Source organism: Camelus bactrianus, chromosome 11 (assembly GCF_048773025.1).
Source record: "Camelus bactrianus isolate YW-2024 breed Bactrian camel chromosome 11, ASM4877302v1, whole genome shotgun sequence".
NCBI lineage: Eukaryota > Metazoa > Chordata > Mammalia > Artiodactyla > Camelidae > Camelus > Camelus bactrianus.
In genome coordinates this window covers 77,231,128-78,381,373 of record NC_133549.1, presented here as the reverse complement: position 1 = coordinate 78,381,373, position 1,150,246 = coordinate 77,231,128, and the positions used below count along the sequence as shown (strand labels likewise).

The following is a 1,150,246-nucleotide window of genomic DNA, read 5'->3' as shown; positions in this document are numbered from 1 at the left end:
TGGGTATCGTGATGCGGGCTGGATGTACATGATCCCATTGGGCCCTGCCTGGTGTCAGCCCTGCGGGGCTGGGACCACCCCTTCAGATGAGGAAACCAAATCAAAGAGTTTCCGTGGCCCACCCAGTAAGTGGCAGATTAGACCTGACACCTGGCTCTCCTTCTTGCTTCCTCCTCACTGGCCCACTGAAGGGCCCATCCAAGATATCAGGGGACCATTTCCTGTGGCATTGGCCATGAACAAGGCCAACAGCCATCGGCGTTGTGGTCAGTCTCCCTCCCACAGTCCCCCAGAGGCTCTGAGACTGGGCTGGCCTGGAGCCAACCCCACAGAACAGAAAGGCCTCCAGGTCTGGCTGCAGCCCTGGCCTTGCATCCTGTTTTCAGACCTTACTCCTTACCGGGTCTCTGGGAGCTGGGAGATTTGAAAACAGCAGCTGACAATCTTTCTCTTTTCTGTGGCCAAAAGGAAGTCATATTTCCACTGGAAAAAACATTTCTGAGTTGAGTTGCAGGAAGTCCAAGTGTTTAAAGGCCTGCAAATGCCTGCAGGAGATTAATAATTCAGTGCAATGGATGATTCACGAGAAAGGCCACTTTCAATTAATCTTAAGAATCAGCCCTGTCTAAGGAAGTGTCATCTCTCATCACTTAAGGAACAGAGAGGCCAGAGCAGGATAAAGGCCATGCTGAGAAACATATGGAAGACTGTGTTTCTCACATTTGTGTCAGTTCCAGCCTGGTCACCCCGGGACCCTCTTTGTGAGGTGGGGAAGGGTTCCCAACACCTCTTTTCTCCGATTTGATTAGTGTGGCCTCGGCATGAATTCCTACAGCCCCTTCTTTTGAGGAACTTGGAGGGAGAATCTGTCCTTGTTAGACCAGAAGTTCCCTCCTTCTCTCCCACTCCACCATGCTGGCTCCAAATATGTTCCAGCTATGGACAAGCACCCAGGGTCCCAGAGTGGAGCCCAGAGTCCATGGCTTGCTCCTGCCTCCCAGGGATGTTCTTTGCTCCCCGCCCTGTTCTCCCTGCTTCATCCCCTGCCTGGCAGTCTTTTCCTTCTCCTGGCAACAGCATCCTGCCTCTTCTTTCTCAGGAACTACTCTCTCCCCTCCCTGTCCACGCAGTAGCTGATAGAAGACAATCTCTTCCTTGTTTCCACATTACCAGCTTGCCTCTGTTCCCGAGCTCTGGACATGACCTGGGCCACAGGGATAGGTTCAGGGGTGGGTCATGACCCAATCAGGATCAACCCTGAAATTTTTGTGGGATCACCCCCTTTTTGTGTGGGAGTTGTTCAGCTGAAGGAGCTCAGCCTGGGGCAGTTGGGAGCACCTGTGCGTAGGTGTGCATGTGAGACAGGAGCACAGAGCCACACAGGAGGCCTGGTGATGCTGTCTGCCCCTTGGTCTTGCTGTGCCAGCGGCCATCTACTCCCGGGCGGTCCAATAAATTATCTTTTTTTTTTCCTCAAGCCAGTGTGAGTTGATTTCTGTTACTTGGAACTAAGAATCTTAATTAATTGTCAGCCAAGGCGGAAGTTGAATGGTGGCAGTGGCGGGGGTAGGGGGGAGGCGGGAAAGCTCTGTGCTGCTCTTATTCCCATTTTATTCAGGTGGAAAGTGAGGGGCACTGAGGTGATGCAACTAGAAAGTGGCTGTCCAAGGTATTGTTTTCGTTGTTTTGGGGGGGGGGGGTTGGCGGGGTGTAGGTAATTAGGTTTTAAAAGCAAATTTGGAGGAGGGCTGTAGGATGTGTGACTTGCCATTGGTTGGTTGGTGGTGAGGTTCCAGGAATCTCAATCATCAGCCTTCTGGTTATGACCAGTCTGGGGTCCACAGGCTTGTGCTCAGCCTGTAGTCACCATCCTCCATCTGGGTTGGGGCCTTAGGTCCTGTAGAAAAACTCAAAGATTTGTATCAAATTGCTCTGCATATCCTGTGCCCACCATCCCTGACCCCCAGGAACCAGGACCCTGCCCCATCACTGCACTACTGTTTCCTGACTGCCTTTCCTTTGTTTCTGCATCCTCTCGCTTCCCTTATTAGTAACTTAGTAACTGTTTGAACATGCCCTTTAGAACTCAGGGAAGGTTTAGCGGGCTGAAGCCTTTATCCTGCAAATAAGAAATAGGGGACACTGAAAGCCTTTTGTACCTGGGAGGGCCCCTCCCCAGATTCCTGCTGGGTTTCAAATCAAGACTGTTGAGTGCGGTGGACAGAAGAGATCTCTGTTGAATGTTGCTCCATTCCAGGTGTGGGCTCGAGGGAGCTTGGGGGCTCTCGCATATCTTCCTTCTTATTTCCCCCCAACAGATGATGTGATCAGGGGCAAGGCCATCTTATTGGGCTTTAGGGCTCAAGGCTGAGCTTTGACTATAACGAGCAAATCAATTAAAAGTGCTGAGCCTGTGGGGAAGGTCGTTCTTTGGTTACCTTCTGTGGCAGATTAAATGATGGTCCCAGTCCTCTTTTCCCTGTACTAGTACTGTACTTCCCCACCCTTGCAACACGGTAGGCAAACATACTTCCCTACCACTTGACTTTGAGCTTGGCCTTGTGACTTGCTTGGGTCAGTATCACATTAGCAGAGATGACGTGAGCAGAGGCTGGACATGCCTCGCTCGCCATTGAGGTGAGAAGAGCATGCCCCAGGTAGCTGCTGGTTCCAGACTGATGAGAGATCTGTGGAGCAGATCCAAACCTGACTGGGAGTCTGGACTCAACGAGGCTCGCCTATGCCAACCCACTCCAGCCAAGGAGCAGACACAGAAGGACAAGGGGCATAAACGCTTGTGGATGATTGCCACAGAGATTCTGTAAGCAGCAAGAGTTGACTGAAACCCAGTCCTTCTCTTGTCAATCACTTTGGTGAGACTAGAGTGATGAGCTGAGCAGGGCTTACCTTTGAAAAGCTACATCCTTTAGTTGCCTCAGTTCCTGGGGGACTATGACGAACAGTGCCCACCTGCCAACTTATGATGAACAGAGAGCAAGAGAGAGAAATAGACCTTTGTTTGGCAATAACACTGATATTTTCATGAGGTTCGCTACTGCAACATCACCTCATCTATCCGGACACAGGTAAGTCATCAACGGTGTCCGCCATTTGGTCCTCAGGCAACATCACGGCTGGGTCAGCAAGGAACCAGCACCCTGGCCTGGACTGGCACAAACTATGTCCCAGTTTCCCCAGAGCAAGGGCTGTGTTAGTGGTCTCATGAGAAGCATTGGGTCTGTAGGTTCCCAGGTGTGAGGGAAGCCCGCAATGGAGCAGCCACTGATGCCACATCTGAGCCCACTGACCCCGCCACCCACTCACTAGCGAGCTCTTCAGCAATGTGTCTCTTCATCAAATCTTAGAAATACATGCAGCGAGGATTTGCCGTGTTAGTCCAGCATCCCTGATTGCCTTGTACAATAACAGAAACCATGTCTCTTCTTCCATCAGACACACTCTGTCCTGGTCAACGGGTGGGTGCAGGATACAAATTAGGTCAATCAGATGCTCTCAGTCTGAAACTTGACTCTTGAGTGGAATAAACTGGATGCATTGGAAGCTGATTGGAATTTATTCACCCCAATGGCCGCACTCTGGAGAGATCACCCATTAGGTCCTGCTGTCTAGTCCTCAGAGCTTCACCTAGTGCGGTTCTTTCTGGGCTCCCTGAAGGACCACACATCACCCAGAACTTGTGGATCTGGAGTTGGATGCAGCAGCCGATTGAGAATCTTGGTCCCCTGTAGTCTTCTGTTGCAGTGGCTATGAGAAGAGTTTGGGTGGCGTATGGTAAAATTGCATTATCTTAAGCAAGGCTCTTAACCAATATGTTTCTGGGAGGAAGGATAGGAATGGATGCTGGGCAGCCAAAGATGCAGGCTGCAGTGGATGTTTGTTGTTCTTGCCTGTCCAGCACCCATTCTTGCTTCTTCTGATGACAAAACCCATATGACCTCCTCTATTCTCAGACCTCTATTCTTAGAGTGGGCTGAGTTCTCCTTGACTCTAGAGCTAGGCTTGATGCAGACATGGCCAGTCAGAGCATTGCATTCCATAGACCATAGTAGTACGTGAAGGGCTGGGCAGTGCCGCATGTTAGTTTACTACGAATCAGACCTAGAATTTAGGGGAAACTGTTGGGAGTGATATTAACAATAATAGCTATTACAAGAACCTGACATTATTCTCAGCTCCTTAAACTCTTTTCTATGGACTTAAAGCTGTGAGGATATAATCCAGGAGCTGTATGCTTCACCTGTTTACCTCTCTCTCAACCTGAACCAGTGGAAACATTCAGCTTGGATTGGAAGGCAACATCCTCGATCTGGTCTTTGCTGTTGAGCTGACTGTAAGAACCTTTAAATGAGAGCGCTTGAGAAAGACAGGGGTCCAAATTCTTGTCCCCTGAAACACTATTTCTTCAGAAACCTCTCCTACATCTGCTTCAGTCTGAGGTCTAGAGAGTTGGCTTTTTCATCCCAGCACCACTGCGCTCCTGCCCATCTCTTCCTGCAGGCTGCCTAGTTCAACACAGCTCGTGTAGGACTTTGTTGAGAGTGGCAAGAAGCAGCCTGAAAACCCTAGCATTTTGAAATTTTCCACCGTTTCCCTAGAGCCACAGGTGACTTTCCAAGCCATTGCAGAAATCAGTTTCTCAACTGCTTTAGTGTAGCATAAGAAGGGTTTCCAGCTTTCTAGCCTGCAGTAGCTTTACATTTAGAATATATATTAAGTTCGGTTACCTGCAGTCCTTCTCCTCCAGGAAAATTCCTGTATTCATTAGCATATAGGCTTTCCTCTGTAAGAGAGCCCCACCCCAAATAGTGGCTCAAAGAGGCTAGAGGTTGGTTTCTCTTTCATGTGAACATGGGTCATAAATAGTCCAAGGCTGATAGGCAATGCACAGTGTTGGGATTTAAGCCCCTTCTGGCTTGGCGCTCTGACAGCCCTAGGGCCTGATCCTCATCTGGATGGTACAGACTGGCTTAACACCAAGACTTCATTCCATCCAATGGAGAGGGAAAGGGCACGGCACAGTCTTTTTAAAGGGCACAACCGAGAAATTGCACTCGTCACTTCTGCCAACATCTCACTGGACACAACCTAGTTCCTTGGCAAGCCTCGCTGCATGGTGTCTGGGAATAATGCCCTTTATTTGGGGCAGTCATGTTCTTGGCTGGAGGAGTTTTATTACTATAGAAGGAGACCGTAAGTACTGGGGGACAGCTAGCAATCTCGGTCTTGGGTGATCTTTCAAGTGAAATGGGGGGATGGATTATGAGGAGCAAAAGGAAACAGATACAGATGTTCCAAAGACATCCAGATGGCCAATAGGCACGTGAAAAGACGCTCAATATCATTAATTAGTAGAGAACTGCAAATCAAACTACAAAGCGGTACCACCTCACACCTATCAGACTATCATCAAAAAGTCTACAAATAATAAAAGCCTGAGAGGGTATGGAGAAAAGTGGACCCTCCTACACTGTCGGTGGGAATGTAGTTTGGTGCAGCCATTATGGAAAACAGTATGGAAATTCTTTTAAAAACTAAAAATAGACTTACCCTATGATCCAGCAATCCCACTCCTGCGCATATACCCAGAGAAAACTATAATTTGAAAAGATACACACACCTCAGTGTTTACAGCAGCATATTTACAATAGCTAAGACATGGACACAGCCTAAATGTCCATCGACAGATGACTGAATAAAGATGTGGTATATATATAGGATGGAGTAACAGCCGTAAAAAAGAATGAAGTAATGCCATTTGCAGCAACATGGATGTCCTGGAGATGATCATATTAAGTGAAGTAAGTCAGACAGAGAAAGACAAGTATCATATGATATCACTTATATGTGGCACCTAAAAAAATGATACAAATCTTATTTACAAACCAAAAATAGACTCATGGACATGGATAACACAGTATAGTTACCAAAGGTGAAAGGGTCGGGGAGGGATAAATTAGGAGTTTGGAATTAACAAATATGCAGTACTATATATAAAATAGATAAACAACAAGGACCTACTGTATAGCACAGGAAACTATATTCAATTTCTTATAGTAACATATAATGGAAAAGAATCTGAAAAAAATATATATATGTATATGCATAACTGAATCTCTGTTTTACACCTGAAATTATCATTGTAAATCAACTACATTTTAATAAAAAGCAAATTTTTTTAAAAAAGGAACAGATGTCTATTTACAGGGCCTCTCCTCTTAAGTCCTAGCCCCTTCTGCCTCCTTTGATCACTGTGATCTAATTGTTTGTCTGATTGTCTGTCTGTCTAATTGCCTGTCTGACCTAATTGTCTGTGTCTGTCATTGCCGTCCCTGAATCTCCCATCACATAGACTTTGAGGTCGATGGACCTCTGATTCAGCCTGTATTCTCATCCCATAGCCTAGGACTGACACTTATTAGGGACTCAGTAAACTGTGGACTAAACTGAGTTGGTAATAGGTATCCCCGGATTAACTACTTTTCATTCCTTTGTTCACTCAGCGAACATCTGTTAGATGCTAGGTCCCGGGGAGTCTTCTCTCTCCAGAAGGTCCTTTTCCCTCATGGACCTTATGGCTAGAGAGGTCTCTTACACTCTAGGGATATTTGTGTTTGAAAAGCATATATCCTTTCAACTTAGCCAGAGCTCTCTCTTCCTTAGGCATTGATGACACACAGATACCTTCGAACTTTCAGCGTCCCCTTTTCTAAGACTCCCAGAGATGCTGCCCTCAGTGGTCATGGCACTTTGGGCCAGCTCAGCATCACTTTCCCTTTAGTCTGGCAACAACATCTTGCCTTTTCACCACCCTCCGTGACCCTGGAGGGGCTGTCAGTCATAACACCATGCCCCTACCCTCCCGGGAGGAACACACGACACAAGCTGACCAATCAAAGAACTCCCTCTTCCTGGCCTGGGACTGTCAAGCAGGGTTAAGATTTGATTTGTGGATTCAGAGACAAGAGGATGCAGATGTGGGGCTGCCAGAAACCTTGTTTCCCAACAGGAGAGAGCCTCTGTAAGAATGACTGTAACCCAGAGAAAATCAGAAGGAAGGAGTGTGATCGACCAAGTCTTTGGATTTAGCCTTGCTTGAAGCTAGATTCAATAAATTCTCCTCTTGGCCTGAACTACAGAATATTAGCCTTTTTATCAAGGGTTCAGGTCTGATAAATGATTGGCTAATAGGTAAGTCAGGTCAAGATGATTCTGATTCAGAATTCTTCTAAATTGTTATGATTTTCTTCCTATGTTTTTCCAAGTTGCCTTTCCCACACTTGACTGGCAGCAGTCCTGATGATTCACTTTGCAGAGCATTTAACCTAGTTTTCACGGGAACAAAACTTCCTTTTCATATTCATTTCCATTGGTTCCTGTGCTGTTTAATTACCTTGCATAATGACAACAGGTACGGTTGGAGTAAGGAAGTCTGGATACAAACTCAGCTGACTCTTGGTAAGCCAACAACTCAGCTGGTGAGAGCAGAGGGTCCCAGCCAGCTAGAGTGTGTCCTCTTGGCCACCAGCGTCCAGAAGGCTGTGGCCTCTGCTCACCGTTTCCACTGAAGGAATGGGGACGGTGGCTCATTCCGCAATTTGGTTAATTTGGCTAATGTGTCAAAAGCATCTTTTAAAGTTTGACTCTCTAATTCGCTCTCGTTAACTGTGAGTCCTAGCTAAAACTCATTTTGCTTTGAGTGAGATTCTTTCTTTATGATTGCTGCTTTCAGACTTGTGTGGGCCCCCATACTGCCTGACAATCTTCTATTGCATGGCTTTGGCCAACAGGCTCTCCCACTCTCCGCAATGACAATTTCAAACCTCCTCCACTCTCCTTGCCCCTCCAAACTTTCCATCTTCCACTTTCTGTTTCCGCACACAATCTTGCCTTCTATTACACAAAGAAAACAGAACCATCAGACAAGAAAACAGAAATCCTCAAATCACCATTTCCAAACCTAGGACTACCTCAGCATTTCTTCTTGACCTCTGGTTACACAGAGAAGCAGGGTTAAGATTTGATTTGGGTTCCGGATCTCTCTCACCCCTCCTAGGAGACTTTCTGCCAGCAGTGATTCCCACTCTTCCCTGTTCTTCATTCTCTCTCTGTGGGCCCTTCTCCCCGCTGTCAAACATGCTCAGTTTGTTACATTGTGTAGTGGATCTGTCTGTGCCTGGCCACCCAGTCTCCATTCCTCTTTCTGGGGCAAACGTCCTGTGTGTGTGGTCCTGGCGGGTCCTGTGTGTTGCTTCTGGAGCTGCATTCAGCCAGGTAATCCTCTCTTCATCCAAGGACAAAGGGCACATGGCTGTAGCTGAGCCGAACAAGCTCCTGCTCCCCGGGTTCTTTGAATCTCAAGCTGCGAGGCATAGGAAGGACAAACAACTGGGATCCTTCCTTCCAGGGTGGTGACCGCGCGAGACAGTGGGGTGGCCCCTACTGCTGAGGTCTGCAGTCACCTAACTCCTGTCTTGAGGAATCCAGGCCAGCCCCCTGGCATTACCTTCCATCCTAGGCTCCCTGCAATCTTCCAACACATTCCTTCTTTGCTTAACTTAACCACTGTTGTTTTCTGTTGCTGGAAATCAAGGAAACCTACTACGTGATGAGCCATATGAAAAAAAAAAAAAAAAAAACGAAACAAAAGCAGCACCAACACCAGAGAAGTCTCTTTCTTGACCCCACATCCCTTTCCAACTGACACCTTTCTTTCCTCTTTATAACCAGGCTTAAAAGAGCTGTCTGCACATGTACTGTCTCCCATTCTCCCCTTTGACTTATCCCTTCGCCCATTCCAGCAGCTTTTGCTCCATCGCCTCGTTGAGGCTGCTTGTTCAAAGCGCCCTGGGTCACAGCGACGAACCAGTTTCCCTCCTTCCTTTCTGGCTGCTCCTTCCCAGTCCTTTGCCACATGCTCACTCACTAGGCTGTCTTCTCCACACTTTCCCTGAAGATCACATCCACTCCTGTGACTTCAGGGACCCACGTGCCTGTGATGCCCAGACCTCCTGGGAAACCCCAGTCCTATACGGGCCGCTTGCCTCTCCACCTGGTGTCTCACCCACCCTGGCATGCCCCCACTGAACTCCTGAGCGCACCATACCTGCTTCTCTTCTGTTGGTGTCTGGGTCTCAGGAAATGGCACTTGACCCGTGGGGTCCTAAGCTGGAGACTCTTCTGTCTACCAAAGCTATCAACAAACCCTACTCCTACCTGCACCCCATGCAGTCCTAGATTGTATCTCCAGAATTTGATGCAGGAAGAGCTTAATAAATATTTGATCAAGTGACTGATAGCAGTAAGAACACTCCACAGAACACTCAAATCCCATCTTTCCCACAGACCTGTGAGGTAAGAATAATTGTCACTCTGCAGAGGAGGAAACTGATGCCCAGAGAGAGGGACAGTTTTGCTTGGGTGTGGGATGGCAGAGCCAGTGAATATGTGGGGGAGACTGCAATTCCTGTCTGATTCTCTACCCTGGGCTCTCCCTGGGCAGCCACAGAAGCCAGGAGAGCTTCCCTGACCAGCCACAAATGGAAGAAGAGGACGAGTTGGACAAGGAGGCAAGGCCAAAGTGATGTTCAGAGACCTACTGGCAGGTCTGGCCAGGCTGCATTTGCAGGCATCCAGCATGGCAGATTCCTGCTGACACCAGCTCCAAGCAGGGCTCCTTGAAACACTCACAGTGAGGTTCTCAGAGGGTGCTCTGATGCTCAGGGAGCTGGGGGCCCCAGAGGTGAGTCTCAGATCTGGCACCAACTCTCAGTGTAACCCCGCATAGTTCACCCCTTTCTGGGGCTCAGTTGACATCCCTGAAAAGGGAATATGGGTAAGATTCCTGACTCATTGGAGGAGGAGCCCTAATTCCTGGGAAACAGTAGGAGTGGGTGGTGGCCTTAGCAAACAATCCCCAGTTTGCACCCTTTGGGTGGGATTCCCCGCCAGGCTGTGCGTGGTGGGGAGGCCAGCCATCTGCCAGACCCTGCGAGAGTGCACTAAGACCCCACTGGAAAGGGGTGCTTAGGACAGTCTGAGTCTTCCTGAGCAGAACCCCACTTTCTCCACCAGTGAGTGAGCCCCACCAGTTACAACTTGAAGCTGTAACTGACCACTGTGAGGGCGGGAGGCGGGGAGAGCAGAGAAGGGAAAAACCAAGGCTTCCAGGCCGTAAGCAGCAGGATCTCAGGCTGGGGTGTAGACCTTGGTGCCTGTTATTAAAAGCCAGGTGGGGAAGCGTGAGGGCATGACCCACAGGGCCAGGTGCTGTGCGGTGACATGGTAGTATAGTTGCCCCTCTGTATTCACGGGTTCTGCACCTGCGGATTCAATGAACTGCGGATGGCAAACTTAATACGTGATCCACAGTTGGTTGAATCCAAGGATGTGGAGTGTGCCCATAAGCCTATGGGACTTGAATATCCATGGATTTTGGTATCCTCGGTGAGTCCTGGAACCAGTGCCCCAGGGATGCAGAGGGATGACTATCTGTTGTCTTCTTTGGTCTATGAGACAAAGTGCTGAAGGGCAGCTCAGAGCTACAGCAGGAGTACAAAGGCTTGGAGGGGTCCCACACGCAGAGAACACACCAAGGCATGGGATGGGGGCAAGGGTTCGAGGTCCAAGCCACACCTCCTGCATAGTGCCACACACCCTTCCTCTGGACTAGGTGCCAGGTTAGGGACCACAGGGAGTGAATGGTGCACACTCCTGCCTGAGCTTTCCACTCTCCAGTGGCTGGGGAACTTTCTGCAGTTCCCTTCCTGATGCTTGGTGGAGGCACAGGGCTGAGAGAGACCAGAAAGGTGAGGCTGGGGCCTGAGGTCTTCCCAAACTGGAAGAGCGGCAGCGATGAAGTTGCCTCCTGGGCCAGTAAACCAGAGGGGTTTATACTCCTCTGCAAAAGGCTGGGCAAGCAAATCGGTGGTCCCTGGAGCTGGGATCTATAGAGAAGGGCCGACACTGGGACTCAGTCCTCAGATTCTGAGGTCCAGAGACAGGACAAGTTTCTCTTACCGCAGGGCCCTGGGGGTGGGTGGTAGGAATCTCCAGGGCAGAACAGGTTAGGGTTAGGGTTAGGGTTAGGATTAGAAGCAGACTGCCTGTTGGGAGTCTGTGAGTAAGGAGCCCTTGGCTGTCAGAGATTGGGGGATGTTGAGAACAGAAGTACTGGCCCCCATCCTAGCAGGGCAGGATCAGATTTCCCGAGACCGGCTCGTAGGGCGGGGAGAGAGCGAGGCAGGGCGTTCTGAGCAGCGGCAAGGGGTGTGGGCTTGGGTGGGGTTGGCTCACCCCCGCATGGTCACTGCGCACCAGCTGTTGAGGTCCATGGGGGCAGGCTGGAGATCGAACGCCCGGAGTTGGGTTCGCTGCGGGGCAAACAAGGACGTAGGCGGGGAAAGGGGTGGGAGAATACGGGCTTTGCGGCCGAAATTGGGGACGCAACTCTGAGGATGGATGGAGCCTGCGAGGTTGGGGTCGTGGGGGCCGGGTGGAGGGTTCTGGGAACAAGGCTTGGAGCATGGAGAGGCCGTGGAGGCAGAGCACAAAGGACAGCGTCGGTCTTGGGGTCTGCGAGAGTGAACTTGAGAGGATGGGACCGTGGGGTTCTGGGCTTGAAGAATGGGGAGTCCGCAGGGCTAAGAGGGACCCGGCCAGGTATCCCAGGGTCTAGAGGTTGGGGTCGGAAGTCCGAGATCTGTGAAGGGCAGGGCCAGAGTGACCAAGGGGAGGGAGGAAGGGGGTCGCCCGAGGGCCTGTAGACCTCGGTGTGGGGCGTGGTGTGGGAGGGAACAGAGGTCGAGGGGGCGGGGCTATGAGCCCTCGGGCGAGGAGCGGGGTCTGGGGCTGAGGGGTAGTAGGGAGCCGAGCCTATACGACGGGGGACGGCAGGGTTGGGTTGGGAATATGGGTCCCTTGAAGGGTCGCTGGGCAGGCCTGTTAAACTGGAAGTCATGGTGAGGGCGGGGCCGAAAAGACGGGACAGTGGGACGTGCGTGAGGAGGGGGTCGGAAGGAGAACTGAGGGCTCGTGGGGCAGAACCGGGGAGGGCTCGTGGGGCTGTAGGCTATGGGGACAGTGAGGGGGAGTGGCAGGGCCATGGGGGCGGAGCGGGCAGGGTCTCGGGGGCGGTACCGCGAGCAGGGGGCGGGGCCGGGACGCCGACGTGGGCGGTGGAGCTCGGGGGCGGGCCCAGGTGAGCAGGGCTACCGCCCCCTTCGTCCCTCCTCCCCCGGTCCCCCCGCCCCCCCGTCACCCCTCGGCACCTCCCCTGCGCTGGCTCCGCGGGCCGGGCGGACGACGGCTGGCGGCGTCTTCGGCCCAGGCCGGGTCCGGCTCGGCTCCATCTTGGGCCGCTACGCTGGGCACCTGTGGCGGCTGCAGGAGCAGCGCTTCCGCCGGTCTGCGCGGCCTGGGGCGGGCGAGAGGGTGAGAGGTCAGCTTCGTGCTTGCCCGTGAAGGTGGGTGGGCTGGGCGGCGCCTCCCTTTCCTGCGCCCCGGAACCCCACTCGTCACTTATGCCTGCTCTCAGACCCCCCGCATCCCGGCCCCCACCCAGTGCTCAGCGCCCCGCGTGGCCGCATCCCTCCTCCCATCTTTCCTCTCATTGCCTATCCCATCCCCTCTTCGTGTCTCCTCTGCCCATCCTCCCATTTCTCAATACTCTGCCCACGACCCCGTCTCCTTCTGCCTCCACCCCTACTCCTATTGCTTCTTACCCCTCCCCTTCTCCTCCCTTTTCCATCCCCACCCCTCCCCCATCCCACTCTCTTCCTAGGCCCCCAGGCCCAAATCTCCCTTCCCTCTCCTTCCTCCTGCTCTCCATCCCAGCCCTCTTGCCCCACAGCCGTCTCTTCCTTCAGTCCCTGTCTTTGATTCTGGGAAGGTCTGTAGCCTAGTTTGGGCAATCGTGTTGAGGACTTTCTCACTGAGATCGGGTGGGCTTTGTGTGGGAGGGGCAGGGCAGGGACCCTTGCCCTGGGGGAGAGTGTATGGTGTGGTGTGTTCAGGCCTCGGCCCACAGCCAGAGGCGGCCTGCGCGTTTGGTGTGCAGAGTGCAGCTGTGTGGATGCTGTTTCCTGCAGGCTCGCACTGCCAACGGGCCTGTGTGCCGGCCTCTGTTGTGTCCATGGGTAGGTCGTGGGCCTCTGCTGGTACATGGGTGCCCATAGCCACGCAGGTAGGGGTACCTCAGCCACTTGGACTGCTTCTGATTTGGGGCAGCTGGGCTTGTAGGCTACCCTTCTCCACCCCAGGTTCCTCTGGGATGAATGGATAAATCCTCTTCAGGGGAGGAGTCTCTGGGGCTGGTGGGACCTAGGCCTCTCTGTAGTAAGCAGAGCTGGGTCCTGGGGTCTCTGCCCCCCGTTACCCCAGAATCCTTTTCTGGCACAGCTTGTGAAAAGACAAAGTCTTTTCAACCTCTCTGTGATGGGCAGGTTTTGTCTCTCTAAACATTTCTCAGTAACTCAAGAATGCTCCATACTGCACACCCCAATTCTGGCCCCTAAAGAGTGGTTCGGTCCTGTCAAGCTCTCTTTGGCTGCTGGAATGGATTGGACCGCTTGCTAGACGTTGCCATGCCCTCACTCTGCAATGAGGGAATTGGGTGGTGTGTATCCCTACCTGGTCCCTGAGGGGCAAGGGCCATATTTCAACAAGTGACCACATAGTTTTGCTTTTTCCAGTTTTGGTTTTGCTGGAAGCAGAAGTCATCCTCTAAATGCCTGTCCCTTAAAAAAGGTGACTAATATGGATGCCACAAGTGTGTTCTGCAATGGAGCCTGCTTGCACTGGCCTTGGTAGCCCCCCCTGGGTGCACCCCCAAAGGCCTGGGCTCTTCTGCTGGGGTGACATTGTAGGAGCTGGAACTTCAGACCAGGTCAACCTAGCAGTCTCTTTGGTTGGGCCAGTCTGAAAGTTTCTGCAGAACTGGGAATTTTCACTCAAAGTTGTTGATTGCTGCACGTGAGGCTGGTTGCTCCTCCTCTTACTGACAAGAAGACCTGAGGCAGCAGGCGAGTCCTGCTTGGCCACAGGGAATTGGCCACATTGCAACTTTGACCTGCCTCAAATGGGGCAGGAGAGAGAGAACATTAAAGTGTCATCTGAAGAACACTAGGGGCCTTGGATACTTCGGTGCCTACCTTTAACTTGTGCTAAAACATCTTCCCAGGGTCTTTATTTGGAATGAAACCAGAGCCTTTTCCAAGATTTTTAAGGCAGACGGGCATGCCATTTGGGGCATTTAGAATGCAGACCTCAAACTTGTGTGTGTCTGTGTGCCTGCATTTATGAGCAAGTGCATGCATAGCCTCTCAAGCTGAGGTTTAAAATAGACCTGGAAACTGTGATGATGGAGACACTGGGAACCTGGTGGTGACTAGGTCCTAGGATGGGATGAGGGTAGGAAAGATTAAGAAGCAAGACCAAGCTAACCTATGGAGTGTCTCGATGGCTTCCTGAAAGGATCTTTCTGCCCCTCCAGCCCTGGTCCCCAGTACTCATCCTGTGACACCTTGAGCACAAGTCATTTCTGATGTGAGGAGGAAAGATAAAATTATTAACAATCATGTTCACTCTTCACGACAGCCTTGCAGAGTGGGGATTTATTTCTGATTTGCAGATTGAGGAAACTGAGGCTGAGAGAGGTGAGGGGTCCATCCGAGTGCACACATGAGGAAGAAGCAGACCCCTTGCCCACCTGCTCGCCCATGGCTCCAAGGCTTATATGATCAGCTTCCCCACTTCCTGGGAGGCCCTTCTCCTTTGTGGCAGGGGGTTCATCTGTGGGTTCTTGGATGTTTCTGAGCTGTCCCAGGTGTCAGTTTTGTCACCTGTCACTTTTGGAGGTGAGCTAAAGAAGGAAACCAACAGACATACAAGCTCCCACCCCCTGGGATCTTTGTGCTCATCACTCTCTGGGTGATGGCCAACGCTGGGCACTAGGCAGCCATCTGGGGAGTCAGGCACAGTAGGACCCTTGTCGCTGACAGCTTCTCACTAGCTCCTGGTGGGGTTTGAGGGTGTCCCCAGTCTTGTCCCACCTGCTTCCTAAGAGGGGCCGGGGTCTGGCCTGGCTCCTTCTGGCCTGGCCCCCAAGGAGGGTCAGGGTAGGTGGGGCTCAGCCAGAGGCCAGGTAGGCTGTCCAGAGACGGCTTCCTTGGCCTTCTTGGACTAGTGGCTCAATGGTTGTCTGCCTGCCAGGGGCTGTCTATGACCACAGTCTTCCCTCCTGACTCTGGGCAGCCTAAGAAGATGCTAAGAAGCAGGTGGGGTGGGATGGGCATCCAGGCTCTGTTCCAACTCATTCACTTGTTCCACCGGCATGTCATGGACACCACTGGGAGTGCCAGACGCTGTGCCGCTTCTGGGACTCCTATTGAGTCACTGCCACGGTAAATAAAAAGGAACGACAGTGGAGGGTGATAGCAACTAGGATGGAGGTCTGTACAGTGCTCAGAGAGGGGGCACAGAGAACCTCGGACACTCCTGGGTTTGATTCCTGGCTTAGTCACTTACCAGCTGTGTGCCCTTGAGCAAGTCACTAAACCTCTCTGAACTTTAGCCATCTCTTCTGTAGAATGGGGAAGGTGATGTATTTCATGAGGTTGCTCTGACTGTTAAATGAGACAGTGCCAGAAAGGAGGGGGCATATGCCTGGCACATGGTGGGTGATGGGGCACTGAGAGCTGCTATTGTCATCACTGTGATTGTTATTGGCTTTGTTGCCCTCCTCTGTTTATACGTCCATCTTGGAGCTCCTTGAGGGCAGGGCCTGGGCCATAGTCCTCTCTTGGCTACTCATCCTTTTCCTGACCCTTCTGGGGACCAGTCTGGCTTCAGCTCGAAGGAGCAGCCAGGCCAGGACACTCCTGCTGAGGCTGGACCCCTGTATAGAGCTGCACAGTCCAGTATGGTTGTCAAAATGTGGCCATTTAAATTTCAATTACTTAAATTGAAGTAAAATCAGGAAATCTGTTTCTCAGTCTCACTAGCCACTTGTCAAGTGCTCAGTAGCCACATGTGGCCAGTGCCTCCTGTACTGGATGGCACAGAGCAGCATCTTTCCAACATTCCAGAAGTGCTGATTTGGACTTCATAGCAAGCCTGGAGCTCTCAGGGGACAGCTGCTCCCGAAACAGCCTCACTGTTGGCTCGAACAGCTAGCAGCCATCTCCTGAGCTCTGGGACAGCGAGAAGTTTGTAATATACAGAAACTGATTTCCCGAGAGCCCTTCCTACGTTCCCTTTCGGGTGGCTCTGCTCACCTGTTCAGGGTGGTTGGTTTGCTGGCAGTCCTTATCAGCCCAGGGACGGAGGGCAGGACTGGGATTGCCCAAACTGCAGCTGTTGCCTGCTGTCCTCACCCTGTTTCTCCAGCTGGTCCTGCCTGGCTGGGAGTCCCAGAGTGATGTTCCTAATATACAGTTTTGGCCCAGGCCAGGCTGACCCAGATGCCGCAACCCCACTCTCTCTAGAGCCCTGCCCAGCCTCCACTCTGCTGCCCTTCTCTTGTGCTCAGAGCACATGGTCTCCTGCCTTCTGTTCCCTGTTCCGCCCTTTCCCCTGGGGCACCATCTCCAGGCCCAACTTTCATGGCTGGCCTTCCCGGAAGCCTTTTCTGATCCACGATGCAAAATGAGCCCTCTTGCCTTGGAAATGCCCTCCCTCGGGCCTCATTCTTGGCACTCAGCCCTTTCCTCTGGATTTACTCTTGTATTTGCTCGTTAACTCCGTCAGGCATACAACAGACACTCTCAGAGTGCCAGCTACGTGTTAGGGCCAACAGAGGGGAACAGGCCACAGGCCTGGCTTGGACAGCTTCAGGTTGGTGGGAGGCCCAGAGCTGGCCAGACTCTTGCATCCAGCCCAGACAGCTCAGTCAGAGATGGAGCCAGCCCCGCTTGGGAAAGCTTCCCGAGGGAGGAGATGCTGAAGTTGAGGGGGCCGGTGCTGACTCTGGGCTATGGATGGGCCAGTCGGCAGATCCAGAGGGCTCTGTGTGGCTGGAGGAAGGGGCAGGATGTCAGGGAGGGAGGAGGGCAAGAAGGGTGCAGGCGTCTGATTGATGGTACCGGTATCCCCCGCTTTTCAAAAGTTCGGTTTATGCCACTTCTCTTTTACAAGAGACCTACATTAATTAGTACCTTTTTTCAATAATAGAAAGAAATCTGGAGGGTTTTGCTTTTACAAGAAAAGGTAATTGCTTCTTTGCTTCATGCCATTTTGGTTTATGACATGTTTCATAGGGTTGCTCTGCTTTCGGATAATGGAGGAGACCTGTATTGGACCCCATTCTGGGGGACACAGCAAATCTAAATTAGTTCCATGTTGCTCAATTACAGGAGCCTGGAAAGCGATAGGTGCTCAGGAGATGACTGTGGGAGGAATGAACAAATGCCGAGTGAGTCCTGCGTTTGAAGGGCTGATGTGTGGAAATCAGGAAACCCCTCCCTCTTCAGAGCAGCCAAGGCTGAGCCCCAGAGACGTCTCAGCCAGGCTAGGCTAGAGAGGATGGGGAGAGGGGCATGGGAGAACCCAGGGTGGTTCTCAGTTCACACTGAGATGATGAATGGTCCTTTATTCATTTCTTGTTCATCCCACAAACCTTCTCTGAGCCCTCACAGGGCACCAAGGAGGCTCCAGTCTGAGCAAGACGGATACTGACAGTCCCAGGAGGAACCAGGCTAGTATTTAGCAGTCTAGCTTTACTGGTTATTAAAATACTGCAATACTTCCGTGCTGATTGACTAAACGCTGTCATCCCAAAGCCCCAGTTTCCAGGGCCACAGCAGGCTCGGCCTCTCTCCTACTAGCCCCCCCTACGCCCCCATAACCCAGCAGTATAGTCAACAGCTGGCCTGGTGGGTGGTCTCTAGGACCTTACTCAAGGGCTGGTTCTAATTGCTCAGTACTGGTTATTAGACATTTGTAGTGTCATCCTGGTATATAATGTGTGGTGAACTTGATTTAAAATGTCTGGTGTCCTGTCATTGTTTGGCTCATGGCTCTGACCTGTCGGGCAGGCTGGGATGGAAGCTGCCCCTCGCATCGTGTGAGCGCCCAGCAGGGTCCAGCAGAGATGCTGCCACCCAACTCAATGCCAATCCCTCCCTCCCTCCCTCTCTCTCTCTCTCTCTCTCCCTCCTGCAGGCAGCCATGAGATCCAGCCGCCTGGAGCCAGGCGCCCGGGAGCCCCTCAGCCCGCGCCCTCAGCCCCTGTCCCAGAGCTCCTCCAGCCTGCTGGGTGAAGGCCAGGGGCAGAGGCCAGAGCTCCGCAAGAGCGCCAGCAGCACTGTATGGCCAGCCCAGCCGGGTGAGGCCAGCGCTGAGCCCCGGGCCCCAGAGGAGGAGAGGCCCCAGGCTGAGAGCACGGAGCAGGCACCGGCCTCCAGCACCCGGCCACAGCCCGGAGCCGTGGCTCACTGGCGGAGCAGCACAGTGGGCAATGTGTCTACCATGGGCGGTGGTGACCTGTGTTGCCTACGAGACCCCAGCGCTGCCGTTGTGCAAAGGAGCCACTCGGACCTGGCCCAGAGTACCCAGACCCGGGGCCACAACGGTGCTCGGAAGGCCAGCCTCAGCTGCTCGGCCCTGGGCAGCTCACCTGTCCTTGGGGCTCAGCCACAGCCTAGCGGTACTTCTGGCCAGGGCAGCCAGGCCCCTGCAGGCCTGGAAAGGGACCTGGCTGTGGAGGACGGGATGTCAAACTCAGCCCAGACACTGGGGGAGAGTCAGGTGTGGGTGCCGCCGCTAGACCTGGGAGGCACAGTGACCCGGAGCAGCAGCCCCAAAGCCACTGGGCAGCTGGCCACCACTTGCTGCCATGCTCTGTCCCCAGCAGCTCTACTCTGTGGCATGAGGGAGGTAGGGGCCAGCAGCTGCTGCCACGCCTTGCCTGCCCCAGGGATCCTGACCTTTCCCAAGCTAGTGGCATCAGTGAGTGAATCTGGGCTGCAGGCTCAGCATGGGGTGAAATTCCAGTGTAGGTTGCCCGGGGGGCTTCCTGGGCATTCCCACTGCTGTGCCCACCCTTGGGGTCCCACCGGGTTAGCCATGGAGCCTGGTGCCAGGACCAAGGATGTGTGGACCATGACCTCAGCCAGTGACTTGGCCCCCGTCTTGGTGTCCCCTCTGTCAGCCCAGGATGCTGGCGTGCAGGTGGCCCCCCAGGCAGTCTGCAAGGCGGTGGCCACCAGCCCACCCCTGGAAGCCCCTGTGGCCCTGCACACATTCCCAGAGGTGACTGTGGGGTCCAGCCTGGAGGAGGCACCGTCCCCTGTGCGAGATGTGCGGTGGGATGCCGAGGGCATGACATGGGAGGTGTATGGAGCTGCAGTGGACCCTGAGGTGCTCGGCGTGGCCATCCAGAAGCACCTGGAGATGCAGTTCGAGCAGCTGCAGCGGGCACCTGCCAGCGAGGACAGCCTGTCTGCCGAGGGCCGCAGGGGGCCACTTCGGGCCGTCATGCAGTCCCTGCGGCACCCTAGCTGCTGTGGCTGCTCCAGTGCAGCCCCCGAGTGAGGAGCTGTAGTGCTGGGAGCTGCCCTGGGCCCATGGACTCTGCCCCCGGGACAGTGAGGGTCCCTTTCTCTTTGGACCCACTGGCAGCAGACATGTCTCTGCTGTCAGCTGCCTGCAGATCACAGGACTGCAGCCTGGGGGCTTCCTGCCCCCTGCAGCTGGGCTGGTTTTTAAGGGCTTGATTCCCAAGAGCCACATCTGCACATCCAATGGGCTCTGAACTGTGGGACAGTTTCAGCACTGTGCACAAGATTGATCCTGACTTTTCTGTAAAAATCCTTGACCTGCTCAGTCTCTGCTTAGAACTCTGCCATGATGATTTCCCCTAGGTCTCTTGGTGGCTTTATTTTTCACAGCAGTTGTTGAGATGTAGTGCATTCCTGACATGAGAGGTGGAGCCCTGACTGTCAAGGGCTGCCTGGGTCTTTAGGGAAGGGGATGGGCATTGTCCAAGGCCTCCCGTGGGCTACACGCTGGTTCATCCACCTTTCTTTGTGGAGTCTTCACCTCTTCCTCCGTTTTACAGGTGCAATGACAGACATCTGGCAGGGCTATCCTGCCACACCCCAGGTTGGGCAGTTGGGGTGGTGGGCTAAGATCAGAACTAGGGCTGGCTGAAGCCTGGAGTGCTTTCCTACAGCACGTAGCTGCCACGAACAAGAACTTACTGAGCCCGTATTCCGTGCCAGGTTCCATGGATTCCCTGGGGAAGGAGACGGAGGCTGCCTGTGCCCTTGCTGAGCTCAGTGTGTGGGACGAGGGCTCTGAGCATTACTCAGGGCCACAGGGGACTTCTAAGAGCCAGCCACCTTGTAGGTCACTGTGTCAGGGGTCTTCCTTAGCAAGGCTGGTTCTAGTGATCACTGCTTCCCTTTCTAAGATCTTGGCCACTTCTGTTTAACAAGCTCTTCTAGAAGCTTGAGATCAACAGCATGCTGAGATATGCAGACTCTACCGTATAGCTCTTTTGGAGATTGGGGGCCGCCCTGCCCTCACCCTTGGCCCCACCCCCCCTCTTCATCCTGGTCCCTGCCCATGGCACACCTGGGCTCACCTGCACGGGTCCTGGGAGGTGGCTGTGAGGGGGAGGGGGTCCAGTCCTGTCCAAGTGGTCCCACTGGCCAGGCGGTGGGGGCCAGGGCATCCTGGGGACGGGGAGTCCAGGACACTGGGGCTTAGCACAGCCTGGCTTCATCGCCCAAGGAGCTCTCAAGACCTGTGGAGGGTGGGAGTGAACTGTGTCCTTGTTCTGAGGCTTAATGTTGAGGATCCCAAGTTCTTGAGACAGAATCCACCAGCCCACCCTGTGAGGGAGCCAGAGGTTAGTGTCCTGCCCAGAGTCACCTGGCAGGGGAGGGTGGAGTCAGGGGCACCTGCAGCTCTGCTCATGACCTGGCTGTGTTCCTGAGCCCTCTTCTGCACCCAGGAACCGGGGCCTGACAGCTGGCTTGCTTTTTCCCACCCCCAAGGGCCCAGTATGCTTGAGATGGAAATGACTCATGCAACAGTGGGCTAACTTTTAAAGCCGGAGTAGCATTCTAACCCACCAAAGGAACAAGGTGAGAAAGGCAGGCTTCGGGTCAGAATGCCTTCCAAGGTCCCAACATGGGGTTCTCTTACCCGCAAACCTGCCTTGCCCACTCCCAGCTGAGGCCAGGGAAAATGCCACCCCTGCTTGAAAATGACAGCAAATCAGAGCTGCTTCTGAGGGGAGGGGCTGGGGCAGAGGGGGTGGGTGTGGTATTCAGGAGGGGACTTGCCCTTATCCCCTTTATAAAATGTGATCAAGCAGGTTCTCATGCAGTCGTGAGGCTCTAGGTGAGGTGTGGCCGGGGTTGGGGGTTGGGCTGGTCCTGTCGGTCCCTCCGTGTGTGGTCCTGGGCATGTCACGCTCTGGGGAGTGACACTTGGGTACCAGGCTGCCCTCATCTCTGGCCCTGCATGGGAGCATCAGGAGCATCAGCTGTAGGGACACGAGAGGAGTTGGGTGAGGAGCTGGGGTTGGGAGGACACCTTCACACGGGGGCCAAGCTGAGCAGGGTGTTGGGGCAGTGGGGCTGGACAGGTGGGCGAGTGGGCAGGGGCATAGCAGGCAGAGAAGACAGCCTGGCCCGAGGCTTGGTGGTGCCTGTCCTGCCCAGGCTGCGTTGAGTCACGGCGGCACAGGCTGTGTTGGGGTGTTTGTTGGGTTGGGAGGCTGGCAAGGGGGTTCCAGGTGTGAGGCTCCTGGTGTGACCAAGGAAAGGGACTTTATAGGGGCTGTGGAAGCAGATTTCATTATAGAAATATCTGGTGGCTATGAGGGGAGATTCACGTGGAAGGGGTGGGAGGCTGGAGCCCAGGGGGGATTTGGGGGTGGGAGCCATGGACGGGCCTGTTGGGGGAGATGGAGTGGGCAGCTGGGGGCTGGGTGCGCGCACACACACACACACACACACACACACACACACACACACACACACACACGGTGCGTGGTGGATTCGGGAAGGAGGAGGAGTTCCAAGAAGTTGAAGTTTCCAGTTTGAGTAAAAGGAGGGGAGGCTACCACCTGAGACAAGGGGAGGCAGGCGGGAGGTTCGGGACAGGTAGGCGAAGAGCCACGTGCCACAGGGTTTGGCTGGGATCAGTGAAACCCTCTGTGGAGAGACTCTCTCCTCTGTCCCATGCAGACTGGCAGGAGTGCACGCTATTTGGCCGATGTGTGCTGGGCTGCGCCACGGCAAGGCTGCATGCGCCTGGCGGGCCCGGATGGCTGGCTGGGCTGTGCCTGGCTGGGAAGGGCTAGCTGAGCCGCCCATCTTTACCTACCTCATCGAGATGGAGATAAATGTTTGCAGGGTGGTGCTGGAATCCAGCCGGGCCTGTGTCTGGCCCTGGGAACAGGACACCCTCCTGGTTAAGCTGGCCACCCCCAAAACAGCAGAAATGGTGTCCTAGGCCTTATTAGGCCAAGATGCACAGCCTCTATGGACAGGTCAGCCTGGAGCAACTGCAGCTTAATTTCTGAATCAACCTGGAGACACCCCACCCCCAACAGCCTTCTTGCTGCGGCCCCTCCCCAGCCAGGTCTGACTGGCAGTGGTTTAGGGTCCCAGGACATGGTCACCAGCTTCGTTTACAGATCCCCTCCACTCAGACTCCAGATTTCTGACCAGACTTTCCGAGTCCCCTTCAGGCCTGGCTCTAGGAGTGGGTGGATTTCATTGTTTGTATGTTTGTTTTATTTGGAATTCAAAATAAAGTCACGGAGGTCAGGGCTTTGCCAGGGAAGGGTCCATTTGGTCCAGGCTGGTCTTTTTTGTTTTGTTCCGGTAGATTCTGTCCTTTGGAGCATCCCCCAGAGTCCAGCACCTTGGTTAGTGAAATGCAGGGTTCTGCATTTACCCATGTTAAATTCCTTCTTGTTTGTGACTTTGGCCTGGCCCAGTTTTGTCATCTGAAGCTATGACGAATCCTTTATCAGTTTCCATCTAACTTCTCAGGCAGCCAGACAGACTAGGGCCTGTCACTGGGACATCCTATATAGATCAGCACTGGTCCCCAAGTCCTGACAAGCCCATCATGGCCAAGTTTGTTTAAGGACAAATTTGTTAAAATCCAGGCCCTCAACATCAGTAGCACTCTTTCTCACCCAAATCGTAGCCCGGGACTGTCCCCTCCAAACAAGGAAGAAGGATAGAAAGCATGGCCCTATTGAGTCTTCCTTAGCAAGGCTGGTTCTGGTGATCACTGCTTCCCTTTCTAAGATCTTGGCCACTTCTGTTTAACAAGCTCTTCTAGAAGCTTGAGATCAACAGCATGCTGAGATATGCAGACTCTACCGTATTGCTCTTTTGGAGATTGGGAGCCACCCTGCTCTCACCCTTGGCCCCACCCCTCCTCTTCATCCTGGTCCCTGCCCATGGCACACCTAAGCTCACCTGCACGGGTCCTGGGAGGCGGCTGTGAGGAGGAGGAGCATGATGCTCACCCAGCAGGTCTCTGGCACCTTCCTTACTGAGCCTTTCCCCAGGTCTGCTCCCCCTTTCTGGTGAGAGTCTTTCAGAGGCTGGGTGGAGACCTCCCCGATGGACTGGGAGAAGAGGGGGCTCGCTCTGCTGCTGTGGTTGCACAGAGATGATAAACCATGAAAATGTCTCAGAAATTTGGATGTTTAAGAAAACTAATCAATGTAACCAAATCAAAGTTGCATTGGCCCATGGGACTGGAGATGGACTGGTGGAGTCTGACTCCCTTACTCCAAGAGTTGGGTAAAGGCGAACTTGGCTCAGTTTCCCCATGATTCTCCATGACTCCTGCCTCACTCCTCTCCCTCCAAGCCCAGTGAGGGTGCAGATCTCAACCCTGGAACATGTGTTCCCACATGGGTGTCCTAAAATTCATTTTTCACAGTCTCACTTTGTAGGAGACAGTGTGGGGATTGGAGGCATACAGCAGTTGACATCTGGGACTCGGAGTGGGTGAATGTGTCCCATTTTAAGGCGTGTGGCTTTTGGCCTTGTACCCCTCACCCAGGCTGTCCTGGCTGGGAACTTGTCATTTCCCGACATCTTTCCTGGGAAAGGACACAGTGTGCTTTCCCAGCACCCTATGAACACGGCTGAGAGGGTGCAGCGCCTCCGTCAGTGTCCATCCAGGGAGCTGGGGGAGGCTGTGAAGGCTGTCCTCCCCCCTTCTTCCTTCTCTTTATGTCAAGGCTCTGCCTTACCTTCTCCCTCCTTCTCTAAGTCTCGGCACCCCCATTTTCATGAGTCTAAACCATTTCTTCCCACCTGTTCTTTCTTTCTCTGGATAAAACCCAAACCATCTGAGCTTGCCAAATAGCTTCTGAGCATCTCCCTAGAGAAGGAGGCCTCCCTGGGACACACTAGGAGATTTCCATCGCTTTTGCCCAAAGAGAGAAATCAGTTGTCAGTGGTCCTGCCGGATGAGTGAAGAGGCTTTGGTCAGGCTACAAGGTCACATTTTCAGTCCTCAGTTTTGGTGGCCTTTATTGGGCCCTGGCTGGCAAGGTCACCCAAGAGGCATGCCAGGTGGTACCCCCCTGCTGGCTTTAGGCAGGCCATCTCTCTTTCATGTTTTCAGAATCTTCTTGCTTGGCTTATCATTAAGTTGGGTCACGTCCTGGGCCTCAGCAGGGACCCACCCTTGCTGTCTTGTCTTTGTGCTTTCTTCCTGTATGGGATTGGGAGCCAGGGCTGGGGACGGGCAGAGACTTCTGTCTTTGCCACCAAGTGGACACTAAGTAGGTACCCACTGAGAAGGCCTGAGTTAGGCCCAAGTCAAGAGACTTTGTTGGGGCTGGAAGTTTCCATGGCTCACCAAAGAACTATACTTGGGGTGCTGGAGTCCAGCTGGGAAGGAGTGCAATTGCCCCTCACCCCAGGCCCACTAGACCCCTCCCCTCGAGACTTCTGCTTCCCCCCGCCCTCTGTTCCCTTCTCATTTTTATCAGTCAAGGGTCTGGGAAGGTAGGGCACATTTTGTAGGCAAGTTTTGTGGCTTTTTTAAGCCCAGCCTGCATCTCCTGAGGAAGACTCTCTAGTTTGATTTTCTTTCCCTTCAGACTTGGGGGAATTCAGGGAGAGGAAAAGGGACTTCTTTAAACTTCCTAATAATATAGTACAAAAAAGATTTCAACCCAACTCCCCTCTCCGCTGAGATACTCCCCTGGCCCACAGCCTCCTCCGTGGCCACACCACTGGGCTGGGAAAGGGGGAGACAGGAACCAGCAGGGCTGTGGTCCCAGGAGGTCTGGGACACAGAACTGGGCACATCTGAAACCCCCGGGAACACTACCTGAGCCTTGCTGAAGGGCAGGACAGCTAGACGGGTGGTTGGATCCTGCCTTTATTGGAATTTTGGATATTTGATCTTTAAAAAAAATTTTGATTTAAAAATATTGCATGAAAATATGATTTATCTTAATTAATGAGTCTTTTCCCAGCCCTTTAAATTTTGTGCCTGGTCCCTGCCTGGCCTCCTTATCCTCTCCCAGGGCCTTAGGTGCCATTGGTCCCCTGTGGTTTTGGAACTGGGGCTGGGAGCAGTAGCCCCCTTTCCTTCTCCTGCCCCTCATCCACCACCGACGGGTGCTAGGTGGCGCTGGGACGGGGAGGTCTCTCTGGATCGAGGGGAGAGGGGAAGAAGGTCCAGCTCAGACTCAAGCAGGCGGGGTCCCGGCACTGGCCCCTGCCCTAGGCAGCAGGTGGGCTTGGCCTAGGGCTTCGGTGCAGGGCTGGTACCCAGGCAGCGCAGCCCGTGGGAGGGGTCCGGGCGCCCCATAGTGGCCGCGGAGTCGCCCTCCGGAGGCTCTGGGGGTGGAGGCTGTGAGCCACCGACCCAGATCCTACTCAGAGCGGCCTCCACTGACCTCCCGCCAGTCCCGCCCTGGGTTGGAAACGCTGGGCGGGGTGGGGGAATTCTGGTCAATGCCAAGTCCTTCCCCTCCCCCTCTGCCCCTCCTCCAGATGCTCCATGCCAACCAAGACTGCTGGGCAGAAGATTCCGGAGAGGAGGCTAGAGATGGAGAAGGTGGAGGGGATGGGTTTACGTGGGGGCAGGGCAGGGGGATGATTGCTGGTGCCTGGAAGGAGCAGGGGCAATTTCGGCCTTTGAAAGGGAAGACAGCTTCTTGTTACTTACACTTTTGACTCTAAATGTGAATTATACACGCTGAAGGGACTGGATGTGGGAGCCTTCGTCATTCATCCTTAAACTCCAGGGTTTTTTTGTAACCCTCCTTTGCCTTGTTTTTGTCTGTAAATTTACCTAGAGCCTCTAAATGTGCCCTGTGGTCCCACTCCATGAGGGGCCTCCTCCTCTCACTGGGGACTGCCTCTATTTGGCTAAGGGTGTATGTACGTATGGGAGGCACTGGGCTTGAGGAGGGGGATCTGAGCCAGAGCTGACTGTCAGAGGGAAAGAGGGGCCTAAAGTTCACTGCAGCAGGGGGCTGATTCTGAGGGTCTTTCCCCCTGCCACTCCTCGCCTGGCATGATTTCCACTGGCTCCGTCCGGTGCCCAAGGCCAGCTGGGTCTGCCAGGGGTGATGGCAGCCAAGAGAGAGGTTGGAGGGAGAGCCTATTCTTTGCAGAAGGTCAGGCCAGAGGACTGGAGAGAGTCCAGCTGGGGTGTGGCTGAGGGGTGTACCTGGGACTGAAAGAGAGTAGACCTTGCACAGGGTTGGGCTTTTGCGTCTTCCCATACATAGAAAAGCACTAAATTCCTTGACTTGAGAGATCTCGTTTTCTTTATTTAACAGTTATCTTTTGATGTTCTGACCACCCTGTCTCTGTTGCAAAAACTCCTATGTACCCTGGCTCCTCCCTTACTTCTTCGGAGCAGCCCCTTAGTGCCATCTGAGAGGCCGCATCCCGGGCTTGAAGTCTCCAGAAAGTCTGCTGAATAAAACATAATTCTCAACTTTCAGGTTGTGCATTTTTGTTCAGTCGGCAGAGCCAGGGGCACCTTGACCCTCTGAGCCCTTAGAGGGGCCGCTACCCCAGTAGGTCCCTCCAGGGCCCTAGAACAGTTGTGTGTCCCAGGTGGACAACGCATGTGCTGGCCAGCTGAGCGTGTAGGAGTCTTTGATTTCTGCACCCATGGTAAGTGGTTGCTGGGCGCTGGTGGGGTTCCTTTTCATTCCGTTTTAGTGGGTCCCGTGAGAAGGGTAAAGGATGATCTGCTGTCATGGTCCAGCACTCACGGGGCACCCACTGTGTGCGAGGCAGTGGGCAGAGAAGCAGAGGCAAGAGCTCTGGGGAGCATCCTCCCCGTCCCAGGCCCCTCGTGCATCCTCGGTCCAGCCCTGGGAAGTAAGAGGGGTGAGTAGCTGGGCTGAGTGTGCAGACATGGTGAGCCACACCGCCGCACAGCTACCTGGAGCCTTCTGCCCCCAAAGCCAGCCTTCTCCTGGGCCACTGCTCCACTTCCCTGCCACGGAGAGCCCAGCCCTGTGGACAACAAGAGCCATGACATGGATCGTGAGAGACTTCTGACACCCAAAGGTGCTCTTTCTTCTGTAGCCATTGCCTTTTTTCCCCCCAAAGTTTCAATTTTTGAGATAATAATAGATTTATGCAGGAGTTGCAAAGATAATCTAGAGAGTTCTTGTACGCTCCTCACCCAGCATATCACCATAGTATATTTATCAAAAACACAGAGATGAACATCGGTACAGTATAAACTAAACTACAAACTTTACTCAGCGGTCCCCAGGTTTCCCTTTGATGTCCTTTCTGTTCCGATCCCTTCCAGGAGCTCCCATTGTATTCATTGGCTACTGCCTTTTAACACACATCACTGAAGTCTCCTCCCTGCCCTCCCAGCCTTTCCTTCCTTTCCCCCACTCCCCTCCCCTGCCCTTCCTCTCTGTCACACTTTCAGACTCATTTCTGCATGTGCCAACCACAGATGCTGGCGATAGAGCTCCTGTTCTGAGCAGCACAACAGGCGCCCAGTGGCCACAGGAGGGGCTGAGGGGACCTCAGTGAGTTAGGGATGGGGCGAGGTCAGAATGAGGAATCAGGAGGGGTCATGGGCCAGTGAGGGTCTGTGCTCTCCCTAGGACCTGGGACCTGGGACCTGGAGACCCTGGGCAAGTCGGTCTGTATGAAAGCCTGCTGAGAGAGCACCCACTGGCCTGGGGCAGCTGCCGCCTGCCCTGGTCTGTCACTGTGCTAGTTCGGGTCACTGTGAGCTGCCAACCACCCCACTTGGCCAAGAAGGACCAACACCAAGATGCTTTGAAGGGGGCATACTTATCATGTTCCTCCCATGCCCGGAGCTTAATATTCATTAGTTCCTGCCCCCGCCTTGGTGAGTCAGCTGAATGATCTCTCCCTATTAGCGCTGAGGCATGAGCGGCTCAGGGAGGCTGACCGACTGGCCAGGTCCCCAAGGCTAGGAAGTGACACAGCCAGATTGGGAGCAGGGTCCGCTGACTCAGATGGGCTGCGGTGGAGGCTGGGAGTGACGCTGAGGAGGCACCTGCTCTGAAGACCAGACCTCATCTCTCTTCATTTCTCTGCTCTGGTTCCATTGTGACCTCTTTATCCTTTATCTTCAGTTCAGTGAAAGGAGGCAGGTGGGCGGGGCCAAGGACCAGCATGGCACCTAGTTCCAAGGGGTTTAGTCCACCCCCCTGGAGTGGAGCCAGCTGCCAAGTGGAGGGACATACCAGCCAAATGAGACCTATTACCGTTTTTAGGGGTTCCTGCTTCCAGCGTAAGGTTTATTTAATTTATTTATTTCCGTTTTATTTTGTTTAAAATTTAAAAATTTTTTTTAAATAAATGATTTATGAAACTGTTCTCTTTGGTCGAATATATATTGGTATTGAAAACAATTAACAATGTGTAATGGTGAGCTACAAAAAATTATTTCTGTTTTTTTGGGGGGAGGGGATTGTAATTAGTTTTATTTATTTATTATTTTTAAATGGAGGTCCTGAGGATTGAACCCAGGACCTTGAGCATGCTGAGCACGCACTCCAACCACTGAGCTGTACCCTCCCCCCTCAAAAAATTACTTCTGATTGTGGTACTCCCTCAATACTACACTCATCTGCACAAGTGTGAGGCTATTATATTCCCCAGACATTTTATATTCAGAATGAAGTTTAAAAGGGCAATGGTTTCCATAGTTTTGGTCTGGTGAACAGGTTATTTAAGAACCTGTTAGAAGGGGGCACAAGTCATCAGAATAGGTACCAACCATCAGAAGAGGCCCCCAATATCCTGACAGGGTGCCAACTGGAAGAACAGGACACCAACCATTAGAACAGGCCACAACCATCAGACTAGGTACCAACTATCAGAACGAGGCATCAATCAACAGAACAAGCACCAATGACCAGACCAGGCCCCAACCAGCAGAATGGTTGCCATAAGGTTTATTTTAAAACAGCTTGCCCAGCAAAGCAGACCCTGCTTGTCTTTTCTGATGCCAGAGGCTGCTCAGATGTTTTGACTATAATCAACAGTTAAAAATTACAAATTACTGTGTAGGCTCAGTGCGCACTTGCAAACACACACACACACACACACACTCACACACACACACGCTATTTTTTCTTCTCTTGTCTTTCATTTCATGAAAAACGTGCTGATCCCTGGTGGATTTCACCCCCACTAGTGGGTTGCAACCCACAGAGAGCTGGGATACTGGCAGAAAGTTTTAAGGAAACTGTGCTGGGCCCCCACCTCCCGCAGGCCTGGCGCACAGCAGGCACACCAGGGCGCTTATAGCTGAGCCCAACCACAGGGAGTTCCCTGGGCACAGAAAAATGCCACCGCTCTTCATACCTGAGCTCCAAGCCGCTGGCTCCCAGCTGGGCTCATCCTCAGGGACTGAGCCACGCCCAGCTGTCTGTTGAGCTTATTGTTTCTTAGTGACTTTGAAAAAGGATTTGAGGTGGCTTCTAACAATGACCAGGGTTTTCCCCCAGTGGAGATGAAAAGAGTCCTACGGAGATGGAGATGGGCAGCGATGCTGTGAGAAGCTTTGCCGGCTGTGAATGCTGACCCTGCATCACTGCTTCTGGTGCCGTCCTGACACAGGGGGTGGAGCAGAGCCATTGAGGCCAAGCCCTCCTTGGGACACCACTGTGATTAAACTACTGGGCAGGGATGGAGGCTTGATGTGGAGACCTAAGTGTATGTTCAGGTGACCAAGATGTAATTAATCAATCCAGTGAGTTAATGGACCCATTCATCCATTTATTCAATAAACGCTTTTTGATATGTCAAGTTCATGACTCGCACCCGATGACATCAGGTTAAGATACAGGGGAGATCTTGTTACCTTCAGCTGAGGCTAGGGTTTGCTCACAGCAGCATCTGAAAACATTTTCTATATACCCCAAGGATGTGGCCTCGGGCACCTGTCCCTTCCTGCCTCTCACTCTCAGCCTCTTTCTACAGTGCAATGGCCAAGGGAACAGATCAAGGATCGCATTTTGAAGGAGGCTTGTCCTTGGCAGAGTTGGCCACACAGGCACTATTGTGGGAGCCACTCTTGGGCCCTGCCTGCTCTGAGCAGCTCTGTGGTCATCAGAGCGTGAAGACCTCTGCCCGGGTCGGCTTGCACCTTCCAGATACCTCCTCCCCGACGGGTCATCTCAGATACCGTGTGTGAAACAGGTGTTTAAGAGAGACATCAGCAGAGCAAGGAGGACCTGAGAGAGAGACAGGGAGAGAACAAGGCAGGGAGAGAAGGAAGAGAGGAGAGAAAGATGGAGACACAGGGACTGAGGGAAGAAGATAAAAGGTGTGGAATGACCGACCTGTCCCAGTTTTCCTGGTTTTAGCCTCCAAGACCCGTGTCCTGGAGACCCCCACAGGCTCGGGAAAAGCGGGACTCTTGGTCACCCTACAAAAGAGAGACAAGGAGAGAGACAGTGAGGAACAGAAAGCGAAGACACAGACACTGAGAGATGGTGTATTCCTTTGCTGGGGCTGCTGTAACCAAGGACCGCAGACTGGTGGTGGGGGGCAGTGACTTAAACCACAGGTAAGCCTTGTCTCTGGCGGCTGAGGTCCAAGATCGAGGTGTCAGCTGGGTTGGTTCCTTCTGAGGGCCGCCAGGGAGGGATCTGTTCCAGGCCTCTCTCCTTGCCTTGTAGATGGCAGTCTCTTTCCTATGTCCTCACATCATCTTCCCTCTGTGCGTGTCTGCCTGTGTTTAAATTTCCCCTTTATAAGGACACAGATCACATTGGATTAGGGCCCACCCCCATGACCTCACTTTAACTTGATTTCCTCTGTAAAGACCCCCATCTCCGAATAGAGTCACAGCCTGAGGTCCTGGGGGTTAGTACTGCAGCAGGTGGATTTGGGGGGGAGCACAGTTCAGCTTGTGACTGATGGGAAGCCAGAGAGAGACATTCAGAGGCAGGGACACAGATGGAGATAGAGTAGGTGGCGTCGCAGGCGGGAAGGAGAGGAGTGAGTGACAGTGGGGTCACAGAGAGCGAGGAGTGATCACACACCACGGTCAGTCTTTCCTCCTGACACTAGGTCTCCATCCACTATTTGTTTTTCTCCCATGTACCTCCTGCCTCCATTCTCTGTCCCAGCCAGGGCCCCTCTCCAGAGGCTTCATCCAAACAGGCCTTGCATCCTCCCACGGAGGCCCCCACAGGTGGTACGGTCCCCGCCCCCAGCTCCCACGTGCTGTGAGCAGTGGGTCCCCAAGGGCCCCCAGTGCTGCCTCTGTCTCTCCCCTCAGCTTCCCTGAGCCCAAAGGCTATGACACGTGGTCTGCACGGTCACTTTCGACAGGCAGACCTGCTCCTACTGCCTGGTGCCCAGAGCCCACCACTCCCTGCCCTGTGGGACGCTGCCAGGGACCGCCGATCACCCCTCACCACCCCTGCCTCAGCCATCTGGACTCAGAATCTCATTCGTCAAGGTGATTTGTGATTCCACATACCCGTCACTGCCAACCCCACCCCATCCCACCTCCCACCTTCAGGAGTGGCCGGGTCATTGGTGATGAAAGCTTATTTGCTGAGATTCACTTAACAGCTGATTTGTAATCCAAAAAAGTCATTCCAACCTGCAGGCCTCACTCAGGTTCCCTGACTTTGCTTACAGCCTTGAGAAGTGAAGGGCATGCCTACAGTCTGAAATATACATCCTGAAATACTGGATGCAGGTGGCGTTTGGCTTAATACCAAGCCTTAGTGCTCAGTTTCAGCCCATTGAGCCTGGAGATCTCGGCAAGGGTAAATGGCTCCTCTGACTCTGCAAAGATTTATTTGCTAGCCCCTCCCACTTTCCTATTGCAGTTTTTTCTCCTGCTTAATTCATTGGTGATACTCTCATCCATCCACTTACATTCCCATCATCACCATCTTCCTGTCCGTCAATCATCTATCCATTCTTTCATCCATGTATCCATCCATCATCTCTCCATCCATTAATACATTCAACAATCCACTCATCAGTCATCCACACATCCATCTCCCTACCTATCCGTTACTCAACATTGACCGCAATCCGAACATTCGTCTCTCTATCCACCTTCATCACCTAACAACACATCGTCATCTAACCACCATCATTCATCCATCCATTCATTTATGTCCCCTCCAATGTCTATCACTGAGTCTCCTCCCATTCATCCTCCCATCCATCCATTCTATCCCATCTGTCCCAACTGTTCATCAATCCTTTCAGCAAGTGTGCCATATATTTTGGTAATACGACAGGAAAGGTCTGAGATCTTGAGAAACAGAGATGAATAAGATATCATTTCCATCCTTCATGGGCTTTATTCTAAGGAGGCAGACTGAATGAAAACAAAATGAAACAGTACCAAAAAGTACTACAACAGCAGTGAGGGTGCCCAAAAGAAGAAATCACTACATTTCTGAAGCGGTTGGGGAAAGTTTCAGAGGAGGTAACATTTGACTGGGACACTGAAGGATGCATAGGAGTTGCCATAGAGAAAATTAACGGGTGGTACTGGGTAGAGAGGAGTAGGGAGGAGTGGAAAGTGCACACGCCAGGCTGAGGAACTAACTGCATATGCGAGGGTGAGGATGATTCAGGCATTCCAGGGAGCAGGGAGATGTTTAGTGGGGCTAGGATACAGGAGGCAGGGAAAGGAATCTCTGGAGCTGAAGACTTGGGGGGAGGTAGGAGCCAGATCGGGAGGGTTGTGAATGTCAGTCTTTATCCTGTAGGCACTGAGCCATCACTGAAGCTATGAAGAAGGAATGGAGCACATTCAGGTTTGGGCTTTGGAGTGATCGTTCTGGCAGTCAGGTGGAGGAAGGGGAGGCGGTGAGACTGTGCTTTGGCCACAGGTGAGCGTGGGACCTGGAGGGTGCCAGGGTCCACACCAGCTGGCCTCTAGCTATTGGGTGCCCTTGGTATTGGGTGGCAGGCATTTGGGAGGCAGGAGCTGGTCCCAGGGGTGCTGGGGTCCTGGAAGGTAAGCCGATCAGTGACTCCAGCCTCAGATGGAGTCCTGGGGCCCAATTAAAGCTGACTGCAGGTGGGGAGGGTTCTGCTGGTGAGACAGAGGCTGGCCTGGTGCTTCCATCAACAGGATAAAAGGCACTCTGGTGGGTGTCATGTGGGCACAGCAGAATTCCTGCGAGCAGCGAGGAGGCTGCCCAGGCAGAGTCTCAGGCAGCAGGAATCCAGTCCACCATTGCTGAGATTTGGGGTCCCAGACCCAGGCATAGGGGAGTGCTGGGGTCAGGGCAGGATTAGGTCCTGATGCCCTGCAGGTGGAGGTGGCAGGGGCTATTCACATGGTTTGGTAGCTGGATTTGGGTGGCCATAAGCCCATACCATGCCCAGCTCAGCCCTCCACCTAGAGATCCAGAGACCCCAGTGGGATAGCCCAGGGTCCCTTCTGTCTGCTGCTGCCTCTGCCTCCCAGTCTGGGGTGTGTTGTCTCACCCTGTGACATGGAAGACTCATGGTCTGGGTCATGGTCCTCAATGCCCCAAAGGCTGGGGCGAATGGAGGGCGCAGGCATCCTTGCATCAATGCCTTGCCTCAGGGGCTCTCATTGCCCCTCTAGGGGATGGTGGGGTACATGGCTGTAGCGGGGTCTCTGTCGTGACCCCCGGTGGAAGGGCTTCCTCCCCTCTTCTAGCTCAGTGGTGTTCTTGCCCTCCTATCACTGTCTGCTTTCCTGACTGCCTTTCCACAAGGCAGGGTCCTGACCCTTCATTTCCATGCCCACCATCTAGCCCAGGATGTGGCCAAGGTCTGGAATCCCCTGAACCTGCTCCTGGGTCCTGCAGGATCATTTGTCCTCAGACTGGCCAAGGGAATCAGGGTCTAGCCGAGTCCTGTCTCTGCTGGTTTGGGGGCTCCAAGGTCCCTCCTGAGGGCTGGATCTACTCTGAATGGACCTTAAAGCCACAGGTGGGAGCCCAGGGTGATGGCAGAGTTAGGGGCAGGGATACTTGAGTCCCAGGCTTTATGGTGGCCCCGCTGGATTTGTTCTTCTAACAGCATTCTAACAGCACCATGCAGTGGTGGTGGTGGTGAAGATGCAGCATCGACTCTGGAGCCTGATCTGAATGCCAGCTCTGGCCTCACCTGCTGTATGAAACTGGATAAGTCACTGAAACTCAGGGAGCCTCAATTGCCGTTCTGTACAATGGATCTAAATGCAGTCACTTCCCGGGGGCTTGGGGTTCATTGAAAGAGCAATGCATACATGGACCCCATGTCTCCTGGGCAGTTTCTGTACCCTTCTGCTCCAGATTCCTCCTCATTTCACAGTCCGCAGAAGGTACTCCTGTCTCCAAATCAAGGGTGAGAAACTTCACCAAGATATTGCAGAGGCCAGAGGTGTTTTACTGCCCTCTAGTGGTCATCACTTCAAATCCCTGGTTTGTCCATTTCTTTTCCTCAGTGCCTTTTTCTCCAGCGCCCACAGAAGATCCTTTCTCCTTTCTCCACCAAGGTTCTGCCTTAAAGACTCCACTCTTCCACCCCTGGCTCTCAACCCCTCATTCTCTCTCCTTTCCCATTTATGTCTGCTGCTCGTCCCCCACATTTTTGCACCGCGTGCTCAGGAGTCCTCCAAAACCCAGGACCCATGCCTGGGAAGAAGGCAAGAGCAGATTAGAAACAATGTGACTTTTGTCCCACTGATTTGACAAGCTCAAAAAGTGGCAGCTAGTAGAATTTCCATTTTATTTATTTATTTATTTTATTTTTAGGGGAGGTACTGAGAATTGAATCCAGGACCTCATGCATGCTAAGCATGCACTCTGCCATTTGAACTATGCCCTCCCCCTTTCACAATTTCCATTTTAGACAAAGGAATATTGAGCCCCCAAAGATTAAGTTGCTCAAGGTCACCTGCCAGTTAGCAGAGCTGGTTCAAAGCCAGGTCTTCTGGCTTCGGTCAAGTTTTGCTCCATGTCTGTTGCCTCTGTGGGCTCCAGACTCTGCTACTCCCAGGGTGTGGCCAGACATGGCTTTGGATTTCCTGAGGCCAGTTCAGCCCAGAACATCCCTCAAGGGTGGGTTCTCAGGCCTAGAATGCCCAGAAGTTCTGGGTTTGGGGACCAAAATGGGGTCCGGGCTGACTGCTGGAGAGTGCAGCCCAGGATCATGGAGTTGGGGTGGGCACCTTGTGTAGGGCTGGGTGGGGTGGGTCCTCAATGATGGGTGCTGTGCTTGGCACTTCAGCCCCTCCACTACCCTTGGGCTTGATGTCCACTGGGGAGGCCAAGTGCAGGGGGCTGGCTCCAGGCAGGCCATCTAGAGCTAGGCTAGATGGTAGGTCCTCTAGACTGTGTTTCTGAGGACAACACAAGCATATTAATGAATCTGGCAAGTGGAAGTCCCTTGGTACATGCTGGCTGCTCCTCCCTGTTCCTTTTTAGGGGCAGGTGGCTGAGGAGGGAACCTCAAGGGAGAGCCTGGTGCTGAGAACACCATGCAAGGGCATTTCTGGCACAAGAAGAAGGCGTGCTAGGAGCCCTTCACCATCTTAAAGTGTTCCTGACGCAGAACATCTGGTAGACTGAGTCATGGTGCCCCACAGATGTCCATGTCCTATCCCTAGACCTTGTGCACCTTACATGGCAACAGGGACTTTGCAGATCCAGTTAAAGATCTTTCAATGGGGAGATTATCCTGGATGATCTGGGTGGACCCATTGTAATCGTGAGGATCCTTATAAGAAAGAGGCGGGAGAGTCAGAGTGAGAGAGAAAAGATGGGAGGACAGAAGTAGGGGTGAGGAAGAGAGGCTGGAAGATATGCTATGCTGCTGGCTTGAAGATGGAGTGAGGGACCACGAAGCAACCCTTACAGCACAGGAGAAGGAGAAGGATGTCCCCTGGAGCCTCCAGAAGGAATGGCGTTCTGCTGACCCATTTTAGACTCTGATCTTGAGAACTAAAAGGTAATGAACTTGTGCTGTTTTAAGCCACTAAGTATGTAATAATTTATTACAGCAGCAACAGGAAACTAAGCCAACTTTCTTTCTTTTTTTTCATGGCATGCTATTTTATTTATTTATTTTTTCAATATATATATTTTTATTGAAGTATAGTCAGTTTACAATGTTGTGTCAATTTCTGGTGTACAGCATAATGCTTCAGTCAAACACGAATACACATATATTTATTTTCATATTCTTTTTTACCATAAGTTACTACAAGATACTGAACATAGTTCCCTGTGCTAGACAGTATAAACTTGTTTATTTTATATATAGTAGTTAGCATCTACAAATCTCAAACTCCCAATTTATCATTTCTCATCCCCTTCCCCCTCTGGTAACCATAAGTTTGTTTTCTATGTCTGTGAGTCTGTTTCTGGTTTGTAAATAAGTTCATTTGTCTTTTTTTTTTTTAAGATTCCACATATGAGTGATATCATATGATATTTTTCTTCCTCTTTCTGGCTTACTTCGCTTAGAATGACATTCTCCAAATCCACCCATGTTGCTGCAAATAGCATCATTATATTATTTTTTATGGCTGAGTAGTATTCCTAAGCCAAATTTCAACTCTGGGGCTGGATATTTTCCCCATGAGGATGGGTCTTCAGTTTGTACATTGTTAGTCACAGGAGCATGGGATACACTTGGCCAAAGTTCACTCAAGTTATCCTTTTATGGGGGGCAGTGCTGGGGACATTTGAGTGAATTAGGCCTAGTCTTTCCAGGGTGGCCCTACCCACAACGGATCACAAGCAGGGGTGATGTACATGATGGGAACAGTGGTTGAGGGGACACAGAAGGGGACACCTTGCCAGCTCAGGTTTGGGTTTGTGGGCAGCTGGTTTATGAGGTGAATCATTTGGAGGGGGGAGAAAGCAATGGCGGACATGAGAGAGGGGTCTCTTTTCAAAGGAAATGACACATGGGACAGCAACCACCTACACTTTTCATAAAGAGACTGCTGTGGGAGAAGGTATAGCTCAGTGGTAGAGTGCATGCTTAGCATGCATGAGGTCCTGGGTTCAATCCCCAGCACCTCCTCAAAAAATAAATAAATAAATCTAATTAACTGCCCCCAATTAAAAAAAAGAATCTTAAAAGAGAGAGAGAGACTTCGAAATGCCAGTGTAGGATGGCCAGGATGCCTGGGTGATCAGGTGTGATGACTGTGGTCCAGGATGAAGAGGAATGTCCAGCCTCTCACAGGCCATAGCAACCTCCCACCAGCTGGGAGTGTACAGGATGGCTGAGGCATAAATATTCTTCATAGCTCATCCATGGTGCTCTGACTACGGGTAGCACTCAGGGGTGAGGGGAGGCTGCTGGTGTTTGAAGCCCTTGGTGACCTCCAGAGAGGCAGACGAGGTGATAAGGCCCACTTGGCAACCACTGAGATGAGCCTCCACTCTGGCAATGCCCGGAGGTTCTGAGCACAGGGGAAACAGGTGTTGATTCTGCTAATGAAAAGGATTTTTAGGAGGAGACAGAGGCTTGTAGAATTAAGGGAGATCTGAGCAGAGAAGAGAACCAGGGGAGTTCCAAAGAAGGCCTAGAATGTGCAAAGCCTTTGGAGGCCAATGAGAATGCAAAGTGTTGATGGTGGGGCTGGTGGGTAAAATGAGGCTGGTGTAGACAGTTGGGCACCTGGAAGAGGGAGAGGTACTGGGAGATGAGGCCACCGTGGGAGGCAGGCCGCTAAGAAGGTGTTGCGCTGGGCACATGCAGCTGGACAGATAGGCAGCTTGGGTCAGTTGTCCTGGTGGAGAAGCCATCCTTCTGCAGAGCCGGGACCCCTGGCAGGGCTGGGGGTTGGTTGCCTCTGCCTGAGTCCTTACTGGAAGGTACATGCCCTTGCTGTGGGCTGGGGGGCCCACACTGCGAAGGGAATGTTAAAGAAAATCAGAGCTGGACAGTAAAGGAGGAAAAACAGATTTTATTCAGAAACTACTGCACCGGGGGGAAAGAGACATTACCATGTAGAACGGGGCTCAGTTCCACATACAGCATGGACATGTGGGGATTTGTAGCCAAGGAGCAGGGCTGGGGTCAGTGGATGGAAATTACTGAGAGGAAATATCAGGGGTGGGGAGGGTTCTGGTTAAACAAACTGGACAGAATTTTTGCTGGAGGCAGGCTTGAGTGATCGGTTATCAAGGGTTCTCCCTAAAATGACTTCGAGAGATTCTTGCTACAACTGGGCCACACAGGCCTGAGAAGGATGGACACCAAAGTCAGGCATAGAGGGCTTAGAGGAGCCTGAGTGGAGTTTGGTCAAGGAGAGAGTCTTTGTCACAGCCTGGGCAGTGCTCCAGCCCTAAAGCAGACTAGACTGGGAGCCAGTTACCTCCTGCGTAGGTGAGGGTCAGGGTCAGGTTCAGGGTCAGGGTCAGGGTCAGTGGAGGGACTCTCACAGTGGTGGGTGATGGAGGCAGACTCTGGTTGTTGCCATGGAAACCAGGGCTCTAGTGAGCTGATGAATGATCTCCAAAATTAAGTGTAAAAGGCAGGCCTGATACATTATACATGAAACTGCTATTATTTGTTGTGAAAAGAATTGTGGTTAGAACACACACACACACACACACACACACAAAAAGAGCCTGGTCACTCTGGGGCCAGCTGGGGAGGAGGAAAATCTCTGGACCCCCTGAGAGGCGAGAAAGAAGGGCCTGGTGAGGGGACCTGGGGTGTGAGTGGTCCTCACTCTCTGCCCCTGCCTGTGTTTGCTCTTCCCCGTCCAAATCTCAAGTGGAAGCAAAGGGCTCTAGTTCTCATGGCTAATTAAATTCACCATATTGCTTCTGGGAGAAGCCCACTGGGATGTGGCGTGGCCCTGGCAAAGGAGGGAGTTGTGAGAACCAACTTCTTCCTGAGATCTTTCCGGCTTCCTGTCTGGAGAGCAGCCAACCCAACAGAGGCACAAATTCATTGTCTCTAATGTGATTAGAGATGAGTTATGAATAGACAAATAACCTCAATAATACGATGGTCCACCAATACCGCTACCGCACTTTATGGGTTCCAAAGCACTTCATATTTGTTATCTCATCTAGTCCCTATAACATCCAGAGAGGATATTATTTTTGTACCCATTTCATCAGCTGGGAAAAACTAGATTTGGAGAATCATAGGAAAATCACTTAAGATTCCTGAGCTCCGAAAGGGCAGAGCCAAGGTTCTGGTCAGCATCCTGTGAATGAAAAATATCGCCGCTATATCAGTAAACGAAGGATGCTGTGGCCATCAAGACATCAGCCTCTACTGCCCACCGACAGTGAGTGGAGGGAACTCAGGGTGGAGCCGAGCAGGCAACCTGGCTTCTGCAACCACCCACAAGGGTGCCCCCGGAGGGAACTCAGGATGAAAAAGAAGAGGCTACTGGCCTTAGATAGCTAGGTGCATATCAAAGGGATAATTTCAATGAGCCCAGACTTTTGCATCTTCCCATACATAGAGAAGGACTAAATTCTTTAACTTGAAGTATCTGGTTTTCTTAATTAAGAGTAATCTTTTGATGTTCCAACTACTTGGACTTTGTTGCAAAAACTCCTCCTCCCCTACCTCTCTTAGAGGGATCTGAGTGGCTGCCTCCCGGGCTCAAGCCCTTAGAAAATCCTCTGAATTAAACATAACTCTCAACTCTAAGATTTTTTCTCAGTCAACAATCCTGTGCCCTTCCGGGGCCCTGTCCCCCCTCTGCTTGCCTGGACAGAGGTTGTGTTAGAGCAGGCAGATAGATAGACATGGGCAGAGAAAGGGGACACTGGCCAAGTGGCAGGAAACCATGCATGGTGTGAACGACGGGGGTCCTTGGGCAGATAGAGGAAAGCAGGAACATCTGCACTGACAGGAGATCACACATTTTGGGGGGACAAGTGGCCTGGAGGCAGGCCAAACAGTGGGAAAAGCGAGGACTCTCTAGTGTCTGAGTGTAACCTTTTGTTCATTATGTCCTCATTGCAATAAAATTAGTCTTGCAGGTTAGAATTACCCATCATGCATCGATGCCATGACACTTCCCATCCAGTCTCAAAAAGGACAAAAATCCCTCCTCCCCTTGGGAAGGTGAAGCTGGGATGGAAATCAGGGAATATGACCCCAAACCCTTTCCTCCCCAATGAATATCCTGGCATTCATTTTTACACCCTGTGTAACCAACTTGCCAAAGAAACTCAGCATAGCTGCTGACTAAGAGGGTACCATCCATCCCTTAATAAATCCTCACTTTACTTTCTTGACCCCAGTGTCTCGTCTCTGAATTCTTTCTATGATAAGAGACAAGAACCTATGGTAATAGTTGGGCTACCAATGACCTTTGCTCTCCAGAAACAAAAGATTGACCGAGTAACCGAAGAACGTATACAACACAGGACAGCGGGCCATGTGTGACGTGCCCACAGGAACAAACCATCCGCAAACACTGAGCAGGGCACTGCCCACCTCCACAGAGTGGGCGGTAAGTGGCTCGAATGGAGGCTGAGCACAGATGACGTGGGTGTGAGAGGGGTGCCTTCTCTGAGAGGCAAGGAAGGGATGAGAGACGGTACAGAATCCCTGCTCCCTCCTGCCTGACTGCATACAGCTTTCAAGGCCCTCTTGCTAGCATGTCCTGCATATCCTTGAGTTTCATTCTCTTCCTTCACATGTGAACATGGTTGAGTGGCTTAAGACCTCTGGGCACACAATGGAGGCTAAGGACCCCCGCTCTGGCACACCTGAGGACCTGGACTCACATCTCAACTGAATTGCTCTGGAGTCCTGAGCATGTCCATGTAATGTTTTCCACTGTTTTGATAAAATCAGGCGGAAATAAAATAAAGCATTTAAGTGGTGGACAAATGCTGCTGTACAGGCAAGGGTGTCTTTCTGTCTGGATTGGCCGGGCCATGCATAACTTAACACATCTCCCCGCAAGTGTGAGCAAAGTTTGGATCAGACAAGACTTTTTTTTTTTTTAATTAAAGAATAATGATTAGTTTATTTACAGAGCTACTTAACCAGGGCTAGATTTTTTTTTTAAACATTTTTTAAAAATTGATTTACAATGTTGTGTTAGTTTCTGGTGTACAGTATAGTGATTCAGTCATCTATGTAAATATATATATTTGCTTTCACATTTTTTTTCATGGATGGAAAGTTCTAGGATATGATGAAAGTTCACCACTGTCTATGGATTGGAGCAGTCCCCTTGGGGACCCCTCCAGGGCTGTGATTTCTGAGCGAGGTGCTGGATTTCAAAGCATTTCTGTTTACATATTCTGAAAGTCCGACTGGACTTCCCCTGGTCCATCTGGATGAGTGTAGTTTTGCTCACAGAGAAAATGCTACTTAATATCAGAAATTAGAGGAATCAGAGAAAGGAAGCAGTTGGGCAGTGAGGCGGGTCAGGGCCCTTGAGAGGCAGAAGGTGGCGGCAGGAGGACCCCTTGGCCAGCTCTCCTCCTCGGGAGAGAAGGTGGCAGGATGCAGTCTAGCTCCTGGGGTTCATTTAGGAGAAAAGGAAGCTCTTGATCTGTCTGTGCCTGACAGAATGGCTGACAGGGGTGGATCCCTTTTTGTTTGCGGGTCTGAAAATGATGAAGTCTCCTATGACAGATCTATGTTAACTGATCTTCAGCTGTAATATTCCCACAGTTTTCCTTCCTGCGTCTACCTGCAGAAATTCTGCTCAGTGCAAAATGCCTTCTTCTGTGAAGTCGTCTCTTACCACCTCGGGCTGAGTAATGGTGGTAGTCCCTGGGTGTCCCCTGCACCTCTCCTGGGACATTTAGCAACTTTTAGAGTTAACTATTCACCGGGTCTCTGCCTTGAGAGGATGAGGGCCCCTCTATTTACCTCTGAGTCCCCAGTATTGGGCACAGGACCTGGACAGGAGTACCCACTCCTGTTGAGGGCTGGCGGGGGATGGGACAGAAGGACTAAGGAATACCCAAGGAGCATGTAGATAAACACTTGTAGCCGTGAGGTGAAATGTGCCCGCCTTTCCTCTTTGGAGTACCCGGAACGTCTCTCCCAGCGTCTTGCTCCTCTTCCTCCCAATGCGGGGATGCTGGCTCTTCTCAAAGCACTTTTCAAAGCACTTTTCCCACCAGGCTAGAGGTAAGAGCAACAGCAGTGACCTTGGGGAGGAGGAAGTGGTCCTGATGTTAGCAGAGACTTGCGCATCATTGGTGCCCTTGGCCCAGGTGGTGATCCCAGCTGCCATACCTCCCTTAGGGCCACTTACTGACCAACCTGGCCACATCACTTCCATTCGCTGAGTCTGGTTCCTTATCATCTGTAAAATGGGGATAATAACATTGACTCCCAGGGTGACATGAGGATTAAGTGAGAAATACAGTATAAAGCACTTGGCAAGTTACAGATGCTCACAAAACGGAAGCTGTCATTGTAAGATCTTGGCCTGATCCCCTGGAGGGCACACCATGGATGAATGAAGCCTGAGCTCCAACGCCAGCCAGCAGGCTCACAGCTGCTGTGACCAGCTCTGTGGTTTGCTGTGGTCTTATTATGGGATATTGCATATAGAAAGCAGAGAGTGCGGAGGGAGCCCCAGACTAGGAATCCGAAGAGGCTTAAGTTTTAAGTCTTGTTCTGTCCCATTGTGGCTGTGTGACTTCCAGCAGGTCAGCTGCCCTCTCTGAGCCTTATTTTTTTCATCTGTAAAATGAAAGTAATAATATCTTTTAATCAAAATTCTCAATTCATAGTGCTCATCATCATCAGTGGAGAAAAGCCCCTTTTTAAAATAATAATTATTTTAAAATTATTTTCCCACTTCTTTTTTGATCTCCTACTCTCATTTCCCTCTCTCCTCATAAAGACCCTCTCGAGTGTATTTGGTATAAGTCCATCTCAGGTATGAATCCTTGACAAATACTCGGAGTTGTTTTGTGGATGTATGCGTCTTTGATTTCCTTAGATCTTTTGGGGTTCTGGCTTTTGTTTTGTTTCTCCTGTGTATTACTTAAGATTCCTTGGAGATGCCCTAGGTCAGTTATTCCCAGCCCTGCCTGCACATTAAAATCACCTCAGGCATTTAAAAAAACATATCTTGTGGGAATGGGTATAGCTCAGTGGTAGCATGCATGCCTAGCATGCATGATGAGGTCCTAGGTTCAATCCTCAGTATCTCCATTAAAAAAAAAAACCTGAATGGTCCCCACCCCAAACCCCCTGAATCAGAATCTCTGGGAACTGGCCAATAAAACAAAGCTATAGAAAGACACATAAAACTAAGGCGTGGCTTCATGCATTTTTACAAGGGGAATGCCTCGTAACCTCCATCCAGACTAAGAGAGAGAAATTTACCCGAGGCACCTCCCTGTGCCTCATCTCAATCTCACGCCCCTCCCCCCCTGAAGTCACCATTACCCTGATTTATAATGATCACTTCTCCGTTTTGCTTATAGTTTAATTATTACCCAAATGTGCATCCCTTCACCCTGTATTTAAGTCGCACCTGTTTTATAAAAATACGATATATCTTTTACATGTTTGCTAATATTCGGGCTCCTGCCTCCAGCTCTTTTTTTATTCTTATAATTTACTTACTGAAGATTCAGGTCAATTGACCTATAGAGTTTTCCACCGTCTGGATTTTGCTGATTGCAATCTCATGGTGCTCTTTTTTTTTTTTTTTTTTTTAATTAATGTTTTCCTCCTTTTACTCTTTTTTTAAATTTAGAATATAATTTTATAGGATAATTATTTAGATGTGTAATCTCTCTCTCTTTTTTTGTAAGCAAATATTTTCCCTCCTTGTGGAGCATCTTAGAGTCTCCTCTTTACCCTTGACATTCTGAAATGCTATAGTGACCGGTCTAGGTGTGGAGCAGGACCCTGGGGTCCTTTCAATTGACATCTCTGGGAAAGTTCCTTTAATGATTGATGATTCCTTGTGCTGGCTGCATACTGTTTATACCCCACACCGGTGCCTTCTCCACCATTGTTTTCTGCCCTCTTCTATGACCAGGGAGGATGGATGATCCTTTGCTGGCTGGATTCCAGTTGGACTTGGTCAATGGCAGGCATCTATAGGAGATCAGAAGTGGAAGGAGTGGTTGGTATATGTCTTTATTGCTTCCCCTTGTTTCAATGCTAGGTCTCTGGTGATGGTGCCATGCCTCCAGACTGTAGCAGCTCACTGGGTCACCTTTCCTCCACATCAGTTAGCCTTTCCCCTGGCTCTGGTGACATGGTTTTCTCCCCAGTTCCTTTAGCTGTATGGTGGTAACTTCTGCTAGTCTCTGAGTGCCTCACCATTTCTTGTGTTTTCTCTTAACCCTACCCACACCTCTTCATTACCTTCCCATTAAGGTCTCTTCTTTTGAATATCCGTGGGTGAACTCTATTTCCTGTTTAGACCATGACTGATATGTTACCTTTTATTTTCTTAGTCCTCCCTTCCTGGAAATTGTATTAATGAGATAATGGATCATTTGCATTAATCATTTATGCCTCTTATTTTTGTTCCTAGGTTTTCCATCTTTTTGTGTTTTTTCTCTACATTATGAGATGTTTCCTTACCTTGTCCTCCCACCCCTTCCAATAAAATGTTTTTGAATTTCAGCAGTCACATTTTAATTTTCAAGGGTTCTTTTTTGCTCTCTTGGTCTCTTGTTTCATAGCAATCTGTTCTTGTTTGATGGATTCAGCAGCTTTGTTAATTTCTCTAAAGATTAATGGAAATTTTTGATCTCAAGATTCCTTTCTATTTCCTGAGTTATTCTGGTTTCTTTTGAGGTCAATTATTTTGTTTATTTATCTTGATGTTTTTTCTTTTGTGCTGTTGATATTCTGAATTTATGCTTTTTTTTTTAATTGAAGTATAGTCGGTTTACAATGTGCTAATTTCTGGTGTAGGGACTCTTTGGTTCTATGTTCATAAAAATGGGAAAATAAACAGATATTCCTGGGTAGCTGATGATGTTTTCTTTGGCTATGGGTCTTCCAGGAAAAAAGTAGGACAGCTGCCTGGGAGCTCTCTGTGTGGGCGGCATACTTGTCATCTTCCCTTTAGAATGAGCAGGTGGCGGGTCAGGGACATTTCACAGGGCATTGGCTGTGTCTCCAAGAATGAGCAGGAATTTTCCAAGGAGAAAATGAACTCAGGGAGTCCAGGTTGTGGAAGCAACATCTCCACAAGCCTGGATATTCCCTAAAAATGAAGAGTGTATGTGGAGAAGTAGTCTAGGGGAGGCACCCTAGAAAAGCTAAAGGAGAAATAGTGTCAGACTGATTTTAGGGGCTCCCATGGTCTGTTGGGACGGCAGTGGACTAATTTAGGTGAGAGATGTGGGTCATGCCATGTGGCTGGAGAGGTTTCAATCTAGAATGGATGGGGACTGTTCATTAGCTGTGGGGGGTGGGGCGCTCAGGGAGGAACTGGAATAACAAGAGTAGCTATAGATCTCCAGGGATGTCTTTCCTGCCAGGAACTGTGCTAGAAACCGCATCTCATCTCTTTTCTCAAGGCGGATTTTATTATTAGCTCCATTTTCCAAAAGGTAATCTGAGGATTGGCAGGTTGTCTCCCAGGCCCTGCTTGTGATCACCCACCACACTGGCTCTCAGGGTGTTGAGAGACCCAGCAAAGTGCCAGCAAGGAGGTGGTTGGGGTCCAGCCCCACTTCCGGACCCTCAGCTTTCTCATCAGACCCAGGGGAGAATTGACCTTGCAGGGGACTGAGAGTTCAAACTTCAGGTGGAACACACCTGAGGGCTTAGTGCTCCTGTTTGACTCCAAGGTGATTCACACGGAGCATTTCTACGGGGTGAGGGAAGTGAGGTCCATCACGAAGCTATCAAGAGGATCAATGTCTAGGAGGTCAGACAAAGCTAGCTTCTTTTCTGGCGCAGGGAAAACCCTATTGAGCTCCTTCTCCAAGGACTGCGAAAGGCAGCTTGGCCACTGGCAGGACCTCCCAGATTGGGGTCCTGGCCCCGGATGCCAGCGGGTGGGGAAGTGCAGCTCCCAGTTTCTTGTTCAGGGGCTCTGCGTTCTCTGGGAGCTTCATGTACTCCCGCAGTGCTCTGTAGGGGGCTCAGCTGCCACCAGGGGGTGCTGTTCCCTTCCCTGGCTGATGCTAGAGGTCTGACAGCCAGCTCCTGCAGTGTTGGTTTAACTAGGAAGTCTGCCTTGAGGGGCTCCTTCCGCCTCTCAGCGGCACTCTGGTGCTGGAGAAGGAACTAAGATCTGAGCGGTTTTTAGCTGAGTAACTTTGGGGAAGTAGCTCGATCTTTGAGTTTCACTTGGCTCCATCAGTAAAACAAAAATAATGCCTGCCCCTTGGAGCTGTTGTGATGATCCAATAGGGTAATGTCTGTGGGTCCACATACACCATAAATGAAAGCTGTCATTCTAGAAAGGCCCACTGCTCACAACTCTGGAACCATTTCCATGAGTGGTACTTCTGGGGTTACTTGGTGTGTGTGGGGAGTTGCTGGGGGATCTGGGTCATGTCCTGTGGGTCATAGGGAGCCATGGAAGGTTTTTTTTTGGCCCAGATTTACTGAGATATAATTGACGTATAACATTATGTAAATTTAAGGTGTACAGTGAGTTGATCTGATACATTTATATATGGCAAAATGATAACCACCAAAGCATTAGATAATAGCTCCATCCTGTCACATAATGACCATTTCTTTTTTCGTGATGAGAACATTTAAGATCTACTCTCTTAGCAACTTTCAAGTATATAATACAGCATGATAAGCTATAATCACCATACTGTACATTAGATCCTCAGAACTTTTAAATCTTATAACTGGAAGTTTATATACCCTTTGACCAATATCTTCCCATTTCCCTAAACCCTCAGCCCCTGGGAACCACGGCTCTCCTCTGCTCCTGTGAGTCTGAGCTATCGAAGGTTTTATAGGAGAGTTGTGCATGTCTGAAATTTAGGAAGTGCCCTTGAAGCAGATCCTACTCTCAGGAGGTCCTCCAAGGACACATGTGATTTTACCGTGTGGCTTTCTTGGGGGAGGATATTATAAGTTAGCATACTTATGACAGGAGCAGCCTTTGTAACAAAGATTGTCCCATTTCGGCAAGTCCTGTATCACCTAGACTCCAATGGAGAAGTGCTTTCTCACTTCACTCTTTTTGCAACAGTCTTGGAGGCCTTTCCAGGATCTACCAGGCTCTCCCTGAAATGTTCTATCTGCACCTCTGAAAGCCCTGACTTCCTCCAGCCACACTGACCGCCCATGGTCTCCAGTGACCCAATGCCTGCAGCCTCAGGGCCTTTGTCTTTACTGTGCCCTCTGCCTGGCCCACCCATCTAAAGCTGACCCATTTCCCCACTGCATCTCACTCTCTGCAGTAACTTATTTACTTGTGTACTTATCCCTGGTCTGCTTTCTCCCCCAGGGCTGGGAGCTGCAGGATGACATCAGGACAGGAACCCTGTTATGCTCAGCTCTGTGTTCAGCAGGAAAGCCAGGCTCATAGGAGGCTTACAATTAATATTTGCGAACGAGTTTATGAAAGGCAGGTCTTCTTAGGCCCATTTTGTGGATGAGGACACTGAGGCTCAGAGAGAAAGGGGGAACAGCGCAGTTCCAGCCTCCCGGCGAGCAGGGCGCAGGTGGGCGTGGGGGAGGCCGGCCTGCGGGGCTGCGGCTCCGGGTGGACCCGAGCGCTCGCGGGCGCGGCTCTGGGGCAGGCGCCTGGGTCCCCGGCGGCCAGAGCGTCCTCGTGGGCGGCGCGGGCGGCTGGCTGGGCGGGCGCTGGCGGCGGCGGCGCGGGAGGGAGCCGAGCGGGGCGATCGGGCAGGGCGGCTCCGCTCCGCACGCAGAGAGCGCCGGGCGGCCGAAGCAGGTGAGGCCGGGCGGCCCCGCCACGCGCGCCGTGGGTCCCGGTCCGAGGGGCCGCCGGGCAGCCGCGCGCTGCCTCCGCCGGGCGCCTGGGGAGGGGGCGCCGGGGGGGGGGGGCTTCGCAGGGGTCAGAGCTGCGCAGCCGGGGCCAGGGCGGGGTGTGGGGTAGGGGGAGCGGACTCGGGCTCCCGCAGCCTCGGTGTCCTCACCTGAAACGCGGGTGGCCCGCTGCCTCGCCCTGTGCGCTGCCAGGAGAGAAGGGAAGGGGTGCGCGGAAAGTATGGGCGCGCCGCGGGCGTCAGGAGACAGGAGCTGTTTTGCTGAAATTTCAGGAAACAAAGCAGACATCCTTCCCATTGCTACCTCCCTGGGAGATTGATATTGTTTGTATTATTCACTAGTTTTCCTCTGACTGCTGGGAAGGCAGGGCTGCAGGGGAGGGCTCCCCGGGGGTCGCAGGGGTTCCCACCTGGTCACGAGCGCTGCCTGCGAACATCTTGAAATGTCATTTCGCTGAATGTGCACCATCATCCGCCCTCCCTCTCACAGAATCGCCACCACCTGGGGTATATCTGGAGGACCTGAGGTCTCCTGGTACTCACTGGGCATCTCTGAGGAATGCAGTGGGAAGCGAGGGACAGTCTTGGTGTGAGGTCCCCTGGAGGAATTCCACGTCTCCCAGAGGGGTGGGAAGCGGTCAGTATAGCCCCAGCTCAGCGGTCTGGGGGGAATGGAGTGGACGTGATCCCCTCGAGGTGATCCAGGCACTGCTGGAGGCTGCAAGGGACAGAAGCTTGCTCAGTGATAGCTCTTCAGGTCTGTCTCTGCCCTGGGAGCTGTGCTCTTGTGTTCTGCCATTGTGAGGGGCCTCAGAAGTTCCAAACTGCCTCTGAAGTTTCAAACTGCTCTATCTAGGAGTGTCATTCCATTAGGGACTCGAAGCACCAGTCTGCTTGGGAAGGATGAGGGGCTGGAGAGGCTGGCCATCCTTGGAGCTGCCAGGGAGGTGGGGGGTTCTGAGCCAGCGGGCCGGGGCCAAAGGCCAAGGGACCCTGGGCAGCTGCCCCTCCCCCTGGGGCATCTTCCCACTTGGCTGAGCCACAACCCAGCACCCCCAATTGCTTACCTGGGCCCTGGACCAGGTGAGTGGGCCATGTCTGGCTTTGTTGAGGACCTTGGATGTCCATCTCCAACCCTGCCTCTGCCGCCCCACCTGCCACACATCAGCTCAGCTCCTGCTTTAGCATGGACCCTGCTTCCCTTTCTTCCTCTGCAAAATCTATCTGGGAGGGCCTGGTGCTGGAAGCTTAAGAATCAGACTGACCAGGGTTCTAATTCAGCTTTGCCATTTACCGACCGTGGGGACCTTGGGCAGGTCCCTTCATCTCACTGGACCTCAGTGTCCCCCTCTTTAAAATGGTGGTGATATTAGATCCAACCAGATCAATCTGCTGTCTTTGCAGGTTGAAAATGGTGGAATACTGGCCATTTCCTATGGTTCAGCCTAGTAATGCCTCCTTTCCAGGGCCGTGGTGTGGATGAATGCTCAGGGAGATGTCTTGTTCCCAGTGCTCAGTGAAAGCTAATGTCCCTTCTGCCCTCTGTCTCCCAGCAAAGCATGTGCTCTTTAGGGTGAGATGAGACCCCTCCCTCCTTGGACTCTCTCCAAGACTGGGCTCCCGCATTCCCTCTCCTGCCTGCCTTTCCAAATTCCCTTCCCTGCTCCTCTGGGTACAGCAGTCTGGGATGTCTCCACTCCCCTCACCCCTCCTCCCAGCCCCAGGTGTAGCCGCTCAGGCAGCTTGGGCTTCCCAGGTGTCTGTGGGACCAAACTCAGAACAGAGTGACCTCTGCCTACTTGAAGCCACTGCCTTCTCCCTACTGCCTCTGTGCATGTTCTGAAAAAGGAGTCCAGCTTTCATGCTGACCCGGGCACTGGGTTTGAATTATTACTGCCTTGCCCCTGGAGTATGCTTCTGAAAACCCTCAGTCCCTGTGCACAGAGGGCTTTCCAGGGTGGGGTCTTATGGAGTGGTACCCCCCCCCCCACCTCAGCCTCTGCAGCTTTGGAGAGAGATACAAGGGCCTGCTGGCAGTTCTGCTGCGTTCCTGGTTCCCATGTTGCTGGCTTTCCCGGCCCCAGCACTTCCCTCCTCTGCCCTGTTCCCAGAAGCTGCTGGAAAGGGCTGATTTGGGCTCAGGCATCCCTGTGGTCTGGTCAGCAGGGACTGGCGTGGGGTTTCCCAGCCCACCGGTGACCTTGTGTTAGCTCTTTGTGGATTCTCTGAGAAAGGGTCTGCGAGCCAGGCAAGTCCCCAGTGCTGCCTTCAGCACCATGGGGAGGGGCACGCTGACGGGTACGTGCTTATTGAGTGAACGAATGAATAAATGAAGCAGGGGACTTTTCTGGAGCACTCCCCATCTAGTGATCGTACTCTGATCATGCTGCATTCACCAGTTTGGAACCAATGGTGTCGCTCTGTGTTGTGGATCCAGCCTTGGCTGTTGGTCAACCAGACTCTTGGGTTTACATCTTATTTGCTGCTTCTGAGCGCATTGCATCTGCCAGTTTCATGCACCTGTGGCTGTTTTTTCACCGAAATCCTGGACATTCCATTTAGCCCTGGTATATTTCATTTTGTCATTTTCAATTCAAACTGGCCCTTTTTGCCAGAAGACTGTGGTATCAGAAAAATCCTCTTGCCTCTGAGATTGGCTAACCAAAGTAAACCAGACTATAAACTGTTCATAGAATTCATGACTTGATCTTGTAAATGGCCAAATGTGACTCATCTTTATAAGCTGAATTACATGTACAGTGGGTAACGTTTATGACAGCTGACAAATTGATTTTATTGACCCCTGGTTCATTTTGGCTATGGTCTATAAAAACTGCCTCTAACTCAACACTTGGTCATGGAGAACATACATATGTTCACAGATAGACACGACCACTGTAAGAGCTTTAAGGAATATCGGAAATAGGATATTCCTCTATGATCAGTACGTATCAAAATGGGGTCTAAGAATCATGTGCATTGGAATCATATGGGCCACTTGCTAACATACAGATTCCTGGGCCCCATCCTGGACTCACTTAACTGTATCTCTTGGGAGGGGCTCCAGAATCTGTACTTTCAATCTGCTCCTGGAATGATTCTGATGTCACCCGGAGGTTGACTGCTTGTGGGATTAATGACAACAAGAGAAGTCACGAGGAGGGTGAGCCACGATGGTGTGTGCAGATACGGTGGCTCTCCAGGTCAAAATACCTGTTGTTGGCATTATCACCTGGAGGCTCTGGAGTCCAAATTCCAATTTGGTCTTGGCAGAGGGTCCCTTGTGTTGAGGCACCAGAGAGAAAGGGAAGGCTGCGCCGGGACATGGAGGTGTGGACCAGGCTGGTGTCTGGGAGCTGCCAGCTGTGATTTGAGTGTAGGCATGGAGGAGACCCAGAGGGAAGGCAGTGAGCATCCCATGACCTTGGCCAGGTGTGTATGTACACATAGGTGCCAGGAGGAGGGAGCCAGTGTGATGATGACCCAGCCTTTGCATACCTGGCTGTCTTCAACTCTGCCATGTATCACCTGAGAAACAAGACTGGCAGGGCAGGTAGAGGTTGAGACCAGAAGGGCACACTATGTGTAAAGCCCCAAGGTTTGAGCTCTGTCCTAAAGGGCACGGGGCATCTGAGCACATGGCAGAATATGCTGCTGTCTCTATTTGCGTAAAATGTGGTAAGGGGATTTCTACCCATGCTCCCTAAACAGTTCTATCCCTGAACAGTTCTGTCCCTGAACTCTGCACATAACAATCCAATTTCTTCTTCTTCTTCTTCTTTTTAATGGAGATACTGGGCAATGAACCCAGGACCTCGTACATGCTAAGCATGCATTTTACCACTGAGCTATCATCCTCCACTCAATAGTCCAACTTCTTTATCATCAAAACAGCCTTGAACGTGGAATTTGTGGAACAAGTTCTGGCATCAGATGGACCTAGGTTTGTATCTGGGCTCCATTGCTTGTTAGCTGTGTGACTATGGGCAAGTTGCTGTACAACTCTGGGTCACAGGTCTTCTAGGTCCCAGCCTTGGGAAGGAAGCAGCCACAAACCTTCCTATGTGGGCCCCACTCTTCCCTGGATTCCACACAGGAGGCACTAACCCTAAGGACCATTTATCTTTGCTTTGCAGGCATCATCACTGAATCTGCTAGAATCTTCTCACATCCGCCATGAACATCTCACACTTCCTGGCCCTGCTGTTCCCAGGGTCCTCACAGGGGCAAAACAGGAGCAAGTCAAAAGGCATCCCATATAATTTCTCTGACCACTGCCAGGATTCCGTAGACCCAATGGTCTTTGTTGTCACCTCCTACAGCATCGAGACCATCGTAGGGGTCCTAGGTAACCTGTGTCTGATATGTGTGACCATTAGGCATAAGGAGAAGGCCAACGTGACCAACCTGCTTATTGCCAACCTGGCCTTCTCTGACTTCCTCATGTGCCTCATCTGCCAGCCGCTTACGGCCATCTACACCATCATGGACTACTGGGTCTTTGGCGAGGTCCTTTGCAAGATGTCAGCCTTTATCCAGTGTATGTCGGTGACAGTCTCCATCCTCTCCCTTGTCCTTGTGGCTCTGGAGAGGCATCAGCTCATCATCAACCCGACAGGCTGGAAACCCAGGGTCTCCCAGGCCTACCTGGGGATTGGGGTCACCTGGCTCATTGCCTGCTTCCTCTCCCTGCCCTTCCTGGCCAACAGCGTCCTAGAGAATGTCTTTCACAAGAACCACTCCAAGGCTCTGGAGTTTCTGGCGGATAAGGTGGTCTGTACTGAGTCCTGGCCACTGGACCACCACCGCATCATCTACACCACGTTCCTGCTGCTCTTCCAGTACTGCATCCCGCTGGCCTTCATCCTGGTCTGCTACGTCCGCATCTACCAGCGTCTGCGGAAGCAGAGGCAGGTATTCCGCAAAGGCACCTACAGTTCCCGGGCCTGGCAGATGAAGCGGATCAACAGCATGCTCGTGGCCATGGTGGCCGCCTTCGCCGTGCTCTGGCTGCCCCTACATGTGTTCAACAGCCTGGAGGACTGGTACCATGAGGCCATCCCCATCTGTCATGGCAACCTCATCTTCTTGGTGTGCCACCTGCTTGCCATGGCCTCCACCTGTGTCAATCCTTTCATCTATGGCTTTCTCAATACCAACTTCAAGAAGGAGGTCAAAGTTCTGGTGCTGACTTGCCAGCAGAGCGTCCCCACGGAGGAGTCCGAGCGCTTGCCTCTATCCACGGTGCACACGGAAGTCTCCAAAGGGTCTCTGAGGCTCAGTGGCAGGTCCAACCCTGTGTAGACAGGACTAGGGTTTCTCCTTGCCATGGTCATGGCCAGGCTCCTTCACTTAGCTAAGTGGGCGCATTGCAAGCTGGGGGCGGCACTCCATCATTACTGGCTTTCTGGGGCCCAGATGGGCTGGCAGGAGCCTGTTTTTGCATCCTTTTGCATTGTGAAGCCTGGCATCCAGATGGTTCAGCTATTGTTCCTGGGAGAATTCTGAGTCTGGATTCTGCAGGTCACACACAGAGTGCCTTGTAACTTGAGCGGATGCCCGAGCCGGAGATGGTCTGATCGTATCAGGCAGAGTTCATTCTGGTAACTCAGCAACAGATGCCCAGCCCCAGAACCCAGGGGTTTGACCTCCACCAGTGAGTCTGCAAGGTCACTGTGGGCTGAGGGGAAGAGCATGTGGAGTCAGAGTTCTGGACCTTGGTGCTCCCCTAGCCTCTGTGGGAGATGATGTGTGTGGATGGGCTTTGTAAGTGGTGAAGAATTTTATGGAGGCAAGACAGTGGGATTACTGTGTATTATTAGTACATCCAGCTGAGACAGGATCCTGGTGGCCTTCTCACACTCCCCTGCAGTAGAGAATCAGCCCCGAGCAGCAGGAATTCCAGGGTTCACATCCTACTGCATCCTTTTTCTCTTGTGTTGCATCTGCCACTTTGCATGGAAATCAGCCTGCAAGTATTTCTCCTTGATAAGGTTGCGAGCGCCTTGAGGGTGACATCTGTATGGTCATAGAGCCTGGGTCCTCTGTGCCTAGGACAGGCACTGGCACAGGAAGAAGGGCTCCAGAAAGGTTTGCCATGGTAGATTGATAAAGACTGGGAGAGGCACCCAGCGGAGTGCTTGGCTGGGGACAGGCACCTTGCACCATGGTCCGACGTGGGCAGGGCTCAGGCTGCTGCAGCCACACTCTCTCGCCTGCCCTTCCTCGCCTCCAGGACATCTCTTGACAGGCAGCTGGCCAGGGACTCTGTGACCCTCCCCAGTGTCGATCCACTGCAGAGACTTAGAGTATTCAAAGCCGTGACTCTAACCTCCTTCATTCACACTTGGCCCTTGAGCTGAATTGCCCCAGGTGATGTAACACGATTCTTTCAAAGCCTCCCCAGGACTTTGGGCCTCGCAGTGGCTTTCAGTCATGACAGGGCCAGGAAGTTCTTAGAGCCTGGCTTCATGGGGCACTGGCTGAAAGGAGCAGTGGGTCCCCCTTCCTCCAGCCAGTCCAGGGAAATGGAGGAAGGGTTATGATCAGTGTGAGTATCTCACCCGTGGAGGTCAAGGTTCAGTCTCCTGGAAGCTGAGCCAGATCCAAGGCTTCATCTGTGTGTGGAGCAGACAGCGTGTCCTTGCAGAAAAGGAAGTGTCAAGATCGCTCTTGGGCCACCTTGGATAGGATGTCCACATCTGGCTGGGCCAGAGATGGAAGAGCCACATCTGACCTTGGCCTGACCTCTGACCCAGAACTTGTACAACTGACACCCAAGACAACTGCCCTTTGAGCCACCAGCTCCCTTCCTGGAGCTGTTTGTTTTGTCCCAACTTTTGGCCACATCTCCCATTCTGTTCCTTTGCTGACCTTTGTCCTGGTTTTTGGGGACAGATTGTTGAGCCATTCTCTTGGATGCAGCTTGTGCTTCTCCTCTGGTGCCCTCTGCTGCCCTCTGCTGCTGGCTGCTCCAGGTAACCACCTGCTAGCAAAGCCCAGACCCTGGGACCCATCCCAGCAAGATGTCACTGATCAAGCTTCCCAAGGAGTTGAGGGCCTCAGGCCCCTCCAGATCCCATGCAGTTGCCTGGAGTTTGCATGTCATCACTCTTCTCAGCGGTGCCAAGATGCTTGCGGACAAGGATGCTTGAGGACTGGGGGACCAGGCAGGGCATCTGGTGAAGGTGCTTGGTATTAGGAATTGGGGTGGTGGGTGGAAGCCTCACTGAGCATCTTCTGTGCTCCCCTCACTTTGCTGGGCTGGCACAGCCTACCTGGATGGCTGTCTCATGCTCCCGGTTCCTAATGACCCTTGGGGTTCCCTGGTTATCCAGCATATTTGGCATTTGTATCTCAAAGTGTGCTCAGGAGACCAGCAGCTTTAGCATGTCTTGGAGCTTGTTAGACATGCAGACTCTTTCTTCCCACTCCAGACCTATTGAATCTGAATCTGCATTTTATCCAGATCTCCAAGTTAACGGTGCACACACTGAAGTTTGAGAAGTTCTGCTCTGGGAAACAGATCTCCCTGAAGCCTGGAACCAGTTGGTAAGCATCAGTAGACACACACTGTGGGATCTCGAGTAGAGCTATAGGGATCCTAGTTCTAGAGATACGGCTGTAAAATGGTATTACTGAAAATGTAGATTCAGTTTTGGTTGGTGGTCCATCTCTGGCTGCACCTGGATGTATTTCTTGTGAAGCCTTTTCCTTCCTTCAATAAATATTTGTGAAATGAACAGTTTTGAATGGTTACATTCTTGGTGAACACGGCCCTCTGTATTCTGCTCTGTTTCACTTAAAACTGTGTCATCAACTGTTTTCCATCTTACTGGATATTATTTTTGACAGCCGGTTAAGTTTAGGAAATGCTCCAACAAAAGCTGGCATCACTCTAGCTCCAGGAGGGGCCTTCTTTCACTCGGAAGTAGATCTGTCTCCAGGTGTGTGAAGATGGAGGAGCCCATCTTCAGAGGAGCACCGGGGCTGCAACTGGAAACTCACACCCAAAAAGACTGCCTGGGATCCCTCAGAGGGTATAAAACCTTACCAAATCTTGGTGATGAGAGCTTAGATCCTGCCTACTCTAGCCCGTCCTTTTTAGAGAAATGACCTTGATTTGTTTTTTTTTTTTCCAGTATAAAAGTAATCATATTCACTTTAAAATATGCAAAAATAAACAAAAAAAATGAAAAAGGAAATCATGTTCCACCACCCAAAGATAATCACTAATAGCATTTTGGGGAGTCATGTTTGGGGTTTTTGTACACATAGTATTATGTTTGATAAAAAACATAATTGAGATCATACTGTGAGTATATGCATTTAAGGATTATTTTATATATAAATTTAAGGATTCTTATATATATTTCTTTGCTTAATTTTATAAGAATTTTTATTCATTCACTCAACAAATATGTCAGTCACGTGGTAGGTGCTGGGGATAAGTGATAAATAAAATAGACACTGTCCCTTTTTCTCAGCGAGCTTATATTCCAGTCACTGGGCCTGTCCTGCATCCTTAATCATAATCTATCGTGGCATATTTAGCTATTTCTACACCTATTGTAAATAATTCTGTGAAAGACATCTATGCGGAGGACTTTTTCTGTATTTGGAATTATCTCCTGAGGAGAGATTTCCAGAAATGGAATTAATGGGTCAAAGGGCATGGACATATTCAAGGCTCTTGAAGTGTACTGCTAACCTGATTTCCCAGGAAGCTGGAATGATTTGCACTCCCTCAATAGTGCCTGCTTCACTGTACCCTGGCTGCTGTTGAAAAATTACCATTAACGAGAAGACCCCATGGTCACTTGATCTCATTCCTTTTTATCCACTCATGAATGTCATTCCAACATCATCAGTCTTCTGGGCTCCCCATTACACAAAACTCCTTCAAAGGCTTGTGTAATCTTGAAGTCTCTGCTTCATTTCCTCCCATGCTCTTTCATCCATCTAAATAGCTCTTGCCAAGGTGGCCAGTGGCCGCCATGTTGCCAAATCCTATGGCCAATTCTCAGTCTCATCTTATGTGGCCAATCAGCGGCATTTGGCAGTCAGTCAGTCCCTTCTCCTTGAAACTTCTGCATGTCGCTTTTTCAGGATGCCACACTGGGATTGTCTCCTGCCTCACCAGGCATTCTTTCTGAGGCTCTTTTCCTGGGCTTTTGTCTCCTTGACCTTGGAACATTGTCCCATTCCCCATGGGGCCATGGAGGCCCATCTGCTCTCGTTTCCGGGCTCATCTAGGCCTGGCTTTCAACACCACCAAATGTTTCAATGTCCAGTGCTCCCAAATGGGAATCTCCAGTCTGGACATCCCCCTGATCTCCAGATTTGTCTATCCAGCCACTACTTTGTGTTTACTGGGCATCCAATCAGCATCTCAAACTTGGTATGTTCAAAAGCAGACTCCTGATTTGCCCCCTTACCTCTTCTTCCTCAGACTCCCCCCTCAGTGAACAGCAACTCCCTCATTTCATTTGGGTCACCATATTGGGACCGACCTTCTGTTCACACCCACATCCAATCCCAGCAAGTTCGGTAAACTCTGCCTTCAAAATGTACTTAGAATAACCATTTCTCCCCTCCCCTCGGCCTGTCACCTGGTCCAAGCCAACATACTTCTACCAAAATTATTGCAATGGGTTTCTCTCTGGTCTCACCCAATCAGAGCTATCCTTTAAAGCCTAGGTCAGGTCCCTCCACAACTCCATTCAAAACCCTTCATGGGTTTTCTTCCACTCAGAGTAGAATTCACAGTCCACAGCCTGCCTGGGCTGCCATCTGCCCATCTCTGGCCTCACTTCCTACCACCCCTTCCCTTGCCCACCCCATTCAGCAGTGCTGGCTTCTCCGCCGTCTCTTGAAGATTCTAAGATCGCTCCTACCTCGGCCGTCTGTGCTCCTGCTCTGGCTGCTTGCAATGTTACCCCTGATACCAGTGGTTTCACTCTCTTGCTCCCTTTACCTTAAGTGAGCCTTTATCAGAAGATCACTTCCTCAACTATGCTATAAAAACACAGCCCCCCACCCCCATCCCACAGTCCTATTGCACACACATTTACTGCTTCACTGTGGAGTGTCTCACTTCCTCATTGGAATGTAAAGCCCATGAAGGCAAGGACCTTGCATGTTTCATTCACTGTCTAGCTCTCAAAGGAATCCCTGCAAACAGGGGGTACAGAAGAAATGTCTGTAGAGTAAATGCATTTAAACACTTTAACAATTGATTGGTAGGGACAGATACTTCAATCTCTTATTTCTGGAGTGTTATGTGGTTTTGTGAGATTTGGGTCCCAGGCGTAACAGTTGTTGTTAGCCAACTGTGTGACCCTGAGTGGCTCCCTCTGGACCTCGGTTTCTGATTCCTCACCTGTGATAATTACTTGCTGCTTTGTATTTAGGGTCCCAACACTGTGCTAGACACTAAATACATTGCCTCCCCACAACCCTGGGATTGAGTCGATAAAAAAACTGAAGCTCAGAGAGGTGGAAAACTTTACCCAAGTTTTCAGAAAGAGCCAGTTTTGAAACCCAACTTGATGGATCCCAAAGTCCATTACTTGGACTCTTGAAGCATGAAAGAAGGTTGATCAGATGGCCTTTAAGCTGCCTTCCAGCTTTTAGCTAGAGTTTGAACTTCACTAGCAACAGAGAAGCATTACAAGGTTTTAAGCAGGGAAATAGTGTGGTCAGGTTACAATGAGAGAGAACACTTGCTGAATTGGTCTGGGTTCCCCTAAAAACAGAAGCTGAGGCAGAGGCTTATGGGCTTTTTCTTTATTAGAGAATCCAATCCCAGGGAACAGATTGAGGGACCTGGGGAATGAGACAGGGAAGGAAAGGCGCCAATTCCAAGATGTGTTATTGAGTTGGCTGCTTCTAAGAGGCAGCTGATTACTTAACTTTAGGTATAACTATCTTAGGACAGTCTGTCTGGAAGGAGAAAGAAGTAAGAATTTATCCGCTGGCTCCTGTTTTCCACTTGTCAAAGGCTTGCCCCGAGGAACTGTGCACTTGTAGACACTGAACACACCTTCCTGTGAACAGAGCAGCTCTGGGAAGATGTGAGGAGAAGCGTTGTAAGGGTGTGAGATGAGGTGGTATCAGATCGCACCGGTGGGAAGTTGGTCAAGCCTTGCAGGACTGGATGGACCAGAGGATCTGAAGTAGTCTGGTTTTTTGGTTTATCTCTGGACATGCTGTATTTGAGGCCCTCTTGGGTGTGCAGATGGATGGTCAGATGCTTGAATCTGCGAGCTCCAGGGAGAGCTTTGGCCATGGCCTGACCAAGTCATGCTGAGGGATGGGGCTGGGATGTGGCTAGACTGGGATGTGGGCTGATCTGGAACTGGATGTGGGCCAAAGGAATTCCAGTTCCCCAGAGATGAATCTGGTGATAGGGCACTGAGGTCAGCAAACAAGGTGGGCTCCTGGGATACGAGGTGGGGCAGTGCTCAGCAGGGAGGCCCCGAAGGACAGGGCAGAGTAAGCCAGGCACAGGAGCTGTTTTCCCAGAGATGACACCAGGTAAGTTGCCCTTCATCTGTGTTCTGTGGCCTCACTTCTTTAGAGAATCAGGGTCAAGCTTGTTGGCTGGAAGTTGGGAGTTGTTGCCACGACTTCCTGCCTTGTAGGGATACATTGATGCCCGAGAAAATGCTGAAAAGACTTGAAAGTTCTTCAGAGAAGAAATCTTTGATTCTTACACCCTGTTGAGAGATGGTCTGGGGTGGAGGGATGAGCACAGCTGTCAACTCTGTCTTAAAGTGGGTCTTGCTGACTTGGACAGACATCCTTTAGTGGGTGGCCGGGTCTGGTGGTGGGGCTTCTCCCCACCTCTTCAAGGTTCTGATATATATCTCACAACAGCTGCCAATACACAGATATGGACAAGACTGGGGCTCCTGGGTCCTCAGAAGACACTGGGAAGGGGTTTGCAGAGCATATTAAGATGCCTTCTTAGCTGACAGCAGCCAGGCACCCCCTTCCTTGGACAGTTGAGAGGGCTTCTGCAGGGTGAACTTGCCAACGAGCCACATCGAGCCGGAGGGTGCTTGTGAATGTGGTTGTGTAACCACAGCCCTTGAAGTTTCTAGTTTAAATGTCACCATTGATTTGAAACTGATTTCTGTCAGACTTTGAAAACAATGCATCGGTGCAATTGAGTACCGGCAAAAAGTGCTCTTAAAATACATTTCCTTTCCTTCATGAAGCTGTTAATGGGCATTCGATTAGTCATTCAGTCGACTGCCAAAGAAACCATACTGAAAATAGGGCAGGCTTTCAGAACAAAGAGCTTGGACTCGCGGCAATAGCCATATCTCCCTCACAGATAGGCGCTTTGTGATGGCCAGCACCCTGCTGGCACCTTGTAAATGTCATTTGCGGCCCTTTCTGGGCTTGATGACTTTAAGGTATAGGGGTGGATCTATAAAGGACCTCTTAAAGAGAGATCTCTTTTTCCTACTTTTCCTTTTACAGACCCCAGACCTGGAGCAAGGGGGAGACTCGAGCCGCACCTGGGCAGGTGTGCTCATCGGCCTTGCCCCCAGGTCCCTGGGCACTGTCAGGGTCTGTTGCCAATTGGCAGTGGAGCCTCAGTCACATCCCAGTGGAGGGGATACTGAGGTTCCCGTCAGTGTATTTCACTACTCAGAGGAAAGGGCCGGTGTTTCACCACCGATGAGGGAAGGCACTAAGGAGTCTTGGCAGAGGATGCCACAGTGAAGTCTGAGTTCAGGAAAGCAGTGAGGAGAAGGAGTTGGGGCAGTGACAACTAACATCTTCAGCTGATACCTGGCTTAGCTATTCTCAGCAGGCTGGTCTTGCAGAGAAGCTGGTCTCCGGCCGAGCTCCAAGGAAGCTGGTTCCAGCTGAATCCTGAAGACAGCCAATCTTGGTAGAACACTGCCATGTCAGAGGCTGGAGCCCCAAACCCTGGCCATGCCAGTGTGAGGCTGCTGCTCCTCAATGCTGCAAACTGAGGTAACCAGTGTTGTGCCAAACCACACTAGGATCGAAGCCCAAGTCCTGATCCAACCAGGAGGGGGCCCTGTGCTTCCCCCATCATATGAGGTCCAGGAGTCTGACACCAGCCTGCCTAGATCTCCATGCACGGGTCTGGAGTGGGTCCACACGCTGTTCCGAGCTTATCTCTGTGGGTTTCCCGCACTGAATCCTGCTCCGGCAGGCAGCATGTGTGGGCTGCCAGGTACTTTTATTTGCTCAAGGAGTTTGGGGCCCTGAGGCCATTTCCTCAGCGTTCTGGTTCAGTCGCCAAAGGGAGACGGCTCTCCCTCACAAGCACAGAGTCGTGATGAATGCGGGACTTGGAGGATGACAGGGCTGTGTAGGGCAGCTGGATGACGGGGGCACTTCCTGCTCTGCCCACCCACCTCCTCCTCAGCCTCTCTCCTGATGCCCAGATCCCCTTCCCACAGTGTGTGACTCGGGCCCACCCTCCAGCCCAGAAGTTATGAGGCCTCTGAGTCCAGTTCCGAGCCCCGCAGGGTATGGTTTGTTGTCCAGAACGGGTGGAAGCCTAAAAGACTTTTTGCATCCTGGTAGCCATCTTTTCCTTGTTCAATGGATTCTGCGTCACCCGCTCATTGAGAAAGCTCTGGAAGTCACAAACAGTTTCAGTTTCCGTATTAGTCAAATGAGGGATTTGGACTAGAATATTTTCAGGATTTTGTGTTCTTTTAGAGGAGACCATGATTGTTTGTTTTTTATTTTTTTTGCAAGGAGATAATTAGGTTTATTTAATTTATTTAAATGGAGGCACTGGGGATTGAACCAGGACCTCGCACATGCTAGGCCCACACTCTACCACTGAGCTCCACCCTCTGCTGATGACTTCTTTATCTTTGTTGGAAGCAGCATCACTTTGTAGCCCTCCCATCTCTCCAGAGAATGAGTCCAAGGGCCTTGGTGGCAGAGCCAGTGTCGGAACCAGTGAGTAGAATTCCCAGGACACAGTGGGAGTTGCCTGCCTCTTGTTAAATTCATAGTCCGTTTTCATGAGGACTGTTCTGATCTTTCTGGTCTGGCAAACCAGGCCAGAGCTTGAGTCTATGGCTGGGTTAGTTAATTTAGTCATTTAGTTAACCTCAGCCTTGTCGGAACAGTACAACTGACTCTTAAAAGCCAGACGGCAGCCTTGCCAGTCTGAATTATAACTGTGCACCAACGGGACATGGGGTGAGAGGTAACGAGCCATAAATGTCCAAAATGTTGAGGAAAAATGTGGGATGAGCAGAGTCAGAGACCCACGTCACACAGTTGCCAGCTTGCCACGTGGTTCCAGATCTCGGGCCTGTGTCCAGCCCTGCATTCCACAACGTCCCCTGACTCAGGATGTCAGTGCTTGAGCCTTGCCAGGCAGCTTCTCCACGGAGCCCTGAGCCTCCTCCCCACTCCTGCCTCGCCTGAACTGGCCTGAAGCTCAGGACTGGGGAGTGTCAAAGCACCCGAGCCTGCGAGATGGTGACAAATCCAAAGCCTGCTAGGGTGACTCTTTTTGGGAAGTTGATCCCATAATTAATGACATCACAATTCTCCAGCTTCCCAGCGTGGCATCCTCATACTCCCCACCTCTACAGCCTCTGTCACCCCGACCCACAAGCGTGATGAAGCGTGAAAAATCCCTTCCCGTGACTTTGCTTACCGCCTTTTAAAGATCTTCTTCCCTTGAACAGCCAAGCTCCTCTGAGAATATTCTCCATTCCTGGCCACCACGTTCTCATTTTCTCTTTGCTTCTCAATTGCTGGGTGTTTTGTATCCACGGCTGTTGAGGTTGCTGTCCATGAAGTCACGGACGGCGTGCTGATCGCCACGTGGTTTTGGTCTGCACACCACCTGATCTTTGTAGCATTTCGTCTTGACATGGTGTCCCTGAATTCCCCTCTTCTGTTGGCTTCCATGGTATGACTCCAGTCTCGTTCTCTTAACACTGGCTGCCTCTTCTCAGCTACTCCGTCCCTGCCAGGCTTTTCCTGGTTCCACCTTGGCATTTGTGTCCCATGTCCCATGAGCAATTGCGTTATGTTCCTTTGGTTCCAGCTGCCACTCACAAGTTGACAGTTCCCAAATGTACACCTCCTCCAAATTTATCTACTTGCTGCTGGACACTGCCACCTGGGTGTCCCCCACCACACCCCTCAAATGCAAGTCAAGCAAAATGGGAGCGTTTCTCTTGGATTCCCGCTGGATTTTCCATTCTAGTTACTCCTGTCACCAACCACCTGGTTGTCTAATTCACAGCCTCAGATTCATTCCGGTCCCTTTGGACTATTGTAAGATCCTCTCTCATTGTATCTCCGCCTCAGTCTTGTTGTCCTGTGGTCCCTTCTCCACTCCAGTCATCGATTTGACCTTGACTCTCCCAGTTGGCAGCTCCTACCGTCTACAAGCTGGAGTCCCAGTGCTTTTACATGGCCCTCGGGCCATTCGTGGTCTACCTCTATTTGGCCCTCCCATCCTCTGTGTATTCTAACCCCACCTGAACCCGCACCCTCTCCAGCCCACCAGACTCCTTATTTTCTGTTCCTCAAACATAGCAGACTTTGCCCAGATGGATGCCCATTGAATTCTTGTGCACTTTCTAAGTTTACCTTCTCTGAAAACATTCCCTGGCTCCCTTGTCACATGGTCTGCATTCCCAGAGCAGTTCACAAGGACTCTCTGTTGGGCACTTAGGGAGTCTTACAACTGGGAAAAAGAAAGGCTGTTTCTTTGTCTTTCCACCTGGCTGTAGCCCCTCAAGCAAAAGGACTGGGTCTTTATCTCCTGAAACACCACCGTCACAGCCCCTGGCCTCCAGTAAGTGCCCTGTGAAGCGACGGTATGCTGGCGTACACTGAGAAGAACAGACAGACACAATTTGAAGCTTAGAGCTGAGCAGGGCTTTGGGGAGGAGACCAGGAAGAGCCAGGCCAGCAACCTCTCCTTTCTACAGTGCAGCTGCTCAAGGCTACAGTGTCTCATGTGCAGGGTGAATCCACATGGAGAGTTTAAACTCTGGCATTTAGGGGAATGTAGCTTGGTTTTTTGTTTTTTGTTTTTTGTTTTTTTTTTTTGTATTTAGGAAAGCAGGGCAGTATAATGTAAATTAAGAGAAAGAGAGAGAGACTGAGAGAGAGGGAGAGAGGGAAACCAAGGCAGAGCGCTGTCCTCTGTAAATTCCTTGAGCCTGATGGAAGCAAGTTCTTTATCTTGAGCTCAGTACTTTATCACCTGGCTGTACTCCCTCCGCTTTTCCCCAAGCAAAACTGTTGACACAAGAAACTACTTTTATATATATATATCAACCCAGAAACCAATGAACAAATGTTTTGTTCCTGTGTAAATATGCAAACTTCCTCTTGCAGACAGTGGGGAGCAGACATTTGGCTCAGAAATATTTGGTTTTTAGAAATATTTAACGAACGCAGGTCCAGATGAGATGCTGGCTGCTGCACCCTCCTCTGGGCAGTCAGGTGCCTGGACCCACCTGTTTCCATCAGTCTCCCCTGCTGTGCTCTGAGCGTTTCCGTGGTCACTGTCATTAGCTTCCTGGAAGCGAACGTGTTCTTTAGCGAGTGTGTGTCAGATCCATGCACTCCCTCACTTAACAATGAGTGGGGATGGGTGATGTGTGAGTCATCAATGAATGAGGGTCATTCAGTCACTATCATCAGACATCTACGCACGTGCCAGGCCCTGAAGCCACAGAAGGCAGGACTGCACACGTGCATGAAGCAGCCTGGAGGAGCTCAGAGCTTATGAAGGAGACCTGTAATTGATGGTAAGATTTCTGTTCAAGAAGACCTCTCTGTGCTGAATCAGATAGCGAAATACAGAGAAGAAGCAAATATTCTACCTTCAGAGAAATTTAAATAACATGGTACGACGGGGTACGGGCTGCTATTTGAATAGCACTAGGATTCTTATGATTTGCTAAATATTTTAAAATCAGGATGTTAAACCATACACATACACCCCACTATTTATAAGTGAACTTACACAATCATGGGAAAAAAAAAAACCAATAACCCTGGTAGGAAACACACCAGGGATTATGGGATTATAGTGATAAGTATTTGTTTGCTCTCTTTATATTTTTCACATTTCCCATGTTTTCTACCATTAGCAGACATTGCATTTATTTATTTAACAACTTTTCTTTTTTTTTTAATTGAAGTATAGTTGATTTACAACGTTGTGTTAGTTTCAGGTGTAGAGCAGAGTGATTTCGTTAAGCATACATATTTTTTTCAGATCCTTTTCCATTATAGATTATTACAAGGTATTGAATATAGTTCCCTTTGCTATGCAGTAGGTCCTTGCTGTTTATCTTTTTTTTTTTTTTTTTGACAGTATAGTCGCTTTACAATGTTGTGTTAGTTTCAGGTGTACAGCAGAGTGATTCAGTTATACATACACATATTCCTCTTCCTATTCTTTTTCATTATAGGCTATTACAAGGTATTGAATATAGCTCCTTGTGCTGTACAGTAGCACCTTGTTGTTTATCTAGATATTGAATTTATAATCAGAAGAAGCTATTTTTAAAAACTCTTCATGCCTAGGTGAGAAAGACTGTTCATGGAGGTCCTTCGTGTCCCCTGGGTTCTGCTCTCCTGTCAAGGAAACCTGGTTCTAATAATTCCTGTAGGAGAGCCATCTAAAAGTGATATGAAAGAGAAAGAGGAAATGCACATTTCTAAGCTTCTGACGTATTTTGCAAAGTCACTTTCCAACAAGGCTGTGCTGATTTCCCTTCTCCCTCCATAGCCCAGGTGAGGGGTTGGAGCAGGCATCTGGGTCCTGAGGGAACAGATATCTTGTCTGGTGACATTTAGTGGCCAGGCCACTTCCCTCCCACAGGACACTTGCTGATCTAGTCACCAAGGTTCCTGCTCATAACCCATTTTATTTCCGAACATCTAGGCCTGGTTAAAAGATCGGAAATACATGCATTTTGACAGGAGACTGGAGCAGACGTCAATCAGCCCCCGAGGACTCTCTCCTGGAGCAAACGAGTCCTCTTGTTGCTATTGACCTTCCCCTGCCTCTGTCGGAAGTATTGGAGTCTGTCTGAATGGCCTGTTATCTCCAGAGCGACGACATGAAGTTTGCAGGAGGCTGGCTCTGTCAGCTGTCTGTCGCTAGGATGGTGCTGAGAATTGAGGAGGCAGGAAGTAAAGAGAGCCCCGAGTAGGGAGCTGGGTGGCCTGGCAACCCTGAGCAGATGATGCCCCTTCCTGGGCCGCAGCTTCCTCACCCATGACGTGCATTCTGAGGTCCTTCCTGCCCAAACATCCCACCATTCTGCGTGCTCTGGTGCAAGGAGATGCCAGATGAATCCTCAGGGCACCCCCATTGCCAGCGTAAACTCCACTGTGGGTTTTTCTGGTGTTACTTGAGGGTCTCATGTTTTCATTAGCTTTGAGCTTCAGGTCATAGATTGTTTGAGCTCACAGTGTTAGGACTGGGATTTGACTGCATCAACATTCTCAAATTACAGATAGGAAATTGAGACCCAGAAGGATAGAGAGCCTTGCCTGAAGTCCCAGGACATTTGCAGCCTGCTCAGAGGACTCCTGGGGCTCCCTCGTCCTTGTGTGGGGCCTCTCCCATCACCTTGCTTCCCCAAAATGTTATATCTGAGCACTCCTCCTCGGGAGGAGCAGAGCCAGCTGAGACTCGAGTCCTGGGTTCCGAGTGTGATTTCCTCACACATGTGATGGGCAGGATGCTCTCCACACACACGCAGCTGAGGCATGCGCAGTGCGGCAAAGTGCCCCTTGCCTCGAAGCACCTGGGGGCAGGATGGACATAAAGCCACTGAGAAGAAACCCCAGGACTTTGTCAGAAAGGAGAGATGGGGACCCTCCCCTCCTGGGCCCTGCCGGAGTCTTAGCAGAAAGTGGAGAGTGGGCAGAGACGGAGGGGAGGGGTGGTCTGTCCTGGCCGTTCTTTCTAAGCCTGGTCACTGAGGCTGCAGCCCCGTCACCGCACAGCTCCTGGGGTCACAGTAAGGAGGCGTGGGGCTCCGAGTAGGGCTTTGACAGTGGATTTCTTTCCCTTGTTTTCTAGCAAATTGAGCTGCCTGAATTAGAGGCAGATCCCTCCCAGCCTTGCTCTCTGTTTTTGAGAATTCAAAAAAGATTTTTTATGAGGGAGAGCTAATTAAGTTTATGTATTTATTTATTTTTAATGGAGGTACTGGGGATTGAACCCAGGACCTCGTGCGTGCTAGGCATGCGCTCCACCACTGAGCCATACCCTCCCCAGCACCTGTTCTTGAAAATGTCAATTCCACCTTTAACCTCAAAAGGGGCTGTAGGAGGCAGCAGCTTGGTTTAGTGGGAAGGGAGGACTTTGGACGGGGACCGAGGGCCCAACTCTACTGCGTAACCAGCCCCATCATCTTCACTGGCATCCTGTGTAAATGGGACACCCTTGCCTACTCTGAGGCAGTCTACCAGGCCACTTTGTATCCCCAGCCTAGATCTTTCAAAATTGGCCAGGCCTGGAGGCCTCCCCTTGGGGAGCAGGGCCTGGCCGGGAAGCCCCTGCTGCAGACGTTCCCCTTCGCCTTGAAGGGCACCTCATTTGTCATAGACCCTCCTCCACCCCATGCTGGTCTCTGGGCTCTGCTCCCATCTGTGTGCCCAAACCCAGTCTCTCAGTCCAGGATGGACGGGGCTAGAAGGTCCCACCTACTCTCCCGACAAGGTGGGACCCTCTTCTTCGTCTCTCCTTGCCTGGGTCTCTGTCTCCCCTATTCCAGCTCCACAGGGCTTCTTTCTTTTTTCTTTTTAATTTTATTTTATTTTGGCTTCTTTCTTCCTTAAGCTCTCCATGTTCCCCCCTACCCCCAGGATTTTGGATATGTGGTTCCCTCCTGCCTGGAATGTTCTCCATCCCCTCATCCCTTCCCAGGGTAACCTGGAAGGAACGACTTCCACTTCACTCTCTCTGAGATGCCTCTGCTGAGCCCCAAGACTCACTCAAGCCCTGTGTTTGACCCTCTCGTGGCTCCTTGAATTTTCTGGCACTGCTATAACCTAGCTTGTACTTAAATGTTGTGTGACTATTTGACATTTGTCCACCTTCTAGAGCAAGGCCCAAGCCTCTTTGTGCTCAGGTGTCCCAGCAATGGTACAGAGAATGTTTTAAGCTCCGGATACTCAGTAAAGCTGACTAAAAGGACAAGTTCCTTCTATTTAGAAGGGGCTTCCCTGTGGTGGCCTCATCCCATTTGCCTTCACTGGGTAAGGGCCTCCTTGTTCACTTCCTCACTGCCTCCACAAAATTGCCCCAGCCTCAGCCATACCTAAACTCCTTGGAGTTACTCTAGGGGCAACCAGAGCCCTCTTCCCATTAGCTCCTGTGTTTTTGTGAGGACCTGCATTTCCCGCATGCTGACACCAGAGCTCTTCACCCCTTGGGTGTGCACTGGAGTTTACCCCACATATGTGCACTGGGCTGGGCTCCAGGTAGATACACAGCAAAGGGCAGATAAAGAAGGGCCAGACCAAGAGCAAAGAGATTTGCCCTCAATAGCTCAGAAATGTAGGCCACAGGGAAGGTGATCAGAGAATGGCCTTAGCAGCATCCAGGGACCGCTAGGGAAAGGCCCTGGTACTTGGAGGACCTGTGATGCAAGTTATAGTGTCATATATGTGACCCTTGGTTTTGCTTTGTCCTCCTAGAATGGGTAGCAGAGCAGGAGCCACTATACAGAGGGTGGTCACAAACATCTGGGCTTTCTTTAATTTGGGTCTGTTTTTGCCAATGAGTTCTTCATTCCTCAATGAGCTGGAGAGATGGACAGCTAACAATTTTTTCTAGGTGTCAGAAGATCTGGGTGCCTTCTCTTCCTCTCTCCCTGCACACCAACCACACCAGCCACTTTGACCTTCTTTTAGTTTGTAGAATGTTTGTGCTTTGTTCTACCCCAGGGCCTTCACACATGCTGTGCTCCATTTATGGAAAGCTCTACTTTCAGTCTCACTGCAGCCTCTTCAATTATTTGACTCCTACCCCTTCTTCCACATTCAGCTCAAATATCATCACCAGACTAGGAAAAATTTGTGTAATAAACTCTCTTTGCTTCCTCCGAATTTTCCTTCCCAGTGTTTATCCCGGTTTGTAATGATATCTTTTTGGTGGCAATTGACTTAATGTCTGACTCCTCGCTAGTGTTTAACCTCCACAAGGGCAGCGACATGAGTAACTGGTTTAATCTTATTCCCATCATCGAGGCCGGAGCCTGGCCTGCAGCAACTGCTCTGTAAGCACTGGCCAAGTTGACTTGAATAGCTCTAGCCAGAGGGGGTGTTTAGCACCAGTAGGCAGTAGGTGTCATGGGAGAAGACATGTTCAACGTGGACTTGAACCAGGGGTGTTTTCTCTCCTGTCAAAGGCATGAGGTCTGACCCTCTCCATCTGACCAAGTATGAGCCTGAAAGTCAGGGTCAGTCTACTTCGCCTGCCTGCCGCAGTTGCTAACATTTCATATGTAGGAGATTTTAGATAAACCTGGACTTGTAGCTTCTGAAAAATCAGAAGTCCAGCACCCCTTATTTGCATTCACATGTGCCTACCCTGGCTGGAGCTGAGTCTCAGCGGCCCCTCTGGATGCTCGTGTTACCCTTTAGTTTACTGGGTCCTCGTCACTCATCTGTGGCACCTACTTGTATCTGACAGCGGATGTGTGACCCTCACTGGAACACTCAGGTTAGAGAATGATGGAAAAGCCCCAGGGCCTTGCTGAATAAATGAGCTCTCGTCTCCATGTAATGAGGAATCAGTGGTAGACCGTTCCATAGAATCTCCCTAGAGTGAGGAAGAAAGGCTGATAAGGGTGAGAAGCTACTATAGAAACACACTGGTGAAGATGGTACTTGAAGGAAGCTTTGAACAGGTGCAATACAGGAGCAGGGACGAAGTGCCCTGGTGGGAAGAGAACATACAGGTGCTCTTCAGGTCAATGACCTCAGACAAGGGCCAGAGAAGACACTGGGGAGGCCAGGCTGACTTGGGACAATGCAGAGGAGCCCAGAGGGGACTTTTTGCAGCCATTTGCATGTCCTTTCAAATTCCCTAGGTATGAGAGAGAAGAGTTGAGGCTAGTTCCCACTGACCCGCTAAAGGGACACTTGAGATTGAATCAGAATGAGGGGACAGTGATTGTCTGTTCCAGTCAGTCTCAATGAATCCTTGGCCATTCATTGCCAAAAAGTCCCGAGTAAGTTCCAGGCTTCATGCTGGGTAAGACGTGGTCTTGGGTGGTTTTTTGAGTAGTTTTCTAATTCAGTAATCTCCTGGTTACAAAGAACAAGACATCACTTACACTAGGTTAAGCAAAGAAGGGACACTTATTAGAAGAGGCAGTGGTAAGAAGTAACTGGGCCTCATGAAGAAGGGAATCATGGTATAGTTAATTAACTCATAGTGGAGATAAAATGGAAGCCTAAAAATTCAAGTAATCCAAAAGAAATCAGGAAAGGAGAAAAAAGGAACAAAGAATAGGTGAGACAAATACAGAAGAAATGGTAAAGTCGTAGATTTATATCCAAACATTGTGATTATTAAGTGTAACTGGTCTAAAAACTTCAATTTAAAGGAAGATATTTTCAAACTACATAATAACAGAAGATCCAACTCTATGCTGTCTATTTTAAAAAACTCAGTAATTTAAAGACACAGTTAAGTTAAAACTAAAAGAATAGAAAAAGATACAAGCATTAATTATAAGAAAGCTGGAGTGACACATTAAATATCAGAAAAAGTAAACTTCAGAACAAGAAACAGTATTAAGAACAAGGAATAAAGAGGGGCATTTCAAGACACAAAAATTCTAAAAATGTATATTCTAATCAGGGAATTTCAAATATATGACAACAAAACTGACAACTTAAAGGATAAATAGGCAAATCCATAATTATATTAAAAAATTGTCACGCTCCTCCCTCACTGTTGTTGTTCAAGTGTTTTATTCACTTTTTTCTACTTGTTCTATCAGTTACTGAGGGAGGAGGTATATATAAAATAGATAAACAAATTTATACTGTATAGCACAGGGAAATATATTCAGTATGTTGTAGTAGCTTATGGTGAAAAAGAATATGAAAATGAATATGTGTATACTCATGTGTGACTGAAGCATTGTGCTGTACACCAGAAACTGACACGTTGTAAACTGACTCTACCTCAAAAAAAAAAAAGTCTCAGAAAAAACCCACCTGAACAACACTTTTCACCACATTGATTTAATTGACATTTATAGAACACTCCATCTAAACACAGCAGAGTACAAAATCTTTTAAAAGCGAACATGGAAGGGGAGGGTGTAGCTCAGTAGTAGAGCCCATGCTTAACATGCACAATGTCCTGAGTTCAATCCCCAGTGCCTCCATTAGAAAGAAAGAAATAAACAAAAACCTACTTACCTCCCTCCCAAATAAATTTAAAAAATAATAAATGAAAAAAGTGAATATGGAACATTCATAAAAATAGACCATATCTGGGGCAGAAAACAAATTTCAATACATTTAAAAGGACCAAAACAATACAGAATGTGTATCTGAGTACAATGGAATTAAAATAGAAGTCAGTAATAGAAAGATATCTAGAAAATCCCCAATATTTAGAAATTAAGCAACACATTTTTAAATAATGCATGAGTCAACTAGAGGAAATAGTAGAAGAAATTAGAAAATATTCTTTACTGAATGAAAATGAAAATACAGTATATTAAAATGTTATGCATAGAGAGAAATTTTTAATTTTAAAGGATTTTATTAGAAAGGAAGAAAGATCCAAAATTAATAAACTGAGCATCATCTTAAGAAATCAAAAAAAGAGGAGTAAATTCAACCTAATGTAAGTAGAATGAAGGAAGTAATCAAGTTAATAGCAGAAACCAGTGCAATAGAAAGGAAATAATAGAGAAAATAATAAAACAAGAAGCTGTTTCTTTGAAAAGATCAATAAAAATGATTAAGTCCCAGCAGAATGACTTTTAAAAAGAACTATAAAGTAAATTATTAATATCAGTAATAAAACGGGTGATATCACTACAGATTATACAGACATTAAAAGAAAAGCAAAGAAATAACAGCTTTGTGCCAACAAACTTGAATATTTAAATAAAATAGACAAATTTCTTGATAGGAAAATTACTGAAGCCCATTTAAGAGAAGAAAAAAAAGACAACCTGAATAGTTCTATTACTGTTAATGAAATTAAAATTTAAAAACCTTCGCACAAGGAAACTCCCAGATCTGAATTCACTAGTGAATTCAATCAAATATTTAAGGAAGTATTATCAATCCTACATATACTCTTTCAGAAAGTCAAGGAGGAGGAGAGACTTCGTAACTTAGTTTATGGGGCCAGCATTACCCTGATATCAAAATCAGAAAGAAGGCATTACAAGAAAAGAATCCTATAAACCATTGTCCACAAAACGCATACATGTAAACATCCTTAATAATACTGTAGCATATTGAATCCAGGAATATGTATGTATAAAGAATAATATATCCTGATCAAGAGAATTTATCTCAGGAATGCAAATTATGTTATGCAATTCATTGCACTAAAAGTATAATTGGAAAAACCCACATGATGATCTCAATAGATGCTATAAAAGCATCTAACAAAATTGAGTGCCCACTCATGATTTAAAAGAAACCCTCTTTAAAAATATAAATAAAGGGAAACCCCTCAACCTAAAAAAGGCAGCTATGAAAACCTACAGCTATTATCAAACTTAATAATGAAAGACAGAATGTTTTTCTCCTAAGATAGGGAAAGGAGCAAGGCAAGAATGTTTATTTTACCACTGTTACTCATTATTGCAAAAATTTTGAATAGGCACTTCACAAAAGAAGATATGCAAATACCCAATAAAGATGTGAAAAGATACACGTCACCATTAGGCATCAGGGAAGTGTGATAACACCACACATCCACTAGAAAGATTGAACGCAAAGAACTCCAAGTGTTGGCAAGGATGTGGAGCAACTGGAACTCTCATTCATTGTTAGTGGAAATGCAAACTTTTACCTTCACTTTGAAAAGCAGTTTGGGAGGTTCTTATGAATTTAAATATGTACTTACTGTATGTACAGCAGAAATTTCTGTTCTAATTATTTTCTCAAGATAAACAAAAACACACACTCACACAAGAATGAATAAAAGTTGTGGTACAACCATAGGATGGAATGCTACCCAGTGATAAAAAGAGAGGTTACTGATATACACAGCAATATGGATGGTGCTCAAAGATATGCTGAGTGAAAGAAACCGGACACAAAACGAGTATATACATTTTAGACGTTTCCATTTAAATATTTTAGAAACAGCAATCTTGTGTATAGTGACAGGAAGCAGATAGTAGTCACTTTGGGTTACAGGTGGGAGTGAATGTTTCTAAAGAGACAAGAAGAAATTTTTTGTGATGATAGAAAGGTTGATATTTATCTATATCCTGACTGTGGGTGGTGGTTGCATGAGTGTATAAATGTGTCAAAATCTATCAAACTGTCATTTAGAATATTTGTATTTTACCATATGTAAGTTATATCTCAATAAAGTTGATTGATGAAAGCGGGGATGTGATGGTTAATTTTATGTGTCAGCTTGGCTGGGCCACAGTGCCCAGATTTTTGGTCAAACATTATTCTGGATGTTTCTGTGAGGGTGTTTTTGGATGGGTTAACATTTAAATCAGTGAGTAAGGCATAATGTAAGTGGATCACATCTAAACAGTTGGAGGCCTGAATAGAACAAAGGCTGACCTCGCCTGAGCAAGAAAGAATTCTGCCAGCAGACAGCCTTCAGACTTGCACCACTCCATCAGCTCTCCTGGGCCTCCAGCCTGCTGGTCCACCCTGCAGACTTTGGATGCACTAGCCTCTAAAATGACATGAGCCATTTCCTTAAAATAATTCTCTCTCTCTCCCTCTCTCCCTCCTCTTGGTTCTGTTTCTCTAGAGAACCCTGACTTATACAGAGGGGATGGGAAACACCTTATCCTCAACTGTGATTTACTTCAGGTGAGAGAATCCTCTCCTACCCCACTGCGTCCATCGTCCCTCTGCTTGCTAAGTCCTTTGTGGTTCTCCCGGAACCAACTTGCGCATCAGTTTTGTTTTACCTGTAAGGTAGGGCTTAATTAAACACTGCCCTGTATCCCTCCCTGGCTTTCTGTGTTCCCACCTGACGCTGCCTCCTGCAGCTGGTACCCACACCTGCTCGGGCATTACAAGCCCGGGCACCGTGTATGTATGTCTTATACTTTAACTCATCTGCACATCCTAGATATAGGTATGGTCTCTCCAAAAGAAAGGATGTGGGAAATATTTTTACTTTTCCAAAGTCTCTGAACTCCATTCCTCCCTGGGTCTCAGCAGGGGGACATGCTGTGGATGTGGAACCCGGTGCCCCAGGCTGTGGATGTGCCTTCACTGCAGATTCATGGATTTTACATGTTTTATGGTCTGCTGGTGCTCAGAGGAGCACTGCTTTCAGTGAGTGGGCCATCAACATCAGCTTATGAATATTCATGAGTCTCTTTGTGCTCTAATTCCAACCCAAACTTCTTTTCCTTTTCCAGAGGACAGGAATTTCAGGGCTGTCAGCCGAGGTTGGGTCAACGTGCCTGTCAGTTGGGTCTCTGAGGATAAGAGATGGTTGGGGTCCAAGACCCCAACTAACCATGAAATGCTGGTAAGTGCCTGAGGACCATGTGACTCCTCCCCTCACACACATTTTAAAAAAGTTGATCCTCTGTTTCCACAGATTTCTCATCTGTGGATTCAACCAACCCCAGATTTTAAATATTCAAAAAAATTTCAGAAAGTTCCCAAAAGCAAAACTTTACCACACTTGGCAACTATTTACATAGCATTTACCTTGTTTTATGTATTGTAAGTAATCTAGACATGATTTTAAGTAAATGGGAGGATGTGTGTAAGTTTCATATAAGGGACTTGAACATTGGTATCCGTGGAGGATTCCTGGAACCAATCCCCTGCGGATACTGAGGGATGACCATATAACATAAGGGTCACCATTTTAACCATTTCCTAAGTGTGTAATTCAGTGGCATTAAGTACACTCATGTTGTTGTGAAACCATCACTATCTATTCCCCAATTTTTTCATCATCCCAAACAGAGACTCTGTAACCATTAAACACTAGACCCTCATTTCTCTCTCCCCTTAACCAGCCTCTGTAAACCTCTAATCTTCTATCTCTATGAATTTTCTGATTTTTAGATATTTCATATAAGTGGAATCATATAACATTTGTCCTTTTGTATGTGGCTTACTTCCCTTAACATGTTTTCAAGGTTCATTTGTGTTGTTGCATGTGTCAAAGCTCCATTCTTTTCTATGGCTGCATAATATTCCATTGTATGTATAGAACACATTTTATTTACTCATTCACCTGTTGATGGACACAGGCTGTTGCCACATTGGCTATTGTGAGTAGTGAGTGCTTCAGTGAACACTGGCATGCAAGCACCTGTTTTGGGTATATACCTAGGGGTGAACAGTCTATGTTTAAATTCTTGAGGAACTGCCAAACTGTTTTCTGCCGCATCTGTATCATTTAACATGCCCACTAGCAGTGTGCAAGCGTTCCAATTTCTTCACATCCTTGTCAACACTTCTTCTTATCCATTAAAAAAAATTATAGCCATCCTAATAGGAATGAAGTGGTGTCCCACTGTGGTTTTGATTCGCATTTCCCCAATAATCAAAAACATTGAGCATCTTTTCACGTGCTTATTAGCATCATTTGTACTTCATTTCTTTGAAGACATATTTATTCAAGTTTCTTGCTCGTTTAAAAGACTGATTGTTTATCTTTTTTATTGTTGCTCTTTAGGAGTCCTTTATATATGCTGGTGTTAAACCTTTACCATATACATGATTTGAAAATATTTTTTTCCATTCTATAGGTTGTCTTTTTACTTTCTCAATAATATCCTTTGATTCTTCAAAGTTTTTTAATTTTGATGAAGTCCATTTATTCATTTTTTTCTTTTGTTGCTCACGCTTCTGGTGTCATATCTAAGAATCCACCGCCGAATCTGAGGTCATAAAGATTTACCTCTAAGTTTTCTTCTAAAAGTTTTATAGTTTTAGCACTTACATTTAGATCTGTGACCCATTTTGAGTTGACTTTGGTATACGGTGTGAGGTAGATTCCAATTTTATTCTGTTACAGGTTACAGGGGTGAGGATGTGAATACACCTTTTGGGGGAGTTTAATTCAACCCACTACAGGATTTTACTAATAATTATACCAGGACAAAAGATATAATGCAGGAATGTCCTCAGCAAAGTAGGGCATGTGGTCACCCAGACTGAAGACTCTGGATTTCACCTTACATGAAGGGGTGGTTCTTTTCTGCCACAGCACAGGGCGGAGGCTCCCTCCCTCTCACTGCGCCCTGCCATGCTTCCTGGTGCTAGGCCAGGGTCTGGTCCACGTGGCCTTCCGAACCTGAGGACTCCTCTTACAGAGGTGGCATCTCAGTCGTTGCCTCTCCATACCCCTGCTAGGCAGGGAAGAAAAGAGCTCTGGTCCCTTTTGTGCCTCTCACCCGAAGCTTCCCATGCCCCTATAATAGGCCCACGGGGTGTCAGAGAATCCGTGCGGCTCCTGAACTGACCCAGCTGTGTCCCCTTGTCTTTCCCTAGAAGTCGGGGGAGGATCCAGCCCTCCGGATGTTTGCTCGTCCTCTCAGAACTCAAGGGAGGGGTGAGAGTTGGGGGAGGGCTGGGCGATGAGTCCATTTGCAGGCAGAGCAGGGCACACAGGCTTCAGAGGGCGCACAGAAACAGGTTCCAGGTGCCAGAGGAAATGTCTGGTCTTCTGGAGAAGGAAGCAAGAGAGGCCTGGGAAGGCAGATGGCCTGGGAGGTCTGGGAGGATGGAGAGCCAACAGAGGGGTGGAGTGAAATCTGGGCACCTGTGGGCAGGGGCTGAAAGTGGGGTGCTAGGAATTCCAGAGGCACGTTTCTCTTTGTCACCTCAATGCTGGCTGCGTTGCCCCTCACATGGCATTGCAGGGACCTCTGGTACAGTTTTAACTTCATGGTGCCCTGCTTCAGGAAAAAGGCTCCTTCTCACAATGTTCTGTGATTCTGTGGGGGTCATATTAGAAGGACCCCCTCCACCACAGGGGTCAGATGACACACGATGGCCAATAAGAACGTCTCATGGCATTAGACGTGCTCATTAGCTCAGGCGCCGGCACATGATGCACGTGGCCAGCCAGCATCCGCATGCCAGGACCTGAGGATGGTTGCTGGGGAAGGAGTGCTCCCTCTGTCTGTGTGTACGGTGAGGGCTGTGTGGGTGGGGGCTTCTCCACACACTTCTTCTTGCTGTCTCATGGAGAGAAGGTGTCTGAAGCTGAAGCCAAGCTGAGGCCTGCAAAGTCTAGAGGTGGAGAGGGACAGTCGAGGACCCTGTTTGAACTCCTGAGCCCAGCCAGACACCCCGAAGTCCTGGTTTTAGGCTTTCCAGGGAAGCAAGCACATTAGTTTGCTTTGGGCAGCATGTCTTCATGGGAGATTACAGATGGCCACAGAATATTTGACAGAGCTCCCCTGGACAGGTCGAGTGTATCCTTGATGGTCCTCTAAGCCAGAGGCCAGTGGGGAAGAACTGGGTACCAAAGAGCACCGTCACTGGAGTCGAAGGGCCTGGCAGGGGCAGAAAGCAGAGATGGACTCTGAGGAACCAGAGCAGGAGATGCTCATCACCTCATGTTTCCATTTCATACTCACTCAGCCTTGGAAGTGGGCGCTGCTCCCCTTCCAATGAGAAGATCGAGGCTGTGGGAGGGGAAGGCTAAGTTTACCCGGTAAGCCAGTAGCGGGTCTGGAGTCTACACTCGCCCTCCCCAAGTCAATTTTCCTGATAACGAGGCAGTGATCGCTGTGCCCTCACTGCCTCCTGAATTATCCTCCTGCACAGACCTCGTTACCACCGGGAGCAGGGAGCGTGGCTCCAGCCTCGCCCACCTTGGCTGCTAATGAGCACCCTAATTTGATTGGCTCCAAATGAATGTGACGCAAAATTAAAAGATGCCAGAAGACACTGCCATAAATCGAATGAGTTGGCTTCAATTTATTATGTTTTGAATTTAATTAGATTTCTCCTCTATTCCTCTCCGAATATGAATCCAGCTGCTGGCTACAGAGCAATACCTGGAAGGGGCTATTACTGTTAAGTTCCAACCTCTGCCGTTCGGCTTGAGCTTGGGGGACAGCGCTGGATGGAAGAGCTCAGCCTGGGCAGGGGAAGGTCAAGGGAGTTCAAGGCCAGCTGCCAAGACTCCCGCCAGCAAGCCAGCATATCTCCTGTCGGGGAAGGGATTCAAAGCAATGTACCTGCTTAAAGTGGTTTAAAATTATTTTGCCACTTCGAGAGGCAATATAGAAGGGGGAGCATGGAGTCATGGACTTTGTTGTGTGACCGGCAGCAAGAGACATGGTGACCCGAGGTCTGGGCTCAGCCTGGCCACAAACTATGTGACTAGGGTAAATCACCAACCTCTCCCAGCCTTGGTTTCCCCATTTGCAAAATGAAGGAGTTGAGCTCCAAGAAGTTTCGATAGCCCTGGATTCTGTGCTGCCCACCTGCCCACCCATCCCCCATGTCCCCCTCCTGCTGTCCTTCTCTGGCCCATTTGGCCTGGGAATCTGGCCCCTTCAGGCTGCCCCTCCAGGGCTTTCTTGCTGTCATAGGTCAGATTCAGCCAATGGGAGGCTCTGGCCGGAGGGCCAAAGGACAGGAAGAGATGGGTCAGGGTACCCCCTACCTCCGTCCCTTCAAGACCCCGCTCCTGTCGGCAGCCCTTTCCCCACATCTCCAGCTCTTCCTGGCAATGGCGACACCATTGCCTCTTGGTCTTTTTAGCCTCGTGGCTAGTACAACATCTAGAGTTACTGTCTCCCTGTTCCTCAATCTCCCTTGTTTGTTTTCTGCACCCTGTCCGCACTTCTGCATGGAGTATTGTCATTAAAGTCTCATTAATTGAACCATCTGAGTTGAATTCCATTTTCTGCCATGACCCCAAATAATGCAGATGCTCAATCCGCTTTTTGATTGAGGGTCTCCAGGGAGGGTCCCCCAAGGAGAGAGGCTGTAGCTGAGAAATAAAAGAGGCTTCTGGTTTGGGAGACTGGCATGAAGCCAGGGAGGTCTGGGAGCTTGCAGAAGGAGCACGGGAGAAGTTGTCCCCATGCGGACTGCCGATCCTTGGGTGCAGAGCACCGAGTGGAGAGGGAGGCAGTGACTGCAGGGGACTTGGAAATGGAAGCTGGGGAGTAGCTGTGTCTCCTGGCCCTCAGAGAGCAGATGATGCCACATGCAGTTGAACAAAAGAAAGAGGGAATGTCTCCCCAGCCCTGCTCCATCCTTGAACCAATTGGATGTGGGAGAGTGAGAAGCCCCTGACTGAAGGCAAAGGGCATGTATCTTCAGAGAGCATCAGGGCTGATGATGGAGGGGTTTGTGTGCTATGGAATAGAGCTCCCAAGGGTATGGTAAAAGGACGTGGAGTCAGCCGTGGAGGAAGAGCCGGAAGGAGAGGGGTCCCAGAGCAGGACAGAGGGAGAGGGAGCTGGTGGGTAGCTATGGGCTTGCTCTGGGATGGTGCCCAAAGATTACAAGGGAGGGGTCAACTAGGGTTATTTATGGCTCCTAATTTACACCTTCTAGCTTTGGTGTAAGTAAATGACCGGGACCCTGGAGGAGGGTGGGGAATTCCTCTCTGTATGCCTGGTCTGGGATCCTATGCGGGTGAGCTTGGACCTGGAGAAGAACCGGAGGTCAGTGTCACCAGGACTGGAGGCCTGGGTCGCCGTGTATCAGCATCCTTAGGGCAGCAGCCTGGCCACCTCGGGGCCAGCTGGCAGAGCAGGCTGAGTTCTGCCTCAGTGGCTCCCACATTTTGGTCCTCGTGCTGCCCCTTGGCTCATAAGGAGACTGAGCAGTGATTATTGACTTACCTGGAGAAGAAGCAGTCAGGGGAGGGATGTGGTCCCTGTCCCTGCAGGTGGGTCTCGAAAGCCCAGGACTGATAAGAAGGGATACAGTTGACCTCAGGGACCTTTCCAAACTGGGGGCTCCAGGGGGCTGTGACCTGTGAGTCACAGGAAATGTAGGTATGAAGAAGCCAGACCCGGATTCTGGGCGACAGGAGATGGGGGTGTAAGCCAAGAATCTGAGCGCCAAGTCAGGGCCTGGGAAAGCAAAGGCGAATAGGACCCTGGCCAGCTGCTCTCAGGGGGCTTCCATTCATTCCCCAGGGCCAGAGCTGGCAAGAGCAGAGGAGTGAGCACAGTGTAGCCAGTGCCCTGCAGACACCAGAGACGGGAGAGCCACATGCCTGCCAAACAGGTAAATGTGGGAGCGGCAGGTCTTCTTGTGGGAACTAAGACAACTCGCCGTCTCTTGGAGAAAGAGGGTTGACAAGTCGTCCATCCATTCACTCCTTTGTCTGTTTGTAATGGCTTTTGTTTCCTGTTGTTGGAGCAGGTGAGTTTTTTTTTTTTTTTAAGCCTTGGAACATGTATCTTCTACTGAAAACGACATAGCACTTCAAACTCCCTAGAGGATCAGCCTAGCAGATAAGAAACAAGGTAGTTTTCTTCTTAAAAAGCATAACTTAAATGCTAATAATTATCTGATTGTCTCACAAACAGAAAACAAACATGGTTATGGGCGGGGTTGGGGAAGCGGGGAGGAAGGGATAAAGAGAGGGTTTGGGATTTGCAGATACTAACGACCACATATAAAATAGATTAAACACCAAGGTCCTACTGTAGAGCACAGGGAACTATATTCAATACCTTATAATAACCTACAATGAAAAAGAATATGTATATATATACATATGTATAACTGAATCACTATGCTGTACTCCAGAAACTAATACAACATTGCAAATCAACGATACTTCAATTTAAAAAAAGGAAAAAAAAATCATCTTTATCTGTATGTGACCCTAAAATTTCACAGTACTAGATATTGATCAGATCCTTTTCAAAGCTTAGGTCATTCATCCAAATATTTAAAGATCTTTTACTATCACAGTATGTCTTGCTACTGATGTAATGCGTACACATAGAAACAAATCAAATAGGAGAGAAGTTTATGATGAAACAAAACAGTTGTTAACCTCACTTCTCCCCAGTCCTGGTCTCACTCTCCAGAAGCACACTTCTTTTAAACATTTCCATTTTTAGTACTTCTGGTGGATACCTCCACAATTCTAAGTAGCATGTAGACATATGCTTATTTCTTGATCCATCATCTGCAGAAAGTTTATGGACCCCCTACATTGGAAAATAAGAAATTGCTTCATGGATATGCTTCTCCTTCCTCCCTTCATTATCTCAAGTTTTATAGTTTTCCCATGATTATTTTTAGTTCTTCCATTATTTACTTTTTTTCACTATTCATTAAATTAGTGTTTAATCTGCATTTAATTTTCATACATTCAGAGTAGATATTACTATAAACAATTGAAAAGAAGGTACACAGTAACATAAATTTAAAAATATATTTTTAAATGTTTCTATATAAATAGCTAGTCTGGATAAGACAGGACTAACAGCCAAACTTGATATGCATCAAAACTAACTGGGAAATAGAGAGCGATATAGCTCATTGTATTAAACACGTAGTCTTAAAAATAATCCGAAAACTATCATCTTAGAAACTACATATTACTGACAGTGAAAATACAACTTACATGGCAAATTTTTATTTCAAAGTTGTATCTTAAGTCTATTCCCTTGAAGGTACTACGCCTATCCTTTCTACAATGATTTAGATTACGAGTGAGAAACACTTCCTTCCTACATGAAAATATTTTAAATCCAATAAATTTCTGAATGAAACTTGAAACATTAAGAAATACAAGATCGATAACTTTCTGTAGCTTGCAGTACAATATTTATGGACACAGAGCAATACTATAGAGTTCTGTGATGAGGTCTTCGATAAAAAAATTTACATGTAACATACACAGATCGTCCTCAGTTTATGATGGGGCTGTTATTTACTTTTATAACTACACTGTGTAATTATACCTTGATGCTGCATTGCATCAGCCTCAGTGAAGGTAATGGGCTGTGGCAGCCAGTTTTGGTCTCTTCCTGAACTTCCCATTCTTTTCTTTTGGGAGGAATCTTTCCTTGTCTCCCTGGGCTGGGCTGGAGCCTGCTCCTGGCCGGCCAATCTGTGCACCCCATCTCCTTAGCCATAGCAACTGCCTCAACACCGGGCATGTTCCCCAGTCCAAGCCATTAAGCATCCTCCCCAAGCCTTTACCACTAAGACTGCTCTCTTTTTCTCTGGGATTACCTCTAGCAGGGAAATGGAACACCCGCTCTTGTCAGGTCCCTCTGGGCCACCATATGGAGCAATCCTGCCTGAGAAAACCAACCCAGAGGCCAACAGTGGTGAGAGAGAGACTGAGCTCTGATGATGGGAAAGACTGCTGGATCCGTCTCACCTGGAGCCCAGTTCACCTCTTGACCTTCACAGCTACGTGAGCCTGAACATTTCATCATTAGCTTCAACCAACTGTATCAGCTCCCTGACTAACACAGGGCTAACGTGGTGTGCTGAACACCCCACTGGATGGAAGATGAGAATTAGCAACTTGTTTCCCGTATTATTTTCCTATGGCTGCTGTAACAAATTACCACAAGTTTAGTGGCTTAAAGCATCACAGATTTTACAGTCCTGGAGGTCAGAGGTCTGAAGGGGTCTCACTGGCCTCAAGTGTCCACAGAGCTGTTTTCCTGCTGGAAGCTCCAGAGGAGAATCTGTTTTCTTGAACTTTCCAGCTTCTAGAGGCTGCCTGCCTTCCTTGGCTTGTGACCATCTCCATCCATCTCCATCCCAGCAACGGTGGGCTGAGTCCTTCTCACCTGACATCACTCTGACCTCCTCTACTGCCTCCATCTTCCCTGTTTAAGGACTGTTGGGGTAACACTGGATAATCTGGGAGACTCTTTTTCTACCTCAATTTCCCTTTGCCACTCTGATGTTCTTTCTGACACCCTGTGTGTGGAATCTTTTCCAACACCAGTCAGTTCTCCAGTTCTCCAAGATTAACACCAGATCTCTGATTCTCTGACACAATTCGATGTCCAACAGTTCAGTTCTGACACTAACTACCCAGATTTAGCACAGACCACACAGTTTTAAGGGTTCAGTCCCTCAGAGCTGACCTCAATTCACTTGTCAGTCACAAATACCACGGCTCCAGGTAATCCACCCTTCTGTCCAACAGCTACAGATTTGAGGCTCTGCCCCCACCAGGTTTGATAATTTGCCAGAACAACTCACAGAACTCAGGAAAGTGCTCTACTCACTATTCAAGTTTATTATAATGGATACAAGTGAGCATTTAGACGAAGAGGTACATAGGTGGGGTCTGAAAGGGTCCTGAGCCTCTGTCCCCACGGAGTTGAGATGCATCACCCTCTTAGCACATTGATGTGGGCACCAACTTGGAAGCCCTCCAAACACTTCTGTTCAGGGATTATTTTTTTGAATTTTTATTGGAGTGTAATTGACTTACAGTGTTAGTTTCAGGTGTACAGAGAAGTGATTCAGTTATACATTTATATACATATATATTCTTTTCAGATTCTTTTCCATTATATGTTATGACAAGTAATTGAATATAGTTCCCTGTGCTATACAGTGAGTCCTTATCGTATGTCTATTTTGTATATAGTAATGTGTGTCTTTTAACCCCCAGCCCCTAATTTGTCTCTCCCTGCCCTTTCCGCTTTAGTAGTCACAGTCTGTTTTCTATGTCCGTGAGCCTGTTTTTGGTTTGTAAATAGATTTTGTATCTTTTTTTTTTAAAGATTCCACATATAAGTGATATCATATGAGCAGTTAGATGAAGAGGTACATAGGTGGGGTCTGAACATGAAGTGAGATTTTTGTAACCAGCATATAATTGGGTCTTTCTTTTTTTCATTTTTAAATCCACTTTGCTAAGTTCTGTCATGCTTGGTGTATTTAGACCATTGACTTTAAGGCAATTATTGAGATGTTAGGGATTAAATCTGCCATTTTTTTATTTGTTTTATGTTTGTTTTCTATGGTTCTTGTTCCTGTATCTCTTTTCTTACCTTTTTGCGGGTTACTTGAGCACTTTTTAGCATTGCATACCGATTTATTTAATATGCTGAAGAGTGAATCTCTTCGTTTTGCTTTTTTGGTGGGGGGAGGGGAGGAGATAATTAGGTTTATTTATTTCAGTGAAGGTACTGGAGATTTAACCCAGGACCTCATGCACGCTAAGCACACACTCTGCTGCTGAGCCACGCACTCCCCCTAAGAGTGTGTCTCTTTGTGTCGTGGTTACTCCGGGCATTATGATACACGTGTATGTCTTATCGTCTGTTAGTATCAACATTTTACCATCTTGAATGAAATGTTGAAACCTTGCCTGGTTGCAGCCTCTGTTCCTGCCTGTTAAATGTGTGAAGAGAGCCTCCCCCGCCCCCTCTGGAGTCCTCGCACACACTCAGAATGCAGATCTTCCCAGTCTATTTCTCCTCTCCACACTCTCCCATGAACTTGTCTTCCCAAAACACGTTGGTCTTTTTCATTCACAAATGGCCCTCCCTTCTTTTTTCTGCTGCCTTCTGGGCTTTATTCATTTAAAACTTACAGGATTAAATTTCAGGATATCTTCAGAAGAAGAGGAGGTGAAGGAACAAAGGTAAGGAACAGAAAACTCCGAGGTCCCTTTAAAAGGCGTGCGGTGGGAAGAGCCTGGACTCTGGCTCTGGGTGGCGCTGGTGTGATGGTCGTGGGTCGCCACTGCTCCTCATCACTCACCACGCGGCCAGGGTGGGCGTGTGCTCACACCAAGCCCCAGAGTCCTCCCGGCAGCTCACAGTGTGGCCGAGAGGATGAGTGAGAAGGTGTGAGCGAGGGGTCTGGCTCGGGGCCGGGCACAGAGAGGTGCCCAGTTAATGGCTCTTGTTGCTTTCATGCCTGCACTTAGGTCAAACGTGAGCGCTGGGAGGTGCCGCACATCCCTGAGGAGCGACCGCAGACCTCTTTCACTGTGACTCCTGAAGCAGTCTGACTAAGCCACCTTTGGTGCCGAGGAATGTCCCAGGGAAGGAGGTGTGTCCCCCCGAAGGGGACAGCTTCCTGGTGACTGAGCTGAAAGGTCAGGGCCATTTTAAGAAAGTCACTGCCCGCTACCCTCTATTCCTTGGAGGCTCCACCCACCCCATTTCTAACAATAAAACGACCCCATCCACCACCATTAAACGCAGTTTATATGTAACTGTAGGAGTTACACGTAACGACGACAAACAAACTCACTAGTTGACATATTACATATTGTAGGCATTTAGCCAACTGTAGGCACATTATTAAAATCCGTACATATTGTAAGGGATCTTACATCAAAAGATGTCTTTCTAGTTTTGAGAATTTCAGAGCACCACACCCCCATGGTTTCTCATGTCTCAAATGTTTTTACAGGCCCTGGATTTTAAAGGACCTGCATTCTGGGCTCATAAACAAAACAGCCCTGGGCAGTATTCTCAGGAGGGTGGTGGGGACCAGGCTCCCTGAGGGAGGGCCAGCCGGTTGCCCACCACACCAGAGGCAGGGCATCATGCTGCAATGATCGGTTTGCTGAACACACCAGCAGCAGGACTAACCCACAAAGCCCACAGTGAGTGGCCAGTGAGCGCTAATAAACAGACAACGGGTACAAAACGAAGTAACTTCCCCACAGAGAAAAAGAAAGGGATGGAAGGAAAATGATGGCGGAAGGGGTGGGTTAGACTTTAGGGAGGGAAATGGAGAGTGGTCTCTGCGAAGGATCAAGGGGGAGGAAGCTGAGGCTCAGAGAAGTGAGGTGACTCACCCCCAGGCCACCTCCTGGCATTGGCCAGACTAGGTAGTGGGTTGTCCTTTTCTACTTTGTCCTCATTATGTCAACCTATTGAGATGAGGGTCTGAGCCAGGGCAGAAACTACAGTGCTGCCGGCATGTGGAGCCCCAGTGGAGAAGGTTAAAGCCCCAGGCAGGCCAGTGCCTGAGCCTCTAGGCTCTGCTTTTAAAGTCAGAGTCTAGCCTCCTGTCCCCTCCCAACACCCAGCCTTTTCCTGGCTCTACGCTGGTGCGTGGGCTCAGGAGTGAGACATGCCCTTTGCAAAACAATGAAAAACAAGGAGCCAGATTTTAAAGGTGAACTTGGAGAACACCACCGCTTATTTTATGAAGGAGAAAAATAGGTCCAGAGAGGGTGAGTGATTTGCCTGAGGTCACACAGCTGACCTGGAGTAGTCTCCCAAGGGATCCCTCAGTGCTCTGCCCACTGCTGTGGTTATATTCCCTCCTAGGAAACTTGCAAGGACCCAAAGGAATGCATCACTAATGGTGGAATTTCATGGAAGGTGGAAGTGAGGGATATGTGTGGCGTGGACACAGCCTGCCAATGGCATGATGTGGAACTAGCACACGCTTGGTATGTGGGAAGCCGTCCACGAGTGGCCACTCCTTTCCCCTTCCATCACCTGGTCTGGGACATGATGTCTGAGTTCAGGGCCTTAGGTGCTGTTGGCACACTACCAAAGTGTGCTGAGTGACCGCAGGAGTGCTGAGGTGTGGGGATGTGTCTCCCAAAAAACACTCCTTAGACGCTTAGAGTGGGGGCGGTGTAGGGGGCGTCCACTGTCACCCTTTGTCCTGATCATGTGACCCTGCCTGCACACGTGCACACGTGTGGGTGTGCACACACACGCCTACACACACACACATGGCCCCCCCCATATACCTCCCCCTCAACATCTCAACTTTTGGAGCCAGCAAGGAGCATAGCCAGGCCTAAGATAATATTTGCTGGCCTCTTTTTTCTTGTGCTTTAGCAGAAAAAAAAAAAAAAAAAAAGCAACCCTCCTAGCCCACAGCTGCAGAGATCTTCTGGGCAGCAGAGTCTTTAATCACGTTGTGGAGGACAGGATGATCTGTGACTCAGGAATCAGCTGGGTTGATAACTCAATTCTGCCGCTGGGCCACATTTGTAAGCAGCGATAGCATGCCCCACGGAAACCCAGAATCCAATTAGGGCGGAGGGCTGCATCATTTCTCCTCCCTCACCTGACCTTCCACAGCCCCTGACCGTCCATCTACCTTGGCTGAGGCTCCCTGAGGTCTGCAGGGCAAACTTCTGACCCTCCCACTGGGTCCCCGGGCTGCTCCCCTGAGCCTCACAGTGGCCATGGGTATTGGAGTCAAAGCTCGAGGGGACAGGCTTTTCTTGGTCCCTGGGACTGGGGCACTTAGGATAATTCCAGACCTCCAGTGACTGGTGGCACTTCATCAGCTCAGTCCCACCTAGTCCTGGGGGTCCCAGGGGCTTTCAAAGCTCCCCCGGCCAGAGAGCCACTCGTGTGAGGCTGCATGGATTGCTTACTGGCGACAAATGTTGAAGCGGAGAGTGTTAGAAAATCAGACAGGGTTTTCACAGCACAGAAAGCAGACCCCCAAGGGTTTAATCAGCTTCATTCACACAAAAATGCTGGTGCGCTATTAGATAAGGCCCACATGGCTTTGCATCAGGCCGCCAAGATCAAGAGTTTCCGAGTTTTTTCTGAAATTCATCCTCACCTCCCCATTTCTAGGACTACTGAGGTTCCCCCAACACCCCCCACCCCGGGAAATATCTGACAGATACACTTGTTCCGTGGGCCGCCTCATTTTATGAGGACATCATTTGTTCTACTACATTTTCCCCCCACGGCTCAGCCTCCTCATTTCATTAACTATTTAGATAAGAAACAGCAAATGTCTTTCAACTTGCCTGTCGGCTCCAGGTGATCCGTGGTGGCTGCTCTTAAAACTGGGTCTAGGAGGAGTCTGAGTCCTCACTGGGCGCAGAGGGAAAGAAGGCCAAGTTCAGTCAGCAAAGCCCTTCACGCCTGCTGGAGGGTGAGAGGTGGCCCCTGTGCGATGTGATTTGCTGTCTTTGCACTGAGCCATTCTAAACACTGAGAGGGGCCCTGAGCATAAATGAATAGAGCTGACTCCCCAGTTGCTCCCAGTATCGCAGGGACGGTGCGCCAGCAAGTGCTCTCCGGTCAGTGGACAACGCCCTGGCTGAGGCAGACGTCAGCACTGGTGTCCAAGCACATGGGCTCTGGAGCCGGACGTTCCTCGGTACGAAGCCTGCTTCTGACACTTAAGCGCTGGGTGGCCGTGCTCCGAGTCACACACCTTCATCTGTGAAAAGAGGAGAACACCTGTCTCACAAGGTAGCGGTGGTCATCAAACGATGTCAGGTGTTTGAAGTATCGGAAGCCTACCTGACAGCAGGAATTACTACTATAATCATCATTGGTGTGGAAGCACAGACAGGCCTCTCAGCTTCACCTTGGCCTACAGAAGCCTCCACAGAGAAGCCCTGTTTCGCACTGTAAGAGGTACACAGACGGTCTTCAGTAGAAGACACAGGCCATTCAGCACGGAAGAGGACATTCTGTCCCTTTGGTTAGGGAAATCTGAACGATGGGTCAGAAAAAAAATATTAGGCTCAACATTCAAAACAACTTTCCTGAAATAAAGGAAGACTTGAATTTACTGACTGAAAGGGAAATTGATACGGAGTGGTCAACACTGAGGCAGATCCTAATAAATGAATGTTTGACTTTAGAGAAAAAAATTTTAAGGGTGTGCAGTGAAAAACTACCCCTTTAAAAGCCAAGTTAAGAAAGAACTCCCAGAACAAACAAATGAAAAATCACGTAAAGACTCAAACCAAGAGAAGCACTTTAAGAATGGCCAGATAAAGGCCTCAGAAATCATTTCCTCCGTTAAAACAATGAGAATGCTGGCAAAAAAATCATTGAAATCAACTTTTTCAGAGCTCTGGAAATAACCAAAGGTTTTCAACAATCTGAGTATCATTTATTGAAGGGAAATGGCTAAATCATGGCAAGAATAGCACGTTTTATGTTGTTTTAATTTGCCTTATTTCCAGCCTCCTCTCAAGCTCCATGGTAGACTTGAAAACCAAAGGCCTTACAACCACAGTAGCTGTGAAACCCGCAGCCTGACTGCCACTGGACAGGACGGAATGGTTTGGAGCTTTCCAAAAGAAGCCGTCCCCAGAGAACTGTCACTATTTGATCTGACAGCGCCCTGGAAAATCTCCCTTCTTAGGGATTATTTTATTTGACATGGCTCAGAGCTTGTTCTGTTCAAACAACTGTAATTGGTCTTTTGTCAAAAACAATCAGCAGCCTGGGGTGGTAACACCAGTTGGGGCTAATAGGAGACTGATCAAAACACTCAAAAGGAAAAACTGGGGAATAAGATACTCACAAGGGCTTGGAAAAGCGTATTCCTAGAATTCTAGAAGGCCTCGTGCCTGTGCGGAGTTGTACACGTGCCCAGGAAAGACCTGCATTGGCCTTAACCCCTGCCTGACCCTGAGGCTCTGAGAGAGCAGGAAGTAAAGCCTGAGGCAGAGGTGAAAGTTGCTTGCTGGGGTATCGAGGGCAGACCCCCAACACACACACTAAATTTCATAGAAGAGGTTGGGAGACTTAGTGGTTCCAGCATTAAAGGAAATCTCTGTCCAGTCATTAGCTGACCACCAAACCAACCAAGGGGTTTTTATATTCTTTTTCATTAAAGGTTAACAAGATATTGAATATAGTTCCCTGTGCTATACAGAAAAAAATACATTTTTAATCTATTTTTATATATAGTGGTTAACATTTGCAAATTTTGAACTCCCAAATTTATCCCTTCTCACCCCCTTCCCCCCGGTAACCATAAGACTGTTTACTATGTCTGCGAGTCTCAGAACGTACTCACCTTATAGCTGGAAGTTTGTACTCTTTGACTGTGAGTTGTAGGAATTCTTAAGCGTTCTTCCATCAGGTTCCTTCCTTGGTATGTTTTGTGGGTACTTTCTCCCAGTCCTAAACTTGTCTACTAATTCTCTTACTGGTGATGTTTAAAATTTTGGTAAGATCTAATTTATCAATGCTTTCCCACTGTAGTTTCTGCTCTCTGTGTCTTGCCTAAGAAAAATTTTCTTATCCTAAGTTGGTGAAGATATTCGGTTTTATTCTAGATGTTTTGAAGTTTTTATCTATAATTTATCTCTATTTTTTTTTACCAGATGCATACGTTGCATTTAATATTAAAAAAAATAACTAATTAAAGAAAAACATGTAGGAGTCAGTGGGAACATTACTGGCCTTGAAATCCAAGGTGTATGTTGGTTGTGTCCAGCCAGGTGGCCTTGGGCAGGTCCCTCCCTAGGAAACAAAGTGGTCCTAGGGGTGAGTGCAGCAGTGACCCACTGAAGTTCAGTGCACGTGTGTTTTTGTTTTTTATTTAAATGGAGGTACTGGAGATTGAACCCAGGACCTCGTGCATGCTAAGCATGTGCTCTGCCACTGATCTATACCCACCCCCTCTAAAGTTGTCTTTTTTGTGTATTTTTTTTTTTCAATTAAGTGTCTTCGAAATCTAATTGGAGAAACTGCTCAGCAGTGAGGACACATGACACTCCAGAAGGCTGATGTACAAGAAAATGTGGAACTCCCAGTGCCCAGTGCTGACGAGGGCTGGGGGTCCCCCTCCAGGGCCCTCAGCTCTCTTGGCCCGGGCAGTGGGTGGCCACCCCCAGGCAGACATTTAGCCTTCCCGCTAGCTGGAGTCAGCCACAAGAGGGCACTGTGACAGCAGGTTTCTAAGCCAGCTTGGTGCTGCCTGCTGCGACCATGCAGGGCTGGGCCCTGCCTGCTTGTGCAAGGGTGGTGTTGGCTCTCTGGGGGCAGAGGGGGCTTTACATGTCATGTACGGTCACACGGGGAGGTGGGGAGGGGAGCAGAGCAGTGACTTCCCCTAAGGTGTAGAAGGGTCTGCCCCAGCTGGTGTGTTCCCTCAGAACACAGACCTGGGAATGGATCTGCCAGGGGGACAGAGGCAGCCCGGGAAGGGAGGAGGGGCTGAAATGAGGGGCAACGTGGGACAATGGGGCCCAGTCAGACTGGCACAGGGAGACATGGGGACCAGGACACAGTCTGATGTCTGCAGTGGGTCAGTCCACCCTAGGTTACAGGGGCTGAGCATAGATGACTGACTGCTGTTTCAATTAGGATCAATTCATGACAGGGTGGGATGGAGGTGGGGAGTAGGGAACTTATCTGTGGGGAGCTACAGACAGCAGGCACAGGGGTAATGGGGTAGGGGGGCCACGGTTCACCCATGGCAGCCTGGTCACGCCAGCAGCGAGGCATTCTGGCAGTAAGAGGACTACTGAGTGTCAGAGAGGAAGGCTTGGCTGTAAAGCTGTGGCCCTGGGTGGGAGCTGACTGGCCCAGACAGAGTGAGGCGGGCATGTCCAGGCAAGCTGAGAGTCAGGCACTCTTGGGGTGTGGGTCTGAGAGATGCTGATTGGAGTTTGGCTCTAGAGCACATCACAGAAACATATAAGCCCTAATCTCCAGGCCGGTGGCCCCGGAATTCCAGCAGTGCCCAGCCCGAGGGCTCGGCCCACAGCCAAGAGTGGGCTGGCAGGGAAGGAAGGTAGTCACAGGTCACTGGGGCATCAGATAGGGTCCACTTTGGCCCAGTGCCATGAGGGAACTCGGACACTTACACAGGGTCATGGAAGCCCCCAGAAACTCACACCCAGGCCCAGGGCTCACAGAGCTATTTCAGAATTTATGGGCTGAGGGTGAGAGCTGTGGGAACCAGCATCTGCTCCTTATCACAGCGACAGAGATGCAGCGGCCTGGTGCCACATCACACCTACAGAGAAAGACCCCCCAGGGCAGGACAGGAAGTGGCCAAGGCCACCTTCCTCCTCAGGAGTCATCCCCTGGACAACAAAGTACTAGGCTGGGAGGTTGGAGGAACAGCTGGCTGTAGTTGCAGCAGCTTCAGCGCTGGGCTCCCTGCTTCCGGACTCACGCAGGCGCGCTCACCTTCGGCAGTGCTGCGGGAACTCTCACTGAGATCTGTCCCGGATGCCCCCTGCCTGACCCCTTAAAGGCTCCCATTGTCCCTGCAAACAGTTTGAGCTTCTCAGCCTGATAGCTCAAGGCCTCTGACTTGCCCCCCACAACTTTTTTATCTTCCAATGCTCCCACCTCCTGTGGCATGAACTTAACATTCTTGGTGTGTTTGCATTCCTCCCTCTGCCTGGAATGTTCTTCCCTGCCCTATCTAACTGATAAGCACTGAGTCATCCTTTGAGACTATCGCCTTCCTTGTGAAGACTTACCTGACCAGCTCCAAGCTGGTTGCAAGTAGAAGGCTTGACTGTGGTAACAGACAATGTACGGTTCTGACCACAAATCTGTTCTGCCTTTTATTTCTTACCAAGAGAATCCTGATTTTTTTCCCAAGTAGTCAACCCTCAGCAAAGTTACCCTCTCTGAGCTCAGGGATAAACTGGAAAGAGGCCACGCCCAGCATGCTAGCCCATCCCCCCGGCAGTGAGAAATTGACACTGGTGGGTGTGTCCTGGTTCTGGCCATTGCCCACGTGCCCCACGGGACTGGTGGGCAGGGTGGCGAGCTCTCACCAAAGGGCTCAGTCAAGGGCTGGTTCTGCTGGGCTTGTCTGTCATCACAGTGACAGAACCTGAAACAGGGCTTCCCTCCTCGGGGGAGCCCAAAGGTCCAGTGCACCTTCTGAGAATCAGAGACGATGGAGGACTGGCTGGGGCTCACTGGCTGTCAGGTTTTCTGTCCCCCCAAAGTCTGTGCTCTTCTTTGTTGTCTTTCATCCTAAAACCTTCACTGAATGCCTGCTACATGCCAGCTGCTGGCTGTTCACAAATGAACAAAACCCAGTTCCTGCCTCAAGAGGTTCACAGCTTTTCGGAAGGAGGCACACAAACAGGTAACTATCCTCTGATGCCATCAGGGCAGTGATTCTATGTAACAGAGAGACTTCTTCGTCGCTCGCAAGAGCATCCACTCTGGATTGTATAAGCCAAAAAGGAATTTGTGAAAGCTCTTTGGATAACTCACAGAGTCCTGTGCCGAACAAAAATAGTGTCTCAAATCAGACTTATGGGCGGGGGAGGGTATAGCTCAGTGGTAGAGCATATGCCCAGCATGCCTGAGGTCCTGGGTTCAATCCCCAGTGCCTCCATTTAAAAAATCAAACAAACGAGCAAACTTAATTACCTCCCCTCTGCGGGGGCGGGCGGGGGGGGAAGGAATCAAATCAGACTGTAGGACAAACTGTGAACTCAGTTTACTAGATCAGTTTCTGTCCTTCTCCACCAGGCACTGCAATGGAAGAAAACGAATCCAGCTTCAGAGAATGAGAAACCGTGGGTCTGAGGCTACTGGGGGAGTGCATGAACACATAATGTGTTCTAGAGTTAGAGAACAAAACAAAACAGCATTTTTCATTATAGAGCTACAAGCAGGGCGTAGATACCCTCTTATTTTCCCTCTTCGCTGAAATCAGAATGACTAGACCCCCCCCCCCAATTACCTTCAAGAACACAGATGTGGTAAAAACAAAACAAACAAGACCCCTGAGGAGCAACTGCAGAAGCGCCTCAGGAACGTGTCTGTCAGAAGTTCCCCAAAGCTTATTCCAGCAAAAATGAGTTGGAGGTCCAGAGGACGCTACCAGTGTCCCGGCCAAGTCCCTTTGCCAGCTGGTGCCGCCTTCCCCAGCTGCCAGGAGAGCCAGCTAATGACACCTAGCCAGTCCCTTCTCAGGAGAAGGCTCTCCACTAGAGCGGAGCCACCTCAGAAGGGGGCCAGGTGACGCCCCTCGGTGCTCCAGCTGTGACCCCAGGAGGAGAGAGCGTCTCTCTAATCTGAGGGGGACCTCCTGCTTCCTCCCGGGGGGGATGGGGAGCGCTCCCTTCTGCTCCATCGGGAGTGATGGGTGAACTGCATGGTTCTGGGATTCCCTTGCTGGGCACGTAGTTGGACACAACCAGGTTTCCTGGGCCGTATCCTTGGCTGCTGCTTTTCTCCAGGCTCCTGTCTGGACGTGTGAGGCCAGTTTGGGGGCAGGTTGCAAGGGAGCTCTCTGCCCAGAGGACCAGCTTCCCAGAGGATCACAGGGTGGAGGGAACCTCTAAGTCCTTTCTAAAGGGCTTTGGCAGGACGTGACGCAGTGACTCAGCACTGGAGGAAAGTCCGGGGTGGGACTTGAACAAAGCCAAACAAAAAAGGAATCATCACACCTGGCAGCCTTCCCTGGGGTGCCACAGACAGCCCTGAAATCCAGCTTTAAGGATTTCAGCCTGGCCTCACAGCCCTTTAAAAAAAAAAAAAAAAAAGAAAGATGAAACCACCCCCCACCCAGCTCCTCGAGGCTGCGCTCTGAAAGGGGTTTGTAAATGAGGGTGTGTTCAGAGGGCTTGGCCCCAGATGGGACTTCGGGAGGGGCAGTTGAAGGGACTGGGGACATTCAGCTTTGACAGAAGAAGTCTTGGCAGAATATGTGGGCTGTCTTCAGAGATCAGAAAGTTGTTGGTGAGAAAGGCTAAGCATTAGGGCCCTAGACGGCGCCCTCAGGGGCAGGAGGCTCCGTGGGGCAGAATGCGGCTAAGTTAAAGGAAGAACTCCGCTGATCGCACCTGCCGGGAAGAGGCCGGGCCATCCAAAGAGGCCAGGGGTTTAGAAGAGCCATCCCTCGGGTGACAGCAGGCCCACTCAGAGTGTCCCCACAAGGAGATGCCCACCTGTGTGCTCAGGTCTGATCAGCAGGATTTTTTAATCACATTTCTTTGATGTCCACTGACAAACTGAATTGGTACTACTTTGGTCACCACTAAAAATCCAAAGACACTTAGATTCCAATGTATAAATCTTTATTATTCTGGAAAGCACAACACAGGCACCTCAGCTTCTCCTCTAACCAGTTGCTATTGCCGTTTGGTCAGGATTAGATCAGGATTAGAGATGTTCCAGGCTTGTGTCATGGAAGGAAAAATGGCTAATGTGATCGAGGACCAGAGAAGCCCGGGCCTCTTAGGACGCAGTGTCCTTGGGTCAGGACACTGAGCTGCAGCTTTCTCTGTTGGCAGGATGGCGAGAGCATTTTTCTCCCACCTCTAGCCTGGCATCTCAGATGATGCTGGTGAACAAATGTTAGTGATAGCCCAGCTGGCCTGGATATACGTGTTCCTTTCTCAGCTGCCCACAAGTACGTGCTGTGAGACAAACGGGCTCTCACAACCTTCTCTGGTTGCCTGAAAGAGAAATGTCTCAGCCGAGAAACTTACTAAAACATTTTTTTTTAGCTTTTTTCTTGGGAGGGGGGAGAGGGTAGATAATTAGGTTTGTTTATTTATTAATTTTTAATTTTTTAAAAATGGAGGTACTAGGGATTGAACTCAGGACCTCGCACATGCTAAGCGTGCGCTCTACCGCTGAGCTATACCCTCCCCCTGAGAGACTTGTCAAAATTCCATCTTCCCTGGTCCCTTCTCTGCAGATCCAGATCAGTAGATGAGGGTGGGGCTGAGTTTCTCTGTAGCTGGCACCGAGGGGACTCTGAGACCCAGGCTGAGGAAGCTTCTGTGCAGGAAGGAAGAAGTGAGGCCCAGCACCGGCAGATCCTCAGGCGGAGGCACTTGTCAGGCCAGATCTGTGCTGAGATATTGGCCGTGTGCTCTCACCTGAGATTGACTTGGGAGTTCGGTGGAGGTAGGAGCCCCAGGCTGACCCTTCCCCCGGGTCAGAGGAACTGGCTGCAAAACACTGGAAGCTGGGAGATAGAAGACTGAAGGGCATGCTCTGGCTCCCCCCACCCCCACCCCCACCCCGATCCACGGCCAAGGTTCAGCAAGCAGGATCCAGTGCCTCCGCCTTCTTGGCCTTTGCGCTTGTCCTTCTGAGCCTTCAGAGGTCGTTGCCCACCAGGTTCAGCAGGGCGTTCTTGTAGTCGCCACTGGTGTCTTCCTGGGGACAGGAGGGACACGAGAGTTAGAAGGCGGTGGTTGTGGCACTGGCCTGGCTTGGAGTCCTCTCCATCACCCTGGAGGTGGAGGGTGCAGTAGAGAGAGCTTGGGCTTTGAGCCCACGCAGAACCTGGACCACAGCTCCATCACTCACTGACCCCGTGGCTGAGTCAAGTCTCATTGTCACTCTGAGACTCAAACTCATTTATGATATGACATTGATGATGATATGAACCTTGCTGAGATGTGGCGAGAATTAAATAGCAGGAAAAACATGAGCTTGGCTGCATAGCAGCTGCTCACGTAGGGGTCAAGTGACGTTGGTCACCAGTAGGGTAGACCCCAGAGGTCGAGTGGCTGAACCCCCTTTCTGTGGTCTCCCAGGCCCCCCAGCTATTAGGCAGGTCCTGATAGGACTGGCCAGCCAAGGATCTACACACAGAGCCGGGGGAACAGGAAAGCTCCCTTTCTATGTGGTTGAGGAAAATGGGACCATGAGAGGGTATGGGATTTCTTCAAGGCCACTCGGTGAGTAAGTGTGAGGGCTGGGGACTAGTTCCACCTTTTTATTCTCTACAGCAGTTTACGTCTCATGGAAATTATCTAATTTCTTAACTGTTTTGTCAAATTTGCTTATAAAATCATTGGTGCCTGAACTTTTCTTAGAGATTTTAAATATCTTTTTTCTTTTTTTCACTACTTCCCAAAAGATTTTTGTAATATGGCTTTTTTTAAAAAGCCATTCATTTTGTCTACCCTCTCAAATATATGAGTATAAAGTTATCATGGGATTTTTATACATTTTTCTATTAATTTCTATGCCAGAGTTTTTAATGCTGGTATTGCTGCTGGAAATCATTTTTGCTTTGATGACGTCTACAGGGGGTGGTCTATGCTAAAAAGAAAATATTTGGTCAACTTACTCACGGTTCCTAGGAAATTTTCTCTTTAGGTAAACTTCAGGTAAAACCTAAGAGGGTGGGCTTCATGTAGGTTTAAATAAGGCGCTGTATTAGTGATTATGCACTAATTAGCCTAATACATCTCTCTCCATAATGAGGTCTACAGGTTAGTTGGGTCAAAAGTAATCATTTTCACGCAGTGCTTTTGTCCTTCTGGAGTCTGACTGTGGCTCTAACTGGACTGGCGAGAAGGAATAGAAATCTTTCTGATGCCTCAGAAACCACGTGTGGTTGTAGGAATTTGTGACACTGGCTGGGACTAAGTGTTGGGAAAGCTAGCCCTTTGAGTGACACAGCTGTAGCCTCTGCTGATTTTCACCCAGCCCTCCTAAAACAAAACCAAGAATAATTTCCACCCCTCCCACCCCCACCTACCTACTGAGCCATTCGGAAACGTCTTAAAGCAGAAATGTCTTTTTAACATACGGTAAGCTATGTGTTTCTCGGAAAGTGTAGTGAACAGTAGATGTTTGCAGAATGACTAGAGACCTGACTTAATAGCCAGTGAAGACTTAGGGATGTGTTTCTCGTGACTTGACGTCTGGTAATGAAGCTGTCAAGGTCTCAATTGGCATCAGGAGATGGCCAGGAGAGCTATTTCTCGTGAAGTGATAATCACCCTGCATTTTCTCGGCTCCAGAACTTTCACTAATTGGAATCAAGTTAGGCAACCCACTGGAGCCCATCTGATTTATCTCTGTAAAACTTTGCTGCCTGAACTACTTAAATCTGGATGGGACTGCCACGCCTCGATTCCTACTAAACTATCTGCTCTCACTGACTCTTGATGATTCAGTGTGTCATTTTCAGAGGGGCAACCGTAAGTCAAAGGCACAGCTAACTTTGTGTGAAATATACAGGGGCCTCCACTCCCCGCCAGGCTCTAACCGCACCCACCTCCTTGCTGACCCCTGCACACACCACGTAGCAATGCAAGGTCCTGATGCCCACTGGGAAGGGGTGGACACCTGTGACTTTGGACATTAGTTGCAGGATTCAGGTTTCCCAGTAAGGTCTCTGTTTCAAACTGGTGTTAGAATTGGGAGAACTGGGAACTCGTGGCTTACCATGATCATGCTGCTGAGGGTCTTGCCATACATCTTGTTGAACTGATGCTTGATGAGATTTAAGTCAATCTCACTCCTTGAAACGATGTTTCTTATCAGGGTCCCATCCCGAGTCCCTGCTCCCTGGATAAGACACAGCAATCAACCATCACTTCTTCTTTGTTTTTTCCTTTTTTTTGGTGGAGGGGGTGGTAATGAGGTTTATTTATTTATTTAAATAAAAAAAAAAGTCCTTGTTTTTGAAACCAGGACTTCGTGCATGCTAAGCATGAACTATACCACTGAGCTATACCCTCCCCCCAACCATCACCGTGTGCCTTTGTCCATCTCTGTGATGACGGACAGATCTATGTTGGGTCCCGGGGGCTTTCACAGGGGGTGGAGATACAGGAATGAGCCCCTGCTTTAGCAGTGAAGCACTGAGAGGGATGCGCTAAGGGATCCCTTGATCTCCTCTCACTCACTGCCCATGTGTCTCCCTTATTAGAAGCCAAATGCCCCCAAATTGCAGCGTGTGATTGGCCACATCAGATTCTAGACACAAAATGCACACGGCTTCAGGAGTAAGACCTCTTCCTAGGGCAGCAACACCATGAACTCAGCTTAACTGGCCGACCCACATGCAGGACCTTCCTGCTCACTTTTATCCTTGAACGCTCTCATGTCAGAGGGAGCCACGTGGCCAAGGGGATCCCACGCCCTCTGTCATTTCCTGGCCAGATGTAGCCAGAGACCTTGGGGCTCCGACTTTAGGTGATGTTCGCAACCATCAATCACGGAAGGTGGGCACCAACTTTAGTCCCGGGGAATTCATCTGACTGTCTGTTTTCCACTGTGGTTCTAGTGGAACCAGAACCTCAACTCGATACGAGTGTTTTGAACATCTGTCTGAGCAGCTAGTGCAGCTTTCAGACAGCAGGCGACCCTAGACCGGCAGCTGGACACACACAGGGAAGTTGAGTTGTCATGTGTGGCCATCCCCCTCTGCATGTGTCCGTTCAAAGGGTGCCTTAACCTCCTGGCAGTCCTGACCTGGGCTTTCTCAAGGAGGCCACGTGGACAATTAGACATAAATAAAATTATACATGAAAAGGACAATTGCACTGGTTTGGGCTCAAATCAAGGCTCTATTACTTCCCAGCTGCGTGACCTTGGACTGCAAGCCTTGGTTTCACCATCTCTAGGAGGGCAGTTACGACATGGGTCTCACAGGGTTGTTGTAAAAGTTCAGCGCGGTGAACACCTGTGAATACACCTGCTCACAGCCAGCCTTCAGGAGATGCGGCTTCCCCTCTCCAGCCTCGATGTGCCCTCTGAGAACTAAAACTATTCTGACCCACAACAGGCTGGGATAAGAGGAGACCCAAGTGTCGAAGACTTGGGTGGTGGCTCTGAGCATCCTGGTTTTGCCGTGGGTGCCGTGTAGGGTCGGGGGCAAGGCGCACAGCAGACAGACCAGTCACCTTCATGGCGTAGTAAAGTCGCTCCGCAAAGTAACTGTGGAGGTTCCGGGTGCATTTAACTGGCAAACAGGAAAGTTGTGTTAGCAACCAGAGGTTGTAGGCGGCACTGTGTATGTGTTTATTTATTCAACTCTTGCCTCAAATCTTAAAGGTTAGCATTATGCAAGTCTTAGCCTACTTATCTGTGCCCTGCCTCATCTTAAAATGAGAGGCTTTGTGTCAGGAGAGGTGGAGCAGGGAAGGAGGCCTTGGGCACTGGATACGGGTGCAAAGCCCAGAGCAGGCAGACAGAAGGCGAGGCGTGGGAAACACTGGGGCGCTCAGGGCTGGGCTGGCCCATCAGAGCACCGCTCCGCCCAGGGGAGCTCCTGGGCTTTAACTTTCCAGAGCCGTCTTCCCCAGGAGTCCAGCCACTCAGCTCCGTGGAGGAGCCACTGTTATGATGACCACTGGCCTCTAAGTGCCCGCTTTATATGTCACTTAGCAGAGGGCCCCTGCAGCTTGAGTCCCCCTGTGACGGGTGGGGCTGGGCCCCAGAACACGCAGGTGCCCGGGCGTCTGGTCTCAGGCTCACTTCATGCACGGTGTTTCAGAGACTTGGTGTCCGGGTGGGGAGGTTGTTGTTTTAACTCAGGCAGCAGAAAGAGTGAGGGCTTGGAGGGAGGTAGGCATGAGTTCAGACCCCACCTGATGGCACCGTGTGCCCTCGTTACTTGACTTCCCTGCCCTGCTCTGTCCTCGCCTGTGGAATGAGTGACGGGAGCTTCGAGGAGAAAAACAGAAAGCTCCCAGCACCGGAGGGCACCACATGGCTTCATTTTTCCCTGCCTGAAGATGTTATTCAGGAGTTTAAATTGGATCCAGGGGCTGCCTTTGGAAGCTGGGACTGGAGTGGAGGGCACGCTTAGATGCTCACACAGACTGGATTTATCACGGCAGTCAAAGGCGGCTGGGGAATGCAGATGTCCCAGTTCACCCTGGAGACTGGGACACACGGTGCAGCTCTCCTGGCTTCCTGGCTGCTTGGCACCAAATGGGGGACCTCCTGGTGTGGAGGTGATTTTGGCTCCATCTTGGGATAGAGGAGGGAAGTCCCCCTGCCCTGGGGCTCAGTTCTTCATTCTGCACTGACTCGTCTCCCTGTCACCTCAGCTCTGGACCCCAGGTTGTGCTCTGGAACGGGTCCTCCTACATGAACCTGACCTCATGCTTTGGGGAAGATTCTCAGCGTTCCCCAGCATCAGACCACCAATCCCTCACTTTGGACCAATTACACATCGTCATTTCTTCAATCAGCAGCTGAGGCGGGGACCGGAACCCTAGCTAAAGACCCAGATAGGTGAGTTCTTCAGGGCTTCACAGTCAGAACCAGAACGTTCTCTGTGTGGCTGCTGTGAGTGAGCATAGGTCCTGGGCCTGGCACAATCCTGCAAACGTGTGCATACGTACACACATTCACACACTACACGGTCTCACGTACCTTCACGCACACACGTACACACACGACTACACACAGCACTGGGCACTGTGTGAGCAGCCCAGAGAACAATCTGGCCGGACACAGCTCACTGAGGACACTAGTGCCCCCCCACCCCCACTAGAGTTCCAGTGTCCTGGGTGAAGGGTCCATGCTGAGAGTAGGGGCTGGAGCGGAGGTTCACCTTGAAGGTGAACATGGGGACCCCGTCTCTTGCTGCTGCACCCTCGGCCCTTTGCCTTTGGCGCTGTCCCATCACAGAACCCCGGGGCCGGCGGACACACGTGAGTCTGAGCACGGGGCTCCGTCTCTCACCCACTGTGAGCATGGCCTCCTCCAGCGAGCCGTGGGTCTCACTCTTGATGCTGTCCTCAATGCTCTTGTTGGCGATTTTCTCATACTCCTCAAACACTGTGGAGAGAGGCCTTCTCTTAGGGGACATGCGCATCTCAGTGTGACCCGCCCTCCCCAGCATCTCAGATCAGAGACTGCACATCAGTGCACCACCCTGACCTCCAGTTGGTTGTCGGGGAAAGGATGCAGGGCTCCCTGGCTCTCTCTACAACTCTGTGACTTGACAAGGCCACACACTGGCTATTCAGTGTGAAGGGAGAGGCCCTGTGGCCAGAGCGCCTCCACCCGCCCCCTTCCCCTACCAGGTCCCACCTGACAGTGCCTCCCTGCCTCCCTTCCCCGGTACCTTTCATCAGGTGTGTGGCACTGCGTGTGCACAGGATGGTGATGAATTTCATCTCATCAGTCCCGCAAATCTTCTCCCCGGCTGCGTACAGATCCTGGCATTGGGACACCCCCAACAAGCCAGTGAAGGTGAGCAAGCGGGTGAAGGATGGTCCCTCATCCGCCTTCCCAGGTAGGCATGGTCCTCTGATTGATCGTCTTTTTGATGGGAGCCCCCTATCCCTGAGTGGTTAAGTTCTCTTCTTCATACTGGGCTCTGCCTCTGGGCACCTCCAAGTTCTCTGCCAGCAGGCAGACCTATGAAAGGCTGACTACATGCATCTGGGGCTCAGAGACCCAGGATCCCTGGGTTCGTAGGTTGCTCCTGCCGGGGCAGAGCTTCAGTGGACCCCACCCAAACCAGTCTCTTTCCTCCCCTACACCCTCACTTTCCTCTGTAGACACCGGAGGGTCAGAGTCTGCAGAGAGCTGAGCTGGGTTCCAGCCTAGCGTCAGAGAAGCCCCCCACAGGCAGAGGGGCCTGGTGAGGCACCAGCCCCCTGGGTCTAGATGGCAGAGGGTGGGGCCAGGTGGTCAGCAAGGTGGAAGCTGATGAGGGAGACCCCCAACCTGCGCGTCTTGGAGGGCCAGTCCTGGGTCCACGAAGCCGCTCAAGTCATCCCTGCTGCCCTGGGAACAGAAGAGGCAGCTTTGTAAGGGAGGAGCCTGAGTGGAACCACTGGGGCAGAGGGCAGAGTCGGGCAAGAGGGCAGACAGTTATCCTTTTCAGGCCTCGACTCTCTCATCTGAAAAATGAGAGCAGTTAGGGATGCCTTGTAGGGAGCTGGGGGGTTCAGTGAACTAAGGTGAGTGAAGTGTCTGGCCTGGGGCCTGGCGAGAAGGACCTGCTCAGTGATGGGCCTCCTCCCACTTCCCGGGTGCCCTCGTGTGGCTGAGTCAGGAGAGGTGCGGGGGCCCGGCACTGAGGACCCTCCAGCCACACCGAGAGGTACCCAGTGAGCCCGGGCCACAGTGGCTGTGCAACCGCCTTGCCCCCACCCCACCGCACCCCAGCAGCCCTGCCCTGGGGGGAGCTGCTAGGATTCTCCAGACGAGGGGCTCCAGGAGCCTGGGATACCTGCAGGAGGCACACCAGGATCCTCTCCAGGTAGCCACTGGTGTCTGCTTGGATGTCTTCCTCCAGGCTGGACCCATAGTCTGCAGGGCAAACAGAACCATGAGGCTCAGACCAGCTCTCCTCCTCCCCGCCCTCTTTTCCACACGTCTCCCCATGAAAGCCTCCAGGAAGGACAAGTCCTTGCCGTGGGGAGGGTTTGCCTGCCCAGGCGTCTGAGAGGCTGAGGTTCCATCCCCAGTGGTTGTTCAGAGCTAGGAGGCAACGTGGGTTGGCAGCCAAGCCCAAAGCACAAAGATGGGCCAGGCCAGAGAGCCAGGGGCTGCCAGTCGAGCTCCACTGCATTACGAAGCCAGACCCTTCGGGCAGGCTCCCCACCAGGCAGGCCTCCTGGAGGATGGAAGAGGAAGCCTCCACGGAAGCTGGTCTGTGCTCTGTGCTCCCCACCGCAGCGGGCCCCTGCACGGCCCCCTCGGATGCCTGTGCCCGGCCGGGAGGGAGCCAGCCCCATCCACTGCTGACACAGCTTGTGCCCCATAGCACTGCCACATTGTTAAGGGGCAGAGAGTTAGGGGGTGCCTGCCTTTCCCCCCAGCAGCCCGTGGGCTTAGGGAGATGAGAGACAGAGCCTGAATCATATCCAATCTCACTGTCAGGCACGGGACTTGACACACAGTAGGCACTCAACATCCATGGTTGGAAAAGCCCAGAAAGGTTCCTTTCCAATGGGGCCAGTCCACTGCTTGTCCCTGTTCCCTGCTAGGCTGCCAAAGCTTGTAGCCATTCCCAAGCTAGCCTTTAACTCGGGGTCCTGCGCCCTCCCTCTCGGCAGGCCCCTTACCTTCCTCATACGCCTTCATTATCTCCCGCAGCTGGTTCTTGGTCCGAGAGGCCAGGATTTCGATGATGACGCCCTCTTTGGTTCCTAAGCCCTGTGGATAAAAACCTCTGTCTGCTGCAGAGTACCACCTGTGCCCTCTTGCTCTGCCCATGGCAAAAGGCAAAGGGAAGGACCAGTCACTGCTCTGCCCGACTCAGATGGGGGCCTCTGCTGGAGGATGCTACCAGGGAAGTCACGTGCATCTGTCTCTAGTGGTAGACACCGTGGCCAAGGGGTGTGATGGGAAAGCTAGGTCTCAGCTTGAGCCTCCATAGCTGGGTGGTCTCGAACAGGTCCCTCCACCACCGTGAGCCTAAGGGTCCTCATCAGGACACGGGGGTAACAAGCCCCCACCCCCTCTGCAGGTGGAGCAGGGATAATACGTAAAATGCCCGGCGGCCCACACAGTGAGTGTCCTTTCAATGCTTTCAATGGAGATGATTATTGTTCCTGGGTTCTGACTCCCTCTTAACCATCTGCGAATGCGAAAGGAACCGTGGGAAGTAACTGGAAGCCAGGGGACCAGGCCCAAGACTGCAGAGGCTGGCTCCTAGTTCCTGTACACCTTGGTCTTGCAGTGACTTGGGAAGGACTGATTTTGGCCTCACCATGGCCGCACGACAGTGGAGGCCAGTCTGTTTGGCAGCAGTCTGAGCTGCAGGCTGCAAGCTCGCTGGGCTCATTCCAAACAGGCCACTTGGAGCTCCCAGCGCCAGGCTTTCTTGGAAAAAGGGTCCCGGCGTCGCTCCCCCACCGAGTCCTTGTGAGTGTCTCCCGCCCCTCCTCCCCTCCACGTGCTTGGTTACCTTCATGGCATCGTACAGCTCCTTGGCTTCGTAGCTGTATGGAGGGTACATGAGGGCTATGATGAGCCTCTCGAACTTGCCGCTGAGCTCCGACTTCAGGGTCTCAGTGAGGTCCTAGGGAAGGAGCAAGGAGGGGTGATGCTCTGACACTGCGCCCACAGAAGTGCAGGCAGCAGATGGTGACTGGGGCCTGGGGGCTCTGGCGGGATCCCCATGTGCGCGCTGCCACGCAGGGGCGGCTGGGGTTTCTGGGACCAACAACTCAGCCTCTCTAAGCATCGTTACCCCATCCCGTGAAGTGGAGACTGCGGTCCTCCCGCTGTACGCCATCGCTTAGGGGATTAGCGGAGAGATGTGTGTGGCTCAGCTTTGCTCCCAGGGCGGTGCTGGGCACACCATAAACCCAAGATACAAGCTTGTCATTGCCCGCCATCAAATCCCTGTCACTGAGCCCATAGGCACTCAGTGAATGCGAGGAATGAATTAAGGAATCTATCTCACGTGTGTCTCCTTCCAAGAGAAGGAGAAGCCACAAGACCACGCCCAGCTGATCCCCCTGCACAGCGCAGTGAAGGACCAGGGGACCTGCCAGACCTGGATTTAAATCCCAGCCTTATTGCTGACAGGCCCTGGGATCTTAGGCAACATCTTCCACTCTCAGAACATCAGTTTCCTCCAGTATGAATGCAGAGACTAATCCACAGTTGTGAAGATTAAAAGAGAGAAAAAAATTTTTTAAAGCACATTGATTTCCTCCATGGAGGGTTTGGGCTTCATCACTCATCTTCCTGGATTAAATCTCCACATAATCAATGTGCACCGATGGAGGCTTCTGGCCACCACACTCTGCGCACATTTATTCCTGTGTTTACCCAGCACGCCGATGCCTGGCTTTGTCCTGTGGGTGGTGGGAGGAGGGACAAAGGGTCCAGGCTGTGTGCTCCCGGCCCTTGGAGTTCCCGCAGGGCAGGAAGGAGGAGGCGCCGTTGTGGCAGCTCCAATGCAGGGAGACAGCCCCGTGGCACAGCACAGAGTGGATCCCAGCCTGCGTCTCCGGCATGTGGGAGAGAGGAGGGCATTCCAGCCTCAGGGAACAGGACCAGCAAAGTACAGAGGCAGGGAGACAGCTCAGGGATGGGGCCATGGAGCAAATACAACGGAGCAAGTGAAAGAGAAGGTGGGAAAGGAAGGCTGGGCTAGATGACAGAAGGCGGGACCAAGCTGGGGCCGTGGAGGGCCATCAGAAAGTCTTCCAGATAAAACACAGGCTGGCGAGTGAAATCTGATTTTCAGAGAAACAGTGCATCATTTTTTTAGTGTGACTGTGTCCCATTTACCCTATGTTGCCAGTGGGCTGGGCTCTGGACAAGGGCCTGGTCCAGAGTGGGGCTGCGTCCCCAGCTGTTTTTGGCAGCAGTAGTCCCCACGGCCCCCAGCACACGGGCCCCCCTTTACCTTGCCAAACTGAGCCTTGAAAGACTTGGCGATCTCCTGCCGCTGAGCGTTGCTTCTCTTCGTGAGCACGTCGATGATGGCCTGCTCATTGGTGCCTGCAGGGTGCACAGTGTGAGCATCCCCACTGCTCCCCGGGGGTGGGGGGCGAATGAGGGCTGGGGAGGAGGGAGGGCAGCTGCTTGATGGCCAAGCAGTGGGAACACACCATCTGAAGATCTCAAAACCTGATGACTTTCACGGTGCAGACAAGACAGTCAGGAAATCCTTCTGTCCACCCTGCCACCCGCACAATGTTGGGGCATGGCCCAGACCCAGCCTCACAGCGATGAACACTGAGGACCCTCTGGTCATCTGATAGCCCCTGAACATCACCCAGGGCCTTTGGAGCTCAGGTGGGACCTCCTGCCCTGACCTGCCTTGTGCTGGTGGCCATGGGGGAAGATCAGGTCGGAGGGGCCAGAAAACTGGCTCTGAGCCCTGGCCCAGCAGCTGGGTGGGCTAGAAGCCTCATCTCCCCCAGCCTCCGTTTTTTCCTTTTGAAAATGGAGATGATAGTAAAGATATCACAGGATATCGAGGGCTGAACATGCTTTCTAAGCTCATCTGGGAATGGCAGTTTTTGTTAATGTCCCAATTCACCAGTCGGAGCCGGTTAGAGGGTAAATCCTGCCAGGGGTTGTAAATCTGACATGAGGGCTGTCTGGGCCGGGCTACCCAAATCCCCTAATCCCAAAGGCTCCTGGCCAGCCCTTTCAGGCTCACAGGAATGCAGATGCTGGAGACAGGATGGAGCCGGCCCTGTGGCCCGCCTAAGTGGGGCGCGGAGGGGGAGATGTGGAGGGAAGCTGCAGCCCCTGTGTGGCTGGACCCCCCTGGGCCCAGGTCAGCCCCACAAAACTCCCAACATCATCCCATCCAAAATTCACCATGACACGCAGGGTTCAGAGTTTTTGGGGCCATTTTACAAGGTAGAAAGCTGTGACTGAGTGTGGTGAAGTCCTTTGCACAAGGACACCCAGGGACACACAGCAAATGTCCCCCTTCCCCCACCCCTGTTACTCACAACCGCCTTCCCCCCTTCCTTGGTCTTGGGGCTGTATATAGACCTGTGCTGGGGAAGGTGGGGCCTGTGTGATTCTCTGGGTGGCAGGAGTCAGTCACAGAGGGTTATGGGGAGGCCCCCCCGACCATGCTGCACCTGGTATCCCCTCTCCAGGGCCCCGGTGGAAAGGCAACTCACCGACCCCCTTCATAGCTTTGTAGAGGGTCTCTGCGTCGGGGTCTGGGTTGAAGTGGGGGCTGCCCTTCACCGAGACACCCTCCTGTTCAATCTGCAAGAGAACCCAGCCCGCTCAAAGCCGGAAGGCAGGGCAGTTTGCAGCCTATCCCAGCAGGGTGAGCACCAGTTTGGCGCCTGCTGACCAGAGGCTGGGAACCTGCATCCATCCAGGCCCTGCCCATTCTCCCTGGGGGAGGGGCACCTGGGAGGCCGCAGCTTCTGGATATGCTAGTTTCCAGCAGCTGTGTCTTGAGGAAGGGGCATCTTTGTCCACGTCGCACCAAGCGGCCACGTGGCCCTTCCACGTCGGGCCTGCAGAGGCCCCCGGTGCCTATTAGCCCCTCGGCCAAGGGGAGGCCTGTCCTGCCAGCCCGGCCCTCAGGCTGGAAGGAGGTGTCTCCTGAGGAGCTGGTCAGCACCACCTGGCCACGCCAATTGGTGGAACCCCAGCTCTCAGCGCCAGCGCCAGCCCCGGAGAGCTGGGGTTTGCAGGCTCAGACAGCACGAGGGAAGACCTCAACGGTGGCTGGTACCGGGGCCGCTTACAGAGCCGCCACGCTGACTGTGGGGCGTCAGGAAGAGGGTGTAAGACTGGACTCCAGCCTTCAGTGTCGGGAGCCTCGTCTCCCTCCTGTGTCTCCCACGGCCAGCTGCCCCGTGGGGACCGCACACCCGGCAGTCCTGTGCCACGTCTCCTCTGTGGCGCTGGCTCCTTAGCTCCTCAGCTGGACATTTGTTTTCTCCTTACTTGCATTTCCTGGATTTTTGTGATGAACATTGTCTTGAAAGAAAAAATTAAAAACAACCCCCAAATGTGGGGGGCTGGGCCTGAGAGAGGACCAGCTGGGGCTTGCTGGGACACCAGAGAGGGAGTGTCCTTCAGAGCCCAGCAGTGGTTTTACTGGGGCGACGGGCGGTCTATGAGGCTAGATGACCCAGAGACAGTCGCTCAGAGGCATTAGCTGTGTAGGGAACCTATTCCATACATGAGGGGACCCCCCAACACCACCCAGAGACCGTGCCTGCTCAGCCTGGCTGGGAGGGATCGCTGGTTCCCCTCACGGCTCTGTGGGACTGCCTTGTCTCCTCTGCAGAATGGCTCCTTGGTTAACAGGCTGGCGTCAGCCAGAGCCACAAAACCTTCCCCATCCCTGCCCCTGCCCTGGGCGTGGACTCTGAATCAGGCTGGGTTTCCCAGCCAGTGCCATCTGAGCAGGCCCGGCCACCCCCAGCTCCCTCCAGCACCACTGGCTGGCAGCAGGAAGGGACAACCCTTTCCAAAGCTATAAGGACAGTGATCAAGAAAGGAAAGGCTTCAAGGAGCTGAACACGCTGCCTGGGGAGTGTGCAGACGAGGTTGGGAAGCCAGGCATGGTCTGAGCTCAATCTGCCCTCTTCCTGAGAAGTGGGTATTTACCAGAGCCAGGGCACCCAGCTGAACATCCTGCTAGCTCAGGGCTTTTGCAAGTCTACAGGCTCTTGGAGGCAGAGGATTAGGGAAAAAATAAAAAAGTTTGGTGCTTTAAAAATTGTGAATTAACTGGATAACCAAAGTACCTTGGCCCTTGACTTCAAATCTCTAATCCAGATCTTGTCTGAGGGCTCTCGAGACGTGTGCCCTGCAGAGTTTCTCAGGTGCAAATGAATGATCCATCTTAAGTATGCGATTTGGGAGAGGGATGGTAGAGGAGGAAGATTGGAGATGGGAATTGAGTTTCAGGGAGACTCAGAGATCCTTCAAATGGAAGAGAGTTTAGTCCCATTGCATTTGGTCTCCCACTCACCTGTTCATTTGCTCCTATCTGCCCCACATCCACTCATTTTCTCTACCATCTATCCTCCCACCAAGTCATTCATTCATCTGTTCATCCCTTCTCCACCCAGACATCCCACTACCACATCCCTCCATCCCTCCATCCCTCCATCCAACCACCCAACTACCCCTCCAGTCACCACATCCTTCCTTCCTTCCTTCCTCCCTCCCTCATTCCCCCCCCCTCCCTTCCTTCCTTCCTTCCTTCCTCCTCCCTTCCCACCCATGGTATATCTGTACGGATATTTCTTTTGAGTAAAAGGTAAGGAGTCTTTCCATAGCTTTTGATGGAATTTCAAATATCTAGTGACAGACTTTCCTAGTTTACTTCTTAGCACCGTGTTTCACAGAAGAAAATTTTAGAAGTAATTCCTTATGGAAATTTCATCCAGAGAGCCTGTGCGGCCCCAGATGTTGCCCAGCTGTGGGCTGGCATACATTGCCTCCCTTGTGTGTGGCATCATGAGCGGCTGCTACTCCTGTCAGTGATTTGAACACCTCCCGTGTGTCAGGCCCTGCGGGTCAGCTGCTTTAGGTGCTTTGGATGCAGTGCCCTTCCCCTCGATGGCCCCGTCCGTTGCCCTAAGCAGGTGCGAATGCCCCATTTACAGGCTGGGCTCGGAGCGCCCGGCGAGGTTACAGAGCTAGTAAATGGCGGTTCTCAGACTGAATCCACAGCTCGACTCAGAAGCGAAGCTCCATCTACCAATGACTCAACCTTTTCCAGACTTTGAGTTTTCCTGGAACTCTTCACTGAAAGAAACCTCGCCCAAGGGAATGCAGGTCATCTGGGAGCGTGGGGTCATCTCAGACCCCAGTGCTGAGCTCTGGGGGCCCCCTAGGAGGGGCTCCCCCTCTGCTCTTTTCTGCAGGCTGGCAGTCTGGGGGCTGTGCAGCAGTGACTGACCAGGCTGTGTGTCCCTGTCACCATGGAGCGGGCCACTCAGCGGGTCTGAGGCTGGGCTCCGGTGGCCGTGTCTGTAAATAGCTCCCCAGGGGCTGTGATCTCTCCGCATGGAGAAGCCTCCGTCTCCCTTCCTGTGATGTGGTTTTAGGGAAAAACAAGATAGTTTCCTGGCCGTCAGACCCCCAGATGTCAGCATGGTGTGGTGGGGCTCCGGATTTTTGATCTAAGGCCCCCATGTTGGAAGAAGGACCTGCCTAGGCCTCTGCTGGGCTGGGTGGAGTGGGCTAGTCCAGACAGGAACGTCTTCTCTGGAAAGGTGACTCAGCCAGTCAGTGACTACATCTATATCGTGTCTGTGAAGCTATCAGGGGAGCTGCCACGCCTCGGCCTGCCCTCGTCTCGGGGCTGACCCGGGGCACCCGGGAGACAGAGCTTCGTCTCCACAAGAGAGGCACAGACAGGGCCCCGTCCCGCAGGCAGGCCTCCCTGAGCAGACCTTTCAGCCCGCTCTGGTCCCAGTCCTGGGCTGGTCAGGACCTCAGAGGTCATCTGTTCTTCCCTGGTGGTCAGTCCCAGGTGGGGTCTACCTGGAATCTTGCTCTCATGGGTGTGGGTGGTGAGGCCCACAGGGTTTGGGCTCTGGCACCAGGCTGCTCAGATTCTAACCCAGGCTCTGCTGCTTACTAGTGTGACAGCCTCGGGCGCCGTCTCAGCCTCCTTGTACCTCCATTTCCTCGTCTGTGGGTAAGGATATTAGTATCTATAATGCATCGTGTCCCGAGGCTCAGGTGAGATATTGAATGTGAGGGGCGTAGAGGAATGTGCAGCACACAGTGGTTGCTCAGTGAGTGTCATCCTTGTCCGGCCACATTGGCCAGGTCCCTACAAGGAGGCCTCTGTCTGCCTGGCTGGGTGGGGCCCCGAGGATGGGTTTCTGCCCCCGCCCCACTGGGAGCAAGGCCCAGAATCAGGCCACCTGGGGCAGCAGCTGACTTTGGAAAGTGCCCAGCACTGGGCTCTCCCTGCCACGTCTGCCTCCTCAAGACAGATTCCCATCAGCCAGGACGAAACTGGAGGCCGCCCCGGCTCCTCAACCTGTCCTGGCTGCTTTGCTGGGGCCACACTTGGGGCTGCCCCACGTTGCCCCTGGCTTCCTCTTGGTCCCACCTGTCCAGGCCCGGTATGTCTGAATCTGAGAGCCCCTGGGTTGTGACTTTTGTAACAAAGAGACTTCCTGCATTAGGATAAGTCTGGGTCACCCAGTAAGGCTCACAAAGAGCCTGGGGACAGGGGCAGAGAGAGATTTCATGCTAGACCCCTGCCTGCTCCCTGTGGGACAGAGCAAGTCACTAGATATCAATGAGCCTCAGTTTCCTCATCTGTAAAAATGGAAAGAGCAGCCCTGATGTCCCAGGGCTCCCTGGGGATGAAGGGAAGGAAGGAGTGCAGAGCGTGTGACATCATGCCTGCCCAGGGGACATCACCTGCTCATCGTCTTCACCACCCTTTTGGGTTTTTCAACTCCTTAGCATGAGACCGCCTCAGACTCAACCCCATACGAAACACCTCTGAGAATCTGTTCATTTAGCTGGGACACAGAGACTTGGGGACAAGGTGTGCTGTCCTCCCTAACTCAGCCCATAGGTTTCACTCCTGGATTTCAACTGTGCAAGGTCCCTGCGGGCCAGGTCCCCCTCCCATCCCCTGAGGTGTGGGCATGGATGCGTCCTCCAACCTCAGCCTCTCAAATCAGGTTGCTCTCCAGCTCAAGCTCCTTCAGTGGCTCCCCATTGCTCTTAAGGTAGAGCCTGAGCTTCTTAGCCTGCCATGCATGCCTCCATAGGACCCAGCCTTGCCTACTCCTCTAGCTCTGCCTACATCTCCCCCTACCCTCTACCTTTCCCCCCAGGACCCTCAAGCCAATGGGATCTACTTCTCTTTACAGCCAAGCTTCCCACTCTTTTGAGCCTTTGTACGTACTGTTCGCTCTTTAAGGGAACATCTGCCTGATTCCTCCTGGAACACATACTCATGGGCACACACCACGCACGCGCATATGGCTCAACCGTGACTCCCCCTCTCTTCTAGCAGCCTGACCCCTCCCCTCAGGCACCCTTCCTCAGGGCTCCCCCAGCCCCTCAGCTTTCCTGGGAGCATTTCAAGTCTCCTTTATCTGCCCGTCTCCTCTGTTCCCATCCCGGATGGACATGAACGCCTCTAGGGCCAGAGCCATTTCTCCTCGTCTTCCTCCCCAGTCTGGCGGGCCGTGTGGTGCCCGGCTGGGCAGACAGCAGAGTGCTGCCGGAGCTGACCTCCCTCCAGACCATCACCGCGCGGGTACCCTCCGCCTCTGCTCACTCTACACTCACCCAGGCTTTCCACCAGGCCATCTCGTTCACTTTGCCGGCGCCTTTCCCCGGGGCGATGAAGATACACCGGTCAGCCCTCCTTCCACCCAGAGACTCTGCAAATGAACTCGGCCCCTACTGCTCTCAGAAGAGATGGTTCTCAGGGTTGGGCGTGGTTGCAGCGGCAAGCGGGCCTCAGGCCCCGCCCAGCACCACCCCCGGCCCTGCCCCGCTCCCTGGGCTCTGCCTGAAGCTGGGTCCCTCCCCCACCCAGACACCAGCCTGGGCCTGCCCTGTGGAATTACACCACTCGCTGCCAAATGTTTGGGCTGGGGCTGCGACGCAGACTGGAAATTCTGAGTTACAATCTTTGAAAGCCCCACTTAGTAAACATGGCTATTCAGTCGGTCTTTGCTCAACCTGATTTCTGTAAAAAAGGAATTCATTAACTGCTATGGCTTCTCCACAATGAACCACACAATGAAGGGGCCTGGCAAAGGCATACAATAATGGCAGGCTTCGCTTATTGGGGGGGTCTCTATGCCTAGATCCCTCTTCAGTCACTCGGTGTACGCTGTCCCCTGCAATCTCTGCCACAACTCTAAGAAGCAGGTGGAAAATCCATGTAATACACTAAGAAACGGAAACTCCAACGTTAGATAATTTGCATAAGTCATACTTTTTGTGGGAAGAGGCCACACGATCCCCCAGGCCTCTCTGACTTGCCTGCTCTGCCCTGGGCCCTGCAGGATGAGCTGGCTGCCAAGGGAGGGAGGAATCTGCCTGGAAGAAGTTTATTTTTTCCTTTCTGGAGTTTGCCCTCCCTGGGGTCCCTGCCTGGAACTTTCCTCGGCACCACTTTCCCCTTGCCCTTCAGGGTGAACCTGTGCCTCAGAGATGCCCTGGCAGCCCCTCCATCCTGGGGAGACCCCTCAGGGCCTCCAGCACCCCTGCTGCTCCTGGAGCCCCAGAGAAAAACAGCCCCACAGAGGTGTGACTGTTTCACATTCAGTGAAGCCTTTCAGGGTGTCAACGTAAAACCATCAGTCGATCTAAGAAAGAAATAGAAAATTTTATTCGAGGAAAATTTGAGGATTATAACCTAAGAAGAGCATCTCGGAAAGCTCTGAGAACTGTTCCGCCTGTTAGAAGTCAATTTATGTAAGTTTTTTGAGACAGAAGGCTGTACATTAAATGAAGTATTATTAACTGTTTACACAATCCAGAGCTGAGCATCATCGTGGCCCCTTACAAGGTCGAGCAGGAATGTTATCTTTTAAGGAGTTGTAGCATCGTCGCTAGGAGAATGTTGCTTTTGCTTGTTGAGAACGTATTTCTGCCGACGGGGAAGATTGGTCGATGTGTGATGCAGATACACTACGCACAGCAGCTGGGGAGAGAAGGTCGAAATGTTACGGAAACAAAAGGCCAGCCAAGAAACAAGCACCACTCGGAGGGTTGGAGTACTCAGATGTATTACGCCGGCGGGCTCAGAGGGGCTTCTGCTCCGAAGCTCTGAGCACCTCCAAGACGTGCGCATGAGGTTTTATAGGGTAAATTACAAGCTTGGGGTATTCGGCCAATAGGCATGGAACAGCTTTAGCAGCATCATTATCACAAAAGTGGAGGCAGGGAGGCAGCAAACCAACATTCCAAAGCCAGATAGATCTCTTTGAAAATCCAGCTGGCTAGCAAAAAACATGAACAGCAAACCAACACTAATTAACTTAGATTTACAAGTTAGTCCAGCAGAACTCAGATCAGTATTCCAATACTTAGATTTGTGAGTTATCTTGTTAGCCTAGCCTAGCCTCTCCTTTACATTCCTAGGCTTGTCAGTTATCTTCTTAGACCAGCCCGGCTTTTCCTTCACAAAAAGAGATGGAAAACTTTTTATGTTGACATTTTTCTCATCTTACAGTAAAATGTGAATTTTATTTCACACGGGTTACAGGTGAGAACTGTCCCCTCTGGTTTCCTGACCCTGGCTCCAGTGCTCTCTTCTCTACACGCAGAGTGTCCCCAGGCTGTTCCTTTTGGACCTGTGAGCTGGAGTGGGTGGGGCTGGAGCCGGGCCAGCATGCAGGGGGTGGGGAGACAGTTGTGCCGGGGGCAGCGGCCACTGCCCAGAGCTGCTGTGAGAACTGTGGATCGGTCACCACACAACATTGTGAGATGCCACCAAAAGAGGAAGACTGTGGCCGTCTTGGGTGGCAGGGACTGACAAATCCCCTGCTCGTGGCCACAGACTCCCCACTGTCCTTGGGGGCCTTGCAGGCCAGCACTCAGGCATCCTCACTGGTGAGCTTTCTGAGGACCCCAGCTACTCATGGAGGGGCGCCCACGTCATGACACGAGGGTCAGTGTCTGGGGAGCGGGTACCTTCTAGGAGGGTCTGGCCAAAGCCTAGTCGGGAGGATGACCCTAGCTAGGTCACCGCAGTGTGGTAGCCCTGGGCAGAGCCCAGAGAGAGACACTGGACTCTGAGGCCAAGACAGGACACAGAGCCTGGTGCAGGGAGATGTCAGGCAGGGCCCGCCCTCTGAGAGCCCGCAGGCACACTGCCCCCGGGAGGCCGCAGGAGAACCCAGCCTGCTCCCGCCAGCGCTCACGCCCTCTGCTCAGGCCCCGCCCTGACCAGCTCCTGCCGCCAGGACCTCACCTTCTTGTCGAAGCTCATTCCTTGCTTGGCTTCTGGGATGCCCAGCACTGCTTGCCACTCTTATCCATCACTTTTCTGCCACCTAACTGTCCCCCGCATCTCCTGCCTGTGCCCTCTGCTCTTCCTCCTTGGTTGGTGATTCTGAGGCTTGGCTACCCTTTGGGATCACCTGGGTACCTTCCCATCCCAGAGACAAGAGCCTGGAGGTCCCCACCTGCTCTTTCATGGTCCCCTCGGCTCAACAACCCCACCCCAGAATCGTCCATCGGGTCTCACGTCACTCTGGGCCTCCGCCGCCCTGCGTCACCCCACGTCCACTCGGGAACTTCTCACCCACCTGCCTGTGCCCACAGCCTGCCCCTGTGGCTCCTTCCCCCTCGTGAAGGGCTTTCCCTCACTCCTGGGTGGGTGTGGGTGGCTCTCCGCCCTGTCCGTGGGCTTCAGCCCCGTAGAGTGATCCTCTTTCCCCGGATCACCTGGCTGGGGAAGGCCAGGTGATGTCACGGAGTCAAGCAGGAAGATGGTGTCCGAGGCCACGGTGCTCCCTGGGCCCTGCTGAGTGAGCCCTGGCCGGGGTGTCAGACAGAGCTGGGTCCAGCGTGCCGCACACTGGGGTGACTGTCTGAGTCCTCTGTGCCGGGTCCTCACGGGTGAAATCATTGTGACCCCCCTTCCCACCACTGAGGCAGGCTCTGTGTGACCCACACAAGACAGCCAGGCTGGCAGAAGCTGGCATGGTGCCTGGGAGGCACTCAGGACCCAACCAGGCCAAGCCGGATTTCTTGTGAGATGTTAACTCTTCCCAGGTGGGTGGGTGGGGCTCGGCGTGGTGGGTGGGGTGGGTGGGGAGGAAGTTCACAAGATCTCCAACCTCACATTTCCCTCGTCGTTGCTACGAGTGATGGGTGCTGCTGTTTCCAATACTCAGCTGACAGCAGGCCATGCAGAACCTGCAGCCCTGGTCCAGGGCGAGCACAGATGGTCCACGAAGCAGGTGAGCAGCAGAGAGGAAGGCAGATGCTGTGGGAACATACGGCAGGGGATCCAGCCTTGTCTGGGCCCCGGTGTTGGGCGGCTCCTCTGAGGAAATGTCGTCTCACAGGCCCTGATGACTCATCACAGTCAGCTCAGGAGTGGGGCTGGGGGTGGAGGGAGCAGAAAGGCAAAACAGAGCTAAGTGATGCCCTTGGTGTGGGGTCCCTGTCCAGATGGGGTGTGTGGGCACATGGACACAGCTGGCACCCATTAGAACATGGGAAGGCTGCGTAGGAAGGTGTGGCCTGTTCAGGGTGAGAAGGGCTGCAGAGTCACCAGGGAAAGGAGCAGGGGAGGCTGCGAATACCGAGGAGCCTTGCGGGTCATCAAAAAGGGTTTCCAAGTTTAGCCCGAGCACGCTGAGGCCGTATGAACAGGGCACGGAGGGGAATGGCGTGATGGGGCCCAGATTTCTGGAGGCCTGCAGCTGGGCAGAGCCTGTCAGGACAAGGCAAGTGAGTAGGAGGGGAGACGGGGGTTTGCTGACAGGGAGAGATGGAAACTATGATGGGATGTGGGTGTGGGGATGGAGGTGGCTAGCAGGGCGGGGCCTTGGAGGCCAAGATGTCATGGCATTGGCTGGGTCATCCCGTGGATGTGGAGTTCCCTGGGTTAATAGTGGGCTCTGGGCTTTGGGCAGCATCAATGTGGTACTGATGTCTGCAGTGAATGAGGGACAGATGATGATCGTGGGGAAAAGGGCAGATGATGGCAGAGAAGAATGACAGGACGCGGGGCCCTGACATTGGGCAGGCTGGGCTCTGGCAGAGGGGCTGGGGCCGGCCCTCTGGCATCGACCTGGCCGCCCCAACCAGGAGTCTGCTGTTCATAACAGGGAGCTGCACATTTGGTGGGAGGCCTGTGGGTCAGACAAGTGGGCGCTGAAGGCTTTGGGCAGTGCAGGTCCCCCCACCACGCCAAGTATTCTCCCATCTCTCCAGGTTTTAAAGAAATATCTCCAGTCTCCAGAAAGCAAGATAAAAGCTCTCATCATTGACAACCTGATAAAAGGGGACACAGGGCGGGCCTGAAATCAACTAAGTGGTGAGACAAGTCCCCATCGTGTTCATTCCATGAATTTACTAACCCTGATGTTTTAAAACTGATTTTTAAACTGGATTAGTAAAGAAATGCAAGCTATGAGCGCCATCTCCTGGAATAATTTACTGTATCACGCCAACCTCTGGTCATCCTGTCCTCAACAAGCCCTTGGACACCTAACACCTGAGGCTATACCACAGGAAGGCCCCTAGGGGGCACTGTCGAAGATACCCATTTAGCCCACTGAGCCTTCTGTCCCCTGGGCTCCCTGGGTTAGGCTGCTGCTACTTGAGGCTCAGCCCATCTCTGAGACAGCCCCAAGCCCTGCCCCATCCAGGGTGGGACTCCTGCCCCTGGCCTCCTTCCCCATTATGGCCTCCTGACGGCATGATGAGAATCTCCCAGAGCTGGCCATCTGCTCCTTGAGCTAGAGTTTGCTTCCCTGGAATGCTTACCACCCATGGGTAGCAGGGAAATAAAGAATGAAAGTCCAGGATTTCCAGTTACAAGGAATTGCACCTTTGGGTTGAGAACCCCAGGTCATCTTGGGGCTCATGGGCTACAATGCTGGGCATCTCGATGCCACTGGAGCCCCCAGAATCTCAAGGATCATGAGCGGGGCTGCCACCCACACTTCCTTAGCTCTTCATCTGTCAAGGGAGATGATGAGTCTCCAAGGTCCTTCCTGATCTTGTAGCAAAAGTGGGTCCTGACCCAGCATTGCCTCAGACTTCCAGGAACTCATCCTGCAGGAGATGCCTCCAAGGAGCCCCCACTGTGTGTGTGAGGGCAGGCAGGTGTGTGAGCATTCACATAGCTGCGGGCTCCACTGAGGGAGGGTGACCTGCCTGGGGTCGTCAACTCTCTGTAACAATCAGTTGAGCACGACCTGTGGCCTCTTTATCTACAAAGCCTGTAGGAGTCTTTTCCCAGGACCCCACTGACCCCCAGAGCCCACCACTTGAAGAGGGGCTCCTGAGGGTGTCAGCTGATAAACGGCTGTTGTGGGCCGAGCTGTGTCCTCCCCAGATTCACCTGGTGAAGCCCTAACCCCCAGGACCTCAGAGTGTGACTGGAGATGTGGTCTTCACAGAGGCAACTAACTTCAGGGAGGTCATACGGGTTGGCCCCCATCCAGTATAACTGGTATCTTTTTTTTTAACTGAAGTATAGTCAGTTACAATGTGTCAATTTCTGGTGTACAGCATACTATTTCAGTCATGCATATACATACATATTACTCATTATCATATTCTTTTTCATTAAAGGTTATTACAGCATATTGATTATAATTCCCTGTGCTATACAGACGAAATTTGTTTTTTTAATCTATTCTTTTGGGTGTCCTTTTAAGAAGAGAAGATTAGGACACAGATGGATAGAGAGGGGGCACTGTGCAAAGACATAAGGAGAGTATGACCATCTACAAGCCAAAGAGAGAGGGCTCAGAAGGAACCCAGCAGACCCATTGATCTTGGACTTCTAGCCTCTAGAATTGTAAGAAAACAGATATCTGTTGTTTAAACCACTCAGTCTGTGGTTTAGCAGCCCAAGCAAATGGATACAATGGCTTCCCAGCCAAGTGTCAGGCATCCCTCGTTAACATTCTCTGCATTTACACAACCACCGCCTCTTACTCTTGTGACACAAAATCAAACAAAACCAACACGTTGACAAGGCCTCCCGTTCCTGAGGGATGTCAGGGAGCGAAGTATGGAGTGGGTGTGTGTTCTCTTTAAGCACCTGCAGTTGCTCTGGTCTCTGAATGGGGCCCAGATCAAACCACTGGGTCCCAGCCCACAGGGGTTTAGCACTCTCCTTAGTTCTTCCTTTTCTCATTGGCTCATTTCTCTGAAATGCCTGTGCCTGGCATTTTGTGCCAGGGAAAGCCTTCTAATAAACAGCTTGGGAGACCGATGTGCTGGCGGAGACAGAAAAGGCCCACGAGGGGGTGGGAGAGGCTGTCACCCCCTCTGTCCCTGCTGTTGGCAGGACGCAGATCCGAGGCCCAAGCAGTGACAGGAGTGGAGGCTCAGCCCATCTCTGAGACAGCCCCAAGCGTCCCAAGAAAGAGCAACTCCAGGTACAAATGCTTTGAAGGTTAAGAGTTGTGTGACCTCGGGGAGCCCTGCAGACAATCCCTGCATACATATACAGGGGCCATTCCAGCAAAACCTTGTTTTCCTTTATTTTCTTTTATTTTGAACATAAGGAAAGTTATGGTCTTCACTGTCCGTCTACTTCAATCCATACATATTCACAACCCAACCCTGACATACCTTTACCTATAGGGGTCTTACAGAAATCCAACTGAAAGGCACAAATGTAACAGTCAAGGAGCTGGAGGGGAGGGTGGAGAGTGTTTTAACTGACTATCAACATGGATTAGGGACAACTAGTTCTGGTCCCCCTGGGGGCCCCTCCGGAAATGCTCCCGGGGGCTGTGTGCGCGGTGCTTGGAGTAGTCAGAGACACCGTGTGCGCACGCTGGGTGGTGGGGAGGACACTGAACGCTAAAACATCTCTGTCGGGAGCACGGTTTCTTCTACGGTGGCAGATGGCAAGTAACAGAGGTTGAACTTCTCCAGGGAAATGGAGAGTCTCCTCTAAAACTCCCCTAGGCTTGGAGACGGTTTGGGGGAATCTGGAAAGAGAAGGCGCACTTCCAGCTGGTGAACAGTAGAGGGCGTCATTTCTTTCTGGGACACATTTGGAGTGCAGGTAGCCAAAAAATGGAAACCAGGAAAATTGAGTGAAGGAGGTGAGAAATTCAAGTACTCCTCTCTGCATAAGATTAGGGAAGGAGACACAGGATTTTATTAATATTTCAAGGATGTTTGGGGCTTTGTTCAAAGGGCAGAATTTGGCTATAACTGCATGCATCACAGCCCTTGGTGACGAACAGGCAGCCGTTGGGAGTGGGACACATCATGTCTACTTCCTCAGGACAATAGGGTACGAGGGGGCGGGGGGGTGGATCAGCGGCAGCATCCTGGAGGGAAGCCTGGGGCACATGGACAGGGGGTGTTGGCACCGTGAGCAGAAGTTCTTGATGGGGAAGCACTCCCGGCTGGGCTGAACGCAGATCTTGGGGCCACAGGGCACCTGCCCACAGTGGGGCTTCATTAGGGCAACATTGATGCATCTCCCCTGCAGGGGGGAGAGAGAGAGAGAGAAGGTCACGAGAACCCGCTGGAATTGGGAGCAGAAGGCTGTGGTTTCCCTGGTCTCTGGGGCCTGCTGAGCACCTTCTCTGCTCAAGCCCACCGTTTTCCTGCTGCCCAGAGTCTCACTGATCCCCCTGCTGGGTCTGTCTGGGCCTGTTGGTCCCCAGAAAGCCCCACCAGTCCCCACAGGGGCTCCATGTGGCGTGCAGGCTTCCCGCTTCCGTGAACCTGTCACTTAGGCATGAAGTGTCACCTTGAGTGCCCGTGGGTGACAAAGGCCACTGAACGCTGCCTTCTCCTCCTGGGACTGTCATTTTCATCACCCTAGGTTTTAAAATCCTCGGCAACCCTTTAGAATAATGGTGGTTTTCCCCAGTAATGTAGCCACACTGGGAAAACAGAACACCTAAACCCTCTTGAATTTTTCACAAGCTCTTTTTCTTTTTTAATGGAAGCACTGGGGGTTGAGCTCAGGACCTCGTTCAGACAGCAGTGGAGACCCCGGGAGATGACAGAGCCCCTGAGTCTGCTGTGTGGACATAAGGGGGTACAGGATGTAGCAGGGGGCTTGGGAAGTGCTGGTGTCCTTCCCCTCTGGTTTTCTATTAATGAAGAGATCTAAGCCAGTGACCAATCGCTTCTTACACCAGCTCAGCCTCAGCGAAGGGATGTTTCTTGACACAATTGGCAAGTGGTTGATTGAACCTTAACTTCCAGTGCTTTGGAGCTTTGGCTCCAATTCTGGATTTCCTGCTTGCTACATAAGGATGTGTGTGTGTGTGTGTGTGTGTGTGTGTGTGTGTGTGTGTGTGTGTGTGCGCCTGCATGTGTGTGAGGAGTGGGGGTGCAGGGGTCATCAAGACTGCTTCCTTCACTATCCCAAAGTCATGATCTGAGAGTTTCCTGAAGCACAGCTGTCAAGCTAGGACTTCCTGGAGGGCTGAAGCCCTGTCCCAGCTTTTATCACACACACCTGTGGGCGGGGTCAAAGGACAAAGACTCAGGACCTCCTTGGCCATGAACGCATCATACGGCCTGTCTGCAGCTCTAATCGTTACCCTGGACAACTGTTTCCAGCAAATACATGTGAGCTCAAATTTAGACGTAGTCTGCAAACAACACAGTGTGAAAATAAGACATTAATATTCACAATTGCTTGCATGAGGAAGGAAGCACTTTCCAGACATTTCTCTATCTCCCTGACAGCAGGGCTCAGGAGACATAGACTGGGCTGGGAAGTGAGCCTCTCCTGGGGTCATTTGCAGCCCTGCTAGCCTCTCCATAGCCCTGTCACGTTGAGCTCATCACGTAATGTCAGAGCCTCAGTTTCCTGAGCTTCAAAATGCGGAGCAGTGCCCACTTGGCAGGACAGAGAGGCGGCCACGCTCGCAGGGAGCAGCTGGGCACCGGGCTGTTGGCGCTGGTCTTCCTGCTTCACGGCTGTGTGACTGGGCAGGTGACTCCACTGAGTAGGGGTCAGCTTCCTCCTCCATCCAGTTGTTGGAAGGATGAAAAGCACGAGCTTGTGTAAAGTACTCAGTGTCTGGCCATCCCTGCTCTGTATAAACCACTGCTATTAATCGTGACAAAGAAGTGAGATCCTCAGGTTAAGGGTCTTGTGTGGTGGCGACATCACCCAGGCTGTACTCTCTGGGGACACTTATATCACTGTCAGCATCACATGCAGTGAGACAGGGGAGGGCTTCCCACTTTTATGTGATTTTCCTGATGGATTTAGGAGAACTGATTTCCATGAGCTGAGTGGGCTGCCCTGGGAAAGGCAGTGAAGGAAGAGGATCAGGACCTCGGGTGGGAGTCTCGGTTTGGCTCAAGACTAAGAAACTAGACTGTCTTATTGCATCATCATCATCATCATCATCACCATCATCGTCTGCATCATTGCGTATCTGTGTGCAGGGAGAGGTGGTCTGGAAGGGACCGTTATTAGAAAACTTCCTCTGGGGGTTAGAAGGCGGGGCGGGGTGGGGCAGAGACATACAGTCACTTTGCAGAAAGTTACAGCAAACAAGACCAACTACTTCTGCTGCAAAACTGCTGAGGTTTTTGGTAAACTGAGCCTCTGGGAATGTCCTGCATTGTACTGTGCTGAAGTACAAAACATCTGCATTCACTGAAACAAGCAGCGGACTGGGCTTTTACAAGGCAGTGGCTCCTACAAGTTCACCACCAGACTCCACTGCTAACTCCCAAGCACTTGCACATCGGCAGGCCTGACTGCAGTTCCCACCCAGAATGAGCACTTTGGAATCCGCCTCCCCTGTAGATCGGGGCCCGGATGGAGGAGAGAGAGGCTGAGCACCGCGCTGCCAGGAACCGCCTGCCCTGTGGCTTCTGTTCTCCAGCCCAGCCTGGTGAAAAGGGCCTGGGGGAGGTTCTGTCTGAGGAGAGCTCCTCGAGGGGGCTGCAGGGCACATGAGGTGGCCTGCAGTGAGAGGACAAATGGCTTACGTCTGTCCTGGCAGGACACCTGACCAACACCTCCAATCCCCCTGCCTGGGCCAGGCTGGGCCAGGCCGAGTGTCCCAAGCTCAGTCTTGCAGAGTTTCCCACTGAGTGTGCTCTCTCCTCTGATTCCAGACCATCTCTCACTCAGAGAGCCTGTGGCTCAGGTAAGAAGAACATGAGGCCATTTCCGAGTAATGTGTCCCCAAGCAGCCTGGCAGATCGAGTTCTCAGTCCCAGCCTTCCTTTTGTGGAAGTAGCGTTCTCCACCTGCTTGTCCTGGAGCCTCTCCCCAGAACCACACTCTGCACACTCAGGGCTGGGGCTGGGGCTGATTGGTTTGCAGAGATTCAGGTTCCAGCTGACACCCCATCTCTTAGTCCATGACTCACTTTAAGGCCTGGGACCAATGCACTGAAGGCTTCATGAGAAGGAGCCAGGACTCCCACACCTGCTGGAATTCAGGGTACCCACAGAAATCTTACAACACTCGGGTCTCCAGGACGACAGTTGGGAGGGATGAGGTTGGGGGGACGGGGCAGAGAAGTGGGGTGGGGGGGCACGTCCACAAGAAAGAGTTACAGGCTCCCAGCCCCTCTCAGGAGGAGCAGGTTGATCTCAGGCAGCTCTGGCTGCTGCCACTTTCTCTCCCAGTGGCCTTGGCAACTTCCCTGACCTCTCAGGCGTTAGTTTTGCCTTCAGCAAGCACACAGGTCACTGCGAGCTCACACTGCTGGGGGGACTGGAGAGCTGGCATTCAGGGTCCCGGCAGAGCCCTGGGCAGCTGTAAGGGCCCCTAACCCATCACTCTGCCACCCTCACAACCTGAGCTTCCAAGAGCAGCCCTTGGAATGTGCCTGTTTCAGAGAGGGGCTCAGCGCCCCTGCCCTCACCTCGCAGGGCAGAAGGCTATTTCTGGAATCCTCCCCTTGCCCACCCAGGGTCTCTTGCCTCCCTCTGCTTCAACCCTCTGTCTGGCTCTGTCCCTCCTGCTCCTGAGTGGGCATCTCTGGGTGGGTGTCTCCACTGTTCAGGGCATAAGGCTGGCGCGAGGACTCTGCTGACCACAATGGGGCTGTGGTTCTGGACAGAGGCTCCAGGAGAATGCAGCTTCCATGCAAGTAAGGCTGGGACTGAGAGCTCGATTCAGACCCAGGGTTGGGTCCCAGCTGCCCTGACATCTCTGTCACCAGATTATGTCTTGCTGGGTGTGTGCACATCTCTAGTGTGTCATCAGCAGTGTCCAGGGGCTTTCAGCCCTGTCCAGAGCTTCTAAATACCCCCTGCCCAGTCACCAAGCTAGTGTTTGCATGATTCAGAGAATGCAGTTAATTCAGCCCTCATTACAGACCCTGGGACCACAGTGTCCTCTGAGCCCCTGGCCCCATCTATGCAGAGGGGCTGAGCATGGGGACACCCCCATGGAATATGATGTCCAGGCAGATGACTCCCAGGTGAAGCAGGAGCACTGCCCTCCTGGGATTTGGAGGCCTGAGTAGGGCAGCCGTCTCGAGGTCTGGAAATAACCATCATGAGACCATGTGCTGATCCAAAAGGGGACAAAGTAGTAAAAAGGGTGGGGCCAGGTTCGGGGCTTAAATCCAGTTCTGCCTCTCCCATCCTAAGTGACCTGGGAAAAGCCACTCAGCCTCTCTGTGGTTCAGTCCCCCTTCGGTAAAGCTGGGATAAATAGGACCTACACTCACAGTTACTGGGAGAATCAGAGCAGTGAAAACATGTGAAGCTCTTAGCCAAGCACCCAGCCCACAGAAAGGACTCAGTAAAGTTATCTGCCATTGTATTAAATTCCAAGGCTGACAACTGGAACGATCTGGCTCCTCCCCGTTGTCACAGGCACTGACCCAGGAGGGCATGTTTACTACCTGGTAAAAGCAGCCAGTGTTTCCAGACAACACTGGGGATGGGGTATCACCATGTCCCCCACCATGTCTCACCATGTCACTCCTGGCACCTGAGTGACCAGCCCAGGAGGGCCTCATGGATGGGGCGCAGCCAGCAGTCCCACAGGGCCGGGTGGGCAGTGGGGAGGGACTAGGAGGCCAGCAGGACTCTCTGCCTGCCCTCCTCTCCAGCCCTGTTTACTGAAGATCAGAAGTGCTGGGTGTTGCTCTGGGTAAGAAAGTTCCTGACACACCTGGGACGAGGATGCAGGGGAAATGTGTTGAGAATCACCCGGGGGGGCTCGTGAGCATCAGGTCTCCGCGTCTTGGGCGTCCCCCTTGGCAGATGCCCAGACAGGGCTCTCTGACCCAGAGCCCCAGGGGCAACAGTCAAGGGCAAAGACAAGACCCCAGCCCACGGGGAGCGTCCCTGTGCCCTGCTTACCACGGCCCTGGGCAGGCGCCACATCACTGGTGCCTGGCTGCAACGCTGAACAAAGTCACACAAATGATCCAGTTTTCCCTGAAAAGAGGTGTGGCTGTGAGGAATCTACAGGCATAGACGCTGCCACTAGAGGGGTCGTGTCCCCTCAGACTCGAGATGGCCTCCCAGGGCTCTGTCCCCACCACCACCACCAAGACAGCACCGTAGCCTCCACCTGGAGCCACCCCCCTGAACATCCAGAGCCCTGGCCCCAGCCTGAGGGGGAAATGCATTTGCTAGGAACCCTGGTGGTGGTGCGAGCATGAGCCCGCATACATTTTGGCGTCTCTTGGGCCACTAGGTCAGGAGGCCTTTGGCTCTTCTCCGGTACTCAGTGACTGCAGTCCACAGCCGGTAGCTCATTTCTACTCGGGCCGTGCCTTACGGGCCCAGGCTTGTGCACGAAGCGGCTCCCCTCCCCTCCTGCTCCCCAGGGCCCTTCTCACCTCCATCCGTTCCATCCGGCCTCCTTGGCACCCACAGGGGACAATCACCGTGGGGCATGTCTGCATGGGACATGTCTCCTCAGGCTCCTAGGAAGAGAAAACCCTGTCTGCTTCCTCATCTGGCAGCTCCTGGCTGCAGACACATGACATCTGTTGCCCCAACACCTGTCAAGTTCTGGTCACTCAGGGAATGTTTGCTGGAGAATCAAGGACACATGAGCAGTGGCGGGCACAGTAAGAGAGAGTCCTCCGTGTGAGAAACACGCTTCTGCTTCACAGAGATGGGCCTTCTACAAAGGCCAGCAAACTCTGTCCTGTCCCCTTGGTGCCCAGAGCCGCCCTCGTTGGAGAAGCTGGGCCTGGGGCTGTGTCACGTGATGGAGGCTGTGGGACGCGGGCCATGAGCAGGGACAGGGGGGTACTCGCCCAACACTGGCAGATCCAGTGTCCCCAGGCCACATTGCAACCAGCGCAGATGCCACCCTGGGCAGTGACCCTGTTTCCCACCAGATCGCAGGCCCAGGTCCCCTTTCTTGGGACACCGTGCCCCTGCTCCAACTGCCTCTTATGGGCCTGGTTTGGGCACCCGCCCTGGTCAGCCACAGCCTACTCCCTGCCCCTTGGTCTCTGGGCTCGCCTGGGCTGCACCCCCTTCACAGCTCAATGCCCTCCTCCCTCCCCTCTCTTCAGCCCCATGTCCTTAAAGGTCACCCCCAGCCAAGACCCTCATGCTGACAACAGATGGAGATGGAGACCAAGGGAATGGAGCCCAACGGACTCAGAGCCTGGAGAAAGGGGACCAGGTCCCTGAAACCTGAGGGTCCTTTTTCAAAAGCTCACCTGAGTCCTGGGGAGGGACCAGCCTACACACATCCCTTGGGAATTGACAAAAAGCCCATTTATTTCAGGAGGGATCATAGCTGTTCCTGAAACAGGCCACACCACGTTGCTGATTCAGTGACAAAGGCTGAATGAGGCCGTGCTGGGAACATGGGGAGTGTGTTGTCTGGGTGATATTGGTGAGTCCCATGTCCTCCCTGGGGTCCCTCTGTGCCTCTCTGTCACCATCCTCTTGCTGCCAGCTCTCCCTGCCCAGGCAGATGGGAGCTGGGGAGGTGGGGGGGACATATCCCCATCGGTGCCCGGAGGCCTCCCTGTGCGGGTCAGTGTGTGCATCAGGCAGGCTGACAACATTAGGACCAAACACAGCGCTTACCTTTGCTCTTTCCTGGGTTGGTGGTGGCTCCTTGACAGTCTAGAATGGAAGTGATCAAAATTCAAGCAGTCAAAGTCCAGTGCCCATAAAGTTTATCTCCAACGAAGTGACATCTTTGGGGACAGGCCTCTGGCATGAACTGGCTCCTTCTCCTCCCACCCCAGCCTGGGGGTCACAGCTCCCTTCATGATGGCTCTTGTTACCTCCATCCACCTTTTCCCTGCCTACTTGGTATCAGAGAGGGACAATCACTGTGGGGCACAGTGACATAATCATAGGTTGGAAGGGGCCTGTGGGGCTCTGGTTCGGCTTTGCAGACAGGAGGGGACCCTGCTCAGCGGCAGCAGGGGGACAGAACATGGGCTTTGGGGTGTGAGTCTGGGTGTCCCTTGCCTGGGGGTTTGTAACCATCAGGCTCCACCTCCCTGAGCCTCAGGCTCCTCAGTTATCACAGGTGAGTCGGCCCCTCCCTGCAGGGCCGAGGGGGAGGCAGGCAGACTAAGGTTGCTGGTCCCTGGTAGAGGCCCCCCTGGGAGTCTCAGCAGCAGCCCTGACGTCATACGAAGACAAGAGAGCACCCCCACCCCTTCCTCCTCCTCCCTCCCCTCCCGTCATCCCCGCAGCCCCGGCCTCCCAGCCCTCAGGGGTGCTAGTCCGCCCCCCTCCCCCGGCCCCTCTCTCCCCACGTCCCCTCTTTGCAGAAACCGAACCTGCTGCTTCTCTGCTGGTTGGCGTGTCCTTTCTCAGCTCTGCTTTGTCCTCTTCCTCACCCAGTTCTCTGGCCCCCTCCCTGGGCCAGTCTCTGTCCTTGGCTACTGTCCTGCTCTATCAGGACACCTGCCACACCCCCTGAAGGGGACATTTACCCTCTATGCCCCCCAGGATTCCACACCAGACCAGCCACCAGGGCATGAGCTCCTGTGGGCAGGAGTGGGGCTGCTTCATTTCTGTCCCTCTGGGCCCAGGACGGAGCCCTGCACATCCTGGTGACACAGTCATGACTGAGGAAGGAGTGATGGAAGGCACTAGAGATGTGGAGGGACTGTGCTGTCTTCAAAGGCACAGGTGTCCCCAAGGTTAGCATCCACCCGGCCAGGGTCCTCCTCCCTTTGGGCCATCGGTGCCCATGCAGACCCCTCTTCTTCCCCCAAGAGCAGAGGCCCCTCCAGCTTTGGTCCACCTGAGTCCCCCAGAAGCCTGACTGCTGTGAAGCAGCCCTGGTCTCAGGGACCTGGGGTCCCTTCTCCTCAGGCCTGGGACAGCCCACAGGCCACCTCCCTGTGAAAGCAGGAGGCAGGTGGCCCCCTGGAAGCCCAGGCTGTGTCTGTCCTGGATGAAAGGCAGAGTCTGTGCCTTGTTTGCTGGTTGAGGACCTGGAGCTGATGGGAACCTGCCAACAGGCAGTGTCCTGGGGCAGACATGTGTCTGGTCCCTTGGGGGGTTGATGAGGGCTGGACACAGGCTGTGCGGGCAGGGGTCACTCACCTTCTTGCAGCACAGGTGACAGATGAACCAGAGCAGCAGCATGAGCAGGAGCAGGGCCGGGATGAGCCAAGACAAGAAGAGAGGGTTGGTATAGAGGACGAACTGGGTGGGTGGGGTAGACGCTGATGGGGTAAGAGCTGTATGGGGAGAGGTCACCGGGAGAGGTGGCATCGGGGGAGGCTGCTGGGGGACTGTTGGGAGGCTTGCTCCTGACCCTTGTGCCTAAAGAAAGAGCACACAGCAGAGTCTCGGCTTGGACCTGGGTGACAGCTTCCCCTGCCACTCAGATCCCATCCCAGTTCTCCCCGTCTGCCCAGTTTCCCTTCGACTTGGTTGCCCTACCTGAGGAGAAAGATCCTAAGAGGTTAGGGTACCCAGAGAGCCCCTCTGGGATGAGCTCAGGCACTGTGGCCTCTCCCTCTGTGACAGCCATAGTCACTGCAGTCGTGGTTGTGACAACATTGATCACTGTGGTCACCACGGTGACAGCCCTCAGCACTGTGGTCCTCACTGTGACAACTGTAGGCACTGTGACCATCATCATGACACCTGTGGGCACTGTGGGCATCGCTGGTCCAGGGCTGGTCTCGGGGGCCCACTCTGCAGGAGGTAGGGGGTCGGAGTCCGGGGGCTGCTCTTGGTGATTCCTCCCAGGTGCCCACCTACTGCTTCCCACGGCTGATTCCCCCATCAGCTCACTCTCCCTTCCCCTCATGTTACCTCATGTAGAGGGACCACAGTGGGGCTGGGAGGTCAGGGCTGGGACCCAGAGAGCCCCTCTGGAGCCCTGGGCCACGGACCCCATGCCTGACCCTGCTCAGCGGCTCCCCCATGGCCCTGTCAAGGAGGTCCAGGCCTCCAGTGACAACCCAGCCCTCAATGCCTGCCTAGTATGACACACAGGGGTTCTGTGAGGGCCACAAAGAGCTAAGATACACGGATGGGTGAGGGAGGGGCAGCTGGGGCCCCCTGAGATGTGGGGGTGCAAGAACACAGCCGGGAGACCCTGATCACATCCCCGGAGCCTCTCTCCCCTACTTCTCTGCAGTCTTGGGCAAAATGACTGCATGTCTCTGAGCCTCTGTCCCCACCCCTGCAGTGAGGAAATGGCGAGCACCTGAGAGCTGCAGAGAGAGATCACAGGCAGTCCCAGCACAGGCCAGGGCCACGTGGGGGCTTAAGGACGGGATCTGTTCTCGTGCTGTTGTTCATAACCACGGCACGTGTGCTGCATCTGAGGACCTGCGCACTGCCCAGCCCTTCCCTAAGTCACGTGCTCTGCTTGAGAGAAGCAGGGCAGGGAAGAGGGCAGAGAGAGCCTGTGCCCAGGAAGCAGGGCAGCCGAAAGGAGAGGCCCAGTCAGGCTGAGGGGACCTGTGCTGGGCCCGGAGCCCCAGGCTGCTCCTGAGGTCTCTCCTAAATGTGCCTGCGGACGGGCAGCTGCAGGGGGTGGGACCCTGGTGGGAAATGTGTAGATTCAGTCTCTGATCTGTGGGGGGATGTGCAGGGACAAGGGAGACAGACACAGGGAGACCGTCACATGGTTGGCACCCTCACCAGCTGGTACTGGACACCAGGGCAGTGGCCACTCGGCACAGGTGTCCCTCCTCCAGGGGAAACCTCACTCCCGCCTAGCGCTCTCTGTGGTCCATGTCGGGCAGCTCCAGGCTAAGGTGCCCGGATGATGCGGAGCTTGGAAAAGTGGGTCCCAGGGCAGCAGCCCTGTGTTCCCAACTCCCTTTCCCTAGGCTGAGCCTCCGCCCTCCCCACGGCCCTGACAGCTTCCCCATCAACAGAGGAGTATCCCTGCAGAGACCAGAGCGAGTCAGGGGAGAGGAACAGCTGAGGAGCATGAGAAAGGAGGAAAGGCACTCGGAAGCTGATGACGTCTGCAACGTGACAGTTTGTGTCACCAGACAAGCTCAGGAGGCAGGAGCTGTGATGGTCAGGAGTGGGTTCAGAGCCCTGTCAGCTGCTTCAGCCACACGGTGGAAACAGTCCCTGACTGTGCTCGGCCACAGCTGGTCCAGTCCCCCCGACCCCTGTGCCCTGGACCCCGATTTGGAGGACCCGAGTGTCCCAGAGGTCCTGGACTCTGTCTCCTAGGACACAGTGTCCCAGCCTCTCCCACTCACCCCACTGGAATCCGAGTTGGAGCCCGGAGCTCCCCGGCACAAGGCTCAGGCCAGTGGGGGTGGCCAGGTGGGTCCGGGACGGGCAGAGCCTCAGCACCGTTTCTGGAGTCTATTTAGAGCTCTAATTTGTCCCTTCCAAGTGCCTTCAATGACCCTGGCTTCACAGAGACAGCAGAGGTTTTCAAGGTCTGGACAGTAAGTTGTACCCCAGATGCTCTTTCTAGTAACAGTCCCAGGGCACTGCCCAAGCCTGATGCGGGTTCAGCTCCTGGATGTGGGGCTCAGGGCCCTGAGCTGCTCTAGGGGCCTGTCTGCACAGGCTGCTTGCCGGGCCTGCCCAGGGCCCGCTGCTCCCCGCACTGGCCTCCCGGGGCGTCTCGCCCTCCCGCGCAGGGAGCAGGGCGGCCCTGGGTCCGGGAGCCACACCCCGGCGGCCGCACGTGTCCTGTTGCTGATGCGCACGTCGGTGTTGATGACGGCGGTCCCGTGGTTCAGGCCGACGTCAACACGCAGCTCCCTGCAGCAGAGGAAGGGCAGGCAGCGACCCCGAGGCCGGACACACACACTTCCTCCACTTGGCTCACACTGTAGCTCGCGGTCTCCTCACTGTAATGACTTTGAACATCAGGCATTCGGGGCTACCGCAGAGGAGACAGCGAGGGTAAGGAGAGCTCATCCCAAAGCACTATGAGGTCGACCTCTGCAATGAAGGCTGCCCAGGCAGTGAGGAGGCCCACATGGGATCAGATGTCCTCCTGGCCATGAGCCAAGTGACCATGGATGGCAGTACGGTGTCACCATCCCAACTCCTTTGTATTTACAGAGTAAGTGAGTTTAGCTCCAAAAGGCTGCCTGGAGCAAAGGTACCATCCCCAGGGCACATCATCTCCTGCATCCTGCCCTCCTCTGCAGAGCCTGGGCCACAGAGCATCCCCGAGCAGCTCAGAGGACCACTAGCCAGAGCAGGTGCGGAGGGTGCCCTGAGCGCTCCTGGAGACAGACACGTGCTGCCTCAGGAGAGGTGGCATCCCACATTCTTTACACTTCATGGCGGCAAAACCTGCCCACGTGGCCTCCGGGCTGGGCACTTACTCATCTGGCTTCTCTGTCTTTACTCCTGGGCATATTATGGTGGCATCTTCCACAGAGATAGGTTTTTTATCTAAAAGACAACCACACAAGAAGAACGTCAATGGACTTGTCCGTCGATCCGCCCCTCCCCTTCTGCCTGCTCTTGGTGAGCAGAGCTCACGCTTTGGCAGAAGCACCTTCCCTTCTCTGCCCTGTTCTGACACCTCCCGTGCACCAGGCACTGTGCAGGGCTCCGGGCTTTAGTGGGGACAAGACAGGCAGACACCCTGCTCTCCAGGGCCTGACACTGGAGGGACTGGGGAGGGAGACAGACAATGAAGTAACAAACAACGGACAAACAAATGCTGAAGTGGAAAGTGCTGTGACATCAACACACAAGGGAAGGGACAGCTGTTTAAGAACAGGTGACCTGTCCTGTATTTTAGAGACAATTTTTCTTTAAAAGTAAGTGAAATGTTTATACAGGAAATGGTGTGATGTCTGGGATTTGCTTCAAAATAATCAACGGTGAGGGATCAGTAAAGCCAGGCTGGCCGGGCTTGACCATCACTGAGGGAGATGGAGGCAGCTCCCAGTGCACTGCACAACTTTGGCTACTTTTGTATATTATTTAAAATTCCCAGCAAGATGAGGTCTCTCTGAGGCAGTGGTCCTGGGGCTGAGGCCAGCTGAGGGGACGGCCAGGGAAAGTCCCCGAGGAGAGGGCTCCTGGCTGTGTGACCGAGACCTGAGGTGTACCCAGCTGAGCTGGTTGAGGGGAAAGAGGTGAGCGGGGTGGGGGGGGCCAGCACCTCGGGGGCCCCGGGAAGGGGTTGGGGCTTGGCTTTAAGTGCAGTGAGTCTGTGGAGGGGCTGCAGGTCCAGATGCGTTTGGACACAGAGGCAGCAGGACCTGCGGGGGGACTGGATGTGGGGGTGGGGGCCAAGGGGGATCCAGGACCACGTGCAGGTGAGTGACCTGAGCGCCTGTGGGTGAGGGTGCCATTTACTGTCACAGGGGAGCCTGAGGAGGGGGTGGGGCCTCTGTGTGTGTGTGTTCTGTTATTTGGGGGAGCTGGGAGGCGCACTCACGGGGCTCAGACAATGCACAGCTGGCAGCTGTGGAGCCTTCTCTGTCCTGAGCCCTAACTCGCTGCGTCCCTGCTGTAACGAGAGAAGGGAGGCCCGGCTGCTCTGCCTGGTTGCGTTCCTGTCAGTGCCCTCCCCACCCTGCTCCAGCTTCCCCGGGTCCCAGACTCCTCTGAAAGTTAGGACCAGTGGTCCCCCAGGGTCACACCACTTCCGACATCGGTGATTCAGGAGGACAATTCTTTCCCTGGCCTTCTTCATGACCCGGGCGTCCCTGGGTCCTAGGAGCTAGGCCACCACTTCCCAGAGGCCGGAACCTCGGCTGGGCGCCTGGCGCCCCCGGTGGACAGATGAGGGTCTGCACGTGTTCCCGGGTAGGAGCAAAGGCCAGGTCTCTCCTGCAGCTGCACCCACTGGGCTGTGATCAGAGGGGGAGGAAGTTCTGCAGGAGGGACCATACTCAGGGCCAAACCCCGGGAGAATCTCCCTAAGAGTGAAGGTAGTTTTAAATGTCGTTCTTTAAAATTATTTCAAAAATACACCTGGACACAAATTTTAAAAACACACAGATTATAATCAAACTAAAGATTCTCCACTTAGAGCCCTAATCTTTTAGTGGTTTTGTAGACTCATTGTAACTTTAGGGTTTTTTGTGGCGTCGGTGGGGGGACTAGTTTGTCTCATGAAGAAACGTCTGTGTGATGCTCAATAGTGTCTTTAACTCCACTGCAATTTTTGGTCTGTCTTTTAAGGAAAATGAGGTTTACTAAACTGTATTTGACATATTACAGGCACTTATGGGTTTGAGACTTGGGGTGATGTTTTATTCTTTACTCTTTTGTATTTTCCTGCTTTCCTGCTTTTCATATCTTTCTTTAATTTTCATTTTTTATTGAAGTGTAATTGGTTTACAATGTTAGTTTCAGGTGCACAGCAAAGCGATTCAGTTATACATATACGTACGTATATATATAGAGAGAGATTCTTTTCCATTAAAAATAAATCTCTGGCTTTGGGGGGGGGTAATTAGGTTTCTTTCTTTCTTTCTCTATCCATCTATCTATCTATCTGAGGTACTAAAGATTGAACCCAGGACCCTGTGCATGCTAAGCACACACTCTACCACTAAGCTATACCTGCTCCCTGTGTATCATTTTTATAATGAACAATCTCTAATAATTTAAAAAAATCGTTTTTCTCTTTCTTGCCACAGGTCAGGGCTATTCTCTACAAATGGTTCATTTCCATGTGGAAAGCTTTTGGGACCTATTTCAATTGTCAGATGAGCTATGAAGTTTTGAACAGTGTTAGTCTTTCATTGGGAATGATAATGAAAACTAGTCACCAAGTATGGTTAAGGGAAAGGCTTTGCATCTGAGAAGAGGATGGTAGGAATTAAGTGAAATAAAACCTCATGATTTGTATAAATTAACTTTTTAGTGGGGTGTTCACAGTCCAGAGTACAGAAAGTGAGGTGATGGCAGGTACCCCCCATACCATGGCCCAGAAGAGCATGGTTGACTGAAAAGGAGTTTTCAAACCAATATTAACTGATTAACTGAATACTTCACTCAAATGCCACATCAAAAAACCTTCTTAAATTAGAAAAAGCTTCACACACTAAAGACAGACAACATAAAACATAGAAACTCTGATTTAAATTTTTTTCTTTTTTGTGCTTCTTTATATTTTCTAAAATGTTTTACCATACATTTTAATCAGCGGAAAGTGTAATTAAAAGGAGCCAAATCAGTCCTCAGTGGGGCATCAGAGCTCCCGGCAATAAACAGCCCTGCTTGGCCACTTCCGGCCAGCCTCCAGCCAGGTGCAGCGGGGTGGCCAGCAGAGGAGCTCAGGACTGTGGGATGGGCTCTCCCACGTGAGCCCCGGCCCTGGTCCAGCTCAGAGAGAAACACTGGAGATGTCCGGGGTGGGAGAGCAGTATAGCTGCCAAGCACAGAGGAAGCACATTTCCTGAAGGAGAGGTTGCGTCCCACCTTCAAGAACTGCCATCTCAGTGAGGTCGAAGGCCCAGACGGGCAATCACATCACTTCTGCCCACTTTCCAGCTCTTCCTGAACCAGCCTGTGACCTTGGACAAGCTCTTCAACTGCCCCGACTCTGCTTCCAGTTCCATGCAAAAGAACAGCAGTAAGTCTCTTTTGAGAATTAATTGGGACAGTAAAGTAACACAGCACATGGCCTGATGTAGTAGGTGCTCAATTAACATTAGCTCTCCATGCGAATGAGCTACCCAGTCCCTAACCACTCCTGAGAAAGTATAAACCAAGGGGCATCTAACTTCCTGAGGCCGTCTACACACTTTGTGGTGTGGCAGTGGCAGAGTCCTGCCCATTCTATGTGCCCATGGCAGAAAGAGAGATGGCCCAGAAGTGTGCTGGAGGAGAGGAGTCTGTCTGGGTTGACCAGATGGCCTTGGAATGGGAATTCACTGAATATGATCTAATCATATTAAATGACTGTATCAGAGGGCTCACTGGGAGAGCTGAGGGAGAAGCAGAAAGTCCCACTGTCCCCAGGCACCCTGTTGGGGGGAAATCAGCCCCACCTCAGCACCGAGGGCACATCTGCTGCCCTAGCCATGTGCTTCCTCAGGCCACTCACCCATCGTGGAGGGACACCTGATGCCTGAGTATTTCCAAACAGTAGCTTCACATTCATGAAAGTGCTTAGTGCACATACCACACTGGCCCCATTTTATAGTACAGATAGTAGAGGCTGACCCAGAACACTCACTAGGTCAAGGTCACACATGTAACGTGGGCCTGAGCCAGGAATCCAGGGCCCAGGCCCGGCAGTTGGCATCCTCTCTCTATCCAAAGTGACCACACCCTCCTGGGAGAGCTACCAGCGCACCTGACATGGACTCAGGGCCCTAGAGCTGCCTCCACACCCCACCAGCAGACTCGTGCGATTCACGTCCTTGTCTCTCAAGGGAAGTGAGAGCTGAGAAAGGTTTAGGGGAGTACAGCAATGAGGGAGGCCCAGGACCCCAAACCCAGCCTCTGCAGAGGTAAGTGCTGGTCGAAGATGCTCTAGATTTACTGAGGGATTGAGATGAAGGGAGAGGTGGCCAGGCTCCCTAGCCAGGTCCCTCCTTCCACTCGTCCACGCTGCCTCTGTCCTCACAGTGTCCACAGTGAATGGTCAGCAAGGGCTTTGAAGGCTGAGCTGGCTGAGGGGACGCAGCGAGGTGTGGGAAGCGTGGGAAGTAACCAAGTGGGCTACTTACCGAAGAATTGCTTGTCTTTGAACTTGAACCTACAAATAACTCCCTCCTTGTTCTTTGAGTTATTAAAGCCTTTTCTGGAAATCATCAATTCATATTCATCTGCAAGGACAACATCCAAAGGTCAGACCTGGACGCTGGACCTCAGGGGGACGCCCTGCTCTGCGCTGTGTCCTACTATGGCCACCACCGCTGTGCCCCACCTGCTGGGCTTCTTTGCAGACACTCGCTGGGTCTGGTCACACACAGGAACTAGAGTGACCAGGGTTGCCTCCAACCTGCTTCCTGGGGTGAAAGCCCCGAGCAAACCCAAACCCCAAAACGCACATGAAGGATGAATCCCCAAACCACGGAGCCAAGTGCCACAGGCCAGACACCGCGTTCATCCCACGTGAGTCACTGAGCAGATGCTCTAAAGCAGCAAACTAACCTGTGGAGGAAGAAATCAGAGAGTAGCTGCCTCCAGGGGGGAGGGGTGGGGATTGCCTGGGAAGGGATCTGAGGGGACTTTCTGGGGACAACTGTAGTGTTCTCAGTCTTCATGGGTTTTGGGGTTACACAGGAGTCATGTCAGAGCTCATCAAATGATACACTTAAGTTTGCTGGATTTGAAAAGAGAACTCAGCAAAAATTATTCCTCATGTAAAGATTTGCAGAACTAAGGGTTTGGGAGTGAGGTAGCCGATGACTGTAATTTACTCTGAAATGCATCAAAAAAAATAAGGTGGATTGATGGAGAGAGAGAGAGGAAATAAAACATGGTCAGAGATTAATTGTAGAATCCAGGTAGTGGATGTAAGTGTTTTCACTGTGAATTGTTTTAATTTAGCTGTAGACTTAAAACATTTCCATAACAAGTGGTTGGAAGATAAACAGAACTAAATGATAAAATAAAGCCACAGACACAACCCAGCAGAAGTCATAGTTCACAGCAGGTGACACATGACTAATGAGAGCGCAGACAGGGCTGTGGGAAGCCAGAGGGGCCAGGTGACCAAGAAAGGGTAAGTTCTCAAAGGCTGGGTGGGCTGGATCCCGTAGCGCTGAGGAAGGTTTTGCAGCAGGTGGGCTTAGAGCAGAGGCTGGACCTTGGGGGGCCCAGCTGTCCGGCTAGGGGGCCTCAGGCTCCCTGGTCAGGCTGGGTTAGGGAAGCGGCTCTCTCAGTCCCTCGGGCCCTGGGCACAGGATGGGCTGGAGCACAGGCCTGGAGGCAGGGAGGCCAGCAGAGGCCTCTGCCCAGCCCAGGAGGGAGCCCGAGAGGCCAAGGAAGCCGAGTGCCTCCTGCTCACCCCCTCCCGGCCTCCTCACACCCGGACCACTGACTTATTCAGAGCAACACCCTGATGAGCAGCTCTGACTTTACTGGGGTCCAGGTTCCTGCCCTGAGCTTTCCCTCCAAGGGACTGACATGCTGTGTGGCAGCTTTTAACAAGATGACAGCAGTTTTCAAAGTCAGAGCAGCGCTGCTGGGCCACGCAGGCAGAGGGGGTACAGTGGGCACCTGTCACCTCAGCTGGGACACCCCAGGGCATAGGTGACAACTGGCATCCTCTCTCGGGCTTGACAGGCCTGTGTGTGTCCCAGGGACAATTGTCCAGCTGCATCTAGATGAGTGCTGGTCCCTGTGGAAGCATGTACTCGTCCCCTGCCTCAGTGGCACAAACCGCAGTGATGTGGACACACGAGCCGGCACACACAGCGCTCACTCCTGTCAGAAAAGGACCTGCACAGGATCCTCACCGCACTGATGGGGGGACACTCCCAGGAGAGAGAGGGCAGCCTTATCCAGTTCCAGACCTCAGGGAGAGGCCTTCCCCATCTAACTGCTGGGTGTAACGCTGGCTGTGAGTATTCGCATGATGCCTTTGTCAGGCCGTGTTCCTAGTATGATGCTGGAATCGAACTGTGTCCAATGCTTTTCTTCATCTGTTAAGACAATTATGTTTCCCTTCTCCATTTGCTGCTGTGGTAATTTACACTGATAAATTAAATATTGAATCAGACTTGGATTTACAGGGTGAATCCTTAATTAGTCTCGATGTATTGTCTTTTTTATATGTTGTTGGATTTCATTTGCTAGTGTTATGTTCAGGGTTTAAAAACTATCTTTTCTTAATTAAACTTTTGGTTTTGAGTTTTAAAAAAGTAATTACACAAAGCTTACAGGGGTAATTATTTCCCAGTAAATGTATATCAAGTCATTGCGTGGTTTACCTTAAATTTATACAGAGCTGTATGTCAAGTATATCTTAGTTAAAACAGAAGAAATGGTAGTTACACACATATTCACACCACAACCCCCAGCAGACACACCCCACATAAACATACCTTTAATTTCATACTCAGGGCACAATGACATATCTGACACATTTCTGTAAAAACTCCTCAGGCACACACACACACACACGCACACACACACACTCAGACACCATGTTCATGGGCGCGTGTGCACACACACACACAAATACACAAACACTCGTACGCACTAATCACAACACAATACCAACCCCACACACACTCACACCACACTCACACAAGCAGGCACACTCAGGTGCATTCACACCACACATACCCAAGCACCATGCCACCAAGGACAGTGACCCCAGCACGTACCTCCCACACAGGCATGGAATGTGTCTCCACCCATACCTTCCTTACAGGAATTTCCCACCAGCTGGAACACAGGGATGGTGGCAGGGTCAGGGAGAGTGACAGGCATGGCCACGGTGAGAAACCACCTCCTCCCCCCTCTCACATTTAGCCCACACTCACCGATGTAAAAAAGCCTTCATTGTCAGCGGTTCTGGGTGTCTCATCCATTTGGGCCTTCCCTGTAACAATCTGATCCAGCTACAAGGAGAGGAGGTGGCTTGGCCCACAGCCAGGGGTTGAGGACTCAGCAGGTCCTATCCCAGGAGACAGGCTCCTGCCTCCTGCCATGTTAGACTCCAAGGGCCACCGCCTGGCATCCATCGTTAGGGATCGGGAAGCCCCCCGCCCGCACCTCTGTGTGTAGGTCTGCACAACACTCGTTGCTCATCTGCAGTGGCTGTCTGCTGTCTGAACACTGGGGTGGGCAGAGGGCAGTCCTCAGGGTGACCCTGGGACAGCTACCTTTGAAAGCTTTCCCCAACTGGTTTACCTGTTCTGAATTACATGGTCTCTCTGATAGTCTTTTACACCCAGGCAGTAAACCTTGGCCTTCATATTCCGAGCCCTGTTAATCTAAGAGAAAGAAAGGCTTTGAGTGTAAAACACACAAGCACACGGAGCACAAAGCTGGTGATGATGGATGGGACTCACCTGGCTCTTGGGTTCCCGTAAAGGTGGTGGCAGGAGTGGTCCAGCGGCCACAGTGAACATCAGGCTGGCAGCCTTCCTGTCTGCAGAAGCAAGGAGCGGTCTGGTCAGCAAGGCACTGGAGGGTCCCGCCTCAGGCTGCCAGGCCCACAGCGCTGCTCCCCACACCCCTCCCTGGGGAGAGGCCCCCCAGACCCCAGCGTCCGCCATCCAGAGCGCCTGGAGGGAGAAGGGGCCGAGGCCCAGGACCAATCTGACAGATAAGGAGGCTGAGAACGGCTCAGAGCTCTTCCTGGTGAACCCTCACTGTGACCAGATGGCACAGCCTTGGCCCTGAAAGGCCGCTCCAGCGACCTCCCTGGACGAGGACCAGCCTTTCAGGTGAGCAAAGGCAGGAGCTGGGCTCTGGTCCGGGCGGCGCCTGTGGCCTTTCCTGCGGGCTCTGTGGGGCCTGCTGTTCAGGACTTGAGGTCAAGGTGCTTGGACAGCAGCTCCCACCCAGCTCCCTGCCTTTCCCTGCAGGCCACGCATCTCTCCTGACAAAAGCCACAACCCTACAGTCCAGGTGCTGAGGGTTCAGGGCCGAGCACAGCCTTTCCCACTGTCGGAGACTCAGTCACAGGATGAGAGTCAACCCGAGGGCGGAAGCTGAAGGGAAAGGAGACGGAGCTGGAACTGGGTGGACACAGGTGTGGGCAGCCAGGGGGACATCAAGGCCTTTGTTCCCTCAGCTGATCCCTGTCTGCTCGTGGCCCCTGTATTTTCCCTTTTCTGTCTCATGCAGCCCAACCGTAGGTCAAGCACCTCATATTTAATAAGAACCGTCTGGTTCTTAGAAACCTCCCTGGGGGTGGTTTCATCCTCACTGCACAGAGGAGGAAGCTGCAGCACAGAGAGGGCAAGGACCTCGCTCCAAGAGGCAGCGCTAGGAACTGGCCACTCAGGACTTCTCTGCCCCCTGTCTGGTGGGCGTGGGGGATGCTGCTTTGCTGGTCCCATGGGAAGGGTCTGGCTTCCAATGTGCTCACCCCTGTCTCAGGAAGGGAGACCTCAGGGACTCAGCAAGGGCCCTGCCTTGACTGTCCGTGGTGAGAGGGCGTCACCCAGGGCCGTGCACCTGGGAATCCAGTGCTCACACGTCTCTGGTGAGGGCACATGGTCCTCCAACAGACAAGGCTGAGTTTGGAAAAAGTCATCCTGCTGACACCCCCGCCCTTTCCCATCAGCCCCTGCCACAGACCCCTGAGGTCCACTTGGTCCCTCCAAGCCACTTCCCCTTGGGATCCGTGTTAAGGAAGTGGCCAGGCCACTTCATTAGAGTGCTGGGCTCCTGGACTTCACGTGCCCCTGGAGAAAGAGACAACAGGCTGGAAAAGAGGCCTGAGCACCGTCCACGCAGGAGGAGAGCAGTGACCCCAGCCGCCACAGGGATGGGCTGTTCGCCTCTGTTAAAGCAGATGGCGAAGGATGGGCTGGGACACATGAGGCGGGGGGGTTAGGTCAGGCTGATCCAGTGTGTGGACTGAGCTATCACAGCAAGACTAAGGGGCTCTCACTCTGGGCCGAAGAGATGCCAACTTGTGGTGAGATCCAAGGGCCCCAGGTCCTGCCAGGCCTGACCCAACCTAGGAGCGCAGGAGGCCTGAGACCCAGGGCCAGTGGAGGCCAAACCCAGCTTTGCCCACCTCAGCACAAACACCGGCCCCTCTTCTTGGCACCTGTGGGAAGATGTCTGCTTTGTCGACCGCACTCCGAATGTGCTGGAACTCCCAGCCCTTCACAGTCTCTGGCCCGGGACTGAGCTCGGCCAGTCTTCACTCTTGCCTGAGCGAGCCTTTTTCTTGCGCTTCCCCCTGCACCCCAATCCCCACTCCCAGCTCTGCAGGTGGAGAGGACACCAGGCTGCTTATGCCCTCATCAAGCCGTTCACTTTGTAATGTATCACCCATCACAGACAGCTTCACGTCTTTTCCATTCCCCTGAGCCCCACCTTCACTTCTGACACCTTCCCTTGAGGAATATGTCCCCGCCTTCACTCTCCAGAGAGGACCCGGGAGACTCTCAAGGGCCTCCCCACAGCTCCCTTGGTTCCGGTTCTGAACCCCTACCTTGGAGGAGGCCATGGTCCCCCTCTTCCCCGTGGGGGATGCTGCTTTGCTGGTCCCATGGGAAGGGTCTGGCTTCCAATGTGCTCACCCCTGTCTCCCCACCAGAGGCCCACGCCCAGCCCCCTGCTGCCTCTGCCTCCTGCCTGACAGCTCCTCACTGACTTGTTTTCTTCCACCTCAGACTCACTCAGGTCTCTCTCTCTGAAATGCAGGCCACAGGGACACACAGAACCACACTGTCCCCCAGCTTACTGAGGGGCCAGCCCCACTCCTGCTTCTCCTGGGAGCCAGGCCTGAGGAGCGCTGTCTCCGTGCGCTGGCACCGCCACGTCCCCTCCCCTGCAGCCTTGCTGTTGGGCTCCTCTTCTGGTCTGAGCTTCTCTCCAAGGTGCTGAACGTGGCTCTGCACCACAAATCCTGGAGCATTCAGTCCGTGATGTCCTCAAACTCACTTTGGTATTTCACCCACTGAACTGGGATCCAGTCTCTTGCATCGTGAGACTCTCAACCTCACAGCTACTCAGGAGCTCCATATCTTCCCATCTCCAGGCCTTTGAGCCCACTGCTGTGTCCACCTATGTCTCACCTAGGATGCTTGCCTCCCTCCTGCACCACATGCCTCCTTCCTGCACCCCAGCCCAGCCTGGTGTTCAGAACCACACTCATGAGCTACCTTGTCTCAGACCCACCAAGGGACCCAGCTTCCATCCACTGAAGCCCCCAGCACTTTGACAACCCCTAACCCTGCCTCCTGGTTCTGAATCTGCCTCCCCACTTCCCCCACTAGCCCAGAGCAGAGAGGGACACAAACAGCAGGTGCCCGGTACAGGCCAGTGTTCATAAAGGGCTCACATATCTGCTCCAGCAGATCCCAGGAGTCCTCAGAGCCAGCCTGTTCTAAGAAAAGGGAATAGCACTCAGGGGACACAGTTCAAAATTCCACATCCCTTAAAAAGCCATCCCTGATTTTTTTTTAAAGAATTCTTGCTTTTTCCTTTAATTTACTTTATTTATAAATAACTTTGTCCTTTTCTTTTGGCCCTTGGCACCATTTAACCTGGTGCTTAGCTATTGTGTAACTGGTTTGCCTGTTTTCTAATCTGTGAGATCCTCCAGGGCTGACTGTGTCCCCTACAATATGGCCTGACTCCCAGGCAGGATCCAAGAAGGCTGCTGAGACCTGATTGAACCAGTGTGCTCTGTGCTTTTTTTCTGCTTCAGAATACCTCCCTGACACGGGGGAGTCCTATAACCACCGAGTCTAAACAACTGTGTACTCTGCCTGGCAGGGGAAACACCCTGCAACTTGGAGAAACCATAATTTTTGAACTTTCCGACCAAATCCTCCACAAGGTTGTAAATAGTTATCCATAGCTGTCCACACTTCCTGACCTGAAAATGAATACCTGAGTCAGAGGGATGAGGTGCATCCATTGTGTGGGCAGAATTTCTGCCTCCCCAGCTTTCAGCGGACATTTTAGCAACTCCTCCCCACCCTACATAGCTGCAAGCTGCCACACTCCCTCAGCAACTGCAGTGGGTCACCCTGGTGTTGACTTTGTCATTATGAATGTGGGAAGGGTGACCAACCAGATGTGTGTGCTTGGGACTCAGGAACATTGAAGGATGAGGGACTTCTGGTGGCAAACCAGGATGGTTGATCAGACTCAGTGGAGCTGTCACACAGGAAATGATGTAGGTTGCACTGGTTGGAAAAGCCTCCAGTGATTCTGATATGACTCCTCTGGTCCCTCAGTTCCCCTTGGGAACAAGCCATTTCCAGCTGTCTGCTCCTCTCCTGCCCTTTTAAAGTATGTATGTGTGTGTGTGTGTGTGTGTGTGTGTGTGTGTGTGTGTGTGTGTGGGTGGTGGTGGTGTCAGGCCTCTTTGGCACTATGTCCCAACAAAAGTCTCTTAGTTGGTCCTGCCTACCATTCCTTCTGCCTCCTCTAGGCTGCATCTAAATTTGTCAACAGACAGTGATGAAACTAAGGGTAGATTCTTCTAACATTATCAAGATTATCATTCACTGAGGCATATGTACCAGGCATTTTACAAACATGATTTCCAATTCCAGAATAACCCCAGGATGTCAGCATTGTTCCCATTTTACAGATAAGAAAGCTGAGGCTTTTACAAGTCATTGAATTTATCATACTTCCATAGCTGGCATGAATTTGAACCCAGATCTAACCTCAAAACCCATACTCTACACATTGCACTAGGCAGACGTGTGTGACATGGCTGTCTGTGTTCAACAATTGCTGGGTAGCAAACACTAGACTCTGACAACGGACCTACAATATAAACTTTCTATCAGAAGCTTCCATGCTAAAGTGCAAGACATTTCCTTTCTTTACTAATGGTAACACTTTAAACTTTCCTTCTCATTACTACTCTCCTCTGATTTCCCTCTAAGTGAAAGGATCTTCCAAAGAAGATTTACAGGAAACAAGAGTCTTCAACCAACTCACTTACTCTGGGTAAGTTTCCAGTTTGTGATTATTTTGAAGGAAGGTCAAGATTCTGGAACATGGAAGAACATGAGTGCTCATGGGTCATGGGAAAACCACTACAGGTCCCTAAGAAAGAAGCAGTATGGAACAAGGGCGACCATGTGGGCTTCTGGTACACAGAGCTCCAATCATGATTTAGTGCCCCACTGTAAAGTGAGAATGGAGAGTTAAGGATCACCAGGCATTTCAGGACATCTCTACCATTAAAACTTAAAGCCAAAACATCCAAGTGATATAACTCTGCTGGAAGAATGGAAATGGGTGAGGCAGAATCATGTAGGGGAGCTGAGCTACAAGAAAACTAAATTATCTTCCCCTATAGTAAGGAGTGAATAGAGAAATTGAAACCTCAAATAGCAAGAAATAGCAGTCAGTGTAAGCATGGTATTAAAAGCATGGTCATCATACCAGAGGATAATCTGGAGGATTTGAAAGTGGGTGTATCCGGAGAGAAGAATCAGATGGGGCAGGAAGGGGGCAGGAGTTTTCAGTTTTTTGTTGTCAACTTTGTAAAATTGTTTTATTTTAAATGTATGTTCAAGTGTTTTCTTGATAAATGTAAAAATGAAATTATAAACAAAAACTAGTAGCAGATTGAGGTCCACAAAATGGCAGACTTGGAAGTTCTAAGCCCTGATTTTCCCATGGAAATACTGAACAAACAAGCAAGGCTGAAAGAAGAAACAAAATATATTACTATGGAACACCAATCTACAAAGATAAGCAGAAACAGAGGGGAAAAGATATAATAGAAATATAAAAATAACTCAGAAAGCGATCAGTAAGATGACATTAGTTAAGTCCTTACGTATCAATAATCACTTTAAATATAAATGGGTTGAATTCACCAAACAAAAGACACAGAGTGACTGGATGGATAAAAAAATAAGACCAAATTATATGTGCCTACAAGGGACTCACTCAGCCTTAAAGACATATGTAGGTTCAAAGTGAAAGGATGGAAGAAGATATTCCAGACAAAGGAAACCAAGAGAAATTGGGTAGCCATACTCAGACAAAATAGACCTCAATCCAAAAACAGTAAAAGAATGAAAGAGGTCAATGCAACAAGGAGATACAGTAATCATATATAAATAGGTACCCAACATCTGAGCACCTAAATATATTGAGCAAATACTAACAGATCTGAAGTGGGGAAAGATCACAATACCATAACAGTAGGTGACTTCAATAACTATTGGATAATGGATAGATCATCCAGACAGAAAATCAACAAGGAAATGTTGGAATTGCACCATCCTATGATCAAATGAACTCAATAAACATGTACGGAGTATTCCATCCAATTGCAGCAGAATGCATATGCTTCTTAAGTCTATACAGATTACTTTCCAGAAGAGATCATATGATAGGAAACAAAATAAGTCTTTGCAAATTTAAGAAGACTAAAATCATACCAAGTGTCTTTTCAACTACAATGGCATGAAACAAGAAATTAGTAAGAGGGAAAACTGAAAAATCTACATATGTGGAAATGAAACAACACACTTTTGGACAATGAATGGATCAAAGAAGAAATCAAATGGTAAATTAAAAATATCTTGAAACTACTCAAAATAGAAATACAATGTATTAAAACTTACAGGATGCCACTAAAGCAATTCTGAGACAAAAGTTTACAATGATAAAAGAGATTTCAAATAAATAACCTAATTCTAAGCCTCAAGGAACTAGAGAAAGAAGAACAATCTGAGCCCAAAGTTAGCAGAAGAAAGGAAATAATAAAGATTAGAGCAGAAATAAATGGAATTGAGAACAGGAGAACAATGGAAAAGATTAATCAAACTAAGAGTTGGTTCTATGAAAAGATAAACAAACTGACAAACTTACAGCTACACTAAAAAAGAGAAAAAGGGAAAGGACCCAAGTCAATAAAATTATAAATGAAATAGGAGACATTACCACTCAGACCACAGAAATCGTAAGAGTATATATGAACAGCAAAATGCCAACAACTGGACAACCTAGAAGAAATGGAAAAAATTGTAGAAACATACAACTTAACAAGACTTAATCAGGAAAAAATAGAAAACCTGGACAAACCAATAATGAGTAAATAGATTGAATCAGTAGTCGAAAACCTTCCAGTGCAGAAAATTCTAGGATCGGACAGATTCACTGGTGAATTCACCAATATTTAAAGAAGAATTAATGCCAATCCTTCTGAAACTTTTCCAAATAATTGAAGAGGGAACACTTGCAAACTCATTCTAGGAGGCCAGCATCACCATGATACAAAAAGCAGGTCAGGACACTGCAAGAAAAGGAGACTATAGACCAACATCCCTGATGAATAGACACAACAATTCTCCACAAAATATTAGCAAACTGAATTTAAGAGCACATTAGGATCCTTATAAAAAATGGAAGAGCACATTAAGAGACCACACTCCTATGGTCACTTAATCTATGACAAAAGAGGCAAGAACATACAACGGAGAAAAGACAGTCTATTCAATAAGTGGTGCTGGGAAAACTGGGCAGCTACCTACTAAAGAATGAAATGAGAACATTTTCTCACACCACATACAAAAACAAACTCAAAATGGATTAAAGACCTAAATGTAAGACTGGAAACCATAGAACTCATAGAGGAGAACATAGGCAGAACACGCTTTGACATAAATTGTAGCAATATTTTTTGGATCTGTCTCCTAGGGCAAAGGGGGAAAAAAAGCAAAAAAATAAACAAATGGGACCTAATTAAACTTAAAAGTTTATGCACAGCAAAGGAAACCATCTACAAAATGAAAACACAACCTACTGAATGGGACAAAATATTTGCAAATGATGTGACTGATAAGCGGTTAATATCCAAAATATATAAACAGCTCAAACAACTTAATATAAAAAAAACCACCAAACACTCCAATTAAACAATGGGCAGAAGATCTGAATAGACTTTCTCCAAAGAAGAGATACAGATGGCCAATAGGGACATAAAAAGATATTCAACATCATCAATCATCAGAGAAATGCAAATCAAAACCACAGTGAGACATCACCTCGCACCTATCACCAAAAAGACTACAAGTAACAAATGTTGTCCAGGATGTGGAGAAGTCTGTCTCTGGGTATATAATCCTCAGCGTCGCTAGAATAAAATTCTCTAATTCTTCTACTTTGCTTGATTGTTAATTGAATTTTCATCAGCGAACATTATATATTCATGGATTAGCAGACTTAATATCGTTACATGGGCAATACTCGGTGGGGGCAGGGTATGTGGAGCAGTCAGTCCTGGAGCCTGAATGGGGGTAGCGGGGACTCCCTTCCCTGCTGCCCTCTCAGCCTTCGTGGCAAGACTCACACCCTGCACACTGAGCTACAGCCGCACCAGCTGTGATCAGAGGGATCAGTGATGCCTCCTGGCATTTCAGAAACCAAAAGAGGTAAGGGGTGGTCAGTGGGGATAACCCAGCTCAAAAAGCCATTTCTCTGGTGCCTTTCTAGTCCCCCTACCTCACACCGTCCTTGGAGGAGAGGAAAGGGGAGCATCCTCCCAGTATTTAGTATTTTACAGCAAACTAACTTTGATTGACATTGAGCAAATCATTTAATACTCCCAGCCGCAGTCTCATCACCCTAAAATAGGGAAGTGGAACCTATTCCCTTCAGCTGTCGGGTGCTCTTAATGTTCAACACACACCTGGAACATAATAAGTGCTCAGTTATTACTTCACGTGACCCACCTGTGCCTCCCCCATCCGTCCTGGGGCTGTGCTGTGCCCACCCTGGGCCTGACTGCAGAGACCAAGGGCAGGGGCACTGTAACAAGATGGCAGCCTAGAGGACCCTTTGAATTCACTGCCACTCTCGGGAAAGACTGACCTAAAGAGGGTGTCCCCTGCCCCTGCCCATTCATCCGCAAACCCAGTGCCCATGGGGGGGCTCACTCCCACCCTGGGCTGTGCTAAGGACCCAGACAAGATGTGCTCAGAGTCGCTCCCGTGGACCACGAGGAGGGGATTTCTCTTCTAGTAAGCAGGGTGCTCCCGTGTTTGCTGCCTTTGCTTAGAAGCTGGTGGGCTGGGGCACGCATCCCCTCAATCGTCAGTCTCCATGGAGAATCCGAGGAACCAGAGGAAGCACAATGTGAGATGCCGGAATGAGGGCAACACAGGAGGCCTGAGTCCTGTCACCCCCACCAGCCTCTGGGATACTTCACCCAACCTCTGGGAGCCCAGCCCTCTTTCCAGGAGATTGCATATGCAAATACTTTCCCTGCCTTATACCCCAGGACTGTTTTGAGAATGACACATGTGCAGTAAAGGGCTTTGGGGACTGTGAAGTGCCTGAGTGATACTGGGAGTCATACCACTGCTACTACTGAATAAGTAAAATTTATCCTCAGCCCCACAGAGGAGTGGAAAGTGGAACCAAGCTCTCCAGCCTGAGGACCCACTCCCCTCCCTTTCCTTCTCTGAGCGCCAGAAGGAGCCTCACGCACAGCCCAGCTGTCCCAGGGCCACACGCAGACAGACCAAACTGCACTGAAAGTGCACACAAATTGTACCGTGGGTCTCCAAGTTATCCAACAAAGAAGCAAAACTCAGAACCAGCAAAGCAAAGGACATTTTAAGCAGTGACATTAAGAGAACGCCCAAGAAAACACAGTAATCTCTCTGGGGCCCAGTGAGAATCAGGGTCATTTGGTTCAAAACAAAACAAAACAAAACAAAAAAAACCACAACCCAAAATCCAAAGTGAGCTTCTCACAAGTGCTAAGAAGGCAGCTCCTAGCAATCGCCTGCCTCTCCAGCTGTTTAAGGGGTATGCGGTTCATAGCTCCAAGCCAAGTTGAGAGCTGTCCAGGAACCGGTGGCTCTTTTCCCTTGCCAAAAGAAAAAGTCCCAGGCAATAAATGGCTGGGGCATTCCTTCTGCCTCAGGACCAGGAGGCCACAGAGGTCTATTCCTTGGATCTGACTGAGGCCACTCCTCCCTCTCCCCTCACAGAAGCTATGTCCCTTTAAGCCAAGTCCCTTTAAACCAAGATGAAGTAGAGGTCATATGAGCTCTGGCAGGAATCTTGTGCCCGGCTCTTCCAGGCCCTGGCACTTGGGTCGCCGAGGTGTTGGAAGTTTCCTGCGTCCTGGCTGAGGTGGCGGTAGAGGTTCCCCCAGTCCAGACTGAGGTGGGGCAGGTCTTTCCAGCTTGGACCACTCTGCCGGAGGCTCCCCGCACTCAGCATTGGAGGCAGCAGCAGGAAAAGCGTGGGTCCCAGCATCCCGGGCCTACCGCTCCCCATTTTTTTGGCCGCTCCTGAGGCCCCACTGAACGCCGGCCACTCAGGCCACCTCAGGAGGTGGCCTCTGCTGCCTCTGCCCGGTCCCAGGGCCCCCTGTCCCTCCAGCCCTTTGACCAAGGTGTCCCTGCCCGGGGGGTGGAAGAAGCAAGCTTGGCGATGGCCTCACTTTCAGTGTGGCCCTTCCCTCTGCCCCAAGGAGGCAGAATTCCCTGTGATGTCCTTTTTGATGGACAGGAAGGTTGTCATGGTGACCTTGTGACCTGCAGCTCTGCTCAGCATCTTACCTGTTGACAATCCTGTGGAGTGTCAAAGGATCGTTGGAGGGGTGGGAGGACGAGGCCTCCATCTATTCTTCATCCCAAACCCTCTCAGGTGGCCCTCAAATCCTGGAGGGACCCTGCCTTTTTGCCAACTGAAAGAGGGCAGCTGAGGTGTCTTAGATGAGGACGTCACTGTCAGGGAGGATGTCAAGGAACTGGGAGTCTAGAGTGTTGCAGTGGTCATTGGCGTGACCCAGTGGATGGAAGGCTCTGGAAAAGAAAGCAGGTCCAGTAAGGATGTCAAAGTCCTTTGTGAATGAGGGACACGCCAGTTACCCTCTGCTGTGTAACAGACCACTCCAAGCTGAACAGCAACAAAAAAACTGTTTTATTATGCTCCCCTGAGTCAAAGTGATTCAAAACCTCAGACTGTGGGTGTAAGAAGTTTTTAGGAATACCTTAACCCACTTATTTTGTTTAATTTTCTTCATTTTTGTATGCACAAGAGTGATACTTGCTAAAAATTCTGTCTAGTAAGTCCAAAATAGACCTTTTAAATATATTCCAAAATTACAAGTGATAAAAAATACTGCGTTAGCAGTTTTTTGGGGGGAGTGATATTTAAAATAATGGAATATCTTCAATAAAGGATATTTTGGAATTGAGAAATATGGTGCATTTCTCCCAACAGCCTATTAGGTTTTCCTGACTTCACATCCTTCATGATACTTGGTATTGTCATATTTTTATATATTTTCCTGTGATTTGATGTCTCATTTTTAAAATAAAGTTTCTAAACTGTTTATTGGCAATGTGAAAAATGTATTTATTTATTGATATATTCACTCAGCTGGCTAAGCTCTCTTATTCTAAAAATTGATCAGTAGAATCCTTTAGGTTTCCATAAAAATAAAAAACAGAAGCCCCAAAGCATTGTGCTGACTAGCTCTCCAATGAAATGTTGACTGGGATGTTTGATGCAGGCATTCATGATTTTAAAGCGAACGCTCCCTACATGTAACCATTAAGAATAATATTTATCGAAGGCTTTGGTATAAATCCTTTATCTAGATTAGAGCATTTCCCTACTATTTGTGGTTTTCTACAAATTATGAATGAATGTTGAATTTATCTAAATTCTTTTTCTGAATATATTGTGAGGATATATATTTTTCTCCATGAATCTGTTTTTTAATGTGGTTAATTGAAGGCATGCATGTAAAATCAATTACATATTTTTATAAATAAATACAATTGACCACAATGATTTTTTTTGAACACTGCTGGATTGAGCTTACTATTAGTTCAGAATTGTTTTACCAGTGATTATGACAGAGGATCTCCTGTAATTTTTAATTTTTGTGCTGTCCTTCTCTGATTTTGATATTAGATAAGACCAGCCTTGTAAGATGAACTCTGGAGTGTTTTACTTTCGTTTGGAAAGACTTTGGACATAGTCACATTAATCTGCTCCATGAGTATTTGGTATGGTAACATCTGTGCCTGGTGTTTTCTTTGTGGGAAGTCTTGAACTACTGACATAATTTATTTAATATTTACTGAATATTATGCCCTTAATTATGCACCCCCATTCATAATTTGAAACCTCAGCCAGTAATGTAACTCTATTGGAAATAGGGTGTTGAGGCGAGTGGAGGACAGCGAAGGTCCTTGAACCCTGGATTGGAACAAAAGAACAAGGACTGCACAGATCCACTTGCTCCTAGAACTGCTGGTGTCTGTGGAAGGAGAAAGATGAGGGAGAAGCTCTGCTTTGCCCAGCGATCGTCTGGACAAAGAACTGTCCTCCAGTTGCAAAGAGCATTGGTAGAGCCTCATAGGACAGGGGGGCAGAGGCAGCACTGAGCGGCTGTGCATGCGGTCTCCTGACCCAGAGCTCACTCTCCAGAGATGACCTCACACTTCTGCAGTGGTCCAGTGAGAGGAGTGGGGGTCACGACACAGGTGCATGTAGCCTGGAGCTGGGTGAGACTCCAAGTCTGATTTTTGACCCTGGGAAAGAGCCTGCCAGCCTTCAACAAGAGCGTTAGGAGCTGGCAGGGACTCCCCAGGAACAAGCCACGTCAGACTCACATCATTTTCCACTTGAGAGGCTTTGCTGTGATGATTGTCGCAGACTGAGAGGACCAAGGTTAGATGCGGCCCCAGCTGGAGTTTGGGAGGACATACTTTGCACTTGCTTCAGTGACCTGACCCAGCAGTGCTGGTGCCTGTGAGAGTGGTGACCCTCAGGGAGGACATATGTATCTTCCATTAGGTCAACCGAATCTAGAATGCAGAGTCTGTGGTTTACAAATGTCAAAGACCAAAAAAACTGAGGCTGGACAAGTGAACTGACTTTTCTAAGGTGACACAGCTGAGAGCAGCAGAGCCAAACAAAAGCGTATGCCTTGGTCATACTGCCAGGGGCCACAACATGCACTAAGGGACAAGGTCCCAGACCACGGCCCCAGCCTCTGGCCTAGCTGCTCCCGCAGGGGTGGGGGCTGGGCATTTGGAGCTGCTGCCACCCCTCCCCCACTTCCTGGAGAACCGGCTGGGGTTGGAGAGGGTTGGGGTGAGAGGGCAGCTCACGTTGCAGGCCCAGCCGCACCTGTCCAGGATGAATAAAGGCATTTCCCCTCCATCCTCTGAGTCTCTCTCCTGAACCCACTTCTCTGTGGGTCCTTAGGCTGAGACCCGCCAAAGGGAGGACCTGCTACTGCTTCAGGGTTGTTGCTGTGGGGCTGGTGGGCAGGGTAGGGTGGGTCCGGGAGTCACTACCCAGACTGCAGGTGGCCGGCCTCCTCACAGGGGGAGCTGCAGCCCAGTGCCTGCAGCGGACAGGGGACGGGCCCCACTCCGTGCTTTTCTACTAGTCCCTCACCAGAGGCATGGGAGTTAGGGGTTACTGAGGACTCAGGAGTTCATGAGCAAGTTTGAATCTCAGTTTGCTGGGCTCTGAAGTGAGAAGCCAGCCCCAGCCCTGCCTGCCTGACCTCCACGCTCAGGCTCGCAGTGCATATGCCCGGGGATGCCAGCCCCTGCTGAGAATGAGCAGGCCCTGCCTTTGCCAGTCCCCCCACCGCAATACGCCACTTCCCTGTTGCAAAGGCTCAGGCCAGGACGCCTGAGAATCTATCGGCCCACTGTGAAAAGCGGGTCATAGCTGCGGTGGAAATAGGCTTCCTCCAGAGGGCTCTGCATCCTCTTAGGGAAGAAGTTCCTGATGCAGAAGGACTTGATCACCCCAGCAGGAAACACCACAGCCCAGCTGGGAGGGCAGGGCTGAGTGTCCGGAGGGCTGCCTGGCCAGCATCCCTGAGCCTGGGTTGCCCGATCCCAGGGTATCAGTGGCCCACCAGAGGACTTATCGAGGCTCCAAGCCCTGGGAAGGGCCCAGCACCCAGTCCAGCTTGTTCCACGGCCTTGGTGATTTGGGGTGTGCCCCTGAAGGGAGCTGAGAGGCCATTATGCCCACCCCCTGATGCCCGGCCTGAGCTTTGGGTTCTATTTTTAAAAGTCCCCCCTAGTCATTGGCTCTAGTACAACCCAATATACCCCCTGCCCGCAGTAAGGACATTCTTCCTGCTGTCTAGCTTAAGGCCTCTGTGCTGCAATTTAAGCCCTGGGCTGGCTGGGGCCAGGTGGCGCATAGACCCTGGATGAGGTAATTGGCTATCCTGGGTGCCACTGAGCCAGGGGGCTAATTTCCACCCATAGGGATGGGGCAGGGAGCAGCAGAAGGAGGTCCTGAGGGTGGTGGGGCTGGGGGAGATCTGGGCTCCGTCCCGGGTGTAGGAGGCTGGTGGACCCAGGAGAGTGAGGGTGGATGGTCCTGCCTGATGCAGGGAGAAGACCTGCAACCGTGGGCTGGGGAGCTATGGAGGGCCTTGGGGCTGGGGTGGGGGTGTGTCCACTGGGGCTCACTGCCCATGTGTCACTGTGTCATCAGATGGAGTATGCGAGGCTCTGGGTGTCTTTTTAGTATCTGGGACCCTGTGTCCAGGGTGGTGGGTCTGGTTCTCGGGGTAGAATGAGGCGGACTTGCAGCAGGAGGATGGAGGACGAGGCGTTTCCCTGCACTGGAGCTAGGCCAGCGCCTGTCTCAGAGGAGTGTGGCCCCTGTGGCTGTTTTGGGGCTCCCACAGCTCCTCTGAGAGGGGCGTTCCTTCTTAAGTTCCCCCCAGTGTCCACATCAGGTTCCCCAGCCAGGACTGTGCCTCGGGGGGGGGGGGTCACTGTCTCCCTGCCCCCTCTGCCAAGCACCCTTCAGGCCTTGCCTGGCTTGCCCACCTCAGTGCCTCCCCACTGCCCTCGCCGCCCCACCCCCAGGCCCAAGGCAAGTCTCCGCTGTCTCCCTGCCTCCCTGCCTCCAGAGGCCCAGATACCCCCGCCTATCCATCACCCTCCAGTGACAGCCCCGGGCCTCAGCCTGCCCCCTCGTGCCCGCACCAGCCCTGCCGGAGCTCAGCCTCAGCCTCACCCCACCAGGCAGGGGTTGTCTTTGCCCTGGAACATTTCACAATCTGCCCTGAGCCTTGGGGCCTTCAGCCCCGCCTCTGCTGGACTTATGGGGAAGTCCTTTTACTTAACAAGTGTTGCCTGAGCACCTACTGTGTCTTAGGTACTGATCTGGGTGCCAGGGACACAGCAGTGGTTAAAACAAAGTCTCTTCTCACAGACAGCTTCCTCTCAAGCAGCTAGCTTCTCTGGACTTCAGTGTCACCAGTTGGACGAGGGAGTTACTCAGACAGTCACCAAAGATCTGTGACATCCCCATCAGACAGTGCTACTCCCTGATCACAGACGCTGCAGGACTCATGGCCCTTTCAGGTGAGCATGGGGAACAAGATGTGAGACAGGCAGGAGGGCAGCTGCAGGTGAGTGGCCAGGGCTCAGGCAGGTGAGGAAGGCCCAGCCCCATGAAGCCAGCCAGTGTGAGGCCCAGGGAGGCGGAGGGAGACGGAGGCTGTTAGCTGAGGTCTGGGAAGGAGTGGGTGTTGGAGACCAGTTACCAGTGCAGCCCAGCTCCCAGCCCCGACAGCAGGGCAGCCAAGGTCAGTGGTCTGTCCAGCTAACTATCCACCCGCCTGCCACCTGCCCTCTAGGAGTGCTGTCTCCCAAAAGCAGCTGTCGACTCCCAGGGAGATACTCCAGGCTTGGGGACACCCTGAGCCCACCCTCCCAGGGTAGGGCTTAGAAAGGAAGGCACTGTACTTTCTGCCCACCTGCCTGCCTGGCCTTTCCTCCTCTGCTCAAAACACCAGCCGCTTGTCCCTGTTTCACATTCTAATAGGCCAGCCAGCTCAGGTGGGCAACAGCTGTGGCCCAAACCAAGGGCCTGTGGCTGGCAGTATCTAGGTGGGTCTAGTCCCAGCCGCTAGACCAGGAAAGCGTGCTCATCTTTCCAAGAACCTCAGGGAGGATGGATGGACAGACGCACACGCCCTTCTCCCAGCATGCCCCGCCCCGGTGGGTACCAGGCTGTGGGCAATGTACAGGTTAGTGATAATGCTCTCGCCTCCCTGCTCTCCTCTCCTTGCTCCCTCCACTCTCTGAAGAGCCTAGACTCTGCCCAGCCCCGCTCTCCACCTGGCTGTACCCACTTCCTTGCCTGGAAGACCGTGGCTGAGCTCCCTCGGCCAGGGGGCTTTGTGACTTGGGTCTTTGCTGCCCTGTGTTCCCTGGCGAGGACCTTGAAGTTGTGCCTTATCTAGTGCGGAGCCCTGGTGGTGGCTAGGACCCAGCTGAGCCTCCCTCTTGTCTGGACAGAGTGTCAGCTCAGGAGCTGGGTAACTGGCCCAGGGTTGTCCAGCCACGAAAACAATCACAATAAGAGAAGCAGCTCTGGACCTGGCCCAGCTCAGCTCCAGGCCCCTCATACCATAATCCCCTCAGATCCTGAGAAGCTGCTACTTGTCCCACAGGAACCAAGGCTCAGAGAGGTTGAGTGACTTCCCTAAGGTCACACAGGTAGTAAACCCAGGCCAGTTTATTCCTATGGGAACTCATGCCAGATAATGGGCTCCCAGCGGCTGGAGCCTGAGCTTATTCCTATGGGAACTCATGCCAGATAATGGGCTCCCAGCGGCTGCAGGCGCCTCCGGATGCCCAAACCTGGCTGTGGTGGGGGGCCCTGCCTGCACCCTCAGCACAGGGTCTGAAAACAGGTCTGAGGCTGGCCCACACCCTCCAGACCCTCTGGGGGCCCAGCAGTTATTCCTGGCTCTCCTGTCTCATTTGTGCTCTGGAAAACTTGACAGCAGCATGGAAAGCTCCAGCTGCCAGTGTCGCACGCCAGGCCCCCGTGCCCTTTGCGCCGGAATGGCAGGGGGCAGGAAGGAGGGGAGGAGAGGCCATTTGCTCAGCTGCTGGGACAAGGGGCCAGAAGGGACAAGGAAGGGAAAATGTGTGTGGTGTGGTCAGCCCATAACCCAGAGACAGTGTGTTCCAAGTGCCCCTGGGGATTCCTGCCAGTGTGGTCTTTGGGCCAAGATACCTTTCTTCAGAAGAGATCTCAGGCCCTGTGTGGTCTGGAGGTAGCTCAAGGCCCACTCTGGTTCCCTGTTGGGGAAACTGAGGCTCAGGGAAGGCAACCGGGCTGGCTGTTCTCGGCCCTCCTGGAAGACTCTGGCCTGAGCTGGGCCCTGAAGACTCATGCGGGCCTGGGTGTGAGTAATTTCGCAGCTGCCAGCACCCCGCCTCACGCCCTGGGCCTAGCGCATACAACCAGCATGGCAAGGAGTCCCCACTTCACAGGGGCATTCGGTAACCTGCCCAAGGCCACAGAACTATCAGGTGGAAGAGGCCAGGGAGGGACCTGTGTTCTTTCCCTCACTTCACCACCTCCTCTGCCCTGTGTCAGGAGCCCAGCTGTCCTCGCTGCCTGGCCCTGGCCCAGGAGGCCAGCAGCTCATGGCCAGCACCCCGACCTCCCCCATCCCGTCCCCTGCCCCTTCCTCAGGCCCCATCCAATCCATCCTTGGCTTTATCCCTTTTCCTGGGGGTAGGGGGCATCTGTCCTGCCAGGCTGAAGAGGACCCAGCAGCAGGGCATGACAGGTGTGGGGAAAGGCACATGGTCGGGGAGCCCCGGGCTAGGCTGTACCTGGAGCTGCAGGCTCTTTCTCTGGACACACGCAACCATCTGATGCCTGAGGCTGCCTCTGGGGAAAGGGAGGGGTAGCCGGAAGAATGCTCTTAAAGAGAAAGGCCAGCCTCCCTCATCTGCCTCCCCTGGGAGAACTGAAGCCAGCCAGAGAGCAGCTGGTGCTCACAGGCTGGGCGTGAGCTGCTTCCCAAGAAGAGCAGCTCCTTGGGGAGCAGGGATGGGGCAAGCCTGGCCTTTGCCCCTCCTCCAGTCTGCTCCCTGCAGTATGAGGTGGGGGTTTGGGGAGTGAAATTCACGAGGTGGAAGACAGAGGGAGAGGAGGAAGAGAGGCTGCTGCGGGTGTCAGAGGCCAAGCCTGGGGTCTCTCTCCCATCGCAGCACCAACAAGAAGAGATCGTGGCTGTCCAAGGAGACCTTCTCTGCTTTTATTTCTCCACACCCTGCCAGAGCCACACAGCCCTGGGATGAACTCAGACCACTGATTTGAAACAAGCCACAGGCGCCGTGTGTGCACGCCTATGCTTAGTGTGCAAGCAAATACATACACACAGGAGCGTGTGCCCCAAACGCACATGGCACAAGAGGGCGGGCGGTGGTGGGAACCGTGCACTGAGCGGAAAGCCAGGGCTGAGTAGCAGTTTCCAGTGCATAAAGGTCTGCACTGGGCTTTGGCTGCGGGAGAAGCAGTGCCGCCCTTCCCGTGCCAGGGAAATGCCCAGCCGGGGCACAGGGGCAGCTCATAAGCAGCTGGCTGTGTCCCCTGGAGCCATCGGCATTGTCATCACTTGGACAATGGCAGCACACAGCATTTGAGGAGAGGCAGACGACTGCAGGCAACGGAAGGGTGTCCACTCTTCAGACTGAGCCTGGGGTGCAGCCTGTTGAGCTGAGAAGTGGGGTGCAGACCGCTTTGCAGAGCAGGGACGTGTGGGATGTGGCCATGAATCCAGCACAGCGTGGGTGACAAGTCCACTTCCAAAGCCCCCAGGCCCACAGGGTAATCCTGGGTCTGTGTGTGTGAGGGGGACCTGAGGGGGCTGGACGTGTCCCAGGAGGAAGGCAGAGCTGATGGGCACGCTACATCCTGGGGTCCAGGCTGGGGAGCAGCCCTTTGGTCTGAAAGCAAACAGCATACATCTGTTTAGCCAAGGAATGTCCCCTGGGAATAGTCTCCCAGTGACCCTCTGTGTCTGGGGTACCGCGTGCTGAAGGGAGGTTGCGTGGAGGGACCAGGTTTTGTCCTGGCCGGGTGATGGGCCTTCTCCAGCAGTGCGGCCTGTGGGATAGCCCCCTGGGATGTCCCCAGGCTCTCAGACTCCTGGGGTCCAGACTGAGCTCTCCTCACCCCCACCATCCAATTCTCCACTTCCCTCCACTCCTTGTCCGCACGCGCAGGCGTCTCCTCTCTCCCTGCTGCCTTAAATGCCTCACTCCTTGCCTGTCCTACTGGCTTCTCCCCTCTTCTCTGCCAGCTCCTTCCACTCAACCTGTCCTTCCCCTGCCACTGCTGAGAGGCCCAGCTACTCTGCCAAGCTGACCAAGCCCACCTCAGTGCCCCGCTAAGCCCTCCATGGGCTCCCTGTCCTCCAGGGTCCTGACAGGAGACTCTCAGGCCAGCACCTGGTTGGGCCTCCCCATGGCTCCTACTACCTCCGGCCCCTCTTTCCATCTACGTCCCTACCGCCAGCTCCCAGGGTCCCTTGACTGCTCCCAGGGTCCCTTGACTGCTCCCGGGGTCACAGAGAGACATTCTGTTCCAGAACATGCCGAGCTCCCCTGTGCCCCGCTGTGTTTGGACAGGCTGTTTCCCAGCCTGGACCAGCCAAACCCCACCCCCCCGGCCCCATCCTGCCTGGCAATCCCTGATTTACCTCCACCTTTCCCGGGAGCCCTTGGGGACTTGCCCCTGCTTTCAGCACCCCGTGTGCTGATACCTCGATGGTGGCGCTTATCACACGTGTTAGGTGATGGCCGATGTGCTGTCCCTCTCTGCCCGGTGCCCCACCCCAGCCCACAGTGCCTCTCATCACTGCCTCGCCCGCCAGCCTGGGGGATGCTGCCGGCCTCTGCCCTGGCCTCTGTGGTCACGCACAGTGCCCGGGCCCAGGGCTGGGGAGGGAGTCCTTTCCGGGCAGTGGTGCTCCCTGGGATGGGAACGCTGATAGAGGCAGGGGCCCCCCCGCAACGGTAGGGAGCAGCCCCCCCAGGGCTCCCCCTCTGGGGGACAGGCAGGGGAGCGGCCTTGGGGAAGGAAGGCAGGAAAGTGCCTCTGGTCTTGGTCTTGCTGGGGAAGCCCGAGAGAGCCCGGGAGCTGGGGGCGCTGTGTGGGTGTGAGTGGAAGGGCAGGGTGGGGAGCTGTCAGCTGAGGGGGAAGGGCAGCCTCTGGGCCTGTGCACACGGCATTTCCAGCGTTCCAGAACCTGGCCTTCCCTAATCACCATCGACATTCCGTTCCATAGGCACTTGGGCTGACAGCTGGCTTTCTTTTAATAGCTGCAAGTATTCTGGGCAACATCCTAATCTCAGGGCATTCATGGCGAGCACATACACGGTTCACAGCTCCGCCCCCTCCAGGTAGGTCCTACTTCCAATGACACAGAGAGGTACCTGCCACTCACACTCGGTCACATGCTCCGCTCAGAGCAGACAATCCCATGCCCTGGGGTGTCACAGTGACAGAGAGCATGTGCCGGGCACATGGTCACTCACACACACTTGCACCCATGCTGGACATTCGTCACAGCACAGTAGAGTCACCACCTGCGATGTACCTGCACAGTCAAGGTCACACAATCACACACAGATGCTCTCAGACACAGTCACACTCGGGTGCATTCAGACTCGGGCCTGCTCAGAACACCTTGGTGTCCCAGAGACCCCCAGGACCCACAGGTGGGCAAGGGAAAGCTGGGAGGTCCAGGGAGGGGGCAATTCCCAGAGGGTGTTGGCCTTGACACTGAGAATAAGTCCCCCGCCTTTCCTGACCTGGGCTACTTGCTCCTTGTTCCCACCCCTTTTACAGATTGGCAGGTGCTGGGTCCAGTTACCTTCCTGAGAGCCTCTGCTTCCTGCCCCTGGGGCCTGGGAGGGCCCTTGGCTTCCACATCCTCCAGGCCCTGACCGCAGGGGGACCATCCACTCACTTGATGGGCAGCCCCCCAAGCAGCAGTGGCCTCCGTGTCCGTCCAGCCCTGGGGGGAGTGGGAGAGTCCCTGTGAGTTGAGGGGGACATTCCACAGTCCTGCTTCTGCCCTCTCCTGGACCAGGCTTTTCTCCATCCTTCCTACGGATATTCACGGGGGTGAGGCCCATGACACTGTTTGCAGGGTTGCTGGTCCCCAAACCCTTGCAAACTGTGAGTGCATGTGCTAGGGGGTGTGCGTGTGTGTGCATGCGTGCGCACAGGCACTTGGGGGCTTGTGTGCTTGCTTAAGTGTACAGGATGGGTATGGTTCACGAGGGTCTAGGCCTCTCTTAATGGCTAAGATTCATGCCTTGATGACATTCACTACAGTGGTTCAGGGATAGGTCCTCTGACCACTCCTCTCTCAGCCCCTCAACCGAGACCCCCAGGGACGCAGGCAGTGGGAAGTGGTCAGCGGAAGCTCTTGGTGAGGTTCACAGTGGACTCTGGAGGCACAATGATGGAGGAGCTGGGTCAGAAGCCCAAGGCACAGGGAACTCTCCTGGGGATATCAGGGGACATCATAGCTCCAGGCCCCAAGGAGGGGCTGGCGGACTGGTAGCTCCCATGGCTGACCACAACTGTGGGGCTAGCGCCCATCCATGGACACTCTATCTAGTCTTGGATGTAGAGATGGCAGTTTTTACTTTTACAGAGGCTCAGAGAGGGTGACTGGCCTGTCCAAGCTCACACGGTAAGGACTTGAACTCAGATTTGAACACAAGTCCCTAGCTCCAGGGCCAATGCTCCTTCCACTCTACCCCGTGAGATCCTCAAGGCTCCCAGGAGGAGGGGGCTTAATGCTATGGACAGAGGGCCCTGAGCTGGCTCTTGCCTGTTTCTCTAGAGGCCCATCTAGGGCGAGAGATGCTAGTCTTTTTGATCTGAGGCTCTAAGGCCCTGGGATAGTGCCAGCATGGAAGAAAAGTGGCCTGGAGTTGGAAGAGCCATGTTCAGTCCTGGCTCTGCTGCTGGATGACCTTGGGCCAAACTGTTGCCTCTGTTGGCTGAACAGGGCCCCAGTTCCCCTGCCTGTCAGGGAGCATGATGTGTGGGAAGGACATGAGGCAGTGGTGAGGGCTTTTCCTGCCAACGTCCCAGGTTTCTGAGGGTCCAAGTCTCAGAAGCAGCCCCACCCAGAGGCCTAAGGCTGGCCTGGTTGAGGAAAGAATGGCGAGGTGCTAGCCAGTGAGGGCCCAGCCTCCTTACCACCTCGCTCTCAGAACCCAGGGATGCCTGACGCCTCCGTCCAGAGATCCAGCTGAGGTCCGAGGCCTGGCTGCTCAGTGTGGAGCGGTGGGTGGAGCGGTAGCTGGTGTACGGGCCAGTGCGCTGACCCGACACGCCCAGCAGCACCCCCAGGCAGGGCAGGTGCTGGGCGATGGCCATTCTGCAAGGACAGCACCTCGGGTTAGAAGGATGGACAGACAGACTGCATAGATAGGGGTGGAGGGACAGACTGACACTGGGCTAATGGGAGTGAACAAAGAGCCAGTGGGGAATTGAGGACATTCAGACACTGGGATTAGGAGGACAGACAGACAAGTGCTGGGGTGAAGGAGACTGACAGGCTCACAGGGTGGGGGATGGACAGACAGACGCTGGGTCCCGGGCATGGAGGGAGAGCTGTAGGGTGGCAGGTTCAGCCTGATGCTCAGTTTCAGCCCTCAAGTGGCTGGCCCAAGCCACATCTCTGTAAATGAGGACCAGGAACGCTCCTGAGCTGGACGGGCCAAGCCTGCAGCTGGCCTCAGGGAGTCACCGACACCACCAGGCGAATGGAAGCCCTGCAGGCCCCCTGGTGGAAGAGGCCAGCTGCGCTGGGATTCTATCAGCAGAGAGCGCTCTGGGCCAGAGCCACCCCCGAGCCTCTTTCAGGGCCCCTGAGGCAGAGCGGGGCTCGCCCTGCTGTGCTCTCTCTGGCCTGTCACTGTCTGGTGGCCTCTTTTTGTAGCGGGCAGCACTGGTGATTAGCCAATCGTAGCTGCCTTTTGGTCTCAGCTCTGAAAATCCCAGTTAGAATTGGATGCTGCCCAGGGAGCTCTGATGTCTCTCGAAGCTGAGCCTCTGGGAAGCTGGGGCAGCAGAGGGTCACACCAGCTCCACACCCCACCCAGTGTCGCTGGCTGCTCTCAGTGGCTGGAGTTCCCCACCCAATGCATATACAAGAGACAGGAAAGATGGCTGGCCTCTGCCCCCATTTATAGGCCCAGGCTCTCCATGCCGTGAGGGTGGGCCCGGGGAGCTGGGGCAGGGTCCTGGAGGAGGGCCACACCTGTACTTGGGGTGCGTGATGGCGTAGATGATGGGGTTGTAGATGGCAGAGGCCTTGGCGATGACAGCTGGCACCGAGTTCATGTAGGGCGTCAGGACATGTGCGTACCTAGGACAGAGCAGCCGTGGGCCCCCTGCCAGCTGGCCCTCCCTGGAGACTCCACAGCCCACCCACTGTCTCAGGAACCTTCTTCCTCTAGGCCAACAAGCCCTCTCAGGGCATAGCCCAGCCTGGCCCAAACCAGCACGACCAAGTCACCCCCAGGGGAAGGTCTGCAAGGCCAGGGAGAATTCCGATCTGAGGTTAGCGGGATCCCAGGGAGCAACTGATGGAGAGGCGCTGAGAAGACGTGCCAGGCTAGGGGGTTTCCACCAGGTCCCACTGTCCCTCGGAGCCTGTGCTGCTGGCAAGAAGCCCTCCCCATCCCCAATGACTCTGGCCCTCTGTGCAGCTCTTCCCAAGCCCCAACCCTGAGGCCCACCTCTCCCCTGGCTCTCTGAGAGTAACTTCACAGGAGAGCCCAAGAAGGGAACAGGCCATCCTTGCACAAGGAGGAGTACGCCCATCACACCCAAACACTGGCAAGGATTCATAGGTCTCACTGTGTCAAAGTGCTTCTGAAGTCTGGTCTACGTCCGTGCTGCTGCAGACTCTAGCCCCACAGGACTAAGGTAGGAGGTGAGTAGCACCCCTGGATATGTGCCCGCAGGCCAGGTGAAGAAGGAACCAGAACCTCAGGGAGAGCTGCATATCCCCAAGGGGTCTGGCGGACCTGGCAGCCCCACAGGCAGGCCCTCAGGCCAAATCCAGCAGGGCCCAGAGCTCCCCCAGCACGTCTCCTAGTGCCTCTGGGAGCTCAGGAGGGGCATCTCACAGCAGGTGGAGAACAGGCTGAGGGGCTGGACCTAGTGTGTGAGAATGGCTGGCTTGGGCTTGGGCTGGGTGGGGGGAGACTGTCCCAGGGTCTCCTCACCCTTCTTCCACCCCTTCAACCCCTGCCCCAGCCCCTTTGTCACCGCTCACCCAGCAAAGCCCAGCAGGGCCACAGTGGAGTAGGGGGCCCAGGAGAGCACAAAGAGAAGGATGACCAGCAGCTCGATCTTGGCCATTTTCCATTCATTTTGCAGCCGCTGCCGTTGCCGGGGGCACTCACCGCCGCCCTCGCAGGCCCTGAATGTCTGGAGAGATCTAGGAAGTGTGCAGAGTCTGGGTCTGACCGCATTCGGGTTGCAGTGACTGCCAGGGTCATGGCTACAGTCAGAGAGCCTTCTTGGACCTAGCCATCCCTTTCAGTGCAGGCAGCCCTGACTCCCAGAAAGTTCTCCATTACATCCAGCCTAAGCTGCCTCCCAGTGATTCTGCCTGTGGTGTCTTCTCTGCCCCCCAGATCCCTTGACCAAGCCTAACGGCCCCCACTTCAGAAGACCCTGTCTCCTGAGACTTCTCTAAGCTGCAGGGCTGTCCTGGTCTGTAGGCACCTCCCTGCCAAGCGCATGTGCTCAGCTGGTCTTTGCCCACCTGGGGCCGGGAGCGCCCTGGGGGCGGGCACAGATGTGAGCCGCGGGCAGCCCGGAAGAAGGGGCATGGCCCCCCCCCCCCGCACCGAGCCCCTCCTTCATGCCTGGCGCTTACCGGCCTGTCTCCCGGATGGCCTTGAAGATGAAGATGTAGCAGTAGACGATGACGAGCAGGGGCAGGAAGAACACGAAGCAGAAGAGCAGCATGGTGTAGGCGCGCACTGACGGCGTGAAGCTCATGTAGTCCCAGGAGCAAGAGGTCAGCAGCCCCTCGGGCACGTAGGCACCTGGGAACCAGGGGCGGGTGCTCGGCCTTCAGGGCAGCGCTGGCTCGGGCTCCTCATCCAGCAGAGGCTTTGGATGTGGGGTCTGAGTCTCAAACACTGGCCCCGGCCCCAGCCCTGCTCAGTGGAGTGAGGAAGCCAAGGCACGTGGAGCAGAGTTTTCCAGGCTGGTTCTAGCAGGAGACAGCTGGCAAAGTCCACTGCTGCCCAGTCTTGCCAGTTAGGGAGAAAGACCTCACTGCAGCCCCAGGCTTTTACTCCCGCAGAATTCAGCGAGCCTCCCGGTCCTGCCCCAGACAGGTAGATGCCTTGTGGCTAACCCTCCTACGTGCTGAGGCCCCACACCCCAACCCCTGCCTGTCTGACTCAATGCAAACTCCCCATCAGACGCACGTGTCCCCACCGGCCAGGAACCACGTGGTCTTCCCCTCGGTATTGGGGGATGGGACTGACCGCTGATAATACAGCCACGCTTCCCCCTGCTGACAGTTGTGCCCCCTGAATATCCATTTGCTTGGAGGCTTGGACAGTCCCTTGGCCCCCCTGCCAGTTGGTTGACCCAAGTCCACCTACTTGCCCCTTGAACGCGCCCCTCCCAGCCTACCTTCCTTCCCCCTGATTCCCTGAGCCCACTTACTCCAGCCAAAGAAGGGTGGCAGACTCCAAGCCAGGGCATAGAGCCAGACGCCCAGCAGGACAAGCGCCGCCCGCCTCTTGGACACCATCCCGACGGTGGCCAGTGGGCGCGTGATCACCAGGTAGCGGTCCAGGGCGATGGCCGTCAGGGTAATCATGGAGGTGATGCCAAAGAGAGCCCCACAGAAGGCATAGAATTCACAGCCTGTGGGCACAGCTCCCTGACCTCAGTCCTTGGCAGGGAGCCCATCAGATACCCCAGGGGAGGGAGGGTCTGGGGATGGCTTTGCTCAGCTCCTGCCCTCACCTCTCAGGGAAAGTAAGCCTGAACTCCTGTCTGCCCTGCCCGCTCGCCACGTCGGCCAGAGGCTGGCGGAAGCCTCAGGAGTGGAAGTGGAGTCTTCCCTCTGCTGACTCATGAGATTGGGCATGGCTGCCCACTCTTTGCCCAGGTAGAGCAAATCACCTTCTCACCTGGGCTCCCCGCCACTGTGGACATCCCCTGCCCCAACCCTCCTCCTCCCTCCAGCCAAAGGGCGCCCTGAGTGTCTACCTGCTTCCCCAAAGAGCCACTGCTTATAGAGGCTGCTGGCGAAGAAGACGGGGGCCTGGGTGAAGGACATGAGGAAGTCGCTGACTGCGAGGTTGATAATGAAGATGTTGGCAGGTGTCCTGAGGCCTCTGCTCCTGTGAGGGGTCAGAAGTTGTCAGGAGGCTCTTCTGCCTCAAATACAAGTGCACACGCACGTGTGCGCACACAAGCAAGAGCTGCTGGACCACAGACCCAACCCACTGCTCAGCAAGTACCAGCCAAACAGCGCTGGAGCCTGGTAGTGTGGGCTGAGAGGGGAGACCCCTCAAGACAGCAACTCTTGCCTCCCTTGTCCCCCTCCTCTCAGTGTCTCTGCAGTCCTCACCCTCGGGGCTGGCAAAGGGGAGAGGAGCTGACAATTGTGCCCTATGGGCCAGGTACTTCCACAAACCTCATCTCCTGTAATCATCCGTCTTCACATCTACCCTGCCCCTCCTCCATTTTCCAGATAAGAACACTGAGGCTCCCACCCGTGAAGTGTCTTGTCCCAGATCACAAGACTCAGTAAGTGGCACAGCCATGATTCACTCATTTGCTGGGCACCGCACTCACACAAACTTACTTAATCATCACATTGACTCCAGGAAGTAAATCACATCTCCATTTTGCAGACAAGAAAAGTGGGCTCATAGAGGATCAGTAACTTGCCCAAAGGCATTTCAGCTAATAGGTGGTGGACCCAGGGGCTCGCTTCTCCACCTGCCTGTCTCAGCCATTCAGCATGCGGATGGGGCAGGTAAGGAAGGAAGCCGGGGTTGGTGACCAGGGCTGGTTGCTGAAGGGCTTGAGGACTCAGGACCCTGGCACCCGGGCTGCTCTTTGAGGCAGAGGGAGGTTGCCCACTGGGGCAGGTGATGGTGGAGGGGAGCTGAGAGCAGGGCAGAATATGCAGAGACGTGTGTCGTTGGGACACTCGCCCTACACAGAGGGCGTGCCTGGGGCCCAGATGGCATGTGCCACTCAAGCTTCCCTGGACTACTTTTTGGCCCCTTCCCTGGGTTTGCAGATAGAGGCCTGAGTCCTGAGCCTGAGGCCACTGGCCCTGGCCTCCCCACCCAGGCTCAACTGTGCCCTGGCAGAACTGGCACTAGCATTCCCGCCCTGCATTCTGCCCTGTCTCTGCATGGCTGGCTGCCCTCAGTGCCCAGGCCCCACCCTGCCGACCAGACACCTGCAGAAGGTATAGATGACCGTCAGATTGCCCAGCATCCCCGTGAGCCCCACCAGCAGGATCACAGTGCCCAGGGTGTAGTGGGCGTGGTCTGGAACATCGACCGTGGGGAAGGGGACCCAGGCAGCAGCCTGAGCCCTGGCGGCCTGTGGAGAGACAGAGAAACAAGGACGTCACGTGACCCTGTCACCTTCAGATAGTCCTAAGAAGGGAGGGTTAGGGTTCCCAGGAGAGCAGGTAAGAAACCGCCCCAGTGGGTGGGCTCAGAGTGGCAAAGACACTTGCCCACACAGTGGCTGAGCTGCAGGGTAAACACAGATCTCCCTAAAGCCAAGCCAAGCTCCTATACTATGGCCCAGAGGCTTCCAGGAATGTGCTCAGATCACCTGCTGGAGGTTGGTGGGATGGACAGACACATGTTTGGCTAGCAGGGACGTGGCTGGAGTGACTCTATTTCTCCTTAGGGAGAAGGCAGAGCCATTTCATGGGTGGGCTCCTCTCTTCTCTATGTGCCCCTTCCCAAGTGCCCGAGACAGTCAGCAGTGGTCTTCCAGTCCCCTTGAACCCAGGGAGGTGGGGTGGGGTGGAGCCCCTCCCCTCAGGAGTCCCACACCCCACCAGACTTCAAAGAAGGAGGTTGTCTTCCCCCGGCTACATAACTGCAGGGCTGACCTCGATGCCTGGCGTGAGACTGAGGGAAAGAATGATCCTCTAAAAAGGAAACTCAGGACTCCCGGGTCACTGCAGGGAGGTCACAATCCTATGAGGCCAGTACAGAGGGCTTTAAAGACCTCTCCCCTCCCAGCTCCTTTCCAGGGAAGCGAGTGGTTTAATTTCTGTCCTGCCCTGGCTCCTACAGCTCCTGGAGCTTCCCATCCTGTCCAGAACCTAGGCCAGCATCCCATAGTCCTGAGGGTACCATCATCCCTCTCCAGTTAACGGTGGGCCCTGGCTAGAATGCTGGAGGCAGCAGAAGGCATGCAACACCTCACTCTGGGCTGGGACAAATCCAGAGGCCCCGGGTATGCCTTCCTCTCTGGAAGGCTTCGGGGGGCATCCTACCGCCCTTAGAAGTGGATGCAGCCAAGGGCAGGCCTGGCCCACTCTAGCCCCTTGTCCCACAAGGTTGGCCCTTCTGTTCCTCGAATGCTCTCCGCAGGGAAGGAAAACTTGCCACAATCTCCTCTACTGGCCTCTCTGTGTAGGACAGGCTCAGCGAGGTCCAGCAACATGCCCAGGGTCCCACAGCACAGCTTGGGTCTTTTCTATTTCCCTGTCAAAGCCCCTGTGTGTCCCCAGGAAGGGCACCAGGACTGGGGAGGGAAGGCTCTGCACGCACACCCTGGCCCCAGGCTTACCGTGGGGCTGATGGGCGGAGGGTGGTCCAGGCTGGAGGCGCTGCTCCGGGAGCTCTCCCACCTGCTGGGGGAGGCTGGGGTGGCCATGCAGCTGGGCTCCTGGGCTGGGCCCGGCGGGACTCTCGGCCCCGAAGGAGGGTTCATCCTGAGGTGGGGGGGTCCTTTCTCAAGCCCACAGAGAAATCAAGGGCACAGAGGGCTCAGGACGTTAGCTGTGTCCAGTCTCCCAGCTTGCCTCCATCCTCAGCACCCCTGCCTGGTCTGCCGGTTGCCTGCTCCTGTGTCCCGCGTGGACCCAGTCCAAAGCTGTTCTTGCGGTTGGTGCTGCTCTGTGTCCAGTGACGCACACAGGAGAGAGTGTCACAGTTATGGCGACTCACAGTCACAGGGTCCGTCCCCACCTTTAAGTAGCAGAGCTGGGAGTGCACATGCCCCGTCACTCGGTGCCCCCGGCTCCCTCAGACACAGGTCCCTGACGATGGCAGCACACATGTGTGAATGTGTGTGTGTGTGTGTCCGTGCGAGTGAGTATGAGAGTGTGTGTCCGTGTGTATTTCAGGGGAGACTGCCGGGCTCTGGCTCCTCGCCTTTGTCCTCCCCTCTGGCCAGGCTCTCCTTCCATGAGCTCCTCAGGAAGACTCTCCTGCCCCCAGGACCCCCAGGGCTGTCTGCGGAGCCCAGCCTCAGCCTTTTCACAGGGCGCCTGCCCCTCATGTCTGCTCACGTGACCCGTCACATCTTCACAACCATCCCACCACCAGGATGGGTTACCCGTGTCAGAAATGGAGCTCAGTGGATGCCCCAGGACAGAGAACAATCAGGGGGAGATCAGATCACGAAGCATTTCTTTGTTGTTTGATAATAAACTTTTTCATTGAAGTATAAAGATAAAAAAAAAAAATCAAAAAAACCTCCGCAAAGCTGGTAGAAACCTGGGAGCTCACCCAGGGCTGCAGGCCTCGACTGAGGGAAGTGTCAGAGGCGGAGGGGACCCCAGTCCACACCTGCCTCTTGGAGGAGGCAGTGGGAGCAGAAGGCAGAGCCTTGGAGCTGGCGAGGATGGAGGCTGTGCACGCCGCCCTTTCCAGGGGGTCTGCTCAGCTTCCAGGAACGTCCCATGTGGGTGCCGTGTCCTGAGGCACTGTGCTGAGATTTGAGGAGCCCTGGAGTGGAGACAGATGCCATCTCCTCCTCCACAGTCCCTGAGTCTTCAACAGCTCCGCGAGAGCCCCAGGTTTGGGCTGGGGTGGGAGCACCCACACTCAGAGCGGGGAGCGCGCTTCCCAACAGGCACCAAAGCAGCTCTCAGCTCAGCCCCGCGTCCTCCCGAGGCCCTTCCGTGGTGGGTCTCTGGCTTAGAGGCTCACTGTGGGTGGGTGGTGTGGGGCTGGGGAAGAGGCTTGGCGCAGGGACAAATGGATCTGGGGGGTCCTCCAAGAGCTCCCAGTGCCCATGCCCTCAGAGGCCGGCCTGGCAGACTTCCTCTCCCAGTGCTGAGAGCAGGCTGGTCTCAGCGCTCAGTGACAGCCGCTGGCCCCTGGTGCTTCTGTGGCCCAAGGGACCCCTGAGCTGATAGCCGCGCTGCCATGCCCGCACGCGACTCCTCCCTCCGTGGTTTCCCCCTTTCTGCTGCCCGACTCTGTCGGCCATTCTTCAAGACGCACCTGAAAGGCAAAGCTTTTGGAAACCCAGACTCTGTCATGGTTAACCCTTCGATGGCTTCCGTTTATCGACAAGGCCCAAATGTGGCAAGAGGGTGAAGGCAAACACTACAATATCACCCAGAGATACGAAGTGGGTTTTGTAGCGGAAACTAAACCACTGAAGGTGAACAGGAAGAGGCACGTGTCCCCCGCTGTGTGTCTGTGTGCACGGGCCAGGCGGCCCCTGTGCCTGGGCATGGACCTGCACCCCCTGCTGCTGCCCCTGTGTTAATGCAGCCACGACGACCTTGTATCAGGGAAGAGCAGCCAGGCTCGGCGCCAGGCAGTCTGGGTGTGGCTGCCAGCAGAGCAGGGAGGTGTCTGAGAGTGCCAGCTGCCAGCACCTGGAGACCTTTCTGGAAGCTGGAGTCAGGCTGTGGGGGAAGGGGAGGTCTGATCGCGGCAGGGAGAGTCAAGCCCAGGTGCAGACCCTCCTGGTGGGGGAGGAGGGGCCAGCTCAGTGTCTGGTGACCTGAGCTTCTGGCCCACTCACGGGGGAGTCCTCACTGCGCTCTGGCCAGGCTGGCCTCCTCTCAGGCCACAGATGACACACCGTTCTGTGGTCACCCAGCCCCTGCTCAGGTACTGCCCTGAAACCTTCCCCTGCCCCTTCTCTGGGTTTCAGCTCAAACTGCCTCATCACGGTGTCGAGGAAGCCATCCTGAGGACCCAATGTTCACAGCCTCCTGTCCATCCCTTGGAGCACTTACCAACCAATGGTATCAATTACAGTGATGATCATCTGATTGGGTCTGTCACCCTCTCTGGACTGCAAGCAGGTCTGTTTGTTTCACTGTGGTGACCTACTGCCCAGCAGAGTGCCTGGCATATTGTTTCAGGAAAGTAAAGATCTCCCTGGTCCTCGATTCTCAAAGTGTGGTCCAAGGGCTGACCGCATCACTCTCACCTGGAGCTTGTTAGAAACACTCAAGACCTATCGAATCAGGTGATCCGTCACACATTCAGAGGGAAAGATGCTGATCTAGACCTTCTAGAGGGCTTAGGGACTGGTCACAAGTGGTGGAAGGCGATCTGAGGAGACACTGAGGCATCCAGAAATCAGCCACAGTAGGACGCACTGCCATACCCGAGGCTGGGAGGACAAGAGGTGGAAGGTGGGATTCCAGGGGCTGGGGCTGTCCAACAGGGAGAGGCAGAGAGAGCTGGAGCCTTGGGGGGGACGTGGTCACCAGCAGAGGCACTGCGATGAGCAGAATTTGAGGTGAGACTGCCCACCACTCTCCCCTCTGGTCTCCTGTCCTTCTCAGGAGCCTCGCAATGGCCAGACCTGCCTGGAAGCCAGAGGGAGTGGGGCTTGAGAGAGCAGAGCAGGGAGGGGTCCTGGAGCCCATGTGCATTATGCCTCCATGCCGCCCCCACCGGCCCCCGTAGCCAGCAGAGTGTGGGTCCCCTCCTCTCCCACTGTCGGCTGGGAGGTCAGCCCTCCCAGTTCACCTGTGGATGTTCTTGCTTTTTTATTTTCTCACCCCACCCCAGGGGCTGCTCGTGGGTGGGCAGTGGTGCCAGCTCTCTGCCTGGCCCGTCTCCAGGGTCCCCCTGGACCACCCTGAGCCACTCTCTGCTCAGCCTGACCTGGGACTTTATGAGCAATCACACTCACCCCCCACCATCCCACTTGCCGCACCAGGGAGCTCTGAAGCAGCTAAGTATGCGCTGCGGTACCTGGAGCCCTCGCCCACAGCTCCGCACTGACTCACGGCCAGCTCTTCCCGCTTTGCTGGTGTGGCTGGAGGTGGGAAAAGCTTTTGAGGCCCCTCCCACGGAGGAGCACCAGGGGCATGGAAAGGGGAAGGGCTGAGAGCTGCCCTGGGCCGGCATAGAAAGCCTAAGTATCTCAAATGACAAATCCTGGAGAGGGTATGGAGAAAAGGGAACCCTCCTGCACTGTTAGTGGGAATGTAGTTTGGTGCAGCCACTGTGGAAAACAGTATGGAGATTCCTCAAAAGACTAGGAATAGACTTACCATATGACCCAGAAATCCCACTCCTGGGCATATATCCAGAAGGAACCCTACTTCAAAATGACACCTGCACCCCAATGTTCATAGCAGCACTATTTACAATAGCCAAGACATGGAAACAGCCTAAATGTCCATCAACAGATGACTGGAAAAGAAGATGTGGTATACTTATACAATGTAATACTATTCAGCCATAAAAACCAACAACATAACACCATTTGCAGCAACATGAATGTTCCTGGAGAATGTCATTTTAAGTGAAGTAAGCCAGGAAGAGAAAGGAAAATACCATATCAGATTGCTCATATGTGGAATCTAAAAAAAAAAAAAAAAAAGAACATAAACACAAAACAGAAATAGACTAATAGACATAGAATACAGACTTGTGGTTTCCAAGTGGGTGGGGTGGGAAGGGATAGACTGAGAGTTCAAAATTTGTAGATACTGACAGGCATATGCAGAATAGATAAACAAGATTATACTGTATAGCACAAGGAAATATATACAAGATCTTGGTAGCTCACAGTGAAAAAAAATGTGACAATGAATATATGTATGTTCATGTATAACTGAAAAATTGTGCTCTATACTGGAATTTGACACAATATTGTAAAATGACCATAACTCAATAAAAAAAAGTTAAAAAATAAATAAATGAAAAATAAAAATAGACTTACCATATGATCCAGCAATACCTCTCCTGGGCATATATCTAGAGGGAACCTTAATTCCAAAAGATACACGCACCCCAATGTTCATAGCAGCACTATTTACAGTAGCCATGACATGGAAACAACCTAAATGTCCATCGACAAATGACTGGATAAAGAAATTGTGGTATATTTATACAGTGGAATACTACTCAGCCATAAAAAGGAATAAAATAATGTCATTTGCAGCAACATAGATGGACCTGAAGATTGTCATTCTAAGTGAAGGAAGCCAGATAAGAGAAAGAAAAATACCATATTTTATCACTTATATGTGGATCTAAAAGAAAGACAAATGAATTTATTTACAAAAGAGAAACAGACTCACAGAAATAGAAAACAAACTTATGGTTACTGGGGGGGAAAGAGTGGGAAGGGATAAATAGGGAGTTCCAGATTTGCAGATACTAACTACTATATATAAAATAGATAAGCAAGTTCATACTGTAGAGCACAGGGAACTATATTCAATACCTTGTAGTAACTTGTGGTGAAAAAGAATATGAAAACGAATCTATGTATGTTCACGTATGACTGAAGCATTGCGCTGTACACCAGAAATTGACACAACGTTGTAAACTGACTATACGTCAATAAAATATATATATACAGAAAAAGAAGAAAGGAAGCCTGGGTGTCTGCACAGCTGGGGGGCCAGGGCGGCAGGGTGGATGTTTGATGTTAGATCAGGCAGGAGTTAGAAGCATCTCAGCAGGGGGCCCTCAGCAGGCACAAAACCACACTTGTTGGGGGACTGGCCTCGACCAGCATCATGGACACTGTCCACAGGCCCCTGTTGGCGACTTTGCTTACGGGTGTTCTGAGCCCCAGAATTCCTGTCCTTTGTAGAGAAGTCCTGAAAGCCATTGGAAGGAAAGCCCGTGGTCCCTGCATTTCTGTAGTTCTGGCCGCAGCACCCAGGGTCTGGGGAGGCAGGTCTTCCTGCCCTCCAGCCTGGCCTGGCCTAGCAAGCTGCACTGTAATGGCATTCCCATGCCACTCCCATCCTGTCTGCTCCTGGGGATCAGTTTCCTCATCCCGGGGCTGGCAAGGGCTATCTGGTTACTCAGAGACTCCTGGGAAACTCCCTGGTGATTTTCCAGGAGAATATTAAATGTCTCAATGAACATGTTCCTATAGGCACCTGGCCAGCAGCTCACCTGGGCCCTCCCTCACCTGGAACCTGCTGGGTTGCAGGCAAACCCTGTCAGGACAGAGCCCTCCCTCCTTCCCATGGCTGAAGGAGGGGCCATAAACGCAGAAACTCAGAAAACCCTTGCTTTCCTGCTGTCTGTGCCATATAGCAGCAGGCATACCTCTGCCCTCTTACCTGCTCTGGGCTTAGAAGTTCCATCCATGCACCCCTTCCTCCCCCGACCAGTGTGCATCTGCCCTCCCAGAGCCAGCGGGGTGGCCCAGTGGCCCTGTTAATGTCTCTGTGGCCAACCTCTCTCTCTGTTGCTCTTTCCTCCCTTACTCCCCTTCTGGGGTGCCCCCCCCCCGGTTTCCCTCCTGCGCAGCGTGTGCTACCAAAGTGCGGGAGGTGGGGTGGGGAGAGCTGGGGGCAGAGTCTACGCAGCACGGGGGACAGTTTCCTGTTCCCACAGGAGCACCGTGGTGGCTCCTGGGCTTGACACCTCTTGGTGTCCACATTCCTGGCCTGGGGTCCTGACCCGGGGCACTCAGAGGTGTCCCCCCTGCCTGGTCCATGTGTGTTGTCTCAGTGAGTCCAGTCCGTGGGTTTCCAACTTCATACCCATCCGAACGCCACCATGCGTTCAGCAAACTACAGCAGTGTGCCACGCCCCTGGCTGGCCTCAGTCATGAGGCTGCCCCAGGCAAGCTTGCTGTGTAATTAGGAGGGAGACAATACAGTCACCCCTCAGAAAGCCCCCCAGCCCCCATTAGCTGGAGGCTTCTGTTGGGGGAGTCAGGACCGGTTAACAGGTGCAAGGGAGGACTTGGAAACAGAAAGTCAAGGAAAACATGAGTAAGGCCGAAAGAACGAACTTTTATTCCCCCTATTTTTCAGTTATATTAGGTAGCATTGTTACAATTTGACGACACATATACAGTATATTGCGTGCAAACACATACATACAGCATACTGCACATTTTTTTCAGTTTACATATATGTACTGATCACTGCTTCTAAGAACAGTTTAGAGCTTTAGCCAAAAGAACGAACTTTTAACTAGAGAACTAATTACGTATCCAGAGGGGCATGTGGGTGTAAAAACACCCATCAAGTGGGTGGTCCGGATTTCACATCCCTTGGGCATATCCAGCAGCCCAGCAAAAGCGAGAACTTGCTACTGGATTTTAAAAAATGAAATTTAGGGTGGAAGAAGATACCCACTTTGATTTATGACAACCCAGAGCGATTTCTGGCTGCCCAGAGAACACAGGTATGAAGATACACGGGGCAGGATGGAAATCTACACGAAACACAGAGGTGTTCTCAGTGAAGAACAATTCTGGCGTATGATGTATGTGTGGGTCTCTTCCCAGGGACCACCCCACAAGCCCTCGTTTATCTGAGCGTTGCACGAGTGGCAGTGGGAGATTTCTGAATCTTGCATTTGATTTGTCTTTGTCTTTTTTTAAAATTGAAGTACAGTTGATTTACAGTGTTTTGTTTCTGGAGCACAGCACTGTGATTCAGTTATACATACATATGTTCTTGTTCATGTTCTTTTTCATTATAGGTTATTACAAGCTATTCTATATAGTAGGACCTTGCTGTTTATCTATTTTATACATAGTGCTTTGTATCTGCTAATCCCAAACTCCTAATTTAACCCTCCCCTCCTTTTCCCATTGGTAACCATAAATTTCTTTTCTATGTCTGTGAGTCTGTTTCTGTTTTGAAAGTCCAAGTCCTTTTGTGCCATTTTTTAAGACTCCATATGTAAGTGATATCATATGATATTTGTCTTTCTCTAGTTCACTGACTTCATGCATTTGATAATCTCTAGGTCATCCATGTGGCTGCAAATGATGTTATTTTATTCTTTTTGTGGCTGAGTAGTATTCCAGTGTGTGTGTGTGTGTGTGTGTGTGTGTGTCTGTCTGTCTGTCTGTCTGTCTGTCTGTCTGTCTGTGTGTCTGTATCTCACATCTTCTTTATCCATGAATTGGCCTCTCTTTTGATGTGACATGTCAGCTTTGCCAGCAGAATCCCAAAGCTGTGAACACTGTGAATTCCCTCTCCCATCAGCCCAGCTTTGCCCATCTCTGCAATAAGAATCTAGGAAGTGACAAGGAACATCTTTGAGACTCAGGTTCCTCACCCACAGAGTCAGGTATTAAAACCTGCTTCATTCAGAAGAAAGTACGCAGAGCATGCTAACCTGCCCCCCCCCCCAGGGTCGGGGCCCCAGGCTCGCAGGGGCTGCCTTGCCTGGGGCTGCCAATTCTGCACAGCACAAATGTCTGCACCATGCCCAGAGGACACTGGGGCCAGCCAGGCCTGCCCCATGAACTCGGGCGACTCTTGCCCTCTGGGCCTCCTTTCTTATCAATCAAATGGAGAGAGCAACGCCAGCCCGGTTGGATGCAATGCTTAAATCTGACAAGAGACTTGGAGCACCTGGCATGGTGTGTGGAACACAGCAGGTTTCAGCAGTGTTGGCCCCTTCTCAGTCACCTGGTTGCTGAGGCTTAGGCGGGTTAGCGAGCCTTCCCTTTTCCCTCTGGGGTCTAGGCGGTTCTTGTCATGGGCCATTTGGTGGCAGAGTGATCCCTACCCAGACCCTCTGGGAGGGCGCCGAGGGGCAGCAGGAGGTAAGGCAGGTCTGCGGGCCTCAGCCTTTTTCCCAGAGAGGGGAAGTGAGCTGGCGTGAATGGCTGCTTCCAGCCCAGCATGGCTGGCCCCACAGCGTCCAGAGACCCCAGCGTCCCCACCTTCGGGGGCTGCAGAGCTGAGTTATTTGCAGGGCCGTGGGCTGGTAGGGAGAGTGCTCGTCCTCTCCTCTTGGAAGACCAGCTCATTCTAGAAGCTGCTAGCAGTTTCTGGCAGCCAAAGTTAGGGGCTGGTGATGGCTGACACCCTCTGCATTAGGGTTCTCAAACTTGGCAGAAAACTTCAGGGAACCCCAGTCCCCTCTCCTGTCCCGTCTTCCCTGTTTGGGGGCCAGTTCAGGCTCTGGGCCAAGCTCCCTGTCAGCACACAGGTGTCCCTATGCCCGCCCTCTGGAGCCTCTCTCCTCTCTCTTCCCGCCCACTGCTCTGTCCTCTGCCTCCACGCCAAGGCCCCAAGGTTCACTGGAGTCCCTGGGGAGTTTAACAAACTATGACACCGGCAGGCCACCCCCAGAGACTCTGGTTCAGTTAGCCTGGGGTGTGGCCTAGGCACCAGGACTTCTAAAAAACGCTGCTGAACACAAAGTAATGGGCACTGACCCACACCTTTACTCCAGTGCCACCCACGCATACACCTGGACACGCGGTGAGTCCCACTCCTCCCACCCACTGCAGGTCCCCGTGGCTCCCTGCTCCGTCTGCTCTCCCTGCTGCCACTGCTTTGCAAACTCTCCAGCCTGCAACCGCTCAGGGCAAGGTCTGGATTCAGACCTCCGCCAGCCTGTCAGAGCCCCTGAAAAGTGAGGAAAGGGGTGGCGGAGGGGGTCTAGTACCTGATGCTGAGGGGCTGAGGGGCAGAGGGGCACAGGAGAGGAGCCCGTGACAAGCAGAAGCTTTGAGGTGTGGGGGCCAGGGGGAGAGGCAGGGTTCTCAGCCTGGGTCCACAGGTGGACTTCAGGGCATCCATGAGCTTGGGTGAGGAAAAAAAGATACTGATGTTCGCCCTAACCTCTAGCTGAAGTTTAGCATTTCCCGTTATTATGAACGTGGACAAAACCCCACATTAGTATTACCCGTGACTTTGTCACCAGTGGAGATCGCGGCTCCCTTTCTATGGCGGTAGAGTCGCTGCAGGCGAGGCGCAGCACTGGTCTTGCTCATCACTGCTTCAAAACTACGGCCCCGCTTGAAGCCCCAACCCGGTCTTGTTCCTGACTTGTTAGAAAACACACATATTCTCCATCGCAGATTTATTATTTAACATTTTGGTAACAATATTTCACTGATTGGTTTCCTTTGTAACTGTGTTTTTTTGTTGTTGTTTATTTATTTGTTAATTGACATATAGCTGATTTACAACGTTGTGTTAGTTTCTGGTGGGGTGTCTATTTTATTCTGTGCATTGAAAACACTCTGGAAAAGGGCTCTCTCCACAGGCAGCACAGAACTCCAGAGGGGTCCCCGACGCCATAAAGTTGAAGGCTGTGGAGTAGAAGACGAGGCGAGGGGTGTTCAGAGGCCAGGAGGTGGGGGCCGTGATTCCAGGGGCTGGAGGCCGTCTCTCTTGGGTCCCCTCAAAGGCTGCCTGGGAGTCTTCAGAACGACCCATTCCCACTCCATCTGCGCCAGGCCCGGTTGTTCAGCTTTGCCTGGTCCCCTGAGCCAGCCAAGCCAGCCGGAGTCTGACCAGAACTTCCAGGCCTCGAGGCCCCACTATCTATCCCATCCCCGAGCCCTGGTGCGCGGCTGCAGGTCCTGCCTCTCCCTCTCCTCAGATAAACTGCAGTCCTTGCAGCCGGCAGAGCTGACCAACACTGTGCGGGCGGAGTCTGCAGGGGGCCTGGGCCGCCCAGAGACAAGGGGACCCCAGTGTGTGGCAGCCCCGCCACCCGGAGAGGGAGTCTGAGCAGGTGAGCTGCGCTTGGCACAGCGCCTCACTGGAGAGACAGGAGGTGCTGGGTATTTTGGGGAGGACTGGACAGAGTATGGCAGTGGAGACAGAGGCCGAGGTAGGAACTGGCTTCCACTGCCTGGGTCACCCCCACCAAAGGGGATGGAGGCCCGGACTCCGACCCCATAGCTCGGACCCTCCAGCCAGCCCTGCCCCCCTGCTCTTTTCACTCCGAGAGGCTGTGGTCTCCACCAGGAGCCTCGCCTTTCACTGATCATCTAAAAGCTTCTCGGAATCCTTGTTCTGAGAACAAAAACTTCACAGCTTCTCCCCAAGGACCAGGAAGCCTACGATTTCACACCAGCTGAAAAGCAGCTCCTCCCACCACCCTGCCCCTGAGTCGCTGCTCAGACTGTGCACCTGCAAATAGTGGGCAGGGGTGAGTAACCAGGATTTTTGTTTGGATTGAAGAGTGCCGTCTCCCCTCCGTCACCCCCGCCCCATAAATCCTCGAGGACCTGCCAGGGAAGGGAATTCCTAGACTTGTTTTGTAGCTTTTATTTGTGTGATCTAACTGATACCAGCACCTCCTTTAAAAATGAAGTCGTACTGAAAGGCTGATGCAAAAAATAGTGCCCAGTCCAATCCCTGCTGCTCCCCCAGTTCCACTTCCTGGATGCAACCATTTTCAACCCTTTAGCATTTTTTTCCTGCTATTTACCTCCATATTTATAAATAAAAGGCTTACACTGCTGACTCTTACTCAGAAGGATGTGGAAAGAGACTTCTCCTGTTGTTAAAGCCTCAAAGCCGATCAAGAGGCTTAAGGGACCCCATATTCTAGAAAGGGTGTCACAGAGCTGCTCCACTGTCCTCTAAAGCCACCTCAGAGGGATCCACACTGACGCTCCGGCCCCCTGGTCCCCAGCCGGCCTCAGTGTTTGCAGGGGGTGTGCTGGTGTTCCTCCTCTGTGGGGCCAGAGGCTGGGTGAGTCCCCCCACCCCGCCTCTTCACGGGGATGTCTGGCTGGGCTGTTTGTCAGGGGACCCTGATACCAGTTTTCCAGAGAGCAGCCAGGCGGAGAAGAGGGCTGGCGGGGGAGGGGGCAGTCTCAGCGTTCACCCGCCTCCTGGTTTGGGTCAGTAACCCCACGCTCACTTTTGCCTGCCGTCCCCCAACACAGACCCTCTCAGCCGTTTCAGAGACGACCCTCCAGTCTGCTGGGATGTGGAGACAGCTGTGCAGAGTGGGGAGGATGTTGAAGATCTGAAGAGCGTGCTGCAGTCCTCCCTCCTCCCCGTCACCTCTCCTGAGGCACCTGGTGCCGCTCACAGCAAAGCCTTCGGCGGATCATGCATGATTATGGATGGTTCCAGGTTGTTCCCGTTGCTAAGTTAGGACTTGGCTTTCTTGAGGCTACTGAGTTGGTTTCCACTCATCCACCTGCTTCGAGGTTCCAGATTTTTATTGTGGTTTCCTCTACATCTTTGGGGATATATGCCTTTAAAAATGTCCACTTACTAAGAACAAAAAGTCCGCTTACTGTGATTTTAATGGAAGTTTTGGAGCGAGAGCAAAATTAGATACATGTGTCGCACTTGCCACCTTTAGGCGTGCCCAGTTTGACTTCTGCTCTGAGATACAATGAGACTGTGCATTTTACGTCCTGTAGGCTGAGAGGCAGGGGCAAGAGTGGACGAGGAGGCACACAGGGCTGGGCTGAGGCACTTCTGGTCTTTTTTAGGCTACCTGTATTCTACTCTTTCTTCTCAAAATGGTTAATTAATCAGTAAGCTGGTTTTTTTTTTTAACTGAAGTATAGTTGATTTACAATGATGTGTTAATTTCTGGTGTATTGCATAGTGATTCATTTACACATATATATATTGTATAAATCTTTTTCATTATAGGCCTTACAAGGTATTGAATGTAGCTCCCTGTGCTATACAGTAGGACCTTGTTGTTTATCTATTTTATATAGAGTAGTTATTATCTGCAAATCCTGGACTTGAATTTATCCCTTCCCACCCCCTTACCCCTCTGGTAACTATAAGTTTATTTTCTATGTCTGTGAGTCTGTTTCTGTTTTGTAAATAAGTTGTGCATCTGTGTCCTTTTTTTTTTTTAGATTCCACATATAAGTGATAAATGGTATTTATCTTTCTCTGTTTGACTTACTTCCCTTAGTATGATGATCTCCAGGTCCGTCCATGAAGCTGCAAATGGCATTATTTTATTCTTTTTTATGGCTGAGTAGTAGGCTGGGGTTTTGTTGTTGGTTTGCTATCTCACTCTGTTAGTTCTAGAGGGAGAGACTCTCCGTGAGGAAGTTTTGACTATTGGGATCCATGTCAGGAAGTCTCTCCGTAAACACTGACTTGGTCCCTCTTGAGGCTTGCTTTCCCACAGTGGTGGAAGTGGGATTCCGGAGTGTGGGCCTGCTCAGGGATCTGGCCCCCTGCTCTGAGGGTTGGCCTCTCCCACCCTCTCCAGCTCCCCTCCGCAGCCGGGACCCTCCACACAGCACAGCAGCAGCACCCAAGGCTGGGCTGGTTGGAAAAGCCCAAATTAGAACAACTTAATTTGGGGACTGGAAATAAGGATGTTATTTGATTTTACAGAACCCTGAGCCTAAAAACCTAAACATTTTTTTAAGCACAATGCCCGCCATCCCCCACCCCATCCTCAAATCCTGGGTCTGATTAAAAAGCACAATCAGACCTTCAGACCCCTCTCCCCAGCAGCCCAGCCCTGAACTGGAGTTTCCTTGGGTTCAGGTTTCTGATCTTTAGACTTTTGCACAGAAGTGATGTTTCCCTATGAGAAAGAACCCAGGTTTGGGGATTCCTGAGTATTTTGTTTTCAAACTCATGCAAGGAATCTAAGCTGCATTTCTCTCCATCATGGGTTTTGCTGCCTCTGCCTCCGGTCAGTGCTCCTGGAGATGCTGGAAGCAAGGGGGCCTGGGCGTAAGGCCTTGGATACCTCTGAGCTCCATGACACCGGTAAAGCTCCCTGCTGGGTCCAGCACCTGCAAAGGACGCAGAGACAGAAGTCTGCAGGAGGTGGGGGCAAAGCTAGGCTTTGAGGAGGAAACTGGCATCAGGAGTGATGAAGCCTCCCCTTAGAACCGGGCCTCATACACCCCTGAGAAGAGTGGAGGTACCCATCTGAGCATGTATGTGCCTCACTGAGGGCCACATCAGCCAGAGCACATCCTGTTGAGAGACAGCTCCCCTCCCCACCTTTTTGCCTCCCCCTCTGTCCTGGTCTTGGGCCTCAACTGTCCTTTGTTCAGAACTGGCTCCCGATCAGACCATGCACCAGTGCTGTGTTTGAGTGGGGTTGACCCAGGAGAGGCCCAGGGAACTCTTCCTGAGCCTTCCTGCCTGTGCCCCTGAAGCTTTACAAGGGGGAGGGACTGTAGCCGGCACTCTGCAGGCCATGACCCCACCCTGCCGGCCACTAGCCCCTGCCCCTGCCCATCTGCATAGAGCCCCAGGAGCGGGGGCACTCTTCTTGGCACTCTTGATGGCCATCTAGATGGCCCTATTGCTGCTTTTGATTCAGAAATTCGGGGACTTCAAATTCAAGAACACATTTGAAGTATCAGGATGGGATGGGCTCCGCTAGACCTGGGAGTGGGGTGAGCAGAGTAGGGACGGGGAAAGGCAGTCAAAGGTACCATTTCAGGTGAAGTCCTAGCCTCTGCCTGATTCTGCTGGGAATGCTGGAGTATAAATTACCTTTGGGAGTCGACCCAACCTCAAGGCAAGGAAGTTGTGTTTCCTTCACTGGCAGTGCTTGGCTACAGGTTACCCTGGAGGGACATACACACTCAAGCACTTCCAGCTCAGCCCAGAACCCAAGGGGTGAGGAAACCCAGATGCCAGCACTTAGAAGGGGGTGGGCATACAGGACCAGTGGATGGGGGCCACAGGACCTGGGCAGAGCACCAAAAATTTCTGCTCCATTGAATAAGTAATTGGAATGAAATTCTCCAAAATCAACTGATGTTCATGAGGCACAGAGTCCCAGGATGAGAAGGAGGGGGTCAGAGGTTGTGACATGTGGACTCCCAGCTTCCACTCCACCCTCTCTGGGGGAGAGTCCCTTCCTTCCAAAGGTTTAACACTCCAAATTTGTCATCTTCTCTCGAGTCACCAGAGTGTCCTGTCCTCCAGCCTGTGTCATTGAACTGACCCATAAGCTGCTAGAAGAGCCTTTGGCCAAGTCTTCGCAGATGACTACCATGACCCGAGTACTCACCTCACCAGCCCCTGCCCATCCACTGTAGCTGGCTTTCAGGAAAGTGATGAGCTGGCTTGCAGAATGTCTCTAAATCTAGCCACTACACCCTTTCTCCAGGATTTTAGAGTTGACCAGCAATGGATATAAAGACCTAAGTTTCTACAGTATCACTAATTATCTGAGAAATTAAAATTAAAACTACAATGAGGTATCACCTCACATCTGTCAGAATGGCCATCATTCAAAAGTCCACAAACAATAAATGCTGGAGAGAATGTGGAGAAAAGGGAACCTTCCTACACTGTTGGTGAGAATGTAATTTGGTGCAGCAACTATGGAAAACAGTATGGAGATTCTTTAAAAATAAAAACAGATTTACCAGCAACCCCATTTCTGGGCATATATCCAGAGAAAACTAATTCAAAAAGACACATGCACTCCAACGTTCATAGCAGCACTATTTACAACAACCAAGACACGAGAGCAAACTAAATGTCCAGTGACAGATGATTAAATAAAGAAGATGTGATGGAATACTGCTCAGCCATAAAAAAAAAGAAATAATGCCATTTGCAGCAACATGGATGAACCTAGAGATTATCACACTATGTGAAGTAAGTCAGACAGACAAATATCATGTGATATCACCTATATGTGAAATCTAAAAAAAAAAAATGATACAAATGAACTTACTTACAAGACAAAGAGACTCATAGAAAACAAATTTATGGTTACGGTTACCAGCAGGGAAAGGCGTGGTGAGGGATAAATGAGGAATTTGGGATTAGCAGACACAAACTACTTTATATAAAATAGGTAAACAAGGTCCTACTGTATAACACAGGGAACTACATTCAATATCTTGTAATAACATAATGGAGAAGAATATGAAAAAGAATATATGTGTATATATACACGTGTAACTGAATCACTATGCTGTACACCAGAATCTGCAATAAAGGAGAACCAATCTGACTCTATGTTGGATCTGTTCCTTTCGTTGTAACCACTGTGCCCTGCTTTCTAGGCTCAGTCTTGCTGGCTCTGCACCTTTTGTGAAACAGTGTTGTCTTTAGCCTGAAACACACAGGAGAGCCTATTCTCTGGGCTCTGACCTTTAAGGATGTTAGCACTTCTGCACTCATTTGGAGATGGCAAGTTGCAAAATAGAGAATAACCTTTGTTTTGTTGGAAGTTACAGGGACACCATGACCTGGCCCACGTGGACGGCTGCAAGAACAAAGAATTCCTGCAGCAAGAAGATTGCACCAACCAACCACACCCCCTCCCTTTTTTTTTGTATTAAAGGAGCCTGTATTCTGACTGAAGCAGGATGGTTCTTCAAGACATTAATTATTCTGCCATCCTCTCCATCTGCCAGCTTTCTGAATAAAGTCACTATTCCTTGCCCCAACACCTTGTCTCCTGATTTATTGGAATGTTGTGTGGCGAGCAGAACGAATTTGGACTCAGTAACAAAACTAACACAATGTTGTAAATCAACTATCCTTCAATTAAAAAAAAAAAAGTAGAAGATCTGAGCCTCTAGAATTGACCTCTCCTGTTTTCTATATAATGAGATAATTGTTCCCTTCATCTCCCTTGACTCTTCCCACCCCAAGGGCTCTGGGGGCAAGGACCACACCTTCTGTGGTCACCACTGCCTCCCCGAGATCCGTCCTGGTGCCCAGAAAACAAGAGGATGTGCTAAGTGACTGGGCGTGGAGCAGAACTGATGTCAAAGGGCAATTTTTGTAAAAGAAAGTGTGAAGAATGAGCTGTGTCTTGGCCTCCATTCCTCTGAAAAAGAGCCTGAGACGAAAGCTGAGATGTTAACACTTTTAGAGGGAGTGAATCCCAAGGAAGTGGGAGTGAGACACCGGCAAAGAGGGAGGGGAGGCATCGGGAAGGTGTGACTGAGCTGGCCACAGCAAAAGGGTACGCTCGGCTTCAGAAGACGTCTTCTGAGAGGCCATGAACCATCATGACGCCAAGGGGTCTGCCTCAGAGGAGGGAGGGAGAAGTGGCCCACAAACTCCCACGTCCCAGTCACTGTGTTTATTGGGTAGCCTTGCCAGGAGCTCTCTGCCCCTGCACTTGTGGGAGGCGCCCCGTGGCCCCAGCAGGCATCAGAAGAGAGGAACCCCAAGGCCATGCTGCAGCACCTTTAGCGCCGGCTGCTGCTCGTGGGGTGAGCCAGGCAGGAGCAGAAGTCAGTGGCACAGCCCGCATCTCCGCGGGCTGTCCCGGCAGGCCAGTAAGCATGCAGAGGTGCCAAGTGGGTCTGCAGCTGCTTGTGTTTCCATGGGGACAAGCTTCAGGACAGGAAGGAGAGATGTGCAGCATGATGGGGGTGGGGGTGTGTGTGCTGCAGAGTCAGGTGGCTGAGCGGGGGGCACTAGGCAGACTTGGCCCAAACCTCAAGGCTGTGCCCAGCTCAGCAAACTCCCTCCAGTGAAGAGCCAAGCGTTCATTTCCTGTGCCTCAAGGATGTGGTGGGGCCAGGCTGCAGCCAACACCAACCAGCACATGCTATTAACATTTTGCTTTCTAGCCTCCCTCTCCTGGAGCACCAAGCTTACTATCTTCATTATCTGCCTTCCAAGTTATTGTAGGTGACAGTTTTGTCAAAGGTATCCACGTGAAACAGCTTCCAAAATCATCTTTCTCGTCTACCAGTCACTCCATCTCTCAGCATCAATTCTTGGATCAATCAAAGTATGCTAGATTATGTCAGAATCCGAATGACATAAAATACCAAAGGTTTATATGTTGCTCATGCTGTTTGATTGCCAGTTGCTGGGTCCTCTTCACTTCACACCTTCTCACTCTAGGATCTAGGCTGATGGAGCAGTCATGATCTTGAGCATTGCCAGACTCAAAAGCAGAGGGTTTGTTCTAGAAGGGGACACATCGGCTCATAGCAGATTGGCCAGAACTCGTCATGTAGTTCCCCACGTAACCACAAGGGGGCCGGGAAGTGCAAACAGCCAGGTGCCCCGAAGGCAGAGAGCAGGAGACAACTTGGGCACCAGCATATGAACTATTCAACTGCATATAAACTATATAACTGAATGTGCTCTGGGTCTGAGGAATAGAGGCCCAACCTTACAGAGCTGCAGCCCTTCATAAGCCCATTTCCAGACTTCAGAGGCCCCTGACCAGCTTAAACAGCACAAGTACACACTGTGCACATTTTTCCTAGTCTTCTGCTGAGGAACCTGTGGGGATTTTGCCAGGTCACTGTGCCAAGTAAAGAGGAAACCCCCAGTGGGGAGGGTATAGCTCAGTGGTAGAGCGCGTGCTTAGCATGCAGGAGGTCCTGGGTTCAATCCCCAGTAGTGCCATTAAAAATCAATCAATCTACCTAATTACCTCCCCCCTCCAAAAAAGAGGAAAACCCCAAACTTTCCAGTTACAATTGACACTGGCTCTGAGATAAAAGTAATTCCTTGATACTGTGAACAAAAAATACTGCAAAACATATCAGTAAACAAAGAACGCTGAAGCCATCAAGTCATCAGTAAAGACAAGCCTGCAGCCCAGCCTCTGCAGCCACTCACAATGGTGCACTCTGAGGGGACTCAGAATAACAAAGGACAGGATACTGGCCCTAGGTAGCTAGGTGCTTGTCAAAGGAATGAATTCAACGAGCCCAAATGTTTGCTTCCTCCCATACATAGAAAAGCACTAAATTCTTAAACTTGAGATGCCTGGTTTTCTTCAGTTAACAAGTAATCTTTTAATGTTCCAACTACTTGATCTTTGTTGTAAAGCTCCTATTTATCCTAGCTCCTTGCCTACCTCTTTGGAGCAGCCCCTCAGAGCGATCTGAGAGGCTGTCATGTCGGCTCGAGCCCTCCCTCCAAATAAAACATAACCCTCAACTTTTAGGCTGCACATTTATGTCAGTCGATAATACTTAGACCACCAAGTTGGTCCACCAATCAGGGCTTAGGAGCATCAGATGATAACTGAAACGTTGGCCAGAGTCAACAACAGAGCCCACAAAGCAGCGATCATCAGGGACACTTCCCCAGTTTCTGAATGTGTAGATGGAGCAGATGGCCTGACTGCCGTGGAACTGCACCTTGACTTAAAGAGTAAGCCCCCAAAACTGTGTTCACAAGTGTGGAGCATGGGAACTTCTGAGTCACAGAGATGTAGGTCAGAACTGGCACCATGGCAACCCTGGACCACTTGCAGGATGAAATCACAGGGAACAGAAAACTGGAACCCACAGAGCGCAGGGTGGAGTCTCAGAAACAGGAGACGTGGACCATACACATGAAACAAAGAGCCTCCTCTGATCGTAATGCTTCCCAGATCCCAGCCTTGTTCCCATAAGAGCTGGCTCTTCACCATTTCTGTCCTTACAGAAAACACCCCTGGCCCCACTACCAACAGCCTGAATGGGCTTGATCACATGATTAAATAAGCCTGACCTACATCTCTTCCATATCAGCCCCTGTGATGCAGCCTCCACAGCATGTCACGTTCTCTCCTGCTTTTCCATCTCCACCAGCTCCTTCAGGTCCTTCTCATGTCCCACTAGGGCCCTTGTGCTGGTGCCAAGCCAGTCTCTAGGCTCGCCCTTAGGCGAACCACCTTTCCTCACAACCAGCTCCACCCAAGTCCTGAAACTACCCCTGCCCAACTGGCCATGGCTGCCCATCCCCTCTGGAGTCTAAGCGTCTCCCCTTGACCTTCAAGGACCCACACTGTTTGTTTTCATTGCCTCTCAAACTTATGCCTCCTCTCAGCGACAAGTGACCCAAGCTGATCAGAACTGTACTTGCTTTGGGTCTTGGTGTGCTCACACTCTGGTCCCCGCCAGCCCTCGTTCCTGTGCTTCACTCCATCCACCCCGCCGTGCTCCTTAGGTCTTGTCAGGCTGCACAGAATAAGGACCCTCTCAGGTCCCTGAGGGATGGACACAAGAGAACTCAGGACACATCTCAGCAGTGGTGACCAGCCCTCAGGAGCATGTGTGCACCAGTCCCCTGCCAGCTGTCCTGTCATCCCCATGCCTCATGCACCCTCTGTGATGTCCCCTTTTATGGCTCCCCTGTGCCATCTCCTGCCCTCTCTGTTCCCACTTTAGGAGGCTCAGGTGGGCACCCGGGCTCCTGGCCAGCCAGCGAAGCTGCCACTCACCAGGGAGTGTCTGTCTACACCCCTTTCCTTAGAAGGACCAGTGGGCGTGACAGATGCCCGCTGCTTTTAAACATAAATTACATCATATTTTATGTATCGACAAATCTCACTTTTGTTTACTATTGTTTATTTTGCTTTCTCTCCAAAATAGTATTTTGAATAGAGATGTACATGGTCCAACATGTACAAGGAGGCAACAGATAAACAATGAAAAACCTCCGTCACTACTGTCATTTGACCAGGGCTTCTCCATCTAACACCCCTCCCTCACCATCCCTTACCCTGGGTAACTTTTTTCCAACACACTCGTCACCAGCTGATATAAGTAGACGTGTCAGTTTCTGCTTCCTCCTCATTGATTGGAGGCTGTAAGAGAAAAGGGACCAGTCTCTTGCCAGGTGTTCCCAGCTCTTAGGACACGATGCCCAATCGGAGGCAGATCTAAGAGTTTGGGGCTGGTGTGGTGCAGGGAGAGCTGTGGGAGGCCGCCAGAGGGACCAGCAGCGGCAGTCCACGGAGTGGAGCGATGTCCTTTGAGGAAGGGCGCAGAAGTGAGTTGACAACAGAGGTCCAAGCGGAATAAAGAGGGAAAAGAATGGGGTGCTGAAGGACTTCCAGTGTGGGTTGGGGAGAGACTGGAGCCCAGGGTCAGACCTCATTTTTTAGGGGCACTTCAGTGCTCAGGGCCACTAGTGTGTCCTGCCCTCCCTTTGGTGTGCCTGTTCTGGAACCTCTTCTGAGGGCAGCTGAGCAGGGCTGACTCGCCCATCTGCCCTCATGACCATCTCAAAGCTGTCAAGAAGCAGTGAAGAGGGCGGGAGATTGCCCTTGGTGGACCTCAGGTCCAGGCTCCAGTCCCTGTGTGCATCTCTACACCGGCTAAATCACGGTGGAAACCACATAGCTGACCCCAGGCAGCTGGCTGTCCCCTCCGAGTTAACTTTTATGACCCAGCGGTGGAATCGGAGACCCCGGGAGGGGCACACCACCCAAGGACTACCTGGAGAGGAGGCTGGTGCTGGCAGGTGCTGAGGACAGCCTTAGGCCCAGCGCCTGTCCTATCCTTGTCTGACCCCGTCTGGGGTCTCACCAGCACCCCGGCACGGGCAGCGCAGGGCCAGGATTCGCGAATGTCACTGCTTGGGTAAATAAGTGAGTGGAGTGAGGCGTCCTGGCATGGGCAATGCCGCCTTGGACTTCTTGCTGCCCTGCTCCTTCCCTTGGGGACCCTGGGCACCCAATCAAGCTCACAGCCTCATGCTCCCAGTGTCCAGAGAAGGGAAGGATGGCTGATCCACTTCTCTTGCTCCCTGCGATCCCAAGTGGAGCCCATCAGCCCCAGTTCTGACCTCCTCTGTCCCCAAGCCGCCAGCTCGGGCCTCCTCCATGGAGGGTGATGCCTGGGGATGGCGGCACGGGCGCCGTAGCCTCCATCCTTCCCGGGCCTGGAAGGAGAGTGGACGTGGGGGATCCTGGGGGGAGGCAAAGCTGACTCCAAACCAGCGCAAACAGATCTGGAGCCCAAGCCAGGGGAAGTTCGTGAGGTTGGCGACTGCATGCGGAGGCCTGGAGAGAAACGGAGTCGGCCCAACGGAAGGAGCCACCAGGACAAGCAGAGCCTGGCAGCAACCAGCCTCACGGGGTGGGCCACCTCCTCCCGGCCCGGGATTGCAGGCCTCCGCCCTCCCACACTGGGCTGCAGGCCCGGCCGGTTCTCCGGGTGCTCGGGGCCCCACGCACAAGCCTGATTCTCCGAGCGCCGGGCTTGTGCCAACCAGCCGTGGGGCCAGGACCCCCGGAAGCCCTCATTGCCATCTGCTTTCCGGTTCTGAGTTGGACGGGACACCCCTCTGGGCTTCCCAGGGGTCAGATACAGGAACTGCAGCCCTTTCCTTGGTCCCAGTGTGCCTGCAGCGCCCCCTGCAGTGAGTCTGCAACAGGGCGGCGCGGCTCCGTTCCTACCTGAGCCTCAGCCAGAGCTCCCTGGGGCCTCCTTTCTTCTCCTTGATGGACTCTGCCCCCGCAGGCTGTAGCCTTTGGAGTTGGAGTTGGAATTCCTAGTTTGTATCAAATCCCCAATATATAGCAAATGACACAAAACAAATGTGAAGCTTAGTGAATTCTTACATAAAGAATAACCTTGTATGGTTCAATATCAATGTAATACACGACAGTAACAAATTGAAGAATTTAAATCGTGTTCATCTCAATAGAGGCAGAAAAAGCTCTTGACAAATTTCAACATCCGCTTATGATAAAAACTCTCCACGAAGTGTGTATAGAGGGAACACACCTCAACATAGTAAAGGCCACATAGGATAAGACCACTGCCGACATCATACTCAACAGTGAAAAGCTGAAAGCATTTCCTCTAAGATCAGGAACAAGACAAGTTTGCTTATTCTTGACATTTCTATTCAACATTGTTTTGGAAGTCCTAGCCACAGCAACCAGATAAGAAAAAGAAATCAAAGGAATCCAAAACAGAAAGGAAGAAGCCAATCTGTCACTGTTCACAGATGACATGATACTATACACAGAAAATCCTGGAGATGCCGCCAAAAAACGACTAGAGCTCATCAATGAATTCAGTCAAATTGCAAAATACAAAATCAATATACAGAAATCTGTTGCATTTCTATATGCTAAGCACAAACTATCAGAAACACAAATTAAAAAAGTAATCCCATTTACCATCCCATCAAAAAGAATAAAATACCTATGAATAAATCTAAGGAGGTAAAAGATCTCTACACAGGAAAACAAATCTCTACACAGGAAAGTATAAGACTTTGATGAAAGAAATGGAAGATCACACAAACACATGGAAAGATGTACTTCAAGGATCAGAAGAATGAATGCTGTTAAAATGGCCATACTACCAAAGGCAATCTACAGATTCAATCCAATCCCTATTAAAATACCAATGGCATTTTTCACAGAAGTAGAACAAATGATTCTAAAATTTGTATGGAAACAGACCTGAAAAGCCAAAGCAATCTTCAGAAAGAAGAACAGAGATGGACGTATTGTGTGTCCTAACTTCAAACTATCCAACAAAACTACAGAAAGAAGAACAGCATGGCACTGGCACAGAAACAGACCCACAGGTCAATGGATCAGAACAGAGCCTAGAAATACACAGATGCAGTTACAGTCAATTAATCTAGGACAAAAGAGGCAAGGATATTCAATGGGGAAAAGCCAGTCTCTTCAATAAGTGATGCTGGGAAAACTGGACAACTACATGGAGAAGAATGAACATTTTCTTACATCATATCCAAAAATAAACTCAAAATAGAGATCTAAGTGTAAGACCAGAAACCATAAAACTTTAAGAAGAAAACATAGGGAGAACACTCTTCGACATAAATTGTAGCCATAATTATGTTTGGACCTGTCTCCTAATGCAAAGGAAGCAAAAGTGAACAAATGGGACTCAATAAACTTAAAAAGTTTTTCCACAGCAAAGGAAACCACCTACACAATGAAAAGGCAAAATACTGAACTGGAGAAAACATTTGCAAATGACATGACTGATAAGGGGTTAATATCCAGAACAGACAAACAGCTCATAGAACTCAATCTCAAGAAACCAAACAATCTGATTTAAAAATGGCAGAAGAACTGAATAGGCATTTTTTCCCCAAAGAATACATACAGGTGACCAACAGACACATGAAAAGATGCTCAACATCATTCATCATCAGTGAATGCAAATCAAAACCGCACTGAGACATCACCTGACCTGTCAGAATGGCTATCATTGAAAAGTCTACAAATAACAAATGGTGGAGAGGATGTGGAGAGAAAGGAACTTTTGTACACAGTTGGTGAGAATGCAAATTGGTGCGGCCAGTATGGAGGAAAGTATGCAGATTCCTTAAAAAACTAAAAGTAAATCTACCATAGGATTCAGCAATTCCACTTCTGAATAGATATCCAAAGAAAGCAAAAACACCAGTTTGAAAAGATACATGCACCTCGATGTTCAAAGCAGCACTACAAAAGCCAAGATATGGAAGCACCCTAAGTGTCAGCCAACAGATGAAAGGATAAAAAATATGTACACTATATAATATATATATGTGTGTGTGTGTGTGTGTGTATATATATATATATATATAATGGAACACTACTCAGGCATAAAAATAGAATGAAATCTTGCCATTTGAAACAACGTGGACGAACCTGGAGGATATTATGCTTAGTGAAACAAGTCAGAGAGAGACAAATACTGTATGTTACCAGTTATATGTGGAGTCTAAAAAATATAACAAAACAGAAACAAACTCACAGAGATAGAGAAGAAACTAGTTGTTACTGGGGAGGAGAGGAGGGTGGGGAGGGGCAAGACATGGGTAAAGGATTAAGAGACACAAAATACTATGAACAAAATAATCAGGCTGTGTGTGGTTAGGGATTTTCACATGTATGTTTTAAACTTAAACAAGCCCCAGTTCTGTCCTGAAGATGCTGATGGACGCTGGGGGCGGGGGGGGGGGGGGATACAGCTGTCTTTGTAAAACAGTTGCCAAGCTTTCCAACAGCTCGAAGGAAACAGTTCCTCAGGCCACCCCGAGGTGGATGTGTGACCAACTTTTATAATTGCTTTAAGAAAGTGGGCTGTTTGGGGTTTTTGTATTTTCTAGATTTAATTTTGGTAACTTTTGTTTTCCAGAAAATTATTCATGTAGCCTAATATGGCCAGTATATGGGTATGAAGTTGTTCATTACCTTTTTTATAAGACTTTTTTTCCTACAGTATTTCTTGTCTTATTCATAATAAACATTTCTTTTTTAATTTGCTTGACAGGGTTCATCTATTTTCAATTAGAAAACAACACTTTTCCTTTTCCAAAACCATCAAGCACAGTGTTTGCTTTCCGTTTATTTTAGGTTTTCTATATTAAATTCCTCCCCCATTTCCAATGTTTAAAATTCTGTTTTCAATTCCTAGGTTGCATGTATGCTTCGTATAATTTCAAACTTTCTAACTAAAGAAAAAAGTTCAAGTTTCTACTGAAAAAATGGAAGCACAGCTCCATAAAGGGAAACAGACACCAGAAGCGAAGTTACAGTGAGTGACAGAGGGAAGAAAGCATTTTCTGCATCGCTAAGACAAAGACAATCAAAAACAAACCAAAGACAAAATCAACTAAACTAAAAGGGACGAAAAGTAACTGCACGCATGCGCAGTTGGGGCAATCATGATCAGTAAGATACACAAAGGCCACAAAACAGCTGCCACTCTCAGGCACCAGAAGTAAACGCAGAGCACTGAACGTGGCCCTGCACACAGCGCCAGCAAGGGGGTGGGCCCACCACCTAAGCCAGCCCTCTGGCCCCTCCCACCAGTCAGCCCCCACCCTCCCCCCATTTAAGGAACTAACCCGCCTCATCTGAGAGCAAAGGGCACCTGTTCCTTGTTCTCACTCCCTTGTGCTGGAGCACGAGTCCCAGCAAAGCCTCGCTTGAAGGCCTCGCCCACCTGTTCTCAATTTCTATTGATTCAAGGATCTAAGACCCAAAACTGCATCAAATACATAAGGCAATCTCTTCTTTTAACCCTCACATCATCCTGCTTCTACAAATAACCATATATTTACTGCTCACACTAATCCTTCTTGCAATGTCTCTTTAGTTACTTTGGGAAACTGAGCAGACTCCTCTCCGAGGGCTCCTGGAACACTCTCCTGACATGCGATGATGAAGGCGGGGGCAGTATTTCTAAGTTTTACTTTTGCCTCCGTCTCCAATATGGCTCATTACAAGTCTTTTCATGATTGCATCTTCATTTCAAAGTTTGATATTTTCCTCATGAAGGACTTTTTGGCACTGATTCTGCTTTTTGAATAATTATTACATTAAAACCTTATTTATCTTGATTTCTGAGTTGTTTGTCATCCCCTGAAATTTTGTGCCTGTGCCCAGTGACTTCTTGCCTCCCCTGGTTCTAGCCCTGAGTTGAAGCGCCTCTATTCTTGGTCTTACGGGTTCCCATCCTGCCTAATTTTTTTCCCGCACTCCTTATAGTTGACATCCACTGTGGGGTTCAGTCCTAACATAGCCCAGGCACCGCAGTTTGAGAATTCAAGGACTTTCATACCTTATTGGCACTCTGCCTCGATCACTGGTGGTGTGAACTAAGTTCCTCCTCGAATCAGCGGCAAGTCCTTGCCTGATTCTGCATCGCACGACCTCAAGGCCCTGCTGTGGGTCTTCACTGGACCTCAGCACCGCGCATGCGTGGGGCTTTCCTGGGAAGTAAGGTGGATGCTGGCTCCCTCTACTACTGTACTGAGCATGCACAGGGCCCTCAGGCATTTACTTGCACTGTTACTAAGTCTACTTTGCCCAGACTTTTGAGATACTGGGCGGCTCTCAGGGCTGTTATTCACCCACTTGGGTTTTGCAGTAACGGGGAACACCTTGTAACCTAGACTTGTTGTAAATGGGTTTTGGTTTTCATATAATATGCTCTGTGTTTATGTGGAGATTCTAGAAGACAAAAATTATGCTTCCATGAACATAGCCATCTCCCCAGAATTCTTAAATTTATTTTATTTTTAAAAGGATACTTCAAAAAAAATGATGGAGGAGCAGAATTAGTTTTCAAGTACAGAAAGCATTAAAAAAAATACTACACTGAAAAAACCCACAAAAGAATAATATTTGTTCAATGCCTATGCATTTTCTCATTGTTAACAAAGCAGATTTCAACTGCTAAAGATGTGACAGCTCCTGGTCCAGGCAAGACGTAGATTAGACAGTCCAAACGCCATTGTGCTACAAACACCCAGATGTGGGCCAAGCTCAGGAGAGAGAAAGGAAGAGGCCTCAGAGTGAAGAGGAAGGGAGAACAGGGTTCCAGTTTGTGATCCAGTGTGTCAGCTGCAGGTGGTGGGGCAAGGGGGTTTCTATTATTGGTCTACAGAGCCAGGTGAGCATCTTTCTGATTTTTGCCCCTTTTGATGGGAGAGAAGGCAGGATCAGGGATGCAGACACAAAGGCACATAAAGCTGGGTCTGTGGGGGGATTCTGCCTCGAATAGACATTGACTAGAAAACATTTTACAGACTGAGGAAGCTTTGATGTCTGAGCTCTGTGTGAGAAGAGAGAGACTTCTCCGAGGGAAACACTTGCTAGGTCTGTGCTGAGGACTGAATATTTATTTCACCCCAAAATTAATATGCTGTCATCTGAACCTCTGAGCTGAAGGCATTTGGAGGTGGGGCCTTTGGGGGCTCATTATGTCAGAAGGCAGAGGCCCTCATGAATGGGATACTGCCTCTGTGACAGAGAACTGAGAGAGCCCCCTTGCCCCTTCTGCTGGGTGAGAACAGAGCGAAAGATGGCCTCCTGGGAACCAGAATGTGCACCCTCACCTGACAGGGAATCTGCACACAGATCCTGGATGTCTCAGGATCTAAAACTGGCAGAATTAAATTTTTGTTGTTCATATGCCACCCAGTTGGCATATAACAAGTGTAAGGTACTTGTTATAGCAGCTCAAATGGAGGAAGACAGCCTGTGACTGAGGCAGCCAGTGCTGGATTATAAGTGCCATGGGTATAAGTACACAGAGGAAGGGGTGGAGGTGCGGAGTAGGGACATTCTGTTTTAACTGAAGAGGTAACTGAAGCCTTTGTGTTGGGAGGAACATGAAGGAAATGATATTTAAGGAGAATACTGTATTTTCATCACCATAGGGTCTGAAAATGCACTTGAGAAAATTCCACATCGTTCTCTGATTAAAAACCAAGATAACACTTAACAAAATGACAATAGATCAAAATGTCTTTAACATGCCCCACCCAAAATATATATACATCAAAACCCCCAAACCAGCAAGGATCCACTGTCACCCAAACATGCCCTGATCTACCATGAACAAGGGTCGGCAGATACTATGAATGGGGAGATTGGAACACCAAGACCGTCATGATATAGAATAACTTGATAAATTGTAAAAGAAATTCCTTTAAATTGCTTAAAGACCTAAAAGTTCCTATTGGAACCATAAATGAATAAAGATAATATGAAATTGCATCCCCCAAATTAAAATACTTAGGAATAAATCTAACCATGGAAATGAAAGACTTAGAGAATTACAAAACATTGACTAAGGAAATTAAAGATGCCTTAAAGAAATGGAAGGATACCCCCGAGCTCTTGGAGTGGAAGAATTAATACTGTGAACACAGCCATACTGCCCAAAGCGATCTACAGATTTAATGTGATCCCCGTCACACAACCCAGGACATGTTTCACAGAAGTAGAACAAATAATCCTAAAATTTATATGGAATCACAAAAGACCTAGAACTGCCAAAGCAATACTGAAGAAAAAGAATGAAGCTGGATGAATAACCCTCCCAGACTTCAGACAATACTACAGAGCTACAGTAATCAAAACAGCATGGTATTGGCACAAAAACAGACATATGGACCAATGGAACAGAATGGAGAGCCCAGAAATAAACCCACAGACTTTTGGTCAATTAATCTTTGACAAAGGAGGCAAGAACATACAAGGGAGTAAAGACAGTCTCTTCAGCAAACGGTGTTGGGATAACTGGACAGCTGTGTGTAAATCAATGAAGTTAGAACACTCCCTCAAGCCATACATAAAAATAAACTCAAAATGCCTAAAGGGTTAAACATAAGACAAGACACTATAAAACTCTTAGAAGAAAACAGAGGCAAAACTTTATCTGACATAAATCTTAGGAAGGTTCTCCTAGAGCAGTCTGCCAGGCAATAGAAATAAAGGCAAAAGTTAACAAATGGGACCTTTTAAACTTAGAAGCTTTTGTGCAGCAAAGGGAACCATAAGTCAAACAAAACAACTTACAGAATGGGAGAAAATATTTGCAAATGATGCGAATGTCAATGGTATAATTTCCAGAATATACAAATAGTGCATACAACTTAATAACAACAAAAAAAACAACCCACTCCAAAAATGGGCAGAACACCTAAACAAGCAATTCTCCAATGAAGACATACAAATGGCCAATACCCACATGAACAATGCTCAAAATTGCTAATTATCAGACAATGCACATAAAAAACTGCCATGAGGTATCACCTTACACCAGTCAGAATGGCCATCTCAAAAGTCCATAAACAATAAATGCTGGAGAGGCTGTGGAGAAAAGGGAACCCTCCTACACTGTTGGTGGGAATGTAGTTTGGTGCAGCCATTGTGGAAAACAGTATGGAGATTCCTCAAAATATTAAAAATAGACTTACCGTATGATCCAGCAATTCCACTCATGGGCATATACCTAGAGGGAAACTTAATTCCAAAAGATACATGCACCCCAATTTTCATAGCAGCACTATTTACAATAGTCAAGACATGGAAACAACCTAAATGTCCATCGACAGCTGACTGGATAAAGAAGTTGTGGTATATTTATACAATGGAATACTACTCAGCCATAAAGAGAATAAAATAATACCATTTGAAGTGATATGGATGAACCCAGAGATTGTCATTCTAAGTGAAGTAAACCAAAAAGAGAGGGAAAAATACCATATAATGTATGTCGAATCTAAAAAAAAAAAAAAAGACAAACAAACTTATCTACAAAACAGAAACAGACATAGAAAAGAAACTATGGTTACCAGGGGAAAAGAGGGTGGGACTTGATAAATGGGAGTTTGAGATTAGCAGATACGAACTACTATACATAAAATAAACAACAAGTTCACACTGTAGAGCACAGGGAACTTGTATTCAATATTGTGTAGGGACTTGTGGTGAAAAAGAATATGAAAACGAATATACGTATGTCATGTATGACTGAAGCACTGTGCTGTACTGTGAAGGACAATTGAAGACTTTGTCACAGAGGAGGGAAGGCTGAGGACAGGGAGCGCAAAGAGGAGTCGAGGCAGCAGGACAAAGCCAGGGCAGAACACATGACAGAACGACATCTTCAGATGCCAAGAGACACATCACAAGAACTTCCAATATTTTTCCGTCTAAGCCATCACTCAGGAGTAAAAGCAAAATAACATCATTTTCAGATCAAAGTAAATAAGAGAGTTTGCCACTGTCAGGCTGTCACTGAGAGTGAGGAAGGATGGATTTAAGGAAGAAGTGAATGAATCCCAGAAGGAACGAGTGGAGAGTGAGACACGGAGGTGGGAAATGGGTGAGTGCAGGTCTGTCTGACAGTCACAACTGTGTAAATCAACAATCAGGGGTTAGTAAGAACACTTACCACGAATCATGAGAAGGCAGAAACCTCTGTGGTTCAGTGTTGTGTCCTGGCCATCACTGGCCCCTCTAACAGGGCTCAGGAAGCCTGAGCTGAGATAGCAAGGGCAGAAAAATACTTATATTCTAGTCATTTATATCCATCTATGTAATTGCACACCATGAACAGGTGTGAGTGATTCCTGGAGTGCAGGAAGGCTTCAGCCTAGGAAAATGCATGAGTGTAATACACTACACTAACAGTGTGAGGAGAAAAAACAGGAGCATCTCAATTAATGCCGAGAAAGCAATTGAAGAAATTCACCACCATCTTCTCAATTTCATGTAAACATGAGAAATTTAAAGGGTATTAGTCACACAGTGTTTTTCTTTTTAACATAACTCTAGCACAACTGGCTAATAGCAATTTTTAGAAGTATCACACCATTATATATTGCACTATAGCACAACATGACTCCGTTCTGTTCCTCTTGCTGTGTGTCAGGTCTTTTAGAGCCTCATCAAAGAAAGGACAAAATTTGGTAGGGATGCTCATTGCAAAGAAAAATATATTTGTTTTATGATGTCGAGTTAAACATTCATTGCTCAAGGAATACCAACCATTCTGACAGTCATGCAGAGCATGTTTCTCCATGTGGTGATTGATTCATAAACTCAGTCCCATCATGAAACTTTAGGCCCATAGGATCTATTGTTCTGACATTGGATCCCTGAGGGAATCAGAGGTGTCCCCTGAGACCTAGAGTGGAGAGCCACACAGAAGGACAATCAAGGGGGGCCGAAGTGAGAAGCGAAGTGAGAGCAGATGGTGAGATGTGACGTGGGAGAGCCCTGGGATCATGTGGGTCCTGGCTGAGGGGCTCTGTGGGAAGGTCTTCAGGAGTAAAGGGCCTGGCAGGTGAGGAAGGTGCCTATGTATGATGACCTTCTGTCAGGACAGCTCCAGGAGAATCCTCATTACAAATACATTCCCTAACCTGTCACATCTTGCCTCCCAAATGTATTCAGTCAGCAATACATGCACGTCTTCTTGGCCAAGTGCTGGGCTAGAAACCTGAAATATATTCAAAATCAAGACGTAGACTCTGCTCCCAGGTGGCTGAGCGTTCGTTATAATACAATCCAGGGAAAGCCATTGTAGGTAGAGGACCAGGGCATTAAAATTATAACCTGTCCCTCTCCCACAGTTCCTATAAACACTGTTCTTTATTCTGACACTTTAGGATACACAGGATTTTAGCAAAGCTCCCAGGGGAAAGCAGACTCAGTGCTCTGGGGATAGAAGTCAATGTGGACCCACCCTGGCTGTGCTGAGCAGGAGATCTTCCCTGGTGAGACCTACTGCCCAGCTTCAATTGTCTCCTACGGATTCAGGGACAACCCCACTGTCCTGTGAGCAGACCACTTGCTACCCAAATCTACATCACACACACAAAAGGCAACATGAATTAAAATATCTCTACTACATTACACTGATTGTCAAAGTGTTGTATTTAAATAGGTATTTACAGACGGTTGGAGGGAGAGAGGAAGGGACAGAGGTGGACACAGATGGGGCTGGACACAGAATTATATGCATATCTATGTTTCAGAAGGTATAACGTCCACTCAGTGCCTCACCTTGTATATGTGACTTATAGTGTATTTATATTAGCTTCAAATGAGATTGAAGAAGAAAAGCAAATCACTATAGCTTAAAGAAATCCTCAGTTTATAAAATGTTCTGAAGAAGGCTAAATTGAAAAGGACCATATTTGAATGGAGCAGAGTGTTTGTCATAAGCAGTTACACACCTCCCTCTGGTGGCCGTGTGAGGAATGGCATGCGTGCTGCTAGCTCCATGGATGTCAGACAAACAGGCAACATTCGCACACACAAATCAGTCATGCTGCTAGAAGAAAACAAATTCTATGAGATTAAAAGTTCGGGGTCTTCTATTCGAAGTCCTTCCCTTCATCTTGAGGTGACTGGGCACTTCCCAAGGGCAGGGTCTCAGGGAGTGTTGATGGAGCCCCTGAGTCAGGCCCTGGGTCCACAGCAGACAAGAGAGGAGGTCGCTGCCTCACGGGACCTGCAGGCAGAGAGTGGAACGTGCTGGGGTCACTTGTCCACGTCCCCGCCCTGTGTGTCTGGTGCAGAGAAGTGAGTCTATCCAAACAGAGACATGTAGGGCACTTTGATGTTTATATTAACAATGAAACACAGACAGAACTGGTCACAAGTGATATGTTACACCTCTAAGAATAATCAGGAACTGTAAATTCACAGACACATCAGGAACAGTGGGCGTCCCGGCCCTGAAGGGGAGGGGAGGCAGCAGAGCCTCACTGATACTTACAGCGCGTCCCTCTGCTCTGGCTCTGGCCCTGTCGCAGGCAGAAGAGCTGGAGCTGGCGCTCCATCCAGAGGGGTTTCCCCAGCAGGTTCTGGAGCTGGTGATGTAGCTCCAGGAAGGGAAACTCTCATCAATAGGACTGCTTTCCCACGTGTCTCCCAAAGCCAGGGGAGCCCTAACTGCGAATAATTAAACTCTCCGTCCAAGATTCCACCCCCAGGAAGCCTTCCCAGACTGCAGTCCAGGGGATGAGTGTTCTGAGCCTCCTCATTGCTCCTGAGCCAGTTCCAGCCTCGGGAGGCTCTAATCTGTATGGTTCATTGCCCTCCCCGCTCCCCTCACCCCATCACCCACCCAGCATCTTCCTCACCATCACCCTCTGCGTCCGGAAGCTCCAGGTGCTCCAGCTCTGCCAAGAGAAAGTGGACTCAGTGCTCCAGGCCAGAGCCAGGCATGCTCAGCTCTATGTAGGCGAGCACGGGCTTCAGGCAGGGAAATCCTGGAGGCTGGAGGAAATCCTCTGGGTACTGGTGCAACCAGGTGCCCAGGATGGAGGTCATGGCCCTGGGGGTAGTGAGGGGGACAGCAGAGTCAGTGACCGGGCCTTGCCCAACACACTGGGCTCCCAGAGCAGCCCTGCAGGGACCTGGGCCCCTTTGCCTTCGGCTCCTCCCCATCCAGAGGCCGGCTCTGCTCCACGTCCCATCTCACCTGGCAGTCTGGGCAGAGGCGGGCCTGGACACACAGGAGGGGCTGCTACAAGCCTTCTGAAGGGACAGCCCTTGGTCAGCGGTGTGGGCACCTCTCTACCTCTTCAGGGACACATGTCACTCTGCTCTGTCCCTCTCCCTGCCCCTCCCCACTGGGTGGCACCTCTGTGAGGACAGGCAGGCCGTCTGCTCTGGGCGCTGCCCTCTGGGAACATGGGAGCTGCTCTATGAGAGTCTGACCCAGGAGGGAACAGACAGGCTGTGTCTGCCGCCCAGGCTTCCCCCGGGCCTCCTCACACCTCAGACATTAGCTCCGCACCTGCCTGCTGCCTAACCCTCCAGGGACCCTACTTGGGGCTCCTCCTGCCCCTGCCACTCGCCTCCTACAGGGTGGGCTCTGCTGTCCCCTGAGGCTCGCTGGGTCCCCTGAGCACCAGCTGAGTCCCCACCATTGAGGCCCCACCAGATGGTGAGCAGGATGCTGTCCACCCCTTGTGTTCTGGGTCCCAGGAAGGGGTGGGGGCAGGGCTGGGATGGAGAGGGGATGGCTGTGGGTTCTCTTAGGGGCTGACTCTGTCCTCTGACCTCCCAGATGCCCCTCACAGCACCACAGCCCCATCCACAGCTCTCTGGGTCTCCTTTCCTCTTTGCCAGGAGAAGCCCTAAGACTTCTGCTTTCAAGCCAGAATCAAGAGGATGTGTGGGTTGCAGGGTTCTGCCCATCCCTGTCCATTCACACAGCCCACAGCTTCCCACAGTATTTGGGGAAGGAGTCCCTCCCGCTTCAATCAAAGAAACTCACTGTTTCAGCTGGTGCAGGGGTCCACCATCCTCATCGCTACAAGGGAGGGCGCATCCGTATCTAGAGGAGAGCAGGAAGGTGTCACATGGACTGTCCCAAGCACACTAGCTGGATGTGATGTCTAGTGTGACAGTGTGACTCCCGGGAGAATGGAAGCCCTGGAGGGCAGGGCTGTTGTCTGCTTGTTGCATTAAATGATGGTTATTCCTAGAAAAGCCCCTGTCCCTGGGGTCCCTTCCTATATATTTGAGGAATGAGTGAGTGAGACCACCCAGCCCCACAGCGCACATCTGAGTGGGCCTGGGACACCCCCTTCTCCCTCCCAGGGATCCCTGCTCTCACTCTCCTAGGACAGGGACAGCTAAAGGAATCACTGATGCCCTTTGAAATGGGAAAACACTTCCACCCAAGGCCAAAGTCACAGTGACACAGGAGGCAGGGGCTTCCTCATGGGCAGGAGGACAGTGACCACTTAGCACACCCACAGCCCCTCCAGCTGGCCTTTCCAGGGGCCAGGTCCCCAGAAAGCACTTTCCATGAAGGACCCCCTTTGGTCCTCCCCTCCCAGGGCCCGATCCTCTCTTGACCCCAGTGAGCAGAGGGGCAAACTGAGGCTCAGAGAGTTCAAGGTCCAACCCCACATGTCACTGCTAGTAGGTGGCCGAGTCCCCAATGTCCCATGAGGACAGAGTGCTCACCTTTGGAACAGAAGGTCCAGCACCTGCTGGGCGGTGGCGAAAGATCTACAGCTGCCCAGGAATGTGCGCAAGTAGGAGGGGTTGCCGCCCAGCATGGCAGGCACCAGGTTTGCCACCAGCTTCTCCAGCCTTTGTTGCTGGAGGCTCCACACCCTGTGGGTCTCATCCCTGCTCCCTGATGGTCCAGCTCCCCCCTGGGGTGGAAAGAGGAGAGACATGAGTCAGAGGCAGCACCGGGGACCCCCAGAGGAATGAGTTGAATCCTCAAGCCTTAAGGTCTTTTGCCTGAGGTGGATTAGGGGAGCCCTGTGCAGATTCAAGGTTCTTGGCATCATCAGAGCAAAGGGCAGAGGGTGATGATTAAATGCGTTAGTGTCTCAGATCCCTGTGTCAGCACCTCAGTGCCAGCCCCTCCCTGCATGACTACCTCATCCCTGTGACTGCTGTCACAACATCCCATTGCAGAGATGAGAACACAGAGGCTGGTCCCGGGGTGGGAGGGATCAGGACTGTCAGGCCAATGTGGACACGTGGGGATGGAGGAGAAACAAGACAATCTGTCAAAAATGCAGAAACACGCTTGACTTAACATGAATTGAAATTCTGTCAAACTCTCTTCCTGAGATTTGGACTCATATGTGGGCACTGACTTTGCATCTGGCCAAGGCAGGGCCTGGGCTATGAGGGCAGGTGTGGGAGACGGGGCATCAGATCCCTTTGCCAGCAGGTGTCTAAGAGGGAGCCCAGGGGAGGAGTTGGGTAGCAGTGGGGCCCGGGGCTTCCTGGGTGTGGAGTCTCCTCGCTCGCACTCACCGTGAGCCCGTCCTGGGCTCTGCTGCTGTCGTGGGGCACCTGCCCCTCCTGCAGGGAGGTGGCATGGGGGACTCCATGGACCAGGTCCTGTCCCATCTCCTGTGTGGAGTCCTGCAAACACAGTGCCCAGGAGCCAGGCAGAAACCTCAGAGCCCTGTCTGGTTGTCTTGACTGGTTCTCAGACCCATAAGACATCTCCAGTCCCAACACACACAGAACACTTTCTGCACAGACCTCCATCAGGGACAAGAAAGATGACAACCTGAGGGCCTTGGATTCCCGCTGGCACAGAGGAGAGGCCCTCAGGAGTCCTCTTTCCCCCCTGCCAGCCCTGTCCTCGGGTGTGGCCATGACAGGACCACCAGTTTACCAAGTGTTCAACAACCTGTTCCCGCCCAGAGGGGACACCTCCCCTCAGGTCCCCCTTCCCCGACATGGAGATGAGGGGAAGTGGGCCTGCCCAGGGAGGGCCCCCAGAGGAGGCTGGGCCAGGACTGGCCTGCTCCAGGCCACCCCGTGTTACCTTAGGTGCCCTCCTCCTAAAAGACGACAGGTGTCGCAGTTGAGGGTTCAGCCACCGCCTAAAGGCACTGAACAACCTCTCAGTCCAGGGTTTCCTGGCGGAGAAGCCCTGGGAGACTGGGAAACAAGAGGAGAACATCCTGTGTCTTCAACTGTCTCCAGCCAAGTGAGCTGGCTCTGGGGCCGTCACTAGAATGTGGGTGCCTGGTAACCAGGTTCCGTTTCTGTTGGGGTCTGTGGTCAAGGAAGTGACCTCACTTCTGGGGTCCACTTCCTTGCACCCCCTCCTCAGACAGCACCTCCACACACAGCCCTCCGGGCTGCCGCCTGTGCACCGCCTTCCTCGCGCAGCCCCACTGCTCCCGCAGTTACAGCGCCCCGCCCGCTCCGCGGCTCCCGGGCGGGTCTGCGTGCCGCTGTGAGGAGCCGCCCCGGCTTCCAGACTCCACTCCTCATTCTTACCTGCTCTCCATCCTGTATTTACCCTGGTGTTTCTCCAGGACGGGCTCCCCGTCTGCACAGCGGGGCTGGTTCTAGCTCGTGCTTCTAGGGACGTCCTCAGGCGCGTGTGGGATAAGACCTGACAAGTGTGGGGGTGATGTCACTGGTAGGGGATGCCTCCAACCCCCCTGTTTTTGGTCTTATTACCACCCTAACATCAATTTCTCTCCTGATCCTGGCCCATAGCCCTTACTTAATGTCACTGTGCCCGTGTGTCTATGTGTGTGCGTGTGTGTGTGTGTGTGTGTACGCTCGTGCACACGTGTAAGCCAGTGCTCACACTGTGTGTGGCCTGCAGAAAACTGGCCGCACGTGGGATGGTTGTGCAAGAGCTTCCTGAGGTCTGAGGGTTTCTGATTTCCAAAGCAAACCTGATGAGAGAGGTTCAAGCCTTGGCCAGCAGGTCAGAGCACCGTGACTCCAGGCCATGCAGGTAGCAGCGGCTGGAGCTGGGATCACAGACCCACTTAGTCTGGTTCCACTGTCCACACTCAGAACCACAGTGCTGGGGGCAGGGAGGCTGTCCCCTTCCCGGGCACACAGCCTGGCAGGGTCATCTTCTCTGGCTGGACACACAGTGGTCCAGGGACAGATGGGCAGTTGCAGGGTTGCTGTCACCAGAGAGATCTGACAATCTCACCTGGGTGCTGCCTCTATGTTCCTGTCCTCACATCCCTCTCCCCGAGTTCCAGCCCCAGTATAACAGTCACCTTCCTCAGGAACAACAGGATTTGTATGCGCTGGAAGAAGAGGATCCTCAGCCTCGGTGGAAATTCCCCAGTAATCAGTTCCTCCCAGTGATTTCACGAGGAATGTGTATCAGATTTGATCTAATCTCATAAGTGCTTAAGGTTCAGTTGGCCCCAAGCTGCCTTCTGGAACTCTCCTCCCACCCCTCTGCCATCCTTGCACCATCTCCATCTCCCCACCTGCTCAAACTGGAACCTGGGGCTCTGTCTGCTCCCTCTTTCCTCCTCACCCCACATGCAGTCAGCTCCTCCCCGTCCCTGGGTCACAACTCCAAATGCATTTGTCACCTCTCTGTATCCCCCTCCCCTTCCCTGTCCAGGCCACCACTGACACTGTCCTGGATGCATGCTCTTTGCTTCCCTTTCTCACTCCCTCTGACCCAAGGGAGGGATGTTTAAAAGACAAATCTGTTCTTGTCACTCTGCGAACACACAGGAAATCTCTCAGAAGCACTTTGGGGGAAATCCCCAATCTTTAGTCAGATGTGAAGCCCGTCCTCCTGCCAGCAGCCCACCTGGCCTTGCTCCCCTCAGTCCAGCCACTCCGGCCTCTGTCTGTTCTTCCAAGGACCACCCCCTGTCTCGCATTCAAAAGCCCCAGGCTGGGAGCCCACTGAGCTCTTTACCTGGATGACTCCTCCTTCAGGTTTATCTCAAATGCTGGAGGGTGCTCTGCCCTGGCCCTCAGTTTCTCCCCCATAGCTCTTTCCATCATCCAGGGAGTCAGCACTGCAGTGTCCTGGGCCCCAGAGTTTGCCTGGGGAAGTTGAAGGAGCCTGGGATCCTGGGAAACCTCCCAGTGCCTAGCCCTGTGACTCCTCCTGCCACTAGCTTGCAGGTGACCCCAGAGGGCTCTGTCACCCCTTGTCAACCTGGGCAAAGAGGCCTTGTAGACCTTCAGAGCCCCTCCTCCCTGCTGGTTTTCCAAGGGGAATTCAAGAGGGAAAGCCAGAGCGGTGGGCGGGGCTTTCAGATGCTGACCTGCCCATCACAAGCCCCTCTCCTTTTTCAGTTTCCTTGGTTGGTCTTTCAGGGCTCAGTGCTCAGAGTCACCTGAGGGCAAATCCTCACTTCTTTTGTTTTACTATGTGGCTGCTACAAGTCACCTTATTTTTTTTCTTCAACATGCCTGGGACTATCCCAGGCACTGGGAATACTGCGGGGAATGAAACCTACCAAGAGCCTGCCAGCTCGGAGCTCACAGCTCAGCGTGGGGAGAGTGACCATCAGTATGTTCACATCTCTGTTGGAGCTGGACCCCTGCCCCCTCCCTCCAGCTGCTACCCCATCTCTCCTTCCCTTTAAAGCAAACACTGTCAGAGGCTTGTCTAGACTGCTCCAACGGCTCTGATGGATTTATCTGTCTGTGAGAAGAGCATTCTGGGTGGAGCAAATAGCAAGTGCACAGGGATGTTCAGGGGATTAAATAGTCCAGCTGCTGGGGTGGGTGGGAGGGCAGCAGGGGTTGTTGCCTAGTCCAAACTCGTGCTGCTCACTGCTTGACAGGCTTATAAATTGGGAGGTGAGTTGTTGAGGCAAGGAATAGTGACTTTATTCAGAAAGCCAGCCGACCAAGTGGATGGCAGACTAATGTCTTGGAGAACCATCCTGCTCCAGTCAGAATATAGGCTCCTTTAATACAAAGAAGTTAGGGGAGGGGGTGTGGTTGGTTGTTGCAAACTTCTTGCTGCAGGAATTCTTTGTTCTTGCAGCCGTCCACGTGGGCCAGGTCATGGTGTCCCTATAAACTTCCAACAAAACAAAGGTTATTCTCTATTTTGCAACTGGCCATCTCCACATAAGTGCAGAAGTGCTAACATCCTTAAAGGTCAGAGCCCCGAGATTAGACTCTACTGTGTGTTTCAGGCTAAAGGCAACACTGTTTCACAGAAGGTGCAGAGCCAGCAAGACTGAGCCTAGAAAGCAGGGCACGGTGGTTACAACGAAAGGAACGGATCCAACATAGAGTCAGATTGGTTCTCCTCTATTACAGCTTTTTGGGAGATGATTACACTATTCTCTCAACTTTTTTTTTTTTAATCATACTTTTTTAAAAAAAAGAATTTTTCAATCATTTTTTAGAAGGGAGAGGTAATTAGGTTTATTTATTTACTTATTTTTAATGTAGGTATTGGGGATTGGACCCAAGATCTCGTGTTTGCTAGGCACCCACTCTACCCCTGAGCTATACCCTCCCCCCATTCTATTTTTAAGTATAACGTATTCCAAGGACTCCAACAGATGTCTGTGCACCAATGTGCATAGCAGCACTATTCACAAGAGACAAAAAGTAGAACCCACCCAAGTGTCCATCAACAGCAGAACTGATAAATAAAATGTGGTATTTAAACACGATGGAATATTATTCAGCCATAAAAAGGAATGAAATGTTGATACATGCTACAACATGGTAGACTGTGAAAACATGCTTAGTGAAATAAGTCACACACAAAGTCAAATATTGTGTGATTTCATTTATATGAGGTGTGTACGTAGAGGCCAGAGCTGACGGCAAAGATGAGGAGGCCAGACCCACCACACCCCACAGCCTCAGCCATCTCTGATCCCATCCATCCTTCTATGAACTGGTCCACCAGTGACTTTCCCCCCATCAGCATTTCCACTCAACTGCTGCCCTCAGAAGTGGCTGCATTTGGTGAATTTGGTTGACTTTTTTCCTTTCAACAAACCACTGCAAAGGGAAGTGGGGTCCTCTAGGATCCATGGTCCCTCCCCATCTCCTTTCCTCTCTACCTGCTCATCTTTCATTCTCTGCTGTGGGGCTTCTGTGACTTCGCTGCATCAGTACCATCCTTCTGATTTGTGTGGTGTCACCTTGAGCTTGCGAGAGATGTAAAGGGGGCTGCGTCATGGAAAACCTGCCTGAGAAGGGTTAAGAGCTGAAAAATCAGTGGGGATGGAGTGGGTGCTTGCTAGGGGCAGTTAAAAAACAGGGAGAAGATCTGAAGAAGTTTCAGGTCACAGGCAGAAGGGGAAATCCAGGGCAGAGAGAGAGGTCACCTGTCCAAGGGGAAGATTGGTCCAGGGTCAGGGTCGCACGAACTGCAGTGCCTCCCTGCACCTCCTCCACAGCCTGGGGTCTTCAGAAGCAAACCGTGGCCCTGCCAGGCCCAGTCTGGAGCCCTGTCGCAGCCCCCTTTCCCCATCACCTGGGTAGGCCAATGGCCACACCCATGGGGCTCCTCCCTGGGCAGGTTACAGAACCCAAAGGACAAAGCCAGGTCCCAGTGAGTAGCCAGTCTGGCTGAAGCACCACCAGTGCCCTCTCTCCTGGACCTCCAGGCTCCTAGCAAGGAGGGGGCTGCAGGTGACAAAGGCAGAGTGTGAGCAGACGTTAGCTCAGTCTCTCTGCCCTTCCCGCTTCAGGTATTTCCAGCATCCTAGCTGGAGGTAGAGTCCAGGTCTCAGTGCTGGTCAGATGGTTACAGGGAGCTTCTGAGAAGGAGTTGCCCTCACCCACCACAGGAGTGAAGACTTCTGCTCATCCTTCAAAACTAGGTCTTATGCCTCCTCCTCAGGGAGGCCTTCCTGACCTGCCACCCATTCCACTCCCAGGGGACTCTGCAGCTCCGTCCCTTATTTGTATCAAGTACACCCAATAACTGCCTTACTCATAATTTTATATTTGTGTGTTTATGCCTGTCTCCCCCAGCACGCATGCAGGCCCCAAGGTAAGGTCAGCCCCTCTGCCAGCACAAGGCTTGGAGGAGAGCAGGCTGTTCAGCAAGACCACCCGGACGGCAGCACCGTCCCAGCTCACTATGGTCCCTGGAACAGGAGGGAGGAGTTATTTCCAGGAAGAAGAGTTCTCTGGCTAAACAGACCTCTGGAGAGCTCTCTGCAAACAAAAGCTAAACGGATCTCTGCTGTGGGACTTCACAGGGCCGTTAGTCCACAGATGTGCACGGCGGTTCTCTGTCGGAGACGAGGTAGGCGGGGAGCCCAGGGTGACTCCTGGAAGAGTAATTACAGAAAGGATTTAGCCAACACTGCTCTCCAGCTGCTCAGAGGCTGACAGACCTGCTGTGCCCACCCCCCCGCCCCACCACACACACGGCTCCCAGGGATGTTCCTATTGGGAAGAGGCACTTGTGCTGAACTGTCAGCACATTCAGAAGACAGGCCCTGGGCTTAGGAGGGTTCCCAGGGGGTGGCCACTCAGGTTTTTCAGTTGTAGTGTCATCTGCCTTTCCTTTTACCATGTCCAAGTCAAGCTCCTCCATCTTCAACTTCCCAGGACATGAACAGAAATTTCCAACATTTACATTTCTTGGTATCAAGCTGACCCTCCCCTCCTTTGGATTTATAAGTGTAGCCTATGATGGGGAAAGGGCAAGGAGAAAAGAGGACAGGTGGTGACAGTTCTGTTGCTTTTGAGCTAGGCAAATCATTTCAGGATGTTCAAATATGCAAGAATTACATACCCTGATGGGCAACAATCAGTGCCTCACCTGGTGCCACAGCAAAGCTGCATGGGACACTCAGCTGCATAACTGTCCCACATGGAGCGAGTTCTTTTTTCCTCCTGGAGCCAAAACATGAATTTTAAGCTCTTCAGACAAACATGTCTGCTGCTCCAGATCTCAGGTCAAAATCATCAGCACTCTGAGAGTTTGTACCTCTCTGCCTTAAATTTGTCACGGCACCTTGGTCCAATCACTCACTCACTGTGTCTGAGTCCCCATGGGGAAAGTGGGCTGATGATACCAACCTCCTAGGATTATTGTGAGGATGAAAGGAGCAGGTAGGTGGAAAACAAGCTGGCACTGATGATGTTCAGCAGACATTAATTATATCTGGATTGCGGATGACTTACTGATGAGCTTTTCAGTTCAGCTTCACTAGATTCCAGTTGTGGTTGTAGCTGTAGTTGACCTCAGCCACAGGTAAACTTCTTTTAATAATTTACTTGATCAAAAAAATACATCTTAAGAGAAAGAAAAATACTGTATGATGTCACTCATATGTGGAATCTGGAAAAAAAAACACAAATGAACTTATCTTCAAAACATATACAGACTCACAGGAATAGTAAACAAACTTATCGTTACCAGGTTGGGGGTGGGGGAGAGAAATGGGAAGGGATAAATTGGGAGTTTGAGATTTGCAAATACTATTATATATAAAATAGATAAACAACTAGGGGAGGGTATAACTGAAGTGGTAGAGCGCGTGCTTAGCATTCACGAGGTCCTGGGTTCAATCCCCAGCAGCTCCTCCAAAAAATAAATAAGTAAACCTAATTACTTCCCCCCATTAAAAAAAAGAATTAAAAAAAAAAACAAGTTTATACTGTATAGCACAGGGAACTATATTCAATATCCTGTAGTAACCTATAATGAAAAAAATATGAAAACGAATATATGTATGTATGTGTATGACTGAAACATGCTGTACACCAGAATTATAACTGACTATACTTCAATAACAAAGATACACATCTTTATATATAAAATGTGGGAAGGCAGTAAAGCCAAAATAAGCCAAAAAAATCACCAGTCACTGTATCTGACCATATTGCAAACTCCCATGCCTTTCTCCCTCATCTCCATTGTAAAGGCTGCCCGAGGTACCATTTCATGGATCCATTTCTATCCCCTATTGTTGACTTCTTTGATTACTTCCGGTTGTTGACTGTTGCTAAGAATGTTGTAATAAATCTCCTTAAAAAGAAATCTTGAGGCGAGGAGGTATAGCTCAGTGGTAGAGTGTGTGCTTAGCATGCCTGATGTCCGGGGTTCAATCCCCAGTACTGCCATTAAAAAAACAAAGAAACCTAATTGCCTTCTTCTCCAAAATCAAACAAAACAAAACAAAAAAACCAAAGCAAAAAAAGAAATCTTGGTGCACATCTACTGCTAATTCTTTAGGAGAGATTCTTAGAAGTGAAAATTTTAAGACAAAGCATGAGAATAATTGTAAAGGGCCATTTGTATCAGGGGTTAATCAATTCCTCAAAGAGTGGTGGGAGTTTGGACCCAGTATGTGACCTGCTGACCTGCATGCATGGCCTGCCTGCTGTCAACAGTCTCCAGTAACATGGCCAAAACTCTTTAGAGCAACCCTTCTCAGGATATGAACCATACCCTTTCTCCCTCCAGCTTTTCTGCATCTCCAAGAGAACTGGTTGAGCTTTGCCTTTGGTTGTTTATTTGATTCAAATCCTAGGTTTATTAAATACGTTTTTAACCTTTGAAGTCTCCTCCACATGTCATATTCTGGCATTCGTCCCAGAAAGCAGGACCTCGCACTCCCCACGTGAAGAATCACTCCGTCTACTTGACTTTGTAGCCAGTCCCCTAGCTGTCAGGAGCAGTGCCGCAGTGTTGCTGGCTGGACACCGGATGCAAAAGCCTAAAGCTGATTCTGTGTTCCTGTTCCTGTCACCCCCCCACCTCCACTCTCCTCTAGTGCACCAGGGTAGCCCCATCCCCTTTTTGCACAGCCAGGGTTTCCTTTTCAGTCTCCACCTGGACCCACGCAGGAGGTGTCTCTGCTCCCTGGCTTCACCCTAAAAAGATACATCCTTCCTGGGGAAGCAGAAGGTCTTCCATCTCTCCCCCTCATCCCAGAGCTGCTCCCTGCTCTCTCAAGGCCAACTTCACTCCTTCTTCTCTGGAATACACCTCTTATCTATTTCCCTGAGCAGGGGAGCCTTATGCTGTAGCTAAAAGTCTAGCCAATCCAAGGAAAAGGCTTGAGGGTAAATTGTATCCTCTTATTCTTCTTTTTGTTTGTAGTAAGGACAGATTTTATTTGAAAGGATTATTGCAAGGGGGAAAGGGACTATTGCCATAGGGAGCATGCATGTGTGTAGAGTTAGGCAAAAAGTGGTTTTCTGTTATAGAGAGGAGTAAAAAGGCTAGGGAATTTTTCACCCTGAGCCCAGTCAATTGTCAGGAGAGGCTGTATGCTGCCCCAGGCAGAGAATGGGCCACAGTTCAGAGGCCTGGAGTAAGGAGAGAAGCTTAACCAAAGTGTGGTTAACAGGCATTTTGTCCAGTTGATCAGTGGGGATGAAACAGTTCAGCTAATCATTTGTTAGACAAAGAATGGGAATTTGTAGGGTTAGTGTCTAGCCTTGTCTTTGGTCAGCAATGGGGCATCCTTGAGTGTTACCTTCATCATTTGGGTAAGAGTGATTTTTTTGTTGTAAGCTGTTTTCCTAAATTGTCTCCTCTTCTGAGATCAGGAGTCCTGGGGCCCCTAGTCTGAATGGCGTGTAACAATACAGCCTAAACCCCTCCTCCACTTACTCATGAGGGAATGGAGGCCCAGGGAGGGGTGGGGCGTGTCCAAGGCCACCCAATGAGAAAGTGTCATAGCCCAGACTAGGACGAGGGTCTTCTCCTGTCCCCTCTTTTCACTGCAACTCAAGTCAGAGTCTGACTGTCTCCCTGCATTTGGCAGGTGCGGGACCTTTTGATTTCCTACCATATGAGGACACAATGGATCAGTCCTGGTCTTTGCCCCCAGGCGGTGAAACTGACCAAGGAACAGTACAGTTGCACACACTTTACTTGTATGGACGCATTTGTTCCTTATAACCCTGCAGGGCAGGTATTATTATTATGCCCCATTTTATAGATAAACAAACTGAGGCCAGTGAAGTTGAGTAACTTGCTTATAGTCTCACAACAGATAACGAGCAGAGCTGGGATGTGAATCTAGGCTGATTAAGCTAGATATCTGCAGTTGCAAGCATAGGAGGGTGGTGCCTGAGCTGAGCCTGGAAGAGCATTTTGGTAGCACGGGAAGGGAAAAAGGACAGCAGGAAAGGAAGAACAGGAGCCTCATGCAGATACAGCAACACAGAGCCCAGTCTCTATGCCCAAGGATCCCAAAGGCACTGAGCCTGCTTCTCTGACACTCCACCCCCGTTTTAACCTTGGCTGTGGAGTGCTGGAGGGCCCTGCCCAGAAGGTGACCCGTTGATCACTTTCAACTCCTGCAGTAACCGGTCTCCACCAGCAGGGGGTGAGGCGGAAGCGCCCTCGGCGAGCAGCCTTAGTACAGCCAGCCCGCCACCGGGGGGCGCTGCGGCTCCTCAAGAAAGGAAAGGGCGCCCACAGCGATACTGGCCGCAAGAAGGAGTGGGAGCACAGCTGGGCCCTTGTGTGCTGGGCACTGGGGTTACAAGAGGTACAAGAAATAGTTCCTGCCTTCCAGGAGCCCACGGTGGGACCCATAGTCACATGCTTAACTAATTAACTGCTCCGAAAACTGGTTCCCACTGAAGGGCCCAAGGCGGGAGGCGGCGTTTGAGCGCCGATGTAGGATTCGTTCATAGGCCGTTCTCGGACCGGATGGCTGTGAGGGTGCTGGCTCCCACGTGGGGTGGCGGGGTGTGGTGTGGAGAGGGGTGTGAGGGGCCCCAGGGGATCAGCGGGTAGGCGACTGGGGCTGCAGGCCTGGGCCTCTGTGCCCGGGACTTCAGGGCCGTCCCCGCCCGCCACCCCCACCCCCACCCCCACCCCCCATGCCTTGCCTCCCTGGTGCCCTGCATCTCGGTAAGCACGTAGCTCAGGGGACACAGAAGAGAGGCCCCTGGTGTTAGAACCACTGGCAAATGCTGGAAGCCCCAGGAAGGGATGAAATACTACGGACCTCCTGTCCTCTTAGTTCCTGGCCCTCCTGGTGGTCCGTCTCCGGTCCCAGCTGTGGGGCCACCTTGCTGCGGGACCTGGGACCAGACGCCATAGCTCTTGGGGCTCAGTGATTGCATCTGTAAAGGGGTCTTTCGTGTGCATAACTATGTTGAAAATGAAAAACGTTAGTCAGAAGCCACAGGGTGGGGATAGATAAGTCAAATAGCACCAGAACAGCCCCTGTTGTTTCCTGTTGACCTGAGGGCGCACCCTGGTCTCCTTTTGGGAGATGAGGCAGCTGGGGTCAGCCGTCTCCCTCCCTCGGCTGCTTTAGTTCTGGGCAGGGCCCTTGGAAAACCAGGATCTATCTTTGTCCTTGGAGAACAATTCATCTCCACAGAGTCTGTAAAATTTGATAGGCCGAATTTTGCAGCAAGGAAACAGTATATCTGGTAGATATATTTTCATTCTATTTTTAAGGATGAAACAAAGTCTCTGTTTTCAAATTTTCTATTCAGAAATTAACCCATCATGTTGTTGAAACCCACATTCAAACGGCTGAAAAATCGACTTAAGCAAAACACATGCGAAGATGGACAGACTGAGATTAGTAACTGGAGACTTCAAGCCAGTGCAATCCAGGTGGTCCGGCTGGAGGTGGGCTGGCACTTACTGCCAGCACCCATCGCTGGAAAGGGACCCCTGTTTTTGCTCGCAATCCTCCCTCCCACAGGCACTGGCGGGATGTGGATGCCCGGGCAGCAGGCCAGGACTCGGTGTATCATTTCAAGCAGATCCTTTTGTCATTTACAAATAATTCTGGTGAGAGGTGATACGGGCACTTGGAGGTGCCCAGCGTTTGCCAGGGAGGGGGCTCCTCCTCCTACTCCTCTCTGCCAGTTTCCAGCCCCAGAGCAGACTTGTCCACCCCAGATGGGGAGCCCATGTCTGTTTTAGAGACTCCAGAAGAGGCACAAGGGACTTTGTTGCAAGCTACATGTGCATAGCACTGCACAACCTTTTCCTTTAAATATTATATTACAGATCAATGCAAATCACAATTTTCCAAAGTTGCTTTTATTTGCACGTTTCATTGCAACACAACAGAAAATGTAATTATCTATTATTTATAATGATGAAGGAGGAGGAGGAGGAAGGCCTGAGGGGAGCTGATGGGGAATAAGGGAGATAAAGCCCTCTGGTCCTGCCCTCTCCTCTGCCCCTGACCCTGTTTGCTCCTAAATAATTCCTTTTTAATGTTAGAGATAAAAGGGTCATGCAGCAATAAGGTCAAGAAGTGCACTTGGCCAGGCTTGGGGGTACCACAGTCAGACTGTATGTAATTTCGTCCCCCAATTGTTAAGGAGCTTTCAGCTCAGACCAGACTAGGTGCAGAAGTGCTTCAGCTTTTTGCACAGAAGCTGGCCTTGGAGCGGGGGTAATTGAGTTTCCAGAAGACATTATGCAGCCCCAGGCACAGATTTGTTTTCTGCAACTGTGTGTTCCAGGAGAGGATTTTGAGGAACCTGGGAATCTTATCTATCCCTCATCTGTCCTGCAGAATGCTTCTAGTCTCTTTATGGGTATCTAATCTCTTTATGCAGTATCCTGGTACCACTGAGTTCCTTTTGTAAATTTGAGATATGTAAATTTAAGCAAGTGATGTGCCTGGTCATGCCATCAGTCAGAGCTTACTGTTGATATCATCATTGGTGGTGTGTTATCCTTAATACATAAAGAGCTCATATAAATCAAATAAGAAATGAGTATCCCAGTTGAAAAATGGGCAAAAGACATGAAAAATATAATTCACAAAAGGTTAAAGATGCCCTGTATTAGATGAAACTGGCCTCCACCGTATATGACTGGGCATGTAATTTTATACAATCTTTTAATTGAGAATAGTTTCAAAATTGTTGAATGTGTCTACTCTTAGATCAAGCAATTCCACTTCTAGAAAATTATCCTCTGGAAACATCTGTCCAACTAAGCAGAGACAGATGTGCAAGGATTTCCCTTGCAGCACTATTTATTATATAGGCATATTGGAGAAAGCATGAAAGTCCATGAAGACTGGATTGGTTACACGCTGGTATAACCACACAATGGAACACCGTGTAGCTGTTAAGAAGCATACGGTAGATTCATGCCTCTTAACGTCTGCCAGTCTACCCGCAACGTATTGTCAAGTAAAGAAAGCAGATTAAAAACCAGTATGTTCCCTATGAGTTCATCTATGTAAAAACAGAAATCCGTATGTGCATAGAAGGTCTGGGAAGTTACATAGCACAGTACCCTTCTACATGTGGCTAGCTTTGGGAAGGATTTTAAATTTCTTATTTTCTACTCTTCTGGATTAAAAAAACCTTTTATAATATTTTTTAATGTTATAATCAGTAAAAATAATAGGATTTCCATTTGTGGAGAAAATAAGTATTTCAACACTTTAATCCGTGCATCTTTTGGTTTTTAGGAGTTAGCTGTGTGTTGGTTTGATGTGATTTTAAATCCACTTGTTTATGACTTAAGTGAAGTCGTTTTAATCCACTTGTTTGTGGCAGAGACCAAAAAAGTGGTTTTTAGAGGTAAAATGGTTTTGATATAAGAGTGAAGTCAGTTGTGTCAGGATGTCGTCACCCGGACTGTTGTCACCAATGAGCACCCAGTAGCCCAGCTGCTGACGGCCCTGCTGGGGATTCAGTGATGAGAGCACGTGAGGAAGCAATGCGGGCGTGCCTCGGAGATCTTACAGGCTGAGCTCTAGGCCACCACAATAAAGCAAGGCACACACACTTTTCGGTTTCCCAGTGCAAGTGAAAGTTACCTTTACCCTGTACTGCAGTCTATTAGGTGTGCAATAGCATTAGATCTAAAAAATGTCCATACCTTAATTTAGAAATACATTATTGCTTAAAAAAAAAAGTGCTACTCATCACCTGACAAAGAAAGATTGCCTCAAACCTTCAATTGGTAAAAACCACAATATTTGCCAAGTGCAATGAAGGGAAGCACAATGAAACGAGGCGTGCCTGTCAATGCTCAGCATTTGTGGGGCTATCCGAGAGTGTTCGTCTGGGCAGGTGACCCTTTGCTGATCTAAACAGCTCTCCGAAGTCTGGGGCATTAGCTCTTGTGTGGAAGGGATGACTGTTTTACTGGCAGTGGGGAAAGCCACTCAGCAGTTTCCGCAAAGAGATCATCTTGCCCATTAACAGCAGCGCCCTCGTTCCCTAGCAATGAGCTCTAGCAACTGGAGATTTCTCCTTTTGTGCTGGCAGCTGGGCGTCAGCTAGCATTTGGCTCAGGCATCTGTGCTCTCCCAGCTTGTACACAGGGACACCTCAGACTAAATTTGGACTTTATTCCTTTCACCTCCCCTTGCCTGGAACAATGGTGTGATTAATCACTCATTGGTTTGAGGTATGTTATTTCTTTATTGGCTTTTTAAGAGATATTATCCCGTGTGCTTTTGGCTTGTGAAATTCGCGCAGTGAACGTGTGTTAAGTACTTTGCTGGCAAAGACAGACTCAGTCCCTGAGCATTAATTTTGCCAAAATAAAATGAAACAGAACACTACCCCTCTCCAGGTCAGGGACGATGCCAGTCATTTCACCTCAGTCTTATGTCCCGATGGGCACCTTGAACCCCAGGAGTGTAGGGAGGTTGGCCAGGATCACACAGACAGAGGTGAGTGATCACCTCTCTTCAACTACCTATTTCACAAGAAACTTTCTGTTTTTCTTTTTCTGGGAGCCAGACCCTCCGTCCTGAGGACCTCCAGGTAGTTATCTTGGTATCTTGTATTTTTCCATAGCAGATTCTCAGTACCCTACCTGTACCCTCTTAGCTTTATCATTCCTGTGTATGTTGGCCTGACTTCTGAAGGCCAGCACCTGCATCCAGTTGCCTGAGAACATTCTCTGGAGCCCATCCTACCTTCAAAAAAAACCCAGAAGTGACAGAGCTCATCCCTCCTCATAGCAACCCTCTACTTAATCATAGGCCAGAGCTGGTGTATAAATACCCCAGCTCACTCACTCCTCAGTGGGCATAACAGAGCCCGGTGTTCTACATTGGCTTCCAGAGTTCCATGGCAGACTGACCTCCAGTTGCTTGGAATGGTAACTTGCTTGATAACATAAAATGTTGACTTCCTTTCCTATCTTACTTTCCCACACCCTTAATGAGGTTTCTAGGAAGCCCTTCCCAAATAAATTACTTTCATTTATATCCTTATGTCAGAATCTGCTTCTGGGGTTACTCAAATTAAGACGATATGCTTTGGTAGCAAGTAGGAAATGAGAATCCGCCAGGATGGAGGAGCCAAGAGTTCTGAGGGCAATAATCACACTTTGATGTCAGGTTAGGTCTATGGAATAACCTAGAAAGAGGAAAACACCAAAATTCCTTGACAGTCCCAGTGCTCTAGGAGAGGGCTTGGCAAACTTTTCTGTAAAGGGCCGGGTAGGAAATCTTTTCAGCTTTGTGGTTCATATGGTCTTGGCTGTAATTACTTAGCTTTGCCACTGTGGCATGAAAGCACATATAGGCAATATGGCAAATATTAGGTGTGGCTATGGTACAATAACACTTTATTTGCAAGAGGGCAGCAGGCCAGGTTTGGCTCACAGACTGAGTTTACTAACCTTTCCTCCAGGACAACAGAGAGAGGCCTGGCAATCAGCTGGCCAGAATGGAGTGCTGGGTGGGAGGGGAGGCCAGTTGCTGCCTTAGACTCTGTGAGTCCAGCAGCAGGGTTCTCTGCCTGAGAGGCCGATGGCTGTGCTGCCAAGCCAGGAGATACGCCTTCATCTCTACTGACAGTGGGGCACTCAGTGTCTTAATTTCCAAGCTCAAGATAAGCTTGCTTTCTTGTTCTTTTTTTAATTGAAGTACAGTCAGTTTACAGCATTGTGTTAATTTCTGGTGTGCAGCATAGTGATTCATATATACATTACATGTATATATTCCTTTCATATTCTATTTCATTATAGGCCATTATAAGGTACTGAATATAGTTCCCTGTGCTGTACAGTAGGACTTTGTTGTTTATCTGTTTTATGTAAAGTAGTTAGTATCTACAAATCCCAAGTTCCCAGTTTATCCTTCCCCACCCCCTTTCCCCCTGGTAACCACTAGTTTGTTTCCTATGTCTGTGAGTCTGTCTTTGTTTTGTAAATAAGTTTGTTTATTTATTTATTTATTTATTTATTTATTTTAGATTCCACAAATAAGTGATACCATATGGTATTTATCTTTCTCTTTCTGGCTTACTTCACTTAATATGAAGATCTCCAGATCCATCTATGATACTGCAAATGGCATTATTTTATTCTTTTTTATGACTAAGTAGCATTCCTGTGTGTGTGTGTGTGTGTGTGTGTGTGTGTATGTGTATCACAACTTCTTTATTCAGTCATCTGTCGATGGACATTTAGGTTGTTTCCATGTCTTGGCTATTGTAAATAGTGCTGCTATGAACATTGGGGTGCATGTATCTCTTTGAATTCTGGTTCCCTCTGAATATATGCCCAGGAGTGGGATTGCTGGATCATATAGTAAATCTTCTTTCAGTTTTTTAAGGAATCTCCATAATGTTTTCCATAATGACTGCACCAAATTACATTCCCACCAACAGTGTAGGAGGGTTCCCTTTTCTCCACACCCTCTCCAGCATTTCGAGATAAGCTTTCTACTTCATTTTTATGTGATCACTTTTCCTAATGGGGAGAGTACTGCCCACTAGAAAAAAAAAAAAAAATCCAGCCCCCTAGAAGTAAAAGCAGCTTGATATTTTAAAAGACATATAAAATGGTGAATTCAACTGATATTTCAAATAAGACAGGGAATGCAAAACTTGATTACAAATAATTTATGAAGCAAGAAATGGAGTCATTTTGCTGGAAACTGAAGACACAGTATTGATAGATGACTGTGAGAAACGTTTGGTTATGGTGCTGAAGAGTACTGAACCAAGTTCACCAGAAGAGAGTCAATTCAAAGACGGGTGACGGTATTAGTAAGAAAACTATTCTAAATAATACAGGTTTCCTAATCTGGTGAATTACATTCTGGAAAACTTGCAAATAAACTAACAAAACTACATGTGGTTAGCTTTCCAATTTCTAAAAAGAATTGTCCATAGTGAGCTTCCTGCAGATTCGAGGTTGTGTTGTAGACGGAGTCTTTGGAGAGGCTGGTTTCTGAGCTGACCTAAAAAGGCAGTGAGCCCCAGAATGAGGAATAGAGACGATCAGGCTAATTTTAGTTTCTTCTTTGATGGTGTTACTGGGCTGGTGCGTCAGAAAGTGCAGAAGACAGAGGGCATGGTGGAAGCATGCTTTGAAATATTAATCTTTGTGCTTTTCCCTTTTTACTTCCGAGTACCTTGTGGCCCTCCCCAGACCAATCATCCAAGCCCTTCTCCCAGTCCTGTCTCAAGAGAGGTCAGTTACTTCAAATGGGCACAGATATCAAAGAACTCTTTGAGTTTTAAAATAGGCTTTTGGAATATGTGACAAAGACAACACTTTGATAGAAAGGGTTTTAGAATTCCCAAAGCTTTCCATTGCCTTGGATGTCAAAAATGAAACCCAAAAGAACTCAGGCCATCTAACTTATGCCATAAATTGCTGTTTTGGGGAAGTATAGGTAAAATGCCAGATTAACCCCACTTCATTTGAGATAAAAGTTCCACTCCCAGGGGAAGGGCAGGACAAATATGACCTAGCAAAGAGATTTGAAGGGTTCAAGGCAAGGTCACATGGACATGAACTGCGTGGAAAACAAGATTAGAATCAGCATGAAAAAATGGCATAAAATGCCTTGGAGAGGGGAAGTCCCTTTTAACTTCAAAGTTCTTCAAAATCCAGAAGTCATAGACTACAAATCAATCAATTTGATTACATACTATCTAGCCGTTTCTGGATGGAAAAAAAAATTTTAAACAAAACAAATACTCCAGAAACAAATCATCAAAACAAATGACAGACTTTCACCTCAGGCTGTAATGGAATAAAAAGGACCACATTTAGCATTGCACCAAAAGAGAAATAAAATAAAATAAAATAAAATAAAATAAAATAAAATAAAATAAAAAAAAAACTGGGCAAAGTGTGTGGAACCATTGGTTTCAGGCATCAAATAACTGGCAAGACACAACTGTGATACTTGAGAGAAAGGAAACAAATGAGTTGAGCCCTACGATCACCACAGCTTTCTTCCTGGAGGCATGTTTCAAACTACGGAGTAAGGAAGGGGAATCCAAGCAGAGCCCAGCAATCTTGCTTAGATGAGGAGCCAGAGACAAGAGTTCAGGATATCTGAAGTGGCTGGAAATTGCAGGGCAGAGTTCAGAGAGGAGTGGATTATACAAAGAAAAAAAATAATAATTCCAGAAATCTCCATAGATACTTCTATGAATCTTTGTTGGATAGTAATATGTGAATGTATGGGATGAAACTCCACGAGGCTGGATAGAAACCAACCAGGAAGCTATGAGCTGAATGCTTCCCCAGCTCACAAAGGACTGGAAGACATTTGAGTTCTGACCAGCCAGAAGAGAGAGCTCTAATTGATCACAGGGGATATTCAGCAGAGGCCCTAAGTGGGCCATGCCTTCATGAGAAAGCTGAACTCTCCCTAGAATATAGCCTCTCTAAACCCACTTTAATAACACTTTAAAAGAGCTTCAAAGGGATCAAGCTGAACTGAAGTTAACTTCATTTACTATGAGAACAAAGCTGCAAAGGAAGAAAACAAAAATGTTTTTTGTTAAACATTTTTGTTAAAACAATTTCTAGCAACCAATTAAATTTACTGGACAGAGAAGAAGCCAGAAAACATGACTAGGAGAAAAATCAGTCAATACAAAGAGACTCGATAATAGATCTGATAGACTGACAAATAAGAATATTAAAACAGCTATTATAACTATGTTCAAGTATTTAAAAGAAAACATGAGCATAACAAGGAGAGAAAGCATGAACATAATAAGGAAGCAAATGAAAGGTAGAAAAAGACATAACAAAATGAAACTCCTAGAGATGAAAAATACCACACCTATGTTGAAAAAAAAATCACTGGATGGGATAAAAATCAGATTAAATAATGAAGAAAACAATCAGTAAACTTGAAGATAGAGGGATAGATTGTATTCAAAATTAAACAAAGAGAGGAAAAGAAAGACTGAAAAAAGTGAACAGAGTCTAGTGACCTGTGGGACAATAGCCAATGGTCTAACATAATTGGAAACCCAGGAAGAAAGAAGAGATACAGCACAGAACAAATATTTGAAGAAATAATGGCCAATTTTTTTTCCCATAGGTGATAAAAACTATAAGGCTACAGATCTAAAACATCAACAAACACAAAACAGGATGACTGTGCACACTGCTGCCACCACCACCAGCACCAGAAGCGAAACACATTATAATCAAATAGCTGAAAACCAAAATATTATTAACAAAAAACCTTACAATTATCCAGAGGGAAAAAGAAACAAAGGAATAAAGATAAGAATTACTGAAGAATTTCAGAAACTATGTAAATCATAAGGCCATGGTACATCGTAAAAGTGCTGGGAAAAAAAAAAAAGATCAACCTGGACTGCCATGTCTATCAAATATTGTTCACAAAAGAAGATAAAATAAAAACCTTTTCAGACAACAACAATAAAAGCTGAGTATATTTGTTACCGGTTGATCTGTAGCACAAGAAATATTAAAGGAAGTTCTTTGGAGGTAAGGAAAACAAAAATGGAAGTATGCTATTGTAAGATTCTTACAATCTACATTAGCTGATACAGTATTATTGGAAGGTAGACTGTGAAAAGTTAAATGTGTATATTGTATATGCTACAGCAACTCCTAAAACTAATAAAACAAAAAGAGGCAGAGCTGTTAAGCCAATAGAAGAGGTAAAATCGAAGCATAAAAAAATTAATCCAAAATAAGCAATTAAAAAAATAAAAAAAAGAAAGAACAGACGGCACAAATAGAAAACAGATAGTAGACTTAAACCAAGTCAGAACAATAAGTACAATAAATTCACGTGGTCTAAACATGCCAATTAAAGGGCAGAAGTATCAGATTGGTTAGAAAAGCAATACCTTACAATATGCTGTATGTACAAGAAACTCAATTTAAACATAAAGACATGGAAGGTGGGTATAGCTCAGTGGTAGAGCACATGACTAGCATGCAGGAGGTCCTGGGTTCAATCCCTAGTACCTCCATTAAAAAAAAAAAAGTAAAGACATGGACAGAATAAAGTAGAAGAATATAAAAAGAAATGCTATGGAAACACCAACAACAAGAGACATTACAAAGACATAAAAATACTAAATAAGTACATACCCAATGGCAAAGCTTCAAAATACATGAAAAAATAAAACAAAAAGCTAAAATAAAGAAATCCACAATTATAGTTCAAAATACAGACATGTTTCTCGCAGTAATTGATTCAATAAGTAGGAAGAAAATTGGTAAGAATGTAGAAAACTTGAAAACCTATCAACAATTTAATTGAAATTCATGGAACACTCTAGTCAACATATACGTTTCAAGTACACTTGGAACATTTATTAAAATGTGCCATATGCCATAAAACAAGCCTCAACAGTATTAAAGAATTGAAATTACACAAATACAAAATGAAGCAAAATAAGCAAAAGAAAGATTTTAAAAAGTGAACAGCACTCAGTGAGCTATGGGATAATATCAAGTAGTCTATGTATGTGTGAATGAAATTAAATTAATAACTAATAGTTGAATTAAAAAAGAAATCAATATAAGAAATGAATCTAGAAAATCCCCAAATATTTGAAAGTTAAACAACTCTTCTAAATAACCCATTAATCAAGGAGAAAATCACAAGGAAAATCAGGAAACACATTGAAGTGATTGAAAATGAAGACACAACATTTCAGAATTTGTGGGACGAAGCTAAAGCAGTGAAAACAGGGAACATTATAACTTCAAATGTTTATGTTTAAAAAGAAGAAAAGTCTAACATCAATAATCCAATTTAGTACATTAAGAAGCTAGAAAAACATTAAATCTAAAATAAGTAGATGAAAGAAAAAATAAAGATAAGAATGGAAACCAATGAAATAGAAAAAGAACAAATCGAGAAAAATAAATAAATCAAAAGCTGATTCTTTGAAAAAGTCATTGAAATTGATAATAGTTTTAAGTAGACAAATCAAGATAAAAGTAGAGAAAATACAAACTACCAACATTAGGAAAGAAAGAGGATAATACTGTAGATCCTGCAGATCTTAAAAGTAAGTAAAAATTATGAAAATCTTTGTTATAAATTCTGCAACTTTGGTGCAATGGAAAATTTTCTTGAAAGACAAAATTCACCAAGAAAGAAAGTTAAGGCTCTAAGTGTCCCATTTTCTGCCAAAATAATAAAATTTATATTTATAAACCATCCTATTAAAAACTATCCAGAGCCAAAGCCTTCAGCAGTGTATTCTCTCAAACAATTAAGGAAGAAATAGTATCAATCCTACTCAAGTTTAAAGAAGGAATACTCCTCAACTCATTTTACGAAGCCAACATAATGTTGTTTTTCTCAATATGTATTTTGTTGAAGTATAGTCTGTTTACAATGTTGTATCAGTTTCTGGAGTACAGCACAATACTTCAGTCATATAAGAACATACATGTATTCATTTTCATGTTCTTTTTCACCATAGGTTACTTCAAGATATTGAATATGGTTCCCTTTGCTATACCATATAGACTTGTTGTTTATCTATTTTATGTATATTAGTTAGTATCTGCAAATCTTGAACTCCCAGTTTATCCCTTCCCACCCTCTTTCCCTGCTGGTAACCATAAGTTTGTTTTCTATGTCTGTGAGTCTGTTTCTATTTTGTAAACAAGTTCATTTGTCTTATTTTTTTAGATTCCACATGTGAGTGATATCATATGGCATTTTTCTTTCTCTTTCTGGCTTACTTCATGGCAAATGACATTCTCCAGGTCCATCCATGTTGCTGCAAATGGCATTATTTTATTCCTTTTTATTGCTGAGTAGTATTCCATTGTATAAATATACCACAGCTTCTTTATCCAGTCAGTTGTTGATGGACATTTGAAGCCAACATAATGTTGATACCAAAACAAGTGGAGTTTATTACAGGAATGAAAGCTTAGTAACATTGTGACTTCAATGAATGTTTATTGAGACAGGAAAAAGTGGGAAATACGATACATTTTAAATCATGAGATGCAATAAAATAATTTGACAAAATTGAACACACATTCATGGCCTTGACAATGATTTCTTGGTTACGTCAACAGCAAAAGCAACAAAAGCAAAAATTAGTTAAGTGGGACTACATCAAACTAAGAAGTTTCTGCATAGCAAAAGAACAAAATGAACAAACAACCTACAGAATAGGAGAAAATATATAAAGAACTCATACAATTCAATAGCAAAAGTAAATGAATAAATAAACAATCCAATTACAAAATAGACAGAGAAACAGAATAGATATTTTCCCAAAGAAGATATAGACATGTCCAGCAGGTACCTGAAAAGTGCTTGACATCACCAACCTTTGGGGGAATGCAAATTAAAACCACAATGAGATATTACCTCACACTTGTTAGAATTGGCTATCATCAAAAACACCAGAAATGACAAGTGTTGGTGAGGATGTGGAATAAATGAAACTCTTCTGCACTGTTGGTGGGAATATAAATTAGTACAGCCAAACAATATGCTGGTTTCTCAAAAAATTACAACTAGAGCTACCATATGATTTAGCAGTCCTACTTCTGGGTATATAGCTAAAGGAAAAGAAAACAAAATCTTGAAGAGTTATCTGCACTCCCATGTTTGTTGCAGCATTATTCACAATAGCCAAGATACGGAGACAACCTAAGCATCTGTCAATGGATGAATGGATAAAGAGATAAAAAAGATGTGGTATAAATATACGATGGAATATTATTTACCCATGAGAAAGAAGAAAATCCTGCCATCTGCAGCAACATGGGTAGAGCTTGAGGGCATTGTGCTAAATGAAATAAATCAGACAGAGAAAGACAAATACTGTGCAATGTCATTTTTATGTAGGATCTTAAAATGCTGAGCTCATAGAGTAGACTGGTCCTTACCAGGGGCTTAGAGGTAGAAGAAATGGGGAGATGTTGTCAGAGGGTACAAACTTCCAGTTATAAAATAAGTAAGTTCTGGGGTCCTAATGTACACCATCATAGTTAATACCACTCTGTTACACACTTGAAAGTTGCTAAGAAAGTAAATCTTAAGTGTTCTTACGACACGCAAAAAATACTGAAATTATGTGATGTGATGGAGGTGTTAACCAAAGCATAGTGGTAATCATTTTGCAATATATAAATGTATAAAATCAACACATTATTCACCTTAAACCTAAACAATGCTATATTTTATCATAATATAGCTAGGGAAAAAAAGACAATAGAAAAAGAAGAGCGAACTAACCCCATGGCAAGCAGAAAAAAGGAGATAATACAGAACAGAGCAGAAATTAATGAGATAGAGAATTACAACAAATAGAGATTCAACAAAATCAAAGGTTGGTTCTTTGAAAATATTATCAAAACTGACAAATCTTTAGGTCAAATGATGAAGAAACAGAGAAGACTAAAATTACAAAGATCAGGAATGAAGGAAGGGACGTCACTACTAACCTTACAAAAATAAAAAGTATTTTAAGGGAATACTATAAACACTAATACACCATATTTAATAGAATAAAGGACAAAGACCACATGTTCACCTGGAAAGAGAAAATCAGTGGACAAAATTCAATACCGTTTTATGACAAAACCCCTCAGAAATTAGGAATAGAAGGAAATTTCCTCAAGCTAATACAGGGCATTTATGAAGACCCCACAGGTTACAAACATACTTAATAGTGAAAGACTGAATGCTTTCCCCCTAAAATCAGATCCAAGAATGTCCTCTCTCCCCACTTATATTCAGTATTGTATTGGAGATTCTCGCTAGGGTAATTAGGTAACAGAAAGAGATGAGTCATTCAAATTGGAAAGAAAGAAGCAAAACTATCTTTATATGTAGATTGATCTTTTATGTAGAGAATCCAAAAAATATCTCTAAGAAACTGGTAAATAATAAATTCAGCAAAGTTGCAGGGTATAAGGTCCATATGCAAAAATCAATTGTATTTCTATGTACTATTAATGAATAATCCAAAAGTGGAATTAAGAAAATTACCCCACTTATAACACTAGCAATAAGAATAAAATATTTGGAATAAATTTCACAGTATCAGTGCATGCTTTGTACATGGAGAACTACAAAACAGTGTTTAAGTAAGTTAATAAAGATAAATAAATGGAAAGACATTCCACTCTCATAGATTGGAAGACTTAATATTAAGATGGCTTACTAAAGGGGATTGGGTTGGGAGGAATAAATTAGGAGTTTGGGATTTTCAGGTACAAAACACTCTGTATAAAATAAACAGCAAGGTCCTACTGCATAGCACCATGTTCAATAGCTTGTACTAACTTATAATGAAAAAGAATATATATGTGTTTATAACTGAATCACTATGCTGTACACCATAAACTAGCACAAATACTACAAATCAACTATACTTCACAAACAAACAAACAAACAGATGGCAATACTTTCCAAATTGTTCTAAAGATTAAACACAGCCCCTATCAAAGTCCCAGATTCCCCTCCCAACCTTTTTCTGGCAGTATTTTAGAAGTTGATCCTAAAATTCACGTGGAAATGAATGTGACTCAGAATAGCCAAAACAATCTTGAAAAAGGTGAACAAAGTTGGAGAATGTAGACTTCTCAATTTTAAAACTTACTGTGAAGCTACAGGAATCAAGACAGTGTAGTGCTGGCGTAAGTACAGCTGGATAGATCAATAAGGTAGAATCAAGAGTCCAAGAATAAATCGTTACATTTATGGTCAATTGATTGAAATAAGATACCAAGATAATTCAATGGGAAAGAATAGTGTTTTCAACAAATGGTGCTGGGACAATTGGATATCCGCACGCAGAAGTGAGCTAGCTCACATCATATGGGGAAAAAAAAAAAAACTCAAAATGGATTATGTACCTAACTGTAGCAGCTAAAACTACAAACATTTAGAAGAAAAACATAGAATGAAAGCTTCATCACCTTAAGCTATGTAGGACCTCAAAAGCACAAGAAAACAAACTGGGCTGGGGGGAGGGCAGAATAGATAAATTGGAAATCGTCAAAATTAAAAACTTTGGGGATCAAAGGACACCATCAAGAATATGAAAAGACAACCATAGAATGGGAGAAGATAAATTGCAAATTATATGTCTGATAAAGTACTGATTATATCCAGAATATATAAAGAACTCTTCCAACTTAATAGTTTTTAAAAATCCAGTTTAAAATTGGGCAAAATACTTGAATATACATTTCTCCAAAAAAGATGGACAATAGGTACATGAAAAGATGCTCAACATCATTGGCCAGTAGGGAAATACAAGTCAAAGCTGCAATGAGATACCATTTCTTACCCAATGTGACAGCTGTAATTTTTTAAAATGGAAAATGACAAGTGTTGACAAGGATGTAGAGAAATTATAACCTCATATATGACTGATGGGAATGTAAATGGTGCAGCCACTGTAGAAAACATTTTGGCAATTCCTCAAAAAGTTAATCACAGAGTTAATCATTTGACCTGGCAATCCATTCCCAAGTAGATACCCAAGAGAATTGAATACATATGTTCACACAAAAACTTGTATATAACTGTTCATAGCATTATTCATAGAATAATGGTAGAAACAACTCAAATGTCCATTAGCTGATGAATGGATACACAAGATATGGTACATACCTACACATATTGTATTTCATATCATTTATATGATTTTCCTGGAATAGGCAAATCCAAAATAGAGAAAGTAGGTTAGTGATGGCAGGAACTGGGGAGGGGGCAATTGCATATGGCATTTATTTTGGGGATGAAAAAATGTTCAAAAATTATATAGTATACTCTTTGAATATACCAAAACCACTGAGTTGTACACTTTACAAGGGTGACATTTATGGTACGTGAATTGTATCTCAATAAAGCTATAATTAAAACACGGATCATAGACTAAATGTAAAAGCTAAAATTATAAAACATTTGGAGGAAAACATAAGAGAAAACTTTTGCAACCTTGGGGTAGACAAATACATTTTAAGACACAAAAAGCACAAATCATAAAAGAAAAAATGATAAGATAAATTTCAAAAAAAATTTTAAACTGCTATTTGAAAGGCAGCATTAAGAAAATTAAAAAATAGTGGGGAGGGTGTAGCTGAGTGGTAGAGCACATGCTTGCCATGCATGAGGTACTGGGTTCAATCCCCAGTACCTCCGTTAAAAAAAATTAAAATAAATAAACCTAATTACGTCCTTCCCCTAAAAAAAAAAGAAAGAAAGAAAAGAAAAGAAAAAGAAAGAAAATGAAAAAGCAAGCCACAGACTGAGGCAGTATCTGCAATACGGAAACCTGACAAAGGACTTGTTTCCAGCATACATAAAGAACTCTTCCAATTAAGGAGTAAGAGAAAAGCTCGAAGAAGACATAGTTAAAAAAAAAAAAAACAAACCTCACCAAAGAAGATATATGAATGATCAGAAAACATAGGAAAAGATGCTCACAATCTGTAATCATCAGAGAAATGCAAAGTAAAACCATGTTCCGATACCACTACACACCCATTAGATCAACTAAAACTAGAAAGACTGGCAAGTATTTATGATTATAAAGATAAACCAGAATTTTCATATATTTCTGGTAGGAGTGTGAAATGCTAAAAACCAATTAGGAAAACAGTTTGGCAGTTTAACAAAAGTAAAATTAAACATATTCTTCCCATAAGATAGAGCAATTGTACTACCAAGAGAAAGAAAATGCATATTTATGCCAAGGCTTGTACATGAATATTCGTAATAGCTTTATTCATAGTGGCCAGAATCTGGAAATAATATAAATGTCCATCAACAGGTAACTGGATAAATAAATAATTGTATATCCACACGGTGGTGTACTGTGCAGGAAAAGGGAGAAAAGAATAAAGAATGAATTATCGATACACACAACGTGGTTGAATCTCAGAAACAATCTGCTGAGCAAAAGCAGCCAGACAGAAAAGAGTACATACTGTACGTTCCATTTATACAAAATTTAGGAAAAACAAATCTATATTTAGAGAAAGAAGATATATGATTTCTTGGATCTGAGAGTGGTGGATGGAGATCACTTGGGAATGGGCACAAGGGAACCTTTAGGGATGATAAAAATGTTCTGTATCTCGATTGTGGTACTGGTTACATGTGGGTATGTATTTTTCTAATCTCATAAAATTATACTCCTAAAATGGGAACATTTTATTATACATAAATTATGCTTTAATTGAGCTGATTTTTAAAATTTCAAATTGGTTGTCAAAATATATGCAATTCAGATCACAAAGGCCTATCTCTCTAATAGTAAAGAACTCCTAAAAATGAAGAAGTCAAAGAGCAACAATTGATGCAGAAAATTTCTGGGAAAAAAGGCAAACATACAGTTTTTAGAAAAAGCAATACAAACTGCCCTTAAACATATGAAAAAAAGTGTTCACTTATAAAAAGAGAATGCAAATCTAACCCACACTGAGGCTGCATTTCTCACCTATCAGGCTGGCAAAAATTCAAGACTGATGGCACATTCTCTGAGCCTGTGGGAAAACACTCATGCATGAGAGTCACGTATGCATGCAGCTGGTCCAGGAGCAAACTGCTACCTTCCCCAAAGAAGGAAATTTGAAAATTTTTAGTGGAGCCTATCCACTAAAATTACAAATGCACATACATTTTGACCCAGCAATTCCACTTTTGAGAATGTATCTGACAGATATTCCTACATAGGGGCAAAATGATGTGTGTACAAGTTTATTTACTATAAGACTGTTTTTAATAGTAAAATATTGGAAACTCCTTAAGTATCCATCTAAGGGTGTTGGATTAAATAAACCATGGTTCATTTCTATAGTGGATGCAAGTATTAGAAAAAAAAAGAATAAGAAAGCTTTTTATATACTGATATGGAAATTTTTCTAGAAAATATTGTTAAATAAAAAGATGGCACAAAATACAATAAATAACATGCTACCTGTTTTTGTAAGAAAGAGGAAAACTACATAATATAAACCACTTTATGAGGTGTGATTGACATACAAAGAGCTGTACATATGTAATGATACAACTTGATGAGTAATATATACATATCTGTATTTTCTCTTATTTGCATAAATACACACTGGAAGGATTCACAATAAATGAATAAAAATACAGAGAGCAGATGAGGTAATGGGCTGATGGGGACAAATGTGAGCAAGACTTCAAAGCATGGACATTTTTATACTGTTTTTGTATTTGAACCAGGTAAATGTATTACTTATATTTTAAAAATTTAAGAAAAACCCAGCGAGAATGCTATCATCAAATCTAATAAAGATGTAATGAAATTATTTTACACACACACACAAACACACACACACACACACACACACACACACATGTCCCATCTGCATCCAAGCAATTATTCATTGCCAGCATCAGAGATCATTTTTCAGTTCATTTTTCTTTAAATCTTCAGTAATTCTGCTATGCATTGCAGAGTAATGTGATGTCTGGGCAGTGACTAGCACAGTGACACAGAAGACTGGGAAAAATCTAGCTGAAGTTGGGTAGAATGGAGCTTTGACTTTCTTTTGAAGCTACCAGCATATGAACCTATCTGTGTCTCTTGGTGGGAGGCAGAGAACATCATTTTCCACTACGGAAGCCATAAAGGCCAGATCCCTGCTTTTCCACCTTCCTTTGCAAATAGGGCATGGACACATAAGACCTAGGCTCAGCCATTCAGCTGCATCCTCCCTAGAACCTAAAGTGAGAGCCAGTGGTGTGAAGAATCCTTTCTAGGGTCATCAGCTGCAGCCAGGGTACCACCCAGGTCCTGGGACAGTGTAGGTATCTCAGAAACAGTGGTGGTAGAGAATCCAGGGCTAACAATGGGTCCAATGGTGATGTCCCAGATTCCATGTTGATAGACCAAGTAGATGGAACAGGGACCTCATTTTATGTCACTGGTTTCATTTTACAGCATAATATTTGCTGTGGCTCTGGCTGCATAGCTTCCCTTGGACCTACTTATTTTCTAGGCCAGAGTCTCCAAGTCTCCCCGTATGCATTCTGTGCATTCCATGTACCTTCAATCTCTTAGAGTTGGTTTCTGTTGCTTGCAACTAATAAGCCTGATTCAGGCATCTGGATTTTGTCAGAGTTTCTCTGGATAGAAATCAGAGCAAGTAAGGAAACCCCAACCTAGAAGGGATCTCCAGGCCTGCACTGCTGGTGGAAAAGAAAGAGATATGAGGCTACAGAAATCCTATCAATCGTAGAGAGAGGGAGGGGGAGGGGGGAGAGAGAGAGTATGTGTGTGTGTGTGTGTGTGTGTGTGTGTGTGTGTGTGTCTCATAGGACAGAGTTGGGGTAGGGGTCAGACATGAGAACACAGGAGGCTTTCTTGAGAAGAGGCTGCTGGACCTGGGTCCTGGCCTCGGCTGGGAGGGAAGCTTTGATGGGTACATGCAGGTCATAGTTTCAGCCAATGAACAATTGGAAGTAAAAACTTGAGAGTGGGTGTAGGATAGAGAATCCATGAAAGTAAACATTCACATAGTTACAGTGTGTGCACGTATAATTTTTTTTTATAACAACCATGAATTCATATATTGCTTTTGAAAATTTTTTAAAAGACAGATGGGAAAAGGATTCAGCCATGAAGGTTTGTGTGACTGCTCCTCTGTATATATCCAACGATACTTCCACTATATCTGACTCATTTCTTCATTTAATACATATTCACTGAGCAGATCAAAAAAGTGAGCTAAACATGTGCATCTAATCATGCCTCTGGAAACCTCAATAAAACTACAGGAAGAGTATTTATAATTATTTTTTATTTGGGTCTATATTTTTTATTGTGGTAAAATATACATAATACAAATTTCATTTAACCATTTTTAAGCATACAGTTCAGTGGCATCAAGTATACTCATAATATTGTTCAACCATCATCACCATCCATTTCCAGAACTTTTTCATCTTTCCAAATGGAAACCCCAGACCCATTACACACTAACTCCAAGTTCTTTCCTCCCTCCAACCCTGGTATCTCTAGTCTATTTTCCATCTCTGCAAATTTGCCTGTTCTATGTACCTCATATAAATGGGATCATACAATATTTGTCTTTTTGTGTCTGGCTCATTTCACTTAGCATCGTGTTTTCAAGGTTCATCCATGTTGCAGCATGTGTCAGAATCTCCTTCCATTTTGAGGGGCAAATAACATTCCATTGTAGAGATATACTGATTTTTGTTTACCCAGTTCATCTGTTGTTGGACACTTGGGTGTTTCCACCTTTTGGCTGTTGTGAATAATTCTGCTGTGAACATTGGTGTTCGGATATGTGCTCAAATTCCTGCTCTTAGTTCTTCTGGGTACAGGCCCTGAAGTGGCCTGTTTGGATCATATGGTAATTCCAGATTTGACTTTGTGAGGAACAGCCATACTATTTTCTACAGCAACTGCATTGTTTTATGTTCCTACCAGCTGTGTATGAGGGTTCCAAGTTCTTCACATCCTCACCAACACTTATTTTTTATTTCTTAAAAAAAATAATATCCATCTTCACGTGGTAGCTCAGTGCAATGTAATTACTTCTGAGTGCATAACCTCGCAAAGCCAGGGACGTACACCCAAGCCTGTCTGACTGACCTTTCCACGCCACATCCTGGCCCTTCTGAGGCCCAAGCACGTTTGTTTTAACCAAGCAGAAGGCTTCCCAACATGGCAGGACTTAGCTTAGACGTGCAGTGTTTGGTATTGATGGCATGTATCTCATTTTTAGGCCCACACCCTGGAATCTTGCTTCAGGAACAATGGGAAAATAAGACTCAAGAAAGACTAACTTTAATATATGAAGATGTCCATCGCAGCATTTGCTTATAAAAGTAAAAGAAAATCTAAAATAACATAAATGTACAACAACAGGTATATGCCAGATAAATCCCAGTGTATCTTTTCAGTGGCTCTTATGCCATGATTAAAGAATGATAATTATGAAGGCTTTGTTGAATCATCGCACCACTGAAAAACACTTAAGTGGAGAAAATGGCCTATAGCTGTAGTAAAATAATATGAAGTTACATGAACAAGGCCAGAAAACACACTCCAAAAAAAAAGTTGCTATGTTAGGATGTGGGATTATAGGTTATTTTCTTTGTTAAAAACATCACTCATGTCCTTTTATTGTATTTCCAGTAAGAAAAAGGAAAGGACAAAGTGAAGCAGACACTTCCCTGAGCTGCCTGATGAGTGACAACCAAATATATAACTGACACAAAACATTGTGTAAGTTTAAGGTGTACAGTGTGTTGATTTGCTGCATTTATATTGATATACAATTGCTACTGTGACGTAAGCATCATTATTACCGAAGTATCATTTCTTCTAGTGGTGGGAACAGTTAAAGATTCAGTTTCAGCAGATGTGATGTTCATAATATGGTACTGTTGTCTATAATCACTGCACTGTGCACTTGTCTATAATATGATATCATTGCCTATAATCACTGTACAAGTAAACTGTAGGGCTTACTTATCTACCATTTGCAAGTCTGTACCTTTATGTAGGATCTCTCCTAATTTCCCCCACCCCCAGCTCCTGGTAACCATCATTCCACTCTATTTCTTCAAATTTGGTTTTTCAGATTCCACATATGAGAGATATCAGACAGTATTTGTCTTTCTCTGTCTGACTTAACATAATATCCCCAAGGTCCATCCATGCTGTAGCAAATGGCAGGGTTTTCTTTTTTCTTATGGCTGAAGAGTATTCTATTTTATATATGCATATATAAATATTATAGGAGAAAACATTATAGAGTAGAATAGTATTCTATTTATAATAGAATCATATACATATATATATATATGTTATCTTTTTTATCTATTCATTTTTTGACAGACACAGGTTGTTTCTGTACCTTGGCTGTTGTGAATAATGTTGCTTTGAACAAGGGAGTGCAAATATCTCTTCAATATCAGTTTTCACTCTTGTCAGGCAGCACATCTCACTGTGATTCTGACATTTATTCTGAACCCTCTGCTGGCACTTTTTGCCTAGTTACATCCTGTGATGGGTTCCAAGAAAGGTGTGATTAAAACATGGTGTCCAAATAGGAGGCCTCGACAAATGTGTCACTTTTGGATGGAAACCCGTGAGGAAGGTTTTGACAGCTGGTTGATGGGAGTATCCTAATCCTCACACTTCTCCATGTATTAAACAACCACTAGATGCTACCGTAGGCTGTGATCCTCTTCCCAGACAGGCAATGTTTGCCTTTCCTCCTTCCTGTGGGAAAATGACAAGCACATTTAAATGTTAAGTGTTAGGACACTGTATGTGTTTTTAATGCCAGGTAAAGCCCAGCAAATTGGAAGCATCACCTTTGCTACGTCTTTTGAGCAGTGAGTTGAAACTAAGGTCTACCGAGTGTCCTCTCTAGGCCAGGCACTCTTTATTCACTTTCCATTTAATCTCTGCTCTCCACCCATCTCCACCCACTGGCTGCCCCCTAGAGGCTGACCTGTTAAGACAGCATCAGCCAGCTTCTTCCTCCTCTGGCTTCTGCTAGGGTTTGGCCAATAGGGAGCATCAGCAGGAGGTGGCACACGGAAGAGAGAGCATCTGAGGTGTTTGTTCCCCAGTTCCCACTGAAGAACCCCTACTGACTGGCTGCATCCAGCCACCGAGGGTCTCACCTTCCACTCAGCCTCTCTGTCTCCAGGTTTTGTCCTTCAGGCCCAGGGGAGATGACAGCCCTATTGTTCCTAGTTCCTAGTCTCTACTCCCAGAGGACCACACTGTCCCTGATGGTTATTCTACACCCTACTCACACCTTTGTAAATTGTCCCTTTATGAAACCCTCCTCAAATTACCCAACCGAGTGTGTCATCTGTTTTCTGCCAGGATCCTGACCAATATCATCCCTGAAGAGATAGGGAGTAACCTACCTAAGTTTAAGAGTCCGTGGGTGGCATAAGCAGGCTGGGGAACAGGTCTGTCTGCATACTTTGCCAGGTCAGACTGCGCTGCCCATGAAGGAGGCTCCTTGAGTAGTGGGCCAGTTGGGCACCCGGCACGAGGTCTAGCCCTGGGCATGGGGAACGGACTCTTCTCCTGCTCCATGCCCTAGGCTGCTGCACATCCAGAGCTCATTCTTCCTTTGTATTTCCTGAAGTTGGTGTATGTCCTCTTCATTATTCAAACACTAAATATTTGCCCAGGAAGTCTTTTTCGCAGAGCCCAGAGCAACCTCCCTAATGGCTCTTGTGGTGGTTTGCAAAACATGGCCACAAATTCTCGAGATTCTCTCCATCAGGAGTGGAGTCTAATTCCCCTTCCTTTGAATATGGTTTGCCCCTAGTAATTTGCTTCTAACAAATAGAATACAAAGGAAGTGATGCAGCATGACTTCCGAGGCGAGTTCATAAAAGCAGATCGGCTTCTGCCTGCCTCTCTCCTCTTGGGACGCTCATTTATGAGATCCAACTGCCAGGCTGTGAGGAGTCCACATGGAGAGACCGCATTCAGGTGTTGGCAGCTGAAACCCCAGCTGAGGTTCTAGCCATGGGGTCTTCAGGTCCCAGCCGTGATTTGACTACAATTACATGAGAGATGCCATCAAGAACTCCTGAGCTGAGGTAGGCAGGAACTGAGAAAAAAAATAAAATAAAATGGTTGCCATTGTTTTAAGTCACTAAGTTTTGGGTTGGTGTGTGACAAAGCAATAGAAAATTTGTTAACTCCTTTCTGTGTAGGAGTGGTGGATTTACCAATATTGATTCTTTCTGGGGGATCCAGTGTATTCCGGGAGACCACTCTTCTCTAATTCTCTTTAAAAACTCTCCAGATCTCCAATTATTAGTTCCACCATGATTGTCCTGGATTTTGCTCCTGGATACTTGAAAAGTTGGTAAGTTCTTGGGATCGAATGTGCCTGAATTTTTGTTCAGAACAAGTTCATGTTCTAGGACTTGCTTTTTTCACCAAGTGATATATTGTTGACAACTTTCCAAGTAAGTAATTATAGATACCCTGCTTTTTAAAAAAAAATCTTCATCAAGGGGGAGGGTATAACTCAAATGGCAGAGTGCATGCTTAGCATATATGAGGTCCTGGGTTCAATCCCCAGTACCTCATCTAAGAATAAATAAATAAATAAACCTAATTACCTCCCTACACACACACACACACACACACACACACACACACACACACACACACACACACACAAGTCATAGTAATAAACTCAGTTTTTAAAAGTTTTCCCAAGCTGAATATGCCACCAGATAACACCCACATACTACTGGATAATTTATTAATTCATTCATTTATACATTCATTCTCTCACTTGTTTATTTAAAAAACCACAAAATATTCACTACATGCCTAGGGGTAGTTTTGAGAATATCAAGAACGTTTTTGAATGCTAAGTCTGATTTTTATAGAGATCATTTTTGCTTAAGTTAATCAGAGCTGGGTTTTTGTTTTGCAACAAAGAGCCCTGAATAGAACGGCAATTCCTATGAGGTGTGAGGTGTAAGCAAGAGACTCTCAGGGAAATGGAGAGAATCGAAAACTGGTCATCTTCCCTTAATTGGGGTTAAGATAATTGTGGTAGGCAGCCTTTAAGATGGCTCCCAAAGATCCCTGCCTCCTGCTATTCATGCTATTTTATAAACTGGACCTAGTGACATTCTTCTAACGAATATTCTAATATGGCAAAAGTGATGGGATATCACTTCCACGATGAGATTACAAGAGACTGTGACTTCGTTTTGCCCCATTGTCCTCTATATTTGCACTTCTTAATGAAGCAAACTGACATGTTGGAGAGGTCCAAATGACAAGGAACTGAAGGGGACTGAATCATGTCAACAACCATGTGAGCTTGAATATGGATCCTTTTCCATCAAGCCTTCAGATGAGATCACAGCCTCAACTGACACCTTGATTGCCACCTTGTGAGAGACCCTGACATACAGGATGCATATAGATTGTGCCCAAATTCCTGACTCACAGATACCACAAGATAATTGCTTGTTGTTTTAAGCCCCTAAGTTGCAGGGTAATTTGTTATTCACCAATAGATAACTAACTCAGTAATTATTTAGGGATGGGAACTTGCAAGTTATGGCATGTGATGATGAAATAAGTAATTTAACTGTTGCTTAGGGTTGCCTGTAATAAAGTATCCATTGAGGCAAGGCTCTGGGGAACCCAGTAGCTGACACCAAAAACCAGTATATAGAAAATAAGGAATTCAAGGACTATGGCTGATGCCATTGCTTTGAATTCTGCTGGACAATTTAAGGTAAGAGATTGATAAGCACAAGTTCATGAATTCTTCCCCTTCCACTTCTTTTTACTTTTACTTTTCCATTCTCTTCTCTTCCCTTACCGTCCTGAAAAATTCAATCCTATTGACATTAGCAGAACAGAGCAAGGAAGGCATTTGTGCCTGGAGTGGAAGGAACTCTGGAGGCACAGAGTGACTGGTGACTGAATTGGGTAAGGAGGGCATGTGTATAGGAGGGCTACCTGGCATGGAGAGTCTGAACTTGAGCTGACTGAGGAGGGTGTTACCCTAAGAAGGTGACCTAACATAGGTGTTAGAGCCCAAGAAGGGTGAGAAGGACAGCACTGCCAAGGAGTAGTTCAGTGAGGGCATCATAGCCTGAGCATGATACTGAATGTGTATTAGTTATCTCTTGCTACATAAGAAATGACCTCTAAATTTGATCCCTACATTAGAACAATGATCTTTTACTGTCTTAGTTTCTGTGGGTCAGGAATTGAGACAGGGCACAGCAGGAATGGCTTGTCTCTGTTCTGTGATGTGTGGAGCCCTGGCTGGCAGACTCGATGGACAGAGGGCTGAAATCATCTGAGGGCTTGGCTGAGGCTGGGAGATCTGCTTCTAAAGTGGTTCACTTCATGCTTGTGAAGTCAGTGTTAACAAGTTGGTTTCTTTCCATGTGGGCCTATCCAGATGTGGCTCCCTCCAAAAGACTATTGAGTGTCCTCACAACATGGCAGCTAGCTTCCCTGAGAGCCAGGGATCCCAGAGAGTAAGCCAGGAAGAAGTGATCCTTTTTATGACCTAGTCTAGAAAGTCATATGATATTGTTTCTAGCACATTTTATTCATTAGAAGTGAGATGCTAAATCCAGCCCATAGTCAAGGAGAGGGAAATTAGGTCACCTTTTTTTTTTTTTTTTTTTTAGTGGAGGTATTGGGGATCGAACCCAGGACCTCATGCTTGCTAAGCGTACACTCTACCACTGAGCTATACCCACCTTCCTTGGTCCACCTTTCAATAGGAAGAGTATCAAAGAATTTGAAGACATATTTAAAGACCACCATAGAAGACATGGAGGGGCAGCCTGGTGTACGGTCTCACAGTCTGAGCAGAGTGAGGGGGGTATACACACAGAGGGGAAGCTAGTGTGGGTTTCCAGAGCCTGAGCAGGATGAAGAAGACATCCATGTGGAAGAGAGAGATTGGTGTGGGGAGTTGGGGCCCAAGTGTGTTTGATGAAGACATCTGTGCTTCTGTGGGGAGGAAGCAGTGGTGAAGATAGTTTGCATATAGAGGATTGATCACATGAGTGAGCTTTTACGGATAACTGGAGTTTCTCACTGTCAGAAGAGTGAGTTACAAATATGAAAAGGGAGAAAAATAACATAAATCGTGTGATATTGGAGGTATGAGTGTGAACTCACAGTTTTCAGAATAGATAGATAGATGTGTGTGTGTGTCTGTTTCGTATTGCTGTCTAGGGGACCTGGAAGAGCAGAGTCCTAATAGCCATGAGCATACCTAGCACCCAGAAATACTATTCCTGTAAAAAAGAACCAGTGTTCCTTAGAGAAATGGCAGATTCCAGGCTTAGAGCAGGGAATATACAAGATAAGTTCAAAACATCTTTTTGCCCCAGAAAGCAAGGGTTTGCTCAAAGAATGTTGGGGACATATCTAAAAGACCTATGAACCAGAATCCTGCTGGCCAAATCTGGGACAATTTGAGCCAGTCAAAGGAAGTAATGACATTAGGAAAGTAAAACCCATTAAAATAAAATAGGGAAGCATGAGTCTATACTATATATATTAATGAACAAGTAAACTAATGAGGAATGGACCATTTACAGAGGTTCAAAGTATCCACAAAATACTTGTTAATTTCAAAGGGGAAAATGCGACTTTACAGTGGAGAGTCCTGGCAGACACTATCTTACTTAAGTGGTCAAAGCAAATATCGCCAGTGATAATGACAAATCAGAATCATGCACCATCTGATTGGTGCAGATAGAAGCACACAGTAGCACTTTGGTGATAACCCCGATCTAATCATGAGGAAACAGCAGACAAAACCAAAATTGGGAGCTACAACAAAATAACTGAACTCTAACCTCCCCAAAATGTCAAGGATACAAAAAGCTAGAGAAAGACAGAATTGTTCCAGAGTAAAGATTAAAAGGACATGATACTAAAAGCCGTGTGCCAGGGAGGAGGGCATAGCTCAAATGGTAGACATATGCTTGTCATGCACGTGGTCCTGGATTCAACCCCAGTACTTCCATTAAAAAAAATTATAAAAAAGAATAGAAGCAAGGTGCCCAGTCTGCACTGGATCCTATTATTCTCAAGGACATTACTAAGACATTTGGCAAAACTTGAATGGAGTCTGAGGATTAGATGGTGGTAATGTTGATTTCCTGACTTTAATGTAAGTGGCTTTTTTTGTAGGAAATACACCCTAACTTAGTGTTACATGAAAGAAGTAGGCTCTAGTATCTTAAGCATCCATAATATAATATGAATTAACTCTCCCTGAGCATAATGATACTAATTACATGCCATTCTTGGGGGGAACTGGAATAAATTGTCACTCAAATCATATTCTCCTCTTCTGTCATTAAGGTGAGGACCCTGGTTGAGAAAGGCTACACTTTAGTATTATAAGATGATCATGTTAGCAACTTCCTCTCAAATAGTTCCGGGAAGAAAATAAAAGTAAGTCTGAGATCGTTTTGAGGTTAAAGGAGAGAAAGAAATAAAATGTTATAAAAATCTTTTTGGCTTTAGACACGATAAAAACCTCTATTTGCAGGTATTCCATTCCTTTAAAAATACATACAGAGGAAAAGATTTGGATAAAGTATAAAATCACAGGAAACGATGCCAAAGTCTGATAAAATGGAGGAGAAATTGGTGACACACAGTTACAAAGTTAGAGACTCACCACATCAAATTTCCCTTGAACCCTCTGCCCACTGTTTTTGCTCCATAAGTTAATAGCTAGCTCAGAAATTTCATGTTATATACAGTCTTACCTCTGCTCACTTCATATAACGGTGAAATCATTTATTTAATAAAAACAATATCAGAGAAAGGGATTGCCTCCAGAGAACACAGTAGGAAAACCATTTGCTCAAAGTGACTGAGAATTCTTTGAGAAATGAAATCACATAACCTGGGATTGTGCTAAAAGAATCTCTCACCTCTTGTAGCCACATGGCTGAGGTAGCCAAAAATCAGACCCAAAATCTGAGCAGTAATTTGATAAATTACACTCTTAGTTGAATTCATAGCCTTGCTGTTTCTTACAAGGCAGTGATAAGGATTCTCAAAAGTGCAGTGAGGTTCTCACTACTCCTAACCACACTCAGCCTCATTTGTCTGAGGAGTCACCTGCTTGAAGACCCTTTAGAGACTCCGGAGCGAGTTACTCGCAAGAGGCCAATCCCACCTGGTGCTGGATCTACACCTACTACAAGAACAATGGTTCTCAGCCTTGGCTACATACTGAATCACCGAGAGAGGCTTAAAAAATACTGTTATCTCTGGCTTGCATGGCTAGGAATTTTGATTTAATTTTTCTGGGGTCCAGTTTAATTTGGGTCTTAGCAGCTCCCAAAGAGATTCTAACTTGCAGCCAAGATTGAGAACTACTGAAACATAGAGATCAGACCCAGCATGTCCAGAAGTCAGGTTGCAACATAAAACCCAGGAGCAGCCTTCTATGCAAAAAGATTTCAAGATTAGCTAATTCACATCAGCAGCTTACATTATTTGGAATTCTTCTGCATGGGAGATTTGCTGCTTCTTTCCCATTTGTTTATTTCTTCAATCATTTGTATCAGCATGGACTCATGGATATTTATTTTATATTTTGGGTCACCATCCAACACTACCTTTATTGTTCAAATTGCTCCAGCTTTAGCCATTGGAAACTCTTTCAATTGGCTTCTGGGTCCCTTTGCCACCCCCAGAATTGTGGAGTTTTGTTTGTTTTTCTGTGCTTCCTTACTTTCTGGCACTACAAGATGCTCCAGGCTTATCTTGTACATTTGTTTCCCCAGTCCTAGAATCAGCATTTCTCCAAGGGGCCCTGGCTCCTTTTATTGGACAATGGAATGAAACCAAGATCTGAGAGCTAGGTGTAATTTTTATATCCCGCTACCCTAAAACAAATAAAGCCCCCAAATTAAATTTTAAAAAACCTGAGTTCCCAGGGCCAACAACCCCAGACTGGCACATGCCCAACCTTAGAATCGCTTTCCTGGATGTCCTTTGAGAGTTTGAGTTGGAGGCTGTCCTGACCATCATCTGATTGGTAACCTTCCTTCAGGTGGGTAATGGCCTGGTTCTGGTGGGCACTGATAAAACTAACAAATGATGGTGTAGTAAGTACTCGAAGAGAGGAAAGTAAAGATGCACAGAAGGAGAAATTAATGCGGTGGGGAGGAGCTGAAAGAAATTTCAAGCCTTGAGAGCTGCTCAGAAAGTACTGCTTGAGCCCAGACACTGAGCCTGTCATCTCTTAGACCCCACGCTCCCGGTACCCCTAACCCGACCTGCCACCTGGCCCACAGCAATCCTCCATCAGCATCCTGCTGATGGTCCCACTCCACCGAGCTCAGAGCAGCCCACAGAATATTAGCAGAGCCCTCAGTTTGGGAAGCCCGGAAGCAGTTCTCCAGCCCTGCTGCTTGTCCTAGGCAGAAGAATACTGCCAAGTTTCTGACACCTAAGAATCTACTCTGTGGGCCTTCTGGGGATTTCTGAATTATCCTTGGTGACATCCCCACTGAAAGCAGCATTTGGGAGATGACCTCCAAGGTGAAGTTATTAAAGGGGTCCTCCAGTCAGCGCTGGACTAATGGAGGTGAAGAGGGCACAGAGAAGAGCAAAGTCAAGGCCCTGTCCCAGGATCGTGCCAGTCATGGGGACTGAGACAAACTCAACGAAGGCAAAGGCTAGGAGGCAGCTGGCTCCAGGTCAGAAGGTTCAACCAGTTGCTGTAGCAGTTGTGAGGTGATGACCCCTGGCTGGGTGGAGGGTGGTGGGGGAGAGCTGCAAGGGAAGGGGGGTGGGCATTCCTGTAGGCAGCTCACTGCTAACAAAGACACCGAAGCTGGACTGCCCAGGTACAAGTAGGCCAGCTTGGCAGGAGAAAGGGAATAAGCAGGGAAGTGGAGTCTGGGGAGCTTTTGAAATGGGATTCTTAAATCTGGGCCTGGATAGATTTCCTGGCCTGGAGCCTGAAACCGGGTGCAAAGTTGGGGGATCGCATTTTTCAGGGCACAGAATTAACAGAGCATATCCTTTTTTCAAAGGTTGAAACCAGTGAGTCTCTGCACCTGTCAGGAGATCCACTGCGGCTTCTGATCAGAGACATAAAACTCAGAAGCTGCCTGGGATCGGACCTTACAGTTTATCCAAGAGGCTTTAAGTCTCCTGGCCCTTAACTCACTGGGGCCTCCTAAAGCTCTTTCGGGAGGGGGAAAGGGGGCCTGGTATTCTTGTCTTCATTTTACTAAAACTGACAACTCATTCCCTTTCTACAATCCCAGGGATCCTCTTGGAGGTGTCTCCGTGATTCCAGAGAAAATGGTGCACAGACTGAGGTGAGTTCGGGAGAAGACCCGGCATGCAAACATTCTCCTGGGGAGACCTGGTCTCGAGGGAAGCCACGGCCTGGGGAAGCCTAGGACGCACGCGGCTAATTACAACTGAGACTACAACTTTGTAGAATGCCGTCGGGGGTCACTGAGAGGCCACGGACGCGGAGTCCTCCGGTTTGCCCTGTCGATCAGCTTCAGCGGGACCAAGATAGCAATGCATAAGTCAGGGAGGAGGAAAGGGGAGCGTAGCAAACCGCGCAGGAACCGTCCAGCTGGCGTCAGAGCCAGGGGCAGCGCGGTGCAAGGCTGGGTGGGCTCTGCGCCTGGCCTGGGGCGCCCAGGGCCGGCTGCAGACTGCGGGTCCGCTCCTACACTTCCTTCTTGAGCTGCACATGCCGCACCTCGATGGGACGCAGAGGGAGGGAAGCACGGAGGTGCGGGGTGTCCATTTGGACTTAAAGCCCTCAGATACGGAGATTAAAGCCCAGGTGGCGGTGGACTGGCCAATCCTGCTATCGCTAGCCGGCTCCCAGCGGCTCCCGAGCATTGCGAGGGACAGCAGAGCCGGTGCGCTTGGGCAAAGGCGGCTGCCCGGCTTTCTTCCGCCAGCAGGAGTCCAAGGACCCGCCTTCGTTCATAGAAACCCATCCGTTCCCCCAGCCGCGGCCGGATAGCACCGCGTAGCCGCCCGGCTGTTGATTAGTCCAGGAAATGTCCGCGAGGTCATCCGCATAACAAAGGCGGCCCCAAGCGGCGCCTTCAGTCTTGTAAATACCCGGCCGGGTCCCCGGGCGAAGCGGAGCCCCGGGAGAGGAGCAGCCCAAGGATCCCGCCGCTACTCCGCTCCCCTCCCCCACGACTTTGGCGAGCATTCATTTGAAATGTTAATGTTTTGAAGCTTCCCTCTGTGCCCGGATCTGTCTCCTTGAAAGCGGGCTGAAGCCTCTGGGGTTAATAAACAAACCGGCATTTGGCTTGGGTGAGAGCCGGGTAAATAGTTGTTGGTCTAAAAGAGAAAAACAGGTGTACCAGGACAAATGTGGGTAAATTATTACACAGCCCTGGCCACTCGCTTTAAAAAGATTGCTTTGTGCACCGATTCCAGGAGTTGGAGAAGTGTCCTCAATTCACAGACCCTTATTTGCACCCTCCAGGCTGAGGTCCCCAGCCGTGCGTCTTTCCGCCGGCGCCTGGCTAGGAGGAATCCGGGTCACAGGTAGAGGGCGGGGCGGGCCCGCGCTCGGGCGGAGCCAAGCCCGGCCCCGCCCAGGAGCTGTCAGGCTGGAACCCCGCCCGCCGCTCTACAGACAACTGGTCGCTAGAATTCCGGATGTCGGCGGGGAAGCCCTGACCCCCGCTATGTTATGTGTCTCTGGCCCGTAGGCCTGTGTCTGCAGCGGGAGGACACATAAGGGGTGTCACAGCCGATTCTTTTTAAATGTCTTGGCCTACGGTTCCCTGTTCACATCCGTAGTTGTCGGGTTATTGCCAAAACAGCACCATGTTGGATTCTTTGCCACTAGCAATGGTAATAGTATCCGCGAACGCTTTGGCAGCGCTGACACCGCCAGGCACTCTTCAAAGCCCTTCACAAGGATTAATTTGTGAGGAGACGACTCAAGTCATCGACGCGCTTCTTTCTAGAACGGGTACATCACCTATTCTCCACACGTCCTCTCCAAGTGAGAGCAAATTGGGGCACGCGCACAGGATATGGGGTTCCAATTGTGCAAGTTAGACTGCAAGGGCTCAGGGCTTGTGTGTGCTGTAAAGGGGATGTGGCGGTCACCAGGACGCCATTGTGGTCCTGGAACGATGCCAGGCCCCAACAATTCCCCAGCTTCAACGTTCTTTAATCCATTAAATCCTCCAAGCAGGCGCTGCCTGGTCTTCCAAAAGCATTTCCCTCAAGCTGGGAAAACCCAACAGAGAAATGATCATTTTTCAACCCTGGGAGCCAACAACACTTATACATAATGAAGCAAGCCACACAAAGAAAAGAATTCTTTCCCACCCTCCAGGGAGAGGCCCCTCAGCCCAGGAAATGGTCATGGCTGCCCAAACTACGGGCCAGGCTAGGGTATATTGGGGGTGGGGGTGGGGATTCACTGAGGAGCCCTCCTACCCACCCAAGAGCTGGAGTTTGTTGCTGTAAGAAATCCCAGCCCAGGTTATTCATTAGCATTTCTTAGGAATCCCAATTCCTGTGTTTTCTCTGCCCCAAGTGCCAGTTGTGGGTCCCCTGGGCCAGCTGAGGGACACAGGGAAGGGAGGAAGAACAGCTTATACTAGAGGAGTCCTTTCTCCATCCCAGTAAAAGCATCTGGGTGCAGTCAGAGGACCAAGTGGACAGAGTGTGAAGAGAATGTATATCACTGGTTAAGACAAGGCGTTGTAGCCCCAAACTGGTGAATAAGATTGAATAAGAATAAAATGGTCTTGTAGACACCTGTCTGCCCCTCTACCCTCAGTGTTCATAGATGCATATCTCCTAGGGGCTCCTAGATCTGTTATATCTTCCTGCAAGTACTAGTCCATTCCTGACTCCAACCTGGCTGCTTCCTCTAAACACCCCTGAAGTATCAACCAGATCCTTACTCCTCCAGGCAGGCCTGGACCTCTGGCTTAAAGAACAGCAAAAGGATGGGGTTCCTCTACCTGACCTGATATCAAAGGCCCAGAATAGCGCACGCTTCATACCTGTGACCTTTGGAGAAAGACAGACACCTAAATAATTGGGATGGGGGTATAGCTCAAGTGGTAGAGTGCAATGCTTAGCATGCATGAGGTCCTGGGTCTAATCCTGAGTACCTCCTCTAAAAATAAAGAAATAAACCTAATTGCCTTCCCTCCCCAAAACAAACAAACAAAAACAACAAAAGATAAATAAATAGTTGGGTGACCTTGGGCAAATCATTTATCTTTGACAGTGTTCCTTAAGTTTCCCATCAGCAGAGTAGTCAGGTAATAGAGCATCCCTGAAAAGGAGATACAGGGAAATCTGCATTGTAAACTCAGCATCTGCTCACATGTTCTCCTGAGGCTCTACTATATGGTAGCAGAGATGGTAATGTCATTATCACACTGTCATCTGCCCTGGAAGTAAAATACTTGAAACTGAATCACACTGGCATCCTGGCTAGGGTGAGCAGCAGTCAAAGGCATATTGGCTTTCAGAGCAGGTGACAACCCAGAGGCCTGTCTCAAGTCATTGTAGCCAAGCAGTCAGCTAACACCACCTTACTTTAGGATGGATCTTGCTCCCAGCAGGGTATCCCAGTGCCCCCTGCCCAGGAGATGAGCCCAAGCAGATCTTCACTGACATTCAATAGCCTTATTCTGCTTCCACTGTTTTCATCTCAAAGATATTAATCCCTAGCCTGCCTGTGGCTATCAGAATTCTATTTCAACACTTCCAAGACTAATATATACACTCATATCCATTTTCCAAACTTATTAGAAAAAGGCACAAAACTCCAATTTGACCAAAACTCAATAGGCCTATTTTCTGTATCCACTTTTAAATTAGAACCTATGGAAATACAGAATAGAGGATGACTGACTTATATGGACAGGTGTATGATTCATGATAAGGTTCCACAAGTGGAGAGAGAGAAGGACCTTCCAGGCAGAGGGGACTGCATGAGTCTGTCATCGAAGGCTTGAGGCCCTTGAGTAGTCTGATACAGCTAGAGAGGAGAGGACACAGAACTGGAGGTGTGGTCAACGCCACTGCCAGTGCCGATGTATGTGAACTCATTTCTGGTAGACAGTGGGGAACTACCAAAGTTTTTTTTAAAAAGATTTAAGTGGTTTATTACATTTATGTTTTAGAATGATCATTCTGGGGCTGTGCAAGCATGGATGCATTTTTTAAAATAGACTTTTTTTAAGAACAGTTTTAGGTTCACAGAAAAATTGAGCATGTAATACGGAGAATTCCCATATCTTCCCCCTCCACCCTGCCACAGCTTATTATTAATGTCTTGCATTAGGGTGGTATGTTTGTTATAATTAATGAAGCAATACTGATACACTGTTATCTAAAGTCCCTAGTTTACATTAGGGTTCACTCTCGGTGTTTTACAGTTCAGTAGCTTTGACAAATATGTAATACCACGTACCCACCATTACAGTAAAATACAGAATCATTTCACCACCCTAAAAAAAATCCCCTGTGCTTCACCTAGTCATTACTCCTCCTCCCTCCCCGTAAATCTCTTGGTGATTACTTTATCTTAACTCATCTTGCTTTTGCAGAACATCATATAGTTGAAATTGTATGTTATGTGGACTTTTCAGACTGGCTTCTTTATCTTAGTAATATGCATTTAAGGTTCTTCCATGTCTTTTTGTGGCTTGATGGCTCATTTCTTTTGGCAAGTCTGCTTTTCTATGTTTCATTTCAATAAATATTTACTGAACTTCTATAGCAACTTCTATATATTCTGTCTGTTCAATAGAAATATAATGCAAGGCACAAATTTACTTTTTCTAGTAGCCACATTAAAAAAGGTAAAAGGGAAATGAAATTAACTTTAATAACATTCTTCTTAACACAGTATATTGAAAATATTATCATTTCAACATTTAATCAGGGTTTGAAACATGGCAGAAGACATGGACTAGCAACAAACTACCAGCACTATCGAAGGGCCCCTGTAACTCATCAGTTTCAGCCCAGATGAGCGAATCTATGTGAAAATGAGAAATGACAGAGAGCTTAGAGGCAGTATACATGCTTATGATCACATCTAAACATGATAGTGGGAGATGTAGAAGAAACTGACAATATAGAAATTGATGAAGAAACATACAAAGGGATATATAAATCAACAAAACAGAATACCCTGATGCTCTTTGTCTGAGGAGACAGTGTTGTGCTAGTTGTCCTGCCATTGAGAGTTGGCCGAAACAAAGAATTTATCCTGTGTGGAAAAATAGGACACTTTGCATGATTGCCTCTTTAAATGGAAAAGATAACCTAGAAGAAATGGACAACTTTCTGGAAACATACACTCCACCAAGACTGAATCAAGACTATTGAAGACCACTTGAACAGACCAATCACTAGAAATGAAATAGAATCAGCAATAAAAAACCTCCCTACAAACAAAAGTCCAGGACCAGATGGCTTGACTGGGGAATTCTACCAAACATACAAAGAAAAACTCATACTGATCCTTCTCAAACTCTTCCAAAAGATTGAAAAGGAGGGAGTACTACCAAACTCACTCTATGAAGCCACCATCACCCTGATACCAAAACCAAAGACACTACCAAAAAAGAAATTTACAGGCCAGTATCACTGATGAACATAGATGCAAAAATCCTCAACAAAATATTAGCAAACAAAATCCAACAGCACATAAAAAAGATCATACATCATGATCAAGTTGGATTCATCCCAGGGACACAAGGATGGTTCAACATATGCAAGTCAATCAATGTGATACACCACATCAACAAAAGAAAGGACAAAAATCACACAATCATCTCAATAGATGTAGAAAAAAGCATTTGATAAAATTCAACACTCATTTATGATAAGAATTCTTACCAAAGTGGATATAGAGGGAACATATCTCAACATAATAAAAGCTATTTATGACAAACTTACAGCCAGCATAATACTCAATGGTGAAAAACTGAAAGCCTTCCCACTAAAATCTGGAACAAGACAAGGATGCACAGTCTCATCACTTTTATTCAGCATAGTCTTAGAAGTCCTAGCCACAGCAATCAGGCAAGAAAAAGAAATAAAAGGGATCCAAACTGGAAGAGAAGAGGTTAAACTGTCACTATATGCGGAAACATGACACTATATATAGAAAACCCTAAAGGCTCCACACAAAAACTACTAGAGCTGATAAAAGAATTTGGCAAGGTAGCAGGATACAAGATTAACATATAGAAGTCAGTTGCATTTCTTTACACTAACAATGAAATAGCAGGAAAAGAAAATAAAGAAACAATGCCTTTTAAAATTGCATCCAAAAAAATAAAATACTTAGGAATAAATCTGACCAAGGAGGTGAAAGATTTATACGTGGAGAACTACAAAACACTGATTAAAGAAATTAAAGATAACTTAAAGAAATGGAAAGATATCCCATGCTTTTGGGCTGGAAGAATCAATATTGTTAAAATGGCCACACTGCCCAAGGCAATCTACAGATTTAATGAGATCCCTAATAAATTACCCATGACATTTTTCACAGAATTAGAACAAATAATCCTAAAATTTATATGGAATCACAAAAGACCCAGAAGTGCCAAAGCAATACTGAAGAAAAAGAACAAAGCTGGATGAATAACCATCCCAGACTTGAGACAATACTACAGAGCTACAGTAATCAAAATAGCATGGTATTGGCACAAAAACAGACATATGGATCAATGGAACAGAATAGAGAGCCCAGAAATAAACCCACAGACCTATGGTCAATTAATCTTTGACAAAGTAGGCAAGAATATACAGTGGAGAAAAGTCAGTCTCTTCAGTAAGTGGTGCTGGGAAAACTGGATAGCAGCATGTAAATCAATTAAGTTAGAACACTCCCTCACGTCAAACACAAAAATAAACTCAAAATGGCTTAAAGGCTTCAATATAAGACAAGACACAATAAACCTAGAAGAAAACATAGGCAAAACTTTATCTGACATAAATCTTAGTAATGTTCTCCCAGAGCAGTCTACCCAGGCAATAGAAATAAAAGCAAAAGTTATCAAATGGGACCTAATTAAACTCATAAGCTTTTGTACAGCAAAGGAAACCATAAGAAAAACAAAATGACAACCTATGGAACTGGAAAAAATATTTCTAAATGATGTGACTGGCAAAGATTTAATTTCCATTATATATAAACAGCTCATACAACTTAATAACAAAACAAACAAACAAACAAACAATTCACTCCAAAAATGGGCAGAAGACCTAAACAAGCAATTCTCCAATGAAGACATACAAATGGCCAAAAGGCACATGAAAAAATACTAAATATCGCTAATTATCAGAGAAATGCATATCAAAACTACGATGAGGTATCACTTTGCACCAGTCAGAATGGCCATCATTCAAAAGTCCACAAACAATAAATGGACTGGAGAGGGTGTGGAGAAAAGGGAACCCTCCTACACTGCTGGTGAGGATGTAATTTGGTGCAGCCATTATGGAAAACAGTATGGAGATTCCTCAAAAAACTAAAAGTAGACTTATCATATGAACCAGCAATCCCACTCCTGGGCTTTTTTCGGAGAAAACTCTAATTGAAAAAGATACATGCACCCTAGTGTTCATAGCAGCACTGTATATAATAGCCAAGACATGGAAGCAACCTAAATGTCCACCGACAGATGACTGGATAAAGAAGGTGTGGTATATTTATACAATGGAATACTACTCAGCCATAAAAGAATAAAATAATGCCATTTGCAGCAACATAGGTGGACCTTGAGATTGTCATTCTAAGTGAAGTCAGAGAAAGAAAAATACCATATGATATCACTCATATGTGGAATCTAAAAAAAGAAATAAAGAGGACACTAATGAACTCATCTACAAAACAGAAACAGACTCACAGATGTAGTAAACAATCTTATGGTTACTGGGGGAAAGAGGGTGGGAAGGGATAAATTTTGGAGTTTGAGATTTGCACACAATAGTCAGACACTATATATAAAAATAGATTTAAAAACCCTCAAATTTCTTCTATACAGCCTAGGGAACTATATTCAATATCTTGTAATAACCTTTAATGAAAAAGAATATGAAAACGAATATATGTATTTATATGCATGACTGGGACTTGGTGCTGTACACCAGAAATTGACACATTATAACTGACTATATTTCAATTAAAAAAAAAAGTATAAAATATTCAAAAGAGAAACCTGCATACATTCTGATTATTAAGAAATGACCAGGAATTCTTCCACTCCTGAAATAAATTGATTTGCAGATAACTTTTAAATTAAGCTAAATGGCATTTTAATTTTTCTCCAACCCTTCCAATAAATGTGATCAAAAAGATGCAAAAAAACCCCCACCCCAAATAATTTAATCAGTATAAAAACTGGATATACATTTTTTTGTACTAAGCCTTGGAAACCCAGTATTTTGTATTTTCAGCACATCTCAGGTTGTTTTTTTTTTTTAATGTTTAAAATTTCTTTTTTTATGAGGAGATAATTAGGTTTATTTGTTTAACAGTACCGGGAATTGAACCCAGGACCTCATGTATGTTAGGCATGCCTTCTACCACTGAGCTACACCCTCCCCACTTCATCCCAACTTGGACAAGCCACATCTCCAGTGCTCAGTGGACACACTGTAGGACAGTGCAGGGTGGAGGATCCTGAGGATAGAGCAGGGAGCAGAGCAGATAAGGTCTCTGGCATGGCACTGTTGACAGTCTAGCATGGAAGACATGGATAGACATGGATGGTAAAGAAGTAAACAAATCAGTTTGGAGAGTGATAAGTGTCATTGAGAAAATAATACACATGTATTATATAGAGACTGGGTGGCTGATTTAGATTGCCTGGGTAGTCGGGAAAGCTTTTCAGAGGCTGAGACCCAAATGAGGAGGCATTAACCATCAGTTACCTATTGCCGCAATAATACTTTGTAAAAAACCACATCAAAATTGAGAGGCTTAACTAATAGCTAGTTATTATTGCTTATGAGTCTGCAAGTAGCTGGTCAGTTCTTCTGGTCCCAGGTGGGCTCACACGTACATCTGTGAGCAGTTGCAGGTCAGGTCAGCAGAGCCAGGTGGCTCTGCTACTGGCTGGACTTGCCTGTTTGGGGTCTGCTGGCCGTAGACTGGTGTAGGATGACCTCAGCTCTTTTCCCTGTGGCTTCTCATCCTCCAGCAGGCTAGTCCAGGCCTGTTCTCATGGTGGAGGCAGGGATCCAAGAGAAAATGTGGAAGGCTCAGGCTCAGAACTATGTATCACTTTTGCCACATTATTTTGACAGATGCCAAGTTACAAGGCTGGCCCAGATTCTGGGAGGAGCTGCAAAGTCACACTGAAGGAGGTGTGTGCACAGGAAGAGATGGAAAATTCAGGCACTTTTTGCAATTAATCTCCCATAGTACTTAAAAGCTTTCAACACCATCAGAAAGTTCTCACAATGCTGAACTTGTACGTGCCCAATAAAATATCCTCAAAATATAAAAATAAAAATGGAATTGTAGGGAGAAATTCACAAAATTTCTCTTCCAGGGGAAGTTTCAATGTACTTTTTAGTATTGATAGGTCAAACACACATAAAAATTAGTAAAGATACAAAAGAGTTACGCATAATTTATGAGGTATTCAGTCCACAAATATCTTTGTTACACTTTCTGTGTGTGAGGCACGACTCTAGGTGTGTTAGCAAACCAAACTTGGGTCCCCTCATCCATTCGCAGTAAAGCCAATCTACTGATGATACAGGGTTGTGGTGAAGGCAAGTGTAGCGTTCATTGCAGGGAACGAAGCAATAAGTCCAGGGCAGCTAGTTCTCCGAACACAAGGTTTCTGCAAAGCATTTTTAAAGGCAAGGTGTGGGAGGGGCGTCCCAGGGTATGTGATCAGCTTGTACACGATTCTCTGGCTGATGGTGAGGTAACAGGGCAGTGTCACAGGGGTTAACATTATCCATCCTCAGGCACCAGTAGGTCTGGGGGCTATGCGCTCATGATCATCAAGAAGTTAATTTCTTCCATTTGGTGGGGGTTTTAGCATCTGGAAAACAACTCAGGAAATGTGCATCAGGTACTATTATCTAGGTACTTCAGAAAGGAGCTAAAGCAGAGGGTATGGGGGAAGGGTCTGTCCTGGGAAGGTCCCACAGGGTCCTGCTTAGTTACAGGTGTGCTGGACATACAGCAGTGATCAAAAGCCAACAGTCCCTGTCCTCATAGAATTTCTATTCTAGTGGCAGGAAACAAATAAATAAATGTGTAAAACACACATGATGACTACTATGGAGAAAGATGAAAGGGAAAGGAGATATGGAGTGCTGGGATGGTGAGGTGAAGGGTTTAACCTAACTAGCGTGGTCAGGGTAGGCAGCACTGAGGAGACACTGGAGCTAACCTGGAAAAGGTGAGGGAGTGAGTCCTGGCCTTATCTCCAGGAAGAGTGGAGGGAACAGCAGTACAAAGGCTCTGAGGCAGGAGCTGGTTTGGCAGGTTCTCGTAGTAGGCAGAGGCAGGCTTGGCAAAGTGGGAAGGGATAGGAGTAGTCAGGGGCCAGATTGTGCAAGGCCTTATAGGATTTTGGATTTTTGTCTTGGTGATGGGAAACCCCAGGAAAGTTGTATTGTTTTGTTTTGTTTTTTGAGGGGGAGGGGGTATCACAGAGCATTAGGGGTGAGGGCCGTGGGGTTCAGAAGAGGGCTGTTTTCAGACGAGGGTCAGATAGCCAGACCTTTAGAGGTAACTAGGTACCAATCCTTGTCAGGCAACCCGTCCCTAGGGTACTTCCCTTGCTTTGTCTTTCAAATACCTAGATAGCAGTTTATTCCCCAAAGGATGTCACCATCTCCAGAGAACATATTCCAATTATCCCAGAAAACAAGGTAATTAGAATTATCATAGTATTCATCGTCTCAATTCTCAGAATGAAAATCTATCCAAAGGAAGAACGAAAGGTAGCTCCAGAAAGCACTCCCCTCCCCCTTGAGAAAACCCAGTCAACAAGTTATGGAGCCGCAGATTACATGAAACTGTGTTAGTTTCAAGTCACTTTCCTTTCAGAATATAATTTTACCCAGGAGAAAGAAAGAAATGGGGACATTAATTCAACAAGTATTTACTGAGCACCTACTGTGTGCCACATATTCTTCTAGGTGCCAGGGATATAGCAGAAAACAAGACAGGAAAAGATCCCTGCCTTCACAGGGAAGAGAATCATGCAAAGTATGCAATAGGTTAGATGAGGCAATAAATGTCCTGAAGAAAAACAAAGAGGGAACAGTGAACATTTAAGAGTGGGCGTGTTACAATTTAAAATAGGCTGGTTGGGGGAGATTATTTCAAAAGTCCTATCTGCCCAGCATGGGCAGAACAGAGAGAAGGGTTGGGGAGTATCACAGAGATAAAGGCAGGGCCTGGCTAACATCTTGTAAGCATTGTAACAGAACTACGATGAAATTAAGTGTACAGTTTATAATTTTATTCCACATTCTGTGAAAAGGAAAAACTTCCTGGAGCCAATGTGGTCTACTCTTTTGACTTCTAGCTCTCTGAACTGAATTCTATACATTGTAATACATTTTACTACATGGTATCAGAGAAGGACTGCACAGCTCTATTTAGCAACTCCAGTTCTGACCCGTTCCCATGCCAGGGCTAAAACAAAGGCACAACAATGGCAGAATAGATTCTTCTCTTAGTTTTCTTTGTGGGATCTTCTTTTTTCAGCTAGAGGCCACCTGAGTGGAACTCAAGGTAGTGAGGATTCTGTCCTCCTCTAGGCAGCATGCAGGAGGGCAGCCTGCAGCATCAGAGGGTACACACTTGCCTCAGATCCATAATTTCAGTTTCTGGCATAAATATGAGATTTAATGGGGGAAAAAAAAACCCCAGACATCTGAGAGCTGGCATAGAGGCATTCTAGCAAAAAAAAAAAAAAAAAAAAAAAAAAAAAAAAAGCACCTGCTGGCTACTTGGGTGTGTGTGTGTGTGTGTGTAGATTCAAATGAAGAGAAGAGAACCAATCTACGGGGTGGGGATGGGGAATGGGCAGGTGGTGGAGTATAAGCTGAGGAAACTAAGAAAACAAAAGCCGTAAAATAAAAATAAAACTAAAAGCTGTTTGTGCATGTGTTATCCACAATAGAATCCAGATCACTTATTATGCTGTGGAAGTCAGGGCCATGGCAAGGAAATAGGGTGGGGCCTTCAGAGCACTTGCTTACTTCAGTGGAACCAGGGAGGTGAAGGGTGAAGATAGTGGTACAGCTTGGGGGCCCAGAGTCTGAACTTTCTCCAGGAGGGGCTCTCAACAGGGCCTTTAGTGTGGGACCCATGAGGGTGCAGAGCCCTTAGCACAGCTCTTTCCAGTATTCATAGATTTAAGCTTACACAGACTAAACACACACACACACGCAACTTTAATTTTTCAAATCATGTACCAGATTCAAGAATGTCTATAAGTAATAATAGGTACCGAATGCTTAAGAAAAAAATTTGATTCCCTCAATAGTTATGATACTTTGAACAAATACCAATGTCCCCATTACCTCACCAGTAAAATACAGAAAACAGGTAGAGATGCAAAGGAAGACTTCCTCAAGTGACTGGTATCATACCTGATGCATAGCAGGTTCTTAATCTTGTCCCCTATCCTAACAAAAAGAATTAGATTGCTGTCAAACCTGTACCCTTTAAAACAGAACTTGTTAACCTTTAATATGTGGATCAATCCACCTGGGGGGATCCTGCTAAAGCGCAGATTCTGATTCAGGGGAGTTGGGTTGGAGGCAGGGATTCTTGCATTTCCCAACAAACTCCCAGGTTCTGCCTATGCTGGTGACTTGGGCTGGGAGGAGGGGGTCACTCTTTGAGGAGCAAGAATTTAATATTATGTTTCATTACTTAGCACAACGACCGCACAAAAAGCCCTCAAAAAAAGCTCCTTGGACTAGTTTGTTTCTTTAAAAATTTAACTTTTCCACTTTAGCTTCTGCAAAGTCACTGACCCAGCTAAGTGCCCAGCACCAGCCAGGCCAGGGCATAATGAGCTGTGTGAGGGCATCATTTGGTCCCAGAGGGTTCACAGCTCTCTTTTACAGAAAGATCCTGCAGTCTTCTCCCCACAACTTTCGGCTTTTTGATCTTCGCCTTTGCCTCTGATGATAATTACCCCTTAATTAGCATCCTCCACCATGTCATCGAAATAATTATAGTAAGTGCAGCTTGCACCTCTGCTAACAGTCTTCAAACAAACTGATAAAACAAGATCCTATGCCAATTTTTAAAAAAGACAAAACTGACCCAAAGAAAAGTCATATGCTGTGAAATACACAGACCTGTTATAAACTACTGAAGGGTTGATTTTGAAACAATCAAGGACTGATTTATCTGGGAAATGGTAAATGTCAGAATATAAATTTTGCAAGCAGTTGTGCAAAAGTAAAACAGTTCAACCATGCTAAAGTCCACCTTAAATTCTTGTTGGGAAGGGCTACAGAATGTCTGAACTATTTTTTCTCTATTTGGAGTTTCCCCGAATATATTGGAGGAGCTTGGTAACTTCTGAGTGCATTCAAGGCAAATTATTCTTTTGTGGAAGGGGCGGGGTTTACACTGAAAGCAATTAGTAGTTTTCTAATTTCCCAAGTGGATCTCTATTCACTGCCCACTAAACAGCAGGGCCGTCCGGGCCCAAAGAATCATGCACCTCTCTTAGGAGGAACAAATTGTGCTACCCTTTAGAACGCTGTTTTCCCACCGCAGTCTTTACAAAAAAAAAAACCAAAAACAAAAAACCGCAAAACTTTCCAATTTTCTGAATACGTAATACATTGACATGGAAAAAAGTTCGAACAGCACAAAATGGTGTATAGTGAAAAATAAATACACTTTGATGCCATCATCTCCCACCTCCTTGCCCTCCCCAGAGGCAATCAGTGGTTCATTAATTTTTTTATCATGGAAAATTTCGGATATACAGGTAGAGAGTCTGGAACGAGCCCGGGTATAACACTGCATCAACAATGGAAAACACCCCTTGACTAGTTTTATTCTCCCTCCTCAGTTTTTGTAGGCGTTATTTTAAAATAAATCCCAGACACCAGATCATTTTACCCGTCAAAATTTTAGTATTTCGTCCTTTTTTCCCCACCCTCCTTAATCTAACCACATTACCAGCATCACACCCACCAAGGCTAATGATAATTTAATACCATTCAGTTTTCTCGGGGGTCACTTATAATGAGTTCGTGACAAACAGAGGGAGAAAGAACTAAGAAGGTAAGGCCGAGGGAATGCAGGGGGCGCATTAAAGAGCCGGGCGGACATCGCTCCCGGCCGCGGCCATTGGATGCCCAGCGCCCCAGGCCTTTCGAGTCGAGGGCCGCTCGGAGTAGGAGCCGCCAGCTCCCCGCCTCCGGCTCCCAGGCAGCGGCCCCAGCAGGCCCGGCGCAGCTGCACAACCCACCGTCCCCAGGCACCGACGAGTCCCTGGAGGGGAAACGATTGATACAGCTGCCTGCACGGCGCTCCCCGGTCCTCCCCCGCAGCACCTGCGTCTCCCGGCGGGGCTGGGAGCTGGAACTGGCTCCCGAACCCGGGTTGGTCAGGCCCGCCGCAACCACTCCGCCCGCTCCCCGCTCCCGCGCCCGACTCTCAGCACCGCGACCTCGCCGTCTGAGACTACAACTCCCGTCGAACCCCGCGGCCGGGCCAATGGCGGGCGCCGGAGCATGCGGGGCGCGGCGCCTGCGCGGCGGTTTGAGTAAGCGGCCGCGCGATTGGCTGCGGGGTCGGGCGGCCGCGCGGGGCCTGTGGGAAGCGGAGTGACGGAGCGAGCGGCTGTTGGAGGAAGGAGGTGGGGGCCGGGAGCGCAAATGGCGTTGAGATGGTTCAGGGCCCTGTTCAAACTCCAGCGCTGACCATTCACCGACGGAAGCGGCGGCGCAGGAGGCGGCGGCGGTCCATCGGGGGCACGTAGCGGGCTCCGGCACCAGCTCCGGCGGTGGCGGCGGCGGCGATCAGGGAGGCCTAGGCCCGGGCCCGGCCAGCGGCGCTCGAGGCGGGGAGGGAAGTTGCGGTGCCGCCGCTCCTCCCCCCCTCCACCAGGTTTCCTATTTACCGAGAGCGGAGTCGCGGGTTCTGACGGTGGCGGAGCCCCTTGCCTCTCTTCGCGCACCAGCCGGCCCTGTTCTCCCGCGCGGGGCTCCGGCGCCCGCCCGTGGGCGGCTGGGAGCGGGAGAGGCGGAGGCGGCCCGAGGCCAAAGCACCCGCCAGGCGCCGAGGGTAAGTGAGGTCTGGGGCGGCTGCCTAGGCCCGGGGCTTGCCGAGGGTGGGGGAGGCAGGGGTCTGGGAGGGTGTGATGTAAGTCTTTCTATCTCACCCACCCGGCCTCTGAGGAAGTTGGGCAGGGGAACGATCTGAAGAACTCTTTTTCCTCTTTTCCCCTTTATTGTGAGTTCTTTCTGCGCGACGGCGGATTTACTTCCCTCCCCAGGCGCGGTCAAGTGTGTTGATTTCAGGACTGAGTCTTCTGCCGTCTTTCCCTCCGCCCCTGCCCGCCGCTGAGGCCCTCCACTGCCCTGGGGATTCGGTGGCAGAGGCTTCCGGGGCGTCGGAAGCAACATCCCTTTCCTGGGCGGTGGGGGTGGGGAGAAGAAAAGTTGCGTGAGCGTCCAGCGGGAGCGGGGCCGCCTCTCCCCGCCACCTCCTAGTGCACCGCCGCCCCCCAGGTGAGGCTTTCTGGGCGGTCAGGTTTGGCCTTTTGAGCTTTCATTCCTTCATGGAAGCCCCCAAGCCCTTGGAGATCTGAAAGACGCTGGATTTAGTTGGAGGTTAAGTGTGAGGACTTTTTATCCCAGCGCACTTCCCTTAAAATTCGACCTGGCTTTGGTCTGAGGCAAAGGCCCAACGATCGAAAAGACTTAGTTGTGAATCATTCTTTCTTTCTTTCTTTTTTTTTTTCCGGTTAGGGTAGTCTTTGGAGTTTGAAGCCTGAGCAAGATAGCCTGTGTTCTTGAAATACAATGTCGAATGTGTCTACTATACACATATTTTTGAATTTGTACGTACTTTACGCTGTAGGCTTAGATAATGCCATCACGGTAGTGTCTAGTGACTTTTAAAAAAAGATACGGAAAACTGTAAAGGCAGTCAGAGATAGGGAGTATTATATAATGAACTCCCATGTACTTCAGGGATTTCAGATTCAACAGTTATTAACATGTAACCAGATTTTTCTCATCTAGGCACCTTCCATTTCTCACCCCTTAAAAGTTGGAGAATGACGTTTCATCAGTATTTCAGTGTTTATTTGTCAAAGATACGGGTTCTTTTAAAAGGCAAAGATGATTTTTCTTACCACTTAAAGTAATTAACTCCTTAATATCAAATATTCATCTGCAGGCTTTCAACTTGAAACAGTTAATGCTTTATGGTTCTAAGGCCCATTTTTACCAAGCGCTGTTCTGTTATGGGCCTAAAATAGACCAAGTCTAGATTTTTGGTTTGGCCTTTAGTCAGCATTTTTAGGTGATTGCCATGTAAGTGTATCCAAAACATTCCAGTTTTGTTGGGTGTATATGTAAATGTAGGTCTGTAGATCAGGGCTTTCCATTCATGGAGGAATGAAAAGAAATGACTTACTTTGTGTTTCTTGTAGCTGCCAAACGTACTTAGTTTTTTTAGGTTATACTTAACAGGACAATAAGATTCTTGAATGTAAATCGATAGTAGAAGGGGAAATAGATCTCCCCAGGAAAAAGTTTTTGTGACATGTTAAAAGGTCTTCAGACAAATTACAGACTATTTTCTCTTAGAACAGATGTGCATGATGACTAAATTAAGTATTGTCCAACTAGAGTTGGATTCTAACCAAAATATGAGAAGAAAATTCCTCTACCAAATATATTATATGTATATATCAAACTAAGTTTATTATAGTAATTCACTCTAAGCTGTAAGAATTTAGGTTAATAAAGGGAAACATGTAAAATATAGATGAAAACATCTAGAAGTGTAGGTCAAAAATATTCCAATTGTTGTATTGTAAATTTGAAAGTATGAAGTTTTTTTCCAAACCCCTAGGCAATTGTTCATTTTTTTCTGGTTGTATTTAACTTACTGATATTTAAACTTTAGAAGGTCAAAGTATGGGAGGTGGATAAGGAGTGATAGTGTTTTGAAAGTACTTTTAACTGGTTTTAAAAATGTTTGACTCTTGATTTACTGTCCTGAAATTTTTTTGCCCTAGTACTTTTTTAATGTAGATAAGTCAGATGAATCATTTTATCTTTTACTAAAGCAAAGAGGAAAATAAAGTTACATGTTTCTGTTGCTTCGTTTAATAATCCATGGACTAGTCAGTGTAATATGCTGGAGTTCAGGAGCTCCAGAAAATGTAACTCAGCAAATGAGCACAGCACTATAGGGACAAGGCAGAATAAGTGTTAGTTTCTTGCGCTTAGGGAGATGACCAAGTGAAGAATATTTTTCAGGTCACAGTTCAGATGACATTAGACCAAGAGTCAGAATCTTTGAGATGGGGTTAAAAGCTGCAGATTCTGATGTGTGAGAAAACAGCACCATTTTTCTGACTTTTCCCCCCTCACATGAATAAGTGCTCTGAAATTTCAAAGAACTATATTTAGTCAATTATTTGACACTTCTGAGATTCATAAAATAACGTTTTGTGCTTAAGGTTTTATATTTTAAGGTAATTAGCCTATTCAGATAATTTTTTAAGGTAAAAGTGATGAGAATGTTAAGTAGATTTATTTGAAACTTTAAAGAAAAATCCATGTTCCACAATAAGTTGGTTTTGTGTGTACTGCATTGTAAGTTGTTATGCTTTCTTATTCTAAAAGTAGCATATGAATATGTACTCACTGAAAAAAAGTTGATGTAGAAGCATATAGAGTAAAAAATGAGCCTCCCTCTTTACACTCCCTCCCCATATTTATTTAACTATTTTTAAAAATTTGTATCTTGAATGTTGAAAAGCCACATGCAGAGAATCCCTATGTTCTTATTTTTATATTCAGTATTCACATTTGCTAAGTATTTGGCGATTATATATTTTCTTTTTTTTCCACAGAGAATATGAAACAGGTGTCAAAATGACATCCAGATTTGGGAAAACATACAGTAGGAAAGGAGGAAATGGCAGTTCAAAATTTGATGAAGTCTTTTCCAACAAACGGACCACCCTTAGCACAAAGTGGGGAGAGACCACATTTATGGCTAAATTAGGTCAGAAGAGGCCCAATTTCAAACCAGATATCCAAGAAATTCCGAAGAAACCTAAGATGGAAGAAGAAAATACTGGCGATCCTTTTGGATTTGATAGCGATGATGAGTCTCTACCAGTTTCTTCGAAGAATTTAGCCCAGGGTAAGGGTTCCTCTTATTCAGAATCTAATGAAGCTGCTCAGCTGGAAGATGTCACTTCTGTACTTGAAGCTAATAGCAAAATTAGTCATGTGATGGGTGAAGACAGCGTTGTATCTGATAAATGCTTGCGTTTGGAGGATACTTTGCTTGGGAAAGAAAAGAGCACAAACCGTCTCTTGGAAGACAATGCAAGCAGAAGTAGCTGTGCTAAATTAATGACTTCAGGTAAGTTTTGATTTTCTTTGTTCTGAACCAGGAGAGCATTGTGTAAGCCATTTAGTTAAATGAGTTTTGATTTAAATTCTGAAATATTGTACCTCTTGGGTTTTCTTTCTGCATTTATAATTAATTGGGATCAAAGATAATTTTGTAGGAGAGATTTAAGAAATTAAAGAAACCAGTGGGGGTTGAAATTTTACTTAAACATCTTGGAGATTAATGTTTCCACACTATACTTACAGTAATTTTGGGAATGGTTTTTCAGTAGTCCCTAACTCCAGTTCCAATAGGAAGCATCTCTTTTTGTTGTGTTAGGATTGCACAGTATCTCATTTCTGGAGATGCTGTGGAGAATTTGGATGGTGACTGATAATGAAAATGAGATGAGCATTTACAATGAGGATTAGGTTTACGAGTGTTAGACTTTCTTCCAAAACTGGAGAGATTAAGGAGGTATTGAGTGGGAATGTTGAAGAATTGAACTTCATTGCAGATTGAGATTAGTTTGGAGATGGTTTGGTGCCAGTAGCAACTTGTATTAATAGATTTTCCTCCACAAAACCAGTTGTATTTTTGAAATGTTAAATTTGTAAATCTGGCATCTAGTGTTTGTTCCTAAGACAATGTATTTTGTCAGTTGTATCCCTAACTCCCTTTTGTGAAGAATTTGAGACTGAAAATAAATGGTAAGAAGTGCAATTAACTAAATGACTGAAGAGCTAAGGTTGGAGATGGCAAGGAAGACAGCGTGCATGCCTTATCAGCAGTAGGACAAGGATGGCACTGTGGTCGAAAACAAACCTTAGTTTTTAATCTTTTGGCAAAATTTAGCGATAATGAAAGGTTATATAGAGCTTATATTTTGAAAGGAGGTCAAGACAAACCTTTCCTGGTTCTGGATTATTGAGAGGAATTTATCCTTTGGGAGCCTTAAAAGGCCCTCAAACCGTATAATGCAAGACTATGCCTTGCATAGTTTGACTAAAAATGCTGAACATTTTTCGCTCTTTTTCTCACCCTTGGATGAGAGGATGAGCCAGCTGTTACTGTCATTCCGTTGACCCTCCTGGTTAATTCTGATTTGGCTCTTATCCTTTGCCCACATTTCTCCTGAGGCATTGTTCGTAACTTAGGTTAAATTTCATTAAAAAACAACATAAAAGCTGTTTCCCAAATCAGCTACTAAAACTGTATTCTAATCATAGAACCATTGAACCAAAACGAACTTTAACTCATCTCTCCTCGTTTGATATATGAGACTCAAAGATGTTAAGTAACTGTTGAAGGTTGGGTCGTGGCAGAATTGGAATGAAATTCAATTTTTGATTTTTTAAAAAATGTTGAGCACCTACTCTGTGTCCTGTACTGTGCTAGGCTCTGGGAATGCTGTTCCATGGCAGTTACCTAGTGGTCTGGTCCTCAGTGTGGGACAGATAGGCTGGAGGAAATAAGTTGAGGCTGGGCAAGTGGTGAATCATGAAGGCAGACACAAGCTTCCCCAAGTGCTGTCTTTGGAGATAGGGCGGCGTCATTGGCAGGCAGAGGGTATTGATAGGATGAATGTTTAGGTAGAGGGGGAGCAGGAACTTGGAAGTGAAATATTCATAGGCAGCAGTTACTTAGAGAGCTTTGCTGATATTACATCTGTGTGTGTCCAAACTACCATTGAAGTTGTTTTGGGGGAACTGGAAACATAATTTTCTGTAGAAATGAGGTACTAGCTTCCCAGTCTTAATGTAGCTACATTGTAGTTCTGGTACTGATACAGCGGACTGACTGGGACTCCAGACTCCATTATAATGGGTTTGTGAGGAGAAAGTGTATACTAAAATACAGATAAATAGATCTTAAAGAACATCTAGCTCCTCTTCCTTCTTTCTTCACAAGGCACCATTAGTTGGGAATGGTGTAGCACTATGAATATTTCTTATTTTATCCTTTTTGGCCATCCAGAGCTGCAGCAACCCTGGCAGCCTGCTGTAGGATAAGAAGGAACTTTGAGTGAGTTCTTCTAATTCTGATGGTAGTCTTATCTTACCTCTAATACATGTAAGTTAGTTGTTCTTATAAACCCTTTAAAAGTTCATATGTTTATACGTTGATTATAGTTCTGGGAATACTTCTATACATTGTGCCCTTCTTTTTCATTGCTTCTCTCCTTTGAAATTTGGGCATTTCCCTGGGTGTTGACTTTTTTCTTGCATTTTGTTGGTCAGATTGTCTTGCCTCTACTATTGTTCCAAAAGCCTTCTGATTTTAAAGTTTAGAAATTCAAACCTAAAGTTTTGATAAAAGGGGTTTCTGTAAATCAAAAGTGGTTCCTAAACCTTTTTTGAATCGGAGATCTTTTGAGAATGATACATTTTGGACTTCAGATAGAAGTGTTTGCATACCTATGTAGGTCTCAGAAATCCTTTGCGGGTCTTTTTCAGGTATTTTATTTAAGAACCTGTGAAAAATTTTATGATCATGCTTGTTCAGAGTGTACAAGTTGGGTTCTTCAGAATCCTTCCAGTGGAATGTTCCTGCTTATTCAGACCTTTTTTTGCTGTAGAATTATGTATCACGTTAGTGAAAAGGGCTTATCCAAGCTCAAACTTACTATATATCATTCCTCCTGACATTAAGTTTTAAAGCAGATCTCTTTATAGGGGAGTATGTGGTTAATTTTTAGGTGCTATTAAAATTCCTTGTTTTTAATGTTTTATACCCGACAGTGCTTTTTAAAATTGTGGCTTATTTGAAGAGGAAACCCAGAATGAGGTCATGATAAAATATATAATGGTTGCCATGTTCCAAATAGATGCTTGATGGGTAAGGGAACCAGAAGCAAGATTACAAACTGAATGAGAACTGCAGGGAAGGATTGGGTTGCTAAAACATTCTAGCCTTGATTTTTTTTTTTTAATATGGAACTTTCAGGCACATAAAAATAGCATGTTAAAAGAACTTCATGTGCCTGTTTTCTCACTTCAGCAGTTGTCAGTGTATGGCAAGTCTTGTTCCATCTATTGTATATACTACTCTCTCTACCTCCTGTCCTCTACCTCCTGGATTGTTTTAAAGCAGATTCTGGATTTCTTATTTTATCTGCATATACTTTAGTTGCAGTTGCCATTAAAGCCAGTGAGTTCTCAAACAAGTGTGACACTTAAAAATGACTTTTAGCAGGACCTAAAAGTTTGGCCTTTTGAGAGATCTTAGAATATTCTTAGGAAGTTTAGAATCCAGGGCTGTGTGCATTAGGAGTAAAAGAAGGCTTCTCTTGGCTTTTATATGTAGCTACTTCTATTTTTCATCTTTCTGCTACAGGTTTTTAATCTGGACTCTAGAATAAAGTGTGCAAAGACTTGCATTTCTACTTGGCACGTTTTCCTTGCTAGCCAGCTGGGATTCGGTCTGCATATCCTGCCAAATATTGAGATAACTACGGCATAGGCTCTTAATTTGCATGACTTTTTGTAGCCAATAATTTTTTTTTCTATTTGCTTAAAGCTGTACTGGGTATTTGTATAAGTTAGAGGGATGTTGTCAAAAAATCGGAAACTTTGATTTAGAACTGAAGATGGTTTTTAGAAAGAGATGGATTGTTTTATGCCTGAAAGCTTAAAGTAGGCCAGGAACTTGTGACCTGAGGAGATTGTCATCTACTCACTGGATAAAGTACAGGTGATTAATGAGGATTATTAAAGAATTCCCAAAGTATAATATAGGCAAGAGATGTTTGCCTTCATTTAGACATTGAATGTATTTGTCATGTAGAATATACTTAAACCTAACATCTACTTTTAAGGGAAGACAATAAAATGCCTATTATTACTCTTTGCTGAGCCCTTTATTTATCAGTTGATACTTAATCACAACTATTTAAGGCAGGCTTTATTCTCATTTTATAGGGTATAAAGCATAGTTCAGAAAGGTTGAATAACTTGAACTATTAAGTGGAAGATCTGAGAAACATCCTAAGTGTTCTTTTCATGTAGTGCTGCTGTATTCTGATGTGAGTGAACTTGATTTTATCATACTTAAAGCCTTATATTTAAAATAACAAGACTACTGCTATATGATCAGTTTAATCTTGATATTGGGAATCCCTTGGACAAATAGCAAGTTATGGGTTACCTTGCCTCTGTTTAAATAATTTTCTTTTTAATAAGAATGATGGCCAAACTACTTATCATACTTACTGAAGAAAGCTGGCCATATTTTTATAGATAATAAGTATCTTTTATTTGCTAATTTTTTGTGCTGTATACAGATGGAAATTCAACAGTATGCAAATTCTGAGACACTGTAATTTCAAGTAAATTCATTGTGTTTTAAAGTAAAACTTTTATTTCTTGTAAAAGTTTTTTTTTTAATAAAAGGAGGTTAATTCTCAAGGTTTGAGCAATAGCACAAGCGTGGGTAACCACTAACAAGTTTCTCCTTGGATACCGGTTGAATACCAACCATGGGCTAGTACAAGAAAACCGTAAGCATAATATCTGCCCTCTAGGGATGGAGCTACTGACTTCTGCTGGTCATGATAAATAACTACTTCTAAAACAATGGCAACATACTTGTTTAATGCTTGTTGTTTTTCAGAGCATTTCCCACATGTATTCCATATTCTTAGACTTTAGACCCAGATGATACATCATATATTTTGATGATCCAGCCCCGTCCTCAACTTTTCTAGACCCCTGGTTGTAGAGGAGGATGAATTTTTCATAGGTTGTTCTGGAGATAACCTTCCTTCCAACCGTCCAGCTATAATTTTAGTATCTTCTGTATGCCAAACGTTGGGTGTATATCCATGAACAAGATCTTGCCTTTTTCACTTTCTAGTGGGCAAGATGGATTGAATAAAGAATAGGACAGAGATTGAATAAAGACAAACAAGTGTGCAGAAAATGACAGGAAAATATAGGGTGCTGTGAGAGCATATAATAGGCTAATTTACTTGATCTGAGTGAGGCATTTGGGCAAGGCTGACATTTAACTTGAGATGTGTTGGTGCACTGAGAAAGGATAAAAGTGGCAGAGTATGTTGACATGGTCTGTAAGGAAGAAGGAGACATCAAGAATGGATCCCAGGTATCTACTGTGAGCAACTGAGTGGATTGTAGTAATATTCATTGAAATAAGGGGACGAGTTGAGGGAAAGTTTATATGAGTTCAGTTTTGGCCACATTGAGATATTTGTGAGACATGTTCAAAGGCAAGTAGAATCTGCTGGTATGGAACTTAGATAAAAAGTCTTGGTTGGAGATGATACATTTGTGATTCAACATATAAATGTTACTTGAAAGTACAGGATTAGAAGAAGTCATTACGAAGAATGTGAAGAAAAAGTACTGAACTTGAAGAACTTGCAATGGATGGAGAGAAGAAAAAGAAAAACTAGATAAGGAAATTGAGTAGGAGCAGCTAGAGCACCTGAAGGAAAATCAAGCAAGTAACATTTTATAGAATCTAACTGAAGAGTGTTTCATGAAGGTTCAACTGAATTGGAAGGCCTGTGCAAGGTCAATGAAAATGAGGACTGCAAAGCCGGCATTGGATTTCACAGCTTGGACAGGAGTGGTCTGAGCAGTGAGTACACAGTGAGGAAATGGAATTCTACACAAATTGTTAAAAACGTTTGAAGGAAAGAAAAGAGGCAGCGAGAGATACATGAGGGGTTCTGGAAAGTTCGATTGCACAAGAGAGCCTCAAAGCGTAGGATCAAAAGGGGAGAGTAGTCTTGGGAGAAAGGATGCTGCATTTCCTGGACAGGAGGAAAGGTGGGTGAAAATGGGAGCTTAACTGGAGGATGGAAGCTAAGACGATCTATGAAAGCTTCATTTTCCTGCCCCCCCCCCCCATAAAGTGACAAAAGAGGTCATTTCTGAAAGGAAGAAAGTAAGAAGGTTGATATGTGGTGGCTGGAGGGAACGGGCAAAGGATTCAAACAGATAATTGCAGAAAGTGGAAGAGGAGGAAGTTGTCTAGAGAGAAAGTAGAATTTCTGGATGTTATTGATGCTTTAGTTGAAGTTTGTATCCCTGAAAACCCCTGGTCGCTGATCTGCCTATTGAGTGTGTGTTTTCCCCTCTCCTTTAGTAGGCCTTATTAGCCAGAACCTGCCCAGAATATAGAATATTGGATAGGATAATGAGAATTATTTTGGACTGGCATTTTGTCTGACAGGACATAGAATGAATAGAGAAGAGAGTTAGGATATCAGCTGGAGAGTGATGGAAATGGACTGTCCTAAGTTTAAAGTTTATTAACTGGACAGGGTGGGTGGCTAGGAGAAAGATTAGAAGAGAGGTCAGTATACTGAAAGTCTTATTGAATAAAAGTCAAGAATGGGTTACTGGAACAAGCAAGTTGGATAGCTGGTAGTGATTAAAATGTGGGTTGTCTGATTTTAATATTTAAGATTTGGCGCATTTTAGAACATGACAAGTTCTTGATGAAACTGAACTGGTGGCTGAAGTGAAACGTAGAAGACTTGTCAGAAGAAGGTTAAGGAACTGGGAGACCAGGGGGTTGGAATTTGGTGGAATTCAAGGTGTTGGCAAAACTGGCATGGGTGGGGTACATTATAAATCTGGTGTGAAATCCTTAAATAAATGAAGAATAAGAGTTGGTTGGACAACAGATAGGAGAGATTTAGAGGGTAACTAGCTAAGGTGGCACAAACCTCAAAAGAATGGGCTTGTATAAGAGAGGGGTGTAGTAATGGTTTTATATAGGGCTCTGGAGAGCCATCATGTGAGTAACCACAAACCATCCTTCTCTGAGATACTTGAGGGCGCCACAGGAGGAGGGCATACTCAGTCAGGTTTCAGCTAGGGCCAGGAGGTGGTGGAGGGCCTGACGCCCAGGTGTATGTGAGTATGCTGATCACTGAGGCCTGGATACTCTGGATTTAGAAGGTGTGGGGTGGTGGGGTGGGTTGTTGGATTAAGAGATGGGAAAAAGGTACAGGTAGATTTTGAGGAGATAGATAAGATGCCCCCCCCCCATGAATTTTTCAAGTTTGCATCATGATTTATCAGTCAAGGTCCCAACTGAAAACAGGTGACAAGGACAGGTAAGCTAATACCAGGAGGGTTTATTTGTAGAGGGTCTGTTTATGAAGGTGTGGGAGGACTGTTAGGGAAAGCACCGAGGATGGTGCCCTAGCCTCAGTTAGCTGCAGTGAAGCTCTTCTCACCGAGTTTCATAGGGGCAGGGGATTATTTGAGCTGTGTAGAGAAAGCCACCTTAAAAGCAGCATCCTTCTTTTGAGGGACCTTGTAAGGAAGGTACTGGAGGATAAAAATACCTGAACCTAACTCTGCTCCCTCCTTCCTTTGTCCTGGAGCTCCTCATAGTTGGAACCCAGTGGAAGCCTGAGGGTAAGGAAACTGACACAACACAGGTCAGCCTCCTGGAGCTGAGATCTGGGTGGAGAGTGGATCTGGAAGGGCAAGTAGAAGATAACTGGTACAATATCTTTAAAAAAACTATGAAGGTTTATGGAAATGTACACAATTATATAATCATTATTCAGATAGAGAATATTTCCTTCATGTCAAAAGTTCCTTCATGCTCCTTTGTGGTCAGCCCCTCCTCCCACCTACAAGCCTGGCATCCACTGATCTGTTTTCTGTCCCTGTAGCTTTGTTTTTTTCCAAAATGTCATATACATGAGATCATACAATATGTAGCAGTTTCAACCTGGCCTTTTTCATTTAGCAAAATACTTTTAAAGCATATTCCATGTCGTTGCATGTATGAGTATGTTTATTGTTGAGTAGTATTCCATTGTATATATGTACCACAGTCCATTCACTAGTTGAAGGACATTTGGGTTTTCAGTTTTTGGTGATAATGAATGAAGCTGCTTACATTTGCATTTAGGTTTTTGTGTAGCTGTATGTCCACATTCCTCTTGGGGCCAGTACCTAGGTCTTAAAAGTATGGATCCTAAACTTAAATGTTTGCAAGGAATATAATTTCCTGCAAAGTAATTAATATAATTTGCTATAAATATTGGTGTTTTGAACTGAAACTGGCATGCAATTTAGGTATCAGTGATTTCTTTAAACCTTTTTATTGTAAAATAAAACACAGATATAAAAAATCACAATATAATATATAGGAATATCTATTTTGCTTAATGAATTATAGGGCAACAAACACTGTTATAACCACCACCCACATCAAGAAGGAAAATAGTGCCAGCTACTCCAGAAGCTCTTCCTTGTGTCCTCTCCTTCACCCTCAAAGTAATTGCTATCCTGTGCTTTATCATAATCATCTGCTTGCTTACAAACACCGTAATTATTTGCTGTTCACTTTCACACATTAAAAAAAAATAAAAACAGGTTTTTCTTTAACAGCCAGATTTACAGCCCCCTCTTTGCCTTTTTGTAATTGTATTTCTGTCCCACTTCCCCTTTAGGATTTTATCCTAATGTTTAAAATGACTAGTATGTTTAGTGTTTTAATGGTCATCTTTTTCTTAATTCTTTGTACAAAAATATGTATATAAATTTAAACATAAACTTTTAAGAATTTTCTGTGACTCTAATGCTTATTTAAAAATTCTTCTAGACTAAATTATGATTGTAATTATTAGTGCATAATTGATCCAGTGTGAATGCTGTACATTTTAAAGGCAAAATTTATTGAAAATGACACATGTGGAGCCTTTTTCAATTAGTTTGAGTATATGTGGATGAATATTATTGCTAGAATTAAGAAAAAGCTCTGGCATCAATCTCTTCTTATTTCTTAATATATCTAAATATTGAGATACCCTATTGACAAAAATGAGAATGGAAAGAGTTTTGTTATGGCAGGTTTTATTTGTTAAAGTAATAATCGGAACCACCTGACATGCAGAGGATTTGTTACCGAGACATTAGACATAGTTATTAAGCACAGAAGACAATAATATGTCACATTATTTATTTTTAGGTCATGCCAGAGTAGGAGCGGTATACCATAGTAGGTTTAGAGATAGGTGAGTGATAGATACGCCATTATTTGTAATGTGGGAGAGGAATGATTAATCCCAGGTGTGTTGATAGATGACTTTTGGACCAGAGTACATGAAGTTGAGGATTTAGAAATGAATGTCCCTAAAACTTAATTGTGCTATATATGTTTTGGAAGGTCTTTGTTTAACTCTAGGGGTCTGTGTATTTAGTTTGAAAACTTAATTGTCAGGGTGGCCTACTAGTTGAAGAGTGGCTGGGGTATGTGGATGTGTTTCCTAATCTACTGCAAGGGTGGGCAGAGATGGGCAGTTTGAGCAGGAGACCCCAGGAGCAAACAGGCTCTTTGATGTGTGGCTGGGACAGTAAGGCCCTTTTTGGGCTATTGATGGGGGGAGTAAGGGAAGTTGAGTTGTCTTGGACTGCTTTGTGTAGTGGGCCCAGTTGAATAGTTCTTTTGAAGTTTTTTTCTGTTCACTCTTCTTCCTTTAAACTTACATGTAAATTTTGTGTTTGATAGCTATGCTTTATAAAATACAAAAATGTTTTAAATTACCAGTTGAAATGCTGTGGTTTTTTTTTTTTTTTTAAGTACTTTCTACCTTCCAAATATTTGAGTAAAATTGATTCACTGAGGAAGATGTGACATGTTTTTCCTCTGGCTTTCTAGGTGCGTCTGATAAATAGCCACATACCCTTGTTGACAGTGAAAAATGAGTTCCCTTCCACAGAAGCAAATGCTGTTAACAATTTTTTATATATCTTTCATAATCTTTAATACACACAGCATGGAAATCTATGTATCCTTAAAAACAAACATATAAGTGGGAGCATGATATATATATGTGTATACTGTGTGCATATTGTATAGTGTGTACACACTAGTGTATTGTGCCTTAAAAAACACTTAAAGAAACCTCTTTAAGATGTACACTTACCAGTATTTATAAATCTACCTTGTTCTTTGTTAGCTGCTTCATGGTTTCCCATTGTATGGATATTCCATACATCAAACTAGTGTCTTTGGGATAATTTGGCTGTTTCTAGTCATTTGCTGTTACAAATAAATGCTGCATTGAACATTTTTCTACTTAAGTTTTTGAGCATAATATACATCAGTATAGTGTGGTAGATGTTTGTAAAAATGGAATTGAAAGGTCATACACATTTAAATATTTAATTGATATTCCAACTTTCCCACTAACAGTGTGGCTTTTTTTTTTTTTTTTTTTTTTTTTTTTTTTTTTGCTTGCATCCTGTCAAACTTTGGACTTTGCCTAGCTGAAATGTAGAAACAAATGTCTTGTTTATTTTTAGGGTTTAATTTTTCCACTTCAGAATATGCACATCTTTATTTTTAAAATTTTAAATTAAAAATTTCTACTTGCACATGGTACAAAATGATAGTTGGCTAAAAGCTTCCCAGCCTTTTTTCCCAGTCACCTTAGTTCTTGGAGTGATTGACCACTCAAAGTTATTTGTGTTAGTCTTTCTTACATACGCCTTGTACGTACGTACAAGCAATATAAGCAGTTATACGTGTGTGTGTATTTAAATCTACAAAATGATAGCCTTCTGTTTTATACCTTGCTTTCATTTAATATATTTTGGGAATAATTCTGTGTCAGTATATTAAAAGTTCTCTTTCTGGCCTCTCTTTTATTTGAAAATACTGCTGCATGGTGTGTCAGTTTCTCCGTGTGTTGTGATTTCTTAACCAGTTCCATGTTGATGTCAGACTTCAGGGTTGCTTCCAGTGTTTTTGTTTTCTTTTTAAGTTGCTTTATTTTTCAGACAATAAATACCACTTAATAACTGTGTGGCTGTCAACTATCTACTAACTAAAATCAACTGTCCCTCATCTGCAGAATGGGTTACAGGTTCACATTTCCTTATCTGAAAACTTTGGGGCCAGATTTCTCTTGGAATTGGGATTATTTTGGAATTTAGAAAGTATATATATTTTACATTAACACCCATCAGGGTCTGAGGCAGCACTCTAATCAAAGACAAGTGTGTTTTCAGAAAAAGGAAATAGTATAAATAGCCTCACTTAGGTGAGGTCAGGTTTTGCTTCAAGATGCGTTATGAGAAAATTTTGTTTTCAGAGCTTTCTGGATTTTGGAATTGTGAATAAAGGCTTGTGAACTTGTAATAGTTACTACCTCAGATAGTTGCTATGAGATCAAATGAATTAATAGATGGAAAATATTTAGAATAGTGTGAGGCACATACTGAGGGCTTAGTAAGTATAAATATAGTTCACCTTTATTTTACTTTGATTTTTTTCCAGCTTTATTGAGATATAATTAATACATAACATTGTGTAGTCTGATTCTTAATTGTAAATGAAAATTGAGTGTCTTTTCATAAGTTATTAATTCATTCTGTTTCTTTTTCCATTAGTTGCCTCTTTGTGTCCCTAGCTGCTTTTTCTGCTGGAACATTGATTGGATATGTTGATGTGTAAGAATCCTTAATATATTAAGGAAATCAACCTTTTGCTTTTCCCTAATGACTAATGATGAGCATTTTTCACATGTTTATTTGATATCAGTATAGTTTCTTTGGTGATGTCTACTCAGATTTTTTTGCTTATTTTTAATTGGGTTAATTTTCTCATCAAACTTTCAGAGTTCTTTATTCTGGGTACAAGTATTTTATCAGACATTTATTGCAGACATTTTCTCTGAGTCTCTGGCTTGTCTTTGCATTCTCTTAACAGTGTCATTGCAGAGCAGAAGTTACTGGTTTTGATCAGGTCCCATTTTATCATGTTTCTCTTACGACAAGGGAGTACACTTTCCCTGGGCATCACCTTGGTTGGACAGCTGTAATTGATCTTTAAAGCTCTTGCTCATCAGTCCTTATGATTTCTGTGAATTGAGTGATTTATACACGTTGGAACTTATTCCCTCTTTGTATGATAGCCACTCAGATATTTAGAGGTGGCATGCTATGTAATAGTGGCACCCCATTTGCCCCCCAAGTTAAACTTTTTTAGTTACCTCAACTGTATTTCGTAAGTCATGGTCTCCAAAGCCACTTCTCTATCATCTGTACAGTCCCCTGAGTCAGAAGTCAAAGGTTTTATTTAAATTTAAGTCTTCAGCACATCATGTGGTACTCATTTGCAATTTGCCCCCCACATTAGATTTTTAACCTCTTCATCTGGACCTCTCCTATTAATGTGGGTTAAGGTGGTTTATCTGCTTTAGTATTTCAGTTTTCAGCAGCCAACCACTAGAGGTAGTGTAACATACTAGAACTTGGTATGGTTCTTTTTATGAAGTCTCTTGGTCATTGTTTTAGTTGGCAACCTTTGTCGTCATTGGCCTCTCTGGGCCGCTTTTTCCCCATCTATATAATGATGAGTTTGGTGAAAAGTGAACGGATATATCTTCACTGTCTTATAAGAAGAGTGAAGGAAGTATATATGCTGTTTGTATATACAGATCAGCATACAGTTAAACGGGTGTGTGTGTGTTTGTGTGTGTGTATCCAGCTTCAGTAAATGTCAATTAATGGCCAGTTTATCATTACCTACTCTTTCAACAGTGGATTATTTTGAAGCAAATTCCAAGCATTGTATTTCATACATAAATATAATTCTTTAACAGCTAAGGACTCCAAAAAAGATAACTACAATATCATGGTTACAGTTTAAGTTACTTAATACGTACTTAGTATGTACCTTTGTCAGTTTTTACTTTTTAAGCTTTTAAATAGACAATAGACAGTATAAAATCCAAGAGATACAGAAGACTTTTCCCTTATCCTTCAGACGTCCTTTTCCCTAATGGCATAACATAATGTAGACCTACCTTACACTTTTTAACAGCTACATAGTATTCAGATATGTGGTTGTATGTTAATTTAATTAGTTCTTTACTGCTAGGTGTTTGTATTGTTCATGAAAGCAAAAATGAGGAAACAATGTTATAGTGAATTTCCTTGTTCTTTACGTTATTCATAGTTATGGGAAGTTATTTGTAGAGTGAATAAAACTGCTTGCTTCAGGGTAAGTCTATTTCTTTGACATGTAATTTTTAATTTTTAAAGATAATTACTAAATTGCTCTCTATAGTGATTGTACTGAAATATGCCCCTACAGAAATGTAGTTTATTTTTATTGCTCTGAAGTATTTCTTTATATGAACAGACCACTTGATTGTACTGTTAATGAATATTTATATTTCATTGTTTTGGAATGATGTGAGCATACTTAAATTGAACCATGTGGAATTGCTAACACTTGATTATTTTGAAAGTGGAAGTTTCATAAGGTTCACATTGATAACTCTTTTAGTACATATGTGCATACATTTCTGTTAGGTAAGTACTTTCAAGTAGAATTCCTGGGTCTTAGGATAACTGTTACATTTAGCTTTTGTAGGTATCCCAGAGTGATTGTTCCCACTTCCGCTCTGACAAACTGAAGTTGCTTTGCCTTCTCACAATACTCGGCATTGTGAATTTGAGCTCTTTTGGCAGTTGTGTAGTGGCATCTCATTATGTTTTTAATTTGCATCTTCCTAATAAGTAGTGCATGTAAATGCCTTTTAATGTATTTACGATTTATATATTTATTTAATGTCCTTTTTTAAATCAAGTCTCTTGATCATTTTTCTATTTTTTATTTCCGTTGGGTATCTTAAGTTGTAGGCATTCTTTTTTGTGTGACATTACTTGATTGATTGATTGATGGATGGAAATATAGTTTTTTGTAGGCATTCTTAACATGGTAGTAATATCCCCCACCCCATTCTGGTCTGGTAGTTCTCTTCAGGATTGGTTTTTTTTTTTAATGGACATTTAATTTTGATGAAATTTCTTTTATTTTATGGTTAGAGATAAAAGATGTTCCAGTACTCATTATTGAATAATCCCTGTTACAGAGATTTGAAATTCTATAATCAACATACACTGATTTCCCACAGATATTTTGCTCCTTCTCTTGCCCTTTCCCAATTACAAAATATATTTTGGAGTATTTGAAAACTTAGTAAAATTATAGATACTCTCCTTGAAAAATATGTGCGCATTTTTTTCATAGTTTCACAAGATTTGCAGAGCTCATGAAACCCATTCATAGATCTGTGATTAAATCTTCCTTCCCACTTTTTAAATAGTTCAGAGTTTACTGATAAAAGCCTTAAATCGTCCCACCTGTTTATTTTCTTTATACTCACATGTGTGTACATACCCACAAGTATAATGTATACTGAGGTATACTTACATTATTTTAAGTACTGATGTGTGTTTTTTTTTTTAAGGAATCATCTATTTCCTTTCAAAATTAAGATTCTTGGCTCAGTAGTATAGCACATGCTTAGCATGCACGAGATCCTGGGTTCTGTCCCCGTTACTTCTATTAAAAAAATCAAAATTAAGAATCTTAAGGGAATAATGGGCATTTAATTAATCTTTTGTCAGGTTGTTAACTGTTTTTTCGATAAGCAGAATGAGAAAAAATATGACTTGCCAAATTTTTGCACATCTAGTTATTGTCTTAGCCATGTGGTTCAACAACGTGGTCCTCAAGTTCCAAATTCCATGTCCTATTCATTATGCTAAATTTCCTCCCTTATATGCTACCTAATGTACAAAAGATTGAGTACCTACCTAGTGATGCTAAAATCCAGTGATGTTAAAAGGCATTTATTAAGTATCTGTTTGCAGATGGTACTGGGATAAGTCTTCTACTGAAAACTTTCTACATATCCAGTCTGCCTTCTCGCTTGAGGAAGAATAGTAGGCCTTAGAATATAGTTTTGAAATCCTTGCATGAAGTCGAAAGACACAGGACCTAAAGGAATACTGATGAATATACAGGTTAGATTCCACTAAGAAATGTCTCACTAAAAGATTATTAAAAATTTACCCTGTATTGTGGCTGAGTTGTAAAAGCTATGATAATTTGCATTTGTGTGATGCTCTATAACCTGCAAAACATCCTTAGGTATATTATCTTCTTTTATCTGTTCAACCAGCCCTTGAGACAGATTTTATTAGCTCATTTTTTCAGATGAAGAAACTCCCCGCTTCTTAAGGTGACTTGCCCAAGGTCATTTTAGCTAGTGAGTGACAGAGCAGGTACTCATCCATTTAACTCCTAAACTGTATTTTGCTAGAAATACAGTTTTGTTTCTATAGCCGGTTTGGACTAAAACAGAATAAATGCTTATCTTCTCTGTAAAAAGAGAACTTTCTCCCTTTTTCCCCCCTTGATATTTTGAGATGTAAAGTCAGTTTATCTGATAGGGAACTGGGATGTTTGAGGAAGGAGGGCAGTTGAAAGTAATCGCTGTTGTGCATTTTAGGACAAGATAGCCTTGCTCTCTCTTCTGAAGGTATAGTTAAGAATATGTGTTGGAGAGCTAAATGAGTAAGAACCATAGAAATCATTTATTTTATACATTAGAATACTTTTATGGAGAACTTGGATAGCTTTTCTTTGCAGAACTCTTGATTAGATTAACTTTTATCTATGCAATGTGTTTCAGAAGTTTAAAAATATGTACTTTAATAATTCATCTGTAGGATTGTTTATGCTATATAATTGAATACATGAATAAATTATATGTGCCAGTGACATAATTTTTAGTGAGAATACTTCTTTCTATAGGGCCCTTTATTACTCTTGGCACTTAAAACAATTTATAAGATGTGCTCACAATACAGTTAGACTTATATGAAAGGCAGCCCATGAGAATAGCTAACTGTTAAAACATTTCTCTGACTTAGGGGAAGTGGGAGTAGTAAGTAAAACTTGCAGTAGTAATTTTTAAAAACATGAGTAATAAAGTTTATTGTTAATAAGCTTTTTTTAAGTCAGAAAGTTATTACATAAAATAATAAGAAACAGCCTGAATAAATTTTAATGACATTAAGATAGTAGAATGCTATACAGTTGTAAGTGGTGTGATATAACATTAATGACATCTCATAGACTTTTGTGTAGCTAAGCATACAAAGCATTCCCCTAGGCATTTATTAGGAAATAATTCCTTCAATAATGCTGTAAAGTAGTCTGGGTCAGTGGCTTCCTTTTTGAATACAGGAAGAAATTGAAGCCCTCAGGATAACTCCCAAAGTTAGGGGTCTTGCCTGAGCTCTACTGGGCTAGTTTGACCAGGGCAGCAGAAGTCTCCAGATTCAGGTACTAGTGCTGCTTCCACATGTTATAAAAGTAGTGGTATAATTTCCCCAGGTTTAGTTTTAGACTTGGCTTTTCTTCTGTTCCTTTTAAGATAGTATCAGATGTCAGCTTTTAATTCTTAGCTTTTCAGTATCTTATGCTTAGTGATGGGTACTTCTGAGATTATAAAAACTTAGTTCTTTGCCTTTGGCTGGGAAATATCTAAGAATACAATATATATCTATGAATTAGATGCCTTCTAAAGGTAAGTAAGTATAGGTTGTATTTTTTTATACCCATTGGGTAGCATTAAAATTGTACAGGAATTTCATGTAAAGCATCCTTTTGCTTGTATGTGATGGCTTGTTAATTGGAATTTGTAAATGGTTTTTCTTAAATGTAGGTGCTTTTTTGGGTAATTTTATTATTAGGCATAAACATTTTGCCTGGGCTTTTCTACTTACAAGTGCTTAGAGAATTCACTGTAGTTCCAGTTTGAATCACATTTTCATCTCTTATTTAGAAAGATTTTTAAAAAATGTTTCTGATGATAAAAATTAAAGACAACAAAAATGAATTTCCCAGGTACAAAATTAATATGCAATTTAAGATTTACTACTGGCTGATATGGATAAGTAGTCACTGTAACCATGTAATTTAGGCATCAGAGCCATTGTTTAAAAAAAAAATTCTTAAACTTATATGGCTTTTAGGATTAGGAGAAAGAATGGAAAACAAATAGCTAAAGAAACCTGACCCCAGAACAGGTTTCTAGACAGAGCTGGCATGCCATATGGGCAGCCCGACCCCAGAGAAACATAGACACTGCCAGAATGTTTTCATTTATTGTGTTACATCGTTTAGGTTCTACTAAATAACTTATAATAGAAGTATTCTTGAAGTATTTGAACAATCCATAATACCTCTAGAAGATTTGGCTGAGTTATTCGTATGTCATTCTCCTGTTGCTTAACCCTGCTGAAATCTCTTGAGTTTAGGGTAGCAATTTTAAGAGACTTGAATGTCTAGGGAGAAATCACTAGAAGATATGAGAGCTGTGTACTGAAAAGGTAGAAGAGGAAATGTCAGTTATGTGAACATATATTTCTTCACAATTTAAAATTATTGCAGTTGTTTTAAGATTAGTTGACTGTACTGTTGTTAATTGACCAAATGTCCCTTTTGTTAACTTTTACAGTGATGTCACTCATGTTTTTATCCTTTGACCTATTTTTCATTTTTGTAGATAAAGTGGAGAACTTTAGTGAAGAACATGATAAGAATAGTCTCCATATTTATAAAAATGCTGAAGACAGTGCTAAGAAATCCAATGTAGAAACCACAGCGGCTTGTGGACACAAAGCTGATGAAATCAAGGAAACAAATGATGCTTGGAACTCCCAGCTTGGAAAAAGGTCAGAATCTCCATCAGAAACATCTCCAATTAAGGGATCTGTAAGAACTGGTTTGTATGAGTGGGATAATGATTTTGAAGATATCAGATCAGAAGATTGCATTTTAAGTTTGAATAGTGATCCTCTTTTGGAGATGAAGGATGAGGATTTTAAAAATCGGTTGGAAAATCTAAATGAAGCCATTGAGGAAGACGTCATGCAAAGTGTTCTTAGGCCAAGCAACTGCAGGACGTACTGTAGGGCCAATAAAGCAAAATCCTCACAAGGAGCATCAAATTTTGATAAGCTAATGGACGGCACCAGTCAGGCCTTAGCCAAAGCAAACAGTGAATCGACTAAAGATGGCCTGAATCAGGCGAAGAAAGGCAGTGTGAGTTGTGGGACCAGCTTTAGAGGGACGGTTGGACGGACTAGAGATTATACTGTTTTGCATCCGTCTTGCTTGTCAGTTTGTAATGTGACCATACAGGATACTATGGAACGCAGCATGGATGAGTTCACTGCTTCGACTCCTGCAGATCTGGGAGAAGCTGGCAGGCTAAGAAAAAAGGCAGATATTGCAACTTCTAAGACCACTACTAGATTTCGACCTAGTAATACTAAATCTAAAAAGGATGTTAAACTTGAATTTTTTGGTTTTGAAGATCACGATGAGACAGGAGGCGATGAAGGAGGTTCTGGGAGTTCTAATTACAAAATTAAGTACTTTGGCTTTGATGATCTCAGTGAAAGTGAAGATGATGAAGATGATGACTGTCAAGTGGAAAGAAAGACAAGCAAAAAAAGAACTAAAACAGCTCCATCACCCTCCTTGCAGCCTCCTCCAGAAAGCAATGATAATTCCCAGGACAGTCAGTCTAGTACTAATAATGCAGGTAAGATTTAAAAAATAAAAAATTATTCCTAGTAAATGTGTTTTTCAGACTTAAATAACGGCTCCTTAATATCCTCCTAGATAATCAATTTTAGCTTATTAGGTTTAATTTTAAAAGTAGTGCCTATTTAGAGCCAATGTTACCTTATCTAAAGATACAGCATTTTAAATGTTAATAAAGTCCCACATTGTAAGGCACCAACCAATTTGTAAATTGAGGAGTCTTTTCATATTTGTATTTTACTTCTACCATTAGCACTTGAGAATTTTAAAGTGTGTATGTGTACAGGGATACTAAACATCTTGATGTTTCAGATTTGAAAAACCAAATGCAATGGAAACATGAGGATAGATTTTGGACATTTAGAACTATATTGATATTAGATGGTTGTAATGAGGATAATGTTAGAAAAGTAAAATAAGAAAGCTTTTGTAGTCTCAAAACCAACTAATAAATGTTAAAAAATATTTTTAAGAAATCTTAACTTTATTAAGTTAAGATTAAATCTTAATCTTAAGAATCATCCTCGTTGACTTAATAAATTTGAAAAGTGCCAGTTAAGTATTTATATACTCTGAACAGTGAAAAATTAACTTGTCCTTTAAGATAGTAGGACCAGTAATGACTTAGGTCCTTGAGGAGTCGATAGTCTCCACTGTGAGAGACAAACAAAAGAAATAGGTTAGCTTTGCTATAAATAAGTCACTTTGACAAGGGCTTTGTGAAATGAATTGGCTGTTGAGTGAGGAAGAGGATGTGAAAGCCCCTGGGGCTGTACTTACTTATATTTAACAAATACAGTTTTCCTATATTGGTTTACTTGTTAAATAAAGTTTTTGTCCTGTTAGGGTCAAAGATCAAGAGTTATGGTGAATTAGAATTACCACAATATTCTTACATATTGATTCTCTTGTAGAGTATTCCATTCTTGAGACTACCTATCATTTTGCTTTATTTGGCCTAAAATAGTTTTGCTAGATTAGAATCACTCTTATCTTCAAAACTAGAGTTATACAGAAGTAGCCCTTAGGAGCCCCCCTCCTCTTACTCACCACTGCAAAAAAATAAAGAAGAGTATTTTTAGAATTCATCCAATGTTGTCCTGAGTCCCTTCTGGAGAACCGAAATTGCTACAGCCTTGCTAGTCAGTTGAGATCTAACTGGGCAGACAGCTTTACAGTTGCTTTCTCAGGAGGATGAAAAGTAACTTAAGTACTATGAAACCTGAGCTCTTGTCCTGCTACAGCCTACTTAGCTCTTATGCTAACCTTGATAGCAAGCTTTCCTGATCTGCAGTGGAAAATGCGTGTCTGAAATGTACATGTAAGGTAATTAACCCTTTGAGCTTTAAAATGTGCAGTCATTAGAGCCCCTGTCAAAAATGTCAAATTGATATATCAAATAACATTTAAAAATTAGAGACCATTTGATTGATGTATATCCGAAGTTGGAATCTTGTGTCTTCATACAATGTATGAAACAGCAAGCATTTTTAAGAGTTATGATAAAGTCCTATTTTTCTTTTGTTTGTTTATTTCTTTTTTTAAAATTAATATAATCCTTTTGTTAGTTTTGTGGGAATATCCACAAACCATTGAACTGCATTGTATTAGGTCATTCCATATCTTTTTCCAAGGATAGCTATCTTTTTTTGGTTTTGTAAAATGTGGCCTTTGTAGACGTAAGCAGGTATTCTTTGAAGGCCAGCGTGATTCAGTGTACTTAAATTCTAGAAAAATGTTATAGGTAGATACCACCTGATGTGTATGTGTGTTTTAAATTAGGCCATGCCGGTATCAGTGTCCAAACATATTCTGGAAAATATCTTATTTTGCCGATGAAAGTGGAGCACATACATAGCAACTCGATTTCTGATTTTCTTTTTAGAGCAGGAGACAAGCGGGTTGAGCATGGGAGGATGAGACTTACTATCATTGGGAATATTTTGTCAACTATGTGGCGCTTCTATTCCTTTATTCTTTTCTCCCCATCATATGCCTCTTTCCTCCCCAAATATTCATAGATTGTCTGGTAGATAATTTGAAATTAATAGAGAGCTAGCTAGTTTTGGTTACCATTTCAGAAAACTTGGATTTTACAGAGGACTTGCCTGGTGTGCCTGAAAGTGTGAAGAAGCCCCCAAATAAACAAGGAGATAAATCGAAGGAAAATACCAGAAAGATTTTTAGTGGCCCCAAACGGGTAAGTAAAGCACTATCATTGATTTGTATTATTTATCATTGGAGGGCTCAACTCTTAATTTTTTAATTTAAAAATTACTAACAAACATGGTAATTAACTTTTGTCTTTCAAAATATATTATGTAAGTCATTTTTTAAAACATTGTAACCATATTTTGAAGTCTGGTAAAGTGTACATAACATAGTATTTATTATATGCATGTGTACAATTCAGTGACATGAAGTATATTCACAGTGTTGTGTAACCATCACCATTATCTACACCCCAGACTTTTTCATTATCTCTAACAAAAACACTGTACCCATTAAACAGTAAATTAACTTTGACCTGCCCAGCCCCTAGTAAACACTGTTTTACTATCTGTCTCTATAAAATTCTTTTCTAGATACCTCATGTAAGTGGTATCACTTAATATTTGTCTCTGTCTGACTTATTTCACTAAGCATTGTGTTGTCAAGATCCATTCCTGTTGTAATGTGTCAAAATGGCCTGCCTTTTTTATGCCTAAATAATATTCCAGTGTTTGTATATACCACCTTTTTATCCATTCATCTGTAAATGGACACTTTGTGGGAGAAATGGGTTGTTTTCACCTTTTGGCTATTTGAGTTCCTGCTTTCAATTGTTTTGGATACCTAGGAGTTGAATTTTTGGGACACATGGTAGGTCTATGTTTTAACAGCCAAACTGTTTTCCCCTTTGCACCATTTTTACATTCCCATCAGCAGTGGACAAGGGTTCTAATTTTTCCACATCTTCAACAACACTTGCTACTTTCTGAGGGTTTTGTTTTTTGGTAGTAGCTATCCTAATGGGTGTGGAATGGTATCTCATTGTAGTTTGATTTGCATTTCCCTAACTAGTGATGTTGAGGATCTTTTCATGTACTGGGCATTTGAATATCTTTTTTGAAGAAATGTCTATTCAGTACCCACTTTTGAGTCGAGTTGTTTGGTTTTTGTATTGTTGAGTTATAGGAGTTGTTTATATATTCTAGATATTAATGCCTTAGTAGGTATGTAATTTGCACATAGATCCCCCTATTCTGTGGATTGTCTCTTTACTTTCTTGATAGTGTGCTTTAATTTCAGTGAAGTCCAATTTATCTATTTTTTCTCTTGTTACCTTGTGCTTTTGGCATCATATCCAATAAATCATTGTCAAATCGGATTTCATGGAGCTTCCCCTTATGTTTTCTTCTAAGTTTTATAGTTTTAAGTTTTATCTTTAGGTCATTGATCTATTTTGAGTTAATTTTTGTATATAGTGTAAGTTAAGGTCCCAATCATTCTTATGCATTATGTAAGTCATTTTAATATAGTCCAGCATAAGTATTGAGAATAATATGCTTGATTTTTACCTTTTTATTAAAAAGTTACTTAAATAGCTTGTTATAGTGTTAAAAAGTTTGGTTATTGAAAATTGCTGTTGAAAGTTACTGACATTTTTTGTAGATTGAACTGCTTTTAAGCAGTTAAAGGAAGTGTGTCTTTTTTATGATCCAGCTTTATTACCTCTGTAAAGAGCCAGTTGGGAATATTTTCAAGGTAATTGTGTTATACTTTTGTACTCCCAGGTGCCCACCCATGCCCCCCCACCCCCACCCCCAATGGAAAAAAATGCTTAATGCTAATTTCAGCTGAATTTGCTCTGGAGACAGGGGCTAGGGTAGTATGATAAAATGATTATATAATGTCACCTTAATGCTTCGGTGGGGCTTAGATACTTATTAATAATTCACTTAAAAGAACAATAACCTATTACATGTTAATATAACATTTTAATGGGAATTATTTTCTCTAAAATAGTACGAAGAGTAGCATTGTTTTAAATCTTTTGCAAATCTTTATAAAGTTTGGCTTAATAAAGACAATTTGTCATATCCTCTACATTCAGTGTATTTCATTATGTTGTTTTTAGTTGAAATATATGAAGAAAATTCAGCCTCACATATTAGTTGTATTTTAAATAGTCTTTTCAAGTAATCGTGGACATTCTTCTTTGATACTATCAAAACTCAACAAATGAGAGTTTCTTAAAGGTGGGTTGTAACTTGGATCTAAAACCATGCCAATGTACCTTTTATAATTTATTGATCTGTCTTGCACTTTGAAATACATGCATGCTTTGTAATAACATACATTGGTCATTTGGAAAAAGTTATATTGGTTTATGCAGATTTTTCAAATAGTGACACATTTCATTATACAGTATCAAAAAATCACATTAATACCACTGCCAGACTCCTCAGATGAGTCACTAAGTATTGGGACGCTATCTAAAGTTAACAGTAATAGGTAAAATTTCTTCAGAATTTCAGTTTTTGCTTCTAAGTTCCACATTTAATAACTAGAATTTTGTAAAGAGGAGTTTTCTTTTTTCCCCACCCACTCCCCTGTCACTATAGACTCAGTAATTTTTACTTATAATGGATTTGGCCAGAGTGAACCATCTTAAGCTATTTCTTGAGTCCTTTTCATATAACCCCATTATCTTTGACCATTCTTTTGCTTTTAATAAACTGAGTTCATATTGATAGTTTAATTTCAAATTTAACTTTTCAGAATTTTATATTTAGCTTACTTGCTTTATTCTCCTTTTTAAATTGTAGTACCAGTATTATTATGGACAGTAAATATACTTTTAAGTTATAATACCAGTATTATTATGGACAAAATACACTGAGTGAAGTTTCAGATTTCTTTCCAGTTCTTTTTGTCTTGAGATTATTTTACTAAAATGAAGCCATAGTGATGTGTTCAAAAGTTTTGAAATAATTTTTATCTTGTGAATGTTAATTCAGTATTCATTTGAATTCATTTGTACTTACTTGTGCTTTTTTTTTTTTTAACTTAGTTTTAAACTTAATATTACAGTCATTTCTTTGCTACTGACATGGCTTAGAAGACAGCAGTGTGCATGTACTTGACCTGATTATAAAAGAATCTCTCTAGTTAAAGTAAATCAGGTCATGCAACCAAGTAGGCAGAAGACCTATTTAATGTTGATGGGTAGTGTCAGAGGAAAATTATTATTTGAAACCAAAAGAGCTATGAGATTGAACTCATTTGAAAGATGTAATGTGAGTAAAGTCCTGCCTTAAAACAACAGTCCTGATTGAATCCCTGATGAGGCTTCAGTAAATGTTTTAATTTCCTTTTTAACCTCGTATTGAAATGTTTGCCAAAACCCTTTTTATTTTAAGTGGAATTATGTCAGAATTTTTTCCAGTTAGATATTACTGCTACTTAGGTGGATCAGAAAGCTTCAAAAATAAGACTTTGAATCCTGAGTGTTTTAGTACTTTAATAAAAAGTGACAAAAAATGCTTTAAACCCCATGAAGTTTATGTATCCTTAAGACAATATCAGGTGAAGAGTTTAGAAGCCTGCTTCAGGAAGAGAGCAACAGGAAATCAAGCACTATAAAATCCCTAGCTCTTTTAAGAACTAGGTCCTCCATTTGTCTTCAAGACAACTAAAAGGCTACTTAAGAGTTGTTAAAAAGGAGAGAGCTATTGAGAAACAGAAATAGGAGAAATTTTACATATTGAGTTTTGGCGAGTATAAAGAAATAGGAGAAATACATAAATAGGATCAAAGTTTTAAGTATTTATAAAGTAAGAGTGGAATAAATAGATTTCTTTTATATATAATGAATCAGGGGGGAGGTATTGCTCAGTGGTAGAGTGCCTACTTAGCATGCACAGGGTCCTGGGTTCAATCCTAGCACCTCCATTAAGAAATAAATAAACCTAATCCCCCCACAATTTAAGAAAATTAAAAAAACAAACAAACCAGGATTCACGTTTTCCAACAAAAATAAGACAAGCTCAGTTCTCCAAGGAGTTTTTATGTAGGTTATCCTACATATCCCAGATCTCCAGAGAAAAAGGAAAAGGAGAGTTGCTGGGTAGGTGGGTGTAGGACATGTTTTCAGCAGTTGTTCCATTTCTCCATTTTAATAGAAATATCCTCCTGTAGCTGATAGATTAGTGGGAATATCTGGGTCTTCTCTAATATGATTAAAGACACTAATGACCTCATTTCAGAGTGGTGGAGAAGTGGTTCACGTCTTATATGATAAGCATTCCTCCTTACCTACCAGGCTTTCTTAGCCTCAACACCGATGTTTGGGTTGAATGAGTCTTTGCTGTGGAAGGTGGCCCTGTATATGGAGGATATATAGCAGCATCCCTGGCCTCTATCCGCCAGATGCTAGTACCATCCCCTGACCCCCATTTCCACTAGGAATGTCTCAGACATAGCTAAGTGTCCCGTGGGTGGTCAGAATGGGCCCCCTTCTCATTGGGGGTACTATGTGTGTATGTATGACCTGAGAGTGAGTTGCAGACTTCACGCGGATTAATCCTGGATACCATAGTTTGTACTTTCTAGAAACAGGAGTGCTCTCCTGCATAGCAACAGTCTGCACATCAACCCCAGGAAGCCAGTGACATTAAACACAATAATTCAGTCTAATCCACAGATCCCATTCAGTTTTACCGATTGTGTCACCATCTTCCAAACAAAGAGCCCATGAATCCAGAATCACATGTTGTATTTAGTTGTCACAAATCTCCACCTCCTTTAGTCTGGAACGTCTGTTTCTTTCCATGGCTTTGGAAAGAGTTAAGATTGGTTATTGGTTGAATGACTCTCCATTTGTGCTTGTCTCATGTTTCCTCACGATTGGATTTAGGTTATGTGTATTTAGTGGAAATACCAGGAGAGATGCTGTGTTCTCATAGTATCATCAGGTGGCATACAGTGGCAGTCTGTACCATTACTGTTGATGTTAACTGATGTTGACTGTCTTTTGCAGTCTGTCCAGTTCCTAAGCTTTCTGCATCAGACTTTTACCCACTAGTTTTAGCATTTTTGCCTGAATCCATCTTTACTGTGATAGTTGTTGAGTAATTTTTCCTAATTACATCATTCCTTCTATAGTTAGTAGTAGTTGGCCTTCTAACATAAGATAGATCTTTTCCTCCCTTTCATTTATATAAGAATGTATGTGTTTATACATTACATTATATATTCATTATTATATACCCATTTATATACTTACATATTCATTTCTTTATGTCAATATGAACTTGTTTTATTCAGTTGCTACTGTTATTTATTTAAATGATAGTACTATCATTATTTTGATACTCAGATTTTCTTAGATTTGGCCTGTGGATGTTTTTTCAAACTGACTTTTAAGGTGGCCGACCATTTTGCATTTCCTTAGTAAATGACACACTAAAGATGTTCAAAACTCATCATATACATTCCCAGACCTGAAATCAGCCATTTCTCCAAGGACTCCTGTTTTGTTTTAGTGGAGTATGATCTTTAGAAATATCTGATTACTAAGTATGGCCATTTCTTCTTGGAGTAAACAGTATGGAAACGTGAATATATGAGTCTGTCTCTGCCCCCCCCCCCCCCCAAAGGACGCACCCAGGCATATACTTATTTCATATCTGCATATTTTTACCTCTGTATATTTAGAACCATAAGTTCATACTGATAATCTCCAATTCCAGTTAAACACCACATATTTTATTCTAGCCCTCCTGCTTTTCACATTTTACTTTTTGCCAACAGTGAGGACTCTGGTTTCCATTATCCTCAATATATTTACTTATTTGTTCAGTCTTCTTGTATATAGCCAAATTCCTGGCCACACAGGCCATCTCCTTAGTTTTAGTGTCACTCGCCAAGAGGTCCCTCTTCCCTTTTTTAACTTTCCCATGTTAGAAAACATTAACTTTTTAAGTTTGCTGGCAGTGAGAATTTCCCCCAGCACCTCACCAGGGGTATAGACAAGAGTTCATAATGGGGCTGAGGGCTTGCTGGGTGAACACATGTGGCAGGAAGAAGATGAGGAGGGTAAAGAAGACTTCTAGTAAGAACATGTTTGACATGATTACGCAGAAAAGGTTCGCTTGCAAGGGAGAAAAGTAAAGATAGGGTTTGTGGGATTAGGTTGAAACATACCTGCTTTTAAGTACCTGTTGTTTCTACGTAGTTTTATTGATCATTTGGCAATTTTAATGCTTTTTTTTTCAAGGCTATCCTTTTTCTGATCACTGGCTCCAGTTTCTCTGAATGCCATTATTTGTAGTTGTCAAATATGTGCTGATACTTAGATCATTTCTTCTGCCTGCCCTACCTTTTGTTTGATTTCAGCTGCTGCCTGTTTGCTCTCTTTCTAAAGGATTATCCGTATAATCATCCTTACTAACCTTTAGTGCTTAGAGGGTTATAGTTTACCTTGGGCTTTGGCTGTCTTATTTTGCCAGTTAAGACTGTTGCTGGGTCATTGATGAAACTAACCATAATGTCAATCTCAGTTTCAATTCTCAAGTATTTATACCTTCACTTGTATCATTTCCCAGTGGTTTAATGCTGGGCCCATCTGGAACTATCTTTTGTTTGACTCTCAAAGAACATTCTGGCCTTTTTTTTTTTTTTCTTTTCCCTTCCCTTCTGTCATTCAATATGACACAGAATAGTGGGCTTGGGCAACTGAATTAAAGTTTGGCTATCAGTATAAATCATGGTTGTATATTTAGCTGTATTAGAAACTTAAAATTACATAAAGCTGTGGTTTTAAGTGTAGTTTTTATAGTTTTAGAAATTTATTTTTTGTTTCATAAAATAAGCTTATATAGGTTGTCAACTTAAAAGCAGATCTTAAAAATTGAAGAGATTTTAGAGGACAGGTAGTTCTCCCTCTCACCAGTGTTCCTTCACAGCATCGTTATCTGGCAGTTGGAACTCACTCTGATGAAGCTGCTTATTTTTCTGTCAAATTGTTTTACATTTTGACATGGTTACCTTTGATCTGTGTCTGGGGATTCATTTACCATCCTGGGATCCAGTCATCAAGATAGCAGTATGAGAGTCACTATATTTTCATAGACTAAAACCTGAATGTGAAGCCTGAAAAAAAGGGAGACTCCAGTCACTGGTCTGCCGATGAGGGAAACTGGCCAAAATGTAAAAGTAAAAAGCTACTGCTAGCCAGAGCTCCCAGGTTGGTGATCCAAAGAGTGGTTGAAGCTGAGCACGTTCTGGCTCAGCCTGGGTATGGAGAGGGTCAGTTTTAGTGGGCTTTTCTTTGTCATTGTTTTCATTCAACATATACTACATGTGTTTCACTGTGCTAGGTGCTGGGTATACAAAAAGGAACGTGTCTTCCAAAGTGTGTTATAGAATGTTCTTCCCCCATGGAAACTTGTGAGTAGTCTTAGTATTTCCTCAGTGTGTTAGTTCAGAAGCAGGAGTATCTACTTTTTATGTATTTAACTTAAACATTAAACTTCGTACTTGTCATTGATCTGTATTCTATAAAGACGTAGGAAAGTGTAAGTTGTTTTCTCTGTGTGATCTAATTCTTGTGTTTTTTTTCCTATAATTTATTTTTTTCTGGAAGAATTTTAATATGGAATAAGGTACCATTAATCTTTTTATTTTCTTTAGTTCAAGATCTTTTAAAATTTGGAAGTTCAAAATATTGCACTATAACTTATTTCTCAGAAAATAAAGTTCAAAATGAGAAAATTTAGCTGTGGTTTAATCAAGAAGAGCATGAGAGCTTTGACACGTATTTGACACTGAGCCAAAGTGTCTGTGTGTGTATTAGGGTGTTTATAGTTTGGAATTTATTTTTCCAGTTTGTAATAACATTTTATTTAGAATTCATTGGGATTCTGATATCCAGAAAACTCTTTGCTGATACTGATACTCTTATGTCTTCATGCTAATAATGCTAATAATGACCCCAATTTAACATCAGATGCGTAATACTAGGAGTTTTTTGAGAATGGTGACCATATTTTTTTTTCACCTTTAAATTCTTAGTGCCCAAAGTACAGAAGGAGTTCATAAATGTGTATTTCTGGGATTCTTGGAAGTATCTTTCAGCAAAGAATCTCATGTAGTACTAAATACTTGGCTTTTTTATATTTGAAAATTGGTAAACATCAAATTTGGGAAATTTTCAGCCAGTATTATTCAAATATTTTTGGGCTCTCTGTCCCCCTCTGGGGACTCTAATTACACCTGATTACATTTGTTTTACTTCAGTCAGCCTTAAATCAGCAGGTAAAACCTGGGGTCTGACAGAATCAAGCTTGTTGACTTATTGCAATAAAGGATACTGCACACCAGAGGAACCATGGGGCATTTTACCAAAGGAAAGTTTTTATAGGATTTTGGAGGAACTGGAGAATTGAGGTGAAATTTAAATGAAACAGTGTTTGAGAGGCTCAGAGCAAAGCAGTGCTCTCTGTGAGGGAGTTCATCTTTACCTTCTCACACAGTTATTGAGCTAGGTGAGTTTGTCCCAGTGTGCGCTGACAATTTTTTTATCTTAAATTTTTTTCAGTCTTTTCTCTTTTTGTTTCATTTAATTAAATAGTTCAGTTTCTGTTGCCCATTTTCAAGTTCTTCTACAGAGTCTAATCAGCTATTAATCCCAATCATTATAATTTTCATTTCTGAAAGTTTAGTTTGGGTCTATTTTATTTTTTTCTTGTGTACTTAGCATATTCATTGTTCCCCCTACCTTCTTACATATGTGGAGTGAGTAACAGTTATTTTCAAGTCTTTGTCTTCTGATTCTGACATCTGTATTATTCCTGGGTATGTTTTTATAGACTGATTTTTCTCATTATGGGTTGTATTTTCCTCCTTCTTTGCATGGCTAATGACTTTTAATTGGATGCTAGTCATTTAAACTTTTACCTTGCTGGGTGCTGGATATTTCTCTGTAAGTTTCGGCTTGCTCTGAGATGCATCAAAGTTATATTCGATCCTTATGTGTCTTTTAAATTTTAGGTGGGAGGGCAGCCTTTAGAGTTTACTTCCCTCTTCCACTCCCCATCCCCCCAAATATATCACCTGATTCCTCTGGATTACAAGGTTTTCAACGTTGGCTAGTGGGGACACAAACTTCTCCAGTCTCGAGGAGAAGCAGTTTAGGAATTGTTTGCTCTTTTGAGGGAAGAACTTTTTCCTGCCTCACATTTGCTCGTCAGTACTCAGCCACATATTTGAGAGGGAGCCTCTGTAGATCTTTATTAAGTTCTTTGTGCAGCTCTTTCCTGTGATACTGTGCTCTGTGAACTTTCAGTCACCTTTATCCCTGGACTCCTAGTTCCATCTCCTCAACTAAGAGAGGCTGCTACTGGCTGGGCTCTGAATTCTCCCTCCTTGTGCCGTTGTCTGGAAACTCAGGCAATTGTAGGGCTTATCTCATCTCACCCCTGCTTAGGGATTATTGTGCTATGCTACCCAATGCCCAGTGACTGAAAATTATTTCATAGATTCTGTCTGGTTTGTTATTTTCTAGTAGAAAGATAAATTTGGTTCCTGTTAATCCATCTTGTCCAGAAATGGACACCCTAGATTTATATAATCGCTATATTCTATATCCTTATAGTCTAGAAAATAAGTCTTTTTTTTTTTTTTCTAGAGGACCTAAGAGGTAATGAATACCTTCAGAACTATTGATTCATTCTTGTTTCCTTCTCTTTTGGTTTGTTTTTTTATCTTCTACCCATACTTTTGATTTGACTTGACCTGGAATTCCATATTAAATTGAAATATAATTATATCTCTTTATTTTTAGTTATGATTTATATGATGTCCATATAAAAAACTTTTTAAAAAAATGTATAGAGATAAGGTTGGTAGAACCAGGTTGAAAATAAAGGAGGAAATTGTGTGAAGAAAAAGTAATGAATAGATGGAGTTGAAGCCAAAATTCAAGTGTTTTTGTCTTGATGGATTTCTTAGGGACCTACCACAAATATAATTTTGTGTTTCTTAGCAGCCAGGGCAGAGGAGGTTGTCAAGTGGCCCCTTTGCTTTTTACCATTAAAAAAGATCACTCTTACTATCTTGGGCCAAATGTGAGTTATGTTGTAATCTTTTTCCATGCCTCAACTAAGGAAGTATTGCTGTTAAACTTCCGTTTGTTATTGATGGGCTATTTAATTAACAGTATTTGATTTAAGAACATAAATGAAAGATCTTTATCCCTTCCCACTTGGTAGGATTGCCTGTGTTAAGGTTATATTAATCTTTTATTACTCTTTGATTTCTTACTTTCTTTTACTCTGGTCTGCATTTGATTTAGTTTCATGAAAATTAAAACATTAACTGATGGAATGATGATTTATACTTTTTCTATTTTACAGGTTTTCTGAGAGAATTTTAAAAGATTTTTAATATTTTTTACTTGAAAATAATTAAAATAGTTTGTATTTGGAAATAATTTCAAAATTAATAGAAGAGTTGCAAAAATAAAATAGTACAAAGAACATTCCTTACCCTGATTATCTTAATATTTGCTTTTTCATTTGTTCTTTCTCTGTATTTGTGTGTGGTGTGTGTATGTGTGTGTGTGTGTGTGTGTGTGTGTGTGTGTGTGTGTGTGTGTACACTCATACGTACACATTTTTTTCCTGACTATTTAAGGGTAAGAGATATATGTATATTTTATATATACATATATATGTATTATATATGTGTGTATATTTTATATATATATATATATAATTTCCTAGTCAGTTACATGTCCACATCACAGTAATCACCTTCAGTATAGATGACATTGTTCCAGTATTTTTACCTAATCTGTTGTTGTGTCAGTTTTGTTAGTTGACACAGTAGTGTCCTTTGTAGTGTTTTCTCCTCCCTGGTACAGGATCCAGTCTAGGGTGAGGTATTTCATTTAGCTATCATTCATTTAGTTGTTCAGCTGTCTCTTCAGTCTCCTTTTTTTGGGGGTGGGGGAAGGTTAGGTTTATTTATTTCTTTATTTTAACGGAGGTACCAGGGACTGTACCCAGGACCTCGTGGCATGCTAAGCACACACTCTACCACTGAGCTCTCCACCTCTTTAGTCTCCTTTAAACAGGAACATTTCCATAGACTTTCTTTGTCTTTTGTAACACTGACATCCTGTACTTAAAAAAAAAGTTCCTTATTTTGGTTTAGTCTGATGTTTCCTCAGGATTGAATTCAGGTTATTCATTCTGGGCCAGGATACTGTGTAAGTGATGATGAATTCTTTTCAGTGTCACCTCTGGAGGATGCTAATTATGATCACCCAGTTAAAGGTTGTCCATTATTCCACTGTATACTATTTTTTTTCTCCCTTGCAACTGAAAAGCAGTCTTTGAAGAAACCATTCAAGTGCCCTTGTTCTTCACTAGGATATACTCTTAAATCTGCTGCCTGCAAAAAACCATTTTCCGTCTCTCACATCCCTTCACCTTCATCAGTCAGTCCTCACCGCCGTTATGAGCATCAGCCCATCCTCCTCCTCCCGTTTATTTATTCGTTTGTTTATTTTATTTGGTTTTATTTTTCTTTTATCAGTATGGACTTATGAATCCCTCCCCCCACTTTTAAAATGGTTTGAATTTGTCCTGACTTGGCTAATCTAGCTCTTCTTTCACTGTGACATGCCCACATCATTTTATGAGCACTTTCTTACTTTCTGGCATAACGGTATTGCAGATTCATCTTGTACCTGGTCTGTTCCAGCCCTGGAATCAGGCCCATTCTCTGAGGAGTCCCCATGCCCTGTAGTGGGGAATGGCACTAGAGACCAAGATCTGGGCAGTAGATGTAGTCAGCACTTCTTGGCCCCTTAGGTGGGAAATATGCACGTACATGCATGTAGATTTTAGCATGTGCACATATCTGTTGTAGAAATCATGAGCTCACACTATGTTCAGTATTAGTCCATCCCTGCAGGGTTCTTTTCTTGCCTTCTGTTTTAACCCTGACTCGCAGCAGTATCAACACTTTTACTCAAACCTATGATACATCTAAAATAGAATTGCGCTGTCTGTTCCACTGTAGTGAATAACTCTACTAATGTGTTTAGGATTTGCTTGTGATCCTGCACTTGCCCCAGGCTACACTGCCCATGACTCAGGGAGTAAAGTCAAATAATTGTGTTATAAGTTATTTAGATTAGTTGTCTGCCTGTCTTTTGTTCTCTCTGTTTTCCTTTCAGTGTGTTTGCTGTTTGTTTGAATTATAAGTAGGTTTATCTGTTCTGATTTGCTTTTATTTTAGGCTTTTTTCCCTTTTATTCTCATTTATTTAGTTTTTTTGATTGAATATGTATGTTAACATGTTATGCATGCTTCCAAAAGTCAACACTATGCAGAAAGGTAAGTTCAGTGAAGGGTCACTTCATTGAGAGATGTTCCAGCCCATCACCCACCTCTGGTAGGGAAGTGACTTAATTGTTCTCTCCTCTATCCTTTCTGTGTTTCTTTTTATAAAAAATAAGTACAAATTATTTTATTTTCCCTCTTTCTTACGTAAAAGGAAGTATCTATATGTGCACTTTTGCACTTTGCCTTTTTTTATTTAGTAATAACTCTTGGAAATCATAGTCTGTAAGTTCATAGAGATCTTCCTTAGAGTATATGTATTTATAATTTTTTTAAGTTATATTTTTCCTTAGTTTTTTTCCCTTCCTCTATTCTCTTAAATGTTGTTTATATCCTTCAAAGTTACTTCTTTTTAAGGTTATATGTGTGTTGGTTATGTATATACAAATCCAGTATTGGCAAAATTTTGTATGTTCAGCACATCCCTATCATTATTTGGTCCTAATTTCAGTTAAAGATAATTCAGAGATTGTTGTCCTAGCATTTGGTTTAGTTACTGGAGAAGAAATGCTAGATTAGTTTTTATTTATTTATTATTTTAATGGAGGTACTGGGGATTGAGCCAGGACCTTGTGCACGCTAGGCATACATTCTACCACTGAGCTGTATCTCCCCCTGCCCCCCCCCCCATTAGTTTGTAATGCGTAGCTTATTTTTCTTTGGTTTAGCAGTCCTTGGCTGTTTGTCTCTGGACTATTTTCAAGTTGCTGTATTACCAGGGACCCAGCTTTCTCTGTGGTGGTGTTCTGCCATTTCTATAGTATTGAAGAGTACAAATAGAAGGAATGGGAAGGAGAGGCACTGGACCATCCCTAGAAGGCCAGGACCCAGAAGATGTACTACACTTCCATTCGTACATCATTGACTAGAACTTGGTCACATGCCCACTCGAGCAGCAAGAGAGGCTGGAAAATCAGAACAAGCACGTATCCAGCTAAGAGAGTTTATGCTCAGATTATACTATTTCAAGGTGATGTTCTGAGGTGGCAATGCCTGCTTTTGTAAAATTTTATAAAATTGTCACTACCAATTATACTGTTGAAGTTACACTTAAAACAGCTGAGTAGTGGTATGCATTGTTTTTCTTATGATAGGAATTGACAATTTCTTCATAAAAATAGCAAATGTATCTTTAAAAGGTTTATCTGCTATCTCTTACCTGAGTCAGGCAGAAAAGATTTTCATCTCTACTTCTCCTGTTACTTTTAGATTATATTCTCTGCATAGTTCTCTGTCTTTAACATACTCTAAATGTCTGGTTCTCAGCAGTACAGACATTCTTGGCTTTAGTATAGAGATAGCTGCAGTTTTCCCTCAAATAATCTAATACCCTGAATATTTAACAAATTATGAAAATTTAAGGATTTTTGTTTTATCATAGTTTAGAACACTTTGAGATTATATGATTCTGCTTAAAAGTAAGTTCTAAAGAGCTGAAACATATTCTCATCTTTGCAAAATTTTCTCCTTCAGATTTCCAGTGCTTCTACCACCCATCTCAAAAAAAATCCTTAGCAATTAAAAAAAAAGCCAAATTGAGATTAATTTTCCCCCTTTTGAATTTCCACTAAAGTACCACACACACACATACGCAGTTGTGCATTGCAGCGCTTTGCTTTTTCAGAACTCACATAGTTGTAGAGTGTGCTGATGGAATTACTGGTGAGTGCGTGCTTCTGTTCTTGTGCTATCCTGGTGTGGGTAAGGCTGGATGAATTCTAATCAGCTTACTGTATTTGTCCTCAGGTAGTACATAGTGCTCTTTAAAACTGAGAAATAAGTTTGGTACTGCTAAAGAATTGATAAGACTTAAAAAAGAATTGATAAGGCTTAAAAGCAGTTATTCCAATATTTTTCCTTTTTGAGAGCCAGCTCAATAAAGGATAGCACAATATTGTCATTTCTTTGTAGCTTTTAATGAGGGAACTCTTCTTACCTCTGCTTTATAATTGTGATTCAGTGAGCCAATCTGTTAACCACCGCCTTGGCATTATAATTATAAAAACCAATTTTTACCCATTGCTTTTATAGAAACTGATTATCTCTCATGGATAAATTTTATGCTCCATAGTTCTGCCACTGGCATATTTTTTCATTAGCTGTAGTAGAGTGTTAACATTTGAGGTCTCCTTATGTGTCCTGCCCCTGGAGAATTGAATAGAAATGAGTAATATGTTTAAGATTACTAGGACTGAAGTATGCTAAAATGATTCCAAATATTTAGAATATTAGAGTAGTCTTAAGAGCTTTCTGCTCATTTTGTTTTAAGTATTCTTCCCATTAGATTGCAGAGCAAACAGAATCCACAAATACTATAACATGGAGAAAAGTTATGGTTAATATGATGCATCTGCTTTTTAAGCCACAATAAAATTAACAAAATTAAAGATAAACCTGGTGGTATAATCAGAATGATTCAGTTAAAACTTAGCTAAGTTACTCAATGGCAAGAGTGATTTTCATTTTCCATGAAAAGTTGATTGCTGTCTGGTATTCCTGCAGATACTGTACACACTCACTCACTGAGTAGTGACATTAGAATGTGACATAGTAGTGTTGTGTGGTTTCTTTCCATATACAGTTCACTTAGGTGCATGTGAAATTGTTACACCTTTTGGAATGATGTAAAGAGCTCAAGAGTCATGGAGTGTTGTCGTATCCTCCCATCCCCCCAGCATGTGTGTGTGTATTAACCACTCTAGATGTTACCTTTTATTTTAATTTTTAGATAGTAGGATGTATCTTCATCTCCTCCACCTGCCTGTAATAAACCCTATCTTAATCTTGTAAAACTTTGAAATAATAGCCAAGGAACAGTTTTCATTGGTTTACTTTCCTTTCAATTACTCATTAGCATTAAAGTGGCAAAACACCAGCAAAAACCTTTAAGATAATAGTATTTACTAAGTTGTCTTGTTCATCAGATTAAACAAAAATTTCATTGAATGTCTTTTGACTATAACTTACGCAGTTATTCTGAATATGTTAGGCTTCAAAGGCATTTCAAAAATTTTACTTATTGTAGTAAAAAACAGCATGAAATCTACCCTCAGGAAATTTTAAAGTGTACCATATTGGAACTACTATTAGCACAATATTGTCCCATGGATCTGTAGAATTTTTTCATCTTGCATGACAGAAACTACTCATTGAACAGCAGCTCCCCGTTTTGCCCCCCTCCAGCCCGTGGTAACCACCATTTCTGTTTTTATGAGTATGACTAGATATCTCATAAATCGAATTATGCAGTATTAACTCCTTCTGTGACTGGCTTATTTCACTTAGTATAACAGCCTAAAGATTCTTTCATGTTGTAGCGTATGATAGGATTTCCTTCTATTTTATCGATGAATAATAGTCTGTTGTATGGATATGTAACATTTTCTTTATCCATTTATCTGTTGATGGACAGGTTTTTTCTGCCTCTTGGCTATTGTGAATAATACTGCATTTGACATGGGAGTGCATGTATTTCTTCAAGATCTCGCTCTCAATTCTTTTGGATATTGTAGGATTATATGATAGTTCTACTTTTTATTCTTTGAGGAACCTTCATACTGTTTTCATAATGGCTGCACCGTTTAAATTCACATCAACACTGCATGAGGGTTACAGTTTCTCTGCATCCTTTCCCTACACTTGTTTTTTGCTCTTTTCATGGTGGCCATCGTGATGGGAACGAAGTGATACTTCATTGTGATTTTGATGTTGCATTCCTCTTAATGTTTAGTGATGTTGAGCATCTTTCATGTACTTCTTAGCCATTTGTATGTCTTTTTTGGAGAAATTTCTATTCAGATCTTTTGCTTCCTCTTCCCCCCCCCCCCCAACTGTGAAAACAGCTCTTTAATAAAATGACTAATTTTGGCAACTGGCCCTGATAGGAGATGGGAAACCTACTTAGTTTTACTGCCATGAGTGACACATATCTTCAATCTGAGTTCCTTGCTAGAAGACTTAAAATTTTAATTGTAAATGCTGAGGACTTTTTTTAAAAACATCAACTAGCTGAAAATTCTGGGCATTGTTCATCATCAGGCATATTATATTTTAAGGAAAGGAATTTTTAGCAAGTTTAGCACCCGAATTACATTAATAGATCCTCAATCCAGTCAAGTGTGGCTTTTAAAAGACATTGCTCTTGGTCTATTTTATAAGTGACCAAAACAAAGAGAGAAAGAATTTTTGTTTTTGTTTTTGTTTTTTTCAGTTTTAATAGGATTGTTAGTTTGACTGCACATATGCAATATATTGCATGTAAATACATAATATACTGCACTTTTTCTTAGTTAACATATATGTACTGATTATTGTTTCTAAGAACAGTTTAGAGATTTAGCTTTTTAAAGTTACATAGTTGTCAAAGGAATAAAGCCAACCACAAAATAAGAATCAACGGAATGCAGTGATCCAGTCATCATTTTGCCTGTCTTTTAATCAGGTGGTTGCTATTGTCTGTTATTTTTCTATTGACTTACAGGAGTTCCTTGTGTATTTTGGATAGTAACTCCTTATGAGATACATGGTTTGTAAATATTTCCTCCCATTCTGTAGGTCACCTTTTCACACTTAATTGTTCCCTTTGCTGTGCAGAAGCGTTTATGATGTAGTCCTACTTGTCTGTGCTCGCTTCTGTTGCTCATGCTTTTGTGCTTGTGCTTCTTGGCAAGAAGTCATTGCCAGGACCAGTGTTATGTATCTTTTCTCCCATGTTTTCTTCTAGGAGTTTTAGTTCTAGGTCTTATGTTTAAGTCTTTAATATATTTTGAGGTGATTTTTGTGTATGATGTAAGATGAGGCTTCAGTTTCATTCTTTTGAATGTGGATATCCAGTTTGCCCAGAACCATTTGTTGTAGAGACACTGTCCCTGTTGTGTAGTCTTGGCATCCTTGGTGAAGATCATTTGACCATAGATATGTGGATTTATTCCTGTGCTCTCTATTCTGTACTGTAGGTCTATATATTTATCTTTGTGCCAGTAGCATACTGTTGTTTGTTGTTGTTGTTTTTAATGGAAGTACTGGGGATTGAACCCAGGACCTCACTCATGCTAAGCATGCACTGTACCACTGAGCTATATACCCATTTCCCTACCCTACTGTTTTGATTACTATAGCTTTGTAATACGTTTTGAAATCAGGAAATGTGGGGCCTCTGGGTTTTTTGTTCTTTCTCAAGACTATTTTGGCTATTCAGGGTCTTTTGGGGTTCTGTATGAATTTTGGGTTTGTTTTATCTACTTCTGTAAAAAATACCACTGGAATTTTGACAGGAATTGGATTGAATCTGTAGATCGTTTTGGGTAATATGGTCATTTTAACAATATTAAGTTATCTAATCCATGACCACAAGATGTCATTCTATTTCTTTGTGTCTTTAATTTCTTTCAGTGATGTTTTGTAGTTGTTGGGGTACAAATCTATTGCCTCCTTGGTTAAGTTTATTCCTAAGTTTATTCTTAAATAATTTATTATTTTTGATGTTATTGTGAATGGAATTTTCTTCATTTCCATTGGATTCTTCTTTGTTGGTGTATAGAAATGCAAATGATTTGTATGTCATACAGCTTTATTGGTTACATTTATTTGTTCTAACAAAGTTTTTTTTTTTTAATGTGTGTGTGTGTAATCTCTAGGGTTTACTTTATGTAAAATTGTCATCAGTGAATAGAGAAAATTTCCTTCCTTTCTTCCTTCCTTCCTTCCTTCATTCGTTCATTCGTTCCTTCCTTCCTTCCTTCCTTCCTGATTTGGAGGCCTTTTATTTATTTTTTTCTTTCCTAATTGCTTTTGCTGGTATGTTCAGTACTATCAGTGAGAATCAGTGAGAGTGGGCACTCTTGCCTTGTGCCTGACCTCAGAGAAAAAGCTTTCAGTTTTTCACTGTTGAGTTTGATGTTAACTGTGGGCTTTGTATTTATGATCTCTATGTTGGGGTAATTTCCTTTTGTTCTTAGTGTGTTGAATGTTTTTTCGTGAAAGGGTGTTGAATTTTGTTAAATGCTTTTTCTGCACCAATTGAGACGATCATGTGATTTTTGACCTTCATTCTGTTAATGTTGTCTATATCACATTGGTTTATTTTCGTATGTTGAACCATCCTTGCATCCCAAGGATAAATCCTAAATGATCATGGTGTGTGATCCTTTTAATTTGCTGTTGAATTTAGTTTTCTAGTATCTTGTTGAAGATTTTTGCCTCTGTATTTATCTCGGATACTGTTGAATTACTTTTGATATGAATTAAGACAGAATATCCAAGTCTGCTTTTTATAATGTTAATATTTGTTATCAGAATGTGTTCATGTCAGTTGTAGTCCCTCTGTTACTTGGCTACACCATATATTCCAATTTCCTTATGAAGATGCTGGTCTCAGACAGAACTGCACATCATCACATAATTATAACTGTTATTATTAATAATACTTGTAAAGCACATATTGTTTCAGGCACTCCAGTATATGTTTTACACATACTCATTTAATCCTCACAATAAACTTTTGCAACAGGTACTGTTATTAACTCTATTTTACAGATGAGAAAAATTTTTAGTAACAAGCAATAGTAGAGTTTACTATTTATCTGGATTTTAATCCAGACCATCTGGTTCCTGAGTCCACTTTATAACTGTTAGGTGTATTGCCACTCAGAATTAACTAGAAGACAGTCTATTTACTTTAGAATGTTGACCCACTCCACCATTTTGTTACCTGTGAAACCAGGTTACCTTTTTATTATCCAAAAGATTGTTAATAGGAGCTTTGAGGCACCTATTCTTTTCAAGTCTTGTTATCTTCCTGGGCTTATGACTGTGCTTTGGTATTAGTAGTTGCTTAAATGCAAGATCTGACGACTAGCAGGCATGTAGATTATGTAGATGTTTGAGAGAAAAACATTTAAGAGAGAGCTAGATTTTATAATTTATGTTGAGTCTGCTCTATGTGGTTGTGCCTCAAGGGGCCTGATCAAGTCATTGCATGAGTGCATAAATTGCTTTAGATTACTAATGCTGTGTCACTTTATGCTAACCTGATATATAAAAATAATGCATTCGTATACACAGTACGAATGAAACTTTCTGCTTTATGTAAGTTTCATAATAGATTCGTTTTAGCATTAAGGTTTTCTAACAAATATGTGAATCAGTTTAAACTTTACTTTTAAAAAGCCGGTTCTTGGGACACTGTTGTCTTAGTCACAGCATGGTTACTTCGAAGATAATATTTGTATAAAAAGATAACTTTATTGTATGATTCCAATTATGTTACTTCACTGCAGCAAATAAGGGAAGATGGTTAATTTTTTGATACAGATTTTTGGCTAGTCTTGAAGTATGTTTCTCCTCTTTTTGTATGTAGTACTAGAAATATGAAGATTATTAATTATTACCCTCTTACAAACAGAATCTCTAATAAGATCAAACCATTTATTTGAAGTTTAAAAGACATAATTTAACATCACTTTTGTGATGGAGAAAATGTTGTCAGTCTGTTTAATCAGTCTTCTTTTGAAAGTGAGGATTTGTTCCTTTTATACCGGTTAATCCTATGGATTTGATTATGCAGGCTTATGGTTATTTATTCTCAATTCTGAAATTCAAAGTATTAAAACCGGAAGTTTTTTTCATTAAGTTTGTAGTATATTGATTTGGCAGCAAACTAACCTGAACTAGGGTGGGGCAATTTACATCTTTATCCCACCCAGTGTGAATATTTATAATTTTACTGCAGAAATCATGTATCTTATTACATAGTACTGCTGTAGATTCCATTATGTAATTATGTGGTATACATACCATATTTACCTTTATAACTTTTGAATAATGGCACTCGTCTGGTCCTACCAAGTTCACTTAAATGAAAGAACCATTATCACTTGTCATAAGCTGCCTATTTCCATTGTTGGAAGAATGTGGGGCATGAATCAGTAGTATGAGGAATAAAGAACAGGTTGAATTAACTGTATTGATTAGTAAGTTAATATAAGCTTGGCAAGAGGTTTAATTTCTTTTCTTGGTTGAAAATAGTTACCTAGAACACTGATTGTTGATTTTGTGGTGGAAAAACACAGTGACCCCCCTTGTCTGCTACAGGGCCAGATACTGTCTGTTCTCTGTCTAGGATCTGTATTTCTGTATTTAAATTATTCTTTATGATTTTTAGTTTTTAAAATGAGGTAATTTTATAAGGATGCAAACTAAGGTGGAAACAGTTGATCTTTTCCCAATTTCTCCTAGTCTCCTACAAAAGCTGTATATAATGCCAGACATTGGAACCATCCAGACTCAGAAGAAATACCTGGGCCACCAGTAGTAAAACCTCAGAGTGTCACAGTAAGTGAACTGTGCTGTTTAATTTCATGTTTGTGTAATGAACTGTAAATTAATTAATCAGTTGCTATCTTCATTCATAATTTGAAAGTCTCTGGCTTTTCTAACAGTTTATTTTCAACTTCCTCACTAAAACTTAGTAGCTTTAGTTTAATTCATTGGAACAGTAAAGATTGTGGACAAGATAACAGAAATTCTGGTATTACTAGGTTATAAATGAAAGCTTAAAAAATATTAGACTACTTTATTTACTCCTGACCCATATTTTATGGAAATACAGTATTGTGTATTTCATAGTTTGTAATAGTTTGTATTAACTATTAAGAGCTATATTATAATTTGCATTGATCTTAAAGTGGCTTTGAGTGATTAATTTGCTTTTCAGAGCAGAACTTTTTCCTGCATTCCAATAATACCTTTCAATTCAAAACACATTTGAAAAAAGTTCTTACCAGATTATTTTCTTTAGAATAACTGATAGGGCCATACATTAATACTTCTGATTAATGGTGACACCTCAGCCATCTGGAGCTGTCAAAGAATGAGTATGTTATAACAACAAAAATAGGGATAGAAATCATTCTAAAATATAATGTACTGTTCCTTGTCTTCTTAAGTTGATAAATTAAACTCCTTTTACTAGTATAGAACCTTCACTGTGCATATTATGGCTTTTTTTTTTCCTACCCTAAACTATAGTTGCTTCTACTTTAAAAATTCTTTTGTCCGTTATAGTTTCTTGGCCATCCTGAGCTGCTTGAAAGTGCTATTTATGTATGTAATTGTGGTTCTTTATTTCTTCTAATGGTCCTGGAGACAAAAAACAAAATTTATGAAATGTAAGTTTAAAAAGACCAGAAGGAATTCCTGAGTGGTTCTTTTGTAGATAAAACGTACATGAGTCTTACCTTGTAGTGCATGGAATTTTTAAAGTATCCCTTATGACCTTTCAGAGGCCTCCTCCTACCTTTGGCAGGGGGAGAAGGGATTATTCTTCTTAAGCTTAATTTGCCAAGTAGATGAGATGTTACTATTTTTATATATTTATTTAGAACAACTAATTTAATACCTTTATTAATAGGTGAGGCTGTCTTCAAAGGAACCAAATCAAAAAGATGATGGAGTTTTTAAGGCTCCTGCACCACCACCCAAAGTGATAAAAACTGTGACAATACCTACTCAGCCCTACCAAGATATAGTTACTGCACTGAAATGCAGAAAAGAAGACAAAGAAGTAAGCAGCCATATACAGTTTTACTGCACGTGGATAGAGTTTTGTGTTATCTAGCCTTTTCATGTCTTGAACACATATTAGCACCCTGATACTCAATTTTGAACCACGAACTTACCCTACTACTACCCATGTTTTTACTTTTCTTTTGGTTGTCATCTGATAAACTATACATTTTTAAATAGAGCACAGCAAGCCCATAGATTTAAATATGCTACTTCATAGTTAAAAAGGAAGTGGACTTATGTTTTCTTGGCAGTTATATACTGTTGTTCAGCATGTGAAGCACTTCAATGATGTGGTGGAATTTGGTGAAAATCAGGAGTTCACTGATGACATTGAGTACTTGTTAAGTGGCTTAAAGAGCACTCAGCCTCTAAACACACGTTGCCTTAGGTAAGACTTTTTTTTTATATTTGGTAATTGTATGCATGCTCTTTCTCATTAAAAATTTCTAACTGGGTAGAGCACAACATTTGTGATTTTGTTATTATAGTTGTAGGTTATAGCCAGTGATAAGTTAAAACGTGATTGATTTCTTTGAAGGGACTTGATTCTACACGGACGAAGTAAAGTTGGATGATACAGCCTTTTAAAAGTATAGAATAGGATTCACTTCCCAGATGCTTAAAAGGAGTGTTATGCTAAAAAATCTTTTCAGTTCCTTCTTAGCCCCAAATTTTACACATGCAGATGATAAATTTGATTGACATATGTTTTGAATCATCTTTTACATACTGTAATGGATTGAATATCTTGATTTGACTGAATTATCCAGACATTTGGAATATGTCCAATTAGCTATTATTTATACTCTTTATGAATTAGAAGCATTATGAAAGGTAGCTGAGATTTTTTTTTGCTTTTAATTTAATGGTAGTGATAATGTAAGAAATAACACTGAAGATGATCCTGTGTTATATTTTTTAATGTAGTGTGCATAATCACATACTATGCATCAGTTAGTTTTTAATAATTTGGTTTGCCCATGTTTTTTATATTGTCATCTGTATGGACTTTGACCCCCCCCCCCCCCCCCGACCTACTGCATGTCCTTTTGCTTGTTTTGGTACTGTGCAAACAAAAAATTAATGCACTAGGTATTTTCAGTTCCCCTAACCTAGTCTCTTTTTCTTCTAGTGTTATTAGCTTGGCTACTAAATGTGCCATGCCCAGTTTTCGAATGCACCTGAGAGCACACGGCATGGTAGCAATGGTCTTTAAAACCTTGGATGATTCCCAGCATCATCAGGTATTTTAAGTTTCTGGGATTGAGAAGCATTATTTTAAAATTCTAGTTTTACTTAGCTATTGAAAAAGTACCTTCACTGAATATTCATCTATAAATATTTTGTATTTATGAGTTAAGTTTTATTTGCTTAATGCCAGAAGTTTTTGCTTAATAAATCATTTAAAGTTATTTGCTCATGACATTTTTCCCTTAACCTGTCAATTTATACTGTTAAAACATTAATTCAGTTATTATAGCTAGCATACTACTGGAGATTTAGTTCTGTAAGCATTGATTTTCTCTAATCAAAAAGTACTGGAAAAAAATCTTTTACTAGTTTTTGATATTAATAGCACAGAAAAAAGTTTTGATAAAAATTTTTTTTAACATTTTATCTGGATGTTGAATATAGGACATAGCCCATTCTGAAAAGGGATCAATTTCTCATTTTCATTATGACTTTGACACTTTCTCTTAAAAATAAAGCATATTTACATTAAAAAGTTGGGTTTAACATTTTCGAAATTAGAAAAAAAAATCACTACTAATCATGATCAGTAGTGGTATTTTGAGGTGGCTTTATTAATTTTTGTTCAAGGAAATCTCCCAAGGCCTATGCCATTTTAATTTCCAAAACTACTTTGCTCTGTAAGCATTTAGGTAGAATTTTGAACCTAGTCAGAATTTGGGAGATTCAAAGCTTAAATCTTTAGACAGTTAATTGTGTTTCTGTGCATTGAAACAAGTGTTAAGTACAGAATATCCTAAATGTTGGAATATCCCAACATAGACTTTTTTGTCATATTAACGCTTACCTATAATATATCACCTTTAGTACTTGTAGATTTTATTGTAAGCAGAGTGTGCTAACTACTTGATCTGAATGATTTTGAGAGCACATTATATTAATGGTTTTCTAAAAATTACTTGCTTCAGCCAGACCTGATAGGTTTATTTTAAGAAATGAGTCTAAATATGCTTATTTGAGCATCCTAGCTTTATATATTGACACAAACTCAGTTGTGTTCCTTTTACATAAAAAAAATAGCTGATTCTGATACAGATTTTACATTTATACTATTGCATTTAGTTACTGGTTTTAAACTGAAATTCGACTTTATCTACTGTATCATAAAGAAAGAGTGAAGAGTATTTTAAAATAGGATTATTTATAGCTGGAAAGGTATTTTGTAAACTCTTCATTTAGTACAGAATGGCCTCCAAAATATGTAATTCCACTTGAATGCCCTAGAGCTAGAAGCATTTAGGTAGGGAAATTCTGTAGAAAGGAAAATTTTAACCAACAGTACTTTATGTATTTATCTAATTGATATTTCTGCAACATATTTTAAGAGGGGAGTTTTCACTGAATAAAACATTTTCAAGGTTTCCAGAATATGAACAAACATCAAAATGATCTTATCTCCTGAAATTATCACTAATTGCTTACTTTTTTTTTTTTTTTGTCTGTTGAAGAATCTGTCCCTTTGTACAGCTGCCCTCATGTACATACTGAGTAGAGATCGTTTGAACATGGATCTTGATAGAGCTAGCCTAGATCTAATGATTCGACTTTTAGAACTGGAACAAGATGCTTCTTCAGCTAAGCTGCTGAATGAAAAAGACATGAATAAAATTAAAGAAAAAATTCGAAGGCTCTGCGAAACTGTACACAATAAGCACCTTGATCTAGAAAATATAACGGTGGGTTCCTTCCTTCCATTATAAAATGAAAATTACTTTCAGAAAGTTTTTAGTCATAGTAGCTGTGTGACTTTGGACAAATCATTTCACCTCTTGGTTTATAATTTGGCAAATTTTTCTGATGTTTTTTGCTCAGCATAATTCTGTTCCCTGCCTGAAGTTCCTAAAATGGCCTATGGGTATTTAGATTTTTTTTTTTCCTGGTAACTTTTTTTCATTGCATTTTGCTTAATCCTTTTCCTTTTTGTTTGTTTGCTTGTTTTTAATGTAACTACATTGAGGCTAGTAGGAATTTGAATTCTTAACTCTTTGTAGATTTCAGTAGTAAAGACTCAAAAGATTTTCAGAAGCATTTTCAATGAGCATTAATTTATTTCAGAGTTATTGCATGATGTCTGATTAACTGCTGCAAGAGATCAAGACTCAGAAGGAAGATTCCTAGGCATCAGCCCTTTTCTGGAGTAATGTGTCTTATACTGGGAGTCATGGCTGTAGCTACCATTAGGCTCAGTGCAACTCCCCAAGTTCAAGATGATTGTGTTGCTTTTGGTTGATTTTAGTTCTACTTTCTTCTGGCTTTTTAAAAACTTGTCCTGAAGATTAGTAGGCCAGTAGTAGGTCATTAAAAATATATATATATACCCAACTTTCAGGTATTTCCAACATTTGAATTATATATAAGCATTCATTTTTCTACTACCCACAAAACTGAGGACTGCAGCGTTTGCCTCAGAAATTGCAGAATGCTTCGTGTTAGCCACATATGACTTAGGGATATTGCTGTGTTTAGTTAAGCTAGGGTAGGGAATAGATTCAGGTAGAGTGGGGTTTGAGAGGGAAAATGAGTTACCATTAAAAGGCAGGATACAAATTTGACATGTACTCAGTACTTTAAATTACTAAAATTAGAAAAGAGATAAGATTGTAGATAAGCAATCCTTCTACCTCACCAAACTCTCTGTATGCTATTTTAAAAACATACTTTACTTTTAAAAGTAAAAGTTATTTACTTTTAACATTTTACATACACTAATTTTTAATGGTAGAAATTTGAGCCTATAATTTTTATTTGCTGCATGATTGAATAAACATACCTTTGTTACTATTTTGTCTCCCATACTGTTGTACATTTCAATTCTTTCCAGGCATTTTCTCTTAAATAACATGTTGATAAACATACTCCTTGAATTTTCTCCATCATTTGTTGAATTTATTAGGATGGTAAATATCATTGTAACTTTCTTATATTGTGTTAAAGAGTTAACCACATGATTAAAACCAAACACAGTTGCTAATATTAGGATGCCTCTTTTTACATCCTAAAAAGTTGAAGTTCTTGAATTTTATGTGTGTTTTAAATCTTACAATAGACATTGCTTTATATAGTGACTATCTCCTACACATAAGTTTGGTTTGTTTCATTAACTGTTCGACCTCTTCTTTGAAATACGTTGCTACTCCCGATGTGCCGTGGAAAGATAATTCAAAATATTAATATAATGTTAAAACAATAAGTATAATTCAGATAACAGAGCTCACCATTGCTGAGCAGTATTCTTATTAATGATTGGGTTGTGCTTTAACTTTTTGAAGACTATTCCATTTTCAAATAAAGTGTTTGAATTGTATGCTGCTTTTAAATACTAGCTTGTATAGTGTACTGAATATAACAAACAGTCCTTTTTATGCCTATAGAAAAAAAATAAAGTCCCCTTTTTGCATAAAACCTTGTGAATCTTTGCTATATTAACCCCAAATTACTATTACTCTCTTTTCTAAATGAAGAAAGCCTTATTAGTCTTCAGCTTCACTACTGTGACTCATGAGCTGACTTACCTGAACTGATCCCATTACATTACTCTTTCAGGGCCCTAGAATGAGAACTGGGCAAAATTTAATGTTTTTGGAGTATTGAATTCTAGTTTTATATTTATCACCTTGGACATCAGCCTTGCTTTTTTTTTTATAAAGAATAAAATAAAGTCTTTAGATCTCTTCTAAATCTAATAATACTAAGATTTTTGCTGATAAGATCTTTTTTTTTTTTTTTTTGCATTTCTAAATATCTAATGTATATTCAGTTTCAAATAGGTCAGGAAGACTTAATGTAAACTTGCATCTTTCAAAGGAAAGATGCTTTGGGAAGAAAATCACGTGTTTTCAGCTTTGCTAATTAAAGCATTTCTTTTGTTAGACTAAAGTTTATTGCAGCAGGAACTAGGTTGCCCTTTATTCAGAGGATGGCTATGAGTTTTTTTTAAAAAGAAATACAAAAAAGAAAAAGAAAAATTAAAGGAAAAGAAAAATAAAAAGCTGACTGGTTTATAAATATGGCTCTGACTGCTCTGTGCTCCCTCTAGTGGTGGTCCTAAATCATTATTTGTGTGTAACACTGTCATGTTGGCCACATGATGTGTATCCAAGCTGCTAACGCTGCAGTGTAAAGTGTAAAACTGGTGAATTTGAAACCCTAAATGTAACAAAGGACTTTTATTCAGAATAGGTAAGAAAATATATTAGAACAATATGAAAAAGACAAGAAACTTTGCGGGAAAATAAGGAAAGAATATTTGACAGGGGACTCCCAGTGGAAGAAATAGTTAACTGATAAATACATGAGGACAGGCTCATTTTCAAAATAGTTAGAAAGTACAAAGCAAAGAAATAATATACCAGTTTTTTACCATCAGGCAAAAGTTTAGACACACCCATACCCAGTTTGTGCAGTGTTACTTGTTACAACCTTTGTGGTAAGTTAATTCAATACATTGATCTATAGTTGTAATACATGTACCCTTTGGTTTAGCAGTCTCACCCCCGAGCCTCTATATGGTAGAAGTAACAGTACTAGTGTATGCTTTATTGAACTGGCAAATGATAGACTACTTTAAATAATGGATTTTCGCTGAAATAAGCCAATGGTAAAAAAAACATTTCTTCAGTTTAAGACGTTTCTGATACCAATTCAAATTAGTTTAGCTTTACATGAAAAGGCATTTGTTATAAAAATACTATGGGCTGGTAGCATGAAGTAAACTTTTTTTTTTTTTTTTTTTAATAAAAGTCTCTAGAAGTGTTGCTTCAGAATTATTGTTGAGTCAGGATTCATTAACGGTGCTTCTGGTTTTCAGACTGGACATTTAGCTATGGAGACGTTACTGTCCCTTACTTCCAAACGAGCAGGAGACTGGTTTAAAGAAGAACTCCGGCTTTTGGGTGGTCTGGATCATATTGTAGATAAAGGTATGATATACATGCAATAAAACATTTTAATATATTATTTAAAGCCTGAAGAAAATTCACATACTTCAAAGAATAATTACATCAGTTTGAAAAGATCTGTTTTTAGTAGCATCTTGAAAATCTTTTAAAAGGAAAGGCCATTAATGCTGATATGGGGGAGTTGTGGAAATTTAAAAAAACAATAAATTACAGTCTCTTACATTTTCACGTCCCACAGAATAAAACTTAGAATAAACAGTATTCAGAGAAGCTCTAGCATATTCATAGCATGTGTACAGATGGCTTTTAAATACTAGTTAAGGGGATAAGTATTGAAGTGATGAGACATGCTAATGTATATCCATTTCTTTCCTCCCAGTGAAAGAATGTGTGGATCATTTAAGTAGAGATGAAGATGAAGAGAAGCTAGTGGCCTCGTTATGGGGAGCAGAGAGATGTTTACGAGTTTTAGAAAGTGTAAGTATGAACAAATATTTGGAGAAAGTATGACTGTGTGTGAGACTGTCATAGTTTTATGTTAAATATCCCTAGAGTTTTACTTTTGTGAATCCAAATTGAAATTGTAATGTGTTCTTTGAGCACCAATGTTAAAGAACAAGTGAAGTGAGCAGTGTTAAGTTTTTTGTTCGTTGCTCCATATGAAACCATGCACGTCAAGTTTGTTTCTGTTGCCAAATGTTATTGTTCTTTCCTTAATGTGGAATTCTGCTTAAACATATTGTTTGTGGAAAATAATAGTTAAATGCAATCGTATTTTTTTCTTTTATTTTTTAATAAAAATTTTCTTGATTTTTGCTATTGTTTGAGTCATGTTTATAATCACAACTTATAATATTTGGCTCTGAAGAGTACTTCTGAACCATGTGCCATAAGTATATTTATTCTTTGACTTTTCTGAATGACAACCCAGTTCAGAGTAGGTTAGAATTTATGCTGCCAGTGAATTTCAAGATGCACAAACTGTGTGTTGGCCAGATTGGATTAGTGGGTACTACCTTTTGAAACATCTATGGGAAAATGATCTAGTGTGAATGAAAAGTTCCTGGCATAGATGAAATGGAAATTGTTCCTTGGCTCTTCTAGAGTGCTTCAGGTACTTTTGATAAACAGACAATTTTTAAAAATTCTAGATGAATCTACTTTAAGACCTTTAAAATATTAGTTTATTTATTTATTAGTGATTTTTCTTTTCTGACCTTTAAAGTGCTTGGTAATTCATTACCATGAATGTATAGTACAGAATATATTAATTATGAACAAGCAGTTATAACAGTGATGTTTTAATTTTGTAGTAAAGCAATAGCTGTATTATTTTCAATTTAGAACACGTGGATTGTTTTTCCCTTAGATGACAAGGGCTGATCATCCATCCTCATCTTTATGTCCTTCAGAGCACTGTGTGTTGTGTGTGAATGAATGAATGAATGTTATGGATTGCCACAAAATTTCAAAATTTCTCCTTTTAGGTAACAGTGCATAATCCAGAGAATCAGAGCTACTTGATAGCATATAAAGATTCACAACTCATTGTTTCATCAGCTAAGTAAGTTGTTCTGAAATGTCATACTTTTTTTCCTTTCAAATTGATGTGCGGTGTTGTGTTTTTAGTATACAGTGTTGTAATTCAGTTATAGACAGGTTCTTTTTTATTATAGGTTATTACAAGCTATGGAATATAGTTCCCTGTGCTATATAATTGTGTATCGATTTTGTATATAGTAGTTTGTATCTGATAATCCCAAACTCCTCTAATTATGACTCCCACTTCCCCTTCCCCCTTTGGTAACCATAAGTTTGTTTTTTGTGTCTGTTAGTTTCTGTAAGTAATTTTTGTTTTGTAAATAAGTTAGTGTCATCTTTTTAGATTCCACATACAAGTGGTATCATGGTATTTGTCTTTCTCTTTCTGGCTTCCTTCACTTTATATGATAATCTCTAGGTCCATCCTTGTTGCTGTGAATGGCATTATTTCATCCTCCTCAGAGCATGTAAAGTTGCCAAGTATGTCACCAGCCCTGGTTCTAGCTCATTATAGCAGCTTCTTCCTAATATCTCTATCCCAGTTCTTGATATGGCTGCCCTGGTTCTCTGGTTTCTAATCAGTCCAGTATAATACCAGTACCGCAGGGGGTTAACCTTCCACAGATCTCTGTTTATAAAAATAATCCCAAACTCCAAATGTGTGTGATGCCTTAGTGTCTTTGGATGTACATCCAGCATCCTTAGTGTAGTATCAAAGGCCCACTACAACCTGACTCAAGTTTAAAGAATTTCAGAGATAAAAGTAGACAGTAGCATCATAACCCCTGTTGTACACCTCATTTAGCTTGAATAGTCAGCTGTCATGGCCAGTCCTGTTTCCATGTATTACCCTATCCATTCCCTTTTCTATATTATTTTGAAGCAAATTATGTATTTCAAATCATTTCATCCATAGATACCTGAGTATATAATCTCTAAAAGAGGACTCTTAAAAAAATATAACCATAGTACCATTTTCATACCTTATAAATTATTACTTGCTTAATACTGTCATAAGTCCAGTCAGTATTCAAATTTCCAATAGTCTCAAATTTCTAATAGTCTCTAGTTACTAATAGATTTGTTTTTAATCTGTAGGATCCCCTGTCATCTCTCTTTTGTCTTATATTTGTAAATTTTGTATCACGGTTAGTACCTTTAAGGCATGTTCTGGTTGTTTTGTTACCATGTTTACCCTCCTTTACCAAAGAGTACTATTGCAAGTTAAAGTATGTTTCTTATTTTGAAAATGTCTCTTGTTTACTTCATGACCCCTGACACATGACTTCTAAAAGGAGGCGGTTAGGAACCTTTGTGATTAGGAACTTTGCATCAGATGTCTTAGAAGTGGCAGTAGAGGTCAGAATTGGCTGTTTGTGAAAGACCACTCATCTGGCTTTTTGAAATTTTCAGCAGAACCCTGATAAGTGCAGGGATAGCATGTTGAACAGTTACATACACTCCTGCTGTTCCCAGCTCACCTCCCGGCAGATTTATTAGCTCAGTACTACTTCAGGCAGTTAACAGTAACAGCATGGTAATTCTGGTGAACATCCCCAGTCATCTAAAGAACAAATTATTTTATGTTAGACACAAGGAACCCCTTCCTAACCACAGAGTATGTTTTAAGGAGCAGCTGGAGAGCGGTTTTCTTTATAGGACAGTTTTCTATAATGGTTTTGTGTGGTATATGATACATGAAAACAGCCAACAGAGTTAGCTTACTTCATCTATCATAGACTTTTTTAAATTAATGGACTTGGCGATTTAAAGAGTCTTCAGAAATACTAGGCCCACTTAAAGATCACATTTCCTTGTTATTTTGGGTAGCATCTTGAGAATCCTTGGATATAGTTGATACCCTTGTATGACTGCCTGGAGACATTTCAGTTAAATGACCTCATGTTAAAGAATATGATTGGGGGGGTTGTTTATAGCTCAATGTAGAGCACATGCTTAGCATGAACAAGGTCCTGGGTTCAATCCCAAGTACCTCCATTAAAAACTATGATTTGTTCTAAGGTTTATGAAGTATTTAATATTTATCTATACAAGGTTATTATGCAATATTGTTATAAATAATATTCTCTACCTAAGCTAAGAGCTTACATTTGAAATACAAAAAACATCTAAATGAAATTCGGAAGTGCCCAGTGTTAGCTTTCAAAGGTTTGACTTGTTTGGGGATGGGCTGTGGTAGGTTGTTACGCTGGAGAGATTGGTAAAATGGGGCACAGCTGTGGGTAGTATAGTTATAAACTTCTGCATTGAGTTTATAATTTTAACTTTGCTTAGAAAAATTTATATTATCAAGTTTTCCCAAAATAAAGCAAAAACTTAGCACCTAGCATGATTATCAGACATGCTTGGTACATGATAGAATAGGTAATACATTATAAGTTCTGAAATAGAAGAAAATTAATTTGGTAGCATTTATGACAAAATTAAAACAGTCAGGTCCAGGTAAGTAGACATTCTTAGTGTAACTGTTTACTGAACATAATAGTCTATGTTTTGTTTTCTCTTAAGAGCATTACAACATTGTGAAGAATTAATTAAGCAGTATAACCGTGCTGAGAACAGTATATGCTTACCTGACAGTCAGCCTCTGCCTCACCAGAATATCACTAACCACGTGGGCAAAGCGGTGGAAGACTGCATGAGGGCCATCATTGGGGTGCTGCTCAATTTAACTAATGATAATGGTAAGTCATATTTTCCACATATATTCTCACTGAAAGATTGTATTACATGTAAAAATAAGTTACTCCCCTTGTTTCTTCTTTTCTTAACGTAGTCATTTTTAAATTGCCATTGTGTCATTCACTTGCTCATGTGTAGATTTAACTGCTGTTAGGAGTAGATGTTTTTAGAACCAGCCTGGTAGCTTGGCTCAGAAACATTGTAGTCAGCAGTGTATCTGAATAAAGGAATAGCTATGCATTTTTAATTTCTAATATTAGTATTAATAAGTATTGTTAGTGTCATAAAAGAAAATAGCAACCTTTATCCTCTTCCCATTCCCTGTTTCAGAATGGGGCAGCACCAAAACAGGAGAGCAGGATGGCTTGATTGGCACAGCGATGAACTGTGTGCTTCAGGTTCCAAAGTACCTACCTCAGGAGCAGAGATTTGATATTCGAGTGCTGGTGAGTCAAAATGACTATTTCAGAAATGAATGCTTGATCTATTAAGATGAAAAAAACTTCATCTTAGTTTTGGATTTAAGAACCAGTTGTTCAATATATTGTGGGTTTCAGTTGATTCCCTATGAACATACCTCTTACAGTACAGAAGGGAGCCATGAAGGGCCACGTGTAAAAATAAGGAGTATAAGGACTGAAAGTGGTGATTTTTAAAAGTGGTGAAATCATTCTTTGGAAGAGCATTACTTATCATTTTATATTGGTTTTTAACCATTTTGTAGATGATAGAACACTGATTAGTTTTCTAGCTGTCAATAAAAGTTGTATATTGTGTTCATTTGCTTTTAATTCTCGCCTGTGATAACATGCATATTTTACCTTTTGTAGGGTTTAGGTCTACTGATAAATCTAGTCGAGTACAGTGCTCGGAATCGGCACTGTCTTGTCAACATGGAAACATCGTGTTCTTTTGATTCTTCCTTCTGTAGTGGAGAGGGAGAAGACAGTTTAAGGATGGCTGGACAAGTCCATGCAGTTCAGGCTTTAGTGCAGGTAAGCAGCAACTTAAAAACACACTGACACCTTCAGTTTTTACATCTGTCCAATTCCTTTATCAGGTGTTACCTTCTCTCCCTCCTACCTTCCCTCCCCTCCTCTTCCTCTTCCTCTGACTCTCTCCCTGGGTCATGAGAGGTACACTGGGTTAGAATGTGTACCATTACTTACTCTGCTTACTGTTTTCAACCACTGTAATCACTCCTTAGGCATTGTTAGCGAAAAGCAGAAATAAGGCATATTTGTTTATGAATCAAAAGTAGATTATTAACAAATTAGGGATCAAGTTTTAGCTTTATCGCATCTGATTCAAGTCCTCCAGCATTACTTACTGGTCTGATCTGTACCCAGGACTGTGTGCACCTAAATATTGGGGCATACTTTGCAAAGTGTATATGTCTGGAGTAATTTCCTGGCTGAGGAATTGTGTCAGAGTATGTATATTTAAAGTTGATGTCCCCGGCTTGCCCCACCCCAATCACATACTCCCTTTCCTGTCGATTTATACTCCCCCCTGAAACTGTATGTGGGTTTTTGTTTCATGACTGTTGTTACTTTTTCCAGTATCATACTTTTCTGCCAGTTCCTAGCTACCTTTGTTATTTCCTTAAGTGACAGTTTGCACATGTTCAGAAGTGATGATGAACCTTTTCTTTTCTCTTTTCTTTTCTTTTCATTTTTTTCCAAAGCCTTTGCTAACCTGTTAATTCTTTTGGCCTTTTTGAAACTAGAGTCATAACTAGGAGCCTATCATTGAGTCATAACTAGGAGCCTATCATTCTCTTTTCAAACATTTGGATCTCAGGACTTTTTTTTTATTCTATATACTTTATACCTTCTATAAAGTACATATACTTTATAATAATTACTGGGGATACCAAATAACTTTTGTTTATGTGTGCTTTATCTATTGATAAATTAGAAATCAAAACTGGGAAAATTGTAAAATTCAGGCACTCATTTTATTAGCCATTGGAGCAGAAACATAATCACATAGCATGTAGATTCTGGAAAACTCCACCATACAGTTGTGAGAGAATGAAAGAAGTCAGTTGACCTTTTAGTATTCTTATGAATGCAGTTTTGAGCTCACAGACTCCCTGAAAGGATTTGGGAGGACCCCTAGGGAACCTGGAACCAATTTTAAGAAATACTGCTTCATATAAAGCTTAAATTTTATTTTCTTAAGGGTATTAAAGTTTGTATACCACTCTTGTATATATCTGAGATCTCCTTGTCATGTGATTTTCAGGTAGTTGTTATTAGTAACTGGGTCTTCCCCAGGTGTATCAGTGAGTACGTGAAATGCTTTCTGTTCATTCAGCACTGCACCAGCACAGGGAACTAGAGTGAGTGAAGGCAGGAGGTTTAGTGGGTTCCCTTTTTGGTATGTACTTCCATTATTAGTTATTCTAGTGGAGATTCATTTCTGGGTCTTTCTCTGAGAACTAGCTTTTTACTTTTACTAGTTCTTGTCTGTCTCTTTAAATTCCTTTTAAAGAAGCCATGTTGCTTTCTCCCCATATTACGTAGTTTTTTATTCAGTGTCCTTTCTTCCTTCCAGTTAATTTATCCAGGCTGCTTGGGTTTAATTTTTTTTTAACTCTTTTAACTTTTAATTTGTATTTTTTGCTTGAATTTTCCATCAGTATTACCCAAATTAGAAGCGTTGAGATTTTTCAGTCTTAGAATCAGAATGCCTGCATCATTAGTAGATACACTTAATTTACTTGATTGAATCTCAACAACATTGATACTTTTGGTTTGGCCTTCAGTTGGATGAAGAGCAAGGGCTTTTATTGATACTTTTTACCAGACAACATGTTTCTTAGGGTTAGTGATATTTAAAAGCAAATTGAGCCTTAAATTTGTTGCTGGTTGGTGATCTCTCTTAATGATCTTCAAAAATCATCTTTATCAGCTCTTCCTTGAGCGAGAGAGAGCAGCCCAGTTGGCAGAAAGTAAAACAGATGAGTTGATCAAAGATGCTCCCACCACTCAGCATGATAAGAGTGGAGAATGGCAAGAAACAAGTGGAGAAATACAGTGGGTGTCAACTGAGAAGACGGATGGTACAGAAGAGAAACAGAAGAAGGAGGAAGACGATGAAGAACTTGACCTCAATAAAGGTGTGTTTATTTTGATGTATTCAAACTAAATATGTGTTCTTTTTCCTCCAAAACATTTTTTAATTCATATATTGTTACAATCTTGCTATGTTTATGGCTTGTCTAGTCCAGTGCGGACAAGCTTTGTTATTTCAGTGCTTGTAGGAGTTCTTCACAGGCTTCCTAGCAGGGAGGAAGGTATGTGTCCAGTGCAGGCACAGTCTGCTTTGCTTTCCTGGTTCTTTCTTTACTTATCTGTAAAGCGAAGCAGCTGAATAATATGACCTCTAAGGGTTTTTATACTTCTGAAACTTGGGGATTCTTTTATTAGCCTCACTTTGTAAACTGAGAGCTATTGTCATAAATTACAGTAATAGTTCTCCAAATCTTTTCCCCGTATTTTTAATTGGGTTGTCTCTTTTTGGTTGAGTTGTAGGAATTCTGTATATTCTAGAGACTTGACTCTTATTGAATACCTGATTTGCAGATAAATTCTGTGAGTTACCTTCACTTTTTTGATGATGTCATTTGAAACACAAAAGCTTTAAGTTTGATGAAGTCCAACTTACCTGTTTTTTATTTCATCATTTGCAGTTTTGGTGTCATGTCTAAGAAACCATTTCCTAACCCAACATCACAAAAATTTGGTCCTGCGTTTTCTTCTAAGGGTTTTATGGTTTGGGTCCCTCTTCCATTTGTGTTATTTTTGTTGACTTGTGTGGATATCCCATTTTCCTAGCACCGTTTATTGATGTTTAGCAGTTTTGAAGGAAAGGTGACTGACAGAGATGTTGGTTTCTTGGATGCTTTTGTGTATGTGTGTGTGTTTTTAATGTACTGTTACAGTTTTTGGCTTAAATATTTTCAGCTCTTCAGCATGCTGGCAAACACATGGAGGATTGCATCGTGGCCTCATACACAGCGCTACTTCTTGGGTGTCTCTGCCAAGAGAGTCCAGTAAGTAAGAGTTCAGAGCTGTTTATGTGTCTTAAAAGGATTCCATTGTGACCGCTTCATATCAGTACCTAACTTAGGACTTTTTTTACCCCCTCATATTTGGTGAACTTTAGAAGGTACATTTCAAAGTAAGAATAAATTGGGTTTAATGAGAAAACTCCCAGGTTAATGGAGGAATGGATTCACTGTGTCTTTGGTTGAAGTCAGAGAGCATCGTCTAAAACCTGTGCTCAACTGGCTTGAGGTGGAAAAGTCCAGTCTCAGTGAGAGCATCAAAGACTCAGAATTTCTGTCTTTAAACTCTGCTGTCCTCTGCATGTCGTCTTTTTGCCAGCTCTCTTCATGGCCCTGTGCTGACTCTAGCTACATGTCTTGTCTACTTAACTAATGTCCAGTGGAAGAAGGTTGCCTCTTCCCGTATGTTTATTTGTAACAGCAATGGTTTCTTATCCCTGGGACCCCTGCACACCCACTGCAAAAAGTAGCCCTCCCCTCACCTTGGCCAACATCGGCTCACTTGCTTTTGTTTGATCTACCCACTGGCCAGGAGAAAGGGATTACTATGTGAGATGTAGATCATCGTGATTTAACTATGAGAAGTATGTGAGTGTCTAGACATTTGGGCTGACTCAGCACAGAAGGGGACAGGTTCTGGCTATTGGGATGGTCTCTGTAAAAAAGGGGAACATATGGATATTTTTTAAGAGAAATGCCCAGTAGAAGAGCCAGATTTTAAAATAAAAGGGAGGGTTTTTCCCCCTTAGGAGCCAGGGGCATTCAGGATGCAAGAAAGAGTGGAGGGAGGTCTATGGTATAGTAGTAGGATGGTTAGTTTTTCTTTTCTGAGGCTGGAGGATTAGAAGTAAAGACCATGATCTGAAGAGCGTCTATCAGTCCACTCACATTTCTTCATTTTTCTCATTGACTTTTCTGCATTGCCTTGCTTTCCCCCTGTATCCATTTGTCTAGAGTCCTGTGTATTTTTCTGATGGACAAGAGTCCATCTCTTCCATATTTATATTGTAGTCAAGCTCTGATCTAAATGCACACTCGCCCACTTTGTTGTGGCCCTTGGTGGCACCAGCGCTTTCAGGATCAAGACCAGAGTTCTTATCATGGCTTTGGAGGCCCTGCAAGATCTTTATTCCCCTTCCTGTATGTAATCTCTTCAGCTCAGCCCTTTTCCTTATTTCCTTAAAATCCAGAGATTTTAAGGGCAAATGAGAAACACATGCCAAGCAAAGGGAAGGTACAAGAGGCTCCTTCAGTAGCTCCCCCCCAAACCTGATGGGCATGCTATTTAAATTTAAAGATTTTTGGGTATTGTATTTTGCACACACCCTAATTTCAGTCATGCTTTTCCTTAAATAATGGTTCTTGAAATTAACTTGGGTTATTATCAGATGTGATTTATTTTGGGCCATCTTTCCTATGTTAATGAATTCCTATCCATCCATGTCTCTCTTGTCCCTAAAGAGATCATAAGGTCCTTAGGTTGTGGGAAGTGTTGTGAATTCATAGAACCTAAGATGTCTTTGTTGCTTAGGGAATTACTATGATTAATCCCAAAAAGCTAGCTGATACCACAAAATGTAAAGGAAACTGGTTTGCCCAGTGCTTAAGTGGGAAAGAAACAGAGAAGCAGGTGATTATGTGCAGTAAGCGCTGCTCTGTGGTGAGGGCAGCCTGCCTGGGAGCCCGGGAGACTCTGCTGTCATTTCCCATCGCCCCCCGCACACCTGACGTCCTGCAGGGCTCAGTCTCCTCTGGTCTCCCTGTTCTTGCCGTTCTCGTGACTCCCCGTTCCTAAAGTCCTGCATGCCGCCGCCACGGCTGACTTCCTTAAGAGCACATCTGATCCCATAGCTTCTCTCTCACCAGTCTTTCTTGACTTAACATCATTTAGGGAATGGTGACTTGTTTACTGCTGCAAGACCCCAAACTTAAAACTACGTTCTCCAAATTTTAAATCTGTCAGGCCCCTTGGGTACTTTTTAAATTTCCCAAATAGGCCATGCCGTTTCCTACCTTTTCTTTTTGTACCTGCTGCACGCTGCTTAAAAATAAATGCTATGACTCTCTCCCACGCCTCAGCCACTCATTGTGTTGTATTCTGCAGTGTGTTGACAGAAAAGGATTAATTTGGCTTATTGAGAGGCTTTCACTCAGAACCCAGGATCTAATCATTTATTCTGTGTGATGGGAGTGCGCTCTTCTGTTGAGCTGTCTTCATAGACACCTTAGCCACCTCTCTTCCCACCACTGTGGTCTCAGGCCCCTTTCCTAGAAACTGGTTAAAGATGTTCTTAAATCCGGCTTTCCTTTCCCTCTGCAGTGACCATAGCTATTGTTCTTAACAAAATATTCTCCACTTTCCAGTATATTTTAGAAATACAGAGAGTTAAAGATTGTAAAAATCTCTCAGTATTTTAGCTGCAAAACTTGTTAACTCAGTAGGAGTAAGCTTGTGCTCCACCTCCCAGCCGGGGACCTGTGGTGGCTTTTGGTAGGAAGGTTCACTTAGAATACGGGTGATTGCTACCGTGTACCTTAGCACATGGTTATGTTAGCAATGTTTTTATTAGATCTTTTCTGAAGTTCTGTTCATACCATATTCGCTTATTTATAATTTCAAAAGGACCTTGACAGGAATAAAAAAGAGGGAGAGAGGGGACTGGTTGCATATTTCCCAAGAGGGGTGACATATACTCTTTCCTCTCCTGCCCCATCAACAAAAATCAAATCAGAAACTTCCCTGTTCCTCCTCTTATTGTGGCAGCTTATTTTCTTTTGTGCTTTTTATTACAGGTGAGTCTCCTTAGAAGAGCTTTTCCTTCTATTCTTTATGAACCTTTAAATAATTTTAAAAATATGTTGAAATAGACCAGTCTTTTAGAGGCAGGCCGTATTTCCCTTGTAACAGAGAGGTTTATGTATAGTTTGGCTGCTTCTTGCTGTTAATGATGGGGAACATCTGAATCTCGTCTCCTGGCACTGCCTGCGTTCCCCTTCTCGTAGATGGTCCTAGGGTACCTTTGGAAAGATGGAGTTAATTCCTAGCCTACATAGGAACCTGAAGAATCCTCTTTTATCTGTTTCTTTCTATTCCTGAGCAGCTCTTTGGGTGCATCTAAGTCAGCACTCCTCCCTCCTCCTTTCCCAGTACTCCCCGCCCCCCGGCCCACCCCTGCACACACATTCAACAGCGCATTTTGTTATTTCAGGCATTTTTCTGTGCATTTATGAAAGTGTATATGCACACAAGTGTTTCTTTGTAGGCTTTGCTGGCTTTATCTTTTTCCTTTCTTTCTAAGAATGGGATGGGGTAGGGAATGGAATGACACACGCGTCACAGAGTTGAGGCCTGTGGAAAAGGAAACTGCATATTAACCAAGGAGTTCAAGGGCCTTGTAGAAGTTTGATACAGGATGTCTGCCAGAACTGACAACACAGTGCGAGGTTCAAGCTTATGTTTTCTGCCACCTGACCTGTGTTTCTGTGATCTGTTTCCTCAGATCAATGTGACCACTGTGCGGGAGTATCTTCCAGAAGGGGACTTTTCAATAATGACAGAGATGCTCAAAAAATTCCTGAGCTTCATGAATCTTACCGTAAGCAGCTTCTGTGGTTTTAAATATAAGCATGATACATTAATGACAGTAGAAATACAAGTACTAGGGCCATAGTGAGTAGAAGCAAAAAAGATTCCCTTTTAATAATTGTGTTCTGTTTCTTTAAGACAATTATGAATTAATGGCCAAATATTCAGATAGTGTATTATCAGAGCCACAGTTTAATCTCTGTGTTCTGATTCGTAGTGTTCAGTTTAGTAAAGCTAAAGAATTTAAGCTTTGGTTCAATACTTTTGAAAATTTGTTAAATATTAACTGTTACTTCCTCTCCGCCCCACCCCCACCCCCGTCTCTGACCCTCCCTGTTTCAGTGTGCTGTTGGAACCACAGGCCAGAAGTCTATCTCTAGAGTGATTGAATACTTGGAACATTGCTAGCTGCTTTACCTTTGCTTCAGGTGCTCGGTAATGCTGGAGCTATTCTTAGACAAAGAAAAGTCACGAAAGAAGTCCTTGAAGATATATCAAGAACATTCATCAGTATCATTCATATTTGGATTTTTAAGGCCACCTGATTTCTTCATCATGCATTCTGCATTTGCTAAATGGCAGTTACTACATCAATCTGCAACTATCAAAAATGAGGGAAAAGGTTCAGGCTGTTAACAATTCCATGCAGTATTTAAATACACTTACTTCGGCAGAATTTCTACTCTCCCCTTGTTCTCTTGCTTTGTTCCGGGCAAGTGTAAGGGGAACATTTGTGCTGCTGTTCGTGCAACTGCTGTGTATGCTGAGCCCCTGTTGTCATGCCAGCCAGGTGCCAAGGCAGCTTAGCTACTGAGGTGTTGAATGTTTTGAGGACATTCTAGACAACAGCTTAGTTCCTTTTTCAGGCTCATTTGCTTTTGCTTTTTTTTGTTGAATGATTCCAATCGTAAATAAAGCTTTTAATAATTTTGTGAATTTTTTTGTTGTTGTTCCCTGAACTACTGTCTATATTTAAAATTAGATGGAATCCAAAGACACAAGGGATTAATAGTATATTTTTTTATTCTTGATTTGGTTTGGGTTGTCGAACTGTTTTTCACCTTGGAGACCATGACCATGTTACCATACCATGAAGAGTCGTAGCTATAGATGCAAGGAAACAGACAACACTCTGAAGGAACGTTGTGTAAGGTGATGTGCCCTGTTAAAGGATGAAGCAAAACAGACAGAGTGAGAGCAGGTGACCTGAATGCTAGGGGCGGCTCTTGAAACATGATGAAGTTTTAAGGGAGGACTCTCTAGCTATATTTTCTAATATTCAGTACAATAAATATAAGGAAGCTAAACACCAATGTGGAATTCATGTTTCCAGATAACGTGTATATTCTTCTATAGAGTGACAGGATCAAATGCATATATGCAAAGCCTTAAATTGCTGGTTTAGAGAAGATCCTTTTTTTCTTAGTTCATAGAACAGTGTTTTGTTTGGAAAACAGTCATGGAACACAGAAAACACGTTTTATATATTTAATTTCACAACATGGCAAATTTTTCTTGTATTAATTCTTGCTCAGACCACTGGTTATACATTTTTTTTTTAATTGATTGAGCCTGAATACGGGCATTTCAGATATTTCAGTTAATACTTTCAAATACCTTTAAGGTAGTTTTATCATGTTTCTTCATTGGATTTGTAAAACTTGAAGCCATAAAAATATTAGTTTGGTGTGTATTGGGGAAAATAACTAAAAGTCTAATTTTTACCCACTTAGACTTTGTTATTTCCTTGTATAAAGTGACAAATCGGGGCTCTTGGATCAGTGCCAGCTGTAATGTTTTTAATGCAGTGGCTGCCTTCTATTGTCTTCCTATTTTTGATAATGCAGATTGTTGGGAAATCTATAAGGAAGTAACTGATTCCAGTCAAGTTGTTTTCTTCTTCCTCCTACCCACCCCAATCCCCAGCCATCACCTTTTAAGAGCATAGTATGCCAGTGTAACTTGGGAAAGACTGAGGTGGTATTTGCCCTGAGTATAAAACCTAGCTTAGACTACTTTAAAAGCATTTTGGTAAATGATATCCATGAAATTGAATTAGTTAAATTATTTTAAAATATATTGATATTTATTAATCATTGGATTTAGGAAAAGGAGGAGATTTTGGGTAAAACTGACTTGTGGCAGATGGTAAAGGGATATTATAAAACATTTGGATGAGAACAATCAGGGCGAACTACATTTTTTCTGTTACACTGGTAATCATTTGAGAATTGATTTACCTCAGTGTTTAACAGTTTTTTTGTTTTGTTTTGTTTTTTAAATAATAACTAATTGTCAAGCACTGATAGAGATGCAGATTTTGGTGGGGGGGCTGGGGTGGGGAAGAAATCACCTCACCAACTGCAGTGCATTTGTGTGTTTTTAACCCTCAGAGAACTCTGCATTTTAGGGTACTTGAGGCTGACTTGCAAATTAACTAAAGTTTTAAAGTAACCTTTTTTTCCATTGTAAATATTTCTGTAAATACTACCATTGGAAATTAGAAGGTAGAGTACTTTTCTGAATCCAATCCTATTTTTATTTTATACAGTATTTCTCAGCTGTGATCTTTGGAGCAAAAGCCAACGGCAGGAAAAAAAATAGTTTGTACCAGTTTCATGAAGTATGTCTTTGGGTTTTTGTAAATAATTTTAACTCAAATAAAATTGCTACTTTCAATACACACGTTGTCTTTAACATAAATCTATTGAACTGTTCTGGAGAAAGAAGTCTCATGAACTTGTTAAAGCTGATTAATGGGAAGCCCAGTGTATCACTTAAGTGAATTTCACACTTTCAGTGCACACATAAAAATTAAACCAATTTTTGTTGGTTTTCTTCTTGTCAGCCTTTAAGTTGCCTGCATTTACTCAAGTGTCTTCCTCAGCCTCTCCTGAGTGCTTTTAACTATAAACCTAGATTAAAAGACCCTGTCGAGAGAATGCCCATCTTCTTTCCCCTCTTACACACACACGTATGTGCATAACCACATTTAGGAGTGCACAGGCTGCATCCGTAGGAAGATCTTAAGTCACATGCACACATTTGGAATATTTGTTCAAATATGTTTGGTTTATTGACTTTGAGCAAATTCCTGAACTTTTACTGAAGCAGAAATAAATAGCGGATAGTGCTTAACCTCAGGGTTGTGAAGGTGCAGGTAGGGCCTGTGAAGCAGTAGCAGTGTTCCAAACTTAGGTCCTGGTAAATGGTAGCTTTTATCAAGCAGTTTTGTTTTCACTCCATCAGGAAATCCAAATACAAAGAGCAGAGTAGAACACTGACTTTTTAAACACATGGGATATTACCTTTTAATATCACCGAGGACTTTGGGTTTGGGTTACTTCAACAGCAAATCTCTATAAAGTTTCCAAAACTAGTATTGTTAATATCTTGGTAGTGACTAATAAAGGAGGGGGACGTGGGATACACTTAAGTGATCATTAAAATATTTCAAACAAGTGTTTTCCTTACATTAGAAGGCAGAACCAGAAGAGGTTTGCACAATTCACTGTCAGTTAGCGATCTGATACTGGATGCACAAATAATTTCATATAGAAAGTCTTTATAGAAAGAAATGAATAAATACTGTTGAGTGTTTTGGTCAAACCTCTGTTTCCTTAGCTTCTGTGTTTGCAATTTGAATGCTCCGAAGACCATGGACTGGCTTAAGGAGCAAGAATAGAAAGCTATCTGTATACCACCTAGTTTAGAAGGACCTGCCTGCTTTACAGAGTTGTGCAACAGAGAGGGTAGGTAAATAGAACTGTACTGTTCCAAGGTTCAGAAATCTTAATATAAACTAGTGTAAGACTTAGTAGATTGTAACCAGTTAAAGACGCAGGTTATAATGCCTAGAGCATCCAGTAAAAAACAATGCAGAGATACAGCCCAAGCTGCTTACAGGAATCAAAACGGAATACCGAAAAATATTTGATTAACCAAAAGTAGGGAAAGAGTAGCAGTCACAGAAAGCTGATGAGAAAGAAAACAAACAGATGTGAGTAAAAGGCAAAAAATGCTTTCCTCCTAAGACAGGAAAAAGCCAAGTTTGTTCACTAAATCTAATGATACTTACATACCAGTAAGTAAGCCAGACACTCCAATGAAATGGCAGAGATGGTCGAACTGAAAAATGAAGACACAGTAAATACAAGTAATTTCAAAGAAAATGGATTGGAAAAGATGTTAAGAATCATAAGAAAATTGGAGTGATTAATATCAGATGAAGTAGACTTTTAAGACAAAAAGCAAGTAACAGGTCTAAAAGAAGCATTTCATAATGATCAGAGGAAGGAGAAAAATCTTTATCCGTAAGAAATAACAATTGCCTTTGCACCCAGCAGTAGAACCTTTCAAATACACAGCAAAAACTGAAATTAAAGGGAGTGTTCACTGAAGAAAAATACAACCTAAAAGGTGTGAGTTAAGTTTTATTTGGGGACCTTACTGAGGACTATATCCTGAGAGACAGCTTCTCATGGAGCTCTGAGGAACTCCTAAGAAGTAAGGGAGGATCCAGAATATATGTTTGTTGAAAAAAAACATGTAGTCAAACATTGAAAGATTACCACTAATCACAGAAAACAACATTTCAAATTAATGATTTTATGCTTTTCTATGTATGGGAAGATGCAAGGGTCTGTGCTCACTGAAATTAGTCCATAGATAACGCATCTTAACTATCTAGGACCAGTATCCAGAGCACAGAATGGTAACTTTTTATCCATCCTGGACTCCCCTTCCTAGTGTGTGCAGGGGAGTGCAGGGGCTGATGGCTTGATGGTGGGCAACATTTGTTGTTCACTGGAATGGCAGGCAACATTCATTTTCCACAAAGTTACAGTAATAGTCTGATGTTTTCACACCTCTCAGGAATTTGTATGTTTTACAAATCAGCAAGAAAATAAGATCTGAATGACAATATTAACTACCTTGACCATCATTTATGACATTTATGGGATACTACACTCAACAATTTTTCAATTGCACATGAAACTTTCACTGAGATAGACCACATGATGGGTCATAAAACAAGTCTCAGTGAATTTCATATGGTTGAAGCCTTGACTGCAAGGAATTATATCAGAAGATAATATAGTAGAATATCTAGAAAATAATATTTAAAAATTAAGTACAGTTCTAAATAACATAAAGGAAATTAGAAAAATTAGAAAAAAAATTTTGAATTAAATGTCAATGAAAATACAAATAAAAAATTTGAGACATGCAAATAAAGCAGTGCTTAGAGGAAATTCAGCTTGAAATGTTTAGAAAGAAGGCTTAAAATTAACTATCTTAATTTCTACCTGAAGTAGCTAGAAAAAGATGAGCAATAAAACTTAAATAAGTTGTGGAAGGAGAGAAAATAAGAGCAGAAGTCAAAATAATTAAAAAGACAAGCAATTGAGGAATTTTACCAAAACTAAAATTTGGTTCTTTGGAAAGTTAAAAGAATTGATAAACATTTAGCAAGACTCATCAAGAAAAAAGTCACAAATTACCAGTGCCAGGAATGAAAGATGGAATATCACTAGAGATACTGCAGACCTTTAAAAGGATGATACAGACTATTACGAATAACTTAAGCCAGTAAGTTTTACAACTTAAGTGAAATGAGCAAATTCCTTGAAAAACAAAACTTACCAAGACTGACTCAAGAAATGGGAAACGCAGGTTGAGGGTAGGGGAGGGTATAGCTCAGTGGTAGAAGTGGATGCCTAGCATGCACAAGGTCCTGGGTTCAATCCCCAGTAAACCTAATTACCTACCTCCCCCCCAACAAATAAGCGTTTGTAGGAATATTTTAAAATCTTCCTACAGATAAAAGTCCCGTCCCAGAAAAACACTGATGCATCATAATATGTTTCAGGAAGAATATCAATCGTTTTTTCCCCCCCAACATTTTATTTATTGTTTGTTTTTGTTTGGGGGAGGTAATCAGATTTATTTATTTACTCATTTATTATAATGGAGGTAGTGGGGATTGAACCTAGGACCTTGTGCATGGTAAGCACATGCTCTACCACTGAGCTATACCTTCCCCCACTTAAATAGACTTATTGAGAAAGCAGAGAAGGGAAATACTTCTCAAATCATTGTATGAGTCTTACTCATTAATCCCTAATACTAAAGACAATGGAAAAAATAAACAGCAAAAAAAAAACAACTACAGACCAAAATTATGAAGATGGATGCAAAAGCTTTAACAAAATATTAGAAAATAAAATCCATTATTATATAGAAAGCATAGTACATCACAACCAAGTGGGGTTTATCAAAGGAGAACACAATTGGTTCAACATTTGAAAATCAAGATAATACACCATGTTAACAAAACAAAGGCCTAAAATACTATGATCATCTCTTTAGATACAGAAAAAGTATTTGACAAAATGCAACCCCTGTTCGTGATTTAAAAGGCCCCCAGCTCTCAGCAAACTAGAAATAGATGGGAGCCACCTTAATAAGATAAAGAGCATATATGACAAGTGCAATAATATAATGTGTGCTGCTTTACTCCTAATATCCAGAAAAAGGCAGACATGTCCAATGTCAATGCTTTTTTTTTAAAGTAGACTTGGCATACTGACCTAAAATTCACACGGAAATGCAGAGGATTTAATATAGTCAGAATAATCTTGAAGAATAACAAAGGTGGAGGATGTGCACTACTGAACTTCAAGTTTCACTGCAAAACTATAGTCGTCCAAACCATGTGATATTAGCCTAAGAGAAAACAGATCAATACAGCAAAGACAGAGCCCAGAAACAGGTGTACACATTTATCACCAACTGAATTTTGGAAGAGGCACCAAAACCATTTAATGTAGAAAGAAAGTATTTTAAACAAATAGTTCTGAAACTAGATGTCCATTTAAAAACAAACGACCTCATACCAAACACAAAAATTAATTCTAGATGACCATATCTAAGTGTAAAAGCTAAAACTATAAAGCTTTTAGAAGAAAGCATGAAAGAATATCTTCATGATTTGGGGACCGGCAAGAATTTTTTTTGACAGGATACAGAAATCAACAACCTTGAAAAATAGATTTTATCAAAATTAAAAATGTCTTCATAAAGAGACACCATTAAGAAAATGAAAATGCAAGCTTCTGACGGGGAGAAAATATTCACAAATCATGTGCTTGGCAAAAGGCTTTGAATCCAGAATAAAGAACTACAACTCAGTAAAAAGCAAACGGCCCCGTTTTTAAATGGGAAAAATCTTGAATAGTTTCTTTACAAAAGATGATACACAAATAGGTAATAAACGCATCTTAAAGGTGTTCAACATCATTAGTAGTCATGGAAATGCACATTTAAATTACGAGATACTACTACTGTCTCTTCAGCAGAACAGCCAAAATTCAACAGATGACAACACTAATGTTGGCACAAATGAGCAACTGGAACTTTGGTAATGTTGCTGGTGGGAATGTAAAATCAGCCCCACTTTGGAAAAATTTTGGGAGTTGCTTGTAAAATTAAAGATACACCTTCATCAACCCAGCATTTCCATTTTGTCCAGGAGAAATGAAAACATTCAACAGAAAGATTTGTGACAAAATGTTCGAATCTATTTTATTAATGATAGTCGAAGACTGGAAACAAGACAAATGTCCATCAAAAGGCAATGGGTAAACAAGCTGTGACACATTTATGCAACAGAATAGCACTTAGCAATAAAGAGGCAAGAACTGCTCTTTCAATCAACGATGTGGACAAAGTGCATGTTTACAATGCTTGGTGGAAGAAGCCAAATAAAACAACATACATATAACACGAATCGGTGGATACAAATTTGTAGAAGAGGCAAAACAAGTCTAAGGGGAAAATATTCAAAACTCATTTAGAAGCAAATAACGAAAAGTTAAGTTGTTTAGAAAATTTAAAACACATTTCTTGATAACTCATGGGTTAGAGAAATTGTGATGGAAATTTTTCAAAAATTAGAACTAAATGATTACAAAAATAAAATATCCAAAGTCCTAAGATGTAGCGAAACAATACTAAGGATAAATGTTTAACCTGAAGTGTTTATAAATATATATATAAAAAAAAAGAATGGCTGAAAATTCTAAAAGACAAACTCTCCATTTTTAAGATAGAACAAAAGCAATAGAATAAACTTTTGATGAGTAGAAAGAAGGTAAGAGGCAAAAAATTTTTTAATTGGTCAAAAATAGGTTCTTTGAAAAGAATAACCTAACTGGGGGCACAGAGATTTAAAAGACATTAACTGAATACTTTGAATAAGTATGTGCCAATGAAAGTGATAACTTACATGAAGTTATCAAAATACTAGAAAAATTAAGTGAAACTGACACAAAAAGAAATGGAATGAATATATGTGGAATCGAAAAAAAAAGATACAAACTTTATTTACAAACAGAAATAGACTCATGGACATAGAAAAAGAAAAACTGGTAATGGGGGGAGAAGAGGGGAAGGGATAGATTAGAAGTATGGGATTAGCAGACTCACATTACTATATATAAAATAGATAAACAACAAGGACCTACTGTATAACACAAGGAACTTAATTCAATTTCTTGTAATGAGCCATAATGGAAAAGAACAAAAAAAGATATGTATGTATATGTAAATGTATAACTAAATTGCTTTGCTATACACCTGAAATTAACATTGTAAATCGACTATACTTTAATAAAAAAAAAAATGTAAAACAGAAGAATTTTATAACTTCTAAAAAATCAAATCAACATTAAGAAAAAAATTCCATAACATATAACATAAAGTTCATGTTTTTGAAAGTTATTTCTACTCAGTTTTCAAGAAATAAACAATTCTAGTCTTACACAAATTCTTCTGGAGCTTTGAAAAAGAGGGAACTCCCTTAAATACTCGATGAAGTCTATAGAACATTGATAACAAAATAGGAAAACTAGGAAAAGGAAAATTGGAGGTTATCCCACTCATAACTACCAAATTCCTTTAAAACACATTAGCAAATTGTGTCCAGTAATATATAAAAAAATAACAGAACATGTCCAATTTGGATTTATCACAGGAAAGCAATGGTAAATTAACATTAGAAAAATCAATATCTGATGAATGGCCAATAGGCACATGAAAAAATGCTCAGTATCGCTAACTATCACAGACATGCAAATCAAAACTATAGTGAGGTATCACCTCACACCAGTCAGAATGGCCATCATTCAAAAGTCCACAAACAATAAATATTGGAGAAGGTGTGGAGAAAAGGGAACCCTCCTACACTGCTGGCAGGAATGTAGTTTGGTATAGCCATTATGGAAAACAGTATGGAGATTCCTCAAAAAACTAAAAATAGACTTATCATATGATCCAGCAATCTCACTCCTGGGCCTATATCCAGAGGGAACTTTAATTCAAAAAGACAAATGCACCTTAGTGTTCATAGAAGCATTATTTATAAGAGCCAAGATATGGAAACAACCTAAATGTCCATCAACAGATGACTGGATAAAGAAGGTGTGGTATATTTATACAATGGAATACTACTCAGCCATAAAAAATAACAAAATAATGCCATTTGCAGCAACATGGATGAAACTGGAGATTGTCATTCTAAGTGAAGTAAGCCAGAAAGAGAAAGAAAAATACCATATGCTACCACTTATATGTGGAATCTAAAAAAAAAAAAAAAAAAAAAAAAAAGACAAACTTATTTACAAAAGAGAAACAGACTCACAGACATAGAAAACAAACTTACGTTTGCCAGGTGGGAAAGGGGTGGGAAGGGATAAATTGGGAATTCAAGATTTGCAGATACTAACTTATACATATAAAATAGATAAACAACAAGTTTCTTCTGTATAGCACAGGGAACCATATTCAGTATCTTGTAATAACCTATGGTGAAGAATATGAGAACGAATGTATGTAAGTTCCTATATGACTGAAGCATTGTGCTGTACACCAGAAATTGACACACATTGTAAACTGACTATACTTTATCTATAAAAATATATTAAAGCAAAAAGAAAGAATGGAAAGAAAGAAAGAAAACTGGAGGCTACACACACTGCTAAAACTCAATAAAAGAAAAGAAAAGAAAAATCAGTATTGGTAACATCACATTAATAAAGAGGAAAAATGCATGGAATTTTCTCAGTGGATGCACAAAAAGAATTCAATTCAAATAATATTCAAAGATAAATATTCAAAATAAATGGAAAGACTAGCTGAAAGAAATGCCTTATTTGAAGATTCAATGTTAACAACTCAAAAATATTCAAAGAAAAAAGATCTTTTAACAAAGTAGAAATAGAAGGGAACTTCCTTGAAACAATTAATTGAAGGTATTTAGTAAAAACTTACAGAAATTTACCTTAACAGTAAAATCCTAGAATCATTTTCTTGAAATTCAGGATCAAATGAATTGCCAATGTCAGTATTTCTGTTTAATATTATTTAGAGGTCCCAGTGTGATAAGACAAAGAATGACAGGCAAAAGTTTGAAAATAAAGCCTGAAATCACTTGCAGATAAGGTTGTCTAATACAAAATCCAAATGAATCCATAGAGAATTTGTTAGAAACAAAAAGAAAATAGTTTAGCAATATAGTAGATAAAAAAACAAAAAACAAAACAAAAACCCAAACAGCCAACAGAAGAGTTCAAACTAACCATCTTGCTGAAAACAATTAAAATGTTGGCAAGAAAAATTTTTTTTTCTTAAACCTTTTAAGAAAGCATTGAAGAATTAACAGGCTAATGGAACATCACTTGACCTAATGGAGAGAGAATATGGAAGAACACAGCACTCACAATCACTTTTGCCCTGAAGGATTTGCTCATCCACAAGTAATAACAGTGAAATTAAGGCAAAAAGTATTATGCGTCATAAGCATTACATTTAGGGCAAATCTCTGAAATACCATACATCTGTGGAGAGAAAGAGATCATTCTTGTACTGACAAGATCTCAAAGTCATACTGTTTGGGGAAAATTCAAATTGCACAGTCATACAAACAGTGCATCATAATCCATTAAAGTATATAGTCACATAATATCTGCATATGCTTCTGAGTGCACAGACAGAACAATCCTGGAAGGCTATTTATCAGACTGATAACGATGATTATTTCTGCAGGAAGATGAGATGAGGAGAGGTGTTTAACTGGTTTTGTTTAATTGGTATTGATTTGAGTTTCTTTTAAATAAGAATATATTTATTCATTTCATATGTATTCAGAAGAAATGTGAAAGGCCAGAAAATCAGATGAACAGACATAAAGCTGCCATTGCTACTTAACAGCTGTGTGCAGAGGGTGGTAAATATTGAGCCTACATGATCTGGTTACGTTCAAGAGCATCCCAGCAAACCACCCTCAACTTAGTTAAAATAGTCCTAATAGCTCAGTGGCAACTTGACCTTTCTGGGGGCAGATTATCATTATTTACTGCCAGAGGCAGGCAGTAAATATAATAAATGTGTTATATGCAACCAAGAGTTCTTAAGAGGTTAACAGGTATTGTGCATTTCAACCAGCATCATATGAATAGATTAATGCAAAAATTGGGAATGATTCTTAGACTTTTTCCTGAATCTCCTGATCCTCTAAAATCTAAAATGTCTCGATCCCTGAAAGAAAGCAAATAGAGTCAAAGCAAAAAGAGAACAGAGTCAGTTTACAAAGAGTTTAAGGTATTTAAAGCGTTTTAAAACATCAAGAGCCGGGGTTGTAACTCAAAACAACTCTATGCGATGATGTGAAGAGAACATGACCACTGTTTGCTGACAAGACCAAGACTCTGGGAGGAAAAGCAGGCGTGTGAGCAGCAGGAACCTGACCCTTCGATGAAGAGCCAAGCTGAGGAAGATGCCAGGAAATGGTCGTACTTTTCAAACTGTCCCTTTAGCTTCCAAGTAATACCACCTGATGGCTGGCTGAAATCTTACAATCCTCTTAGAATATACAACAGCAGAATTTTCACTGGGGCGGCTTTTCTCACAACCACCACAAGGAGTTTCTGGCAGACAAGACTTGAGTCAGGCTCTGAAATGGTGATGAACTGAAACAAAGTTTGTACCTGCCGGTAAAACTGAGCTTTTTACTCCCCTAGTTACAAAGCCGTAGAAGTCCAAACGTTGCATGGTGATCTGGGGGAGGATGAGTGCAACATGAAATTAACATGGGCATGAATCGTAAGGTTTGCGAAACTTGGATTTCATTTGGAGTTTTTCTGTGACTTAGCACATGGGTCCAACATGCTGCTAGCTGATTTTACGTCTCTTCTCTGATATAATCTCTCCAACCTCCTGGAAGGGTGAGTGTTATCTGTATTTCATAGAGAAATACATTGAGACTTTAGGTCAGATTGGTTACCTGAGGCCCCATAAGGGGCAGAATCAGGATTTAAACCCAAATCTGCCTGATTCTAAACGTAATCAGGGGTCCCAGCACTCACGCTGTCCTCCCTGGGGTGACCTCTCATTGTATCCCTGCATCCGTTAAAGGTCTCTACCTCTTTCTGTTTCATGAGTTTCCCCATCCAGACTGAGTTTGTTGAGGGCAGGAAGCAGGACTTATTCGTGTTTGAATGTTCAGTGTCCTAATGAAACTGGCTTAAATTAACTTTATTTTTATCTCAATGAATTTCTAAAATAAATTCTAATTTCTTACAGCTAAGAAGAAACCATTTAAATTTCTCTCTTCTAAGCATTAGGACTCCAGGAGGGACATAGGTAAGAAAATATTAGACTGAACATAAAAACTACAATGAGGTATCACCTCATACCAGTCAGAATGGCCATCATTCAGAAGTCCACAAATGGTAAACGCTGGAGAGAGTATGGAAATAAAAGAACCCTCCTACACTGTTGGTGAGGATGTAATTTGGTGCAGCCACTGTGGAAAACAGTATGGAGATTCCTCAAACAGTTGAAAATAGACTTACCATATAATCCAACAATCCCACTCCTGGGCATATATCTGGAGGAGAATCTAATTTGAAAAGATACGTGCACCCCAATGTTCATAACGGAAATATTTACAACAGCCAAAACATGGAAACAACCTAAATGTCCATCAACAGATGACTGGATAAAGAAGTTGTGATATACATATACAATGGAACACTACTCAGCCATAAAAAAGAATGAAATAATGCCACTGCAGCAACATGGATGGACTTGGAGATCGTCTTACTAAATGAAATAAGCCAGAAAGAGAAAGAAAAATACCATATGATACTTACATGTGGAATCTAAAAAAATGACACAAATGAACTTATTTACAAAACAGAGACAGACTCACAGACATAGAAAACAAACTTATGCTTACAGTGGTGGGGAAAGGGGTGGGAAGGGATAAATTAGGAGTTCGGGATTGGTAGATACAAACTACTATATATAAAATAGATAAATAACAAGGTCCTACTGTATAGCACAGGAAACTATACTCAATACCTTGTAATGGCCTATAAGGAAAAAGAATATGACAAGGTGAATATATATATACATATATTCATATATATATACATATATTCATATATATATATGAATCACTATGCTGTCCACCAGAAATTAACACAACATTGTAAACTGATTGTAATTCAATTAGGAAAAAACACTAGAAAAAACTAGGTTGATATGATACCTCATTAGTTTGCACGTGCTGAGAAGCAATTTACATGTCAGTTGGCAGTTTGGGATCAATTAGAGACTTGTGCTTAGAAAATGAAGCAAAGTATTGACTTAGAGGTTAACCAAACATTGCACAAGAAAAAAATGTAATCGAAGTATATTATATGTAGCTCAATATTTACACAATTGTTGTAATATTACACCATATTGGCGAAATATTGATTTCAGCACGTGTGATATGGGTATGTTGGAAGGATAAGTAGGGGCAGGGGGCCATAGGAGAGGGAATCCTAGTCTCCCAGGGCCGCTGGTTGATGGAAAAATCAAGAAATAACAGTATAAGCATATTGTTTAGAAATCAGGAGGGAACAGGCAGAAACAGCAGCTGAAGAGGGGGGGTGGGGGCTTCTGGGTAATAGGGATGCGGTGCCTTGCAGGAGGGCCAAGGGAACTGCTGTAGCTCACTGTAATCTTTTTCACTGTAGCACTTTTGACTGTTTAAAGTACATACATATACTACTTTGATAAGATAACAAATTATAAAGTGAGTGGTAGCTGGGACTGTCTTCAGGGGGGAACCCACATCCTGAATTGAACCTTTAGACCATGGAACAGTTTCTAAAGTACTTGAGCATGAATTCCTGCATGAGTAACCAAGTGGAGCATCAAAGAATTTTTAGTGACTAAACTGAAAAAATAAAAATAAATGCTCTTGGTTTCAGGAGTCTCGTCGTCAGGACTCCAGCTCTACAGCACATCGTGGAAAAGAAAACAGTGCAGATCACGCAATGCTTAAGCACGTACCGCGACTCCAGTGTTTCCTGCTGCTGTCATGCAAGGGGAAAATGTAAGCCCAGTTTTCCTAAAAATAACTCACCTGTACTGAACATTCACTTAGGTATCTATGTCAGGCCCTGGATAAACCACTTCCTGCCTTTAACCTTCGGATCACTGAACAGTTTCTGAAATGCTAAGCATGAATTACTTCACCACCTACCATGGCCGGCCAGAAATAGTTCAATGGACTAATATTAAATACACCATTTATTTTTAGGCTTTTAGGAGTAAGTGACATAGCAGAATCACATATAAGAGAAACCAAAATGCAGTGCATCTTTTTCGAGCACCTGTTATTTTTCCACTGACTACTTCATTTTGCTGCTCCAACCTACCATCACATTTTGCGGGATGCTTTAATATAAACTGCTGATGTACACTGAGCCCCTAGGATATGCCTGGCACAGGCTTCAATTTTTTTTTTAATGCTAACTTATTTTTTTTAGTGTTTTTTTTTTTGGAGTGGGGGAAGGTAATTAAGTTTATTTATTAATTTTTTTAATGGAGGTTCTGGGGATCAAATCATCCGCTTTACCACTTGAGCTACACCCTCCCGCTAGCCTTCAAGTTTTAGATACTTCCAGAAGAGCTGATGTTCCAGTTCTGGAGTTCCAGGTCTATGACGGGAGACCTCATAAATTGTGGACAAGCTAAATTTTAACTAATTTTCAAGGCACTATGGAAGTAAAAAAAAAAAATGGAGGTTTATTTTGGGCCTTGCCTGGCAGTTATGAGTTATTTATGAATGTGGTATATAGATCTTTTCTATGCATCAAAATAACGCAATGATGTTTTAATCAAATCTACAAAGTACAATGATTTGCCAGTGATGAACACGCAGGAGGTGAGCCACAGGTGTGTACAGCCATATGCAGTAGAATAATGAACAACTCCTTTGGAAGGGGCGGTGCCGAGTGGGGACAGCCTACCAGTGCCAGGTTCCATGACAGCTGATTAAGTGGTTGGGCATGGACAGCTGTCTGCAGGGCTGGGCTGCTTCAGTTGTCCCAGTAGAAGCCAACATCTATTGCATATCTACAAGGTGCTTTGTAAGAGGCTAGGTCTGGTGCTAGGGGTTTTCTGTGCACCGTCTCATTAATTGTCACACAGGCAGGAACTGCGGCCTGGAGGAGGCCGGGATCACAGTTAGCAGCTAAGGGCTAACTCAGCGCTGAAACCCAATTCTCCAGGCCTGTCCTTTACTGGTGATGCTCCCTGTGGCTGCAACTCTGAAGGGCAGCAATATCCTCCCTGAGTTCCATGGGTGTTTCCTGAAATAATCTGCTGGGTGAGAAGGCTGACTGATGTATTTTATCTGTGCAGTCTTTGACATTTATTTCTGTTTTGCTCCATGTGCATTTTTCCTGACACTTTGGCTTTTTGAGGATGTAGCCTGAATGAGAAATCCAGGAAGAAGCTAGGCCTAGTGGGGAACACTGTCAAGACAGGGGGCTGACTTAATTATCCAATCATGGGTTTATCCAAAATAAAGTTTTCTTTTGTAAGGGAGAGAAAATTAAAAAAAAAAATCTTAGACTAGAATTAGTCTTTTAATTGTAGCATGGATAATACTTCTTGTGTGTTTCCTTAGAAGGGTTTCTTAGACACATAGAGGACACCTGATGCTGGTGCAAAGCTCAAGGCCCTGGTGTAGCATGTTTTTAATGTTTGTTTCAGGGACTGTGGAAGCCATTATCAGAAAGTTTCACAAGAGCGCAGTGGGAAAGAATGTGATGTGTTAAAGTAATGCCTAAAGAGCAGGCATTGTTAAGAAGAGGGAAGCCCTTAGTTGAGCTGCCCCATATGATACCATGTGGAGGAGAAGCCATGCCCACTGAGCATCACTCAAATACCTGAACAGCTGACAAGAGGACTATTGTTTTTAAGCTACTAAATGTTAGTGTACTTTGTTACACAGCCATAGCTGACTGAGACAGACCCTTATTAGGAAGATCCTAAGTGGGAAAGATTCACAGGCCAAGGTTGAATCCAGGTAAGCTAAGTTCATGAGACATAAAAGGTCCACAGAGAAAAGGGTGCTAGAATTCTTACACAGGGCATGCTGAGAAAGAGAAACCTGGTTGAGAGGGGACACTGGAAGTTTTTTTTCTTTTTTAATGGTATAACCTATATATAGTAGAATACACAAATCTTAATTATACAATGCTATAAAACATGCATATGTATACACCATATAACCACCACTCAGTTCAAGATCTAGAACATTTCCATCATCCCAGAGGTTCCCTCGTGCATTTTCCTAGGTAACACAGGGTAACCACTATTCTGACTTCTATCATCGTAGATTAATTAACCTGCTCTTGAACTTCATGTCTATGGAAATACACAACATGTGTGTGACTCCTTCTGCTCAACAAAATGTTGATGACTCATCTCTGTTATATCAATAATTTGTTTTTATTCTATAAATACACCAAGATTTATATACTGTGTTGATGGATATGTAGGTCATTTCCAGTTTGGGGCTATTATGAATAAGGCTGTCATAAACTTTCTCATCCATGTCTTTCACGGATATATGCATTCATTTTTTTTGGGTAAATACCAAGAAGTGAAATTGCTGAATCATAGGGTTAGGCATATGTTTAACTTCAGTAGATAATGTCCAACAGTTTTCTGAAGGGGGTAACAATGATTTATTCTCCCTCTGAAAATGAAGGATGCTCTGTATCCTTGTCAGCACATAATATTGTCAGACTTTTAGATTTTAGCTGGCCTGTCTGGTATGCAGGAGTATCTCACTGAGGTTTTAATTTGCATTTCCTCCTTGAATGAAGAGGTTGAGCACTTTTTCAAGTGCTCATAGGCCATTTGGATGTCTCTTTATGAAATGCCTGTTCAAGTCTTTTGCTCATTTTCTAACTGAGTTATTTGTCCTTTTCTTTTTGATACGTAGGTGTTCTTTGGGCAGATAAATGTGTTGTGAATCTATTCTCCCAGTCACTGGCTTGTCTACTCATGATGTCTTTTGCTTAACATAAATACGGATTTTTAATTAACCAGGACTTAACTTTTTAAAACTATGGTGTATATATAAGTTATAAAATAATAAAACAAATGTCTACACACCCACCCCAAACTTCAGATCTAGAACATGACCTCAACATTAGAGTAACTTTCCTTCAAGCCAACTATTCCGTCCCTGCTACTCCTGCAAAGATGGCTCCTGCCTTGAATTTTGTGTGTATCATTTGCATGCTTTTTAAAAATAGTGTTACCAAACATGGATGTATCTCAAAACAACATGTAGCTCAACTTGCTTGTTTTTGAGATTTACAAAAATAATGTCTTCTACTGTGTTGTTTCCTGAGGCTTTCTTTTTTTCCCCCACTCACTTCATGTTTTCCAAGATTCATCTTTATTTCTGCACGTCACTGTAAGTCATCCATTTTCACAGCTTGAAAATGTTCCATTATGTGATTTTATCACAACTTATTTAGGCATTGAGGTCAACCACAGAAATACACATTTTCCTCAGTTTTTTTTTTTTAATTTCAAGAATGCTGTTATGATCCAACTCACAAATACCTTCACATGCACCTGTGCAAGAGTTTCTGTAGGGTTTATACCTAGGAGTGGAATACACAGCTCATGGGATACACACATGTTCAGTTTTACAAAATACTGTCAAGTTATTTGACAAAGTGGTTGAACCAATTTATACCCCAACCTGCAGTTAAAGGTGCTCTCATTGCCCCGTATTCCCTCCAACACTTCAAACTATCAGATTTAAATTTTTTTTTCCTAATTTGGTGGGTATAACATGACATCTCATTGCTATCATCTATTTTTCTCATTACCAATGAGCTGGAACCTATTTATGGACCACTGGTCTTTTGTCCATTTTTCTATTGATTTATCTTTTCCTTATTGATTGTTTTAGTTATTCTAAATAGTATTCTCAATACTATTCCTTTGTTCCTTAGGTATGTTGTGATTACCTTCTGGTTTGTGGCTTGATTTTTCACTTTCTTTATAGTATCTTTTAACAAACAGAAGATCTTCATTTTACTGTAGCAAGTATTAATCATTTCTTTCATGATTAGAATGAAATAAAATTGTTGAATAGACCATTCTCTACCCAAGTTGATAAAGACATTCATCTGTATTATCTTCTGAAAGTATTAAATTTTGCTTTCACGTTTGAGCATTCAATTTGGAACTGAATGTTTGTGTTACAAATGTCAATTTCATTTTTTCCATATGAATGAACAATTGTCTAGCTGGATTTTCTGTTCCTTTTCTGTTGGTCTTTGCAGAAGGCTGAATAATGGTTCCCCAAAGAGGTCCACTTCCTAATCCTTGGAACCTGAGAATATGTTACCTCTTATGGCAAAAGGGAATTTGCAGTATGACTAAATTAAGGGTCATGAGAATGGGAGATTATCCTGGATTATGTGGGTGAGCCCAGTGTAATCAGAAGGGTCTTCATAAGAGGGAGAAGTAGACTTAAAGAAATACAAGGACAGAAGCAGGGTCAGAGATTGGAGTGACGCAGTCACTTGAAGACAGAAGAAGGGGTCAGGAGCTAAGGAAGTTAGGCAGCTTTTAGAAATTGGGAAAGGCAAAACAACGCATCCTTCTCTAGCGCCTCTGAAAGAAATGAAGCCCCATGGACACATTTTAGAAGTCTGACCTCCAGAACTGTATGATAACCAATTTGTGTTACTTTAAGCCACTAAGCTTGTGGCAATTTGTTGCAGTAGCCACTGGAAATTAATATAGTCTTCATCATCACCGTTGTCTTATGTCACGGTTTCATATTCTTCTGAGGCTGTTTCTGGGCACTCCTGTATTTATTTGGGTCTTTTATGTCCTATAAGAAGCTTCACATTTTTTTCCAAACTGGTATTGTACATTTTTTGTAAGATTTTTTCCCATAGATTATTTTGTGGTTTCTTTGTTTCCAACAGAAATAGCATTATTTTTAAGATTATATTTTCTAACTGATGTTGGGGTATAGAACTGTGGTTGATTTTTATATAAGCTTTTATTAACGTAACAGTTTGTCTATAGATTTCTTTGGTTTCTATTAGATAATATCACCTGTGTAATGATAATTTTGATTCTGCCTTTGCATTTATATTTTATACATTTTCTTTTTCTTCTCTTACTATGCTGGCTAGGATCACCAACATAATGTGGAATAGAGGTGGTGATTGTGGTCATCCTTTGTATATTTTTAGTTTTGAAGGAATTTTAACATTTCCCCATTGACAATAATGTCGAGTGTTGATTTTAAAAAAATTATAACCTGGTGTTGACCTTCAGCAAATGCTCGCCTTCCTGCTTTTCTTTCAGTGAAATGCAGCAACGTTTTTCAGTGAGAACAGATTGATCCTACTATATATACACCATATACAAAATAGAAAAACAACAGGTTTATACTGTATAGCACAGGGAACTATATTCAATATCTTTCAGTAATTTTTAATGAAAACGAATATACGTATGTACACGTTTGACTGAAACATTATGATGTACACCAGAAGTTGATGCAACATTATACACTGACTAGACTTCAGTTTCAAAAAAAAGAGAAAAGACTGGATTGACCCTGTTATTGCCTCCAATTGCTTCCCTGCGGCATTTCTGCCAGACACATCATTGAACTTCTGACCTAATCTGCTTTGCCAAAGCTCAGGAAGGGGCAGCCCTGGGTGACCTCACCCAATAGGAGACACATGACCCATTGAGAACGCGTGGCTCAATGCTGGCCAAGTATTTCACTGCAAAGCCCTCAAACTGTGTTCACAAGTGTGGAGCATGGGAACTTCTGAGTTACAGAGATGTAGGTCAGAATTGGTGCCATGGCAACCCTGGACCCTTGCAGGATGAAATCACGGGGAACAGAAACCTGGAACCCACAGAGCGCAGGGTAGAGTCTCAGGAACAAGAGACATGGACCATACACATGAAACAAGGAGCCTCCTCTGATCGTAATGCTTCCCAGATCCCAGCCTTGTTCCCATGAGACCTAGCTCTTCGCCATTTCTGTCCTTACAGAAAACACCTCTGGCCCCACTATCAACAGCCTGAATGGGCTTGATCACACGATTAAATAACCCTAACCTACATCTCTTCCGTATCAGCCCCTGTGATGCAGCCTCCACAGCATGTCACGTTCTCTCCTGCTTTTCCATCTCCACCAGCTCCTTCAGGTACTTCTCATGTCCCACTAGGGCCCTTGTTCTGGTGCCAAGCCAGTCTCTAGGCTCGCCCTTAGGCGAACCACCTTTCCTCACTTCCATCCGCATCCATCTGCAACCAAGTTCTGAAAATACCCCTGCCCAACTGGCCATGGCTGCCCATCCCCTCTGGAGTCTAAGCGTCTCCCCTTGGCCTTCAAGGACCCACACTGTTTGTTTTCATTGCCTCTCAAACTTACGCCTCCTCTCAGCGACAAGTGACCCAAGCTGATCAGAACTGTACTCGCTTTGGGTCTTGGTGTGCTCACACTCTGCTCCCTGCAAGTCCTCGTTCCTGTGCTTCACTCCATCCGCCTCGCCATGCTCCTTAGGTCTTGTCAGGCTGCACAGAAAAAGGACCCTCTCAGGTCCCTGAGGGATGGACACAAGGGAACTCAGGACATATCTCAGCAGTGGTGACCAGCCCTCAGGAGCATGTGTGCATCAGTCCCCTGCCAGCTGTCCTGTCATCCCCATGCCTTGTGCACCCTCTGTCACATCCCCTCCTAAGGTTCCCATGCCATCTCCTGCCCTCTCTGTTCTCACTTCAGGAGGCTCAGATGGGCACTCGGGCTCCTGGCCAGCCAGCGAAGCTGCCACTCACCAGGGAGTGTCTGTCTACACCCCTTTCCTTAGAAGTGCTGGTGGGCGTGACAGATGCCCATTGCTTTTAAACATAAATTACATCGTATTTTATGTATCAACAAATCTCACTTTTGTTTACTATTGTTAATTTTGCTTTCTCTCCAAGGTAGTATTTTGAATAGAGAGAGATGTACGTGGTCCAACATGTACAAGGTGGCAACAGATAAACAACGAAAAACCTTCGTCACTACTGTCATTTGACCAGGGCTTCTCCATCTAACACCCCTCCCTCACCATCCCTTACCCTGGGTAACTTTTTTCCAACACACTCGTCACCAGCTGATATAAGTAGACATGTCAGTTTCTGCTTCCTCCTCCATTGATTGGAGGCTGTAGGTGAAAAGGGACCGTCTCTTGCCAGGTGTCCCCAGCTCTTAGGGCACAAAGCCCAGTCGGAGGCAGATCTAAGAGTCTGGGGCTGGTGCTGTGCAGGGAGAGCTCTGGGAGGCCGCCAGAGGGACCAGCAGCGGCAGTCCACGGAGTGGAGCGATGTCCTTTGAGGACGGGCACAGAAGAGAGTTGAAGACAGAGGTCCAAGGGGAAGAAAGAGGGAAAAGAATGGGGTGCTGAAGGACTTCCAGTGTGGGTTGGGGAGAGACTGGAGCCAAGGGTCAGACCTCATTGTTTAGGGGCACTTCAGTGCTCAGGGCCACTAGCGTGTCCTCCCCTCCCTTCGGTGTGCCCCGTTCTGGAACCTCTTCTGAGGGCAGCTGAGCAGGGCTGACTCGCCCTTCTGCCCTCAAGACCATCTCAAAGCTGTCAAGAGCAGTGAAGAGGGCGGGAGATTGCCCTTGGTGGACCCCAAGTCCAGGCTCCAGTCCCTGTGTGCATGTCTACACTGGCCAGATCACAGCACAAACCGCATTGCTGATTCCAGGCAGCTGGCTGTCCCCTCCTAACTTTTAGGACCCGCGGTGGAATCGCAGTCCTAGGGAGGGGCGCGCTGCCCAAGGACTACCTGGAGAGGAGGCTGGTGCTGGCGGGTGCTGAGGGCAGCCTTAGGCCCATTGCCTGTCCTGTCCTTGTCTGACCCCGTCTGGGGTCTCACCAGCACCCCGAAGCCGGCAGCGCAGGGCCAGGGTTCACGGATGTCACTGCTTGTGTAAGTAAGTGGGCGGAGTGACGTGTCCTGGCATGGGCAACGCCGCCCCGAACCTCTGGCTGCCCTGCTCCTTCCCTTGGGGACCCTGGGCACCCAATCAAGCTCACGGCCTCATGCTCCCAATGTCCAGAGAAGGGAAGGACAGTGGATCCGCTTCTCCTGCTCCCCACGGCCTCCAGGGGAGCCCATCAGCCCCAGTTCTGACCTCCTTTGTCCCCAGCTCGAGCCTCCTCCATGGAGGGTGAGGCCTGGGGGCCGCAGAGAGCCGTGGCTTCCAACCTTCCCGGCCTGGAATGAGGGTGGATGTGGGGGATCCTGGAGGGAGGCAAGGCTGACTCCAAACCAGTGCAAACAGATCCGGAGCCCAAGTCAGGCTGGGATCTGACCAAGCGGGGCGCAGGGGAAGTCCGTGAGGTTGGTGATTGTACATGGAGGCCTGGAGAGAAACGTAATGGGCCCAACCGAAGGAGCCACCAGGACAAGCAGAGCCTGGCAGCAACCAGCCTCACGGGGTGGGCCTCCTCCTCCCGGCCCGGGATTGCAGGCCTCCGCCCTCCCACACTGGGCTGCAGGACCGGCCGGTTCTCCGGGTGCTTGGGGCCCCGCGCACAGGCCTGATTCTCCGAGCGCAGGGCTTGTGCCAACCAGCCGTGGGGCCAGGACCCCCGGAAGCCCTCCTCGCCATCTGCTTTCCGGTTCTGAGTTGGACGGGACACCCCTCTGGGCTTCCCAGGGGTCAGATACAGGAACTGCAGCCCTTTCCTTGGTCCCAGTGTGCCTGCAGCGCCCCCTGCAGTGAGTCTGCAACAGGGCAGCCCGACTCCATTCCCACCTGAGCCTCAGCCAGAGCTCCCTGGGGCCTCCTTTCTTCTCCTTGATGGACTCTGCCTCTGCGGGCTGTAGCCTTTGGGGTTGGAGTTGGAATTCCTAGTTTGTATCAGATCCCCGATATATAGCAAATGACACAAAACAAATGTGAAGCTTAGTGAATTCTTACAAAAAGAATAACCTTGTATGGTTCAATATCTGCAAATCAATGTAATACACCATAGAAACAAATTGAAAATTTATCATGTTCATCTCAATAGAGGCAGAAAAAGCTCTTGACAAATTTTAACATCCGCTTATGATGAAAACTCTCCACAAAGTGTGTATAGAGGGAACACACCTCAACATAATAAAGGCCACATCGGTTAAACCCACAGCCGACATCATACTCAACAGTGAAAAGCTGAAAGCATTTCCTCTAAGATCAGGAACAAGACAAGAATGCCTACTCTTGATATTTCTATTCAACATTGTTTTGGAAGTCCTAGCCACAGCAACCAGATAAGAAAAAGAAATCAAAGGAATCCAAAACAGAAAGGAAGAAGCCAATCTGTCACTGTTCACAGATGACATGATACTATACACAGAAAATCCTGGAGATGCCGCCAAAAAACGACTAGAGCTCATCAATGAATTCAGTCAAATTGCAAAATACAAAATCAATATACAGAAATCCGTTGCATTTCTATATGCTAAGCACAAATTATCAGAAAGACAAATTAAGAAAATAATCCCATTTACCATTCCATCAAAAAGAAAGAAATTTAATTTTGGTTATTTTTGTTTTCCAGAAAATTATTCATGTAGCCTAATATGGCAAGTATATGGGTATGAAGTTGTTCATTACCTTTTTTATGACTTTTTTCCCTACAGTATTTCTTGTCTTATTCATAATGAAGTTTTTTTTTTTTTTAATTTGCTTGACAGGGTTCATATATTTTCAATTAGAAAAACAATACTTTCCTTTTCCAAAACCAACATTTATTTGTGTCCATCAAGCACAGTGTTTACTTTCCAACTGTTTATTTTAGGTTTTCTATATTAAATTCCTCCCCCATTTCCAATGTTTAAAATTTTGTTTTCAATTCCTAGGTTGAATGTATGCTTTGTATAATTTCAAACTTTCTAACTAAGGAAAAAAGTTCAAGTTTCCACTGAAAAAATGGAAGCACAGCTGCCATAAAGGGAAATAGACACCAGAAAAGAAGTTACAGTGAGTGACAGAGGGAAGAAAGCATTTTCAGCCTCAGTAAGACAAAGACAAAAACAAATCAAAGACAAAATCAACTTAACTAAAAGGGACGAAAAGTAACTGCACGCATGCGCAGTTGGGGCAATCATGATCAGTAAGATACAGAAAGGCCACAAAACAGCTGCCACTCTCAGGCACCAGAAGTAAACGCAGAGCACTGAACATGGCCCTGCATACAGCGCCAGCAAGAGGGTGGGCCCATCACCGAGCCAGCCCTCTGGCCCCTCCCACCAGTCAGCCCCCACCCTCCCCCATTTAAGGAACCAACCCGCCTCATCTGAGAGCAAAGGGCACCTGTTCCTTGTTCTCACTCCTTGTGCTGGAACACGAGTCCCAGCAAAGCCTCGCGTGAAGGCCTCGGCCGCCTGTTCTCAATTTCTGTTGATTCAAGGATCTAAGACCCAAAACTGCATCAATTACATAAAGCAATCTCTTCTTTTAACCCTCACATCATCCTGCTTCTACAAATAACCATATATTTACTGCTCACACGAATCCTTCCTGCAATCTCTTTAGTTACTTTGATTGGGAAACTGGTTCTGAGCAGAGTCCTCTCCGAGGGCTCCCGGAACAGTCTCCTGACGCGCAGTGATAAAGGCGGGGGCGGTATTTCTAAGTTTTACTTTTGCCTCTGGCTCCAATATGTCTCATTACAAGTCTTTTCATGATCCCATCTTCATTTCACAGTTTGGTATTTTGCTCATGAAGGACTTTTTGGCACTGATTCTGGTTTTTGAATAATTATACATTAAAACCTTATTTATCTTGATTTCTGAGTTGTTTGTCGTCCCCTGAAATTTTGTGCCTGCGCCCAGTGACTTCTTGCCTCCCCTGGTTCTAGCCCTGAGTTGAAGCATCTCTGTCCTCGGTCTTATAGGTTCCCATCCTGCCTAATTTTTCCCCCGCACTCTTTATAGTTGACATCCACTGTGGGGTTCAGTCCTAACATAGCCCAGGCACTGCAGTTTGAGAATTCAAGGACTTTCATACCTTACCTTGGGGCTCTGCCTTGATCACTGGTGGTGTGAACCAAGTTCCTCCTCGACTCAGCGGCAAGTCCTTGCCTGACTTCTGCATGGAACGACCGCAAGGCACTGCTGGTGGGTCCTCACTGGGCCTCAGCACCGCGCATGCGTGGGGCCCTCCTGGAAGTAGGGTGGATGCTGGCTCCTTCTGCTACTGTACTGAGCATGCGCAGGGCCCTCAGACGTTTACTTGCACTGTTACTAAGTATACTTTGCCCAGACTTTTGAGATACTGGGCGGGTCTCAGGGCTGTTATTCACTCACTTGGATTTTGCAGTAATGAGGGATACCTTGTATTCTAGACTTGTTGTAAATGGGTTTTGGTTTTCATATAACATGCTCTGTGTTTATGTGGAGATTCTGGAAGACAAAAACTATCCTTCCATGAACATAGCCATCTTCCCAGAATTCTTAAATTTATTTTATTTTTGAAAGGATACTTCAAAAAAAAAATGAAGGACAAAATTATTTTTCAAGTACAGAAAGCATTAAAAAATATTACACGGAGAAAACCCACAGAAGAATAATGTTTGCTCAATGCCTATGCATTTTCTCATTGTTAACAAAGCAGATTTCAACTGCTAAAGATGTGACAGCTCCTGGTCCAGGCAAGATATAGACCAGACAATCCAAACACCCTTATGCTACAAACACTTAGATGTGGGATGGCCTGGTCAAGCTCAGGAGAGAGAAAGGGAGAGGCCTCAGAGTGAAGAGGAAGGGAGAACAGGATTCCAGTTTGTGATAATGTGTCAGCTGTGGGCGGTGGGGCGGTGGGGGGGTGGGTCCTGATATTGGTCCATGGAGCCAGGTGAGCATCTTTCTGATTTTCACCCCTTTTGAAGGGAGAGAAGGCAGGATCAGGGATGCAGACACAAAGGCACATAAAGCCAGGTCTGTGGGTGGATTCTGCCCCTAATAGACATTGACTAGAAAACATTTTACTCACTGAGGAAGCTTTGATATCTGAACTCTGGGTCAGAAGAGAGATACTCCTCTGAGGGGAATATTTGCTAGATCTGTGCTGAGGAATGAATATTTATTTTCCCCCAAAATGAATATGCCGGCATCTGAACCTCTAAGCTGAAGGCATTAGGAGGTGGGGCCTTTGGGAGCTGATTAGGTCAGAAGGCAGGACCCTCATGAATGGGATGGATGCCCTTGTGGCAGAGACCTGAGAGAGCCCCCTTGCCCCTTCTGCCGGGTGAGAACAGAGCGAAAGATGGCCTCCTGGGAACCAGAACGTGCACCCTCACCTGACACGGAATCTGCACGCAATTTGATCCTGGATATCTCAGGATCTAAAACTAGCAGAATTAAATTTCTATTGTTCATATAGCACCCAGTCTAAGGTTTCTGTTATAGCAGCTCAAATGGAGGAAGACAGCCTGTGACTGAGGCAGCCAGTGCTGGATTATAAGTGCCATGGGTATAAGTACACAGAGGAAGGGGTGGAGGTGCGGAGTTGGGACATTCTGTTTTAACTGAAGAGGTAACTGAAGCCTTTATGTTGGGAGGAACATGAAGGAAATGATACTTAAGAAGAATACTGTATTTTCATCACCATAGGGTCTGAAAATGCACTTGAGAAAATTCCACATCGTTCTCTGATTAAAAACCAAGATAACACTTAACAAAATGACAATAGATCAAAATGTCTTTAACATGCCCCACCCAAAATATATATACATCAAAACCCCCAAACCAGCAAGGATCCACTGTCACCCAAACATGCCCTGATCTACCATGAACAAGGGTCGGCAGATACTATGAATGGGGAGATTGGAACACCAAGACCGTCATGATATAGAATAACTTGATAAATTGTAAAAGAAATTCCTCTAAATTGCTAAAAGACCTAAAAGTTCCTATTGGGACCATAAATGAATAAAGATAATATGAAATTGCATCCCCCAAATTAAAATACTTAGGAATAAATCTAACCATGGAAATGAAAGACTTAGAGAATTACAAAACATTGACTAAGGAAATTAAAGATGCCTTAAAGAAATGGAAGGATACTCCTGAGCTCTTGGACTGGAAGAATTAATACTGTGAACACAGCCATACTGCCCAAAGCGATCTACAGATTTAATGTGATCCCCATCACACAACCCAGGACATATTTCACAGAAGTAGAACAAATAATCCTAAAATTTATATGGAATCACAAAAGATCTAGAACTGCCAAAGCAATACTGAAGAAAAAGAATGAAGCTGGACGAATAACCCTCCCAGGCTTCAGACAGTACTACAGTGCTACAGTAATCAAAACAGCATGGTATTGGCACAAAAACAGACATATGGACCAATGGAACAGAATGGAGAGCCCAGAAATAAACCCACAGACTTTTGGTCAATTAATCTTTGACAAAGGAGGCAAGAACATACAAGGGAGTAAAGACAGTCTCTTCAGCAAATGGTATTGGGATAACTGGACAGCTGTGTGTAAATCAGTGAAGCTAGAACACTCCCTCACACCATACATAAAAATAAACTCAAAATGCTTAAAGGGTTAAACATAAGACAAGACACTATAAAACTCTTAGAAGAAAACAGAGGCAAAACTTTATCTGACATAAATCTTAGGAAGGTTCTTCTAGAGCAGTCTGCCAGGCAATAGAAATAAAAGCAAAAGTTAACAAATGGTACCTTTTAAACTTAGAAGCTTTTGTGCAGCAAGGGAACCATAAGTCAAACAAAACAACTTACAGAATGGGAGAAAATATTTGCAAATGATGCGAATGTCAATGGTATAATTTCCAGAATATACAAATAGTGCATACAACTTAATAACAACAAAACAAACAACCCACTCCAAAAATGGGCAGAACACCTAAACAAGCAATTCTCCAATGAAGACATACAAATGGCCAATACCCACATGAACAATGCTCAAAATTGCTAATTATCAGACAATGCACATAAAAAACTTCAATTAAGTATCACCTCACACCAATCAGAATGGCCATCTCAAAAGTCTACAAACAATAAATGCTGGAGAGGCTGTGGAGAAAAGGGAACCCTCCTACACTGTTGGTCGGAATGTAGTTTGGTGCAGCCATTGTGGAAAACAGAATGGAGATTCCTCAAAATATTAAAAATAGACGTACCGTATGATTCAGCAATCCCACTCCTGGGCATATATCAAAAGGGAACCTTAATTCCAAAAGATACATGCACCCCAATTTTCATAGCAGCACTATTTACAATAGTCAAGATATAGAACCAACCTAAATGTCCATCGACATATGACTGGGTAAAGATGTTGTAGTATATTTATACAATGGAATACTACTCAGCCATAAAAAGAATAAAATAATACCATTTGAAGTGACATGGATTGACTCAGAGATTGTCATTCTAAGTGAAGTAAATCTGAAAGAGAAGGAAAAATACCATATGATATAATTTATATGTTGAGTTAAAAAAAAAAGACAAACTTATCTACCAAACAGAAACATACATAGAAAAGAAACTATGGTTACCAGGGGAAAAGAGGGTGGGACTGGATAAATGGGAGTTTGAGATTAGCAGATACAAACTACTATACATAAAATAAACAACAAGTTCACACCATAGAGCACAGGGAACTGTATTCAATATGTTGTAGGGACTTGTGGTGAAGAAAATATGAAAACGAATATACATATGTCATGTATGACTGAAGCACTGTGCTGTACTGTGAAGGGCAATTGAAGACTTTGTCACAGAGGAGGGAAGGCTGAGGACAGGGAGCGCAAAGAGGAGTCGAGGCAGCAGGACCAAGCCAGGGCAGAACACATGACAGAACGACATCTTCAGATGCCAAGGGACACATCACAAGAACTTCCAATATTTTTCCGTCTAAGCCATCACTCAGCAGTAAAAGCAAAATAACATCATTTTCAGATCAAAGTAAATAAGAGAGTTTGCCACTGTCAGGCTGTCACTGAGAGTGATGAAGGATGGATTTAAAGAAGTGAATGAATCCCAGAAGGAACGAGTGGAGAGTGAGACACGGAGGCAGGAAATGGATGAGTGCAGGTCTGACAGTCACAACTGTGTAAGCCAACAATCAGGGGTTAGTAAGAACACTTACCATGACTAATGAGAAGGCACAAGCCTCTGTGGTTCAGTGTTGTGTCCTGACTAGCACCAACCACCCTAGCAGGGCTCAGGAAGCCTGAGCTGAGATAGGAAGGGCAGAAAAATACTTACATACTATTCATTCATAACTATCTGTGTAAGAAGAATTGTACACCATGAAAAAGTGGGAATTATTCCTGGAATGCAGGAAGACTTCAACCTAGGAAAATGTATCAGTGTAATACACTACACTAACAGTGTGAGGAGACAAAACAGGAGCATCTCAATTAATGCCGAGAAAGCAATTGAGGAAATTCAATACCATCTTCTGAATTTCATGTAAACATGAGAAATTTAAAGGGTAATATTTACATAAGGTTTCTTTCAACATAACTCTAACACAACTGGCTAATAGCAATTTTCAGAAGTATCACACCATTATATATTGCACTATAGCACAATATAACTTCCTTCTGTTCCTCTTGCTGTGTGTCAGGTCTTTTAGCGCTTCATCAGAGAAAGGGCAAAATTCAGTAGGGATGCTCATTGCAAAGAAAAACATATTTGCTTTATGCCATTGAGTTTAACATAGATTGTTCAAGGAAAACCAACCATTATGATAGTCACACAGAGTTCTATTTCTCCATGTGGTTATTGATTTTTAAATTCAGTCCCATCATGAAACTTTTGGTCCATAGGATCTAGTACTGTGACATTGGATCCCTGAGGGAATTAGAGGTGTCCCTTGACCTAGAGTGGAGAGCCACACAGTAGGAGAGTCACAGAGGCTGAAGTGAGCAGAGAAGTGAGAGCAGCTGCTGAGATGTGACGTGGGAGAGCCCTGGGATCATGTGGGTCCTGGCTGAGGGGCTCTGTGGGAAGGTCTTCAGGAGTAAAGGGCCCGGCAGGTGAGGAAGGTGCCTATGTATGATGACCTCCTGTCGGGACAGCTCCAGGAGAGGCTCCATTTCAAATACATTCCCGAACCTGTCCTATCTTCCCTCGCAACTGTATTCATTCAGCAATACACGTCCATCTTCTTGGCCAAGTGCTGGGCTAGAGACCTGTAATGTACTTGAAACCAAGGCGTAGACTCTGCTCTCAGGTGGCTGAGCGTTCGTTATAATACAATCCAGGGAAAGCCGTTGTAGGTAGAGGAGCAGGAAATTAAAATCATAACCTGTCCCTCTCCCACAGTTCCTATAATCACTGTTCTTTATTCTGACACTTTAAAATACACAGGATTTTAGCAGAGCTCCCCAGGGGAAAGCAGACTCAGTGCTCTGGGGGTAGGAGTCAATGAGGACCCACTTTGGCTGTGCTGAGCAGGAGCTCTTTCCCTTGGAGTGACTCTCACTGAGGCCTCCTGCCCCCCTACAATTGTCTCCTAGGGATCCAGGGACAACCCCACTGTCCTGTGAGCAGACCACTTGCTACCCAAATCTACATCACACACACACAAGGCAACATGAATTAAAATATCTCTACTGCATTGCACTGATTGTCAAAGTGTTTTATTTAAATAGATATTTACAGATAGTTAGAGGGAGAGAGGAAGGGACAGAGGTGGACACAGATGGGGCTGGACACAGAATTATATACATGTCTATGTGTCACAAGGGACAACGTCCACTCAGTACCTCACCTTATATTGGTGACTTATTTACATTAGCTTACAAGTGAGATTGAAGAAGAAAAGCAAATCTCTATAGCTTAAAGAAATCCTCAGTTTATAAAATGCTCTGATGAAGGGTAAATTGGAAAAGACCATATTTGAATGGAGCAGTGTCATGAGCAGTTACACACCTCCCTCTGGTGGCCATATGAGGAATGGCATGGATGCTGCTGGCTCCATGGATGTCAAACAGGCAACATTCGCACACACAAATCAGTCATGCTGCTAGAAGAAAACAAATTCTATGAGATTAAAAGTTCGGGGTCTTCTATTCGAAGTCCTTCCCTTCATCTTGAGGTGACTGGGCACTTCCCAAGGGCAGGGTCTCAGGGAGTGTTGATGGAGGCCCTGGGTCGGGCTCTGGGTCCACAGCAGACAAGGGAGACGAGGTCGATGCCTCACGGGACCTGCAGGGAGAGGGTGGGAACGTGCTTGGGTCACTTGTCCACGTCCCCGCCCTGTGTGTCTGGTGCAGAGAAGTGCGTCTACCCAAACAAAGACATGTAGAGCACTTTGATGTTTATATTAACAATGAAACACAGACACAACAGGCCGCAAGTGATATGTTACCACCTCTAAAAATAATCAGGAATTGTAAATTCACAGACACATCAGGAACAGCGGGCGTCCCGGCCCTGAAGGGGAGGGGAGGCAGCAGAGCCTCACTGATACTTACAGCGCGTCCCTCTGCTCTGGCTCTGGCGCTGTCGCAGGCAGGAGAGCTGGAGCTGGCGCTCCATCCAGAGGGGTTTCCCCAGTGGGTTCTGGAGCTGGTGCTGTAGCTCCAGGAAGGGAAACTCTCATCAATAGGACTGCTTTCCCACGTGTCTCCCAAAGCCAGGGGAGCCCTCACTGCCAATCAATAAACTCTCCGTCCATGATTTCACCCCCAGGAAGTCTTCCCAGACTGCAGTCCAGGGGATGAGTGTTCTGAGCCACCTCATTGTTCCTGAGCCAGTTCCAACCTCGGGAGGCTCTAATCTGTATGGTTCACTGCCCTCCCCGCTCCCCTCACCCCATCACCCACCCAGCATCTTCCTCACCATCACCCTCTGCGTCCGGAAGCTCCAGGTGCTCCAGCTCTGCCAGGAGAAAGTGCACCCAGTGCTCCAGGCCAGAGCCAGGCATGCTCAGCTCTCTGTAGGCGAGCATGGGCTTTAGGCAGGGAAATCCTGGAGGCTGGAGGAAATCCTCTGGGTACTGGTGCAACCAGGTGCCCAGGATGGAGGTCATGGCCCTGGGGGTAGTGAGGGGGACAGCAGAGTCAGTGACCGGGCCTTGCCCAACACACTGGGCTCCCAGAGCAGCCCTGCAGGGACCTGGGCCCCTTTGCCTTCGACTCCTCTCCATCCAGAGGCCGGCTCTGCTCCACATCCCATCTCACCTGGCAGTCTGGGCAGAGGCGGGCCTGGACACACAGGAGGGGCTGCTACAAGCCTTCTGAAGGGACAGCCCTTGGTCAGCGGTGTGGGCACCTCTCTACCTCTTTGGGGACACATGTCACTCTGCTCTGTCCCTCTCCCTGCCCCTCCCCACTGGGTGGCACCTCTGTGAGGACAGGCAGGCCGTCTGCTCTGGGCGCTGCCCTCTGGGAACATGGGAGCTGCTCTATGAGTGTCTGACCCAGGAGGGAACAGACAGGCTGTGTCTGCCGCCCAGGCTTCCCCCGGGCCTCCTCACACCTCAGACATTAGCTCCGCACCTGCCTGCTGCCTAACCCTCCAGGGACCCTGCCTGGGTCTCCTCCTGCCCCTGCCACTCACCTCCCACAGGGTGGGCTCAGCTGTCCCCTGAGGCTCGCGGGGTCCCCTGAGCGCCAGCTGAGTCCCCACCATTGAGGCCCCACCAGATGGTGAGCAGGATGCTGTCCACCCCTTGTGTTCTGGGTCCCAGGAAGGGGTGGGGGCAGGGCTGGGATGGAGAGGGGATGGCTGTGGGTTCTCTTAGGGGCTGACTCTGTCCTCTGACCTCCCAGATGCCCCTCACAGCACCACAGCCCCATCCACAGCTCTCTGGGTCTCCTTTCCTCTTTGCCAGGAGAAGCCCTAAGACTTCTGCTTTCAAGCCAGAATCAAGAGGATGTGTGGGTTGCAGGGTTCTGCCCATCCCTGTCCATTCACACAGCCCACAGCTTCCCACAGTATTTGGGGAAGGAGTCCCTCCCGCTTCAATCAAAGAAACTCACTGTTTCAGCTGGTGCAGGGGTCCACCATCCTCATCGCTACAAGGGAGGGCGCATCCGTATCTAGAGGAGAGCAGGAAGGCGTCACATGGACTGTCCCAAGCACACTAGCTGGATGTGATGTCTAGTGTGACAGTGTGACTCCCGGGAGAATGGAAGCCCTGGAGGGCAGGGCTGTTGTCTGCTCGTTGCATTAAATGATGGTTATTCCTAGAAAAGCCCCTGTCCCTGGGGTCCCTTCCTATATATTTGAGGAATGAGTGAGTGAGCCCACCCGGCCCCACAGCGCACATCTGAGTGGGCCTGGGACACCCCCTTCTCCCTCCCAGGGATCCCTGCTCTCACTCTCCTAGGACAGGGACAGCTAAAGGAATCACTGATGCCCTTTGAAATGGGAAAACACTTCCACCCAAGGCCAAAGTCACAGTGACACAGGAGGCAGGGGCTTCCTCATGGGCAGGAGGACAGTGACCACTTAGCACACCCACAGCCCCTCCAGCTGGCCTTTCCAGGGGCCAGGTCCCCAGAAAGCACTTTCCATGAAGGACCCCCTTTGGTCCTCCCCTCCCAGGGCCCGATCCTCTCTTGACCCCAGTGTGCAGGGGGGCAAACAGGCTCAGAGAGTTCGAGGTCCAACCCCACATGTCACTGCTAGTAGGTGGCCGAGTCCCCAATGTCCCATGAGGACAGAGTGCTCACCTTTGGAACAGAAGGTCCAGCACCTGCTGGGCGGTGGCGAAAGATCTACAGCTGCCCAGGAATGTGCGCAAGTAGGAGGGGTTGCCGCCCAGCATGGCAGGCACCAGGTTTGCCACCAGCTTCTCCAGCCTTTGTTGCTGGAGGCTCCACACCCTGTGGGTCTCATCCCTGCTCCCTGATGGTCCAGCTCCCCCCTGGGGTGGAAAGAGGATAGACATGAGTCAGAGGCAGCACCGGGGACCCCCAGAGGAATGAGTTGAATCCTCAAGCCTTAAGGTCTTTTGCCTGAGGTGGATTAGGGGAGCCCTGTGCAGATTCAAGGTTCTCGACATCATCAGAGCAAAGGGCAGAGGGTGATGATTAAATGCGTTAGTGTCTCAGATCCCTGTGTCAGCACCTCAGTGCCAGCCCCTCCCTGCATGACTACCTCATCCCTGTGACTGCTGTCACAACATCCCATTGCAGAGATGAGAACACAGAGGCTGGTCCCGGGGTGGGAGGGATCAGGACTGTCAGGCCAATGTGGACACGTGGGGATGGAGGAGAAACAAGACAATCTGTCAAAAATGCAGAAACACGCTTGACTTAACGTGAATTGAAATTCTGTCAAACTCTCTTCCTGAGATTTGGACTCATATGTGGGCACTGACTTTGCATCTGGCCAAGGCAGGGCCTGGGCTATGAGGGCAGGTGTGGGAGACGGGGCATCAGATCCCTTTGCCAGCAGGTGTCTAAGAGGGAGCCCAGGGGAGGAGTTGGGTAGCAGTGGGGCCCGGGGCTTCCTGGGTGTGGAGTCTCCTCGCTCGCACTCACCGTGAGCCCGTCCTGGGCTCTGCTGCTGTCGTGGGGCACCTGCCCCTCCTGCAGGGAGGTGGCACGGGGGACTCCATGGACCAGGTCCTGTCCCATCTCCTGTGTGGAGTCCTGCAAACACAGTGCCCAGGAGCCAGGCAGAAACCTCAGAGCCCTGTCTGGTTGTCTTGACTGGTTCTCAGACCCATAAGACATCTCCAGTCCCAACACACACAGAACACTTTCTGCACAGACCTCCATCAGGGACAAGAAAGATGACAACCTGAGGGCCTTGGATTCCCGCTGGCACAGAGGAGAGGCCCTCAGGAGTCCTCTTTCCCCCCTGCCAGCCCTGTCCTCGGGTGTGGCCATGACAGGACCACCAGTTTACCGAGTGTTCAACAACCTGTTCCCGCCCAGAGGGGACACCTCCCCTCAGGTCCCCCTTCCCCGACATGGAGATGAGGGGAAGTGGGCCTGCCCAGGGAGGGCCCCCAGAGGAGGCTGGGCCAGGACTGGCCTGCTCCAGGCCACCCCGTGTTACCTTAGGTGCCCTCCTCCTAAAAGACCACAGGTGTCGCAGTTGAGGGTTCAACCACCGCCTAAAGGCACTGAACAACCTCTCAAGCCCCGGGAGACTGGGAAACAAGAGGAGAACATCCTGTGTCTTCAACTGTCTCCAGCCAAGTGAGCTGGCTCTGGGGCCGTCACTAGAATGTGGGTGCCTGGTAACCAGGTTCCGTTTCTGTTGGGGTCTGTGGTCAAGGAAGTGACCTCACTTCTGGGGTCCACTTCCTTGCACCCCCTCCTTAGACAGCACCTCCACACACAGCCCTCTGGGTTGCTGCCTGTGCACCGCCTTCCTCGCGCAGCCCCACTGCTCCCGCAGTTACAGCGCCCTGCCCGCTCCGCGGCTCCCGGGCGGGTCTGCGTGCCGCTGTGAGGAGCCGCCCTGGCTTCCAGACTCCCCTCCTCATTCTTACCTGCTCTCCATCCTGGATTTACCCTGGTGTTTCTCCAGGACGGGCTCCCCATCTGCACAGCGGGGCTGGTTCTAGCTCGTGCTTCTAGGGACGTCCTCAGGCGCGTGTGGGATAAGACCTGACAAGTGTGGGGGTGATGTCACTGGTAGGTGATGCCTCCAACCCCCCTGTTTTTGGTCTTATTACCACCCTAACATCAATTTCTCTCCTGATCCTGGCCCATAGCCCTTACTTAATGTCACCGTGCCTGTGTGTCTATGTGTGTGTGTGTGTGTGTGTGTGTGTGTGTGTGTGTGTGTGTGTACGCTCGTGCACATGTGTAAGCCAGTGCTCACACTCTGTGTGGCCTCCAGAAAACTGGCACCGCATGGGAGGGTTGGGCAAGAGCTTCCTGAGGTCTGAGGGTTTCTAATTTCCAAAGCAAACCTGATGAGAGAGGTTCAAGCCTTGGCCAGCAGGTCAGAGCCCATGATTCCAGGCCATGCAGGTAGCAGCGGCTGGAGCTGGGATCACAGACCCACTCAGTCTGGTTCCACTGTCCACACTCAGAACCACAGTGCTGGGGGCAGGGAGGCTGTCCCCTTCCCGGGCACACAGCCTGGCAGGGTCATCTTCTCTGGCTGGACACACAGTGGTCCAGGGACAGATGGGCAGTTGAAGGGTTGCTGTCACCAGAGAGATCTGACAATCTTACCTGGTGCTGCCTCTATGTTCCTGTCCTCACATCCCTCCCCCCAAGTTCCAGCCCCAGTATAACAGTCACCTTCCTTAGGAACAACAGGATTTGTATGTGCTGGAGGAAGAGGATCCTCAGCCTCGGTGGGAATTCCTCGGTAATTAGTTCCTCCCAGTGATTTCATGAGGAAAGTGTATCCGATTTGATCTAATCTCATAAGTGCCTAAGGTTCAGTTGGCCCCAAGCTGCCTTCTGGAACTGTCTTCCCACCCCTCCGCCATCCTTGCAGCATCTCCATCTCCCCACCTGCTCAAACCGGAACCTGGTGCTCTGTCTGCTCCCTTTCTGCCTCACCCCACGTGCAGTCAGCTGCTCCCCATCCCTGGGTCCCAACTCCAAATGCATTCGTCACCTCTCTGTATCTCCCTCTCCTTCCCTGTCCAGGCCACCTCTGACACTGTCCTGGATTCATGCTCTTTGCTTCCCTTTCTCACTCCCTCTGACCCAAGGGAGGGATGTTAAACAGACAAATGTGTTCCTGTCCCTCTGCGAACACCCAGGAAATCTCTCAGAGGCACTTTGGAGAAAAGCCCCAATCCTCAGCCAGACGTGAAGTCCCTCCTCCTGCCTGCAGCCCACCTGGCCTTGCTCCCCTCAGTCCAGCCACACTGACCTTTGTCTGTTCTTCCAGGGACCACCCCCTGTCTCACATTCAAAAGCCCCAGGCTAGGAGCCCATAGAGCTCATTAAATGGATGATTCCTCCTTCAGGTTTACCTCAAATGCTGTAAGTTGCTCTGCCCTGGGCCCTCAGTTGCTTCCCTAGCTCTTTCCATCATCCTGGGAGTCTTCTTTGCAGTGTCCTGGGCCCCAGGGTTTTCCTGGGGAAATTGCAGGGGCCTGGGATCCTGGTAACTTCCCGGTGCCTAGCCCTGTGACTCCTCCTGCCACTAGCTTGCAGGTGAGCCCTGAGGGCCCTGTCACCCCCTGTCAACCTGGTAGAAGAGGCCTTGCAGATCTCCAGAGCCCCTCCTCGCTGCTGGTTTTCCAAGGGGAATTCAAGAGGGAAAGCCAGAGCGGTGGGCGGGGCTTTCAGATGCTGACCCGCCCATCACAAGCCCCTCTCCTTTTTCAGTTTCCTTGGTTGGTCTTTCAGGGCTCAGTGCTCAGAGTCACCTGGGGGCAAATCCTCACTTCTTTTGTTTTACTATGTGGCTGCTACAAGTCACCTTGTTTTTTTTCTTCAACTGCCTGGGACTATCCCAGGCACTGGGAATACTGCGGTGAATGAAACCTACAAAGAGCCTGCCTGCTCGGAGCTTACAGCCCAGCATGGGGAGAGTGACCATCAATATGTTCACATCTCTGTTGGAGCTGGACCCCTGCCCCCTCCCTCAGCTGCTACCCCATCTCTCCTTCCCTTTAAAGCAAACACTGTCAGAGGCTAGTCCAGATTCTGCTCCAACTGCTGTGGTGGAATTATCCGTCTGTGAGAAGAGCATTCTGGGTGGAGCAAATAGCAAGCTGCAGTTCAGGGGATTCAAATAGTCCAGGTGCTGGGGTGGGTGGGAGGGCAGCAGGTTTCACGCCTTCGAGGAAACCCTAGAGAGAGGTGAGCGTGAGTGGGGGGCAGGAGGGCTCTTGGCCCAGGAGTGACAGAATAGACACTCAGTAACTGAATCCTTATGGCTGTTGCACAAGATCAGAGGACATGAGAGGAGTCACAGGATCAGATAGGGGTGACTGTGTTGTCAGGATACCAGGGTGGTGCTGGTGGAGGGGTGGGAAGAGGCTGGATTCCAGATCTGAGTTGGAGCTAGAGAAGTTAGGATTTGCTGTTGGACTGGATGTGGGATTTAAGGGACACTCACAAGTTTTTGAACATCAGAAAGGCTGGCACTTTCTGGGTCGTTGAAGACTATTGGAGAAGCTGGCTTGGGGATGGGGAAATAAGGAGCTCACCTTTGGACATGTCCAGTTAGCGCTTAACAGAGGACCTCTAGTGGTGATGCTGATTTGAAGCTGATAATAAAGGGGAGGAATTCAAAGGGGTCTAAGCTGGAAATCAAGGTTTTTGAGGCAGGCAGAGACAGCACTTAAAGCCTTGGAACTAGGTGAGATCATTCAGAGACCAAATGTGAAAAAGAAAGAGCAAAACATGTGTGTGTGTGTTGGGGTGGTGGGGAGTAGGGTAGACTGAGCAGAAGGCAGAGAGTTAAGAACCAGGAAGTCGGGGAGCGGGGAGAGTAGGGCCAGGTGAAGGGAGTGTTTCATGGAGAAGGGCATGTCATCTGTACCAAATGCTGAAGGGGCAAGATGAGGACTGAGGGGTGACCACTGGATTCTGCAACATGGAGGCCACGAGTGACCTTGGCAGAGAGGTTGTGTGAATGGTGGGGGTGAGGCTTGGAGTGGGTTCTAGAAAGAACTGGCAGAGCATTTGGAGGGGAGTCTAGACAAGCCTCTGACAGTGTCTGCTTTAAGGGGCAGGAGAGATGGAGCAGCAGCTGAGGGAGGTGGGAGGGTCCAGGTCCAGTAGAGAAGTAAGCACATTGATGCAGGAGAGGGGGGAGTCGCGGGAGTGACGTCCTAGGGTGGAGAGCTTGACTTTCCAGGAGCAAGTGCATCTCCTGCACAGAAACGGAGAGAACAGGCTGTGAGCACATATGCTTCTGGGGGGAGCTTGTGATTGTCTTTCTCTCTTTTAACTCATGAAGTACATTTGCAGAAAAGAACATAAAACACATATATATCACTTAATGAATAATGTGGGTAACTATGTAAACTTCACCTAGGGCAAAAAAAAAAAAAAAAAAAAAAAAAAAAAAGGACATGATTAACACCCTAAAAAATTCTCCAGTCAGAATTTTTTCCTTCTGCCCCAGATGCAACCACCATTCTGGTTCACTGATAATAATTCAAAAAAAAAAAAAAGTTTTACCCTCTAAACATATTCCTAAACCACTTTAAATGTTATTTAACTACATTTGTTTTTTTTAAAATTTAATTTGTATTTTTCCAGCTTTATTGAGGTTTAATAGACAATAAAAATTTAAGATACTTAAAGTGTACAGCGTGATGATTTGATATATGTATACACTGTGAAAAGAATCCCTAGGTTTAATGAACACATCCATCACATCACGTATTTACTCTTTTTTTCTTTTGATGAGAACATTTAAGTTTTATTAACTTCTACTCTCTTAGCAAATTGTAATGATACAATACAGGCATACCTTGGAAATATTTTGAGTTACATTCCAGACCACCAAAACGGAATATATTGCGATAAAGCGAGTCACAGGAATTTTTTGCTTTCAGTACACAGAAAAGTTATATTTATACTATACTATAGTCTATTCAGTGTGCAATTAGCATTATGTATTAAAAAATCAATATACTTAAAAAATCAATATACTCACCCTAATTAAAAAATATTTTATTGCTAAAAAAAATGCCAAAATGATTATGATAGTTACATCAAAGTTTGCTGACCACAGATTACCATGACAATTAAAATAATAATGAAAAAGTTTGAAATATTGTGAGACTCACCCCAATGTGACACAGAGACACAAAGGGAGCAAATGCTGTTGGCAAAATGGTGCCCACAGACTTGTCTGACACAGGGTTGCCACAAATCTTTAATTTGTTAAAAAAAAAAAAAAAACAGTCTCTTCAAAGTACAATTCAGGATCAATGAGATCTGCTTCGACTGTTATCAACTGTAGTCACCACATTACTCATTAGATCCTGAGACCTTTTCATCTTGTAACTGAAGGTCTGTACCTTTACCAACCTCTCCTGATGCCCCTGGAAACCACTGTTCAAATCTCTTGTCCACTTTTTTTTTTCAATTGGTTGTTATTCCAGTTCTTTGTTGTTGCATAAAATCCACCCCAAAGCTTAGTGGCTTAAAACAGCCACAGTGGTGTGCTTTGCTCATGAATCTTCAATTCGAGCAGGACTTGGCTTCAGCTGGGATGACTGAGGGTTGGGATCTGAACTAGCTGGACCATGACTGCCTACAGCATGGTGGTCCCAGGGTGGTCAGACCTCTTACACAGCAGCCAGTGCCCCCCGCACTAGGCACTGCAGGAGATCTGGGTGGGAGCTGCAAGGCCTCTTCTGATCTAACCATGCATGTTCCAGACGTGTTCTATTCATCAAGCAAGTCTGTGAGGCCAACCCAGATTTAAGGGAAGGGAAATTAGCATCCACCCTTCATATAAGAGGACTAGCAAGCAATTTGCAGTCATTTCCCATCTCCTGCACTCGTCTACTTTTTCCTTATTGATTTACAGGATTTCTTTATATAGTGTTCATCTAACGTCAGTTACTTGTTTTGGAACGATCTCTCCCTTCGTGGCTTTCTTTCACTTCCTTTATGTCTTTCCTCCAAGACTGTCTTTTGAGTCTTGTTTAAGAAGGTTTTCTTTCCCTCAAGGTCATGAAAATATTCTCTTAAAAACCATCCAGTTTTTTAAACTTCTAAAAGCTTTCTAACTTCTTTCCTATTTATAGGTATTTAATCTACCTGAAATTTACTTTGGTGTGTGGAGTGAAGTAGTCTTTTCCCATGTGAATATTTAAGTACCATTTATTAAGAAGAATGCTGTTTCCCCACTGCCCTACTGTGTCGTTTCTGCCAGATGTCAAACATTGGTGTATGTGAGTGTGCTTTCTGGTCTCCCTGGTCTGTTCCATCCTGGCTTTCTATCCTAGCTCAATACCATGCTGTCTGAGTGTCTGTTGCACTAGGTGTCACTATCTAGTAGACTAAGCTTTCCCCTCTCACTCTGTAAGAGTGTCTTGGCTATCTTGGCACTACACTCCCTCCAAATTTTAGAATCGTTTGACATCTTCTACCAAAATATCTGTTGGGATTTTGACTGGAATTGATATCTACACTCTACTTACTTTTCCAGTGTTTATTTATCACATATCTTTATCTACTTAGATGTTCTTTGATGTTTGCCAACAAAGTCTAATATAAGGTTTTCTTCCTGCACCCTTTAAATCTGTATAGTCCACAGGTTGTTTATAGCTTTTGACACCACTGTAAATGTTATTTCTTTTTCTCTTTTAATCCATTACCATGCGATGAATATCACTGATCGGTTTTCCAGTGTCAAACCACTTTTGTTCCTAGAATAGACCAGTTTGCTCATTATGTATTAATTATCCTCTTTATATATTGTTGGATTTGGTTGGCCAACGTTCTGTTTACAATTTTGGCATTGACTTTCCTGCAGACCATTGGCCTGTAATTTTCATTCCTCTGTCTTTGTGAAGTCTTGGTATTAAGGCTATGCTGGCTTTGTGAACAAGCTGGGGTTTGTTCGCTCTCTGCTCTCTGCAGGAGTTCTTGTACTATTGACATTATTTCTTCCTTAAATGTTTGGTGGACTTCATCAGTGAAGCCATTGGACCTGGAAGACGCACATTTCTTTAATAATTATAGGACTATTTAGATTTTAAGTCATTTCTTTTGGTATAAACTTTGGTGATTGTATTTTTGAAAGAAATGTATCCATTTCATCAGAATTTTCAAATATTGCTCATAGTGTTTTCTCATTACTTTGAATGTCTAAAGGCTCCTTAGTTAATTTCTCTTTTTAAAATCTTGGTTAGCTTTTTGTTTTCTTTCTCTCTTTCTCCCTTTTTGATCAGTCTTGACAGCCAGGGATTTTTAACTTTATTAGTCATTTCAAAATACCAATTCTTTTCTTTTGATCTCTCCATTGTATGTATTGCATTGTTTTATATGTTATTAATTTCCACTCTATATTATTTTATTTATTCTGTGTTTTTGGGTTATTTTACTTTTCTTTTTCTAATGTCTAAAATGGATGCTTTCTCATTAGTTTTCTGTGTTACTTACTTCAAGACTATAAATGTACGTCTAAATACTCCAAGGATAGCTTAGAAGCATAAACTTTTATATGTAACATAAAATTTTTTTTCTACTGGAGCATAGTTGATTTACAGTGTTTTAGGTGTGTAGGAAAGTGATTCAGTTATACCTATATAACTATGTATTTTTAAATATTCTTTTCTATTATAGGTTCTTATATAGCTCCCTGTGCTATATAGTAGGTCCTTGGTATTTATCTATTTTACATATAGTAGTGTGTATCTGTTAATCCCACATTCCAGATTTTTCCCTTCTCTCTCCCCTTTCTTCTTTGGTAACCATAAGTTTGTTTTCTATGTCTGTAAGTCTATTTCTGTTTTGTAAATAAGTTCATTTGTATCACTTTTTAAGGTTCCACATATAAGTGATATCATATGACATTTGTCTTTCTCTGTCTGACTTACTTCACTTAGTATGATCATATCTAGGTCCATCCACATCACTGCAAATGGCATTATTTCATACAATATTCCATTATATACATATATATGTACATACTTACATACACACCTATAAACCATATTTTCTATATACAATCATCTGTTGATGGACATTTAGGTTGCTTCCATGTCTTGGCTGTTGTAAATAATGCTGCTACATGTGTGTTTTGAGTTAGAGTTTTCTCTAGATATATGCCCAGGAGTGGGATTCCTGGATCATATGGTAACTCTATTTTTAGTTTTTTAAGGAACCTGAATACTATTCTCCATAGCGGCTGCACAAATTTTATATGGGGAGTTTTTATTATTATTATGTTCTAAATATTTACTATTTTCCAATTGTTATTTCCTTTTTGCCCACTGGGTTGTTTAAGAATGCATTTCTTAATTTTCAAATATAATGGAGATTTTCTCATTGTCTTTTCATTATGTCTTGCCAATATTGATTCCATTGTTGTAAGAAGTCATGTTTAATACTATTTCACTTAAGCATGGTCTTTTTGTAAATGTTTCAGATAGGCCTGAAAAGAATGTGTAGTCTGTTCTCACTGGGTGCGAGTTGTGTGTCATGAGGTCAAATGTGTTAATAGTTATATTGATCAGATTATCTATTTCTTCACTGAATTTTAACTTCTTTTGGTTGCTTTTTCTATCTTTTCCTAAGAGACTTATGTTAAATCCTCCTGTTAAGATTTTGTTTTCTGTGTATCTATAATTTTGGGGTTTTCTACATTTTGAGACTCCTTCATTAAGTACATATAAACCTAAAATTGTTGCATCTCCTTGGTAAGCTGAACCTTTTATTATCATGTGATAACCCTCTTTATTTCTAGTAATACTTTTTTGCTTTAAAATCTATTTTGTTTGATATTGCATAGCCACACTAGCTCTTTTTTGGTTAGTGTTCACAGAGCATATTACTTTTATTCCTTTTACTTGCAGTCTTTCTGTATCTTTATGTCTTAGACGTGACTTTTGTAAACAAGATGCAGTTGAATTAAAAAAAATCCATTTTGCGACTATTTGCCTTTTAACTAATGTGTTTAATCATCTCACATTTGCTATACTTATTAATGCATTCATGTTTAGAAATACCATCTTATTTTGTGCTATTTGTCACCCTCTTGCTTGTTTCTTTCTTTCATTTTTTTCTTCTTTCCTTTCTTGCTTCCTTGGGTTTGTTTATATCTTACCACTCCATTTCCACCCAGAGTTTTCCTCTTGGCCTCTCTTTGTGTGTGTCTGTTGTTTTCTCCTAAATTAAAATCTGCATTCTTAATTTACCGATTCTACAGTTAACCAATACTTTTACTATTTTCCTAGACAACACCTATGCTGTCTTGTATTTTGATTCTCTTACTTTTTTTTTTTTTAATTCCAGAGACATTACTGTTGTAGACAGTGTTCATTTATATTTACCCACATATTAAATGCCCTTTGCTTTTTATTCCTTCTTGTGTATCAGTCCTTCTGGGATCATTTTTCTTCTCCATGAAATGCCTCCTGTAGCATTTCCTTTAGTGCAAGCCTGCTTCTCAATGAACTCTTTATGTTTCATTTGCCTGAAATTCTATATTTCACCCTCTTACTTGAAGGATATTTTTTCACCCTCAGCCTGGAATTCTAGGTCAGAAATGTTCTTTAGCTCATCGAAGTTTCATACCACTATTTTCTGCCCTGTGCGTGTGTGCACATTGTTGGAAAGTCAACTAAGTCGGTCTAAGAAGTTATTTTCTTCAGCTGCTTTAAAGAGTTTTCTCTGTGTCTTAGTTTTCTGTTGTTGCTCTATGCTGTATCAAAATGTAGACTTTTTATTGACCATGTGACTGACCAGGCGTTCCGAGGGCAGAGTGATGGGTTTTTGGAGTTGGAAAGGGCTGGGAGATAGGAGGAGACACAAGGATGCATAGAATTTGTAAGAAGTTAGCTTGGGATTTCCACATCTTTGAACCTCAGTTGTTGGTTCTATGAAAGAGGTTTGGTGATATTTACTTTGAACTTATGTATTTATTCTGTAAATTTGGAGCACCCACCAGGTGCCAGATCCTAACCTGGGGAGTGTGGACACAAAGATAAGCCTCTGCTTCTGAGACTCTTCCAGCAAGTTGGGTTCCAGCCGATGTGCTAACAGATACGTGCAAAGGGGAGCGTTACTGCCAAAGGTGGTACAGGACGGAGGGTTCTATGTCCTGTTGGGAATGTGGGTCACAAAGACTTCCTGGTTGATGGAGCTTGAATCTATCTTAGCAGTTGAGTAAATTTTCACTGGATAACTCAGGAGAGAAGCCATTTGTAGGAGAGAGAAGAGCATGAGTGAGGGCTGAATGGTGAGAAAGAGCTTGGCTCTTAGTGGTACCGAATTTTTTGTTTGGGCGCGGGGAAGGGTGCTGATTGGCCTAGTTTGGATGAGTGGCCGTCCCTAGACCAATCATGTGGAGCCTGGGACAGCATCTTGCAAGAACTCTGTTACTGCTGCAGCCCTGGGTGTTGGAGTTCCCAAGGGAGGAGGCTTTACTGGGTGCCAGTCCTGAAGGTGTTCATTGCAGCTTGAGGAGTCTGACCTTTGCTTACCAGGCAGAGGAGCCAGTAAAACATTCATTTAATTTAATTTATTTTAATTTAAAATTTTAATTGTGGTATGATACATATAACATAAAATTTGCCATTTTAACCATTTTTAAGTGAACAGTTCAACAGCATTTAAGTACACTCACACTGTTGTTCAACCACCCATCTCCAGAGCTGTGAAAGCAAGTTGCTATTCCATTTATTCATGATAAACAGTATAAGTTACTCAACATGATTTTTTAAAATTGTTTATCAATTCTTCCACTTTATTTATTTATACACCCTCAGCACCAGTTTGTGAGCACATTTGGATGTTTTCTACTATTACAAGTTAGACAGATGGCAGAATTTTGTCTTTCAAATTTCTTGTGGAATTACATAAAAGAAAAAGAACAGATCTTGCATCGACAGCTAACTTATCATTTTTGTCAATCTCTGAGGGGATTCCCAGGGAATATAATGGTGTCCTTAGACTAAGAATTTACTATATTGCATATGAATACAGAAAGGAACTAAATACTCATGGAAATTATTTGGAAGACCGCCTATGCCCTGAAAGGTACAAAACTGGTAAAATTCATATTTATCCGGCATGCATAATTTCCATAGCTGGATTAGTTAGTGATAAAATACACACTGCTTCAGTGAATAATGTTGCTATCACTTTCAATCTTAATTGCACAATTACTTATTCTAATAATATATAGTGTGTTCATATGAAGAGATAGATCAAGGTAAGCAGAATCCTTTTATCTATATTCTAATTGGTATTCCAGGAGGTTATCAGCATGATTTATAATTCATAACATCCATGTTACCTAAATATACTAGATACTGAAATACTATTTAGATAATTTGGTTAGATGTTTCATATTTACCTACCTACATTAAACAGCATTTTATATGATTAAATGTAAAAAAGTTAAACAAAATTAATTTTGGAATAAATTTTGAGTAAAACAGACATCACAGAATTATACATTTACCCAGGACTTTTATAATCTTCCTTAACTGAAACTCTGTACCCATTAAACCACCACTGCCCACTCTCCCTCCCCTCCCACCCCCAGCTCTTGCCAACCACCATCCTACCTTCCATCCTTATGAACCTGACTACTCTAGGGACCTCATACATGTGGAATCATAGAGTGTTCATCTTATTGTGACCAATTTATTCACAAAGGGTTATGTCCTCAGGATTCATCCATGTTGTAGTGCATCAGAATTTCCTTCCTTTATGACGTCACATAGCACTCCATTGTACATATGTTTGTTTGTCTTTTCATCTTTCAATGGACATTTGGGTAGCTTCTGCCTTTTGGCTATTGTGAATGCTGTGAGCATGGGTGTACCAGTATTTCTTTGAGATCCTGCTTTCAATTTTATTGGATATATATCCAGAAGTAAAACTGCTGAAACATATGTAATTTTTTAGCCTGTATATTGCTAGTTTTTTTAAAAAATTGAAATAGAATTGATATAGCATTATGTTAGTTTCAGGTGTACATCACCATGATTCAATATCTGAATACATTGTGAGATGATCACAATAATAAGTCTAGTTAACATTCAACACCATACATAGTTACAGAATTTATTTTTTCATGTGTAGTAGCACTATTTTTAGTTTTCTTAGGAATCAATATGCTGTTTTCCATAGTGGCTGCACCGTTTTACATTCCTACCAACAGTACACAGATGTTCCAATTTTTTCACATTTTTGCCAACACTTGTTTTAAAAAATTTTTTTTAGATCCTAATAGGTGTGAGATGGTATCTCACATGATGGTTTTAAGTTGCATTTCCCTAATAACTAAAGATGCTGAGCTTCTATTTACATCCTTATTAGCCATTTGTGTGTCTTCTTTGGAGAAATATCTTTTAAAATCCTTTGCCCATTTGTTTTAATTGAAGGTTAGTTGATTTACAATGTTGTGTTCTGGTGTACAGCATAGTGATTCAATTATACATACATATAAATTTATATTCTTTTTCATTATAGGTTATTACAAGATACTCAATGCAGTTCCCTGTGCTCTACAGTAGAAACTTGTTGTTTATTTTATATAGAGTAGTTTGTATCTACTAATCCCAAACTCCTAAATTATCCTTCCCCCACTTCCCCTTTCGTAACCATACATTTGTTTTCCATGTCTATGAGTCTCTTTCTGTTTTGTAAATAAGCTCATTTGTATCAGTTTTAAAGATTCCATATGTAAGTGAAATCATATGATATTTGTCTTCCTCTACTTACTTCACTTAGTGTGATAATCTCTAGGTCCATCCATGTTGCTGCAAACGGCATTATTTCATTCTTTTTTATGGCTGAGTAGTATTCCATTGTATATATATTCCACCCTTTATCCATTCATCTGTTGATGGACATTTAAGTTGCTTTCATGTCTTGGCTATTATAAAATAGTGCTACTATGAACATTGAGGTACGTGTGTCTTTTTGAGTTAGAGTTTTCTCTGAATATATGCCCAGGAGTGGGATTGCTGGAGCATATCCTTCCCCCGTTCTTTAACTCACTTGTTTTTTGTTTTTGTTTAGTTGTAGTAAAGACTTTAAGCAGGATGTTATAATTTGACCTATGGTTTAGAGAGGGCTGAGCTTGAAACTTTTGTAGTAACCAGGGTGAGAGTATGGGAGGACAAGAGCTGTCTGTGGCTGGCAGGATGCATACTGCACACACAGGTGTTCTCCACAAAAGCCCACCTGGCTCTCCTTCTCTGGACCTTGGCTGAACTTGGACAAGGATGACCCAAGTCATTCCCTTAAATTCTGGGGTCTGCCAAGATCCTCTCCTTGTAAATGTCTAAGGATGGCTCAAAGTAGACTCAGACCCATGTGAAATCCATGGTTTTGGTCTTTCCAGGTGGCCCAGGCAGAGAACAGTTCATAATCAGGGCTATAGGCTGTCTGCTCTTTTGCAGCAGTGGCTGAGGGGTGAGGCGGGCCCTGGGAATTGCAGAAAGTGACACCATTTCAGGACACATAAAGGCAGACTCTCCCACTCCCCTTTCTGACAAGCACATGGTTCAAAGGGCTGTAGAGTCAGACTGCCTGGGTTCAAATCCGACTCTGCCACTTCCTAGGTGGGCAACTTACATAACCTTCTAGTACCTCATTTCCTCCTCTGTAAAATGGGAATAATTAGAGTGCCTCCCGTATTGAGAATTAAGAGTAAATAAGTTAATAATGCATGTAAAGCACGAGAGCCATGCATGGCTCATAGTAAATTATGGCCACTATTGTCATTTTCACTGAGATCAGGACCTGCCCAACTTCTGATCTAACTACTGTCCAGCTTCTCGCAGCAATCCCCACCTAGGTTAAGGCACCTGTATCCCCAACCAGGTCCTGTCTCTTGGGGTTCTCACGGCTATTGTAGCCAGGCTTGGTCGCTGGCTGCCAGCAGGGGGCAGCATTGCACCACACTGTGCCTGCTCAGAGCAGTGGGTCCAGCCTGTGAAGTCTGGCTCTTGTCTCCCTGGTGCGATCCCCTCTGGCCTGGCATGCTGGGTCCTGGAGCCAAGAGACTGTCCTCTCTGCCAGCCCAGCACCCAGTCTCCTCCTTCAGGAGGCTCCCAAACCCCTGGGGCACTTGTGGCTCCTTCTCTGCCCTTTGTGCACCCTGGAAGCACTAGAAGATGCTCTTGACTTGGTGCACATTCTCCTCATCTGTAAAATGGGAACAACTGCTCTGTGTTGCAGGGCTTGGCTCAGGGTTGCAGGGTGAGGAACAAGAGATCTTTTAACAACCTCTCCTATGGCCTTCTTTAGGGAGTAGGCTGGGCTGGGAGGTGGTGGCATCAGGCGGGAGTTTGGGGGTGCATGTTAGGGGATTGGGGAGATGGGGAGTGGGTGAGTTGTGTTTCTGAACGTGTGACCAACTGAGGGGAAGTGTGGCCATGAAGGTGTGCTCAGCGGTCTCTGCTCCAGGCTGTGGCTGGCTGTGTGGTCTTGAAGGCAGGGCTGATCTGGGCATGAGTGCACCTCATTCTTGAACTTGCTCAGTGCCTCTGCGTTTGCTTCCTGGAATGCCTCTCCCTTTCTCCTTCTCTTCTTCTAATTCTGCTTGGGCTTCTCAGAAGTTCTTAAAGCCTTCTAGGCAGCTCAGGGCCTGGCATCAACTTCCCCTGGCACTTGCCAGCCCCCAGCAGCAGTCTTAGCCCCATCTGGGGCTACCCAAGTTCCTGCCATCAGGGCCTGAACCTCACGCCAGAACAAGTATCCATCTCAACCTGGCCCTTAGCAAGGGACCAGGGAAGTTGCCCGGTATCCAATAAAGAAAGTTCCAGTAAAGCTCAATGATTCCAGTCCTGGAATCTTGGGGACTTCAGGAGTCTAGCCCTTGGCTTTCCTCTCCTACAATTCCTGGAGGGCCTTGAACACTGGCCAACTCCACTTTAACCATCTGTGGTCACACACCTCCAATAAACCATGGCAGATGCAGATTCCCCCCTTAGAAGCTTGGGACCTGAAAAGCCCTGTCAAAGAACCACAAACTGGCAAAAGAACACTCTGTGAATCCAGTGGTCAGGAAATGCACATTAAAACAATTTTGAGACATAACCGTTCACTTAACAAAATGAAAGAAACATTAGAAATTAATAATGCCTAATGTTGCTGGAGGTGCAGAGAAACAAACAGTCATGACTCTCTCTTGGAAACTTTAACTGGTTTTAAAAACTGCTTTGAAAAACAATTTTGGAAATATGTATTAAAAGATTTAAATTATGCATAACTTTTCTAGGCATTTATCATAAAAATAATTGCTTAAGTACCTGAAATGTGTATATGAGTACTTTTACAGTAGCATAAAAAAATGTTAACCAGCAAGTGACTGGTTAAATAAGTATGACAGGTGCATGGGAGACGACTGTCACCAGGGGAAAAAAAATCAAGGTTTCAGAAAATAAATTCACAGCTGGGGAGGAGCTCACATTAAGATGTTCATTCACTCATTAATTAATTTATTGGTTTAACTAACATTTATTGAATATTGAGGTGTGTCAGGCATTGTTCTGGATACGGGAAATATAATCATAAATGAGATATATCATATCTTTTCATGAGGCTTGTCCCCTCTAGGGGGAGACAGACAATAAACAAATGAAAAAGAAGATAGTTCCACGTATACTTTTGTCTGCTTGTATGTAAAAATTACAGCTGAATAGAGAAAAGGACAGAAAGAAAAACATCATTAGGTCAACAGTAGTTTCAGGTTGGTGGTTATCAGTTAGGATTTCTGTTACTAACAAGGGAAAACTTTACTGCAGGAGCTGAACTAGTCGAGGGCTGAACTGTCTTAGGTGTCCAGGGCTGAAGAAGCCAACCACTGTCACCTGGCAGCTCTGCCATCTGGGGTGAGGCTGTCAGTCTCCTGCTTGGCTTCTCAAGGTCACATGGCAGCCTCTCTTCCGCATGTGCTGTCCACATTACAGGTCTGAAGGAAGAACAGGGAAGGGGGGAAGAGAAAAGTCTTTCTCCTCCTGGGGTCCTTGTCTTTTTATCATCCAGGAGCAGAGCTTCGAGGTGGTTGTTCAGAGAGGGCCACGTGGCAGCTTTGAGCTGAAGAAGGGCAGGGAGAACATGGAGGTGGTGGTAGGAGCAATCCTCATTGTCTTCTCCACGTTTTGGGGCATTTTCTAAATCAATCCAGACATCAAAAAAAAAAAAAAAAAGGTTTTACATAGAGGAAACCAAGAGCTTTCTGTGTTTTAAGAAATAGAGGAGGGGCAGTGTATTGCAGGCGCTCAAGGCCTGGCAGGTTCATGGATTCGGGTAGACGGAAGAACACTGGAGGAGCTGTAGGTATCTCTGACATGCCTTTATTGCAGAGGAGAACACGGGATTAGATGGTGCCGGTGGCGGAAAGTCCCCTCTATCTTACAGACCAAGGCTAACAAAGCCAACGTCTATCCAGCGATGACCTATGGGCTACCCAGTGCGCTTGCGTAGCGCAAGTCATCCTTACATAACAATACATGGGTACTGCGCATGCGGGGTAACACTGCTGAGTCACCGGGCACTGGACATCCAGGAGGGAGCCTGACTTCATTTTCCCCATGGGCGGATTGCGACATGTGCAGCGAGGGCAGAGGAAAGGCAGCTGCAGCTGGACCCAGACGCACCTGCGCGGCCCCTGACGCCAGTCCCTTGGATTTCTGTCCCTTTTGGTTTTGTGGCCACAGGAGGTTAGTGCAGCCCTGAGAGGACGCAGGAAGTACAGGCCGTGGCCGCCCCAGCGAGGGCTGCTCCTTTTTACCGGCCGCACTGCTGGCCTGCGCTAGCTCTCTCCATTTGCTGGTCTGCAAGGAGGGGATGCGTCCACAGCCTGGGCTGGTGCAGGCCTGGGCCCACTGGCCCTTGTGCCTTTCTCCTCAGACATACTGGAGTTTGTCCCCATGCACAGGCCCTGGTGGCCCACGCCAGGCCGACTTGTGTTTGCATTCTGGTTTCCCTCCTTTGTTCCTTCCCTTGGCTGCTGTATCAAATTACTGTAGATGAGGTGCCTTAAAACAACAGAAATTTATTCTGTCCCAATGTGAGAGGCCAGAAGTCTGAAATCTCGTGGGACCATGTTGGCTCTAGAGATCCTAGGGGAGAATCTGTCCTTGTCTCTGCCAGCTTATGCTGGCTGCTGGCATTCCTTGGCTGGTGGCTCTATCACTCTGACCCTTATCTCTGCAGTCACATCGCCTTCTGTCTGTGTGTCTACCTCTGCTTCTCTCTCATAAGGGCACTTGTGATGGAATTCAGGGCTCACTCAGACAATCCAGAACAATCTCCTCATTTCGAGCCCTTAACTTACTCACATCTGCAGAGACTATTTATTTTTTCCAGTTTTACATCTCTCTATTTTTTTTAAATTTTATTTTTTATTTAAGTGTAGTTGATTTACAGTGTTAGTTTCAAGTGTACAGCGAAATGATTCAGTTATATATACGTGTACATACATGTATACACACCATGTATTTTCAGATTCTTTTCCATTATAGTGCAGACACTTTTAAAAAACAAGATCACCTTTACAGATTCTGAGGATTAGGACGCAAATATTTTTTGGGAACCACCTTTCAGCCTATCACACCCATGAACTGTCCAGGGACTTTGCCGCTCTGAGCCTCAGTGATCTCACCTGTAGATTGGGGATGAGAACCCTATTCTCAGAGGGTCTTGTACTGATCACCAACTATGTGAGCAGGTGAAAGGAGGACAGGGCCTCTGTGTGGTTGGCCCCGCTCCTCCCCTCTGATCTCTGAGGGCTGTTATCATCTCCTAGGGCAGTTTCTCCCTCCACCCCTTTTTATCATTGACTGGTCCTGATTGTGTGAAACTGGGAGGCAAACAGCCCCTTATCTCCACATCCAACTGATGCTTTTTCTGGCCTTGCTGCCCTTCTGCAATGAGTTGTGAGGTGCTGCTGTGCCCAGGCCTGGCACTTGGCAAGTTTAGACACATGCAAGTTCCCTTCCTCTCCTGGGATCTCTGCTTGGGACTTCTGCTCTCCTGCTCCCTGTCTTGTCCCCTTCACCTCAAATCCTGGCTCTCCTTCTCTGTTTTCCAGATGAATGTCTGGGAATTTGGGGACCCTGCCCAAGGTTGCTCAGTACATCAGTGGTCAATCCAAGGCTGTGCTGTCTCCCTGCCTCATCTGAAGGAGCATGGGGCAGTCCTTGCTCCTAGCCAAGTCCTCAGAAGCATCCCCAGGAGATAGCACCTTCATCCTTTGGGGTGACGCAGTGCTAAATGCACCGTGACACCCAGACAGAGAAAATCAATCACAATTTCATTTCATTGCTGCATAAAAGAAGAGGTTTACAGGCAAGAAAAATAGCTCATGGAAATGGGTGTGCCCATGAACAGGGTGATCTGATTCATTAGGGGCTGTGTCTAGCTGGAGGCCTGAGTCTGGGGAAGGAGTTATCTGCTAGGTGACCCAGTGCTTCAGGCAGATGCAGGTCCCCTACTCCTTGCGCCTTGGGAAAATGGGGTCTCAGCTCTGAGAGGCTGAAGGCCAGGCTCTACCTGCCTTGGGATGGGATGAAATGGGATTGACTGAGCCTCTCACATTCATTTCACAGAGTGTCTGGGGTCTCCACATTGAGACCTCAGCTCTCAGCTCAGTGGGAAGGGTGACACTTGGTTATCCCATCACAGATGAGGAGCGAGCTGAGTCTGAGGTCCAGTGAGTCCTGGGGCCCCACCTCACCTGTGGACACCTGGAGCCTCATCCCTCTTGAGGACAGAAGACATATGACTGGCTCAGAGTGTGATGCGCAGAGTCAGGGTGGGTCAGCTTCCTGTGAGCTCCCTGGTGGCCAGGGGGACAAGGGATTCACCCCTCTGTCTTGACTCTCTATTGTGAATAAGTGGCTTCCTGGCTTCCCTGCAATACCCACTAAAGACACAATGGTTGACGTGTCTCTGGCTGCCCAGGGCCACCTTAGGACCCTGCTCTGTAGAGACATGTCTGAAAAGTAATGAACTGGCCTCAGCATTCTCCCACCAGGACCATTCTGGCGACTTCCATCCTGGGCCCTCCACCAACTCCTCCTTCACATCTTGCCCCCCTCCCCTCTGTGTTTGTATACATGCTTCTACCTCCATGCTTTTACATTTGCTGTTCTCTAGGTTTGGGATGTGCACTTTCTTCCTTAACTCAGCTCATGTGCTCATCTCAGCCCGTGTGGAGCCCACTGCAGGGACCTACTGCAGCAGACAGCAGGGGCGGGAAGGCCTCTGGGTGGTGGTGGGAAGGACAAGGGGCCTCTGTGGTGCTCCACATCCTGGGTGTAGAGCCTTGGCAGTGACTGATCAGGGTGTGGAGGCCTGAGTTCTGCTCTGGAGAAAGATAGCCTGGGGTTTGGTTCCCTGCTACTTGTCCTTCCTGGGGGAAATGGGAGCTCCCTCAGTGCAAAAAGGCCAGAGTCATGGGGCCCAGGGCTGGGGAGAGAAAGGAGAAGCCTCCTCAGGCCTGGTAGTGGGGAAGCAGGGATCCCAGCATGCAACCTGGGAAGGGCCTGGGCCAGCTTTTGGGCTCTGGAGAGATTCATCAGGATGGAGGTTTTCAAACTTTAGACTCTCAACAGCAGAACCCTTTCCTTATACACAACGGACTTAGAGCACACAAGTTCAAGCCTGAAGGAAGTGGGGTGGGGCTAGAGCCCTGGAAGCCAGGACCTCCTCTGAAGAACACCCTGGGCCCAGGCTGGGGGACACACACACCTGGAGGACCACTGCTCTAGGAGGAAGTTGGGACACAGGCTGCCCCAGAAGGCCTCGGACTGAGATGACAGCTCAGGGTTCTTCCTGGTAACTGAACCCTCCTTTTTGCTTATGCTTGGTATTTGGTAATGCCTCTGTGCAAACTCTGGCCTGCCTCTTCTGCCTTTCAGAGGGGCCTACGGAAAGGATGGACCTTGCTGGACTCCACAGGGCCAAGGGGAGCCCTGGATGTCAGCATGAGAACGTGGGTGGGCTTGAGCTGGGGTTTGGTGCTGCCACCTACCCTGTCAGGGAGGCCTGGGTCCAGGGACCAGATCTCTGAGGTTCTTGATTGGTTTTGCAGAGGAAGCAACTTCTCACACAGGCAATGTTTTAGATTATCCTGGTTTTAAGCAGACTGCACACTCTAAATGGGCCTCAGTTTCCTGACCATAGAATGGGGATAGAGAGAGATCCCTGCCCTGCAGAAAGAAGGTGCTCTTGTCTAGAGAGGAAATGCTATGTGTGGTTTCCTTCCTCCTCATTGGCCTGTGGGGCGTGGCTCCAGCAAAAGGAAGCCTCCTTACCTGGGCTGTGAGGCGTGGGCTCCTGCACTGTGCCATTGGCAATGAAGTAGACAGAGTACCTGGGGAGGCTGGGTGTGGCCAGGGGGTTGGGCCTATCAGTGGGTCCTGCCTGGGAGTCTGCGGCAAGGTGGGTGCAGGGAGGGCACCTTCAGTTTCATTCACCCCACCCTCAACGTGGAGAAAACCAAAGACTAAATGAATAGAAGCCTCAAATACTGGAATGAGGGATGCAAAAGATTGCTGGCCTGGGAAATTGAAAAGTAAAAACCCATGAGGCTAACCAGAATAAAAATAAAGTAAAAAATACGGTAATATAAAAGAAGATGAAATCAAATAAATACACACTGAGAAACAGTAAAAATGAGATGAAAGAGATTGGCAAGAAGGGGTAAGGAAGACAAAGCAGAGATGGACAATTAACATACAACAAAAGACCAAAGGCAGCGACTGAGGGGAAGGATGAAATAAGCAATAAATAAGTGGGGTTTTTTTTTGTTTGTTTTTAAGAAAAACCCAGTGGGTTAAGAGAAGAAAATAGCAGTGGGGTTCTCTGAGCTCAGATTCTGGCAGATGCCGGTTGTTTGGAGCCACTGGGTAGAGCCCAGCTTGGAACTGAAGACACAGGGCGTAGAGCTTGGCTCTTTCTAAGATGCTGGCTGGCCCCTCCCTGGGGGGTGACCCCAGGACTTGGGTTGGCTTCCTCCTTGTGTTCTCAGGAGTGCTGTCTTCTGTGAAAGCCTGCAGAGAATCCCCCAAGCTGGGTCTTGCTCTCTCTTGCAAGTGGTAACCATGCAGGTCTGAGCTGAATTATCTTAGAAATCCTGGGTGGGCTCTATGCTGGGGAGGGAGGGAGGAAGGTAGAGTATCTGGTCTGGTTTGGGGCTTGCTTAAAGGAGCATGACTGGGGAGGGGTTACCTCTTCAGGGGTTGGGCAGTGGTGGTTCTACATGAAGGAGACAGCACCCCAGGGAATGTGCCAGGGCAACAGGCTCCTGGGAAGGTCAGGACTCCAGCTGGTGCTCCCTCCGTCCAGTTGGGATGGCTGGGATGAGAAATGAGATGACAGAGAAAGGAGAGGTCTGCTTTATGGGATGACAAGACTCCAGGTGATGAGGACTGTGGCTTCCAAGGGGACCACCATGCGTTGTTTTTGTCTTGATGTTTCATTTGCAGGTTTGATGACAAAATACTGGCTTACAGTAGTGTTTTAGTTAAGATTCCTGATGGGCTCAGGTTATCTCTTTGCATCTCCTTTCCCACATGGAAAATGGGAATACTATCTTCTAATAAGATGTAGGGTGTTGAGCACTGTGCCTGCATATGGTAAATGTTAAATAAATATAGCTAGAATTAGTGTAACTGAAGATCTTTTTAGAAAAAGCAACCACTTGTGCCGGCTGAACTCCGTTCAAAAGGAGGATTGATTGACCCACTTTTAATTTCTGTGACTACATCTTTGTGGAGTGAGGAGCAAACCAAGAGCATTGAGTCCTGGGTCTGCCAGTAACTCACCTGGTAACTTGGGCAAGTTACTCCTTTCTCTGAGCCTCAGTTTTCCCCTCTGTGAAATGGATTTGCATCATATGATCCAGAGATTGCTAATCTCTCTTCTCCAGCCATGTTATTAGCATTGGGGTGGACTTGTTCATCAGGTAGAGTTGCTTCCCCAGGAGTCTGGTTTGGGGGAGACAGCTTTTGCAGTCCCAGAGGTTATCAGGTCTTAAAGGGACTGGGCTGGCCAGGATCAATAAGTAATTAAGGATTTGATGAGCTTGACAAAGCCCCAATTATAGCCAATGTCCTTGGAACCTGGTAATCCCAACTTCAGGTGGCAGAGAGGATTAAAAGAGTCTTGCCTAGAGGTAGTGGGGCATAGCACCCCAGTGATCTCTGGGCCTGCCTCCCAGCTCTAGGAGAAATCGGACCTGTGCAGAGTGCCCCTCCTGGCTAGTCAAGGGCTACCCAGGCCATTCCAGTCTAGCAGGGAAAACTGGCTTGGCTTGGGAGTGTAGGAGGATGAGCACCAGGAGATGAGCATCTTGGGATGGTGAAGGACCCCACACTATGGGAGATGGAGAGAAAGGTGGTACCCAGGACAGGAGGTTGAGATTTACTCAGGCCAAGAGCTTCCAAGGGAATGCCAACCTGAGTCATAGCCCTCAGGTCCCAAACTATAGGGAATCTCATCATCCAAACTAGAAACTGATAGAAATCTCAAAACTGTGTGTGTGCTTATAGGTTGACTTCTTAATATTTGGAAAGGGGCTTGAGACTGGTCTCACTGCAATCATGCTACCTCTATCTAGCATAATAAATATCAAGAAAAACTTCTAACTGGGTTAGAAGTATCACATGCCTACTTTACTAACATACTGCAGGGGTCCAAACAAGTGTGTCTGAGGAATCCCTGACCCTGTGGCTCTTGATCTCAAGTTTGAGCCCGTAGAGGGTGAATATACTACCATCCTTCTGAGGTGGAGACAATCCCCATAGGAATCAAAATGTTATATAATAAAATCCATCCTTTATTTCCCTTCTCTCTACAACTGTTCAGCCAGTGCATGGTAGAATTCCCAGGGAATGAGAATGGAGACATGGAGAGTTTGTAGAGCCTGAGTGGGGCATGTTTTACAATTCAAGGCCCCTAAGATGGATTTCTTGAGGAAGTGCCTTTGTGTGAGCACCACATCCAGCTGGACAGCTTGGCCTCCAGCATGCATGGTCATTTTTCTCTTTCTGTCCACTGGCCCCCTCATCCTGGAAGTCGCCGTACCAGCCCATGTGGCTCCCTGCTGTTTCTCCAAATCAGCTTCTCCTCTCCCCTAGGCGCCTCTGCCCAACTGAGTTAGTCCTATCAGCCACTGCAAGGGCTGCCTCACTGCTCTCCAAGCCTGCACTGGTCCCCTCTGCACCGCCTCCTCCCCCATCTTTACACACACACACACACACACACACACACACACAATTCTTTTTCTTCTTGCCTTGGCTGGCTAATCAGCATTCAGTGCCTGGAAGCCTCCCTTCCTTCTCCCTTGGTAACCCCCACTCAGCCTTTAGAACTGTCACCTCTTCCAGGCAGCCATCCCCTGGCTCTTCCTCCCACGCTAGGTCACAGCCCAGGACGTGCCTGTGCGTATATTGCACTCAGGGTCCTTGACACCTCTTTTAATGATCTGTTTAGGTGTCTGCCTCTCCTTTGAGTGGGGAGTTCCAGGAAAGCCTCTCTGAATCTCTCACGCCCAGCGCAGGGCCCTGATCAAGGCAGAGGCCTTGGGGGCAGGCCAGCAACAGGGCTCGGGGTGCTCCTGGGCTCGCTGGAGCAGCCTCTCCTAAGAGGCTCTGCCAGGCGCTCCCAGACCGAGAGCTTCATTGGAATCCCGGTCTGGGAAGGCTCAGTTGTCTCCCCGAAATCTTGAGTGTGCCACGTGCAGCCCACTCTGTCTGAAACTTGGTAGGGTGGGTGGGGGCGATGGGGCAGGGTGGCTACGCGTCAGGCTTGCCACCTCCTTCCAGGCTGGAGCCCAAACACCTTAACGCTATATCTGATGGTGGCGGCTGGCCGGAGGCATCCATGGAGCAGTGGAGAGAGCCCCGCTCTCCGCTGGCTACAAGAAGCAAGCTCTCCGCCTGGGCTTGCGCGTAAAGGCTCCGTGCAGGGTCGGAGTCTGAGCACGCGGGCCGCTTGGAAGGCTCCTCACGTCCAGGCGCCTCGGTCACGGATGCGCCGGTTTCCGGCCATGAATTGGGCTTCAGAGTCGGAGCCTCCTGCCCGACTCCCGGCTGAGCCCAGGGCAGCCGGGCGGGGGATGGGCGCCCGCCAAGGTCCGTGGGGCCAGCTAGGGTTCGAGCCCACAGCCGTGGCTCTGCTTCTGGACGTTTGGCCGTGGCGGGTCCCCTTTGGCTCCCCTTGCATCCTGGTGCCTGGCTCAGCGTCCTGCCCCATCTTTATCCTGCTATCCTTGGCCAGGCTCCGCGAGGGGCTCTTTGCCCAGGGCGGGGGTAATGGCGCGAGATGCTCGGCGGCTGAGGTTGGCGGGCGCCAGGGGTCTCCGGGAACCCCCGAGGGCATTCGGAGGCAGATCCTTCTTCATCCTCTCCTCCCTGGCGAACGGGGCCCGAGACCCTGGGCCGCCAAGTCTCTGCGCACCGCAGTCCCGGCGATTCCCCATCGCCCTGCCGGCCTCAGAGCGTCGCTCCAGCTGGGAGAGAGGGGCACCCGGCGCCCCCTCCGAGCCACGAGCGGGAGAGCGCCGCGCTGCGAGGCAGAGGCTCCGCAGTCACGTGGTCGAGAGGAGGGCGGAGGGGAGGGAGGCGGGCAGGGAGGGGAGGGGGAGCAGAGCCGAGGGGGAGGGGGAGGGGAGGGGGCGTCCTCCGCAGTTCGCTCCTCGCCGGGGCTCAGACACACAGCAAGCCCGGAGCCGCCGCGCCGGCCCGGCTGCTGCTGCCACCGCCTCCGCCGCCTCCGAAGCCTCCCGAGCCACGGGAAGCGCCCCCGCCGCCGCCGCCGCGGGCCGCCCCCGCCGCGCCGGCCTGGACTCGGGCTGTCGCGCCGCCGCAGCCACCACCGGAGCCGGAGCGGGAGCCTGACCGCGCTGGGCTGGGCTAGGCTGGGGCGGGCGCAGGGCGCAGGGGCGGGCACGCGGGGGAAGACGCACGGGCGGGCTCGGCTCTCCCGGGGAGCGGCCCGGGACTGCACCCGGACCGGCGCCTCCCCGCTCCGCGCTGCCCTCGGCCTCGCCCCGGGCCCGGGCGGATGAGCCGCGCGCCCGGGGGACATGGAAGCGCTGACGCTGTGGCTTCTCCCCTGGATATGCCAGTGCGTGTCAGTGCGGGCGGACTCCATCATCCACATCGGTGAGCGCGGCGGGCGGCGGGGTGGCAGGGCCGAGGCTGGGCGGGGGCCCCAGCGGCGCGGGGGGCGCGCGGCGTCCAAACTTGGCTGTTCCCTGGGCTGAGGGGCTCGGCGGGCGGTGCTCCCCCAAAGGGCCGCGCCGCGCCGCCCCGCGGAGGAGATGTGCATGGGCCGCGCCGCGCTCCCGCGGGCTCCCGCTGCTCCCCGTGGTTCCAATCCCCCCGCGGGGCCCGCGGCTTCTGCCGACACTTCGGGCTGCGGCTGCGGGGAACCTGAGGCTAGACGCACGTCCAGACCCGCGCCCGTGGCGGGGCCGTCGGCGGGGTAGAGCTAGCCCTTACTCTCAGCTCAGAGCAGCGTGGGGGCAGGGGGCGGACAGGGCCCGGGGTCTCGCCAAGTTGGCAGGGCAGGATCAAAGAGGCCCGACCGGAACCGTCCGTGAATGTGGGTGGGTGGGTGTTGTCAGCGTGTGTCGCTTTGTATGCACCTGGCACCGTGTTGGTGTCACTGTGAGAGGGCGTTGGGGTGTGTGGGGCCATCCAAGTCTGTGTTGGTGCGTGCACGACTGTCTGTCAGCCTGTCAAGAGTGGACACTGTCTGCCTGTTTCCCTGGTGTGTGTCTGTGTATTTCTTAGTGTATTTGTGGGAGTGTGTGTGTGTGTGTGTGTGTATCTGGTTGTGGCGATGGCAGCCTAATCCTGGACAGTCCCAGAGTTTCCCATGGCCCAAGTGTTGGGGGCTGGCAGATGGCCTGGGTGGTGGGAGCCAGAGGAGAAGCCTGGGCAGCGGTGTGTTGGGGCAGTGTGTGTGCGCGCAGGCTGAGCGGGATTTGACCAACGGAGGGAGAACCGGGAGAGAAGAGGAGACAGGAGAGGAGGAGGGGGCCGGTGGATGGGGAGTGTGTGGGAGTTGGTAGCAGCATGGGAGAAATCCCAGGAAGTTGGGCCGGGTTAGGGGATTGACAGTGGTTGCTTTTGGGGAACTCTTCTGCAGTAGCCTTTCCGGAAGTTGGGAAAGACCATCGAGCCCAGAGAAACTGGGGGTTGGGAGGTGTGAGAAGGCAGGAATGCTGGGACAGGCTAGGCAGGGATGTGAGGGGTGGTGAGGGACTAGGCCTGGGCTTGGTGTGCTGCAATTCCCCCGGCAGGGGCCGAGGCCAGTCCTGCTTCCCAGTGGTGGGTGGTGGTGGGGGTCGCTTGGGTCTTGGGTCTTGTGGTCAGCATTGCGGCTCTGGGTATAGCATGGAAGGGTACCTCCCTCCTCCTGCCCAGCCCCCAGCTCCCAGTATCACTGGGCCCAGCCCTGGGACTATGGTGAACCTCAGGCCTGGAGGAGAGGAAGGACTCCAGAGTTGTGCAGGCTGCAGGGCCAGGCTCTGGCGAGTCTGATGGATCTCAGCTGCAAGTGCACGGAGTCAGCCAAGGCGGTGCTAAGAACGCAAAGGGCCAGCCGGAGGCTGCCCGGGAGGAGATGTTCATGGTTCAAGAGCAGCTCCTTCTGGCTCCTCAGCCTTGCTGTGTCAGAAGGCAAGGTGTCCAGGGACATTCTCTTACCCACTGGACCCCCAGTGTACTTGGAAGAAGAAAAAGCGGGGAGGGATGGAGACCAGGAGGCAGAGCCCAGGCAGCCAGGCTGGGACTGAGCTGCCTGTCATCAGTCATCAAAAGCCCCTACATAACAAAGCCCCCTGACACAGGAAAGCCACTGTGGACCTGCTTGCTCAGCTCCATGCCAGCAGGGAAGAAGAAAGTCATCAGTCAGTTTTTGGGATGGGGACTGGGGTCATTGCCCTGCGGGGGGATTTTCTGGCTCCTAGGATGGCACTTACGGGGCCATGTCAGGGCATTTAGGAGCTGCCTGAGGTCATGCCAGCTTGGCTAAGTCCATTATGTGGGGGCATGGCTGGTACATGAGGTGGCTTGGTTTTGAGACACTTGTGTGACCTGGCGGCAGCATGTATCATGTGCATGTGTAACTCATGTCAACTGTGTTGGCATATGGGGGCGGGCATATTTCTGTGCTGGTGGACTGAGGAGAGCCTTAAACTATCCTATCTGGCTGGAACTCCAGCCCAGAACTCCCACCACCTGGCAACCTGCAGTCCTGCCAGCACCATGACCCAAGGGCCAAGGGTAGGGGTGAGGTGGGGAAGGAGAGCCCCTCTCTAGGCCTGGTCTTGACCCCTCCTCTCCTCCAGGTGCCATCTTCGAGGAGAACGCGGCCAAGGACGACAGGGTGTTCCAGCTGGCCGTATCCGACCTAAGCCTGAACGATGACATCCTGCAGAGCGAGAAGATCACCTACTCTATCAAGGTCATCGAGGCCAACAATCCTTTCCAGGCCGTGCAGGAAGGTGAGTGACCGGCCGCAGTGCCCAGGCTGGGGCCGGGGCCCGCCAGGCCGCGTAGCACTGGAGACCCGCGGGGTTGCGAAGGGCTGGGCCGCGCGGGGGGCCTCCTGTGCCCCTGGGCGGTCGCGGTGCTACGCACGGTGCGCGCTCTCTCCCCGGCCCACCAAAGCCGGAGCGCGGGGAGTGCTCCGCACCGCGGGGCTGGAGCGGAGAGCTTGTGAGCCAGCGAACTGGGCTCCTTGCGGGGCGTGTCCCGGGCTTATGCGGCTCGTTTTCAGCTCCGTGGGCTAGTGTGTGTGCCCAGCGCTGGCGGCGCAGGGTGTGCGGCTTAGGGCCGTCTTTGTTGTTTTTGAGTGTTTGTGGGTGGGCGTGTCTGCGCGCCCGGTATCTGGGGTGGTGCGCCTCTCCTGACCTGGATGGGCTGCTGTTTTCTTCGCTGCCGACCGAGGCGCGTCTGGCGCTCAAGCCCGTGGTCTGTCCTCTCCGGAGCACAACCCCGGACGTCATGCGACCCCTCTGTGCCTTGGCCCGCGTTTCTCGGCCTCATTCCTTCTCCGGCGTTTGGAGAAGCCACGCTCTCTCGCAATCCTCACCATGGGCGGAGGCTTCGCTGCCTGGGCCGGAGGTGGGCGCTGTTTGACCAGGAAAGGAGTGAAGTTGGGCCAGGCCAGGCTGCGGGGAAATCCTAGCCCGCGCCTGGGCCTGGGCCGGCGTGGTCCAGCCTCTGCCTCGGCCCGCGGGGGGCAACAAGAGTGCCTGGCTAAGCGCGTTTGAGAACGAAGCCCCTTAGCTTTTCCCTCCTCTCCGCTGCGCTCCCTCCCACTGGACGTGAGCCTGGGTTCTGGGACTTGGGTGTCTCCCCCATGATGCCTGCTTTCTCATCAAGGCTCTGATACCTGATATCAATGCCCCTAATACCTGCCCAGCCCAGGGCCCCCTTCCTCTCCTCTGCCCCTAAATCCATGGGTTTGACTCCAGGTCCTTATACCTGGAAATATTGAGGACAGAGGGCACCGCTGGTGGCACAGGGTACAGGGATTTCTCCCAGGAGGAAGTGACAGGACAGTGGGTGTACTGTGGAGGTGGGCTGGCTGAGGGCTCCAGGAAAGTTTTCTCTCTCCCCCCTCCCCCAGCCCCTCGCCCCAGAGGCCTCCCCCTGCCCTGGGCTATATGTGGCTGCTGGTCTTTTGGGGACCTCCAAAGATAGGGTGACTCAGTGAAAGGTCTAATCCGAGTCTAGAAGTTCGGTGCTGGGGAGAACTTTGTGCTGGAAGGAGGTTTTGGGGAGCCTTCTATTCTTGAGTGTAGCAGAGGAGGAAGACGGCCCAGCTCTGGGGCCTGAAGGTCCAAGGATGTCTTGAGGTAGTTGTAAAAACCTGGAGTCCTGAATGTGTTTTGGGGGTGGTGGTGAGTGGGGTGAAGCTGGTATTGTCTGTCATGGAAACTGCTGCTCCCAGATGTCCACTGATGTTCACTGAGATACGGGAGGAGGAATCCCTGTCCTTCTTTGATGTTAGATCATGCCCGACCTGCAGTCCCTGTCCCCACACACCCTGCCTCTGGATGTCTTTCTGGGTGCCCTTATTAGGAGAATTGCCACTGCTTGGGGTGGGCTCTAGCCAGGGGAGGACGGGGCCTCCTTAGGCGGGGAAGACCCTAGCTGGGGTGGGGATCTGTGGTGACCCAGGCTTTTCCAGTTACACAGCACAGTTTTCACAGTGTCTCTTGCTCCCCTGACAATGTACACACACACTTGTCTCTATGGACATTCGTTCTTTTTGAGCTCAGGAGCTGAAGACTCAGTTGGGAAGCACATATTTCCTGCTCCAGGGAGCTCACAGTGTGACAGCGATGCCACCTGTGTTCGCCATGGTGTTTTGGCCCTTCCACCTTCTCTGTTGACATACCTGGTTTCCGCTGACTTCCTCTCAGCTGTGTTGCATATTCCATGCTCACTCATTTTGCTCCGAATAATGCTGATCTCCATGCCCCTTCCCTGCCCCGCAGCAGGTCCCCAGAGACTGAAGATAATGCCTTTGCCCCGGGTTACAGTCTCAGGCAGGTAACACACATGGGTGAGCTGGGCAGCTGGGCCTGGAAGGACCCAGAGTGTGGGGTCTGGAGAGGTCTTCTCTGTCAAAAGCAGCAGCTGTTCCACAGCTTCAGCTGATTTTGTCATTTGGGAATGAAAATCCTAGTGTTAAAAATGTGCTGATTTTTTTTTTTAAGAAGAGCCCCAAATCTGGACATTAGTGTAAAACCTGATTTCTAACTGTTGTCAACTGATCAAACAATTTCAGCAACACAGTACAAGCCAAAGAAAATGGAGCCATGGCCATTTAGCCTTCAAGCCCTAATGCAGTTTTGTCCTGGAGACACAGGGCTCTACCTGGGGCCCTTTTCTGGGTCTCAGTTTCCCTCTTTGTATAACTGGAAAAATGTCTCATTGGGAGGGTATAGCTCAGTGGCAGAGTGCATGCTTAGTGCACAGGAGGTCTGGGGTTCAATCCCCAGTACTTCCATTAAAAAAACAGACAAACAAACAACAAAACCCTAATCTCCCCCCCAAATAAATAAATAAAATATAAAAATTGAAAAAAAAAAATCTCAGGCTCTAAGGATGGGTGGCTGACACAGTCACAGGAGGGTGTGAGAGTGCGTGTGTGCACATCCGAAACTAGAGAGCTGGATGCTGGTGGCTGACAGTTGTCTAGGCAGAAGAATACTGACCAGGGGTTGTTGGGCTGCCCTCTGCCCGTAGGGCATATGCTGGTTAAAGTTGGCGGGCTTTCAACTGAGAAGCCACGTGGGCAGAAATCCACATTGTTATCTGTGACCTTTGGAAGCCCTGGGATGTTACCAGGTATGGGAGGAGCCAGCCCCTCGGGGGCCTTCAGGAGCGTAGAGCAGGGCACCAAGGCTCCTTTTCCCTGGCCTGAGGCTTGGCTAGGTAGGTGTTCAGCCCGCTAGGTGTCCTCTGTGCTCCGTAGGGTACTGTCCATCCTGTGGCTTGGCCCTGCTTGATAGATACCTCATCTCTCTCCTGGGCCTGGACCGTTAAAGAGCAGCAGAACATGGGTAGTAGGCACAGTTTTGCTGGGAAAGGAAAGGACTTCTTGGCTGGGGAGTGGCCAAGGCTTAGGGCAAAGGCAGACGGGTTCAGTCTCCATTGTGGACCCCCTGGTGGAGCTGAGATTGAGCTGAGGCTGCCCTATTTTGGCCAGAGAGGCAGCACCATGCAGGAAGTAAGAGCTTGGCTTCTGGAGCACAAGAAATTGGACTCAGATCTTGCTTGCTTCCTGTGTAGTGTGATCCTGGGGGAGGCCTGGCCCTGTTCAGAGCTTCTGTTCATGAGCCTGTTAAGAGGGAGCACTCACAGTACCCGCCTCCTGCGATTATTGGGAGGATTAAATGAGACGTGTATGAATCGTCTGTGGAAGGCTTGCGGTAGGTGTTCGGTAAACACTAATTCCCTCTCCGTTCCTTGACCAACTGCGAATCCATCTCAGCTTCTCTGGAGGCTGTTGGTATTTCCATTTGTTTCACTGCTTCAGCTAGTGAATTCCTTGAGAGCGGACCCTAACTGACCTTTTTATTTCCAGCTTTTTACTTAACTTTTTTCCTCCTGATTATAAAAGAAATGCCTTGCAACAATGAGCGTGAATTAATTTAAAAATGTACAAAAGGAAAAGGGCAATGCGTGCTCATTATCTAAAATGTGGAAGGTACAGGGAAGCAGCAAGAGACAGAACAGAATCATTCTACCACTGTTATTTCCTTCTAGTCTTTTTTCACTAGTCTTTTTTCACTGACTGAATTTCATAAGTGCTGAGAGATCCTATCCTGTTCAGTTGTATATTTTGAGTTTTTTAATTTTTCATTTATCATTGGCTTTTTTGGAAATCCCTATGAACTATTTGTAAACATTACTTTTAATGGCTTTGTATATTTTTCAATATTCAAAACAGCTTTTTTAAAGAAAAACAGTGGAAACATTTGTGCTGAGATATGTTTAAGTATTTAATGAAGAAAACAAGAAACTCAGCTTTGGCTTGCTGGTCCTAAGCTTTATACCTGCAACTTCTTCAGGCTGGTTTTGTACAAGCTTCTTACAAACTACCTTTAGAGGCAGTTGGTCTGTTGAATGTAAAAGATTGGATCACTTTTAATACAATATGCATTTGGTGAGGATTTAAAGTTAGCAAATGATAAACGGAAGTGATGTTTAAAACTCTAAAAATGTTGTATCTCAGATTTAGTTGGCAAAGTCCGTATTAACAGTAAGTGTGAAAATTTGTCTTCTAGATACTAGAAGAGATACTAATTTGTTAAATAAAAAAAAATTTCATATTGCTTTAAAGTGCCTGCGAAGGAAATGATTACATAAATGCATAAATGCATAAAAGAACTGGCTGAACACGAGTCTCCTCCGTTCCCAATATTACCTTTTACTGTAAGTAAAAGACTTCAGTTATTGACTATGCTGTAGATACATCTGTCATAGAGAGGAGAGATAACAATTTAGGGAAGAGGAAGAAAAAAGGAGCGTATGTGAGGCAATATTCCTTTTAGTTACAATAAGCACAAAAGTGTTTCAGGAAGACAAGGTAAAAACCATCCAAGTGTAGCTTGGTGTTCACAGAATAAACCAGTGAAACAATGAAATAAAATGAAAAGAAAGTGCAGTGAGTTTGTTGGTGTCTCTCTGATGGTCTTGATTGTATTATAGTGGGCGCTCTTAGGTGCCCTTCCCCTCGTGCTCCATGACATCTGCTAGATGGTCTCCCTCCTTGACACGTCTGGTAGCTTCCTCGGCTTCCCTTCAGAATGAGAGGTCCCGCTGAGGTTGAATTTTTGTAGCCCCTGCTGGCAGACCCATTGTTCTCTCTGGGAAAGGCTTTCTTTGGTCCCTGCCGGGAAGACACTGCCAGCATCTCCCTAGGTGTGACCTTAGTGTCATTAAAGACGCTTGCAGGCCCACCGCCACCATACCCATCCACTCGGCTGCATTATTTTTTCTCTTGGTGCTGGAACAAATTTTACCACAAATTTGCTGGTTAACAACGGACATTTATTATCTTATAGTTCTGCAGGTCAGAAGCCTGACGTGGGTCTCACTGGGCTAAAATCAAGGTGTCATCAGTGCCAATTCCTTCTGGAGGCTCTAGGAGAGAATCCATTTTCTTGCCTTTTCAGCTTCCGGAGGCTGCTTGCCTGCCTTTGCTCCTGGCCCCCTTCTTCCATCTTCAAAGCCAGCTGTGGTGGGTGGGGTCCCTCTCAGGGTGGGTCCCGTCTGTCCTCACACCTCCGCTGCCTCTGGTTCTTCTGCCTGCCTCTTCCCCGGACCCTTGTGATTGCATCGCCCCCCCCCCCCCCCGCCGATAATCCCGGCTGATCTCCCTGTCTCCAAGCCAGCTAATAAGCAACCTTAATTCCACTACAACCTCGATTCTCCTTTGCCATGTAGCCTGGCATGTTCCTGGTTCCGGGATGAGGACGGGGATGTCTCTGTGGGCCTGTGGGTGCCTGTTGTGGCCAGGGCGTGCTGTGACCCTTCCCTTTCTTCGGCACGGTTGGCTGCCCTCTTGCTTACTGGCTGGCATCCTCTTGTCACTTGGGGTGTATGGCCATGGTTCCCTGTCTATCAGACTCGCTCTGGAGGTGGCACACTGTAAGCCTGCAGGCCTCTACAGACTTACCTGTGCTCTCCCACGACACCCTGACTTCCTTCCCTGGGCCTGGAACCTGTCTGTGCCTAAGGAAGATCCTAGAGGAATGTGCTTTGTGAATAGCCAGACTGTTTCAGTCTGTGCCACCCATGCAGGGCCATGACCTCTGTTTCTTTGAGGTTGAGTTCTCCAAACCCCCTTCCTCTCCCCATCCTCCACCCCATTCACCTAGAGCCCAAGGCCGGGGTCCTTTCAGAGGTAAGGCTGCCACCCAGGGGCTCTTGCCTGTGACGCTTCAAACCAGAAGATGGCTGTGGCTGTGACTGCAGGTGCTGATGGCCACTCAGTAGAGCTGGGCTGGGGACGGACGGGGAGCCATCTGGTCCCCTCTCTGGATTTCTTACAAGCCTGTGGCTCTGTAAGGGAATAACTGCCCACTTCCCTCATCTGAACTAGCAGGCTTCAGAGTTTCCCCTCGTTCTAAGGTCACACACAAGCGTGCACACAGAGACACACACACACACACACACACATTTTATAGACTCTACTCCTGCCCTCCCCACATCCCCATATTTTGGTTCTAAAAGCTCCCTTTCAGTATCTCTAATGCCATGTCCTTGTCCCCAGATTGGGAGGTTGGATGTAGCTGGCAGTGAATAGGTGGGCAGCCTATGCCAGGCATGTGGGGAGGAGGCCACGGGTCTAGTGAGACACTTGTCCTCATGCTGCCTCTGAGCTGCCATTCTTCCCCTTCCTGGTGACATGGGAACTTTAACAACGTTCCTGTCTAGAGCGGAGTGGGGGCCATTTCTCCAGGTTTCTCAGCCCTAGGTGTCCTCCTTAACACTCAAAGCCGCATTGTGGAAGGGCCAACAGACTGTAGTTGCCAGGTCAAAAATCCCCTAGCCTTGTCCCCTCCAACAGCCATCTCCTCTCTTTGCACAGCCTTTTCACTACCCAGAAAATGCTGTCACCTAAAAACGTGGAACAGTGAGTCTGTGCTGCTTATTTCCAAACCATTTCTAACCCAGCCTGATCCCTGGATGTGAATCATTTTAGACTTGACAACCCAGGGAAGAGCCAGTTTGTCCCTACTCTTTGGTTTTGTTCTGTAGTTCCTTTTGTATCAGTCAGGATAGAGTAAGTTATGCTGTCATAACAAATACTCTCCAAGTCTAGTGGCTTTAGCATAGCACTCATTTATCTCCTGCTCATGCTACTTGTCCATCGTCGGTCAGTTAGGAGCTTGGCCCATCATGATCACTCAGGTTACATATTGCTAGTTGCTATACTAGAGGGAAAGAGAGCTCTGGAGGGTCTCCGCCTGGATGTGACACATATCACTTCTATTTATAACTAGTCATGTGGTTCCAACTAGTCTTAAGGGATCCAGGAAGCACAGTCCTGCGATCTGCCTAGAAGGAGGAGAACGAAATATTTGGTGAATGACACAAATATCTACTACCCAATTCACATCAAAACAGCCCTCCCATTTCCTTGCTGACTCATTAAAATGACAACAATGAAACAAACAAAAAAAAAAACCAAAAAGAATTGTAAGCACTGAATCCTGGTTGGACCAAATGCGTGGCTCCTGTCAGTTCCCCTTTGCCCACTTGTTTACTTGTGCCCCTGCTCCAGAAAGCACTGGGCAGCCCTTTGGTGTAGTGGGTAGTCAGGAACCCTGGGTCCCCAGCCCCGCCAGGCTCTCAGGAGAGAGCCAGTCTTGTATCTACCAATCCTGTCCTCTGTGAACTAGGGTCTAGACAGGCCCAGCTCTCAGATGACTTGGGCTCAGCGCTTCCTAAGTAATGAGGTGAAGATTGGCATTCCAGCTCATCTGGTGCTGGCACCAGCACCCATGGGCCCCTACCGCTGGGCTTCAGCAAGCCTGCACTTCCTGTGGACTCAGCAGGCCTCCCTGTGACCCTGTTTATTCTTACAGACACCTCCTGCCCCCACTTCCCACACAGCAGCACTTCTCTGTCTTTTGCTGCAGCATCGGGCTGGAGTGGAGACTCACCTCTGCCACGGGCTGTCCTGTGACAGCTCCCCTCTCTGGGAGTCTGGCCTCTCTCAGAGGCATGGGGCTCAGGAAGGCATCTGGGTCTGTGTTCCATATCCCATCAGTTGGGTTCTCTAAGACCTTCCTCCCAGCCTATGAATAGCCAGTTTCTGGCTGATGGCCACAGGCTGGGGAGAGAGAGACCCTGGGTTCTCCCTTCTGGGCCGGAAGCACAGGCAGGGTAGCTGGGAGGTGATTAGATGGCCCTCTTCTATCTGTTTCTGGGCCCAATCTGTGGGCGGGGCAGACTCCCAGCGGGTAAAGCTGGGAGCTGCCCACTGGGATCCAGGGCGGTCCTCATCCCAGGCTGTGCCTCGTCCTCCAGCCAGATCTGGGGCATATGGCCCTGACTGGCCTTGTCTACCAAGCTTGCTTCCCTTACATTAGTTCTTTGCCAGACCCAGCAGACACAGCCAGATGCTGCAGCTCTGTCTCTGCCTGCCCTGTTCCTGCTTCTGCTCCCAGCAGTGCTCGGCCTGGCCCTGCCGTGCCTCTGCATGAGAACAGACGTGGCGTCCGCAAGCCGATGGGGTGGGGGTGGGGGTTGGGCAAGAGTCTTGCTGCTGTCACATGCAGACTGGGGTTCCCGATCCTGCTCTGTGTCTCACTCTGGGCAGGTTACCACAGTTTTCTTGAGTGGAAGTTGGGGTTAATGACACAGAGGACCCTGGGACGGTCAGTGGAGGAAATGCACTAAAAAGCCCAGTTAAGGGCCAGGCACAGAGGTTGAGATGGTTGCTGTAGTGCCAACCTGAGTGGTCCCAGGGGACTCTTGGCCTCTTTCCACTTCCTGACCTGGGCTGGGCAGGCTCTCCCAAGCCCTGCCCCATTTAGGGGAGCTGAGAGTTGATCCCGGCCTTGCTGGTGTCCCAGAAGAGTAGGGAAGCAGGTTAATATTTATGATGTGACTCACATGGAGGCTGTCTGGAGCCACTGGTGTGGGCTGGGGCTCTGGGAACCTATAGCCCGTCGCTGCATGGAACTGCAGTCTTGCTGGAGCCTTACTGTTATGAGTGCGCATCGGGGCCAGAACACAGCCAGCCTGGCCCAGCCCCCGAGCAGCCTGCTGTAGAGCCCATAACTTGCTCTATTTGGCGGGCAGGGGTCAGGCAGAGCCTGGTTCAAATCCCAGCTCTGTGACTGATCTGCTGTGTGGTCTTTAAAGGTCGCTTGCCCTGTCCAAGCCTCAGTTTCAGTGTCTGTGAAGTGGGGCTACCTCAGGGTTGTGGTGATGGATCTAGAGAGGTGATGTACACATGGCAGGAAGGAGGCCACTGGTCAGCAGCTGTCCACTGGGTCGCCCAGCAGAGGTGTGCTGAGCCCTGTGCTGGGGTTAAGGGTGTGGGTGGTGGCACATTGTACCCTAAGTAGCCCTTGGTTCTCTCTGTGTCCTGGCTATCATTTGCTCTGTTCTCATGGTCCCTGGACAAGGGTGCATGACTCTCCTTGGTCTCTGGGCCCTGCCTGGGTCTACCAGCCCCCAGGTCAGGGCAGAGACATGGACCCCGCTGGCTAGACACCATCCTCCCTGGGCCCTTGGCTAGAGCTCTTGGCTCAGCCTGTTCATGTGCCAGCCCTGACAAGGCCTGAGCTGAGCCCCTGCAGGCTCGGCCCAGGCCTGGCCTGGCAGGCGGTCTCCATGCTCTCTCCTCCCCATGCAGCCCTTCTGCTCTGTGCAAAGGCAGAGGCATTAGGTCTTGCCTTAGCTCTGCTCCTGGACTGGGGCTGGGGGCTTTTTCCCCATCCTTTTGTCTAAGTACCCAGAGGCCTAGGAGGAAGGGTGGGGCCACAGTCTGGGCCCTAGTATGGGCTCCAGGCCCAAAGCTCTGAGACCTGAACTCGGCACTGGACTGGGCTTCTGGGGCTTGTCTCAGTGGTACCCATTTTGGGAGGCCAGTGCCAGGTGCTGAGGGGCCCTGAATTGGCTCAGCCCCAGGGTCCTGGCTGCCTTCCCTGTCATGGCCGCAGACATCAGGTGCTGCTCCCCCTCAGCCCTGGGTGATTCCAGGGCCCCTGCCCTCACTTGCCTCTCCCTCCCTCCCGGGCTCTTACTGAGGGGGTTGGCCCCCCAGGGCCTCAGGGCCCACACGTGTGGGATGAGATCCCTGCAGCTCCGAGGGCCATTACACTGGGATACACTGACCTGAGGCTCTCTCCACCCCTCAGCCCTTTAAATGTTTAAAGACAGCCACTGTGCCTGCAGACTTTTTCAGGCTTCACACCCTGCAGCCTGAATATTTCTCACTTGGTTCTCTTTTTGATATGTTGATTTTGTTCCTGCCCCTTTTAACACACAGCATCCCTGATGTCTCCTGACAAGGGATTTAACTTGCTGACCTCAGCTTTACCACCCATAAAATGGGGACAGTGGTACCTCCCTTAACAGGTTGTCTCAAAGACCAAATGAGGTAATAACAGTGGAGAACTTAGCTGGTGCCTGGCACTAAAGAGGCACTCAGGAAACAGGAGCCACAGTTACTGTCCTCGTGATGTCTGACCAGTGCAGAGGGAGAGGCATGGTCACTGCTGGTCCTGGATGCTCTGCTGACTCTAATGAAGCCCTAGTGAGTACTCCTGCTATGGGGTCTGGGTGAGTCTCAGGTCCTTGAGTCCAGGGCTTTTGCCCAAGAAAGGGTGATGCATCAGAGAACCCCTCCTGGAGCCTGTGCAGGTGACTGATTCCAGTGTGTGACTTCACACCTGCTCCTTTAAAGTCCAGCCTGCTCAGAGCTTGTGAGTCTCACTCATGCCTTCCAGAGGGTTGCCTCTCCTTCCCAGCCCTGAGCCAGCCCGCAGGGTGTCTGTGTCTCTCTTACCCACCTCCAAAATGCTCGGCAGGCTGGGCCTGGGCCAATCCCGCTGCTCGGCTCCCCAGCTTACTGCGTGGCTCCACATGGGGTCACTGGCCAGTATGCGTGGGACACGGCATCTTATCTGTGGGGAATCACTGATGTACCACTAACGGCTGCATTTCTGCCCCAGACTCCATCCTGTGTTCTGTTTCTACCCATGTACGCTCTATATATGGACTTTACAGAATCACAGCACATAGGGTCTTCTAGAGCCTGGACTCCAGGCTGTCCATTCCTCCTTCCTTCACTGTAGAAGCCTTGTGGGCAGTCACCTGGGTGGCCCCGGGAGCCAGCCCAGGAACCTCACTGAGGGGAGGAATGTGGAGTGCTTGGCAGCTGTGGTCTAGTACAGGCTCCTGGTGATGGCCTGTTAAAAAGCGGAGGCATCTCTCAATACCCATTGTCTATGGACCCCTGTGCCCAGGGCTGTGTGAGCATCGTCTCGGGGAGTGTGGGGGAGTATACAGAGAGCAGAGGGAAGCAGGGGTTGCTTCGGAAATGTGAAGGAACCTCGGAAGCTAAGCAGGGTTGGGCCTGGTTAGTACTTGGATGGGGGAAACGTGAAGGATTGGTAGCCGAGCCGGCATTCTCCCTGTTCCTTGCCTGCCCTCCCACTATGCACGTGACCCTCCCCCTATCTCAGACCTTTGTCCAGTTCTCACCACCTCCACCGCCACGTCCCCAGCCTCAGCCTGAATCCCTGTGGTCACTTACTGTTCCCTGCCTCTGCTCTCCCTTCCAGGCCTCTGTCCATGCAGCAGCCAGCGTTACCTGAAAAATTAATTCAGTCACCTCCCTCTCCTATTGAAACCCTTCAGTGGCTCCTTGCAGTACTGAGAATAAAATCCAGACCCTCTGTCAAAGCCTGCAAGCCACCAAGTACCCTGACAAGGGCTGAGCTCCCCTGCTTCACTGCCGCCACTCCTCTTGACATCTCTGCTTCAGCCACCTTGACTTTCTTCCTGTATCTCCAACAGGTGAAGCAAGCTCCCACCCCGGGGCCTTTGCACATGCTGTCCACCCCCACCTGGAAGGCTCTTCACATGATAGGCTCTTCCTCAGCCTCAGCTATTCCTCAGATCTCACCTCCTCAGAGAGGCTCCCCTTGGCTCCAAGTAGGGCCCCTCCCATTCCCTGACAAAGCCTTCTTTTCCTTCTTTGCCAGCTTCCCCACCTGCAATTATGTTATTAGTTTATTTGTGAGGAGCATCAGGTCTGTTGAGGGCAGGGACTCGTCTGTCTCATTCACTGCTCAGTTCTTAGAGCCAAGCCTGGTGTGCCGTGGGTCATGGGTGCTCAGTAAAAGCCCCTGGATGGATAATAGGACAGACGGACAAATGGGACCTCAGTTCTGTGAGGCCCCCTCAAGCTCAGGGTCTTGCCTTCATGCTCAGAACCACTCAGGGCCCCACAGCATGTGGGGCCTGCAGGCTTGTTGCATTTATAAGCAGCCCCGTCCTGCCACCTTGTGCCAGCCTTTCTCTCCTGGTCAGCTTCTGGATTTGAAGATCTCCCTCCTGGCAAGAAATGATAGGAGCTGATGGCACAGCCTCTCCCTGGCAGTGGCCACTTCCGTGGGGGATGCCAAGGCCCAGCACAAAGGCTACAGTCACAGTGGGGGTGTTTTCCATGCTCACCAGCTGGAGCGGGGAGTAGTTTTGGGGGACCCATTTGTGGAAGGTGTTTCCCCACCTGAGCTGTTCTGTCAGGAACTCAGGGCCGTTGGCCTGTTCATCCCCTCTGACGCGTGCCTGTGGGGCTGGGAGAGGGTGGTGAGGGAAGGGAGGTTCCCCAGGGGAAGCAGATGCTCGCCCTGGGCTCCAGGTGCTGGCCTTGGGGTCTGCGTGTGCTGATTGATGCCTGGGTGTTGGGTGTGAGCAAGGACTTGGGTTCTTCCAGATCCACTCTTTTTTTTTTTTTTAGTTGAAGTGTAGTTGATTTACAATGTTGTGTTAGTTTCTTTTGCATAGCACAGTGATTCAGTTATATACATATAGAATTTTTTTCACTGTAGGTTATTACAAGTTAGTGAGTGTAGCTCCCTGTGCTCTACAGCAGGACCTTGTTTATCTGTTCTGTATGTAGTAGTTTGTATCTGCTCATCCCACACTCCCAATTTATCCCTCCTCTCTGCTTTTCCCCCTGGTAACTATGTTAGTTTTCTGTGTTTGTGAGTCTCTTTCTGTTTTGTAAAGAAGTTCATTTGCATCTGGGTTTCGATTCTTGTTTCCCACCTGGGAATCCTCTGGTGTGCTCGGGAGCCCACCGACTCTGGCCTCAGTCTCCACATGTGTGAAATGGGGATGGGAAGGGGAAGGGGGAGGGAGAGAGGAGCAACTGGAAGTGTGGGGTCGGCGAGGCTGGCTGCTCGAGCTTGGAAGGGTGGGCACTGCCGACCCCCCCCACCCCCGCACCCCTGCAGCAGCTGGTGAGCGGAGCCCATTTGCAAAGATGTAGCCGCCAGCCCTGCCACATTGGCCTCTGAGGAAGCAGGAATTAGAAGCCTCCTGGTGAGCCAGGGCTGAAGGGGCTTTGAGGCTCTGCAGTTGTTAATGATGGAATCCTCATCAGGAGCAGCCCGCAGAGCGTGGCTGAGGGTCTGACTGTGTTAGCTCCTGGAACGTCATTAAAGCGAGGACAGTGGGTCTGTGATGAGTATCAGCGCCCGCTGAGCAGTGCTGGCGAGTGCTCCAGGGGAACGTCTAGATGGCGGGGTGCAGCTGGACAGGGACTACATGCCAGCTCTGCTCCAGCCTTGCCTCTGGGACATTCTTCAGGAAGCCCTCCCTGGCTACTCTGTTCCCTGAGGGGGCTGGAGCCTTCTCTTTGAGGCCATGCCATCCCGCCCATCTCCCCACATGTCTTAGGGGTTGCCTGTGGGGTCTGGGAGCACAGGCACCATATGTGTTACCTCTCAGGATTCCCAGCAATGCAGGGCCAGAGCAAGTGTTTGTTGAGTGGCTGTGTGACTGTACCTGTGGCATGTACATGTGTGGGCCTGCAAACACACAGGAGTGCTTGCCTGTGTGTTCAGGTGAGCTCACAGACAACACCTGCAGATGGGCTGAGACCCTGGTGGTGGGTGGGTCCAAGGGTCATCTGCTTAGAGAGCCCCTTCCTGTCAGGACCCCACTAAGACAGTGACAGGGAGACTGAGCTATGGTGCCCTGGGGTGTGTGGAGAGTTTCTGCCTCACATGTCTGGGAGGAAGCGGTTGCCCCCATGTGTGCTTGTGGGACTGCTAAGTTGGACCATCTGAGAATAACACCCCCGAGCCTCACACCAGGGAATCCCGCCGAGGGTCTGAAATCTCCCTCTATGTTAGTTATATTAGTCATATGGGTGTCAGGAACAACTGTACCAGCCTAAGCAAGTAGAGATATTTATCAGGCCATATAATGGAAAAGGCCTCAGGTTGTGTAACTTCAGGCATGGCTGGATCCAGAGGCCCAAATAGTACCCTTGGGACGTCGCCTCCGTTTCCTCACCCTGTCCCTGCCTTCCCGGGGGTGGGCTTCCCTCCCAGGCAGCCCTATCCGTTCAGAGCCCCCAGAGGCTCCCAAGGTCCCAGAATTGCTGCTCATGGGCCTGGCGGGGAGACAGTCTCCTCCGGATCAGTCCTGGTGCCAGTGGAGTGGAATGTTCTGGGGCCGCCCCAGTCCGTGGGCTGACAGTGAAAGGGGCAGAGCGGACATGGGTGGGGTCACCTGAAGAAGAGAAAGGAAGCTGGGTCCACACAACACCAGCGTGCCCTCCGCCTTCTGTTTGCTGCCTCCGGAAGTGAGAGCGGTCATGCATCATGGGGCTTCTCTGCCCATCCCCAAGGTGCTCTGGGGATCGGGGTTGGACTGGAAGCTGTGGGGCCACACCTGGTGACTGGACAGTGGGCTCCAGGAGACCTCAGACCTCGAGGACTTGAAAGCTCTCTGGTGCAGGTGGGGTTAGGAGGGAAAGAGCCAGGCTTTGAGCTCTGTGCTGTGCCCATGGGGGCAGGGAGGAGACCTGATGAGGGCTGGGCAGTGTGGGAAGGCTTCCTGGGGGAGGGACACATGCTGGCCCAAAGGTCAAGAGGCTTTGAGTAAAGGAACTGAGTGCTTCAGGCATGTAGGAAAGAGTGAGCCGAGCTGTGGGTGGCATTTGTGGCAGTGAGGGAAGTGTGGGGACCAGCCTGGTGGGGTGGGGGTGGGAAGAGGGGAGGGAGCTTGGGATCTGACCCCCTCCCCTCTGGGTGTCCTGAGGGTCCCCGTGGTTGTGGTGTGACCAGAACCTCCCTTCACACCCCTAAGTCCTGAAGGGAGGAGGACCTGATGGCGAGGAGGTGGAGCACACTGCTCTGTGGCCTCCTGCAGGTCCTGGGGTGTCTGCGGTCCTTCCCCTCACTGTGTGTGATGTCAACGTCCTGTTTCCAGGAAGGGGGTGGGGCGGTGGGACTTGGCCTTACACACTGTGCCCCAACTTTATATGTAGCCACAATCCATAACCTTGGCCCCAGACTCAGCCTTTTCCACCTGGGAGGGTCTTTCCTATCCCCACACCCTGTTGTGTGCAGGGCTCTCTGCTGCCTTCTGGATGGCTCATTTGTGGTCACCCCTGAGAGCTCACTCAGGTGCTGAGGGAGGGGAAGAAGTCCTAGGTTGGCAGTGAGAGACCTGGCTTTGCCCCGTACTCCAGGCCAGCTCTGCTCATCCTTCTGTCTGGTAGGGACTCTGCCCCAGGCTACCATGGACCCTGGGGGGCTGGGCTGACCATGGAAGAATTAGGAGTGCAGGAGGCAGCTGCCTTAACAACAAGGGCTCCCGCGTCCTCCTGGGCAGTTTTTGTCCTGCTCTGAACCACTAATTGAATAGAAATCCTCCACACCATGAGGCAGGGCTCTCTTGGGCTCTGCCTAATCTCGTTAGGAAGTCCCCTGACAGTCTCATTAGGCGGCTGGCTGATCTGAGAGGTTTGTCTCTGCCACGGGGTGGTCAGGCCCCTGAAGTCTGGACCTGGGATCAGGCCCCTACCCTGCTGCCCTCTAAACACAGGCTTAGGCAGAGGTGAGGCTGCGTAGCTCTGCTGGCCACCAGCAGTCCTTACTCAATCGGTTACGGTTTGCTGGACTTAATTACTTTAAAATTATTAACTTCAGTTGGAGAAAGCAGGCGGTAGGGGTCGAGGAAGAAATAGGAGCCTCCTTAGGGGCATGAGGCTGGGCAGGCTGATGGGATGGTTTCTAGCTGGGCCAAGACCACTCTCTGGAAAAGCTCAAGCAGGTCATCCATCCTGCCTGCTGGGTGTGGCAGGGACAGACAAGTAGGCTAAGAGTATGATCTATGCTACAGGAGAATGAAGCCAGCCCAGGAGCCCTGGGCGCACAGCTGGGGTGCCTAACCTAGCCTGAGCTTGGGAGCAACCACGGAGGGCATCCTGGAAGAAGTGACTCCTGAGCTGAGTCTTGAGTGGGCAATGGTGGTTGGTCAGGTGAAGAAAGGGAGGCCGGCACTCCAGGAGGTATAACAGCTTACGCAAAGGCTCAGAGGTATGGGAAGGCAGGCTCTGTATGCTGTCCAGGGTTGCTGGGCGTAGATGGAGGAGGAGGCTGCTGACAGCCTGGCAGGCCTGCAGGGATCTTAGCACTTCCTTTCTGTGGTCCTGGCCTCTGCAGCAGGCACTGGGAGCAGGCTGTAGACCCTAGAGGAGACGTCGGGGCCCAGAGCTATATACTTAGATCTAGGGGAAAGACTCATGGGGGTGGGAAAACCCAAAGGGACAGTCAGGTCCCTACACTCCCTTCCCCCTGTGGGGCTCCGTGCTCTGGGCTCAGGGGCCGAGGATGGAGGCTTGTCCTTGAGAGTGGAGTGCACCCTGCTTGAAGGTTTCAGGATTTCTGCATGATGTGGCCCATCCCTGTAGCCTAGCTCCTGCCTTCCATTCCCACTACTACCTGGTCCCCCATGGGGAGGGGGAGAGGAGGGACAGGCTGCCAGGCTATTCTGGGGGTACTGCCTGGCTCCCATTCAGGTGGGGAGACAAAGGCCCAGAGCCCCAGTTTCCTGCTGGTGGGTGTGGTAGCCCTGCTCCTGTCTTTGCAAGCTGGGCTGTTCTCAGAGTCACTTTATTACATATGCTGTTAAGACGGTGATAACTTAAGCATCCTTGCATTTCACAGCTGCTAAAGCTAGAGGCCCTCTGCCCAAGCCCAAACCAGAACCCGGGACCCAGGCGGATGTGCACTTTGGAACATGTTCTAAAGGAACAGGAAGCTTGAACCAGGGAAGCAGGGAAAGCGAGTGCAACCTGGGCATTGCCCCACGTGGGGCTTATTCTCACTGGGCCGTCCAAGAAGCTGTGCAGACTGTCTGCCTCTTGTCCTGTCCTCCTGGCGAAGGGGGTGATTAACCACCAGCCCATCCCAGGTGAGAGTATCCTGCAGACATCCCCTCCCCAGCTCTTCCAGGCTTGCACAGCTGCTTTAGCTGGATAGGCTCCAGTGGGTGCCTCGTGTGGTGCCATCAGGGGGCCCTCTGGCAGGGGAGGTGATGTTGCCGTGGTACACCTGTGTGCAGCTGGTCACCATAGCAACAGGTCTAAAGGTGGGGTGAGAGGATGTGACATGGGCCACAAAAGTTGTCTAGAGACTCAAATTCTGCCAGACTTCTTAAAATGGCCTAATGGTGAAGTTTTAGGCATCAGGGCAGGGACCTCCCTGATGTCTGGAAGTCATATTCTGTAAACATACTTTGGTCCCCAAAGGGGCTGGTGTAGGAGAGACTGGTACCCTGATCTCCCCCCGATGCCTGATGGCATCACTAGACCTGGATGGCCTCAGAGGCAGCAGCTAGCTCTTGTTCGTCCCTGTTCCTCTCCCAGCATGGGGCACATGAAGGTTCCTGGTCAGTTCTGATTGGCGGAGGCAGGGTGGGGCAGTTGGGAGTCCCTGAATGGACTCTCACATTAAACAATAACCTAGCTGACCTTGAATCCCTCCTGTGCCTCTCGCTGGCTGTGTGATTCAGAGCAGTAATTCCACTTATGTTTCTGAGCCTCAGTTTCTTCATCTATAAAAATGGGAACACTTACATCTACCTTGAAGAATTGTCTATAGAGTTCAAAGGAATGGTATATATACCGGGCATGCATATAGTAGGTGCTCATTTATTCCTTGCCCGCATGTCTACCAAGGGGTGACTCTGTGCCACCCACTGTGCTGGGCATGTGTGAGCACAGCAGACCCAGCCCCCATCCTCAGGGATCTCAGACAGGTGTCATTGCCCAGGCTGCGCCCCGGGGATCCCGATTTCACAAGCCAGGGGACGGCCAGGCCCGGGTGTTCTGTAAGAGCTTCCTGGGTGGCACTAATGTGCTGTGGGGCCTGCCTGTCATCACCAGCCCTTAATGATGGAGAGGGATGCTGAGGCTGGGCCCAACCTCCCAGATGCCTTCCTGCCTCCCAGGAGGTAGCTAATGGGGGTGCTTATCGCCATAGATCTCCTTCATTACAGTTCTCCCTGTGCTTCTGCAGTCCAGACTGTGTTCAGAAATGCACACCTCTGCTCCACAAGGAGGTGTCCCTGGCTGGGCCATGAACTGTCATTTGGTCCATCCCCCTGTCTCAGGCCCCTTGGTTTCCCTCCCCAGACACTGGGCTCTGGATTTCAGAGAGGACAAGGAGAGGCAGGCATCATTAACTCTGGGGCTGGGGTCTCCAGAAAGGACCTTCCCATCTTGGCTGACTTGGGGACCACCTCCTTTCCCAGTTTGGGGGCCTCAACCACCAGATGCTCTGTACGCCCAGCAGCTCGGAGCTGAAGATGGCTCACATTGTCTGTAAGGAATATTTCTCTGCAAGGAGTATTTTGTCTCATCTTATCAGTAAGGTGAAGCAGTGAAGCGGTGGTACGTGTGCGTTCTAATTTATAATTTTACAGTAATTTAAAAAAACTCAAGATACTGGTTTTCTTTCCATTAGTGAGATAGTGCCAGGCAGTAAAGCCCCCTGTCTTCCTATAATCGGATTTAAATTGTTTTAATTATACAGCCCATATTCTCCCAGTAACATACCATCTCTGTGAGTTAATGGGCTTTGAAATCTCCCTTTGTTCTATGCGCTGTAGATACAGATTTTTTTGGGTAAAATGATTTATTTTATATATAGAAACTCAGTAAATTAGCTATGAGGTAGCTTCAGGTGAGTATTGTGAAGTTCTGTTATGTCAGAAGAAGGCAAATAAATGTCTACAGAAAACCCAGCCCAGATTCCTAGATGGAATTCTCAGCATCTCTCTGTCTCCGGAACAAGGTTTTAAGAGGACAAGTGATGTGCAGAGCTATCAGCACTGCTCTGGCTGCAGCAGAGAGAACATATAAAGTTCTCTTCAGTCAGGCTGTTAGAAAGGGAATATTCATTCATTCATTCATGCATTCATTTCCTCAGTGCCCACTGTGGGCTTGGCCCTGAACTTGGGGATACACAGCAAGGGAAGCTATAATCTTTATCCTTTAAGAGCTGGTGCTTTCCAGAGAAACAAGCATTTCTGTATATGACGCTCAAATAAGAGCTTTTCAGTGCTTCTCTGGATCGGGCTACTGGGCAAGGCCCACGGCTCCCAGGCCCCTCTTCTGCTGACAATCTCGGAATGCTGAGGAGAGGCACCTGGGTCTGACTCAGGCTGCCCCTGGCAGGGAAGCAGCGTGGCTCTCTAGGGCTTCCTGGAGGGTGGCCTGGGTCAGGCCAAATCTGTTCTTCAGATCCAGACCATCCTTCAGCTCTGCCCTCCCCACTCTGTCCTGGGGGCCTGGCCCTGTATCAAGACCCTCTTGGATATTTACAAGAGCCCAGCCTCAGCTCCGTCCACCTCTTAACGGGGCAGGGGTGCTGCCCCACTCAGGCCAGTGGAGTTGCTAGAAAGGACTCCTGGGTCCTGATGGCAATTGGCTGAGGATCTGTGTGTGTGCGTGTGTGTGTGTCTGCGTGTGTGTGCGTGTGTCTGCACCGGAGGCCGTGGGAGGCAGCCCCCCTGGTCCCCCTGGCCTGATGCTGAGGCGTTACGAGGATCAGCTGGAAGTACTGAGTGGTCTTTGTGCATGTCTGCCCTCTCTGTTCCTGATGCTGGCTGCGGCGGGCAGCGTGTGCAGTGGTGCCTCTGCCACAATCTCGGGGAGATGTGCCCTCCCGCCGGAGGGCGGTGAGACCCATTCCTTCTCCAGCGCTTTCTTCTTGTCCCTGCTTCTGGAGTCCATGGGCACTGTGTTTGGACCCTGCCAGCTAAGGGTCTCTAACAGTGGCTTGGGGGAAAGACCAGAATCCCCTCAAGTGTTGAGGAGTAAGCGGGGTGCACAGGTTCGGGAGAGCCAGCTGCCCCTCGCCCACACCAGCCTCTCCACTGGAACAGCCCAGAGCGATTCTTCTCTAACAGGCTCCTTCAGCACAGAACCTCAGGCTCAGGACCCCTTCCCACCCCATGCTAGGACTTCTAGAATTAGTGCCCTTAAATCTAGACCCCTTCACCAGGCTCACAAACTCCAGGTTAGCATCCTAGGCTAAAAATCTCCATGGCAAAGCCTCAGGGTCCAAACCTCGACATCAGCTCCTCAGAATAAGAGCTGCAGACTCAGAACTCTCTAGCCTGGAGCCCCAGTTTGGAAGCCACCCAGCCCAGACCCTCCAGGCTAATGTCCCCTGTTACAGAATCCCAGAACCATCCCTTTGAAGCCAGACCCAGGTCATAACCTCAGTCCCAGTGCCCCCTCTCCAGGCAGGCCAGGGTGGGGAAGAGGGGCACTGCCCCACTGCTGGGGGTTCCACCTCTGCAGATGTAAATGCCGAACCCACAGGAGAGACCACGTGTTGTGGGATGTGACTGAGGTTTTGCGACACGCGGCCTCTCGCAGTGTGTCTGGTATTTATAGCTGGCGAGGAGTCCCGTAGTTCTCGAAACTGTAAGGAGGGAGATGCTGGGGCTGAGGGAGGACTGGGGGCTGAGAACCCTGCAGGGGAGAACTGCTCACCTTCACTGGCTGCAGAACTGCACCCTTTAAGCTCCTTCAGTGAAATGTTACCCTGAGCAGGGGAAACGTGTTGGTGGGAGGGCGCACCATGAGTGCCCAGAGCCCAGGCATTGGGAGGGGTTGCGGCTGACATGGGCCATCAGCCACAGGGTTCTCTACTGTCCTTCTGGCTTGTTTATCAGGCAGTGGAGGCCCTGGGTGACCTGCCAGCCTGAAGTACAGGGATCTCGGTGTCAGCAGTAGGATTTCTCTCTCTCCCCAGAGCACTGTGCTCCCTTTTTTCTTGTTTGAAGAGCTCATATTGAAAGATGGACCTGGGGGGGTCAGGGACAGTCCCAGCAGGAGGTGATGTCTTAAGTGAGGCCTGAAGAAGGACTTTGCCAGGGAAGGGAAGGGGAACAGCACGTGCAAAGGCTGAGAGGCAAAAATAGGGGTGTCCTGGGGGCAGAGGGCAGGGGTGTGAGGTGGGGGGTGGGAGCTTGCAGAGCCTGAGGAGCCTGAGGATGTGGGAGCCCTCTGAGTTTACAGGATTGGCGGAGCTGGACTGGATTTGTCTCCTGTAGGGGCTGGATGGGAGAGGCCCAGAGTTGAGGGGAGCTGGGGGTCCACCTATGGTCCTCAGTTACCAGGGGCCTGAACTAGGTGGGCAGAGAGTTTGGCCTTTCCCTTTCTCCACAGGCATCCTCCATGCATTCCTCCAGGGCCACCCCCTCCAGGAAGCCTCCAGTCCTCACCCCAGCAGCTCTGCTCTTCTGCCTCTGCAGGCTCTGGCTGTCCTGAATGCTCCAGCCGGCAGGGAGTTCTTGGCCAGTCTTTTTCATCCCCCTTCCTTTCCTCCTATCTTTCCTCCCTCTTTCCCTCCCTAATTTTTATTTTTATCAAAACTATACATGCAGAGTGTGGAAAGGTTGGCGATTTCCATGGGGTTAGAAAACCAGCGGCTCCCCTTCCCTGCGATCTTCCCCGCACCGGCAGCCCCTGCCCCCTCTTAGTGGATGTTGGCTGTTTACCTGCACAGTTCCCAAGAGCACCTCGGAGTGCACCCCTTGACTTTCCGGGTGTAGACGGCTCACTTTGGGGGCGGGGACTGTCGCCCCCCCCCCCCCGTTCCCCTTCCCCTCCCCCAGCATCGTTAGGGCAGATCGGCACCCCCTGGGAAGCTTTGCCCCTTCAGCCCTGCGTCAGCGTGGGCAGGGCCGAGTGGGCGTAGCCTTTGTCTTTCTTGTACCTCATTGTGTTCCCCCAGAGTTGATGACTGACTTTCTGGCTGCTTGGCGCTTCTTTTTCCGTGCATTTCTCACTCATTCATTCCCACGCTCTCAGCGGTCACACGCATGCTCTCTCTTTCTGTTCATTCACGTCGGGTGTGGTTTCCAGGCCACCTCCTGACCGTGTCCCCTGGAGCCTTCTGTCTCCCTCAGAGTATTGGTGGGGCTCACGCTCAGCTCCTCTCGTCTCTGCTCAGAACAAGGGCTCTTCTCTGACACTGTATAGAATTCACCCTGTTCCCTGTCCCATCCCCAGCACGCCCCTAGTTGCCCTGTTTTTCTCCGGGGCACTCACCTCCTTTGAATGTGCCATCCCATACCAGTTGGAAACTTTAGGGGGGCCAGAGATTGCTGCCATTTGGGCTCCTCATCTCTGGCACAGCCCCTGGCACACAGCAGGTGCCCATTCAGTGCGGGTTGCATGGGAGACTGAATACCTCCGAACTGGTTGCTAGACCCTGGTGCAGGAAGCTGCCCTGTGATATCCCAAGAATTGCCCCCTTCACACCTCCATCCTGAGGTCACTCCCAGTCTGCGGACTCCCAGCTGTCCTCTTCCTCTACACAGTCCCTCTTTCGTTCTCATAGGTTCCTCAGCTAGGTGTGGCCTGCCTTGCCAGCAGGGTGCTCAGTGTGGCCGTCCCTGAGGGCCAACTCTGGGCCCTCCTCCCCAGTGGGAGAATTGCCCCCTCCTCAAACCCCTGCCCTGTGCACCGGCAGTGCAGTTCTGCCTGCCTGGCTCAGCCGCAGAGTGCCTCGGGAACTCCCAAGCCCCTGGGAGCGTCAGGTTAATTAGTGTGGCTAGAGCCAGCTCTGAGTAATCACTGAATCCATCCCCAAGGAAAGGCACATGTCTGCTGTAGCCTCCTGCACGGGGCTCTGAGTTGCCCTGGCCTCTGCCAGCCTCAGTGGCTTCTCTGGTCCCTGTGCTTCACGTCTTCCTCCTCTCCTGCCCCTCCTGCAGCTCCCCCCAGGGAACTTTTCTCTTTGGGTAGGACTCCTGGGAGGCTCCTAGGAGATGCCCAGGTGTGGTACTGCTGGAGCATCTGTTTGCTTCCACAGACATTCACTGGTGTCTCTCTGGGCCAGGTGCTGTGTTGGGCGCCAGCTGGGTGATGGACATGGCACATGGAATTCGCTGTCTAATGGAGAGAGGGGGTGAGAGGCAACACTTTGGAGGCAGACCAGCTGGGTCTGAACCGCAGCTCTGTTGCTTATCAGCTCTTGACCTTGAGTCACTTACTTAACCTCCCCGAGCATCACTTTCCTCATCTACAAAAAGGGCATAAACATAGCACCTGGCACCCAGGGTGTTTGTGTGAATTTAAGTGGACACGAGATGCTAGGAAGTGTTTGCTGAATGTGGCCCCATCCTCATCCCCAACACACATCAGGGCAGCACCATGAGCCAAACACCTACCGTGTGCTGGGTGTTGTGAGGAATACAGAGGTGATCTCACCTGGCCTCAGAGTTCTAGGAACTCATGGTGGAGGGAGAGGAGAGAGGGGGAGGGCAAGGTGGGAGCCATGCTAGACAAAGTAACAGAAGAGCAGACAGAGCTGAAAGTTCAGATATGAGTGGAAAGTTCAGCTGGGGCCTGAAGGGTCCCTAACAGAGAGGCCTGCTGTGCTGGATGTTAAGGGTTGGGCTGAGCTTGGAAAAGGAGAGCAGGGGAGGCATCTTAGCTGTTGGGGTGGGCATCACGGGGGTCTGATGGTGGATGGACTCCTGACATCAGAGGGAGCAGCGAGCTTCCCAGCTGAGTACCAGTCAAGGCTCCTTCAGTTGTATGGGACAAGGATCCAGCTCACCCTGGATTTGCCAAAAGGAGACTCAGGGAAGGCTGGATCCTGGGCTTTGGAGTGGTCTGTTTGTGGCTCTGCTTGACCTCACTCTTTTGCTAGGCTTCTTTTATACGTCAGTCATTCTTCCTGCTTAGCAAAAATGCCAGGGGAAAGAGACCAGTTCCCTATCCACTCTGAGGGAGCGGACCCAGAGGCCTCTGATTGGCCTAGCTGGGGTCATATGCCCATCCAGGAACCAATCAGCACTTCTAGGGATGGGAGCATCCTGATTGGCCAAGCCCAAGTCATGTGCCAATTCATGGACCAATCAGTGCTACTGGGGATGGGACCAGCTGAGTGCTTCACTTCACCCAGAGTCTGTGTTGAATTGTAAGAAAAAGTTTCCAAAGGGAAAGAGAAAGGCTGTTAGCAGAGTAAGGTCAATGAGTAAATGCGCCGGTCATTCAGAACTGCAACTGCCATGGCCACTGCCAGGAGTAATTCCACCATGGCAGCTCTCATCATGGGCCTCTTGTCCTCACCGTGCTGTTTTCAAGGCTGGCCTGGGCCTCCCCTACAAAACAGCACCTTAATTACCTTCACAGCTCCAAGGAGGGCCTCAAAGGTGGATCAGTGTCTCCCCCGGACAGGGGCTTCTGTGGTGTTGTAGCTGGGGCTCAGCTGTGGTTGGGAGCTGCCTGCCCCTTACAGGACGATGTCTCTGGGGGAGGTACCCTGACCACTAGGGGAAGCCCCTCGGCTCACAGGTCACGGATTAGAGACTCCCAGCTCCTGACACACCCTGAGGCAGCCTCTGGTCCTGTCCCACTCACACTCAGTGGGGGCCTTTTTTGGGGGGGCCAGGCTGCATTCTTGGCAGCTGGCCTGGGCTTGTGGTCAGTCCACCTGTTGATTGATAAGTCAGTCAACTAGAGTGGGCCAGGCAGTCAGCCGGGCTGTGTGACAGGGTCTTTCTAGAATGTGTACAGATGAATGGGTGATGGTCACAGGAAATAAAACAACTGTCAGAAACAGTTTATAGCCGTGTTCCCATGGAGCCAGGCCTGGTTATGACTTTGCATGTTGCTGCCTGGCAAACGGGATTTGTCACCTAATCACTGCACTTTAGTACCTGTTAAGAAAGGCAGCCCTGGGGCTAGGCTGGGGAGGGGGTGGGCACCATGGGGCTCCAGGCCCCAGGGGATGCTGTGGGGAGCCAGTCCAGGACTAAGAAGGCGTGGAGCCGTTGCAGGGGGTGGGGGAAGGAAGCAGCCCTACTTGTCACAGTGGAGAGGCCAGGCTGTGGACATACACTTGGATTTCTTCTTCAGCTGCCAACTTGGGCTCTAGAAGAGCCTCTGAGCCATCAGACTCCATAGGCTGTGACTGTGCTTCAGGAATGTTGACATTCCTGAGGCCCTCACTCCGTGCCCTCCTGTCTCTGATGTATCACAGTTCTTTCATTTCAATCACCAACCCCCTCTGTTGCCTAAATATGTACTTGACCTGGGCTATGGGTTCGGGATTGTAGTGGAAACTGATTCACATCTGCACATACCATCCTGAGCCCCATTAGTGTTTTCTTACTTAGTGCACATGTGTCCATTTTATTGTAAGCACCGTGGAAAAAGCTCCTTTGGAGACACAACATTGAACTTACAGTCTTGTTAAACTCCTAGGAGGGCAACCTGAAGTTGTCCATGGCCATCACAGTCTTTAGAAAAGTGAAACAGCCACTGCCACCTTCCCGGCTCCAGTCAGGGCCGACATCTGTGATCAGTAGATGTGATGTCCATGTGGCCACTGGATTTCTGTCCCCTTGCTGGCCACCAAAACCACGCTCAATGGAACCTCAGGAGGCCCCCTGAAGGGTTTGCCCAAGGCCAAGACCAGGCCAGGTGCCTGTGCATCCTGTCCCATCTTATCTTCAGTTCCCTCCAGAGGTCAGAGTCAGGAGGGGCCCTCCTGTCATCTGTGGAGAAGTGGCCAGGGGAAGGGCAAGGAGTTCCCAGCTCTCCCATGAGTGCCTTTCACTTGGCATCTTTTCCTGAGCTGCAGTTTCTGATTGTGTGGCAAGGACCTGCTCTGCCTTCGTCTCTGTGCCGGGTGCTGGGGGTACAGCAGTGAATGGAAGAGACCTCAAGAGCCTGTCTTTATTTCTAAGATGGGGACAGCCCTACTTTCCCAGGCTACTGAGGAATGAAATGTAGTTCCAAACTGAGCTCTGCAGTACTAGTTCTACAGAGTGTTGTGGGGGAAACAAGCTCTGTGGTTGCACACATGTGACTCAGCCAGATTCTTCTCTTGGAGGTATTATCATGTGCATTGGCATATTTAAGACTCTGAGAAGTCCTGCAGTCAAGAAGCCTATGAACTTTCGTGAGCTCAGCATTGGCAGGCTCAGGTGAACATGCAACTTTCTTTGGCAGAGCACCTAATAGCATCCTGTGTAATTACGACCTCGCAAAACCCGTTTTGGAAATGCCAAGGCAGCATATGTAAAATACCCCTCAGAGCACCCTGTACCTGTGAGGTCCTCAGTAACTGTGTCTTCCTGCCTCAGTGTCCTGAAGGAGACACAGGGACAAAGCAGGGCCCGGCTGCCCACAGATCAGCTTGGTGGAGCTGACGGTAGCTCACACACTCAAGTTTTAATGATCACAGCAACAAAAGTCAAAGTGAGTTTAATCTTTAAAAAGCAAGGAGTGATTTCCCCCAGGCTCTGCCAAAACAGGACTTGATAAATATTGCAGCAGTGCGTGTTGGGTGCTGGGCACTGCTCCCGGCTGGGAGAATCTCTGCCAAGCACCGTCCAGTAGCAAAGTTACACTCCTGTTCTTGTTAGCAGGACACTCCACTTGACAGACTTACCTGGTGTTGCCACTGGCTGGCCTGAGGATGGCAGCAGATTTAGCAGGCCTGTGTTCAGGAAAAGACATCCCTGCAGCCACTGATGCGGGGAAAGACTGAGGGCATGGGAGGCTCTGTAGACCCAGCCACATCTTCAGCCTCCCAGACATGTTGCAGGCTCAGGGAGCCTCAGTTCACTGCCCTGGAACATGGAGACCATCATGTTCAGCACAGAGTATGCCTTGAAGTAGAGACTGCATCTTTACCCACTTGTGTGCCCATAACCCAGCACAGATAAAAGTCAGAATTGGGTTTTGAAGGATGAATAGGAGTTTTTCTTTTTAAATAAAAAATACATATAGTAGAAGAAAGGCATTCTAGGCAGACAGCATTCCATGTCCAAGGGCATGGAAGCCTGAAAAAGTCTGACCTGTGACATGAACTGTATATAATGAGGTGCAGGGAGTGTATAAGGACCGAGAGCAAGTTACAGAAAACCCTTCTCAACTGGGTTGGTTAGGGCAGCCTTGAGAATCTGCTTCCTGGGCCAGAAAAGACACTAGGAAGGGAAGCATGGTATGTTCAGAGACAAGAGTGATCCCTGCTCCCACCCCATTCTGGGGAACTGGTTGACTTCCTCTTGACAGCCAGCAGCGGCAATAAATGAGGGAGATGGAACGTGTTATTTTAATTATATATTCTCACCACCTAATTATAATTTTAATTGATATGTGAGCAGGTGCTGTGCTCTTCCAAGCAGCTTAAGGCAGGCGCATTCCCTGGGAAAGGAACACAGGTTGTTCTATTCATTAGTCAAGCAGATGGATGGGCTAGAAGAGTCAGGAGGGGCCAAGGACCCAGGAGGCCAAAGGGAGGGTGATTCAGAAGGTGAGGGTCCTGTCCTGGATGGGCTGAGCACGGCATGAGAAGAGGAGTGGAGGAGAGGGAGGGCAGGGGAGGGGAAGGGAGGAGGTGGCTGACATCCAATGAGTGGATTTACTCATTTATTCATTCAGTTATACTTTCAACAAACATCTGTTGTGAGCATGCTGCATAGCAGGCTCTGTGCTAAATGCAGGGGATTCCAGAATGACTCCAGTAAAATCCCTTCCCTCAACATGCTCCTAGTCTGGTGGGGGAAGTGGAATAGATGTAGAAACAAATAATTACAGTTCATGGAATGAATGGGAAGTTATCAAAACAGCATAGACTAGGGGGAAACTAGTGAAGTCAGGGAAGGCTTCCTGGAGGACACTTGGGTTGGGATTTTGAAGTGTGAATAGGAGTTGGCCAGGTTGTCTAAGGTTAAGGATAGGAGATTTTAGTGGGGGATGGCATTCTAAGCAGAGGCAGAAAGTTGTATGGGATGTGCAGGGAGTGCCTAGTGGTTTGCTGGATCACTGGCAGGAGGGAAGATCTGGTAAGAGATGAGGCTAGAGATTTGAGTGATGAGTACGTCTCCCAAGGAGTGAAGCTGAGGTGATGTGATGAGGTTTGTGTTTCTGGGAGATCATCCTGGTGGAAGATGGGCTGGAGAAGCCAATGATGCAGCCAGGGGGAGAAGTGAGGAGGGGTGTCATGAATGTTAGGGCAGGAGCATGGAGGTTGGATTCTGGATATTGGCATGAGGGAAGGGGAGGGTCGGGGTGAAGGCTGATTCTGGGCTTAGGCCTCGAGGGGAGGCCATACTGGAGATGGACAGTTGGGATGAAGCAGGGAAAGTCAGTGAGATTAGTTTAACATGAGATCTACCCTCTTAACAGATTTTAAGTGCACAATACAGTGTTGTTAACTATAGGTGCAGTGACGTACAGCAGATCTCTAGAACTCATTCATCTTCATACCCCTTGAACAGCAACTCCCCAAGTCCCCTCTCTCCCAGCCACCATTCTGCTGTCTGTTTCTATGAGTTTGACTGTTTTAGATACTTCATAAAAATGGAATCATGCAGTATTTGTCCTTCTGTAACTGACTTATTTTACTTAACATAATGTCCTCAAGATTCATCTATGTTGTTACATATGGCAGGATTTCCTTCTTTTTTTTTAAGGCTGAATAATATTCCACTGTGCAGATATACCGCATTTTCTTTATCCAGTCATCCATCCATTGATGGATATTTAGGTTGCTTTAAAATCATGGCTATTGTGAATAATGCTTCATTGAGCATAGGAGTGCTAATTCCTCTTCAAGATTTTGGTTTCAATTCTTTTGAATATACACGCAACAGTGGAGTTGCTGGATCATATGGTAGTTCTATTTTTAAGTTTTTGAGAAACCTCCATACTGTTTTCTATAGTGGCTGCAACATTTTCATTACCATTGAAAGTGTACACGAGTTCCAGTCTCTCCACATCCTCGCCAAAACTTGTTGGTTTTTTTTTTTTTTTTTTTTGATAATGGCCATCCTGACAAATGTGAGGTGATGTCTCATTGTAGTTTTGATTTGTATTTACCTGATGATTGATGATGCTGAACATCATTTCATGTACTTGTTGGCCATTTGTTTGTTTTCTTTGGAGAAATGTTTATTCAAGTCCTTAGCCCATTTTGATTGGATTATTAGTGGTTTTTTGTTTGTTTGTTTGCTATTGGGGCGCATAGACCAACAGAACAGAGTAGAGAGTCCAGAAGTAAATCCACACATGTACAATCAATTGATCTTTGACAAGGATGCCAAGAATACACAATGGAGAAAGGATAGCCTCTTCAACAGATGGTGCTGGGCAAACTGGATATCCACATGCAAGAGAATGAAATTGGACCCTTATCTTACACATACACAGAAATCACCAAATCAACTCAAGATGTGGTAAAGACTTAAATGTAACACCTGAAACTATAACACTCCTTGAAGAAAACAAAGGGGAAAAGCTTCATGACGTAGGTCTTGACAATGATATTTATAGGTATGACACCAAAAGCACAGGCAACAAAAATAAAAATAGACAGGTGGGAGGACATCAAACTAAAAAACTGCACAGAAAGGAAGCAATCAACAGAGTGAAAAGTCAGTCTACGGAATGGGAGAAAGTATTTGACAATCATGTATCTGATCAGGGGTTAATTTCCAGAATATATACCGACTTTGGCTTCCAGGAGGCTTGCTCGTGGGAGCTCTTGGGACCCACACCTGGGGAAGGGAAGCAAAGGGACAGAGTCGGGCCCGGGCAGGGTTATAAGGCAAGGAGTGAGGTCATCCTAGGGGAAGGCTGTGCAGACACCCTGGGAGCCCTGGAGGTGAGACGCAGTGACCCTTCAGAGGCGCTCTGCTGCTGTGTCGGGGTGCTGGGCCCTCCATACACCACGCTTCTCAGCCCTGGGTGGAGGGGGCAGCTGCTCCAGGAATGGGATGTGGCTTGGGAACAGGGTTTCTCCCCGGCTGGTGAAGTCCATTTGAAAGCAACATCCCAGGAGCCTTTCACTCCTGAAGAGAGGTTTGGGACACATCCCAATGTCCCTCACACGTGGCGTTGAAGGAGACCGTAAGAGGATCCCCAGCCCAGCCTCCCCGCCCCACCCCACCCCTGCTCCTTGTGGCTTCCTGGACCCAGCATGATCTGTTCATCTTGTTTTCTCTTCCTGGAATGCCTCTCTCCTCTGCATGGGAAGTTCTCAGCCATCCGTCACCTCAGCAGCCTCCCCTCCTGAGGCAGGAAGTCGATCTTGATTCCAGAAGGGTAGAGGGGGTTGGTGAAGGAGCCAGTTCAGCCATAAGTGTGGGGAAGGCCAGGGAAGCCAACTCCACGTCTCAGGCTGCCACTGGTTGGCTGCATGTCCTCAGGGAAGTCACCCCCTCCCTGGGCTCCGGTTTTCCCATCTCTGAAGTGAATCGTCTGGACCCAGCATGTTCTGACAACTGCAGGTGGCTCTGGTGTTGCAGGCCTGCCCTGAACTCCCCCAGGCTCCGTCTGGTCTGCCCCCCACAGTCAGTTTCTGCTCTCTTTGTCATCCCTGTCAGACAAGATGGCCAGTATCCTGGCGGTGGACCTGTGTCTGATCCAGCTCTGCCCCCTGCATGGTGTCCAGTAAGATCCAGCAGTGACAGTGGGCCTGATACTCTCCTCTCTGGAGAAGAGGTGGCAGCCTGGTTTCCCCTGTTTTGTGCCAGCTGCATGACCAGCACTAGTGCATTTATGTCTCGGGACAACCTGTTTGCAGATGAGGAAACTGGGACTCAGAGGCTTTCAGCCCGGCCCCAGGGAACAGAGCTGGGATGGAAGTGACAGCTGAGTTGGGAACTCAGATCTAGTGACCTACAATTCTGGGCTCTTCCTGTTCTACTTCCTGCCCTGCCTGGCAGGGGTCACTAGTGGGAATAGCCAGCACTGTGTTGCCCTTGGCTGTGCAGCTTTAAATGGTTCAGTGGGCACGTTACCCACCTCCCTGGGGGTGGAGGGGAAGGGGGTACCGCCTGGGCAGGCCAGCTCCGGAGCCACCCCTCAACTGTCCATGGAATGGCTAAGGCTCAGCTGTGCAGTGACCTCCCTGGGTAGGAGGCCCTGCACGGTGGCTCTGAGTGTGCCTCCTGCCCCACTCAGAGGTGCGTAGCATGGGAGCCAGAGGCCAGGATGCCGAGTGGAAATTTGGGGAGGTGCTTAAAGTGCCCTGGGCAGCTGGAGAGGGGAGGAGGATAGAGTTTGTAGCACATCCCACAAGGACAAGCCCAGCCTGCAGCTTTGCACTGGTGACACTGATCACCTTCCAGACCCCATCTTCATGTCCTTGCCCTGCCGCAGCCCTCCCCTACCTGCCCCACTGTCTACAGCAGAACCCTTGCCAGTCCTTCTGTGAAGGGTTGACTTTGGAGGAGGCCTGGGTTCAAGCCCTGCTTCTTACTTACTCAGTCCAGTTGGGGCTTCTTGGATTTGACCATCTATCCTAGGAAGGTAAGACTTCTGCAGAGGGACGCTCAGTCTTCATGGCTCGGAGGGTCCAAGTTCATTCCCTGAATCCTGGGCCCTCATCCTCCTGCAGGCACCTGGCAGTAGGGGAGGCTCTGAGCCCAAAGACAGGTAAAGGGCTATGGGCGAGGGGTGACCTGGGGTCCTGGGGAGAGTTGTAAACAGAGCACAAGCTCACACAGTGGGTCCCCCCAATCCAGTGATTCCTTGGCCCCCCAGGAATGGTGAGTCTGGGGGACCTGCACAGGCAGCAGGTGTGCACAGAGTTTGGAGCCCCCTCTTGACCCTGAGCCAGTTCTCAGAATGTGAGCGAATTACAGGGCATCTCTCCCAGTGGGAGCTGCAGGGCAGCCGACATCTGCACATAAAAAGGGTTCCTGAAATTTTCTGATTGTAAAAGCACCACGGAAAAATTAGGACATACCACAAAGCACAAGAAAGTAGATAAATGTTGCTAGGAACCCAGCCATGCAGAGACGCACTGTTCACATCTTCCAGCCTCTCACCTCGCAGACTTCCTCTCCACAAGGTTGAGCTTGGTTTTGTCTTCAACCTTAACACTTCTGTTTCTTTAAATGTCACAAATAATACACACAAACTTCTCATTATGAAAGATTTAAGAAGTAATTATAAGAAATAAAAGTCTCATTTCCCTCCATAGAAGGAAAACTGAAATCAGGTTGCTCTGTCCTTCCAGAACTTTCTCTGTGTTTACATTTATATATACAGAAAATGGAATATGCAGTTCTGCTTTGTGTGTTTTGAATAATGCTGACTGCACATTTTACATCGCACTTTGCTTATTTCCACTCATCAGTATGTCTTGGTGAGCTTGCTGAGCTATTTCTTACAAATCCACCACCTTTTAAACAGAATCTCACGTCTTTCCCAGTAGAAATGTAGGTGATTTCCAATTTTTCACAATTGCAAGCCATATTGTGATTAAAATTCTTGTACATGCCTGTGAGTATTTATGTAGGTAGATTCCAAGATGGCACATGTGCTTGGCTGATCAGCACGCATAGTTAAATTTTTTAGTCGCTTTTGCCACATTGCCCTCTAGAAAGCTGAATCAATTTGCGCTCCCGCCCCACCGTGTAAGAAGAGCACCTAGTCCCTCACATTCCTGCCAACACTTGATATTATCAGCCTTTTGTTTTTTCCAATTTGGTGGCCAATAGGCAGTGCTTCACTGTTGTTATAATTTGTATTTCCCTCATTGCTAGGAGTCTTTTCATAGCACCTACATGACATGTGCCATTTTTGCAGATCTTCATTGTTAATAAAAATACTATCATTTCAATTTATTTATCCAAATACCTCACTGTAAACACAGTTCATACAGGCACTCTCCTCTGATATAACACTTGATGAGCCCAGCGATGAAACATTTGAAAGAGCAGGATATGGTGCCCTGGGACTCAGCCCTGCTGGTGATGGATTGACTGGTGCCCACTGATGTGCGTGCTGTTGTTCTCATGTACATTTGCTGCATGTGAACATTTTAAAGATGATTTTGCCAAAGGATGGGGTCTCTGGCAGTGGACTGAGTAACTGAGTATAGATACCTAGTGTATAACCAGGGTTACGGTGAGACCCTTGGAATCTCTGAGCGCTGGAATTTTAGGCTGCCCTACCTCCATATCTAATTAAAATAAAACAGCCCAAATTGTATAGCAAAAACATAAGGATGTACAACAATGATAGTTTTCTCAGGATGACAAACTTTGATACAAAATTCTTTCTAAAAGGTGTTCTTTTGGGGCTATTGCTCTGCTGGTTGCCTGCTGGGTAACCTGGCATGTGCTTCATTCTTGCCTATGATTTAACCCAAGATGTGCCCACAGTCACAGCCCATACCTCCTATGTTATGGGTACCCATGGGGCTTTTGACTCACTGATTACTGGAGCTTAGTTCTGTCGCTGGCTTGGTCCAGGAACGCTCCATCACTGCTCTTCCAATGGCCAGTCATCCTTCATATTCTTTTATGCCCTTTGGTGACTTTGTAGCCCTAGATTTTAATTTTCCTTTCATGGTCTATTTGAACTGCCTTCTACTATTTCATTAATTGATTTTTCTCTAACTTCTCAGAGTTTGTCCATATGGTTGAGACCATTTTGCCTTCTTAAAACCTTCAAACGTTTCATTAAGTAAACGAATGCTTGGAAAATGAATGCAATTCTTATACACAATCATTAGTTACTTGTCACACGCTGGTGTCAGCAGTTATAAATGAAAAGGTGTGCCTGTCACTGGATGCTTTGAATATATAGATTAATAAAATGAGAGCTGTCATCTTCATATACTGATATTTACCATACAGGGACATAGTGTGTCTCTCCATTTATCCGGACTCTTTTAATGCTTTTGTTAAAGTTTTATATTTTTCTTCATATAGGTCTTGTACATTTCTTATTAGGTGTATCCCCAGGGATTTTATAGATTTTTTTTCCCCTAATATGAATGAGCTTTCTTTTGGATTACATTTTCTAATTGGGAGTGCTGGCATACATGAAAGCTATTGATTTTTGCATATTGATCTTATATGCAGGAGTTTTGCTGAACTCTTCTATAAGTACTAATAGTTTACTAGTTGTTTCTCTTAGAGCTTATAGGTAGAGGCTCATATTTTCTACAAATACTGCCATCCTTTGTCTCTTCCTTTTCAACATTTATCGTTATTTCTTTTTCAGGTGTTATCACATTGTCTAGGACAATGCTAAGTGTTGATAGTGATAAAATATTCTAAAATTTCACGATTAAGTATGACTCAGGATGTAGGTTCTAGGAGATGTCTTTTGCAGTTATTCTGTAGGTTATCGTAGAAGGTTATTGTAGTTCGCTTTCAATCCCTAGTTCATTAAGAGTTAGGAAGGGTTTTACCAAGAGTACTATTTTGGTCAAACCCAATAGGTGCCCCAATTCAAATTCATTTCTAAATAGCTTGGAATTTCTGTTGTTGTGTTCTCTTCAGCCAGCAGCTAGAAAAAAGAATAGTTTAAGTTCCCTAAGTAGGTAGACTGGGGACAATTTCTTTTTATTGTTAATTCCTAAGCTGATTGCATTAGACTCAGTTAAGGTGCAATAAATTTCTGAATAATTTCTCCTGTAGGATTTTACTGAATTTCCACTGTGGAGAGCTGAGTGTGCATGGAAAAGATTGCTCTGTTTCTCTTGGGTGCCATGACAAGGGAACAGAAGAGGGGACTGAGAAATGACTCTGGGGCCAGCGTGTGGACTTGAGTCCTAGCCCACCTCCTGCTGGCTGCATGATGGTGGCAAGTGGCTGGACACCAGTTTTCTCATGTGTAAAATGGTCACCATAGTAGTACCTACATTATAGCATGTGTAAGAATTAAATTACTTAATATATGCAAAACTTTAAAACAGAACCTGAAACATAATTCAAGTACTTAATAAAATACTATTGGGTAGATTCATAGGTGAAATGTGCATATCTCCCCTATTATTATGTTTTGCCTACTGAATATGAAGTAAAAATGTTAAGTCACCTTTATGACTGTGGATTTGTCAGTTTCCTCTTCCATTATGGTCAGTTTTGCTGTCTGTACTTTGAAGTTGTGTTGTGAAGGTCACAACTTGCCATGACTGTTGTATTTGTGGTGTGGCTTGTTATCTTTTATCAATACAAATTTTCCCTGTCTTTTCTTTTGAGCGCTTTGGATCTTGGATTCTATTTTGTCTGGTAAACACCTTCTTTTTCTGGATTATCTTTTGTTTCATATTGCCTTTCTCATCCTATTATTTTTTAAATTAATTAATTATTTTTAATGGAGGGATTGAACCCAGGACCTCGAGCTTGCAAAGCATACGTTCTACCACTGAGCTATACCCACCACCCCCATCCTATTATTTTTAACCTTCCTGGGTGTTTATCTTTGTAACTTTTATTTATTTTATTTTATTTTTTTATCTTTGTAATTTTTAATAAAAAATTAAAAAGAAATCTACTCCATTTATTGATGTATTTATAAGGGAAAGTTAATCTAATTACATGAAATGACATTGCTGATACGCTGGGATGTTTTTCTTGGCATTTTATTGTGTTTCTCATTTGCTCTGCTTTCCTGTACAGTTTTTCCCCTTTTCTGCCTTTTGTTGTGTTGGTTGGGTTTTTCTTTGTCCCAGTTTTTGTTCCTTAAAGCAATGTTCTCAGTGGCTGCTGTCATTTTGGGCAAGACTGTCCCTTGGGATGTGGCACTGTCCCCTCCATTGTTGGACATTTAGCATTCTTGTTCCTGGGCACTAAATTACAGTAGAGCCCTGCCCATCACTGTGACAACCAAAAATGTCCCCTTCTTTATGTTCCTGGTGGAGAACCATCTTCAAAGGCTTCAAAGAATTATTTTTGTCTTTTAGTGATTACTTATGTCTTAAAGATATACTTAGGTTCGTATTTGTCCTTCTTTCTATAATCACTGTTTCCACTGTCTCCCGGGACGAGTCAAGAACCGTAACATGCCTTAACTGCTTCCACACCCAAACCTTATCACCACTCAAGATGAGGCCACCTGGGATTTTAGTTCCAAATTTTACTACTTAATGATAACCCATAGATGATTCTAACATAAATTAAAAGTTTTTCTCCAGTTTTCCCAACACCATTTGCTGAAGAGACTGTCTTTATTCCATTGTATATTCTTGCCTCCTTTGTCGAAGATTAGTTGACCAAAAGTTTGTGGGTTCATGTCTGGGCTCTCTATTCTGTTCCATTGGTCCATATATCTGTTTTTGTACCAATATCATGCTGTCTTGATGACTGTAGCTTTATAGTATTGTCTGAAGTCTAGGAGAGTTATTCTTCCAGCCTCTTTCTTTTTCTTCAGTAATGCTTTGGCAATTCTAGGTCTTTTGTCATTCCATATAAATTTTATTGTGATTTGTTCTAGTTCTCTGAAATATGTCCTGGGTAATTTGATAGGGATTGCATTAAACCTGTAGATTGCCTTGGGCAGTATGACCATTTTAACAATATTGATTTTTCCCATGTAAATCAATGAAGCTAGAATACTCCCTTACACCATACACAAAAATAAACTCAAAATGGATCAAAGACTTAAACATAAGACAAGATACAATAAACCTCCTAGAAGAAAACATAGGCAAAACATTTTACATACATCTCAAAAATGTTCTCCTAGGGCAGTCTACCCAAGCAGTAGAAATAAAAGCAAGAATAAACAAATGGGACTTAATTAAACTTACAAGCTTCTGCACAGCAAAGGAACCCATAAACAAAACAAATGACAATGTATGGAAAGGGAGAAAAGTTTTGCAAAAGATGAAACTGACAAAGGCTTGATGTCCAGAATATATAATCAGCTCATATGACTTAATAAGAAAAAAAAAATCCAAAAATGGGCAGAAGGCCTAAACAAGCAATTTTCCAAGGAAGAAATACAAATGATCAAAAGGCACATGAAAAAATGCTCAATATCACTAATTATCAGAGAAATGCAAATCAAAACTACAGTGAGGTATTTATAATAGCCAAGACATGGAAACAGCCTAAATGTCCATTGACAGATGACTGGATAAAGAAGGTGTGGTATATTTATAGAATGGAATACTATTCAGCCATAAAAATGACAATATAACGCCATTTGCAGCAACATGGATGTCCCCGGAGAATGTCATTCTAAGTGAAGTAAGCCAGAAAGAGAAAGAAAAATACCATATGAGATTTCTTATATGTGGAAGCTAAAAAAAAAAAAAAAGGACATAAATACAAAACAGAAACAGACTCATAGACATAGAATACAAGCTTGTATTTGCCAGTGGGGTGGGAGGTGGGAAGGGACAGACTGGAAGTTCGAAATTTGTGGATACTGACAGGCATATGCAGACTAGATAAACAATATTATACTGTATAGCACAGGGAAATATATACAAGATCTTGTGGTAGCTCACAGTGAAAAAGAATGCAACAATGAATACATGTATGTTCATGTATAACTGAAAAATTGTGCTCTACACTCAAAATTGACACAACATTGTAAACTGACTATAACTCAAAAAAAAAGTTTAAAAAAAAGTTTTTCTCACTGCTGCTTTTGTATTCCATGTCTTGTTCTTGGATTCATTTTCTGTGGCTGTTGTTGAGGTAAAATTCACCCAACATCAGCTTCATGATTTTAACCATTTTAAAGTGTACGATTCAGTGACTTGCATTACGTTCAGAATGTTGTACAACCATCACCACTGTCTAATTCCAGAACATTTTCATCACCCCAGAAAGAAACTCGGTACCTACTATGAGTGTTCACTCCCTAGTATCCCCTTTCTGCCCCCCTCAAGCCTCTGGGGGAGCCACTTACTCGTCTGTTTCCTGTTGGATTCATTTTTGTGGTGGCTGGAGCACACCATTAGGTAGTTCTTTCCAAGAAGGTATGTGGAGGATGAACTTTTTGTGTCCTCACATTATCTGAAATTGCCTATTTCCTTCCCAAAGGGTGAGTAGAGAATTCAAGGTTTATACCATTTGCACCTGCGCACATCTGAGACACTGTTTCATTGACTTGTGCGCATCTGATGTTCTCATAACCGTAAGGACTAAGTCTTACATAGCGGGTGCTCTGTGCCAGGGCTTTACGAATGCCAGGGCTAACTCAGATGTCAACCCCTGTGAGGTAGGTACCGTTCTTCACACAACAGATGAGAGAGTGCGGCAGAGGGAGGGGGGCCCTCCAGCTAGGAAAGGGGGACTGAGGTTCACACCCCCGCCGCCTGGCTCTCAAGTCTACATCAGTCGCTCTGACTCCTGTTCCTCTGTACACAGTCTGTGTTGTTTTTTCCCCTGGAAGAATTTGGCACCTTTTCTTTTTCCCTTGGGTTCTTAAATTTCCCCACTCTGTGCCTAAATATTGTCTTTTTACATAATCCTCCTTTGCGTGTGGTGAGTTCTTTCCATCCGAGGACTCGTGTCTTTCCGGATTTAGTTCTTTTACTAATTTCCTGTATTCTCTCAGACAGAGCTCTCTGGAACTCCTTTTAGATGGTGGCTGGAGTTTATATCCTCCATTTCCTTTTATTAACTTTATCCTTTCTGTCCCTGGGTTTTTGTGCCGCCACTGGGGAGGATTCCTGTCTCAGTCTCCAGGTCCCTCAGTCACTCTTCATCAGCTCCAGGCTGCTCTTCAATCCCTTTTCCTACTTTAGCAGTGAAGTCTTCGCTTCCCAGATTGAGTTCATTCTTTTTTTTAATGGATGCAGTAGCCCCTGAGACCCATCGCTCTGAAGGTTCTTGTTCTAAAATGTCACTCTCTTTGTCCTGGTACCTCTCTGTCATTAGGTGTTAGTTCTTGTTACTGATGAGTTTGGTGGCCCTCTTTCAATGTATGTATCTTCTTAAATGTAGGGGGAGCAATTCTGGGTTTTGTACTTATCTTTATGTTTGAAATTTCCCACTGTCCTGTCTGTGGGGCTGTACCAGCCCCCAGCAATGGCTGAGTTGGGTCCCTGGGCTGCTGTATCAGTGGCACCAGATTCTAGTGTCTGGGGATCTGGGGATTCCACTTTCCTCTTGGGTGTTGGTGCCACTTTAGGACTGCCTGCCCCCTGGGAATCAAGTAGTCCTATTCCTAGCTCCTGTGGGCCGTTCACTGCTTAGTGTTGTGGGGAAGGGACACCTGGATGCCTCTCCCAAGGTCCTATCATCAGCCACCCTCACGTTTGATCTGGGGGTCCCTCTGTGTCCCCATTTCCTTGGTTACCTGCTGGAAGCTGCCACCTTCCTGGCAGCCCTTTCCTGGGTGTGCTTTGGGCGATGGTGCCATTTCCAGCCTGAACCCATCAGCCTTCTACCCTTCAGGGATTCCTCGTGATTTCTATTCCGAAAGACAGCATTCCGTCCTTGTTTTCTAGCACTGAAACAGAGTTTTAGAAATTATTTACTTTTCATGTCACTTTAAGGGTTTTGTGCTGGGAAGCAGAGGCTGAGTGTGTCCTTAGACCAACATTTGGATCCAATCTCTATTTGTTTTTTTATGGATGACTGCGTTCCAAGAGGACCTTACCACATTGCATACCTTTCCATGTAATTACTGTGATATGGTAATCACTTCCTGGATCATTAAAAATCCCTTGTAATCACTGTTTTAATGACTGCATAATATTTCTCCTAGTGGTAGGCCTTAATTGACTCAACCATTTCTCTTTTCTTCCCAATATTTTACTATAATCAAAAGTGCTGCAGTGAACCTCTTGCACCTGAAACTTTGTCCACCGTTGAGACTATTTTCCTAAGGTTATACGTGTACGTATGATTATTGTGTGCATAACAGATTTTATCATTTTAACCATCTTTAAGTGTACAGTTCAGTGCCATCAGGTACACTCACTGTGTTGTACGAGTATCACCAACGTCCATCTCTGGAACTTTTTTTTTTATCATCTTAAACCGAAACTTCTTACCCAGTGAACAGTTGCCCATCCCCCCTCCCCCAGCCCCTGGCAATCACCATCCTACTTTCTTTCTCTGTGAATTTGACTTCTCCTGGTACCTCATCCAAGTGGAGTCATAGAGTATTTGTCCTTTTGTGACTGGCTTATTCATTTAGCATACTGTTTTCAAAGTTCATCCGTATTGTCAATGTGTGTTTTAAAATGCCCCGTCTGTCCCCCTTCCTTCCCGAGCCCCTCTTCCCGGCGCCCCCAAGTTCGGGAATCCACAGCGCTCTCTCAGGAGGTGGCCCGGGTGTCTCCCATCTCTCTTCATTCCTGTGCAGAAGGGCTTTTCCCGGAGACTCTGCCATCTTCCTTTGGTGGGTGATTCATCTCAGAGCCAAATGAAATGGAATTTCATTCCCAGCAGGGCCAGTCCAAAAGTTTGTGCTCGTAAACTCGCTTTACAGTAATCTATACACTGAGTTTTTTCGCACACTTCTGGCTCTGTTTCTCCCGCCTCTGCCAGATGCCCTGCTGCGATGGGCCGAGGAGCCCAGGTCTGAGGGGAGGCCCCAGGGTACTCTGTGCCTGTGGGGTGGGGGGTGGGGGTGACAGCGAGAGGGTCCAGTTTAAAAAAAAATTGGGCTTGCATTTTTATTACCTGATTATTATTCAGTATTACTTGGTTATTACTTGATTACTTATTACTGTTGGTGCTGTCACCAGGGAAGCAAGGGGGCTTCTGATACATTTGCTTCTCCCTGCAGTTCATGCTTTAATATCTGACCCTAGGAGGCTATTTGGTAGAGTACAGAGGCCCAGTACAGGGGCTCCCACCTCCCAGATTATCTCGGGGAACCTCTGAGGGAGCTGTTACCGTGGCCATTTTATAGATGGGTGCACGGAGTCTCATTGCCCAGTGTCACACTTTAAGTTCGTTCCTCGTGGTACGTTGGGTACTTTATCTGTGGGAGGGAGGGAGAGGTGAGGGCGTTCGGAGGTCCCCTGGGCCTGGAGTGGGTGGAGTGAGCAGGAGGGGGCGGGGTCCCGATCACCCTTCTCACGCACTCCTGCTGCTCCCCGCCTGGGGCTCCCCCCCCCCCCCCCCCCGAGCTCCACCAATTCAGGAACCTCCTTCCCTCCTGCCCAGTGCAGAGGCTGCCCCTGGGGAGTGTGTGGGGCACGTCAGCCAGACGGTGGTAGACAGAGTCTTTGAAGGCTCCTGGAGGTAGCAGGCTGGAGCTCCAGTTTGGATTCTTGGCTCTGCACTTCTAGCTGAGCAACCTGGAATCACCTTCTTCACCTCTCTAACCTTGGTTTCTGTTGCTGTATCACCCCGAGGGTTGTGGTGAAGTGTTCGTAAGGGTGATATGTCAGTCTAGTCTCTGTGCTTCTCTTCCCATCACAGCTGTCAGAGTGAGTCTTATAAAACAAAGGCAGAGGTACCGCGCAGGGGTAAAGCGTGTGCTTAGCGTGAGCGAGGTCCTGGGTTCAGTCCCCAGTCCCTCCATTAAATACATATACATACATACATACATACATACATACATACATACATACATACCTACCTACCTAATAGCACCCCCCCAAAAGGAAAAAAACCCAGAAAAACAAGAAACAAACCCCAAAGGCAGATCATGGCACTCTTCTGCCTATGACCTGCCATGGCTCCCCATTTCTCTTAGGGTTGAAGCCTATCACGCCCCTCATGATCTGGTCCTGTTACCTCTTGGGTCTCACCTCCTCCCTTTCTCCCTGTGCTCCCTCTGCTCCAGCCACACTGGCCTCCTCCTGCTCCCTGAGTACCCCAGGCTTGGTTCAGCCTCAGGGCCTTTGCACTCCCTGTCCCCTCTGTGTGGAGTCCTCTTCCTCAGACGTCCACATGGCTTCCCCTCCCACCTTCTCAGAGTACTTGTTCACGTGTCACCCCAGTGAGACCTACCCTAGCCCCTATTTTAAGTTAAAGCCCACTGCCCAATCCTGAGTTCCCTTCGCCACTTTTCCCACGGCATCACCTGTAACCCACTATATGGTCTGTGTGTACATATTTACTTTTTTTTTTAAAAAAAATATGTTTTCTTTTGCTGGAGTACAAACTTCATGAGGATAGCGTTCTAAACCTGTTTGTTCTTGGATGAATCCCAAGTGCTTGTTACACTTGAGTAGGTGCTCAGCTGTATGAATGAGTGAGTGAGTGAGTGAGTGAGTGGTGGATGAGGGTGTCTAGCAAGTTGTCCTGCCTCTGACAGGGTCTCAGGAAGAGCGAGGGCTTTTCTCTTCCACACCCTCTCCTTCTGCCCAGGACTCAGGCTCAGCCCCTTGGCTCAGGTGTGTCCCAGCGGGGGTGGACAGGCAGGACATTAGGCCTGGGCTGGTTGGGCTTTCTTGTCCTTTGGCCCCAGCACATCCCTAGGACACGGGAAGTGAGGTTTTCACAGTGGGAGGGGCAGCCTTGTGAGGTTCGCCTACCCGCTCAGCCTGTGTGGCATGGCTGTGGGCCGGCCCTGGCAGGTGGAGGCCAGGGGGCTGGGAGTAGCTGTTTGAGCAGAGCACAGATCTTGACTGGGGACAGAGGGGGCATTTTCCAGCCCTGCCATGGCTTCTGTGTGGCAGCTGTGGCCATGACCATGTCTGAGTTCAATGCAACATGCAGAATAAAAGCCAGAGTGAGATACGATTTCTGGGGTCAGCCTAGTTCCGTCACTGAGAGGGACTTTGGTGGACAGCGTGGGGGCTGGCTGTCCAACTGCTGTGCACCCCTTGGGCCCAAAGCCCCGCTCTGCCTCTCTCACCCTGAGGGTCCTACCAATGCTTGGCTATGCTGACTCTTAATGGGGTGTGGCACTTTGGGGAGAACCAGCCCCCTACACTTGCTCAGGAACAATGGGGGCAGTTGAAAAGACAGCTCAGAATCTATTAAAACAATAATGAAAAGCTGGGTCTCTCATGGTCTGAGGGAGACGCCTGGGCGCCTTGCCTCAGGGGCGGCTGGAAGGAGGCTAAGGCCATCAGAAGGGTCTGGTGGGTGTCTGTTTAGGGCCCCTTCTGCTCTTGAGTGGGGCCCACAACAATGGGTGCGGGGCAGCCACACTTGGCACCGGCACTGAGGTCCTGGGTCATTGCTAGTGCCCGTCCGTGCCGATGTGGTCTACGGCTCTTCTTATGCCTCTGAAGAAATGGCCAGTGGTGGGGTGAGGTGTCCCACGGACCTGGGGCTTTTTCTTTCCACTTGGGAAGCCCTGGCTGGCCTTACAGACTGCATGAGCCAAGAGGTGTCCTTTGACTTCCTGATCCCTAAGTCTGAGCCAGAGAAAGGGGCCTCACTCGCTCTCATGGCCCAGCTAGGAGCACTGGCTGAGATGCCTGGGCACAGGGTTCCTGCAGCCTGCCCGCCGCTCCTTGCCATCCCAGCAGAGGCAGGCTCTGAGAATGCCAGGCGGGTGCTCCCAAGAAAAACGGCAGTGTGGAGAATCCATTTTCAGGAGGTGAGATGTAATTGTGGGTGACTGAGAATACTGTCAAGCTACTTGTTATCATGTTTACAAGTGCTTTCTCCTGGGGTCACTCATGAGACTTGCAGAAACTCCCAGGTCTGCAGGGCACCCACTCACTGCATTCTTCTCCACGGAGCCTGTGTTGTTCTGGGTGGGTGCGGGGAGCTTGTGGGTGGGTTGGCCAGCAGGCAGGAGCAGGCAGGCCTGGGCGGGGAAATTTCTGGATTCAGGGGCTGAGCACTGTGGGATGAGGCACAGCCTAGTCCTAGCAGTGGGCGGCGAGCCCGGTGTTTAGAATCAGGGAATAAGGAAGTCAGAACAGAGGGGCAGCTGTGCTCACACAGGCTGAGCCCTGAGGCCCTGAGGAAGGGCCCCAGGTGGGATGATGGGGTGCAGGGGTCTGCCTTTTGCATGGAGATGAAGGGTGGAGACCCCTTCTCTTTCCAAGGTGTGTATTTTTCATGAGTGGTCCTGGGGCCACCTATGTAGGAATCACCAAGGCTGAACCTTTATACAGCTTCCTGCCTCCACTAGCTCTGCCCAGTCTCTTGGGGGAAAGGCCTGGGGATCTGCATTTCAGCAAGGGTGGTTCTGGTGATTCCTGTATACCCTATAGTGTGAGAGCACAGGCTGCAAATAGGTGGCCATGAACTCCAGCCTGTCCCGGTCTCAGAGAAAATGACACAAGCTCAAGATGGGGGCTGTATCTGGAGGCTGAAGAGGTTGGCTTGGGGTCTGTACATTTGTGTTCAATGCTGGGAGCTGGGAAGGCTGGGGTCCAGGCGCACTCAGGTTTCTTGCACTCACTGCTGGGCCCTTCTAGGTTGGGCCCCACATGGCTGTCTTCCATTGGGTCTGGGCCTGCCAGTCCTGGAGGTCTGAGCTGTGCTGTTCCAACTTGGCTGGGGGCACTTTTGAAGGGCCTCTGGATCCAGTGTTGGGGAAAGACCCTTTCATTTGGCTTCAGGGGTGTGTAGAGCCTGAGAGGCTAGGCTGGGCCCGCCATGTGGGTCCACTACAGCACTGGAGACCCTGGAGGACAGTGCCTTATGATTGGACTCACTTGCTAAAGTCAAGGCTGCAAAGTCCCTGGCTTATAGGAGTGTGTGGTGAGGGTGGACTGTGAGAGAAGTGAGGTCGTGCCAGAACGTGCTGGAGGTACAGAATCTGCCTGGGCGATCAGGGAAGACTTCCAGTGGTGCAGTACTTAAAGGCTGTGGGAGGTGTTGTCTGAACAGAAGTTCCCATTATGGACCAGAGTGGACAGGGTTGCCATGGGTGGGGTCCGTGGCCAGTGCTAGCCCCCCGTGTTGCATTCTACAACACACTTGCTTAGTCTTAGGAGAAGAGCAGGGCAGTGTAGTTTGGCTGGATGTGTAGATGGGTGGATATAGTGAATGGGTGGATGTGTAAATGGATAGCTAGATGGATGGGGGCTAGGTGGATGAGTGGATGGAGTTGACAGATAGGATGTAGAAAGGTGGGTAGATGTCCGTATGTATGGCTGGCTGGGTAGTCAGTGAGAGGCCATGTAGATGGTGGATTAATGGGGATTAGCATTGGATAGGTAGACAGATGGATGGATTGGAGGATGGAGATGGCTGGGTCGATGGCTGGGTTGATGGAGTATAGATGGGAATAGATCAGTGGATGGGTGGATGCTGGAGGGGGATAAATCGAGGGTCTGAAGGAGAAGATGGATAGGTGGGGTATACGTACGAGTGGGTGGGAGGATGGGTGGCTGAAGGGTGGGGTAAAAGGATGGGTGGATGTACAGGTGGATTGGTTAATGGGGGCGGACGGATGGTTGCTGGGTAGGAGGCAAATCAGATGGACGATGAGGCTTAAATAATACAATATTAAATTGCAACCAGATATGCAGCAATGCAGGTTCCTTGTGGGACTCAGACAGGCTATAGGGGGTCTTAAGAGGAGTTGCTCAGCCTCAGACCCACTCAGGGGAGCATCCCTGCACTCCTCCCTGGGCCACCAGCCCATGTTCCTGCCTTGAGGGGAGGGGACTGATGCTGGGGGAGAGTGGGAGGCTGGCCCAAGGTCATGCTGTTTGACAGGGGCAGAGCCTGGAGGTCCAGCAGAGGCTGGGGGCTCTGAACTGGGGACATCACAGCAGGATCAGATCAGCGATGGTTCTGGAGCAGAAGGACAGGTTGGGTGGAGGGTCCTGACTGCAGGCCTAAGCAGAGGGCAGGTCCCAGGGAACAATCCCTATGGGATTAGTGAACACTGGGGGCTTGATGACTGAGCGGTGGGGCCCTGGTCCTCTGCCTGGCTTATTTTATGGTGGGTTTCAGGCTGGGGGAGTCAGCCCTCCTCAGTTCAGACCCTGGGCACCAGTTGAAGCAGCCAGCCCCACCTCTCGGTGGGAGAGCCCGGGGTGGGAGGCAGGGAATGGAGCTTCAGGAGTGAGGAGCAGGAGGCCCCTGTGTTTAGGAGGCAGGAGAGGGGACGCTGGACCTGAGCTGGCCTTAGCAGAGAAAGATAAAGCCAGAAAAACAGAAAAGTAATTTTAGTGCATTAGGCTAGAGATGGGAGAATGTTTATGGATCATTTGGTTTACGGACGGTGATAGGTTAGTGGTTGGATTAGCAGGAAGCCAGTCAGTTCGAAAGGAGGGAATTAATTTATGAGATTGCAAAGGGGAAAACTTTGCAAGAAATACAGGGGTTTTGTTGTAATAGCATCAAGTTCAGCAGAAACAACAAGCGCCGGCAGGCCCGGCTGCCCATCAGGGAGGCGGCTGCCAGGAGCGTGAGTCTGCGGGCTGGGGATGCGGGGACAGCGGGACGCCCCAGCTGGGGGACAGCCCAGCTCTCCCCTGCTCCCCAGTCAGGAGAAGGCTGTTCCTGTCCTCTGAATTTCCTGGGCTTCAATGTTGAGATTCTGGAGCCTGGAACTTGGAGTGGGAGTCAGGGTTGGGGGAGACTTGGCTACCAGGGTGGTCGTGGTGGGGTAAGCAAGACGCAAGACACCACCCAGTCCTGGGCCATCCTGTGCCAGGTCCTGCTGTGTCTCACCTCTAGAGGGGAGACCTCTGTGCTATGGGGACCCGGGAAAGGAGGTTCCCTGGTGGCTCTTCCTGCTCCTGTGTCGCACTGAGAGATTGGGAGACGGGGGACCTGAGCAGGGGATCCCAGAGGCCTTGGAGAGTCCTCTGTTTATTACATAAACATTCCTTTGCTCAGCTTCTGTGCTCAAGAGTTGGGTGAGGTCGGAGGAACTGGGCTCCAATTCCAGCCCCACCACCTACTGGCTGAGTGACCCGGGCAAGATGTGGAGCCTCTCAGAACCTCCGTATCCTCATCTGTCAGCATTTCAGGGATGTCCTGAGGATTACCTGAGAAGACGCGTACGAGCAGCCTGGCACGGTGCTGGGTGATGGCAGGTGTCAGTATAATTCCTGGATTACTAATGGTATGGGAGTTAAAGAGAGCCTGCCAAACCTCAGATTCTGGTGGCCTCACTTCACTGCCCACCCCCAGCCCTGGTCCTTTCCACAGGACATGCCCTCGTGGTACCAAGGAAAGAGCTGCTGAGTTTGGCATCCTCTTACCTGGTTTCCTGTCCTACAGAGCTGCTTTGAGGTCCCATCTCTCCTCTCAGTGGGATGCCAAAGTGGGTGGGCCACTGCGAATGTTGTCATTGGGGTTCATTTGCCCACAGCCCCCTGTGGGGGGTGCCGTTCACTGTTGTCTAGGTGAATGGCATCCCTGGGGCATGGCAGGTGGAAGCCCTGAGGGCACTTAGCCATTTACAAAGGACCCAGTCTCCCTAGTTGCTTTGTGAGATGTGACCAGTGGTGAGAAACTGGGGGCAGGAAGGTGAAGCGCCTTGCCCAGCGCAGGGCGTGTAAGTGACGGAGCCAAGGCCTCGCCCTTCCTTCTGTCGCGCTGCCTGTGCCGTCAGCTCTTCCCGTTACGCCGCCTCCAGGCCCAGGCTGGTCTCTGGGGTCTGAAGTCCTCTCTGGAGGAGCAGCTTGGAAGGAAGGGAAAGCAGTCACTTTCCCTCTGCTGACTAATGAAGGGTGAGCTGCTCCCTGGGAGGCGACGAGTGGGCACTCTGGTCATTAGCTCCAGCAGAGAAAGGGACGGGTGTTTAGGGAAGGGTGGGGAGCCTCAAAGTGCACTTCCTCCGCTCGCTCCCGGCACCGCCAGGGAAAGTCATTTCTTCCAGGTTGGGGGAATTTCTGTTTTGGAAGCGAAATGACTCTGATGTCATCTGGGCTTGACAGAGCTAAACCACCTGGAAACATTAGGAGACAGCTTTGCTCTGTTTTCACCCACATTTAACTTAACAGGAGCCACGGCGATCGGAACTTTACAAAAGTGCCCTGTCAGCAGAAAGAGCCTGCATGGTGGCGCTCAGCCAGGAGCCACTTTGCACAGATTGCAAATGCTGGGGAGTGGAAGCCAGCCCCAGGGGGGAGTTGGGTTCCCTACTCCATGTGGGGCAGGCCCCCTGGACTGAGTCACTGGGACCTTCGGAACTGTTGACCCAAGGGTTTCAAAACCAGCTAATTCAAATGGATTGTGGTGCTGCCAGTGGGATTTTTGCTTTAGCTTCTGAATCCTGAGCTCAGGTTGGAGGGAAGGAGAGATAGGGAGAGAGAGAGGGAAGGATCATGGTACAATTCTTCACTCTGGTGGCCTGGTGTTCTCAGGAGCTAGAAAGCCCCTAACCCCTCTCTACTGTTGGGTCATAAATGTGTGGTCTAGGTATTTGCCCTTCCTTGCTGGGGGTGGGGGGTGGTCCACGTGGGAGCCAGTAACACTCTCAGGCTTCGGTGGAGGGAAATTTTATTATGGGTGTGTGTGTGGGGTCACATCCCATGCATGATACGGTGGAATGTTATGTGGACAAGCATGTGAGTGACACTCATCTGCTATCATCAGGTCTCCCACATGCCTCAGGCTTTTCTCCTACTGCCTGTTAGAAACTTCATAATACAGTGGAGAGAGGATTGTTTTCCACATCCAACAGTCTGAGTTTGCACTTGCTGGCTGTGTGATTTCAAGGACATTTCTTAACCTCTCTGAGCCTTGGTTTCACCATTTGTAAAGACAGAATAACACTTACCCAATAGGCTCTTGGGAAATTGAACAAGTTATCAATATAGAATGTCTTAGCTTTTAGGCTGGCACAGAGGAGATGCTCAGAAAACATTATTCTGTCCCTCCTAACCCACTTCTTGCCCCTCGTTCTCCTCTCCCTGTTCTGCTCCTCCTCCTGCTCCTCCATCTTGACCCACGAGGCTCTTTCAGGATGGACTGGCTGGAAATCTATCATGCTCACCTTCCTGTACCCTCTGCTGTCTGGGACAGAGAGATGTGAGCTCAGAGATAACAGGCTATTACTGTGCAGACCGCTGTACGGTGTTAGCAAAGCTGGTCGAGTTGTAAATTCCTCTGACTTCGGCTTTTTGGAAGCTCCAAAAATAAATGTAGGGACATTTCAGGCTCCAGCAGACTAAAGTGCATGTGGAGTCTCTGGGACAAGATGACAGAAGGGCAGCAAGTGTGTCTGGCTGGGATGAGTGGGATCAACTGCCTCTGCTGGAACTGCCAGCCTCTTTGCAGAAACCACAGACCAGACTGTGGGAGGCCTGGAGTCTGAACCTGTGTATGCTTTTCTCTCCAACACTCAGATACCTGAGTCCCCTGCAAGAGCACTGATGGGCTGATATGTTAAACTATGATTGGGGTCCTGGGGACTCAAGGCTCATTATTGGGGTGGGGCACAGGCTGAGAGTTGATGGAATCCTGTTCCTACCACTCTGCCCCACCCAGGGCTGGGAAACACCCACTGCAGCTGCTGGCCCGGGTGAGAGTGCTGGGGGAATGAGGCACCAGGTCCAGATGTAAAAAGAACCCATGTGGCTCTGTCCTGAGAGTTTCGGGGAAAGATTTGGGGCATTGGGCTGTGTCTGTTAAATCCACCAGTGTTAGGGTTAGAAGGATCTGGGCTTGGGGATGGGGGAAGGAGGGTGTGAGGGCTGTTGCTAAATTGCTTTGGGTCAGGGCAGATCTAGCAGGAGTGGGGGAGGAAGGAGTTTCTGGCTCAGGTGATGACAGATGTGATCAGAATCCACGCAGATGGTGGAGCTGAGGCTGCTGACCCTGGCAAGCGGCCTCTAGTCAGCCAGCTTGAACCTGAGGGCGGGGTGATAAACTTGCACAGGTTTGGTTGTGAGTTCTGAGAAGGTGGGGGTGGGAGGTAGAGTGGAGCTGGCTCCTGGATGCGCGCATATCACAGGGGTGGGATGGAGGGCGGGCTTTAGAGCTCTAAGGGCTGAGTTCATTGAGGCACTGCCTTCCAAGATGCACTGGAGAGGATGGGCTCTCCCAGCAAGGGTGCTTTGTAGAAGGAGGAACTTGCATGTAACCTTCGTGTGTGCATGTTGCATAGATGTGCTTAGGTACTGAAGGACTTTGACTCCACCCCACTTATGGCGGGGTTCTTTGATGGCATTAACCATGGAGGCCAGAGGCCGTGCTGCTAGTAATTCAAGCCTCTCATAAGAGTGGCCAGGGAAACAGACACTGTCCCCTCCGGTCCAGGGTTCTTTCCAGGTAGAACAGGTGATAAAGTGTGGACTCCTCTGATTCTTTACCCTGATTGAAACTGTGCCCTTAGGAGACGCAACAGGTGGGTCCCATTCCCAGAACTCTCTAGAATGCAGGCTCAGTTGATTCATTTTATGAATCACCCTGGTTCTCACCCTTATAACCTCTTTGTTTGTCCTTTACTCCTGGCTCCAAACTCCATCCCAGTACCTACCCCAGGATAGTTTTTACCAGATCGAAAGTTGCTGGTTACTTCATTTACTATGGCTTTGTTGATTATCATTTGTTAGCATGAGGAGGGGGCCGCTTTAAAGGCAACTGAGAATAGAGCCTGCAGGCTTTGGTCCCAGCTGACCCTCTGTACCCTCTGTTCACTTTGTGAAATCTAGCTATGTTTAGGACTCACTTCGCTCTTGCGGTGTCAAGGAAATTAATGCTCTGCAGGTTCCTCCTTTACCTCCTCTGCAATTTTATAAATACTAAGTTCTAAGACAGATTCTCCTAAATCTGCTAATATACTGTGTCATCTTCCTATTAACATGAAGTATAGACTGTTTCCAAACACAAATAACCAAATAATTATGTATTTAGAACCCTCTAAGTATATTATATTTTGTGTACTTAGTGTTGAACCTCATACATTCTCCTTTTCCAGCATCACAGACTTCTCTTTAATCAATACCACCCTACAGGAGGGTTTATGACTTGTGAAAAGTGACACAAGGTCACTCTGAGGCTGAGTGCTTTGTGTTCTTAGTCCACCAATATCTTTGGGTGTAGACTCCCTAACTTGTCAGAACGTACAGAAGCAATAGCTTGTTTGAACCAAAAATTCACATTTTCCGGAAATGGCTCTAAGGCTGCTGCCAAGTGTCAGGGCCTCACCCCAAAGACTGACGAGCCCTAGTTCAGATCTGGGGGTGGAAGGACCCGAGTGGCCCCTCAGAGCGGGGTTCAGGTGATGGGTCTATGAAGCTAAAGATAAGCCGCTTCTAGGGCAGGGTCCAGCTGGAAAGTTAAGGGTCTGAAGAGCAGGCAAAAAGGGTAGGGTGGCAGGAGGTGAGGGCAGAATTGGTACCCAACGAATGGTTCCTATCTCTGGATGGATTCACACCAAGGTGGCAGTGAGGCGTGAGGCTAGAGAATGGTGGTTCTTCCCCTCCCCGCTCTGATCAAAGCACACATCTGGAGGCCAGGCCAGCACCTCGGACAGCGCCAGGTGGTGCCATTGTCCTGACACTTCTGCGGGAGGACTATCTGGCTCCACAGTCCAGACTGCAGTGAGCGACCTGCCCTCTCTCTGGAACTTTTCTCCCACCTCTGGGACTTCTATTGTTTACTGTGTGTTATGTGTCCTCAGGACTCTGGATCTCTGTGTCGGCGGTGGGGGGGGGGCCTTATTTTCCAGCCTGGAAAATTGTCCATTTCCCTAACATCTAGACTAGTGTTTGACCAAATGACTGGCCACATGGCCTAGCCAAGTTGACACATAATATTAACCACCACAGTTGGGGACAGTGTCATCCAGGGGCTTAGAAGTGCTCCTCTAGCCTGTGTTTTCATCCAAGAGGCTCAGATCTGAGAGTACCCCGCACCCTGACCATGAAAAGAAGGTGACTTTTTCTTTTTTCTTCATTGCTTTGGCTGTTGGCCTCTGGAGGCCAGACTCATGGCAGGGGCATGAGGGAGGGAACTGAGGGAATTGAGCCCAGACACAGGGAGTGTAACCATCTTGGAGACCCTGTGGTTTCTGAGCCAGGTCACCACAACTTTATATTTGGGAGTTTTCAGATGGCTCCTCTGTTTCTCCCTGGGGTTTGGATGTCTCCTTGAAGCAGATAAGGGAGAATCAAATGTGATCAGGAACTATTTTAAATCAGTGAGAGGAAGTAAATGGGGAAACATACTCATGGAGAGAGACTTCTCCATTGGCCTTGGCTCAGAGAGCTCTGGACAAGCCACCAGGGCCCATTAACACTCAGTTCTTGTGGGAGCCATGGCCAGAGCAGGGGCCGGCTGGGGCCTGGGGCTCTAGCAGGAGGGGGCTCCAAACTGGACCAGCTTGGTTAGGGGACTCTTCCATTCTAGTTTTGGAGAAAAGGCTGAGAGCCCAGTTTGCTTTGCTTAAAGATTTGCCTAAGGTGTTTCGGTGGGATGATCCTGAAGGCAGTTTCTCTTCTCTGCATTTACATGTGAGGTAGAGTCGGCATTTTCCACAGCTGGGAGACATCTGAGCAAGGGGCATTTCTAGATGTAGTGAGGTAAATGTTGGGGCATCGATCAGCATCTTAATGTCGGTGGGAGGATTTGGGCTGGAACACGGGAGCATGCATTTTGAAGTCAAAACACTCGTTTGTAACCTTGGCTTCCAACCATCTTGTTGCGAGGCCTTTGGAAAGAGGGCTGTGACAACTCTTGAGCCTCAGATTCCTCAGCTATAAATGGGGACAGTGTTGCTTACTTTATAGGATTGGTGGGAAGATTAGCGACAAAGTATAGAAAGTGCTCAATGGGATTCTCAGCTCTTCCTTCTCAGAGGATCCAAGATACTGTGTGATCCTCCTTTCTGAAGGCCCTAGGGGAGGACCTCACTGGAATTCCCAGTTCCCATTGTTTCTGGGAGCTGATACCCGTGAGTAATGAAGACCCCACCCCTTCTCTCTGCACAGAGAGGCTGATTGAGGGGCTTCTCTGTGCACAAGTGCTCCCAGCTGTGGCGGCACTTCCCTCTCTGCTTCTATTCCCACAGCCTTTGGGGTCTCTGCTGCGGATGTTAGATACTCTGTTACTTCCCAGGGCAAGAGGGAATGAGGGGTGGGGAGTGAGGTCTGAGAGTCAAGGTTATAAACTAACTGTAAACTAACAGCTCTTTCTTTTGAGTTTTACACAATCATAAAGCCAGGCTCAATCCTTAGCCATGTCATTTCCAGTCACCTTAAGAGAAATAAAGAAAGGTTTACGAGGCACATCTCAGGGCAGGTATAGGTCCTGCTTCTTTGCTTGCTTCTCATACCCCTGACCAGTGACAGGCTCTTGAGGAGGGCTTCTTCCAGGAAATGGTGTATTAGTGAGGGTTCTCCTGATGATCAGAACCAATAGGCATGCATATTTCTTTCTTTGTCTCCCCAAACATCCATCCATTCATCCATCCATCCATCCGTCCATCCATCAAGATTGACTGAATGACAGATTTTAAGGAATTGACTCACATGATTGTGGGTGCTGCCAAGTCCAAAATCTGCAGAGCAGGATAGCAAGTGAGGGACCCAGAGGAGAGTTAATGTTGCAGTCTTGGGTCTGAAGGTAATCTGGAGGCAGAATTTCTTCTTCGTGGGACCTCAGTCTTTTCTCTTAAGATCTTCAACTGATTAGATGAGGCCCACCCAATTATGAAGAATATTTGGCTTTACTCAAAATCTACTGATTTAAATGTTAATCACATCTGAAAAATACCTTTGAAGCAACATCTAGACTAGTGTATTTGACAAAACAACTGGCAGCCATAGCCTAGTCACGTTGACATATAAAATTAACCAGCCATCACAGATGGGGACAATGCCTTCCAGTGGCTTTAAAATGCTCTTGTAGACCATGTTTAAATCTATGAGCAGGTAGGACCCTTTCTGAGACCTCAGCAGCACAGCTTGGTGTAGGAAGGGCCGGACTTCATGGGGAGCCAAATGTGGCAGCTGAAGATGGGACACATGCAGCATTTATTCAGATGTAGGATTGGGTGAGGAATCCTTTCTGCTAATGTCTTCCTCCTCTTAATCAGGTCCCCACTTGTGCCCTCACTTTGTCTTGGTGCATCTTAAACATGCAGCTTCCAGGCTCCCTGGGAAGATCATGTGATGTGACAGGGAGCAGAGAGTGTTTTGAAGCTGGTTATTGAAGAGGCAGGTCAGGTAAGTCATACAGAGAAGTGCAGTGGAGTGAGCTGGGGACTGGATCCTCGAGACCCTCTCAGCATCTCCTCTGAGTGAGGTAAGAGCAGAGAGGCTCACCACAGGGTCAGGGGCCCCAACAGCCTGCTGAGGAAGAGTTGTGGAGAGCACCTGCCATTGCATCTTCTCCTGGCACAGCTGATAGGTACCCTGCATAAGCATCCAGCTGGAGGGGGAAGAAATATAGGAGATGGGAAAGGGCAGTGTAATGAGGAGTAATGATCTGAGACTAAAAAGGGTAAGTTTGCTGGGTCTTTAAAAGGTCAGCATCTGTGAGGTCAGTTAGCCTGGAGATAACTTGCAGAGGCAGATCTAGGAGGGAGTGTTGAGAAAGGCACCAGCATGGGTGGGGAGAGCTCAGGATGAGCCTCACCCCTGCTTCTGCCAGGATCCAGGTGCCCAGAAGAGAGTTCAGGTGCAGCTTCTCAAATAGCTCCCTGTGGAACCAGGTGGGCCGCCAGTGTGTTGGAGAAAACTGAGGCTGTCACCAAAGTCCAGACGCCAGTCCTTCCCGAGCTGTGTGATGTGGGGTAATGTGCTATTCCTTAGGCAGCTCAGTGCCCTCATCTGTAAAGTGGGGCAAATAAGACCAAACTCATGGGTGATGTTAAGATGAACGGGGCAACAAGTATCAATTACTTTGGTGCCTAGTAACTGGTAGGTGTGCAAGAAACGTAGGCTTTCCTCCTGTCTGTCCCTCTTCCACTCACTGCCTACCTGCTGAGCCTAATTTCTCCAAGTGGGGAACTCACCTGCGCTGCCTCCTACCTGAGGACTACTCTCCTTTTTGTTTAGAAAATCTCTTTAATAAATTCTTTCCTTTTATTTCTCATTTTCATTATACAATTTTTTTCATACATACAGAAAAGTAGTAGAATAGTGTAATGGGCACCCACATATCCATCACCTAGATTTAACAGTTGTTGACATTTTGCTATATGTCTGCTTCATGTACTATTTTTTCTTGTGGAAATATTTTGAAGTAACTTAAAGACATGACATTTCACTCCTCAATACTTAAGTATGTATCCCTAAAAACTTCAGGACATTTTTCTATGTAATCACAACACCATTATCATCCCTAGCAGAATAATCATTATTTCTTATCATAATCCAACAGTCCATATTCAAATGTCTGTAGTTGTCCCCAGACTATCTCTTATGGCTGATATGTTCAAGTCAGGGTTCAGTCAAGACTACATCTTACCATTTGTTGTTATTTCTCCCAAATTTCTTCTTATTTAGACTGGTGTTTGTCGGATTTTCATGTGTGCATGCGAATCACCTGGAGTTCTTGCTAAAATACAGATTCTGACTTGGGGGCTGGAGAGGGGCCTGAACTTCTGCTTTTCTAACAAACTCTTAGGTGATGCTGTTGCTGGAGGTCCATTGAATACACTGTGAGTAGCAAGGATCTAGAACAATCCCCCTCTGTTTCTTTCCCATGACATTGATTTGATGTAGATCATGGGCCAGTTGTCCTGTAGAAGGTGACCTCTGCTGGGTGTAGCTGTTTGCTTCCTCATGGTGTCATTTAACTTGTTCATCTGCCCCCTGTATTGCCTATAAATATTGCCTATTCTTTGTGGTGATAATACATCATTGGGGGTGCAGCATGCTTCATGTTGCATCATAACATCAGGCACAGAAAAACATCCTTCGGTGTGGTGTGATTCATGGTTGGGCATCAAAGGTCCTTGACCACTTGGGATTGTAGGTGGGTGCTATTAGATGTGAGTGTACACATTTGGGGAGGTGGGGAAAGGATTCATTAATTGTGTCAGATTCTCAAAGAGATGTTAGAAGTTTGCATTCATGAAAGACAACCCTTGGGAGTGCTTCTCAAACCCTTGAAGGACATCAGAGCTGCCCCTGGTTCCTCTTTTTGTCCCCGTCTCCTCACCTACAGAAGTGCCCCTGCAGGGTGAAGATCATCACCTTTTGCTGCAGATGTGGCTCCCAAGCAGGTGTGTTTTCCCCTTGGAGTGAGTCCCAGGGAAGAACTTGGTTGCAGGCACTGCTGTTTGTGTTCGTGATCTGCCTGCAAGGACCCTAGCTGGACATGGTCCACACCAGATACCAGGGTGAGGAGAGAAGTGCAAGGTCAAAGATATGGGGCTGGGCAGAGTGAGAAGGGACTTTCAACGGAGAAACAAGTGCTGGGTCAGGAGCCAGGGATGGTGGGAAGTGGAGTCAGGGCAGGCAGGGTGAGTGACTCAGGAGGGTGGAGGTGGCCATGCCCTGAGTCTGCCCACTTTGGGGGATGTGAGGTTAGCCTTGATGGCTTAAGACACTCCTTCAGGTACAGAATAACCTAAGACTCCAGAGGGTGTTCATTGAATCAGAACAGCTGTCATCCAAAGGCTGTGAACAGTTACTGTCTTTAACAGCACTGAGGCCTGTGTTAGTGGGGAAGGGCCTGGTCACAGAAGGGGACACTGAAGTCATTTACCAGTGATGACTGTCAACCCCTGTGATGCCAGTGGTTCAGGCAGACACTGCTCAGAGGCAAGGCAAGCGGCTGATATGCTGGTTCTGAGGACTCGTGAGTCCCTGCTGCCCTTTTCCTCAGAAAAGTTGGGCTACAAGGTAGGAATGGTCCTCCGTGTCCGAGGGTCCGTCTGTTGGACCAGTGGGCCCCTTGAGAAATGGGTCTCAGCTGGGTGAGATTGGTACCTGCTCCTTTCTTTAAAGAGTCCTCAGAGCTGGAGAGGAGAACACATGTGTGCAGGCTCGGGGGAAAGATAATGCTGTATAATTTTATATCTTCTTTTATACTGTGGTTCAGCCACACACCATTAGCACAACAGGCAGGAAAATGAACGGAAATGAAGGGTGTCAGTGGCAGACATAGATAGATGGGGGTGATTGATTTTGGGTTTTTCTTCAGTGCAAGCTGAAGCAGAAAAGTCGATGAGCCGCCCTGAGCCAGAGTCAGCCAGGGCCCGGGCAGCAGGGCCACGCACGGGTGTCGTGGGCCACAGGCCTGCGTACCTCCGAGCTTCTCTGGTCCCCATGGGGAGCTGGCCCCGCTGTGTCTTTTCTGCTCCGGTGGGGGGTGTCTTTTACTTTTCAAACAAGGATTTATTTCCTTTGCCTTCCTTGGAAAGCAGAAGGAACTTCAGATCCTCCACACACACATTTTAGCTCTGCAGGATGGACTAGCCGTAGAGGGGGTCAGAAATGCCATGCTCCCTGCTCTCACAGGGTTGCTTGGCTGGTAGACGCTGGAGGTGGTATTTGAACCCTGTCTTCTGCTTCCAAAGCTCCTGCGCTTTCTACTGGTCCATGATGCTGTGGGTCTGTCTCGTCCTGTCTTTCCCTCCTGGCTTAGGCTCCCTGGGCCCCACTCTGGACTCTAAGCCCATCCTCCAGGTGGAAGTGGGGAATGGCTGGTTCCACTGGGGAAGGGATAAGCCTGGATATTCTGGCTTTCTGCTAAAACCTCACAATCCGTATTAGCAAAGTGTTATTGAGTTCTTATTGCTCATGTGGAGCGCCAGTCCCTGTCCTGCAGGTCCCCTGTGTGACAGATGGGCTGAGTGAGGTTATCGGGCAAAGGCACAACCTTTGGATCAGCACACCTGTTCATCTCCTGGTGTTGTGTGACTCCACCACCGTCCTGAGCTCATGAGGGCGTCTGTAAGTGGAGGTGATGAGAGGCACCCTTACAGGGTTGGGTGAGGATGGGATGGGATAAAGCACGGACGCTCCCCCACAGTGCCTCTAACTGTGAGCTCCTTTCCTTTCCAGCTACTCTATGGGCTTCTAGAAGGCCTGATGCTGTTCCCTGTTCCTATATACTTTTCCAAGTGCCCCCACTACCCCCACGCTTAGGTAGAAAGTGGGAGGCCAGTAACACGTGAAAGATGAGCAAGTCTTTACCGATGTCCCCTGCACACCTAGTCAGAGCTCAGCGCTGGGCCTCCAGAGGCAAACTGGACAGAACCATTGCCCTGAAGAGAATCCCCAGGCTTAGCAGGAGCAGGACACAGACGCACTGGCAACTCCACCAGGGAGAGCTGCAGGTGCTCTGAAGGTGGAGTTTGTGTGGGCTGCAGGGAGGGAGCTGAGAAAGCTTCCTGGAGCATGTGAGCCGCAGGATAAGTCTTGAAAGATGAGGTTTTTCTAGGGAGGTGGGAGGGGTGTTTCAGGCATCCCAGGAGAAGCACAGCACAAGTCTAGGGCACCCACGGAGCCTGGTGGGCCAGACCTGGGTGGGGCCCTAGGTCCTGACCAAGAATGGCCAGGGGGCACCATGACCCCTGAGCCCCGGCACATGGTTTCTGGAGTTCAGGGGCAAGTGGCAGGTGAGGCTGACCACGTAGCCCAAGAGAGTCCTTTGTCTGAGTTTTAATGTAATAGACAAAAATGCTATTACACTGGAATGGAAATAATAGAACCAAATCCCATGTTTCTATTTTCATTTTCTATATTCCCTTCTAGTCCCTGGTCCACGGACATATTTTTAATCACAGCACAGCTACAGTTTTGGTTACAGCTTTCTTCATTATACGGTAAACATTTTTCACTGTAGCTACAGAGTTTTCATAATTATCATTTCAATGGTTGCATAAATTGGCCATTAAGTTGATGTTCTTTAATTTGCTTAAACATCCCCCTTTGTTCAGAGGTTTAGATTGTTTAGATTGTTTTCAGTTTCTGGTTATTATAAATCATGTAATTTTGACCATCTTCTTAGAGTAGCCTTTCCCTTCTCATGAATTATTTTCCTGGGGAAAAAAGTGAGATTATTGGGTCAAAGAGTGTGGGCATTTTCGTGGCACTTGCAATGGTAACGCCAAACCATTTTTGAAAAGGATTGTTTCCTGTCACTGTGTGAGAAGGTAGGTTGGACTATAACTCAAGAAGCATTTGGTGTTACAATTACAAACCTCTGTTTTTCTTTGTTGCTATTTTAACAGACTTTCCATTTGATTCACAGAGGGCTGGAGCCTTTCTCTTCATGTATTTACTAAAGGTACCTCTTCATTTGTGGATTTCCTACTCAAGCCCATTCATCTGTTGGCATCTTGAAGTTTTCAGAACGATTTGTGTGAACTCCTTACATTATGGAGTTATCAACACTCTGCCTGACACATTGCTACAAGTATTTTTCCTAGACTATTTTTATTTTAGTGATCTTGTTCCTTTTCTGCAAAGCTTTTGTACTTTTATATTGTTGAATCTGTTGGGTTTTCTTTTTTGGTTGTACTTTATCAGTATGAAACTTAAGAAGTCATTGCTCGCTCCAAAGAACAGATAAATATTTCCTGCTAAATTTTTCTTTCATTTGACTTCTCTGTTTGATTTTCTAATCTCTCCAGAGTTTATTTTTTGTTGTGTGAGGTAAAGTGTGTTTCTGAGTTAATTACTTTTCCTTAAAACTACCCGTTATCATAGCATAATTTATCAAGCAAGAATTTCTTTCTCCATGATTTGGTGAGCCCTACTTTGTACTAAAATTAAATTCTTAGTGCAATTAGGTCTGGATTTTTTAATTCAGATTCATTTCTCTATTTGTGCCAGTTCTATAATATTTTAAATTCTCATCGCTTTATATTTTTATATCTGGTTTTCTCTCATTTTCCCCTCTACAGAAATTGACTTAATATGCTCATCTATTTATTTTCAAAATTGTTTTAGAATAATTTTATTTAATTCCTCAAAGAAATCCTTTTGAGATTTTGATTGGGGTCAAATAAAATTTATAAATTAACTTTTGGGAAAATTGACGTCATTATAACATCTTCTCATCTGGGAACTGTTATTTTATTTTATTTTATTTTATCTTATTATAGTTTTATTTGAATAACTCCCAGTAAAGTTTGGTAGTTCTCTTTCGTTGGTCACGCGTATTGCTAGTTAAATTTACTCCTAAGTAGTTATGCTCTTTGATGCCTCTGTGAGTGAGATCTACTTTTTAACTTTATTTTATACTTATGCCTGAATAGAATACAGTGGTAGAATAATTAATTAAAAAAACTATGCTTTTTATTTATTGTATAACCAGGATGGCAATAACAATTGCAGAATTCATAAAGAAAACCAGAGCATAACCTGTCATCTCACCATCTGAACAAATGGTTCGCATTTTTCTGTGGCTTCCTCTAGAACTTATCCACAAACAGACGCACTGGTGATCTATTTGGCATCCCATGGCTTCTCTTATGTTACATCATAAGCATTTTTTCCCTTCTTGCTGAAGAGTTTTGCTAATGATCTCTGTTAATGGCAAGCTGGCAGGGGTGGGTGGGTGGGGTTGGTTCTCAGACTTCCTGAGGAGCACATGGGGGCGAGGAAGACCACTGTGGCTGCTGTCCATGGTGTGGAAGGTGCTGTGATGAACACAGAGTTGGTGAAGCAGGCAGAACAAGGGAGGCTGCTTTCTTCCCAGTAGGGCTTGCCAGGGCTAGATTGATCCGTTTTATAAACCTCCACAGGTGGTTCATGAACAGCCACAGTAAACAGGAGGAGCAAGGAATCAGAAGCACCATCTGCAGAAGAGATGGAGAGATGAGTTTTGAATCAACTGATTGAAATTGCCCTCTATAGTCTAGATGAACAGGATACTTTCCAGATTTTCTTTGGCTTTTGTGCCAGGTGGGCACAGTGTCCATCTCATGGGTGTGTCTCCCTCCCTCATCATTCCTCCTCTTAAACATTTACTGAGTGCCTAGAGAATGTTGTGAGGTGCAGGAGAGACAGATGAACAAGACCAGCTCAGATGTGACCTACAGTATCACTGGACGGAACCCCAACCTGCTGCTGCTGGTAGAGAACAGTGAAGAACCACGCCGACCAGTCTCACTTTAAATCTATGACATAAGGGGACACTTAGTTCTGCCGGCTCCTTCGTATTGCGTTTCTCCAGTCCATTCACTCTCCCATTCCCTTTCCCTCCTCTCTGTTTTCAGATCTCTAACACCTTCTCTCCTCTGTGCTGCCCACCCGCCACTAGCAGAAGACTTGCTTTCTCTATATTTCATTGAGAAATAGAAGCCAACAGAAGAGAACTCTTCCTTGCTCACCAGCAGCGTGCCCACCAGTCGGTGCCCCAGATGATGCTCTGGGTCCCACCTCATGTTTCTACATCCGACCTGAAGCACTCCTCCCATTGGACACTACGCTTGGTCCCTCTTACTCACTCAAGGCCACTGTTTCAGCAGGTGTCCCTTCTCTCCTTTGTCGCTGACTTTCCTTCTCTGCTGATCCATTCCCACCAGTGTATGTGTAGACTGTTCTGTCTCCTCCTGTCTTAAAAAATCCTTGGCCTCTCTCCCTCTCCATTCCTGCCCCATTTCCCTGACCCTTTGCAGCATCATCTGTACATTTTTTATCTGTTGCAAGAAGCACTTGATAAAACAGTAGCAGCAGCTACCTTTAATTAATCGATCAGTTACTTGGGGCTCAAGTCCTGCTCTGGACTTTTCCTTAGTTGTGTCTTGCTTCGAGGCAGGCATCTAATTTTCAGTTAGGGGTGAATTCGTGAACACCCTGACCCACTGCTTCAGGAATACCTTGGAGCATTTGGTGACCCTGTGCAATCTGAGCTTCTCGTATGACATGCCTGCTTCTGTCAGGCTGTGTTGGGTCTCCTCTCCACTCTCCCTGGAGCTCCTTCCTCACCGTGCCTCCTGCGCCCCAGGCATTCCTGCTACTTCCATGCCTCCAGGCCTGTCTTGTGCATCTTTCTGCATTTCACCTTCTCATCCTTGAGGGTCCTGCTCTGTGGAGCTTTTCAGTCCCCAGAATGGTCCCCTGTTCTGCTCCCTAGTCCCCAGCTGCACCGGCAGGAGTCAGTGTCCTATGTCATGTGTCTGCCTCCCTCACTAGCCTGGGGCTCTCCCGAGAGCAGGGAGCATGACCTACAGAAACACTGTCAGACTTAGCAGACACACAGCCATGTGTGTCTGCTAATCAGAGGGCCCTGATTTTTCCCCAATGGTCCTCCATGTGGGCACTGATGGCTTCTCAGTGACCAGGGAGAGTAGGTAACACTGATGGAGCACTTGTTGGGTGCCAGGCCCTGAGCAGAGAACTTGGTCAATTCCATCATGTAGTGTAGGTACTGCTGTCATCCCTACTTCACAGATGAGGAAAAGAGCTTACAAGTCAGGTGACTGTCTCTTGGTAACGTATCTGGTGCCTGGCAGAGCAGTGATTTTTTTCTGTGTCTACCTGATCCAATTCCAGGATCTTCACCATATGCCAGGCTGCTGGGAAGCATTCCCTCCCTGCCCTTTGTAGAGGCCAGTCCTGCTGCAAATTCCCGCTCACTTTCCTGTGGCCTCTCTTGTGAGAGGAAGCCGGGGCCTTGTGGGGCCTTGTGGGGCCTTGGTGGTATCTCCAAATTGGCGAAAAGGCCAGGGTAGGAAAGATAACCTGGGCCAGGTGTCTTTTCCCTGATGACAGAGTCTTGGCGACTGCCTCAGTCTCCATCCCTTGCCCATCCAGGGATGAGATGCACAGGCTGCTCCCCAAGGCATTTTTCCTAGGTCCTTGATGAGGCCCAAGCTCCCAGGGTCACTGCCCACTGGTTCAGGCTCCCCACCATGCTTGTTTCCTCCTCTGTAAAATGGGGAGATTAAGTATCTGTTCCTCAGATTGTAGTGAAGATTAAGATTGAGCCTATATAATAGTTAGTGTCTACAAATCCTGAGCTTCCAATTTACTCCCCCACCCCCTTTCTGCCCTAATAACCATAAGTTTGTTTTCTATGTCTGTGCATCTGTGTCTGTTTTGTAAATAAGTTCATTTATGTCCTTTTTAAAAAATTAGATTCCACATATAAGTGATATCATTTAGTATTTTTCTTTCTCTTTCTGGTGTACTTCCCTTAGTATGACAATCTCCAGGTCCATCCATGTTGCTGCAAATGGCGTTGTTGTATTCTTTTTTATGGCTGAGTAGTATTCCACTATATGTGTATACCACAACTTCTTTATCCAGTCCTTCAATCCTTCAATACCTTGTAATGGCCTATGATGAAACAGTACATGAAAAGGAATATATATATATATATATTGACCAAGGTCTGGCAGCAGACTTGGGAACATGCCTGCAGACCTGGGTCTCCTGAGAGCAAGGTGTTATCTTGCTCTTAGTTATCTTGCAGCTGCCTCTTACTAATGGTTGTTACCACTTGTTGAATGGGCTTTGGGAATGTTATCTTGGTCAATTGTTTTAAAAAGATTTTTAAAAAATGAAAAAAAAGTTAGGCTGACATATATATATATATATATATATATACATGTCGCATATATATATGTATATATATATACATACACACACATACACGTACATAAATAAAAATGAATCACTGTGCTGTCCACCAGACATTAACACAACATTGTAAACTGACTATACTTCAATTAAAAAACGTATAAAAAAGATTAAGCCTGTATACATATACCTGTGCCTCTTGATAGCTCTAGCTCTATCTGTATCTTCATATATGTCTAATCTGTACTTACAGCTACGGCTATCTCTCTATCTCTATGTCTAATCTCTATGTGCACCGACACCCATACCCACACCTGGCTGTCTCAGAGCAGTGCTGACCTGCAGTGAGCACTACATACGTGTTAGCTGTCTTGTGATTGTTATTACTGCCAAGTGCAGTGGTGCAAAGTTGAGTCTCTCTGAGGGTCCAGAAGCATGCCTGCCCTCCGCTGCCTGTCCCACGCTGCCCACCCACGCTCCTCGGCCTGCACGGCCCCCAGGCCTGACATGAAGATCTTGCGGGGCCCGTTTCCTGTTTCTCTGACCTGATCAGCAGGGGCTCAGGGCCTGGGCATTTAAATAGCTTGTTTATTAGAAGCCGCTTCCTCGGTTTCTGTTTCTGATGTCTCCCTGGCTGCATCTCCTTTGCGGGTCATTAAGAATGTCACATTTGGTTTAAGCAAGCGTGTCACCACAGGGCTTTTCCGTGAGCATCACATGCGGGGTGATCCTGAAGGCGCCTCCAGGACCTCCCCTGCTGGCAGCCTGAGACTGACTGGGAGATGGTGTCTGGCCCACACGTCATCTTGAAGGCAGCAGCGCCCTGGCTCTGGGGACACAAGGCCCCAGCAGGCTACTGAGTCTGACGGTGCCTGGGGGTGGTGTTTGCAGGAACATCCTGGACCCTCACGTGGCCTGGGAGGGGCTGAGGCAAAGGTCTCTGACCCCCAGGAGAGCCTGCTTCTCGTCTGTCCTGATGGCGGCTCACCATGGAGGGAGAACGGTTGACAGGTGGAATGTGAGGCCAGTGGAGCCTGTGTGGGGTTGGGTACAGGCAGGGGTGTGTCCTCACTGCACCCTCCAGCGACCCCACTGTGCTTGTCCCTCTTGTGTATCATGACACTGAGGCCTGAGAATGACAAGGCTGTCCCAGGCCACCCTGCGGCTAGGGGCACAGCCAGATTTGAGTGACGACAGGTCCATTTCCTTCCTCTGGTCCTCAGTGCCCGCCCAGCCCCACCCTGCCATCTAACCCCACCCACCTCTGCTGTGATTCTGCCCTTTGCTCAGACTCCGACCTGGGGTGTTGGAACCTGACAACCAATGGTGTCCAGCCTCCCCTACAGCATCTGCCTCTGCACAGGGAGCTCGCTTGGCCTTTCTGCTTGCCCTGCCTGCCACATTTTTCGCCTGTGGGACCACACTGCGGCATGGCCTGGAGGGCCCATGTTTGTCACTCAGGCCTGCTCCAGATGGCCTGGCTGTGTGACCGTGCTTGACGGCCCTCTTAGCTCCTGCCCTGGGAGCTGGCAGAGGCAGGGCTGGTTCATCCCCGCAGTGGATAGGACAGCCCAGCTCAGCAGTGGTGGTGGAGGTGGGTGCTGTCATGCAAGCCAGTGCTCTGGGTTTGTTCGGAGAGGAGTGTGTGTAGTCTTCTTGGCTCAGAGACTGAGCCTCCCCATTTCTGTGTGCTTCTGTGAAGCTAAACCTGTTTGGAAGGTGGCTGAGCTGCTGGAGGGATCTCCATCTGTAACTGGAAATGTGGTGGTGATTAGAGAGGGGCAGGCTGTGTGTGTGCAGGTGTGTGTGAGGGCAGGTGTGCACCTGTGAGGGCAGGCGTGTGAGTGTGTGTGTGTGAGTGTGTGTGTTACGTGGGACAGCTACCCAGGTACAAGCTGTTCTGAGTGCCTGAGCCCAGCTCCCCTCTGCTAAAATTGGCCCAGCTCTGCTAAGCCAGGCGGTGAGCTCCACTCTGTGGGTACCTGCCACCTGTGGTGAGCTGAATGGGTCAAAGGACCCGGGCCTGGCCTTGAGAGTCTGAGTCTTCCCCTTCTCCTCTCCCCAGCCTTTGCAAACAGCCCAATTGAAGGGCCAGCAGAGGGGGGCTGAGCCAGCCCAGAGGTTTCTGAACACAGCCTGGAGAAGGTCTTCCTGGGGGATGGAAGGCTTTCTGGAGGAGGTGGTACCAAAACAAAGCCTTGGAAGATAAGCTGGAGGAGTTGGTCAGGCACACAGGAGTTGGAGTAGTGCATTCTAGGCCAAGAGGGTGGCATGGACAGGCACACAGATGCCCCGGCAAGGGGTTGCTGGTGTCTTAGAGGAAGTGCAAGTGGTTCAGTCTGGGGTGGGGGATGGGAGGAGGTGAGGGTGGGTGTGTAAGCAGGGGCTGGACTCTGACCCTGAGAGTCCTTCATGCCACTGCAGCCAAATGGGTTGCTGCTGAGTGGTTTTAGGTGGAAGAGTGACAGAAACAGACTTAATTTTTAGGAGGATCCCTCTGGCTGGGGGTAGAGAGTGGGCTGGAGGCAGGGTGGGTATGAATCAGGGTGAGAGACGGCAGCTGATCTGGGGCCATGGCCTTGGGGGGTTCAGAGGTCCCGGAGGGGAGACTCCAGGGAGGGCCTGGGGACTGCTGAGATGAGGAGAGGAACGCAGGGGCCAAGGTACCTGGATGGGGGCGTGTCTGGGGCTAGGAGCTCAGCGCCCACCGCAGCTCCCCGGGAAGAGCCCTCCATGCCCATCTGCAGGCACCCGCCCCAGCCCATCCTGAATGGTCTTGCTGCTGCTCGTGGTGACTCTTTAATTATGTACAAATCTCCTTCAGCTATGGCTTTTTTCTCCTCTGCAGATGGGGAGTCCAGATTTTGCTGATGATTCTACTCTTCCATCTGCTCCCTGACAAGGGCCATGGGCCCCTGAGAGGTGGGCCCAGGCAGCTCCTGGACCCCATGGAAGGGCTGTGCTCTGAGGGCCCTCTGGCTCTGACGTCCCTGATGGGTGATGACAAGAAAGGCTCACATAAAATAACAATAAAGGCTTGGCTCCTGTCTGCGATTATCCCCATTTTACAGATGAGGCAGTCGAAGCCCAGGGAGGCCCAGTGACTTGTCCAAGTCACCTAAAGAGAGAGGAGGACCCCCAGGCCTCCTGCCCCAGCCTCCAGAGGCTGGGATGGGGCTGTGAGGGCTCTGCTCGAACGTGTGCTAAGTGCTAGGGTCTGTGCGGGCTTCTTAAACCCTCTTCCCGTGCCAACAGGTACAGTCTGTGGCCCTGTCTGTTGATTTCTAAGTCAGTATAGGGATCTGACAAGAACCATGTCCCAAAGGGGAAGTGCCCCTGCCCCCAGTTGAGGTCAGAGTGCCCTGGGAGCTGAGAGGAAGTGTGACCCCCCGACTGGCAGAGGCAGGGAAGGCCTCTTGGAGGAAGAGGTGTTTTCAGCTGGTCTCGTCTGGGGGAGGATTTGGGTGTACATCGGAAAAGGGGTGCTTAAGGCTGAGGAGGGAGCCAGAGGGCAAGGCAAGGAGGAATGGGGGTGGGAGAAAACACCTGGAAATTTTATGCACTGACGAAGGAGATCTTGGAGGATGTATGGGGAGCAGTGAATCGGGTTAGCTGGTGAGAAGGGTCAGGAACGGGGGTCACTGGTAATAACGGTGGAAAGGTAGGTAGGGGGCCAGGCCATGGCATTGAAAGCTGGGCCAGAGTCTGGACTTGGTTTCCTAGTGGGGGATGGGGGGACATGATCAGAGCTTTTGTAAAATAAATGAAGAGGGGAGAGCCATTCAGCCCTGGATACAATGCAGGTAACTGTGAGTTAGAGAGGCCGGCCTTTGGTTTTCACAAGGATTCAACTGTTTAGTCTCTTTGCAACCAATCCCATTGCTGTTCTGAGTCTGCTGGCTACGTGGAGGAGTTGTTGAATTTGGCCTTGACTCTGCTTCTGAAATGGAAGAGCAAGGAATCACTGAAGGAGCAGCAGGTAGAGGCGGGAGAAGGATGAAGAGGAGAAGGGGCAGGAGCAGATTATTGTGGTAGAACTTTTGTCAGATTTGATTCTAAGTACTTTGTATTTTTAATGCTATACTGAATCATAAGATTTAAAGAAATTTCATCTTGTGAATGCTCATTGCTAGTATATAGAAATACAATTGACTTTTGTGTCTATATTTAAGGTGGATTTCTTGTAGACAGAATACAGTTGGATCATGTTTTTTGATTCACTCTGAAAACCTCTGTCTTTCAATGGGTGCGTTTAGACCCCTGACAAAGTGATTATGGATACGATTGGATTAATATCTACCGTATTTATTACTGTTTTCTGTTTGTTGCCCTTGTTCTTTGTTTTTGTCTTATACTTTTTTTCTGCCTTTTTTGTTTTTTTTTTTTAACTTTTTTTTTGGATTTATAATCATTTTACAGTGTTGTGTCAAATTCCAGTGTAGAGCACAATTTTTCAGTTCTACATGGACATATATATATATTCATTGTCACATTCTTTTCTCTGTGAGCTATCATAAGATCTTGTATGTATTTCCCTGTGCTATACAGTATAATCTTGTTTATCTATTCTACAATTTTAAAATCCCACCTATTCCTTCCCACCCTCCACCCCCTTGGCAACCACAAGTTTGTATTCTATGTCTATGAGTCTATTTCTGTTTTGTATTTATGCTTTGTTTTTTAGATTCCACATATGGGCGATCTCATACGGTATTTTTCTTTCTCTTTCTGGCTTACTTCACTTTGCCTTTTTTGGTTTTAATCGAACGTTTTATACGATTCCATTTTCTCTCCTTAGCATTGGTTATATTTTTTAATTTAAATTTTTTTTTCACTTTTTTCAGTGGTGGCCCTAGCATTTACAATGTGCATTTACAGCTAATCCAAGCACCTTTAATTAAGACTGTACCACTTCATGGTAGTCTGAGTGCCTTTTAATAACAAAATAATACCAATTCCTTCCTCCCTTTCCTTATATTATTGTGATTCATTTAACCTATATAAGCACGCATAAGTGTACACACGAACACATACACAAGATATATAAAAACCTACATAATTGAATGCATTGTTGGTATTATTATTATTTTTAATTCTTATTTTTTATTGAAGTGTAGCTGATTTACAATGTTAATTTTATGTATACAACAAAGCAATTCAGCCATACATATACATACATATATATGCATACTTTTTCACATTCTTTTCCATTACAGCTCATTACAAGAAATTGAATATAGTTCCCTGTGCTATATAGTAGGTCCTTGTCATTTATCTATTTTATATGTAGTAATGTGTATCTGTTAATCCCAAACTGGTATTATTAGTTTGAACAAACTGTTCTCTGTTAGATGAAACAAAAGTAAGAAAAATAAAAGTTCCTTTCACTTATTTCTTCTTTGATGCTCTCCTTTTATGTAGATCTCAGTTTCTCATCTATATTTTCTTTATCTCTAAAGAATGTCTTTGAACATTTCTTGCAAGGCAGGTCTACTGGCAACAAATTCCTTTAATAGTTGTTTCTCTGAGAAAGTATTTCTCCTTCCATTTTGAAGGATAATTTCAGAGGGTACGGAATTCTAGTTTTTTTTTTTCCTCAATAGTTTAAATATTTCACTCTGCTCTCTTCTTGCTTGCATGGTGTCTGTGGAGAAGCCAGATGTAATTTTTATCTTCTTCTGTGGGTAAGTTGTTTTCCTGCTCTCTGGCTTCTTCTGTGATTTTTTTTTCTTTATTTCTGATTTTATAAATTTCAAAATTGTATGCATAGGTATAGTTTTATGTTTGTTTTTTGTCTTTGGCATTTATTCTACTTGGTGTTTTCTGAGATTCTTGGGTCTGTAGCTTGGTGTCTGACATTAGGATGCGGAAATTCTCAGTGATTATTATTTCAAATGTTCTTTTCTGTTTTTTTCCTTCCTTTTTTCTTTTTATATTTTCATTACATGAATGTTATATCTTTTAAAATTATTCCACAGTTTTTGGTTATTCTGTTTTTTTTTTTTTTCCCAGTTTTTGTTCTCTCTGCTTTTTGACTTTCAAGGATTCTATTAGATAGATCCTCGAGCTCAGAGATTCTTTTCTAAGCCATGTCCAGTCTACTAATAAGCTCATCAGAAGCATTCTTCATTTCTGTTACAATGCTTTTTAATTTGTAGCATTTCTTTTTAATTCTTTCTCAGCATTTCCATCTCTCTGTATACACTGTCCATCTATTCTGACAAGCTGTCTGCCTTATCCATTAGCATCTTTAGCATATTAATCTTAGTTTTTAACAATTCCTGGTCTGATGATGCCATATCCCTTCCACATCTGGTTCTCATGCTTGCTCTGTCTCTCCCGATTGTCTTCTGCTTTTTGGTACACCTGGTCATTTCCCCCTCTGTAGCTGAGCATGATGCACCTGGCCAAAGGAACTGCTGTAAATAAGCACTAAGGAACGTGGTGAAGTTTGTTGGGGGAGGGAAGTACTTTATAGTCCTAGGATTTGGTCTTAATCTGTTAATGAGTCTGTGCTCTGTGGCCTGTCAGCTTAACAAGTGTTTCTCAACTTTTACCCCTCTTTCTTGGGACAGGATTGGTACAGTGGGCTGGAGCTGGGTATTTCCCTTGCCCGGGCTGGTTATGCTCTGATAATTCCCCAGCTGGTTAGGCTCTGGATACTAGTTTCCTCTGAGAACTTGCTGAGAAGAACAGAGTGTTGGTGTATATTTCAAAATGGTTCCTTTGCCTCTCTCCCTACCAGAAGCCCTAGCGTGTTTGTCTCTGATATTTATTTGGGGAATCTGGTTGAGCTTCTGGAGGCAAATCTCACAGGATTGTGGGATCCTTCCTGTGACTGGATCCCCTGGAGTTTTGAATTCTCAGAGTTGCCCACACTGAGCCTCCAGCAGTTCCTCGACTGCAGTTCAGCTCTTCCTACCCACCACTGGTTTCTGCAGCTGTTACCACTCCTGAGTCTTTGCTCCAGTAAGCCACAACGACCTGTGCTCACCTGTCTCTCCAGTCTTGGGGGCAGCGCTTTTCCCTGTGAACTTCTTTCTTTTATGGATCCAAGAAGAATTGTTGATTTTTCAGTCTGTTATACTTTTTATTTTATTTTTTTGTTTGTTAGTTAGTTAGTTTTTTTTTTTTTTTGGACAGAGGGTTGGCTTCCAAGCTCCTTATACACAGAATAGGTAACTGGAAGTCTGCTTTTCTTTTTGAAAAAAAATTTTTTATTTCCTTTTCTTAAAAAAAAAAAAAGTATCAGTTTACAATGTGTCAATTTCTGGTATACAGCATAATGTTTTAGTTTTACATATACATACATATATTTGTTTTTATGTTCTTTTTCATTGTAGATTACTACAAGATACTGAATATAGTTCCATATACTATACAGAAGAAACTTGTTAATTTATTTTGCATATAGCAGTTAATATTTGCAAGTGTTGAACTCTCAATTTATCCCTTCTCACCTGCTTCCTCCCATTGCCCCAGTAACTGTAAGTCTGTTTACTATGTCTGTGAGCCTGTTTCTGTTTTATAGATAAGTTCATTAGTGTCTTTTTTCCTTTTTTTTAGATCCCACATATGAGTGATATCATATGGTATTTTTCTTTTTCTTTCTCGCTTACTTCACCCAATATGACATTCTCCAGGTTTATCCATGTTGCTGCAAATGGCATTATTTTATTCTTTTTTATGGCTGAGTAGTATTCCATTGTATAAATATACCACAGCTTCTTTATCCAGTCATCTGTCAATGGACATTTAGGTTTAAAAAAAGTTCTTAAATAGACTCTAAGGTAATTAAATTCAGTCTTTTATAAGTATATAATATCCATTTTTGTTTCTTATAACAGTTTTAACTTAAAGTCTATTTTTTCCTGGTATTAGCATAGCCATCCCAGTTTTCTTTTGGTTACTGTGTGTATGGAATAACTGTTTTCAGCCTTTCACTTCCAACCTGCTTATGTCTTTGGATTTAAAGTGAGTTTTTAATAGACAGCATATAGTTGAATTATGTTTTTAAAAATCTGTTCTTACAGTCTCTGTCTTTGACAGGAGAGTTCAACTCATTTATATTTAAAGTAATTATTGATAAGGGTTGACTTATTCGACCATTTTGCTATTTGTTTTCTGTATGTCTAATAGCTTTTGTGTCCCCCATTTCTTGTATTGCTGCCTTTTTTGGTGTCTATTAGATTTTTTGGTAGTAAGCCATTTGATTCCTCTTTCATTTCCTTTTGTGTGTATTTCTTAGCTATTTCCTTTGTGGTTACCATGAGGATTACATTTAACCTCTTAAATCTATAGCAATGTGATTTGAATCGATGCTAACTTAAGTTCAGTAGCAATTGAAGGGCGCAGTTTTGCTCCTATCCGGCTCCTTCCCCCTTTATATCATTATCACAAATCACCTCTGTATACATTGTGTGCCATTAGCAGAGATTTATAATTTTAAAAATGCCTTTGTCCTTTAAATCATTTAGGAAATGAAAAATGGAGATACAAACCAAAAATACAATAATAATTGTTTATGTATTTGCCCATGTAGTTACCTTTACTGGAGAACATGATTTCTTCATGCAGCTTTGAGTCATTGTCTCCTGTCCTTTCATTTCAACCTGAAGGACTCCTTTTAGCATTTCTTATAGGGAAGATCTAGTGGTAACAAAGTCCCTTATCTTTTGTTTATCTGGGACTGTCTTAATTTCACTTTCATTTTTATTGTAGTTATATATTTATACATGTAAAACTAAAACTTTATCATTTTAACCATATTTAAATGTAAAGTTTACTGGCATTAAGCACATTCACATTGTTGTGTAATCACACAGTCACCCTCCATCTCCAGAACGTTTTTATCTTCCCAAGCTGAAACTCTCCCCATTGAGCAATAACTCCTTGTTCCCCCTCTTCCCCTTCCCCTGGTAACAACCATTCTACTTTCTGCTTCTTTGAATTGAACTATTCCACACACCTTACATAAGTAGAATCATACAGTATTTGTCCTTTGATGACTGATTTATTTCACGTTTAGCATAATCTCTCTCTCATTTTTGAAGGACAGTTTTGTTGAATACAGAATTCTTAGTTGACAGTGTTTCCCTTCCTAGCCCTGTAAACACGCCATCCCCACTGCTTTCTGGTCTCCTTTGTTTCTGATGAGAAATGGGTTGTTCATCTTACCGAGTGTTATGGGTTGAATTGTCACCCTCATCACCTCAAAATTCATGTTAAAGTCCTAGCCCACAGTGTCTCAGAATGGTCCTTATTTGGAAGTAGGATCACTGCACATGTAATTAGTTAAGTTAAGATGAGATCATTAGGGTGGGCCTTAATTCAATATGACTACTGTTCTTATAAAAAGGAGAAATTTGAACACAGAGCTAGGCAGACATATGTAGAGGGAAGAGTGAAGAAGGGGCACAGGGAAAAGACAGCCATGTACAAGCTAAGGAGGGAGGCCTGAGACAGATCCTTCCCTCACAGCCTTGAGACGGGACCAACCTGCCAATACCTCGATTTCAGACTTCATTCTCCATATCTGTGGGACAATGAATGTCTGTGGTTTAAGCAGCCCAGTGTGCGGTACTGTGATAATAGCACCTACAGTAAATCAATACATTGCTGATCCCTTGGACTTGATTAGTTGCTTCCCTCTTACTGCCTGTAGGAGTCTCTCTTTGCCTTCCAATGGTTTGATTATAATGGGTCTCTTTGAGTTTATCCTACTTGGACTTCATTGAGCACCTTGGGACTGTAAATTCATGTATTCCATCAAATTTGGGAAGTCTTTGATCAGTATTTCTTCAGATATTCTTTCTTCCCTCTTATCTCTCTTTCTTTCCTCCTTCTGGGATACTCATAATGAGTACGGTTGTGTCCCACAGATCACTGACTTGGTTAAGGTAGGCTGCCGTAACAAAGTATCGTAGTCTGGGTGACATACACAACAAGATGTTTTCTCACAGTTCTGGAGCTTGGGAAAGTCAAAGGTCAAGTTTCCAGCAGATTTGCTTCCTGCCTGGTGAGGACCCTCTTCCTATAGGTTTCGGGCAGCTGCCTTCTCACTCTGTTCTCACATGGTGGAGAGACAGAGAAAGCTAGTTTTCTGATGTCTCTTCTTATAAGGACATTAATTCTGTTGGATCAGGGCTCCACATGTATAACCTAATTTAACCTTAACTGATCTCCTTGCTCCAAACACAGCCACACTGGGGTGGGGTGAGGCTTCAGCATATGAATTTGGTGGGGGGGACATAATTTAGTCTGTAGCAGTCACTTAGGAGGTTGTTATTCATTCATACAGTTTTGAGTTATTGTCTCGTGTCCTTTCATTTCACCTTGAAAGACTCCCTTTAGCATTTCTTATAAGGAAAGTTTATTGGTAACAAACTTGCTCAGCTTTTGTTTACCTAAGGTTTTCTTAATTTTACTTTATTTTTTTATTGCAGTCATGTGCCATGTTGAAGAGGAAGTGGAGCAAGGGCAAGTAAAAATGTTATAGTGCTTTCCTAGTGTTTTCAAGTTGCCCTTTTCTTGATCAAGTGTTCTCTTGGTTGTTGTAAACCTTTGACTATTTTGCAGAGTTCTGACAGAGTTGGTTCTTGTGGCCATTACTATTATTATTTTGTTTCTGTAGAAAGGTGAGAACTTAGAGCTGTCTATTCTGCCATTTTGTTCTGCCTTCATTTTTTGAAAGATATTTTCACTGGGTATAAAAATCTAGGTTAATAGTTTTTTTCTCTCTCCGTTCCTTAAAGATTTGCACCATTGTCTTCTCTTTTCCATTGTTTCTGATAGGAAATTTGCTGTCATCTTATCCTTGTTCCTTTGTACGTAACATACCTTATTTCTCTGGCTGTTTTAAGATTTTCTCTTTATCTTGGTTTTGAACATTTTGATTATGATGTGCCTTGATATAGTTTTCTTCTTCATTTTTCTTGTGCTTGGGATTTCTTAAGATTCTTGTATCTGTGGGATTATAGTTTTTATGAAATTTGGAAAAATTTTCATGAATTATTACTTACCCCTCTTCTTTCCTCTTCTTCCTTCCTCTCTTTTCTGCTCCTCTGGGACTCCAACTGCACATATGTTAGATTGCTTGAAGTTGTCCCTCAAATTAATAATATTCTTTTCTTTCTTTCCCTTTCTTTTTTCTTTCTCTCTCCTTTCTTTCCCTTCCTTCCTTCCTTCCTTCCTTCTTTCAGTTCCTTCCTTCCTTCCTTCTTTCCTTCCCTCCCTGTCTTTTCTTCCTTCCTTCCTTCCTTCCTTCCTTCCTTCCTTCCTTCCTTCTCTTTCTTTCTTTCTCTCTCTCTCTCTCTCTTTCTTTCTTTCTTTCTTTCTTTCTCTCCTTCTCTCCATCTATATTTCATTTTGGGTACTTCCTTTTGCCATGTCTTCAAGTTCACTAATCTTTTTTCTGCTCTATCTAACCCAACATTAATATAAATCATTTTATTTTTATCTCGTAAATTGTAGGTTTTTGCTCTAGGAGTCTAATTTGCATCTTATTTTAATTGTTTCGTGTCTCTCCTTGACTTTTGAACATACGGCATGTAGAGTAATGACTGTTTTAATACACTTGTCTGCTAATTCTGACATCTGTGCCACTTCTGGTTTGGCTGTGGTTGATTAATTTTCTCTTCATATGGTTTACATTTTTCTGCTTCTTTATATACATCATGCATTTTGTTGGATTACATGCATTGTGATGGGTATTTTATATTCCTGGAAATATTCTTGAGCTTTATTCTGGGGTACAGGTAGGTTACTTGGAAACAGTTTGATCCTTCTGAGTCTTGCCTTTACCTTTTGTTAGGCAGGACCACAGCCATTGCTGCTGAGGCAAAACCTTTGTGTGTAATCCACCCAGTGTCTTGTGAACCAAGTTTTCTAGTCTGATTGGAAATAGTCACTGTTCTTCGCCCTCTATGAATGTCAAACGCTGTTCCCTCAAATCTTTTTGGATGGTTCTTTTCCTGGTTTGGGGAAAGATTTACTCTACTAAATATTTAAGTGGGATCTTATGAAAATTATCAGATTTCTCTGCCTGTGCACACCTCTCTCCTTTCTGTTACTCGGTCCTGTGAACTCTGGCTCCCTTTGTCTCCTTGAACTCTCAGCTTCAAATCCTTACCTCAGGGCATCTGCTGGACTCTTCCTGTGAGCCTGACCCCGATTTCACCCTGGACGCTCTCTTAGGGCAGGACAATGAGGCAATCCTGGGGCTCACCTTGTTTTATTTTAGTCTCGTGGGGATCACTGTCCTTTGTTGCCTCATGTTCGGTGTCTCGAAAGCCATTTTTTTTTCTTATTTACCCCCTTTTTTTGTTTGTTTCAGAAGGCAGTAAATCCAGTCCCTATACTTACTTACTACATCAGAATCAGAAATCTAAATGTTATCATTTTAAATATTGATAATTTTCTTTTATTTAATGAGGGAGGGAATGGAATGGATAAAGCTGTGAAGAATGGTGAAGAAGAGACAATTGTTGGAATGAGGTGGGAAGAAATGATTTGATTATTTAATCTGCTATTGATTGATACTCTTTGCCAGACTCCTGTGGGTATTGGGTGGAATAATTTATAGCCCTTGCCTTCAGAAAAAATGCCCATGATCTGATGGTGTGGTGGAATAGTTTAGAGTTTTTTTAATCAGGAGATACAGTTGCTGAGACAAAGCAGATGTTTCATGTTTCCAAACTATGAAGAATTGGAGTCATTTAAAACATTTTTCATTGAATGCAATTATAAATGCTATTCCAGAGAGAGCTACGAATCAGGGTAGATTTGTTCAGCCCTTAAGGGAAATGATGGTTCATTGTGTGAGGAGGTTGTAGGAAGGAGTGTGAGATCTGGGGTCAGAAAACACACATATGAGCCCCCTGGGCCCTCTGCCCTCAGGGCGTATTTGTGCCTGCATGTGCAGTCAAATGGGATGAAGGCAGGCATGTTGGCAGGTTTTCATGGGGTACACATGTAGAGTACCCAGCATGGTGCCTAGCATCTAGCAGGTTATTAGCAAATGTGGTCCCCACTACTTTGTGCAGAATGAGCCTTGCATTGTCTTTGCACAGCCCGACTCTCTGATGGGCACTTCCTCATGATTCCAAAGTCCACACATGTGCCAGTCAGACTCTCCCCAGCAAGGAACTGAGGGGGCTTTGGTTTACGCACTGCATTCTGAGAGGTGCAGTTTCTGGCTCTTATTGGACCCCTTGTTCATTGGGAGTCACCCTCTGTTATAATCCTAAGAAAGATGAGTCTGAAGGCTTAGAGGAATAGCAGGAAGCAAAAGGGAGGTGCCCCTATCTCCAAGACATTGCTTCCAACCTGCCTGAAAAGTGTCTTCTGCTGGGGAATTGAGACTAAAGGACAGAGAACGCAGCCCAACATGGGGCCTGAGGACAGGGCGGCCTGAGGCCAGGGAGGAAGAGAAGGACTGAGGACCAGGAGAGGCATGAGGACGGGGACAGGAGGACTCCTAAACAACAAGGGGTCAATGGAGACCAGGGTTCAGGTATCCCAGAGGAGCCAGAATTGGGAGTTCTCAGAACACTACCATTCGTCTGTGTGTGTGTGGAGGGGGGGAGGTGACAGGCATATCTCAGAGCATTGGCTTGGTGACCTCAGTGAGCCCAGCACACCATCAACCTGGGGCCTCTCTGTGCTCCATGTGAGTAACAGGTGGTGTTATCTCAGATACAGCCTGTCCTAGGGTGGCTGGCTGGTACCTGAGCTGACCCATGCCACAGCTTAGGGCTCAGGCTGGCTCATCCTGCTCCCTACCCGCCCCGCCCCCACCGCCCAGGTATTTTCAAGTTAATCAAAGGAGCTGGCAATGAGGAGCAATGGAGGACTCCTAAAGTGCTAGGAAATTTCCATGCACTTTTCTTAACATTTTAAGAATGCCCTTTGGGGTAGACATTGTTGAACCCATTTTATGTAAGGAGACCGAGGTTCACAGAGGGGAAGGGACTTGTCCAAGTTCCTGGATATTTCTTAACTTGGATTTGAATTCGAATCTCTCTGCCTCCAAACCTCAATCTTTCTAACATACCCCACAGTTTCTCTTCCTTTTTCAGATTTAGTCATGTGGTCCTCACGGGCCTCTAAAACACAGCTGGAGTAGGTGTACTTAGAAAGCCAGCCAGGGGGTGTCAGTGACATCCTGCAGAGTCCTGACACCTGCACTTTCCTGAGCAGGCATGGGAAGCATCCGTTCCTTCTGTCCTTGCCAGAATAGGCTAGCCTATGTGACTGTAACAAACAGCCCCCAAATCTCGGTGATTCATTTCTTGCTCAGACCACATGTTCATCATGGGCTGGCCTTGGGGCGCTGCTGGCCGGTTGTCATCTTCCTCACTCCAGGAACCAGGCTGAGCAGCAACCACTTCCCATAATGCTTTTGGCAATATCGGTAGAGAAGCAAGAACGAGCTCTGAAACTTTTGCCTGGAATGAATACATATCACAACTGCTTGCATGTCATTGGCCGGACAGCAATGGTCCACAGTGGCTGCTCTGTGCTGTCCCATGAAGGATGACTTTTGGAGTCCCCATGGTGCTCCCTGTGCCTGAGCTGAGCTGGGGGTGCTCAGGGGAGAAGGGCCCTGCTCCCTGTCTCCAGGAGCTCACTGTCTAGTGGAGGCAGTCATAATCCCAAGAAAGTGAGAGTGAGAAGGACTGTGTGTGACATGGGTGCATGCAGGGCTGTGGGGTTCATGGGAGCAGTGATGTGTTCCGCCTAGGGAGAACTGCAGAGGGGGCAACATCTGAACCCTCAGCTCAAAGATAAGAAATCCCCAGCAATACGCAGGGAAGGAAGGGGCTTCTGCAGTCTGAGGGACAAGGTGTGCATGGAGACCAAGAGCATGGTGCTGACTGAAGCCAGTGGTCTGTGTGCTTAGAGCCCAGGGGTGTAAAGGAGTGTGGCGGAAAGGGGAAGAGGCTGGAGAGGCAGGGGGAGCAGGAGTGAGGTTTTCCTGGTTTGGCTGTCTCCTGCTGAGCTGTGGTTGTGGAGTTCTGGCCAGTGGGTATGCTGGACACTCCCGACATGCATCAGCCCAGCCTGGGTTGCTCCAGGCTGCACAGTGGGTCTCAACCCTGCTCCCCTGCCGGCAGCCTCTGTTGTTCACCCTGGGGGGATGAATCAGCTCCATTCTTCAAGAACAAAAGCTCCTGGGTTGCCAGGGAGATGCAGGGGCTGCTGCTTGCACTTCCTGGAGCTGTGGTTTGGTGTCAGGAAGAGATGGGCACAGAGCTCTGGGGTCCTGTCCTGAGCAGGGTGGGGCTGCATCGTGTCGCCACTCCCCAAGTCATCCTTGTTGAATGGGGCTCTCTGTGGGTCAGAGCTGAGCAGAGGCTCTGGAGTAGGACAGCCTGTGTTTGAACATGGCTCAGCTGGTTGATGTGCATTTGAGGACCAGATCTGGTGGTTTGGGGGTTGTTGATGGCACACAGGAGTGTCACGTGTGTGTGTTCTCCATGGTGGAGTTTGGGGGAGCAGGAGGGGTGTGCTTGGGGAGCTTTCTGATGAGGTCATAGGTGCTGTGCATTGCGGGGTTGATGGCAGGTCCTGGGGTCATAGGTGTGCTGGAGAGGAAGTGGTGTGGGATGTTTGGAGATTGATAGTGTGGTGAGGGATAAGGATCAGTGAGGATAGGGTGGGTACTGTTGGCCCCGGGGGTCATCAGTGACTGTCCCTGAGCTCTGAAGTGTCTGTTTCTTGTCTGATCACCCAAGGGACAGCTTGGGCCTGAGCCAAGGTTTACCTGGACAGAGAGGCATTTCTGGGGACTGGGTCTGGGGGCCAAGGGGAGGGGCTGAGCCAGGGCTGCAATGAAGCAGGGGCCTGGGAGGCTGGGCTGTTGCTCAGCCACTTTGCAGATCTGCAGGGTCATTACTTGCCATTGTCACCTGGGAAAGTAACAAAATGAAAATTAACTGTCGGAGAAGATTGATTTGTTTGATGTCTAACCAGGAGCAGCCTTTTATTGCTGCAAAATGTTGATTTCCTCTCTCTGCCAAAGGCAGGTAAGTCTTAGTGGCACTGAAGGAAGATAGACCCCCGGTCAGAACCTTACAGAAAGCGCGGCCTGTGGGGCCCAGCTCTCCTCCCTCCAGCCTCCAAGGCTGCAGGGGCAAGACCCCGTGTCTGATCTCACTCACAGGCGAGAGCAGACCCTGGGCTGCCAGCCACGTGGCAGGGCTGGTGGGGAGCCCTGGGGCTCTGGATTCAGACACAGCTGGGTTTAAATCCAGGCTGGGCCACTTAGACGATCTGTGCCCTGGGCAAGCCTCAGTGTCCTCATCTGTAGAATAGGAGGATGTATCTAACCCAGTCTTAGACTCCGAAGCGCGGCACAGCGCCTGGCACAGGTTATTTGGGGGTTGGCCTGGATCTCACTGAAATGATCAGGGACTGATGTGATCGCACACAAATCACTTTCTCAGGAGGAGTATCAGTCGAGAGTGAGCATGAGATTGAGGGCAGGATGCAGGTCAAAAGAGAGGGAGCCGCCAGGGAAGCAGAGAAGGAGGCCAGTGAGGACAGTGCTTTAAGCTGAGACCGTCCAAGGCCGAGTGTCAGGAGCTCACAATTAACGGGGGCTGGGCAGAGCGGGCCATTCAGCCTGAAGGCCATGCAGGAGGCATCAGCAACCCCAGTCGGTGCTCCTTGTGTGGCCAGGGAGCTTCTCCTTGCCCACGGTACTTTATTTGCTTAAATGTAGGCAGGAAGGCAATGGCTGGGCAATGCATCTCCTGCCTGGCTGATCCCAGGCCTTGTTGGCAGATGGCAGTGTTCAGGGGGCTTCCTGGGGGTTAGGAAACAGCCATCCTTCCCTGGGAGCTTCTGGCTGGCAAAGGGTGCAGTTGACTGCAGGTCGAAGGGGCTTCCTTGTCTGTGAGGCCGAGGAGGAAGGGGCAGTAGTGACACGGCGAGCGAGCGTGTGGGAGGTCTCTGTGTTGGGCGTCTGTCTGCCCGCATGCCTGCCTCTCTGTTGCTCTGAAGGAGGCAGGGGCTGGGCCTGCAGCTGCCTGGGCAGAGCAGCTCCTGCGTGGGACACAGCTCTCCTGTCTGGTTACAGACTCACCGCTTCGTTCCCCACCCACCTCGACAGTCGGCGTGGGGCATCGGGCCAGGCTCTCCCAAGTGAGAAGATTGTGGAAGTCTCATTGTCCAGGCAGAGCAGCCAGCCCTCGGGGAGGTGGTCAGGGAATGGCCCTGGCGGGGGACAGCCCCTAGAGGGGTGTGGTGAGCTCAGGCTGGGTGTGAGCTGGGCAACGATGCATCGAAGGAGCCTGCATCCGAAGCTGCGTGGTGGTGGTGGGTGTAGTAAGGAGGTGTCACCCTGCCCTGGACTGGTCTCTAGCCTGTGAGGCAGAGTGCAGACTCCAGCCCTGGGGGATGGGGGTACAGGATTCCTAGGGGCCAACAAGATATAGGGAGGAAAGGCAGGCAGTTTCAGCAAGTTTCCAAGAGCTGAGACCCAGAGGGAAAAAGGAAATGACAAATGAAGGACAAATGGGCAAGAGGTTGCTAGCCTGCAGAGTGGAGGAAATTAAAGTTTGAGGCACCCCAGGTTTGGCCTGCCAGTGGGATGGTGCTGCAGCTGCTGGGATGGGAGAGGAGGGTGCCCAGCTGGGATCATCTGTGGGTCACCCTGGCCTGGCATTAGGTAGAGAGACTGGTAAGAACCTTGCTGAAAATGAGGGGACTGGGCATCCTGAGGTCTCATGCTGCACACAGAAAAACTTGACCTGGGGCCGGGGCAAAGGCCTGGATTCTGTTCCCAGCTCTGCGATGAACTTGCTGGGGGCCCTGGACAAGTCCCTTCCTCCCTTTGGCTTTTAATTTGCTCCTTTGTAAAATGCAAACCATGTATTTTTTAAAAAAGGGCTTTCTAACATTTTCAAGCAGTGGGACCCTTAGTTCAAATGAAATGTTCTAGGACCCCTTCTATCCTTAACTGAGTGAAGCAGGTGGAGTGGGTGGGGTGGGGGAGCTGGGCAGTGCTCTGCTCACATGCTCCCTTATTGGAGGACACACTTAGGACCCAGTGGTTTAGCCTATTACCAACACCCTGCTTACAAACACTTGCCCTAGTTTTCTAAAATGATGTAGACTTTAAACCAACTTTTACTGAGCACTTGATACATGCCAGGCACTATTCTAAGCACTTTACAAATATTAACTCATCTAATTCTCACAACAACCCTAGGAAGGAGGTGGGGAAACTGAGGTACGGAGAGGTGAAGTGACATCTCAAAGTCACACCGCTAGTGAGTGGCACAGCCAGGATTACAGCCCAGGCAGTGGGGGCTCACATTTGAATTTTCCCACTGTTCCTTGTGGCCTGTAGATGATAGCAGAAAGAGGTGGCTTATTCTGCTAAGAGAAAGGCCACCCAGCAGGTGACTCGGACTGTGGCTGCACGCTGGGACCCCAGACAGTCTCTGGAGAATAGGGGGCCTGGATCTGGATGAGCTGGGAGAGCCTGGGTCCTGGCTGCTGCCCTCTCCATTTCCCAGCTGGGACCGCTGAGGCCCCAGGGTGTCAAAGACGAGTTTATAATGGCAGCAACGCACACGTTGGCACCTAGGAAATTGAATGCGAGAGTTTCTCCGCCAGGCACACACTCTAACCACCAAATTTATTTAAGCAGATAAAATGCAGGGGGTGTAATGTCAGATTAATGGATAAATAACCGTTCTGGTTTTTGGCAGGATGGTGGGGAGCGGCAGTGAGAAGCCTCATTATGTGCTGCTCTGCCTCGAAGAACAAGGCTCGCGCTGCAACCCCAGCACCCGGGCCCGCGAACAGAGCATTAAATTGTTGGAAATGGCTCCCCTTCACTCGCAGAACAAAGATGTTTTCTCCAGAATAAATTGACTCCCTCTCTGCGCACTGAGTCCTGGTTTCCCACAAATGCAGCCTATGCTCCCACTCAGCTCACTGCGGGAGGAGGGAGGCATGGGCCTGGGAACGGGGGTCTGGGAACGGGGCGCGTGGGGCGCTTCCTGCTGGGCTTATGGCACAAGCCCTGGGGCATTTCTGGCTCCTGGGCTCTCTTTCGCCAGGTCTCTGTGGCTTTGGGGGAAAGGAGCCAACCTGCAGTTGTGTGGACAGTGTAGGAATCTGGAGGAATGGGATAGGAACTAGGGCTGGTAGAGAGGCAGCGTCTGTTGTGGTTATGACTGTGTTTGATGTCCCTGGGGTTTGCGTTTTACTCACCAGCTGTGCAGTCTTTAGGCGAGTTATTTAACCTCTCTGAGCTCAGTTGCTATCAGAGAAATGGGGATAATAGCCCCTCCTACATGAGATAACGCACAATGAATGTAGGACCTTGGACAGCACCAGCAAACTTTTGCAGGGTGGAGCCTTGGGTGCAGCTCTGTCAAGTCTCTGCCTTCTCTTTTTGCAAACTTGACGGCCAAGGAAGAGGGGTGGGGAGTGGGGACCCAGGAGGCTGCTGAGCTGCTGGGCCTTGACCCTGTGGCATGAATCAGGGTCCAGGGTGAAGGACCCAAGTTCCTCAAGGTGTCTAGCAGTACAAGGCCCCCTCTGGCTCCCCAAGATCTGCCCAATGCCTGGCAGACCCCTGCTTGGGTGGGACCAGAATCCCAGGGGAAACTTGGCTTTGACATGGGGCAGAGTTAAAGACAGAGATTTTGAGCTGCTGCCCTGGCTGCCCTAGGCTCTGTAGGAACAGGGCTCAGAGAGGCTGCTCGGGGGATAGTAACTGCTTTCTGCTCCAGAAGATCCCTTTTCTCCCTCTCTTTCCTTCTTCTAGAGGCCACATGAGGCAGTGGAAAAGGCATAGGCTTTGAGGTCAGACTCACTGCTCTCACCCTCCAGCTGTGTTACTCTGGGCACATTGTTTCCTCTCTGAGCCTCAGTTCTGTCACCTGCAGACACTGGAATGATACTTGCAGAGGTCTGGAAGACTGACGATGGAGTGCGAAGCTCCTGAAACAGTGCCTGGCACACAGCAGTAATGTTCTATAGCAAATATTTATAAAGCGCCTACTCTGTGCCTGGCCCTGGGCTGGTCTCCAGAGATGCAGTGGTGAGCAAGGCAGCTGTGTTGTGGCCTCTGGGGGCTGCACTGGGGAGCAGGGCTGACTTGATGCTGGTGGCTGCCTGGTTGCATGCATGTCCCTGCGTGCTACCTGTGTGCACTGGGCCTTCAAGGGTAAGTGACCTGGGAGTCTATTGCCTCTGACAGGATCTGGCCTTTAGGGGAGTGGCTACCTCTATCTTGCTCTGCCTTCCCCTTCCTCCTCACCTGCTCCATCTGAGCTTCTGTTTCATCCAGCCTAGAGGCTGGAAAAGGAGAGTTCAGAAAGTGCCCTGGCTTGGGCTGGGTCAGATGAAGCCTGTTTTGGGTCTTTGGGGCACAGGTCCCTGCTGGTTGATGGAGCAGCTCCCAGCAGGTGCCTTCGGGCACTCTTCAGGCTCTGGGGTCCCAGGTGGGCAGAGCAGACGAAGTCCCTGTCCTCGTGGAGGTTTCCGTCTTCTGAGAAATGACAGTTACCAAGCATTTTCCCAATGTCAGGTTCAGTGCAGGCGCTTTTCGCATCTAATTCTCAGCATGGAATGGATGGTCTGTGCCCAGGTTTGACTCTGACCCGCTTCCCAGGCTGGCAGGTCCTTTGTGGGCTCCCTCTCTCCTAGAGTCCTGCAAGGCCTGCCAAGAGAGAGCTCTGGCCTCAGCCAGGATGGATTGGAACTTGACTCGGTCCTGTTATGTGGCGAGTCTTATAAGCTGTCTGAGCCCGTTTCCTCATGCACAAAATTGGGATGTTGCTTGCATCACCCCCCGCGGTGTGAGGAGGGAGCCACTAAATGCAGAGCTGTTGTGGGGCTTGTCCGACCTGGCTGGGTGTTTTGTTCACTGGGAAGTGGGCTCGGAGGTCCCAGGCTGTGTCCCAGGGCGGCAGCCACATCCTCTGCAGCCCCAGCCCCTCCCTGCCTTTCTTCTGGTTTTGGAAACCTGTGTTTGGGGTGGACTGGGCTCCCTAGGCAGCGCTCCATCTCCCACCCGCTGGGTCTTTGTTTAGCTCCAAATTAAAGCCAGAGCAGAAAACACAAAACATTTCCTGCTTGGAGAGTGAAGGAGCCGTCTGTCTTGTCAGCTCCAGAGCCGCCAGTGAGCGTGGGCCGGTAATTGTGGAGTCTGGCTGCGGGGTCTCCTCTGGGAGGCTCGCTTTCCATCACTGTCCGTGTCTGTTATCATGGTCATCACATTCCCAGGCAGACACTGGGGAAGCGGGGCTGAAGGGGGTTTTCAGTTTTCTGGAGATGTAGCTCCCACCTCCACTCACTCGCTTATTCTACTGGCCCAGCTCCTTATAGCCCTCCCTGCCCCCACCTTGAGCCTTCTGTGATGTCAGCTGGTATTTGTGTAGTTCATTTCAGTGTGTCTATCTGTGTCCCCACTGAGACCATGAACTCCTGAAGACCTGGCTGGAGTCCAGGCAGACGTGCACTGCAGGAACCATTAAATAAGCTCTAATGAGGAAGGCAGTGGGTCACTTTGGGGGAGTACAGGCATCAGAGGCAGACCTGGCTTCTAAATCTAGCTCTGTCACTTGCTGTGTGACCATGGGAAAATTACCTAACTTCTCTGAGCCTCACTTTCCTCATTTCTAAATTAAGGGTGATGGTGGTACTCGTTGGCTTTAAGGTTACTATAAGGATTATCACAAAATAATATCCACAGTGTGTAGCTTAATGTCTGGCACATAATCAGTGCTTCAAAATGTTGCCTCTGAAGTGGCAAGAAGCTATGTGGGCAGTGCCTGAATTTCCCTGGTGAAGGCAGAGCAGAGAACAAAGCCTAGGAAAGGAAGGGTGAATGTTGCCCAGGCCACTCCACATAGTTCCCGTGGGTGGGAGCAGACTCGTGACTGTCTTAGAAACAGGTGGGAACTGACTCACACTAACCAAACTCATGAGAGACTGAATTTTGGCTGAATACATACCAAGCCAGCATATTAATTCACAGGGAGAAACCACTGCCTGGGCTCTCTCGTGCTCCTCCAATGAGAAATCCCAGTCCGGGAGTTCAATTTCAGCCAGCTTCTCTGTGAGCCGAGTGATTGGGAGCTTCCCACATCCATCTCTACAGGGGGGACCCTCCTGGGTGGGCTTAAGGAGACTTCTTGATCACTGTTTGGAGCCTGCTCTGGAAAGAGGTCAGGGCTTGAACTCTCGCTGGCCTCCTCTGCTCTCTGTGCTTCCTTACTGGCCTCTGATTTCCATTCTCTCCTTCCTCTCACCACTGCCTCCCTCTCTCTCTTCTCATCCCCTCCCCCATATGTGCCCCCACCCCCAGATGTACACCATTAGGGAAGCAGCTCCAGCTGGACTCCACGCTTGATGAAGTGAGTTTGAAAAAAATTTACTGTATTTTCTGATTTGAAACTTTCAGATTTCTTCCCTCATGTCACTAGTGTCCCTGGTTGTCTTCTAAATAAGTATTTGTGTTTATATACTTTTCTATATAATTATAGATTTATATGATTTCATATTCTTTAATGATTCAAAAACATTTCATCTGCTGCACGCAGATACTTTGCAGACACAGATGAGGAAGGATGGACACTAGACTACTCAGCAAACATGGGCAGATGCAGATTTATGAGAGAGAGGAGGGAAAAAGACTGTGGAGGTCCGGGAGTAGCCAGAACTGTCTTTATACTTTTGGGGTAAACTGCTGAGATGACAGCTTGCAAAGAGGTCAGCTTGGGCATCTGCCCTGGGCAGGGCTGGGCTCGTCAAAGGAAGTGAATCCACATTCTTACGTGTTCTCTTACGTCTTTGCGGGTGTAGCTGTGGGGCACCCGTGACAGACTCCCCTTGTCTGGTCCGGCGCCTGTCAGCACTCACCTGCAGGAGACCACAACGGCACCGTCTCCTCATCGGAGTATCTCACTCTCTTTTTCTTTGAAATCGAACCATTACTGAGTCATGAAACTTAGCATTACTTTCTGTGCATAGACTTTTCCTTAGAGTGTGACCTTTTGATTTCTACTCTCAGTTCTTTGTTCAGTTCCAGGAAATCTTCTGTTGGGCTTCTGAAGATAAAGATGATCTACTCTGTTTCTTGTCTTCTTTGGGGATCAGAGCCCCTGCAATGGGCTTCTTCCAGCATTTTCTCCTATATACTTGTCATCTTCCCCACTCATTTACTCCGTATCCTGGATATGCGTGGTAGACTGTCCTGTTGTTCAAAATCTCCGCTATGGGAGGATTTATTGGCTGCTCTGATGATGTCATTCCTGGTCACGTGACTTGCTTGGCCCAATGAGATAGGGGTGAGCATGACATAAGCCTCTTCTGAACAGAAGCTTTAGGGGCCATCACGTGATTCTGGCATGTTTGTTGTTCTCTCTGCCGTGAGAGAGGAGAGCCGCTCCCTCAGCCGGGATCAAGAGAGCTGCAGCCAACCTGCAATACACATGTAGTGTGAGGGGAAAATAACCTTTTGTTGATTTAAGCCTCTGAGATTTTGGGGTCACTTGTTCTGACAGCACATCACCTTAAACTGACTAATACAATACTAACACCAATGTTTCTGAAGTGTGTTTTTTGTTTCACTGGTACAATATTTTTGGCAGTACCAATTCTGTTTTTTACTGCTTCCAACAGTGGTTTTATTAGAATCACAGAGACATTAATTTTATTCTGAACTCTAGTTTTCAGTTGATGTAACATGTATATTTGTTTTTCTCTTTGAACACAACTGGTAGCATTTTTTGGAAAATCTTCTTGTGCTCTATGTATGAGTCTATTTTAGGGTTGGCTATGACTCTGAAAATGTACTGCTTTTTTTTTTTTTACTTGGATCGAAGAGATTTTATTGTTTTATTTTTAAACCTATTTACTCATCTTTGCCTTTTCTTTATTGTTCCTTCCTGTTTTGCTGAGGGATCAGTAGACTCCTTGGGGTAGGAAGCTGCATTGTCAGGCTGGAGGGGGACACCCACCCCAGGACCTTGGTTGGCAGTAGAAAGTGTGTGATTTGAGGCTGGGCCTGTTTTTCACTCATGGCTTTTGGTCCCAGTGATGCTCTTTCTCAGTGATTGTAGACGGTTTCAATTGGATCAGAGGGAGAAAGCCCTTGGCACTGCTCCCCGATCCTTTGTTTTCCTGGAGGTAATCCCTTTAGCTGTCTGGAGCCGGCTCTTACGTCACCGGCTCACTTGGCCTGCCTCTTCCCAGGGTCCCTCTGGTCCCCTCAGCCATGCCCCCTGGTGAGCGTCTGTGTCCTCTGCACCTGGCCTGGTTGTCCCCTTCCAGGCCTTCCCCATAGCACCACTGTCCCTACTGACCCACAGCCCAGGGCGGACTCAGCTCTCAGTTGACGTCTGGCCCGTTCCCCCCTTACACTGCGTGTCCCATTGTTAATTCACCCAGCGGCGGCCGCATCAGTCTGCTGACTCAAATTCAGCTTAAAGGTGGCTGAGCCCAAGTCTTTCTTTCACGAGCTTCTCACTGTGTCTTCACCTCTTTTTATGCTGTTGGCCTTCAAAACCTCCAGGCCTCGATCTGTGTCTGTTTGGCTGAATATGGTCCATTGCTCCTTATAGCTGACACCATTTTGGTGCCCAAACACTTCTGTTCGGTATTGTAATGATCTCTTCAGAGAGATCAGTAGCAAACAATGTCCTCTGCCACATCATTCATAGAAATGTTGAACAGACGAGTCTTAGGATGGAGCCCTCAGGCACATCACTAGAGACCCTTTGCTGTTTGTTATGAACCATCCTACTTTGGATCTGGTTAATTTCATCTCTGAATCCACCTACTGGTACTGGCATCCGGCCCACCTCAGAGGGCTGTGGAATGCTTCGCTGAAATCCAACCCTACGTCAAAGGCTAAAGGTGTAGACTCTCCAGGTGAGGTCAGTGTTGGGCAAGAAACAGATCGAACATTCCCAAGGGTCATTGAGCAGAGGTGAATGAAGAGGAGCCAGCCAGGGATAAGGAAGCACTCAGGGACTGGCGGTTGCAGGGAGCTGCCCCATCTCTGGGCCTGAAGGGGTGGGGGCAGGGCAGTGTGTGACTGAGCCTGAGAGAAGGAGGCCGCAGGCAGAGAGGGGCTGCCCAGGGGGAGCTGTGTCCCAGATGGCGGAGCACAGTTGCTGCAAATCCCGCTCCACCTCAGCCCTCTGATCGCCTGCTCATGCCTCCCAGCAGCTAAAGCCGAGTAGAAGCCAGGAAGCAAGGAAGCCCAGGAGTGGAGTCCCCGGAGGCCAGGCTCGCAGGGCACACAGCAGGTGGATCGGGAGGTGCGTGCAGAATAAGCAGCTCACCAGGCCAGGCGGTGCCTGCGTGCGCCTCCACAGCAGTGCAGCTAAGCTCCATCTGGTGCGACACGCAGTTACTTATAAACGTCCCGGACAATCTCGTGAGTTACATGTTTGTTCGGGGGCTGATCCCCCGCAATGGAGAGAGGGCTTCTCTGTCGTCACTCATGGACTCTCTTGCCAACAAGGTGAATTTAATTGCAGTCGTGGAGCTCTGTTGACATTTACATCATTTGGCAAATTCAATGCCTGTGGGAGCTAGCTGGACCATTCTGAGCCCCTGCTTGGGCCAGACACGGTGGCCTCAGGCCGCCGAGACGGGGAAGAAGAGCAGGCAGAGCCCCCCGGAGTGGGAGGGGCTGGATAGGAGTTCATGGAGTCGTCTCTCTGCCCAGGACTGTTCTGAGCAAGACATACAGACACGGTTCACATCCACACATCTGTGGGGCTGGGAGAGCCATGTCAGCTTCTGGACAATTTCTGGAGCTGGATAGTTTCTGTTCCATGCCTGCTTTCAAAGGAAAGGCAAGGGTGGGTTGTGATCTGAACGATCCTGGTTTCCTCTCTGGGAGCTCTGGTTACTGGCTGTCCTGTGCATCCTAGGGGAGGTGATATAGTGGTTAAGGGTGTGTAGAATGTAAGGAGCTGAAATGGAGTATGTGTTGGGTGGGCAGCAGCGGTGAGGGCCCTGGGACTCCTCTCAAGTTGTCTGCCAACCTGCCGACCCAGCCCAGCACAGGTGAGCAGACGTGGCCAGTCTCTCCAGCTGCCGTATCCAGGGCCTCTGCCCGACAGGACCAAATTGAACTCTTATAGGCATGGTGCTGAGGATACCCCAGGACTCTTTGGGGCAATGCGGGTCCCCTCTGAGGCCCAAGGCTGGCACTGGTCAAGAAAGCTGGTGACAGCAGGAGAAGGAGGGCCTCCTGAGCCAAGAGTGCTCAGAGCCTGTCCAGGTGTGCACACGGGTGTGAGGGAGCTCGGCTGAGGCACCCCAGGCAGGTGTCCCTGAAGGTGCTGGTGTGTTTGTGTGGGATTAACTTAAACTGTGAAGTGAGGAGATAATTTGTACTAATCATTAATTTTAAAGTATAAATGCAGTATAATTATACGACAGAACTTTTGAAAAAGGAAGGCAAGAGAAGATAGATTCTTACCCTACAGCCTAACCCCACCAGCTTGCATTTGGGCTTGTTTTCTTCCAGGCCTTTCTCAAGTAATTGCAATTTCTCAGGGAGCAGAGGGCAGGGGTCACAGGGGGGTGACCCTTATGTGAGTGGAGGGCCCACGGAGCAGGAGAGAATCTGGCTACCAAGGACAGGCCTGGCCTTGGGCGTTGGGGGCCAGGCTCACGCAGAACTTGTCCACAGTGGGTTCCCTCATGTGGCCCACCCTGGGAGCCGGTCCTTATCTGGGCTTCCTGCATCCTTCAGGCTCCCTCCTCCCCGCCCCCCCATCGATGCAGGCGGCTGTCGATGAGGCAATGAGCCGCAGCTAAGCATGTACAACCAGCGTGGATCCCTCTGCAGCCCAAGCATTCCTGGCTGGGGTGGTGTAGCAGGCGTGGGTCTGGCCAGGTCTTTGGTTCCCTGGGCAGTTTTGTGGCCTAGGTGGGTCCCGTCGGACATCAGACAGGCGGTGGCCAGTCTCAGGTGCTGGGTGGCTCTGCCGGCAGCACAGCTGGGGCCTCGCTGGGCCCTGTCTGCCCTTCCCGAGAAGCACACAGCCCAGAGCATGGCTCTCAGCCGCAGCTGCACGTTAGAGTCACGGGGGAACTTGTCAAATCAGTGACCCCCGGGCCCTCCGTGCTGGGGGTGCCACCTGGCTGTCAGGGTTTTTGCAAGCTCCCAAAGGTGATTCTAAAGAACAGCCATTGTGGTTCTCAGATTTCATGTGCATCAGAATCATCTGGAAATCTTGCTAAAAAACACAAATTACAGGCCCCACTTCAAAAGTTTGTTTCATCAGATTTGGGTGGGGCTCAGAATTCACAAGCAGTTGAACTTTGACAAGTCTCCAGGAGATAATGATGCTGTTGGTCTGGGGACCATACTTTGAGAGCCGCTGGCTTAGAGGAAGGTGACTGCTGGAAGTCCTGGTACTTCTGGGTGGTGAGGGCAGGTATCACCTCTCCTGGGTGGTGAGGGCAGGTGTTGGCTGCCACGGAGAGGTGGTGAGAGAAGATGTCTGTCAGAGATGGGGAGGGAAGAGGTTGGCTGTCACAGGTGGGGAGGGAAGTAAGCAGGAAAGGTGTTTGGCGTGACACCCAGGGAGGTGGTGCAGGAAGGTGTTGGCTGCCACAGGGAGCGGAGGAGGGCGCTGGCTGGTATCAGGTGAGGAAAGCTGTAGGTAGCTGTAGGTATAGGAGGCAAAGAACGGTGCTGGCTGTGACAGGGGGTGAAGGAAGGTGTCAGTGTTAGTGAATGATGAGGAAAGCTGGTGGCTTTCTGTAGAGCTGTTGTGGGTAGAGAGGGAAGGTATTGGGTCACCAGGTGGTGAGGAAGGTGTTGGTGTCACACACGTGACACGAGGGAACTGTTGTCAGTTACAGGTGGAGAGGAAGGTGCTGGCCTAGAAGGCAGTGGACCTCCGAGGCCTCCAGTAGGAGGGGTGCATTTGGAGGGAGAGTTGTGACAGTTGGGTGGGAGATGGCAGTGAGTGTGGGGCTCTGTGGTGCTTTGCACAATAGCCCGCTGCCCGTAAATAACGCATCATCCACCGAAGGCTGGCCCCAGGAAGCATAACTTCCCGGCACACATACAGGAGGCACATTTCAATGCAGAAACCACAGGAAGAGCACGTCCTTAGCTCTGTCTTTTATCATCATTTTCCAATCGAGAATCACAGCAGCCTGGGTCCTGGGGCTCCAGCCTGGTGCCTCTGGGGGAAACAATTTTCCCAGGAGCAGACAGCCGAGATGCCAGATTTGGAGCCTGGTCTTTGGAGATGGCAACACGCAGATGAGCCATTCTTGGGGGAAAAGACAGAGCTGTCAGCCGGGCTGAGTCTGATGGCCCTTGTTTCTATAGCTACAGTAAATGTAATTACCAAAGAGTAACCCTTTGTGGATTTCATTGTAACCTCAGATAGCTAATGACATTTACTGGGTTTCTAGCAATCTGGGACAAAATGCTCATTTTGAATTTAACATGAGTAATGCCATTTTCCATCTTAGTTAAGTACTTTGTGTCATAAAAGAGTTATCTGTACAGAGCCCCCGGCCCTTTCAGTAAGCACATCACAAACACCATCACCACTTATTTTCAGGATGAAGGATGTGGCAAAAGCCCAGAGAAGCAGTCCTCCTTCACATTTACGATGCTTCTCGGAGACTCAGCAAACTCGGCATGAAATCATCGTGGAGGTGATTCTGACCGTGCACGGATATCTCACATGTAGCTGGAGGCCCCCCGGCTCCGGAGGTGGTAGTGCTATCTCAGGCAGCACAGATTGTTTACATACATCCTTCCACCACCCGGCCACATGTCAGATGGTGTCACTTGGCTACCAGCACAGACGACGGATGCTGCGTGTCTTTGGTCCAGGAAAATGGAAGTCACTGACTGCAGCTTGTTAGTGGGGAGACGTGTTTCCTCTCTGTTCCTGGAGACATTAAGCATTTGCCCACCAAATTGGAGTTGGTGACAAACCACATGTGCGTTTGTTCATCCATTTTTTCATGCCCCGTCAATAATCCTGTGTGTGCAGTGTGCTGGGGGCTCTGATGGAGGGGTTCCAGGAGTGCTGGGGCCAGAGCTAACATGGGATGAGGGAGGCACCTGGAGTGCCTGGCAGAGGGCGGGGGTCCAGGCAGGTCCTTGGGGGAAGGTGTCATTCAACCAGGGGCTGAGTGGATGTGATGGAGCTGGGCCACTGGGGGCTGTTGGAAGACGCTCCAGACTGAGCAGGCTAGTGATGCTTTTCTTGGCCGAGTCCAAGGTCTCTGGCTGGAAGGAAAACCGACATCTCCCTGCCTGCCCTTGGGCCCATCACTACTTTAGAGGCCAGTGGGATGGAGGGAAGAGCCCTGGTGGGCCTGGGCTCTACACCCGGCTCTGCCCCTCAGTAGCAGGGTCACTTCAGGTCAGGCCAGAGTCTCAGTGTCCCCAGCGATAAAGTGCAGACCCTCAGCTCTACCTCCCGGAGCGGTAGTGACGGTGACATGAAACAGCTCACTGAGATGCAGGTGCCGCTTCAGGTCTTGTTCAAGGTGCCTCATTTGGGCAGTGGGAGCACCCATCAGGATGCGCCCCGGGGAAGTCTGTGCTCCCAGAGCTTCCAAGACAGACCTTGGCCCAGCTGGACCTAGAGAAGCCTCAGCAGGTGCCTGGCCCTGAGCCACCTCCTGGCTGCAGAGGTGTGTGGAAGGAGACATGAGTCCGTGCCAGGTGTCCGTGCCGCCTGATCCCTGGTGATACCTTGAGGGACCACGGCAGCTGCTGGGTGACTGAGGCCTGTTTCACTCCAGCCGCTGCCCCGTCCTGGCTCTGACTCTTGCAGGCAATGATTGGCAGACAAATTCCAAAGTGTGTGACCTTTGGGGAAGGTGCTCCTGGCTCCTGGATGGAGCGGATTTAGGTGACAGTGCCCACCCCTGACTCCAGACCTGCAGGCCACTCCATCTGGGGCCTGACATGCTGGGGAGCTGAGCAGAAGGATGCAAATCTAGGATTTTCTAGGAACAACTGGGTGGTGGCCCTGCAAGGCTTGGAGGTACCCGCTCCTGGCAAAGGTTAGGGGCCTGTGAGCTGCAGGTGTGGGGACTGGCTGCAGCCATGAAGCTGTGTAATTTGGTGTAATTTTGTCCTCTTGCATATAAAAGTGCACACAATTTCTAAGGATTCTTGTTTTAATTCAAGTATAGTTGATCGACATTATTATGTTAGCTTCAGGTGTACAGCACAGTAATCCAATATTTTTATAGATTATATTCTATTTGAAGTTATTATAAAATATTGGCTATCTTCCCTATGCTGTACAGTATGTCCTTGTGACTTATTTATTTCATGCATAGTAGTTTGTGCCTCTTAATCCTCCACCCCTATGTTGACCCCCCCCTTCTCTCTCTTCACTGGCAACCACTCGTTTGTTCTCTATATCTGTAAAGTACACACAATTTTTAAATGATCCTTGGACAAGCCTGCTGAGTGTCCTGAGGGGGAGCTGAGAGGCAGCACATTGGCATAAGGAGCTAGATCTGTAGAGAGAGTCGGAGGCTGCTCACTGAGAGCATTTCCCTTTGCCCACAAGACACCCCAATGCCGAGGGCTCCCCACACCACTCTTCTTTGGGAAGGCTGTGCACTGAGAACGTAACCGTGGAAACAAAGGGGCTGCTCAAGCAGCAGGAGGGAAAGCTTAATGCTGGGGGGATGCTGGAGAGGTCACCTCATCCACCCCTGTGCCTCTGCCCTGAATGCCCTCAACAGAGAGAAATGCACCATACTTGCAGCTTGGTGGAGCTTTGTCTGCCCTGGAGGGAATCTTGGCCCTTGGAGAGAGTGTCCATACTGGCTTCTGCCCTTGCATCTTCTTCATGTGGTATTCTTGTTGGACCTCTTCATCCATCCATTCAGGCCATCATTCATTCATCCATTTTTGCATTCATTCATTCATTCATTCATTTATCCATGCATCCATTCGTGCAGTCATTCATTCGTCCGTACATTCATGCATTCATTCATCAAACACTGATGAGGCTCTCTGTGAGCCCCATCTGGTAACTGGGGATTGGAAGGATCTAGTATGGGAAGACAGACATACAAGCAAACATGCATAAGAGGACCTGGAGGCCTGGTGATTGGGTGGCAATTGGAGACTTTCTCAAGGAGCAGATGCTTGGGTTGAGTCTGGAATTAAAGGCCGATTTATCACTGCAAAGCGGTGGTTGAGATAAAGGAGTTATAGGCAGAGGGGACCGCCTGGGCTAATGCCTTGGGGTCTGGAAGAGCTTTCTCCTCTCCTTGTGGGGAGGAGGAGGAGGTGGGTGGAGAAATGGAGGTGAGTCTGGATCAATGGGGGACAGATGGAGGTAGAGGGCAGTGGGAGGAGAGGCAGAGTGGTCAGCAAGATCCTCAACAAAGGTGTTAGCTACTGACCTTTTGGCCTGAGGGCTGAGCAGGGGACAGAATCAGATCAGTGTTCAGTTACTTCTGTCTGATGTCAGAGACTGGAGAGGGTGGGAGGCATAGGGATGGGGGAGGATCTGACTCAAGGCCAGAGGAGGGGACCTTAAAGGTCAGGCCTGCGGTGACCCCAGCTGGCCTGTAGTGGCCAAATGCTGGGCCCTCTCCTGCCTTCCAGTCCCATCCCCAGTGCACAGGTCCTACTGTCAGGCAGGGGCACCCTGGGGACTCCCCTCCCCACCTCCTAAGGAATAGGGGAGGCCTTAGTAGGGGACCCTCTCTCCATCTGGTGACATCGTGGTAGTCAGAAGAGGAAGATATTTGGGGACAGGAGGGTTTTCTGGGGGCCCTGTGTCAGGCCTTAGGCCCCTTGAGGTCTTGGCCCCTCCTGCAGAGCTGGGCAGGTGTCAGGGAGACCAGAGCCTTCCCCTGAGAAGGTGAGGGTGGGTGTGACTTCATTTCCTCGTGCCTGCAAAGTGCCTCGGCCTGTGAGCTGATGGGCTTGCTCTGGCTCCTTCAATCCTGACAGTAGCTGGAGAGCGGGGATTGTCACACCTGGAGATAATCTGATTGAGAAGCTGATTTATCCCAGGTTATATGACCCGCACAGAAGGTAAAGATTTCTTCCAAGTCTGCTAATTCCAAACAAAGCCCATGGGTGTTTTGGGTGATTCTTGTAATATTGTTGTTTCAGCCACTCCAGGCAGCACCCCTCCCCTGCTGCCCTCCTCCCAGTTTGGTTCCGCAGATCTGCCTGAATATGGCCGCCTGTCTGGGGTGAGGCAACCCCCGGCCTCCTGGAGGGGGTGGGGGTGAAGGTGGGTGAAGGTGGGTGAAGGTGACTTTGGCAGAAGCCACCTCATTAGACAGCGCCTTTGCAGCCAAAGCCACTCCTCTGTGCCGCCTCTCTGCTTTGCTCATGGGTTTTGGGGAAGGAGTTTAATAAGCAAGGACGGGGATTCTGTTCATTCTGGGGAAATGGGAGACTGTGTGAGGGGTGGGCAGCCCCCTCTATTGGTGGTCCCTGGGTCCAAAGATTCATTTCTCAGGTTCTAGAAGTGGGGCCCAAATTGAGGCCTGAGTCTCCTCGGACTCCCGTTCTGCTCAGAGGAGGAGGTCCAGCTCTGCCACCCGCTCCCTGGCCAAGCTAGCACTGACCTCACCTGGACTCTGGGCCAATGCCCGTCCACTGCCCAGCCAAGCCGCGGCCTCCGGGGCAGGACTTGTTGATCGATCACCCATCTCTACAGAGCTTGTGGTTGGCTGTCAGAGTGGTCAGAACCACATTCTAGACTTGCCCGGAGGGCCTGGTGACCAACAGACACAGCTACCAACTCATGCTCGGTGTTCAGATGGCCTGGCATCGGGCCCACATTGGTCCTTTCAGACTCCGCCCGGCCCCCTCGAGGGGGAAGTTCGGCCCCATCCCAATTCTCCAGCTCATGGCTTGGTGCTCCTGGGGCCTCCTGGGGCCTCCTGGGGCCCAGACTGTGCTGGTCTCTGCTCTGCCTGGTGCCGCTTATCCCCTCGCTCTCTGTCCCCTCCCCTTCTCCACCTCAGACTCCAGCTCCTGCCTCTCCCATCGTGATCCTCTCACTTTGGAGAGACCCTCAGGGACCAGGCCTGACTGTCCAGGCCCCTTATGGATGGGCCTCTTTTCCTGGCCTGGTGCCCTTGGAGACGGTGTCCAGCCAACCCTTTGGATTTGGGGGCTGGTTGGTGTCTCTTTTTGGTAATTAGTTTGAGTTTATCTGTTCATCCCTCTGTCTGCTTGTCCATCTCTCTATTCTTACATCCTTCCACCCACTCATCCATCTGTCTATCTCTCCGTCCATCCATCCATCCAGTCATCCACACAAGTATTTATTGATCCCCACAGGGTTCCAGGCACAGTGCCAGGCACCAGGGACTCTAAAGTAGATGGGGCCTGTCTACACTGGAGAGGTGAGCCCTTTCCTTGTCTGTGCAGAGGGGCCATCAGTCACCCTCGGGGGCTGTTGAGAGGCCTTATTTAGCGACCCAGGGTTGTCACAGGCTTGATCAGAACTGCTGTCCCAGGGTTCTGAACAGGTGGGCTCATCACACTGGTTACTACTGGAGGCCGTGTGAGCTGGGCATGGAGGGTGGGGCACCGCTCTGGAGAGGTGGTCCCGGTGAGGACACCAAGGCCTGGAATAAGCTTTTGGGTGGTGTCAGGAGGACAAGTGGGTGCTCTGTGCAAGGTGCATGGGGTGGACAGGAGCTCTGGGCAGTGGTGACCCAGCACCCCTGGGAGGAGGGACAGGCCTGGGGGAGGCAGGGGCAGTGGGCTGGTGTGAAGGGCGCTGGGTGGCTGGTGCGGTGGGGGGTGTCAGCCAGGGGGACCCTGGGCTCTGAGGCCTTGTGTGGCTGGGAGGACTCAGGCTCCTCCCATGGTCACACTCCACTGTCCTGTGAGCTGGCCCACAGGTGGCCACATTTGACGCACTGTAAGCCAGCAAGGGTCATGGTCAGCAGCGCCCCTCTTGTTTCTTCTGGGGGTGGCTGCAGCTCAGACAGGCCAGGGCTTCTCTCAGTTTCCAAACACAACATCCCTGTCACCAGACAGGCCCCAGGAGAGCAAGGGGAGGTTGCCACGTCAGGCCTTTAGGAAGCCCAGTTGGTCCAGGAAGCTTCCCTGGGGTCTTTGGCTTTGCCTGACTGGCCCTGGTCGGAGAGGGTCAGGAAGCATCAGGGCCAGTGAGGAGAGGTGAGGGTAGAGCATCTTCTGACCCTCAGACTGACCCTGAGCCAAAGCCAGAGAGACGAGGGGTGGGATGGTTCTAGCCAGTCCCGGTCTCCAGCGGTGTGCCTGAAGCATCTGATACATGCTAGCTGTGAGTAACAGAGTAAAGCTGATGATAACAGGAGTCATGATAGTGTAATAATGACCCTCGGGAATAGTTGACCATCTGAGGGGAGGGATGGGTGCTGGGATTTGAGCCCCTGGGTCGGCAGCATCTGGACCTCCCAGGACAGTCATCCATGTCCTGGGCCCCCTTGCCTGAGGGATGTCTGTGCCAGCTCCACGACTGGCAGGTGGATAACATCTCCCGCTCCCTCCCTGGGTGGAGCCAGTCCCGAGAGCCTGGGAGAGGAGCTTCCAGGTGTTGGGAGCTGGACACAAGCCCGTTGGTCTGCCAGGAACCCCAGGCTCTTTGCCAGGCCAGGTTCCTAGTGCCTAAGGTGCCTGCTGTTGCCTTGAGAAGAGAAAGGGAACAATGAAAATGCTGAATCCATGAGACAGGGGTCTAATTACCTTGGGTAGCATCAAGCCTCCAATTTTGGGCACGGGTACTCCCTTTAATTTGGGGTGTTTAAATATTTATCTGAAACTGAGGGGAAAAAATCTTGGGCTGCAAGGCTATTCTGGCAGCAGTGCACTGAGAAATTCATTAAACCATAGTTAATTAGGGGATGAAAGATACATATATAGCTCATTAGTTCAACCCACATAATTTACATCTCTGAGGATATTCTAGTACTAGCTCAGCTCAGGCTCTCAGAAATGCTGTCTTGAAACACAGCCTCTCACTATGGCTGCCTCTGGGATGGTGGGACTAGGGAGGGGGCCATGGCTGCCCTCTGTCTGTCTGTCCGTCCAGGAGAGGGAGGAGGCGCCGTGGGCCTCGCTGCCCCTCCTGTTTCCCACCAGAGCAGGTGGTGGCCTGGCTGGCAGTGCCTCTGCTGCCAGGGATGACAAACGAAGCAGCACAGCCGCCTCGCCGCCGCACTGCTTAGCATAATGGTGCGGTGTCTGAACAGATTTTAAGCTGCATCGAATCTGGTTCTGAGATCCGGGACATTATTCCTGATTTAATCTGTGGCAGTCAGAAATCAGGGCTGCAGCGTCCAATCTCCGTGTCTTTTCACCAGACAATAGTGTTTGTTCTGGCGCCTGCCTGGGCCTTTGAGGGGCTGGGGGCTCCCTTGGCCCTGCTGAGCCCCGAGCCCAGCCTTGGACATGCAGCTGATCCCTGCATGGAGGAGAAGAGTCTGCTTTTCCCTGAGACCCCTCCCGCCAGTCTGGGGCTAGGATGGGATTATTGACGTTGCGGAGGGTTCCCATATAGTCAGCCATCTCTGGTGGGGAGCCGGGAGAAGGTGGTGTTGGTAGAAAGTGGGACTGGTTCAGAAAAATGTCCTGTCTTGGTGCCACCACCCAGTGCTCACCCTGATTATGTCTCCAAGTTGGGAATAGAGACATGGAGAGAAAGGGAGGAGCCGTGAGTATGTCTGTGCGCATGTGCAGAGGGATGGCGGTGAGGGACGACGTGGCCCCTGTTCCACCCTGGCATCTGCCCACGTTGTGCTGGGGGCCATGAGTGAAAGGAGATTGATGGTCATCAGACTTGAGGGTGGGAATCCCGCATCTGCTAGCCAGTGGCTGTGTATTTTTGGTAGGTAACTCTCACCTGCAAGCCTTGGTTTCCACACCTGCAAACTGGTAGCAATATCCCTAATTCAGAGGCTACATTTGAGAATTAAGGGAGATAATGCATTCAAAGCTCTTTCTCCAGAGCCTAGCATAGAGCAACTGCTCAACAGTGTTAGGTCTTTTCATCATTATTTTGTGTTACCTGACCTCTCTGAGCCTCAGGTCATCATCTGTTAAATGAAGTTAATGTTGCCTGGCTCACAGGGTGGTGTGCAGAGCTGAGCACCCGCCAGTGCCTGGCACATAGGACCCAGCAGTCCTGGTGGCCTGGGGGCCATGTGGATGCATGTGGAAGGGTGGGCGAAGGCCAGCAGTGTTTTGTTCCCCAGCCTGTGGTGGGGCTCTGGAGTGACTGAGCTCCTGAGGACACCTGACTCCATCTCAGCCTCCCCCAGTGGAGACCTGCCCCACTGAGCTGCGGTTTTTCAAGCCAGACCTCCTCTTCTTCCTTGGGGGTGGTGCCTGTTCCTGACAGCACTACATCTGTGCTGGGTTTTTGCTACAGACCACAAGCTCTACCATAGCAGCGCTGGCACCAAGAGTGACAGGTGACGTGCACTGTGCTTGTGCCCTGTGTTGGGCACTGTCCCTGGGACTGACATCCTCACCTTCACCCTGGGAAGTGGGCGCCCGTAAGACCTCTGTTTTACAGTTGAGGTCCAAGGAGCTTGAGCCTGGTTCCAGGCCGTGCCAGTGGCAGGGAGAGCGTGTGCAGGACTGGGTGAAAGGCTGTGTCCAGCTGTCCATCGGTGTCAGGGTCAGATCCCCACCCTGCCACTTATCACTGTGACTATGGGCAAGTCATCTGTGCCTGAGCTTGCTTATCTGTGACCTGGGGTGTCATCATTCGGAGAGGATGGGGTGAGTTCACCCAGGTAAAACACCCATATCAGGCTCATGGAGAGCTCTGATTATTGGTGGGGGTAGGGGATGGGCAGGTTTGCTCCTGGCGAAGGCCTCTCGGAAGAGGGGGCCTGGAGCTGGTGCTGAGGTCTTGGGGCTGGCATGGGCTGCCTCCGTCACTGAGGAGCCTCCCAGGCACCAGCCCTGCTCTCTGTCAGCTGTCTTCCCCATACGGACTTGTGGAAGTGATCCAAGGAGGACTGAACCAGGGCCTGCAGGGGGAGGCTTCCCACGAGGCGTCCCTCCTCTGACAGGTGGGCAGGCAGCTCCAGGACTGCCCTTCTCCCCCATCCCCCACTCCCTCCTGGAAGTGGAAGTGTGTCAGGCCTCCGCTTGGCCGCCCAGCAGCCTGGCTCCCTGAGGCCCTCAGGGACCATGTTGGGGTGGGGAGGAAGTCGCCTGTCCCTTTATGCCCTTCTCGGCATCATGTGGGTTCTTGCCTCAAACACTCCCTCTGTGACCCACAAACTAACTGCAGTTCCCTGGCCCACCGCTGTCTTCCTGGCTCCGGGGACTTGCACACGCTCTTCCTTCTGCCTGGATTTCTGATTCTGTTCCTTACTTGGTGAACAGAGCTCAGCTTTCAGAGCTCAGATCTTGCTTTTAGAAACCCCCAACCCCCGCCAGGCAGGGTCATTGCCTCCATCAGACTCCAGCATGTATCCAGAACCTGGCACAGGGCTTGGCACATAGTAGATACTCAACAAAGATTTGTGTAATTGAATTAGTGCACACTATTCACTGAGTCACTTCTCTGTTGTCTCCATGCGAGCCCCTGAGGCAGATTCCCTTCCTTGAGGGTGGGGGCTGCCTGATCCCCGTGTCCAGGGGTCTAGCATGGGCATCAGCACATGGGAAGCACTTCCTGAAGATCTCTGCAACCCAGCAAGGTGCCACCCCCCAGGCTCTGGCCAGACTGGGCCACGTGTCCTCAGGCTCCTGGAGGGACATCTGCCTGCTGGTGCTGGCCTCCCCAGGGCAGTGGCCAGGGGTTGGTCCCAGCAAGACTTTGAGTAGGAACTTGCACTTGAACACTCATAACTAGTTAATTATATTGTGGAATTGAGACTCATTACCGTTACTCACTGATGAGAAAATTAAAGATCTATTGATATTGTGATAATCAATTGAACAAAAACTGGAAATAACTATGCAAACTCTCTCTGGGGTTAAGTTGGTGCTGTTAACTCCCCAATAGTTAGATTGTAATGAAGAGCCTGAGGAAGGGGAGTGAGGGCTAGCCAAGGCCTAGGGACCCTGGTTGTCCATCAGGGGTCCCCCCTTGCAGGCTGATGATGGTAGTTTTTCTGGTCCTGTTGCCTGGACTTCAGCATCAGGCTGTCTCCTCACGTGGATCTGTAAGATATGGTATCCACTCAGGCTGCAGGAATTCAGGGACCCGAGGGGCCTGACTTGGCCTGGCAAGTGGTGTTTGGAGGTGCTCAGTGGAAGGAAGGACATCTTCCATGCCTTTCCACGTGATGCGATGCTGCGTTGCACCTGGCCCTCCTGCCACTCTGTGCTTTGGGCTCCTGGAGGCTGGTCTGGGGCTCTCATCTTCTTGCTTCTGAAGCATGAAGGCCTGGGGAGGGGCACAGGTGAGCCACAGCTTGGTGGCGGGCTTGATGCTGTGGCTGGGATGTCGGAACACTCTGGTTGCTGCCCTGATGTGTGCTGCCAGGTAGGGAATCCCAGGCCAGCATGGCACCGGAGCTGGAGGGCTCCACGATTACCTCCTTGACTTCTGGGCCCGCGTGCAGCCTCCTGTGGCGCTGTGGCCGCTCTGACTCTCCGCCAGGAACACATCCCATGGGCAGGCAGCTGGTCTTTCTTCATCTGGAGCTAAAATCTGCTTCCCCTGGGTCCTGGCTCTGCCCGGGGGGCCCCAGAACACGGCTGGCTCCTCCCTCTGTGAGAAGGTAGGGCCCTGGGGCATATCTTCTCCCCAGTCTCGCACAGACCTGCTGCCTTCTCTGTTCTTTCTTCTGGGTGCCCTCTGCCCCTCCTGCGTGGGGCTGGGTGCAGGAGGAGAGGGCACTCAGCCCCCATCCCTCAGAGGGTCCTCAAGCCCCTCTGTGTGTCAGGCACAGCCCCAGGCAAGGTTTCATGTCCTAGTGGGGGTTACACTGGGCTGAGGGGAGGGGACAGGATGGAGACTTAGGGCCCTGAAGCCAGAGACACCTGGGCCTGCCTCTCTGCAGCTGTGAACCTCAGGCACGGTGCCACCTTCCGAGCCTTGATCTCCCTTGTCCGGAAATGGGATATACAGTTGACCTTTGAAAACGTGGGTATTGGGGGGCACCCATCCTCTGCACAGTCAATAATCTGTGTGTAATTTATTGTCAGCCCTCTCTCTACACAGTTCTTCTGTATCCAGAGTTTCACATCCGTGGATTCAACCAACAACCCTGGGCCGTGTAGTCCTGTAGTACATAGTTATTGGGAAAAAAATAACAAAACGTGTAAGTGGACCCAGGCAGTTTAAACTCATATTGTTCAAGGGTCAGCTGTATTACTTTGCTGGGGCTGTCATTACAAAGTGCCAGAGCCTGGGGGGCTTCAAAAACAGAAATTTGTTGTCTCACAGCCCTGGGGGCTGGAAGACAGAGAGCAAGGTGTCGGCAGGGTTGGTTTCTTCTGAGGCCCACCTCCTTGGCTTGTAGCTGGATGTCTCCTTGCCATGTCTTTCATGTGTCTTCCCTCTGTGTGTATCTGTGTCCTGATCTCCCCCTCCTACAAGGACACTGGTTCTACTGGATTCCCACCCACCCTGATGATCTCATTTTAACTGAATTTTAAATCCTGCTCTACAAATACAATCACCTGCTGAGATGCTGGGGCTTAGGACCTCCGCCTGTGGATTTTGGGGAAACAACACAGCCCACAACATGGAGTAATGTTACCTCCTGTCACGACTGCAGTGAGAGGATGACACAGTGTCCTGACACAGCCCCTGGGACAGGAGGTTCCCTTCTGGTTCTCCCTGGATTGGGGGGCTCCTTCCTGGAGGGAGGAAGGAGTGCAGAAGCAGTGGTCTCTGCCATCCTGGCAGCACGTGGAATTAAAAATCCTTCCTGAATGCATCTCACCATGTCGTCCTCTCAGCAGAGACGCCCCTGGGGCTCTGTGATGGCCTGGCTCTCCAGAGCCCCCCTCCTGCCCTCTCGGTGACCCTAAGAGCCAGGCCAGCCACACACCCTGGGTCAGGCATGAAGCTCTGCCCTGGGCTCCCAGAATGCGACGTGCACTTTGTTGTTTTCTGTGCTCCGCCCACACTGTCCCCTCTGCCAGGACTTCTTGTTGTCCTCCCCCTGCTGACATCCCATCACAAGCTCCTTCTTGGTGCTCACGTGGGGTCCTGGCACTGCCCTGCACTTTACTTTGCAAGGACCAGGGCTGGTGCTGCTGAGGGTGGTTTGGGCCCTGGAGGGAACACACAAGGGGAATGCCAGCATGGCAGGGGGCCCAACTGGACTGAGGTCCTCCTCTGCACCAGCCCCCACACTGGGCACTTCAAGCCACAAGCAAAGACTGGACCTTGACTTCCAGGGGCATTGGTGATGCTGGTGGCCCCCCGTTATTGTAGGCCTGGTGTGTGCCGGACCTCCTGCCAGCACTTTATACACATCATCCCCACTCAGATGAAGACCTTGACAGCTTGAAATTTTGCCTAAGAGGAAGTATTTGCCAATCACACATCTGGTAATGGAATTTTATCCAGAATATATAAAGAACTCTTACAACTCAATGATGAGAAGACAAACCACTCAATACAAAATAGGCAAAAGATTTGAATAAATACTTCACCAAAGAAGATACACAGACTGCAAATAAACCATGAAAAGATGCTCAGCATCATTAGTCATTGAGGAAATACAAGACAAAACATGAGATACCCTTCATGGAACGCAAAACATTTCACACCTGCTAGGATGGTAGTAACAAATGTTGCAACAATGTGGAGCAACTGGAACTCTCGTACCCTGCTGGTGGGAATGTAAAATGGTACAACGCTTATGAAAAACAGTTTCTCAGTTTCTTAAAAAGATAAACATATCCTTAACCATAATACTCAGCAATTCCACTCCTAGGAATTCACACAAGAGAAGGGGAAACGTAAGTCCATACCAAGACTAGTACAGGAATGATTATAGAAGCATGATTTATGAGAGCCCCGAACTGCAAACAACCCAAATGCCCTTCAACTGGTAGGCTGATAAACAAAATTGGGTGTATCTGTTCAGTGGACTACAGCTCGGTGATAAAATGGAATGAAACACTGACACATGCTACATGGATGAACCTCAAAAAACCTTATTCTAAGTGAAAGAAACCGGGCACAAAAGGGTACATATTGTATAATTCCCTTTATGTGAAATTTCTTGAAAAGACAAAATTCTTGAGGCAGAAAACAGATTCATGGTTGCCTGGAGCTGGGAGTGAATGCAAGAACTGACTGCAGACAGGCATGAGGGGAGTTTTGTGGGGGCTATGGAAGGATTCTGAAACTGGACAGTGGTGACGGTTGTACAAATGTATACGTTTGCTAAAACTCTAAGAACTGCACACGTAAAATGGGTAAATTGGGTGATATGTAGACAACACCTCAGTTAAGCTGCTGAAAAGTCTTGCTGAAGACCATATAGCTTGCAAATGGCCATGATAAAATTTAAACCCAAGTCTGCCTTCTTTAGAGCCCTGGCCTCTGGCTCCTGCCACCAGGTGGAGACAAATCAGCCTGGGCAAGGGTTGAGAGGCCTCTGCACTCAGCAGGATGGGAGCCTCAGATGAGGTTACAACTACATTTGGCAAGGGAACCCTCCTACACTTTTGGTGGGAATGTAAATTGGTGCAGCCATTGTGGAAAACGGTATGGAGATTCCTTAAAAAACTGAAAAAAGACTTACCATATGATCTAGTAACCCTACTTCTGGGCATATATCTGGAGAAAACTCTAATTTGAAAAGATACATGCCCCCCAGTGCTCATAGCAGCACTATTTACAATAGCTAAGACATAGAAACAACCTAAATGTCCATCAACAGATGGATAAAGAAGTGTGGTATATAGATACAATGGATTACTACTCAGCCATAAAAAAGAACTAAATAATGCCATTTGCAGCAACAGAGTGGACCTGGAGATCTTCATACTAAGTGAAGTAAGCCAGAAAAAGAAAGAAAAATACCATATAATATCACTTATATGTGGAATCTAAAAAAAAAAAAAATAGCACAAATGAACTTATTTACAAAACAGAGACAGATTGACAGACATAGAAAACAAACTTATGGTTACCTAGGGAAAGTGGGGGATGGAGGGATAACTTGGGAGTTTGGGATTTGCAAATATAAAATAGATAAACAACAGGGTCCTCCTATATAGCGCAGGGGACTATATTCAATATCTTGTAATAGCCTATAATGAAAAAGAATATGGAAAGGAATATATATTACATATGTACAACTGAATCACTGTGTTGTAACACCGGAAATTAACAAACTTTGTAAACCAACTATACAGTGAAAACAAACAAGCAAACCGACAAACCCCAATTACACATGGCAGTGAGTGGAGGACTGGGAAGTTGGGAAATCCCTTCTGGAAGACCCAGATTTGGGGGAAGGGTATGTATGTGTGCAGGTGTATGGGGTATGTGAGGGTCTGGACTTAGGGGTTGGGGGGCTGAGCGGGCTGGCCCGGCAGCCCCAGGTCCTTTCTGCAAAGTCTATCTGTATGCATGTCCGTCCAGGGAGCTGCTTTTCCTCTCCGCTCTATCTCCTTCCCTTTGAGGTTTTTCTACTGCTATCGATTGGGCTGGTGGTCCTGCCATCAGTGCACCTGCAGATAGCGAGCTCACAATTTGCCCCGCAGCATCCCGGCTCATTAAGGAAGCCTGGGCTCCCTGGGCCCCCAGAATGCCTGTTGTATTTTGCTGATGGGCCAAGAGCAGCTGGACCACAGGGGCTGCTTTCTCATCCTCCCATTCCCACCGTTAGTGGAATTCCAAAGTGGAAAACAAGCCCAATACCCACTGCCTAAATGTTTATGGGATACTGCTGGGGTCAGAGGACCAGAGCGGCAAATGAAATTAAAGATTTACATCCAAATACCAGCCAGGGGAGGGCTTGGGTCACGGCTTGCTTTTTGTGGTGCTTGGAGAAAAGGGTTTTCTTTTTTTTTCATCCAAGAAACTTGGTTTTTATAGATTTTTGGAGCAAAATGCATGAAATTTTAATCCATTGCTTCACATTGCATCTTCAAAAGTTGTTAGTTACCAAGGAGGCGAAGGTGCAAGCACCTCTTTGTGCCTGGATGCATGCTTGGGGATTTTGGAAAAACCAATTCCTTTGCTTGGCTTTCATTCTTATGGTCCCCCTGGGGAGGAGGGCCTGGTATACAGTGTGGAGAGCTGCGCCTCGTGTAAGGTATAATAGGTGGGAGCAGAAGTGCCGGACTGGGAAGTGCCAGTCTCAACAGTCCTGAGAGCCACATACTTCTGTTTCTGGGGCTACCTCTGATGGAGCCACCCATCTTTCATTGAGGAGGGCAGGGGAGGCTGGGGCATCGCTTCTGGACCAATTAAGGGCTGGCAGGGAAGGGAGGGTACACTCAAAGGGTACTGAGAGCGAGGTTAATGAACTGAGTCTTTATAAAACTGTGGGCAGGGTTAAGGAGGCCGGCTGAGGTTTGTTGAAGCACCTGGGCTAGTGCTGCTGCGGGAATGTCATCTTCCCACTCTTGCTGGAGCTAACGGACGGGGGCAGTGGCTAAAGCACGGAGGCAGCCCTGGCCAACCCAGCAAGCAGGGAGCAGGGGAGAACCCCCCCACCCCTCCCCACCCACCCACTCATCCCTGCCTGAGTTCCCCTGGGTCAAATCCCAAAGGAAACTGGAGGACAGGAAGTCCTGGCAATGCCATCCACAGCGGTCAGCCTTCCAGAGCGAGGAGTGCCTCTGTGCGGAGGGGCACATTGTCTCTGCTCAGGCGCCCTGGGAGCAGAGCCTGGGACAGGGTTGGGGTGTGTGGTCTATTGAGGGAAGCAGGTTAGAGAAGGAGAAAGAGCCAAGCAAGGATATGGTGTCATACAAGTTTAGCCTGTCCCCATCTGGGGACGCTGGGACATACGGTTGTCCCCTCTTGGGGTAAGGAGGAGGCAACCTTCTCTACCACCGAGACTGTAGGTCACTGGCTGTGAGTGAGGTGTTTTTATTTTTTTAATTAGGATTAAATGAGCTTTTATTTGTAAATCACCTGAACAGTGCCTGACACCCAGTAACTGTAATACAAGTCTCAGGTGGTTGGATGGGTGGACAGATGGAGAGATGTGTAAATATATGATGCAGGTGGGGAGTTGGCCATCACTTGCGGTCAAAGTGGCCCCCTCGGGCAAGAGCAGTTTGCTGGAGAAGGTGGCAGCTGTGACTCTCAGCCCCCACCGCTCTGAGCAGGTCAGCACGGTCCACCCAGCGAATGGTGGCCACACCCCAGCACGACTGTAGGGGAGGATAGATGTCAGTTAGCAACTGCCTCTGGATGAGAGAAACCCAGCCCCTTTGCCTCCCCACCATCTCATTACAGTATTTAATCTGAGCACTGGTCTCCTCAGTAGCTTCCCTGAGCCCAAGTGAGTGTGTGACAGTGGAGCCAGAGCCCCCTCTGAGGCTGATGGATTTCCTCTCGAGTTGGTCGGGGCTGTCCAGCTCTCCCCCAGTGATTCCTGCCTGCCGCTGAAGTGACTTCCTTCCTGTCCCCCAGGCCACCGACAGAGACTCCATGTCTTCTGCAAAGGTCTGGCTGAAGTGCTCCCTCCGGTTATCCTGAGAAATTACACTGAAGGGTTCCTGCCAGCGAAGAATTTTAGATGAGGATATTTATCAGAGCCGAGCTTTAATAATAAATGTCGCATGATTTTTTTATTAGAGGAGCCACATAAATGTGGCTGCTTCAACTTTTTAACTCTCTGGAAAGCTTGGAGTTGCAGGCCACTGTGCTGTGGGAAAGTGACAGGCTGATCAGTTTCCATTCATATGCAAAGCACTCACTTAGCTGAGTTCATCAAATTCAGTCGTTTCTTTAAAAAAATATTTTAGACTTCCCTTCCCTGCACAGGATTGCGGGGAAGACAGTGCGAAAAAATACAAATTGTTAATACCCTGAAAAGGAAGCCTCGCTCTGAACCCTACTAAGCATTCCCTATTCTTTGAGAACATCTTAAAAAAAAAAATGGGCATTTGTACTACAGCATTCTTTACTTTGTTTTTCAAAACTTTCTCCTTCCTCTTATTCCAACTGCTTCTCAGTGTCTCTCTCCTTCGGAGGCTGGCCAGATTTGTCCGGGTGGTGGTGGTGATAAGTTTCTAGGGTGAGGTGAGCAAGACCTGGAGCGGGGAAGGTAGGCTCTGTCAAGTCCTGCCTTAACTGCCAAAGCTATGGGCTTATGAAACATCACTGAGTTTTTGTATCAGTTCTGTCCCCATTATAGAGACTGGCAAACTGATGCTCAGAGAACTGACCGCCAGCTAGAGATCGCTCAGTGTATTAGTTCCTGAAGGAGCAGCAGAACTTGAGCTTGCAGGACTGGAGCTGCTCAACCATCCTTTTCTCTTGGCCCACACTGATGGCTGCTCTGTTACTCTGGGGCCCTTCCTGGCCTCCCAGTTGCTACATTTTTACAGGACAGAGGAGCTAGGATTCAGGGCTCCCATGACCCCTTTCTCTACCTCTTCTTCCCCTCTCTAAGTGAGGATAGGGCACCCCAGTTCTCAGGAGGGAGAAAAAATGTCCGTGCAGTTACACAGGAGGGTTGGCAGTAGGGGACCCAGCCTCACTCCATCCCCCAGCCCACAGGCGTTTTTTGCGTGTGTTCTGTGTGTCTGCGATGGGGACTCATGGCCACAGAGGGCCTGGACTGCCTGCTTTCCTGGGGAGACAGACTGGCAAATGCAGATTACCGTGCAGGGCTTTGGCGGAGGAGTAAATGAAGACACTGGGTCAGCATACAGTGGGTGGGCACAGACAAGGTACAGAATCAGCATCAGATGTTACATGACCCCTGTGGGTGGCTTATTACAGCTACTCACCCTCTGCTACCTCCCCTGATAGCAAATATTCTTCCCATTTGTCAAGTGGGAAAACTGAGGTCCTGAGAGACACTGTGACCCAACTGTGCTCTTTGTACAAAGCTTCGGGTGTGGCATTTCTTGGACACCTACCTGGAAGGTGGTCCGTTGGTGGGCACTTGTGTGAGACAATGGTTGAGCAATAGGACCCCTGTGCCCGCTGAGGCTCTCCTGGCTCCTGGCTGAGGGCACTGGGCTTTGCAGAGTGGGGCTGGAACAGGGTTACAGGTCGCCTGCTGGTTCAGAAGCTGTCGGAGCTGGAGCCTCTGTCCTAGTGCAGAATGGCTGGTCCCTGCTTCCAGGCAGAAGGCTGTGTCCTGAGTACTTGAAGGAGGTGGAGGGGAGGTCAAGAGTGTATCTCTGACCTCCCAGGAACCCAGATCCTTTTGCCGCCCTCCCAGAAGATATTCTCTTCAGATTTTCAGGCAAATTAGCAGGGACTTGAGCAAACCAACCATTTCCGTTTGGAATTTGAAATTGATCGTGGACAATTTTCTGACATGCATGTCTCCTGCCATTTGCAAAATGTGCATCACAGGCCCCTTCTGGAAGCTGGGCTAGGCAGGCAGTGCTTCCTCTGTCCCCAGCCATCACTGCAGGTTTCCAGGTTTGTCGGAGCTAGGGTTGTGGTTAGAGACCTTGGAAAGAGCCCAGTACTGAGAAGCTCAGTCCTCAGGAAAGTTTTCAGGGAACTTGGGATGGGAGCTTGGACAGATGCAAGGCCACTCGGCGCCTGTCACTGTCCACACCGCAGGCCAGAGGTGACTGTGCATCATTCGTGTACCATCTGTGGAAGGAGCCCGTCTGTCAGGGTTTCTTCCTGCTAGCCCTGGGCAGAGGGTGAACAGATGACTTAGACATGACCCTGCCTGGAGGAGTTCACAGATCAGAGAGGGAGGCAGCTCGGGTAACACAGAGGAGAGATCTGGGAGAAACCAAGGAAGACTTCCTGGAGGAGGTGAAAGTTGAGCAAATTCTTAAAGTATGACTAGCAGTTTATAGTGGCCAGAGAGGAGAGTTCTGCAGATGGAGGTAACAGGCCGTGCAAAACTACAAAATCTTGGAGGGTGAGGTTGTTCAGGGAACAGTGAGTATTTCACGTGCAGAGATAGAAGGTAATGCAAATTTCCTTGCTCTGGGCTTGGTGCTGACAGTGGCTCGCCCAGAGGTGATCAGGTGAAGTTGTATGAGGTCTGTCTGCTGCCCTTTCACAGTGCATCACGTGACCGAGGGGCTTCTGGGACAGGTGAGGCTGCCGGGAGAGGCGGCACAGGAATTCCTGGGGTTCATATCCCCACTTGGACGTTCATTTCCTCCTCTGTGGAATGGAGGTCGTGATACTAACTCCCACAGAGGGCCATGAGCATGACCAGAGACAAGTGGAGACCGGTGGTGGCCTCTCTCCTCCATCATTCAAGTTAGTATCTCCCAACCCTGGGGACTGGTGAGGTGAACAGAGGCTCGGGGTTGGGGCAGGAACTGTAGGGAAAGGCCAGGGAGGTAAGGAGCTGGGTTTAGAAAGGAGGGACAGGATGAGCTGCGTGAAGGGGTGGGTGGGCGCTACAGGCAGGAGTGTCACAGGCAGGGAAGAGGAGCATCCTTGAATTGGGCCCCAGGAGCTCGGAATGCCTGGAGAGTGTTGCCCTGTCACTTACCGATGGTTACTTTTTCAGTCAACAAACACCCCATGAGGCCTGCTCTGTGCTGGGCTCTGGGGATTCTGAGATGAGCCAGACAGGTGTGGCCAGATGCTGAGAGAGGGACAGTGGAATGGGACAGTGTGAGCTGACGGCATCCTATAGAAGTTGCAGCCTGGATTGGTGGCTGGAGCAGGTCAGGGAAGGTCCCTGGAGAATGGTGTCCAGGGAAGGGAGGCGTTGAGAACATAGTGCCCGTGGACTGTCCTGCCCCAGCAGCACTCCTGGGGGATGCAGAGATTGGGGGCGGAGTGGGGGTGCCTGAGAACTTGTTCACTCAGTAGAGCATGACTCGGAGTCTCCCTGAAGCCCACACAGTAAAGCAGAACCCAGGAAAATTCTGTGTCCCCAAGCAGTGACAGGCCAGGTGCTGAGGAGACGCTCTGGATAATCCTGTGCTCCAGGCAGCACTGGGCACTCAAAAACCAGCTTGGGAATTCAAACTCTCGAATGACAGGAGTCCACTCTTTCCCAGAAGTGCCCCCGCCATCATAGCTGGAGGCCGCCCTGGGGGTCCAGCTCTAAGCACTTCACACTGTTCACTCACTCAGCCCTGTGAGGGGGGCCTGTCATTAGCCCATTTTGCTGCTGTGGAAATTAGGCCCAGAGAAGTTATGTGTCTTGCCCAAGGTCGCACACATTCAGTGGCAGAGCTTGGCTTTGAGCTTGGCAGCCTGGCTCCCATGTATTTACTCTGAACCCTACAATCTCCTTATGTGGTGCCTGATGTTTTGGGGGGCCCTCCCCTCTGCCCTGTTGGCCCCATGCACCTGCTGGGGCTGGGAGACTGGGGGGACTGTGGGAGGCATAGAAGGTGTATGGCTGGAGAGATTGAGGGGCCAGGGGCCTGGGAAGGGGGATCAGAAAGTAGAAGGCCCAGAAGGGAGCACAAAGAAACCCTTTCTGAGCTTCAAATGGTCCTTATTTTGAGGATACTGGGCCCCCTTCCCCAAAGGAGCCCTTCTCCACTGGGTGTGCCAGTTGCCTCCACATGGCCCACCGTTGTTTGGGGTACCCCAGGCAGGTAGAGCATCTGGAGGGGATGTACCCCTCTCCCTCATGCCCTGGGATAGTGATTGAGATGCCACTGTCATTTTGTGGTGTTGAAGAGGCTCCTTATTCCAATGTGCAAAGCCGTTAAAGGTACCAGCTCTCTAGAGCCACGAACTGCAGGGTGCATGTGTGAGGAGAGCAACCAGGGCTGAAGGGGACCCACACGCCCGTTTCCGGAGGTTGACCAGCTCCCTTGGGGGAGTATGGTCTCCTGGGATCTCTAGGTTCTGCTCTGGCTGCAGCTCATGGGCATGGTTGTCCCCACTGGGCTTTGGGGACCCAGGAGGGTGACTTTGCTGTGGCCTTGGCTGAGCAGGCCCAGCCCCTACTGATCCCTCATTTGGGGCTGACACCTGGCGGCTCCGAGTTTCCTGGCCAGGGTGTCAGGTGGAATTAAGTGGCAGCAGGGACAGGTGGGTGTTGATTGAGGCTGATTGCTGGGAGGCAGCGGCTGCAGACTGCACAGAGCTATTTCCAGCCACTCCAATTGTATCAAGGAGGCTTAATCCTTCTAAGTGCCTTTGTGCTCTGGCGGTGTGCAGTGAGGGCGGGGGCCAAGGCCGGAGCAAGGTCAGCCTTCCCCTCCCCTGGTTGTCTGCATTTTCTCTCCCTTCTACTCACCCATCCACCTACCCATCCACGTACCCATTCATCCATTCACCTACCCATCCATCCACCGTCCGTCCACCATCCATCCATCCACCATCCATCCATCCCATCCACCCATCCCTCGGTCACTCCCTCCCTCTGTGTTTAATGTTGATCTACCATGTGCCAGGCACATAGCTGGGTCCCAGGGTCCTAGGTCATCCAGTGGCTCACAGCCTAGTGGTGGGGGCAGGGCACCAAGGACCCGTGATGGAGGGGAGCATGGCTACCATAGGAACACTGGCTCGCCTTGGGAGGTGACCTTGGCTTGAGCTGTGTTTTGGGGACCAGGCAGGGAATTCACGGGTGGGACTTGGGCTGACAGTCTTCTAGGCAGCGAGCTGGTGTGGGCGAGGGCTCAGCAGCAGGGAGAAGGGCAGCAGCGGGCAGGAAGTCATCTGCGTGATGCAGCGTGAGGGCTGGGGCGGGCGCTGGGGAGTGGAATGGGGAGTTGCGTGAGGCTCAGCTCCTGAGGGTGTTGGGTCAGGCCTGGGAGCTGCTGGTCCCAGAGGGTTGGGACCTCCTGAGGGTCCTAAGCAGGGGAGGGTTTTAGGAAGGTGGCCCGGGTGAGGAACGTGCCAAAGAGGCAAGGCTGGAGGCAGAAAGATGAAAGGACCATGGGCTTGACTTCAGAGCCCTGCTCCCTGCCTCTTGCTGGGGCCTCCTTTCTGCTCTCCTCGGAGTCCACGGGCTCTGCTCCCATCCATCCAGCTCCACAGGAGTTCTTAGGGTGGGCCCTGGGGACTTAGTGCCGGGCTTGTGGACTGCCCAAGGTGCCAGGGCCCATCCTTGACCCCAGAAAAAGGGCCCCATGGAGGGGATGGAGGGGCTTCAGCTGCCACTGTCCTATGACCTCTTTTTCCTGGCCGCACCTTTCCCCAACTTCTCTCCCTGGGATCTGTCCCGAGTCTCACCCCAGCTGGGAGAGGGACCTGCTGTGGCCGCACACAGGCCCAGGGGCAGCCAGGGGAGGCATGCCCCCATTCTCCCGGCAGTTCCCTGTGCATCGGGGGCTGTTCCCCTGAAACAGCTTAGTGGCTGCCACTCCAGGTGTGTGATACCGCAGAGAAAGAGGAACCGGGGTGGGGGTACACAGCACCAAATCTGAGAAAATGGCAAGGCCAGGGCTTGCTAATTCTCCCGCTTGTCTCCAGGTGACCTTTTGCTTCTCAGTTTTCTAATTAGTGCTGCCGAGCTCGGGGAGGGACTGTGTCTGGCTAAGGGGGCTGCGGGAGAGGTGAGGTCCAGCCACTCCTCTGCTGGGACTTCTCCCTGCGCTGCTCGTGGAGGGCTGCAGAGAGGACCCTGGGCCAGGACTCAGGGCGCTTGCTGGGGTGGCTCCTGCTGTTGCAAACATCCCTCCTCTTCTGGGAGCGCAGAGGGTGGGAGGCTGTGCTGGGTGGGCTCTGTCCACGGCTCCAGGAGGTGTCAGCTTGGAAAGGAGGCTCTTCCAGTAGCTTTACATATGAGTGAAGTGTGTGTGTGTGTTTGTGTGTGTGGTCTGTGTGTTGTGTGTATGGGATGTGGTGTGTTTGTGGCATGTGTTGTCTGTGCCCGTGTGTGTGGCACATGGTGTGTGTGATGAGTGTTGTGCATCGGGTGTGTTCGTGTGTATGTGGGATGTGTGTGTGGTGTGTGTGTTATGTGCAGTGTGTGTGTGTGTGTGTGTGTGTGTGTGTGTGTTTTCTGTCTGGTGGCCAAGGATGGGCGGGCAGGAGCAGTCTGGTCCCCTTTCCCAGTGTGTGGCTCTGTGACTCTCCTGGGATGCTCTGTGATGGATTCTTCTCCTTCTTCCTTACAATCTTCTCGTGCCTCATGTCTCTGCCCTGTGCCCCATCAGCCCACCTACCCATCCTCAGGTCTGACCCCTTCATCAGGCAACTGTTAACTGAACCAGGTCTGTGGAATTCCAAAGCCCCATTGAGTGGGTCCCCCGGGGGCCCCAGCTCTATAGAAAGGGGACATGATTCCATGAGTGCCCCGAGCCTGACCCTGGCACACACACGACCATGACGTCCGCAGTCAATAAAACAACATGCAGATTCCTTTACTGCGGGCTCATATGCTCACAGTGTGTGCTCTGAGTCAGTGGGTACTAACTGAACAACAACCTCAGGTAGGGGCCAGTTTTGAATTAAAAAAAAGGGTTCCATCCTCAAAGAGATATGGGGACCTCTACGCTGGGACACTAGTTAAGGCACCTTCCAGACCCCACTGTCTCCAGGCTGACTTCCAGGCATCAGTCCTTCCCTGCAAAATAACGTGCTTTGAGCAGAGTGTGAATTGCACTGAGCAATGTATAGTCCTCATCTGAATACGATTATGCTTAAACACTATAAATATTCCTAATTCTCCGCCTGGAGTAGTGCTTCCCTTGGTGTTATAGCCTTTTACAAACCACTTGAGAAGGCAACCATTTAAGGTAAAAGAGCTGTGTTGACTCTGGGCAGCCGCCTTCACTGGGGCCAGGGCTGCAGAGGGTGGGGAACAGAGGGGGATGGTGGGCGGTGCTTGCATCTCAGTTCTGTGATGTGCCAGGGCCCTGGCCAAGTCACTGGGCAGTTCAGCTGGCCCCACGGCCTATGGGAGGGACTGGAGATGGCACCCCCTGCTTCCCCACTACCCCCCCTCCCCGTTCCATCTTCACCCCTGGATCAGCTGGAAAACTTGAGCCAAGTTCTGTAGGGCAAAGGCACTCCTTTTATGAGAAACCAGTCCTCAGCACTTCGGTTTGATCTAATTCAGCAGTTTCACTCCCTCCTTCAATAAACATTCCCCGGGCAGCTGCGCCTTGGGGATGCTGGAGTGTCCTCGACATGGTCCCTGACTTCCAACAGTTCACTGTTTGGTGGCAGAGACAGAAGATGATCGTTCAGAGTGACAAATGCCAGGCTGAGCTGAGTTGGGGATGTGGGGGAGGGTGGGAAGTTCCCAGGAGACTTCCTGGAGGTGGGCACTCGAGCTGAGCTTTGAAACGGGAAGTGGAGGGGGACACGGAGCTTGGGTGTTGGTGTGACAGTGGCCAGTGCTCTGGATGGCTGTGTGCCCTTTAGATGTCTGCTGGTTGCCTCCTTGGTGGGTGTCGGGTCTCCTGGAGCACGATGGTGCAGGGGTTGGGGTGCCACCTGGAGGTGGCGTCTTTGGGAATGGGCTGTGTCTGTCCTATTTGTGTGTTCCTTACGTCCCATCATACCCAGTCTCCATGTGGCCCTGTCAGAGCAGAGGCAGCCATGCTGGGAGGACCAGGGCAGGGCCGGTGGGGCAGGGTGGCCATGGATCTGACCGTAACCGGGTGGGCTGCAGCATCCCAGTGCCCACACCTCCTCACGTCTCCCTCCGTCCATTCCTAAGCTCTGAGACTTAGGGATTGTCTTCCCATAAACTGCGTGGAAGTGTGCACGGCTCCCTGAGAAGGAGGAGGGGTGGGCTAGCATGGGAGAGGGGTGCTCCTCTCTGATAAAGCTCTGTCTCGGCTCCTAGGTCTGCCCACCTGTTTGCCTCCCACTCTGTGCTTCCAACCGACTCTGTCCCCTGACCTCCAATGGCTCTGACCTAGGTCCTGGCGGGATGAGGAGCCGAAGGAGGCCACTGAGCCTCCTGTCCTCTTGCTGTGTCCTCACTGGGGCTGCTCTTCCAAAGTCAGGCTCTGAGCAGGACTTGCCGGTACTCAGGACCCTCCCAGGCTCCCTGGGGCAAAGCAAAGCATCCAAGCAAAGCAGATCCCTCAGAGGAGCAGGCAAGACCTCCATAGTGAACCCAGCGCCTTGTGTCCCCCTCCCCCTCAAGCATGAGTGGCCCATTCCTGGCAGGTCCACAAAACTCATGTGTGTGCCTCGGTTCTCACCCGGCCAGTAGGCTGGTTGCTTCTTTTTCTTGGTCCCCCTTTTAATCTGTGTTTTGCCCTGGCATCAGTGGCTCTGTCTTTCATGAAGCTCCTCGCCATCCTGGACCACATGACCACATACCCACACTCCTCCTGCCTGACATCCCTCTGTGGACCCTGAACTCTGTCCCGGCCCATGGCCCAGGTCCCCTTCCAGATGACATTTGCATCATCTCTGTGATCCCAGGGTGGGCCCCAGCTGGCCACATAGTAGGTGCTCAGATGTGGGATGAACTCCGGGGAACAATTTGATTACTCGGTAGGGCTCCCAATGGGTCTTCTTGTGGCTGGAAATATGCCAGTGGGAAAACTGAGCCCCACTGATCACATTTGTCTTAAGTTCCTTTCTGGTTTGTGAATTTTGTTGCATTGTGTTTTAATTTTCTCCCAGCATCTGCTACTGTGAAAATTTTCATCATCACTGGCAAAGATCCCTTCTCATCCCTGCCGGCTGCAGGAGATTTCTGATTTCTCTCTGCGTCTGCGCCAGAGCACCTGGGAGGTGAGCTGGGTAGTGTCCCTGGGCCAGCCAGGCTCTTCCGTGCAGATCTCAGGAGTGAGCTGGCCTCTGAGGTGGGATCAGCAAGGCTGGCCTGAATGGCGAGGACGGCGCAAGCCTCAGCTCATAGCCTGAGGGTTTTGCCAGTATTTCCTTGGGATGCAGGCTGGTCTGGCCAGGAAGGCTGCCTTTAGGGGCCAGGCCAGCACTCGTACCATCTCCTTTTCTGTTCTTGAGGGACCCTCAGGTGGTGGCCACAGGGAGCAGGGGCAGCTGCCTTTTCTAGACTCATTCTCTAAAAGTGGCACCGTCTCTACAATTTTCAAGGCTGAATGTTGTCAAGATGGTTGTTAGGACGATGATGAGATGTTAGAACTCAAGGGCAAGCAGGGCCTTGGGGTGAGTGAGCCAGGCAGCCTCAGGCGTTGGCAGGCACCCAGGCTGGGTGTCGGCCCATCTTGCCCCTCACCTGCAGGGCTGCACCTGGCACCCAGCTGGGCACATGCACACGTGGGCAGCGGATGGCTTTGGGCATGTCCCGCACTAACCCTCAGCCCAGGCCCAGCTCCCCTGGCCTGGCTCTGGGTTTCCCTGTGTTTGAACCTGGCTGGGTGGCTTTCTTCTCTGTTCTTAGCTCACTCCTCACACACTAAAGGACCAGTTAGCTGCATTTACTGGTGCTGGCGGAAGTGCTTCCCAAGTTCAAACTCTTTGATTTTCCTTAGTGTCCTGTGAGGGAGGGACTGTTTTGTTGTTTTCATTTTGTTTTGTATGCTTGGTTAAATGCATTTATTATATTTGGAATCACTGTTGTAGTCCCCTTTTTAAGGCGGGGCCTGGAGAGGGTGTGACTGGCCCAAAGTCCCATGTAGCTGTGAGACACAGAACAGGGGTTTGAGTCCAGACACTTCAGCCCCGACAGACCCCGGGGCTGTCCCGTCTCTTCACGAGGGAAAGAGTGCTTCATTTCATTCTGTTTTAGCCCCTAGAGGACTGGATGGTGGCTTGCCACCTTCCTTTGTGTGTCATTGGATGTCCTCTGCACTCTTGTAGGTTTCAATTTAAAAGAGGCTGGAAGGAGGGTGCTAAGTGCTTGATAAGTCAGTGAATGAAAGGATGCTTCCCAAAGGGAAGGAGTGAGCATCTTAAAATGGACTCAGGATGTAGTTTGTGCCAGAGGCTTCTTTTCATGTCTTCTGCGTAATGCCGGTGCTGTGACCCATCCCTCTCTGCCCTCCTCCCCTTTAAAGAAATTAGACACTGACATCTGACAAGTGTCCAGCTCAGCTTTCTGGACGCTAAGGGACAGGATGTGGCTTGGGTTTCTAGACTGCTGTCTCCCAGAGGAGTATCAGTGGGGTGGACGGACAGAAGTTCATTTGTAAGAGACACATCAGGAATTTGCAGGACCAGTTTCCCCGTACTGTTCTGTTCACAGTCAGCTGTGGGTTTGGACCAGTAAGTGTGGACAGCAGACTTCCCCACGCCAGACCAGGATGAGGATGTGATGAACACAGCAGGACCCAGGTGGTGTAACAGCTCCATCTGCTACGAGCCTCTCCCCAGCTTCACCTCAGCTTCCCGCCTCCTGCCCTCATCCTGGGGGCTGTGTGACGAGGACTGGGGGAGCAGTGTACAGAGGCGGGAAGGACTTGCCCCTTGGTGGTGATCATCCTGGGCTTGGCTGTAAGACTTGGGGGCTGGGTGGCAGCCAAGGGGGCGGTCAGTTAGGAGGGGCAGAGTGAAAGAAGGGACTGAGCTGTGGAGGAGTCGCCCCTGAAGAGGGCTCGGCAGCCCGAGCATCTCATTTGAGGGACGTCTTGCAGTTGGCAGGTTGAGCTCAAGGCTCACTTCTGGAGGCTGGGCGTGGCTCTCCTGGTCATGGAATCAGGGAAGGTGATAAGATAGACTCGGGGGGCTTTTCTGTACCAGTAGAGCCCAGAAGCTTGGGGTTCAGCAGTAGTATCCTTCCTGGAGAATGGGCTGTCCCTGCCCTTTGGGAGGGCTTCAGGCCTGGCTCCAACCAGGTGACTGGCCCAGGAGTGGCACAGAGAGCTGGATCCACTCATGCCTGAGGCTGCTGGAGAGGGGCTGAGATGTGTGTGGGCATCCCTACAGATGCTCACCCTAGGGACAGCCCCACAGGGTGGTGACAGCCTATTGCCCTCAGGCTTGCCTGATGAGAGTAGCTGTCTCGGCCTGTCCCAGCGATGGCGGTGGACCAGGGCCAGCATCATGCTCATCCAGCACTATCCTATTGTTGCCCCCTCCCCCTGAGGGATCTGGGTGTCCAGTCCCAGGCTGGGTGCTAGGGACAGAGAGGTCTTTAGAGGGCTCAGTTCCCAGAGGGTGACAGAGACCCACAAACGAACAGTGAGACTATTTGAACTGTAATCATGTACAAAGTGGGCAGACAGCAGGGGGAAGGCCTTTGTTGTTTTGACTGGGTGAAGAAGGCCTCCGGGGAGGAGGAGGTGCTTGATCTGGGTCTGGAATCATGAGGAGGGGATAGCGATGTGAATTTCTAGTAGAACGCAGGTGCAGAGATTTGTGCCTGACACAGCCTGGCCCCCAGGCCCCCTGCTTTGCATCTTGGAGCCCAGAGGTTGCCTTTTAGATGCCTGCTGGCAGGCCAAGCTGCCAGATTAGTGCGAGGTCTTGGAGCCGGAGCTTTGTAGGGTGGGGAAGCTTCTGCGGCTTCCAGTTTTTCCAAGAAGGGGCACTGGCTGAGAGGTGATGCTTGCTTCTGCTACACTAACCCCCGGGGTGGGAAGGCCCGGAGAGCTGAAGGCCTTGCAGGCGGGCATCCGTGGGTCAGCTTCCAAACCCAGGATGGAGACTGGGTGCCAAGGCTGAGACATGGGGCTCTGTCCCTTTGTGGCAGTCAGTCCTACCAGGAAGAGAGGGCATAGGCTGGTGGGGCAGTGAGTGAGATACACACACATATATATACACACACACACACGCACACACTCTGGAAGAGCTGAGACTTAGAGATTAGGAGGCAATAGCAGGAAGAATAAGAGAGAGAGAGAGAGCCAGAGAGAGCCAGACAAAGTCAGACAGAGGTTGGGATGGGAAGGAAGAACCAGAAGCTTCACCGAGCCTCAGTTCCCCATCTGAGAGGGCCCTGGGCCCTGGAAGGAGTGCCCAGGCCAGCCTGGGCCTGCTGTCTGGATGGCCTTGGCTTTCAGGAGGCCAGTGCAGGTGGAGGGAGGGGAGAGGCAGACATGGAGCTGGCTTTGAGCAGCCCAGGGATGTTGGGAAGGCTGCGGTCAGGCTCCGTGGTCTGGCACATCTAAGTACATCCAAGTGTGGCCCCTGGTTTGTGAGAGCCCGAGAGGTGGGGACTGTTATTAGCCCATTTACAGGTGAGTGATTGAGGCTCAGCAAGGTGGAGTGACTTGCCTGAGGGCACACAGCTATAACAGTGGGCTTGCCTGCCTCCTGGGCTCGTGTGCTTCAAATTCAGGGCAGCTCAGGGTTTCAACCCAGGTTCCTCAGTGACTTCAGGCAACATCTTAATCTCTTCTCTCTGCTTCTGTGCCTCCTGACTAGGATGGGGTAGCAGAACCCACTTCTCAGAGAGGCCGTGGGGTTCAGGAATAGTCATTTGGGCTCCACATAGCACCTAGTCCCTACTGTGCCTTTCAAACTCCTACTCATCCCCCAAGACCCATCCAAATGCCTCTTTCTTGATGGAACTTTCCTTGACATCCCTTTGGTAGGCAAAAATCATCATTCTTTTTCCTGCAGGATCCTGGCACACTTGTGTTGAGTGTGTATGATTTGACTTCATACTGAATTCCAAAGGTCCCAAGAAAGGGGCTGACTTTCATGGCTTTCTGTATCTCCAGGCACAGGACCTGATACAGTGATGATCAGGGGATTTTGGGGTGAAGGAATGAGTAAGTGAAACACAGGTGCAGGGTCAGGGGAGCCCAGGAAGAGACGTCTGGGCTCCGGGCAGAGATGCTGCAGGAGGCCCCTGGTGCTTGGCTGCTTTCGAAGTTCTCCATGTCTCCCAGGACTCGTCCTGTCCTGATTTAACTTTCATAGCGTAGGCTTCCAGTGAATCCCGGCCGGGGAGCCTGCGTTCCATTGGCGGAGCAGTAAAATTCATTAACGAGGAGCCAGAGAGCTATAAATAAGCCAGCATGATCCCACCCAGTGTTCCCTGTGTTTCCAGTCTTTGGGAGCAGGGAATCAGTTTTGATTCATAATTGGCATAAGGATGAGGCCCCAGAGATTGGCATGGCGCTGCCAGCCCTTCCCCACCCTCCTGATTGTCACCATGCATCCTACCCGCACTGGCTGTCCATCTGCCCCGGGCTACAGTCCAACCTCCACTGCGACCCTTTGGCCTCGCTTCCATCCACTCTCCTGGGGCCGGGCTGACCCTGAGGCCAGAGGGGTGAGCCTGGAAGTGCTCCAGAAGAGATACCCACCCAGGCCCTGCTGCCTAGGCCAGGCCTCTGGTCCAGCCAACTTTCCCCTCCACTGTCCCCTCGGCACCCTCTAAGCTCTTGGTGAAAGCCACCTTAGAGTGGAGGGTTGGCTTTAAGAAACTCCCCTTCTCCAAATTGTGGGATGTGGCTTCACTGTGTGGAAGATGTGAGCATCTGGGAACCTTAGCAAATTTGAAAACTCTGTTCACCAATGAACTATGGACACCAACAGTGCTTGTCTTGTGGAGTCATTACGAGTATTAGTTTGTTGCTCTGCTAGGCTGTGCCGGGCGCTGGGCCAGCAGCTGGGAGGGTGAGCAGTACACAGGTGCTTCTGCTTATGGGCTCGTGGTTCAGAGAATGAGCCGACTGGCAGCGGCCACACAGAACAGCCCACAATTGCAAACATCAGTGGGTGGTCTGCAGGCCAAGTACCATGAGGGAAGACTGGGGTCGTGGGAAGTTCTTTTGAGGAAGTCACAGTTACCCACAAAAAATACAGAATGAGGAGAGATAGCCAGACAGCAGTGGGAAGTGGGAGGAGCGCTGCAGGCAGGGGGAGAGTGTGTGAGGAGACCCACAAGTGGGCAGGAGCTTGGGTATCTGAGTTGCTGCACAGAGGATGGTGACTGGGAACTCAGAGCATGGGTGTGGATTATGTGGGGACCTGATGGGGGTGTGGGCTTTATTTTAAGGACAATGGGAAGCTAATGCAGTTTTAATCAGGGACAGCACAGTCTGGTGTTTCATGAAGGCTCTTCCACCACAGTGTGCAGAATGGGTGGCACGTGGATCCAGGGGAGGTTGGGTTTGTGGGGGCTCAGCGGGGAGGTGATGGTGGTTCAGACCAAGGTAATGGCAGTGGAGATGGAGGCAAGTTGACACATCCAAGATGTGTCTTGGAGCTAAAACACCCAGGACTTGGTGATGGCTTGGGTGCAGAGAGCGGGTCAGGGAGAGAGAAGAGTCAAGAATAAGGGGGTGGGTGGGGGTGCCCCTTTATTGGACTGGCAGACCAGAAGGGACAGGATCACACCTCAGGGAGCTCGGTGTTGACACACCAAGTTTGAGCTGCCAATGTACTCACCATGGGAGACCCCCTGGCTGGGGGTCAGGAGCCCAGGGCAGGCGGCGGGCTGGACCAATAGCAGGAACCATCAACAGGACTGGGGCGTAATTTTGAAGAGATGAGTTAAATATACAAGGAAGGTTGATGATGCCATAGAGAGAGGACATCGTGATGGGCCTGGGTCTGGATCTGGGTCTCAGGGAAGGCAGGAGGTGGGAGCAACCAAAGCTGATAAGCAGGGACCAACCTAAGATGGGAGAAGCTTTCTACCTCAACTTTCAGGACAAAAGCAGGCAGTCGTGTAGATCTGATGGGAAGAAGTGGAGTGAGTTCTCTGTGACGGTGGCTTCTGTTTTTATCCATGAAGCATGAGCAAGGTCATGAGTTGGACTTGGGGGAGAAGCCTGGAAGGTTGGAGGAGAACGGGCACGGGGGGCGACGGAGAGGGCGCAAGTGGAGGTGGTGGGGCGGCGAGCCCTGCCGAAGTAGCTGACACAGCTCTCAAGGGTCCCCTCGTTGCTGGGTGCGTGGGTCTCTCTGACTCTCTGCTGTTTGCTCACAGACATGGAAGAGTAGGTGGGTAAGTTGACCTTGGGTTTGGAGCTCACCAGGCAGGCGTGCTGCTTAAGGAGAGAGAGGAGCAAGGGAATCTGCAACAGAGTGACTGTAATGACGGATGGACAGAAACCAAACTGAGCAGGGAGTCGGGAGTGAAGGCAGGAGGGTGCTGGCGGGAGAGCCATTTAAGCAAAAGGTCTGAAGGACAGGATGCTTGTCAAGTCTGTCCTGTGCTCAGGAGGGAGGCAGAGTCTTGGCGACCCTCCCCACTGGGGGCCTTTGATGGTGAGGGGCGTGGGGCTCAAGGCCCTGCAGGGCCCGAGCGCTCGCACTTGCCTTTGTGTGGCACTGCCACCCGTCTCCCCCGACTTCCTGGTTTTGTTTACCTCTTCAATGTCTTAATAAAACATGAAAAATATTTATTCTCCATAGATCAATAATTTACTATGAGTTATGACAATACTAAATTTAGTCAATTATTCATTGACTATAAAGTATTTATAAATGCTACCTTAATTTGAAGGATTCACCATTAGAATTCAAATATTAATAAAGCCGGTGCCAGCTTAAAGGAGGAAAGGAAGGGCCCAGATAATGAGGGTGGCTCAGGAAAGGGTGAGCGCTCCTGGGTGTTAAGATTATTGGAGTAGCTAGCGAGGTGGTGGTACCCGGAGCCTGAGTTGTAGGGCAGGCAGAGGTGCTGGAAGGCCTGGGGCTGGCCTGCTGGGCCCCCGCAGAGAGAGATGATTCTTTCTGGAAGGACAGAGCTGAGCCCGGGGCTGCCCAGAGCCTGGCTCTCTCTTCTGCTTGCTGCCTGCTGAAATCAGCAGGGCCTTGCCAGTGTGCTTCTCTGACGTGCGGGCACCTCTACCAGGCTGCTTTTCCCCAGGCTGAGGGCCCTTTCTTGCCTTGTCCACCTGGAAAAGTCCTGTCACTCTTTAAGGGGTTCCCCGGAGGCCAGTCAGCACATGAGGCTGAGAGGGTTTGTGGCCTCAGCGGAGCAGGGGCCGCGGGGGTAATCCGGGGCCCTGTCGGCTCTTTCAGGAGGGGCAGATGTGGATGTGCTCGGGGCACGATGCATTCAGGGCACGCGGTGGAGGGCAGGGCTGGGGTGGCCGCGGCCAGCATCGTCACCAGGTGGTGGCACCAGGAATTGTGCGTCTCTTCCAGCACAAGCCTTCTGGGGGTGTGGCTTCCCCCAGTCTTGGCCTGAAGATTTTCCAGGAATGCCCATGGACGTGGAGAAGATGGATCAGTAGTGGTCCCCAGGGTGACCTCAACGTCTGGGAGCGCCTCTGTTATCTCCAGAGCCCACCTGTGGGCACTGAATGACTTGACAAGCCAAGGATTTGCCTTTAGCAGAGGGAGGCCTTGTTCCTGCCCGCTGGTTCCTATGGGGCCGGCATTAGGCGGTGGGTCTGCCCCAGGAGTTTCTACCAGGGAAGGGCTGGGTAGAGTCAGCCATGGAATTCCAGGCTCTGTCCTCTGCTGGCCACCATCTCTTTCTGGGACTGGCTATAGAGGTACCTGGTGTCTGGTTCTGATGCTCTCATTGCTATTCATTCTCTGGTTGTGTGGCCCTAGCCAGACGGTCAGCCCTCTCTGTGCTTCAGTTTTCTCACCAGAGGATCAGAAAGCTCACCTGGGTGAGAATTAGGGAGACCTCGTTTGTCCTGTGATGGGGCCAGTGCTAGGCCTGGCACGTCCACCCCTGAGAGTCGTGTGTCTGGAGCATCCTCGACCAGCAGGACGCTGACATCTCAGGAGAAGCTGGCAGGGAGGTGATTGTGGGGCTGTCTGAGAAAGCTGGCCGAGCCCCCTGGATCCTCTTGTCTGGGCTCAACCCTGAGTCTGGGCGGCCTGTTCTTGATTCCTGGGGAGCCATTATTTTTCTCGACCGCCAGGCTCGGGTCAAGGGGCTCGAAGCTGCTTGTTGCTTTCATCTCTACTTCTTACTTTCCCAGCTGATGAGCCATTCTTGGTGAGCTCTTATCAGTCCATCAAGCCTGCATTGTTACCGTCAAGAGAGAGAGATCAGCTTTATGACTGTATGACAATGTAGGCAAAGAATTATAACAAAGGCTGCTATCTTCCAGTGAGCTGCAAAAACACCTCTAAGCTGGAGAGGCGAGCAACAGGGTTGACTTCTACATTCCTACTATGCACCCGGCGGCGCCGAGTGGCTCTTCACACACAAAGACCTTTCACAGAATGTGCACAACAGCTCTGTGAAGTGGGTGCCGTCATCTTTAACTGATAGAAAAAACACAAAAGCCCAGAGAGGGGCAGTCCCTCGCCCAAGGTCCACAGCACGTACGTGGCTGGGCCCTGATACAGACCCAGGCCATTGGACCCCGGCAATGGGGTTCTGCATCTCTCTCCAGAACTAGGGCGTGAGTTGTGTGATGTCCTGTCCTGGAAGTGAGCACACAAAACCTTGTTTAAGCTAATAGCTGATGTGGCTTTGATCTGATGTATTTTGATCTTATTATTTTTATGTTAGGAGCCTCTAAATAACCATCATTTCAACAGTGCCCCAATTAGCAGGTCATTCACGGCGGATTAGAAATTGACTTGCATCAGGCCTCTCCATCAGTGCCTGGGAGAGGCTTCCAGCCTTAATTACCCACCCTGTTCACGGAGGAGGTTGGAGCCTTGAGGAGCTTCCGTGGTGCCTCAGGTGGCCGTACCAGGGATGGGGCCAGGTGCCCACCTCCAATTGGGGGGGGGCTGGTCAGCAGCAGGAGTGAGGCCGCTCTCTGTTGTGACTGCTGTTTCTTGGGATCCTGGGCATGATTTGGGTGAGGACTTTGGTGGGGGGCCGGGGCTGCCCAAGAAGAGGGGCCAGGGACTGATATGTATTTGGCATCTTTCTTGCGCACAGCATGAGGTTGGCCCTTGTGGTCCATGTTCTAAGTCAGTGCTCCCATAGCTCTGCTGGGTAGAGATTTGTATCCTCAATGAATAGAAAATAGGGGCTTGGAAAGGAGACACGGCTGCTGGCCGGAGGAGCTGTCAGAAGTTCAGTCTGTGAGGTTCTAGTGCTCCTTCTGCTGCCCCTGGTGAGGCGGTGAAGCTGGTTCTCTGAGTGCCAGTGGGGCTGGAGCAGGAAGACCAGTTAGGCAACCGCCTGTTCCCTGAGCATGTTCCCGCTGCCCAGCCCCTGTGTCCTTGTCACACAGCACCCCTCACTTGCACTGCCCCCCGTCTCTCTTGATCTAAATCCTTCTCTTGCTTTGAGCCCCTGATGCTCACCCTACATGAGTTCACCCTCTTCTGGATCCCAGAGAGCTTCCTCTTACCTTCCTCCCAGGCTGAGTTGTGGGGGTCTGTCTTTTAGGTGGATCCTAAGCTCCTCATTTGGGGTGTGTGTTCATCCTGCCCTTTGCCTCTCCAGTGCTCAGCGCAGGGATTTGCGCTTAGTGGGATGCTGAGTGTATGTATGAAATACCCTGGAGGGAGGAAACCAGTCCATCCATGGTCAGCAGTGGGATGTGTGCCCAGATGGGGAAACTGAGGCCCAGAGAGGTTCAGCAATGTCAGAACCCAGCATATATGAAGTGGGGATGGGGCTTGCCTTCAGAAGTCAGGTGGGAGGGAGCCAGGTGGGGTGGACCACAGGGAGCCGGGACCCAATGATGGTGCACTGAGAGCTCTCGCGGGCATCCTGGCTGCGACCGAGGTCTGGAGTTCCTGGACAACCTTACACTCCAGTGCTATACAGTGTATTTCATCAGATGACTTTTTAAAGGCGTGAATGCAATGTATTAACATTAAAGAGAACAGGTACAAGAGAAGATAGAAAAATCCATTCGCCATCCCAGACCTTGGCCTTTGGTGTTTTCTCTTGCCTTTTTCAAAAGCATGCTTTCTACCTAGTTGTAATCCTGGTGAGCGTAACATGTCGTGTCCTGGTTTTGTCCCTTCGTCAACTCTCGGAAGCATTTTTAGACTGGAAGGCGTCTCAGTCCAGCCCTTATCTGTTGTGCAGCCTCACATCTTATTATCTGGAAAATAGACACAGCGATGCCTGCTGTACAGGGATGTCATGCAAGTAATGGGAATTCATATATAGAGTACCCGCCGGAGTGTTTGGCACAGAGAAAAGTCTCACAAAATAGTCTGTCCTCCTACATAGCTTCATACTTGCCCAGAAGATTATTTTCCTTTTGTAAAAAAGAATGACCTGTTTACAACATGAAATTTTTAGCAAAATGTAAAAAAGAAGGAAAAATGCAGCTACCTTTAACATTTTGCAGTATTTCCTCCTGGTCTTTCATGCATGTTAAGTTTGATTTCATTGATAACGTAAAATACGTACAGTTTTGTATGACTTGCACATAACTTTTATGACAAGTACTTTCCCATGTTACTGTAGTATCTTCAGACATAGTTCTAGAGGCTGCACGTGCTTTAAAGCAAATGGAACCCTTTTATATTACTCACCTCTCTGCATCTTTTAGATCGTTAGCAATATATCAAGACTCTGAGTAAGTATCCTCTGAATGTTTTTGGATCTCAAGCCATATTCATAGTTTGGATAGATGCCCAAAGTGATTTTCCCGTCTTGCTGGACTGCTGTGTGCCAGGCATATGGTGTGTCTGGAAAAGGATGGGGAGCAGAATGGGCATGTCCCCTTGTCCCCCTGGAGCCTGAGGTCCAGTGGGAGAGACAGTTACACAGGCAGTGCACAGTGTGGTGATGGGGGAACTATGGGATGCAGCTGAAGCACGTGACAAAGGGTCCTAAGCCAGCCTGGGGGTGCAGAGTCTGAGTCTTCAAGCAAGAGTGGATATGAAGCTACAGGAGACCATGGGAAACGTGACGGGTTCGAGGGGCTGAAAGGTGGGCAGTTGGCTGGAACGAAGTGGGCAGGGCTGTGTGAGGGCTGCAGGCATCAGGGGCCTGCAAGACTGCCCTAAGGAGTTTGACTCTATGCCCAAGGCCCTTGGAAGCCACCAGAGGGCTTTAAACAGCACGACATGACTGGATTTCAGTTCAGGAGTGAACTTGGCCGTGTGGAGCCTGAATAGGAGGGGCCAGAGCATTTTGGGTGGCTGCGTGATTTTCAAGACAGGCCAGAAACAGACTCATAGATGTAGAAAACAAACTATGGCTGCCAACGGGGAAAAGATGGGAAGGGATAAATTAGGAGTTTGGGATTAACATATACACATTACTTTATATAAAATAAGTAAACAGCAAAAGACCTACTGTATAGCACAGGGGACTATATTCAGTATCTTATAATAACCTAGACTGGAAAAGAATCTGAAAAAGAATATATATAAAAGAAAACATATATAATTCTATTATATATATAAAAGAATATATATAATTATATTTTTTATATATATATATATAACTGAATCACTTTGCTGTACACCTGAAACTACCCAACATTGTAAATCGTATATGTCAGTAATAAAAATAAAATAAAATAAAAAAAAATTTAAAAGAGAGAGAGACTTCAGAAAACCTGTTGTTTAACCGCCCCCTTCCCCTGCCTTGTGTTTGGAGGCTGAGGATTCAGCAGGGAGAATTTTGGGCATTTGACTTATCTTCCTGCTGAAGCTCAAGAGTGTTCAAGGTGAAGGTCCTCGCTTGGGGGGCAGCTGGCCTTCGGGGTTTGCGAGCTGGAGGTGTCTGCCTCTGCCCACATCTGCCCAGCCTCACACCACCTTGCTCCTTCGGGTTGCTGCCCCTGCTCTTCGGCTCCTTCTCCCAGCCTTGTCTGAGGCATTACATAAACCCAAGCGCTCTCAGCCGAAAGAACCGCATTGTCAAAGTTGTTCAGAAGTCTGCCGTCGGCAGCAGATGGCCTGCTGACATTCACAGGCTGTGTTTTGAAACTGCATCTGCTTTCCCACATTCCTGCCGTCACATAAAGCATCATTAATAAATGTTTGCTTCAAAACTGGTGCAGTGGGTTGCAGTGTTGGGAGGTATATCTTTCTATTAATTGGTCTGATGTCCCAAAAAAGGCATGAAGTGTGTGGCTAAAAGGGGTTACTGGAACTCACGGTTACTGGGTGTCTTCAAAAGGCGAGCCCTGAGTGCAGCCACCCTGGAAACCTGCTGGCCCCTGGTCTTGTTCCTCCTCTCCACCTAACGTTACCGCCCCGGCTGCGGGAGCATCTTCCTTTGTTATTGTCAAGTGCCTTTTGAATAATCCTAGGCTTCTGCAACCAAACGCTTCATCGGGGGTTTGACCCAGTATTTTTATCATGTGAATCAAGTGGACTTGGCCAGAAAACCTAGGGTTTCTGTTTTATTTTCGCCTACAATCTGGGTCCTCGGGGGTGTCTCCCCAACTTTCCACAGTAATTCATTCCCTTCAGCCCCAATCAGTTTAGTTCAACCGACAGCTGTAGAGCACACAGAACATTCTTGGCCTGTGGCTTGGCCTTGGGGGATACATGGATCAACAAAACGAGTTCACATCTCTTAAGGGGCTCACAGCCCAGGTGGGAAACAGGATGCTAATTCAGTAGCCCTGATGGGTGTCTCAAGCAGACGCGGCTTGGATCTCTGTTCTACTCTTCCTGCTTGAGTAGCCTAGGACAGGTGATTTTTACCTCTCTTGACTTCTGTTTTCCCATCTGTTGAATGGACGCAAGAACATCTAGCTGGCAGGATCACGAAGGGCATCAGTGAGACTGTGCCTGTGAGAGCCGCTGGCCTGGCCCCCCATGGGTTCTTGGGCCCCAGAGGGAGGCAGCGTTTCTTGGGACCCCGGACATGAGCTGCTTGGCATGAGCTGCACAAATTGAAGCCAGGGCAGCATCGTCCCCATGCTGACCCCCTCCCTCTCTCTCCCCTCTCTTTCCAGCCTGTGACCTCATGACCCAGGGGATTTTGGCCTTGGTCACGTCTACTGGCTGTGCGTCTGCCAATGCCCTGCAGTCCCTCACAGATGCGATGCACATCCCACACCTCTTCGTCCAGCGCAACCCAGGGGGGTCTCCGCGTACCGCCTGCCACCTGAACCCCAGCCCAGATGGCGAGGCCTACACACTGGCCTCCAGACCACCTGTGCGCCTCAACGATGTCATGCTCAGGCTGGTGACAGAGCTGCGCTGGCAGAAGTTCGTCATGTTCTACGATAGCGAGTATGGTGAGTTGGGGCCACTGGCTGCTTTGGGGCTCTGGTGGGGGCACAGCCGGGCACTGGGAGACGTGTGAGCTGGACCTTCACCCTTGGCAGCTGAGTGTTTTTGGAGGGGGCTGGGTGTGGACGGCAGTTGGTGGTCTGAGCTGAGTGGGTCTCTGAGTGGTAGGGCCCAGCCTTGAGCTTCGTGAGTGGGGGAAGGGCTCTGAAACCAGATCTGTAGACAGGCACTAAAGTTGCCTAGCAACACCTCCTTATCATGTCAGCTGAAGTTTGAATCATCTTAGAGTTTTCAATAAAATATTAATAAACTGCTGGCAGGGATCCGAAGAGCTGCACCTAGGCAGTGGTGGAGGCTGGCCAGCATGGGTCCTCCCAGAAGCTTCCTCTGCAAAGAGTGCCCCTCTCAATGGATGCCCTCCTGGCCTTCCCACCTCCTTGCCTACCTCTGCCCTGAGCTGCTCTCAGTTTCAGAGCCTCAGGCTGGGGCAAAGGTCAGGGGGAGGGACACCCTGAATGTCATGGAGCCAGGCTGGGGTCGTGTTGGTCTAGGGACACTGGGCATGGCTAGACATGGCTTCTCTGAAGACTTCCCATATGAAAAAATAAAATCATAATTTGCTTGTTAGGAAACCAGAAAAATGGACTTTGAAGGAATTGCTTCAGGTTTTCTTACAGTTGCTCTGTGAAAACATCAATTCTGGTCCCAAAATAAAATAGTTTCCATGTTATGAGATAATTGAGATTCACATGCAATTATGAGAAGTAATGCAGAGATCCTGTGTGCCCCAACACCTTGCCTAACTGTCATTCCATATCCTAAGCAGGATTTGACCTTGTCCATAGGCCGTATTCATATTCACCAGCTTTCATGCACTTGGGTGTGTGAATCCACAGTTTGTCACATGTGGATTCATCACCACCACAGTCAGATGCAGAGCAGGTCCCTCACAAGGATCCCCATGCTACCCTTTTATAGCCACAGCTACCCATATTACATGTCTTTAAAGGGTGTGCAGGACTGGGGACAGTCAGCAGTCACATAGCTGGGGCCAGGATAGCATGGGGTGGACTCTCGAAAGTCCCGTTTTTCTCTCTTGGAGAAAGAATTCCTTTGCCAAGAATACGACTAAGAAGAGAAACCAGCATATGTTTGCATTTGCCTAAACACTCTGCGTCCCTAAGGTGGGAAGGCTGTCCTCAGCTCTCGAGCAAATATGCTGTTTGGAGTCTTCCAGGAGGCACTGAAAGAGCAAACAGTCACTGTGCTCAAATAAAGACGAGGTGGTGATGGGGACAAGGGAGGCTGGAGGCTCTGGGCAACTGAACTGGACTCTGTCCAGGACCTGGCCTCTCTCTCCCACCCCCATCCAACCCCTGGCCCTGGGAAGGAGTTGGAGATTGTCTCACAGCATCTCTCAGGGGCCCAACCTGCCCCTGAGAACCCCAGGGGCTCAACCCCGACTTTGGGGGGGCTCTGAGGCTGGGTCCCTTGGGGAGGTGTAGACACTGCCAGGGCTGGAGGGGTGCTGTGGTCCGGTGTCTGCAGGCCCTTCCCACCTCTCTTCTCCTGGCTCTTTTGCTGCCCTTCTTCTCTGATGTATAGAAACTCTTCAAGCCTTGGCTCCTCCTAAGGCCTTGAGGTGGCTTTGAGGGGAACCTCAGCCATAGGAGGCAGGTATCAGCTTACAGCCTGCCCACCCCATCTGGGCTCCTGTTATTCTTGCAGACTGAATGACGCCTGATGGCACTTGCTTAGACTCACTGTTTTCTTCTTATTACATTGCTTTCTCCCCTTGGCTCTAAGATCCAGTCCCCCAGGAAGGACACCCTGATCTCCACTTGTCTGCAGACTCCTCCCTCTCCCACGAAGCTGGTTCCTTGGTTACATGCTCTCATAGACACGCATCTCCTTCCCTCAGCCTGCTCTCAGCTTGTTCCGACACACTCCAAGGGCTGATCCTTGATGGACACTTACTCCTACTCAGACTGTGAGCTCCAGGAGAGCAGGCCATGGGCTGTTCACTGCTGTGTCCCTGCTGCGTCCCTGCTGCTGAGCATGGTGGCCAACACAGAGTAGGCCCTAAGAAATTGTCACTGTGTGAATGAACCAATTCATTTATGAGGACACAGACTTTTCAAACAAGTTTTTGCACAAGAAAATGGAGATATACAAGGGCACTGCATAGGCTTTACCTCTGAGGTCGGGGAGGTGAGCTAGGAAACAGATGTTTCATTCTGTTGATACTCTCCCCTGCCCCTCTCCTCTCCTCTCCCACCCAGAACCTCCAATCAAACCAAACGTTATGCTTTTCTTTTCTAACATGGAGACCTTGCTACCTTCATGGGGTTGAAGTTAGTTTTCAACAAGACTGGCCTTTATTAGTGATTCTATAAAGACACAGGATGACCAATGGCTTTTCTTTGGTAGACACTGCAGGCAATTTGTCAAGCCTTGAATGCTGTGTTGGAAAGGATTCTGAGGATGCGTGTGGGCTCAGCAGTAGAAAGAGCTGGGATTGCTCTAAGAAGGATCATGGTGCAGGGGAGAAGCTGGCAGCAACCTGCTCTGTTTGCTGAGTCTGATCTTAAGGTGGGGGCAATTAAAGCCTCTCTGAGCTGCCTTACACTTGGCTGCCTCTGTCCAAGGTGCTGATCCATTTGGCTTTAGACTTTCTGGAGGCCAGTGTTCTTTCATAGGGATCTGTGCAGGACCTCCTGTCTTTGCCTGCCCTGGTCATTGGCCCCCTGATTTGAGAACCTTTGAGACCAGGTTTCTACCCCAAAACATTGTCTGTAAACCTTTAACCATTCCCAACTCCTCTTACTTGTTTTGGCCATGCCCCTCATGCACAACCCAACCTCTGGCCCATTTTCAACATGTTAGGTGAATCAAAGTGGTATGGTGTCTGATGCAGCCCCAGGAATGAAGGATTTGGGTGCTCCCTCAGCTTGGTTGGCACTCGTCTGTCCGAGGGCTGTGGATGGGTTTACATTGCTGAAATGCCCAAAACAGATGGTGTCTCCCTGATTCCTTGAGGCCCTTCCTTCACCCTACCACTGCAACACTAGCTGTGATGAGCCTAGTTAAAAAGCAAATTGAGTGTAAAGACTGTTTCATTCCTTCCAAAGTTGAACAGAAGTGGTTTGGGGGATATAGTGACTTTTTTTTTTGATGTTGATCTGCAAGTATCTTTACATGTTTTATTTTATTTAAGCCATTCTATAACTCTCTGAGGTAGGATTATTGCCTCATTTTACAAGTGAAGAGCATGAAGCTCAGATAGATTCTTTTTGACCTTGATGTTCATGCACTTAGCCAAGGCACTGTCCTATTTCTGCAATCTGGGGCTTTCTGGCTCCAGCTTTCTTCTCCTGTCCCCAGCTGGGTAGAGTTGATGCCGAGGAGATGTGTGGAATGGACTTGGCATGCCCTATATTGGTGCAATCAGTCACTTTAGTGAATGTCATATGTAAGTTCTCACCCTTGCAGGGTGAGGACTGATCCTACCTCATTTGCCCCTCAGCCTCCCTTTAAACAGGGGAATGTCCTGCCCTGAGTGGAGCCTGAGGATTGGGAATTTGAGTCAAGAGCCAAGGGCCAGAGAAGCAAAAGCAAGTTCTAAGACAGAACTTGGCAGAGGGGTGGGAGAGGAGGTTGTATGTATGTGGTTTACAAAATGCAAGATGTGCCATTTGGTAAAATTCCATTGAAAATACTTGTATGCTTGTTGTGACAGCGAAGTGAAAAATAAAAGAGAAGCTGACATTTGGGAGAGAAAATCTGTAACATTAAAATACCAAAAGTTTGGATTGAGCAGAAGAGAGAACTTTCTGACTTGCCGCTTCAAATTCTGGGATATTCATGTGTGTGCTGGGGAGGGTGTGCTAGAAACTACAGCCACAATTTCTCCCTGGTGAACACATTTGGATGAGGGGCATGTTTATGACGGGCTCTTAGAAATCACTGACTCATTCATTCAACAAATATTCACTGAGCCCCTACCAGGCACAATTATTTTGCTAGACGCTCATTTTAGATGAAGGAACAGATGGGTGGAGTATCTTGGTTAAAGCTGAACCGTGCTGGGATGGGAAGGCAGGACCCCCAGGGCTCGGGGGTGTGGTGGTCCCTCTTGGCCTCTGAGCCAGCTTATAGGCCTGGGATGAGCTGGCAGCTGGGTTCCCACAGAAGTAAAAGCATGGGGCTCTAAATGTGCGCCCATTTTCTATCCACGCTTGTTTTCAAATTATTTTAAAAAGCTTAAAATTTACACATGCTTACAATGTTTATGTCTAGTTAAAACAATGATAGTAAAGTGAACTCCCGTGAACCCAAACCAGTTTAAAATATGTAAAGGAGCCCTTATGTGTCCTAATCCTATTATGTCCTCCCCTACCGAGGGGTCATAACCACTACCTTGGTGGTGTTATAACCAGTTCTTGCTTTTCTTTATAGTTTATCATATAAGTATGGATCCTAAAATACCTATTGCTTGGCTTGGCCTCTTGGTGAACCTTAAATATGTGGAGTTACACTTCTGTACACCTTGGTGATGGTTTTTTTCATTCAACATTAGGTCTTTGAGATCTGTTCATTTGATGCCGGTGGGTGTACTCAATCATTTTTATTCCTGCGAAGTCATCACCTGATGTATTATCCATTTTGTCACTGTGGGCATTTGAGTTGTTCCCAGGTTTTTGCTATTACAAATGATGCTGATAAGAAGATTCTTGTCTTTCTGTGTTTGTGTGCAAGAAGTTTTTGAGGGTCTCTCTCAAGGAGCAGAATTGCTGGACTATTGGGTCTTTGCATGTTTCACTTTATTAGTTTATTCCAAACTGTTTTCCAAAGCATTACTACCTATCTTGACTGCTATCTGCAGTGTACAAGAGTTCTCGAAACTCCCCAACCTCACCAACACCTGGTATTGTTTTTACTTTTAAGATTTTCACGAGGAATGGTGTCTTACTCTGATTTTAATTTACGTTGCCATGATAAAAAGTGAAGGAGGTTGAGCATCTTTTCATATATTTATACATTATTTTTGTTTGCTCGCTTATGAAACACCTGTTTATAGTTATTAATTTTTTTGCCTATTTCTAAGATTGAGCCTTTTCTTTTGTAAGTTAGGTAGGTTAAATATCTTCTTTGAGTGATTTGTCTTAATTCACAGTAATTCTGTATTGTATTGTTGTCAAATTTATTCATCTTTTAGACACATAGCTCTATTTCCTGTCACATTTAAGAGGCCCTACCCTATCCAGATGACATAAAGACAGTCTTATGCTGAAATCTCACTCTGTCCTGAGAGCAGATGTTGTCCTTCTTCCTGGGTGTCCGCAGCCTAGGTTGTGGCACTGCGTGCACATGGATCCCGATGCTAGACCATCTTTGTCTGCACCCAGTTGCCTGACATTCCTCCCTGATACTGCTCCACTCTGCTGTGGCCACTGGGCTGATCTTACTCTTGGTGGTGATTGCACAGGTTGTGGCATGGTGGTTAGGGAGGGCTTCCTGGAGGAGGTGGCATGTAAGCAAGAGTCTAAAGGTCTAGTAGGAGATAGATCAGCGAAGGGCACTGTGGGGAGGAGGGTAGGAAGAGTGTCCCAGGCAGAAGGCAAAACATGCTGGAAGGCCTGGGGGCAATGCAGAGGAGAAAGAGCATATGGTTGGATTGTGGGCAGTGGCCATGGGTGTGGCTGGAGCTATGGGCCAGGCAGGCCTTAGAGGCCTCACTGATGATCTCAGAACCCCCAGAAGTCTTTGGGAGCCATACCTTGCTGCCTCAGGTGGTGCCTTTAGGTCCTGTTCTTTACGCCCAGGCAAGAGACCTGAGGACACATTTGGGGTCTTCATCTCCAGAGGGCCCTTTTGCCTGTGTCCAGAGTCATTGACCACCTACAAAAGGAAAGAAACTGATGCACAAAGAAGAACTGTGATCTGAGGACAAACCCCAGACCCAGAGTCCAAGGCAGAGTCAGGACTTGAACTTCCCAGATGAGCCAGGTAGTCCAGATGTCAGTGAGAAACAGCTCACGTTTCTCCAGCCCTCACTCCGAGCTGGGCACTGTGTAAGCGCCTTAACTGCACCAGCTCACTTCATCATTAATACGGCAACCCTTCGAGATGAGTTCATGCTATCCTTGTTTTACAGACAAGAAAATTATGGCTCAGAGAATTAAAGGGACTTGTTCCAGGCCATATGGCTGGTGAGTAGGGGGTTGGCCAGGTCTGATTCCCAAAGCCCAGGTGTCACAGCTCTGCTCACAGCCTCACGGTCTTCATGGCAAAGCTGTGGGGAGCGAACACTGCAGGTAGACTCTTTTCTTGATGCATAAGGACTTACTGTAGCATTGTTGGTAACAGCAGACATTGCCAACAACTTAAATGTTCCTCCCTTAGCAGATTGGTTACACATATTATGATACATACATTTAATGGAAAATTGTGGTTCTTCATGTACTAAGAGGCCGTAGTTCCAACACACGGTACTGTTAGCTCACGAAAGCAAAGTGAGAACAGTGACGTGAGTATTGCTCTGTGTAAAAGCCAGCTCACGTGTGTGTATTTGAGTACACACACACAGACCTAAGGAAGCGCTGTGCTAGGGAGGGATGCACAATGACTTGGGACAAGGATGGAGATATATTTTTCACTGCAGATTTCTAAATACCTCTTAAGTTTTGTGTCAAGAGCAAAGAAAGAAGTAAGTAAATAAAAAAGGAAATGTGAGTTTTCATCCTTCCCTCCTACTTACCACCCATGCTGACTTCTCTGAGCTTCTGCTTCCTCATCTAAGGAACAGGGATGGTCTTTTCTGAGCTGCAGGGTAAAACCCTGCAGAGTTCCTGGCACATGGCAAGTAGTCTCTATGATAATAACAAATCACACTTGGGAACCGGCAGTGGCAGCAGTCAGCATTCATCCCTCCCAGGGCTGGGTGTGGGCACAGGGCTCGGCAGAGTCTTAGCACAAGAGCTTTGGCTGTTTGCCCCTCCACTCTGGCTCAGGAGTACCCTGGAGTAGAGTGGTTAGGGGCATGGACTCGGGAGCAGGCTGCCTGGGTTGACTCTGCCTCTATAGCTGTGTGACACTGGGCAAGTCACTTAACTTCTCTGTGCAACTGTTTCCTCATTTGTAAAATGGGGATAAAATAATCATCCCTGCCAGGTGTACCTGATATGTGGATTAAATGCGTTAATACGTGCCCAGGGCTTAGCACAGTGCCTGGCATGTGCTAAGGGCAGTAGGACTTCCTTGCTCAGGAACCGTGTCCAGTAGTGTCCGCTTTGTCCATTCTCCCTTAGCCTCTGCACTGGTGCGTCTCTGCTGTGGCTTGTTCTGTGGCCCTGATCTTATCTTGGTTGTGTTCTTGGTGCTTGCAGAAACAGAGAGATCTCAGGGTCAGCTCTCTCATCTGCAGGGGACACTCCAGGCCTCCCTGGTGACAGGGCTGGGTCCTCCTGATGTGAAACTTTCCAGAAAAAAAGAGAATTATTAGGACAAATGCTATTTTAACTAATGCTTCAAGCCAACAATGTCTCCTTTCTGGCCCCCGGCATGGGAAACCAGACTGAGCTGTGATGGTGAGCATTCTCATTAATAACACACATCGTATCATTATGGCATTAGTTTAAACTGAAGTAATAAATACCTTTTCCAGATGAAATGAGTAAGTGAGTTTAATTGCTAGGAAACCTACCAAGAAGTTTGATAATAACTTTACTGGAATAAGTGTTTTGGGTTTTGTTCTTCGATCTAATTACAAAGCAGCTGTACTTCAGGGCACGTTAATTGTAGCATTCGCTAGAAGATTAAAGTTCATCAGCTCTGAAGTTCCCTCAGCCTTCCGTCAGATTCCACGATGTGTCTGGGGATGCGAGGCGATGCCTGATGCAGGCGTGGATGAAGGACAGGGAGACGAAGCTGCCTGGCTTCCACACACAGCCCGCTGTGCGGCTGGGGTCCTTGGGAGTTGCCGCAGCAAGAACTTGGCCAGACCTTCCATACTTCCCTCGTCTCATGCTGTGCATCAGTGCCCCCTTGGAGGACAAAGGTGGCCCTCTTGACATCCCCCTCCTCCCGACCCCGCTTCTCCAGACTTCCTCACCTCGAGTGCACAGGAGGGAACAGGTTTTATTGTTCAGCACCAGAATTCCAGGTAGGGCACCCACAAGATGTGGCCGCAAGCATCTGGGAGGACTGTTGGCCCAAATGGGATCCCTCCCCACTCTGCTAGTGAAATGCAATATTACGTCTTTTTCATTTTCTCAGTTGAACCATCTCCTACCCTCCTGTCAGGGAGAGCGTGGCTCTTTGCTCATAGGATCCTGCCATGTTGGGAGAGCTCCTTCATTTTTTGAAATGAACTATATTGAGGCATAATTGGCATGCAACAAAATGCACTCATTAGATGTGTACTATTTGATGGGTTTTGACAAACATATGCATAAGTATAACCACCAGCCCAGTCGAGGTGTAGAATGTTGCCTTTGCTGTGAAGAGAGAAAATCATAGCTCACTTGTCCCTGGTCGAGTCACTTTAGCACTGGCTAAAGCACTCAGGAAAGCCTGAGAGCAATGCTTTGTGCCAGGAACCCACCTGCAGCACCCTCTACTTTGAGGAGTGTGTTCTCGAGGACCTGAAGGGTCAGTGTGTCCAGAAGACTGGGAGCAGGGTGAGGAGGAGTGGAAGGCAGGGGAGGGAGGATCTAGGGAAGCCCCTTGGCAGTTGTGGCTGGCGCCCAGGCTGAAGCCATCTCCAGCTGAGATGAGAGCCCTGACCGTCTGCTCACTGGCTGGAGATGGCTCCCATTCCTGTGCCAGGCGATGCCTGGCACCTCCTTGAAAGGCAGCATTCAGGTAGTTGTGAGCACAGACTCCAGAATCAGAAGAGAATTACATTTAAGTCCCTACTCCATTGCCTACTGCATCCTAGGTGAGACTTGGTTTTCCTGATCTGTAAGATGGGTATCACAATGCTCCTTCCTAGGCCACTAGCAGATCTTGGTGAAGTACGTGCTCAGCACTATAGCAGGTTGGGAGCCTTATGCTTTACAAGTTTTCCTTGGATTCTTGTGAAGGGATCTCAGCAGATGCAATGTAGCTCTGAAGAAGCCTTTTTGGAAGCCTGAAAAGTGGGTTCCTTTCCTTGTTGCTCAGTAGCTGGAGCCTGGGGGAGGGAAGCCCATGAATCTTGTTTAAGTTATGTTTAAAAAGCACCTCTGAAACAGTTTTAGGAACACACTTCTCCTTGAGAGTCACAGGAAACAAAAAGGTTTGGGGAGCACCCTAAGATATTTCCCTGTGAAGCATTGTGCGGGACCTCAGGTATAAATTTGAAAGTCTGTTGTAGCCACTGGAACTTTCCACTCTGCACTGGGGTAACAGCTGTGGTCCTTGCAGCTGGTGTCCACGCCTTGCCCATGTCACCCCCTCCCTTCCCCTATCCCATCTGTACCCCCTCCAACTCTTTGCTGCTCTGTGAACATGCCAGTTGCCATCTGGCCTTGGAACCTTTGCGCTGGCTGTTCCCTCTACTGGGACACTCTTCCTGCAGACATCTGTAGGCTGCTTCCTCACCTTCAGGGCTTTGCTTCAGTTCCCTCTGCCCCAAGAGCTTTCCTTCGCTCACCAACGCACCAAAAAAATGGAACTCCTCTTCCTCTTGACACCCTCGTCCCCCTTCCCTACCTTGTTTTCTTTTTATTGCATTTACTGCCTCTTACTTATTTTTTGCTGTTTGTCTTCCCTCAGTGAGTGTGAGTTTCACATAAGCAGAGGTTTTGTGTCTTTTGTTAAGTGATGCTGCATGCCCGGCGTTGCTAACAGCACCTGGAACATAGCAGGTGCGCAATAACTATTTGATGTATGAGTCAATGCATCTCTATTTGGGGGCATGTCATATCCTATTTGTCATTTCAGGAAGCATTTGTTTTTTTATATGAGATTCTTTTTTTTTTCATTTCAAGCAGGCTGACTTAATTTTATTTTTTTTAAATTTTTATTGCAGTGTAGTTGATTTACAATGTTAGTTATGAGACTCCTAATTGCAACAGTAATCTGTGATTTCTATGATGTCCAAAGATCAGGCAAAGCCCCGCCCTCCTCTGCTCCCACCAGCAAACCAGTGTGTTCCACCTGCTGAGTTTCTGTCTCCACGTTCCTCCTGAGCAAGTGTAGAGGGAGCACTTGTGTATCCAGGGGCAGGGCATGATGAGAGTTCAGATGGGCCCAGCCCTTGAGAAAGTTCGCCCCGTAGTTTTCCAGAAGGAATAAACACAAATTAAATGTTTATATCACAGTGTGAGGGCAGTAGGGGCTGCTGAGGTTTTTGTGGGTGAGCATGTTGGAGAACTTGGATTCTGTTCCTGCTTCAGCCTTTTTCTAGATTATCTCTGGGCCCTTTGACGTGTCTTTCTCATCCTTGGTTTTTCTCATTTTGGTAGTTGGGATAATAAAACCGCCTACCTCAGAGGGCCTTTGGAAGGTTGAAACGAAACGATGGATCTGAGAGCGACTGAGTTCCCTGTGGTCCCAGAGAACTTCTCATTTTTCTGACTCCTCTTCAGGACCCAGGACAGCGCTGCAAGTGCTCTCCCGTGATCTTGGAGCCCTGAAGTCTAAACCTCCTTCCCTCCCCAGCTCTGCCTTGGGAAGCAGTAGGTTTTTAATTATCTGGGAGCAAGTAATGCTTCGTTGGGCAGCAGAGGGAGGAGGGACATTTCAGGAAAGAGAAACCTGTGTGTAAGACATCAGAGTGTGAAATAGCGTGACATGTTCCAGAGAAGGAAGGTCTGGAGGGCCAGCAGCTTATGCTGAGAGCTGGAAGCGGTGGGAGTGTCAGTGGGAAGGGTGGGTGGGGGCTGCATCCCAAGTCTCAGGCGGCCAGGCCGTGGGCATCCGCGTGGTTGATTCATCCAGTACACGGCAGGCTTCCCCGCTTCTGACGCAAGGTGTGTGCTGTGCCAACAAGGCTTGCCTTCCCATGGGAATTCTCCTGTCTAGTGAGAAGCTTAGGAACGGAAGCCTGCTCCCCTTGGTTGCATCACCCTGCGACGTGACAAGGATGAAATTGCTTGTACGTTGTGTGGCCAGTTCTCCATTGTAAGAAGCCTGGTGGTTTTGATTTGGAGGGCAGCTGCCCACCCCATGATTCCTGCTGGAATCACTTGGAACCAGAAGATGGGGGTCACACTGACATAGCCATTTTCCCTATAAGTGGCATTAGGTCTCCTCTCCAGGCTCTGTTTATCCAACCTGTTGCCCAAAGCTACCCTCCAAGCCACCTGTCGTGGCACCTGTGAGGGCCTGCCTGCTCCCCCACCCCCACCCCCTGGTCCGGGCAGGAGCCTCCACGTGGGCCTGGAAAGCTGTCTTTTGCTTTTTGGTTTAATTGGTTTGGGATGCCTTCTCTGCCTGTTTGCTCATTTGTTTATTTCCTGCACACATCCAGAGCGGGTTCCCAGAGGCTTCTAATGAGGCCATGACAGTCAGAAAATGCTGCGCTGGCTGGGAGGGTGGTGAGGACCACCGTGGTCATACTGTCGTGGCAGGCAGGAAGAGGGGAAGGAAGCCATGGCCCACAGGGTGTCTGCAGCCTCCAGAAGGAAGAAGCAGGGAGGCTTGCTTCTCAGAGGGACCAGGCTTCTCCAGCACTTCAAAGAATCCTCCCAGAGGGACCTGACCTATGCAGGGAGACAGAGGACAGAGCGGATAGTAATTCCAGCTCAACTTTAAAGCAAATGCAGAGGTGGGTTTTGTTGGTCACTCACATTTTGCTGACAGTGGGGTGTGGTCCCAGGCTGGAGCTCGCCATTCCTGGAGGGCAGGAAGGGGTAGGACTGCTCCCATGTGAGCTTCCTTCAGGCTGGTCTTGAAGGATGGCATGGAATCCGTGAATTTCTGTTCCAGCATTCTTTGTTGTCCACTGAGCGAGGCCTCCTGTATCCAATCAGCCCACTTCCATTGGACAGACACTTGCTGAGTTCCAGGTGCTGTGCTGGGGAATTGGAGGTGAGCGAGGCAGGCGTGACCTTTGTCCCCTTGGCCCCAGTGGTAACTGCTTTATGTGGGGATAAAGGTCATGATGGAGGTCGTGCTGTGAGGACCACCTGAGCTGCGGCAGGGAGCTCGCCTGCCAGGCAGAGCCTGGGGAGCCCTGATGGAGTGAGGAGGGCTGAGCAGAGGGGGAGGGCAGGGTGGACAGCTGTGGGGGCCCAGGGGTGAGAGAATTCAGGGATGTTCCGGGAGTTGGAGGAAATTCGGCCTGGGTGGAGTCTAGTGTCTGGGATCAGAGGCCAGGCCGTGGAGCGCCGCCCAGGTGGCAGAGGGGCTGCGTATTCTAAGGACAGTGAGGAAACCCGGACGGGTAGATCACTCTGCTTTCTTTCCTTGGTTGATTTTTCTTTGAAACTGTTTTTCATTATATAAGTAATACACGAAATGGATATGTTTTGTTGAAAAAAGGGAAACAGCATAGGCATTTAAGGTGAGAACTAGAGGTGCACTTTATGTCCTCCCACCTTCCTCTCTAGAGGTAAGTAGAGGCCTTGCCTGGACTCATCTCACGTCCAGCCCGTGTGTGCAGATGTTCAGATGCACACACATGGAGCTTTGCAAAAGCAGAAGCAGGATTGCACCTTATCTGTTGCTCTGAGTTGTGCTTTTTACTTGAGGTGCTTCAGAGCCCTCACACCACGTCGGCCCCTTTGGTCCTACGCTGCCCTCCTTACCTGCTGCACTGCATTCTGCAGGGTGGGGGCGGTTTCCTCATCCATCTCCTCACTGGGCTGGTTTCTGGTGATTTTGCTCTTACAAGTAGTGCTATAAAGCACACCCTTGGAGGCACAGCTGTGCGCACATGCCTAAGTATTCCTGTGGGCTGGACTGCGAGAAAGTAGAGTTGCTAAGTTGCAGGGGACCCTGTGTCTTCCAGTTAGGAAGCTAGAAAGATAGCGGTGAGGTGCCAGGTACCAAAATAAGGCAGGCAGGAAGGGCAGGTTTGGGAGGAGGGCAGACCCTGGTTTCATCCCTTTTTTTTTTTTTCCACGGTTTGAAGGAAGATCGTTTCTTGGATGCCAGGTTGCTTAGGCAGTAAGTCAGGGACAAAATCCGAAATAAGAGAAGCAGATGAGATGGAGTAGGGGCCCTCTCAGGTCAGCAGCAGCTCTTGTGAGAAGCAGTTTGAGAACTGTGTCAGCTGCAGCTCGGTGGGCAGTGGGCGCGGGGGGTCCCTGGTGGGTGTCCTGCTCTGCAGGGCTTATGCCTCTCTGGTGCGATGGGGCCAAGATGACACGCGTTCAGGGAGGAGGGACCCTACCCTTGCGAGGGGCGGCTGACGGGCCTGGGGCTGGGGAAGGGCTGGTGTGAGCTGACGGCTCCGGCCTGCTCTAAGTGGCACCAGGACTGGGCCTGGACTAAGGGGGAGGTGGTGCAGGAAATCAGGAATTTTCCCGCTGTTGGAGCTGGTCTGAGCTAGAAGGGACTGCTCCCATCCCATCCCCCAGGGACCCCCCCTGGGCCACTGGGGCAGGAAGGGTCCTTGTCTCTTGTCCACCTGGGATGTGGTGGGGGGGAAGCATCTTTGGGTATCAAGTCATTCTTAACCGAAGGTCCCCACGGAAGATCTCTGCATCGTCGTCTCCCTGGGCCTGGAGGCTTACTAAAGGCCGTTTGGTTGAACTTTGCTTTTGGATCATAAACAGAGTGACATGCCCTGCGTTGCTTCTCGAAAAGGAAGAGGATAGAACACTTCTTGTGCAGTTACCCTGCACCAGGCGCCTTCACCGTCCGTTTCCCAGTCTGCACAGCCACTCAGCAGGTGAGCACCGCACACCGGCTAGACTAGGAAGCTGAGGCTGGGAGGGGTTTCCGCTGCAGGTGGCAGTTTCAGTCTCAAACCTTCTCACTCCTGAATGTCTCCCCTCTGCCCTGAGCACGTGATGAGTGTGTTCTGGGCACAGTGCCCCTGGCATGAGGAGGGAGATGGGGGTGGGGCAGTGGCACCCCGAGGGCCCCTGGGTCAGGAGATGCTGTGGTGTCAGGAGGGCCAGGGCTGAGAGGACTTTCCTGCCTGCTCTGTCCTCTCTTCACGCCCTCCCTGCCTACCCCCTCATCCTCCAGGCCCTCCTGACACACCCCCTCGGGCCCCTCACAGGCACGGTTCACAGAGGGACATTGCACAGCCCAGCCGCAGGGCCGGAGCTCTGGAGGCTGTCCCTTTGTTCAGTGGCCTGTATGGACTTTCTTGCTAGAGACCTTCATGGCTCTGTGGCATATGAAGGGATGTCACCTGTTGGTCCTTGGGACATGTACTGAAGTCTGCTTGGGCACTGGGAACTTCCCGCTTTGCGCCTTTGCCTTTTTATTGTGGTAAAATCTATACAGCATAAAGTTGACCATTTTAGCCACTTTTCAGTGTACAGTTCAATACCATTTGGCACAGTGCCACCACGGTGCAACCATCACCGCCCTTTGTATTCAGAATTCTTTTCCTCTTGCCAAGCTGAAACTCTGTACCCATTAGACACTAACTCCTTCCCTCCCACCCCCGGCCCCTCGCCACCACCCTTCTCCCGTCTGTCTCTGTGAATCTGACTGCTCTGGGCACCTCACGTAGGGCTTCTTCCTTTTGTCACTGACTCATTTTACAGCACAATGTCTAAGTATCATTCATGTCAAAGTGTGTGTCAAAATTTCCTCCCTTTTAAAAAAATTGAGGTATAGTTGATTTACAATGTTGTGTTAGTTTTAGGTGTACAGCAATCCGTTTTATGCACACACACACATATATATATATATTCTCTTTCAGATTCTTTTCCATTAAAGGTTATTATAAGATATTAAATATAGTTTCTTATGCTATACAGTAGGTCCTTGTTGTTTATCTATTTTGCATATATTAGTATCTGTTAATCCTAAACTCCTAATTTATTCCTCCCCCCTTTCCTCTCTTGTAACTGTAAGTTTGTTTTCTATGTCTGTGGGTCTGTTTCGTTTTGCAAATAAATTTGTATCATCTTTCTAGCTTCCACATATAAATGCTATCATATGATATTTGTCATTGTCTGATTTACTTCACTTGGTATGATGATCTCTAGGTCCATCCATGTTGCTGCAAATGGCATTATTTCATTCTTTTTTATGGCTGAGTAATATTGTGTATATATATATATATATATATATATATATATATATATATATATATATATATACCACGTGTTTATCCAGTCATCTGTTGATGGACACTTAGGTTGCTTCCAAATCTTGACTGTTGTAAATAGAGCTGCTATGAACATTGGGGTGCATGTAGCTTTTCGAATTAGAGTTTTCATCTTTTCTGAAAATTTCTTTCCTTTTTAAGGCTGGATAATGTTCCATTGTATGTGTATACCACATTTTTTTAATCCATTCATCTACTGATGGTTGTTTTCTACCATTTAACTTGTTTCCACCTTTTGTCTACCTTGCTTTCTGAGGGTATTAGGAGAAAAGTATAGTCTCTTGGGAGCTCCTGTGCATGTGTATGTATGTATGCGTGTGTGTGTGTGTGATGCATTTGTATGTTATACCTTTTGGAAGACTTCCATTCATTCTTTACTCTGCCACCAAAGTCACCTTCCTTAAACTCATCGCCTTGCATAGAGCCCGACAATGGAGGCCCTTCTCAAGGATGGAGGTCAGATCCCTTCAGGAAGTCCCTGGACCGCAATGTCTGTCCCTTGCCCCACTGCTTCTCCAGCCTCTTCTCTCATCACTCCCCCATTTCTCCTTATGTCCTGGCGACACAGGGTAGATCAGTGCACTCAGGGAAACACAGCCCACTCCAAGTCCTCCAGGGGAGGGAATTTATCATGAAACTACTGACAGGTGTCCCCAAAGGTGAGACAGGTGAAGGTGAAGTGGAAGCAACCCAGACGAGCAATTTTAGGGAGGTGTCGGGACACCCAGGGCTGGAGGGACAGATGGGAGAGATGGTCCTGGAGCTAGGACCATGCAGTGGGAGCATGGACCTCCCAGAGGGGTCACCCCGAAGGAGCTGGGAGCCTGGAGGGGGCACTGAGCTGACGCTTATTGTGTGACCTGGGTCAGATGTAACAGAAATGAACAGACCAGAGAGCTGGAGGCTCACACACCCACGTGAGCACTCACACACGCAGGCATGCGCACACACACGTCTCAGGTGCCTATGGTAATTAAAGTCAGAGGCGCAGATGAATGTAGTCTGCGGCCAGCTATGAATCTTGCTAACAGTCACCAAGAAAGATCAATAAATTTTCCTCCTTCCAAGCCAGCGGGAGATCTCACTGGAGGGCCTAGGGCAGCTCAAGGTGAAATCTTCTTGAAGACTTTCAGTCAGCCAGCCTCTGCGGGGAGGGGGTCACAGGGAGTGTCAGGTGCACCCCAGACCTGCAGGATGGGATGGCATGTCAGGGGAACCTTGGTACCCAGAGACGGAGACTGGGGGGAAAGCTTTCCTCCCCAGGGGTCCACCTTGGACCTCCCTTGTGTCCTGGTGATTGTCTCTGCAGTCAGAGGCCCTGGCCCCAAAGCCAGGCCGTGGCCATGGGTGCTGCCCCAGCCTCTCCCTACACAGCAGAGGGCACGGGCATCAGCAGAGTGAGGCTTCTGGGGTCCCTACGTCTGCTGTGGGGATGAGGGCAGCGAGGGGAGGAGGCATGTGTGGTGACCTGGAGCCAGCGTGCACCGGCTTATGAGAGCCACTGGGCCACTTCTTCCCAGCTCCACGTTCAGTGACCGCACTTTGGTGGCTAGAAATGGGCCACGTGGGAGTATTTACACCACTGAAATCAGCAAGTGCTACACACCAGGGCTCTTCATTCTGGAAAGCCTATTTAACACCACACCGCACATCTCACTCTCAGGGAATTTATTTATTACCTGCCTGGGGGTGGGAGACAAGACGGCAACACAGGATAATGAAGGGCACAGTTTATGCTGAAGGGAAGAGGGGTAGCGTGCGGCTGAATCCCGGGGAGTCTTCCTGTGGGACTCTGAGCATCAGGGAGGATTAGGGCAGATGGAGACAAGGGTGTTCCGGGAGGGGAACAGCCAGAACGTTGAAAAGCATCAAGGGTATGAGACTAGGAGTCGTGGGAAATAAAGTTACATGAGTCTGCAGGCGACAAAGAAGTGCCTAGAAAGCTGGGTTCGAAGTTCAGACTTTATCGTTTAGGGCAGTGGTTTTTAGTGGGACAGTGGCTATGTCTGGAGACACCTTGGGTTGTCACAGCAGGAGTCGGGAGGAGCGCTCGGGGCCTCTGGGAGGTAGAGGCCAGGGATGCTGCTGAGTGTCTAGGGCCCCTCCTCCGGAGAGCCCTCCCAACAGAGTATTTTCTGGCTCCAAGCGGCGATGGTGCGATTGGAGCTAATGCAAGTTCAGCATCAGGGCTGTATAAAGTTGTATTTTTAGTGCAGTGTGTGGAGTGAAGTGGAAGTGTGTGTGTGTGTGTGTGTGTGTGTGTGTGTGTGTGTGTGTGTATGTGTGAGAGACAGGATTTAGAAGCAGATTGGTTAAGGATGGAAGAATGCGGAGGTGGGCATCAGGGTCCAGCTGCCAGCAAGGAAGGGCTGTGGTTCACTTAGAAAAGTGAGAGAGAGAGAGAGGGTTTGAGCCACAGATTTCTAAAGGATAAAAGAATGTTATAGAAATAATTCTGTGTACCCTCTTTTCTTTTCAGAGGGAGGGAACTGGAGCCTTGAAAAGTGACAGCAGAGGCCTGTGGACTTGAGACAGTAGGAAATCAGGGGGAAGTGTCTTTGGACAGTAGAAAATTAGCCTTTTGGAAGTAAGGCCATCTGCTGCTTCTCTGGGAGGGAAGAATCAGGTGTTGGGAGAGTCCTGGGCCTGGCAAGTTGCAGCTTTCCTGTGGCCTCCAATCTCCAGACACCTGATTTCCTGTATGCTCCTTGTGGTTAGAGTCCCAGATGCGTTCAACTTCTGTCTCTACCACTTCCTTAGCTGGACCACTCTGACCCTCAGTTTCCTCATCTGTCAAATGGACATAACACTAGTACCTATCCTGTAGCATTGTCAGAGAATTAAATGAGATCATTGATGTGCCAGGCAGAGGGAACAATGAATGGATATTGCAATTATTTATTTTTTAATGGAGGGAGTTGGTAGTGGTGGGTGGTGGATGGCAGATGGAATGGATGTGTGTCCCACTGGTACCCCTGAGGAAGAGGTATTTTATTTCTGGGGTTTTTTGGGGGTGAAGGGAGGTAATTAGGTTTATTTATTATTATTATTATTATTTTAAAGGAGGTACTGAGGATGGAACCCAGTGCCTCGTGCATGCTAAGCACATACTCTACCACTGAGCTATTCCCTCCCACTCTGGGGAAGAGGCACTTTAAATGCTTGTCCCAGCCCTCCAGCTCCTTGCCACCTGTGATTAGGGGCTTCTGCCTTCCTTTAGGAGTGGGTCTTGGCAATAGAACCCATTGTTGGGTGTACGCAGCAGGCTCAGGGGTGTGACAGCTTGGCAGGGTTGGGGTAGGGGCATTCCAGACCGAATGGTGGCTGCAACTCCCACTTTCCCTCTGGGCTGTTTTGTGGAAAGTGAACTGATTTCCCCTGGAGGAAGCAGGGGCCAGAACCCTCGATGGTCTGGGAATTAGCACAAGTGAGCAGGCCTTCCAGGCATGTGGGGCCCACTTGCCAATGGCTTCCACAGTGGGGACATCAGCCAGTAGCGGGGGGAGAGAAGCAGGGTTCAAATTCATGCAGCTCTTTTATTCACTATCTCGGTGACCTTGAATTCAGTTAACCTCCCATCTGTGCGGCGAAGAATCAATGTCCAACTTGCTAAAGCCCAGTTACGTGCTTCAGGGACAGCGAATGCGCTGTCCCTGTGAGTTCCCTTCCCTTTCCCTCCCCACAGCTGAGCCCAGGGTCTGGGTCTGGCTCAATTATCTGCAGTCCAGAAGGTGTGGGGAGTCAGGCCCTAGTGCCATCAGTCGCGAGTTCTCCAGTCACCCAGGACACAAAAACAAGGACTTCCAGGAAACTAAAAGTAAATATATTTCTCAGGTTATGAGAATATGAATTTTCTGATTGTAAAGGTGTACACAACACTGACATATACAAAGTAAAAGTCAAACTTCTCTTTTATGCACCCCACCCCATCACACTCAGTTCCCTCCCCTCCCTGAGGGCACACCAGCGTTTTCTTGAGGTGTCTCTGGGTGGAACTGCTTCCTGTGCCCTGTGTGTGTGTTGTGGGGGAAGGGATCGCACATGCTCCCTCTTCCATTCACTTTGTCATGTATGTTACTTTGAGGATGTCTGTGTCACTCGTAAGTGATCACTGAGAATCTATTCTGCTAGCACCTGCAAAGCATGGGCAGGGCAAAGGCCTGGGACCCAAGTCACCTACCAGGCCTGCCATCACCAGCTGGTGGGCCTTGGGTGGGTCTCTTCCTCTGAGACTCATTTCTCTGCCACTGCTGGCCTGGCAGTCGTCTACTTGTATGTCCTATGTAGTAACTGCAGAGTTAGAAGCTCCTTAGAAGATGGGTGGTGGGCACTTCTCCTTGAATTAATTCCTCCATGAAGCTGCTGTATGGAAATGAGCCAATAATGGCCAATTCCAGGTGCAAATCAAATCAGGTCCAGGCTTGGCATAGCCTGAGGAGGCTTGATGCCTCCTACACTATACTTCCCCTGGAACTAGGGCAATCCTAAGAGTAACCCCAATGCTTCTGAGCAACTGTGCAGCTGACAGAAGCATTAGCTGTTCTGCCTGGGGCCCTCTGGCTCTCTGGCTGCTCTTGAGATCTCAGATTTCCTGGCTAAGGTTAGTGCTGGGTCCCTTAGGTATATTCATTCATTCCCATGAAACTCTGGAGGACAGTATAATTAGCAGCAGTGGATGGGCTCTGGTGCAGACTGTCTGAGTTCACCCTTTCCAGCTAATGTGAACTTGGGTAAGGTACTCAGTCTCTCTATGTCTCACATTGCCCATGGACTTCCACACTGTAGAATTCTGGTAAGGTTTAGAAGAGCCAGCACTGGGATAATACTTAGCACCTGGCATGTAGAAAGTGCTTATCAGATGTCTGATATTATTACCAACTCCATTTTGCCAGTGATGAAATTGAATCTCAAGGAGGTTAAGTAACTTGTCTGAGGTCCCAGATCCAGCAAGTGGCAGAGCAGGTATGTCTGACCCCAAAGACCTTACTTTTCCTACTACATCCCACATGGATCTGTGTCCTCTGAGGATTTGTTAATTGAAGGGTCAAATGCTAAAGTAAGTTAAAAGGGATCTTGGGATTCCTTTTCTTGGTTATTCTCTGGGATGCCCACCGAGCCCACTGATGTCATGGAAAAATTGTCTCTAGGTTCCGGTTTTTCCATTTTGTACCTCTAAAGCTAGTCCACAAGGGCAGGTGGTTCCGCTTGGGAGATAGTCTCTGAACTTCAGTTTGCTTCTTTCTAAATGAATGGATCAGATCTGCTGGACATTTGTGGCTGCGTTGATTTCTGAATCTGTGACTATAGGGTACCTATGTGGCCTCAGGTGTGACCTACGGAGATGATGGGGGTGATTTCTTGTCATAGGAAAGGAGGAAGCACTTATTGAGCAATTACTATGTGCTAGCATTGATCTTGGGTTTTAAATTTGATCTCATTGATTTGTCGTAACAACCTTGAAAGGTGGGTACTTTTGGCTCCATTTTCCAGATGGGAAAATTGAGGTTCAGGTAGGTTATTTAGTTCATGCAACCAGAAAGTTACAAAAACTGATAGCTAAGTGACTTCAAATTCCATTGCTTTTTAGAGTGACAGAAAGGTCTCAAATTGATTACCTCGCCTTGCCTTAAGGAAATAGAAATTGAAGAGCAAGTGAAATCCAAAATAAGTAGGAGAAAATAAATAATAAAGGTCAGATAAAATAAATGAAACCAAAAGTTTGTTCTTTGTGAAGATAGAATTGATAAACCTCTAGACAGACTGATCAGGAAGAAAGAAAAAAAAAAAACAAAACGGAGAGGATGAGAGAGAGGGATAGGAGAGAAGACACAAATCACCAGAATCAGGAAAGGAGAAGTGACATCACTACAGATTCTACAGACATTAAAAGAATAATTAGGGAACAGTGTGAAAAACTTTATGTCAACAAATTTGACAAGCAAAATGAAATCGACAAATTCTTTGAAAGATACTAACTACTAAAGCACACTTAAGAAGAAATAGAAAATATAAATAGACCTGTATGTATTAAAGAAATTGAATTTGTAGTTACAAAAGCCTGTGGGAAGGAAAATTCCAGACCAAGATGGTTTCACTATTAAATTCTGCCATATAGTTAAGGAAGAAATACTACCAATTTTACACAGTCTTCCAGAACATTGAAGAGACCATTCTTCTATAGTCCAGTTTTATTATTCGGTGAAACTAGTATTATCCTCACAGTAAAACTGACAAATGCATTGCAAGAAAATGAAGCCAATGTCCTTAATAAACACAGACACATAAAAAACCTGAACACAATATTAGCAACAGGATATAAAAAGGGTACTTTGTTATGTCCGAGAAGTGGGGGACGTTAATACAGTCATGCAGGATTGGTTTAAGCACTCAGAATTCAGTTGATGTAATTCACCATGACTACAGACTTAAAAAGAAAAGCCATATGATTCTGTTACAGAGAAAAGCATTTGACAAAACACAGTATTCAATTGTGTTAAAACTCTCAGCAACTAGGGCTATAAGGGAACTTCCTCAACCTCATAAAAGGCATTTATGAAGAACCTACAACTAACATCATACTTCATTGTGAACAACTGAATGTTCTCCTTAAGATCAGGAACAAAGACAGGGATGTTCATTCTCACACATAGTCAACATTGTATCCGAAGTTTTAGCCAGTGCAATTAGGCATGAAAAATAAATAAAAGGCATTTAGATTAGTAAATAAAAAGTTTCAGTTTTTCCCTTTCTAATCACATAATCATCTATGTGCAAAATTCAGTGTGATCAATAAAAAGCTGCTAGAATTAAGTGAGCTTTAGCAACATTGTAGTATAAAAAAATCAATGTGCAAAAACTCCTTATATCTATATACTAGCAACAGGCAACTGAAGCAGAAATAAAAAAGAATACTATTTACAATAGCATAAAAATTATGAAATCCTTAGGGATCAGTCTGATAAAGATCACTAAGACCTGTACACTACAAACTGCAAACCATTTCTGAGAGAAATTTAAAAAGACCTAAATAAATGGTGAAATCTACTATGGATTGAAAGACTCATTAGTTTTAAAATATAAATTCTTCTCAAATTATTCTATAGATTCAGTGCATCCCAATAAAAATCCCAGCATGTTTTTTTGAAGAGGGGGTAGAAATTGATAAACTGATTTTAAAGTTCATATGGAAATGCAAAGTACCTAAAATAGCCAAAACATCTTTGAAAAGGAAGAATAAACCTGGAGGACTAACTAAATGACTTCAAGACATTAAGAACTATAATAATCATGACAGTGTGTTTTTGGGGTCAACATAGACAAATAGACTCCTGTAACAGAACAGAGAACCCCAAAATAGACCCCTACATGTATGAGTGAATGATTTTCAACAGAAGTGCAAAGGCCATTCAGTGAAGAAGAGCCTTTTCAACAAATGATGCTAAAACAAGTAAATATCTAGATACAAAGATACAGTCTTCAATCTATACCTTGTGCTATGTATATATAACCTAAATAAAAAAAATGGATCGCAGACTGAAAAAACTAATACTGTAAAACTTCTGTGAGAAAACACAATAGAAAATTATTGCGGCCATTAGGCAAGGATTTCTTAGATACAACACCAAAAGCACAATCCATAAAAGAAAAACAAATAGATAAACTGGATTTAATTAAAATTAAGACCTCTAAGAATGAAGCTCTTTGAGGGGGTAGGGGCTATAGCCTAGTGGTAGAGTGCATGCTTAGCATGTATGAGATCCTGGGTTCAACCCACGGTACCTCCATTTAAAGAAAGAAGAAAAAAAATGAAGCTTCTTGAAAAACACGGTTAATAGAATAAAAAGACAAGCCATAGACTGGGAGAAAATATTTGCAAGCTACATATCTGATAAAGGAATCACATATAGAATATAAAGAACTCTTAAAACTCAGTAATAGCAAATGAAAGATGGGCAAAACATTTGAATAGACATTTCATCAAAGAAGATATATGGATGGCAAATAGGCACATGGAAAGATGCTTATTAGTGATTAGGGGAATGCAAATTAAAACCACAGTGGAAAGCTAGTACATACCTGCCAGAATGGCTAAAATTTAAGAAAGACCCATGATACTGAGCGTTAGTGGGGTTACAGAGCAACAATTCTTATGCGCTGCTGGTAGGGATGTAAAATGACACAACCACTTTGGAGAACAGTTTGACAGTTTCTTAAACAGTTAAAACCTACACCAATCACATTACCCATTCTGCTTCTGGGTATTTACCCAAGAGAAATGAAAGCATATATCCACACAATGACAGGTAGCAGCTTAATTTGTGATGCCAAAACAAAAGCAACCGAATGTCCATCAGCGAGTGAATGGATAAAAACATTGTGGTACATTAATACAAGGGCATACTACTCAGCAATAAAATGGAATCAATTATTGGTGCAATCAACAGCGTGGATGAATTTCAAAGTGATTAGGTTAAGTGGAAGAAGATAGAAAAAAAGAGTACACACTGAATGATTACATGTATATAAAACTCTGGAATATGCAAATAATCTATAGTGACAGAAGCACTTCTCTGGCTGCCTGGGGGACTGGGGTGGGTAGAAGGGACCACAGAGGGGCACAAGGAAACTATAGGGGGTCATGAATAGGTTCACTGTCCTGATTGTGGTGATTGTGGTGATACATATGTTGAAATTCTATTAAATTGTACACTACAATATTTGCAATTTATCACCTATCAGTTACACCTCAGTGAAGCTGCTGAAAATTTCATTGCCTTTTCCAGATACCACACTGCCTGTCACAAGGGTTCTGTTTCGATGCCAAAGAAACCATCGTGCCTGAATGCATTCAAACAATTGCATATCCCTTCTGGTTTCCAAAGATGTGTTAGTTTGGTAATCCATCTGTGTAACATCCACCACATAAGTGAGTCATGCTGGCTTGCTGAAATTCTTCACACATGGGCTAGAAAGGGTGGAACAGTCGGGATTATGTCAGGGGCCCTGAATGCAATGAGTGATTTCACCTAACAGTCCTTGAAATGCACTACAAAAGAAGCTACGTGAGTCACGAGCTTCTGGAAGCTGACATCACGGTTTTTAATCTCCATGTTGTAAGTTTTCTTCCTTTACCAACTGTCTGCCTTAAGGTTGATTAGTAAGTCTCCGGGCCTGCTCAGAAGCCATCAGGTGAGGACAGATTAGCGTGTCAGTTAGGGAACAGCGGTGGGGAGAAGCTGATCAGATGTACTCAGACAGCACGGTAATTAGCATGCCTGAGACACCAGGCTGCCACGCTGGGGCGGCCTTGCCCAGTCTCACTGTGGAGCACTTTGTTCCTTTCCACAAAGAAATTCATTAGGGGAGATCAATGGCCAGCAGTGTGGTGCACCCCCCTGCCTCCCACGGCTGCCTAGCATCTTCATGGTCCGGAGGCAAAGGTACACATGCTAGTTTGCCGGCTGCTCTCCAGGGCCGGTGGGCAGCATCCCCAGGGCAAGGCTTCTGAGAAGCACTGCAGACCCTGGAATCTGTGTGCCCCCATCGTCTCACCCCGTGCCCCCACCCGGAATGGCTGAGCGCTCAGCTCCGGGCTGTCTGCCTCTCTGGACATTCATGCAGCATCGACGCCAGGGTCTAGTTCTGGTGGGAGGGGTCTGAAGTTTCCGAGTCAAGTTCGTATAGAAGCCTGCTTCTCTGTGGTTTGCCCCAGGCCTGTTTGCTGACCAGTGGGCACAAGGCCATGGCAGATTGGAAAGTCGTAAATCCATTTATTCATCCAGTTGGTGTTTATTATGTGCCGTCTGCCTGCCAGGCTCTGTTCTGGGTACCAGGCATCCAAGAAAGCTACAGAGTCAAGGTTCCTGCCCTCATGGAGCTTATAGTTTAACATAGGAGATGAAGAATAAAGAAATAAGGAAGGGAGAAGATGAGTACCAATAAGTAATAAATACTCTTGTTCTCATTTAATGCACAGAATACGTATGACTTCCTCTCATTCAGAGGTTCTATTCCTGGTTCATAGACTCCATAAGCTCCTTGAAATTGTGTGGAAAATTGTGTGTGTGTGTGTGTGTTTGTGTGTGTGTACACACGCACATGCACACATGTTTTTATTTTTCCCCTGGGAAAAGTCCATAGTTTTCGCCAAATGCTTAAAGCATCCATGTTCCAAGGAAGGGTAGACCTTTGAGTCTAGTTCACCATCCTCCTCGTGTCCACTGCACAGGTGCCCATCCCTCACCCTCTCCTGGACCACCCCTCCCCCACCCCCGCCATGACTGTGTCCTTCTTGTCTTTCTAAGAGGCCTGTGTTCCCTTCTCCCAGCTGGGCTCTGAGCTGTTGCCACCCTCTCTGGGTTCGCATCTGCATACACTGGGAGGTGCTTCTCACCCGGCTTCGTGAGCGCCAGTGGCCACTCTGCCCCAGTACCCAGTCTCTCTGCAGTCGTGAGAACAGGGTCTCCACTTACCATGGGGGATCCCAGAGGCCAGGGCTTTAGGGGCAGTTGGATGGGGGACGTTCAGCCCTAGCCTGGTTACTGGATTCTGTAAGGTGATGGCTGCAGGGGGAGGCCTTGGGTCCCAGCCAGGTGGGTGGTTGTAGGTAACTAAGTACATCTGTGGGGGTCTGGGTGAAGAGTTCAAAAGCAAGCCCACCTAAGGGCTGAGGCTCGGGGCTTATTAGGGAATGTGTCCTGCTCCCGGCCCCTCTGCTGGGAGGTGACATGGGAACCAAAGGGATCAGTCCAGGCATCCAGTAGGTCATTTGAGCCTCATTCTGGGTGTTGCCCACCAGCATCTGGGGCTCCTCATAGTTGCATTACCAACACCAGCCCCTCCCTCCTCTCCCTACCCAACCAGGCGGCCTGGGCGGAGGATTGTGCCGAATGCAGAGAGCTCAGTCCTCAGTGCTGAACCTCATGCCCACTGCTGGCGCACATTTAGATGTCTGTAGCCATGAGTTCATGGCTTTGTGGAGGTCTTGATGTGGATGACCTTGATGCACTGGGATATCCAAGCTTCCTGACAGGGCAACTTCCACCTGACTCTGCTGGAAGCCTGGAAGCCCCCAAGCCTACTGGCCCCTAAATCCAGGTCACTTTCCACCTGTGTGAGTCACAGCCAGAATTTCTTTTGGCTTGGAGGTCCCAGGGAGCCTTGGGATGCCTGCAGCCGTAATGCTTATCATCTCAAGACATTTTCTTTAGAATAAAATGCTCACAGGACCTGAGGGATGAAGGGCATTTTTTTCCTTCTTCATTTTGGCAAAACAGAGTGCTGAGGGTGCTGGTTGGAGCCAGGGTGTGTGGGGTTTGTGGGTGCCCACGGGTGCCTGGTGGCAGGAGATAGGACATGTCCGGATACCTGTGTTTTCCTGTTCTGGACCAGAAGGCTGATCAGGAGCCTGCTGGGTGTCAGGGCTGAGCCTGAAAGTTTGTCCTGCCCATGGCCTGTATGTCTGGGGGAACCTGAGGGTCTGGGCTTAGGGCCCTCCACACAGCCAGCGTCCAAGCAAGGACCCTGCCCATCCTGGTACTCAGTACCACCTTGTATTCTCTAGGTTAGCCTGAGCTCCTCTGGTCCCTGCAGCCCCTCTGGCCCATCTCAGGGGGGCGCTGCAGGGGCCCTGTGTGCACCTGTTGCTCTTTGTGTCTTAGCCCGTGAGGACTTTCACTGCCCAATTCTGGGTGCCCGTCCTCAGGTGATGAGTCAGGCTCTGGCAGCTACCTGGTTCCTGCCTTTAGCTCCCAAGGAGATGGCGCCTTTGTGGACGAGCCTCTGGATAAAATGAGGAAGGCTTGGGACCGAGTGGGTTTGTGTGGGCTTTTCCTATGAGGGTCCCGGGGGACCATACCTTTGCCCCAGCCTAGCCCAGTGCAGGGAGCATGATAGGGCTGGTCACCTTGGTCCCTCAAATGGTCCTTGCCCTTGACCTGACCTGACTCCAGCACTCAGCAAACCACAGATTCTTCTTTATATATATATAAAGATTTGTTTTCTTTTAAAAATTTATTTTATTATTTTTTAAATGGCAGTACTGGGGATCGAACCCAGGACCTCGTGCATGCTAGGCACTCACTCTACCACTGAGCTGTATCCCATTCCCCCACACAGGTTGTGATTATGGTTGGAACACCATCAGTACAGGACACTCTGAGGACAACCTCAGTGTCTCTGGGATACCAGAGACACTTTCTTCGCAGAGAGTAAGGCCCTCACACCTGCCTAAACCTGGCCCTGGGAAGTCATTTGATCACCTGGGGACTCTGCGCCATTTGTCAGCGCAGTGGGCAGAGGGACACGTGATAATTGGAGTCGAGAAGGGAGTAACTGAGATGATTCTCACAGGACCCCCTGGCCTGGTGCCCGTCCACTGCGTGCTCTGGGGCTCCTTCCCTTGTACCGGCAGGAGCCCTCCCTCTCACAGGCTTGCTGGCAAGGTCACCTCAACTATAACCACCCCCTGGGGTGCCCCACCCTCTGTCCAGCCCCGTTCTGCCCTGATCCCAAACTCTCGGCTCTGCCTCTGCTTTAGGTCAATGGAACCCCACTTTCTTTGTGGCACCCCAAGCCTCGAAGAGTGATGCAGAGGCCTCTGGGAGTCTTTCTGGAGAGCCTGGGACTCCCCCTGCCCATGCACAGCAGAGGGGTTTGGACAGAGGAGGAGGAGTAATAATGTGAGCCCCTTCGCCCTCTCCCTTTGCAGGAAGCTGGCTTTGGAGGGGTTTGAGGGGATGGGCTTCCTTGTGATCACCTGGGGTGCGACTTGGCACTTGTTAGTCCTCAAGAAAAGTGTTTCCATTGTCCCCAGATAGGCTCATTCCACCAATGTTTATCAAACACCTAGTATGTGCCAGGCGCAGCTCTAGGCAGTGCGGATACGGCAATCAACCTGACCCCGTGGAGCCTCCATTCTAGTGGCAAGAGATGGAAAATAAATAACCAAGTCAGTGTGTCAGATGATGCCACAGAGAACCAGCAAGGAGACTGAGAAGGAGCAGCCGACAAAGTAGGAGAACCAGGAGGAGGGGCCAAGAGGAGATGCCGCTCCGGGGGGGGGGGGTTGGGTGGGTGGGGGGGTGGGATGAGCTGCATATAGTGGTGCTGGTGGGACGGCGAAGATGAGGGCTGAGTGTTGGCCACTGGATTTATAGCAGAGAGGGGTTTGAGGTCCTTGGCAGGAGCTGTTGCAGTGGGCGGTGGGGCCAAAGCTGACGGGAGTGGGTTCAGGAAAGAATGGGGAGAGAAGTTGAGCCAGCAGGTACAGACAACATTTTCTAGAAGTCTCATAGTAAATGGGAGCAAAGTCATGGAGGGGTGGTGGTGTCAAGGGAGGGGTGTTTTTGTAAAGATGGGAGATAGTGTCCATGTGCTTGTGTCCTGATGGAACGCGCCTGCAGAGGGCATGGCAAATACAAGAGAGAAGGGACAACAGGTTGAGTGATGTCCTTGAGTTTGCGAGAGCGGATGGGATCTGGTGCTCAAGATGCGTGTGTCGTAAGTGAGATGAGCCTCATCTGGCTTCTCCCAGCACCATTAACCAGCTGGCCGCGGATGAGCTCAGCTCTGGAGAGATCTGCAGGCTGTCCTCTCCCTGCCGTTTCTCAGTGTCATGGTCATGACCGCCAGGACTCCGGGCATGTGCAGATGCAGGGCAGAGGGGCTCCACTGATGTGGCGTTGTGATCCTGGTCACGTGACAGTCAGAGCAGGCTGGGGGTGTGCGGGTAAGGCTGGGGGTGTGCGGGTAGGGCTGAGGGCAGGTTTGACTTATTTGCTTGAGAAGAAATGGTTCACAGAGTACCCGAGTAGTGGTGGGGGTTGGGGTTCACTGATGTCCAGGCTTGTGGGGACACTAGCGGAGAGCAGTCTGTGGACTGAGGTCACATTCAGGCCACCAGCTCCTATAGAAGAAGGTTGAAGCAGTCAGGCACAAGTCAGAACCCCAAATTGGTTGCCTACAGACCTGGGTGCAGGTGAATTCTTTTTTTCTTTATTGGAATCTTTTTTTCTTTATTTTTTTTCTTAAAAAAGTTTCACAGCACAAGTTCGGGAGCTGGGCAGCAGTATGTGGGCTAGGATGGGAGTTAGGCAGAGAGGTCAGGGGGGATGTCCTGTCATGGGAGGTGGGGGCAGTGTGGGGCTCACTTAGCATCATCATCACCCCATATCTACCCCAGATCAGCGTGGGGAAGCAAACCCATGGTCGTTAGTGCCAGGCTCTTGGGTAGATTATTTGTTCTTCTGCCCATTCATTCAACAGATGTTTCTCACATTTAGCCTGTTCCGCACTGAGGCAGAAAATTTTGTTCCCCTCTCACTGATGAGGAGCCAAGGCTCAGAGGAGTTACACAACATCCCTAAGATAGTACAGCTAGTTACTGGCAAACACTCAGGCTCCTGTGACTGTTTGATGCTCCACACCAGCAAGATGTGCTGGCTAGGCCCAGGTGGGCTGAGGTTCCTTGAATCTCCACCAGGGCTGGGAGGTTCCTGTGTCCTGCAGAGGCGGGTGTGTGTACCTGCATATGCATGTGTGTATTGGGGAGTTGAGTGGCTTCAGCCAGGACAGAGGGTGGCAAAGGCCACCAGCTAGGGAGGGTCGGAGGCAGCATCCCAATCGTGGATCTGTTCTGGGGTCGTGGGCTGGGAGGAAGGCATGCAGGTCTTGTGGGTCGTGGAGACTGCAGCTGCCCTGCCCCGTCCTCCCCACTGTGAAGGCCTCTCAGGGGGCTCATTGCTGTTATGAGCCTGCTCCCCAGGCAAAGGTGAGGAGGCAGCTTCTGGGCCAGACCAGCAACTGGGGGCCTGAACTGGGGCACCTTTATTCTGATGCAGCATCACTGCACACTGTCGCCTCTCCTGGCAGCCCCACTGCCTTCTCTGCTGCCCATGAGAGCTTATAGGGCATTCAGGGCAGCGGGGTTTGTGTTCCTCATGGCTGCAGCTTTTTGCTCTCTCTGAGGATGCTGGCCTGATCTCCAGGAAGCATTTCTTGAGCACCTACTCCAGGGAAAACAGCATGCCAGAAACCTTGCATCCTTGATGGGATTTCATCCTCATGGCAACAGCATCGCCTTGTTTTACAGGTGAGGAATCTGAGGTCCAGGAAGCAGCACTGGTGTAGGAACCAAGTCTGCTTGCCTTCAAAGCCTGGAAAATTTCCAGAACCTTCATTGCTGACCATTAAGCTATTTGCTCTTATTAGGGTGTCCTGGATTGCCATGTCTAAAGCTGTTCATGCATTCATTTGTGGACAGAATGAAGACCAGCCCTGACAGTTCCAGGCAGTGCAGTAAAGGTGCAGTGCAGTGAACAGCTGGTGGCAGGGAAAGGGCAGGGCCCAGAAATGCCCTCTGGAGTCTGAGGTGGAGAGGGCAGGAGGCAGAGGAGGGGTGTTTGTGGCAGAGTGAACAGCATGAATCAAGTCCCCTAGCTAAGGGGGGGGGGGTTCCCTTGACAGGAAATGGCTGTAGGCACATCCCTACCCTGGCCCAGAGTACTTGGAATCTTGTCTCTAGTTTTATCCATATTTAGCAGCTTGTCTGTGCGTGTGTGTGCAGGTCTACACGTGTGTCTGCGTGTGTATGGGTGGGCAGCAACCAGGGAAGTGTCCATGCTTCCCTCCGTCCATCTGTTCTGCTGGTGCATTGATCTGTCCATCTGCAGCCAGTATTTACTTGTCTCTGTATCTCCAGAGAAGGGGCTTAATCAGTGTCATTAAGATGATGTCTAACTCCATCTCCATGTCAATTTCATGCTCGTATGTAACAGTGGCCATGTGGCCACCACTGCCCCTGCCAACAGTTCATCTCTACCTTGGGCAGGACCCAGTGTCCCCTTGTGTCCCCCATCTCCACACAGGGTACCCCAGACCCTTCACCTCTGGTCAGGGGGGTCTTCTGAGAATGCAGGATGGTTGAAAGCTATCAGGTGGGTCGGTGGGGAGGGGGGTTCCATTTTTGTGGGCATCTCTGCATCTCTTCCTTTCTATCTTGGTCCTTCTTTATAGAAAGTTTTATCTGGTCCTCTCCCGCTCCCCAATTTGCCTTTGTAGTTTTTCTTGGCTTTCACCTTGACCTTCCCCTGGGCTGGACCTATCTAGCTCAGAAGTGAAAAATGAAAAACTAGCCCTGAATCTTCTCAGACTTAGTTCGGCATTTTCTTTGAGCCTTTCTTTCTTTCTTTCTTTCTTTCTTTTTTTTTTTTTTCTGCTTCAATGAAGGTAGGAAAGTAGCTGAAATGTTCCTTGGGGAGTAAGTGAGTGAGAAAAGGGGGAGAGAAATACATAGAGAACAACCATCTCAACACCTGAAGACATTTTATCTATGTTTACGTCTGTGCCTACATTTACATTTTATCTACATTTACCCCTGAAATCTGCATTTACCGCTGTGTTTGTATATACGTACCCACATCCACATGCACACACATAGCTTTCTATAACTTTTCCTGATTCTCAAAGGTCCTGTGGAACACTGGTGTGCTCTTCTGGGGGAGAAAAGGAAACAGAGGGACACAGTATAGACCAAGGTGACTAAAGAGATGCATAGAATAGTTGGCTGTATGTATGGGCTTCATCAGTATCCTGATCTGAAAAATCTGTTAAAAAAACATAAGTGAGACCCTTGAGAAATTTTAATACTAACTGGATATTGGAAGATCTTAAGGGATCCTTCACTTTTTTAGGTGTTCTCAGAGTATTGTGTTTACATTCCCCCACCCTTTAACCCTTGTCTTATTAGAGATATAATTGAAATGCCTACATCTGAAGATATGATGTTGGAGATTTTCTTCAAAAAAATTCGGGAGCGGGTGAGGTATGGTTGATAAGAGTTGAAGCTGAGTGATAGATACGTGCAGGTTCATTATACTTTTTTGAATGTTTGCAATTATCCATAATACAAATAAAATCATATAATAGAATTCTTTCTTCTGGTTATGCTGGGAATACTGTTTGGTTTTTATTTGAGGTTTTATGCCTTAACTTTTCTGTAACCTGAGGTGCGGTTATCACTTGCTGGCTAGAGAGAGGAGCAGATGGCAGGATGGATGGATAAGTAATGAGCAAATATTAATGAGAACAGGAAACGATCAGTCGAGTTTCCTGGACAGCTTGCTTTTATCCCTGGATACTTCTGCAAGATTACATGCATATAATATAGTCATATTATTTTTTATATGAAAATGATTCATACCATGGGATTAAATAGGCTGGTACTTTATGGTTGGAGGTGAATAGAAGCTTAAGTGTGGACTCTGAAGGCAGGCTGCCTGGCTCTGCATGTAGTCATCCTCTGACCTTGGGGAGTAACTCTCCATCTGCAAAATAGATAGCACCTACTGTACACCTAGGCAGTGGAATATTATTCAGCCACAAAAAGGAATGAAGTACTGAAAAATACTCCGATGTGGATGAGTCTTGAAAACATTGTATTAAGTGAAAGAAGATAGTCACAAAAGACTACATATTGTACAATTCCTTTTATATGAAATTTGCAGAACAGCCAAATCCATAGAGATAGAAAGTGGTTGCCAGATAGGGTATGGGTGAGGGGTGTAGGTAATCTGTCAGTCTGTCTGGGCTGCTAATAAAAAATACCATTGGCTAGGCGTCTTATAAATAAAGATCATTACGTTCTCACAGTTCTGGAGGCTGGGAAATCCAGGATCATGGCATCAGCAGATTCAGTGCCTGGTGAAGGCCCTTTCCTGGGTTGCACACTGCTGATTTCTGGCTGTGTCCTCACGTGGTGGAAGGGAGTAGGGGGCCCTGTGGGGTCTCTTTTATAAGTGCACTGGTCTCATTCTAATGACTCCACCCTCATGACTTAAGCACTCCCAATACCATCACGTTAAGATTTCAACAAAGAATTTTGAGGGGATGCAGACATTCAGACCGTAGCTGGGAGTGACAGCTAATGGACATGAGGTGTCTTTTTGAGATAGTGGGAATGTTTTAAAATTAGATGGTAGTGATGGCTGCACATCTCTGAATATAATAAAAAAAACCACTGAATTGTACTCTTAAAGTGGATGAATTTTGTGGCATGTAAATTATATCTCAATAAAGCTGCTTGGGAAGAAAAAAAAATCCACACCATAGAGTTGAGTTAAGGCTGAAATAAAATACCGTGTACAAAGTGTTTAGAAGAGTGCCTGGCACGTCACAGGGGGTTATCATTCTAGATGCTTTACTGAAATCCCCGGGGAGGCAGCATTTTCTTCCGACGTTTACTTTCTGAAGTGTTTAAAACGTATCATGCTGTGGAAACTTTGGATGTCAGTGGTTTAGGTAAAATTACAGTCTCAACGTTTTAATGACCATACACTGGTCTGGAATGAAAAGTCATCTAAATAGCCTTAAAATAGATTATTCATCTCTCTCCACATTTTTGGTCTTAAAAATCTCTTTTAAAGAAACTTGAAAATACTTTGGCGAGTCTACAACATGGCATTTTCTTGCACTGCTCCCCCACCCCCCTGCCACCTCTCCCTTTAGATCGTCCTTTGTCCCTATACCCATGTTTTTCAGAACTTAAATGAATGTCGGAATCTTGGTACAACTTCAGCATTTAGATTCTCACCTCTATTAACAGATATAAAGCTAATTAGTAGCTAACCTAATTGATTCACCGTCTGCCAATTTATCTCTCTTCCTTCAATAATTTCTTAATTGACTAAATGGTTGTGAGTGAGACAGAGCAAGGCCTGACCCGCAGGAGTGATGGAGAATTGGTCCTGATGTTGGGGACTTCCTTTCCTTTCAAGTTCCAGGCTTGCAGACCAAATCTCTGGGTTCCAGGCAGATGGCCTCAGGTCTGCCTGTATCCCTTCCCTGGTCATACCTTAGAGTAGCGGGGAATTGCATCGTATTGCTTTAATTTAAACATTTGCTGCCCTGGCAGGGCCCAAGCATGCTTCCCAGAGTGGTTGCAAGTCGGAGTCACTTGGGGACTTAAAAAAAATACTAATGCCTGAGGCCTGCTTCTCGAAGCTCTGATGGAACTGGTACCGGGAACGGAGATTATTCAAAGCTCCCGGGTGAGCTGCAGCTAAGCGCGAGAGCCACCGTCTCAGAGGGGAGACACACCGAGTGGGAGGTCTGAAGGCAGGGAGATCGAGAGTATGTAATTAGTGGGGGGAGAAAGCACAAAGGGTAAACGTTTCTCTTGTGTGTAGAGGAAAGCCTGTGAGTAAACGTGCTATTTAAAGCTGTCGGCATTCTGCTGCAGAGAGACGGGGAGCACAGGTCCAGCTGTCCATTCAGCTTTTAGGACGGGGACCAAAATAGCTTCCCTTCTGCTCTGACACATCCTCCGGCAGGACTCTTCCTCCTTTGTCAACCAAACATGTCAGCTGTCGGGCTCTGGCGCTGGGAGCCTGTGTGCACTTGTGATGCCAGGGAGGTTTGCTCAAGTGCAGACGCTTGGTGGACTGCTCCTCTGGGGTTTACCCGTCCTTGGGGGAGCAGAGGCTTGTATCCTCCTGGAGATAAGCAGGCCCACGAGGGAGAGCAGTCCGTTCATTAAGAACAGGGGGTCAGCCTCTTCTGGGGGCAGGGCCTCTGGATGCAGGCTCTGTGGTAGGTCCCTTATCTCCTGCAGGCTTCGACTCTCACTCCAGTGTCCTAGCTACACTTTATAGGGGAGTAAACTGAGGCAGGGGGTGGAGGGGCTTGCATCCAAGGACGCATAGGTGGTGGGTGGTAGAGCCTGGATCAGAACCGCGCCACGTGCCTCCAGGCTCAAGCAGGAGTGATGCGGGGTGACATCTGCAGCTGCTCTGTGTGAGCTGTTGCAGGGCCCCAACCCCGCAGGCCAGGCCAGGGCCGCACCGGCTCTGTGTCTGGCTGGGATGTCACCGCTTCCTTTGACCCCTTGATTCCCTGGAGTCCTAGGCGTGCCTGGAGACTTCCTGGGAGAGGTGGCTTGGGAAATTTACTTTTCATTAAGCCTGGTGGTAAAGGCCTGCCCTCTGAGAGCCCCTGGCAGGGCTGATTTGGATCTTGCATGGGCCCCCCTCCTGCCTCCCCTCACCCTCTGAGCAACAGGACAATGGAGGTGGCGGTACCTTGAAGAAGGGGGGTTCTCAGAGCCCCAGGCCTAGGCACATGGATGAACTGTGTGCTCAGAAGCCATGGGGCTTGTATGGTTCCATCCTTCCCTGAGAACCCACTGTGGACCTGGCCTGGCACTTACGTCCCGTCCCAAATGTTCAGCCCTGAGTCCTTGCTCCCCTTGAAGACCCTTCTTCTGTCTCACAGGAGTCCCTTGAGATGCTCAGGCAGGATATCTGAGCCATAGCTGGCCCAAACCAGGCCTGGTGTCCAGCTAGCCCTCTTTTGTGTCCAAAAGCCAGAGGCTCGGAAATAGGCTTGGGAGAGCTGACCCCACAGGAGGCAGAGGTTATCAGAGCTTTAGTTTCTTCATCTGTAAAATGGACAACGCTACGGACCCTGCCTGATCTTGGAGAAAGTCCTGGGCACAGGGCAGCAACCGACCCTGCCCCAAACAATGTGGAAATAGAGACTGCCCAGCAAAAACTTCGCTACAGCTGTGGGGACCAATGGAAACTGCATCTTGGTCGTAGAGAACCTTCTGGTTTGGGAAAGCAATGATAGAATGTTTGTTCCTATCTCAACTTAGGCGTCAGCCTCACCAACCTTGACCGTGGGCCAGCAGTTGAGCTGTCCTGCCTGCAGGTCCAGCTTTGACACCTCCCAGCGGTGGGACTGCACGAAGTTACTAGACTCTTCAAGCCTCAGTGTTCTCATCTGCAGGGTGGGATAATAGCATAGACCTCACAGATTCTCCTGAGGACCAAGTGAAACAAAAACCTGTGTAAAGCACCATAAAGCTGGACCCAAGGCTCCGTGAATGGTGCTAAGATGATGACAATGACAAAAAGGACTGCTGAGAATGACAGATACATTACGGAGACTGGTCTGCGGACGGCGTTCATTCCATGGTTAGCTTGGGCGTAATGAACCGTGGCACATTCTCCTGTGTCTTCAGCATTCTGCCATCTCTTTTTGCTCTAATATCCAATCAACACATTTCGAGCCTCAGCTGAGTACAGTGGGTACTGCTCCTCTGTGTGGGATTTCTAGGGGTGTGAGCGGGAGGTGAGTCTCACCTCTTGAATCCCAGGTCCTGCTGAATGTTACTTCCCGCCCATGTGTCACTTCCAGAGACTGCCAGCAACTCACAGCCCCACCTGGCCCTGCAGTAGGAACTGCCCCCTGTTTCTTCCTCTGATGCACCCGTAGTGTGAGGCGGTCTGTGGGAACCCACTTAACACTCAGGAATAAAGGAAAGGATGATCACTCACTCTGATCTCAACCCCAGCTGTGACACCCATCCCAACCCCAACACTCATTCTAACCCCAGTCCTCACCCCTAGCCCCAGACCCAGTCTTAACCCTAAGATAGATCGGATTTCCCTCTTTGCAAATTGTTCCAGCCCCAGGTAGCCTGCTGGGCCCCGGGGCTCCTGCAGGGACTAGTCCTCAGCCCCTGCTCTCACACTCTGTCCTGATGCCCAGCATCCCCACTCAGCCCCCAGGCACTGTCTCCTGGAAGCCCACAAACAATGCCGCAGTTCTGCCTCGATCCTGCAGATCCCAGATCTTCTCTTTCCCCCTCCTCCTCGGTCTAACCTGGGCTTGGTCCTTCATACACAAAAAGGACTCTTCAGGCACTTCTTCACGAGAGCCTGAACATCATCCCAGGGCTCTGACATGATCACTCCTCTTTATCTTGTTTCAGATCTAGTTCTTCAGGGGCTCCCTGCCTTCCCTGAGCCCCCCACCTTCAGGATGTATTAAGAGTAGGAAGTACGCACTGAGAGCAAACCTCCAGGATCACAGAATTATTTTTCCTTCTAGTAGACACAGCCAGGGCTGAGGGAACCCCCGACGGCCGCTCTGTGGCTGTTAGTCCTGCCAGGTGCCCAGGCTGCCTCTGGGAGCACATGCAGGGAGCCTGCTGGGGGCAGCCCCGCCGTCGCTGGACTCGGTCGATTCTCGTTGTTCATTTGCTTCCATCCACTGTTCTTTGTGCCCTCTCCCCGGCTTTGGATCCCAGGCCTGCCTTCCGGGCTGTGAGCACACACAGACTTGCTTTACCGCTGACCACATGGCCTCCCCTTGCTGCTGATGTGCAGGAGGAAGGTTGTACCCACACCATCATCCTCTACCCTCAGGGCCCCCAGGGAGGGGATGAGTAAGTGTGGGATCTGGTGGAGGAGGTGGCTTCTCTCAGGTCCTCAAGGAAACTGAGCTCCCAGCCCTTGTTCCTGCTCTTCCATCTGCCCCAATGCTGGTCCTGCATGTGCCCCCCCCGCCAAACTCCTCTCCTAAGCCTCATCGTAAAGTTATTTTTCTGGAAGCCGTCCCTGATCATTCTGACAAGCTCTTCTTTGCCCTTGTTTAATTGTAATGTAACTATTTGGTTGTGCAGTTATCAATTTAATTACACAGCTGTCTCTCTACCGTTGCGGGGTGGGGGCAGGGGCGGGCAGGGACTATCCTCTGTGCCTATGTTGACCGGGCTACCTGAAACCAGATGCCACTCAGTGCATGTTTGTGCTGAGCTGGGGCGGGGTGGTGGTGTCCAGGGCTGGCTTTCTCTCCTCTGCCTTGGGATGCTGATGTGAACCGGCTCCCTCAGGCTCTGCTCTCCTGCGAGTCTGCCTCACCCCCAGTTCTGAGCCTCTTCCCTCCTGGTTCCTGGGCTGCTGCTCCAGGCCGCTGGGCTGGAGCCTCCCCCAGATTTTGTCCTTTAAAAGTCATTGATTTTTGTGCTGACTTTTACAGTACAAATGTCATCGTTAGATAAAATAATTGAAGTGGGTAATCTATTCGCTGAGCTCACACAGCACCCCCGACTCTGCCTGGCCTGGTGTGTCTGTAGGAGCGCTGCTGGGGTTCATATCGCCAACCAGCCCCACCTGGCCTCCAGGGACTGGGGTCAGCTGGAGTGAGCAGGACCTCGGGCTGAGACCCTCCCCTGCATGACCCTGTCTTCACACTCTCTGCTCTTCTGTCTCGCCACCATTCAGTGGGGACAGTCGTGCTGTCCTGGAAAGAAAATTACATGAGACCACAGATGGGTGGCCCCCACTGTTCCTGACACCCAGCAGGGACTCAACAGGTGTGCCTCCCTCCTCCCTCTCCAGAATGAGTCCTCCGGATGTGGGAGGGGCCAGGGAACCAGCAAAAGGCATGGGTGTTAAAAATCACTCAAAAACAAAGGAGATTTGGGAGAAAAGGGCTTCATCTCAGGAAGATAAACCTGTCAGTCTTTTTCTGTGTTCAGGCACTTTCTTGAGGTAAGGCAGAGAGTGGCTCAAACCCAATTTCCATTCTCCATTCTGCAAATCCAGTCTTCAGAAACAGAGGGTTTCCTGTGTAAGAGAAGAGTCTTGAGGGCCATCTTTCCAAAAGCAGAAAGGCACGAGGTCGGTTTGGACATGGAGCTGGGTGGCTGTGCACCAGCAGATGGCCGAGGGTGTCGTGTGGGGCTGTTTGTTCTGCTAGTGCACACAGGTGGGTGTTCGGGGGCAGTGGAGAAGGGAGGCTCCCCTGGTCCTGGAGAGGGTGAGGATGGGTCTGGGCGATGGAGAGGAAAGGGCCTGTGCTTAGAAGCTGTTGAGCTATGTTATAGGAAGGCCCTGACAACAGAAGGAAGCTAGGGTGGAGCTCCGGGTACTCGGGGCAGCACCAAGCTCTCTCTCCTGGTGAGTGCTCCCTGGCCTGATGTGCAGAAGCTCCACCTGTGTGTCAGGGGAGGACCACGTTAGCACCTGCCTGCCTGGGTCTGAGTTCAGATTCTGCCACTCCAGGCTGAGGGGTGTGGGGCCCATGACTTCACCACTCTGAGCCTCAATGTCCTCATCTATGAAAAGGTGCCCACCTAGGGGCTGGGTGCAGGTTAAGAAGTGTGGAGTAGAAAGGCATGGGGTGTGGTGCAAACAGGTGCTGGCTTGAGCCCCTACCCGCCTAGCTGAGGGTGTGCACTTCCTGGGCCCTGGGCTTCCTGGCAGGGCAGGGACATGAAGGTCTCAGAGCCCAAGGGTGAGAAGGAACAGATAAGGAGATAAGGTCGGCCTCCTGCAGGGAAAGGCAGCCTCAACCACAAAGACAGACTGTGCAGATGTGCAGGGAGACGTATGGAGTCGGGACAAGTCAGATCCGGGCTGGGGCTATGGCTGGAAGAACAGAACAGGGAGCCCAGGGCCCCAGAGGAAGCCATCGGGCGAGTGGGCTGACCGGGCAAATGTTAGGAAGGCAACAGTCCCTCCCTCCTAATGCAGAGTCCACTTCCCTCCTAATTCCAGTCCACATTCCAAATTCACCCTGGGCAGCCCTGGTTGCCCAGAAAAGACTGGCCTCAGACCTGTGGTGGTGGAGAGTGAATCCTTCTGCTCCACCCCAACCCCTGCCCCATGCGGAGCACTCCGGGTCTCCCCTGGGAGCTCTGTGAGTTTCCGTCGGACCGCGCTGGCCTGGGGCTTCCTGGCTGCCCCTGTTTCTTGCAGGGCAGTGGGAGCTCCTTCTAGGGACTTTGGCTCCCTGAGGGGGGGGCTTGTGGGACCGGAGGGAGAGAGGATAGCCCGCCCGGCCTTGTGGGTGCTCTGGTGTTCGTGGCGCCCTTTGAAGGGGCCGTGGTTGGGAGCGGGCCGACTGCGCTTTTGCCTGTAGGGCTGCAGGAATGCCAGTGTCTCCTCCAGGGTCCGGGAAGCATGAGGGTCCTCAGGCCTCAGCAGGGACAGTGTCGATGGCCCACAGTTTTAGCCGCTTCTTCTCTTCTCCCGGGGGTTCCTCCCTGCACGGCCATACCCTCCTCTTCTTCACCTCCCTGGGAGACAGGGACCCATCTGGATAAATTGCTAACAGCAGAACGCATCGATTTGTTTAACATTTGATGTTAATTAGAAGTAAAATGACCCCAGAACACATCTGGCCCCACCCCGACTGGCGGATACGTGCCTTGCTGTCCCCCAGAACAGGCCCGGTTTCAGCGAGCCGTCATGAGCCTTCCTGTGTGACTGCCTGCATTTTCCTCCTGTGAACAGAGTGTGGCAATTGGCAGTGTGTAGAAAATAAGACACACTGGTTTTTCTGCCTTCTTTATTGATTGGGTTTTAACAGGAAGAAGCCAGATATAATTTCTGTTTGATTTTCCTTTTGGTTTCCAAGTGGATAGAGATGTTGTTATCAGTTCCTCCACCCCCGGCCCTCTCCGTGATCCAGTTCCTTCATGACCACCGTCACCTGCCTGCAAGCCTTGTTGTGTGAGCCAAGCAGCCAGCGGGGCATGGCTGCCGCCGTCACTGAATACCTTGCCAAGAACCAGGGTGATGTGGCTGAGAGTTCTGTAGCATATTTGGGAAGGCAAGTTCTGACTGATACAAACACAAACCCACAAGCCTGCTTGGAGACTCCCTCAGGCACACATGCTCTAGGGAGGCCCTTTCTCAGGGTCCCAGCTTCAGTTGCCGAGGTTATTTCCTGGCTTGACAGACTCTCCAAGCCTCAGTGTTCTCATCTGTGCAGTGGGCTTAGGGCATTTCTCATGGGAGCCAAGAGTGCTCAGTGAGGTAACTAACACATGTCTACCACCTGCTTCACCACCTGGCACAGAGAGCCCCTTCCTACAGCTGCCTGTCCTGGCCCAGCTTCTCAGACCGAATCACTGCTCCAGGTGTCCCAACTCCCCTCTTGGGCCACTCACCTCATGAGGCTTCAGAAATCTCAGCGTAAAAATCTGCACGTTTTCTGAGCCCCCTGGATGTGCTAGGATGTCAGGCCAGGGCCCAGAATTTGTTTTGCCTCGTGACTCTCTTGGGATCAGTTTATTTTCTTTTACTCCAAAGAGTGTGATTTCTACCAGCTTCTCTGGGTCACTGGGTCAAGGGTGAGGTGGTTTTTGCATGGTTGTGGCTTCATTCAGCTTCTACAATCAGCCTGTCTGTCATTGCTAGCAGTGACAGCTGAGAGATGGGAGGCCTGGGACAGAGGCACAGGTTTCCTGAGAGCCATCTGGGCAAACACTTCTTAACAAGAACTCCCTGGTTCTTGAGTTTTGAGAGGAACTTTCAAACAGATGTCAAGAGATCGATAACGGTTTTTGGCTTCTAAGAATGAGGATGCTTTGATTTCCAACGCGCTGAGTGTGTACTCCGACGGTGGGGCTACGCCGTTTTAAGAGAACGGCTTTTAAGCTGGATTCACCTAGATTCCATTCCCTGCTTCCCTCACTTACGCCCTGTGTGGCCCTGGGTAGGTTACGTCACCTCTTGGAGCCTCAGGCTACTGACCTATAAAAAGAAGGGTACTCACTCCCACCTAGAAGTTTTGTTTTGGGGACTAGATGGGAGAGGGCATGGTGCATAGTAGGCCTTCCATGCATGTGGACAGCTTTCTTCTCCCTGTAATGCTGGGGGTTGCTAGTGATGTGCTGTGATGATGAGGACTCTGCCCAGCACGTCTGGAGCAGAGCTGTGGGCAGGCACTCGGGCTGGAGAGTGGTGACCTCGGGGAGGTTGCCGGCTCCCAGCCATTCAGCCTCTGGACCCTTTGCTGACCGCGCCTCCTTCTCCCCACCCCTGTGAATGCCAGAAGGTATACCCTGAGTGTCCTTCCTGTTGGCTTGGTGGTGGCAACTGTTGATGTCATTGTTCCTAAAGAGTTATCTGAGGGCAGCCATGGCAGGGTTGGCCTTCAGGCACCATGACAGCTGGGAGAGAAGGGGCAGACTAGGTTTTCTTGACCAAGCTGAGCTGGGAATTCCATGTGGTTGAGATGGAATGTGTCCTTTGGACACATGTACTCCCCAGGGAGGGAGGAGAGACAGATAGTGAGCATTCCAGGGTTCCTCTGTTCTCAGCCAGAGACTTTGGCAAGATTGGCCATAGTTTGTACCTGATGGTCCCTCTATATGGGAATCAGAGTCAATGTAGCCCAATCCCCCAGATTAAAGATTGTTGTTCTGGAAATATGGGATGGACAAGTGTGCCTTGGCCCACCTGGTGATGATAATGGTGATGATGATGGTGGTGATAGTGGTGGTGGTGATTATAATGATGAAGACGTCAGTATGATGATGGTGGTGGTGATGGTGGTGATGATGGTGATGGTGGTTTATGATGGTGGTGGTGATGATGAAGACGATGTGGGTAGGATGATCACATTACTATATATAAAATAGATAAACGACAAGGCCTATATAGCACAGGAAACTATATTCAATTTCTTGTAATGAGCTATAATGGAAAAAAAAATCTGAAAAAAAATGTATATGTATCACTGAATCCCTTTGCTGTACACCTGAAACTAACATTGTACATTGACTACACTTCAACAAAAAATAAGAAATAAATAAAGAAGTGGGTATGATGATAGTGGTAGTGATGTTGGTGGTAGTGATGGTGATGGTGGTGATGGTGATGGTGATGGTGATGGTAGTGGTGTAGATGATGAAGATGTGATATGTTGGTGGTGGTAAGAGTCAGTTCAGTACTTACAATATACTATGTCCTGATCGCCCTCCTTTGCATGGGTTAATTTATTTAATTCTCGTAAGAAGCCTATGAGCTTGTACTATTATTATCTCCAGTATATAGGTGAAGAACAGAGACAGGGAGAAGTTTAGCAAAGTGTCCTGTGTCAAGAGGTAGAGTCTGATGTTAAACCCTGGCTGACTTAAGCCCTGTGCCTCTCAATCAAGCCTGCTGAGCAGCTCTGCTGAGGGAGGGAGGCAGTGTCCTGGGGGGGCAATCAAGGCTATGGCCCAACGATGTCTAACAGAAATATAACGTGAACCACATGTATAATTTAAAATTTAGAATGTAAAAAGATCCAGGTGAAATTAATTAATTTTATTTAGCTCAATTCATTTATTTAGTCCATTATTGCCATTCCAACATACAATTAACATATAATTATAAATGAAATATTTTATATTGTTTTGAAGTAAGTCTATGAAATTTGACATCTATTTTACACTTCTAGCCTTCTCAGTTGGACTAGCCATGTTTTAAGTGTTCGGTGGCTCCCTGTGGCTTGTGGCTAGGACCAGACCACCCATCCTCTGTCCTCTTGTGGCTCACAGCCTGCCTGGGAGACAAATGGCCCTGCTTGTTGCTTCGCATTTGTCACACAAACACCTCAGTCTTGTCTCCTGGCCTCCCCTGTCCCCTTGCCCCGTGGCTCCCCAGCACACCCTGCCACAGAGTTTCCTGTCTTTTTCATACTTCTGTCACTTCCCACATGTATTTTATGAAGTCTAGTTAAGAACTAGTACCTATGATGAAAGTTTAGTGTTCAAGTTGAGTTGTGCTGTATGTATCACATACACACTGTATTTCAAAGGCCTGGTACCCAAAAGAATGCAAAGTTTCATTAATAATTTTGTGCCAATTATATATTGAAATGATAATACTTTAAATATATTTGATTAAATAAAATGTATCGCTAAAATTAAAAAAAAAAGATGCTTCTTCTGTCTGGGAGCCCTTTCAGGTGGGGCTGGAGCTGAGTCCTACAGGAGAGGAGGGATTTGGAAAGAACCAGAGTAGGGTGCTGGTGTGGGCTCAAGCAGGCCAGGGTGGAGCTGGGGGCGGTCACATCCATGGCTTTCTCTGGGGTCAGGAGGTGGGTGAGCCTGGGTTAGGGAACTGCTGATGATGGTCAAAGTAGCTCCCATTTACTGGGCAGTACGTCTGACATTATTCCCGTAAATTCTCACAGTGCCCCTGCCCTCCAGGTGTCATTTCCCTTTTTATTTTAGTCAGTGAATTCGCTGCTAGGGAGACTGAGGCCCAGAGAGGCTAGCACCTCACCCAATGGGTGGTGAAGCCAAGACTGAGCCCGGGGCTGTCTGGCGTCCAAGGCCAGGCTTTTTCCTTGGTCCTTGGTCCTTGGTCCTTGCAGTTCAGGCTCAGCTCAGGCCGAGGAATGGGAATTATTCTATGTAGGGACCAGGGTCCTTGAGGCTTTTTATTTAACTCGATGGATACATTGGGGGTGGCAGGAGGTGACATGGTAGAAAATCCCAAATGCTCCCTGTTTGGATGGGCTCTGTGGGAAAACTGTTACTATTTGGGCTCTTCTGGTCCATGCTTCAGGGGTTATAGCATCGCTGTGGGGGAGAAGCCTAGCCTGCCTGTGAGTGCAGCTGGGGGTCAGGCGGAGACAGCTGCCCTGACGGCCAGGATGCAGCAGCTCCAGGAGCTCCATCAGCAGCGGGCGGTCCCGGTGCCGTTCCTAACAAGTGTAACTGTGGAGAGGATGGAGATGCAGATGGACGTCTTTATTGACTGCCTGCTATCGACTTGCGTTTATACGTTGGGCAGATTCCAGCTTATCGCTCGGATAACCTCCCTTTCACGCCCTGGTTTTTAACTCTGCTTTCTTCCATGGGGATGAGGTGCGCCTGAGAACCTAGGTCACTGGCAGGTGACCCCGGCTCTGAACTCCCTATGGGAGAATGTTCTGCAGGTTTACACCATCAGCTGTGCTTTAAGGAGAAAAAGAGTTGAGCATGGCAGGCCTTGGTCACCTCCCTGCCCTGTGGGCTCTAAACTGGGACACAGGGTTCCTTGCAGGACCCCACCGTGTGTCTGTGCTGTCCCGCAGTGGAAGCCCACAGAGCATGAGGCTCCACCCAGAACTGTGCTGAGTGCTTCTTCTTTGGCAGAGATTTCAGAGGCCTGGGCCTCTGTCCTTTAATCCAGCTCAGCTGGAGAGAAGGCAGAGGGTCTGGGGCTGCTGTGTGCAGGCTTCTAGGATTCCCAGCAAGAAGTCGGGTGCAGTATGTAGAATCTGCCCCCATCCTTTCCTTTCTTCCTGCGTCAAAGTCCACAGCCTTGCTTTCCAGTGGTGGAGTCCTGAGCGAGTTAAACATCTGGGCTTCCATCCATTTCCTTATCCATAAAATGGGTGACTGACTGCACTTTCTTACAGGGTGTGGCGGGGATTTGGAGCTGATTTGCTCTGGTCCCACTCAGCAGCCAGCATCCGTTTGGGTTGTTTGGTGTCTGTGCTGAACTGCTTACGTAGATCTTGACTGTTACCCTGATGCAGGGGCTAATGAGAGAACCCGCCCCCCAACCCCTGTTCTCATCCTCTCTGCCCCGTTCAGGGGCCTTGCCCCTCAGGTCAGTTTCTCTGTTTCTTGTTATTTCAGTCTTTCCCTTGCTTCAGTTCCCTCCCGTTCATTTCCCCCATCCCTACTGCACAAGGAAACCTGGCTCCTCCCCCTGCCATCCTGCCTCTCCTTCAATCTTCCCTCGGAGCTGGAGCCGGAGTCTTCAAAGTGTCACCGGTATTCACTGCCCTTACTGCCTCCTCTTAACTTCTGCCATGGTTAGTTTTATGTGTCAAGTTGGTGAGGCAATGGTATCAGTTATTCAAACGCTAGTCTAGGCATTGCTTTGTAGGTATTTTGTAGATGGAGTAAGCTTCTACAATCAGCTGACCTTCAATAAAGGAGATTAGCCTTGATAATCTGGGTGGGCCTCAACCAATCAGTTGAAGAGCCTTAAGACCAAAACTTTCCCTGAGGAAGATGAGATTCTGCTTCCTTCCTGCAGCATCAGCTCCTGCCTGAGGGTTTCCAGCCTGCGGTCTGCCCTACAGATTTCAGACTTGCCAGCCCCCGTAATCACATAAGCTGGTTCCTTTATATCTGGCCAAGGCTTTCCCCCCAACTTTCCCCTTTGTTCCTCTGTCTGCACGTTGGCTGAAACCTTGCTTTAGCCCACAGGGCAAGAAACGTGGCAGCTCTCGCCTCCCGACCCTCACGTGGTGTGTGCTTTGTCGCTAGAGGGCATAACCCTCTGCTCCTCGTTTCAGCTTGACAAAGTCAGGGACAGGCTCTGTTGGCCTGGCCTGGATGGAGTGCCCTCTGTTAATCCAGTGCGTGGGGAACTGGGGGCTCTGGGTGGCAGCCTCAGGAGAACTGCAGGGTGGGAGTAGGGTAAGGAGCCCGGTCCCAGAACAAGAGCAGGGCTGCTCCCAGGAGAAGAGGGATGTGCTTGGCAGACAGCAAGCTGGACCTCCACCGCCTCTCTCGTCTTGCTTTTCCTCCATGCCTACATGAAGGTGGGACTTCCCTCGTGCTCCCGTAGCATTTACATGTGTCTCTAACATCATTCTTAATGTTGCCACTGGACCCAGCATTTCCAAGTCTGGCTTCTGCCCCGGCCCTCCAGCTGCGTGAGGGGGCGCTGCTCATGCTTCTTCATCTCTGTGGCCTCCTGGACCAGCAGGGAGCCCGGAGCTTGGTGGGTGCCCAGTGTATGTCCATTTCCTTCCTTTTTCCCTGATCAAATACCATTTTTCCAGTTCCCACTTTCACACTTCTGCTGTTATTGCCATTAATAAAGACAGTGACTGTTTCCTAAGTTCACTCCAAGCCCAGTGCACTTGCTGTCTCAGTGGATCCTAGCGTCAACTGTGCAAAGTGGGTGTTATTATTCTTGTCTCGTAGGTGAGGAAATTGACACTTCTAAAGATCTGAAGTGACTTGCCCAAGGTCACGTGGCTTGGAGGGGCCGAGCTGAGTGGATTTCAAACCCAGAGCCGGCTAGTTCCAAACCTGGGCTCTCCCCACTGCCGCCTGCCACCCCTGAGTTTTACTAGGGTCATCACTTAATATCTAGTGACTGCCTGCTATGTGCCAGGCACTGCTCTGGGTCCTGCAGGCACAGTGAAAAACAAGACACAAGGATTGATCAGTGGAGGTGATCATTTGAGGAGATGAGGAGTGTTATGAAGAAGAGGGGCCGAGATGTGGCAGAGGCTCACACTCGGCAGCTCAAGGAAGGTCTAGTTCTGAGGCGGCGACATTTGGATCCACGAACACAATGCATGGAAGGAGGCAGTGAGATAAAAACAGGGAAGAGCTTTCCAGTAGAGGGAACATTAGGTGTGACATCCCTGAGATAGCAGTGAGCTTGGAGTGTCCAAAAAGGAGGAGGAGGGCTGGAGAGGGGAAGGAGAGGAGAGAAAGAAATGAGGTTGGAGATCAAGTCTGGGGCTGTGTCATGCGGGGCCTGTTAGGCCTCTGGTAAGGAGCTGGGCTTTTTATTCTGAGCAGGCTAGGAGGCTGGTGGGGTTTTAACCTGAACAGAGACATGTTTGCTTCATGCTTAGAAAAATCTTTGTCTCTGCCACATGGTGGGCAGTTGGCAAGAGGGTGAGGGTGAAGGCAGGGAGGGCAAGTAGGAGGCTGTCAGAATAGTCTCTGGGAGAGATGGTACTGGCATGGACCAGGGAGGCAGTGGTGGTGATGGGGAGGAGAGGTTGGGGTCAGAGTCTCTTGTGGATTATAGGTGAGGAGTGAGGAGAAGGGATGTCTCCAGGAAGACCGCCCCCCCTCTAAGGCTTTTGGCCTGAGCAGTGGGATGGTTGGTGATGTTTATTAGAAAGGGGAGCAGAGCTAATTGGGGATTCAGAATAGAGAGTTTTTTCTGGGTGGATTAAGTTTGAAATGCCTATTTCCTAGTGAACAGATGAGTCTGGAAATCCTGGCAGAGTCCAGGGTAGTGATATGAGTCAGGTGTGGATGGTGTTTGAAGTCTCAGGACTAGGTGACATCATCGAGGGGAGAGAAGAGGCTGGTCAGGACTCTGGAGAGAATGGGGTGCTGACTTCTGAATCCCAGCAAAATGGAGCCCCCCACCCCCACCCCCTGGCAGCCACAAGCATAGTAACAGTGACGCCATCACCTCAGATCCCCTCTCTCCCATTCCTTCTGGGCTCCTATGCTGGTCCTGACCTCTGAAATCCTGATCCTGCCTCAGCGTGAAGGGCTTGGTGGGCCAGCACAGGCATGGCGTTCCCAGAGTCCTGACCTCCTGGCTTCCAGGAGAGGCATGAGGTCAGAGTGTGGGCGGGGCCAGACCCCGGGTGTTCACCGGCTTGGTCTTCCCCGTTAGCAGGCTTGGTCACTCTTTTTATTTATTTTTTTAACATTTTTTATTGATTTATAATCATTTTACAATGTTGTGTCAAATTCCAGTGTTCAGCACAATTTTTCAGTTATTCATGGGCATATACACACTCATTGTCACATTTTTTTCTCTGTGAGTTATCATAACATTTTGTGTATATTTCCCTGTGCTATACAGTGTAGTCTATTCTACAATTTTGAAATCCCAGTCTATCCCTTCCCACCCTCCACCCCCTTGGTAACCACAAGTCTGTATTCTCTGTCTGTGAGTCTATTTCTGTCCTTTATTTACGCTTTGTTTTTGTTTGTTTGTTTGTTTTTGTTTTTGTTTTTTAGATTCCACATATGAGCAATCTCATATGGTATTTTTCTTTGTCTTTCTGGCTTACTTCACTTAGAATGACATTCTCCAGGAGCATCCATGTTGCTGCAAATGGCATTATGTTGTCGGTTTTTATGGCTGAGTAGTATTCCATTGTATAAATATACCACATCTTCTTTATCCAGTCACCTGTTGATGGACATTTAGGCTGTTTCCATGTTTTGGCTATTGTAAATAGTGCTACTATGAACATTGGGGTGCAGGTGTTATCCTGAAGTAGATTTCCTTCTGGATACAAGCCCAGGAGTGGGATTCCTGGGTCATATGGTAAGTCTATTCCTAGTCTTTTGAGGAATCTCCACACTGTTTTCCATAGTGGCTGCACCAAACTGCATTCCCACCAGCAGTGTAGGAGGGTTCCCCTTTCTCCACAGCCTCTCCAGCATTTGTCATTTGTGGATTTTTGAATGATGGCCATTCTGACTGGTGTGAGGTGATACCTCATTGTAGTTTTGATTTGCATTTCTCTGATAATTAGTGATATTGAGCATTTTTTCATGTGCTTTTTGATCATTTGTATGTCTTCCTTGTAGAATTGCTTGTTTAGGTCTTCTGCCCATTTTTGGATTGGGTTGTTTATTTTTTTCTTATTGAGTCGTATGAGCTGCTTATATATTCTGGAGATCAAGCCTTTGTCGGTTTCACTTGCAAAAATTTTCTCCCATTCCGTAGGTTTTCTTCTTGTTTTACTTCTGGTTTCCTTTGCTGTGCAGAAGCTTGTAAGTTTCATTAGGTCCCATTTGTTTATTCTTGCTTTTATTTCTTCTAGGAGAAAATTTTTGAGATGTATGTCAGATAATGTTTTGCCTATGTTTTCCTCTAGGAGGTTTATTGTATCTGGTCTTATGTTTAAGCCTTTAATCCATTTTGAGTTGATTTTTGTATATGGTGTAAGGGAGTGTTCTAGCTTCATTGTTTTACATGCTGCTGTCCAGTTTTCCCAACACTATTTGCTGAAGAGACTGTCTTTATTCCAATGTATATTCTTGCCTCCTTTGTCGAAGATGAGTTGACCAAAAGTTTGTGGGTTCATTTCTGGGCTCTCTATTCTGTTCCATTGGTCTATATGTCTGTTTTGGTACCAATACCATGCTGTCTTGATGACTGTAGCTCTATAGTATTGTCTGAAGTCTGGGAGAGTTATTCCTCCAGCCTCTTTCTTTCTCTTCAGTAATGCTTTGGCAATTCTAGGTCTTTGATGGTTCCATATGAATTTTATTATGATTTTTTCTAGTTCTGTGAAATCAGGCTTGGTCACTCTTGAGCGCTTTGCGCTGTCCTCATTCTCCGGATGTTTTCCTGCCTCCCCATCCTCTGCCGGCCTGCAGTCTGTGGGGCAGATCCTTAAACCTCCCTCGAGGGGCACACAGTGAGCCCTATCTGAGATTTGTGACTTTCCCCTCCTGTACTCCCCATCCCCCCTCCCACCGGACAGCCCAGAGGACTGTTAACCTCTCCCTCGCTTATGCTGATGAATGTAGTGAGAGGAAAAGGGCAGTGGCATGGAGATGAGAAGGGGGAGCTTCCACTAGAGCTTTGACACCTCCGACTGCCCCGGAACCCATGCCAGCCAACAGTCGGATCTGTCTTTTCTCCTGGGGACAGGGCTTGTGATGAACTGCGTACATTTTATCTCTGACGGAGTTTTATGGCAGCTCCAGGTCGGTAGGATTAATTCTAAATGCTTTCCGGGGTACTCATTTCCTTCTAAACTGGAAATGGCTAGGTTCGCGATGAAAACTAGGACTCAGCTTCGGAATCTGCGTCTCCAATGCTCTTGCGAAGTTGGTGAAAAAGACAGCTGTGGGTTATGAAAGAGCCCATTTGGTGCCCGGAGCAGAGACTGCGAGGCTGCTGCTGTGGAGAATGGCCGGCCGGCCACCCACCCGAGCAGTGGAGCTTGACATTGTGGGCGCGGAGCCGTCGGCTGCAGGCTGGGGCAGCTCGGTCCCAGGGCCGCCATAGGGCTGTCCCCAGCCTTCAGTGCACTGTCCAGCCCATGGCGCTCACCCGGGAAGAGGACACTGGGCAGAGGGTGGGTTTATTTTTAGCTGTTGGTTTTCCTGGAAGGCAACGGGGGCTAATGATAATGAAGGGGTTCTGGGTGGCAGACATGTCCCCATAAGGCAGAGAGGCTAAAGTAGAGGCTTTGCAATCACAGCTCTAGTGCTTCTCTTGAGTCTCAGTTTTGCCATCTGTAAAATGGGGATGAGATAGAACTGCCCTCCTGGGGTTGCTGGGGTGACTAGATGAGACGGGGAGAGCACAGGGCTGGGCACAGTGCCTGATGCTCTGCCAGGATGTCTGTCACAGTCACTGTTCCTGGGGAGGACATGGTGGGCGGAGGCATGTGCTCCTGTTCAGCCCACAATGGCAGCCCTGCCAGCCCCTCCTCTCCAGCTTTATAACCTGGCACCAGCGTGGGCTTCTGCTTCAGCCTGGTGGATCTTTTTGGACGTGGACTTCCCCGCTCCAGACAGAAAATTGCCTTTCACTCATTAATTCACACAGTTCCCCCATGATGCTTTATTAAGCTACTATTATGTGCCAGGCTCTCTTCTTGGAGTTCAGAATGTGTAACAGTGAATCTGGATCCTGGGCCACTGGCCAGAGACACCTGCTGCTGCTGGGATGGGCCCCTTCGGATATGAGTCCCAGAGTCAGACAGGAGTCAAGGGGCCTCCTGGAGACCCGGCAGGGACTGTGGTCCTTGGGGCTCGATGTTCTGCTGTGTTCACTCCTCTGGTGGCAGCAGAGTGGGGCAAGTCAGATCTGCCTCTGTTACTTGAGGGAAGCGCTCTAGGGTCTGGTTTTCTTGTCTATGAACCAGGAATGTGAATTCTGCCGCCACGGGCTTGCTGTGCGGGGGCCGTGAATCGGAGCGTGTGGGGCCAGCACATGGAAGGTGCTGCATGACTGGATTGACTCCCCTCTTCCCTGACCCAGTGCTCCTGGCAGGGAGGATGTTTGCCCTTGGAGGAGGAGTGGGCTGGCCTTGGCCCTGGCAGCTGCGTTTCCGTCGCTGTGCCCTGCCCCTCTGGCATTGATCAAACTATTAGTCCAGTTGTCCCCATCCTCCTTGGAGCCCTAGAGCAGTCCTGGCATTTTCAGGGCCTTCCAGCGGCTGGTGATGGATGGCACCATGGTCCAGCCCTCGCTTGTGGCGGGCCCAGGTGAGGGTGGGCATGTGATGGATCAGGCCGGGGATGGTATTTTGGAAGGAAAGTTCAAATTATATTACAGGATAATACCCTGCCTCCCCTGGCCCCCACCCTGAATCCCATTTGTTATCTGGTCCAAGAGGTTCTGGCGGGAGTTAACTAGCTTGTGATGGATGGGCCGGCAGTTCTATTAGGCCTGCAGATCCTGGCTCTTAATTAATATAGATGTGGGTTTCACTGAAGGGCGGCATGGGGCCACAGAAGCCCTTGGCCACCTGTGTGAGCCCCCCGAGTGGCCTGGCTGCCGGGATCAGGGCATCCAGCCACGTCACCCCATCCTCGCAGAGTGCCTGCTGGCCTCTGCTGACCACGGCCCCATTATGACAGATCTCTGCCATCGTCTGACTTTTAATTACCAAAGTGAGGTGCCCTCCAGGCTGCGCAGGGCAGCTGCATCATGGACACCTTCTGGGGGAGTCAGCTCCCGCCCAGGGGAGGGTGGGGGAGCAGGGGGAGCAGCGGGTGCACATCTGTTTTCCTTCCCAGGCGTGGCCGTGGTTTCTGACCACCCGTGTGACGTTAGGGGAGGTGAAATGCCGGTGCATGTGTAAGAGAGTGAGGGCGCACTGTGTGTGTCAGTGAGTTGAATGGCACTGTGTGGGTGTCCGTGTGAGTGGGTAAGCAAGGGTGCAGGTATGTGTGTGCATGTGTGCATGCGAGCCGAGGGATGTGAATGTGTGTGAGCCTTGCTAGTGCCGGTGTGCTGGCCCCTGTTTAACAGCTGGCTCTCCAAGAAAACAGAAAGCCCCGATTTAGAGTTCTGCTGGCTCCTGGGGTGTAAAGATTCCCATGGTGGCTGATTGTGAGCGTCGTGGCGTCCCTGATGGTGGAGTTGGGAAGGGATGATGCCCCATTATGTGGTATCTCAGATGCAGCATTCAAGGCTCCATGAACGTAGACAGTAGTAAACTGTAGCAAAATAATGAGGAAGTGATGAGCTTTGTGTGTTTGTCAATTTTGTTTGTAGTGTAATTTGTTTAATTATCCATTTACATCATTTAATTTATGGTGGCTGTGTTTAATAACCTGCTGGCAAAACAACTGAAAATGTAACAACAGGCTCTTGTGAGGTGGTCCGAGCCGGTTCCAGCACAGCACCGTGTGACTGAGTGTGCGTGTGAGTGAATGTGAGTATCGGGGGGCAGGTGAGTGTCTGTGAATGAGTGTGTGTGACGGCGTGAGTAGGTGGATGTGACTGTGAGCACAAGTGTGCCCTCTTGTGAGTGTGAACACGGAAGTGTGTGTGAGTGTACGTGCATGTGTGCACGTGTGTGCGTGCAGGGTGAGGGACAGGGGGCGCTCCTGTGCACCCAGCATAGACCTGGAGCTGAGCGGCTGTCTTCCCAAGACTGAGCCCCCTGCCCGCACCCCCTCCTATATTTCTGTCCTTGGTTCTCCGCTCACCAGCCCTGGCAGCAGAACCCAGCGTTCTTCATATTTGATTCCTTTCTCGCTACCTTCTCTGCAGCCAAAGGCCCTCGTCTCCACCCCAGGGCCCCTGCCTGTGTTCAGGCTCCACTGGGCTATGCTTGGACCATGGCCTTGAGTTTCTGACGACCTCTGGACTTTTGCCTTCCAAGCTACACCCCCTCTTATGGAACTTGCCCACAGGAAGTTTCAAAATCAAACCCTCTCTCCCACCCCAGGGTGTGTCCGCACTGCCCTCTGTGGCCTGCCCTGACTTAGACTCCAGACTCATCTGCACGACACCCCTGGGACCCCCACTTGCTGCACCAAAGAGGGCCCTGGCGATGCCATCAGCCGGCCCACTGCCTCCGGACTCCAGCTCAGCCTGCTGCCCAGCTCCATCCCATCCTCCGCACTCCCCGAGGGAGACGAGGGCTCCTGCCCTCCTTCCGCCTGGCGCTGCCCACCCTTCCCTCAGGGGCTGGCACAGAAAGTTGTCCCTGGGACTGGTTTGGGCAGCTCTCTCCCTCTCCGCTGTGAGGACTTTGCGGGCAGTGAACCACCCCGACCTGGCACCCATCTGACACAAGGTGGTGTGGGGCTCTGTGTATGGTGCGGGCACGTGGGCAGAGCCCGGTCCTTCTGCAGAGGCGGCATCCGTAGGCCCCCAGAGAGGGACAGTGGCATCTGTGAGCCCCTTGCTGTGCTTCCCTCCTGGCTCTGGTTGGCACTGCCTCTTCAAAGGCAAGTTCCAGAGGAAACAAATTAAATCCGAGTAAATATCAGAGAGTAATTATGTAAATTAAATGCGTAAGTAAAAGAACACTTGTCATGAGGTCAACAGAGAGCTCTGAAGACAGAATCTTCCTGTACCAGGGCTAGGGAGGACGGGAGGGGCAGGGTGGTGGTAGAGGTGGCAGTGGAGATGGCATGTTGCTGGTGAGGCAGGCCCGTCTTTCCGAGCCCTCCCCACATGTGGACTCTGTCCCGGGTGCTTATGTCCATTGTCCCGCTTGCTCCCCAAAGTGGTCCTACTGCATAGGAGACATCACCCTGCCCATTTTACAGAGGTGGCAACTGAGGCTTGGAGAGCTGAGGAGCCACGTTCAGGTCACAGATGGCAACGTGTATGAGTCCATAGCTTGGTGTCAGGCCCCAAGCCTGACTCTCCCCTACTTGGGAGCCACTGCTCTGCTTTGGAAACGCCTCCACAAGAGTTGTGCAGCAGCTGCTCAGGCTGCCTGGCTCTGCCATGGGGGCCCTGGGCCTCCTGGCTGCCTCCAGAGCACCTGACTTTGCTGCCCCTCAGTCCTTCCTCTCTCAGAGACCTGGAGTAGGCCAGAGGGGTGAGGTTGGCACGGCTGGGAACATAGCCCTGGTCTCAACTGACCCGCAGGCCACCCTCATGGCCTTTCTGGCCAGACCCAAGAGTGCCATGTAGCCATCCTCCTCAGGGACACATCAGGCCCCATATCTCTCATGGCCCAACAGAGCCATCGGTGGGTCCCCAGGTGGGCTGCTGGGTTCCACTGGGCCTTTGGTCCTGATGTTCTCTCTGCCTGGGGTACCCTTCCCTCTCTTGTCTACTCAGAAAAGTCCCTGGACCTGCAGGCCCAGCTCCTGGGCTGAGCTCTCAGAAGGTTTCCTGGAGATCTTTCCTCCCTCAAACACTGCCTGGGAAAACAGACTCTTTCCCAGGTACTTCTTGTCAGTCCTAACACGTCTTCAAGCATTGCCGGCGTGTCTTTCCATTGAGCTCCTTGTCTGATCTGTCTCTCAAGCCTCCACAATGGTTATGGTCCAAAGTGGGTACCAGACACTTGCTTGAGGAAAGCCTGAGTCTGGGAGGTTGCACGTGGGGTCAGTCCCATACCCTTGTCACTGGGAGGTGGGAGGCTGCTGCTAGTCCCCGGGCAGCGGGGAGAAGGGTCATCAGGCAAGTCTGAAGATGTGGAACTCGGTCCAGGGTTGCTTTCATGTCAGCCCAGCCTGTCTGCCATTTCCAGGACTGTGGGCTTTCCCCTACAGTGATAATTTACAGAATTAATGAAGACACTGCATTTCATTGTGTAATGTCAGTTGTTAGTACTGATTGCAAATTAACAGCTGGTAATGGCATGTGTCATGTTTCCATCTTCTGGCTGTTTTTAAAAGCTAGACTCTGGTGTTTGACCAGCATGCTGCGTGGTCTGTCTGGAGCTCTGTGTGCCTGAGGTGACCCCTCTATTGGCATGGGCAGGGGTCTAGGGGAGGCCCTGGTTGCCACCAGCAAGTCCCATGCCTTGATGTGGCACAGAGCAGAGCCTCTGACAGTCTGGTGGTATATGGCTCTGGGGTTGAATTCCAGCCCTGTTCTGAGCCCAAGGGCTTATCTGGTAACTCCCCAGGGCTGTGTGAGGCTCAGCTTCCTCCGGGCATGTCCAGTATGTACAGTGGGCCGTGCTTCCTTTCTGAGGGGCCTGTTGGTGCCAGAATGATGCCTGTTGAAAAATGCCATTCTGATTCCTCACCCGAAAAAGATGGCAACCAAAGCTGTGGGACTTTAAGCCAATCCTACAAATCTTGGAGGAAGAATTGCTAAAAATCAATACCAAATACCTCGTCAGTGAAAGGTGACAGGAACATCAAACTTTATTTGTGAAAATTCTAAGAATCATTAGTGTATTATAGATTCTTCAAAAATATGATCTCACTCAGTTGACGGAAGGGAATTGCAAATCAAAGGGACTATTTATTGCAGTGCGAATAAGGGACCTACTGGATTAAAAAAAATATTGATGGAGCCAGAGATTTGAAACATGAAAGACAGTAGCAGACCAACACCACAGAATTTTATCCAAATACTGGAACTCAAGTCAGAACAGAAGTTGGTGAAGAATTATTTTATAAACCGATTTTCATCATAACATGTGTAAAATGCAAATTTTGATCATTATGTAAATTAGTTACTTGGTGTAATTTACTTAATTCAAAGCACTTAATGCGGTGTGGTATGTTTTTTCCAAAGTGCCAGAGTAGACGCTTATTTTAAATTGTTTTTAATCTTGATCTTCCAGCCTGATTATTTAAAATGTTTTCCCCTTGTGTTTGTTTTTGAAATGGAAAGGAACCAAGTCTGGGGAGAAGTGAACAAGTTATGATCAGGCAATACCCTCCCTTGCCAGGGCTCACACATGGACCCCTGGGTCTGAAATGACACGTGTGTGCACACACCATGTAAACGTGCTCAAAGGAATTATCCAGACGACCCTTCCTTCTTTTTGGAGTCTGCTCACGTACAATTTCGTGGCTGGTTCTGAGATCTGTTTGAGCCGAAGTCTCCTGGATATTCCTGGCCCTGATTATGGGCAGAAATGTGGTCTCTTTCCCAGAGAGTTTTCAATGGCAGACCCTTTCCCTTCAGCCACTTTACAACTTCGGGATTTCCATTATCACGGAAGGGAGAGCCGACCTTTTTAGTCTTCTATTGTGTTCTCAGCATTGTCGAGATGGCACCTCCCTTCTTGATGAGCCTCTAGAACAAGAGAGATGATTTGTTCATTTGGGGACCCTTTTGGGGGCGTTGCCAGTGCTGATGAGAAGGTTGGAAGGGGGCTGCCAGCTGCCGAACATCTATTTTGCACTCTGCCAGCAGTAATGGGTGCCACTCAGGGGAGGATCACGGAGCTCCTAGGAGGAAGGTGGGGTTAGCTCTGTTTGCAAATGAAGAAATAGGCTCAGAGACGTGGCTGCCAAGGTCACTGGGCTAATGAAGGGTGGGATTCGAACCCAAGCCTGTGCTTATTCTGTGCCTTCTGGTGGGGGTAGTGTGGCCAGGGGGGCTGCTTCTGCGTGCCCCTCCCTTAGCTGCATCCCAGGTCACCATGGAGCAGGTGTTGTGTTATCACTCAGGTATGGTGAGGCCAGCAGATCAGGAGACAACTTCCATTGAAAAGATGGTTTATTCCTCACCATTCCCAGGTGGAGGGGCCATGCCATGCCGTGGGTGGCCAGCAGGGGAGGCACCAGGGTTATCAGGAGGCAGAGGGAGAAGGGACACGATGGGCAAGAGCCCTTGATGCGATTTCTGTAGGAGAGAATGGGCGAAGTGGGGTAAGCAGGCTTAGGAGTGGTTAGTTTGAATAATGTTGGCACGCTCTGGAGTGCAGGGGTGTCCCGAGGTGTCTGGTACCTAATTAATGCAGGTGGCTAGTGGTTCAGAGTGTGAGTCCCTTAGAGGAGGTGATTGGGGTGTGAGCTCTGGGGTGGTTGGTTTGCACGTAAAAGGGATGCTCTGGGGCCAGTTATTTACTGTCTCTAGGAAGAGATTATCCCTTTGAGGGATAGTCCTCTAGGATCAGCAAGGCCCCAGATGTCAAAGCATCAGATTATAGAAAATAAAAGACATTGTTAATACAGAGAACGTGGTTTGGCGAGGGTGGGGGTTGGGTACGAGATGTCACTCTGGAGGACTCCCAGGGCCAGCTGGGCAGCTGAGACTGTGACCAGGGCAGGGGAGGCCTCCCTCCAGATGAGAACCTTGGCAAGAAGACATAGAGAAGTTGTCTGTGCCCCCAGCAGAGGTAAGACAGCGCCTGAGGGTCTTCCTGCTCCCCTGAAGCCAGCCCTGGCCTGGGCCCTGGGGGCATTTGCTCTGGGGGACCTTGTCACCTCATGACAGGGAGAGGCCTGCATCCTGCTTTACTGAGAGCTGGAGGGATGGGCCACATCCATGCTTCTCTGCTGCTCCCTTTGCTGAACTCGTGACTCCCATAGAGGTAGCTTTTGTCACACCCACAGGGATTGATCACACATCCATGAAATGCAGTCTGGCACATAGGACTTGCTCAATACATAGCAGCGCGGGGCCACTCTCTGCTTCAGGCTTCGTCTTACCTGAGGGACTGAGAGCTCTTTGAGGACAGGGCTGTGAAGTTTTAAAATTCTGCTGCTCCAGGGACTGGGCTAGGGCCTGGCCTAGAACAGTGCTCAGGAAATATTTGAGGGAGGGAGGGAGTATGTAGTTGGACAGCTGAGTAATGGGAGATGTTAGGCACCAGATGGATTCTGAGCAGAGGGAAGGGGTATACCTTTTGATTGGAGCCACAGGAGATAGGCCTTTGTGATCTCTTTTCTGAGAAATGGTGGCTGCTCCCTCACCTGCGGACACAGCGTCTGTGGCACCCCGGTTCTGTAGCTGTTCCATGACTGACAAAGATGGTGGCATCCTGAGTTGGTACTGGGAGGAGAGTGAGCAAAAAGGGGGAGAGGAGCCGGGGCAGGGGTCTTGGAAATGAACTTGAATTTGGGTAAACTATATCTGGGAAGAAATTCAAACCGTGTATGTAGGGGCAAGCTAAGAAAGAATTTAAAAAAAAAGTCTGTAGAATGAAAGTTGTGTCTCAGCGTTTGGAGAATTTGCCAATAATCCCCAAACTCATCTCACTGTGCACTTCTGGGTGTGAGGTGGCAGCCTTCATACGCACATGTGTATATTACAGATGGTAAAGTATTCTTTATAAGTACTCACCGCGCTTGGACATTTCTTGGAAATTGAAAATTGTATGGGAAGCAATTTGAAATGTGTTCTTTCATTTCATTTACTTTTCAGAAAGTGTTTAAAATACCCATGAGTATATGATTTTTTTTTTCAAGAATAGTGGGATAGTCTCAGCTATAACCTTAGGTTCTGAAGAAAACTCTTGCCCAGTTTCCATTTCTCGCTTAGCGGGGTTGTACCTCCACTGGATACACAACAATCGTGTGGTTGCTGAGGTCACGTGGGGCTTCAGGCTGGTTCTTGCTTTGATTCAGTTTGATTGCATGGACTTCGTCTGTGACTCTGCGCTAGGCACCGAGCCTTGGGCTTAGATAAAGAAATGAGAAAGATTTAGTCCCTGCTTCCCGTGTCCTTGAGCTTTGAAACTTGGAGGAGGCATGAATTCTGACTTGAGGATCCCAGATGGCCTGAGGGGAGGTATGATTTCTATTGAGTCTTGACGGAAGGGTGAGGGGTCTGTAGATTTCAAATTGGAAGCTTCTAGGCTGAGAATGTGCGTGTGTGTATTGGGGGAGTGATATGGGTGTGTGTGTGTGAGGGGCGTGTGTTATGATGTGTAGGGGAGGATGTCTAGGGAAGGGCAAAAAGCTTCTTTTTCTGGAGTTTGGGGGCACGGTTTCTGGTGGTAGCAGGGAGAGGGGGCATATCGCTGATGGCGATACAAAAGCAAAAATAGAAGAAGCCGTTAGGATGAGAGAGTCTCTTACGTGCCGGGCTAAGATGCATGGAGTTTATTTACGTCCAATAATAAAGTCTCTAGAGGGCTGATTGTTTATTTGTGATTGATGGTCTCTTTTGAGAATATTAATTTCTTGGCAACTTTAAAATACATGTGTTACTCATGGAAGGTTTTAGAGAAAGGTTGTATCATGAGCAGATATGAACTTAGAAACCATCCTACTGGAAGGTATTGGAGGGAAGGACCCCACGGTCAGGGGGGCCTCGTAGGAGGCGGTGGCAGAGGTCCCAGGGAGGAACTGCTGGGGCCTGAACCTGGGACGGGGTCATGGAGATGGGCTCATGGAGGGACGTTTAGGAGAAATTGAAAGTCTTTGGCCAACCTGGATGTCCGGTTTTGATGTTCTCCGAGCCTGACTGACGAAATGGGAGATGCCGGGGGAACCCCAGGAATGTGGGGATGGGAGCAAGGGGAGGGGGTTGGGAAACTGCTGCCTGGAGGCCCAGGGAGGAGAGGGCTTCAAGGACGGGTGGTCACAGGCTGGGTGCTCTGGAGAACCCATGGGAAACGAGGAGAGAGGAGGGTCCCTGTTTGTTGACAGCATTGGCAAGAGGTTTACAGCCACGCTGTGTGGGTGGAGATGGGCAGAGAGGTGAGTGCTGGAAGTGCCAGATGGTGCCTGGGCCCAGCATGGGGGAGCTGGTCTGCGGAGGGGAGGAGGGATGGAGCAGAAGAGGCCCAGGGCTCGGGCACTGGGGCCGTGTGGGCTCACCTCCTCCACTGCTGGTGGCGGTGCCCTGGTGCCCGCTGAGCCCAGCTTCCTTCCCTGGCTGCTCCGGAGTCCTGGCTCCCCACTCCTCCCTATTCCTGGTCCCTGTTGTGGGCTGACCAAGGCCCTTCTTCCTTTAGTGTCCCAGATGCCTCACTCTGGAACGTTCCACGTTCTGTTTCTTTGGTCAGGAGTGTTCTTCCCCGGGGGTTTCCAGCGGGGGCTGCTTCTCACTGATGATCCTCACAGGCGCCTCTCCTACCCCTGCCCCCCACCCCCCTGCAGTTCCCTCCAGCCCGACCTCTCCTTTCTTTCGAGCTCTCATCATTGTTGGAAATGATCTATTTAGCACTTTGTTGCTCTGTTTCTGGTCTCTTCTCCAGCCCCAGAAATGTGAGTCCCATGGCAGTGGGAACACCGTGCATCCATTCATTCTTGTCTCCCAGCCCCTAGGAGAGGGGCCAACACAGAGGAAGCTCTCAGTGAACGTTGGAGGGAGGAAGGGGTGACTAAGTGTGGACAGACGACTCCAGTATTGGAAAGACTCCTGGTGACCAGGTCCCTTGAGAGCCCAGAGGATGGGCCCGGGAAGCTAGACCTTGTTTCCTCATAGGAGTGCACTGGCCCGTGGTCCCTGAACTGCTTCCTTTACTGGGGAGCAAGGTGCCTCCCCTGAGAGCCTCTCCCTGTCCCTGTGGGTGGCCATTGCCTTTGTCCAGGGTTCATACCTCCCCTTGGAGAGCTGTGGGTTGTTTTGTTTTCTTCTGCCCTTTCTGAGAAGGGGCTGATATGAGGCCCACAGTGGCCCCATCATCTCCTCCCCAGTGGAGGTGGGTGTGGTTGATCAGCGAAGGTGGACCAGGCTGGCCAGTCTACACAGAGGGCTCCCAGTGGAAAGGCCTGGGCCAAGGTCCGGAACTCCACAGGGGCCAAGGGGCTCCTGGAATGCCCATTCTGCTGCCTGAGAGCAGCCCCAGCTCTGTCCTTCGTTTAACTTCTTGGTGGACAGCTGGCTTCCTTGGGGCAGATGGGGTAGGGTGGCTTTGCAAACTCAGTCTCTTGTAAGGAGAAAGGGCGCTACTGGAGAAGCGGGCTTCCTCAGCCCCATTCCTGGGGAATGTCAGGAGGGCTGCAGAGTTAGCTGGTGCCCTGTTATTCTGCCCTCCACCCCGGCCCTCCCCAAGTGCAGCTGAATAAGACCTTCAGAGGCTGAGCGCTGACCTTTTCAGCCAGGTGGGAGCAGGCGGCTGTAGCCAGGGGCCGTGGTCCCTCGGGAGCACTGCCTTCAGCTCCGTCTCTTATTGCAGGTATGAGGCACTAGCCCCTGACAGGGAGCTTAAACTCTCTCTGATGGCTCAGTTCCATCAGGGGTTGCCCAAAGAGAAGGCAGAAATGCAGCAGCTGAGGGTGTGCAGGAGCTCTGAGGACTCGTGTTCTCCATGTATGCATGTCCTTGTGTGTCACTGTGGGTCCTGAGATGGTTGCCATGTCCCACAGTACCCCCTATTCCCTGAGGCGATGAGACAGTCCCATGGGTTGAGATGGATTTAGGCAAGAGGACCTCAGGGAACAGCCTGAAGGGGACTTCTCCCCCAGCCTGGGAGGACCCGCCGTGCTGCTATGAGACATGAGATCAATGAGCCCCTTCCAGGCTCGTGGACCCACAGGCACACACAGAGCCAAGCCAGAGCCCCCATTGTGCATGCACTAGTGTAAAGCTGCAGAAGGCAAGGGCCTGCAGACCTGGCCAGTCTCTGCCACTTTCAAGACTTGCAATGGCCTTGGAAGGCGTCAGAAGAGGTGTGGGGGCTGCTAGACGGCGGGTCTCAGAGTGCTACCTGCACGCCTGTCCCAGCCGGCTCTCACTGTCCTGCCGGCTGTGCTCAGATCTGGGTCAGGGCCAAGGCCATGGGGCAGTGAGGACCGTTGGTGTCCAGGTACAGGAATAGGGCTGGAGATGCTACCAGTGTCCTTGCCTCAGGACTGGCTTGCAGTCACCCTCCTGTGGGAAAGCTCTGTGTAGGGGGGTGACGTTTTAAGACACAGGCCTTTCAGTGAATTTTTCCTAAGGTGTATTAGATATAAGGCATCTGGTGAACTTGGTTAGTTACTGCTGAGAAGCAAACCATCTGCAAACTTAGTGGCTTAGAACAACAGTCATTTTTTATTTGTGTGTGTGTGTGATTCTATTGATCAGTGGAGCAGTTCTGCTCTGGGCTCGCTCGTGCATTTGAATTCGGCTGGCATGCAGCTCGGGGTGGCTGCCTGGGCCACCTGGTTCTTCTCCTTGTGTGTCTGTATCCGTCTGGGAGGCTAGCTGGGGGCTGTTCTCGTGGCTGGTGGTAGGATCCCAGAGTGGAAACAGAAATGCACAGTTATTCAAACCTCTGCTTACACCAAGTCACAGTTGTCTCATAGATCAAAGCAGGTCCTGTGGTTGAACCTAGAGTGGGAGCTGGAAGGGTCTTCAGAGTCATGGGCAAGAGGCATGGGAATGGGGGGCCAGAATGCGGCTAATTCCCATATTGGGGAATGTTGTTTACATCGAGCTAGTCTAAAGACAGTTTCTTAGGCAGTGCCGTGCATTAGAACTTTCTGTGATGATCCATCACACATGCTGTCTATCTGCTCTGTGCAGGATGGTAGCCAGATGTGGCCATTGAGTACTTTGCATGTGGCTAGTGTGACCGAGGAACTATGTGTGACTTTATTTAATTTTAATAAAATTAAGTTTAAGTTTAAATAGCCACATGTGGCCAGTGCCACCCGAGATGGAAGGGGAACCATCACGGGCCATGTGGGCACATTCTGCTGATTTGGACTTGGGGGTCTGCTCGGTGCTGAGATGCTCTCAGGCTTACCCTTGGCAGGCTGAGTTGTGCTGTGCTCAGGAGAGAGCGGGGCAGGGTTGACACAGCCCTGGGTTTTTTTGGTTGGGGGTCCCCTCCCCCTGCTGTGTTTCTGTTCCTTGAACCATCTCTGCCCATGTGCCCTCCCATCGCCTCTGACCAGTGAAGAAGATCTGAAAAGCCTCTTCAAACTTTTCTTTCAAGAGGCATTGCAGCTGTGATCTCTAGGGGCCCAAGCAGGCTGATGAGAATTGCATGGCTTCTCTGAGTGTCCAAGGGGTGTTGACAGCCCGGGGCCTGTGTGTGGGGAGCCCCTGGTGCTGGGGAAGGCGTACGGCATTGTGTGGTCCTCCATCTGTCACCTTCCCTCACCTGGTGGCTTTGGGGGAGCCCTGGGGCTTGGTCCTGCTTCCTGGCACCTTTTCCTGTCTGAGTCAGGGGGCAGAGCAACTGAGACCACCCTGCTTTGTCAGGCAGGCAACTCTGGGCATGTGTCTGTGCCTCAGGGGCCAGGCTGCCAATGGACAAAGCTGGCTAAGTCATGGCTGAACTTGAACACGTGGACTTGAATCCCAGTCACACATTTGCCATCTCTAACTGGGCCTTCATTTGGGCACTGCTGTGCCCTCCCCACGGACCATTAGGAAGTTGGCTCTCTGTGACCAAGCAGGTGGTAACTTCAAGAACTGTGGCTCCTCACAGTCCAATGACAGTGGTAGTCAGGGACTTTCATCCCCAGTTTACAGATGGAAACACTGAGGCACAAAGTGGACAGATGATTTGCCTAAGTGTTTAAGGAGCTGTACTGAGTTCTAAGTGTCTGAGTCCAAGGCAGGTGCTCAGACCCTATTCCAGGGTTTCCCCCCATGGTGAGAAGTGGGGACCCTGTGCATATTCCCCGAACCCCCCAGTTGTGGGTGCCATGGTACTCTGGTCTCCCAGGCACTGTGCTTGTTTGTCCGTGGCTGCTCTTGTCATGTCCAGCTGGGACTAGACTTAGGGGTGAGCCGACCTCCTGGCAAGATTGGCACCCGAGAGACCTCTACAGAGGTTTGCGTGGTGCCTGACACGCATGGAGTTCAAGAAGCTTGTGGAGTGGGCATGAAGTGAAAGTCTGGGACAGGAACTGGTTGAGAAAAACAGTTGGGTTGGATTAACGCTGTATACTTTGGATTTGATTTTGGGTGACCAGATGGGCCAGGGAGTGCCTGGGTAGCCCATGGACATCTCAGATATTGTGCGATGTGGGCCGGCCCAGAGGCTCCTTTGGAGGGGCAGCTCAGGTGCGGGGCCTGCCTTTGGGAGCTGGAGCACAGATACGGACCAGATGGAGGAAACATCCCAAGCTTGTAAAATGGCCTGTGCGTTGAGACTTTGGGCTGCCAGGGACAGAAATCCAGCCCAAGTTGGCTTAGGCAAGAAAGGGTATCCTTTGACTCAAGGAACTGAAAAATCCAGGAGGAACAGGCTTCACACACAGACCCAGAGGCTTAACTGACATCAGCAGGGCCCTGCCCTACTCTTGGACCTGCTTGCTGTCTTGTTGACTTCATTCTCGGCCAGCTTTCCTTCTGGCTCATGCAGCGATGCTACTGTGAGAAAATTTGGGCTTAGCTTTTAAAAAAAATTAAGCAGCCCTGGCTTTCACAAGAGTAGGTTTGCTCTGAGCCCCAAGCTCCTTCCAGACGCCTGCTCCCTGACTCACTCCAGCTTCTCATGCTTCCCTCCTGCCCGGGGCTTGCGTCCTGCCCTCTTGGCGACCACAGGGGAAAGAGCAGGCCTCTCTCCCAGATGTCCCACCAAAGTGCCAGGATGGGGCTCAGTCCAGCACCGTCCTCCTGGGCCACTTGCTCACCTCTGAACCAGACAGGATGTGAAGTTCTGGTTGGCCTTGGGGTGAGAGTCACCCCTGCAGGAAAGAGAGTGGAGGAGGAGCATTTCATCTGGGAAAACTGGGTCCCTGGAACAAGAGAGAGTCCCCAGCCTCGGGGCTGGGAAGTGAGGGTACAGGCTGTTCAGTTACAGGACTGGGACAGGGACTGAGGGTGGGCCCGCCCGCCCTAGCCAGGGTGGTCAGTGGCCTTAGCTCACCACTGAGGGTCAAGGAGCCACAGCCCTGGGGAGCAGAGTGAGGTGGAGGGAATGGGGTCCAGGGCTAGGGACCACCAGCACATGTAGCAGTAAGGACAGAGGGCCAGAACTTACACTTCCACTGGGTGAAAGCGATAGGGAGAGAAAGGGAGCTGATCAAGCAGTATGCAGGATGCAGGATGCAGGATGCCGGATGCAGGATGCAGGATGCCGGATGCTCTCTGGCCAGAGGACCTATTGGATGGCAGAAAGTGCTCCCCATGGTCGAGGACACTTACCCAGGGGCTGGATGCTAGTGTGGGACGTTCGGACAAAATAGATGTCTTCCATCCTCTGCTCAGTGAACCACGGAGGCAGGCTTGAGCCCTTGCTCAAGGCCTGTATGGGGGGTAGCACTGGAGTTAGATGCCCTCCAAGGTCCCTTCCCGCTTAAAGATGGTTCTCTCCCCTCCTCTTCCCCACTGCTCAGATATCCGTGGGCTCCAAAGCTTTCTGGACCAGGCCTCGCGGCTGGGCCTTGACGTCTCTTTACAAAAGGTGGACAAGAATATTAGCCACGTGTTCACCAGCCTCTTCACTACGATGAAGACGGAGGAGCTGAACCGCTACCGGGACACGCTGCGCCGCGCCATCCTGCTGCTCAGCCCGCAGGGGGCCCATTCCTTCATCAACGAGGTAGGTGGTGGGGCCTGGAGCCCCAGGAGCACTGCCCAGGGCGTGGCTCGGGCGTGGCTGAAAAATGACGTGGGGACCCCTGGGTGCTGCGCCCACAGCACATACCATGCGGGTCCCGCAGAACAGCTTGGCTCTTGACTGGTCCCCCACAAGTGACCCAAGGCCTGCCCAGATGCTGAGAGCCTGGGGACGGCTAGCGGGAAGCTTGGATATAAGTCACTGCCAGAGATTTCTGCGGCAAAACTCAGGCTGCTGTTTGTTGCCTTTTTTTTTTTTTTTCCTTTTAATTTTCCTCTCTTTGTTGACAGGTGTAAGCCTCTAGGGATAAAATAAATTTCCAGCTCCCAGCAGAGGTGGGCAGCTTTGCTTTGGGACGTGTTAGCTCCTGGAGGAGGTGTCATTTGCAAATCACCAAGTGATACTTGGTCCATGAGCTTATTTTTTTGATGCCTGAGATAATCAATGATTTTTTAAAAACACTTCTATTAGGGGTGAGGACCTTCTAATGAAGTCAGAGCCCACCAGTTTAACAAATTATCCATTAACTTGAGAACAGACAACTAGAAATACTCCATGAGCTGGCTGATTGGTGCCGTCTAATGGCAGAGAGGTGACGACCTGGAGTTGGCAGGTCCCTCTCAGCCTGGGTTGGTTTCGGGGTTATATGTGGGGGTGGAGGAGCAGTGTGCCAGGCAGCAGGGGCGATATGAAGGGGTCAGGGGGCGGCCGAATGCTCCCTGCGGTTTTCTTTCTAACCCCAGTCACCTACCTCATCGGCCCTCTCTGCTTGAACGGAAAATGAAGCGAAAGGCAGAATTATACGAATTCCATTTGATGTCTTTCGCTTGCTTATTCTGCTCTCTCCTCTAATTAATTGTTACTCAAAATGCCGCCTCATGCATCAGGAACCAGCACGAAGCCCACTGCTGGAGAACTTAAAATTCGGAACACTTAGTTTGGTGCGGTTGGCCGACAGCCCTGCCGCTCCGGGCCGATCGGGCCCCAGATCCCGCTGCTGGTCAGCCAGGCCGTGAGGTCCGGGCGGCGCTCGGCGTGTTCACCGGGACACATTTCCCTGTGTGAAGTGATTCAGGCCAGTGATGGGCAGGCTGGGATTAGCAGCACTCCTGTGTCCGGGCTTTCTCAGAGTGTTCCCAGCAGTGGATGTGCTGAAGTCTGCCCTTAGGAAAGCATTCCTCCTTGCTAAACTCCCCCAGCTGGGGTCTGCCCTGGGGGTGGCGTCTGCTGACTGTCGCCAGGCTCCTCCTCTCCTCCTGTTGCCAGAGATTAGGTTCTTGTCTCACAGCAGAAAGAATTCAGAGATGAGACAGGGAGGTCAAGAAAGTGAAGTGAGGATTTATTAAGGGATGGTTAGTACACTCTCAAGGGGAGAGCTCAGGTGAGCAGCTGCCCTGAGTTTCTTTGGCAAGTTGGTTACATAAGGTGTAAAAATGAAAGGGTGGAATATTCATTGAGGAGGGAAGGTTTTGGGGTCCTATTCTCAGATTTTCATCCCAGCTCCACCTTCCTGAGGGGAGGAGGGATTTTTGTCCTTATTTAGTCTGGATTGGAAGTGTCACAGCGCCGGTGCATGATGGGTTCTTCTAATCTGCAAGGCTAATTTTATTGAAATGAGGGCATAATAAGCATTGGAGCACAGACACTGGAGAGTCCTGCCTTTTCCCACTTTTCTTTGTCAGCTTCCAAGCCACTTGTCACCCCAAAATGTGTGACCGCTTATTAGCCGAGAAGTTCCTGCTTTTCTTTCTCTGCCCAGGAAGGGGCATCTGTTGCTGACATGATGTGCAGTTTCCTGCATTTGGCCTGTGCCCCTCCTTTTTGCCCAAGTCCTGCCATCTTGCCTGCATCCCCCTTTCTCTGCTCATATCTAGCGGTCTGCCTGCTCTACCTCTTCTCCCCAGTCCCTTGCCTCCCCTCCTTGCTTCCTTTCCTCTTTGCCACTGCCCTGCTGTTAAGCTTGCAAGTAGGAAGGACATCCGCTTTGGAGGTGAATAATTTGAGGGCAAGTCTCAGCTCCCCCGACTTCCTCTTTGTGTGACCTTGGATGATTTGCCTCGCCTTTGTAACCTCAGTGTCTTCTCAAAGTCGGGATGGGATGGAGGAGGCGATGGACACAATAAAGCACTTGCTGCACAGCTTCTCAAGAAGCATCCGTTCTCTTTCACTGGACACATTCATCATTTCCCTTCCAGATGAATTCAGCCCTTACCCTGTTTCTAGGCCCTGGGAGGATTTAACACATACCCAAGACTGGCCGAAAGATGTTATTTCCAAGTGGTTAATTATGCAAACTCCTGCAGTGTTGGATGCACTTGGCTTTGCTTTGGCCTGTTGCCTTCTTGATCTCCCCGGACTGTGCTTGCAAAGCCCTTGCTTTGCTGGGTGATGGGGAGCTGCGGTGGCCCCTGGAGTGGCTGCTCTTAATGTCAAACAAGAATGACAGGTCCCCGGGGAGGGGTGGCCAGAGACTGCGGGAGAGGACAGCACCTGGGCTTCACTGCCTCTGGCTCCAGCTGCTCAGAGTCTTGGTCTCTGGTTCCATGTGCCTCCTGCCCACTGGGAGGGATACCTGCCCACCGTGGGCCTGGCCCTCTGTGTGCCTTCTCTAATCCTCACACTTTGCAAATAAGGCGACCGAAGCTGAAGAAGAGAAGTGACTTGCTAAGGTCATGAGAGCAGCCACCAGGGGGTTGAACAGGACTCAAGTCCAGACTGACCCACTCCAGAGCCCTTCCCTGCCGTGTTGCTGGAATGACTCCAGGCACACCTCGCTTTAGGACGCTTCCCAGATGTTGTGTTTTTTACAAATTGAAGTTCTGTGGCAACCCTGGATTGGCAGAGGTGGTTAGTATTTTTCTTTAGCAATAAAGTATTTTTTAAATTAATCTATGTGCATTGATTTTTTTTAGACATCGTGCTACTGCACACTTAATAGACTCCAGTGTAGTGTAAACATAACTTTTATTTATACTGGGAAACAAAAAATTTGCATGAGTTGCTTTATTGCGATATTTACTTTATTGCTGTGGTCTGGAACCGAACTCACGATATCTCCAAGGTTGGCCTGGACAGAAAATACAAGCGTAGCAGTTACTGTAGTGGGTAATACACAGCTGTGCTGGCTTCATGGGAGAGGATATGGTTCAGCTGCTTCTGTTCGGGGTCTGGTATAGGTTTTTAGGGTGCCTCTGCTCAGAGAATTTTAGTGCATCTGTTGAGTGTGGTGGGGAAGGAATCTGGACCCTGGAGGTGAATGTGACCTGTATGGCCAGCCCGCCCGGCAGGTCCCCTAGGATAGACTTGGTGATGCCAATGCTGGAATAAAACCTTTGTTCATCGCCCAGAGGCATTGCTTGAGCCTTGTGAGCAGAATGACCAACCTCTTCTTTGTTGTGACAAGGACAGAGGATGTTCGCCAGCGTGACCCACTGCCAGGACATGTCCTGAATTTTATGAAACACCAAACACTGGTGTGGGGATGTAAATGGCCTCATAGCCCCACTGCTATTGAGGACACATTGATACTGTGTCCCACCAGGCCTGGCAGGGACAAGTTATAGTCACTTTTTTCCCCATTCTAAAGGCCTGGCTGATGGGAGTGAGGGATAAAGATGGTCCTGCTTGGATCTTTTACATCTTGCTACCTGTGAATCTGCTGGGCAGGCCGGCACTGTCACTGTCCTTAGTGACAAATTCTGCATGATACAGACATGGCTTTCGGGACCCATCAGACTGTCCATGTGCTGTGCTGGGAGATGCCTCCCTGCCCAGTGTCCAGGCACCCTCATTCACTGCAGCAGTTGAGGGGGCTTGGCCAGGCGGCCCACGCACCACTGGTGTCTCTGTGATCCCACTTTGCAACCAGGGGCTGTGGGTTTGGAGAGCCTGGCTTTTGATGGCAGGTGGGTGGCAGGAGCGGGTGCCACAGGCCGAGGCACTGGGGTCTGCTTGGGTGGCCCTGTGGCCTCACCTTTTATCACTCAGTCAGTCTTGCATCCACATTCCCCCCTATGAGATCTTTTTATCACAGTTTTAATAATCACCACATCAGTACAATATCTTTAAGAGGCTCCCCTTGGGGAGACTGGGCTCAGGGGTGACAGAACCCTGGTCCCCTGGTTCCAGAACTGGACCCCCCCCAGGGAGCTGCCCTTGGGGGCTGCCAAGGACACAGGCCATGGAGGGAACCCTTCCCTGGACTCAGCACTGGGGCTTTCTGAGTGAGGGGAGGTGGCCCTTTCCAATCGCCCCTAATTGGGAATGAGTTGGACTCATTCTGTCCTGAGCTGGGCCTCCGTTCTTCTCTGGACCTTTGTCTGCTAAGCAGGGGCTTAGTGGGCGGTGACAACCATCTGTGATGCTCTCCTCATGTAGCTGGCAGCCGAAGCCACCAGCCCGGGGAGGTGGGGGTGTGGGCATCCTCTCCTTACTCCAGGGCTGCAGAAGTCCACCATCAAGGTGACAGCTGCCAAGAAGGGTCGAGGGCAGGGGTCTCGCTTCTGGCAATCCTGCCTGTGGCTGTTGGAGGTCCCCCCCCACCCCCCCGCTCAGGAGTCTCTCATTTGTCCAGCACTGAACGAGCCCGAGTGCTGGGCCCAAGGGCTGCTGCCCCTGCTCTCATGGGGAGGACAAGAGATGTAAGCAGACCCCCTTCACCTATAAAAGCAAAGGTGTGGACCAGGTCCTGTGAGAGCACTGAGGACAGTGATGTCTTCTGCCCGAGATGGGGTGGTCAGGGGGGGCGGTGGTCAGGGAACCTCCCTGGAGTAGGTGACACTGGATCTGGGTCTATAGGAATGAACTTCCATTACCCTCCCTGGCCAAGGTGGGGCTGGAGACAGGAGTGTGGAGAGCCCCAGTGTCTGCAGGGACACGTGTCATGCGGTTGTGCAGGGTTGGGAGTGGTGGGGCCGAGGCTGGGATGTCAGCACAGAGGGCTCTCTAGTCCAGGGTGGGGAATCCAGACTCAGGATGGGTTTGTTCCTGGGGTCCCTTTTCGGGTCTCCGAGGTTAATAGTCTTTGGTGGTCTCTGTAACCACAACCCCCGTGCGTGGCATACATGCCTTCCTGTTTTTTCTTCTCCAGGTCAGGTTTGATGGGGAGACCTCCAGTCCACGGTCAGTTTTTGGCCCTGGGCTTCATCTCATCTTCCCGGAGGAGATTCTATCCATCCGTCCATCAGCCGTCCATGTGTCCATCTGTCTGTCCATCCATCTGTTTGTTCGTTCATCCATCAGTCCTTCTGTCTGTCTATCCATCCACCCACCCAGTCATCTATCCTTTCCGTACATATTGGGTGCCTCCTACGGACCAGGAACCATATTGAGTGTCTGCTGGGAACACAGCGACTCCCCATTGCTCTGGGAGTGGGGGGCATCTCTCACCCAGCCCTCCTGGAGACCTGCTGTGACGTGGAATATTGGGGCTGTGCACCACGGCCATGGTCCTGCCGGGCACTCGGGGTGGCTGCACCCCAGTGCTCTCATCTGCCGGGGCCTCCTCTCGGCGTGTGTGGGGGACTCAGGGACTTGGTCCTTTCATCTCTCATTGGTCATTTCTCTGCTTCTGTCTCTAGCTGTTCTTAGGCCTCCCTCTTTCCTTTTGTGTCCTCTGTCTTTTCTTTCTCTCTCCTCCCTCTTCATCTCTCTCATTTTACTGGAAAAAGTAGAAAGTTTCAACTATTTTAAGCATTTATGGAGAAGAACTGCCACTCTCTGCTCCCAGCTTGCGAGGCAGACAGTGTGCCCTGCCCAAGCACCACCCAGCTCTGTGCAGCCTTTAGATGGTGGGCAGCCTGTCCCTCTCACGGGACTGTGACCGCCCCCCCCCAAGGGCAGGGACTGGGTGATACCCATTATTTTATCTTCCAAGAGCAGCACAAGTCTTGGCCCACAGTGGCTGTTGAGGGAATGAATGCATTCTTACCTCCAATAGGAAGGGCCCGAAGCTAGGTTTCCTGTCGTGTTTCTGCCTCGGTTGCCTTTCTGGCTGGTCATCAGGTCCTTGGCCAGCCCGTCAGCAGGGGCTTTGGTCTTCAGACTTCTGCCCTCAGGAAGGCTCAAGCTTGCTTGCCTGCCTTTGGTCTGGTCTTGGTTCGCTGGTCAGCGAATGGGGTGGGCTGCTCCTCTGGGTGGCGTGTGGTCCCGCAGGGGAGAGCAGTGTGCAGGGAGGTGAGTGTGTCGGCAGAGGGCTGGTGACAAGCAGCAGTGCAGGCAGGTGTGGGAGGCTGGACACACATAGACACACACCTGGATACACACACAGTGACACAGGCCGACTGATACAGGGATACAGCCAGCTAGCTGCATACGCTGGTACAAGCAGACCCTCAGAGCAGTGCAGCCCAGCAGGCACAAACACACACACACACACACACACACACACACACACACACACACACACACACACACACACACACACACAAGGCATTGCTGGTAGCTGAGCAGTCTGGGGATACACTGCAACGTTGGGAAAGAAATGGCAGTGCCAAGTGAGAGTTGCAGCTGGTGATGTTTACCTTTGCAGTTAGAATGATACTTGAACGATCTCTTTCTGTAGCGAGAAGGATGAGAGACAACAGCCAGGGGAGCAGCCTGTTGGGAGGACGACTCCCCATTGCTCTGGGAGTGGGGGGGGCATCTTTCACCCAGGCTGGGAGGAGTAGGTACATATGAAGGGACGAAGGTGGACAGGACTGCTCCCAACATCCCTCCCCATTTCCTGCTGGGACTGGCTTCCCAGGCAAGGAGCGTGGCTGGAGGCCAGTTTAGTCCTTATGAGAAGCACAGCCGGGTTGACGCCTGGCTTCAAATCTATTGCTCTTCAGAATTTGCTGCAGTGAGTGAGTTTGCTCCCACGATCTGAATATAAAGACTGCGCTATTTAATACATTCAGGGCAAAGGTAAATTAAGGAATCGGAATGTTCTGTTGTCCTACGTGATATATGCAAATATTTCTCACTCCAGCGTGGTAAATCTTCAGCAGATGACTTTATCACTCAGAGCTAGGATAATTCTGTGCCATTTAAGTATCATTTATCAGAATGTTTAAAATTACTAATTAATTATAGAAGATTAATTTTTAAATGTGGCCCCGCATTTGCATTTAATTATATCCTACTGTTTACGGATTTTAAAGCCTTAGTACTTCAGCAAAAGTGCAACGAGTCTGAGAAATTCTTTTTTTTTTTCTTCCCCTCTTAGAAATTCTTGGAAATGAGCTCATGAGGAAGAGGTATTCTGTAGAGTTTGTTCTGGTGGGTTCAGAGCTCAGTGAGGCTGAAGGCAGCTGGAATTCGGTGCCTGGCAGAGATGGGGAAGGGACAGAGAGCTGTCCTTCCAGGGCCTGTGTCTGAGACTCTGCATGGCCACTGTCCTGTTCCTTCTCTGTCCCTGCACTCGTCTCATCTTTCTGAACCCTGGGTATGCTGGGAAAGCCGTCGTGGGTGTGCAGGGGTCTGCAGCATCCTGGGCACACCTCCATGACCACCCTCACCTGGGGCCCAAAAGGCACCCACCACTGTACCTCTCTCCCCATGGATCCTAGGAACACATGAGAGCAGGGAGCTGGGACATAGTCATCTCTGTCAGTGGCCTTTTCGGGGCCTGTGGATGATGGTTTTCAAAGGGATGGATGCAGGGTGGACGCCCAGAAGCCCTGACTCCTGCTCCATGCAGACATTCCCTAGATGCTCAGGTACCCAGTGGGCAGGCTAAACACATACTTACCGCTCAGGGACACCTGAGTAAGACATTGCTTAGAAAGAATTTAATGTTTGATTTTTAACCTGTCAAAGGAGCCTCCAAGCCCTCATCGGGGGAAATGCTGGAATGCTGCTCAATCTTCTGGAGTTTATTTTCTGGACGAGGTCTCTTTCTGTTTCCAGTTACATTTTGAATCACGCCACCCCATTCCCAGTGCTCAGGGAAGCCTTACTGGGCTGTCTGGGAGGCCCGGCTGCTCTTTCCTGCGGTCTAAGAGAGGGATCTTGAACCTGAAACGTGGGCCTGAAGACACCTGGTGGTCTTTTCTTCCTTCGTGGGCCAACTAAATAGGCAGCAAAGTGTCAGCTCCTCCTGCCGGAGTCTCTGTGGCTCATGAGCAGGCAGCCCCTTGGGCTGCGGAGGCGGCAGGCAGGAGAAACAGGTGTTTACAAAGGGAGGCAGCCTGCAGCGGTGGGATGACTCCATTACCCTTTCTGCTCCTGGGTCCCCAGGGGCATTCAGCTTTGGGGGGGGGGCCTCCCCTGACGCAGTGAGTCAGCCCTTTGTGATTGAAGGGCTGGGTGGGGAGCCCAGCGAGAAAGAAGTTTCCTCAGCAGGTGGGAAGCCAGAGGAAGGCTGGGATGTTAAGCGAGGCAGAGGTGAGGCGAGGTGATCCCAGCTGGCACGGATTCATCTCAGAGAAGCGGTCTGTGCCAGGCAGCCCGCATCTGGTACCATCCTCTGCATGCTGCCAAATGGGGCCCTCCCTTGGTGCCAGCAGGAACTTAGCCTTGATCACCTGCCTTTTGTGCCCAAGCTGCCAGTTGGCTTGGAGGAGAGAAGGCCTTCGCATCAGTTAGCTGGTGCGGTGTAACAAACCGTCCCCTTGCTCTGTCGTGAACCAGTAAGTGTTTGTGGTTACTCAGGAGCTTCTTGGTCAGCGGACCTGGGTCAGACACGCCTGATCTGTTCTGGGCTTGCTCACGCATCTGTGCTGGGGTTGCCCAGTTAGGATGGTGGTTGGCTGGCTGTGAGTTGGGGTGACTGGTGACCAGGCCCTGGGTCTCTCATCACCGGGTATGAGCCCACACTTATTCACAGGGAAGCCCCAGAGTTCCGACAGAGCCAATGTGCCAATGCAAGCGCTCAGGGCCCCTTGAGGCTTGGCTTCACACTTGATGCATCATTGCTTCTGCCATAGTCTCTTGGCCAAAGCAAGCCATGAGGTCAGCTGGGATTTAGAGGCCAGGGGACAGAGACTCCTGGGACACTTCTCTTGGGGAAATACCAAGGTCACATTGCAGAGGGAGTGGAAACAGTAAAGGATGGTGAGCTGGAGCCATTTTGTAATTTGTCTGCCACTCCCAGAGGCGCTTCCTGGGAGGGAGCAGATAGCCCCCAGGTCTGTGGGTGACTGGGGCCATGTGCCTCCTTTCTCTAACCTTGTTTTGACCTCGCTCAACTTTGGGGTGAGGGTGGCGGGGAGGCGGCTGTGGAACAGCGGGAGAGGTGAGACAGGCCTTTATCAAACTGAACTCTCCTAATCTCAGCCATGCTGGAAAGGCAGGGCTGTCACAGAGCACTGGAGCCCTGGGGGATTTAGGGACTGGCCTATGCGCCCACAGATAGAGTGACAGAGCTGGGATGTGAATTCAGAACTCCTTGACTCACAGCCCAGCTCTTTTCCCCTGTTTCCACTGGGAGAAGGAGGAAGCATGCTGCCCTTGTCAGATCAAGGTGGAGTCCATTGTCATCCCAGAATGTGGCGAACGGTGGGCTCAGTGATAATCACCATTGAGGAGCAGGTGGGGTAGGGCTGTGGAAGGTGAACTGGACCTGTCTCTGCCAGCACACGTGCAGAGAGTGCAAAGGGATGGGCCGGCTGCCTGTGCCTTTCTCCTTGGCATAGCAACCGAAAGACCAGTTTTCCATGGGCCCCTCTGGTCACCAGAGAGCCTGAGGGCATTTAACTTAACCCTTCTGTGGTGTGGTCAGCAGGGCCGGGAAAGGACAGAGATCTGTCCCAGTTCCTGTCCCCCTTTCTCACCCTGCATCTTTCTGAGCCTTGCTTCCCTATCTGTACAAAGGAGTTAATGATATTTGACTCACAAGGTTACTCTGAGAACTAAGCATGGGGAATGTTCCGGGGTCCAGGTCTCTCCTTTTCCTCCTTCACAGTGTCTAGCACAGGGCTGGTCACCAGAAAGTAACCAGTAACTATTGTGTCAACGGGGAGTCGGTGAGTCTTAGAAAATTTAAAGCCATGGAGCACTGCAGGCCTGGAGAAAAACAGTCTTCTGTGATTCTGGGCAAGGTCAACATTCCATATTTTGAAATGCGCTGGTGGCTGACGTCAGGGAGTCTGATGGTGACCTGCTGCTGGGTTGATTGACCGAAGGCGAGAGCTGGGCATGGTTGATGGACCATGAATAGGTATGTCTAACACTCATTTCTCGGCTGTTTGCTGTGCAGGAGTGGAGTGGTGTCTCCCTCCCCTTGGTGTGTTACCTTTGCATCTTCAGTATCTAGGTCCATGAGTGATGCCAGGGAGAGAGCAAGGAACGAGGATGGTGGTCCACAGCTGGAGCCGTGGAGATTGGGGAGAAAGGAGATGCTGTGGGGGACCTGTGTGAAAGTGTGAGAGAAAAGAGCCAGGTGCAACTAGGACCTCGAAAGAAACGTCTACCAGGAGGAACACGCGTGCATCCCTCACCGCATACACGAAGCCCTGGGACGCTGGCGGATGGGGAGGGAAGGTGCTGGGTTCTATCATAAGGCAGATTCAGGACTAGAAGCACTTTAACTTCAGTAACAGGAGCCAGGGCAGAACATCTAATCTGTTTTAAGAGAAGCAGACAGACCTAGAGAGATGTAGAGTCGTATAGGGTGCAGCATCCCAGGGGGGCTGGTCCAGGGCTGGGCTCCTCCCTCCCACACCCACTTGTTCCCTCCTTCACAGAGGGAACCTGAGGCTTTTGGATGCTCAGCTGGGGACATGATGGTGCTTCTTCAGGGGCTAGAACAGCTGACAGCACAGAGGAAGGGGCATTACCTTCGGAGCAAATAGACACAGAGTCAGATCCAGCTCACTGTCGGTGCCATCTTTTTGCGCCTGTTTACAGGCTTGTTAACTTGGATAATAACACCTTCCCCATGTCATGTCTTTGGATGGTGTTTGTCTGAGATTGTAGAATCAATCTGAGCGGTTAGCGTCAAGGGTGAAAGTGTCAGTGGCTCAGAGGAGCAGTGCTGTGACCAGCCTGGCAGAAGGACGGCTCCTCACTCACTCTGTGTCAGGGTGCACAGCCAGATCGCGCAGCCACGTGAGGAGAGCCGAATGCAGGGTGCACCCCGGGATGATGGCAGACGGGCTAACAAAAAGTGACAAAGTGCTCAGAGTCCTCAGCCAGCCCAGCTGGGATAGAGGACTGGACTTGTCTGAGTCGTCAGCTGGAGAGAACAATCCAGTCCACGGCGAGTGGAGGGGAGAGGGCATCTCAGTGCCCCCTCGGGCTCCCGATGCTGGCTGGGCACCTGCAGACCTTGCCCAGAGGCGCTCAGGGCACCTCCCACCTGGGCTCTGAGCCTCCCATCCCAGTAGACACAGCTCCCGTGGCTTCTCAGGACTGCTGATTGCCAGGCTGGCAGAAGCAGTGAGAGCAGCCAGTGCTTTGCACACTTCGGTGGAGAAGGACAAATTCAGCAGCCTGTCGGGTGGTCAGCCACCACCAAGACAGAATGGGCCCCTGTCCCTAAACCTTTTGCACTGGGTGCTTCACGGAAGAAAACATGGGCCCTGCCCCCCAAAGAGCCACTGAGCTTAGCTGGAGAGAAAACTCACTCAGTAAGCACTATGAGCAAGAGAATTGGGTGCTTGGCTGTGAGCCTCTGATTGGAGGCAGCTGCATACCTACAGCATGAAGGAAAGGGAGCCGTGTATCTGCTCCTCCCTTGCTTCTCTGTAGCAGTCAAATGGGTCCATCCCACCCAGGAAACCACAGGACCCACTCTTGGATAATTCTGTCACGTGTGGCTTTTGAAGACAACCCAGGGGCTTAGATAAGAATGGCTAACATCACCGTTTGGAATGCCAGACAGGTATAACACACATCACAATCTTGAAGGCCCACGACACCCAGGTGGGGCATTACAGTGTAGCGCAGGTGGGCTGTCACAACTGTGGGTACCCGGAGGGCACGTCTTTCCCTGAAGGGGGTGTTAGGCTCCAGTGAGACTCCCGCTTTAAGATCTGGTGCAGCCACTGCCTCCCGTGTCTCAGGAGGAGGCAGAAATCTGGGCTTAACTGTGAAATGTCTTAATTCTGAAATGTTGGCAACTAATTACTAGATGTTAAGCTCTCCGTTGGCCAGCTCTGCCTGTGGCAGGGCTGATAAGGCTTGTAGACCGCTGAGTGGCAACATCTGACTTATCACTTATCTGCCGTCCACGTAAGTGTATGAAAACAGGGGAACGGGGTGAAGTGAGCCCACTCTCCCTCCCCAGTTCTTCCTCGCTAAGAATCGGCAAGCGTCCTTAGTGCAGTGTTCCTGAGAGTTCTGATTTCTCGCCTGGATCCTCAGGGTACCCCATTTTCTGTGCATCCGTTATTTTTCTTGTCCTTGCTGGTTGGTGCCAGGACATCGCTGACCTGCCTTAGGATGCTTCTTTGTATTTGCAGGAAGTTATTGGTCTTATTATCCGTCCTTGCTCGAAATCCATGTTAAATGCTAAGTGTGTGGAGGTCAACTCTTTAGACAGAGGTCATCACTGGTGTTGGTTTGTGCCCCTAACAATACTCCACGGTGCTGCTACTGTCACTCACCCCAGGGCTGGCAGCGTCCTGTTTGTGGGTCTGGTGGCTTTCCAGGGCCCTGGGGCTCTGTGCGATACGCGAAGCTGGTCAGTTTCTTAACAGCCCAGCTGATGCGCGTGGTGACTCTGTGCGCCTATTCTGCACAGCTCTTTCCGAGCATGGGGGAAGCTACTGAGAGGTGAGGTTGGTCCCTTCCGACAAGTGAGATAACAGTTTAGAAAGACATGAAGAGTGATTCTACAACCCAAGGTAGTAAATGTCGGAGCCCAGCCCTGCACCAGGCCCCCTGGGATGCTGCACCCTATGCGACCCCACACCTCTCTAGGTCTCAGTTTGCTTGTCTTGAAACAGATTAGATGTTAATTGAGCAGCTAATATGAAATCTGGCCATTCTAGGTACTGGGGACACAGAGGGACTGAGACAAAGTCCCTGACTTCAAAGAGCTGACCTTCTAGTGGAGGCAATGGACAGACACTAAACAAATAAATGAATAAAGCCAAAGTAATTCAGTTAGTGATAACTTCCATGAAGAAGGATAAGGCCAGGTAAGAAGAGAGTGGCTTGGTGGGGATCCTGTTTTAGTTGCAGCGATCAGGGGTGGTGCTGCCAAGGAGGAGGCTTTTGTGGAGAGACCAGAAGGATGTAAGGGAGCACATCAAGCAAGATCTGACAGCAGAGCAATTTCAGCAGTTGGAATAGCACATGCAAAGGTCCTGAGGCTGGAATGAGCTTGGCGGACACTGGAGGATCAGTGAGGAGGAAGGTGTGCCTGGTGCAAGGGAAGAGTAATGGGAGGTGAATGTGGGGAGGGGTCCAGCATCAGAGCACAGAAGCTACCTCAGGCCACTGTAGGACTGGTCTTGGTTTCAGTTTCATGGGCAGTCACTGGAGGTTTGTGAGCAGCTTGGCGGCCTGATCTGGAAAAGGACTGGGCTGAAAAGTGTCTTCTCTGTTCTTCTTTGACTCTACAGAAAGTAGCTCCAGGACAAGGAACTTCTAAGGGGTTGGTAATTCGTAGGTGTCAGGCCACAGGGAGCTGATGTGTGTGAAGCTACTCAGGGAGATGCTCCTTCTGCCCCCTCTGCTTTCTGGGGCCACTGGGAGAGCACGGGGTCTGGGCGGGTGGCCTCGTTCAGGGCTCGCTGGGTGGGCCCATGGTGTGGGAATTAGATGGACCCCTGCTTTGCATCTCACCAAGCGTGTTCGCACGGGTGAGCGCAGCCTGCTGGCAGCTTCCCGTGGCCGCTTCCTGCGAGGAGCAAGTAATCAGCCTAAAGAGCTTTGCATTTTATTAATATGTGTGCAAATGGGCCTGCCGTGCTGCTCTGAGGCCTCTCCTTCTGGAAGGGCTAAGAGGACAGGCCCTTTTCAGAAACATCTTTCCTCTGTCCTTCATGGGGGAATTCAGGGAAGCAGCAACCACGAACCCAGCCACGACAAACCTCTCCCTGGCCACCTAATGAGAGCCAGGGAGGTCTGCTACCCAGACGGTGCAGGCCTCCCCTCCTGTCGGCCTCTGCTTGTTTGCACTTGTGCCAAGAGGTAAACCGATCTGGGCTGCTGTTGTATGTTTGTGTGCTTGTGTGTGCGTGTGTGTGTGTGCGCACGTGTGGTGGGAAGGGCAGCTGGCTCTTGTTCCACTTTTGAACACTTGCTTCCACATTGGCTCTTTGAACCTGTGTGTTGCCCACTCCTTCCACCACAGGAAGCCCGCCAGCATGGTGAGAGATGATGCATGACTCCCCTCTTCACCCCATCCCACCCATTGTTGCTCCCGACTGTTCCCGTCCACCCTCAGCGTTCCAGGCCATGCTCTGTGGCCACAGCGGTGACCTTTGCTCCCTGGGTGTCGGCTGCAGCTTTCCCCTCAGGACAGGGTGGGCTTAGGTTGTGCCCCCGTTCTCCTGCTGGGACCCAGTGGATTCCAGTCTTTATTCCCATCCCTCATTCCAGATCCCCAGGGGACTTGCAGTGTCGGGGTAGGGGAGTGGGCAGGCCTGGCTTTACACATGGCCAAAATCATTACATTACATTGCATTACTTGATTCATAACCCAAGTAGGTGCCTGAGGCCCCCTGGCTCTGGTACCACTAAGCCCAGTTCTGGACTCTGGACTTGGCTACTGCCCGGCCCACAGGGGAGGATGCTCATGTGGCAGGCCGGCCCCGTGCTCCAGTCTGGGTCATGCTGGGTCATGTCTTGCCTCCCTCCCTTCCCCCAACTCCCTTCCACACCCCGCTGGGGCTCTGCTCTGCATGTGTTCAGACCCCAAGGGGCCAGTCCCATCAGGGGCCACGGCTATAGCCTAGACATGATGGGAAACCTCAGAGGCAAATAAAAGATGGGAAAAAAAAGACTTTTTCTGTGTCATGGGGAACACTCTTTGCACATTTAATTCAGTGACTATTTAAAAAAAAAATGACTTTTCTTTCTTTGAGGGAAGGCGTCCTTTCGAATCTGGCTAGTTTTAGCTTCCAAAAGAAAGGAATTTGTATAATAAGCTAGCCAGGCACCCAGCTGGGCTCCAGAACCAGGGAGAATTCTGGTCCCGAGGCTGTGTGTCCCCTTCCAGTTGTCTGGTGTCCTTTCCTATGAGGGTGGAGCCATGCCCACAATGGCTGCCTGCCCCAGGGCATGCAGAGCAAACACATCCTGGGTTCATGAACCCTTCTAAATGAATGTTCAGAGAATGGCCCTGCTTCTTGGACAGGGTCAGACAGAGGAGCCTGGCCTGTGGCACGTGTGACCTGTCCTCAAGGTTGGGGGACGGTGGGGGCAACAGAAAGAGCAAGGCCTTGGGAGCTACGCAGCTGGGCTCATGCTCTGAATCTGGGGTCACTGGTAAAATGGGGAAGCTAATCCTTGCCCACCCCAGGGCTTATTTAAATGAGACAATGTGTGGGAAGTGCCAGCATCGCCTGGCCCAGAGCAGGTGACTAGTAAGTGACTGCACTCTGCCCCCTCCTGTGACACAGGGTCCCTCAGGTCAGACCCTCTGCCCAGAGCCAGGCGGTTGTCACCACTCTCATTTTCTAGGTGCAGAGACTGAGGCACTGCAGGGGTGTATTTGGGGGTCCAGGGTCTCCAGTGGAATATTTCTAAAGAGCCGTGGAGTGGGCTTGAGGGAAGAGGAGCCAGAGCAGTAAGAGTGCACGTGGCCTTTGGGGTTAGTGCATCTGGGGTTAGAATCCCAGCACGGGCCTTATGGCTGGTGGCTGTGAGCCAGTTATAAAGTGGCTCCAAACCTGGGTCTTCTCATCTCTCAGATGGGGAGAGTAGCAGGACATCAGGAGATGTGATGAGAGACTGACAAGATGATGTATTTGAAGTGCTTAAGACAGTTCCTGGGTACGTAGTAAGGAAATGTCCCTGGTGTTACTGTGGTGATGGCGGTGATGCTGCTGCTGCTGCTGCTGCTGGATAGTGATGATGGTGGGGATATGATGAAGGTGGTGGTGGTGGTGCTGCTGCTGATGGCAGTGATGGTGATGATAGTTATGAGGATGGTGGTAGTGGTGGTGAGGATGATGATGATGATGGTGATACGATGAAGATGGTGGTGGTGGTGATGATGATAGTGATGATGGTGAAGATGATGGTGATGATGATGATGGTGATGATGGTGATATGATGAAGATGGTGGTGGTGGTGATGATGATAGTGATGATGGTGAAGATGATGGTGATGATGATGATGGTGATGATGGTGATATGATGAAGGTGGTGGTGGTGGTGATGATGATGTTGGCAGTGATGATGATGGTAGTTATGAGGATGGTGGTAGTGGTGGTGAGGATGATTATGGTGAAGATGGTGGTGGTGGCGATGATGACAGTGATGGTGCAGGTGGTAGTGATGATGATGGTGGTGATGATGAGGTGCAGCTTGTGCTTCCCATCAGAATTACAGCCTTTGGCATCACCTTTGTCTTACTTAGAAACATGAGGTCTCAACTCAATCACAGAGTGCTCAAAGGTGATTTTTATTTCATTTCTGGTTGGTGGGTGGGAGTGAGGTGGGGGCAAAGAACACTTGCTGTGTGGGGTTAATGGGACCTGGGAATCCCAGGCTCCCCGGTGGTGGGGGATGAATAAATGTTTCAGGGAGATGTTGAGTCAGGAGCACCAATACCCTGGAGAAGGGGAAGAGCATCCTTCTCTCTCCCACAGTGGGACCAGGACCACCATGAGAAGCTGAAGTCAACTTTGGATGCTGGAAGAAGAATCTGAGAACTGTTTGCTGCAGTGGCTCTGATGTTGGACCTTTGTCTGGTTACCTACTGCTGTGTGATGAACTGCCCCAAAGCTTAGTGGCTTAAAACAAAAATCATTTTTATCTGTCTCTTGTTTTCCTTGGGTCAGAAATTTGGTAAGGGCTCAGCTGGGCAATTTGGGATTGAGATATGTCGTGCTGTTCCAATCAGACAGCAGCTGGATCTGGGAGAGCGAGGGGCAGGAGAAGCTGTAGGCTGGACGGGCATCTTTCCCTCTGCACAGGGTCTCTCTGAATGTACTCGTTTGAGCCTCTTTACAGCGTGGTGGTCTTAGGATGGTGGGGTTTCTGCTGTGACGGCTCAGGGCTCTAGTATGAGGGCCCCAGCAAGCCAGGAGGTGGCATGGGCTCATCTGTTCCAAAGCTGACTGGATCCAGGAAGAAAGAGGGGCTAGGGTGGGACCCTGCATCCTGCATTTGGCTTTTGTGGTGGTCCTACCATTCATGGGCCTACCATTTGAGAGTAGCCTGAAGGTGACTGACAGGGGCAATGTTTTTGTCAAGGCCCAGCATGAAGTCACAGTCACTCTAAGGATGGGGCCAGAGCCAGGCTTGAGAGTGGCTGGAGGAGAGGGCATAGTAGAGGGGTGGAGGCCCAAAGTGGGGCCTTCCTGGTCCGCTAGCAGGCATCGCATCCCCTCCCTGAGCCAGCTGTGCTGTGTCTGTCTTGTCATAGCGTCTGAGCGCCCCTCACTCCTCATGGTGCTCTTATTTCTCTTTACGGAGGTAAATTGAGGTCATGAAAGGATACATGACTTGGGAACCTCCCAGGTATCCTAAGGGATCCCTTGAGAAATTCCTCTAACTACCATCCTGGGTTCAGCCAGAGCAGACTCAGGTGTGGTGGTCTGTGCCTGGGTGTGTAAGAGCTGGGGCCCATCTTAGGGTCAGGTGTGCTGGGAGCCCAGCCTCAAGCCAAGGTGGAGGCATGTTTCCTTGGGGATGGTGGTGGCTGGCAAACCAGGTGTTCCACTTGGCATTGCTCTTCCCGTGATAAAGGCACTTCTCATCACAAACTGGTATGTCCAAGCCCACTGATCACAGAGTTAGAGAATAGTTACGTTGAAGGTGATGTTTAATATTTATGTCTGAGCTAGCAATACCTGGACATTGATTATCCTGCTATAATTAAACACAGTAATCCATTACATTGCCACATAACGGAATGGGTTACATAGGGCCCTGGTGAGGATAATGGAGCTCTGAAGAGGAGAATTTGTCATTTCAAACCCAGGACCAAAAGCTCGGGAAGGATGGCTGTGATTTTTCACCCCACCTTTTTTCCCCCTAGTGGTTGACTCGTTGGTAGAGGACAATTTGGTGAAGATTGGCACTAGAGATGCATAGGTGAGAAGACGGTACCTGTCCTCGGGGAAAGCAGGCAGTCAGCAGCAAACAGAATAGATAGAAGTGTAGGTGTTGATGGGAGCGTCCACCAAAGCCAACACGTCCATCCTGGGGCACTAGCAGGCTTTCTGTAGGAAGCAATGTGTATGAGCTGAATCTTGAAGGACAGGCCGGCGTCAGCCAGGGTCAGCAGTGGGGAGAGGGCATCCCGGGTGAGGGACCAGCAGGTGTGGGTACCTGGAAGGGAAGCATGTGGGAGCTGGGGGGATAGTTCTTTGGGGAAAGAGAAATAGATATTTTAACCCGGCAATGCCAAGAGAGGCGTGCAAAGGAAGAGTTGGAAGCAAGGGTGCGTGAAAGGACCCTGGATGCCATGCTAGGGGCTGACATCAATCCTGGAGACAGGAGGTGTGTGCCTCGTCACATCTGTGTTGCTGAAAGCTCTGGGTGGCCTCGGGGAACAGGACGATTGGAGGGGGGGGCCTGGGCCAGCTAGGAAGGGTGGTGCCAGTATTGGGTGAGCACTGACATGGCGCTGATGAAGGCAAGGGTCCTTACAGGAAAGGGAATGATACCTTTGAGGACTATTTTGGAAATACATGCTACTTAACTCTGGATGAGGCTCCAATTCTTAAAAATAAACTTTTAATTTTAGAATAGTTTTTGATTTACAGAAAAACAGCGAAGATGGTACAGTGAGTTCTCATACACCCCACACCCAGTTCCCCCTATTATGAGCCTCTTAACATTCGTCGTGTACATTTATCACAATTAATGAAGCATCACTGATGTATTTTTATTAACTAAAGTTCATGCTTTATTTAGATTTCCTACTGCGCCTTTTCTGCTCCAGGATCCCGTCCAGGACACCACATTTGTTTTAGTCATCCTGGCTCCTTGGTCTTCTCTTGATTCTGACAGTTTCTCAGACTTCCCTTGCTGTTGATGACCTGAACAGTCTTGACCATAACACTTTGGAGAAACGCTGGTCAGGTATGACGTAGAATGCCCCGAGTTGGGATGTCACCTGATGTTTTCTCCTGATTGGACTGGGGTATGGGTTTTGGGGGAGGAAGACCCTCAGAGATAAAGTACTATTCTCACATCATCACATCCAGGGTGTGTGCTCTCAACGTGACTGATCACTGGTGATGGTGACCTTGACCTCCTGGCTGAGGTCGTGTTTGTCAGGTTTCCCCACTATGATGGGGTCTTGTTGTTTCCCCTTTCCTCAGTTGTCCTTTTCGGAAGATGTCCCTGTGGGCAGCCCATGCAGCCATGCTCGGGGGGCCGCAGCCTCCGGCCACGTGGTCTGTCCTGAGGCTCCCAATGCTCTTCTCCCTAGGAATCAGAGGCGGCCGTTCAAGTCAACTTCATTCAAGTCAAACCCACAAGCACTTTTGCAAGCTGACTTTTGCATGTGTGCCAGACCTGGGGCTGATCTCCAGAAATAGAAAGACGAGTGAGACATTCTCAGCCCTTGAGGAGCTAGCTCCCCGCTTGTGGGTACCATGCTCCCAGGAGAATCCAGCCTCATAGCTTCTCTCTTAAGACAAACTAAATTTGCTTGAGATTCCAACCCTGCCCCTTCCAGCTTCTCACCCCCATGGCTCCTCCTTGAGTGCTCTATTGGGAAGAAGGGAAGTGAGCAGGATGGTTGCTTTGGGGTGTTTGCATGATAGATTCTTGGGGTAGAGGCATTGCAGACATGCCTCTGCCTTCAACATTTGAGGCTCAATGCTTTTCCAAATATCTATTTTTCATGTATTCAAGTATTGTGTGTCTGTGAAATGAAATTTCGTAAGCACTTACTGATTACAGACAAGAAGGTGACAACAGCATGTGGTTGATTTTTCTGCCATTTAACCCATGTGTGTTAGAAGATACACACATGTTTTGGCCTCTCATGGTAGCAGCCCACAGACTCCTGACAGGAACAGCTGGGACAGGGCTGACCTCAGGTGATGGGGCAGCTGGATTTTTCAGTCCTTTTCAGCAAGCATGGTGGATCCCTGCACGGGTTGGCAGAGTGGCTAAGCACAGGAGTCTGGAACCATTCTCCTGAATTAGAATTCTGGCTCCAGCACTTACAAACTGTGGGACCAACGTGAATGGCTCACTTTTCTCACCTGAAAAATACAAGTAATAGACGGCTTTCAAGATTAAAGTAGTTAACGCACGTAAAAAGTGCCTGGTTCAGGGAAAATCTTTACCTGGGAAGTATTGGCCATTATCATTTCTAACACAGGCAGGAGAGACTTAGGTTGTTGTGAGCTCAACAGTGGATTTGGGGTTCTCATTTATCCATTCATTCATCTGCTTAAAATTTTTTTAACATGACCAATAAAATTGATTAAACATCTTTACATATGTTCACAGATTCTTTCATAGTTGAGTACAAAAACAGACATTTGCACTTTCCGAATTTTCACTGAAAGTCTTTTTCTTTCTGTGGGGTCCAGTGGGTAACAGACATCTACTGTGAGATGAGTGAAGAGCTAAGTTTCTTTGTGTGACTAATTCTAAATATGGCCAACACAGTAAGTCATCGGTCTTATAACTGGAGAGTAGTGTTTCGTTCATTTGCAATCCAAATAGAACTGTGGTGCCTCATGTCCCTGTCTCTATGTAGAGTCACATTAGGAAAGAAAAAAACAGGAAATGTGATGATGTGCCTAACAATTCTTTATTGGTCCTTTGAAGACTGTCAGAAGATCCAGTCCATGATTCACAACACTTAGAATCTTCGTTCTCTGTTTCTTTCTCTCCTTCCTTGTCTTTTACAAGCCACTGTCTCCCCAGACTCTCCAGATACATCCCCTTTCATAGTCCACATGCGTTCTTGTTTCTCTTCCTCTCTCCTCCTTCCTTCTGCCCCGTTTTTTGTTTTGTTTTGTTTTGTTTTGTTTTGTTTTGTTTTCCAAACAAAAGCCCACAAACTAGCATAGGAAGCCCGAGAAAGTGGAGGAGATACAGTGGCTAATACTGGACCCCCGTCAGTGGCCTGGGAGGGAGGAGTCTTCTGACATGACTTGTCCTGACACGTGGTTATCCGGCATATCCACGCTCAGTGTCTCTACATGAGCACCTGTGCCGGGTGATGGGAAGGAGACGGTGGGGTGGCATGCACCCGGAGCTCTGTGCCTGCACGCAGCTGGGAGGACGGAGATGCGAATACACTTGCTTTTCTGGCTTCCTTCTGATTGGGCCTGGGGCTGGATGATACGATGGGAAACTGAATGCGTTTCTGACTTTGGGCTTGACTTGGAGATTGAAGGGTCCTCAGTTTCTTAGGAGACAGGGGAGAGGAAAAGGCAGAGTGAGTTCAGAATATTTCCCCTGGACAGGTCTGAAATTGGGAGGGAAGTGTCTGGCCCACTGGGGGTCAGGGTGGCAGGATTGCAGGTCATGGCAACCTTCAGATCTGAGCTTGACTCTCAGCATCACGTAGATGTGCTGTAGGACCTCGACCGGCAGCCTGGCCTCCCTGAACCTTGGTTTCCTTGTAGAAGTCACGTCAGCCATTCACAAGGCTGTGGGCAGGGCTGACTGAGATGAGCAATCAGGGTGCAGGTGGTGATGTTCTGTGACTAGCCACCTCTTTCCCCCCGTCCCCTGTTCATTCTCCAGGCTTGTGTCCCTGGAAGAGATTGTAAGAAGGCAAGGGTGGGAGCAGAATGAATACCACCGCACACATTGTATGAATAGGATCCTTGAAGGCTCCTTCACAAGCACTGGACAAAGCAGAGGCTAAATGTCTAATTTCTCGCAAGACTTAGCGTCAGTGAGAGCCTCTGAGACTTGATTGCTTAAATACCTAACTTCTAGGGGTATTTTCTACTCGTGTAAAATTTGCGTCTATATTTGCCCCCAGTTCTGGGTAACCCTGGTCCAGGGGAAGCCTGCACACTTCAGCCAAGGCCCCCAGGCTCTGAGCATGGCCAGCCCTGGAGGGAAGGATGCTCAGGATCCCTCCTCCTTCAGCACTCCTCCAAGGCACCTCGTTCTCATGATGTATCATTAGCAAACATATCAGTGGAAATGGGACTTTCATCTTTATCAGCAGTACTTCTATGTTGCAGAAAAGACCCACCCTCATTAGGAGACGAGGGGGAGGTGAGATTTGGAGCTGGAGGTCCTTGGCAGATCGCATCCCCCACCCCCGTCCTAGCTCAGCCATGGTTGTCATCAATCTGTATTTCACTCCTGCTTTCATCCTTCCCTTGCTGTTTGTCATTTTTGGAGAAGGATCCTCTCTGTTAGCACATTTGGAAACCTATTTCATTGCAGAGGAGAAGGGAACAATACAGGTTTTCATCTCAGACTAATTATGCCTCCAATACACTGATGATGCTAAATAAAACCAAGGGGAAGGTAATTGGAAATTCTTGACGTGACATTCACAGCTTTGAGAAAAACAGATGTTCACTTGAGGAGCTGGAAAGAGAATGCCTCTCCCTGCGACTGGCCAATGAGATCCGCCGCAGGAGGTTCTGGGTGAGAGCTGGGCCGCTCTTTATCCTGCAGATGTGGCGTGAGGATGCTCTGCGAGCCCGTCTGTTCCTTGTTGGCCTGGCCTGTGCTCTGTCCTCACCTGGGCCAACATGGCCAACTCCTGTGTTGTATCCGAGGTATTAGTGGCAACTCAGGTCTTGCAACAGAAGGCGTCTGCCTGAGGCCTTGTCTGTGCCGCACATCAGCTGTGGGACTTTGAGCAAGGACTCTATTCTCTCTACGACTGTACATTTCCTTATCCATCGCATGGAGCTGGTGTCTCACAGCATCTCTCAGAGTTCTGGGAAGAATTCCATGAGACAGTATCTGTAACATGCTCAGACCATAGAAGGTCCCCCAGAAGCTTCCATCTTCTTTCCAAAAGATGGTACCTTCCTGTGGTTTAAGGCTATGCCAAGCCGTGAGTGCTTCATCTCATCAGCGTGAATTTTTTGACCTCCTTAAACGGCGTGACTGATTGACCAGCCCATCTTTGGTCTCTGTCTGCCTGGGAAGCTCCGTATACCACATCCACTTCATTTTTCAAATAAAACGCTTTCATCGAATGCAAATAATAGTGGAGAACTGAGGCAATTGAGTGTGTCTCGGACGATCTCCTTGATCCCTCTAAGCTGGCTCTTCCCCGCCTGTCAAATGGGGTGAAAACTGCCGGGTCTAATTTATAGGACACATACGTAGTGGGAATGAGACAGGGGATATTCCTTTCTGGTTAAAAAAGACTCTGGGTCCCAAACAACCCCAGTGATTGGGGCAAAACCACAATATGCTACAATTATTCTTGATATATTGCACTCCCAGCACAGAGTGGGTGGAGCTCGTGAAGGGCAGAGGCTGGGTGTGACCAGTTGAATAGTTCCCCTCCGTGCTTCCCTGCACCCTTGCACTGGGCCTTTCCACACGGCTGACGGTCAGGCAGCATCCTGGCCTCACGATGCTGCTGTCCTGGGGTGGAGTTCTGTGCGAGAGGGAGCCGTGAGCGTGCTTGACCACTGTAACCTCAAGGGTGGCCATTGCCCTGGGCCTGACCACAGAGGCCCCCAGGGTGGGCCCATGAGACCCTGCGTGCTGGGCACCGCAGCCCTTTGCTGAGAGCTTTGTGAGCCGCGCTCACGCCTGGCAGGGCAAGGATGAGAGCATCACCACGGAACAGGCAGTTTCTCTTCCTCTCGGCACCTGGATGTGCTCCTTTCTCCCTTGTTCGCTGCTTGGCTGCTACGCAGAAGCCCTCACTGGGGTGAAGGGAATGACTGATTTGACTTATAGACAAGGGAAACCACCTTAAAGCAAGATAAACAGGAAGGCAAACATGGGTCGTGGTAGCTATTCAGCCTCTAACCATGGCTGGAAGACCGTTTGCTTAGAGAAGAGCCAGGAGAAAAGCAAAGGACGACGCAGGGAGAGTGGGATGGATGTTTGCATCGCTGGGGCTTGGGAGGCATTCAGGGCTGGGCAGGGGAGCGGGCTCAGATGATGGCGTGGAGGGAGGGAAGGGGCTCCAGAGGCCAGCGGGCCAGGGTGGGGATGGATGGAAGCCAGCTGAGGCAAGGGCTGCCCTGAAATAACTCAGGGAAACCAAGGGATCAAACACAAAACCCGCCAGACTCACAGGCACCTGGGGGCCCTCTGATGCGTGGCTTCTTCCAAAAAGTGCCGACAGAATCTTGAAAGTGATCAAAGACCTCCCCTGTTAAACACAGGACTGACAAATCAAAGACTGTGGGACATCAGAGAGACTAGAAGAATGGCAAACAAGAAAATGTAAACAACTCCGTGGAGAGAAGCCAAGGGCGGCTGGTCTGATGCTGGCGGTGGGGTGTGAGGGCCGGCAGCTCCCCCAGCGCGGGGGGGTCTTCTCCTAAGCTAAGATGGGCTGGGTCCCCAAATACCGCCTGTGTGTGTGTGTGTGTGTGTGTGTGTGTGTGTGTGTACGTGCGTGTACAGACACCTTTTCCCATGGAAGTTTCTAGTGCCAGAGGACAGCAATTGGACGATCGCTTTTCTCCAAACAGGAAATAATAGTAACAGCTCATCCTTGCCGAGGCTTGTTGAGACCAGGCACTTTCTGAGCACTTTCTGTGCCTTGTCTCATCGAATCCCCTTGGTTCTGTAGAGATGTAAACAAAATGTATTCCTGTTTTATTTGGGGAAACTGAGATGCAGAGAGCTGACTAACCTGGCTGGGGTTGGGGCTGGCAGTCTGGCTCAGGACTTGCTGCCAACGCTTGTGCTGCTGTTTGTTGCACAACTTCAAAGGACACCTTTCGTTTTTTAATTTTAAAAAAACTTTAAATTTTTTATTGAAGTATAGTCAGTTTACAATGTTGTATTAATTTTTGGTGTATAGCATAGTGATTCAGTTATACATGTGTGTGTATATATATATATTCTCTTTCATATCCTTTTTTGTTATAGTCTATTACAAGTTATTAAATATAGTCCCCTGTGCTATACAAAAGGACCTTGTTATTTGTTTATCCTATATATAGTAGTGTGTATCTGCTAATCCCAAACTCCCAATTTATCCCTCCACCCCTGCCCCCTCTGGTAACCATAAGTTTGTTTTCTATGCCTGTGAGTCTGTTTCTGTTTTGTTAATAAGTTCATTTGTATCTTTTTTTTTTTTTTTTTTAAGATTTCACTTATAAGTGATCTGTAGTGTTTTTCTTTCTCTTTCTGGCTTACTTAGTATGACAATGTCCAGGTCCATCTATATTGTTGCAAATGGCATTATTTCAATCCTTTTTGTGGCTGAGTAGTATTCCATTGTTTGTGTGTGTGTGTGTGTGTGTGTGTGTGTGTGTGTGTGTGTGTACACCACAGCTTCTTTATCCAGTCATCTCTCAATGGACATTTAGGTCGCTTCCACAAAGGACAGCTTTTTAGATGGTGGTCATTGTAGCTGTGGATATTATCACGACACGCTTCTGCTGTCAGCGCACTTGTGCAGAATAGCTACCGGGGCTGGGTGTGGGGCTCCAGCCCACTCCTGGGTTCCCTCTGTGAGCAGCAGTTGAGCAGTGGAAATGTGAGGCCCTGGATAGGAAACAGGTGAGGGGCGAGCTGCCCAGGGCCCCTCTGGAAGCTCATGGACACGCCCCCGAAGTTTGGTGTCTGGCTGCCTGGAGGAGGGGGATGCGGGCAGATTGGGAGTGGTAATCTGCAGGCTGAAGGCCTGAGAGTCACTGGCTGCGTCGGCACCAGACAGCATCAGGTGCCACCTAAGGCAGTAGCAGTCACACTCAGTGAGACAGCACCAGGAGTAAGTAACATCTGGGTTCAAGACCCCAACATTCCCGTTGTGCCAGCACAGAGGAAGCCTCCTTTTCCTGGACCTGTAGTGCAGTGATCTATTTGTGCGCACGTGGGGTTTTCCATAGGCAGATTTGGCCTCAGCCCACACAGGTGTCTGGGTTCTCTCGTTTCAAGATTCTTTTGACCCAGAAGCCGTCTCTGCTGGACCTCACCCCTCCCCTGACCTCCTCCTTGCCATGATCAGTTCATTTTCCTCTTGCCTTCTGAGTGCCTTTACCTTCTCCATCCATCTTAGCAACCAGCTCCTGTGACCTCATCCTGGAACTGGCCCAGCCCAAGAACTGCTCCACCTCTGGACTCTGCCATTCAAACTTTCCATCCTGCTCCGGTGCTTCTGTCGACATGTCCTTTGACTTCACTGAGACACCCGCCCTCACCTCATCAAGGGGCAGGAGTCACAGAGGTGAATGGTTTGGTCCAAGTGTGCCACCAGGAACAGAGCTTTAACTTGAACCCGTGTCTCCCTCTTCCCATCCCACTCCTGAATGCAGGTTCTTCTCCACACCCTAACACCGATTTTGCTCATTTTAAAAGCATTATGACAATATCAGGAAGAATTTCATAACCGCCTTCTTCCTTTTCTGTGGTTTTCTCTGACCATTACATGCCTGTTTCATATAGAGATGCTCATAATCTAGATGCAATTTTGTGTTCTGCTTTTTCGACCCAGCATCCTGGCATAAACATTTCCTGTGTTGTTGCAAAGTCTTCCTAATGATCATTTTAAATGATTGCATTGAGATAAAGAATTGATGTTCCATAGCCTACCTAATGTTTCTTAGTATTGGACATTGTGGCTGTGTCCAATTCTTCAGTCAATTCTTTTTTTGGACAATGTTTCAGTGATAATCTTTATGTGCCTTGTTTTATTTCCCTCCCTGGATTATTGCTGATGGGAAATTTCCAAGGTCAAAAGGGTCAGGGTGCATGGCATCACCTTGGTCTTGGCTACCATGCCCAGGGATGGTATCATCACCCTCATTTTAACAAATGAGAAAACTGTTCTTTCTAGAAACTTCTCCCACGGGCTTGCTCTCCCTGGAGTAGCCCCCACTGCTCCTGTGCCCACATTGCATACCTCGGTAACTTCAGTTGATAATCCTTTCCATCTCAGCCCAATCATTACTTCTCGGAGCAGCTTTTCCTGGGTTCCCTGCCCTTCCCTGGCCTGTCAGAAATGCACGTGGCACCCTGTGCTTTCCCTGCAGAGTGCATGTTTCACTCTGCAGTGATTTATCGGTCACATAATTATTTGACTAATGTCTGTCTTGCCCACTAGATTCTAATCTGCGCTCCAGAGGGGAGAATGACCACCTTTTTTTTCCCACAGTGCCAAACCAGTGCCTGGCACTCAGACAGGTTTTACGAAATACTTCCTGAATGGGGACTGAGGGCCCTATATGCCAAGGATACCACAGGTAAGGGGCGGCTGGCCCCTTGTGCTCTGCTTTGCTTGAAGAAAATGTTCCCAACGTAATCTTGATGTGTGTCTTGGAAGGGTAGCTCTCAAGTCTGAAAATAGAGTGAGAACCACAGGAGGCCAGAACAGTGAGCAAATGTGCTGTGTTCTTGAAAGACGGCATGGTGCAGTGAGGCAAACAAGGCCGCTGTGGCAGAGAGCACGTGCTCCTGGCCACCTCTGTGCTCAGTAACTGTGGGGCCTCGGGCCGAGCATTCAACACCCCCTGGGCCTCAGTTTTCTCATCTGGAGAATGGGTGCACTCTGTGCTCCTCTGGACTTGGAGGTGACCTTCTCTTCCCTCACTGTCTCCTCGAGCAAATTAAAGCTACCCCAGTGCCCACAGCGTTCAGCTTTCTTCCCAGGTATTTGCGGGTGGGTAACACTTCTTGTGAAAACCCAGCCCATTAAAATTGAAAGTGCCCCTCAATTTCCTGGAAAGGAATGCAGTGTTATCCTTATCTGGAGTTTAGAGCAACTATAAATCAGTATATTTTTTTAACTCAGGTGTAATTATGTGAATAAATTACTAAGTCAGAAGCGGGCTGGAATAAAAGAATCTCAGCATGTGGAGGCACGTGGGGCATGAGACTTGCTGCAGCCCTGTCACCTGCTGCAGATCTCACTGGCCTCCCACTTCTCCCCTGCTGCCTTTGCCCTCCTGTCCTCCCTGCCTCATGGCCCTGGACCTGCCTTCCAGGATGCTGCCTGGCCGTCAGCCACGTGGAAAGGCCCAGTGCACCCCGTCGGGCTTCGGACGGTCATGGGAGCAAGGCCTCGGGGCTGAATTTCAGCTGATCCTGCGTGTGGTGGGAGCGGAGCCTAGGTGCAGACATGGATCTGACACTGAAGGGAAAGAGGCAGAGCCCTGCTGTCCTGGGGGCCTGGGGTGGGGGATAGCCTGGATCCCACCAAAGGAAGCAGGGGTGGCTTGTGGCTTTCAGTCCGCTGAGGATTGCCTCTGATGGGTGGCGTGAGTTGTTCTCTGGTCCCCCTATCTGCCTGTCTGCTGCCAGCTAGCACTGGGCCTTGGGGCATTGGGACACATCGCACATGGTGGGCACACTTGTCTGGGCTGTCCTTGTAGCAGGAACCTGCACCCTGCGTGGGGGCCCCTGGCCAAGCAAGTGGCTGTGAGCTGTGTCCCCCCATAGGTTAAAGTATACAGGTGTGGGAGGCCTGTCTCAGACCTTCTCAGGAGGGTCCGGGCACCCTTACCCTTGCTAAGGCCTTGCCCACGGAGCTGAGAAGATGTGAGATGTGGAATGGGCGTGGGCCTCAGGTGCACCCCAGGCTCTGAGCTGAGCTAGCTGGTAGCTTTGCAAGAGGAGAGCACTTCCTATCTGCTGGGCACGCTTACACATGAGCACATTTATTCCTTACAGCTTGAGAGAGACATCTTACAGCAGTGGGAGCAGAGGCTCAGCGTTAAGTAACCTGCACACAGTTCATAGCCAGAGAGTGGCCGGTTTCGGATTTGATCCCTGGTCCATGAGTCACCAAGCCCCTGCTCTTATGTGCTCTGTGATATTGAAAAAAGTCAGGCAGGCGGTGGGATGGTGCCTTATCTAGTAAATGGGCTCCCATCTGCCTCTGTGCAGACTGGAGTGTGTGTGTGTGTATGTATGTAGCTAGAATAGACCCTGAGGGCCACAGCAGGGAGCGGTGCTTGCCAGGGAAGTGCGGCAGAGGGAGCCATCCTTCTGAACAATTCGTGACAGAAGTCTAGTGATGGGGAGTGGGAACACTGAGGGGCGTGTCCGCCCAGCATCCGGCAGCATCGGATGAGTCATTTATTTCCAACTGTGCAGGGCTCAGCCCAGCAGGGCTAAGTGATGATTTTCCCTGTCCCAGTGACATGGTTGAAGTGTTGGGCGGGGAGGCACTGTACCAGAGTGACTCTACCGTCTGCTTTGCTACCCTTGGGGTCTGGGGAATATCCCTTCTTAAGAACTATGTCTGAGGAAGAACGAGAGATACTGTGAAGTGAAAGGGGGGCCTGTCCCTCCACCTACCAGAAAGGTGGTACTTGATCACCAGCGGGAGTCCCCTCCCTCCTGCTCTGGTCTGCAGTGTCCCTGCTCATCCACAGGGGCTCCCAGCTCACAGGGCTGACACTTGCCCTTGGGAGCCTGGACACTTGAGCCAGGATGGCAGCCCGTGGCTTGGGGGTGCCGTAGAATCTCCTTAGGGGTCAAATTGTGGATGTGGCCCCAGGCACTGAGCTGAGGCCTGCGGGTAGTTAGAGGGGCTATGGCCTCTGTCACAGGTTCACAGGGAACCGCTGAGGGAACAAGAATTCCCCACCTGGGCCCCAAGGGGAAGACAGTGCCACCTGGGACTGCTAACCTCAGAAGGTTAACCACCAGGCTGCCCTGGATGTCCTCGGTTGGAGGAGTGGTGGCAGACTCTGACCTGGCCTCTTCCCCAGCCATCCTCCCCGCAGGGCAAACAGACTTCGTGGGCTGATGAGTGTGGAGTGTGTTCAGGGCCACTGGCCCCTCCAGTTGGCCTGTCTTCACTTCGTATCCCTGCTCCCCAGCCCTTCCCCAGGCTTCATATTCTGGTTGTGAACAGCCCAGGGGAAGTCCCAGCTCCCTTGCTAGGCAGTTCTCCTCCCCCCGCCCCCCGGCACGGCGTTTCCTGAACAGGGGCACATTTGGGCTTTGGGATCTGCCTGGAGGACTCCCACCGTACGATTTCTCCTTAGGAGAACTGCTTTTCTCTCTTTGACTTAAAGCAAATGGTGTGGTGATGCCAAGCAGGTGGCTGCTGAAACACCAGTTCCTGGCTCTGCCCTCTTGACATGTGGCCATGAGCAAACGTCTTGTTCTTTCTAAGCCCGGGATGGCCTTCCCTGTAAAATGAGCCACGTATCCTTCCTTCAGTTCTCGGGTCAAAAATCTTGAAGTTATTTTTGATGCTTCTTTCTCACCTCGTAATTAACCCATCAGCCATTCTGTCAGCTGTCCCTTCGGTGTATCTGGAATCCAATTACTCCTCACCACTGCCACAGCCACCTCCCTGGTCTATCCCACCATCATTATGGCAACAGCCTTGTGATTGGCTTCTGTCCTTGATCCTTGTAACCAGCGTGATTCTGCTCAAATGTCAGCTGATAACATCATTTCTCTGCTCAGAATCTTCCCATAGTTTCCTCTCTCACCAGGAGTAACAGCCAGAGTCCCTGCCATGACCCAAGTCAGATGAACGTACTTCCTAGTCTGCAAGGGGTAGTTCTCATTGGTACCTCTTGTCCCCAAAGAATTATTCCTTCTCTGAATTGTCCTGGTTTGCTCTGTGTGAATGCTTGTAGCACCGTTATGCACGATAGCCCCAAACTGGAAACAACCTAGGTGTCTATCAGCTGCTGAATGGATAACAAACTGTGGTACATCCATACAATGGAATATTATTCAGCAACGAAAAGGAGCAAACTACTGATACACACAGAAATGTGGGATGATTCTCAAAAGCATATGCTGAGTGAAAGAAGCCAGACTCAAAAGGCCTTATACTCATGATTCTATTTAATGATGTTCTGAAACAGGCAAAAGCTCAGGGGCAGAAAACTGAGCAGTGCTGGGCAGAACTGCAAGTGGCACTGAATCCAAGAGGCACAGCAAAGTTTTGCGGGTGATGGAACTGTTCTCTGTCTTCATTAGGGTGTTGATTTCATGACTGTCTAAGGTTATTAGACTCAGAATTGTATGCTAAAAAGAATGTATTTTACCATATGCAAATTACACTTCAGTTTTAAAAACATGTTCTGGGTTGGATGATAAATTACACGGTCATCCAACTTCTGACGTCTTACATGATCCAGCCATTCATCATCTTGTTAATCTCATTTCCTCTTGCCCTCTTTCTTGCTCTCTCCATTCCAGCCACCCAGGCTTCCTTGCTGTCCCTCGAATATGCCAGGTCTGATCTCTACATTTATTCTCCTCTCTGCCTGGCACAGTCTTCCCCTAGAGAGTCACATTGCTTCTTCTCCCACTTCCTTAAGATCTTTACCCCAAAGTCTCTCTATCGGTCACCAGTGCAACCACATCATGCTACGTAACAAACAACCCCACATCTCATGCATTCTTACAGGCTGGCTGGGGTGGCTCATCCAGGCTGGGCTTGGCAGGTTTTGCTTCCACCTGTGGATTTGCTTCCTGGCATCTCAGCAGGGGCTGAGGTTGGAGGAGCAGCTCTCTGTCCATAGGATGTTCTTTTATGGCCGCAGCTGAAGCATAAGAAGGTAGGTTCCTGCACGTGCATATTTCAATCCTTAGCTTATGTTATGTCTGTTAACATCCCATTTGCCAAAGCAAGTAGAGCTGTGCCATATATACCACCCCTGGGGGAGAGGAGGGAATGTTACCAATAATCCAAACTATCACTGTCACCTTCCCAGTGAAGCCTTTCCTGGCCAACCTCCTAAAACTTGAACCCCTGGCTTGACACTGGCTATCCCTCCTCTCTGCTTTATGTCTTCCTAAACACCCACGACCATGCAACTAATTCTACATTTTATTTATTGATCTTGTTTGTTTTCTGCTTTCCTCACTGGAATGTAAGTTTCACCAGAGGACGGACGTATGTCTGTTTCATTCACTACCATATCTCCAGCACCAAGAAAAACACCCAGTAAATATTTGCCCAAGTGATTGAATGGGGTTATGCTGAAAATATATTGAGATGATATATGAGATGGTCCTGCACACAGGAAGTGCTCAGTGATTGGTGACTTATTCCTCTACAGCCCGGAACACTGTTGGGAGTCAGGGACTCGGTTATGTACGATTGCAGTATTTTGAATAGTAGACCTTTGAAGCAAGATCTGTTTTTAATTCTGACTTCAGAGATAAGACGTTGAAGCATGGAGAGGCTGTCAGGTGCCCAGAGTCATCCGGTGAAGCAGGATCTCTTTGACTGAGAGCTCCTGTGTCTCCCCAGTGCTGCACTGGTTCTGCACCTCCCTTCCTCCCAATTACCAGGTTCTGGACTCTTTCCTTGCGCCAGACTCCCTGTGGAGTCAGAATTCCCAACCAAATTAGAGCCCAGTCCCATGGGGGTGCTGAAGTTTGGCCTCAAACATCCCCCCAGCTCCCCAGGAGTCAGGCACAGTGTGGGGTCTCAGGACCACCTGCCGCTGTTCTGTGCTACCTCCAGCCACCTGTGGCCCCTGTGTGCTGAGACCCCAGAAGGGCAGCTCTCTGCAGACTTGGAAGTGGTCAGACCCTGAGGAGAGGTGGCTGGGCCTCTGGACAGAGATCAAAGATGCATATGGTCAGGAAAAACACAGACGACTCCTGCTCAGGGCAGAGGCATGGAGGGAGGGCTTGATGGATGGGACGTGGGAAAATTTATGAGAGTCATTCTGTTTGGTCTGATGACCCCTTATGGATGACACTGGGCTGAAGGAGCCAGCCTGCCCAAATGAGAACGATCAGAATGATGAATTTGACCTTGAGTGATGGATTCTGTCTTGGTGAGGGGACAGGGAGTCTGGGTCACGCCTGCTTAAGTGCCTTGTACGTACTTCTGTGAGGCCTGCCACGTGGATGGGCAGTTAGCAGTGTGTCTGTCTGTTTTCCATGCCAAACTCTGAACTTCTGCTCATCACTGCATTCCCAGGGCCCAGCTGAGTGGTCCCAAAGGCCTCTCAGCAAGTGTTTGTGAAATTAATGATTTTTGGAGCAGTTACGGTGAGCCAGGCACTGTGCTTGGCTTTGCACGCCCATGACGTGATCTCATCCAGCCCTTCCACCTGCCCTGGGAGGAAGTTGCTGCTGTCAGTCCTGGGGCTTGGAGAGGTCTGCTCGTTCTTGGTGGTGCAGGAGTCAAGGCAGAGCTGGTTTGCAGACCGGGGCTCACAGCCATAGCACTGTCTTGCCTCCTGGAATTGAAGGATACGATCTGGTCCCAGCCCTGATATTTAGTGGTTATGTAGCCCTGGAAAAGCCAATCTAATCACATTGGACCTCTGCTTTCTGCTCTGTAAGGTAAGAATTACAAATCCCATCTGTCCTACAAAATAGGACTGTCATGAAAATCAAACCAGAGGTTGCTTGCACTGCGTGCTCTATAGATCATAACCAGTATTACTTCAAATGGGTACCAGTGGCAGTCAATAAATAGGGGAGTCATAGCAGAAGGGTGACAAGGAGGGCTCAGGGAAACTTAACCATCATACTGATCACTCTCAGCAGATAAATGCGCAGAGAACATGATCAGACAAATCACAAGAGGAAATGCAGCTTGTTAACAAACATATGGAAAAACACTAAAACCTCAGCTGTAATCAAAGCAAAGCAAATTAAGACAAGATGCCACTTTTCAACACTCAATTAAAGGACACTCAGTGCTAGTGAGACTTTGGTAAAAAGAACACTTGTCTTTTCTACTGTATACTGGTGAAGACTTTCTGGCAGATAATTTAGTGATGAATATCTGGACCCATAAAAATGTTTAAACCTTTTAACTTGGTAATTCCATTTCTGAGATTCTCTGCTAACAGAGTATCTTAATTACACATAAAGCTTTCTGCATGATGTGGTTCAAAATAGCTGAATAAAAAATCGGTGATCTCTGAAGAGCTAATGTTAGGAGAGTGGTTAAGGAAACTGTGGTATAGCCAAGCGATCACGTTATCATCCCATGAATATTTGCCAGGTTGCGTGAGATGAACGCATGGACTGTGAGGGAAAAAGCAAGCCCCAAGATTGTTCATATCATTGGGTTACAACTACGTAAGATATCCTAGGGACCTTTGCATAGAACTAACTCTAGAAGGAAGTTAAACAGAATCGTTAACAATGCTTGTTTGGGGGTAGAATGAATATGGGTGCCTTAAAAACCATCATTTTAATGGTAAGCGTGCACTGTTCTCCTATGGGGACAGTCCTGTAGTAACTACATCGACGTGGGGATTTACATGGAGACCTGGATGCTGCCAGAACAGAGGTGTCATGGTCAGCAAAGCTGGGTCAAGAAACTGCTCTCTCAGTATTTTCATCTAAAACTCATTTTGTAGAAGAAAGGGGGTGGTTTCTGATGATCAGCCATGGAAAATTGCCACTGGATTGCATTTTCTTCATATTAGGGATGTCTGGTTGGTTTGTTTCACACTTACTTCCCTATCACTTTCTCTTTTTCTTGAAAAGAAACTTGAATATTTTTCTTCTGTGTACAAACTTAAGTGATAGTCAAATCAACTTCAAACATCATCAATCCCTAGACAATTGAAAGTGAACAAGGCTTGTCTCCCACCCTGCAAAGATAATCGCCATCAAGAGTTCAGTGTGTATCTGTCCCTCTTTCCCCTCATAGTGACGTGTAACTGTAGTTTATTCTTTTTTGTTTTTTTTTAAGATTGGGTTAAAGTATGCGTTTTCTTGTTTTTCATTAGCAATGTAACTCGGACATTTTTCTATTTCAGGTATATAGAAATTGTAGGCAAATGTTCCCTTCTGCACACTGCTGGCGAGAGTGTGAATTGGTATAAATATTTTTGGCTGGCAATCTAGCCATATCTATTATAATTAAAAATTCTCGTCTCTGTTGACTTCACTCCTGAGAATGTGTCCTTTAGAAACACTCTGCTATGGCCTCAGTGCTTGTAGGCCCCCTCGCTCCCAATTCACATGTTGAAGTCTTAACCCGAATATTATGGTATTTGGAGGTGGGACCTATTGGAGGTAACTGGGTTGAGATGAGGTCATGAGGGTGGAGCCCCAAGATGGGATTAGTGTTCTTAGAAGAGGCAGAGACTAGAGCTCCCTCTCTCTGCCATGTGAGGGTATAGCGAGAAGGCTGCCCTCACTGTTAACCTCCCAGTGTATTCCTGAGCCAGAGCTGTACCCTTGGAACTGGGTGACTGTCATCATCCCCCTTTCATGGCCCCAGCCTCTCAAGACAGGGTACTGTGGTGGGCAGCAAAGGACAGTGGCCGTAATGGGATGCCACGGGGCATCTCTGTTGCCATCTGAGTGCCTCAGAGTCGTGGTCTTCTGAGAGGGCAATCCTGCCCCTGTTCTCTCTTCCTCTAGAGCCATGAGCTACTCAGGCTCAGGAACTGGGCTGCTGGTTTCTGCATCCTGGATGCTAGACTTTTCTATGCCCTCTGATTTTTTAAAAAATTAAACTTTCTGTTTTGAGATAATTAGAGATCCCATGCAGTTATAAGAAATGATACAGAGACTCAAGATGCCTTAATCCAGTTTCACCCAAAGGTAAATCTTGCAGAGTTAAAATTAAATATCACAACCAGGATATTAACAATCAATACAGTCAAGATACAGGACATTTCAGTCATCACAAGGATTCCTCATGTCCTTTTACAGCCATATCCACCTCCCTCCCACCTCATCCCTCCCAAACCCTAGCAACCACTAATCTGTCCTCTGTTTCTGTAATTTATTGTTTCAAGAACACTATGTAAATGTAATTATTCAGCATGTAGCCTATGGAAGTAGCTTTTTTCGCTCAGTGTAATCCTCTGAAGATTCATCCAGGTTGTGGCATGTATTCATAGCTCATTCTTTTCATTGTTAAGTAGGATTCCATGGAATAATGTATTGCAGTTTGTTTAACTACTCACTCATTAAAAGGTGTCTATTTTTAATATTTTGCTGGTGAGAATGCTCCTTGACAATGATTTTTGTGTGTGTGTATGAATCTGACACCAAAAATAAAAGTGACAGAAGAAAAAGCAAATGTGACTACATCAAACTAAAAGACTTCTGCACAGCCAAGGAAACCATCAATGAAGTGAAAAGGCAACCTATTGAATGGGTGGAGATATTTGCAAAGCCTATATCTGATAAAAAGCTAATATCCAAAATATATCAAGAACTAATACAACTTAATAGCAAAAAGAGCAAACAATCCAATTAAAATGGCAGAAGATCTGAATAGACATTTTTCTAAAGAAGACATACAGATGGTGTACATGAAAAGATGCTCAGCATCGTTAGTCATCAGAGAAATGCAAATCAAAACCACCTCACACCTGTTAGAATGGCTATCATCAAAGAGAAAAAAAAAGCAAATGTTGGTGAGGATGTGAAGAAATGTGAACTACTGGTGGGAATGTAAATTGGTGTAGTCACTATGGAAAACCGTATGGAGGTTCCTCAAAAAATTAAAAGTAGAGCTGCCATATGATCCAGCAATTCTACTTCTGTGTATTTATCCAAAGAAAATGAAAACATGAATTAAAAAAGATACATGCACCCTCATGTTCATTGCAACATTATTTACAGTAGCCAAGATACGGAAACAACCTAAGTGTCCATAGATGGATGAGAGGATTAAGGAATTGCAGTGTATATGTATATGTGTGTATATATATATATATATATATATAATGGAATATTATTCAGTCATTAAAAGAATGAAATCTTGCCATTTGTGACAATAAAAATGGGCCTCGAGGGCATTATGCTAAGTGAAATAAGTCAGAGAAAGACAAATACTGTATGGATCTCTCTTATATGAAGGGTCTAAAACACACACACATACTCCTCCAAAACAGAACAGAACAAAACGAAACCCAAAAAACCTTCAAGCTTATACATACAGAGAATAGACTGGTAGTTGCCAGAGGTGGGGATGGGGATGGGGATGGGGTGGTGGGAGAAATGAGTGAAGGGGGTCAAAAAGTAAAAATAAAAAAAATTAATTTTGGAAAAATAGTGGTGGTGAAGAGGAGGTAGCTTGGACAATAAAAGAAAAAGACACATGACCCCCCCACCCCAGTTTTTGGCTACTGCAAATAATGCTTCTAAAAGCATTCTTGTGTACGTTTCTGTGTGAGCATGCTCCCACTTCTCTGGGATAAGTACTCAGGAGAGCAACTGCTGGGCCATATAGTACAAGCATGTTCTGTTTTGAAGAAGCTGTCAAACTGTTTTCCGGACTAGCTGTACCATTTTATATTCCTAACATCAATGCATGAATGATCTAATTTCTCCTCATCTTCATGAGCATTTGATATTGTTACTGTTTTTTATTTTAGCCATTATGATAGGTGTGTGGTAATAGATCACTGTGGCTTTAATTTGCATCTCCTTTGTGACTAAGATGTTAACCATCTTTTCAAGTACTTACTTGCCATCTGTATATCCTCTTCAGTGAACTGTCTATATCTTTTGCTAATTTTCTAATTGGATTTTCTTTTTTTACTGTTGAGTCTTTTTTTATTTCTTTATATTCTAGATAGTGGGCCTTTGACAGACATGTGGTTTACAAATATTTTCTCCCAGTCTGTAGCATGTATTTTCACCCCTTTGTAGTTTGAAAGAGCTCTGGCTCTTTTATAGAAAGAAAGTATTTCATTTTGATGAAGTCCAGTTTATCAGTACTTAATTTTGTGGATCATGCTTTTGGTTTCAAATCTAAGAACTCTTTGCCTAAGCCTGTATCCTGAAGAATTTCTCCTTTTCTTTTCCTAAAAATTTTATAGTTTTAGGTTTTACATTTAAGTCTGTCAACTATTTGGTCTATTTATTAGCTAACTATTAAATAGTCAACTATTAATAGTTATAATTAATAGTTAACTAATAGTATAATTAAGTTAATTAATATTAAATACTTAGCTATTTAACATTTATACAACTAATTGTTGTATAAAGCGTGAGAGTTACTTTGAGGTTACTTACTTATTAATTTTGCCTTTAGATGTCCAATTGCTCCAGCACTATTTGTTAAAAAGGCTTTTCTTCCTCCATTGAATTACTCCGCACCTTTGCTAAAGATCTGTCTGATGTATTTAGGTAGGTCTATTTCCGGGTTCTCTATTCTGTTCCATTGATCTATGTGTTTCTCCCTCAATCAGTACCATGCAATCTTGATTACTGTAGGTGTGTAATGAGTCTTGAAGTTGAGTAAACCACTTCTTCCCACCCTGTTTCTTTTTTTTTCCCCCTCTTCAAAATTGTGTTAGCTATTAGTCTATAATCTTGTCTATATCTGGAGAAAATCTTCCTGGGATTTTGATAGGAACTACTTAAACCTGTACATCAATTTGGGTACAGTTGATATCTTTATTGTGTTGAGTCTTTCAATTTATAAATGCAATATCCCCCCATTTATTTACTTATTTTTATTTATTTATTTTTAATTGAACTATAGTCAGTTTACAATGTCATGTTAATTTCTGGTGTACAGCATAGTGATTCATTTATACACACACACACACATATATATATATATATCCTTTTCATATTTTAAAATTATAGGTATTGAATATAGTTCCCTGTGGTATATAGTAGGACCTTGTTGTTTATTTATTTTATATATAGTATTTAGTATCTGCAAATCCTGAACTCCCAATTTAGCCCTCCACTCCCCCTACCATTTATTTAGATCTCTCTTCTTTCATTTCTTTCAACAGCATCTGGTAATTTTCTGCATCCAGGTCCTATACACGTTTTTCTTTTTTCTTTCTCTTTTTTTTTGTCAGACTTACAGTTAGATATTTCATTTTTTGGCAATCATCAGTGGTATTTTATGTTAATTTCAGTGACCATATGTTCATTGCTAGTGTATAAAATGTAATTGATTTTTGTATGTGTATCTTGTATCATGTGGCCTTACTAAACTTGTTTATTAATTGTAAATGTTTTTTCCTGTATTTCTTGTGATTTTCTTTATTATCATGTCATCTGCAAATGGGAGCTGCTTTCTTCCGCTTCCATCTGTAGGCCTTTTATTTCCTTTTTTTTTTTTTTTTTTTTTTTGCTTTATTGCACAGGCTGAAACTTCTGGTACCATGTTGCATGAGAGATATTCTAACTTTGTTCCCTATTAAATGAGGAACAAATGAAAGAGGAAAGCATTCAGTTTTATTTTGCCATTAAGTATGTTGTTAGCAGTCAGTTTTCTGGTAGATGTTCTTTGCCAAGTGAGGAAGTCCCCTCTGGTCCTTTTCCAGAGAGTTTTTATCATGAATGCCCATTGAAATTTGTAAAATGCCTTTTTTCTGCATTGATAGATATAATCGTGTGATTTTTCTTCTTTAGTCTGTTAATATGGTAGATTATTACATTGATTGATTTTCAGATATCGAAGCATTCTTGCGTTCCTGAAATAGCCCTACTTTGTCATGTCGAATAATCCTTTTTATATATTACTGGAATCCATCTGCTAACATTTTATTAAGGATTTATGCATCTATATGCCCCAGTGATATTAGTCTAATGTCTTCTTCTTTTGTACAATCTTTGTCTGAATGCGAGCTTTGTAAAATTAATTGAGAGAAGTGTTTCCTCCTATTCTGTTTTTTGGAAGAGATTGCATGGAATTAGTGTTAATTCATTTTAAAGCATTTGATAGAATTCTTCAGTGAAACCATCTGGGCCTGGAGATTTCTTTCAGGGGAGTTTTAAAGTTATGAATTCAATTTCCTTCATAGTGATAAGGCTACTTAGATGATCTATTTCATAATGGGTAAGTTGTGTGGTTTGTGCTTTTTGAGGAATTGATGCATTTTATCTAAGTTGTCAAATGTAGACGTATAGAGTTGTTCACAATATTCCCTTATTATCCTTATTTGATGTCTACAAGTCTATGGTGATACCCCAGTTTCATTATTGATACTGGTAACCATGTCTTCCCTCTCTCCTTTTTTTTTTCTTTATCAGTCTTGCTAGAGGTTTGTCAATTTTATTGATCTTTTCAAAGATTAAACTCTTTTTTATATATGTTTTCTACTTTTTTTTTTCTGTTTTCAATCTCATTGATTTTGGGTTTTATCTTTATTATTTTCTTCCTTCCGCTTCTTTTGGGTTTATTTTGCTCTTCTCTTTCTAGATTCTCAGGGTAAGAACTTAGTTTATTGATTTGAATCTTTTTTCTACTGTGTGCTTTTAGCTTTATAAATTTTCTTTTATGATTACTTTAGCTGTGTCCTACAAATTTTGATATATTGCATTTTCATTTTAAGTCAGTTAAGTGAATATTTTTTGCAACTTCCTTTTGGACCCATGGACTTTGTTGTAATGTCTTGTTTGGATTCTAAGTGTTTAGAGATTTTTACTGTTATTTTTCTGTTGTTAGTTTCTAGTTGGATTCTATTGTGGTCAGAGAGTATACTCTGTAAGAGCTCCATTTTTAAAAATTTGTTGGCATTTGTTTAATAGTCCAAAATATGGTCTATTTTGGAGTGTGTTCTCAGGGCACTTGAAAAGAATATATATTCTGCTGTGATTAAGTGGAGTGTTTTACAGATATGTATCCGATTCAGTTGGTTGGTGGTACTGTTAGGTATTTCTGTGTTCCTGCTGACTTTTCACCTAGGCGTTTTATCAATTGTTTAGCGATATGGGTTGATGTCTCCAACTATAATTGTGAATTCATATACTTATCCTTGCACTTCTATAAGTTTTTCTTTACACATTTTGCAGCTCTGTTGTTTGGTGCATACACATTCAGGACTGCTGTGTCCTCTTAGTGGACTGACTCTCTGATCATTATGTAATGCCCCTCTGTCTCTTGACTTTCTTGGCTCTGAAGTCTACTTTATCTGATATTAATATTGTCCCTCTTGCTTTCTTTTGATTAGTGCTGGCAGATACAGCATTTTCCATTCTTTTCCTTTCAACCTCTGTATTGTTATATTGAAATAATGTTCCTACAACAAAACTTGAGTTTGTTGTAGACAGCATGTAGTTGCACATGGTTTTTAATCCACTCTGCCAATTTCTCTCTTTTAGTTGTTCTATTTAGGCTGTTTACATTTAATGTTATTATTGATATATGAGAGCTTGAGTCTGCCTTTTTTTCCCCTGTTCATTTTTCTGTTTTTTTTTTTTTGTTTCTATATTTCCTTTCCCCCTGAATTACTTGAACATTTTTTAGAATTCCATTTTGATTAATCTATAGAGGTTTTAAGTGTACCTCTTTAACTAGCTTTTCAAGTGATGACTGTAAGTATGACTATCTCTGTCTCTGCACACGCACACACACACACACACACACACACACAAAATCTTGTCACAATCTACTGGTGTTGACATTTCGCCAGTTCCAGTGAAGTGCAGAAACCTTAGCTCTCTTTAAAAAAAAAAAAACTTTTCACACTTACGATGTATAATTGTCTTATCTTACATATTTACTCTACATACATTTAGAAACACATCAGGCAGTGTTATAATTTTTCTTCAAGGTTCAAACATAATTTATAACACTTAAGAGGAGAAGAAGGTAATTGTGTTTCCCCATAGTTTTGCTCAGTGGATTGTTTTCTCCTTTGTGATATTCTAAGGTACCTTCGTTTATCATTTCCCTTCTCTTCAGAGAACTTCCTTTAGACATCCTTAGAGCAGGTCTGCTGGCAACAAATCCCCTTAGGGGTTCTTTATGTGAGACTATCTTTATATTCCTATAATTTCTGAAAGATAATTTTACTGGATACAGGATTCTGGGTGACAGGTCTCTCCTTTCAGCACTTGAAGCATGTTGTGACACTTCCTCCATGGTTCTGATGAGAAATCTAGGCTCATGCAAGTTGATTTTCACCTGTAGGCAAGATGCTGTTTCTCTCTTGCTGCCTTTAATAATTTTTTCTTTAGTTTTCTTTTTGGCTTTAGTTTTCGGAAGTTGGACTATGACGTGTCTTGATATGGATTTAGTTGGGCTTTTGCTATTTGGGATTCACCCAGCTTCTTAAAACTGTAGATTTATGTCTTTTGCCCAATTTGGTTTCCACTCATTAATTCTTCAAGTATTCTTCACTCCCACCTTCTGTCTCCTCTCCGCCTAGAACTGCGATGACACAAATGTTAGATCTTTTTTTTTTCCTTTTTGGTAGTCACACAGTCCCTGAGGCTGTATTCCTTTTTCCCCCCAGTCCATTTTGTCTCTGTTGTTTAGATTGAGTAATTTCTGTTGTTCTGTCTTTCAGTTCACTAATTCTTCCCTCTGTTCCCTCCATTCTGCTGTTGAACCCTCCACCCAGCTTTATTTTCAAGGACTGTATTTTTCTGCTCTAAAATTCCATTCCGTTCTCTGTGATACATTTCTCTGCTGAGACTTTCTATTTTTTCATTTGTTTCAGGTGTATTTGCAATTTCCCACTGAAGAATTTTTTTTTTTATGGTGACGGCTGTAAATCTTTGCCAGATCGTACTTACCATTTCCATGATCACAGGGTTGGATCTGCTGCTTGTGTTTTTTTCATTCAGTTTGAGTTCCTCCTGGTTCTTGGTAAGAATAGTGATTTTCACTTGAATCCTGGATGTAATCTTGGATATTATGTTGTAAGACTCTGGGTGTCTTAACTTCCTCCTTCTGTTTTTGCTGGTTTCTTCTGACTCCTCTCTGGGAGAAGGTTGCTTTCTCATTACTGCTGAGAGGGAGTAAAGTCCCGATTCTCCTCTTGGTCTGTGTTGACACCTGAGGTGAGGTCACTTGTTGTCACTGGGCAGATGTGGGAGTTCACTCTCCCCACTAAGGCCTCACAGAGCCCTCCCTGGCTGGGAGAAATAGAAGAGCCCTGCACGAAAACCACAGGGGTGACCTCTATCCCTGTGGTACTGAAAGCCCGGAATCTCTGCTGAGCCTCCTGGTACCACCCTGGTGGGTAAGAAGGAGCTTGTGACAGGCTGGTGAAGGTGGACATCTAGGGTCACCGCTGCACCTTTGCTGGCCAGAGTGTAGGTGGGGCCACACTTTTTTTTCTCTAGCGTTTGGCTGGAGTAGAGTGGTTAGCATCCAAAAGTTTTCTACCTTGCTAAGCTGCCCCATTCCTGGACCTTTGGCTAGAGAAAGCAGATTCTTTTTTTTGTGGCTTGTTCCTGTTGGTGTTTCTGGGTTGCCAACCCATCAACTCCAAGATGGGAATGCATGAGACAGAAAAAAAACGCAGGGACCTCATCACCACGTTCCTCAGTCCAGAGGTCCCTAGCTGGTCTGCTTTCTCTGCACTATTCAGACTTTCCTTGTGTTTGTTTTCCTTATAATGTTTGGGGATTTTAGTTATACTCAGCGGGGAAGAATAGGGGGAAGCGTGTCTATTCCAGTTAAAGCACAGTTGCTCATTTTTCAGGCACATTTATTTAAATTTTTTTTAATATTCTATTTTTTAATTGGGGGCAGGTAATTAGATGTATTTATTTATTTATTTTTTGAAGAGAGGGACTGGGGATTGAACCCAGGACCTCGTGCACGCGTGTCATGTGCTCTGCCACCGACCGAGCTTACCCTCCCCCCTCAGGCATATTTCACACTAGGATTCATTTGCATGCTAACCAAGTATATGTGGACTCTAAGACAGTATTTAAGGACCTCAGGTGGAGGATATTTATTTAGTTCTGAGTTAACAGTTGTGATCTCTCTCTCTCTTTTTTCCCTTTTATTTGCGTTTTATCCCATTGTTGTCTTTTAATTAAACAATCCTTTCACAGGATGTTCTTTCATTGAGAATTATTAAAGACATAGACCTGCCTTTATCAAACCATGGGCTGTGTAATTGTATACACTTTACATTTGGCTCTGGGGAAATGTTAGAATTGTGGGAGAGAAGGTGCTTCATTAATTGGTTGAGCAAGATTGTGCCTTTAACGGAGACAAAGCCTCGGAAGCGTTTGTGGGGCTGGAACAGTCCGCGGTTGTTGGCGAGGACAGAGGCGGCCAGTGTTGGGGGCTCTGCAGACAGTGCCTCCTTCTGCACGGGCCGCACAACGTGCCCGGCATAAGCTGATGGGAGGCGGCGGGGGTGGGGAGGACCAGCCCCTGCAGGGGCCTGAATGGGAGCTGGTCGCTGTGCTGCAGTCCTGAGCAGACCCCTTGAAAACCTGGGCTGCCTTTTCAGGGTGGGGTGTCACTGGTCCGGGGAGGCTGGGGGGAGCTGAGCCAGATGGGGCGAGAGGGTGCGCGGTGGAGGAGTGGGGGCTGTCTCCCTTGTGCTGTCTGGGCTGGGTGCTCATTGCCGTGCTGCTGGGACGTCTTGTGGACAGGGACCCAGGGGAGGGGGAGCCTTGGGTGCACCTACTGTTAACTAGCACATTAGTTGGTTGTGCTTATTGGTCACCCAGTAAGTGGCCAATGAGAAAAAAACAAGGAGCCCACTTGGTCTCTCTCTCATCAGAAGTTTACAGTCTGGAGCGGGAGGCAAGGAACACACACACACACACACACACACACACACACACTCTCTCATAAACACACTCACTCAGATCCCCATGTAGATTCACAGTCATAAACAGTCCCAGCAATACATCATAGACACACACACACACACACATGCACACATAACCCCAGAACTCACAAATAAGACTCCATCTACCCAGACACACTCTCAGATCAGCATGTAGATTCAGTCACAAATAGTCCCGCACATCACATTCACACACACACAAACACACACATGCACAGATAACCCCAGGCTCATGCAGAAGGCTCCACCCACTAGACACACACACACACACACACACACTTCATCTTACAAATATAGAGGTGACATAGTAGGCAGGGTGGAGAGGGCCAGGCAGGAAGCACGTAGAGCCACTGAAGAGACATCAGAAGCTTGTGTAGGTTCCAGACCCCATGCCCTCCATGTCAGTACATACATTTTTTTAAACCCTAAGCTGTTACTAAGCTGGTCTTTAAAGCCTCAGATGCACTCATTTCCCCTGACGTGCACGTGCAAAAAAGCACAGGAACTTAAAAGAACCGTCGCTCACATGGAGACAGATCTTGCATTTGCAATTAGTTCAGGAAACTTTTACTGAAGCTCAGTTGAAGGCCCTGTGGAACGTCCTGGACACAAACGTTTGGAGAAGACCAGGGCCTTCTCCTGCAAGAGCTCTTGGCCCCGTGGGCTGGAGCCGTGTCCCGGCCTAGGGGCCCCGGCACTCACAGCTTGAAACACACACCCACACGCACAACCACTGTGTCGTTTGCTTCTTATGCGCCACTGTGGTCTCTGCAGGACCCTCAGACGGATGTGGCTTTGAATCCCAGCCCTGGCTCTGTCTCACTGTGTGGCTGTCCCTCAGTCTCCCTGGGCTCACGTTTCTCATCTATAAGGTGGGGATAGGAATTCCTATCACGGAGCAATTCCCTGATAGATCAGATGAGATGACAGATGCGAAAGTGCCCGGTGGATCATATTCATTCATTCATTTATGCTACAAATATTTTGGCTCCTTTGTGCTCAGTACTGAATGTGGGCACTCGGCCGAAAATGACAGACAAGACCCCCGCCCTCATGGAACTATATGCTACTAGAAAGAGGCAGACAGCAAACAAGTAAGTGAATAAACAGACAAGGTGAGTGAGTGTAAAGAGTGGTGAGCTCTGTGGAGGGAAGCAGCAGGGAGTGTGAGAGAGAATAGCTGGGTGGTCAGGGAGGGCCTCTTGGAGGCGGTGACATTGGAGCTGAGGCCTGAAGGATGAGCATGAGCCAGCCCTGGGGAGATGGGGCAGCAGAACCCTGATGCAGGGATGGCAAGTGCAAACGCTGTGGGTTCCAAAAGGCTTGGAGAGGAATAGAAAGATGCTCAGTGGGGCTGGGGTAGGGCATGGAGAGCTGGAGAGTCAGTGGGATGAGGTGAGGTCGGAGTGCTGGGCAGCACCCACCCAGAGCCCTGATGGCGGTGGGGGAGAGCCTGGCTTCTGCTCTGAGGGCCCCCATGCTGGTGAGCATCAGGACCCTTCCTCTTCCCCAGCCCGCGCCTGGCCCAGCGCCATGGACGTGTGATTAGTAGGGATCTTGGGGCTGACATCCTCTCTCTGCCTGCAAACTTGTGCACCCCTAGGACCACGGGGACATGGAGACCATCGGGTGGAGGGGACTGTGCCCAACCGCCACTGGCCTTTCTTGGCGGCCCGGCAATGAGGAGACATTTCCTGTGATTCTCCATTTGTTCCATGAGAAGACATGGTTCTGTGAACTTTGTCTCCCACGGGCAGGCAGGGGCTTACCTTTAACTCCTGAAGAGTGTAGCTCTCGTGGGCTGCAGCAGGGCAGAGTCATAGGCTTCTCGCTGGCCCGAGCAGCCATCCTCTCCTGCCCTTCCCCGAGGTGCATTTCTACTTGTACTCTTGGTTCCAGTGTTTTCTCACACTTGCCTGCCTGAGCCTGCTGGCCCCATTGTAACTTCTCCTCCTTGGATGCTGCGCTGTCTTTTGGGGACTGGCATGGTGGGGTCTGTGAATGGGCACAGTGAGGCAGAACCTCCTCGGGCAGGCAGATGTGGGTGGATCAGAGCACGTCGCAGAGCTGGGTGAACTCTGAAAGCCCAGCAGGAAAAACTGAAGACCCAGGAGACTTGCTGACAGCCTGGGTTCCCGGCCGCCTCCCCAGCCATCCCTGCAAGGTGGTCCTATCCTCCCAACCCTGAGGCCTTTAGAAGCAGCAAGAGAGGCTTTATCACAGTGGTCCTTACTGACCTGCTACCCCCTGGAGACCCCTCATCATTTTTCTTTCTTTATTTTTTAAATGATTGTAAAATATAATAATATAAAATTTACCACATGAGCCATTTTTTTGATAGCTCAGGGCCATTAAGTACATTCACATTGTCGTGCAACCATCACCTCCATCCATCTTCAAAACTTTTAAATCTTCCCAAACTGAAACTCTGTACCCATTAAACAAGAATTCCCCATTCTCCCACTCCCTGCAGCCCCTGGAAACTACTTTCTATCTCTATGATTTTGACCACTTAAGTGGAATCATACAGTATTTGTCTTTTTGTGACTGACTGATTTCACTTGGCAGCACATCCTCAGGGTTCAACCTACTGAAGCGTGTGTCAGAATTTCTCTCACTTTTAAGGCTGAATACTATTTCATTGTATGTATATAACGCCTTCTGTTTATCCATTCATCCATTGAGAGGAATTCGGGTTGCTTCCACCTCTTGGCTTTTGTGAGTAATCCTGCTATGAATGTGGGTAGACATCTCCTTGAGATCTTGCTTTCAGTTCTCCAGGACGTATAGCCAGAAGTGGAATTACTGGATCATATGGTAATTCTATTTTTAATTTTTTTAGGAACTGCGGTTCTGTTTTCCATAGTGACTGCACAATTTCACGTTCCCGCTGCAATGCACAAGGTTTCAGTTTCTCTGTGTCCTCATTAACACCTGCTCTTTTCTGTTTTGTTGTTGTTGTTATTGTTATTGTTGTTGCTTTTGTTTTTGTTTTAAATAGTAGCCAGACTAGTGAGTGTGAGGCCTTTTCATTTTTTGAGACCCAAGACAGCCATCACCTCTTCCGAGAAGTCTTCCCTGATGCTCCTAACCTGGCAAAGCACCTGTCCTCTGTGCTCCCTCAGCCCACTTGATTACCTTTGTGTGTGTGCACGCAACTCCTCCCTCGCTGGTCTGCGAGCAACTAGAGGGAACATGCTGTGAATATTCAGTGCTCCCTCCACCCCCCTCCCTCATCCATGCCAGGTTCTGACCCACAGGAGGTGCTCAGGACATCTTTGGAATAAATGCACAACACCCAAGCCCAGGCTGGCCTCCAGGGACTGCCTCAAGACTCCAGACTCAGGAGAAGAGCCTGGTCTCCTCCCCAGGGGCAGCTGGCCCCAGGATACCGGGAGAGCTTCTCATGGGTCTGGCATAATCTTAGAAAGCAACAGAATGCTGCTGGAGGGTCTCACAGCTGAAAAAGCAGAAGCACAACTTAGTGTGGACTGAACTGAGTTTAGTCCGCGTGGGAATGTGGTGTAGGTAGATGGCTGCATGGGAGGTACGTGGCGAGTGGAGGTCCTTGGCAGTGTTGGTCAAGGTGAGCGGATTCCAAACGCTAATGGTGGCACATTTATCATTCTTCTTCCCAGTGATGAAGATAACGATGTAACTTATATTCCTTGTGATTTACTGACAGCCCTTTCCTTTCTCAGAATGGCCAAGAGACTTGGAGCTGAAGGTAATACGGCTTTTTATATAAGCTGTAGCTGTCCTTATCACCTGGGGGGGGGGTCGGCTTCTGAGATGCGATTTAAGGAGCAAACTTGTTGACAAGCAGGGAAGGGAATGAACTGGCAGTAATTAAGCATCTACTGTGCAAATCTTCAGTGCATTTTACCCAACCACGGCCTCACAGCAGCGCACGAGGTAGAGACAGGAGCAGGGCCACGCCGGGCTTGGGAAAGTGGACGCAGCAGCAGCTCCCCTGTGTTTGCCCCTTCAGGGCCAAACCCCGCCACGACCCCGTGTCCTTCTCAGAGACGCCATCTCCCAGCAAGTGATGCTCAGGAAGTGACTCTGCACTAGAGTATAATGTTCAAGGGAAGAAGAAAATGCTGCTTTATGTTCCAGGTGCAGGTGGGAGCTGGGCCAGGTGGAAATTTCCTTCCATTTCCATTCACCCCTTCACCCATTGTGCAGACTTTCCTGAGCCCCACCGTGTGTCTGGCTTTGTGCCAGGCATGGTGACAAGATGGATAACGTATCACCTTCCATCCCCCAGAAACTTCTGGTCTAGTGGAATGGAAAGGCAGACCAGCCCTTCCATTGCACTGTTATAAACTCAGGAGTAGAAACAGGAGCCCAGAATGGTGAGAACGCAGACTGCTTCCTTGACTCCCCCTAAGGTGCTGGGGATGCACCACATCAGAGGGAACGTGTGAGCTGTGTGTCCAGGATAAAATCGAAGAAAGAGGACAGGACAGTGGGTAGAGGGCACCGTGTGTGCCAAGGTAGAGTCATGGCTTGGGAAACCCTGGATGGCAGGACCCAAGAATGTGGAGGAGGTTGGGGAAATGAGGCAGGAGAGCCAGGTTGGGTCTCACGGCTAAAGGCTTTCTTGTGTGTCGTGTGAAGGAGCCTGGTGGGTATCTTGTAGGCAACTGGGCACCAGCAGAGATTTCGAAGTGAGGGAGTGACCCTCTCTGATGCATTGTTTTCGAAGCTCCCTCTGGCAGTCATGTTGGGGATGGATTAGAGTCTCAGCGGAGAGAGACCAGTGAAAGGCTGATAGTGGTCCAGGTGAGAGATGATGTGGATGTCTTGTAGTTGGAATCCTACAGTATGTAGCCTTTTCAGATTGGCTTCATTCACTCAGCAATATGCATTTAAAGTTTATCCATGTCTTTTTGTGGCTTGATAGCTCATTTATTTTTAGCGCTGAGTAATATTCCATCGTCTGGATGTACTACAGCTTATTTATCCATTCATCTACTGAAGGACAGCTTGGTTGCTTTCACATGTTGGCATTTGTCAATAAAGCTGTGATACATGTAATGTTCTTGCTGTTTAAATCACTGAGAAAACGGGAGCAATGAGGACAGAGCTGATCTGTGCACCCACAGCCACACCCACCGGCTTCCATCATTGGTACCCAGGAGCCTCGGCCTGGGTTCTGATGCTCTGTGTGCAGAACCTGGGGGCCCCTTATCAAGGGAATGCCTTTCCTTGGAAACTGGAAACCACTCCCTGTTACCTACTCAGGAGTGGAACTCATGCATCCTTAAAACAGATCGTGTTCACCAGCTATAATTTAATTTTCCCCATCTTGCATAATCCTCTCTTCACCCCACAGTCATCTCCAGCCCCATTTCTCTGCTCCTCTTTAAGCAAAAGCTCTTCAGAATGGTCAACCGTACTTGCCCTTTGTACTTCATCTCCCCACATTCTCTCGTGGAGCAGGCGTTGGCCGTGACTGGTCCACACGCCTCAGACCCTCCTATTTCCGTGAGCTCTGCCTTCATTGGCCTCTCTGTGCTCAAGGGTTTTTTTTTTTTTTTTTCCTGGAAACTTGAAGGACACAGTCTGCACTCATAGCAGGCAGGAAGTTCTAGGGCATTAGCTCCCCCTGGGAACAGCCCTCAACTGAAGAGGGATGGAAGTGGGCATGTAAATACCCTGTCCCCTGTCCCACAGGTGGCATAGTCGCAAAGCCCACACTGTATTCAGGCATTCCCTGCAGGAGGAAGCTACATCCTCTACGTGGAACTTACTGAAAACGCCATTATTGGCTGCCTTCCCTTCCCTGTACCACGTCCTACTCTCTGCTGATTTTCTCCGGGCCTCCCAAATTAACCTCTTGCACTTGAATCCTGGTCTTAGAGGTTACTTCTGGGGACCCAAACTCAGACACTTTCCCAGGCGATGCTCACCACCCCAGGCACTGTTTCTGTGTGGTCACCAGTGACCTCCGTGGGCCCAAGCCCAGGTCATGCCCCGGGCTTCATCTGACCCCACTTCTCTGGCAATCTTTTGCCCTGTCAATCACTTCCCTGCACTTGGACTTCCTCACTGGAACTTGGGGACACAGCTCCCTTTTGGGTTGACTTTACTGGCCAGTCCTTTCGTGCTCCTTTGCCGACTGCTTCTTGTCTTCCTGGTCCCAGCATCCCCTGTCCGGGAGATCAGCCAAAATACAGAGGAGGGAAGTGACACATTCAAACAGAGAGGGTGTTAATTCTCTCTGTGACTTTTAAGCCGAGGTGGGAGGTGACTGTTTAGGGAGGGCCCAGTAGACGCCAGGCTCTTTGCATCATTAAGTCCTCTAATCTTGATGACAGCCCATGGTAGAGGTGCTATTTACTGCTGTATTCAGAGGAGGCAAAAGAGGCTCAGTCAACGCCGGGCTCCCGGGGTGGTGCTGGGATTCAGACCCCGGGCTGTCTCACTCTTTCCCCTTTAAGGAGGCAGATGTGGCCCAAGCTTGATAGCTGTGCATAAAGTGGACTCTGATTTCTTTTCTGTCTTCTTTCTCCCCCATCCCCTTCCCTGTCTGATGGATGCCTTATTCCCTCCAGCCCAGTGCCCGGAGCCCTTGATTTGGCTGAGCTGTAACATAAGCCCCAGAGAAAAATGGGTGATTAAATCATCAATAGTGCGGAGCCCCAGCCACTCGCGGGAGGCCCTGGCCCCCACCGCCTGGAGCATTTCAACTTCCATCAGAGAGATGGAGGCCAGCTCAGACATTCCTTTTCAGAACTGTATTCAAAGGGTAATCAGCCCCCATCCAGGCCATTTGCTCCAACAGGGCTGAGTGATTCACCAGGCGCTCCAGACAGTCCCTGTGACTGGGTCCAAGTCATTGAGGCTGATAACAGGGCTTCCTGGAAGTGACGGCCCGCCTCCCGACACTCACTTCTCTCTAACGTAGGCTGCGACCCTCTGAGGGAGCAGGCGGCATTGAGCACGAAGCCAAAGTCCCCTTGTGCCTTGTGAAGGGCACCACAGCTGCTGGGCTAGCACTCAGTTTTCCAGGACTCTGGTACCCTGGGGCAGCTCCGCTCTGGGAGGGCCTGCGGTCATGCCTGGTGAGCCCCCCTGGAGGCGAGTCTGCGTCCACACAGCTCCTGACAGAGGGCCTGGTGCAGGCAGGCTCTCAGTCATGTTTGTATAAGGCAGGAATGCCTTTCGAGCTCCCCTCGCTGCCACCAATGCTGGGCGGCTGGGAGGATGCTCACACGGTGCCAGGGGTTTCGCTGCAGTGCCAGGGGAGCCGGGGTGGGGTTGGGGGGGTTGCTCGGGCTTCCTGGAGAAGGCTGGGTTTAGCCATACGTCTGTCTCTCCCAAGCTCTTGTGCATGGCTCGCGTCGGCCAGCCGGCCCTGGGTGCCGAGTCGTGCCCACGGTTCCGTGGATAATAGAACAGGATGTTGGTGGAGACAGAGCCACCTGTTTCCATGTCGATCCCAAGTCTGATTCCTTGTTCAGGGGAGATGGAGGACAAGAGACAAGGCTTTCAGGAACGTGCAGGCTTTTGAAAAGAAGGTTTGAGCTCCTGATTTACAGGACAGGGAGAAGCGGAGGGAGGGAGAGGGAGGGGGAGGCAGAGCCGGGAGAGGGTGTGCTGAGAAGCCGCAACAGCCGCAGGGAACACCCGCTCCGCCTCCCGACTCTGCCCAGGGCGGCCGGCTGCTGACATCCACAAGGGGACATTTCTGACTTACAGGTTTTTACACTTTGGGTTTTTTTGCCATGAAGAAGCGGCCGTGCATTTGAGCAGGAAGCTAGAAGGAGGCAAGAAGCCCAGGCAGGAAAAGATCCACGTGTTGCCCGTTAAATTCACTTCAGGGCTTTATTAAGCATCTCCTCGGAGTCATCTGCCTCCTGGCCTTTGGAAAAGATAAGTGGAGTGATCGCAGTCCTCTCTCACAACTGTCACAGAGTGAAAGTGTCAGGGTGACGTGTGAGGAGCCATCTGAGAGGATCATGGTGGGTCAGCTGGCCCAGGGCCCCTGCTCCTCTGTGCCTCTCATTGTGTTTTGATGTTAAGCTCAGGTCAAACTCTTACTCATTCAGGGAGGGATACATTAGGAGTTTGGGGCTAGCAGATACACACTACTATATACAAAATAGACAAACAACAAGGTCCTACTGTATAGCACAGGGAACTGTATTCAATAGCTTGCAATAGCCTATAATGAAAAAAGAACCTGAAAAAGAGTAGTTATACATGGATAACTGTACACCAGAAACTAACACAAAGTATAGTTGTAAATCAACTGTATTTCAATTAAAAAAAAAGAAGCTTACTCATTCATTTTAGACATTCAGACATTGATTCAGTATGCACAGTCATACTCATTCACCCATTCAATTCATCCTTCCCACTCTGGTCCTCTCATTCACACATTCCTGCGCTTCATGCATTGATTCAGCAACTACAGTAATACTGATTCATTCACCCCTTCCCTCCATCATTCACACACCAGCGCCCATTCCGTCATTCATGCATTCAATCCCCCATCAAAGGTAGTGGAGACTGGTTCTGCCCCGTTACTGGGCCAGGAGCTGAGGCCAGGTTTTAAGACCACCCATGCCCGTCCCTCGAGGCACTCCCCAGGACCCAGAAGGTGGAGAGGAATTTCTTTTTCTACTGTTCTTTGTTTTTGTTTTTGTTTTTTGACTATTGAATGTTTCAGCTATCTCCCTGTATTCAAAGTGATGTGGTTTCCCAAGACTGAAGGAAAATAATGGTTTGGTGACGAATGGATCCACAGACTAGATGTCCACTTATTTCCTTGGCCACTTCTGCTCAGAAGAATGGGGCTGTCCCCCAGCTGGCAGGGATGGAGAGCTGTGCCCTGCCTTCCCACCACTGATCCCTAGGATGTGCTCTTTAGAAACCAGACTCCTGTCTGCTGCTTCCTGACTGTCCACACCTCTCTGAGCAAGAGGAGTGCCTGGGTGATCGTGCTGGTCAGCTGTACAAGCCACATCTGTTTCCTTGTACCTGTCTCAGCCTCAAGCTGGCGTTTGAGTGGTGCCCACATTGTGACCTGGAGTTCTCTAGAGGCCGAGGTGTGTACTCAGTTGTCCCTGGAGGAAAGGTATACACTCCATCTTCCCGCCAGCAGGGCAGGGTACCCAACCTCTCCTCCCCCCCACCCCCGGATCATTCCAGCAGGAGGCAAGAAAAGGCATCATGAACGAACTCTGTTTCCAGGCTACATGACCACATCCCCATGAAATCCACCAGAGTTCTATTGTTGGGGTGGACAAAATGAGAATCACAGATTCCTATGAAGAAGGCAGTGGCTCCCACTTGATTGGCAACCATTCTCCCAGGACACAGAGAATGTCTTCACTCTGCTCCAGTGTGAAAGGGGAGTAAAGACTGGATTTCCTGCTGCACAGGTCTGAAAGAATCGGTCCCAGCCTAAAGGTTGCTCTGATGGAGAGAAAGGCTGCATTATGAGCACATGTAATTAGTCTGCTTAGATGTTTGCAGAGTCTCAAGTTTGCTAATCATTTTATTCAGAATTTATTTCACTTACTGAAGTATCTGGGGGTGTTAATGTCTCCTCCTAAATCCCTTCAACAAGCCAAGATTATTCCATTACTAGTAAAGTACCAATGGGAAATATGAATGGAGCTGTTGCTCAGTATTTATTCCCTATGCTTCAGACTCACAAAACCACACATCGGGATAAGCAGGGAAAATTCCATCAGTTAGTCTCCATGTTTCCAAATTTTGTGGCTTTGGCATTGGGCAGCTGAAAAGAAAGGAATTAAAAAAAAAATCATCTCACCTGCATGTTGTAGACGCAGTCTGCACTGTGCGAGAATCTGCATGTTTCGTAAGCTGCAATCGTGTGGGTGAGGTGAGGGCACGTAGGTTTCCTTGCTTTCCTGTGCTAGCCAAGCAGTGCGCATCTCTTCTTGGTGTAGACCAAGAGAAAGTATGAGAAAGAGTGATGAAAACAGACGAACAGAGACAGGCTAAACTCGCTCTGCTGATCAGATCTGAGGTTTTTTTTGTGTGTTAGGTATGGCTCCTAGTATGGGCATGTGGTGGGATTTCATTTATTTATTTATTTTTTAATTGAAGTTACAATGTGTCAGTTTCTGATATACAGCACAATGTTCTGGTCATGCATATGCATGCATATATTTGTTTTCATATTCTTTTTCATTAAAGGTTATTACAAGATATTGAATATAGTTCGCTGTGCTATACAGAAAAAATTTGCTTTTTAAAATATATTTTTATATATAGTGGCTAACATTTGCAAATCTCAAACTCCCAAATTTATCCCTTCCCACTACCTTTCCCCTGGTAACCATAAGATTGTTTATTATATCTGCAAGTCTCTTTCTGTTTTGTAGATGGGTTCATTAGTGTCCTTTTTTTTCTTCTTTTAGATTCCACATATGAGTGTTATTATATGGTATTTTTCTTTCCCTTTCTGGCTTACTTCACTTCACTTAGAATGACAATCTTCAGGTCCATCCATGTTGCTGCAAATGGCATTATTTTAGTCTTTTTCATGGCTGAGTAGTATTCCATTGTATAAATATACCACAACTTCTTTCTCCAGTCATCTGTCAATGGACATTTCGGTTGCTTGGATTTGATTTCTTGGCTCGGCTGAAGAACTCACTTAGGTTTGTCATCCTAAAAAATATGTATTGGTCTTAATTTTGATATTTTCTCTTATATTTTTGTTTTCTTGTTCTTTCTTCTGATTTTCGATTTTGATGTGTGGTTTGGGCTTCCATAGGTGGTTATTTTCCTTAGTAGTTTGGAATGAATACATCTTATTTTACTTCTATAGTGCAGTCTTTAATAACCTATGCTGCTTTAAAAACATATCTGTATCTCCTGAAACATACTTGTGTTTCTTTACTCAGTAAAAATAAAGGCAGAGTTGGGGGGAGAGGGGGTGGGTGGAGAGAGAGAGAGAGGGAGGGAGAAAGACACTGTTGATTCCTCTAGGTAAGATGAAGAAATACCTGTAACTATCGGAGAAAAAAATCTAGTAGCCTGAAAGGTGGCCAGGCACTGTCTTGCCCATGAGTCTTCTTTTAGCAACTTAGATATTACAAATTGCAGAAGTTTCTCCTGACATCAGGTCCTTGGTTACTGATAAATCTTTGTTTACTGTTTTCATCTTGGTCTGAGTCATCATAGATTTTTTTTGGAGGGAAGTTGGATGAGGAGTGGATTGTTGCAGACACTGCCTTCAACTTTAAAGTCTAAAACAGAAAACTGAGCTTGTCACTTCCCGGCATACAAGCCTTCCTTGGTTCTCCACTGTCCCAGAGTGATGTCATGTTCCTTTAGCCCCCATGGGGTCCTCAAAGAGCTGCCAGCTGTTCCTCCGCCCTAGCCCGATGCCATGGGTGATGCTTTAGGTGAGCAGGGAGGGGCATGCGTGGTTCTCAGCCCTTCCCAGACACTTCTCTCATTCTTGGGTCCCCTCTATTAACCTGAGAGTGCCTCCAAGGTAAGAGCAAAATCTGATCATATTAATCAGTTAATTAATCACTTTCATCTCTGTATTAGCAGTGACTAGTCCACCACCTGGCACAGTTAGTGAATATTTGATGAGGATGATATAATGCACAAATGAGTGGGTGGGTAAAGGCACGGGGGCAGGAAGGCGTCGTGTCACTTAAGTTGCTTTCATTCCTTGCTGCTCTGGGGATTCCCAGAAGACAGATGAATATGTCCCAATATCCACTGTGGAGAAATGCAAGTTTGAGCGCCTTTTGGGATTTCTTCCCCTCTATTCTGGTCCAGACACAAATTGGGGTGAAGGTTCCTGGTGAGGGCTTTTGGGGACCATGGGGGCAGGTAGAATGGGGATCCTGTGCCCATTCCAGCCTGGCTAGACTAATGTTTGAAACAATTACTTTAATTTGACTCCAACATGTAAGACCCCAGGGGCTGAGCCAGGAGGGCATAGCTCCCCTGGTGAAAGATTTGGTTCTGGAAGAGGACTGTCTGGCAGAGGTGGGGCTGGGTGTAGGGTGCGAACCACACAGCCCAACTCTGCTCCTATCTGGGGTTCATGCTCTGTGTTCCACTGTTCCATGGAGGCTGGCACTAATCACCCCCAACTCCTCCACTCCCTTGCTCTCTTCCAAGGCTGGATGCCTATTCCTCCTCTGGTTTGCCTGGCCGAGAGAGAATTATTGAACTTCTAAAAACTTTTCCGAACTTTGAGGGGAAATACTGAAGTAAGCATGGGGAGCACGGAACATAAATAAAACTGCTGGTGTTCCTTGGGCTTATAACCAGGTTTCCATTCCTCATACTTTCTGAGAGGTGGTCTCTCTAGCTTTGAAGCTGAGAGCGGGCACAGAGCTGGTAGCTCTTTACCCAGGCCCCCTACTTTCCTTCTGCAAGCTTGTAAGCCTTGGCAGTTACCATATCAGGACCCACAGTGACCTGGGAGTTTCCTATTGGGCATCCCTTTTTCTCAAAGGTCAAAAGCAAGCGGCCTCCCTCCCATCACCCACCCAGCACCTGCTCGGGGCTTTCTGGGTTTTCTGCACCAGGAATGCCTTTCTCCCTCCATCAGATTGCACCTGCATCATGGAGGAGTGCTTGGGCCAACAGGAAATGAGAAGGATGCTGGGCTAGCTTGCTTTGTAACCTCCTGGGCATCTTTGCCACTGGAAATGGGAAATGAGAGTGTGGCCTTACCGATGAAGACTGTTGGCTGTTCAGGATGTGGGGGAGGGAAGCGCTGGTACATGTAGCACTCTTAAGGGCCTGGCTCTGTAGTCTGGGTAGCATGCCCCGCTCCCCGCCATAAGCTAGGGCCTACTTAGAATTCCGTCCACATTTGGACCAAGTGTACCTGGCGCCGAGACCGAGTCTGCAGCAGCAGCAGATGTGGCTGCAAACCTGGCCCTGTGAGTGGAGCTGCCTCCCGTCTGCAGCTCCAATTCGGGAGCCACAAGTACATAAACCCGTACACACTCCAGCTTTGTGCCCCTTCCCTGGTCCTCCACGACCTGACCTTCCACAGATGTGCGCACATCCTCCCCCTCGCCATGGCTCCCCCAGGAAATTGACAGATCAAATCAAGCCAGCAGCCGAAGGGCTGTAGACCAGCTTGAAGTTTCTGACTGTGGCCATGGGAGCTAGGACTTCCCCGACACTAGGAGGAGGGTATCTGGATGCAGAAAGGTGAGACATTGAAAAAGAGGCTTCCTGACTCCTGATGCAGCATCCTGCCTGTTAGCTCTGAGATCACTGGGACAGAATTAATACCTTACAGCCATGGCACTTCATTGTTGGTTTGTTTGAATTAGAGTTAGGCTACCTGCCTTCTTAGGAATGACAGTATCCTTGGGCGACACCATCTGAGCAGGTTGCTTCTCCAGAGATACTCATCACAGAGCGTGTTTTAATTTAGTTAAAGTATGTCTGACCATATCGGAAGGCACCGTTGCTGACAGGAGCCTTTTTTACCTTGATAGAAACTGTTAGCTCCTTTATGCTGGAGCCCATAGGGACCTTTGCCTCGGTCTATTGACCAGTGAAATATACATCCAAATTAAAATGTAGAATATGCTTTACAGTTGGGAATCAGAGAGGTGGCAAGCAATTAGTTTCTTGCCAAGCAATAGCGTCGGCTCCACTGGGGGTGAAAGGAGTGTGCAGAGCAGTGATTTGAGCCCCTCACCTCAATGTGGGGAGGTCTTCTCCTGTTGGTCTGCCAGCTCTCAGTCTTGTGTATCTTTTCAGATCTCTACCTTTATTAAGCTCCATTGTCTTCTCTTCAGAATCCACACAGTGTGTGGTTAACACGGGAAACAACATGGTGTCATGGCAACAGACTTTCTTTGACTTTAGCATCAGCCAGTCCTGGGCTGAGTCTTGCCTTTGCCATTTAAGTCACACGTGACCTTGGTCGAGTCACTTTCCCATTCAGAGCCTCAGTTTCCTTACCTGTGAATGGCGCCTTTATTCCATACCTCACAAGTTTACCTAGGAAAGTTAGTGAAACAGAGTGTGGAAATGTCTTCACAGTGCCCTGCACTTTACATTGCTCAAAAATTTGTGGCTCTCACCCCTCTCCTTTCCTCCCGCTTAAGTCTGGTTCCCTGAAGCGGAGTTTGGCATTTCACAGGTGATGTATCCCAGGGCAGCTCTCAGGTGAGGTCCTTCAGGATAGAAAGGAAGCAGGATAAAGCTGGAAAGACGCTCGACAAAGCTAGAGGTGCAGCTGACGTCTGACCTCAGCCTGATCCCAAGAGGAGCTCTGGAGTGGGATTTATGCATTTGAGTTTATTCTAACTTGAGGCAAAAGGGCTGGAACTTGGTGTCCCATCACAGTCATCAGTTGTCTGGCTGCGGGCCACCTGCAGAGGGAGGAGGCGACCTCCCGGGCATTTCTGGCTGAGGCAGAGCCCCTGGGGGATGGGTGCACCAGCTGGTAGAAGGGATCTGGGTTGGGCGAACCAGTAGCATCTCCTACCTTCCCCTTGACTATTTTGAAACCTCTTATCCCATGAGTTTTGGTACCAGCTCTAAGTCTAAGTATGTTGGAGAAAGTTTTGACTCCATTCCTGCATGCCCGATAGACTAAAGGTTGTCTGCAGGCAGGAGGGTTGTGTGTCGACTTCTCCAGCCTTTTGGGGTTCAGTCTGTGAAGCGCTGCCTGCCCACGCTATTCCTGGGTGCTAGACTCAGGCCTGATGCCACGGGGCAAGCCCGACCTGCAGGGCAGCTCTGAAGCACTGGAGATGTTTCCTGCTGCGGGCTCGGGATCATTTCCAAATTGAGAAGCTCCCCAGGTTTAATTGGCCAAACCTCCAGCGGGTGCGCTGAGCAGCAGCTCTGTGCTGCTCGAGCCTTCTCTAATCAGCATTTGCTAAGGTTTATTAACACCTCATCAGTGCTTGGGACGACTCAGCGTATACTCCCCTGTCTGCGGTGTTATCTCACTCCGGGAAATTTGAAAACGTTGGCTGCCGAGCCATCCTGCAAGCCTCATTAGCTGTTCAAAGCATGCATGGTTTGAGGGCCATCAGGGGGAATCCATCCGCTCCATGTGCGACTAAAGGAGGGGTTGATTGATAGGTTAGTCCCGAGGCTCTGCAGCCACAGGGGCATCTGGGCAGGGGTGACAGCCCACGGAGAGCCCCCAGGCCCTGCCTGCACCTATGGGCCACTGCGTCCAAGGGCAGCCCCCGGGGGGTCTGGGCTATGGCTCAGCGTATTTGCCATCTGAGCCAATTGCCGCTCTGTAGTCAAGCCAGTGCCCATCTCCTTAAAGGAGAGGAGGTGGCCCAGTGACAGGGAAGAACACACAGAGCTTCCTGAGTTAAGCAAACTTGGATTTGACCTCAGCTTTACCACTGAGAAGTTGTGTGAACTCGAGTGTGTTCCTCAGTGTCCTCTTCTAGAAAATGGGAATAAATCCTCCCGTCTTCAGGGATAATAAGTGTGACCCCCCCCCTTGGCTTATAGCCTATTGGAAAGTTCCAGACACATATTAACTGCTCAAATATTAGTAACAGTTGTCATGATTGCGCTTGGATTTTCTTTCTCAGCTTGGGTTTGAGCTTGTAGGAGGCATGTGGTCCCTCTGGGCACATCTTTGCATCAGAGCCCCCCACGGAGGAACATCTCTGAATTCCTCTCTCTGGGAAGGGGCTGCAGGGTTGAGGGGGTTTGATGAATAACTTTTCTTCCAAATCTTACATTTCAGTCAACTTAGCCTCCCACTGTGTGTGGGAAATTGCACCATCTTAATACTTCTCTACCCTCCCCCACCCCCTACCCTTTAATCTGTCTTTTCAGAATGTTCTGTCAATTAGAAAATGCTTGTCAGCTAAGTGACTATTCGGGAAAACAACCTACATGACTTCTCCAGCACTTGAAGAATTTAAAAGAATGGTGGGGGATTAACTTGCAGGAGAAGGCATTGTTAGGAATGAGGGCTGCTATTCAGAACTGCCTCCTAGTCTGTATGGTTTCATTAATAACACCTTTCAGTCTGTAGCGCCTCGCATCTAGAAGGATCTTGAGTGATTAACAGATGCTGCGAATAGGAATTACTTCATCTTCTGCTGAAATACTGCTTCTCCCGGGGCTGCAAGCATTTGATTCTTGACATCCTTGTCATGCCAAAGGAGGGCTGAGGCTCCAACAAATCAGGGGGGTGTAAATGATCACCAGTGAGTCCATTCAGTGCCAAAGAGGCCCCAGTGTCCCTGCCTGGGGACTTGGCTCTGCCAGGTGTTGGGGAGGGAGGGGTCAACAGCCCATGGCCACAGGGCAGGGGAGTGAATGGGAAGAGGAGTAATGAGTGTGGTCAGGAGCTGACACTGGGCTGAGCTCTGCTGGGACTGAGGATAGAAGGATGGAGGTCAGGGGTCGAGGAGGTTGACCTGCTGCTTGGGTGAGATCCCACAAGGCTAGAGCAGAGAGTCTCAAATTTGAACAGTCATCTCCATGTCCTGAAAGGCTTGGTATCATGTGCATGGATTTCTGGGCCCCACCCCTGGCATTTCTGTCTCAGTAGGTCTAGGATTCAGCCCTAAAATTTGCATTTCTATCAAGTTTCCAGATAATGCTGATGCAGCCGGGCCAAGGAGCATACTTGGAGAACCACTGTGCTGAGCATTTAATGCAGGGACCGCAATCCTGGATAGACGCCTCCAGAGGCCAGCAGGGGAGGCCGGGTGGCGGCACTAGCGGGGTGGGGTCTGTCGCCAGTGGAGAAGCAGGCACCCCATGAAAACAGAACAGCTGCTACTCAGCCGCAGCCCGCGGTTGCCATGTGGGAACGTGGGATGAGTGTTACTAGATCTTCCACTTGGTCTGGAATGACTGGGAATCTCAATTTTTTATTTATTTTTTATATCAAGCGTCTTTATTGTTACAATGCCACATGGGTCTGAGAAAACACATCTGCAGCCTTCGTGTGGCCAGTGGAGTTTCTAGTTTGTGCTCTTTCTTTTAAAGAATGAATAGGAGGTTGTCAGGTGGCTGGGGAGGGAAAGGACTTTTCCTGCAAAGGGAACCAATCTCAGGTGCCAATGCCCGGAAGCGCAAAATACCCTGAGTGGGGACACGCAAAGCCTTCTGATTGGCTGGAGTGGAGTGGATTCCCCTGGAAGGAGGAGGGGAGAGGTGGAGGAGTGGGGGAAAAGCAGTCAAGGGGGGAAGGTTTCGATTAGGTCTCTGACCCCAGCATGGCCAGCTTTGCCTGCTGACCTCAGTTCCCCTGGGACAGAGGAGGCAGTTTGATATGCATTATAGCAGGCACTGTGAGCTCAGAGAGCTCTAGTACCTTCGCGTGGTGCTTCCCATCCAGGCCAGTTCCTGGGAGGAGGGGCTGTGGGTTTATGGTGGTGCCTCTTCTAGGCGAGGGGCCCTCTGTCCCCGTCTTCTCAAGAGAGGAGCATTCCTTCCATTGAGGTCCCAGAACTTTCTTAGTCAAATGGGGAAAATCATGGTGAGTATTAATGAAATCATTCATAATATAAATATGTCAAGAGATTATTTTTCCAAATTATGTGCTTTTTAGAAGATTGTACATTATCATGGTAGAAAAAATAGAAAAATGTAAATAGGCATAAAGAAAAAAACCCCCAAGAACATTACAATTACCCAACTTCCTACTACCTTGAAATAAACATCATTAACATTTTGATATTAACATTTGATACCTATTCTAGACGAGGATTAACAGACTCTTAAAAGGCCACGTAGAAAACATCATTTGTTGGCAGCACATATGGTCTTTATTGAAACTACTCAACTTTATTCTTGTAGCCTGAAAGTGGTCGTAAAAATCCATAAATAAATGGGTGTCGTGTTTTCTAATAACACTTGATTTATAAAAACCAGTTCCATGGATTGTAGTTTGCTGACCCCTGTTCTAGAGTCTATCCAAAGGTATAAATGTCTATCCTCTATTTTAGAAACATGGAATCATTTATACTTTTTCTTTTTTAATCTCATGTTCACTTCACAATATAGCATAGAAGTCTTTTGTATAAATATATACTCATTTTATTTTCATTTCTAAGAGCTGAAAAGTATTTCTCACCATAGCAGACTGGATAAATAATCGGACAAGTATAGTTGATTTAGCCAGTCTAGTACTGTTGGATGCTTTGCCAATTCATTTCTATTAAACCATGACACTGAGGATAAGCTGTGTGTTACATCTTTGCACACTTGTCCAGTTTTGAAATAACTTCTCTAGAGTCTGGGCATCGTAGGTCTTGAAGAAGCATTAGTTGCTCCCTCTGGTCTTTCTCTCTTGGGTTCTCGCCATGGTGTTTCACATCCACTTCTGTGTTCTCTTTTATCCATTTCACCACCAACTCCTTTATACTTTCGGGTGACTGGTGTGTTTCTCTAGGACCTATCAGTTTTATACCATTACTTCATCTGTTTCATGTAAGTCTAGGGTACTCACAATTCTGCATGCACACGAGCAAGTGGACTTCGGTATTTGTTTCCTCTTTGCTTTTGAAGAGTCTGCCTCAGTTTCCCTGCTTCTGCCCTCGACAGATGGCCACCTGTGCTTGGTGGAGGTGGAGGACTTCACCTTTCTCTCTTCCTGGGCTGGGTGTTGTGACAGCCTTCTGCCCTGGACCCCTGCACTCACTCTAGCTGTCCCAAGTTCGGGGGGTGGGGGGCGCTCATCTAAAGACCTCTGAGAGGCTCAGGAGAGAGGGGAGTGACAGTGTCAATCTTTCCCCAGTGAGCAGTGGTGAAGGGAAGCTTGGACACCAAAGGGAAACCTCTGATGGTCTTGGGGAGGTGGGCAGCTGCAGCCACAGGACCAGCAGAAGACCTGCCTGAGCCAGACTGGTGCTGGGCATGGGGGCTCACCCAGGCATGGAAGGCAAGATCCCCACCTTGCAGGAGCTCATGGCCTGGAGAGGAGACAACACACACCTGGCTGACAGGATATGAACTCACCTTGATGAGTGGCATTGTAACCATGGCTTCGGGGGCACACCTGTGCAGCAGGCACTGTGATAGTGCTTGTGCACACGCTGACACTCAGGACAGCTCTGCAGGACAGGCCTTTGACTGGGGGCCGTTTCCCCAGGAGCAGAGCTTGAAATGAGGATTCAGGTACGAGTGATTTCCTAAGGTGCTCTCAGAGGAGGCAGGGAAGGATGAGGGAAACAGGACAGAAGCCAAGCCAGGGTGAGACCTTGCGGGAGGTCCCACAGGTGTCAACCTGACCTGACCCACAGGGAGTCCTGGAGGGCGAAATGTCCCCGAGGCAACGGGGCCCCACTGGTCTCTGCTTTCAGAGTGTGTGTGTGTGTGTGTGTGTGTGTGTGTGTAGGTGATTCTCAGGCCCTTCCAGGCAGCTGCAATAGCCAGAGAGCCGTCCTCTGAAGAAGAGCCGCAGGGACTGGGTGGCATGGGTGGAAAGCACAGCAAAGCTTCATCCTCCCCAGACTAGAATGTTGCTATCCTCTCGTTGTACAGATGGAAGAACTAAGGAGCTGGAAAGGGGGCTAGCTCATCGCAGCACGTGGAAGCCCCAGGGTGGCGGCTTAGCCTGTGGGCCAGCTCACTGACACCGAGAGACTATGGGGAAGGGAGGGAGAGCATCTTGCCATTCAGGAATGGGGGCCCTCAGGGACAGGTTCCTGGAGGAGGGGCCTCGGTTGTGTCTGAGGAGGGGCAGTGATGCCAGGTGCAGCACTGATGTCATTTTGAAGGTGGCATGAGGGACAGAAGTAGGCTGGAACCACGGGAGGCAGGGGGTCCTGCATGATGGGTCACCTGGGGCCTGAGGGGACCAGTGACCATCTGGAATGACAGTGGAGGGCTTTGCCTCTCCTTGCTAGGCAGCGGGGGGCCCTACTAGCATGTGATGAACCCCTGGCTGGGCTTTGAAGAATGTGAATCTGGCAACAGGAGCAGGACAGATTGGAGGGGGAGAGCCAGCTGGCAGAGCCACCACTTTGAAGGTTGATGTCAAATGTGAGGGGGCTGCTTTCAGGATGGAAAGGAAGTCCCCAAAAGAGGTGATCCTGGGATGGGGTGTCCTTCCTGGGGAAGGGGGCAGAGGAGAGGGAAGAGTCAGAGGCATTGCAGGGCTTCCTGCCTGAGGGATTCTTGGCTTGGCCCTGCAGAGTGGACCTAACTCATGGGGCATGCGGTTGTTAGTGTTCGGTTCTTGTGAGCTGCCTTTGGGACCTCTACAAATTGAAGATGCCCACAGGCATTCAGAATGGAGAGTCCCAAGCTCTGCAATTGGTAAATGAAGCTCTCAGAGTCCACCTTCAGGAGGGGGCGGAGGGAGGAGGGAGCAGCAGGCACCAGGTGACCCAGTACCATGCAGGCCAAGGGGTGTGAGGTCACTGGCAGGATGGTGCAGCTGTCAGGGGAGATGTGGGGGCCCTGGGGAGATGTGGGGGCCCTGCAGAGTTGGGGGACTGCTCTGCCCTCCCTTGAGGGCTTTGGGAAGGGTACACTTCAGGATCCACTCATCTCCTGGTGGCCACATGGGAGGGCTCAGCTCACTCAGCTCCCAGCTCTGTTAGGAGACAGCCGTGCAGAGGGCTTTGACATCTGTAAAGGAAGGAGCTGCTGGTGGAGAGGGGGCAGGTTCATGTGTCAGCCCACAGAGGATCCAAGGAACTGAACGGGGCTGCCGGACATGGGGCATTTGCCTGTGGCCTGGAAGCTGCGGCGGGGATGGAGGGGTCTTGAACCTGGTCTGGGTGCCGTGTTTGGGGGGCCAGGAGTTGGAGACCACAGTTGCGGGGGGTGTTTATTTCACCCTGAGCTCCTGAGCACTCTATGTGCCAAAACAAGAAGATGGGTGGCTGAGGCCGGGGCCCAGCTGTGGTGGAGAGTCTGACACCTGGGGACATCAGATGACTGTAGGTGACAAGACTTCATAATGGGGCAGATCCAGCTACCGTCCTGGTTTGCCCCTTTGCCTGTGTCCACAAGCTACTCAGCCCTTGGAGCCGTTCTGGGCCTGACCGCTCATCAGGGGTAAGATGGGGTGTGTTCCCTCCGAAGCCTGGCTGTGCACACTGGGTGCTCTGGCTGGCGGGGCCAGGCCACTGCCATGTGGTGGGTGGGACTGAGTGAGCTTCTGCCCTGCTCCATGGAGCTGGTTCCCATAAATTCTGGAATACACACCAGCTCCCCAAGGAAAGTGCTTTTAACATTTCCCCAGTGGGAAGATCCTACATTTGGGGGACAGGGTCCACCTGAAGTTGAACACATAAACTCTTTGGGAGGTAGATGAGCAAGTCAGAGTTCTATTTATAGCACTGGATTTATTCATTTAGGGACACCTACGTATTTAAACTCACACAGTATATAAAATAGTCTGAAAATTTAGAAATACTGCTTGCTTTCCCCGCTTGCATTTCATGGAGCAATGTTATGCAAAGCCTCTTCTTTGGCAGCAATGTTTCTATCATTGCCTGAGCCACTATCTGCAGCTACTAACCTAATTTTCAGGGCACAAAATCTCCACTTCTGTCGGAGTTGTCTGAGGGCCAGCATTTTGCAGATCTGTGTAAAAATGCTGTCACTGGAGATTTTAGCCCAAGCCACCTGCACTCATTTGCATAATATTAGGAGAGTGGTTTTTTTTTTTTTTAAATTTGTTCTATTGGTATAGTCTTGCCCTCTGCAGTATAACTACTTGTGGTATTGCTTTTTAAAGTGATTTGTAAAAGTCTTGTTTCGAGCAACACCCCCAGCTTGCAATTCTAAGGTCATCCTCAGGGCTAATTATTAAGTAGGAGTTAAATAACTTTGCCTCCTTTTTAAACAATTCCATCAGGAAACCTCTCATAAGCATCCAAAACTAGCATTGATCGAGGTCATTTCAGGCTAATGTCTTTTCCCCAGATGGTACTTTGTTGGCTAAAATCAAGTAAATGATGCCCTTTGATAGGAGAGAATTTGAGTATAAGTTCATTCATTCTGTTTTTGAAGGATGATTTTGGTAAATATTACCCTTGCCTTTTACTTGGTCCTAAACAGTAGCAGTGGGTCTGCAGCTGGTTGTTGAACTGAATGAATGAATGAATGAATGAATGAGTCTAAGGATTTCATCAATGAAACCCTTGCATATGGCACAATGCCTGACATGTAGGAGGTGCTCAGCAAAGGCCAATTCTTTTCCCTCTTGTCTGAGTCCCTCTGCATCTTTCCTGCCTCTCTGTTTAGGGTGCGACCCGCCTACCCTCTCTCACCTGTGATATTGTCAGGTCTCCTAGAAACGGGACCCCTCGGCATCATCCTGCACAATGGGACTCAGGACCTGGATGGTCACACCTGCTTCCTCTGCCTGCATTATCTCAGACCACACCTGCCTTCAGCATCTGTCCATCCACTGGATCCTGATCCAACCAGCAGAGGTTGCACATGCTGCTCCCTCTGCTGCATATGCTTTCCCTGTGCCCATTCCTTCTCCTCACCAACTCCTACCTCCATCTCTGGTGTCCCTTCCTTCTAGATGAGGTCAGTTCCCCCCTCCACCCCGTATTATGCTCTCCTAGAGCCCAGTATTTCTCCTTCCTAGGTGGTAAGTGAGCATGCATTTGGGTGGTTGTTTGACTGATGCATGGATCCTCCCCTAGATTATAACCTCCTCAGGGGCAGGGACCTCATCTGCCTTCACAGCTGTGTTCCCAGTGCTCAGCGTGGTGCCAGACACACAGCAGGTGCTCAGGACAGCATTCGCTGGGCATTTGACCGAATGCATGGTGCCTGCAGATTAAGAAGTTTTGTGGAGGAGGAGCAATGCTATTCAGAAAACTTTGACTTGTTTTCTGGGTCTTGAACACCCTCTGGCAGGGCTCTGGCAGATGTTGGTTTCTGTCATTTTGCATAAATATGATGGGCTGAGGAAATAAAGGCATGGGGAGCTCAGAGCCTCCAGCTATGGGTCATGGTCTCCATACAAGGGGCCACTTCTTCCTTTGGAAGGAATGAGTTGGATCTTTCAGCATAATCAGCCAGTTTGGGCATTACATGCAGCCACAAGTAGGGGCTGCGACTTATCTAAGAAGATTCTTGTACTGGAGGAGCTGAAATTGTGTGCTAATGGGAAACCAGTGGAACAGAGAGGTGGGACCCAAGAGTTCCAGTATCAGCATGGCTAGAACTTGGGGCTGGAATCATCACAAATCAAGTAGAAAGCCAAGCAGAAACGAGCTGGTTTCTCGCTTTCTCCTACCTGTCCTGTCATGCACACAGGTGTCCCTCGAGCCTCTCCTTCTCCCTTCCTCCTTCCCCCCAGCCCCATTCCCCAGCCCTCTAATCCAGGGGTCTCCTTTACATTCCCTGTGCTTCCTTCTCTCCCTCCCTTTTTTCCTTCCTTCCTTCCTACCTTCCCTCCTTTCTTCTTTCCTTTCTTTCTTCCCTACCTTCCCAACTCCCCTATCAATTCTTCCTGGTTTCACTTTCCAACTTCCTAAACCGACTTGTCCTCAAATTTTGGTCCCAGGATCTGCTGCAGGGGACACTCACCCTCAGACACCATGGACCCTCCATACCCCAGAGCAAAACTCCCAGTAAGAACTCTTACAGTCCTCATTCATCTGTCCATTCAGCCAACGAATATTTGTTGAGCGTGTACCGTGTTCCCGGCCCTGGGTTAAATACTGAGTGGACACGTGTAAGCAAAAGCAGACATGGTTTCTACTCTCCTAGGGTTTACTTAACTAGTGGGCAAGACAGATGTTAACTACAAGATGACATCGACAGAAATAATCACTTCAAGATGCATTAAAATTACCATGAAAGAAAGAGATGTGGTTCTATGAGAGAGCAAATCTGAAGATGCTGACCTAAGCTGAAGGACCAGGGGGGCTCCCCTGATGAAGGGACCCTGGAGCTGACACCTGAAGGCAGAGGAAACAGTGCGTACCAAGGCCTATGTGGGAGGGATGTGGCTCAGGGGCTGAAGGAAGGCCGAGATGCTTGGAAACCTGCGAGGGAGGCCAAGAGTGAACAGCTGAAAAGGCTGATGGACAGGCAAAGGCAAATCTCAGGATCTTATAGACAGTGTCAGGGGCTACAATCTTCATTGAAGAAAAAAGGGAAGCGATGGCTTGGTTGTAGGCAGTGTAGCGATGGTGAGTAGGGTGGAGATCCAAGCCATTTTGTTGGCCATTTGAGAGGAAGGTGAGCTCAGATTCTGGAGAGCATGGCACATTTAGGAGGTAAGCTAAGAGGTGAAGTCCTCATCTGTTCCATTCCTGATTTGAATCCTAGACAACTCCTGGGCAACCTCCAGAGAACTGATCACAAGAAAGAGCTCCTGGAAGGCCCAGTGCAAATGTCATGTCCTCTGAGGAGTTTCTTTAAGACCCTTCCTACCCTCTCTCCCCCTAGACCAGAATCAGTTGTCCTCTGTGTATAAATAACCATATAAACCTCTGTAGAACATTCACTACTCAACTGAGGGTACCTTGAGGGCCACAACCAGGCCGTGTTCATCAGAGTGTCCCCAGAGCCCTAGAGAGAGCAGCCCGTTGCCTGCATGTGGAGTAAACTTCATCTTTTCTAAGAGTTTCTCCACTTCCTAAAAGATTGGGGCAGCGCTCCAGCTCCAAGGGAAGCACACAACATCCTCTGATGCTTTACGGCGTCTGAAACAAAGCTCTGCCTTTGCATAGCAGATGGGCCTCAAGCCCTAGGGGCTCCTGATTACTGTGTGGTTTGCAAGCTCTTAGAAGTAGCTGCCAGGCTTCCATATGCATGGCAACAGCCAAACTGCCTGCATCGGTTACAGCCTCTGCTATAAGATCCACTGTGTGGCCTTGGAGAACCGCTAAGGGTGATCCGGGGGCTCCATCCCCTGCGTGGGCATACGCTGCTGCTGCCTTTATGATGCTATGAGGCAGCTTCGTGTCCTTGGATGTCCACTAGGGACCCAGGCCCTTACCACCTGCCCATGCTATGTTAACTGTGTAGCTGAGCAGGCTGATTCATGGAGAAGGGCTTGGGGAAGGGGGAAGATGAGATTGGAATTCATAAGCAGCTCCTAGGAGTTTTGGTTCCTGGAACTCAAAACTGGGACCCTTGAGGCACTGGGGTTGGGAGCAAGATGAGAATTCCTGAAGAGCAATGCTTTCTTGCTCTTACTGTCCCTGGAGAAGCAGATCAGTGTGGTGTGGACAAATGAGCACTCCCCTGGGGGCTGGGAGACCTTGACTCCAGCCTTTATGGATAGTTTGACCTCGGCCAGTTCATTTAGATCGTCTGGTTTTCAGCATCACCGTCTGTGTAAACAGGGAGTGAGTTAATGCCCTCCACGTCTGTTTCCAGCTTTGGAATTCCATGTGCCTTGACAGTTAAGAGTCCAGGATAGCTCTGGACAGAGGGAAGCCCAATGATGTGGCTGGTGAATTCCCTGGAAGTGCAGTCTGTCTGCTCGGGGCACAGCCTGGAGGCTGGGTAGGAAGCCATGGTTTGTTTCTTAAGGGCACAGGCTTTGGATTCTCACTCTGTCACCTACTAGCTGTGAGGTCTTGTCTTAATCTGCACTGGATGCCGTAACAAAATACCACAGGCTGGGAGACTTAAATAACAGAGATGGATTTTCTCATAGTTCTGGAGGCTGCAAGTCCGATACAGGAGTGCCAGTGTGGTCGGGTTCTAGTGGAAGCCCTCTTTCTGCCTTGCAGACAGCTACCTTCTCTCTGTGTGCTCCCACGGCAGAGGGTAAGGGCGGGGACAGAGAGAGAGAGGGAGCTCTGTTATTTCTTCTTATAAAGGCAATAATCCCATCAGGCCAGGGCCCTGCTCTCACAACGTCATCTCATACTGATTACCTAAAGTCCCATTTCCAAATATCAACACATTGGAGGTTAGGGTTTCAACATAGGAGTTTTGGTGGGGGTGGGGAGTGGGGGTGCATTCAGTCCATAACAGGAAAGTTTCTCCTTTCTCAAGTTGAGTTTGGCAACCATAATGGTACTCACGGGCATCCAGTTATCCATTTCCATAATAAAGCAGTGCAAAAAACGCTCTCCAAACTTAGTCGTTGAAAACGACAACCATATAAGATTTCTCGTGAATCTAGAGGGCCACGTGGTGGTCTTGCTGCTCCGGCCCTGGCGTGGCGGACCTTGGATCAGCCGTGTCTGTGGTCAGCTGGAGGACGGTTGCCTGGGTTGGGGGGCTTTGGCTGGGACGGTTCTTTTCCATGTGGCCCCTCATCCTCCAGTGGGCTTCTCCAGGCTTGTTCTCATGAACGGAGCAGGATTCCAAGAAAGTGAGTGGAAGAGTGCAAGGGCTTTTGACACTGAGCTTAGAATAGGCACACCATCACCTCTGTTTCACTTCTTTGCTCAAAGAAAGTCAAAATATCTGTCCCAAGTCAAGATGAAATGCAGACGCTCTAATCCTCATAATCCAGCCTCTTGTTGGGAGAAGTCACGTGACACAGGAAAGCGTGGAGACGTGGGGCCATTTTACAGTGAGTCTCCTACACCACCACCTCAGAGCCCTGCTGCTTGGTTTAAGTAAAATTATTTCTGTCATTGCAGTGCCTGCTAAATCATGAAAACTGGGTAATTGATAACTGCTATTATCTTATTATGAAACTGATGACTTTTCAGAACTAGATACAGATCAGCCACTTTTTGCAGCCAGGGGCCAAAGGGAGGTGTACACCTGGACTCAGCCTTTGCAGGGCACACCGCTCCCTCCTTCACGTTCGTAAGGAGGAAAAGCTGCGGATAAGTGAGGGGCCCTCACCTGGAAGGAAAATCAGCAGGACGTTGGTCTTGACCTTCTTTTAGAGTTCGGGGAAGACAAGCCCAAGTCTGAATCTCCAGCATCAAGTCATTGTCCATGGTGGATGTGGCTCAGCATACGCTCAAAGACCAACCAATGGTGTGGTGGTGGCAGGGGGGGTGTCTGACCCCCTTCCTCACCATGTTTCTGCTTCTCAGCTGCGCAGTCTGGTGTCACCTTGCTGCCCCGCCCCCACTCCTCTCTCTAGCAGACAGACAAATCCACACTCTGCCTCCCAGTGAGTCCTGTTGAATTGCACCGCTCGGCCTTCATGCATGCTGTCATCTGCCTGGAATAAAAGCCCTTCAGACTCATTACCTGAGTTCTGAGAAGGCATTTTCAGGGGTAATGAGAGTTGAATGGTTTTCTTGGTGCTTGGATGAGGCGTAAGGACAGGGCTTTGTGGGAGAGTATTCCTATGTTTTTCATCTGCAGACTCCTTTATCCAAGTTGAATCTTAGCAGAAGACCTATTTGTCAGACTCAAAAAAGTGGAGCTAGTCTGACCAAGTGTACGTGAACGGGTGGGAGGGCCAGAGTGTGGAGCAGAGCTTCAAATTCTGCTTGTCCTCTGCAGCCCCTGAGGAAAGCGTCTGGATTTCACCATAGTGCAATTTAAAAATGATTGGAGTAGGCAAACTAGACAAGTGACATCCATTAGGGCAGCGTTCTTGGATATCAATCAACTGAGCTGAGATTTTTCTTTTTCTTTTTTTCCTTTTTAATAACTTTTATTGTTTTTTTTTTTATTACACAAGTAATACATATTCATTGTAGAAAAATTAGAAAATGTTAATATGCAAAAAGGATAGAAGTCATCCATAATCTCAGCCCTGGAGATAACTGCAGTGAATATTTTAGTGTATCTTTGCCAGCAGGGAGTAGACATCTTTTGGTATCAATATATATTCTGCGGCATAAATCTGGTGCCTGCTTGGCTTTCTGTTGTTCGGGAGGCCATGATTCAGTTAATGAATCATCTATTGTCGCACATTTGTGTGTGACTTTGTACCAAAGTCTTTGAGCACATTCTTAATGATTTTCTTAAAAAAAGATCTCTAAATATACAATTGCTATAGAGAAAGGGTATTATTTGCTCATCAAAATGTTTTGAATGATGAAGTTTATGTAAATACATCCCCACATATGAGTTTTATATAATGTGTGTGAATACAGTAGCTCCTCTTATCCCTGGGGGATACATTCCAAGATCCCCAGTGGATGCTTGAAACTGTGGATAGTACTGAATTCTGCATATACTATGTTTTTCCCTGAATGTATACAACTCTGATAAAGTTTAATATAGAAATTAAGCTCAGTAAGAGATGAACAACAACAAATCATAAAATGGAACAATTATAGCAATAGACTACAACAAAAGTTATGTGAATGTGGTCCCTCTCTCAGAATATCTTATTGTACACATTTAATACCTTTTCCATCTTTTAAAAAAATTTTTTAAATTGATGTGTAGTTGATTTACAATGTCAGTTTCAGGTGTACAGCAAAGTGATTCAATTATATATATACATACATATATATTTTCTTTTCAGATTCCCTACCATTATATGTTATTACAAGAAATTGCATATAGCTCCCTGTGCTGTACAGTAGGTCCTTGTTGTTTATCTGTTTTGTATATAGTAACATGTATCTCTTAATCCCCAGCCCCTAATTTATCCCTCCCTGGCCTTTCCCCTTTGGTAACCATAGTTTGTTTTCTATGTCCATGAGTTTGTTTTTGGTTTGTAAATAGAATTTGTATCATTTTTCTTAGATTCCACATATAAGTGATACCATGTGATACTTGTCTTTTTCTGTCTGACTGACTTCACTCAGTATGGTAATCACTGGGTCCATCCATGTTGTTGCTCTGCCTTTTCCATCTTAACTAAGCACTTATCACACCCTGTGGCTATAACTTTTGTAGTTTGAGGTGCGACAGCAAAACTAGCATGGATTTCTTTTTCCTTCTGCACAATGTCATTGATAGAAGATTCATCCTTACTGAAGATCTTAGCAAAGTCAGCATGCAACCTTTTTTTTTTCTTTTCTTATTCAGTCAAGTACTTTTCACCTTTTCGCTTAAAGGAAACCCTTTCTGAGCTTCTTTTTGGCATCTCCAAGTTGCCAGCATCACTATTCTTGCACTTTGGGGCCATTATTAAGTAAACTAAGGGTGACTTGAACACAAGTGTTGTGATACTGTGACAGTTGATCTGGTAACTGAGCGGGCTAGTAAGTGACTAACAGGTTGGATACGCCAGACGAAGGGATGAGTCACGTCCTCCTGCAGGATGGAGGGATGTTCTCACGCCACTCTGAGTGACGTGCAATTTAAAACTTATGAATTGTTTATTTCTGGAATTTTCCATTTCATAATTTTGGACTGTGGTTGACCGTGGGTAACTAAAACCTTGGCAGTTGAAACCAAGGTTAAGAGAGAACTACTATAGTTTAACAACATTAGGGTGCATATTTCTTATGTGTTATTCCTTCACAAACCCAGTTATTTGCATCGGCTACTTCCTTTTGTCCTATAGGGTTTTGCTCTTTTCTTGTCATTCTTCTATGTCCTCTATCTCTGTAGTTCTAGAATTTTACTTAATTTTTGTGGTCTCTGTGATCTAGTCCATTAGCATTTATTTTTTTAAATAATTAAAATATCTATTTAGTCTTTGAATAGCTAATGCATTCTTAGGACTCAAAAATTAAGTGTAAAAAAGCAGAGAGAGAAAATTATGCCTCATTCAGCTCCATTCCGTCTCGCTCCCTCAGACAAACACATTATTCATTTTGAGGGGATCCTTCTAGATTTTCACTTTGAATTATAAGCAGATCTGACTATAAATTCACATCTCCCCACCTCTTGACGCAAACGGGGACATACTCTGTGTACCTGTCCCACACTTTGCCGTTTTCACTTGGTGACTCATCTTGGAGATATTTCTACATTAATACATTAAGAATGTTCTCATCTTTTTCCCAGCTGCACAGTATTTTCTTGTATGGATGTGCCATTACCTATTTAACCAGCTTCCTAATGACAACATTTGGGCTCCAGCCAGTCTTCGGCTGTGAAAAACAGTGCTGCAAAGAATAATCTTGTAATTAGGTCAGGTTGCATTTTTCGGAGTATCAGATGAAGTTCTAAAAGTAGAATTGCAGAGTAAAAGGATTTTTGCATTTGTAATTTCGATAGCTATTGCAAAGCTCCCTTCCAAAAGGGTTGTGCCAATTTATACTCCCACCGGCAACGTATAAACACGCCTGCTTTCCCATAGTTTTGTCAACAGAATACGTTATCAAACTCGTGGATTTTTGCCAGTCCGATGGATAAAAATAGTATGAGAGCATAGTTTTAATTTGCATTTCTCTTTTGAGTGAGATTAAGCGTCTTCTCACACACGCAGGAACTATTTGTATTCCATTTTCTGTGAACCATGTGCTCTGCTTATTTTGCTATTGGTTTTGGGGAGCTTTCTGTAATTAGAGATTCTGTCCCTTGTTCTTTGGCATCAGTTGAGAATACTGAACCCAGTTTATTGTTTGTGACGTCGCCTTCTTTTCATGAAGAGGTTTTTGATTTATATAGAGTAAAATTACCGATCTTTTCTTTTATGGCTCCTGAATTTTAGTTCATAAGAAAACATACCCCAGTACAAAGTTGTAAAGGATTTTCTCCACTTTTCTTAGAAGTTCTATTATAGTTCCATTTTAAACACTTAAATCTAAGATCCATTTAGAATTTTGCTTGGTGTGTAGTCTCAATACCATTTTTTGAAGCATTTATCTTTTCTTCATTGATTTACAGTGCCAAATGCATACCTTTTTTTGTAACAGACTTCATAGTATATTAAAACCCTGCATATATTTGAGTCTATGTTTTAGAATCTCTGTTCTGTTTCATTGATCTTTCTGATGATCTTTCAGATGTCTGTACCAAACTTTTAATTTTGATGATATCTAATAAATATATTTTCATATCTGGAAGGATTAGTTCTCCCTGAACTCCCTACTATTCCTTTTTTTTTTTAACTTTTTTTTCCCTCTAGCTCGGGTCTCCTTGTCTTTTCCTTTTGAACTTTAAAAATTGGCATGAGGATTGACACACAGAAAGGCTGTTTATTTTCCATTTTCAATTCTTGCACTCATTCTGTGAGGGAGATGAGTTTCTATTTCCATATTATAGAAAAGCTCAGAGCCTCAGAAAGGAGAAGGAATCAAAGATGCACACCCAGGTCTGTAGGTCTTTAAAACTTGTGAACTTTTCACAAGTCCTGCAGGAGTCCATATTATTATCATCATCATCATCACAAACAAGGTCAATCTGCAGTGTGATGTGGCAGCAATCAATAGCTAACATGGCCTCAGGCCACATGATTTTCAGCTCTCCTCCCATCTCACCTCCCAGATGGCATTTCAACACACAGGTACTCACCCAGACTCTTTCCTCAGGAGGGTAGAGGCCGTTAGCATCAGCTGGAAGCTCTGCCCTGAACCCCAGGAGTTGGGTTTTGAGCCCAGGCCACTAGCCTTGCCCCACTTTTGCCCAAAACGGTTTTATTTCTAAGCCTTACTGTGTGCTTCCGCCTCTGGGACTGGAGGAGCCCCTCTGACATCCCCTGGCAGTCTCTGTAACTTAGGCTATGAGGTCGCCGCGGTTGGGGTTTTAGTATCTTGTCCCTTGGGGGCCCCTGTAAGGCTTTGCAAAGCTCCAAAGGAAGTGATGGTGTCAAAAGATAGTAATCCCAAACCGTGGCCGCCTCTCTGCCTTACTTTTGCCTAAGAGGGGTACTCAAGGGATCCTTCAGAGGTCAAAGAAGTCAGTGTTTCTATTAAAACATAAAATGAAAAGAATATGTGGCACACAGTTTAATATGCCTATGAACTTGAAATGCAATGAGTGCAAATTAGAGCCCTTAACTGGTGACCTTTGATCCTGGAGCCTCAGAATAGTTTCTCTTCCTTCCTAGGCATTTGGAGTTTGTTTCCAAAAGTAAGGAAAACCTCCACGTGTGTTCATTTGTCTGCCAGGATGATAAGCTTGAGGTCAGGGCCAGGAAAGCAAGAAGCAGAAACGGACAAAGGGCAGGCAGCTACCGCATAGCCACGTGGGGTGTTTCCAAGGAGGACAAAGCGGCCATTATTTTCCTCCCGGGAAGTTCCTGTCAGCCAGAGAACAAAAATCCAAACGCCTGCATCAGCAGAGTTCATGCCTAAGTTCTCTTCAGCTTCTGAGAACCGAAGCCCCACATTACAGCAGGCTCCCTTGCTTGTGATTTTGTGGCTGTTTCCAGCTAATTGCACATGTAATTCCATTTCCCTGTCTAGATTAAAAGTCATTTTTCGCCCTGGAAACCATGTCCGCAGCGCCTCTGGTGTACCACGGAGGGCATCTCAGCGGCTCATGTGTGGATCAAAGGCCACAATAGGACTTGGCTAGTGCAGGATTGCCACAAAAATCATGCACAGCAATCACTGCTGGGTTCTTCTTAGCCCAGGGCTGCTTTGAATTCCTCAGACCTAAAAGTTTACTTCATCACAGTTTAAAGGCAAGGAGAGGGGCAGGGTTAGGAACTCTGTTTAGGCTGGGTAATTTAGCGGTGCTCCACCCCACCAAAAGTCCTAATTAACCATTAAATTGCACCCATCACCCTGATAGTAATGAGTCCCTTAATATCTCCATTCACTGGGAGTAATTGCACCATTTCGCAGGCCTGCTGCCATGTCCCTGGAAAGGACCAGCGCTATTAATCACCTAATGCAGAATAAGTGAGGTTCAGCTTATGGTTTAATAATGTGCGCCTGGCTCGGGTCCGTGTACTCAGGGCTTGGCTCCGCTCTGTGCCTGCAGATTACCGTTCAGCCTGTGGCCATGCTCCCTTCTTCCATCAGGGCCCAGGTACAGCTCAGGAGGCTGAGTTATTTGGATGAGTGGGTTCCCTGCTGGGGAGCCGTCTTTGATGATGAATTCAGGTTTGGTATTTTTAATCATTGAGGGTGAGGCTTCAGTGAGCTTAGCTGAAATTAATTGGTTTTGAATATGAGCGGCTAATTAGTTTTAAGGCAGTCCTTTGTTCTGATGCTCAGAGAGCATGGTACTGAGCAGTGGAGACGTTCTGCACCCACTCTTCCAGTGGCCCATCGTGAAGAAGTGTGTTTGGGATAGGACATGGCCCTTGCCATCAGACAGCCCTGGGTGGTGTCCTCACTTAACTGCTTGCTGACCACATGGCCTCAGCGGTAACTTGACCTCTCTGAGGCTCCGTGTCGTCCTTGTGCAATGAGCTTAATGATATGCAGCATTATTTCGGAGATTCAATGCATTTACATAGGAAAAGAGCCTGCATACACGTGATCAATACTTGGGAGTAATGTGGGGATAATTGTCCAGAGATGAACACCCGGCATTTCCCTCCTTGACAGTATCATTTCAAGCCCTCCTTCCCCCTCTGCTGGCATGGGGAGAGCAATCCAGATGGATCACGGTGAGTTTAAGGTTTAAGTATAATGTATGATCTTTATCAAACCAACTCTTTGGAGGATTAGACTTTGAGAAGAGAATGAAGAGAGATTTTTAACTGTCAACCCAATGTGGTCATGCCGACTATAACCCAGAACTCACCCACTGGCCACTGTGTGCCTTGAGACCAAGGTGAAATCACCTTAAAACCCCTGCCCCAGTCCATGGCCAGTAGAAGTCCAAAGCTCACCCAGAGACAGTTGCTTATCTCCAAAGGTTTTTCAGTCTGCTGCCTTCCTTTCCCCTGAGCCAGCCTCTGCCTTGTACCACATATTCCCAGTGGGAACCTTAGTCCTCTTTTGATTCCAGCAATAACCAGAACAACCCTCGCACCAGTCAGCAGTCATCACGCCAGTCAGTCACGAGACTGGCAGACTTTCCTTAAGATTTGCTGGAGGGGAGGGGGCATCCAGAGATGGTCAGCCATCACTCGGCAGTGCCTAGCCTTCCCTCCACCATCTTGCTCTCTCTTCTCTCCCTCCCTCCAAGATTGTCCCAGGAACCCCACATGCTTTTCCTCTTATTCAGGCTTCGTTCTCTGACCCCCGAAGTTTGGGGCCAGTCAACAGAGATGTTTATTGGGCAACTGCTATGTGCCAGGCCCTCCTCTCAACTCTGGGAAAAAGAACTTACAAATCCTTGCTCTCATGGGACCGACAGTCTAATGGAAATGATCTCGGCATGGATAACATTCACTGAGTGCTATCCCATGCCAGATATTGTTCTAGGAGTTTTATTTGTCTTCACCCATTTAATGCACAAACACCCAATGTGTAGATTCTGTTCTTATCTGTTGGGATTTCCTCGGGGACCCTGTGATCGCATGTTTGTGATGTGATGAGTAGGTTTTCTTTTATTGACTAAGATTTCCTGTGGGAGGTGAGGTCTGGGGACCTCTGGGGTAACTGGCTGGGCCATCATACACTCTCAGTGGATGTGCAATAGCGGGATGCAGGATGGAGAGTAAGAGTTGTTTGTATGAATGCCTAGTTCTTTTCTAAGCAAATCCTGTCTCTCCTGTATATCAGCAGTGTTTCAGGCCTTCCTGGATCTTCAAAAGGACCAGCAATTAAAATATAACCAGAGTTAACAGTCACTAGCATGTCAGAAATGGTAAGGCCAACGCAGGTTTATACGTTTATGCACTGTGATTATTGGGCCGGGGAAGGAGGCAGGTTGTGTGGGTGTTTGCCTGGAATTTGAAAATTAAATCCTGACTGCACTGGAATGCCATTAATTTCTTCACTCCTTCATTCAGCAAACATTTATATGTCACATATTATGTGCCTGGCACTTGCAGGCATTCGGATTAGAGAATTTAGCACAGTTCAGATCTTGACCTCGACAGCCTTACTATCTTAAGCAGTGTTTATGTACTGGAGCTTGGTGGAAAATTGATATTTCTTCAGTGGACTAATGAAAAGAGATGTAAACCTGGTATTATATAATAGTAGATTACTTGCTGCCTTAATATTGAATACATGTTGTGGATGTTTATTAAGTTTTTCAACAATCATATTGATCTATGTTTTTCATTTTTTTATCTCCATGCATTACTTCTCACTGAAATTTAGAATCTCCTAGGCTCATAGCACATGGGATAATTCACCTCATGGGTGAAGATCCAGTTATTTGAAATTCCGGAAGGTACACGTGTTTGTAGATGGGTGAAATTCAGCGTCAGGGCTGACGTTTGGGGAACAGAATTAGAGGATGAGAGAAGAGATTGTTTTGTACAAATGGTCAAAAATCTGGTAGTCGGATTATTTATGATGCATTGTCCAATTCCGGAGGGGGTTTTATTGAATTCAGTTGAGCTGTGAATTTGCCAGAGACCAAATTGCACTCCAGCTGAATGCTGAGCCGAAGTAGGTTACCCGTAGCCCGCAGCCTGCCCACCTGCACCATTTCCTGCGCCTCCAGATCCGTGCAGCCGGTAATGAGGGCAGGGGTCAGCGGGCCACGGGAAAGAGGCCCGCAGGAGGGCCTCAGGACACACTCCCAGGGGAGGCTTGGGCTCCGTGACATCCTCAGTGTGTGGTCCCAACCCTCGGCTGTCAGAAAGGTCTTCAGGCACACAGATAAACCTCCACCCTGTCCCACAGGGCTGGAAACAGTCCTCTGAAGGAAGGGTTAGGACTAGAGAAGCCCCTGTGCTGTCATGCCCTTTATGGGATTGTCTGAGGCCCTCCTGAGTCCCCCTCAGATACTTTCACAGTATCCCCATCGCATGGCTGGGCTGTTTGAGGAGCTGGTGGATCTGCTTCTGTGTCAGGGCTGAGACTGCTCAGAGGGGCTGCCTCTGGACCAGATGGAGATGTCCCCAGCATGGGGCTGGAACCAGAGGGGAGGTTTCAGCTACCCAGGTGGTAGGGCCTGACAGGCTGGTCCCTGTGTGACAGGCAGCGTGAGGCCAGGTATCTGGTGAACACCCCCAGTGAAGAGTGGTGGAAACAGAGCTAGGGGTTAGTTCACCAGGGCACCAGCAGGCAGCTCTGCCCTCATGCTCCCTTAAGGTAACAAAGCTTAAGTGACCCTTTGGGAAAGCCAGGCTATTTCAGGTGGATCCTGGGGCTGGCCCCACTAGGGAGGAGAGCCAGCTGTCAGCTCTATCTTCCACTCTATTAAACTGCACTGGCCAGGGACATTTCTAAATAAGATCAGTCTCTTCCCTGTGGGTCACGGGACAGAAAGATGTATGTGGCTCATGGACTTATACTTCAAGGCCCTTGTGTTTCTTTCTGAGCCCCTGCTGGTGGTGTGGTGGAAGCAGAGGAGGGTTCTGCTCTGTTTCCATGGCCATTGCAAGACTTCAGGTCTTGCAGGAGCCCCAGAAGGACCTGAGGCCTTGCCCCACCACTGACTCCCTGGGTTGCTTTGCAGGAGCAGATTTCAGTGGACCTGCCCTCAGAAATGCTGGTCTGAGGTGTTCTAGGTGGTCTCCACGTGAACGAAAGATGGGGCGTGGTGCCCTTGCCCCTGGGATCCAGGGGTGGCTGGTACCCTAGGATCAATGAACAGTCACATCACAGATCACACATGTGAGGAACAAGAGAGAGAGGCAGAGCAAGAAGGAGGAAGAGTAAAAGGTACCAGGTAGGAGAGGAGGGGGCAGAGCGAGGTGGGCTGTGAGCAGCCTCTGGATCCCTGCCCTCCAGGGGCTCACGGTCCAGTGGGGGAGACTGACGAGGGAGCAGATGAGTACCACTCTGAGCAGGTCTCTTCCTGCCACACACATTCCAGCTTCCAGGGGCTAATGATTCATACTCAACCCTCCTGTGAGTTCTGGACCACTAAGAAGCAGAGATGAGAGTCAGATAGGGGTTAAAATATATGTTTTATTGCTGAGGGAAGACCCATTTTGGAGCCGAGGTCAAAATGGGTTTTCTGCTATTTCCCCTCAAATGCACTGAGCCTTACACATGGAGACAGTCTGTAGATCTGACCTTCATTCATAGCCTGGGCCTTGGTCCTCCCTTTTGCTCCCTTTTGCTGGCCACTGAAGATGAGTGTCAAACTCTTACGCTCTCCCCAGGCAGATAAAACCTTCCCCTTCCTGAAGGGAGGAGACTGCGAAAGAGGAAAGGAAGAAAAAAAGCAGCCTTTTCTTTCATACATTTAAGGGGTGAAATTTATTCTTTAGAATCTGAGACAAAACATGGGGAAAGAGAGTAAGCTGTTCCTTATAATAATCAATTGACATTGACTGGAAAAATGCAGACGTGGGTTTTGAAGGGGCAGAGGAGCTGTCCAAGGTAGTCCAATTGGGGTAGGGAGGAGAATTTTAAGCGGCAGGAACTGCACATGCAAAGATACATCAAAAGGTCTATCATATCGTCTAGAGCCACCAGAATTAGGGGTAAGGGTTGGGGGAACTTGAGGGGAAGAGGACCATAGACAGGTGGGGACAAGGGAGTGACAGGATCAGTTTTGCATTTCGAATTTCCTTTCTAGCTGAGTGAAGGAGGGAAGGAAGGGAAGGTGTGAGATTAAAGAAAAGTGGGACACTTAGCTAGGGGATAATTGCATAGTCTTGGCAGAAGATGATGAGGACCTAAGGGAAAGAAGTGGTCAGTGGGGAGCAGGGGTAGATTTCAGGACTATTTAGAAATTGATGGGACTTGTGATGGCTTGATTTGTTATCACAAGGATGACATTGCTTAGAGTAGGATTTGGGGAGTCTGTCGAAGAGAAGAGTAAGGGTGGTGAGGTGACTTTCTACTCCAAGAACTAGGAAATAATAGAAATTAAGACCATTCTATGAGAGTTTTCACTTCAGTCAACACAGGTAGATCTTCATATACACACCCCAGAAAGCATGGAGTGGCTCTCTCAGAGAGGAATGGCTTCTGTCAGAACTGAATGAGATATTCAGAAGGTCTGAGAAGTGGAAGTTGGTCCTCCCAGAGACAAAGGCAAAGGAGAGTTGCAGGGGCCAATGTTGGCTGTGTTTATCTAACGACAGTGCAAGTGGGGTGGGGTGGGGGGGCCCCTGGAGCTGCAGGGGCATGGCTTCACTGGCGGTATCATCACTAGTGTGAGCCCAGCACCTGAAGGCTAACAGACTCCCAGGCTCCTCAGCAGGATGGTCACCTCTGCAGAAAACTGTGCCTTTGGCTAACTTCACTTGTCCCATTAGTCAGCTGCTGCCTCTGATGCAGCAGTCCAGGAGATTTGCCTCCAAAAAGAAAAAAAAAAAACAATGCAGCTTGTCTCATGGATGCAGGATTTCAATCCCAGGCTTGGTTTAGATGGTGTTGTGCTTGACCAGCTTGTAGCTGCTCTTGAGAGCTGACTGTGTACATCTCTTCCCAGCTCTGTGCTCAGTGGCATCATGTTCATAGCTTGAAACTGGTTATGGTGGGAGTACTTACAGCTTGGCAAATCCTACAACTCAGGGCTCCCCACCCCCATCTGAGAGCTGGTTGTTAAACACTTACCAGCACAGCACTGGTGATAGCTCTCACTGCCATTCAGTCATTGGCCCTTTGGTGTGTATACCTATTTCAGTGAGCTTGGTGATTCCTCAAAGAGAAATAGTCTCTAAGTAAATAAGGCTAAGAACAGGCTCTGGACTGTCCCTGGAGGAAAGGATAAGGCATCCACAGGCCACCAGCCTGCAAGGCTTCCTAAGACAAAAAAAGTCTCCTTGTGGAGAAAAGGGAACCCTCCTATACTGTTGGTGGGGATGTAATTTGGTGCAGCCACTATGGAGGACAGTATGAAGGTTCCTTAAAAACAACAAAATAAAGTTACCATATGACCCAGCAATCCTGCTCCTGGACATTTATTTAGAGAAAACTATAATTTGAAAAGACACATGCATCCCAATATTCACAGCAACACTGTTTACAACAGCCAAGACATGGAAGCAACCTAAATGTCCATCAGCAGATGAATGAACAAAGAAGATGTGGTATATGTATATACAATGGAATATTACTTAGCCATAAAAAAGAATGAAATAATGCCATTTGCAGCAACATGGATGGACCTAGATATTATCATATTAAATGAAATAAGTCATACAGAGAAAGAACACGATCATATGATGTTGCTTATATGTGGAATCTGAAAAAAAAAAGACACATTTAATTTATATACCAGGAATAGACTCATGGACGTAGAAAACAAACTGTGGTTACTAGGGGTGAAAGGGGGGAGGGCTAGATTAGGAGTTTGGGATTAACAGGTACACATTATTATATGTAAAATAGATAAACAAGGACTTACTGTATAGCACAGGGAACCATATTCAATTTCTTGTAATGAGCCATAATGAAAAGGAAACTGAAAAAATATACATGTATAACTGAATAGCTTTGCTGTACACCTGAAATTAACATTGTAAATTGACTACACTCCTATTAAAAACAAGAATTTAAAAAAAAAAAAAAAAAGACAGTACCCTCTTGAGCCTTCCAGTGGAAGTGCATCTTGAAATAATAGCAACAACTTTCATTGGCCTTTTCCTAGGGACCAGGCTCTGGTCTAAGCACTTGGCATGAAGTCACATATCAGCCCTCACAGGAGCCTTGCAAGGTAGGTCTTATTATTATGACCATATTGATTTCTGGATGAGAAGACTGCCTAAAACCATGGTGCAGCCAATAGATGGTCAAGTCCGGATTCCAGCCTGGTGGTCTGATGCCCTCGATCATCAGGTTCTTGAGGACCAGCACCTCTCCCTTCACCCTACCCCAAGTAATTCATTGTTAATAACCCTTTCCAGAGGCCAGATCTTGGTTGTTGACCGCCTTTGTTCCCCTTCCAGGAAAATAAGTAAATCTTTGCAAACACTTTGGTGGTTCAAACTTGGATGGTAGATTTGATGATATTTCTTTTTTTTTTCCTTAAAAAAACCCCTAATCATTAATTTTTGGAGGGCAGGGGAGGTAATTAGGTTTGTTTGCTTATTTATTTATCTATTTATTTATGTATTTACTTTTTAATGGAGGTACTGGGAATCAAACCTAAGACCTCATGCATGGTTAGCGTGCACTCTACCACTGAGCTATACCCTGCCCCCTTGATGATATTTCTAAACGCCTCCAGTCCCTTGTTGCATCCCAGAAAGTGGTGTCAAAAGGGCACCTTTAGAATTCACTCTGATTGCATAAGTCCTTTTAATAATACCATCTGTAATTTGTGACATGTATTTTCTAAGCAAAACAGAGTAAGCCGTGCTTCAGGGAACACACTGTGCTGCTGTACTAATTAATTTGTCAAGTTGTAGCTAATTATAAAATGCAATGTTCCTTATTTTGATTTGTAATGTAGCCTATGTTGTGTGAACCGCTAAACGGGAAGTGGCGGAGTGTGAGGGAGCAGAGCGTTGCCTCCAGGCTAAGGAGCCCTGGGCCTGGCATCTGGGTTACCTACCTCCCGGGTGTGTGGTGCAGCCATCCTCACTGCCCCGGTAAGTCCAGAAGTCCTCCTGGACTCTGAGCTCCTCCAGACCATCCTTATTCTACTGAGAGGGCAGCGGAGGGCCCCCCTGCTTGTCAGCTGCTGGATAGTCCCACCGAGTTGCAGTATTTTGAGGGGTCTTGCAGGGTGAGACCAAAGCTCTTGGTTTCCAGCCCCTCCCCGGCCACGCCCCTGCCCCACCCCCCACCCCGTGCCGAGAACTCAGAGGCCAGACAAGGTCACTTCCTATGCGCCGCTACTGGCCACAGAGGAGTGTCAGGGGAACTGGCTCTGCGCCTCTGTCTGGGCCTTCTTGGGGCTGGAAGTGACAGGGGTGTGGTCAGAGTGCCAGAAGCCCACTTCCAAGATTTCCAGGGGGCAGTATTCCTCGGGAGATTCACCCAAGCGCAAGGTTGGGTCTTTGGAGTGAACCCTTAGAAGCTTGATTTTGTCAGAACATTTAGAGGGACCCCCTTCCCAGGACAAGCTCACAACGAGGAGGCTTCCAGCTAAGGCAACCCCAGTGTGAGCCCAGCCCAGAGTGCCTGGGAATGCAAACCCACCGCTCCTGCCTGCCCGGGAGCCTGTCGCTCAGTGGCAGCATCACCCGGACCCCTCCGGCCCAGGCCTGGTGAGCTCAGGTCGGCGGCCCTGGGCCCCCTTTCCCTGGTAGCACTTGCACGGGTGCTGCCAAACTCTGCCTCTTGGCGTTTCCCTCCCCGTGTTCCAAACTGGTCATCTCCTTTCTTTTCCCTGAAGTAATTATAATACGTTTGCTGAGATGCCCCCACAGCCTTGCTCTTTGAGGGTCACACCCAGGGCCACTTGGGCTGGGCTATAGGAGGCTCCCCAAAGCTTCAGCCTGAGGCTTCCACCTCAAGCATCGGATGGTGTCAGTTTTCTGATATTTCCCCATATTTTGCCACCCCCATGTTATCTGATTAAAATGACTGCTTTTTTTTTTGGAGTGTGTATCTCAGCTTATAAATACCTATTTATTAATATTTATATATTTATGTTATGCTACAAACATATTTATTTACTTTATGCTCATTGTCTCCATCCTGGACTGTATCTGTTTTGTTCATCAGAACACACCTGGTGTCTAGCCCAGGACCTAGTGGATACTCAATATTATAGCTATTTTATGCACAAAAATTTCGGCTCTGAGAGGGGACCCCAGGGACACCTCATAGACCTACTTGACTCTGGACACCCCATTGCTGTGGACATCTGGATGGGGCATCCGGATCCTGCACAGAACACTCCCACCCTCAGTGCTTTCGTAGTCAAGAGGGTACTTGATGAAATTAAAAGGCTGCAAATTTAAAATAGACACACAGGGACCCTTTTTTTGGCAACATACAATTAGTCAACTTTAGGAACTCAATCCTGCAGGATATCATTGAAGCAAATAATTTGGCATGACTAGGGAGGGGATTAGAAACCTCTGCGAATAAGGATAGCATCTGTTAGCAGGGAGCTTCCCTTCCCAAAGAAATGCATCCCAGCATGGTTAGGTAAGATCTCACCACCAGCTGTGATGGAGGGGTGACAGGCCTATTAATAGAGAGCAGATAAAATAAAAGGGCTGGTGAGAGGGTGGCTGTAGCCACTGCACTTTGATTGGCCGGGAAGAGAGGCCCTGGCCCAAGGTAGCCCAGCCCCTAAAGGCTCCCGAAGAAATAACAATGATCCCTGAAGGCTAGAACCTAGATTCAGTAAGCCTCCTATGATTCCATTCACCTATCCATCCATCCACCCACCCATCCATTTATCCATCCATCCATCCATCCATCCATCCATCCATCCACTCACCCATCCACCCACCCATCCATTTATCTATTTGGCTATCTATCCACCCATCCATTCATCCATCCATCCATCCACCCACCCACCCATCCATTTATCCATCCATCCATCCATCCACCCACCCATCCATTTATCTATTTGTCCGTCCATCCATCCATCCATCCATCCACCCACCCACCCACCCACAAATCCATCCATCCTCCCATTTGCCCATTTGTCCTTACATCCAGGCACAATGTGGGGATTCAAAGGTGAAAAGAGAGACAAGACTCTTGTTCTCAGAAACTCACAGTCTAGGAAAGGAGACCAAAGAGAAAACAGACAATTGCGATAGTGATAATGAGTGTCATTACAGGGAACCTCCCAGATGCTCTGGGAGCCCACAGAAGAACTCCTTACCAGGAAGTGAAACTTTAGCTGGTTCCTGGGAAGGAATTGTTATGGAAAGAATGTTTGTTTTGGGACTTGTCAGAAGTGGATTTTAATCCTGACTCTGCTATTGAAGATAGGAGAGACTGTGGGCAAGTTATGGAGCCTCTTGGAGGCTTTATTTTCCTCACCCTTAGAATGCAGACAATGATACCCAGTAGGGTTCTGCAAGGAGTAGTGATATGGTGTCTGTGAAGGGCTCAGCAGAATGCCTGCCATAGTAGCTAGGGAGTAAATTTTGGTATCCTCCCCTCTGTTTGTCCTATGCTGAGCCTCCCTTTGGTTAGTTGACTTATGAAATGCAGATCCTGTTTAAGGACACTTATATATCCCATATTTTACACTTATATGCTCACATACATCCATAGAATTTAAAACTCTTAATTCACCATTAAAGCTCTCCCTTTCCCTGGGCAACTCAAAAGGACATCTGTTACCTTGCTGCCATTAGCTGTGTTAGCACATGTGTAAGTACCTCGTTAAAAAAAAATCAAATATTAACACACATAGCAGGAGCCTTGAGCTTTCTATTTGGTTACTCTGAAGGGTAAGTTTACTTAATGCAAGCAAATTTATAATTCTGAAGTTGTAAATTTGAATAGCACCGTTCTCTGAAAACTTTCTTGCCATGAATCCAAGTATAAGCACAGAATCCACATTTTCTATAGGGGAGACCCCAGGGTAAATGGATGAGGTGATACGAGGGGTGATATCAAAGTCAGCAAGAATGCAGTTAGCACATTTGACATGGGAGGCAAGATGATGAGAATTTGGAACCTGTTGCTATGGTAGCGGGTGATTGCCTTCTTCCAATTCCATCTTGTGGTACCTCTAGCAAGTGATGGGGGAGAGCTGCGTTCTTGCTTGTCTGATGGCAGGTCCAGCCTGGAGACCCAGCCTCTAACTGAGAGGGCTGGGGGGAGACCCATCCACCTGGGGCTGTGGGAAAGCAGCAGCAACGTCTGCTTGTCTGAGTGTTCCTCTGGACAGTCTTAGGGTCCACACTTCTGCAGGGCAAGGCTGCTGTCTTCCTACAAAAGCCCAGGAGATTTCCACAAAGACCTCAATTGCGTTTTTAAAGCGAAGTCCAATTCCCATCTTGTCTACATCTAATTTCTAGCCTGCTTTGGCTCTTCGCCTTCCTCCCACCCATGGACAGTGCAGAGGCTGAAGCATCTTTCATATTAATGGGCCTCCCATTGTCTGCTGTTCTAGTTTTCTCCCTCCTTCTGAGGAGCCTGCCAGGCAGGGCACCATGTGCTCATGGACCCTTAATAAATGTCTGATGGTGATAATTAGATCATGGGCAATTTGTTACCATAACATTTATTTTTCACATTTTTCTTAGAAATGATATCTGTCTCTAGATCTGCTTGACTCAGGATAGTGATTTCAATTTCTGCAAAGACTATGGCCCAGAGAGGAAGTTCGTTGTTGAACAAAGAGCAAGGGTTTTCAAGCTTCATGACCTGGGCTCACAGTCTGGAATTTCCACTTTCTAGCTGGATAAATTTAGGCCGGCTTGAATCTCTGGCCTTGAATTTCCATTTTTGGTAAAGATGCCAGTATCTAAAGACAATTCCAATTCCATAACCTTGTTGAGTGTATAAAATTCCCTCCCTTTCTCTCTTGTCCCTTCCTCTCTTCCTTCCCTCCTACTAATATCTAATAAGCACCTACTATGTGTGAGCCAGTGAGATATGACAATGAGCCAAACGAAGCCCCTTTTATCATGGAGCTTACATTCTAGTGAAGTGAGACAGATGGCAATCAGGTAACCATACAAATATAAAATATATTTGGTAGGGATATCTGTGATAAAGAAAAATAGAGATGAATAAGGAGGAAAGAGAAGGTGAGGGTTCTAGAGAGTAGCATAGCGAAGGACCCTCTAATGTGGGGGTATTTGAGCAGAGATCCAAAGGAGATACCAGAGTGAGCCTCTGGGATGTTGGAAAAGCATTCAAGCAGAGGGAACAGAAAGTGCAAAGACTCTGAGCAGGTGTGTCTGGCATACCCAAGAACTGGAAGCGTTTGAGGGTGGAGCAGCAGTCAGAGAAGCAGCATGGAGGGAACAGGTCAGGTTGAGTCCTGTGGGCTGGGTAAGGAAATTGAATTTTACTTCATGATGGAAGCCATGGGAAGGTTTTGAGCAGATCCAATGTGAAATACAGACCATAGTGGGAGAAGAGTGAGGAAGGCCTCTTAGGACACTACTGAAACAGTCCAGGCAAGAGCTGTAAGGGCCTTTGATGAGGGTGGCAGAAGTGGGAAACTTGGAAAGTGGTCCGACTGTGGCTGTGTTTTGAAGGCAGATTGACAGCCTTTGTCGGTAGTGTGCATGTGGGTGTTGAGAGGAAAAGAAGTCGAGGATGGGGCCATTGCTTTTGGCTTGAGCAACGAGAACAGTGTGGCCATTTCCTGGGATGAGGAGGACAGTGGAAGAGTGGATGTGGGCAGACGTGGAAACCAGGAGTTTGGTTTTGGGGCATGCTAAATTTAAGATGCCCCTCAGATATCCAAATGGAGGCTTGGAGGAGGCAGTCGGATCTGCCACGTTGGGGTTGAGAGGAGATCAGGGCTGCAGATACAGCACTGACACTGACTATCACACAGGCTTAAAGAGCCAGGATGTTAGATGAGATGAACAGTTGGGGTGGGAGTGAAGGTTGGGAAGAAGAGGTCTGGGGACTCATCCCAGGACTGTAAGGACTAAAGGTGGGCCTTAGAGCAGTCGGCTTTCCTGCCTCTCATCCCTGAGAATTCACAGAATTTTTTGACCTTCGAATCTTCCAACTTGGATGTCTCCTCAAAGACCTGGGACACTTTCTTAAAAGTATGGATATTTTGCTCATGATGAGGCAAATATTATTTAGTTATAGAGCTGTCATGTCCCCTTTCCCATGGCCCCAAAATTCCTTCTACCAGATGGTCTCTGAGGGACAAGTGATGCCATAGGAGCCTGGGCAGTGGCTGAGGGCTGGTGCCAAGTGCCAAGGGGAGCCCTGGCCCTTCTGACTGTGTTCTCTCTGGCAGGTACTAAACTTCACATGCTCCCCTTCTGTGGATTCTAGCCCAGCTTTTCCATGTGAATATGCATACGAATAACTAAACACACCAGTATCTACAGACAGTTCCCACCATTCCTAGAATAGACAACAGGTGCCCATATTTAGCTGGCAGGGAGGTGAGGGCCAGTTCAGTGGACTGGCTCACCTGAAGTCAGACAGTAACTCAGGACACACCAGAGACAATACCTTCCCAGAATAAGGCGGGTAGAATTGACCCGTGAATCCAACATACAAGAATGGGAGGTTTGTTTATTTGTAGAGAGGCAGTGGTACTCAGTTTGATGGGGCGGGAAGCAAATGGACGGCATGGGAGACAAGCAGAAGCACGCTAAGATGGCCCGTTGTTAATAATTATTCTATCAAGGAAGCATTGCCTTGTCATGCAGGGGGCAGCTTTGGAGTCAAACACACCTGGGGGCTGAATGCTCACTCAGCCTCTCATTAGCTGTGTAATTTGAGACAAGTCACTTCATCTCTTTGAGCCTGAATTTTCTCATCCATGTGACAGGGGATGTTAACTTCTACCTCAAAGGCTGGTGGTGAGCATCAGGTCAGATAAGGTATATAAATAAAGGAGCCAGCACAGAGCCTGGTATGACCCCAGCACTCCCCCATTGTTTATTCTCTTTCCTCATCTATATGCAGCCAGCAAAAATGCATGATGATAATAGTTAATGATTAACAGTTTCTGTGATGATGATTGTAATAATGTTGAGGGTGAATTTTACATCAATAAGTCAATTAGGAAACCTGAGCTGAGAAAACACAAGATGGTGCCTGATGTACAGGCAAAACAAAGTGTGTATGAATGGAAAAGCCATCAGCTACTGGCTTTACTGGAAGAAATCTTGGTCCTAAAAGGAACATTGGAAAGAGCAGGTCCAGACCCCTTAAGGGTGATATGATGAACCAAGTTAATGAACACAATACCCTGAAATTGAAGCAATGTTGTTCCTGTCCTTTCAAATCAGATAAGGGTTAATAGCAGCACTATTCATAATAGGCAAAAAGTGGAAACATCCCAAATGTCCATCAGCTGTTGAATGGATAAATAGAATGTGGTATATCCATGCAATGGAATATTATTCAGCCATAAAAAATAACAGAGTACTGAAAGATGCTACAGCTTGAATGAAACTTGAAAACATTATGCTAAGTGAAAGAAACCAGATGTATAAGGGCAAATGTGATTTGTTGTATGATTCCATTTATATGAAGTCTCCAGAATAGGCAAATTCATAGACAGAAAGCAGTTGCCAAGGCTAGGGGAAGGGAGACATAGGGAGTGATTGCTAATAGGTACAGGGTTTCCTCTTTAGATGATAAAATATTCTGGAACTAGATAGAAATGATGGCTACACAACATTGTGAATGCGCTAAATACCATTAATGTGGCTAAATGGTTAATTTTATATCATGTACATTTTACCCCAGTTAAAAAATAATCAGATAAGGGAACCTGGGATTTTACCCTAAAGGTCCTCAAGGCAGGTTGCTACCTCTGCGTGGAGCTCTTTTTCCTGCCTCCCACTGCCCCTCCATGGACCAGACACCAGGGCAGAATGCTTTAGACACAATCTTCACAGCCCCTCCATGAGGATGGAGGCATTAGTCCTGCTTTATGGACCAGGAATGTGAGGATGGGAAAATGGCATTCATTTTTCTCAAGTCACAGAACTAGCATGTGCTGAGCTGTCATTCAAACTGTGTCTGCATCCTTCACCACGTTAGGGCTGGACTTGCCACCACAAGCGCCATCCTTTTGTCAGCCACCACAGTCATTGCCATTTATGGACACCTAGCGTGTGCTGGGCTCCATGCTTGATCTGGGCTGCCTTTTCACCATCTGGGTTTGCTTCTGCATCCCCTGTGCTTGGCACAGCAGCTGATCTCTGGCAGAGGGTAGAAACTGCGGGTTGTTTTGATAAATAAATGTCAGGTTTTGTCCTTGAGGTTAGTGACTTGGTGGTAGAATTCAAGCTGGATCAGGGAGATGACTTTCTCTTTGACAACTATTAATACGAGTGGTTTCAACAAGAGTGAGCCTGACTCCTCACTTCTTGAAGGAAAGCTTCTTGAAACCCTTCTCCTTTTTTCCCTGTGACTTGGCAGCCACAGCTCATCAAGCTGTTGAAAATCATTTCTACGTTCAGAAATGGACAATTTGATATTGTACAGTTTAAAAATTAACGAACTGTTGAAGGATCGGTGCACTTCAAGCAGTGGCAGAAAGTAAGCATTTTGACTTTTTGCAGGAGCAGTGTGTGTATGTGTAGATATCAGCTATTACCCATTGAATACAAGCATCTGTCTATAACTCATCATCTATCTGCAAATAGTTTGTGGTGTGGTGCCTGTAGCCACCACAAACAGTGTGAAAAGTACATAAATTATGCAGTAATATAAATATTGCACATATGTTAGTGTGAGCTAATTATTGTCAAAACTCTGGGCTTACGTGGGTTTGTGATGGGCGTGGTGGCTATATGCTTGCAGGCCTGGGAGTGGCAGGGCAGAGCGGGTGGGGGGGGTGGAACAGTGGGGCCTGGGGGTGAGGAGGGGCTGGCTGCCTGCCTCAGGGCACTGAGGGCTAGACCCTGAGGCAGAAGGCTTAGAGGCAGGTTCCCCAGGCCAGGGGCCTGGATTTCACTTTGGCAGACGTGAAATTCAATTATATCGGGACTTTAGGGAGTGAATGGGCCTGAGGCACAGTTCCAGGTTCACAGAAGTCCCGAGTGTGTTGTTCACAGTGAGGAACCCAGTGTCTGCCGGGCAAGAGTCTCACCTTGGCTGAGCAGCGTGGGCTGCCTTTGCTGACACAGTGCAGAGCACAGACATCAAATTCCACTGTGGGTTCAAAATTCAGCCCTGCCATTTCCTGGCTCTGTGTGTGACACGGAAGGGTCTGTTTTCTCTGTAAAATGAGGAGAGAATGGGTCCTGTCTCAGGGTTACGGTGGGGACCAAATTCATACCATTTGGAAAGAACTTGGCATGTATAATTGGTGCCCAGTTGGTGGGTCCCATGACTGTGACTGACTGTAGGAAAGCTACAGGGGGAAGCCGATTCCAGTGACAAAACTGCTTGGTCTCCTTATCAGGGCTGGTGACCCAGTGGCACCATCAGTGAGCAATGCAGCGGATGATACCATCTCCCCTTTAGGGCTGGCCCTGCCATCACACAGCCCAGACACAGGGGAACCATCCCTATTTTTGAGGACCCACTATGTGCCTGGCAGTAAGTGCTTCATATGTATTGCATGACCTGTTCGCTCCCAGACGAAGAGGTGGGCCCATTACTGTGTTTGGCCTGCCGCAGGGGAGGCTGCAGCTCAGCGAGTGGAGGCCGGGTCCCTGGGTCACAGAGCTGCTCAGAGGGAGCCAGGTGAGTCCAGCCCCATCTGAGTCCAGAATACACTGCCCTGTGGCCTTCTCCTTGCATCAGGGCAGCCTCTCTCCGAATAGTGCTGGCTACCGGGGGACACATTCCTGCATTGTGAGCCTCTCTCATCACAGGTGCTGTGTTTAAAGCAATTTCCAACCATGGATGCTGTGTTTCAGGTTTCTATTCATTGGAACTGACATTGCAGGCTCCCCAGGTCTGCTTTCCTGCATTTAACGTGGGATAAAGACCCGGGTCTCAGATGGTATCTTAGGATGCATCACTCTTTGGGTGTTTTCCTCGTTTACTTCTTGGCAGATGGGGCTGAGGGTCTCTCTCCTGCCGTTGTCTCCCTGTGCTGGGGAGCCGGCAGCCCCCTGCCCGCGGGGACCAGCAGTGAGTGAAGAGGCAGGGCTAAGTACTCAGAGAGGAAGCCACCGGGACCGGGGGGAGATGCGCTCTGCCTCAGCAGGGCACCGCGAGGCCGCTGAGAAACAGCATGGAGGCCAGAAAGACATCTGGACCGCAGCCAGCCGGAGAAGTGGGGCTCAGGACGGGGACGTCATTTGCTGGGAGGAGCCCAGCACCTGGCTCCCCCGCGCTCACCTTGCGGATTCCCGGCCCCCGCCCTCCTTGCGCTGAGGTTTCTCACAACGCTTCTTTATAGAACACGGAGTACCATTTAGAGCACCGCGCAAGCAAATTTAGCCAAGTGTATTTTGGTCCAATTGAAGTTGTAGGCATGCTGCCTGGGGAAAAGATAGATCTCTCACTTGATGTGTGACACACAAGCGTGACGGAGAGGCTGGTGCTCCCCATCCTGCACACAGTGATCGCTGCCTGGGGGTGGGGCGTCAGGGCTGGCTACCTTGTTGTCCTGTTCCCCATCGTCACTTTAGAGATGTGTAAATGGGCTGTTCCCACCAGACAACTGGGCGACCGTGGGAAAGGGGTGGCAAAGGGGAAACTGGAAAGTTATTCTGTAGGATGCTAACCGGGTCTAGCCGACTCTGCCCACCAGTCTGGCTGGGAACTGGGTGGCCTCATCCGAGATTACCCATTCTCACTGCTGCTTTGCCTCCCGTGGCTTTTGAGCTTTCAGAGTGCAGACACCCACCTCCTTCTCACTGTCCTCTGTTGGAGGGTGGGAGCCCTTGGTAGGGAAATCTGACAGTTTTTGTTTTTACTGTCCGCACCTCCTAGAGACACACGTTGCTGGCCTTGGTTCAGAGGGGCTGTGGAGGATAGAGTGAAGAGGGAAAAGAGGCAGGCACTAATTCAGCACAATTATTTGCTCATCATGTGCTAGGCTTTCAGATGTGGTTGTGGTTTCAGTAGGCGCAGGTGTTCTCAGTAAGCAAATGGTACTCAAAAAATGGTGTTCAAGACAGGGGCCTGGATGGGAGGCCTGCGTCTCTACATGGTGGTAGGAACAGAGGGCGTGGAGCTGGTTGCTCAGAGAGATAGTCTGGTAGGAGAACAGACCCAGGGGCAGAAGCAGAATAGATGGGCTGGGCAAAGGCAGTGGAAAGTCAAGGGCGTCCTTGCAAAACAAGATCATTATAGAACTTAGCTTGCGGAGTCGTGAGAGGCGATGCAGCGCTTACCGCAGGGCACTGGGCACTGAGTCGCAGCCCAGGTTCGCTGCTGTTGTGGGTTTTGCTGTTCTGCTTCAGTTAGTTTCTCCAGCCTTCCTTGGGGTGTATGTTTCACCTTTGGACGAGGTCAGATATTAGTGGGTAGGGAGCTGGGACTTTTGACTACATCCCTCGGGGCAGGGGAGACCCTAAGACACAGTAGGAGGTGGCAGTGCAAGGGGATGGGGAGGTCCTCTGAGCGCCCAGGGCTGGACAGGAGGTCAGAGAGCTGGAGTCAGTCTGCGCAGGAGGCAGTGGTTGAATCTCCTCTGAGCCTCCCCAACATGTGACCCAGCTTTGCACCCCCCTCTCCTCTTAACCATCTTGCAGGTCTTGGAAAAGGTATTCGCCAGAACACCCATTCCCCAGTAGACTAGGGGTCTTGAACTAACCGTTCAGGGAGGTTTGGGGGGAAGACAAGGAACTTCAGAGCCACCTTCACTTTTCCACCTTTAATTGACTTTGGGGTCCCGAGGATAATGGCCATTGTAGGCCAAAGCCGGCACCGGCTGACCCTGAGCCTCCCTGCCTTGCCCTGCAGTTCTGCCCTGTCCAACACAGGAGCCACCAGCCACGTGTGGCTGTTCAGCACTTGAAATGTGGCAGTGTGCCTGAGGACCTGCATTTTTAATAATATTTAATTTTAAGCAATTTAAATCTTTAAAAACTCAGTTTAAGCACTGGAAAAATTTTAAGTATGTTTGGAACAACTCGAACCTACTTTTCTACAGGTAAACTTTATGAAACCTAAATTCAGATCAAGTATTTCTGATGAAAATTTAACACTGAGATGTGCTGTAAATATAAAAATATGCACCGGTTTAGAAGATTTAGAATGAATGTAAAATATCTTATTAAAATTTTTTATATTGATTATGTGTTGAAAGGATAATATTTTGGCTCTATTGGGCTGAATAAAGCATGCTATTAAAATTAATTTCACATCTTTCTTTTTAAGGTGGCTACTAGAAAGCTAGAAACCTGGGGAGGTCTGACTCATCCTCTGGTCTGAGAAGCCTGAGTGGCTTTGGGCTCCACTTAGAGAATATGCCATGGGGGGTGAATGGGAATGGTTGGCAGATTTGAAACCGACATCAACTGTAATGTAAACTATGGACTTCGGGTGCTAATGATGTGTCAATGCAAAGGCATCGGTTTTATAACAGGTGGGCCACTGAGGTGGGGGAGGCTGGTGATGGGGGACACTGTGCCTGTGTCGGGGTTGGGGGGAACTCGGTACTTTCTGCTCAGTTTTGCTGTGGACCTAAAACTGCTCAAAAAAATAGTCTATTTAAAGCACTCAAGCCGAAGAGTAAGAAAAACAAACAAACAGCAAACAGAAGAACACAATCAGACATCTCAGAGTGCCATCAGTGTATTTTGGGGGAAAAGAAATTTGCTCAGTTAATCCCTAGTCAGTGAAGGCACCTGTTCATCAAAGCATCTCATTATCAGAGCATCCTTGAGGCCACAAGGCTGAACTGCAGGCAGAAGCTGCCTGTCCCCATCAAGAAGTCTCTCCTGGGATTCTCAGCAGGAAACCCAGAGAGGCCCAGAAAAGGGGGAGACCCCTTTGCTTAATTAAGCTGGCCTCCGTTGTGGAGATCAAGGCCTCAGATCAAACCCCACGATTACAGGTGGATTTCCTCCAAGCGCTGACCATGGACATGGTCTTCGCCTTATAGAGCAGCTTTTGGACACTCTGATCCTCCTCCCAGGCAGGCTGGTTCACGGCTGGATTAAGCATGTTTGAGAATCAGAAGGTGAGAACACCTTGCAAAGTGGTCCCCGGGAGTTCCAGCGGGGCTGCTAATATTTGCTAATATTCAATTTCCCTATCTCTGCGTGTCCATCTGTGAGAATTCACCAGTCTTTAGGAGTTTTGCACTTTTCTGTTTGCCTGTTGTGCTTCCGTAAACATAGTTTCTTTAACAAAAGGCCCCCGAGTTAGCTGTCACTGTCACCAAACTCATGAGGAACCAGCAAGATCCTGTTCCCAGAGCAGCTTTCCCACCCGCCTGGGGAGGCCTGGCTGCCTCGCTGGCTGTGCGCGCTGGGGGCCTGTAGTGCTGGCTGAAATGACAACGGTGCTTTAGGATTTTACAGGTCGCGAGGATGGAGTTAACGATGATGGATGACAAAGCGCTTTCTAACTCTTTTCCTGCATCTGTTACTTCCTCTGACCTACAGTCATCTTCCCAGACTTGACTTCATTCTAATAGACAGAAATGGAGGCTTGGAGAAGCCAAGGTCACTGGGTGAAGATTTGAATTCAGTGCAGCTCACGTCCCTTCGGTCCCCTAGGCTGCACCCAGGACCGTCTGGAGAAGCCCACAGGCTGGCACCGAGTGGGTGGGCTGCTCATTGCAAGCTGGGCTCAGTCTGTCAGTGGCCAGGAGCTGTCCCATCAGTCACGGGGATGGCAGCAGCCAACTCAGCTTTTGTTCCTCTCCTGTGCCAGGCTCTGTCCTCCCTCCTGACTGGCTCTTTACCAATGAGTGAGGGGTCTCCCCCCTGCACCCCCCCGCCCGCCACCTAAAGTCAACCAGCTTTTCTCCCACGTTGGAACAAGTCTGCTCATCAGTGGATCTGCGCTGTCTCACTCCTGCCAGCCCTCAGAGGCGAGTGGGCAGAATGCTAAATGAGCTCCCTTGACAATACACCTGAGACATGTTTGTGTTATAAATGGGTACAAATTGAATTTGGTTTTAAGTGATGTATGATGTCTGTCACGTTCTCCCCCATGGTAGGACGGCTCGAGGAGAGCTAATTTATTTGGGGCTGAGCATCTCTAAGCCTTTGGTGTCTTTGGGATTGCCCTCTCCCCTCTGTAATCACTGGGATGGAGCTGGCGGTGCCCGGTGTGGGGTGGGGGGGCTGCCAGCGAGCCGGTCCCCACCACCAGGGTGCTCAGCTTGGGCCCCCTGACCCTCGGCGTGCTTGCCCAGCATGGCCTGTGGCCCTGACCACATGTGCCTCTGCCTCCTTTTGGCCTGGCTTGGAGTCAGACAGACCTCTCCTTGCATCCGGATCTACTTATTAGCTGCCACACTAGGGTGTGGCTCGAAACAAGTCACGTACCTGCTGCGCCCCTGAACGTGGACTTCCTCCTGGAGGCTTCTGGGAGGAGCAAGTGAACAGTTAACCAGGACCTGGCAAGGGTGTTCCACACCTGGGGACTGCTTTTCCTCATCTGTAAATTGAGAACACAGAGGCCACCTGCTTATCCCGCCAGGTGGGAGTTAGCAGGTTGGAGAGGCGCTGGGGTCATGGACAGGAAAAGGGCGGGCATCCTGTGTCCTGAAGTTCCCCTGGTCCCACAGGCCCCCGAGGTTGCTGCCTCTTCCGTGACGGGAATGCTGTGACCATCCCAGTGACAGCGTGCAGCCGAGGCACTGGGGGGCTTGCTATTGTGGTGCCCGTGGAGCACTGTCTTATCAAGGGGGCACGCTGTCTGTGCAGAAGGCAGCCAGGATGGAGGGGCAGCTATGAGGCAGGACTTGCAATTGTCAGCATTGGATGGGGGCTGTGCAGGGGTGCCCAGGCACCTCCACAGGGCAGAAGCCAAATCTGAGCTAGAAGTGCCCCAAGTGGGCCTCTAGGGAGCTGCCAGACCTCTGGCTCAAACTGCTCATGTCCCTCCCTCCACACTCTCTCAGGAGAGAGAAGGCGCCACCTTGATCAGAGATGCCTTCCTGTCTGATAAGAGCCACGGTGTCCTTTATTGTCCTTTCAGTCTGCAATCCAGCATTAGGTCTCGCGATCATGCATCCTGATTTGGGGTCTGCAAACTCCTCGGTCTGCATCTGGAGTGTGTCTTGGAGGAGGTCCATTGTGGGCTGGATGTGTGTGCTCTCTTGGGGTTTCCCGAATGCAAAAAATATCCAGTTGCATCACGAAGAAGGAGAGGACAATGTTGTGTGGATGTTGCCAGAATCCTGGGTCTGTGGCTGGTGGAAACTGTCAAACGGACACGCAGCAGCCTCTGACAGGGCGGGGTGACAGGATTGCTCCTCTCAGTGGCAGGCCATAGCCCCCATGCAGCAAGTCTTGGGGATGTGTCCGTGGCCCCGACCTTCTGGCTGTCTGTCCAGAGCTGGTGGGCTCCACGGGCTTGGAAGGAATAGCCTTTGCCGCCCAGCAGCTCTGGAAGGCTGAGGCTCGGCCCAGATGAAGGCGTGGGCACCTATAGTCACGTGCCGTGTCTCAAAGCCAGCTGTTTGCTCTTGGCCTTGGAGCTGTAATACAGAACCTAGACTTGTTGGAGTGAGAGACAGGTTGTCACGCTGTGCTGAGAACGCAGCGTGTGTAACTGGATGCGGTTCCCCCAGACGTTTTGGCACGGGATTCCGTCTGTCTTGTAGCGTTGGCTGCCGTTCGCAGGCCTGTCTTATCTCTCCCTGCAGAGCTGTGGGGACCAGAGAGCCAGTAGCTGCTTCCCCCGCATCCAGATGCTCACAGAACGTGGACCAGGCCGGGTCATCTTTGGTCTGTTGTGGGGAGAGGTTTCTGATGCTGGGGTTTGGTGATAGCTCCTGGCATGAAGGAGTGCATGAGCAATGTGTGTCCCTGTGGCTGAGGGGGACAGCCCAGGGCCAGATCGCCCCCATTCACAGTGGCAATCATCCTGCTTCGGTGTGACTGTTGCTCCAGACTTTCCCATTTCCTGGAGGGGATGAGGTGCCTGGCAGAGTCGGCGTGTGAGGAGCAAGGAAGGCCCAGCAGGTCCTGATGAGGTCATGCCGAGTCTGGGGCTGGACTGTTGGGCTTAGAGATGGCCAAGCACTGGGGGACACGCCAGTCTTCTCTCTGTCCCTCCTTCTTTCTTGGTAGCTTTCCAAGGTCTTGCATCTTCCCCATCTCTTCTTTCGCTTCCTGTTTGGAGTCCTCACAGTGGCTTTTCCTTCCTCACAATGCTCAGAGTTACCAAGTCATTTTCAACTGTCCAGACCATCTGCTTTGATTCCCATGACTCCAAGGTAGGACATCTGAGTTGTCATCTGGATAGCATGGCCTTTTGATTGGATGTCCACCATCTCTGCCTGTCTCTCATCCTGGAGACATGGGGCCAATATAGCCAAATGGGCTGCGACATTGGGAGTGACCCAGGGGTGCCTGCTCAAGGGTTCTAGAGAAGGTGGGTTGTGAACCCCCACTTCTGCAAACATGGCTGGGACAAAGGGCAGCTCAGTGCCCAGCCCTGCCTCTGCAGGCTGATGGCTTCCGAGACCCAGCGAAAGGTGAGTCCGAGATCTGAGGCTGGGTCACCACTCACCAAAATCTGATATAGAACCCTTCAGTCCAGGCTTCTCTGAGCACTTGCTTTGTGAGCTGTCACCCATTAGGTTCCATGGAAGATGCAGAGAAAGGAGCAAGGGAGCAAGGAAAGATGATAGACACCCGTTGATATTTATCCACATGCCTTGATTTTGTATGTTCAATTGTTATTCCCACAGATAAATGAGGGAACTGAATCTTAGGGAGATTTGAGTCAATTGCTCGGTGTCTCAGTATAGCAAGCAGGTGTTGGGGTGGAATTTGAACCCAGGAGTACTTATCAGCAAGTCCAGTCTTCTTCCTGCACACTCTGATCTCCATCACATGTGTGTTACCTCTTCCTGAGGCTTTGGGCCCTTTCTAGCCCAGGGCCTAGCAGAAGTCAGCCCCCTGGTAGCACTCAGTCAAGTTTATTGAAGGAGTGAAGCAGCCAGCTCTAGACTCAAGCCCCTCCCTCATCAGAGCACCCTTGTCCCGTGGATGCTGAGTGTGAGATGATGTCTCAACTCTAAACTTCGTGGTCTCTCAGCCACGTGGTTCTGGCCATCAAGGTGTTCATCATTCTGTGAGGAGATGGAAGGGTACACCTAAATGAGGGAGGGGGTTTAGAAAACGAAGCCAAGGCTCCGAGAAGTATATGGCTCTGCCCAAGGTATATGGCCAACCATTCTTCAGAGCCATGAAGAATCTATCACAGAATTAGGAAAGACGTATGATGGAGGAAAGAGAGGCTGAAGTCCGTTCATTTGTGCTATATTCCGTAAATACTTACTGAAGACCTACTCCGTGTCCTGCACTGTCCTAGGCCTCTAGGGATTCAGAAACAGAGATCTGCGACACTCTTGTAACAAAGGCTGCTCTTTGAGGCCAATCTGACCATTCAGTTCCCTCACTGTTTCCTTCCTCTCATTCATCTAAGACTTGGGCTCCTGGATAACTGTCTTCCTCACCAGCCCAAGTCCAGACGTAATGCTGGGTGACTTCACTGATCGTGGAGTGACCGGTCAACTCTATGCGCTCTTGTTTCCTCGACCTTGTTTCCAGGAACCCTCTCTTCCATGGCCCCTCATCTTCCTACCTCCATGGCTGTACCTCGTTCCTTAGCATCCTCTGAAAAATACTCCACTCTCCAGCTCCTGCTTTCTGAGCGCGTCTTTAACTCTTCCCTCTCCTTTGCTTCTGGTACGTTCAGGATCTTGACTGCAAACAATGAAAGTCAGCTTCAGTTAGGATACTGGGCAGCTAACAGAATCCATGGGAAGTGTGGAGAATCATGCAGGAAAGGGGCCGAGGGAGTATGAGGCCACAGAGAACAGTTAAGTCACCCACTCAGTGACAGTTTTGTAAGGCAACAGAGTTACTGCTGAACTCCAGATGTTTCCACTCTGCCGTTATGGTTGGACTCTTGATTGCGCTACCATGATGCCATTGCTCTCTTGGATTTCATGCACCCTGGTGGCCTTTCCTGAGATTTAGAGAGTCGGGTAAGATAATCTGGTTTCCACGTTTTACTGTAGCTACTGTAGGATGTTGGGAGAGAAAGTACCTAGAGCCATTCCGCTTCTTTAGTAAGAGGAACGACCTTTTCTTCTACAAAGACTAAAGCCATGGTTGAATTTCCCCCAAAACCAGAAGGGAGTTTAGATACTGAGCAACCAAAAGAGGTCCAGATAGTTACTGCATTTCACCCTTTTGGCTGATCAATTCCCACATGCATTTATTCAGTGAGTATTTTTGAACACCTGCTGTGTGACTGGCTGGGTTCTAGGGGTTGAGGCACAAAACACAATACTGCTCAGATGGAACTTTGGGGAGATGAACAGTAAACACAATGAATAAAGACATTCAGTTCTTTCCTCGGTATTCATGGAGATTTGGTTCCAGGACCCCTGCAGATACCAAAATCCTCAGATGCTCGATTCCCTTATATAAAACAGCGTAGTGTTTGTATACAACTTAGGGTATCCTTTATTCTTCAGCTCTGTCTGGGTATTCTTTATATATCCTAACTCTTTGCTAAAGACTTCCCTCTGTGTATCTATCTTCCTCCTGAGTTCTCTGAACATCTTGGCCATCATTACTCTAAACTCTTTCTCGGATAAATTGCCTGTCTCCTCATCACTTATTTCCTCTTCTGGGATTTAACTTGTGCCTTGGCCTAGGAGATATTCCTCTGCCACCTCGTATTGTCTAACTTTCTGTTTGTATTTTTAGGTAGGTTAGTTAACGTTTCTCGACTTTGAAGAAATGGCCCTCCATGGGAGACATCCTGTGTGTCCCAGCAGTACGCTTCTCTCTTGTCACCCAAGGGCCAGGGTCCTGCCAGTCCCAGGGTAGAGTCTGGCCTGTGTTTGCGATTCCTTCCACAAGCTTTGGGGTTGTGTCTTCTCATTTCTGGTATCTGCCCCCTGGTGGATGAGGCTGGATTAGAGGCTTATGCAGGTTTCTTGGCGGAAGTGCCTGCCCACTGGTGAGTGGAGCTCGGTCCTGGCCCTCCAGTGGGTAGGGCTGTGTCTAGAGGTGACTGGACTCTGGATGTCTGCTGATGGGTGGGGCTGCATTCCCACCCCTACGTTGTTTGGCCTGAGGCTTCCCAGCACTTAAGTCTACAGGCTGGTGGGTGGAGCTAGGTCTTGGTGCTGATGACCTCAGCCTCCAGGAAAGATCATGTAAATGAACACTGCCCGAATGTCCACCAGCTTTTCTGTCTCCAGAGTGAGCCACAGCTGCTCCCTACCTCCCCAGGAGACCTTCTGAAACCAGCAGCCATGTCTGGCCCAGGTTCCTATGAAATCACTGCCTCTGCCCTTGGACCTGGCGCACACAAGATTCTGTGTATGCTTCCCAAGAGAATGAAGTCTCCGTTTCCCCTGGTTCCGTGCGGCTCCTGGATCTAAGCCTCACTGGCCTTCAAAACCAAATATCCTGGGCTCTCCACTTCCTTCCAGTGCTGGAACCTGGGCTGGGGAGCCTGATGTGGGGCTCAGAACTCTCACTCCTGTGGGAGGGCTTCTGTGACTTAATTATTCTTCAGTTTGTGGGTCATGCACCTGAGGGGCATGGGGCCTGAATATATCACGAGCACGCCCCTCCTACTGTCCCACTGAAGTTCCCTCCTTATGTTTCCTGTTGAAGAGAATCTTTTTTGCTAGGTTTCCAGTCTTTTTTCCCCAATGGTTGTTTAGCAGTCAGTTGTGGTTTTGTTGTAGTCGTGATGAGAGGCGAGCTGGTGGTCCTACTACTCCACCATCTTGACCAGAAAAACTCCCTCCTGTATCCTTTAAATCATCTCTACTTTCCTGAGAATACCTAAATACAATATAAATGCTCTGTAAATAGTTACCAGCATGTGGCAAATTCAAGTTTTGCTTTTTGGAGCTTTCTGGAATTAAAATATATATATATATATATATTTTTATCTGTGATTGGTTGAGTCCTTGGATGTGGAATGCACAGTGAGTGGGGACCAACTGTAGCATGTTATGTGCTGATCAGTTCTATGGACAGAATACAGGAGAAGGGGGCGGGGAGTGTTTAGAGGGATTCCATTTTCAATATCTCGATAAGGGAAGGTCTTACCAGGAAGTTGCCATTTGAACACAGACCTAAAAGGTGAAGAAGTGAGCTATCTGAGGAGCTGGGGAAAGGGAATCCTGAGCAGAGAGGACAGCGAGTGAGAAGACCTTAGTGCGGGAGCTTGAATGGATGTGGCGGTGGGCTCTAATGGGATGCTGTGCAGTTGGACATGTCGGATGCTGACGTGGCTGGAGTCACAAGAGCCAGGCAGAGAGTAATAGGAAGGCAAGGAGGTAGCAGTGCTAAGTCTGAAAACTTGCTCCTTGTAAGTCTGATATTCTGACCCAAAGTTGGCCACTGGCTAAGTGTCACTATAGTGCTATAGCAATTCACTGCTGGACTGCACCTACCTATTTGCCAAGTGATTTTTTATAGTATGCTTGAATGTGTTCCTCTCTTCTCAACTAAAGGCGGTCCTAAATAGGGTGATGTGGGTTGAGAGAGGGCTGCTGCCTGGCCAGAGTGTGCAGAAAGCTTCCGGTGGCTTCCTTGTGGGTGCAGGACCTGACCAGGCATGACCGTGTTGATACCACTTCCATGAGATGATAGAATGCGGATGCACATACCCAACTTTTTCCTTCTTCCAGTTTAGTGAGAAATAATTGACAGCACTGTAGGAGTTTGAGGTGTATGGAATGGGATTAACCTACATCATGAAGTGATTATCACAGTAAGTTTAGCGAATATCTATCAGCTCATATAGGTACAAACTTTAAAAAAAACAGAAAAAAACCTTTTTCTTGTGATGAGAACTCTTAGGATTTACTCTCTTAATGACTTTCATGTATAACATACAGCAGGGTTAATTATATTTATCACATTGTCTATTACATCCTTGGTACTTATTTATCTTATAAGTTTGTACCTTTTGACTCAACTACTTCCTTCTGCCCTCACACCTCGCCCCTACCCCTGCCTCTGGTAACCACAAATCTGATCTCTTTTTCTATGAGTTTGTTTATTTGTTTGGTTTTGAAGTATAATAGACCTACAACACTTTTAGTTCCTGTTACATCACATAGTGACTCAGTATTTCTATACATCCCAAATTGATCACCACTTTAAGTCCAGTTATAATACATCACCCTACAAAGATACTTCATCATTATTGTCTATATTACTGTATATTTCACATATATATGTATATTTGATTTGTTTATTTTGCAATTGGACGTTTGTACCTCTTAATCTCCTTCACCTATTTCTTTTCTCCCCCATCCCCCTTCCCATCTGGCAACCACCTGTTTGTTCTCTGTATCTATGACTTTGTCTCTGTTTTGTTGTGTTTGTTCATTCTATAAGTGAAATCCTACAGTATTTGCCTTTCTCTGACTAACTTATTTCACTATGCATAATACCCTCCAGGTCCATCCATGTTGTTGCAAATGGTGAGATTTCATTCCTTTTTATGGCTGAGTAATATTCCATTCTCATTTAAAGTAATTACTGATAGGTAGGTACTTATTGCCATTTTGTTATCTGTTTCGGGGTTGTTTTTGTAGTTCTTTTTTGTTTCTTTCTTTTTCTTTTGTTCTTTTCCCTTGTGATTTGATGACTATCGTTAGTGTTATGTTTGGATTCTTTTCTCTGTTGTGTGTGTATCTGTTATAGATTTTTAGTTTGTGGTTACCATGATGTTTCTATATAGCAATCCATATGTATAGAATATATTATATATGTGTGTATATATATGATTATTTTATATTTATATATATATGATTATTTTAAGTTGCTGATCTCTTAGGTCCTAATGCATTTTAACAACCCTGCATTTTTATTCCTCTCCCCTCACGTTTACTGTTTTGATGCTGTATTTTATATCATTGTGTCTATCCCTTAACTGCTTATTGTGGATATAGAGGATCTTACTACTTTTGTCTTTTAACCTTCCTGCTAGCTTTGTCAGTGGTTGATTTGTTACCTTTACTGTATATTTGCCTTTAGCAGTGAGTTTTCTCTTTCATAGTTTTCATGTTTCTGGTACATGCCCAGGTTTTGGACTTGGGGATGCTGAAAACATCCAGTCTACGTAGGGTAGCCCAGCCTAACAGTGATACGGTTTCCATTACCATTTCCTCTCTCCTGAGCATGTTGGCAAGTCAGCAGCTGCTTTGCAAAATGAGCATAGTTCTTCCCCCAGAGGGCGTAACTTTGCTCCCAAGCCCCAGGAACCTCTCGCATGTTTCCCTTATGTGGGCTCCACGCAGCATCCTGACTCAGTATAGTCGTTTTGAGTCCTGAGTTATGAGAGATGATTGTCATGGCTGTCTGAGCTGCCACCTGGATATGAGGTGGAGAGCCTGCTTTTTCTTTGGGCCCCACCAAAGTCGTCAGAATTTCAACTCATCCAGTGACTGGATGGGAGCAGCACACCTAAGTATGGTATCTTTGTGTTGTGCCTCTTTATTAATGACACGGGATACAAGGGACAGCATGTTGGCCTTTATGCTGTAGAGCATATTCTTGAAGACCCCAGAACATTGGGACTCCAGAAAACTTGACCAAGTTTGGCAAGTTCCTATACTTTCATAGGATTGTCTTCTACCATATGTACATACATCTTACTAAGGCACTTGGTGCTTGCTGATGTATGCTCTCATGTCTTATCAGCACGGTGTCATCAATGTATTAGACAAGTGTTATGTTCTGTTAGATGGTCAGACAGTCCAATTCTTGTGGAATATGTAGCTCAGTGACAGAAAGTTGATATGGCCCTCCAGTAGGACAGTGACGGTTTATTGAGGTACCTACCTGGAGAAAGCTAACTGTTTCTCGTGGTTTGTGTTTGTTATGGTAGAGGGAAAAAAAGTACCAACAGATCAATAACTGTGTACCAGTTGCTAGGGTCTGTATTGATTTGATCCAATAAAGAGACCATATCAGGAACAGCAGATACAATTGAAGTCACCACTTGATTAAGTTGATGATAATCCACTGTCACTCCTTATGACTCATTATCTTTTGCATCTGCCAACCTAGAAAGTAACATAGAGATGTAACTGGAATCCTGGGCTTTGCACCTTTCAAATGTTTAATGATGATGCTAATTTCTCTGATTTCCCTGGGGATGTAGAAGTGCTTTGTTTTCTGATTTCGGCAGGGAGAAGGCAATGGTTTCCACGTTGCCCTTTCTGCCTTATTAGTCCCTAGTCGATTTTCAGAAAGTCAGCTAGGAAGTTCATCATGTTGCTAAAGGTATCTGTTCCAAACATTCACTCAGGAAATGGGGAAACAACCATTGAGTAACTCTGGGGTCCTTTGGATGCTCTGTGAGGTTGCCTTGGGTCAAAGCTCGATTTTTCATTGGACTTCCATTAGTCCCCACTCTGACAGATGGGCCCAGCAGTGTTCCAGGTTTCTAGGACTTAAGAATAGCCGAGAGTCAGCATTCACAATACCCAGCAGGTCATGGTATTTTCTTTCCCCCAGGGCAAAGGTATTCTGATAAATAGTTTCGCGTCTCTTTGAGAAGGCCAAGAGAATATTCACAATGTTTAATTGTGATGCTCCAGGGAGAGTTCAGGTCCTTCTCTCATTTAGAGTTCAGCATCATTCACAGGGCTCAGGGCTTGAACTTTGGATGGAAACAGTCTGTGTCTCCATTGTTATTACTTAAATCAGGCCTCTTGTTTCCACCACTAATACAAATTAAGTAAGATTTTGGTAATTTACTCGTCTACTTTTGTTTTGGGGACCTCAGAGTCGATCAGTCACCATCAGCTATCCCTGTGGGTGAGGACATTCTGGTGACACCTCTGGTCCTGCTGCTTCTTCCAGCCACCAGGTTCACTTTACCTCTGGTGTTTGGCTGCTGCCACTTGGCCTCTGCCCCTCTCTGTTAAAATCAGGGGTCCAGTTTCAAAATTGTATTTGACGCAGAGCTTTATATCCTGTAGACACCGCGCACTGAAATGCGTAGCCACAATGCCCGTGCTCCCCTCAGCCCTGCATTTATCAGCACTTGGTGAGGGGGAGGCATCTGGGCATGTGGGTATGGGTGGGCAGAGGGAGGTAACATACGATAAATGGATGTCAGTATTCCGTGCTCCTGGGACTCCTTCATCTACCTTATGCCGAAGAAGTTCTGGCATCTCCGCTTCATGTAGAGTAGATCATTGTTGAGTTTGGATTTCTGTTAAATAACCAGCAAACAATTAGAGCCATGCCCAGCTACCTGAGCTAGGGCATTGAACTTAGAAGTCTGACAAGTGCCTCCAAATTAGTGATTTCAGTCTGGTTTGAGGTTATGTTTATCAATCCTTGGTCTAGCCTTCTTAGGGTTTATACCTCCACAGGCATCCCTGGTGTAAATTAGCTAAGTCTGCTATCTTTGTGTGTGAGCAAACCTTTTCCTCCCAGACTTAGTTTTGTAATTGTCCTCCAAGAGATGCTGGGATAATACCCTAGTTACAGACATCAAGACAGTGATGTGTGTCTGTGTGTCTGTGTCTGTGTGTGTGTCGTGATGAAAATGAGTTCCTTGTTTCAAAGTAAAAGCTGCAATCAAAGGAATTTGGGGTCTTCAAATGAAGGAGGATTGTGCTAGCAGAGAAGGGAGGAGAAGCTGTTTCAGCCGATAAGGGAGGCTGAGTGGGGTTGGGGGTAGTAAGGCCACTTCAAGTTATCTTAAATTCTGCCGTCAATATTCATTTCAATTATCTGCTTCTTGTGTGTTCCCAGTCAATGCCCCAGCTCCAGCATAAGACACTGGGTGAGTTGTGAATGCAGCTAATATTATAATTCAGCACTTATAAGACCTAAAATTCAGAGATCTGAGTTTTTCTTTCTCTTTCATTTATGTAGTGTAGTTAGAATCTGCCCCTCCAACCACTCCATTCTCATTTGTCTCTTCATACCTTTCACACTGCTCTTTGGGATTGGAGCCTTCAGTTCCCAAAGCCTTGCCTTCAGTCCATCTATCCATCCATCCATCCGTCCAACAAATATTTAATAAGCATCTGGTATTCACTAGGTATAGTTCTAGGTGTTAGGATGTAGTAGAGGAAAACAAAAAAACAGAAAAATCCCTGACCTCATGGAGTTCCCAACCTAGCAGACATTTTATTTCAGATGATCACGGGTGATAATTTACTGAGTTATTTCACAATTGCAAAGTATTGGCTTCAGCTTCTCATTCCTGAATCCCAGTAAGATTTTCATTACTTTAGCCCACACTGGGGCCAGAATACCAGTCCCAGGTAGCGCTCATTGTTTCTTATTAAAGTAGACTCTTAATTTATCTCTACATATTCACTTTGAACACCTCTAATCTTCATCCAGAGTTATTTTTTTTTCAAAAAACAAAATGCAAAAGTCGTCTTCTGCACCTACTCTTTCCTAGCCCACATTCATTTTAAGATTTTTATTGAATTTAAGGTAAAGACCAGAATCTTAAATGTGTCCCTTATGGTCCATCTCCCACCGAACTTTGCACAAATTTCCTTTGCTTACTTGCTCTTGCAGTCAAAAATGCACACGTGCATGTGTGCACTCACACACACACACACACACACACACAACACACCTTCAATGGGCACTTCCTTTATATTTCACATAAATCAATTTAAACTTCTCTTCCTGACCCCCCATTTCCACCCCTGCCAACATGATCTGGTCCTTAGCACCTTGCCTACCCTTCATAGCCCTTGGTTCAAATTGTAATCAAGCTTACAGTGTGATGACTGTCTGATAAAGAGTTTTTCCGTTGCCGACAAGTGTGCCCAAAGGAAGCAAGTGCCATGTTTGTGTGTTTCCTGCCAGATTCCCAGTGCACTGCATGTGCTAACACATAGTGGTATTCAGCCATATTTGTCTAATAAGTTAACAACTTCATGGTACCCGTTCTAATGATTTCTCAGTCTCTAAGTACCCACCATAGGGATGGTAGAGATACTGTTGTCACTTGGATAAGAGGCCCTTCAAAGCTTCCAGGGGCAACCAGGCTGGCTTCCTGCAGGAGAGTTTGAGCCATGACATGGACTGAGTTTGTCCCTAAGTGGGTGTTTGACAGTAGCCTGGGTCTTTTTGTTCTGGATCTTACTCTGTGTCTGATCTGCAAACCTGAAGGAGGTAATTGCTGGATTTAATTCACTGTCTGGAGTCAAGGAAGTGGAGAGAGACAGTAACATTTTTGTCTCTGTCTTCGGAGGCCACTGAGACATGGGTTTTCAGCCTTGTAACATCCCTGCCCATTTATCTGCCAATGATTAGGCCCCAGCTTTCGCGTGTTATCTTCTTTTTGTTCGTTCTGATGCCTGAATCAGAACTGAGGCACTTACAGACCTCAGCCTAGGCTGGGTTCAGAAACTCCCAGATAATGTGTTCGTGACCCTGGTTCTTCAAAATTCTTTAGGACGTGAGAAAGCCTTTGCAGGGGAGACGTGTAAACGATGTTTAGGAAACTGGAGTCTAACAGTGTTCTCACTACACTTGCCTTCCTTCTTGGCAAGGAGGTTACCTCTTTTACCATCGCTCTTTCATTTATCCAATCAACTCCCGATTATCCGTCCTCAACAGCATGGCCTGACTTTATCTCAGGCAATCAGTTCCATCAGACAGACTGATTAGAAGCCATTTCCTTCCCAAATTCTGCAGCTTGATGTTCCTGTTAACTTTTATCCTCAGGAATACAGAATTCTTTTCTTGTGCTGCTTCGATGCATGCATAAATAAAAATGGCCGCAGCTAAGCCCCCATCCACTGCCACTGAAATCTCAGCTTCTCTCACTCTGGGATGCTGGTGTAGGTATTTCATTTATGGTATTGGTTTGAGGAATGTCAGGAAGGAACTCGCTGCTAAAAAAAAAAAAAAAAACCAAAAAACTCTCCTGTAATAAACATCTATGCCCTTTGCAAAGATGAGACCACAGCATTTGTCTGACCAGGGAAAGATAGGTATCCTTTCAAAGACTTTTTTCCACTTTTTAAAATTTATATTTTAGACCACAGAATGGGATTAATTGTAATCTCTGGTTTATGAGACACTCTCATTATTACTATGTGTAGCCAGAGTTAGTTATGTCGCGTTTTGAGTACTGCATAATATTACAGTGGGATGCTATTGTGAATGGTGTCTCCTTTTGAATCCGTTCTCCTGTTGATGGGCGCGAGGCAAGATGCCAAGATTTTGCTATTACGAACTGTGCTGCTGTGAGCACTCGTGTGCCTGTTTCCTGCTACATATGCACAAGTTTCTCCCGGGGTGGCATTGTTGGGTTGTCAGGGACTGAATGTTCAACTTTACAAGAAAATTACAAATTACTTTCTAAATTGACTGTATCAATTTATCCTCCTGCCAGCAACGTACAGGAGATGCTCTTGATCCAAGTTCTCTGCAACAGGCAGAGGCTTCTCAATCTGTGTGGACAGAATATGTGTGTGAAACAGTGTATTACTAGTCTTCATTTGTGTTTCCTGGAGAGTAAAGATCTTATAGCTTTATTGTTTGCAGGCATTTCCTTTTCTGTGAACTGCTCATTTTTGTCTTTTGCTCATTTTCCTACTGGTTTGCAGATTCTTTTCTTATTGATTTATAGTTCTTTGTATGTTATTGATGTTAGCCCATTGTCTGTTACAACCATTACAAATATTATTTTCCTATTTACCTTTTTTTTTTTGTTTCCTTGAAAGTTTCCATTGATCAGCATGAGTTCTTAATTTGGATAGAGTCAAAATTTATCATCCATTTACCTTATATAGTTTTTCTTGGAGGGGAGGGGCTTAAGAAATCCTTTTCTATTCCTTTAAGACATTTACCTATATAAAAGTGTTCAAGTTGGCTATTGTCATTAAGTTCTTTTTTTACATATGCATACATATTATACATTTTTTTAGATCCTTTTCCATTATAATTCATTATAAGAAATTGAACTTAATTCCCTGTGCTATACAGGAAGTCCTTATTGTTTATCTATTTGATAATATAGTAATGCATACCTGTTAATCCCAAACTCTTAATCTATCCCTCCCCCCTTCTTAATCTGACTACGGTTAATTTTTATATTTGAACTGAGTTAGGGGTTGAAATTCACTTATTTTCTTAAGTGGATAACCATATTTTCTAACTCCATCTATTGAATAGTCCCCCACGTGTCCTGGGAACTGACCTACCGCTTGGATCGTGTGTAACATTTCTATATACCTACAATGTCTGTTTCAGGGCTTTGTATTCTATTCTATTGGTTAATTTTCCTATTACTGCAGTAGTCCCTCAATGTCTTAATTGTTATAGCTTATATAATTCTTGATATCTGGTAAAACAAGCCTCTCCTCATCAATTTTCTTTTTCAGAAGTGTTGGCTATTCTTTACTCTTTCATGTAAATTTTAGAATCAACTTATTAGGATCCATAAAAATCCTTTTGGGATCTTGAGTAGAATTACATGAAGTGTACAGATGCATCTGAAAGAATTTACATCTACATAATATTACATACTCCTCTCCCTGAAGATGGCATGTGTCTTCATTTATTTAAGGTTTTCTTAGATCAGATAGAAACTTGTATTCCAATATTCCTCTTGCTTGCTGTCATGAGAAGTCTTCATCATCTGTTTCTCCATTGTCATAATACGAGCTGTGCCTCATAATTTTGCATTCCTGTATATCGTCTTAATTCAGTGTCTGCTCGATTGCTGCAGATTACTAGGTGGTACTTGTCAGGCACTGAGGAGTGGGCATGTATGTTGGAGCCATCGCTGTGAGATCCCTTATCTGAGCTTGGCAGTTAAATTATCAATGGTTTCTATAGATGCTTGCTTTCACTTCTCTTTGTGCTATGTTCTTAGTAATCCATGTATCTGGTTCTTTGTTATTGGATGTTTCAATCACAGCACATCTCTTTCACCTGCTGCCTAACTTACGTGATTAACCAGTACAGGCGCCAACTACATTTACCCTTGCCTTTGGTTGCTCTCCTTACTGTCTTAGAGGAAGCTTTTTGTGTTTGGGAGGGAGGGAATGCTAAAGTTTTGTCTTTGTTCCATATTCATTTAACAAGTACGTACTGAGTGGAGCTGGCCACTGGGAAACAAAAATGTATGCCCTGGGGGAGGAGGGTGTCTAGGGAGCACAGAGCAGAGCCATCTCAGTCAACTGGCTGGAGCTGTGGGCCAAGCATAGAGCTTTCTGCAGGGAGAAGTATATTGATATCAGTGGCCCTAGGACCAAAACTGACCAGTTCTTAGAATTCCTGGCATTTACCCCATTTCTGTTTGAATGCTGGCAGAGCCAAGTTGTATATATGTATAGAAAGAGAGAGGAGAAAGAAAAAGAAGGAAAGAAAGAAAGAAGGAAAGAAAGAAAGGAAGGAAGGAAGGAAGGAAGGAAGGAAGGAAGGAAGGAAGGAAGGAAAGAAAGGAAGGAAGGGAAGGGAAGGAAAGGAAAGGAAAGGAAAGGAAAGAGATTTATTTTAAGGAGGAATTGGCCCACATGATTATGGAGGCTGGGAAATCTAAAATCTGCAGGGCATGCTGGCAGGCTGGAGACCCAGGGAGGAGCTGATGTTGCAGCTGAAGTCACAAGGCAACCTGCTGGCAGAATTCTCTCTTGCTAGGGTAGCTCAGCCTTTTGTTCTATCCAGGCCTTCACCTGATTGGGTGAGGCCCACCCTCATTCTGGAGGGCAATCTGCCTTACTCAAAGTCTATCAATTTAAATGTAAACCTCATCTAAAAACATCTCCACAGGAACATCCAGGATAATGTTTGACCAAAGATCTGCCCACTATGGTCCAGTCATGTTGAAACATAAAATTAACCAACACAGAGGGGCTTTAGAAAGCTCTTTCTTGTAGCACCTCTACTACTTCTTCTATTATTACATTTTTCAAACAGAGGTAAACATCAAGGAGAATTGCAATATGCCTCCATGTGCATTCCACAGAGACAGGATTCCAGAGTGGTTAGGAGCACAGATTTGGGGCCACATGGCCTGGGTTTGCGTCCTGGGTGGGTAATTTTAGGCAAGCAACTTATCCTCCAAGTGCCTCCATTTCCCCATTGGAAAATGAAGGTGACTAGTACCTCTCCCTCACAGCGTTGTCATGAGGGTTAAACGATGTAATGTGTGTAAAGCATAGATCAGTGCCTGACACCTGGCAATTTCTATCACTCACTTCCTAGGGTTAATAAATTTAAACATTATGATGTGTTTATGTCAAATATTCTTAATGAAAAATAATATATATATAGTTGAAACTGCCTTTGTTTCTCTCCTCAAGCTGATTTCCCTTTTTCTTCCCTCAAAGGCAGCCTTGTCCTAAGCTTGGCATCTAATTTGACAGTTATTTTTTCCTAAATTTTAACTACATATCCATTAACAAGATATAGCAGTGTTTTCTGTATTTCAAATGATGGAATGTGGTATCATATTGTACATAATATTCTGTAACTTGCTTTATTTTCACTCAGCAATATGTTGTGGGGATCTAATGATTCTGAATATACAGAATTTTGTCTCATTTTAATGGTGATGAGATTCTTTTGTATGAATTGTTTACCATCCTGTGCCTGTACTGCTGGCTCTTGGGGAGTTTCTGATGCTTTGCTGTAACAAGCAGTGCTGTGAGGGACACAGCTCTCCTTGTGCCCAGTGTGACAGGCTGCAGGGCAGGGCAGGCATGTTGGCTGTTCCCTGGGTACCTCCAAGATAATGGTGCCTTACTTTTTCATACCCTGGCCAGCACTTGGTTGATATTGTTAACCTTTAAAGTCTTTGCCTATCGGATGAGCATCAGTGGTGTCTTGTTACCAAATACAGCTCCCTGTTTGCTGATTTTTGAATGTATTTTCAGAACCCATTGGCCATTGGGTTCCAAAGCCTTTTGAGAAGAAAACCACCTCAGAAAAGGGAACCCTCCTACACTGTTGGTGGGACTGTAGTTTAGTGCAGCCATTATGGAAAACAGTATGGAGATTCATTAAAAAACTAAAAATAGACATACCCTATGACCCAGCAATCCCACTCCTGGCCATATATCCAGAGTGAACTCTAATTTGATAAGATACATGCACCCCAATGTTCATAGCAGTGCTATTTACAATAGCCAAGACATGGAAACAACCTAAATGTCCATTGACAGATGACTGGATAAAGAAGCTGTGGTATATTTATACAATGGAATACTACTCAGCCATAAAAAAGAATAAAATAATGCCATTTGCAGCAACATGGATGAACCCGAGATCGCCATTCTAAGTGGGGTAAGACAGACAGAGAAAGAAAAATACCATATAATATCACTTATGTGTGGAGTCTAAAAAAAGACACAAATGAACTTATTTACAAAGCAGAAACAGACTCACAGACATACAAAACAAACTTATGGTTACCGGGGGGAAAGGGGGCAGGAAGGGATAAAATGGGAGTCTGAGATTTGCAGATACTAAGTACTATGTATAAAATAGACAAACAACAAGGTCCTACTGTATAGCACAAGGAACTATATTCAATATCTTGTAGTCACCTAAAATGAAAAAGAATACAAAAAGGAATATATATATGTATATGGATGACTGAAACATGATGCTGTACACCAGAAGCTGACACAACATTGTCAACTGACTATACTCAAATTAAAAAAAAAAAGAGGTTCAGGAATGAAAAAAAAAAGGCCACCCTCACATTTGATGTCTATCGATGGCAGCTTCCCCCACATACCTGGCCCAGGTGATGATTGGGACGTGGCCAGGCCCACCTGGAGTTCCATGAGCCAACTGCCCTGTGTTCTGCTGGCTGCTGGTAGCATTGGTGGCTTCGAGAAGCCTGAGCTCTGAGGAGTCCAAAGCAGCTGGGGTCCCCTGACTAGTGACTGAAGTCATATTCTAAGTGGGGCACAAGTGCCAGAGAATTAAAAATACTTCTTGTTTTTGGATACGAAGCTGACATGTTCTCAGGACAGCAGGGCTATATCTGGATGAATAGCTGTCAGCTGCCTGGCAGGCTCTCCCAGCCAGCTGATGTGCCCAGGGCTCCCCACTCTTCCAGCTCCCTGGCTGCCCTGGAGCAGGCCTTGAGAAGATGCGGGTTCAGGCAGGGCAGGCGCCCTGGGGCTCTCCGCCATCACTGGGCTCCGCTGCCTGACGCAGCGCTTGGCATATTGTAGTTGTGCACTTGCATTTGTTAAATGAGTATGTCGAGTGTCCCTGTTTGCCTTGGAGGTTCTGGACTGCACTGGGCAAGGGAGACAGAAGGAGGAGGAGATGCCTTCGTCCTTATGGGTTTGCCACGGATATGGTGAAATAAATCAAACCAGTGGGAGGTCAGGCACCCCTCACACTTCAGGAAGAATAAAGGGCAGCCCCCAGATCCCAAGGAAACTTGTGCTCACCCTGCGAGAACACTTACAACGGAATTTTTTTATCAGTTTTATGGCTTTGTCCTATTTGTGCTTGTATTGCCAGCATGATACATGGGGTGTGGAAGATAGTAGGTGCTCAGTGAATATCTACTGAGTGACTGAATACACCAGTGGGGGAAGATACAATGATCCTCACCAACCATGGTTTTGAAATGCCGCTTTTGTTTCTGTGTAAGAAAAATGTTAAATTCTACAATCTTCTAACGTGTGCATAATTCAACGTAGTCCCTTTAAACAAAAAAGCCCAGCAATAAACATGGCTCCTTCCTCCTCAAACATGGGGCTAAGTCTGGGGAGTTATGAAGGGAGAGAGATTTGTTTATACCCCTCCCAGGCCCAGTAACCACCATGATAATTTTGTGAAAAAGGCCAGACAGTTACACAAGAATTTTGCTGAGACTTGGGAAATCGAAACACAGGAGAAAGCAAGTGCAATGAAAAATCATTAAATTTTACATCTGTGAAGGCTGCTTTGAAAACTTTAAATGGTGGTGCAGCCTGCATTATATAAAAACACACAACTCAGGGGAGGCTCTGTTTTCCTCAGAAATTCGAGATAAAAAGAGCAGAGACTCAATGCCAGGGAACCTCTTTAGAATCAAGTGCTATTAGTACATGAAACAAATCGATGCCAGTGCTATTGTTGTCCCTTTCGTTTCCTGTTTGCTATAAACTCTTGATGTTGTAGGTTGAATTGTATCTCCCAGAAAGGTGTGTTGAAGTCCTGACTTCCCATGCCTGTCCGTGGGACCTTATTTGGAAAAGGGTCTTTCCAGATGTGACCAAATTAAAATGAGGTCTAATTAGGGTGGGCCCTGTATCCAATATGACCGGTGTCCTGACAAGAATAGGGAAATTCGGACACAGACGCACATAGAGAGGAAAATGTCATATAATGAGATGCAGAGGGAAGACGGCCGTGTGAAGATGGAGGCAGAAATTGGGGTGATGGGACCACAAGCCAAAGAATGCAGGGGGCTACCAGAAACCGGAAGAGGCAAGGCAGGAACCTTCCTTGGAGGCTTCGGAGAGAGCATGGCCCTGTCAACAGTTTGATTTTGGACTTTTAGCTTCTAGAACTGTGAGAGAATATATTTCTTTGTTTTAAACCATCCAGTTTATGCTTACTTTGTTACGACAGTCTTAGCAAACTAATACATTTGAGGTAGCTGTAATTTCAACAATCAAGCTAATTGTCGGATGTATATCCCACAGATGATAAGGGAACTTTCTGGATTCTTGGATGCTAAGCTGTGTGGCAGAATCACAGATAACCATTGAAGCCAATCTCTGCGTCTGTAGCATGTGCTTCCAGTGCAAGGCCAGATTTCTTTAGGAAACCTTGTCAGACTCTGTACAGGCAAATTTGAGGACCAGTGCTGTAAGAACACCCAATTCAGGGGCAAGTGGCTGAACAGTGCTCCAGGCTCAGGAAGGGACCAACATCCACTCCTTTAACGCCTCATCATTATCCTCTGTGTCTTCTGGTTTCCAACGTGCTTTTTTTTTGTTTGTTTCATTTGTGAGTTTTTAACTTGGGAAGCTTTTACCTAAGACCTTGGAGACTGACTGAGGGCCTCCATGGGGCCCCCTCTGGTGTATGTCATTGTGCTGTAGTTGCTTGTTTTGTTTTCGTCTACAGTTCTCTGAATATTAACAGAGGTAAGAGAGTTGTGGCGTCACCGCCCCAATTAGGATACATACCAATTGCATCAAAAACTCCTTCCTGTTATTCCTTTATCGTCCCACCATCTCTGCACCCCTAACACCTGTCTGTTCTCTGCTGTGATTGTTTAATAGTTTGAAGACTGTCATTTAAGTGGAATCAGACGGTATGTAGCCTTTGAAACTGGCTTCTTTCGCTCAGATTAATGCCTTTGAGATTCATCCCTCTGTGTGTCCATAGATTGCTCGTTTTACTGCAGGGTAGGATTTTATTGAATGTCCTGTGGGGGGTTTATCCATTCACCTGCTGAAGGACATTGGGTTTTTTCCAGTTTTGGGTGATTATGAATAGTGCTGCTTAAAGCATTTGTGTCCCTGTTTCATGTGAAGATTTCATTACTCTAGGGTAAACACCCAGGAGTGAGTTTGGGCTTCATGGTAGGTATATGTTTAGCTTATTAAAACTGCCACACTTTCCCAGAGTGGCCAATCCATTTTGAGTTAATATTTGTGTGTTGTAAGGCTTAGTACAAGGTTTTTTTTTTTTTTTTAATATGAATATCTAGTTGTTCCTACAACATTTATTGAAAAGACTATTCTTTATCCATGGAATTGCTTTCACATCGTTAAAATCAATTGGCCTTATTTATGTGGGGAAATCAAATACATGGAAAATATAAAAATAATAGATAAAATAAGTGGAACCAACTGTTCTTTGAAAACATAACAAAATTGATGAACCTCTAGAAAGACGAACAAGGAAGAGAGTGAAGACACAAATTGCCAATGTCAGGAATGTAAGAAGAGACATCACTACAGACTCCACATATATTAAAAGGGAAATAAGTGGACATGACAAACAACTCTACGCACATAAATTCAGCAGCTTAGATGGCACAGACCAATTCACTGAAAAACAGATATACTAAAATTCATGCAAAATGCAATCAGTAACTCGAATAGTACTAAAAGCTCTGAGTAAATTTAATGCATCGTTAAAAGCCTTCCAAAAAAGAAATCTTCAGTCCTGCATGATCTTACTGGACAGTTCTGCCAAACATTTAATGAAAAAAAAAAAAACAAACCCAATTCCACATCATCTTTTCCAGAAGATAGAAGAGAAGGGTAGGCTCTCTGCTCTTTTATAAGGTCCAGGGTCTCCCTGGATTTCGCAAGAGCACGTTAAACCCAAAGCAAGCAGAAGGAAGGAAATAATAAAGATACGATGGGAGGTCAGTTTCCCTGGAAACTGAGACAGAGCCAGCAGATGCGGTGAGACGGTCCAGTTGCTCCCTAGCTGGGGACCTTTCTGCCAGCTGCTTGCTCATAGGACATTTAGTCTATCCAGAACCAAATCCGGGAGAGCTGATAAACGACAAATCAAAGAATTAGCGAGTGATACCACTGAATTCCTTTGTTCCTAGATGACGCCTCTGCACTGAGTTGATGTAAGTGAAGCTTCAGTTTCCTCTGGGCACAGTGTTGTTTTCTACGGGTCCAGGATTCCACTTCTGGACAATCACTTTGCAACATAAAAAGCCCCAAGTCTAACATGAAAATAAATGAAAAGAATATAAAACACAAATATGTGCCTTTGAAAACCGTTATGGTAAGTTTGTGAAACCAAACAGAGTCTGGAGAGGTTAATTCTACATTTGCCCCTGTTTCAGCCATGCCTGGGCTAGGCTAGCAGAAATGTTTAAAAATATAAGCCCAATGGCATTTGGGTCGAGGATTCCATTTTCTCTTCTTAATAAATCTCACCTGTGAAGTACTTTTTATTGCTTCAAGAACCTTTAAACTGCATTAAAAAGTAAGGGATTCTTGTCTGTAGATGGCTCTGTGTTTAAAATCACAGGCTGCCTTTTCCAATCTTGCCTGGGCAGCTGGAGATAAGGTTCTGGCCATGGTTCCTAGACCGCAGGGTGACCACTGAGATGACCTCAGCAATCCGTTCACTGTCCCAACTGCATACTTGTGTGCAGAGCTTCCAGTGGTTCACCAATAAATGAAGTGCAGGCGGTCTCCAGCCAGGACGGACCTCTGTTTCTCCATCCCAGAGCCTCCCATTATCTCTTGGACTTGGTTGGTTTTATAGTTACAGATGTGGGCCGCTGGGGCTCTGTGTGGTCCCCAGCCTTTGCTTCCAGGTGTGTGGTTCAAGGGCAGGGATGTCTGGTGCAGAGATTGGTCTGTCGACAGTTATTGGCTGGATTTCAGGCCATTTCAATCCTGCTTGGCTTTTCCTCGTGGAAACCACCCTGCCTCACCTCTTCCCTCTCACAGACGCTGTCACTGCCATCCTCACCTCTGCCCCTAGTGACCCAGGCTGCCACGCTTTGGGTCGCTGCATAGCAGCTGTAAGCCCAGGTGGGGGGTCTGTTTCTTGACTGGAGGAGCTATTTGGGGGCATCACGTTGAGCCCTTTTCTGGGTCTGATTCGCTCATTTTTTCTTTCCTGTTGCTTGTTGTGTTTGAAAAATTGAAATGGCTTCCACATATCCTGGCACATGTCTGCTTAGCTGATTCATCATGAGGGATGGCTCAGCAGGAGTCCAACAAGGTTAAAAGATGTGGTGTCCATCTCCATGGCAGGGGCACCTGCTTTGTATGTAAGCTGACCTCTTGATGGGGCAGATGCCTGACGGGGCTTGGAGCAGGACTTCTGTGCGTGGGCTGCCATACCGGGACACCTCATCTCCAACAACGGAAGGAGGTGCCTTCCTTTGACTTTGGGCAAGACTCATTACTCTCTAGGTTACAACTCCGTCGTCTAGAAAATGAGTATGTGACATAATTTACTTTATAGTATTGTCATGAGGGTTGAATAAGACAATGCATTTAAAAGCAATTAGCTACAAGTCTGCTGCAGGACATCTGAATGGTGCTTTTCTTCTGTCACTTACTAGTTTTGGGCCCTGGGTGTGGTACCTAATTTCTCTGACCTTTTCCCTCAGATGTAAAGTAGGAACAGTCATATTTTCTTTGCAGATTGTGAGAGGATTAATGGGACCCAAATAATCAGTCCTGGGACTAGTGAGTTTCCAATATTAACTGGAACACTCCCCAAGACTCCTTGGTTGATATACCTATCTATGCTTTGGGAATCTTTCTAATATATAAAGAAAGACCCGTGTGCAGAGAATAGCCCAAGTGAGGTGGTGTCCTGGGATTTACCACACCATCTGGTAGACAGTTAAGAGACCTCAGCTCCAGAACTGAGTCCCTGTCCCGCTACACATCTATCAACTACCATACACCCTGCTTCTCTCAGTCAAAGCCGTCCCCGAACCCTACATACCTTAGTTCCCACCTGGTTGTCCTCTGGGGACAACTCATCAAGCTGAAGCTCTTACTCCCTTTACCTCCCATGTTCCCCAGCTTCCTTATTTCACATCACCACCGCGAACCATTTCTTTTCCTTCTTCCTCCGACCCCCAGCTCTTCCTAGCTCACGCCATTGCCTCCACCACCCTCTGTCCTCATGCACAGCTCACTCCCCTTTCCTGCCCTTCACTGAATACTCTGGCTCTCTCTCCATCCCAAATCTGGCTCCTTCCTCATAGCTTTCACATCTTGGCCTTTCATGTCCTTAGTCTTGTCATCTCCCATTGCATTTCCCCCCTAATCCGAGCCTTCTCCTTTCGTGGATGTTCCCTCTCGACATGCCCACCAGTGATAACAACACCATCTGAAATCACAAACACGATATGCTAGTCTCCAGCCGCCCCCAGTTCTTCCACTGAAATATTCTTCGATCTTAATGAGACCTCCAACTCTCTCTCTCTATTTTTTTTTTCACAAAACCCTTGTCTTCATATCTTCTGAGTGAAGCCTCAAAATTTTGTTCCATAATAATCCTTCCCTTGCCTGCCCAGTTTCCTTGATCGCTTTCCTTTGGGATAGTCATCAAGCCGAACTCCAGCAGGGGCTGAACCTGACCTCCACCTTTGTTTGCATTCCGCACGGGAACACCGAGTGTTGCCATAGAGAGTCACGGAGCTGGGCGGCTGGTTTTGCTTTGCGGTGTTCATCACAAATCACAGTTTTTGCTCTTCCTCCCTAAACCCATATTTCATTCTTTCTCAAATCCCCATTCTCCTCCCTTCCCATTTTGCCACCATTGGATGGGAACCCCCTCATCTCCCATCTCCAAATTTATAGTCCCACCTGCATCTGCACCCTTTGGCCCATGACCCGACCCTGTCACTGTCAAGGAAGTAAGTGTTCCCTCTTCTTGCAAAATCCACTTCCTTCCCTGGGCTCTGGATCCATCCCCTTTCCCCTCGCTAGGATTTTGCACTTCCCAGTTCACATCTCCCTCTTATATGATCAATCTCATCCTCTCCATTCATTTATTGCTGCTCTGCCTAGAAGCTTGTTTTAAAGTCTTCCAAGAAAACAAACAAACAAACAAAAACAAAGCTACAGATTTTTCCACACTCCTCTTTAGCAACTTCCCTGTTTCACTCATCTTCATTTTCTCTCTTTTTGTCCACTTTTCAACCCACCACAGTGGGACACTCTCCTTGCCCTGAAACTACCTTTGTCAAGGCCCACAGTGTTTATATATCCAAACCAGAGCTGGTCCCCCTTTCCTTGTCCTCTCTGTAACATTGGACAGGGTTGAGGCTGGGATGAAGGGAGGGAAAGCCTCCTGTGGGTAAGGTAAGGCTGAGAGGGAGGGCAGTCCTCAGCGAGTGAGCCTTTAGAAGGTGGGGCCAGTCATCTCATCCAGGGTAAGTCCCAGAAGGACCACTCTGGCTGCTGGGCTGGGGAGCCCGCAGGCTGAGGACAACTCTGAGGTCTGGGCATTGAGTGGCTGCCCTGTCCTTGGCTGGAGTGCACCACCCCCCCCAAACCCCCAAGGATGGGCCTAGGTGGGAGGAATGGCTAGCGAGGGGCAGGGAGGGAGGTTCTGACCCACCCTGGAGCTCAGGCTGGCAGTCCTCACCGAGGAATCAGCACCCATGCTGGGGGATGCAGCCATGCCAGCACGGGGCTGCTCTGAGCCAGGGTACTGAGCAGGGGAGTGGGCAGAATCCTGGCTTCTTTGAAGGACTTGAGCAAATGGGGACTCTTGTTCATTTTCCCGCTCGCATGAAAGCGAAGAGAGAAGAAAGCTTCATCTTACTGCTGTATCTTCAGCACCTAGAGAGATTCTTTGGTCTTTGTGCTCAGCCAACACTTGTTGAATAAACGGTATCCCACGTATGTTAGACTTAGGTACAGCTGCAGGCTGAGTTGACCAAGGGGCCAGGGCTAGTCTCAGAAAGTCCCAGCATCCCTGCCCATCCCCTCACCTCTGCGGGCTGGATGCTCACACGCTTTTGCTTGCTCAGACCTTTCCCTTCCCCCGCGGGGCTGGCGGGAGGGGGCAGGTTGATGTTGCAGGCAGGATTTGGCAGCAATGCTCAGCTTCTCCCTGCTGCTGTATCTCCCCGGCGCTACCCACAGCCAGCGCCCCTGTCATGCCTGTCTCTGCAGCTAATGCTGTTTCCCCAGCAGAATGCACAGACAAATGCCTCAGACAGCAACCTGTATTATTATTATTTTTTTCTCGCGGACTGACTGCTTCAGTGCCCACCAAGGCCTCTCCCAGGGCATCTCATTTGGAAACATTCTAGGCTTGCTGTCTGCAGGCGATTGCCTTTAAGACAGAGCAGACTGAGACAACTTCATTGCCTTCCAGCTTCTTCTCTATGCAGTTGGGGCTGCCTCAAATCGGGGAGCGTGACTGATCGCGGACTTCTTAGCATACATTTATGTATCCGCCCGATCTCTCTGTGACTTCAAAAATGCCTGGGAGGCAGGCAAAGCTTTTGTCCTAGTCATGCTTAGCATTTCGTAATTTTATGAAATGAGCGATTTATCGAGCACCTTGAGTGCAGCAGATGCTGTGCCGGGCATTCAGCCTCCGACGTCTGGTTTTATTTCCACTCTGTCCCTGTGAGGTGGGGGGAGTAAATGAATGCTTTGAGAAATAAAGAAATCATGTGTTCAGAATTTGTCAGGATTTGTACCAAGTGACCAGACCTTGCCCTTTTCCCCTTGTGAACCTGACAGAGGAGGGGACAGGCAGACACCACCTGTCCCTCTTCCCACGGGCTGGGCAGCCAGGTCTGGGAGGTCAAGTAGGGCTGTGTCTGGAGATGGGATCTCCTCCAGGCACTGGTTTAGGTCATGCAGATGGAAAGACGGATGGAACAAAGTTCATGGGGAGCACAGAGGGGACAGGCACAAACATGTGCTCAACCAGGTGAGGGCGGAGGGCTGGCATTCCAGGGGCCCCACAGGTACTGAGCAGCCATCCTGGGACCCCTGTGTGTGTTGCTTCTGCACTGAGAGTGGCTCCTACAGGGAGGGTCTCCCCAGGAGCTCCCTGTACCGTGCAATGAGCCCTACCTCTGGCCTCTGGAGGCCACCGTCTAGTTACACACACAGAGGCATCTTCTATTTTATTGATCAGATTCAGACATTTTCCTCTTGGTTACAGTAGGGGAGACTGGAGTAGCAGGGACTTACTGTTGTTCTTTGCAATGGGAGATACTGTGTAGTGGAAAATGCCCTGCACTTTGAATCACAAAGCCCTGGGTTCAAAGATGAGCCCTGCTGCTTGCTTGCTGACCTCAGGCAAGTCCATGGAATCTCTCTGAGTCTCATTTTCTCACTTGTAGCTGGGGATAGAGATGGCTGTTGCTACTCTAAAGATTAAATAGCGTGTACCAGTGGTTCTCAACTCCAAGTGACTGTGTCCCCCAGAGGGGCATCTGGCAACGTTTGGAGGTGTTTTTGGGTGTCAGGACTGGGGGATAGAGGGTGGTGGCATCTCGTGGGTAGAGCCCGGGGTTGCTGCTCAGTGGTCTACAATGCAGAGGTCAGCTGTCTGCTGCAAAGAATGGTCCAGCCCAGAATGGCAGCAGAGCTGAGGTGGAGAAAGTCTGGTGTGAATGACGCAGCTCCATCTAGTGCTTGGCACCCAGGAGGGTGTTAATCAGAGTGAACTGAATTCAGTTCAAGTGTGGAGAGCAGGAGCTTTCCTCGCTGGGGCTCCTGTCAGGCTCCCAGATGCTCCGTGGCTGGCTTCCGGGACCCAGGGCGGGGGTGCTGTGAATGGGAGGTGTTCTTTGTTGGGGAGCTCAAAGGGTCTTGAGCCTGTTGGTGATAGAGGACACTCCCCTTCCCCTTTCTGGCCCTTGCTTTCACCGCCTGGAATATGGCAGGTCTGTCACCTTCTGAGGGCCATATGGCTCTGATGTTCTTTCCTGGTTTCTGGCCAGGGCCAGGGCTTTTGTCAGCTTTTCAGCAGGGGTCCTGCCCCACCTCCATACCCCAGCGCATCCCACCTGCCTGCAGCTGCTGGAGACAAGGCACAGCAGTTGGAGGAGCGCACTTCTCCCCAGGACCCCTCTGCCTGGGGCTTCATTCTTGGCATAAGATGCTCATGCCTTGGCCCCAGGCAGCCAGGTGGTAGACGGATACTAGACCCCCACAGGCTTGGACTTGAAGGAGCTCCTCAGGCTGGGCTGGGTGGTGTGAGTCCACAAGGAGGAGAGAACCCTTGGGTCTCTTCCTTGTTCCACGCTGACTCGTCCCAGGTCTTTCTGAGGCCACCAGGCTGGGGAGCCAGGAGCAAAGGGTATCTATTAGGAGCCCTGGGGCAGGGTCGCTGGCAGCAAGCATGTAGGGAGATTAGCAGGTCAGGGAGGAAACGGGGGATGTTCTGGGGCCTCTCTCTGTGGTCAGGGAGAGTGGATGAGGCTGCTGGCAGATGGAGGGGGTGGGGAGGAAGGCTGGATCAGGCAACATTTTTGAAATCCAGTGGCCAGATGGTGGAGGTCAGTAGAGTGTGGAGGAGAGAGGCTGACTGTAGGTGTCTAGGGAAGACAGGAGGGGAGGAGGAGAAACAGGCATGGGGAGGAGCTCATTTTGGATGTGCTTAGGGTGAGGACGCGGGAAAGGTGAAGGATGTGGTGAAGGATGTGAGAGGAGCCCTCTGCTCTCAGCAGGTCCCAAGGCCATGGCCCCAGTGAAGTGTCTTGGTCCTCCCTCCCTTGATGAAGACTTGACTGGAGGCCCTCAAGCAATGGAGCGTGGCCTTGAGGAGCAGTTGGGCACTGCCCTGGAGACTCCATGGGACCTTTGTAAGTCCAGCCAGTTCCTGCTGGCCATCCACAGGGTCCTGAGGCCCGTTCCAGTCTGACAACCCTGAACGTGAACCCCCTGGCCCAGGAGAGGTTGGGCAGCTGGGACTTCTTGGTCATTTCTGAAGGAGGTTCCGTTCAAGTCTTCACATCTCCTTTGTGAGCTCAGAGGAAAACAAGACTCTCTCTTCTCTAAAATGGAATAATCATTTCTGCCCTGTCCATCTCCCAGGGCAGCTGTGAAAATTAGCTGGGCTCATTTCGGAGGCCGTGCCGTACTGTGAACTCAGGAGTTCCTGCAGGGCCCAGGGCAGCGGCCACACGGCTTGGTCTCCCCCAGGGAACTTACACACATGTCCTGCTCCCATTTTCCCCTCCCTGCCTTCTGCACATGGCTCCCCGAGCCTTCCTGGTTTGAACTGGGTCCTACGCCAGGCCAGGGTCCACCAGCATGTGCAGGAGAGGCCCCATTTCCTCACTTATCAACTTAACAGACATTGTCTGGCCACACCTGCTGCAGACAAGGCGGTGGGGGCGGGAGAGAGGCTGCCTGCTCCCCCGGAGGCCTGTGTCCAGGTCATGGGCAGCGTCTGCTTGTGCCTGGGCAGCTCCTGGGGGCCACCAGCCTCTGGGAATCTGTATTATTTCCGGGCCCCAAACTGGCTAATCGGATGAACAGCAGAGGGTCTTGGGAGAATGCCACGTGTGTTTCTGAAGTGTTTTTAGGGAGCCATAAAAGTGGCAGGCTGTCTTTTTTATGATGGTTTTTAAGGTTCTGATTTAAGAGATTTTTGAGTTTTCCTGTTTTTTGCCCGCGGGTTGCTCTTGCTGAGAAACTAGGGCCTGCTCTGAGGGGGTCCCCTTTTCCAGCTGCATCAGCCACTGTAGGGAGACATTCTGTCCCCGAAACAGAGATGATAGCAGAGGAGGAACACGAGTCCGGATGTGAGCTGGGCACCGTGCGAAGCAATTTACGTGTGTTATCTCACTGTGTTCCTACTGGAGACCCGTGCGATCCTGGGGTCGTCCAGAGGCAGACACCGAGGCTCCAAGAAGCCCTTGACTTGTCTCAGATCACACATCTGTCAGGGGCTGGGCTCCACAGGCCACTGGCGTTCTCACCTTTGAACTCTAAAGACATGTTTTCCGTAGAGCCCCGAGATTGGTCGTCTTAAATATAACTCCGATTATTTTTGCTCGAAATGCTTTCAGTGGTTTTTGTTCTCACTTGGAATAAGTCCGAAGCCCTGTTCATCACCTTCAAGGCCCTCACGAAACGACCGCCGCTCCCTCCAGCCTTGTAGCCACCATCCACCCGCTACGCTCCCCTGGTACCGCCTTTTTGGTCCTCAAACACACCAAGCAAGCTCCTGCCTCAGGGCCTGGGCACTGGCTGCCCTCTGACTGGATCAGTCTTTTGCCCCAGATAGCCTCAGGTTCACCTCCTTATCTTGCTGGGACCTCTGCACAACGTGGCCTCATCAGAGCAGCCGCCCTTGACCCCCTCTCCTAAAACAGAACCCTCCCCACCCCGCTCTGGCCCATCCCCTGCTTTACTCCATCGTATTTGTCATGACCCGACATTCTGTCATATGCTAGTGTGATGGTCGGTTGACTTTCTCTCTCCTACTGGGATGCGATAAAAGGGTCTGTGTCTGTCTTGCCCTGTCGCACCCTCTCATGCCCGCAGTGGCAGCTGGCACACAGCTGGGACTCCGTGTATTTGATGAAAGAAGGACTCACTGAACAAGCACCGGGATGAAAAGGGTGGGGAAACACAAAAGTGACAGTTTTAAGAGATGGCCAAGGTCTTTTAGACCATACTTCCAAATGCGCACATCTGGGCATAAGGCCACCAGCCTGCCAGGGAGCCCCGGCAAGGAGGCAGAGCTTGGATGAGCTTTGGCACCATTTGAAGGAGACCAGCATGAAGTCCTTTGCTAAGGTTCCTAGAGGCTGCTGGGCTCCCATCTCAGGCTGGACAGGCACCGAGGCCCTGGTGTTGACAGCAAGGTGCTGTCAGGTTCCCCCACTACAAAGGCTAATTACCCTGGAGGGCTTTTCCCTGTAGTGACGGCAATTCACAGCCATTACCTACACATCTCCAGACATACAAGAGAGCAGAACCAAGCAGGTCGTGCCTTTTCAGCTGTGTGTCTGACCGAAGGCGCTGCTTGGAGAGGTGGGGGTTATTCCTGCCAAGGGGTGGTGCCGTGTGGTCACCACAGTTGGCTACTAGCGGTCATTTCTTCCAGGGCTTGGACTGGAAGCTGCAGCCTGTGGTCAGTTCTTGCTGCTCTGTGCTCATGGGCTGTGGTTGAACAGTGGGCTGGCTGAGATTGATCCTCACCCAGCCCTTTGTCCCATAGCCTGAGTGGCAGCCAGGAGCCCCTTCACACTGGGGACTTCCAAGCTACAAATCACCCCGGAGGAAGGAAGACTCAGCTGTCATGGCCTGGGTGCCCGCAGCGGCCGGCACCAAGCTAGGCGTTTGTGATTTCCTGAGTCCTCACTGTGAAATGGGCTTCAAGATTCCCTAACATTTTACAGAGAAGGAAAGTGGGGTTCAGAGAAGCTATGAGGCTCTCCCTAGTTCCTGCCCCGATAAGTCGCAGAAGCAGCATCAAATGCCTTGTTTGGGAACTTCAGATCCAGGGATCGATTCATTGCAATGCATTCAGGAGGCAGATCCCTCTCTGACCTCACCTGGGGCATGGCCAGCGCTCTTGCCTGTTTTCATTACTTCTGTCTTATCAGCCTTTTGCTCCATCACCTCTGGGTGGGACCACAAGGTATTTCTGTGGAAAAGGAGCAGGGGGCGAGGGGTTTGTCTACTGGCCAGGAAACACCCAGAGATGAGTTGCAGAAGGAGGAATCAGTGGTCCCAGATAACCCCCAGGCCAGGAGCCACTGGAGCTTTGTGGTTGAAAACTCAGCATCAGGAGTCAGCCAGGGTTAGCTGTGGACCCTGGACAGTCATTTCTGGTCTCAGAAATTCAGCTTCCTCATCTATTACATGGAAATGAAAGCTTTGTATCTAAAGCTTCTGGTGCAGTCTTATATCTAGAAAGGATTTCACAAACCTTCACAAAAAAGTAATCCAGGATAATACAATTAAATGAATCACTGTCACACTTTGTCTTCACTTAACAAGTGTCAAACACCGCCATGTGCCGGGCAGTGTTCTGGTTGCCTGGGGTCCAGTGGTGAGCAGAGCAGAGTTGACGCTGTCATGCTGGGGGCTGTGGTCTGACACAGGAGACCTGGGACAGAAAACTTTTGAGCTGGGAACTGATGGGTGAGAGGACCTTAATTGTTGCCAGGTTCCCGGTGAGTCAGGGATGGAGGAAGAGGAGAGTGTTTTAGGACCCAGTGCAGTATTTGAAAAGTAATAAGGATGAAGTGGCTTTGATCTCTCTTCTGAGACTAATGGGCAGCTTTTTGAAGGCTTTTAAGCAGTGACTGCTGTTATCAGATTTGTGTTTGATTGAAAAGTTCATTCTGGCTGCTGTGTGGAGTCTGGATGGGGGTGATGATTGTGGATGAGTGAAGGCCAGGTAGGAGGCTATTGAAGGTGTTTTGGCAATGGGTGAAGGTGGCTTGGAGTAGAGCAGTGGGCAGACCTGGAACCTGGCAGGAGGCCAGGTCTCTGCTTGGCCTCCTGACCCTTCCCAGTCCCTGTGGGCTGGCCTCTGCCACAGACCATACCTGTCTGTGCTAAAGCCTTCTGTTATGGATTGAATTGTGCCTCCCACCCCCACACAAAAAAAGATCTGTTGCAGTCTTAACCCCAGGAGTACCTCAGCATGTGGGCTTATTTGGAAATAGCGTCTTTGTAGATGATCAAGTTCAGATGGGGTCATTAGGGTGGGCCCTAACCCTATATGGCTAGTCCTTATAAAAGAAGAAATTTGGACACAGGGAAAGACACAGAGAGATTATGTGAAGACACAGGGAGAAAATGTCCATCTTTAAGCCAAAAAGTGGAATAGATCCTGGGATAGATCTTTCCCTCACAGCTCTCAGAATGAAATTAACCCTGCTGGCACCTTGATCTTGGACTTCTGGCCTCCAGACCTGTGAGAAAAATTCATTTCTGTTGTTTAAGCCCCCTGATCTGTGGTACTTTGTTATGCAGCCCTAGCAGGCTGATACACCCTTGTCTCTGCATATAGAAAACTTGGGGACATTTGAAACGTCCACACATCTGGGTCACAGTCTTGGAGATGCAGAGGTGGTGGTAGTGCAGGGGCTCTCCAGGTGATGCTGATAAGCATTCCAGGCTGTGGGGAGGGCGGGCTGTGGAGCACAAGTCTCCCGCAGGCCTTCCTCAGTGTATTTTCATCTTTGGCCCTCAGCTCTATTCTTGGGGGAAGTTAGACCACCGAAAATCTCTGCCCTTGACCTTCATTATGTGCCTAGACTTAGAGTCCCCTGCACAAAGTGGTAGCATTTGTCAAGGGTCCTACAGGAAATAAGCGTGTGGAATTTGCCACTCTCTGTGGCTGACACTGTTATTGGTATACAGGAGAAAGTCAGAGAATGCAGCTCTGTCGCTCACTTAACTTGAACTTGGCCAAGACACTTACACATTGTGAGCCCCAGTTTCTTTCTCTGTGAGATAGAACCACGTCCTTCCAGAGTCATCGTAAAGATGCAGGAAGATGTTGCATAAACAAGGCCTCCACATACCACCGGGCAGGTTGTGTCCTGCACCGGGTGGCCAGGAGGTGAGTCAGAGATGGGCTTGGTCAGTGTGCTGCTCACCAGTCCTTCCAGGCTGGGTCATGCTCTTCTGAGCTCCCATGGGCTGGGTGGCCTTGGATGTCAAGGGCCTCATCACATTCCCATCGCGTAGTTGATGTCCCTTGAGCATTTGCTTTTTCCTGTTAAGAAATTGTCCTTTAGACAATTTAGAAGGATAACTTTCAGAATTTTGTGAAAGTCTGCTTCCTCCTCCCTGGCATCATGACCCATGTAACCGAATGTTATTTCCCCTTTTTTTTTTTTCTCCTCTCACTGGTGAGAAGGTCAAGACTATTAATTCTTACATTTGCGTGATTGCATTCCCCTCTCCCCTTGTCCTAACTTACTATGCTTTATTTATGTTGTACAGTTGATCAAATGCATTCCTTGTGGTAAGTCAATGCAGTTCCTTTGGAGAAAATGTTCATAAGTATATACAATGTTTTAGACTTTGACCAGCACATCTTGTGGCTGTTCTGGGTTCTTTAGTCTGGCACGTAGACAGAGGCACGTCAAGTAGCTCTAGCAGCTGCATGGTGTTGAGCCTGAACCCCAAGGATCTGGCTTCAGGGATATTTCTTTGGTCATCTGCAGAGTGAGTGGGGAAGATGCTGCATGGCCTGGGAACATGCCCACCTCTGCATCACCTGTTGGTGGCTTTATTTTATACAGAGATCAAGAACTACAAGGATAACCCCAGGTGTTTGCGGGAGTCCTGGAAGGTTAGCAGAGTGCTTTCAGAGAGCTGACTGAGTTTCTGGTCCTTCCGGCTTTCTGGTCTGACTTGACCTGGGTACTCTCATACGGGCCCTGCAGTGGCCTGTCTGTCATCACGCCCGTCATCACGCCCACCCTCCAGTGCACTGGATGGGCCAGGCATCTGCCCAGGATGCTGGGCATGGCCCACGATGACATCCTGGGGTCTAGCTTTGGCAGTCTGTTGAAATTCGGGTTAGGATTTCACTATCAGTGGAGGGTCTTTTTCGAGTTGTGGGTGTTTACCATGTGCACATTGGCCTGGCATTTCTGCATGGGAACTGGGGCTTGTGATCTAAGCCATGGATGTGAAGGAGACCCCTTGATGGCACTATGTCCTCAGGGGACAGCCTTGGGTGTGTACGTGCGAGAGGGAGTGTGTTTAGGCTCAGCAGGTGAGCATGGTGGCCTTGCTCTGATCTGCTCACTTTATGTCACTAGAGATGTCTATAGCTATTTTTATTTCTGTGTTTTCCAGACAGTTCTCCCCTCCAGAGTTGAAAACTCACTGCCCCTGGGGTGAACCCGTGTTCAGAGATGTGTTTGGGTGACTGGAACGGTGGTTTTTACAATATGCATAAGGATAAATTAGGTGTGCTCCCTCGGGTCAGCCACAGGTCTCCCCCTCATCATGAGCTCATCCCTGCCTGTTCCTCTCCCTCCTCCTTGCATGACCTGCCTGAGACAGAGTCTGTGCTGCCTCTGGCATCTGCATTTGGACCACAATAGTCTGTAGGATGGAAGAGAAATATTTACTGACCCTCTACCACATAGCAGTCACGTTTCTAAGCGTTTTTAAAAATCTAGTCTTCTACAAACTCTATCACTATACAATGTAGATATTAACTGCATTTCCAGTGGACGCTGGACCCCACGTCATATGTGTAAGCAGTGTGTTTCAGGATTTCTGCATCCCTGGCTTCTACACAGGCTTCAGAATTTCACCTCTCCCCTGGGGGCTGGGCTTTGTCAGAGGGAAAGTCCTCATTGGAATCCATGGGCCAGCACCTTCTGTAGAAATCCATTCTCCATCAGTGACTTCCACGTGGGCCAGGAGAGGGAGAATGTTTCCTTTGATGATTTCAGATACCTTACAGTCCCAGAGCATACAGATCAGTTCCCGTTATAGTCCCAGCAAAGCTTTGCTTATGTGTTTTATCTTCCTGGGTCCTCAGTAACTCTGCCGTTCTGTTTTTGCCTGTCATCTGGGGTTTTTGAAGACCGACAGGCCTGAAGGAAGACATTTGCAAAGAGTGTACACAGAGGTTAGGAGATATAGGCTCTGGCTGGGAGGGAGGCTGTTGTCTCTCGTCAGGCTGCTGTAGGGACAGAAGGGCTGTGTTTCCTGGGTATCAGCCTGGGGTGATGTTGGCGTGCACACATGGGGGGGTTTGGGGCAGCCAGGGGCTAGCTGGGTGGGTCAGGTTTTGTAGGGCAAGGAAGCAGTAGCTCGCCCTGCCAGTGAATTCTGGGAGGAGCCACAATCTGGAACCTTCCTTCAAGGTCAGTGGGAGCCGGTAAAGGGCCGCCCTTCTCTGCAGAGAGCCAGGCATGAGTCATGTGAGCAATAGCTCAGACCGCCTTCACTCAGCCTGGAAGCATCCCTGCTCCTGGGGCAGTGATTCTAAACAGCTGACTGTGAGCCACTCCGGTAATTGTGCTGTATTGATGGTACCCGGTCCTGAGTCATGATTAACGCGAGTCAAAGTGCTTGGTAGAACACGGCCTTAAAGACAGATGAATTGCTGCAGGAAATGACCACAGTTTGATCTCTGGTCATTTTATTTTTAGTTGAAAATAGGACAAAAATACCAATAATCAAATTAGAGAAATAAATGTTTTTATATTAGTGAGGGAAAAAAAAAAAAGGAAAAGAATAGCACAAACATGTTAGGATTCTAAGAAAGACAAGACACATAACACAGAGGCATTAGCATCTATTAGACGGCATTTGCCAACCCAGCAGTTAGCTGACAAGTAAACAGAGACAAAGAGGGCCCCTGAGCCTTAGGTGAGCTCTCTTAAGGCTTCCTAGCACATATGGTACTCCATTTCTAAATGATAGATTTTGGAAGAATAATAAAGAAAAGACCTATAAATATGTTAATTTTTTTCATGGAGGTGAAATATATTTCATAAGAAAAAAAAATCACTATCACCTGTTTTGGGGAGCACAAACTCACCTAGTTCTTGGAAAAGATGGAAAAGAGTTTGGCCGTGAGCGTGGATTTACTTCATCACCTGTTGGGTGGTTTCCTGCCTTGTGGGAGCTTGGCTGGAGAAGGGCTGCTTGGAGACCCGCCTGTCACAAGTCTGGACCAAGAAGAGCCAGTTCGTAGAATTTGGGGTTCCAGTTTTAGCCTACTACCAGCTGGTCCCAGCTCACCATTCACAGTGAGATCAGTTGGCATCCTCTGTTTGAAAATTCTAGGCTGACCCGTAAGCTGACCCCAATCACACATTAGCCATCTGCTAGGTCTCACTGAGCATCATATAGCTTTTTGACAATTTTATTTCCCATAGGACAGAGGATCCAGTGAGGATAGTTGCTCCCTTGGCCCTATATGAGGATGATATGGAGGAACTATTTGTTAAAGTAGAAGCGAAAAGAAACTTAGGCTGCCCAGACGACCTTTTCGTTTTTGAAGCCAAGAAGGGAAGGCTGGGTGAGCACATGCTCACCCTATACCTTGGTAAGGGGGAGTTCAAAAGGTCTAAAGAAATACCAGTGTTTTTGTCTGAGCAAGGGAAGGTGGCTCTTTGGGCTATAGAGATTGAACTGAATGTGGGCAAATAATTGTGAATGTTCCTCATGGGGACAGGGAAGACTGGAACAGCCAAAGAGAGCCATATGCAGAGATTTTGGACAAATTCATACCTAGGACATGGACACGCAATGGGAGTAGAGGTACTTAAGGCAGTGTTTTCAGATTTATACAAGGCTCTTGATCAGCCTTTGTAGGGACAATGGAGAAACACAGAATTGTCAGCAGGATAATTAAGTTGATGTGTTAACTTTGAACACATGTACCCTGAGGCTGTTGATTCACTGATTTATGTCTATCAAAAGAGGGCTTCATGGTTGTCCTGTCTCCCTCAACACGTCCACCACCTATGAAGAGCGGTGGCATGGTGATTGAACATGCGAATTACAGTAAGTCAACAGGGATGGCTGTTTCATCAGTGCTGCACAAAGCAGCCAGGTAACATGTGGGAACCTGGTGTAGTGCTTTCAGAACTGATTTACTTTATTTATTTACTTGATAGATGATGATTCCAGATATCTCCAATGACTGGAACAATGTGTCAGAGGTAACAGGGTAAAGTCTGATATGGAAAAATTGGAAGTCTTCCACGTGGGTTCAAAAGATCAATTGCAGTATTTGCTCTATAATTAAAAACAATCATAATATTTGACATTTTTTGTGCTGTTGCCACTCATCAGGCACAATGCTGAATGCTTCCCAGACATTATCCCATTTAGTTTTCATGGCAGCCCCGTAAGATGGGCAAGGTGATGATCTCTGTTTTTACAAAAGAAGGGAACTGAGACTCGGGCTTTAAGTGAATTTCCCTAGGTCATATGGTGTGGTGGACTAACTTATTGTGCAAATTCATTCCCTTTCCTCAATATTCACTGATAAGGTTACTTCCATGCACCATTGATACTGGCCTTGGCCATGAACTTGCTTTGGCCAATGACATATGGGCAAATGGGAGTGTGCAACTTCTGAGCTTAGGCCTTCAGTGGCAAGGCATATTTCCACCTGTCCCTCTGCTTCTGACCATGGTGAGAACATGACCCAAGTACTTACTGTCCTCCTGCCTGGATCCAAGAATGAGACATGTGGAGCAGGGCCATCCAGCTGACCTGGAGACCTGCCAGTGTGGGAAACACATTCTCAATGTTGTGTGCTGCCATGATTTTGAGGTTGTCACTTAGCAATGCTAACTGATACATACCGCCAGTTTGTAGCCGAGCTGGGATTCAAACCCAGATAATCTGACTCCAGAGCCCATTCTCTTTGGGATTTAATCATATTTCACCGAAAAAAATAAGGAAATAAGGAGACTTAACTGTGTTCCCAGATGTAATCATTGGCTAAATATAAAAAAAGTCTATTCTTAATTTATAAATTGTAGTTCAATCTCTATCAAAATCCCAATCAATTTTCTAATTGGACTTTTACAGAATAATTAGAAAATTACTCTGGAAAGAGAAAAGTGGTTAATGTAAAATACTCAAGAGAATGGGAAATAATGAAGAGGACTAGTGTTAACAGATTTTAGAACATATAAACCAATAATAATTAAATCAGAGAGATGCTAGTGCAAAATAGAGATTTACAGCTGAAAAAGATCCTGTTACATAAAATAATTTATGAAATAGATAAAGGATGAATGCAACATCATGGAGAAAGGAAGGATTATTTAATAAAAGATGTGATTAGTTATTAGGAAAAAATAGCCACACACCTCATGATGAACCAAAAATAAATAATAGTTCTATCAAGCAATTAAATTTTCTAAAAAGTATTAAAAACTAGCAAAAAATAGAACACAGGATTTTTCAGATAATTTCCTGAGTTTTACATGGTACAAAATGCTAAAACAGTAAATAGACACAACTTTATAAAAATTAGAAGCTTCTTTATAAAGACAAAAAAGAAAGAAAGAAATCATGGAAGGAAGAATCTTTGTTACAAATATGAATGATGGAAATATTTACCTTGCCTCATTCAAATTAATGAGGCAAACAGTATAACCCCAATTTAAAAATGAGCAAAAGGTGAGGGCTGGATCGAGATGGCAGAATGGAAGGACATGGAACTCACCTCCTTCTACAGATACATCAAAAATACATCTACATGTGGAACAATTCTCAGAGAATACCTACTGAATGCTGGAAGAAGATCTTATAAAACCAAAATTGCAAGAGAGATCACTACATAACTGGGTAGGAGGAAAGGAAAAAAGAGAGAAAGAGAAAGAAATCAGGACAGGACCTGTGCCCCTGGGAGGGAGTTGTGAAAAAGGAAAGGTTCCCCTTCACTGGGAAGCCCCTTCTCCCGCAGGGAGATTAGCCATGACAGATAGGGAGCTTCACATGCTCAGAGGAGGGTGCAGCAGCTGGCTTGCAGCAGGCAGAACAGAGAAGAGACTGTCACACAGTGTCCTGGCTACCTCCCTGCACTCCCCAGCTCGAGAAGCATGTCTGCTGCTGCACATGGCAGCTGGGTGCTGAAACTTGACCTTCAGTGGACAGAACCAGGGAGAGGTCTGAGGTTGGTTGTGCAGAGACAGCCTGAAGGGGTTGGAGTGTGCTCTGGGTGGAAACCAGGGGTGTGTGTGCAGGAAGGAGCCGGGATCTGCCATTAAAACCCCACCATTAATGTGTGTGAGAAGGGAGGAATAGCAGCCTCATTCTCTGCATGCTCATAGTGGGTGTGGCTCTGCCTTCAGGAGCTCTGGGAGCTTGCAAGGGCTGGTGGGTTGCTCACATGCATAGGGGAGACTGAAACCTTAGCTGGTACCCAGGGGCCAGGAGACACTGGAAGCAGGACTGAAATCTGACTCTGTGCTATTTGCAACTTACATGCCACCCATGGCTCTGTAAGCTCAGTGTCTGCAGGACATCCAAGCAGATTGCTGGTGCTCCCATGGCTGGATGGGTCCGGTGATGGCTGCAAATAGCTGTGGGCTCTGTGGGGACTCACACACAGATGTGGGGCTGGGGCCTGAGCTGATTCAGTAGCTCCCACAGCAGGTCCAGGTGCGTGACTATGCAGTCCTGGTGCCTGACCTCAGCACTTCTGCACCTGTGGATCTGCGTTAGTGACTTCATGAGCACAGTACCTGAGGGACACCTGGACCAATTGCCTGAATTCTCACAGTTGAGGTAGGGTCGAGGGCAGTGGCAAACACAGTGTACTTTGTGAGCCCACACAGTGGCTGACAGGCAACACCAAGGAACACACTTTCCAGTGGACAGCTCCTGCAGAGGAATATGCAGTGGCTTCTCTTATACCAGGAGCACTTCAGTCCTGCCTACCTCACACCCCAGTTCAGAAACAAATCTGGGGGATTCTATTCCAACAACTGGGGAGTAGATCAGATCTTGCCCCCAATAGGACTTTGACAACCACAAAGCAAAGAGGAGGCCCTGCTCAACATTCAGTGTAGGTTCTGGTCACCAAAACACAAATCACACCCCTATAAAGGGGAAAATGGCCAGTACGTGCTGAGGAAAGACGTGGCAGGCATTTATACTAAAAACAACCCTCACACCTAAAATACTGAGCTCACAGAGGCTATACAGAGACATGCCCACATAAAAACAGCCCATGAAAATACTGAAGGAATTAAGAAAAGCTATTGATAAAAATGTAGATTACTGTAAAAAGGAAATAGAAACTATAAAGAGGAGTCAATTAAAATGAGAAAACTCATTTGCTGAGACAAAAGCTGAGCTATAGGCAATAAATAGCAAACTGGATAATACAGAAGCATGAATAAGTGATCTGGAAGATAGAATAATGGAAATCACCCAATCAAAACAGCAGACAAAAAGACAAAAAATAAAAAGAAAGAAAGAAAGAAAGCAAGCAAGCAAGCAAGCAAGCAAGCAATATACAAGACCTATGGGATAATATAAAGCCTCCAATCTACATATAATAGGGGTCCCAGAAGGAGAAGAAAGAGAAGAGGGGATCAAAAGTGTATCTGAGGAAATTATGGCTGAAGACTGTCCAAACCCAACAAAGGAAACAGATATCCAGGTACAGGAAGAACAGAGGGTTCCAAATAAGGTGAACCCAAACAGACATACACCAAGACATATTATAATTAAAATAACAAAATTAACAATAAAGAGAAGATTCTAAAGGAAGCAAGAGAAAAACAAATAGTTGGTTACAAAGGAACCTCCCACCCCATATGGCTATCAGCTGATTTCTTTATAGAAATGTTTCAGGCCAGAACAGAGTGGCAAGATATATTCAAAGTCCTAAAAGAGAAAAAGCTGCAATCTAAGATACTCTACCCAGCAAGATTATCATTTAGAATAGAAGGAGAGTTAAAGAATTTCTCAGACAAGCAAAAACTAGAAGAATACAGCAATACTAAACCTATCCTAAAAGAAACATTGAAGGTTCTTTTCTAAATAGGAATGAAGCAAGAATCGATAGAAAAAAGAAAATCACAATTAGAAATGCAATGATAACTAAAATGAACAGTAAAAGAGAACATCAAAATCATAAAATGTGGGGGAGATGAATAAGAAAATGCAGATTTCTTTCTTTCTTTCTTTGTTAGAATGTATTTGAGCCTCTACAATTACCAGTCTAAACTTGCACACCTACTGTCAGATAATCTTTAACAAAGGAGGCAAGACTATACAACGAAGAAAAGATAGTCTCTTCAACAAATGGTGTTGGGAAAGCTGACCGCCTCATGTAAATCAGTGAAATGAGAACCCTCCCTCACATCACAAATAAACTCAAATGGCTTAAAGACTTAAACATAAGACAGGACACTATAAATCTCCTAGAAGACAAAATAGGCAAAATATTCTCTGACATAAATCATAAGAATATTTCCCTAGGCCAGTCTACCAAGGCAATAGAAATAAAAGCAAAAGTAAACAAATGGGGCCTAATTAAACTTATAAGCTTTTGCACAGCAAAGGAAACAATAAACAAAACGAATGGACAACCTGCGGACTGGGAGAAAATATTTGCAAACCATGTGACTGACAAGGGCTTGACTTCCAGAATATACAAACAGCTCATATAGTTCAATAACAAAAAAACCCAAACAACCCAATCAAAAAAATGGGCAGAAGACCTAAACAGACATTTCTCCAAAGAAGACATACAAATGGCCAATAGGCACATGAAAAGATGCTCAGTATCACTAATTATCAGGGAGATGCAAATCAAAACTGCAATGAGGTAACACCTCAAACCAGTCAGGATGGCATTATTAAAAAGCCCACAAGTGATGAATGCTAGAGAGGGTGTGGAGAAAAGGGAACCCTTTTACACTGTTGGTGGGAATGTAACTTAGCGCAGCCACTGTGGAAAACAGTATGAAGATTTGTTAAAAAACTAAAAATAGAGTTACCATATGATCCAGCAATCCCACTCCTGGGCATATATCTAGAGAAAACTCTAATTCGAAAAGATACGTGCACCCTAATGTTTATGGCAGCACTATATTCAATAGCCAAGACATGGAAGCAACCTAAATGTCAACTGACAGATGATTGGATAAATGGTATATTAATACAATGGAATACTACTCAGCCATAAAAAGAATGAAATAATGCCATTTGCACAACATGGATGGACCTAGAGATCATCATTCTCAGTGAAGTAAGCCAGAAAGAGAAAGAGAAATACCACATGATATCACTCATATGTGGAATCTAAAATATGACACAAATGATCTTATTTTTTAAACAGAAACAGACTCACAGAAGTAGAAAACAAACTGATGTTTACCAAAGGGGAAATAAGGTGGTGTGTGTGTACTAATCCTAAACTCAAATTAAGAGTAGATACAAACTATTATATATAAAATAGATAAACAAGGTCCTACTGTATAGCACAGGGAACTATATTCAATACTCAGTAGTAAGCCATAATAAAAACATATGAAAAAGAATATATATATAACTTTATCACTTTGCCGCAGCAGAAACTAACACAACACTATAAATCAACTATACTTTAAAAAAATGAACAAAATTCATGAGTGAACACTCACATCAGAAGAAGTAAAGTTCAGTTCGCTCAAAAGATGTTGACTGAGCTTCTTCACTGTGTCTGGCTCTGTGTTAAACACCAGAATTTCGAAAACTAACATGGAAAAGACGGACAGCTACTGGAGTACTCAAATAATTGCAAAATGAGATGAAATCCATGATATCATCTTATAGCTAATGTATTTGATTAAAAGTTGTCATAATGCTGCCAAGATTGTAATAAAACTATTATCATTATACATTTTGGTGACCATGTCCATTAGGAAACCATTTTGCAAAAATACCTGGAATCATACATTTGACCCAATGATCTCACTTCTAAGAATTTTGCCTAAAAGTAAAATTTAAATGAGGCAGATGAATATATAAAGATTTTATTGCAGTGCTATCTATCATACTGAAGAATTGGAAACAACCTAAATGTCCAGTGCAGGGACTAGCTATATTAATTATTGGCATAGCCACACAACAGACTACTCTGCAGCCAATAAAAATGATAATTATAAAGATGATGGGAAATATTTATGATATAACAGTATGCATATTAAAAAGAGTAGCAAAATTGTATCTAATAAGGTGATTATAAGTACATAAAGTTAAATATGTAAGTGGACAGGAACTGGAGAGCCCTGGTGCTTGATTCATCGGATGGAAAGCCTACGGGAAATTTTCCTCTTCCCAGCTGCGTTTGATTTCCATTAGGGTTGTTACAATTTGCAGTAGGGAGTGATAATAATAACATTAAAAATTTTTGAAACTTGGAAATTCTAGTTGACTGAAAGTTCACTATGACCATCAATATTTTAGATCAGTAAAATGTGCTCTGGAAATCTTGGGCCACTTTAATTGAGACACAGCATGAGCCCTACTGGACACAGAGACATAAACATAATGTCTGCTGGGGCAGACCTTGTCTGGAGTCCTGGGTACAGGCTTTTTTTTATATATATAGTTTATTTTATTTTCCTATTACTCAATCTATTTTAATTTTATCTTTGATGATGCGATTAAAAAAAAACTTTTGAATCATGGTTTGGTAAAGTGCATCAAATGTAAATTTTAAGTGTAGACTTTGTTTAATTTTTACATGTGTACACTCCTATATAACAACCACCCAGATCAAGATATAGACCATAATGGTATTCCAGAAAGTTCCATGGTGCTCTCATGTCCATTTCTCTCCTACATAAACGTAGGAATGGGATCGCAGATTATAAAATAGGTACATGTTTAGATTTAGAAGATATTGCCAGATATTGTCCCAGCGTGGTTGTAGCAGTTTTCACTCCCACCAGCAACATATGAAAGTTTCAGATACTCTGCATTCTTACCAACATTTACTGTTGTCAGTCTTTTTAACTTTAGGTCTACTGAAAGGAATAGAGTGGTGTATCACTATGGCTTTCATTTCTGTTTCCCTGATGACTAAATATATTGAGCTTCCTTCCACATTCTTAATGACCATTTGGATATCCTCTATTATAAAGGATGTGTTCAGGTCTTTTGCCCACTGTTCTTTTACAATGGGTTGTTGGTCTTTTTCTTTCTGATTTGTAGAATTATTAAAAATGTATATTCTGAATATGAGTCCTTATTTGGGTCGTATTTTGGATATTAACCCCTTATTAGATATATTGTTTGCAAATATCTTCTCCCTATAGACTGCCTTTTCATTTGTTGATAGTGTCCTTTGCTGTGCAAAAGTTTTTAGTTTGGTGTTGTTCCATTTGTTTATTTTTGCTTTTGTTTCCTTGATGAGACATATTTTAAAAATATTGCTTAGATTAATGTCAAAGAGTGTACTGCTTATATTTTCTTCTTGAATTTCTTTGGTGTCAGATCTTCCTCGACCTGATTTCCATCTTCTTTCCCTTTTTGAAACTTGTTTTGTGGCCTGCCATGTTATCTATGCTGAGGAAAGTTCCGTGTGCATTTGAAAGAAGTGTATTCTGCTGCTTTTGTGTGGAATGTTCTACGTATATCAATTAAGTTTATCTGCTTTAATGTGTTGGTTAAGGCCAGTGTTTCCTTATGATTTCTGTCTGGATGATCTGTCCATTGATATAAGTGGAGTGTTAAAGTCCCCTACTATTATTATGTTTATTGTTAACGTCTTCTTTATGTTTGTTAATATTTGCTTCATGTATTTAGGTGCTCCTATGTTGAGTATATCCATATTTACAATTGTTATATGTTCTTGGATTGATCCCTTGATCATTTTATATAAATATATATATATATAGTGATACCATATATATATGTGTGTATATACATATATAGAGAGAGAGAGCCCTTCTTTGTCTCTTGTAACAGTCTTTGTTTTACAGTCTATTTTGTCTGATATTAGTATTGCTATGCCAATTTTTTTTAATATCCATTTGTATGAAATACCTTTATCGATCCCCTCACTTTTTGTCTGTGTGTCTTTAGATCTGAAATGAGCCTCTTGTAGGTGGCATATATAAGGGTCTTGTCTTTGTATTCATCCAGCCACTCTATGTCCTTTTATTGGAATATTTATTTCATTTACATGTAAGGTAATTGTTGATATTATAGTTATTACCATTTTATTGATATTTTTCTGTTTTTTTTTTTTATTTTTGTTGCTGTTTATTTCCTTTTATTTGGCTCTCTTCTCTTGTGATTTGATGACTATCTTTAGTGTAATGTTTGGATTCCTTTCTCATTTTTATGTGTATCTGTTATAGATTTTTTGGTTTGTGATGAGCATGAGGTTCGTCTAACCCCTGGCTTGGTTGGATGCTAGGCCCTGTTTTGTGCAGTGGCCACTGGCCTGCTGGTGGGTGAGGCTGGGTCCCAGTGTGGCTGGCTGGCTGTGCAGCCTACAGGGTCCTGGGGCAGGGGGCTGTCCCACTAGGGGGTGGGGCCATGTCCCCATGTGGCTGGCTGCTCTGTTCTCTGGTGGGCAGATAAGCCCCCAGCACTAAGAGGCTAGAAAGAAGACTCCAGAATTATGCTTGCCAGCATCAGTATTCTCATGGAAGTACAAGTTCCAAGAAATGGCTTCCACCACCATCTCTATCCCCAGGGAAGTCCCAGGTGCCTTCTGCTTCTCTGGGAGGCTCTCCAGGATCATCAAGTAGGTATAATCCAGTCGCCTTTCAAATTATTGCCTCTGCACTGGGACTTGGAGCATGTGAGGTTTTGTTTGCACTTTTTAAGAGTGGAGTCTCTGTTTCTTACAGCTCTTTGTCTCTTCTGTATGTCAGTCCCTCTGGCCTTCAAAGCCAGACATTCTTGGGCCTCATCCTTCTGTTGCAAGACCCCTGGGCTGAGAAGCCTCATGTCATCCTCAGATCCCTTGCTCTTTGGAGAGAACCTCTTCCATTGTGATTATCCTCCCATTTGTGGGTCAACACCTGAGGTTGTGGGTCAGCACCCAAAGTTGTGGGTCAGAATCCAGGGTTGTGGGTCTTGATGGTACCACATCTCCTCCCCTCCTATCTTTCTCACTATGATACCTTCTTTGTATCTTTAGTTGCGGAAAATCTTTTCTGCTAGTCTTCAGGTCATTCTCATAGACAGTTGCTCCATAAATAGTTATAATTTTGGTGTGTCTGTGGGAGGAAGTGAGTTCAGATTCTTCCTAATCTGCCACCTTGGCCACACCTCTATCTTTGATTCTAAAGTTTGTTTCTTGTAGACTGGTTGGATCTTTTCAAAGGTTCATCTATGCTAATCTGTATCTTTGATTGGAACTGTTTAATCCATTTACATTTAATACAATTACTGATAAAGTATAATTTTCATCTTCTATTATACCATTTGTTTTCTATATGCCTTATATCTTTATTCCTCTATCCCTCCATTACTGCCTTAATTTGCATTAAGTAGATATTTTCTAGTGCAGTCTCTTAATTCTCTTACTTGTATCTTCTATTATATATTTTTAGTTATTTTCTTAGTGGTTACCCTAGGAATTACAATTAACATCTCAACTTAAAACAATCTTCAGATTAATAGTAGCTTAATTTTAATATTATACAAGAACTTGTCTCCAAATATAGCTGTTTCCTCCTCTTCCTTTGTACTATTTTGGCCATACAGATTATGCAGAGAATTGATGACCAGTACCTGGGACTAAAGAAGTGGCAGTATACAAGAGAAAAAAGGGTGAAATGGAGAGAGAATTCAACAGTAATAGCCATGGGGCTTGGGACCCAGTTGCATGTGGAGGAAAAGTCAGAAGAATCATTTTATGTCTGAAAGTTGTAGCTTGTTTCACATGGAGAATGCCATGGACTCTAGGCTTCAGCTGCCTTTAGGAACATATTCCAGAATCCACAATACATTTGCAGCAGGAGACATAAATAAAGGAGAAGCAATTCCTAGCTCAGGTCAGCTCCAGTATCAGCAACACAGATCATTTTTCCAGACTCTCCTGGTTGGGTTAGGTATCCCTTTTTAGGCTCACACAGAACCTACTTTTTATCCCCAATGGAGCACTTAGCACAGTATTTTTAAATTATCTACTAATGTGCTCATCTTTCCCTATAAACTGTGAATGCCTCAAGATTAGGAACTAAGTCTTTCTCATCATTATGTTGCTAGCTTATCCCACTGGCCAGAGTAGGGGTTTCACAATTTGTGCATTGAACTAAGCATGGGTACAGTGGATTGGAAGGAAAGGGGAACCTTACTGGTGGCTATTACTGGTCGTTCCATCAATTCCTAAATCCATCTCTAAGTTCAGGACCTCCCAAGCCTGAGCAATGTGCTCAGTGTCCTCAGCCCAAAGAGCTTAGAGTTCGTAGACTGTGGCCCTGGTGCCCTGTGATCAGAGTATCTAGAGCAAGCTTCATCACAAATACATATTGAGCAAAAAGCTGCAGCCTCCCAATTCAGGGTGGCCAATTCTGACTTGACTATTCCTCAACTTGCCTCTGCCGATCCTTGTTCTGTTTAGCTGCTAAAGTCACGTGAGACTTTGGCCCCTCTCCCAGCCTCTGTTGACTCTTTTCCCCTAGGCATTTGTGAGATCCCTGTGCTGGTTTGGGAGCAGGATGGATTCTCTGAACTCGGGCTCCCATACTTGTTACCGTGTGCTTAGGGTTGTGGCCATGCTCTGGAGCTGGGTCCTTGCATACTAATTGGGCATGGGGGTGCCATATCCCTTCTCAGTGCTTGAGAGACTCAGCCTCCCTAGAGCAAGGGTGACCCCTGATGCACAGTGGTTTCTCCAGGGCCAGCATCTTGCCTTCCAGGATCCCTGCTCAGAGCTCCCAGTGTGCCTGGACGCCCAGGCTGTCCTGGGAACAGCATTGTGATCGTATATTCTTCCATCCCTCCACATTTGGGGAGCTGATATGGCTCCGGGCAATATAACTTCCCTGGGCATCAATTTTGAGTGGAGTTTCTGAACAGTGATGGAGTTTGCCCCGCACTCGGCAGTGCCACTTAGCTGAGCTGGGGCTTTTTTTCTGATTTTAGAGACAAGCTGTCTCAAGTTTGTCTCCTTAAGTGGAGAAGCAAAGTAGAAACTTGGAGAGAGGGCTGTAGGGAGGAGCACCCAGGTCCAGCCATCAGATGCTAAACAGCTTTGTAGCCAAAGATGTGAATCTGTGGACTGTGGATGCTGGGGGAAAACACTGGGGAAGAAAAGGAAGGAAGGAAGGAAGGAAGGAAGGAAGGAAAGAAAGGAGGGAGGGAGGAAGGGAAAAAGGAAGGAATAACCCGTGGGTCCCGAGGCCTTGGAACACATGCTTCCTTTTGCCTCCCTCAGAGCCCCAGTGATGACATGCTTGCTCCCTTACCCGGTCTGGACCTCGCCGTGCTCATCATACAAGGTCACTGTGGGTGCTGACAGTGGGTCTGTTCATAGCTTTTCGAGACTGACAGATACATGAGTACTTGTTCCGCACAGCTAATGAGTCTGGTGGAGCTGGCTGGTGGGGATGCTGGCTGTGTGAGGAGAACCAAATGCCGCATCATAATAGGACTTTATGTTTGGGGAGCAATTTAGTGTTTTGAAAGCACTTTCGTATACATTATCTCATTCTACCTTCAGAGCAATGCTGTGAATGTGTTATTACCCCTGCTCTTTTTAGAGGAGAAAATCTGGGCTTAGAATGGTCCTGTCACTCATCCAAGGCAGGGCCCACTCCTGACACGGTGAGACCCAGCTCTGCAGCCCTTGCTTCCGGGACCAGGACAACTGCACAGGGGAGTTGTGTGCCAGCCTGTTGTGGGGGGGAGGGCAGACTCCACCGGGGTGGGGGCTCCCTCTGCCAGTCCTCAAGGAGAAGGCACGGGCTAGTAGGGGGCCCTGCAGAAGCCCCTTTTCCCTCCCCAAGCTGTCAGCGTCAGGCTTAGCATTTTTTCTCAAAAGATCAAAGGGAATATTTTCCCTGAGAGAGGTCGGTGCTCAAAATTGTGCACCCAAGTGGAGAAAGCAGTGTTCCGATTGAATGAGTCAGGCATGGAGATAGAGACGGTTAACCCAGGCTCCATTCATTCATTCATTAATACGACTGTTCATCATGCATGCACCCGCAAGCGGTAATGCCAGGCTTGGGGAAGGAGTCTCAGGGGTAGGGATCAGGAGGAGAGACATCTGGGTAAATGAAATGGAGTTCTGCCCTTGAGCCCCTGGCTGGTGGAGGCACATGGTGCTCTGCCTACCCCAGCGTGGCCAGGGCTGTATGGACATGTGTCACTCTGTGCCCTGGAGGTACAGAGGGGACTTCAGGGTTGGGGAAAGCTTCAGAAGGGAGGGGTCTTCAGAGCTGGCTGGAAATTCCTGTCCTACTGTGATACAGTCACACCCTTTTTCAGCCCACACAGCCTGAACACCTCTCTACCTGTGGGGGCTGAATGATATTCAGACTTTGCCCTGTGAATGATGACAGTTAGGAAGATGGTCTGTTCATTTCTTTCTTGTTGGTTTTTTTTTTAACTTTTTTTTATTGAGTTATAGTCATTTTACAGAAAAAAAAAGCGACATGAATGTATGTATGTTCATGTATAACTGAAAAATTGCGCTCTACACTGGAAAGTCTGTTCATTTCTTATAAAGTTAAGAGTAAGCTTGCCTTATGAGCCTACTGTTTGGTACCTAAATATTTACCCAGGAGAAATCAAAATATATTCCCACACAAGGACTTGGACATGGATGTTTAGAAGAGCTTTAATTATAATGGGAAAAAAAAACTTTGAAAATTATCCAAATGCCCATCAACAGGTGAATAGATAAGGAAATGCTGATGTATTCAGGAAATAGAAAACTGCGCAGTAACATAAGAAAACTACCTACTGAGAATATGGTGACAAAGATGAATGTCAGAAACATTGTGCTGAGCGATGGCCAGATTTCAAAAAGAACACCATGTGTATGAGTCCATCTATGTGAATCCCTAGGAAAGACTGATCTGATCTGATCTGATCTGGGGTGGTGTAAAGCAAGGCCGTGGTTTCCTGGGGCGAGGTGGGGTGGGAGATGGAGTGGGCAGGGCACAGGGAACTTTCCAAGGTGGTGGAAATGTGTTACATTATGATCAGAGTGATAGGTGTATACACTTATCAACTCACTGACATGCACACCTCGAAGCAGATGCTTTGATACATAAAATTAACCATCATGGGGTCAACAAGGGGCCTTGGAAGCAGCAGAATATTTAATTGTGGTGTTGTTTAGTGTACGCACACAGGCTCAGTGTACCCCAATCTTGCTTGCCCTTCTGGGCACACACACACTTACCACCCCACCACCCCTCAATCCATGTTTAAAATCACTGCAGCACTATTGAATAAAATTAGTATTTTCTACAGAATCTTAGCCACAGTGAGGTAGGAGTGGAGCATGAATAATTGGGAAAATGAGAGTCAGGCTCAGGGCGTTCATTCATTTCTTCATTCATTGCCTAACACGGCACAGATTTAATGAGTTCCCACTTGTAAGTACCAGATGCTAAATGCCCATGACATTGGTGGAAGCTCACGTAGACCAGACTGGGTCCCTGTCCTTTCGAAGACTGCAGTCCAGAGAGAGACCATTGTCAATACGCTGTCATGCAAGGAAGCAAAAATAAAATTCAGACTGCAGCACTGTCCACGAAGGAGCCCTGTGTGACCCACGAGTGGCCCTGGGTGACCTGAGCCAGCAGGATGTCAGGCAGGGCTTCCAGAAGACGACGGCTCCAGGTCTGTGAGGCTTGCCTTTGCTGTCTGGATGTTCTGCCGTCACCAGCCTCACTAGGTACACACTTTCCCGACCTCCCTTAGAAGTAGTTTCGCACGTTTCATTTTCATTTTAACCAAAAGAGGCTCAAGTTGGGGAAAGGTCTCTGCTTCCAGCTGGTCTCACTGTGGCAGGTGACAGAAGGGTTTGCAGCTTCTGAGTGGTAGGTTTGCCTGATGAGCCTCGCTGATTTCCATTAACCCCTTGTCTCCCAAGCTCTGGGGAAGGATTAGCTGAGGAAGCGTGGCTGACCCTTAGGACGGCTACAGGGAGACGGTGGTCTGCACAGCAGGCTTGGGGTCTTGCCAGGCCAGCCCTAGTGGGGAGCTGGGTGTCTGGGGCAGGGCAGGGTGTGACCCTGCCAAGAGGGCTGTGGGTGTCAGGACACTCATCTTCATGTTCACTGGGGCATGTTCGTCCTTTTCCCCTTCCCAAAGCTCTCTCCTTTTAGAGGCTGGCTCTTGCCACTGTGTATAATCTGGGGGGATTTTCCCACTTAAAGATGCCAAAGGGGCATCTTACTTCTTCTCACTGCTCAACACAACCAGAGGAAGCCCCAAGACCCCATCTGGCCAGTGACGTACTTTCTTGTAGAGCTTTGAAAATTTGAGGACCACAGACGCAACGAGAGCTCATGCATCTGGGGGCTTGGGATTGGGGGACAGTCTGGCCCCAGTGTTCCTGCTCCAAGTAATAGTTTCTTCTCCAACTCTTTGGAGCTGTTGTATATCCCAGCTTCATTTTACAGCCTTTGGTACTGATTCTGTGGGCTCCCAGATTCCTTCCAATAATTCCTGAACTTTTATTAGAATTAACTTCTGTTGCTTGCTCTCAAAAAACCCAGTGGTGGTGGTGGTGGTAGCTTCCTGGACCCACTTCAAATTGATGCTTCGCATTTCCACCTCATTCCTCCACTGGCCTCATCAATGTGAGGAAGGGCATTTTCAGTTCAGCTCAGTGGACCTCTTTTAATTAGAGTTTGTAAAGGGCTGGACTCTGAAGGGGCCGTTCTGATGCGACTGCTGAACGTTTGGGCTGTTTATGATGATCAGGCCACACGCATGAGCTAACATAGTCCCGTGGGGTCAAAACTGCACTTAATCCCCACCTGTTCCCATTTGAAAAGAGAAATCCTGAGCATGTATTTTATACTTTCTTAATACATGACATTTATGTAATGTACTGAAGTGGCAAATATCTTCCTGAACTTCCAAAGGGAACAGCATTGGCATCTCGCTAGTGTCCAGAGCAAGGTGTTGGGGAAGTTTGGGCTGGGAGGAGATTGCTGGAGTTGGAATTGTCCAGGAGGGAAGTTGGCATAGCCGACTAAAGGCTCACGTGGTCATTGGTACCCAGCTGTAAGGACCTTCCTCTGGACCTCGGGAGCCCAGGACTTGCCAGGTAGACACAGACCATTTGAGGCAGTTGCTTATAGTCTGATTCAGGAAATTATGTTGGTTAAAATTAAAATAAGGAAAAAAAAGTGTATGATGGAACATGGGCTTCACAGGTGTTGAGGAGAGAAAGTAGGAGATCCCTGGCTGGCTGGTGAGGCTTTGCAGTAGCTTGAGTATCAGGAGTCCTGAGTCACCATATCTGGACCATAGTCCTCCACTTCGAGGGCCAGAACTGAGACTCAGCTCTGCCGGGTGCCTGGAGGTGACTGAAGGGAGTCAAACTCACAAGAAACTGTCCCTCACATCGGATTTCAATTCACTTATCACACTGAGAATTAGGAAGGGCCTGGGTGCCCACGATGGCCGGCAGCAGGCCAGCAGGCCCTCTTGGAGAGCTGAGCAGGAGGAGGTGCGTGGGAGTCTGGCAGCACCTGGGTGCTGGGGAGTGAGGAGGAGAGGCGTGTCCACTGCAGCACTCAGGGGCAGGTCAGCTGCACTGTCCACTGTGCCTCTGGCAGACAAGGGCAGAGTGTCTGGCATGTAGGATGCTCAGTGGAGATGGACTGAATACATGAATGAATGATGGTGGCCAGAAGCCTCCAGCTGTCTGTCCCACTGGACCCTCTTCATAGCCGGCTAGAGCTTTCTTTTTTTTCTTATCCCAGGCAAGACTGGAGGCCTGGAAACACTTTTCTGTCCTTCACTCTGCCCCACATTTTCCAGTAGAACAATACCCTTAGTGAGTTCCTGCTCCCCGGTTCTCCTGTTCCTGTTTTGACGGCAGAGACCCTCCTAGGCAGGGGGCCAGGAAGGGAGCCTGTCAGACCCTCCTTCACAGATTTCACCAGTTTTACTTCTAAAAGAGGATCTTGCATGCGGGTTCTGGGCACTTACAAGTCTCTTATGGCTAGACATTTGGTGACCTGCATGCAGATTCTCAGGGGCCTTTTGGAATCTCCATGTGCTGTTTGCTCCTGGCTAGAGGTTTGCCAGCTTGATGCTGACCTCTAGTCCCTGGGGTCTGGGACTCTGGGGCAAGGTCAGAAAAGCTACTGTTGCCCCAGTTCCTGCTGAATGAGCAAATTGAGCACCGTCCAAGGGACAGGGAGATGGAGTCTCCTCTTAAAGCCCCAGCAGCTCATCATCTGAAGCTGTGAGTCACTGAGCGGGGGTCAGCAGTCCTCTCCATCCTGTCACCTGCATGCTCCACCCAGGGACAGGGGCCAAGAGCTGACACACATGTGTAGGAGCATTTAGTATTCTTGTACCTGTGGACTTCAATCCTTTCCACCTATTTTAGAGCAGGTAATGGAAAGGAGGGAAAAAAACTAATGTTCAGCAAGCACTTGCAATGGGTTTGACACTTCATATCCACGACCTCATTTAAGTTTCACAACATCACTGTGGGGAACTGTGGCTCAGAGAGATTAAGTGATTTATTCTAGATCACATGATTAGTAAGTGTTTGAGTTCACACTACTTCAACACTTGTTAATGTAATTTACTACCTTGATCTGCATTTGGGGGGGTTTAACGCAGTTCAGCAAGCTTGTGAGGGCCGAGGAGGCTGGTATAGGGACATACATCACCCAGTTTTGTTATTTTCTGCTTATACTAGAGCACGCAGTTTATAGGAGGCACCATATGGTAGAGTAACACTGTCAATTTGGGGACAGCTTTTTCGAATATAGCAAGGGTCAACTATCCGTATTTTATGAGTTAATTCCTTTTAAAATAAGAGGTATAAAGTTTTTGGTTTTTTTTTTTTTTTTTTTTTTTGCATGCCTGGAGTGCTGATTAAAAGTTCACTTGTATTTCCTGTATTTATGACTTAAATTTTCATGTAGATTTAATTTCGGAAGATTTACCATTACTGTAAGTTACTCTCAGTTCGTTAAATAGGGCATAGGATAAGGAGAGGCAATGCTTATAATCACTTGGCGTATGTGTTTGATGCAGTAATTGGCAGCCAATGATTTGCAGTGGAAGTGCAGTTCTTTCGGTTGGAGTTTTTATTTGATTGAATATCCCCAACATATTGTCACCCACCTATTCTGAGAGTGCCATCCGATTATTCGCTTCATTAATGGCATCTCGTGGCATGGTTTTCCTGAGGCTGGGGGCTTCCATTGGCTCCCCTTCTTCCTTTTTCGATTTTTTTTTTGTGCACTTGTCCATTTCAGGTTAGTTTCAGCTACTCCCTGTAACGTGTGGGGCAGCCACAGCCTCCCTGTCTCTCTGACTTGGTTGTGAAGTGCCAAATTCCAAGTTGAGAAGGATTTGTGATTTGGAAATTAGTTTGCCCTCTTTTGTAAATTAATTTCCTTTCCAGAAAAGACAGCCAAAGTACCGCAATGATTTTCTACCACCAAGAGGTAATGAGGCTTAGGGGAAAATGTTTAATAGGAAAACATCGTCCCACACTGAGAATTAGGAACTCTGGGCAGAGAAGAAGCCGATGAATAATAAAACCAGAAAGCGTGGTGTTTCTGGCGGAAGGTTTCTGCGAGTTGTGCGTGTGCTGTGCTGGGAAAGAGATATGTTTGTGCTTACATGCGTGTTATCAATGGCCCTGGCGGTTAAGCCCTTAACCCCTCAGGGGCTGAAGCAGAAGAGTGGGGGTACTTGGTAGAGTACCTGAGGTACCCCAGAACCCATGGATTCTGCGCACTGAGGAATCCCTTTTTAGTTATATGTAGTCAGGAAGTTTCTTCTTACAAAATATCCTAGAAACTATACACTTCTCCCAAGGTGATATTCCAGACCAGTAGAAGGAAAAACTGCATACCAGAAAGCCCACAGAACTGAGATGCAGTTCAGTTTGCAAGGCAATCTTTGTTCCTGGAGTTTTATTTTGTTTTGTTGCTGTGTTGCTAGTAGAAGACTTTTTTTTTTTTTTTTTTTTTTTGAGGGAGAGGAGAGCTTTGGAGGAAAACAAACCTCTTTAAAAAACAGGTTTTGCAAACGTTAGCCACTTTATAAAAAATAGATTAAAAAACAAGTTTCTTCTGTCTAGCCCAGGGAACTATATCCAATATCTTGTAAAAACCTTTAATGAAAAAGAATATGAAAACAAACATATGCATGTATATGTATGACTGGGACATTGTGCGGTACACTAGAAATCGACACGTTGTAACTGACAGCAATTCAATTAAAAAAAAAAACAGGTTTTGTGTAGATACTGAAGGCATTGCAGGAATATTGAGATTGGTTTCTAAGTGCCCATTTCATCAAAAATGAATTGGGGAATTTAGATAAGTTAGGAATTTACTTGAGTTGGGGAATTTTGGAAACACTGAAGAGGATCCATAAAAGAAAAGAAGAATTTCAAATTTCCATGCCTAGATTTTCCTCTGGATAGAACTAAAAAAAAAACATTTGTTGTTTTCTGAATCGTTTTGAAATTTTAGCCTGTTCTAGCTAGAAATTTACTTCCTTATGCTAAATTCACAGGTTTGTGTCATAACATTTACTCCTTCTTGTTTATTGAAAATTATTAACTCCATCCAGTTGCTCCCACATTCCCTCATTCATGCAACCCGCACCTGCTTGTTTCCAGAGTGCCAGGAAGGCACTGCTCTACAGGAGATGGAAGAAGGAATTGACATACACTTTGTTTTTAAGAGGTTTGTTGGGAAAATGGGATGTTACCTTAGATCGAATTTCCTAGAAACAGCCTGGCATGGAGATTCGTGAGCACTTTATTTTTTGAAGAAAGTAGAAACTCGGAAAGGAGTGAGGGGCTTGGAATAGAGGATGGGGTGGAGCTGCTCAAGAATGTGGTTTCAGGAGAAACCTAGCTTCAGCCTGACTCCAGGGGAAACCTTGCTTCAGGAGCATGAATGGTGCTGTAGGGTGTCACCTTGAGGTAACAGGGTCAGCGTTTAATCTCCAGCTTATTGGCTACGGGTTGAGGATGTGGCCATGTGGGTAACTCCCAGGCACTTCTGGGCTTCAGCAGCTCCAGCAAATGTTGTAAGTGAGAGCTGTTAGCCCAGCACCTGTAGCCTCTGGGGCAGGGTCATAGCTGCTGGACCAGTAAAAGCGATCCTGGGGTGCTTCCAGATGGGGCACCAATGGTGTCTGCTGCAGCTGTGTAAATAGTCTTAAATTAAGATAGAATATAATAAATGTGACTAGAAGGTTTAGATAACATGCAGTTGGAATTCAGAAGGTATAGCGGGTACCTTAATCTGGGACCATCTGGGAAGACTGATAAGAAAGCTAACATATGAAACAAATCTGGAAAGATTTGAGCTTTTGAACATGTGTAGGGAAGGATCTTTTGGTTTTATGTGACAGAAACCAAATTCGAGTTAGTGTAAGCAGAATTGCAGACATGGAACATGTGAGTGTAGACTTACTTAAGAGGTCTAAAGGGCACATGTTCAGAACTCTCTCTCTGCACACTGGCTCTGCCTTTCCTATTATTTGCCTACTGATCTAAATTGACCCTGTCACATTCATTTATTCATTCAACAAATATGCATGTACTGTGTGCCAGATGGAACCCCCCTACCCTTACAGAGGTTAGAGGCCAGTTTTCCCCAGGGTGGGTGGGGTGGTGGCTGGCAGCCCCAGCCTGCATTTAAATGGCTTCTGATCCCTGGAAAAAGAGAGACTGAGTCTGTCCATATGTTCATCTATCACTTCTCTTAGAAAGGCTGGGTTTGGAAAAAATGGGGGGGGGTATAGCTCAGTGGTAGAGCGCATGCTCAGCACGCACAAGGTCCTGGGTTCAATCCCCAGGGCCTCCATTTTTTAAAAAAAAATTGAAAAAAAAAAAAAAAGAAAAGAAAGGCTGTTTTGGTCTGGCCTGGGTTATGTTCCCATCCTGTGGGCTAGTCACTGTGAACAGGAGGATGTAAACCTGCAATGGCCAGATATGAAGTGGGATCTTGTGAGTGGTACCCAACCAGAGCCAGATGAAGTCATGTAGGGACCATTTCCAAATGGCATGGGGTTGCCAGCCGGTGCCCAGACTCCAGGTGTCCACTGTGTACACTTCAGGTCCAGGGTACACGTCAGGCAATCGCTGCCATGGGAGGGGACTCCTGAGTGGTCATGTGATCAGAGTGCAGGGTATATAGAGGGGAGTGAGGCAAGTCGGGCTGGGACCAGATTTGGGAGGACTCATGAATGCCTGGCCAGGATGTTAGGCTTTATTCTGTAAACCACAGAGGACTAGAAGGCCTGACATGATGAAGAGCAGGTTTAGGGGGCTCACTCCAGCAGGAGGTTTGTATCAGACATGAGGTTTATGGGATTTGGGAACTGATTGAACTAGAGGATGAATCAAAGGTAACTACAAGGCTGCGCTTCTGATTTTAAATATTTTGTTGTCTCCTAGGCCTTTGAGATACTCCCTCCTTCTGCTCCTTGCCAAGATTACTTACTACAGCCTGGTCAGCTTTGAATTCGGAGAGCCTCCCACATCTGTAGCTGTATCGTTTTTAAGTCTTAGTCTTGCTTTTCTCTGGGCATTTTACAGTCTCTCTCTGGCCAACGTCTGGGATACACTTGTGATTATATAGAGGTTTATCCTCCCTGGTGAACCTGCTGTTAAAAGTAGGGTCACTTTTTCTCAATGTTCCTGCCACTTCTGTTACCTGAACCATTTCTCCAGAGTAGTGCCGTCTCCTCCAGTGCCCCCTCTTCCGCCTAAGTCAGCCACTCTCACTTCCACATGCTCTGTTCTTGGTTTGATGGCCCTTCAAGCAGGTAGCTTAGGGGATCCAACTCTCTCATTGCTTCTGTGTTTTACCTGCTCCCTATTTCATGTCCCTGAGTAGACATGAAAGGATATTAAGTTCATCAATCACTAATTTACAAAATTTCCCCTATCCTCTGTTAGTGAGGAATAATTCCTGCCAGGCTTCCTGGCCTACCAGGTATGTATTTATCTGTCAGGCTCTTGGTCCATCCACCCATCCATCAGTCCATCTATCCATCCATCTTTATATCTATATTCATCCCTCTCTGTGTGTCTCTCCCCATCCCTGCTTTCTTCATCTGTAGACACACACACACACCAAGGAAACTACCCGATGTTTTTGTTCATTTAATTTCACTCATTAATATAAACTCATTTAATCCATACACCTCTCTCCATAAAGTAGACGTTATCGCCAATTAAAACGAGGGCGCTGCACTTCAAGGAGGTGAAACAATCCATCCAGAAACACAGAGTTCATCTTTGGAGGTTCCAGAGTGGTAGCTCAGAGGGCTTCTTGTAAAGATTATGCTCATCAGAGCACAGACAAGGTGGCAGCCCCATCTGTAACAGCAAGAAACTGGAAACGCTGTAATTGAAAATCAGTAAAAGGCTGGATACATAATTTAAGGTTTATCCATAAAGTGGAATACAATGCAGCTTTTGCCAGGAATGAATTAGAGCTGTGTACAGAGTAGAAAAAGGTCCATGATCTATTGTTTCATGAAAAAAGGAGCAAGTTATACAGTTGTGTGTTTAATATGATCCCATCTCTGTTTTCACATGTGCACAGAAAGAGTCTGGAAGGATGCCCAAAAGTGTGCAGTTATCAGCAGTAACTTCTGAAAAACAAGACAAGGGGATAGAGAGGAGTTTTCAGTGAGGAATTTTTTGAAATTTTTATAAATTGTTACTGTTTTAATAATAGATATTATTATCACAAATGTGAAAAAACCTGTTTAAAACTACCGCTCCCCAATGGACTAGTATCTCTCTTTCTCCCTTGCAAGCATCTCTTCTGTTCTCACAGTGAAAGCTTTTCCTTTGTCCTTTCTGCCCGGATTCAGCCCTTGTGTCCACACGGTTTCACTCCTCTCCAGTCTGTGTATTTCTTTGTGGGCTTAAAGCTTCTTTTTGTATACTTTTTCCTCATTATAAAAATAATAGTAACAAAAAGTGTAAATTAGACAACCATAAAATTTTATACTATCTTTCAGGATGATCAAGGTATTTTGCGGGGAGGTTATACCATATACATTTCTTTTTTGTCCACAAACACACATTTTTATTGAAAATTTTAAAAATAATGCGTATACTTAGAAACATTCAGAATGTCGACAAGATAGTTGCAACTTTTTTAAAAAATTATAAACTGATATTCAGTTCACAGAACAATGATTTAATATAAGCTGTATCTATCAAAAGCAGAACTACCACCCCATATATAATTTGTGTTATACACGACCTGCTTTAAATTTCTGTGCCAATTTACAGACCCCATACCTGTACCATACAAGGTGAATGGCTATTGCAAATCTCACTGAAATTCAGGGTTATTTTAATACAGTTTTGTCATACAAAAAAAAAGATCTTACATCTTGTGATTTCAATGTCTTTTTTTTTTTTTTTAAACAAGTGAGATGTGTGTAGGGCAGCTCACTCCTGTGGAGAAAAGGAAAACCTTCACTAGAGTCAGCTAATGCATTAACTTATTTTCAGCCACCTCTGCCTCATCTTCTGGGTCTTTCCCTTTTTATCCTTGACAACTTCTCTTTTTTTAATTTTGCGATAATTTTTTATTATTAAACATAGTACAGAGAGTTTTCATATATCCCCTCACCCAGTTTCCCCTAATGTTAAATATCTCATTTAATTAAATCTTACTTTATTACGGTACACTTGTCAAAACTAAGAAACTAACCTTGGTGCATTACCATTAATGAAACTCCAGACTGTATTTGGATTTCACCGGTTTTTCCACTGATGCCACCTTCCTGCGCTAGGATCCCGTCCTGGATACCACACTGCGTTTGGGACAACTTCCTTTCTCCCTTTGCCAGACTCCCTTTTACCCAGTAAAACAATGTCATTTTCAACCTTTTTTAAGCTTAGCTGACTTCTTATAAGTCTGCTTATCATCCTCTGCATTATTTAACGTCCCAACTCTTTTGCAACATTTCCAAGATGCTCTCCCTTGATGTCTGGGCGATAGGCAGAACAAACAAGAACAAGGTCGAAGGAGGCTGTTTGGTGCATTGAGATTCTTGAACCTCTTTTAATTCGAGGGACATAAGGCTTCCATGACAAGGCTTGGATACTTTTGTCATGTCTTCAAGTTTCCCTCTCTCCTTGGGAGACGTGGTGGGCCTCTTCTGTACTAAGCATTCTGGAGAAAATTCTGTGAAGCTGACTGAAGCATCTGGGTCCTGCTTTCTGTGCCCGTTCCTGTGGCACAACATCTTATAGGCTTTGCATGCAGGACAGGTCCGTGGCCACCTGAGGGGGGACCCACAACCCACCCAGGACATGGGCTGGGTCTTCAAGGGGAGTCTGTGCCCACAGCTTCACTCACAAAGCCAGCCAGCCAGCTGGTACACGCCATATATATATTAATTACATTTTATCTGAATTACAAAAGTTCTAAATGGGCATCAGGACAAGTGAAATCACATAAAGAAACATAAATTAGTGATTCTTCCCCCACCCCATGCCACCCTCCAATCCCAGCCTGCTGAACTAACCCCATTCACAGCCTGGAGTGCATCCTTGTACGTCTGTGCATGATTATAACAGGCATAGTGAGTACTTATTTCAAGCTACAAATTCAGAAGTGAAAAGAATGTAACTTTCTATGTCTACAGCTGAACTTAATTTTTACCTTGAGCTTCCCATTCTGCCTAGGGGCTGAGAACCCGGTCATAACCATGTTGAGCATCCTCTCTTCCCTCCTCCTGGAGGAGTCTCTTGGATTGGCGGTGGAAATGGTGGGGATGATGGCGTATTGAGGGCGGGGCGTGCTCTTGTCCAGGGTCATCGTCTGCCTCCTTTCTTCTGAGATATACACCATTCCTTCCAGAATTTACTGGCCGGCATCTCTCTTGCTATTTGCACATTTCCACATCTTTAGTCGTTGGCACTGGTACTGTGTCTTTCTCACCTGCACCTACAGTTGTTCTCGTCCATGACTATCGGGTCACCAGGCAGCTCCAGGCGCCGATCTGTGAAGTGTGGGCAGGATTGTGTGCAGGGCTCCACGTCCTTCTTCCTGGATCCCTGTGAACATGAGGCTTCTTGGCATCATAGCCTCCCAGCAAAACCGAAAACCAGCTCCTTTCTATTCAGAGGCACCTAAGACTGACTGATGATTCCCACAACACCCCCTCCCCACGGCTGGCCTTGGCTGGGGTCCGGGGCCCAGAGAGCAGGGCCACTGTAGCTTCCAGAGACCTCCCATTGGTTTTATTGCTCGAACGAGCCCTGTGCCCTATTCTTGGCATAGCAATGTATTTTTCTCTCCTTGTGGCATAGAAAGTGATTTCCCAATGGGTTATTTAGAGCAGTCAACTCCAGAGTGGGTTGCACAGTTGATCCCCTGGGCTATGAGGGGAAAATATTAAAACTTCTCTTTCTTTCTTTTTTAAAATCAAAAAGGAGAGGAACTAAGCTTTCCTAATATTTGATAGGAGTTGGCACTTGGGCCGACTGGAGTGAACAGTGAGGAGTGTTTGGAACGGTGACCACTCCTGTTTTTTTATAGAGTGTGAGCCCAGTTTTATATTCTGTGATGCAAATAGGTACCTATCTGTTTCTAAATAAAACTGTTTACATTTTTTTAAAAAAAGTCTGTCTTCAGGTATCACAGCACATCCCATTTAACCTACCGTGGGTACCATTAGCTGATTGCTTTGATAAAAACAAGACCTTTAAATGGTAGAATTCTTTCCAGTATTTTGTAATTAAGTAGAGAGACATTCTGAAATCTTTTGTATCACCCAGAGCAGTCACTGATGATTTCATGGCAAAGTGCTTAAAAGACTCATTGAAATAGATGTGAAGATACTTTTTCTTTTGCAGAAAGACAGGCATTCAAGTTGACCGACCTTTGTTTGAGATGACAATTTTAGTCAAATGCTACCTGGCAGTAATTTTTGAAAAATTAAGCATATTTAATTGGTTCCTTCAATGTAAGATAGTGTTTAACAATTCATGAGAAAAGAATCACTTTTTGAAAGAAACTCTTGCTCTTGAGAAAGCATTTTGAAAATGAATGTTTGGAAATATTTCTATAATTTGGTTGTTGCTGCTGAAAACGGTGTGTGTCACCCATAAATAATAATTTAAAAACTCCTCTCATATCTGCCAATTAAGAAAACCCCAGGAAACAATATTTTCCAACCCATATATAAAACTCTTCCAAAGTGAAGAGTTTCAGCGTGTTTTTAAATGTTTTCCTAAAAATGTGAAGTTCACTGTGTTCTGAAGCCTTTGTAAGAACTGATTAACATCTCTGGGTAGGTTAAATTGTTTTAGCCAACTTTTGACATATTCTTTGATGGCTGAGATTGAGAAACCCATGCCACTAAAGATGAACTTTTTAAATTTGGACACACTATTGGAAGTTAGTTCTTTCAGCTACAATCACCATTAAAGCTAAGCATTGAAATAAATGGAAACTGGAACCAGGTCTTTGAATGACTGTCTCCTACAGGGTTAAGCCAAGATTTTTTTAAAAAAATAAAGCATTTTCAATTATACTGTTGTCACTAAAAATTGTTTTTTAATTGAGTATATACGTTTTTAGTAAAATCAAAAAGATTTTATACTATTAATGAATTGTATATAATAATATAACTTATTAAAATAGTATTTCCTCTTTTGGCTCTCCTTTTAATAGTCATTTTTTTCATATGTTTTATTCTCTGTAGTAGTTAATGTATATAAATTTCAAGCAGCTAAATATGATGGCACACTTGCTCCAAAGGTTTAGTGGTCATGGTTTGGATAAGGACCTCAGAATTTGAAACTCAAAAGCTCTGAATTAACCTGTGTTTCTGTAATCTGCTATGGCATACATTATTTCCATGTCTTTAGGAGAGGCACTGGATAAAAGGAATTAGTGAAATGAAAACATGCCAATATTATTCTGCTAAAGCACATACACATATATTATCTTTTTTATTTCAGAAAAATAGAATTATATTACATCCATTATATTGTAAGCTGCTTTAAAATAATTCAACAGTAAATTCATTCCTCTACATTAGTAGATACAGCTCTAATTCATGCTTTTAATATTTATATGATAATCCATAATATGCCTGGAGTACATTGTATTAAACATTTTCCTGTTGAGAAATAGACACAATTTCTCAGGATTTCTTTTCTTTCTTCCGTTTTAATTGAAGTATATATATGTATATATATATATATTTAAACTTTTTTTTTATTGAGTTACAGTCATTTTGCAATATTGTGTCAAATTCCAGTGTAGAGCACAATTTTTCAGTTATACATGAACATACATATATTCATTGTCACATTCTTTTTCGCTGTGAGCTACCACAAGATCTTGTATATATTTCCCTATGCTATACGGTATAATCTTGTTTATCTGTTCTGCATATGCCTGTCAGTATCTACAAATTTCGAACTCCTATAGTTGATTTACAATGTTGTGTTAGTTTCTGGTGGACAACATAGTGATTCAGTTATACATATATATATTCTTTTTCATTATATGTTATTAGAAGCTATTGAATATAGTTCCCTGTGCTATACAGTAGGACCATGTTGCTTATCTATTTTATATGTAGTAGTTTGTATATACTAACCGCAAACTCCCAATTTATCCCTCCTCCTTCCCTTTTGGTAACCATGAGTTTGTTTTCTTTTTTGCAAATAAGTTCATTTGTGTAATTTTTTTAGATTCCACATGTTAAGTGATATCATATGATACTTGTCTTTGTCTGACTTACTTCACTTAGTATGATCATCTCTGGGTTCATCCATGTTGCCTTAAATGGCATTATTTTATTCTTTTTTTTATGGCTGAGTAGTATTCCATTGTATAAATCTACCACAGCTTCTTTATCCAGTCATCTGTCATAGACATTTAGGTTGCTCCCATGTCTTGGCTATTCTAAATAGTGCTGCTGTAAATATTGGGGTGCATGTTTTTTTTCAAATTAGAATTTTCTCCAGATATATGCCCAGGAGTGGGATTGCTGGATCATAGGGTAAGTCTATTTTTAGTTTTTAAAGGAATCTCCATACTGTTTTCCATATCTCAGGATTTCTTTTCTTTCCTTCTTTCTGTCCTTCTCTCTCTTCTTTCCTTTCTCCCTTCCTTCCTTTCTTTTTTTTTTTTTATTTCTTTGGTGACTTCTCCCCTGCCAATCCAAACAATACCCTGATAAATATCTTTATACTTTTATTTTCTGTAAGATAAAACCCTCCAAAGTGGTCAAAGAGTATATATATTTTCAATTTTAATAGGTATTTTCACATTACTGTTCAAATAAGTTTGCAGCAGTCCACACTCTTGTCAGCAATGAATGAAAATATTTATTTCTTCACATCCTTGCCTGAACCAAAGTTAATCATTTTTCTTCATTTTTGTCAATTTGATGGGTAAAAAATGATGCTTTTAAAAAAATATGCTGCTTGTGAGTTTGAACATGTTTTTATTTATTAGCTGTTTTTGTTAACTTTTGCTGCCTAACAAACCACCCTAAAACTTGATGGCCTAAAGCAACAACTATTTACTTAGCTTGTGATGCTGTGGGTCAGCAATTTGGGCTGGGTTCAGCTCGGCAGTTCTACTGCTGGTCTTGCCTCAGCTTCCTCAGGGGTCTGTAGTTAGCTACTGACCACAGCTTACACAGGTATGTGGCTCTGGTGCTTGACAGTTGGCTGCCTGTTGGCTAGAGGATGGGGGATGAGTGTGTCTCTCAGCATCTACCAGGCTAGCCTGGACCTGTTCACAGGGTGGTTGTGGTCAGCTTCCTCAAAGCAGCAAGACAGGGCAAGCCCTCAGTATGGAGAACTTTGTGCTTTGCTTGCATTATATTTGCTAATTTCCCATTGGCCGAAGCAGGTCACATGGCCAGTCCAGACTGGGGTGGGGTGTGGAGCAATAGTCCCCACCTCCTGATGCAGTGGGGAAATTGTGTGGCCATTGTTTGCAATCTACCACATTAGCCTTTCTGATTTTTTTCTCTGCATAGTTTTTTGCAATCTTTTGCCCTCTTTTTTTCTTATAGTTATAAAGGAGCTCCTTGTTTAGTGATATGGACTAGTTTCTTATCATACACTTGTAAACGTATTTTCTAATCTTTCGTTTATCTCTTGTTTCTATTTGTGGCATCTTTTACTGTATTAAAAATGACCTGCCTTACTACGTTCTTCCTCATTCCAAGGTGAGGTAGTCCTCATGTTGCTGGTATTTTTTTTCCTTCATAGTTTAGCCATTTTATTCTTTCTTATTTAGAGCTTCAGTCTGTCTGGCATATAGTTTTTTTATGTGGTATATATGCCTTTCACATATTTAACTTGTTCTCATTTATTCAAGCATTCTTTATTAGACTTATTTAATAAATAATCATTTTTACATGATATTGAACCTATTTTATATATATATATATGTATATATATATATATATATATATTTTTTTTTTTTTTTTGCTGGTGGAGGGCTACTTAACAATATTCTTTGACATAAAAATTCAGCCTCTAGGAGTTTATCCTCCAAAAATGGTTGATCAATTGAATGAGAGATATGAACAAGCATGTTCACTGCAGCATTATAATAGTGAAAAATTGGGAAGTACTCTATTTTTGAAACAGAGGATCAGATAACCAAATAGGACAATAGATGATCACTCAACTGTGACAAAGAATGTATTAGCTCAATAATTCTAAGACCTACTGCTCAGTGAATAAAAGAACACTGTGGAAAGCAGGTGTGGTATGAGCCCACTGTTGTCCTGTTATTTAACTATCTATGTATCAATATCTCACACATCCGAAGACACAAATACAGTAATATTTTAAGACATTAACAGTTGTGCTTTTCTGTTCTTTGTATGCCAAGCCCTTAGATCCCTTCCAATCTCAGGCAGTAATTAGGTCATTTCTTGCTCCTGCTGTAGGGAAGGAATGGTAATGCTAGTACAGAACACAAGAGCACAGAACCAAAGTGAATTTCCAGCTGTGGAATTTTAATTAATTAATTAATTAAGTATAGTCGGGTTACAATGTTGTGTTAATTTACAGTGTACAGCATAGTGATTCAGTTATACACACATACATATATTCCTTTTCATATTCTTTTTGTTATAGGCTATTACAAGGTATTGAATGTAGTTTCCTGTCGTATACAGTAGGACCTTGTTGTTTGTCTATGTTATATATAGTAGTTAGTATCTGCAAATCTCAAACTCCCAATTTATCCCTCCACCCCCACAGGTCCCCCCTAGTAACCATAAGTTTGTTTTCTATGTCTGTGAATCTGTTTCTGTTTTGTGAATAAGTTCACTTGTGTCATTTTTTAAAGATCCCACATATAATTTAATATAGATTTTATGCTCTATGCTGGGGATACTGGTTAGAAGACTTGTGTAGCCTCCAGGCTGAGGCAGTGGGCGCCACAATCAGCTTTGTATCATAAACCTCAAATACCCAGGCACGCTGTCTGACCCCCAGACAGAGGAGTTAAAGACCACAGATCACACTGGCCCAGAGAGAGAATCCAAGTGGAGAGTGATCTCGGAGTGTAGGGGGGGTTTTGAGAAGGACTGTGTCTTTGGGGCTCTCCCTGGATGAAGAAGGGAGATCTGGGTCACGGGTCCCAGATAGTTGGTGATGTGAGAGCCAGAGGCCTCACCTGAGCCCAGTGGGTTGGTGGTCCTCACAAACGTCCCCTGAGCCAGGTGGCTGCAGCATCAGAAGGATAGAAATATCTCTCAGAGCCAGAGAGAGCTGAGAAAGCCCTTCCCAGGGCTGAAAGGAAGAACATCCAGAAGTTTTCCATGTCACCCCTTGGCGAGGGGCTTTTGGAGAGCCCAAAGCTGTTGGACCAGAAGAGGGCTCTCAGCTGAGAAAGGGATGCCCTGAGTGTTCAGCATGGTTGGTGAGTGGATTTGGCAAACTTGATGTCTCAGAGCCTGTCAGTTGGGGTACATCCTGCAGACCAAGGCCAGACAAAAAGTCTATGTTGGCTACAGACGGTAAGCGAGCACCAGATGCTCCCACACACCTGGGAGCCATGTCAGCCCCCAGGGATAAAGATGCAAGTCCAGGGAGAAGAACAGGTGGGTAAGTTAAATCCACAGAGAAAACCCTGATTTGCCTGACCTTACTCTCCATTGCTTAAAATGAAGCTTCTGCCACTAGGTGGAATGGGGACTCGAGATAGAAACAAAATTCAGTTACAGAAATTTGTGGTTTGTGAGATGCATGCCCTCTCCATATGTATTTAGATATGTTTAGAAAAGCATCTGGAGGGGCTCATAACAAGCTGTTCCCAGTGTAACCAAGTTTAATTTCCTACACTGAACATGGATCACTTTTGCAATAAAAATGCAAATCTAGAAAAATAATTCAAAGTATGTCATGTTCATTGTAGGCAATTTGGAAAATATGAAAAGTATATTTAAAAATTAAATCATGTGAATTCCCACCATGAAAATAACCTTCATTAATATTTTTATATGTTTTCTTTCATATGTATAGGTACAGATATATTCAAAATATATATATATATATTTTTATAAAATTAGAATTATATTGTATTTGCCATCTACTTTTTTTCTTTTAATGTTGTTAATGAGCATTTTCTTATGCTATTAAATATTCTTTGAAAACACATTTTAAAAGGTGCATGGCCTGTGAGGTATACTATAATTTATGTATATATATATATTTATGTGTGTGTGTGTATTTATATATAGTAATTTCTAATACAGATTATATGTTATAATTTCTAAATACAAATGAGAAGATGAGGGTCAGAAAGGTTAATTAACTTACCCAAGGACACCCAGCTAGCATTTGGTCCAGTTGGGATATGAACCTATATCTTCCTGATTATTAAGACCAAGCAATCCTCCCAAGGTTTAAAGAATAAATGAAAATAAATGTTATGGTTGATGTAACATACCTGACATGTGTGGATCCTTAATAAATAGTTTTCTCCACCTAACTTTCCTTGCCTTCCCCAGGCAGGACAATTCTTCCTCCCAACAAGGGTTCCCGCCTCTGTCAGTCTTGGTTTATAACCATCCCTCCACAGAAGCTTGAGCTGCTGTTTTCTGAAGCTCTTGCCTTGGCACAGGAGCCTCTGCCTTGATCCGCTGTCCGTGGTTCTGGCCAGCGCCCTTGTCCAGCCCCGCTCTAGCTCTGGCTCCTTTTCATTTCCCACCTCCACTGGCGCCATGTTTTTACCGTGCTTTGTGTCCAGCTCACCCAGAAGTATAACAGAACCCTTCACAGAGGACAAGATTTAAACAGTTCAGGCAGCCAAAGTTTTCCCAGTGCCCCTTTAAATTTAAAGAGATCAATCCAATGAGTTATTGTGGAAGCAGTACCTGACTTTCAGCTGGGAAAAGTCTAGGGTTTATAAAATTCAGCTAAATCATTCTAGAGGTATATATCTAGAGCCATATGTCACCCAGACATCAATAGAAACAATTGTTTCCCCAGTTTATTTTTGCAGAAGTCACATCAGTGTGTGTGTATCCCAGAATCTGCATTCAGTATTCACTCCAGTAGCTTTTGAGAGGATTGCAGATGGCATGGTGCCAGGAACTCTTGGGGGTCCATTCACAAGGTCACTCTTCTGAGCTTGGCTTCCTAAGAGAAGAACCCAAGCTTAGCAAGACTGGCTCTCTTTGGAAGATTTACTAGGCTGGGGTTGGAAAACCCAAATCCCTCCTTAATTCAGTCAGATAATGTAAATGAGGCAGAGGGTGGAGAAAGACAATCAAGAGAGGTAGGGACTGGGTAAACGGGAAGGGTGTGTCCCTTAGAAAGGGTTAAAATTCAATTACGAAATTATTGCGAGGGCCAAAGTCCGCTGACAGTTTGCTACTCCATCTGGCAGGTGGTGTGGTAGGCAGCATATGCCTCCTTACCTCCCCCCAAGTCCATGCTCGACCCCTAGAACCTGTGAATATATTGGATTACATGGCAAAGGAGAACTAAGATCGCAGATGGAATTAAGATTGCTAATTAACTGACTTTAAAATAGGGAGATTGTCCAGGTGGTTGATGCAATCAACAACGGCCCTTCAAAGTGGATGGGGGAGACAGAACAGTTAGAGGAAGATATGGTTACTGAAGAAAGGCACAGAGAGATGCAATGTTGCTGATTTTGAAGATGGAGGAAGGTGCCACAAGTCAAGGAATGGAAGCAGCTTCTGGAAGGTGGAAAGGGCAAGGAAACGGGTTCTATCCTAGAGCCTCTGGATAGGAATACAGCCCAGCTGACACCTTGATTTTAGACCAGTGAGACCCACATCAGACTTCTAACCTGTAGAACTCCACGATAAGACACTTATATTGTTTGGGCTGTTAAAGCTGGGGTAATTTATTGAAGCATCAATGGAGAATTAACACAAGTGGTGTCTTTTCCATGAACCAATAAGAGAAAAATCTCAGTCTGCATCATGGGGCCCAAGGAGACCTCCTTGGGTAGGGTGAGGACATAGACTTGACTTAGTTGCTGACTCAGGTCGGGGGTTATGGTCCCCCTGAGGCAGCTCAAGGGAGTTGGCAGAGAGGCGATTCTCCAGACCAGGCACTGGGTGGAACTGGGGCTGAGCAGTGACCCATCAGTAGAAGGTTGGCCTCAGGGTCTCACCATTTGGCAAGGCTCAGCTTTCCAGGGGGCCACAACTGTCACTGTCCATTCTTCAAATAACCAGTCCCTGGCAGATTTGAACAACTATGCTCAAATTTATTTGACTGATTTTTGTTTTTATGAGGAAACTAATTTTTAAAAAGGGATTTTACATAATGCATTTTTGTGTGACTTCTTTGGGTCCAATATGAGAGATTATTTTATTGTTGGCATTGGCACACTTTAACTTTTAAAGTTTTTTGAGTCCAGGTTTAAGTGACTGTCTTCAATTGTCCAGCTAGGGGCTAACAGAACTGGTTTCTGACCTATTTCCAGTCTATTACTATGTTGTGATAGGTGATGACTCATAGAGGACTGGGTTGTTGACAATTGTTTGGATTTCCAAATAGTGCTGAATTAGACTTTTTGTGCATTTTCAGCATGTTTACTCACTATCCCTGAAATCTTGGCTGTGTTGTATCATGGTGAATTATCATATGTCTGAGCCTCGTTTTTCTTATTTGCATAATAGACATAATGATAGAAACTACGCCATAGAGTTGCTGTAAGCATTGATGGAGTTAAGCCACATAAAACTCCGACTGCATCGCCTAGTGTATAGTAAGTGCTCAAATAAAAATAACGATTTATCTCTTTGTTACTCTAAATTTGGAATATAATATGAACCATTGGAGAGTGCTGTATTGAGGGTCAGGGAAAGAGTAGAGAATGGAGTTTAATCTCTTTGGAGCATTTGGGTGCTGGTGAGCCAATAAGGGGTCATAGGTGTGGCTGAAAGCTCGCTCTCAGTATTCAGCCCTAATTATAGGTAAATGTGTCCAGAGATCTTCCTCCTTAATTCAGGTGGATTTTTCTGGAGAACTGGCCCCAGGGAGCCAGTCTTTCCCATCTACATTTTTTCCCTTAAGAGCTTTGGGATTGTCCTTGGAATGGACACATTCTGACCTCCTGAAAGATCTCTGCTTGTTAATATATTCAGTTCAAAAGTTTGTCAAATTGGAGACAAGGTGGCTAACAAATCTGGTATGAGGAGTCTAGGTGTTTATAGAGCATGATGGCCTTATGTGGGTGATGAACATGTGTGGGGAGAAGAAAGTTCTCGATAGGAATGTCTTCCCAATATTTAGTATCAAGTGTTAGAGAAAACCAGAGTTTCTCAACCTAGGTTCTGGCATTGGGCTGGATAATTCTTTGTGGTGGGGGGCTTCCCTGTGCATTGTGGGATGTCTAGTAGCATGACTTCTACCCACAAGATGCCAGTAGCACCCTCTCCCCAAGTTGTGACAAGCCAGAGTCTCCTGATATTCCCAAATGTTCCTGGGGGTGGGAGGGCTAAATTGCCTCTGGTTGAGAACCACTGGGTAGGCAGTGGGGTTACAAAAATTAAATAGACTCAGCCCTTGGCATGCAAACTCTCCAATTTAGAGAGGAGACACAAACAATGAGCCGTGACAATACAGTCAGTTTAACCACTCTCTGAAACCATGAGGGAGATAAGAAAGACCAACGTAAGCAAGGGGGTGGGCGGTGCCCTCCCACAGCTGCTTTGTTACATACGAAGACAAAGGATCCTTTTCTTGTGAATACAGGTCAGCATTTGAGTGTCAGTTTGGTTTCCTGATGACACAGGGGCTAATCAGAGGGTACTTACTCTTGGGCCCGACAGCAAGTAACCCCCGACCACTCTACTTTTTGACTTCATGTGCTGGTGTGTGTTTGTTTGTTTTTTAAAATGTTAGATGCAACAATTTTCAGTTCTTACTGTTTGAAGTCCATCTCTAGCATTCTCGGATCGTCTCTCAAAGTGCTAATAACTTGCTCAGGCTCCTCCCAGGCTAATTAAGTCAGAGTTATGAGGGGGTGGAGCCTAGACATGGTTTTTTTTGTTTGTTTTATTTTTCTTAAGCTTCCCACAGCAGGTTGAGAACCACTGGTCTCAAGAAAGACAGAAGAGACAGAATGAGGGTTTGAGCAAAGCAGAGCGGGATGTGGGTTTGCTGCATCTCTCAAAATGAAATCTACTCTCCAGGGCTGGACTGGTTTGTATCAGTAAAGTTGGGCAGCGGCCACTTCTAGAAAACAGAAGCATTGTTATAATTTATAAAATTAAACTCCCTGATTTGAAAAAAACAAATGTTGAATGAAAATTACCTTATTAAGCCAATCTTTACAACTAGTACCAGAAGAGATTTTATTAATGTCATTTTAAAGCACATTATCTTTTAACTAAATATTTTGAATTGAACATCAAAATAGCCCAGTAAAAATACTGAACATCAGATTTTCCTCTCAAGCTAGAGTCAAATTCTTCTCTTGAATAGATTCTACAAGCTAGTTTTCAAAAGATTCCATTTTCCTTAACATAAACTTGGAAATAAGGAGTGATCCAAATTCAATTTTAATTATTTCAATTGTCTTTAGTTCAGATTAACAAACCTTTAGGGTACCTATTATGTGCCCAGGACAATCCTAGAAGTTGAGAAGCAGATGGGTAAAGAACAGTCTCTTGAGAAATGTACACATAAGACACAAAGAACATATACTGTGACTTTGGTCTGGGAACCCATCCATCTCCCCAGTGCCAGGCCAGGAAGTATGTTGAATATGTAAAGAATCATTTCTAAATGTCCCCTGGGGAAGGTAGAAGACAGCTGGGTTCAGAACTACCCTGGGGAAGGATGGAAGGTGCTTCCTACAGGGGTTACATGAGGACCATGCAAGTTGTGGTCAAAAGGAGGATAAGGCAGAAAGTTGACCAGGGTCCAAGTATCATAGGAACCAAATCAGCCAGACGTCCACCAGACAGGTGACCACCGGCCAACCCTGCCAGAAAGACCAGCACGTGGGATGAAAGGGAAGTCCAGGCCAGATCAGACCAGACCAGCTCAGCTGGATCAGAGGAGAACGCTCCATACCATGAGGTCCTGAAGACTAGCCATGGGGAGAAGGAGCAGTAGCAAGGAGAGGGTATCTAGGAGACTGGACCTCCACCAAGGAGACCAACTAAATCCAAAGTGACTGAGACACAATGTACAGACAAGTCTGTTTCCCTGGTGCCCAAGGGTAGGGATGGAGACTTGTGAAGAATGTTCTGGCAAATAAAGAGGCTCTGTTATCTTTTGCACAACTGAGTCAAAGGAGGAGTCAAATGGCAACTTGTCTCTATACCACGTCACCTGTTTAGATCTGTTGTTTGTAGTCATAGATTCCTTCAAGCAATATTTATCCAGTGAATGTAGTGTCCTAAGCTTGAGTATCTATCTGGTGGCTCTTAAGGGCCAGGATTTGCATTAGGCACCGGGGACTGAACCAGTAAGACGTTTACAGCCCTCACCCTCATGGAAACTGTAGTCTAGCATGGAGGGAACAACTGATGACGAGATAGCCTTTGTTAAGTGCCTGCTGTATGCCAGGTGCTTCAGATGCATCATCTTTGTAATGTTTCATAACAACTTCATTTTGTGAATGGGGCTAAAAAAGCATCGGTCATGCCAAGATGGAGCATGGGAGTTAGGGTAGACTTGGGCACACACAAACACACACACACCAACATTCTGAAAGGTGGCAATATACATCCTTTCACTAGAAATATCTCAAATGCTTCCCAGCACCTGATGCTTGGAGTTCCCAAAGAATATGTATTTAGAGCTTTCTTAGTCCTGGAGAAGGTCATTCCTGGAGAGGTGTGAGGGATAACTCTTCTATTCTGAGAGGACACATCCCTCAAGTGGCATATGGGGGCTGTTTTGGCCCTTCTGTATTTGACTACAGATCTGTACTCAAACCTTCTAGTGAAAAGGGATACTCAGGGTTTGAAGAAAATAAATGATGGGAAGTTGTAGGTATCAATGAGTTGGAGGGCAGGATGTCTTTAAGTGTTAAGCAAGCCTACTCGGCTGTTTTCCATATGCTACACTATGTCACAGTAGCATTGATAACTTAAAGTCTAGTTAAAAAATGGTATAAAACCATAAATCCATTAAAATAAAGTTACAGTGTTAAAAGCCAAATAGCCAGAGGCAAAGGGACCTTTAGGCCAGAAAACACAAGCTAAAGGAAGCTCTTAATATTGACCTCAGTTTTGAGCTTCCTGGCAGGGAAGGCAACAACAGAACCTGACAGAGTGCATAGCCTTTGATGCTTACTACAAAGAAGAACAGCAGTCCATGGGGAGAGAAACTTCTATTTCCTGTGTTATTTTTTTTCGTTTAGTGTTTTGGGAGACATTTGTCACATGAGTCTCTAGATAAAGGGCATAGAACAACATAATGGATAGTGTCTTTGCTAGCAGTTTTACAAACAATGCAAATGTGATTCATACGCTGCATCTTATATCAGCCCTGGCTGAAAGCCAAAGGCATGAACAATGTGATATTCTAGTTCAGTGCAAATTTTTCTGTGGAAAACCGAAATGATATCACTCAGACTCGGAGCTTCCTGGGATTTGACTTGGCATAAGGTAGAGCTTAAGAGCTTCAGAAGAATTAAAAAGTGGGGTTTCTTAGATTGTCTTGCTGGCTCACTTCTACTTCCTTTTTAAGATGTCGCTCCAGCATCATCTGTTCCAAGAAGATTTCCCTGACTCCTTGAGGTTGAGTTAGGTGCCCGACAATATGCTCCCCTAATGCCCTGTGCACCCCTCCCCTCCACAGAGCCCCCGCCTCATTATACCTGGTTATGTGACAGTGTTGAAGATGGTGAGACCCTGAAAGGCAGACGTGAGCTCAGTTATGTCTGCATCCCCAGCTCACACAGGGGCTTTGGCACATAGTAGGCCTTTGTGGATTTTTATTAGGCATGCCAAAACTCAGAGCAGTTGTTGGTCTAAGAAGATGTAATATACAGAACGGTTAGAGTCTGGGCTTTGGCACCAGATGGCTGGGTTCAAATTTGGACCTCTCCTACTGTCCAGCTCTACTACCTTGGACAAGTTAAAGAAACATTCTGTGCTTCAGTTTATCCATCTGTGATATGGGGCTAGTGATAATACCCACCTCGCAGGATGCTGAGGGAGTTAAGGGAATTGATACATGGAACACACTTAATACAGAGCTTCGACATTGCTATGTGTGTAACTGGCTACGATGAATGGTGTCTGATGTCGCAGAAGCTCTTTTGCCAGAGTTAGCAGGCAGATGGGCCGAGTTGTGGTCCATACTGGGCCTGGCACACAGCCACTTGTTGGTCTCTCAAAAGCAGCTCCTGGGCCCAGGCTCTCAGGCACGCAGGGAACCAGGCTGACACTCTATGCTCATTGGCTCTCCCGGCTGCCTCTGTCTGGAGATTGGGAATCTTTCTTAGAGCTCCCCGTCCAGCCATGCTGAGGCAGGTTTGTGGAGGGAACTCCATCTCTGAGGCTCTCCAGCCTTCTGGGCCTTCGTACCCTGCCTCAGTTTTCTCTGGGAGGCAATTGAGGGGCCTTTGGCTACTGACAGACTTGGGATCCTATCCTGGCTCAGTCTCTTACTTCCTGTGTTGAACTAGGGTGGGTCATGTAGCATCTTCAGCCTCTAATAATAGAGGCGATGGTATCTGCTGACAGGTGGCTGTTGTAAGGATTCGATGCGGTCATCTTTGTATAGTGCTTGGCCAAGACCTGCCATGTGATCGGCACACACTCTAGGTGCTGGTCCTCTAACTCTGTGATACTCACTTCTCTGATGTCTACCCCCAGCCTTTCTCTCCATGGCATGAACTCCCTTCAGAATTTACCTTTGTGAAAATAAGCAGGAAGCTTCTGGGGGCCTTAAAGTTCCAAGGAGGCTTTATCTGAACCAGGGTCCCCAGGACTTCGTTGTGGGCAGGGACTTACGTTCACTAACAAGATTCTGGAGTTACAGGAGCTCCCACAGAACCCCCTCCCACCAGGCCCTCCTGCAACAGGTCGGCTGCCTGGCACTCAGGCCCAGGCCTGGCCAGTGACCCCAGCCAGTGTCTTTGTCCTCCCATCTGCCTCTGTGTATCCAGGCCAGGCCAGGCTTCTCAGTGCCCTGTTCACACTAAATGCATGTTCTGCTCTAAAAGACATAATAATATTTTACTAGAAAAGGATTTGGGGGAAAAAGAAGAGAGAAATACTTTTCATCATCCTTGCGCAGAAAGTGATGCGTGAAGTGGTTTTGTTGAGAAGAACATATGATTTTGTGAATGTAAATATAGCATACGGTGTACTAGAGTGAAAAAGGAAACTCTAAGTTTAGGCTTTGCAGAAATCTTAGCCCCAGAGGGAAACGTGTACACACACCCCAAAATATGCATGGTGCTGGGGGCCACATATGCGAATCTAGACTCTTGGTGGGATCCCCCAGACTAGCTCAGACGCACGCCAGCCTGGTGGTGTATCCTTTTGGTTGAGCGTGCTGTAGGTGAGTGGCTATCTCTGCCATAGTCTTCTTGTTTTCTGTCTCTGTCAGTAGAGACACTTCGAGCCACAATTTTGGGGCATACTGTGGGCACATGGGACTTAGAGCCATTTGTCTGTATACTTTTTTTTTTTTATTTGAAGTATAGTCAGTTTACAATGTTGTGTTAGTTTCTGGCATACAGCATAGTGATTCAGTTATACATATGTATATTCTTTTTCATTATAATTAAATTAATTCCCTGTACTCTACAGCAGGACCTTGTTGTTTATCTTTTCTGTATATAGTAGTTGATATCTGCTCATCCCACACTCCTAATTTATCCTTCCCCCGTCTGTATACTTACTGTTATTTTTGAGGAGAGGGGTGTGTTCTGCACTCTCTTGCCTTCATCATTTTCCTCTTTCTCCCTCTTCCCACCTGGGATTTTAATGGCCTCCTTCTTCCTTTAAGTCTATCCAAACCTTCTCATCCTTCCACCCAGCCTCTCCATGAAGCCTTTCCCGGTCTTCCAACCCGAGCCCGCTTCTCTCTGTCCACGGCCCCTCGAGACAGCTCACCCATCCACAAACCGCAGGCACTCTCTGCTCTTCATCCCTCTCCTCCCAGCAGAGCTGGTCTAATGGGGGAGAGAGACACCGTCCACAGCTTCCCCTGCTGCCTTCAGGCTCAGCTCTCTGAGGACGTGCTGAGGAAACCCTCAGCCTGGATTTATGCTGAAGAAGCCCAGATCCCTGTATTCTGTACATGTTTAAATCTTTCATCCTTCTAGAGGGATGTGTTGATCAAAGTGAGCTGCTATGTTTGAACATTCCTTTGAATCCCCGAGTTTCACACACATCCGACTGATACCAGGTCATGGCTGATGGATCCTCCTCTCCCCTTACCTTGGGTTGCCTATTGTCTGTTTATTTAAATGGGCTGTGAAATGAAGTTATTGGATAAGAATCTGACATCCTTCCCCACTAGGAGTGATAAACAGAGACTGATCCCAAAATGTGCTTGTGGGCTTGATCAAGAATTCTCTATGAAACTGTGTACCTTTTCAGCTGCGTGATGGCCCAAAGAACACACTGCCCCAGACAGCCTCCGGGGGCTGTAGATTAGAGCAGCAAAGAGAGCTGTCTGTCCCTCTCTCATCCCAAAGTCTGGGCGGGAAGTCTCCCCACCCCACAGCTTGTGAAAATATGTTTGGCATGAGGCGTTTTGGAGTTTGGGTTCTCAGCCAGCTTTCCAGACTCTCAGTGCAGAAAAACAGTGTTCCTTCTCATTCTCGTTTTGCCTTTAGCTTGCCTTTCCTCATCAGCCTGAGCACAGGTCACACTCATCCTGACTATGCTTCCCTGCAGCCTTCTGGGATCGGTCGGCCTTCTCAGTTGCCCACAACAAAAACTACTCTAGTTAGCTTGAGCCAAAGGGAACCTCTGACTGACTTCAGTTTGATTGAGTCCTGATCGATTAGACAGGTCTGATTTGTTGCCCATGTTGAATCCCTCTTTCCCCCAAACTTTTTTATGACAGTAAAGTTTGCTGTTATAAACCCGCAAGGGCAAAGAGTACATGGGAGGGGACAACAGTGGGCTAGCTCTTGGGGCTAGTTTTTGGAAAATGGAGAGAGGGCAGGGGAAGGGTGGTTGATTCAGCAGAGGTAAGGATGTCACAGCCTCAGGGCCTGACAGTAGAGGCTCATGGGAAGTGAGTTGGCCCTACCTGCTTGAAAGCCCTTCATCCCAGAGGCCCCAGAGGGTGGGATGAGGCAGGTGGCCAAAACCAGCAGAAATTAATCAGAGATTTGCATGGTGGGGACTGGGACCTTTGCTTCCTTTTCCTGCCCTGCTCCCAGAATGCTCACAGCTGGAGCGTATCTTGCAGGCAGGATATTGGAAGAATCTTTTCTGGAGAACCTGGAGACAAGCCCTCCAGGAGTTGAAATTGTGGAGGAAAAAGTTATCTTCCAATGCAAAAGCAAAGATGCCCACTAATCCATCCATCCATCCACAAGCCACATTCAGGCCCTTTAGTGAGCTTTGAAAGCCCCAATTTTAAATATGAAGGAAAACTAAGGATTATTATGCATTTGAGGAAAGTCTCTTATATGAAAGCGAGAGAACAAAACAAACATAAAAAAGGAAATCCAGGGCAAACTTAGTTTAGGGAATGGTAGGAAACATCAAAAGCCATATCATGGATAATCTTAAAGAGATTAAAAATATTACTTGCTTAGAATGTGAAGAGGATACTGTCTGAAAGAACAGAGAGCACAAAATAGCCACTGAAGACAGAAATAAATGTGATAACTGAGAATTTAAGAATCCAGTTGAAATATTAGACGAAGTTGAGGAAAGTAAAATCAGAAGTAAGAAGGTGTAAAAAGGGATAGAAAACAACAAAAATGCATGTCTCAGTCTAGAAAGTTCAATATTCTTCCAGCAGGAATTCTAAAGAATAGGTAAAAGTGGAGAAGAGGCAAATATCAAAGAAATAAACAGGACAATGTCTCAAAACAAAAGGAATGAGTCACCAGATTAAAAAGTCCTGTCAACCATTTAGCTCTTAGCCTAAATAAATGAAAAGAACACCCACATCAAGATACTTCAGTGCCACGTTTCAGAGCATCAGGGAGAGAGTGGGAGAAAGGAAGAGAGAGAGACAATGATGTACAGAGAGAGAGAGAGAAAGGCAGTGGGAGAGGGAGAGAGAAAGAAAAAAAAGGAGGAGGAGGGTGCGAGGAGAGGAAGAAAGACAGGTGTTGTAAAAGGACCAGAAATCAGAATGGCATTAGGATGTTTAGGAGTAACAGTGGATGCGAGAAGATACTGGAGAAACACGATTTCTGTGGACGAGTTAGTATTACCCTATTGTGTAATAAATAAAACAATCAGCCACTGTGATAGCAAAATTAAAAAAAAATTTTCCATACGTGTATACACACAAAAATGTACAGCCCATACCCCTTGTCTTAGGAAGAGGCTATAGGATGAGCTTCAGAAAAATAAAATAAAAACCGAAAAGATAAAAGTAAGTAATAACATATAGAGAATCCAACCAGCAAAACAGATAAGAAAACCTCAAGACAGCCCCGGGTCAGCCAACTGCAGAGCAGGGATCCGAGCAGGAGCAGGGGAGAGAAGGCTCTGAGAGGCTGTCTCCGGGGTTTAAGGGAACTGAAAGACTGTTTTACATGGTTGAGCATTTGGACATACGTGTTATGGAACTTGTATAAATAAATACAAATCAAGGTAATTGCTAATGCAAGAAAAGCAAAAGTTGTACAAGAAGAAAATACTATAATCATAGTCCACTACTTGGCTTAATAGAGAATAGTGTTTTCCTAATTATAATAGAGTCAACACTTTTGATTTAATTTAAATATTGTGATACAATTAGGCTGCGAATATTTGAGAAGGGAAACGAAAGCATATGGGGTAGTCTATGAGATTTAAATCCTCATTACCGTATCAGGAAGATAATAGAGAATGCTAATGTCTAAAATTGAGCAACCAAGTAGAGCAGGATTGAGCGTATGATTAAGAGATACGGAAGTAGATTTCAGAGAAGCAGGGATGTAAAAATACATCCTTGGGGGTTGAAAATGAGGCAGCTGGCTGTGTGCTGTGTTGTCCCCCAGAATGTGGTGGTTTGGGCTGCACAAGGAGAAGGAGTAGTGGTCCTAAAGGGAGGGTGAAGAAGTTCTGTCCTCCTCCTGGTCATCCTGGACCAGCTCCCAGCCGTCACAGGTCACGGGTCCTCCAGCTTCTGTGACTTGCACGTGTTTGCAGGTCAAGCAGCCATTGCCGGTTCTTACACTGGAGGGTGAGGACTCTAGGCTAACTAAATGCAGTGTAACCTGCCCTGTCCTGTGCATCCTCGCCTTTTGGGTGAGGTAAGCCCTTGCCTTATCCCTGTTTCCTCGCAACCCTGAGCTCAGCTCTCCCAAACTTTTAAGACTTGCCTTTCCAACTTCCTGCTGCCCCAGGAAGTTACACCTCAATTCATCATCTTCCCCACTTAGCTTGATCCACCTTCCACGGTGGTGTCATTGCATATAACAGTCCTGTCAGGTTCCTTTTTCTCCTTTACATCTCATTCAATTTCCAGCCGATGACCATATCCCATCAGTGTTTTCTTTCCAAACGTTTCAAACTCTTCTCTCCAGCCTAGTGACCTCACTCTGCTCTGGCCCTCATCACCGCTTTTCTGGACCGCTGTAACTGCTTTCTAGCTGATTTCTTAAACTTCTGAGGCCTGCGACAGTACCACAGACTGGGCGGCTTCAACCGCAGATGCTTATCGTCTCATAGTTCTGGAGGCTAGAAGTCCCAGATCAAGGTGCCAGCAGAGGTGGTATCTTTTGAGGCTTTCCTTCTTGGGTTGTGGGCGGTTGTTTTCTTTATCTGTCCTCATCTGTGTGAAACCCAGATCTGATCATCCCAGCTTCCTCTTCCTGGGCCCCCGAGGTCCACAGTGCCATTTTCCCCATCCTGGTCTGCTGTAAACTGAGTGTCCTGTGAAATACCAATATGTTCCCTAGACAAAGAAACCTTAACATTCTGGGCAGATACGTTTGATTAGACCCTGGGTTCAGCCAAGTTTGAAGATGTTCTGGAACATGAGGGCTTATCTGTTCATATGCTTCGTGCATCTTCAAGATGGGGATATAAATGCCAAATAGCTCAAACTTTCTGACCACAGATTTTCTTTACAGGAGAATTTTAGCATCTCCTGTATTAGCCTGCTAGGGCCACCATAACAGAATACCGCAGACCAGGTGGCTTAACCAAGCCATTTGTCATCTCACAGTTCTGGAGGCTTGAAGTCCAAGATTAAGGTGTCAGCAGGGTTGGGTTTTTTTTCCCCTGAGGCCTCTCCTCCTGAATTGTGTTTTCTTTCTTTGTCCTCACATGGCCTTTTCTCTGGGAGTGTGCACCCCTGGTGTTTCTTACTCTTGTTATAAGAAGAGTAAGAGTTATAACAACACCTGTCAAACTGGAGTAGGTCCATCTTAATGGCCTCATTTTAACTTAACTCTTTAAAGACCTTACCTCCAAACACAAGTACATTCTGAGGCCCTGGGGATTGGGACTTCCACACACAGAGGGGCTATGCCCTTCTTCCTCCCAACCTCCTTCCCGCAGCTGGTATGCACACCTGGCTCCAGCAGCCACCTTCCAACCATAAAGGGACTTTTGCAGGGAAGCCATGAATGATGCAGCATTGAGATGGAAGGAGCCTGGGCTCCCTGACACCTGAGGTGGGGGGGCAGGGGGTGGTCCATCCCAACCCTACATGGTAAGAGAGAATTCAACAGTCTTACTTTTGTGTGTGTGTGTGTGTGTGTGTGTGCAATGGCGGTACTGGGGATTGAACCCAGGACATCATGCATGCTAAGCATGCACTCTACCATTGAGCTATTCCCACCCGCCTCAACTGCCTTACTTAAGCAAGCCAAATCCATTGCTTTAATCTAAAGAATGGTAGAGGATTCTGAAGACTTGGTTTCTGTCATTCTGGCGTCATGGTCTGTAGATCTTCTGTGACTCAGACGCCTTGGTGCACTGGGTTACCTGTTGCCAACTGAGCATCACCGCTGCCCTCTGGAAGAGGAGACGCCAAGAGCTCTATTTCCCAGCATTCCCTTCGGTGTGGCTCTGGATTAGAGTCTGCCTGTGAGGGGCACTCATGGGCAATTTGGGAGGTGGAAAAGGAGAGGCCCTTAGTCCCCAGAGGTAGTAATAGGCGACAGACTCTAGCTGCCATGCCTCAGAGCAGAGAGTAGCAAACTAGAGCTATGGAGAGGCCACAGTTCAGCCCGCAACATTCCAAGGATGTTTCTGTTCAAGGTGGGGGTACGAATGCAGTGTACCTCAAACTTCCTCAGCATAGATTTTTTTTTTAAGGGAACTTTTGGCATCTCTTAAGTCTCTTTCATTTCATAGAACACAGTCCGGGAGCTCCCAGTGCACATGGTGAAATTCAGGCTCCACGGCTTAGCTTAAGGCCCTGCCGCCTGGGACCGGGCAGTATTTCAGTCCAGGACTCATGCCTCGTGATACTGACCCCCCCCCCCCCCGACTTTGATTTTTAAGCCACAGCATGACCACCAGTGAGGTTGGTTCACATGCACATTTAAATCCAGCCGATAGGTACACGGGCCAGACAGAGTCGTGTCTGCCTCGTCAGTAGGCCACGGGCACAGTGAAGCTTGACACAGTGAAAAACAACCTGCTGGAGAGACTGTGTATGGTCTCAGGGCTTCTCCGCAAGGCCGGTCCGACCTCTAGAATGCAGAGCTGACCCTACACCTCCCATCCTAACTTGCAAGGCAGGAAGAGGTTCCAGAGCGATCTGGTCTGACCATTTGGACAGCACGGTGGAGTGACAGGACAGGCATTCCCGGGCTGGGCAGGTGGGTGATGATTTAGTCAGTACCCTCAGGGAAGAAAATGAAGCTTTAATTGAGGGTTGTTGAGAAACAGTGATTGATAAAAGTTAGAGGATCGGATACAGGGTTTTTTACACAAACTATTTTCTATACTGTACTTTATTCTTGAGCTAAGAAATCTCCATGGCTAGTTTTGATTATAATTGACTTTTGCCTCCTCTAATAACTTTACAAACAAATCCTTATTCGAAAGATGTGGAGATGTGACTCAATTACTGGTCTCTACAAACCTGAAGCCCTTTTTTACCTCCAGGCTTATACATGCTGATCTTTAGACTGGAAGACCTTACTGTCCACCACTACCCACCTCTAAGATGGGGCTTCTGCTCTCCAGGAAGGAGTTGGTACTTGGCTCCCGATTTAGAAAAAGCACCTCTCTCACTACACTTTCTCCTTTTATCTAGTGGGTTTCTCTCTGTGTGTGGGTCTGTCTCTCCCAGGAGGCTGGATTCACTGAAGGAGATGGCCCGAGGCTGCCCCGTCCCCATAAGCAGCATCGTTCACAGCACCCAGCACCTGGTAGGAGCCCAGGACGTGCTTGCTAAATGGGTGGGTGGGTTCTGTTGTTGCCTCCCTCCCACCTGCTCATGGATTTTTCCGGGGGGTGACACCCGCTTCTTTGACTTTTCCATCCCATTAATCCACAAAGTGGATGAGTCAGTGAATCCTGTTATTCTCCCTTGGGCCTCCCCTGTGCCCTGCTTTTTCCACAGGAGGCCTACTGGGTGGGTCCCCTGCTAGCCTTGCTTTGTGCTAGTGGCCCTTCCCCTGGGTGCTGCACTGCCAACCGGGCACTAGCCAGCCCTTGGCCCTTCTCCTGGGCCACAGCTAACTGGTACCAGGGAGGACAAATTCAAGATGCATCAAGTCCACACTGGATGACCATCAAGAGAGGGGCTGAGACCCTCATGAGCTTCCCAGTCCTTGGGGTCTGGCGGGACAGACGGCTACTCCAGACACAGTGACAGGCTTGTCCCGTGCTGTCATTATCTGGGCTGTGCACTCAGGCTCTCCAACCTGGGCGATGGGGATCCTCTTCCTGTCTGTGACTCCAAAGAGCTGACCTTTTAGTTATTTACTCGTTTGCAAGCTTCACTTTTCCTTCTAGTAAAGGAGAGCATAAATGGTCACCTCCCACGATTGTTGGAAGAATTAGTGACAACGTAGAAAGAGATCCACATTTTAGAATAAGCACCTTGGAGGCCATTTGAAAAATCTGGTCGTGGAGAAATCAGTGTGGATCTGAGGCAAGGGATTTTTGAGAGCTACAGTAATGTAATGCCTTGTGCTGGGCATTTTGTGTTTGCTGATTCATTGAAATTAATTCTTATCTGTGCTCCATTTTCCTCCAAAAAGTGAATAAAGGGAAATTGTTTACATGTGTGTATATATACATATATATGTGTGTGCACAAACCCACATGAATAGTATTTGGAGAGTTTAAGGTTTAAAATTGCCCTGCGGGAGTCAAGGTCGTGTCTGGTGCCAAGATCATCAGAGGAAACCAGTGGGGTGCCTCAGACCAAGGCAGGTTGCAGACATAGTTGGTGTAAATTCTCTCACTATTTTTTTCCACTGCAGGTACTGAGCTTGCAAGCCTTATGTTCAGAGAATTTCACTCTAAATGATGCCCTCCCATAGGTAGGGCCTTTCCAGGTGCCCCGTGCAGGCCCTAGAGGTGGAGGGTGGGCAGGTGGGCCATACCCCTGGGGATGAAGCATGTGTGTATTTGGCTGCTTCCAGCCCCTCAACACAGAGTGGCCTGGCTTTACTGTTGGGCCCAGAGGGCTTTGGGAAAAGACTAGGCTCCTGGGGGCACTCAGGTCTGGGTCCCAAATGTACAGAGGCTTTGTACTTGGTGAGAAGCTATCTCAAAGATTGTAAAGCAATTTATGTTGTGGGTTCTGAAGGAAAGAGGTCCCTCCTCCCTTTGCTCTTTTCATTGAGCTTGTCGTACCCTCTCTTCCTGACTCCCCCAGACCTCAGGGCCCCACCCATGGCCTCTCTGAATCATTTTCAGGGGATCCAGAGTCCCCTGCTGAGCACCAGGATGAGCAGATGAGCTCCCCACCCCCTCACCCCCACCTCAGCACGGGGTAGCTCCCTGGCTTCCCTGTGTCACAAATCAGCAGCTTGTTTCCTGACGATTCCCGAGCCAGGGACCTCCTCCCCAGCACCCCGAGGAAGAAACAGTTCTTGTCTCCAGAACCGAAAGGGAGAGGTTTTTCTTTCTGTTTCATTCTCCAAAAAGTCAGGATCATAAAAAAGAATACAAATTACACCCAGCAGCTCTTATCAGCTTGGTAAAAAATTGCTACTTTCAACTTTATTGCCTTAAAAAGAATTCAAACACTTCCATCTTTTAAAAACAATTTAGGTTGAGAAGAGGAATTAGATCCACGTGCAGGAGCGGTTTGCCTGGCATGATCTGAAGGGATTGCGCTATTAACCTTGAACGCTGATGCTTTAATTGAGCAGCTCAGACAGTGTAGTTGTTCTCCCAGTGGACATCTCGCCATGGGGCTGGGTCTCTGGGGCTGACAGCTACACCTGGGGAGGGGAGGGGCAGGCCTCTGAGCCATTTTGTGACCCAGTGGCACTAGGAGGGACTTTTCTGCCCCAAACGGTCCCCACCCCCTCCTCCAGCTGCATCTGATGCTTTGGGTCCCCAGAGCCAGTCTTTGGATGCACGCGGCGCCGTCTCAAACTCCAGTATGAACGTGCAAATACCTGTGGGAGGGAGAAGAAAACATTTCTAATCAGTTTGAGACTTTGCTTTGCTTGTATCTGAAAATCGCTTGAAGCTGGAGCTGAACAGCAGAGTGTATGAGAAATGGTTCAGCGCAGCCACCTGCCACCCAAGAGCTGCATCCCCTGCCCCTTGGGGGACCGGGTGGCGAGATTGTTCACAGACTCTGCAGAGGCAGGTGGCTGCTGTCACCAAACCAGAGCGGGCTGTAAATAAGCTCAGAAGCCATTTGGTCTGTTGTACACCTCAGTCCCCTAAAAGGATTGTGTGGTAGCCTGTATGTGACCAAGAACTGGGAGTACCTTTCTCCTCCGCAAGACAAGATTGAAGGAAACGCTGGCTCCATCCCTTCCCATCAGGACAGCTTGGGTGTCTGTGAGAGTGAGAGCATGGAGGGCCTTATTGGGCTTCTGTGCCCTCCAGGTGGCAGGGAAATTATGGACCATTGATTAAAATCCAAGTATCCATCAGTTGATAGTCATCTGTACTGCCTGGCTTCACTTCTCCAAGTTGATCTTATTAAACAGACTGTGCTTGCGAGCTGACTCCATTTCATTTTTCTGCTGATATTAATGCTTCCTCATAAATTGTCCACATGTAGCATATTCTCACTTTTTATTACAGCAAATTGCACTTTCTGCACAGCCCTGAAACCCGTCTCTATTTCATCTGAAGGATCCACAAATGATCTGTAATGAATCTTCATCCCCCAGAGGCCGTGAGCTGGCACTTCTGCCCTCTGCACAAAGTGGGAAGGCGGTTTGGAAGAGCTGTTTATCTCAAACTTGGTAAACAGTGGGGACAGAGGCCAGGGAGGTCTAATGATTGACTAGAAATTGTTTAGATCTATCAGATTTTTATATGTACTTGGTCAATTATGCTTTCTTTTTTTTTTCTCCCGATAGCAACATAATAGTTTTTTTCTGAGATCAAAGCAAGTGTAGGAAACACATCTAATGAACAACACTCTCTCTCCAGTGTTACAGTAATATCTTTGTAAATGCTGTTGATTGACCAGACTAGTTCAGAACTTATTGTGTGGTTAAGCAGAATATATGGGGACTTTCATCAGGAGGTTCGGCACTCAGCACAAATGATGAAACGATCGTATTCCCGCAGAAAAGCTCTGAAATTTGATCATGTTTCCATCAGCTTCTAAAGGTCACGATATCTTGCATTTATCCACCGTTGAGATTAACTTCGTTTCATTCTCAGGTTCTCTCAGCAATGTAGTAAAAGGGTGCTACTTTCAAATACAGGCAAGACTTACTTTGCACGGCACAGTGTTAACTGGAAATCGAGTGCATATTGAAACCGTGGGAAGTGAGGATGCACTCATGTGTAGGTTTCCATTAATTTGGTACCTGCTGTGCAAAGTGATGGCTGCCTGTATGTCAGTATCCCTTTGCACTGTACTGGGCTTTCTGTTTATGCCCCTGACCTTCCTCATGCTCAGCACTGGGGAAATATGCAGGAGTGTGAGTCCACCCATTCATTCCTTCCGTAGATGTCTTTTGAAGTTCGCTGTCCACCAGGGCTGCATGGTAACTAGACCAGACCTTAGCCCTTAGGAGCTCAGCTCTTAGTGGGCTGCTCCCCATATACAGAAGCCCTTCGGCAACCAGAGGACCACCTGACCCAGAGTTCTGGGGAGGGATGGTGGCAGGAAACTTCAGAATCTAGGACTTGACTTTACAGCAGTCTCTGTGGGTCCTCAGGTCCACACGCCAGGCCTCACCCCTCTCTGCATCGCCTTCCAGCTCAACTCTTGTTTTTACGTTAAACATCTATGAAAAGTTCCAGGAATGAATTTGTCTTTGCTCAGTCCCCAAGTCGGCATGATATGCTCAAAAGTGCATGGGCTTTGGCATCTGCAAGGCTTGATTTCGCTGCCTTGGTCGCACTGACTTGCTGGGAGACTTTGGGCAAGCTTCCCCATCTGTAGGCTCAGATCAGAACCTCCGTCCGGGGGCTGTTGTGAGGACTCAGTGAGGTTTCCTGTGTAGTGGGCTTGGGTTTGGTCAGGTGGCGGAGTTGCTTAGTGTCAGTGATTGGACCCACCCCGCAAGGAGCCCTTTCCTGCAGCCTCTCCCAGCCAGAGCATTCCCAGGTGGCAGGTTCAGATCTCCCTCAGCAAAAACATCCTCTTACCTCCCCCAGAGTTGTTTGAAAGCTACACAGGATGGATTCTGCCACGCCTTCCACAGATGTAGCTGGGGTGATTTCCTTGTCACCACCATCCTCCAGCCCTCCCGAGACATACGCACGTGCTCAGGTGCCTGCGTTCCCGGTCCCACCAAGGGTGAGGGCCCTGGGCTTCAAGGACGCTCCAGCAGAGGGATGGGTGAGGTGGGAACAGGTAACTCACCCTTGGTCTGGAGGGGCCATCTCCTGGGAAGGGCTTGGGAGAAGAAACTGGAAAAGAGACCCACCTGGGGCCTGAGATTCCTCAGTGAGATCTGGGAGTAAGGATGGAGCCTGGAGTAGGAGCCATGGGAGACTCAGGGAGAACATGAGGGTAGTTTTCTGGTGAGAGCAAGGCCCCGAGAGGTTCTGGAGACAAGGCTGCATGGAGTCCAAAAGGAAAGAGTCTGGGCCCAGAGCTCAGGCCCTTTCCCCGAGAAGGCAGGGCCCTGGGAAGCATGGAGTGGCTTCACAGTTCAGTGAAAACATCCCTGTGTGCGGCTGCTCGTGGTTCTGGGCATATCTTTTGAAACTTGGGCCTCATGGTGGCCCCTTTGCTGATTTCCTTGTAAATGAGCTCCTGGACTCATCCGCGGTCTTGCAACCAGCCCCTCCCCTTCCTTGCAAATGGGGGGTGTTGCATCCCTCACACTTCAGAGGGGTAACACCGCACAGAGAGAATTGTCCCTAAATAGCGTGCTGTCGCAAAGGCAGCAGGGGCTCTTTAAAGTTAGCTCAATATCTGCCCTTGGGAAAATGCCAGGTCCCGGGCTCCAGGGGGGGGAATGTTCTGAAACATTAAGAGTTGGGGTTTTTAAAAGATGCCAGTCGTCGACAAGCTTTCATTATCTCGGGCTCCCAGTGTTGGGGGAGGGGTGTGCCTAGATACATAAACAGTCAGTGGCATTGCACTTTGTAAAACAAATCCTCGGCGATGCTGCTGGAAGGCTTCCATGTGGAGGCTTTTTCCACTCCGTTCACTATTCCTTGAGGCCAAGGGAAACAGGCTGATGCTCAAGAAAGGCAAGTGGAATAACAATCTTAGACATATGAGGACGAGTTAACCTGGAGAAGGCAGGCACTGGGGCTCATAAGGGCGTTTTCTCACATATGAGAAAAAAAGATCATTTTGTTCCCATCATCAGAGGGCCGGGCCCAGGCCCCAAGGCTCATACGCCTGCTCTGATGGTTGTCCAGACCTTTTGAGGAGAAGCATGATTGAGGGAAAGGAATGGAAGCTCTGGGGACAGATGGACCCAAGTTCAAATCCAGCCTCTGCTAAGTGCCAGCAGAGAGACCTGCGTGAGATACGTGTCTTGGTCTTAGTTTCCTGGTTGTGAAACGGGGATGAGGACGCTGCCTGGCTCCTTAGGGTGTTGGGAACAAAACCAGGAGGCGTGTGGATTGTGACATGGGAATATTGTCCTGAAGTATCTGGCTGGGTGCTTGATAAAAGCAGATTCCCGTCGCCCTTGGAGATGGCTCCAACTTAGTCCTGCGTGAAAGGCTGAGGACACCAAGGAAGGGGACCGGACTGGAGGTGCTTCCTCGAGTCCCTCAGAACCTCTGTCTTCTCTGCTTCTTCTAGATGTTTGCATATTGGAAGTGATCCTTACCTCCCTGTGTTCAAGGGACTCCCCAGTCCTTTCCAGGAGAGCCACCCCCTTGCTACATCCCATTCCTGGCAGCGCTGGGGGCTGCTTTCTGTCCTGAGCTTTTGGGAGCCAGGAGCTGGGGTTTGGTCTGCATCTCTTTCCCTAGGCAAACTGTAGGACCTAAGTGGCTGGGTAACCAGGACAGGATCTAAATATCCCCTGAGCCCCTGCAAGATGGCATGTCCTGTGTCACTTAAACCGCAGCTCTGTAGATGCCACTGGCCATGGGAAAAGGCACCCTGAGGTTCAGACAGGGGCTGCTGCTCACAGGCAAGAGGACACATTCCCTTCTCCAGGTATGGGAAGAACAGCTGCCTTTCGCTTCCTTGAACAGGGGTCTACCTATGACGGTGCACTTATGGCTCAAGAGGGTAGTACATAGTGTCAGAACAAGGGTAGACATCTGGTCCTGCCTCTGTGAGTGATGCCTTTCCCCCCTGGCAGCCATCCCAGCCCTTTCCACGGGCTCCATGCCACCTGAAGCATCTCGGGTCTCCTCTTCTGTTCACAAAGGGCTAAAACAGGAGTCAGCATGATTCTTTAGAAGTTCCCACCCCCTCAGTTCTTCTTCTAAAGTTCCCTGTTTACCAATCTATCAAGGGACCACAAGAGCCAGGCCTCTGGGCTCTGGTGGTCTAGCGTGGCCTTTCAGCCACTCACAGCAATGATCTCACAAGGGCTGCCTGTCCCATGCCGAGGCATTGCACCACTGCCGCCATCCCGTGGGTTCACTGAGACCTAGTTTCCATGCCCACGGGGTCCGTGTGGAGCTCCTGCATTCACTCAGGCCCCCATCACCTGCCACTGCATTATTTAGTGGGTCATCCCATAGCATGGTGCCCTGTTCTGGGAGAGAAGCCCAGTTGTAGGAAACTGGCCTCCAGACTTGCTGAGGGTGAGTGACTGGGAACCCACCCTGAGCAGAAGGCCAGCTCCGCTCCCTTCCCTACGCACGGGATAAAGGGGCTGCCCTTTATTTGTCTAGCTGGCTCAGCCCTCCTCTGCAGACGCTGACAGTGATGTAGCAGGAGACATGCACCGTGGCTGAGATGAGGGGCAGCCCCGAATGGGGCTGCCTTGACGGGTCTGTGGACTTGCAGAGAGGCAGTGCTCACCACACTGGCAGGGTGTGTTTATCACGGGTCTACTGTTGGCTCTGTGATGGCACAGACGAGGCTCCTGGCTCACATCCACATCCAGGAGAGTGAGGGCAGCTGCAGTGTTTGCTGTCTGTTGACTGAAGAAAGGAACACATGAGGGATTACTACTGACTTCTACACGTTCAAAAGAGACCATCAGATGATGACCAGGCAGGAGATGTGAATGGAAGGAATGGAGAGGACCTTCGTGTTAATTGATCATCCATAGAGCTTCTTTCTGGGCTGGAAGCATCACATGTAACTTCATTTCATTCCCACGATAACCCCAAGTTGGGTGGTGTTTGTCTCAGGTTGGGTTCCCAGAAGCAGACTTTGAGCTGAGGGTTTGTGTGACAATAATTTATTAAGAAGTGTTCCCAGAGGAATTGGGTGGGGGAAAAAAAACCAGCAGGGGAATGGGAACGTGGGACAGGGAAGTGAAGGTGGCCAGAGAGGGCGCGTGAGCAAGTGAGGCCATGTTGGCTGGTCCCGAGCAGTCTGAACACTCAGAGCAGTCCCCATCAGGGAACAGGGCAGCTGGGATCTGTATACGTGGCACCTTCAGTCTAGGCTAGAGTGTAAATTCCCAGGCACCGTGAGTGCCAAGGAGGGTTCCGGCAACTGAGCCCGCAGTGTCTGCCATTGGCAGTGAACGCACATCGGGAGCCAGTGGGCTCAGAATTCCTAATGGGATGCAAGAGGGCCCTGGGCAGAGCATCAGTGGCACTACTGGCCTCAGAACACCTTGCAGGCGTGGGACCGCCACTCAGAGGGGTGGAGTAACTCACCCAGGAGCACTCAGCTAAGCAGAGGCAGAACTGAGGTTCAAACGTGCCCTGCCTGCCTGCCTCCTCCTTACCTTGCCGGCTCTGAGATGAAAGGGAGGACTCGGGGGCCTCCGTCTGCATCAGACAGGCTGGGGAGGAACAGGGAAAGGATGGCACTTAGAATGGAACACTGTCCCCTGGGCTGGGAGCATTTAGGGCTCTGCTCACTGAGCTGGCAGGTCTCCAGTCATCACGGGGGAGGAGGCGTTCTTGCTAAATCTGCAGTAGCTTCTCCTTCTCACCGTCTATCTCAGCTTCTGTGTGAGTTGCACCCTCTGGAAAAGACTGCAGCCAAGTGTTATTTATCTCCGTGTGAGGAAAAGAGGCTTAACAAATTAGCTAGTTGCTAACTGGTGAGGGAAAGTAGGCCAGGAAAGTTGGCCAGTTGTCCTGTGGGGTTTTCTGATCAATTCTCTCCATTGATATCTTCCGTGCACGAGTCTGAGACCAGGTGGGAAGCTGCCTTAGCGTAGCTAGGGCTCCCACCTGCTCCCTGGGATGTCGTGGCAGCTGAGACAGGTCCTCTGCACTGCTGGCTCCTGCACGGACATCCGAGGACCTCTCACCTGCATAGGCGCACCTACATCTTCAGATTCCCAGAACTACACATGCTGGAGTAGAGCTCCCAGCCCCGGAGGTTGTGAGTCAGGGTTCAGAGCTCTGAAACGTCGCAGCATCTCAGTCACATAACCATTGCCAGTGAATTAGGAATTCATGGAGTGGGGCCCCAGGGTCTGCATTTTTCAAAGCTCCCTAGAAGGGAAGAATGAGTCAGATCTCGATGGACCAACGAGGAGAGATACTCTTGATCCATCAATATGTCAAACATGGCAATTGTAACCTGATGTAGATTTCATGATCCCATTTTAATAAAAACATCTGTCTGATATGTGTATGTGGATACATATATGCAGATGTGTCTTAAAAAAGACTCCTGGAAGGGGACACTTGGAACAATCTCTAGGGGATGAATTTGGAAGGATAAATGGGGCATTTTCACAATTAAAAAATAGTGCGGGTTAATGGGATAGTTTTGAACATTTTGGTTTTTGTGTATTTTTTCAAATAAATAGAGTAATAAAAATTACACTACAAAATACCCCCAAAAAGTGAAAATAAAGGACGACAATCTGAGAGCTGTCTCCCAGGTTGGTAGAGGGCCTGGCACAGTCCCAGCACTCAGCAGTACTTGGCACATGCTAACTGTGAGTGTTCTTACGGGACAGGCTTGAAAATTATCAGTTCCTTCCCTTTTTCACTCTGTTGGCATTCCAATTAAAGGAGGGGAAAAAGTACTCATAAAAACATATAAGAAGCCAAATAAGTGACTGGGTCCCATCCGCCCTGCTCTCCTATGCTTCATTTGTATATTCAACAACAGTATTCATTTGTCTGCTGAACACCTACTATGTGCTGGTTATCATGTAAGGTTCTGGGATGCAACTGTGACAGCCACAGATATGGCCCCTGACCTCACAGAGGCCCCAGCCTGGTGAAGGAGATGGACAATAAAGTAAATAAACTGATAACTACCCAAGCACAGACATGGCAAGTGCTATAAAGAAATAGAACCCAGGTGCTCTAAGAGAGAATGATGCAGGTGGGGTCACTAGCCAGGAGCCAGGAAGGGTCCTTGATGGGTTCTTTAGAGCTGAAGGCAGCTCAGAGCCCCGGCTATGAGCTGTCAGCTTCCCAGGTGTTGTTTAGCATGGCCGTAAACCCCTTTTTCCAGATTCCTGATTCTCTAGCCTCGGGCAATGCTGAGACTCACCCCCCTGAGCATCCCTCCAGAAAGGTGTTTGCAGGCATCCTCCGAGAGAGGGGAGGGACGCCCCTGCCTCTGGCCTTGTGATGCCTGCAGGAACTGGAGCTTCGAACCTTGCCTGGGACTGGTGCACGAGAGCTTGGAAGAACAGCAGGAAACCAGATGTCTGTGTTCAGACCATGCGTCTTGTAGCTAAGGCCTCAGGGGGACGGCATGGTGTGTGAGGAAAAAATTGTCCAAGAACAATGTTTTTCAAAGCCCGTCTCGGCAATCATCCTGTGTCTGCCAGCTTCTGGCTTGCTTCTGCTCATGTTTGTATTCTTTTTCTCTCTGCAGGCCGTGGAAACAAACCTGGCTTCCAAGGACAGCCACTGGGTCTTTGTGAATGAGGTAAGAGCCCCAGGATGGTGAGGGGCATGGCCTGTGCAGAGCCCCTGCCCCTTGGGGAAGCGCAGAGTGATGCTTTCAGGCCCAATTCTGACTGGGGGTGCTGGAGTGAACTCCAGGGCTCCACCGTGCGAGACAAGAGATGAGAGATGCTCACCTGGAGCAGGTGGGGACCAAGGAAAGAATCGAGATATGAGTCCACAAGGATGTCAAGAGTCAGAGACATGGTGTCAGGCATTAGATGTGTGGGGTGAGGGGAGGTTACCAGTCAGGGGTCAGGGACCTGAAAGATGCGGGCAGGTTAGAAAATGGGGTGCATGGGGGATGGAGGCTGCATTCCTGCAGGAGCTTGAAGGTGTGTGTGTTATGTGAGTGTGTACGAGTGCATGAGTTTGTGTGTGTGCATAAATGTGCCTGTGCAAGTGTGTCTGTCAGTGTGTGTATGTGTACAGGTGTGAGTGTGTATGTAGTGTGCACACCCCCCTGTGCAGCTGGTGGGGGAGAGGGGTCAGTGTAACCATGTAAATGGGGGAAGTGGGACGTCTCTGCCATGACTGGCCATCCACTGGTTTGGGCCCTGGGAGGGTTGGGAACGCCAAGGTTTCACCAGTTACACTCTAACTGGCCCTGCTCCTCCACGCTGCGGACGTTACACGGGAGTGGCCTGTAACCACCTGCCCTGGCTTTCCTGAAGAGTCCCCTCTGCGCGCCCATCCATGCAGGAGCCACCCACTCGGGGCAGCCCTGGTGACCCGAGCTGGCTATTAACACAGCTGACTCAAGAAGATGCTTCCTGGAGCGAGCGTTCATCAGCCCTGGGGCCTTCCGTTTCTCCTAAATTAACTGATCAGTTTCTAATGGCTGCATTCTAGAAGATGCAAGGTTTATTAGGGAAGTAATTTATGCTTTTATGATGTGTGTTTCATCAGCTCAGCGCTACTATGGCTGAAACAGTTTGGGCTTATTTGAATAATTTTTTAGGTAGGATCAGATAGTAACTGCTTGCAAGGCCCACTTTTCGTGGGTTTTGTCCATAAATTCACATCTTATTAGTTCCACATCTACACAGGCCAGTTGGAGACAAGTGAGGTAACTGTCCATTTCCCTCGGGGTGTGGATGGTTGTGCTGGTCATCAGGAGAAGGCACTGGCTTCTTTCCCTTTTTCGGAGCCTGCCAGAGTCTTCCTTGGTCCTCAGGAAGTTTTGATTCTCTGGGCTTTGCCAACTTTTCTACAGGTTTCCTTTATTTCAGGGAAAGGGTGCATTCTACATGCCCCTTAAGGCAAATGCTAGCTTTATTTTTTTATGACTCCTCCGAATTGGCTAGCCAGTGTTTCTCTGTTGCCAGTCTTCAAAAACTGCTCTATTTTTACATTTCTAACTGATTTCCTTTTTCCTCCCCTGCATCCCGACCACTCCCAGGGCCCTCTGTCTGTCCCTTCATTTCTTATTTCAGCGGGGCCCCATGGAAACAAGTCCTGTGATTCTTGTGACAATTGCATCATTCTAGGCTCTATCCAGATACAGAGCCAGGGACAACTAGTTTCCCAGTTGCTTTTCGGTTATATGTGATGGCTAAGGTAAAAGAAAGTAGGAAGAGACGAGTCAGGAGCAGGCAGTTGGTAGCAACAGCATGGTCTCCAGGGTTCAGCGTCTACACTGGGGCCCCATATTCCTGCTTCCTGAGCTGCTCCCCTCTTCTCTGGAGGGGCTTCAGTCCATCAGATGAGCTCAGGTCTGTGCCTCTGTCCCCCACGTCTTTCCCCAAGGAGGCCTTCACTGTGGTCCTCCAGCTCCACCCCTGGCTTCCCCTCATTCCTCACAGGCTCTGTCCTCCAGTTTCTCTCTGTATTTGATTTGCTTAGTGTATTTTCCTGGATTCAAGACAAGCACTCCAGGGCATGGGTTTCTGTTTGCTTTCTTTATGCACTGGTTTGTTTAGTATGTCTACCCCCTCACCACCGAATATTGGTGTCACGTGCTACAGGCCTGTTTTATTTGGAGAAGGGGTGATTGGATGCAGAGAAGGGCTTGTGAGTGAGTAAGCCTCACTGACAGTTTGTATGGTGTCTGGACTCCACTGTGGGGACACTAGCAAGCAGATGTGCTTTGGGGTGTAAACTGTATTTTTATTGATTGATTAAATCACATGTTAACTTGGAGGGGGTGGGGGATTCAAAAGAGTGTGTGGGAAGCAAAGTTGAACATTAGTCAAGGTGGCCAATAGGCTATGAGCGAGTCCCTTGAGGACAAAGTCAGAATCCAGGTTATCACTGAATCCCCGATAGTCAGGGCAAAGAGCAGACTCTTAAAAAGGTTTAATTGAAGGCAAGTTGATGTGTGTAGTTTGGAGCAAGTTGCTTTGAAGAGTATTCCCGGTCAGCCTCCGAGAAGAGACAAAGGCAACAATTAGGGTGGGAGGCTCAGGGAGGGAGGGGACCACTCTGGGTCATTCATCAGAAGCTGCCAGTTCAGGACCAGTTACACTTGACTTTGGCTCCCAGAACGTCTTTATCAGCGGGTCTGGAGAGCTTCCTCTCCTCGTGGCTGTGGCTCAGGGACTCACAGGTGTCCTCAGCACAAGGGAGGAGTCTGGACATAGAGAAGCATGCCCTCCCTGTGAGGCTCTGCGTCCAGGCAGGAGGCGTGTACCTCATAGTCTGGCCTCTCGGGAACTTTCTGGAGGAGATTCCTTTATGGAATATGTATATCTCTCTAGCCTCTTCCAGAACCATCTGTGAGGGGGACTTGAAGCACTCCATTTGTTACTGGACAGCTCTCACTAGTTCTTCCAGACTCTGAAACCAAGCAAGCTTTGATGGAAATGGTTCAAGACATGCAGAAACATGTGCATAACCCTTGCACTTAGGTTTTGTCAGCACGTGATGGTCTAAGCTGTGTTCTGTGGCTCAGCAGGGGAGGTAGGATCTAAGGAGGGAAGAGGCACTGCCAACAGGCCCTCATACCCCGCCCCCTTGCCAGCGTATGTCCGTGACCCCCACATCCCGTATCTTCTGTCCCTGAGCTCCAGACTCAGGGATCCAGATACCTTCTGGACTCAGCCGCTTGGAAGCCTCGTGACCACCTCTAGCTCAGTGCATCTCTCTCTGAACTCATCACCCTCCCCCTAACCTGGTTCTTACTCAGTGCTCCAGTCCCAGAGACCAGTGTCCCCATCCTGATTGGCTCCCTAACCAATGGAGAAAAGCCCACATCCTGCTCCCTGCTTCAGAACCACTTCAGAACTCCAGGATGACCCTCTCCCATCACACCTTTCCGTCCTTATTTACTTCCTACCCTCTGCCCACTCTCCCATGGCTCACCCCGGCGAGCAATGGGTGACTTCTTGTTTCCTATGTTTATCTTCCTCCCCTGGTTCTGGGCCTTTGCCAGGATTTTCTTTGATGTCTGGCTTGCCTTTCCTGAATCTCTGATTGTCAAGGACTTACCTTTCCTGCAGGGGTTTGCTAAACATTACCTCTGTCAAAGGGTCTTCCTGGATTTCCCAATTAGTGTTATTCATTCTCCTGCCGTCCTGGCCTCCTCACCCCAGCTATGCTATGTTGGGGGCTTGATGCACGTGCCTGGCTTCCTGAACAGCCTCCATATAAATGGGGGCCAGACCTCCTTTCCGTCAGGCTCCCCAGAGTCGCCAGCGTGAGGGGTTCACACACAGAGGAAGTGCTGGGTTAAGCCTCCCGCTGCTGCCTCTGCCTCTTGCCTTCTCACCTTGACTCTGCTTGTTTAATTGCCTCCACGTGGAGGAAGAGGTATTTCTAACCTCCCAATCCTTCATTAACTCAGAAAGCTGCAATCCTGCTTCCTGAGCTACCGCTGTTCCCCTGCGCCTCCTTTTCCGGTGCGTGCATTACAAGTCCCGTGGGGGACAAGCTCTTCCTCTGAGGCACACGGGCTCCCCACCGGCCCTAGACCAAGCCATCGGCAGGTGGTGGAGCAGCCAGGGAGGAGGGCAGGGGAAGCACCAGCCAGGCTTCCTACAGCAGTCTCCACGCTGTGCTCTGGGGAACATTTGTTCTGCTGATTTGTAGGTGCTTTGTAGAAAAAAAGATTCTGTGATCAGAGAGGGCGGATAACTTAAAGAGCAAGACACAGGTGTCTCCTGCAGGCATCTTCCATCTCTAATGCATGCTCTGCCTTCCTAGGATGAGGTCGTGCACACTGGCTGCCACGTGCATTTGTGTTTCAAACACACTTATGTGCTTTTTCTCTCAACACCTGCTCACCTCTATGCTGGAATAGGTCTTTGGCAGGTGGTGGAGTGTCGGGGTCCATAGGATTGAATTCAGATTCTTCCCTGTGTTCCACGAAGCTATTCATGAGCTGACTTCAGAGCCCTCTCTGGTCTCAATTTCTGCCATCTCTGTTCATATAGAGCTGCTCTGTCTGTATCATGAGAAATCTCTGCCACCCTAAACACAGGGTTGTCCCAGTGTCTGGACCGCTTCAGTCCCCTCCGCCCAAACGTTCTCCTGTTTTTGCCCCTCGGACCCCCGCCCCCACCTTATCACCTTGGCGTGCCCCAGAGGAGACGTCTGTTAATGGTCCAGAGAACATCACTCGAGACTTTCAAATCGTCCCTACCCCCAAACACACACTGACTTAAAAACACATGGAAGTGAGATGAGGCTACACTTGCATAATGTAGGGAAGAGCAATGCTAATGTACTAAATTGAAGAAAACAACAAAAAAAGACCACGCTATGAATGCTGAATTGAGCAGCTTTAAGAACTCTCTATTTGGGACACAGAGGGAGAGAGGGAGGGAAAAGATTTAATTTTTTTTTCCTTCCTTTCATTTTGAAGATTCCAATTCTGGACAGATATTAAGTCCCTGTACCATTTACTGTCCGCAAATTTCATTTAGTTAACACTCAAAAACAATTATGCTCGTTGTAATCGACTCACTAGTTTCTCTCCCCAGCCCCACTGAGGAGTCCTTGAGGACAGGGCCCACTTCTTACCCAGCTCTGTAGCCCCTCTGAGAACCCAGCACAAAGAATATCAGACACAAGGCAGAGCCAGGCACTGTTTCTGAGCATCACTGCCTTTATTTTTTTACTTAAAAATTAACCACTTGATTGAGATTTAATTCACGTACAATAAATGCATATATTTAAGTGTAGAATTTACACTCGACATATGTATACACTCGTGAAACCCTAACCACGGGGAAGAATGGGAGCAGAGCCATCACCCCAACAGTGTCCTCCTGCCCTACCTTCCCCACCCCCTGGGTGTCTGTTTCTGGCACTACAGATTATTGGTATTTTATATAGATGGAATCATACAGCGTGTACTCTTTTCCACTGTTTCGCTCTGGCTATTTCCCTCCAGATAATTATTTTGGAGATTCACCCATATTGCAGTATACAGCAATAGTTCTTTTCTTTTTATTGATGAAACATATTCAATTGTATGGCTACAGCACAGTTTGAACATACATTTACCCTTCAATGGACATTTGGGTAGTTTGAGATTTTTGATGGTTACAAATAAGGCTGCTGCGAACGTCCACATACAAGTCTTTGTATGCACACAGGCTTCCATTTTTCTTACGTACATATTTACAGGTGGAATTGGAGTGTCATATAGTAGATGTAAATTTAACCTTTTAAGAAACTTCCAGGTTGTATGAGAATAACGGTTGTTCCACATCTTCTTCAGTACTTGGTTTGATCAGGTTTTTTGACCTTGGCCATTGTAGTGGTATGTAACGGTACGTCATTATAATTGTAATTTTTGTTTCCCTAATGACTGATACTGAGCATCTTTTCATGTGTTAAGTCTATATCCATAGCTTCCTTAGGGGGATAGCTAATATCATTGATTTGAGAACTTTATTTTTCTTTACTGCTTTAAATATCCCCTTAAGTGATTTAATGGCATCTTCCAAATTTTGGTATTTTGCATTTTCATTGTTATTCAGTTCAGAATACTTTCTGTATTACCTTTTGATTTCTTCTTTGACCCGTGGGTTGTTCTGAAGTGTGTTATTTAGTCTCCAAATATTTAAAGATTTTTCAGGCATCTTTTTCTTACTGATTTTTAATTGAGCTCCATTGTGATCAGAGAACAGAGTTTCTATTACTTGAATTTTTAAAAATTTATTGAGACTTATTTGATAATCCAATATATTGTCCTTCCTGATAAATGTTTTATGTGCACTTTGAAAGGATATGTAATCTGTTGTTGTTGTGTGAAATGTTCTATAAATGTCAATTAGGTCAATTTTGTTGATAGTGTTATTTATGTCTTCTGTATCCTCGATGATTTTTTGTCTGTTTCTTCTGTCAATTACTGAGAGACTGGCATCAAAACATTCAGCTTTAATTGTGAGTTTGCCTGTTTCTCCTTGCAGTTTTATCCGTTGTTGCTTAATGTATTTTGAAGCTTTGTTACGAGAGGCATGCGTGTTTAGGATTTTTCTTGTCCTGCTGATTAATTGATCTGTTATCACTACGAAATGACCTTTATCCCTCTGCTCTGAGATATACTTTATCTATCTGATATTACTGAAGCTGTTAAGAGATTTATTTTGACTCATGTTAGCATAATACAGCTTTTTCCATTCTTTGACTTTTAACTTGCTTGTTTCTTCATGTTTAAAGTATGGTTCTTGAAGGTCATTCATCCTTGGATCTTGCGATTTTATTCATTATAATACTGCCTTTTAATTAAGGTGCTTAGATAATTTATATTTAATGTGAGTATTGCTATGGTTAGGAGAGGGTGGAGTCCTGGAAGCCAAATGAAGAAACCACTTCAAAGAGGAGGGAGAGATCGTTGATGTCAAGCGCTGCCACTTTGAGGATGTGATGCCCTTGGGGCGGATTTTGGGAAAGGGTTGGAGGACAAGCTTCCAGGTACTCCAACTTATATCATTGCATTTTACGGATAAGGACACAGATTCTCAGAGAGATGGACTGACTTTTCAATGTCACTCAGTAAGTGGCAAAGTCAGGATTTGAACTTAGGCGTGAGTGACTCCAAATTTAAGAAATATACACCCTGTGCCACACAGACCACCTCTTACCATTCCTCCTCACACTCAGCACTAACTAAATGCTAAACACATGACTGCATCCAGCGATGTGTGTGTGTGTGTGTGTGTGTGTGTGTGTTTTAATTATTTGAAAGTGGTAATATAATCTTGTTGTGGAAAGTCTTATAAAATTTTTATTATTTATTATTAGATTTTTTCCTTTCTGTCATTTTACATATCAGCACCTTATTTTTATTTATTTATTTTTGTGTTTTATTTTTTGCTTTTATTTTTTATTGAAGTATAGTTGATTTACAATATTGTGTTGGTTTCTAGTGCACAGCAAAATGATTCAATTATACATGTATATGTGTATATGTGTATATATATATATACACATACACAAATTCTTTTTCGTGTTTTTTTCCATTATGGTTCATTACAGGGTATTGAGCATAGTTCCCTGTGCTATACAGTCGGTCCCTGTTGTATATCTATTTTATTCAGCACCTTATTTTTAAAATTTCCTATGGAAAAGGTGAAAGAACCCTGGAAAAGCCCATGCAAGCAGGCTAATGCATGTCGCATGAGTAGCATCTGAAAGGAACAAGCCCTATTTACTAGAAATGTGCTTCCATTTGTTAGTCAGAATATATCTATTTTCCTTTCTCAGCCCTAGAGGAATCGATGGGATGTAACACTTATGGTTACAGGGTGTGAGGAAATTGTCGTTTTGGAATGTCATTCCTCAGCCCTTTTCAAAGCCCCGTGGGGAGGGTACTAGGAGCTGCACAGATGGTGGATTTGGGGAGCAGTACTTAGAGAGAAATAAGGTACCACTGTGTTCTAGATGAGTCTTTGGGAACACGCCATGGATGGGATTTGACTCCCATGCTGACCACTTCTTTGACTTTGGGTAAATTGTTTTGCTTCCTTCCTTGAACCTTATTTTCCTCATCTGTTCAGTAGAGTTCCTGATAACAACCTCACAGGAAAGCTGTGAAGACTAAGTGAGATAACTCACCAGAAATGACCTTCCGCAAGGTCTAGCTTACAGCAGGCACTCTTAAAAGATACCTCTTCTTACTAGCAATCAACTGATGTTCTGTGGCAAGTTCATCTTTGGAACTTAATCAAGGAAGCATCTAGATTTAAGTAATTGATAAAGGTCAACGCATGTCTTTATGAGGAGTGCAGGGTGTTGGGGACATAGCTTGGTTCCATCACCTGGCTTGAATTGCAGCATTTTTAAAAAATTTTATTTTATTATTATTTTTTTAATGGTGGTCCTGGGGATTGAACTCAGGACCTCACACATGCTAAGCGTGTACTCTGCCACTGAACTATCCCTTCCCCACAGCATTCATAACTGTGCTTTGGGCTTGTTGGGACCTTAGATTTCCCAGTCTCTGCCTCTCAAACTCCTATGCATCCTTTAAGACTCTGATCAAATTACCCTCTCCCCACTTTGCAACACCTATGGAGTTCTTCCATAACCTTTTCTTTTTCCAACACCTTATGATTCTTCAGCGGTTCTTAAATTCCTCTTCCATGTCCTATTTCCCTACCTGACTATATAACTCTTGACAATCTATCATTATTTATCGTACATGTATCAAACACCTATGAGGCACTGGGGGTACTTTTGAGAATCTGAGAGAGAACGCTTCTCACCCTCAGAGAGCTTCTAGTATCATGGGTAAGAAACATGTGTGCCTGGATCACTACACTACAGCTAGGCAATGATTGGAGAAGCCATTCCAGATCCTCTGCAGTTTGCAATCAAGTTCAAACTCCTTGCAGACAGAACAGCTCAGCCGAACCCCTACCGCTGCTGCAGAATCAGACTCCATATTTTGTTCAGTTGTTCCCAACAAGTGTATTGTTGTTTGGCAGAGTTTTGACAGAAGGATGCTTGGGAAAGGGAGTGCTGACACTTAGGGAGTTTTAAAAATAGCTTTAATTACCACGTGCAGCACATGTATCTGAAAACTAAAGGTTAGTGTCTCTACCTTTCTGCCTTCCTGCCCATCGCTCTTCCCCCAAATGGATTCTGATGGATTCAGATGAACTCGCTGCTTGTACCAGAAAGACCCTGTTATCTGCACCTTCTACCCGTTATTACACCTTCTTTCCCAGGCTGGATAATCATCAGGAACTGCACGGAGAGGCGAGAAGTAAGTGTGAGCACACATACACAGACACACACACACACGCACTGCCTTCACCTGCAGCGTGGGTAAGAGCAGGCTCCTGGTGGAGCTCCCAGGGTGAGTCCCTTCAAAACTGGAACATAAAAGCAGAAATGGAGACAGGAGACAATTCAAACCAGCAGAACTTCTTAGGAAGTGTCTTACATGATGTTTGAGGGCTCACAGAGACAGTAGGCTCATCTTTGGGGTTGTTTTTTGCTGTCTCAAATGAGAAGATGGGTGCACTGGGGCAGCCTGTCTCTTGGAGCTGCTTGAAGAATTTAAAGTGAGTGTCATGCAGTTTCAGGAAGAGGAGGAAACCTTTTAATTGTCAGTGATCAGAACTGGGAGGCTGTTTCCTAAAGCCCTAGAGACTGGCTGGTCAGTTACTGAGCAAATAAAGGGCTGAGGACCAGCTGCTGCCACCATCATGCCTGGCACTGCTCCTGGCCAGGTGCAGATCGGACCTCCTGGTCAAGGATTGCCGAAGAGCCTACCTTGTGAGGCCAGTGGGGTCTAAACAGTCTCCTCCCTACCCTCATACCTCTGCCTGTTTGCTATGGGATGTTGCAAAAACACTGAGCTGAGTGGTTGCCCTCAGAAGCAAGGAGACTCACCTTGTTGAGTACCTACTGTGTGCCAGGCCCTGCTTTGGATGCTTTCCAGACAAAACGAATTACATCTGCCCATGAAATCCCGTTTAAAGAGATTGTAAGAAATTTGAACCTATTATAACTGGAGAGCTTCCTCCTTGCCCTCAGGAAGGTTGTGTAAAGGCCCCCAGGTTTTACACTGTCAAGATCATCATAGAAAGATCTCTGTGCACACTCAGGAAGTTCCAATCCACTTGGTTAAGGAGGGTGACTTTTTTCTTTCCTGAGTCTGAGAGACCCCATCTTTGGGGCCCAGCCAGCCTTCCTAAATGGCCACCAGCCACTCCTCTCTGATATCCCACCCTGGGACTAATGTGGATCAGGGGATGGGTGGGCCACAAGCTGCTCTTCTGTCACCTCTGTCACTACTAGAAGCTTCCTGGCTCAGGCCACTTTGACCCTCCATTCTCCAAGCCACAGAGGGGCTTTCCAGGCAACCATCACTGTCATTTCATCTATATTGAAAGAGAACATCTTGAGAGAAAGAAGAGCACGAACTTTCTAGAGCGTAAGGTGTTGTTTACTCTTGTGTGGGTGTATGTGGGCATGTGTGGTGGAAGGGGAGGGATAGGGATAGAGGAAAAGTGGAGAAAAGTTGCTCTAATTCTTTCTGATTCTTCTACAATAGTGAAACACAATACAAATCAATATACCTATAAAATTGTCTCTTCAAACAGCCTTATATATGTAGCTTATTTTGCCAGTTTGAGGTTTTCCTCTTTTGTTCAGTTTTATGCCCTACTGTTCTCAATTAATAATATATCATTAACATTTTATGGGCTCGGTGAATGGCATTTGGGATAATAGTTAATAGCCTTGCAGTAGTAGTCTGTCACTTGGAGGAATGATAATTTATGTAAATCTTCACCATTTTTGGAAACTTAGGTTAGTTAATGCTATTGCAAATAATGCTGCAATCAACATCATTATACTCAGATCTGCTGCAGTCTCTCCGATTTCTTATGGTGATGGACATGGTGATAAAAATATTGTTTCAGAGGATGAGAACTCCCAAAGAGCTGAGTTCCTTTTATCAGAGCGCCTGTCTCATCCCTTGCTTGTCTTGTATACATGAATGTAATGAACATAAACCAATATATATATGTCTTTCATTTTTACCAATATTTTAGATAAAAAATAAAAGCTCACACTGCCTTGTTTTAATTTGCATTTCTTTGCTTATTAGTCAAGTCAAACGCTTTGCACATTTATTGGTTGATCATGGCTGTTTCTCATCTTGTGACTTGGTTGCTCATGTCCTTTGTGCAAATGCATTAGTCTTTTGTTATATGACCCGATTTTTACAACAACTCTATGAGAGATGTATTATTAACACTAGTGAGGCAGGAGGGAAGGGGGCAGGGCACAGCCATTCAAGGAATAACACAGCAATTAACACCAGAATGGCAAAAGATTCAACTCCCAGTAGGCCCTGAAGCTCAAGATGGCTGGAGATTTGGATCCCAGTCTTGAGCTTCATTATACGCTCATTGTAATATATTAGCATGGTAAATGACACGCCTACAGGCACCATGACAGTTCCAGGGCTAACCATAAGAGGTCAAAGAGTGGACAATGGCCAAATTCCTGGGAATCCCAGCCCCTTCCCCAGGGTAGTTAGAACGGTCATCCCACTTGTAGGCGTGTGAAGCTACGGAGCCCATAAAAACTGGCAACACTGCGCCTCGTGGCCACCCTCTTTGCTCTCTCACCTTCGGAGATGGCCAGCACTCTGTCTATGGAGTGTGTACCTACTTTTACTCTAACCTGTTGATGCAGAAAAAACGGATGTGGGATATGAGGAGGGCTGTGTCCTAGGTCTTGGTTGAGCCCCTGAGATGTGCCCCACCAAGTGTGGGTCCTTGGCTTCATGCAGGAAAGAATTCAAAAGCGAGCCACAGTTGAGCAAAGGTAGATTTATTTAGAGAGATACATATTGCATAGCGTGCAGGCTGTTTTAGTAGGCGAGAGAAAGGCCATGAGGTATTGGAGACTGGGTGCTCAGGTTAGAGTAGAAGTAGGTACACGCTCCACAGACAGAGTGCGGGCCATCTCTGAAGATGAGAGAGCAAAAAGGGCGGCCATGAGGCGCCGTGTTGCGTTTTCATGGGCTCGGTAGCTTCACACGCCTACAAGTGGGATGACCGTTCTAACTACCATGGGGGAGGGGCTGGGATTCCCAGGAATTTGGCCATTGCCCACTCTTTGACCTTTTACTGTTAGCTCTGGAACTGTCATGGTGCCTGTGGGCGTGTCATTTACCATGCTAATATATTACAATGAGCGTATAATGAAGCTCAAGGTCTACTGGGAGTCAAATCTCCTGCCACCTTGAGCTTCAAGGCCTGCTGGGAGTTGAATCTTTTGCCATTCTGGTGATAATTGCTGTGTCATTCCTTAAATGGCTCTGCCCTGCCCCCTTCCATCCTGTCTCACTAGGGTACAGATAATGAAATTGAGGCTCAGAAAATGTCTAAGGTATAAAGACAAGCTGGAATTTTAAGCTCAAATTGGTCACATTCTAAAGCCTTTGCTCCTTCCACGTAGTATTGCCTTTGCACCAGCCCAGCTCTACTTTAATGGGAGAGACATACTGATTTATGTCTTTTAAGGGTCAAAATTTCTGCACCAAGCTAAGTAAGTCTTCCAGTTATTGTATTGGATTAGATCATTTTAATTTCTGCATCAAAACTTGGTTTTGCAACTTAAAGTGACACAAAATTTTCTATTAACCTTAGTTAACAAAGAAAAGAGTCGTGAAACTTGCCTTAATTTTCATCCAATAGAAGGGAATGAGCAGGGTCAAAGGGCCAATGGAAGACATTAAGCAGCTTTCATGGTTAAAACCAAAGAATCCTGCTTGTCCAAGGTCCTGGCTCTGCTCTGTGAGAGTCTCCAGTGGCCCCAGTGAAGCCCCTCCAGGAAGACTTGCAGTGAAAAGGAGGGCTCCCTCCTTACTCTTAGGGGGAAATGGAAGCATATCCAAATTCTTTTTTCCTCCTCAGAGAAGTGCTCTTCTCTAAATCCTCTTTCCTTCCATTTTGACTTTTCTGGACTTTTTATATCTTCCTTGTGGGTAAGAATTTTTGGATTCAAGAAATGGATTGCCAGTCGTTTCCCTTGGCCAATTTGCTTATGCACCCAGCACTTCACTGTGGACTTTCATATTAAAGCCTGGCACCTCCAAGGGAAATTCCAATTTAGCGTAATGGTTCAGTTTAATATAAAATGCCATTTCCTCCCCTGCAAATATTGGCTTCAGAAAGAAGCGCTCTATTATCCATTAGGTTTCAGTACCTCAGCCCACGTGACCAGATGTGTACCCCAGGTGAGAGTCACAGCAACTAAGACTCTGAAGTGTGGTAATGATGAGAGGATGGAAATTATGGACAGATATCTAATAATGGGGCAAAGACTTGGAGTACATGGTGGCAATATGTGTGAGAGGGTGTGAGGAGATTCTGTTCCATCTGCTGCTACGAGGAAGTTGGCTTTTGCTCTGAGTGAGCTGAGGAACCACTGGAACATTTTGAGGCAAAGAGTGATGTGATCCGAATTATTCTTTAGAAGGACTTCTGTGCAAGAAAATACACTGTTGGGGTTGAGGTGAAAACAGTTAAAAAATTAGGGCCTTTAATAAGAGATGATGGTGGCTTGGTTTGGGGTAATATGAGCATAGGAGGTGAGATGTGCTCAGATTCTGTCATTCTGAAGGTAGGGCTGACCAGATATTGTTGACCAAACTGATGTACAAAGAAGGCAAATGACTAGCCCAAGGGCAAGCACCTCACAAGTGTTTAAAGTAGGGAAAGGAAGATGGACATTTTAGGGTGTGAGTTGGGTGGTAGCTTATGTAAGCTATTCTGGCTCTGGACCTAGGCATTCTAGTTCTCTTGCTTATACTGTTTATTTTACAAACTTTCAAAGTATAATTGAGATAAAAAATACTGCACAATTTGATGAGTTACAGTTTGGAGTTTTGACATGTATACTTGTAAAACTATCACCACAATCATAATCATACACATTTGTATTACCCACAAAAGCTTCTTCATGCCCCTATGTAATAAATGTCTCCCTCCACCCAATCCCAGGCAACCCCTAATCTGTTTTCTGTCACTATAGATTAATTTGCATTTCCTAGAATTTTATATCAATGGATTTATAGAGTACATATTCTTTTTTCATCCAGCTTATTTCGCTTGGCATAATGATTTTGAGATTCATTCATACTGTTGTGTATGCTGATGGTTAATTTTAGTATATGGTGTGAGGTAAGGGTTGAGGTCAATTATTTTATTTTTGCACATGGATATTTAATTGTTTCAACACCATTTGTTGAAAATAGTATTTTTCCCTCTTTGAATCCATTGCTGAAAATAAATTGACCTTCAGTATTTGGATCTGTTTCTGGACTCTATTCTGTTCCACTGACCTATATATTTATCTTCACACCAGTGCCACACTCACTTTATAATTGCAGCTTTATAGTTAGTCTTGAAATCAAGTGAAATAAGTTCTCTACCTTTTTCTTTTTGAAAAATGTGCTTCCAGCCTTCTGGGTCCTTCACATTTTCATAGGACTGAGACTAGGATGAGGCAAATGAAGCACAAAATTTAAGGAGGAATTTCCTCTCATAGTTTGTACCTATGTCTCATGCTAGTTCTGACCCCCCATTTCCACATACCTTTTAGAATTCACTTGTCAGTTTCTAAAAAAAATACTTACAGGATTTTAATTTTTTCAATTGTGTTGACTCAAGGGATAACTTGAGGGAGAATTAAGATCTTCACAGTATTAAGTCTTCTGATCCACAAACAAGGTATATTTTTAAATTGATTATATCATTCTTACTTCTAACAATGTTTTGAGGGTTAAGTGTACAAAATCTTGTTGTTAAATTCATCCTTACATATTTAATCTAATATTTTTGATACAGTTGTAGATGGTGTTGCTTTTTCAATTTAAATTGATAATCGTTTGTTGCTAGCATGTGGAAATACAATTAACTTCTGAATATTAACCTTTTATCCCACAACCTCGCTAAACTCACTTAGTTCTAGTGACTTTCTTTGGTTGATTTCCTGAGATTTTCTATATAGACAATCATGCCATCTGTGAATAAAGACAGTTTATACTTCTTCCTTTCCAGTTTGCATCTCCTGTATTTCTTTTTCTTGCCCTGTTGGACTGGCTAGAACCTCTAGTACAAGGCTGAATGGAAGTAATAAGAATGGATATCTTTGTCTTTTTCCTAACCTCAGGGGAAGATAGTCAGTTTTTCACCAATTAATTACGATATTAGATGAATGTCATTCATAGATGCCCTTGATGAAGTTAAAGAAGTTTTCTTTTATTCCTTAGGGTTTTTAACATAATTGGAAATTGGATTTTGTCTAGTGCTTTTTATGCATCTATTGAAGTAATCACATGCCTTTTCTTTTTCTTTTTTAAAAATTCTGTAAATACAGGAAACTAAGTTGATTCATTTTCAAATGTGAAACCAACCTAAACCAACCTCACAGTCCTGGGATAAACCTCACTTGATCATGATGTTTCTGGTTTTTTGTTTGTTTGTTTGTTTTGAATTGTTGGACTTAAACTTAGTTACAGTATTTTAGCTAAAGTAGTAGCTAAGATATTTTAAAGAAGTTTTGTATCTATGTTCATGAGGGACATTAGTCTGTAGTTTTCTTATCTTGTAAATCCTTTACCTGGTTTTGTTATCAAGGTAGTACTGGCCTCCTGGAATAAGTTGGACTGTGTTTATTTATCTTCAATTTTTTGGAAATGTTTGCATAGAATTGATATCATATCTCCCTTAAACATATTTTAATTCAAAACATATTTTGAATTACTTTATGTATTTTATCTGTCTCCCTATTTCTCTCTTCTCCTTCATGGACTTAAATGACATGTATATTAGGTTCCTTGAAGTTGTTTCACTGCTCATTATTAATAGTCTGTTGATTTTTTCCAGTTTTTTTTTTTCCCTCTCTGTGATTCATTTCAGAGGCTTTTCGTTTCCACACTTGAAGCTCATTTATTTTTCTTCTACAGTGTCTAATTTCCTGTTGATTTCATGCAGAGTACTTTTCATCTCAGACACTGCATTTTTATTTGTAGAAATCCAATTTATGTCTTTTATTTTTCTCCCTATCATGCGCAAACTTTCCTCCATCTTCTTGAGCATATGGTGTGTATTTATAATATTTACATTATCTGTTTTACTGTCCTGTTCTACTAATTCTAGCATCTGTATTAGTTCTGGGCCTGTTTCTATTAATTGCTTTTTATCCTCATTATAGGTTATAATTTCCTGTTTCTTTGCATGCCTAGTAATTTTTGATTAGATGCCAGACATTGTCAATTTTACATGGTTGGCTGCTTGAATCCCTTTTATTTTTTTAAATACTCAGTTAAGTTACTTTGGAACATTTTGATGTTTCAAGAGTTGTTTTGAAGCTTTGGTAAGCAGATCGGAAACAGTCCATAGTCTGTTGCCAATTTCACCCATTTTTGGGGGGATTGTTAAACCTGATCCTTTCAGGTGGTCCTTTCCCTGGTGGTGTTTCTTCACACACAAATGCTAATCGATACTCAGCTAAAGACTCAAAGGGAACCTTCTACACATTTCTAGAAGACTTTTTGGGTCTCTCTCTTCTCTGGAATTCTGCTTCCTTGGCCTCCTCAAACCTCAACTCATGGAGAACATCAGGCTCTGCCTGGGATTCCCCTTCCTCTGCAGAAACCTAAAAAGTCTGAGCAGTAAGCTCAGAATCACTTTCTTTATTTCTTTTTTTCTCGAATATCATCATTCAGCTATGCCTGTTGTCCCACATCTGAGAACTGTTGTTTCATATGTTTTGTTTGTTTTTTTACTTATTGAAAGTGAGACATAAGTTCAGCCCCTATTGATCTGTCATGGTCAGCATCTACACACTTAACTACCATGCTGTGTATCTCCATTTCTTGGAGTTCATATCCTTAGATTTTTTTACTCTTGGGTCTACACAATTGGATCCAGTTTAGATGTAAGGAAGGGCATTGATACGATAAACACAGACATATACACTTCAGAACCATCCATTCCAGGGCTCTGGGCCATGCAATTTTATTTTCAAGTCGTCTTTGGAACTTGTTTTTGGTATTATTTCCAGATTTTAAGTTATAAATGCAATTAAAAATTACAACTTTTCTGTCAGCTCCTTGGGGATACAAAAAAAACCAAAAACAAAAACAAAAACCAAAAAACCCCGTGAGGTGTTAATGTGAAACATAAGGTTTCATTTTCCTAGTGGTAGGGATAGTTGTGCACAGATAAAAGCAGATTTAAATATTCTCCTGAGAGGAACAAATAGATATTGCAAACGAAATAATTAAAGTGGTTGGTAGCAAGCAAGCAAATGAAGACCATGAAGGATCAGCCGCTATTATATTTATGTTTTTCTTTTTGAATCTCTGCCTGGAGAGTAAGCTGCAAATTGAAGCCCAAACCAGCTTTTAAAACTTTAACAACAGAGTGAAACGCATTGGCTTTGTGTTACAGAGATAGTGACTTAGGTCGGAGTTTTCAGTGTTAACATTTTTGAGGTTCACATGTTTTGTGTGTGGAATTCTGAGGAATGCCGTCCTTCCTTCTCTCCCTTTCTCTCTCTTCCTCCCTCCCTCTCTCCTTCTCTTTGTCCTTCATTCTTTCCTCCTCCCATCCTTTCTAAGTATTTGCCAGGCCTGGTGCTCAGCATTAGGAAGATAGCAGAGCATGAGAGACATGTGCCCTGTCCTGGAGGAACTAGTCTTGGTTCCAACTCCAACACAGAGGAAGCGATAGATTAACACCTGCAGTTTCCTTCAGTGCAGGGGATGCTGAGAATTCATAGTGCCCCAGATCTGAGTCCGAGTTGTGGGTATACAATAGAGGGTCAGAGGATCTGAATAAATGGAATTTCCTTGTGTAACTCTTGAGATTCCCCATTTTGGGTGAATTCTGTGCTGCTTTGCTAGGGACATAGGATAGCATGAAGGACCTCTTCTCTGCCTTGGCTGCAGAGTCCTGTTCAGACTCTGCCCTGAGTTGTTGAACTGTGTGGACTCTAGACTTGCCCTGCCCTCCAAATGGCAGCCTAAGCTATTTTTAGCCTGTCCCTACAGTTATTTCAGTGCTTTTAATGCCCAGGTCCAGACCTGCTGAAGTACACATTTCAGGTCCAACTTACAGCATATTTCAGGAATGTCACATCTGAAAAAGAAAAAGTAAAATTAGCAAATGCTGAGCCACTTCTGGGAATTGTTTTGACCTACCTTATTCCAGTGGAATTAAGGAAACCTGAATGAGTAGAGATGGATGATGTGGGTTGTGAGAATTCAGAAATTGCAAGGTTGGTGGAAGCAGAATGGCCAAAGAAGATGGGTGGAAAAAAGGATGGAAGGGAGAGGAAGGGATAGTGAGAGACAAAGGAGACAGTGGAAATGGGAAGAGGAGACAGTGAAAGTCAGATGCAGGAAAGAAAGAAGAGGAGAGAAAGGGTGGATGAATCTCACCGACAGCCCACTCAAACCCATCCATCATCTGTAATTATCGAGCCAGTCAAGAGGTGCTTTAGGGACTGTTCCCAGTAAGTGCTGGGGACATATATGGGTCCCCTGGCTCATTGGAGGGCAGACATCCACCTTGTGCTCATGGTCAAATATAATAGAGTAAGATTGAATAAAATGTGATGAAATAAAAAGTCAATTAAATGAAATAGAATAAAAGAGCCACAAAAAACGCAAAGGCCTGGGGGAATTTAGCCTTCTCCAGACAAGACAGAAGATTCTTCTGGTCAATCAGCTGGCCCGGGGAGGGTTTCCCAGAACTACACAGGGAGTCTGTGGGGTTATCCGTCCAGCCTCTTTCTTGGCCACAGGCAGCTGCAGGGCTTTAGGGAACAAGTTCAGCTGCCTGTTCCTAACTAGTCTGACTGGACCACTCAGGGGAATGGGCTGTGATGGGGCAGGTGGGATGGGAGAGAGCTCTGCCACCTGTACCCTGGACAACCCGAGGGTAAAGGGGCAGGCAAAGCGTGAGCTTTACTGTGAGCAGAAGCCATTTGTGTCATTTATAAAAATAAAAAGCATACAAGTTTTCAACCAATGGGCCATCTTCTTTAACAAAGGAATGGTTGAGTCCTGGTTTGATGTCTTGACAGGGAGTCAAGTGTACACTGGGGTCTCTTGGAGATGAGGAGCAGGAAGAGCTAAAAGCAAATTGGGGTGGTTAGCTATGGGCTCCCGTAGGGTGTGGACGAGGCTGCAGGAGCAAAGGGGTGACAGGAAGGGCAGGAAAAGGATTGCTCTGGCTTGCCTGGAGGCCGGGCTGAGGCAGGTCTTCTGCTGGCATTTGAAGGTCACAGGAAGAGCTTCAGTTTTCAGAGTTAGAAGAATAAAGAATAAAGCACTTGCTACAAAGCTTGGTGCTAGACATGTTGGATCCCACTGAATTCAAGTCAGTGAATTAAGTCAAGAACCCTGGGAAGTACTGTTACGCCATTTATAGATGACATTCAAAGAAATTAAGTGCCATGTCCAAGTTACAAATGCAGGAAGAGGAGAAGCCAGGAATGGAACCCAAACCCACCCAATTCCAAGTCCTACAGTCTCTTCACTTCACTGTATAATGTTTTGGATCAGTGTCTCTCAAACATCACATGCCTATGAACCACCTGGGGATGGTGTCAAAATGCAGATTCTGGTTAGATAGGTCTGGATGGGGCCTGAAACTCTGCATTTCTAACAAGCTCTCAGTGATGCTGATGCCTTTGGTCCATGGGTCACACTTTGGGGAGCAAGGGGCCCCTCGGTGGCAATTTTCTCTATCCTAGGTAAAGTAGGAAGACTCATGCATACCCCGTGAGATTTTAGGGGTCCACTAATGAGACAAGGTATGTCTCTGGTCATAACAACCTCTCAGAAGGTACCCTCCTTCCACCACCATCTGTCCTGGACATGGACCCAGGACAAGCTTTGGCAGCTTCCTCCCGCCCTGTCTTCCTCACCAGGACGTCTTTGTCTCCTTGGAGCCTTAGCTTCCCTTGCCTTAAGCGCTCCACAGGGACCTGAACACAGCAGGCATTTCTGAAAAGCCTGTTGACTTCAGTGGGAATAATTCTTTCATCACAACTTTATTGAATCCTCCTTCTATTTTCTCAGCTTCTCTCAAACCAGCCTTATCGGCGAAGTTTCGCTACGATCATCAACTTTAAATTACTGGCACCATCTTTTTTTAGGAGGAAAATAAACTTTATTATTTTACTGGAGATGGAATAATGCTGGTATCACACAGATGTGTGATAGATAGAGGTCTTTCTAAAGAATAAAAGGAAATGATTAATAATGTGATCGCACAGCCCTATATAAGTTTAGAGCTCTGAATAAATATTTAATACTAGTCTCCCCTGATAACAGAAGGTTCAGAAATTTTACTGAAGTCTTAAAGATCAGACAAAAACTGATGAGTTTTGCATCTCGTTTGCCAAAATGCATATTTAGAAAAAGGAGATCCTTATTTTAATTGCTATTTTCAAGATTTCTCCTCATTATAAAAATTTATCCTCTTTGCTACTCTGACTCAGAGTGAGACATCTGTAGTGATTCTCTCTCTGTTTTAAATAAAATATTTCTAAGAAGTTTAAAGGATACAGAGCATGATACAGCAAACACTTACATGTCCACCGTTCAAATTTTGTCATAGTTGAGATCTCAATTTTTAAGAAATTGACCATTTCAGATATAATGGAAGTCTATCCTGTACCCACTTACCCATCCCATTAAATTCTGTATCAGTCAGATTGATTTTGACTATAAACTAGAGAAAAATCTGAATCTAATTTCCTTCAGTGACCAAGACTTTATCTCACCTTACAGAAGCCTCAGAGATAGGTCATGAGGTTACAGGGCAGGGTGATTCAGAGGGTGAACAGTGTCCTCAGGACCCCTGATGGTCTGCTGTCCTCAGTGTGCTGGACCTGCCCTTACGTGGAATCTCCCATGATTCAAACTTCCAGGGGCAGAAAGGTGCTGTCTCTTCTTGGTCTTAGGATTGAGCCAGCCTTCTCAGAGCCCCTCAAGGAGAAGCCCCCTCACTTCTCAGCAATCAGAAACGGAGTCGTGCGCCCTCCTCTACAACCGCTTAAAGTAGCAGGACCACCCAGTTTGGCTCAGACCAAGCAGGATGTACCCCTGACTCTGGGCATCGGGGTCACCCCCCATCACTTTGAATCCCCTGGTGGAGGGACAGGCTCCTGTTCACACAAGGAGTCTTCCTGCCCAGAACAAGAGGGGCAAGGCTGTCAGGCAGGTGGCACACTTGTTTGTTTGCTCTTCTGTTTCCCCAGTGGCAACACTCTGCTGAAGTTGGTGTGTGTCCTTCACAATAAGGTTTTAATTATATTATTACGTATAGTTTTACTGTTTGATACATCATTCGGTAGCTTGCTCTTCATTGTCTTCCTTTCTTTTTCTGTTTTCCTTAACTCTATTACCTCCCTCTGTACAGGTAATCCTGTAAGGCTGTAGACTTATTCAGTCATTTTTAGAGCTGCGTAGTAGCTCGCCATATAAATTCCATTGCGTCTTTGATTCTAGTTTTGTTGTTGTTGTTTTTACATCAAAGGCCCGAATGGAAGTGAGGAAGAAACAGCTATGTCTGGCAGATCCTGAAACTCCTACACCTCCAAGTTATTCTGTCAATGTCATTATCATCATCTTTATTCTTCACGTGGTTAGCAGCAAGGAGGATTTTAAAAACCGTCACTAGTTTCCATAACAGTTACCCATCACCTTTATTGCAGTCAAAGGCTTCTTTAGAAATCTGTGGGCTTTTCTCCGCAGGAAACTTCACACATACTTGTATATTTTACATCTTGGGGGAAGGGTGAGCACCCCCCAAAGCCAGCAGAGAGCTTGACTGAAGACACACAGTGCCTCTGAATGGAGGCAGTCACATCCCATTCTGTTCCTTTCTGTGCTCTGTAAGAAGGACAGTTTTGCTTTTGATCAGTGAATTAAGTTTGGCCCTTCTGGGAGGAAGCGAGGATTGAATTTTTCTTTAGAATTCTTCTTACTTTTCTTTTAGTCTTAACTTTTTGTAGATCTGTAGAAGTTTCCTAATAATTTATTTGACCCCAAATAAAGATTGTCTAAGCTTCAGTATGAATTCTCAGTACGGAATTAGAGACAGTGGATATTTTTCTGACTCAGTTCTTGAAGCAAGTGGCATTGTTTTTGTAGAAATCTTGCCTTAGCTGTGCTACAAGACACAAGAGTCTTTTTTTTTCCCCCGATGACTGGCAAAAAAAAGGATGTAATATTGCTGGGAACTTCATGCCTGTTTTCTTCTCTACTTGTTTTAGTTGTTACAGTATTTTTGTTATCAAACTGCATCTACTTCTTCCATTGGAAAAGGAGCTAGATCCAACTGGGGTTTACTATCACCCTGTTCTAATTCCATCGATCAATATGTGCTCCGTTTTCTCCATTTTAACATCTCTAAAGATGATCCATTTGCCACCACCCTAGTCCAAGTCCCTACCGTCTTTCACAAAGATAATCTTGTGAGTGAGCAGTACTGATGAGAGAGTATTTGTAGTGGAGCCTGTTAGATTACAGGAGAGGAAAGGAGCAGAGAAATTCGGGGGGGGGGGAGGGGATATTTCTGGAGCAACAGAAAAAAGTAAGGTAGCATCTGTAGAATATTTGCCTTCTTCTACCCAGAATAGTGAGACGATTCAAGGATACAATTGAGATTTAACCAAATGGAAAATGTTGTGCAGCTTCTCTTGGGCCCCTCAGAAATAGCCCTCCTTCTAATTTTAATGACAGTGAACTTAGGAAAAGGCAGTCAGATGAAGCAAATGTAAATTGTAACATAAGGACTGAGCTTTAGTCAATCACACAGCCAAGGCATATGGAGAGGAATTTGGGAGATGGATATGTACGCTAGGAAAAAGACAAGGTCATGCCTTAAAGAATAACAATTCTATATGCAAGGTTTAGTGCTGTGAATTTATAAAAGAATAATTAGCTTGAATGACACTCCTAAAAGGAAAAGAACTAACAAAGCTGGATGTAATATATTTTTAAAGTATTTTCAAAAGATCACTGAATAGTCAAGAGTAATGTCCACAAGAGCCAAACATAAAGTGCAAATGGAAACAATGGGAAACAGATGAGCTTCAGATTAGGTTTTGCCTTAAATCTGTTGTCAAACTGTGGAGACCTTGAGCTTCCATTCTTCTGGCTGTGTGGGACACAGAACACATGCGATCCAGTGTAAGAACCAATCACATTGGAGGCCTTATGAGAGATTTCTACGTAATGCTGGACACTTCAGTCCTCAGTGTAAAGGCTGATGAGAAATGAGCCCACCGTGTGGAAGGGAAGAGCAAGGAAAATTTCCTGTCTTGACTTTGGAGGTGCATGGAGGTGGGATATTTTCTTGAGAAGTTGTAACACTCATGCAAGCTTGTGATCTGAGTCACACCACTTCTGGTGCCTAACGAAGTGCAAAGCAAAGTTCAATACAAAATTATGTGGTTGTAGATTGGGAGTGATCCTAGGTAGGTGGTAGAAGGAAGCGTAAATATTCTCTGAAGTCATGCCAATTCCAGGCAGACTTCAAGACTTCATAAGGAAGTTTTAGGAGAATATGATTGCATGTGTGGAAGGAAGGAAGAAAAGAAGGGAGGGATGGAGGGAGAGAGAGAGAGGAAGGAAGGAAAGAAGGAAGGAAGGAAGGAAGGAAAAGGGAAAGGAAGGAGGAAAGGAGGGAGGGAGAGAGGGAAAGAAAACAAGCCATCATGAGTGAAATGCAGAAAAAAAGGGACGGCTTAATCACGTTTGAGATAACTTTAGCTATTAGAATTATCTGACATAGAAAATTAAATAAGCATGCTCAGATATGTTTCAAAACCAAAGATGCTGGGAAATAAGAGCGAGGAATAAAAGACATTTTAAAAAAATGAAGCAAAATTAAGAAAGAAGCAAACAGAGATTCAGGAAATTAAAAACCTGATAATTGAAGCTAAAAATAAACATCAAAGTGGACACATACAGAGAGAGAATTAGTGAACTGGGAAATATGAAGAGATTATCTGGGATGTAGCCCAGAGAAACAAAGAGATGGAAAATATGAGAAGGAGGTTAATAAACGTGAAAATAGAATAATATCTGGCATACTGTTGACTGGATTTCTAGAAGGAAATAAGAGATAACAGGGAAAATTATGTTAAAGGACATTATAGCTTAGAATTACCTAGAATTATTGGAAGAAATTCAACCCCAGGTATAGGAAGCCCAAGGATTGAGAGCCGAATAAAAACAAAAAATCCACATTTAGGCAACTCTCAGTGTGACTACAAAACACCAGAGACCAAGAAAAATCTGAAGGGCATCCATAAATAAAACACAGTTCTTCAAAAGAGTGGCAGTTAAACTGATTCCTAATACCTGGATGCTGTGGGCTGAGCAATGGCCCACAAAGATATCCAGGACCTAATCCCTGGACACTGTGAGTGTCACCTTATATGCAGAAGACATTTTGTAATATGATTAAGTTAACTATCTTGAAATGGGGAGATTACCTTGAATTATTGAGATGGACCCTAAATGCAACCCTAGGTGTCCTTGTAAGAGGGAGGCAAAGGGAGATTTAACTACGCAGAAGAAGAGAAGGCAATGTGACCATGGAGGAAGAGGCTGGAGTGATGTGGCTACAAGCCAAGAAATGCTGGCAGCCACCAGAAGCTATAAGAGGCAAAGAGCAGATTTTCCCCTAGAGCCCCTGGAAGGAGTTTATCCCTCCCGACATGCTGGTATCAGCCCAGCGAGACTGATTGTGGACTTCTGGCCTGCAGAACTGTGACAGAATAAAATTATGTGTTCCAAGTCACTAAGTTTATGATAATTTGTTACTGCAGCCGTAAGGTGGACAAAGATGGAAGTCAGAATACAATGTAATATTGTTTTTGCTCTGCTAAGAGGAAATAGTAATCAACATGGACTTTTCTATTTCAAGAATGAGATCAAAATAAAGACATTTTCCAATCAACAAAAACTAAGTTTACCACCATAAACCCACATTAAAGGAAATTCTAAATTATGTACTTCAGGTTGAGAAAAATCATCCCAGATGTAAGGTTTGAGGTCCAGAGAAGAATGTTTAACAAATATATTGATAAATATTGGCTAAATATATAAATATTAACTATATAAAACAATGGAAATTATGTGTAATAGAAGGGCATAAAGAAAGATACCATGAAAATAGTAGACATTGTTATCATGTTAATTGAAATGATGATGATTAGATAAAAAGATTGAACAAGAGAGTAAAAACCATTGATTAATTTCACACTTTAAGGATGAATATTAAAATATTTATGATAACCAATAAAAGAAATAATAGATAATATAATTTCCAAAAGAGGATAAGAAATGAAAATAGGAAAAAATCATTCCAAGGGGAAGCTGAAAAGAAGGAAGGAAAAAGAAACAGTAAAATATGTAATATAAATGATATGACAAAATCAATCCAGATATATATATGTAATCATAGTCCAATGTAAATGGGTTAAGATTGCTACTAGATCATCTAGGATGGATAAAAAATATTAAGTATATTTTGTTTACAGGAGTCCAACTAAAATGTGAGACAGAGGAAGACTGACAGCAAAGAAACGGGAAAAGTTAGAGCAGGCGGATACTAACCAAAGTAAAACTGGTGTAGATACATTAATATCAGGCACAGTAGACTATAAGTGTAATTAATAAAAGACTGAAAATATGGTTTTTGAAAATGTAGACTGAATACAAAGAGAAATAGACAAATTCCTAAACTAAGGACCTAAAAACAGACCAGTAAAATCAATGACAGTTGGACAGTGACAACACATGAAACATTCATGCAGACTGGCCACCTGATAGGTCACAAAATGGGGCTCAATAAATTTTAAAGAATTTGTATCACATGGTTCACATACTCAGGTTACAATGCAGTTAAGTTAGAAATTGATATGAAGATAATTTAAAAAATAATACCCTCATGTTTGGAAAAGTTAGAAAAAAATTCCTAGTAAATTACTCGTGGGTCAAAAATAAATCAAAATGGAATTTTAGAACTAATGATACAATTAATACATGTGATATCTCGTGGGACACAACCAAAGCAATGTTTGGATGTAGATTATAGCCTTAAATACTTCTTGAGAAAAGACAGAAGGTATAAGATTTATTAGCTAGGCTTCATATGAAAAAAGTTGGAAAAATAACCACTTAATAAATCCAAAGAAAATAGAAAATAAAAGTAACAAAGATAAAAATAGAATGAAATAGAAAACCAACACATAAAAGAGCATCAGTTAAGCCAAACTTACTTTTTAAGAAGAATGTATAAAATGCACAAATTTCTAGAATCAAAATAAGAGAGAAGGCACAAACACAGATTGTTAGAAATGAGTGCAGTACATCACATTAGATGCATTGGAGGGAGGACCAGGGGTAGAGTGACACTGAGAACAACTTACGCCAATCCACTGGAAAATTTGGACAACATGGCTGAATTTTTAGAACAAAGAAACAAAAAACTTAAGACAAAGAAGGCAAAACAAGCAAAATTCCTCTAAAAGTAGGGCTATTTAAATAGTAATAAAAACCTTTCTACAAAGGAAACACCAGTTTAGATGAATTTATTGGTTAGTTCTGCCTAACATTCTAGAAACTGGAGACAATATTTGTAGCATGTGATGAAGACTTAAATCCCATAATTCAAAAAAAAATTCCCCACGAATCAATCTGCAAGAGATCCAACTTGATGGAAATTGGACAAAAACACAAACACAAGAAAGGAAACATAGATGATTCTTGAATATATGAAAGATATTTAACTCTATTAAAAATTCGGGAAGTGGAAATTAAAGTCCAGTGATGTACCAATTCATACTCACCAGACTGACAAATATTAGGAAGCCATATGATATCAGGTGCAGGGAAGGCAGCAGAACCACGGGAACTCTCTTTACCACACATGATTATTAGTACTTTGGTACTAATCACTTTGGAAATTTGGTGCTACCTAGTCAGTTTGAACATACTCTTCTTCTCCTATGGAGCAATTCTAATTCTGGAGAAAATCTTAAATAGAGAAATATCTTAAAGGAGTGTACCAAGATGCAACAGGCAAGAAAAATGAACATAGAAGCTCTGTTCCTAATAGCAAGCAAGCAAATACATTCAAATTGTCATCACTAGAGGATGCATACATTCTGGCAGCATCACAAATGCAGCCGTGTGCGGCGATGAAAATGGATAAACTAGAGCTGCATCTATCACCGTGAATAGATCACAAAAACTCAGCGTGAAGCCCGGTGGGTTTTAGACATTGGTGAGCACTGGAATTATCAGGAGAGCTAATGGAGAACACAGAGGCCTTCTTGTTGAAAAGGGCCAGGACCTGGACCTCTGGAATTGTCAGTTCCCCAGGTGAGCCTGATCAAAAACAAAGTTTGAGAACCACTGTGTTTAAACACAGTTGCAAGAGGCACGCAGACTATTTGGCTTACCCAAAGCTAAATGAAACATACAAGACTAAGAGATACATTATTTAGGTCACGTACATAAGTCAGAGCAGGACAAAGGCAGCTCCTGGGGAGAAGGAAGCAGTAAGCATTTGGGGAGGAGGCATCCAACCAAGATGCAGGTGACATTTCATTCCTTAGCTTGATGGAAGGTCCACGGAAATCATTTTATTACTCATACTTTATGTAAGGCTTGTGCATTAAGATACGTTACACAATACAAACTTAAAAAATAATAAAATCAGCAGGATTTATCTTGAGTCTGCGCACTTCAGGACTGCCGGGACATCTGAGTGTGATGTGTTACTGTTTCACTGCTGCCTTGCTGACTGTGAGGTCAGTGCAGGTGACACAGTATATATACAGTGTCTCGCTTCTGCTCATCATCAGCACTGTCTGCAAGGAATGTTCAGCTGGGACAAAGGGAAAGTTCGTTCTCTAAGCGGGTTGTGTAAATTGGCTGCTTGGATTGCCTTCTGCATACTTAGGAAGGCCCAGAGCTTCACAGTGGTCCAGAGGCTGGCCTGATGTGCAGCCTGAAGGCAGTGTTTGACAGCAGTGAGCAGGCTGTGTGCATCCCAGTGGGATGGAGGGGACCCAGAAAGGGCCTGGCATGGAGCTGGCTTGGAAGGCAGGCTTGGAAATCTCCAAAGGGAAGGATACATGTCTGGGAGAAGAGGTGACTCTTTGCATTGCCCCCAAGGGATCCAGGGGAGTTGCTTCTGTGAATTTTTAGAATCTGATAGGCGCTATCTCTGTACTGGACACTAAGGATAGACCCGGAAGTGTGGGGAGGTGGGCAGGAGTGCTTTGGCAGAGAAGAGTATGTGCATTGACCCAGAGTGAGTGAGTGAGAACTGGACCATAGGAGATGGAAGGTCTGCAGAAATCCAGCAGACCCTTAGTGTGAGATCCTCACCACAGCTCTTCCAAATTCTCATCTCTGTCCTGGGGAGACAGAATGGAAGAGGAACAGCCTGGAGATCAGGGCTACCTGGGGCAGGGACCCAGCCCCCTGGCTTAGGTCTCAGCTGCCCTGGCCTCCTTAGCCACTCACGCCAGGTGCTGCTGCATGTGACCGGAGCACGTGAGGGTTACACTTACCAGAGAGGTCCTGTGTGTGCTGTAAGTCAGGCCCCCTACGATTTCCAGGGTTCTGCCTGGGGTGCAGTGGGATGGGTTCAGTGCCACTGACTCTCTGGGAAGTTGAGGACACAGGAGACATTTAATAAAAGAGCTTCTGTGGTGGCCTCTGCCATCAAAAGTAAGTGAGAAAAACAAAGGGTAACATATCCATTTCCTCTCCAAGATGTTCTGGCTCTGATGAACCCCTTATGCATAATCCAAATTATGTTCTTCTTGACCTCATGGTTTTTCTGGATTAAAAAAAAACCCTCCCCAAGTCCTCTATATTCCTTCTCCGAGTAAACGAACTACTTTTACTCATTGCCCTTTCTTACGGTTCTACTTACCATTAGATGAGAATGTGACTTCTCTCATCCTGCTATCCCGGGCTGGGGCAGGACTTCCGTTAGCAGGGCAGAGCGGAGCACAGAGGTCCAGGCCCGGCGGCAGCTCCTGCTCTGTTTCCCGAATCCCAGCTGGGTGCTGGCCCGTCTCATGTGGTGGTCCTGAGATATGAACATTTACAACTTCCTCATCACTGTTTTGTCATTTGGTCCCAGTCCAACAAGATCATCATGTCTTACACAGACTTTTCTCTGAAATACAAAGTTTTTGCGATTTAAACCCAGATTCGATATTTAATAACACTCTAATTCTTTCCATATTACTGCAGTTCTTGGGATTTGGGAACAACTGATCATTCTAAAAGGATGCAACTCTTCATTTCTTACTTTCTCCCAGGTCTAGCAGACGGTTACAACCAGTGCACACATGCACATCGAGGACCTAGGACAGTTCCTGAAATATACTGTTTACCCTGATACCCTTACATGTGTTCTGTTCCTGTTTAAGTAATTTTGAAACCCCTGATCACTAATTTCCAACCTCATTAGCTCCATTTATACCATCTCATTGTCTCAAAACTAGGCTATGTCACCTGCAAGGTAGAAGAACTTAAGACCAATTTTAAAACATGGTTATTCACAGTTAAAATCTTGTCTTGCAACCAATATCAATTGAGTCACTTAGAGCCAGTGAACCAGAGATTTCTTAACCTGAATCTCTCTCACTGCTAAAGCTCTTGTCGAGTGTCCATTTTTTGTAGTCCTGTGTTGGTTTTTTGTTTTGTTTTGTTTTGTTTTGTTTTTTCAGTGGGTTGTGAACTTTTTATTAACTCTTTTCAGTTTGGATTCCCAGTCTGTCCCTTCTCACCCCTCTCCCTCTTGGCAATCACAAGTTTGTATTCTATGTCTATAAGTCTGTTTCTGTTTTGTATTTATGTTCTTTTTTTTTTTATTTTTTTTTTTTAGATTCCACATATGAGCGATCTCATATGGTATTTTTCTTTCTCTTTCTGGCTTACTTCACTTAGAATACACAGAGCTGTTTTGTTGTTTTGTTTCTCTTTAATCCTCTTTCCAAACATCAGCCAGCGGTTTTTTAAAAATGTAAATCTGATTGTAGCTTGGTTTTGCCTACAATCTTTCAAGGGCTTCTCATCATCCTTACTGTGGATGTTTCCGCGGGGTTTACTGAACCGCATGCCCCCATCTGGCCCAGGACACAGATCCCATTCTGCCTTTGACCCTTCCTCCTTCATGCCAGTGGCCCTGCTTCTCCCCAGGTTGGAGAGGTACCCTGCTACCTGTACCAAGAAGCGGGGTGTGGGGGGGGGCACAGGGTGCCACCTGGTGGCCGTATCTCCAGCAGCGCCACCAACAACACAGCTCTGCACTTGCCCACCCTCCCCCCACCCAATCCCCGCAAGTACTTTGCTTAACTTCATCCTTCAGATTTAGCTTCAGTGCTAATTCTTCACAGAAGCCTCATCCTGGAAGGAGCTCCCTGTGGCCTGCTCCCTTTGCTATTACTGTGTGTGAGAATGCTCATTTTAAATAGAATAATAATAAGACCTACCTCACAGAATTCCCAGAGTTCTTGTGAGTACCAAATGAGATTATGTGTGTATAGAGCTTAGCAAACGGCCTCACGTGGAAGCACAAGTGTCCTTTGCCCCTAGGTTTCCCTATGACGTCACTCAGCGTATTTCATCCTACGATGACCTTGAGTTTCACCGGATAGGATTAGGCCTGCCTCATTCGTGGCTGTATCCCCAGTGCTCAAAACAGAACAAACCACAGAGGAGCTGTTGGGTAGATTTTGTGCAATGAGTGAGTGGATGAATGAATGGATATATTTTAAAAATTTGTTTGAGAATCTTTTTTTTTTTAAATCTAGTTATTAAAGAATTAGAGGAAACCCATTGCATTTTGGTCACCTATGTAGGAGAAGGCCAGATTTCCTTGTCTAAATCAGGTAGATGGCTCCCAAAAGGAAATTTAGCCATGGCTTCCAACTAATGCCTACGTGACATTTGACAGCAGTGGTTCTTTTAGAGCTTGACTCCATGGAAGCCAGTGCATTGGTGGTTTCGCTGTAGATGTCTTTTTCTGTCCTTCAGGGACGATGTTGAGTAATCCTGTTTGCATTTTAGGGTAAGCAAGTATTATTTGTAAATAAGCAACTAATGAACGCATTTACCTTGGGCCCAAACTCATAACCTCTTTGGCATCAGCTATGTAGGCTGTCGACCTGGACAACTATTGTTAGGCCTTTTGCAGAGATGATGAGTTCATGAGTCAATGGTAAGCATTTCTGGTTATCTTCCCAGGAAATCAGTGACCCAGAGATCCTGGATCTGGTCCACAGCGCCCTCGGCAGGATGACTGTGGTCCGACAGATCTTCCCATCTGCAAAGGACAACCAGAAATGCATGAGGAACAACCACCGCATCTCCTCGCTGCTCTGCGACCCCCAGGAAGGCTACCTCCAGATGCTGCAGGTCAGTGCTCGCCTCCCAAGCTCCCTCTGGGAGGGAATGTCACCCGTACCCTTGGCCTGGCACAGACGGCGATGCGCCTCAGCTCCAGCTGAGCGCTCTTGCCCACCAAATTTAATTACTCGAATGCTGTCATTTGCTGAAATTGAAACCAGTCAACTGGGCAGTGCCTCTAAGCACATTAGCAGGCAGTTATGGTCGTTGTCAGCAGACAAGGCATATTAGCTCATTGGGTGCCTCTTATATTTAAAAGTTGCATGCTTAGGGAGTAAGGAGAGTCCTGTCTCTTGGGCTTCGGTGATGACTGTTTTCTGGGGGATGGGCTCACCTGGCAGGACTCGGGATGGAGTTATCATTTTGAACCCATTTGAAGTTCTTCCCAGAAGGATGTCAATCATATGGAAACCATTAGGAACTCACCTTCTGAATACTGAGGCTTAGGTTGACCAGAACACTGCTGGAATGCCAGCGGAGCAGGGAGGGGCCAAAGGTTAGGATCATCAATTGCCCACCTGTTTGATTCCTTCCAAGATGAGAAATACAGTGTTTCTGGTCAGTCCTTCCGCCACTCCTTTGGCAGTGGTGCAGTTGGGGTTAGCTCCCCTTGGGCCGGGAGGAGGACGTGGAGCTGTGCACTGGCTGTGAGAGGTGGCATTCTCCCTGGATGTTTGGGGGTAACAGTGAAACACTGGGGAGACTGTTGGCAATGGAACTGCATCTCCATTAGGAATATGGTGCCCAAGACACTTCCATTTGATCCTTGATGGGAGCCATAGAACAGAAGGAAATTTGTCCCAACTGGGTTGATGACAAGTGCTCAGGAGTTTGTGTGTGGGAAACGCTTGCCACTCAGTGTTTGAAACTAGTCAGACCTTCTTTACCTAGCCACAGGTAAGGAGTGGAGATCAGGGCTGCAGGACAGAGATGGGCTGTATCTGCCACCTGAGTAGCAGTCCCTCCCCAGGACATCTTGATACCATCTTATCAGAGGGCACACGTTTTGGGGAGGGGGGTTATTAGAATCTCTAGAGTGGTCTGGGTACATGTGTGATTTCCAGAGCATTAAATCCAATCTATAATATTTTATTGGGAGTCAAGGAAACATACTCCAACAGATGGCAAACACTAGAAATATGTTCTTGGTTGATAAGGAAACACAGAAGATACTGGGATTTTAATCAGAGTAACTCCCACTTCTCTCAGGACAACCACTCCAAGGAGCCATCGCAGGGCCTGGGGTCTCTCTAAGGTGGCGATGGGTTGACCAAAAGAGTGGACCAAAGGCTACTGCAGGGCTCATGGACTTGAGAGCCCTGGGCTTATGGGCTGGGGTAGAAGGTGCTTGATGCAAGAATTTATATTTTTGGATGCTGCCAGCCTGTTCTGCCTCCCTCTCTGGAATTTGGAAGAAGAGGTGAGGGCCTCTCACTGTGTCTCCGTGCTTACCATCTAATGCTCCGCGTGGATGGCAGTGCAGTGTGCCCATGTGACCCCAGCAGTGTGAGCTCAGCCCCACCCAGGGCAGGAGGGGAAGGTGATTCTGCTGTTCTTTGTGGGGTCAGACCCTGGGAAGGTCTCACTCCGGGGAAGGGTTCTCTCTCTTCCTCAAAGAGCTTCATCCTTCTCTAAACACACACCAGCCCTGCCCCGCCCTGCCCCATGTCTCCCATCCATTTTCTCAATTCTGGCTTAGCCGTACCGCACTCCTTCTGCTCCAACAGAAAGGAGGGCTGTGACCTGTTGCACCAACACTTGCTGCCCTGGGGAAGCCGAGGGAGAGGGGAAAGCATTTCTTGTCTAGGTCTGGTTTAGTCATTTTGCCGTGGACCAAAGGCTCAGGTGAACTCTTTGGTTGCACATCAGACAATTAGACGCGGAGCATCTAGAATTTGTCCTGGAGGACAAGAGAGAAAAGGAGACGGATGGTGGTGGTGAGAAATGCAGTAGGGGGCTTTGTAAAATGGCACGCCCCCCTCAGGAGGCTAAGCAAAGCCATGGCTCGGAGGTGGGTGGCTGTCATCACCAAACATGGTCAAAGCGATATCAGACCTAGAAGCTTGGCCACTCTGCCTCTCTCTGTTCCTGCTGAGACCCAGGCACCATATAAAGGGCAAGATTTAAGAGCAATGTCATCAAGATCTTGTAGCAGCAGCAGCAGCAGCAGCAGTAGTCGTGGTAGCAATAGCAGTCATAGCGGAAGCAGCAGCAGCAACAGCCCAGGAGCCAGCTTGCTTTGGTTCAAATCCCAGTAACTCTAGTGACTGCTTATTGTGTTTACTCGTCATTCTGCGCCTCGGCTTCCTCGTCTGTACACCGACGATTAGAATACGACCTACCCCTCAGAGTCACACTGGAACTTAAAGGCGAGAACATCTAGAAAGCATTGTGAACAAGGCTGAGCATTCCAAGGCTTTCTGGAGGAGGCGGCCAGGTGCGCTGAGCGTGTCCATGGAAAGGCTGAGTGCAGCCTCATTTTGCGTGTGTGTGATGCAGTCCGCCTGTCCTCCTGAGCACGCTCTTTGACAGCATCCCAGTGGGTGGGAGAGCACATCCCCTCGGTCCAGCCCCTGATCACAGGCGCCGCACGCCGCTCACTGTCCGCATCAGTCTCGCGGGCACTCAGTCAGCGCTGCCTTGTGCAGGAGAGGAGAGGCCGTGTCTTTGCGACCCCACTTAGCCCTTCACACGAGACTCTGCTCTTTGAAGACTCTGGATAAAGATCACTGGGGTGGATCCATTAAGAATGCAGGTCTTCACATAAGTTAAACTGTCTCTAGAAGCCTCTTTATGTATCTATAAATAAAATACTTTATTGAAGGAATCTATCTCCATGTGTTGCATCCACTTTCTCGTGCGGGGCGTCACGAGAGGGAAATGTGGATTTATTCACTCATCCTACCCAACAACCATTTCGGCCTCTTGTAGATTCATCTCATTTACAAGCCATTCCCTTCGAGTTTCCTCAGTAGCTGTTACCACTTCTTTCTTTCTTAATGACAGTGTAGAAGGCAAACTAATTTCTACTAGCCTCTAGCTGTGAGATTTATCGAGAAGATGCTAACATGTTTAGCACAACCAACTGAAGGAAGAAAAAAACCCACAATATTGATGTCATGGATTATTAACTTTGTCTTGATGAAATTAATGAAAATCCTTTTGGAAATGGAGCTCTCAAGTCCATCTTTAGTTCCTCCCCCAGACGGCTGCTCTTAGGATGATAATTCTGGGTTAGTAGTTTTCGTGAGGACCATCCAAAACGGATTTTTTTTTTTTTTTTTTTTTTTACAAGAGCATCCATCTCTCTACTTCTGCTCTGAGCTGGTCTCAGAAACTCCATCTTCTGCTATTAGGCCTGTGGTCAGGGATTTCTGTGCTCCAGAGCCAACTAGACACTATGATAGCAAATCAATTTGGTTCCTATTTAGTAAAGAGAACATCCTTTGGAAGAAGAATACCTGAATAAGTGGCTTCTAGTAGCTCCCAAACTACCATGTTTGCCAGCGTGCTGGCTATTGTTTATTTTTCCCCGTAAAGCAGTGTCTTATTTGGATGTTTCACCTCTTGTTTTCTGGACAAGTTAGTTTAGGGCCTGTCTGACTCATCCAGTAATAAAAGTGACAGCCAGCCCCTAAGAAACCTGAGACTCTGCTCAGATTCCATGGGCTGCCTTGCTCAGAGAAGCATCTCTAGCATCCTCGGTCTTCAGAACTGCATTGCCTGGCGACTGGAGTGCGACGATGGACCTAACAGACACACTGTCACATTGTTACCCCGTTTCTATTCAAATGTGTTTCCGAAGGGGAACAGGCAAATGATTGAAGCTGTGTTGTCTGGTCACCCTGGAGCCTGATCCTTGAATTAAGCTGTGGGGGCTAATGTGGTATAAAATGCTCCCTCGGGTTGGAATCTCTCTTCTTTTGTGCATTTGAAAATTGTGGAATGGCTGGATAGGTGAAACCGCTCCTCCCCCGCTCAGCCTATTAAAGCATTTCAAAACTCTCCTTCCACTGTGCATCCCTGTTTCTTTACAGCTTTCTGGACTCTTCCTGGATTACAAGGTTTTTGTCCACCTGCCTGGAGAATCCTTTCCTCCGGAGCAACACTGAGACTCCTCACGCCAGAGCTACCTTGAACTTTGTTTTGCTTTCACTGATTTACTTCACCCTAAAGACCCCAATGGAGCATGTAGCAACCAGAGCCGGGGCGGGGGGCGTGCTCATGGAGGCCTTTGTCAGACAGCATTGCCCAGGTGGTCTCCTTGGGTGCAGCTGGTTATAGTTCTGGCCACAGGTGGCCATGTGGCCATTTGGAGTCCAGAGAGCCTCGGGTACAGCAAATGCCCCTCCCCACTCTCTATACCCCCTTCCTGCTCAGATTCAATGTGAGCAGAGATCCCCGTGCCCTGTGCCCTCTGCCACCATCTGCTCCCTTGTCTGGCCTGGCCATGGTGCCCTCTCTCAGGATGGGTGGGCTGGCAGCAGGTTGACAGAAAGGCCTTGCCCAGGGATGGATTCCTCAAGCTGTGACATCTGGGCATCAACTTGTCCTCCCAGCTGGACCCTCTGCCGGCTGCTTGTCTGACTTTGCTAGATGACCAGAGCCTGTCTAAGGATCTGGTCGGAGGTCAGTTCCTGCTGTTCGCCTCTGTGAGGTCTCCCTGCACAGTCCACTTTGCTTAATTAATGATGGAAGCAAGAGAAAACGGGGCTCTTTAGAAGCCTGAAGGAAATGCAGTCTGTCTTAATGAAAACATTTCCCACATTTCCAGCTTTGGTGTTGGACGGATAATGGTCTGGTGGCGGGATGCAGCTGGCCCGGGTGGCTGTGACCCTGGCCTGTCATTCATCTTCTTTTGCCTTCCAGGATGATTGGTACCTTGATAATGTGGATGCACAACAATTCCCCGTCCCCTGGAGTATAAGGGAGGCAAGGATGGCACGACTTGCCTAAATTCTGAGATTTATTGCAGAAAAACACGCACAGAGTGCTGAGAGGGCAGACAGCCAACTGCCCTGCAGGGCTGTCACCCTCCAGGGCCTCTCCCTTCCAGTCTGACAGGCCCAGGTCTCAGCCTGCTGAGGTCCAGATCAGATTGGATGCGTGCGTACGGCTCTCCTGAAGAGCTCAGTGCATTTTCCCGTGGGGTGGCAGTGGGGGCGGGCTTCTGTTTTCATTACTCCTGGCCCTAATTCTGCTTCTAGGGACCTGGTAAGTAAGTAAACAGATCATCTGGGCTTCTAATGGGGCTGCCTCCGCTCCACTCAGTACCAACCCAGATGGGAAATCAATGCCTTTCCTGGTTTCAACAAGACAACAAATCCGAGTCTCAGAGAAGGTGTCACATGCGTTGAGGGGTCAGGTGGGACTTTTGCATCGTGGTTGCACACACCACCTCTGATTTCTCAGTCCCCTCCTGCTGGGGAATGTTCGCTTCCCCCACTGCCCCACGCCTCCACCCAGTGCCTTATCCTCTTCTCTTCAAGTCTTGCTGGCTTCCTTCCCTACCCACCCTCTATTATCTCCCTCTGGTCTTGACTCCAAAGTAAATTCTCCTCATTTGCTCATGAAGATCAATTTATCAGTCTTCCTGGTAGCTGTTGCTCCTGCTGACACCAGGTATATTCCTAAATAAAATATGGTTACTGATGTAATGGAGACTCTGGGTATTAACTCTTTAAAAAAAAAATCTATTTTTGTATCCCTGGTCCTCAGTTGGTTTCATGTGATTGGTCTTTAATTATCCAGTAGCCAAGAATGTCTATCTGGGTTTCTCAAGAACTGAAGCCCCAGTCAACAGCTCATGGCTGAATTCTCTCTTATGGTTCCCACAGATGTCTTCACCTTCCTCGTTTCCCTTCTGAGGACCCACCTCTTGCATAAGGAATTGACTTTGGAAATGCAAGCCTTGCCAGGGTGCCCCCATCCCCTGGAAACACATACCCCGGATTTCAGACAGACAGTTCCACGTGGAATGGTCTCATACAGAGTTCCTATTCCCTTTCCCAGTGGGGCTTCTGCCCTCCATTCCAGGAGGCATCCTCTTTGCCAACACTTTGGTATCTCTTTACACTGGTATTTTCTTCTAAGAGCAGATTTAAAACTATTCGTTTAATATCCATTGATTCCACAAATACCCCTTAAGCACTTAAGATGTGCCGGTCCCTCTGTTAGACATTTCACAAATGTTCTCTCTCTGAATTCTCACACACTCTGAATAAATTGGGAATTTTAATCTCCACTTAGTAGCATGTTCTGGTTAGGGAGATTGGCATATGCAAAGGCCCAGAAGCCAAGAAGAGCAAGGGATGAATTTAGTGTGTCTGAGGCAATGGAATGAGAGGCAAGAAGTGTTGGGAAATCAATCAGAGAGGCGGGCCGCTGCCAGGGCACTGAGGCCATGGTGCAGCCCTTGGAGATGTGACGGGGCAGAATGTGCACCTGAGAAAGATAACGTGGCGCAGGGTGGAAGTGGAGGGCCTGGGCTGGGAGACCAGGTAACCAGTGATTGCCGTCTCCCCAGGGGAGAATAAGGGCTCCTGAGCCAGGCTGCGGCTGTGGGAGGTGACCGTGTACCAAGGACGTTAGGAAGCTTCCCCAGGGGTGAAACATCTAAGTCCAGGCAGAGCGCCGGCACCTCCCACAGGTACTGCCTTCTCCTCTGCCCTGCACACCTGGGTGATCTCGCTGCAGAAATGGTGGTGCCCCAGGCTCCTGTGGCTGAGCCAGCCCTGCAGTGCAAATGGCAGGCCTTTGAAGTGGGCCAGGCCGCCTCCCTCCCTTTCAGGAACCTGGGTCAGGGTATTGTAGGGGCCCCCACTCTGGGCCTTCCTGTGTCATCAGCACCTTTTATAGAACACCCCGGGAGCAAAGAAGTGACCTTTTCCTCAAAGGGCAACCCTGCAACGCCTCAGGACATGCAGACCTGAAAGGCCCGGCTCAGTCCCAGGGGGCAGTGGGTGTTGTGACTTTGCCGCTGGGCCAGGAGGAAGCCAGGGATGTGCGCGCAGGTGAGCAGATTTCAGGCAGCGTTAAGGATGTATTGCCCAGGGCTGATCCTTGCTCAGTCTTTTGACCCAGAAGCTGCAGAAGCCAGATATGACCCTTGGCTGCCCTTGAAAAGCTTTTGGAACGAGGGGCATTGGGGAAGAGGGTGAGTGGCGTTTACATTTAGAAATTCGTTTTCAAAACAGTCCCCATGCTTCTGTGCGCCAGACCTGTACTGGGCCCCAGTCACTGAGACACCCCTGGACGAGTTCGCAGCTCCCCCTCGCTGAAGTCAGGAGCCTGCCTGGGTCCTTGCTTCCCCTTCCATTCCCTTGCCTCTGTCCCTCCAAAAACAAAAACGCACACCAAGAGTTTAGGATGCTATTTAGCACACCAGGGGTATGGTATCTGCATTTCATAGGATGGGTAAATCAGGGCTGCCCCACTGCCCCGCTCCAGGACCACTGATCACGTTCTATTTTATTGTCATCAAGATGAGGCTAGAGCTTTAAATGAGTTGTTCAACGTCACTCCGCAAGTGAGTGCAAGAGGAGCTTCAGTTTGCCCAAACAATAAGCATTTATCAAGCGCGTGCTGCATCCGCATGCTGCTGTCCACGCTGGGGGTTTGCAGTGAGCAAGGCTGGCCCGGGCTGTGATGAATCCAAAGCTCATCCTCCCAGGCCACCGGCTAAGCTGCACGTGTGATAGAGAAAGAATTACACTCTATGACAGCAAAAGAAGACCCTGGCGTGCATCTCCAGGGCAGCTGACTGGACCAGTCAGGCCCCTTCCAGATGTGTCTCGACTTCGCTTTTTGTTTTTTTTTTTTAAATTTAATTTTTTTTTTATTGAAATACAGTTGATTTACAATGTTGTGTTTGTTTCTGGTGTGCAGCATAGTGATTCAGTTATATAAATATTCTTTTTCATATTCTTTTTCACTATAAGTTACTATAAGCTATTGCGTTTAGCTCCCTGGGCTCTACAGTGGGACCTTGTTGTTTACCTATTTTATATGTAGTAGTGTGCATCTGCTAATCCCAAACTCCTAATCCATCCCTGCCCCCACCCTTTCCCCTTTGGCAACCATAAATTTGTTTTCTATGTCTGTGAATCTGTTTCTGTTTTGTAAATAAGTTCCTTTGTATCATTTTTTAGATTCCACAGATAAGTGTTATATGGTATTTGTCTTTTTCTGTCTGACTGTCTTCACTTAGTATGATCATCTCTAGGTCCGTCTGTGTTGCTGCAAATGGCATTATCACATTCCTTCTTACCAATGAGTAGTACTCCATTGTATAAATATACCACATCTTCTTTATCCAGTCATCAGTTGATGGACACTTAGGTTGCTTCCATGTCTTGGCTATTGTGAATAGTGCTGCTATGAACACTGGGGTGCATGTATCTTTTTGAATTAGAGTTTTCTCTGGATATATGCCCAGGAGTGGGGTTGCTGGATCATACGGTAACTCTGTTTTTAGTTTCTTAAGGGATCTCCACACTGTTTTCTTCGAATGGAGGCCACAGGCTTGCAGGGAAGCCTCAGGCCCCTTTCCCAGCCCTGGCTCCTGTGTTCTGACTGTGTTCTGTCCGGCGTCTCTGACCTGGTCCCAGGTCTTTCGTTGTGCATCTGGATCTTTCCTCTGCCGTGGCCTTAGCCTCAGCATTTGGTCTCTCTTTTGCTTCTCAAGTCTACGCTCACCTGAAATGCTTTTCTCAGTTTGCTGTCACTTTCGTGCTGTGGTGATCCTAAGCCAGCCAGAGCCCCCTTTCCCACTGGCAGAGGGATGAAGGGACAGTATCCGCTCTGCTTTTCTGTCTTTTGCTAATGAGCTTGGGGCTGGGCCTTATTTGAGATGTGAGAAAGGGAGGCAAGGACACTCCTTCAGGCTGGGCCCCCTTCTCTGACCCTGCAGCTCCAATTTGGACTTTTCACCCCTTGAGACCAGCAATGAGTGAGGGTCCACACATCTGGGAGCCTCTGTCCTTCTAGACCTCCCCTCTTGGCTCAGGGGCCTGGCATGACCAAGCCGGGACACTGGGACACTGGTCTCCACCCATCTACCATGAGGAATGGCTTCTCTTGTGTTTCTCGGGACCTGGAGGGAGCCCTGAGCAGAGGCTGCCTTCCCACTATACACTCTCAATCTTTTTCCTTAAAAGTCCCTCCTCTGGACAACCAGACGGTGAGGCTAGTACCCCTCCCTTTGTACACCCACCAGTGAACCTAGCATGTCACCTAAGAGGGGATGCTGAGGCTGGTAGCAGACAGTGAAGCCACAGATCGATACTGGAGTGTTAGCTCTTGCCCAAGGCAGGGAGAAGCAGTGAGAGAGCGCCTGACAGGAGAAGGGGCGGGAGTGAGTGGAGAAGGTGGAAACAGCTCCAAGTGAGGATCAGGGAGACATTCTGAACAAGCGATACATGAGAAGAAATTTTTGTTTGAACAAAGGCAGTACCGTCTCAAGTCAAAGTTGGAGACAGAAAAGTCTTTTTCCTGCTGTTTCCTATATTTTCTCTTTTTGTGAACCAAGATCAGTATGTACCTTCTTAGCAGGAGACCCGTTCATCCGTCCATCTACCCATCTTCCCCACCCATTCACATACCCACCCTTCCAAACTCATCCATCCACCCATCCACCCATCCACCCACCTTTCATTCCTTCCACCATGCATCCATCCGTCCACCATGCATTAAGCATGTGTGCTTCGTTTGGTGCTGGGTTCTAGAGACAGTGAAAATATATGGAAATATCCTAGAAAAGAGCATTGCTCAAGCCTCTTCTTCCTTTGGCCTTTCTGAGTCACATCCTGTTTTTTTTCCTCTTCATGACAGGCCTTTCTGCATCCATATTTGTATTGTATGAATCACTTATGTAATTAAGTACCTTAATTTATTGTGAATAGAAATACTGGAGGGGAAAAAGGGAAATTCCACCAGGTGCTAGTCTGGGCCATGCAGGGGTTGTGTTGCCCGTGTGTGTGTGTGTGTGTGTGTGTGTATGTGTGTGTGTGTGTGTGTAGGTGGGGGTGTGGGTCAGAGGGTCTCAGCTGGTTGAATAGCGTCAGCAGGGAGTGGATGGCTGGGAGATGAATGTCTTGAGAAGAGAAATCCTCACATCATCAAAGACTCTCAGCTTTGAGTTATCCTTTTGGGAAAAAAAAAAAGAAAAAGAAAACCAAGCCAACTCTAAGTGCCTTATATCCTCTTATAATATCTCCCTTAGTGGTTTGTATTCCAGAGAGGAGGTAGACAGGTCAGAAACAGTTTTTCAGGGGTAAGAGCTCCTGAGAGCTGGCTCCTGATAGGAGCAGGGAGTGGGTTAGTCTTTCTCATCAAGGAAATGATCCCCGCTGGGGCTCAAAGGGTGGAAGACAGAGTTCTGTCATGCAGGACAGGGAGTGGATTCCTGGTGGTGCCAATGACTTCTCTCTGCTGTCAGGTAAGCACCTGGTCGTGCAGGGCCCTTGAAAAGGTCGCCAGGCACTGACATGCCTGCTTCCCTTTGGCCGGAGGCCCTTGGTTAAATCAGCGGTGGTCAGTCAGGCCAGGCACACTCCTGACACCTCTGAGACAGTCCCTGTCCACCCTACTTCCTCCACCTACATAATGGAGAGGCGTCAAGCACGCAGGCCTTAGGGGCAGGCCTCCCTGCAAGGACACAGGTTGAGGGCGGATAGGACAGGGCTCTGCAGGGATGGTCAGGCACAGGGGACATCCATGGCAGAAGAGGCCAGCTCGGCTTGGACTTGTCAGGGCAGAGATGACCCATGAAGGTAGCATGAGTTGGGGAACAGGCAGTAGATATTTATGACGTCCTATACCAGCTTCCTTGGCCCGTCTATGATCTCAGCTGCAGAGGACAGTTCCCAGCACCCAGGTTCTTGTCTGGGCTTCTGTCTAAGATGTGTGAGGCAGGAGACTGCAGGCTGAGAACAAGGCTCGGAGGTGTTGGAGCGGGAGGGGCCGCTGGGGAGTGGTGGGGGGTCAGGCTGGGAGGTGGCCGGAGTTCCTCCCGCAGCCCAAGGAGCTTATGTGATCTTCTCGGGAGTCCTATGAGGCCAACATATTCTCCTATTTATATCCAATGGTTTCGTTTTCCTGGAATATTTTTAGCAGACATCTTGCTGCTTAGGTGTGCAGACAATCGTCCCCTTGACCCACTTTGGCTGATGGTTGTTCTGGCAACAGTTAGCCATGCAGGGTCACAAACCTGACCGAGGGTGGATGTTACTTTGTCCCCTCCCCTTCACCTCTGTTTTCTCCCTTTGCTCCATTACAACCCCTTGGAGGACAGGGTGGTGTGGCCACAACTGAGAGCAGGGCTGCCTTCCTCCCTGCAGAGGGCTCTTGTCAGCGCTGGTGTGCAAACACATGCAAATTAGGGTCTTGATCAGGGTCTGGAGGGTGGCGCAGACCTGCCCAACCTCTGGGTCTCCCCGCTCTTCCCACCGCTATTACGACTGCTCCCTCACCCCGTGCTCTCGAGAGCGTGGACGGGGCTGTGTCTCCGCTAGGATCCGTCTCTACTGGGGACAGCTAAGCAGAGAAGTAGTTCTCAGATGCTCACCGTTGCAAATTCCAAACGTGCCCCCCTCACCAGCAGAGATGTCACTGTCGAGCAGGCTCTGTGTCTGCCAGTGTCTCTCAGGCCGCCATCTGCCCTAGGCCCGTTCAGGGACCAGGGTGGTCTTTCTAGGGCACAGATCTGATTTCAGGCACAGACCCTCAAGCCACCTACGTTGTCGCTCTTTGACATGGCCCACGAGGCTCGGCGGGTCTCCATCCTTGAACCCTGCCTGTCTCTTAGTCCTGCTTCCCCCCTGCTGGACCTCTTGAAGCAGACATCGTGAACTGCTTCCAGTCCCTCTAACCCAGGGGTCAGCCAGCTGTGGCCCCTGAGCTGAATCCAGCCCACTGCCTGTTTTCTGAATAAAGTTTTATTGGCACAGCCTCTGTTTCTGTATTGTTTGCGGCTGCTTTCCTGCTGTAACCGTGTGACTGAGCAGTTGCAGAAGAAAACGCAAGGCCCACAAAGCCTGAAACCTTTACCACCTTGTCCTCTGCAGGACATGCTGGTGGAACGTGCCCTGCTGGGCCCAGCTTCTCTGCACCTTCACATCCTTACAAATGTGGTACCTTTCCTGTAATGCCCCTTACCCTTTATCCTGATCCTTCTGGACCAAGCTTTGCCCATCCTTCCCTCCATCCCTTGTTACCTGAGTAGGATGGCCCCTCCAGCCTGGTGTAGAGCTGTGTGCAAGTCTCAGTCATGATGCTGATCACTCTGGTCCTGCTGGCAGATGGACCCATCTCCCACTCTAGTTCCTGAAGCAGGGCCAGGTCTGATTCTGCTCAGGACACCGTCACCTGGCTGGGTGCTTGAGTAACCGCCAGGGAGGCCAGAGGATCGTGGCCCAGATATTGGGCCCTGCTTCCCAGGGTTGGCATCCTGGGTCAGTCCAACCCTCTTACAGTCTCTCCCCATCCCTGGAAATGCACCAGTGGGAAGGGTTTCACCGCCTTTGTCTTTGCAGATCTCCAACCTCTACCTGTACGACAGCGTTCTGATGCTGGCCAACGCCTTCCACAGGAAGCTGGAGGACCGGAAGTGGCACAGCATGGCCAGCCTCAACTGCATCCGCAAGTCCACCAAGCCGTGGAATGGAGGGAGGTCCATGCTGGACACCATCAAAAAGGTGAGTGCGAGGGGCACCCTCCAGGCTGAGGCCAAAGACAGACCCCTCCTCGCACCCCGCCCTCTGCCCCCTCCGGGAGGCTGCGCTCTTCCTGTGGATGCCCAGCCAGGCCCCTCCCAGGCCTCTCCCCTTGCCACTCTTCCTGTCCCAGCACTGGAGGGCTGGGGCGCTGGGACTCCTAGATGCGTATTAGCATTATTAGCTCCATTTTATATAAAGATATTGGACTTAAGAGAGGGTATATAACTTCCCCGAGGTCACAAGTAAGTAAAAAACTTCAGGCAACTGGCTAGCTCATGCCTGCCGGCCACACCCCACTCTGTGCAGCTTGCTACTGTCCCCAGGAGAGCTTGTCTCAGTTGGCGGTGCACGTGCTGCTCAGCAAGACCTCAGCTTGTGTGTGTGTGTGTGTGTGTGTGTGTGTGTGTGTGTGTGTGTGTGTGTGCAGGTACTAGCACGTACATCCCTGTGTCTGCATGGGAATCCCTGCAATTTGGTGAACTGAGTGTCCCACCTCAGCCCGCAGGACACGTATATGTCCTATATGCTTAGGTGTGGCACTCAATCTACCAGAAAGCTGATTTGAGGTGAACTGAATAATCCACAGAAGACTTGTTAGAGTGAATTGGCTTTTAGCGGCTTCAGAAGGACATTTAGGGAAATCTATCGAGCCAGGAGTCATAGGTACAATAAATTCTGCATGGTTTCAGTAGCAGTGGACACATTCTGGTGTTGCTTTGAATCTGCTGCAGCCCAAGCCTGAGCAAGGGCCCCTCTTGGGCCGGCTCGGCCTCTGGGACTCTGCCCGCTCACAGTCTATGGGAGATCAAGGCTGGATGAGACCCCCGACTACAGGCTCCAAGAAAGTGGAGGGCTCAGCCCAGGCTCCCTCAGCCCCTCTGCCACCTGCTCCTGCAGAGCCCACGGAGAGAGAGGTGCGGGGCCGGACCTGCGCCCACATCCAGTCTGTGCCCGACACCACGCCCTGTACACATTCTCTCCTTCAGTCCTTGCAGGATCCGTGATGTGGGTCTAATTAACTCCAGGCTGAAGCTAGGAGGTGGGAGATGACTTGCCCAAGATGGCAAAGCCAGGGTTTTGGTCTCCAGGGCTCACGCTTGCTGCCCTGCCACTTCCGGCCACGTGTCTGAGATGGCTCTCGCTGACTGTGGTCTCCCCTCTTGGCTCACGCTAAGGTGAGCCCCTGGAGCAGGTTGCAGTGGAAGACTGTAAGCTCCAGGAGGGTGGGGGCAAAAGCCGCCTCTCTTTCATCTCAGGGCTGGCACAGCGTGTGCACAGAGCAGATGCTCTGATCATGTCAAATGCATGAATGGCAAGTGTCAGCCTTCAGAACTTCCTCTGTGAGCAATGGCCTGGAAAGTGTCAGTCCTGCTTCGAGCCCTTAGAACTGCCTTTGGGATTCCACCTCCTACCCATCCATCTTTGCCCTGCCCTCCCATGGTTTTCTCTTCTCTCCTTCAGGGCCACATCACTGGCCTCACAGGGGTGATGGAGTTTCGGGAGGACAGCTCGAACCCCTACGTGCAGTTTGAAATCCTGGGCACGACCTATAGTGAGACCTTTGGCAAAGACATGCGGAAGGTAAGCCTTGGGGCTCCCATCTCCCCCTCTTCCTGCTGCTATGTATCAGGCTTTTGTTGTGAGCAGGTGTTTCACCAGCCCAGGACTCCCCTCCCTGGCTCTCTCTCTTCAGATGCTGCTTTGATGCTGGTGTTTATGGGGCGTGTTAGGGAGGAGGGTGAGAGAGCTTTCAGACATAAAATGCCATTAATACCGTCTCTGAGTAAGCAGGGGCCCCTGGCACCAGTGGGTCCTGCTATGTGGGCCTGAAGGACCAGCTTTGTGGTCCTGGGTGAGGCCGGAAGGGGCGATGGGTTTTCCTAGAGTGGCTGAGATCGGCCCAACTGTGTGGACAGATGTGACTGTCACTGAGGCAAGAGACAGAGGTTGTGACCAGAGAAGGTTCCCCAGACCCAAGAGTGAGGCAAAGCCATTAGCAGAAAATGAGCCACGCGGAGGGTAAGAAACAGGAGTGCTGGAGCCCGCTGGAGGCAGAAATAAGAGACGGGGAGCCGCACAGTTTAGGGCGGGGTTTGGCTTGTTGTATTTGGTGCTGATGCAAGCAGAAGGCCTAGGGGCTTTTTCTAGTGATACCTGGTCTCCTCCTCTCCTCTCGTGTGGGGGGTTTTCAGGATTGAGGACTGGTGGGGTGGCCCTTACCCAGAGTTGGAACCCCCAAAGTTAAGGGGAGGCTGTGAAGTCAGGAGTCTAATAGGTGTTAAGACCAAGAGGTCAGTGTGGCCAGCAAGGGGATGGAGCGATCGGCCAGCAAGGGGCCTCAGGTGCGGTCTTTATGAGCCAGTGTGGAGCCAATGGTCAGGGCGCAGGTAAGGGTGGTATGTGGCTGCCCAGGGCCTGGCCAGCCCAGCTGGCTCATATGTATGCCCAGAAATGGCCCGCACAGGAGGACCACATGCTTGTTGGAGCCAGAGATGGGAACGCTCATGATGTAAAGGGCCATCTAACCAGGAAGATGCTAAAGCATTAACTGATTGGCATAGACTCAAGTCAGAGACTCCTGCAATCTCTATCTGTCTGTCTCATGCGCGCGCACACACACACACGCACATTTCTATACACTTGAGAGGAGGACATCTCTACTGATGACAGTGCCTGGAGACAAGGGCATAGTGACCTCTCAGCACATAGGATAAACCTTTGACAGAGAGCCCTCTAGCCTGGCCTCCAGCATGGGCGGGGGGCAGCAGAGGGGCAGGAAGAGGTTACACGATGTCTGAGTACTGAATCTGGGTGAAGGGTTTCCCTGGCTGTGCTCCTTGAGGACCAAGGTAGAGGGATGCACAGATGAAGTCGTGGAGGGTGGGAGAGCCGGAAAGCATGGAGGGAGCAGTCATCAGCTAGAACGTTGGGAGGAGAACTGGCTCCCTCGGGAGCGGCTGGGATGGAGGGGGATCCGTGTGTGATGTGGGGCTGGGGGTCCTTCAACTCGTCCTGTGACCGAAGGTACAGTCACATAAATAATAAGTGAAGTCATTCTTTGCGACACAACAGTGACACCCGTGGTTTGATGACATTTGGGAGCTCAGAGGACTGTTTGTGGCATCATGAAGGGGGTTGGTGACTATGGTGTGAAACCCTGGAAAGCCAGGGTGGGGCGTGCGATGTCAAGGTGTCGGGGATGACCTGTGATGTCTGGGAGGGATGCCCAAAGCCGTGCACCTTGGCAGGTGGGAGCCTGGGGATGGCTGGTCAGCGTTGGTCTGGGTCATTCACGACCACAGTAGAAACTGGCTTGTGCTGGGACTCCTACCTGGTAAGGGAAAACCAGGCCCAGGGAGCCCTTTCAGTCGCTCTTGTGTGAAGGGAGCTACCTGCCAGAGTGACCGTTCGTATCTGCCACAGTACCTGCCTTCATCCCCAGCATTCCTCTGAGCTTAGAGAAGACCCAGCGCCCCTCTGCTGGCTCCTGTGCTACCCCCACCCCCTGTCTTTTAGCTCAGCTCTAACCCCAAAGTCCCCCCAGTCAGTGGGAGTGTTGGCCATAGGGGTCCCCGCCTCGTCTTAGGCAGCTGACTGGGGTCACGTTGGCCACTCCAAGTGCCCGAGAGAGGAGGAGGTATTGTGTCCTCCACTTCCCATTTCAGTTTCAGGTGTCTGGGCCTTCCACGTTGCCATGGCAACCCTCCTCCAATACCCAGAAGCCAGTGGGAGCTGGCATCTCTCGGTCTTGGGAGCTGCTGAGCAGGAGGCCTGAATGTGATTGAGTTGGAAGGGAAGCTGATTTTCAAGTGGGCTTTATTTTAAAACGTATTCTTTTGTCATTTTAAAATCTGCCCTTAATAACTGCATATCCCAGTTGTTATCTGTCCGCCCGCGCTTATCTCTGTTAAGGAGAAGTTTTCTGGAAAGCGGGGAATGGGATTTACCATAGCAAATGTTTGTATTCAGGCCCAGGGTGTGTGAAAGCAAGGCCTGGGAGGTTTCAGGATGAAGAAAGAAGAGGGGACTGGGACAGAGGGACACTGGTCTAGGACAGCATTCGAAGGCAGGGCTGAGCTGTGGTTCCTGGTGAAAGATGGGGCTGGGAGGGGTAGGGCTGGGAAATTGGGGCAGCCTGAAAATAAAGTTGAGGGTGGGCAGCAGATGTGAGGGGAGGGTTAGGGTTCGGAGGCACACAAAGGCAGCGCAAAGATCAGTCATCCTTAGGAGGCTGGGGCAACTCTGAAGAGGCCCCCTCAGTTGCATCTCTCTGTGGCCACACCCAGGTCAGTGTGGTTAGAGGAGCCGACTGGGCTGATTGCAGGGTGCTGTCGTGGTGGAGCAGGGTCAGGGGTTTCCTGCAAAGATGATACATATTGTAATATACATGCATGCAATATATCCTAGTTTATTATGTAATATATGTATATGTGTGTGTTTATATACAGTAAGTATATAAACAACTATAGTAAAACATATCAACACAGACACAAAGGCAAAAACCAAGCCGTTTCTTTAAGGTTTAAATCAAGAGGAATCGTTTAAATTATGGAGCCAATGGATGTTTTCTTAAAGTAAGTACCTTGGAGGGAAATCTCGGAGAGGGTGAGTCACCCAGACGTTTTAGATTAAGTGGCATCAAGAGGCTGTGGATTACTCAGCCCCTTCAGAGGATGGAAGGAGTGGGTGATCGCCTTTCACTGCAGGGTGCTGGACAAATACTAATTAAATTATCTCATCCAGGAAGTACGTTCTTGTTGAGGGAGGGCGGGATGGTGAAATCAAAGGTCTCTGTCACCCGCTTGCTGTGTAACTCCAGGCAAACGGTTCAGATTTATCATCTTTGTGTTCTGCTTGGAGGTGTCTGGCATGGGTAATTCCCCAACAACCCCGCCAGGGGCAGGCTTTGTTGGAAAGTCACGTCCAGCTCCCACAGGACTTGGCCTGGCATTTGTCCTGGGGGACGGTGCTGGTTCCTATCCGGAGCCCTACGCATTTCTACTTGGCTTTCTCTCTGGACAGAAATCTTCAAAGGAGGGTTCATGGGTTTTTCCATGCAGATGTCCTCAGCGCAGGACAGGAGCTTTGATGGGATTGTTAGAGACTGCCTGCAGGAAAGGTTCCTACCGTGGACCGAGACCCATCATACGTATGTTGTCTCCCTGACTTGGGGGCCTTTGTGTCACTCTTGGCTCTGCCTCTCCTGAGATTTTGCAGCCACTTCCCTGTTTTGAACTTCCATTTTCTCAGATGGAAGGTGCAGATGATTGGAGCCTCCTGGTTGAATAGAAGGGTCAGTCAATGTAATGACCCCGATGCAGCACTTGGCAGTGAGGACTCTCCTGTGTGGCCTGGACCATCCGCTTCAGCAGCTGGGGCTGTCCACCTTCTCCACCCCAGATCTCACAAGAGCAGAGAGGCACAGGCAGACTTGGAGCCTGGCTTCCTGCCCGGAGGTGCCCTGGACTGCAGCTCCTCCCCACACCTGTGTGCCCAAGCCTGGGGCCAGAGACAGGAGGAGTGCTGAGCATGCTGTGCAATGCCCAGTCCCTTCCCATGCCTGGGAGCAGACATCCACTCCTCATTGAGATGAAGGGCTGAGAGGGAGCTGGCGGCTCAGTTTTTTTTTCTATTGAAGTACAGTCAATTACAATGTGTCAATTTCTGGTGTACAGCACAATGTCCCAGTCATGGAGATGTTGTTTTCGGGACGGTTTTGATGGAGAAGAAGGGAAACATGGTTGTTTTCTTCTCTATAAGCATGACTTGCCTGGAGTGTAACATCGGTTACAGCCCAGCAGAAACATTTTCCCATGACACGATTGCTGAGGATGTCTGCCCTTCTCTGTCCTAAAGATTCCATTGTGGGGGACTCATTCCTCACCAGTAACACGGGTCGCTGGGACAGTGAAACTCTGGGAAACTTGCCAACTGCCTGAAGGCCCTTTGAACCTCATTTCCCACAGGCACCATCCACCTAATTCACTTAGCTCAGTGGAGGTTAGCCTGTCTTCTTGGGCAGGAGGGTGGGGAAGTGGGCGGGAAGAATCTGGAAAGCCTGTGGGTTTGCTTTATGTGCTGACATTCTGGGACAAAGGACAGCCTGGTGTGACGAGAGAGAGAAAGGGGCTATTTTCTGCTCCTTTCCAGAAAATTGACTTAGGACCAAGGGACTAAGAAAGAATTTAGCCCAGTGGTTTTTCAGCTTTCTCTAGTCCTAGAAAATCTGCTGTAGCAGTATCTGACTACAACCCAAATATAGTCAAGCGTTGTGACAGCAGACATGCAGTGGTTGCAATGGTAGGAATTGGGGCGGCTGTCCTGAGCTTCAACTGAATGGCCTCCCTGGCCCCCAGCATCTCCCGGGTTTCCTGCATCGCTCTTGAGACACAGAGCCTGGAGACGCTCAGTTAGGTGGTACCAGGAAGCAGGTGGCTGTGCTCGAGCTGGAAGGCAGGTTTCCTGGGGTGGGGGTGGGGGTATGTGTGGCAAAGGGCCTGGAACATCCTTTCTGAACTTAGGATGATACAGTTCTGGGACTCTCCGACTCCGCTCTGCCCACTTTCCACCCCATCCTCCCATCTCCCACCGCCTCTGCCCCCAGCCAGCATCAGGGCCTCATGATTCCTTCCCATTCATCTGGAGCCCACTGACAGGACGTTCCACTGCTGCCCGTGGCTCAGCTCCCTGTTCCAGCAGTCACCCAGGGAGATGGGAGGGTTTTGTTCTCCTGTACTAGTTTAAGACGTTTCGTCTGTCTTCTCTGTCAATTTTGATTCCTTATGAAAGCTGGCTTTGGACAGGAATCAAATGCCTCTCTTGATGTTATGTCCCCGAGAGGGCCTTTGTGATAATTCATAGAGTAATAATTGCTCATCGTGGAGTGATTGTCACACCCTAGGACCAGCCATCCCTGGACTCGGAAGTACATCATTAACATTCTTGCCCAGGTCTGCTACACTGTGTTACAAATGGTCCACATTCTTAGGGTTCAGGAGTCCTAAGCAGTGAGGCCAGGTGGAAAAGGTAACCAGCAGACAGGATAGCTCTGGTAATGAAGTAGGGCTGCCTCTTAGAGCCCAGGTGGGATGCTTTACCTGGTGGCTCCCACAGCCGGTGCTGGGCGCTGCACAGTGGGTTCAATGATGAGGAAGGGGAGTCGGGGGTGAAGGGGCTGGGAGGCTCCAGCTTGAGAATTGGGCAGTGTCTCTATTAAGCTGCTCTAAGAGAGACTCCCGGCTGTGCACAGTGAGCCACAGAAGAGAAATAAACTTCAGTCTCTTCATAGATTAACATTCTTGCAGCGTATTTCCCAAGTAAAATGTCAACCGTTCCGAACCCTTGTGCAGAACCGCTTTTGATAGAGCTGAGGACCAAAACAAACACTGCCGCTTCGTCTGAGTAAAGGGATAAGGAAAAAATACGATTAAATATTTCATTTTAAGTAACATCACTTCATTTTGAGGATAGCATCTATACGTGCTCATTTAGGGTAGAATGTTTAGAAAATACGGATAAATGAAAAGAAGAATATAAAAGTCAGCTATAATCCCTGAACGAAGAAATACTGTTAGCATTTCTGGTGCATTTTTCTTCTTATTATTTTTTTCTTTTTTTCATCACTCTGTACATAGAGATGGAGATAGTAATATGTATATTTATCAAATTGCTATTTATTGTACATAAATTTTATATCCTGATTTCTCTATTTAATGCTATCTCGTGAGTATTTTCTCACTTCTTTAACTATTCTTTACAACTGTGATTTTTAATGGAAACACATTACTCAACTTATAGGGAGCCATCATTAATTTCATCTTCCCATATGATGAATCTTAGAGCATTTTCACCGTATTATTATACAATAGTGTTGTTACAAATATCCAAAAACATATACTTTTATTACATCCATATTTCTTTAATTTTTTTTTCAGTAAGTGGAATTGCAAAACCAAGCATAATAATTTTAGGTTGTTGATATACTTGATGCATATTTTCAAGTTGATTATAGAAAGACTTAATAATCTTTACATCCATCAGTAGTTTATGAAAGTCTTTGTTATAGCCTATGCTCAAAAATTGAGTGATGTGGTAAACATGTTTGCTTGTTTGGTAGGAATATGAAAAAATAATGCTACTCAATTTGCATTTTTTAGGAGATCGTACATTTAAAAATATAATCATTGGTCATATATATTTCACACTTCATAACTTACACCTCAGGTCCTTTGCTTTTTCTGTATCAGGACAGAAATTTTTCTTTCAACTCATGTAACCTCTCTTTCAGAAGGGAATTGATGGTTATTTGTGTCAAGTGTTTTGTTCTCATTTATTATTTGCTTTTGAATTAAGAAAATATTTTTGCATAGAGACATTTAAAGATGTGTGCATTTGTATTTTTTTAGAAAGCCATGTCCAATTTGTTAAGTAGATATTATTCGTCCATACTTTCTTCCAGTGTTTTTATGGCTTGATTTTACTTCAATGAAATCTGTCACCCACTTGGGATTGATTTGGGATAAATTGTGACATTATGATCTGTCTATTATGTTTTTTTAGTCATGGTTCCTACTATTATTTGTCCAGTAATCCTTCCTTCCCCCATGGACTTAAACATCATACTTATCATATGCTCTACTAAATTTTACATTATCTCCTCAATGATTTTTTTTAAAGAAAATTCTTAGGCTTTTTTCTCTCTTTTTCCCTCTGCTTAAATGTAACTCATCTTTTATATTATTAGAATGCACTTGTCTGCAAGTAACAATGCTCACCTTGAGTGGATTAAGCAATAATGAAGACTTCTTATCTCACATGAAAAGATGCCTGGAGTGAAGGTGGCTCCAGGGTTTTCCAATTCAGACATTCGGTGCCCATATCAAAGGCTCTGGTCTTTTTCATCTTCATACTTGGCTGTCCACAGGGTGGAGTCTCAGCTCTCCCTGTGGTTTCAGGATGGCTGTGGCAGTTCCCACTGCCATCCCCAGAAGGACAGAAGCACAGGGAAGAAGAGAGTATTCCTCTGTGTGTATCTCCTTTCTATAAATGGGGAGACCTTTCCCAGGAGTTGACCCTGGCTTCCTGTTTTGATACTAATGGTGGTTTTGCATTTTTGTTACTGCAGTTGAAGTTTCCCACCTAGGTGCGTATGTGACATTGACCTATAGTTTCCCTCTCCTCAGATAGTTGTGTTCAACTTGTATTAGGATTTACTCCCTTCATAACACGCATAAGGAATTGCTCATTCTTTTGCACTTGCATGGACAGAGCTCTTGAAAGTCAGAAAAAATTCAACTGTCATATTATCTGGGCTGGTTGTTGGTCTTAGAGCCATTACTTTGATATCTTGGAAAATTTCTTTTCTGGTTTCTACATTTCCTTGAGTCATTTTAAGTAATCTGTTTTACAGAAAATCATGTACAACAGTGGCATTTTCAAATGTATGATTAAAGCTTGATATAGTATTTGCAAATAACTTAAAAATATCTACCTGTTGTAATATCTTCCTTTTCATTGATACTATTGTGGTTTTGTGCTGTCTTCCTTTATTCCTTGATTAGACTTGACCGAAGTTTTTGTTGTTGTCGATTTCTTCAAAGAACTAGTTCTAATTTGTTTAATCAATCGAAGTTTTTGTTGTTGTCGATTTCTTCAAAGAACTAGTTCTAATTTGTTTAATCAATTTTGTTGCATTTATGTTACTCTAATTAATTTATTTGTTTTTCCTTCTTGTCTCCCTGCTGCCTAGTGTTCATTTCATTGTTAATTTTTAAATTTATTATATGAGGTGTTAGATAATTTGTTTTTATTCTTTCCAGTTCTGGAATGTTGTCTAGTTTATTCTGAATATAGTTGTGATTGAATCCTAGTGAGTTTTCTAATGTAAATTGAAGTATAACATTCATAGAGAAAAGTGCCTAAATCATGAGTAAATCACAGTGAATTTTCAGAACCCGCCCGTGCAATCAGTACCCACAAGAAGGAACAGCATCATCAGTGTCCCCAGAGGTCTCCCTTGTATCCCCTCTGGTCATTACACTCATCAGTGGAAACACTGTTGACATCTAATGCACTTACTCTGTACTCTTTCATAACTGCTTTCTTTTGCTCAGCATCACGTTTGTGAATTCGTTATTGTTATTCTATGTAGTTTTAGTTCATTCATTCTTATTGTGTTTTAAAGTGTAGGTTTTATTATTATTCCGGGATGCTGAGGCCAACAGATCTGGAGAGGCCTGCCACTGATAAGATAGTTTGTTACAATTCTGAAGAGAAAAGGGCAAACCACACCACACAGGGCCACATGGGGAAGCACCAGTCTCAGTCAGGAGGCAGAAGGAATAGGGCAAAATGAGGACAAGAGCCTTAATTGTGATTTTTGCAGGAAGAACTGGACAAAGCAGAGTAACCAGCTAGGACTGGCTAGTTTGAATAATTTTAGCAGGCTCTGGAGTGTAGGGGCTTCCCCTAGTCCTCTGATAACTTGCCCTGGATTCATGAGGGCAGGGGAATAGTAGATGAGAGTTTAAGAGCTCCATGCAGGAGATGGTTGGGGGCTGTGGGCTCTGGATTGATTACTTTGCATATAAAGGCACACATGCAGGCCAGCCATTTACTATCCCTAGGGACTAGCTAACCCCGGGAGGGATAATCTCTTCAAGGGCCCAAATATCAAAGCATCAGAAATATAGAAAATAAAAGACATGGTTAATGCATGTTGACATATAATATTCCTTTCATGAATATTTTATACTCTGTTTATTCTATTATTGACTACACTAGAGTTGTTTCCAGATTTTTTCTATTCCCAATAACACTGCGATAAACATTGCTAGATACATCTTTTGGGGGAACATGTGTATGTCTTTCTGTTGGGTACATACCTGAGAGTGGATTTACCAGGTCCACAGATATGTGTATGATTAATAGATACTGCCAAACACTTTTCTGAGTGTTGATACCAGTTCGTTCTCCTGTCACTGGTTCTAAGAGTTCAGTTGTGGAGTTCACTAACCCTCACGGAACTAATGCAGATTGCTACTCTTTTACATGGTAATCACTCTACTGGGTGGGTAATGGTTTCTCACCGTGGTAATTTCATTTCTGTATTGATTAATAATGTAGAGCTCCTTTTCATGTATTTATTGGTCATTTGGATATCTCCTTGGTGAGGTGCCTGTTTAAGACTTTCATGCAATTTTTTTCAATTTGGTTTTTAACCATTTTCTCAGTGATTTGTAGGAAGACGAGATATGTGTTTCTTCCAGTGGCAGACATTGATACAATCCACGAATCTGATTCACTTTCAGATTTCCTCAGTTTCCTTTGTGATTTTGTGTGTGTGTGTGTGTGTGTGTGTGTGTGTTTGCCCTGGGTATTACAATATACATTTGTGACTTATCAGTCTATTGGTGCCAACATTTTACCATTTCAAGTGACACGTGGAAACCTTACTTCCATCTGGATCTCTTGTTTTGCTTTTAAACTTCGTCTTGAGTATCAGTGTTATAACTTCTTTCAGACATCAAATATGATACATAAGAAACTCATGAGGAAGTCAGTCTATTGCATATAGTCATATTTCTCTCCATTCGGTTGTTCTTTCTTATTTCCAGTGCTCAAGAGTCCTTTAACCATTTCTTTTCTGTTTAATAAATTCCCTTTAGCCAATCTTTAAGGATTGATCTACTAGCCACAGATTCTTTTTGTGTTCCTTCCTCTGATAATATCTTTATTTTTTCTTCATTCCTGAAAGGTAGTTTTGCCAAATAGAGAATTTGTGGTTGAGAATTCTTTTCTTTAAGCCCTGGAAAAGTGTTGTACCGCTTTCTACAGGCCTCCATGGTTTCAGGTTAGGAATCTACTGTCATTTAATTTGGTTTCCTTCTGGCTGGTTTTCTTCTGGGTGCTTTCAAGATTTGGGGGCTTTTTTTAGCTTTGGTTTTCAGAAATTGTATTATGTTATGTTTTGATATGGATTTCTTTGCATTTATCCTGTTTGGGATTCCTGCATCTCTAAATTTGGTCAATTGCCAACCATTATTTATCTGAATATTCTTTCATCCCCACACTCTTTCTCCTCTCCTTCTGATATTCCAGTGGAATGAATGTTAGATTTTTTTATTATTGTTCCACAGGGCCCCGAAGCCCTATTCACTTCCTTTTCAGTCTTGTGTTGGGTAAATTTTGTTTTTCTGTTCTCCAGTTTACTGATTCTATCCTCTAGCTTTTAAACTCTATGATTAATATCATCCAGTGAGGTTTTTAAAATTTTTTGTTATCATATTTTTATAGTTCCATAATCTCCATTTAGTTCTGTTTTACACTTTCTCTTTCTTTGCTGAGCTTTACTATTTTTTTTTTCATTTGTTTCAAGAGAATTTATAATTGCTTGTTGAAGCATTTTTATAATGACATTTAAAATCCTCAGATAATTCTAATATCTGATTCATCCTGGCCTTAGCATCCGTTGATTGTCTTTTTTTAAAATTTGAGTTGTGATTTTCCTGGTTCTTGATATGCTGGGTAATTTTTTTTTATTACATCCTGCACATCGTGGTAATTATCTTAGAAGCCTGTGCGTTCTATGTAAGTCTTTTGTTTTAGTAGGAGTTTACCCTGTTCAGTTTGAGCATATGAGTCTGGCCTACTTTCTTCTGTTGTGCTTACAGTGACTACTTCATTTTAAGAGCTGAGGCCGTTTGGTGCTGCTGTTTTGATCTGCTTGGTTTATCTGGTGCTTTTGGGGCTCCTGTTGCTCCCTCTTCATGTTTCTCCAGGTTGGGCTTCACCTGGTACCTCTGGCTGAAGGAAGGGAATCTTTGTCTTGTGAAGATGAGAAACACTTCCCCGGCTGGGCCCCTGAGGCCAGACCACCCTGCCTGCGGGAAACGGAGAGCACTTCCCCAGCTGAGTCCGGGTTGTGGCAGGATCCACCTTGCTAAGGCCACCTTGTGGCTGTCGGTGGAGGGCAGTCTCAGGCCTATGGGGAAAAAGAGGCTCCATGCTGTGGTGGAAACTCCCTTGTCGGTCCTGCCCAGCTGCCTCAGTGTCTCTTGGTAGGGAGCAGAGTCTCAGGCCCACAGTGACAGAAGGAATGCCTGGGTGATATGCATGTGGTGAGACCCCCTTTCCAGAGCTGCCCAGCTGTCTGGGGTCTGTGGGTGGGTCAGAAGAGGCTCCGGCTGGTGCCAAAGGAGAGTATTTCCTAGATGGGGGCCATTTGTTGCCAGAAGGGTTCTTGATGGATCTCCTTTGCCAGTGCTCCTGGGCTGGGCTGGCTTAGGGGAATTATGAGCTGACATGGGCCACCTCCTGTTGCTAGATTGGTTCCCAATTCTAGGCTTCACTTTCTTCTGTTGGTTGGGGACTGTAGGACACTCTGTCGCTCTGTTCCTCCAATCCTGGGTTCTCTAACCAGTCCCCCCACCCCCACTTTGTATCTTTCAGTGTTCTCCTTCGGTTGCATTTTACATTGTTTCCAGGGCGTTTAGTTGCACTTAACAGAGAGAAATGAGTCTGCAGCATCTTGTTCAGAAACTTTCATGTTGATTGATTTTTGGAAGTTAAGCAGTTTTTCATGGTTCAGATAAACCCTGCTAGGTCCTAATTCCTTCTCCTTGGGTATATATATCATCATGTTTAATCTGCTAATATTTTGTTGACAATTTCTTTATATTCATGGAGAGTTTGTAATTATCCAATGTGGTAATGTCCTTATTGGGTTTCAGTTATCAAGATCATTGAGGGCTGAGGTTCTTAAAAATGAGTTGGAAAGTGTTTCTTTTATTTCTGTCTCTGCAGAAGTTTGTGATGTGGGCATAACTTCATGCTTAAATGTTTGGGAGATTTCACTGGTGAAGCAAACTCATGTTGATCACACACACACATTAATATGTGTATTTAGATTTTATAGTATTTACTGAGTTAGTTTTATTAAGTTGTGAATTTAAAGGAATCTCTACTTACTCTAAATTGTCAAATATCAGGTCACAAAATACATTGTCTTTTTATTCCTGATTTTTATATTGTTTTTAAAAAGCAAATTTGGCTTATTACTTTGTGATATTCAATTTTTAAATTGATACTTGTTCTTATTTTACGTTCTAATTTATCTTACTATGGTTTGTTATTCTTTTTAAAGTCTTATTGATATATTTGGTTAGATCATTTATTTGTTGTTTTTCTTCTTCTCATTTAAAGCTATGAATGTCCTTCTCAGTACTGTTTTAACTATACTTCACACATTTTGAAATATTTCACTTTCAATGTTTCCCAACTCAAACATTATTTAATTTCCTTTTTTAATTTCATCTTGACCCATGGTTTATTTAGAAGCAAATTGCTTATTTTCCAAACAGAGAAGATATTCCAGTCATGATTTTATTAATGATTTCTAACCTATTTCCATCATGATCAGAGAACTTGTGAATAATGTTGGCTCTTTGAAAGTTTAGGTCTTTCTGTATGACCAGCATGTGGTCAGCTTGAGTAAATATTCCATGAGCCTTTGAAAATACTGTATTCTGTCTTGTCTTCTATAGTGACTACGGATTTGTCTGTTTCTTCTTTTATTTTAGTCTTGTTTTGAATGATTTGTTTTAGCGCTATGTTATTAGAAACATACAGTTTTAGAATTTTGGTTGTTTTCCTTTAAGACTGACCTTTTATTATTATGAAATGTCTTTCAATGCTTCTTGCATTAAAGTCCTTTTGTCTGATAGCAAAGCTGGCATAATGACTTGTCATGGATGTTTATTGGTCTTATCATTTTATTTTTAAACACTTTCTCATATTGAAATTATGTTTTGTTTAAGCAGCATATACTTGTTAATTTTAACTTCACTCTAACAATTCTAAAATTTTGGTTGGGAGTATTTTGTCTATTTACATTCTAGGTAATGGCTAATTTACTGGGGCTAATGGTCATCAGTTTCCTGTTTGTTGATATTGAGTATAGTTCCCTTTGCTTTACAGAAGAAATTTTTTAAATCTATTTATATATACAGTGGTTAACATTTACAAATCTCAAACTGCTTCTCTTTGTTCCTCAGACTGAGTTATTTCTTTTGCTCTGTATTCAAGTTCACTGACTATAGAGCAGTAGATGAGTTTTCCCCTGCCTGTAGGTACCAATGCTGCCACCACCACCGTGCTGAACCAGTGAGGGCTCCCTTAAGGGTAAATTGAGAGAGAACAGGGGGAGAGGAAAAAAAAAATATATGTATACATATATATTTAATGCTTACATATATCTATGTTTTTGTCCATGAGAGAGAGAGAAAGAGAGAGAAAAACTCATCTGTGTGCAGTTTGCTTCTCTAAGTTTTAACTCCCTTCCATGACCTGCCTTCATTTCTTCATGCTTTAGAGCCCTCAGATAACTGCTTTCTGCATCTTGTCCAGAAATTGCAATTCCATTAAGCAGGAGTGAGAGATTATAGGGTATTTATGCCACCATACCAGAACTAGAACCCTAGTCATATGTCTTTTAAACAATTAAGAGAAGTAATAAAGTACTTATAGTTGCCATCTACAAGAGGGTTTCCACAACCACGTTATCTCACAGCCTTTATTACAAGTTACCGCATCACCATTTTTTGAAGGCTCTTTTCACTAGGCGTCAAATTTTAGGTTTCCAGTTATTTTTCTTTTAATAATTTACAAACATAATTTTATTTTGTTCTTCTCTATGTAGGTTTTTCTTGAAAAGTCAGTCATCATTTTCTTGTTGCTTCTTTCAAGAGAGTACACTTTATTACTCAAGCTGCTTTTAAGATTTTCTCTGTCTTTGATTGTCACAACTTTGGGTACAATGTGTCTAGGTAGGTGTGGTTTACTTTACCTTTATTCTGCTGTATTTGTTGAGTCAATGTTTTGATACATTTTAATAGATTTTGGAAATTCTCAGTCATTGTTTATTTTAATGCTGGTTGTGACATTTCTCTTTCCTTTTTAGACAGTTAAAATTTACTAGACATGTTTAGCAGGAACCCATGTCTTTCATGCTATACTTTTATTACTTTTTGTAATCTCTGTGCTTCGTTTGAATATTGCTTGTAAATATGTCTTTGAGTTAACTAGCCTCATCTTCCACTCAGTTTTTAATCCTGATACAGTGAATATTAAAATTTTTATATTATAGTTCTTGACTACATTTGTATTTTTTATGAATTCAAATAATCTGTGCAAAGTTTTCAACTTTTCATTCCGTTTCTCCCGTATTTCTTCTGTTTTTCTTAACATGCAGACATAACACAGGTGTACTATTTATTTTCAAATCTTGGTTTGTTAGCTCCAATTTCTTCATCTACTAAGGGTTTAATTCTATTGACTATTTTATCTCTTTATTATCAACTCCCCTTTCATTTTTTTTCATGAATTGTAGTAATTTTTAATTTTATCCTGGATATTGTGGGAGATATGTTGAAGGGCCTGGCTTATTTTATTTTTCTCTGATGATTGTGAAATGCTATTAAGAAAGTCATCTAAGTTACTAACAAACCTTCTTGATACTATTGAGGTTTGATTTTAGAATTTGTCATGGTGATTCTATTGTAATCTTTCCCTGACTCTTAAAGCAGGGTTCTTACATGTAGGACATAGCCTCCTGGGGTCTCAATTGAAAGTGACTGGTATTCATCAAGATATTTATGCTTTGCTGTGCCTAAAGATATATATTGCCAGCATTCTGAGACCTCTGAAATACCTCCTTATTTCTCCATCCTCCTAGCACGTCCATCGCATCCTTTTAGATTCTTTGCAAGCTACATACATATCCTAGGAGTCATCCAAGATAATGCATGCAATTTCTACAAAGATACTTTGTACCTTTTCACTGCAGCTTCTTCCTCTCTTAACATGCTTCACAAATTTGTCTCACCTTGGTACCACCAACTGTTCCCTCCACCTACTGAACCTGCTAGTCCATTCCTTTCTTTGATTTCCACGCAAAATGAATTGAAGAATGTCTTCAGGTAAGAAGATCTGGTGTGACTGTTGGGTTCCTCTCATGTTTTTTTCATTACCTCAAATGTAATCTTGTATTGGTTGATATACACAGGCCTGAAAACAGTTATTTTATACATTTTAATAGGTTTTACAGTTGTTTACTGTAGGAAGTTCCTTTGTTTTATGATTCTATTACATATTTATTTATGTGCCCCTTTTCCCACTCCAGCTTGAAGCATTGTTTAGTTTAAATAGTCCTGAACTTTCAAATAAGGACACTACATTGTAAATATTCTCCTGGGACTAAATTTTAAATTCAACATTAGTTAATAAATTTTGTTAGGTGTTGCTAATTTAATTTTCATGGATGTATAATATTTTATTTTCTGAGTGTATGATTTATTTATCTATTTCCCTGGACTTAGACACTTGATTTATTTCTAGGGTTTTTTAAATAATTATTATTATTGTAACCATTATTGTTATGAACCCATTTGACTTACATATGCTCATATACAAGAATTTCTCTCGACTATATACAGGGATGGAGTTGCTCAGGTGTGATTAATCAACTCAAAAATCAACTTATAATACCATTTTCTTTTCCCAGTGTGGTTATATTAATTTATACCTCCAGCAATATATATGATATTCCATGATCGACTACTTTGTTAAGTAATCTATCCCTTACTATGTTTTAGACTTCTTATTTTGTCAGTCAGGAAAGTGAACTTACTCGCATATCCCCATCACTATAAAGGTTGATTTCTCGTCACATGTTAATTTAGCATACATTTTTTCCTGTTAATGTTTACTTCTTTTGCTCATTTTTGCTCTCTTTATATATTGATCATTGAATTATTTCTCTTTTTCTCATTGCTTAGTGAGTTCTTAATGTGTTCCTGGAGCTTATAATTTTTTGGTTTTAAGTCACGCAGTTATCTTCCATGATTTGTATCATGTTTTATTCCTCCATCTCTTTAAGGTGTCTTTCAAATAATAAGTTCTTCATCTTAATAAAGCAAGATTTATTTCTCTTTCTTTTATAATTAGTACCTTTTGTCTAAATCTAAGGTAAAAGTTTTTCCTTATATTTTCTAGTAAAAACTTTAAAAATACTTCGCTATCATTTACAAATAATAAAGCACACCCATTTAACTGGACAATTGGATGTGTAATGTTAAATGTGTTCAGGTAATAACCAATATATTTAAGGGATAGATTATTTCCGTGATTCCCCCAAATTCTTCCATTCCCCTTTGAATTCGGTGCCCCCTCCCATTGTATGCAAATGATGACCTGGTATCTGTCACTGTAGATTAGTTTTATCTATTCTGGAATATATAAGTAAAGTATATTGTCCTGTGTTATATCAGCATTTTTTTTTTACTTAGCCTAATGTTTTTGACTTTTTCTATGTTGTTTTGTGTATGAGTAGTTTGTTTATTTTTATTGATGAACTGTGTTTCATTATATAAACATAAACACAATTTTATGGACATTTAGTTTCTTTCCAATTTTGGATGATACTAAGAACATTAATATACAATTCCATATGTGGATGTGGATTTATGCTTTCATTTCTCTTGAGTAAATATCTAGGAATGTGGCAGGTGTGTGTCTAGCTTTATAAGAAACTGCCAAACTGTTTTCCAAATTGGCTGTACCATTTTGCAATATCAGCAATGTATGAAAGTTCTAGTTGCTACACATTCTTGCCAACACTTGGTGTGTCTATTAAATTTTTGTCATTCTAGTGGATGTAGAGTGGTATCTCTGTGTTTTCAAATTTCTTTTCTTCAATGACTAATGAATAATGTTGAACACCATTTTATGTACTTATTTGCAATTTCTAATATGTTCTTTTCTGAAGTGTCTATTCAGATCTTTTGCCAATTTAAAATAATTTGCAAATGTTTTATTGTCTTCTTTTATTGAGTTGTATGATTTCTTTCATATTCTGGATACCAGTCATTTGTTGGATGTGTGTATTATTATTATTTTCTCCTAGCCCACAGTTTCCCTTTTAACTTCCTGGTAGTGTCTTTCAAATGTCGTAAACATTTAATAGCTATTGAATCCGATTTATCAAAAAAATTTTATGGCCAATGCCTTGTGTTTCCTATATGTAAAATCACCTTTGCCTACCAGAAAGTTGCAAATATTGTTTCCCATCTTTCCTTTTGGAAGTTTTGTAGTTTTAGGCTTTATTTTTCTGTCTATGATTCATCTTGTGTTGTTATTTTGCATATGGTACGAGGTAGGCATCAATGTTATTATTTATTCACATGATACCTAATTGTTGAAAATGCTGCCCTAGTGAGTTACATTGAAATCTTGGTTGAAAATCAATTGAGCATGTGTATGTTGATCTTTTTTCCTGGACTCTCTTTTCTGTTTCTTTCTTTTTTTTATACATCTCTTCTTATACTAATATGACTCTTCCTTTATTGCTGAAACTTTATAGTAAATCTTGATGTCAGATAATATAAATTCTCCACCTTTGTTTTTCTTGGTAAAAAAAAATTTTTTTTCTATTTTAGATCTTTTAAGCTTTTGGAATCATATAATTTCTTTTGAATCAGATTGTCAATTTCTTAATATACCTGCTGGGATATTTGAGGCTTATTAATTTTTTGATCAATATAGGATTTATTAGACATCTTAACAATATTGAGATTTCACCTATGAACACAGTAAATCTTTCCATTAACTTAGGTTCTATTTTATTTCTCTTAGCAGCAGTGTATAGTTTTTAGTGTTCAGCTCTTGTGTATATTTTAATAAACTTATCCTCTTGTATTTTGTATTTCACATATAAATGTTATTTTATAAATGTTTCAAATGTTATTTTAAAGTTTCATTTTCCAGTTGGTAACTGCTGATATATGGAGATACACTAGATTTTTATATATTGACATTGTATCCTATGACCGGATAAATATTATTTATTAGTCCAAGTAGTTTTTTCCCTAGATTTTTTTTATTTTTGGATTTTCTACACCCATGATTAAAAAAAGATAGTCAACTTTTTTCTGTCTTTCTCTTCCTTCTTCCTTCCTTCCCCCCCCGCCTCCTTTCTCTTTCTTTTTTCACGTTTTCCTTTTACACTTATGATGTTGAAAAGACAAGGTGAGAGTTGATGTCCTTTTCTTGTCCTTATCTTAGTGGGAAAGTATTTAGACTTTTACTGTTAAGTGTCAGGTGAAATGAAGGCTTTTTTGAGCATGCTGTTTATCCAGATTCTACTTTGCTGAGATTTTTATCCATGAATTCCACTTTCCTCCCTGCTCCCACTATGTAACCAGGGTTTTATCACCTCCTGATAAGCTGAATGTCTTCTCTTTTCACCTGCTGGCTCCTAGACACAGGGAATTAAAGGAAGGAAGAAAGGAAGGAGGGAAGGAAGGAAAGAAGGAAAGAAGGAAGATTTTTATTCCTTGCTTTGCAGGGTATTGCATCTTTTTTTTTCTTTTTTTGTAGTTGGGGTTTGCATGGTGTATCTGTTTTCATCCTTTTATTTTTAACCTGTTTCTTTAAATGTAAAGAGTGTTTTTTGTAGACAACATATCTGGCTTAAACATGTTGTTCTGACAATCTTCACCTTTTATTTGTATGTTTGCTTCATTTGCATAGAATATAGTTTCTATGGTTAAATTAAGGTCTGTAGCTTTGCTGTTTGTCTATTTGTGCTACCTGGGTTTGCTGCTGCTGCGGTTTCCTTCCTTCTCTTTTGTTACCTTCTCTTTTGTTATGTTTTAATATTCCATTTAATCTCCTCTGTTGGTTTATTAGATGTGTCTTCAATTTTTAATTTTTAGTGCTTGTCATAAGGTTTATCATATGCATCTTTAATTTGTCTCCTACCTTCAAGTAGTATTATACCTATTCATGTATAATGTAAGGCCCTTCCAACAGTATACTTTCAATTTCCACTACCCTATACTTAATTACTATTGTCATTAATTTCATTTTTACTCATGTTTTAAACCTACAGTTTATTGTTAGTGATTTTGTTTACATACCCAAATATATTTTTAAAATGAAAAACATTCAAAAATCTATTACGGTTTCCTTCACTCTTTATTGATCTGTTAGTTCCACATTTCTGTGTGATATTTTCTTCCAGCAGCCTGAAAACTTCCTTTAACGTTTTGTGTTGGGCATTTTTTGTTTGTGAGTGTGCTTTATTATTCCTCATTTTTCAAGGGATTTTATTTGGCTGCACATAAAATTCTACTCTGATAATTAATTTTTTGATAACAATTGTGTTTTATTATCTTCTGTCTTGTCCAGTGTCTGAAAATAGTCACTCCATATATTTAGTCCAACTTTTTATTTATTTATGTTGGAAGGACTAGTGTGACACTGATTACGCTGCTATAACCAGGAGTAAGAATTCTTTCTATTAAAGTTTAGTTTTTTATTTCCTTTTAAACTTAAGGTCTGAATCGATCAGGAAGTGATTTTTGAGTATAATGTGAAGATAAAATTTTATTTTTAAAAAGTTATGAATAAGTAACCACTTACCGCAGTTCTATTTATTGAACAGTATTTTTCCTAATGATTTATCATGCCTCTTCCCCATAGCTAATTTCCATAAATATGTGTGGATGTGTTTCTGAGCTCTGTCCTATTATGTTGGTCAGTTGATCTATTCCTATACCAGTCCTGAACAGTTATAATTTCTATGGCTTAATAATAAATATATGAAGTACACTATCTGTTAAGTTCGGTCCCCTCTTTCAGTTCTTCAGAAATGCCTTAGCTATCCCTAGCTATTTATTCTTCCATATTGCTTTTTCTGATTAGCATTTCTTTGCTTGTATAGATCAATTTAGGAAGAATTGATATTTTAGCACATTATGTCTGTCTTTCCTTGATCATGAGTTAACTGTTCACTTTTTTAAAAATTCTTAAATGACTTTCAGTCATTTTAATATTTTTTGTGCTGACCTTTCACATATTTCGTTAGATTTATATACTATTGTAAATGCTTTTTTTCTTTAAAGATTTTTTTTTTCTAATTATTTGGTGCACAAACAACTGACTTTAGATTAAATAGATTTTATAATCATTCATCTTGCTTAAGTTCATCTCTTATAGCTAAAGATTTTTCACAAGGTCATTTGTATTTGTTTTACATACACATAAATATGTGATCTAAAAATAATGACTCTCATTTCCTCCTTTATAATCTTTGGGTCTTTTTTGCTCTTTCTTTTTTTTGTAAATGCTAAAACTTCTAGTATAATGTTGAATAGATCTGGTAATGGTGAGCATCCTTTCATCTTTCTGATTTTAAAGTGATTGCTTTATTAGTTCCCACTTAGGATTATGTTTATTAAATGTACTTTATAGATAACTTTAATCAGATTAAAGAGCTTTCCTTCTATTCTTAATATATTATGATTTTCATCATGCATAGATAGCGAGGATTATGAAAAGTTTTTCTGCCTCTGTAAAGTGAAGAGGGGTTTTCTCTATTAATGTATTTAATCCAGGTTATATGCTGTTGTATTTAGTTGTTTAGAATTTGTTTTAAATATTTTTGTCTAAATATTTTGCATCTACATTTAAGAATGAAATGGCTCAGAAAAATATTCTTCTTGTACTGTTTTTGATCCTTTTGGGATCAAAATTATAGTGGATCATGAGATAAGTTAAGGTCTGCTCCTTCTTATAATTTCTAAAAGGACATGTTCTTTATAAATTTACCAGAAATTGCCTGTCAAGAACTTATTCGTGGAAAAAAATCTAACTACTGCTTTAACATTTCTTTAAAAGCTATAGGAATTTTTGTGTTTTATTTCTTCTTAAGTCATTCATGTATTAGTTTTAACAAATACACCTTTTAACTTTTAAAAGTTACTAGCATAAAAGAATTACTAATATTCTTTTATATTTTTAGTCTCTGCTATATTAGTAATTATGTCAGTTTTTCATTCATAATATTATTTATTTTTACCTCTCTCTCTCTTGAAAAATCAATAATCCCTGAAGGCTGTCTGTTTTGTTCTTCTTTTTTTAAAAAAAACTAACTTTTATCTCTGTTTGATTCTTTCTGTTTTAACAAAGCAAATAGCCGAAACTTTTATCACCAGATTCTGGCTACAGCAATTGTTAGCCACGCGGTCGTGTGTAAATCACTTAAGCTCTTGGTCTTTTATTTGCACCTTTGCAAATTATTGTTCTGATGATTAGATGAGTTACCAATTATAAAACATTTAAAGCAGTGCCTAGCAAATGGTTATATATGAATAATTTTTTAGTAAAGAAATTTTTTATTCATTTCTGTTCTTATCTTTTCATATCTTTATTATCTCCTTTCTTATATATTTTGGAATTATTATCTTCTTTCTAAATTTTTAATGCTTGTTCCTCTTCTAATACAAGGATTAGAAGCTATACATTTTCCACAAAGGGCCACTTTTGCTACAATGTATAAACTTTGCTAGGTGGTTGCAGTATTATTACTATTATTATTGTTGTTATTTAGTTCTAGGTGGTTTTGAACTACCCACTATGAATTTTTCTATGATTTCTGAGTTATTTAGAAGGACTTATTTTTTTCATATAAGGACTATCTTATTTATCTCTTTGTTATTAACCTGCTAACTTTTGGTCAAGAGCATAGTTTGTTCATCTTTAGTACGTAATCAGCTTTTGGAAATGTATTTTATTTGTTTGAGAAAAATATATATTTTTAAGTTGTCCTGAACATAATCATATGTTCATTAAATTGTGTTGTTTGCATATTTTATATCTTTGGTGATTATATGTCTGCTCGACCAATATTTGAGAAAGCTGCTTAGAAATTAATTACTGTGTTGCTAGATTTTTACATTTCTCTTTGCAATTCTGTATGTTTGCTTTATGCATTGTGAGGCTAATTATTAGGTATGTATATGTTTAGACATATCTTTTTGAGTAAACTCTTGAACATTCTGTAGTGACTCTCTATATTATTTATACTTTTTTTGCCTTAATGTTTATCTTGTCTGATATTACTTTTTAAAGATTTTTTATTAGTTTTGTGTGGCATATTTTTTTCTCACTCTTTTACTTTTAACCTCTGTGTCCTTAAACCACAATTTGCAAACAACACACAGCAGATTTTCCCCCAATTATTGTTTTTAAACTGCAAATAATATTTACAGTGAATATTAAAAATTTGAATTTTTCTGTCATTTGAAGATTTTGTTTAAATTATCCAGCTTTTTCTGCCTTTAAAAAATGTTTTTTGCCTTTATTCAAATGATAAGAAATGTAGCTGCTTTGTAGCAATAACGTCTACCATCACCCACATCATCTTGTTATTTTCTAGAATTTTCATTTTGGTTTGTTATGGATCTACTTTGTCTTTTCATTTTATGGTACTTTTAGGCTTTTAAAGACAAAAGGAATCTTTACAGTTATTTTTTCACCCCTATTTCATGAATCTCCTAACACATCTGCTAGATTTGTTCCTTTTCTTATTTGAGTAGTTTCTCACAAAGTCTTTCTAAAATGGGTCTTTGTGTGACAAACCTAATGAGGCCTTGTACATCTGACAATTATTTTATGACATTTGAAAGGCAATTTGGCTGGATATAAAATTCCAGGTTTAATGTACCTTTGCTTCAAATGCCTTAAAAAATATATTACTCCATTGTCTCATGAAACCAGTGTTGCTGTTTAGAAGTCTGATGTCAAATGACTGATAGGTTATTTGTTCTTTCTCTCAGGAAACAATTTGATTTTTTTTTCTTTATTTAGGATATCTTAACTTTTCACTATAATATCAATTCTTACATTTGCTTATTTCCTTATATTTCATCCTGTGGCACCTTCAGTCCAAGGTCATTCTTTTTTCTTGAAGTCTTGGAAATTTATCTGCAGGGTTCTCTCATTTATTTTCTCCTCTGCCATCCCTCAGGCCCTCACCCACAGACTGATTTTTGTCTGTTTCTTAGCTTCATGCTCCTCCTCTGCTTCCCTGTGGTACCCAGTGTGGTCCAGGATGCTTCTGCTACTTTCTTCTGACTTGCATTCCTGTATTACAAACAAGGATTGTTAGTATTGCTTCTTGATACTCTACCTACTTTTGAGAGGAAAGTAGACAGATTGGCATTTAGTTATCAGAAATCCAAAAAGTTGAATTAACACATATACACTGTGTGCTTAAATTATTCCAGTGTTCAGCATCATTGCTTTTCTACCATGATTTGCCTATCTTGGTTTCTGAACTCTGCTCTCTCTTTCAGGTGGATTGATTTTATATTCATGCTACTTTTCCAATGTGCTGAATTGTGTATTTATGCAATTATTCCAAGTGTGTCAGTTCTGTTAATTTCTAAGCCTTTTATATCTGGCAATGCCATTCTTAACATAGAATCCAATTCTTGTGTTATTACCTAAGCTGGAGACATTTATTCCCTTTTCTCTGTTTTTAGTGTGAGGAAGGGAAAATATGAAATCAAACTGACTTAAGTCAACACCACTTTTTTGGTAAGAATTTGTCATAGTATGTACTCTTTGTTCAGTTAAAATATTTATTTTACCGGAAAATGTCTAGATTTATTTGAAATGATTTTCTTTCAAGTACTGTAAGTCCCTTTGATTTATAATCAGTTCTTTTAAAATTCAAAAACTATTTCTTTATGTGTGTCTTCATTTGGTTCTGTTAAAGTGTTGTGTGTTTTGTGTGTTGTGTGTTTTGTGTGTTGTAAAGGTTTGTGTTATGTGCTTTCTAAGAATCTTCTGTGATTCTGGTTTTTCTCCCTATCCTTGGTCCTCTCCATACTTCCCATGTTAGCCCTTGTCACTGCTGTTTCTGTCATTGCCCTCACATAGCAGGGGAAAGGAGGCGTCACCTCACCAAGTCAGTCTTCTCTTTGTCCATTCCATTGTAGTCTTGTATGTTGTTGGGATTTAAAGTTTGGATTTATTGGCAACCCTTCCTTCCTTAACTTACCAACTACCTCTTAAGCTCAACTTGCTATTGCTCTGTCTCTTCCTGTGACTTTCCATCTTAGCCTGTTTTCCTTTAGTTCTTTGTAAATTTCATTTAAAAAAGAAATGTCCTCTGAATTCTTTTGCAGGTGTGGTTTACCACATTGTACACTGGTCTATGTATCATCACTTTCTCTGGCGTTCGAAATAGATTACCCGGTAAGCAGCTGCAGTCCCAGCTATAGGATGTTAAGCTTCTTTCTACATCTGCCCCAGCCCAGTGTGCTTTGCTGGTGGGGGGAACTACATTTGCAAGGATTCAATGTGTTCTTGCCCCGTCTTCTCCACTTCGTGTTCTACAGTTCTCTGGAAATTGTTTTCCCTGAATGGACTTAGAACATTTTCTGAAAATATGTTTCAGGGAACGCTAGTTCTTCTAAATGTGTATAGACATTAAGTGAAAAATAAAAGTGCCAAATATTCAAATGTATTTAAGAAATAGTGAAACAAAACCATAAAGGATTCGTTACTGAATGGCTTCTCTGAGCCTTTGATGGCTCTGTAGCTGCTTGAGATGGGGCTAGACGAGGCTCTTTGAGATACGACTGGTAGGACTAATGTTCTGCAGATCACCTTCCAGGAACATTTGCTATCATATGTTTGGGATGATGGAGAAATTTGTCTAGCTGGCTGGGAGCAGGAAGCACATGCTCGTGGGATTGCTGTGCACCCTTCAAGTTACTTTAGACCCTGGGTGCCAATCTCAGGAGCAAGCAAGGAAGGGAAGGGTGATGTTATGCCATTTCAGAAAGGCCAGACTCTCCTGTCTTTTGCCAAAAAGTGTAGGTAGTCCACTGATTTTATTTCTCAGTCCATATCCATCAACCTTCTACTCCATGGAAATCCCCCCAATATTTACAATAGGATGATTACCAAATTGTCTTTGTCTTTTTTCTTTGACTTTTAAAGAATCTTTTCTTTGTCTTCATAAATAAAAGTTGGAAGTTGAGGGGAAATGGGCTATCTGCCATTTTAAAACAGAGACTTAGGTAAATAGTGCAAGAGGTTGGTAAATAGTCCACATTGAATTTGCTCTCTCTTTGGGGGCAGGGAAAGCAATCATTTGGAAGCATGCCAGCTTTACACTTCTCCACGAACATCTGACCTCAAAGGCACGGCTATGTTGTCTCATAATGACAGCAGACAAATGCAAGTTCTTATTTCTGGCTCAGCTGTCTCTCGCAGCACGTGGCTCATTTGGCACCAGTGGAGTCCTGGCTGCACCCCAGGCACTAGTTTAGAAGTCAAACCTGGAACTTGCCACTACTTAATCCCCATCAAAGGTTGCTTGCGAGAAGCAATTCTTTTAGTAGATTACCCGAAAGCTATTCAACCCATCAACCCTTTGGACATTCTAGAGTTTATAATCCAATAAAGCTGGGCATCGAATGAGCTTCCTCTGTTGAGAATTGCTTTCCTCCATGAAGACCCATTTCATCCAGTATTTTTGGTGTGATGTCAATGGCTGTCATGGAGCGACACGGTTAGAAATACACTTATGAAACTCATTATTGACTTTGTTGTGAGCCTGATCTTGGAAACATTCGCTGCCTGACACGTTTTTCGGTCTAAGCACTGATGCACTGAGACTTAGTCTCAGCGACAGAAAGAGCATGTTGTTTCTGTCCTGTGATATTACAAGTCGTGTAAGTGATTAGGGTACCCATCATGTTAAGTAGCTAAAATGATTGGTGACTGAGTTGATATTTAAATCATTATGACAGGCTGGTAGAGGCTAACCAGATAACCTCAGCAGGGGAAAATCTACAGCCTTCATTTGGGTAAAAACAATCAATTTGAAACACCTGTCCTGACAAGCAAGATTAATTCGGCTTTTCCGAAAGTGTGTTGTGAACAACCATACTTCGAGGAGATGCTTCGGAAGAAAACTAAGTATGGGAAATGCTGTATGTTAAATTTATCTTACGATGATTCACTACACACATTAGCATATTAAAAGTCTGTAGTAAAGAAATCTGTTTAATTTTTGTCGTTGCCATCTTTTCTTCGAAGGTACTTTGACCACAGGACTTTCTGTGTCACAGTTGCTATTACTCCTCACAGGGCCCTGTACTATTGGACGAGTGCTCTGAAAAATTCACTGCAGAAAATGCTGGGTTAAACCATTTAAACTAAAAGACCAGTGGGCTTTTCCTCATGCTATCGGCTGTCTCCCACTATCGTAATGCTTTTATTTTTTCATATGCTTTTCATTATCTGCTTGGAACTTTTTCTTTGCCATAATCATAATAGCTATCATTGGTGGGGCGTCCAGGACATGTTATACATTGTGTGCAGTTAATATTAATAAGCGTAACAAGCATGCTGAAAGGAGAGGCCCTGGAGAGACCGTCCTGCACCGTAGGGGTTGCAGGACTGCATGTGACAATAGGTCATGGTCCAAGAGCAGGACCTGATTCCTTCATTCGCATCTTGACCAACTTTCTTCCAGGCCTGTGCTAGGTTCTGTGAATAAAGTTAACAAATAAGATATAGACACGCCAAGGACTTCACATCCAGCGTGGTGACAGACAAGTGAACGCATGGGCCCCAGCGTAAGATATCATGGGCTTTGCCTGCCACCTCCTCCACATAGGTCACATGTTATAGAATAGCTTGCTATCTGTTATGAAAATCCCCACTGAGGAAGGCAGGGTGTGTCCAGAAGCAATGGGGAACCACTGAAGGATATTAAAAAGGGTGTTTGCATGGTTAGGTTCCTTTTTAGAAAGATAATTGCATATGGTGAGGGGTTGGAAGGAAGAGAGACTGGAGGTATGAAGGCTGGTGAGGAGGCCACTAAAACAGTTTAGGAGAGAAATGTTGACAGTGTGGACCAAGGCTCTGGCAGGGAGGCTTGGAAAGGGTCAAAAGACTTGAGAGAACTGTAGGAAGGAGATGGGGTATGAGGGAGGACCAGGTTACCATCAGTACTTGTGACCTTGCTGTCCAATAGCACATGTGATCCTAGAAGTGGTCCTAGGACAGCAGTCTTTCAGAGGTGTGGGAGTTGCTTTTATCATTCCAGAAGAGAAAGATTATAGGGAGATAGCTTTCAACTAATGTAAGTTTCTAACAGAGCTGTCAGAAGAGAGCACAGGCTGCCTTGTGAGGAAGTGAGTGCCCCGTCCCTAGGGGTATTCAAGCAGAGTCCAGATGCTGTGGCGGGGAATTTGTTGTCTGTGGGATGTTTGATGAACTGACCTCCGAAATTCCTTCCCATTCTAGGTTTCTGTAATTCTTTTTCTTCTTTTTTAATTGAAGTACAGTTGATTTATAATGTTGTGTTAATTTCTGGTGACCAGCATAGTGATTCAGGTATTCCTTTTTCATGTTCTTTTTCATTATAGGCTATTACAAGATACTGGATATAGTTCTCTGTGCTATACAGTAGGACCTTGTCGTATATCTGTTTTATATATGGTAGTTAGTATCTGCAAGTCCTTAACTCCCAGTTTATCCCTCCCCACTCCCTTTCCCCCGGTAACCATAAGTTTGTTTTCTATGACTGTGAGTCTGTTTCTGTTCTGTAAATAAGTTCATTTATATCTTTTTTTTTTAAGATTCCACAAATAAGTGATGTCATATGGTATTTTTCCTTCTCTACGTTTCTGTAATTCTGAGTCTCTGCCATATTCTCAGGTATTCCGTAGTTTCTAAAACCATAGTCATAAAGATGGGGACAGATTTAAGACCACACCACACAAATGACATGAAACGTAGTGCTTTGTTTTCTGTCATGATGGAAAGATCTGATCTGTGTATTTGGATTCAGACCGTTTCAGGTCCTGCGGGTACTTGGTGGCCCGATGGCCTTGGAACCCAGGATGCATACACTCCATCTGTGGGACCCCCATATCCGTGCACATTGGCGGCCAAAGCCAGGGATGTGAGGCTTTGTATCTACATCTCCCTGGAGATATTGATACAGATTTCCTCCATTGCAGACTAGGCATCAGGCATATTATCCATTAACAATTGTTTTATTTGAAGGTAGTTAAAAGAAAGGACCATGTGGACATTCTTGGAGGTTGTAGGACTTTTCTGTGTCTAGGTTCCCAAAGACCTGGATGTCTTGACCCACATGGAACACCACTGTCCACAGCTAGTTCTCTTCCCTGCCCGGAGGCATGCCTTGGATGGGAGCGGGGCAGGGCAAGGTGTGGCAGAGCCCCAAAGTAAGCATTTAACTAAATCTGACATGTTTTGCATCGTCCTCGCTGCTGTCTTTCTGGTAGGTGTCTTTCAACCGCCCTCTGCGTTGATGGCTGGCATTGGCGTCTCACCAGCCCTGCACTCTCCTGTAGTTTTATTGGAAGGGGAATTAGACTCGATACCTGTGGCTCCCCCTGTAGAACTCCAGGGTGTCACTTCCATTGTTCCATTAGGGTATCAGGATGGAGGGGCTTCAGCTTCACGGGGAAGAAGCCCAGGTCCTTTGAGAGGGCCTGGAATGGCCCTGCCTTTGAACTTGCCCTGTGGACCTGGGAGCTCAGACAGGGCTGCAGCTGCTGCTTTCTTTAGCCCGTGCTGAGGGGATGGCGGAGGGAGCCCGGGGCCCCGAGGCCTGCTGCCCCCATCAGCTTGGCTCTCAAGCTGGATTCCAGAGCAATAAACCTTGCATCCTGCCAGAGAACAAATCATCTCAGCAAGAAAGAGGATTCTGGCTTCCAGTGTCTGATGACTGATTATGAAGTACAGCCAAGAGGAAAAAATCGTTTTAAAAATATTGAAAGGCACCTCGCCAGGGCTCCCTCCGCTGGTGGAAATATCAATACAAGATTCATCTGAGGCCCCGAGTCCTGTGGCATCATCACCTAGAGACAGGAAAGACGCTGTCTGCATTTCAGAACTGACAGCTACAGCTTGTTTCTGCCGCTGCTGCTGCCGCCGCCGTCAGGAGCTTCATGTGACAAGGTGGCTCTCTGGTGGCACTGGCGGTGGGGACACGATCGTCTGGCGGGGTGGGCAGTGGTTCTAGGGAGGCTGACTTCCTAAGCCTGTGGAAGGAGGATCTGGGGAAAGGCATACTCCACGGTTTGGTGGGGTGGACAGGAACTTTAGCTGTGGCCTTGTCTGTCAGTGCCCAGCACAGCAGCTTTGTCCTCGGGGCTCCTCTCCTCCCTTCCTGCCTAGTCCTGCCGCCCTCCCTGCAGATGAACACCGGACCCTCCCCTCCAGCCCTCCCACTGCGCCCCCAAACAGGATCTCCCGGCATCTCTTTCCTAAGCTCCACAGTTGCTTTTTATCTACATCTGTTGTCTTATAATCTCTTCTTTGAACTCCTGTCTCTCTTAGACTTCTTTTTCCTTCAAGAGACCATGTTATCTGTAACTTCTCTGAGACTGGGAAGAATATTTGTCTGAACTCTTCATTTTTCTTTTTTTTTTTTCCCCTCTCCCTGAGAGATAATTCGTTGTGATGGATCTTGCATTTTCTTTTTGGCAGGGGGAGGTAATTAGGTTTATTTATTATTTATTTATTCTTAGAGGAGGCGCTGGGGATTGAACCCAGGACCTCATGCATTGCTAAGCATGTGCTCTACCACTTGAGCTATACCCTCTCCCTTGGAGCTTATATTTTCTTTATCTGCTCTTTCTGTTGTTCTGTTCTTCCCCATGCCTGCCCCTCCTTCCCCCAACCCATTTTGGGGGAAATTCTGTTCATATGGTCATTGTTTGCTTCCTTTCTGGTTGTTACCCATCTTTGAGGACTGCTAGCTCCCTGTTAAAGGAAGCGTGGGGAGGAGCTGGGGCTAGGAGTGAGAGGGGGCGGGGGCAATCCTGGACCTCCATCCAATTCAGTGGTGTCCTCATGGAACCTGCAATTCACTTTGTCCTGGGTAGGCATCTCTCCATGATTCTCAGGATTCAAAGTGTGAGGGAACTTGCAGAAAATCACCTTAAGATCCACATTATCCTCGTTATGGCTCGGGGTGTCAGCTCCTTCACTCCACCGTGTCTTGGGACATCTGTCCTGGTTGGGACCTGGCTAGAGACCACTGCATGGCCTTTCCCCTCTTGGGCCCCTGTTGTGTTCGGGGTCTGACCTGGCCTCTTCACTGACATTGCTCACTTCTTCCGTGGGCTCACTCACCTGGGGACACCCGTGTTCTGTGATTTAGCATCTGTCTCTCCACTCAGGGATCACCCCCAAACAGGTGTGCCCTGATCATTGTGGTTTGGAGTCTCTGGAGGTGAAGGTCCCTTGTTGTCGCTGGGAAAGTCAGGATTAGAAGGGGATCAGATTAGGAGGGCAGTAGAGTGTGACCTCAGGAAGACCAGGAGCCAGTGAGTTTCTCATCTCTGCTTCACACAGTGTTGGACTGTGGCCGACATCTTGGAACTCCCTAACAGGAGAGCAGGGGCTGGGTGGCAGAGGGCTCTGTGCAGCCCTTGATGAGGGCTTGTTCTGGGCAGTGGGAAAGGGTAGAGAGGATAGGGTTGAGGAGGAGGAATGACAAGATGAATGTCCCTGCAAGGACAAGGTACCTGACTCTGTTAAAGCCCATTGTCTATCAGCAGCCATCTCTGTCCTCTGCCTCTAGATGCACCCTTATCAAGCAGGGTGGTGTGCATCCCCATGGTCACCCGACCAAGCCAGATGGCAGATTGGACCAAGAGCCCAGCCACCTCCTGCCAGGCAGCTCCTGCTCTGATGCAGGGTAGGGTCAGGTCCAAAGCCAGTGACCTCAGTGTGTCCTGCTTCTTTCTGCCCAGCACTCCATCCCCGCCGTGATTTCCCTGCCCTGCCATCTCCCCACAGATGCAGACCTTGATTGTTTCCTGCCAATTTCCCTTTTTCAAGGCCTAGAATGGCTCCTGGGTGTAGAGTCAAGTCCTCTGAGGACAGTTGCTTAGTGACAAACTGCTGGTGCTTGGCGGACAGAGTGTCATCTCATTTAATCATCTTCTGCTCAATCTGTATTTACCGAGTTCCCGGGACCTGCCAGTCATGGGGTGAGGTGCCAGGGAAATGACAGGGGACAAAAGGAGACACAGCTTTGCCCTCTCTCCAGTCTGGTGGCCAGTCCTTATCCCATTCAGTAGGCATTTTCCGTGATGCTCTGAGTGCCGTCACTGCGGGAAGACAGGCGTTACAGGAGAGCACATGGCAGTCGTCCGGGGCAGCGTCAAGAAAAGCTTCCAAACAAAGTAACATTGAAACTGAGGCCTGAAGCAGAGTCAGGTTAAGGAGTGGGAAAGGGGAGAGGGCTCCCTGCAGATGGGAGAGCAGCTGTGAATGCCCAGAGGCAGGAGGAAGGTGGGTGCCACCGTTAAAGAGCTGGGGGCTTTTCAAGGTGAAGGGGGAGAGAGCAGGGACCAAACCACTCAGACCATTATACCTGCCCTTGTGTGTTCGGACTGTATTCTGAGGGGAGTGGGGAGGTGTGCATTTTGCACGACCGCGCTGCCCCGGTGTGGGGATGCTTAGGAATGCCTGAGGCTGGAGCCTGGGGCACTGTTACACCTCCGGTTTGCACCTCTTTCTTCCTGACCACGAGGCCCCAGAATCATGGGGACCGTCCACTTCATGAGCCAGTATGACATCAGCTCGGTCCCTCTGCTCTGTTCTGAGCCTGGAGAGTGAGTGTCTCTGCTGCTTTGGTTGTGGTGAAGAGCATGTCAGGCCATGCCTGGAACGCGTCATCCAGACCTCCTGCGCCACAGGAAGGGCTGTCGATCCCAGGGACCATACGTTGTCCTGGGCACTGCCCCAGGAGGTCTGCAAAACCCGCTCTGCACCCTCAGAGGTGCTCTTTGTCCAAAACCCCATGTTATTTCCTATAAGTTCAAGCTGAGCCTCAGGAAGAGATGTGACTATTCATTATCCTTCTGGATTCAGGGGCTGCCCAGGCCCTGTGTGCTGACAGTCCCTCCCTGGGTGCCCCAGCATCTTCCTCAGACCTCTGGGCTGGTCTCAGCTGGCCCACCGGCTGTGGGGCTCCACTGAGTGGCGGCTTGGGCCGGTGTCTCCATCCCAGAGCCAGCCCTGTGGTTCCTGCTTACACAGTCAGAATCCTGAAATTCGAAAATAGATCACAACTAAGCACGTGGATGACCTAAATCCAAGTGGAGTGGGCTACCCTGGGGGAAGACGGAGCTCATTTATTTATTTATATTCATTTATTTATATCTTGCCTCATCCCAAAAAAGGATTAGTTGCAGCTTACAGAAATACTTAATTTACAACTGAGGGCTTTCTTTCTTTTCTTTTCTTTTTTTTTCCCCTCTAATCAAGAAATTGGGGAAATCAGGGCAGAAGGAAAAATGAGGGCAGGGCTGTAAGATGAAGATAGTGGAAAGATGAGTTTATTGAAATGCATGTACCCACTCCACCTCCCACCTGCCACCCTGTGGTCACCTCCCACTCTGTGGTCTCTAGCCCAGTTGTGTCTCCTGAATGAGTCCTGACTTGGGCTGAAGCCTCTAAGGCAGCTGAAGTCCTCCCCGCTGGTGTGGTTGGTGCTCAGTTACCTGCTAAGTACTTGATCTGTTGCTAGAGATTGGCTCCAGATGCTCTTATGTGCCTGCAACCCTCCCACTGGCCACAGTGAAGAAGGAAAGCAGTTCTGGCCAAAGTGCCAGGCATTCGTAAGGCCAAGATAAATCAGCTCCCCCCGGAGAAGATGAGCCTTTCCAGATACTACTTAAGACTGAAGGAATCTTCAGCAGATTATGTCTAGAAACAAACAGTGCTTGCCTTTCAACAGAGAATGAATTCAGGTGACCCGTCAGCAAGTCCCCATTGCTCTTACTCCGGGCCAGCCACCGTGCTAGGTGCTGCAGAGGGGCCAACGGGGAGACAGACCATAGAAAGAACACACCTAAACGTAGTAATCGAAGGTCCTGGGAGGTGCTAAGAAGGGAACAGGACATTCCTGATGGAAATGGGCGGTGCTGCTGGTAGGGCTGTGTTCTGCAGAGTTCCTTCTGAGGAGGTAATACACAAGCTGAGACCTGAACACTGAAAGGGAGAAAGCCATGTAGAGAGCCAAGGAACTGCATTGCAGGCAGAGGAAAGGCAAAGGCAAAAACATCAGGCTGAGAGGAAGCTTAGAGAGTTTTAGGGATCTTGGGAAGTCGGTGTGGCTTCAATGATGTCTTTGACTTCACAATTCCTATCTCTACCCTAGGGCTCCAAGGGCCTCAGCCTGAGAGCCTGACTCTGGGGTTAGTCCAGGTGAGAGGCTGGGCTCTCCTAGAGGCAGGAGCGGCTCAGGAGGATTCAACAGTTTTGCCTTTTAAACTAAAGGGAGCTTATCAGTCCTGAGTGGAAGCTGGGTTGGGGCAGCTACATTTCAGTGGGGGACTTCATCCTCTCTGCTCAGAATTAGCCTCACCTGATGAGACGGGGGAGGAGCCAAATTAGGAGCCCGCATACCTGAGGGCGCCCTTGGGGATCTGGGTATAAGGATTGGAACAGAGGACCAAGGGCAGGAAAGCAAGCATCCCCTAAGAGATGCCCTCTTAATTTAGGGATCAGGTGGTTCCTCCAAGAAGTGTCCCTGGCTGGTAGTTTTTAAACTCACGATCTCCCTGAGGATTGAATGGTGAGGAACAACATGGAGGGACTCAACTCACCGCTTAATGGGAAACACGTGGTCCCCAAGACAGAGAACGGGGTAGGGGGGCAAACTCAGCAGTATACGTAGGACATGGATCCGCCCACCAGTGAAATCTGACCGTGAACATTACGTGGTACTGAAGACCCAGATCAGACTTACCTGACTTCCATCTCATCAGATATTGGCTTTAAGGGAGACCAGTAGGGATGTTGGGAGGATGTGGAGGGTACATAGAGAGGCTGCCTCAGGTGGGCCTGTCCCGTGGGAGGCACTGTCCCAAGATTTTCCACCGAGGGATTACCCTTCTGAGGTTCTTTGTCCTGGGTCAGATGTGTGACCATGGGGAGTCGGGGTGAGAGCTTGATGGTTGGGATGGTGTAGCCAAATTGCCAGCACTCTTGGTTCACGGATACATCCGTACTTCGATTTTCTATCCAGAGGGCAGGGACCAACAGGCACACTGTGGAGCCTGGAAACAAAAACTGGCCTGGTAGCAACATGTAGGTTTTCAGGAAAGCACGTATGTGGGATTCAGTTTTTCTTGATGAAGGTAAGGAGCAGAGGTAGTAATCTAGTGACTCAAGCCGAGCTGTACGATCCCCAGTGTCGAGGCCTGGGGTTTCAGTCCTTGCAGGAGTGGCTTTGAGGTAGGAGGAGTCCACATGGAATCACGAATCTGCCGGTTTACTTACAGTGACCGGGACCGTATCTCCAGGGAGGACGGTACGCCTGCAACGTGCATGGCTTTCCAGCCCTTCCATGCCTTCTTCCTGACTTGCTGAGCCCACGTCCCTGTCTAGCAGGGCACTGAACTCCTGCCTCTGCTGGCCAGGCTCACTGCACCCCCCTACCCCTGACTATATTCCGTAAGGGAAGTTCCCCCCACCCCCACAGAGAAGGAGTCCATCAGGAAAGTAAAAAAAGGCTGGCAAGCTTCTAGGCATCAATACTTCCTTATTTTTTTCATTCATTCATCAACTCTTAATTGGTGTCTGCTGTGTGTCAGACACTCCACTAAAGGGTAATTAAAAGGCAAAATAACTTCCTTTCTTTTTTTTCATGAAGTTTATAGCCTCCTAAGGGTGACCGATGAGTAAGCAAATACTTATGATGTGGTAAGTATTTTGCAGGGAAATAGGAGATGAGAGCAGAGGGCGTCACTAGGAGTCAACGCTGGGGAGAGATTTTGGATGGGATTCTGTGAACCGTAGGTACCCTTCTCAGACCCAGGAGCAGACATGTCTGCACAGGAAGAAACTTTCACAGGGGATACTTGGCAACTCAGGCCCCTGGGCTGATGGGTGTCAACAGGACAGAGCGTCAGAGAAGGGCTGGGCTGTGGCCGAGGACACACCTATTGGGACTGGCCAAGGGGTGGTCTGGCCTGGGAGATGGTGGAGGTCTGGCTGTGGGGTGGTGCACTTGCCTGGGCGTATGCCTGGCTCCATTCATGGTGTCGTGGTAGTGGTAGGTGTCCCTGAGGCCGGGCAGGTTCTGCAAAGGGACATAGGGTTGGTAGGGCAAGAGATTGTCATGACATCAGCCCCCAGTTATCCCGCCGCAGGATTCAAAATGGGGCTTCAGTTCCTGAAGGAGAGATGAGTGAGGGAGAGTGGGTCTCGACATTGGAGGCTAGCACTGACGTGGGCACCCAGCCCACAGACAAGCCAGGAGCCGCTTGGATGGCAGCCTTACCCATGGGACCCTTTAAGAATGGAGTCCAGGTAGACAGCAGAGCTGGGACTCAGAAGCAATGCCCATTCCATGGTCAAGGCAGCTGTAGGCTAGGTCCTTGACCACTGTCAGCATTGTTCAGATGCAGGGGCCAGGCTGGGCATGAGGATGGGAACCCCAGCAGGGCCAGTGGGAGCCGGGAGCAGCCAGGGCAGGGGAAGAAGCGGTCACATTTAGCAGGCCCTCCTCCTTGCCAGGCACACGTGTGTCCTGGACGCTCGATGTCTGTGATCTCACTACAGCGTTGCATGAATGGAAAGGATCTCTCCATCCACCAAGGAGGACAGCGAGCCTCGGAGGGAGAGAGTCTAAGTCACCTGCGAGCATCCCGCCGTCCTTGGTAGATTCTGTGCTCCAGGCAGGCCTGTGTGGTCCTGATGGCAGGCGGCAGACCAGAGCTGGGAGTTACAGGGGAAAGTCTTTCCATAGCAGCAGGACTCAGTCCCCCTTTGTGCTGGGCCACAGTGGGCAGCCCAGCCACGACTCTGGCCCTCATATGAGCGGCAGGGTTGGCTGGTTGTGACCCCCGGGCAAGCTGGTGAGAGGCTGTGTTCTCTGATGGCTGGCTTATTTCCGGGTGGAGACCTCCTCCCTCCCACCGCCCCTCCTCAGCCGCCCTGCCCTTTGCAGCCTGGTCCCTGGGAGGCCTTGGTGACATCCAGCGTTCACAGCAGTTCATCACCCTCTGCACAGATCTCCTTCATGGCAGCTGGGACTCGGTGGGGGGGTGGGCGTGCTAATCTAATCGGCCCGTTCCCCACTCTGTAATTACTGTAATCTATAACAATAATTACAGTCCATTTTATTTTAGTGCCACTTATCTAAATGTGGATGTGCACTACTGGGATTGCCAATAGAAAGAAGCCCCTCGGTGAGGCGGCTGGGCGGTGGGGGGGTGGGGCGCTGCCTCACAGCCCGTGGCAGCCGCCTCTGTGAGCCCGTTGCTGCTCCATCCGGGACGCCCCCACTTTCCCCTGGAGTCCAGCATATCTGCTGGGGGGTGGGCCATTGAACGCCGATGGGAAAGAGGCAGGGTCGGCATGTCAGCCCTAGGTGGACTGATCCCCAGGGAGGGGGTCATCTTGGACCTGAGAACCAGAGTGACCCCCGCAGTCTGGTGGCAAAGTCCTTCGAGGATGGGGATGACATCCCCCACATCTAGTTTCTTAAATGCCTAATGTGATGTTTGGCCCATGGTAGGTACCTAATGAGTGTTTGGCGAATGATGTAAAAGCAGCGTTAAAAATAAACACTGTGGCATTTGGGCTGGCCGTTGATCTGGGAAGGATGATTGCTTGGGGGAACAACTTATGAGAAAAGCACTTCATTTTGCATAGCGTTATGTATGTAGTTGGGCAGAGACTGTGTGAGTGTGGTGTGTGGTGTTTTGCATGTGTACCTGTTCCCTTGTTTGATGTACTTTGGTGGCTACTTTTCCTTTTCCTCCCATTGAAGGGGAACCAATCTGTCTTCAGACTCACCCTGAGCCAGATGCATTTCCAGGGTTTGGAAGTCTAGGGGATGGTGGTGGTCATGGTGGTAGTTGGGTACAAACCATTTATGACTGGAGGCTTCATCATAGCATCCAATGGGCTTCCTTTGCTGAAGCACCAGACACCAGGGACACAGAAGGAGGAAGTCACCTTCGGGACCAGTGGAGACAGATTATTTCATTCCAGCCTGCAAGCCTCAGACACTGGAGGTCATTTCATGCTTCCATCAATATGCAAAAGTGGCTGAGTCCTCCTCCAAATTAAAGTGGCAACCCCAGAGCTCCGCGCTCTGGACACCTCAGGGAGACATGCTTCCTCCCCGTCCCTGTCTGTCTCTTCTCTTTCCTGCCTCCATGGAATTCATCTCCTGATCATTTTATCTCCTGCTGTGAGTCTCTGTCTCCACTGTGGAACCAAACTCTTTTCCTTTGATTTATGAAAGTGGCCCCAACACAGTGCTGTTGCAGTAGCAGTTTCAGTGAAGGATTTGGGGTGCTCGGAGACCAGCGTAAGGCACCCCTTACCTGAATATTTAGCCTCTGAGTTCAAAAGCCTCTGAACCCCACTCAGGTTTATTTTCCATTCATAAAAAAAAATCCATTAGTGTGCGTGTGCGTGTGCGTGTGCGTGTGCGTGTGCGTGTGCGTGTGTGTATGTGTGAGGAGGTCTGTTCCTCCCGGTCAGGCTGGGCCCCAGCCTGCATGACTGGTTGCAAAACAATGCCAGGTGAGGATATCCCATTGCAGACAACGGAGAGCATAGGGGTGCTCCTTGGAGAATCATTGCCAGGCTTAGAAGTGTCACTTGTCACATCTCATTGAGCAGAACTCAGTCACGTGGCCAGGCTGGAACAGAAGGGAGGCTGGAAATACAGTCCAGCTGTGTTCTAGGGAAGAGAACCCGGTTACCAAGCCATAATGCCCTGCCACAGCTAGCCTGTATAATGCTTCCTCTCTCTCCCCTCGCATAGGACAGATGCACCCCATCCTCAAAGGACACAGCCCCCAAATCCAGGCCAGCCTCTGGATCGAGTCCAAAGGCCAAAAGTTCTGGATTCTATCAGCTTATTATGAGAATCCTGGTGGTCCTGTGGCTTGGAAGCTAAAACAAGCAAAGCAATACCTCTGGGTGTCCGCTGCCCTCTCCCCTAAACCACATCACACACAGCACTGGAACCGGGACAGGATCAGTGTGGTAAGCACTCCCGCTCAGGAGAAAGAAGAAAGGGAGACACACGGCCGTCATTCAAAGCAGTGCTGAATTCTCAGAAAGCCCTCGTGTGTGAGCTCTTCTTCCCTGGCAGTGGGCAGAGTTCCCTGAGCAGAGCCGGGTTCTACTCTCTGGGGATAATTTCCTTGCCCCACGTCCCCTGTGCCTTCTGATTCCCTCTCTCCTTTACCCATCAGCCTCTGTGGCCGCATCTGAGGTGGGAGCTGTGGGTGCCTGTAGGTTGATGAGTGTGAGGATTGGTTTATACAAAGGTCCTGTTCGATGTATATTTATACATACTGTAGTAGATAAGCATGAACCCAGCTGTTGAAATGAGCGTCAAAAGTTATGTAATATAGAGCTGGAATGCTTTTAACATCTTGAACTGGAAGCTTCCTGGTCAGACAGTAAACCCTCCAAAATAATTCTTCCCAGAGATGGTCCACATTTCTTCAGCCTTCCTACAAATTTATGCTAGTACGTTTGCTAGATGTCCCCCAGATCTTTTTTCATCCATAGCAGACCTTACTGAAGGTTTGACATGCTGGAAGCCTCACACAGGAAGCCACACAGAAATTCAACATTGTATACTCATGTTCGTCCTTAAAAGGTCCTCCCCTCCCCGCCCACGTAATCTGGTTTCCTTGGGGTGTCCTGGGTGGTTCTCCTTTCTCAAAGGCTGTAGTCCTCTGCGTGCTCTTGGGAGGTTTTGTTTTGGCTCAAGTATGTGTCTGGTGGCAATGGCTTTTTGTTTTTTCAGAGTAAAATTATTCTAGCCACGCCAGATGGAAGGGGACGTGGGGTCAGTCCCTGATTGCCTGTTAGTCTGTGTTCTGCAGCAGATTCACGGCAGTCTTCTGGGGTGATTCCTGGCCCCGCCAACAGTAATTCTCAGCTCACCTCACAAGCCAGGTGGGATGCATTCCTAGCAGGATCCGTGGCTTCTACGAAAGGATGTCACCTCTGCCTGGCTCTGTTTCCTGCTAAGTCTCAGAGGTCACTACTCAACTGGCAGCCAGAGAGCTACACCCTAGGAGTTTGCTGGGCAGTTCCAGGAGAGTCCCAAATTCACCATTGCTCCTTCTGGCCACAATTCAGCCTTAAGAAACCCCATTCGGTGAGGATTACATGAAGGACAAGAGGCTTCTCACCTCTCTTCTTTTTTTTTTGAGTTCATTTTATTTTATTTTATTTTTTATTAAAGTATAGTTGGTTTGCAATGTTGTGTTAATTTCTGGTGTACAACACAGTAATTCAGTTACATATATATGTATATATATACTCCTTTTCATATTCTTTTTCATTATAGGCTATTATAAGATATTAAATATAGTTCTCTGTGCTATACAGTATAAATTTGTTGTTTATCTATTTTTTATACAATAGTTAGTATCTGCAAATCCCAAATTCCCAATTTACCCTTCCACCTTCCCCTTTCCCCCTGGTAACCATAAGTTTGTTTTCTATATCTGTGAGTTTGTTTCTGTTTTGTAAATAAGTTCATTTATGTCATTTTTTTTTAAAGATTCCACATGTAAGTGATATCATATGGTATTTTTCTTTCCCTTTCTGGCTTACTTCACTTAGTATGACAATCTCCCAGTCTTCTGATGTTGTACATACGTTGTAAAGTCAGTCTACGTGTCTAAAGGTGACACCCTGAAACACCTAGCGCTCCCAGCACCCTCAGCAGAACTGCTCTGAGTGCCTTGCACCTCTCTACCTCAGAAACAGGGTCTGGGAAGCTTCCAGCTGCATTCGCTGTAAGGATGCTGCTAATGATGCCAGTCAGTTTGCTTTACATAGTCTGGGTCTGTGATCCCCCAGGAAATAGTCTTTTCTGATTAAAATGCCAAGAACAGTTGTAATCCCGAGAGCAGTTTATTTGCATGTATCTTCTGGAGGTGAGGAATTCTGGAGATGGTAACTAACAGTGTTTCTCTGTTCTTGCTGACTCCCAGGAGGCTGAGAACAAAAGAGAGGGTCACCTGTTGGAGATGTGGAGAGCATCTTTGATTTCTAGTGAGGTCCTGGTTCCAGTTTATTTCCATCCTTATTTATTTTCTTCTTTTGATCTCAAGTCAATGTACATTATTTTATTGCAATGAACTTTGTAAGCTGTCTAAAATCCCTCCTGGAAGGAGGTTTGGACACACACACAGAAATACACTGACATGGACATGAATCTTTTCTAGAATAGACCCCAAGGCCAGTGTGACCTGTCACCTCAACCTCCCTGACTCCACTGCAGCTGTCCTGGTCTCCCGGCTGTTCCTTATGTCTACCAGGCATGCACCTACCTCAGGGCCTTTGCACTTGCTATTCTCACAGCCTGGAATGCTCTTCTCCCAAACATTTGTTTGGCTTACTTCCTCAAATCCTCAGGGTTTTACTGAAGTATCTCCTTTTCAGTGAGGCTTTTTTCTGTCCACTTTACTTAAAATTTTAAGGCCCAAATATTCCCTGTCCCTCTTCCCATGTAAACATTTGTGTAGTCCACTGAGGCTCTCCATGATGATATCCATGAATTGGCCCACATGATCATGGAGGCTGACAAGTCCCAAGATCTGCAGGTTGAGTGATGAGCTGGCGACCCAGGAGAGCTAGTGGGGTGGCTCCAGTCTGAAGGCCGGCAGGCTGAAGAGCCAGAAAGAGCTGATGTTTTATCTTGAGCTTCAAGGCAGGAAAAAGCCAAAATCCCAGTCTGAAGGCAGTCAGGCAGGAGGACTTCTGTCTTACTTGGTGAGGATCAGGGTAGCCTTTTTATTCTAGTCAGGCCTTCAACTGATCAGATGAGGCCCACCCACATGGGGGAGGTTCCATCTGCTGTACTCAGTCTAGAGACTTAAATGTGAGCCTCATCCAAAAACACCAGCACAGAAGCACCCAGGATAATGTTTGACCAAATATCCCGCCACCCCGTGGCCCAGTCAAGTCGATGCATAAAATTAATCCTTCTGTTATCTAGCACATTTTTTATTTTGACTTGTTTTGCTTTTTGTCTGCCTCCCTCCACTAGACTGTAGCACACAGGAAGGCTGTGATTCGTGCTTGTTTGGTTTACTGCTGGGTTCCTCAAGCTTTAGCAGAGGGCCTGGTGTGCTCAGTCCACATTTGTCGAATGAATAAAGAAATTCTGTCTTCAAGTGGTCAGTAGACAATAAGACTGTCCACCCCACAGTCATCTTGTGAAAGACACTGATTGTCAGTAATTCAGGCATTTCCTTGGCATGGTATCTTATGCTATAGATTTAGACTGGTGTGTGTGTGTGTGTGTGTGTGTGTGTGTGCAGTTCTGGTCTGAAGCTAATTGTTAAGTGTTGGAATTAATATTGTTGCTGTCATGATCATTTTGTGCTAACTGTTGTGGCTTCCAGGCCTAGCTAGCTTCTCAACTTAGGGATGTTACGAAATTCTTAAAAGAATATTAATTTGGATTTATTGTAATTAAACTGTTAATTTATTTATGCCTGAGGAAGATTCATTTTGAGACAAAAGACTAACAAAAAGAGGTCAAACCAATGCTAAACTGTGGAGCATTCCTGGCTTCCTGAGTAACCAGCGAGGTCTGTAAGACCTTGTCAGGGCTTAGCAATTAAGATCATGGCTTCTGGGGAAAGGGTCGGGGAGGGATAAATTGGGAGTTTGGGATGAGCAGATACAAACTACTACATACAGAATAGATAAGTAACGAGGTCCTACTGTAGAGCACAGGGAACTATATTCAGCAACTTGTAATAACCTATAATGAAAAAGAACTGAATTACTATGCTGTACACCAGAAACTAATACAACACATTGTAAATCGATTATACTTCAATAAAAAATAAAAAGAAAAAAATAGAAAATTAAGTCCTTAAAAAAAATTGTGGCTTCTGAGACCAGTCATTTTGGGATTCAAATCCAAGCCCAACCAGTTATGACTATGTGAAAGCTAGTTTTAACTAGTTTTTAATGCACCGTGAATCTCAGTTTCTTTGCTTCACAGGCTTATTCAATATGATCCTTTGTGTAAAATGCCTGCCACGAGGCCAGGCGTGTAGTAGGTGTTCATTAATACAGATTTTACTCAAGAGGCTTAAAAGAATGAGTTCACATTTCCTGAGCCGAACCCTCTGGCTGGAAAGCGAGCCTCAGTAACCTGCCTGTTAACGATGTAGCATTTTCACATCTGAACTGCATATTTACACGGGTCGAGCAACACTGGATTACAGCTGATGTCAACAGTAATGCCGCATTTTACAAAAGCAAAGCTTGTTCACTTGTCCGAGACACATTATAAAAACATAACCATATGGATTTCGGAGGACAAAGAATTAATTTCTGGCGGCACGAGAAGTATTTATGTGGCCTAGTGGGAGCATAGAGAGGAGTCTCAATATTTGAAAGGAAATGTTCTTTCCCAAATGATATTATGACTCGGGAGTCCAGGAGTATTAGCTTTAGTTTTTTTCTAGCAGAGGAAAAATTATCCTTGATTTGATATTGATTTTTTTAGAATTGGGTTCTGCTGCCTTCACACTCAGTCTGAGAGCAGAGATTCAAATGCTGCCTCTTAATCCCAGGAGCACCACCTACCCCTTCATTTTCCCTTCCGGTCTGGAGAGCCAGAAAGTCTCCTGCTGCTCTGCAGGGATTGGCAGAAACACTTCCTGTGCTACAGAAAGTCATTCACTTCTGTTTCCACCTGGGCTTCTAGGCAAGCCTGTGCCCGCTGTGGAACCACCTGCTGGTCCTAGCAGGGCATCCTGGTCTCCTGACAAGACCACGTACTCTGAAAATCATAATGGCAACATCTTTATGAAGCACTTCATGATGTTCACGGATTATTTGAAGCACTTTGTATCTAATAATTAATTTAATCCTCATAATACTTCTATAACTTAGGAGCCAATGCTGGCCTCCAGTTTATAAAAAGGAGTTACGGGGAGGTGTAGCTCATGCAGGATCACAGAGCTTGGAATGGGTGGAAATAGGATTGACCCAGAGGGTCTTCCCGCAGACTGGCTCACTAATCTATCTAATCTCACATCAGGCCTATCGTGTCCCAGGCATCATGTACATGTCACCTCTCCGCCCCGGCAGCTACCCCCTAGGAGGGATTGTCATCCACATTTTACCGGTGGGGGACCTGAGGGGTTGAGTAATGTGCTCAAGGTCATATGACTAGCAGTTGGGAGAGACAGGACCTTAGGCTAATGGTGTAGAGTGAGAACCAGGCTCTCATCCTCTCTATAACTCCGCTTCCCACTGGTTCTCCTCCCTCCAGCCTTCTCCCACAACCTCCTCCAGGCACACCTTGGCTGGTGGGTCTGTGGGATGTGTTGGCAGTTGAAGGTCAACGTGTTCCTGAATCCCAGCTGCTGGTGACTTTGGCTCTGAGTCCATTTGGGCCGAGCGCACCTGGGAGCAAAGCGATGCGTGGGCAGGGGTCTAGCAGACCCTCCTTTCCTGTAAAGATTTGTTCTGAAACCCTTGGACTGAGTGTCGGTCAGGGGCCCACAGTGTCCTCCCAGCTCACTGCAGTGGAACGTAGATAAAATGAGAATCTACCCCAGGCTGCCCCTTGCCCTAGTCAGCTCTCCCTTCCTGGTCCCTGCAAGTGTCTTTCCATCACCCCACAGGCTCTGGTGTGCACAGCCAACCAGGTCCCGATGCAAAGAACCCGAACATGGTGGCATCATGGAAGCCACCCACCATTTGTGCATTTCACTTTCCTTTTTCCCTTTCCATCCTCAATGACAGCGGCCTTGCCAGCATCAGCTGGGGGAGATTAGCTGCTATTACTGACTGCTTGCTCCAGGGCAAACTGATAGGAGAACACGCCTGGAAGGGGCAGTTAAGACCTCTTTAGATGATGTAATTAACCTCGTCACATTTCTGCTTGTAGAGTAGATAATGCTGTCAGACACTGTCCAATCTTGCTGCTATTCGATGTGTTTTAATTAAAACAGAAAAGCAGGGGTTGCACAGGGAGGGGAACAATTGAGTCTTTTTTTTTTTTTTTTTTTTTGGATTTGTCGAAGAGTTTATCATCCCATCTTTTGAAACATCTGGGAGTGGTGTGTGCCTGGAGCCCTGGGCCTGGCACAGAGTAGGTGCTTAGTAAGCACGGACCACGCCAAGCTGCAGTGATAAAACTCTGGCAGGAGAACGGAGGAGGCTTCTCCTGGGGAAGAGCGATCTCACGTCCCCAAGGCAGGATTTTTAGATTTTTCCAACAGAGCGAGGCAGGGAAACAAATATCAGAGTCTTGTTTCATTTGACATGTTTTACGTGCTTGCCTGGAGGCCTTCACAGAGCGAGAAACACCAGCAGATGAGCCAAGGTGTCCCCGGGCTGGGGCCTTTCAAGGTAGACGTTTCCCTCACATGAAAGGCATCACGGCTCTGCCACCCCAGCGTCCTCCTACAGCATCTGGGCTACGTGAACCGCAGGAAGAAAGAGAGGAGTATTGTACTTACCTGAAACCAGTTTGAAAAATGACAACGTACAAACATTTCTGTTTAAACAGTCAGCTCCTTCTCAGAATTCCCAGGTGCTTTTTTCCTCTTCTTCGCATCCGTCTAAATACTGTTATTTCCTGGGGATGTTTTACGGCTTCACATCCTCCCCCGTTACTATCTGTCTTGGTCCAACTTTGGGGAATTTTATTTCCTTCATCTCCAGCTTGGGAGTCTTTTTTTTTTTTTTTCTTTTTTCTTTTTCTAAATTTCTTTGCTGAGGTCTTTGCTTCTGCTGGCAATTTTTGGTTGTAGACTGACAGTCCGTTAAAATCCAAAACGTCAGCCCAGCACCCGTGGCATGCTTGTCCCCTGCCCTGAAGTTATCCCTCATGGGTCCTTCCTGTCCACTGAGGTCAGGAACTGCATCTTTTGGGACCATCACAGTATTGTAAGGGCCTACGGTGACTAGCGGAGAAGAGAAGCAGGACACATTGTGTGTGTGTGCGTGAGTAACTACATGGTTCTTAACAACCTGGCCCTGGAGTCACGTTGCCAGCTGTCATCCGCTGCCCTCTGACCGTGGCCCCCCAGTGGTGCCTGCGTCTCACCGTACTGAACCACCTTCACATCCCTGCATCATTCCAGGCCCTGCTCCCCTGCCCAGGGCCCTGCTGGGCTTCCCTCCTGCCTCACAGGATGGGAAGGCATGTCGGATGTGGGCTCAGCTCATGAGCCTGGACTCAGGGATGCTCTGGCAGCCGCAGCAGAGCTGGTATGCCCAGTGCACTCCGGTAACCTGTAGTGCCTGCTTGTTTGTGTAGGAGGGGGAACCAAGTAGGGCAGCCCGAGCTGGGGCCACAGCCATCGTGCTTGGTAGCAACCCTCCCTCTGGGGGTCTCACCTCCTGCCGCTTCTTTCCAGCCACCTCCTTGGTGCTGTGAGTCCAGCACAGGCCGCATCAGCTCATGCCCAACCTCTGCATGGGTGGCCTTCGCTCTGTCCCCACCAGGACCCTGGCACTGTCTTGTAGTCTGTTCCTATTTTCTTTGTAAGTAAAGGCAGAGGGCAGGGGATTCATTTATTTATTAATCTTTTGTATTTTATTTTCTATCAATTGTCTGTTCCATGTCCTTGGTTGAGGAAATCATGAAATGGATCTCAGCCTCACTTTTCTTATTTATAAAACAGGATTGCTTTGGGGATGAATTTTATGTCATACATATGTGTTAAGTGCCCATTCTTGGGCCCATAACACCCAAAAGTGATTGCTAACTTTCTGTAGCTTTCCCTCAGAGCGGCAAAGGCCTTACCCACCATCTCCTCCAACATGCACGGCTCGGGGTTTCTGAGTGACTGGACCAGGATCCTGGAGGGGTCAATGCCAAGGTCAGGATGCACGCTCGAAGCTTTTAGACCATGGCTTCTAACTAGCCACCTCTCTGACAACTCCAACAGAAAGTATTTGGCCATTGTTCTGATGGGAGAAAACTCAAGCAGATAGTTTTTTCTTATCTTTATATTTTATTTTATTTATTTATTTATTTTTACATTTTTTAAATTGAGTGATAGTCATTTTACAATGTTGTGTCAAATTCTAGTGTAGAGTACAATTTTTCAGTTGTACATGAATATATATATATTCATTGCCACATTTTTTTTTTCGCTATGAGCTACCGCAAGATCTTGTATATATTTCCCTGTGCTATACAGTATAATCTTGTTTATCTATTCTGCATTTTAAAATCCCAGACTGTCCCTTCCCACCCCCCACCCCCTTGGCAAACACAAGTTTGTATTCTATGTCTATGAGTCTGTTTCTGTTTTGTATTTATGTTTTATTTATTTATTTCTTTAGATTCCTCATATGAGAGATCTCATATGGTATTTTTCTTTCTCTTTCTGGCTTACTTCACTTAAGCAGATATTATTTTTAAAGTTCATCAGGTTAGAATTTTTTGATTTGTAAATTATTGAATTACACAATATATTCACATGGCTCAAAAAAATTTTTAAGGATTAAAAAACTACATAGTGAAAATTCTCCTCCCCACCCCCTATTCACCTCCTTTGACAAATAGGGTAGCTCCTGTGTGTTTAATTCTCATTTCCTCCCTGCCTGATTAGCTTCTCTTGTTGTTAGCTTCTTGCGTATATTTTTTAAACCGCATACAAACACATAAGAATATATAGACTTTAACTCCTTCCCCTACTTACTGATATTCTTGAGGTTATTTCAATAGTTTAGAAAGTACTTCTTGGCTCAGTTTTTCTGGGTACATTGCTACAGGTTTTTTATTTGTCTGTTTACAGCTGCAGGACTTCCCTGCAAGTGAATGGAGCATGATTTATTTCACCCAGTTGAAGGACATTTAGGCTCTGTCCAATCTTTTGCTATTGAAAACATCATTGAATGAGTAACATTGAACATACATTAATTCACAAGAGTGTGAGAATAGCTTTTAAGATAAACACCTAGAAATAGAATTGCTGATTGAAAGGATTTGCGTGTGTATGTGTGTAATTTTGCTAAATATTGCCAAGTTGCCCTCTGCAGGGGTTAAGTCGATTTCCACATCCTCCAGCAGTGTCTGGAGGTGCCAGTTTCCCTACAGCCTCGTTAGTACTGTGATTTACCAAGCTTTGAGGTATTTGCCAACATGATGGGTAAAAAATTATGACACAGAATAATAGGGATTCACATTTATAGTATCCTGCGTGAGGCTGTGTATCTCACCAAATGTTTTAGATCCTTGCTTTTCCTTTCCTGTTAACTGCTAGCCATGTCACTTTTCCATGTTAAATATTGGGTCGTTGATGTGTGTCTTGCTGGTTTGTAGGTGTTAACATACATGAGGGAGACTATTACCCTTTGTGTTGTTTACTGCCAATATTTTCTCTGGAATTTTTTTTTAACTTCACTTATTAACCTGATTATTGTCATGATTATTTTTTTTGACCACATGGAAAGCGTTTATGTAGTCCAGTTACCATTGTTTTCTTTTTATGGGCTCAGTCTTCAGTAATTTTTCCGTATTTTCTCCTAGTATTTTTTTATAGTTTCAGTTTGATCCATTTGAAGCTCTGATCCTTTGGGGAATTCATCCTGGCATGTTATGTGCCTTGTGTGAAGAATGGATCCCACTTAATAGTTTCCAGATGGTCGCCCAGTTGTCCCGACACCATTTATTGAATAATTCCTATTTCCTGTACTTTCTTAGGGTTCAGTTAAGGGCAAAACATTCTCAACTCTCTTCTGCCTTCATGGATTTTAGCCTAGGATTTCCCAGGAAGGTGATAAATCTCTTTGTCAAGGCGTCTGGCGTTGACATTTCCTATTCTGTTTGGGATTACTACTACGTACTCCGTGACTCTGACACCTGCTTTCCAAGCATTTGTGGCTGCCTCCCTTGGCAACAGGATTCTTTTCCTACAAAAAAGCCACATAAAAACCCAGTGTGTCTGATGTGTTCTCACGGGTTACAGCTATCGCACCAGCCACAGCCACTGGCGAGCAGAGAGCTCAGCAAATACCTCATGGATTGTTAATTTCTACCATACGATTCTACCTCGGGACAGTACAGGTGCCACCAGCCAAAAGAAATATTGCCAGGTGGCGCAAGGGCTACATTTGGGAAGTGAAAACAGAAACATGGAAGAAAATGTCATCTCCAGCATAGGAAAAGATGACTGAAGAAGTGCCTACTGCCTTCCCTGGAATTCCATCTTGCCCCCTTTCCAGCTCCCTCACCCAACAGCTCTTGCCGATGGAATGATTAACCACAAGCTGAAAACTCCAGCAAAAGACATACATGATTCAGGGCTTCTGGGTCCTGTTTGCCTGTGTATGCATTTCTATTTAAAGTTGACTTCCCCTTACAAAAATAAACATGCTCGTTGTATAGAGAGACGGTTTTTAACTTATTTGAATTTTTAATGAATCTGATTCAAGGAAGAATTTGAAGCAGCTATAGAAACCAAAATAAGATAAGGAAAAAAAATGGTGGAATTCGCTAATGAAGGACCGGAAAGAGTAAGTTGAGGGTTTGGGGGTGATAGTGGGAGAGAAGGAGGGGCTCACAGACATGTGACGTATATGAGTTGACACGATTGCTACATTGCACGTAGATTTGGCTCAGCTTTCCTCGCAGGCAAAGCAGAAAGGGGAATGTTAGCTACACCCTTTACAATGAGCTAAAGAGCTGCACGTGAAAAATCCAACTTGGGGCCTCATTCTCCAAAAGGTCCAAATGCTCACGGTAAAGAGATTCTGGACCTCCTTGGGACTGACAATTATGTATGTGGATTTGATTACAGGAAACAGAGGGCAGAGAAGAATCTTCACGCTGTGAGGGAGGAGATCCTTCACTTCTGGTTAGCTTTGCAGGCAGAGTGGATCCAGGGTTTGCGAGACAGGAAGTATGTGCAACTTCAGAGCAGTTTTTTAAGGAAAAGGATATGAAATTGTGAATATAAAATCAGACATGAAAGTGAATATGTGTTGACTGAGACTATAAATCATAACACAAACCACTAAAAAGACATGAGACAGCTGACAAATACAAATCACACACACACGCACACGCACACGCACACGCACACGCACACACACGCACACACGCACACACACACACACACACAGCCTGGCACAAGGTTATAAACTTTTCCCCTATCCTTTTATTTGTGGCTACTGTTTGATCCTCTCTTCATGCAACTGTATTTTCGGATTTAATTTTCTGTAGTGAGAATAGAAGGATAATTAGATCATTCCTCTGGTATAACAGATTAAAAGGGCTTTTTTTTTAATTATTAGGAGTTAGAAAAATTTTATTCATCTTCTCATTGTTAAGGTCTTGTAAATTTAAGATAGTGTCAAATTTGGGTTTCCCTGTGCAAGTTGTAAGATTTGAAAGATTTTTGCATGGCTAGCTTCTAACTTGGTTTTTTTCAAACTTTGTTTCTCCTCCACTGCCGCAATACTTCTGGTGCCAGGGGGTACAGGGCATGTATTGCCATGACACCTCACCTGTGCACCTTGGTGGCAGGAGGCCAGGTGAGTCAGCATACAGGGAGGCTAAAAGACATCCTAGATTGTCCCCTGGGAGAGCTGGCAATTGGTTAGTGTATGCACAGAAGTGCCCTTAGACCATGAAAATGCATCCCACTAAATTCAAACCAAATATACTGAAGCTTAGCTTCCCAAAATTTCTACCAGCTGCTCCAACAGTAGTGGGCTTAAGAGAAAGTGTGGCTAAAGGGAGTTGGCATGGAACAGTGGTCTTAATTGATTTCAGTTAAGTATTGTACTTTTGCAAATTTTGCAAAATCAAAGGGGCATGGGAGCGCAGAGCTAGGGCCCCTCCTTAGCAATGTGACCAATTTACTAGAGCAACAGAAGGACCCTGAAGCCTGAATTATTTATTCCCTTTAGTTAAATCTCCCTGCGCCTGCAGAGCTTCTCAGGCTAGCCCATGGTCATTTCTTATGCCTCCAGGGGGAGTTCAACACATGAGATTTGGAGGCCGACACCAGGTCCCATTTTATTGCTGTGTGACTAAGGGCTAGTTGTTTAACTTCTCTGAGCCTCAGCCTCATCAGCTCGAAAACTGAGATCATCACAATGATGCGAACGTGTGGAATTGTTTTAAATGAGATTATATAAATGAGATCTATTTCACTTGCTTTGTACGGCACTTGGAACATCATAAGCTCTAAATAAATATTGGGTATAAAGATACACTAGCCATCCTCAAAGAGACCATCTCACCCCTTGGTTTGTCCTCTTTGGGACCAAATCCCTGCCGCATGTGTGCCATATAGTCTGATACCCTTCATGGTTTAGAAGTATAAAGATCTAGCCTTCAAACAAGTAGTATTTGATTTAGTGATTCTGATATCTGTTGTCAATTTTCCGTTTCTCTTTTCCTTGAATTGCATTTGGGTTCACACTGTGGCTCATGTTCAATGTTAACCAGAAGTGTAAGCTAAAATGAGAACAAACTGTTGCCGCTTTTTTGTGGGTGGAGCGAGGGTACCGACCTAGCAAAGGTGGGGGAGGACTGACTTGAGGACACAGGTTTGCTAACCGAGCTGGAGCAGAATCGGGAGTAAAGTCCAAGGGTGTTTCCCCTTAGCACAGACTGGACATTCACCTGCCTCTGTCCACCCATTATGTCCTGGTTTAGTTTGCTCTGGACCCCATGGTGCCTGTGGCCTAGCCAGGTGGCTGAGTTTCTCCACACCAAGAAGGCTGGCTCTTAAGGGGACCAGGGAAACCATTTGCACCTCCACCTGCTCTCTCTGTCCCTGTAGGGTCTCACTGAGGGCTGATGTTGCTCCCAAAATGTGCCACGTGGGGCCAAGCAAAAGGCCCACCTTTATTTCTGAGGCCCTGAGGTGGGTGGATTTACCAGAGGTACCCCAACTGAGAATGTCTCTCATTGGGGAACTCCATGTTGCCCGTCTAGAACAATCACTTCGCAGGGCAGCACCCAGCAGTGTAGAAAGACACTGAACCTCTCTGATTATTAAACACGGCTGCCCCTCGGCATGGGGAGGGTTAACTGATCCTTTAGGGTCACCTCCCCTCACCCTTCGTGGAAAGGCTCGCCCCTTCAGAGGCTCGTCGTCCTATTACTGAACAAAATTGGGTTTCTGCAGGCAGGAAACATATTTACTTAACTTTTATTATGAACTAATGTGGAGGCATCCAGCAGTCTCCAGAGGTCTCCTCTGCGACCTCCTCTGTAATTTATGTATGATTTAATCTTCAAATGCAGTCTCACAGAGACTTTGCCGGATTTGCCTCATCTGCCTCCCCACACAGAGATGAAATTATTCCCTGAGTGTCTTAGATCACGAAATGCTACCTTTTGGAAATGAAAAGATAATACTGTTTATGTATGAGGATGAGAGAATTACTTTACTTGTCTGTAGTAACACTGATTAAATTGAAATGTCAGAGCTAATGTTACAGTTAATAAATGTTATACATATTTAAATCTGTCTAAATACTGAAGATTCTAACCCAGGCAGAGGATGCTGTTAAAAATTGCAGGAACACCCAAATCTCCCCGTGAATGCCATTTTTGCTATCCATTTCCCATGAGCGAGGTAAAAATGTGTATTGTAAATGAGACCCGTGTTCATGATGTCTGTGAATGTTGTTTTCTCACTTGGCGTTTATTTTACCAAATACATTGGTACTATTATGAGACATCAACCTAGCATTGGGGGAAATGTTGGTGAGATGAGTTGCATTATGTAAATCAGAAGGTGATGAGGTAGGGTGTGTTGTCGGGGTGTGATGGGAAAGGAGTGTCTGACATTAGTACCCAGGGGGGCCTTTGGGGAGAGGAAGGCAAATAGGTGTCCCTATGCCCTCCCCTCTCACAGCCTTGTAAAGAAAGCTTATGGCTGCATCTTCTCTTCTGCATAAGAGAAAATGTAGCTGAGAAATGTGATCTCAGTGGGCATCCTTGGCCTGGTGGCCGTAGCATCCTTCTTTCAAGGAGTAGAACACAGAGACCATGAGTGGGTAGGTACACAGAGGAATGGGGATTATGGCTGGAGGGGCGGGGGGAAGGGGCAGCTGGCATGGGCTCACTGACGACAGAGACCAAGATTCCAGTGCCCTATGCCTGTCTTTCTTGAAAGTCAAGCCTTGATTTTTTTTTTTTGAGATTTTTAAAAAATTAAGTATAGTTGTAAAAAAAAAAAAACAACTCAATAATCTCTACACTATAATGGAAAAGAATATGTATATATATATTTATATATGTAACTGAATCACTGAATCATATAGATGTGTAACTGATCACTTTGCTGTATGCCAGAAACTAACACAACATTGTGAATCAACAATACTTTAAGTCTTGATTTTTAAAGGAAGTTGACACCTCTTGCTGAGGCCACAGAAGATCTCTGCCCATTTGCTGTTTACCCACCCCCTCTCCCCAGATGCTCTGTGTTCCATGGTGTTTTCCAAGTTTCCAGAAAGAGCATGAGATTTCTAGCCCCTTAGATGCAGAGTTATTGTAAATTCTAGCCTCCGCTGTGTGACTCTGGGTTTTAACGTTGAGGCCGTTCAGGGGCCGCGTGTGTTAGACGGGGGTAGACCTAGCCGTCTCCTGGGATCATTCTTCTTCATCAGTGAGCTCACGTTTTATCAGGCAACTGGCAGATCACCTGGTTTGTAGCAAGCACTCTCTCCTCCAGCAGGCTCCAACTTGTTATGCAGTTTTTGCAACATCAGGACAAGGAGTTCCCTTTTGCTTCTCACTTCCCTCTCTCTGCCCTGGCAAAGCCCCAGTCACCTTTTTGGGTCAGCAGGAAGGGAGCAAGTGGTGTGTTTCCTCCCCCTGGCACGTGGAGTCGTCCAGGGCTTAGCTAGAGAGAAGAAGCTGATTGAGGCACAATCCGTGCATCAAGGCAGACCACTCAGGGTTGACTTGCACCTTCAAGCTCTACAGCAGAGTGTCTGGTACAGGGCAGCCAGGATCTGCAGACAGGTAGCTGGCTCATCACCCAGGGGAATTCTGATTCAGTGGGATTTTACCGGCAAATGGCTGTAACAAAGAAAGGATATATTAAAGGGTGCGTTAGGGATTGTGGTTATTATAAATTACATTCTTTGAAATCTCATTTAGATCCAAGAACCAGACTGCATTTGGAAGGCTCTGAGGATTAATCCTTTTCGGAACAATGGAGTGTCAGTGATCATTTGGAAAAGTAATTATGCCAAATTTAATTATCATGCATGTGTGTTTCGTCAGCACCACCGTACACACCCAGAGGACAAGTGGGGAAAAGATTGTCCCAGCACTGGCTCTTGATTGAGGAACACGGTGCAAAATTATACATGTTGTAATTGAGTGTCGCTTAATATGAGGCTTGATGGATTCAGAGATGATGGGTGGAGCGAAAGGGAGGGGGCATTTGGCCCACTCAGCAGATGTTTGAGATATTTGGAAATGCTTTTCAATGTTTTCAACATATTGGAGAAGAGCAAACTACATTTCAAGCAGCCTGATAAAAATGTTTCCCTGTCTTAAGCATTTCTTTTGTTCTCTGTTCTTGTGGTAGCCTCACCTCTTCTGAATTGCAGAATTCAGCTTGGAATACTCAAGTGGGTTGCTGTGGGGACTTGGAAAGTGTATGTGTGTTTGAGGGGAAGATATGGGGGTGGCACGAAGAGTGTCTGGTGGATGGATGGACCATGGCAATATGGATCACAAGGTTTTCAGGGTTTGTGGTATTAGAGGCTGACCTACTGGGGACCTGTATCAAGTTCATCTGTCTTCTGGCCCCCAGCCCCACTTCCTCCCTTTGGCTGGCTAATGCTGAGCCATTAGAACTTATTTTCATTGCCTCGCTTTAAGAGGGCTCCCCTAAAGACAAGTATTGTGTGATATCACTTGTGGAACCTAAAAAAATAATACAAATGAACTTATTTGCAAAACAGAAACAGACTTACAGACATAGAAAACAAACTTATGGTTACCAAAAGGAAGAGGGAGTGGGGGACGGACAAATTAGGAGTTTGGGATTAACAGATACAAACTACTATGTATAAAATAGATAAATAACAAGGGCCTACTGTATAGCACAGGGAACTATATTCAATATCTTGTAGTAACCTACAATGAAAAGAATCGGAAAAAAAGGATATATATTGATATATGGATAAAACTGAATGCTATACACTTGAAACTAACACAATATTGTAAATCAACTATACTTCAGTTTAAAAAAAAAAAAGAGGGCTCCGCGATGACCCTGGGTTGGGTTGGGTGCCATGCACTGACTTGTGCAGCACAACAATGTCGACATCCGTGCTAATTTGTATGCCTGTTCCCCCCCGTACACAGTGGGCATCACTGTGAGAGCAGTGGCCACAGCCTTTGTTCAGCCCTGGCTCCCCAGTCCCCAGCACAGCACCTGCACAGAAAGGATTCAGTAAGTATTTGTTTGAATGTATGATCAAAACCTGGGAAGGACGGGAGTCAGTTCTTCCTCTCCACACATCCCTAACTGTGCTGAAGCCTAAACAAGCTGTCTTCAAAGATGCTGCCTGGTTTGGGGGTGTGATCTATAATATTCTGGAGGCAAAACCATTCCATGTGTTGGAAACGTGGAAACTTCCACTTGATGTGGGCCCAGGGCTAACAGGTGAGCCTCTTTGGGGTCAGCGAGGATTGTAAAAGCGGCCATGGGCATAATTGAGAGGACAAACTGCGAGAGCATATGGCAGGAGCCTGGAGGTGGCAGGTGCTCTGTCCTTCCTGGGATGTGCACGAAACTTTCCATCTGTTCAGCTGAACTCGGAGTCTCTACTGAAGAGTTGGCCAAGCATTCATTAAGGATCCAAAAGCTAGGACCCTTAACTCCAGGTTAGAGGTGTTATTATTGGCTTATCAGTAACTGTTGTCCTGATGCCACATCTCATGGGTGTGAGTAGTTGGTGGGCAAATCTGCTTGTGTTGAAGAATGACCTTCTGCCTGTGTTTTCAGCTGAGAACCCTGCTGCCACACGTGGAGTTTGATGGCCCTGCTGGGGTTTGGTATCCATGAGATGCAGCTTTCCCTGCCCGGGGTGAACCAAGGCCAATGGCCCTCAAATTGCTACAGCCAGGCAGAATGGCTTCCACACAGGAAATCCAAGCATAACTCCACAGAGCTCTTGGGAGAGATAAAATGGGAAATTTGGGGACATTGTGCTCGAGAAACCATGGAGAATATTACAACTGTACACTTACCACTGACTTCTGTCTTGCCAGCTAATATAATGAGTGTGACCAGCCTCAATTGCTTTTCCAAGACATGGGCAGGCTTAAAGAGAAAGACATGTAAGGGGCCTATGGCTTGTTGAGTTAATTAAGTTTTCCTGGCAACAAATAAATGAGGCAAACCAATAATCTGCAAGGGGAGGGAACCAACCTGTTTTGAAATTGACCAGTATGCCAGACAGAATGCTAAATACATTATGTCATATGATTCCATCTACCTTTCCCAACAGCCTAAGGAGGAGGTGGTACCAGCTCCATTTACAACTGAGTTGCCCAACTATGCAGTTAGTCATGATGATGATACCTGAAATCTACTGAGCACTTGCCATATATACATTTCATAGTAAAACTGCCATTTGTGTAGGTAAAAAACAATTGAAGATCAACACTTTCCACGTATCTTATCTGTGTCTGAACTAATTCAAGTCAGATAGACTGTGGAACTACAAGTTTCCTGTTGTGACACTTGCCTCCCAAGGAGGTAAGCTACAGTGCTATTGCCAGGAAAGCCACATTATATGTTCATAAGAACGATTGTTACTATCAAGGGTCCCATTGGGCAGGCTTGGGGCTGGGGATTTGAGGAAGTGGAGGGGGTGTGAGGCAAGCCAGCAAGTTTCCAGGCGCCATGCTTTGGGGACCTTCTTGTGCTCTTTACCTGCATGGGTGCTCTCAGAGGTGGAAGGCTCTTTTGCTGGATTAAGTTTAAAATGTCACCACTAATTAGCTAGGATTGCAGGCTGGGGTGATGCAGCACCAGGCCTGGGGACTTAACTTTATAGACATAGAATTGAAGGAAAAAATACATTTTCTAAACTCATTTTAAAAATAGTTTCCCTTGGAAATTAAAACCATTAAATGTACATCATTATGCAGATCAGTATTCATGCTTTAAAGAAACATAATTTTGCCTTCATTTAATTTGTTTCTCTAAGACCTAATTATGGATTGGATAAAAAATGTTATTTTTCTATCACTGTGCAAATCGCCTTTTACCACCCAGGAGGACAGTTCTCTCTGGTTGCGGAGGGTCGTTTCCATGCAGTGATTAGTCAAGGAGAAGTCAGGGAGGTGTATTCCAAGAGGGAGCTGGTTGTTCATGATGGCAAAGAAACACAAGTGTGTTCCCTCTCAGGAAGACAGAGTCATGAGGATCAGCTTGGCTGAGACCCCAGATCTTTCCCCAAGAGCGGATGCATTCAGCTGCTTGACCAGGCCCTGGGGTTGTAAGGATGCAGCAGGTCCAGGGACCAGCAGCAAGTCCCATCAGACTGGGCTTCCTGGCAGCAAGCAGCTGGGTGACAGAAGCATGAATGACACTCAGTTACCTTGATTTCCATTCAAGAATAAGGCAGAAGATAGTGCCTTTGTAGAAGTCACTTTGCTTTCTGGAAGTGCTGATGTCAGCAGTTTGAACCAGGGAAAGACTCAGAGATGGGAGTTGGTGCCGATCAGGGTTATAAAAGCATGTCTACTATGTGTCACTTTTGTGTTGTTAAACACTAGTGTTTAACTTTAATGCTAACTTTAGTGTTGTCTAGTCCTTTTAAAGTGTGTTTTAGACATGTTACGAACACCCACTTACCTAATCCTCAGAACAATTCTAGACGCAAGTGTGATTATCATCTACATTTTATACAGGAGGACTTTGAGGTGTATAGGCATTAAGTAGCATGTCCTGGGTCACATTGCTAGTGACAGTGGGACTCTGGCAGTCTGGCTGGTTTCCCTGGCTTTGACCACTCTACTGCCCCACCTCTCAGGATGAGCAGTCCACTCCGAATGCCCAGTGCTGTAGCTTCACACATGCGCTTAATCCCTTCAGCAGCCTTTTGACGGAGGGGGGACTGTGGTGAGCTGTTTTTCTGGTGGTCCTCAATGAATCACACCTCCATGCCCTTTTGTAGTCCCCTCCCCTTGAACCTGGGCTAGCTTTGACCTGCTTTAATCAATAGAACATGGCAGAACTGGCATGGTGACAATTCTGGGTCTCAACCTTATGACACTTGTCAGCCTTTACCTTGTGCCCTGGGGGAAGCTAGCTGCCATGTAAGAAGTCTGACTACCCTGAGACAGCCATCCTCAGCAATGAGAAGCTACATCAGGGAAACTGAGGCCCCAGCCAGCAGCCCCTGCCCGCCTCCCAGTCCATAGCCCTACCATCTTGCCAGCCATGTGAACAAAGCCATCTGGGAAGTAGACTCTGCTTCCCTGGTGAACTTCCCTGACTGATGCCACATGGAGTAGAGATGAGCTAATGCTGAACTCTGACCAAATGGCAAAGGTGTGAGCAAAGAAATGAAATGATTAAAAATGCTTTTTGTCTTAAGCCACTAAGTTTTGCAACTGTTTGATAAGGCAGCAAAGTGTAATAGAAACACCTGTTCACTTCACTTTAAAGATGAAAAGATCTGAGGTACAGAGGCTGTAGAACTTGCCCCAAATGATATAGCTAGGAAGTGGCAGATGCAAAACTGAGTCAAGGAGTGTGAGTGCAGAGATGCACTCTAATCACAATTCTCTACTCCCTCTGTTGGGGCATCTTCAAGGATGCACAGTGATGCTGTGATAAGTGAGCCCTGGCCCCTGCCTACTGGACCTTCTTGGTCTGATTGGAGCTTCCACTCTCCCTTTAGAATGCCTCCCAGCCTAGGGGCGTGCTGCAGGCTTCACTGAACTCTAAGAACCTGCTAGGCATGTTTTAGCAGCCTTATCATGTAATCTTACCACAGGTCAGACGTGTGTCCCCGCCTTGCAGATAGGAAACCTGAGGCTGAGAGATTTAATTTGCTCAGATTAACACAGTCTGTTTGGAGGGCAGCTAGAATTTGAACCTGGTTCAGCTCAACCTCCGTACACAGTGCACGGTCCAACTTCTCCTCCTGCACCCACTCTTCAGGCCCCCCAACAGGCTGTGCCACATCTTCCAGCTGCTGCTGAACCTGGTCCAAATTCAGCTCCCTCCCACCCTTCCTTCGACAACGAGGTCAGACACTACCCCGGAGATGCGTTGAAGGTTCGTAAGACCTCCCAGACTTGATAGGGCACATCGATTCCTCCTGTTCGGAGGATCTCCTTGCCCAGAGAGGGCATCAGCTCCTTTCAGCACCTTGGACAGCGTTCCCGCCACAGCCTCGGCGAGGCCAGGCCAGCTTGCTTTCTTGTGGCTGTTTGAGGATAGGGTTCTGCCTGGCCCGCAGGCAGGTCTCTCCTGCTCACCCACAGAGAATGAGCAGGGAGGTGCTCTTAAGTGAGGGGTTGGTTCTTCCTAGGGAGTAGGGGAGGCAGAGCCTCAAAGGGGATTTAGAGGCATCACTGAAAGGGCGAGCCCTGAGCCCCTCGCCAGTTTCTGTTGTGTTGGCTCAGTATTTTTTTTCACACCTTGGGTCCTATGCATAGCTCAGAGCACATCCCAAAGGCTAGGTCCCAGGAGGGACTGTGCAAGTAGCAAGTGGACTAGGAGCATATTTGATCAGAAAGTGCAGCCATCTGAAAGCTTGAAAACTACCCCCTGCATCAGTCTCCCATTGTACTTGAAGTTGGTAATGGTGCCTAACTTATTAGATTGTCCTGAGGATTAGGGGAGTTCATATTTGTACAGTGCTCAGAGCAGCACCCAGTCTAACGTATATATTGTTTATTTAATCAACACGAAAGGGACGGATACCTCAGTGTACAGGACAAATGGGTAAATGGCTGGATGCCTGTGGACACATGTAGGTGGGGGATGAGTGAGAGAGGGGTGGAGGGGTTGGGGAGAGATCACTGCAGTGGGGGAAGTTTCAGAGCTGTTCCCACTAGTGTCCAGTGCATGGCAGGGTCTCAGTAAGTCGTTGTGGTTGTGGAAGGGCTCCCAGAGGTCAGGATGCCACCCCTCAATTTAGGATGAGATGACTGAGGCCCAGGGCCAGGGGAAAGGCTGTTGTAATTTGGAGTAAGTTTGTATCAGACCTTCCCCATCCATGTCACCAAGATAAGGGGTCCTGGGAGCGGCCTGGGTGTCAGAGCCCCCATTATGTGTATTTTCAGGGCTTCTTGGCCTTCTGGGCTCCCTGCACAGGTGTACCTGAGCAGAAGTGCCACGTCAGAGCCAAGAAGTGAGAGTGTCATGGTCCCCTGCTCGGTTAGGCTCTCGCACGGTGGCAGGTCCCTCCGTTCATCACGTGTGCTCCCCGGCACTCAAGTTTGCTGCTTCCTCCTTCTCTTGCTCTCCCCCGGGAATCTGGGCCGGCCCATGTCATGATTTGACCAACAGGATAGGGCAGAAGTGATGTTGCAGAAGTTCCAGAGCCTCAGGAAGCCACTCAGTTTCCACTTTGCACACTTGGATGCTCCCCAAGCGGGCCACACTCAGAAGAGCCCAGGATGAAAACCGCCTGGAGAGCAAGGCTCTGTCTTCTCAGAACTCTGTTGATCCACCACCTGAAATCCCAAGAGCAAACCCCATCTGCCCACTGAGTTGTTAGAAATAGTTTTTGGCCACTAGGTTGAGGGTAGTGTGTTTTGGTGCAATGGAGAATTGAAACACCTGCTCAGGTCAGACCTGGCTGGGAGTCCTAGGCCTCTTTCTAGCTGCCCTTCTACCAACATACGAAGTAAAATTGGATTGTGTTTGGAAAAGGGTGACTCAAAAGCATGCCTCATAAAGAACGGTAGGAGGAGCTGTTGAGAAGAAAGACTGACAACTCACCGCAGACCATTAGGCTGCTTCAAATACCAGGATGGCTGTCAGGTGCTGGGAAGACTAGACTGATCCAAAAACATCCCAAGTACTTTAGGAAAAACCATAACAGTGATAAAAAATAAATTCAGTACCTTCCATAAGCTGGTCATTTTATACACAGCCCACCCCAATTCTATGAATAACTCTTGAAGGTCATAATTCATTATTTTGCAAGGGAAGAAACAGAATCAAAGAGGTTAAGTTCCTTGCCCAAGTTTGCACAGTGTCTCAAGTGGAGGCACTAGAATTTGAGCCTAAGTTCAACTCCCAACACCAGTCTCTCTCCATGACGCCTTGCTGTCTCTTTCTTGGGCCACTGGATGGAACTAGAGGAAAGAAGGCTTTGGGGGGATGGAAGAGGGGCTCTCTGAGCATGATGTGCTCTCTTTCACCTCTATGACATTGCGTGTGCTCTTCCTTTAACCAGCAGTGATCTTTCTGTTCTCCATTTGCAGGAATTATATTCACCCTAATATCCCATCTCACCCTCTTTGTCATAGGTTTCCCTCGCCTTCCAGGCTCAGAGGATCATTCTTCCCTCTGTCTTTCCACAGTGCATTCTACAAACCCTCTCATATGTAACCTATGATTTTAGTGACTTTCTTTCTTTTTTTTTAAAAGAAGTACTGGGGATTGAAACCAGGACTTTGTGCATGCTAAGCATGCAGTCTATCACTGAGCTATACCCTCCCGCCTGATTTTAATTACTTTCTATCATTGTACCTTTCTCCCTTCTAGACCATAAATTTCATTTAGACAGGGGCTATGCCTCATCCATCTTTGTGACTGGTGTCTATCGGGTTCTGGCATGTGACAGGCTTCAGTAAATGTTTGCTTAGTTAATAGATATATTGATGATTCAATAGGAGAAATAACTCAGTGAACCATTGCCCGTATTTGGAAAGTGACGCCTGTGATGGAGGTGAGCCCCTCCCCCTCCATCTGCTAAGTGCCTAAGTAGTCATTTAGGCTGCTGTCATGCAGATTCTGACATCCTGTGGGAATTTCACTAGATGAGTGATCTCACGAGTGAAAGGGTGACAGAGGATAAAATTAGAACGTTTCTTTATAGGTTTTTATTTCCTAAAACTTGAGAAGGAAATGAAGCTTCACGGTATTCACTGCATAGACTGACATTGGTGCTGGTCAGGGAGTGATTCTGCCATGATGCTCTGACAGCCTTGCATATATCCAGATGAGCCACGCCGGTGAAGGTCTGAACCGCAGCTACCGTGCGTCTGGGTGGAATACCTTGTGAACCTCCTGAAACTCGAGAGGTGGGGAGGCCTGGGAGGAATCGCTGTGGTCATCTCCTGCCCGCTCCCTGTTTCTCCTGGGGGTTTGTCCTGAGACAGCTTCCCACTGCTGCCCAGGTCCTGATGAGTTAGGAGGATTTCTGTACGCAGAGTGCAGCTGTGGGCTGGAAAACTGCTTAGCTGAAGTCTAGAATTGGTTCGTAGCAACGGAGTACCCCACCCACCATGTGTGTTGCAGTCACCCAGACCCTTTTGTTTCAGTGCCATGACTTTATTTTATTTTTTTGTTGAATTATAGTCGATTTACAATGTTGTGTTAGTTTCTGGTGTTCAGCATAGTGATTCAGATATATATATACATATACATACATATATATTCTTTTTAGTTATAGGTTATTACAAGATTTTGAATGTAGTTCCCTGTGCTATACAGTAGGACCTTGTCGTTTATCTATTTATATATAGTAGTTTGTATCTGCTAATCCTAGGCTCCTAATTTATCCCTCCTACCTCCCTTTCCCCTTTGGTAACCGTAAGTTTGTTTTCTATGTCTGTGTCTGTTAAACTGTCTGAATCCAAAAATGGCTCATTGCATTTTTACCAGCCAAATCATTTGCCTTCTGGCCTTACCTGTGTGCCTGACGGTGCCCTCTCTCTGTCCACACATCACGTCTGTCCATGGGTCACATACGATAGAACCCATCCCTCAACTATCTGTAATGAAGGACTACTTATTTCTATTTTTAACTTGCCACCAACCTGTATTTTCATGAAGTATAATAAAATGAGTTTCTAAAGTCAAATGAAATAAAAAACCTGCAAATATAAGTCCCTCCCTCTTTTTGTTAAGTTAGGCCGCACAGGATAATCTGTCAAATTGCTAGATGTGTTTATACACTTACTTTTGACTTCTCTGCTTATTTCATAGAGGGCTGGAAATGGTTTGAGGGCTGGCCCTGGTCCACGGATTACATTCTAAACGGTACTGATGTGTGGAAGGTGGCGTACCCCAAGGGAGAAGTAGGGATGTTAGACCACAGATGGTTCGCCAGAGTGCCTGAGTTTTTATTTGATTTCAATAAATTGTAATGTGTTGTAATTCATATTTGCCTGCTGAGGGATTTATGGATAATATTGAGTTTTAACTAAAATGATCCTTAGAGAATGGAGAAAAAATGGCTTAGAAAGTTACCTGTTAATAATTTACAGACTGAAGGTAATACAAAAAAACACAGCTAACATTAGGAAAGTGTTAATCTCCAGATTTACTCCAGATTTGGGCTCCCTGTCAGCCATATTACGAGGTAAAAACAATGACGATGTATTCTGATATTGTAGGAAATTGGTTTAAAAAAGTTCAAGTTACCAGTAGATGTATTTAAGATATCAAAGTAAATCTACAGTGGTTAATAATGAATTCTCCTTAAGTGTGTATTGGATCTTGAAATATTCCCTAATGAAAGTATGATCTATCAAGTCTGGCAAGACATTTAGTGATAATTGATTGCACCTGTATCTTCACTTGTAAAATTCTTCTTTATTTGTTTTTTATAATATATACATTATGTTAGTGTATATGTATATTTTTCATAAATAAGCTTTCACATATCGTCTTGAGGCTTTACATTCTTTCATTGAAGGAGTAGCGTCCGGGAAACATGAAGACCATGGCACGAGGTCACCTCCACGGCCTTCTCAACCTGGGAGAGGTGGCCAGACATGTGTCAACCTTTTATCCTGCAAGTGCAGGTCAAGATTTCTGGACTTTGTCCGTTTAGAGTCTGTCTCCAAGAGCGTGACTTCAGTGCCGGCCCTGAGATGTGTTTCCCCAACAATTCTAACTCATAAAGGGCCTGAGGGCTGGGACTGTGTGTGCTTCAGTCTTGTACCAATTACAAGGATCATAAAGATACACTCAAGGGGCACATTGACTCTTTCTACAGTTTGTCTTTTCCAAGCTTCATTAAAGAATGTGGATTAAAGAAAGCCCCTTTTGGGAACACCAAGGTAGCTCTGTCCTGGCCAGAGCAGGCTGACGAGCATAAATGTGGGCATGATGACTGTCAGCTGGTCACTGACATTGGCAATGCCCCGGGCTTCTCTGCCAGTAAACACTGAGCCTTCTTGTGTAAAAGTATGGCTTAATTTTCAAATTACAGTTTATTTTTCTCACTATAAAAGCAAGTCAAGCTCATTATAGAAAGTTTCTAAAATGCATTGAATTCTAAAGAAAAAAATTCAGCAATAATTTCATTACTTAAAAAGAATCATTATTAAGTTTTGTATCTATCTACTGTGTAGTATAGATTCTCATACTATGTACCATATAGATGAGATATATATATATATATATATATATATATATATACACACGCACATATATAATAAGAATATATAATTTTTTTGTTTCATTATGAAATCATATCATCTTGATTCCCCACTTTTGACCTGTACTGACCCCAAAAGCCACAAACTGAACAAGTGAAGGCCTGTGGACTCACTCTTATGATGGGACCACCTTGGTGGGAGTGACAGAAGATCTGGTGACAGAGCTAGCTTTCAACAGCAGTTCATTCTTACTTTGAATGTGACATTGTCTCTTCTTACCGTCACCTTTTGTCTCCTGCACAAACCCTTCCCCAATTCTTCCCCAGTCCCACCCCAAAGCAGAGCTTCTTTAGAGTCAGCCCTGCTCTTCCTAATACTGCCGACTTCATTTGCATATGACTTGGCCCATTTATAATACCCTTACCCAGAAGGAGGCCCGTAACCAGGGCAACCAGAAGAGGTGCTTTTGCAATTCAGACTTGAACAGACTTTCTGCTCCATTTAGTTGGATTCTGATCTGCTCTTGACTCCCTTCACTCTTGAAATTGTAAAACTGTAAACATCCAGAATCTCCCGACATCTCATGTCCACGGCCTCTCCCTCCACCCTCAGGCACAACACATTCTGTTTCTCTTCAACGGTGACGAGATTCCCCTTCTGATTATCACCACCCAACATTTAGGTCATGAATATTTTCTAACGTTATTACAATCTCTAATAATCATTTTTAGCACTGCATAATATTATATCTGGGGGTAGACCTTAACTACTTAACAATTCTCATGTAATTGGATTTTAAACTATCTTTTTTTGATTTGTTTTGACCATTATATTTAATTACCTGATGATCATCTATGTGAATCATTTTTTTGGTCATTAATGCATAGAATTCCTTCCCTGTAAAAATACCCTAGGGTTGAAATGATGGGTCAAGAGGTATATTTGTTAAGCTCTTGATGCAGACTGTTAAGTACCTTCCACAGAGTCTCAATTTACCGTGTATTATGATGGTGTTTATTTCACTGTGTCATCAGCTGGATGTTTTATTTTTTTTAAATATTTTTATAAGCAGAAAACTGCATATCATTACATCTTGTCTTTTTATGTTATTAGAGGAAACGTATTTCCATACTTGTTAGGTAATTACATATTATCTGTTGTGGAAATATTTGTTTTTGCTTTTTTCCATACGATTTCCGATTTTCTTTTCCATTTTTACAAATGTTTTATGATGCAAGGCTTTCTGTCTGTAAGGCTGGGGCAGAATCCCTGTTTTTGACAGCAGAGTATCACACCTTTCAACCAGTCATGACGGTGATCAGATGCCTAAATTCTTACCTGAGGATGAGTCAGAAGCGTCTTGTGCTTCTGAGCATCTCTGAAGCTCCTCTGAATAGGTGAGGGACAGCTCCATGTGATCTCATATTAGGATTCTTCCAGGTCCACACTCTAGTCATCTGTCTGCCCTGGGATAGATGTTTCTGTTGGAATGCAGCTAACTGTAAAAATAGGCATGCATATCTGCATTGTTGGATATAATGATAGTAATAATCATTAGCTCTTATTGAGTGCCTGTTCTGTGCCAGGCATTTTAATAAGTGCTGGGGGTTCTGTTGAAAACAGGTCAGAAATATTCTGTCCTCATGTAGCTTGTATTCCAGTGAGGGGAGATGGACTATGCCTTTATAAAAATGTTAGCAATTACATAATAAAATAAGTTGGATAATTTTATATAGTCACACATACTCTTCAGACATGAAACAGGGAAATGAGACAGAGAGGGGGAATCTGCACAGGATTGACAAGGAATCTCTCTAGAGAAAATGAGGACTGACTGAAAATGATGACTGAAAATGAACTCAGAATAGCTCCAAAGTAAAAATGACTCTAGAAAAGGAACGTGTGCAAAGTCTCTAAACTAGGAATGTTCGAGAAAGAGAAAAAGGTTAGGATGGCTGTTTTAGATAACTAAGAGGAAGTGATAGGATGTAATTAGAGAACTAAGCAGGGGTCAGATCCTGGAGAATGTTGTAGGTCATGCTTAGGAATTTGGATCTTATCTTAATTGGGAGCTAAGGGAGCATTTTAAATGAAGGAGTGATGTGCAATTTATGTTTCTGAAATGTCTCTCTACCTGCTGTGTGAAGGATGGACTATGGTCAGGATGAGCTAGATTGTGCTGTTGTCAGAGGCTTAATACAATAAAAGTTTGCTTCTTTTTCACACAAAGTCAGATGCTTAAGCAAAGACTTCAGAGTCATCTTTGATTCACTTCCCACATAAAAGCTGTATGCTAGTCATGAGGCCATGTGCCTGAGTTCCAACAAATGGGAATGTTTGCAAAAGGGATTCTTACTGTTGGTCCAGAGCTCATAAGAGTTTGTATTCCTTTCCTTCCATCTCTTCTTTAGTGTCATGGAGGTCACAAGTTGATGGAGATAATCATAGTATAGATATTGCCTGGATCCCTGAGTCATTACATGGAGAATATATACCCTATAGGTAACGGCAGCCTCAGTGAAAGAAGGCTGCGAAATTTAGGTGAACATACAGATCTTTCATGAACTGTAACTGCCTGTAATCACTTGAGTCTGGCATGGAAATGTTAATATTAGGGATACCAGTTACAAAGAAGTTTCAGTGATCTAAGTGATAACGTTGGCTGGGAGGGAGGCAGCCATAGAGATGGTTCCGTTTCAGGACATATTTCAGAAGCAGATGGGTTTTATGTAGGAGGAGAAATCAAAGATGACTTTGATGTCTTTGGCTTAAGCAACTAAGTGGATGGTGGTGCTTGTAACTGAGAGGAGGAAAGGACTAGTTGTGCATGATGCATATTTCGGGAGTTCGGGGATCAAAAGTTATGTGTTGGAGATTTTTGACTCTGAGTTGTCTATTAAGTATTCAAATGGACGTGTTAAGTGAGAGCCTGAACATTGGAACCTGGAGCCCAGGGAAGAAATCTGATCTAGGAAGGTGAATTTGAAACTGATTAGAATATTGGTGGATTTTTTAAAACCCAGAGGAACCCACCATCAATACTATTATACTCTCTATGTTAAAGAAGCAAAGCTTGAGGCTGAAGAGGGTTAAGTAGCTTGATGAAGGTCATAATTAGCATGTGACTGAGATAGGGTTCAAATCAAGTCTGTCCAAACTCATTTTGCCAAAGATAATCATTGCTTTAGTATTATTAATACAACATCAACTTTATGTTCCATTTTGTAGCTCTCAACTCTTTTCATCCATGGCTTCATTATTAGTGCAGAGAGTAGATATAAAAAATTCCTACCCCAATTTCCAGCTGATGACTGTGGGACATAGGATATTCAAATCAATAAGCTAATGCCGAATGGTATGTCTCAGGCAACTTTACTCTCGATTTGTAGGTTTTTCAACTACTACTACCTTATACTACACTGGTCTGCCTCTCAATCAATAAGAGGTCATGTGAACATTCTACTCCATTCTATTTATTTCAGCTCAGTTACAAATGTCCTTCTTGAGTATTTGTTCAGAGCCCACAAAGAGGCAGCTACTTTGGACACCAACCTGATGCACACAGTCAAGATGGCCAGACGCTCTTCACTTCTGTGACTCATTTCCCTGCTCATAGCCTTAAAGCTTATCAGGGACAAAGTCCTCTCACAAAGTGGTGTACTGATCATTTTCTGTCTTTACTGTTGCAGGAATAAAAGTGCTTTATTTGGTTACCTTCAGGTCTGAGTTACATGTATAATCTAAAGAAGAATCACTGTGACTGGAAACAAACATCATTTACCTTCTGATTACAGACTATTAAAGGGAAAATTAGAAATAAGAAGAACCATCTTTCTCTTCCTAAACTGTCTCTGTAGCCAGTTCAAGGCTTCTCCTAGCCCCCATAACATGAAATGTTTTCAAAATCTCTATCTCTTGGTTCCTATTTTTAATATCACTCCTGTGCAATATAAACTAATCACTTACAGGAGTAGCTTTTAGCCTTCTTATTGTCACCTTTGTATTCATTTACTGGGTAATATTCATTGTTTGGTGCTGGGGAGAAGGAGAGTCTGTTTGCCTTCTGTGCAGTTGGAGAGCCCTCTAAAGTGTGAGGCTAAGAAGACAGGACAGGAGGAAGGAGATCTGAGGCTGTGAAGTTTCCAGATTGCACCAGTACAAAAATCTGGCTCCCAGAATGTCAATAAAATGTTGAGAGAATGGGAGAATGCTGACCTCAGGAATGTGTCTGGGTTCTGCCCCTCATCTGTAGCCCCAGAGTCCAAATGAGATTCCATGACTATGGAAATGAACAGCCTTGGGGACATGTGTTCTTTCTTTCTTCCTTTATGGACTAAGGAAATGCTTATGAAGGGCCTATAATGTGCAGAGGGAACGTTTTATAAGAAAAGTCCAGTGGTTTTGGCATCAAAAGTGTTGAGTTTCCAGCCTCCCTAAACTATTTAGTAGACACACAACAAGTCATTTAACTTCTCCGGGTCCCAGTTTCTCCACTGGCAAAATTGAGGATGCTAATTGCTATTCTGCTTAACTCACAAAATGTTGATGGCATTCAAAGGAGAGGCAGTATGTGACAATACTTTGTGGAGTTTAAAAAAAAAGAAGTCCACCTAATGTTTGGGAGGCATTACTTTAGACATCTTAAGAATACAGAGAGAAATAAATCAGCTCATGCCTTTAAGATGAGCATAAGGACAAATGCATGGGAAACTGTTACTATTGATGTATAAACTACCCCAAAATCTAGTGGCTTCAAACAGCAACCATTTTATTATATCTCACAGATCCTGCAGGTCAGGACATGGAGCAGGGCTTGGCTGGAAAGTTTTGTGCTCCTTGCGGCAACAACTGAGATCACTTAGTTATACTCAGCTGGCAGAAGGGCTGGTTTGGAGAGTCCTAGAGGACTTCACTCATATGTTGGGTACCTTGGCAGTGGAGAGAGAAGGCTAAGCTCATCTGAGACTTTCTTCCAGGGCACCAGCATGTGGCCTTTTCAGCATGGTGCTCTCAAGGCTGTTGGATTCCTTACGTAGTGGCTGGCTCCCCCCAGAGCAAGTATCACCAGAGAATCAAGCGGATGCTGTATGATCAGTTGGGATGTAACTTCAGAAATCACAGTGTTACTTCCACCACAATTTGTAAATTCCAAGAGAAACCAGTCAAAATTCAAGGGGAAGAGAAGCAGTAAGTCTCTACATGTTGATGGGGAAGTGGCCAGACCACATTCTAGAAGAGCGTATGAGATGGATGACTTTGTTCCTACCCTTGGAAGATCCAATCTGCTATGATCTCTCCTCTGGCCATAATGATCCACAGCCTTCGCAAATGAGAAATACTCTCATTTCTTCCCTCAAGAACACCAGAGTCTCATTCTGTGTGGCATTGGCTCTAAGTCCGGGGAGTTTCATCTAAGTCAAGTCAAGGTGAGGATGAAGCTCTTTGGGTACAGTTGCTTGGATACAGCTTTCCAAGTATAGGTTCTTTCAACTGATCTGACGATCTCAGTCTAAAGAGATAAGTTTTCTTACCTCCCCACACTCCACATAGAAAAGCAAGACAGTGACAGGATAACTGCAATAAAGACTTCCATTCATAAGGAAGGGAGGTATCTCCTCTTATCTGGAATCACATAGTGATTGCTGGTCCATAGCAATTTTGGTATCCACTTGGATTCATATTATTAGCATCTTGATTAGGACCTGCTACTGCTTCCTGGGAATGATTCTGTCTGATCAGTCCTCTGAGTTCTTTATTCTGCCTTCCCAATCATCCTTCCTTTTCTCTCTCTCTCTCCCTCTCTCTCTCTCTCTCTCTCTCTCTCTCTCTGTGTGTGTGTGTGTGTGTGTGTGTGTGTGTGTATATATATATATGGCAGCTTAATAGATTTCTCAACTGCTTCCTCCCCATAGAAGTTCAGGATCTAAAAGTCTCTTTGCATTTTGCATTTTCTATGTCCCATTTAGTCTAACCTGGCTGTGCTTCTGTCATTGCAGTTCTTTTAAAAATTGTGTGAATGTTTTATTAAGTTCACTGGTTGTTCACTACATTAGATGAAAAAGCCTAGAAATTTATTTGAGGCAGGCTCTTCTCTACCGTGAACTCCCTAACAGGCTGCTATGGAGTTTTAGAAGCTTTGTTGTTTAACAGAGAGGGTTGGCGACATATGCCTTTCAGATTATAGAAGAAGCCATTTGTTTCTCTGAAAGCTCTACAGGACACTACCTTAAGTATTTCTGAGATCTTAAGGAAGGGTTTTACAGTCGCACCCTTGATTTCATGGGTCCACGTTTTCCAGGGAGCCTGTGGGATTTCTTTGCATCACGGATCTTTTTTATTTTGGAAGTTTCTGCCAGAAGAGACGCAGGTTGAGAAATTTAATTTTTGAATCCAGAAGTCATGGCTTCTATATATTTTCTCTAAATTTTGCTTGAAAATAAAATCACTTCTTTAGGCCGTCTATGAACTGTCTATGCATCTATGCTTATTTACATTATGATAAACAGCTAAGAGGAAACAAAAGATACTTCAAATTCTGTCCGACACTTTTTTAGCCAGATCCATCCATTTATTAAGGAGATTTGCTATTTTTCAAATCACTGCCAATGACAGTTTTCCTTAATTTTCTGACGTTATGTAACAAGGGTACCCTTTCCTCTAGCTTCTGGTAATATTTTTCTGCCTTTCCTTTAAACACTCACCAGTCTTCTCAAGGCCCATTTTGCTTCCACTAAAAGTCTTCTTAAGGTCCTTCTAGGTTCTTGCTGCTACCCAGTCCCAAAGCCCATTCCACATACTTTGTATTTTCCTTATAGTAGTGCCACCATCCTTTCGGGTACCAAATTCTGTTTGAATTGTTATTACCACATAACAATTGTCCCCACATTTGCTATTTTAAACAATAAGTTTATTATATCTCGTGTATTCTGCATATTGGAAATTTGACCATAGTGTGGCTTGGTGATTCTTTCGATGTTAACTGAGATCGCTTGATGGTCCTCAGGTGCGTGTCGGGCTGATCTTAAGGGCCTAAGATGGCTTCACTCACACGTCTAGTACTTTGGCAGAGGTGGCTGGAAGGCTGGATTCATTTGAGACTGCCAACTAGAATACCTACACGTCATTTTTCGAGCGTGGTGGTCTCAGGGCTCCTGAACTTTTTACTGGCAGTAGGCTTCCCCTAGATAAGTGGTTCTAAATGGGAGGAGATTCTATCCCCTGGGGGGTATTTGGCGATGTCTGGGGATATTTTTGGGGTCACACTGGGGACGGGGGGATGCTATTGTCACCTAGTTGGTAGAGGTTGGGGATGCTGCTAAACATTCTACAACGCACAGGACAGTTTCCACCCCCACAACAAAGCACTATCTGGCTCCAAATGTCAGCGTGGTCAAGGTTGTAAAGCCCTGTCCTCGAGCGAGCATCCTAAGAGTCCAGCAGACGTTTCTAACCTCGACTCAAAGACATACAGCATCAGATTCAGACCAGAATTTTTTTGCAGACCAGGTTTTAAGAGAGGGGAATTCAACTTGACTTTTTGATGGAGGGTGGTGAAATCACATTATAGAAGAGCATGTGGGATGGGGACTATTGCCACAACCATCTTCAGGAGCTGTCAGGGAAATCTGAATGTGCTCAGCGCCACAAAAACGGGGCAAGCATGATGCTTGCAAGATGCAGGAGGATCTGCCACTTCTGGTTGGAGGGATAAAATGGGATTTCCTGAAAACATGACAATTAAATAATTTTTTAATGAAAAATTAAACTTTGAAAGAAGCATAGTGTTTTGAAAAGTTCAGTTGGAGAGGGGAACATTTTGGACAGAGGGAACAATAGAAATAAAGATATTGACGATTAGGGATCAGAAACTTTGGCCTTTGGACCCATTCCAGCTTGTCACTTATTTTGTAAGTAACATTTATTGGAACCCAGCCACATACACTCATTGAATAGTTGGCCACAGAGACCATATGGCCCAAAAAGCCTAAAACATTAGCTTCCTGGTCCTTTATGGAAAAGTATGCTGACCCCTTGGACTAGTTCATTGATTTATTGTATCAGAGGTTGAGTGTAGGATGGTGAGCAAAACAAACAGTAGAACAGATATAAACCAAAAAAATTTTTCTATCACAGAGGATGCTTTTAACAGTTACAATATTTGAGAGCTATAAAGAAAATAACAAAGTTCTGTGCTTAAGAATATTAAGAGCACTTAGGAAGAATGAGCTGGGAAGACTTTATTAAGAGGATAAAGGTAAGACCTGCCAGATGAGAAAGAGACAACCATGTGAAGGACTGCGATAAGAATTATTAGGAAAGTGAAGAGTGGACACAGAGTTCCCAAGGCAGGAAAGATCTTGGCTCGAGAGCAATTGAAAGGTGACATGTTTTGGTGGAACTTAGTAAGCAAGGTGGAAAACATGGCAGGGGTCGAGGTTGAAGGGCAGGTCTTGGAAAGCCTTATAGGTGATGGAAAGGCTTTTAAATCCAGGTTTAACAGAAAATCAGTTGAGGATTTTAAGAAGGGGAGTGAAATAAAACAATTTTTATTAAAAAAGGAAAAGAAAGATAATTCTGGCTACGGGGTGGGAATTAGACAGCAGATGGACAAAAGAAGCACTGAGAGATGGGAAAAGCAGCTCAGAAAGGTTCCAGGCAAGAAATCATGGTGGTGTGGTCTAGAAACTGTGTTTCTCAAACTTTCTGTGCCCACACGTGACCTGGGAACCTTATTAAAATGCAGACACTGACTCATGAGACAGGGGATGGCACCAAGATTATTGGATTTAAACAAGTTCCCAGGGGATGGGATACCCTGGTCCATAGACCACACTTTGGGCAATTAGAGTCTAGAGGTAAAGACAGAAAAAGTTGATTTTTTAAAATGCCTTCTGAATCATTCATGTTACTAACACTTTCCCACGACTAGAAGTCTTAATGTAACTACGCAAAACAAAATCATGCAAAAGAGAAAATCCACCCCAGGCACTATCAACCATCATAATTAAATCAGAAGTGAGTGAGAAAGCCTTTTACAGAGCTTCAGATATGGGGCATAACCTGGCAGTTAGAGTTTGAAAAAATAAGCATGAAATTTCAGCCAGTTAATGAGGAAGTGCCCAAGGGATGATAAATTTTTATTAATTTTTCTAGTAAAATTTTATAGAGTGAATCAAAATGAAGAAAAGAGAGTGCCTGCCTTAGAAGAGATATAGGATATTTGTGAATAATAGACATGAAGTTTTAATATTTGGGATGGATTGGGATCACCAAAGGGAGACACTTACTCTTGGTATAAGGTCCAAGGAAGGATCTCTGGAATGATCTTCAAAGGATGATGGAGAGTCAGAGAACAAAGGACGAGGAGAGTGTTCTAGAAAGAGGAGGTAGCCCAGGGTTTAGAGGGTGATGAGAGACACCTGCTCCTCTTCCAATGCAGGGACCCCTAATACTGCTGTCAGAGCTATCTTGTCAGCCTTCAGACTGATGTACAGTGTATACAGTGTGTATGGAGCCATTAATTCTAGTCAGTTCACACTAGAAAGAATCCTTTGAGCTGCTAACATGGACCTGAACACAGTAAAGACTGGAGAAAAATGAATTATTAATAATAACAACTAACGCATGTTAATAACAAATAACAGATGAGAATATATGAGCCCAGAGAAAGAATGGGACCAGTTCAAGCAACTTGCCTGAGGTCCCCCAGCAAACAGATTCCATCCTGGCTTGTTTCACCGACGATGCTGCCTTTGCTAGGACTTGCGGTTTATTTACAGAGACAAAACCAATACACTGAAAACGATCAGAGAGAGACACGAAATCAACATTACAGTTACAAGCTAGATTGCAATGCAGTTTCAAAATGAAAATTGCTTTATTGTTTTTCTTCTGATCACAGAAGTGACTCTTCCTTTCTGTAAAACAATTCAAACATTATAGGACGGTACGGGGCAAGAGATACACATTACCTGCAAGCTCATCACTCTACCTAATTCCAGAAATAGCCACTTATAACTACCTTTTTGAGTTGGGCATGTACATGCGCCATCTTGCAAGATGAAATAAGCATGAAAAAAAAGATTGTGTCGCATTATATTTGATGTGTTGTGATCTGTATTACCCCCATGCAAGCCAAGGAATTATTTGAAGGTAAAACTGCACTTACTAAACCTTAATAAAGATGAATTCATTTCTTTGAGACTGATAAATAATTTCCTGGCCCCTTGCTAGCCATCTAGCTCTAGCTAGTTCAGGCATGAACACACGAGTGTACTAACACTGCTCATTATGTAATTTTGGGAATCCTCTCCTCTCACCCTCCTTGCCGAAGGGTCATAGTTAGGCCACAGGATAGGTTAGTACCACGACCCCACCACCTCTCCAGCACATGGCTCCATTCTTTTTCAAATCATTATCAATATGTGCATGTGTGTGTGTGTGTGTGTAAAACTAGTCACGTTTATTTACATGAAATTATCTGCAATAAATTCACCCAATTTAGGTATATGGTATGATCAGCTCTGAAAGTATATCTGGTAGTAAAATCACAACACTCAAAATACAGAACACTTCTGGGATCCCCAAATAGCCTTCCTTCCTCTTTGCATTTGGATTCCCTCCTCCCATCCCTGGCCCCAGGCAGCCATTAATCTATTTTCCAGACCTACGTTATTGCCTTTTCAAGAAAGTGACATAGATGGAGTCATAAAGTCTGTGGTCTTTGGGGTCTGGCTTCACTTCCTTGGTGTAATACTCTTGAGCTTCATCCATTGCTCTTGTACGTGTCCATAGCTTGTTGCTTTGTATCGCTGAGGAGCATTCCATTGTAGACATAGACGCCGCTTTAGCCATTCACCAATCACCATGATTGCCATTGGAGTGTTTCCATTTTTTGGCTATTATGAATAAAACTTTTATGAATAGCCACATCCTGATCTTTGTATGGGCATAGTTTATATTTCCCTTAGGTAAATGACTAGGAATGGAATTGCTTTGGGGGTATGCTCAGTGTCTGTCTAACTTAATAGGAAATTGCCAAACTGTTGTCCAGTGGGGCTGCACCTTTTGTATTCCTGGTTCTCACCAGCACTCCATAATGTCAGTCTTTGATCTTAGCCATTCTAGTGAGATTCAGTGGGATGCCCGTGGGGTCTCATTTTGCATTTCCCTAATGACTCACAATGTTGAGTTTTCTTATGCATATTATCCATTCATATATATTCTTTGGAAAAGTAAGTTCTTTCTCTATTGTTAAAAAAATTGACTTGTTTGCCTTCTTATAATTGAGTTGTAAGGTTTCTTCAAATATAGCAGATACAAGTCCTATATCGATCCACATGTATCTGATATTGTCCCATAACTTTTGGATGCTCCGTCCTGTTTTTCTTTCTCACCCTCCACCCAGTGGCGGCTTGGTGGAAAGAGCTAATGAGAACATGTGGCCCCACCTTGAGTTTGGGCTCCCAGGAGCCTCACTGTCATGGTGGTCCACACACAGCCCGTGAGAATTTGCTGAAATTTCAGGTTTTGTTCTTCTTATCCACTCATATAACTACCACCTCTTTTGTCCCACCATCTGCCAAAGGAAATATTTCTTATATCCTGTCTCTCCTTGGAGGGGCTTCTCATCCTTTGAAATTCAGCTCACCAGATGGTCTTATGACCACAGGTCTCTCCGAGGATAATTTTTTTTAATACAGTTGTACTGATGATCTAACTATTTGTTTGTTTGTTACAATGAGAGCAATATGCTTTCTGGATCTTAAGCAGAAGTAGATCTGCCTCCATCGTCCCTGTTAACGTGGCAGAAGAATTTCATTGCTGGCACCATCAGAGTCGGTCAGTATGGGCTCAGTGAGCCCTCTGTGCCCTGGGCTTTCAGATAGGAGAGGCTGGCGTTTGGGCCTCTCTGTGACCTCTATCAGGGTCAATGGCATGTCTGATTTTAAGCATCTTCCTCTCCAATGCCCCCTGGGGGGAGTATCTTTCATTCTTGCTAAAGGTTTTTCATGAAGCCCCCATATGTGATATCTCTTCGGCTTATTTCCCTTTTGATTGACTTCCTAAGGGCTCTTCCCTTTGGACATTTAGCCCAAGTAATGCCGGGGCTTATTTTAAAAAAGCACAACTTTCACCAAATGCTTAATTCCCTGTGCCAGCACGCATGGGCCGAGACTTGGCAGCTCTCCCCATCCCAGAATGAGTCCCCTCTGCCCTCCTACACAGCACATCTGGAGCCTCAAGAGTGGTCCTGGCCCCTTTCTCAGTAGATACATCTGACCTGATGGTCATCTCTTGTGGTTTATACTCTAAAGGCCTGCCCTCAGTAGCCCCGATATACTGGAATTCTCAAAATGAATTCTCAAATGAGACTTTACTTCAGGAACCCTGGCTACAGATATCAATATCCTACCCTCAGGTGCTCACACTCTGCTTCCAAGGTGCCCTGTTTGTGTCTAAACATGTTGTCCTTGCATTTAGCCAAAGTTTAAAATGTGCAATTTTCTGACCAAAATCAGAGCTGGCTGAACCCCTACCCAGGGCTGTGATTCTTTGAAACGTACACCCGACCAATTTATTTTCCAATAAAAATGGACAAAGGAGTCAAAGCTAACAGAGGGTTTATTATTTTAGAAAAGCCCCCCGTACCGACGTGATGGTAAACAACGTGTGCCCTCATATGGAAGCCTGCATCCCCGCCGAGGGTGTCTGGGCTCAGCTGACGGCAATTGCTGGTCGATGGGGTAACAGCTCACGTGGGACCCCAAGTATGGCTGTGACGTCTGACAGGCTTAGTCATAAAAACTTCATTTCCTGCTTCCAGCGCTCTCTTGAGACAAGCTCAGCCCCAAAGTATTGTTCACTCAGTTGTGAAACATGATGATAGAGGTTATTGATCTGTTATTCTGTTCTGTCGGATAAAGCTAAATAGGAGATGTGGGGTGAAGCGAACCTACCTACCTTCCTTCCCTCCCTCCCAAGGAATTGACCAGGCTCTTTATGTCCAGTTGGTCATACTCTGGGCTGTAAAGCAATTGAATTTCCTCCTCCCTCCTTCCCCCCTCCCCATGAAAAGACCACAGCCCTTTAAGACCCCTCTAGAACTAGACTACAGACCACAATGCCCAGTCTTCCAAAGGAGGAGCATCCCATTTCTGGTCAATGGTCCTGCATTTAGTAAGGAGAAGCCACAAAGTCCCAAACCCCTACTTCTCACAACTCAAACACTAACATGGAGAACACTGAGATTGACTCAGGAAATATATTTTCCTGAGACCAGTGGTTTATGAAATTTATTCTCCTATCGGCTGATCTCCTGAACGGTTGTTTGTCATAATCAGATTTTGAAACCATATATCGCCTTTCAAGTGCTGACTGCGCTGTAACCTCTGGCTCCATCCACGCTTCTGGTCTGGGTAGAGCGGATCTTGGCAATGAATGAAAACCGTAGCTGTCTTATCAAATCACGACAGTTCTCGTTTTGTTTAACAGAGCTGGAAATTAGTTTTTCAGGCGCTGATCTTGACAGGTCAGCTGTCAAAATTGGGTGTCTGTGGCCATAAATTCATCGAGCCCATGAACAGAATTCTGTCTGCAAAACACAAGGGGAAGTCAGAGCAGACACACTTATGTACAAATGAAATGGTTTGCAGCTGTATGACTAAGTGTCAGGACTTCTTTGGGTGAAAGGTTTTTCTGGCTTCGCATTTATCAAACCTATCAGCCTCATTTGGCTTTTATGATTTGAAACTTTTCTCTAGCATCTTGAACCGGCAGCCCCAGCTACCCTGGGGAGGAAGGCAGGACACAGTCTCTCCTAATCTTGGTGGACTGCAAGTTTGGGAGTCCATTTAAAGGCTTTATTTTATTTTTAAACATTCCACTGGAGTCTTTTAAACCAAAGATTTTGTTTAGAAAGGATTATGCCTTTCTCTGTTCTGGTCTTACAGATCGGGTGCTCAGAGGGATGTCCTCACTCAGAAAGGATGACGGTTTACCACTCCAGTCTTAAGATTTGGGCGAGAACACAGGGCTTTGTGAAAACAAGGGGACCCAGCCTGGGGTCTTGGCTTCAGGCTGATGTGAGGGAATAATAAACTTTCCTGCCCAACTCGAATCTGGATCCTGGGACATGGTTACACTTTGATGTGTTTGAAGGCAGAATCTTGGTTTCTCTTTGAAGTATTTTTTTTTTTCTCTTTGTCAGAGTACAGGATGCCTGAAGGCCAGGGAGAGAGAAATCTGTACTGAAAAACAATTAAAAAAAAAAACAAAACCTTTAAGCCCTAAGTAGTTTCAGACAAAAAAATAAGCATAATAATAACAGATTTAGAAGAATGTCTTCCCCCTCTCAGGAAGCTGCACTTTGATTTAAATGGCCTTGTGTTAGGATTGTCTGAATAGTAACTAACATGATTTGGTGCTGCCCCACTTTCTTAGTGGAGAGTGATTGTGTGTCTTCACAGAACCGGGCCTCAGGAAGGGCTGCTTCCCTGTCTCCAAACCCAGCGGGCTCCTGGGGCCCTGCACCATCGTGGAGATGTCTTAGAATGTGTGATGCTTTGCTGGAGGACCTCCCAATGTGCGTCTTCTAGGAGACAGGGCCCTCGACCACAGCCCCCTGCAGCCAGTGCTCCTGCAGAGTAGGTTCTGTTACCAGACAGTAGGTTCTTGTCTCATCGCAGAAAGAATTCAGAGACGAGACCCAGAGGTCAAGAAAGTAAAGTGAGGATTAATTAGATACATATTCCATAGGCAGAATGTGGTTCATCTCAGAAGGGAGAGCAGCCCTGGGGTGCAGGGGCGGTTAGTTTTTATGGGATGGGCACTTTCATATGCTAACAAGTGGGAGGATTATTCCAACTGTTTTGGGGAACGGGCTGGGATTCCCAAGAATTGGGCCCCTGTCCAATTTTTGGCCTTTTACCGTCAGCTTGGGAACTGTCATGGTGCCTGTGGGTGTGTCATTTAGCAGCTAACGTATTACAGTGAGCCTGTAATGAGGCTCAAGGTCTACTGGAAGTTGAATCTTCTGCCATCTTGGGCCTAGTTGGTTCTAACCAGTTTATGTTGCATCCTCAACAGCTATGTTATTCTTTAAGTGGTTGTGCCCTGCCCTCTTTCCTCCTGTCTCAAGAGGACTGAGCTATTAAGCTCTGACTCTCAGACTGGCCTTGACACACCAACAGATAATTTACTTTGATTACTTCCTTGCTTTCAGCTTCAGTCATACAAGTGCATGTGAGAGGATTTTGCTTCATCACCCTGTGCTTGCTATTTCTATCAAAAGCTTGTTTTCCTTCTTGTGAAAGTAATGAAAAACCTATTAAAAACATAGAAAAGCACAAAGAAGTAATCATGGTTATTTGTAACTTCACCACCAAGATAAATCCAAATATTACATTTTAACATATTTCCTCCCGTTGTTTCCGCTACCTTTAAAAAAAATAATTAAGGTTGTGTGGTACACACCATTTTATATCCTGATTCTTTACTTTATGATTATTAATTAAATTATTTTATAACATTATTTCAAAACTATTTTCTCCTTTGAACAGCCCCTCAACATGGTGGGCAAGGAAGGTATTTTTATTCCATTTTATAGATTAGAAAGTGGAATCTCAGGGAAGTTAAATTTATTCCAAAATATTTGTTGACTGTCTCTTATATTTTGAGTGTAAAATGTGCTGTAAAATGTGCTGAGGTCACTCAGGTAAGTAATGGAAACACCTAGAACATAGATCTATTAACTCATGCTAATTTAATATCTCCAAGTTCCCCAAGTCTATCCCAGTACGTGGGAATTGATCCTCAAGAGGAGAAATGACATTGAAGGCAAGGCTGGAAATCTTGAGATGGGAATAAGCGAGGCCAAGTCCAATCCAAGTACTTGAGACTCTGGACAGTTTTTGAAGACAGGGTTTTGATCCCAGGGGACAGAGTAAGAAACGCAAATAGCACTGACTTAGGTCCAGAAGGGAAGTTGCTAGGGGTCATTCCTGCTGCAGCTCTGTATAAATAAATGGTGACGATTGAACTCAACGTTTCATCGTTGTGAGGAACGTATCACACCGATGTAACAGCTGAACAACAGGGGAAACTGAGCAAGGAGCGTAGGGACATTCTCTGCATAACTTTTGCAACTTTTCTGTGAATCTAAAACTGTCCAAAAGTGAAAGCAAGTTATTTTTAAAAAATTGAAGAAGAGTTTACCAGACCCAGCCGAAGAGAAATGGCATCCTAGGTGGAAGGACCTGGATGTAGAGTCAGGAGGGGACACCATCTGCATGAGAAAGGGGAGGGATTTGGGAAATGGGGAGTAATTAGGAATTAACACAGTTCATGTTTGAGGTTTATTATTATTATTATTATAAATACAATGGAGGTGGACTGTAAGAGAGAGAGGCTGGGGGTAATGAGGTCAATGGGGAGCCTGCTGCAATGCTCTGGCGCAGAAGTGCTGCTGCCTTGAGCCAGGCAGTGGGCTAGAAGCAGAGGATGCTGTGGACAGGGACTGAGAGACAGAGCCCTTCTCTCTGGAGCTAAACCCCTAGAAGGACAGGGCTTTATCCCAACTGCTTCTTCCTGCCTCCAGTCTCAGTACTCACGAATAATTACAATCCCAATAGAAGGACAGGTAAAGACTGGTTGATCAGTGCTACACAGAGCCTCATTTCCAGGTACTGATCCAAGCCAGGGCGGCACAGAGTTCAGATGCCCCTTCACCAGTGCCAAGGAGGTTTGGCAGCAGGTGTTAGGCATTCAGGTCCTGGTGCAGAGTAGAATATCCAGTCCCTGGAGCTGGCGTGTCATCACTGGGACAAGATTGCTTGCATTATGACTCTGTAAATCATTGGGGTAGTAAAGGGAAACTTTATAACACCACCTAACCCAGGAGGTGCAGCAGATCACACATAGGGTTAAGCAACCCCAGTGCCTGGGCTAACCAGTTGTGGGGATGAGATGCAGGCTGCCCAGATACACATCAGAGTCCCCTGAGTCCAATAGCAAAGGGTCCAAAGAATGCAGGGGATCAACACCTTGACTCTATTTGTCTGAGTCTGTCTTTTCCCTTGCATTAGCATTTTAATGGATTCTGGGTCCCAAGGCTATTTCCTAAGACCCATTGGAGAAATAGCCATGATGTTTCGTTCTCACTATACCAGTTCCCAGAGTATGGCATCTTGATGTCCTTAAACAGGACTTTGGGTAGAGCTTAACTTTCGTCTTCACTGCAACGCCCCCAAATTAGTGAGTGGTGGCTGTGGGGAGCTCCTCGGAGTAGATGGCTGTGGTCTTAACTGAATGACTCATTTATCACTGCCAGGCATCTTGTTATTTAGGGTGGAGTGGGTCTTAGCTGGTATCGTGTCCGAAGTGACAGCAGGAGTTTCCAGGTTCCTTTAAACTGGTCCTAGAACCACGTATCTCATTCTGATGTTCCTGCTTTCATCCTCCAGGTTCTAGTATCTTCCAGGTGGAGTAGTCCCTCAGATTCTGGAACTGTGGTCTCTCAGAGATGCTGGGAGAGTAGGAGTGTCCTTCAGTGGCACTATGGGTGGCTCCTTTAGGGCACCTGGTGGCACTTCTCCACAGAGGAATAGTTCTTTCACTCAGCCTAGCTAGGGGTCTTGTGGGTTTTCCTTGATGTAGGGTAGATCTGTCTGTGTCAGTCTGATCTTTTAAGCCCTTGCTACTGAAATGATGGTTTATGGATCAGCAGCAGTAGCACCTGGGAGCTTGTTAGACAGGAATAATCTTAGGCCCCAGGATCAGAAAGTGCATGCAACATCCCTGGGTGGTCAGTCTGCATATTACGGTTCGTGGATCACTGCTTCCACAGTCCTGGCCCTGCATTAGAATTACCTGCGAAGTAAATGATCCATATCCAGCCTTCTCCAGACCAATTAAATTGGAATCTCTAGGGGTGGGGCCCAGGCTTTGGTATGTTTTAAAAGCCCTCTTTAGAGATTCTAATACGAGGTGAAGTCAGAGACCCAGTGACCTAGAAGAGCAGAGGTTTGCAGTGAAGATTATAGGGGAAGCATTAATATTCCTGTGTCCAAGCACTGAGGTCCTGATTCTGTTGGCCTTAGATGGGGCCAGTCTCTGTATCTTTTTACAGCTCACCAATTAATGATTGAGGATCGTTGCTCAGACAAAGGTTGCATCGCTGTTGCTCAGGCCCTGCAGGGATGCAGGGAAGTGAAGCGGTCCGAAGAACGTCTATGTCTCCTGTCGTTTCTGAGCCAGGATGGGGTCTTCTTGACCCCCTTAGGTGCCTGTCAGGGATGCATCAGGCTACTGGACAGATTCTGCAGTTCAGGAGGTACAGCAGACCCAGAGCACGGCTATTCTTGGCCTCTACCTGCCTATCAGGCAAAATCATGAAGTTCACACTACAGTGAAGACAGACAGTGAGCCCCCGATCCTGCTTGCAGTAGGCATGTGGGTGCAGGACAGCTGTCCACGTGGGTCTTTGTTACCTGCTTCACTGTTGAGCCCCATCCTGCTCTGGTGGTGGCAGCGGCTGCACTCAAGAACCTCCTGGCCTGGGCAAGTCAAAGGAGTCATTTAAGACAGAGGACACTTTGTGAGTGACACAGTGACATAGCCTCAGTAGGTGGACAGAGTAAAATTGGATATAAACGTTCATTCCAGAAATAAGTTCTTACCAACTGGTTTCATTTCAAGGAGGTGGCGAGTCCTTGAGATCCAGATGAGCTGACGGAGGAGGTGGGACTCTGTCTGTCCCACCTTTGTTCTTTCTAAGGTTTTAAGATGGCTTTGGGTCTCTGGGAAACTCGTAGGGCTGTTGTCTGCCTATCTGCCTGACTCAGGAGCCCAGATTAGGAGGCAGTTCCTAAGATGTGCACACGTGCCCGCTCCGTCCCTCACACTCCCTTTTTCCTTCACAGCTGGCAACGTGGGACTCAGAGAAGGGTCTGAATGGCAGCCTGCAGGAGAGGCCCATGGGCAGCCGCCTCCAAGGACTGACTCTCAAAGTGGTGACTGTCTTGGTAGGATCATGGGCACATGGGGAGGGCCACCACTCAGGCTTTTGAGCCAGAGGCTTCTCTCTGTTTGGCCTAATGCTGGGTCTGGAGAGAAGGGGGTCTTAAGTAGTGGCTGGAGCTTTCAGAAGACCTTTCACTCTTGAGAATTTTGTGGATAATGAAGGAAGAATAAGATTGGAGATTCTGCCCTGAAGCCTCTGAGACGTTCCACAGGAGGTCACAGGGCTGCTCTAGGCCAGATCCAGTGCTGAGCTCCAGAATGGACACAACTACACTTGTTCTTGGATGTCTACAGGATCTTGACCTACTGCTAGTCCTTAAAAGAGCTTTACTAGTAGCCAGAGCCCCCAGGAAGATGCTGGGAGGACATTTTTCCAGAACCCAACACCCTTGATGGGCCCGTGTGACACAAAGTTCATAGCAAAGACCATTGGTTAGAATATTTCTGCACAGTTGTTCTGGAATCAGAGACTTTTACATCTTTCAGACACCTCAGAAGGCATCTTCCTTTCCATTTCGTTCTTTGCCTTTTCTGAACTGTAGGAGACATTTTAGATTTATCTTTTATTAGCTGGTCAGACATGATCCAATCATTCCCCTCTGTCCTAACAAGCATGAGCGCCCCCTGGGTTCTAGAAATCTTTGACAGCAGTATCCCTGCATTGCCCACATGCACACCATGAATACACATTATACCTTACACCCCTCCCCCAAATTAAATTAATAAGGTGTAGTCTCTGGGACTGTTGCAAAAGGCCCCATCTTGTTCAGTTTCACAGGTCTGTGGTAGGGAAGGTTGGGGTGTTTTCCAGATGATCGCGTGCCCTATAGGATCACATGTGACAGCACAAAATGTGTGAATGTGAACATACCCTGGATGGGACCCTGTGGGGTTTAATCCCATCCTGTCCTTGACTTGTGGTGTGACCTTGTCCTGTGACTCAGCATCCATCTCCTAGTACAGTCTGATAGATGGAATACTGTCTTCTCTCAGTCCAATATCACAGAGCTTTATTGTCATTTATTATCCTGGATGAGAAGTATCCCCATTTCTTATGTGGGTCCTGGAGAATTATGGCATTTCCTAAGCACAGAGTCCTGAATGTCACAAATGAAGGGATGAAAACAAGTCATATTGTTCTGGGAGATGATGTTCTGGGCTGAGTCTCGGATGATAGAGGACAAGTAAATCTTTGTTCCTCCATCAACAAACCAGTTGGAAAGACTTTCCTGTGTATTGTATCCTGAGTCTCCATAAAGTGCTTTAGGAAAGGGAAGAGAGGTTCAGACTCCAGGCCTAAATTGGGTAAATCCAAAATGTTCTGAAGTTATGATTCATTGGCTTGGTCTCTCCATCAGTACCCTGGGAAGATGTGTGTTAATGAACCTGTTATTGAGTTGAAGAACATTCATTCTGTTGTCCTCAGGAAGAGCCTTTCGTGATGGTGGCTGAGAACATCCTTGGTCAGCCCAAGCGCTACAAAGGGTTCTCCATTGATGTCCTGGATGCACTGGCCAAGGCTCTGGGCTTCAAATATGAGATTTACCAGGCCCCCGATGGCAGGTACGGTCACCAGCTCCATAACACCTCCTGGAACGGGATGATCGGGGAGCTCATCAGCAAGGTAGGTCCCAAAGCAGGTCCCCGGGGAGGGGCACCCTCGTCTGCCTCCGGGCTAATCTCTTAACTGGGCCCATTGTGAAGTTGGAATCTTGGGCCCAGCTGGAAAGAATATAGTCACCACTCTCCACACACCAAGACCCTCTTTTCCTCAACCCTCTTCCTCCTTGCTGTATCCATTTTTACTCTTTTATTTTCTCATTCCCTGGCGCTCTGTGCTTTCCTTCTGTGCCTGTTCCTTTGAAACCCATCCACTGTGTCTGCTGTGTAATACACCCTTCATAAAACCCATCCCCACACTGGGGCTGAAATAAGAACCCAGTTCTCGTGGTGGGGACTGGTGCTTGCTTATTCTCTTCTTCACAGCCCCCAAGTAGATGTCTATATCATGTGTGTGTCCACATGCATGCATATGTGTGCATGAGTGTGCGGGTGTGTCTGCATCGCCGCATGTAAGTGAGGTGGCATTCCCTAGCTCCTCGTGTTAATATCAAGCCATTACTCTTCCACCTTCCTGTAGAACCTGGATCCTCGTTGAGACTCATGGCATGCAGCCAATTCATTGTGTCCCCATCCTTGCCCCTGCTGTCCCATGACTGACCCTTGGATCATTTCCTGACAGTCATTTATGATAGTGGATCTGCTCAAGTCCTCCCTGTCCAGTGTGACTATGGCCATCAGTCTCGCCATTTCTGACAGCCCTACAGACAACCCTGGGCTTCCAGTGCTTTGACCCTCTTACCTCCAGTGACCTTTGCTCGTGCTCTGCTCCGGTACCTGGACCCATGCATCTTGTTAGCGTCTTACATGTTGCTGTCACTGTCCCACTCCATGACTGCAACCTGTCCACCTGCTGACTTTTTCTGGCCTTTGTCCCTAAAACTCAGTCCCTTTGCTTTATAAACCCCTAAAGATAGACACGAGGCCCATATTCTCTCTAGTTTCTCCTAAGCTTTAAAAAACAGCAGCTTTATTGTGGAATGATTTATATAAACAATTCACCCAATTTCTGATGTATAATTCAACGAGTTTTAGGAAATCTAGTGAGTTGTGCAACCTTCACCATAATCTAGTTTTACAATACTTCCATCGCCCCAAGGAGATCCCTCATACTCATTTACAGTTAAACCCACTCCCAACCCCAGCCCTAGGCACCATTAGTCTATCTGCTGTCTCTATAGATTTGCTTTTGTGAACATTTAATACAGATGGAGTCATACAATATGTGGACTTTTGTGTCTGGCCCTTTTCACTTGCTATTTGAGGTTTATTCTTCTCTGAGATTTCTGTGCCCTTCTGATGCCGCATCCTCTCCCGCCTGGTGGGCCTTCTGTGGTTGTCCAGACAAACCCCTGCTCCCTTCATCCTTTGTGAGTCTCCTAAATTATTCTTGATTTCTTGCTGCACTGAAACCCTGACTTGATTCTGTTATCTACCCTCTGACTCTGACGTCCTGGTTGCTCTTCACAGTTAGAAGAGAAAATCGCAAATTTGTCCAGATGGATACGTACGGACAGGGTGTGGCCTCCCATCTCAGCCAGGCCTTCAGGACAGCCCACGTTCCTTAACTTGTTCTTTATTGGGCCTCTTGGCTATGTTTCTTAGAGACTGTTTCCAAAATTTATCTTCCTCTTCAAGCCACCTAATAATCTTCTATACTAAATTAAAAAAAAAAAAAGTCGTCTTATATTCAGGAAAGAAATGGAGACTTCTGGGCATGAAGTTCTACTTCAACTTCCTGTGAAATTCACATCTGGGGACACATGCCCTCACCTCCAGTTTCAGAGAGGGGAGTGTTTTTCCCCCTGTTACAGCTCACCCCTCCATCTGTGCCATGAGTTGTTTCCCTTGTGCCCTGGACCTGGTTTCATAAATTAATTTCCTTCCATCCTGTATTGTAAACCTACCCTGATCCACTAGGTCACTTTCTCAGTCCTTAAATATGCCCCAAACTCTCTGAATCCTTAAAACAACAACAAAACAAAACAAAACAAAACAAAACAAAACAAAACAAAACAAAACAAAAACCCCTCCCTGGATCTTGGGTTTATGAGAAGAGAAAGCAGGAGCCAGAGATACAGCTGTGACAAGTCTGTGCGGCGACATGTTCACCTCCAACATTTTTTCTCCTTACTCTAGGTGTGTTGTTGGCTTTCACAGTTTAGAACATCAGTACATCTCCCCCTCCAGCCCACATGTTAGACCTGACAAAATCTTTCTGTGTAGTTTTCTCCCATTTGAACATGTAGTTTGGCTCAGTTGTCACAACTGGTCATTCTAAAATAAACTTGGTTCTCACAACGCCTCCTACTTAGAGGCCCAAGAGCCAAGACGGAGATGGTCACTGTACCTTTTAACGTGCTTGAGGTTGAAGCAGGTACTTTAAGTCTATTACTGCCGGCCAACATCCACCAAGGCATGAGAAGCCGAGGCTCCACCAGTCTTGGTAGCTTTAACCTCAGAGTCTAGTTCCACCTTAATGAGGTTTTGTCTATTTTTTATATATATATTTTTATTTTTATTTATTTATTTATTTTTACTGAAGTATAGTCAATTATAGTGTCAATTTCTGTACAATCCCCAGTCATGCATAACATCCATATATTCATTTTCATATTTTTTTCATTAAAGGTTATTACAAGATCTTGAACTTAGTTCCCTGTGCTATACAGAAGAAACTTTTTAAAGTCTATTTTATATATAGTGGCTAACATTTGTAAATCCCAAGCTCCCAAATTTACCTTCTCACCCCCTTTCCTTGGTAACCATAGATTGTTTACTGTGTCTGCAAGTCTGTTTCTGCTTTGTAGATGAGTTCATAGTGTCCTTCTTTTTTTTTTTTTTTTAGATTCCACATATTAGTGATATCATTTTTTTTTCCTCTTTCTGGCTTACTTCACTTATAATGACAATCTCTAGGTCCATCCATGTTGCTGCAAATGACATTATTTTATTCTTTTTTTTATGGCTAAGTAATATGCCTATTTTTAAATTAAGCCCATCTGGGAAAGCAAAAGTCTTGGGAGGTACGTGTGAGGTCACAGCACTGGATGCCCAGAGGGCCCCTTCACAGCACGGTTTTCCTCAAGGAAGAATCAGCCCATATGTCTGAGAAGCCATGAGTTAAGGGAGGTGGAAGATCAAAAGAAGTAGATGACCCCTTTTTTCTTAGAGGACGTTACTGTCTGATGTACAGTCTGCATAAGAAACAACCTAAGACTGATATGTGAATGAGATTCGAGGTAGCTGTACAACTCACCAGAGAACTTGTAAAGTGTTTTAGAAAAGAAAGTTATCTGTGTGGCCTAATGGAGCTGGGAGAGGCTTGATGAGAATAATGGAGTGTCCCTGTGGCCTTGAAGTATAGGAAAGAGGTAGCTAAATGCAGCAGGAAATAGAAGGGAGTCGGAGGGCGCTGGGGCACAGCAAGAGGGAAATACCAGGAAGAGAGAGAGTTCGCTAGGGGGACCAATAAGAAAGTGCAGAAAAACTGCAATTCGCACAGGAATGAAGATGGTTTATAGACTCTCTCCTCCAGAAGTGGTTTCCACGAGTTTTTAGGGTTTGGGAGAGAAATTTGTAAGGTGAAGGAGGTAAGAACAGACAACTTAGCGCTGGATTTTCCCTACAGTATTCAAGGTCACGAGGGGTCAACTCTTGACTCCCTTTCCTCTGAACAGAACAACCCAAAGGGCAGAGAGGGCAGGCGTCGGCCAGGGTGGCACCCAGCAGTAAGCTGAGGACCGCCGTTGATGAGATGGGTTTGCCTTTCAGAGGGCAGACCTGGCCATCTCCGCCATCACCATCACCCCGGAGCGCGAGAGCGTGGTGGACTTCAGCAAGCGCTACATGGACTACTCAGTGGGGATCCTCCTCAAGAAGCCAGAGGAGAAAATCAGCATCTTCTCCCTTTTTGCTCCGTTTGACTTTGCCGTCTGGGCCTGCATCGCGGCAGCCATACCGGTGGTTGGCGTGCTGATATTCGTGTTGAACCGGATTCAGGCTGTGCGGGCCCAGACTGCTGCCCAGCCCCGACCCTCGACTTCTGCCACCTTACACAGTGCCATCTGGATCGTCTATGGAGCCTTCGTACAGCAAGGTACCCTCCTGGTTTTCCCCGCTGTTGAAATAGCCCCAGGGGGTCTGGAAGAACTTGTCCATTGGCAAAGTTCTTAGATGCATTTCGCCAAAGTCATTGCAAATGCAATTTTATTTAGTCTTTAAGGTCATACTGATATCATGCTGCATCCAATTTCTCTGAGTAATGTCACCTAGGAACTAAATGCAATAATGACACCAAGGAACTTAACTTCAAATCCTGATTTTCTACTTTAGATAAAATTAACTTTGGAGTTCTGCTTGGCACTTTCCTCCCCTGCCACATTAGACTGATTGTTATGCAGACGGAGTTGTCAGATGAAAACTGTATCTTGCTTAAATTTGAAGTCTTAATGGGATAAAAATATCACAATTGTTTTGCAATCACCTAAGCAGTACTTCAGCCATTCTTGAGATCCAAAACCTCCTATCTCTGAGGAGTCTGGAGAGCACTTGTAGGGGTTGCAGGATTGTGCAATTTTGACCAGAAACAACAGATTGCAGAGTTGCTAACGTGAGTCCTGGCCCTGTTTGCGGCATGGCAAAGCACGCATTACCTGCTTGAGAGGTTTCATACGAATAGTCAGTGAGAAGCTTTTTTTCTGCTATCACCTAAGGGACCAAGGAGAAATAAGTGGCCTCAAAGAGGCAGCTTCTGACTAAAAGTCACATGCAATGATTTCTGAAAAAGCCTAGAGAAAGAAAAAGTCATCTACTGAGGGCTGCATATTAATAAAAGTGATTTGGTACATCTCATTTCTGAGGTTTAAAAGAAAGCGAGGGAACACTGCAGGTAGGAGGTAATTTTACATTTACAGAATTCCTGAGCCTAATCCATGGGAATTTAAAATGGAAAGGGACCTTCTGTACGGTCTCAGCTCTGGGAGTTCTCCACACAGTGAGGCAGACTCTTCTAACTGAAAGATTTTGATATTCAGAACTCAATTCTTGGCCTTTTGAAATATATCACATCACTAAAAATGCCAGTCCGAGCTTTTCCGTATTTTGTGGTCCTCCATCTCTTTCCAAGATTGGTGGTCTTAGGATTTTTTTTTCCCCCAGAATTGTCACCGCCCACCATAACCAGCCAGCCATCACTTTCAAGCTCCCCAGTTCATCACCAGGGTGGCTCCCTGATCCTGGCCGCGGGGCAGATAATTTCCCTGGGGATGAGAGTGAGAGTGGAAGCTCAGGACCAATGCTCTTCACCTGCCTCCTGCAGGTGGTGAGTCCTCAGTGAACTCCATGGCCATGCGCATCGTGATGGGCAGCTGGTGGCTCTTTACCCTCATCGTGTGCTCCTCCTACACAGCCAATCTTGCTGCCTTCCTCACAGTGTCCAGGATGGACAACCCCATAAGGTAAGATCCATTGCTCCTTCCAGATCTGACTGTAGAGAGAGGATGCAAACTTGTCCAGGGCAGCCTGGTTGTCACAGAGGCAGAGAAGGACTTGGATTCCAGATCTGCAATTTGATGATGGTAACCTTTAAATGCACGAGGAACTTCACTCCTGTTGTATTTTATTTCATACACAATTAAATACATGTACAAATTCATTAAATAATATTTCTTTGAACATTTAAAGTCTGCTATATGACTAATAAATCAAAACATTCAAAGTTAACAAATTAAAGGTCCTCAGACACTTAAAATTGTTGATTATAAATTTAATCAAAATTTTCTAAACATTTAATTAAAATTAATTTAAATCACAAGTCTAATATATTTTTCCAATCTTCAAACACCTAAAATTATTTTTAAAAACATGCCAATTATCACAGTGATTAGAAAACTTATTTCATTTACAGTTATAAAATTGTAATATTATTGAAACCAAGGACTAAAAATGTTTCTGCCTTTTACCAGAATGTTAAAAACATGGCATAAAAGAATTAATTCAACATAATGAAATAACTCAGAACTACCTTTGCTTTATTATCAGATTCTCACATACTGTGTGAATTACAAAAAAACTTGGACTAAGAGAGCGTGTGTTGGATGTGTGGTTGCTGAAGTGACCAAAGGCACAGGTCTAGTCTACACGTCCTTGGGTGCAATGTCCACTTCAGTATCACCTCTTACTTGATCCCCGATCCTGGTTTTCAGTGTCCCCGCCATTGGTAGTTTCTTCTTTAATTCATCATACTTACTATCATCATATTGATTCTTTTCATCCAAAGCTCTAATCAAGTCATGCATACTCAACTAGCTTCTATAGCTCCCAACTGCCTATTTGAAACAATTGAGACTCCTTGACTAGGATTCAAAATTCAGTGTGATATTATCTAGTTTTTATTTTAGTTGACATATTAATTGAGATAATTATAGATTCATAGGCAGTTGTAAGTAATAACGTGGGGAGATCTCATAATATCCTTTAACCAGTTTCCCCCAGTGGTAACATTTTGCAAAACCAGGATATTAACATTGATTCAATTGACTGATTCTATTCAGATTTCTCCTCTTGTACTCACTTCTCTTTGTATGTGTGTGTCTGTGCATTTGATTCTGTAGTCTTCTCGTATTTGTAGATTTCTGTATCCACCACTGCAGTAAAGGTGCTAAACAATTTTATTCCTACAAGGATCCCTTGTGTTGCTCTGTTATAACCACACCCACCTCATTCACACATATTCCCCTCCAGTCCTGTTCTTAACACCCGCCAAACACTAATCAGTTCCCCATCTCTAAAATTTTATCATTTCAAATATTTTATATAAATAAAATCACACCTTTTGGGATTTTTGTTTTCTTTCAGTATAATTCTCTGGAGATTCATTCAGGTTGTTGTGTGTATTAACAGTTCATTGCTCTTTATTGCTCAGTAGCATCTAATATAACACAGTGTAACAGTTCACCCACTGAAGGACCTCTGGGTTATTTCCAGTTTGGGGTAATTATGAATAAAGCTGCTAGGAACATTTCTGTGTAGGTTTTTGTGTGAACATAAATTTTCATTAATACGTGATACATATCCAAGAATGCAATTGCTGTATCTTGTGGTAATAGCATGTTGAGTTTTATTAGAAACGAACAAACTGCTTTCTAAAGTGGCTGTACCATTTTACATTACTACTAATGATGTAGGAATGATCCAATTTCTTTGCATCTTTGCCAGTATTTATTTTTTGTTGTCATTATTTTTTATTTTACCATTCTGATAGGCATGGAGTGATATCTCACTGTGATTTTAATTTGCCTTTCTCTAATGGCTAATTATATTGAACACCTTTGCTTATTGCTATCTGTATATCCTCTTTGATGAAATATATCTCTTTATGTATTTTGACCATTTTCTAAGTGGATTGTTTATTAATATATTTTGAACGTTCTTTGTATATTTTAGATACTGGTTCTATACGAGATGTGTGGTTTGCAAATATTTTCCCCAACTCTAAAGTTTGTTTTTTCAACCTCTTAACAAGGTTTCTTACAAAGAAAAGTTTTTAATTCATGTGAGGTACAATTTGTACATTTATTCTTTTGTGGCTCATGCTTTTGGTGTCAAGTCTAACTCTCTGCCCAGCCTTAGACCCTGAAGATAATCTCCTGGCTTTTTTTTTTTTCTTGTTTCTATTTTTTTTTTTCCTCTAAAAATTTTGTCCTTTGACAGTTTACATTTTGGTCCACAATCAATTTTGAGTTAATTTTTGTGTAAGGTGTGAGATTTAGGTTGAGTTCTCTCTCTCTCTCTCTCTTTTTTTTAAATTTTTTTATTTTTGGCTATGGATGTCCAATTGCTATAGCACCACTTATTAAAAAAAAAAAACCTATCCTTCCTTCACTGAATTGCTTTTAAATTTGTCAGAAATCAGTTGGGCATATTTGTGTGGGTCAATTTCTGGATTCTTTATTTCTTTCATTGATACCACAACTGTCTTGCTTACTCTATCTGTAGAGTGAGCCTCAGTATTGAGCATAGTGATTCCTCCCATTTTATCCTTCTTTGTCGAGATTGTTTTAACTATTCTAGGGCCTACACTTTCCATATAAATTTTAGAATAAGTTTGTCTATGTCTATACAAAAAAAATCCATAATTTTAACAGGAATTGCATTCATTATAGGTGTTATTGAATTAAGCCAATAGATAATAATTTGCCAAGAATATTTATCATGATTGTCTGTTGGATTTTGTCAAAAATTTTTTTTCATTCCTTGCCATGATCATATGATTTTGCTTATTTAGCTTCTTTAGCTTCTTTAGCTTATATGGTAGATTATGTTGATTGTTTTTCAAATGCAAACCTTGAATGAATCTCATTTTGTCATGGTCTGTGATTCTTTATGTATATTGTTGGATTCTGTTTGCTGACATTCTGGTTGAGGAATTTTGCATCTAAATTTATAAGAAATACTGGTTTATACTGTTTTTTTTATTGTACTGTCATTGTCTGGTTTTGATACCAGGGTAACCCTGACCTTATAAAATGATTTAGGAAATCTTCCTTCATCTTCTATTTTCTGGACGAGATTATGTAAAATTGCTGTCAATTCATGTTTAAGCCTTTGGTATTACTCTCCAGGGAAACCATCTAGGCTTGGAGATTTCATATTTTTTGTACTTTCAAATTGTGAATTAAATTTTTCGTAGCTATAGGGCAGTTCATATATCTGTTTCATCACCAAGTGTAATTTACAGTGTTTACAGTGTTGCTCACGTTTTCCATTGACTTGATCTTCTGCCTAATTGTTCTCTCAATTATTGGAAGTGGGATATTGAAGTCTGCGACTATTTTTGTAGAACTGCCTATTTCTCCCTTCAGTTTGATCAATTTTGCTTCGTATATTAGGTATATATATTTTTATAATTGTAATTGTTACGTAGTCTTTTTTTTTTGGTGCCAAAACCCAGACGAAACATATTCTTATTGATGACCCCTTTCTCACTATGTAATGTCCTTGGTTTCTCATAAAAATTTTAGCTTTAAAGTGTAGTTTTTCTGATTATTAGCATAGCCACTCTAGTTCTCTTTTGATTCTTGTTTGCACAGATTTTTTTTTCTATCCTTTTGTGTAGTTTCAATCTGTTTGTCTCTGAATCTAAAGTGAGTTGCTTCTACACAGCATAAAGTTGGATTATGGTTTTTCATTCATTCTACTGATTTCTACATTTTACTTAGAAAGTTTAATCCATGTATGTTTAATGTAATTAGTGATAAGGAAGAATTCACTTGTGCCATTTTGCTGTTTTATATATGTCTTAAATATTTTTGTCATTCATTTTCTCCATTATTGCCTTGTTTTACGTTAACTAGATATGTTTTTCATTCCACTTTATTAATTCCCTGTTGTTTCTTTTATTATATATATATATTATTATTAATATATATATATTAGTAATATTCTTAGTGGTTACCCTAGGTATTACAATAAACATCTTAATTTATAGCAATCTAGCTTGGATTAATACTTAACTTATTTTAATAGTATACAAAAACTTTGCTCCTGTATCACTCTGTTCCACTCCACCCCTATGGTAATAACTCATTTTTGAAACTGTCTGATCCCTTCCTTCTTGGGAGGTAATTTTTTCCAATTTATTCAATACACAGTCTTCTATATTTAGTTTTTAAATTGCTATGTTTTAGTTTCTTACTTATTGCATAAATTTCATGTTTAAAAAAACAACTTTAGATATTAGAATATATTATTAAAATACATTTGTTTTTTCATTTTTAAATTTTGGTGAAATATACGTAACATAAATTTTATCATCTTACTCATTTTACGTGTGCAGTTCAGTGTCATTAAGTATATTCACAATGTTCTGCAAGTATCACTACCATCCATCTGTAGATCATGTCATTGTGCAAAACTGAAAACTGAAAGTCTATACAATATCCTTCATTCTCCATTTCCCCAGACCCCGGAAACCACAATTCTATTTTCTGTCTATAAATTTGACTCTCTAGGTACTCCATATAAGTGAAATAAGACCTTTTTGGTTGAAATTTTATGGTTTATTTCACTCAGCATGTCTTCAATTTCCTTGCTTTTTAAGGATAAATAACATTCCATTGTATGTATATACTGCATTTTCTTGATCTGTTCATCTGTTCAGGAACATTTGAGCTGCTTCCATCTTTTAGTTATTATTTAATAATGCTCCTATAAATACAAGCATACAAGTATCTGTTGAAGTCCCTGCTTTCAGTACTTTGGGGTATATAGGCAGAAGTCAAATTGCTGGATCAAATGGTAATTCTATGTTCAATAATTTTGAGGAACTACCTTACTGTATTCCACAGTAGCTGCACCATTTCACATTCCCACCAACAAGGCACAAAGATTCCAATTTGTCCACATCCTCACCAATACTAGTTTCTGTTTTGTTTTGTTTTTGTTTTTGTTTTTCATTTTCATAACAGCTTTCCTAATGGATATGAAGTGGCATCTCGTTTTGGTTTTGAATTGCATTTCCCTAACGATTGGTGATGTTGAGCATAGTTTTATGTGTTTATTTCCTATTTGCATACCTTCTTTATAGGCATGTCGTTTTCAACTCTTTGCCCATTTTTAATTGGGTCATTTTTGTTTGTTTATTATTGAGCTGTAGAAGTTTTTATATTCTGGATATTAATACTTTATGAGATATGTAATTTGCAAATATTTTCTCCCATTCCGTGGGTTGCCTTTTCATTGTGTTGATAGTTTGCCTGGATGCATAATTTAAAAAAAAATTGATAAAGTTCAATTTTTCTGTTTCTTTCTGGTTTCTATGGCCTTTGCTTTTCTTGTCATAACTAAGAAATCATCAGCAAATCCAATGTCATAAAACATTTTCCAAAGGTTTTCTTCTAAGAGTTTTATAGTTTTAGGTCTTATATTCAGGTCTTTGATCCATTTTGAGTTAATTTTTTTAATGTGGTCTAACATAGGGGTCCTACTTCACTCCTTTGCATGAGTGTATGCAGTTTTCCCAGTATCATTTGTTGAAAAGACTGTTCTTTCCTCACTGAATGGTCTTGACACCATTGTTGAAAATCATTTGACCATACATGGGGCAGTATTTCTGGGCTGTCTGTTCTCTTTCATTTGTCTATATGTCTGTCATCATGCCAGTACCATACTGTTTTGATAACTGTGACTTGTAGGACATTTTGGATTCAGAAGTTTGAGATCTCCAACTTCGCTCTTTGTTAAGGTTATTTTGGCTATTAGGGTCCCTTGAGATTCCATATGAATTTTAGGATGGGTTTTCTATTTCTGCCAAAAACATCATTGGAATTTTGATAGTGACTGCATTGAATTTATAGATTGCTTTAGTCAGTATTGACACCATAGCAATATTAAGTCTTCCAATCCATGAATACAGAATTAATTTCATATATTTGTGTTTTAAATTTTTTTAAAAAAAAACTTCATTTTCATTGTACATGCCTTTTACCTTTTTGTCTTCTTCTTAAGTATTTCATTTTTTTATACTATTATACCTGGAATTGTGTTTGTAATTTCCCTTCCAGATTGTTCATTGTTAATGTATATAAATGAAGCTGGGTTTTGTATGTTAATTTTTGTATCTTGAAACTTTGCTTAATTTGTTAGTTCTAATAGTTGCGTGTGTGTGCCTAACTTTAAAATTTTCTACATATAAGGTCATGTTGTCTGACAAGAGATAATTTTCCTTTTTCCTTTCCAATTTGAATATCTTTTATTTCCTTTTCTTGCCTAGTTATCTAACTATGCCTTCCAGTACTATGCTGTGTAGAAGTGGTAAAAGAGGATATCCTTGTCTTGTTCCTAATTTTAGAGAAGAGGCTTTTTGCCTTTCACCATTGAGTATGATGTTAGCTTTTGGTTTCTCAACCATTGTTACATGGTTGTTTCCCTTTATTCCTAGATTGTTGAGTATTTTTATCCTGAAAGGGTGTTGGAATTTGTCAAATGCTTCTCCTGCATTCAGATGATAATGTGGTTTGTATCTTCATTCTGTTATTGTGGTATAGTACATTGATAAAATTTTGTATGTTGAATCATTCCGGCATTCCAGGAATAAATCCTTCTTTGGAATAGTGCATAATCCTTTCAAAATGCTGTTGAATTCATTTTGCAAGTATTTTGTTGAGGATTTTTACATCAGTATTCATCAGGAATATTGGTTTGTAGTTTTCTTTTCTTTTAGTGTCTTTTTGGGGCTTCTATATCAAGGTAATGCTGGCCTTGTAGAATGAATTAGGACATGCTCCCTCCTCTTGAATTTTTTGGGAAGGATCTGAGGAGGATCGGTGCTCATTCTTCTTTAAATTGTTGAATCCCCCAGTGAAGCTATCTGGTCCTGGGCTTTTCTTTGTTAGGAGGTTTTTTCATTACTGATTAAATCTCTGTACTAGTTCTAGGTCTATTCAGATAGTCTATTCCTTCATGATTGAGTCTTGGTAGGTTGTACATTTCTAGAAATTTGTCCCTTTTATCTAGGCTGTCTAATGTGTTGACATACAATTGATTGACAGGTATTCCAATGTAAATATATTTGTTTTTACTGCTATCATGTTTACATATGTATTCTGAATTGTTTTTGTAAAGTTTAGCAGTCAGTCCCATTGCTGTTACTGTGTTTCCCCCCTACCCCCCCCCCCCACTAGAAATTAAGCATCCTCTTAACTTTCAGAGGTTTCCTTTAGGCTCATATTTGCATGAATGGCCACTTCTATTTCAGAATCAAGAGTGAAACCATATTTTCATATTTCTTCATTTGTAAGATGATAACAGAATGTCTTTTTTTCTTCTTCCACCTACTCAGTCATTTTTTGGTAGACTCGGAGATTTTTAGACTCAGTTTACTCTGATTTTTTTTCCTTTTCTTCTTCTTATGCTTTTAAATCTTTTATGATTTCTCTAAGATATATAGTTGACATTTGCATTCTTCTGTTTTATCTCATCCATATTTATAGTCATTATTTGGACTGAATTCTATGTTCAAAATTTTTCAGTGCTTGTTGAATGTCCCTTTATTCTGTGCTTTAGCCATTGTTCATTTATTTTGATGACTTTTTGTTCAGCTAGAATAGCTCTTTGAGCAATAAATAAATCTAGCAAGAAGAATATGTTTTGTGGGACAGCATACCTGAGAATCTTTTTCTGTTGCATGTATACACGAATTAAACGTATCTGGGTGTAATATTCTTGTGTCACAACTTCTCCCCTTAATATTCCATAGAAGTTGCTCCATTGCCTGATTTCTACAGAATTTATTCCCCTGCTCTTCCTGTATGTAATGCTACAGAGAAGCATGGTAACACCCCACTCATCTTCTCCTCCTCTCCTCTGTCCTTTCCTCCCTTTCCCTTCTCACTCTGTTCTCTGTTTTCCCCTTTCTCTCCATGTCCTTCTTCCCCGTCTTCATCACCTCCACCTTCTTCCTTCCCTTTCTCTTCTCCTTCTCCTCCTCTCACCCTCCTATCCTTCTTTCTCCCTTTCTCTTCCTCTCTTTAATCCTTCCTCCTTCTCCTCTTCCTTCCCATCCCTTTTATTCCATCTCCACACAGAAACCTGCACATGAATCTTTACAGCAGCTTTACTTAAATTGTCAAACAATGAAGATGTCTTTAAAGAGGTGAATGTACAGATAAACTGGAGCACATCCAGGCAATGCAGTATGATTCAGTGCCCTGAAAAGAGAGGACCTGTCAAGCCATGAAAAGACATGGGAACCTTAAATACATTATTGATAAGTAAAAGTCTTACGATAAATACATACATATATATTTATAAATTTTGTACTATATACATTTTATATACATACATATGTATGTATGGGAAAATATATAGGTTTATGAAGACTTGTGTAAATTTTAAGATATCTTTGTGGGTAAAATGGGAAAAAATATGAACTGGGCAGCACTAGATATCAATTAGACCAAGTAAAGCCAACTTAACATGTTTTTAATCAATCATGCTATTGGTGTTGTATCTAAGAAGTCATGGCCAAAGCCAAGATAGATCGATTGCTCTTTACTAACTGGACTTAAAGGGTGTTTACACATGGATTATCATCAATTTGAATGTGAGGATTCCATTTTTGAAATTAATATATGGATAAAGACATTGAACAGGAATCATAAACTGTTGGGTATGACCTGAATTTACCTCACGTGTTTTTGGTTTTTGGGTTTTTTGTTTGTTTGTTTGTTTGTTTGTTTGTTTGTTTTGGCAGCAGTGTTTTAAATATTTAAATTTGAATGACTTTGGTGGGGCTAGCATTTTTCGGGTTACCTCTGGTCCCACCATCCTCTGTTTTATTATACCTGCTGGCCTCACACTTTCAGATACCCCTCCTTTCACCATCAAGTCATTGAGGTTAGTATCCTCTGACGTAGAAGCCCTGGATGACTCCTTGTGAGCTAGCAGGTCCCACACATCCCTGCTATGCAAAGTGTGGCCTACAGACCAACAGTGCTGGCATAAGTCAGAATCTCGGGACTTATCTCAGATCTCATAAATCAGAATTTATATCTAACTCAGTCTCTAAGTGATTTTTATTCACATTAAAGTTTGGAAAGCACTGCCTCCAATTAGAAAATAAAAATGATCTATAAAATTCTAATAGCCTGAAGGTATTGGCTGCAGCTAACAAATACATTTTAATTGAGCTATCCATCAGTTCTTGCCTTTGAGGGTACCACCAACTGGAAAAGGAAGGTGGTGCATATTAATGGTATTCAAGAAAAAGAATGTGGGACTTACCTGTTATTTCATCATGTCATTTAGAGTATCCGACTAGCCCTCCCATCATCAGAAACAACTATAAAATATGCTGTTTACAAGCATTTTAAACATAAAGGTACAGGTTGATTGAAAAAGAAGGGAAAAGATATACCATGCAAACAGGAACCATAAGAAAGCTGGTGAAGCTGTCTTAATGTCAGGCAAAGTAGACTTTATGCCAGAGAGTGTTACAAGGGTTAAAGAGGGCCATTACATACTGATAAAAGAACCAGTTTTGCTGACAAGGCAATTCTAAATATGTACTCACCTTATAATGAAGCATAAAAGTTCATAATGGAAAATTTGACAAATCTAAAGGGAGAAATAGGAACGTCTGATATAGTCCAAATTTCAATTTCATTCTCTTTGAAATTGACATAACAAGTAAACAAAAGACACATAAGGCTATAGAAGAGCTAAACAAACTGTCAACCAGCTTGACGTTTATAGAACACTGTACCCAACAATTGCAGAATACACGTTCTTTCCAAGTATGCATCCACTAAGACTAGTCATTTGTTGGGCCATGGATTTAAATCTCAACCAATTTCAAAAGAGTAAGATTTCTTACAGAGTATGTTCTATCACTCTAATTAAATTAAAAATCAATAAAAATGGTGGCCTTCAAAAAAAAATCAATAAAAATCAACAATCTGGAAAATCCCCAATGAAATTTAAATAACATAATTCTAAACCTATGGGTCAAAGAAAAAAAAATCACAAAAGAAGCGTAAAAAATATTTCTAAGTAAGTGATAATGAAAACACAACATATTGAAATTTGTGGAATGCAGCTAAAATAGTGCTTAAAGGAAGGGTTATAGCCTTAAATGCCCAGGTGAGGAACAGAAAATGCTTAAATTCAAGATTGTTAGCTTCCCCCTTAAAAAAGATTTTAAAAAAAGAACAAGCTAAACTCAAAGTAATTTTAAAGAAAGAAAGACATAGATTATGTATAATAAATAGAAAATTAGCAAAGTCAAAAGTCGGTTTTCGATAAATTTAATAAAGTTGATAAACCCCAAGCAAGACTAATCAAGAAAAGTAAATGAGAGAAAACTGAAATTATTAATACCAGAAATGAAAATGCGGATTTCACCATTGATCTTTTAGATGTCGGAAGAATAATAAAACAATATCGTGAACAACTTTATGCCAATAAATTCAACAACTTATGAGGTGGATAAATTTCTTTAAAAACACAACTTACAAAAGCCTATTTTAAAAAGAGAAAATCTGAATATCAATATATCTATTAAAGTTATTGGATTTGTAGCCTTACCACAAATGAAATGCCAGATCCAGATGGCATCACTGTTGAGTTCTATCCAACACTCAACTAAATAACACTAATTGTAGACCATTTCAGAAAATAGAGGGGAAAATGCTTTTTAATTCATTTAATAAAACTTGCATAATTCTGATACCAAAAAACAGAAAAGATATTACAAGAAAAAATTACTGCCCAATAAACCTCTTGAATTTAGATGTAAACATCCTCAATAAAGTAATAGCAGGTTGAATCTAGAAATATATAAAAAGGATAATATGTCATATTTAAGTGGAGTTTTTTTTCATTGAAGTGCAGTTGATTTACAATGCTGTGTTAGTTTCAGGTTTACAGCAAAGTGATTCAATTATACATATATATATATATATTCTTTTTCAGATTCTTTTACATTATAGTTTATTACAAGATATTGAATATAGTTCCCTGTGCTATACAGTAGGTCTTTGTTATCTATTTTATATATAGTAGTATGTATATGTTAATCCCAAACTGGAGTTTTATTCCTGGGATATAAGTTTGTTTCAGTATTTGAGAACCAATTAATATGATTCACCATATTAACAAAGTAGAAGACAAAAATTACATGATCATCTCAAATGATACAGAAAAGCATCTGACCAAATTAAAAACCCACTCATGATTATTAAATAAATACATAAAAGGAAACTTCCATACTAGGATAACAGGCACAGACAGGGGACATACTTCTAACAGTGTTCTTAATGGTGACACCTTGACTGCATTTCCCCACGACATTGTATTGTGGGTCCTTGTCTGACCAACAAGCGATAAAAGAAGTAAAAGGTGTACAGACTTGAAAGGGAGAAGTAACATTGTCTTTATTTTCTGATGACACAATTATCTTTGTTAAAAATCCTAAAAATCTTCTAATAAAATTAAATCTAATAAATAAATCTTCATAGGCTGCCCAAAACAAAGTCCCTATACAAAAAAGCCAGTTGTATTTTACATACCAATAACCAACAACTGGAAAACAGATTAGAAAAATTATAGTAATATCAAAAGCATAAAGTTCTTAGGAATATATTTGTTTTTATTGTATAAGAACTATACTTTTAGCAGACAACTGAGTGGAAAATGTCACTAAGAGAAATGAAAGACCTAAATAAATGGAGAAATATCCAATATTCATGGATTGAAATGTTCAATATTGTTGAGATGGCAAATCTTCCTAATTGAGCTGTAGATTCTATACAATTCCCATAAAAATCCCAGCAGGCTTAAAAAAAAAGAATGGAAAAGATTATACATGCATATATGTGTGTGAATATATGTATTTAAAGGTTCTAGAATGGGGAACAGAATTTTGAAAAAGAAGAACAGAGTTGGAAGACCAGTACTACTTTATTTCAAGACTTTCTACAAAGCTGTAGGGGCATCCTGCATGCCTTCTGTCTAACTTTATTTAGTCTCATTTTTGAGCGCTTTTGCTTCTCTGGCTTCAGCATATGCTCCTTAAAGATGACAGGTTGTTTTCTGCTCTGTGGCCTTCACTAAGCTAGTCCATATCTTTGGAACACTCTTCTGTGCTTTTTGACCCAGCCAATGCTGAGTCATCCTTCAAGTCTCTACTTGAATGTCACCTCCTCACAGAGGCCCTCCTGGATACATCAGTTTAGAAAGATATGCCTTTTCTATTTTTTCTCTTTCTTCAGTACCTTTCCTTCTCAGCCATTGTCACATTGTGTGACTATGTGTTTATATGTTTACTTTTTGTTTAATATGCCTCCATCCTTCTAAATGGTAAACTCCATGGATCCAGGGACTGAGTTTGTTTGTCCCCCCTTGTATAACCAAAGTTTAGCACAATGCCTGGCATAGCTCAGCTGCTACAAAAAAAAAAAAATTATATATATATATATATATATATATATATGTATATATATATATATATATATATATATATGTATATATATATATATATGTGTGTGTGTGTATATATATATATGTATGTATATATATATATATATGTATGTATATATGTGTGTGTGTGTGTATATATATATATACACACACACATCATAAAATTGAACAAAAGGAATTTATTTCTCACAGTTCTAGAGGTTGGGAAATCTAAGATCTCAATGCCAGCAAACTTGGTTCCTGGTGGGGACTCTCTTCCTGGCTTGCAGATGGCCAGCTTCTCTCAGCTGTGTCCTCACATGATGGAGAGAAAAGGAGCAATGTTCTCTCTTCTTATAAGGTCACTAATCCCATCATGGGGCCCCACCCTCATGACCTAATCTCAATAAACCTAGTTACCTCCCAAAGGCCCCACCTCCAACTACCATCATGTTGGAGGTAAAGGCTTCAACATGTGAATTGGGGCGAACACAACATTCAGTCCATAGCACATGATATGTATGCCATATATATATTAAAAGGATGAATTAATTTTTGAAGGCAGATTTGTTCTTTTTGGTTCCTCTGTAGAGAATGACAAACTTTGGGTAGGACAACTCAAGATACAGAGTTTAGCTCAGAAACAAAAGAAGTCCCTTCCTGGCGTCAGACCTGTCTGAAGCTGAGTAAACACCCTTGGGTGGTGATAAACTGCACATCCCTAGAAGTGTGTCTGCAATAGCTGGGAATGAGGAATGTCACCCTTAAACTCTGAAGCCTTGTATTCTGTGCTTCCTGTTCTTCTAATCATACTCCACTTACAGATCTGTATGCAGAGAAGGCATTGGCTCTGTTGCTTGTTTGTTTGTTTGTTTGTTTGTTTTTCTCTCTTTATTTTTATCTTGCAGGCAAAGGCTTATGTTGGGTATACATGTCAGTCTCCTGCTGGACAAAGTGTTGACACCTTTTTCAAAAGGTCACATTGGAGATTTTTCTACATGTTTTGATTTTTTTTTTGTATCCTTTTAATTTATTATTTTTTCATCCTTATTATTTATTATTTCTTTATTGCTCCCATATTCATGGATCCATTAGAATCGTATGAAATGCAGCTTGCAGTCTGTGTCCTGTTTCACATTGGAACCATGAGATTCAGGAATTGAAAATCAGCTCCAGACTTTATAGCTGTGATAAATCATCCATAGGCACAAACTGGCTGTAGAATTTGTATTCAGGCTCAGGCTTCTGAATGCACAATATATTAGCAAAACTCATCTGATTCAGGAAAGCTGGGTTCCTAAGGGGCAAATGGATTGTGCAGCTCCTGGGATGGGATGCATGCCCACTCCTCTCCTGTCACTTCTAGAACTGCAGCATCTTGTTGTGAAAGAAACATTGAAAGCTTGGAGTCAGTCCTTGGAAGCAGATGTTGGGTTCCTAAGGAAGTGTAGAGACAAGTCTTCCACAGGCTTACCGTGTTGACTGTATTCAAGAAGATAGCCCTTCTCTATGGCTAAGCTAAAGCAGTATGCCCAAGATGCTGGGAGACCTCAAACTGGTATTTCTACCACCTTCTACTAAAAAAATAAGAAAAATAGACTATTTTCCTCAATGGTTTTAGGTTTACAGGAAGGTTGAATGGAAAGTATGGAGAGTTTCCATATACTCTCTCCCCCAGTTTCCCCCTCTTAGTAATATTTTGCATTAGTGTGGTACATTTGATGACCCGACATTGATACATTATTATTAACTGAAGGTCATACTTTACCTCAGGCTCATTCAAGTATTGCACGTTACACGTTACATTTTGATAAATGTATAATGATATATACCCACTCTCATAGTAGCATACACAATAGTTGCACTCAGCTAAAAATTCCCTGTTCTATATTCATCCTATCCTCTTTCTCCTTGAATATTAGTTTTAACTAAGCAGAAATCAGGATCATTCTAAATACCTACCTGTTCTGTGCTCTCCAGACTATTCTGTCAATAGATTATATCCATTTTACTCCCCAGAGCTCTCAAGTATGTGTTATTTCTCTCTTCTCTCTGCTGTCCATGTCCCGAGAACCACTTCGTTTATTACGACAGCCTTCTGACTTTCTTTTTTTCTCTCCTGAAAAACTTCTTCCAACCTTCCTCCAAATTGCCAGCAGAAACACCTTTGTAAAATAAATTCTGATCAGGTCAGTCCCTTGCTTTTCAGTTGCCAGCGGTTCCCCGTACATTTCAGGCTAACAATTCAGCTTCCACGTTCACTTTGTAACTGCATGTATGTTCCGTTTTGCCTCAAATTGCTAAGCCTTGGTGGGTATCTAGATATATATATTTCCAGTACTTACCTAATGTAAAAGTTGAATTTTTTAAGATTCAGGTGTTTTTATTTTTTAAATCTTGTATGGTTTTCTCTCCCTTATTTTTTCCCTATGACAGCTTCTATCTAGAACTTGTTAAATTGAATTTTAACTCTTTATCTATCTGTTCTCTTTGTGTTTCTATCATCAGATTTATTAAAATGGAATTAAGACCATGAGTTCCTTGAGTATAGGAACATTCGTGTTAGAATTCTCCATGATAAGTAAAGGGCTTGGCACTTAGCTAGAACTTAGTAGGGTTGAGCAAATGCAAGAATGAATGGACAAGGGAACTTTACAGACTCAGGTAACCTAGAGTCAGTAGGAAAATAAATAAAAATAAGCATTGAAAGCTGGAGGAAGAAATGCTTGGTTGTAGAGAGGAAGTAGCAAAGACAGGGCTGCCGTTGAAACCAGGGAGAAGTCTATCTGATGCCGGGAATGGGCTCCCCATTGGGCTTGTACAGAATCAGGTGGAACATTTGGGTACCAGAGGGACCATCTCAAGAACTACTGAAAGGGATAGAGTGACAGCCTGAAGTGAGACCACCCAGCGTGGGACCCTGATTCCAGTACCCTTTGAAGTGGAAACAAGATGGTTTAGATAAGTTGGTCATTGCTCTTCGTGTTCAGTGACTGTCTTCCAACAAGCCCAGGTCGAGTGTCTTGGAAAACAACCAGGATATTTATGGCAAACTTGGGGCCATGTGGATCTGTTCACCTTTTAATTATTATGGGAAGAAAATATTGTGTTGGTAATGAAAGTTTGGGGGAAAGAGAAACTGTCTTATTGAAATTTATTATGATAGATCTGAAATAGAAGAAGAGCTTGGTGTAGCTTGGCAGTTATCTCAGACTATAGGAAATTTCAGAGGGAAATGTCTTTAAATAATAAAACGGTAGTTGTCTAATCACAAATGATCCCAGTGAGGAAGGGACAGCAAGTGGATGCCCCGGGCATCTTCCGTGGGGTCAGATGGCTAAAAGAGAAGTACAGAAGTTGGGAGGTAGCGCACGGGGTAACGGAACAGACACAGCCACTTGAAAACATGTGCAAGTAGGGCCAAGTTACAGAATTACCTTCAGCTGGAGAAAAATGAGGAAGAAGACGAATGTGAGGCTTTGGCAGAATTAATTTCTAAACTCTAGTGTTTATTTTGAAAATGTCACAAGGAAAGAGAAAGTCAGTGCTTCAGGAGTACTGGGTGGTGTTAACAGATGACAAAGTAAAGCAGAATCATTGTTGCAGTATCAAAGTCATCAGATTTGGAACACTGTGCTAGCACAGTGGCTTGCTGTGTGTAAGGATCAAAGGATCAAAGGATCAAAGCCTTGGCTTTCTCACCTCCAAAACAGACACAGTCCTACCAGTTCAATGGTGTGTTATGCTGGTTAATTAAATTAAAATGTATAAGATCCAGCATGGTGCTGGGATTCCTTTGGGCCTCAATAAATACATAAATACATCTTTCCCTTGATGCTTTTAAAATCTTCCTTCCGGATTCAGTTGGATAACTCTCCCAAGACACTGGAAACTTGTAGATGTATCTGCTTATAATATTTGAAAATGGGAATAGTGTCAGATTATTGATGATAGTTAAATATCTAACCTTTTGAAAGACAGTTCAATTTTTGAATTTTTGATTTGATATGCTAGCGAATTTTATATGCAGCTGTGGCAAAATTTATAAGTGATTTATTTGAAAAGAGGTTTGTGAGTACTTGAAAAGGCAAAAATGATTTCTAGGAGGTAGTACCATTTCCCCAGGAACAAATCATATTGGGTTAGGCTATTCAATTTATTTTTGTTCATTTCTGATAGAATTATTAGACTGGAAAATTAGAATAATTGGATAAACATATTGTATCTTGATTTCAGCAATACATTTGATGACCTTACATAGTAATCTTGTGAATAAGATGGAAAATGTGATTTATAGTTAAACACATTTGAAATTGGTTAAAAAATGTCCCAGAGCATTAATAAAATAATTTGGTTTAAACTTGGCAGACAGTTGCCTAGTTGAGAGGCATAAAGTTCTGACCTTGGAACCATTGTGTTCAGCAATCATCAAAGACTTACATTAAGGGATCAAAGACATACTAATCAATTTCACAGATGATATAAAATTTAGAGGACATATAGTATGTTTTATACAAAGTTTACTATTAAAAATACATATGCATTAAAGGCAAGTGCACAAATCAAATTACAAAAATACAAAACTATATATTTCAATGTATACTTATTTTATTGCAGATTTAATTCATGTCCAGGTCAAATAGGTATGGTTTATCAAAATCTTTGTCTTTAAGATAATTTTGATACATAGTGTTCTTCCTGCTGATTTTTTTTTTTTTGAAATTCTGAAAATCATCTTATATATATAGTTTTTCTATATTTAGCTCCAATTTAACTCTTGATTGGTTGAAGTATGTTTTTGATAGGTGTTTCAACAAAAAACTACAGCCATTTTATTTTCAAAACTCCTTCGTTTCTGCAGGTCTGTTTCATTTCTGGTTCTTTACATATGAAGGATAACTGGTTGGGTCCAAGATTACATTGTCTAGCATGTAGACTCCACGTGAGATGAATGACCAGCTTTATTTTTCTTCCTTCGGATCTGTCCTGCCTTCCATTTTTTAAGCTTGAACTGTAGGGTATTGTTGACAAATTTGTGTTAGGGTGTGTACAAGCAGTGTAGGTTTCTTTTCATTGGTTTTCCTTTGATTGTGATGAACTCTTTCCATTTTTCTGCTCCAATATGTTGCTAAAGTATAACTTTGGTTATTGCTTCTACTAATACTTGTTTACATGTATCTTAACAACTCCTATATTCTGAGTGTGGTCCTCTGGTCTCTTGCGTCTGTAACTATCATCATTTTATTTTCACTTTCCTTCCATTTCTTTTTTCTTTTACTCTGAATTCAGAGCCAACTTTTGAAAGGTGTCCTTCATACAATTTATTCTGTGTTCTCTGCTGCCAGCGTGCATTTCATTTGAGCAACTACAATTTTTCCCCTGCAAGTCTTCATTTTATAAACCATTTTCCTTTACATCTCATCCTGTTGACTTTTCACTTCTGGCTGTTTTCTGTACCAGTTCCAAAAATGCTTGCAAAGAAACAGCACATGTTCTATTTTATAAAGTTGTAATTTTTAGTGATTGGGTGACATTTTATCCTCTCTGTGGTTATTTTACTAGGAAGCTGGGAGACTAGTGCGTGCTAGACAGAAATCATTTTCAACAGAAACATCTAGGATGGCTAATATGTTGACTGATAGAATCCAGACTCTAAATGATATCAACAAGATTGAACAAAGTGCTGAATCCAACAAGGTGGATACATGAAATCTGACAAGCTACCTAAAAATAATCAGCCACTTAAGTACAGGACAGGATAGGGGATGTCCAGTTGCATGTATTTCCAGGCTTACACATTCAGCTCACTGCTCTGCTCGCTCTCTTGCCCTTCCCAGCCAATCTCATCCACTCTGAAGCCTTCAGTTACCACCAAATGCAGGAGATGGGACATCTGTGGTCCTGGTCCAGGCCAGGCACCTGAAGTCAACTCATTCAACACCGAGCTCAATAGCTCAACCCTCAAACCATCCCACAAACATTATTCATTAGTTGAAGAGCATCACCATCCTCCAGGTGACCCAGTCATCCTTGACCTAGCCTGTCCCCATTTCCCACAGGACATCATTTGCCACCTATAGATTCAATCTGCCTCACAATTATTTTGCAAAATCTTCCCCTCTGCGTGGTACTGTTGGAGCAGGGGCTCATAGACCTGGATGACTTCCTTCCAGCCTTTGGAAGTGTTTAAATCCGTCTTGTCTTCTTTTCTTTCATCCACTCCCTTCTGAGCATCTTTTTAAAAGACAAGTTTGTTATTTCCCATCGCCACCCCACACCAAAAAGGAGCCTGCTAGAAGTGTCAGCTCTTTTAGAAAGCACCGAAGGCAAGGACGTTACCCTTACATGCCTTTGAAGCCTCCCCCTTCTCCATTTCTTCTCATACGTGTTTTAATCACAGCAAGTTGTGTCCTTTCTGTCCTTTAGCATTTTTTTTTTCCATCCTGGAGTACTACCCCTTGTCTTCCTGGAAAATTTCTAATTTTCCATTGGAGAATGTACTCAGATACTCCATCCTCTGTGAATCCTTCTGTGATATACCAGACTCTAAACAATCCCATTTTCCTGGGCTTTCCCAGGTCTTTACACATACCAATATTAATGGCCAACTCCCTCTACTGAAATTGTGTCATTATTATGCTGTATTTCCTACACCTTTCCGTCCAGTCACTTCACTGTCAGTAACCTGTCATTTTCAGGTTAGTTTCCCCCACTCCCCAGCACATACTCAGTCCTTCAGTTCTTTGTGACCCTTTGCTCTTTCAGATCTGGTTAAAATCTGTTCCTCCTTGAATTATTCTTGAGCTTTTCCAAGTTAGTTGGTGTTCCTTTTTTAAAAAATTCCTTGTCACACTGTCTGCTTCTGCAATGTGGTATTTCATTCTCATTGCCTCATGAGTCTTAAAATAATAGTGGTTGTATTCTTTTTTTATGAATATTTCTTATTCTTACCATAAAAATTCAAATACAAAAAAAAAAAAAAAAAACAATCACCGATATTCTTCCTCTTCTCCCCCAAATAATCAACATTTCCATTTAGAAGAAATAATTTTAGATGCCTGGCTCTGCATATTTATGGATGGATACAGAGAGGTAATTTAGGAAACAACAGGATCATATGATCAAGTCTATTTTTAGTAAAGTCATTACATTTTTACATTTATTTTTACTGGACTTTGAAGAAAAATGGAAAAAGTAAAACTAAAGATACTACTGAAACTTATAAATGTTTATTTATAGCAGGAAATATTAGTTTCTAAATTATTCTTTGTAGTTACAAAATCAGATTTGAAAAACTGAAGAAATCCAAGTACTTTTTAACTACCTGCTTCAATTATTTGAATTTCTACTATGGAAAAAAGAGAAATACCATAAACAGACATTCTCCCATTTCCCAGAGCATCATTTCCTACTTTTTTGCTAGTTATTATTTTTGCATGGTTTAAAAAAATGACACTTGTGTTCCTTTTCTGTAAACACAATAGCCCAGAATTGCCAACTATTTGTTCTATAAATACTTGAATTCAGGGATTGCTCAATATTTGTATTTGTATCTTAGTTCACATCTCATTAGTTACCTTAGATTTTGTACAGAACATTGAAGTTGTGAAAAAAAAATTAAAGATAACATAAAAAGCACTTATGCCCCACCCCCCACATGTAGCAAATGTTACTCAATTGATTTGCTTCAGATTATGTTTTTGAAATAAAATCTTATAGACACAATTGAACACACATTTGAACCTATTCCCAGATTCGTTATTTTTTATTCTACCCAGAGGCATTTCCTGACATGAATTCAGTGTCAAGTTTATGTTTATATATAAGATTTTACCATATATAATATGCATCTATAAGTAAAATATAGGATTATTAAACTATATTTAATCTCTTTTAACATCTAAATATACTTATAACTATATATTTAATATATTCAGTGTAATTTTTTATATTTTCAAATGTATGTAAATAGCATAGTATATAATCCATATACAGCAGAAGATCTTCAATGTATTGCCCTTTACAATCAATATTTTATACATAAATGTCTAGTTCATTTATTTAGATACCATATAAAGGAGAATGTTTTAATTATGCAGCCATGTATATCTACCTGTCTCCCTACTGACACTGGATTGTTTCTAATATTTTGCCAGTATTGACAGCACTTCCTTGTGCATTTGTAGGTGTGTTTTGTGAGCACATGGATGCATTTTCTGAGATACAGACCTTACTCTAGCATTGCTAGCTCATTGACAAAGGCCTGCTTGATTTTATTAGACATTGCCAAATCGCTCTCTAATGTGGCTTTGCAAATTTACATTCTCAATAACTGCAAAAGAAAATCCCCGTTGTTTATCAATGTTGTGAATATTTGGTGCTTTCGGGCTTTTCACTTTCGACAATCTTCTGAGTGACATGATGTTTTATGACTGTATTAATTTGCAGTTTCCTGATTACTAGTGAAGCTAAGCATTTTTTCGTAAATATATTTCCACTTGGGCTTATTTTTATGCCCATTTCCTTTTTCTACTTTTTGCTTTTCTTCAATCGGATTATTTGTTTTAATCTTACTAAGCTTACATTTATCTGTTATTTGCATACAAATATTTTCTTCCTGTCTGGGCTTATATTTCATTTTCTTTACAGTGTCTTTTATTATGAAGAAGATTTTAATATTAATATAGTCAACTTTATCATGTATCCCTTTAGGGTTTGTTCTATTTGTGTGTTATTTTAAAATATCATACCTAACTCCAGGTCATATAATTTGTTTTAAAAATTGTACAATATTGATTTTTCACATATAGATTTTTTTTAATCTGTCTTGAATTTATTTTAGAGATCCTTTAACTCATATGACTAAACCATTTTTATGGCATCATTTTTTGAAGAATCGGTGCTTTCTCTTGTGATTCTTTTAAATAAACATTTTATTTTAGAATAGTTGATATTTACAGAAAAGTTGAGCAAATAGTACCAAGAATTCCTGTATACTCCTTACCAAATTCCCCTGTGGTTAATCTTACATTATGATTTGTCATGACTAAAATCTGACGTTAGTATTACTATTAACTAAATGCCACAGTTTATTTGAATTTCACTCGTTTTCCCCAATGTCCTTCATCCTTTCCAAGATTCCATCCAGGATGCACATTACATTTAGTTATTATATCTCCTTACCCTGTGACTGTTTTTCCAACTTTCCTTGTTTTTCAAGACCTTGGCAGCTTTGAGGAGTGTTGGTCAGATATTGTGTAGAATGTTCCTCAATTGGAATTTGCTTTATTTTTTTGTTTTTCATGGGGTTTTGGGGAGGAAAACCATAGAGAAGAAATATCCTTCTCAAGACATCATATCAAGTTTCCAACCTATGGACATTCCTCATCACTGGTGATGTTAGCCTTGTTCACTTGGCCAAGGTAGTGTTTGTCAGGTTTCTCTGGTGTGAAGTCACCTTTTTCCTTTTCAATACTCTGTCCTTTAGAAGCAAACCTTTAAGCACAGCCTGCATTCAGGGTTGAGGGGATATTAAGTTCCACTTCCTGGAGGAGGAAATAGCTTTATAAGTTATTTGGAATTCTTCTCTAAGGGAGATTCATCCCTTCTCTCCCCAATTACTTATTTAGTTAGTTCTTAATTTATATCACTATGGGCTCATGAATATTTTATGCTTCAGACGATGATTCAATACGACCACATTTACTTTGTTGCTCAATTTTTTTTCAGCTTTGGCCAATGGGAGCTGTCTTGGTTGGCTCCTGTGTCCCTTTGGAACACCCTCATTCTTCTGGTTTTTTTAAGGGGGGAGTGTTTTGTTTTGTTTTTTGGCACTTCCTTGCTTTCTGACACTACCAGATGTTCTGTGATCATCTTGTATATATCCTGCCCCGGTCCTCCAATCAGGCATTTTTCCAAGGAGCTGGGTTCCTTTTGTTTAAGAGTGCTTTTGGGATCTAAGATACAGGCTCTCACTGTGCTCATTGCTACTGGGCATCACTGCTTCTAGACCCTCTCAGAAGTACAGCTCGGAAATCTCTGTCTATATACTAACCCAGGTGTCTATAATTGTTTCTTTATCTATTCCTCTGTATCTTTACTAAGCTGCACATGAATTCACCGTGTTGTCCCTGATTCTAAACCAGTGTCACATGTTTCACTCTAGTTTTCTCCCTTTGTTTCTCTGCAATTCCCCTCTCCAGCAGTCAGAAACCTGGATCCTGAATGGATTGCCATCCATTTACGTATTTTTCTCAACCCCATTGTATACATACACCAGTTTCAGAATTAATACCTCATTATTCCATGAGAGACAGATTTACCAACTAGAACACAGATATTATGAACGCTACCTTTTGTCCTTAGCCTTACGTTCCAGGAGAGCATCATTTCCCAAAGTTACTTGGGTAAGCGTGTTCTTCCCCATGCCTTTCAGAGGCTGTGTCCTACATTTGTATTACAGTTAGACTCCTGCATCACAGTGTATACAATTCATATTCTGCCACTGTCTCCTATAAAGTTCTGTGGGTTTGGACAAGCCCCTCTGGTAGCCTGTGCCTCTTCTGTCACATAAACAGGCCTTGTATGTCCCTAAGACTGTGTTGGGGCTTTCTGTCTCTTCCACTGGTCTATGTGTCTCTCCTTGTGCACTGTATCCTTTTGTAATTGCCCCACTCATCTGTTTTTTTTCCTTCAGAACTGCCTTGAAGCATTATTCTTTCATACACATTTATAAATAAGCTTCTTAGAGTTCACAAAAACAAAATCATGATATATTGTAGATAACTTTGGGGATAATTAGCCCCTTTTTGGCATGAGTCTTTCTGTTCATGAATACAGTGTATGTCTCTTTCGACTTATTATCTATTTATTTTTCTTCAATATTGAATATTCCAATCAGTGTAAATGGTAATCTCTCCATTTATGTAAATAGTCTTTCAATTTAATTTCTCTTGATAATGTTTTTTTTTGTGATAAAGACATAAACACCTTTTGTTGGATTTATTACTTGGTATTTGAAATTTTGATGCCATTTTAAATGGTATCTTACAATTTTTAACTTCATCCTGAACATTTCTGTTGCCAATATACAGAAAAATAATTTATTTAGCTTATTGGTTTTAAATATAGTTACTTTTCAGAGCAGTCTTCTTAATTCTAGTAATTTAACTATAAATTCTTTTGGAATTTCTATGTGCATAATCATATTATTTGTGAAAAATTAGGATTTTGTTTATTTTTTCTGATTCCTTTGAGTTTCATCCCCACTACTCTCTAATGCACTAAATAGGGCCTCCAATACAATGTTAAATAAAGCAATGTTAGAGGTTGCTATGGACTGAATTGTGTCTCCCCAAAATTCATGTTGAAGCCCTCACCTGCAGTGTGACTGTATCTGGAGACAGGGCTTCTAGAGGGTAATAAAGATAAATGAGATCATAAGGATGGGGGCTCTAATCCAATAGGACTGAGGCCTTATAAGAAGAGGAAGAGAGATCTCTTTCTCTCTTTCTCTATCTCTCTGACATGTGAGGTCACAGTGAGAAGGTGACCTTCCGGTCTGCAAGCCAGAGGAGATCTCTCGGCAGAACCTGACCATGCTGGCACCCTGATCTCGGACTTCCAGCCTCCAGAACAGTGAGAAAATATATTTCTGTTTTTCAAGCCATCCAGTCTATAGTATTTTGTTATGGTAGTCTGAGCTGACTGATACAGGTGTTGGTACTGAAGTGGGGTGCTACTGTAACCGATACCTAAATATGTGGAAACAGCTTTGGAACCGGGTAATGAATAGACTGGAAGGGTTTCGAGGTGTGTGATCTTAACATGGATGTTGAGGGAAGTTCTGATGAGATCTCAAATGGAAATAGGAACATGATACTGGAAACTTTAAGAAATATAATTCTTGCTATAAAGTGGCAAAGAGCTTGGCTGACCTATGTTCTAGTGTTTTGTGGAAGGTAGAACTTGCAAGCAATGAAACTGGATATTTGACCAAGGAGATGTCTAAATATCGAAGGAGCAGCTTGGTTTCTCCTGACTCATTTTAGCAAAATGCAAAAGGAGAGATGAATTGAAAGAAGAATTGTTAAGCAAATAGGAACCAGAGCCTGAAGATTTGGAAAATCCTCAGCCCATCCATATTACAAAAAATGAGAAATTGTGTTCTGAGGAGAACACTCAGGGTTTGGCTGAACAACCATTAATAAAGATCAATAATTTAATAAAGAGATCCCAGGTGTGCCTCATGGACTTAGTCAGCCATCTTTGCAAAATCCAGGAGTAGAGGGAGATTAGCGCCAGCCAGTGGTGGTAATTAACATTGCCAGTTTGAACCAAAGGAGGCAGAGAAAGTGGGATGGAAGGCAGGAAGTTACTCGGACTCTTGGATTCTATAGGACTGGACCACAGATTTATTTGGCTGTTGAGCAGATGCTTTTCTTCAAGGAAAGGGAAGAGTGACCAGGAAGGTGATTCAGATACCATCAGGATTGCCACTCCCACTGCAGACCCACCCAAGGGCATGGTTGTTTTTCCCTGATTTCAAAGGGTGGGGCTCACCTCCCTCCTTTCAGTGGGTTAGGATCAGTGCCTCAGGTAGGGAGTTGCCCTCTCAGGAGACCCTCAAGGGCAAGGAGCCTGGAGGAGGAGTGGTCCTACAGAGCCTAGAGGGTGGCAACCCCAGTGGAGGGCAGAGTATTGACCAGAGAGGATGATTCTCCAGCCTTGAGATCGAATGCAATTTACCTTAGCTAGGTTTTGAACTCGTTAGAGACCTGCCATGCCTTTCTTCCTTCCAGTTTCTCCCTTTTGAACAGGGATGTCTATCCTATGCCTGTCCCACAATTGTATTTTGGAAACACAAAACTTGTCTGGTTTCGTAGATCCACAGCTGGAGAGGAATTTTGCCTCACCATGGATTGTACCTCAATTCTCACCCACATCTGATGTGGATATTTAGATGAGACTTTGGAGTTTAGACTTTAGAATTGATGTTGAAAGGGGTTAAGACTCTGGGGGCTTTGGGGGTGGAATGAATGTATTTGGACTGCAATAAGGACATGGATTTTGGCAGGCCAGGGATGGAATACTATGGACTGAATTGTGTTCCCCCCTCCAGAACTTAACCCTGATCTCAGACTTCCAGGCTCCAAAATTGTGAGAAAATATATTTCTCTTGTTTAAACCACCAGTCTTTGGTATTTTGTATGGCAGCCTGAGCTCACTAATACAGTGAGCCTACTAATCTTGTTTCTTGTCTCAAAGGGAAAGTTTTCAGTATTTTGCCATTTAGAACAATGTTTGATATGTTTTACAGATAACCATTGTTAAGAAATTCCCTCGTTCTTACAAAGCTAAGAGTTTTTGTTTTTAAGGTGAATGGATGTTACATTTTTATTAAATGCTTTTTTACCTCTTTGAGGATGATCACAGGTTTTCTTTTTCTGCTTTATTATAACATGGTAAATTACATTGATTTTGTTTTCTTGGGTATATATATATATATATTTTATTTATTGAAGTATACTCAGTTCACAATGTGTCAATTTCTGGTGTACAGCATCATGCTTCAGTCATACATAAACATACATCTATTCATTTTCATATTTTTTCACTGTTAAGTTACTACGAGATATTGAATACAGTTCCTTGTGCATACAGTATAAACTTGTTGTTTATCTAACTTATATATATTATTTAGTATCTATGTTGATATTTCTAATGCTAAACTAGCTTTGCATTTCTAAAAGAAAGCCAGTTAGGCTACAATGTTTATCTTTTTAAAATATATTTCTGTATTCATTTTCCTGGTATTTTATTTAGGATTTTTACATCTATATTTGTGATTAAGTTTAGCTTGTAATTTCTCATCCTCCTACTATCTTTGTCAGATTTTGTTATGAAAGTTCTGCCAGTTTCATAAGTTGGGTTAGGAGTATGGATATCTGTCAGGTTAATCTATGCTACATTGTGATAACAATTAAATGCCAGCATGCCTTAATACAATTCATTTTGGCTGCCTTATAGTCCAGAATATTTCAGATGACTCCCGTTGACATGGAGATGACCAAGGGTCTAAAATCTGTAATGATAAGGCTCCCAGCTTAAATGTGTGGTTTCTGAGGTTGCCATAGGAGGAGAAAAAGTATACAGACTCAGATTTTATGGTTGGTCTGGAATTTTTGTATATAATTTCTGTCCATCTGCCATTGATTTGAATCTAGCACATGGCCCCAGCCTAACTGCCAGGAAGGCTAGAAAATATAGCTTTCTATTGTGTCCAGTAAGAGGAAATAGGTTTAATGAGCATTTAGACACTCTACACACTCGATTACAGGAACGAATTGTCATTGGCTATTATCTGCAAGAGATTGTTGAAGACTAGAAATATTTAGTTCTTCAATATTCGGTAGCACACCAAGAAAGCTATCTGGGCCAAGAGTTTTCAATATAGGAAGATTTCAAAATAGGGATTTCGTTTCTCTAATACTTGTAGGACTGTTTATGTTTTCTATTTTTTCTCCTGTTGGATTTCACCAGGGATTGGCAGTGCTGTGTTTCAAGCATTTGTTCATGACCAGTGACCATAAAAAGCTGGAATCCCAAGAATTTCATGACAATTTTCTGTAGTTTATAAGGAGGAAACATGTTTGCTTTAGAGTTGATGGCATGACCTTTGTATGGCACCAATTCATAAATTACCAGTCCTCAGGACACTTCCTATGCCCCATGTCAAGTCTTCAACTAAGAGCTTTAAAACAATATTGTGAAGATTAGTTCATATTTTCTTTGTCAGGTCAAAACTTTAAAAAATCCCTCCCTTAAGGTCTAGAGATCATTTATCCAATGCAACATGTAGATTGTTACTGAGAGAGACTTGGAGCTCACCATGTGTACTTTGACATTCACACATCCCTCAAAACGTCCTTGTAGAAGATCCTTGTCACTTTTGTCTGGTGAAATTCTGTTTCCCTGTTTCCCTTCTGCATGCCTACAACAAGCCTCTAGAACTTTCTATAAAGTGAGGTCTCTGATGTTGAATAGGTTTCAGGCAGAGATACAAGGGACACCTGTTGGAATTTCTGTTTATCTAGGAGTGGTGGTGAGCTGGTGTGACGGCTGCTAGCCCAGCATGTTGCCATAGGAACTGATTGTAAAAAGAGGTTGCTTTACCAGACTGGTTGATGTAAACTGAGAAGCAAAGGAGAAATTAATCAAGAAGGAAAGTGTAGGATGTTCTTCACATCCTTGGAAATTGAGAAATGACCACAACTGAAAGGTCTAGCCATCAGCCATCTTTCCTGAAGAAGGACGTCAGAAGGAGGCTCTTCCTGTGCATTTGAAGAGAATTCTCAGAACGGACATGCTTGTGGTTTTTCCAAATGCCTATATTCCATGAGCTTGGCCACATCCCAGGCACAGTGGCTCCACCAAGTCCAGTCTATGCTGCTGAGGGCAGGCAGGCAGGCAGGCAGGCTCAGAGGAGGCCTCAACCTCTGTTGGGGAGGATGCCTGAGGTCTCAAATCTTCTCTCCATACCCCAGTTGGAAGTCACAGATGTTTCTTTTCCCACCCAGCGAAGAAGTCTGTATTTACAGGGAGGCAAAGAGAGTAGCACATGGAATTAACATTGTTTGAGCCACAGGCAGTGGTTTGCTGGAGTCAACTAAGTGGTAGTTTGGTGACTTCACTGTTGGTAGCTTGAAACTGGCCATGGTGGGAGTATCATACCATAGAAATTGGCCAGCTCTACAATTCAGAGCTTTTTATTTATTTATTTTTTCACTTACTTTTTGAGAACTTTTTGGACATTCATTCCATCATCGTAGACCATAATTGCTGTGCAACAACTATGTGCTAGAATCTCTGGTAAATGTGTTATAAACATGTCATTATGTCTCATAATCTTGTTATCCTCCCAACTCTCTGTGAGGTGGGTACCATATTTTTCCCATTTCACTGAAGAGGAGATAAAGGATCTGGGAAATTAAGAGCTTTGTCTGTACTCCTGAGCTTCATCCCATACCCTTCTCACATTGACTCACTCCCCTTCCCCTACATTATCAAGACCTTGGTTGGGAACCCTGTCTCTTGCTGCAGAGAAGCCCACTGGTTCTGAGAAGGCAAGTCTGTCTTTCCTGTTCTCATCATCCAACACTTGTGACCCTCTACTGCTGCTTTCACATAAAAAATACCGCAGGCCATGATGAGAGATGGGATGGGATGCACTCCCTGTGTTTGCTAGTGTGTAAGCTCTTCCAGGAATTACACTGAGCGCATGCTTTTGAATGAATTGCCTGGGGAACCCCAACATTCATTCAACTCTGGTTCAGCATCAGCTCTGCATAAACACTGTGCTGAACATGTGTGGGCAGAGTAGAAGATACATTGTCGTCCTTGGAAAGGACCCTCCATCAGAGAGATTGCTGCCTGACGTGAGAAATAACAGAGAAGCAGAAATGCCAGCAGAACAATCCAGGGCGATGTGTCAGATGCGTGGGCAAAAGACAATGTGGAGGAAATAATTATTCTTAGCTGATGTGGCAGGAAGGGTGCTGGGTTGTAAAGGAGCTGTAAGATCTACAGAGTGATGGTAAGAGGGGCATTCCAGGTAAAGAAGCAATCCATGTTGGGTAAAAGCAGAGGTGGGATCCACAGTGTATTCTGGGGAAGCATCAGGTTGTAGGGAAAGGAGCAAAGATGTAGAAACTGTCAGACAAAAGCCTGAGTCCAGGCTCTGAAAAGTAATAAACCTTGTGCAACTTAACTTTTCTGGTTTTGTTTCTCTTTCTTTTTTCTTTTTCCAGAAATAACTGAAAATGCTAGTATCTGCTTTAAGGGGGTTGTTTGAATTTAAAAAAAGAAAAGCTAATACATTTAAAAGTGTTGTATGCATGGCTGGACTCCAAGGATATATCCAGAAAACTCCTTAAGTTATCCTTTTCTCTCTTCCTGGGTTCAGGTTAGGTGGAAAACAGGACTTACAGGAGATCCAAGGGAATACACTTGGACCTGAGGTTGAGCCAGATTCTTGGATGGAGGGCCCTTCATTTGAGATCAGGAATTTCTACAGTTAGTGACTTGGAGATTGAGAGTTTCAGTCAGGAGTTGGCCATGATCATGGTGACACGTCTGGGAGATGTGTTTGTGTGAATTCTCCAGGGCAGTTATGTCTGTATCTGTCCCTGAAGAGTTCAGTTGTTATCTCCTCCAAGAGGCCTTCCCAGATCCCTCTAGGATGGGTTGAAGAATAGCTGGAAATGTACACCTCTGGTCTGAGTCATGTTAGGACTGCTAGACCCAAAGCCTTGAGAGCCCCCCCACCAAGAAGTGCACTCATCATTGTGGGAGTTGAAGTTACTATAGACTATAAACCAGGAGGGCCTGGACAGACCTTGGACAGGAGTCACATGGAAGGTGTGGCCGAGGAAGACGAGGGAGGCCTGGGGTTAGGGAGTTGGGGGAGAGGCCCGAGGAGCTGGATTGCTGTGGTTTCCAAGGAGCTGGGGTTATGGGGATGCGGCAGTGGTGGGGAAGGCGGTTGGTCTGGGGTTGATTTCAGAATCCCCTGGAGGAGGGTTTGAAACTCTTCCCCTCACCCCACCTGCTGAGAATCACTGCCATGGTAGTGTGGCCTTTCTGCTGCCAGAAAGATCCTCTATCTCTAGATCTGATGGGGCATGCAAGACTGGAACGAACACTGATTCAACGATAAATGAAGTCATCATCACACTTTGAGAACTTGTTTTCTTTTATGGCGGGTATAGATTACCTATAAAGATGCTTGTTAAGGTGCAACATGGGACTTGGCTGAGTATAGCTCCCTTTCCTTTACCCATAGAGAGAGAAATTTAGTTGCATGCCAAGGGTGCAACTTACATTTCAAGGAGTATAAACCAAACTTGAAGAAGTGAGGCTATATTGTTGTTGAGAACTGTAATGATGAGAGGCAGGGGAGAGGAGGCAGTAGCTTGCAGGGCTGGTAGTGGCAGGGTTGGGGGTTGGGAGAGGAACTGTCCAGGGAGATTTGAATATTGTAATTATTGTTTTTGGATGAGACAGATCTTATTATGATTTCAGAGGTAGGAGAAAGGGAGGCTGATCAAGGTGGAAAGTCTCTAAGAACCCTAGAGAAAATGAACTTAAAGGTGAGATTCAGGTGGACATGGGAACCAGAGAATGGAGGTGCAAAGACCACTGGAGGTGATGAGACCTCGCCACGGGCCACTGCCTGTAGAAGAAGCCACATTCAAGCTCATGTTCGAGTATGGATCCTTCTAGAAGTCCGCTGTTCTCAGGTTACAATTTCTGCTCCTAGGGCTGGGAAAGAGCAAAAGGAAAGCCTGGGGCCATATTGTCTTTGCACATGTTTGAAGGAGCTTGGCAGAGATGTAGAAATAAGTGCATGATGTGCAGCCTTCAGAACATCAACAAGAAATCACACTTTTGTGCCGAATCATCCTGGCTGAGGTTCCCTTCTGAGGGCACTGAACCTCCTGCCCCACTGAGGCCTCAGTGGAAAGGCTTGTTAGTGATGGGCCCAGTCTTGCCAAGAAGCCCACCCCAGGCCTTGCTTCAGCCCTGGCCAGGGGTCCGGAGGTGCAGGCTGGTAGTGGAGAAACAGGATTCTTGGTTCTTGAGTGCTGTGGAACTAAAGAATGAGAATCAGCATCCTGCCTGCACATGTCCTAGTCAGAGCCCTTCTGTAGACCCCAGAGTTCCACCTTGTGGTGTCTGAGAAGGTTTTGGCACCATCACTCTACGGAGCTTCTTGGTTTTTTGTGTCTTAAGATGCAGCAACATGAACTCACTTCTCTCTCACCTCACCAGTCTGCAAAATGCGTCATGTCCTTTACCCCATCATCGCTCACCCCCTTCCTACTCCCTGGAATGTTCTTGCAGATTATTTACCACCAACCTTCTACTTTTCATTCACGGCTCAGCTCATAAACACTGCTTCCTAGGGGAGACTCAGGTTCAGACTCAAAACTTTATTCTCTCCAAGAAAGGTACCATGCAACAAGGATTCCAGAAAAATATTCAGAATAGAACTGTGGTGGGTGACAGTCACCCAAACTTTGATACTCAACTGATGGAGGTTGCTGTCTTCTCAGCTCTGTTTCCTTTGACTATTAGAAACATGAATTCCTTCTCCATCAAGCTGTTGAAAACGTTAGCAGAGACCACCATGCAAATGCATTCAGCACATGATAGGTCATCCATGGGGAATCCCTTGCCTTTCTTTTCTTTCCCTCTTTTTAAATTCACAATTCTTGATGCATTCAGGAACAAGCTGACTTCTGATCCCTGCTTTCCCACCACCCCCAAGTCACAAGAGTGACTCAGACCGACAGACTCTCTTCCTCCTGCTTGCTGGCCACTTTGTGCAGGGAGTGCTGGCTGGGTGGGGATTCCTGGTCCACCTGCAGCCATCACACCTGACCCTGATCTTAATGAAAACTTACCAGTCCTTGTCCCACTTTATCTCTCGTCCTGTTGAACATTGTGGCTCTTGAGAGTTTGTTCTAGAAATAGATTCCAGGCTTAACATCCAGTGACCCTGACTGTTTTGGGGAGTCAGAAAATCCTGCTCTGAGTTGATCAGAGTCGACCTCTGTGAGAGTCACACAGTCCAAAACCACCAGGACAGTCTGGAATGTGCAGCCTGAATGTGCGGGCTGATGAATTGGCTTCTCAGCTTGTCTGTAAATAGCCACCAGTGTGGATCAGGTTTTCTCCTGGGCCTTATCTATTCTATTCCTCCCCAAACAGAAAAAAAAAATGATGGTTCTGATAACTCTGCCTGCCATTAACTAATGGCCAACTCAGTGACTAATTGTGCTTGAATCTGGTGAGCAAGTGAAATTAATTGTCCTTGCAGAGCCTGGCTCCTGAGGACTTTGGAGAGAAGAGAAATGCAGGCGTGCAGAGAGCCAACTGTATGAAAATGTGGAGTTTTATCAATCAAGTCAGACCTCCAGGATTAAATGGGTGCCTATGATGTGCTCAGTTCTGCACCTCATAGCTTTCTGTAACTTGGAAGTATGCGCCTCTCAGCCTCCATCTTTCAGCGTGGGGCTGGGAGAGGCTCGTTGGGAGACTCTCCATTATGGTGTGTTTGACCCTGAAGCTCCAGGCCCTGTGCCTCTAGTTGGGATTCCTACAAACAGAGCCTGAGCCAAGGATTCTTCCACAAATCCTTTAGGGGATTGGGGGCTCAGGGTGGGGAACTCAAGAGAAGCAGAATGAGAACAGGGTCAGGCAGGGGGGAAATTGCTAAGAAAGGATGTGATGCCAGCGCCAGACTGGTCCTCCAAGAAGAGCTCTGGGATGGAGTTGCCCTGCAGAGATGGTCCTATCCTCGGGCAAAGGGGCTGGCCTTTCACAGCCCCACGCCACTCACTTGTTGGCTGTGAGTTGCCTCCTGCAGAGGAGACATGAGGGGGTGATCTCTGGGGAAGACAGCTCCCCTCCAAGGAGGGCAAAGCTCTTGAGCTTTTAGCATCCAACATTCACACGAGGGATAAGTACATCTTTGCCAAAAGGGATCCAGGCAGGGCACCAAGAGTTTCCCCTGCAGACCTGACATCCCTTCCGTGATCAGGGACTCAGATTATACCTGTGCTCTTGGCTGCTACGAAGACCCCCCTGTTTTAGCTGCCCCTGTGGCGTTTTTAGTAAAAACCACCTGGGGACAGGCAGGGCAGGAGGCAGAATTTGCCAAGTGCTCTTGGACCAAGCCCAGGATTCTGAACTCGGGGCCTGACTGTAGACCTTTGGTTCCTAATTGTAGCTTCCCCTGCAGTTCCCGGCCCTCACAGGCCGCCTCGAACGCTCACAGCACCGAACTGTGGTCCCCTGATACGGACTCCATCCCTGGCCTCTGACTTTGCCTCATACGTTCGGAACCAATCCTGTCCCTCTCCTGCCCACCTGAAGCTGACACATCCAGTTTTGCCTTTGTGGGTTGATGTCATACCAGGCTCTGAAGCATTTTTCTACCAGGAGTCCTGCCAGACTGTGAGAGGACATTACTCTTTTTATCGCTGAAGTTAAAAGGCTGGCTTCATTGTGTTTATAACCTCCCTCTGTTTGGGAGAGATAAAGATGGAAAGAGAGGTAGGGGTTGATTTTCCACCACATAAACACATTTTAATGAGCTTGCCTTGTCATTCTCTCGGCATCTCCCTTAAGGATCTGGAGTCATAGTCTTACAGGGCTGGGTCAGGGGACCCCCTAGGTGACACCCGAATGACGTTGTTCCTCAAAGCAGCCTTCCCCGCCAACAGTCACCATGCATCCCTGCTCTAAGGTCGGTATTTCGCCCCTCATTGTCCTCATTGTCCTCTAACCTGGGAGAAACTGGGGTGGAGGGGAAGAGATGGAGGAGGCGGGCACTTACACGCTAGACCCTGCAGGGTCTAGCATACATACAGCCCGAATGTATCTCATCACCCCCTCCTAGACACGCCGCTCGTGGATGTGCTGCCCCAGGATAGACTCTAACGTTGCGTTCCTTCTGGACCCTCTAATAGTAGAAATAATTTCTGAAAACTTTCCCTGAGATGGTTTTCTCTTTTATTCTGGGCAATTTTCCTAAGAGGAAATGACACAAACCAGCAGCATTGAGCCTGATGGACGGTCTCTTATCTCCTCTGAAACAGCTGTAAAAGCCATTGATAGAGCATTGAACGTGAACCCTGAAACGAACTGTAAGAAATAATTTTCAATAAACGCCGGTGGAATATTATCGGCAGTTTAAGCAGAACAATTCTCCACGCTTCTGAGTTCCATGAACAGAGTTTGTCCTACATCTATCTCCTCTTGGGATGGGGGACCTGGCGTGTCTTTGGCTATGATTTGCATTCATAATGAATGAGCGTCCCGTTCACATACATTGGCTGTGTCATGGCAGGTAATCCATTTATCCTCTGCTATCGGTGGATTTATGTAGCACTATAGTGTCAATTCCTAACTTCTCTTGTGTAACAGAAAGGATAGGTGATAGGGTTTCACACAATACTAGCTCTGTGATTCGGAATAATCCTTTAACCACCTAGAACCTCTGTTTCCTCATCTTTAAAATGAAGATAAATAATTGCAGTTGATTTCATAGGATAGTCACCTGGATCAATCACTGTGCTGATTCCTGGAAAACTGTCAAATGTCTTATGAGATATAACATGTAGGTTTTTATAATCCATCACTCTGTCAAGTAAGACTTTTATCATTTGTGTTTCTTGAGCTTTGAGCTGTATGGCAGTATATGCTAAAGCTGTTCCCTTTTATATGATTTCTGCTTAACCGCCATTTCCTGGATACCTGGTCTGTGAGAGGCTTTCTGAGGGACATTTAGAACCAAGTAGAGAAAGATGTGGATATTTGCATGTAGGTAAATACAGAGGAAGAACAGACTAGCCCATAGCTCGGTAACTACTAGGCAAGTCATAGCACATGAGCCAGAGAAAAGGCTCACATGTCCAGTGTGGGAGGATTCATGGAAGGAAAGGAAGTCTTGCCTGAACTGGGACAGATACAACACGTAGAACAGAGATGCGGGAAAGAGGAGTAACGCATTTTAGTGTAGAGAAAACTTAAAAAAATGGATTTATAAATTAAGAAAAGTGATCTGAGAGTAATTTGTAGCTGGACTCAAGCAAGGAGAAATTGGTATAGTGGAAGTCTACTGCAATAACTGAGTGACTGGGAAAGAAACTGAATGAAAAAGGGCAGCAGCAGGAATGAAAAAAAAAAAAAGAGGGCAGTAGAATTCCATCAGTTAAATAAGGCAAATGTAGACAGGGAAAGGATTATTAAATAGTCCTAAGACGTTGTGCTTGGGGGATTGAAAGGATGACAGTGTCCTCTAAAGAAATTGAGAAGTTGAGAGGATGAGCTAGTTTTGGCGGAAGAAGGTTGAGTGATGGAGTTCTGGGAGTGGAAGAGTCATATTTTGGCAACATAGGGGTGCTCGTGGTAGCCCCTTGAGAGTAAGAGGGCCTGAGGGATGAGGAATAAACCACAAACCACCTATAAGTGAAGGAGATGAGACAGAGGAGATGGAGGAGGTGACAGAGAATTTGCAATCGGAGATGAATGAGAAGAGATAAAACAGTGTGTTGCCAACGTGGACGGGCAGGGCTAAGGCACTTTCTGGGAGGCGGGGGTCTGTAGGGTCTACTGATCCAGCGAGATGGGCGGCCCATTGACTGATGGGTGGGAGCAGAAGGTGAAGTCTCAGGGGAGTCACGTGCTCTCAGCTGTCCTCAGTTTTGTCTTCATAGACCCAAAAGAATATATCTTTATGTTATTTTGTGCCTGGGTCCCCTTTTAAATTTCTGATATTGTTTTTGGCCTCTTTTCTGAGGTGTCTCCCTTTCTCAGTGAGCAGAGTACCTTCAGTTAATTATTCAAGATGGGGGGGGGGGAGTCCTGAATTGTCTGTTTCTAATGCAAGTCTCAATGCTGACTCAGCATTTGATGCCCATTTTTGGAGCCTTCCGGTCTTTGGGTAGTCTCTACCCCAACATTTCTAAGAGTGAATTCCTCATAACTCTATTTTCCTAAGATAGGAAAAGCTGGGCTAAATGAAGTTTAAAGTTTTCTTTTAAAGGCCTTCTCACAGTCTTGACTGTGTTATTAATGCATCATAAGTCTCCAAGAGGGAACCACAGTGTTCCACCTTTCCCAAATGTATTTTATTAATGAACTTTGTTGTCCGAAAAATCAAAAATATTTTGTTCTTTGAAAAAAGATGAAAAGGGAATTCAATAAGCTAACCTGATAAAAAAAAAAGGTATCACATTTTTACAGGAGACAAAATCTTTTTTTTTTTTAATTTTTTTTTAATGACACAATTTCACCAGTGTCTCTCACTGTAAGCTTAAACACAGCAGGATCTGTTCAGAGTAAGGGGAGACTGCAGTTTTTTGTCAGACAGCTTGATCTAAGGATGGGTAAAAATCAGGACCCACCAAGCAGAGCTGAGGTAGGAAGCCAATGGGGGGGTAAGGCTGGGAGTCCAACTGGAGATGCAGCAAGAAGCCTTGGATGGAAAATGCGTCAAGAGCCACACCAGAGGGGTGCAGGTTAGGAAAGTGTGTACCTTGCTGTATGTGGGTGTATATTGCTTTTTATATTCCCCAGCCTACTTGTCCACACTGGAAGCCATTTGCCTTTTCTGCCTTTCCTCATGTCCCCTGGAGAAGCCCTTGGGATCCTCTCGGAGCGCCAGTTTCCTCCCCTGTGAGAGGGCACTGACTTCCCGACAGTGCCGTGACTGTGAGAAGAGATGCTGTCTGCAAAGGGCGCTGCACGGTGCCAGGTGCATGGGGGTCCTCAATAAATAGACCTTCCACCATCCTCCACAACTACTCACCCCACAGCCCCGCCTAGAGCCAGAGGAAAAGACAATGCTTTGGATTCAGGTCATGGCCATGAAATACCCATTGGCCATGGACAGGCTTAGTTAGGGCCTCATGCTCCTTCAGTCCTGGAGCGGGGAATCCTGTGATTAGCCCTGTGTCATCCTGTGGTGGAATCGAGGGGATTCCTAACTTAGATGGTGCTTTCCAAACACCTGACTTCGTCAGTGCAAATCTACGGTGGTTGCCAGTGTGTCCTCTGGGTCCCTTCTCTTCCCTGTGGCCTCCTGAGCTCTGGACCCCTTGGACCACAGCCCATTGTCATGACTTGGCTAGTAGACTCACAGTTTGGGTCCTGAGCAGTTGAGAGTGCACTGATGAATGTGACTCTTCGATGTGCCACGTTGAGTGTGAGTATTGGTGGCCTTCCCTTAGGAGTCTTGTCTTATTCCGCTGCAGACACGTGGCGTCAAGTCTACCTTGAAGCAGTGGCAGGTTCTGTGGCAGCCTCCCAGGCAGGGCGCAAGGTCTGCTGAATAGGGTTCTGACAGTCCTGGCCAACTCAACAGCCACGTGTCTTTGGAAAAGTGTCATTTCTGGGCCTCATTTTCTTTTTCTACAAAAGGAGGGGATTTTGCAAGACCTCTGAAGTTCCTTCCCACTCCAGCAGTTTGCAGGCTTATCAACAACTTAGCTCTGACTCTGGTGGTTTCTGTAGAATATCTCGGAAGTGGCTTCTCTTGGTCCAGCACATTAAGAAAAGCAGGCTTCCAACGAGGGTCAAGACAGACACGTTTTCTTCCCTCGGCTGCAGACTTCCACATGGGGAGGACACACATCAGCTCACACACACCCATTCAGAGGCAGCCACACACACAGACACACGCACAGATACATACGCTTGCACGCACACGTCAGCCACGTGCTCTGTTGCTCACACCCAGAAGGGAATCGGATCTCTGTCCATTGCCCTCTTTTACTCCCCTCCCTGCTTGTGGCTGAGAAGGGCAGCCCTGTTGCTGCGTTTCCTTCTTTAGGATTCCTCTTGGAGCGTCTGTGCCAGAACAGTCCTGACTCCTGTGTCTGACCAGCTGGGGGATGTGTGTGCATGCCCGATGCCCTCACGTGGCCAATGTGCTTTACGTCATACTAACAATGGTCAAAACACACAGCAGGTGAGCTCGGGCTTTTCCTCTGAACGTGGGGAGAACTCAGCTGGTGAGACGTGTGTGATCTCTGGAAAGCTGGCCTTTGCCTGTCACTCAGGGAAATGTGGGGGTGGTGGGTGCCCTCCTGGTGAGAACACTGGCTCAGCCTAAATTGATGGAGAGGTGAGGAAGGAGGAGATGCCGTTTCTTGTAGGAGAGGGAAGCCAAGAGCAGAGGGTTACTGGACATTATCAGCATTCACAGCGATGATGTGCGCTGTAACAGGACAGGCTGAACTCACCCACTCATCCACTCACCAGCTCTTTATTCATCGCCTGCTGTGTTCCAGGCACTGTGCTCAGTTCTGGGACATACTGGGGAAGCAGGCAGACCTGGGGAGCATCTTCATGTTGCTTAAAGCATGGAAGGAAACACAGTTAGGAATGCAGCCTAGGGAGCCAGATTGCCGGAACTCACATCCAGGACCCCACGTTTAATGGAGGCGTGACTTTGGGCCACTTAATTAACCTTCTGGGCCCCAGACGCCACTTCTGTAGATGGAGAACAATTGCCACCCCTACCTGAAAGGGTTATTCTGCAAATACTCAGAACAGTGCTCTGTACACAGTAAGCACTCAGTAATAATCTTCTCTTTTTTGTCTGTCTTCTCCTTCTTTTTAAAAATAACAGCTTAGGGGGACAAGCAGGCAAATATGAGGTATGTAATGTATGGCTTCGGTTGAGGAAGAAGAGGTGTTGTATGTCAGGATGGGCCCCTGTAGCGTGGGGGTCACAGAAGGATGCCGGGGGCTGAAATCTACTCCACTTCTCTGCTATTAATGAAGCTAAGCTCATTCTGTCTGTCTGTTCCTCTCTGCTTCTGCTTAGTTCTCTTCTCCTTACAGCCCAGTGAGCATTCTCTGTATTTTCCCGAACTAGGGCAGCGGCACTATTGGAGGAGGAGAGGAATCTGAGAAAGATGGAGGAGGTCAACTCGATCATGCCTGTTGGGATATGACAGATGGGAGAAAAGGCTGAACGGAGGAGGCAGGGCAGCCCGGGTCCTGGCTCGAGGGCCTGGGTGGCTAGTGCTGCCTGACCTGATGTGAGGGGTACAGAGACGGAGCCAGCTGGGACCAGATAGGCTTTAGACGCTCAGGGAGGTCCAGGCGAGATGCCCAACAGGTAATGACAATAAGGGAGTTCAGGATGAGGTGAGGTCACATCTCCTATAGTATCTGAAATCAGGGCACGCAGCCCAGTCTGCTGTAAAAACTGGTTTACTGACTACAGTGAAACTGACCTAAATAAAACAATGCAAACAGGAGAGTCTCTAAAATCATCCACCGTCTCCTCCCGCCTTGTGGGGTAACCTGACTAAATCAGGTACTTCTCCATTGAGAGTTGCTAGGACCTGGCCCTCTCTGGGGACGAAGTCTCCCTGGTTGGGAAGTCCAAGTCTCAGAAGAGTCTCTGCTGTTGGGAAGAGCAGCAGCACACCAGGGCTGTGCAGAGGGAGGCGCTCACCCTGGAGGGGTGTCCCAGCAGGAGGGCTGTTCCCCTGGACAAAGCCTTCTCATCCTGCCCTGGCCTCCCATGCCTCCTGTTTGATCAGAGCAGCGCACGGGAGTGAATGTAGTCAAAATGGCCCTGAATTCTGCTGAGCCACTGACCGGCCATGCTGGTCCTCAGTTTCCTCATCTACAAAGGACACCACTCTAGATCTGCCACTGTACTGTGAAAGCTGAGTGCAGACTCACCATCCATGAAATATTAGCTACTCCCCACTTCATATCGGGGGACGTTTGCTAAAGTGATGGTTCAGTTCTTTACAAAAGAGGTGGGAGATCCAGTAGTCACTGTTGGTCTAGTTGCTTTGTCTGGCTTGAGGACCTATTTGTCAGAACCAGAGCCGTGACCTCCAGGGACGAGCTGTGCATACTCCTCGCCCCCCTCCCCTCGGTGGAATTATGCTGATCTTGCCGGGCAAGGTGCCTCTCTTCCCGAGACAGCCTGGAGATGCATATTTATATATTTCCAGTCATCACCCAAGAGCTCAGATTTTCCTGTCCTTGGTGTCACTTTAATTAATACACTCCCGTGTGCTGGGTGACAAAATTAGGCTGCAGGGGTGGCAGGCATTTATATCACGAAGGGAGAGAAAAAGGTGTTTTGCACTGGTTTCCTTCTTGAGCTCCGTTATTAATCTCTGCAATCAATACTCCTTTATTTTTGGCTCCGGGAGGTGGTGGCCGGGGGAGGGGGGGGAATCCAACTGTCAAGCAATTTAAGGCCACATCTGCATAAGTAATAGAGATGGTTTGTTACTTTCACTCGAGGTGAGAGCGTGTGTCCCTGGCCAGATGTGGCAAGCCCAGGCTCTGGGATTCTCATGCCAACTTTATGATGTGTTTGATTTAGGTAAAGTGCCCGGAACCTGCTGGGACTCAGTTGTTATTAAACACCATCTGGAGTTTTCACTTTAATTAATATCACAAGAGCGAGGATCTCATGCTTTAATTACCATGTTAACCCTTTAGGATCATGGGAAGAAGGAAGGGAAAGTGGGCGTACAGACAAGGTGGTTCTTGAGAGGTCTTTGGATCTGTGTGTTGACAGCCTTCTTCCCGAGCCCCAGAGTTTTGATCTGAAATCAGTCTTGGTCTGGTTATTGCCTGGGTGTGACCCTGGGGCTGCTGGGGTTTGCTGGTGTGGAGAAGAAACTGGAGTATCTGGACCCAATAGAGGAGTGTACTGAGATACCAGTCACATCCATTTTTCTGACTCTATAAGAGAAGTTGCTTCAACAACAACACTAGTAATAATAATGGTAATCTTTATAATGACGGCATTAATGCATATTATTTATTGGAGAGAGTTATACAGTAACAGTTATGTGCTAGGAGTTACCTAAGTGCTTTACATAAATTTTATCGTTTAATTTTTACCACATTGAACTGTTATTGCAGATGAGGAAAGCAAAACAGAGAACCAGTCTACACAGCTGGTAGGTAGCAGGGCCTGGATTCAAATGTTAAGCTAGTTTGAATCCCAGTCAATGCTTTTTCGCTGCCATGTACCACTCAGTAAGGCATTCAGGCTGAAAAGTTGAAAGGAAAGTCTCCAAGTTGAGAGGGGACCTGTTGTGCCCTCCTGAGTTACATTTCCTTTGGGGAAATGAAAACTCAGACGCTGTTATCTCTGCCACCAGCATCTCCAAGGTACCCATGGCTGCAGCTTCAAGCTCAGTTCTCAGCAAAGAGACCGAGCTTATCCCTTGGGTCCCCAGGTTCAGCTAAGGTTGGCTGGGACTTGGAAAATGCTTCATCAGCCCGTGAGGGATGGATGATAAAACATGAAGACATTCAGACATTACAAGAGATAACAAGCTGAAAACATGCATGGTGAGCGTAGGTCTAGCCTCCAAGGAATCTTCTCATTGCAAGGGAAAAGCACTTTGGAGTCAAATGCCCCTAGGAGATTTTTGCCCACACCCCTGCTGGCTGCAGGAACACGGATAAGTCACCTATTTCATATGCCTTGGCTTCCTCATAGGAAAATCCTGAGGTTCGTATTCAGTTGTCTTGGTTTTCCTGAGGATTTGACAGGGTGTCTAATGCACAGTAGGCATTCTCTGTATAGCATGATGCCTTCTTGCTGGAGGCTCTTACATGTGGGCTGTCAGACTGTGATCCTCAACTCCCAGTTAGGAGCGCCTTCCTGAGACGTGACCTCTCTGTTCCTGTTCTACTGCCCATTAAGTTCAAGTGACTGTTCCACGTGGCTAAGTTCATCTCGAGGGGGATGACACCAGGCATGAACTCATCATGCACAGGGGAAATTGCCTTCTACATGCTGGGAGAGTCCAAGACTCTTCACAGGTTAATTGATCCATTTATTCATTTCTTCATCCACCAGGTGGCCATTGAGTGCACATGGTACCCAGATTGGGCTGGGCATTGGTGGGCTAACAGTACTGCAGTTAACATCTCTATGTAACTGACACAATGACCATATTGCAAAGGTTGCCCATCACCAGGGGCTGTCCTGTTCATTCATTCATTCATTCATTCAATCAATCACTCCATTCATTAACTCACTCACTCATTCCTTCCTTCATTTCCTACAACAAAGAGATCATTTGTTCCTGTGATGTACCTGGTATTGGGTTAGGCCCTAGAGATAAAAAAGTGAGTGATGGAAACATGGTCTCCAACTTCTTGGAGCGGCAGTTGACAATTCAGAGCCGGTAGATCAGGGACTCAAGACAGGACAGTGAAGCAAGTGCTCCGACAGGGGAAGTGCCAGTGATTTTCAGAGCACGTAGGGTGAGAGGGGTGTTAGTTTCCTGGCCTGCCATAGCAAAGTGCTACAAACTAGGTGTCTTAAACCACAGGAATGTCTTGTCCTCACAGTGCTGGAGGCTAGAAGTCCAAGATCAAGGTGTTGGTGAGGTTGTTCCTTCCAAGGGCTGTGTGTGAGGATCTGTTCCACGTGTCTCTCCTAGCTTCTGGTGGTTTGCTGGCATCTTGGGTATTTCTTGGCTGGCAGATGCATTGCCCTGATCTCTGCTTCGCTGTCACATGGTGTTCTCCCCGTGTGTATGACTGTCTCTGTCCAAATGCCCCCTTTTGATAAGGACACAAGTCATATCGGATTAAGGTGCATCCTAATAACCTCATGTAACTTAATGACCTCTGCAAAGACCCTATCTTGAAATAAGGTCACATTCTGAGGTCCTGGGGGTTAGGATTGCAACATATTTATTTTGATGAGAGAGGGACACCAGTCAATCCATCACAGAGAGTGTGTCTCAGATGGAGTCCTATAGGTAGTTATATGTAACTCAAACCCAGAATATGAGGAGATGCCCATGTGCAGGGAAAGAGAAGTGTTCCACGCAGCAGATGGGAAGGACAGAGGTGAGGGAAACATGGTGGGCTTGGGAAATAGGCTGGTCACAATGTAAAGTGTAGGGGTGGTGGCTGGAGGACTAGGTGGGCACAAGTCCTGTAATGCCTGGAGAGTCATGTGTAGGAGGGGTCACTTTGTTCTGAGGGGAGCCAGGAAGGTTGTCCAGACAGCATCACAGGCAGGACTCATCACAGCCTCCTACTCAGAACCTTGTCACACCATGTAGTAGGGAGCCAGGCCTCCCGCATCACAGGGTCTAGCTCTGTCCTGGTCCACCGAGTTTCCTTGGCCGGCCTGACTTCAGAACAAAGCTGACCATGGCTCAGTTCAGACACGGGGGGATGTGGCCGCTTCCTCAGGAGATGAGTCCTATGGTTTAGAATGAGCAGGGAATCTCTCTCTCATTGGCATTGGCTATATGTGGAGGGAGGGGCTTTGGGAGAGTGATGGGTAGACATGGTGCAGGGCTGGAGTCCAGGGGCTCCACTGGGATGTCCCCCTGCCCAATCACTGGCTCCTTTCCTACCATCACCCATCTCAGGAAGCCCCTCCCGCTCGCATCAGAGCCCCCTCCTGCCTGATGCCCTCCTCTGCCCCTGTCCCTCCAGTCCCTTTGCCTTTGCTTCTTCCAGCCAGGCTGGTCAAACCCATGAAAGCCATTTTCAAAAATGCCTTTGTAGAGAGATGTGAGCCTCCCTTGTTTGCGTACCTGACCAGAGCCTTCAGAATAGAAGAAAAGGAGAGAAAAAACACAGACGAGGCAGCAGAGATTTCCACGCAAACGAATGCAAATGCACTGGCGACTGAGCAACTCTTGTTATCTGGGCATAAAGATCCAGGTATAGCCTGGTCCTGGTGCTCCAGATTCTGAATCCCAGGAGACACGGGAGGTGGCCGTGAATGTGAGTGGCCTGTGAACATGGCAGGAGGGGGACATTTCAGGCAAAAGCTTGATTCTGGCAGACACAGCAATCTGGAGGGGTGGCAGTCACAGGGCAATGCATCTTTAAACAGCATAGTCCTTTGAGGGTTCCCAGGAAGCACTCATTTCTCTTGAAGTTGACAGGCAGCATCCTTCCAAATTCACCATCAACTCTCCTGCTGAAAGACCCTCTTGCCCCACCAAGGAAGGAGCTGGCTTTGCTTTGGGTTTGTGGCTGGTTTTTATGCATTGTCTTTCATTCCCAGACATTGTGGGGACAATATTGTGTTGCTAAGAGTCCGAGAAGCTCACAGAACCCTGAGCAGACGCCCTTGAAGGTGGTTCATTTGCTTGAGCCCATTGGGCGTGTGGTGGCTGCAGCCTTGGTGTGACTTGGAGAAAATCTCCCCTGGCCCCTGCTTCTGGGGAGGAGGCTGTGAGCTTCCCGTAGGGGAAAAGCTCCTGGCGTCTGGACAAACTAGATTTTAATTACTAGAGGCATGTTTTTGTGGGATCCTCCCCATGGTAGCTCCGAGTCCCAACAGATATTTAAAAACGAGATTCCATTCTAGCCATGTTTCAGAGAAAACTGTCCATGGTGCTGCTGCTTTGTGGAAAGAGAGAATCTTAAACTAAGGTTTTGAATTCCAGCCCAAGCCAGGGAATCATGAAACATCGCAGTGGGGGAAGACCTAAGAGGTCATCTTGTGCGGGGAGTTCAATCACAAATGTTTACATGGCCAGGCCAAGAATGTTAATGTGGATCTGAGACGAAGAGGAGCGCTGGAGCTTGCAATGACCCAGAAATCACATGCCCACGTCAAAAGCATTCACATTCAATACAGACAAATGCTACTCTGGCCAAACCAGCCACCTGTGGACCTGTCCTGAAGACTGGCAGTTTATAGCCATGCCACAGCCTAATTTTCTCATTAACTAACTGGGATCCTTGAGGTACCCATTTATTGAGTGTTTCCTAATATATGGCATTATTCTCAGGGCTTTGCCTGAATTCCCCCAATATTGTGAACAGCCCCGTTGTGTAGATGAGGAAACTGATGCCCAGAGAGGTTGAGTAGCCTGGCCAAGGCCACAGAGCTAGCAGTATAGAGCGATGTAACCACAGTCTAACTCTGGCACCGAAGCCCCGGACCCCTGCCCTGCATGGCTACCCTAGTATGGATGCCCCTCAGGGCAGGGGGGTGCCGTGTTCTCTGGGCAGGGCCCAGAACTCAGGCCCCCGACTCCCAGGATAACAGCACCGAACTGGACCATGCCGCTTCCCTAATTTGCTTCTATTTCTCAAGGGGTGATGAGTCAAGATGCAGAGCGAGGCTTTGCAGCCAGAACACACAAGTGTGCATGCTCAGGGCCAGTGCTGATGCTCTAGGTTCTTGGGCAAGTTGGTCTCTAATTCTTGGAGAAGTTAGTGAACCTCTCAGGGTCCTGAGAATGAGGACTGTGATAACTCCCTCCCAGGGCCAGTAGGAGGACCAAATAAAAGAGGGAATAGCACAAGGAAGGCGTGAATATATTTGGATGCCCCTGAAATGCCGGTGTCCTCTTTGTCCGCCAGGCTGCGGAAAGCACGATGCACTTTTCCAACAGTTTCTCCGTGGTGCTTTATTTAGTGGTCCACAGCTGGGTGTTCTGTCCCCATCAGACAGCCTCCTCTTGGACACTGGCACCACTGTCCTGAATGCCTTACCCAAACCCTAAGAAGTTAATGGGATGAATAATTATCTTAGAGAACGAAAAGCAGGACCGTGTCCAGTTCTGCCAGCATCCCGGTGCTACAGCTGTAGGCAGTGTTCCTCTGATCAGGCACAGGCAGCTTCCAATGAAACAGACAGTCACTAAGCAGAGAGAGCGCCAGGTTGAGGCCGTTTGGCTTGTGGGACTTCTGGGTGGTGCGGCTGGCACCTGGCATGGCTATTGGTGCTAGAAAAGCCTTTTGTCCAAGAGGAAACCAGAAGTCACCAAATGGTCGACAACAGGGCCATCGTCCTGAGGTGGAGCTGGTTTGGGAAGATGTGTCAGGCATCCTGAGATGGTCTGCGAGTTCCATCTGGCCCTGGCACGGGACCAGCCCCCAAAACCTCATAATTTCCTCATCGGTGAAGGGGTCGAATAGCTTATCACAAAGAGTGGTTCTGAAGATGAAATGACCAACCCTCATTCAGCACTTGGCACGAAGTAGGGCCCCCACCCTCCCCGACCCAAGCAAGACTCATGAGTAACAGAACGTACCTTAGTCCTCCGCACTCCCCTCGCTAGCCTCTCTGTCAGAGTCTGTATCCTTGTTAAAGTGATTATTCTGCAGACAGATTCAGAACGGCCAGCATCTTGTAGCTTCACATTTAATTACAGCTGGGTTTGTATCGCTCAATAAGAGGCTCACACGTGCTAGTGTTTTCTCTCCAGCCTTCCCACGTGGGAAGGGCCCGAGTCTCCGTTTCCTTGCACTGTGAGAGCTGACTGCCCACGGTCGTAAATATGCTTGGGTCGACAAGGTGTCTCGGATGCTATGATCCCTGCACTGGTTGCTTTGGTTGGTTTCCCTGTCACACAAATCTGCCTCCTGTAGGGTCACCGTTCTGCTACCTAGAAACTCACAGCTGCTTCTTTTAAATGTTTGTCAGAGAAAATGACATCCCTTAATCTGAGTGTCCCAGCTCTCCAGCAGTAGCCCCCTGCCCTCTTTCTTCTCTTCTTCCTGCCCAGGGGGTCTTTCCACGTACACACTCAGGCCCTCAACACATGTGCACATGCAGCCATGCACGCATACTTACGTGCAAGCACGTGGGCTCACTGCTGTTCCTCAGCCCTGCCTTCTAAACGTGTGACAGTGTTCTGCGGTACCTTCCTCACTGCCCCCTTGTGCAGGGCGGGCTCACCTGCTCATCGTCCAGGGAACACTGTCATGTTTGCACTTCCATTCCATTATACTAGCCTGTAAGTATTTTCTGAGTCATTATTTCCTCAATCACATCCTTAGCGCTTCTTGGTTATTTACCATTCCTGCTCCCTTATAGCAAACTGTCAGTAGTTCCCAGAAGGGTTTTCTCTCAAGACATCCATGGTTTGAAAATACTGGCACCTTTGCCCAGAATACCTTTTACTTCTCTCCTCCATGTGTCAGTTTCTGCCTTCTCCTTAAGTGTCAGCGTAAGCCTCACCTTTCCTGCTAATCCCCTCTCCCTGTCCCCACCCACAATCTCTCGAGTCTGCCAATCTATGGTAGGTTCAACATCGTGTTCCAGTGACTCTGAGCTTATTTCTAGCAATGTCTTTTGCACAGTGTTTTTTTTTTTTCCTTTATTCCCTTTTTTATTGAAGTATAGTCAGTTTACAATGTTGTGTCAATTTCTGGTGTACAGTGTACTGTTTCAGTCATACACACATATACATATATTCCTTTTCATATTCTTTTTCATCATAGGTTACTACAAGATACTGAATACAATTCCCTGTGCTGTACAGTAGAAACTTCTTGTTTATCTATTTTATACATAGTAGTTCGTATCTGCAAATCTCGAACTCCCAGTTCATCCCTTCTCACTCCCTTTCCCCCGGTAACCATGAGTTTGTTTTCTACGTCTGTTTTGCACAATGTTTTTGATTATCTGTCTACTTATTAATCCCCCCCACTTCGCTCTGGGCTGCCTAACATCACTGGAGGATGGCGGTCGAGTGGATGAGTTTTTGGATCAAGCCAGTCCTGAGTGGGGAGACAGCACTCCTCGCTGTTTCTGTAACTTTCCGTAGTGATGTAATCTCCTCGAGCCTTGATTTCTCCATCTGCAAAATGGAGGGATAATAATAACTTACTGAAAATACGGCCAAGGATAAACGAAGCAATACAAACGAAATATTAGGGCAGTGTCTGGAAGTTAGTGTGATGACAGCTTTGCTCTAGAGTATCAAGTGACTGCCTGCCTGCCAGGGAAGCTGACATAATAGAGGGGCTTAGTCAGACATCCGGAAAGAAGGAAAAAAAGGAGGGAAAGACGGTGAAAACCAAAGCCAACAGGGAGCGAGGAGACTCTGGCTGTTTCTCTGGAGCGGGGGGGGGGGGTGTGGGCTCTGCTAGGAGGCACTGAAGGAAGGCACCTTCACATCCTCCCGCGGGGCTGCTGCTGCTCTGGTTTGCATTTCAGTCACATTTATGACAGCCTCATAATGGATTAAGAGCCCTAGCACTGATATATTAAAGGTTAATGGTGCATCTTGCTTTTGTATTGATTTGTGGCAGCAAATATTGGTGGGTGTGGAGAGCTGGGAGCCAGCCATGTTCTTGGCGTGGAGGCATTGCCGCCTGGAGGGGCTGTTTGTGCGGGGCTCCCACCAAGTGGGAGGGGCATGGGAGCTCCGGAAACAGATGGCGGCTGCTGGAAGGGGGCCGGGTGTTCAGGCCTAGGAGGATTCTCTCAGCTAGTGCTGATTTTCATCAGATCCATAAGGAAGCTGGATCTTCAAGCTTCAAGGCCCTGAGGAAGGCGCCTTCTGAGAACCAGGCTTGATCCCTGGATTTGTTCCTGGCTTGGCTCTGATCATGTAGCTCTGGGCTCTGCCTCCTGGCCCAGGACTACAACTCTTGCATTCACGCTCCCCAAGCCACCCCTAGGCTTGCTTTCTCTGCAGATGTCCGACCTATGCTCATCCTGAGAGGACACCGGTCAACCCAAGATGAATACCTTTCCAACAATATCCAACTTAGATGATTAGAAAGTGAGAAAAAGGCTAATTCGTGACTGTATTATTCATGCACACAATAACGCATGTTTATTAAAGCATCTGCTGTGTGCCAGGCACTGTTGTGGGCGGGAGAGGGTGCAGAGTACTCCAATTTGGCTGGAGCTTCCCTGGTTTTAGCACCAAAAGTCCTGTATCCCAGGAAACCTCCCTGTGCTCTGCAAACCAGGATGATTGCTCATGCAGGTGTAGGCACTGGTGACACAGACAATAAACCAGGTGGGCCCCATGCCAGTGGGGGATCTGCCATGAAACAGCCTGTGATAGACTTCTTTGTTGTTACCATATAACTTAAAGAGGATGAGATTTCACAGAGGGTTGTCAACAAAGTCTTCGTGGAGAAGGTGACATTTGGTCAGAGACCCAAGACACTGAGGGAATGAGCCAATTAGAGATGCGAGGAAGAAAATATCACACTGAGGGAAAAAACAGCTGCAGAAACCCCAAGGCAGAAAGGCAGGGTAGCCAGTATGGTGAGAACAGAGGTATTGGGTCCCAGCTCATGTGTGACCTTGCAGGCCATGTGAGGATTTTGGATGTTTTTTTGGAGAACTGAGAAGCAATTGGAGGGTTTCAAGCAGTGAGGTGACATGATATGACTTAGATTTTGAAAAGATCACTCTACCCATAACCCAGAGAAATAGACTATGGAGTTAAAGGTGGAAGCAAGAAGACCACTGGGGAGGTGATCTCAATATCCAGGTAGGACACAGAGTGGTTCATGATGAAGGCGGTGAGAAAAAATCTGATTCTGGATCCTTCTTGATGGCAGAAGATATCCAAGACACTGAGACTGTAGGTAAGATATGGAAGGGAGAGGAATCAGCAGTGTCAAAAAATGGAGCAGCATTTGAGTGAGATGGTTGAACCAGATCAAGAGGAAGGCTGGTGGTGGGTTTGGGGTTTACAATTGAAGAACTTGGGTTTGAACATGTTTGGTCTAGGGACCTCATAAGCCATCCAAATGGAGATGTCAGGAGGGCAGTTGCCCAGAGGCAGTGGGGTGGGTCAGGGCTGGGGTGGTCCGTTGGAGCCATAGGTCTATAGAGGTATCTACAGTGAATGGACTTGACCGAATCACGGTGAGAGGAGTGTCACCAGAGAAGATGGGCAATCTGTGGATGGAACCTGGAACACCCTAAGATTCAGAGTCTGAAAAGAGAAGAAAAACTAGAAAGGAGATGGAAAAGGAGGTGCCTGCAGCGGGGGAGAACTAAGAAAGAGTGGTGTCCCAGAAGCCAAGTGAGGGAAGGCCTTCAAGTAAGACTGAGTAATCAAGTTTGTCCAATGCAGATGGTGGGGAATGATGTGAAGACTGGGAATTGGCCTCTGAACTTGGACGGTCATTAATGACCTTGACAGAATCAGCTTCAGTTCAGTGGTGGCATGAAAACTTAAACTCGGCTCATGAGAAATGGGAAAACAATCACCATAGATTTCTCTCTAGAAGAACTGGACAGTGGTTGGAGGAGGCTGCGGTCTCAAAGAAGGAGGGAACGATTTTTTAAGATAGAAGATGTATGTGTTTGTATGCTGTTGGAAATGATCTGTAGAGAGAAGCAATTTCATGATCTGGGAGATAGAGGTGCCAACTGGAAGAGAAGTGTACTTGACAAGGCCAGAAAGTCTGGGATCCGGGGGACAAACAGAGTTAGAAATAAATAAGAGCAGAGATGGAACTACTGTTTTCAAAGGCAAGTATTTGGTGGTTTTATAAAAGGAAATTCTTTATAGAGAAATAAAGTTCTCTACTGATTGCTTCTGTTCTCTTAGGAAATTGGAAGCAGGGTCATTGAGAGTCACCTAAGAGAGTGGGAGGATGAATTGAACAGGAGAATTTAGATTGCCCGGCAACATTAGGGGTCACTTGAGGTTAGAGGTCATGATTCTAAAATTAGACCCATCACTGTGCTGGTCTCCAGCCTGGGTTTTCCCAGCCATGTTCAGCTGGGAAACATGGAGTTGTTTTGAAGCTAGAGTTGATTCTTCCAGAAAACAGCAACTCAGCACCTGTCTTCTGTGAGACCATATGAGGGGTGATGTGAATCCAGAGATGGACGCAGAGTCCAGCCCCCAGTGAGCCCACTGTTGAGGTAAGGAAACAGATGTGGCAACAGCCCCATGAAGTCCATGGGGTAAACATCAGGGTAGGCTAAGCGGGGAGCCCAGAGAGGGGGCATGGGTCCGGGGGGATCCACTCTTCTTACTGGAGATGACAGCTGAGCTGATTACCGGAGGGAGGGTGGGCTTTAGTCACATGAGGATGGCTGGGTCCTGCCTGGGAAACAGACAGTCAGCCTGAGTGAAGGCCTGGAGGCCTGAGACAGCAGGACGTCTGCCAGGCTTGTGCCTGAGAGCAGGGTAGTCTGAGAAGTGACTGGAGGACACAGGACAGGAGGCAGAGGTTGGCACAGGCTGAGCACCCTTTGCCAGTGACATTAGAGGTCCCCAGATTTGACCCAGTGAAGGATGTAGATGTTCAGCCTCTGCTACCTGCTGGGGCCTTGGCTTGGTCCCTGGCTCAGCATTATCTGCCCTGGTCACGGTCATGCTCACGGCCCCAGCCCTCAGTACCGATTCCTGAGCCCCGCTCACCGCCAGGGTCTGGACTGCCTTTGGCAAATCAGAAACACGTGAGGCATATGCCCTCCTTTCAGAAACTCATATCTGGCCACCCTGGTCTGCTCTGGCAGCCAAGGACACCAGGGCTGGGCTGAATCCAAGCAGAAGATAGGCAAGTAAGGGAAACTCCAGCCAGCCTTGGGGAGGGGGTCTTGGTCCTGATGGGGCCCTGGATGCCCAGGATGGCTCGGCCCCCTTGGAGTTAATTTGGGCATGTTTACTGTGCTCTGGGACTGAAGATACAGCTGTTATAGCCAGCAGGGCACACGTTTAATGGGGTGGGAGAGAGGCCTCTCTCTTCCAAGTGAATCTTAGCTGCAGGAGTGGCCAAGGGACTAGAGGGGACCGGTGAACACAGAGCTAAATTCCCAAGGCCCAGCACTGGTACTTGGGCAGCAGAAGGATTTGTTAAATCATTTGGATCACACTTGTGTTTCCAACATCATAAAAAAATGCAAATTTTACAGAAACATATTTGTAAGAAATTCTCACAACTGTTCAGTGCTTATTCCTCCTAGTTTTGTCCCTTTAATGGTTACTTTTTACAGGAATGGAAATATCCTACATACAAATGGGTTGAGGTTTGTTGGGGTGTTTTTGGTTTTTGTTTTTCTTAGCCTATTTTGGGCAAACGTGAATTTCAGTAGTAATCAAAGAAGTGGGATTTGGAGAGGAAGCCTGGAGGGAAGGCTAGGGAAGAAAGCGAGCAGGCCTGAGCTGGGGACTCCATCCCCGCTGGGCCCTCTGTGGCCGGCGTCGGGGACACACAGCTGGAGGAGGGCTTCATGGCCTTCTATGTCCCGCAGGGAAGCATTTTCTTGCCACACGGCCCTCATCCTGGTGGGTCCCTGAGTGTCCTCGTGCGGTGTTAACGTGACAGTTTCCTGAGCCGGGATCCTGATCTTCAGTCACTCAGACGACAGAATTTGGATACAGGGGAGCCTGGTGTATTCCCAGCATCCCCTTCCCCAGGCCTCTCGGAGGGTCCCTGGTCCATGATAAGGGGACCGTTCCAGGGAAGAGAGGCTGATAAGCTCCGAGCCCACTGGCCTCTGCTCCTCAGAAGGCACGGCTTCTCCAGCTCTCAGCCCTGCTCTCAGCAGTCTCTCCTCTCACCGCCCCTCAGTCTAGCCCAAGAAAAGGTAATGAAGAAACACACGCCCTCGGTGTCAGCTCCAGTGGCTAAAACACCCCCCTGCGTACTCCTCATAATCACTTTCTCCATCACTTTCTCTAACCCTTACTCTGCGATATTACTCTCCACAGCACTTTTCATCACTGGAAACATGACATCAGGGGTTGGCTGACGCCACCCCCACAGGTTCCTGCAGCCTGCAAGCTAAGATTTTTCTTCTTCATCTTTTTTTTTTTTTTGAAACATTTTTACAGTGTGCAAAAGAAACAAACAAAAAAACCAAGGGATGTGCAGCAGAGTGGTACGTGGCCCTCGTTACCTACGTTCAGACGCTCTGTCCCTTCCCAGAAAGTCTGCTGACCCCGGCGTGACGTAATGATTTGTGTTTTTGTTTGTTGTTCCTGTGTTCATTTCTCTCACCCCACCTCCATCATGCAGACTCCCCAAGGGTGGGAACTTGGTGCTGCTCAGGCCGTATCCTTAGACCTAGGACGGTGCTCGAGAGATGCTCAGGGAACAGTTTTGTTTTGTCTTTGTTTTGTTTCAATGGTCGGGTGAAAGAATGAAGACCCCAAGATGCCTTTCAGAGCCCAAGCTTAGGAAGCATCTTGGAGATCCTCAGCCTTCACCTGAGGTCCTGTCTGCCTTAAAGAACCCAGGTCTGGAGGGGAGAGAATGGAAAATGTGGCAGAGCCCCAGGTAGGCGCATGATGCGTGGGAGAAGGATCAGAGAGAACAAAAGTGCAGGGGGAGCCCTGGAGAAGAAACCCAGGAGGGGCAGGGGAATGGGCAGGGAGGTGGCAGCGTGGGTACCCGAAGGTCCCGGATGCAGGCTGTGGAAACCCAACCAGGCAATCCCATCCGATTTGTGCTGCATCATCTCTGATAGAGTCAGACGCGAGAGACAGAAGAGTGAGGCTGTTGGAGTCAAGGCACCTGTGGGCTGTAGTTAAGACAGCTTCAAATTCTGAGCGTGAACATCCCCACCCTCCTGTAACTCTATGGCCACTCCACTCCTTCCTTTTCCCCTTAATTAAGAATAATAGGGCTTGGGGATTTAGATTTATCGGGCCCATGATGATGGCAAACCCACAGTTGTTGAAATCTGTTTTACATACACTGTATATCGATTCTGCTCTTGTTGCAAGTGTATTTATCTCCATTGCCAATGAAAATATTTCTGGAACGTGCAAAGATGTATTTATAAATTCTGTATTATTGATTTTTCTCATGCTACAAACACATTTATCTCTTTGTTAATGAAAATGTATCTGGGAAATAGATTGATTTATGGAGAAAGGTATGGGGAGGGAGGGAGGTGGTGCCGAGCTGGGGAGACTGTCCTTGGCCACAGCTGAAGGAGACACCGTGGGACTTCTCACTGTTTCATCGGTGGAAACTGTTCCCAGAGGCAAAGGATGCTTGCAAAGTCCTTTTGCAAGACAGTCTGCTATGCTTTCCCCCTCCCCTAAAAAAAAAAAAAAAACAGAAATCCAGGCCAGAAGATACAGAGAAGCAGCTCCTATTGGTCCCAAACCCAGTTTCGATAGGGTAACATTGAGTAAAAGATACTGGCTCAAAAGAAAGCGTAGAAGAGAGGCTGAACTTTGCCACAGGAGGATTGTTAACACTCATTGTTAATAAAAGGTAAAAGAAGGAGAGAGCTGGGGGTGAGCTGCTACGTGTGTGTGCCTGCAGGTGACACTGAATTAGTCAATCCAGACCCAGGTGGGCTTCTCCTTCTGGGAAGCCTTTAGCAGTGGTCCGTGGGCTAGCTGCTTCTCCTCTGTGCTTCCAGGAGCCCTCATGCAGAACCCGACTTTAATCCCTCTCACTGTTTAGTTACTGTCAGTTCACTTGTCCGACCACTCATCCACTCCTCTCTAGGAACCCCTCGAGGATGCTCACCTTGCATTCCGTGCCCTGTGTGCCTCTGCGCCTTACCCCGTAGGTGTTCGCCGACTGGGGACGGGACACCTGGTTGAATGGCTTCAGCCAGTTGCATCATGCGTGATACTGGTTTACAGTGACGCCCCTTGTAACAGGCAGATCTTCGTCTTTCCGTGGTTGCGGTGCTTGGACACTTTCTAGCCATTGTTGCTGGAGACACTGACTGGAGAAACAGGCTAAGTTAAATGCGCTGCTGGTGCAGCCTCCTCCAGCTAAACCTCCCTCGCTTGATCGGACGGGCATCCTATCTGACATGAACATCTGTCTTCTGCTGACTGCTGGCTTGGAGCCTGGATGGCTGGCTGCCCCAGTTCTCCTTCGCACCTCCTCATGGGTCCCTTCTAGAACTGCGCTCTGACGAGAGGACGAGTGCCCCAGGGAGATGACAGATTTGGTCTATGAATGGGCCTCCTGCACGAACTTCCAAATCGCCTGTGATAGGTTTATTCACTCTGAAATAGGGCGGTAGCACCTACTGTGTGTTAGTGAGCTTGGACGCTTTCCTTCAAAGAGGGAGTGTGCATTTGAGATGGGAAAGACCCTGCTACCCAGACACATGTCTACGGGAGGTGATGGATGGAGGCCATAGGGCTGGCCCAGCTGAGATGGCGGTGGCGATTTGGGATGGGAACAATGACCTCTACTGGGACAGAAGTGGACGTGAAGCCATTAACATTCGGGCTGCCTGCTTGTATTCCAGAGATGCTCCCTGAGCCTCTGGCCAGGGGCACTGTCATGAATAAATACCAAGAGGAGAGAGGAAATCTCCATTTCAAATGTGGGGATGAAGCAGTCGTGCTGAACTCCTTGGCAGTTACACATTCATTCCATACTCATGGAAACTGCAGTAATTTAGAGCAGTTCAGTATTTAGACTCAACTGTGTAATTCATCCTGATGTTTCCCATTCATCAAAGCCTTGTGTTTGTTTGTATTACCATGAGAAAAACAAAAAAAAAATGTGGGGAAAAAAGATCCCCCACTTTTCGTTACAGGCAAATTACGGCAGAGTTACAACCCTTGGGGCCCTTCAAGCAATGGAACATCTTGCTTCAATTAGATATAAATAATGAACAATAATTAGAGAGATTTCTTCATCGAATTTGTTATTTTATGTTTCCTTTCATCAGTAATGTATTGCAACGAACACTGAGCTCTGTTTCTGGGCCACGTAGCAGGGCCTGAAGGGATTCCACGGAGTGTGTCTCCAAAACAGGAGGAAACACGCTTTGCTGGCTCCTCTGTGTGCAGGCTGTGTTGGCTGGGACCAGCCCTGGGTCTAGTGCTGAGGGTGCAAACACGGGCCTGCTTTGGCTCCAGTCCCTCCAAATTCTTAGAGTCTACTGGACGACCACGACGTATAATAATAGCACAGAATGGTTGCTGCTAGTTCCGGGGCACTGAGTTTGCATCGGTCATCGCTCTGAGAGATGGACCACACATCACCTAATTTCGTTTTCATCACAGCCTCCACTACAGGCCCTGTTTTTTAAAGATTTGGAAATTGAGGCACAGAGAGGTCAGCTGACTTGCCCAGGCCCACAGCGTTAGTGCTGGTGGAGCTGGGAGGGAAGGCAGATGGTTGAACCCCTGAGTCCCTGCTTTACCCACTCTGGGATGCTGCTCTCTGCAATCGCAGTGAGATCATACTGCCACGGAAACCACGCAGGGTGGAGAGCAAGGGATAGAGATGTCTTCTTATAGAGAGAGGTGGCCACTGGGACTTCAAAGGGTTTGCAGAAGTGTATCAGATAGACGAGTAAGATAAAGGGATTTCGGGCAGAGGGAGCGCCATGGTCTGGTGCCACAAAGGGGGATGGACCGTGTGGGACTTCCCGATTCAACCTTGGCTCTCCATGTGGAGGTGCAGCAACAGCTGGAGGTGAGATCAGGAGATGGAGGGTTGTGGAGATCAGGTTGAAAAGACCGGGTCTCTTCGTGGGAACGGTGATTCGGTGAGTGGTGGGGATGATGATTCCGGCTGATGAAAAGGAGAGGCAGATTTCCAGAAGAGAAATAAATCAAGAGCGATCAGGTTGGAGCCTGGAGAGAGAGGCTGGCTCCCTGCTGAGCTTTTTGTTCCTTGCAGTTCTGTCCTCTCAACGCAGATTCAGGTACTGCTCATCTCGGGACAAGTGAAAACTTGGTGCCAGTTGGTCCCTTCTGATCTGACTATTCGCCCTGCCCCAAGGAAGGCACTGTTCCTCTGCCCCCAGCTCGGACACCCCCTGGCCCCATCGTGCGCCCGGCTTGAGCTACAGGCTCCTCCACGTGCAACAGACCAAGTCGTTTATCTTCACCGCCTTGAATAATTGTCAACACTTCAAAGTCGAGATTTCATATACAAACCCAGATTTCTTTCTTTACTAAAAAGCAAGTCAGGGTTGGGGGAGATGCTAAAAAGGCAACAACTGGGTGGGAACTTCAGAACAGCTGCAAGCTTTGGAGGGGACGTGCCTCTTCATGGGCACAATCCCTCAATGGGTGTCTGCCCTGCACCAGCCCAGAGTGACACAGACCATCTTGCCAGCGTGTTTCTCTTTCCTGTGCTTGTAGGCGTTTGAGTGGGAGATCGTCAATGTACAGCCTCCCAGGTTGCCCTGGCTCTTTTATATTGTGATTGTCTGTCTGTGTGTTTCTCCAGCTAGACTATATGCTCCTTGAGGGCAGGAGTTGTGTCTCACTCGTCCTTTTGTCCCTCAGGCTCAACACAGAACCTGCTTTTGGGTGTTCAGTGACCTTACTGAATTAATCTACACCAAAGAGCTGTCACTGTGATAGAAGGAGGCCTTGGCACGTGCTCCAGGCTGAGGGACTCACGGGTTGGGAGTGAAGGATGTGGATGGTGGGCCACAGCCGGGCTCGGACCCCAGGAGGGCCCTTGCAGCCCGGGTACATCCCTGCAGGGCGCCGCATGTACCCACGTCTCACTGCCGTTTTGCATTTCAGGACATTCCAGGACCTGTCCAAACAAGTGGAAGTGTCTTACGGCACCGTCCGGGATTCCGCTGTGTACGAGTACTTCCGAGCCAAGGGCACCAACCCTCTGGAGCAAGACAGCACGTTTGCGGAGCTCTGGCGGACCATCAGCAAGAACGGAGGGGCCGACAACTGCGTGTCCAGTCCCTCGGAAGGCATCAGGAAGGTAGGCGGGAGCTGGCCACTGGGCCCGTGTGTGCTGTGACTGGGGCCACGGGGCCATCATGCTTGAGGGAGGAGATGCCTTCCCAGAGCCACCACCTGCAGGGTGACCCATCTTCAGCAGCTTAGATAGGCATTTCTCACAGGCATGTGGAAGTCAGGTAAAGAGGTGCACGTTCTTTGGGTCGATGCCCATCTTTGGCAGCAGAAGAAAGGTGGCTGGTCCTTAGGTGCCGTCTGAATTTCCAAAGGCTCAGTGAAGAACGGGCAAGTTAAGCCGAGACATGGTCCTCCGTCCTCATGGGATCATAGGACGGTGGCTCAGAGGGACCTGACCACCCCCAAGTGAGAACATTTGGCAAAGGCTGACACAGAGGACCAGGTGAGAGGTGGAGGGAGTCGAGGGGTAGAGTTCAGGGGAGGGTAGCCATGCCAGGGGACTGTGCCGTGGAGCAGAGGTGTGCTTCTGAGATGGTAGGGAGGGCAGCCAGCCTGGGATGGAGGCTGAACCGGAGTAAACTGAGGGAGCACTGGATGGGAAGAGCCCAGGGCCAGAGAGAGAGGAAGGGCCGAAAAAGGTAAACACGTCCCTCAGCAGTGGGTTAGGCTTTGCTTATTCATTGCAGTTAATTTCCACCATAACCCAAATGAATTATGACCATCCCATTGTACAGATGAGAATCAGAGATGTGAGGCATACTTCTTGTTAGGTTCTGATGCCCAGGGTTCCAGACTGAGCAGTTTGGCATTTTTCTACCACATGCTGCAGAGCCCTGGAAGGGCCATGAGGAGGATGGTGGGATGAAGGCCGGTGTCATAAGGATGCTGCTGAAGGCACCTTCTACCCAGTGACCCTCTCAGGCAGTGGCTACTGTCCCTGTGCTCATTAGTGAATGAGGCAAGAAAGATACGCACCGTGGCCAGAACAATGCCTCTCTGGGCGGACCGGCTGTCCAGCCTGCCTCGCTCAGTATCTCTTCCTTCTGTTTCCTGTTCTATCTACGCCATCACCTCTGTGGAACCTTCACGCACTCATGTGCACGCACAAACACACACAAGCGCATGTGCGCGCGCGCACACACCTGTCCAGCCTCCCTCAGCCTGTCCTCCCGTTCCCTGCCCATCAGTTCCCATCTCTGTGGAACCTTCTTACGGGCCGTCACACACAGCCACTCGCTCACACACACACTCCAACTAATCACACTAATGCACACATGTTGTCACATGCACACACCTGTGTTCCACATCCCCAGCCACTTGGCGATCCCATGGCCTTACTGCAGAGGGCAGTGGATATAAGGGGGCAGTTTGTGGAAAGCGTCAGGGCCACGAGGGCCCACCACTCTACTCTTCATGTTGAGAAAAGTCCTCAGCAGTCTGCCAGCTCCTCCAAGGAGATCCCCAAGGGGGTCCAAGGAGAGAGGCAGAACCTGAGTCCTGCTTTGGAAGCAGTGGGGTGGGCGGGGCATGGTGCCTGGAGACAAGCCACCCAAGCACGCATGCTCACAGGGCAGTTAGCTTGGCATGGCTTCTCCCTGTCATTTAGCTGTGTTGAACAGCAGAGAGTGTCAGCTCTGGAGCCTGGCACATTTGCATGTGAACTGCAGTTCCACAGCTCACCACTGATGCAAAATTGAGCACACCACTCTCTCTCTCTTCTTCAATGGATTATATTTGCATTCTTTTTAAATTGAAGTATAATCAATTTACAATATTGTGTCAATTTCTGGTGTATAGCATAATGTTTCAGTCATACATATATATTCATTTTCATATTCTTTTTCATTATAGGTTACTACAAGATATTGAATATAGTTCCCTGTGTTATACAGTAGAAACTTGTTTATCTCTTTTATATATACTGATTAGTATTTGCAAATCAAACTCCCAATTTATGCCTTCCCACCCCTTTTACCCTCTGGTAACCATAAGTTTGTTCTCTATGTCTGTGAGTTTTTTTCTGTTTTGTAAATAAGTTCATTTGTGTCTTTTTTTAAGATTCCTCATATGAGTGATATCACATGGTATTTTTCTTTCTCTTTCTGTCTTACTTCACTTAGAATGATAATCTCCAGTTCCGTCCATGTTGCTGCAAATGGCATTATTTCATTCTTTTTTATGGCTGAGTAGTATTCCATTGTATAAATATACCACAACTTCTTCATCCAGTCATCAGTCGATGGACATTTAGGTTGCTTCCATGTCTTGGCTATTGTAAATAGTGCTGCTGTGAACATCAGGACACCACTCTTCCTGTCGGGAGCCTCTCAGTTTTGGAAGAGCCCTGGGCAACTTCCTGTTTGGGGGGTCTCTTTAGACACTTAGAACATTTAAAATTACATGTCATGGTAGATCTGGAATGCTTGTATTTCACCAAGTAGTATCTTAACAAAAATAATAGAATGCAACATAAATGTGCTATTCCCCTGCTCACAAGGTTTACGAAGACCTCTGACTTCCTCTTGCCCAGCAAAAGGTGGCACTCTCACCTCCAGCTGCTGGGTCTTCTTTAATTCCTGACAGTGCATCTTTGTGGGTGTAGGTGACCTCACTTGGCGATAATGAATACAAAGTTGATTTAAGACCTTTTATGAATGTAAAGCTTGGGCCAAATGGCCTTCGAGTTTCCCTTTTCTGCTTCCATTGTCTCTCACAGAGAGCCAATACTCCCATCCATGCTGGATTCATATGAAGATTCATTGCAACAGGGCTACAGAAAGAACTTCTTTAAAAGGAAAACACAGCTTGTGACTTTATCAAACTTCTATTTATGACAAGACACTTTCAAGAAAATAAAAAGGCAAGTCGCTCACTGGGAGTGGATATTTACAATGCATATAATCAATAGATTACTATCTAGATTAGATGAAGAACTTTTACAAATCAAGAAAAGAAGCTCACGCAATTTAGTGGGAAGATGGACAAAAGGCTTGCACAGGACTTTCACAGAAGAGGCAACACATGTGGCCAATAGACATATGAAGAGATGTGTTCAATCATTAGTGGTCCAGAAAATGAACATTAAGACTGTAAAAATATATCATTTTACACCAGTTGGACTTGCCCCAAGTGAGATGTGGTAGAGAGGATGGGAATAACATGTGGTTAATTGCTGGTGGGAATGGACTCAGTCCAGCCACTTTGGAAACAAGTTTGTCATTCTCTTAGGAAATGAAACATTTGAATACCTTATGTCCCAGCAACTCCACTCCTATATATCCACCCAAAACAAACTTCTGCCGTATTTCAGGGGCAAGAAAGTCCATGACAGCATTGTTTATAGTGCCGAAACCCTGGGAACATTTCAAATGAGCATCAAGAAGTTAAAAAAAATGACCTACAATGAAATAAATGAATTTTAGCGTTATTTAACAGTAAGGCTGAATCTTAGCTGAATAATATTAAATACAAAAAAGGCATTAAAGGCAATTTGATCTGGGTCAACTAATAGAGAGTAACATGCCACATAGCACCCTTTTTAAAATGTATAAAACACAGGCATACACACATCCCAAAGTGATGATAAAATAAAAGACAAGATAGTGGTTACTCCAATGAGAGAGACAGAGCAAGAGGAAGGGGTGAAGCGTATTGTTGGATGTCAGTCAGGGTCAGTTTAGCTGTATAGTCACAGGTTTTGGGTTTTGGTTTTTTTTTAATTTTTCATTTTGCATTATAATAAATAATAAATGAGTTAATTTAACAAGAGGGCCATTCCAAGACAAAAAAGGACAAGTGTCCTGAACCAAGGGCTGTGATTAATCTCATTCATTGCACCTACGTGCCCTTTCAAATAAATCATTCCAGACCCGCAGGGCAGAGTTTGGCTCCCACCCATGCCAGCCCCTTCTCTCCTTGTGAGCACCCAGGTGCCAGCCTGGTCTTGCTCCTGGAGAACCTCTAGAAGGCAAACGCCACCAAGAAAGCCATCTGGGGCATGACAGATCTGGAGATGGGTTGTCAGGGAAACGTCTCATTACCCTGCCATCCCACCTACTCACGTAGTCCACTGCTAGCACCTTAGAAATCATCACCTGCTGGTGATATTTAGGGTCTTCCTCATGAATAAAACAAGGTTAAAAAAAAACAGCAGTAGAAGATGCAAATAAGAGATTCCTTATAAATGCCTATAGTTTTGTGGCACAGAATCTAATCTTTTTTCTGTACATCGTATGTGTTACTTTTATGACACCTTCGTTTTATAACCCCCAAGCCACCTTTAGGGTCACAAATCTCCCTCTTGCACTTGGATCTTTAAGGGAAAAAAAAACTGACTGTCAGCACTAGACAAATGTTGAGAGTTTTATAACTAGTGTCATAAAAGTGAGTTTATAGTATTGTCAGAAAATGGAGTGCCCTGCATTTTTTACTGGAAGGAGCGCTCAGATTCACTCTCAAACCCTTCTTCTTCCTGTGCTAGTTTGGTGGCAGCTGTACCTAAATCCTTGTCTGAAACTCGTCCTGTCCCCCACCCCTATGGAACTGCCCCTCGCCCCCCCAGACCGTGGTTTCAGAAGCCTCGTGAATCCCCAGCCGTGGGTGCCCTGGGTGAGGGCCACATCCTGAATCCAGAAACTGTAAGGAAAAATCCAGCCTGTTGGAAAACATGGGCATGATCCTAATATTCAGGGAGGATGGGCTTCTCTAAATCCCAAACGGAGCCCGTTTGGGGGCAGTGCAGGCAGCCTAGCAAAGGTGAGGACTGGATGCCCCCCAGGGATGTCACAGGAACCTGCTTTCGCGAGGGGAAGATGATCTCATTTCTCATTTCCAGTTACTCTTTGGTGACTCTGGCTCCATTTCCAGAGAGTGCCTGGTAGTTCTTGGAACAATGTCTAATTGCTGCTAAAGTCAAAGAGCTTGGTATCCAGGGTCACCTCAGAGAGCTGCTACAATTTTTTTTTTTACCTTGAGATTGCTGCAGCTTTTAATGACTGGAAACCAATTTAGTTGGGAAATTGCTTAGCAAGAGGTGATCACTTTTGTACACTATCAGAACCGGAGAAAGGAACTCTGTCACGGTTGCTCCACTGCTGTGACCCACTCCTTCACGCCAGCCGTGACTCAGATAAGGAGGGGGCAGCCCTCCGGGCCCTGGGGAAGAGAACAGAAGGAATCTGGAAGGGGAGGGAGGTTTTATTTGTTTATTAAAGGCCCACAGTGTGCAGTTTTTACAACAAACCTGCCTGGCGCCCAGTAAGTCTCAATAAATACTGGGTTGTCCCCGAATGAGTCATCTGTTTGTTGTCTGACTGAGCAGAAGCTCGTAAATCGGGATGTAGTTGGTGCCATCAGTTACTGGGTTGCCCTCTGTGAATTCCTTGATGAGAGGGACAAAGGATACAGCTTCACAGTCCCTTTCGGGCTTTTCTCCTGATACCCTCCTCTTAGGAAAGAGACCCTAGGTCCTTAAGGAGAGGAGAGAGGCTGCCTTCCTTTCTCTCAGCCACCTGCACTTGCCAGTCTTAAGGAAAGACCAGACCCAGGGTCCACAAACTACGGTCCATGGGCTAAATCTAGCCGACCACCTGCTTTTACCAATAAAGTTTTATTGGGACACAAACTCATTCATTTCTGTTCTGTCTACTTTTGCTTTTCTGCTACTGCGGCTGAGTTGAGGAGTTGTGGCAGAGATCATGCGGTCTCCAAAGCCTAAAATATTTATGACCTGGCCCTTTATAGGAAACCTTTGAGGATCCCTGGTCTACTCCAGGGATATTGCCCACAGGTCAATGTCATCTGATAACTCCTAGACACATCCAATAGCTCATGGTCGAGCCAACACCATCTAAGAGGGCACAAACACATCTAGTAAGTAGGTCATCCTCTGGCTTTACATCCTCTAATAGCGCACAGGCACGGGCAGTAACACATCACCTACCCCATCGATTAGCACGCAGGTGCTGTCCTGTCTTGTCCTTTTCAGGCCTCACTCTGGTGGTCCAGAGACTTCTCTCTCCCTGCATCAGGACCCAGCCTCTCTCCTGGCCTGGCCTCATCTCCCCCCGAAATCTATTGAGCAGTCTATGTACCAGGCACTCTGCCAAATGATCTGCATATATTATTCTTTTCATCCTAAACAGAACTACCTGATTATCATTATCGCCATCATGTAGAAATGGGACTGACCCTCTGAGAGCATAAGTGGCTTGTTCAAGGTCACACAGACGTGAGCAAGCCGTGGCCCAGTCCTCGGTCTCACTCCAACCTTGCCCCTTGCCATGGGGTTACGTCCTCATTTCTGTACCTCGGTATGTCTCCACCCCCTTGCATACTCTTTACATGTGCTTTTATTTCCCTTCCTCTTTTATAACAAAGGAGCAAGATATATGCCTGGCTCCCATTTTTAACAGCCTTACTTCTCTTTCCATGTGACATAGCGAAAGGTTATTCAAGTCTGCGATTTTATCTTTTGATTTCCAAACGATTAAAAATATCAATTAGAGAAATTCTGAGATGCAGAATTGAGCTGGCAAGTGGTTCGAATTTATATGATAATAACTTTGTCACATGAAATTAAACTTTAATGTTGTTGGTGGGATTTTTTTTTTAATTTTCTTTAGCTTGATCAACTCTATCAAGTGACATCCAGTGTAACCCAATTTCTGCGCAGCGACAGGGCTGACCCAGGCTGCCAATTTATTAAGCCTTTCCATAAATCAGACCTAATATTTAATAACATTGTCAAATAGAATGCAGTGTTAATAGTTTGAATGTCAATCTTCACAGCTCATTGGGCTCTTTGAATAAATAGATGAGTAGCTTGTTACAGACACTGTGGCTGGAGATAGTATTTTTCAGAGCAAAGTAGCTTTGGAGTCCAGAAGTCGTAACAGAAGGTGGTTTTTTCCACTCAGTAAATATTGCCGAGGTCATAAAGTGTGAATGCAAATGCAGGAAGAAAACGGGCCCACAAATCTTATTTATTTGCACACTGATCTAATGCTTGCCTTGGCACCGGTTTGTGTGCGGGTATTACCCGTTAGCACCTGCATTTATTCCTTCTCCTTGCTCTCTGCCCAGTGACAAGGGCTGCTCTCATTGTCCAGACTCCCCGCTGAGTGTCAGGGACCATAGCTTGTGGCAGGGGGTCCCCAGGAGGACTTCAGTCTTCCGTGGGAGGATCAGGGACTTTGATGCCCCATGAGTGCCCTCTATTTGGAAGAAGCAAGGTGAGGAAACAGCCTGCTTCCGGGGCACACCCGGAAGTCCTTACTGAGGAGGGAGACGAGGCTTATATGGGATGGCACGCCTTTGTATTTTGGAGATGATTAGGAAGGTTTGGCCAAGCTGATGAATGGGATCCTTGATGCAGGTCTGACCTCCTCCCCTGACTCCCTGGAAAAGGGACTGGTACTGATGAGGAAGCCCTGCGCAGAGGAAACCAACAATGCTTTTCTCTGGTAGCTGCAATAGACCCTGGAGGGACGCTCCAAGGCATGTATTTTGTCCCTTTTCTGCTTCCAAGTTAATTCAGATCAGGGATTCTATATGCCTCCTTCCTTTTCAGACACCCACATTGGATAATCATTCATCTCTATTCTTTTGTGCTTGCTCAAAAGGCACTGTATCTTTTTGGCAAATTGGATGGTCTCTTCTCTTTATTCATTCATTTATTCACTTATTCATCCATTTAAGAAATGTCATTTGAATAGCTTCCACCTGGGAGTTTGGAGATGCGAATTGAAGTTCCACTTTCAACTAAATTTAATGTGTGGCTTTGGTCAAGAGAATCCACCTGTCTGGGCTATCTGTAAGGCTGAGACAAGCCTGCCCAGATTACTTGTGAGTTTAGCAGTTTGGAAGTGGAAAATGTCTGGTGTGGACTGCAGTGTGAGGTTGACATGGAGTAGATGTCAGCAAAATGCCTTAGCACCTACTGTAGATTAGGAGAAGAACATAATGAAAATATAAAAACAAATAGCTCTTCATTTTTTATGAGTTATAATTGACATACAATAAAATACATATATATTGATTACTTCTTGGGTTTAGACTATTGTATACAACTGTGTAATCATCCAATCACCCAAAACAAGCTGTAGCAACCCCTTGGTATCCAAGGGGGATTGGTTCCAAGACACTATGGATACCAAAATCCATGGATGCTCAAGCCCCTTATATAAAATGGGTTAGTATTTGCATATGACCTGCGAGCATCCTTCTGTACACTTTAAATCATCCCTAGATCACTTATACTATCTAATACAATGTAAATGCTATGTCAATAGTTGTAAATACAATGTAAATGCTATGCAAATCATCGCCAGCAGGCAACCAATCCAAGTTTTTCTTTTTGGAATTTTCTGGAATTTTTAAAAATATTTTTCATCCACAGTTGGTTGAATTTATGGTGCAGTACCCACAGATGCAGAGAGCCAACTGTGCAGAGCATTTCCATCACCTTGAAAAGTTTTCCCATGTCACTTTCTAGAAACCTCTCCCCCTAACCTCAGAAGCAACCACTTAGGAATTTCTGCTGACTTAGACTAAATATACCTGTGTTTGCACTTCATATATATAGAATAATGTAACACATGTGTATTTGTGTTTAGTTTCTTTCATCCGACAAATGTCTATGAGTTTTAACCATGAAGTTGTAGATATTAGTACTTAGTTCTTTCTTTTTTTTTTTCCTTTGAGTAGTATTCCATTATACGAACAAACCTCAATTTGTTTTTTGGGTATTTTTTTTTAACATTTTTTATTGATTTATAATCATTTTACAATGTTGTGTCAAGTTCCAGTGTAGAGCACGATTTTTCAGTTATACATCAACATGTATATATTCATTGTCACATTTTTTTCTCTGTGAGCTACCATAAGATCTTGTGTATATTTCCCTGTGCTATACAGTATAATCTTGTTTATCTATTCTACAATTTTGAAATTTGTTTATTCGTTCTCCAGTTGACATACATTTCCGTTGTTGCCAATCTAGAGCTATAACGTGTAAGGCAGTATGATCATTTTTGTACAGATCTTTTGTGGCGGTATGTTTCCATTTCTCTTTGCCAAATACAGTTGAGTGAATTTCAGGTCACAGGGCAGATGTGTGTTTACCTCTATAAGGCACTGCCTAACCACCTCCAATGTGATTATTCGATGTTACACTCCAGCTAATGATACCCTGCTTACATGCTTGTAAGTTCCAGTTGCTGGACATCCTAACCGACAATTCGTTTGTCAGTCTTTGGAACTGCAGACAATTTAGCGGACGTGAAGGACATCTCATTGTTTTAATTTGCATTCCTTTGGTAACTATAATGTCCAGCACTTTCATGTTGGCTACCCACAAAGCATCTTTCGATAAGTGTGTGCTCCAGGCTTTATAAAATTTTTACTAGGCACTTCATCTTTTCATTGTTGACGTAGATTACATATATATATTCTGGATATAACTCCTTGATCAAATGTAAGTACTCTAGATAAAATTCCCAATCTGTAACTTACCCATTCATTTTCTTAATGGTGTCTCTTGATAAGTGGATATTTTTAGTTTTAATAAGACACCATAAATCAATTTTTCTTTTTCTTTTATGGTTAATGTTGTTTGTGTCCTAAGAAAGTTTTGCCTACCTCATAGTTGCCCGTTTTCTCATAGCCGTTGTTACATTTATGTCTGTGCTGTATCTCAAATTAGTTTTCGTATGTGAAATAAAGCACTGGTACAGGTTCCCTTTTTCCCCCAATATGTCCATCCAGTTGATCTAGCACTACTTATTAAAAAGACTTGTATTTACTTAACAAATGACTAGTTGCTTTGATTGAAAATCAACTGGCCATATATATATATATGTTGGTCTATTTCTGGATTCTCTGTTCTGGTCCAATGATGTATGTATCTATTCTTACACTGATACAAAGATGTCTTGACCACTGTGGCTTTTTAATCATTCCTTAAATCAGGTAGTGTAAGTCCTTCAACTTTGTTCTTCTCCTGCAAGATTATTTGGGCAATTCTAAATCTTTTGCATTTCCATTTAAATTTTATAATCATCTTGTCAATTTCCTCAAAAAAACTTGAGATTTTGATGGTTATTACATTGAATCTATAGATCCTTTGGGGGGAAATTGATACCTTTAAACTATTGAGTTTTTAATCTATGAGCATAGTTTTTCCTTTTAAAACATCAACTTTTGGTATTATTGATTTTCTTGAAAATCATGTTATATTTTATTGATTTCAGCTTTTTTTGTTAAATTTTTTCTTACTTTTATTTACTTTGGTTTCAATTTGTTCTTACCTCTTCTAGCTTCTTAGTATTGAAACTTAGATCGTAGCTTTTATTCCTGTTTCTTTCCTAATAGAAGCTATGTATTTCCCTTGAAGCACTCTGTTAGCTGAATTCCATGGATTTTTTTGTATATATATATATTTTTTTTATTTAAGTAGAGTCAGTTTACAATGTTGTGTCAATTTCTGGTGTACAGTATAATGCTTCAGTCAGACATGAACATACATATATTCATTTTCATATTCTTTTTTCACCATAAGTTACTACAAAATGTTGAATATAGTTCCCTGTGCTGAATTCCATGGATTTTTATATGTTGTGTTTTCATTATCATTAAGCTCACAACATTAAGCACCAGACTTAGCCTTTTTCTTCTTGGTATCCCCTTTGAGTTCTGAGGACTAACAAATGGCTGTGATTTAATATGGAAAAGGGTATAAGAACAGAAAGCTGGGTGAGGTTGAGGAAAGCTTCCCCCGGTAGTCCTGTCATGTACACACGTTTTACAACCCAAATGCCTCAATTCCTTTTCAACTTTGAAGATACAAATGTGAGAATGTGAGAGGAAATTGACAAGCAGGAAATAAAACACACAGAAAAACAAGGGAAACCAGAGAAGCAGAAAAGACAGTTGAATGCCATGTAAACAAAACCCATTATTATTTCTACTGAATGTAGAGTTTCCTTGTAGGAGAATGATGGTGGTCGTACTTTCCCTGCTTAATAGTTGCTGTCTATGGAACCCCTTCAGTGGGGTTCTGGGCATCTTGGCCCCATAATATACCTGAGCCTTCTTCATGTACTTTAACTCTGTGGTCCAACCAAACTCCAAGGGCACTCAAGTTAAATATCCCCCAATCCATGTCGTTGTTTAAAATAAAATGTTTTGAGAAGAAATCTTAGGTTATACATTTGTAGTTTAAATGTAATATATCACCATTCAGAAAAATTTGGAATATTTCTGAAAATAAGCAGAAAAGAACCAATGAAAAAGAAAAGAACCAATCAAGCATGTTTATTTACCATCTAAATAAGGCTGTAGGAATTCTTGTGTGTAATTCTGTGCAGTCCTTTTTTTCAGTCTCCACAAAAGTTTTACATAATTACAATGTTATAGAAAATATAGTTTATCCTGCATTTTTCTAACACGACTGTAAAACTTTAAAATCATTTTTAGTGGCTAATTAAGGTTTCATCAAAGAGATGTAAAATTATTTATTTAAACATTTCCTTCTTGATTGTCACTTGGATCGATTCCAATGTTTCACGAATACATACATTTAATGAACATCTTCATGGCTAATGGTTTTTCAGTTATTATATTTATTTCTTCAGGTCAAATTTTCAGAAGTAGAATTATGGTGTCAAGAAAGGATAAAAACATTTAAAGCTCTCTCTACAAAATATTACTGAGGATTGCCAAAAGCAGGGCTTTGAATAAATTATATTCTATCTTTGGGATCAAAAGAATACTCAGGCTTCAGTGTTTTTGCTTTTTTTCCCCCATTAAATCCTTGTGGACTTATCTTTAGTAGGAAAAGTCCTTTTATAAATTGATCTTTTCTCAAATCCTTTATTGCGAGTTTTAAAAAATTTCTTTCTCTTTCTCTTTTATGGGTACATATATATTTTGACTCCATTTTGCTTTATTTTTCTGGGGACTGGAGTGGAGAAGAAATCACTTTCTTTTCAACTCACTTTTCCCTTAGCCTACATTAGACCTTGCCATCAGTGATTCATGAATTTCGGTGGGTTTGAGGAAATTGAGGAAGATCGCGGATAGACATCTGCCTTTGTTTGACAATCAGAATTGAGACACATACAAACCCCTTCCTAAAATGTCTGTTTCTGCAGTGATTTGCTGTTTGACATATTTGGGTTTTTTACTTATTCATTCATTTATTCACTCATTCATTATCAATTCATTATCATGTACTAGTGCTGAGCTCAGTTAATATGTAAGAGTGGGCTTGCTACTTTCCTTCTAAAATTGAGTTAGACTTGGTGTAAGGTTAAAGTGAAGACAAAGGCTGGTTATAGACTGTATGTTATTTCAAAGAATAAAAGATTTGTGTTTCCCTTCTTTCTTTACCCAGAGTTTTTCCTTCCTTCCTTTGGGGCCTTGCATCAATGTTTGGACAATCAGGAGGTTAATTTAACCGTAATAGCTACTAGCAGAGCTGCCTGGGAAGGACCAGGGTGGTAATGGGTCTCTCCCCTGCATTAATTAGCTCAACTGTGCATCAAGACAACCCGTTTATTAATAAGGAACCTAGACTTTGAGGAGGGTAAGGGACCTGCTGAAAATCAAGCTTGAGTCAGTATCAGACCCAAGATTTGAACTCAGTATTTTTTCTCACTTCAGCACCCGTGTCATTTCCCTGTAGACACAGGAGGAGGCACGGGATCAAAATGGAGCCTCAGGAAACCTGAGCGGTTCCTTCCCCTTTCCCCACCTTTATACACTTGGGTACGTGCTGCTTAGAAAGCCTTTCTTTTTTGGCCAGGCTGGTACGTGGTTATCTCTCCAGCCTCAGAAGATGCATTCACTCTTTCTGAACCCCCTCTTCCCTGGACAAGGGCTCCCTTGACACCCTGTGTATCCCAGGGCACAGCTTCATCAGATGTCACCTCATCCTCAGTGCCCTGCTCTGTCATATCCCTGATTAGACTCTGAGCCTCCCTTGGGTCAGGCCTGCCTCTTAGTCATTTGTTTGTCCTCAGGGCCTAGAGCAGAGGTAGGCATAGGGGCAAAGCACATGGGCATCCAAAGCCTTTTGTCCTTTTACAAATCAAACAAAATAAACGTTCAATGAGTAAGAACACTGACAGTGTTCAGAAATGCGTCCACGTGCACCTTTCTTCAACATGAAAGAGCGGGACTGCTGGGACCTAGTTGCAGGGAGGGCAGGAAAGGGGGAGGAGGGGCAGGGAGGGCAGGGGGCTCCGTCAGTCTGCTGGAGCAGGTTTCCATACAATTGACTCAGTTGGCCCCTTCGTACCACCCTGCAGCTTAATTCTGTTTGATGATGATGGGTTTGGGATAATACAGTGCAAAGATCAAGGAAAGCCCCCACTGTGCCTCCCTTATTAAATTACTTTGCTTTGGGTTTTGAGCATTGCCAAGCAAATCTCGTTATGAATTCTTCAATTACTTTCTTCTGCGATTTTTATAATTTGGTAGGGTAAGCTCTGGAATCAAACCGATATCCGTGCCATCATGCTAACTTTGATTATTTTCAAACTCCTCATTAGGAGGGTGGGAGGATGTTCACTCCCCTGCAATCTGATTTTATTCTTCAGATTTCCTCTGCCCTGTAATTTGCTTTGTACCCAGGTCTGACCCGCTTCACCTTCTTGCTGGCTGCAGATGTGGGCCCATTCCATTCTGTTTGTTCCACTGAGCATTATGGCTTTGGATTTTGTGACTCAAGTTTCTGTATTTTGAACTGCATTGTTTTGTGATTTGATTACATTAAAATCAAGAAGTGATTGCTGGTGAGAGCAATTTTGATTTACCGTGTCAGCCAGATTGCTGGCAATTTTTGTTTGGCTTATTTTTATTGCTGTTTTGTTGGTATCCTGTTGTTTGTCCAGGAACAAAAAGGGAAAAAAAGAGGAAGGAAAATAACAGTAATAAAGGAATTGTTCTGTGTGGTATTGTACTCATATACTGTATCTTCACCCATCAGGGCATTTTGTGATATTTCCATTTTGAAAATAAGCAATGCAAAACTCAGAAAGGTTAAACGATTCACTTAAAGATTATTGAACTCTTTCTATCGTCCATGTGTTTTTGTTATTATTATTGCTATTACTACCATCATCATCATCATCATCATCAATAAGAAAATATTTGCAAATGATGTGACCAACAAGGGATTAAGATCCAACATGTACAAACAGCTCATACAACCCAATATCAAAAAAATAAACAACCCAATCAAAAACTGGGCAGAAGATCTAAATGGGTATTTTTCCAAAGAGGACATACAGATGACCAACAGGCACGTGAAAAGATGCTCAACATTGCTAACTGTTAGACAAATGCAAATTTAAAAAGCAACGATATCACCATACACCTGTCAAAATGGTTATTATTAAAAAGTCTACAAATAAGCAATGTTGGTGAGGGGGTGGAGAAAAGGGAACCTTCATACACTGTTGGTGGGGATGTAAATTGGTGTGGTCACTATGGAAGATGGTATGGAGGTTCCTTAGAAAACTGAAATGAGAACTATATGATCCAGCAATTCCACTCCTGGATATATACCTAGAAAAAACAAAACTCTAACTCAAAAAGATACATGCACCCCAATGTTCATAGCCTCACTATTTACCAATAGGTAAGACATAGGAGCAACCCAAGTACCCATCAACAGAGGATTGGTTTAAGAAGCCGTGATTATATATATATTTATGTATGTATATATGCGCATATATACATACATATACATATATAAAATATTACTTAGGCATTAAAAAAGAATGAAATATTGCCACTTGCAGCAACATGGACGGACCTAGAGAATATTATGCTTAGTGAAATAAGTCAGACAGAGAAAGACAAGTACTGTGTGATATCACTTACAATACAAATAATACAAATTAATGTATCTACAAAACAGAAACAGACTCACAGACATAGAAAACAAACTTCTGGTTACCAAAGGGGAAAGAGATGCGGGGAGAGACAAATTAGGAGTTTGGAATTAACAGATGCAAAGCTGTATACTAAAATAGATAAGCAACGAGGATTTACTTTATAGCACAGGGAATTCAATTCTATCCAATTTCTTGTAATAACTATATAATGGAACATAATCAATTAATAAAACAACAGCAAAAAACAAATCATTATGCTGTAAACCTGAAACTAACACGTTGCAAATCAACTGTATTTCAATTTAAAAACAAAAACAAAAGAAACAAAAAACCTGTTTGGGTATACATGGTGGTTTCCACTGGGATTGGAACCTCTAGTAAAGAGTCTCTTTTCTCTACAACGTAGAGGTAGTAAGATTGAGACCTGCTTTAAACTCTACATTTTAAAATTTTAGCGTGTGGTGTGTGTGTGTGAAACACACACACCACAAGCAGAAGTGGACAAAGCTAGAGAGGAGGGGGCGGAAGGGAGACAGAAGAGAGGTGGATTAACTCAAATCAGGAAGGGTAATAGGAACAGTAAGACCTCAGAAAAGCACGCCTTCAAGGATCAGGTAAAGGAAGCAGGGATGGTGAGGAGCCGGTAAAGAAAATCCTCAGCAGTGAGATTTGGTATTTCTAATATTTTCAGACTCTTCACACGGAAGAGGTCTTGAACCTCTCCAGGCAGCCCAGATCTCGGACCTCAGTTAGCTCCCTGGGGAAGTGAGGAGGAGGAGGGACCACCGCACTTCCTAGTACGCACTGGGCATCCCAGGCTTCGCGATGGGCTCCTCTCACGGCCGTGCCCCTACCAGGCCCCTCTAGCGGCGCATCCTTCTGACTCCTTGACTTTACCAAGCTGTACACCTGGATGGTACAGCTCCACGCTTGTTCCCTGAGGGATGGGAGTCCATTCGGCTCTTTTTGGTCCGGATGTGACCTCTGGCGTGACTCCTCTCAGTGTGAAAGGCTGCTGTGTGAGCTCACTCCCTCCAGGCTGACATTTTAGCAAAGACCATGAAGGAACACGTAGCTACAAATGGGATTAGAGAGTGAGACTCATCGACATAAACCCCACAGGGATGGTCTCCGAACTGATTAAGGAAGAGTCTTTAATATTAATCGTGATCACATGCAATTTAACTGCTTCTCTCTCCCTGCTCAGCCCGAGTTGCCAGTTCCCAGCAACCCTTTATGGCTAAGGAAACACTGAGGAGAGCTGACTGCAGGTGGCCTCAGGGGGTAGTTTCGTGGGTCTCACTTGAACTTTGTCTCAGTGAAGTCAAGCGCTCAGTTAAGGCAACATAGTGTAGTGAATAGAGTGTGGGATTTGAGTAACAGGAAGTGGGTTTGGTTCTTGCTCCCATCCTGTGCCAGAGGTGAGATCTTGGGCAAGGTAACTTAATCCTGAACAAAATAGTCTCATCTGAAATATAAGGATAATAATACTGGGTCTCCCCAGAGTTATGGTAAAGATTAGAGGTGATGCAAAAGGATGAGTGAAATGCCTCGTAGAGTGTATTTTAACATGGTAATTCTCAAGGGGTGGTCTTTGGACCAGTAGCATCAGTATCATCCAGGAACATGTCAGAAATGAAACTCATGGGCCCTGCCTTAGACCAAAGGAATCAGAAGCCACAGGAGGCAAACGAGGGATATTAGTGACTGTATTTGAACATGCCCTCCAGCTGATTCTCATGCCTTCTCAAGTTTGAGAACATATGCTTGAATGAATAGTGCTTATTGCTATGATTATTGTTTTAATAGTTCAGTATTTGATTTATTCCTGAATCTTAGGAAGTGACCCTTAGCCAGAGGCCAAGGATGCCCATTGATGCTGTTTGTAAAATCAGCCTCTGGAGGAGACCACAGGATGGAGAAGGGTGGAGGGCAGACTTGGAGGAGCAAACAAGACAAATCCAGACCATCTTACTTTGATGCAAGTCCCCAGGCTTCCCAGAAGCCAGTATTCATCCCTTCAGTTCTGCATTAATCATTTACACATATTAATTCAGCACCATCTGTATGCCAGGCGTCATGCTAGGGCAGTGAAAAGGACATGCATGGCCAAAAGGCTCACATCCTTCTGCATGTGTGTGTGTGTGCGCTTGCTTATGCGTGTGTGCGTGTGCCTGCGTGAAGACAAGAAGCTTCCGTGACGCCCTGCCCTGTGCTTTGTGGGATGTTTGACCACGTGGGTGCCTGTTCTCTGTGCCACCTGGGTTCATGTATTCTTAGGTTGTTTCTCTTTCCTACGTTGGCATTTTTCATTCTGTATTCTTGTCTCTTCGTAACCTGTTTTATACCTAAGCAAACCAATTTACTTTTTTAGATCATTCTTAATCTTGCCCATGGAATAACTCAGATTAGATTGTTGTTTATCATGGTCTTTGGAAAGTTTCAAGTTTTGACAAATCATTGAAAATCAATGTGTCCCTTTGCCCTGCTGAGAAGGTTGCTCATGGCCCCTTGTTTTGCTGACAGTGTGCAATTTTTCGACTTTGAGGAAGGAGCCATTGATTCTTCCAAGTTTGGACTTCCCTTTTTTCCTTTTTGCCAAACCAGCTTCTTCTCCCTAGGAGATGTGAGAAACCCTCCCCAACTGAGACAATACTTGGTTCACTGAACGGTGCCCGAGGCCCCACAAGGGAATGCAGCCATAAAGCTTCCACAAGGTCAGGTGCTGGAGGTACATCATTGAAGCTTGTTCAGAATCTAGCAGCGCGATGCTCGGGGTTGTTGGCAGGGGCTCCATGTGGCTCTTCGGGGCTCTTGATGTGGGACAAGGGAAGGCCATTTGTAGTCCAGGAGACCCGCAGTGACACTCAAGCACTACCAGAAAGACTGATACTGTGGTCTTGGGCAAAGTCCCTTTTGAGCCTTGATTCCCTTGGACGACGGACACAGTATGTACTGTGGAAGTTTATCCTGAACCTTCTAGGAAGAGAATGGATGGAAAAGCACCAAGTAGAATGATTTGCAGGAAGACGATGTCAAGTGTGACTTGCCTTCGATGTTAGTTTTCAGTGGCCTTCATCTCTTGACTCTGGGATAGTCCCTCCTCCAGTTAGTGCTCTGACCCAAGTCTCCAGAGCCATAATACGTTCTCCTTCCGCTGGGTAGTATAACTCAGTGGTTGAGTCCATGCTTAGCATGCACAGGGTCTTGGATTCAATCCCCAGTACCTCCATTAATCAAAAAAAAAAAATTACTCTTTCCTTCCTAAACCCACTCTCAAGAGGAGATAAGAAATTGACAGAGAGGTCAGTATCAAATTGGATCCCAATTTTAGCACACATCAAGGTTGCTGGAGAGATTATTAAAAGATTGTTGGGCCCCATTCCCAGAGTCTTTTGTTCAGTGGGTCTGGTATAGAGCCTGAGAATTTACATTTCTTGTAAGTTTTCCAGTGATGCTGGTGCTGCTGGTCTGGGGCACACTCCCTGAGAACCACTGGTCTAAATTATAAACTTGGAGGATGCTAACACTGGAGAAGACCTCAAGGACCATCTGGGCTCACCTTCCATTTCGACAAATCGGTAGTGAGTCAGTAACTGGGCCAAGACTGCGACCCAGTCTAGCAGACTTTCTAATTTACCAGGCTGGTGACTGGGGACAATTTCAAGTGTTATTTTCCCCAAGGCAACTTCATTTTAATGAGGATCCAAATTTTAAGCTGTAAGGATGATGCTGTTGATAATTACCATGATCCTAAGGGTCGTGCCTTCTTGCTGGCCTTCCTACAATGCATCGGACACTCCCTTTGCCATCTATTCCTGTGATGAGCCTGTGAGGTGGGTGGGGCTTGCTTCTCCTGCCTTCTCGATGAGGTCACTGAGGCTCAGAGGGTCCAGGTGGCTGGCCAAGGACACTGGGGGAAGGCCTGCCCATCTCCTGACCCTTGCTTTCACCGACGTACCATGCCATGCTCTCTAGGCAATTGAATTGAAGGTTCTATGAAATATTTTAAGGAATCAAAGGGAGGGTAATGTAAGCCTAAGGGCATCGGTGGCCTGAGAAATCATGTGCCACCCTCCCTACCACTTACTGTTTTCCTCACTATTGACTGTGTTCCTCCAGGACACAGGGATACCAGGATGGGACAGGTTATTGTTGGCAGAAATCGGTTTTGCAGACGTAGTGCCTGCCCATCATGAGCTAGTTCCTGCTGCTGTAGCCCGAGGATGTCTCTGTCACCGTGGTCCTCTTGCCTAGGTGATGGGCAGCCTCACTCACTGGGACTGCCATGGCCACACACACGCGCGCGCACACAAACACACGCCATCCCTCTATCAGAGGTTCTTGCTGCCCCTTTGGTTGCGTTATCCCCTGGATCAGCTCCAGCCCGTTCACACTGTTCTGAAGCCAGAAGCCACACTGATTTTGTACCCTGTGGACACTTCAGGAAAGCAGCCATTGCACTAATCATGGGGGAGTCCAGCTGCTGCCTCCCCCGCCCACTGAGCCTGTTTGGCTCAGTTTTGGCTGGTCCAGGGGCTGATCCAGGTGAAGGGTCATTATCCTTCACTCCTTGCACGTGGCTGGTTTCCCTCCAACACTTCTGAGGGGCTCGTGGTTTGTCTGCCGAACATTTGCATGTCTTTTTCAGGGCCTCTTTCTGCTCTTCTGAGAGACCAAGGAGAGGCCGGCTGCTTCTCTTTGGCTGAATGTCTCCTTTTCCTGAACCCTCTGTGGTCTCCAGGTGCTTGGACCCTGAGTTCACATCTCTGCTGCTTCCCTGGGGCTGCAATTCTCACACTCACACTCACACACACACCAAGAGCATGTTGCTGACTTGGTTAAGGTGGAGAAATGACTGGCAGGAGGGGAGTGGGTGGAAGGAAAGATGTTTCAGTGACAGCTGACAGATCGATCTTCTGAATCTAGTTGAGGATTTCCAGAAGGAGAATAAGGGGCTTCTGCTGCGTCCTCACTGGGAGCCAGACACAGCGCATTGTGTCCTGTAATTCCATACTCAGACTAGTCCTCAAGGAAGTGATTATTAGCCCTAAGTCTGTGGGTTCACCAGAGACCTAGGATGGGGCAGTAGGTCTGTTGTGGTCCAGCCCCCTGCTCTTTTCACTACACTGTGCTCAAGGAGAGAGGCTGAATCGCTAAAATTACCCTCGTAGACCTCTGCGTTCATAGACGAAATGCTTGTTGAGTTGCAGAAAACATGGGTGATGCAGGAGATGGAAAGAAACCAGTAGAAGTCACCCAGGATAGCATCACCCAAAGATAGTATTTGGTGCTTGGTTTTGATTCTTCATAAAGTTCTTACATAATAATTTTAAAAGACTATCAAAATGGAAACACTCTATTGGAACAGTTTCTTTTTCACTAAACAGTGTAATATCAGTTAGCGTTTCGTTAGTACTCACTGCATGCCAGGCAAGACCCTAAACACGTCACATTTATTGAGAGATTTTATCCTCATCAAAACTTGGTGAGGTATGGACCATTTTACATCCAGTGGAACTGAGGTCCAGAGATGTTAAGCAACTTGTTGGCGCTCACACAGCCAGCAAGCCGTGGGTTTGGGATTCAAATCCATATGGTTGGAGTCTGGAACCCAAGCTGGCTCCTTTTCACCGTGGTCAGTTGTTTCCCAAAGCAAGAGATGCTCTTTTAAAATGCCATAGTAATGGTAACATAGTATTCCATCATTTAATACTATCATTTACCTAGCCGATTCTCAATCGTTGAGCATTTAGATTGTCTTTAATTCTTTCTAGTTTAAACAGTGTTGCCCTGAGAATCTTTGTACAAACATCTTTTCAGAAACTGAATAATTCCTTAGAATGAATCCCTAAGGGTGGGATTGCTACATATGCACATTTTAAAAGCATCTGATTCTCCCCAGCAAACTGCCATCCCAGGAATATCATGCCAGCCCACACTCCTACCGACAGACTGTAAAATTGTCCTTTTCTCTACAGATAGTCTGGGTTTTTACTGTTCCATCTTGTGATTTGGTGCAGGGCGTAATACGGGTGACACTGTAGCCAGGGTTCAGACTATGTGTGGCGATGTGTCACAGTTTGTGACTGTGACCGCAGGTGCTAAGATTTGGGATGCTGAGCTCTGCTTTGTTGGGGTGAAGGGTGGATGCAGGCAGAGACAATGAATGTGTCACTGGATGGTTAATGCAGGTGAGGTTGCGTCAGGTTTCCAAAGGGTCCCTGATAGGCGAACATCCCCATCCACAGACAGGGAAGGCTTCTGGGTCCTCCTTCTCCCAGCGTTTCAGCCGTTCAGTGAACCACCTCTGTTTGTAAAGCTGGAAAGAAACCGTCATGACCACTCCCATGCATTCTGTCACCCCCAGCATCCTCCTGGGAAGTGCTCAGAGGACAAGGGCACCGTAGCAGTTTCCCCAGCCCTCCCTTCACAAGTCCAAGCAGGGCAGAGTAGAGAGTGCAGGCTTCTTTAGAGCCAGATGGACCTCAAGTTGACCTGCCTCTACCACCCATTATCTGGGTTTATTTATTTGGGACAAGTGATTTCATTTTTCTGAGTCTCAGTTTCTTCGTCTGTAAAACAGAATTAGTGTTCTGCCCCTCAGATTTATACCATGAATAGAAAGGAATCAGGCTTCTGACAGCCCAGCACCCAGCAGGTATTTCTCACCTGTCCTGTACCTGGTCCCACACACACCTGACTTCCTTTAGCACTTCTTTGCCCATAACGTTTGTGTTTGATGTTTGCACCACCGGCGTTCTTGTTTCACGGAACAGTGTAGCTGCTTGTCCTGTTCCAGGAGCAGTTAGGATGGAAGAGAAGAGCATTAGGGAGTTCTTGCCTCCAAGGCTGTTAGCTCGGAAAGTTTGTGCTCCCAGTGAGTTCTGGGAAGGGCCGAGTCAGTGGTGCAGTGAAAGGCAATGCAGTCTCATTTTATGACCCGTGTGGAGCAACCGAGATGAGTCATCCAATATCCCAGCTCACTTGTGGCTTTTCTTATGGTGCTCAACCTTCCTCCAGCAAAATAGGCCAATCGTGTTCCCCCAGATGTTAGGGAGGATGCTCTAAGCATCGGGATCAGGCAGCCCCATGGTCTCAGTCCCTTTCCTTTTGTAGCAGCGCTCCAGCATGTGGGTGGACTGGGGAGGGAGTGGACTTCAGGGATGGGCTTGAATTCTGTGTCCTAAGATGCTTCCTGGGACACAAGCCAGGGATGGCCTGTCTACCTGCTGCCGTCCCAGCCTCCTGGGGGCGGAGGCCCAGACACCCTGACTTTCTCCAATCTCCAAGTTGTTCTTCCATCCTTTCCTCAAGGCCCTCACATCTGTTCTTTTATGTGTGAGCCAAATGCCTTTTCTTTTTCTTTTAGGGAAAAGAGAGAGTGAGATGAAGCCGGACGTTTAGATGCAGGCTGGGGATGTAAGGGAGACTTGCCCAGGTGCTCGGGTAGCATCAGGGAGCCAGTGCCCTGGGAAACTGGAGAGCTCTGACAGATCTTTGTGTTCCGCTGATGGGCAAAGGCACTTCTAAGTGCACACAGGGAGATGGAGACCAGCTTCGGTACCTACATGCTGTGTGATAGCACAGATTGTGTAACAAGACTAAAGAAAAAATTTAATCAGCTTGCCCTAAGGACCATCACTAATCCCACTCCATTATGTAACATTCTTGTCCTTTTTTTGCCATATTATATTTTACATGTCCATAGAACAATAATAACAGTGTGTCCATCCCCTCATTTGCTATTGTTTTCATTTTCTATATATGTGTATACATATGTATATGTTTCTGCATAGTCTGTATAATTACTGTTGGTTGCCTAGGTTCACATCATGTTTGTGAACTATATTAAATTATTTTCCTAAATTAAATGTTTTAACTGTTCCCATGCTTACTTTATATACATTAGATCTAAAGTATCTGCCACATCTTTAAGATACACAGATACACTTGGTTTACTTTTTAGGTTAAATCCTTAATTTTCTAGGGCAGAGGACATGAGCAGTGTTAGATGTTCCTGTTAGGTGTTGCTGCGTTACTTTCCGAAGGGTCGTGTCCTTCTGGGATGCCTGTCGCCAACGAAGGATCATGCCCACTTTGTCACAGCCTCACTAACATTGGCTATGATCAATCAGAAAACAAAACAAAACTATGGGAGCAGGGAATTAACATTTCTTGACTCTATCAACTTTCAAAACTCTGCTTTCTTAGATGATGTGCAAATGCCTTCAGAGCTCCTGAAGGAATCTTGGGCTGGAGTCCCAGAACCCCAGAGCCAGCTCTAAAGGGCTCCCTGGGTTTTTATGTCCATCTAGGCTCTGCGTAGAGCCAAAGGCCTGGGGAAGGCTTGGCTGAATCTACTAGCCTTGTCTCCAGCAGCCACATCCCAAGGCATTGATGCATGGTAAGTCATTGATTAGAAATTCAGAATACATTGAATACTATAAATGGGCCAGCCAGATAGAGGTAATTTAACTCATTAAAGAGACGAAAGACAGTATTTGTTCTTTGTTTTATTGCAGAACACCAGTCTATGGTAACACTTTCATCATTTAGACTTTGTGAAATAAATGTCAATAATCTATTTGTAAACAACTCATTGCTTATTGCTCCTGCTCTCACATAACATCCTCCTTAACTCCCCAGAGCCACCTGGGAAGTGGGGAAAGGACAGGACTGGAGACAGGAGAAAGGAGGAGTTAGTATGAACAGGAAGTGGCAAAAAGCTACCATGAAGATCTGTTGTCCCTTGGCCAAGGGACTCCTGCAGGAAGGGGTCTGAGTTCACCCTTCTCTCCCTGTGAGGGACAGTCCATGGCACACGATTGAGAAGAGACTAGATTCCTGCCAGTGCTCTGTCTGAGAGAAGAGACTAGGGGGAAAATCTTCAACAGAAAGAAGTAGTTTATATAAATAGGAAATGACCAGTGTCTCAAAGGGTTGGGGGTCTCTGGCATGGAGTTTAGGGAATGGAGAGTGGAGGGAGGGGTAGAAATGCCTTCTCAGTGGAAGTAATGACTAGATGAGAGACTGAGCCACAGAGGACGGAGCTGAACCTTGAGCAGGATGGGGTAAACACTCAGACTCGAGACAGGACGAGGGAGATCCTGTGATAGGAGAGGAGAGAAAGAGGAAATTCTTGGCTCTCCTGAAGGTAGATGTTTGCTACAGTTGGTGTCCCCCACATGTGGAGAGGCCAGACCTTGTGGATCAGCAGCACAGAATAAGAAGGTCGAAACATAATTATTAGGGGCTGTGTGGAAAACTGCTTCTGATCCTACAAGGGAGAGGCTTATAACTCTGGGGAGGTTGTGGGGAGTTCATTCTGCATTGGGCAAGGAAAGGGTCTCTGTCAAGGGGATACGGCCATGATGCGTGCAATGCTCAAGCTTCTTATAGCTGGCGTCTAAAGTGTTCCTGAGGGCAGGGTCCTACCTAAGAAGCCTTCTGTCCCATACAAGGGCTGTGACACACCAGGAAGATTGGGGAGATGTCTGCAAGATCCAGAAAGTTTTCCTGGAAACTGATAGACTTGAGAAGCCCAGGGAAGGTTTTGATGCTGCATTTCACTCAGGGTGAGGCTAGAAGAGGAGGACCCAGGAAGCTCTGGGATGCTGAGAAAGTGAGGGAGAGATGTCGGAGATGGAGAGCATTTCCTAAAGATAAAGCCCTGTTGCAACTGCAGCTTCTGATCTGGCCCACATACAAGATGTGGGGTCCTCTCTGACCTGGCATTGTCAAGTAGATTAGGGACCCGGCCACATGCTTCTTTACGCAGACATAAGAAATATGATAGTCAACTTAGTCCGTTTTTACAAATAAGGAGGTTGAGTGTCTGGGGTCTTTCAGCAACTCAAGAGGGAGAAGTTCTACTTCCTCCTCTTCTCTCGGCTGCCTTCCTGGTTAGCAGGGATTTGCAGCTGAGACATTGCCAGCATCCCTTCCATATGTGTTCTGCCTTCTCAGCTTAGGGAGCAGGGCTATAAATGCAGCTTCCTTCACGCATCTGTGCTCACCTATCACATAGCCCAAACTGGAGCTACAGATGCTTGTGGCTTGACGGGCTCCAAGTGCCCCGTTAGAATGGCCACGCCAAGCTTCTGTCAGAGTCACCTTCCAGTCAAGTTGGGTCAGCTTATTCCTTTCTCCTTCTTGGAACATCACTCGAAACATAGAAACAAACTTGGTCTTAATTCTTCCTTCAACATGACGCACCCTTTTGAAATCGTGCAAATAACGATGTCTGATTGTCACGTTGAATTGCGAGCCAGGGTATGAAATGCTCCAGAGTTGGACGGAAGCCAAATACTAGGTCATAAGTCAACATTTTGCGGAGAAACTCGGTTACTAAGAGTGGAAAATTTCTATCTTTCCATGAGAAAACCGTGTTTGCCAGCAGGAAAAAAATTTCAAGGACTGTTATCTTCCCACGTGGAGGGAGAGAGATGAGTGTAATCTTGTCACCTGGGTCAGCGCCCTTTAGGGACTCCCGAAATTGGCTGGACTGAGGAAAGATGCTCTGAGGTACTATTTGGATTGTTCCCTGAGGTGAACGTCCGTGGGTGGCACAGCGTGTGTCATTTCTTACGAGGTCATCCTGCAAAATTGTGTGAATGGCCGGGAGCAGTATATTCTCGGCAGGGTGATGCCACACTCTGCCCACAAATCCTTCCAGTGGAAAACTCCTGATGAGAAAATGAGCCATGTTGGCCCGTGGGCATGTAGGGTCCCCAAAGAAGTAAAATCTTGATGAGCTTCACCCGAGCAGCTTTGGCACTCTCTGGGAAGTCTCAGTGGACATGAAGACTCGACTGAATGAAGGCAGGAACGTGGAACAAGACCCCTGACAGTACCACGAAGCCTGTAGCTTACCAGCTTGTCCTGTGGTTACCTGTGATGTTTCAGCCCTGCCACCGCCCCAGACTGGGGTCTTCCAGCATCTCACGTGAACTGTGGTAGGACCGAAGGAGAAAGCAAAGGGGAGACTATAAACCAGGCTCTTGGCTGCATTAAGAACAGTATGCTCTATTTTAAGCTGGCCAAGTGACAATGTCTAGTGTGCATCTTCTTCCAAAAATCAAAGTAGCTCGCGTTCCCTCTGAGTGTCTAAACTCCAGGCCAAGTCAGGATTAAGTCTCAGGATAGAACTGAAAGTCTGCTATGGGTGGGTGTGATGGAGCGGGACTGCGGCTGCAGCCACAGGCAAATTCCTGATGGAATACTCTGCAACCGTTGCACTGATACAGAAACCCTGACACCAGAAACCTGCCCATATGTGCACGTGTGTGCACACACATGCGTATATATAAATGTGTGTATGCATGTTTGTGTGCGTGTCTGTTGGTACATGTACACACTCCTCTGTGGGCGGTGAAAGGCAAGTGGCAGAAATCCAGCTTGGCACCGTAACAATCAGGACGCTGTCCTTAGTGGGTTCTTCCCCAGACATTGCATGGACTTAAATATTAAGTCTCAGCCACCTGGGGGCATTGAACCTAGGGCCATCTCCCACATTCACCTTAAGCAGGGCTCAGTCAACTTCTAAGTAGAAATATTCAATAGATACTATTTAATCTCTGATCAGGAAATCTGAATTCCCTCGGGTCAAACTTTCTGCAGTTTCCAAGGTGAGTTCACTAATCTGAGAAACAGGTCCATGCCACGGGGACCAGGAGGCTAGTCTTAGAGCCCACGTATGGCTCCTCTTGCCCCCCTCTCTCTGTGAGATGTGCTACACTGGGGCCTCCTGGAGGCAGCATCGCATCCTTTTACATAACCACAGTGAATGGCGTCAACCGGTGGTGGAATCTATAGACCAGAAAATAAAAGAGTTGTTGTGCTGGTTGGCCGGACAGGAGGACCACTTAGGAGGGGGTCCCTCAAATCTCGCCATTGGAATGTCTTGCTGCTGAAGACTGAGACAGCAGACCAGGTCTGCCTGACTTCACGGTGATTTTGGTCTTTCAGGCAAAGAAGGGGAACTACGCCTTTCTGTGGGACGTGGCCGTGGTGGAGTACGCAGCCCTGACAGATGACGACTGCTCCGTGACGGTCATCGGCAACCGTGTCAGCAGCAAGGGCTATGGGATCGCCCTGCAGCACGGCAGCCCCTACAGGGACCTCTTCTCCCAGAGGTAGGCCCGGTCACCGAGGCAACTCCCACAGTCGCCTGTGCTGGGGCTGGAGGATAACTTTCCTTTTGGGAGATGAAAGCTTGTTTATCCATCACGTTTACCTCAGCACCAACTATGCGCCAATCCGTGCTCCTCCCTCACCCCACCCCCAACTAGGCCTGTGCCCGGTCCTGGGATAAAAAAGAAGTATACAGTCCCTTCCCATGAAGGTGCCTAATCTCAGTGGGGGCTGTGATGTGAGTAGGTGATGCCAGCATAGGGCAGCAGGTGAGACAGAGAGGATATTCTGGGGCTGGAAGAGGACAAAAGAGGGCACCTGACCAGATTCGGAAGACCAGGGAGGACTTCCCAGAGGAGGTGACCCTGGAGGCCTGGAGGATGAGTAGGAGTTATCCAGAGAGAGTCAGTAATTTAAAACTGAATGCAGGATTAATTGGATCTGGCAAGAGCCCAGTAATAACTTCTTACAAAAATGCAAAGTGGGAAGAGTCAGTGTGGAGACTTGGGAAAAAGTGGGGTGAGAGAAGCAGATTGACCCCACAGGCATCTGCACATGGGCTGAGGCAACAGACGCTACCCACCGACGCTGGCCCTCGTCGCCTGCCTCCTCCCTGTCCTTCCCAGGTCAGCTTCCTGGGTTAACACTAGCAATGGGCATGCCTGGCCTAAGCAAAGGCACGAGGATGCCGTCCACCAGAAATGAACATAGGGACGTCTAGTTTGCTTTGGCCTAGTCAGCCCCCTTGTGATTTTCTGGTACGAGTGCATCCCTTCATCCTGATCTTCTCTGGACTCTTGGGCGTGACTGAGTTTGCAAGTGAACATCTGGCCGGCCTCCTTGAGGAAGACAGTTTCTCATTATCCTCCCGCCATCTTCCGCTGTGGGGACTTACTTACCTTAGTCCTTGACCAGGTGACTTGGCCTCTCAGGAAGGGCTGGGGGAAAGAGCATGGGTGAGCTCGGTGGCCTTTTCCTGGGAGCCAGCCTGCTAACAGGGGCTCGTGCCCCGAAGGACGTCTAAGCCTTGGGCCCACCATTTACACACATCTGTGAGGTGACATCCTGACAGGTAAAGGGGCAGAACTACAGAGCTCTGCCTCGATCCACCAAAATCCCAAATGCGGCGGAACTGTCCAGGTGCTGAGGTGCTGAGGTACCGAGGCTTAGGGTCAGCCCTCAGTTGTCTGATTGACACATGCTTTCCAGCACTTGGAGGGGCAAGAATTCTTAGAGACTATTAACATCCCCAAGCACACAGAGAGTAACTTGTGCTGAGGGTGGCTCCGCCAGCTACTCGCAGAGCTAGAAGAATGCAGGTGCCCCGAGCCCTAGTGCTGGGTCCATGTTGCGGTCAGACCTTGAGCCCTCCCACCTCCCTTCTCTTACCTTCTAGGTGTTGACCGGGCTCTCCTAATTGTGAGCACCTGAGCCTACACCCCGTCAGGGAAAGGCTGAGGAGGAGGTCCTGTAACTCACTCATTCAGTGGCTTGCTTGCAAAACTGGGAAAACGGGTAGAACTAATTAAGTTAAATGAGGCTTTTGGGTTTTCTCTAGAATTTAATCAAGTGTATACTCCGAGCCTCCCCTTGCCTCCTGGGGAAGAGAGAGATGACACAAGAGAAGGAGGAGGAGTGATTTATCCATTGCTCAGATTGAATATGAAGAAAAAATGGCTTCTCTCCAGGATGGATAATACATTGGTGTTTGCAAGGTTTCCCCACTTGGTTTTCTGGGATGGGATGCTCAGGGCCTTCCACAGGCCATCAACCTGTGAGCACCTCCCTGGAACAGATGGTAAGGGAGCTTGGGAGGCCAACACAGCAGCCGCACCACCACCAAGACAGCTCATGTGCCGCCAGACAGTGCTCACAGAAGCACAGGGTCCCCAGTGTGGGCAGGTTCAGGTCCCTCTGCACTTAAACTGCTCTGAGATCTCCTGAAACTCTGCTGAAGTGAACATTGACACACTGGAGAGAAGAGATAGCTTGGTTCTCGGCTGGATACTTCAGGGGATGGGAACAAAGTGGCTAGTCCAGTTTTTGTGTGATTCTGGCAGGAAGTGGTTTATTACTCTTTGCTTTCATCAGAAGGCCACGTGATGTATGACTGTAAGTCAATATCCCCAGCGGGCTCCCGAAGTATTGTCATCAGCCTCTCTGTTATAACCCTTCCTGGGCTGGAAGTATCTCCCACAGCCCCCACCTGAGCAGATGGGTGTCTACTTAGGGGTAACACTCAGACCTCAGGTTTCCAACTTACTGGTGCCAATGTTTCTTTAAGAAGCTCCGTTATATGGTGCATAGAGAACTGTGAGCTGGCCCTGGCTGGGTCACACCTGAGAGGAGGATGGTGACAGGTCCAGGAAGCAATGCATTTACAGGAAAAGGGTCCTTGGTAAATAACAGATCCCAGTCTTATCTGGAGCCGCCGTAACCCTCCTACCCATAGTCCCAAGAACTAAGTTATCTCCTTGGAAACAGATCAGCTCCCTTGCTTTGGCAGAGGATGGGGTCTGTAGGCTACAAGTGATGTATGTGTGTGGCGGGGCTGCAGTGCTGTCGCCCTTTTGTGGACCGAAGCATGCGGAGTAGGCATTCAGCAAATGTTTAGCAACTTAATAGCCATTTATGGAGCACCTACTGTGTTGCAGGCTCCATGACTATTGACTGAAGGAAAGCACCTGCAATTATGTCTGTCTGCAAAATAGAGCCACTGGCTTCAGGAAGTGGCTATTATCGCTCTGGCTTACTCAGAGGCAGGAGGAGAGATGATTATGGTGTGCATTCGTTTGGCCTCATTCCTAGGGTCATTTTTGTCCCCGTGACTTGTTTTATCTTTCCTCTGTTGCTTACCTATTTATATTTTCTTTTGGATTTGCTTGTTTGGTTTTATTGTATTCTATGTTTTCCTATAAATTGCCTGACATTCTTCCTCGAATAATGTTGGGCATAAAAAAGCACAGACAAGTGTAAGGAGCAGGACGGACGGAAGCGTCAGCAAAATTAAGCCGCTTGCCCGACACTGCAGTTAATGAGCGCAGGAGTGGGAATCCGGCCCTACGGCCCTGCTCTGGTCGGAGTCGCACCGTCCCCAAGGCCAGAAACTGACTCTCAGAGAGCTGGCTGGCTGCACTTAGCAGCCTGGTGTTCCGGAAAGAGCATGGCCTTCCGGGTCAGCGTGACCCAGCTCTGAAGAGCCACTTGGCCTCTTTCTAATTTGCAACCGGGAGCAAGTCATCTCAATTCTGAGCCTCTGGTCTTCCGTCTGTAAACCCGTCGTCATCAGAACTACTCTGCAGGCTGGTGTGAGGATATGTTCTCAATAAAAGGCAGCTTGTGTCAATATTGGACCTGGTTCTCATCTCAGAAGGGCTCTTCCTCATTAAATATCATCCCTGCCAACCACCAGATGACCGTGGCAAGAGATTTCACCTCTCTGTACCTCCATCTCCTTCTCTATAAATATGGGAACACGGAAGTAGCCTTCTCAGAGAGTTGAAGTGAGAATTAAACACTGCTGGTCGAGCAGTTAGGAGGTCCAGATGCACTGGACCCATGGTGCCATATTGACCAGACCGTGTGCCATACTGACTAGTTTTATGAAGCTCTTGTTGGACCTTGAGTTGAGGGGTCCCACGTGTTCCCTCTTTTCCCTTTGTCACCATAATTCTTTGAGGTAGGTACTTTTGTTATGACCTCAGATTTTCTGGGTACGAGAGCTTGAGCTGAGAGGTTTCCTCACATGGCCAGTGTGATGGCCGAGCCTGGCTTTGGACTGATGTCCACCAGAGCAGAAACTGTGCCAATAAATGCAAAACCCTGCTGCCTCTCCATGGCGAGCCAGCAGCCAAACGTGAGTCCTCTCATATCCAGCCCTGGGGTTCCTGTAACTGCCAGGAGTCCCCATCAACTCAGACCTTCCTGGAGCGACTTACCTCTCCGTGCGAGCCAGTGGACGTGCAGACACGCAGCTTCCCTGACACATCCAGGGCCACTTGGAGGTTATGGGACACTGCGGCTGCTCAGTTAATCACAGCATGTGTCACAGAAGAGATCTATGGCATACCAAGTGCGACCCCAAGCCACACAGATGCCCGAGTAAATCATGCCTTTATCTCAGTGGCCAAGCTGCATCCTAAATCTTTTGTGCCCTGACCACTTAGCTGGCATTGTCTCATTACCTCATGGCAGTCATTCTAGTTCAGGTTAGTTTTCATGATTAAGACATTCGTACAACACATATCGATGCAACAAACATCCACTGATGGCTCGAGTTGTGCCGGCCACTGTGCTCGCGCAGGGGAAACCACGGAGAACGCCGCTCAGCCCCGGTTCCGAAGGATCAGCTCACCTACTGGGGATCGTGGGTCTGTCTTGCAACGATGAGGAAGCCAGGCTTAGCAGGGGCAAGTCACTTGTCTGAGGACACCCGGGCAGGAGTGGTGCCTCCAAAGCCTGCTCTTTGCATTGAGCCAGGCTGTTCCCAGCCGGCAAGAGGCCATGCTACGCCGGCCTGTGATGCTGACGGGGCAGGGCACCCCCTGTGAGCTGTCACCTTCCCTCTCCACCAGTCACAGCCCGTGCATTGTCACTGAGCTCAGCCTTAGCCTGTGGTCACAGCTGATCTGCAACGCAGGTCCAGGGCAGAGGCTTACAAGGATGAAATCCAGATCCCCCTCACACCGTCTCAGAGCCCAGATTCTCGCCTCTGCCTGGTCCACTGTTTTCATCTCACATCGCCTTCCTCCCCACCCACCACCCTCCAGCCTCACTCGCCACGTTTTAGCCTCTCCTGCACGCCAAGCACTTACCCCTAGACAAGACTTTCAAACCTGGTTCTCGTCTCGGGAAGGCTCTTCCTCCTCATTAAATATCATCTGCCAAACACCAGACGACTTTGGCAAGAGATTTCGCCTCTCTGTACCTCCATCTCCTTCTCTATAACAACAGGAACACGGAAGTATCCTTCTCAAAGAATTGACGTGAGAATTAAACACTGCTGGTCGAGTAGTTAGGAGATCCCCCGGCACAGAGATGCACTGGACCCGTGTGAGCTATGTTATGCTTTCCTGTCACCTCCTTGACGAGGTCTACCCTCCCCCTCCAGGCCAGGCCACCCTCCCGATGCACCTTTCTTAGTACCTCTGCTTTCATTTCATCGTGCTGATCACAGCCTCTTTCTCCACGTTGATCACCCTAATTGTTTCAGTGTCCAGGTCTGTGTCTCTAGACCGTACTCTCAGCCGTGTTGAACCTCGTACTTGGCACAACGCAGATGCTCCTCAGATCGAATGAATGAACTGTTTGGCGAATCCTAGTGAGAGAAGCTTAGGATATAATTATTGACGTTTTTAAGAAAGCATTTTCCCAGGTCCTCAGACTGTTTGCCTTGTCCGTTTCTATATTTCCCGATTTTATCCTCGGAGCTTGTCCCAGGAGCCTATGTGAAGGGTCCTTGTGTGCTTTGCCATTGGACTTGGTCCGTGCACAGTGGGACAAGGTGGGAGAGGGCATGGAGGTTGGAGGAGGAAGACGACAAATCTGATGAGTGTTTGGAGAAGGGTGCTCTGCCCGTAGAGTGGAGAATGGATTGGGAGGGGAAGAGTCGAGGCAGAGAGCTGCCTGTCTGCTGTGAGGGTGCAGCATTGTCTGTGGAGGAGCCAGCATGGTGGGGGAGGGTCCAATGCCCCCAGGGCTGTGAGGGTGACGCCAGGGCTGTGGCTCACACGGATTGTGTCTTGCAGGATCCTGGAACTTCAGGACACCGGGGACCTGGATGTGCTCAAGCAGAAGTGGTGGCCGCACACGGGCCGCTGCGACCTCACCAGCCACACCAGCGCCCAGGCTGATGGCAAATCCCTTAAGCTGCACAGCTTCGCCGGGGTCTTCTGCATCCTGGCCATCGGCCTCCTCCTCGCCTGCCTGGTGGCCGCCCTGGAGTTGTGGTGGAACAGCAACCGGTGCCACCAGGAGACCCCCAAAGAGGTCCGTGCCCCAGGCCCTGTTTCTCCTTTCTGCGGCCTAGAGGCAGGACAGTCCCACTGGGCCACTCGGCGGGTGGTTTTCGTCCAGTTAATATTGACCCAAGCACCCTGTCTGGAGACAGTGTTTTACCCTGGGGGATGGTGGTGTTATTTTGTTTTGCTTTTAAAGCCAGAGAACAAATATAGGGGATGTTTTCATGCTTGAACAAAGTGCCAAGGCACCAGCCGTGGCCACTAAAGTCGTGTATTTATCTGTAGAGCGGGTACCGCATGAGCAGCGCCAGAGAGCCCTTCCCCACCCTGCCCCGCCCATGTGCCTCCACCCTGACCTGGAGAGACCAGCTGTAGGGTAAGAGAGGAAACGCCTTCCTGCCTGGTTCTCTTTGACTTCTCACCAGGGGCCGTGGGCCCTGCTCTCCCAGCATGTGAGGGGGACCGGCCCCTGCCCCTCCCCACCCCTTCTTCTCTTCCTCCTCCTTGAAGGGCCCGGCTCTGCCCACATGCCTCCGGGCACAGCGCGCACAGGGAAGTCTGTGGCTCTGTTCTGACTCCGGGCTCTGAGCACACTTTCTTGCAAGCTGATTCTGCCCTCCACATTTCCTTCTCTTTGGGTTTGTGTTCTTCTTCAAGCTATTTCTCTTCCTTCCTTCCTTTTTTTTTTCATATAAAGTCTTCACCAAGTTCTCCTGGAGCCAGCTCCTCTAGGGGAGGGCGGCAACAGTCATCATTTGCTAAGGATGCTGTCCTGGCAAAAATCTACACGCAGGCTTGGTAGCACAAGCCCAGCCACTCCACTGTGGGGCTGTCACCACGTGACACATACACCTCGGCAACTTCTTGAATCACAGCCCCACTTATAGATTATGTTGATATCAACAGGATAACTTTCAAACAAAAAGCAATAGAATAACCAGCACCCCATCACCATGGCCACCATCTCTGCTGCCTGGAAAGAGTGGGTGGCCACAGCCCCACGTGTCAGCCTATATCGGAGCCCCTGGCATGGCTGGGAGTGAGGACAGACACTCCATTCATACCAGGCAGTGAGCTCCCTGTCATCACACTTCGTTTTTGCTGGAAGGAACTTGTTGTTTGACTCAGCATGTCTGAAATGTTCTCAGGCCATCCGTCTTCCTCTCGGGCCATCTGTATACTTCCACGTAAGGAAGTGTAAGGTCTGAGTCTCTCACTGCCTTAGTGGCTCTCCTGTCACCCTGGGCCACAGGAAAGAAAAAAGAAAGAGATTTGAGGAAAACTCCTTGTGTTGCAGAAAAATGTGTTACAGCTCGCTGTTACAGCTCAGTTGTGACAGCAACCTGGATCCGGGTGGGAGACCAAGCAGCACTCGGAGAGTTGGAGAACTCAGGTTTATTATGCCAGTGGGCCCAGAGGAGTTAACCCTCCAAGTTCTGGACCCCATCTGTAGGTTTACACAGGCCTTTATAGGCTGCCAGTTTTACACTTTGCAACATCATATGCAAATAAAGTATAACAGAAGTTGACCAACCAGGAACAAGCTTTGTAGAAATAAACCAATCAGGAGTGAGAGAAATAACCAATCAGGATTGAGCTCCATGCAAATGAAGTACTACAAATGGACCAATCAGAAGTGAGAGTAATAACCAAGCAAGAGTGAAGGAAATAACCAATCAGAAGTGAGCTCAGGGAACCAATAGAATTTTAGGGGTAAGTAAGCTGTTTCAAAGGCAAAAAGTGAGAGAGCCTCTGGGCCAGGGAACCGGATGGTACCGGCACAAGAGTAGTGGCCCTGCTTGGGGGTCCTGCTGGTCTTTATATGGGGCTTCCTGCCTCACTTGAAAAGAAGAGTTAATGGTCCCAAGTCAAGCTTCTTTTGCTACTGGACAATTTTCTATGAAGTTTACAGCATCTTGATTTCCTCTGTGCAAATGTCCCTTTGGTCAGCGGAGGAGGACAAGTTTTCCAGCTGGTCGAGCATTGCACTGTCATGGAGTCACCATTCTGGGACATTGTGGGCAGTGTGGCACCCAGGGAACACAGTCTCAAACCCAGCCCTCCAGAATGTCACTTGTGAGCCAGGTACATCGAGAGGCCATCCTTCTTCAGGATTGGACATCCTTGTCTGCTTCCAGCCTTGTCTCGTCACATCTCCTGGTTCAGTATAGAGTGCCTGGTCCAGCCTGGACAGCCCAGAATGAATTGTCACAGGGTGTGTGTGTGTGTGTGTGTGTGTGTGTGTGTGTGTGTGTGTAAGAGAGAGCATTGGAGAGACATAGAAGGCAGAGGCAAAAAGAAAGAAAGACCAAGAGACCAAGGGGTGATCTAGCTGGGAAGAACAGCTCCCTTCTTGCCAGGAAAGCATCCTGTCTTCCTTTTTGGCTTCTGCATAAGCCCAGGATCTCAGGCACAAGAGGAAAGAGTGAAATACATTGGTCCTGCTTAGAAAATGTGGAACTTTCTGCCTGAGGGTGCCAACCTGCTTCGGGATAGGAAAGAGAGTTGATGTAGAGGCAGGTTGGACAAAGCATGGTAGCTGCCCTTCCTCCAGCCCCTCGGGGTGTTACACGGTAAAAGGAGGAGATATTCTATCTTTTACCTGTTCTTCTGGGTTTCTGGTGTTCAAATGAAATTGCTCCCTTCCTCGCCTTCTTCCTTTAATAAGTATGCCCGTAGTGACACAATCCGTGTCCTCAGAGGGCTGACCGCTGCATGGGCAGATGTTGGGGAGAGGTCAGCCAAGCAGTCTCCGTCGTGCTGTTGATCAGGGCAGTCCTGAAGTGAGCAGCGGGTTCCATCAGACATTCAGGGCCACCCAACCCAGCCAGGGTGTCATGGAGTCACAGACGTAGGCTCCTGGGTAGTGAGGAGTTCCTGGAGCTTGGACGTGCTAGAACTGAGTGTTGAAGGGTTGCTACTAATCCTGGGGCTGGAGATGAGATTGGATGTTGCCTTTTGGGCAGGGTGATCAACAGGGGTAAACAAAGTCATCCCACCTCCGGCAGCTCCGAGGGCTGGAATGTGGGCTCCAGCAAGGAGATGGGAGTACAGGAGGCCACGGTATCAAGCAGGAACTTGCTCTGAAGGACTTAGATGCCAGACCAAGGGGTTTCTGCCTCATCACATAGGGACTAGGAACCAGGAAAGGGTGGCAACAACAGGATTTTAGAAGCAGCTGTTTTCAACTTTGACAAATAATAATGGTATCCAATCCAGGACAACTTTGTGTTGCCGGTTGCCCGTGTTCTACAGACCAGCATTTGCAATTAGGTGGAAGTGTGGTTAATCTCAGAATGCTTCATTTCGGGGCATTGGTTATATTTCTTAAGAGCCAGAAACCTGTCTTTGGGTGGAGTCCTAGTCATATTTAACAGCTTGTGCTGCGATTCTTCAGAGTTCAGACACCTACTTGGGGAAGAGTGGTAATGTGCACTCAGCTTCTTAATATTCATGTGGATATGAGCTCATATTTTTTTTCTAAGGAATCAGACGATTATGTAGTTACCCAATGCAGGTGAGTGCGCCCAGCTCCGCAGATGCAGTAAAGAGCCACTCTCTAGATTTATGAGGGGAAGTGGAGCCATTGCTCTGAGAATAAAATATTCATGAAATAAAGATGAGAACTGCACAAACGGGAGGTGACAAGAGAAGTGAGGGATGAGTCGCTTGTCACTGGGCTGGGAGCTTGGAATTCTTGTAGCTTCCTGCCTCGCCTGCCCCCCATCCCGACCCCATCCCTGCTTCCACTGCAGACAGGGGCTGGCAGAGGTCAGGTGGCCAGGCAGCCGGGGCAGAGTTGCAGCCAGGCCCCTCCGTTCTGGCCAGTGGGCCAAATTCCATCTGCAAACCCCCGCAATGCATTCTGCTCTCTGTGGAAGATTTGCTGCTAGGAGCACTCTCCTCGGAGGTACGCCTTTCTCTGCCACTACACCTCCGATGCTTCTTAACCCCATGTAGAGGCATCCTTTCCTGCACCTTTTCCTTCTTCTTTTATGCCAACCTCCCAGTGTGGCCCTGAGGTTCAATGAGGGACAGCATGTCAGGGGCCTTATGCAGCCCCTGAGCCAATGGGAACGTGCTTGGTGAATGGTGGCCAAGGGCCTCCTCCCTCCCAGGGACCTTGTGATGGGCAGTACTGGATGTGAGGAAGATGAGTCACATCTTAGGGCACCTTCTCTGTGCCAGGAAAAGTTCATGTTACCTTCTTAACTCTCCTGATCGTCTTCAGCAGCACTTGAGGAAGGCATCCTTATCCCTGGAGAAATGGGACTCAGAAGTGGCAGGGGTGGAACTGGGATATGAATGATTTGTCTGCCACTGGCCCTTCCATCGGGTGTGTGCAGGAGCAGGGGTTCCTACCAAGCATTTCCAGATGGTTTGAGGATGGGGGGTGTAACTGAGAGTCTTCTCTGAGCCAGATCCTGGCTCCTAGCTAGGCGCTTACATCCTCTGAACCCCAGAGGGGCTCACATCTTTGGCTGAAAACTGAGCCTGGCCCACTGGCTACACTGCTGTTACCAGATCTCTTAGCAGGAGAGTAAGGGCAGTGAGTGTGTTTTTCAGCCCTGAGCCCAGAGCTTCCAGTTCCAGGCACTGAACACTCACCACACACCAGCGTGCATCTCAAAACCAGGTTAGACTTCCCTCCTTCCTGTAAAACCTCTCCTGCTCATCTCCACCAGCTGCCTCGCCTGCCCGCGTACACACTCACATTGGCTGTAATTCCAAATTGCCGCTAATGGTTTACCGAGCCGTCTCTGCTTTGAGTCTGCTGGTGCTCCTCCTGCTCTGCATTCCCATCACTTGGCCCAGTCTCTGGAGCAGTGAAACCTCTCATTAAGGGATGATGAATATAAAGTATGGAGGATCTTCTATGTGCCAGGGATCAAGATGGATGCTTCATGAAGAACATTCGCTCATCTGGTAGTAGGAGCCTCAGTGTTTATCGAATGAATGAACCAGTCTAGGATCCTATAAGGAAAGCGTTGTTAATGTTAAACTGCTGTGTAATCATTGCAGCTGGATCAATGGCGCTCAATTCTGGCTGCACATCAGAGGCGATTAATCCTGGAGCCTCTTAGAAATACAGATGCCTGGGCTCCATTCCCCAAAGGCTCATATTAAGCAGATCTGAACAACTGGAATTTCTAGAGGCTCCACATGTGTTTCTCAGATCCTGCCAAGAGGAAACCACTGGTCTACACTATCACGCTAAGGGGAATTGGGTAGAAAGGAGCTCGGATTTTTGGAACCAGGTAGATATTGTCTCTCATCCTGGTGATCCACTACCATAGACTTGCATAACCTTCAGCAGGGCTCTTCACCCGGTGTGTACCTGCCTCTACCATTCATGATAGGAGGTCTCTGTGCCCCCTTCTCTCATTGCCCTCCCCCACAAAATCTGCAGTTAAGCTCATCAAAACCCTTTCCCATAATGCTCTGCAAAAAATTCCCATCATCTCCCGAGACCACTTCATTGATTGAAAGTTGAGCTTCTTTGCTCTTACTCAGCCACTACTCTTAGACCTCTCAGAGTCCAGCCCCTTGGGTTCAGGCAAGTCTTTGGATGAACACTTAAGAAGATCACATTGATAGCGTTTCTTCCAGCCAGTTAGGTCTTATTTAGCATCTGGTTGGTTGGTCTGCGGTAACAGGACATCGCCTCCTACAACCATCCTAGCCAGGTGAGAAGTCTCGTCCTATTTTGTTCCCGCCCAACTTAAAATAGGAGCCGTTGGACTCCAAAGTCAGTTCTAATGAGTCCCGCGGGTAACCCGCTGTTACATAGACGACAGTTTAGTTAATTACCGTTTTCCAGTACACTGTACTATTTCCACGTTGGTGAACAGCAGCTTAATTACAGAACTTTACTTCTCTGCAAGACAATGCCTGGGAGAGGGTCCACAGTAACCTCTGTTGGTGCATATGTTGTCATATTTAATAAGAGGTGAGAAACACAGAGCTGGAATTCAGCTGGATTCATGGATAAATGCAGTCAGTGAATTTTATGTCATATTCAGGGATGTTTGACTAGGTCAGTTACCTACAGTAAATTAATGAATGCAGCAGCAAGCTTCCAAGTCTCTTTCCACAGCTGTCATTACCTGGTTGAACACCGAAACCTTGAGATAATGAGGATGTAAACTGATGTAGTGCACATAAAAAAGTCCATTATTTGAATTTGCATAACATAATAGAATGCCCCATTTTGTCTAAAATATAGATAATTATTCAAATCACTCCTGCTTCTTTCCTTGAGCAGGCAGATTATTTCTGCCTCCTATTTCCTTGGCCAGGGGGCCACCAGAAATGACTTAGTGTGTGCTAAATCTGATCCAAGAAGACAGTGCTTCCATTATTTCCAAATCAGCTGGTTTCTCCCAGCTCTCTGCACTTCAGCTCTGCCCCCTTAAACAAGCACCTTAGAGGACAAATTGGGAGACTCAAAAATGGGCTGTGTGTGTTTTCCGGAGAGGAGAGGGAGGTATTTGCTTTGGCTCTGCTCATTTTTTCTGTCCAGTTAGACAATCAATGTAGGAAGCTTTTGAAGGCATCCTCCTCTTTCAAGGTGTGATTTTTGTGTTGGATCTACCAGCAGTAATAGAATTTGAATAGAATGAGGTCTCATTGGTGTGGATAGGATGAATTTCTTGACCACCATTTGGTGTGGAAAGGTCTCCTTGGAAAGTTTGTTCCATTGGTGTGGACATTTTGTCTTGTGTCCTGACGTGGAGAGGTTATAGGCTAATGAAAACCTCAAATGGAAGTTGAGACCCACTGCAGAGCTCTTCAGTCCTTGGAATTCCTTCATTTGTCCTTAATTGGAGGCAAGGAAAAAATATGGATTTAAAAAACTATTTATTCTGGCTCTTTCCTCCAAAAATACTGACCCTAAGGTAACGGGATTATCTCCACACTCACACTCTGGGCTGGTCTTCATTCTGGATGCTTTGTGACTACCTGGTCAACTCCTTGGAGCTGTGATTATTATGAGAGATTCATGCCTGTCTCCTACCACTTTAATGATACTACCCCCTCAAGCCTCCTCTCCCTTATACTTCACTGGTGAAGGATTTCATCTCAGTGACCTCTTTAGCTCACATGTTTCTCCAGAAGATTTTGGTTGGTTGATCTTCCCCCAAAGCCCTCCTTATTTTTGTGTCCCTGGCATTAGGTAAGAGGACTGTCACTGAACCAAACTTGGGTTCACTCACCTGCCACAAAGCTAATCTGTTGACACCTGACACCGGGTTGTGGTGAAGGAAAGCACAGTGTTTATTGCAGGGCGCCAAGCAAAGAGAAAGGGTGCTTAATGCTCAAAAGACCCAAACTCCCCAGTGACTTCCAGGGAAAAGTTTTTAAAAACAGCGGGAGGGGGAGGGTTGTGGGGTACATGATCAGCCTGTGGACATTCTTCTGATTGGTTGGTGGTGAGGTACTCAAGAATCAACATCATGAGGATTCTGATTCCAACTGGTCTGAGGTCTATGTGCTTGTGGGCAGCAAACAGGTAACTTCTTCCACCTGGTAGGGGTTTTGGTTATCCGCAAACCAGCTCAAGAAGATGGCTCAGAATATTATCTCTATCCCTTGAGGAGGAATTAAAGGTCTGTGACTTTGTTTAATGGCTAAACTGTTATTATTTTGTCCTGCTTGACTGTTTTCCTTTGTTTCTGCATTTTCTCATGTCTCGGATTAAATTTGCTCCCTGGAATTTGGGTAACGTTTTTCTACCACAAGAGAAGAGGCAGGTGGAAGAGGCAGGGGTGTCGGGGTTGGGGGGGAGTCTGTCCCAGGAAAGCCCCATAGGCTTCTGCTGGGTTACAGGGCTCCTTTTACTTTGCCCCCACTTTTGATTCTCTGTCTCCTTATGGCCTTCTTTGGTAGGAATTTTTCCTTCCTCTGTCTATAGACCCCAACAAAATGAGAGCATCTCCTGAACACCTGTCCTGGTCGAGTTTTCCACTAACTATGAGAAAAAGGTCCAAGCTCTCTCATCTAACTGCCAGAATCCAGAGTGAACAGAGCTGGGACCAAGATACTCACTTCCCACTCCAAATCAGTCTACTCTTAAACTACTTATTTCCAAACTCAAAAAGAATGCTTAAAGCCCTGGAAATAAAATAGAAAGCAGGAAAAGGCAAGATCATGCAACTAACTAGTTCTTCCAATGATTCCAGGACCACTTGGTTATCAGTTTTCCCTCATTGGCTCTGCCATTGTGGGCACTCGGCTTATCCATCTTAATCAAAGCTTTGCTAGCTACAAAGAGAAGGAACGTTTATATTATTAAACTCCAAAAAGTGTCTGAAATTCTCCTTCAATTTCTCCAGCTTCTAGGCTTTCTGGTACCTGTCTTGTGCCCTACATATATTTTGACATGAAAATAGCCTGTAGCTATAAATATTTACCAATACAGCTGTGGTGCTGACTTTGGCTAACCCACATGAAAACGCTGCATCGGAAGCTTATCGGGAGCTCACAGCAGCCATGAGAAGGCTAGAGAAGCATGCTGGGTGATGGGCAGAAGTCAAGGCTGGTCCAAAGCTGGGAGACAAGATCCAGGAGGATGGCCACAGAGTAGGAAGTTTGTTGAAGCTCTACCACTGTAATGGATGGAGCGTCCACCATTTCCTGTCTCTGTATCTCTTTGTTCAAGGTTCAGGTTCAGTTCTATAGTTCTTACTTGGGTCACGGGCCTATCTTTTGGCTACAGGTAGGCAGGGCACTGCCAGATGTTACCCGGTAGGGAAAAAGTGATTCCCCAAAAGCAAATAAACCATGGTCTTCTTAGGAAGGGGGACTTGGTGCTTGATGGCACTAAAACAGCCAAGGCCTAATATAGTGATTTAAACACTATTAAAAATAGTTTGATATGCAAGAATAGAAACAAAGCATATAAATGAAACACAGGGAAGGGCAAGATTGCACAGAGCAGGATCAACTAAGACGAGAACTTGGATTTGGTTTTTGCATATTTTGCAAAGTGTTGAGGGAGTCAGTAAGAGACACTGCATGCTCCATATTGTCTGTGACTGAGTAAAGCCCTGGTACTTTCTAGCCACTTCCCCCAGTTACACCCACCACACTTGCCACCCTGAGGTGTCCCCCAGCTGAGAGCTGGTCTCCCAGCATCAGTGAGCTGAGCTCTGCTGTGTGGGGCTTCGGATCACTGGAATGTTGGCTCTGCCCATGGGGCTTTGTCAATGATTTCTGATGTGGTTTCCGTCTCTGACACCAAACCACTCCCCGCAGGGTCTTCCACCCTCAAACCTGTTGGCTTCCTTATCTTCAGATTTCTTCTTGGCTTAGACTGAGTTCTTCATTGTTGTATGGGTGTTGTCAGCTTTCTTGTTCGGGAAAGACAGCCCTGTGTGCCAGTCATGAACTCAGCAGTTGTGGAAAGAGCAGTGGCCCTGCATTTGACATGCCAGGGGGCGTTGGGAGCCCAGGGTAGACTGCGGAGACAGCGCCTTCGCCTGGGAAAGGCTGGGATAAGGTTTCGTCCCATGTGCTCCCTCCCGTATGAGAGGGGAACTCACACCAGTTTTTCAGGTTTGCCTCTTCCGGAAGAATATCCTCTCCCGCCAGCCTCAGAGGAGCTCAAAGCAGCCACTGGAATGGCCCTTGGATTTGTGTGGCTCCTTCTTTTTTCTTTTGAAAGCACATTCAAGACTTTTACATTTTGTGGTATTTCTAACAACCCTACGAGGTGGGCAGGGGACAGGTTCCTCTCTCTGCTGTATGGGTGTCAGCATTAGACAGCTGTGATGTTCTGTCTCAGAGCAGAGCTTTGACATGGTATTTCTCTGGGAGTTTGACACCAGGGAAGCATAGGCAGTGGAAACAAACTTGCCTGGCACATTAGTACTAACTCCTAACACCTCATTGAGGGGCTGGTGTGGCTTTTCCGTGGACACCGTGGGGCTTCGTACCCCACCTCACAGGGAAGAAACTGAGGAAGCAGATCACATAGTCTTTGTCAAATTAGCTTTCAAGCAGTTTGGTCTCTTTGATTTATTCTGACACTTCAGACAAAAATATCAAAGAATGATATCTGTTCTGTTTTCTTTCTTATGCAAATATGTAAGTGAACGACTTCCTTGATGCCATTCACCATATGGAAAAAGAGTGAGGTGTGAGGGTAACTTATCTCAACAACCTCAACATGCCTGATACCAGGAAGGTCAGCTGACTCCTGGGAAGTCCCTTCGCTCACCATCCCATCCCTCATCCTCATCCAGGACCCCACGCGCCTTCCAGACAGGGGCCTGTCCCCTCCCCGGCATCTCTGGAGATCTTGCGTACCCCAGGCTTCCGGAGCTGCCTCTTCCACTTACTGGGGATATGACTCTGGGGAGGTCACTGACCTTCCTGAACCCAAGCGTCTTTCTGTGTAAAGTGGGGATGATCACATGGAGTCTTTTGAGCGTTGTGAACACTAAATGGCAAATGCGTGGGGCATGTTAGGGGCTCAAGGACCATTTCCTATTATTAATCTCATGGGACTCCTGCCTTCTGCTATTTCTGCCAGTTGTTCAAAGCATCTTCTCCCAAAGGTTGCCTCTGGGTGTGACAGTGATTCTAAGCAGAGAGCAGAAGGGAGCTGCCAAGTCCTGCTTGAAGGGTTTTTGCTACCCGGGGGCAGTGTCTTCGGCTCCTGGTACCCCAGGTCACTGAGGGCTGGCCATATGGTTGAGGGGAGGTGGGAGAAATGGGGGCATGGTCACCCACTGCCCAGCAGGCTGAGCAGACGTGGGGTCTCTGGCCTCCGAGAGTTTGTAGAAAGCCAGGCTTGGCTCCCGTTAGGGCTTGGCCTGACCTTCCTGTGCTCGCCCTCCAGGACAAAGAAGTGAATCTGGAGCAGGTGCATCGGCGTATGAACAGCCTCATGGATGAAGACATCGCTCACAAGCAGATTTCCCCAGCGTCCATTGAGCTCTCGGCCCTGGAGATGGGGGGCCTGGCCCCCAGCCAGGCCTTGGAGCCGACGCGGGAGTACCAGAACACGCAGCTGTCGGTCAGCACCTTTCTGCCCGAGCAAAGCAGCCACGGCACCAGCCGGACACTCTCGTCGGGGCCCGGCAGCAACCTGCCTCTGCCCCTGAGCAGCTCGGCCACCATGCCCTCCATGCAGTGCAAACACAGGTCGCCCAACGGGGGGCTGTTCCGCCAGAGCCCCGTGAAGACCCCCATCCCCATGTCCTTCCAGCCGGTGCCCGGAGGCGTCCTTCCAGAGGCCCTGGACACCTCCCACGGCACCTCCATCTGACCGCGCCGCCTGCCCGCCCGCCCGTCCACCCACCCGACCAGCAGAGCTTTTTAATACCGGAAAATGACGACACAGACCACACACACACCGACACACGCACACGTACACACAGACACAGAGACTCTTTCATTTTTCTTGTATATACGTGTAAATAATGACAGAATGGAGTGGGGTAAAAGTGTATTTTGAATATTCCCAATTTTCGAAGTCAGTAAAAAAAAAAAAACACAAAAACTGTATGAATGACTTTGTAAATTTTGTTCTATATGAATAAAAAGGCAAATTACTTGTGATCATTCTGAAGTGCCAAAGAAGCCCCCCCTGTTCCCGGGCCTTTCTGAGGACGAGGGCAGGAGGGGCCATCAAAGAAGGAGCCCCTCTGGCTGATGGGGCTGGGGAGGTGAGCAGCCAGTCCCTGTGCAGGAGCCCCTGGTGCTGCCTGCTGCCCAGGAAAACGGTTGGTTTCCTGCCCTGCTCCTCTGCTCCTGGCCCTTTGTTCCTCTCAGTCCTCTGGGTAGATAAAGGGTGAGCCTCGAGCCCGCCTCGGCCTGGCCCCTGGGTCGCTGTGCTGTAAGGTGATCAGCTCTGCCCGTCAGCCTGAGACCGAGGAGGCTCCCAGGACCCAGGGCGGTGCTGTGGGTCCCCCCACTGCGTGCCGCTGTGTTCCACTGGCCCAAGAGAAGCATCCAGGCTGAGGCCACCATCTCTGAGGGCTCTGAGGCTGATGTGCTCTAGTTATGCTGTTGGCCTTGTTTTTTTTTTTTTTACTTTTTTTCCCCCTAATTAGAAGAATCAACAAGTAATTGACTATGGGAGAAGAAGGGTAGGTCCCCCTCATTGCCTCGGGGAGGCTGGGCAGAGGTGGGCTTGGCTTTGTCCATAAGGATGGGGAGGTGTGAGGTGTGCTGTGTGGACCAGGTGAGGTGGTGGGACGAGAAGACAGGTGGGGGGAGAGTATTCCCTTGGGGTGGGACTCATGGTTTCAGGTCAGAGAATCCTGTTGAAGGAGGGGAGAGAGGTACCCCAGGTGAGCAGACCCACACTCTAAGTGATGGGAGTGCCTGGAATAGGTAAAAAGGACCATGTTTGTTCAGGTAAGAGGAAGCCTTGGCTCCTAGCCAAAGAACAGCGTAACTCTGTGTGGTGTGAAGACAAGTGATTCCCAGCCCCCAGGGACATAGCTTCAAAAGCAAAAGGATGTCTCTGGGTCTTAAACCCTGCAGGAGGGTCTGCCAAACAGGGCCAGGACCCAGAAGGGGCCCTCACGTCATTTCACCACCTTCTCTAGACTGGAAGACCTCATCCTGTGATCCAGCCCTTAGCAGGGACCCTCCCGGCTGAGAGCATCAGATAGTCTCTGAGATTCCGGGCCTATCCCTGAGCTGGCAAACCTGCTAGGAAACTCTGTTTCTTAAGGCTAAGACAACCTGACAGCCCTCCCTCCCGCCCTTACCCTTTCTGGGGCAATTAAACTGTAGAATCAGAGAGGGGGTTAGGGGAAAGATGCCAGCTGCAGAGTGATCCCAGCCATCTGAGCTGTCTCACTTCAGCTCTTCTCCTTCTGGAGACCAGGGTGATTCTGCTCACCTAACATGCCGGGGTGGTCAACACAGCCCATGTCTGGCACTGGGAGGGGCGGGGCTCCCTCCCCCAGCAGTCAGTCCTCAGAGGGCTGAGAGCTCAGGTCTGTGGTGGTGGAGAAATACGAAGTCCTATTGATTGCCTCTCCTCTAGCCTTGTAGAGTTACCCCAGAGGAGTATTTATGAGGGTGATAACCAGCCCAGGATTGATTTCTTTCCCAAAGTCCCACGTGATATGATTGAGCAGTAAGGAACGGCTGCATCGCACAGTCAGCTAAAAGCTCCCTGGGGATAAGAGTGTTTATAATGATGTTATTTATCTCTGGATGCTGAGAATGGCCCGATATTAGTGCTACCACGGTGATCCATTGACATTTGTCCAATCAGAGCGTATAGAGCCCAGAGCTGGGTGCAGGCACGTGAGGAAGCCGTGGTGGGTGACACTTACCCTGAGGAAAAACAGGCTTCATTTTCTTCCCATCAGCACTTTGGGCTCGAGGGAGTCCTGCGCTGGATGGTTAATTTTTTCATATATATTTCTCTATTTTTTTAAACAAATTCTGGTCTCACTGCCTTATCCCACCCACACTCAAGTCTTTTTGTTTGTTTGTTTCCCTGAAATGACCTGCCTTCTGGGGTATACCATGGGTGTCTTCTCGGGCAGCTTTGCTTAGAATGGATGTCAGGGAGAGGAGAGAGAGGGGGTGTGTGTGTGTGTGTATATGTGTGCGCGCGCGTGTGTGCGTGTGTCAGAGAGAAAGAGAATAAGATAGCAGGTGCCTCTCTGAGGGAAAGATACTCTGCTTATAAAAAAAAAAGGAATCTTAACACCTCATGGTGTTATTCCTCACCAGGTTATGTTATTTTTTAAAATCTCCTACCCTTGGCATGAGGGGAAATGATTGAGATTCAAGCAAGTTCTATAGAAAAAATTCTTCCCGACTCAGATTTCTGTGTCAAGCTCAGAATGTATCTTTTTTTTTTCATGCTTTGCTCTTTGGATTTATAACTCTGTTTAGATGATTCCATACATTTTAGGTATATTTTGTGCCTTCAGACACTGCAAATAATAATCAGCATTTGGATTAAAGTTGTTTAATAATAAAACTTGACTTTGCTCCCTACCCTCTTCTTCTCTCGGGTCAAGAAATGCTCTCTGCTTGTTCCTGGGCGTGAGCTGGGTTCCATCCCACTGGTGTGGACGGTCATGAGTGAAAATTCTTAGGCCTCAGATACGATTGAAGGTAGAGGCACCCCCTCCCCTCCCAGTCTGTATACAGTCTCCCCACATCGACTGGGGAGCAATGTGAGGGACCAGCTGAGAAGTAATCCTAATTTTTGGTTATCCTAAGAGTTTCCTGTAATATGGGATTTCTTGGAAAATTCCTAGGAGAGAATTGGGCCACACAACCTCGGGAAGTGTTTCCATGGCCTTGCGGAATGAAGATTCTTTTAAGCATTGTGTGACTTTGTTTCTTCTCTCAACTCTATACCTGCTCTGACCTCAGAGAAGTTGCTTCACTGTGCTTCAGCCTTAGGGCTAAGGAGCTATCATCCTTTGAGGACTCACAGCTTGGCTTCTCAATATTTGGCACACAGAAGGTCCATGGGTACCAATTTCCAGTGAACATCCAGATGCCCTGTCATTTCTATGGCCCCGGGATCACCAGCCTGGGCCCTGGACCTCCAGATTCACATGCTCCCCAGCCTCACCTTTTGCATCACAAGTTCCCGCTCTGACTTCCAGGCCTTTGTGGGAGAAACAGCCCCACTGCCAGCCTTGGGCCAAATAGGACTGACTTGAGGAGTTTGGTTTTCATGATCAAGATCTCAACTTCTGGGCACTGAAAGGAGACTGTCTGGGCAGTGTCCTTCTGTCCCTACACCCATGAGAGACTTCTCCAGTGCTGGCTGCAGGTTCCAGAGGCTGGGGACAGGGAGGCAGAGACCGCACAGGCATTCCCAGATTATCTGAACAGACACATGGATCTGGACAGGAATCCCAAAGGGTTTCTATATTTTCTTACGAAAAAAACTGCCCAGCTTCTAAATTCTGAATCCTTCTAAATCTTGCCAAAGTGAAGCCAATTCCGTACTTCATCTTATCTTTTCAAGCATTGAAAGAAGACCAAGGACACACAAAGGAAGAAAAGACCACTGGGATCACACAGAAGGAATGCTCAGTTCCTCTGGTCTGCGCCTTCTTTAATAATCACAGGGATAGGCAAGATCCAGTGGGGAACTTGGGTCTCCGTGTGGCCTTATGCTTCCAAGACAAAGGATTACTTACTCATCACCCTCTGCCTTTATTTTCAGTAACCTTTCTGGAGGAACTCACCTTTCCCTCCCACAGCTACAGGCTCAAAAATTAGCCTCTATGTCTTAACAAAAGCCTTGTTTTGCACTCCTAACCTTGGCAATGCAGGATGAGATAAAAGCTCAAAATATTTTAACTGGCCTTTTCTGGCTATGAACACAGTAAAAGAGACAGCATTTCTGTTCCTGGTGTGACATTTTTTCATATCTAAAATATTCTTTTATTTCATATCATTGGTGGCTTTTAATAAATGAAATTATGCTTGATCCTTATTATTCTCACCTTTCATACCAGGAAACTCCAGATAGGTAACAATTTCCTGTGCCAATAGCTTTAATTACTGTCTTTTTTCCCTTTCTCTGCGATGTAAAGTCAGAGAGACTGTTTATGAGAGAAGTACACATATTCCAAATGAATCAGTTGAGCAAATTAATAGTCACCTTCTGTAAGGGAGAAAGGGACGATGGTCAGTGATATCAGACCCTCCCTCCAACTTTCATTCTCTGACCTCTGAACTTGACATTGGGTGCTGAGCGCCAGAGAGAGGAGAGGTTCTCTCCTTAGCAAGGAAAAGAAAAAAGAAAAACTCCTGCTACAGAAATTTGCAATGGCCAATGGTCAGGTTTGGAAGAGGGGGGAAGCAGGGTGAGCAATAAAATGTGTCCCAGGGAGCACTCAGCGGCTGGCAGAGTCAAGCATACGGTTGCCAGGGGCAACCAGGTATCCAAGCTCAGAGAAAAACAAGATATTCACCAACACACCGAGACTTATCCACCAATGAAGTCAGTGTACACAGGCTATACGCACACTCATGCATGAACACTGAGGTCCATGCACACACATTCGCCATTTCAGGCACAGGCATGTGGAGTTTAAAAGCACTTAGCAATGCACTTAGGTGATGGAAGCAGGTAAAATCCTGCTCATCAGGGAGGAAAGAGGCTGTTTCAGAGCATCTCTGCCCAGTGCACTGTCTCAATGCAACAATCAGCCAAGTGGCAATCAGCCATCCAGGAGGGAGAGGCATTTCCTGCAAAGTGACCTCTCTCTAGCCAGGTGGCCCAGTGTGCACAGTGAACTGTCCTCTGTCACCAAACCCTTCCTCTGAAATCCTTCTGATTTTCAACCAGAATCCCTGAAACATGCAAAGAAACCTCAAACACTCTTTGAGGCATCCCTAATTGTTTCCAAATAAGAATGGACATAAGCATATCCATATCAGCAACTTTTTATTGATCAGGTACATGCAAACCATGAAGATACTGCAAGTTTCGTTCCAGACTACCGAGATAAAGTGAGTCACCAGAATTTTTTGTTTTCCCAGTGCATGTAAAAGTTACGTTTATACTATATTGGAGTCTATTAAGTGTGCAATAACATTATGTCTAAGAAAACAATTTACATACCTTAATTACAAATACTTTCTGGCTAAAAAATGCTAACCATCATTTGAGCCTTCAGGGACTTGTGACATCAAAGATCACTGACCACAGGTCACTATAACAAATACAATAATGATGCAAAAGTTTGAAATATTGTGTGAATTAGCAAAATGTGTCACAGAGACACGAAGTGAGCAAATGCTGTTGGAAAAATGGTGCCAATAGATGTGTTTGATGCAGGGGTGCCAGAGAGTTTCAGTTTATAAACAATGCAATATCTGCAAAGAGCAATCAAGCAAAGTGAAGGGCAGTAATACGGGGTATGTACACCATCCTTTACATACAGATGCTCTCTTGTTCTCAGGTCAGCCCTGCAAGGTAGAAACTATTAGCCCAGATTTGTAGGAAGGGAAGATGAGACTCAAAAAGGCATGGTCCCAAAGCTGGTAATTGATCATGCTGGGATTCACACTTCCTACATGTCTGAGTCCACAGTCGTGTTCCTGCCGGCACAGCTGGCTCTCCATCGGTAGGGAGCACACCTGCTGTCCCTCAGCCGCTGTCCCTTGTTGGCTTGCTCTGTCCCAAGGTGCTCTGTCACCACTCCTACGAGCTCCCTCAGCCTCCACGTCTGCTGCCTCCTCTCCAGGGGCCTCAGGATGTGTTGGTGACTATTAGCTTATGCACCCCTGCAGTGGCTGTGGTTATCCTGGGCTAACGGGGTCATTCCTGTCCACAGATGATGGGCTGGGACCTGCTCCTTTAAAGAGCCCTTAACCAGGCAGGGCGTCAGCATCTGCGAGATACACTCAGAAGATGGGCTGCTTCTCAAGGGTATTTCTTCCCCCAAAAGCCCCTCCTTCTACAGAAAGCAAACTGTGTATCAGGCCAAGAGACGCTCCAGGGCTGACTAGTGCTCTAAGGCACTGTAGGATTCTCTCCAGAGCAGGAATTCCTCCCCTGAAGTCCCTGGATAGATCTCAGAGGTGCCTGAGAACCTTCTACAATCGTTCATCAGATCATTGAGTTACCCTCTGTGTGTGCCTATTTCTCCAGAACGAGAACATATCTCCCAGTATATTCTTAAAACTCTCTTATTAAAAACTCAAAGAAACTACCCATAAGAGCTAGGAGTCAGGCAAGCCTCCGGGTCCCACTCTCCCAATGCCAGTGCTTAGATGTCATCACATGTTGGTACCTGTCTGAGAGGGGGAAATCATTACAGAACGGTAGCCAGAGGAGGGAATGTGAGAAATGCATTGCAGGTAGGACCCTTGGGACTTTAACCCAGAGGCAGGGAAGTCCTGCTGGCAGAGCACACTGGAAACTACAGGATGTAGGGGCGATGGGACGATGCTGATGGCATAATCCTGGTGCATGGGAAGGTGGTCCAGACAAGGCAAAGGAGCAGATATTCAAACTGGCTGAGTCTGGGCTGGAATCCTACTGCTGGTACATATTGACCGTGACATCTTGAGAGTACATTGTTTTTTCACTTCTTTGAGTCTCACTGCTTTATTCATATATTGACGACAATAATATCTGCCTCATTGTCTTTTGTGAGAATGCCATAGTTAGTCACCAGAAAGATGGCTGGAAGTTACAGAGTGTGTAACACGTGCCAAAGCTTTCTCTGTATCATCTCCTTTGTTCCTATTATTGTCCTGCATGGTAGCTAATGAGGAAAACGAGGCTCAGAGAAGCTCAGTGACTTGCTTACGTGATGGAGCAGTGATGTGACATCCGGGCAGTCTGAGTGCAGAGTCTGTGCTTTCCCTCATGACCCAGTATTAGCACTTTCCACTGAAAGTGTCAGCACATGGCCCGAGTCATATCAGCATGCGTCCTCCTATGCCTGGCTCCATGGGAGGAGGGGGGCAGGGAGAAGGCATGAGTGTCCCTTGGACCTCAAGCTAGACAAATGCTGAGTGTCAATAAAATAAGCAGGACCTGGCTTTTTCCTTTGCTTCTGACTTTCCAGCTCTGATATCCTGGATTTAAGGTGATGAGAATAAATCTGTAGAGCTATCCGTGACCTATGACGTCAGAACGAAGTTTTCCCAGTTCACAAGCTCCCCTCTTCTGATGGCTAAGCCTCCTGTCGAACCCACACAGATGCTGCAAAGCAGGGCCATGCTTACCTCTGCTTCGTGGAGGTCAAATTACTTGCTTCTGCATTAAGGTAGAGCCAAATGAACCTCTAAAGAGGGCAGCATGGCTTGGCACTCATACAGTAAGCACAGACTGGGAATCAAACAGATCTGACTTAAACTCTGGTCTTTGTCGCTCATCTCTGGTCCCATCACTGTCATCTCTGAGCCTCCGTTGTGTCCCTTCACCTGTAGAATGGGCCCTGGGTCCTGACGGTTGTGAGGATCAATGATAAGTCACCTGCACAAATACATCTCATATATGGCAGCCCTTGGGGTGATGTGCATACCTACAGCATCCCACTTCTTGGTGGGAACTGCTCAGGCTCTGAGCTTAGCCAACCGTCTCATTCATAGTGTCCACATACAGGATGCTTCCTTTCAGCTCGGGCAGCAGGCAAAGTTGCCTGCCAGGACAAAGAAAAGCAACATTTCCATGTTCAGTCCTGGCACTGGGACGCCCACCCTGTGTCCCATCCCTGTCCCGCTGGGAGCTGACAGTGCCTGCAGCCCTCACCTCTGTTCCTGAGACCCACTCAGGTAATAATTCTGATTGTTCCCAGAAAAGCCGATGAAAAGCAGCCTGGCTTACCTAGAGTAGCATGAATTGATTGAGAGCCATTCAGTTGGTGCCCTCTCAGCGCCTGACTTCCCTGTGTGCTCATGATGAAATGCAGATGAGAGAAGAAGCAGGCTGGGGGAGGGTGAGCATCCAAAGCTGCAGAGGCACTGAGACCTCAGGATATAGTTTAAGGGATGAGGTTCAGAGTCACATATTCCATAAAACCCCAGACCTTCAGAGGCTTCCCGGGGTGATCGCCCTTTGATTTTGAAATAGGACCCGACTTCCTGTGTCTTATGAAAAAAATTAAAGCATACATGTGGTGCCATGATCATTCTACATTTACTCTGTGCCTGCTTTTTTAGCTTCTGCCGCGACCTTAGGTATGATGCTCACAGTGGCTGAATCTTCCTCCATCAGCAACTTGTCATCTGGACAAATGTTATTTCAGGTAGAAGGAGCTTCTTGAATTCAGGAGAAAATGACGGAGCAGACTGCTAGATCAGAAAGGATCCTGCCCGGTAAGACAAAGGGCGCATATTGAAGTTAAGGAATTTGAAGAGAGGGACTATCCAGAAAGATGTATGTGGGTTTTAGAAAGTCACAAGGATAATGGAGAAGCCCGTGGTTTGGAGCTTCTCTTACCCACTTGTGGCTGGAAAGGGCAGTCAGAGAAACACATCTAAGTTGGAGAGAGGAGGTGTCGAAGGGATCTCTGGATTCCGTTTCCGGGGAATGAGCCATCCAATGGTGACCCCATAGGAGTCAGCAGACAGGACACATACGCTGACTTTACTGGTCCCCACCACCTCCTAATCTTCTGCCAGTCCCAAGAGCAGAGAGCAGCGAGCCCACCAAGACAGTTCTCACTGACCAGCCTCCCAGGGGCACAAAGCAGGGTGTTGGAGGGTGAACGGGTAAGGAGAAGGGGAGAAAGAAAAGATACTTAATATTTCAGGATCCAGAGGTAGAAAAGGGCCAGTCACATGGATTATATGTCTATCATGTTCTACGAGAATTAACCCATTTCTTACCTTGGAAAATCAAGAAATCTCTTTTTGACAAATGAAGCCAAAAAGGCTCAGAATAATTACGTGGTTTGCTCAGGGTGGTCTGACTGCTCTGTCAGCCTAAGTGAGACCTGTGCTCTTTGCCCTGCTAGATTGCCCAGCGTGTTCAGAAGCTGTTGACATGAGATGCCTTCAGGCAGATACCTTGCCAGATCTGGGGCTCAGCCATCACGGATTGCAAGCCTGTGGGTGAGGGTAGGCAGAGGGGAGTATGTGACGTTTGTGGAGAAAACACTCATTTCCCTTTCCACAGTTGAGGCAGAGTGACTGCATCCTTCAAAACTCTAATTTAGTTGTTGTAGAACCACTCTTTCAAATGGATTCCCAAATAATACCGAGGCGGAGCGCTACATAGGAGACAGTGAATTGGAATCAGAAAGGTGTGCTTTTGAAGTCAAGTTCTGCTATTTTCTTGCTATATGACCATGAGTAAGTCACTTAACCTCCCTGAGTATCAGCTTCCTCATCTATGAAATCTATGCAATGAGGCCAGCAATCCCATCTCAAAGGACAAGATCATAAAATTCGGGATAAAGCATCTAGTACCAGCGTTAGCGGCTGGCATCTAGCAAGTGCTTAATCGGGGATGAACATCACTCGTGTCAGAAAGGACCCACCTGACTACAAGGCCACAGTTTTACAATGAACATTTTTTTTTCAAAAAATTATAAAATACACACAGAAAAGTGCACAAATCATAAGGGTACAGTTTGATTTATTTTAACACGATAACCACTCTCCAGTAGTTGGCAACCAAAAAAGAAATAGAACATTACCACCTTCCCAGCTGACGCCCCTGGAACCTCAAAGGTGACCACGACTCCCAGGTCTATAACCACTGATTAATTTCATGTCTTTTTTTGAAATTCACATAGATTGACTCAACTGTCCTTTTTTGGGTCTGACTTTTTTTTTTTTTTTTTTTCATTCAATGTTGCCTTTAGAGATTTCACTACATTCCTATGTGAAGTTCATTTTCATTGCTGGAGAGGATTTTTCTATGAATGTCACAATGTATGCAGTCTACTGTTGATAGACTTTTGGTTTATTTTCATTTTGTTTTTAAAAATAGTGTCCCTATGAACATGTAGGTACTGCTAAAAAGTTTTCAGAAAGACTTGTCCTGATTTATGCACTTTATCTGTGACGTTTGAGAGTGGCAATTATTCTATATCCTCGCTAACACTAGTGCTTTCAGATTATTTTAATTGTAGCCACTCTAATGGGAATGTAGTCTGCCAAACTGTGGCTTTCATTTGCATCTTCCTGCTGACTAATGAGACTGAGCCTGAACATATGCTCGTCTGGGTATCTGCTTTTGGGAAGTCTCTCTCTTCTTCCACATCGTGACTTGCCTTCTCACTCTCCTTCTAGTAACTTTTGATGAACAGAAGTTCTCCATCTAAATGTAGGCTCATGTATCAGCTTTTCCCTTATCTTCAGCACACGGCTTGTCCCACTTCTCAAAGCTTGACCTAACCCAAGCCAGGGAAGTAGTCTCTGATGTTTCCTTCCGGAAAAATTTTTTTTGTTTTTTGTTTTGGTTTTCACATTCACATCTACAATCCTCCTGGACTTAACTTTTGAGATAGAGGTTAAAATATATTTTTAAGAACATAGGTATTTGATTATTCCAGGACCACTCATCAGAAAAAAGTACCTTTGCCATCCCCATCGCAGCTTCAGATCATAAATCAAGGGAGCCTGTATGTCGTCCTGTGTTCATATTCTGTTCTGATGGCCTATTTGTCCATTTTTACTAATGTCACACTGTCTTAGTTACTCTAGCTTTTTAATCAATTGTGACATCTGGGAATGTAAGCCAGTCCTTTGCATTTGCACATAAATTTCAGAATCACCATCCTATTTTCCACAAAATTTCTCCTGACACTTCGGTTGAAACTGCATTGAATCCCAAAATAGATCTGGGGAAAACTGACATCATTCCATTCCTTACTTTCAACTTCTCTGTGTTCTTATATTCAAGGTGTGGCATTTGTAAGCAGGTTAAAGTTCTGTGTGTGGGGGGGGGAGGTGTGGGGGAGGCCTTTTAGTATAGTTTTTCTTTAGTATACCTTTAAATTCTTTAATTGAAGTACTTAGTCCATTTGTGTTTGATGTAATAACTGATACATTGGGTTAGAATTATAATCTTAATTTTTTTCTATTTGTCCCTCTTGTTCTATGTTAAATCATCTTTTTTTTTTTTTTTTTTTTTTTTTTTTTGCCTTCTTTATAGTGAGAACAATGCTTGTCATTCAATATCCTGTCTCTGTTAGCGGGTTGGTTATACAGTCTTATATTCTCTAAATTCTTAAAGGAACTATACCCTAAAGACATGAATATGTATTTTTACCATGCCTGAGACAAAGTCAGCACCTTAAAATACTTTAAATCAATTCACTATTTTATTTCCCACCTTTTATTATTTTAATTCTACACATGTTTTTAACAAGGTTCCAGGAGAAGACGTCAACATTTATCAAACACAACAACATGTGGGGCACCAGCTTCTTCTGGGGATGCAGAGATGCGCAGAAACTGCCATGGAGACATCACAGCATCCTGTGGTGAGACTGATGAGGATGGCCTTACACCCTCATCTGCCAGGGACAGTCCCGGTTTATGCTTACTTACTGCTCCAGCAGAGCTATGAATAGGTTCAATTAGAATCATAAGTTATGTGGCCACTCTGGCTGTCATGGAAGTGATGATTAATATTATGTGTCAATTTAGCTAAAGACATACACATGTATTTGGCCAAAAACCAGTCTAGATGTCTCTGTGAAGGTATGTTTAGGATAAGATAGACATTTAAAATCAACAGACTTTGAATAAAGTAGATGACCCTCCATAATGTGAGTAGACCTCATCCAATTAGTTGACGGCCTTCAGAGAAGATTGACATCCCCAGGGTAGATGGATTTCGCCTCCATCCTGCCTTCAGGCTCAAGCTGCAACATCAGCTCTTCCCTGGTCTCCAGCCTGCTGGCTCGTCCTGCAGATTTTGGACTTGCCAGCCTCCTCTATAGTTGCATGCATAATTACATGGGCCAATTTCTTAAAATCTGTCTCTCTCTCTGTGTACACATGCACACACTGACACACACACACACATACACACATCCTATTAGTTCTATTTCTCTTGTGTAAGGGGCTATGGAGGCATAGTTCAGGCAACATTGTTTCTTCTGGACCCAGGAATTTAAAGGGCAGGCTGGCTACATGGCAAGGCTGGTGAGGGTGTGGTTAAGGGAAGAGGAGCTTGGGGATGCTGAGGAGTTCTGTGTGGCTGGGAACTGGTGGACTCCGGGAAGAGACAGCTGGGGGTAAACTCTGAAGGGCCAAAGCAATTTGCACTTCGGATAAAGTACTCACCAGGTAATGGGGAACCACCAAGGAATTTAAACCCTGGGAGTGTTTGACTTTCCCTAAGGCTATCTCTACCAGTGGCTAAAGTAGTAGGTTGGGCAAAAAAAAAAAAAAAAAGGCAGCAGGATAGGAGGTGCTGGCCGTAGCTCAGAGAGTGAGAGTACGCTTCTGAGCCGAGGCAGCAGCAGGGGAGGATGGAAAGGACAGAGATGGATTTGAGAAATATTATCCTTCATGTCTTATTGTGATTGCACCTGTTTGGTGACACCTGTATCTTGAATAAATCCAACCACCTGTTTTCTCTATTCCTACACCCAGATGGTGGAGCACAGGTGATGGAAGCCACGCAGGAGAGCAGGTTGCTGCCCTTGTAAATTCATGATCACCAGTCTCAAGGAGACCTGGAAATTCTGCTAGGACGTTCTGGCCAATTCAATCTTAACTTTCCCCAGAAACTGTTCACACTTTTAAAATGTATGGACTTGCCTCCTCTCTCTTCACTCAACATTTTTTAAATAACTTACATTTTTTAGATAATTATAAGTTCATATATAGTTAGAGATAAGACAAAGAGATCCAATGATCCTTTAGTCAGTTTCCTCCAATGGAAACATCTTGCAAAGCTAGAGCACAGCATCACAAGCAGGATATGGATGTTGCTACAGCCAGAACAGAGCATCTTTTCATCATCGCAGGACTCTTCATATTGTCCTTTTACAGCCACACTTTCCTCCCTCCGTCTCTCCTTAACTCCTGGCAACCACTAATCTGTTCTCTGTTTCCATAATTTTGTCATTTTAAGAATGTTACATATATGGAACGATGCAGTATGTAACTTTTGGCTATTGGCTTTTATCACTGTGTAATTATCTGGCGATTCTTCCAAGTTGTTCTGTGTATTAACAGTTTGATCCACGTTATCGCTCAGTGATAGTTCATGATGTGGAAATGCCATTGTTATTTTAACCGTTCACCCATTGAAGGACATCTGAGTGTTTCCAGTTTTGGCCTGTTACAAATAAACCTGCTATATAGACATACACATTCAGGTTTTAATGTGAACGTACATATTCATTTTTATGGGATAAAAATCCAGGAGGGCTATTGCTGGGTTATAACTGCTATAATAGTTTTATGTTGATTTTATAAGAAACTGTTAAATTATTTTCCAAAGTTGCTGCACCATTTTACATTCCCACCATCAGCATAGCAGTGATCCAGTTTCTCCACATGCTCTCTAGCATTTGGTGTTGTCATTATTTTTTATTTTAGCCATTCTGACAGATTTGTAGTGATATCCATTGTGGTTTTCATTTCAATTTCCCTAATGGCTTATGACGGTAAACATCTTATCTTGCAATCTGAATATCCTCTTTGATGAAATGTCTCTGCTTTTGCCTGTTTTCTATTTAGATAATTTTACCGTTAGGTTTCCAGAGTTCTTTAAATATTCCAGATACTAGCCATTTGTCAGCTATATGGTTTACAAATATATTCTTCTAGGCTACAGCTTGTCTTTTCATCCTTTTCACAAGGTCTAATTTATCAATTTTTCCTTTTTATGAACAGTGCTTTTGATGTCAGATTTTAAAACTCTTTGCCTAGTCTTAGGTCTCAAAGATTTTCTCTTCTTTTTTTAATAAGTTGTCTTATAGTTTTGCATTTTACATCTAGGTTTGTGATCCATTTTGAGTCACCCTCTGTATAAGGTGTGAGACTTAAGTTGCATTTCATGAGCTTTGCCTGAAGATGTCCAGTTGCTCCATCACCATTTGTTGAAAAGCCTATCTTTGCTCTACTGACTTACTTTTACTCTTTTTTAAAAAATCAGTTGGGCATCTTCACAAAAGTCTATTTCTGGGCTCTCTATAAGTTCCATTGATTTATGTGTGCATGACTCCATCAACACCACGCAGTCTCAATTACTGTAGCTAGAGGGCAAGTCTTGATATCAAACAGACTAATTTATTGCCCTTTATTCATCTTCAAAATTATTTTAGCTCTTCTAGTTCTTAGACTTCCCATTCCATCTTGAGTAACCTTACTTGTGTCTACAAAAATTTCGCTGCAAATTTGACAGCAACTGCATTAAATTTGGGTATTGAGAACTGACATATTTACTATATCCCTTTATTTAGATCTTGTGTGATTTCTTTCATGAACAGTTTGTAGTTTTTAGCAAAAAGCCCTATACATATTTTATATTTAAACTATATATATGTATACTTATATATCCTACATTTAAAATAAATGGTATTCTATTTTAAATTTTGGTATCCATGTGTTCATGACTAGTACATCCCACATTACTAGTATACAGCACGAGGCTTGGTTGCCTCCTAGCTCACCAGTTATAACCCTCCTAGCTCAGTTGCCAGGCCCTGCCTTGTGCTGATGCTGCTGGCTGCTGGTTAGCAGCACCTGGTCAAGTGCTGGGTGACTGCAGAACCCCAGGAGGTCCTGGGGCTGGTACTGTCTCTCTAGTGGGCAGAGTCTGAGTCCAGAAAACTCTGGGGTTGTTGCCCGCCCTCTAGTGGTCGGAGCCAGGTCCTGGGGTTAGTTTTGGATTATAGCAGGCAGAGTTGGATCCTGGAGTCTGGCTGCAGGGCCCATGGATCCAGAGCTGGTGTCAGATTGCTGGTGGTTGTGGCTGGGGGGGGGGGGGGGGGGGCCGCGGGCGGGGCTAGTTTCTGAAATAGGGTCTGTGTCCAGGGCCCAGGGTGTCCTGAAGTTGTGTTGGCCTGCTAGTGGGCAGGGCTGGGGCCCAGCTGTTTGCATCTGGCCTGCTGGGGGATTGCACTTTTCTAGCGTCTGGTGTCTGCCCCTTGACGGGTGAGGCTGGTCTAGAGGCTAGAGCAGGCTTCCTGGAGGGCAGAGCCTGTGCCTGCCCACTGGTGGGGGGAGCAGGGTCTTGGCCCTCTGGTGGGCAGGGCCTTGTGTAGAGGCATGTGCAGAGGTGGCTCTGGGCTCTGAAAGCCTTCAGGTGGACTCTGCGGATGGGTGGGACTGTGTTCCCCTCCAGTTAGTTATTTGGCTGGCGGTGTCCCACAGTGGTGCCTCCAGGCTGTTGGGCGGGGCCAGGTCTTGGCGCTAATGAGCAAGGGGGAGGAGCCAATGGTGGTGCCGCCCACACCACTGTTCCCGCGAGAGTTCCCAAATATGGCTGCCGCCAGTGTCTCCGGCCCCAGGGTGAGCCTCAGCCTCCTCCGCTCCCCTTGCCTCTCTGGGAGCTTCTCTGAGACCAGCAGGTAGGCCTGGCCCGGGCTCCTATCAGATTCCTGCATTTGCCCTGGGTCCCGCTGCACGTGGGATTTTGTGTGCAGGCCTCCGTTTCCCCGTCCTGCGGGGCTCGGGGAGTTAAGCCCTGCTGGCCTTCAAAGCCAAATGCTCTGGGGGCTTGTCTTCCTGGTGCCGGACCGGGGGCTGGAGAGCCTGAAGTGGGGCTCAGAACTCTCACTCCTGTGGGAGGGCCTCTGCACTATAATTTTTCTCCAGTTTGTGGGTCGCCCCCCTCCCCCATCTCACTATACAGTGAGTCTGCTCTTCCTGTTCATCCTATTGTGGTTCTCTCTTCAGTTGTAGAAGTTCTTTTCCGGTAGGTTCTGGTCTTTTCATCCATGATTGTTCTGCAGATAGTTGTGGTTATGTTACCAGGTCCTTTCCAAATTCTCGGACAGCAATATCACAGAAATGAATATTGCTTCCTTAAGACTCTTCGGCAAGCAAAGCTTTTTATTAAAAGAGATAACTTTTACACAAGGGAGAAGGTGGGGGGAAAAAGTTTCAGTTCCCCGAGTAGAAGGGGCGAGTTGCCTTTATAACAAAGGGATGTTTTGTCTCAAATCACTGATAATTTCCCCAAATCATCAAACTTGATCAGCAGCAGGTGGCTCCGTGGTGGCTCTCAGGAATAGGGAATGCTTCTGTGAGGGGAAAGAAATGCATGGGAATTTTCTGCAAGAAAGCACAGGAACAGATAAGGTTAAAATTTATAGTTTTGCTTCTTGTCTCATGGCAACTAGTTATACTCTAAGTGTAACAGAGATAAAGTTAATCTTTTATTCCTGTAAGCCTTGTTTTTTGTCTGTGGGACTCAGGCCCCGAGGGCCTTTATTCTTGCAAAGCCTGTTTTTCCCAAGGCCATTCCCCAGGTCTGGTCCTTTTCCGAAATGGCAGTACTCTTGTCTTCCTGTCTGGATTTTGGTGTGCTCCTGAGAGGCGGTGAGCCCAGGGACTTTCTACTCCACCGTCATGTCATGAGTATTGAATTTACTCAAATGCTTTTTCTGCATTGACTGATATAATTGCATGATTTGTTTCCCCTTTGACTTTTTAACATTGTGAATTGCATTGATTGTCAAATACTGAGCCATCCTTATATCCTTGGACTAAACCTCACTTGGTAATACTGTATAATTATTTCTATAAACACTGGCTGAATGTTATCTACTAATGTATTTTTAAGGATTTTGCATCTATATTTAAGGGATAAGTGTATCTATAGGGTGTTTTGTTTGTTTTGTTTTTTGGTTCTGTCTTTGTCTTGTCTTGGTATCAGGCAACAGTAGCTTCAAAAAATTAATTAGGGAGTGGGCTCTCCAGTAATGCTTTCTGGGAGTACTTGTCTACAGTGGGTATCAATTCACCTTAAATATTTGATAGAATTCATAAGTGAAATCTTCTGGGTCTGCATTTTTTGGGGGTGGTGAATGAATTAAAAATTCAATTTCATGAATAGTCCATTAAAATTATGTTTCATGTTGGATCCATTGTAATAATTTTTGGTTTTTGAGGAATTGCTCCATTTCACCAAACTTGTCAAATATTTTTTATAGAGTTGTTTATACATATATATATACATATATATATATTTTTTTTATACTTTTGAAGTTTACAGAGTCTGTAGTGATATCGTCAATTTTATTCCTGATATTGATAATTGGTGTCTTTTCTTTTTTGTCATTGTTCCTAGAGGTTTGTCAGTTTTATATCCTCTCAAAGAATCCAATCTTGATTTCATTGATTATCTCTGTTTTTCAGTATGCAATGTTATTTATTGCTATTCTTATCTTTGTTTTTTCCTTCCTGTTGATTGTTTTGGATTTATTTTACTTTTTTTCCTCTAAGGTCATGAAGTGGAGGCTTATATTATTGTTTTGAGACTTTTCCTTTTTTTAATGTGTGCATTTAGTGTTAAAATTTTTTAGCACTGCTTTCTTTGTGTCCCATAAAGATTTTTTCCAGTTTAGTGATTTTTTTTTTTATTTTGGTAGAGATTTTCTCTTTGATATTTAGAAGTATATTATTTGGTTTCCAAATGTTTGAAGACATTTTTATTATACTTACCAGTTTCTAGTTTGACTCCGTTGTAGTCAAAGAACACACTATATGATTTCAATTTTTAAAAAATATGTTGAAGATTATTTTATGGCCCAAGATATGGTCTATCCTGATAAACGTTTTACAAGAAGTTGAAAATAGTATGTATTCTACTGTTGTTGGGGAAGGTGTTCTATAAATGTCAGTTAAATCTTGTAGGTTGATGTTGTGAGGTTCTTTCATTTCCTTGCTGATTTTTTTGTCTAGTTGTTTTGATTTTTGAGAAGGGCATATTGGAGTCTACAGCTCTAAGTGGATTTGTCTATTTTCCCTTTCAATTCTGTCAGTTTTTCTACATGTATCTTGTAGCTCTATTGTTTTGTGAATACACTTATGCATTTAGAATTTCTGTCTTCTGGGTGGATTGAGCCTTTCTAAATTATACCACATCCCTGTCTGTCTCTGGTAATAAATTTCTTTGCTCTGAATTCTACTTTATCTGATGGTAATATATGCACTTCCGCTTTCCTTTGATGAATGTATGCATAACATATCTTTTCCATTCTTTTACCCTCTGCCTATATCATTATTTTGGTAGCTTTTCAAAAAACTAAACAGCATATAATTGGGTCACATTTTAAAATCCATTCTGCAACTGTTTTTTCCTTGATTACAGTTACTCGCTAGGGCTTAAGTCTCTCATTTCTTTTTCTTCTCTCTCTTTTCTATGTCTTTGTTTTCTTTTACCTTTTCCTGCTTTCCTGTTTCCATTTTTATAAAGCGTTTTTGAGTACATCTCTTTCCATAGTTTTTTTTTTAAATTTTTCTTTATTTTCTGGGAGGAGGTAATTAGGTTTATTTATTCATTTATTTGTTGACGGAGGTACTGAGGATTGAACCCAGGACCTCTTGCATACTAGGCATGCACTCTACCACTGAGCTATACCCTCCTCCCTCATAGTTTTCTTAATGGTTGATGTAGGTATTACATTTCATATACATAACATCACTGTCTATGGTATTGTGCTTTTATCAAATAGAGTGAAATGTTATTATAACCTTACATCCCTTTCAATTCCTTTATCTTTCCTGTTTATCATATAATTACAGTAAATATTTTCTTTCCATGTATTTAGAACCACATCAGGCTGTTATAACTTTGCCTCCTCAATTAGTAAATTCAAGAGAAGGAAGGTCTGTTGCCAGTATTTGTGCTTCCATGTTCTTTCTTCTTTCCTGATGTTCCAAGATTCCTTCTTTTATCATATTCTTCCTGTTTAGAGAACTTCCTTTTATCATCCTTTTCCAGGAGATCTGTTGATGACAATTTCTCTTAATTTTACTTTATCTGAAACAGTCTCAATTTTGTCTCCTTTCCTGAAGGGTATTTTTGCTGGATATGGAATTCTGTGTTGACACTTCCCTTGCAGCTCTTTAAAGATGTCATATCACTTCCTTTTGTCTCCAGTCCCACTGCCTCACATTGACTTGAGACATTGTCACATCTCTCCTGCCACTGCTGTTGTCACAGCTGCCTCCCACCATCTACCCTTACTCCTCATCAAGCTGGTTGCCAGAGTAGTTTTTCAAAATTCAAATTAGATTCCCTGTCTCTCTGTCTCTGTCTGTGTCCCTCTGTCTCTTCTATCTGTCTGTCTCTCTCACAGATACACACACACACACACATACATACATGCTCAAAATCTGTAGATGTCTCCACCGTCTTTGCAAATACTCTTAGAACAGAGACATAACTTGGTCATGTAGTCCAAAGCTCTGTTTGGTCAGCTTTTACCCTAATCTTCAGTCTCATTTTATGCAATTTTCCCCCAATTTCTGCCTCACCCACGTGCGTTTCAGTAACAAGGATGCTCCATGGTGCTTCTTCCCTGGGGCATTTGCCTGCTTGATTCTCTGCCTGAGCCCATTTATTCTCCTCTATTCAACTCTTTATCTTTTCCTCTTCCTTCAATTCCTGGCTCCATCGTCATTTCCTGCTTTATCTTTGCAGTGTTTTATTTACTTGATGCTTAAAGTATGCCCATGTCCCTCCATTAAATTTCATATCCATGAAGGCAGAGAATGTCATTTACTACTTGTCCTTATAGCCCCTGTGTGTGGCCCCAAACCTCACAGAGTCACTATATTGCACAGAATGTACAATGTCTCTGGAGTCATGCTTTGCTGTAGGTGGAATTATTTACTTCACATGTGAGGGATTTAAAATAAATACCTCCAAATGAATGAATACAAATAAATCAATGGGGCTTAATATTCAGTTGGGCCTATGTATGGGAGTAAATGATAAAAAAGTAAAACGTCATTCTTAAGTTTTGACCTTGGCAATATGATGGATGTTAATTCCATTAACTAAAACATATCACAAAAATGATTTTAGGAGGAGGAGGCTGGGTTTACTCTTTGACATGTAATTTTTGCTATATGAGTGCAGATCTCCAGTGTTTGGTTGAGGTCTGGGCTTGGGAAATTGGCTTTGGAATCATTAGCTTATAGATGGTATTTGCAGTCATATATGTAGATAGAATCTGTTTAGTGGAGGAGGGGAAAGTGGAAGAGTGAAAGGAGAAAGGATCAAAGACCCTGAGTAGTCCACCCTAAGATTACGAATGTGTCATCATCATAGAAGTCACAGAAAAAGGAACTTTCAAAAGAAGGGTGTGATAAACACTGTTAGAAGCTGCTGGTTTCCACTGAGATGAGAAATGGAGTGAGAGCTGTGGACTTAGTTTTTCCAGAGTGGCCATGGGAAGATGTCAGGAAACTCAGGAATGAATGGAATGATGAATGATAACCAGGAAGATAAGACACTGTGGAACTTAGTGGCAGGGCATGATCCATGGAGCTTTTTGACAAAGTGAGGTCCTGCTGAAAACCAGGATATTTGAAACCTGGGGAACAGGTAGGGGGCAGAAATAGGAAAGGTCTTCAGGGGAAAGTTGAAGGAGTTCATGCTTAATGAACTCCATCTTCTTAGTGACACAGACCACTTACTCATCATCTGAGAGAATAAGGGCAGGAGCTTGCTGGGGTGCCTGATGATGAAGACAAGACTGGGAGTCACCCCTGGGGCCACAGAAAAGGGAGCCGACTTGAGCAGGACTCAGGATTTGGAGACAGAAAGATCAAGGACGGCTGCATTCTTACACGTATAGTACATCTTAAACAGTGGTGCTCTACATCCCCAGACCAGCCAAGGGAAGAATAGGTGGTTGTATTAATCTAGGTCTGGACATCATCACAGTCAGCACTGAGAAGGATTAAAAGATCCAGGGAGTGGAGGAAGTTGGTAAACATGTAGCTGAAATGACTGACAACAGCGAGGAGGTTGATAGGGAAAGAAGTGAAGCTGGGCTGAGGTTGATGGGCTGGAAAGATACAGCAGGACTCCGACATTGGAGTCCTCCATGAGGCTTAAATTAGGGCAGTTCTATTGAGACAGGTGAAGAGAGAAACTTTAGTCAGGCACTGAAAGGTTAAATTAGAGATTGTAGAAAAGAAGCAGTGTGAAACTGATAAAAATATATACTTTGACAGTAGACACACCTGTGTATAAATCTTGTCTCTCAGATATTAACTGTGTGAACTTGGAACCCAATTGCTTAATCTGTAAAGCAGAGATAATAATAGTTCCTATGTCAAAAGCTTCTGGCTGGAATTAAATGCGATAATGCATGTGAAGCACATAGCACTGTGTAGGCCAGAGTAAGCTTTCTAGGAGGAGGTGGATATTTATATTCTTAATTTTATGTCCATCATGATGTGACCTCACATGGTGACTGGTACTGTGAGTGGCTGAAGGTGTGCAGAGCTGCTGGATTTTGGAGTGGAGAAGACTGGAGACCAGGGTATAGGAAGGGTAATTCACAAGGCTGTACGGGTGAATAACAATATTCTAGCTTTGTCTCCATTCCTGACCTGGGTTCCCCAGCTGTAGGCTGGAGATGGTGCCCTTGGCTTCCCCTGTCTCACATAAGGCACTTAGTAAAGGCAGCCCAAGGCTCAGCCCAGTTGGGACCTTCTTGCAAGCGGAAGCACGTGTGCAGCCAAGGTCAGCTTTGTTTGCCCACAGTCATTCCACGTATACCCCAGTGCTGCATTTGCATAAAGGGATGCTCAGGGTTTAGTCATGAGACCTTTTTAATTGTTTGGTTTCTGCACATGCAACTGGTTCTGAGTCAGCCAAATATGCTGATAATGAGGAGACAAACAGCAGAGGCCAGCCGGTAGCATTTTCTTTTGCTTATTTAAATAGCCAGCTTACTTGGAGTCAAGCCAATATCGATTCTGAGAAAGTTTTATTCAATTAGTGCCCATGTGTTCATTCAGCACTGTGTAGTCAGTGACAAGCCAGGGGGCCTTGAGAGTGACCCCGGGTACTTCCCAGGAGTGTTGGATTACCACGTGTCCTGCATGGGAGATGGAGAGACTCCGGCTCCTACAAGATGGCTCTCATACATGCTGCCTCTGCAGACGCCAACCATGTCAGCATCCACAGGGCCCCAGTAGTCCTGTTGGTGATCCATGAAAGCTCACAGGTCTGGGTGCCCAACACAGCTTGCAAGACGTGGGGGAGATAAATCATGATTCCTAGCTTAAGAGATGAAAGGAAACTGGCAGTTAATAAATGCCTACAGCGTGCCAGGCTCTGTTCTATGTACCATTAATGATAGGAAATCATTCAATTATTACTCTGTCTTACAGCAAGGAGACCTAGACTCAAAGAATTAAATGCCTTTCCTTAGGTAATACAAAGTTGGTGAAACTGGGGTCTAAATACAGGTATTATGAAATCTAAGGCTCACATACTTAGTGGACTGTTAGTGTCCTGTTCCCACCCCCCCCACCCCCCCGCCGTATATATATATTCTTCAGGGCTTACTGGGAAATTTAAGTGAATTATATAAAGGACTGTGTATTTATAGCTTTGAAGATCCCCCATGTGGGGAATATCCAAGACTAATGTGAGGGGTTCTGGCAGATTAGATCAGGGCACTGGCTATCCAGGGGCCCAAGGCCTCTTGGGAAGGTGATGATGAAAATTACTGGGGCCAAGGAGTACCAGTTATGCCCAAGAGAAGCCTTCTGGCAAAATTTCAAGAGGATCAGAGGTCAAGATCTTGTTAATCTTGAATTCAATAGGAGATTGCCACAATGCAGGAGTGACAACCATCTTTCTCTTTGGCTTAAACAACCTGAAATTAAGTGAGAAGATGGGTGAGGACAAGGAAGACCCAGGGATGATATCAGGACATAGTATGTGAGGATCCCAGAGAGTCTGGCAGAAAAAGGATTTCACTGGGGTAACTGATAGAGTCAACGTGATGTCTCTTCAGCAAGAAGAAAAGTAAATACAACAGAAACGGCAGTTAAGTCCAAGAGGGGGATTTAGGGAACAGGACAAACCAGTTTGCCTCGGATTGTCTTGGTTTTTCATTGAAAGCCCTTCTCCAGGGAAATTCCTCAGTCTGTAATTTTTTTTTTTAAGATTATGCAAGCTTTTTGTAGAACAACACACATATATCAAGAATAGATGCATTCCATAGATACAAATGTGGCAAAGAGAAATGAGTCACCAATGCAGATTCCATGAGAGGCTCAGGAAAAGTGTCAGGAGTGGGTGGCAGGACAGTTCAGTACCTGTCACTGTGGTTGGTCAGTTCTGTCAACCTCAGCGTCCTCAAATATAAAGCAGGGAGAGGGGTTCCTCTTGTGTATGGTTACTGGGCTGTATAATGAGCATTGAAGAAAAAGGGATAAGGAACTAAAATCATGGCGCATTCTCTTTGAACTCCTGGTGTAACTACAGCATCTCCTTTAATCCTCATTTGTAATATTATGATTGTTTCCCTTGTTTTGTAGATAAGAGAAAATTAATGAATTAATGAGGCACCAAGTCACTTGTCCCAAGTTACATGACTAGAATATAATAGAGTTACATTTAAGAAGCAGATAGTAGGGATGAGGGGTTAGATACAGCTGAAAGAATTTCATTGCCAGGGGGAATTGTGAAAAATCCAGGGTTGGGCGCCCCAGTGAGGCCCTTCTTACTGAGAAGAATGGCTGGGGATGACGTTACTCTGGTTTGAAGTGTCTGAGCTACAGGGTGCTGGATGGTTCTCAAAAGAGCTGACCTTTTCAACCTGAAATTTTATTTTATTTTTTGGAGAGAAATAACCACTCTTCTGAATTTCTGTTAAGGAGAGAGTTGGCCATTCCAAGCAAATAAGGCAAAGATAAAAATGAAATAAGAACCCCTGCAGTGCCCAAGAGTGCTTGTCAGGGATTATTTCTTGTTGGCTTGAAAGAGGATAATCAGCTCAGAAAAGAGAAGATGCCTTTGGGTGTGAAATCTGTTTTTACAGAAGCTGGTTGGTAAGCATTTAATCAGGTGGAGATATACACCCCTTAAGCCACTGCAACCCGGAAGCCCACGTGTCTTCTTTGGGAAATTAATCACTTCTGACCGAATGAATAAGGAAAAGCCCTTTCCAGAACCAGCTCCATTCAAACTACAGAGCTCCATGGGAGACCCCTGGGTGTTGGCTTTGGGAACTTTGAGGAGGCCTGGAGCTGCCGTCCTGCTCTGATAAAGGAAACCCCAGTCAGACTAGCCTTCACATCCAGCTCTCCAACGTTAGGTAGAACATTTCAAAAGGAACAAATGACCTGCAGATATTGATCTTTGAAATGATAATTTTCTAATTCTAATTTCTGCAGAGATGTTTCTAAGGGGCAAAAATGACAGCTACTCAATGTAGAGTTTGAAAATCACAAATTAACAACTTCTAATGTAAAAACTTATTCAAGTAAATAGTACCAACTGATGCAAAAATCTTTCGGTGAATTTTTTTGAGGGGGAAAGAAATTCACAGACTAATAAATATAACTGCCCAATCATTTACTAATTATAAAAGGTCTAGGTGTATAATGCAGTGTTATATTATAGAGATATGACCAAAAAGTTACAAAGGACAAGAAGAAATAAAACTACTCTAGGAAGATTCTTATATTTATGGTAAAGTGGTATAATATTTGCCTTTAAATTAAGGGCCTTACTGTAATTCCTAGGACAACCACTAAATGTAATACAAAGAAGTTTAGCTGAAAAGCTAATGGAAACATTAAAATCAATTACTAAAACAAACAAAAGATTTAACCAAAAAAAAAAAAAAAAAAAAAAGAAAAGCAGGAAAAGAGTAATAGAAGATCAAAAAACTGATAGGCTAAATTGAAAACAAAATGATTCAGAATGTTAATAAATACATTAAATGAAAAGGATAAAACACTCCAATTAAATATCAGGTTGAATTATTTTAAAATGACAAGACTTAACTATATGCTATAAAGGGATGAACTTTAAATGTACTTTAAATATACTTAGATGGTCAAATAAAAATTGATAAAATGGTGCTTTGAAACCAGTAGCTAAAAGAAAACTGAGCAGCAATATTAAGTATTTATTTACTTATTTTATTTAGTTATTCTAAAGTAGCTGTTTTCCTTATTTTTAGAATAATATTATCCATTTCTAAAATAAGTAGATAAATGAATTAAAAATGAAAGCCTGATGTGATTTTGATTGGGATTGCATTGAATCTATATCATTTGGAAAAAACTGACATCTTAACCAAGTTGAGTTTTCTAATGTATGATTATGATAAATACCTTTATTATCTATCTTTATACCTTTCTATCTCTTTTTTTTCTTTAATTTCTTTCTGCAATATTTTGTAGTCTTTAGTATAAAAGACTTGCAGAATATTTGTTAAATTTCTTCTAAATATGTTTATGATATTGTTGGTGACACTGCATTGTTGTATAAATTTTATTTGTCAATTTTGATTTGCTAGTCTTAGAACTACATATATTTTTTGTATATTGGCATTACCTTCTGTAACCATGCTAAATTTAATTTTTGCTTCTAGTGGTTTTTTTTTTTTTTTAGTACATACCATCATGGGTTTCTACATAAACAATCATTATCTGCAAATGATAACAGGTAACAGTTTTGCCTCTTATTTTCCAATCTTTATTTTTCTTTCCCCCACACTTCCTTCCCTCCTTCCCTCCCTCCCTCCTTCCTTCCTTTCTTCCTTTTACACTCGTTTGGGCTTCCAGTACAATGTTGAATACACGTTAGGAGCAGGTATTTTTGCCTTCTTCCTAATCTTGGTGGAAAGGCGTTCAGTGTTTCACAATTTAAGCATGGTATTAGCAATGGTGGATCTTTTGTTTTTGTTGTATAAATATACTTTATCAGAATGAGAAATTTGTTTTCTGTTCTTGGTTTCCTGAGAGTTATTATCACGACCAGGTGGTAAATTCAGTCAAATGCTTTTTGGCATTTACCGCAGTGATCATTTCTTTTTCTCCTTATCCTGTTGATGTGGTGAATTACATTGCTTGGCTTTCAAATATTAAAACAACCTTGCATTCCTGAGATAAATTGCATTTGATAATTTATTATCCTTTTTATCGACTTCTGGAAGAGATTTGCTAATATTTCATTAAGTATTTTGTGTCCATGCTCACGAGGAATATTGATCTGTAATTGTTTTCTTTCTAATGTTTATGTAAGGTACCAGTTTATGTAAGGTACCAGTATTATGTCAGTTCTATAAAATGTGTAAGAAATTGCCTCTTTCTCTCCTATATGTTCTAAAAAGTTTGTGTTGAATTTGCTTTCTCTCTTAATGTTTTGTTGAATTGTTATAAAAAGTCACTTGGGCTTGAGATTTTCTTTATGGAAGATTTTGTTGTAAATTTCATTTTTTAGTACATATTGGGACTGTTAGATTTTCTGTTTCTACTTGTGTTAACCTTGATTAAGTTTTTACTTGTCAAGGGCTTGTTCTTTTAAGCTGTGTTAAAGAATTCATTTCCAAAGCTCTTCCTACTGTTCCCTTATTATTGCTTTAATGCTGATAGATCCATAATGATCTTCTCTCTTTCATTCCTGATGTGGGCAATTTGTGTTTTCTATTTTTATCTTAACCAATTTTGCTAAATTTGGACTAATTTTACTACTATTTTCAAAGTGCTGAAATCAATTTTTCTATTTGTCATTTTTCTATTTTATTGACTACTAATGTTTTTTTTTCCCTTCTACTCATTTTTGGTGTAATTTGCTCTTTTTTAGCTTCTGAAAGTAGAAATTGAGGTAATTGGTTTCAGCCCTTCCTTTTTTTTCCTTGTTTTCAATATAATCCTTTAAAACTACTTAATGCTCTCTAAGCAACTTTTTAGCCATAACCCATGCATTTAGATATGTTGTGTTTTCATTATCACTCAGTTCAATATAGTTTAAAATTTTTCTTTCTGATCCCTTGTTTGACTCATGAACTATTTAAAGTGGTATTACCAAGTTGACATGTATTTGGGTATTTTCTGGATATCTTAATGCTGTTTATTTATAATTTAAAATATTTTGCCCAGATACTATAATCTGCAGGATTCCATTCTTTCATATTGATTGAAATTTGTTTTATGACCTAGAATATTGGTCTGTCTTGGAGATGGTCCACATGCAACTGAAAATAATGGTATACTGAAGTGTTTTGTTTTGGTTTTGTTTTGTTTCGGTTTGGTTTTGGTTTTATTTTGGTACCCCAGGTGGGACCGGGATATACTGCAGTTTTGAGGAAAAGTGTTCTATAAATGCCAGTTAGGTCAAGTGGCGTGATAGCATTTTTCAAATCTTGTGTTTTACCGATTTTTGTGTACTTAACTCTACCAATTACTCAGAGAGGAGTATAAAGGTACTCAACCGTAGTTTCCCTCAGCTCTCCTGATCTGCTCTCAGCCTTCCAGTTGGGGATTTCTCTCAGTTCCTTCCCTTCCTGCCTCTGCCTTTGGAGAATATTTGTCTTGCACGTGGGGAGGGTCCATGCACCTCACTGGGTCTCTCTTAGCTCTTGCCCTGGATCCACCTTTCACACGGTATCCCTGAGCATTCAGCGAAGATCCACTGGAAAGAACTGGTAGGTGGGGAAGTCTTTGTGATTGAGGTGACTCAGAATTTCAAACTGTGGCGCAAGCGCACTCGCTGCCATGGCAAGTGCGTTGTAAGTGTTTATACGTTATCCTAAACCTCCCCTTGATGGATTTTTCATCTTCACACTTCTCCAGGAACCATCAGTTTCTTTTATCCTATTATATGTTTATCCTTTTCTGGAATTTAGTGCGTTTGCATTCTCAAGTTTCTGATTTTTTTTTTTTAAAGACTGTAATTTTATTGCATAACTAGCTTGTTTGGGTTGCTAGAATAAGAACAAGGATTTCTTGCAACTTTCTTAATACTAACAGGAGAAAGTCTGTTTCAGTTGATTTTTCATTTGGGGGATTACTTTTTAAAGTCTCTTTTTAAATATGTAACACATTTACTTGGTTCAAAACCAAAAGCGTAGAAAAAGTATAATGTGGGAATTTTTGTTTTAATTCTTTTTTTCTCCTTTTAAAAGTAATGACTGTGCTTTGCTTCTTGTTTATTTTTTCAGTGTTTCTTTTTAAAATATAAATAAGTGTATATGTGTGTATCTAGATAGGAAGGTAATATAAGTAGATAGATATTAATTTCCTATCCTTTCTTACCCAAAAGGCAGCATTCTAAAAACTGTTCTGTACTTTGTTGGATTGTGAACTATGATACAGGAAAGTATAAAAATGATAAAAATATAGCCTAGTGATTAATTATAAATGAACCCATTTGTGTGATTCCCTACACTTTCTGAGAAATAAAATGTTAATAAAAACCCTTCAGCCCCCACATGCCCTCTCTCAATTATTATATTCTTATTTTTCTCAAATGTAACCACTATCTAGGTTTTTACCATCACTGATTAGTCATGAACGCTTTGAGATTTTATATGCAAAATCATACATTCTTTTGTGTCTGACTCATTTACTCAGGAATATATTTGTAAAAGTCAACAATGTTTTTATATTAAGTCTTATTAGTTTACTCATTGTATGAATGGCATGCAATTTAGTTTGCTATTCTATCCTTCACTGATATTTGCTATTGGAAATTGTATTAGTAAATTCCATATCAGCTAAAAATAATTATGGCTTTATTTCTTGCTTTGTGTTCCTTATATATTTGTTTTCTTTTCCTTGCCTTACAATGTTGAGTAGAAGGAGTAAGTGGAAACATATTAGTTGCTAAATATTGTAAATTTTTTTTTTGAGGATTAGGGCAAATTTTTATTTTCTGGGTTTGCTGGTAGTTTTTAATTTTTGTCATCAATAGAGCTTAAATTTTATCAAATGATACCTAGGCATCTATTAAAAAATGTTTTTCTCCTTTGTTCTGTTAGTGAGTCATATTACATTCATTGATTTTTGAATGTTAAACCAACCTTGCAATCCTGAAATAAGCCTACATTTAACATAATATGTTACCATTTTAATATACCACTGTGTGTTTTTGCAAATATTATCTTTAAAAGTTTCATTTATGTTTATAAGCAGAATTGGCCAGTATTTTCCTTTCTTATAATGTCTTCACTGGGTTTAAAACCAAGTTAATTCTGTTTTCATAAAATAAAATGATTGGTCCTCCCTCTTTGTCCGTTCTCTGGAAAGATTTCTGTAAGCTTGGTGTTTTTTACCCTGAAAAATTTACCAGCTTGCCTTGTGAGGTACTGTGGGACTACCATTTCATTTGTGAAGAGTTCTTTCTTTTTTTTTTAAAAAAGGATACAATTTCCTTAACAGAGAAAGGACTATTTATATTTTCTCTTTGTTTAAGTGTCCATTTTAGCAAATTATGATTTTTCTAAGAATTTGTTCATGTCATCAAAATTATAAAATTTATTGTCAAAAAGTTGACCATAATACCTTTATTTTTAAATGTGATATCCTCTTCCTTCCTGATGTTGGAAATGTTTCCTTTTTTTTCTCCTCACTAGTATTAAACATTTTTTAAAATCTTTTTTTATTATTCTTTTAAATAATCAGTTTTTGTCAATCTTCTGTGTTTTATTTTTGTTTTCTATTTAATTTATTGCTTCTCTTATCATATTGATTTTCTTCATGTATTTCCTTTGTGCTTCTCTTTTGGAGTTCATTTGCTTTTTTCTGTCGTCTAACTCTCCCTCATGGTGGATCAGTCTCTTATTTTATGTAAGCATATCTTCAGCAGAGACTAATTTGTCTACAGACATCTTTCTTATAAACCCTAACTGTATAATAGTTAATCTGGATTGCTTTGCATTTCATTTTGCCAGATGGCCTGAGAGTTTCAACAGCTTGAAACTACACTTTTGTTTTCTTCATTTGTGAATTACAGTCCTGAGTGAGTTGAGACAATTTTGACTTCATTTCCCACACGTGAAGCAGGCTTATGAATTTAACTTCCATAGGAGACATAGAAGACAGCCTTACCCACCCAAAGCCCTAGGCAGAAGCTCTTCACTTTTCATTTCCCAGTATTCCGGGGGGAGGTGCAGGTGGTCTCCCTCCTGTCGTTCAGATACAATCCTCCCGTGATTCTGATTCCAAACCAGGCCTCATCTGCCTTCTTTGACTCATGTGGGCCTGAAGCCAGGTGTTCTGTTTCTGAGACAGCCCTGAGATGTCAAAGCTTCCCTCTGAAGCCTCAAACTGTCATGTGGTGGCTTCTGCAGTGACATCTGTAGGGCTAATTATTCTGCTAATTTTACACATTCTTTCTGGGTTTTCTTTTCTTATAAACTTTGGAATAAGTAGATTCTCTATTGGGATAGAGATTCCTGCTAATTGTTTCACCACCTTGCTCGACTTCTGATTCTAGGTTACCTTTATAAAAGTTAGACTGGAATCTGATTAAGTATGTTTCCAATGAGGTAGTGGTGGTAGGGGTGACAATATCAGTGGCAATAATATGGAAATGTAAGGATGCGTCTGGATGATAAGGAAAAAAGACAAAATGGATGAGCCATGTAACATGCGTTTTTATTCTGTTTGCAGGATAGCCAACATAGAAAAATGTCACTCTTGAGATGTCTTAGATATCAAACAAATTGTAGTAAAGAATGTGCCTGTGGAATTAAGCATAAATAAATCAGCACAGACTTCTTCATAATGCAAATATGTATGAGCTTTGAGGTTTAAAATATGTCCACACTGGGAAATAAAATTAAGCCCATCAGTACGTGTTGGGTTTTACTGAATTTGGCTTCACTCACGCCTAATTTTAGAGTGTCCCAAAGTTTGCAATTAAAAGCTACAATCAAAGAGTAGCTGATCACAGACTTATTAGTACAGAGTTACAAAAGCTCAGCAAAAACCACCTAAATTATAGACCCTGGCTTTTCACAAGGCCTCCTCCATTTTGGCAAATCAATGTTTTTAAAGGGCAAGTGTGTGGTTGGGGAAGAAATTGTGTATTTATTGCATACTGTATTTATTCATATCGCTCTTTTTCTGTGTCTCAAATACTGAGATGTACATTACTTGAGCTCTACCATTCAATCATCCAGTAAAAAATCCTTTCAGTTTTTGGTTTTTTTTCTTTTACTTTATTTTTTTAAAGCAGTTTTAGATTCACAGCATAATTGAGAGGAGGATACAGAGATGTCCCATAGAGCTCCTACCCCAACACATGCATAGCCTCCCTCATCATCATCCCACACCAGAGTGGTACATTTGTTGTAACTGATGGGCCTCCGTTGACTCATCATAGATACCCAACGTCCATAGTTGACATCAGAGTTTACTGTTGATGTTGTATGTTCTATGAGTTTGGACAAATACAGAATATGTATCTACCATGAAAGTATTATAAGGAGTATGTTCACTGCCCTAAAAATACTCTGTTCTCTGCCTATTCATCCCTCCCTCTACCCTTCCCCATGGAAGTCACTGACCTTTTGACTGTTGCTATAGTTTTGCCTTTTCCAGGATGTTGTATAGTTAGAATCATACAGTATGTAGCCTCTCCTGATGGCTTTGTTTCCTTAGTAATAAGCATTTAAGTTTTTAGTTCACCCAATCCCTAATTTCATTTCTTTTTCTCAGTAGTTGTCATAATGTGTAAAATCTACCTGTTTCGAGGGATATATATTCATTCTGAAAAATGCAAAGATTATAACAGACAATGTTGGTAGCCTGCTGCATCCCCTGCCTTAAATGTTGACTGATGACACTTGCAGTTGCCCCTTCTCTGGAGAACTGTCCTTACCTGCATGGGCGACCTCTCTCTTTCTCATTCCCCTCTCAGGAGAAGCATTTTCACAAGAATCTCTCTCTCAGGCTCTGCCTTTAGAAAAATCTAACCTAAGAAACAGGTTTGTCATACAAATTAATGATTTATATATACATAGTATATAGTATATGTATATACAATTTATGTATTGCAGGAATTTACAAAATTATAATTTGAATGTTATAAATATATGTGTATAATAATGTTAATATCACATTAACACACTCTCTCTCTCTCTCTCTCTCTCTCTCTCTATATATATATATATATATATATATCTCACCAAGAATAGTCAGAATAATTTGAAAAAGAGGAATAAGAGGAGGGGAACTTCTTTGGTAGATATTTTGACTATGACAACATAATAATCATTGAAGAAGTGAGCTTTTGGGGCACAGAGATATCAACTTCCATAAAGGAACCAAATAGAAATACAGAATGAGGCTCAGGCACAATTATTTTATCACTAACATATAACTAGTTCTTAGAACAGACTTGAATACCTGGTAAATAATAATTTAAAAAAAGGCTGAATGAATGGCAAATCGATATGTGATGGAGTTGACATTACAAATTAGTTGGGAAAGAAGGGATTGTTCAGTAAATGTTTCTGGAACAATAGCTTATCCATGTGAAAAAAAATGTACCCCATCTTTACACTATAGAGGCATATCAATTCCAGTCAGTTAAAGTGCTAAATGTGAAAAAATGTTTAGCAGAAACTATAGCCAAATAGCTTTATGATATTGCTATAAGAGTGTGTAGTTTTTCTTTTTAATACACCAAGAAAAATATGAACAATAAAGGAAAATATGGATTAGTTTGACTATTTAAAACGTTTATATATCCAAAGATAAACACACAGGGAACTATATTCAGTACCTTGTAATGGCCTATAATGAAAAAGAATATGAAAAGGAATATATTCATATATGTAAAACTGAATCACTCTGCTGTGTACAAGAAATTAGCACAACATTGTAAACTGACCGTACTTCCACTTAAAAAAAGAAAAAAAAGAGAGAAACGATAAACAAATTGAAAAGATAAGCCACAATCAGGAAAAATATTTGCAATATATAAAAGTGACAAATAATTAGCTTTCAGCATATACAAAAGCAATAAGACAACAGATGATAATGGAAAAATGAAACAAATGAATAGGCAAATCCAAAGACAAAATAAAAACATAGGTTTCCAACCTCAGGAGATTTTTCAAATTCATTAGGTAAATAAAATTTAAAAGCAACAATCTCTGAATGTGCAACCTGTTGGCATGGATGCAGAGAAACAGGCACGCATTCATGTGATACTGATGAGAATATAAATTGGCATTACCACTTTGGTGAATCATCGGCAATGTCTAGGGAAATACAAACACCAGTGCCACAGAAATTCCAGTTCTAGGTTTTTATGCCATTGGTGAGCTCATGCACGCATGAACAAGAAGATGTGTACAAAATTGCTCATTCTGTCCATCAAGTCAAGGAGAAATAATATAAGGTATATTCATATGATGAAATACTCTACAATCAAAAGGAACACAGTAGATGTACAAGTAACAATAGAAAAAAACTTAAGTATAATGTTGAATAAATTAAGTTGGTTCAAAAGGATCTGTACAGTAGGATCCTTTTTTATAAGGCTTTAAACGTAGAATAATATTATATATTGCTTCTGCACAAATACACATGTTGGGAAAGTCCAAAACCTTGAATGGAGATGATCAGCAAGATAAGGTTAGTCTAAACTCTGGTCCAAGGAGAGGGGACTATGTTCTTGAAGATTTAATTTTCATTTACACATGGGGTTGAATTTCATATGTCATGTTTCATTTCTTAAGGTGGGTAGCAGGTATAGGAGCTTTTTGTTATATCGTGCATACCTTTGTATGCCCCAAAACCTTCTTGATAAAAAAGAAAAATATATTTTATGTTGTTTCCTATGCATTTAAGTGTTTATATATATGAAAATAATCTACAGCTAAAAGGAATACACTAGATATTGCTAGTGTACACACATTGCTTTGTTTTATACTTTATTCCCTCAGGCTTTGTTTTGTTTTGTTCTTAATATTACCTGTGTTGCTCTACACAGATCTTCAGCGTTTCTGAGTGTTGCAGTGCCTTCCAGTATTCATCCCTCACATTTTGCTTTCATTGTTCTAGTGAAGGATCCCTTCCACCATTTTGCCTGTCCTCTCATAGACCTACTCAGGAGTCGCCTTCATGTATCGCTGGACCATAGATGTGCACATACATAATTTCACTAGGTATAGCAGCTAGCTCTAAACCAGATACCTCCAAATGACATCTCATCTTCCACTTCTACCAGAAGGGGATGAGTGATTCTATTTTTCCACAATCTTCTAGTCTGTTATCAGTTAACAAAATCTACAGCATTCTTTGTTGAACAGGAATTCTTGTATGTGATGTAGCAAAATTAGTTCATTCTTACCTCAAACTATGTGGGGTGATTTTTGTTTTTTGGTTTTTTTGCATCTGATTTAGGAAGTTCATTACAACAGCAAGGTCACAAATATTCTGGGCAGAGGAATGGTTGTTCTAAAGGTTCTATCAGGAGAGTGCAGCTTTCTTGAATGCTCTTGGTCAGAGAACTGTTCTCTACCTGAAAAAGTGATCCTTCTTAACCACAGGGGTGGTTTCAGGAGGAACGTGCACAGGGGTTTAAGGGAAAGGACTGTATTTAGACAACCAAAACACATGTGCTGTCCTGGACAATCAATGGAGTGCGAGCTATTCCAAACAGGGCATTCTCGTGGGTGAGTTAGGAGACTTGAACGTAAGACTCAACTCAGACACCGTGGATTCAGCCTTTCCCTTTCTTCACCTCCGGGTTCTTGTGTGTAATATGGAGCGAGTGTCTGATAAGATCTCTGTTATCTCCTTCAAATCAAACTGTCCATGTAGAATTTTTTTTTTTTTTTACCAATTTATAAATTCCATTCTTCCAGAGCTATAGGAGTCAAGTTTGGGAATAGTTTCTCATGTGCTCTAGAACAAGCCATTAATAAATCAAGGACATCTCAGATTCTAGGTGGGACCATATTAAATTATTTACCAAGTATATTACTTTAGTTTAACTGCTATATATATAGTCTCAAGCCTCAATGATTTACTGCAATGGAAACACATTTCTCACTCACGCGAAGTCCAGTTGAAGGGTTTTGGCTGGGTGGCTTTCCAGGCCATCACTTAAGAACTCAGGATTCTTCCATCTTGTAATTCTTCTCGTTTTGAGGTTCTTGTAGTCCTCCCTGGTCACCTTCCAGACAGGAAGAGAGACAGAGTTCACCGTGGGAGGATATTTGGGGACTCCACGTCGAAGTGGTGCACATCACTGCTGTTAGCACTCTCTTTGCTGAAACTTGACCCCATGGCTACAGTGACAGAGAGGTTAAGAAATACAGTATAGGTGTGTGCCTCGAGGGAGATACAACTTTCAGAGAAGACAGAGGAGCCTCTGCCACACCAGGAGTCCCTGCAGAACACAAATTAGTTTTGTTTTAATTATAGAAGCAATGTAGCAATGTTAAAAATTGTGTTTCAAAACTAGGGAGGAATCACCCATAATCCCATGCCAGGAACAAAATATCTATTAGTATTTATGCAACTTTACATGGCTGGAACCTTAGAGAGCATGTAGTTGAGAAGTCCTCCCTCTCTTCCTTCCCTCCTCGATTTTCAACTTTCTTCTTTAAACATTTCTGTTTTGGTTTTGTTTTGTTTAAACACTTCTTGATTGTCTGCAGCATTAGATATCAAAAACACGGAGGTCAATGAGACAGAATTTTAAACTTGCCCTCAAAAAGTTCCACAAGTGTGAGATCAGGCAAGTAACCAACCATTATAACATAACGTGACAAGGGATGTGACAAATGAATACGGAGTCTAGTGGCAGCACTCATCCCAGAAAAAGATGTCTAGAGAGAGAGGTAACTGAGTAATAAAGGATAAATAGAAGCTAATGGGATTAAAAAAGCAAGTTCAAGAGCATTGCATGTAGTTGGGGCACCATTCTCCAAGGTCTGGAGACATGAGCTCGAACAGGGAGCTCTGGGAAGTGCACATTGTTCAGGTGAACTTGGAAATAGAGTGTAGGTGGGAAGTGATGAGAGCTGAATCAGGAAGGGGTCAAATTGTGGAAGATTGTCAGCTCTGCTAAGAAGACAACATTTTAGTTTAAACACAAGAGGAGTCATTGAAGTATTTTAAGCAGGGGCATGAGTTCATCAGAACCGTACTTGAGAAAGGTAACCCTGGCTACTATGTGAAAAAATAGACCAGAGGTGGACAAAATTGAAGGTAAGAGACGAGTTAAAGGACTAGATACATAATTCATATGAGATATGATGGTGGGTTTACTGAGGCTGTGATTGACATTGGAGAGAAATACATAGCATTCATGCGATATTTAGGCAGTGGAACCAACAGGGCTTAGGAATTGATTGGATATGAGCAGTTAAAGAGAGGAATATATTAGGGATGACCCAGAATTCAGACTTGGTTGGTTGGATCGATAATTAAGACAGGGACTATTGGAAAAGAGAGGACAATGAATTCGGTTTTTATTTTACTTTTGAGGTACTTTTGGAACTATAAGTAGAGGAGACTGGTAAAAGGTTGGTTATTAAACTGAAATTCAGGAAAGAGGACAACACTGGAGTTAAGATTCATAATTGAATGTATAGGCATAAATGAGGTTTTCCAGAGACCATATGTTGATTGTGAAGACCATCACTTAGGTGAGTGATAAAGGAATAAAAGCTGATAACAGAGGTTATAAAGGAGCAAATAAATAGAAATGAGCAATAGACTAATAAGAGTATTAAGTCAGAGAAACCAAGGGGAGAAAAATTTTAAGCGCTGAAAAGAGATCAGGGGAAATAAAGATAAAAAGTGGTCCATGGGGCTCTAAATAGACTTGGCATCAAACAATTCATTAGTACCTTTATGAGTATGTTTTCTATGGAAAATAATCAGCTGACTTGGATTGAGAACTGAGTGAAAAGTAAGGAATTATCTCTTAATGACAGTAAATGATTGTCAATAGGAAGAGAATAGGCTGGAAGTTCTTATGTTTATCTGAACAGAATTTTTTCTTTTTTTTCCAAAACCAGAAAAGATAACGTATAAATGCTTCTGGGAAAAACCTTGTAGAAAGGGATACTTTGAAAATAATGAAATGAGAACAGAGAAAGGAGTAATTAATAGGAAGAGGTCCCTAAGAGGCAAGAGCCGACCTGGAGGATAAGCCTTTCATTTTAACAGAACCAAGGAACGATGATTTTGGATGAGGCTACATTTATTGGTTTAGCAGTGGGAATTTCTCGTAATCTCACGTGCTGACTCCTATTTCATTTGTAATGAAACACCTGCTGCAGAAGGAAAGCAGAATGAGAGGGTCAGGTATTTAAGAAAAATAGAGAAGGTTTAGAATTACCATTATGGAAGAAGATGTCACACACACACACACACACACACACACACAAAACAATATAACATCAGTACTGAATAGAGCTGGGGACCTGCCCATTGAACTCAGAGATGCTATTATCACCACCCTCCCAAGGACCTGCTTTGAGGGTTTTCTCCGGCAGTTTTCAGTGTCCTGTGTGTGCAGGTGAAGAAGGAAGGTAGTTGAATTGGTCACACACTTGACAGGTGGATTTGGCAAAAGGACAAAAGAGGCAAAGGTAATGGCAAGAAAGTGGAGAAATTGATAAGCCAGAAAATCTGAGCTGACTGTGAAAGATGGGAAAAGCTCCACAGGACTGCAGAGTCTCATAAGATGGAGATCAAATGACACTGAATAGTGAATTGAGTGAAAGGAAAGGAAGAATAAATGTTAGTATTCTGAGTAGACATTTCACTTGAATTTCATAAGTGGTCCATGGGGCTCTAAATAAATATTTGCTGAATGATGCATGAGTGATTTACCCGTAGGACATAAAAACTTTCCCATTGTACATCTAGATTGCTTTTATTTTCAATTTTTAAATGATCAATACAGTAAAATAGATTCTTTCCTCTTAGTGTACAGTTCTATAACTTTTTAAATGAGTAGACTTTAATTTTTAGTGCAGTTTTAGCTTTTCAGAAAAGTTTAGCAGTCCATACCAAGAGTTTCCTTATACCACCCTTCTACCCCATACCCTGTACACAGTCACTAACAACTTATTTTAATGTGGTACCTTTGTTATAATTGATGAACCCATATGGATACACCCATTATTGTTAACTAAGTCAGTCGTTTATACTAGGACTCACTCTGTGTTGTACAGTTCTATAGGATTTGACTAATGCAGATGTAAACACCAAATGAATAGTGGCTGTTATCACATTATTAGTATGGGAGGTAAATCACTGTTCTTTTTTGAATAGACTTTTGTGGGGTTTTTTGTTTCTCTTTAACAGGAGAAAAACAAACAAGTTTAATAACATGTCTACCTCCTGTATACAAGGGAGAGACCCAGGAAAACTGAGTAACTCTTAGACGTTAGTTTTTAAAGTAGTTTTAAGTTCACAGCAAAATTGGCAGAGATTTCCCATACACTCCCTGCCTCATACATGCATAACCTCCGCTTTTATCAACATCTTGCACCCGAGTGGTGCATTTTTACAATCAGTTAACCTCCGCTGTTACATCATAATCACCTGAAGTTCATAGTTTACTTTATAGTTGACTCTTGGTGTTGGGTTTTGACTAATGTATAGTGACGTATATCTAGCATTGGCAGTGACATACAGAATATCTTCAGTGTCTTAAAAATCCCTTGTCCTCCACCTGTTCATCCCTGCCTTGGTTCCCTTCAATCCCTAGAAACCATTGATCTTTTTTTAGTCCCTATAGTTTTGCCAATTCAGATTGTCATATAGTTGGAATTACACTGTCTATGGCTTTTCAAACTGATTTCTTTCACTTAGTGTTAAGCATTTAAGTTTACTTCATGTCTCTTTGTGTCTTGATAGCTCATTTCTTTTCAGTGCTTATATAACATTCCATTATCTGGATATATCAGTTTATTTATCCATTCACCTACTGAAGGACATCTTGGTTCCTCCAAGATTTGGGAGTTAATTAAGTTACTGTGTATGCTTTTGTGTGGACCTGCAAGAAGAGATATTGCTGGATTTTATGGTAAGGCTGTGTTTAGCTTTGGACGATACTGCTGGATGGTTCTTCCAAAGAGGCAGTAGCATTTTGCGTTTCTACAAGCAATGATTGAGAGTTCCTGTTGCTCCAGATCTTCACTAGTTTATGACGTTGTCAGTGTTCTGGATGTTAGCTATTCTAACCCATTTGTAGTGTTTTATCATTGTTACTTTAATTTTCCATTACCTAATGGTATATAATGTTTAACACCTTTTCATATAATTATTTGCCATTTGTTTATCTTCTTCAGTGAGTTGTCTGTTCAGATCTTTTACTGATTTTAATTGATTTATTTGTGTTCTTATTTTTGAATTTTAAGAATTCTTCATATATTTTGGATACTAGTGCTTTGTCAGGTACGCATTTGGCAACTATTTTGTCCCAGTCTGTGGCTTATTTTTTCATTCTCTTAACAATGTATTTCTTACAGTAGAAGTTTTCATTTGAATGAAGTCCAGCTTATCAAGTTTTTCTTCCATAGTTTGTCTTTTTGTGTTGTATTAAAGAGTCAGCACCAAACTCAAGGACACCTAGATTTTTTCCTACATTAACTTCTAGAAGTCTTGTCATTTTGCATTTATATTTAAACCTATAATCCATTTAAAATTAAATTTTGTTAAAGGTGTAAGGTCTGCATCTAGATTAATTTTTTGTATGTGGGTGTCCAGTTGTTCCATCGACATCTATTGAAAAGGCTGTCTTTTCTCCGTTAAATTTCCTTTGCTTTTGTCAAAGTTCGATAGACTCTATTTGTGTAGGTCAGTTTCTGGGCTCTCTATTCTGTTCTATTGATTTATTTGTCTGTTCTTTTGCCAATACCACACTGTCCTGATGAATGTCATTTCTGTGAATTTTAGTACATGTACAGACTTACGTAATCACCACAATAATTAGCATACAGAACAATTCCATCACTCAAAAAAAAAAAGTTCCTCATGGTCTCTCTTTATGCTTGCATTTCCTACCCACCTACAACGTCTGGCAACCACTGATCTGTTTTCCATCACAATGGTTCTGCCTTTTTGTGAATGTCATCTGAAGAAAATCATATGATATGTACCCTTTTGAGATTGGCTGCTTTCACTCAGCATAATGCTTTTGGAGAATCATCCACTTTTTAATTTGTATCAATAGTTTGTTCCTTATTATGGCTGACAGATATTCCCTGGTATGGATATAGCACCATTTGTTTATTCATTCCCTAGCTGAGAGACATTTGGGTTATTTTCAGTGTTTTTTGATTAAGAGTAAAGTTGCTATAAACATCCAGGTACAGGTTTTGTGTGAACAGAAGCTTCACTTCTCTAGGGTCAGTACCTAGAAGTGAGATTGCCGGGCCATAGAAGTATATGAGTAGCTGGAAGGAACAACCAACCAACCTTCTATCCTGGCTGCATCATTTTGCATTCCCACCAGCAAGGTATCAAGTTGTTACATACCTTCTCCAGCACTTGGTATTGTCAGTCATTTTCAGTTTGGGCATTCAGTAGATGGCAGTTGTGTTTCACCGTGTTTTAATTTGCATTCACTAGATAATCATGTTGAACATCTTTTCATGCGATGATTCACCATCCATACATCATCTTTGGTGAAGTCTCTGTCAACGTGTTTTGTCCATTTAAAAAAATGTGTTTGTTTTTCCACTGTGAGTTTTGCGGACTCTTTATTATTATAAGTAGAAGTCCTCTGTCAGATATGTGATACAAACATGTTCCCCCAATCTATAGCTTAATTTTTCATTCTTTTGATAGTGCCTAAGGCAGAGCAAAATTAGGTTAAATTTGATGATTCAGTTTATCAAAAAAAAATTTTTATGTCTCAGGTTTTTGGTGTGATGTCTGAGAATTCTGTTTCTTTGTATAGACAGCCTTAGGTCATGAAGATTTTCTCCTAAAATATTTATAGTTTTTGCATTGTATATTTCGATGTGTAAGCAATTCTGAGTTAGTTTTTGTATAAGATGTGAGATGTAGGTTAAGGTTTGTTGTTTTGTCCGTTGTATGTCAAACTGTTCTAACGCCATTTGTTGAAAAAGGCCGTCTTTTCTCTATTCATTTATTTTTGCAGCTTTGTCAAATATCAATCGGCCATATCTGTGAGGGTCTATTTCTAGACACTCTATTCTGTTTCACTGATACATGTGTTTATTCCTTCACCAATGCCACAATGTCTTGATTACTATAGACTTATAGCAAGTCAAATTTGGACAGTGTGATTTCTCCAAATTTATTCTTCTCTATCAAAATTGTTACAGCTATTCAAATTTCTTCACCTTTCCATATAAATCTTAGAATTGGCTTATCTAAATCTACAATGTGTTTTGCTGACATTTTGGTCAGTATCATGTTCATTTATAGATCAAGTTGGGAAGAATTGATGTCTTTACCATATTGAATCTTCTAATCTGTAAATATGTATCTTAGTCACTTGGGCTGCTATAATAAATATACTATGGACTGAGTGGCTTAAACAAAAAATTTCTATTTCTCACAGTTCGAGAAGCTGGGAAATCCAAGATTAAAGTGCTGGCAGGTCCGGTATCTGATGTTAGCCTACTTTCTGGCTGGTAGTCAGCTGTCTTCTTGCTGGATTCCCACAAGGCTTAGAGATAGCTCTTATCTGTCATGTTGCTTCTCATAAAGGCACTAGTCCTGTTCATGAGGGCTCCACCATCATGACCTTACTACCTCCCAGAGGTCCCACCTTCAAATATTATCGCATTGGGAATATCGCCATTTATTTAAGTCTTCTTTAGTTTCTTTCATCAATGATTTGTAGTTTTTGGTATATAAATCCTATACTTGATTTTTTTTTTGAGTTATAGTCAGTTTACAATGTTGTGTCAATTTCCAGTGTGGAGCCCAATTTTTCAGTCATACATGAACATACATATATTCATTGTTGCATTCTTTTTCACTGTGAGCTACCACAAGATCTTGTATATATTTCCCTGTGCTATACAGTATAATCATGTTTATCTATTCTACATATGCCTGTCAGTATCTACAGATTTCAAACTCCCCGTCTGTCCCTTCCCACCCTATACTTGATTTTTTAAAAAAAAGATTTATACCAAAGTATTTCATTATTTTCTTAGAGCTATTATAAATGATATTAATTTAATTTGTTTTTAATTTTACATTGTTAGTATATAGGAAAAAGTTTGATTATTCTTATGTCCGGCAACCTCGCTAAACTTTTTTTATTATAATTTCTAAAAGGTTTTTATGTTTGTTTCATTTTTATTTTTTTATTCTCTGGGATTTTTCTATGGAGGCAATCGTCGTCTGTGAATAGAGACAGTTTTATTTTTTCATTTCTAATCTAGTTTTTAAAATAGTTTCTGTTTATTGCTTACTACACTGGCTAAAACTTCCAGGACTAAGTTGAACAGGAGTAGTAAGAATGGAATCATTATCTTTCCCAGTCTTAAGAAGAAAGCATTCAGTCTTTCACTAAATTCTTTTTCTTCATCAGTTGATCAGCTAATTTATTTTTTTCTTCTTTGGGCTTTGAATACGTTAGATCACATTGATTACTTTTGAAATATTGAACCAGCCTTACTCTCTATAATGCCTTTGGAGAATCATTCATTTTTTAATGGTTGATTGTGGTGTTGTGATTATATCACCTCATGTAATTACGGTAATATTTTTGATGATTTTTGCAACATTTCATGAAGGATATTGGTCTGTAGTTTTCCTTTTTTCTACAGTTTTTGTCTGGTTTTGGCACAGGGTAATGAAACTTCATAAAATGACTTGGGAGGTATTTTCTTCTATTATCTGAGAGACATTTTGTACAGTTGGTGTTATTTCTTTAAATATCTGATATAATTCACCTGTGAAACCACCTGGGCTTGGGGATATCTTTTTCAGAAAGTGTTTAAACTAAAACTTTTGCTTCTTTACTGTTTGTAAGACTGTTCATTTCATCCCGTGTGAGTCTGGGTAGTTTACAGCTTTCAAAGAGTTGCACCATTTCACATAAATTATTGACTAGATTGCACAGAGTTGGGCAGAATATTCATTTATTATCCTTTTAATATCCAGCATCAGGTAATTCCAACATCAGTGTCATATTGGCATTTGTACCTGTTAATTATCTTTTCTATGCAAGTTGAGAGTTTCCTGGTTTTTCGGAAGGCAAGTAATTTTGGGTGATTCCCTGGTGTTTTAAATATTATGTCATGTACTGGATCTTATTTAAATTCTATAGAAAATGTTGGGATTGTTCTTTCAGTAGTCAATTGACCTGGATAGCTTCAGACTGCAACTTTCAGTTTGCCTTCTGCAGACTGCAGATCCAATCTCAGTTCTGTGATCAGTGTCTTGCAATGCCACTCAGATTTGTCCCACGTATGTCCTACCCTACAGTCCATCTGGGACCTGGACAATGATCTCTTTGTTAGTTCAGTGATTTAAATTTTTTGTTTGCTCAGTAGAATCAGATCCATGTGTGTATAGCCTAAAGATGAGCCCACTAGTTCTTAAACAATTTTATAGGCTTGTTTTCTCAATATGTACTTCCTCTTTGCAGTCTCCCAGGCACAGTATATCCATCAGTGTTTAACAGATTCCAGTGGGCCCCCTGGCACTCATCTTTTGTGTCCTCCAGACAAAGTGCTGTGGCTGAATTTTCCCTGCCCTTCCCTGCACTTCTAAGACTACAGCTGTGTCTGGGGTCAAGTGGAAGGAGAACCTGGGGAAAAAAAAGCAATGGTGATTTACTGCACACTCTTGGGACCCCAACCCCACTGACTGGAGAGGCCTTAGCAACTGTCGCTAAGTTAATGCTTGAGGACTGAGCATGAGATGCCAGAGAAAAGAAAACAAACAAACAAAAACAAAACCCAGGGATTTCCACATTGTGGGGGGAGATTTCAGAGTTCTGTTTCCAGCTCGTGAAGCCACAAGTAGGGGCCTGGAAGTCTCTCTGTGCTCATGGCCACCTTTAGATTTTCGTTTGAGTTGCATTCAGGCCAAGGGATACGAGAGGCAAAAACATGTGAACTCACCACTATTTTAATGGCGGTTGAAATTCTGGTCTTTCCCAATCCGCTTGCTATTACTTAATTTTCCAAGCCCTAAAAGAGCTCCTCCCAGGACGGTAGTCACAGCAGTGGGAGAGACGTGGAAAATGTGGTTACTCCACGGAACAGACCTGAAACTGCGGTCTGGGCCAGGAGGTTTGTAAAATATTCTTTTCAGTTCTTTAAACATTTTATCTGAAACTAACTTTGAAGTTGCAAAGATAAGGACAGTTTCCATGTGTGTGCTTCACCCAGCTTTCCCCAGTGATTCCATTTTCCGTATCACAGTGCATGCCAGAGCCAGGAAATCGGAAGTGGCACATTACTATCGACTGAACTACAAACCTTGTTTGGTTGTCATCGGTTTTTGTTGCTGATGGTGGTGGTGTGCAGTGCTATGGAATTTCAACACATGTACACACCTGTGTTCACACCAACACAATGAAGGTATAGAACCCTTCTATTGCTTCAAGAAACTCCTTCATGCTACCTCTGAGGAGTCATCCTCTGTCCTGACCCTAACCCTGGGCAACCACTGATTTATTCTCCATCACTTTAATTTTTTCTCATTTCAAGGTTATTCTGGACATGGAATCATACAGTATATCCATCAGTTTTTAACAGAATTCAGTCTTTGGCACCATGTGTTTTGCTGCGATTAGGTATTCAGACATCCAGCAATAGTCCTTTACTTGGACAAAAAACTGTGAAATACTGGCCCCTCCGCTTAAGTCCCTCTAACAAGTACAATGGTTTAAAAAGAAGGAATTACAGCCCAGGTGCATATAGTGACTCGGGTTTGTGAAAGGATCAGACATTCCATCATTGCCCATTTCTGAGCAGCCAACTCCTGGGCTTCCAGGGTCCGAATGAAACCAGCTTCCTTAGACATAAAACAGCTGAGTCATTGCCACGGGTCAAAAAGTATGACAAGGGGTCAGGACAAGGGGGCATGCCTTCTCCCTAGCCCCAGGTGGCCCCCTCTGCCTTCATGTAACTGGAAGAGCTGGAGAAAGGTGTGTTAGCATCCCAAAGGGAATCTGTGCAAAAAAAAAAAAAAGTACATTTAAACACACCTATCTATTATCCCTGTGGCTTTGTCAACAAAATATTTCAACCCCTGATGAATCTCTCTGTGTTCTGAGATTTATTTTTAGATGGAGCACAACAGATTGTTTCTTTGTTTGCTTTTCTATTTGCTCATGGTTATTACTTCTTCCTGAATGGTTCATGATAACGGCAGTCATACAGTAATCATCTGGCAGTATATTATTATTTATTATGGATCGAGTGCCATAAAGGCTCATAAAGCTTACCAGGTGCCTATAACGACACCAGCCGTTGGCTGCCGAGCACATTGCCACGCTTGGGCACTTACTGGGGAGGTGGAGCTGGAGGCCCAAGGATGGGGCGGGCAGTTCCGGGAGCAATCTCTTACAGCCTGCTTCCTCCCGGCAGTGTGAAGGGATGCAGAGCTGGAGAAGCTCCATGTGGTCCAGACACAGACAAGGTCGTGAACGGAGCATGAAATCTGGATGTGGCTGTAACAGGCGAAGCGGGTGGTGCCTGTAACAGCATGGATGGCTTTACTCCTTTGGTTCTGACAACTCTGATTCTCCCAATTTCCGAATGAGAGTCTACAGTTGTGAGAGAGGATGGGGAATGAAAAAGGAGGGCAGAAGTAACTCATATTTATTGCTTATCTCTGTGAGCCAGCACCGATCCAAGCACTGGGGTAGAGAGGCCTGGAATTCACAGTGTGTTACAGAAAATAGACAATAAGTGAATAAATGAATGCATAATGTGTGGTCTAAGAAGGAGACTAAAGTTAGGTAAGGAGATGAGGCATAAAGAGATGGGTATTTTTGATAGTTTGATCAGAGAAGAGCATTCTGAAGATACAGCCTTTGAGCAGAGACCTTGGGGAAGGGCACTGAGTAAAGAGGGAACAGCTCATGCAAAGGCCCTGAGTTGATATATGCTTTGCAAGGGGTGGGGCAGCAATTCCATCAATGGAGCTGTAGCCCAATGGGCAAAGGGAAAAGGCACAAAGGGGAGGTGGGAATCGTAGCCATGGGCAGACCGTGCAGATTGTGAGGAAGGCTTGTGGATTTGTTCTCAGGGCAATGGTGAGCCATGGAAGGGTTGAAATGGGGGAACTGCATGATCTTGACTATGACTGAAAAAATTGCCTTTGGGTGCCATGCTGATGTGTGGAAAATGGGATGGACACAGGTAAGACTGGGTCTCTGTGTAACTGGCAGTCTCTTGCCAGCCTAACATGCCCATAACATTTGATTCTTATACCGATGCAGAAGGTAATAGTGTCCATGTGACAGAAGAGCCTGCAATTCAAATAAGTCAAGCAACCTGGTCCAGGTTATTCACGTAATGAACAGTAGAGCTGGCATTTGAACCCGGAGCTGCTTCACTACAGATCTCTTCTTAAATCCCCTAAACAGCCTAATTGGGGACGCCTTGTTTTTGAGAGCCAGGAAAGGCCATTGCCTCTGCATTTCCCGCTCTGCCCAGATCATTTCCTTCCTTGGGCCATGGAGACAAGATGAGTTTGTCTCAGTCCCATGGTGATATCTCCTGGCTATTGTGTGTCTTTGCCTCTGCATTTGGCATCTCCCTCCCGTGTGCCCACAGAGGTCATCAGAGAACATCTGAGCTGCTCAGATGAGGATGGCCCTCTGAGGACACTCTTCTGCCCTCCTGTGATCACTACTTCCCTGTTTAAAACACCAGACACTAGTTTGTTCTCTAGATCTGTGAGTTCTTTTTTGTTATATTCACTAGGTTGTTATAATTTTAGATTCTACATAGAAGTGATATTATACAGTATTTATCCATTTCTGTCTGATTTATTACACTACACATAATACCCTCCAAGTTCATCCATGTTGTTTGCAAATGTCAACATTTCTTTCTTTTTTATGGCTGAGTAGTAGTCCATTATATATATAACAATACATAATGGGATATATATTATATATACACACACCACATCTTTATCCATTCGTTTGTTGATGGACGCTTAGGTTGCTTCTAGAACAAACTAGTGGTTACTAGTGAGTAGAGGGAAGTTGGGAGGGGCAGTATAGAGGTAAGGGAGTAAGAGGTACAAACTGTCAGGTATAAAATAAGCTACAAGGATATATTGTACAACATGGGGAATAGAGCTAATATTTTGTGATAACTATAAATAGAGTATAAACTTTAAAAATTATGAGTTGCTATATTGTACACCTGTGACTTACATAGTATTGTACATCAACTATGCCTCAATAGAAAAATTAAATTAAATTAAAGACAAATAAATTTTTAAAAATGACACTAGCCACAAAGCCAGTCTTCTGTCTATTCCTAACTCTCCAGTCTTCCCAAGGAGTGAGCTTTCCTAAGTTTGCTCCCCGTTGGAGCCCAAATCCTGCAATTAGCCTGTATTATCTTCCAGTGAAAGAGTAACTGATACAGGTTTTATCTTGGGAATTTTTATGACCTCTGGCTATATCCTCCCAGTCCATACAAAGCGGGAGAGCAGGGCCCTGTCAGGTAATTGATGAAACAAATCTGGCAATTTCGTACCTTGAGCAGAGTGCAGAGGTAGCCATGGCTTTACACAATCCTGTTAGCTCTGTATCATCTCTGAGAGTCTTCTCTTTGTTGGTGATGTAACACCAGGACCAACCTTTTGCCACGGCTTCCACTTGTACCTAGCTATGTTTGTAGCAGTGCCCAGCATTCTTCCTGAAAGAGGCAATATGACATAGTCAGAAAGAGCTTGGCCCCTGGAACCTGATTGTCTCAATTAGAGCCCTAGGCCCTATAACTCGCTAACTGGGGGGGTTTCTGGTGTGTGTCTGTTTCCTCTTCTGTGATGCGGCGCTGGGTACGTGAGAGCTCCTTTTGCTCAGTGCTCTTTGCTCTGTAGAGAGAAGAGCCCACTTGGCTGCACTGGCCACTTTCTCCAAGTCCACAAGTCTCGAGGCACTCGCTGAGTTCCTTTCAAATACCGCCCGTCTTGGTCAAAAAGGAACGGACACGGAGAGCTGTCTGAGGCTGGGCCTGCCTCGCAGACTTGCCCCTCGTGTCTGCTGGGGACTGGGGCGTGCAGCTCCATTACAGTTTTCCCACCTCCCTCAGGGGACACGTGCTAGTCTCAGGAGGATGGTGGTGCCCCCTTCCTGAGTGTGAACAGCTTTCTTCTCTCCGTCCTGTGCTGGATTCAAGGTAGGGTTCCACAACCAACCCCCCATCTTTCACTTGGCATCTGCAGAGCCCAGGCAGCCAAGAAGATTTTGTCAAATTTACTTTCTGAAGTTTGTTTATGAACCAGTTCTCTCATTGACTGAGCTTTATCAGCTTACTTACTGCCTCTCTGGAGATTCAGGCACGCCTCTTTATTTTCCCCTGGATGAAAATAAAGTATAATTTAGAAATCCCTCAAGTTTATTTTTCACTTTGGATTGCAACCCAGGCCTGATAAAAATTTTTTCTCCATTTTTATTATCTATCAATCTTTCTAATGATATTAATGGAGATAGAGGCAGTTAGACTCCTGAGCTCAAATCACTGTCTTACCCAAAATCCTATGCAGGGCCAAGTTTTACATATTTTGAATAATGTGGAGCTCATATATCCCATATGCTTGATGTCGCTAGGTTAAGTCTTCCTGTTTGATTCTGTCATCCTCCCAGAGCTGGCTCAGTTGACGTCTGGAGTTTCCAGGAGACAATAAGGCACTTCTCATGCATAACAGGGACAGTGCCTCCACTTTAACTGTCACTCTGACCAAATTCTGTCACGTGATCACTTGATCTCCGGCACTTGACATACATCTATCTTGGGCTCTGCTATGGAAGCTGTCACATCCTGTGGACCACGACTTTACACCTGTGTGGCCACAAGGGCCTAGAATGTAAGTTCCATGAGGACAAGGACTGGGCTGGGTTTGGTCTCCCATACCCATAATCAGTGTCTGACACATGGTAAGCACTGAGCATTTACTGAGAAGTGAATGAAAGCAATCAGGAATTATAGGCTAGATACTTTTCCTTCTGTATTTTGTCCCCCCAGAGCACATGGAAGATTTTAACAAACTATTTCAGCTTTATGTAGAGCATATTATGACATATATTTGATCATAAATAAATATATATATTACAAATATATGTACATTACAAATTGATCACCACAGTAAGTCTAGTAACCATCTCTCACCATACTAAGTGGTTACAGTATTATTTACTACATTCACTATGCTGTACATTGCATCCCGATGACTTATTTATCTTATAACTGAAAATTTGTACCCCTTACTCCCCTAAATCCATTTCACCTACCCACCCCAACCCCCCTCCCCTCAAACAACCACCTGTTTGCCTTCTGTAACTGTGGGTTTGTTTCTGTTTAGCTCTGTTTGTTTCATTTTTAAGATTTTACATATAAGTGAAATCATATGGTATCTGTCTTACTCTGTTTGACTTATTTCACGTAGTGTAATACCCTCTAGGTCCATCCATGTTGTTGCAAATGGCAAGATTTCATTTTTTTTTAATGGATAAGATTCCATTCTCTCTATATAACACATCTTCTCTATCCATTCGTCTACCAAGGGACACATAGGTTGCTACTATATCTTGACTATTTTAAATAATGCTGCAGTAAACATCGAAGAGCATATATCTTTTCAAATTAGTGTTTTTATTTTCTTTGGATTAATTACCCAGGAGTATGGATCATATGGTGGTTCTATTCTTAATTTTTTGAGGAACTTTCACAATATTTTCCATGGTGGCTGCACCAATTTACATTCCCTGTGACAGTGCACAAGGGTTCCCTTTTCTCCACATCATCACCAATACTTGTTATCTCTTGCCTTTTTAATAATAGCCATTCTGACAGGTGTGAGGTAGTATGTCATTGTGGTTTTGACTTGCATTTCCCTGACGATTAGTGATGTTGAGCATCTTCTCATGTGTCTGTTGGCCATCTGGATATCTTCCTTAGAAGAATGCCTATTTAGGCCCTCTTCCCGTTGTTTAATCAGACTGCTTGTTTTGTTTTGTTTTGATTCTGAGATGTATGAGTTCCTTTTATATATTGGATATTAACTTTTTAACAGATATATCACTTACAGACATCTTCCCATTTAGTAGATTGCCTTTTCGTTTTGTTGATGGATTCCTTCATGCATTTTGATATAGTCCCATTTGTTTATTTTTGCTTTTGTTGTTCCTGACTGAGGAGACATCCAAAAAATTTGCTAAGACCCATGTCAAGGAGCATACTATCTATATTTTATTCTAGGAGTTTCATTGTTTCAGGTCTTACGTTTAAGTCTTTAATACATTTTGAGTTTATTTTTTATATGATGTAAGAAAGTGGCCTCATTTCATTCTTTTTTATGTAGCTGTACATTTTCCCAACACTGTTTATTGAAGAGACTGTCTTTTCTCCACTGTGTATTCTTGGCTCTTTTTTTCATAAATTAATTGACCAAATAAGTATGGGTTTATTTTTGAAATCTCTATTCTGTTCTATTGATCTATATGTCTGTTTTTGTGCCAGTACTATACAGTTTTGAAATTCAAAAAATGCCTTGAGACAAATGAAAATGGAAACACAGCATACCAAAATCTATGGGATGTAGCAAAAATAAGTCTAAGAGGAAAGTTTATAACAATAGAGGCCTACCTCAAGAAATAAGAAAAATCTCAAGAAAACAATCTAACATTACACCTAAAAGAACTAGAAAAAAAGAACAAAACCCAAAGTTAGTAGAAGAAAAGAAATAATAAAGATTACAGCAGAAATAAATAAAATAGAGACTGAAAAAGAAAGCAGAAAAGAATAATGAAACTAAGAGCTCCTTCTTTGAAAAGATAAAAAAAAAATATTGACAAATCTTTATCTGGACTTGTCAAGAAAAAAAGAGAAGTTCCAAATGAACAAAATTAAAGATGAAAGGAGAGCAGTTACAACCGACACCACAGCAATACAAAGGACAGTAAGAGATTACTGTGAACAGTTATGTACAAATAAATTGAACAACCTAGAAGAAGTGGATGAATTCCTATAAATGTACATTCTTCCAAGACTGAATCAAGAGGAAATAGAGAATCTGAATAGACCAATTACTAACAGTGAAATTGAATTGATAATCAAAAACAAGTCCCAACAAACAAAAGTTCAGGACCAGATGCCTTCCTAGGTAGATTCTACCAACCATTTAAAGAAGAGTTAATACCCATTCTCCTGCAATTTGTTCTGCAAGGCCAGCATTACCCTAATTCCAAAACAAGACAAAGACACTTCAAAAAATAAAATTACAGACCGATATCCCTGATGAACATAGATGCAAAAATTCTCAACAAAATACTAGCTAACCAAATTCAACAATATATTAAGAGAATCATGTGCCATGATCAAGTGGGATTTAGCCCAGGGATTCCAGGATAGTTCAATATCCGCAAATTAATCAACATTATACATACACCACATTGACAATCAAAAGATAAAAATCATATGATAATCTCAGTAGATGCAAAAGAGCATTTGACAAAGTCCAACATTGATTTATGATTAAAAAAAAAAAAAACCTCTCACCAAAGAGGTATAGAGAGAACATACCTCGACATAATGTATACAATATATGACAAACCCACAGCAAACGTAATACTCAATGGAGAAAAGCTGAAATCTTTTCTTCTAAGATCAGGAACAAGACAAGAATGCCCACTTTTAGTCAACTTAATATTGGAGGTCCTAACCACAGCAATCAAACAAGAAAAAGAAATAAAAGACATTCAAATTGGAAAGAAAGAAGTAACACTGTAACTATTTGCAGATGATATGATACTATATATCTAGAAAACCTTAAAGTCTCTACCAAAAATCTATTATAACTAATAAATGGATTCAGTAAAATTGCAAGACACAAAAATCAACATATAGAAATTTATTGTGTTTCTATTCACTAATAACAATCTATCAGAAAGAAATAACCCCATTTACAATTGCATCCAAAAGAATCAAATGCCCATGAGTGCATTTAACCAAGGAGGTGAAAGGCCCATACTCTGAAAACTATAAGGCATTGTTGAAAGAAATTAAAGACAACATAGATGGAAAGTGTTTCATCCTAGTGGATTGGAAGACTTAATATTGTTGAAATGTCCATAGCACCCAAAGCAATCTACAGATTCAGTGCAGTCCCCATCGAAACACCAATGGGGTTTTTCACAGAACTGGAAAAAGATAATTCTAAAATTTGTATGGAACCATGGAACCCCAAATAGAAAAAGCAATCTATACAAAGAAGAACAAAGCTGGAGGTATCACACTCTCTGACATATATATATATAAATATAAAATCTAGCACCTCAGGGAATCTAGCTAAATCATCAGATTGATTGGGATTATTCTTTCTAACACAAGGAGAATTTGAGTTCGTGTATGTTCCTCCTCACATGTTTCAATTTTAGCCGCATATTTCAAAACTTGGGTTTGGCTCCATCTCAGGAGCTTCCATTTTTCCATGATGTTAACTCAAGAATTGTTGAGCAACCTGTTTTGTTTTTTTTTTTTCTCACTTTGCCGCCGATACTCTGCTCACTTTCATTCAGTCTCACAGTCTTTCTTGTCAAGTGATGTGAGGTATCCTCTTCGAGAACATTCAAGAGAAGACGGCAGAGAAAACAGAGTGGGAAAACCATTTTGCTGTGGAGATGCATCCGTGGTAGGCAGGATTTCTAAGGAACAGCACTCAAGATTCTACACCCTCATCCCTGGAACCTGTGAATGTAGAGAGATACTATTCCCATGGCTGTGTTACGTTATACAGCACACTTGGCCAAGAAAATGGCAGATTATCTGGGTGGAGCTAGTCTAACCACACAGGTCCTTAAATCACAGAAGGAGACCTGGGAAGAGAGAGGAGGACTTGATGTACCATTGCTAGCATGAAGATGTGGAGGGCCATGGGAGATGCAGAGGAATCTAGGTGGCTTTTGGGAGCAGAGAGCACCTCTTACCGACAACCTAAATGAGCTTGGGAGTGGATTCTTTCCAGACCCTCCAAAAAAAGGCCCTAGCCAGGTCACACTTTGTCTTGATGAGAACTGGAGTTTAGAACTTAGCAGAGGCCTCCCAGATTTCTGACCTATAGTAGTTTGAGCTAATAGAAAACTTTTGTTTTATGCTGCTTTTCTGGGATAATTTATTACCACAGTAATGGAAGACTAATACCGACTCCTTCGTGTGTAATTGAGTTCTAAACAAAAAAGGTAAATGGAATTACTGAATATCCTACTTGCAAAAACTAAATTAGAAAGTGAACTCATTTGCACAGAGAATTCTTTACATTTACAAAAGGATTTAGAGGTCCCTTTAAGTAACACATTTAAGCGTTTGTTTACAGATCATTACTTGCTTAACAGAGGACAGAACTAAAAGCTGAAGTGTTCCAAGTGATTGCTGATTAAATAGCAATCAAAAATGAAGATAAAGTATGAGATTATAATAATAACAAATGGGCATTTACACATGCATTTCAAACAGTTTCATTTTACACCCCTGAAAGCAAAAATTCCAGAACCTTCGTTTCTCTCCGGGACACTTGCCCTTCCTATTCGAGTCATGTTTAGTGCAAGCAAGAAACTGCAGTTCTAGAGACCTTAGGAGCACAAAGAGGAGAGGAGGAATTCTTGCCCTTGGGTCCTTTGCTCCAAACTACTTTGCCACTTACTTGTTTCTAACACTGAAATTTAGACTAGAGGAGTGGGAAGGGAGCAGAAATATCGAGACTCTCAGAAGTTGAGGTGAAGAATGCCAATAGCACGGATTTTGATTCTGGGGAAAGGAATCAGGCCCCCACTTCCAAGGACTGATGGTAAGAGGAAAAAAAAAAAATTCAAAGACACTTGTTAGAGATGGCCAGGCAAACTTCACTTGGGATCATTGCCATGGGTCTACTACATTGGGATCTTACAGCAGCAGGAGAGAGATTGTGCTCAGATCTGAATACAGACGGGCTGGTGGTTATTTACAGCCAAGGAACAAGGTGGGGTCTGTGGATGGTGTTGACTGACAAAATGCCCAATCTAAAAGTTGAGAATTATGTTTTATTTGGTGGACAAATCTGAAGACTTAAGCCCAGAAGACAGCCTCTCAGATCGCTCTGAGGGACTGCTCAGAAGAGGTGAGGGAGGAGCCAGGATGTATAGTTTTGCAACAGAAAACAAATAGTTGGAACATCAAAAGATTACTGTTAATTAAAGAAAACCAGATATCTCAAGTTAAGGAATTTATCAGTTTTCTATGTAGGGGAAGATGCTAGAGTCTGGGCTCATTGAAGCCATTCCATTGATATGCATCTGAATTGTCCAGCACCAGTCTCCCGCTTTGTCTCCCTCCTGAATCCCCTCAGGGTGCACAGTTGGGGGTGGCTGCAGTGGCTGCTGGCTTGTTGGGCACAGCATCCTTTGTTTACTATTATGGCAGGCAACGTTTTTCATCCACAGTGGAAAATTACTAAGAAAAAACACCAGGAGTAACGGAGGTTTTGGTTAAACTGATCTAACAGGATTCTTGATGAAGGTGGGCCAGATTAATCAGACATTACCTGGGGGATGAGGGGTGCAGGAGAAAGAACTTGGTCAAATATCAAGCATGAGGGTGATCAGATTTCGAGGGTGGGGGATTTCTTGCTAAACCACTTAGCAGGGTTCTTGCAAAAACTGGATTTTACAACGAAGTGCATAGATGGACCCGGGAGAGGTTTAGGAGCCTGAAAAAGTTTGGTCAACCAAAGAATCTTTGTCACTGGGCCAGGCCCACTTGACTTAACGTTATCTCATTCAATTCTACAAGGTATGCAATTTTGCCACCATGTTTCAGGTAAATAAACCAAGGTTCCAAGAGGAAAGCCAATTTGTTCAACTTTACAAACACTTAAATAAAAGGCAGACTCAGTTTGATTCCCAAGCCCCTGCCGTTTGTTTCTGTTTTAACAAGCTGCCTCTCCAGACGTCTGCAGAAGTGCTCAGATGATTAAGAGAAGTTACAAAATCAACACTAGGGCAACATCAATTCTGTCTTTGTAAACAGTGACCATAGGACTCTGACCAGGTAGCAATGAATTCAAAATTTTGACTAAAAGATTCCTAAGTGCTTAGACACTTCCTCCATATATATATAAAATTGCAGTTAGTCCTAATAATTTTCACAATTACCTTTAATGGTTAGACTCAAGATTTAGTTGCAGCAGAGAAACATCAGGTACAAATAGCCTAATGTCAATCAAAACGTATGGTAGAAAATATAGGCAAAACATTATCTGACATACATCTCAAAAATGTTCTCCTAGGGCAGTCTACCCAAGCAATAGAAATAAAAGCAAGAATAAACAAATGGGACCTAATGAAACTTACAAGCTTCTGCACAGTAAAGGAAACCACAAGTAAAACAAAACGACAACCTACGGAATGGGAGAAAATTTTTGCTAATGAAACCAACAAAGGCTTGCTCTCCAAAATATATAAGCAGCTCATGCGACTTAATAAGAAAAAAGCAAACAATTCAATCCAAAGATGGGCAGAAGACCTTAACAAGCAATTCTCCAAGGAAGACATACAAATGATCAATAGGCACATGAAAAAATGCTCAATATCGCTAATTATCAGAGAAATGCAAATCAAAACTACAATGAGGTATCACCTCACACCAGTCAGAATGGCCATCATTCAAAAATCCACAAATGACAAATGCTGGAAAGGCTGTGGAGAAAGGGGAACCCTCCTTCACTGCTGGTGGGAATGCAGTTTGGTGCAGCCACTGTGGAAAACAGTATGGAGATTCCTCAAAAGACTAGGAACAGACTTACCATATGACCCAGGAATCCCACTCCTGGGCATATATCCAGAAGGAACCCTACTTCAGGATGACACCTGCACCCCAATGTTCATAGTAGCACTATTTACAATAGCCAAGACATGGAAACAGCCTAAATGTCCATCAACAGAAACAGTTTCCTTCTAAGCAGAAGCCAAGCACCTGTCAGCTTTGCTTCTCAGTCAGCTCCTTGTAGGACACTGTGGTTCTGCTCAGCCCATGTGTAACCACAGCCAGAAGTACGAGGGAATGAGGCTGACCTTTCCATCTCCTTCTCATGCTTTGTTTCAACACATGAGTCAGCCATGTCCAAGCATCTCACTGTGTCCCTTAGACTATCACACTCCCAAAGGATAGGCTTTGTCCTTCGTCCTTCATTTCTTTCCTTATCCACCTGGCTGATTTCTACTCATTCTGCACAATCTCTCATTTTTCACTCCTCTAGAAAGCCTTCCATCATCCCTTTACCCCCTTCTTTCATCCCTGTTAGGTCTCTTCTCTGTGTTTGCATTTTTCTTTGAATCTTGCCAACATAGAAGTACTTACCATTTCTTCTTGTAAATGATCATTTCTTCTTCCTCTCCCACATATATTGGAAGCTCTGTAAAGGACAGAAGATTTGTCAATCGTCTCTGTATCCGGATTCCTAGTGTGTGACAAACAGCTGGCACTAAGCAAACATTTGTTGAACAAATGAGTTAATGGTTTGCAGAATCCTACTGACACCATGTAGATCATTTTGCATAAGGCAAGTACAAAATTAGTAAATATTTTGGGGGAATTTATTTGCCATATAGAAGTTATTCAATAAATGCTGAGCTCTTATTTAAGCTCCAAAATAGAAAAATCACTCAAGAGAGTGAGGAAAATGAATATAAATGTAACAAACTTGATCATAAGAGTATCAATTATTTAATGAGTCAGAGAGTGGTTGAGTATATGGCTGACTGCTTCATAGAACCCATGGGGTTATGAGAAAGAGCCACAGCGAGCCAGAGACCAATATTATTAATTTAAGAAATGCTTATAGGACGCCTGCTTTATGCCAGGTGAAGTATTTAGTACGACTGAGCTGATATGAACTACCACAGTATTCATCAAGCTGTAATTACTTTGAAAGTAAAGGAATGTTTACTTGGTTTGAATAAATTCTAAAATCTTTAGCATCCTGAAGGTAAAATTTGAGTTCAGAACAATAGGATATCCTAGTAATGAATGGTCCCTATTTTTACTGTAGGTTTTTTTTTTAACATTTTTTTTTATTGAGTTATAGTCATTTTACTATGTTGTGTCAAATTCCAGTGTAGAGCACAATTTTTCAGTTATACATGAACATACATATATTCATTGTCATTTTTTTTTTGCTGTGAGCTACCACAAGATCTTGTGTATATTTCCCTGTGCTATACAGTATAATCTAGTTTATCTGTTCTACATATGCCTGTCAGTATCTGCAGATTTTGAACTCCCAGTCTATCCCTTCCCACCCACAACCCCGTTGGCAACCACAAGTTTGTATTCTATTTCTATGAGTCTGTTTCTGTTTTGTATTTTTCTTCTTCTTCTTTTTTTTTTTTTTTTTTTTTAAGATTCCACATATGAGCAATCTTATATGGTATTTTTCTTTCTCTTTCTGGCTTACTTCATTTAGAATGACATTCTCCAGGGACATTCATGTTGTTGCAAATGGCATTATGTTGTCATTTTTATGGCTGAATAGTATTCCATTGTATAAATATACCGCCTCTTCTTTATCCAGTCATCTGTGGATGGACATTTAGGCTGTTTCCATGTCTTGGCTATTGTAAATAGTGCTGCTATGAACATTGGGGTGCAGGTGTCATCCTGAAGTAGGGTTCCTTCTGGATATATGCCCAGGAGTGGGATTCCTGGGTCATATGGTAAGTCTGTTCCTAGTCTTTTGAGGAATCTCCATACTGTTTTCCACAGTGGCTGCACCAAACTGCATTCCCACCAGCAGTGAAGGAGGGTTCCCCTTTCTCCACAGCCTTTCCAGCATTTGTCATTTGTGGATTTTTGAATGATGGCCATTCTGACTGGTGTGAGGTAATACCTCATTGTAGTTTTGATTTGCATTTCTCTGATAATTAGCGATATTGAGCATTTTTTCATGTGCCTATTGATCATTTGTATGTCTTCCTTGGAGAATTGCTTGGATAAAGAAGCTGTGGTATATTTATACAATGGAATACTACTCAGCCATAAAAACCGACAACATAATGTCTTTTGCAGCAACATGGATGCACCTGGAGAATGTCGTTCTAAGTAAAGTAAGCCAGAAAGAGAAAGAAAAATACCATATGAGATCGCTCATATGTGGAATCTAAAAACAAAAACAAAAACAAAAAAAAACAAAGCATAAATACAAAACAGAAATAGACTCATAGACATAGAATACAAACTTGTGGTTGCCAAGGGGGCAGAGGGTGGTAAGGGATAGATGGGATTTCAAAATTGTAGAATAGATAAACAAGAGTATACTGTATAGCACAGGGAAATATACACAAGATCTTATGGTAGTTCACAGAGAAAAAAATGTGACAATGAATATATATATATGTTCATGTATGACTGAAAAATTGTGCTCTACACTGGAATTTGACACAACATTGTAAAATGATTATAAATCAATAAAAAATTAAAAAATTTAAAAAAAATTTAAAAATTAAAAAAAAAAAAAAAGGAAACTGTCCCTGGTAAGTGAGACTGAACTTATATGGAACCATCTGCTGGCGGAAACGAAAGACAGGCCAGAAGGATGTCATAGGGAGCACTGGGGCATCTGCTGCACATACTTTGTGCACGTGACTTTGGGATTAGGTTCTCTTGGACCAACTGCCGTTGCCAGGAAGCCTAGGAGGCCTCGCTGAGATCAAGATAAAAGCAGAGTAGTGTCTGAAATGGTCCAGCCAAAGGTCCAAAGACAGTGGAGAAGTATCAGACAGATGCCTGCACCCCAGCTCCTAATACACCTTGTGGCTCTTCTGAACCTCACTGACCTCAGTAGAAATCTAACCTTTATTTCCTTTTCAAGACAGGGTGGGATCCTGACGCAAACACTTGGACATTTGGGAGAGACAGCGGCCCAGCATTGGGATGGTCAAACCTGGCCTGGACAATGGTTTCCGAAAAAAAACCTGATTCCTTTTTAGCAGAACATACATTTTCGGTGTTCCATGCTCCACAGCACTCCCTAGTACTTCTGATTCATTAACATGTTCATTCTCCTTTCCTGACCCTGTAGGTATTTGACTTTAAGACCTGGTGAAGAAACAGATAGTGGAATGCTAGAAGACACCAGACCAGCTTGGGATCCCCAAATAAAAATGATCAAAGAGGGAGCAGTAAGAGGAGCATGATGGAGAAAGCATGGTTGTTTGCAGAAAGAGGAAGGTGTGCATGCAAGTGCAGTGTCAGAAGAAGACCAGGCAAGATGCTTATTTGTAGCATCCTTTGGGTGTCGCACTGAGCAAAACCAAACCCGGTCCTGTCTGGTCCCTGTGGCATTGTCAGGAACTTTGAATTTTAAGAACCGAGTTTATTAAAGTCAGTTTGCTTCATTGTTGACTTCTCCTCCAGGATTCTGATTAATAAAATTGAAATTATATTCAAATTGTGAAGAACCAAGTCTAAAGGGAGAGCATTAGTCACGCCTTCCCCCAGGTTTTCACCCCTGCTTCTCATACCCGTCTCCATATCCACCCCTGTACATCATCTTTGTCCACTTTTCTCAACTTGGGCCCCTTCCATTCTTTAACTTTCAAGCTCAGATCCTCCTTCTTAGGACATCTTTCTGCTGCTTTTCTTCAAGGCTGAGTTGACTTGATCAATTTCTGAAAGCTTTTTCCTTATCAATTTCCCTTTCCAAGGCACTGGCCACTTTGCTTGACAGATGAGGAGGCCTGAGTAATGCCCAGATAATTTCTTCCTCTTCATTCAAGGGCATCAAGGCAGAGCCTCCTTACATTTGAAAAAGGAAAAAAAAAATTGCAGAGATTACTCACCAGCAGCCCAGGGGCTGAATGAGTTGTCAAGTAATGGTGCAGGGGAGGTGAGAGGTGGAGTCACTCAAATGTCCCTTAGCTCTCCTAAGAAGGGGATCCTTTCTTCTCCTCCATGAGCGGGAAGCCACTGAGGACAGTAAGGGAAGCTGTGAGTCTATGGAACCTTCATTGCACTCTGTTGGCTCCTGTCCCCGCTGGTTCTCTCTGTGAGATGAGGTCCCAGGATTCCAAACTCTCCCTTGGCCCCCGGTTTTCACTTTTTTTTTTTTTTTTTTTTTTGCCCTGCTATCATCTCACAGTTGGCTCTCTGGATAAGAATGATTTCTACCATCTGTAAAAATAATTTCTTTTTGCATCTGCGTAAGAATCTCTTACATCTGTAGCAGCCTTGAGTATTCATTATCTCATTTGGTCCTTATAACTGTCATGTAGCAGCATAATAATGTTGATAACAATTATTTCATCCTTCATCTGTTCTAGTCAGTATCTTACAAGTTTTGTGCTGCCTGATTGAATTCTCTCAAACCCTATAATGGAGAGATTTTATTATTCCCATTTTTTCAGAGATGGAAAGTAACATTTAAATAGACCTTAGTCAGAAGCATCAAGATTTTCAAGGTCATGCTACCTTTTGGTTAAGAATCTTCTAAAAGTAGGTCATACATTTGTAAGGGTATGACCTACTCCACCAGGAAGGGCAGAAGTTAATCAAAGGAAATAATTCTTGGCACTTACCAGCCCAGAGACAGCACCAGAGGAATCTAGATCATGAACCGTGCTAAAACCAGCCTGTATCTGCCTTTCCCTCATATGTTTGCTTTTCCACAAGTCCCTAGAAGCTGAAAGTTCTTTTCTTTTTTCATGTTACTTCTCTAAAATTTATTGCTCTTTTGTTAAGGTGCTATCTAAGCCCAAGTTCTAACCTCTCCTTTGAGTTAACTCATCTCTGTTCCCCTGTGCGTGTACGTGTTGATAAACTTCTGTTTGTTTTCCTCTTGTTAGCCTGTCTTTTGTCAGTCTAATGTATAGGGCCCCAGCCAGTGAACCTAAGATGGGAAGAGGGAGACACTGTTTTCCTCTCTCCCACAGCTGGTGCCAAAGATCAGGTTCCCCAGCTCATGATCTTGCACTGATTGTATTACACCAGGTTGCTGCAACCCTATCTTATAGAATAGCACTTCTCAAAATTTATCGTGTTCGCATAGTCACCTGGGGATCTTGTTAAAATGCAGATGCAGATTCAGATTCAGTAGGTCTGGGATGAGGCCCACAAATTTGCCCACAAGCTCCTGGGCAGTACTGGTATCCTGATCCAAGGAATGCACTTTGAGTAGCAAGGTGTTAGATGAGACCCATTAGGAGATATGGCCCCAGGCTTCCGTTCCCTTTCTGAGATAAAAACTACTTTCAAAAGAGGGTTTTTGCCACCTGGTCGGCATCTTGCTTGCCGAGTGAAAAGAAAAGAGCCATTCCTGGAGGCCCCCAGAGAATCTGCATTATGGGGCATCAGATCCTCTTCCTGGGAGCTGGGGAAGGTGTTGGTTATAGAGACGAAAGCCAGGGCCCTTTGTCTCAAAAGCAGCCTTACTTAGAGTGGAAGGAGGAAGAGTCAAGGAGTAGATGCATTTTTTCCCCCTCAGATTATCAAAACACTGTATATCTTTTACAAATCATTTGCAAGACACTTAAAATAACAAAAGAACTGTTTAACTCACTCAGAGCTCAAAATTTAGCAATAACCATTATTTAGAATTTTTATATATTTACAATGAGTTTTAAAGCTAGATGAAGACATCAATTGGTAGGTAAAGCAGCTATGCTCACACTGCATTTTTAGATTTATGTTCTGCAATGGCTTTAAAATTTTATTAGAAGTATATCCCTATGTTGTTAGGACTTCTTTGTAAACATCATTTTTGATGGTTGCATGATTTTCCGTTGTTTGTTCCTATCATAATTTCCTTAACTATTTCCGTTCTTTCAAGTTATTTTCAAGTTTTCACTGTTAGAATCAATGTTGAAATAAATCCTGGTTTACATTTTGGGGGCGGGGGTTTCCTTATAATAAATTCCTAGGAGTGGAATTTCTGGTGATTTTAGACATTTTTAAGACTTCGGTTACATATTGCCAAACTGCCTTCCAGAAATGCTGTTTTCTGGAAAGGAAGTTTTGTAAATGTCTCCTTCAAGAGGTGACCATGGATGGTGACACTGAGCCCATTGTCAGAGGCTCCCTCCTCCGGGAAGTTCATACCGTGTGCCTGCTATTTGCTTCACAATTGTTTTCCCAGGCTTTCTTCCCTCTCATTAACAGAAAAGTGGCAGTGGAGGACCAATTTGGTTCTTAATGCACTTTTACTAATTGCACCGTATGTTACACATTTGGGTCACGGTAGTTTTGGATTCTCTTTGTGTGTCTTCAGGGAAGGAAATGGAAACAAGCCAACAGAGGAGGCAACCAGTGGTGTGGGAAGCCCAGCCCGTGGTGCCTCCAGCCATACTCTCTTTCCTGGTAGGTCACCAACAGAAGGGGACTGGGTACGAAGAGCCACTCGAGTTTGCCTCTGTGGTCCATTTTGATTATCTGGCAATTTATTTGTAGTTAAGTTGAATGGAAACCAAATTGTCTATGACTTAATTGTGGGTGCTTCCTCACCCCTAAGGTTGTGTTTTGCTGTTATTCAAAGTTACATGTCTTGAGACACATTTCCTTGTGGAAGATGTGAGCATCTTTTGCTCACTCTGGTCGCCAGCCCGCCTCCCTCCATCTTCACAGCTCACTCTTTCTTCACTCCTGTCAATGGAAACACCGCAAAAGAAGAAGACTTCTGGATGAAGTCTTTCCTTCTTTATCTCCTCTTCTCACGCAAAGCTATTTCCTTTCAGGCTCCAATGTCCCAAGTGTGGAAAGGATGGCTGGAGTTTAGAACTCAGTGTTCTTTTGCCTCTTCCAAAGGCAACGCTGTTCTCTATCTTAGTTTGGGCTGCAATAATAAATTATCATAGACTGAGTAGCTTATAAACAATAGAAGTTTATTTGTTACAGTTCTGGAGACTGGGAAGTCCAAGAGCAAGTTACCAGCAGATTCTACCAAATACATGTACAGTATCTGGTGAGGACCCACTTCTGGTTCATAGCCATCTTCTCACTGTGTCTTCACATGCCGAAGGAGCAAGAGAGCTCTTTAGGGTCTCTCCATTTATAAGGGGCCTGCCCTCATGACTTAATCACTTACAAAAGGCTCAAGCTCCTACTACCAACACATTGGGGGTGTCAGCACATGAGTTTTGGGGGACACAACCTTTCAGTCTATAACACTCTCCATTGACATTGGACAGAGCTTTGTATCCCCAACCTGGGGCAGATTGTGGGTGGAGCTTGCCAACTGCTAATGACTCCAAATGATTATCCTTGATTCATTTATGATTTGGCCATTGCTAGGCTACTAGTGGTGGTATGTGAGGGCCTGTGACATCGTGGGCCTGGCATCTTTCTTCAGAGGTAAGTACCTGGGCATTCTGAACATTCCTGCTGTCTGATGTCTGCCATTCTGACACAGTCCCACCAGGCACCAACCCCAGAGTGCATGGGCTGTGCCAGATCATTCAAAGGTACCTCTGAATTCTTTTTTTTTTTTTTTTTTTTTTTTTTTTGGCTGCTTGGAGTTTATTTTCTGCTTAGTGCAAGGCATAGAGTTATAAGGTGTCAGAAAGGCTCTCGTGTGGCTTGGATAATAAAGAGTTGGGTTCTCTCAACTTCCTTTTTAGTGTTTTGCTGTTTTGATTATAAGGAACCCATCTGGTTCTGCTGGCTGTAGCATGCTTAGTCTTGGGGAGGGGAGGGAAGGGGATGGGGAGGGCTCTTGTGAGCCTAGCCCCTTGGAAGGGAGCCTGGCGGCTGGTGGCGGCCACTCGGGACGGGGGCCTGGAGTTGGTTTTGCCAGGCTGGCCACCTGCCAGGCTGCTGCTTCCCTGTGGCTTCCTGAGCCAGGTCACAGGTGATCGTGCAGGTGGAGGCCTGGGGCGATTCCGAGTGCTCGGGGGACTCCAACACTGTGGCCGTGAATGGGAGAGTGGACTTTCAGAAAAAGCAGCTAGCCCACCAGCATCCCAGGTTGGCTTTGGGGAGACCCGGAGGGGTGGGGGATGACTTCCCCAGGGTACCCCACACTTACGCAGGAGCTGTTCCTTGAGGTGGAGCCCATGCGGTGCCAGTAGTGGTTGTGGGTGGTCACGGACGAGCGAGCTGCTGGAGGGGATGGCTGCCATGGTCTTGCTTGTGGGCTGGTGGAAACCTCAACAGTGACCCCTCGCAGGCCACGGCCCACGATCACAGGTGGCAGGGCCGGGGACACTAGGCCACAGAGCCCACTTGCAGAGGTGCCCGCGAGCAACCGCTCCACGACTCAGACGCGCAGGCAGGTACCTCTGAATTCTGAATAAGCTCTCAATCACCTGATCTCACTGGAACTTCATCTCTAAGAACTGCTCATCTGTCCTGGGGATTCGAGGGGTGGCAAGTGTAGATGAATTCTTTTCCACTCTTCAGCAAACTGGGCCAGCAGAATCCACCAGAATGGGGCTGCTTTCTTGTTAGCGACAGACCGACCCAGAATCCTGGAGATCAGCCATTGGGAGGAAGGGGCTGTTGCCTTCCTGATACAAAGGAATGGAAGGGTCGTTTCTCTTGATCATACAGCTTGTAAAGTCAGTACAATTAGCCCCATTTGCCCGATGTCGAAATTGAAGCTCAGAGATGTAGAGGAAACCGCAGACTCGCACAGTTACTGACCCAAGTGGGATTTGAAAAGACAATTTCAGTGCTCAAATGATTGTGCTCGAGCGTAGAGGAAACCACAAATCAGTTCTGTGGGACACAGGAATAAACTTCAGTTTGCATGTTTTTGTGATACCTGTTAACTAGGTCCTCTCCCCTTGTTCCTGCCTGAGGCTTCTCGAACTTGAGAGTCTGAGGGGTTGTCACAGACCCCCTAGGTTAACATTAATGCTTCGTAGGATGATGGATCAGTCTGCTTAAGTGACAACAGATTACCAGCAAGAGGGATTTTCCAGGCCAGAGGTGATGTGATAGAAGAAAGGAAGGGAATTAAAAAAAAAAAAAGGGCAGGTTTGTGGTAAGCCGTAGATATATGTTTCTTAACATCTTTCAAACTTCTTTGTTTCCTTATTTGTAAAATGGGAATAATAATACTGCCACCATCCAGGGCCATGGAGAGAATGAAATGAAAGTGCATCTCTGAAACTTCTGGCACTGCATTATAAAAGTTTTTAAAAAAAATGTTGCAACTTGCAGAGTGACTCTAAACTCTGACGAGTTGGGAATCCAGATCAAAGTCCTTCTGTACTTTGTGTTCCCTTCTCCCCCAGACTTTCTTTACGTGCCTCCTTCCCGCTGCCCTCTTCCTAGAAGCTCTGCCCCGGCCCACCTGCTCTCTGCTGCCCACAACCTGTCGGTTCCCCACCCGCAAGCACACACCATTCATGTTCAACTTCCAGGCTTCCCCTCCTCTCCACTTTCTGCTTGTCCAAAGTGTTTCCAGTGTCAGTCAACACCCATTTAACCCGTTCAGTGCCCGTGGAACTCTGCCTTCTTTAAGGCTCTCTAAATGGCTCTAAACAGGGCTCGGTCTCTTCCAGGAGCTTTGGAGCTGTTTTATCTGTGGGACTGTGAGGCCATCGAGGGAAGAGCTGTCATGCCCAGCACAGCTGAGTGCAGGCCTCAGTTCATGAGGGTAACACGAGGCGTGTCCTGACCCTCTGGTGGTTCCCAGGCCACACTAATCTAGCACAGTGCGTAGAACTTGGAAGAGGAAGGGCGGGAGACATTTAGCATCTTCTGCTATTGTATTCCTCTTCTTGTTGCTCTCCTCAAACCATGACATACACACTCACTCACTCTCAAACACGCACACGCACACACTTGTACATCAGGAAAACGGAGCACAGGGATACATCCATTGCATCTCAGCAAAGCATTGTGACTGGTTTCTTTTAAGCACCTTCTTGGGAATCTCTGCTGCTATGAACTCCAGTTTTGCAGGTGACCTGATTTATGTAAAGGATTCAGGATAATTTTGTCACAGTGCGACAACTCAAAGACCTCGGGTGACTGCCTAGGGCTCTGACTTCTGATGGAGAGGTCTTTCCTCAGCCACCTGAGGGTTGCATGACCAAGAAGATGGGGGAATAAAGAAACAAACCCAGTGGGGTCTGCTTCTCCTAATGTTGGAAGATGGAGAGAAAAATCTGAGCCTAGATGCTTTCCAGAGACATCTACAAGGCTCACTTTAAACACAGGCCTGTCCCAAAGCTACCCCTGTAAACTCTGACAGAGTACATTTAATTTCCCCCACTCGGAACAGTCTCTCAGCAGTTCCCAATTGGCTCAGAGACAGTAGAAAAGGGAGTCAAAGCAGAATCAGATTACCCCTGATTTGATTTCTTTCTCAGTTTCATGGGTCATAGGTTTAGGTTATTTTAAGAACTGCTGCCGAAGAAGAAAAGGCAAGGAATTCAATATAACCGCACTAGTAACGTGACCGAAGGGGTCTGTGCCATCTTCTTCTCCCTGCCCCTCCCCCCCCTTCTTCCCGAGCATCCTTCCCTCCTTCCTTTCCCGAACAAAATGTATTAATCCCTGGGCCACAAACTAGGTACTGAGGACAAGAAGGTAAGCCAGGACAGTCCCCTCCCCTAATTCACGGGCCAGTTGGCAGAGGGGACAGCAGAAAAGGGACCCAGTTTCTGATCAGAACTCTGCTGACAAATGCACGTCCTTCTCCTTGCAGTGCCTCAGCGCTTCCCTTGCAGTTACTGTTATCTTTCGGGTTCAGTGACATCAAAAGGGTGAAACCTTCATGGAAAGAGGTTAAAGCAAGAGGGAAGAGATCGCAGCCGACAGGATTAGAGGTCAATTCTGAGTTTTTAAGATTCTTCAGGCTTCGTTCCTTTCTTGTAATATTTGCTTTTAACAGACTTTCTTCTTCTACACAAAATAAAGCCCATGGTAGGAACATTAAGCTTTAAAAAGATAAGAGCTCACATTTACTAAGCTCCTACTTCGTTGCTAGGCCCTGAGCAAAGTCCTTTACATGACTTACATCTCATTGCTACTGAGACTTGGAAGGGTTGAGCTACTGAGGTAGCAGAGCAAGGAAGTGGCAAACTAGGATTCTAGTCAAGGTGTGTTAGCTTGAGAGTCCAGCATCTTGACTACTAACCTATCCTGCCCGGAAAAGAAGGGGCCAGTTAATCTCACTGTGTAAAGTCATTTTAGTTGCTACGCTTCCTTCTTTCTATTATTCACAATTCTTATTTTTGACGCCAATTACTTTGGGTTCCACTTCTAGATTGCTATTTAATACCGTTGGCAATGCAAGTCAAAATCACAGTGAAATATCACCTCACGCCTGTTAGAACGGCTGTCAGCAAACGACAAGAGATAATAAATGTTAGCCAAGATGTGGAGAAAAGGGAATCCCTGTGCATTCTTGGTGGGAATGTAAATTGGTGCAGCCAATATGAAAGTAGAAAACAGTATGAAGTTTCCTCAAAAAATTAAAAAGTAGAACTCTCATATGATCCGGAAGTTCTAGTTCTGGCAATATGTCCAAAGGAAGCAAAATCATTATGTCAAAGAGATCTCTGTACCCCCATGTTCATAGCAGAATTATCCACAGGAACTAAGACATAGAAACAGCCTAAGTGGATGAATGGATAAAGAAAATGTTTTATATATATAATAATATATATAATAATGTTATTTATATATATGTTTATATATATAACATATAATTATATACATAGTTTATAATTTATATATGTATATAGGAAGACTGAGCAACAAACCCAAACTCATAGAAAAAGAGAACAGATTTGTGGTGTTTGTGTATGTGTGTATATATATATATATAACTATATATTTGTTATTTATATACTTACATATACATAAAGAAATCCTGCCATTTGTGATAACATGGATGGACCTTGAGGGCATTATGCTAAAGTGAAATATATAGGGCAGAGAAAGACAAATGCTGTATAATTCACTAATATTGGGAATCTGAAAAAAAAAAAAACCAAAACCAAAAACAAACAAACAAAAACAACAAACAGACCCAAACTCACAGAAAAAGAGGACAGATTTGCGGTTACCAGAGGCTGGGGGCAGAGATGGGAGAGTTGGATGTCGGCAGTCAAAAGTTACAGACTCCCTGTTGTAGGATAAATAAGGACTAGGGTTGTAATGTACAACATGATAACGTTATACGCTTAACACTCTTGTATGGTGTATTTGCAAGTTGTTAAGAAAGTAGATCCGAAAGAATTCTCATCCCAAGAAGAAAAGCATTTTCTTTTGTTTTGAATCTATATGTGATGATGGATGCTAACTAAACTTATTGTAGTCATTTCACAATATAGGTAAGCCAAGTCATTATGCGGTACACCTTAAACTTATACAGTGCTGTACGTCAATTCTATTTCAATAAAACTGGAAAAAATAATGCTGGCAATACTATATACCTTTCTCCTATTTTAGATTTCAAAGTTTTACCAAGCATAGATGCTTAGCTTTATCAAAGCCTTTCTCAGGAACTACTGAGATTATTTTGACCTATAAATATGGTTAATAATAGCAATAAATTTGGGAATAGCTTCTGTGCATTTCTAGTCAAGGTGATACGGAAGTAAATGAGACAAATACACCCTGTCCCTCCTGGGTCCTACGTGGTGGTGTGCGTATCACCCTTTGTAGCAGGAGAAAAGGCTAATACATGAGAAAGTAAATATGTAGAACTGTGAACAGCACCACCAAGAGAAAAAGTAACATCTTGTAACAGATAATAATGGAGGTAGGGGAGGAGTTGTTGCTATTTTTATAAGGTGATCCGTGGAAGAACTCAAGGAAATATGTTCAAAGAATTTTTAAGAATTATTGAGTGTAGAGATCAGAAATCTCCAAAGAGAAATGAAAACGATAAAATATAACCAAACATAAATTTTTGGATTGACTGAGATAAAAAATTGCTTGAATGGTCAATTGAGCAGATTGGAGAAAGAGGGGGAAAAAAAAAGAGGCAGTGAACTTGACTACAGATATGTGGGTCAGTATCATACAGTCTGACATGTACGTAAGTAAGGTTTCCAGAAGGACTAATTAGTCTATTAGACTAATAATAATAATACAGAAAAATAATTGAAACGTAATAACTGAAAAGTTACAAATTGTGATGCAAAATATTGACTTATGGATGCAAGAAGCTCAATGAAGTACAAGCAGGATAAATTCAAGGAAAACTATTTCCATGCATTTCATAGTCTACTGAAAACCAAAGACAAAGATACGATCTTGAAAGCTTCCAGTAAAAAAAAGTCGTGCTATATACATGGCAACAAAGATGAGACTGACCGCTGACTTCTCATCAGGAAGACAGAGGACCAGAATGCCGTGGAATGACCTCTTTATAGTGCTGGGTGGGGATGGTGGGGTCAGTCCAGTGGAATTCTCTGTAAATGAAAAACAGCTTTCAAAAATGAGAGTTTAAAAAATAAATCTTCTGATAAAACAAAAGCTGAGAGAATTTATTGCCAACATACCTGCAACAGAAGAAATTCTAAATAATATCCTGGAGCTAAAAAGAAATGATACCAGAGAAAAACAGATATCTAGGAAGTAAAGAAAGGTAACAGATGGAAAATAAAGCGGTTAAACGTAGAAGACTGCATTTTGTTCTACTTATAATTTCTATAAATATTAACTGACTTTAAAATCAAAATAATATCAGGTAGAATTTATAATGTGTATGGAATTTTAAAAAAACACAATGGCAGTAAAGAAGGGGGTGTGTACATCAAATAATACTGTTCTGTAGTTACTGTGTTTGGAAGGTGGTAAGTGGGAGTGTGAAGAGTGAAGTGGTGCGTTGTGACCTCAGCAGTGGACTCAGCTGTGAAGTGGTGCAAGATGGGAAGTGAAGACTCCATCTTGTTAGCTGTGGAGCAACTGCTAACAAAATAACAGAAGTTGCCTTGGCAAGAAGTTAATAGAGGAAATGAAAGAGGTACTTATAGTTGAGTAATCCCCCCACACCCCCAAAAAGGCAAAAAAAAAAAAAAAAAAGGCGAAAAAGAACAGAAGAACAAAACCAGAAGACACAAATGGGAAAAAAAAAAAAAAAAAAAAAGAAGGTTATCCCTCTTGCCAAATGGAAAACAAATAGGAAGATTGTGGACTTCAGCCAAGCACGAGGATAGTCACATAGAAGAGTGTAAATGGACTAAACACGAATTAAATGTCAGAGCTTCTCAGACTGAAGAAAAAAAAACAAAATCCGACTCTAGGCTGTTTACGAGAGACACAAAGAAATTCCAGGCCCATGTGGTTTCACCTAGGAATTCTACCAAATATTCGAGAGAGACAGAATTCCAGTCTCATACATCCTGATAGAAAATAGAGAAGATGCCAGTCACTTCCTTTTATAAACCCAGCGTTGTCCAGATTCCCAAACCAGACTCACCTATTATTAAAAAAAGAAAACCAGACAAATACCATGACCCTATACACAAAACTCCTTAAAATACCAGTCAGCTGGATCTGTCGTTGGGCCCGCTTTCTCATTCCCACTGTTGGTGTATTTTCTCTTCTAGTCCTTAGTTAAATTTATCAGAATGCTGTTTGTTTAATTGATATTTACAAAGGCTCATAAAGGTATTAATTTTAATTTATGCTGTATTTAATAGAATGCCAGCTTTCAGACTGTATTAAGAGCCAGTGTGTGTCTAGATTGTAATATTATTTTTTTTCCAATATCCTACGCTCATTTAAAAAGATGGTAGAGTACAGATTATACACATCTGGCAAATAAACTTTATTTATTGTATTATTCATTTTCCCTGAAGCCCATTTATTCTTCTCTGATCTGTTAAAAATTTAGAGAATCGGATTCGTTTCCGAAGTTGATGATGGTTCCATTAATTTCCCCTCGTATAGTAGCGGTCTTTATATTTATGCTGATGCAGTGTTACTCAGCATAAACACTTCGTGGCAGGTCTGTTGAGAGCACTTCATCATTATCGACAATGTTATTAATAATAAATACTCTTCTCGCTTATCTTTAAATACCCAGTTCAGGAGGCACCTCCTCTAAGAAATCTTGCCCTGGTTCCCCAGGCTCTTTTTTCTACCTCCCCTCAGCCCCCTGGGCTTAATTCTTTTGTTGTACTTAAGTCCTTTATTAATATAGTGCGTTGTGTGATGTTCTTCCTCCTTAGATTGTGAGCTCCATGAGAATGGAATTCAAGTCTTATTTCCTTTTTTTTAAATTGATTACACTGTGTCATTGTCTTGTATATAGCACAGTGTCTCAGTCATGCATATACATACATGTATTTGTTTCCATATTTTCTTTCATTAAAGGTTATTACAAGATATTGAACATAGTTCCCTGGGCTATACAGCTGAAACTTTTTTTAAAAATCTGTTTTTATATATAATGGCTAACATCTGTAAATCTCAATCTCCCAAATTTATCCCTTCCCACCCCCTTTCCCCGGTAACCATAAGATTGTTTACTATGTCTGCAAATCCGTTTCTGTTTTGTAGATGAGCTCATGGTGTCCTTTATATTTCCTTTTAAATTCCAAGTTTTAGGATGGAGCTGGGTAAATGTTTGTTGAATTGGATTGAAAGGAAAGTACCTAAAAACAATAGGTATGTAGAACTAGTTGTCACAGGCCTTGAAGGATGTGCTGGATGGGAAGTCAATGTGAAGAATCTGAAAACAAACAGAAAAACAGAAGGAAGATGCATCCAGCTTACAAGCTGCCCTCACCACTCCAGCCCCATCTCACCCGCAACTCCCTTCCTAAATCCTTCTCTTTGCCCACCCTCGTTCCAGCCTCTGTTAGCTGCCAGTCCCCGCCCTCCCCTGCAGGTTCTTCCTTCACCTTTAGCCCCTGAGCAAAGCAGGTCAGAAGGCATACTGTTTGTACGGCAAGTGTCCAGGATGAAAACAGTGTTTTGACAGCGCGGTGGTGTGAAATCATTCCTAACAAGGCACCTCTGTGTGTGGCTTGCCTTACGTGGGAAGAGGATAACAAGCCAGTAGCTGGGATGCTCTGCAGAGACAGGGGTGGGCAGTGGGAGGATGGGGCTTCTTGTTTCAGTGTCAGACATCACGTACACGCAGCTCAGGGCGTGCTCTTGGATGAGAGAAGCCTGGGACTGGAGAGCAGCTGCATCGCACCTTCAGCCCCAGTGTTTCACCTGCTTCTGACTTGTTTTTCCTAAAGCTCCCTGGGCTGTAGCTTCAGCCGGGGGTAAGTCTAAAGGGAGACAGTTCCAAACTACTCAACCCATTCCTGTTCATCTCCATCTCAGTCTTTGTCCCTGGGCTGGAGGGCGGGGAGAGGATCTGACCAAGGGACCACTTGCAATTCCTGAAAGCAGTATTGTGTGCTTCACACTTTGTCCTGTGCCCCAGCTCTTCCCTCCACCTGGAATGCCCACAGCCCTCACCCTCTGCACCTCTGCAAATCTCCATATATCTTTCAGGAACCTGCTCAATTATCAATTCCTCTATGAAGATTTTCCTTTATTCGAAGGCGTGTTGACAACATCCTTCTGTATGCTTCTAACATAGCCTGGTCATTTAGCCATCGTAAAATTTTAAGGTATAGATAGTAATAATAAACATTTTTGTTAAGCCATCTCTTTCTCTTACCAGTCTGTGGGATCCTTTCAGACAGGGCAAGATTTTATTCATCTTTTGCATTCTCGGTACCCAGTGTTTGACACATAGTAGTGCTCAATAAAAGTTGCAAGTTTATTGGAATTGAGGGGGTAGTACGTTAGCTCACTGATAACTGGAGGGAAGAATGCTTTAGTGTGGAGTCCTGGCCTTTCTGGACATGCATCTGGTATTTCTGACTTCTTCAACTTTGGCCATATAGATTCCTTCTGTCTAAAAAGCCCCATTCCTTACTCATTTTTCTATGGACTTGTGCACTGGGCTAAAAGGAATTCAGCTCTCCTTAACCACTAAAGCAACATTGTCTATTAGGCTCTGGTCCCAACATATACGGAGTCAGGTTTCTGTTCTAATATTACTAGAGTCTTGGTCTTGGTCATAACTTTTTGAGCCAATTTATTCATCTGGTAAAATACAAGTATTAACTCCTACTTCTTTTGGCATAAGCAAGCGCCTGTGAATTTTTTTATCCTAATAATTTTTGTATGAAATTTAGTCTATGATTTACGGTATTCTTGCCTTCCTGGAATATCATGGAGAGTAAATGAGATGACATAGATGGCTGATCAGAATGGCATTGGGAGATCAAGCTGTGAACCTCTCTTTGCTTTAAACATATCAATGATGGATGAGCTGTGCTCACAAACAAGAGGAAACTCTTGGGGTCCCAGAGCATAACTGAAGCTCTCTGTGATGAGCAGAGCTGTAGTCACAGGCCTGCTGAGCTCCACGTCTGGAAATAGGCAGAAGCAGCCTGGAGTGAGTGTAACATCTGGGGATAACGGGAACCAAATGCTCTCCGTGTGGGGTGGGGGTCCCGAGAAAACCCTTTTTATGCACATTGCATGAAACAAGGCTAAGCATAGGGTTCTTGCATCTGGGAAAGGCTGAAAAAGATGTTCTGGACCTTGTCCTGAGGTGTGGCTTATGTAAGCGATGCATGCCTTGGCTAAAGAAAGATTTTTATAGTATATCACTTCGAATCTGCAGTCGCTTGCTGGCACATGCTGGGTCTACTGGGTGATACTTGCAGGATCAATCCAAGATGGAGCCCCAAGCCACCAATGTAAGATCTGCTTACAGACTGGGTGATACTGGGGCCATATGGATAAAACTGTGAAGCCACTAGATTGCAAGGAGTGAGTTTACAGAGAAGACAAAATGTCAAACAAAGAAAACTGCTTCTCAGGCTGAATCTGCAAAGGGCAGCTCCAGGCAGCCTGAGCTGTTCCAGGAGTTGGTGGTACCATCTCTCCTTTTCTGCAGTGGCCCTACTTTTTCTTATATATATATATATGCATACATAATCATGTTTTCCTTCTAGACAGCATGCTCCTTGAGGACAGTGGCTTTCTCTAAGTCCTCCCTCCTCCCTGCAGGGGTACAGACCAGGGCAAACAGTGGGAGCTCTGTTTCCTTTGGGCAGAACTCTGTCTCCACCAAATGCTGTGTCTTTGTAGTGGAATCACTGCCAAGAGCACAGTGGGTGTGATCAGTGTCGGCGTGAAAGGGAGCTTGAAATCCTTTCTTTTTGTCGGACCATTTCTGAAAACTGGGTAGTTGCTCTGGGGAGCTTTGCCTATTTCTTAGCACTAATAACATTCTCTACAACACGACTTCGGTACACAGGAGTCCTTCTGGCCGTGGACGTATCTTCCATCACAGAACAGGAAAGTCCCAGGCCAACCGCCTCCCGAGTTCAAGGCTCTTCAGGCGTATTTCATCTTTCTGGCTGCTCCAGTACTATTTTGTGTTATTCTCTCTGCTGCCTTTTCAGATCTTCCCTTTTTTGCCCCCCATCTATTTCACTTGCTTGGGTTGGCAGCTGCATCTCTGTAGCATGAGGAAGCCAGTTGACTTCAAAACAGTAGAATAGTTTCCTTTGTTTTGTTTTATGTTTTTTTTTTTTCATTCCCTCCCAAGTGTTTAATTTGATATTTTCTGTGAATTTGATATCACTGGTAGCAATCTATCAGTGCATACCCTGGGGCTACAGTTTATCTTTAAATGAAACTAACTTTTCCTCTAAAATTCTCTCCGTTAGGTATTGCTGTCTGGATCCTCCTGTTAGCCACAACTGTTCTCCAGTTTCTCCCTTTTCCCCGCTAGCTCCCCGTCACTCTCTCTTTGTTCTTAACCGCCTGGGTTTCAAGAGGAAGAGTCCTGTGTCCTGCTAAGGCAGTCCTCCTGCAGCTGCTGCTACAAGCCAGCAGTCACCTTTCTTTAAATGTCATGAGCCCACAGTGGCATCGTATTCACATCTTCATGTGAACTCACAATACTCTCATCTGATTGTAAGGCAGAATCCAGGCAAAGAAGGCAAGCCACTACGGAGTGATTGTTTCTAGACTCAACTCTAGACCTACCCGACTCCAAAGTCCATGCTTTCTCCATCCCACCGTGATGGCCCATCTCTGACCCCTGCACGCTGTGCCCAGCCTTCTCTGTTTTCCCACGTCACGCACTGTGCTTTTTTCATGCGTGGCCAGACCACTCTGCTTAGACCATCTGATATAGTTTAAGAGAAGGATCTAAATCTCCTGCCTGGCCTGAAACACGCACCTATTGCTCCGTAGTTGGCAGTCGGCTACAGCCCTGACGAAGTTACTGCTATTGCAACCTTGGGTTTTTCTCCTCAGTCCTCCTCCTGCTGTTGAAAACTTTCCTTCTCTTTGTCCGTGGTTCTGCTTCTTGCTAACCCCGCCCTCGTGCCCTCGCATCACTTCCCTCCTGGACTCTGGTCAGGGAATAGGTCTGGAAGCAGACATGTTAGACTGGCACAGTTCACTTTTCTGCTACTCAGCATTCATTCTCCACTTCTGCCTTTATTTAATGTGCACACAGCAGTGTCTTCATGAGATAGGAACGGAAACAAAATGTGCTGCTATTCACTGTACTTACCTGAAAGTCCCACGTCTCCTAGTGATACGCCGTTTTCCCTTTTACTTCTAGATGTGGCTTTGTACAGTCTATTGACCTTTGAAGTGAAAAGTATATGTAAGCATCATTTACATATCACTCAGATTAATAGAAAAAGGGAAAAGTAAAAGAAGAAATGATTTATATATATGGTTAATGATTTACCTATATGGTTAATGATTTATATATATGATTAATACTTATATATATAAATATAAGCCATATATATATATATATATATGTGTGTGTGTGTGTGTGTGTGTGTGTATGGTTGACCCATGAACAACATGGATTTGAACTGCATGGATTCACTTACATTTGGATTTTTTCCAATAAATATACCCTTTTTTTGAGATTTGCACCAATTTGAAAAAACTTACAGGTGAACCCAGTAGACTAAAATACTAAAACAATTAAGAAAAATGTTAGATATGTCATGAATGCATAAAATATATGTAGATATTAGTCTGTTTTATCACTTACTACCATAAAATATACAGAAATCTATTTTTAAATGTTAAAATTTATCAAAACTTAGGCGCACCAACACTTACAGACCGTACATGGTACCACTTGCAGTTGAGAGGTGCATAAACAAACATAAAGATGCAATATTAAATTGTAACTGTATAAAATTAGTAACACTATCCTACTGTAATAACTTCATAGCCACCTCCTGTTGTTATTGTGATGAGCTTAAGTATTTTGAACATCCGATTAAAATGCCGTGTGATGTTAATCATCTTTGTGTGAGCAGTTCGTTCCTCCAGTAAGTTGTGTGTCATAGTAAAAAGTGATCTCTTTCAGTTCCTGTGTATTTTTCACCGTGTTTCGTGCAATACTGTAAACCCTGAATAACACCATGGGACCCATATGAAGTGCCACTTAGTGATGCTGGAAGTGCTCCCAAGAAGCAGAGAAAAGTCATGACATTACAAGAAAAAGCTGAATTGCTTGATATGTACCATAGACTGAGGTCTGCAGCTGCGGTTGCCCACCATTTCAAGATAAATGAATCCAGCATAAGGAACATTATAAAAAGAGAAAAGGAAATTTGTGAAGCCATTGTTGCAGCTGTACCTTGCACTTTTTTGTGAAATACCCTTTTTATCTCATATTGAAAATCCAGCTTTTATGTGGGTGCAGGATTTCTGTAATAAAGGCATACCTATGGACTCTGTGTAATATAGACTCAAGAAGAAGCAAAGTCATTATGTAACAACCTAAAGCCAAAGGAAGGTAAGGGATCTAAAGCTAGAGAAACTGAATGCCAACAAAGGACGGTTTGATAATTTTTGAAGAGGTTTGGCTTCAAAAATCCAAAGAGTACAGGAGGAACACCGTCTGCCAACCAAGAAGCAGCAGACAAGTTCCCAGACACCGTTAAGAAAATCATTGAAGAGAAAGGGTATCTTCCTGAAGAGGCTTTTTACCGCAGAAAAGATTTCTATTCTGGAAAAAGGATGCCACAGTGAATAGTTATCAGTAAGGAAGAGAAGGAAGCACCAGGATTTAAGGCAAGGAAGGAATAGGCTTACTCTAGTGTTCTGTGCAAATGCTCTCTGGTTTATAATCAGGACTTTCAAAGAATTACATTACCATACAGTATACACCCCCCTCCCCGCTCTCGCGCTCTCTCTCTCTCGTAATTGGAGAAACTGTATCAGCCTATCATTACAGGTAAATGGTTTTTTAAAAAGTGTAACAATGCTTCCAATACCGTATTATGAATATGATTTATACTGTATGCCATAAAATTTTATAACAATTCCTTCATGTTATTCATATATAATAATTATATATTGACTGCAGTATTGTTATTCATATATGATGAATATGTGTTATTCGTTAGTGTGTAAGCTAGGCAGCTAGGAAGCGATCATTATCGATTACACTCGGTTACCACAAAGCAATCATATTGCTGCTTCTTTGTTACCAATGCACGGATCATTATACCTGTAAAGATTTTATTTAGGGAAGGAGAGAAAATCCAATAGGAAACACAATTTCCCCCTAAAAATGGAGAAAGAGTTTTTATTCTGCTGAATACCTCAAAGGTTGCTTTAGAAGCTGGCTGGGAGATAGGAGTTGGGAGAATTGAAAAACTTTGCTTCATGTAAGGAGGAAAATATGGACTTCCTTGGAACAAGCTGAAAGAAGGGGGGGGGGATCCCTGGAAAAATAGTGTGAGGCTATTTAACATGAACCACAAGCCCACAGTATGTCTGTCAAACGGGAAACAGCATTTTTAGTAAGAGGAAGTAATCCAGAAATGATATAACTCCAGTCGTAGCTGAAATCAGAGCCAAAATCTATCAGGAGAACCTCAGTCTTTTATGTATTTATAAACAGTCTCTGAGAAAACAACTACAAAAAAAAAAATCCACAACATAAGGAATAGGGATTCTAAGTGATCTTAACAAAATATCAAAGGCCAGGCGATAGCAGTTGATATGTGCTTTTTTTTTTTTTAATCATGGGATCAGGTATTGTGCTGATTAAATTAGTAAAATTGCTAATATATTTGGAAATTTAGAGAAAGTGGCTCTGGATTCATTATAATCCCCTGTGTTTGTGATGTGTGTGTTTGGGTTGCAGGGTAGCCAGCTGATGTCCTTTTGATGTTCTAAACTGTCAAGAGAATAAAACCTAAGCTCACGTGTCTGTTCATAACCCGTGCACTTGTCTGTGAATTCTGAGTTGGCACAAACATTTCTACCAGAAAGAGTGTTCAACATTTGCTTGGTAGCTGGTTCCGTGGGCAAGGTTGGAATTGCCAGCAGGAACATGTAGAAAGAATGGAAAAGACTCAACAGTAGTCTTGGGAGACAGTATATCTAAGGGGCAGGTGCAGGTGCAGGCAAAGACCTGAGAATGGAGACCGATACAGAACAGAAACACAGTGGCAAGAAGTTGGTATTTCGTTTATCATATTACACAAGGGAGAGAAAGATGGTAAGAAGGTCAGGGACTTGATCCTGTAGGAGTCTGACATGTAGATACTCTATTTGGCATTGGGGAGGTCAGTTTCAGCGAGTGGTGGAAATGGAAGATAGACTGTGTTGGTTGAGTAGCAGTCATGAGATGAAAAAGCCTGATCTTAAAAAAAAAAAAAAAAAAAAGCATTCCTGGCTGAACTTTGCATCCCCCCAGTAATCTCCTGTGGAGAATCTGGCACAGGACAGATGTTTAATAATACCATCATTTGTTCCCTTACAGTCTGGATCTCTCTGCCTCCTCCAGGGAACTGCTCTGGGTACTCCCCCTAGGGTCTACTGTTAAGTTTCCTGCATCTCACCTTGTGATTGCACCTCCTAAGGGTACTTGACAGGCATCCTTGTGAGCTCTTGATATTAAGCCATCACCCCCAGTTCCGCAGGGGCTAACCTCTGCCTGCCTACTAGTGAGGGCTTGATGCTTGTTATTCCAGAGAGGATAGAGAGGGCATTACAACATACACAAGGTTTCACTGAGCTAATTTCACAGAGTGATGACAGTTCATTCATTATAAGTGCAAATGTTAGAATAAAGGAAACACACTGTTTAACAGCTGTGGGTTTAAGAGATGGTGTTGTCAATCACGGTCTCTCACTGGGCAAAGACATGTTTAATTAGCTGGTTTGAGATAATGATCAAATGGGAGATAATGCTCTAAAATGGATGAACGAGAGTTGGATGCTACCTAGATTATTCTTTTATCCTCTGTGGTACTGACCACCTGATCAGCACGACCCACTGTTTCTCTGCCATCATTTTACATCTCAATGCTCTGCCTCTTCTGGCGTGGAGGTATTTCCTCAGCCATGAATGGCTGCCACCTAGCCTTAACATTTCATCTCTCCTCTCGGTTGCAGATAGGTTGTGGTTTCCCTGGGTCTTCTCCTCTGGTTCCATTACTTTGAGTCTTTTAGGAGTGTGCCTTTGAAATAAGGGATTGCACCAGAGTAAGCATCGTGTGCCTTCTCTTTCAAAGAAGAGTCTAAAACATCTTGCCTCTCTGTTATATGCTAAGCACTTCCACAAATTTTATCTAATTTAATCTTTACTGCAACTCAGCGGAGGATGTTTTATTATCCCATCTTAGAGATAAAGAAATTGAGCCTCAGATAAGTGACTTGCTTATGATGATTTATCTATTTTACAATAAAACTGTAATTTATAACCAAGTCTGTCTTACCCAGGGCATTGCATTCCATAAGGCATATTAAATCCACGTGATGACTTAGCGCCCTAGAGCGCGGGATATTCCCCCACCTGGAATGCTCTTCTCCTGTGGCTGGAATCTTCTTTTCACTCAGGGATAAGCTTAAATATTGTCCCCTCATAGAGCCTCTTATGACCACTCTAGCCTCCAGCACTTTCTTTCATAATAAGGCTATTATCAGTACTTGTCAGTTTATTATTTATTTAGAATCTCTATTATGTATCTTCTCCTTCTAGAATGAAAATTCTGTGATAATAGACCTCTTGTCTTTCCTAGTCAACACCATATCCAGTCTCCTTAACAGTGTCTGGTATATCCTGGCCACTCAATAATTTCTTGTTAAGTACGTAAATAAAGGATTAAATGAATGACTGAATAAATAAATCAGTAGAAATTTCTTTTTTTCATCAACTACACTTTTTTAAGTTTTACTCTACAATATAAATTATACATCAGTAGTTCCAGAAAGGAATGAAACATTATTTTCAAACTGAATTGTGCTTAGTTGGTTTAGAATAACATACACAGGTTTAATAAATAAAGGCCAGTAGAAAAAAAAATGAACACTGATGTGGACATAAGGGAACTTGAGTTTTACTGCTAATTTAGCAATATTTGGCTATATGATTCAAATAAGTAACTTTTGTAGACCAAAATATTCCCTTCTTTCTTGGTTTAAAAATATAAATGTATGTGTAAGTATTTGCCTAGTTTTCTAAGGCAAAGTCTCAGTTAACACTCAGGGACTTGGGCACTTGGAAAGTGTTCCCCCCAAAAGAGTGCTTGTGATTACAGGGCATGAAAAAGAACACATCCGTTTACACTCCTACGCGTCTGAGTATTTTAGTTTCCTATTGCTACTGTAATCAGTTACCACAAACTTAGTGACTTAAAACAGCACAGACTTTTTCCTTTTCCTTTTCTGGAGGTCAGAAGTCCTATGTGGGTCATTTTCCATGGAAGCTAACCTATTTGCAGGTTTGAGGATTAATATGAGGGCATCTTTGAGAGTCTGTTCTACCTACACCAAATGTTTCAGTCTTCTTCCCATGGCAAAGCTATACATGATCAGGCCTTCATGTCTCCTACCTTGTTTTGTGTTATTTGCCTTTTCATGCACTGTATTCTACTACATTACTTCTTTCAACTCCCCATGGTCTTTCCCAACACAGGATATGTGCACACATTCTTACCTATACTTGGATTTCCCCCCATTCTTACCTATCCACTTATTTCCTTAAATAGATCATTCCCCTGTGTGCTCCCATTCTTGTCATTAAGCCTTACACGTTGTTTTGTATCTTTTTATTTGTGTGTGTGTTTGCTTCCCCCAGTAGAAAGTAAGCCCTGGAAAAGAGGAACTGTGTTTGCTTTGCCCTTTGTGATACCTCCAGTGCTTTGAATAATGCTTAGTACAGGGCAAGCAGTCAACCGATCTCTGTTAAGTGAATGAACCGACAAATGGCTTGGGGTCCTTTTAAAGACACTGCTCTTTATTTTAATACGGAAGGTAATTTTAAAGAGAGTAAGATCAGGATTGGTTTAACACAATCTTTTTACATTTTAAAAACATTAACTTGGCTGATACGTACAGAATGGTTCAAAGGAAAACAAGAGTGGATGCATGGATGCATGGATGCATGAAGGCTCATCCACATAAGAACTGATGTGTGCTTGACCTAGTGGTGATGAGGATGGAGAGAAACTTTGATGTCAGGGAGAAACAAGTATAAAGAATGATGGTTAGGTTTCTTCTTTAGGCAGCTGAATGTTTATGCCATTCGCTGAGATAGGGAACAATGGAAGAGACAGCTCTTTGGCAAGGAAGACTGAGTTTAAAGTCAGAGATACTGAGTCTGAGATAACTTAAGGATGTCCAAGTGGAGAAACCACGTGTGAGATTGTTTTACCTGGGGGACTACATATTCTGTTTTGCTTCAGACAGTCAGGATTATGCTGGTTGTTCCAGTGTCTTAATCCATAATACCTCCTTTTACTCTCAATGCCAGTTCTTTACTTTTACGTTAGATTTATTGCATCAGACCTTGTCAGTATTGGAGCAAATTTGGTAGTATACTGCTTCTAAATTTAAGTACTAGGAATAGACATTATTGCTTAAGGAGAGAGCTTAGAGTGAGAAAAGAAAAGGATCAAGGACCAAGGCTTTACAAATTTCAATAATGACATTGAGAATGTTGAGCTTACAAAGGAGATAGAGAAGGTATGTCTAGTTCTACAGAAAACAAGCGAAGATACAAAAATTACTATATTTCTATGTAAAAAATATCAAATGCTTCCAAGTTGATACTCTTGATACGAATTAAGCTCTATGAGCAATATTAACATGTTTGATCCTAAGACCCCCATTATCCTTTCCATAATAGCACTCTTGAGACAGCATTATCATATGATTGAAAGAGAGGAATCGGAGCATGGAAAAAAGGAGAGAGAAGGCAGGAGGGAACAATGTTGATCCAGGCCTGAGCCAGAAAGGATATCTGTTCCTTCTGTTTGGTGAAGCAAATTGTGGAGAAGTTTGGGGACGTGTGAATTTCAGGCTGTAAGGACTTCAAACCATCTTCCAGAGTTGCTAGATATTCACAGCACACACAGTGGTGCTATGAGCCCAACAGAACCTCTATAAATATTTATTCATGGAAAAAATAATTTGTTTGCTTGACTCTTTTAATATAAGTCACAGCCACCACTGTGATAGGCTGAATAATAGACCCTCAAAGATGCTCAGGTACTAATTCCTGAAACTTACATAGAAAATGGAACTTTTGTACGTGAGTAAGTTAAAGATCTTGAGATGGGAAGATTATCTTGGATTATCTGGATGGGCTCTTACCGGATGAGAGTCTTTATAACAGGGAGACAGGAATGTCAGAGTAGGAGAAAGATTTGCAGATGATAGTCTACTGGATTTAGAAATGGAGGAAAGGGCCACAAGCCAAGGAGTGCAAGTGGCACCTAGAAGCTGGAAAAGACAGAAGCAAATTCTCCCTAGAGCCTCCAGAAGAGATAGAGCTTGGCCAACACCTTGGTTTTAGCCCAGTCAATTTGGGGGAAAGGGAGAAATCATGCAGTATTTCTAAGTTTATGATCTGAGTAACCAGAGGAATGGCTCTATTTATGGGAAAGGAGATCTAGAGGAAGGGTGAGTTTAAGAGGGAAAATCAGCACTTCTGTGTCAGGTATGTAATATTGAGATTCACATTAGACCATCCAGTGGAGCTGTTGAGTGGGCACTTAAGATATATTAAGTCTGGAGTTCAAGAAAGCCATTAGGTCTGGAGATAGCTAGAGAGAGACATTTCATAATGCTAACAGCTTAATGATCAATTCCAGTAGGAATCAATATCAGCATGCTCTTGGTAACAGAGCTTCGAGTTTAATGCAAAGACTGACAGAAGCACAGAGGGAAATAGACTAATCCAAATCAAATCTAGAAATTTTATCACTCCTCTCTCAGTAACTGATAAAAGAAGCAGTAAGGATATAAAAGATTTGAACAAAATGATTAGTACATTTAACAGAATAGGTTATATATAGAACATTGCACACAACAAACACAGGATAAACATTATTTTTTCAAGTATACATGGAACATTTACCAGCATTGACTACATGCTGGGTGGTAAAGGGAATTTCAGCAAATTTCAAAGGATTGAAATTCTACAGTGTAGGCTCATTGAACACAGTAATGTTAAGCTAAAATTCAGTAACAAAAAGGATAGCTAGGAAATTCCCATATGGCTAAAACTTGAGCACAGTTTTAATACCCATGTATCAAGATAAATATTCAAGTAAAATTATAAAATATTTAAACTGAATGATAATAAAAATTTTATCAAACTTTTTAGAATGGAAGCAAACACAATCTTAGAACAAAATTTATAACCTTAAATATGAATAAAATAAAAGAATAAAAGCTGAAAAACTAGTGACCTGAACATGTATGTCAAAAAGTTAGAAAAAGTAAAACAAATTAAACTCACATAAAACTTAGAGAAAGAAGCCATAAAGATATAAAAGTAGAAAATAAGTGAAATTGAAAACATGCAGGGAAGAGATTAAAAGTACACGCTGTTTGATGGGGAGGGTATAGCTCAAGTGGTAGAGTGCATGCTTAGCATGGATGAGGTCCTGGGTTCAATCCCCAGTGCCGCCTCTAAAAATAAGTAAAATAAACAAATCTAATTACCTACCTCCCCACTAAAATACAAGCTGTTCCTTAACAAGACTAATAAAATTGTTAATGCACTGACAAGAATGAAAAAAGAGGACTCAAATATTCATTCTTAGGAACGAAAAGGGAGCATCAGTATAGATGCTGAAGAGACAAGACAGACAGTGAGAGTGTATGGTGAATGACACTTTGACAATAGATTTGAAAATGTAGACTAAAGAAATATCTAGAAAAAGAAAATAATAGAACCGGTGAAAGGAGAAAACTGTAAGAGAACTCTAAAAAGAAGTTGAATCTGGAATTTAAAACTTTCCAGCAAAGAACAGTTCATACCAGATGAAATGTCTTTGGAAAATTCTGCCAACATTTAGGAAAAAAATAATGAAAGTTGAAAGCTTTCTTTCTGAGATTTGGAATAAAACAAAAATTTTTCCTCAGAATAGGAATGTAAAGATTACTACTTTATTTGTTTTATGTGTCCAGAATAACCTAAATGTCACAATTCAAGTGCATTATGTCAACGAATAATAGAGGCCAGTCTCACTCTTGAAGATAGATCCAGAGAGCCCAACACATTTTTGCAAACAGAGCCGTGAAGCTATATGTAAAACTTCATGACTCTGTTGGGTTAACTCCACAGTAACAGAATATGGAAGAACAATTATATGATCAGTGCAAAAGATGCAAAGATGTTGATAAAATTTCACATCCATTCATCTTTGATGACTTAGCAACCTAGGAATAAAAGGGAACTGCCTTGATCTGGTAAAGAATATCTGTAAAGTCTTGTTCCAAATACCATACATAATGCAGTATGATATTTTATAAATTATACAAGCACACCACAGAAGTGGTAAATAGCTCAGATTCATACCTACTCATACATAGGAGGAATTGTTTTAAACAAAGGAGGAATTACAGAGCAGTAGGAACAAAAATATAATATAGTGAATAATAAATGATGCTGGATCATTTGGATATCCATGTGGACAAAAATGGAATTTGACCCCTATCCTGTACCTAATGCAAAAAAAAATTTCAAGGGAGCTGTAAATCTATATATCAACTGCAAAACAACAAAGCTTCCAGAAGACAATATATGAAAATATGCTCATGATCTCGGTGTAGAAAAATATTTTTAAACTAAGACAAAAATGGAGGGAGGCTATAGCTCAAGTGGTAGATCACATGCTTAGTATGCACGAAGTCCTAGGTTCAATCCCCAGTACCTCCTCTAAAAATAAATAAACCTAATTACCTCCCTCTCCCCTGCCAAAATAAAATAATTAAATAATACAATAGATAAATAAATAAATAAAATAATAATAAATGACATACATACCTGTAAGTATAAAGGAAAATACTGAAAAAGGGACTATATTAAAGTTAAGCACTTTTTAAAACAAAAGACAGTATTAATAAAGGAAGACAAAAAACAGCTACAGAGTGGAAGAAGATGTTTTTTGTAGCCAATATAACCAATAAAACCCTTGTGTACAGAATCTATAACTATTTCATTAAAAAAAATAAGGCTACCCAACCAAAAACTGGGCAAGAGGACTGAACAAACATTTTTACCAGTGTCCAGTTGACCATTAATATATTTTTAAAAGTCCTCAACTTTATAATAATCAGAGAAATGGAAGTACAGTCACAATTTAATACAACATTCCCCTCACCAGAAAAACTAAGAGAAAAAGAAAAAGAAAGACTAATATTTCAAAGTGCTGACAAATATGTAGAACCAAAAAAAAAAAAAAAAAAATTCTCGTAGACTGCCACTGGGAGAGTAAGTTGGTGTGTTTTAGAAAACATTATTCTATTAGTGAATTATCTATTCAAGTTGGAGATACATAAAGCTTACCATCTCTCACTTTTACATCTATCTGTAGATCCCAAAGAAATACCTATAGATATGAACCAACAGATGTGCAAGGATGCTTATAGCAGCATTATTGATAAGAGCCCCCAACTGTAAACAATCCAATGTCTATCAAGAATAGAATGGATAAAGAGGCATGCTCATATGCTAGAAGACTTTTTAACTATGAAAATGTATAGATTACAGCTTTGTGCCACGTGATGACTCTCGCAAACACGATGTTAATCGAAAGAAACTAGATCCAAATAATTTTGTACCATATGGTTCTGTTTGTATAAGTTTAAAACATCGGGCAAGATAAACTACAGCCTTTGAGGATGCGCGCATAGGTGGTAAGACTACAAAGCAAAGTTAAAAAGTGCTAAGTAAAATTAAGAATAGCTAACTTTGGAGTGGAGAGACCGAGGAATTGGCAAGGGTAGAGTGGGGCTCCTGAGGGACTGACACTGTGCCATTGCTGTTATTGGGCTGTGTGGTAGTTAATTGGTTGCTTTCTTCTTTGAAATGTATGTTATATTTACCAGTTAAAACACTGTACGTCTGTGTGTGTGTGTGTGTGTGTGTGTGTGAGAGAGAGAGAGAGAGAGAGGGATTGAGAATGAGGCTGAGAGTGAGAAATTGCTTATGAATTCAACTTTATAAAGAATTTTGACTGCAAAAAGAAAAAGAGAAGCATCGTGGCAGTTGTTAAGGGAATGTGGGTGTAAATGCAGCCGTTTTTTAAGATAGGAGATATTACAGTATATTTGCATACTATTGCTAAATCTGCAGGAGGGACAGGGACATCAGTGAGGTTGAACCCAGAGAAAGTGACAAAGTGTGAAGCCCTTGAAGATGGAGGAGTGAGCTGCAGACGTGAATGGAGGGATCAGCCTTGAAAAGAAAGAGCTCCCCCAAAAAAGGGTCTTGAAGAAAGTTGAGATGAGTGTAAGCGTAGCAAGGTTTGCAGGGCTGAGTCTTAGAAAACTATCTCTTTCCTTAGTAAGCGGTGGACCTCAGCCCCAACTCAGGCTCACCTCAGGCTCTGCAGGCTTCTTTCTGTTCCTGCAAAAGATCACGGTCCTTCCTACCGAAGCACCTCCACACATGCTGTACAGTGAATGCACTCTTGGCCCCTTCCTCCTGGTTAATCCTGTAAATCTCAGCTGAACCAGCACATATGCAGGAAAGCCTGACCTGACTCCCCAGGACACACTGTCCACTCCCAGGGCAGCTTTCCCTCACAGCACATACCCCTGCCGGGACTGCAGATTCATTTACCGTAGGCTGTCCTCGCACAAGACAGTGTGTGCTGTGTATTCAGGGAGGATTTCTTCCTTAGACTCACCCCTGGCACACAGTGCCTGGCATCCTGTAGGTGCCATTTTCTCAGTGCACGAATGCATGGATCAGTGAAGGTCGTGCAGAATATTCTTAGAAATATTACTTGAAGAAGTTATAATTTGTTGGCAAGAAATGTTATTAGCAATAATGTTTCTGCTCACTGATCAAATGCTCTCCTGTATTTAACCTAATAAATCATATATTCATTTAGACAGCCATTCATTACTAAACATGTATTTAGCTGATGTTATGAGAATGGTCACAGAAGCAATTCAGGTTTTATGTACGTAAAATCGTTCTGGGAGAACAGCCCCTGGCTTTGGAGTTTATAGTTTAAATTTTAATTCCAGCTCTTTTTCCTACAAATTTTTTCCTAAAGTATGTGAGCTTTTATCTTCTTATTAGTAAAATCCTCATTCATCTCTTACATTATTTTTGTACAGATTGCATATGGCAACCTGCATAAAGACTTGTAAGATGCCCAGTGCAGAGCTGTGTTCTGCCCTCAGTTAATATCTAGGCAGAGAAGTGAGGCAGGAAGCTTGTGCCTTAAGTGAGATTCTGCTCATTAATGGGGATGGGGGACTGATGCTAAAGGAGGTTGTGAGTTGATCCGCAAATCCTTAGATAAATACAGAGTCACAGCTGGAAGGAACTTAAAATTCATGTAGTCAGAATGAGACTCTGTAACCCTGAGAGGGGAAAGGGCTACTGTGGGTCGATGGCTTCATCTTGGAGCAGAGGGCAGCCTGTATCTTAGAGACAACACGCTTCTTCCTCCCTTGCCTGTAGGGGCTCTCGGCTGGGGTGCTAACAGGCAAGCTATTTTGAGCCAGGAGTTGCATAAAGAAAGGCTCACAGCAGTGCCCAGCCTTGGTCTTGCCATTGTGTTGGCCTCCTGTGATGCTCCCCTCCTTGCAAGGCACTTTGTGTCAGCAGGAATGTGAGACAAGTTGTGAAATTCAATTAATTCTACAGCCAGCCCACACACCTCCTTCCAGGGCCAGCCCCGCCGGGACCAGGCAGTGCTACCAGCTCTCAAATAGGAGGCTTTCTGACACTCCGCCCCTTCCCATCTACCAGCTCTTTCTGAGGTCTTCCCTCACTCTCTTCATTCTGTTCTTGATGGAAGACACAGCTGATGTATGGGAATGTTTCTGTATTAAAATACTGTTGCATACCTGAATTTGATTTGGAATCTCTGAAAGCTTGAATTATAGAATTGCTTTTGTTGAAGTTGGGATGGAGTGACTAAGATACACTCACCATCTCTCTTGAGCTATAAAGAGAGTAAAAGCAAAAAACATGAATGTCTATATAACTAACGTCCCACAATGTTGCTGTTACCTCTATAATTCTTTATCTCCAGTAAGATCTTAAAGAATTTGCCCCAAGTCTTTTAAACAAAAGTAAAGAATAATATCCCTTACAAATATAGATGTAAAATTCCTCTTAAAAATACTAGCAAACTGGATCCAGCGGCATATAAAAAGGATTATACACCATGACCAACTGGCATTTAACCCAGAAAATGCAAGTTTGGTTCAAAATATCAAAATTAATGTAATACACCATACTAATAGAATGAAGGTGAAAAATACACGTTATCTCAACAGAAGCATAGAAAGTGTTTGAAAAAATCCAACACCTTTCATTATAAAAAAACGTAACAAACTAGGAACAGAAAGGAATTAACTCTGAGAAAGGTTATTTACGAAGAAAACATGGTGAACATCGTACTTAATAGTGAAAGGCTGAAAGCTCTCCCTTTGTATTAGAGGTTCTAGTCGGGATAAATAAGTGGCATCCAAATTGGAAAAGAAGTAAAATTATTTCTATTTGTTGATGACATGTTTTTAAATGTAGAAACCCTTAGACAATCAGTGAAAAATGCTTATTAGAACTGACAAATGAGTTCAGCGAGGTTGTAGGATAGAAAATCAATACATAAAAATCAGTTGTATTCCTTACTGTAGGAAATAGCAATCCAAAAATGAAATCAATTCCATTTACAAGAGCATCAAAAGTATTAACTAATAGAATTAAATTTCATAAGGAAATATAAGACTAGTATACTTAAAAATATAAAATATTGCTCCCCCCCCCCAAAAAAAAAGAATAAAGTGAAGATTTAAATAAATGGAAAGACATCCCTTGTTCATGGATTGGAAGATTTAATATCATTAAAATGGAAATACTTCTCAAAATTATCTCAAGATTCAATAGCATCCTCTATCAAAATTTCAGCTGCCTCTCTGCAAAAATTAACAAGAAGATCCTAAAATTCATATGGAAATGCAAGAGTCCAAAATTGTCAAAATAATCTAGACAGCGGTGAGTGAAGTTGGAACACTCACACTTCTGGATTTCAAAACTTACTACAAAGCTATGCTAATCAAGTCTCTGTGGTAGAACTAGTACAAAGATAGACATAAAGATCAATGGAATAGAACTTGGAGTCCATAAATAAACACTTACATTAGTAGTCAATTGATTTTCAATAAGACTGCCAAGACAATTTAGTGGGGGAAAGAACAGTTGTTTGTTTTGTTTTTAATAAATTATGCTAGGACAAGTTAGTAACCACATGCAAAAAAATGTAGTTGGACTGTTAACCTTACACCATATAAAAATAACTCAAAATGGATCAAATACTAAAATATAAAAGTTAAAAGTGTATAATTCTTACAAGAAAACAGATCTAAATCTTCACAATCTTGGATTAGGCAATAGTTTCTTAGATATGACACTCAAAGCATGCATAACAAGCGAGCTAATATATAAATTGGACTTCATCACAATTAAAAACTTTTGTGATTGAAAGAATAGATCCTGAAAGTGAAAAGACATCCCCTCAAATAGGAGAAGATATTGACAAATCATGTATTAGATAAGAATCCAGTATCCAGAATATATAAAGAACTTTTATAATTCAACAAAAAATAAGTATCCCAATTTAAAAAAAAAGGTAAGGATCTGAATAAATATTTCTTCAAAGAAGATATACAAATGGCCAATAAGTACCTGAAAAGATTTTTGACATCAGTAGTTACCAGGAAAATGCAAATCAAAATCACAATTAGATGCCACCTCACACCCACTTGTTTGTCTTTCATATACTCAGTGTAAAAGTGCACTTATTTTACCTACATAATTACTTTTTCATTACTCTTCATTTGTTTCTGCACCTCTCTTCCCTCTTAGATCATATTTTTTATCTGCCAGAATAATTTTCTTTAATCTTGTTTTTAAAGATTTCTTGGAGACATATTTTTAGTTTTTATTTGTCTCAGAATGACTTTATCGTACCTTCTTTATTGATGAATAACTTTTCTGGGTAAAGACTTTTAGTTTGATTGTTGTTTTCCTTTATTTCTTTGAATGTAACATACCTTTGCTTTCTGAATACTGCTGTTCCTGTGAGAGTCATATTATTCAAACAAAATGAGCTTTAAAACAAAATATTTGTGTGTGTAAGAAAAACACAAAAATTTACATTTCCACTGTCATGTAAAATATTTTATCTCTTTTATTAAATAAACAAATAAACCCCTGGGTTTACATTTTTTAATTAATATTTACTCATAATTGATTTATTCTTTTATCTGTGAAAACTAATTCCAAGTAGATGACCTGTGAGGATCCCTAATCTCAGGTTTGGAAATTACTCAAGGAATAACTGACTCTTCCTGTTGACTCATAAGTGACAGAAATCCTGCTGAAGTCACCCTGAGATTCCTCTCAAGAAAAAGGGGTACTTGGTATGGTAACCATGGCTCAGGCACACCAGTTGGAAGGACAATTCAGATTTTCCATTGAGCACTGGGAGTACACATGTGAAGAAGGCAGGCAGTATGCTTTCAAAGATTTTGAAATTTAGTGTAAACAACAATTTAATTGCCAAGGGACAATGTAACAGAAATAAATACCGGAGTACTGTAGAAGAAAAAATAGGTTATTGTTCAGAGCTTGCAGGTAGATAGTGGATCCAGAAAGCTTCCTGAAGAACTTGGCCATTCAAGAAGAGGGATCAACATATGCAAAAGAACCAAAATGACAGAGCACATACTGTGAGCTTAGGTCTTGGAGTAGAAGAGAAATTTGGGGATGTATGAGTCTGACACTACGCCCAAGTTGCATATTTCTTCAGTTGCTTAGAAGTTCAGATTTTTCTTGAAGCCCCTGAGAAGACATTGACAAGTTTTAATCAGTGCAGTGAAATTATATTTGACCAGACAAATCTGGCTACAGTCTGTTATGTGGGCAGCAGGCACTTGGTTGGGTAGTTCCTGCAGATTTCCATGCAGAGCAGTAAATGGGCCTGAACTAAGGCTCATGGACGGGAGATCAGGAAACAAAATCAAAACCCTCTGAGGCAGTGGAATTTTCAGAACTCAGGGATTGTGATTGGATTGGAGGAGGCAGTTCAGACAGTGTGAAAAAGATGATCACCAGATTCCCAGTGGATTTTAATCCTTCATGAAAATGGCAATTTAGGCTTACGAGGGGTAGAAGCAAAGCATAATCACTCATGTACTTGCTGGCAATATTAACAAGTATAAACAACAAAACTTACAGTTTTACTTGATAACTTTGTTCCTTCCCCATGTTCTTGGCTTTGTAAGACCCTAGTCACACTGATCTTATTTCAAGTGTCCAGTAGCCACCTGTGGCTACCTTATTGGATGGCACAGTTCTAGATTAAAGGTAGATCGCTTCCTTTTTTTATGTATGCATGTGTCTGTGAATGCACTTGTTCATGTGTACATATATGTACACATATATGTATGTGTACACAGTTATAGTCAACATAGTGCCCTGCACATTCTGGTAGATAGTGCTTTTGTCCATATCTTGTGTAGCCTTGAATGTTTTGTTACATCAAGGCTTTTGCCTTAAAAAAGACTATGAGAGTATTTATTTCATAGTGTTATCATTGGCTCATTTACGAGAATCTGATGTTGAAAGCCATTCTCCACCTGGCCGAGGATGTGATAAGTTCTTGAAACCCCACTAGCCCATTATACCTCTTGTTTAATTCTTTCTTTACTTGGATTTATACCAGAGCTGCCACCTTGAACCTGTCCGATGGATACTGTCTGGGTTGCCATGGCTCTGAAGCTTGGAAGGTGACCCCTGGCCCCAGCAAGCCTCAGCTGCTTGCAAGCCTCATATATGCTTTCAGCTGCCGAACTTAGCCTGTCAACCAATGACCAATACAAGGAGTGACTGGAGCAATTAACAAGAAGCCTTGAAGTGGAAGAGTCCTAACTTCTCTCCTTTTTTTTTTCTGTAGCTCAGAATCTAAGCCAGGCTTTATTGTGAATGTAAACACATCACAGTGAAATTGGAAGGATAAAGTTTAAGCCTCATGTAAGATACTCAACATGATGCCTTGTCCAGCGACATCATTATTCTGGAGGCTCACTGGGCCCTAGGACCTGCTCATGGTAGACAGTTCTATCCAGAGTCTTATGTGAAATCTTAAAAATTGCCAATCTGTCCTTCCTCAACTCTGCACAACTCTTTATTCTATCATAAAACACAAGCCTTTTCTTAAGCCCATGTTGATTTAGAGTTCCTGTATTTCTAAAATCCACCTTCGCACAGTTGACCCTCCTCAAACACTGGGGCCTTTGAGATCTTATACGTTAAATCAGCACATGCGCATCGTCAAATCCTCCTTGAATCTTCCCTCTACCTGATACAACTGTTGGCGCTGATATCTGGCAACTCTCTTGAGCAGATGTGCATTTTAAGGTAGGAAGTCAGCATCATCATCCTTTTACTTGTCGGTGCCTCTTCTAGTTCACTGCTCTACACTTAACATCAGCCAGGCCTTTCGCCTACAGCTGGGGTTAAATGCACAACCGGCAGTCCGATGTCCTGGAAGAGAACTCTGCTGTACTGCATACTGAGAGTGTATTTGACCTTCCAGTGCTCATTTGTAAATTGGGAGAACAGCAGTATACCCCCTACAGGGACATTTTGAGAATTATGTTAATACACATATTAGTGCCCAGCTCGCAGACATCACTTAATAAATGTTAGCCGTTACAATGGTTATTGTTTCAGGCTCATGATGCCCAGCTATAAAGCTTCCTACTGCCCTCTTCTCACCATCTGTTTAGTCACTCATCACAATCTGAGTGACTTGGGCACCTGGTCTACAGTCTTTGCTTTACTCCAGTATCTGTTTTCGCTCCAGACCATGTGTGAAAATACCATTGGACATCTTTGCACTTGGGATCTTCCCATTTCTGGATCTTACTACTCTCCGGACTTAAACTTCTATGCCTTCTGCAATTTGGGCCCTCTATTTAATCCTTCGATGTGTTAAGACCACAGACGTTTGCTTTTCTGTGTTCTCCCATATCAGCGACCTTTCAGATTCACCTTTTTTTGAGTATTCTGTCCAATACCCTCATATCCTTTCTCCCTCTGTCCCTAAATGGTCCTGTGAGGCTGGATAAATGCAGATATCTGCTTTCATTTCTCTTGCCTTGGGACTGGTAGGTATTCCTAGCGCACATTAGACAAACCTGAAATCTGGTGCTATTTTAGGTACATAATCACCATTCTCTACTGGGGCAACAGTACTTCCTGATAAATGGTCCTGCCCTACTGATTTCTATTTTTCTTCCCATCCTCATTTAAGAATATAACTATTTAGAGAAAAATTTCCCCCAGTTCCAAACTAGTTGGGTGTTCCTCCTCCATGCTTTTGTAGCATCCTAGCTTCTCTCTCTCACAGCTCACATCAAACCGGGTGGACATTTCTTCCTTAATTATCTCAATCTACCACTAGATCACTACCACTGTGAGCTCCTTAAGATCAGTGCACTCAGTTAAGTAATGTTCTCCCGAAATTCATGGCCATGTGGAACCTCAGAATGTGACCTATTGGGAAATCAAGGCTTTGCAGTTATAATCAGTTAATTTAAGGTGAGGTCATATTGGATTAGGGTGGACCTCAAATCCAATAACTGGTACTCTTGCAAGAAACCCCTATGAAGACACAGAGACACATGGGGCCGAAGGCTGTATGATGACAAGCAGAAATTGAAGTGATATGTTTGCAAGTCCAGGAATGCCAAGGACTGCCAGCAACAACCAGATGCTAGGAGAAGGGCATGGAACAGATCTCCTTCAGAGCCTCTGGAAGCAACCAACCCTACTGACACCCTAATTTTGAATTTCTGACCTCTAGAGCTGTGAGATAATAAATTTCTGTTGTTTAAGCCACCCAGGATGTGGTACTTTGTTAGAGGTGCCCAGGAAGCTAATACAAATTAGGACAGTATCTTTCATATCCATACATTTAACTTCTGACTCAGAGTATAGCACAAGGTAAGTTCTTAGGAAATGATTGTTGAATATGAATGATCAAAGCAAAAAAGGGATCTTGTATGCAAGGTTGGTACTAGCATCCTAGGTCCTAGGACTAGGGTTGATTAGTCTAGCTGGTTGAGTGTAATGCAAATGGAGCCCCAAACATTAGATTAAAAAGAGCACTTGGCCGCCCTGCTTGTGGCCTAATAAGAACCTTTGGCTTAAGGGGACTGTAGGAGACAAGAAAGAGACTTCCCTGACTTTATTATCATGGAGAGAGTTGGATGGATACCTATATGAGGAAGCCGAAAGAGATGGAGCATCAGCAGGAAACTGGAAAGTAATGTGGCCAAGGCCTGGGGTTGGTGGAAGACCAGAGTCTGAGCTTCAAGCCAGGTTATTAGGAGGGGAGAGTAAGAGGGTCATCACGGATGGAGAACAGGGATCCAGCACGAGGAGCAGAGAAGGATGCTAATTCTTGACCACAAGGTGAACACAATTCAACACAGATGAAACAAACAAGTCAGGAAAGTGCAGGAAGGGACGAGAAAGAATTTGTTACTGGAGTTCCCGGAATTCTGTAACTGGAGAAACACTTGATGCCTCTATTATTATAAGGCCTTAGCCTTCATAAAATTGAGTGTCAATTGTGATTCAATCACCTGGACGCAGGGGCCCGTAGAACTTGCAGAATGAACGAGAATTCACTTCTTGGCAACCAGGAAAGTTTCACCTCTGTAAGTCAGATGAGAATTTGGTTAAACACACTTAGCTCATCTTGCCTTGAGAGCCAAGCACAGCCATCCTATTTTACTAACAAATGTTATTAAAGGGAAGCATTTGTTTACATCTACTGGCCAGTCATTTCCCTGCTCCTTTTGTTTTGTCTTTTTACAAATACATCCCTGGGCTAAAAGCCATCCTTGCTTCCCTTTTGTTAGAATCCTAAATCCAAACAAATAAAGATACTCATTGGCATAATCAGATATGAAGCCATCTCAGTAATTAGTACCGCCCATGGATTCAAGCAAAACAAGAGGACTGCTGGGCTGGAACCTAGAAGGCTTGTTGAAGATGATACCATCCATGAATCTGCTTTCTACCTTGGGGATCAGTGGCAGGAGAAACCCATCATAATTTCCCTTTGAGCCTTTGGAAACGTCATCTGGGGATTTCAGTTCATTCACATCACTGCCTCATCTGCTGGTGGAATGGGCCCAGGAGTCTCCTTACTGCTGATACGCTACGGTTAAGGCACAATTCTGGCAAGTCAAGCAGAGAGTAAGTCAGAAATTGAGGTTGGTTTGCCACAAGGCACACTGAAATATGGAAGGGATCAGACAGAGTGAAAAAAGAAAGCTAGAGATGTGAGGAAGGGAAGGGAGTCGGTGAAATTCAAGCTCCAAGATAGTGGCAACTTCCTATGTTTCTGGAAACAAGGGACTTAGGGGCATCAGTATGAACGCAAAGGAAATTATGGACAGCAGAGAACTGTACTGAAGCTGTAATAGTGTAGTTGCTTGGATTGCAGAACTAAGATCACCAGCACGTACTGTGTTACTACAATGAGCTCGACACCACTGTAAGCGCTTCACACATTTTGACTCATTTGATTCTCACAAGGCTGGGACTGTTAACTTTCATTTAGAGATAAGGAAATTGAAGCAAGGTCACACAGCTAGAAAGCGGCAGTTCCGGGGCCATAAATTCCAACGACATGGCTCTGAGATTCATTCTCTTTACCCCTAAGCTGTAGTCTCTCCCATGTATTATATTTATTTGTATTTGTTTAGCTAGTCATGGAGGTAACATAATGATCCATCTTTGCCACCAGTGACTTTGCCACAAGGTCAACAATTGAGGAGGGCGATGGCTAGGCTGATCAGATAATTTATTGAATTAAAATTATATCATTGTGGAAATATTTATACGCTGATTAACAAATGATTTATTTGTAGATGTATAAAATTATTATTTTCAAAAATGTTTTCCACAGTTATTTTTTAAAACAAACTAATGATGTATTTCTTATATTGTACATTAAACAAAATTAAAAATTTATATTGATTATCTGAAATGAAAAAAAAACATTAAAATTCTTGGCATACATCATGTATCTTTATTTTGAAGCTTTGCATATCTGCTAGTATATTTGAAGATTACATTTTTTAGTATGGTCTTATTTTTCTTAATAAAATTGTATGAAGCTTTCTTCAAGGTCACATGTTATGCTTACTAATTTTCTTTTTTTTAACATTTTTTTATTGATTTATAATCATTTTGCTTACTAATTTTCAAATTATGAAATTTCAATTAGTCATTTTCTGTTGACCATAATATTTTTAAATGAAAAAGAACTGTATTTATAGATATTAAGATACTTGGTAATTACATAGATATTACATTTCGTAGTCTTAAGTGATTTTATTCATAATTTATCTTTTTGTAATAAAATTGATGTCTATTTTAGAATGTGTATTTTCACAGGACTGTTATTTTGCCTCAAACAAGTTTATCTTTCTTTGAAAAATATTTTTGCAACTAAAATGTCATCAAATTATTTTGAGTGTTTCACCAAACATAGATGCTGTGAGACCAGAGGCCACCTCAATTTCATTCCGCTCTGGTGTCGAACATCAATTTACTGAAATAAAAAGTATAAGCTCTTTCAAAAGATTCTTCCCACAGTTGAGATATTTGAAAGAGTAATTACAGAATTTGAAAATTAAATCCTGATCACTCTTTGAATTCTCTTTGTTTAATCTGTTCAGCTAGCTTCGTGTTCACTTTTGCGGGATTTAATTTAAACGTCTTCCTGTTTGCCAGCTTTGCTTTCAAAAGTCTCAGTTTGCTGCAAACACAAAGGCTGGATTTTTGTTTGGAATCTCATTTGTTGAATATACTGATTAAAGATTTACCGGTGATTTTTAATAAAAATGTATGCTAGATTTAGAAAACTCATTTTAAAATGCTTAATACCGTTGTAGGATATTTACGTTGATTTACAAAGTAGTTCTCCAGAAGCTCAAACATTCCTAAAAATTGACTGGTGCTAAGCTACAGTGGAAGTTCACGTGTCTCCAAGCTGAATTTTTGTAGTCAATGTTTTTGTCACACAGTTCCTATAATTCAGTGACTTTGTGCATCTGTAAACATTTATGTAGTTTGACTATAGTTTTTACTTTCATCATTAGCATATTGGTGCGTTTTTGAAAGTAACCAGGAATTATGTGTGTACTGCAAAATATTCTGAGTACATTCTTTTCCATTGGTCCATTAACTCAGTAAAAATGTTCCTTTTGCCATAAGGCTGTTGTGCTTCACTAAACTTTTTGTTTGTATTTTTACTGAAAAAAAAAATTAATTCTAAAAGTTGAATTTTTCAGCTGAACTTAAAATTGTATTCACAGTAGCAGCAGATGGTTCACCTTCAAAAGAATGAACTTCTAACAACTTTTTAATTTAGATTTGCTTGGTGAAATAAATTTGACCTATTATTGGAAATAACTTGACTGGTTTTTTTTTCCAAGTGTCTGACAATATTTATTAAGTCTAACCTCATCTATTTATTTGCAAATCTAACTTCTATTGAAACAACTTATTAGCAACTATTCGTCACCCCTTTATATATCCATGAGAAAATTTGGAGCCAAATATAACTGAAATTAGTTTAGAAAGTCGGTCATTTGATCTAAAGGAAAAGTGATGTCTCATTATATAAATATAACTTCTGCAGTGAAGGCATTAAATCATCATCCACAGGCATCATTTGAAAATAATGATAACTTCTGAGGCTGTTGGTAAAGTTTAATCAAGTTTTTGTCTTTTTGCTTTAACGTAATCAACAATATCACAGTAGTTCCCCACTGTAAAATATAAATAAAGGCCAGGAAGTGAGAGGTTAATACAATGAAATTACAGAGGCCTGACACAGGGATGAGGAGATCTTGTGGTCTGTGGCAAGCTGAGTTATTTTCTCCAAAATAAAAACATGTTGTCGTGTCCACAGAAGACACAAAGCCATTTTGTGTGGGCAGCTTTGGACTGCTAAGGCTTTATATGTATATCATTTGAGTGTCTGCTTTGAGCCACTTGCTAAGTAATCCACAAGTCCACTGGTTTTGAGAAGGATGCAGAACAAAATTAATTCTGTAGCAGGGCTGGACTTTTGTTTTTGTTTTTTCAGTCAGTTTTGCTTTACAATTACTATACCCTCCTTTTATACTTTATTGAGGTAAAATTTACATGATATAAAATTCACCCCTTTAATAAAGTGACCAATTCAGTGGCATCAAGTACATTCACAATGTTGTGCAGCCACCACCTTTATCTAGTCCCCCCAAATTTAATTATTCCAAAATAAAACTCCTTACCCACTAAACAGTTTCTTCCCATTCTTTTTCCTAAGAGTCCCTTGAAACCACCAACCTGTTCTGTCTCTATGGATTTATCTGTTAAAGAAGTTTTGTAAATTGAATCGTCCAATATTCCAGACCTTTCATATCTGACTTCTTCACATAGCATATTTTCAAAGTTTATCTCTGTTGTAGCAGGTATTGGTGTCCCACTCCTTCTTACTGGCTGAATGATATTCCATCATATATACAACCATTTGCTTATCCATTCATCAGCTGGGGGAGACTTGGGCTGGTTTTGCCTTTGAATGCTGCTATAAGCATGCATATACATATACTTGAGTCCCTGTTTTTAATTTTTTGAGGGTATATACCCAGGAGGAGAATTGTAGGGTTATGTAATTATTCTATATATAATTTTTTGAGGAACTGCCATACTATTTCCAACAGTGGCTGAACCATTTTATGTTCCCATCAACAATGTATGAAGGCTCCAGTATCTTCATTCTCTGTTACTTTGTATTTATTTGTTTTTTAATTATAGTCAACCCAAAAGATATGAAGTGGTACCTTGTGGTTTTCATTTGCAATCTCCTAATGAATAGTGATGTTGAGCATAGAGTTATATAGCACATATCATATGCTATTGGCCATTTGTACATGTTTTTTGGAGAAATATCTATTCAAGTTTTGCACCCTTTAAAAAATATGGTTATCTTTTTTGTTGTTGGAAGTTGTTAAGGGTTATTTATATATATTTGGGATATTATGGCATTATGAGATGTATGACTTGCAAAATTTTCCCTCCTTCTGTAGGTTGTCTTTTCAATTTCTGTATAACAATGTTTGATGTACAGTTTTCAGTTTTGATGAAGTACAATTTATTTACTTGTTTGCCTTTTGGTTTTGGTGTCGTATCGAAGAATCCGTTGCCATATCCAATATAACGAAGTTTTACTCCAACGTTTTCTTCTAAGAGTTTTTTATGGTTTTATCTTTTATGCTTAAGTCATTGATCCATTTTAAGTTAATTTTTATATATGATGTAAAGTAGAGGTCTAACTTCATTCTTATGCATGTTTATCCTCTTGTCCCAGGACCATTTGTTTCTCAGTCAGGCCAAACAGATGAATGCCTTTTATTCTTCCTTCAGGCAGTTTCCAGAAATTTTAGAACAAACACAATAGCTTGTGAATAAGGCCTGCTCTGGAACCAGGGACCAGGGTCCCATGCTGGAAACACAGTCTGCAGTCTTTTAAGATCATGCAAAGGTAGGGATGGAGGAGGGCAAGTGGAAAAGCCTCAGAGTTTTTCTACCATTTTGAATTTTTTTCTTGATTCGGCATTTTCTTGGTTGCTATAAGCTTTTGACTATTTTCCAGAGTTCTGGCAAATTTGGTTCTTACTGTTTCTGCTTGTTTTTCAGTGTTTCTGTGGAGTAATGGAAACAGGTAGCTGACATCTCCACCATTTTTCTCAGGTCACCCATCAAGTATTTCCTTTTTGAGAAAGTTTCTAGTTTCTTATTGGAACCTGAAAGTCATTAGATATATGACAACAGCATCGTAATGTGCTCTCTACTTGATCACATTATAATGTCAGTCATGTTCGGCAACATTTCTTTAGCACCTGGAAGTGGTTTATATGCGATAAGGCTTAAGCAAATACCAAAAAAATCAAGTGAGTTGAATGAAGAAATAATTTAAATTTCCATGGCATTTACCTGTTTTGCACTGACATCTCTTTCAACTCACATTTTCAACCTAAGAGGAATAAAAAATTATTTTTTTTTAATTCCTGATTTACAGATATTTCTGACAAGGTGCCAACAACAGCCAGTTTTTATAGCCCCAACCAGAAGTAGCCATAAATTACAGTGGGGAAATATATTCTCTCATTGGGAAAAACTTTGGTCAGTGGATTTGTTTTCTCACCTTGAAAGAAGAAATAGTCAGAGGTATAGATACATCTTGCTTCATGGGCAATGGCTAATGCTGTATCTGTTGGTCAGAAATTTCGAATGACAAGATTTGAGGATTAGTGACAAGGGGTCTGGAAAAGAAGTGCAGATATACCGTGTTTTATTGTGCTTCAATTTATTGTGCTTTGCAGATACTGTATTCTTTTAATTGAAGTTTTGTGACAACCCTGCATTGTCAGATGATGGTTAGCATTTTTTAGCAATAGCATATTTTTAAAATTAAGGTATATATGCTGTTGCACACTTAATGCACCACATTGTAGACATAGCTTTTACATGCACTTGGAAACCAAAAAAAATTTGTGTAACTTGTTTTATTGCAATATTTGCTTTATTGCAGTGGTCTGGAAACCAACCCCCAGTATCTCCAAGGTATGCTTGTGTAAGGAAAGCTTTCTCAGAATGGAGGGTATTTGTTTTCTTTGTGTGAATGCACGTCAAAGGTAGTAGAAGAGTCTTTCAAAAGTCACTGTGACAAAATTCCAAAACTGTGGCTTTAGTTGACCTCCTTCCTCAGTCAGTAAAGTCCTTGTTCACAGAACTTAAGACTAAAGTAACCGGAGTAGCAGAGATGAAAGATTATATATAGGCTAAACAAAGTAGGTTCTCCCTGACCAAAACTTACTTATCCACCTTTTATTTTATGTATCTACCTGCTAATGACAGAGACCAATGTTTAACTCCAACACAACCGCATTTTACAGGGGAATCGGTTGTCTACCTCGTGGCAGGTTAATTACAATGACCTCCTCCAGCATGAACAGGCTTTCCATCACGGGTCTATTTGTACTCAGTAGAAAGCCTTTTGCTTTAGTTATGCACTTGCCTTAACATCCCAGTATTTTTGTCAGCATCACCATCTATAGATTTTTGGAATGCTTTATTCACTTTATCCCAAACAATATTGCTTTTGGTCAAGGAACTCATTTCTATCCTATTTTCCAAAGTGGTTTTATCAATAGATGCTCCTGTTGGAAGTAGATGAGCGTCTCCATTGATACACATCCATAACAACGCTGGTAATTGTTCAGTTCCATTTATGGTCAAACAGTTTGTCATTTTCTGGTGAAACTGAAAGTGAGAATACCTTTAGCTTAGAAATCATTTCAGTGGTGTATACCCTAAAATGCTTTTGAGAAAGTCTATGCTAAGATATATATATATATATATTCATACACGAATGTTCATGTCAACATCATTCATGATAACAGACAAATGGGAACAATCTGTATGTACATCAACAGTAGAACAGATACAGAAGTATTGGTATATTCACAAAATACAATACTGGGAAGGAATGAAAATAAATGTATTAAAGTTCTATGCTTCAGTGTGAATAAATCTCAAAAACATAATATTGAGTCAACACAGAAGCCATGGAAGAATATATACATTATGATTCTGTGTGTATAAAGTACAAGAAGAGAAAATGTCTCTCTGTGTATGTGTATGTATGTGTGTGTATATATATATATAAGCAAATGCAGAGAAGTGTTAGAATCTGTAAAGAAGAGAAAGGGAATGGTTAACACAAAATTTAAGGTAGCATTTTCCTATGGGAGGGTGATGTAATGGAGAAGGCACATATGGACTTCTATGATACCATTAAAGTTTACTTGTTAAGCTAAGTAGTAGGTATGTATATATTGCATTCTATTATTTTCTTTAAACCATATTTGCCAAACACTGTATCTGTGTTGATCAAACCTTTTCCTCTTCCTGGGTACCTAGGAACACAACATTGCCTAGCCCTTTGCTATTAGGGAATCTCATGGTATTAATTTTAGCCGATGAAACGGAAGTGCTGAACATGACTTCCAGGCTGAGACAGCCAAAACCACCGCGATCTTTCTGGCACACTCTTCTGTTATGTTGGCTTCCTGTTCAGATGGAGACAGCTGAGGCCTCCCGAGTCCTAGACCTCTTCCTGCTGGAAGGGCGTGCCCTGGAGGACCTCTGGACCTGCAGTGGACTTTGTATGAGTGAGAGCTGTAGTTTATGTGCTAAGCTACTTTGATGTAGGGGTTTGCAGCATAAACTGATCTTTCCTGTTTAATGCAATGTACTTACAGGATGTATTTATTTACTTTTGTGCATATAGTAAATTACCCAATATAAAAAGAAAGCTCAGGCTTTGGAACCAGACACAGAGAGGGGAGTTGTGAGGGGCAGAATCACTTACAGTTCCATTCTCTAGTAGGTATGCTCCTTATTCAAGTAACTTAACTTCCTGGAGCCTCAGTTGCTTCATTAAAAAAAAAAAAAAGTAATAATAACTGCCTTACAGGGTTCTCTGGGCATTACATGGGGTAATGTGTGTCACTGGCTTAGTGAAATGCCGAGTACGTGGTAGATAGTAAAAGAATAAATATTGATTTGCCTCTTCTTCTGATAAAAGAAGTAAGGGAAGGTAAAAATAGGTAAAACAGATAACATAGGTAAAAGGCCCTTGATTTCTTAGATGAAGATATTCTACTGTCTTGACTTAGCTAAGATCAAAGGAAATGGAGGCAGAAAAAACTGGGGAAAAAAATCAGTCAAAGGGAAAACCCAAGTAAGCCGCAAGTATGAATGGTTAGGATTTTCCCATCTTTTCCTCCTATGATCTGGTTAATGAAGTGTTGGGGAAATGTAAGGGTCATTACAAGGATGATACTGGGTCATGACTTACCATCCCCAAACCTAGTGCTGAGAATACTAAGAAATTAATTGTGGTTTAGGACCAGACTGTCAGCATTGTCTCCTTTCTGGGGTTTTTCAGGTTACAGTAGTAACCAGTGGGCTTCAGGATAGCCCACTGGTCCATCCTGGGTCATTCTGTTCTCAGTCACCAAGGACAAGACCTCATCCTTCACCATGTGTACTTTCCCCCTCAGCTTTTCCCTTTCCTCATTCCAGGCATCCCCCCAGAGTCCTAGTGGCTTGGCAGAGATAGGATTTCTAGACCAGTGGTTCTCAAACTTGAATGCACTTAAGAATCACCTGGAAGGACTGTTAAAACTCAGATGGCTTGGCTTCTAACTCAGAACTTTGGATCCATTGGGTCCCAAGAATCTACATTTGGAACCAATCCTCCAGTGACTCTTAATGCTGCTGGTCTGGGAAAAACCACTGTGGAAATAACTGCCCAAGATCATCCCCTGATGTTCTCTGATGCTCAGAAGGTTGGGAAAGCAGGGACCCCAGACATCGCAGAGGGCTGGGTGCCCCAGGAACACCAGTAACTTTAGATATGTCTTTCTCTGGGTTTTGTGGTCTGGGGCTAAATGTCTGCCCTTGTAACCCAGAATCTACGTTGGCCTCTTTCAAGTGACTCTTAAACAGCAGGAAGTGATGGAAGACATCAGGGAAGGCGACTAAAGTTGGACTCCTTGAAATGAACTTTCTCTTGATAACATTTGCTGTTCTGTGTATTTCTCAGAAGCTATCATTGCAGGCTGATTGTGGGAGCGACCCTTTTTAGGAAAGGGGAGAAGGCAGCTCTGGGTACCCTGTGGGACCCTCCCAGCTTTATTTTCTCTCATTGTAATAAAGACTGAAGGGTAAGGGGACCAGTTTTTACCCAAGGGCCTGCATGGTTCTGTAGGATTCCTTTCCCACTGTGGCACATTTGGTCTGCGGGGAGAGGATGGATGCTGGAGGCAGACTTGCTGACAGGAAGCCAAATTCAGGCTGGCCTCACATCATCTGATTCCCTGTGTACTTGGCTGGCCTGAGGGAACCATGTGCCCTCCTTCTTCCCCAAGGTCAAGGAAGGAACAGTCAAGGCTGATGGCCGCCCCCAGTTATGGCCCTTCGGGGCAGGCTCTGTGGAAGAATGTGATTCCATTAAAACACAGCCGTCCCCCTGGGGCAGCTGAAGGAGACAATAATAATCTTTAGAGCCAACCCTGAAGTTTAAAGAAATTACTGAGAATAAAAATATGTCAGCATACTTTGCAAAAATACCGAACCGAGTCCATACCAGCTAGGGAAGCTACAATGAAGGGGAAAACTAAGATTTCTTGAGCACTTTCTAAATACCTGGTGATTGAAATACCTTCTCTAATTGCACATTCGGGGAAATCCTGGAAACTAGAATTTATCAGCTTAATTATATGAGAAAGTAAAATGGGGTCAGAGAGAGTAATTGATTTGCTGAAGTTTGGTAAGCAGCGGAGCGTGGCTGTGACATCCAAGCTGGCCTGGCGCCACAGCCATGGCCACGGCCACACGACCCTGCTTTTCAATGTTACATCTCATTTGGATCAAAATTAAGCTGGCCATCAGGGAAAAAAAAAACACCTACACACATTGAGCCTGTGTCTTGAATTTTCTATAGGGATCCACACATTTGCCAAACAAACCCCCACGCTTTGGTGCTGGTGCAAGTTGAATATTCAATTTCTTACCTTAAGAATCTCAGCCCAGAGGTCTAATGGTTAACAGTTTCCTTCCCTGGATCCTGTTTCCCAGAATCTTGCCCTCTCAGCATTCCTGTGTCTTGCTAGTATCTTTCACCTCATTCATTCATTCTTTCTTTCATTCACTCTTCACTGTTTAGTGAAAAGCACCTACTGTACGCCGGTCACTTGTTTTAGGCTTTAGGGATACCGAGGTGCACAAAATAGATCAAGTCTCTCCCCTCTTCCTGGACTTGCGTTATAATAATAAAACTATATTGTTTGATTTCAACTGGTGAGACTTGTTATGATGGAAAATACACTATAGTAAGGGGTCCAAGAGTTGGGGGAGGACCTATTAGAGAAAGATACTTATAAAAGGCCTATAGAAGAGATGACATTTGAGAAGATGCCTAAAGCTATGGAGCAAGTGATGCGAAGATGTGGGGGGAGGGATGTGCTAGGCAGAGCGAGAACTCTGTATGAAGGTGCTGTGTCGGAAATGAGTTGAGGTGTTTGTCATAGAACAGCACAAAGTCCAGCCCAGTGTAGCTGCGGTGGATTAGATGAAGGGGATAGTGGTTGACAATATGGTGGGAAAAGCCAGGCAGGATGTGGGCGGCTCACAGCTTCCTAGCTCAGCCTTAGACAAGGCAGTTCTCTTTTCTGAGCCCCAATCTTCTCATGTGTAAAATAGGGACTACAATGCCTATTATGCTGGATTCCTAGGAGATGGACCAAGACAATGAATAAATGGCCTGGTTTAAATAGACTCAATCACTTTCACTTTCCTTATTTTTCTCTCATTTTCCATTTTCTCCTGTTTTCCCCTTCCTTCTTCTTCAACAAAAAGCAAAAAAACCTAGCCATCCTGAAAACAAGAATCTGTGCTGGTCCTTGGACACATGGAAATGATTTAAGCAAGTTTCTTGTTTTCACTCCCAGAGGGGAGGGTCACGCTCAGAGGGGAGGGTCATTGTGACAGTAGGACTTGCATTGTGATCGCCTGAGGACAGATTCTGATCCTGCAGGAGCAGGGAGAAGGAAGTAAGTAGCTCTGCCTGGGGGTGTCAGTACTGTCTGAGCTGTATTGTAAAGAATGTCAGGAATGTTCCAGAGTGTTCCAGGTAGAGCAAAATGTATTCCTTGTGGTAGGAAGAATAATGCCCTGCCTCAGATGTCCATATCCTCATCCTCAGACCCTGTGAACGTTACTTTCCATGGCCACTGGGCCTTCGAAGATGCAATTGAGGCAAGGATTTAAGATACAGAGATTATCCTGCATCGTCTAGGTGGGCCTAATGTGATACCAGGTGTCTTTGTAAGTGAGAGAGGGAGGCAGGCAAGTCAGAATCAGAGACAGAACTGAAAATGCTAGTCTGTTGGCTTTGAAGATGGAGGAAAGGGGCCATGAGCCAAGGAATGTTGGTCGTTTCCACCAGCTGGAAAATGCAAGTAAATGGATTCTCCCCTAGATCCTCCAGTAGGAACATAACCCTACCCTGTAAGACCTGATTCAGACTTCTGACCTCTGGAAGTATAAAGTAATACACTTGTATTATTTTAATCCACTAAATTTGTGGGAATTTTTTCCAGCAACAATAGGAAACTAATTTATTCTCATTCCCAAAGCAAGGAAACAGTGAACTGGATCTAGACAGTTGAGTGAACTCCAAACTGAGAAGGGTTTGGTCCTTCAGGCAACTTTATCCTGTAATCTGGGGACATTTATTCCTTTCCCTTGCTTTTATCTCAGAGCACTTCAGCATCTAGCAAACGACACATCTTAACACCCTGGTTACTTGTTCTAAACCATCTTCCCTGGAGTCTTCCTCACTTCATCAGCATTCACTATTGTATTCATCAGGAACTCCGTGGAACCATTCCCCAACACGTGCTACTTTAAGTCAGACATCTCAAACCTTTGACTGTTCCTAGACCACAACCTCTTGTCTCACTTTTCACTCCTTTTTAAAATGCATCACCTTGTGGTTTCTCACATCAGACCCATTCTTTCAGCTATCAAATTTCGCATCTCAGTGTGGATGTCCTGCAGCAACTTAATGTTATAACTGAAACATACCCACCCTCCACCAGAAAACTCCTCTATATCATGATGAGTGGCAGAAACATCTTCCCAGAATGACAGTCAAGAAATGTCAGAGGGGTGTTTGGTTTTGCCCTCTCCACCCGACCTTAATGTCTAGGTGCCAACGTGCTTTGATGCTGACCTCATAATGTTTTTTTCAGCTGCCCCGTCCTCCCCCTCCTGCTGTCCGTAGTCATTTTCCCTCTTTACTGTCTGCCTTTTGATTGACCTTCAGCATCCAGCCTTGGTGTCCTCCAGGCTGTCCCACACCTGAGTTACCTAAGTGAAGTTGGTACCCCAGTACATCTCAAACTGAGCAAGTCACTCCCCTCTCAGGTAAGCCCTGTCTCATACATAATAAAGTCATTCTTTGTTTGGCTCCAAAGTCTTCCCAATTTGGCACCGGTCTGCTTTTTCATATGAATCTCACCACATTTCCCTCCCAGCGTACTGTGCATTGCACTGTTCCTGGCAATTCACCAATTGTTGAATACACCTCTGTTCTGATTCTGTGCCTTTGTTCCAACTACACCCTGAACTCTATGACTTTCTCCCTACTGAAGTGCTTTCCCTTCCTTCCAGACCCACAGGAAATATTAACATTTTCCTACACCCTCATGAGATTTCCTTATGTACCTTCTTAATTAATGTCCCTCTCTCTATTTCCCAACATTGAATATGGTAGCAGAGCTCCTGTAATGAAAATTGAATTCACATGGTATAATCTTATGTCTGTAGCCGTATCTTCTTTCATTTGAGAGAGTACTGGGATATCAGATTGAGTAGTCATTTATTAGAGTCTCTCTCCAGCCTATCCCCAGCTTCCTATCTGGGATTAAACGTCCATCCTTAGGGATCCCTTGCTTTCAAATATAGTTCCAGTCTTTGGGAAACGTGCTTGGCATCTTCTCTTTGTCCCTCTAACTCTGGTCCCCACTCTTCTTTACCCTGCTCTGTGTCCCCTGTGTGGATTCCATTGATTGGTACCTGTGCCAACTGGTTTTGGGTTGAATTTGTCCAATGGGGAGCCCAGGAGGAGATAGAAGAAGAGAGATGTTTGTTCTGGCTGCTCCTTCTGGAGGCACCACTGCAAGCTGGCTGTATCTTTGATCAAAGGTCACAGCCTCTTTCAGGCATCCCCCACCTCCCACCTTACTGTCTCAGACCTATGGGTCATCCTGCTGTTACAAACCACACAAGAGACCACATCATCCTCTGTTTCACATTCCTAAACCCCGACTACATTTTTGCAAATAGTCCTATTACTGAACTCTCCTAAAGCTATCTAATTTGAGTGCACCATCTCTTTTCCACCAGGACTCTGACAGGTAGTGCAACTGTCCTGTTCCACTGGACCCAGCATACAGACTCCAGCAAACATTTTGATGGGAAGGGAGTCAAGGGAGTATGGACTATGTCCAAGCACTTTCTGGTACCAAAGAGCCCTGCAGTAATGGTAGTGCAGGCATCATTCTTATGAACTTCTAGGGCAACAGTCACCAAGCGTGGCTGGGTCTCCACGTGGTGATTGCTTTGAAAAAGATGGTAGAATGGAGTTGAGTCAGATCCATGGATGAACCCCTCTTTTTTCTACAGCTATTGGAGCTCATAAATGCCCACTGCTAGTGGCAGAATAACAGACCTGTGTCATATCATCTCATTCTTGCCCAAACCTCACTGCTTGCCTGTAGGTCATGAAATTCCTCAAAGGCTGTTTTGATTCTTTCTTGGATTGAAAAGCATAGAGATATTTGAGTGGCAGTCTAGGAAAGGCAGCTTCTCTGGGAAACAGGGCTAGAGGCTGCTGAATGAATGAGACAAATCTCTGGGGACATGGAAGCTCAGCTCTTGGCTGAGATATAATTACGGAGGAGCAACCCCCTAGGAAGAAGCCCCACTCAACATAAAGATGCTCACGTGACTCCAGCTCCTTAGGTCCTGCTCGTGTTATTTATAGGGAGAGAGGGATGATTGGGAGAAGACCCAGAATATGGCATTGGGGCAATTAAGAAGCATTTGTGAAGGACTTGATGCAACAGAAGGCTGAGTCTTTGGAAAGAAGCACGGCGGGACGAGTCTGACGTGGAGACAGAGGGGTTGGTCCTGGCATCTCCAGTGAGCGCTGTGATTCCATCGTGAAGTGAGTTCCAGCAGTGCTCTCAAAGTGCGAGCGCAGAGCAGCAGCAGCGGCATCACCTGGGAACGTGAAAGAGACGCAAATCCTCGGGCTCCAGCGCAGACCTATGGAGTCAGAAGTTCGGGGCGGGGCGGGGGAGGGGGGGCAGCAGTCTGTGTTTTCACAGGCCCTCCAGTGGTTCTCAGGTTTGCTAAAGTGAAAGAACTACTGAGTTAGAATCTGTTTCTACAGCGCCTACTGGTGCCCAGGACCTGTTACTGCACCTCCTTCACGTCCTCTCCAGGAAGCGAGTACCCCACAGTCAAGGGCACAAGACAGGCTTGAGGTTTGGTGTGGGGAGGGAAAAAAGGGCATTTATTTAAAAAAAAACAAAAACTTCAACCTTCTTGCCATGAATTTCATCCAACGGACCAGTCTGTACAACCCTGGATGGCTGAAGGGTAGGGACTCCTCAGAAAGGATGGGCGAGTAGGTAATAGTCCTGCAGGGACTCAAGCCCCACAGATGGAGATTGGCCCCCAGTGTTCTGCTAGCCCCTTGCTCAGGATTGCATAAAAGGCTCCAAGTCATGCTGTATTTCTGAGACAGAGGAACTGGGTGGACCTGGTACAGCTTTGTTCTCCGGTGATTGCTGAACAAAACTGCACCAAGAGAGATACTCAGGCAGAGACATATCAGTGCATGAATCGAGTCAGTATCAAGAAGGGACACTCACACCCCCTAGGCCAGAAGCAAAGGACAGTAAATTGAAGGCCAGAGGCCCAAGGACACACCATCAGCTGAATGCTTGTGGCTCGTGGGTCTCGTTAGGTGATGCAGCTCTCTTTCAATTGGCTGACGTATGACATGAGACAGACGACAGTCGACACACAGACCAGTAAAAGCTCAGCTCTGCATCCTCAGAATCCCGCAGCTCAGTCAGAGGTCTTTTTCCTGAAGATTTTAAACAGATGCGAGATATTAATCATGTTCTAGCTGTGGCTTTGCTGGATGTCAGGGCTATTTGAAAATATTCAAATGATATTTTTGTGATGTTTTGAAACAGGATCCGGGAACAGTCAAATCCACCATAGATGCCAGTGACAAATCACCTTTTCCTCGAGGGGCCTCATGGGAAATACGTGAGCAGAGACTAAAATTACGCAAAGCTAGGCTTCATTCTTCACACCGTTTGGCCCCAGTCACTGTGAATAAGTCCAAAGTGCTTGCCTGCACTTAAGGAGACGTCGTGACCTTGGGCAGGTCCCCTGCTCTGACCTCCTCCACCTGAAAACCTCGGTGTACCTCCGAACTTCATTCCGCTGTCCTGGGAAGGCAGGAGGAAGCAGAGAGGAATGCCAGAGGTGGGGAACATTTGTCCCTGGAGACAAATACCAGGGAAGGCATTTGGGAAAAAAGAAGCAGAGGCCAACTTCCACAGGGTCTCCGACAAGTTGATGGGGGACCAAGACACTTCTATTTTTGACGCTCCTGCTCCATAAAAAACAGGAAGAAATTAACAAGAGGTTCATAAAAATAACAGATACTCAGTGTTTCTTTGAAAGAAATGAATATTTTAACAAAAAATAAAGCAAAGTTAAACTTGTGCGACTCATCCCAGAATTTTAAAAACCACGTGCATATAGAGGATATCATAGGCTGGTGGTCCAGGCAGGGACACACATTTACAGGTTCATATGACAGGTGCCTTTTCCTTCAGTTGGTCAGGTGAGCTCTATGACTGCAGGTGTCATGGTATTTGAATATGATATGCAGCATCTGTATCGTTTGAGGCATTAATTACGTGGTCTTCCTGATTCACCAGCCTCGTGATGGGCTCAGAGCTGTTCTAACAACATCCCTTGTTACAGTGTGGCAGAGAAGATGGCATTTGTATTCATTGGGTTGGGCTTCTGTAACAGCACCACAGACTGGGGGGGCTTAAACAACAGAATTTTAACTTCTCACAGTCCTGGAGGCTGGAAATCCAAGGTCAAGGCATTGGCAAGATCGGTTTCTTCTGAGGTCTCTCCCTTGGGCTTGTAGACGTCGGTCAGCGCTCTGTGTTATCACGTGGTTTTCCCTCTGTGCGTGTCTGTCCAAATTTCCCAGATGACTTCATTTTAACTTAATTAGCTCTTTAAAGACTCTTAACTACAGGCACATTCTGAGATACCGAGGGTTGGGATTGAATTTTAGGGAGACACAATTCAACCCATAACAGCTCCCTAACCCGTACCCTATCTGCATGTTTGCAGCCCTTAACCCAGCACCAGACTGTACCCATCAGTAATGCCTGTGCAACAGAAGGTTCATACGTGGTCTCCCTACCCACCCACCCAAGGGGGAGGAGCAGAGAGCAGGAAGGGGAGCCCCAGGTTCTGCTCCTAAAAGCAGGAGAAGCCTTGCGATGGTCATCAGCACACCTTCACTTTCTGTCAGGAAGCAACATGGCTGAACCAGGACTCCTCTGGCCTGTGGTTTCTCTGTGCAGGGATAACGTCACTGGCATCTCTGGAACTAGCCACTTGTTGTCATTGTCATGCATTTGAGCGATTTGAGTTTCTCTGGTGTTCAGTGCACAGGCAACACTTGTGTTGGTTTGTTTTATGCAAGATACCATTTTGCCCTTCCTTCGGTTCCTTTATGGCTTCCTCAACAGTTCCACCCACCATGGGCTGTCAGTTGAGAGTCAGGGAGAAGCCGGGAATGACAGAGACCTGGCTGTCCCCTCCTTTCGTGTCTGCCCAGTGCTCTGAAACATTTGACTGCTTCCCCAGGCAGCAGAAGCCTTGCTGGCAGCCTCCTGGGAGGGTTTCACTGAGAGACACAGAGAGAGAGAGAGAGAGAGAGAGAGAGAGAGAGAGAGAGAGAGAGAGAGAGAGAGAGAGGGAGAGAGACACACACAGAGAGAGAGAGAGAGAGGTGGGAGGCAGACGGGGCGGGCTGCCCTTTCTTCGGTGCATTCAGCTCAGGCACTGGCCCGTTTATCTGCCGCAGTGAAGCTCTGCTAACACAGAAGGAATACATTCAGCACAGAGCGCCCTGGAGAGCGGTGGGGATAATAATGCCACTATTCATTATTTTAAAACAAACACAATTTGGAGTGTGGATCTCTCTGGAAGTGTGAAATTGGTTCCTCTTAAAGAACAACTGGCAAGGGGAGAGCATGTGACCAGCCCAAGGGCAAAGAATTCCACCTGGGGCCAGCAGTGCAGGCTGGTCTCTCTGAGTCCAGCCAGCACCGCTCGCTCAGCTGCAGCTGCGTGTGATGCAGGACTGTAAGCAGGCATATTTTTAAGTGTATTGAGCACCTACTGGGTGCTCTAAATGCTCTATTACACAACTGCTGTGTAAGGTGAATATTTTTTCCCCATTTTCTACAGGAAGAGGCGGCATCTCAGAGAAGTTAGGACATTTGCCCAAGGTCACATAGCTCAGCCTTGGCAGGGAGGAACTTAACCCAGACTGATCTGATATCAATCAGTAATGTTCTGTCTACGATACCTTGTTATAGGAGTAGGGTTAACACCTGAACTACCCAAACTGTGAGATGAGACCCTCTAGGCTTGACCCAGAGCCAAAAAGCAGTGGGAGAAGGTGAGATGCACAAACAGGAAGAAGCCCTTTTCACTGAGGTCACGGCTGGATCCCCCTTCCAGCCTGGCCAAGCGTAGGCACCAAAAACAGGTACGACTTTGGCAGGTTATTTGCCAGTTCTGTCCCAGTTCCCTCATCTGTGAAATGGGGATCTGAATGGGATGCAAGCCCTGCTCTGTGGGTTTCCTGTGCTAAAATCTTACGCCAGCAAGACCGTTACTCACTGACCCAGCCAGGCACTTGCTGGTTCCGAAAGGACCCACGATGAGTTGGAAGCCCACGCTAGCACCTCAGGGCTGGAAATTGCCTTTAAGGAGAGGACAGACATTCGTGTGGGCTGGTTGCGTGTAGTCTGAATGGACGTGGTGTGTTGATGTGGTCATACCCCGAGGTTCAACTCCTCTGCACCTGTCATATGAAAGGGTCGCTGTGATGAGATGGGAAAACTATGGTTTGGAATCAGACAACCCTGGATCCGAATCCTGTCCTAGTCTGTATCCATCCTGGACCACCTGCTCAGTTGCTGGAAGCCTAAGTTCCCTTGTCTGTAAATTGGAGAAAACAACGCCACCTTGCAGCCAATGGAGCAACTGAATGAATACGGGGTGTGAAGCAGCTGGCAGAGCGGCTGGCCCACTGCTGGTGTCCTTTGCCCCTTCTTCACGTCATCTCCCTTCGGTAGAAAGGTCCGTCCTCTGAGAGGTGATTCACAGGCTCTGGATCTCATCAGCCTCGGTGATCTGTAAGAGCTCTGCCTCTTTAAGATTTTTAGGGTCGTAGGCCCTTTCAAGATAACATGACATTTGTGAAGCCTCTTCCTAGAGAAGAATCACCTTGAGCCATGTATGGTAGCTGACACTCCCTGGAATCTCGGCCATGCACTCCAGGTGGCATCCTTGCCCTCCTAGAAGGGAGGGGTTTGGAAGGATCCACGTATCCTCCGTCAGAGCTTTCGAGAATCCATGGGGCCGCCTGCGATTCAGTCCACAGAAAACAGGAAACTCATTCCCAGACTCTGGGAAGGCACTGAGAGGGGAGGTTGAAGGCCGGGCGGGTGGCCCACTGGCCTTCCCTAATTGCTTTCCTTGTGTTTGCCTGCGGACGTGCACTTGTTAACCTCCGCTTCCCGAGCCCCTGGCCCTGGCACCTCCTCTCTGATCCGTGACACCAGCAGGAGCACAATTAGTGAGGAAGAACAAAGGCTGAGAGGTACCTGGATTGGGCTCTGACCTCACCAGATGTTCTGGCCCGGCTGTTTTCATGTAGCTCCCCGGAGCACGCTGAAGGCCGCCAGCTGCTCCTCTCCCAGAACGCTCCCTGGTCTATTGAGGTGGCCGCTCTCCTCTATTCTCAGTTACCCTGCGCGGTGACAATCATCTGTCCTCGGGCACTTCGCTCACACCAAAGCCAGGGACGCCCATCTTCTGAGATCAATGCCCTTTTATTTATGACCTAACAGGAGAACAGAACAGACTGCTGTGCTTTAATGCGAAAAGGGCCCCTTGGTTCCCAGCCAGCCCCACGCACGTGAAACCTGACAGTTCCGGCAGCAGTAGAGGTGGCGGCGGCAGTGGCAGCAGCATCTTTGAACGCAGGGGACAGCCGCCACCAGCTTGCTCGTAGTGCCCTCCCCTGGGAGGGGGGTGCCTGCAATTCGGCCTTATTATCTGGCTCTTTTTTACCCCCAGCCAGAAGCTCCGTTCGTGGACCAGCCTTGATGACACCATAGATTTTGACCAATAGATCTGGAACTCCTACCAGATCTACACACAGACACACAGACACGCTGCCCTGTTTTTGTGTGTCCTTATCCCGTGCACACAAGATTTGTACAACAATAGTGTTCACCTTCCCAGTGGCCACACGCTGCCCCCTCCACATTCTGAGCAACCCCTAGTCCTCTTACCTTTCTCCATCTCACTGCCCTGTTACATTTTATCTGTAGATCTCACCATTGGCTGAAATTCTATTCCTTGTTTATGTTTTTCCCTGTTGATGATCCATCCCTCCCACTAACAAGCAAGTCCGCGAGAGCCGGGACTTCATCCCTTGTTCGTGTTGTTTCCCCAGGACACACAACCAGTTCTGTTGAATCAAGTGGTTTGTGGCAAATGCAGCGATATATTACATGGATTCAAAACGTTCCCCTGGGTCTTGTTTTACCAGGGATTTTATCCATCTGAGAAAGAAAGACTGAGGAAGCTTTGCAGCCCCAGGGGCTGAGGCGAATTGTATCTCTAACATACCACATGGAGCCACGAGAGTAGACCACGCATTGTGGTTGTGGTGGAGGTTTGTGCTGTTGTTCCAGCTGCTGTGTGTCTGAGCACCTGGATCTTGTTTCTGATGCCTCCTTGCTCCTCCTGCTTTTACAACCCAGCTTCACTCTTGGGCGTGCAGTTTCCGGTTTTCCAGGAACGGCCATCTCTGCCATATTGTGAAATCTGATTCCCCACCATTACTGTGCAACGTGCTAACTAAGCAGCTAAACGTGATGGTCACAGTCTCAGAGGTGACACTGCCAAGGTGAGGCCTCGGGCAGGAGCCTGGAGGAAGATCATCTCCTTCCTAAACTTATGACACTTGAAGCCGTGGAGGTTCACGATCCTTTGTGGCCAATTACTGGGAGAAGCTGGGCTACTTGGTTTTCTGAGCACGGGGGGTCTGTAGCCGTAATAATGATGATGACGATGGTTAAACTATGTTAAACACACTTTTATGGGCACTCTGCTAAGTGATCTATATGTCGCTGCATTTAGCAATCACTTAAAACTTAACAATGTAGGGCTTGTTATTATCCCTGTTTTCAGGTAAAGAAACTGAGGCCCAAAGAAGTTAAATAACTAGGACTTGAGTGTGACTCTGAAGCCCGCACCTTTAGCCAGCATGTTTTGTAGCCTCTGTTCCCCCGGAGGCAGGGAGGCTAGACAGGAGGTCGCCCGCCTGGTTGGCAGATTCCTATGGCAGTTAAGTCTCAGATCGTGCATCACAGCCTGGGTTTGGCTAAAACACACTGGACTTGGGGATGGACTTGGTTCCTGATTCGTCGTCCTGTTGATGTCACCTTGACCAAGTCACTGTCTCTCTCTTAGCCTCCCAGCTCCATAATCTGGAATAAAGGACAACAGCCTCCCTCTGAGGGTTGCTGTGGAGTTTAAACAAGATAGTCACTTAAGAGGGGTAGTCACTTGGCATTTTTTCTAGTTGGAACGGTTCTGAGTAAGCGAAAGAGAGCATGCAAAACTCTCTGGCACTTCCCTTCCCTGCCTCCCCCAGGTAGAACCTTCTGTCCAGGCCTGGCTGACGGAGACGGGCAGTCACCTCTGCCAGGCCCAGCAGGGGCGTTACCACTCATGTTGTGGGGTGGGGCCCCACAGCTCAGATGCAGGATGCAGATGGGGCAGATGCTGGCCGACGAACACCTTGCTGCCACGGAAGCTTGCATTTTGATGTAAACATGGAAGATGTGAAGACTAGCTTTGCTTGATGCAATGACTTTCCTTAACTGAGGTCTCAGGATGAGCTCATGTGTCTCTGACACCCAGATTGCCTGCACAAAGTTATGAGGCGTTTCATATCCATTTCTTCCCTAAGGATCCAAAGCATTCACCAGTTCCTCAGGGAGCTCTGTGATCCCGAAAAATAAAAGGAATGTAAATCCTAGATGACCGTGACATGGGAGGGAGCAGCTTGGTACCTGGTGACATTGTGGGCTCCATGGTGCCGGAAGGAGAGGGGGCAGGGAGGTGTGGGGGAACCTCCTCAGGCTCTGATGTTTTCTCTTTTAGGGGATGTCTGTGTTAGAATGGGGTGAGGGGTGGGCAGGAAGAATGAACAAAGTTGGCATGGGCTTGTCTTTGTTGCATCCTGTCGGTCAGCTCTTTGCCTCTGTGGTCCCATTAGGGTTTCCTGGATAGCCTCTAAGGGTGACGCTGTCAGCTGCATTTGACAGCAGGAAGAGCAAGCTCAGATCTGCCAGGCAGCTCCTCCGAGGAAAACCAGCTGATAAGTACGATTAGGATTTTCAACTCAGATATGCCCGACTCCCACGTCAGAACTTTTGAAAAGTGAGAATATAAAATTACAGTCGTCATCAGCAGAGGCAGCAGCCCCCCGCCAAGTCTTAGCAAAGATGGAAACTGTGACAGTCTCAGGGACCAACATCACCCTTCTTTTCAGTTAAAAGGAAATTTAGAAGCATTGGCAGCTGGAAATCCAAAGCGCACATGGCCACTAATGATTACTTTCATGAGTCTATCAGAAATTCCCACATCTTGATAGTGTCAGATAATATCTGAGTGAGTTTAGGTATGGGGAACGCACAATTGCTGATGGAACTGTAAACTGATGTAACATTTTAGGAAAGTAATATCAGGGTATTAAGTGCGATTGCAAATAACTATATATTTTGACCTTCTGGAAGTCAATAGTACAAACGTATGTGTACGAGGATGTTTATCACAGCACCGTTTGAAGTATCTAACACACACACAGACAAAAGCATGAAGTTAAAATGATCTAAATAGCCACCAGAAGGGGGATGGTTGAATAAGCCACAGAGCATTCTTACTATGAGGTTTTATGCTGCTGTTGAAAAAGAATGAGGTACGTGTGTGTGGGTCCGAGGGGTGGCCATGAGTGGTTAATAGATGAAAAAAAATCATGGTGCAGAGCTGTGTATGTTGTATCCTCACACTTTTGTAAATTGCTACAGATGAAAATCAGCATTTGTATGTGCACGTGTATCTTTGTATCTTCCCACTATCAGAGGGCAAGGCAAGGAAGGATGCTCACAGACCCAACTGGGAAGGCTGGTTTACTTAATTCAGTGGGAGAGCTTGCGATACTATTTTTATTTTTATACCATCGCATTTTTAGATGTGTTGGAAATGCTATGCACTTCTTTTTTTAATTTATAAAAGCAATTTTAAAGAGGAAAGCAGAGAAAATCAAATAGGGAGGTAAAATTCGGCATACTCCTCAGCATTAAGAAGGAGGAGGTGGTGGGCTGAGGCCAGGCATGGGACGAGTCGGCCTTTTAAAGAACTCAGTGTGGCTTGGTTATTTCATTATCGGGGTGCTGATTGACTCAGGAATCAGAGTCAGGAAGGGGGACTGGCTATCCAGAGATGGCAGGGGTCAGAGGACATGTGTAAGAGGCCCTCACATTTCCCAGTCTCTTAACATTAAGAAGAAATGAGAAGATCGATGATATGCAGCTTGTGTGACTGAAAAGATTACGATTTGAATTGTAATTGGTCAAAAAGAGATACTTTTTTTTTTTCAATCTTTGTCACAACTCAGCATAGTTCTTTTTTGCTGTCTGCTGGAGACCATCCCTTGTCGAGCAATTTATTTATATTCTTCCATTTCAGCAAGTCCCTACCTCACCTTCCACAGCTGCAACAAGTTGGGTCACGATGCGCATCATTTTAGAAAATCATGAGACACTGGATGAAGTGAGAAGACTTGGGGGAGATTTTTTCAAAGTGCAAATTAGATGAGGACATTGGTCCTAGCTGGTTGCATTGGTGCCAAAGGACAAGTTCATTTTCTCGGAGGCTCCTGAGTAGCATAATAAAGGCTGTTTCTCAGGTTTCCACTTCATAGGAGCTGTTTGACTTCAAACCCCACCTGTCTTATAAGCAACTGGATCATTAACCTTAAAAATGTCAACTTGTTCATGTTAATGTGAAGTGAGTTACAAGCCAAGGGACCCTGCAGAACTGGCAGGGATCATAGACATGCACGTAGCATTCTGTCTTCATGCATAGTTGGGCTAGAAGCCGGAGATGGGCAGGGAGCAGGGAGTAACCCCCGGAGTCTGTCCCTGTCGGATCTGCTGGGTCCAGTGGGAGAAGAGCAGGAAGGCAGGGTTGGGAGGGGCAGGACAGATACCTGAGTGAAAAATCCACGGGATAGGCTGAAGCCAAGGGCTGAGCAGGAGCACAGACCAGGGGAGGGGCCCAGAAACAAGTTTCTACTGGCAGGAACAAGGTGGTTGCATCAGAAGGACTGAGCAGGGTGAGGAGGATGGAAATATGCCTATAGCCCAGCCTTCTGCCCACAGTTCTGTGGGCCAGACCCTCCACCCCTTTCTTCAAGGGTCCCCAGCTCTCCTGACCTGGGACAAGCAGGCCACACCTGCTAACCCCGGTTCTTTCCTGAAATGTGGTATAGAGCTCATGGCCAGTAATTGACTGTATGAGTTTGCTCGGGCTGCCGTAACAAGTACCACAGACGGAGTGGCTTGTGAAACAGAAGTTAATTTTCTCCCAGGTCTGGAGGCTGGAAGTTCACAGTCAGTGTGTCAGCTGGGTTCGTTTCTTCTGAGGCTTCTCTCCCTGGTTTGTGAATAGCAGTCTTCTCCCTGTGTCCTCTCATGGTCCTCCCTCTGTGTGTGGCTGTGTCCTAATATCCTCTTCTTATAAGGACACTCTTCATATTGGAACAGGGCTAACCCATCTGGCCTCCTTTTAACTTAATTACCTCTTGAAAGGCCCCGCCTGTCTCCAAATACAGTCACATCCTGAGGTGCCAGGGTTTAGGACTTCAACATCTGAATGTTGGACAGGGGGGACCATTCAGCCCATAACATCGATTTCTTCTATTTTCTCCCCTCAGATAAAACCAAGCACCCGGTTAGAAATATCTGTGCTGGTATGTGTGTATGTATGTAGGAATGTGACATGATTGTTTTTCTGATAATACTTCACTTCCTCTAGTTTTGAACAATTACACCTTGTCAGCCTGCTGAGCTGTGTACCTCCAAGGAGCATGACACTCTGTCCCTCAGAGGGGCAAGGTATCTCTAAGCACACCCACATAATACAGCTTTGAGGCCCATTTCCATCGCTGACCCCTGGACAGAAGCGCTGACTCCTTAAAGAGGGCCTGAGATCAGGATCCATCTGGGGATCTGAGTGTGATTGTCAGCCCTTCGTCTGCTCAGACCCTGAAGATGCACGCACAGCTGATGAAGTACTCACTCGGGCCCTTTAGAGGGCTTAGCCCGTTGACACCAACTGACCCCTTCTAACTCTCCAGCACCATAGGTATGTATGCATATTTGCATGTTGATTATTATCTACCACTTACCTGGTGCCAGATATACTAAGTGTTTTGCAGATGTTAATTCGTTTAATCATCACAACAACCCTAGGAAACAAGGATCTTCATTATGCCCATTTTGTAGTTGAAGAAACTGAGGCTCCAGGGAGCAGAGCAACCTGACACCCAGCCGGAGGTGGAGCCCGGTAGTCCAGAGCATATTTATTCTTCACACAGCCTTGCAAGGGAGTATTGGCTTTCACTGTCTTGCAAATGAGGAAAGAGATTTATTGCTGTTTAGACCCAGGGGTGTCTAATTCGAAAACCATTTTTCTTTCCCTTGTGCCAGCCTGTTTACTTGGATACTGCCTATTCCCCAGAGCCCAGGCTGATCCTTCCTCCTGCCACACATCCCTCAGGAATACTCAGAGCCACACATAGTCGCTTCACCACATCAGTATTGCGGAGTGTAGCCATCAGTTCTGTTTGGGGAAATGGACAAAACACTGGCTTTAGAGTCAAGTACATCTTGTTTCAAACCTCATCTCTCTTAATTTCCAGCTCTGTGGTCTTGGCCAAGTTACTTCTCTGAGTCTCAGTCTCCTCGTCCTAAAAGCAGGGGTAATAATAAGTAGGTAATCATGGGAATTAAATGTTTAGCAGGCAGTTAATCCACACCCCTGTTTGCACTGAGCAGCGTGGTAAGTGGACTGCAATGTAACTCTGCATTTCTCCCCATCAAGAGATAACACTTTCCAACCCTGGAGTCTGGGCTGACCTTGGGACTTGGTTTGGCCAAAAGAAAGTGATGAAAGTGAAAGTGTGTCAGTTACAAGTCTCAGGAAGCCTTGCATGCTTCCAATTTGTCACATGGACTCTTAGGCCACCATAAGAAAAAGCCTGGGCTAACCCTGCTGGAAAGTTAAGAACCACATGGTGCAGAACAGAGTCCTGGCAGCTGAGGCCATTCTAGACCAGCAAGCCCCAGCCAACTGGCCAGTTGACCACAGATGCATGAGCAAGCCCAGCTGAGGTCAGCTAAACACACAGCCATCCTGTCAACTCCTGGGAAATAAGACACAGTTGGCAGTCAAGTTATTCATTTTGGTATAATTTGTTTTGCAGCAATAGCTAACTGATACAGCCAGATAGTAATAGTATCAGTACTATCTAGAAAAAGCTCAGAAACATGCTCAAATTTACCCAGAGAACCATCCCCTCTCTTGTGTGTGCTCTCATGGACACACTTATATTCTCCCCATGTGTTCATACGAGAAGATCTACATAGGCTACTGAATTATGATTCTAACAAATGAGGGCAGTAAACATTTGTTTCCGTGGGCTCCAGTAAACTGCTTCTCATTGTCCTTGTGTCGAAACTGACATACGGAACTGGGATCTTTTTATGAGGGCTTTAGAGCTTGATTTTAGCAAAGAGACTGACGCTTCTTTTGGCAAAGAGAGCACAATTCAAATGACACTAAAATGTTAGGGAAAGAGTCCACTTTCTCCCAAACTGACCAGTCCAACAGGGTCTGGGGGCCACAGTCATGGCTCTGGGTCCTTGTGCCTTTTATTCTTTGTCTGTTGCCAAAGCACTAGGGTACTTGCCTGGATGGCCAGGGCACAACCCAAGTTCCTCTAATGACTGGTGGCCTCACATGAGCCTGCGGGGCTTGTGACATTGATCAGGTCTGATGTAATTATTATGTGTGTGAGTATGTGCATGTATGTGTATGCTTGTGTGTATTATATCACACAGTGGTGACAGGTAAGATGGCTGTCTTTTATGGAGTCTTGAGTATTTGTGGTAGACACTTCCTACCCCAGTTAAAAGATGGATCAGGAATTCCAACCAAAGCTGCCGGACCCCAGGGAACCTAACAGTCCCAGCTTTAGTAGAACACAGTTGCCTTGTGTACTTTGATCCTAACACAGTATCAACACAGCCCCCTAGTAAATGTCCACTGCTTGATTGAGTGAGCCTGAAATCCTGGTCCACGGACAACTCCTCCATCACCCTTCCCTCTGCCTCCTCAAGCAAAACGTTCATTTCTCAGAGTCCATCATGATTGTTAGGAGCCAAGCGTGGGTTGAGATTTCGGCTCCAGCCCTTGCCACCTGAGCGATCTAGCCTCAGTCCTTTAACACTGATGGGCCTCAGGATGCTCGCATGTATGTGAAATACCCCATAATATTTATAGTGCCCTGGTGAGGAAGTACACACAGGTGGTTAAATAAGAAGGCACAGGTAGGATGCTTGGAACACTGCCTGGCGTAGAGAGAGCACTGGGTAGTATCACCTACTCTCCATTTATACTTCCATTCAAATCACACTCTCAGAGCAGCCGTGATTTGCTGGCTGCAACATATGCAGAGATCCAGGGATGGAGGAGACCTGGCTCCTTCATGAGAGGCTCTCCTGGTTGTAAGGGGGAGCTGAGGGTAGACAGGTGCATCGTGATCTGCGAGGGGACAGGGACAGTTGTTATGCAGATGAAAACCCGGGTCTGGCAGAGCTCAGGGGAAGAAGTATCTGATTCCTCCTCGGTTCAGGGGGCTGGGGAGAAGCCGCAGAGAAGACGATTATTTGAGTTGAATTTAGAAGGATGAGAGGGGATTTGACAGTTGGAAAGGTCAGTTATTCCAGGCAGAGGGAAAGGCCTGTGGGACGGAATTGGGCCACGCGAGGCCTGTGTTCTGTTCTGGAGAATGTGGAGAGGTTCACATGGAGGCTGTCGGGAGGGAAGTGCCAGGGGACGGAGCTATAAAGGAGAACAGGGACAGAAAGAGGTCCCAGGACTCCTGGAGAGGCCCTGGTTCCCTTCAGCTGCCTGTGCACGGGGGAGGTAAATGACAATGTTTTGGATGCTGGGAGCAGAATTCCACTCAGGGAGCGAATTTTGCTTGTTTCAAAACGAGCTTTAATGGGCCTTTTGGAAGAGGATTGGAGGCCTTGGTGGGGGTTGTTGGAATGGGTTGGGGTGCATCAAGGAGAGGGAACCGTGTAGTAGAGGAATTACAGGAAGTGTGGGCGGAGGAGGTGAGCAGGAAGGTGGAGGGGAGATGCAGGGGTCAGGGAGAGGGAGGGGAGCACCAGGAACTCTGCTGACCAGAAGCGCTGCCAGGGAGAGAGCTGGAGGGCGGGCAGGAAGCCCTGGAGGCTGCTGAGAAGAGGACGAGCTGTCTGTTACTTGAGCTGTCTTTCAGTCACTTGGCTTTAGGCTCCTGGCTGTGCAGTGCTGTCTTGCCTCTTCAGGAAAAAACAGCTGCACAACCAAATAGCCTGCACAAATGGTGTTTGAGAAATTAAGGGGCAGGGGCTGAGTTCCAAGCTGAAGTCAGCTCAAGGCAGAAAGAAGAGATAAGCTATCAAAACGGAGTAGAAATTCGGTGACACCAACACAGTACCTCCGGGAAGTCCCCCAAATATGAAGGGAGTATCAACTTCAGAACTTCTGAACCAATTTTGTTTACATATTACAAAACAGAGAGACACCCAGCTGTCCCTCTTGCCTTCGCATATATGTCACACGTCACCCCCAATCTTTGCAGGCACGAATTCTTTTCTGAACACGGCAGATAGCTATTGCGTGGTCAGGAGAAATGAAGTTGGCAGATTCTGAGAATATTTTAAATTTAGCGTCCTTAACTGTATATTGAATTTTCATAGCCACTTTTCCTGCTCAGTGGCAGCAGGACACGTTGACCTTTCAAATTTATCTACATCCTCTTACCCACTAAAGCCCATGAAATAGATGGTTACCAGAACACAGGTGCCGGACTTGGTGTGTCTCCACCAGAGGCAGAAGAGAATGCAAGGAGTGTTCGAAAGGTCTTAGTACCTCAGAAATTATTGAGTGTTTTTTTTTTTTTTTTATTCAGGCATCACTGAGTAGCAGGGACAGAAACCCACTCTGAATATAAGGAGCAAAAGGGAGGCCCTTTTGGAAGGGAACTGCAGGGTCCTCAAGGAACTGAAGGCGAGGCGTGGAGCCAGATCTGGGAGGGACAAGCGCAGAATCAGGAAGCTGCGAATCAAGGACACTGCCTGCTCTCCAGAGGCCACGTGGTCTCTTGATTCTGTTTCTTCCAGCTGCATCTTTGTCTCTCTTTCAGACAAGTTCCCTCACCCCAGCGTGCACGGGGTCCCCAGCCTTGCTCTAGAGAAGCTTGGGTTGGGCTCACCCATCAAATGCTCTTGGAGGAGGCTGGTACCTCTCCACCTCAGCCTGGATTCCCGGGAGCCCGAATCTCACTGGTTTGTCCCTGTGGATGGGCTGCCGGCTCAGGAAGCTCCCCTCCCTCCAATCATCTGTACCTGGGAGTGGAGGCAGGTGGCATGGAAGGGGATTCTCGCCTATGAAATGAACTCGTTTCAAAGAAGTACGATTAACAGGGAAATACCCTCCTGCGTGTTGGGCAGAACTGCTCAGTTTAGAGTGTCTCCTCGGCAAGGAGAGGACACTGGCTTTTAGAGCATCACGTCCACCTGGCCTCATGGCAGACATGCTTCCCTTTTCTCACTTTCTTCTATCAGCCACTCTGGGGAGGAGACACGCTGGTGCCTACTTTATGACTAGTGACTCGCCTGGAAACTCATAACCACTGTAGGGAGGGAATCACAGTTTAACCTGAAGGTTACATGAATAGGAGCAATAGGACAAGGCTGCACTGTCACCAGAGCTCATTCCGTGGCACCCCAGGTCCTCCTGACCCCCGGCTCTGCAGGCCTCTGGAATGTGCTGGAGGAGTCGGGGTGGCTTTGCCAAAGGAGCTGGTCCTGCACCTGGTTACTGCTTTTGCTGCTGCAACAGAAGCACTTAAAAGGGCCAAGGGACCATAGCCAGGCAGCCATCCTAGAATTCTGTTTGGTGAAGGGAGGGCTTTGAGAAAAAGAAATGGATCAGTTAGTGGAGGTGGTTTTGTGTACACGAGCATGTAGGGGAATCCCGTCTGCATGCAGTTGTCAAGGGCTCTCTGTGCACAGAGACCTCTGTGCAGGGGACCCTTTTAATACACACATCCCTATACAACATGCATGGAGACTGTATATACATACACACACACACACACACACACATTGGGTGCACTGAGTCCATAATGTGTCAGGCCACAGATTTAAGATGTAATCCCAACTTTTCCTCTTGCTCCCTGTGTGATCCTGAACAAATCTTTCTCTCTGAAGTTCACTTTCTACATCAATAAAGTGAAAATAATTATAGACTTTCAATAGTGATGTGAAAATAAACTGAGATCATATCTAAAACAACTTAAGAGCCCACTACATACTTAGCTGTGTATAAATTTAAACGAAATATAAACTATTATTTAACTATCTGTACCTAGACACACATGCACACACGGTCATTCATGCATTCACATTTCTGTACACATACTTATTTGCATACATGCAGGCACATATACAACCAGAATACCAGTGTACACAATGATTCTGTACACACCCAAGGACAGCATTAACATTTACAACCATTCAGATACGTATGTATGTGTATATATGTAAATATATGTGTAAATATATACAGATACATAAGCATACGTCAACTTAGACACACCCACAACATTAGACATATATATAAACACACATCTAATATATACACATCACACACATATATACATATTGTGTATGTGTGTGTGTATAGTTATAAATATAACACATTTTATATAGTAAGAATTTGCCTTTGATACTAAAACAAGTCAAGCTAATTCATAGCTCTCAAAATATCCCTCTGGTCTGCTGATTGTATTGCCTCACATATGACAAAGTACTTTCGCTGCTTCTTTGGGGGAAAAAACACCCAGACTGCAGACATGCACTCTGTGATCTTCATTAGCCTGTTGGTGGTGGGGAAGGTCATCACTCCACGTCAGGCATGGAGGAGAGACACCCACGTTCCAGCCTGGGGAGAGGAGCCAGGTCTCCCCACCGCCTGGCATAAGGAGCCAGTCTGTTTTGGAGCACCACCAGCCAACCGTGAGATGGGCTTTGCTTGCACAGAAGCCCTGTCTCCAGTGCTGGCTCACAGAAGGCTGGGCTCGGTTAGTACAAGGTGTTTTTCTTCCCATGGTGACATGCTGTAAGGTGAACTGCTGGAGAGCTGCCGTTTGTATTGCTGAGTGTGTGTGCGCAGTTGGGAGCGCTGTGTGCAAGGCGCCAGCGTCCTCGCAATCTGTCTGGAGAGTCCCAGAGTCCTTGGGAAATCGAATTCGTGTTCAGTGGCTCTGAGGCTGGAGCACAGGCTGTAATCAGCGCCGCCTACTGCTGCCTGGGCATCTGGGGGCTTCACACCCCGGCCCCAGCTCTGCTTAGGATCTGTGGGTTTGTACGGCTCACTTTGGGGAAGACACCCAAGCCTAAGGGACTGGAGATACAGGCAGAGCTCCATGCAGAAGGACATCAGGCCGCCTCATTTATATGGCTTCACTTCCATTTGTAAATTATGAAAGGAATGAAGAAAGAAGACTTTGATCCATCAAATTTATGGATTCAATAACTGTTGCCATTTCAGATAGCGGGCATCCCTGGGGATTATTTTTCCATATATGCTTAGGTAACAGAGAGGGAGAGACAAATGCTAAATATTCTGCTGTATTTATGAAATGTCAAATGTGCTTTCCAGGGTAATTACATGAATACTGAATAGCCTCGCTGAAATTTACAACCTTGCAACTAAGTGTTCGGGACTGCTTCTGGCTGGCAGCCTCCCCGTAGACAGGACAACAGCCCTGGCACGAAAGACCCAAATGGGATGAAATCCAGCCCAGTGCCCCGCTCAGCTTGCTCTCACCACTGCAGCTGGCCTGACTTCATAAATATTGACCATCTGAGAGGTCCACGTCAGGCCCAGTCATCCTCCTGAGCAGAAAGAGGGGACTGAGTTGGCATTAAATAGCCCATGGCAATTCTAAAAAAAAAAAAAAAAAAAAGTTATTTTATGACAATTGTCCCCAGATCTGGTGGAACAGCATATAGTTTATCAGAACCCAAGACAGTTCTATGGGGAGATAGATCACTCCTTGGCTGGTTTCTCCAAAATCGTGGCATATTCTTTGGGGATGAGAGGGTGAGTAATAGCTCAGTGGTAGAGTGTGTGCTTAGCATGCATGAGGTCCTGGGTTCAATCTCCAGTACTTCCCTTTAAAAAAAAAAGAAAAAAAATGGGGGATGGAATGTAGTCCTCTTTTTTGTCAAATTTCAGTTAAATCAACTTAATAGTCTCATGGGGCATACTCAAGTCCTCTCTCTCCTTAACCACTGATCACCTTTCTATCATAGATACGACTGCTCAAATCTCGGAAGTGTCTCTTGAAGCCCTAGCTTGCTTTGCCACTGTGTTTTCCCAGGGCCCCCAGTATTCTTTGAATAGCATCCTATTTGTCTCCCTGCAACTAGTTCATCCTTCACATTGCTCCCAGAGGGACTTCTTATTTAGGACGTCATAACTAAGTGTACTTTAGAGAGATGTCACCCACTGTTTCCCCTAAACCCTACTCTATACTCCTCATGGCCACGCACTGCTTCCTCAGCCCCCATCCTCTTCTCACACCTCTGTGCCTTTGTCCATGACGCTTCCACTGCCCAGGGCCCTTTTTCCTATCCTCCACTCAATACATTCCTACCTACCTGTTAAAGTCCGGTTCAAATGCGAAAGGTATCGGATCTCAGAAAACTTGGCTACAAAATATGATCTAGTCTCCTCCTGGGCCCACCAGTTATCAACAAAACTCAAGATTTGCATTAGAATTTCAGTCATTATGCAAAAGTACCGGGAGTTTAAGGCAAAGAGAACAGATAAGAAGGGCAGTCCTAAGGGGGGTGATGGACTGATAGGTAGAAGAAGAACTAACTGCCTGGCGCCAGCAGGGGGATGAGGAGGAATCCAGGAACTCAGTATGACTCACACTGTAATGGGTGAGCCAGGGGCCTGGCAAGGAAGGATAGTGTGGATGCGAGGGTGAAGGGAAACTGGGGAATATTGGAGAAAGGACACCTCCAATATAGTCTACGGGCTGTCTGAGAACAGTAGAGGTGGATTGCAAGGAAAAAGTTTAGTAATACCAGGTACACCATCTACTGTTACAATTTTTAGGCCTAGGCAACTTGTAATCTGCCTTTGCTTGTGTTGGATAATCTGTTCCAGCAGTCAGCTGTAATAATCACTTCTTTTGAGATAATTCTAGGACTCCTCAGTAGATACATTCTTCCATCTGATCCCATTGCTCTGCTAATCTCTGTGCTAAAGCTCTGAGTGCCTGGCATTCGTCTACCTTTGACCATAACCCTCTATCAGTCTTCATTTGCCTGACCATTAAGAAGTGCCACCCTCTGGACATCAGAGCCTCTCTCCTCTAAAGAGATGTAGGCAAAACCTAGGTTTTAGGCAATGTACTAGATGTTTTCCCCTCTCATCCACTGATGTTCAATTTGGAGGAGTTTCTGTTCTCGATACCAAGAAAGTAGAGAGCCATTATTTAACTGAATGACAACAACAAAAAAATACTTAATTATTTTAGCCATATGCTACATTACAAATTGCCTAAAGCCCTCAAGTTGGCCAACTGGATCCCAGATGGGGCTCCTGAGTACGGATATCTTGTCAAGGGGCGGGGTGGGGTTTATGCTTCAGGCCACCTCTCCCAACTCTGTCAGTGATGCCCCAGCAATACATAATGGGATGTGGGCACCAAGATATTGGTGCACCAGGAGGGGATTAAACCTGTACTAGGAGGGTATCATACAACGTGGAAAGATGTATCAGGTTTCTCCCATTATTTTAATGCCCACATTCCATGATGCCTATGTATAAATTTATGTGTATATATATGCAAAGTGTATGTGTATGCATATATAAACCATTTGTGTATGTGTATATACACATATAAACACACACACTTCACTGAAACAGAGTACCATGAGATAGACTTGAGCCATGACCCAGCCTGCTCCCATGATGACAATAAGCATCATGAGATGAAAACAAAGAAGACACAAAACGAATAAAACTTCCAAAGACCGAAAGATAGACTAGTCTTTATATCTCCGCACAACCAAAGACTCTCGAGGGCCTTATCCACCAAAAGGTGGGAGATGAGGATGGTGGGCGTCTTGTGCCAACAGTGACATCTCTAGCACCTTGATTCCAGCCCATATCACGCATGGGATGGAGATGCTGGTTCCCATTTCTATTTTCCTCGGGGTATTGCATCCCCTCAGGATGGAGGTGTGACCTTCTCACCTTTGCATTCCTAATGCAAACCAAAGAACCCGCTACGTAGGCACCCAATACATTTTTTTTTGACCTAATGTCTTTACCTAATTAATTGTCATAAATCTGCCTGAAATTTGATCTTGCTAAATTGTACATGCACAGATTAAATTGGTTCTACTAATAAAATTTTAAAACAATTTCTTCTTCCATGAATTTTGAAGAAAGGCAATGAAAAGCCAGCTTGAATCAGCAATGGGAAAATGGAGACATGATAGATGTCTATATACTGATATATACAATCATGGCTCACTGTGCATATTAGTACCTGTTTGTAGACACAACACTACAAAGGATAGGCTTTTTACTGTTTCTCCAGCTGGTAGATGTCAGTGAGTGGAGACTTCCCATCCCTACATTGTACAGTGTGTGAGCTCTCTGCTGGGTGATCATGGGGTGGGTTTGTTCTTCTCCCATTCTGAGAAAAAAATACCTCTTCCACCTAACCTGAAGTGAAAATATGCGTAACCCAGAAGGGATTTTAAGCCAGTCCTTACTGACAGGTTCACGTCTTGGAATGTTTTCAAGGCCATGCAAGGTGAGTGTTGTGTTGGTGTTCTGCCTTGAACTTCCCAAGAGGCAGGGCTTCACTGCCACTCCCTGTGAAATGCCCCCTCCATCCCTGGGTCTCCCTCTTTTCTCTTCTCTTCTTGTATTTCTCTTCCTTGCCGTCCTCCCTGTCTGGTACTCTGCCTCCCAGTGCCCTGATACACTGTCCCTCCAGGTTCGTGACAGTAATCTTTCCAGTCTTCAGGTCCCCTTATGTCCTTTAAGTTCCAGAACCTCAGAATTTATTCTCTGCTCAGTTTCTGTTCGTGGCAGGGAGAGAATCGTCTTTTGTCTCAGTTCTGTTCACTTTAAATGAGCTCTGGACAGGAAAACTGGTAGTGGTCAGGGGGACTTCCAACCTAGGCTGTGCCTGAAAATACTAATTTTTATGAGAATCAATTGCATTTTGAAGACCATCTAGCCTCGTCTTTGTCCTTCACGCTTTAGAAATGGTAACAGTGGCCTTACGATGCTAAGGGCACAGTTCCCCTCTCCTTACTCCAAGTTTCATTTTAAAACCATCTGACATTAATAGACAGTGAAGGTACCATGCCCAAAATGTTTCTGTTGAATTATCGGTAGGGGAAAGAGAACAACTCTGATTTTCAAGCCCAAACCCTCCCCAGCCCTCTTGCTAGAGCAGTGGATGGTGGGACTGAGCCTTTCTCTTTGTGAATCAGACAGTCATTAACTTTAAGGTCATCCGCTGGTCCTTGATGTGCATTTCAAGCAGATTAATAGACAGACTAAAGTCTAGATACCTGCACTGAGAGTTCTGGCAGGTACGATGAACCCAGACTAAGCTTTCAGAAATGTATGGACTATGAACAATGGGCTGAGGCCAAAGGAAAGCAGAGACATAGCTGCATCCAGCAACTGAGATCATGCTGAACATCTCAGAGCATGGTGGGGCTTGCAGATGGTGGCCCAGGCTGATGCACACCCTTTATCTCCAGTGCCCTGCACAGTAGACTTTCTGGACAGGAATTAATAAATGAATGAATGGATACATTGATTAAAGCTTAGGGCCCTGTTTACCCTATCCCAGGGTGATTACTTTTAGGTAAATACTGTGGTAACCAACAGTAGTTAAAACATTTATGATCTTCTGCAAAAATTTCTCTATCTTTGAAACAATATAATTTAATCTATGAGCATTCTGCTAGGAACCTCACTTTCAGAGACTGAATTTGTCTAGGAAAAGCTGGAGGAGCAACTGACCACAGGATGCCTTGGAACAGCACTTCTCAAACTTTAATGTGCACTGGGATCACCTTGGAGATCTTGTTGAAATGCACGTTCCGATTCAGTAGGACCGAAAAGAAGTGTGAGATTCTGCATTTTTAATAAGCTCTTAGGCGATGCTGATGCCGAAGTCATTGGTCCACAGACCACACTTTGAGTAGCAAGGCTTTAGAGGCAGCTTGCTATAGGGCTTTCAGTAGGGCAGGGATGGAGGAGGGAAGAGGGAGGGCTTACCTCCCCTCCTTGAGGACACTTGGTGATGTCTGGGGATTTTTTGACAGTTGTAACTAGAGGGATGCTACTGTCATATAGTGGTGGAGGCCAGGGATGCTGCTAAACATCTTACAAAACCCAGGACAGTCCCTGAACAAAGCATTATCTGGCCCCAAATGTCAGTAGTACTGAGGTTCAGGGATTCTGCTCTAAGGGAAAGAGCACAGATTTGCAGTCTGGCTTACCTGGGGTGCATCCATGACTGTTCCTCTTAATTGCGGTAACCCTTACAATATTCTCTGAATCTCAGTTCTTTGGAGAACTACGTAACTAGGATCAGCAGAATGCCTGGATATGCAGTAAATGTTCAATAGCGCTTGATATCAATTGAAAGAAGGCCAAAGAACAGTCTTCCTTGGGGACCTATAGAAAAGCAATTACCATTATTGAGTACTATTATTTATAGCTAGATAAATATTTTTAATATTCCAGAGATGCTTCAGATTATACAGGCAGACCCGGGCCACAGACTGTCTCTTGAAACTGTCATTTTAGATTTCTAAGGGAAAAAAATGGTGCTTCAGTCCCCATTGTTGGGAAGATATTGACAGCAGCTGTTCTCTTGGAATCACAAAGTATAATGGCCAGTTGGTGGAGAGAGTTAGGTACTGTGTCTTTGACTATCCCAATGGCAACAGCGTTTTCCCATCTCAGTGGTACCCAGCTTTGACTTGCAAAAGCGTGGGTGCAGCAGAATGCCACATTTGGTGATTTCGTGGGCTTCCTTTGGTTTGCTCTTGGAACAGGAGCAAAGCCAACCCAGTAGGGAGGTCCTAGGGTGGTGGGACAGAAGCAGGCTGAGGCTAACCACTCTTGGCACTGGTGCGTGTGCACTTCCGGGAGCACCTAAGGCTTAATCCTTCCAAGTGTCTCAGTGCTTTTCCTATGTTCGTCCCCTGCCATACCCACCCTGCAACTCCTCCACCCATCACATGAACAGATAAACACAAACACACACACATGCTCCACCCAACTCACACACACTACCCCACCTATGTCTCAACAGATGAGTCTTTCTGCTCACTGCCTGTAAAAAGAAAAACAACCAGATGGCACATCTGGGGGAAAAAAAATGTCTGCATTTTCAAGGGTCAGTAAAGCTCTATCATCCCAGCAGGAATGGGCAAGGACCTGGGAGGACACCCGGATAGTCAAGAAGAATGTTGAGCATCTGTCTGACTTGTTGGTGAGCTTTTAAGAATCATCTCCAGACCTCTCTCTCGCCAAAGGTGTCTGCATGATAGCGCTGCCTGGGACCCGGAGGTTGCCTTTTCCTGGCTCCTCCGTCATTTACAATGCTGCTCTCCAGCTTGTCTGCCCGTCTGTAGAATTTCATGTAGTTACTCTGAAAGCTTCTTACATTTGCCTGGATGGAGACAATTAGGTCAGTCCATATGGTAGAATAGAGATCAAGGATCTGGGACCGAATATGCTAAGGGGACTAATAGGACTAGCACATTGTTCTACCCATGGCTGTACTTTATTATAAAAAAAAGGATGCTAAGCACAATTAGTGAAGGGAAGAGGCACATAAGGCAAAGTGTGGAGGAGACCAGCCTCAAGCTTCTAGAGTCCTTGCCCATTGACATCAAACGGGATCCACTTCATCCCCCAAGCAACGTGTGTGAAGTGTTGCCAACGGAGGAAGCTCATTAGAGACTCAGTAAAGAGGTTTGCTTGTTTCTTTCTTTCTTTCTTTCTTTCTTTTTTTTTTTTTTTTACTGTGGCCTGATCACATAGGCAGCCTCCGCCTGGAATGTACCCAAATTCCAGACTCCCAGAAGGAATGCAGGTGTTCGTCATACACCACATTGTTCACACAACGGCTTAGGCACAGTGAGCTGTTCTTACCAGGTTATGTTGGGAACCCTCCTGAATTCTAAGTTCCCAGACATCACATAGGCCTTTTCGAGGGTCATGGTTGAGACCTGGGGTGTTAACCGTTTCTGCATAGCCGTGGATCCTGTGCTGGTTCCTCGTGTTGTCCTCCGTGGGGCAATTGGCAACTCAGTGGGAGTCCAGGGCTCCAGAGACATGACAAGGTGCCTTGGGGCCCCCATTTCTCCCACAAAGGCAGAGACAGCTGGTTCTCAGCCATGCTGCCTGGAGCCTTTGAAGATGCATGGGTCCTGTGGGAAAGGACCACGATTCCCAGGGATAATAGGTTCTGCCGAAATAAAGACAATCTCTTCTCAAAACCTTCTCTTTCTGTAAGATCAGCTGCTCCATTTTCTTCTTCTTTGAATTAGGAACACTCAGAGTTTTATTCTTGTAAGTCAAAGGATCTTTTTGAAGGATGGCGTGTAAAATTTTTTTTTTCTTTTTGGTTTGAGAGCTCGCAGGAGTCTTTCTTTATCTTTGAAACTGAAAGCTTTTCCCTCCCCCCACCCCAGGATAGGCCTTGGCAAATTTCCTTATTATTAACTCTGTCCAGCATGTGATGCTTCCTCTCAGTTTCTCACATCAGATCTTTTTAACATTTTCTTTCCAATGCCACAAAATTTTCTTCTATTAGATCTGGAATTATTGACGTTCATCCTTGGTGATACTGACCATCTGGGGACTGGATTCTCATGTTCTGTCTTGTCATTCATGTTTGAACCCATTCATTTATTTAGTCAGGAATTGGTACATTCACTCAATAAGCAGCCCCAAACATCCACACCCACGAGGGGCACCACCAGATGCTGAAGAGTCAAGGATAGTGGGGCTGCTATAACAAATTACCGCAGACTGGGTGGCTGACACAACAAAGGTTATTTCTCGCAGTTCTGGAGGTTGAAACATGCGAGATTAAGAAGTCACCAGTTCCTGTGCCTGATGAGGGCCCGCTTCCTGGTTTGCAGATGGCCATCTTCTCCTTGTAACCTCACGTGGTGGAGAGCAGAGCCAGCTAGCTCTCTGGTCTCCTCTTATACTGGCACTAATTTCATTCATGAGGGTCCCACCCTCATGATCTCATTACCTTCCCAAGGCGCCACTTTCAAATACCATCACATTTGATTTAGAGTTTCCACATAGGAATTTTGGTCAAACAAAAACAGTCGGTCCATGACAGTAACTAAGGTAATACTGTTGGCGTTTAGGATCACAAGAGTGAACATACATGTGCACAAATCCCCAGAACAACCGGGCTTTGATGGAGACCCGCTCACCATACCAAGGAACACAAAGGATGAGGGGCCTTAGAGTGATGAGGGGCTTGTCTATGAACTATTTTTCTTAAGTTTATTGTCCATGCCAGCATTTGGTTCTCTGCAAAGCCACATTCTACTTACTTCAATACCATTTTTATTTGCCTGGCTGTGCAGTCTGTGTGTTTGCACTTTGCTCACAAGGGTCAGAATTTTGTACTTTGTGTGGTGTGTTGATCTTCATTCTCTCCTAGTTGTCTTAAGGAACTGCTCTAAAGCTCCTTCCCAGTCCACCTGGGTCCAGTCCTACAGAGAAGTCAGTGGGAGAGGACACATTTTTCTCTGTCTCCTACACCTTGGCACTGGCAATGCCCTCACCCTCACACAGATGCAGGTGGAAGCCAGTGTGAGTGCTTTCCCTTGTCTAAGTGTGGCCAGAAGCACAGAGTACTTCCTGGGGCTGGAGAGATGGCTCTGGACAGTTCAGTGACAAAGCCTTAGAGACATCATCACTGTCTGGCTGCACTAGGGGCCTCCAGCCAGATCGCAGATGGATGAGGGGTGGGAGCTGCTCCGGACACTTGCCTCAGGGCCCAAGTGCTTTTAGATGGTCTCCTAGACCCTCAGTGGTGGCATGGAACAGGTGTGGGAACAGATCTCTACTATAGTGACGAGTCATGGCTGGATCCAGAGACAGCCCTCCAGTGCTGTGGGAGCAGCGTGGCTGAAAGGAAACATATTATGTGTCTTCCATTCCTGGGAGCCCTTGTTATTCCCTGTAATTGCTGCTGCTACTTCTGTTGTTGTTGAAAACTCCTTGAATCAGATGATTTAGTAGTAATAATGGTGCACATTAGGGGAAAAGATTCCTTGTTATTCATCTTATTCTGCCATCTCTTCGGAATTCTTTCACCAGTTTATCTTCAAATAGAGGTAATTGAAAATTAATTTTTGTCATAAGAAATGAAAACCCTTTTAACATAATTGGAGCCACCAGAGAGGGTCTTCTTAGTCCAAAAAGCAATCTTTCCCACTTACTGCTTTCCCGTGTTCTTTAGGGGGGTTATTTCGGGAGATCGAGGTAGAGAAAGAGGTAAACTGCTCTCTGCTGAGAACTTAAGTGAGTACTAGGTACTCAGATCGTCTCTACCTGGGTTATTTTACTTTGTCTCCCAAACAAACTGACAAATTAAGTAACAGTACCTCCCCCACCCCCTAATCTGGCGATGATGAAGCTGAAGTAGAGGTGAGGCTGAGAGATCTATGCTTGAATGAGGTTTAGGAGTTTCATTGGTTTCTAATCCACAGTACCTGGAAACATGTGCATCTCTCAAAGGTTGACTTACCTCTCACCTGCAGAGGTGACACAGTGTCCCCCCTCGCCCCCCAGAACTTCTCTCCATTTGCTCTCCTGGTTTGGGGTCAAGGTCTTTTATCACCAAGGCTTGATGAGTCATTTAGGGGCAGGTAAGAGCCTTCACACGTCCTTATCCTCACCCCCAACCTCAGAGCTCCTCCATTGGCAATCCCATCCTGTCCTGGCACTGGACTGGAGGCAGATCGGGTTTGGGATGTCCCTCTATGTCATTAGGCTTGCCATGAGTTGTCATTAGTCATTAAATTCCATTTTAATGACTTACCTGGAACTGTTTTTAAGCAGATCACTTTCAGATGCATGACCAGTCCACTTTTTCCTCCTAAAAAGATCTCTCCCCCAGGCACCCCACACTTGCACTGGTCATAGTGGTTGGACTGTGTATCCATGCCCTAGAGGGGACCAGCTCTAGAAAGCAGGAGACTCTGTATGTGCTCTTGCCTCTTGGATTACACAGAGGTCATGGAAATAGGGAACTATTGATTTGTTTCAAGGGTGACCAAAATATTTGGGGTCCTATTAGGATGAAAGGCCAAAAAAGGTTGAAAAAAATTTCAAAGCCAGGCTCTCGGGTGCTTAGAAGTGGTGAGCAGGCTCTCCCGTTGTGGGAGGCAGGCTGGAGACTCAGGCAGGGATGCTCTGATTCCCTAGGGTGGGACACATTTGCACTTCTGTCAGAGGCTGCTTCTTTGCCCAATAATAGCACGAGCTGTGGCCTAACATGGGAAAAGTTACTGTGCCCATGGTTGTGAGATCTGTGAATTCAAGACATTGTTCAGGAATTTGGGGGAAGGAAACATCTCTGCTGGGGCCAGCTCTGAATATTGCACTTAAGAGTCTTTCCTCCACAGGTTTGCCACGTGGACTCTCCCAGTCACAGTGTGCCCTGTGGATAAGCAGATTTTTGTCCCAAACTGTCATGATCAGAGGAAGGCATTCATGTAAATGCTGGAGAGATGTGCAGTAAAGGGAACCCTTCTACACTGATGGTGGGAATGTAAATTGGTGCAGCCACAATGGAAAACAGAATAGAGATTCCTTAAAAAACTAAAAATAGACTTACCAAATGGTCCAGTAATCCAATCCCACTCTTGGCCATATATTTAGAGGATACTCTAATTTGAAAAGATATGTGCACCCCACTGTTCACAAGAGCACTATTTACAATAGCCAAGACACTGAAGCAACCTAAATGTCCATCAACGGATGAATGGATAAGGAAGATGTGGCATATGTACACAATGGGGTACTACTCAGCCATTAAAAAGGAATGGAATAATGTCACTTCTAGTAACATGGATGGATGTAGAGTTTATCATACTAAGTGAAGTAAGTCAGAGAAAGACAAATGTCATATGATATCACTTATATGTGGAATCTTAAAAAAAAAAGACACGAATGAACTTATTTACAAAACAGAAACAGATTCACAGACATAGAAAACAAACTTTTGGCTACTAGGGTGGAAAGGTCCGGGAAGGATAAATTAGGAGCTCAAGATTTACAGATACAAACTACTATGTATAAAACAGATAAACAACAAGGTCCTACCATGTAGCACAGGGAACTATATTTAATATCTTGTAGTAACCTATAATGAAAAAGAATAAGAAAAAGAATATATATTTATATGTATAACTAAATCACCATGCTGTACACCAGAAACTAACCCAACATTGTAAATTGACTATACTTCAATAAAAAGAAAGGCATCCTTGATATGACAAAACAAAATCCATATTTCCAGCTTTCTTGTTTATTTGCCCTTCTGATTTCCTTTTCTCTTTTCACTTACTAATGCATTTATCCATTCTTCCACCTGATAAGGGTGAGGAGGGATAAAACAGCACCAGACAAAAAGTGTCTTTGGAGAACTAATGAACCCTTTCAGCACTAATGAAACCTTAATCCCGCCTTTTCCAAGAGTTCATAAACAGGGACCACCTATTTCCTCTAAATATCTTAATATAGCATTAGTTCTTCATCATTTTCATTTTTTAAAATGTTACTTATTTATTTTAGGTCCTCCTATCGGGAGTGGGCAGCACCTTCCTCTGCAAGGTGTTTATGATTTCCTTGACACTAATAAATGGGTCCCAAAGTAAGAAGCCAGAGCCTCGATAAAATCCAGTATCTCTTACAGTTCTTAGTTCCTATGATTTCTTTTTAATATTAATTATACAGATATAAATAATGAGATTGCTAAGCAGGGAGGGCTTTTTGTTTGTTTTGTTTTGTTTTGTTTTTTTTAAAGCATTCCTCCCCATCCCCACTCTCATAGTCAACTCTAAAACCCCAACCTCTTCAGTGGGACTCTAAAAGTGGCCAGCTCCAAGACGTGAAATCGAAAATGTAGATTGAATAATGTAAGGCAGGAAGAGGCCAAGGCCTCCACTGGGAAAGGACTAAGAGGATGCAAGAATCACACCTGTGCAGAGCGGGGTGGGGGTGGGAGCCACTGTGCTGAAAGCCGGTCTCTCGGCAACCACGGTCCCTTCCACTCACAGTCAAGTGCCCCTCATTAGATGCGTAGGCGTCAAAAGGCAATGAAACCCTAATTAAGGAGCTGCTGCCTTTTTCAAGGAGAGCCACGCAGACCAAGCCTGCTGCCACTGCAGACCTAATTCAGACCCTTCATCTGGAGGGTCGCAAGTCGTGAAGCCTGAATTCCCAGCCCAAATGTACCCTGATTGGACCCTCTCCTCCTCTCTCACTTGAGCTTTTTGATAGGAGCCTTCCAGTACTCACTCAGGCAAGTCCCAGGGGCCTATGGAGGCATGTGGGGCAGGTGGCTGGGCTCAACACCCAGGGCTTTCTGATTGAGGAGCCCACATGCATGTTCATGCCAAGGAACAAGTCGGAGGGAAGACGAACAGAGGAGAAAATTTCCCCTTCAAACCGATTGATTCTTCAGCAGCAACAAGAAAATTGAAGCAGAAATGTCGCTGGAACTCCAGCTCATGAAAGGCTCAGAGTGAGGGCTCTGGGGAAGATAGGAGACACCTGCTAATAAGAAGAGTTTTTAAACCATTGCAAACCCAAGTTTCTTATTATTAAAAATAAAAAATCCCTAGAATGACAATTTCCAAAACTGGAGGGGAAGATGGAAGCGGTGGAGGTTTTTCCAAGACGGAATCTCTTGCTGAGACAAACTGTCAAATTTTTCATTATATCCATTTCAAGGCAGGCATTTATTACCTTTCCAGTGACTATATATCTCCTGTAATGTTCTTACTGTGGTTTGCCTCTTAATTACTCACAGAATTTGCATTTAAACCGAGTTAGAGTGTGCTAGCTTCTCCGTGGCTTCGCACGGTTATTTCCATGGTAACCAAAGGGGTCTCCTGATGGCTGGCTGGGCTGGAGTGTCTGCTTCCGCTGGTCTAGAAGCATCTCCCCCCTATTGCTGATCCACCTTCAGGGCACTGATGAGAGTGATTGGATTTCTCTAGAAACTGCTACTGGCAGCAAGACTTCCCTTTTCTTGATCAGCCCTTCAGGACTGGGGTCTGGGGTTGATTTCCCCCGTGGAGTCCACTCAGATTGCTTCCCTTAGCTTCAGAGACATGATCTGACTGGGCCTGATGTCCGGTCCCCTCTCCTGACCTTAGCACAAGTCCCAAGCCCAGGCTCCTCCTTGCCTGCAGAGCATGAGCGGACCCTTCTTCCTCATGGGGAGACAGCACGACCCCACCTAAGCGTCATTATTAAAGACTGTCATAGCAGGAGCTCATGACAGCACCGTGCAAACTGCACTGAGCTCATGTCAGGAGCACCTGGAGTCCAGGCCTGGCTCTGCAGCCTAGGACAGAGCTGGTTTACCCCTCCAAAGCTAAACAAAAAAGAAAGGAAGGTCAATCTGCACTGGATGATTTTCCTTGATCCTGTTGGCACTAAAACCACATGTGTCTATGGTTACTTTTTTCCCTCAAAGAGAAATGGATGAAAAACAAATAAAGGTGCAGCAAAACAATTTTGGAAACAAACAAACAAAAGACTTAGGGTATGACCCTGCTCAAAGCACAAGGGGAGAAACACAGACCTCTGACCCATCCCATGGTGTGGCCTTGGACGTGTGAAGCAAGGAGGAAAGAAAGGAAGTGCACAGCTCTCTGTGCAAATCTTGCCCCCTGTTCTCTAAAAAAGCTAAGCAGAGATTATGCTCACACCTCCAATGACCAGAGCCCAACAGCTAATACTCCACCTTGATCCTCTCTGTTGACCAGTCCTGGTGTTGGGCAAAGAAGAGGCCTGCCATGCGATCTGTTACACACCATCTCAGAGTGGAAGCAGGAACTCCACTGGGGGAGAGTGGGTGGTAATGAGACTCCCAAATCACATGGACAATGGTAAGCGGCCAAAGTCCAGGATTCTAAGTAGCTCTACTTGCTTATTCTGAGAGGCAACTTCCCATTGCAACCAAATTTCAGGTTGTATGTCCATACGTGGTCCAATCAGTATGACTGAGGCCATAAGGAGAGTGATTACTTTAGGCTTGGTCCCTCTGACAATCTCTGGTAGATGGACTGGGAACGATCCCACCTGAACTACATGGAAGAGGAAAGTCTGGGTGCTACAAGAGATACGATTAGTCCAATTTTGCTTTTTTATTTCACTACTGTGAAAAAAAAAGGAGTTATTTTCCTTATGCCAATTTGGCAACTGGTGCCAGTGTAGTCATGTTACAGTACTATACAGTTAATAGATCATGATTTGAATCCTTGTCTTTCTGACTCCATATTCCGTGGTCTGGATACTAAATTCCCTTGTTCAAGTTTCCTCGTGGCTACATTGTGGAGATTGGACTCAGAGAATTTGAAGTTTGGTTTCTCAAAAGTATACTAAGTTTAATATTCTGAATCTTGGATGATGATGGTCATAGTGATGGTGATGGTGATTTTGTTCATTGGTATTATAATATAAATTTCTAAACATGTTCCATTGATTATTCTCTCACTTTCTGACTGAAGCAAGTATTTATGACCCCATTTCTTTGAAACTAAGAGGAATGTTGACAGTTCCCATGGTCACCCGGTTAGTGAGGGATAGAGCCAGGATTAGAAACCGGGTCTCCTTTCTTTTATTTCAGAGTCTTTTTAACCACCTCTAACTCCCTGTTTTTATGATTTCTTTTCTTTTGCTGAGTACAGTTCCCCTGAGGAGCAGGATGGGACTCTTAAGGATCCACGTAGCAGAATTATTTTTGGTCCTGATGCAAAAAGCCAAGTGAAATGGTCTAGAAGTGAGTAGATGAACATCCTTGAAGGTTTTTTTGAACACATATATTTTAAACTTTTTTTTTTTCAATTTAGGTATAGTCGGTTTACAATGTGTCAGATCCTGGTGTACAGCATAATGTTTCTGTCATACCCATCCTTACCATTTGGTATCAATTATAGGTGGAATCTGAAAAA

At 46.1% G+C, this 1,150,246-nt stretch overlaps 6 protein-coding genes, 3 long non-coding RNA genes, 2 other non-coding genes and 2 pseudogenes across 20 annotated transcripts; 8 read left to right on the top strand and 5 right to left on the bottom strand.

Annotated features, from left to right (window-relative positions):
- Positions 1-12,165: 12,165 nt before the first annotated feature.
- GPRIN2 (G protein regulated inducer of neurite outgrowth 2) lies at positions 12,166-19,871 on the top strand. 4 transcript variants are annotated; one of them, XM_074374334.1, is made up of 2 exons: positions 12,166-12,217; positions 18,178-19,871. In XM_074374334.1, the coding sequence occupies exon 2, from the start codon at positions 18,184-18,186 to the stop codon at positions 19,546-19,548; it is 1,365 nt and encodes a 454-aa protein (XP_074230435.1). In that variant the 5' UTR covers positions 12,166-12,217; positions 18,178-18,183; the 3' UTR covers positions 19,549-19,871. The 4 variants fall into 4 exon arrangements, with proteins under 4 accessions (XP_074230435.1, XP_045371773.1, XP_074230434.1 ...); XM_045515817.2 differs by lacking the exon at positions 12,166-12,217 and adding an exon at positions 12,244-12,482; XM_074374333.1 differs by lacking the exon at positions 12,166-12,217 and adding an exon at positions 12,320-12,450.
- Positions 19,872-52,513: 32,642 nt separating this feature from the next.
- On the top strand, positions 52,514-56,042 carry LOC105068013 (neuropeptide Y receptor type 4-2). The gene has a single exon (XM_010953733.3). It carries the CDS (start codon positions 52,547-52,549, stop codon positions 53,672-53,674), a length of 1,128 nt encoding a protein of 375 aa, XP_010952035.2. The 5' UTR covers positions 52,514-52,546; the 3' UTR covers positions 53,675-56,042.
- A 39,229-nt stretch (positions 56,043-95,271) lies between these two features.
- Positions 95,272-112,830, bottom strand: LOC105068018 (annexin A8). The gene is made up of 12 exons (XM_074374332.1): positions 112,672-112,830; positions 107,544-107,634; positions 106,304-106,398; positions 104,849-104,962; positions 104,004-104,094; positions 103,166-103,245; positions 102,658-102,717; positions 102,050-102,143; positions 101,665-101,760; positions 99,873-99,931; positions 98,410-98,532; positions 95,272-96,381 (listed from the first exon to the last, which is right to left on the bottom strand). The coding sequence occupies exons 1-12, from the start codon at positions 112,690-112,692 to the stop codon at positions 96,322-96,324; spliced, it is 984 nt and encodes a 327-aa protein (XP_074230433.1). The 5' UTR covers positions 112,693-112,830; the 3' UTR covers positions 95,272-96,321.
- A 41,173-nt stretch (positions 112,831-154,003) lies between these two features.
- LOC141579173 (uncharacterized) lies at positions 154,004-172,032 on the top strand. Its single transcript, XR_012510343.1, has 2 exons — positions 154,004-154,385; positions 170,008-172,032. It is a non-coding gene; the product is annotated as an uncharacterized LOC141579173 (long non-coding RNA).
- LOC141579172 (melanopsin) lies at positions 156,773-170,008 on the bottom strand. Its single transcript, XM_074374331.1, has 10 exons — positions 167,680-170,008; positions 166,322-166,467; positions 165,112-165,245; positions 164,560-164,763; positions 163,754-163,925; positions 163,145-163,309; positions 162,122-162,229; positions 161,056-161,236; positions 159,710-159,853; positions 156,773-157,778 (listed from the first exon to the last, which is right to left on the bottom strand). The coding sequence occupies exons 1-10, from the start codon at positions 167,821-167,823 to the stop codon at positions 157,740-157,742; spliced, it is 1,437 nt and encodes a 478-aa protein (XP_074230432.1). The 5' UTR covers positions 167,824-170,008; the 3' UTR covers positions 156,773-157,739.
- A 56,451-nt stretch (positions 172,033-228,483) lies between the features above and the next one.
- TRNAG-GCC (transfer RNA glycine (anticodon GCC)) lies at positions 228,484-228,556 on the top strand. Its single transcript has one exon. It is a non-coding gene; the product is annotated as a tRNA-Gly (tRNA).
- A 6,776-nt stretch (positions 228,557-235,332) lies between these two features.
- Positions 235,333-244,250, top strand: LOC141579171 (uncharacterized). Its single transcript, XR_012510342.1, has 2 exons — positions 235,333-235,996; positions 243,215-244,250. It is a non-coding gene; the product is annotated as an uncharacterized LOC141579171 (long non-coding RNA).
- Positions 244,251-247,873: 3,623 nt separating this feature from the next.
- LOC105075400 (U6 snRNA-associated Sm-like protein LSm3 pseudogene) lies at positions 247,874-255,954 on the top strand (annotated as a pseudogene).
- A 2,020-nt stretch (positions 255,955-257,974) lies between these two features.
- Positions 257,975-324,664, top strand: WAPL (WAPL cohesin release factor). 3 transcript variants are annotated; one of them, XM_010963075.3, is made up of 19 exons: positions 257,975-258,240; positions 261,050-261,570; positions 278,912-279,955; positions 282,057-282,157; positions 302,592-302,687; positions 303,766-303,918; positions 304,175-304,311; positions 305,056-305,167; positions 306,623-306,850; positions 309,982-310,093; positions 310,452-310,549; positions 311,560-311,636; positions 314,144-314,319; positions 314,648-314,763; positions 315,148-315,312; positions 317,237-317,444; positions 318,292-318,380; positions 321,896-321,991; positions 322,324-324,664. In XM_010963075.3, the coding sequence occupies exons 2-19, from the start codon at positions 261,072-261,074 to the stop codon at positions 322,387-322,389; spliced, it is 3,573 nt and encodes a 1,190-aa protein (XP_010961377.2). In that variant the 5' UTR covers positions 257,975-258,240; positions 261,050-261,071; the 3' UTR covers positions 322,390-324,664. The 3 variants fall into 3 exon arrangements, with proteins under 3 accessions (XP_010961377.2, XP_010961376.2, XP_074230431.1); XM_010963074.3 differs by having other exon boundaries at positions 282,039-282,157; XM_074374330.1 differs by lacking the exon at positions 257,975-258,240 and adding an exon at positions 258,663-258,686 and having other exon boundaries at positions 282,039-282,157.
- A 3,288-nt stretch (positions 324,665-327,952) lies between these two features.
- On the bottom strand, positions 327,953-328,025 carry TRNAG-ACC (transfer RNA glycine (anticodon ACC)). The gene has a single exon. It is a non-coding gene; the product is annotated as a tRNA-Gly (tRNA).
- A 53,652-nt stretch (positions 328,026-381,677) lies between these two features.
- GRID1 (glutamate ionotropic receptor delta type subunit 1) lies at positions 381,678-1,008,980 on the top strand. Of its 5 annotated transcripts, XM_074374328.1 has the most exons (17): positions 381,679-382,138; positions 384,334-384,489; positions 514,127-514,411; positions 580,004-580,209; positions 771,255-771,308; positions 802,560-802,730; positions 815,255-815,416; positions 816,899-817,018; positions 899,843-899,944; positions 901,369-901,566; positions 905,337-905,661; positions 906,883-907,021; positions 964,280-964,475; positions 991,285-991,451; positions 997,197-997,437; positions 997,695-997,785; positions 1,008,256-1,008,393. In XM_074374328.1, exons 1-16 carry the CDS (start codon positions 382,060-382,062, stop codon positions 997,782-997,784), a joined length of 2,691 nt encoding a protein of 896 aa, XP_074230429.1. In that variant the 5' UTR covers positions 381,679-382,059; the 3' UTR covers position 997,785; positions 1,008,256-1,008,393. The 5 variants fall into 5 exon arrangements, with proteins under 5 accessions (XP_074230426.1, XP_074230430.1, XP_074230429.1 ...); XM_074374325.1 differs by lacking the exon at positions 997,695-997,785 and having other exon boundaries at positions 381,678-382,138; positions 899,843-899,932; positions 1,008,256-1,008,980; XM_074374329.1 differs by lacking the exon at positions 1,008,256-1,008,393 and having other exon boundaries at positions 381,678-382,138; positions 997,695-997,786.
- LOC141579263 (uncharacterized) lies at positions 687,026-695,981 on the bottom strand. Its single transcript, XR_012510423.1, has 3 exons — positions 695,848-695,981; positions 688,262-688,326; positions 687,026-687,558 (listed from the first exon to the last, which is right to left on the bottom strand). It is a non-coding gene; the product is annotated as an uncharacterized LOC141579263 (long non-coding RNA).
- A 62,582-nt stretch (positions 1,008,981-1,071,562) lies between the features above and the next one.
- Positions 1,071,563-1,073,043, bottom strand: LOC123619189 (pancreatic progenitor cell differentiation and proliferation factor pseudogene; annotated as a pseudogene).
- Positions 1,073,044-1,150,246: the final 77,203 nt, after the last annotated feature.

Excerpts from the sequence above, each read along its gene's own strand:
- GPRIN2 (XM_074374334.1), top strand. The coding sequence starts at position 18,184 with ATGAGATCCAGCCGCCTGGAGCCAGGCGCCCGGGAGCCCCTCAGCCCG.
- LOC105068013 (XM_010953733.3), top strand. The coding sequence starts at position 52,547 with ATGAACATCTCACACTTCCTGGCCCTGCTGTTCCCAGGGTCCTCACAG.
- LOC105068018 (XM_074374332.1), bottom strand. The coding sequence starts at position 112,692 with ATGGCCTGGTGGAAAGCCTGG. Across the intron at positions 104,095-104,848 it reads AGCTGTACGATGCCATGAAG|GGCTTAGGAACCAAAGAGGG; the intron begins GTAACCAAGCAC and ends TTTTATCCACAG. Across the intron at positions 101,761-102,049 it reads TGCCACACACCTGATGAAAG|TGTTTGAGGAGTATGAGAAA; the intron begins GTACCGGGGAAG and ends CTCTCTCCACAG.
- LOC141579172 (XM_074374331.1), bottom strand. The coding sequence starts at position 167,823 with ATGAACCCTCCTTCGGGGCCGAGAGTCCCGCCGGGCCCAGCCCAGGAG. Across the intron at positions 166,468-167,679 it reads CTCCGCCCATCAGCCCCACG|GCCGCCAGGGCTCAGGCTGC; the intron begins GTAAGCCTGGGG and ends GTCTCTCCACAG. Across the intron at positions 163,926-164,559 it reads GCCACCCTTCTTTGGCTGGA|GTGCCTACGTGCCCGAGGGG; the intron begins GTAAGTGGGCTC and ends CCTGGTTCCCAG.
- WAPL (XM_010963074.3), top strand. The coding sequence starts at position 261,072 with ATGACATCCAGATTTGGGAAAACATACAGTAGGAAAGGAGGAAATGGC. Across the intron at positions 310,094-310,451 it reads GGATCATATTGTAGATAAAG|TGAAAGAATGTGTGGATCAT; the intron begins GTATGATATACA and ends CTTTCCTCCCAG. Across the intron at positions 314,764-315,147 it reads GATTTGATATTCGAGTGCTG|GGTTTAGGTCTACTGATAAA; the intron begins GTGAGTCAAAAT and ends TACCTTTTGTAG.
- GRID1 (XM_074374324.1), top strand. The coding sequence starts at position 382,060 with ATGGAAGCGCTGACGCTGTGGCTTCTCCCCTGGATATGCCAGTGCGTG. Across the intron at positions 817,019-899,842 it reads TTGGCAAAGACATGCGGAAG|CTGGCAACGTGGGACTCAGA; the intron begins GTAAGCCTTGGG and ends TTTCCTTCACAG. Across the intron at positions 905,662-906,882 it reads TGGAGCCTTCGTACAGCAAG|GTGGTGAGTCCTCAGTGAAC; the intron begins GTACCCTCCTGG and ends TGCCTCCTGCAG.